This window comes from Cydia splendana, chromosome 23 (assembly GCF_910591565.1).
Source record: "Cydia splendana chromosome 23, ilCydSple1.2, whole genome shotgun sequence".
NCBI lineage: Eukaryota > Metazoa > Arthropoda > Insecta > Lepidoptera > Tortricidae > Cydia > Cydia splendana.
The window spans coordinates 7,088,563-8,241,995 of record NC_085982.1 but is presented as its reverse complement, the minus strand read 5'-3'; the positions used below and the strand labels follow the sequence as shown (position 1 = coordinate 8,241,995).

Here is a 1,153,433-nt window from a genome sequence, read left to right as displayed (position 1 = left end):
CAACAACTAAAATACAATACTACTTAAAACACAGGAGAGAAAACTAGTGTGTTATCGCGAACAGTACATTTTTCTCTCCTGTGGGCAATAGTTAACAGCTTGTGGGCATGTAAACAATGATTTTATCATAGTTCTCTAAATAAAAGGAGGACCTTTTCACGTGGATAAGGGTTAAATAAGAAAATTAACCTTTATAGCCCTTAACTCTTGTGTATGTCTACAGGAAAGACATAACACAGTGATCTGTTTGACCCCAAAATGCTGCTAGTCATAAAGATAGCATAATAGTCCATTTCAAATGCAGATTATGACGTCTTTGGACCCATGGAGGGTAAAGGGTCCTGATAAGAGGCCAGATAATATTTTACGTCGTGACAAACGGCCTGCAGGCCGATTGTGTTTAGCGATTTGATATGGTTTTCGTCTTAATGTTATACGACCTTGAGGCTGCCTTTCCACTGGTTGGATTCCCGCACGTTCTCATCTCAGCTGCACCAATCAGCGTAGGACGCTAAGGGTTCATCCATTAATTACGTCGCACGAATTTGACAATATTTTTGACCCCATCCTTCCTTATCACAACTGGTCACATTTGGTGTGACGTCACATGAAATCAGCAATGTACATAAACGATCATTATTTTAAATAAAAAATATCTTTAATAAAAAGAATATTAGTATTATGACATGAAATCGATTAGGAATAAAAAAAATCACGAATAAGAACGATTTATCATAGTTAAACCCTATTGTTTGTACTGTACAGCAAATACAAAAAAATCGAACAATGTTTGGAAACAAGTGAAGCTAAAGTGACGTCACAAAGTTTGTGAGTCCCCCCTACCCCTTGTCACAACATGTCACATATTCTTGACCCCCTCCCTACCCCTAAACGTGTGATGTACTGATGTAATTAATGGATGAACGCTGACGGCACGATTCGGAAAATGAATTAGAGATTCACTAGATATGAAATAGTAAAGATATATGTGACGTCCCACGGGTAAAGGTACCTTATGGCGGTTGGCGATTATTAACGCCGCTCCAATTTTATGCGCTATGCGAAGTAAGCGCCAGCCGCCATAAGGTACCTTTTGCCGTGGAACGTCATAATCTTTACTATTTCATGTTTAGTGAATCTCTAATTCATTTCCCGAATCGCGCCGTGAGTAGTCGTCGCGAATTGCAATCAGGAATCGTCTCAAGGCATCTCACGCGCACATATTGGTGCATGTTATTGGCAGGTTTCATAAAAGAAAATCATAACCCTAACACAGTAGTAGATCAGAATCAGTTTCTTTTGCTGCTACCCCGTTTTCAATTAAAATAAAGTGATCCAGAGTCTTTTGAGCCATTTGTTGGAATTTTAAAGAAAATTGGGAATGTTGTTTTTGCTTTATTTAGTTGTTTTGTTTTTGAATTAGACGTATTCAAATATTGTGTGGCAACTTCAAAAGTGAATTTTCAATGACGGCTGATCGCCTAATTGATGATCACGTGGGGTGCTTTTCATAGAAAACGAAGCGCCGGAAGCTCCGGCCCGGCCCCGGCCCGGTCTAGCGTGAGTCATCTTTTACGCATACGAAACCGCGGGCAGACGTTAGTACATTATGAATGCATGAATAATTTAAACAAAATCAAATATTATAATTTTGGACTCTGCTTGTCAATAGGTTTATTAGGTAATAAACTATAACCTAACTATAGTTTTCGTAAGTTGTGGGTGTAATTACAAACTTGCAGGGCTTTCAAATTGAGCTACAAGAAACTTGGATACTTAACACTGAAATACACCCACGTAATACAGAACTTAACTCGAGTACTTGAGAATCTACATACCTAATTTGTAACTATTGCGATGAGGCGAAAAAAACCTGACGAAGGTATTTCTAATATACTGTAGTAGACTTGCACTTGAAAATTACTGGGTTGGATCTTAAAATAAGTCGCCTTGTTTGAGGATTCCCCTCCCCTACCCCCCCCCCCCCCTTCCACCGTTCTATTAAAGCCACTTATTATAATATTTTTTACGGAATTACTTAATTACGGCCCAATTCGAACTTTGTAGTTTTTATTTTACCGTTCTGTCGCCGTGTATTATTTATGTATCCATGCCAAATTGCAGCTTTCTAGCACTTACAATCACGGAGCAAAGCCGCGGACGGACAGACGGACATGGCGAAACTTTAGGGTTTCGTTGTCACCTAGAAACCCTTAGAGATTTGTCTCTAAATAAAACAATTAAACTATGTCAGATAATATTCAGATAATTGACACGGACTGAACTACAATGCTCTTTATTTTCTCCAATATCGGTAAATCCTTGTTATTTCATCTACGGCCGACGGCCGTGTTATACATTATTTATTGAACCAACGCAATATTTCTTCTATAATAGGCTTATAATAATAATGGATTTGTCGGCCGGAGAGCTTTCTTTATTAACTGTTTCAATAGGGAATATTACGCGAAACTCTGCGTAGGGGGCGCCACTACCACTATCCGTCACAATCTGGGGGTCTACCGCGAAACAAGAAAATCGAAATTTCGTTATCTAACCTCTATCACTCTTGCTTATTCGAGCGATAAAGAGGCAGATAACTAAATTTCGATTTTCGCGTTTTCCGTTAGGCCCTTGGTAACAAACCGCCTTGATGCATCAATGTCATATTTATTGTCTGTAAAAACTTGCCAAAAAACAGTTTAAGGCACAGTGTGTATAATTTACTCTATGGTTTGGAGCTAGTACTGCACTCTGGCGGCAGAACATTGCAGTAATACCCCCTATTATAATAATAATAATGCTATTTTAGTTGTTAATACACAAACATGGAAGCGGTTGCGGCCGAGCGAATCTGACGTCCGACTTTCAATCTGATCTGACCAATGAGTTATTTCGAAACTTATTGTACGAATAATAATGCTATTTTATTTGTCCACAACAGTGGAAGTAGTTGTGGCCGAGTGGATCTGACGTCCGACTTTCAATCTTATCTGACCAATGAGTTATTTCGAAACTTATTGTACGAATAATACCTAATGCTATTTTATTTGTCCACAAACGTGGAAGTGGTTTTGGCCGAGTGGATCTGACGTCCGACTTTCAATCTGATCTGACCAATGAGTTATTTCGAAACTTATTGTACGAATAATAATGCTATTTTAAATAGAAAACGAAGTGTCGGAAGCCTCGGTCCGGATTCGGACCGTTCTAGCGTGAGTCATCCTTAACTTCGATTTTAAGGATGTCTCACGTTAGACCGGGCCGTGGCCGGGAGCTTCCGGCACATCGTTTTCTATGGAAAGCATAACGCGATCGCCTGTCATGTCATAGAAAAGTAAGCGCCGGATGCTCCGGCCCGGACACGGCCCGGTCTAACGTGAGTCATCCTTTATGGCGGTGACTAAGTTCGCCCGACTCTTAATTTTTTTCGTACCGATCGAAACGCACTCAGAGAATATATTTTTCACACCACCTATTCAGAAAAGAGCTTTTACTTCCCTGCTACGAGGGATCAAAGTGGCACTTTTCCTCCCTGCTAGGAGGGATCAAAGTAACACTTTTCTGTTCTAGCACACTATTTTTAAATATTTTTGCACATTATTTTTTAAGCTTAAATAATCTGTTTAAGCATCAGATTGTGTCAACACTAAGTTTTTTTTTATTTTCCTTATAGTTGATGTGAAAAGCAGTATGTGTCACACGGTATCAAAATTATTTCGTCTTGGGCGTTAACACTTGAATCCCTCATTACGCTCAGGATTCTACTTTAGAATCCCTCACTACGTTCGGGATTCTATTGTAGAATCCATCTCTTCATTCAGGATTCAATGTACGCCCTTGACGGAAATATATCATTTTGATCCCTTGTAACACAAACTACTATCTCATTCACACTTATACTGAATTCTAAAAAGCCCCCCGATGACAACAAAGAGCGAAAACAAATGCAGATAGTGTAAAACTTTATTTCCATATCACTACCATGTCAAAGTTTTCCAAAGTTTTGACAGAAACACCGCAGGCCTCCACACTAGCGGGATTAATATCAACATTTGACGGGCTATAATATGCCTTATTGTTAGTGTGGTAGAGTTTGAAATGAGTAGTGGGGTTATTATGCCGGTTCCCGTTTAGTTTTCTTTTGTTCTGGACATACTGTTGGAAGAAATGGCGAAACAGATGGAAAATTTTAATCTTCATATCAAGACATGTAATTACGCTCTAAAAGGGTACAGCTCAGTCACGTAAAATTACCTTCAAATAATTAAGTTCTAAAAGGGAACAGCTCAGTCACTCAAAATTATCTTCATGTAATTACGCTCGAAAAGGGTACTTACAGCTCAGTCACTCAAAATAATCTTCATGTAATTACGCTCTAAAAGGGTACAGCTCAGTCACTCAAAATTCATCATCTGAGGCATTACAGCCGCGGGTGGGCCTTAGCGTGGTCAAGCAAGTCTCTCCAGTCCGATCTGTTTGTGGCCTTCCTTCTGCAACTTTTCACTCCTAAGATCCTGAAGTCCTGGTATACGCCATCCAACCATCTGAGCTTGGGCCTGCCTTTACCTCTGCGGCCCTCCGGTCGGCCTTCTAGAAGACGCTTGGGTACTCTGGCCTCGTCCATTCGTATCACGTGCCCTGCCCCGCCCCGTCACGCAAAATTATCTTCATGTAATTACGCTCTAAAGGGGTACAGCTCGGTCACTTCAAAATTATCTTCATGTAATTACGCTCTAAAAGGGTACAGCTCAGTCACTCAAAAATATCTTCATGTAATTACGCTCTAAAGGGGTACAGCTCAGTCACTCAAAATTATCTTCATGTAATTACGCTCTAAAAAGGTACAACTCAGTCACTCAAAATTATCTTCATGTAATTACGCTCTAAAAGGGTATAGCTCAGTCACTCAAAATTATCTTCATGTAATTATGCTCGAAAAGGGTAGGTACAGCTCAGTTACTCAAAATTATCTTCATGTAATTACGCTCTAAAAGGGTACAGCTCAGTCACTCAAAATTATTTTCATGTAATTATGCTCGAAAAGGGTACAGCTCAGTCACTCAAAATTATCTTCATGTAATTATGCTCGAAAGGGTACAGCTCAGTCACTCAAAATTATTTTCATGTAATTATGCTCGAAAAGGGTACAGCTCAGTCACTCAAAATTATCTTCATGTAATTATGCTCGAAAAGGGTACAGCTCAGTCACTCAAAATTATTTTCATGTAATTATGCTCGAAAAGGGTACAGCTCAGTCACTCAAAATTATTTTCATGTAATTATGCTCGAAAAGGGTACAGCTCAGTCACTCAAAATTATTTTCATGTAATTACGCACTAAAATGATACAGCTCAAGTACATGAACGAATGGAGAAACGGACGTATCCATGCGTTGAGCGGGCAGATTAAAATTAGCAGCCACTAAACTTATTTATTTAAAACATATATATCGCGATCGTCAATTTTATCGTCGCAAGTTTCGCGCGGCGTGCTATATCTTTTGTTTCTTTCTAATTTTCTGGCTTTACTTCCCCTCTTATTTGTGTAATCTATCTAATACCTTTAAACGAGCAATTCTTGTTTATTTATATATATTGGGGATCTCGGAAACGGCTCTAACGATTTCGACAAAATTTGCTACATGGGGGTTTTCGGGGGCGATAAATCGATCCAGCTAGGTCTTATCTCTGGGAAAACGCGCATTTTTCGTTTTTATATGTTTTCCGAGACCGCTCCTAGATATTTATAGTGTTCACCAAACTACCAGGCAGTGTGTGCAACGAAAACTTCCCACACTTCCCACAAACTGGAAAAGAAGCCCCGATACAAGCCATGTAAACTTTCCCGTTCTTTTGTAAGCACACGCGGTTTCGTGAATGACAGTTTTAGGGTTCCGTGGAGGACTTTACTATTGGAATGGGTACTGCCAATTTTAAAGTTTATACTATGAAACTAAAGAAGCTTGGACCAGGAAAAGGTTTTTCTACTTTCATGTATTTGCTGATGTAGAGACTATGTGTAAATTTGGTAATATTACTTCAGAAAATTTATTAATCTACAAAAAAGAATATAAATTCCAATAAGTTACAACTAAAGCTTGCAAATAAAAAACAAAACTATGAATTTATAAAAACATTTGCTTCAAATGTTGTTTAATATTGTCTCTCACAAACAATATTTATGATGGTATTTTAACGCATCTTTTTCATGGATTTAAATTTAAAATTTTATGTATATTGTCCTATATTTATAGTTATTATTTACCACCCACAAACTAAATACGTGTCAATAAGTCTGTCTGTCTTTCTGTGTTTACATAAATGTGAATGTATAGCTGTGCACGTATGGTGGAGATAATTATAAGAAAAATTAACTAAGTATTAGTTAGAGGTGAAATAACACGCGCAATTAACTTTGTAGTTTTTCTAATATTAATAGAGTTTCCGCTCTGTTTTTTCTCAACTAGTTCACAAGCCAAATATGGAGCTTAAACAGCCGAAAAGACCTTAGGCTTTTTTAAGGCCATCCGAAGATGCGCTAACAAAAACTTACTGACCAAGACAAGTCTGCAACGATTTTGATAGCACACGCAGTGCAAGTGTTATAATAATGTCGAATATTGGTCACAATATTGTCTACTAATAAAGTTCTCACACAAGTCCTTTTATTTCAATGCAATGTAAACCCTATTATCCAGACATAGGATTCATTTGACAACAGTTGTATAAAACAGTTTTGAATAGCGTTGCGCATTCGTAATGATTGTGGTTTCAGGTAATCAGCGTGGTTGTAGCGTCGTCCATACTGTTAATTGTCAATTTTGAACCCTATTACGAAGTAATAGTATATTGTTTGTATGGCATAACTCTAGTTAAGTAATGTATTAGGTATAAGTATGTGAGTTAAGTGGGTAGAACACATAAGGATAGAGAGCGCTTTAAGGATGACTCACATTAGACCGGGCCGTGTCCGGACCGGAGCTTCCGACGCTTATTTTTCTATGACATGACAGGCGATCACGTGACACTTTCCATAGAAAACGATGCGCCGGAAGCTCCGGTCCGGACACGGCCCGGTCTAACGTGAGTCATCCTTTATCCGCCAACAAACTGTCCTCAGTTTGGCGGAATATAAATATGTAAATACCCTGTAAGTTTTTTTGCGATAAATAAATAAAAAATAAAAAAAGATAAGGTCGATTGATGGTCAATTAACTGTTTATGGTGCAACGTGAATTGTTTCAGTTGGTTGTACTTAGCAATGTTGTTATTAGTACGTACAATTGCAGTAAGGTTTTTTTACGGTTCTGTACCTCAAAAGGATAAAACGGGACCCTTATAGGATCACTCGTGCGTCTGTCTGTCTGTCTGTCGTTGCGTCCAAAGTTAAAACGGCCGTTTTTGTTTTAAGTTGTCGTCAACAACATAAAAACATGTCGTATCCAGCAACATAAAAACTAGTTTGATGAATTCAAAAGGTACTTAAATACAAAATACAGTACGTAGCGGCCCCCTTTTTTAAATATCTTTCGTTAAATTTAAATAATCACGATTATTTAGCAGTGGCGCTAGTGTGCACGTTGATGGGCTCTTCAATTGTTACAGTACCGTAAAACTATAAAACTTTGCCCTCTAACATAACTTTGTCCACCGCGTCACACGGCTCGATTCGGGAAATGAATTAGATTTCTACTAGACTTCAACAAGTTACGATACGGATAATTTAAAGATATTTGTAAGATAGATATGTCAAATTTGACGTTTCCGCGATTCTGGAGGTCCTCTTGAACGATTTCGACAAGTTATGACTTAGATATCCAAGTCACATCTAGTCGATATCTAATGTAGATCTAGTTGATCTCCAAATCGTCTCAGGATCTTGTGATTATCTCGAAACATATCTTCACTAGCCAAACATATCTTCACTTTCTTCAGTTTTAACTACTTTTAAGTTATTTCGCTTGTACTGAACTGTGACGCGGTGGGCAAAGTTATGTTAAATGGCAAAGTTTACGGTACCTTAGCTATTATTATTTATGTCGTTCCCCAACGAAATAAACATGGCATACCTTTATAAATAGCTGACACGTGAACATTATTTTGCGTCTAACGTAAAAATCTCTCAGTATCACGTGTTATTCTGTAAGTGTCTTTGACAATGATGGATTACCGTAAAGAAAACTTATTCATTCACACCACTATTGATAAAAATATCACATATTTATTTTATTTTATTTGTGCAAATTTATTCTCCTGATTTTTAAAATAAATATTCTCTTGTTTTAGGCGTCTGTAAGGGCGAATTTTACTTTCTTTACGAGTTATCGCTAATGAAAAAAGTATGGTTTTAGAAGGATTTAGACATGTAGGTAGGTTGTTGTATAGTTTGTTAAATGTTTAACTTAAATAATTTGAAAATTGTTTTGTGGCAACATAGTCATATACCTACTTGTCATCCATAGTATTCAATTATGTTTGAACTTCAAAAAAATATTCTTATTATGTTCCTAAGTTATTTAGATTTCTTATGGCCATGCTATTTTTTACACCAAATCAGTTCAATGGTTACTGTGGTTTCAGTCTTGTAAAACTTTCCTACATAATCATCAATAACATAAATTTTATCTTGACTTTAATACTTACAAACCCACATTGGCCAAATTCGATTCCCTTCTCGACAGTCATCCATAAAACGAATCGGATCCCAATTACATCAATTATTTCTTGATCGAAACAAGCGGACTTACGCACCGCGGGCAATTTCGATAAACACAACGAGACGCGTTATCATTTAATCCCGTAATAAATAAACCTTTAAAACCTTTACGCCTGCCGTATGATATTAAATCTGGTATAAATAACAAGAAAAATAAACAAAAACTGCACTGGCTGGACGCCTCTGTCAATTACGGTGCGGGTCTGTTCGAAATTTAAAAAGCAAAAAGAAAGATGGCGGCCGCCGCCGAAACAAAACCGCAGCGGTAGCCCCGAATGTCAAGCGATGAGGATGTGCAAAATGAATAAGAAAGTGTAAGTATCGATTTTTAGATGGCGGCAAAGCAAAACGTAGAATTTGGATGGATAACGTCTAAAATAAACTGTGTAAAGGCTGGCGTCCACTAGACTCGCCGAGGCGAATCGAATCGAATCGCAATAATTCGCCTCCTATATTTTCTATGCAACTGCGTCCATTGACGAAGAGCCGCGGCGCGCCGATTCGAATCTACCGCGCGCATTGCTCGTCAGGCGAATTTCTGCGGCTACGCGTTTCGACTCGACTCAGTGGACGCGGGGTAGCGGATGACTGATGACGGGTGGTTTCGTTTTTGATTTTAGGTACTTTCGGATCTAGGTTCAAAATGAACGAAGAATTATTAAAAAATATTAAATATTTAAAAATTTAGCAGGGTCGTTAATGAGATCCAAATATAAATGGTGAAATTCGCCGAAGATATTCCGCTTCTTGTTTATATCGTGTACCCAGTGTTTGTGCACTCGTCGCTTACTTGTTCTCTCGCACTCTTCTTCTTCAAAAAGAATTTGAAACAATAGCATTTCTTCGTCCGAACTATCCATCATCGACAAACTGTACAAACACGACCTCAGCACAGAGGGCCTACCGCGATCCACGTTCGACGTGTTGCCTCTCTGTCGCACTTGTAAATTCGTACGTAAGTGTGACAGGGAGGGAACACGTCGAACGTGGTTCGCGGTAAGCCCTCTGGCTCCTGTGACTTCGACTCGCTTCGATTCGTCTGTGATGAACGCACACGGAAAAAATACGACTCGATTCAACGTGGCTCGATTCGACGCGATTCGACTTTAATGGACGCCAGCCTTTAAGTGTGCGCTAAATTTTAGTAGCTCGTCACTTTTTAGGCCGTACCCAAAGAGTAAAAACGGGACCCTATTACTAAAACTCTACTGTCCGTCTGTCCGTCTGTCTGTCACCAGGCTGTATCTCATGAACCGTGATAGCTAGACAGTTGACATTTTCACCCTCGGTGGGCGAGCCCGACTCGCACTTTTCTCGTTTTTCATAGAACCATTATCAAACATTAAGCATTTTTTGATGACATCATTAATCTAGAAAAATGTATAATTATTATTTTACTGTGCCAAACACTACAGAAGTTGAAAGCGTCCTCCATAGTGTATGGTACGTTAGCATCAGATATTGACGGCTAAAGTGTCGAATAGAGCGATATACATGTCGTAGTCAGATCGTATAATCCGCCGTATTACATTACGGCTAGCCGTTTTCAAAAACAGGGGCGTTTTGAAATGCGGCGGTTCGACGATTAGCCGGATTGTCATTGCGATACGTTCTTCAATAAGGCGGCCTACGTTTAGCCGCATCGTACTACTATTTTAGATTGTAGAGTGACCAGTTCTTTCGGTCGCCTACGTAACCGGAGTTTGACAATGTTTGCAATTTAATTTATTTTTACCATGGTCCCACCGCACTACATGGGTTTCTTTTCCAAACCATTTCCTTCACAACTTAAATAGACGGAGCCCCGCAAGCGGGGCTCCTATTTCTGGGCGGTTTGCCCTTCGGGCATCTGAAGCTACCTAACGAACCTAACCTACTTACCTACCTACGCTTTTTTCCCCAAAATGTAATGTTTTCATGGACGTCTCACTAAATCAATAGGCAGGTAGGTTAGGTTCGTTAGGTAGCTTCAGATGCCCGAAGGGCAAACCGCTCAGAAATAGGGGCCCCGCGAAGCGGGGCTCCGTCTAGTTAAGTTGCGAAAGAAATGTTTTTTGAAAAGAAACAGTCCGACGAACTCCTGATTTGATGGACACCCCAGCGTTTGTCAGGCAGCGCCACGGGTGTTAAAAATGGGAACTAAAAACTGTCAAAGCGGCGGCTAATGACTCGCTGTATTACATTACGGCTAGCTGTGTTGAAGAACGTATGGCGCCGAATACATTCCGGCGGATTCTCATTCAGCCGCATTCAATCCGGCTAATCGTTAAACCGCCGCATTTCAAAACGGCCCTGTTTTTGAAAACGGCTAGCTGTAATGTAATACGGCGGATTATACGATCCGACTGCGACATACACACATCCTTATTGTTATGGCAACAAAGGTGTGTGTACATTATTAAAATTTTTAGAAATTCTTATTTGAGAATTTCAGGTAGTATAGATGGTTAAGCGGGCCAAGTGTCCAAATTAATCCACACATGCTCTTAAATAAAAAAATGTGATCATAATTATATCATTTTAAACACCGCTTCTACTAAATTAGTATTACTAAGAGGGGCTAGGATTAGTCACAGTATACTATGTAAAAAAAAAGCAGTATATTACCTTCTAACAAAGACGCTTGTAAAATGCAACCGAGAAATAAACAATGTTTACCTTTTAATAACAATCCACACCTATGCTAATTTCATTTCTACAAACAATTTTGCAGATCATTTGTCTCGAAAGTTCCCAAACTCACACACCCTTGCGAACTGGGTGCTTACTTTGGTTACTTGGGCTTAGTTCACGAATGTCAAGAGATGACCACTTAGGTGCCCGCTAGATGGTGCATGTAGACACTTAAAGACACCAGACACTTACTACTGCTGAATTTATATGACAATTAATATGAAATCCGCTAGGTACCTACTATTGTTACTGACAAAGTGCAAAATGGTACAGAAATCAATTTTTTTTACCGCACCTCTACTTAAGTACTACAAATTGCTTATTTTTTCCACCTTCTCCAGCAGCTCTATAAGTTGTATTATGAGTAATATTCCCCGCCCACCCAGTACATCGATTATACCTTGTAAAGCCTGACCAGGAATATATGATCACGCGCCATGTTGCGGAATTTCACTGGAACTAATTTTTTCATACTATACTGAACAATCACCCTATACATGAGAATAACAGCGCCCTTTTGACAATGATCATATATATTATTCAGGCTTTACATCTCTCGATGCCTAGTCAAAATGACTATCGTACATACATCAACAACAACAACTTTTCAATGCCATGTATGTTGTGGGTATGAATTAAAAAAAAACGCTAAACGAAACGGTATCGGGATGACAGCTCCTACAAAAAGTCACGTGACAATTTCCACAAATTCATCTTGGCTATACTTGCCGTTATACCAACTGGCGACTGAGATCATAATGCTATCTCCTTTACCCTTGTTAAGACTAACCAAGAGTGAAAGAGATGCCATTATGACCTGACTCGCCACTTAGTTTTGCGGCAAGTATAGCCTCCACAGACCCAGAAGCAACTGTTTTGTTTTTGAAATTGGAACCCTTAGTTACACATTAAAAGTTCAAAATAGATTTTGGAATATGTACAAAAAATTGTACGCAGGGACTTAGGAGGATAGGCCAGTGAGCTACCTTGCACCGTAAGGTCATCGATATATGTATTTATGTAGGTACCTACCTATATTGGTGAAGATCTCCTGCGGACGGCCACTCCTAGTTTGATCTCATAATATTAAATGTATGTCTCATAGTATAAAATGCACACCGTCCACTTTAGTTGTTTTTGCTTTTAGATACCTATTAAATTTTCCTACAAAAAAAGTTTAGTAGGCAAAGTTAGACCAAGAAAAGGCTGCAGAGATTTTGACAGCTCACGCAGTGAAAGTGTTATTTTAAACGTCAAACGTCTATGAAATTATGACGTATAAATAACACTTGCACTACATGTGCTGTCAAAATCTCTGCAGACTTCTTGGTCTAACTCTATTAGTATGAAGTGATATGCGGAGCAGCTAAATTACGCGACGCACAGCGTAGTATATTATGGCTCCTCTACACGATGGGCCAGCGCCGGCCACTCCAAGGGACGCAGCCATGCGGTAGAATGAGATAGCAATATCACTTGCTCCCTCTAACGCATAAATGCGTCCCTTGGAGTGGCCGGCGCCGGCCCATCGTGTAGAGGGGCCATTAAAAATACTAACGCCCACGATATGTGGGTATGTAGGTGTGTGGGGATATGGTCGATCAGTGCAAGTCCCCGTACGAGTATACATGCTTTATAACGCGGGATCTAAGTGGGGTTATCTGTACCACCCAAACTGAATTTCAATTAGTTGGCAAAAGTTGGAATTTCGAGTCCAAATTATACAGATCTTCCATTTTAAGAAAACTATACCACCAGATGGTTTATGGAAATTTTAAACTGAGTCTAAAAAGACGTTTCAAACATTATTAATTTTATGGATTGATCTATTGCCGAGGCGTAATAAAGTTACCATGCACTTGCTCAAGATTAGATTGGAAGCGCTGGTGGCCTAGTGATAAGATCGTGCGACTTTTAATCAGGAGGTCGCGGGTGCAAACCCCGTCTCGTACCAATGAGTTTTTTGGAATTTATGTACAATCATTTGATATTTACCTGTCGCTTTTCGGTGAAGGAAAACATCGTGGAAACCGGACTAATCTCACCAAGGCCTAGTGTAAGTAGTTGGGTTATAAGGTCAGATGACAGACGATTTCGTAAAAACTAGTGCCTACGCCAATTCTCGGAATGAGTTGCCAAGCGGACACCAGGCTCCCATGAGCCGCGGCAAAATGCAGGCATAACGCGAAGAAGATGATAAAACGTGCACAAAATTGTCTAATACTTTGCCAAACGTTGCCAGGCCTGAACAAAACAGTATTGAGTGAAGCTAGTACACGTACACGCAATACTCTTTAACGTAATTAGTTGCTAGTATTTCCTCGGGCTAGTCTGGATACAAGCACAGATTAATAATACACACTACAGATACGCCACTCTTAAAAATAATGTGCTCGTATAACATCGCTCGGCGGTGCCACCCGATTGCATCGTGACATCGCCATTATTCTTATTGCTGTATCGCTAATGCATCGCTGCAAAAAGTTGCAGTTTACGCAGCTTGCGCTTGAACGTCACAACTTACATACTCGGCTTTTCGTATGCTGAGAGGCAAATAAATAAATAAATATTATTAAGGGACATCTTACACAGATCAACCCAGCCCCAAACTAAGCAAAGCTTGTAGGTATTATGGGTGCTAGCCGACGATATACATACTTATATAGATAAATACATACCTACTTATTTACATAGAAAACATCCATGATAGGAACAAATATTTGTGTTCATCACACAAATAAATATGTCAGAGGCCAGGCATGGGTGTTGTACAGGATGGCGGGTGGGCGTAGTATCTCGATGTATTACTTCGCAGCTAACTCAGTATGCTACCAGTGCATGAAATAAACTTTCGGACTCGTTAACCATACTAGTGCCTACTAATCACTATTGGAATGTATTTGGATTAAACTCAAATAAAAGGATCACATAAAATCTTCAAGTCTTTATTCAAGTCAAACTAGGCCGGCTCCAACCCTACACCTCTGACCCGAGAAGATTTAATTCCTTCTCAATTGGAGAAAGGTATCCCAATATGGGACCGGCAACAAACTCGGCGGGACACATCTTTTCAAAACAACACTTCTTCTCTTTATTTTACAAAGGTAAGCTTCTAATCACACGTTAGAAATCAAAATAACACTTGGAATAAAACACTTAGCTAAATGGTTAAAGAAAGTTGGATTCTATAAGCTTTCAGAATAATCCTTCAGGTATAAGCCTTCAGGAACGTGGCGAATTAGGCACGAGGTTGGCTAACGTCCGATCTCTAGCGCGGCTCGATCAATTCTGCTGGCGGAGTCTCAACGCTCCCGCCTCGAAGTCAAGTTGGCAAACCTGTTCGACCGGTCTACCAACATAACGACAAAACTGCCAACTCGTGCCTATACGTTCACCCAGAAACCTCTTGACGTTCCAAAGCCTTCTACCTGTCATCTTAGTTGAACAACACGCCAATAGATGGCGTTACTCTCTACGCAATATTATGAATTTCGTTACAACCCAGTAATACGTAGCCATACATTGCTAATCGACTTTATACAGGCGTCTTTAACTATGAACTGTAACGCTGCAATACGTCCTCCTGGAGTCACGCTCTGACAAATATTTTACCGGGATTCGAACCCAGGATCATCGGAATCACAGGCTGGTCACTACCCATCACTAGGCCAGAGCGGTGGTCGTCAATCATTCCAGAGACGGATGACTTGCACGGTGAAAGAACTGGTCATAGTGCTGCAACGGTGATGGGGGACAGCTAAAGCAAGTTTACGAGCGGTGCGAAAATCGCAACCCCTAGTCGCTTTTTATCGCCTTTCACGAGGCCTGTCGCGTTCTAACAAATATGTAAGTGCGAAAGTGACGCATGACACGACAGGCGATAAAAACCCGACCATGCTTCCGCCGTTGTCATGCGTCCTGGGCGGTGTTGCATAATAAACTACAACTAATATTACAAGCGGAACTCCTTTTCCAATTTCACTTATTAGAAAAGGAGTTCCGCTTGTAATATTAGTTGTAGTTTATTATGCAACACGCCCCTGGTCGAGCAGTTACACATTTAAATTTTGATCGCAAGTACAAGTACTAATGTAGTGCATAATTGTTTTCCATCGTATTTTCTCGGAAACGTTCAGATTTGTCACGGTACTTCAGTCAACGTCGGTCCTTTTTGTACCGAGACTGACTGAAATAACAAGACACGGTTCGCATGTTTCCGTGAAAATACGATGGAAAATAATTAATTAATTTTTCATCACACTCGCTCAGTAAATGTGGAATTGCACGCAGGTTTAGCGGGAGTTATAGAAAAAGCGTTCTCCCTAGGGAGTTATGAAGTTTCTAGTGCCATAATTAAAAGCTTTTTGTCTTTATACTTAATTTTTGTATCGCAAGTGTGATGAAAAACATTGTGTGTAACTCGGGGCGTAATAATATTGCAAACTCGAGTCTATAAATCGCTCCGGCAAGCCGTCGCGATTTAACTTACTCTCAACAACAATGTACTATTTCACACCACCCAAGTAACATTTTAGTCCTATAATTTTAGTTTTTATCGCTAAAAGCTTGTATAGACGTCGTATTAAGGTTTCAGAGATGACCACCTGTCGTATAAAAGCGCTTGGCAACACCTTTTTGCTCTATAGGCTTATACAGCTAATATATTCTATAAGCAATTGATGTAAAGGTTTACTTCATCATTTTATAGAGCCGTTTCAGGCGTGTACTATAACAGGTTCAAATATAAGGGGCTATTCATAAATTACGTCATTTCAAATTAGGGGGGGGGGGGGGTCTGGACATCGGATGACGGTAGCATGAAGTAGGAGGAAATGGGGTCATTTGAAGCATGATTTTTGGATGATTATAGGGGGTGGGGGGGGGGGTCAAAAATCGCCAAAAATCGATGACGTAATTTATGGACAGCCCCTAATCACTATAGAGCAATATTACTGTATAATAGTATTTGGAATCACTTTTATGCAACTAATTTGCGCTATTAAGGTTCCTTGCCAAGCCGCTATAGTTTTGTGTTTTAACAGTGACAAAAACCCAACTATACAACGATTTTAGGATATAGTGGCTTTAGAGATGACTGCTATAGTACATAATACTTTAGTAGTTTGCGCTATTAAGGTTCCCTGCAAGCCGCTATAGTTTTGTGTTTAAACAGTGACAAAAAGCCAACTATACAACGATTATAGGATAAGGTGGCTTTAGAGATCACTGCTATAGTACATAACACTTTAGTAGTCATATGAACACTATTATAGAACTGTTTTGCTCTATAGTAGCGTTTTTGGGACATATTTATAGCGTTCAAAAGCGCTTTAGTAGTTTTTAAATCCCTATTATATCTCATCGCTGTAAACGTCACAATGACTCTTTTATATCACAAAACTGTTGTATAGTGGTTTTGTTTTTTCTTTTAAAAGACTACAGCGTTATAGCTGAGTTTTTATGTCTTTTATAAACCGAGTTAGATACATAAAGGTAGAAAACGACTACTTGTAAATGATCAATTTGATCTGTAATGGCTACTTATATCTTGCTTATATAAGTTCAGGCCTAAGCCACATAATGTGGTTCCGTACAAAATATTTTTATATTGTAATGAATTGATAAAAAAAGACCCCAGTGATATTAGTGATTGTAGGTGAGATTTATCATCAATGATTTAATACAAGCATAAAATCGTGACGGTTTAGATATTTATCGACATCCATTATTAGCACATTTTTTTACCAATCACATTGAAAAAGGAAACAACAAACACTCCTATATCTTTCTAAAGAGTTTGTAGGTGCAACTGGGTCACAGCAAAATTCTTTTGGAACCCTAATTTTAATCATGATGGCGGTGAATATTTCGTCGTAAGTTCTATAGTTAGCCTATAAAAGCGTCGGATTTACTTCTTGGCTGTATAGTAGTAACTATGGTGAATATCATAATATTCTATTAAATTATTTTATTAAAAACATAAATAAATCGAGGGGGCATTTAAAATTCCTCATTAACCTAATACTATTCTAACGGTAAAACTTCCGTCCCATATACTTTTTGCACTAAGGACCGAATTATTCGACATCTAAATGGCGCATATTAATATAACGTCTTTATTTATCACCATTTTACTTAGTACCGTTTTTGTGAAGTAAACACACAACAAAACCACTCACAACAGTTGATGGAAAACTTGATAGCAAATTTCGTAGTAAAGGAACTATGAATTCTACAATAGTATAAAAATGCACTATAATAGAATTTCAAATACTACTATAGTATAAAACAAGCACTATAATGGAATCTCAAATGCTACTATAGTATAAATTAACACTATAATGGCGTTACTGACAACAAATTAGCACAAAAGTGATCATCACATCACTTTTATAGACCTAAAACGTCACGACTGACACTGCTACAGGTCTACTATATCACTGAATGGCACATAAGATGCGCCATTTCGGCTTTATGCAATCTTCTTAGGTCTTTTACAGGACCTTAGGTGGTATTTGGGAAACGTTCTATCGACTACTATAGAACCACAAATTGTTACTTGGGCACCTATTCGGAAAAGAGCTTTTTCTTCCCTGCTAGGAGGAATCAAAGTGGCACTTTTCCTCCCTGCTAGGAGGGATCAAAGTAACACTTTTCTGTTCTAGCATACAACTTTTTATTTTTTTTGGACAATATTTTTTAGCTTAAATAATCTGTTTAAGCATCAGATTGTGTCAACACTAAGATTTTTTTTATTTTCCTCATAGTTGATGTGAAAAGCAGTATGTGTCACACGGTATCAAAATGATTTCGTCTTGGGCGTTAACACTTGAATCCCTCATTACGCTCAGGATTCAATGTACGCCCTTGACGGAAATATATCATTTTGATCCCTTGTAACACAAACTACTAATGCACTACCTATATCTGTAATCGGGCGCCACTGGGTCAAATAAAATGGAGAACATTACAGTGTGCATAAACTTTCATTGATACTTAATACATTATTGTCTGATACTAGCGTATCTTCTTAATACCTGATAAGTAATCTATGATTCTAGGTAAAAGCATCTAAATTCTGTAAACAGTAGCATCGTGTTTCAAGTAAAACCCACAGGTCACTGACCTCTTAAGTCTATTGGACAAGGGACATTTAGGGATATTTTAAATTAAAATAAATAAATGTTTGGAAAGCATCTTACACAGATCAACGTAGTCTTGAATTAAGTAAAGCTTGACATGACAACACACTTAGAGAATAATAAACACTTAAGGAATAAATATATATTCTCGCCACACAAATATTACTTGAGCGTTTCCTTAAAATGTATTTGCCGGTAATACAATACAGATTTGTTTAAAATAAATGTTTTAAGTAAGTAAGTAAATATTCTTTATTGTGCTGCACACTTTCTGCACCATTAAAGTTACAAGAAATACACAGAAGACGAAATATGATACAAGTTTAAGACGAGCTAACAACAGATAATAAAATAGTAGTTTGTGTTACAAGGGATCAAAATGATATATTTCAGTCAAGGGCGTACATTGAAGCGTAGCGTTGATCCTGAGCGTAATGAGGGATTCAAGTGTTAACGCCCAAGACGAAATCATTTTGATACCGTGTGACACATACTGCTTTTCACATCAACTATGAGGAAAATAAAAAAATAAATAAATGAGGAAATTATCATGTATCAAAACACTATTTGAGCTAAAAAAATTTTTATGTAAAAATGAAAAAAAAAGTGTCCTATAACAGAAAAGTACCACTTTGATTCCTCCTAGCAGGGAAGAAAAGTGCCACTTTGATCCCTCCTACCAGGGAAGAAAAAGCCCCTTTCCGAATAGGTGATGTGAAAACTAAATTTTCATTCACTTTGCACTTTTTAAGGCTGCCATACTATTTAGCGTGTTCTGTACGGATATTATGGTCGTTTTTATCTACGTGACATCGAGATAAAACGGTGTCCGTCACTTTCTATTCCGCGATGTTCAAAAGTGACAGTTATTTTATCACATGGATAAAGCCATCCATAATACGCCTGCAGATTGGCTAGCTGGCTGTTAACTGAACAAAATACATATAGGCAAATATAATTTGGAAATGAAGGCATGAAATTTATAAAAAACATGATAAAGTTATAAGAGTTCCTTTCATATGGCCTTTTGAGGAATCCTATAAACAACATTTCCGTTTTATCGTCACGATATAATATTTCTCTAAGCATATTTTGAAGAATCTTCAAATTGAAGGGCTGTTTCCAAAGATTAATTGATACTCAATGTCAACATAAAAATCCACATACGTTAAAACAGATCTAAGGGCTTCTCAAGAATCCTTCCAAATTTTGACCCCGGCTAAGGGCTACAGTAAGTACTTTTCTGCACATTGAAAAAGGGCTTATCTCGCATATATTTTGTAATTTTATATGACGTTTCATGTGGCTGGGTGTAGCTTGTAAGGGCCCTTATATCGATATCGTTTCCGGGTCCCTATGGATATCTTTTACAAATATAGGTAACCCTTCAAACGGCCGTTTGTATCAAATTACTTTGCACGAGATGGTAAAGTAAGATAAGATTATATGGGGCATTATCTATGAAAAGGGACCTACTTGTCGATGGCGCTTACGCCGCACAGCGTCGTATTTACATCGGAGCATCGTTAATAATGGTGTAAGCGCCATCGACAATAAGGTCCCTTTTCATAGATAACGTCACATATTAGCAACAAAAATAGATTAACAAATGAGATAGAAACGTTTCTTCTATACTTCCTAATCTATCTAATACCTTTAAACGAACTATTCTTGTTTATGTATTTATATGTAGGTATATATAATATTTCGGGGATCTCGGAAACGGCTCTAACGATTTTGATGAAATTTGCCATATATGGGGGTTTTCAGGGGCGGTAAATCGATCTAGCTAGGTCTTATCTCTGGGAAAACGCGCAGTTTTGAGTTTATATATGTTTTCCGCTCGCAAAAAGCAAAGCTCGGTCTCCCAGATATCTATCTATACATATAATAAAGCTGAAGACGGTCGAAAGTCTGTACATGGAAGATATTTGAAAAAAAGTTGGCTGGGGATACTTAGAATCGATAACAGAACACGTTCCAAAAGTTTTTAGAATTTTTGTCTGTTTGTCTGTTTATCTGTTTATCTGTTTGTCTGTTTATTTGAACGCGCATCACGTGAAAACGGCTGAACGGATTTTGATGAAAACTTTACTAATCTGTCGAGAAAATCCCCGGCCAGGTTATAGGCTATAAAAATTCAACCCCTAAAAGGGGGGGTAGCCACAACACTCGATTGACTTAAGTTTGCCCCTGAATCTTATGGCGCTACTTAGGAAGGAGGGGCAAACTTTTTTCAAATATGTGCTACCACTATTGAGTACCCAGGTAAACTAACAGATGGAGCTGAATTTAATACGTTGTGACATGAATAAGCCACCGAGCAAAAGATTTTGCCAAATTAACTCTAAGTTTAGAAGACGCGGATATCAACAAAAATAATTGAATAATTATGTTGATATAATAAATTAATAATATATCGAAAAATGTTCGCGCTCGCTTCGCTCGCGTTTTCAATAATTTTCTAAGATATCGCGACTGCAGCAGCATTACTCTGTTGCAACGTTGCTGCTGCAGCACTGTCAATTTTCGTGATAAAATGATGTGACTGACTTCCATGCTAAAAGTAAAAATGTACAACTGTCTGTCTATCAAATTGGGTTTTTATATCGAAAAATTTTCGCGCTCTCTTCGCTCGCGTTTTTAATCACTTTCTAATATATGGCGACTGCAGCAGCATTACTCTGTTGCAACGTTACTGCTGCAGCACTGTCAATTTCCGGATAAAATGATGTGACTGATTTCCATACTAAAAGTAAAAATGTACAACTGTCTATCAAATTGCGTTTTTATATCGAAAAATTGTTGCGCTCGCTTCGCTCGCTTTTTCAATAACTTTCTAAGATATGGCGACTGCAGCAGCATTACTCTGTTGCAACGTTATTGCTGTAGCACTGTCAATTTTCGTGATAAAATGATGTGACTGATTTCCATACTAAAAGTAAAAATGTACAACTGTCTATCAAATTGCGTTTTTATATCGAAGAATTTTCGTGCTCGCTTCGTTCGCGTTTTTAATCACTTTCTAATATATAGCGACTGCAGCAACATTACTCTGTTGCAACGTTACTGCTGCAGCACTGTCAATTTTCGTGATAAAATGATGTGACTGATTTCCATACTAAAAGTACAAATGTACAACTGTCTATCAAATTGCGTTTTTATATCGAAACATTTTCGCGCTCGCTTCGCTCGCGTTTCAATAACTTTCTAAGATATGGCGACTGCAGCAACATTACTCTGTTGCAACGTTGCTGCTGCAGCACTGTCAATTTTCGTGATAAAATGATGTGACTGATTTCCATACTAAAAGTAAAAATGTACAACTGTCTATCAAATTGCCTATTTATACTGAAAAAATTTCGCGCTCGCTTCGCTCGCATTTTCGATCACTTTCTAAGATATGGTGACTGCAGCAGCATTACTCTGTTGCAACGTTACTGCTGCAGCACTGTTAATTTTCGTGATAAAATGATGTGACTGATTTCCATACTAAAAGTAAAAATGTACAACTGTCTATCAAATTGCGTTTTTATATCGAAAAATTTTCGCGCTCGCTTCGTTCGCGCTCGCTTCGTTCGCGTTTTTAATCACTTTCTAATATATTGCGACTGCAGCAGCATTACTCTGTTGCAACGTTACTGCTGCAGCACTGTCAATTTTCGTGATAAAATGATGTGACTGATTTCCATACTAAAAGTAAAAATGTACAACTGTCTATCAAATTGCGTTTTTATATCGAAAAATTTTCGCGCTCGCTTCGCTCGCGTTTTTAATCACTTTCTAATATATAGCGACTGCAGCAGCATTACTCTGTTGCAACGTTACTGCTGCAGCACTGTCAATTTTCGTGATAAAATGATGTGACTGATTTCCATACTAAAAGAAAAAATGTACAACTGTCTATCAAATTGCGTTTTTATATCGAAAAATTTTCGCGCTCGCTTCGCGCGCGTTTTTAATCACTTTCTAATATATAGCGACTGCAGCAGCATTACTCTGTTGCAACGTTACTGCTGCAGCACTGTCAATTTTCATGATAAACTGATGTGACTGATTTCCATACTAAAAATTAAAATGTACAACAGTCTATCAAATTGCGTTTTTATATCGAAAAATTTTAGCGCTCGCTTCGTTCGCGTTTTTAATCACTTTCTTATATATAGCGACTGCAGCAGCATTACTCTGTTGCAACGTTACTGCTGCAGCACTGTCAATTTTCGTGATAAAATGATGTGACTGATTTCCATACTAAAAGTAAAAATGTACAACTGTCTATCAAATTGCGTTTTTATATCGAAAAATTGTTGCGCTCGCTTCGCTCGCTTTTTCAATAACTTTCTAAGATATGGCGACTGCAGCAGCATTACTCTGTTGCAACGTTATTGCTGTAGCACTGTCAATTTTCGTGATAAAATGATGTGACTGATTTCCATACTAAAAGTAAAAATGTACAACTGTCTATCAAATTGCGTTTTTATATCGAAGAATTTTCGTGCTCGCTTCGTTCGCGTTTTTAATCACTTTCTAATATATAGCGACTGCAGCAACATTACTCTGTTGCAACGTTACTGCTGCAGCACTGTCAATTTTCGTGATAAAATGATGTGACTGATTTCCATACTAAAAGTACAAATGTACAACTGTCTATCAAATTGCGTTTTTATATCGAAACATTTTCGCGCTCGCTTCGCTCGCGTTTCAATAACTTTCTAAGATATGGCGACTGCAGCAACATTACTCTGTTGCAACGTTGCTGCTGCAGCACTGTCAATTTTCGTGATAAAATGATGTGACTGATTTCCATACTAAAAGTAAAAATGTACAACTGTCTATCAAATTGCCTATTTATACTGAAAAAATTTCGCGCTCGCTTCGCTCGCATTTTCGATCACTTTCTAAGATATGGTGACTGCAGCAGCATTACTCTGTTGCAACGTTACTGCTGCAGCACTGTTAATTTTCGTGATAAAATGATGTGACTGATTTCCATACTAAAAGTAAAAATGTACAACTGTCTATCAAATTGCGTTTTTATATCGAAAAATTTTCGCGCTCGCTTCGTTCGCGCTCGCTTCGTTCGCGTTTTTAATCACTTTCTAATATATTGCGACTGCAGCAGCATTACTCTGTTGCAACGTTACTGCTGCAGCACTGTCAATTTTCGTGATAAAATGATGTGACTGATTTCCATACTAAAAGTAAAAATGTACAACTGTCTATCAAATTGCGTTTTTATATCGAAAAATTTTCGCGCTCGCTTCGCTCGCGTTTTTAATCACTTTCTAATATATAGCGACTGCAGCAGCATTACTCTGTTGCAACGTTACTGCTGCAGCACTGTCAATTTTCGTGATAAAATGATGTGACTGATTTCCATACTAAAAGAAAAAATGTACAACTGTCTATCAAATTGCGTTTTTATATCGAAAAATTTTCGCGCTCGCTTCGCTCGCGTTTTTAATCACTTTCTAATATATAGCGACTGCAGCAGCATTACTCTGTTGCAACGTTACTGCTGCAGCACTGTCAATTTTCATGATAAACTGATGTGACTGATTTCCATACTAAAAATTAAAATGTACAACAGTCTATCAAATTGCGTTTTTATATCGAAAAATTTTAGCGCTCGCTTCGTTCGCGTTTTTAATCACTTTCTTATATATAGCGACTGCAGCAGCATTACTCTGTTGCAACGTTACTGCTGCAGCACTGTCAATTTTCGTGATAAAATGATGTGACTGATTTCCATACTAAAAGTAAAAATGTACAACTGTCTATCAAATTGCGTTTTTATATCGAAAAATTTTCGCGCTCGCTTCGCTCGCGTTTTTAATCACTTTCTAATATATAGCGACTGCAGCAGGATTACTCTGTTGCAACTTTACTGCTGCAGCACTGTCAATTTTCGTGATAAAATGATGTGACTGATTTCCATACTAAAAATTAAAATGTACAACAGTCTATCAAATTGCGTTTTTATATCGAATAATTTTCGCGCTCGCTTCGCTCGCGTTTTTAATCACTTTCTAATATATGACGACTGCAGCAGCATTACTCTGTTGCAACGTTACTGCTGCAGCACTGTCAATTTTCGTAATAAAATGATGTGACTGATTTCCATACTAAAAGTAAAAATGTACAACTGTCTATCAAATTGCGTTTTTATTTCGAAAAACTTTTCGCGCTCGCTTCGCTCGCGTTTTCAATGACTTTCTAAGATGTGATAAAGGTGACATTCGGGTGGCGACTGCAGCAGCATTAGGTACTCTGTTGCAACGTTACTGCTGCGGCACTGTCAATTGTCGTGATAAAATGATGTGATTAATTTCCATTCTCAGCTGTAATGCGGCAATGAACGTCACTCAATTTACCAAAAAAATTCAATGTAATCTTAATGACCCTAGGGAGAGGGGGCACCATGGTCTAGAAATGCTTAGGGCATCAAAATATCTTAATCCGGCACTGGTCGTTTGCGGAGTCAAATGATTTGGGACTCGCATTTTATACGCATTACCATGCATTCCCGAAAACAATCGAATCATTCCCGAAAGTCTCGCAACGCATTGAGGTTACAAGGGGCACGTGTCTTCCTCAGGAGTCTGAAGAAGACCACGGTGAGTGGCGGTCTAGCCACAGGCAGGCCGCTTCGCTTTCGCTCGCGCGCGTATACCTTACGGCTTACTGTATCGTCCGATATACACCTCTACTACCTACTCTGTCGTTTAAATCACGTGTAAAATTTGAATAAGGGCGAAAAAACTATTGACTTTGGAGTGTAGTTTTATTTAGTGGTACCTAATTGTAAAATATTTTATCTGGACTACAGTCCTCTAGCATATCCATCTGTCAACTTTACCTACTTCAAGTTCCGCCTCCAGGCGTGAGGGAGAGAAATTAGGATTAGAAATTAGCCGCTTACTGACACAGACCGAATTCCACGCGGGCGGAGCCGCGGGCACAGCTAGTTATAAATAACGAAACAATTTTTTTCTACAGACAGTGACGCATTTTATGCACCTTCATAGTTAGGGTAGGTTCACACGGTGTTATTTTTTCCCGTATACCGTATACGGTGTAAACAGCAGTGGTAGCCGAGTGGATATGACGTCCGACTTTCAATCCGGAGGTCGCGGGTTCAAGTCCTGGCTAGTATCAATGAGCTTTTTGGAACTTATGTACGAAATATCATTTGATATTTACCACTAGCTCTTCGGTGAAGGAAAACATCGTGAGGAAACCTGCATACATCTGCGAAGAAATTCAAAGGTGGATGTGAAGTCCCCAATCCGCATTGGGCTAGCGTGGGGATTATAGCCCAAGCCCTCTCGCGCTTGAGAGGAGGCCTGTGCCCAGCAGTGGGACGTATATAGGCTGAATTATTATATATTTTTATTAATTACCGTATGTAATACGGGCTTTTATCGAATACCATAGTGACAGCAAAATTTGTATAGCGACTTCCAAAATCGTTCACATAGCTAGACGGCTTTCCCGTATAGACGCCGGGAAAAAATAACGGCGTGTAAACCTAGCCTTATTGAGAAATGTCTTATTTGGGCACTTTTTTTCGCTTGCTCGCCTCTATCATGCAAAATGCAACTTTGTTCAATGTTTTCAAAGAATAAAAAGTGTTTTTTTTTGGTGCGCAGGCGTTCCCTTAAGATATCAGCGTGCGAGGCATTATATACAACAGTTCAAGGAAACGGACAGGTACATTAAAATGACATGCTATAAAACCAAATTTTGTACCACAAGGGTGATAATGTCAATTTAAATAATGTAAAATGTTAAACTACCTCAATACATAATGGTCACCAAAGCCGTATGCAAACGAGGCGTAAAATTGAGTTATAAAAATTAAGGTCCACAAAAAATGAAACGAAAATTACACGTATTTTGGTAATAAGAGAGGATTTATTGGGGTTTTCGGTAGTTATGGTTTTCGTTTATTTTGCATAATATCTTCTCACGGCGGGGATGGGTTTATGCAATCAATTCAATTCAATTATTTATTAATAAAATCAATACAATTTTACATTTCATTATTAAAATTAAGTAAGTGCATACATTATTACAAATTCAGTCGTATTAAGTTAATGTTCATATTTATTATCAATCAATATAAGTATTAAAACTATATTATAAGGCAAGATCGTAGCGAGAAGAGGAAGAGGAAAACCACGAGCAAGCTACAAGTACCTACACAAAAACTAGAAGCAAAAGCAAATGTCGTGTCTTACAGGGACCTAAAGAACCTGGCCGAGGACCGCGAAAACTGGCACATACTCCACCGAAAGAGCCATTGCTCTTAAATTATGATGATGATGATAACATGCCTTTGGAAACTTTAATCAACTGTGTAAATTATTTAAAATTTTGAATGTTTTCTATACATTTACGAGTATATGTTCGTTTAAATACACATAAACAAAACATAAATAGATTAATTTAATTAAAACTGGTCCGTCCACGTTTTATTTGAAAATTAATTAATTTAATAAGGACCTATGGAAATAATGTTTTCATTTAAAATTTAATGCTCTTTACCAAAACACACAAAAGGATGATCACATAATAAAATAGACAATGGAAAGGTATTTTTATTAGTCCAAGGACGCTATTCATGACGTTTTAAGAGTCGCTCGTAATGTCGCTGACTTTATGAAATGACGGTGATGTCATGGGGGGAACGATAGGGTGACAGGTAAGTACTACTACCTACTTAATGTTACAGTATCAATAAATACAAGCGGCAAGCGGTCACGAGGTCGGTCACCTACGCGCTGGACAGACCTGATAAAATCTGCGACACAAACCACCATAGTCCAATGTTCCCGTAACGCTGAAGACCGTGGCAAGTGGAGGCGCATTGCGAGGGCTGCGTTATCCACGATAGATACGTCTCATCATACAACCACGACCACTCTGTCAAGAGTGAACGACTGAGGAGGAGGATCAATAAATACGCCTTAGGGCCACTTTCACCATTACCCGGGGTTAACCGCGGTTAAACTTGTAGTTACCATGGTTACCAGTATAATTTGACACTGGGTTAACGGTTTAACCGGTTAACCCCGGGTTAGAGGGATGGTGCAAGTGGAGCTTAAATTATTAAAGACTCTTGGGTGTTAAGCATAGGTTAGCCAAGTCAGCGAAACTAATCCACGTGATGGGGCCGACTGTGTACAACCGACTGCCGAGTCATGTCACGAATGCGCCGTCATTAACGAGCTTTAAAATGCAACTGAAACGATGGCTTATCGAGCACACTTTTTACAGATTTAATGAGTTTATGGAGTACAAAATAAGTACATAAACTTAGATTTTAATTTAATTTTAATTGCATATCATATTATTATGTAAAATGTTACAAATCTTATTTTGTAAATAATTTCTTGTATATAATATTTTGACATGTATGTAATACAAACTATTATGAATAAATATATTGTAACGGTTTGCTATAAAACCTCGTTTGCGCTAAGCGTTTTGTGCTGCCCGGTTGTAAAAATATAAAAACAAAATAAAATAGTTTTCGGAAATCTGACTCACATGAAGAAAATTGAGGAACATCTACGACAATTTTTGCAAATAATATATTAAATATCTCTTAAATAATATATTTGCCTACTTTGATACTATTTGGATCGTGCTTTATTGTTAATATGCTGTAAACATTTCCCCTGATCGGGTAAGTGTTGTGAATTTTTAATTTAAGTTACTACTAGGAGTAATTTTACATTATTCTCTTTTATACTGTTAACTAATATTTTCCTTTCTGACTGCTTCATCCGTCACTAAAATTATGCTAAAAGACTGATCACTTTCCTAATATTTCTTCCTTTGTGGGCCGGATGTCGCAGTCACTGTTGAGTGCCTGTTCTAATATTTCCAATATACTAGAGATCAAGTCTGGGGTTGAAATTGGAACCGGGTTGCGCTATACCAAGCTCTACATTCCGTAAGGTTTCCGTTCCGTTTGCTGAGGATCCTGAACCTCAGCTGGGAGCCATCCTAGACCAACTACGACGCCTGCGTTGTACAGCGGAGCCATCTACAACTATGACGCCTGCGATGTAGAGCCTCAGGAAAGTGCCTCCTAACAAGGACTTGTTTCGATCTTACGCTAATCTGTTTTCGGCTCAGTTTTATAGGACTCACGGCCTATTTAAATTTTAATTTAATTTTAATTATTATTAAATAACTCTTGTAAATTAATTCCTACATGCGACGCTAAACGTCACAATATGAATATGAATATAAAAATACTTGCTTAGCTAACTATAATGCCACATAACACCACTATTTTGTATTTTGCTATACCTACACCTAACTAGTAATCTTTGTAATCATTAATTCGAATAAGAAAATGTTACTATCGTGCGACCAGGACTAGTTATAGGAATATAGCAATTTTCTAGCATTGCATTTTAAAACAGCCGTTCGACTGTTATAATTATAAAACACGTTACAAGAATAATTTACTTAATTGGCAGTCGGTTATCTTTTGCATAAACCCGTCCTTATCTTAATAAGAAAATGATAACCTGTCGAATAAATGTTTTATCTCTAAGATGTACTGCCTATATTTTACGAGACCGTGTACGACGCGATTTGCATATGTCTTCCTTTTGTATGTTTTAGGAGTCCGTAGGAACAGAGAGTATTTATTTAATAATATTCAACTCACTCAATGAGTAGGGTAAAAGTGGGATAGATGCCCCGGGAGTATAGTTGCCTTGATTGCAATTACTCTAGTTTCGCGAATGAAATAAATGTTATTTTATTTATCTATCGACAGACTCTGCAACTACAACTAAGTTGACCGTGTTGCATATCTCTGTGCAATTGCATGGGACGGCTAGGTGCGATCAAAGTTTTTGCGGGATAAATATCCTCTTTCTCGCCGCGGCATCTATCCTAAATGTAATTTACATGGATTAGGCAACTATCCCATATAGGGGATAGTTGTCCCAAAATTTAGAGGTCCGCAATAATCGCCAATACTCTGGAAATATCAAAGATAATGTTTATTCCTTTCATAAAATTAAAGATAATAAACCTAAGTACCTACCCGTTTTACAAATAAGGCATCTTGCTTTTTGTACCAAGAGATAACAAGTAATTTAAAAAAGTGGGGCATCTATCCCACTTTTACCCTATTTACCTCTGGGGGGCAAATATTTATATTTGTAATAATTAACCGAACATGGTTATTTATTAATTTAATCTTGATTGCGCAGTAAAACAACGTAAAAGGCGAGGATTTAATGTCAGAAGACATTCTCTGCCAGGATATTATTGAAAAATATTCAAGCACTTAACAACAACTAATAGATTTACTTTAACAATCCGTTTTTCTCAATTTCCGGGGGCGAAATCCGCACTTTAGCCACATTTATTGGAATAATTCATCGCGTTTCTCCAAGCATTATACTTCCTGTCTAGTAGATACCGTAAAATGGGGTGAGTAGGTGCAAAACTGACATTCAAACCTCGATAACATTTTATTTTTACATATGCAAACTGAATGGTGTATACATATATATAAGTGTTCCGGAAGTTTGTATTTTAGTTTTTATTTTATTTTTGGTAGTTCCATTTCATAACTTTGACGATAAACAGGAAATCCCACCTCACCCCGTAGTCCCTCGTATTTGGGGTGAGTTGGGTTTTCATACAAAGGTGATTTTGGAAGATTGTTGGATCGATTTTTTTTTATTATGAGTATTACTATAGCTCCATTTTAAATTGGAATAATTTATTTTTGTAGCAGTAGCCTTAAAATACCATCTCACCCCCTTTCATTCCTTCTCTCCCCATTCATAATCCAACTCTCCCCGCGAACCCTACTCACCCCATTTTACGGTACGTAATTAAAGTGCCAGATAGATACCAGATAGTGTAACGAAACTAACGATACATTTTCAGGCATCCCGACTTTGCCAATTTCCCCTTTTCCACCCACATTGTGAATTTCAAAAAGTCGAGTACCTGTTCTAGCTATCATTTTTCACAAAAAAACACGATGCATCTCTCTCGAAAACGCCCAAATAGCAATATGTAAGTGGCAGATCATTTTCGAAAATACAGAAACATTCTCTAAAGTTTCTGGAAACTTACAAGACAATTTAAAGGAAGTTCTGAACGGATTAAGAAAGATTCTTGTGTGAACTTAGAAAAGTTATTTAATAGTATAAGTATATCACGTATTAATCAGACAGAGCAGAAGGAATATCTAATAAAACCTGTATCTAATAAGGTCTTAACATGTTCTCATTGTATGCCACACGTCGAGTTGTTCTCATTGTATGCCACACGTCGAGTATGCGGCCGGGGTAAAATTATCTCAGAACTTTTCCTATAGAAATTCGGCAACTTCTCAAAACTTCTCCTTGTACAATGCTACTTCAAAACATCCAAATATTCCATTTCACATTCAGGTAGCATCTACGGAACCCATAAACCCTACTATCACACAATAACCCTGTATTTGCATTTTAAATTGGCGTTAATACGGCCGGCCGCCTTAAACGCACAGAATTAGGCTCTGTTTGCGATCCTCTGAATAACTAAATACGGAATGTTCAATTAGCACGATTTCTACAGAAATTCCAACCGATACCTTGGCGATTAATTTGCTGGGGAAGCTTAAGATTCTCATTTATGAAATGTACACTAATCTGTGCAAATTTAGGTATTCATTTGTCTTTCCTATTGCTTGGAATAAATCAAAGTAAGCCAGGCGGGTTGAAATGTTATTCAAAATACGAAAATATCGTAATAAATATTGTTTAAAAATCTGCAGTGATACGAATAGATTTTGAGTTACGCAGGGGTTAAGTGGCTCCAAATGGTTCATGTCATATAACTTATATAACATACGGTGCGTCGCCAGTTCTCTTCTTTTGAATTTGGCTTGACACTCTGCCGCGTGTCTAAAATTAAATAGATAAACTAACTTTGCAAAAAATCTCTCGTACAGTTAACATCAAAAGTAGGGGATCAGAATACGCGTTAAAAGTATTTACCATTCTCTAATAGCTTAACAAATAGTGTATCACTTTATCTATACATATAATAAAGCTGAAGACGGTCGAAAGTCTGTACATGGAAGATATTTGAAAAAAAGTTGGCTGGGGATACTTAGAATCGATAACAGAACACGTTCCAAAAGTTTTTAGAATTTTTGTCTGTTTGTCTGTTTATCTGTTTATCTGTTTGTCTGTTTATTTGAACGCGCATCACGTGAAAACGGCTGAACGGATTTTGATGAAAACTTTACTAATCTGTCGAGAAAATCCCCGGCCAGGTTATAGGCTATAAAAATTCAACCCCTAAAAGGGGGGGTAGCCACAACACTCGATTGACTTAAGTTTGCCCCTGAATCTTATGGCGCTACTTAGGAAGGAGGGGCAAACTTTTTTCAAATATGTGCTACCACTATTGAGTACCCAGGTAAACTAACAGATGGAGCTGAATTTAATACGTTGTGACATGAATAAGCCACCGAGCAAAAGATTTTGCCAAATTAACTCTAAGTTTAGAAGACGCGGATATCAACAAAAATAATTGAATAATTATGTTGATATAATAAATTAATAATATATCGAAAAATGTTCGCGCTCGCTTCGCTCGCGTTTTCAATAATTTTCTAAGATATCGCGACTGCAGCAGCATTACTCTGTTGCAACGTTGCTGCTGCAGCACTGTCAATTTTCGTGATAAAATGATGTGACTGACTTCCATGCTAAAAGTAAAAATGTACAACTGTCTGTCTATCAAATTGGGTTTTTATATCGAAAAATTTTCGCGCTCTCTTCGCTCGCGTTTTTAATCACTTTCTAATATATGGCGACTGCAGCAGCATTACTCTGTTGCAACGTTACTGCTGCAGCACTGTCAATTTCCGGATAAAATGATGTGACTGATTTCCATACTAAAAGTAAAAATGTACAACTGTCTATCAAATTGCGTTTTTATATCGAAAAATTGTTGCGCTCGCTTCGCTCGCTTTTTCAATAACTTTCTAAGATATGGCGACTGCAGCAGCATTACTCTGTTGCAACGTTATTGCTGTAGCACTGTCAATTTTCGTGATAAAATGATGTGACTGATTTCCATACTAAAAGTAAAAATGTACAACTGTCTATCAAATTGCGTTTTTATATCGAAGAATTTTCGTGCTCGCTTCGTTCGCGTTTTTAATCACTTTCTAATATATAGCGACTGCAGCAACATTACTCTGTTGCAACGTTACTGCTGCAGCACTGTCAATTTTCGTGATAAAATGATGTGACTGATTTCCATACTAAAAGTACAAATGTACAACTGTCTATCAAATTGCGTTTTTATATCGAAACATTTTCGCGCTCGCTTCGCTCGCGTTTCAATAACTTTCTAAGATATGGCGACTGCAGCAACATTACTCTGTTGCAACGTTGCTGCTGCAGCACTGTCAATTTTCGTGATAAAATGATGTGACTGATTTCCATACTAAAAGTAAAAATGTACAACTGTCTATCAAATTGCCTATTTATACTGAAAAAATTTCGCGCTCGCTTCGCTCGCATTTTCGATCACTTTCTAAGATATGGTGACTGCAGCAGCATTACTCTGTTGCAACGTTACTGCTGCAGCACTGTTAATTTTCGTGATAAAATGATGTGACTGATTTCCATACTAAAAGTAAAAATGTACAACTGTCTATCAAATTGCGTTTTTATATCGAAAAATTTTCGCGCTCGCTTCGTTCGCGCTCGCTTCGTTCGCGTTTTTAATCACTTTCTAATATATTGCGACTGCAGCAGCATTACTCTGTTGCAACGTTACTGCTGCAGCACTGTCAATTTTCGTGATAAAATGATGTGACTGATTTCCATACTAAAAGTAAAAATGTACAACTGTCTATCAAATTGCGTTTTTATATCGAAAAATTTTCGCGCTCGCTTCGCTCGCGTTTTTAATCACTTTCTAATATATAGCGACTGCAGCAGCATTACTCTGTTGCAACGTTACTGCTGCAGCACTGTCAATTTTCGTGATAAAATGATGTGACTGATTTCCATACTAAAAGAAAAAATGTACAACTGTCTATCAAATTGCGTTTTTATATCGAAAAATTTTCGCGCTCGCTTCGCTCGCGTTTTTAATCACTTTCTAATATATAGCGACTGCAGCAGCATTACTCTGTTGCAACGTTACTGCTGCAGCACTGTCAATTTTCATGATAAACTGATGTGACTGATTTCCATACTAAAAATTAAAATGTACAACAGTCTATCAAATTGCGTTTTTATATCGAAAAATTTTAGCGCTCGCTTCGTTCGCGTTTTTAATCACTTTCTTATATATAGCGACTGCAGCAGCATTACTCTGTTGCAACGTTACTGCTGCAGCACTGTCAATTTTCGTGATAAAATGATGTGACTGATTTCCATACTAAAAGTAAAAATGTACAACTGTCTATCAAATTGCGTTTTTATATCGAAAAATTTTCGCGCTCGCTTCGCTCGCGTTTTTAATCACTTTCTAATATATAGCGACTGCAGCAGGATTACTCTGTTGCAACTTTACTGCTGCAGCACTGTCAATTTTCGTGATAAAATGATGTGACTGATTTCCATACTAAAAATTAAAATGTACAACAGTCTATCAAATTGCGTTTTTATATCGAATAATTTTCGCGCTCGCTTCGCTCGCGTTTTTAATCACTTTCTAATATATGACGACTGCAGCAGCATTACTCTGTTGCAACGTTACTGCTGCAGCACTGTCAATTTTCGTAATAAAATGATGTGACTGATTTCCATACTAAAAGTAAAAATGTACAACTGTCTATCAAATTGCGTTTTTATTTCGAAAAACTTTTCGCGCTCGCTTCGCTCGCGTTTTCAATGACTTTCTAAGATGTGATAAAGGTGACATTCGGGTGGCGACTGCAGCAGCATTAGGTACTCTGTTGCAACGTTACTGCTGCGGCACTGTCAATTGTCGTGATAAAATGATGTGATTAATTTCCATTCTCAGCTGTAATGCGGCAATGAACGTCACTCAATTTACCAAAAAAATTCAATGTAATCTTAATGACCCTAGGGAGAGGGGGCACCATGGTCTAGAAATGCTTAGGGCATCAAAATATCTTAATCCGGCACTGGTCGTTTGCGGAGTCAAATGATTTGGGACTCGCATTTTATACGCATTACCATGCATTCCCGAAAACAATCGAATCATTCCCGAAAGTCTCGCAACGCATTGAGGTTACAAGGGGCACGTGTCTTCCTCAGGAGTCTGAAGAAGACCACGGTGAGTGGCGGTCTAGCCACAGGCAGGCCGCTTCGCTTTCGCTCGCGCGCGTATACCTTACGGCTTACTGTATCGTCCGATATACACCTCTACTACCTACTCTGTCGTTTAAATCACGTGTAAAATTTGAATAAGGGCGAAAAAACTATTGACTTTGGAGTGTAGTTTTATTTAGTGGTACCTAATTGTAAAATATTTTATCTGGACTACAGTCCTCTAGCATATCCATCTGTCAACTTTACCTACTTCAAGTTCCGCCTCCAGGCGTGAGGGAGAGAAATTAGGATTAGAAATTAGCCGCTTACTGACACAGACCGAATTCCACGCGGGCGGAGCCGCGGGCACAGCTAGTATATAAATAGTTGTAGATACTTTTGAACGCGGTACTTTTGGAAGTGGCATACCTATTTATATATTTGGCATAATAATACAAGTAAACGTTTTTCCTTTTATATGGCTTATTTTCAAAAAGTACAAAACACAATATATAAATTTAGATCGCCTAACCTTGCTATTTTGCATATTAAATAGCTTTTATATAAGAAAAATAAGCCGATCTACAGCCCAACATTACAAAATAAACACTAAGTAATACGCTTTTGTAACAAATGCTTTCCATATGCTAATTCTAATGCAAGTTTGCAGTAAGAGGCAGCTCACGGGGTATTATAGAGTTTCAGAATGAATTTAGTTCATTGTAGAGCTCGTACGAATTAGAAATAATGTATTTTGGTGTAAGGTTTAATAGCCTGAGTTTCATATTGTTGTACGAGTTCAAATGTGTATGTTATTTGAAGTATATACTTGCGATTGAAGCTGTATAAGGGAAATGGTTGAATGAGAACTGAAATAATTGCAATTGGGATATGGGTTAATAGGTCACACAGGTTAGAAGTGCTGGTGGCCTAGCGGTAAGTGCGTGCGGCTTTCAGTCCGGAGGTGGCGGGTTCGAACCGGCTCGTACCAACGAGTTTTTCGGAACTTATGTACTTACGAAATATCATTTGATATTTACCAGTCGCTTTTCGGTGAAGGAAAACTTCGTGAGGAAACCGGACTAATCCCAATAAGGTTGAAGGTCAGATGGCAGTCGCTTTCGTAAAAACTTGTGCCTACGCCAATTCTTGCCGGGACAACGCGAGGAAGATGATGTATTTTGGTGTACCTAAGTAAAGTACTTGCGAACTAAGTATGTGTTAATTTTTTTGTTAATAGGTACTTATAGGGACTTACACAAGAAATGAAAGATAAGATAACACATAGTTCTATATGTTATCTGTCACAAAATCACAGAAGCGTATTCTGAATGCAAGAACAGATTATGCATTTGATCTTGATTTGTTACGATCTGTCAGTGTCATAATGAAGAAATGTCACTTAAAAGTGACATCTAAATTGTTTTGTATCAAAAGACATACCAAATCACAAAGAGATCTAATTTATAACCTGTTATTAACCTTTTCAACGCCGTGTAAAACACAAAAGCTGTCACGCGGACGCCACGTCACCGAGGTGTCAAAACTGAAATTGAACTTTATGCATATGCACGTAGGTCTATGTTGCTCTGTGGTCTGTGACCGATTAATCAGTATTTGGCATTGAACCTGCGGTGCGGATATATCGGTCATTAGCGTCCAAAAGGTTAATACAATCAGAATAAGCTTTAAGGTCAAATTATCGCAGTCATGAAAACCAATGTACTTTTACGATATTTTTAAGATTAAGATTTATTAAACTAGTGGCTCTGTGAGCTGTAGACCTCGCGAGCAGAGCTTAAAACTGAATAAATGTATGGTTCCGTTGTTTAGTAGAATTTAGAGAATCTAATTTGACCATAAAAACTTATCTATCAATTGCTTACAAAATTCGGGAATTGGTTTAGATATGCGACCTGTAGTGTAGAACATATGGACATACGAAACAATTTTTGGCTAACAGGCCAATTCAAACTTACACTGATATCAGAAAGACATCTAACTGATGTCATTTAGTTATCGTGCATTTCACTCGTTCTTGTCCGTACATGTATTGGCGCAAGCGAGACGCACGATGACTACTAAATAACATGATAAAAATATCATCCCGATTTCAGTGTACGGTCGATGCCCCTTAAGTATCCACGTCGCCATACCAATTGTATAGAAAAGTGGATAGAGTTAGACCAAGAAAAGTCTGCAGAGATTTTGACAGCACACGCAGTGCCAATGTTATTTGTGCCAGTGTCAAAATCTCTGCAGACTTTTCTTGATCTGACTCTACTTATGTTAGGAAACCAACATTACCTTTGAATTAGCCTGTAAACTGCAACTAAGAAGCTTCGTGCGCGAGTGTGGCCCATAATTTCCGAAATCATTTTTTCTTCAAGGCAATTACTCCGTTCTCATATTTTGCGTTGCCCATAATTTCCCGAAATCATTCATTCTGGGTAGCAATGACTCCGTTCCCATATTTTCCCAATGGTTTTTTCCGCAATCGCCTATTTTTAATATTTTTAAATTAATCTTTTCCTTATAATTTTCGTTCTTTTAAATATCTAGGATAATATTTTCTTGTTACTTTATGTTAATAGTGTAGTAATTATATTTGTTACTTGTAGGTATTTCACATACAACAAATATTAAAAACACTAAACATAAAACATAATCTAAAAAAATACAAGTAAAAAACCAAACGCTGTCAGCCAATAACTCTAACCTACCTATCTCTGGGAGCAGATTCGTTTTTAGGGTCATCAAAAAAAAAATAACCCTAACCTACCTATCTCTGGGAGCAGTTTCGTTTTTAGGGTCATCAAAAAAAATAACCCTAACCTACCTATCTCTGGGAGCAGTTTCGTTTTTAGGGTCATCAAAAAAAATAACCCTAACCTACCTATCTCTGGGAGCAGTTTCGTTTTTAGGGTCATCAAAAAAAACCCTAACCTACCTATTTGAAAAAAACCTGGTTATTTTTACCACTAGCATTAAAAAAAGAGAAAATATGGAGATAGAGAATATTTAGTTAGTGAAAAAAAAACCTACCGGTTATTTTAACTACTGGGATTAAAAATAAAAGGGAATAAATTGAGAAAGGGAAAATTTAGTTTATGAAAAAATGTCCACGAAATATAAAATAAAGCGAAGAAATTCCACTGGGAAAAAATGAGAACGGAGTAATTGCCTCGAAGAAAAAATGATTTGCGGAAATTATGGGCCATTTTAGCGAGGCGATCCAAATTAAAAGGCTCTAGGATAATGATAATGACTTTGAGCCCGGGAAAGCGCAACGTACGAGCAACCTACAGCTAGTTCCCTGAGCCCAAGGTCGACCACTACCCTAGGCAATGTTAACCCCTGCGATTTATGGATGGTGACCGCCCATGCTAGAACGTAAGTGGAAATTGACTCCTGGAACAGCCATGCCCTTGAACTTAAACCGCAAAAAAAATGTTCAAACAAAAACTCAAACTAATACGCTTACCTCGCGCTTCGCGCTCGCTTGATCAATCAGCAATACGATGTTTAAGTGCAAAAAATAAATAAAAAAAGTTGCATTTACTGGGGATCGAACCGGGTACCTATCCCATATCCTTGCTTGTAAGCGTCTTTTCAACTGCGCTATGATAGCATTTACATGAGCTGACGAAATTTGGCTACTTATTCTCGAGTAAGAATTTAAATATCTAATCTAAAGAGAATAGAGTGTATAGGGCACGTGCGTGAACTATAGGGGGCAGCATAGGAGCCGTCAGATTTTTGGTGTGAGGCGTAAATGTGACGTTTATGCTTCCGATGTAGCCCACAAGATGACAGAACCAGGCGTGTCTCACTCCGCGATTTCGTCGCTTTGCTACAGGTAGCTAAAAGTACATCCGTTCGGCCCCAATTTTGGGGTTTGCCATAAGCCGCGCGTGGCGCTGTCGCCACCTAGCGGCCATATCTGTGCTGATCGTAACAGACGCGTTTTGTTAGAGAGTGAGTCTTCTGTACTTAGTACTATTATTTATTCTGTGACAGAATATGCATAAGGAAACGTACCTACAAGAACGGTAGATGGTAGAACTTGTTTTGGCAATGTACATGTTTCCGATTCAGGCCACAAGATGGCAGACCCTCCAACGCGGACGGTCCCTTTATGTAGTAGAGGGTTATTTTAAGTGACATTGTATATTGTGAGATATATAAATCATATCATATCATATCATATTGTCATACTAAATTTTGTAGTCACAGTAAATTTACTGCCATCTTTCGATACAGGATTAAAATGAAAATGAAAAAAAAAAATCAATAAATGTATATATGTATGGCTAAAAGGTTTTTTTTATTTTTAGAACGCCATATGATTTTGTCCCATGTTCTTTTACTGATATGAGTAAAAATTGTTAAATATAAAATGGTCTCGCCATCTAAACGAGCATAGGCCAAAGGTATGGCGCCGTATATTCAAGAATCAAATTTTCTTTAAAGCGCAAAAAGCCATCATCTCTTGCAAAAAATAAACGAATACGCCCGCGCTTGATAAATAAAAAATACGATTTTTTTAGTTTTTTCAAAATAGAAAACAACAATTCATACGAAATTTATATATAAAAAAATATAAAAAGTTATGAAGCAGCATACAATTACTGGGGATGGAACCAGGGACCTCCCTATGCAAACAAAAAAGCGAACGTTTGCTAAATGCGCCATGATAGTTCTTACTAAAGCTGACGAAATTTAGCTACTCATTCTCAAGTAAAATCTAAATATCTAAATACCGCCGAAACCAGCGATACAAATTTCCTGAATTTTTGGCCATTTAATCTATAAACATATATCAAAAAGAAAAAACTCTTATGATATCGATACGACTATTTGTTTAGGCGACAGGTATCACGACCCCGCCACTTTTAAAAATTTCCAAAACCGGATTGACAAAAAAAATTTATTTAGTCATAAAATTCGGTCACAAAATTTCACGAGAATCGGTTAAGAATTGCGACCTGTAGAGGAGAACATCCGGACATACGAAAGCAAAATGCCCGAGTCAAAACGTAGACCTTCGCTTCGCTTCGGTCAATAACATGGTGCTAAGAGCTTTAAATATAGTAAATTAAAAAAAAAACAATACGAAATTTATGTGTAAAAAAATACAAAAAGATATAATATCCCATACAATTACTGGGGATCGAACCCAGACCCTCTGTGCAAACAGAAAAGCGGACGTTTACAAACTGAGCCAAATAGTTCTTAGATGGGTTGACGAAATTTAGCTACTCCTTCTCAAATTAAAATTAGTTAAAATTAAATATCTCAATACCTCCGAAACCAGCGAAATAAATTTTCTGAATTTTTGGCCATTTAATCTATAAACATATCTCAAAAAGAAAACACTCGTATGGTACCGATACCACTATTTGTTTAGGCGCGAGCTATCACGACTCCGCCATTTTGAAAAATTTCCAAAAACCGGATTGACAAAAAAATTTTATTTAGTCATAAAATTCGGTCACAAAATTTCACGAGAATCGGTTAAGAATTGCGACCTGTAGAGGAGAACATCCGGACATACGAAAGCAAAATGCCCGAGTCAAAACGTAGACCTTCGCTTCGCTTCGGTCAATTACTATTTTAAATACGACTATAAGTTCCCCGTATGTTTACATGTTTTTCCCTAAAAACAATAAATTTTGCCTTTATATATCACACTTCAAAAAACACTAATTTAGCCAGCTTAGTCCCGTCATCTTATTAAAGATCATGTTTTACTGTTTAGCATACTCTCCGTATTCATATAGCGTCTCCCAATTTTAATATAAAGATCGTTTTCAAGATACGCGGAGCATCTCATTTCCTAAGTTTATATCAGAGACTTGTAGATGTAAAAGACAGACAACTGCAGTACAATGGCGCGGGGACGCCATTGTTGTAGATGTCGCTGTTTGAACATGTTTTCATTTTAGACTTTCACGGCTCGATTCGAAAAATGAATTAGATTTCTACTAGACTTCAACAAGATACGATACGCATAATTTAAAGATATTTGTAAGATAGATATGTCAAATTTGACGTTTCCGCGATTCTGGAGGTCCTCTTGAACGATTTCGACAAGTTATGACTTAGATATCCAAGTCACATCTAGTCGATATCTAATGTAGATCTAGTTGATCTCTAAATCGTTTCAAGATCTTGTGATTATCTCGAAATCCGAATAGGCCTGTTAGACTAGGTACCGTGTGAAAACAAACAATTTACGCTATAAGTTTAACGTAAAATTGAACTTGCCTGACCGGAAAAGTAAGATGAGCTCATTATAAAAACGTTTTATAGAATATTATTATTAAATAGTGCAATGTATTATTAACGATTTTGAACTTTCCCAAGAACTCACTACATCCAGGAAGTATATAAAAATATGTCCTAAAATGCTTTTTATTGTGTTTTTTTTTCGTAATTTTTGCCTATGACACTGTTGTCATACTAAACAAAGATACAAATCAAAATTGAACGTACTAGTACGTTCAATTTTATCTTTTGAGGTCTAAATAACTATAAAGTGACAATTTTCATACGCACCATGCTAAAATACACACAGTAATATTTCTTTGATTTAAAATGTTTTGGTAACGGAAATTTTAATATCGATTAAGTATTTTGTTTAAAAAAATACCGGTATTTGACCTCTGCAGGCGAATTATGGATTGCTTTATCCACGTGATAAAATAAGTGTCACATTATCACCACTCGCTTCGAGACAAACAAAGAAAACATGATTACAACACGCGGTATGAAGGTTGTCAGTCTTGTATATTCACTAGCCTCTGGCTCTATATCGAGGGGTGACGATTTAATAAGGTTAGGCTCCGTAATTGGACTGGATCCGTTATTTTGTTAAGGATTTAGGGACAACATAATGTTGAATGAGAATGGTCTTTAAGGGAAAAGTTTATAAAGCTAAAGTAAGTTTTATCATCAATTTAGGAGTTTAGCTTGTGTTCATGTAGGTGAGGTTTTTGATAATTTTTGGGAGCTTCTGGTTGTGACCTACTTCGTACGGTAAATCGTCAATTACTGGCCACCGGTTCATAACTGGTCACCCTAAATTAAAAATGAATTCTATTCACCTATAAACAGAATTCATTTTAGTATAAGGTTTCAATAACTGGCCACCCTTCAATAACTAGCCACCTTATACTAATATCAATTCTGTTTATAGGTGAATAGAATTCATTTTTAGTTTATTGTGGCCAGTTAATCGTAAAAAAAATGGATTAAAAAAGGATCCAAAGGAGGAAAAGGACCAGTGTTAAATGGTTAAACTACAGGAAATCTTATTAAATGTGGCCTTAATTATTTTAACTACATTAACCTTAATTATATGGCGTATTCCAATTTTAATTATAGAATAGACACAGACTGACAGATCCGATCCACATCTAATCCAGATCGAATTCATATCCTATATTTAAAATTATAATACATAGAGAAAAAGCAAGTAGTATACCTACTTCAACTTCAACATTTATTCCGCAAAAAGGCCACGATGGCACTTTTACACGTCACATACAAGCAAAAAAAAATACATCAACAATTATACAATTACTAAGATGCCTGTTGAATACAAGCGTCAAATAAAAGTGTAATAAAGCAATAATACGGCTATTTTACATTCTCCACGCCGCCACCGGCCACGTTAATTTATTTTTAATTGACTACGCTATTCCGAAATTGAAAAGACGTATCTGAAGTGACTACAGATTACAGGGTAATTGTGATTTAGGGCTGTAAATGAAAAAAAAATCTAAAAAATACTTGTTGATCACAGTCTTCAATTATCTAATACCTTTAAACGAGCAATACTTGTTTATTTATACCTATATATATTTCGGGGATCTTGGAAATTCGATGAGATTTGCTTTATGGGGGTTTTCGGGGGCGAAAAATCAATCTAGCTGGTCTTATCCGTGGTAAACGCGCATCTTTGAGTTTTTATCTGTTTTCCGAGCAAAGCTCGGTCTCTCAGGTAGTGGAAAGATTATGTAAGACATATTAATTTCCCATTATGAAATAAGTATTGAAAAACCAACGCAATGAAACTGATGAACTGATTTTGATAAAACAAGTTGTAGACCCACCGCTACTAGAAAACCTCCTTTCAAATTAAAAACATCCGTTTGTCAACTGCAGCTTTTACTACTATAAAAATATTCTTAATAATGGAAACAATTCTTATATACGTATTGTATTGAACTTCTCTTTTAATTTATGTCAAAAATAATGGTAAATTTTCAAAAAAATTAAAAGATAAGTAGTTACCTACCTATATGTGTAGATATACAGGCAAGTTTACCGACCTTAGAATAACTAGCAAATATAGCCCCAAAAATCACAGTTAGGGCTCCGCGCTCCCACGCGCCGTACTCGTCACACCACACTATTCCATATTCCCTGTCATCGTACCAATTATGGCCAAAATTCTATCCTGAGTAGAATCGCACGTACCTATAATAAATCGTTCCAAAACATTGACCCTTTCTTCTCCTCCAGACGTGTTTTCAAATCACAAATTGCAAAGCAACTTTCCTGGTAGTCACGCACTATCACACCCACTTACACACATACACACACACACACACACACACACACACACACACACACACACACACACACACACACACACACACACACACACACACACACACACACACACACACACACACACACACACACACACGAACACATAAATTCCAATAAATGCATACAAACTGATAGATTCGCTCGTTTATGTAGGTACTGTATGTATTTTTATTTTACTATTTTTTATTTATTGTTTACGCAAAATTAGAGCTATACCTACTATTTTAGGTTTTTTTTTCCACTTTTCAGTTATTATTAAATTTTTCTCTTTTTCCTTGTACCTTAAAGACTTACAAATTAAGTTATATTTACAATTCTTGTACAGCACAAGTTACAAGTCTACCCACAGATGATTTTTTATTATGTATAAATTCCAGGAAGTTCTGTTATTGGCTATGCTATAAGTTCTCATGTTTTTTATATATTATTTAATGTAAACGCTGTTGAACTTCTCAATAAAAAAAAAAAAAAAAAAATATGTGAGTTTTTTGCACCCTGTATGGGCAATTTATGCCTGTTACGACGTTACGAAATCGGTATATGAAAACGATTCCAACTTTGTAAATAGGATTGTTTTTTATTGCGCCTCGGGAGAAGTCTCAAATTAATTTCTTTGTTTAGTTAAGTACCAAGCTTTCCTCATTTTGTGTAACTTTTTACGGGTTTCAGGAATGTTTTGTTATAGTTGCTGTTTATTATTTATTATTTTTATGAATGATCTTCCATTTAATATATCGTTTGGCAAAGCATACCTCTACGCAGACGACACCAGTATAATAATTCAAAATAATGACATTGTCTCACTCGAAGCTGATACAACTCTTACTTGGACACAATTGTTGACACTGGTTTCAAAGTAATGGTCTCAAAATTAATTTAGATAAAACCAACTACATAACTTTTTGCAGACATACAAACAGCATTTCTTATGAGCTTCCTAAGAGTGGAAAGCACAAAATTTCTCGGTATTGAATTAGATAATCAATTGCGCTGGTCAAACCAAATAGATGTCCTAAGAAAAAGACTAGCTAGTGCTGGTTATGCTTTAAGAAACATATCCAAGATTTTGAATCCAACAGATCTGAGGGTAGTTTATTTTGCACAAGCATTCTAAGATATGGTCTGGAGGTATGGGGTAACAGTGTTCTAATAAATACCATCTTAATATTACAAAAGAAAGCTGTAAGATGTATTGATAAAGCTAAGCCCCTGGAGCACTGTCGTCCACTTTTTGTTAAACATAAGATAATGACCGTCATTTCATTATACATCTTATTGGTTAGCATAAATTTATTTACAAAAACAAATCCAATAACAGATTGCATGCCTTAAGAAATAACAACGATATTATTTTACCAAAATCAAATAATTATATACATTTTAAAATAAGTATTGAGTACAATAGAATCAAAATTTATATGTTTTTAAGTAATGACATAAAACAGTGCAATAATTTAAATGAATTCACAAAAAGGCTAAAATGTTATTTACTGAACACACCTTATTACTCCTTGCAGGAATATTTCGAGAAATTGTATGACTAATATTAATATTTTATTTATATTTGTATAATAATAATTTTCTTACCTTCCGAATTGTCGAATGATTAGTTATAGAAATGTAATGTTATCGTAAACTTATGCTAAATGTATTACTTAGTGTAAGTTTTGCATGACAAGTGTGACAGAACATGCATTCATGTAACCCTCTACTGATATGACAAATTGTACCATCTGTGTAATGTTCTAGCAAAATAAATGATTCTGATTCAGAGTAAGTACAATTGAAACAGTTTTTGTCAAAAATTCAATTTTCGATACAGGCATTTATCGTTGACTGTACTTACTTTTCTTTCAACAGGTAACTAAGACTAATCGAGAAAATTATAACAAACCCAAACATAATTAGGTTGCGTTGTTTTATCACAGAGTTTCGATGGCCTTCTCCTGTGTCCATCATCAGATCAGCTCGATGGTATCATAATATTTCATTGTCACCCAACTTACTTATGTCACATGTAAAGTTTCAGCCCAATCGAACAATGAGAAGTGGATCTAATTTAGCTTGCAAGATTTGACCCAAACACACAAATTACTAACAAACATTGCAAATTAAATAAAAGCTTGTAAAAATAGCTGGTTTTGAGGACGATAACCTTAAATCTAAGAATTTTATAAAGGAAGTCTACCTTACATCCTAAACGTTTCCTGAACGACGTTCGATATGCTTTTAGCTTGTTTCTGAGCTTTATATGCTATATGTATATATCTAAGAAGAAATCGCGAAACTACCGTTGAACTCGATTGCCCTTGGATTGTCTAATTTTCAGACAGTTGAAAATGAAAATGAAAAATTATTTATTTAGGTATCAAAAATGCAGCTTATTACATAGTAGATATTACATTTTTAGGAGTACATTCAGTACTTTGTATACTGTCACCTATACTCTGTATCTTTAGGTTTTTAATTAAAAGTAAACTAAATCTACCCTCAAATGGCTCCTTAAGCCACTTGAAGGTAGACGAAATTTACATTACATGATCAAATAATGTAGGTTAAAGTCAGGTCGTTCAGTGATTAATCCTGGCGGTTTTGTTGCCATTAGCATACGGCGGCGGTAGGCGGTCACCGTAGCCTATAAACGCCACCAATATTAGGATGATTTATTTACTTCAGCACTATCAGAATATGTTACAATCACATTGGAATGATATTAAATATTTCTGAATAGCTACATCCTTACTTGATGTATTTTGTATCATTGTCCAGTGTGTCACCATTACAAATGTCTCCTTCCTTTAAATGGGCCACCTGTATGTGCAATAATATTTATTTATTCATATTCATTATCCATAACACGACGGGGTACCGATTTCAAAATGGCGGATAAATTTACGATAACGGCTGACGAAAGCCGTAAAACGACAATTGATATAGTTTTAACTGCGCTGGCATCAGCAAAGTCGTTAAATAGTTATTAAATAATTATTAATTGGTAATAATCTTGCTCGTAATTTATTAAGTACTTTGAATATTACTGAGCTTTTGAAGGAAAACGCAATAAGTGCCTATTATGGACTATATTAAGTGATCTTAAGTCTTTTTGATATTCGTTTAATTAGTTATAAAATGTATGCTATTTTCGACCTTATTTAAATGATATAAGGTGCTCAAATGTGTATATGTTTATGACAGCAAATATATAAAGATATGACATTTTAGTATTAAATATCTATAGTTGGATTAACTACTTTGGCATCGTCTGATTTTTAATTTCGATTGAGACATATTTTAATGACAGTAGGTCAATTGAATATGGGTAAAATTAGTAGGTTTGTGGACATTTGTCTTAAATAAATATTATAGGACATTTTCACACAAATTAACACATATCTTCTTTAACACCTATTGGTACAATACATATGGCATTGTTGTTTGTTATCCCTTAAATATTTTTTTTTAAGTATGTCCCAAAAATAGTAAAACAAATTTCATCACATAAACTGATGGTTAAAAAACAAGAACATAACCTTTAATATTTAAACCTTCAACGTTGTTTTACGCTGATTAAAAAAAGTGAAAATTTACGGTGCCCCGTAAAAGAGTTTAAAAATAATTAATCCGTACACGGCTCTTTGGCCGGCGGCCAGGCAAAGGCTTTTGTTTCTGCCAATAATAATACGGAGATTCGTGTAGAAAGGGACTCAATCAATTACCTATCAATATTTTATAGGTACAGTCAGGTGCAGAGATAACTGACACCCTGTATAGATACAAGTTTGTTTGCAGAAAGGTCAAATATCTCTGCGGCTGACTGTACAATACTTGTATGTAGTTAAAGCTACACGATTTACAAAAATGCAAATAATATTAAATATTAATGACAAATTTAAGTTGCTTTCATTACCTTTACTTATAATCCGACAAGAAATTGTAGAAAACTATTGGGGGCGCCACTTCCTACGTAAATTTCACATTTTTGACGTAAAATGCTTAAACATGGCAACAATTTAGTATGGAAATTTTACAGTTTCATTTTATTTAATTAGTTGGTCAAGCAGATCTTGTCAGTAAAAAAAGGCGGCAAATTTGAAAAATCTAGCCGCGAAGGGATAATGTCTCATAGAAAATTTGAATTTCGCGCCTTTTTCTACTGACAAGATTTGCTTGAGCATCTCATGGTATAATAATATACTCCGTCTGGTACTCTATTCCGAGATTCGCGTATGACCTAACTGACACGGGCCTACGTCATCATGCTGTTTACAGGTTCTCAAACTTTAAAATGTGGGAGAATTTTAACCAACGGTGAAAATTATTTTAACGGCATTAATTTTAAGTTATTCATGTAGAAACATAGTAAAATAAAACAAATCGAATGTATTAAATTAAACTTTATTTATCTATACAAGACAAACGTTTGAAAAACTAATTCACAGTTACACGTTAATTACCAAGCTTACGACGTGAAAAGTTTGGAAAACACTGCGACTGCTGACACTGAGCGAGAAGGAAATAACAATTAACACGCGTTCGTCAAGGATGACGGTCAGGGCATGAAGTTATCTAGATCCGAATTGTCAAATGTGACAGCGCTATCCTGTGTTGCCAGTATTGTAAACAGAATTACCCGAACGTCTGAAATTTCTTTCGTGAATCGGAAGATATTGCTAACGAATAATTAAAAATGACGTGTTATTGTAAAATTTAAGATAAAATACATATAAATGAAAATTATAAAATTATAAAGAAATATTTTAACTTATTAACCATAGGTATAATGTACCCATGTAACATGTTATGTTGAAATAAAGTGGCAATGTTATTGTGACGTAGGCCCGTGTCACTCTGGGAATAGAAGTGGACCATCTATATTTTATGTCATATTATAAAAGTGCGCGATTGCTTTATGCGATAGAGCGTAGAACGTATGCGATCAACGGAATGTAGAAAAAATTACAATACGCTTACCACTGTGTTTACCGTGTAAAACACTGTAGTGTTATTAGACTATTATCTGATTACTAAAGGGGCCCACTGATTAAGTGTCCGCCGGACGGTATCGGCCTGTCAGTTGTTTGGAACTGTCAAAATTTTGTTCTAACTGACAGGCGGATACCGTCCGGCGGACTGTTAATCAGTGGGTCCCTTAACGCATTGCGTTTGATGCTGCGTTTATCACATAAAACAACTGCTCGCTTTAAGGATGATTCACGTTAGACCGGGCTTTGTCCGGGGCATAGACTAGGAATCCTCTAGACGGAGTTTAGAGCAATTATTTCATGAAACCGATGCTGCCAAAAATACGGGGATGCGGGAGACGAGGTGAGCAAGTCCCGTGCCGTGATTGGTCCGTTCAAAGACACTTTCGACTCGAAAATGGAGTAAAACTACCGTATTTGTGGCAGAGGAGGTAGAGCTACTATGCTCAGTCTGGAGGATGTCTTGTCTGTGGTCCGGGGCCTTTCGACGCTTACTTTTCTATGACACGACAGGCGATCACGTGATGCTTTCCATAGAAAACGATGCGCCGGGAGCTCCGGCCCGGACACGGCCTGGTCATTTTTATTCAACACGTGAATTTTTTCCCAATTTCAATTACTATTATGTATTCTAGTAATGTCATCACAAAATAAAATATCAAGCACTATTGACAAAAAAATAGGAATCAAACGACAATCGAAATGAAAATCCATTTCCGACGAAATCATCCGCCACAAAGACGCGAAGGTAAAAAACGTGTAAACACCCGGTTTTATTTATTACTGAGATACTGTCGGGGGGATATATGGCGCGGGCTAGTAATATATTTTTTGTGCCAAAGGTTTACTATGCCACTGATTTATCTTTGAGGGTTCCGTGGTCAGATGAATGAATGAATTAATAACGTACATTCATGCGACGGGCAAGAGATGAATGAATGAATAAATTTAATATCGTACATTCAAGTGACATTCGAGGGCAAGCTTGGTGAACTTCTATAGTAGATTGTTAACCAAGGGTTGAAAGGCACCCATTTCTGTCGAGGTAGTTTGGCGCTCGAACGCAGTGAGAGCGCCAATAGTCCGAGACGGAAATGGTGCCTTTCACCCGAGTTAAACACTCTACTTTTCATATCGAATGCGAGGAAACCAAACAAGACAAGGCAATTTCGCAAAATCAGTAATTGAAGTACCCAATATACCTACGGCCATGATTTTTTTCCTTAGGACTTACTTGCAATCGGAGACTTTACATGTGTGAAGATTAATAAACCCTAGCGAAAATCATTCAGATTGCAATATTTACGAAAACACACATTTTTTAACAAACTGCAGTAATTTTAAAATGATTTGTTCATTATAGTGTGAAAATCAGCGGGATTGCCTCATACTTTTTAATTTTATACTTTTTCGTTCTAAAAGCCGCCACAGACTACCGGACCGCACCGCGACCTTGGTACGCCGCACCACGCAATAACATAATAAAAGTATTTTAAATATTAAATAACAATGTAATTAATAATATAACAAATTTTTATCTTGTATTTTATTTTATTTTTATGAATATAGTGCTAAATAACTTTAAAAACCAATTTAATATCGTACAAACGTTTAACTGTGGCTGTATAAGATTCTGCCTTTGCTCATTTACGCAAGTGTAAGGTTTAAAAAAATATTTTTGGTGTATTCCTTTTGGTTCGAGTCTTATGAAATCGAGTAAATAGAATTCAACGAAAGAAATTAAGAATAATTTGTTTTTAACAATTTACTTTCATCATTTTTTATAAAAAAAAGGATCAACGTGGGATTAGTAAAATTAAACAATTACCAATTGTTACAGGCGAGGAAATAAAGACACTATTTTTCCATTTTGTTTCCACCCAGTTGTTCGTGGGACGGGGACGCAGAGGAGTACACCACTTTTCTGCGCTAGAGCATAAACGTATCACTTTCTGCGCACCTTTTAGAACAACAACGACCCACTTTCAGAGCATGAGATATGAAAAAGATTTTACATTTCACTTAAATTGATCTTATTCTATACAACCTCACCACCGTAAGTGACATTTGAAAGCGTTTTATAGTTTACCGTATCATATCGCTTTATATTTTAAGTCCAAAATTATATTTCCAATTAATGATATAGGGGACAAACGAGCAGATGAATCGCCTGATGGTAAGCAGTTATCGTCGCCTAAGGACGCCTGCAACACCAAAGGGTTTGCAAGTGGGTTACAGACCTTTAAGATACGAGTAGGAGTATGCTCTTTTCGTGAAGGTTTGAAGCTTTTATCTGTCCCCAAATACCAAGGACGACAGTTCACTCCACAGTTTTGCTGTGCGACATAGAAAGATCCTGGAGAAACGCACAGTTAAAGGTAGACTTCCGAGCAAAGCGGCTCGGGCGACACAAACGCAGCGACACTGACGCGGCGACAGAGCGATAGTATTATGCAGTATGGACAGAGCTGGGCACCGTTAATCAAAAAGTTAACTTCGTTAATCGTTAATCCGTTAAATAAAAAGTTAACTTCGTTAAACGTTAAAACGTTACTTTTCAAAAGTTTTAACGGAAGTTAAAGTTAATCGTTAATCGTTAACTCGAAATCGTAAATATACGCAATAAGAAATAAAACTAGAAGAAATAATCATAAATTTTGATTTTTATTAAAGACTAATCTACTAATTAACATGGTAATAATTACTAATTAATAATAGCATAGCCAATAAAAATATCATTTGCTAGCATATGCCATAAGGTGCATGTTCCCCTTCATGAACATGAGTGATATTAAAATTGTCGTCTGATAGCGACGCCCGTTTTGGAGAAAAAATATCTATTCCCGCCGAAAACAGGCATTCCACAGCAGCACTTGAAGGTATACTAGTGTTATATTTGAGGCAGCGCGCGGCCTTGGTGTGAGTAGGTACTTAGGTATTAACGATTAACGGACTTAAGAAAAGTTAACGGAAGTTAACACGTCCGTTACAGGTTTTTAAAGTTAACTTAAAAGTTAATCCGTTACTCGAAAACTTAACTTCGTTAATTAACGATTAACGGATTAACGAGTTAATGCCCAGCTATGAGTATGGAAATGTATGAACTTACTTCCGAGCGCAGCGTCACTATCGCAGCGACAGTTGCGCCGCGTCAGTATCGCTCGGCGATAGCGGCCGTGCCACGTCTGCGCAAGCACTGTCGCGCAGTCGCTGCGATCGCACGTGGTTTTGAGGCTATGTCAATATTTAAAATATCTAAAAAATGAATATTAAACCGACAAAAGCTCCTGAGTTTGTCATCGTTCTCGTTTAAATGCTTTTTTTCAAGATGCTATACGTGCCTTCGTCTATTCTACTTTAGAAAATTGAGTTGGGTAGTCTTCGCTCCATACTGTAAAAGTAACGAAGCAAAAGATCGTGATCCTCCTCTTCTTCTAAAACTATTTTCATAATTGATGGGTTTATCATAAGTATATGACGTCTGCACCGTATGGAATAACAACTGCGACTGTCGCCGGAGTCGCGCCGCTCGGAAGCGAATCTGCGTCAGTTAACGCTGCGACACTGACGCTGCGGCCGTTGCGTCAGAGCCGCTTTGCTCGGAAGTCCAGCTTTAGCGTTTCCTTTTTTGTTTGGCATTTTTATATATTGCGACCTTTTATGTCACTTTTGTGTTATTTCTAGTCAGGATCGCGAGCCCTTTTCATCATTATAAGAGAAATAAAAACTTTTTACAAAAAAAAGCAAACCGACTTCAAAAAGGATGAAATAAAATATTATCCTTTTTGAAGTCTATGCGTTACCAACTGATATGTTTGAAGTCGGTGCCAAGCCAATTTTTAAGCATACCATGACTTTGGTGCAATTCGATAAGGATTTACCTACGTTGGATTGCCTTACACGACGACAATGAACGTACTTTCTGTAGGTTGTACAGTCGACGTTAAAAATATGTTTACACTTTTCGCCTTATTACAAAGGAGTAAGGTGCAAAAGTGTAAACATATCATTGACGTCGACTGGACCTAAGAACACACCTCAGAACACACGATCAAACCTTCTTGGCGCAGTCTGTACCATGTTTGTCGGCACATTAGTGTAAATATAAATGCATTTTTTTGCCGTCGTATTTTTTAAAGAGCATTTCTTACTAATGCTCGAACAGTCTATAGCACGCAAGTGTGGGATTGGGACTGAGTTATTTCCCGTCCCTTATCCAGAGGACTACATTTGAATAGTACATTGTGTATTAAGGGCGGGAAATAAGAAATTACGAACGAGTGTCAATTTTAAGCCCGACGCGAAGCGAGGGCTTAAAATGTTCACGAGTTCGGAATTTCTTTACCGCCCGTGGCACACACAATGTTTTTCATCACACTTGTAAGGAAAAAAAGGAGAATTAATAAAAACAAACTTCTGTATAAAACACTTTTCCGCCCTAGGGCGAAAATTTCAATTTCCCGCCCGCAAGCCCTACGTGTAAATAAGTGTTTTTCATCACACTTGCTCGGAAAAGATTTTTTCCGCCCTAGGGCGAAAAATTCAATTTCCCGCCCGCAAGCCCTACGTGTAAATACATCTTTTCCGAGCAAGTGTGATGAAAAATATAAAACAATTCAAGGAATTTACCTTCTTGCCAAATTTCACCTAAAGCGGTTCAGTTATTTAGCCATGAAAAGGCGACAAAGAGGCAGACAGAATTCTTTACACATTTATAATAGTTATTAGTACAGTTCTAATGGGATTTATAGCCATAAAGCTGATTATTTTTGTCTGGTATTGTTACTACTTGGCTTGGCACCGACTTCAAACATATCAGTTGGTAACGCATAGACTTCAAAAAGGATAATATTTTATTTCATCCTTTTTGAAGTCGGTTTGCTTTTTTTTGTAAAAAGTTTTTATTTTTCCATTTTTAGTTTTAACGCATTGTTAAGAGCGCGACGCATGAATGAAAAACAAGATCATGTTTAACACTAAATTCGTGTAAGTACCTATTACTTTAGTAAATAGAAATCAGGAATTTTCTCGAGTCCGTCTGGGAAATTATAATTCCTGTCAACTAAACACAATCCATCCGCCCGCCCCGCCACTGACCCAATCCCTCAGCCCCCCGATCACTCAACCTCACAGCACATCAACCCCTGATCCAGGAATCCCTCGATCCTGAACCAGCAACCCTTCAACCGCCATTCCCCGACCCCTTAATCCCTGACCTCTTAACTCCTAACCCCCGATCAGTAGCCTTACCAGCTTACCACGATTTGACATTGATATATTCGCTAGCATGTGTGTAACTTACTTCCTATGCATCTCGCTTGTACTAACCTTAATGTGAGCGAGATGCATAAAAAGTTTCATTTAGATGCATAAGACGTTAGCGAATATGTCAATGTCAAACTCGTGGTAAGGCTACAGTTGCAGTACATCAAATTGGTGGTTTTCGGAAGCAAATGCTCGAGTTACTTTAGAAAACCCCGAAATTACTTAACACGTGCCTTTAAAAATTGAGGAGTTCCCTCAATTCCTCATGGATTCCATCATCAGACCAGAACCAAAAATAATACGGAAACACCTTGGAGGTAACTTCTTCCAAACAAAAAAAGAATTACTCAAATCGGATCACAGGTGCCGGAGTAATCGCTGAACATACTTACATTTAAAGAAATCATCATCATTATCATCAAAATAATCATCATCATCAGGTCTACTTCATCAAATTGGTGGTTTTCGGGAGAAAATGCTCGAGTTGCTTAAGAAAACGCCCAAAACACCATGCATGTGCCTTTTAAAATTGAGGAGTTCCCTCAATTCCTCATGGATCCCATCATCAGAACAGAACCAAATTAAAATGGGACCAACTCGGAGGTAGCTCCTTTCAAACAAAAAAAGAATTACTCAAATCGGACTACGGATGTCGGAGTAATCAGTGAACGTACATAGAAAAAAAAAAAAAAAAAAAAGATAGCCACAACCGAATACAGAACCTCCTCCTTCTATGAAATTGAAGTCGGTTAAAAAAGTGTCCTTAAATTTCCATACATTTTTCAAACTTTCCTTTTTGTTACCGCCACTCAAAGTATATGGGTAAAATGGTAACACAATAGGAAGATAGAGAGATAGAGTTTTTACTCTGGGACATTTTTTTATCCCATTAGGATCAAAAGAGCTCGTGATTCTGAGTAGAAATAACACAAAAGTGGCAGAAAAGGTCACAATATATAAAAATAGAAAAAAAATAAAAGAAACAAGTGGCGAAGATCTAAAGATTGAAATGAAGTCGCGTAGAGTCTAAATGAACACCCAAAATCGAACGACACCCAATAGGGTATTAGACTACTAGTCAAATCAGTATCTTTTTTCGAACTGTCAAAACGATTTTTCTACTATGGAATTTATATGAAACACTAGCACGTGACGTCACAATAAAATTACCTTTTCTTTATAGTTTTAAACGGGTTTTAAAATATAAATTGTGTCTAAAAATAACTGCTGTCTAAGTTTATCTAACAATCTTCTGGTGTTTATTTTACGCATAGTGTAAAATAATTTATTTTAAATACAGTCAAATACCCTATTACCGAGAACACATAAAAGAAAATAAATCCCTACTAAATGTCCCTTAGGTATACGGAATCCAACAAAAGCCATGCAAATATACTGGAACACCTAATGCAGAAACCAATGCCACGGGGTTAATGTTAAGGAAAACGTATTCTGATAACAGCAACCGTGTGAATGAGATGTGTAGTGCCTGGAAAGAAGGAATGTCTACAGAATGTAGACTAGACGGGTTTAATGTTAAAGAAAACGCTTGCTGTATACAGATTTAAAAATCTGTTATTGATTTGGTATTTACATGATACGGTAAAATAAGTACTGCTACCTAAGTTAAAGTTAAAGGCTACTGCTACCTAAATAATGTATTCGTATTACAAATGGAGCTATATAGTGATATTCATAAGAAAAAAAAATCGATCTAACAATGTTCCAAAATCACCTTTGTATGAAATCCCATCTCACCCCAACTAACACCTAAACGCAAATGATTTTTGATGTATGGCGTGTCCGCCCTGTGCCTAGGTCCTCCAAAACTTATCGCACGTATTGAAAAAGCACGCGAAAAACGTGAAACTATAAAACGTTACCGAACTAAAAAGTATCGTATTTCAACCCAGATATTTTTACTTTTAACATAGGCACAAACCGAATCTACAAGGCAATTTATTACCCGATGTGCTTTGCGGTGAAATTTATTACGTGCTGCAGTACTTTGTGCATGTCTGTGACAGTTTTTGTGAAAACTAAAGGAACTGCGGATCGAATATGACTTACAAAATAGCTGGATAAGGGCTGGTACAGAAACAGAAAAGAACAGAAAGTGAATGCACTAGAGATGTGGTGCTGCAGACGAATGCTGGGTATATCATGGACTCAGTTCCGGACCAAGGCATCAATTTTTGAGGAGCTTGGCATTAAAGAGCTTTCTACGGTCAAAACTCGGAGCCTCAACTTCTTTGGATACGTGTCTCGGCGAGACGGAACATCCATAGAACGTCTAGTTGTGCAAGGAAGAGTGTGAGGTGACAGGGCTAGAGGAAGATCGCCAATGAGGTGCACCGACCAAACCAAAGCCAGTGTGTCGGCCACAGTAAGCGAATGCTCACGGAAAGCAGCTCTAAGGGAGGAATGGCGACGTGTTGTTAAACGAGTCGCTCAAAAATCTACATACCTAATGGCCACGACCAGTCTGTCACGAGTGTAACAAAGAAGAAGAAGAAGGGCTGGTACAGTATTGCAACGGTTTTGAAGGCTCGAAGTGATTATGACAGCAGATTTTCCAAATTTATGAATCAAGCCTCACTTTAGGGTTCCTTTACTTTATGTCGACGCGAAATCGGCAAAAGCCGATAAGAGAAAGCTTTATGTCCGCGCAATAAGAGCGAAAAAGCCGTCGACGTGTCAGCAGGCGCCGGCCGATGCGAGCCAAGCCGAACGACGACTTTTTCGCTCTTGTCGATATATCTGGGGAGACCCTGATAAATCCAAAAATTCTACATGAGAAAAAACAAAATGAAGATGTTTTACAGGCTAGTCTATTCCCCTCAAAAATCACAATATTAGATTGTGCCCTATGTATTTATACTGAAAATTTTAGATATATTCCATTTACCCAAGTTGAATTATGTAGGTTCATTTGACATGAGTTACATTCATTTGACATAAGAATGCTACACTTAATAGTAGATATTAAGTGTAGCATTTTTTTTTAAACGCAATAGACTTACTGCCCGATTCGATCTTTAAGATACGTCAATTAATAGATCTAGAAACGATATGGATTAGATGTGTCAGTGTCAAAAGTGACGTTTTTGTTTGAAGAAACGTCACATTGGACACTGACAAATCTAATATCCAATCCATATAGTCTCTAGATCTATTAATTGACGTACTTATCTTAAAGTTTGAATCGGGCCGTTAAATATTTTTTAACGTAAGTATATGTGTATTTTATTGAAACAAAATTTAAAAGTTTAACTAAATATGATTAATAATAAATATTCGTCTCATTATCAAAACCTAAATTTATTTCGGTAGCAAACGAACCTAATTAAAGAGCATTGCCAGACGATTTGATTGTGTGATATGACAATCAACCCTGAGAAGGGTATGACAACACTTTATCTACCAAGTTGTTGGTACATAAGAGATACGAAAAATCTAGAAATAAAATCAACGCCCGGTTAACAGGGTAGGTTAAGGTCAATACGGGTAAGGGCCACTTGCCCGGGGTTAACCGGTTAAACCTGGAGTTACCATGGTTACCAGTAAGTACAATTTGACACTGGGTTAACGGTTTAACTATTCCCCGCCATCATCCCACACCCCGGGTTAGTGGGATTGTGGAAGTGGCGCTAAGTGTGGTTACAGGGTAAGTGTAACTGAAAAAATCGTTATCGAAAAAGAAATGTACCTAAGTAAAAAAGTTGACTAACCCCCTCAGGCCCACTTGCACCATCCCACTAACCCGTGGTTAAGCGGTTAAACCTAATAACCTAATGTCAAATTGTACTGGTAACCATGGTAACTCCAGGTTTAACCGGTTATCCCCGGGTTAGTAGAATGGTGCAAGTGGGCCTTATTCATAAAACTTTACGGGACTGATTTAGTTAAATTATGTTATATCCCTTTCTTACAAATATATAAGTCAAAATGACAGATAAGGACAAACGATTATTAGGTAATTGAGGTCTGTAACGCGTTTATAAATAAGGGGGTAACAATTTAACATTCCCAAGAGGTTTATAGTCGTTATAGGGTGGAATCTTATAGCAAAAATTACCACTGTGTGACGGCTTTCTGTTTAACACTGATTTAAACTTTCACGATTATTAAACTTATTATCACAACGGGACAACGCCGTCCTCGAAACGTCGGAGGTAAATCTTAAAACTTAAATACGCGATTAAGTCCCGTTGTGTAGTTTTGATGAGGCTTTTTGTTTTTTTTTTCCTATACACCGTGTTTTTTTTGATTTCCGTTAATTACAAGGGTGCATTCCTGAGCTTAAATCAAGTAACTTTCTCAAAGACACCGATGTTCTAATTAAGTCCATTTCGGAGATAATCCATAATTTATTTTTTTCCTATAAGGCCTCTACAAGCGTGTACACTTGCCTTAGGGCCGGCTTACATATTGATTAGTGTTTAGAATGAGTTCATACATTTGCTACTAAACTTAAGTACAATCTCGGTCGATTGATGTACGAAATGACATTGATATGTCACAGATTTCAATTGTTTGGTTGAGTTAAATGTAATGCCCGTGTTACAACAACGCTATATGCTACATTTAATTACTTTTTAAACAAAAAAAAAAACAAAAAAGAAAACAAAAAAAATTTTTTTTTTTTTTTATTTGTATTTGTATTAATTTTATTGTATATGCCATTTATTTTAACTTAACTATGCCATTTAGTTCTTATAAACGTACTTAACTATACCCCGAAGTTAACGGAATTCAATAAAAACACGGTGTATAAACATTTTAGTACTACGAAGTCAATGATATTTAAATTGTGAAATTCTCTCTTATAAAGGGTTAAAAATTAAAGAATAACCTTCCACAAAAAAATATCAGCCATTCCCAAACACAAATTAATCCGCTATAAACTCCGAAATCCCCTACTGCATTCGCGCACCTACACCCATGTCACACTCGCAAAGAAAAACCGGCCCTGATAACGTCAATTAGGTAAGATGTATGACCACTCGCGCGGCTTATACTGGCGTTGTGTCCTGCTATGTTTTTAATGTTGTAAGTTTTCGTCTCGGATTTTTTCGTCCAGAGAGCGCACTGCCAGTATCCAAAAATAGAAAAACGTTATCACTCCTGGATATTCGAGCGATAGAGTGCACTCTATTTTGAGGAGTAGTAGTAATAGGTAGTAGTAGTAGGTAGTAGTAGTATATAGTGCAAAAATCAATTGTTTTACTGCAATTAAATAAATAAATAATAAATAAATAAATAAATATTATAGGACATTTTTTACACAAATCGACTAAGCCCCACGGTAAGCTCAAGAAGGCTTGTGTTGTGGGTACTCAGACAACGATATATATAATATATAAATACTTAAATACATAGAAAACAACCATGACTCAGGAACAAATATCTGTATCATCATACAAATAAATGCCCTTACCGGGATTAGAACCCGGGACCATCGGCTTCGTAGGCAGGGTCACTACCCACTAGGCCAGACCGGTCGTCAGAGGTAGTAATAGTAGTAGGTAGTAGTAGTAGGTAGTAGTAGTAGGTAGTAATAGGTAGTAGTAACCGGGCCTGTTAACGTCAATTAGGTAAGATTTATGACCACTAGTGCGGCTAATACTGGCGTTTTGTCCTGCGATGTTGTTCATGTTGTAAGTTTTCGTCTCGGATAAACAAGAGGTACTGCCAACATTGAAAAATCGAAAAACGTTATCGCTTTTGGATATTCGAGCGATAGAGAGCACTCTGTTTTGAGTCGTACTAGTAGTAGGTACTAGTAGTAGGTAGTAGTAGTAGTAGTAGTAGGTGGTAGTAGTAGTAGTAGGTATTAGGTACTAGTAGTAGGTAGTAGTAGTAGGTGGTAGTAGTAGTAGGTAGTAGTAGTAGTAGGTAGTAGTAGTAGTAGTAGTAGTAGGTAGTAGTAGTAGTAGTAGTAGGTAGTAGTAGTAGTAGGTAGTAGTAGTAGTAGTAGGTAGTAGTAGTAGTAGTAGTAGGTGGTAGTAGTAGTAGGTAGTAGTAGTAGTAGGTAGTAGTAACTGGCCCTGATAAAGTCAATTAGGTAAGATGTATGACCACTCGTGCGGCTTATACTGGCGTTTTGTCCTGCTATGTTGTTAATGTTGTAAGTTTTCGTCTCGGATAAACCAGAGGTACTGCCAGCATCGAAAAATCGAAAGCGTGACCGAGAAGGACAAAAGAGAAATAATAATAATTAAAAAAAACAGCATAGAAATAGGTACATAAGTGTTAACAGTGGGAGAAGTCTTGGCTCATTAGTTTGCGTATAGAACTAAAGCTATCACAGAACAGATCGATGAAATCATGATGTTTGCAAAGCTGATTGAAAGACCTAGAAGCTCTTATATTGTACTTACACTCTGTTTTGTCGATGAAAGTCGATGTTTTTTGGTTAAAAGTTCCTATAATATAACATAGTATTTGTTATTGAAAAATAGTTATCCCCATAAAATACGGAAGTACAGAAACGACTTGTTTGCGGAGATACGTGTGATTTAAAACTAATCTTAGTTGGTTGTTTGTCATCTATTCCAAAAGTTTGAGAGAAAATGTTCTTCTCGATGGCGGATAACATATTTTTCCATTGTACTTACGTGGCAAAAAGACACACACGCACGCACGAATCGAACGCACGCACGCACGCACACACGCACGCACGCACGCACGCACGCACGCATGCACGCACGCACGCACGCACACACACCTATAAAACCTTCATTATTTTTTTATGTTTCCCGTACCCACTTATTTTGGGGAGATATGAGTGCCACAATATGAAAACCTTAAAAAAGACGCGAGTTTGAAAGTAGTTGATCGCTACGATGATTAGAATATTAATTTGCTTTCCTTGTAAGAAAATATATGGTTACAAAGGCTTAAAAAGGAAATTAATATGTTTATGCGTTTGTTACTAAGAGCATTTGGTAACTGGAGACGCCTTGGCTGTCATTTTATGTACAAAACAGTCTGCCGATTTTTGCGAGGGAGGGGCACGTCAAATGTATGGCTATTGGTAGTTTGTGCGTAACGTATAAATAGCCATGTCAGATAAACGTCAGTCCATACAAAAGTTTGCTCAACTGTGCAAGGTTTTTGGCAGAGGGGTAAGCTCTTAAAGGCGACTCCGGTTATTACATGCTCTAAGGTTTGTTAGCCATTGGTATCTACTAGAGTTGCAAGCGCCCATAGGCTACGGTGGCTGCTTAACATCAGGCGGTCCGCAATCTTGTTTGCCACCGGGGAATAAAAAATAATGATTAATGATGATTACATTGCATAGATGCAGGGATTCAAGTAAATAAGACAACAAAAATAATGTCACTAATATTCATGTAATTTTGAACAGTTTGAGGAAGGGTTGTTACTTACAAACTCCCAAAACCTCTCTATTTGATACCCCAGTGAGTACCTAAGTGCAGTCACGAGCAGAAGTAAATACAAGTCGAATATGCCCCAGAAACAAGACAAATCCCCCTCGACCAACACATACGCTCATCACAGCGAACACGTATTGGTCGTATGCGCCCTTAAGGGGCCATGAGGGCCCTTAACACAAGTTTGGCCGGTCACTAGCGGCCCTACTAAGGGGTTTGGATGATATGAATAATAAAATATTTCAATGACAACGGTTACAATTACGTGAATAATAATATGAATAATATTTAGGTTAGTTTTGATGATGTTGGATACAGTTGAGGTAGCTTGTTTATGTTATTAAGATATTTAATAAAGTTATGTTGTTTTTGTAAGTGCCGATCGAGATATTTTGTATTAACGACGCCGTTTTTAAAGCCTCTTACATTTTTTCCTTGGTATCAGAATATCTTCAGATTTTTTTTTTCATCAGCATATTTGTGCTGAATCTTGTAAATACCTTATTTTAAACACAAAGAGATGAGAGCGAAAGTAATACTCATTTAAAATTAGAGAGAGTAAAATGACAGCCACTTGATAACATATTTAGTGGTTTACTGGTTTACCGATACTTTTGTAATTAAGTTTAGATATTGTGTTGTAATTACCTGAATAATAAAAATAAATAAATAAATGTATTTGTTCATAGAAAACATACATAATATGAGAATCTTTTTAAAAGTAAGTTTAACTCAAAAAAAGTTTTTTTTGTCTATACGTACGTATAACAACGTGATGATCACGCGTATATGTCAAAGTACAGTAAAGTGCAGATAAAACTGACCCCCTGCATGGAAACTTGTTTGCAAGGGGGTCAGCTATCTCTGCAGCTTACTTTACATGTGTTATGGTGTATTCGGGTAATCGTGAATGTCGAAAGCCGTCGGATAATTCTGCAAAAGGGATCCTATTATGATGGGATTTTTGGATGAATTTCATCAGATTTTCGGAATTTTCTCACACGAATATTTATTTAAGTAATATTTTTCGGCACCAATGGTAGTACCGTTATACCTGAAACTCCTTAGAAGACAACTCCACATGCTCAAAGATTGGGGTCTAACATGGTCTAATAAAACATGGTCTTCCATTCCCAGAGTGACACGCGATTACGTCACAATAACATTGCCACTTTATTTCAACATAACATGTTACATGGGTACATTATACCTATGGTTAATAAGTTAAAATATTTCTTTATAATTTTATAATTTTCATTTATATGTATTTTAGCTTAAATTTTACAATAACACGTCATTTTTAATTACTCGTTAGCAATATCTTCCGATTCACGAAAGAAATTTCAGACTTTCGGGTAATTCTGTTTATACTACTGGCAACACAGGATAGCGCTGGGGACATTTGACAATTCGGATCTAGATAACTTCATGCCCTGACCGTCATCCTTGTCGAACGCGTGTTAATTGTTATTTCCTTCTCGCTCAGTGTCAGCAGTCGCAGTGTTTTCCAAACTTTTCACGTCGTAAGCTTGGTAATTAATGTGTAACTGTGAATTAGTTTTTTAAACGTTTGTCTTGTATAGATAAATAAAGTTTAATTTAATACATTAGATTTGTTTTATTTTACTATGTTTCTACATAAATAACTTAAAATTAATGCCGTTAAAATAATTTTCACCGTTGGTTAAAATTCTCCCACATTTCAAAGTTTGAGAACCTGTAAACAGCATGATGACGTAGGCGCGTGTCAGTTAGGTCATACGCGAATCTCGGAATGGAGTACCAGGCGGAGTATATTATTATACCATGGGGGTCTAAGGGCCCTTCGCTACCCAATTTGGTCTCGAAAGCTCGAAGTTTCTTGATCTTCCTTATATTTTACAATATGTTTGTTAATATTTCGAGTATTTAGGGCATATTTTTCATATTTCCCGTGTTATTTAAAAATAAGTAGATTCACGGGAGCTTTTTAAGTAATCATTGTAATGTGGGGTAGCTGGAGACAGGAGAGGTAACATTAGACGAAGGGAGTATTCCTCAATTTTATGAATGTGACTGACAGCAGTGTACTTTTTACGATCTAGGTCATTCTAGGTACCAGTCTTAAGGTAAATTTTTCAACTAGCAAGATTTGGTTATGTCAAAAACTAAAAAATATTATGACATTAGGGAAAAGGGGCCACTTGCACCATACACTAACAAGGGGTTAACCGGTTAAACCTGGAGTTACCAAGGTTACCAGTACGCTTTGACACTGGGTTAACGGTTTAACCGGTTAACCCCGGGTTAGTGGGATGGTGCAAGTGACGCTAGGTGTATTAGTGCACAAAAATATATAAAACTTATCTTTATGGCATACCTATGGGTATCATAAAATTTAACATACATATACGTAACGGGTTAAGATGTTTTAGATTTTAGCAAAACGGATTCCTTTATTACAGAGACGTACCAGTGCTACGAAGGTACTCCTTTCTGCTTGTGTTATGAATGAATGAATGAAAATCTTTATTTCAGATAACTTATAACATACATAAATACCTTAAAAACCAGCATACATATTATAAAAATATATTTTAACCCTTAAACAGGTTGTGTATCTATAAGTACCACATAGCAAATTTTTTTTTTTTGGCTAGCTGAGTAAATACAACGACCGCAAAATGTCATTGCCGTAAAGTCTATTATGTGGGTGATATCGGAACGTAAAAAAATGACAGGTGTCAAAACAAATTTCTTTGAAAATTTAGTTGTCAAGTTCAAATCGACAAAAAATGGCAGTTTTTGTACGTTTCTCTCGCTGTATAAGTTCGCTACGCCCAAAATAAGTACTGTAAGTATTTTGTTTTGTATTTTTATGGTAGATTATTACATAATATATGTGTATTAAGTCATAACTTACCTTAGTTATTGTTTTCTGATAAAATATTTGATCTAAAAGTTTGTGGTTCGTATGAAACCTCTGCCCGTCTGGAGTTTATTTGACATTTAAGGGTAAGATTCATTACTATGAATGAACCCTCATAGTACAAAAGTAATATATTTTCCTTTGGTTTTTAAATTAAATATTTATTCAACGGTCAATCTTACGAGCCACGACATCCATGCGAGCCAAGAAAGTGTTGGCAGTTAGTGCATTTTGTGACGCAAGTGTAAATGTGATGTGCACATGACTTGTCCTTAAAACTACTCTGTATGGCTAACAAGGCAGTGGCCATATAAGGACCACGTAGCACCATTGCTCACGAGCAGTGGGCATATAAAAACCACCGGGTATTTTGTATTGAATTAGGGGTGATAAAAAAAAAACAAGAAATTACTTTTCTTTTTAAGCTATTACCTACCCGAATCAGTAATCAAAAGTAAAAAATGCGTCAGGCCTGTTTAAGGGTTAAAACAACTAAAACTTTAAGGGTTAAACACTAGAAAATCACATTATGTTTGTGATGCACTTCGCAACCCCGCAGTGTCAGGAAGCCGGCCGCGGAACCACGACACACACACATGGTAGTATTATTATGTACATACACTATACGCACTACCGAATAACTACTGAACCCTACACTGGGTATAGCCCGACATGCTCTTGGCCGGTTTTTAGGGCATTATTCACTTTGTTTAAAGGATGACTCACGTTAGACCGGGCCGTGGCCGGGCCGGAGCTTCGCAAGCTTCGTTTTCTATGGAAAGCACCGCGTGATCACCGATCAGCCGTCATAGAAAAGGACATGTCGGACGCCCCGGCCCGGGCACGGCCCGGTCTAGCGTGAGTCATCCTTAACTGGTTTATCATTCGCAATTAGTACAACTAAGTATCTATTTCACTACTACTATCACTATACTGATAGTTTTATTTGTCTGACACTTTAACGAGTACCTACTATAGAATAGACCGACCGCCTAATGAGTCGGGCGGCGTACGCCTGCCTCCCGCACCTTCCCCGCCGCCCTTAGTCGTCCTAAAGTCCATTTCAATAGAACTTGGGAACTATGTAAACAAACCGCCATATTGAAATTGTCTCTGAATGATGAATTTACTAGTGATGGGCAAGAGTCTCACTTAGTCCTTTACTTTATAAGGCCGTAACACACTATCGCACTGCATCACGACCTTGGTGCGTCGCACCCATAAGTCGTTTTTTTTGCATTAGAAAGAACTTGAAAGAAGGTAAGCCATCTTGACATGTCTTTTAATTACGCTTATTAAAAATCAGTAACTATTACTTATGAAAGCAGAAGAATATAAATGATCGCATTGGATTCATTATTGTTACATATTTGCCGTAACTTATTTTTAATATGTGTTTTTCAATCAAAAACAAAGACATAAAGATTGTTTACCTTATTTTTAATGCTAAAATAAAACGAACTATACAGGGTGGAAAGATAAGTCGGGCCCTGGAGGGAAACTATCTTAAATCCTTAAGCTGGCTCATTTTACTTAAAGGAGACCATCCTTTATTTTTTAAAAGAAACAAAACTGCATTCAAAGTATGACTATACTGTGAGTCGGGTAGTGTGTAGCGGCTTTACGAGTATATCACCAACTTTAGTCACAACACTACCCATCATAGACAATTGTAGAATGTAAAAGAAACAAAAACGTCATTACATCAGGGCCTAATAACCTAACTTATGAAACCATTTTAAACTTTTATTGAAATATCCAAGATACAGTTATATATTGTTGTATTTTACGGTAACGACCGCTTTAATAGTGTATAGTGTATGTGTTTCAATGGTGTTTGATGAGATGATGTGAAAATTCAAGGAGAAACAGTGACATAACAAAGTTACGTCCTTTGTTTACATAGTTTGCAAGTTCTATTGAAATGGACTTTACCTCGTCTCCCCCGTACCGCGCAGGCGAGGACTCATTTAAGCAGTCGGTCTATAAAAGTAGTATTGTGTTTATTTTCTCAGATTGGACCAAAAAATCCAAAAATAAGTGAGCACCGACGCTCAGTACAGGAAATTGAAACGGGAACGGACAATAGTGTGTAACCGTGCCGACTCCTAACCAATTAGTTTTGTGTGCACGTTTCCATTTCAAAATACGACACGACATTTGGAAGAAAAAATTGGTAATATAAAGGCTGGTTTTACGGCGAAGATCACACAGCCGCGGGTTTGAATCTCGGCTCATACCATCGCCTACACTATTATCTGTACATCGGTGGACCTTATGCCGTTTGTAATAAGGTCCACCAATGTACCTACAGTTAGAAGTTTTGCTGTTTGTACCAATGTTTCTTAGAACGTAGGAAATATCATTTTCACTATACCAGCTTGTAAAGGAGAGCCTTTATTCTTCAAAACATGACAAAGAAAGTCGCATACTCACAAGGGTGGCGAAGTATAATTTAAAGCAAAATTTAAGTTGTTTTTTGTGTTGGTATATTTACTGAAAAGTTTGTATTTCATTCGGTGGCAAAGTTTGTTTCTCGTGCCTTCAAGGCCTCGAAGACCTCGCAACGTTCAAAATTCCACTTTTCAAATCACTAAATCACTCGCTGCTACGCTCGTGGTTCAATTTTGATATCTTTCGGTTGCTCGGGTATCAATAATTAGCACGAGCGGTTAAACAACAACATTGTAAAACAGATAACAGAAGCGATGATTTCTTTCACAGCTTTTCGGTTGATAACTAAAATACATCAGGCTCATAAGGCTGCCTTTTCACTGAAGCGGAGACGAGAGGAATCAATCAATAGCATTGGTTGTAAACCAGCGGAGTGGAGAAGAGATATGGACTACTCAAGGGTTCCCCCACATATGTCGACGCGGAATCGGCAAAATCCGATAGGAAAAAGCTTTGTATTTGCGCAATAAGAGCGAAAAAGCCGTCGACGCGTCGGCACTCGGCAGCCGCTGGCCGATGCATGCCGAGCGATGACCGGCTTTTGCCGAATGCGCGTCGATATATGCAATATAACCTAAAGGGAGCCGTACAATCAATCAATCAAAGCATTTATTTTCAGGAAACTAAGGCCCATAGATACGTACCTTACAAACTAACATATATATATCATCATCATCATCATTGGCCTTTACATCCTTTTCAGATGTTTATTACAGCTGCTGTGTATTCCGAGTCGCATATTTTCTTGTGGCACCTCCAGCTAACGCCACATTTACTTGTGACCGTTGTGGGAACATATATATATACAATAATAAAAATCTTAAATACAAAAAAACAAATATTTTCGTGACGCAGTTTTCTGTCGCGGCGTCACCTGCTCTGGTGTAGGATTTGGCAGATTCCCACGGAACCGCCGAAATATCAGACCCTTCAATACCACAACAATACCAGTAGGTACAATGGAAACCAACCCGTAGCCGTCTGTATGTACAGCAATTAATGCAGCGCTGTTTCCACCTCTCCTTATTGGTCCAGCACTAGCCTTTTAGGTTCTTCTCAGTCCATTACTATTTATACCTACTTACTTGTAGTTTATACCTAGTTACTTGTAGTATAGATCGATTCTGTTAAACAAGTCTTGGGATTATGCAGAAGGATTTAAAATTTAAATATAAATATCGCATTTATAAACACTTTTATTTTTAACATTGAAAAAACTATTTCATCTCTCCTATTCGGAAAGTTGACCTTTCATAGGCTGATAGCCGGGTGGAGAATTGCATTTCCCACCCTAGGGTGGAAAGTATTTTACGCCAAAATATTTCGGATGATATGGTTCACTTTCCACCTTTGGTTAACAATGTACTATTATTTAGCTTCACTGCGTAGGCATATAGATAATAAAATTATCAATACAGCAGTAAAAAATCTTTGTTAACGTATTTTTGATCCATCCTCTACCTATTGTTTGTATAATTACCTGTCCAACTAAACTTGTCTAATTTTTAGGGTTCCGTACCCAAAGGGAAAAAACGGGACCCTATTACTAAGACTCCGCTGTCCGTCTGTCCGTCTGTCTATCAGTCACCAGGCTGTATCTCATGAACCATGATAGCTAGGCAGTTGAAATTTCCACAGACGTGATTTTTTTGCCGTTTTTTGCGTAATGGTACGGAACCCTACGTGCGCGAGTCCGACTCGCACTTGGCCGGTTGTTTTTAGTATTTACCTTTACAAAACAAGTTTGATTTACACATTACGCTTAACTATTTGTTCTACGCAGGCTTAGTCACAATAGAAATCTATTACAATCCTTATACGATTATTATAATTGTCTCCTTAACTTACAAACTATTTCTACAACCTCGTATCTAGCACGATTAAATCACCGAAAAGGAACTATATGCAACGGTATTAGAGTTCAATAGTTAGCTGGATAAATTGATGATTATGAATTTAGGTACTTTATTGTGAAATTTAGGCTACACCTGGGTAATTAAGGACCTTTAAGGTGAATTTAATAGGTCCTATTGTATATCCGTCTTGACCAAAAAAGACTTAAACTGCTTGTAATTGTTATGTACATACGCTCTTTTGTATTTGAGCGGTGGAATGATTAAGAAGACTAAATAAGGATAGTTGTTTTGAGATACTGAGGTGAAAATTGATTATTTGGCTCAAAGCCAGTTATTCATGTCTTGCGAAACTCCTCTTTGGAATAGAAAATACTTTGTTACGTACCTACAGATATTAGACCAATGTATATAGAAGTTAAATTTCCTTTTACTGGAAGCATGGAATATTGTCATTATCCGTTCGTTCATGAATCACTGAATGAATGAGTGAATGAGATTACGTATACAAGTAAATATTTACTTATTTTAGGTATGGATCTCATATTACTCTTAGCAACATATTTCAATATAAGTACGTCTAAGGCATTAATGATTTAATGTTACCTCACATAAGATAATTTTAAAATATATTTTTTTTAGGTAGGTATTCAATTAAGTAAGAGATTATACTATTACCACTAAAACTCAACAAGCAAAGAGTTGAATAAATAAAAGTTGTCATATCTTAGTTTAAAAACGAATAAATGAATTTAATTTGTATAAAATAGGTAAGGTTTACTCGGGTAATTCCGAATGTCGAAAACTGTCGGATTAATTCCGAAAGAGACTTTTATTATGATGGAATTAAGGGTGATTTTCATCTGAATTTCGGGATTATCCGACATTCGGTAATACCCGAATACACCTTACATACACACGAGCCCAAAAAATGTACATCAACTCAATAATCTACAAAAAACACAACCAAATTTTGTATGGGACTGGGACAAACCTTGGCGCCTATATTCCAGGCTATCTAAACGTTTCTAATTTTTAATTAAAATTACCTCATTTAAGTTCATCTAAGTCATAGTCTAATAAAACATGGTCTTCCATTCCCAGAGTGACACGGGGCTACGTCACAACAACATGGCCGCTATATATAGCGCTATCGCATATTATCATATAGCGCTGTCGCATGATGACGTAAGCCCGTGTCAGTTAGGTGACCTAGAAAAGACGGGAATGGAGTACCAGGCGGAGTATATTATTATACCATGATCTAAGTTAAAAAGTACCTATGAAACATTACCAATAGGTATCACTAGCACAATCATAATTTCAGCCAAAAATAATTTTCTCTACCGAATCTATTACCGAATACTTTCGATAGTACCGTCAGCATCAGATATATCGGAGCGGCCAAGGTGTTCACAATATCTGAACACGCGCTCTAACGCCTTGACAATAGAGGCGTGTTGAGATATTTGTGAGCAGCTTGGCCGCTCCGATATATCTGATGGCTATTGTACAGTCAGCAGGAGAAGTTACTAAGCGGGCGAGTTGTTCAAAATTACCTTGACGCGTTCTTATTCTTTTAGTAATAAAGTCGCGTCAAGATCATTTTGGACATCTCGCCCGCTTAGCAACTATTGCTGCTGACTGGACCATCGCCCACACTGTTAACTGTCCATCGGTAAACTTTCTTACAAAAGGCATAAAGTCCACCGATGGATAGTTAAGAGTATTGCTGTTTGTAGTTTGTACACGAATTGTCCATAATCCATTTATTGTATCTCCATTATAAATCTATAATCTATACTATAGGAAATAAGCATCGTAAAATACAGGGTGCTACATAAAACATGTAAAGCGCCCATAAAATTGGTAAAAGGCCGGTTTTTTTCCGTAAAGCAAAGTAATGCACCCTTTATTAACCTTTTACTCGGTTATGGATGATTTAAACTAAGGCACCTATAACAAAGTGTCGATAAAAGAGTCTAAAGTGCTCATTGGGTGGGTTATATGGCTTTTCGCTTATGAAATAGAAGGCAAATATACATAACTTAAGGGGTGTAAAGCCAGGAAATTTGAAATAAACAAAAGACTAGCCGCGCCGCGCGAAACTTGCGAGGGAAGATTACGCGATCGCGCGGGGTTTGACGTTTTTCCTCATCATCATCATTTTAACCTTTTGTCGTCCACTGCTGAGCATAGGCAAGGCCTTCTTAAACTTTGCTGGGGCCCTTGGGCACTTAAGAATTCGGGGCCGTTATGGAAAGTAAAGAAAGCGAATTAAACTAATATTTTTCTACTATGATCTTCTATTTATTATGGGTAATCAAATATACTGTTACTGTCTGTCCTTCGGGTCCCCCTGAGGATGGGGGCCCTGGGCACGGGCCCCGTGTGCCCTTATGGTAAAGACAGTACTGAGCATATTATGCCTCTCTTCGTGTACGCACTTATCCCGGTCCTGGGCTAGTCTCATCCAAAAGAGCCCTGCGATTTTTCGATCGTCAAAATCGTCATCCACCCAACGAGCCAACGGACGCCAGGCGCATCTATCATCCGAAAGCGGCCACCAATCTTTCTTTTTTGGCCACCTGCCATCATTCTACCCTGCAACATGTCCCGCCCGTGTAATTATTGATTAACCTGTACCTAAATAAAATTAAATAGGCAATATTTTGTTTAATAGCGTTCGTCATTTCTATAAAAAATAAGGCATATACCTATGAGTTAAATATGACACGCTAGACCGGGCCGGGGCCCGGCCGGAGCTTCCGATTCCGACACTTCGTTTTCTATGGAAAGCACCACGTGATCACCGATCAGCCGTCATAGAAAATCACATGTCGGACGCTTCGGCCGGGCCCGGCCAGGTTTAGCGTGAATCATCCTTTACACGTGTTTCACAAAGTCAGTAAGAAAATTCTACAAAACCCTCAGATTTGACGACATTTTTTACGAAAAAAACCGGACAAGTGCGAGTCGGACTCGCCCACCGAGGGTTCCGTACTTTTTAATATTTGTTGTTATAGCGGCAACAGAAATACATCATCTGTGAAAATTTCAACTGTCTAGCTGTCACGGTTCGTGAGATACAGCCTGGTGGCAGACGGACGGACGGAGGGACGGACAGCGGAGTCTTAGTAATAGGGTCCCGTTTTACCCTTTGGGTACGGAACCCTAAAAACGGCACCAAAATATCCACGACACCTAATGTGATTTCCCCTGTCTCAGGTGAGGATAACCCTTGGCACGAGTAATAATGAAATTTAGAAAATAACGTCACGAATCGCGGGAGACGAAATCATAAAATTAACTGTCAAAGATATCTTGGGTTTTTACTATTTTCGTTGGATACTGAATTATTCATATCTTGATTTTATTCACGAATATATTCAGGCAAAAGCGCTCATTCAGTTCAGTACATTGTTATTGGCTAAGAGCTAAGTCCCAACTCCCAACGTAGGGTCAAAATTAATCAAGGGTCGTAAAGTAGATGTTGTAGTATAGGGACGCCCGGCCGGAAGCAGGCGGGCTGTCGATCACGTGTCGCGTTCATTCAGCCCTGTTCCCTGGAGTTGGAGCTGGGTTACTGTCCCGGCGGCATGCCCACACTATTCTCCTCAAATCGTCTTGAGTTCCTGCAGAACAGAAGGGCATCTTTAAGTTCGACGTCCTTTAGTTCGTTTTCTTTCAGTGTGTCTCTACCGAATGTATTATATCGCGGTGCCGCATACATAATACATTTCTGCTAGTAATAAGTGAAAGCTCCTTACCACAGTGTGGGCAGGAGGCGTCTCTACTAATTTCCATTATCTTAAGATTGAGAGTGTTATGACCAGTGGTGATACCTGTCAGTAGTCTCAGTCTGCTCTTACCTAGTTTCAAAAGATACCTGGTTCTCCTGTGATCTAAGCCTTTAATCATCATCTTCGACTGTCTGCATCCAGTCTCTTCTTCCTATTCTCTCTCCTCCATTGAAACCCTCGCGATGCTCAAGCTTTTATTTGTAAGAATCTACTCTATCATCCTATAGAGGAGCATTTGTGAAAATATTTTCTGAACAATGATATTATGAAATCATACCATACATGGAATGACATTACACAGTGGTGGGTAAGGGTTGTCATAATTTGATTTACTAATTTGCGCAGCTAAATCCGGACACTGGCTCTTGGCCAAAACGGAGTAAAAGCTCTGAACGCCGTTTCATAATTCATTAGGTGTAGCCGAGGAGCCTTGTCGCATTAAAATGTGACACGACTCCTCTAATATAATAACTTGGCTAAATGATTCATAAGTAGGTGCGCGTAATTTGATAAGGTTGTTTAATAGTTATTTTACCATATTGCTATTTCGATGAATATAATCTCATGTTTTTACATTAAAATTGATACATTTGTTCATTATAGGTTTTAATAATATTATTGTGTATGTATTACTTTGCATGTATTTTGTGTTGCATTGCATTTCAATAATTCGATTAATGTTTTATAAGACAAAACCTATAATGAACTAATTAATGAATTTTAAGGTAAAAACATGAGTAAGTAGATTATTTACCTTTAATTAACTAAAGCCTAAAGTAAAAAAACCGGCCAAGTGCGAGTCGGATGCGCGCACGAAGGGTTCCATACCATTACGCAAAAAACGACAAAATCATGACGTTTATTGTATGGGAGCCCCACTTAAATATGTCGGAGAAGGATGGTCCTAATGGCGGTGGGCGCATGGGCGTAGTAACTCGATGTATTGACTTCACAGCTAAATTAGTATGCTACCAGTTCACTGCTACCAGTGCATGAAATAAACATTCGGACTCGTTAACCATACTAGTGCCTACCATATTTTAGGACTAAACGATAAAAATAACTAATTGCTATTTAGAATTAAAAGGATTGATTTGAAAATAAAAAGATCACATAAAACCGTTCAAATCTTTATTCAAGACAAACTGACCTGACCTGAGAAGATTTAGCCCTATATGGGTCCGGCAACAAACTCAGCGGGACACATCCTTTTAAAACAACACATCCTTTCTTTATTTCACAAAAGTAAGCTTCTAATGAAACATAAGATATTAAAATAACACTTGATTGTACTGATTAAAGTACGTTGGATTCTATAAGCTTTCAGAATAATCCTTCAGGTATAAGCCTTCAGGAACGTGGCGAGTTAGGCACGAGGTATGGATAACGATAACGTCCGATCTCTAGCGCGGTCCTAACAAGAAGAACTACCAACGGCGGAGCCTCCCTGCGGGAGCAGGGAGGCTAGATGTAGCACCGACCGGAAAGTCTTATGTTGTTGAGATTAGAGTTTCCGGTCGGTGCTATTCATCTATTGTCACTTGACAGTACTACTACTACTACGCGTACTGATAATTCCGCAACTCGATGCTTGATGTCGACTATGAAAATACTAATATTTTTGGTGCCAAAACTGATGTATGGAGTGAGCACTCTTGTATTACTTATATTTCTCTATGGCGTGGGATAGAAATAGGAACGGGCATTTTCACGAGAAGAGATCCAATCAACTTTTTTCTAAAATAGGTAAATTTAATATTTTTTTCTACTCATAATCACGAGCTCTTTCGATCCTACTAGAAGAAAAAAAAGCGTCCCAAATGTTGTTTTTCCAATCCGTAACCATTTTTCAAACACTTTGTACGGCGGTTACAAAATGGAGAGTAAGTAAAATTACTGAAAATTTTGGGACATTTTTTTTTCTCCTACCTTTTTTCTCCTGGATCTAAATAGCTCGTTATTCTGAGTAGGAAAAATATTAAATTTACCTACCTTAGAAAAAAAGTTGATTGGATCTCTTATACGAGGCACCAATATACGAAATTCTTCAAATTTAGAGTCCTCACTTTAGTAGGCAGGTGTAAATTTTTGTGAATTAATTCTAACCTAGTTACTATAAATTTGGTACGCGTATTTGGTGAGTAAAAATCCTAACATAAAGTGAAAAAAAAAATCATTTACACTTAATGAATGAATGAATGAATGAATGAATATTCTTTATTTCAGACCAGGTCCATATAAAATTAAAATTAAAATAAATAAAATTAAAATTAAAATCAAAATTAAAATTAAAATTAAATTTAAAATTAAATTAAATTATAACATTACATTACATTAATACATTACATGTGTTAGTAACAGTGTGAAATCATTAAATTAATGTTCCTACAACTAAGGTTAGTATATATACAGGACATCACAGACTTTCTACATACAGTATATTGGCTTGCCTGTCAGTACATGTATCATATTACAATGGTTTATGTACTGACAGTCAAACCTTGACGCAAATGCCCTCAGGATAATGTTAGAGCTGTCCCGCACCCTACGCGACAGGGATGTGCACCGCTTCCGCATTGTGGTGTAGAAACAGTCTACCCTAGCTTCAGCAAACATCCCCGATGCGCTGCAGTAGCGAGACAGCCCCATCATCATCCTGAAGGCATTGTTGTACTGTACACGGAGGGCGTTGTACTGTTTCTGTGTATAAGAGATCCACAGGCTGCTCGTGTAAAAAGTTGTACAAAAGGCTCTAAAGAGAGTTACCTTAACTTCAGCAGAGCAACGAGCGAACCTGCGGGCCACCATGTTTGCCCTAACAGACAACGCCCTCCGTTCTCGCTCAATATCGGCATCATCTTTCAAGTCAGAGGTTACCACATGGCCAAGATACTTAAAAGATTCTACCCTATTCAAAGGAGTACCATATAATCGAATAGGCGGCACAGGTGGCAGATCTTTACCTCTGACTTGAAAGACCATGCATTCGCTCTTTTTTATATTGTACATTAGACCGTGACTTTTAGCATATTGCTCACATATGCCAAGCAACTGCCCAAGGCCACACGGAGAGGCACTCAACAGCACCATGTCGTCAGCGTAGCTTAAGTTGTTGAGACATACGTCATCAATGTGGCAGCCGACATGAGTGCTGCTGAGCTCCTCTATTAATGCATTTACATACAGGTTGAAGAGCTTGGGTGAGGAGATACCCCCTTGCCTCACCCCGCACTCCAACCTGTACGGATCCGAATATGCGTTTGACCATCTCACCACGTTGACCTGGTTAATATACCAGAACTTAAAAAGGCGGTAAAGCTCAGTAGGCATATTGATGTTTTTTAGTTTCTGCCATAATACATCATAATTAACCAGGTCGAACGCTTTAGAGAGGTCAAGAAAACACGCATACACGGCCGTGCTTCGACCCGTATAGTACCTGACTGTCTGCTTTAAACTCAAGATAGCCGTTTCGGTTGACAGGCCCGGTCTGAAACCGAATTGGTTGTGATGTAGATTTAGGTACTTGTCAAGCTGAGTGCTGAGCAGACTGTCAAGTACCTTAGAGATCACGGTTGCCAATGAAATCGGCCTATAGTTGTTTTTATCACTTATATCAGCATTTTTGTTTTTAACTATTGGCACAACTACAGTTTTCATTAGAGCATCCGGCAAGTAAGAATGACTCATGCAAAGGTTAAATAATAAGGCCAGTACTCTAGGCAAGTGAGAGCCAGCATACTTAAGGTGTTCTATGCTTAGGCCGTCGTGTCCAGGAGATTTTCCCCGAGCCATTGATTGAATTACTGCATGTACGTCTTTCGCATCAAATCTAGCTATAATTTCCTGTCCTCGCGGCCATTCATCACCTTCTGACGGCGATGCCACCAAAGGTGACGATACAGTGAAATGAGATTTAAATATGCTGGCTATACTGTTATGATCGCTAATGCCATTAATACTTGCCGGAAGACTAGGTTTGCCATTCAGCCTCTTAGTTGATTTCCAAAAGCTACGAAAGTCTTGATTTCTATGATGACTTGCCAAGATGTCCATTTTTATTTGTTCGCTGTGATTTTGACACCACTTCAAGCGCTGTTTAAAAACATTACGACTACTTTGCATGTCATCATAAACACGTCCGGCTTTAGGTTTTCCATACAAAATCCATAACTTAAATTTATCCCTAGCCTCCAAATGCGCCGCACGGACATATTTGTTCCATCCAATGACTACTGGTTTCTTTTTAAAGGCACGTTTCAAAGAATAACAACTAGTGGCCGCATCGCTCAAAACCTCTATTATATTAACATATAATGCATCTATAAGTTTTTTGTGTGTGTCGTCATCACAACAACGGTCACCGCAAGATTTAAAGTCATTAGAATAATTAATTCGGCCAAGCCGCTCATTACAAATTTTGTTATACAGACCTACTTGTTCGGGTTTTCTTTCCCCCCAAATAATCTTGTTAGTCACAGGCTTTATTTCGTATAATAACTCGGACCCAATATTACCAAAGTTACATTTAATACAGAGAGGATAGTGGTCTGACCATATTACATCATAATTAAAGCTAACATTTACAATTGTTTTCGTGGCAGATTCCGTCGTCAAAATGTGGTCTAGCCACCGCCTAGACCCGTTAGCCTCGCTGATAAAACTGTAGGTATTTGATCTCAATCCTAACGTTTCAATGTCAGCACAAGTCCACTTTTGTTCGGAACAAAAATTTATCATTTCGTTATAAAATAATTCGTCCGGATGAGCGTTAAAGTCTCCTAATATGTATGCTAAACGGACATCCTCATTAATAATAGTAGCACTCACCAGGCTAAGGCAATCCGTAAATTCCACTAAGTTCATAATTTTATCCGTAGGCATGTAAACACTGAACACAAGTAACGGTTCTCGAGGGAGGTTAATTTTTATGGCACTTACGCGCGCGTTATCACACTGCACAATAGAAACGTTGGGAAACACACTCTTATTCCACATCAGCGCGACTCCGCCATACGGTCTTCCACGAATCATGCCAACCGTGGTGTCCATCGCTGAGGTTCCAGTATATCCAAACCTTGTGTCTATCTCAGCTAAGTAATGTATATCGTCAGGCCGCAACCAGGTTTCTTGCAAGGCAATGACATCCGAAGACTGACATAATTGCCGTATAGAATCCACTGACCGCTTTACGTTCTTACAATTAAAGCTTACTAACTGTACCAATCCATTGGCACTATTTATACATTTTTGGTTATTTGTTTTTTCCATTATGAATGCTATTATGTGTGCCGTCAACAGATGTCTTTCTGTTCGCCGTGCTTTGCCTAAAATGCACAAATCTCTTAAATACTATGCCCTTAGGCCATATTTTAGCATCCAGGAAAAGTGACTCTTTACTTTCCAATACGAAAAACTTGAATGCATTATGGGATTTTTTTTGGATATTTAGTTTTTCTAATATTATGTTTTCCTGTGTTTTGTCCTTGACATAGTTTATAATATCGGATTCAAGGCAATCTTTGTTTACATTTGAGATAAAAATCGGTATTTTCCTCTCGGCCGCCCTAAACTTAACATTGTTTTGCGCATCGCAGGCTAAGCCTCGTTTTCCCGCATAACGGTAATTCGGTTTATTACGCTTATAGGTCTTTGTAATCCATTCACCGTTTTCACTATTATTGTCGTCGCGCGGGTAGCTGTTGTTGTCTGTCACCGCGCAGTGGGTATCCGTATCACATTCCTTGGCCGCTTGCGCACACGGTTCAGCAATCTCCGGTAGGGGAGGATGACTCACCTCAACGGATAATAACGGATTCGATGTTGCGATTTCGTTGTTATTGTGACACTTTACTTGAATATTTTTGTGTGGCGATTGTTTCTTCGGAGATAACTGCCTATTGTTTATCTTATTATCATTATTTAGCGGTATAGTAGGAGATACTTGTGACGTGCAGGAAGAGTTCTCTTTTTCTGAGTTTGTGGAACAGTGGGATAGCCCAATTGGGCCACTGTCATACATCCACGCTCCCCGCCTCGCATTCACCTTGCTAAAGGGGGATTGCGGTATTGACGCATATTTCATATTATTTAAATCCAAACGTAGCTCCTCAAGTTGAGCATAAGAAGATTTTATTAGCGTAATGTCATTTTGCATCTTTGCGAGATCTTTTAACAGTTTTGTACAGTCTAAATGATCTACAGTTATTGGAGGTAAGTTCTCGAGTTTACGCGCAACGAACACGGGCACTTTATCTATTTCGACTGATCGTAGTAGTGCCACAATGTCCTCCAAGTCTCGAACCTCCTTGCCACTGTTTTTTCGCGATATTTTGCGATGATCGGTCGACACAGAATCAAACAATAAACATTTTGATTTTTTTATCTCTTCGCTGGAAAACGACGTTCTACAAAGGCGCACTAAAGTGTCGTCATCTATTACCGATAGTTTATTCTGTATGTAGCACAACAGTTCATTAATAACGATATTACACGTGTTACATTTAAGCACATTCGCCATTTTTACGAATTTCGTCTCATGCGAGTCGGCGAGATAGCCGTTAGCGCACACAACCGGTACCGATCGCTGCGCGCGCGTCACTGTTAATGAACATTGTTAATGCAGTTAATTTTTTTTTACTTCGGTTAAGGTTTTGTGTGTAAAATTGTAATTATATTGGTCAAACCAATTTGTCAGTCAGTAAGAACCAGGAAAACTATACTCATCCTTTTCTTTTGGGTGCTAGTACTAGTGCAAGACAAAGATAGTATGATTCTCTCTGTCTGTGATTGAAATCAGATAGTCCTTTGACAAACTATAATATAAAAACCTACATACTGATGGTGACTAGCTAGGTACGATTTGCGAACGAAAACCATAGGTACAAAATTACTTTTGACCTCAGCAGCTCGAACAAGGGTACTTTGCTTCTTAAAAACAGTGAGCAAAATGCGATTTTGCTCACTGAGTCATTTTGTCTCACTCAGTGAGCAAAATCGCATTTTGCTCACTGATTGTGCCTCACGCAGTGAGCAAAATGCGATTTTGCTCACCGAGTGAGACGAAATGACATTCAAGTGACCTTTATAGTCATTTCAACATGCGGGGTCTAATACAAGTTCGATATACTTGGGTTCTATTATCTCTGTCCCTCTAGGTATGTTCTCACTGCTTAGGGTGAAAAATTTTGTGTACTACACGAGATCAAAGTTATTTACATCTCGTGCGCTTTTGAATCCCTTACTACGCTCAAGATTCTAAATTAGATTCACTCGCTACGCTCGTGAATCTATTATAGAATCTTTCGCTTGCACGGGACTCAAAATAAGCACTCGAAGAAATATCAAACTTTGATCTCTTGTTGTACAAATAACTATTCTCATATTCCATACCCAAAAACTATTATTTACCTCCAATTTCCTTAAACCGTTAAGCCTCTTGACTATAAAAAGCTTTCGATTTCGTATGGAAATTTTCCGTCACCATCTTGCCCCGGTGGCTCCTTTTGGAGACAGTTTTCTATGGAAAGGGGCAGTTTGGGTAGGTTGGTGATATCGTGACATCGATCAATGAAATCCGATTACGAGCGTCGGTTATCTTGTATCGAAAGCAGTATACTGAAAATTGTTACAGTTGTAAGGCTGTGGTTTTTCATGAGCGATTAATTTTTGCCTGCAAAAATATCGGGCGCGTCGGAATACAGATCGACCAATATCGGCAATATCTTATATGAATATATAATTAAAAAAAAGTATACCGACGTTGATGTCATTGATCGATATTAATCTTTACGTATTCAGTTCGTATTTATTTTATTTTCTAAATTATTCTATTCTGTTTTTCTGCTTATGTAATTGTTTTATTTTTTTATTTTCTATTTTTGTTGTATTATTTTTGAAACTATTGACTTTTAACGATTGTTATGTTGAACGTATAATCTTGCTTTATTAAATTTAATACATACGAAAATCATTTAAACAATCCCCAAAAAAAGGTATTGATTAAAAATATGCGGTTATAAGAAACAAAACACTTACAGTGAACCAATTAAACAAACGAAATGCCACATTTAATAGACAATTAACTTAAAAACATTATCAATCATTATAAAAGTTTAAATTATTAACCCTTAAACACGAAACATATTCCTAGTTTTTCCTTTGTCATTTTACGATTTTCCATGTAAACTTAGGTACTTCGCTCGTTAGGGCCACTTGCGCCATCCAGGGTTAGCCACTAACTCGGGGTTAACCGGTTAAGCCCGGAGTTACCAGTACAATTTAACCCTGTGTTAACAGTTAACTCCGAGTTACTGGCTAACCCTGGATTGGTGCAAGTGGCCCTTAGAGTATTCATCATCATCATCATCATCTCAGCCATAAGACGTCCACTGCTGAACATAGGCCTCCCCCTTGGACCTCCATACGTGCCGGTTGGAAGCGACCCGCATCCAGCGTCTTCCGGCGACCTTAACAAGATCGTCTGTCCATCTTGTGGGTGGACATCCCACGCTGCGCTTGCTAGTCCGTGGTCTCCACTCGAGCACTTTTCGACCCCATCGGCCATCTTCTCTGCGTGCAATGTGGCCTGCCCATTGCCACTTCAGCTTGCTAATCCGGTGGGCTATGTCGGTGACTTTAGTTCGTCTACGGATCTCCTCATTTCTGATTCGATCACGTAGAGAAACTCCGAGCATAGCCCTCTCCATAGCTCGTTGAGCGACTTTGAGTTTTGAGATGAGGCCGATAGTGAAAGACCACGTTTCGGAGCCGTAAGTCATCACTGGTAACACACATTTTTAAAGACTTTCGTCTTGAGGCACTGAGGTATGTCGGACGAAAAGACATTACGTAGTTTCCCGAACGCTGCCCAACCGAGTTGGATTCGGCGGTTGACCTCTTTCTCGAAGTTGGACCTACCTAATTGGACTACTTGTCCTAGGTAGATGTACGAGTCAACAACTTCGAGTACCGAGTTCCCAACAGAGACTGGGATGGGCACAACATTGTCATTTGACATAAGTTTCGTCTTGTCCATGTTCATTTTCAAGCCCACCCGTTGTGAAACTCGGTTGAGGTCATCGAGCATCATGCTGAGTTCCTCCATCGACTTTGCCATGACTACGATATCGTCGGCAAACCGAAGGTGAGTGATGTATTCGCCGTTCCCATTCCAGGAGCTTGAAGGCGTCTTCCATTACGGCAGTAAACAGTTTCGGAGAGATAACGTCTCCCTGCCTTACGCCTCTTCGCAATGGAATCGCCCTCGTGCTCTGCTCCTGTACTCGGACCGACATGGTGGCGTTACTATACAAACACTTCAACACTTCGATGTACCGATAGTCAATATGGCATCGCTGAAGAGACTCAAGCACCGCCCATGTTTCCACCGAATCGAAGGCTTTCTCATAGTCCACAAACGCTAAGCATAATGGCAAGTTATACTCTTCGGTCTTCTGTATAACTTGCCGCAGCGTATGGATGTGGTCTATGGTACTATAGCCTTTTCGGAAACCGGCTTGTTCGGGAGGCTGGAAGTCATCAAGTCTGTGTTTGAGACGTAGAGTATTAATGTAATGTTATCTCTAATATTTCACCGCCCTCGCACTACCCACAGCCTTACAAAGTTATCACAATCTTATTGCCGAATTATTCTATCTTGAACTCCAAATTTATGCCAAACTAATACCTAAATCTTACAAAAGACCACAGAGTATCAACGTTTCTAGTCGAACCTCCCCTCTTTCTCCCGTCTCACAACCTTCACCAACAAATTTCCCTAGTCTGTGTGCCATCATAAAATCAAAACAACCGATATGCGTACACGAACTTGGGAAGTCAATATCCAAGTTTATTCACGTATTTTACAACGGACATAAACCAAACTGATAACCGTGTCAAGTGTAACTGGACCCTTAATATTCTATAAGACAGTAAAACATTCTTGATAATATTGGAGAAGTCTGAGGTCAAAAACCGTTGGTTGGTACCATTCATTGGATAGACAGATTTAGGTTTGATATAAGTAGGTTATTAGCTTGTTCTGTGGTTTAGTAGGTTAAGGGTGGATTGCAATATTTGAATATTTAGAAGGCCTTTACAACCGTTTTCATTATAATCTCAAATCTCTCAACCACTTGCAGAATTATCAAAGCATTTATTTTCAGGCTACTAAGGCCCATAGATACATACCTTACAAACTAACATATATATACAATAATAAAAACTTAAATACTAAAAAATCATTTTCGTGACGCAGTTTTCTGTTGCGGCGTCACTTGCTCTGGTGTAGGACTTGGTCTGGTCTGGAATTATGAAAAGACGATACTACACATGCATAACAGACCTGCGATTGAATTTAGAATTTGATGCGCGAGAATGCGGTAAACGAATGAGTTTGGAAATTATGTTTCATAGGCTGATAGGACAGAATCACGAAAATGTTAAAAAACATGTCATTTTCTACTTGACTAGTAGATAGATAAAAGCGACTGCCACCTGACCTTCCAAACAAGGGAGGAAAAGCTAGGCCAAATTGCACTCACACTCACTCCGTTGGCTCAGCGACCCAAAACGAGACTTGGCCTCCGACACAAGACAGCGCCACTTTTCTCGGTCCTGTGCGACCTCTCGCCAATTGTTGACTCGAAGTTCGTGCAGGTCCGCCTCCACCATGTCGCACCAGCGATATCGGGGCCAAATTGCGATTGGTTCGATTTCCTCGACGTTTTAATTCACCGAAAAGCGACAGGTAAATATCAAAATGATATTTCGTACATGAGTTCCGAAAAATTCATTGATACAAACTAGGGTTTGTACACGCGACCTCCGGATTGAAAATCGTACGAACCTACTGCTAGGATATATTACTTAACAAAAGCTAATTTGCCTTTTTCTGTGAACAAAATTTGTTTGTCAAACTATAGTTGTCCTGTCTATTTCATCTTTAGTTGAATCATGAGTAAGAACATCCCTCTATTTCAAACAAAGGATTATAATTTCATGTCAAGAACACACCTAACCTCCACACCATTTGAACAATATACGACCTTTCAGTTCAACTGACGTTCCCTTCAATATTATGAGTTATTTTAGTAAAATATATTATATGTTAATGAGTCTAGTGATAATCATTGGTTATAATATTTATAACGATATGAATATTAGGACGATTTATTAAATATATTAAAACGAGTCACTCGCATATTTTAAGACGAAGATAGCTTTATGTGTCTTGCTCCATTACGAGGAGCTTTAATGGGAGCCCGCGTTGTCAGACCGACGCAGAATTCCGCGAAACATGGACATATAATCACTATACCTTATAAAACAAAGTCCCCCGCCGCGTCTGTCTGTTTGTGTGTATGTATGTTCGCGATAAACTCGAAAAGTACTGAACGGATTTTCATGCGGTTTTCAATAGAGTGATTCTTGAGGAAGGTTTAGGTGTATAATTTGTTTAGGTTTTGTGTAACCCGTGCGAATTCGGGGCGCATCGCTAGTTTAACATGTATGTGTGGAAGTGAAAGTTTTGTTATTAAAATCTCATACATTCATTCATACTGTAAAATGTGCCTACATTGCTCCGAAATTCGAACGAATACATATTAACCCTTTAATTCGCAATGTTAAGTATGCTTAACATTAGAATCAAAAAAATATTGCAACGTAATTTTCACTTAAACTCAGTACTTTTTTTAATAAAATAATAGTTTAAAACCTAACGCATCTTCGGCGAGTGAGATTATTGCCCAGGCGCACGTATTTTGACAGTTAATGGCAAAATGGTGCCACGACAGCAATTGACCTCAGGACGCAAGTTAATTAAAAAATATTTATACCTATAATGTCGATTGAAATACTATTACAATGTGTTCTTGAGGGTGTGTGCTTTGTGTTTTTATGTTTTTACTAGCTTTTGCCCGCGGCTTCGCACGCGCAGGAGAGTTTTTTTAATAATCTATGTACTTTAATGGTTTTAGGTATTTTGAATGTAAACAAACCGTTTAAGATGATAATTATTTTAAAAACGATGTTTGTGTACTGTTCAATTATTAGAAGGTATTTGTAATCTTATAATTTTGTAGCTCAAAAAAATTTCTTTAAGGGATTGAATTCTCAAAAGTCTGGATCACGTGTGGCTGTAAATCAGCGTGTATGTTACAACCGTCTATGCTATCTTCGTAATTAGCATTCCCCACCAGGGGCCATAGTTCACGTCGGCTACGTTATATTTTAATTTTGATCCCATTTTTGTATTTTTTGTAATTAGCGTCCCACAAAACCATGGAAATGATACCCATATTTTGACGACCGGTCTGGCCTAGTGGGTAGTGACCCTGCCTGCGAAGCCGATGGTCCTGGGTTCGAATCCTGGTAAGGGCATTTATTTGTCTGATGAATACAGATATTTGTTCCTGAGTCATGGGTGTTTTCTATGTATATAAGTATGTATTTATCTATATAAGTATGTTTATATCGTCGCCTAGTACCCATAGTACAAGCTATGCTTAGTTTGGGGCTAGGTTGATCTGTATAAGATGTCCCCAATATATATATATATATATATTGATATTTTGAAATTTCAACCCCATTGCACCCCCACCAGGGGGATGATTGTTCACTTCGGCTACGTTAATTTTAATTTTGATGCCATTTTTGTTATTAGCGGCTCATAATAGTATGAAAACGATACCCATATTGATATTTTGAGATATCAACCCTATTGGGGACTTTTCCCCCTCTTAGGGGTTCAATTTTCAAAAAACCTGAAACACGTGTTTACTCATTTATCTTTAGGAATACTTCTGTGAAATTTGGAATAAAATAGTCTAACTTATCTTGTTTCCTCATACAAACTTTGGACCCCCATTTCACTCCTTTAGGGGATGAATATTGAAAAATCCTTTCTTAGTGGACACCTAGACCTTATAAGGAATCTAGTTGCCAAATTTGGACTTTCTAGTCCCAGCGGTTTGGGCTGTGCGTTGATTTAAGTCAGTCCGTCAGTCAGTCAGTCAGTCAGTCAGTCAGGTCTTTCACGTTTATATATTTAGATTATTATATATTTAAGAGAAGGTATTTGTAATCTTATAATTTTGTAGCTCAAAAAATTTGCTTTAAGGGATTGCATTCTCAAAAGTCTGGATCACGTGTGGCTGTAAATCAGCGTGTATGTTACAACCGTCTACGCTATCTTCGTAATTAGCATTCCCCACCAGGGGCCATAGTTCACGTCGGCTACGTTATATTTTAATTTTGATACCATTTTTGTAATTTTTGTAATTAGCGTCCCACAAAACCATGGAAATGATACCCATATTTATATTTTGAAATTTCAACCCCATTGCACCCCCACCAGGGGATGATTGATTGTTCACTTCGGCTACGTTAATTTTAATTTTGATGCCATTTTTGTTATTAGCGGCTCATAATAGTATGAAAACGATACCCATATTGATATTTTGAGATATCAACCCTATTGGGGACTTTTCCCCCTCTTAGGGGTTTAATTTTCAAAAAACCTGAAACACGTGTTTACTCATTTATCTTTAGGAATACTCCTGTGAAATTTGGAATAAAATAGTGTAACTAATCCCACAAAACCATGGAAATGATACCCATATTGATATTTTGAAATTTCAACCCCATTGCACCCCCACCAGGGGATGATTGTTCACTTCGGCTACGTTAATTTTAATTTTGATGCCATTTTTGTTATTAGCGTCTGAAAATACTATGAAAACGATACCCATATTGATATTTTGAGATATCAACCCTATTGGGGACTTTTCCCCCTCTTAGGGGTTCAATTTTCAAAAAACCTGAAACACGTGTTTACTTATTTATCTTTAGGAACACTCCTGTGAAATTTGGAATAAAATAGTCTACCTAATCTTGTTTCCCCATACAAACTTTGGACCCCCATTTCACTCCTTTAGGGGATGAATTTTGAAAAATCCTTTCTTAGTGCACCCCTAGACCTTATAAGGAATCTAGTTGCCAAATTTGGACTTTCTAGTCCCAGCGGTTTGGGCTGTGCGTTGATTTAAGTCAGTCAGTCAGTCAGGTCTTTCACGTTTATATATTTAGATAACACAATAGAAGCCTAACTAACACAGGACTGGGTTACCATTATGCGTGTTGAGAATGCTCAACATTGCGAGATTCTTAGAAATATACTTAGTGTAACGCATGTTGAGCATTCTTAACACTGCGACGCTATGAATAAAGTACATTCTTGTTAGGCTGTTAAGTAATTTAAACAGTGCGAAGATAAGGTTAATATAAGGGAAGATGCAACATCCACGACTTGATGAATTCAAAGGTGGTGGACCGCCAAGATGACCGTTTTGCAGCGAGCTCTTCCCATCCCAACGTGCAGGATCGATATCACACACGTTTAGGTGACGCTTGAGCATGTCCGCCGTGCTTCCACTTGCCCTCTGCTAATTCTGAGTAGAATATAGCTTTAGGCAGGCGGCGATCATCCATCCGAAGAACATGCCCACACCACCTAAGCTGACGCTGCATCAATAGTGCCTCCATGCCGTACATCCCGGAACGACGCAGAACCTCAGAGTTTGGAATACGGTCCTGCCATTTAATTCTGAGTACCTAAACATCTTAGGTGGTGCGTGTCTAGTCTATCTGGCTTGTACAGGTATCGTGTCTCTGCGCCATACAGGACTGGGATTATTACGGCCTTATAGATGCTTATCTTAGTCTCAAACTTGATATCATGGGAGCGGCTTTGGCGATGCGAGATGGTATTTCTGAAGCCAGGGTGTTGTCATGTCGTATAGGGATCCCAAGATATTTAAAATAAGACTTCATCTAGTAGTTTCCCATCTAGATTCAGTGGTTTTGAATCAAATTCAACTCCACAGGGTGGTTGTTGAGGATTTGTGTCTTGGAAAAACTTATTACCAGCCCGAATTGTTGGCAAGAGCGGTTTAATGCATCAACGTAGCTTTGGAGATGCGCCATACTGCCAGACATAAGGCATACGTCGTCAGCGTAGAGTATCTCTAATATGGAGACTCGTCGCACTTTAGACTTCGCCCTGAACCTTTAAGACACCTTTCTCAGGCCCCTCACATTTAGTTGTCTCCACTGAGACGCATGTATATGGCAAATAGTGTGGGTGCCATGACACATCCCTGCTTCACTCCGCTTGTAACCTGGATCTCCTCAAAGAGTTCGTTTTCCTGTTGAACCTGCGCTTTCATACCATCGTGGAATTGGCGAATGAGGTTTACGAACTTCTTTGGATATCCAGATTTTATAGATAAAAGTAAATAATGTCTGGTTGTTGTATCGGCGACAAGCAGGAGCTATTGAAAAGACTATGCTACTGAATAAATTAAGACTACAGCACAACTAGCAATGGAGCTGCTAAAAAGAAACCAGAAAAGTGCGAGGCGGACTCGCCCACCGAGGGTTCCGTACTTTTTAGTATTTGTTGTTACAGCGGCAACAGAAATACATCATCTGCGAAATTTTCAATTGTGTAGCTGTAGCTACCACGGTTCATGACTTTCATAAGATACAGCCTGGTGACAGACTGTGGTGGAGTGGAGTCTTAGTAATAGGGTTCCGTTTTTACCCTTTGGGTATGGAAACCTAAAAACAGGGCTGGGCCCTGTTTTTTTTAGAAGCTTCAAGTTCCAAGACCTCCACATCTTGTAGTTCAGTATATAAAATCAGTGTACACCTTGAACGTATTGCAAAATAGGATACACGAACATATTCAAAATTGATATTATGTCTCGCCTAGTAGCAAAAACAAATGGTTTCTACTCTTTTCATAACGCTCAATAGAAACTATAATTTTTTTATTTCTTCATTATCTCTAAATCATGCGCAATGTTGAGAGTACTCAACATTGGTTGCCAATGGTGATATTGTGAAAGTTGGGCAATGTTGAGTATTCTTAACATATGTTTTCTAGAAGATCATATACAAAATATTTTTTTATTATTTTTCTGTACTTTGTATTACCCCTAAGAACTCATTTATGTGCTTAAAAGCAGAAAAAAATAGATAAAATTTTTTGAGCATTAAAAGCAATTTAAAGTGGACCATCACTTAATGAGGTTTTTAATGTATATTAAGAACCTTTGGTTGAAAAGCGGTGGTGGCCGAGTGGATATGACGTCCGACTTTAAATCGGTCGCGGGTTCAAATCCAATCGTACCAATCTCGTACCAATATTTTTTTCGGAACTTATGTACGGAATGTCATTTTATATTCACCGCTAGCTTTTCGGTGAAGGAAAACATCGTGAGGAAACCTGCATACACCTGCGAAGAAATTCAAAAGGTGTATGTGAAGTCCCTAATCTGCATTGAGCCAGCGTGGGGACTATAGCCCAAGCCTCTCGTGCTTGAGAGGAGGCCTGTGCCCAGCAGTGGGACGTATAGTCATACTGTATTTTAAAAAATTACACCATGCATGAAATAAAGCACCAGATAATTATCAGAAAAACATAGATAGGAGTTATTTTTAAACACAAGCTCTATTTAATAAATCGGATAGAAATATAAGAAGTACTCGTAGGTGAGTTGACCGTGACGTCACGATGTAATGTTTCATATAAATTCCATATTAGCAAATCGTTTAGACAGTTCTAAAAAAGTAACTGATTTGACTAGTAGGAAAATACCCTATTATTATTATAAAAACTGTTGGAGCACAATTACCCAGTTTGGAGCAAAGTTAGCCACTTTTTTTTATCCGGACCATAAAATGCAGCTTGTGTACAAACCCTAACTAACAGTTTCACCGACTGACAGCAACTTTTTGCCCTGCATACCCTTGACAAAAACTGGACCAAATCCATCATAAGCCGTATAGGGACGCGATTCCGGCTTTTAGTTACGTGTGGACGCGTGTCCGGAAGTGGCAACCCTAGCGGCTTCCGGACAATCAGGGGTGTCACGAACAAAATATTTGTCTTAGTCGTTATTTTTAATAGTATAGGTGCGCCGGATTTCAAATAGGAGGTCGAGTTTTCGTGTGATGTGTCGTAATGTGTATATATTTTTGTTTTAATGTATGTCAATCAGGTATTTAGCTATTTTATGGTTGTATTTATTAGGCCATGAAAAAAATATTCATAAGTCAGTTTTAAAGTCCTGTGGGGTAATTTCTACTACCATTCATTGTCTACTTATTGAAAAAAACCGGCTGAGTGCGAGTCGGACTCCCATACAACAAAAATTACGTTTGTTGTATGGGAGCCCCACTTAAATATTTATTTTGTTTTGTTTTTAGTATTTGTTGTTATTGTGGCAAAAGAAATACATCATCTGTGAAAATTTCAACTAGCTATCACGGTTAATGAGTTACAGCCTGGTGACAGACATACCTACAGATAGATGGACAGACGGGCGGACAGCGGAGTCTTAGTAATAGTTTAGAACCCGCTTTTACCCTTTGGGTACGGATCCCTAAAAATTACGTGATAAGAAAACTTAAAGTGAGAATGTACTTATATAATTTAATTGCTCAACAATTTTCAACTAATATTATAACCGGAACTCTATTTCCACTTGTAAAATTATTTGTAAATTGCTCCTACACTTTTCGTTTGTCGCGACACTAGTAACATTTAGTGTCAAGTCGCTACTTGCACCTACAGCGGTAGGTACCTACTGATAAAGCCGCCTACGGAAATAAGCAGTATTTTGGTTACAAGCATGTCAAGGGGATTAGCCGTCTATGTATTATTAGTCTTTGGTGTTGTAGTGTTTCGTCTGGCATAACCTCCTAAGTCCCAATAATGTCCTTTTAAAATGACAAAACCAAATCTAAATTTTAACTTGGAATAATGGTTCCAAATTTTGAACTGCAAAAATAACTCTGGAACTTAAGAGGATAATGGTTTAACAATTTCTACGCGGAAGAAATCTCGGGCGAAGCTAATTTAAAATATAATGTATATTATTGGGGTGGGGTGGACCTTTGAATGCCACGTCGACCAAGCAGTGATCTATTGTGACGGCCCTTTAAAGATCACTACTAGGGAATGCTCCCGGTACTGAGTTTGTATGGCGAGAACCGTGAATTCCCGGTTCCGTTACTGTGTTTGTATAGAAAACCGGTACCGGGAGCACTCCCTAATCACTACTAATATGCCCGTTGAATCCAGGAAATAAAGTATGTATTTTGTTTCCTTTTGTTGTTGTTATTGTTATGTATAAATTTTTGTGTCACTCTTATTACGTCTGTTTTTTGTGTGTCGTTGGCGTATGTGTCGTCTCATAGTTTTAAGTCAGGTCCCCATTGAAAACCAGCGCCACGGATTGCCGCGGCATTATGCGGAGTAGGGGTCCTATTTTAGCGTCGAATGTTTTTTTATGTCTATATATCTTCTTTTCTATATGTAATACGTTGTGGCGTTAAATAAATGTATTTTCTTTTTTTCTTCTTTCTAAATTTCAGATTCTTTGAGCCGTAATGCTCAGTACATCGAATTTAATAGCATAGGGCAGTGCCAACCCTAAATCAAGCCCGACATGTCTTTGACGTTGTTAAGATTTCCTGCAAAGCTCCCTTTTAGTATATTCTCGGACCCGGTGAATTCTAAGGTTGTCACTTGTCACACGCGATGACAGTTAGCAAAATGACACTGGCCACGTTCCTCTTTTGAAATATGGCCTGTGTTTATTTTCAAACTAGCCTGTGCCTGATGACTTTGTCTGTGTCACGTATAAAGTCGAATTAATCTTTGCATGGCATTTGCCGCAGTAACGTAGGTAGGCGAAGTGGGTCGCCCACGGCCTCGCGCCCGAAGGGGCTTTGCGCGAGGCCCCTTCGGAAACATTGAAAGAAAAGGGCCTCGCCGTGCGACTACGCTCACGGCTAGATTAGTTCAAGCTACGCCATTAGCATTTGGAATGACAAAGTGTATCATATAATTTTTTTATGAAAATATGACATCTCACTATCTCACTTTAGTTTTTTTTTAATCAGTGCAAAGTTAGATTAGTCGGACTCGTTTAACATTCATTGCTATAATACGGCATAATACTCTGGAAAAAATACTTACAATAGTTTAAACGAACTATGTGTTCTAGTGTCCGTCTAGACTATGCACCGACTTGAATGGAAAAAGTAAAGTGTCATTATATACGTCATATTTTCATAGAAATTTGGCATTCATAATGATGACTAATTTTTATCAAGCGTCTGCGAGCGATATTTTTTTTCCTTTATTAAAAATATATGTGTGTCCCGCCGTGTTTGTGGCCGGTCCCATAATGGGATACTCTCCTCCAATTGAGGGGGGATTTGAATCTTCTCGAGGCAGAGGTGTAGGGTTAGAGCTGGTGTAGCTTTATTTGACGTTCATAAGCGCATTGTAATATGCCTACTAAAATTATAAACTATCTTTATCTTATCTTTATGAGGAATGATGACATTACTTGATTTATGACACTTTTCCATTGCAATTGCCTTGCAGAGTTACCTTGGTCCATTCTTCAAAAAAATGAAACTTTTTTTTAAATATAAACAATGTTTTCAGGTAATAAAATAGCAAACTGCATCACTACAGGTGCTAAAGCGCCTCAAAGCACAAGCAAGACAAATGTTCGGCATTGCCATAGAGAAATAAATACATAGAGTGCTTACTCCATATATCATTTTTAGTACCAAAACGACTATTATTTTAGTAGTCGACATCTAGCATCGAGTAGCGGAATTATCAGTACTGCTACTTGACAATAGATGTTCCGACGAAAAGTCTAATGCTCAACAATTTTTAGCTAATATTATAACCGGATTAACCGGAACTCTATTTTCAATTCCTTCAGCTTTTAATATTAGTTGTAAATTGTTGTTCAATACAATTTTCGTGAGTCGCGATACTAGAAAATTCTAGTATCAAGTAGCGGTACTGATAATACCCGATTCTAGATGTCGACTGCGAAAATAATAGTCGTTTTGGTACCAAAACTGATGTATGGAGTGAGCTCTCTATTCTTACTATATTTCTCTATAGCATTGCCATGTAAACCGCATGTCGACATCGTTTTACGTCGTATACGTGCAGATCGTGGCCGTATTCTACAATGTTTGCGACATTGCTCAATTTTATGTTCCACGAAAGGTGCAGATTTTATATGACACTTTTGACTTATGTCTGTTTGTGTCAATGTAGCTTCTGCCCGCGTCTTTGTCTGCGTGGTATGATAATGATAGATGAACCTATACTTTCTCGGGCCTCAAACAATCTCCATACCAAATTTCAGCTACACCTGTTCAGCAGTAAAAAAATTACTACATTCCCGTTGCCAGGGAGGTTTTGGGATTATACTGAGCAACTTTTACTATGGAACCAACCCTGATATCGTGAAAAAAAATTTTGCTGTTTCATACATGTTGGCTGGTCCATTTTCTATGGGAGGCAAAATTTTTTCTTCGCGATTTCGGGGTTGGTCCCATAGTAAAAGTTGCTCAGTATAATCCTAAAACCTCCCTGGTAACGGGAATGCAGTTATTCTTTAGCCACCGTGTATATTAAATAATTACTCGTAAATCATCAATTACTGGCCACCGGCTAATAACTGGCCATTCTAAACTAAAAATGAATTCTATTCACCTATAATCAAAATTAATTTTAGTATAAGATTTCAATAACTGGCCACCCTTCAATAACTAGCCACCTTATACTAAAATGAATTCTGTTTATAGGTGAATAGAATTCATTTTAGTTTAGGGTGTCCAGTTACTAACAGGTGGCCAGTTATTGACGAATTACCCTACTTTATTGCTTCTTTAGTCATCTTCAGGATATTTGAACAAAGAAAAAAGATAAATGAAAACAACCTCAAAATCAAAAAGTACATTGAAAATAAATAAAAAAGTTTATTTTTACTCATTCTGAATTAATGCACTCCGTATACCAAATAATGATATTCATACGGATAAATTAATATCCATTCATACATCATCCCCTCCGACATGGAATAAGTAAATATTATATTAAGACATCGAAATCACATTTCATTTTCCCATTCAATCAATACAGACATGTAAGTCATATTGAACATGTTTGGAGTCCCGTTAAGGGTTTTTGCTATGGAAAATATACTAGTGGCTCTGTGAGCTGTAGACCTCGCGAGCAGAGCTTAAAACTGAATAAATGTATGGTTCCGTTGTTTAGTAGAATTTAGAGAATCTAATTTGACCATAAAAACTTATCTATCAATTGCTTACAAAATTCGGGAATTGGTTTAGATATGCGACCTGTAGTGTAGAACATATGGACATACGAAACAATTTTTGGCTAACAGGCCAATTCAAACTTACACTGATATCAGAAAGACATCTAACTGATGTCATTTAGTTATCGTGCATTTCACTCGTTCTTGTCCGTACATGTATTGGCGCAAGCGAGACGCACGATGACTACTAAATAACATGATAAAAATATCATCCCGATTTCAGTGTACGGTCGATGCCCCTTAAGTATCCACGTCGCCATACCAATTGTATAGAAAAGTGGATAGAGTTAGACCAAGAAAAGTCTGCAGAGATTTTGACAGCACACGCAGTGCCAATGTTATTTGTGCCAGTGTCAAAATCTCTGCAGACTTTTCTTGATCTGACTCTACTTATGTTAGGAAACCAACATTACCTTTGAATTAGCCTGTAAACTGCAACTAAGAAGCTTCGTGCGCGAGTGTGGCCCATAATTTCCGAAATCATTTTTTCTTCAAGGCAATTACTCCGTTCTCATATTTTGCGTTGCCCATAATTTCCCGAAATCATTCATTCTGGGTAGCAATGACTCCGTTCCCATATTTTCCCAATGGTTTTTTCCGCAATCGCCTATTTTTAATATTTTTAAATTAATCTTTTCCTTATAATTTTCGTTCTTTTAAATATCTAGGATAATATTTTCTTGTTACTTTATGTTAATAGTGTAGTAATTATATTTGTTACTTGTAGGTATTTCACATACAACAAATATTAAAAACACTAAACATAAAACATAATCTAAAAAAATACAAGTAAAAAACCAAACGCTGTCAGCCAATAACTCTAACCTACCTATCTCTGGGAGCAGATTCGTTTTTAGGGTCATCAAAAAAAAAATAACCCTAACCTACCTATCTCTGGGAGCAGTTTCGTTTTTAGGGTCATCAAAAAAAATAACCCTAACCTACCTATCTCTGGGAGCAGTTTCGTTTTTAGGGTCATCAAAAAAAATAACCCTAACCTACCTATCTCTGGGAGCAGTTTCGTTTTTAGGGTCATCAAAAAAAACCCTAACCTACCTATTTGAAAAAAACCTGGTTATTTTTACCACTAGCATTAAAAAAAGAGAAAATATGGAGATAGAGAATATTTAGTTAGTGAAAAAAAAACCTACCGGTTATTTTAACTACTGGGATTAAAAATAAAAGGGAATAAATTGAGAAAGGGAAAATTTAGTTTATGAAAAAATGTCCACGAAATATAAAATAAAGCGAAGAAATTCCACTGGGAAAAAATGAGAACGGAGTAATTGCCTCGAAGAAAAAATGATTTGCGGAAATTATGGGCCATTTTAGCGAGGCGATCCAAATTAAAAGGCTCTAGGATAATGATAATGACTTTGAGCCCGGGAAAGCGCAACGTACGAGCAACCTACAGCTAGTTCCCTGAGCCCAAGGTCGACCACTACCCTAGGCAATGTTAACCCCTGCGATTTATGGATGGTGACCGCCCATGCTAGAACGTAAGTGGAAATTGACTCCTGGAACAGCCATGCCCTTGAACTTAAACCGCAAAAAAAATGTTCAAACAAAAACTCAAACTAATACGCTTACCTCGCGCTTCGCGCTCGCTTGATCAATCAGCAATACGATGTTTAAGTGCAAAAAATAAATAAAAAAAGTTGCATTTACTGGGGATCGAACCGGGTACCTATCCCATATCCTTGCTTGTAAGCGTCTTTTCAACTGCGCTATGATAGCATTTACATGAGCTGACGAAATTTGGCTACTTATTCTCGAGTAAGAATTTAAATATCTAATCTAAAGAGAATAGAGTGTATAGGGCACGTGCGTGAACTATAGGGGGCAGCATAGGAGCCGTCAGATTTTTGGTGTGAGGCGTAAATGTGACGTTTATGCTTCCGATGTAGCCCACAAGATGACAGAACCAGGCGTGTCTCACTCCGCGATTTCGTCGCTTTGCTACAGGTAGCTAAAAGTACATCCGTTCGGCCCCAATTTTGGGGTTTGCCATAAGCCGCGCGTGGCGCTGTCGCCACCTAGCGGCCATATCTGTGCTGATCGTAACAGACGCGTTTTGTTAGAGAGTGAGTCTTCTGTACTTAGTACTATTATTTATTCTGTGACAGAATATGCATAAGGAAACGTACCTACAAGAACGGTAGATGGTAGAACTTGTTTTGGCAATGTACATGTTTCCGATTCAGGCCACAAGATGGCAGACCCTCCAACGCGGACGGTCCCTTTATGTAGTAGAGGGTTATTTTAAGTGACATTGTATATTGTGAGATATATAAATCATATCATATCATATCATATTGTCATACTAAATTTTGTAGTCACAGTAAATTTACTGCCATCTTTCGATACAGGATTAAAATGAAAATGAAAAAAAAAAATCAATAAATGTATATATGTATGGCTAAAAGGTTTTTTTTATTTTTAGAACGCCATATGATTTTGTCCCATGTTCTTTTACTGATATGAGTAAAAATTGTTAAATATAAAATGGTCTCGCCATCTAAACGAGCATAGGCCAAAGGTATGGCGCCGTATATTCAAGAATCAAATTTTCTTTAAAGCGCAAAAAGCCATCATCTCTTGCAAAAAATAAACGAATACGCCCGCGCTTGATAAATAAAAAATACGATTTTTTTAGTTTTTTCAAAATAGAAAACAACAATTCATACGAAATTTATATATAAAAAAATATAAAAAGTTATGAAGCAGCATACAATTACTGGGGATGGAACCAGGGACCTCCCTATGCAAACAAAAAAGCGAACGTTTGCTAAATGCGCCATGATAGTTCTTACTAAAGCTGACGAAATTTAGCTACTCATTCTCAAGTAAAATCTAAATATCTAAATACCGCCGAAACCAGCGATACAAATTTCCTGAATTTTTGGCCATTTAATCTATAAACATATATCAAAAAGAAAAAACTCTTATGATATCGATACGACTATTTGTTTAGGCGACAGGTATCACGACCCCGCCACTTTTAAAAATTTCCAAAACCGGATTGACAAAAAAAATTTATTTAGTCATAAAATTCGGTCACAAAATTTCACGAGAATCGGTTAAGAATTGCGACCTGTAGAGGAGAACATCCGGACATACGAAAGCAAAATGCCCGAGTCAAAACGTAGACCTTCGCTTCGCTTCGGTCAATAACATGGTGCTAAGAGCTTTAAATATAGTAAATTAAAAAAAAAACAATACGAAATTTATGTGTAAAAAAATACAAAAAGATATAATATCCCATACAATTACTGGGGATCGAACCCAGACCCTCTGTGCAAACAGAAAAGCGGACGTTTACAAACTGAGCCAAATAGTTCTTAGATGGGTTGACGAAATTTAGCTACTCCTTCTCAAATTAAAATTAGTTAAAATTAAATATCTCAATACCTCCGAAACCAGCGAAATAAATTTTCTGAATTTTTGGCCATTTAATCTATAAACATATCTCAAAAAGAAAACACTCGTATGGTACCGATACCACTATTTGTTTAGGCGCGAGCTATCACGACTCCGCCATTTTGAAAAATTTCCAAAAACCGGATTGACAAAAAAATTTTATTTAGTCATAAAATTCGGTCACAAAATTTCACGAGAATCGGTTAAGAATTGCGACCTGTAGAGGAGAACATCCGGACATACGAAAGCAAAATGCCCGAGTCAAAACGTAGACCTTCGCTTCGCTTCGGTCAATGATAGTTAAACCTGTCGCTACCATGGTTACCAGTACAATTTGACACTGGGTTAACGGTTTAACCGGTTAACCCCGGGTACTAACTTCTGGTGCAAGGCGCATATTAGGTTTACTTAACAATTTCTATATGTATGTAGATGAACAGACCAATTCGAGTTTTAGATATTTGAACTGTTTCCAATACTGATCAGTATCATGATCTGTCAGTGTCAAAAGTGACGTTTCTTCAACGAAACCGGCCAAGTGCGACTCGGACTCGCGCACGAAAAACGACAAAAAAATTACGTTTGTTGTATGTGGGCAACACTTAAAATAAATATTGTATTCTGTTCTTAGTATTTGCTGTTACAGCGGCAACAGAATTACATTGTCTGTGAAATTTTCAACGGCCTAGCTATCACGGTTCATGAGATACAGCCTGGTGATTGACAGATGGACAGACGGACAGATGAACAGACGGACAGACGGGCAGACGGACAGAAGACGGACAGACGGACATCACCGGAAAAGTCCCGCTTTTACCGTTTGGGTACGGAACCCTAAAAAAAACCGGGCAAGTGCGAGTCGGACTCCGTTCCATAATGCAAAAAACGGCGAAAAAATACCGATCACCCATCCAAGTACTGACTCCGCCCGACGTTGCTTAATCACGTTTGTTGTATGGGAGCTCCACTTAAAAAAATATTTTATTCTGTTTTTAGTATTTTAGTTGAGTGTGCTGAAAGCATAAGAAGGTCAACCACGGCGTTGCATGAACAAGAGATTTCCTTTGGCAGGATTGGTCCTTAGGACCCAAGGATGGATTTAAGAAGTGGAGCCACCCAGATTTTTGATGCAGGTGAGGGGTGGAAGGGTTTTTAAGCGTCTGCGACTTCTGAGGTTAATAATTCTTTAAGTTTAGGTTTCTAAGTCAAGTTTAGTATCATTTTCAACTAAATCAAAGATGTAGACATAGTTTTTCTTAGACATAAATTTTCATAAATCGATTTTATGAAAAATAAAACCAGTCTACCCCCTAAAAATTTACATCACAAATCTGGGTGGCTCCACTTCTTAAATCCATCCTTGGGTCTTGGACCAATTCTGCCAAAGGAAATCTTTTGTTCATGCAACGCCGTCGTTTCGGGCTTCCACCCTCGACTATTTGTTGTTATAGCGGCAACAGAAATAAATCATCTGTGAAAATTTCAACGGCCTAGCTATCACGGTTCATGAGATACAGCCTGGTGACAGACAGACGGACAGACGGACAGCGGAGAAGTTAGTAATAGGGTCCCGTTTTTACCCTTTGGGTACGGAACCCTAAAATTAACTATAAATACGAAGAACCCTTCCCAAACGGATCCACGGCATAATATCCTTCGCTATCAATACATTTATCTAAGCTTTGACACGTATTAACGCCATACATCTTCAGTGAAATAATGAGATCTGCGTCTGTTGGGTTTGCACAAATGTTTGGGGATGTTGGCGTTATATACAGGGTGCTCTAAGAGGGTTTTTACATTGTCCGATCCGATACCGGATGTCAGATACGACCACGAAGAAGAAAAAGTTTAAAAAGCGCCTTTTTATTTTACAAGCTTTTTATTAAATTGCAATGTACATGAATGTACCTAACTATGTACCTATGTAAAATATATAAATAAAGACTCCGATACTGTCGGAGGTAGAAAAACTATGTATGACGATCAAATCTTGCAAGTTAAATTTGACCCACTTCCCGACTACCATTTGATGCTGAAAATTTGCATATGTAAGTCGGGTGACAATGCAATATTATGATACCATCGAGGTGATCTGACGATGGAGACAGGAGGGCCATAGAAATTTGTGATAAAACAACGGAATCTAATTGTGTTTGGGGTTTTTAGAATTGGCTCGATGAGTATTAGTTGCATGTGGAAAGAAAAGTACAGTCAGCGATAAAAGCCTGTACCAAAAATGATTTTTTTGCCAAAAACTTATTTATTTATTAATTGTTTAAATTTTTAATGTTCAAAAGATAATCTACAAGCAAAAAGAAGGACTTGATGGCATAGGGCACTCTCTAGCAGCTGATTTTTTCCGAGGATTATCCGATACCTGTTATCGGATCGGCAATGGGAAATTTTTTCTAAGATAAGACTTTTTGTGTAAGTACAGCGGCTTCAGATATCAACGTCACAGAATACATTTATTTTTATATGCACATTGGCCATATCGCGGCAAATATTTGTCAATCTATGTGCTTGATATTTTTGTTTTACTTATTTATTCGTGTCTAAGTAATTTTACTGCTGTCAAAGGAACCATAAAATTGAGCATTCGTTACGCTGCCAAATTGCCAATATAACGCGCTCGTACTTCATGTTTTTTTTCCATAATTTGTTGTATGTTTTGTCCTGTATCCATCAGAAGTCGACTTTTTTTTTACAGCCAAACTTTTATATTTTAAAGTATAAAATACATAAGTTGTTCGCAGAAATCGCGAAGCGTCTGGTTGACGTAACTGGTGACCGAAGAGCTGGCGGCTACCTCGCACAACGTATCAGCATTGCGATACAGCGAGGAAATGCCGCCAGCATCCTTGGTACAATGCCTCAAGGGCCTATTTTAGATTTAAGCTAGTTATTAATTTCGTTTAGTAATACCACTGTATACCTATATATTGTATGTAAATAAATGATTTAAAAAAATACATAATATTATGAAAATATGTTTTATGGTATCTAAACAACGAATATGTGACATTTTCCGGGTATAAATTGAGAAATTTGACACAATTTCGCCTTAAAGATGATCCGCAAACATTTGATCCAACATAAACGAATGACATGTCAATGACTCAACGTAATTATGACAAGCGCTGATCAATATTCAAGCCCCGGATCAGTGTTCAGTATTCGGCGAAAAATGGATCAAAATATCGACGCCCCTTCAAGGTCACGTCGCGCGGATTTATTAATTGGATTTTGTGATATAAAGTTTGTGAACGCTAAGTCACTCATTGGTAGTCAGGCTTTGATGCTTTTAAAGAGCTTAAACTACTATAGTCTGTATCTTTAGGTATTTAAAAAAAAAGTAAACAAAATCTACCCTCAAATGGGTATACAGTTGAGGGTATAAGCCAGTTGAGGGTAGATGAAAACATTACATGATCAAATAACGTAGGTTAATGTAGGTTGTAGGTCAGTACGGTTACCATCAGTTTGTCACTGACGTAAACGCCGTCGAGAACGTAATTTACTTTCTATCCATCCCGTTTGCACTAATATGCGAGTGCGAGCGAGATGTATAGAAAGTAAATTACGTTCTCGACGGCGTTTATGTCAGTGACAAACTGATGGTACCCGTACAGGTCGTTCAGTGACAGATCCAGGTGGTTTTGTATTTGGTTGGTTAACCAATAAATGTTATAACTACCCGAAAATTTACAAATTATTTGTTTACTTTTATTGAAGTAGCTGAATATACAGAGTATAGAGCTAAGAGTACCTAAATGAAAGCAGTAACTTTATTGTATTGTAGTAAGAAAGGAGAAAATAAAGTTAATGTTATTATTTTGTTATAGTATTAATTAAATCTAATCGAATTCAAACTATCTTCAGTCTAACTAACATTAGGCTGAATTAATTGTTAGTGCTTGAAAATTTAAACTTATTAAAGTGCCTGAAAATACGCGAGTTAAACCATGAAATTCGCTTAAATTAAATCTAGTTAACAGGCAGCCAGACCGAGCTGAAACTTTATCCCTCTTGTGTGTAAAAACTAACTTAAAAATAGAAATAAAAACTTTCCATTTCCAGGTGTTTGTTGGAGCAGGTGCGGCTGTGCTCCGTAAAACTATAAGTACCTACTGGTCTGAGCTAGTGGTTTAGATATAGAGTCTGTGCGGAAAGAGAAGAGTCGTGAAATGTATGGGATCCAATACATTCTACGACTCTTCTCTTTCCGCACAGATTCTAGCACTAGTTTTTTTTATGAATTAAAGTTACTTTTTTCTCATGATTCGACTCCATATAATAATATGTTGGACGTAATTTAGCGAAAAATATCCGTTTCCAAATTTGACATTCAAATGACAAATTTAGAAAATGGATCCTTTTCTTTAAATTTTAAAATTTTATTTATAGATTTCTGTGGATTGAATCATTTTCCCAAAATTATTGCAAAAGAAAAGAGTTGCAAACTCCTTTTCGAACAGCTGTCAGTTTCTTTAATTCTCAGACTTACGAACTAAAAGCCCGACGTATCACATAAGCTGGCTACACACTGAGTATCCAGTTGTTGACACCTGTCAGGTGATTCGTAATACACTTTGTTACGAATTGTAATAACCAATGGACAGAACCATGTCAAATGCAGTATCACTACACCTTATAAAACAAAGTCCCCCGCCGCGTCTGTCTGTTTGTGTGTTTGTTGGTATGGTCGCGATAAACTCAAAAACGACTGAACGGATGAAAATCCATGAACGCATGAAAATGCGGTTTTCACCTATCAATAAAGTGATTCTTGAGGAAGGTTTAAATGTATAATTTGTTAACCCGTGTGAAGCCGGGGCGGGTCGCTAGATGACCCAGAAATATTTTGTCAACTTTATACTGCGGTATATTGTTGATAATTTTATCAAACTTTTGCGTTCGTGTATCAAAGCTGAAGGAGAATACTTTGAAAATAATAAGTTTTCTTTTAGTTAAATGATTGTATTTTTAATTACATTTTGTAAAAACATATTAAGGAAAATATTTCTTAAAATTCGTAGTCAACGTATTTTAGGGCAACCTGTATAAATGGCTTCAGTTCCAGTTCAGTTCAGACTATGCACGAATTATATCAAAAAAAAAATGAAAAAACGTAGACTGCCGTTATTTTTTAAGTGCAGTAAAAAAACACAACGAACAGTAGCCATTCGACTGTGATTCGTATAAACTCCATATCACATCGCAAAATATTTAATTCTCAATATCACTTTATGCTCACGAGCTCAACGGACACATAAGCCTACACTATCCAGTTGTTGACACCTGACAGCTGACTCGTAACAGTCGTAACACCCTTTGTTCCGACTAGAATAATTTGACACTGTCAAATGCAGGCGGGCTTGTTCCGGTAGTGAAAAGCCGATTAGACAGGAATTAAAGGTTTTAGTTTCAAAATACTAACGTTTATAATTTAATTGATAACATTTATTCAATAACAAAACCTATAAACTATTATTAAAATTAAGTATAAATTAAAACTAATTAAATAAATAAAACTTAACCCAGATCTGTCTGCGGAAGGGTGCCCATAAGGCTAGCTACATTCCCACGCTGGTTTTAGTTAGGTTACCTATTGGTTTTGCCCAAATTCTGCGAAGCCGAATTAAATTCAATTAGACTATAGTGCTTTTTTGATCTGTATAATTTGCGAACCTGTCTTTGCATAGCTTAATCCGAATAAATGTATACCGGATAGAGGTGTGATTTCCAGTAACTGATTCGACAAAAAACACTAAATTTATCGAATATCACGAGAATCGGTTAAAAATGCGACCTGTATAGAGAAAAGAACCGGACAGACTCACAAAACCATTTTTGCCCTAGCTGAATCCCGCGCCCACTCGGTCAATATTATAATAAGATATTTATTTAGTAATTGCAATATCACACAATATGGAAACTTGGTAATAAATCTTTTTTTATTTATTGTTTTATTTTATTATGGCAACAAACATTCATTACTTAAACAAAAAATACAATGGGTGGACTACAGAGAAGACAGTGCCGAAATTTTTTAGAAGTTATATTGTAGAAACATTATAGATTATAGAAGTTAATAAATAAAATAAATTAATAAATAAAATCATTTTATTTCGGATATAAATCCATAGTTGTTAGTTACATTTAAAATTGATTTAATATTGAGTGGTAGAGAGATTCATCGCACAACCCAACTCTCTCTATCTAAAACTATCAACCAAAAACATATATTTCTAAGAACAAACTATATATATTTGTTTAATATTGAATTTCAATTTCTTTACCCGTCTACCGGAATTAAATTCTTCCATTGACTTCTAAGTACATCAATTTTACGCGGCGAAAAGGAAAGCCGAACGGAATGAGACTGAGAAAAATAGGCTAACACTGAAAACTACTGAAAACGCTGAAATGGAGAAACTATTTGTTTCTTGTTTCATTTTCTACTGAAATGCTGGATTCTTTTACTGAAAAATGTTATTTGCTTGACAGCGAAACTGATTTGAATCTGAATTGTTTTGAATAAATTATATCCCTACTTGATATTATACCTATGGGGCTATTCATAAATTACGTCATTTCAAATTAGGGGGGGGGGGGTCTGGACATCGGATGACGGTAGCATGAAGTAGGAGGAAATGGGGTCATTTGAAGCATGATTTTTGGATGATTATAGGGGGGGGGGGTCCAAAATCGTCAAAAATCGATGACGTAATTTATGGACAGCCCCTATGTAGTTTAGTTTTAATTTTAATGTTTTGTTTATTTATTTTGTTCGTTATTAATAAAGATATAATAGTAATGTGAAATTAATCCCTACTTAATGTTATAAATGCGAAAATGTCTGTCTGTCTGTCATTCACACTCGCGTGGTCGTAGGTTGAGTGAAAGAGATAGTCATATAACCCCGGTCGTCAGTGTATATCGTAAGGCCATGCAAATGAAAAATCCAAAATTTGCTAGAGAAATTTGAACCTGCAGTATAGGAAATAGAGTTGATTTTGTTTTCTTTCAAAATGGAACATAACAAAAATGCAACTCTGTTCCGAATGATAATGATTTACATAAATAATACACGAATAACTAAGGTAAACGTAGTAACACATGGATATGGTGGGAAAAGCTCTTGAGTAGTTGACGGATCTTCTCTAGGGGGTAATTGCACAAAAGATCCCTATAGGTCGAAGTGTATCCGCAAGGGCCCCCGAAAACAATAAGATAAGATAAGGTAAACGTAGTGCTCGACATGCTAATGCCCAATAGATGACACCTTGCTGTTACCTCTATTGACAATAGGGCTTCCAATACCGGGATCCCGGGATCCCGAAATACCGGGATCCCGTCTGTTTAAACGAATATCGGTATTTTTTAATGCAATACCGGGATCCCGGTATTTTCAAAAACAAGGAAAATGTCCCGATTACATATAACGTTTAAAATCCATTAAAATGATTCAATTCGGCTGTATCAAGAAGATTACTTGCCCATTTAATTAATTGCCCATTTAATCATTTAATTGAAACAAGATCTGTGCATATGCGTTAGATAAATATTGGTGGTGAATTCTGATGTTCAGGATATGATATTAATATAATTAGTTCTTAAAATTATATCAAAAAGTAGAAAGAAATGAGCAAGGAATTGTAGTATGGCAAACGAATCTTCGGTGGCAAATTTGAATATAAGTTGGCTGGTTTATTCGATTGAACTAAAAATGAGATTGGTGAAGTCAACAAGGCGGATAAAATGATTGCCAACCTGCGGGCTCAGCACGGTTCCATTTTTATCGACTATCACTATGCGCGTCCCTTTCGCACTTACATACTTGTTAGAACGTGACAGGCATGGTGACAAGGGATAAAAACGCGACCGTGCTAAGCCGCCTGGTGGGTGAAATGATAATTATTGCAGATGGCGATTATTGTTTAATATCCTAAGCTAAGGACATACATATCTGTATCTGGTGTTACAGTGAGCCTTTTTTAAATAAAACTCAAAAAATTTAAGCGATTCATAGTCAATACCGGGATCCCGGGATCCCGGTATTGATGAAGACAGTTTCGGTATTAATACCGGTATTGGAAGAAGTCCGGTATTTGGAAGCCCTAATTGACAATTACTTAAGTTACAATATGACATTTACTGGGACCACGTCGAGCACCAGTATGTTTACCTTATTAAATATAAAAGAACCATGAGCCATTACTATCCTTATAAAAACAAAGTCTCCTGCCCCGTCTGTCTGTTTGTGTGTTTGTTTGTATGTTCGCGATAAACTCAAAAACTACTGGACGGATTTTCATGCGGTTTTCACCTATCAATAGAGTGATTTTATAGGAAGGTTTAGGTGTATAATTTGTTAAATCATGCGAAGCCGGAGCGGGTCCCTAGTACAAGGATAACATAATAGGATACCTACAATACACAAACAACATGAAGGAAAGGATTTCATTAACATAGTTACATTAATCACATAACAACATTACAATCACACAATACAAAGAAAATAATACGACTCTTCCTCATTTCCACTCCACCGTACTTACACAGCCCTAATGACGTATAGGGTGCTCCAAAAACGCCAGTTCGGTTCATAGCGCACCAATATCCCGCTCCAATGTACAGGATGATGATAAACGACGGCGGTGCGAGTGACTGAACAGAGTGACGGGTGCTTTGGAGCACCCTGTAGTTGAATACGGGGTGATACATTTTTGTGTACTTGTGAATAGGAATTCTTAAGTAGTTTACGTAGTTACTATAGTCTGTCAAGCTATTCCCGTCAGTAGAAAAAGCGGCAAATTTAAAAAAGCGGCCAAGTGCGAGTCGGACTTGCCCATGAAGGGTTCCGTAGCAGCAAGTAGGTAGGTAACATAATAAAATTGCGGTTTACGATTTATGACGTATTAAAAAAAAACTACTTACTAGATCTCGTTCAAACCAATTTTCGGCGGACGTTTTCATGGTAATGTACATCATATATTTTTCACCTCAGCAGCTCGAACAAGGGTACTTTGCTTCTTAAAAACAGTGAGCAAAATGCGATTTTGCTCACTGAGTGAGACAAAATGACATTCAAGTGACCTTTATAGCCAAATGGCATTTCAACATGCGGGGTCTAATACAAGTTCGATATACTTGGGTTCTATTATGTCTGTCCCTCTAGGTATGTTCTCACTGCTTTGGGTGAAAATTTTTGTGTACTACACGAGATCAAAGTTATTTACATCTCGTGCGCTTTTGAATCCCTTACTACGCTCAAGATTCTAAATTGGATTCACTCGCTACGCTCGTGAATCTATTATAGAATCTTTCGCTTGCTCGGGACTCAAAATAAGCACTCGAAGAAATATCAAACTTTGATCTCTTGTTGTACAAATAACTATTTTTTAGTTTTATCATTCTCTTATTTTAGAAGTTACAGGGGGGGGGACACATTTTACCACTTTGGAAGTGTCTCTCGAGCAAACTATTAAGTTTAGAAAAAAATGATATTTGAAACCTCAATATAATTTTTGAAGACCTATCCATTGATACACCACACGTATGAAATTTTTTGAGTTTCAGTTCTAAGTATGGGGAACCCCCAAAATTTATTGTTTATTTTTCTATTTTTGTGTGAAAATCTTAATGCGGTTCACAGAATACATCTACTTACCAAGTTTCAACAGTATCGTTCTTATAATTTCGGAAAAAAGTGGCTGTGACATACGGACGGACAGACAGACAGACAGACATGACGAATCCATAAGGGTTCCGTTTTTTGCCATTTGGCTACGGAACCCTAAAAACGTACGCGCGAAGGTTTATCGTCCCATAGACAATTAGAATTACGCGCCTTTTTCTACTGACAGACTATAGACGGATTCGTTTCGTAGAAATTTCAGATTTAAAAAATTAATGTACCTATCGTAAAACGGGGTGAAAAGATGATTTTTAAGGTTCAGCATGATTCTTAGCAATAATCTAAATTCTAAAGGATAAAAGTGAAAATGTTTATTTATTATTTGAGTCTTCGTCTTAATAGTCCTTCATTTTGTATTTATAAAATAATAATTAACTTTTCCCACCGAATTCAGAGTAAATCAAAGAACCTGTTTCCTCCATATCCATAAAACAGGGTACCCATGCTTTTTGAAAAATACTATTAAGTAACTAGTTGTAAACTTAAGCAAAACCTAGACCCGAACATGCAAATAATCTTGGTACCTACCCATTATTATTATTACCTAATCCTAAATAGGCATAGAATAATTTTAAAAGTGGAAAAATTACTGTCTTGGGTGAGACTTGAACTCACGGCCTCGGATCGATACTCCAGCTCTGCCATCTGAGCCGCCCAGACCTCATCCATAGCCAGCAAATCTTTCCATTATATGGGTACCATAGGGTTCGCAGACGTTTCTGCTTGTTAAAAACCTAAATAGGCAATTTAGATGCTACACCAAAGTATCCCTCTATTTATCAACGATAACCTCAAAACCGGATATTGACCCTAAATTTATCCCCCCACATATCCGAATATTCAAAGAAAATACCCCACAAAAGTTGGCAATAGCCGACGATAATCCAATTCGCCTCTCAAACTTTTTGCTTGTTAAAATACTTGCGGTGAATGGACGTGACCGAATGAGTGAATGGACGGAACGAATGAAGTGAACGAAAGTACAGGACATCGGTGCAATTACGTTTTTGCTGAGTGAATGATGGACTGAGCTGATTGTGCTGTGTTAGGCTTAATTAATGTTTTTGTGTTAGTAATTACGTGTTTCTAGTTGTTTAGTGTGTTGTGAATTGAAAGGCTTTGAGTGGTATTTACAATTAAATACATACGTATTATATGCTTCTCTTTTTACTATTAAAACTACTATTATGTACTTAGATACTACCACAGAATAAGTACTACCGTACAGAAAGGGAACTTCCTACAAAACCGAAGTTTGACAGCGATTCAGGGACGAATCGTGCTGTTCTTTTCTTATGTATGGTACTATCTCTTTCGGCTATTTAGGGTTGTCAAAATTCAGGTTGTCTGATCTGTGTATGCAAAGGGACGCCAAAATGTGCCAACCAATTGCTCGGAGCAATGCTGACCCGAACGGAGCCGAAAATGCCCGAAAGGAGGAGTTTCGCATCGCACCCCTAGATTTACTATGGCGTACTTCATCTTAGAAAAGCGGACAGACTATTCTTCTCATGATTAGATAAGTGATAAAATAAATATTATAGGATAATTTCACACAGATCGACCTAGTCCCACAGTAAGGGCATAGAGAAATATACACGACACTCCATACATCAGTTTTAGTACCAAAAGTAACTATTATTTTCGCAGTCGGCATTACTGATAATTCCGCTACTCAATGCTATTAGTTGTCGACTACGGAAATAATAGTCTTTTTGGTACTAAAACTGATGTATGGAGTGAGCACTCTATGTATTTTTTTCTCTATGGTAAGGGCAATAAGGCTTGTTTTGGGTACCTATTTATCTTCCGTCGCAAGTTTCGCGAGTTTCTATAAAACTTACTAGCTTTTGCCCGCAACTTCTTCTGCGTGGAATTAGTACCAGCAGTTAGAGTAAGTACAGCGCCTGGATGAAATCTAATGGCAATACTTTCGAGCATAATGTGCTTAATTGCTTACACCAATTAACAGGCAATTTATTAATTTTCTCATTTCCACCCCCCTTTTCACAATCTTTAGACATAAAAACTATCCCATATCCTTCCTCGGGACTCATACTATCTTTATGCTAAATTTAAACTAAATCCGTTCAGCGGTTTAAGCGTGACGAGGTTACACACAGACAGAAAGACAGACAGACATACACATTTTCGCATTTATGATACAGTGGAACCTCGATAGCACGAATCTCAAGTGAAGCGCCAAAAACATGTATTGACAATATCGTAAGCAATATTGACAGGGTCATAGGGAAAACACACTGTTTTGGTCTGTCTGACCACGATACTGCACAAACTATTGAATTTCCTATCAAGTCTTGTAAAGAAAACCAATTGGAATTTATATATAAACGTGATTTCTGTGACCATAACATGCAAAAATTCCAACAATGTATAGGTAGCTTAACTTTTAACGACGTATTGGCGTCCAAAAATGTGGAAGAATCATTTGGGTTATTACACGAAACCATTTCACTATACTTCAACCTATGTTTCCCGGTCATAAAAATACGGATAGTAAAAGATAAACAACTGCAATGGATAAATAAAGGGTTGCGGAAAAGTTGCAAAACTAAGAGTAAGTTGAGATTTCTCTTTTACAAGAATAAAAATAAATGTGGAGCCGACCATTACAAGTTACTATTCAGAAAATACTCTAAACACCTAAAACATTGTTTTGAGACAGCAAAAAGGAATCATTTCACTAACATATTGAATAATGCGGAGAATAAAGGTATAGCTACACCTACCTACGGATCAAGGACCGGAAAACCCCTCTTTACGCTTAATCCTATCCATTCGGTAACCCAATCGATTCGGTTACCGTATCATTCGGTAACCCTATCATACTGTTACCTGATTGTAATGGTAAGCTTATTGAAACGGTAACCTTAACCTTTAACCGAGTTAATCTCAAAACCCCACCGCGATAGGGTTTTTGTTAGGGGTTTTTAACAGGTTTTTATTCGGTTATGGTAACCTTTATTATCGGTTGCTTATACGTTTGCCACATCCGTATTTAGTGATGTGCCGTCAGTAAAATACTAAAAAAATAGTTGTTTTATTAATTGTTAAGTTTCTTAATTTTGTTTTTTTTTACTTTTTTGTTTATTTATTTACTATAATTCATTTATTTCATTAATGTTATTTATTTTATTAATAAATTTATTTTATTAATGTTATTTATTTTATCAATGATATTCATTTTATTAATGTAATTTAATTTATTAATAATATTCATTTTATTAATGTTATTTATATGATTAATATTATTTATTTATTTTTATTATTTTGTTTATTGTATTTATTGTGTTTATTTCGTTCATTTCGTTCATTTCATTCATTTCATGTATTGTTTAGTATGTGGTTTCAGTGACAGAGTTATTCATACTGCGACCTGCGACTTTCTGCATTATATTCAATTAGAATGTTATTCTGAATTAAGTTAACTGTAGTTAAGTGAATTAAGTGTAGTACAATGTATATAATTTGTAAAATAAATTTCACTCCTCTTTTCAATGGTCGGATTGATTTGAATTTTTTTTAGCGTAAAAGTTGTGATTGTGATAGATAGGTAGGTACATTTTTTTAGGAGCTTTCGAAACGGTGATGATAATTTGATAATGAAGCTACATAAAAAGTAAACTGCGAAATTATAATTATGATGGTTCAATGTATATTCCTTTGCCAATTAAGTATGTATTTTGTTTATTATTCTTATCAGCCTTGAGGTCTTACGTATACTATCTCTTTCACACATACGGAAAGTGAATGAGATAGCAAATTACAGCAGGTAAGAAAAGAGTCCTACGCTTATCACTAGATTTGCAGAAAGTCGCAGATCGCAGCATGAATTATTGTATTGTATTATTTGGCGTATTTCCACTTGAGACCGTCATTTATTACTCATTGGCAATGACAATAAGATTTAGTCGTGGCGTGGTGAATTTTTTGACAGCATTTGTGATTTGAGACACGTGCGGTAGGCGGTGTGTGAAACGATATTAATACCTATTGATTTAGTGTAGTAAATAAAGGTAGTGGACCCCGCAGTAATTCCTCAGCCAGAAAAAACTTTACAGTATGATAAAGTATCAATAAATAAAAAGTATTGTATAAATTTCCAAAGAATAATAATAATAGAATTAAAGTAAATACCTAAAGTCTTAAATCGTTAATATCTTTTTACGGAAAAATGCTCCGTTCAAACTTTCTTCACCAGACATATTCATGTAACGTATTGCAACAATATATGAAATATCAAAAAATTATCCCAGCAGAAATACCAGTATTAATAAAATAAAAATTTTTGGCGTGTCTTGGACCGGAAAATTGCTCAGTCTAATTTTTTCACTGGAATGCCATTTTATTGCCGTTTTATACCTACAAAATGAAAATCTAAAAATTTTCCACTCTCAGTTTTTAATAGTTCTATAATACATACATTTCGATACGCATTTTTTTGGATTTTTTTTCCCACTGCGCCAAATTATATTCTAAGATCATATAAGAAGAAAAAAATGACAGAGCATTTTTCCGATGAAAATGAGCGTCAAAAAAAGGAAGTATCATAAAAAAATATTCTCATGTTTGACAAAACTTTTAGATTTTTTTCTAGTATCACATACTGATACAAATAAGTTATTTTGTAAAATAATTTTGGACTGAGGAATTACTCGGTTCAATATATAATCAGATTTGTGTTTTTACCTAACTTAGGAGTGTTTTTTTTTGATATTTATAATGTTAGTCTCGGCTCATACTATACAATAACCAAGCTAAATTTCATCGACTGAGAAATTAATGCATGGGTCTCCATACAACAACTTGCTTCATTTACTACACTAATTTCCGTCTAATAATGAATGCAAATCAGCTGAACTTTTAAAAACACAATGAGTCTCGGTAGTAACTCGGACACTGAAACTACATACTAATGCCTATTCCCATTTGTGCCCGGCGGAGAGAAATAGGAATACACCATATCGAGCTATTCCTTATCATACCTTTAAAAACACCTTTTTTAGGGTTCCGTACCCAAAGGGTAAAAACGGGATCCTATTACTAAGACTCGGCTGTCCGTCTGTCTGTCACTAGGCTGTATCTCATGAACCGTGATAGCTAGGCAGTTGACATTTTCACAGATTATGTATTGCTGTTGCCGCTATTACAACAAATACTAAAAACAGAATATTATAAATATATAAGTTGGGCTCCCATACAACAAACGTGATTTCTTTGCTGTTTTTTGCGCAATGGTACAGAACCCTTCCTGCGCGAGTCTGACTCGCACTTGGCCGGTATTTTATTTTTTACATTAAATTAGGCACAGTGAGCCATTGAAGTGTTTCGCTATCCACTATCCGGTCAGATCAGCTCAATTGTACCTGATGATTTAGTTATCACATTAAAAGCAATACGGGTATCGACCAATACAAAGACTATGCGGCAGTAAATTAAAGTAATAAAATTAGGTATAAATTAGACAAGAAACTATTATTATTTACTTCTATCTATACGGCACCCAGACTGCATTTTAATCCAGGAATATTATCAAGAATATAAAATCATGATTACATTTACTTGATTAAGAATGAGATTATTCTTATTAAATTTGTTCACATACGTTTATTATTTCCGATCAAAATTATTGGAATAATTTTGACGGAAAAAAAATCAACATGATTTTATTCTTAGGAATTCTTATTCAAATAATGATTTTATTCTTGAATGCCCAACACTGCTTACTAAGTATGTATCTATTTAATTTTATCAAAATTATTTCACCTAGGTACCAATGTTACAGATACTCAATAAATATAATGAATTCTGGTATTAATGAAAGATTTGAAGTATTAAAATAAGGTTATCACTGCTATAGATAATATATATATTTTCTGCTCGCTGCATTAAGCAAAACAAGGTAAATTACGACTTTTAGCTGACACAACTCACCGCATCTGAAAACGTTTAAAAGTAGTTGCTTATTATAAAATAAGCCCATAATAACTACCTATTATGTCATTTGTCAACAATGGTTAAATATCTACCACACTACCCCAATCCGCTAACGCATGTATCTTTATCACAAAGTGACTTTTTTAATCACTCTATCTGAAGATAAACTATACCTACCAGTAAAATTACTAGTTAGGTTAAAATATTTCCTTAAATCAGTCTTTACTCTGTAGGTACATACCAAGTTTGAACCCGAAAATAGAAAAATAATATCTAAGTAGCATTAAAAATATAACTAAATAATAGCGGATATTGCTAGGATAGGATGGTGTTTACTTGCAGCAAGCCCTTTTCTAAAAATTCCAAACTAGAATTGCTCCGAAATGAACAAAAACAATAAGAACACACAGGTATAAAGATAAACAAAGGAATGGCCGCGCTGCGGCTGTCGCTCCAAAGTAATACTGTAATCGCTCAATAATGTTTTCAATTTTAGCTTAAGGACTCAAAGTACAATATTGTTTGAATTGACAATAAGCGAAGTTACCGACAAAAAAACATGTTTGTGCTGGAGACTTAATAGACCGCCCATGCCAACCACGGTTATTCAATAATAAGTTCAATTTAAGTGTGCGTAAAGATTACAATCGTTTGAACTGGTTCAAAACCTTATTATGAGGTAACTGAATCGACTGGGTTTTTATTTCGGTTACCGGTAACCGAGGTTAACTCGATCTGATACGGTTACCGAATCAAAGTGTTACCTTATCAGACGGTTACCGTTATGGTAGGGGTTTTTATAACCACTTTTAAAATAACCCTATGAAAAACCCCGGTTAAGGTAACCGGTTCCGGTCCCTGCATGGGATATTATTAAATCTTACACAGGCCGGTCTACAAATTCAACAGAGATTAAGGCGATAGAACATGACAATAGCTTATTGACCGATCCTCAAAAAATTGCTGATGCTTTCAATAATTTTTTCATAGATATAACCCAAAATAGTAATCCAAATAAACATTATTTTTGTTCTTTGGATAGGGTTGAAAAATCAATTTTTATTGAGCCTACGGATCCTCATGAAATAGGCAAATTAATAAAAACCCTGAAGAATACGAGATCCGCTGGAATCGACAACATTAATGTTAAGGCGCTTAAAACTATAGCCAATGAAATAGCGGTGCCGTTAGCTCATGTTGTAAATCTGTCATTAGAACAAGGCCATTTTCCTAGCAAGCTCAAGTTAGCAATTATAAAGCCTTTATTCAAGAAAGGGAAAACGACAGATAAAAACAACTATAGACCGGTAGCGCTTTTGCCAGTTATATCAAAAGTTTTTGAAAAGGTCATGTACGGAAGGGTTTTAAAATACTTAAATAAAAATCGCATCCTCTGCTCAGAACAAAGTGGTTTCCGTAAAGGGAAATCAACTACACATGCTGCATTTAATTTAGTTTGCAATGTACTGGATTCATTAGAAGCAAACGACATGGTTGTAGGCTTATTCTTGGATTTAAGTAAAGCTTTCGATTTCGTAGATCATTCAATTATACTTAAAAAAATAGAAAAATATGGCATAAGAGGGCCCGCATTGAGATGGCTTCATAGCTATTTATCAGACCGTCACCAAATAACTAGGGTTCAATATACATCTTCGACCGATAATTCTAAGTTAACTGTCGACTCTGCTTCACGTATGAACCACAGTGGGGTACCGCAGGGCAGCATATTAGGGCCACTCCTATTCTTGCTCTATATAAACGATTTTCCTACCTGTATTAAACACCGGTGCCTTTTGTTTGCAGATGATACAACGATAGTTATTAGAGGTAAAAACGACAATGACCTGAAAGAGAACATAAATGCTACTCTGATTGATGTAGGTGATTGGTTAAATCGGAATGGTCTATGTATGAATGCTTCAAAAACTAAACTAGTTCGATTTGCTACAAGAAATAGTAAAATGATGCCATTAAATATAAAAATGGGCACTGAGCAAATCGAAGAAGTAGCACATACAATTTTCCTAGGCATTGATGTAGACCAGTATTTAAATTGGAAACAACAAATCGACGTAGTTTCCACTAAAATTAATAAATTTATTTATGCCATAAAAAAACTGAAGCGAATGACTTCAGACAAAACTGCGCTACTCGTTTATCATAGCTATGTTGCTTCTGCACTTCGTTATGGAATAGTATTATGGGGTAATGGCACAAATGTAAAACAAGCTTTCATAGCACAAAAAAAATGTGTTAGGGCTATAGCGGGGGTCAAGTGGTCAGAGTCATGTAGGCCGTTGTTTAAACAGTATGGAATCCTGACAGTTCCGAGCTTATACATCTTAGAGATATGTAAATTCGTTAAATGCAATTTAGAATTATTTGATCAGAAATGTAACATTGGAAAGCGCACAGTCACACATAAAGCTTTAGTAGTCCCAAAATGTAAATTAGAAGTGAGTAAGAAAAATTGCTACTACATGGCTGTTCGTATTTATAATGCACTTCCTATGTCATGGACAGAGTTGCCAAACAACAAATTTTTCTCCAAGTTAAGATCCTTTCTCCTAACTGAATGTTTTTACAATATCAATGATTTTTTTCTCAAGATAGAACAATTCTAACGCTTGACATGTGAATGATACCTATCTTATGAATATTGACCTTAATAACAATGTAAATGAGCCATCCTAGATGTCGCTTTTTGTGGGGGCCCATCTTGTGAGGGCGAGTCACCGTCTGCCGGAAATAAAATTGCATACCGTTTTATTAGGCAGGCGTCCGGTTTTTTACCCCATAGCTCAGTTCTTAGTCCATCGCTTTCACCCAATAACCTAGTTCATTTTAGATTCCATCAACTCTCAATAGTCCTTACACCCTGGCGGGTGCTGCCTCTGCGTGCGTCCCATGACACGGGCAAGGGCAGCCTCCGCTCGGTGTACCCCTTACATTTGATTAAAGTATCAAAAGGGCCTCTACGTGTTGGCTTCGGCTCCGCGCACGCCTCCCAAAGGTCCGGAACACCATTGTTCCGTGATGGGAAAGACATGTAAATTATAATAATATTTAATTGACATAGTAATTAATAATATAGCTAGTAGGTAATAAACAATAATGTTGCTTTATAATATTATGATTGTAGGGTTGAATAGTTTTTTTTTTATATTATATGTATTTTGTACCTTAGACATTTTTTAGTTTAATCTTAAGGTTATTTGAACTGTACTATATGTATTTTAGGAATAAGGACATTGTATACCGTAAACCGGTTGATTGTGACACTCTCTAATCAAATAATATTGTAACATCTGTATACTGATATTGCACAATCTGACAATAAATGATTACTTACTTACTTACTTACTTCGTGTTAACGAGGTTTCGTCATATAGGGCATCGACTTAGAGAGGTTCTTGTAGGTTTTTGTTCGTCTTAAAGAGGTTTCGAGTTACAGAGGTAAAACACATGCAAATTCATGTTAGAGAGGTAATTATAGAAATGCAGAAAGTACAGTCTTATTATCTTTTTCGAGTAACAGAGGTTCGTAAGTAAATAACTTAGTGGTAGAATAATACAACTATTGTTTCGAGTTGTAGAGGTCAAATTTCATTTTTCGAGTTATGGTAACATTCCATTTGTAGCCGCAGCTGCACTACCAGTACTGAACGCGTCGCTGTCATTGTCAATTTCTATAGTAAAATGAACAGTATTGCAGCTGCAGTTGGAAATGGAATGTCACCATTATAGAGGTAAAAAAGATACTGAATAGTAGTGAAAGGAATCGTTGATTACTTCGTCTTAGTGAGGTTAAATATTTCGAGTGATGGAGGTTTTGGGCTTTGAAGAAAGGCCCGAATGGAATTTTATTTCGTGTTAACGAGGATTTCGCCTTATCGAGGTTCCACTGTATTAGTGTGGATAGAAGTATCTTCATTAGGGCCCAAACTAACTACCCTTAGATAGCTCGGTCGTATCAAAAATACTCGTTGTATCAAGAGACGATAAGAAGGAGCACCTGCTCACCGAATCAGGTTCAATCAGGTTTATTTTGGGACCTTGATACCGGTTTGGTTACAAATGTAGCTATACAGGTCAATTCGTACGCACACTGACATCAGAGCGATATTTGAATCCACTAATCACTCACACTTGTTTTACTTAGTTGAAAAAAATGTGTAGTGCTTTCATGTTCTGTGCGGGCTTTGGTACCTATACACAGTGGCTAAATAAGTTTTTGGCAAAATTTTCATTTTTGGTACAAGCTTTTATCGCTGACTGTACTTTTATTACGACAGACAACCAATACTCATCGAGACAATTCTAAAAACCCCTAACACAATTAGGTTGCGCTGTTTCATCACAGAGTTCCTATGGCCACCTTCTGTCTCCATCATCAGATCAGCTCGATGGTACCATAATATTGCATTGTCATCCGATTTATACATGCATGCAAAATTTCAGCTCAATCGGAAATCGGGAAGTGGATCAAATTTAACTTGCAAGATTTGATTACAGACCGACAGACAACGGTCAGGTGAAACTAAATAAAAGCTTGTAAAAAATAACTGCACTCTCGTTGCTAGGGAGGTTTTGGGATTATACTTAGCAACTTTTACTATGGACCAACCCCGAAATCGCGGAATAGTAGTTTGTGTTACAAGGGATCATAATGATATACAGGGTGATCAATCCAAATGGGTCAGTATGGAGAAGTCAGAAACTATAAGAGATAGCGAAATCTGTTCTTAGGAACCATGGCTTCGATTTTAGATTTAATAATAATGGCATTCAATTTTTTTTTTTTATCTATCATACATAACCGGGATTCGAACCTGGTCAATATTCTTGTTGTTTGTTTGTATGGCAACTTTTAAACGATGCGTGATAGGTGGGGGGTGCTCAACCAAATATCATAGAGGGCCCGAGACAAAACAAACTACATTAAAAATAATTAAAAATGGCCGACTTTTTTTTAATTTTTTCAAGTTGGTCCGAGCACGCTGAGATTTGGCATGCGGCGAGCCTGGGGGCCCAAGATTACCATGTCAAAAAATTTTTTTGGAAAAATCCAAAATGGCGGCGGACACGGGCAAAGTCAAATTTCCAAGTAGGTTAAGCGAACCCGAAGGGCGAGTTTCAGGCCGGGAGGCCGAAGACCGACCCCGGCGGAGGGCCGAAGGCCCGGAGCCTCCACCCCGACTCCCAAAACGCGACTCCCAATAGGAAAAGTGTTGGGTCATGTTTAAACTCCAACTTCCCCCTTTCGTGTGATGCTTCGGGCCTTCGGCCCTACGCGGAGCTCGGCCTTCGTTTACTCGGCTTCGGCCTCGCGTTTTGGGAGTCGGGGTGGAGGCTCCGGGCCTTCGGCCCTCCGCCGGGGTCGGCCTGTTCGCCCTTCGGGCTCGCTTAACCTACTTGGAAATTTGACTTTGCCCGTGTCCGCCGCCATTTTGGATTTTTCCAAAAAATTTTTTTGACATGGTAATCTTGGGCCCCCAGGCTCGCCACATGCCAAATCTCAGCGCGCTCAGACCAACTTGAAAAAATTAAAAAAAAATCGGCCATTTTGAATTTTTTTAATGTAGTTTGTTTTATCTCGGGGCCCTCTATGATATTTGGTCGAGCATCCCCTACCTAGCACGCATCGTTTAAAAGTTGCCATACAAACAAACAACAAGAATATTGACCAGGTTCGAATCCCGGTTATGTATGATAGATTAAAAAAAAAATGAATGCCATTATTATTAAATCTAAAATCGAAGCCATGGTTCCTAAGAACAGATTTCGCTATCTCTCATAGTTTCCGACTTCTCCATACTGACCCATTTGGATTGATCACTCGTATATCCGTCAAGGGCGTACATTGAATCCTGAATGAAGTGATGGATTCTAAAGTAGAATCCTGAGCTGAGGGATTCAAGTGTTAACGCCCAAGACGAAATCATTTTGATACCGTGTGACACATACTGCTTTTCACATCAACTATGAGGAAAATAAAAAAAAATCTTAGTGTTGACACAATTATTATGTTTCAAAATATTATTCAAGGTAAAAAAATAATGCAAAAAATAACAAAAACAGTGTCCTAGAACAGAAAAGTGCCACTTTGATCCCTCCTAGCAGGGAGGAAAAGTGCCACTTTGATCCCTCCTAGCGGGTAAGAAAAAGCCCTTTTCCGAATATGGATGTGAAAAAAAATCCCTCCCATAGAAAATGGACCAGTCAAAATGGATAGAACAGCCAATTTTTTTTCGCGATTTCGGGGTTGGTCTTATATAGTAAACGTTGCTCAGTATAATCCCTAAACCTCCCTGGCAATATGAATGCACTTTTTTTTTTTCACACCACCTATTCGGAAAAGGGCTTTTTCTTCCCTGCTATAGGAGGGATCAAAGTGGCACTTTTCTTCCCTGCTAGGAGGGATCAAAGTAACACTTTTCTGTTCTAGCACACAATTTTTACATTTTTGTGCACATTTAACAACAAGATTTACTTTATTCATGTAGGCCTAGCAACAAGCTCTTATGAATCGTAATTAATCTTAATCTAATTATCAGAGCAATTTATTGATGTTAATATTATCCCATAATAAAATTGGATTATTATACATATCAAATTTAACACTAAAAATTTCACAAAAGGATCGTCAAACATTAAAAAGATTGTATAAAAAAATACTAGTCTAGAAATTCTAGAATAAAATCTAAATGTCAAAAAAAAAGCATAAGTAACAAAAGAAGTAGACAGTATTACATCGGAATATCCATTTCCTCTTCAATAATCAAATATACCTAATAAATAAATAATCATTTCGAATAACAATTAATCCCACGTTGTAATATCATTCATGTAGTCTTGTGTGGTATAATAAGCTTTAGAAATAAGTTTACGCTTTACATAATTCTTAAATTTATTAATAGATAATTCAGTAATATGGTTTGGAAGTTTATTATAAAATCTTACACAATTACCAATGAATGATTTTTTAATTTTATGGAGCCGAGTGAAGGGCACTGCGAGCTTATGTTTATTTCTAGTATTAATATTATGAATTTCACAATTTTTCCTAAAATTTACAATATTTTTATGTACATACAGAATATTCTCATAAATGTATTGACAGTGCACTGTCATTATGTCAATTTCCTTAAATTTATCTCTAAGTGAGTCTCTATGGTTCATTTTGTATATTGCTCGAATAGCCCTCTTCTGCAGAACAAAAATGGTATTTATCTCTGAAGCACCGCCCCACAGTAAAATACCATATGCCATAATGCTATGGAAGTAACTAAAATATACTAATCGAGCTGTTTTCACATCAGTTAACTGACGGATTTTGCTCACTGCAAAAGCTGCAGAGCTCAGTCTATTCGAAAGAGTAGCAATATGGGGACCCCACTGGAGTTTAGAATCTAAAGTTATACCAAGAAAAACTGTACTATCAACTAATTCCAATTCCTCATCCTTCACAATGACACTTGTTTGCACATGCCTTACGTTACTACTAGTGACAAACTTAATACATTTAGTCTTTTTCTCATTTAACAGTAAATTATTAACATTGAACCAATTTACTACTTTGGAAATAGCATTGTTTACATCATTGTAAGCTTGTTGCTGTCGTTTGACTTTGAAAATAAGTGAGGTGTCGTCTGCGAACAATACTATATCATGGTGGGTCTTAACAAGGAATGGCAAGTCATTTATGTAGATAAGGAACAGGAAAGGCCCCAATATTGACCCCTGTGGTACACCCATAGAGACCAATGACCCAGGTGATCGCTGTCCATTCACATCGACCCTTTGTATTCTACCATTTAAGTACGACTTAAGTAAATTCAGTGCCGATCCTCTAACTCCGTAATAATGAAGTTTCCTGATTAATGTTTCATGACAAACACAGTCGAAGGCCTTAGATAAATCACAGAAGACACCTAAAGCATCTCGTGACTCCTCCCAGGCATCGAAAATATGCTTAATTAGCTCAACACCAGCATCGGTTGTTGAGCGACCCCGTGTAAAACCAAACTGCTTATTATGCATCAAATTATTAACGTTAAAATGTCGTACTAATTGAGAAAGAACTAATTTTTCAAAAATCTTGCTAAATGTTGGTAGCACAGATATCGGTCTAAAGTTAGTGGGGTCAGAGCTGCTACCAGATTTAAATAAAGGAATTACTTTACTATGTTTCATTAGATCAGGAAACTCGCCGCAATCAACACTGTTGTTAAATATAACTACCAAGTCAGGCGCTACAATTTCTACTAAGGATTTGACAGCATGGACAGAGACTCCCCAGAGGTCATTAGTTTTTTTGACATTAATTGATTTAAACGCCTTTATTACATCTGAGGTACAAACATGTTCAAAATGAAGGTCTCCACAAAACTCTGGAGCGTTATGTTTTAATAATGTAACAGCAGATGAGGGTGATGAATTTAAATCCTTAGTTGTGGATACTGGTACCTCGGTGAAAAATTTTTCAAATTCTGTAGCTACTTCTAAATTGGAATCTATAATTTTGTTATCAATGTTTAGTTTAAGTTCTTTAATTGTATGTTTCGAGCGACCAGTCTCCACATTTATAACTTTCCAGGTTGCTTTAACAATGTCGGAACTACTTTTTATTTTCTGACTTAGATAATTTCGCTTAGCTATATGACAATCTACTTTAAACTTCTTCGAATACTCCTTCACATGTTCTTTAAATTCATCACTCTGATTAAACCGCCGTTCCTCATATAAGGCATACAGTTCACGTCTTCTTTGATGTAAGTCCGCAGTAGCCCACTCACTAAAAACTGATGCACCACTAACTACGACCGATTTTGAGGTGAATATCGCATTATAATGATCCATAAAAGTGTGAAAGAATGAATTATACATACTATTAGGACTCATATCGGAAGACAAAAAGGGTAGCGCCTGAACTAAACTTAGCTTCATTCTTTCCACGCGGTCCGAGGTTACTGGTACAAAAGTTATTTGTTTTCTCATGGTATTTTTCCTTAATGCCTCAAATACCATTAATTGACCTAAGTGGTCTGATTCTAAATTGCTGATAACTTTTTTAGCAATAGGAAAAATATCTGTGAAAATATTATCTATACAGGTTGCACTAGTAGCAGTCACTCTAGTGGGCTCCATAAACATGTGGTTGAGATTACAAGATTTAAAAAGATTCAATAATCTACAAGACATTGTTGAATTTTCCATAATATTTACATTAAAGTCGCCGCATATAAGCAATTTCTTAGTAGAAGATGATATTTTAAGTAGGGCAGATTCCATTATGTTTTCAAATAATTCAAAATTACTTAATGGCGGCCTATACACACAGACAACAATAAATTGCTCTAATTCTACTGCACTTAGTTCTATAGTCCGTTCAACAGACATGGATACAATGTCCTTACGTTCCTTAAATTTTATCTGACTATTTAATATAATTAATGACCCACCATGTATGGAACTAAGTCTGGTGAACGAACTTCCCGCCTGGTGATTATTAAATTGGGGCATTAATTCATTATTATTTAACCAATGTTCAGTAAGACATAAAATATCAATATTAAAATCATTCAAAAAAAGTTCTATCTGTAAATTTTTTCCTCTAATACATTGAATATTTTGATGCACCAGGTGGATATACTTTCCATGTTTGCAGTATTTTTCATTATATTTATTTAAAACTAAATTGCCAGAGACAGAATCTTTTGTCTTAACAGCTAGTTTAAATCTATTAAATCATTGGTTATGACTGGAACCAATTCCATGTTCATACTGGGCTGCTCAATAGGAGCAGAATTGTCTGCCAAATTCTTGGCAGAAATGTCAAGTAAATATGATAGCGATAAAGCTATTTGTCTTTTGTAATAATTTGAAAGGCAACACTTGCCTTTAGTCAAAAACACCATAGGCATATGGTATTTACTAACAAAATTGTTAGTGTCAATTATGCTAAACTTACTACTATATGTACAAAGATTATATAGAGATATATTTAACTTATGTCTAGTGGTATTTTCTGCCTCTGACATTTGCTCACAATAGGGGAATGTGAAAAAAATAATTTCATGCACTGCAAGCGAGTTTAACTGTTCAAAGTATTTAATTAAATTATTTTTGTTCACATTACCCCTATTCCCCATAAGAATAAGCAGTGTTGTCTTAGAATTAATATTGCTGTCATTTAAAATTTGTTTTAAGATATTTTCAAAGCTACTGTGAGGCAGACAATTGCTGATTGTACTAAGTCCCTTTAGGTAAAAGCTTAAAAATGAGCTCATATTGCTTCCAATTTCATCAGAATACATAATAACATTAGGTTTAGGTGTGCTTTGTTGTGTAGTGTGGAAGGAGCTATTATCATTTACATGCTGTTGTGGTAAACCGTCACACAGGCTTAGGTCGAGTAAACTGGTCGACGAATGTTCAGTCACTTGCTTACAAGCACATGACTGGGCATTGGTCAGTGACTCAAACCGTTCTGAATTAAGCTTAATCTGGGATATTAAATCATCCATGGCCAAAGAATATTCATTAATCACCTTTTTAGAGCTCATTATTTTGCACATTGTGTCAACACTCAGGTTTTTTTATTTTCCTCATAGTTGATGTGAAAAGCAGTATGTGTCACACGGTATCAAAATTATTTCGTGTTGGGCGTTAACACTTGAATCCCTCTTTACGCTCAGGATTCTACTTTAGAATCCCTCACTACGTTCGGGATTCTATTGTAGAATCCATCGCTTCATTCAAGATTAAATTTACGCCTTTGACGGAAATATATCATTTTGATCCCTTGTAACACAATCTACTATGGCCACCCTATATATCTTTGTGTGCTCATTGGCAATTTGTGGCACTTGTTTAGCCAGAGCGCCATTTAAACAAAATAGAAGAAGAATATTTGAATCATTTTATTTAGTTATCGTCTCGCCCGGACACGTCCGAGCAAAATGCACGATAACTTAATGATTCAAATATCATTCTTGACGTCAGTGCATGTTCGAATTGGCCTGATTGTTGGATATAAATGTAGACATATCTAATTTAAATTTGGAACGAGTTCAAATATTGCAACAGCTGTATGCATTTTTTATGTTCTTATCTCATCGCAGATTTATTGGTTTCATAAGGAGATAGTAAAAAATCAATATAAAAAAACTGCGAGTCGGACTCGCCCACCGATTTTTCCACGAAACTATCACGGTTCATGAGATACACGGCGCGATTCGGGAAATGAATTAGAGATTCACTAGATATAAAATAGTAAAGATTATCTTTATTTTCCTTTCCCGAATCGCGCCGACAGCCTGGTGACAGACAGACGGACGAACAGACAAACGGACGGAGTCTTAGTAATAGGGTTCCTTTTTTACCCTTTGGGTACGGAACCCTAACTAGATCAATTTTGTGTTAGATCCCTCTTAAGTTTGGCTTTTTAGGTTAAATCATATATGTTTCTCAACTCTGGATCAGCGCATATGCTAGCTTCCATCTTGTAAATAATAATTGTACCGGCTGGCAAAATTGTCATTTTAAAATATATAAAAAAAACTCATTGTATTCGAATAGCAAAAGTATTGTCGAAGCTCATTGGTCATTATATCGGTACTATACTTGTTAAAGGCGTGGCACGTTGTACTATCCTCTTAAATGACCTGTGGTAATCCTTATCTCTTTGGATTAAGGTTTACAAATGGATAATGCGATGGTAATGGAGTGGGTAGTGAAACCGAAAGCTATCTTATTCGCACTCCAATAACCTTGAATGAACATTTTGTAGTTGACAGGACTTTGACCTATGCATACTTCGATTTTGGAGATTCGTCAGTCTCAAAACTCTAAGTCTAAGAAACTGTCTAACTGTGAAAGTATTTCCGATGCTTTGATCGGAAATACTTAAAACAAGAAAAATAGATATACATAATACCTACTACCTATTATAATATTTGTCCTGTACAAAAAATCGATAACAATGCTTTAATTTCCTTAAATTACATATAATAGTAATAATAGTACATTACGAAATAAGTACGATACAAGTGCGAAATGTAGCCAAAGTAGAAAATTGTAATTATTGTTACCTTTTTGGCACGTGTAAGTACGTTTTACAGTACATACAGCCCTTTAAATTTTCGACATATGTACGTATTGTACCAATTACCGCACTAGGGTGGTAAAGTAGCACCATTATGTGCTCTAAAATAAATTAAAACGTACACATGACCCAAAACATAGTACAATGGCATAGAAACGTTAACAGCTAAAACCGATTAATTACACTCAGGGAAAATAACGACACACATTTATTTGGTCAAAATGTGTAATTCTTGACAACTAATGAAGCGGAATGATTTAAGTGCCGCCGTGTGGATAATTTATCATTTATCGGTATATCGGTAGATAAGTACGTGCCCGATAGCTTTGTTTACCGACATACATATTGGCTGTATAAATGTTTGTATTATATGCAAGGTGCAAGATAAATGTCTGGTGGGTCGATGGCTTAATATTATTCGCTAGCTCTACGCATGTCAATAATAGGAAAGTTTTAGTTTTCTAATGTACTCATGGCGTTAAACATTACAAGCTTCAATTAGCAATTAATCTTTTGTCTTAAGAGCCAACGGGAGTGGTCATTTCTCCATACAAACGTACTCCTCGTTTTCCTCCGTGGTTTTTGAAGCTAGAGCAATGATTTTTTCAACACAGATTAATATTGTCAATATCTGTGTCGGACCGTTTTGCTTTTTTTGAAATTTTTGTTTTTAAGGCGCTAGAGCCCTTCAAAAATGGCCAAAATGGCCTAATTGACTATGCCGCAATGAGAGGCGTGGCATTCAAAACTGATATCAATTAGCCAAAAAAGCAAAACGGTCCGACACAGATAATTTCATAATCATTTAGATTTCCAAATTTGGTTACGATTGGTTAAGTTTTGGAGGAGGAAACAGAGGAGTACAAAACCTCGATTTTTGAGATTTTTACGCAGGAATTTTCGCCTTGTCCTTATCGCACTACTTTTAGGTGCCGCTTCCGTTAGCGAGACGGGTATATTTACCTAAAATATTTAAAACTCAGCTCCTGTTTCGTCTTAATCCGTCATTTTCACTTATTGTTTTTGTAAGAAAGGGATAAAACATAAATTAGGTAATTATTGAGGTATGCAAAGTTTTCTGAATAAGGTTAGGTAGGTGTTTTTTCATTATAAGTTTAAGTTACAAAAAAATTGTCTTAATATTTTTGTCAGTTGTCACGTACGTTTTGTATGAATTATTTTATTTCATAACCTAATCATATATTTTGTGTTTTTTTTCGTTTTAACGTTACCCTAATTCATAATAGGCCTGATGACAAATTTTGAAAACTCTTTTAATATCGTCGGTACACTTGTATTAGTTCCGAAAAACAGTATATTCATATTCATATTCATATTCATATATTTATTGCGATCATGTTCATTACAGAGGATGGTATAAAACATTGTGAAGAGTAGGTACATGATACCCCGTTAGGGCATTGCAATTATCTTAATACTACTTAATAGTAACTATTTACAAATTATACATTACATTATTAAACTTAAGAATTGCAAAATAAATTATAATAATAAACAAAATATTAAATTTTAATTAAATATCATCCATATTGCATTACTACTTATTTTATATATTTTTATATATTTAGTTCATCATAAAAGCCCAACAATAATAAATAATAAAATTAAATTAAAATAATCAACGAATATTTACTCTAATTCATTATCTGATAAAAATTCCTCGATTGTGTAATATGCCTTTCGTATTAAAATTGATTTAAGTTTATTAATAAAAGATTGCGGTTTTTGCTCACTAGTAACGCTTTTTGGTAATTGGTTGTAAATTATCACAGATCTATAATGAGGGCTATTTTTAAACATTTGTAAATTTGGTTTTGCTGGCAACAATAGTTTATCCTGTCTTCGGGCACTTTTTACATGGTCGTACAATGTAATATGTTTCCTAACAAAAGCAGCAGTTTCAAGAATATAGAGACAGGGGAGGGTAAGCATATTTTCTTTAATAAAGAGTTCTTTACATGCAGCTCGTTTGCGAACGTTTACAATTATTCGAAGGCACTTCTTTTGGCTTACGAATAGACTGTGCGCTTCTGAGCTGCGTCCCCATAAAATAATGCCATATTTCAGCCACGAGTAGGCATAAGCATAATATGCAGATTTAGCGCATTCAGAGTGTGTATTAGATTTCAATAAATTCAAGGCAAAAATGAATTGGGATAGTTTTGATTTTATCATTGAAATATGTTCTTGCCAGTTAAACGAAGTATCGATAGTGATACCCAGAAGGTTGAAATGCTTTACTTCCTCTATATTTAAAGTGCTAGTTACTGTAGACAGGTCTAGGGGTTCCTTTTGGTATGGATGAAATTGTATAATTTTTGTTTTAAGGTTATTAATTTCCAAATTATGATTTGAGAGCCATGAAGTAGTATTTTGATAAGATTCTATAATTTTATTAGCGTCGCTTAAATGTTGACAATCAAAAAGGAAGGACACATCGTCAGCATACAATATATTGAAATTATTCGTCGATTTTGGAAGATTATTAATATAAATGATAAAATATTATAAAATAGTATATTTCAGTTATACTCATAAGATTTAACATAGATAATTGCATTTTATTATAGCTAGTTTAAACTTCGCGCGAAAACGCCTCGCATGCCATTTGTGACGTCGTCATTTAGTTGGTGGTAGGGTGGTAGATATTGTTTACATACTTACAGTTACGAATTTCCCTTGAATCCGAATGATATTGTTAATTCAGCACCATATATTACGATTAGGGATGATAAATACATTACAAAAATTTATCACAATAACTCAATTTACGCAAAAACTCTCACACGGTTGCAGTTTAAGATGAATTATTTAGATACATGTAAATTTTGAGTGAAAATCACCGAACGCCGGTTTTACTTTTTAATTTTTCATGGCAATGATAGTTCCATTCAGCCAAATAATTAAAAAAGTTTGTTGTTGAAATATCGTATTATTTAGCATTTTATTTAAATAATAACAAATAGATATCTACTTTATATCGTGTAATAATATTTTTTGGACGTAATAAATGTTTAGTGGCGAAATAACATTTTTTTTGCACCTTTCGAACTCTTTGGTGCCCACGTATAGATTTCGGTCAATGAGGTTGCTCTAAGAAATATGTCATGGATTGATGACGTCACTGTTTAGAACTCTTCTGATTGGCGTTTCAGTAAAAATGGCCGATTGGAGAATTTTGCACTTATATTTTATTGAATATATTAATAATCCTTCAGTTTATACTGAGATTGGACCATTTTTTAGAATCATATTAACATATATGTTTCGTTGAAACCATTATTTCCATGATTCTTTGTTACTTGCAACAGGCCTATTATTTGAAAGAAGAGGGAGGACCAGCAATATGATAAGTCTTATAAAAAAAACCGGCCAAGTGCGAGTTGGACTCGCGCACGAAGGGTTCCGTACCATTAGGCAAAAAAACTGCAAAAAATCACGCTTGTTGTATGGGAGTCCCACTCAAATATTTATTTTATTTTATTTTTAGTTTTTGTTGTTATAGCGGCAACAGATATACATCGTCTGTGAAAATGTCAACTGCCTAGCTATTGGTTCATGAGTTAGAGCCTGGTGACAGACGGACAGCGGAGTCTTAATAATAGGGTCCCGTTTTGACCCTTTGGGTACAGAAACCTAAAAACCCAAGCTTACTAATAAGCTATTAAGAATGATAGCTAAGTAATATGATTCCAATATCGGTTCGATATCGGTTGTGGACGTTCGAATTGGCCTGTTATTCTCTCAAAACGCTAAAGTGTGTTACTTTTTGACAAGAGTACGATAAATATCATATTTGTAGTGTAGAAGTGTGAAATGGACTCGCCTGGAGGCTTTAGTGCTAGAATATATGAGCCGCCTGCCGATGCCGTGTACTCGTAAATTCTAGCATTGACACAGATTACATAACACTGGTATAGAAGTACATAACTTACTATAACTATAATTAAAACATCTGTTTTGACGTGATAACGTCTTATAAATCGATGAACACCGGCAGCATGCACGATAAAGTGTCACGTTGTGGACAGATCTCCATGTCAACGTTACGTAATGTAATGGTAATGTTTTCTTATGATGTTATCTTTGTGTTTCTTATCACGCAAAATTATCGTCCGTAAACCGACTTTACAGACAACCATATTTTTCTATGGAAAAATCAATTTTAAATAAATCAATTGTACTAGAAGACATTACTATTTCCTAAAAAGCTATTCCAGACAATATTTGTGACCAAAAATAAAGTTATAAAAACACTAGCGACGGGTTCGCACGGGTTAACAAATTATACACCTAAACATTTCTCAAGAATCACCCTATTGGTAGGTGAAAACTGCATGAAAATCCGTTTAGTAGGTTTTGAGTTTATCGCGAACATACAAACACACAAACAGACAGACGCGGCGGGGGACTTTGTTTTATAAGGTGTAGTGATAGGAAATTCAAAGAAAGTAATACGAAGTACCAACCTTTATGTAGGTATACACATGATTATTTATTCAAACGTATAAAACACAATTATTAAAACAAAAATTAAAGCTATGTCGGATAATAAATAATAGAGATGCCCCGAATAGTGGTTTTGGCCGAATACCGAATACCTAATATTTGGCCCCACTCTCGGCCGAAGCGCCGAAAATTCGGCGACCGAATATTCGGCATGACATGCGAACATTTTGAGTCACAATTCTTATGAAAACTGTTCGCCAACAAAGCACAAAGTTTGCTAAGATATATTTTTTGTTGAACAGATTTAATTAATGTAGTTAGAGTCAATAAATCAGACCCATGATAAAAGTAAAATATTTTGTAATCAACAAATGCTCAAATAAGGGTCTGTGTATTTAACCTAGTTTTTGGTTATTTTTATTGTGTAATTTTTCTTTTTGCAACAGGTGCAACAGATATTCGGTATTCGACAAAGTGCCCGAATAGGCCGAATACCGAATAGTACCCGAATACTCGTGGCATCTCTAATAAATAATATCAGAATATATCAATTTTTGAAATTAAACTTTATTTAGGTACCACGCGAAGCGTGCTCAATTGCTCATGAGATCAATTATAATAATAATAATAAATAAAAAAAAAAAACCGCTGACACTGACGGACGTCCTTTAAAATTTCTTTTCATAAATAATATTTTAACATGTGGTTTTTGCCGTAAAATATTGATCATTTACTCGTGTTTATTAGTAAATCATGCGGATAACTGGCGGATAATATATTTGGTTATAAACACCGCGACCATGGGTCGCAGTCAAACATACTACCGTGTTGACAGTTGTCATGTACCATCGGCAATACTACGTAATGAATAGAAATGATTACAAGGAGTCGAACTAAAGCGGCAACAACAAGCGTACGCCCACCACCCCCGCCCGCCTCGTCCACTTCCTCGTCCACATCGTCGTCAGGCGACGAGTTCGCAACGGCGCCTGACACAGCGGGCCGCCGCCGCCGCCGCCACGACCACCTGCGCGACGAGGGCGGCCACCGCTGCCGGCACGCTTGGGGCCTGCGGGACATCCTGCCCCGCCCACGGCTCCCGCTACCGGTGGCATAGTGCGTCGCATGCGTTGGACTCGAGACATGAACGAGAATGTCATGCGCGCCTATTATGGGGCTACAGAGGGAGGAACACAGCTGTCCGCCTATCGTTCGAGAATACTGCCTCTGTTTCAGGCTCTTGAACCTACCATCACCGTGTCGGAGCAGCGATTATCGGACCAGGTGCGCGTCATTCAGCGGCTAAAGCGCTTGGATGACGCGACACTTGATCGGCTTCGCCAGGAGGCTCTCTCTGCTCGCGCGGACCCCACCTCGGTGCGAGATCTGCCCGCCACGTCGCCGGATCCGGTGCCCGCACCCGACCTGGCACCGGGGGCGCCACGGGTTGATTTCAGTACCGACGAGGGGAACTTCGCGAGTCAGAATGTGAGTACAACTGCTAATGAGCAACTGAGGAGGACTTTGGAAGAGGCGATTACGCAGTATCGCGCCACAACAACCTCTAGGCCCCGATTACCACGTTTGCCTATGAATAGACGCAATCTAGCGCTAATGGGAGCCCTAAACGCTTTACTAGAGCCATATTTACGGACTAGTAAAGATTTATATGATACGCACTCGATCATGTACTGCGGAGCCATCGCGGCGTGCCGTGTTGCTCGCATCAAGTTCCCGGACGCTGAACGTGCACCTAGGACCGCCGGAGGTGTCCCTGCATGGCAAGCTCGGATCGAGCGACGTATCAGCTCGTTTAGGACTCTCATCGCAAAGCTGATCTGCTTCAGGGGGGGCAACAATCGCCCCCGAGTAATGCGCTTTGTGAACCAGGCGTTCGCGGGGACGGATATCAGGCCCCGCGACTACATGGCCAATGTCACAGAGCGCATCGACTTTCTAAAGCAGAAAGTCTATGCATGGGCAAACCGTATTCGCCGCTACAGAGAGCGTGTGGATCGATTTCAGCAGAATCGCCTTTTTCAAAGTGACCAAAGGAAGGTGTACCGAAGGTGGGAGGAAACCAACCTTCGTACGCCCGACACGCAGCCACCGGATGCTACTGCCATGACCAACTTCTGGCGTAGCATCTGGTCGGTGCCTGTCGGACACACCGAGGGGGGTTGGATGAGTGTTGTCGAGCGTGAGTGCGAGTCCATCGAACCTATGGGGGCAGTCACCATCAGCCCCGATGACGTCAGTTGTGCCATCCGCACGGCTCAGAACTGGAAAAGTCCTGGGCCGGATGGATTGCACAACTTCTGGCTAAAGTGGTTCCGATGCTCGCACTCGCGCTTGGCAGCACAATTTCAACAAGCCCTCGAGCTTGGTTCTCTCCCACCTTCCTTAACAACTGGTGTCACCTTCCTGCTCTATAAGTCCGGTAGTACCACGGAAGCGAAGAACTACAGACCCATCACATGCTTGCCTACACTCTACAAGCTCCTTACATCCATTTTGAGAGCAAAAATCAACGCGCACATTGTCGCAAACAACATTCTGGCTTCCGCTCAAAATGGATGTAGGGTTGGGTCCCGTGGTACTAAAGAGCTCCTCCTCATAGACATGACCATCTGCCAACAAATCCGGCGGACCAAGGGGGCCCTCTCAGCCGCTTGGATTGACTACAAGAAGGCCTATGATTCGGTGCCTCATTCATGGCTGGGGAGGGTCTTAGAGCTATACAAAGTTGATGCAGCTTTGAGAGCCTTCCTAAGCGCGTGTATGGGGCAGTGGACCACAGTCCTTCGTCAACCAGGAGGCGGGGATGACCAACCTGGCCCACAGGATTTTATAAGGATTGAGCGAGGAATCTTTCAGGGCGACAGTCTGAGTCCGCTATGGTTCTGCCTAGCTCTGAATCCCCTCAGCACCCTGCTGAAGGATTTGGGACTAGGTTGCCGGCTTCGGAGAGAGGGTGAAGTTATTTCTCACCTTCTGTACATGGATGACCTCAAATTATTTGCACCAAATACCCAAGGCTTGTTGGAGCTACTGAAAACCACCGAAGTCTTCAGTAGTGCCATCAACATGGAGTTTGGTGTCGATAAATGTGCGGTTATGCATGTACAGCGGGGGAGGGTTGTAAATTCAACAAATTTACAACTTTCTGAGACAATGTCTTTCAGATCTATCTCTGAATCAGAAACCTATAAATACCTTGGTATGTCACAGTCGTTGGGTATTGAGGACGAGGGTATTAGACGGTCGGTGAAGGAGCGCTTTTTCAGTCGGCTCACAAAAGTCCTTAACAGTCTTTTGTCAGGAGGCAACAAAGTGCGCGCCTTCAACGCCTGGGTAATGCCCCTCCTCACATACTCCTTTGGCATACTAAGGTGGACTCAGACCGAGCTGGACGCCCTGGATCGGAGGGTCCGATCACTGCTCACCACACATCGCATGCTACACCCACGCTCGTCAGTTATGAGATTGTACATCCCACGGAAGTGTGGAGGCCGAGGCTTCCTAAACGCCAAGGATCTCCACAACCGCGAGGTGTACAATCTCAGGAATTATTTCCTTAACAACGAGTGTGGGATGCATCGTGATGTGGTGGCAGTAGACAGGAACCTCACGCCGCTCTCCTTGGCAAACGAGAACTGGCGCAAACCTGTGGTACTAAGTACTGCGGATCGCAAGGCGGCATGGGAGAATAAGGTGCTACACGGGCGGTTCTACAAGGCCCTCACGGGACCCGATGTGGACCTGCTCGCGTCGGTGAACTGGTTACGATTCGGGGACCTCTTCGGAGAAACCGAGGGTTTTGCCTGTGCAATTGCGGACGAAGTGATGATGACGAACAACTATCGGAAATATATCCTGAAGGACGGTACGGTCGACATTTGTCGGGCATGCCGCCGTCCCGGAGAGTCACTCAGGCATATCATTTCCGGTTGTTCTCATCTTGCTAACGGTGAGTACTTGCACAGACATAATCTCGTAGCCAGGATTATTCACCAGCAACTTGCTCTTCTATACGGCCTTGTGGACCGCGAAGTACCGTACTACAAGTACTTACCTGCACCTGTTCTCGAGAATGGTCGTGCCACGCTCTATTGGGATCGATCTATCATCACTGACAGGACTATTGTCGCCAATAAGCCTGACATCGTGCTGATAGACCGATCGCAGCGCCGGGCCGTGCTCGCCGACGTCACCATCCCCCATGATGAGAATCTCGTGAAGGCCGAGAAGGACAAGTCCAGCAAGTACCTAGACTTAGCTCATGAGATTACCGACATGTGGGATGTTGACTCGACGATCATTGTTCCGATAGTTGTGTCAGCGAACGGTCTCATAGCGAAGAGTCTCGACCAACACCTAGAGAGACTCTCGCTGGGTGGTTGGATCAAGGGTCAGATGCAGAAGGCGGTGATCTTGGACACGGCGCGGATAGTCCGCCGGTTCCTCTCTCTGCAGCCCTGACCACCGGTAGCTTGGGCCTTGCCCCGCTGCTGGCGGCACCCTAGGTTAGGTTTTTTATAATGTGTTTATATATTTTTGTTATGTTTTGTAAGTGTTTTTATATTTTACTTTTATACTCACATTGTAAAATCCTAACCTAAGACCCTAATTGAATAAAAAAACATAATAAATAATAAATTCTTTATTTCTGAAATAGAAAATAGCAGTGTTACAGTTATGCTGACTCCCACACTAGGCATAGCCTGTCCCGTGGGAGAAATAATGCGGCTTACAGTAAAAATAATAATATAGTATACAATCGGTTAGTTACAACAATGGGTTTTTGAAAACAGAGAGACAATTATTTAGTTTACAATAAATTATAGAAAATGATGGTGAGAAATGGAATTTAACTCTAAATAACTTGTAATTACAGTTTATATAAATGACAAAAAAAAAAAAATAAGAAAGAGATGAAAAATATTAAAACAAACATAAACATAAATTATCTTTATGCCTTTAGTAACAAAAATAATTCTTCATTAAATAAAATGTAAAATATAATATTAATAAGTAATAATACAAGACTTATGTGTGTGTGTGTGTGTGTGTGTGTGTGTGTGTGTGTGTGTGTGAGAGTATGTGTGTGAGCGTGTGAGCGTGGTGTGTTTGTGTATTGTTATTGTGGGTGAGTTTAGTTAATATGGTATCTTTATTAGATTTTCTGTGTCTAAATATGATAGATGCATCAAGTTCTTTGATAAGAGTTTTTTTGCCTCGAAAATGGAGTGTTTTTTAAATTCATATAACCTAACTAGTCGATTGTAAATACGGGGGTATAAAAAGACAGAAAAATGGTGTGCAAATGTAGTTTTGACTGCTGTTACGGGAATTTTAAAAATACGATTATTAAGTAGTGTGGTGTAACTTGATGAGCTAAGGACTATTTTATGTACGTACAGTGCCACCCTTATTATGTAGAGTTTCCGGACACTAAGGACTTGAGCGTCATTGTATAAATCGGTTGTAGGGTACCTAATTGGTTTCCTCAAAGCGACCTTCAGCACCGCTCTTTGCGCTCTTTCTATTTTTAGTATGATAGATGAGCTTGACCCTCCCCAGGCAAGAATGCAGTAATTGATTATTGATTGCCCAAGAGCTAAGTATATGGTTTTCAATAGTGTAAATTCGGCTGATTCTCTTAACAATTTTATTGTGTGTATTAGTTTTCGTACCCGACCTGAAACCGCAGAAACATGTTCTCTGAAATTTAGTTTTTCATCTATCATAATTCCAAGGTACTTCACTGTATTTGTTCTTGTAATGTGGTCACAAGTACAATTTTTATCAGGGGTATTACAGTTACGACTATGGACTTTAATCTCTCGCTGTAGTTTTGGTGCAGAAGCTGTAGTCTTATGGAAACATAGATATTTAGTTTTAGTTGTATTTAGGGTCAAAAGATTCTGCTCTAACCAAGTTGACACTAGTGACATACCATTCTCGACATGTACACAGACATTCTCCCAGGAGCTCCCTTGGAAAATTATTGCAGTGTCATCGGCGTAACACAAAATTTCAGCATTGTGTAAGGAGATAAGTGAAATGTCATTTATATACAAAAGAAATAGGGTAGGACCTAGAATACTGCCCTGTGGTACGCCGAAGAGAACTGGTCTAAGGTCACTAAGATGTTCACCGATTTTGACACATTGGCTTCTTTCTGTCAAGTAGCTTGTAAACCACCTCAGTGCAGTCCCTCGAAACCCGTATGCTTCTAATTTCCTCAGTAGGATGGGGATCGAGACCGTGTCGAAGGCTTTGGCTAAGTCCAGGAAGACTCCTACACAGGCCCGACCCTCATCTAACTGTGTCGAGACAATTTTAGTCAGAAGGGTTACGGCGTCTTCAGTCGATTTTCCCTTTCTGAAGCCGAACTGACGTTCCGTTAGGATGGAGTTGCATTCGAGGTAAGAGATTACTCTTTTATTTATAATTCGCTCCAAAAGCTTTGAGAATGATCCCAGAAGAGATATTGGGCGGTAATTGCTGGGTTCATTTTTTGCATTTCCTTTGTGTATCGGAACGATTGCCGCGACTTTCCAGGCTTTTGGGAAAATACCACTCTCAATGCTTTGATTAAAAATTGCTGCAAGTGGTTCAGCAATTTCGGGACCGATGGTTTTAAGAATCTTATTATTTATATTGTCAAAACCTGGTGAACTATCTGGATCCAGTTTCTGAATAAGACTCAGAACTTCATTGTTGTCTGTGGGGGATATGTATATAGAGTTCAATGTGGGTGGGTATACTTTAACTTTAGCTGCCAGAGACTCTTGTGTTTCATTTTCTTTACTTAGTATTATACTGGCAAGATTTTGTCCTACAGATGAAAAATAATCATTGCATACATTTAAGGATTCGTTCTCGCATTTTTTTATTTTTGTTAGATCATGCGCAGTAGGCGTTGATGATTTCCGATGTGCAATTTTATTGATAGTTTGCCACAGTTTTTTAGGCGTCTTGGTGTTTCCAGTGAGTTCTTTTTTTTCATATTCTGCTTTGAGATTTCTAAGGAGTTTAATAAAGAAATTACGATATCGTGTATAAATTAGTTTTTTAGTGGCATCGTTAGGAAACTGCCTAGAGATTCGATGGAGTTTATCTCTTTGTTTTGAGCATCTAATGAGCCCAGGAGTCATCCAGGGTTGGATACAGAATTTAGAGCGGCTTACTTGAATAATTTTGGAGTTTTTAGTGATCGCATTTGAGACAATAGTGGAGAATACAGACACTGCATCATCAACATTTCTTGCTTGTACAACATGAGTCCAGTCAACAGATTCGAGCTCTCTGTACAGTCCACAGTAGTCAACTTTTAATCGTGATCTCTTTTGAGTTGTGTTCATATGACGTTCTGATTTGATACCTACCATAATCAAGTCATGGTCAGTAAGGTCAGTAGAACAGACAACTGATTCCGCAATAAAAGTACTTGGGATAAATATATGGTCTATGCAGCTTTTACTATGTGTTGGTCTGTTTATAGATGAGAGTAATCCATGTGAAGCGAGTAAATCTAGATAACTAGATGCATGCTCGTCATCAGCTGCTGACCCTAAAATGTTAATATTCATGTCACCTGACACTATAAGACAAGAGTTTCGGCAGACGGACTTGAGGAGTTGATCCAGGGACAGAAAAAAATTGTCAGTATTAGTGAAGGACGGAGACCGATAAAGACCTAGAACTGTACAAACGCTGGGGATATCTATCACTAGGCAGTTTGCATCCACTATTGCCGGTTCTGAAAAGTTTGGTGACCATTTGTTATTTACATAAGCGACAACTCCACCTGATTTATTTATATACTTATTTGTACTGTGTGATATATAACCTTCAATTTGTCTAATCGTAGAGTTTTCGTTAATCCAACATTCACTGAAAATAATAATATCAAAACTAATATTCAATCGTGCAAAAATCAATAAGAAGTTATCAAAGTTCCGTTGCATACTTCTTATATTTACTTGAAGAAGTTTTAGTGTGTATTTTGTGATAATGGGACTACATTCTTCAGGAGTGGAGATATAATGGCATTCAAGGTTAAAAGAATTGTCGATTTCAGTCATTAGATCAAACGTTGCCATTGAAAATATAGAAATAGCAAATGTAATGATAGTCCAGTATATTAATGCCTCCATAAGTTATAATAGCGTCCCATGCGAGGAATGAATTGTGACACAGAGTGATATGATTTTTAAAGCAAAATGTAATATGTATTAAATGTTCTTTTTTAAGTTTATTTGTATGTGTGTAAATATGTGAATGTGTAACGTATGTGTAAGTGTAATATGTATACATATTTAAAATTAGGTGCAAGTAATGCATGATAGTTAGACACAGTTGGTAACATTTTAGTAAACATAGTGTATATGACCAGGTCAAAAAAAGTCCGACAAATATAAACGTCTTACATAAGTTATTCGTCGCGCTTTCCTGACAGCTTCTGAAGATCTTCATAAGATCGAATTTGAAGGGCCGGGCTTCCATCTTTACCTTCGTGCTTTCTGACGTAAATGCTTCCTCTGCGGGTCCAGCAGTATCTAAAGCCATGCTCCTTGACCCATGCTCGCGCGTCACGAAATAAACGCCTGCTGTCACTTGTCAGTCGCTCATTTACAAATATTTTCTTTTCAGGTTCTGTTGGAACAATGTCCTTGCTATTGAGCGTTGAGCGCCGTGTCCTTGCATTTTTCAGTAACTCTTCGCGTTTCACTCTTCGCACAAAGGAAACTACCAAGGGCCGTGGTTGAGCGCCGTCTTTGTCATCTTTGCGGCGCGGCGGGCCCGTGCGAGATGCGAAGTTCACATCAACGTCTTCGAGCTTCATTCCCAATTTTGAGGCTGTTGTTAGTACCATGTGATATGGGTTCTCATTCGGAGTTTCAGGGAGGCCTATGATTTCTAGTTCAGAATTCAGAGTTTGTTGGGTCTGCTGATTCAATTGTTTTTGGAGATCTGCAACTTGGGCCTTAAGTAAGGAGTTCTCCTTTTCATTTTCTTCTAGTTTTGTAATGCGTGTTTCATAGATATGGAGCTTTTCGGATAGCGTGTCAAAGCGACTGTTAAACTCTGTTCGCAGATTAGACATATCATCACGCAGCAGTCGTATTTCTGATATCAGTGAGTTCATGTCCTCCGGCTGGTTGCATTGCCTCTCCTCAGCTTTGTTCGTATCCTCCAGGTCCATATCATCAGGTGAGCTGGTTATAGCGGGTGGTGTCTGCCCGGCGGCGGCGGGGGTGCACTTTACGCACGTCCAGTTCGACTTTGGTGTCTTTTTAAAGTTCGATGCAGTTAGATTCACGCAAAGGAAGTGGTACAGTGAGCTGCAGTGGCAACACACAAGCTTTTCAGCAACCTTCACTGGTCTTCCACATTCGCCACAGGTACTCATGATGCCAAATTTATCGAAATAACGTAGCACTAGCGATAAAGTTAACCAAAGTTCGCAGCCGGCGCGACGATTCCCGGAAATCCTTCGCAGTCGCTATGCACTAGCTTCTGTGTATACTAAAGGGCGTAAGTGCGGCGGATTTTGAATACACTTACGCGTTTCACTGAGTCGGTCCGGGTTTTCTGTGTTTTGTACTTTATTGCAACTTATATTCTTAATCACACTTACTTTTACTTATCCACTAAGTTGTTAGGGATGTTTTAGTATAAGTTTCGAGTCATAAATCACATTTTAAACCAGTAAAATTAATTTATTTCTACGGAGCGTTTAAAAACGCAGTTGTTGCGCGGGAAGCGCGCGTTAGCGTGATCTATATCGATATCTACAGTTTGTGATTGATAAGACAATATCAAAACAATAGGCTATACTTTTCTACTAGTCAAATCAGCTACTTTTTTAGAACTGTCAAAACGATTTGCTAATATGGAATTAATATGAAAACGAGTATAGTGACGTCACAGTTAACTCACCTACTTTTAAATTTCAATCCGATTTTAAATAGAAATTGTGTTAAAAAATATCTGCTATCTACGTTTTTCTAATAATTGTCTGGTGTTTTATTTCGTGCACGGTGTTAAATAATTTATTTTAAGTAGAGGAAACACCCCTATTGAAAAATTGGCCCTGCGGAACTTGAACCCGGCACGTTACATTCGATCGAGTCCAAGTGGTGTATCTAAACGGTACTTTGTACTCGTAATCTGTAACTAAGCGTATTTTGAGAAGCATTTCAGGGTACGTAGCCAACGTGCAATCGTTAACGGTCCTTAGCGAACGAAACGCAGCTGACCCTGTCGCTCTAGTGTGGAAGAGTGATAGAGAGAGATAACTACGATACAATACGGAGCGTTAACGATTGGCACGTTGGCTAGGCATCCAGTTAGGTTTTAAGTCTTTAGGAATCCGACAGTTATGGCTTAGACCAGAGTGTGCTATTAGTCCGATAGCGCAAATGTTACTCTGAAATGCCTTATCATCTGTAATATTGTTTCTAAATACAACCTTAAGTTCTTATTGATACGGTTTATTTTCGGGTTTATTTTAGTTTAGGTATAATGCTTAACCCTTCGAATGTCGAAGCACTGATCAGTGCGAACGAATGAAAACCTATTGTATTAACAATGGATTTATAAATCATGGGCAGTATCAGTGCTAAGACATTATTAGGGTTAAGCATAACATTGTTGGTAATAAATAATTCAGTCGTTGAATGAAAAAAAAAGTAGGTATGAATAACGGGTCTCTTAGGACATTTTCATACAAATCGGCATCTTAGAAAGGATTCTTAGAGTTAGACCAAGAAAAGTCTGCAGAGATTTTGACAGCACACGCAGTGCCAGTGTTATTTATACGTCATAATTTCATAGAAATTTGATGTTTAAAATAACACCTCCTCTGCGTATGCTGTGAAAATCTCTGCAGACGTTTCTTGATCTAACCCTATCTAGCAATATATCTTGACTTTTATTGTAAAACCTGTATGTTCGACTAATTAGAAATAAGCAAAATAATCCACAATTAATACATCCTAAATTGAAGGCCCGGAAAACGCGCCTGTGTGACGGAACCTTAATACATTCGCTACCAAACTAGCAACGCACCTTTACATACCAATCATAACAGCCGCAAGTGACATTTGAAAAGTCATTCAATTACTAACCGTATTTCCAGTTAATAAATTCCAATTTTGCTAAACGTGGTGCGCCATCATTCACTAGCAATGTCTTTTAATACTTTTCAACCTATTTTATATGCATGCAAACTAATGGAAAATTATACCCAATCTTGTAAAGAATAAAGTCGTTTTTGCAACTGTGACCAACACATACTCAGTATTGAAGTAGTAGTCACTCAATAAATAATTGTGAGTGCTTGCAGTGGCAGAGCAATAATGTTTTGTCCTTAGGCGAGTTAATCTTAAAGAAAGTTTGTGGATGAAGTCATATAAAAAATGATACACATAAATTTTATATTTGCACAGGCAAAAAAACATTTGTTTGTGTTAAAAATAACGGTCAAGTGCGAGTCAAACTCGCGCCCTAAAGGTTTGTAGCTTCACAGATTTTTAACGTATTTTTTTCTGTAATCCTCTTGCAACTCAAGCTTGACCATTTTTATTGTTGATATGTACAGTATCATTTTCGCTATTATTATATCGAATTTGAGGTTATATATTAAACCATTATACACAAAAAAAAAAAACATAATTAACATGTTTTTTGTACGGGTGCCCCCAACAAGAATAGATATACAGTATGGTATACACATTACCTATGTATACTACATACATTTCAGCTGTCTATCTTTGAAGGTTATCATTTAAGATTGCAAGAGAACAATCTCACACCTGAGGATGCCGAAGACCGGGCAAAGTGGAGAAGACTAAGTAAGAAAGCGGACCCTGGCGCTAGGCTGGGAAAACGCTAGGTTGAAGAAGAAGATCTTTGAAGGTTATCGACATAGCCCTGTGTCAGACAGACAAAGGCTTTTAAAAATTAAAGAAGTAATAGTTAATTTGTAATAGGTATTAAAGTCATGAGCCATGTCATGTCACGAGTATACAAAAACCAGCGCAGAACAGCGCCACAAGCGAGAAATAAACATGACAGATACTAATTATTTCCATGTCAAGAAATGAATTCAATATGGCGATCTTGTAATTTAATTTCCGCTTTATAATTATTACTGAGTTGAGCAACGGCTTGAGGGGCGAAGAATGGATAATATTCTATATTTTTAAAGGTAAATATACTTTTGCAAAACCTACGTAATAATAACTATATAGTTTAAACTTTCTACCCAATAATCTTTTCCGGAACGTCTAAAATATCAACTTTGGCGCCATTCATTTATTACGTAAGACGAATTTTGCTAGTTTTAAGCCCCTTCCCTCCCCTATGTAAGAAAAAAATAAGAATAGGCTGATCCCCTCCCCCCTATATTACCATATATTACGTAAGAATCTAAAGAAAATAATGAATACCTAATACACATTTGGTTTATCTTAGTGTTTAAATTTAAAAAAAATAGAATAGAAATAGAATAGAATAGAATAGAATAGATTTATTCGTAAGCACAAACAAACAATCGGAACAGTACATAGTATAAAAGAAAACACAAAATAAGATTAAAGTGCCACGAAATGGCCCCATCTCAGCATGTCATCATCACATCAAAATCATCAAAAATCATTTATGGACCGTTTATTTGCACCTATGGACAAAGGTACTAGAGCCCTTTAAGCTAACTCTGCACCGTCTTTGATAGCATAGTGTGGAAGTATAATTTTAAGCGTCATAATTTCATAGATATTTAAAAAAAATCGTATCTTTGTGATCTTACCTACGTAAGAACTATCTTGTAAGAAAAAATAAGACATATTCGACCCGCCGTTCCCCCTCGTCATCGTCTTACGTAATAAATGAATGGCGCCTTTGGAGTTTTGAATTTTTTGTGATCCTTATGATTTTATTTTACTTATTGAAAAACTTCACATTTGTTCCTAGGCAAAATAACTTTTTTAACACTAACTTATAGGCTATCAGGCGTCGGTCTCTCCGCCATTTTGTCGTGTTACTACAAGTAACCCCACACCAATTTTGGTGTCTAGCAGTAGGTAGTACGCACCGCTATGGAAGGACGCCTACTCGCGCTTGCGCCACCTTGCGGTCATATCTGTCGCGCTATAACGCGTTTTGTTAGAGAGTGAACCTTCTGTACCTAGTACCTACTATTATTATGTGCTATTATTAAAATATATTTTGTATACGATAACTAAATCATTCGCTTTGGAAAAGCAACATTTAGAGTATGAGAAATCGGTTATTTTTCATAAATATTAGGTATTACTGAAAATAACGAAGGCTTCTTATATGTCACAAATAATATGGAATATAGAATACTTACCTATAAGCCCTTTTAAGGACTATATTATAACTCCCTATAATGAAACCTATTTGCAACAGGTATAATGATTTTCTAAGAAACTACATGTCATTAAAATTATTATCAGACACAAACTTGATTGATCTTCGGTAATATTTAAGCCGATTACATATTCTTCGTAGAAAGTATTTACCACAGTGTGTAGGTACAGCATCAAAAGTAATGGATCAGACTACACGTCAATCACTTCTACCATACTCTAATAACTTTGTTAAATAAAATAGATATCTTTCAATATGTTGAACAGTTAGACCATAAAAGATACTTTTAAACGCAAACCGTAGAGATATCGTATTTTCACGGAAACGTACGAACGTGTCTTGCTATTTCATTCAGTCTCCGTATAAAAAGTACTGACGTTGACTGAAGTAGCATGACAAATACGAACGTTTCCGAGGAAATACGATGCAATACATCTGTATCTCTATTTGAAAAAGCCCAGGGTAGGAGATACTTTCGATGCGTTATTTGATCTTCTACTATTGCTGCTACATACAAAAAAAAATGCCTTTACAACTCAATTTATAAATACCCCATCCGTGTTTACCTCAAGAAAACATTTTATATCTTACTACATCGACCACTTAACTTATTTTGCTTAAATTCACCTTAATTGCTAACAATGTTGTCACTTAATTCTAAAGAGTCTTATATTCATACGAAGTTTTTGTAAAGATACGCTCTTTCAAAAATCCGTGTCGGAATCCTCGCGATTCGACAGAGATCGACACGCCGAAATTTATATACAGAAGCCCAGTCGCATTTATCTTGCTGTGCTTGTTAAGACCACCACCCATAACTTAAGCAAAGAAACGTCATAATTAATCTGAAAAACTCACGCGATTTCAGACCTTACGTTGTAAAAAAGATGGCGAAAATTGAATGATTATGTTAAATGCGTTCGGAAATTCTTGACATGTTCCTTGCAGCTGCAAGTTAAACCTCTTTAACAAATAAGCGACTAAAACTTCAGAAAAGAATTTGAACTTAATATTGTTAATTTTAAGGTTGCTTTTAGATTGGAAGCGTCATGCTCATTGATTATTTTTTTATCAAAATACCACCCATTTTCTGAATGAAGGCGCCAGCAACCAGTTTTTAATACAGTGGCGTATCCCGTTTCGTTTTTTTTTTCTTTTGTTTTTGATTCAACTTTAGAGGCCGACCGCGTTAAGCTTACCATTAATGAGGACCTTATTTTTATTAGAATAATAGTTATAATTGTTTGGCTAAAATCTAAAGTATTTTTGTTAGTTTTAACGATAAAGGAGTAGTTAATCGTACGGGTACGTATATTAATTTTGTACTAACGAGAGCATTTAATTTAGAAGTCATGTGTGGGTTGATTTAACTGTTATATTGATACTTTGTTTTATGCTAATCAAGCGGTTTATTAAATACAGACATTATTCATGTCAATTAAATGTGCTTTTATTTGGTTTTACACATGTTTAATTTCGATAAGGCGACATTTTGATAAATTAAGTATATGTTAGTGGGTAGTCGACAGAATAAAAATCTGATTTCATTCATAAAATAGTAGAGCATTCTTACTTATATTATGTTGTTTATAATTGTGAATAGTACTACTAAATTATTTCATAGTCACTCCCTTATGTTTGAGCATATCCGAAATAAGGACCATTGTCCTTCAGGCAGAATGGTCCTTTAATCCTCTTGCCAATATCGCTCCAATACACAATCATTCCTTTTAAGAGAAAATGTAGTTTTGCTACAAAAACATCAAAATTATAACTGCATTCGAAATTATCTTGACGTAAAACTTTATTTTCAGAGTATAGTCAGTGTAAGACTTAAGGTTAAACATTTTCTTGTATATGTCACCGTAAAATTGTAAACACTCGCCAGTTTATAATCTCGCCAGTTAAATTATAAACTGACGGTAGGGAGATTACAATCTAACCTAACCTAACCTACGTTAGGTTATAAACCATGGTATAATAATATACTCCGCCTGGTACTCCATTCCGAGATTCGCGTATGACCTAACTGACACGCGCCTACGTCATCATGCTGTTTACAGGTTCTCAAACTTTGAAATGTGGGAGAATTTTAACCAACGGTGAAAATTATTTTAACGGCATTAATTTTAAGTTATTCATGTAGAAACATAGTCAAATAAAACAAATCTAATGTATTAAATTAAACTTTATTTATCTATACAAGACAAACGTTTGAAAAACTAATTCACAGTTACACATTAATTACCAAGCTTACGACGTGAAAAGTTTGGAAAACACTGCGACTGCTGACACTGAGCGAGAAGGAAATAACAATTAACACGCGTTCGACAAGGATGACGGTCAGGGCATGAAGTTATCTAGATCCGAATTGTCAAATGTCCACAGCGCTATCCTGTGTTGCCAGTAGTATAAACAGAATTACCCGAAAGTCTGAAATTTCTTTCGTGAATCGGAAGATATTGCTAACGAGTAATTAAAAATGACGTGTTATTGTAAAATTTAAGCTAAAATACATATAAATGAAAATTATAAAATTATAAAGAAATATTTTAACTTATTAACCATAGGTATAATGTACCCATGTAACATGTTATGTTGAAATAAAGTGGCAATGTTATTGTGACGTAGGCCCGTGTCACTCTGGGAATGGAAGACCATGTTTTATTAGACCATGGTTATAAACTAACGGGTTCACAATCTTACGGTGTCATATATAAAATAAGTAAAAAAAAAACTTTAATCGAGATTTTGATGCAATGGGTAGCAAAATGTAAGTTTATAATTACGTAGTTATTTAATTTTATTTATTCTAGTTATTATATTTGTATCAACAGGTAGTCTGTCTTTATTCTCAAAGGTATTATATTTTCGATGATATATTATTAAAAAAGTCCTAATTTACTTAAAACAAACATCCAAACAGATGTTCTTACACCGTTGCATCCTCTTTTTTCACTGGTCGCCAAAAAATCAACAGGTAGGCAGAAAAACGAAACAAAAACCAAACAAAGAACAACAGGGCCATTACCATTGTGTAAGGTTGGATAAGAATCAAAACTCCGTCGTTATTGGAAACAAGATGTCGAGATGTAGACATTGTTTTTGCCAAAGCGATGCGGAGAGAGTTGGTGAGCGAAATTTTGGCAATAGGGTTATTGTACTGTTTTTAAAATAAATTATTTTACATCATGCATGAAATAAAGCACCAGATAATTATTAGAAAAACACAGATAGGAGTTATTTTTAAACACAAGTTCTTTTTAATATATCGGATAGAAATATAAAAGTAGGTGAGTTGATCGTGACGTCACGATGTAATGTTTCATATAAATTCCATATTAGCAAATCGTTTTGACAGTTCTATAGGAAAGACAGACTATGAGTAGTAGGAAAATACCCTAACTGTTGATTTTTTTTAACGTTTTAAAAAATGAAGTAAATATCGTAAAACCACCCAAATTTAAACGGTCGTGCCGTATGGAACAGAAATAATCGCTCTCGAAAAAAAAATGCAATAAGATGACTAAAAAATTCGATCAGAAGCTATATCAAACACGGACGAAAAATTTAAGAGTATCAACAGTAGCTTTCCTGTTTTTAGAAGTAAAACTTTTCACCGAACATATCAACTTCATCATACCAACATTACATCTCTCCCGCTCTACCCCATCTGATCCTTTCACAAAGTCTACTATATCCCTTTTTCTGCACAAAACACATCAAAACACCCTTAATTCACTGACTGTCAGATCTGAAAGCCATTAATGCCTTTACCGCGAATGGATACATTTCCAGCGCGGAGCTAAAACGAACTTGCCAGAGCAGCATTTTCACGCCAGTAAAAATGATCAAGATAGAGTCGGGCTCGTGTGGAGAGGTTCGTATAAAAGTTATTTTTTTCTTTTCGTGAATTATTTATTTTGACTAGTCTTGTTAACTATCTATTTATTGTTATAGGTGTTTTGTTAGTTGACGCTTAATAAATTAGTTAAATTTTACTTTTTTTATTTCTTTTAAGTAATTAAGTACGAAGTTAATAAAATTAAAACAATCTACATGTGAAAAACTTCAAGGGTCAAACAGATCAGTGTGTTATGTCTCTCCTGTAGACATACACAAGAGTTAAGGGCTAAAAATGTACTGTTCGCGATAACACACTAGTTTTCTCTCCTGTGGGCAATAGTTAACAGCTTGTGGGCATGTAAGTAATGATTTTATCATAGTTCTTTAAATAAAAGGAGGACCTTTTCACGTGGATAAGGGTTAAATATGAAAATTAACCTTTATAGCCCTTAACTCTTGTGTATGTCTACAGGAAAGACATAACACAGTGATCTGTTGGACCCTCAAAGCTGTTCGTGCAGCTGCATTGGGCTAACTGGGAGAGAGAGGAGTCCTAAATATATGCCCTGCAGTGGAATAAATATATACAGTAATAATACCAAAAATGGCAATATATCTGTCGGTATATTGCCAATAGACTTGAGAATTCGGCGCCTCGCTTTGGAACGCGTACAGCGAGCCTCGTACGTCGGGCTACGTTCGACTCTTTTAGTATGAGGGCGCCAAAGGCGCCCGGCTTTGGAACGCGTAAAGGAGCCTCGTACGTCGGGCTACGTTCGACTCTTTTAGTATGAGGGCGCCGAAGGCGCCCGGCTTTGGAACGGTACATCAGGCCTCGTACGTCGGGTCTGATCTCCACTAAAAAAACGAGATCTAATGCTGTAAAATAATCGTAATACTAAGTATATTTTTAATACTATTTTATCTACGGATCTCTAAACAGCAGCCATTTAGGTGTGACGAAAATACTGACTTCTGTGTACGAATATATTTATCTCTTTTTGACCTGAGTGTTGACTGTTATAAAATGGCATGACGTTCCCTTTTTGTACCCAGCCGACTATATTGTGAAATAAAGTTATCAAATTTTTTTTTTTAACTACTTACCATTCGCCTACGGATCTCTAAAACCAGCCAGTCAGGTGTGACGAAAATACGGATTTCTGTGTACGGATACGGATACAGTGTTCAGGATGTGCAAGACGCGTTTAACAAGACGGCTGTCGTACAGTTTTGAAATTCGCCAGGTGATTTTATGTTTAATATATGTAATGCATACACGAGGGGCACTTTTTGAAGTTTTTTGATAACTTTTGAAGTGAATTCATACCAATCCGGACTTATGCTTGTAAGTAATAATTTTTTATGTACATAAGAGATTTTGGTGTGTTTAACAATTTAGAAGAGAAACTGTTAAAAATGTTTGGTGAAGAAATTTTAGTTCATTACCTATGTTAAGTTTTTGTAAACTCCCTAGCTTATCGCAAAATATTTTACTCACAAGTTATATCAGCACGTAGAGTAAGCTGCAGAGATAACTGAGCTTCCCCCCTCCCCCGTCCTGCAAACTAGGGTCTATACCTACAGAGGGCGAGTTATATCTGCAGCTGTACATGTAAGTGGATTTTAAATTGCATATTGACTGTAGAACAAAGTATTATGGATGATAAACAAATTTAGCTTTATGAAACTTGATCTGCTAACTTAATCAACATTTTAAACTGATCGTCTCGATATACCAATTACGATACGATCTAAAGAGAATTCAAAATAAAACTTCGTAGTAAAATTCCGTATCCACGTAAAGCAGCAAAAATACATTGTAAACGCAAGCCAATTTGGGCCATATTATGAAAGAAAGAGCGGTTATAATTGCGTATGTGGAACTATTGCCAGGGCTTACATTTCCATATACCTCGCACTAACTGCCTCTAATGTAACAAACTGGTGGGCATAAAATTTATGAGCGCGACACACGGTCGGAACGTTCAAAAATGTATCGATAACTTTTTTTACACCTAACGTAACGGTAATTTTAAGTGTTTTGTAAGACAGTAATTCAATGAGGATATAGGCCCCGTGCATGAACTATAGGGGACAGCAAAGGAGCCGTCAGAATTTTGGCGCGAGGCGTAAATGTGTCATTTATGCTTCCGATGTAACCCACAATATGGCAGAACATACTACTATGCACAAGGAAACGCACCGATGAGAACGGTAGATGCTTTGGCAATGTACTTACATGTGCACATGTTTCCGATTCAGGCCACAAGATAGCAGACCCTCCAACGCGCACGGTCCTATAGGATAGGAATAGAATAGAATAGAATATAATTTATTGTGTGTGTTGCCAGTGATGACATATGGAACTGAAACGTGGCCGCTTACTGTGTGCCTCATAAGAAGGCTCAAAGTCACCCAAAGGGCAATGGAGAGGGCTATGCTTGGAGTCTCTCTACGTGATCGCATCAGAAATGAGGCCATCCGCAGCAGAACCAAAGTAACCGATGTAGCCCTCCGAATCGCTAAACGTAAGCAGTGGGCGGGGCACATTGCCCGTAGAACCGATGGCCGTTGGGGCGGAAAGGTTCTCGAGTGGCGACCACGTACCGGAAGGCGCAGCGTGGGTAGACCCCCCACAAGGTGGACTGACGACCTGGTAAAGGTCGCGGGAGACCGCTGGATGCGGGTGGCGCAAGACCGGTCATTGTGGCACTTTTTGGGGGAAGCCTATGTCCAGCAGTGGACGTCCTCTGGCTGATATGATGATGATGATGATGATGATAATTTATTCGTAAGCACAAACAAACGAGACAATACATAATATAAAAGAAAACACAAAATAAGATTAAAGTGCCATGAAATGCCCCATCTCTGCATGTTGCTGGTGGCTTCCAGCGCTGATCTTCCGATAGGGTGTCAGTTTAAGTTCACATATTAACATTGTATCTCGTGTAAGTACGTAACCCCGTGGTGTCAGGTGTTTTCAAGGTGAACTGTGGGCCAAGCCAAGTTGACCATCGTTTGCAAACGAAACAAAACGCTATTGTTTCTCGATCACTCTTCCATTTAGTACGATAGAGACCCATAGCTTTTCGTTTTGTTTCTCTGCGAATTGTCCTCTTGGCTTCAAAATGCAAGTCTGGTGATCAGATCGGCCGTATAACACCTTAATATGCATTTTGTAGTTAAAGCGGCTACAACGTAAAATAAATGCACTTCAACAGTTAACGGCCTTTTTACGATGAAAAATGCATTATACGCTGCACAATAAGTGCAGTATTAGGAATTTAGTGCAGCACAATTCTAGTTTTCGTTTACTTTGCTGCAATGTATCAACACGAACACGGGTAACATTCTGAATACGTTTAGAAAACGGTTGGCACTTTCATATAAAACACAGCTACACTTAAGTAATTTTTTTTCATACATGTAATCTTGGGAATACAGGATCACTGAGAAAAAAAATCGTTTAAAACAATTGAAACTTGAAATTGCATTAACGTTGAATGCTTTAAACAGTTCCATGTTCCATATGACCCTATCGAACCAAGAGTAAAGTTTACTGTTCGTACGTTACGTACGCACGACCCGACCGCACGTAAGTACATTAGCGCACACATCCGAGCTGCATACATCGCCATTGTTGTTGCTCGGTAATACTTAGGGGTCATCCATTAATTACGTCACACGAATTTCTAAGTTTTTAGACCCCTCCCCCCCTCCTTGTCACGCTTGGTCACATTTGGCAAACCCCTCCCCCCTGGGGTGACGTCACATTTTCTCAACGAAATCGGCAAATCGAATTAAGTGTTACCATTAATATTTTATAAAAATATTTTTGACTAACTAAATATTAGTAATTTTATAACGGAAAACTGATAAGGTAAGAAAATTATATGAATAAAAACGATTATCGTTCCAAAAACTTGTTATTTCACTGTATAGCGGATAAAGTAATCTAAATAAATTTCGGTTACTGATGAAGTTAAAGTGACGTCACAAAGTTTGTGACTCCCCCCTCCCCCTTGTCACAACATGTCACATTATCTTGACCCCCTCCCTCCCCCTAAACGTGTGATGTAATTAATGGATGACCCCTTACATGACTAGCGTGTCAATAAGTCAAGTGTAAGCAGGCGTGGCTCACTCCGCGATTTCGTCGCTTTGCTACAGGTAGCTACAAGTACATCCGTTCCACACCAATTTTGGTGGCTAGCCATAAGCCGTGAGTGGCGCTGTCGCCACCTAGCGGCCATATCTGTCCTAATCGTAACAGAAGCGTTTTGTTAGAGAGTGAGTCTTCTGTACCTAGTACTATTATTTATTCTGTGGTCAGTTGTCAGTCCTGGGCAGTTGTGTAAAAGTCTGTGACAACCCTAGTAGTTGAAAACAGTAGTGTTCACGTGTAGTGGCATTTACGAAATATCAAAGGCGTCGGTCAACTGTTTCTTTTTACACTGTGGTTGAGGAGTACATGACGTTAAAAACTCATTTTGCATTCTAGAAAGCTTTAGAGATATAACTAAATACCGTAAAACGGGGTGAGTAGGTTTCGCGGGGAGAGGTGGGTTATGAATGGGGAGAGAAGGTTTGAGAGGGCGGTGAGAAGGGATTTTAAGGCTACTGCTACAAAAATAATGTATTCCAATTTAAAATGGAGCTATAGTAATATACATAATAAAAAAAACGATCCAACAATCTTCCAAAATAACCTTTGTATGAACACCCCTCTGACCCCAAATACGAGGCACTACGGGGTGAGGTGGGTTTTCCTCTTTATCGTCAAAGTTATGAAATCGAACTACCCAAAATAAAATTATAAAAAACTAAAATACAGACGTCCGGAATACTTATTATATACACCATTCAGTTTTCACATGTAAAAATAAAATGTTATCGAGGTTTGAATTTCAGTTTTGACCCTACTCACCCCATTTTACGGTACTAGGTAATTTAAACGTGCTTTCCCACAATTTCGCCATTGCCTAGAAATCCTAGAATTAGAAATCATTGTTAACAAGCCAGTTAGCGTCGATCACGTACAGCTTTAGCTAAGTCACAGCGCGGAACTGACCAGAGTAACAGCTTCTTAAGCTAAAGCAAAATTAAGTTTTTTTATTGTATTGATTGTTGCATGTTTTTGTTAAAAAAAATCTCATAGAAAATAGACTATATTTTCAATGGGAAACTCTTATCTAAATTTAAAAAGCTAAAGTTGGTTTGAAGCAAATAAAATCACGAAAACTAATTATCATTTATTTATGGAAATAAACTTATATGAATGTTATTGTCATAATTTCTGAAGCTAAAAGAAGCGGACTTGATAGAGCATCGGCTCTATCAAGTCCGCTTCTTTTAGCTTATATGCATGCTTACATTACATGCTTGCATATCGATGTACAATAGTATAAAAGATCCTTTTATAAAATAAACTTAAAAAAAAAAGATAATTAGACATGTTAGTTATTCATGTTATAGCAGAATAATTTTATTATAGAATAGTTACTGATCTTGGCGAGGGATCTGACGAGCAACATTTTAAGAAAAAGTATATTTAAAGAGTTATTAAGATAAAAGGTAAAAATCCTCGCGATGTCCATTTGTTCCGTCAAAAATTGCACGAGGCGCGTCATATCTTTTGTCAAATATGGGAGTAATGGTACGACTTGTTCAGTAACAGGTGCCGACATATCACTACACCTTATATCCTCCTAAGGCCCAGCAATACAAATAAAAAATACAATATTTGCCACTGAAATTTCAACCTTTAGTGCAGGGAATACAGTTGATTTTGGTTTTGTTTGAAAATGAACGAAACAAAACAAATGCGACTCTGTTCCAATTGAATATGATTTAAATTTCATCGAACTGAATAAGTACTATAGGTAGGACCTTGGGCTTTAGCAGGTTAAAAAATATACTGTCTGTTTGTATGTATGTTCGCGATAAACTCAAACACTACTGAACGGATTTTCATGCTGTTTTCACCTACGAGTATTAATAGAGTGATTCTTGAGGAAGGTTTAGGTGTATAATTTGTTAAGGTTTTGTGTAACCCGTGCGAAGCCGAGGCGGGTCGCTAGTGCACTATATGCAGATGATATATTAAGTTATATGACTTATTAAGTTATATGAAATTAAAATTGCATTTTCTTCCGTTCAATTTTCAAACAAAACAAAACCAACTCTGTTTGTTACACTGTAGATTCAAATTTCACTGACAAATTTTGGATTTTTTCTTGTATGGCTGAGTCTTAGGAGGTTAAAAGGTACGCTTGTTACTCTGACTACTTTACTTCTCTGTGACGAAAGTCCCCAAAAGCTCTGAACAATGGGGAATCTAGCTCGAATTGGAATAGTTCATAGATTGGCTGCTGACTGTACCTATTGCGTGCATTGTTATAGATTGGCTTGCATTGCACATTGTATTGCGTTGCACATTGTTTTCAGTTATATTCGATGTTTGTTGATAAATATTTTGTTTTTTTTCTAGTCTGTGTCTGTCTGTCTAAATGGTCAGCCGTTTGCGGCACTTGAAATAAATTCAAATATATATTTTAAAATATTTTGATTGGTTTAAAAAAGGAGTATTATTCAGAGAATTAAAATTAAACTATTTTATTTAGGGCCACTTGCACCAATCCACTAACACGGGGTTAGTTAAACCATTAGCCCAGTGTCAAATTGTACTGGTAACCATGGTAACTCCAGGTTTAATCGGTTAACCCGGGTTAGTGGGATGGTGCAAGTGGCCCTTAGCAGTTAAAGTAAATGTCCTACTTTGTCATAATCATATTTATCATAAATTTTGAGTTTTATCTATTTCTGTTTAGGCAATAAAATCAAACGTACTTAACAGTGTCTTACTGAATAATACAGTAGAAGAAAAACATTTTATTGTTTTTCTTATAATAATAATAACCTTTTCTTTATTCTAAGTTTCTCGTTGCAACTTGTAAAAACGAACCGAAACCAAACTAATTATACTTTCTAAAATAAACTTCGTTGAGAATCGGAAATGGCGTAAAAGGAAACGAGCTAATCGATGTAACAATATCTGTTACTATTGTGAAAACTAGGACAACTGGAAGAAACGCAGCAAGGAATAGGAGAATTACGGCGCGATTCGGGAAATGAGTTAGAGATTCACTAGATAGATTTAGATTTAGATATTTATTCTCATAATATTAAATTACATTATAAATTATACTAGACTAATCTACATGAATTTATATTACGTTCGTCATTCATATTTACATAATATTATTTAATAGATACAAATTACAATAATTAATATTATGCAACAATTTATCCATTCACGACAAAACAAAATACGGGCATAACTAAGTACGAGTATCTCTTAACGATCGTCATGTTTTAAATAAAAACTAGGTACACATTACATTATACATAATACATACATCAATAACTGAGAACATGTCAAATTTATACGATTCAATTTACAATTTAAAATGTCAAGGTCATATACTCATTTACAGAATAAAGTGGATTATCCAATAAAAGGACTCTCAGTTGACGTTCAAATGTCTCGTCAGATGTTTCCGTACGTAATTCAGCGGGTTGACGCTCGTAGTATGTCGGATATGAAATAGTAAAGATATGTGACGTTCCACGGCAAAAGGTACATTATGGCGGCTGGCGCTTACGCTATTATTAGCGCCGCTCCAATATTCACCCGGGGCAATGGTACCTTTTGCCGTGGAACGTCACATATCTTTACTATTTCATAACTAGTAAATCTCTAATTCATTTCCCGAATCACGCCGTTAGTTTTGAAATGTGTATTGTAATGTCACTTGAGCTGATATTTAACTTACCTACATAATTATATGGTAATTATTGGGTGACAATGCAATATTATGGTACCATCGAGCTAATCTGATGATGGACACAGGAGGTGGCCATAGGAACTATGTGATAAAACAACGCAACCTAATTGTTAATTATTTGTTTATTTTTTAAGATTACCGGTTGTTGTGAAAATCCTAAATTCTACCAGCATTGAATCTTTTCGAACACAAGCGGCCCGTGACAAAAATGCCCCAAATAAATGTAAATAGGTTATGAATCTGTCCATAAACATTTTAGTGCGTACTTAAGCGACCAGACGGTCGCAGCGGCAGATTATGAAAGTTTCAGCAAATAGCCTATTACTAGCTGTATGTAGCGGCAGAATATGGATGCTATTAGAATCGATTGGGAAGACATCAAAGAAGCTTTAATCATAAATAGAGAATGGAAAAATTGCTTTTGAAAGTTGCTTTTCGGTGAAGGAAAACATCGTGAGGAAACCGGACTCCCATTAAAGCCTAGTTTCCCCTCTGGGTTGTAATACTTGTAATAAGGTCAGATGGCAGTCGCTTTCTTTAAAACTAGTGCTTACGTCAAATCATGGGATTCGTTGTCAAGCGGCCCCAGAAGGAGAGAATGGAAAAATATTCAATTGAATTAAAATAAGCATCCTCACCTTACTTTATGCCCACATCTCTACGACGTCTATAACCTCTGTTTTGAGGTGGTCGTCAATCAAAGTAACAGAAGAATTATAATGCTTTAAAGATCAGGAAAATCATTATGTTGAAAACGATTTGAAACTTAGGCATAAGCTGCACATTTTCCAACGAAATATACATATTTTTTCACTAACATGGAAACTTAAATATATTATGTGCAATTACTAGCATAAATTTACTTGTGTTGCATTGCGCTCCCTACCTTCGCAGTCTAATGGCAATAGATACATTTTAGAAACTATTACAGGCCCAGACGTTAACATTACAGATTATGAAACTCGAGGCGAATGGGCCATTACGCGGCATCGCCGATAAAATCTAAATTCTATTCGGAAATAGGAACCCGCCGATATGGCTTTAGTTTGCGGATTACTCGAGTTTGGTGTCTACTTGACATTTGTTCAAGTCATGTCCATAGTAGTAAACATGAAGTTCTAAATAAGGCAGTCGATATATTTTTTTTAATAATAATATTATATTCTTTATTCAATTAGGGTCTTAGGTTAGGATTTTACAATGTGAGTATAAAAGTAAAATATAAAAACACTTACAAAACATAACAAAAATATATAAACACATTATAAAAAACCTAACCTAGGGTGCCGCCGGCAGCGGGGCTTGGCCCAAGCTGCCGGTGGTCAGGGCCGCAGAGTGAGGAACCGACGTACTATACGCGCCGTGTCCAAAATTACCGCCTTCTGCATCTGACCCTTGATCCAACCACCCAGCGAGAGTCTCTCTAGGTGTTGGTCGAGACTCTTCGCTATGAGACCGTTCGCTGACACAACTATCGGAACAATGATCGTCGAGTCAACATCCCACATGGCGGTAATCTCGTGAGCTAAGTCTAGGTACTTGCTGGACTTGTCCTTCTCGGCCTTCACGAGATTCTCATCATGGGGGATGGTGACGTCGGCGAGCACGGCCCGGCGCTGCGATCGGTCTATCAGCACGATGTCAGGCTTATTGGCGACAATAGTCCTGTCAGTGATGATAGATCGATCCCAATAGAGCGTGGCACGACCATTCTCGAGAACAGGCGCAGGTAAGTACTTGTAGTACGGTACTTCGCGGTCCACAAGGCCGTATAGAAGAGCAAGTTGTTGGTGAATAATCCTGGCTACGAGATTATGTCTGTGCAAGTACTCACCGTTAGCAAGATGAGAACAACCGGAAATTATATGCCTGAGTGACTCTCCGGGACGGCGGCATGCCCGACAGATGTCGACCGTACCGTCCTTCAGGATATATTTCCGATAGTTGTTCGTCATCATCACTTCGTCCGCAATTGCACAGGCAAAACCCTCGGTTTCTCCGAAGAGGTCCCCGAATCGTAACCAATTCACCGACGCGAGCAGGTCCACATCGGGTCCCGTGAGGGCCTTGTAGAACCGCCCGTGTAGCACCTTACTCTCCCATGCCGCCTTGCGATCCGCAGTACTTAGTACCACAGGTTTGCGCCAGTTCTCGTTTGCCAAGGAGAGCGGTGTGAGGTTCCTGTCTGCTGCCACCACATCACGATGCATCCCACACTCGTTGTTAAGGAAATAATTCCTGAGATTGTACACCTCGCGGTTGTGGAGATCCTTGGCGTTTAGGAAGCCTCGACCTCCACACTTCCGTGGGATGTACAATCTCATAACTGACGAGCGTGGGTGTAGCATGCGATGTGTGGTGAGCAGTGATCGGACCCTCCGATCCAGGGCGTCCAGCTCGGTCTGAGTCCACCTTAGTATGCCAAAGGAGTATGTGAGGAGGGGCATTACCCAGGCGTTGAAGGCGCGCACTTTGTTGCCTCCTGACAAAAGACTGTTAAGGACTTTTGTGAGCCGACTGAAAAAGCGCTCCTTCACTGACCGTCTAATACCCTCGTCCTCAATACCCAACGACTGTGACATACCAAGGTATTTATAGGTTTCTGATTCAGAGATAGATCTGAAAGACATTGTCTCAGAAAGTTGTAAATTTGTTGAATTTACAACCCTCCCCCGCTGTACATGCATAACCGCACATTTATCGACACCAAACTCCATGTTGATGGCACTACTGAAGTCTTCGGTGGTTTTCAGTAGCTCCAACAAGCCTTGGGTATTTGGTGCAAATAATTTGAGGTCATCCATGTACAGAAGGTGAGAAATAACTTCACCCTCTCTCCGAAGCCGGCAACCTAGTCCCAAATCCTTCAGCAGGGTGCTGAGGGGATTCAGAGCTAGGCAGAACCATAGCGGACTCAGACTGTCGCCCTGAAAGATTCCTCGCTCAATCCTTATAAAATCCTGTGGGCCAGGTCGGTCATCCCCGCCTCCTGGTTGACGAAGGACTGTGGTCCACTGCCCCATACACGCGCTTAGGAAGGCTCTCAAAGCTGCTTCAACTTTGTACAGCTCTAAGACCCTCCCCAGCCATGAATGAGGCACCGAATCATAGGCCGTCTTCATGTCTATGAGGAGGAGCTCTTTAGTACCACGGGACCCAACCCTACATCCATTTTGAGCAGAGGCCAAAATATTGTTTGCGACAATGTGCGCGTTGATTTTTGCTCTCAAAATGGATGTAAGGAGCTTGTAGAGTGTAGGCAAGCATGTGATGGGTCTGTAGTTCTTCGCTTCCGTGGTACTACCGGACTTATAGAGCAGGAAGGTGACACCAGTTGTTAAGGAAGGTGGGAGAGAACCAAGCTCGAGGGCTTGTTGAAATTGTGCTGCCAAGCAGGAGTGTGAGCATCGGAACCATTTTAGCCAGAAGTTGTGCAATCCATCCGGCCCAGGACTTTTCCAGTTCTGGGCCGTGCGGATGGCACAACTTACGTCATGGGGGCTGATGGTGACTGCTCCCATAGGTTCAATGGACTCGCACTCACGCTCCACAACACTCATCCAACTCCCCTCGGTGTGCCCGACAGGCACCGACCAGATGCTACGCCAGAAGTCATTCATGACAGTAGCATCCGGTGGCTGCGAGTCGGACGCACGAAGGTTGGTTTCCTCCCACTTTCGGTACATCTTCCTTTGGTCACTCTGGAAAAGACGATTCTGCTGGAATCGGTCCACACGCTCTCTGTAGCGGCGAATACGGTTTGCCCATGCATAGACTTTCTGCTTTAGAAAGTCGATGCGCTCCGTAACGTTGGCCATGTAGTCGCGGGGCCTGGTATCCGTCCCCGCGAATGCCTGGCTTACGAAGCGCATTACTCGGGGGCGATTGTTGCCCCCCCTGAAGCAGATCAGCTTAGCGATAAGAGTCCTAAAAGAGCTGATACGTCGCTCGATCCGTACTTGCCATGCGGGGGCACCTCCGGCGGTCCTAGGTGCACGTTCAGAGTCCGGAAACTTGACTCGTGCAACACGGCACGCCGCGGTGGCTCCGCAATACATGATCGCGTGCGTATCATCTAAATCTTTACTAGTCCGCAAATATGGCTCTAGTAAAGCGTTTAGGGCTCCCATTAGCGCTAGATTGTGTCTATTCATAGGCAAACGTGGTAATCGTGGCCTAGTATTGGGTGTGGAGCGGTACTGCGTAATCGCCTCGTCCAGAGTCCTCCTCAGTTGCTCATTGGCTGTACTACTCACACTCTGCGCGAACTCCTCCTCGTCGGCACTGAGATCTACCCGCGGTGCCCCCGGTGCCTGGTCGGGTGCCGGCACCGGATCCGGCGACGTGGCGGGCGGGTCCCGCGCCGAGGTAGAAGCTGCACGAGCAGAGAGAGCCTCCATGCGAAGCCGATCAAGTGTCGAGTCATCCAACCGCTTTTGCCGCTGGATGACTCGCACCTGATCCGATAGTCGTTGCGCAGTCACGTCGATGGTCGGTTCGAGGGCCTGAAACAGTGGAAGCATTCGGACACGGTACGCGCATAAGTTGGTTCCCCCCTCTGTAGCCCCATAGTAGGCGCGCATGACGTTCTCATTCATGGTTTGAGACCATCGCATGCGACGCACTACACCACCGGCAGCGGGAGCCGTGGGCGGGGCAGGATGTCCCGCAGGCCCCAAGCGTGCCGACAGCGGTGGCCGCCCGCGCCGCGCTGGTGGTCGTGGCGGCGGCGGCGGCGGGCCGCACTCGTCGCTCGACTCGCTGGTGTCGGGCGCGGTGGCGAATTCATCGCCCGACGACGATTGCGAGGAGACGGATGATGCGGAAGGGGGTGGTGGGCGTGCGTTTCGTGGAGACGCTAGTTGAGCTCGTGTTTTGCTTCTCGTTTGCATTTTCGTTCACTTAGGGAGTTTTGTCGTACATGTTGAACATTATTTTCCATGGTCGATTATGATAACCCGTACATATATACGTAATAGTATGTAGTAGTCTTGGGTTATATTTTTCGTAAAATTAATGTAGAAAGCAACATGTAAATGCAAAATCTAGAAAATAATTTAAGAGATTTTACAAAAACACGACTGACGTTGACAGCGTCATTTTACATTATTTATTTAATAATAATATAGGTGTACCGAAAGTGGGAGGAAACCAACCTTCGTACGCCCGACACGCGGCCGCCGGATGCTACTGCCATGACTGACTTCTGGCGTAGCATCTGGTCGGTGCCTGTCGGACACACCGAGGGGAGTTGGATGAGTGTTGTCGAGCGTGAGTGCGAGTCCATCGAACCTATGGGGGCAGTCACCATCAGCCCCGATGACGTGAGTTGTGCCATCCGCACGGCCCAGAACTGGAAAAGTCCTGGGCCGGATGGATTGCACAACTTCTGGCTAAAGTGGTTCCGATGCTCGCACTCGCGCTTGGCAGCACAATTTCAACAAGCCCTCGAGCTTGGTTCTCTCCCACCTTCCTTAACAACTGGTGTCACCTTCCTGCTCTATAAGTCCGGTAGTACCACGGAAGCGAAGAACTACAGACCCATCACATGCTTGCCTACACTATACAAGCTCCTTACATCCATCTTGAGAGCAAAAATCAACGCGCACATTGTTGCAAACAATATTCTGGCTTCCGCTCAAAATGGATGTAGGGTTGGGTCCCGTGGTACTAAAGAGCTCCTCCTCATAGACATGACCATCTGCCAACAAATCCGGCGGAACAAGGGGGCCCTCTCAGCCGCTTGGATTGACTACAAGAAGGCCTATGATTCGGTGCCTCATTCATGGTTGGGGAGGGTCTTAGAGTTGTATAAAGTTGATGCAGCTTTGAGAGCCTTCCTAAGCACGTGTATGGGGCAGTGGACTACAGTCCTTCGTCAACCAGGAGGCGGGGATGACCGCCTTGGCCCGCAGGATTTTATAAGGATTGAGCGAGGAATCTTTCAGGGCGACAGTCTGAGTCCCCTGTGGTTCTGCCTAGCTCTGAATCCCCTCAGCACCCTGCTGAAGGATTTGGGACTAGGTTGCCGGCTTCAGAGGGAGGGTGAAGTCATTTCTCACCTCCTGTACATGGATGACCTCAAATTATTTGCACCAAATAGCCAAGACTTGTTGGAGCTACTGAAAACCACCGAAGTCTTCAGTAGTGCCATCAACATGGAATTTGGTGTCGATAAAAGTGCGGTTATGCATGTACAGCGGGGGAGGGTTGTAAATTCAAGAAATTTACAACTCTCTGAGACAATGTCTTTCAGATCTATCTCTGAATCAGAAACCTATAAATACCTTGGTATGTCACAGTCGTTGGGTATTGAGGACGAGGGTATTAGACGGTCGGTGAAGGAGCGCTTTTTCAGTCGGCTCACAAAAGTCCTTAACAGTCTTTTGTCAGGAGGCAACAAAGTGCGCGCCTTCAACGCCTGGGTAATGCCCCTACTCACATACTCCTTTGGCATACTAAGGTGGACTCAGACCGAGCTGGACGCCCTGGATCGGAGGGTCCGATCACTGCTCACCACACATCGCATGCTACACCCACGCTCGTCAGTTATGAGATTGTACATCCCACGGAAGTGTGGAGGCCGAGGCTTCCTAAATGCCAAGGATCTCCACAACCGCGAGGTGTACAATCTCAGGAATTATTTCCTTAACAACGAGTGTGGGATGCATCGTGATGTTGTGGCAGTAGACAGGAACCTAACGCCGCTCTCCTTGGCAAACGAGAACTGGCGCAAACCTGTGGTACTAAGTACTGCGGATCGCAAGGCGGCATGGGAGAGTAAGGTGCTACACGGGCGGTTCTACAAGGCCCTCACGGGACCCGACGTGGACCTGCTCGCGTCGGTGAACTGGTTACGATTCGGGGACCTCTTCGGAGAAACCGAGGGTTTTGCCTGTGCAATTGCGGACGAAGTGATGATGACGAACAACTATCGGAAATATATCCTGAAGGACGGTACGGTCGACATTTGTCGGGCATGCCGCCGTCCCGGAGAGTCACTCAGGCATATCATTTCTGGTTGTTCTCATCTTGCTAACGGCGAGTACTTGCACAGACATAATCTCGTAGCCAGGATTATTCACCAGCAACTTGCTCTTCTATACGGCCTTGTGGACCGCGAAGTACCGTACTACAAGTACTTACCTGCGCCTGTTCTCGAGAATGGTCGTGCCACGCTCTATTGGGATCGATCTATCATCACTGACAGAACTATTGTAGCCAATAAGCCTGACATCGTGATAATAGATCGATCGCAACGTCGGGCCGTGCTCGTTGACATCACCATCCCCCATGATGAGAATCTCGTGAAAGCCGAGAAGGACAAGTCCAGTAAGTACCTAGAATACGTGAGTGACCCGTTTTTAATATATTTAATATACATGAGATTATTTTTTTTAATATATTTAATATACATGAGATTATTTCATTTTTAAGAAAAAATAACATACGAACGACTGTAAATTGAAGCCCGAAGCCAGAAGAAGCAGGGTTTCATTAACACGAGTTAATAATTCCTGTCTCGCCCTGGTTTTCTGCAGCCCACACGAGGTTTTCATCACACTTGTGAGGAAAAAAATGGAAAAAAACTTGTGCCTAATTTTGAACGTATATTATAGCATTAGGTCGAAATTAAGGATTTACGGACCGCATCGCCTAGCAAGTGTGATGAAAACATACATCAATTGTGATGAAGAAAAAAACCGTTTGAGCCGATAACTTACTACTTCTTACTTCTGAGAGTTCTTTCCAATACTTACTAAAAAATAACTAACATAATTAAAAAAAATACGAAAAGCTTCGCTCACAAAACTCGCATTCAAAGCTCACACGGACCGTGAAGGCACCGGAAATCCGACACCGGACGTAGTCTGCCATCATTTCCGGAGATTAAAGCCTAGCCTAGCTCATTTACAAGCCCTAAAACACTAAAGCTGGGGTTTACTATGTATAATAACGCGCGAGGGTGGAAATTGGGGGATTAAATGACATATATTGTAAACAGGGTAGGTTAATACGTAATAAAGCTTAGGGGAATTAAAGTAGATTTTGCTACAGTACGCAAACTTGTTTTAATTATTGACTACTTTTGATGCTGACTGGTACCTATTTCGCGTAATATTATTTTATTTAATGCCTTTAACAATATTTTAAAGAAAATTAACTGAATAGCTCCTGGAGAAACGTTTCTATAAAGTACATGAATTTTTAAATTGCAATGAAGTCTGACATTTATTAATTTTTTTTTTTTGTGTAATAATCTTCTTTTTTGTATTTTCTTGACATAATTATTTTTGCATTTTTATTGTTGACACGTCTTATTGAATGATGTATATTTTATTATTGCTTGTTAATGTTATGGTATACAAAGTATAGTTAATGTATTCCTTTACCTATTTATATATTTCTACGCCAGAGATGGCATACCTACCAAAAAACAACGACACCAAAATTGTATATATTCAAAATTGGACACATATATTCTATGAAATAAATTTATGATTATGCTTATTTAAGATAGCTATTGTAAGTAATTACGTTTTTTATTAAATAAACATCTACCTAGTCCACTTTTGGAATAAAAGCAAAGCAATACCTACTACTTATAAATTTTCGCAAATGAACATCTGATTCAATAACCTTCCAGTGTTACTAGTAGGCAACCCCCAGTCCCTCATGGGTGTGACCATGTCAAAATTGACTAGGGGTGGGTTAAATTAATTAAAAATGCCTCTGACAGGTGTCCAACTTGTTAGAAGTTAAACTGGGCGATGTGCTACTAACAGTGTTGGCCGAACGTTAATTACAAATGACCAATAACCATTACAAATTGAACCGTAAACGGTAACGGACGGTTCCAGTTGACGGTTCAATTTGTAAAAAAAAACACTCGGGCGGACGGATCTCGACGACTCAAATAAAAAGCTTCGATTTATAGTAAACTAATATATTTTTCTAATAGGTACTGATTTTCAAGGGTTCTTGACAAAACGTTTAAATGCCGAAAGTGGTTGTTGAGGAGGATGATGAAAGAGTGATTTGCATGATTTGAAACAGTACAAAATGGTTTAAACTTAGTTGCCTCTAAATGGCCGCGATACAAAATATGTAGAGCGCTGTGCTATTTGATGCTTTAGAAAAAGCTTCCTAATACTAGCCGAGCCCGACGGCTGCGTTTAGGTACTGCATTAAGAATATTTAAATATTATACCTACAAATAAAGGGTTGCGTTCGCAACAACAATGTTTTAAAAGCTTCTTCTTAAGTTTCTTATTACAATAAAGTAAAAATCGAAAAAAATAAAATGATCGGGCATAGCTATGACTAAATACCTGTACTTAGGGCATACTGAAAATTCCTGGACTGGCCACTTAGAAAAAATAAGTCGTCTCATATATCAGAATCCAGAAACTTTCAGTATGGCCCACGTATCAAATTGTGTGAAAATATTTTCCATAATGTCAATATCCAGGGAGGAACGTACGTTTGTATGGAGAATCGATCGAGCCCTATCCTCTTAACCGCATTCTTTAAGTACCGTAAAATGGGGTGAGTAGAGATTGCGAGGAGAATCGGCTTATGAATGGCGAGAGAAGAGATGACAGGGGGTGAGATGGTTTTTAAAGGCTACTGCTACCTAAATAATGTATTCCTATTACAAATGGAGCTATAGTAATATTCATAATAAAAAAAATCGATTCAACAACGTTTTAAAATCACCTTTTGTATGAAATCCCATCTCACCCCAACTACGAGGGACTACGGGGTGAGGAGGGATTTTGTGTTTATTGTTAAAGTTATGAAATGGAACTACCTAAAATCATAAAAAAAAAACTAAAATACAAAGGGCCGGAACATTTATTAATAAAATAAAATTTGCATAAAATGTAAAAATAAAATGTTATCGAGGTTAAATAAAATGTAAAAATAAAATGTTATCGAGGTTAAATAAAATGTAAAAATAAAATGTTACTCACCCCATTTTACGGTACATAGCGTACATTCTATTCCTACTGATAAACCTTAGTTAGGACAAATTTGAACCTAAAGAGGAATCATTTGTGACGCTATGCACTAGGTAATCCGGATTTATACAGGAACGCTTCCTTGATAAAGAGCTATGAGATGGTACAAGTCTTTGGATAGTAGCGATAATATAAGCTTTTTAGAAAATTTGAATTTTTAATTAATTACGAATACTTTGGCGTGTGGTTCGCCGCTCTCCCACCTTCGTCACCGGGCACATTCTCCTGCCAGCTATGGTCGCGGCTGCCGCTCTCGCATTGGACTTCCTAGCCATTTGCGGAAGGGCCGCACTCTTACGGACGCTGTATTTAAAACCATCAGCTTATTGATGTTACAGGCCAATGATGATGATGACTTTGGCGTGATAGTACTTTGTACCCATCCCTACCTAGACTTAGCTACCCTACCCTATCTTACCTTACTGTGGCTACCTACTCTAATTATACATTTTTGGTTCGCCGCATGGATTTTTTCCCTCGTCCTCAGCTAGAAAATGCATAGAGTTGGTGCTTGTGCTGTGACCTTTCAGAGTAGGTATTTAGGTATAGGTATATGTATAAATATATTCTAACTGCCTCCTAGCCTAGTCGGTAGTGACCCTGCCTACGAAGCAGGAGGTCCCAGGTTCGAAACTTGGGTAAGGGCATTTATTTGTGTGTTCATCACAAATATTAGTTCCTGAGTTATGGATGTTTTCTATGTATTTATATATATATATATATATATATATATATATATATATATATATATATATCGTCGTCTGGTACCCACAACACAAGCCTTATTGAGCTTACTGTGGGACTAGGTCGATCTGTGTAAAAGTTGTCCTATAATATATATTATAGAAGGTAACGGAGTGATACGTGCCGCCAAGTAGGCACTAATCTAAATTAACAGTCCTGTACCAGTGCTACTCTGTATCTTTAGGTATTTAAATAAAAGTAAACAAAATCTACCCTCAAATGGCTCCTTAAGCCAGTTGAGGGTAGATGAAAACATTACATGTTCAAATAATGTAGGTCGTAAAGTCAGGTCGTTCAGTGACTGATCCAGGCGGTTTTGTATTTGGTTGGTTAACCATCAATAAATGTTATAACTACCCGAAAATGTACAAATTGTTTGTTTACTTTTATTTAAATACCTAAAGATACAGACTATAGTCACTGAAAGTGTCAACACTGACATATACGCTAAGGTCTACGTAATTTACTTTCTATAAATCTCGCTCGCACTAACATGTCACTACTTCTTTATAATTTTATAATTTTCATTTATATGTATTTTAGCTTAAATTTTACAATAACACGTCATTTTTAATTACTCGTTAGCAATATCTTCCGATTCACGAAAGAAATTTCAGACTTTCGGGTAATTCTGTTTATACTACTGGCAACACAGGATAGCGCTGTGCACATTTGACAATTCGGATCTAGATAACTTCATGCCCTGACCGTCATCCTTGTCGAACGCGTGTTAATTGTTATTTCCTTCTCGCTCAGTGTCAGCAGTCGCAGTGTTTTCCAAACTTTTCACGCCGTAAGCTTGGTAATTAATGTGTAACTGTGAATTAGTTTTTCAAACGTTTGTCTTGTATAGATAAATAAAGTTTAATTTAATACATTAGATTTGTTTTATTTTACTATGTTTCTACATGAATAACTTAAAATTAATGCCGTTAAAATAATTTTCACCGTTGGTTAAAATTCTCCCACATTTCAAAGTTTGAGAACCTGTAAACAGCATGATGACGTAGGCGCGTGTCAGTTAGGTCATACGCGAATCTCGGAATGGAGTACCAGGCGGAGTATATTATTATACCATGGTATATGTCAGTGTTGACACTGTCAGTAACTCGTGGTACTGTTCGTTATAAAATATCGTAAGTTTCTCGCTTGTACCATACCGTGCTTAATATGACAGTATTATCATAACACGATTTTGGCAAAACACCAGCATATAAGCTTACCTACATATATACTGAGATATATAGCTTTTGTGAAAGTTTCAGACGTCTGACGGTATTTAGTTCCAATGTCCAAAGTTGCGCGAACTTCGCGCAATAAAACTGAGTTATTTGGCAAAGATGTACTAAATTGTGTAAAAAATATTAGGGCGCCTTTTTTTGAGTTATGAGAATGAGTTACAGATGTGGGTAATTTGTATGAGATCGAGATTGGGCGTAGCTGTTTTATTTCTTATATAATATATTTACTTCTTAGTTGGTTCTTATATCAAAACTAGCGAACCACCCCGGCTTCGCACGGGTTAACAAATTAATACACCTAAACCTTCCTCAAAAATCACTCTATTGATAGGTGAAAACCGCATGAAAATCCGTGTTTTTGAGAGAACAAACACAAACATACAGACGCGGCGGGCGACTTTATTTTATAAGGTGATGTAGTGAAAATACAAAATATATAATAGTATTAAAAAACTAAACTTAAATACAAATATAAACTAAATAAGTATAAAAAAGTGCCTACTGAAGCCCGTCCCGGGCTGCCCCCGACGCAAAGGTGCCCATCAGGCTCGCTGCGTTGCCGTGTTGGATTGCGATGGACAACCTTTGCATCAGGAAGAACCCGGAGCGGGGGTCAAGGCCCCTTTCAAGCAGGCGACGACCCAGCTCCCGGAGGAAGGACTTACCCTCAGCGCACCAGCAGCCTGAGGTCTCGACAGCGAGTGGGACGAATAAATACCCGCTTAGCGCCGAGTATTTGACTTTTTTAAGGGATGCCGCGTGCTCAGCAGCCGCTCCTGCCGACCGCATAATATATTATGAGTAAGCTATTATATGCTGTGCCCTTAGGGCCGATGTGAGACATTGTATATTATATTTGACGTCTATACTGTATCTTAGTTGTAATAAAGACAGACAGACGCCTGCGGCGGAGGACGAAGTATAAATGAATTTGCGACACTCCAAATTAAGGATTACTCACGCTAGAACGATTCAGGCCCCGTAGACAACATACCAATCCCTAACGCTCCGTAGCGAACGAAACGCAACTGTGACACAATATAGAAGAGTGATAGAGAGACACAAAGCGATTCGATGGCGAAGCGAAAGCGATTCGATGGCGAAGCGCAAGCGATGGTCACCTTGGCTAGGCCGCCAGGTCAGGGCCGAGGCGCCCAACATTTCAATTTCTATAGAAAGCTACTTCCGAGCCTCGGCGATCACTTGATACTTTAGGAAACGAAGTGACAGACGCCTCTGTCCTGACCCGGACCGTTGTAGTATGCGAGGCAGGGAAATCAGGAAGTTTCTGGAACGCACAGTTGAAGACTGCCAACCATCTAAAGCCCGTCACAGACGGAGCGATAATATATCGGCAGATACCATAAAGGGGCCCACTGATTAACAGTCCGCCGGACGGTATCGGCCTGTCAGTTAGAACAAAATTTTGACAGTTCCGGACAACTGACAGGCCGATACCGTCCGGCGGACTGTTAATCAGTGGGCCCCTTAAGATACGGCTCTTACAATATCTTTTACGTACTATTTGACAGAGCCCATCACACGAAGCTGTAATATATATTTTGTTATCTTACGATATCTTATCGTAAGGCATCTTAAGATACCTTAAGATATTATATCTCGGTATATTACGATATATTTTGGTATATTTTGTCTATCTTAGTATTCTATTATCACAATGTAGGTGCTAGACCGAGAGCGATATATATTTTGGTATCGTTGGCGTGTATGGTGCTTAGCGATACTCTATTATATCTGTCGGTATCTGTCGGTATCTGTCGGTATCTGTCGGTATCTGTCTATATCTTACGGTGTCTGCCGATATATTATCGCTCCGTCTGTGACGGGCTTAACTGGTGAAAGTGGAAATACTTGGGATTATATTATCAAAGCAAACTGCCCGTTTCGAACTTTAAGATACGTCAATTAATAGATCTAGAAACGATATGGATTAGATGTGTCAGTGTTAAAAGTGACGTTTTTGTTTGAAGAAATAAATCTAATCCATATCGTTTATAGATCTATTAAAATGACGTATCTTAAAGATCGAATCGGGCCGTCAGTCCCTGGCCTGCTTCAGTATACCGCTAAAACGCTTAGATAAGTTAGAATCCGGAAACAACGAGTCATTAGAGAACTCATTTAACCACTGACCCAAACGATAACCCTCCAAATAGCTAAACTGACCTTACTGACCTTCAACCCTCCGCTCAACAAAGCCTAATAAATGGCCGTCCGCGGCAGAATACCGGTTAATTACTATGTCAAACTTCTGATACTAGTTGCAGATAGGTTTCGGATCGGGGAAGTGTTAAGCTTAGTACATATTAATCAGGATTCTAGATTTATGGCTGAATTGGGGATTGTTCGATTGGTTACTTGCGTAACGATGGGAGTTGGCTAAGTTCTAAGTTACTTGGCTTATAATCGATGTTGGCAAGTTTTAAGTGTTTCTCAAATTCAAAGTATGAGAAGTCCCCAACCCGCATTAGGCCAGCTTGGGGAGTATAGCCCAAACCCTCTCGTGCTTGAGAGGAGGCCTGTGCCCAGCAGTGGGACTTATATGGGCTAAATTATTTCATTACTTATTTATTTTATAATTATTTTTAAGTATTTCTTCGGAGTGTTCATATTTCTACTGCGTGTCTGTAAAATAAAATACTTGACAAGTCTTTTGTCAAAATATTTTTTTGATTCAAGCTTTTTTCGTACCTACAACTGTACTTTTCTTTCAACAGGCAAATAATACTCATTGAGATAATTCTAACAAACTCACAATGAAATTGCGTTGTTTTATCACCTGAGTTCCTATGGCCACCTCTATGTCCATCAGATCAGCTCAATGATACCATAATATTGCATTGTCATCCAACTTACATATTAATGTATGTGAAGTTTCAGATCTTTCTAACTAGTGGCTCTGTGAGCTGTAGACCTCGCGAGCAGAGCTTTAAATAACATGGTGCTAAGAGCTTTAAATAAAGTAAATTAAAAAAAAACAATACGAAATTTATGTGTAAAAAAGTACAAAAAGTTATAATATCCCAGCATACAATTACTGGGGATCGAACCCAGACCCTCCGTGCAAACAGAAAAAGCGAACGTTTACAAACTGAGCCAAATAGTTCTTAGATGGGTTGACGAAATTTAGCTACTGCTTCTCAAATTAAAATTAGTTAAAATTAAATATCTCAATACCTCCGAAACCAGTGAAATAAAATTTCTGAATTTTTGGCCATTTAATCTATAAACATATCTCAAAAAGAAAACACTCGTATGGTACCGATACCACTATTTATTTAGGCGCGAGCTAACACGACTCCGCCATTTTAAAAAAATTCAAAAAACCGGACGGACAAAAAAAAATATTTAGGCATAGAATCCAGTCACAAAATTTCACGAGATTCGGTTAAGAATTGCGACCTGTAGAGGAGAACATCCGGACATACAAAAGCAAAATGCTCCAGTCGAAACGTAGACCTTCGCTACGCTCCGGTCAATTATGGACAAATGGGTGCAATTTAGCTTGCACGATTTGACCCGAACAAACAACATACATATAATAGTTTTTATTTAATAACATTTTTACAACATAATAAAAACACTAAAACTTATAAATAAAAAATTGCCCTAAGTCGTAGTCCGTAGTAGGGTGCCCGGAAGGCTGGCCGCATTGCCCCGCTAGATGGCAATGCTGATCCGTTGGGCAAAATATTGGCCAGCCCTCTGGTCACCGGAGGCCTCTATGAGGCGCTTTGACAGCTCCTCATAGAGACGACGCGCGCTAGGTCCCCACGGCCCCAATGTTTCCACTCCAAATGCCGCAAATATATAGCTACTACCTAGTGTGACATATTTGCGGAGTTTGAGGCTTTCGGCCGAGTATGCGGCCGCACCAGCGCCAACTTTGGTGCCTGGAATATGGGACGGCGCCAGGGTCCCTAGCGCACCTAGCGTCCCAGACAAGTGGCCGTCCCATACTCCAAGGCACCAGCGTCATTCCGTCAGGCCTCTTACGTGCCTATAATATATACATTATTATTACATATGTATGCACAGTCAGGTGTAAAAATATGGGTGCACACATCATACTGAAAAATATGTCTCATAGCTCTATACGGCTACCACCAGTTTTGACATTGACATAACGCTCACGCTTATGTAATTTACTTTCTGTACATCTCGCTTGCACTAATATGCCAGTACGAGCGAGATGCATAGAAAGTAATTTACGTAAACGTGAGCGTTATGTCAATGTCAAAACTGGTGGTAGCCGTACTTATGTCAGCGAATAAAGAACTATGGGACATATTTTTGAGTAAGTTATATGCACCCATATTTTTACACTTGACTACATATAAACATACATAGATACATACAAACATTGTAAGTTAAATAAAATCTGGTATAAACACAACAACCTATGTTTACATTCTTATCTCTCGCTACACAACCCTCTTATTATAACATATTTTCCTATTTTTCAATACATTAACCTTTTTGACCCTCTCAAGGCACAGCGTTGATAACAAATCGATTATATTACCAACACTCCTATCTTTCATCTCTCATCCATTGCAAATGTAACCTTAACATCTCGCGCTAAAGTTCATATTACAAAGTAGGAATATAAAATAGAAGAGGTTGTGAAGGTTTTTAATGGAAATATCAAGTATCTTTGGCTAAGTGAAGCTTCACAATAGAAAGAGCGGATCGGGTTGCGTTCCGAGGCAGTAATGGACACTTGAATACACTTTTATTCGCATTGGAATGCTGGATTAGATGTTTCTTTAACTTTTTACAATGTGGATTCTTTTAAATGCCATTATTTATTGCTACGTGCGTTTATTTAGGTATTTAATTTACAAATAGGGATTTAGTGTTAAGAATAGCACGAACACGCAAAAAACCGGACAAGTGCGAGTCGGACTCGCCCACCGAGGGTTCCGTACTTTTTAGTATTTGTTGTTATAGTGGCATCAGAAATACATCATCGATGGAGAGTGGACCCTATAGTAGGGTCCCGTTTTTACCCTTTGGGTACGGAACCCTAAAAACAAATAGGTACGTTGTATTTTTTCTATGATACCAGCCAAAACTCTAGTAGTCCAGTATTCTAAATTTGAAAGTCTCCAATTAACCTTACAATCCAAGGCTATTAGGGCCCCTTTACCTATATAAAGGCTATATTTAGGTAAATAGGGTGACATTGGGTCTAAGTGGCTAAGCTCTAGTCGTCTGGAAAGCTTTCTTGAAAGCTTAGGGCCCTAAGGAGATTATTGCATAATAATTTAAGCCACGGCTTGTCACTTTAAAACAGGTCACCTGAGGATTTTGAAGTTTTGTGCATTAACCCTCTTATTCATAAAACTTTACGGGCCTGATTTAGTTAAATTATGTTTTATCCCTTTCTTACAAATACATAAGTCAAAATGACAGATAAAGTCAAACGATTATTAGATGTAGCGCGTTTATGAATAAAGAGGCCCACTGATTAACAGTCCGCCGGACGGTATCGGCCTGTCAGTTGTTCGGAACTGTCAAAATGTTGTTCTAACTGACAGGCTGATATCGTCCGGCGGCCTGTTAGTCAGTGGTCAGCTTAAGGGGGTAAGTAAGTAAAGTTGACAGGAGAATTGGCTTCAATAAATACCTACTAATATTATAAATGCGAAGGAACTCTGTCTGTCTATGACCTCTTCACGCTTAAACTGCTGAACCAATTTGAAAGAAATTTTGATACGCAAAAGGTTTGATTCTCATGGGAAGGAAATATGATACTTTTTTAAAGTTCACCCCTTAAAGGGGCCAAAAGGGGGTGGAATTTACTACGTATCTGGTATACGAACATACTTATTCTATGCAGACGTAGTCGCGGGCAGAAGTTAGTGGAATATAAAAAGCGATATTGCTAATAAAAGATAATTATTAGATCTAGTTAGATCGACAAACTGACTCCAAAGATTGACCGACGGATAGAGTTCCATACGATATATACCTATTTGAACTCTTACATGCGAATTCTGATTAATAACAGGTTATGAATTAGATCCATAACTTATCCAGATCTAATTCATAACCTATTATTAAAATCAGAACACGCTTATTTAATTACACAAACGGGTCTACCGCGATATAATTTCATTGTTTTTACCTTTAATTTCGACGTTTCAGCTGAGTTGCACCAGCTGTGGGCACGGAAAGACTGATGTCCCAACAAATGTCAACGGAGATATGAATAAAACAATACACTCTTTTTGTTTTGGGCAGTCGTGTAAAAACACCACTAACTTAACTAACTTGCTAGCTGCAATTTCTTTGTCTACCCCGAACATTTTTATAAACTAATTTCGGGTAGTTTAGTGGTGTTTTAGTAATATCTCCGTTGACATTTGTTGGGACGTTAGTCTTTCCGTGACCACAGCTGGTGCAACTCAGCTGAAACGTCGGAATTAAAGGTAAAAACAATGAAATTACTTATATCGCGGTAGACCCGTTTGTGTAATTAAATATGTGTAAAAAACGCGAGAGTTTAAAGTGTTATATTACAGAACACGCTTGCTAGTAGCCAAGTTTTGCGAAATTACTATACCCTATAGGGTATGCTACGAAACTTTACTTATGATGGTCTATGGTTTGGGACCAACCCCGATATCACTAAAATAATTATCTGCCCGATTCAAACTTTAAGATACGTCAATTAATAGATCTAGAAGGGTCAAAAACAATACTGTGTTCGCGTCTTTCCTGTAGACATACACAAGAGTTAAGGACTATTAAGGTTAATTTTCTTATTTAACCCTTATCCACGTGAAAAGGTCCTCCTTTTATTTAGAGAACTATGATAAAATCATTATTTACATGCCCACAAGCTGTTAACTATTGCCCACAGGAGAGAAAACTAGCGTGTTCGCGCGAACTGTACATTTTTCTCTCCTGTGGGCAATAGTTAACAGCTTGTGGGCATGTAAGTAATGATTTTATCACAGTTCTCTGAATAAAAGGAGGACCTAAGGGTTAAATAACAAAATTAACCTTTATAGCCCTTAACTCTTGTGTATGTCTACAGGAAAGACGCGAACACAGTTTTGTTTTTGACCCAGAGACGTTATGGATTAGATGTGTCAGTATCAAAAGTGACGTTTTTGTCTGAAGAAACGTCACATTTGACAGTGATACATCTAATTCATATCGTTTCTAGGTCTATTAACTGACGTATCTTAAAGTTTGAATCGGGCCGTATGGCTCCTTAAAAAAACTTTAACAGTTATTCAAAATGTTGAAATGCTAGAATCTGAAATTAAGATATCACGTGACTTTTTTGGTCTCTAAAAAAAACGTTGCTTGTAAATAAATATATTGATTGTATTGAGTAGCTACTCGAGGGCGTACCTTCCCACATAATAATAAACAAAAACAGAAAAATGCGACTTTTAGAATTAAATGCGGAAAGTGCCCGTAACTCGTAAGCCATTTCATTTAGTAAAAACACGGGATGTTTAATTTTTAATAAGGTTCGCCCGCGTAGCCACTTTACAGGATGTTATTCCTCTTAATTTATTCGCACTTTATCAATTATCTAGAAAAGTAATAATGAAAACAGGGAAAATAGAAGCTACGAGTAACTATCTACATGTAGATATCGTTATACTAAAATTCTTTGTTGTTTTTAAGCAGTTTGGTTATCATTAACAAAATCATTAAATTCAAGAAAATAGCAAAAGTAGTCAGGAATAAAATTGCAAAAAATATTCTGTTTATTTATGGGAAACCTGTATAAAACCTTCACATTTCACCTGAAAGATTGTCCATATTGTATTGTTTTTAAAAAATATTTAAGGGTGAATAAACTTTTTTTCCATGCAAAATAGATAAGGTATTATTTATCTGTGCCGATTTTTATTTTGCTGTCATATTTAATTTTTAGGGTTCCGTACCTCAAAAGGAAATCGGAACCCTTATAGGATCACTCGTGCTTCTATCTGTCCGTCCGACCATTCCCTTCCTTTTATCTCCGAAACTACTGGGTCTAAAATTATAAAAAAATTACACAAAATAGTTCTCTACCTATTTAATTACACAAGCGGGTCTACCGCGATATAATTTAATTGTTTTTACCTTTAATTCCGACGTTTCAGTTGAGTCAGTCCGTGACCACAGGTGGTGCAACTCAGCTGAAACGTCGGAATTAAAGGTAAAAACAATGAAATTATATCGCGGTAGACCCGTATATATGTCTAATTAAATATGTGTACAAAACGCGAGAGTTTAAAGTGTTAAGGCTCCGTCACACAGGCGCGTATTGCGGGCGGTGCGTGAGCGGGGCGCGCCGCTTTTACATATAAAACTCTCACGCCCCGCCCGGAAAACGCGCCTGTGTGACAGAACCTTTATAGTTTTTTACCTGTAGATGAAAGGAAAACCAATTAGAAATTTGCAGTCAAGCGTGAGCCGGACTTAATTACTTAGTTTTTGATTTGACCCCTACGGGTTTTTAAAGACATTTCATTCAAGTTCCACATAAAAAAATACATTATTAAATTTGAGTAATGTACGGAACCCTTGGAACGCGAGTCCGATTCGCACTTGACCGGTTTTTCGTCAGATTCCGATAAACTTTCGCAGATAGATAGAATAGAGTGTTCCCTTCTGTATAATATAAGTGGAACTTCACCGTATGTCCTAAAAAGCTGTCAAAGCGCCTCATGGAGGCTTCCGGTGACCAGAGGGCTGGCCATTTTGCCCAACGGATCAACATTGCCATCCAGCGGGGAAATGCGGCCAGCCTTCTGGGCGCCCTACCGAGTGACTACGACTTAGATCAATTTTTTTTTTTATAAGTTTTTAGTGTTTTTATTATGTTACAAAAATGTTAATAAATTAATTAATTCCCTAATAATCTTCCTCTGAGTGACGAAAACATATGGTATTTACGTACGTAACTCGACGGAAAATTACATACATTTTTCGAGACAACTTTCGTAGTTATTCCGCCCAGAATGAAGAGCTCTTCAAATCAGCCAAATTTTATCCAAATTTAACTAGGTATCAAATAAATTCGAGAGGAAAATAAAATTCTGCCTATTATCAAATAAATTCGAGAGGAAAATAAAATTCTGCCTTTTTTTATGGCTTAAAAGAATCGTCAACGTTTTTAAAACGTCTTGTTCATACGAGTAAATACAAAACAATCTGAACAAGTGCGAGTCGGACTCGCGCACGAAGGGTTCCGTACCATTAGGCAAAAAACGGCAAAAAAATCAGGTTTGTTGTATAGGAGTCCCACTTATATATTTATTTTATTCTGTTTTTCGTATTTGTTGTTATAGCGGCAACAACAATACAACATCTGTGAAAATTTCAACTGTCTAGCTATTACGGTTCATGAGATACAGCCTGGTGACAGACAGACAGACGGACGGACAGTCGAGTCTTAGTAATATAGTCCCACTTTTACCCTTTGGTTACGGAACCCTAAAAATGAGAACAAAATAAAAATTAATCGTGAAAGTTTTTAAAACACCTTGTATCATACGAGTAAATAAACAGTCTGGAAAGCCGTAAATGATTTTAAAAAGAAACCTAAAATAATTACAAGAAAATCAAAGTTAAAAGCTAAACAAAGACTTAATTTAATTACCATGCGTGTTGAGTTAATTATAATTACCTTGCTAATATCCGTTATTAATTAATTATAATAATGTAACGGTTGTTATTGTTTAAATTAACGCGTTTGATGTCGGGTTTAGAAATAACTTTGATAGGGCCTTTAGGTGTAGGTACATTTAAGGTCGTTGAACTCAATAGAAGTTGCTGAAAATTGGACGGATGATTTAGGCAATATTTTATGTAATGTTACTGAGTTACTGAGAACCAGGGGAGAGGTATTTGCCCAGCAGTGGGAAGCTCAAATAGGCTAAGTAAAGGGGCCCACTGATTAACAGTCCGCCGGACGGTATCGGCCTGTCAGTTAGAACAAAATTTTGACAGTTCCGAACAACTGACAGGCCGATACCGTCCGGCGGACTGTTAATCAGTGGGCCCCTTAAGAAAGAAAGTTAATTTGCTCAACAATAAACACAAAAGGGATGCTCCACCAGTAGCAGCGCGATTTTTGTATATCACGCCGGTGGCAAATAAGCATACAGCCCGCCTGATGGTAAGCAGTTACTTTGATGGACGCCAGCAACTACACGAGTGTTACAGCTTGCCAGTACCCTTATTAAAAAAAACAACGGGTTGCCCTCCGGGAGTGCCGGCAGAAGTGAAAACTCAATGACATTGTAACAGTTTTTCGATCAGGTCACGTGTCCGTCTTACTGTATATAATAAGTTACCAGAAGAATTGCATAAACTGCAAGACACATTATTTATGACAAAATTAAAGAAATGGCTGATAAATAAATGTTTTTATACAATAAAAGAATTTTTGGACGAATGATGTAAGTAGGTATTATAATTTGATTAATGAATGTGGACATTTAAATATTTATAATGTGTAATTTATGTAAAATGGTGATAAAATGTATATTCAATTTAATTTATAGTTGTAATGGAAAATGGATGTAATGTAAATAATTGATTGTTAATGTACATAATGTAAATAGTTTAATTTTAAGATCAATATTTGCATGCTGCCCTTGGCTAAACATGTGATACTGCCTACTTATACCAATTATGTCAACTTATGTACCATGTTTAAGCAAATAAATCATTATCTTATCTTATCTTACGTCTTACGAATCTTACGGTCACGTGACCTGTCGCGAGTTTAGCATTTTTTCCCCATCACAAAAAGTGCACAGCGCCGCTAAAGAAGTTTTCACTTCAAAAATTGTAGGTACCCTTTTTGGAGAACCCCATTTGTTATGAATAATTAAAATTCAAATGCGCGTCCAGAATAAACTCAAACCAAACCGCTGGAACTACTGTAGCACTAAACTTAAATTCTCAACTCCTGGAAACTAACTCTGCCAGTAAACTAGTTCAGAATTAGCCCCACATGGCCTAGTCCTAAGCAAATAGTCGAGTAACTAGGAGGTACGAATTACTGTTATAAACCTTACCTTTTCATATTATTTTCATCACACTTGCTCGAACAATATCTCACTTCATGCACTGAAGGACAAAGGACTATATTGTTCCCGCGGGAGTTATGGATTGGTTAAAAAAAAAGCTATAACTCGCTAGGGGGGCTATTTTTTTTCTTAAATTATGTCACTAATTCGTACGAACCATGTAGGTTATAACTAAGAAAAATACTTCGTTTAAAGTCAAGGTAAATACAGGGTGGAAAGGCACGACGATCCTTCCCGGAAGTATTAGGTCGTTTAAGTGATACAGAGACTATTGGTAATGGTAAGAATCGTTAATTGAGTAAAAAATAAAAATTGCAAAAATACTACTTTTTAACTGTGGTGATAACCCTATAGCATGTGCACATGACGGCTAGATTAAGGATCTCCGTCGGGAAAGCTCGGGACTTTACACTTTTTTCCGATCGTTGACAGTATCGCAATGATGTATGAATGACGCATAAATGTCAAATAAATCAAATGCATGCAAAAATATTACAAACAATTTTATTACTTTCTTAGATAATTACTTTTTTCCAATATTTAATACTATCTTCTTTTCACATACGGTGTTCAAATGTACCTCCGTGTATTACAACGCCGCCGCAGCCCGTACCCGAGTATGTCGATGCACATGCGATATAGTGTATGCTCTTCGTCATTTATCCTCCGCAGAAAGCACCAATTAGCCTTTGTCTCATTTCGTCCGCAGTTTCACATTCCGTTTGGTTTGGTACACCATATCTTTTACACAGCCCCACAAATTTAAATAGCCACGAGCATCTAACATTTTTATTTGAAGAATATGACATTCAATAAGTATAGTTCAATGAAAATTTAATTTCAAACATCAGACGTCTTGTCTATTTCCTACCACGCAAGAAGGTTTGTTAGTTTGGTATTGAAGAAGTATTTATTCTTGATTTATTCTTAGTATTTAATTTTTGCAAATTCATTTGGTGCAACTAACACAACCTACTTGTTATTTTTAATTATTTTAGATAGTTTCCAATTATTCGAAAATAATTTTGTGAAACGTGTTAAGAAACTAAAACCTTTTTATCAGTCAAGGAAACCAGAGATATTTATAAGACGATTGCGTACTTTTGAGTGGTTGTCAATGTCACCATTTGAACTGTCGTTGTAAACAATGTTGTGGTTAGTATTATTAATATTAAGGAATAACATAACTATTTCATTCAAGTATTGAACAAGTGGAACCACTAAGAAAGCGAAAATCCTGCAATGATTCTTACCGTGCTGTAAGCAGACCTAAAAATGGTTAGATGGCAACAAATTAGCATAATTTCCTGTCGAATACTGATTGTTTACAAGTAAGTTCATTGACCCTGTCACCTGTTAGGGTTAGAACAAAGTAGTTTTTTGCGTGGATGTTTAAAAGGTCATAATTTAGAAACGGTTGCCCATATTAACATAGTTTCTATGGAGAAAATATAGAGCTTAGGCTAAACTATCTCCCATTTCCGGAAAGGATCGTCGTGCCTTTCCACCCTGTATATATGAGTTTAAACGCACTATGTACAATCCTCAATTAGCTAATTCCCTTATCTTTATCTGTCATTTTGACATTTTTGACTTATGTATATGTAAAAAAGGGATAAAATATAATTTAAGAGCCCATCAACGTGCACACTAGCGCCACTGCTAAATAACCGTGATTATTGAAATTTAACGAAATGTTTAAAAAAGGGGACCGCTACGTACTGTATTTTGTATTTTAGTACCATTTGAATACATCAAACTAGTTTTTATGTTGCTGGATTCGTCGATCTATGAACTCAAAACAAAAACGGCCGTTGTAACTTTGGACGCGTACCTACCTACCTCCTACCTACCTACCTACGCATAATAAATACCTGTCGTTAAATTTCAATAATCACGATTATTTAGCAGTGGCGCTAGTGTGCACGTTGATGGGCTCTTAAGTTTTATACTTTAGTTTTGTATTTAGTTAAGTACTAGCTCTGCTTTTGCCCGCGACTTCGTCTGCGTGGAATTAGTAATTTGAGTACCTTAATTTTTAAACAAATATGCTTTTTATTCCATCCTTCGTTTCGGTTTCACCCCCAAATTGGTCTACTCCATAAATTTCCACCCCGTTTTTAATGCTCCCCGGTCGCCTTCGTGAGGTATGACGCCTTAAGTCTATGGATTGCATTTTTAAAAGAACTAGGTCAAATATCCCAACTTCAAACAGAACATACAATAGTAGCAAAGTGGAGTGGCTCCGCAGTGGCTATTCAGATAATCCTACGATAAACCCCCCAAATTGATGTGTCTATTAGGATTAAGGGGGGAGACGATTAAAGATCGAGATAAGGATGGCGTTATCGGGCTGAGAAGGAAATAAGATGGAGGGCTTTTTATGTTTTGTTTAACGCCAGGTGTTACGTTAAGCGTTTTATTATACTCGTAATATATGTAGATATGTATGTATATCATTATGGTATATCAATACAAGGTAGAGATGCTCAAAACGCTTCAACACCGAGTTGAAAAATTGATTCATATCTTTCGCTCGCGGTGATATGTATCCCTCATTTCGCTCACTTCGCTCAGTCGATCTGTAGACTATATTGTTCAAGAGTGAGTAGAGGGAAATGTCAATCAATCAGATACACACAGCCATAAGTGCGACCAAAATGGCCAATCCGAAACCTATTTGCATCGTCTCACTCGCTCCTCGCGCGTCACGCTCGGCTGGTTCATTCGAATCATGAGTGGGAAAGAGCGCACAAGGAACTCTGAGATAGATGAGCGACTGAGCGAGTTAAATCATCAGTGAGTTGAAGAGTGAGCGAGTTCAATCAAAAGATATAGTTCATTTAAATCACTCACTTGTGTACCTACAACAAGGGATTTTGAAGTTACGTTCAATAAATATACAATTATAGTCTTTATTGCACACCTCAATATAAATAAATACAAAAAGAAAACAGCAACACAAGTAGAAGTAAATAACAGGCGGACGTATCGCTTAAAAACGGTCTCTTCCAGACAGAATTTAATTTACACATGTCAGTAGGTGCAAAAGTTGTCGAATTACCCGCTAGATGTTGTTGTACCGGGCGTGAAAAATCCTAGTTCGCGGTGTTAAGACGAAACGGGAGCTGAGCTAAAAGTCAATTTTGAGATTTCAAGCTGAATATACCCGTCGCTCTGACGGGGCGTGAGAGACTGTATTTGTGTGTGTAATGCACGCACACAGATGCGTACGCTTGCACCCGCGCGCGCCTCATTGCCGACAATTTGCAATGTTATTTTTCGTGCGTTACTGCCACGAGGCGTTCACTTATTACTTACTGTGTTGCGATTGAATTTTTTGACCCGGCTTACGTTTACGGAACTCGATAATCTTTCTACTACTGTGACTTGGCTTTGTTTACTTGACTTTGCTGATCAGCTTATTGTTTTGGACTCCGTGAGTTGTGGTTACCTATTGGACCGCACGCAATTCATCTACCTTTATTCAAGTAATTAAGCGTAATTAGCCGAAACCTTTATAAGAGTGTAATTCATAAGAAGTACATAAGATATAATTTATGTACTGGTTTGCTGTTAGCTTTTAATTGTATCACTTTACATATATGTTACTCAAATAACTAACACGGTTACACTGTTGTAAGAACATTATTTTTCAGGTAGGCCTTATTATACCTAATAGGCCTTATTACCTCCTAGTACCTTAGTAGTAGTAGTACTACTACGGAAATTGATTCAAAGACCCAAGACTGACTTAAGTGGCAGTAGGGTGTAGGGTTTTTTCTAGGCTTAATGAGTTCGCTGAAGCTTATTTTTTATACTTAGCGCACAGAACCACTAGTTTAACAGTATCAGCTCTAACCACATGTCACCATTTTGTCCTTTACGTAACAAACTCAGGGGCCCAGAATATCCGATGTACCTATCAAATCAAGGTTCTGTATCAAATAAGGCCCGGTTATTATAGTTCGTTATTTTTTAGCATTAGAAAGAAGGTAAACAATCATGACGTGTCTTTTTATTAATAATTATTGAAAAACGCTTTCAAAAATTAGTTTATATTACTTATGAAAGCAAAAGAATATAAAAAAGTATATGATTAATACATACATACATACATACATACAATCACGCCTATTTCCCGGAGGGGTAGGCAGAGACCACGGATTTCCACTTGCTACGATCCTGACATACCACTTTCGCTTCCTTCACATTCATAACATTCCTCATACACGCTCGCCGGTTTAGGGTGCTCTTGCTCATTAATATGATTAATATGATTTATAATTCTAACATATTTGCTATGACTTATTTTTCAATGGTAATTTTTAATAAGACATGTCAAAATCTGTTACCTTAATGCAAAAAAAACGAACTTTAAGCGTGCTAACTTTCAAAATTTCATTTTTTATAAGATAGTATAAGTAGATGGGCAAAAATTTTGCGTCCATGTCCACCAGTGAGTAAGTGATTGAGATACCTAAACATTTAACTTTATAATGTAAAATGATATAATTTACTAACCTACTCGTTTAATTTCAGGTAGGTTGAATAAGGAACCAAGTAACCATGGGGAGGAGCAGTATTTACTAACATTTTCTTTTTGGGTCTTCAGAGTGTATCGTTTCCTTTTTTTTGCACATATTACACTTAAATATATATTCTCTGTGTAAACCCTTACGTCTTTCAATGACAAAGGCAAGATCAGCAAATGTACAATTTGTATGATCGTGCCTGATATTTGAGATCACAGAAAATAAATATTTTAAATCCACTATTCTGCGACCTTCTAAAATTTTGTTTTATCATGATTCATGATCAAAAAGCTCGGATTCAATAGTCATATCAAACGTCGATTATGCAGTTGATGATGAGCTTGCATTTTCTACCATTGGTGCTGCAAATGCATCAACCGGTGGCGATAAACTTTGCCCTCTTGTAAAACAAATTACTATTGTGATTGTGTCCAGCAAAAGGCCAAAATTCGGTTTACTTTCCTGTTTAAAATATTACTAATTTATTCATATTTCAGATTAGGTACATAGGTAACTGTCTGAATGTTACAATGCCAGCTGGCAAATTCTATCACATTTGTTTGTTTGGTAGTCATGGTAACATTCACTTACATTGATATCCTTATTAAGATCTGTATCTTATTATCCAGACCTTAAAATATTGCCACCGTTGCCCTTTAAAAAAATACTGTTTAAATAATTGGCTACTCAAACAATGCTTCTATAGTATAAATAATGACTACACAAAAATGGGTAGTATTGTATATAATGCACGAAATAAGGCCCGATTCTTAAGCGGGTTTAAATTTTGAGGCCATGTCCGCTAATACTATAGACAAAATATCAAGTTTAATAAACACAAAAAAAAAACATTGATGGGCCTTATTTTATAATTTAGGCCTTACTTTGTAATTTAAAGTAGAGTTAGGCCAAGAAAAATCTATAGCGATTTTGATAGAACACGCAGTGCAAGTATTATTTCAAACGTCGCTTCTATGAAATTATGACATATAAATAACACTTGCACTGCGTGTGCTATCAAAATTGCTGTAGACTTTTCTTGGTCTGACTCTAAAATATTCTTTATTACACCACAAACATAAAAACAAATTAAAAAAAAACCGGCGAAGTGCAAGTCGGACTCGCACACGAAGGGTTCCGTACCATTATTTATAAAAACGGTCACCCATCCAAGTACTGACCCCGCCCGACGTTGCTTAACTTCGGTCAAAAATCACGTTTGTTGTATGGGAGGCCCCACTAAAATTTTTATTTTATCCTGTTTTTAGTATTTGTTGTTATAGCGGCAACAGAAATAAATCATCTGTGAAAATTTCAACTGTCTAGCTATCACGGTTCGTGAGATACAGAGATACAGACGGACGGACGGACAGCGGAATCTTAGTAATAGGGTCCCGTGTTTTACCCTTTGGGTACAGAACCCTAAAACCGATTTACAATGTAGATAAAGGTAGCAACAGGCGGTCTTATCGCTGTTAGTTCTTATTCTTCGTTTGTTTAGCATTAGAGTGAAGGTGACGTGTCTTTTTTAAGCATGCAATCGTATAATTATTTATTAGCTTTTTTTGTAATAGTTATGTACTTAGTGGTTAATATTAGTATTTACTATTTTTTTTTTCAATAATGCTTAAAAACGAAGTATAGACGTGACAACCAAATATTAACGCCATTGTAAGGCAGGATATACAGAACATGAATCATTTGTACTGTCACGCTCCGTGATTGTTGAGCCATTTAGGGTTCTAGCTAAATTGGACATTCCATAGAGCACGAGTAAGTATGGAACAACCAATTCAGCTAGGACCCTAAATTGCTCGACAATTACGAAGCGTGCCTGTAGGTACCTAAAAATTTTGTTAACCCATTTTAACCATGCAATAAAATATTTTTGATTTTGATTTCTAATTTGAAATATTAGAATCAAAAAGTTCATAATAGATTGTATATCATAACTACAAAAATGTGTTCCCTACTCTCAACCCAAAACCCCTTGTATCTTAGGATCTAGATATTTTCACACAAGACGGTTTATCGATAACTTCTTACATCACTAGATTATCGACATTAAATGTGGACTATTGCCCATCACTTTTCTGGCTGTGTACGTATTTAGAATCTTGACTCCGCCCCTAAAATTAGTGCGATAGGGACAACTGCAGCTGAGGCGAAAAATCCTGCGTAAAAATGACAAAAATCGAGGTTTTGTAGTCCTCTTTTTCCTCCCCCAAAACTTAACCAATCGTAACCAAATTTGGAAATCTAAATAATTATGAAATTATCTGTGTCGGACCGTTTTGCTTTTTTGGCTAATTGATATCAGTTTTGAATACCACGCCTCTCATTGCGGCATAGTCTATTAGGCCATTTTGGCCGTTTTTGAAGGGCTCTAGCGCCTTAAAAAACAAAAATATCAAAAAAAGCAAAACGGTCCGACACAGATATTGACAATATTAATCTGTGTTGAAAAAATCATTGCTCTAGCTTCAAAAACCACGGAGGAAAACGAGGACTACGTTTGTATGGAGGAATGACCGCTCCTGTTGGCTCTTAAGATTTTTCCAGGAAACATAAAAGTAAGTAAATTATGGAGTCAGTACATTTACTGCCATCATCATTAATTTACAATTTTACACATTATGTCAGTAGGTGCAAACGCCCAGTTTTTGTCCCATTTTGGGATTTCGTATATTTGTTCCATTCAAAATGAGGAGCTCTTCAAACATACCAAATTGTATCAAAATCTGACTAAAAAAAACCGGCCAAGTGCGAGTCGGACTCGCGCACGAAGGATTCCGTGCCATAATGCAAAAAACGGCAAAAAAAATCACGTTTGTTGTATTGGAGCCCCACTTAAATATTTATTTTATTCTGTGAAAATTTCAACTAACATGGTTCATGAGATACAGCCTGGTGACAGTCAGACAGACAGACGGACAGTGGGGTCTTAGTAATAGGGTCCGTTTTTACCCTTTGGGTACGGAACCCCAAAAATTACCAACAAATACCTAAAAACTTTTGCTTCAAATACGGTTGACTGTACGCTTGGCCCATTTTACGCGTCTACTATTTTACCTGCCTACAAAGCGGTCTTTAACCGACCTCCGCAAAATGTTGTATGTATTAACCCATTGATATTGTGCACGGTGCGTGAGCAAGTAGGTATCCGGTATAAGCAAGTCATGCGGTTTTTAGGGAGGGGCGTGTATCGATAAAATGTTGTCGATATTTTATATTTTAGGGTAACAAAATGTTGTATGTATTAACCCATTGATATTGTGCACGGTGCGTGACCTAGTATCCGGTATAAACAAGTCACGCGGTTTTTAGGGAGGGCCGTATATCGATAAAAAAATTGACGATATTTGAGGTAACAGAATGCTGTATTAAGCAAAAATTCACGGACTTTAGGGAGGGGAATGGGTGAATAACATTTAGTAGATATTTTATATTTTAGGGTTACAAAATGTAGCATGTATTTGTCCATTGATAGAGTGCACCATGCGTGAGCTAGTCAGCTAGTATCCGGTATAAGCAAGTCTAGCGTGTTTTAGGGAGGGGTTTGTATCTATAAAATGTTGTCGATATGTGAGGTAACTGAATGATATATGCATTGAGCCATAATTCTGTGCATTATGCGTGTAATATCTGGAATTTGCAAGTCATGTGGCTTTTAGGAGGGGTCCCGTGTCGATATTTAATATCGAAGGTTAGTTTAAGTAGAGGGACAAGCCTTTGTTCACATTCATTGTATTCTCTGTGTTATGTACATGTTTTGCGCAATAAAGTACTACTACTATTACAACGACTAATTGCACAGTGCACGGTGCGTGAGTTACCTAGTATCCATAGTACCGACAAAAGTCACTTGACTTGTGTTAACAATTTAACCTGGCTTGATTGAACAGATTTTTTTTATGTAATGTGTCTGGTTAAGAGATTTAAAGTTAGTGTAAATCTATCGATGGCTGTGCACTATAACATCCCAGCACTAACCGGCGATGAGTCAAAGTGACCACAGCTAGCCCGTTCATTATAAATTGTGGTCCTTAAAAACATTAAAGCGGGCAAAGTTGTAGCTTTCTCGCTTAAAATTAAAGGTAATCAAAACCAGCAGTTCGTATTATTTTACATTAGCTCGATTGAAAAGATTATCACTGGACTGATCATGGCGCTTTGCAATTACATATTCTATATGTTTAACTGTATAAAATTACAGTTATATTCCTTGAAATGTTTGAGTGAATGTATGATTAGCGGTTGCCATTTCTTTAAAATGTAGGGAGGTTTAGAGGTCAAATATCTTAGGCCCCTCTGTTAAGACGTTAAAAAATGACATTTCACCGTAATGTTTATCGATAATGTCCCAACTCTGACCGGCGGTGAGCCAAAGCCAAAGTGACCACAGCTAGCCCGTTGATTATAAATTGTGGTCCTTACGGGCATTGTGCCTAAGCGGGCAAAGTTGCAACTCCTTTAATTGATGTCGGTTAATGAGTTCCGTTCTACTGGAATGGATACTTACTTTAATTAAACAAATTGTTAACGATAAAGGAATTCCTTACAGTGATTGTACTCTGTAGATTGCGAACTAATTTTAAATATGGCCGTTTAAATTTCGAATACCTTTTGTATTTCGTAATAGTACATTATTGTCGAGGCTCGGAAGTAGCTACTTGCAGGCTGAGGATTCGTTTTAAACGGACGACCTTGGGAGTCCGTTTAATTGAATCCGAAGCCAGCAAGTAGCCTTCCAGCCGAGTCATATATAGTGCTTTTCTCAAAAATGGTGCAAGAAATATAAATAGATAGAAATATTTTACAAAAGCAACGTTCTTACGTATATATTTTCACAGAAAAAAGTAGAAACAATTGAAAAAATTAGCTTTGCCGCCTTTTTATTTTTTTAATAAAAAAATAGAAGTGTATTCTGCCGAAAATACGTCAACCTATTTGAGACAGCTAAATAGTCGCGGTACTAAGTAATCATCTATTTGGCTGTTTAATGGGCCTGTGCCTTCATTTGATATGGTCATTTCAACTTTTAAAAAGTTTGGAACTCGACAAATAATGGAATTTGTATGCAACATTGCAGTCCCAAAATCGAGACTGCAATTTTTTTAACTTTTTAATTTTTGACTGACCATAAACTACGCGCTTCGCGACCTATTTTTTAAACGGCAAAGTCGACTTTGCCGTCCATTTTTGAGAAAAATAATATTTTGACATTTGTTTGTGGCACGTGGTGGACAACCGTTGCTAACGATATAGAACGAGCTCAACTGGACAAGCAGACAACCCAAGACCGACTGTCTTGGCGCCGTAAAACGAGGAGGGCCGACCCCAAATAAAGGGATAAGGCATGGCAGAAGAAGAGACATTTGTTTGTGGCTGTTTTAATTATTTGCAGAAAAAGTAGCGATGTTAACATCATAAATTAAGTGGTTAGGTATAATTGTTAATACCATTGAAAACCTGGTCAAAGCAAACATTATTACTAAGTATACAAATTGGTAGGCATTAAAGATCATCTTTTCACCCTATGAACGGGCACTAATACCTATAGTTCGTTTTTTAGCATTAGAAACAACTTGAAAAAAGGTAAGCGATCTTGACATGTCTTTTAATTGAAAAACGCTTTTTAAAAATCAGTAACTATAAGTTATATACAGGGTGTTTGGTACATCGTTTGCCAAATTAAAACGGCAGATAGGTTGAGTCATTTGCTGTCTTCCCAGGCCTAGAAATTTTTAATTTTTCGCACGTTTTCTTTTTCAGCTCTATGCCAGTTTTTCGTAGATTTCAAATTTTTCCTTGCGCAGTAGTAAAAAAAACCATGGCCAATTTTTTTTTCTAGGCATGAGTAGATAACAATGACTCAACCTATCTGCCGTTTTAATTTGGCAAACGATGTACCAAACACCCTGTATATCTGCTATTACTTATGAAAGCAGAAGAATATAAATGATCGTATTAGATTCATAATTGTTACATATTTGCCGTAACTTATTTTTAAAATGTGTTTTTCAATTAAAAGACACATCAAGATTGTTTACCTTATTTCTAATGCTAAAAAAAACGAACTATATGTATATACCTACCAGTTATAGGTACAGTAATCTGCAATTAATACACACAATGAAGGCCGCAAAAATATCTGACACGATCTTATTTGTACAGCCATAAGAACGTGTCACATATTTTTGCGGCCTTCGGAGATTAACATAATGATTATTGCAGGTGACTGCGGTAGGTATACAGTAGAGTTCATCATCATTCATTCAATTTAAGAGCTGGGCTCTTGTCGGTGCAGTGTGATGAAGTTGTCTCCGCCTTGGTCGGTCCGAAGCCAGCCCTTTAGTGTCCTGGTACGACACGGCCCCTACATGCTCCTTTACTTGGCTCATATAACTTTTCCTTGGTCTTCCCCTTCCTCTCCTTTCATTTATTTTCCCTTCTATGAGGTTTCTGATGAAGTGGTCGTGTCGTACCAGGTCGCCTATCTTCCTCTTCTACTTTTAATAATACTCATTAAACAGTAGAGTTAAAGTTAGTAATTTGATTGCTAAAATTTAGCACACGTTTAATGTACCGTAAAATGGGGTGAGTAGGGTCAAAACTGAAATTCAAACCTCGATAACATTTTATTTTTACATATGAAAACTGAATGGTGTATATAAATAAGTGTTCCGGACGTTTGTATTTTATTTTTTATTTTATTTTGGGTAGTTCCATTTCATAACTTTGACGATAAAGAGGAAAACCCACCTCACCCCGTAGTGCCCCGTATTTGGGGTGAGAGGGGTTTTCATACAAAGGTGATTTTGGAAGATTGCTGGATCGATTTTTTTTTATTATGCGTATTACTATAGCTCCATTTTAAATTGGAATACATAATTTTTGTAGCAGTAGCCTTAAAATCCCTTCTCACCCCCCTCTCAAACCTTCTCTCCCCATTCATAACCCACCTCTCCCCGCGAAACCTACTCACCCCGTTTTACGGTAAAAGCAGGGCATATTTTAATTAATTAATTATTTTCGTCAGATTTTGATTAAATTTATTAAGTTAAGGAGCTTCGCATCCTGGGCGGAATAAATACGAAATTGCAATTTGGGGCAAAATAAATACTGTACCTTTGTAATTTTCCCTGTTTTCGTAATTCAGGGGAGAATTTTGTAGCATTTACGGTGAAATTACGCTTAATATTCTAATATACAGGGTGGCCCATGTAGATCGGTCAGTATGGGAAAATCTGAAACTGTAAGATATACGATATTTTTAAAGGTTGTTAATCAAAAGTTATATCGTTTGAGGAATACAACATAGTGTAATTCGCTAGTAACTGGCCACCTGCCAATAACTGGCCACTCTAAACTAAAACTGTAATTCATTTTTAGTTTAGGGTGGCCAGTTACTAAAAGGTGGCCAGTTACTGGCGAATTACCCTATGGTTTAATAGGGTATTTTCCTACTAGTCAAATCAGTTACTTTTTTAGAACTGTCAAAACGATTTGCTAATATGGAATTTATATGAAACATTACATCGTGACGTCACGGTCAACTCACCTACTTTTTATATTTCTATCCGATTTATTAAATTGAACTTGTGTTTAATAATAACTCCTATCTGTGTTTTTCTAATAATTATGTGGTGCTTTATTTCATGCATGGTGTAAAATGATTTATTTTAAATACAGTATAATAGCTACCCTATTATTTTCCTGTGTTACAGGAAACACCCGGTATAATGAAGTGTATAAATGTGTAATCATGGCTAACACATTTAGGCAGTCCACCAACATAAGTCAGAATATATGTTGACCAAACAAATGACCACATATTTCAATATATTTCGGCACTATGTTAAACCGGATCATCCTGCCTGACAAATTGACAACGGCGTCTGTTTGTCCGCCACAAAAATGTGGCATTCTCAACCAAAAGGGTACTTATTGTCGGTTTTCAATAAGGCGCTTTTTCCATGTAGCTTCAATTTGAAATCAACCTTATCGACAAGCGACAATGTGGTACCTTTTGGAAAACGTCACAAATGGTGATTCATCAATAGGATTCAATTTTTTCCTTTATCTACATGGTATCTATATAGTCGTAGTTGTAACTCGTGAAATACGGCGTTTCGTGAACCAAAGATTCCCTTTGGCAGGAGTAATCCTTATGTATTTAAGAACTGGAGCCACCAAGATTTTTGATGTTGATGAATTTTTAGAGGGACCAGGGGGCCCCGGGGCTATCCACTTTATCTTGATACCTATATCATTTAAGCTACTAGGCCAAGTTTGGAAGCATTTTTATATAAATCGGGGATGCCGAATTCATTAATGGTATCATATTGACACCATTCCGAAGTAAAAACAAATAAAATATGAAAAATGAACACTTACGAACTCGTGTTAATTAAGTCATCGTTTCCGGCTTCGGGTTCGTAAATTCTTGTTTACCTCCCTTATTACACAATGTACAATTTTTTTTAGAATTTCAAATATATTTCTTTATATACAATATATATACAGTTGTACTACTAAACGAAATTAATAACTAGCTTAAATCTAAAATAGGCCCTTGAGGCATTGTACCAAGGATGCTGGCGGCATTTCCTCGCTGTATCGCAATACTGATACGTTGTGCGAGGTAGCCGCCAGCTCTTCGGTCACCAGTTACGTCAACCAGACGCTTCGCGATTTCTGCGAACAACTTATGCGCGCTGGGAGCCCATGGACCTAGAGTTTCAACACCAAATGGTACAAAATGGTACTCTCTACCGAGGCTCTTATATTTGTTACGCTTTCCGCCGCTCCGCCCGCTTTTACAGTAGTCCGTTGGAGGTGGGACGGTGCCAGTGTGTCTACGCAGGTAGCATGTACTAATTTGATCTTCTTTGTAAGCACAAATTGGATGACTGGGATGGGCTAAATACAAATTACAGTGTTACAAAGGCAATTGATTATCAAATGACATGTCAGAAAAGAACGGCTTAATGGATTTGAGTCAATTTTGTTAACCAAAATTAACAGTAAATTATAGGTCATAGCAACTCTTGTGAATGGAGATGACAACAACACATACGGTACAGCTTAGATATTTTAACCAGTCTTTTCACTGAAACTAAATTATTTGACTAGTCTCAGGTAAGCTTAGGTACTTTCCATACTCCTTTCCTCACTTTAAGAAAACCTATGGACGAAACGAACCAGCGTCCTCTGCATTCGCGGCAGATGCCTAGCCTCTCGGCCACTCGGGCCACGGTCGAATTTTCGCAACTATTTATTTACCACACTACCTACCACAATTATTAAAAAAAAATTATAACTCCTACCTTTCGTACCGGTGGCAAGAAAGCGAATATTGAACGGATATTGAAGAACTCAATGTGTATGTAAATTATTAAATAAATGGGTTACTCACATTTTATTAAGTCGAATGTTTACTCGACGTGTTTTGATCCATTCTCGAGAATCTTATTCTTGGAGTACCGCCTTTACTGGTCAAGAGTGCGACGTGTACTGCGAGCCTTTTTTCGACTTAAGAAAACATGAGTAACCCGTTTAAAATAATTTTAATATGTTTGAGTCTGCGGGAGTTTTATAATTAAAAGTCAATGTGTAGTTGTAAATTCCGTACAAATAAAATTCACACTAATGGTATAACAAGACAATAAACTGCTTCTTATATTAGAACTGTGCACGTCCTGTGTCAACAATATGCAGCCTTGGTCGCTCGGACAATGTTTCACAGTCGGGTAGCTACGAATAGAAGCACGCTCCATTTGCAGCTGTGGGCAAACTTACGAGTGAATTAACTGGAATTATTAATTATATTAGGCACCGGCATATTGTAAAGCTGCTTATTATAAATACAGTGATTATTCTTTATTCAAACAAGTATATGTTTACATATATGCCAAGACACTTATGGGGGTTTTCAGAAAAAATTGTACCATTTAGTTTTTATCCGAAAAACCATTAACTTTTGGGTTATTTAGACTTAGAATCACGAGTGCTATTGAATGAGACAAAGAAAAAAAGTGTCCCCAGTTTTTCATACAAATTTTGGGTGTCAGTTTTACGACTGTCCATACAAAATGTATGTGAAAATGCGTCCCAAAACTGTATTTTTTTTGGGACACAATTTTTTTCTTTTTAAATCGATAGTGTTTGATTTTGAGTAGAGACCTGAAAGTTGATAGATTTTCGAAAAAAAAATAAATGGTAGGTACACTTTTAGGTGAAAATGCCCATCAGATCTATCAAACACCTTTAAACCCTCAAGAAAAGAGCGTACCTACCTACTCTCTTCTTAAAGGCCGGTAATGCTCTTGCGACCCCACTGGTGTTGCAGATGTCCATGGACAACGGTGATTGCGTACTATTAGGCGAACCATCTGGGCTCGTTTGCGTACTATATTATCATTAAAAAAAGTCAAAGATAAATCTCCATACTTTAAAAATATGCATCATGTGAAAACGCAAATCAAATTTTCAGGTTAATCAGATAACCAGAAAGGACATAGAAATGTACTAAAAGCGTCGAATAAGCCTGTTAAAAGTCCGACACGCTGAAAATGCTATGGCGTACGCTCGAAACTTCGGCAAAGGTTTACCGATTATACACGAGGATACGCCACTATCAAGCATACAATTAAATTAATGACACGAATTTCGCTAGTAGTTTGACTGGGTCTCTATTGTGTCCCAAATAGTTTTAAGTCATAATGTATTGTTTGTCCGAATTTTCGTTAGTCATAATTGGTTTTTCTCGGAAACGCGTAACTTATCAGGATTGCCATAAAGCAAACCTAACCTAACCTAACCTATCTATAGAATAACCTTACGAAAATCCTGACAAGTTAACGGTTTCAGTTTTATGACTAACGATAATATGACAAACAATACATTATGACTTAAAACTTTATGGGAAACAAAGGGACCCCAGTTTGACTACTGCACTGATGCTTTTACTATACGTAAGGTAAACGTACTAGTGCTCGACATGCTAATGCCCAATAGACGTGACACCTTGCTGTCACCTGTTCACCTTAAGTTTCAAGATGACATGTACTGGGACCGCGTCGAGCACCAGAACGTTTGCCTTAGGTTCTTGAGCAGTGGTGGGCAAACTTTTCTCATGGGGGGCCAGAAAGTTTAGGAAATTTAAGTGGAGGGCCAGAATTGTAGCCAATTTTTTTTATATTTGTGATAATCGTGAGCCAATGCCATATAGCCCATATAATAATTATTTCATAGGACCGGCGGCGGGCCGGATAAAATCCATGGCCCGCGGGCCGTACTTTGCCCACCACTGTTCTTGAGAGTTACACGAACCCGCAGCCAAATGAAGTTACGTTCTTATTTTAAGGGGCTATCTGCGGTTTTCATAAATTTTTGACAAGTTTTGAATCGTATCTCCTACTTTTGCACTACAGATAGATTTATAAGACAAACGGCTATCGATTCTTCAATCTTTTATCTCCATTCTTGTCTACCGGATTTTGAAAGAAATGGATACTTATTTTTTTATGATTTTTTAAACTTTGTCTAAAAATACACTTTTTTCAAAAATTGCTGTGAAGGATCTTACTTATACTAAATCTTCATATTTCGGTTCGTCTTTGACGTCTCGTAAAAGTGCCTAGGTTTTAATTTTAAACTAATTAACACACAAGTTATAGCCAGAAAACCAGTTTTTTGGCTTAAAATTGTTCAACTTTGATGCCAAATATCTAGAAGACAATGAACTTTGAAGTAAATATGGGATACTATATATAATTGCTTAAAGGGACTCCCTCTGGTCGCATAACAACTTTTGTCATATTGTAAATTGTCATTACACTTTATGCATAAAATTGTAAGTCATAAAAATCTTCAGTCAGAATTATTCCTGAGCATAACTGGGTTTTTGTCATAAATGAGTTGTCATAATTTGTATAGTCATTAATTTAATTCGCATAAAATTTTAAGTCATATGCTTGATATCCATAATTGTTTTTCGTTCGAAGTATTGCAGTGCATAGTATTAATATAGACATAAAAAGTTAAGTCATATATTTATAGTGGTCATATATGTTTTTTTCATAAAGTTTCAAAAGTTTCAAAATGTTTGTAACCAAAGCATGAATAATAAATATGTATGGTTGTGAGCAACCTATGAAGCAAATATTACTTTAGTCATAAATGTCATAATCGTAACCACACAAAGACCGTATAAAAGAGGAGATCGAAGAAGAGGAGCCCCCTCCAACGGAGAAACGGTTATATAAAAGAAACTAATCATAATAGGTAGGTTAGGTTCGTTAGGTTTCTTTAGATGCCCGAAGGGCAAACTACGCAGAAATAGGAGCCCCGCGTGAGCGGGGCTCCGTCGAATTAAGTGTTTGGACGGATATTAGGGAAAAGGTTTTTTTCGAGGAGTTGTTGAGAGGCTAAAATTATGTAAACCATTATGGTTGAAAATTATTATGCTACAAAACGTTATACGTAGAAACATTATAAGTATCGATAACTATGCTTTTAGCTGGTATGACATTTGATTAATTATAATCAAAACCTATATGCACAAAAAATATATGACAACTGCTGAGTATGTCATCAAATATTATGGCTAAAAATGTATGACACATGATAATATGACTTTTAATTTGTATGCGCAATGATGATTATGACACAAGTTGTTATGCGCATCAAAGATATGACCTAAACTTGTATGCAACCCAATATGGACCCTTGCTTAAATTCGTTGCTGTTAGTATGATAATAAGCTACAAAAAACATAAGAAAACTACTTAGGGATTCAGGTCGAAGATCATTGGCGTGGGGGAGCCCCTTAAAACGACAGTGACACGCTTATTACATGGAACTTTGGGGCTGTCCATAAATTACGTCATCGATTTTTGACGATTTTTGACCCCCCCCCCCCCACCCCCTTAAATCATCCAAAAATCATGCTTCGAATGACCCCTTTTCCTCCTACGTCATGCTACCATCATCCGATGTCCAGACCCCCCCCCCCCCTAATTTGAAATGACGTAATTTATGATTAGCCCCTTTACGTGCGCGAACACTTTCGTAACATGTATATAATATTTAATGTTTAGTTTTCATTGCTAAAAATTTGTATACAAAGAAAGTTAATAGAAAAATATTCTCCTAGTTAAATTCAAAACCTGACTCCGGTTTTTATTATTATTATTACCTACGTTTAAGCCGATATCTTTTAAATCCGATATCGATATCCCACGCGATGTATTTATGAGAAGGTCCCATCGCACCCATATACATTAAAACACCGATTAAAACAAGAAACTCGATAAAAAAACTTTCTTTTCGTAAAAAAAATATCATCAAGCGCATCCGCAACCTCCCTTTATGACTGTGTGGATGCTACTGACAAAATAGCGGCGCAAGCGAAGACAAGCGTTGTTGCCAGCTCGTTATATATATATCTGCTACTTCTATGTGTGCCTGATGTGTTGAACAAATCATATTTAGTGCAACTGCTATTTTTGAATGCTGGGCCTTGTTACTCGCCGGGCCTTATGTGCCTCACCTACCGTACACATTAATTAGCTATGTTTGCTAACAAGAACTTTGCCTCCTTATAAAACAAATAACTATTAATCGTTTCCACTCTATCTAAGAAAACCCATCAATTCAAAGGCTCAAACATAATTATATTTGCAAAACTAATTCTATACCGAAGGTCAGTAACCAAACGCAAATGGGGTTCAGTGATTTTCGATTATATATCTGACAGTCAACGAACTCTATTCCTATTTGATCTCAATTAGAGATCTTTTACTCAATTGATAGCCATCGTCTCCTGAAGATACTAAATATGTTTGTCCAATAACTAAATAAGGTACTGAAATCGAAATAATGTCGACCACCTTTCAATGGTTCCTTCAACATTATTTTATTTCAGCAGTGGTAACATTAAAGGCCAAGCCACACCGGATGCGTGTGCGTAGACGTGCACGTGCACGTACGCGTCCCGCTGCGTTGTAGAATACGAAAACTCATAAGAGAGGACACACCGCTTGCGTGACGTGTGCGTGACGTGCGCGTACGTGTGACTTGCACGCAAGGCAGCTCCGACGAGACAAACCGGCTGCGTGCTGCGTGCACGCGTCCACGCAGCGGAGCGGCAACGTCGCTTCCTTGCGTGCAGTGATGACGTTGTGTTTAACGGCGTTCCCTATGAGAGGGCGAACCGAGCAGGTTCGGACACGCACAGCTCGGTGCTGCATAGGTGCTGTGCGTGTACACGCGCAGCTCGCTTGTATTTATTTACAACTCGGCCGGTGCGCGTGCTAATATGGATTCAGTGATAAAAGAAAAACTAATTAATATATTCGTCAATACGAATGTATATTTACAACATATAGCACAAAGATTCCATAAAATACGTCTTATAAAAATTTGGCCTGTGGGAACAAATCGATGTTAGGTACTAATAATACTATTGGAAAACAAGGTTGTTGTATTGTGTACTTAATAATAATATTATGTACTCTGAATTATTTCGATTCTAATATGAGACATTTTTTTCCTCTAATTGCAATGTCGGCATTCGGTGAGCTGCTTCCATTTGCAACAGGAGTATAATAGAATAGAATACCATTTATTTCAGTATAAGTAACAGTATAATAACATGATGTACTGTCGCAGGAGTATTTTATTTTACTGCACGCATGGCATGACCGAGCTGCAGCGTGCGCCTGCGTGACGTGTACAGCACACTGCGTGGCGTGCGCTGCGTGACGTGCGCGTCACCCGGTGTGACAGGGACGCACACGTGCTGCACACGCAGCCGGTGTGGCTCGGCCTTTAAGCATGGTTTAGGTATGATTTCGATTGTATGGGAGCAGATTTTTGGCGGTCGGGTGTAGCAATGCACGCACGAGAACTTTCCAAAGTTGCGAAACTATCCACATGAGAATTTCTCGGTAACTTCTGAGAATGTTCTCGAGAACGAGAATTTATGTATTTATCGTAGTTTATACCATGAATATTCAAGATAGTTTAGGTGTAGTATCCTTACCCCGACTTTTGGTCTACCGCTTCCGGTCAGAAAAATGTATGACGGCCCGGCCAAACGGTCAGACCTAGGTGGGGGGTGCTCTACCAAATGTCATAGAGGGACCCTGGCAGTTTTTGACGCGGTCATGTTTTTTTCAATATGGCCGACTTTTTTATTTTATTTTTTCAAGCTTGTCCTAGCGCGCTGAAATTTTGGTCACGGAATCTCGGGGTCCCCTAGATACGTAAGAAAAAATTTTTTTTGGAAAAATGCTACAATTGCTGGAAAACTGGCCACTTCTATTTTGTATGGCAACTTTTAAACGGTGCGCGATAGGTGGGGGTGCTCGACCAAATGTCATAGAGGGCCCCGAGACAAAACAAACTGCATTTAAAAAAATCAAAATGGCCGACTTTTTTTATTTTATTTTTTCATGTTGGTCCGAGCGAGGCCTCTAGATTCCTAAGACAAAAAAATTTTTTTGGAAAAAATCCAAGATGGCGGAACAATAAATTTCCATGTTGCAGAATGTTCTGAGAACGTTTCCGCTTTTTGGGAATGTTCTGCAATTTGTACATTGCTTGTCGGATGTATTCATGTGACTCTAAAAGCCATAACAAAACATCCAGTTTATTAATATTACATTTTCAGATCGCTAAGAAACGTCTGTTTCAAAAACACCTGACTCAGAAACACGCTGCATTTCAAATTCGCTATAACAAAGGAAATAGGATGTCACTCAAATGCTCACACTGTATTTGCACACTTGCACAGGGCGGAACGTTTCCGCGAAGTTACTTGAAAACATTGTATTATCGTAATAATATGATACAGACTCGCTTCATTTTAAATCACATGTAGGTACAGTCGACGTCAAAGATATCGCCTTATTACAAAGGAGTAAGGTGCAAAAGTGTAAACATATCTTTGGCGTCGACTGTACAACCGGAATAGACCCGAATTTATATTGATTTATTGACCGATGTTTCGACACAGGTTTCACTGGTCATGGTCGCGGCTAACTGATGTCCCAGCAAAATGTCAGAACAGAGATTTGTGCAAGTACCCGACGAAAAGTGTATGAAAAAGTTTGCAAATTCGGGATAGTAAAAAAAAAGCCTTTTATTCCAACTCATTACTAACTAAAGTTTACAAACTAAGGTTACATATAACTTTTTTAATATTTATATAATATGTACAATTTACCTATACTTTTTATTTGAATGAGCGGACCTCCTCGTGAGTAAAGGCCTCTTCGTTTGCGCCAACTCTCTCTGTCTTGAGCCTTGGTGTGCCAGTTGCTAGAGACGTGCTTTGTTATGTCCTTTATCCATCTTGCCTGTGGTCGCCCTTGTCTGCGTTTGCCTGGTGGTCCTTTCCAGAGCGTGGTTCGCTTCGTCCACCTTGTATAAGGTAGCCTAGCTACATGTCCTGCCCATTTCCACTTCATGTTTATGCAGTGTTCCAGGGCATCTACGATCTTGGTTTTTTTACTTATTTCTGAGCTTTTTATTTTATCTAACCGTTTTATTCGGGATAGATCCGGTAAATGTGATTTAATATGTGTTCCAAACGTGAATGATTTAAATGTTAGGTTTATTGGAATCGCTACAATCTTCAAAACAAAATCAAAATAACAGCCTTCTATAAAGTTCGTTTCTATGAAGGCTAGCAGTCTTTATTCTTTAGTTGTCCCGTTTTTCTCACAGGTCGTCTTATATTACTGATAGAAATATTCGCTATACTTTTATGTTTATGAGGAACGCATACGGATTATGATATAGCACGAAGAGTGATGTAGTATGGCAAGGAATTAAAAGTAGACGGTTGCAAAAAGTGACATTGTTATTTAACAAAAATGTTCATCAAAACGTTGCCTATTCCGCTACGTTTTTTGTACTTATAGGTACCTACCATGCTTATTGCTTAGTGCTTACGGTAACGGAATGGACGGTAGAAAAATGCCGGGTGTAGTAGGTAGTGTAAAAACAAAAAAAAATGTGTAATGAAAATAAATGGAAGCAGACAATCATGAGTTTGTTTTATCCTCAGAGAATAAAACAGTGTCCCGAAATTTTCATAAATTTTACGGCTTTCCATTTTTTAAATTAATATTTGACGTTTAAGTTAGCAACTGCGTAAACGGATTTGCCCTAAGGCCAAGTAGGCCCGGGCCTAGGGCGGCAAGATATTAGGGGCGGTGTGGGCGGCGGATATAAATTGTGACAAAAAATTCGCTGATTATAACAAGAAATAACTCCAAATGTAGTCAATATAATGGGTGCTGAGAAAGGGGCGGATACAGGGCCTGGGGCCTTGGGCGGCAAAGACTGCAAATCCGGCACTGTCGATCGCACTGATATTGGTGCGATACAGAGGGAATGCGATCGAGTTCACGCAGTCACTAACGTAAATATGAAATGCCAACTCGTGGTAGCCGCATAGGTCACATTTCTCAACCATTTCTCGTGAATATGAGCAGATCTGACAATTATATGATTTTTGTGACGATTCAGTTTTAGAAATTTATCAATTAATGGCTACAAAACACAGATACACTATAGGATCCCAGTATTTTCTTTTCCAGTACGAATAACTCTTAGTTTTCCTCCCCTTTAGTTTCTCCCATTTGTCCCGAGGCCGTTCACCCCACGCACAGAGCGTATGTCAGACATGTTAGGATTGTTAGGACTTGTTACTTGATACGTCTTGCTCAACTTGCGTGTTAATTAATTAATTATAATTTATACTTGGTGGATTTGCGTAATTTGAATTGGACTATTCAATTGTAGAACCCTTCCCTTCGTTCAGGATTCAATGTTACGCCCTCGCCGTAAATATGCCATTTTGCTCCATTGTGACACAATCTACTATTTCTACCCTGATCACACCTGGCATGTCATAGAAAAGTAAGCCCCGGAAGCTCCGGCCCGGACACGGCCCGGTCTAACGTAAGTCATCCTTTAATCGTTGACATTGTCGTTGACGTATAAGGAAGTCTCTTTTGTACGGAATAGGGTTATTGTACACGACGCGCGTTTATATTAATAAAATGTAATTAGATAATAAAATAATTAAGATATAATTTAGATAAGCCAAGTCCCGCAGAGACCCGATGGCAGTTGGAGAATCCGGAAAAACGCCGAAGTTGAAGAACTAGCTGCTGAACCAAACATCATTGGTGTGACAAAGGCGCAAAGGCTTCGGTGGCTCGGCCATCTTGAGCGACTGGAAGGTGACCGGGCGGTGAAAAGAGCGTTTGAGGGAAAACCGATAGGACGCCGCCCGGTCGGCCGACCTAGGTATCGATGGGCGGATGTGGTGGACGCTGATCTGCGCGAGCTACGGATTGAGAACTGGCGAGAAACGGCACAGGACCGGGATCAGTGGCGAGCAGTCGTGTTGGAGGCCAAGACACACTTTGGTCCGCTGCGCCAGAGGAGTAAGTAAGTAAGTAAGCCAAAGTTTGTGAATAATAAAATATCCTCCTATTGTGTTTCATTACGTAACTCTGTATAACGGGAGGGGCAAAGTGTGGGTCGCCGGCGGCGACCTTTGCGCCTTTCAAACAAGAATGTGATAATAGGCTAATTAGGAAAAAGAGTCTAATTAGAAAAATAAGTTAGGTAGGATAGCATAAGAAATAACTTATACGACTTGTAAGTTCAATATTTTATTAAAAATAATAAATAAAAAAAGCATGAGGGCCGAGGAAAGGAGAGGTTTCATATTAGAAAGAGATAGATAGGAAGTCTGCGCGCATGCGCCGATCTCTCACGATCCACGCGGGTAGCGGGGGATAAAAGTAGGTACGTCGCCCGCTCAGAGTCAGTCCAGAACCAGCAGCCGACTAGGAAACAACTAAAAGGAAAAGAAGAAACCTCTCCCACCTCGACCCTCCTGCATCTGAGAAGCCAAGCTGAGTTTTATTGCTCCATCCTCTGCCGCCTACGAGAATTTCTACAGTCTCCGTCCCACTCACCCCCCCCCCCCCCCCCCATGCGCACTCCGCTGCGATGTATGAAGATAGGGCCTAAAGGGGCCCACTGATTAGCAGTCCGCCGGACGGTATCGGCCTGTCAGTTGTTCGGAAATGTCAAAAATTTGTTCTAACTGACCGGCCGATAACGTCCGGCTGACTGTTAATCAGTGGGCCCCTTAACACTCACAGTTATGTTTTCAAAATGACGGGCGTTTTTCCGTTCGTAGTACTACGAATTTCCAGCGCAGTTAGTTGAAAACTTGCTGGGAAAGTAAGAAATCCTAGTAGGTAAACTATAAATTTCTAGTTCCAGTAAACTAAATGAAAATTTTCTTTGGAAACCCAACTCGGTGCGACATAATTAAAAGCACAAAGCAAAGCATCTACAATTAATCTTATTTGTATAAAGTTCTTACAACTTTTATTAAGAAACATGTCTTTAGGCCTTTGTAATCAATACTTTGTTAAGATTTGCGAAGTGTTGCATGTCACCCATTAATATATTTACCGCAGATTTTCAGTGTTGGGTATTTATTATGTAGAATACTATTATATTTAGTTTTAATAGTTTAGACTACACTTCGGCAGTAACGTCCGTGTTAAAGGCGTTCACCTACAACCTTATTATTTGCCCTTCGGGACTGGATTTCAAAAATTGCTTCCTAAGTTAAGCTTCAGCTACAACATTGTTAGAATACTAAAATATCAGTGTCAGACCGAAGTTTCGGCAGGTTGTCATAAAAATCATGGTTCGGACGAACGTTCGCGGTTTCGGCCAAAAAACTGAAAAACACTCTCGTAGGCACTTTTCGGTCGCACCGATGGGTCTACCTATTTTCGGTTTCGGTTTCGTATTTCGATTAAACATCATAAAATCTAGGTAGACGTAGCCACAGTCTATGCAACCCGTAAGTTACATATTTGACCGCAAAACAACCTCAGGCTCAAACTACATGGAACAGACATCAAAGGTTTCTGATGATTATACATATAGGACTTGTGGTGAGGTAGGGACTGTGACTGTGTGTGGTTTGGTCTAGTGACTAGTCTCTAATCATTGCCCAAATAAATACGTCGTTTCTCGAACTGGGGTATGTGAATCCTTAGCAGTTGGCTAATGTTTGTACAGTCGACGTCAAAGATATGTTTACATTTTTCACCTTATTAGAAAGGAGTAAGGTGCAAAAGTGTAAACTTATCTTAGAAGTCGACCGTATTAAAAGGTTCGCATAAAACAGTATAAGAGCGTTTTCACATTGCCCGATCCGATGTCGGATGTCGGATGGAAGTAAGTAAAATGTAATGGCTCCTCTACACGAATGGCCAACGCCGGCCAATCCAAGGGACGCATTTATGCATTAGAGGGAGCAAGTGATATTGCTATCTCAGTCTACCGCATGGCTGCGTCTCTTGGATTGGCCGGCGTTGGCCATTCGTGTAGAGGAGCCATAAGGCGTATGTGTTGTTCTGTATCTATGTGTTCATTTATGAAATCATTTTACTAATATAAACTATATATAACGCCAAAATTTGCACGAAGAACCGATGGTTCTCGAGTGGCGACCACGTACCGGAAGGCGCAGCGTGGGTAGACCCCCACAAGGTGGACTGATGACCTGGTAAAGGTCGCGGGAGTCCGCTGGAAGCGGGTGGCGCAAGGCCGGTCGTTGTGGTACTCTTTGGGGGAGGCCTATGTCCAGCAGTGGACGTCCTCTGGCTTATAATGATGATGATGAACGCAAAAAAGGCGGACTTATTGCATATATAACAACCCCTTTTGAACGGACTCTAAGTCAAGCGCGCGGATCAAAAAAAGTAAAGTAAAGAATGCGTTTAGACCTATGGGGTCTTACCATGATGTCCTTATTGCGATTCTGTTTAAACTGAATTGCTAAGGGATGGAGTTATGCGACTTATATAGCTCCGTCCTTTAGCAATTCGGTTTATGTCCTAAACAGAATCGCAATAAGGACATCATGGTAAGGCCCCTGTACAACGGCAGGTGTTTGCGGTACCAATTTCTTATAGGCCAATCACTGTAGAACGCACAAAACCGAATAGGCGTAAGTGAAGTTAAGCTACGGCCAAACTTAGAATTTTAAGTATTAAACAGAGTAGAGATACGCGAGTTTCGATTGAAATGTATCGATTTTATTTGATTTGACAAGGAATCAAGGATATATATATATATATATATATATATATATATATATATATATACATATGCATAATATATGCATATAATAATATATGCGGAAGATAAAAAAGTGAGTAGAAAATGTATTACTATATAGCATCAAATGGAGCATTCCACGAGTTCTATCACCATCTACCATTGTCCCGTACGAACAGGAATTTTCTAAAGATTTAAAGGTAAGAGTTCCTTTTTCTGTGACAAAGGATCAAAAAATTGCTTGGAGAAATAATCAACGCCTTAAATACTGAAAAATAAATTCAGATACATAAAATAAAATGTGTTTGTACGGAACGAAAAGGTAGGGAAGTAAAAAAATGTAAACACAATAAGGTCAAGAATCAAATATTTCACGCCGACACGTTTTTATTCTTTTTCCGCGAAAATAAGACGTCGGCGTGACATATGTCATTCTTCAGGATTACACTACGGTGATTTGCTAAGGTTTAGCAATATAACGGGGCACTTGGTGTGGCAATTTTAATACAGAATGACTTGTTTTCATTGCTTTTAGGTGTATAACATGGGGCGAAACAAGAATATTATAATTATGAGAGCGATCTTTTATTTCAGTTGTACCAGGCGTGGCTCACTACATCCGTTCCACACCAATTTTGGTGGCTAGCCATAAGCCGCGTGTGGTGCTGTCGCCACATGGCGGCCATATCTGTCCTGATCGTTACAGACGCGTTTTGTTAGAGAGTGCGTTTTCTGTACCTAGTACTATTATTTATTCTGTGGTTGTACAAATAAAGCTTACGCCTACTTTAGAAAAGGCTTAGAAAAAGTCCCATCATATTACTTGATATTGACATTCGAGCATTATTATTCGGTATTTGACATTATTAGGCATCCTTTATATATCAGCTTTCAACAAAAATAACAAGTAAAGGATGACTCACGGTAGACCGGCCCGAGATTCCGGTGCTCACTTTTCTATGACATGACAGGCGATCACGTGATGCTTTCCATAGAAAACGATGCGCCGGAAGATCCGTCCCGGATACGGCCCGGTCTAACGTGGGTCATCCTTAATACAAATGTTAGCTAAACCTCTAATAAAACACTTAATCTTAATAACACAATAGGTACAATACTATTTATACCTAAGTAGATAGTCTAGATAATAATTACCGAGTGTAAGTAGGCACAATTACTCTTCTCTTTTCGCTTAGACTCTACATCCCTATTATTTGAGCAGCCATAAATAACAGAAAATACTGACTGAACTATAAAATATATATATTATACTTACTCTTTATACATTAATAGAGTGGTTAAAGCTCATAAATAGTACTACAGTCTTAATTATGACTTCATTTTGATGGTAAAAAACATAATTGAATTCATCAAAACCAAAACATCAAATAAAAAGTAAGAAAACAGGCGCAAACATCGGCGCACCAAACGTTTACATTTCCAAAATGGAGCACCATCAAACGAATACCGGGAATCCGGGCTCTAATTACTAAAACACAGACCGAGATTCATTAAATCGGTAAGGAAATTAAACCGGTAGTAATCCGAATAGTTGCCGACAGCCCGACACCTTAAAACGTTATCGGTAATTTTATTCAGGGGTTGATTCCAGAGTAATTAAGCCAGATAACACACGCAAAAGTTACAAATGATTATTTGCTAGCATAGAATAGGTACGATTAAATTTGGCGCAACTCTAGTAAAATTCAAATTTCGAATTTCGAATATCGGATCTGAAGATGGCGGGACGCGCGCAAAGCGAAGTCAGTCGGGCTTCGGCGCTCGTGTAGTAAGGACGTGTATCTGTGTCCATTTGCATCGCGCGCGGCGTTTACGATCGTAAAACCACCCTTGATGAGTAACAGACGTCGACTTTACAACGTAAAATGGATTTCAGTGTTTTGTGAAACGTGTTTAAATTTGTATTTATCGGGAATCAGTGTGTGATCGTTAGGATTTATTGTGACGGATTAGTGTTTTAGATTTTTATAGGTTGTGTTGTGTTCTGTGTTAAAATAAAATAGTGAACTGCGCTCAGTTTCTACTCCTATTGGAATTGTTGGAACATATAAACAGGTTGGTAGAAATTATAGTGATTGCTAATCGTAGTTAGTAGAACGTTTCGCATCCGACGATTCGTACGCAAATGTAAGTTTTATTTTACGTTTTGCGGCAAATGCCGACAAATATTTTATAGGTATCCTTAGGGCCGTTGCGCTATTTTCTAATTGCGATTATGCATAATTTAAAATAATTCCTCGAACTATTTGCTCTTTGGTTCGATTTGCAGTTAAATAAAATATTCATTAAGTAAGTACATATTTATTTTACTGCATAACATTATGCAGTATCTAGGTAAATATAAATATCGTAAAAGAGCAGGTTTTTCATTTGCTATCGAAATTCTGTTTTCGTTAAACTACCGAAAAAAAATTAAGCAGGTATTTTTGTTGAGTTACGATAATGCTTTTTCATAACACAGGATGTTTTTAGGACATACCTACTACCTACCTACTTGTGAAATTGCGCTTGTGGTGTACAGAATAGGGAACTTTATCTACGGTAAAGTTGGTCAAGCAAATCTTGTCAGCAGAAAAAGGCGGCAAATTTAAAATATGTAGGCGCGAAGGGTTATCGTCCCATAGAAAATTTGAATTTCGCGCCTTTTTCTACTGACAAGATTTGCTTGGCCAGCTATATCTACTTACCTATTTACCAAAAAAACGGCTACAAAATAAGTTCGTCCCAAAAGCCATAGAGATTATTTTTCTAAAATGATTTATCTACCTAATAGGTAGATACTTACTCTCCATTTAAAATCCTACATTCTCAAGGGAAGTTGCGATAATAATTGATCATTAGCGTTATACCTACCTACTTCCGTGATAAGATAATATTACTTAATTAATGGTTAATCGAAGTCCAGAAATAACCGCCTGGTGGGATTCGGAACCTACCTAAGTGTTGGGGCGGATTGTTTAATTATGTAAAACAAAGAGAATTTGAAATAGAGGAATATTGTCAAAGTAAATTATATAATCAGTACATTTTCTTCTTCCCCCCTTCCTTCCCCCTCTGCTTCTTCTTAAGCCTTCTTGAGCTTACCGTGGGGCTTAGTCAATTTGTGTAAAAATGTCCTATAATATTTATTTTATTTATTTATTTTGCCATCTTTCGACACAACTGATTAAAACTTTTAGAACGCCATTGATCCTTATTTTTTCACTGATAGGTGTGTTAAATTAGTTAAATGTCAAAAAGTATCGCCATCTACTGACTACATATGTAATTTACTTTAACAATATTCCTCTAGTCTAAATTCTCTTTGATTATAATTACTATTAAAAATCTTTGCGGACTGCAGAATATTGCGATTATAACAAAAATTCTAACTAAAGTAAAACCTTATACTTCGGTGGTTTAACCCCTTGTCTGTGTATAAGGATCCTGAACGAATTTTAGCCATCTCTTTGCATTTTTTCACAAAACGGCAAAAAAAATGACATTTGTTGTATGGGGGGCTCCCATAAATATTTATTTTATTTTGTTTTTAGTATTTGTTGTTATAGCGGCAACAGAAAATACATCATCTGTGAAAATTTAAACTGTCTAGCTTTCACGGTTCATGAGTTACAGCCTGGTGACAGACAGACGGACAGACGGACGGCGGAGTCTTAGTAATAGGGTCCCGTTTTTACCCTTTGGGTACGGAACCCTTAAATTTGACTAAGCTAAATCCGTTGCCGATAGCATAGAAGTTTATCTCAACTTTATCATCTCACCACCAATTAAAGTTAAAAATCTAAGATAAAAAGAACGTCGAAAACGGTTAAAATTCAAAAGTGTTCCTTTTTTAAAGCTATGACAGTTGAGAGCTCCGGCGAGCTGACATCTTCCTTTTTCAAATGACTAAGGAGATTATTTTCCTGCTTTGTGAGGAAAATTATTTTCTACCTTTTCGGTAAGGAACGAAACGGTAGGTATTATAGTTTTTGGAGAGAAATAGGGATACTTTTGAAAACAGAAGTTTAATAAAAATTATATAAATTAGTTTAGTTGTTTAGTTTATTGATCTCTCAATACAATTTTCATAGTTAATGTAAAAGAATACAGAAGCAATTACTTATCGTATAGCGATCGTCAGGATACAAAACAAAGCAAATCATTAAATTACAATTGATATTATAGTTGAAAAGTAGTTATATACAATGGTATATAAATATAACACAAAATATTAAAATGTATAAATATTAAAAGCCTTAAAGTTGTAAATTGTATAGATGTCAATCACAATGAAAAAATCTGATCAAAGTGGGACTCGATCGAACCCATATCTTTGGATTGCCGGTCCAATGTGTTACCAATTCCGCTAGTTAATAGTACATTATTGTCGAGGCTCGGAAGTAGCTACTTGCAGGCTGAGGATTCGTTTTAAACGGACGACCTTGGGAGTCCGTTTAACTGAATCCGAAGCCAGCAAGTAGCCTTCCAGCCGAGTCATATATAGTGCTTTTCTCAAAAATGGTGCAAGAAATATAAATATCATAAAAATATTTTACAAAAACAACTTTCTTAAGTATATATTTTCACAGAAAAAAGTAGAAACAATTGAAAAAATTAGCTTTGCCGCCTTTTTATTTTTTTAATAAAAAAATAGAAGTGTATTTTTCTGCCGAAAATACGCCAACCTATTTGAGACAGCTAAATAGTCGCGGTACTAATCATCTGTTTGGCTGTTTAATGGGCCTGTGCCTTCATTTGATATGGCCATTTCAACTTTTAAAAAGTTTGGAACTCGACAAATAATGGAATTTGTATGCAACATTGCAGGCCCAAAATCGAGACTGCAATGTTTTTAACTTTTTAATTTTTGACTGACCATAAACTACGCGCTTCGCAACCTATTTTTTAAACGGCAAAGTCGACGTTGCCGTCCATTTTTGAGAAAAGTTATTTTACCTATGCACTGTAAGATCATGGTTTTAAACCCTACACCTGCGTTATAATCATCTCAACATACATAAACAGGATGGAAAAAAATAATGGGCCCTGGAGAAAAAGTGCCGTAAAACCTTACTTAAATAAGGTATACTAAAGGATACATTTTTTTATTTAAAAAATAAACAAAACTGCATCCAATGATTTCTCTTTTTTTCTCAATTTTGCTTGTTTAAAAATATTCTTGAGTTGAGTACTAAATAATTGATTTTATGGATATTTTGTACGACAGACGAGTGTAAGGCCTAATGTTTCTTGGAGAAATGTTATCAATAACATTCACTGCATCGACTAGTAGAATATAATAGCAAATGTTTATTTTTTGGAATTCTTAGTCGGTTCGATTCCCGATGAGACAAGCGAATTCAAAAAAATTCAAATGTTGTTTTGTTACTTTTAAAAAAATATTTGGGAGAAAATAAATAAAAACTCATAAATGCGCGTTTTCCCAGAGATAAGACAGAGACAGAGAGCTAGATCGATTTTTCGACCGCGAAAACCCCTATATAGCAAAATTTCATCGAAATCGTTAGAGCCGTTTCCGAGATCCCCGAAATTTATACATAAATAAATATATTAGAATTACTCGTTTAAAGGTATATTATTTAGTAGTAGGTATATTATTAGTAGATAAAATAATGTTTCCTTTAAGTAAAACGAGCTAACTTAATTTAAGGCACCAGGCCTCCAGGGCCCATACTTTTATTCCACACTGTATGCCCTATATAAAAGTACGTGGTTCAGCCCTGTTTTAAGCAGGACAATCTCAAATCCCTTCCCGACCCCGAACCTTTTTACCCGCAAGACCCTTTTAAAAACAAAGGTGTCGACAGGACTTAACTTTGTAAAAACGTGAAAGAATGTTTCTGACAGGATAGCTAGGGTCTATAGTAGCCGCTGTACCAAGTGGCGACTTAAGATATTACCATCCCTTTCTATAGCACTGGGTATGAACAAGCATGAATGAGATAGCAACTGGGCTTCAGTAGGGTCAAATGGGTGAATGAAAGTCGGAGTCAAATAAATGGGTGAGACAAAGAGCTTATTTGTAAAACGGAGCTTTTTAGCTAGGGTCTAATCCGTCTAATAGTACCTAGCCGCTGTACCAAGTGGCGACTTAAGATGTTACCATCCCTTTCTATAGCACTGGGTATGAACAAGCATGAATGAGATAGCAATTTGACTTCAGTAAGGTCAAATGAGTGAATGAAAGTCGGAGTCAAATAAATGCATGAGCTTATTAGTGAAAAAATTGAGCTTTTTATGAATTAAACAGTTGTCTATAGAAACTGTTGAAAATGTTTCGTTTAGAAGGGGAAAAAAATTTTGTTTCACTTCTCGTGCTACTAATTGATACCCGAGCAAGCGAATGGTTCCAAAATTGAACCAACGGAAGGAAAATACTAACTGTAGAACATTAGAAATGAAATCCAAATGAACGCTATTAAATATTTATCATTCAAAATTATCAGTATCACTTAACCCTTACTGAATGTAATAAACAGTGATCGTTAATTTTCCAGCAATTTTGGAGCAGCATAGTAAAAATAAAGGATTTTCTTCAATTTTTTTCTAGGGGGAGGATTGGTTAAGGTTAATATTACTGTTATTAACCCTAATTATCTATTCCACCTAGAGTATGGCATACAGATGCTTTCAACCAACAATGCTGCACCAAAATTGCTGGAAAATTAACGATCACTGGTAATAAAACATATTCCGAACTTTAACAGCTGTCAATAGAGTTGAATATCATATCCGCAATAATATGGCTTCGTAAGCCAAAATGACGAAGGCACTCGATCGTGCATCAAATTACTTTTCCACTCTTGGGGTTAAAATGCTAGGTACTTTCTTAATAAAAAACGAGGGTTCCGTACTTTTTAGTATTTGTTGTTATATAGCGGCAACAGAAATACATCATCTGTGAAAATTTCAACTGTCTATCACGGTTCATGAGATACATCCTGGTGACAGACAGACGGATAGTGGAGTCTTAGTAACAGGGTCCCGTTTTTACCCTTTGGGTAGAGAAGTTCCGCCTAAAAATATATTTCTTTAGCGATCCTCCCCCACAAATACAATTTTCGTTCGTAATTTCTCACCGCGCGTGTTCGTTGAGATAAAGGCCGTCTATTCACGAACCTCTTTATATTTGTCTTGTTTGTTCTCATAGTACAGTCGTCATCAGATATATTGGAGCGCCCAAGGTGCTCAAAAATATCTGAACACGCACTCTAACGCTTTGACAATAGAGGCGTGTTCAGATATTTGTGAGCACATCGGCCGCTCCAATATATCTGATGGCGACTGCACATACCTACATCAACTTACGTAGGTCAGACAAACTGGTTATGACACTGGAGTTTGTAACTTTGTGAATTGTTATGGTTAAGGCAATGGCAATATATTAATATAAGACACTGCACCTACTTAATCTTTCTGGTTTGACCCATTGGTTGACTGGTAGAGAATGCCTTAAGGCATTAAGTCCGCCTTTTGTACCTTCATGTATTGTGCAATAAAGATTAAAATAAATAAATAAATAAAGGACCATGGGCAACTTTGTATGGAGCCTGGACCCAACGCCAACAGAAATGAGAGTAAGGTCATTAGATAGGTATGTCTATGCACTTCATTTTGTTCTATGGGCACCAAGCGGAATTCCATTGCAGAACTGAGATATTGGTATTTTAGCCAAAATGTCGTCACCCTTATTACCTAGGCAATAGAGTCCAAGTAAGTAAATTAATTGCTGCAGGGAAGATGTTCGCGCACCACCGGGCGAGCACACTGAATGATTTGCTGCGCTCGCCCGGCGGAGGTCTCTATTGCCTAGGTAATAGGGGTGACGACATTTTGACTAATATACCAATATCTCAGTTCTGCAATGGAATTCCGCTTGGTGCCCATAGAACGAAATGAAGTACTTACAGATAAATACCTATCTAATGACCTAACTCTGTTGGTTTTGGGCAATTTTGACGCATAGTCCTTTATATGTCTATGTATGTCTATATATAGCTACTCCATTTAGAAGTAATTTTATTTAATTTTTATTTGATTACTTTGCGTGTTGTATACAGTGATAATCAATATGAAAACCGCTTGGGATCTCATTAGTGTCCGGCCAAAACAAACAGGCGTAGTCGAATTTATGTATTCGATCTGCTTCCGAATCGCTAACATCGAATCGAATAACTAAAATTCCGATATGATACTCGGCCCGATTCGAACTTTTTTAAGATACGTCAAATATTACGTCTAGATACGTTAGGGGTTGTGCACAAATCACGCGGATGTTTTAGCCTACTTTTTGACCCCCCCTCCCCCTTGGTGATATTTGGTGAGGGTTTTGGCTATCCCGCCTCCCCCCACCCCAACCCCACACAACCTCACGTGTATTTTTAGATTTTTTTTCATTCGACCTAATTTTAAGATAAATAGTATTGTATATAGAAAATCTTGTTTAATTTTCTATTTTCGTTAAATAGACTCGCTATTTTGAAGTGCAGAGTGAAGATTTATGTTTAACGAAACCGAGAAAAAGTATCTACTCATGTGGTAGGTTTTTTCTTAGTTTCGTTCACTGTAGAAAAATACACGCGAGGTTTCCTTATACCCCCCTCCCCCAACGTGATCTATCGTGATGTTTTCGTGACCCCCCCTCCCCCTACCGAACCTCGCGTGATTTGTGCACAAGCCCTTATGGATTAGACATGTCAGTGTCAAATGTGACGTATCTTCAAACAAAAACGTCGCTTTTAACACTGACACATCTAATCCATATCGTATCTAGAGTAATATTTGACGTATCATAAAGTTCGAGTCGGGCAGACTGATCTGTCTGTGTCAAAAGTGACATTTCTTTAATCAAAAACGTTACTTTTGACACTGACGACCATATAACCGAAAATCAGCACCATTTTCAAGATAACAGTGATCCCATTGTCTTAGTACATATTACATATTATAAGGCTTAAAAACTATGGTAACGCATACGCTATGTGTATGTTATGTGTGGTTACGCCGATGACCTCACTTTTAGGGTCAAAATAGCCAGATTTGTTTTACTTATATTTGATCATCCTACCTGTACCTATTGCCATACGATAAATAAATAATAAATCGCCCACTGCTGAGCATAGGCCTCTCTTCTAGTACGCCACTTGTCCCGGTCCTGAGCCAATCTCATCCAGAAGTTACCCTTACAGTGTCACATTTATTTTGCGTAAGTAAATAACCAGTTAGTGACTCCGGAACTTAAACTATTTAGTGATTCATTGAAACATTTGAATTCCTACAGTAGGGTTTTTGGCATAGACCTATTTTTTAGGGTTCCGTACCCAAAGGGTAAAACCTGGAGCCTATTACTAAGACTCCGCTCTCCGTCCGTGTGTCTGTCACCAGGCTGTATGTATCTCATGAACCGTAATAGCTAAGCAGTTGAAATTTTCACATATGATGTATTGCTGTTGTCGCTTAAACAACAAATACTAAAAACAGAATATAATAAATATTTAAGTGCGGCTCCCATACAACAAACGTGATTTTTTTGCCGTTTTTTGCGTAATGGTACGGAGCCCTTCGTGCGCGAGTCCGACTCGCACTTGGCCGGTTTTTATTTACGTCGCTAGAGACCGTTATCGGTTACTCATTCAATTAAATTGTAATTTTGGTATTTCCTAGTGACCTAAATAAAACCAAACAAATAAAGGGTTATTTTTGAAATTTATTACACGAATTCCAAAGGTCACTGAGTTAACAAAATAAAGAACCGTTTAAAACCATTGTCACCTGACCGCAGATTTGTTAAAAGCATTTTTAATGGCCCGGCACGGGACAAAGGAAATGAATTATAGCCCGAAAACGCCTTTTAATTGTGGATTGGCCGAAAACCGACAATTCACAGAGAATTTTTCGCACAGGTATACAGTAGGTTCGATCGCAAGTGAAACTGAGTCACCTAACTTCTAAGCGCCACTTGCGCCACTAACTCGGGGTTAAGCGGTTAAACCGTTAAGCCAGTGTCAAATTGTATTGGTAACCATGGTAACTCCAGGTTTACCCGTTTAACCCCGGGTTTGTGGAATGGTGCAAGTGGCGCTAAGTCAGATAAATCCAACTGTCAGAATTTGCGATTTTGGTATTAAGAATAGGTAATAGTGTAAAAATTTCCTAATAAGGGGGTCGAATGGATTTATCCGAGTTTGAAATTAAGCTACATAATTAGTTTTTTTTTTTTTAATAGTACATTTTTACACAAATTGACTAAGCCCCACGGTAAGCTCAAGAAGGCTTGTGTTGTGGGTACTCAGACAACGATATATATAATATATAAATACATAGAAAACAACCATGACTCAGGAACAAATATCTGTATCATCATACAAACAAATGCCCTTACCAGGATTCGAACCCGGGACCATCGGCTTCATAGGCAGGGTCACTACCCACTGGGCCAGACCGGTCGTCGGTTGCTGTAGAAACTTAGTTGTGATTGTCAGTAATTTTGGTACAAAGAGAAATTATATAGGTAATGTAAAATGTATTTTTTATGCATTTAATAAATCATTTGAAAGGATTATATTCAAAACTATAATAAATAACCTTCCGTTTTTCTTAAATTCTAAAAACAAGACTTTAATTGTGAACTATGAAATATATGTCATTATACTAATAATTTATATAAGGGTCGCCCCGTAAAATGCTTCAAGTCAAAATATTATTTTATTTAATAGCTTTTAATTTAAAAAGCTTTTTTAAATCAGTTAACAATTGGCATTGGTAGAGTTAGACCAAGAAAATTCTGCAACGATTTTGATAGCCCCCGTAGTGCAAGTGTTATTTATTTTATACGGTTCATTTACCTAATAGAACGTTTATTTGACGTTTAAAATAACACTTGAACTGCGTGGACTATCAAAATCTCTGCAGACTTTTCTTGGTCTAAGTCTAAAAGCTTTAATCGAATAAAATACATTATTTTGGAGGTTAAGTAAAATACTATAACTTCGGTCTATTTCTGTTAAAACCACGATGCCAGACATATTACCTAACTATTAACACACGCGGGAGCCAAAACCTTTACACAACCTCAGGAAGGGTCGCTCCGATCATTATAGAGATAAGATAGATATATCCTGTAGATATATTATTATGGTAAACATGGAAACGCTATCAACACCATTCTACTTGTTTTACACGCTAATCCTTTCAACGGTAGGGCTTCAAAGTCGTTTGATTTGTGTTGTATTTACATTTATACAATCCTTAAATAACTCTGTTTAACAAGGGACGACCGCTTTAGTGATCGGGACTAGATTGCTTAAGTAGCAAAATATGTCACTGTAATATCTTATCAAGAATATTAAGGTAATTTAATAATTTTACGGTTTAACTCACGGTTTTTTAACTGTACGTCTCTATTTTCAAGCACTAACCGGGTTTAACTCGTGTATTAGGAATTAGGAGATTTAGGTCTCCATTTTCAAGTACCAACAGCGCATGGAGTACCTAGCGGTCACGATAGCCTGCCTAAATGGTCGCGTTAGTATTACTCACGACAGTTTAAATTCGATTATCAAGAATATCTTTCTAATACCTACCACCTTATTCTACGGTATTTTTGCAAATAAAGAGTTTTATTATTATTTATTTATTATTGGAATCTGTAATAAATTTTATATCCAACAATCTTAAAATTTTACGCACAAATATCATAGTAGTAGTAGTAGTAAAACACTTTATTGTACAAAAATCAAAACAAAACAGGAAAAATAACATTCGTCATTAGTACAAAGGCGAACTTATCCCTTCAAGGGATCTCTTCCAGTTAACCTTACCAATATAATATCATTTACCTTATTTATATTTTTTGTTCTTATTAAACAATATTTTTTGGATTGAAACTTCGGAGAAAATGTATTAAAACAAACCCTTATCAAATTGTTACGTATTTCAACTAAAGATTTTTTTTTTCATAGTAGGTAGGTACCTAAGTCTTCATACAGTATGTTACCGGCCTGCGGGCTTTTATTAAAACTGGTAATAATATGATCCATTAGCAGTTGTTTGCGTGTATTAGCAAATCATAATTATGTAAATTAACTGCTCAATTAAATTTCCAAAATTCGCACACGCAATGTAGTGGGTGTACTGCGTAATTGTCGTTACTCATATCGCTAACGCACGTGGTACGAGGGTAAAAAACTGAGACAACTATCGTAAAATTATTGGGGTCCTTATCATTGGGTTCATGTATGGAGGTTTTAATACATTAATTAAAGAGTTTTTTGTCAACTTTGACATGACAATTTCAAAAGTCGTCAACACGTCGGGTTGTCAAAACAAACCAAAAAATATTAGAAAAACTGGTATTAGCTTTTTTGTTAAAATGGGTTACAATGCTCGAGAGTTGTAGATACACGCGGAACTGCAGCTCAAGGCTTAAAGCTTTGTAGAAAACACTTCCAAAATTGACGACATCCACACAATGCTCGATTGATAACAGCGGCTTTTCAGCGAGTTTGTGAGAATAGGCCAATCGCCCCTGGTCAGCCTGAAAGGGCCATGCACGGGATCATGCCAGTGCAAGTTGAGGAAAGGATTCTCGAGCACTTCAGACAGGTACCAAACCAACGTCAAGTACTCGTATTGTGTGGGGTTAGTGTATTATTTTATTAAAATGTGGGGTTTGTTTTTAAGTATAATTTAGTTGGCAGTAAAGTTTATCAATGAGACCAGAGTGGCTTTAATTTGGTGTAGTTATCTTAATCTCTCAATACACAAAGTATGAAGAGCTGTCATTAGCACTTACTTGTCAATTTACTGTGTGTTTGTTAATTTGCTGTGCTGTGCGGGCAATTAAAATTTTGTTAGAAAGTTAACGAAGTCTGAAATTTAACCTCCCTTACGATATTTTAACCTCCCTTAAAAAAAGCCTGGGTCCTGGTAACACACTGTATACCTACGACATGTAAAAACCACAAGCCAGGGTCATCGGCATTATTTCTGCAATCAAATGAAATGAACACAAAATATTCGAAATAATTTTTTTCGCTACAAACACGTTTTAAATATAAAACAAACCTACTGTAAGTACTGTTTCTTTTATACCATTTTCATGGATTTGGTCTGAATCTAACCGTTTTATACCAAAACGACTTAAACGCCTACACCATTTCTAATAATACTTCCTTTTTCCTCTGGTTGGTTGGAAGATATTTTATTCGAAAAGGTCGAAGGTTGCCCTGCCTATGGGATTCCGGATTTAATAAGTATGCTTAAAAGGATTTTGTATGAAAATTAAATTTGCGAGTTTCGTTACTGGTTTTCGCTGGAATTTCACCCTTTTTTGTGTTACATGTAACATGATTTAATAATATTCGCTGATATCCTCCTAAGTCCTGAGATCCTTTTAAAAGGACGGTTCCGGAAATAACCCGTTTAAAAAACACACCACACCAGCTCGTAAAGGCTCATTTGCTTGTTCAAAAACTGACGAAAAAGTTGCATTTTGTACAAGAGTGGCGATATATAGTTATTTACGATACAAGTGCGGAAAAGAGGAAATTCGAAACGAGTGGCGATAAATTAAAACACGACCGAAGACTATTCGCACGTGTATCGTACAACGTTTTACAGTAGGCACATATGACCCTTTGAACTTTTGACATCGCACGAAAAGTGCTATTTTACGCACTAGTGCGGGAAAATAGGATCATATGTACTGTAAAGTTATTTTATTAAAATTTTGAATTGTTTCCTCTGAATTTTGAATTGTGTGGTCTCACTCACTCATTAAGCAAAATGTGAGACGCAAATACACATTGGGGGTCATCCATTAATTACGTCACACGCTTAGGGGGAGGGAGGGGGTCAAGAAAATGTGACATATTGTGACATGGGGGAGGGGGGGGAGACACAAATTTTGTGACGTCACTTTAACTTCATCAGTAACCGAATTTTTTTTTTTTATTATTTTATTCGCTCAATTCGCTGTACATTTAAATAACAAGTTTTTAAAACGATAATCGTTTTTATTCTTTTAATTTTCTTTCCTAAGCAGTTTTGGGTTATAAAATTACTAATATTTATATCGTCGAAAAATATTTTGATAAAATATTAATAATACTTAGGTACTTACTTAATTCGATTTGGCGATTTCGTAGAAAAAATGTGACGTCACACTAGGGGGGAGGGGTTTGCCAAAATGTGACCAAATGTGACAAGGGGGGGGGGGAGGGGTCAAAAAACCTAGAAATTCGTGTGACGTAATTAATGGATGACCCCTTGGACCGAGAAATTGGATAGGTGGAATACCAACCTAATTGACACAAATATACACAGATTTAGATTCTGATGAGATTGAGATTTCTGTAATCTAAAATGCATTTGCAAGGAGAAATGTTCGTATTAACTTGCATCTTACAAAAACTCACCCACACATTAAAAGCTCTTCAAAACACGCACGCTGATAAGAATTACATCGTCCCATCTCCCTCTTAATGACCACTAGTAACGCGCTAGAAAGGGACAGCATCATTAGATTAGGCTAGATTAAGTATAAATCACCCTTGGCTTATCTACAATCCCTCGTTCACGGGAATCTTTAATTCACTAGACTATCTTCGCTATAAAAGTGATACGAAATGTAGTCTTATTACAATGGTCATAAAGCTTTTAATGGCTTGCACTATTCTGTATCCAAAAAGTACTACGTAGTTTTCATAGAGAGATATGCCAGGGAAGAAGCGCTTTTTGGTTGAATGCAGTTAAATTTAGATTTAATGTGATGCTAATAAGGTATTGTTTTGCTTGTTTTGTTTATGTAAAATATCGATAGTATTGAGAAAGCACTTCGCTATTATTTCGTGGATAAATAAATAAATAATAATAAATATTAAGTATAGGGACATTCTTACACAAATTGACTAAGTCCCACGGTAAGCTCAAGAAAGCTTGTGTTGAAAACTGAAAACAACTCAGACAACGATACGATGTATATATATAATATACAAATACATAAATACATAGAAAACATCCATGACTCAGGAACAAATATCTGTGTTCATTACACAAATAAATGCCCTTACCGGGATTCGAACCCGGGACCATAGGCAGGGTCACTACCCACTAGGCCAGACCGGTCGGAACAAAAGTTCCCTGTGACTTGCTGTTCTTTTAAAAACCCTTTTTAAAAGTAAATAATTTTCGCTAATAATGTCATAATTTATCAAAGAGGACATTTATTACGAACATCCTTTTAACTTTCGCGAAATATTTAATTTTAACGGCGTACTAGGAATTTCCGCGTTTCAATATAGATATATTAAGGAATATCTAATTATTAAATAAGTAAGTAATCAAAAGGAAACATGTAACATTTATAAATGAATAAATGAATGAATGAACGAACGAACGAACAAACAAACAAACAAATAAATAAATAAATAATATTGTAGGACAATTTACACAGATCGACCTGCTTGATTGATGCTTTTAAATCTATTCTCGGTTGCCACAGAAGAAATAATAGTACTACCGTACAGAAAGGACACTTCCTACAAACCCGAAGTTTGACAGCGATTCAGGGTCGAATCATGCTATCCCTTTCTAATGTATAGCACTATCCCTTTCGGCTATTTAGGGTTATCAAAATTCAAGTGATTATCTTATCTGTGGTCGTCCATGCACAAGGAAGTCAAGTGGTGCCAACCCTAATAATTGCTCGGAGCAATGCCGAGCCGAACGGAGCCGAGTTCGACCAAGTCAGGAGTGTCTACTGCGGTTGCTTAAGAGTATCCATAAACTAAGATGGCCTTAAGAGGCCAATCAGTCATGGCTGCTGCTCGACGCAACGTCGGCGCAACTGCGCAGCGACGCCATTTTCCATAGCGCTGACTAAACACCGACGCTCAAAAGACGCTGGTGGCCCTAATAAGTACGTGGCTCAAAAAGAGGCTCTAGGCGCGTCGCACGGCGGTTAGCTTTAAGATTATCTCCATGTTTTAATCAAGGAGTATTAACATAGGTAATATATTTGTTACTGGTAATGTATTCTGTGATTAGACTGTACGCTTGTAAAGCACAGGTGTCAAGGGCACTGGGTTGGATGGTGTCATGCAATAGGTAACATTAAACATGACCACTAACTAGTATAATGGTTTGACCAAGGGGTATTAACATAGGGAATATATTTGTTACTGGTAATGTATTCTGTGATTAGACAGTACGCTTGTAAAGCATAGGCGACAAGGGCACTGTGTTGGATGGTGTCATGCAATAGGTAACATTAAACATGACCACTAACTAGTATAATGGTTTGACCAAGGGGTATTAACATAGGGAATATATTTGTTACTGGTAATGTATTCTGTGATTAGACTGTACGCTTGTAAAGCACAGGCGTCAAGGGCACTGGGTTGGATGGTGTCATGCAATAGGTAATATTAAACATGACCACTAACTAGTATAATGGTTTAACCAAGGGGTATTAACATAGGAAATATATTTGTTACTGGTAATGTATTCTGTGATTAGACAGTACGCTTGTAAAGCATAAGCGACAAGGTCACTGGGTTGGATGGTTTCATGCAATAACTTTAAACTTGACCAGTATATACCTATTTCAAATTTGAAAATCGTCTATCGTTTCGCACACAATGGCTATAAATATAACCTTTGTGTGTTGTTTTTAACCTCCGACGCAAAAATAGGGCTCTTTTAAGTTTTACAGCTATGTGTGTGTGTGTGTGCACTGCAAATGCAAGCAATGCATGAAAAACAATTAATGAATACATAAGTAACTTCCTCGTCCTTCAACTACAACCTCATCAACTAATAATAATAACCTCTTAGTCCTCTTACAAACCGTCTTAATTTAATGATAAAACTGATAAACCTATTAAATTATTTATGTTCACGAACTATCACCATCCACGGCGCTAGTGTCGGCCATCAAATGAGGCATTCACACGCAAATCTAACATTCTATAAGGCAAATGAGCCAACTATTCTAATTTGCCGACGAAGAGCAAAGCACAACGAATACAGTTAAACTATTAACCCCGTCGTCTTTAAACTTCTTATAAGATTCTTGTGATAAACTTCATATAAATCGTCTAAATTACACATTCATTGCCAACCAGGCAAACAAACCATCCGCGCCGGGCCACAACAATTTTGTCATATAAAGCTACAGTTCTACCACGATCCCGACTATCGGGTCGTCCGGCCTGGAAACGAAATCATAAAATATCCGATAGTCGGGTTTTCGGCACTGAATGTGTTAAATGGTAAAATAAATGTATTTTCTTTACGACCTATTGCATAAAGCCATCCACGGCGCGCGGCGCTAGTGTCGGCTATCAAATGAGTCTTTTACACGCAAATCGAACATTCTATAATTTCTAGCCGCCCAGAGACCTTTAAAAAGGTCTCCTGTTCCATTCTAATTTGAACTTTGTGGTGACAAAATAAAATTTTCTTTTTGCTTGGCAAGGTTTGACGTATCCCGGCTAGAGAAGCAAATGAGCCAACTATTCTAATTTGCCGACGGAACACTAATTTATTTCTTGTTGCCGGTTACCGGGTTTTCATTAAATTTCTTTTTTTAGCTCAAATTGAATAGAGAGATTTATTATGAATGATAGTAACCACGCTATGTTTGTAAGTTAATAAATATATTTGTAGTTGAACATGAATTACTAGATGTATTTATAGTAAGATAAAATGTTGCTGCCCAAAAATTTTGTTAATAATTTAAATTTCATTCATTTACCATAAGAAAATACGGTGGACGCAGGGCCGGATTAAGCATGTCGGGGCCCCTAGGCAGTGCGAGGCTCGGGGCCCCCTACAGTCAATTCTGCACACAGCATATTCAGTACAGGGAAATAATTAGTTTGCGTTTTTAATTTCAATCTTCAGACGTCAGCCCAGCCGTCCAGCCGATCCGAATCGAACGATGTCTTTTTCGCTCTTATTGCGTGGACGTATAAAGCTTTATTCTATTGGTTTTTGCCGATTCCGTCGCGTCAAGTGTGGGGAGAACCATTTAGGCTTAAGGCCAATTCCCAGTGGAATACCAAAGATGTGAGCTTCAGCGTCACTTTCCTATCTACCTCTAATGGCAAATTTTAAGCTCAACTAGTGCCGCAAAGTTGATTTTCTCAATAGTTCATATTTTGCGAGGCTGAACAGCGATTGTCCGACCATAAGACCAAACGCCGAGCCACATGATTAGAATTAACTTAATAAGTAATAGTAAAGAATTTCCATATGTTAAAATTATTAAAATTACTAGAATTAGGCCAAGATAAGCCTGCAAAAATTTTGATAGCACTCGCAGTGCAAGTGTTATTTTAAACGTCAAAACTTCTATGAAATTATGACGTATAAATAACACTTGCACTGCGAGTGCTATCAAAATTGTTATGCCATAATTATAATTTATATATAATTAATTAATATATTGCGTATGCTATAAATATCATTGCAGACTTTTCTTGGTCTAACTCTATTCATTCACCAGTCAAGCTAATATGTAGATGATACAGGGTCAACTAAAGAATCAAAAATAAACGCGAGCGCAGCGAGCGCGAAATTTTTTGCTAACAATATCGCAAATTGTGAAAGCGTGTTAAAAGGCCGGGTACCTATCGATCTTCATCTGGGCCTAAAAGTCCGAAGTGCGCCAGTGAGGCGAGCTTTCATGCGAAGTCAAAGCCGTGCTTCATCAGGCTTCAGAATAAATAGTTGAGCACAGACACGAACCAATGTCCATTGTATTAAAAAGCGAGACCACAGGCTGAGCTTGGCGCAGCGAGGCCAAAGGCTAAAGGTGGGATCAGACGGTTCACTCGACACTCGGATGAATGTTCACTCGAGTGAATGTATAATTTTCCTTTCATTTCACGATCACACGGCTGCTGGAAGGACTATTCATTTTTTTCTTTTCTTTCACTATGGCGTCGAATGAAGTTGTACGTCTTGGTATAAGAAAGTTTAATTTGTGATCATTTAATAAAGATTTTAACAAACAAGAAGCAAAGAAAACACTTTAATGAGAGACAGTCATGAGACAGACACCTAGCCGAATAAAACTCCAAATTGTACTGCGATATCTTACTACTGGCGATTGTTTTGGAACTCTGGAATATTTATACAGTACCTAGAAAAACTATATCCTATAGAAGTTTAAGTTTAAATCACTAATTAGAGATTTTATACAATTGATCTGTCTTTATACTATACTCATCAATTTTGTGGTTCCAGAGACATTTATTTTGTTCGTTCCACTTGAACGCCATTTTTTGCTGTTACGTTATCTTTGTCTAGATAACCACAGGATTCGAGAAAAATATGCAAAATCCGAATGAACGTTCATTTATGTGTTCACACTGTTAATTTTTTGTTCATTCGGAGTGCGAGTGAATGATGCCGAATGAAAATATCCAACATTGTTGGATTCTTTCACTAATGAATTCATTTTTCATTTTTGGTTCATTTTGTGTTCAGTCGTGTCACTTTGAGTGAAAGATGAATATTGAAACTAGAAAATGAACAAAACATGAACCGTCTGATCCCACCTTAAGCTGAAGTAGAGGAGATGTGGAACACAAACCAATGGTAAATTGAGGTCGAGCATTCCTATGAAAAACTAGGGACACTTTCGTCTTCTTCCCCCTTTCAATTTTGACCCTATGAAACAAGATTTTATTTGGTGCGCGCTGAGCCGCCGGGGCCCCCTAGCCGAGGCGGGGGCCCCTAGGCAGTTGCCTACTTTGACTTAGGGTTAATCCGGCCCTGGGTGGACGCAGTTATTGCAGACAAAATCACTAGGTACACATCAAACAAAACGTAAATAAAATGACACAAACGAAGAAAAAAAGCTTGAAAAAAACATGTCGCACACAAAATCATCATAATACCACACAGCCGGCTGACAATTTCCGTCAAAACGGAATAATCAAAGGAATCTCGTCTCGATACTGTAGGTTGTTTGATCAAAGCTCGACTGAGCACACGGAGTTATCACTCCTTATCAATGTTTTGACTTGGAGTGTTGCTAGAGGTTCAGCGGGAGACACGGCCGAGTCGAACTAATGTTACGTGACCTTTTAAAAAATATAGGACAATTTTACACTGATTGACCTACAGCCGTATTCGTCCAATGAGATACGTCAAATACTAGATATTAAAACGATATGGATTGGATATGTCAGTGTCAAACAAGTGTCAAAAGTGACGCTTTTGCTTGAAGAAAGGTCAATTTTGACAGTTGTTTGACACTGACATATCCAATCCATATCGTTTCAATATCTAGTATTTGACGTATCTCATTGTTCGAATACGGCCGCTAGTCCCACAGTAAGTTAAATAAGGCTTGTGTTGTGGGTGGTTAGACGACAATATTATTTGATCAAAGCTCGACTGAGCACACGGCGTTATCACTCCTTATCAATGTTTTGACTTGGAGTGTTGCTATTGGTTCAGCGGGAGACACGGCCGAGTCGAACTAATGTTACGTGACCTTTTATAAAATATAGGACATTTTACACAGATCGACCTAGTCCCACAGTACGCTTAATAAGGCTTGTGTTGTGGGTGTTAGACGACTATATTATTTGATCAAAGCTCGACTGAGCACACGGCGTTATCACTTATCACTCCTTATCAATGTTTTGACTTGAAGTGTTGCTGTTGTGTTGGGAGAGCCTATTTCTTATAAGCCGGCTCCTTGCCACCGGGCCAGTTATAGTTCGTTTTTGCGATCTGGACGTGTCTTTTAATTGAAAAACGCTTAAAAATCAGTAACTATTACCTATGAAAGCAAAAGAATGTAAATAATCGTATATGATTCTTAATTGTTACATATTTGCCGTGACTATAATAAATACATTTCAAAAGTGTTTTTCAATAAAAACACGCGTCAAGATTGTTTACCTTTTTTCTAATGCTAAAAAACGAACTATAGCGGACGGGACGCCCTTATACTAGTTCACTCGATCCTTCGACTCACTCTAAACGAGGTATCACTATACCTCGTTTTTACCGCGATAGATGCAACGGGAATATTTTCCTTGAATCTTTATAGCATACGACCGACTGAGCTTACTTCCTGTCTCATGATAGGACACGTTTGTCGCGCCGAATATATCACTCCTGTTGGAAGGTTTCAAGCGTCGAATAAGTTATCATTTGTCATGTGAGGGTTTCAAAGATATCTCGGTATACCGATTATACTCGTAGAATAAAAACACTTAGTATCTCAGGTTGGAAAAGAAGTTACGCGGGGATTTAGTGGAAGATAGCTGAGTTTTGAAAGTAAAACTATTAGGGTTCCAGGGTAAAAACGGGACCCTCTTACTAAGACTCCATTGTCCGTCTGTCAGTCTGTTTGTCACCATGCTGTATTTCATGAACCGTGACAGCTAGACAGTTGAAATTTTCACAGATAATGTATTTCTGTTGCCGTTATAACAACAAATACTAAAAACATAATATAATAAATATTTAACTGCGGCTCCCATACAACAAACGTGATTTTTTGCCGTTGTTTGCGTAGGTAATTGTACGGAACCCTTAGTGCGCGAGTCCGACTCGCACTTGGCCGGTTTTTTCTTGTACAAAAAAGAATATTGACTTACTTATCATAATTCCCCATTAACCTAAATACGTAAGTACGATCTTATTTAAAATAATCGATAAACCCAATAGTCTAGCTATGCCATCAATCACGAAACTTGGTTATTCCAAGTAAAACTGTAATCAAGGGTACGGAATACCAGTGTTACTAAATCAATTTTAATGAAAGTCGTATATCAAGTAAAGTGTTATGGCCGGCATTATCTATATTGGGTTATTATTAGACCATCTTGTTGGGTGTTTGTGTGGGATTTTAAAGCGTTTTTGGGGTTTTTGCAATAACATTTAAAAGCTCATAAGGGGAAAAACCCTTGATTACTGAGGCTTGGCTGCGGCAACAGAAATACATCATCTGTGAAAATTTCAACTGTCTAGCTATCACGGTTCATGAGATACAGCCTGGTGACAGATAGACGGACAGTGGAGTGTTAGTAATAGGGTCCCGTTTTTACCCTTAGGGTACAGAACCCTAAAAAACCGGCCAAGTGCGAGTCGCACATTACGCAAACAACGGCAAAAAAATCACGTTTATTGTGTGGGAGCCCCACTTAAATATTTCTTATATTCTGTTTTTAGTATTTGTTGTTATAGTGGCAACAGAAATACATCATCTGTGAAAATTTCAACTGCCTAGCTATCACGGTTCATGAGACAGACAGACGGACAGACAGACAGACAGACGGACAGCGGAGTCTTAGTAATCGGGTCCCGTTTTTACCCTTTGGGTACGGAACCCTAAAAGATTGTCAAATTGACTATAAATTGACCTATATTTTCCACCTTGTGGATTCTAAGTTCTAATTTAGCTATTTCTTAAAATTTCTAATTTTCCTAAATATTTTCGCGACTATAGACCAAGTATATAGACCAAGTATATCTTGATACCCTTCCGTGTTGGATGGTTAGGTATATGCTTAAGGATGACTCACGTTAGACCGGGCCGTGCCCGGGCCGAGACGTCCGACATGTAATCTTCTATGACGGCTGATCGGTGATCACGTGGTGCTTTCCATAGAAAACGAAGCGCCGGAAGCTTCGGCCCGGCCCCGGCCCGGTCTAGCGTGAGTCATCCTTTACATGGCTGCACCAGGCCTCCGTCACACGCTCAAGGGCACGCGCTATATGCCTTTTTTTTTTTTTTTTTTTTTTTTTTTTTTTTTTTTTTTTTTTTTTTTTTTTTTTTTTTTTTTTGACGGAGTGGGAATGCGTTTATGCACGGTGTGTGGGACTCGCCGTTCCTTTCCCCTCTCCTGGCAAGAGAGGGGGAGAATTTGGCCCTACCCACTAAACCCACTCCGGCGTTTCACCCTCTCTGCCGTTCGTGAGGGCGCACTGGGATCGACTAGGATGACATTCCACCACGGCGCCCTCCGGCAGCCCCGGCTTATCGCCAGGGCCCCCTCACAATGGGGGAGGATCAGAAACGCTTGATCCCCCCCTCCTCCGATGACGTGTATGGGGCCGTGCAATGCGGGTTCGGTACCCGCTGGCCCTACTGGGGCTCGAGGCGAGCATGTGCTCTTCGCCCTCGACCCTGCCGTCTACGTCGGAGAGGAAGCGCGTCAGCAGCCGCTTCTCGCACCCTCTCCGCCGCCTCCTTCTGTGACATGATTTCTTCGCAGAAGGAGGTCACCGCTTCCCATTTCCTCTCGCTACCCAGCATCGCCGCTATTATGCTGCGTAGCGAGAGGTCCGCTACCCCCGTGGTCGCCCTGAGGGCAGCTCTTTCCACGGCCCAGCGATTGCACTCTTCTAGAGTGTGCTGGGCCGTGTCGTCCGCCGCTCCACATTCGTGGCACTGGGGCCCCGGCTCCCTCTGTATCTTTTGTAGGTAGTGTCCGAAGCAGCCGTGTCCGGACACCACCTGCGTCACCCTATATGTCAGGGCCCCCTTGCTCCGATCCACCCACTCGTCCATTACCGGGAGAATAGCCCCTATGGTTCGGGTTCCATAGTGGCTATCCTCCAAGGCATCCCTCCATCGCTCTCGTAGGCGCTCCGCGGCTGCCCGCGACACCCTCTCGGCATCTTCCGCGTCTGGGGGCTCCCCACGCCCCCTTGCTTCCGCCCTCCACCAGTACCTCTCCGCTAGTACCCCCGCGTCCAGCTCCCAAGGCGGGGTGCCGGCAAGAAGGCATGTCGCTGCGTGAGAAGTCGTGCGGTAGGCCCTCACCATCCTCTGGGCCACCACCCTCTGTGGCCGACGGAGCAATGCCTTCGTGCATCTCGTCAGCCGTCCGGCCCAAATTGGCGCCCCGTAGAGCGCCATGCTCCGGACGACCCCCGCATACAGCCGCCTACACGGCGCATTCGGCCCCCCCAAATTTGGCAGTAGGCGGCCCAGAGCCGAGGCAGCACACACGAGCCGAGGAGCCAGTCGTGCAAAGTGCTCCTCGAATGTCCACTTTCTGTCCAGGACAAGGCCCAAGTACTTGATGTGGGCCTTGACCTGGACAGATTCACCCCCCACCCTCACTGCAGTGCCCGCCGGCAGCCGCCCCCAACCCCTCGTTCGCCCGAGGACCATGGCCTCGGTCTTTGGCAGGGCGACCCGTAGGCCCAGGAGTTCTATGCGCTGTATTGTGAGCTCTGTCGCCACTGCCGCCCTCCTGAGCACCTCTTCCAGCTCCTTTCCCCGCACAGCCACTAGTGTGTCGTCCGCATAACACACGGTGACCATGCGGGGAAACTGCACCCCCCGGATCGCCCAGTCGTAACCGATGTTCCACAGGAGTGGACCCAAGACTGACCCCTGTGGAACCCCGCACATCATGGCCCTCACGCTTCGGACACCCTTCTGCTCATAGAGCACTACCCGCGCCGTCAAGTAGTGCTCTATAACACGCCTCAGATAATGAGGCACTCCATGGTAACGGAGTGCCTCCCCAATGACCGTGTAGGGGAGGGACCCGAACGCGTTGGCGATGTCCAGTGACACCGCCACCACTCCCTCCTTCTGACCTGCCGCAAGTACTCCGAAATCCCTCAACGCGGCCACTGCGTCTATAGTAGACCGCCCCCTTCGGAACCCGAACTGGCTGTCATGTAAGTTCGGACCCGTCTCTACTAGATGCCGCTGGATACGGGAGACCAGGATTCGCTCGAAGAGCTTCCCGATCTCATCCAGCAGCACGATGGGGCGGTAGCCAGCGGGAGAGTCTGGTGGACGCCCCTCCTTACGCAGCAGGCACAGTCGCCCCTCCTTCCAGCATCTCGGGAAGCGCCCCTCCTCGAGGCAGTCGTCTAGGAGGGATTTGAGGCGGTTCCCGAGATGCTTAAGTGCCAGGAAGAGTACTTTTCCTGGCACTCCGTCCGGTCCCGCTGCTTTGCGCGTGGCCCTGACGCGGTCCATGGCCCACTCAATCTCGTCATCCGTGATGGGGACGACGACGAGCGGTTCCGCCGGGTCCGCTGCTGGGGGGGCCATCACCGGTGGGACGAAGTCTGGCGCCTCCGGAAACAGGCCCTCAACCACTCTTCGGAGGAGTTCTGGCTCCATGGAGTCCATGGGTGGGGCGCTCTGCAATTTGTTGCGCACCATTCTGTACGGGCGCCCCCATGGGTCCCTATTGAGGGTTGCCAAGAACTCCTCCCATCCCTCGTTCTTCGCCTTCCTAATGGCTTGCTGAAGGGCCCTTTTCTTTTCCGCCAACGCGGTGCGGAGGAGCTCCTCCTCTTCGGCGGTGTGCCTCCTTCTCCTGCATCGCGTATAGGCCCGCCGGGCGTACGCGCTATATGCCTACCGCTCGGCGTATCGTCGACGATACAACCGACAGAGGGCCGCCGAACGCCCGCCTCAGCGCTCGCACCGCATTGCACCGCGCGTTTCCCGCGCTTATGCTTCGAAATGCCGAAACCACGTAATTATTGTGCAGTAGATGGGTGAAAAAGTCAAAAAAACAAAGGGAAAAGCCTATAATAAAAATTCATCTTTTTATGGCGGGCTAAAGGTCCCACCTGAAAGTTTAATAATTATATTGAAGGGTTAGAAAAAATATTTTTAAATAACTTTGACGACGTAATAATTAATCGGCCTGGTAGCACCGTATTACAACTTTTAAAAACCGTTGATTGTCCGTTGCTTTGCTCCTGAATATTTATTAAAATTATTTACGCGATTTAGGATATTTTCAACTACTTATTAAATTTTAATAACAGAGAATTCCGAGAAGTGAAAAAATTATAAATCATTATATTAAAACTAAAACATATTTGATTCGCAACATTCGTTTTATTACAATAATCATCATAGGTAGGGTAGCTACAACCCTAGCGCATTCTTACGATGACGCGTTGACACGTGACTCGAACGGCGGGCAACACAGTCTCGACTCTTTGTGCGCGTAATTATGGTACATTTCTTCTTGTCCTGAGCAGCAGGTATTATTATTAAGGTTCTGTAGGCTATTATAGCGTAGGTATTTTTGCTTTTGTTTGGGAATGAAGTATCTGTTACGTAGTAACTATTTATTAATCTGTGGCTGCACTTCTGTCACAATAACTAGTCAATACACTAAATCTTGAGCAACGATAAGACGAGGAAGATCGCTAAATCAGTTTTAGTGCTGGTCGTATTTCACGCTCAGAGTGTTATCTTTATACTTTATTATGCAGTTATAATTAGATCAACTCATCGGCGTATGCGCACAGAATAAATAATAGTACGTGGGCCATACTGTAAGTTTCTGGATTCTAATACATATATGAGAAGACTTATTTTTTCTAAGTGGCCAGTCCAGGAATTTTCAGTATGCCCTAACTACTACCGTACAGAAAGGACACTTCCTACAAAACCGAAGTTTGACAGCGATTCACGGACGAATCCTGCTCTCCCTTTCTGTATGGCACTATCCCTTTCGGCTATTTAGGGTTGTTAAAATTCAAGTGATTATCTTATCTGTCGTGCACGCAAAAGGACGTCAAATAGTGCCAACCCTAATAATTGCTCGGAGCAATGCTGAGCCGAACGGAGCCGAGATTGCCCGAAAGGACGAGTGGTATGCGTTTGTCAATGAAATATGTATCGTAAGTCTAATTTAGAAAACTATTAATGATGCAGTGTGAACGGTTTAAGTGTAATTAATTATAAGTATTTTTATGGAGAGGGAAATCAATAAATATTTACCTATTTTATAAAAGCTAATGCTTGAACTATACTTTTTAAAAACCGTAAAACTCGATGTGCTTAATAAAGCGAGGCGATACTTTACTCCGGGGCAAAGACTGCTGCTTTATAAATCGCAAGTCAGACCCCATATGGAGTACTGCTGTCACCTTTGGGCAGGAGCACCTGGATGCCAGCTTCGACCCTTCGACTCAGTCCAAAGGCGCGCTGTACGAATCGTCGATGATCCCAAACTCACCTTTAAGTGTAAGGAGAAACTTTGCCTCATTGTGTGTGTTGTACCGCTTGTACAAAAAAAAACCGGACATCTAAACATGAATAATTGCTATGTAATATTATAAATACTAAATAATTTTATCAGGTACATCAGGAAAAAAACTCGTTACAAAAATAATTATAAAAAATGCTTCATCTCATTAACAATACGATGTTTTATAAAAACTGGAAAACAAGTATCTCAAATTGAAATCCCACGCGACCCTACATTAAATAATGTTCCAAGTCTCTTTAGAACTAGAAACCGATTCTGTCTTACAAATTTGATAAGGTTATCTTATTTTGATACGACTTCTAGTCGGGGCATATGGTACACGCAATACTAACGGCCCGATTCGAACTTTAAGATACGTCAAATAATACGACTAGATACCAGTGTTGGGCGTAATTAATTACTCGTGTAATTTAATTACATGCAATTAAATTGTTTGTAATTTAATTACTTAAAATTACATGTAATTAAATTTTCTGTGTAATTTGCAATTTTAATTACATTAATTAGTAATTAAATTACTCAATTACTTTTCATTTACCTTTTTAATAATATGCAAATATGAACAAATTTACTTGGAGTAATTATAAAGAAAAACTTTTATGAATTCCATTATACGCTGGATAACGTTATAACATATTTTTTATCCCGGGAATCATACCTTTACAGGGTACTATGTGACAAAGCACGTCTAATATGGCGGTCGGCGCTTACGTCGCGTAGCACCGCATTAGTATTGGGGCGCCGCTAATAATGACGTAAGCGCCGACCTAAGGTGCCTTTCGACGTGGACTATAACAAATGTGTGCAAATACTTAAAAATAGGGAGTAGGGGTGAAAAATTATCAACTCATTTGTATCAATGAAATAGATACTATGTATAATTATAATAATAATTCAGCCTATATACGTCTCACTGCTGGGCACAGGCTTCCTCTCGAGTGCGAGAGGGCTTGGGCTATAGTCCCCTCGCTAGCCCAATGCGGATTGGGGACTTCACATACACCTTTGAATTTCTTCGCAGATGTATGCAGGTTTCCTCACGATGTTTTCCTTCACCGAAAAGCGACTGGTAAATATTAAATGATATTTCGTACCTACATAAGTTCCGAAAAACTCATTGGTACGAGCCGGGGTTTGAACCCGCGATCTCCGGATTGCAACTCGCACGCTCTTACCGCTAGGCCACCAGCGCTCTACTACTATGGAATAACATTAATGCTTGGATTTCCCATTACATTATTTCCCCTTGTACAAAATCTTGCAACAATACTCCTTTGCATTTTTTGTAACATAAAAAGTTAAGGTCAGACTGTACCGAAGGGGGGCCGTTTCTAGGACTTAGATTTTTTTTTTGAGAAAATGAAAAAAACAGGGGTTTCAAATCAGTTAGAATAATTCACAAGGTTTTGATGAAATAATCACTTTTTTCGTAATTAACTTCTCTCTAAAATTAAAAATGGCCGAGATAAGCGCGACCAAAGATTGATTTTTTTAAAGGGAGCTGGGACTTGTAAAATTTTATTATTATAAAAAAGTCGGTTCTGGCGCTTCGCCGTCCGCTGCCGCGGCACGCTCGCTTCGCTCGCTCGGCTCGCACGCTGTAAGGTCGCAGTTCTACCTAACACTCCTCCTCGCTTCGCTCGTCGTCGTACCTACACCGACCTGCCTTAAAAGAGCGTTATGTATATAAAACTATCTCCGCCATTTTCAATTTTAGATAAAAGTTTTTCAAGTAAAAGTAGTTTATTTTGACGTGTTCTATCGCGATGAAAATTTTCTAAGTCCCAGCTCCCTTTAAAAACATCAATCTTTGGAGGCGTCTAACTCAGCCATTTTTTATTTTAGAGAAAAGTTTTTTCCATAAAAGATGCTTATTTTGACGTGATCTACACATTACAATCATTTAAAAATAGTGTCATAATGACACCACTTTGTCGAAAAAAAAGTCCCAGCCCCCCCTTTGCACAGTCCAACAGTTAACATGGACAATGTTGGTTAGTCAAATTTAAAACCATTCAAAATGTTCATCTGATTTTGGAAATAAAGATGATCAAAAACTTGCATTCTATAAAAGTAATTGTAATTGAAAAAGTAATTAATTTAAAATTTTAATTTCAAAATGTAATTAACTTACATTTTGCAATTGTAATTGGTAATTAAAATTTTAATTACTTTCCACATGTAATGGAAATTATTTGTTGGAATTACATTTTGTAATTGCTATTGTTAATTAGTAATTCAATTACTTTTTGCCCAACACTGCTAGATACGATATGGATTAGATATGTCAGTGTCAAAAATGACGTTTTTGTATGAACGTTCGCGTTTGCGTTATGTCCATTTTTGTATGGGATTTTGAACAGCGCGCCTAGTGGGACGTCTTGGAAACTCAAAATCCCATATAAAATGACACTTAATTAATGCAATCGCGTACTTCACGTCACGCTATCGAATAAAATGTACAGTTGAACTTATGTTTCATTGGATAAAATAACAATTCTAATTAAGAATAGGCCTCCAAAAATGGGGCCTAAAAAATCTACGGTGCTTTTTACAAATGGCCTATATCAGACAAAATGGTTGTCCGTTTAGCCCTGAGGGTATAGAGGTAATTGGGTCGTAATTAATTTTAATTAGGAACTTTTTTTGGCGCGTTTGTTTTTACGGCAAATTGGGTCTGTAATGGTACTTAATGAAGTATTGTGAGATATTTACTCTGCGAGTAATAGGACAGAAAAAGTTTTGTAAAAATATCTCGTAATTTTGATAAGTATAGGTTAGCTAATTAAATAAGAAAAGGTTTCACAGTGGGTCAGGAATTTGTTTATTTTTATTTACCTATTTATTTTATTTAGTCAGGAATCGAGTTGTCCCATAGTAGTTAGATTGTTGCTACCCAAAGGTTGGTAAAACCGCCTATTTGTTACCTGGTATTTAAACTTGTATATGTTTTATCTATTTTTGACTTTATGCACAATAAATAATATAAAAAGAAACAAGAAACCGTCAAAAATATTTTTTGATACACACTTTTATTGCCGACAGAACTTCCTCTCCTTTGCCTGTCTATCAAGTACTTCTCGAGACCTTTCAAATGAGCCTAAACTCAAATGTGTTTATGTTTTTCTATCAAAGAGTTCTACCTAGCTAGTTCTAGTAGGCACCTTCCGACTGCATCATCAGATCAGCTCCATGTTAGCATATTATTGCATTGTCATCGAAGTTCATGGAAGTAAGCGAAATTTCAGCTCAATCAGACATCCAGAAGTGGTTCCAATTTAAGTTACAAGATTTGAAGCACCATAGGTACAGTCAACAACATACTTATGAATACAGGCAATGTGCCAAAAATATGTATACACGACCTTAATGTACAGGCAATAAAGTACTGTATACATATTTTCGACACTTTGCCTGTATTCATAGCTCTGTTGTTGACTGTACCTACAAAGAGATGTAGGTATAAATATACGTAGTAAAGCTAAATAAAAGTGTGTAAAAAAAGAAAGAAGTGGAAAGGAGGAGTGAAAGAAGGCTAACAAAGAGAGTGTATAAGGGAGAAGTACGAGTAGAAGCGGGAGTTGGAAGGGGTAGAACTCGACGGACTTTCTCTGATCAGATCGGCGAAATCCTGAAGAAAGGCCAGCTCAAGAGCACCCTAAACCGGCGAGCGTGTATGAGGAATGTTATGAAAGTGAAGGAAGCGAAAGAGGTATGTCAGGATCGTAGCAAGTGGAAATCCGTGGTCTCTGCCTACCCCTTCGGGAAATAGGCGTGATTATATGTTTGTATGTATAGAATATTTACTTAATTACTTCTATTGAAAGAAAGCACAAGAGCTTAAAAACACTTGCAAAACCACAACACAAGCATTCAACCATTCATTACACCACTAATTGGTTTTTAACGCTCGCTAACAAATGTTGGTTGCAATTAGTGCAATCCTTCAGAAAGGGACAGCAAGCTGTCGGATAGAGACAGGTGTTTTTCTATGAAAAAGTAGGCCATCACTTAACAATGTCTGTGGGTTTGCGAAACTCTTATGGATGTTTTTTTACGCGCAAATTTAGCAGGCTAATTCGAGTTTTAGTAAATTCGATCAGTACAGTTACCATCAGTTTGTCACTGACATAAACGCCGTCGAGAACGTAATTTACTTTCTATACATCTCGCTCGCACGCGCATATTAGTGCAAACGGGATGTATAGAAAGTAAAATACGTTCTCGACGGCGTTTATGTCAGTGACAAACTGATGGTAACCGTACAGTTACCAAGTGACGTTTCTTCAACCAAAACCATTACTTTTGACAGGAACAGATCAGTATAAATAGTGAATAGAATCAGGCGTTACTTTGCGGAAATCCATTTTAATTAAAACCAAAATATTACTTTGCTAATCCGCGAAAAGATAACATGCTAGTCAATCAGTGCTAACCCGTTATACTTACTTGTGTATTTTTACATGCAATTAATATTCCCACCCTCCCACCGCAAAAATAAATACGCAAATAAATATAACAAACCACCACCAAAATAATAATCCTCGACACGTGTTTCGCCTCTCTACGAGGCATCCTCAGGAGTTGTTGACGGTCTGACGCCCGGCAACGGAATACCGTTACCGTTACGGAGTACCGTACCGAATTTCGGAAACCGATGGAATAACTAAAACTCGAATTGACCTATAGGGAAAAGCAAAATGTTAAAGAAGAAAACAGGTATATGCATCAAATTTACACATAACTATACAATATTTGAAGGTTGACTAGTAGAGAATGCCGTATGGCATTAAGTCCGCCTTTTGTAACTGTAAATATTTTTCTGTTTAGTAAGACTATTGGTCGACTGGTAGAGAATGCCCTAGGGCGATAAGTCTGCCGGTTCTACTTTTATAAATTATGATCATGTATATCTGTGATATATGTCTTTGTATTTAAAATCACAAATACATTACCTATTTAATCGGTGGTTTAATATATTTCAATAACCATAAGAAGACCGAAACATAGTCAAAAGTTTGTACAGTCAACTGTAAAAATGGGTGTAGCCAACTTATTCAAAAATATGTCCCATAGTTCTTAATTCGCTGACATAAGAGCTATGTGACATATTTTTGAGATGATTTGTGCACCTTTTACAGTTGAATGTAGTCCCTAACTTTTTAAGAATGTTATCCTCGAAGCGTTAAAATGTCACCCCGGTTCGACGAAAATAAATGACAGTGTGAAATTTCGGGAGTAAGTAATACGCATATTTAGTCCAAAAACTTTTTCCCGCTCGGCGGAAACGGTGGCGGATGTTATTGGTTTCCGAAGACTGTGCGTTTCCATACCTTATTTAATTTTTCTCATGCTATGGCAAATAGACAAAAAGTCAAGAACAACATTGAAAACATTTTTTATCAGAGGAGAATTCGTTAATTCGTATGACATTTTAATATTTAATAAAAACAGGATGGGACAGGACGAAAAATACCTACCGCTTACGTATACTCGTAAATATGACCTAAGCAACTTTGTTTTTATGTAGTAGTAATTAAGTAACACATTTTTTTCTACCGGCACATATGTAATATATGCAATATACATACTTTATTTACTTCCCAATTAAACAAATATCACGGGTAGATGAAAGAAGCGTTCAATTACTTAGCTCAAACTTTTTTCTTCTTAGGTATTTCCAACTTCTTGTTCTCAAAATGATTCTATAATGGGTACTTCTATTAGGCGCCCGGCTTTGGAACATGTACAGCGAGCATCGTACGTCGGGCTACGCCCGACTCTTTTGGTATGAGAGCGCCTTCGGCGCCCGGCTTTGGAACGCGTACAGCGTACCTCGTACGTCGGGCTACGCCCGACTCTTTTAGTATGAGGGCGCCTTCGGTACTTTATTGTAATGTTATGTTGCATTTTGAAATGTTACTAGAGTCTAAAGTGTCTACCTACACTAATACTCTAAAAACCGTAATAACTTGGGATAAGGATAACTTTACTTATTATCCTGAAACATACTTTAATGTTTCCTTTTCCCCCCTAACTTTTTAATAATGTTTTCGTCGACGCGTTAAAGACAGCGACGAATACAGATGACATGCAGGAGCGTTCAATTACTGGGAAATAAAATGCATATTTAGTCCAAACTTTTCCCGCTTTGAGAAAACGATGTTATTGGTTTCCGAAGACTGCGCGTTTCCATTGTCGCTCTTAAAACGATAACAGAACTGTTACCGAAGATTAAAAAGCGAAAAAAAATAGTTTAAATTTTTTTCTTACGCCGTTCTTATTGGCATGGAGACTAATATCGAACAGCTTTTAAAATACCGTTTTATGTGTGAATATGGTATTTATTGTAAGTGTTAATATTAAAAGATAAAAAAAAATCAATAAGGGCTATTTTAAACAGTTTTGGCGGGCATTTTTAATTTTTTCAGGTTGAATATTATTAATACCATATAATTATTACTGATTAGGCTAAACAAAACTTGGAAAGGCTTTTTCAAGCATAATTCTACTCAAAGTATACCCCAAAATTAGCTTATGTTTTAAGCAACTCTTCTCTCAATCTAATAGCATACCTAAAGTTGGTATAACAAAACAAGTTTAGTCATAAACTATGCACACATCCCAGTTAACACCTAAAGTATAAGTTTCCTTACTTAGCCTTCAACACAATTACCTACGTTCTATAACATAGATCACCTTCACATAGATAGTACTTATAAGACAAACCGGGCTTAACATAAATTACTTACCTAATGTCTAAGTGACTATAACTTGCTTGGCCTACGATACAGAAGGCGCCAGTTTTCTTGTGCGATCAACTCGCCGTTTTCGGCGTGTAGGCAGCGAAGGTCTGAAATCAATTTTAGCTTTCCAGTGATGGGACCTACATACTTAGGATGTCCGTTATACTAGGACGTTATCTGTTTCTTGTTTCAGGGCATAGATCCTATTCATTTAAATATTAAAGCGGGTTCAACCATCATGCAGCGGGCCTTCCATACTTATTAAGTACGAGAGCGCGAGCTAGAAGTCCGCTTTGGAAATCTAATTCCAAATACTGATGTAGATGCATTAATAGTTATAGGGATACCCAATACAAACAAGGTTTATAGATGAAATTAAATGCTGCAAATCGCGATGTACATTACGAGGATAAGAGCATACAACTTAAAATAAAAAGATCCATATATGCGTGGTGACCACGATATTTATCTGCTATGCTTCAAATTTGCGATGTCTATTGGATGTAGTCAAAGGCGTATACTAAATTACATTGTAGGAACAATCTTGTAGAATAAAGCGAAGTTTCCAGAAGATATTGCGATGAAGTTGGCAGGGTAAGTAAATTAAAGCGTGTAATGTAATAATGGTGTTAAATAACGTTCTTATACTATAATAAGGAACTACTTACATATTTTTGAAAGTAAAACTTTAAATATAAAGTTACATTACGGTTTTTCCACCTCAAGCACTAAAATTTTGCGTTATACCGGGTGTATTCTGTAACACGGGCAAAAAATTAAACCATATATTGTACTCCTCAAACGATATAAGTTTTGATTAACAACTTTTAAAAGTTATGAAAATTTAGATTTTCTATTTTCATACAAATTAAATATTATTTTCTATGTACGAGTACGCTGACATCAGTGTGTTTAACGTTGCTTGTCACGCTTTAAACGTAACAAAATTTGCAATACATTGCGTCTTAGAAGACTTAAGCAGGCCACTGACGAGCGTTCCAAATGGATGCCGTTACAATGGATTCATCCAAATGGACGGCATCCTGATATTAATCATTGTACGTTTTTGACATTCACGGACCGATTTTGGATTGCAGCCACGCTATTTGGACTGTTGGAAGGCTCGTCAGTGGCCACCTTTAGAATAAACTTTAAAGTGTAATAAAAATCAAACATAAGTTATTTTTAAACGGTGCTGAACTAATTTTGTTCAGTGTGAGGAGTACAGCCTACTGTTTAATTTATTGCTCCTGTTACAGGATACACCCGGTATAGCCTTTTCCATCTTAAGTTTCTTTAAGAAAGAAACCATATTTTTTATAATAATGGTTTCTTCAAAATATAATAAAAACGAACGGGCCAATTCGAAAGTATATTTTGACTCCTAAATGATGTCCTTTAGTTATCAATATCATTCTCGCGAACGTTGGACTTGTCTGTTTACGAGTATGTTTATAATATGTATATTAGCCCGAAACGCACGGGCGAATGATAACAAAATGACATCATTTTGAAGTCAAAATCTTAGTTTGAATTGGCCTCCTTGACGGTAGAGTCACGTACAGATATATATTTGATCATTTTATATATCTCATGATGATTACAAACTTAAAATAGTTATTTACGATACAAGTGCGGAAAAGAGGAAATTTTCACACGTGTATCGTACAACGTTTTACAGTACATATGGCCCTTTAAACTTTTGACATACGCACAAAAAGTTTTACGCACTAGTGCGGGAAAATAGGACCATATGTACTGTAAAAATGTTTTCTTTTTCGAGAGAGAGAGAGATTGAGCTGATATCATACAGGTTGCGTATTATACAATGACTCAAATGATTGTGTGAAAATTACTTTTTTTTTTATCGATCCATTTCTTTCGCATCTCGTATCGTATGGTCCTATGGAAACAAATAACACATGAATAAGCAACGGAGGCGAAGAGAAAGAACCCGCTCTTATTCAAATTGGGTGTGTACTTCCACATATTTTCCAAACGTCGTATCTCCATACGACTCCCTTAACTCATACGCCCTTCTATCATTAACTGATACGAGTAAAAGTAATTTACAGAAGGCCGTATGGTTAATACAAATGCAATGGTTGATACGGCGTTTTGGTATTTAGAGTAGGTAATTGATGTCGCTTGCCTTAATGTCCGCGTGCGATTTATGGGCGACTTAAGGATATACACATATTGTTGTATTTATGTATATGTATTGTATATATAATGTACTGTATGATGTATTTTATGTAGGCATTGAACTTATTAAACATAGTAATTTAATAGAAAATGATGCTCCCATTGAAATTGACCAGCCAAAATGTATGAAACAGCCAAATTTTTTTTTTGCGATTTCGGGATTGGTGCCATAGTAAAAATTGCTCAGTATAATCCCAAAACCTCCCTGGTAACGGGTATGCACTTATTTTTTGGCCACCCTGTATATAAATACACACTTTTATTAGGGTGGTTCACGTTTGTATGGGAAAAATTCAAACTCTAGCTAGAAGAAGCGGCACCCCCTCATTTTGTTACACTTGTTATGTTGACAAAATACGCCAAGTTTTGTAATCTTATTTCAACTACAACTTTGGATTTCATACAACTTTGAAAATTTTCAAAGTGGTTGAGCACCCCCTTGTAGTTGAGATAAAATTACGAAACTTGGTGTATTTTATCAGCATAATAAGTGTAACAATATAAGGGGGTGCCCCGTAGGAAAAAAAAAAAATGTTTTTTGAACCACCCTAACTTTTATGTTATTTATTTAAGGATTACCAACAGATACAGCACTACAGAAATTACAGATAAAAGCCAAAAGTACATGAATAAGTGTCTATCCAATTACAGGTAAACACGACATGTTAATACTTAATACATATCTAATTAATTAAGACCTATTACATAGATAACATCCATAACTCTGGAACAAATATTCGGGATGAACACACAAATAAATGTCCTTATCAGAATATCCTGCTCCGTAGAATAGACTTCTAAAGAATTGGTGTGACCTAAATACCGATATACGCGTGTTTATATAGATATTATATATAAAGCTCGTCCAACACCATACAATACGTTACTGAATTTCAGTCTCGGAACGGAATAAATGTCAAAGTGATATGCAGAATTCCTGGAATTCCAGACTTATTCGATTTTGATATGTGCCGACACCGACACCGACGCGCGACGTCCGTCGAATTTGTTTCCATATTTATTTTTTGTTCCGTTTTTGGATTCCAGGATAGGTGACCAGTATGTATGACAAAAAATCAGCCAAGAGCAGGTCGGGCCACGCTTAGTGTAGGGTTCCGTAGTTACCATTCTGTTAGAATAGGCTAAACGGGGGCTGTCGCATACATGATTTATGTATCCATATCAAATTGCAGCTTTCTAGCATAACGATCACGGAGCAATGCCGCGGACGGATGGACAGACGGACATAGCGAAACTGTAAGGGTTCCTTGTTGACTACGGAACCCAAAAAAAATGCATTGGGGCTAGTTCTAACACTAACACTTCCTTGATTAGCGGTGCCGTCATATAGCGGCCTTCATACATACAACTTTATTAATAATTAAATAAATATAATTTATTTATTCATAAAAAAATTTAGGGTAGAGAAGTGGTGTCAATCGATGTGTGGAAGGGCGGCACCCAAGCCACCAGCCTATAGCGGCCGTCTCTTTACAAAATACTACTCATCCATATTTAACTGTATTATTTTGTATGGAGACGGCCGCTATATGACGGCACCGCTATTCTAGTAAAACACTAGCAACACCTAGTCAAAGTTTGTGGTTATATCCAAAATACAGCGCTGCGCTGTATTTTTGTGTACAAAAAAAATAGTAGGTACTACTCATCCATATTTAACCGTATTATTTTGTATGGAGACGGCCGCTATATGACGGCACCGCTATTCTAGTAAAACACTAGCAACACCTAGTCAAAGTTTGTGGTTATATCCAAAATACAGCGCTGCGCTGTATTTTTGTGTACAAAAAAAATAGTAGGTACTACTCATCCATATTTAACCGTATTATTTTGTATGGAGACGGCCGTTATATGACGGCACCGCTATCCTAGGAAAACAGAGCTTAAAACACTAGCAACTAGCAACACCTATAAAACTACTAACTACTATTCAAAGTTAGTGGTTAATATCAAATATCATCATCATCATCATCATCATATCAGCCAGAGGACGTCCACTGCTGGACATAGGCCTCCCCCAAAGAGTGCCACAATGACCGGTCTTGCGCCACCCGCATCCAGCGGACTCCCGCGACCTTTACCAGGTCGTCAGTCCACCTTGTGGGGAGTCTACCCACGTTGCGCCTTCCGGTACGTGGTCGCCACTCGAGAACCTTTCCGCCCCAACGGCCATCGGTTCTACGGGCAATGTGCCCCGCCCACTGCCACTTACTTATAATAATCAAATATACACGCTGTATTTTTGTGAACAGAAAAGTGAGACAGGCAGGTAAGTTCAATAAATCAAAGTCATTTGACACCGGCGACAGCAAATTTCCAATTTAACGATGTGACAAAAAGTACGATAAAAAGATTTCGTCGCCATCATCAGTTTCTCGAAGCAATTAAAAGTTGCCGTCGAATAGATTGAAAAAGTTGCGAACGATGATGTTACGAAATTTGCTAGTTAGGTTTATTATTGGTGTTTTGAAACTGCTTCCTGCGTAATTTCGATAATTGGCTCAAAACACTTTCCGTTGTCTTGTTTTTTGTCCCCAAAAATAGTGACGGAGTGGATCTTTTTGTATTGGGTGCGAGTCGTACTCGCCCACCGAGGGCTCCGTACTTTTTAGTATTTGTCGTTATAGCGGCAACAGAAATACATCATCAAAATAAAAATGACTTATAATCATAATCATTTATTTGTTACATGTTGGATATCTTCTGAAATATCGACTCAATATCTATATTTTTGTGGTAGCTAAAATTGGAGGGGGTTGTTAGGTACTACGTAATGTATTATTGTGGCTATTATTGCCTAACTCTGACCAGTAACGTTTAATATGTCATCATCATCATTCTAGCCTTCAGTCGCCCACTGCTGAGCATAGGCCTCTCTTCGTGTACGCCACTTATCCCGGTCCTGGGCTAGTCTCATCCAAAAGTGCCCCGCGATTTCCCGAACGTCATACACCCAACGAGCCAACGGACGCCAGGCGCTTCTTTCATCCGAAAGCGGCCACCAAATTTTTAAACATTTTGGTCCACCTGCCATCACTATGCCTAGCAACATGTCCCGCCCAACTCCATTTAAGCTTGGTGATGACGTCACCCACGTCTCGCACCTTGGTGCGGCGTCGGATTTCGACATTCCTCACTCGGTCTTGCAGTTTTAATGTCAAAAACACATGTCAAAATATACAATATAAAATTAAATTAAAATTAAAAATACTTAACATCACTTACACTAAATTAAAAACAATATATACAAATGTCAGAGGAATATTTACAAATGTCAAAATAGTAATATATACAAATGTCAATAAAACCATCAGAAAACGAAAATTACAAATGTCTAGAATATTACGGAATCATTTCACATTAAATTTACTATAAAATTATTTTACTGTACCTATAAAATTTACTGTATATATAAAAAAGCTTGATCAATTAAAAACGCTTTTAACTTAGTAACTTACAAATAGTTAATAAACATAAGCGCAATTCCATTAAAATCCACCCACACAATCGTGAAAATTAATAACACAAACATAAACAACTAAGTTATTCCTTTCCATTTAGCAACGGGTGCTAATAACTTACGTTATAACGCGTTATCCGACCACACGGCAATAAATAACGGCAGTTTTGCTTTTATGAAGCATATGCGAATAACTGTCATTTAACGAATAGTCGTAAGTAACTTCGTACGAGTAACTTGCACCTTCAAAACTTCAATAAGTTTTGTTTCGGAATCGTGCTAACGCGTTTTAGTTAGTGCAAGTTTCTGATCGGCCTAACCGGGCGTGTAGCCAACGTGCCAATCGTCTCCGTAGCGTATCGTAGTCATCTTTCTCTATCACTCTTCCGCACTAGTGTGACAGTGACAGTTGCGTTTTGTTCGCTACGAAGCGTTAATTGCACGTTGGCTATGCACCCTGGGCTACTTGTCCCAAAGGTCTACAAACAAGGTCTAAAAACATTTTAATTTACCAAAGAACATGTATTAAACTAAATGTAGGTCATTCCAAACTAAATAGTCATGAAGCAATTTCGTTTTAATTTGAATGTTAAATGGCCATGCGTAATTTCAGTCGTATTAGGCGGCTATTAGAATTTAATTACGAAATATAAGTAGATTATAATTATGTCAAAATGCATTTTATTATATTCAAATGCTTAATGGAAGCGATATAAGAAATTAGTTAGTATATGAGTGCTAGCTCATACAATTAGGCATACAAATTTTATTTCGAAACCCCTGCCCTGCCAAATCCTGAATTTTCCCTTGATGAAAATGTATAATAATTTAATATAATAGTACAAGCTTTGCTTAGTTTGGGGCTAGGTTGATATGTTTAAGATGTCCCCTGATGTTTATATTTATTTATATACTTAGTACTGCTCTTTTTATGTCTGTTTTATGTGTATCATTGGCGTATGTGTCGTCTCATAGTTTTAAGTCAGGTCCCCACTGAAAACCAGCGCCACGGATCGCCGCGGAATTATGCTGAGTAGGAGTCCTATTTTAGCGTCCAATGTTTTTTTTATGTCTGTATATCTTCTATTCTATATGTGCAAGATTGCACAACCTTTTTATATAGATTTACCTTTTTTACGTATTTTTTGTCTATGTTTTTGATACCTTTTGTCTATTTATTATTTTGGCAGATTACATTTTGTTTTTCTCGAAACCAGTGCCGTTTTAATTACAGTCGTTTAGAAAATTGGTTCTTCTGCCGTAAAGCTCAATGATAACTCGCTCAAAAAGTGCAATGAGTGAGACGGCTCATAAGGGAGACGGTGAAGCCGTCGGGAGGGACACTGCTCCGCTCGCGCAGCAAGGCGCGGGCCCTGCCCCTCACGAACCAAGGCCGACACCTTCCCGCGTGGCGAGCGGCGCCTCGTCGCGCTCGTCTACCACCATCGTGGCGCGGCAGCTGCAGGCGAGGGCGCAACATGCGCGCCGTCTGGCTGAGATAGACAAAGAACGAGAGCGACAGGCTGCTGAGCGCGAACGCAAAGTTGCTGATCTCGAACTGGAAGCCAATCTCGCCGCCATAGAGGCCGCGGGCCCAAGCCGACGTGGAAGCCATGGCACGCGCAGCCGTGCAAGCGTACAGGAATGGTTGAATAATACGATTCCTAACACCACTGAGCAACATTTATTAAGTGCCAACCCACCTTTCAGGTCCGCCGATATTGCGGCCCAGCGCGAGCCGTTGGGACCGAGAGAGCCGCACGGCGCGAGTGCCGCGGCATATGAAAACTCTCCTGAGCAAAATCGCCCTGAAGACGGAGGAGTGACTCGCTTAGTAAATTCGCTCGATAAGTTAATAAATAAAGTGAACCAAACGAAGACGGAGCTGCCGACCTTCGACGGCAAGTCATATTTAGATTGGTTAGCTTTAAAAAGAGTTTACGAAAATAAAGCAGATAGTTTCTCGCCTACTGAAAATTTAGCTAGGTTATCACGCGCCCTACGAGGGACGGCGCGCGAGGCCGTGGCGGGCCTGCTGGCGGCGGCCCGCGACCCCGGCGCGGTGGTGGCCGCGCTCGACGCGCGCTTCGGCCGTCCCGAGCTCGTTGTCATGCATGAAGTGGCAGCGGTGCGTGCCCTACCTAAGGTAAGCTACGACGGTAAGGATCTAGTGATTTTCGCAAGTCGTATTCGTAACTGCGTAGAGGTTATCCGCATGCTAAATAAGCCCGACCATTTACGCTCGCCTGAGCTGTTTCAAGCACTATGGAGCAAGCTGCCTGCGCTGCTGCGTCCACGGTGGTTAGATTATGCTCATTCGTGCAATGATAGCGCTTCAAAAATTGAAATGTTTGCCGATTTCCTCTCGCGCGAAGTCGACCTGCAATGCCGATTTGGAGGCGCAGTTGACTATGCGCCGGCCCTAATTTCCCGGCCGATTGGTAGTAGGGACAGAGTAAACGTTATTGCTGAAAATAATCATTCGTCCGATAGCATTCCGAAATCATTAAATAGTAATGATTCTAGCAATAATTGTTCATTATGTAAACAAAACCATGACTTATTTGGTTGTGACAAGTTTGTCAAACTGTCAATAAATGATAGGTGGCAATTCATCAAAAAGAATAAAATATGTCATAGGTATTTGAAAAAAGGTTTCCATAAGAACAAAACTTCATGTATGAAAAAAGTATGTAGCGTAGAAGGTTGCGAAATGCGTCATCATAATTTGTTACACGGGTCTAAATTTGAACGCGTCGTTACTGCGCACATCGACGTGGAGGACAACGACGGCACCGCCGACGGCGACTCCGACGACGACGACGACGACGAGCAAGTGCCCTCGACGTCTGGCGTGACCGCGCCCGCGGCCGGCAACACATTCGCGTTATTGGACGATGGGTCCTCAGGCACGTATATTGACTCTGAAATTACTTCTCAAATTGGAGCGAAAACCTCCGATAGGCTAATTCACATAGATTGCGTGCTTGGTTTAAGCAAGGACGTTAAAGTGCAGTATGTCAATTTTAATATACAGGGTCGTCATTCAACCGAAGTTCACTCTATTAAAAAGGCTAGATCGACTAATAGCTTAGGTGCTGCGCGGCAGTGTGCGCATCAAGATAGTGTGCGCAAATACCCTTATTTAGCTGATATAGCCGGTGAATTTCGCTACGGGGACATAAAGCCCATGCTGATTATAGGACTTGACAATTGGCATTTGTCATTCGCTAAAGACGTGCGCAAAGGAACCAGGACACAACCTGCAGCTATTTTAACTGCTCTTGGCTGGGTTTTGTTTGGTTTCGGTTGCAGCAAGACTAAACGGGTTGACGTTGTCAACCATATCGCAGTAAGCGAACCTGACTCTGATAGCGATTATTTTACTGTAGAGCAACTTATTAGGGAGCAATTTAAGATCGACTCAATTGGTATATCGAAAAAAGAGGCCCGCAACGCTGATGATGAGCGTGCCATACAAGTACTAGAGAGCACAGCTCACCGTCTGCCGGGTGGTCGTTTTGAGGTAGGATTACTATGGAAGGCTGATAATCTGGACATTCCTGACAGTTACAAGTTAGCACTGTCCAGATTCCTCAGCTTAGAAAAGAAAATGATTAAAGATCCTTGCTATGCTGAACGTTATCGTCGCAATATTTATGACATGTTATCCAAAGAATACGCTGAACAATGTCCTTCTCGCCCTGCTTCTGGACGTCCCGTTTGGTATCTACCGCACTTTGGCGTGATTAATCCAAATAAACCTAATAAGTTGCGAACGGTACACGACGCGGCTGCAAAATCTCACGGCGTGTCATTAAACTCTTTGTTATTGACTGGCCCTGATCCTTTGCAACCTTTGCTGGGTGTTCTAATGCGTTTTCGTGAGGGTGCCGTCGCTTTAAATGCTGACATTCGTGAAATGTTTCCGCAGATCAAAATTATTGAAAGAGATAGAGACGCGCAAAGGTTTTTGTGGCGAGATACCCCGGGTGAACCTATTAGAACGTACCGCATGTCATCCATGATTTTTGGCGCCGCGTCGAGCCCATTTACTGCCATACACATAAAAAATAAAAATGCTTTAGAATGGCAGGAAACTTACCCTGACGCGGCTCGAGTAATCATCGACGACCATTACATGGACGATTGCATTACTAGCTTAGACGACGTCGGCAAAGCTGCCAAGCTGGCAGCCGATATTTACACCGTACACGCTCACGCCGGTTTTGAAATGCGCGGCTGGACGTCGAATAACCCTAGTGCGCTTTCGTTGTTACCTAAAGAATCATTGCTTGAGGTGCCTCACTCTAATAATATTGACGTTGAATTAGGTCGTCTGGCTACGCCGGTTCGCACACTAGGTCTTATCTGGCAACCCGGTAACGACCTGATTGGTTTTAATACTGGTATTAGGAAAGGTACCGCATTGCCGGAAAAGCTAACAAAGCGAGAGGTTCTAGTGCACGTAATGAGAATTTATGATCCGCTCGGAATCCTTGCACCAATCGTCGTTCGTGGTCGTATTATGTTCCAAGACGCTTGGCGCAAGGGTTTGAACTGGGACCAAGAGCTTTCTCAATGTGACAGCGCCGCGTGGAAGTTATGGTTTCAAGACCTGATCTCCACTTCCAGTTTACGGATACCACGCCGCTATAACTTGAGTGATCTCGAGGTAGTAGAGTGCCAATTGCATGTGTTTTCGGATGCAAGTGAATCCGCCTTCGCTGCTGTGGCCTATTGGCGCTTTCTTTATGTAAATGGTGAGGTAAGGCTCTCCCTCATCTGCAGTAAAGTCCGCGTGTCCCCAATTAGGCCTGTCTCCATTCCTCGTTTAGAACTTCAAGGTGCTCTAATGGCCGCGCGTCTTGCCACGTCGATATGCGAATCCCATCGACTGAAGCCAATGAGACGTGTTTTCTGGTGCGATTCAATGACTGCGCTGGGTTGGCTACGTAGTGATGCGCGCACCCTTAAACCCTTTGTATCTCATAGAGTTGGCGAGATACTGGAGCTTACCAACATCAGCGAGTGGCATTGGGTGCCGAGCGACCTAAACGTAGCTGATGATGCCACACGTGTCAAACGTTTTGTGCTCTCTCCAGAATCTCGCTGGATCTCAGGGCCTACCTTTCTCTTTTCCTTGGACTGGCCCGCTGAACCTCAAATTGATGTCAGCGGACTAGGCCGCGAAGAGTATAAAAATATCATTCATCTTATCACCGAGACTGATCTGCCCGCACCAGTCTCTGCGGATCCAAGTCGATTCAGCTCATGGCTGAGAATGGTGCGAGCAACGGCAAAAGCGCATCAATTCATATCACTATTGCGAATGCGTAGTATGAGAAGACGAGACGTTAACTTCAATCTTCCTCGTCTTGAAGGACTCTTGTGCTCCTTCCATCCAACTTGCACATCCTCTCCTGGTACCTCTAATCCCCCTAACTTCCCAACAAGAATAACCGCGACCGATTTACGCCTAGCCGAGCGCCATATTTTGCGGCAAAGCCAACTGGATTCCTTCAAAGAGGATATTTTGCGGATAAAGAATCGAGACCCGTTGCCACGAAGCAGCCGCCTTTTCAAACTGTCCCCCTTCATAGATGACAACGAACGACTTCGAATGTGCAGTCGTATAGTCGCAGCACCAGGCGTCACCGATGAAGTTAAACGACCGCTGATTTTAGACGGAAAACATCCAGCAGTACGCCTCCTAATAGCCAGATATCATCAAAAAGCTGGTCATGCGAACAAAGAAAAGGTCTTGAATGAGCTCCATCAAAGATTTTGGATTTTAGGCCTTAGAAATGCTGTCCGTGTAGTGGCCCATGACTGCCAGTTTTGCAAACTTCACCGTGCCAGAACTTTCCAACCACCGATGGGAGATCTACCGGAGGCTCGTTTGGCCCATCATCATAGACCGTTCTCTTTCGTCGGCTTGGACTACTTTGGACCCATACTTGTTTCGGTTGGTCGAAGAAGGGAGAAGCGCTACGTTGCCCTATTTACGTGCCTCGTCATCCGCGCCGTACATCTTGAAGTGGTACACAGTTTATCGACGGACGCGGCCATAATGTGTCTACGCCGTTTTATTTCTCGTCGAGGAACACCACAAGAGATCTGGTCAGACCACGGAACAGCCTTTGTTGGGGCAAACAGGGAGTTACGAGCTCTTTACGGCGACTCTGTTGAAGATTTTGCCGCCAACGAATCAATCAATTGGCGGTTCATTCCTCCCGCAGCACCTTTTATGGGTGGAGCGTGGGAGCAGTTAGTTCGCAGTATTAAAGAAGCCTTAAAAGTGACCCTCAGAGAACAGGCTCCGTCAGACGAAGTTTTAAGCACACTATTGGCGGAAACTGAAGCCCTGGTAAATACGCGTCCGCTTACGCATGTGTCGCTCGACCCCGAAGCTGATGAGGCTCTAACACCGGCCCACTTCGTACTCACATCTCCATCTGGCCGCCCCATACCCGCTACCCTGACCGAGGCGGATCTCCTTAGTACAAGCAAGTGGCGCAGGGCGGTGAGACTGGCTGACCATTTCTGGCAGCGCTGGGTAAAGGAATACCTGCCCTGCTTGGCACCACGTGCGGGGGGAGGGTCACCGCCCAATGTCGCAGTAGGCGATATCGTGATAGTTTGCGATTCTAACCTACCAAGAGGCTCGTGGCCCAAGGGTCGCGTTACCGCCCTTTACCCTGGTAGAGACGGGATAATAAGAGTGGCGGATGTTGCTACCGCCGCTGGAGTGTTGCGCAGACCCCTAAGAAAACTAGCGAAGGTCCTCGTCTCTCTCTAAAAAAGGGGAGAATGTGCAAGATTGCACAACCTTTTTATATAGATTTACCTTTTTTACGTATTTTTTGTCTATGTTTTTGATACCTTTTGTCTATTTATTATTTTGGCAGATTACATTTTGTTTTTCTCGAAACCAGTGCCGTTTTAATTACAGTCGTTTAGAAAACTATATGTAATATCGTCAGGTGCCAAGCTAAAGTCGCTAATTACTAAAAAATAAATTAAACAAAAATCGACCTTCTTGTAGTACTAATATGGTTCACTATGGCTATGAACTTGTGGTGGTACTTAGTGACTTTTGCTTGTCACCCGACGATATGTTGTGGCGTTAAATAAATGTATTTTCTTTCTTTCTAATAACTACAATTTTGCGTTAGCCCTATAGATGCAACGGATAGTTGTTTGGCCGGATACCGGATACCGGATATTCGGCCTCACCATCGGCCGAATATTCGGTATCCGGCCGCCGAATATTCGGCCGGCGGAACTATACCTTCATTTCGGTTTTTCAGGTGCGCATTGTGCAGGTTTTGATTTTGAGCTGTTTCCTAGTGAACGTTCGCGCGGACTCATATCTAGGTTCGAAATGAGTGCGCGTGCAAGTCAGTGGAATGTTTGAATTGTTTTAAAATAATAAACGAGTATGATTATGACCGTGACTGTTTCTTAGATCCAATTTGTTTACTCCGAAATCAAGCAATGTTACTATCCGGTATCCAGCCGGGTAGTAGGTCACTATCCGGTATCCGGCCGGATATTAAACTAATGGCCGGATAGGCCGGATACCAGATAGTAACCGAATATCCGGTGCATCTCTAGTTAGCCCCCTAGGCAAGGGGCCAGCAGGGGCTTAAAATTTCACAAAGCTCATGCTCACTATACTTTCCTATTTCATGTTATTATTAACAGAGTAAGAGCAAATAATTAATTTATTCCCATTTGGGGGTGATTAATTTTCAAGCGAAATATAGTTCATCAATATTTTAACCGAATTGGAAAATTCATTTTACGCAAACATGTTTAATATTCAATTATCTCTGATTTTGATGAATTTGTGATGATATTACGCTAAACTATCAATTTAATAATTGAAACGCATTAGGGAACATTAAAGAAAAATAATCTAAAATATTTTATTTCATCGAACGCTACTACATCTACTCTTTCATGTCGAACTGTACTTTAATTAAAGTATTAATACCATAGAGTATTCATTTTATTACTTTAATACGACAATTAGGTGTTGGTTACTCTATTATAACTCATTGTGTTTTAATAACAACGTAAAAATAATATTAAAGCACCATTTTCGCGATACGATGCTACAATAACATTATTTTACGGTAAATATGTTCATATAATCCGCTCTCCACAGCGTGGCCAAAGACAAATTAATAAGTAAGACTGTTAATCAACTTACGAAGTCACGTTCCTCATCACTGATGCCACTGATGGTTTAATTGGTAGTTAATGAAAAACGAAGTGGCTGGGCAAGTTAGCTGGAAGAGATCCCCATATTAATCATCCTTTTTATAACTTCTTGGAGTTGGACCAATTTAACTCTGTATGATGTTTGAAATGACGAAGTGTGAGAGTGTCTATTTTAATTTGACGTTACATTAGACGGGCTCTAAAGGGGCCCACTGATTAACAGTTCGCCGGACGGTATAGGCCTGTCAGTTAGAACAAAATTTTGACAGTTCCAAACAACTGACAGGCCGATACCCTGCGGCGGACTGTTAACCAGTGGGCTCCTTAAGTATCATATCGCAGTCGAAAGTATTTTTTAAAGGCAGTTTTAATTAATATTTTTTCTGCCGCATCATTATCAAATAATTATGAGCGTCCGCGTTACACCACTTACACCACGATACGCACATATGACATGTACTTACATGTTATATTTACCTTCGTAAGGGGCTATTCATAAATTACGTCATTTCAAATTAGGGGGGGGGGGGGTCTGGACATCGGATGACGGTAGCATGAAGTAGGAGGAAATGGGGTCATTTGAAGCATGATTTTTGGATGATTATAGGGGAGGGGGGGTCAAAAATCGTCAAAAATCGATGACGTAATTTATGGACAGCCCCTAAGTACAGTCAGCATCAACAGTAACGTATAAAACAAGAGATTATATGTACAGTTCGCGTTCATAAAGTTTAATGGTACATACTCTTAACGTATTGGTTACGGTAACTTAGATTCCGTTTACACGAAGTATTTTTAAAGGAATTGGCTACTTTCCTACTAGTCAAATCAGCTTCTTTTTTAGAACTGTCAAAACGATTTGCTAATATGGAATTTATATGAAAACGTGTGTAGTGACGTCACAGTCAACTCACCTACTTTTTATACTTCCATCCGATTTATTAAATAGAAATTGTGTTTAAAAATAACTGCTATCAATGTTTTTCTAATAATGATCTGGTGCTTTATTTCGTGCACGGTGTGTATAATTTATTTTAAGTAGAGGAAAGTACCCAATTGGCAGTTTCTGTTACTGGTGTCTGCCGCAACATTATCCTATATCAGCGTCCGCGTTACACCACGATATATGCACATATGACATGTAATATGTTTGTTACAATTGTATGATTGCGGTTTAGGTTGGATTACAAATAGATTCCTCGCAACCGATCGTTGAAGTGACAATGAAGATGGCTCTTGGTATACGGTGTAACATGAGGAAACCGAATAATTTTAACAGCGTATTCCTGATCATATTTAGAGACAAAAATGTTCTATAAACTTTTTTGAAATTCGCCTAGTTTCAGAGTTATTACCAATTTAAAAAAAAAACAAGTTCTTATTGTTGCATAGTGCAAAACGTCTTTTTAATGGCGATGATGCTACTATCGGACGTAGTCTAAAATCCTTATTGATAGATATCAAAAAGTCACTAGTCACACTTTGCAAAAACTAGGTTTTACGAAAAAAAAAGTAAAAATCCATTTTACGTGACAAGTTTACCAATAACATTTACTTTTTATGTCCAAATACATTAAAAAAATTGAAAAAAGTAAACAAAAAAATATTTTTTTTGGCGTAATTGACCTAAACTCTTACTTATATTTTTATTTTCCTTCTTTTGACCTCGGAAATGCGTGGTTAAAATATTTCGCATTCCTCGTGAGCATCTTGTATTTCGTTGAAAAGGCATTAAATATATAGATTGTAGAATTTTAGTACATATTATTTGTTGAAATCTAAATATTTTTGTGTTAAAAAATGTTTAGGTTATTTTGATACTAGGATATATTTTATTTGGTGTTTATCTTTATTTATAATATTAGAAACTTGGCATTAGACATTTTTTCTATAGGAGACAAGGGAAATTGCTGTGCTTATATTCAAGAATTTATCTAAATATATATACGTACCTATATCTAATATGTACCTATACCTTTTTAGTGTTCCGTACAAAACTTTGTTCACGGAACACTTATTTAAGACGGGAAATGCTTTACGCATACCACCCGGCGCGGGGACGGACCGGGATGGCTACGTGGGACTCCCTCTTGTGGGCTAATGAGACCCCAGGTTTACCCACTAAAACCCCTCTGTTGCCGCCTCGCTGCTATATAGTGAGGTCCCAGGAACGCCGAAGTACTCTTCCGCAACCTCGCCAGCTACGTTAACTGACATTATCTTGGATAAATAGCTATTTATCGATGTACACGGTATACATATAAGATATAGGTATATTTAGATAAATAGTGCTCCGTCTAGGTAACATAACAAAAAAAGAAAGTAGTAATTTGTACTCTAAATGATTGCTTTAACCAGTTTTGCAATCATAATACATTCACATACTTGCAACATCTTATTAATATAATGGCGTTCACAATTATACTAAATCACAACTTATTATTATTATAGTCCGCAAGTCTCGTGTTTAAATAGCTTTGAGATGTACGGATCAGGTTTTTTAAATTATAGGATCATATACAAACCGCCACACTTAACCCTTTAACCGCTTATGACGTCTGACTAGACATGTCATGTGTGAGTGATTTAAATGAACTATATCTGCTGATTGAACTCACTCACTCTTCAACTCGCTGATGATTTAACTTGCTCAGTCGCTCATCTATCTCAGTGCTCCTTGCGCGCTCTTTCCCACTCATGATTCGTTTTAGCCGGCCGAGCGTAACGAGCGAGTGAGACGATGCGAATAGGTTTCGGAGCGGTTTCGGAAGAATTCGGAAGGTTTCGGTAAACATGGCGGAACGTATCGCGGGATTCGCCATCTTGGTCGCACTTATGGATGTGTGTATCTGATTGATTGACATTTCTCTCTACACACTCTTGAATAATATAGTCTACAGAACCACTGAGCGAAGTGAGCGAGATGAGCGAAATGAGTGATATATATCACCGTGAGAGAAAGATATGAATCAATCTTTTCAACTAAGTGAAGCCTTTTGCGCATCTCTAGTCTGACGCGCGGCTACATCCCAATATCGACCTTCGTGTATTTCGACAAGGTTCACGATGACGCGCCACACGATAGGCCTGGCGTTGAAAGGGTTAAATGACGATTGATAGACTTTATTACGTGGTGATAAGGGTTAAGAATGGTAACTTGTTTAAAAGGTGGTACGTGCAAAGTTGTTACGGACACATGCAATCCAGCGTGGGACCGTAGTACGTCTACCACCAGTTTTTACATTGACATAACGCTCACGTCTACGTAATTTACTTTCTGTACATCTCGCTTGCACTAATATGCGAGTACAAGCGAGATGCATACAAAGTAAGTTACGTCGACGTGAGCGTATATGTTAGTGTCAAAACTGATGGTAGACGTACTGGTAGTGTTGGTTAAGTTAGTCATTTGAGTCATATGTTTGAGACTCGACTGAATTTTTCAGACTTTTGTTCAGACTTGAGTCCTTTTTAATCTTAAAAAAAAGCAAATGCGTTGTTTTTATGTAAGATACATAGGTTAAGTACACCATACAATAATACTTATTTTCTTTACTACTACTAGCGACCCGCCTCTGCTTTGCCGCATTTTTGTGGGCATGTACTTAGTTTTAAAATACTTTACTTTAAGTACGAGTATATGAAATATTATAACATATAACAAATGTTTTTAGTTCACAACACTTGGTGAACTAAAAATATTAGCGACCGAGTTTCTCTCGGCCGAGAATTTATCTAGTTTGGAAAAGTTTGATGGATGAACGAGTAATCGATGTGCTCACGTACTAGTTCCGGCAATAACTTTTATTACCTAATCTTCCGGTGCTGCGGTTTTCCCGGCCTAGCGCCAGGGTCCGCTTTCCTGCTCAATCTTCTCTACTTTGTCCGGTCTTCGTCATCCTCAGGTATGAGATTGTTCTCTTCCATGTCCGCTGTCACGACGTCCAGCCAGCGCTTCATATAGGCCTACCGCGGCCACGTGATCTAGGGCCTTGGACAGTGAGGTTGAGGCATCTATTTCCGACGTAGTCTCATCTTCCTCGCATTGTCCCGGCATTTTGCCACGGCTCATGGGCCTGGGGTCCGCTTTGAAACGAATCCCAAGAATTGGCGTAGGCACTAGTCTTTACGAAAGCGACTGCCATCTGACCTTCTCGACCAGAAAGTTAATAGTATATTATTAGTACTTATACAAGGAAAATAATTTCAGCGTTTTTAAAAGATTAAAAAGAAGTTGAAAGTTTGTATGGAAATAGATTTTTTTTTTTAAGTGCGTGTCTTGAGTCTTTGTATAAAGGCATATTATTAGAATACAAGAAAAGTTATTTCAGCGTGTTTAAAAATTCATCCCCATAAAAAGTTAAAAAGGGGTAGAAAGTTTAAATCCATTACAAACGCTTTGAAATTTCTTAGAAAGGCATAATATAAGATTACAAAAAAAGTTATTTCAACGTTCTTATATACCAACATACAAATCCACGCGTACGAAGTCGCGGGAAACTGCTAGTTGGTTCCATATAGTTCTAATTTCAATAAACTTATCATTCTTATTCTTATTAACAAAATAAAACAGCGACTATAAAACATTGTCTATTCACATCAGACATTAGCAAAAATGACCTTGCATCTGACGTAATATCGCGACCACAATAGTACGGGTATGCTGATGTAACATATAGCTGTGGTCTGTTTAACAGGCATTATGGAGGCTACCTACATAGCTTGCGGTAGACCGTGAAATCCTACCCTAACCCATAGTCTAATAAAACATGGTCTTCCATTCCCAGAGTGACGTAGCCCCCGTCACAACAACATGGCCGCTATATATAGCGCTATCGCATATTATCATATAGCGCTGTCGCATGATGACGTAAGCCCGTGTCAGTTAGGTGACCTAGAAAAGACGGGAATGGAGTACCAGGCGGAGTATATTATTATACCATGCCCTAACCCCTAAACATGAATTGTCTTAACTTGTTAAGTGTGTATGATCATAACGAGTCATTATAAGTGTTTTATAATGGTATCCATATTTAGAAACAATTAACTAAATGCGGTTTTAAAAACAGTCGTTTACTGAGTGATTTTTTAGGTTTCCGTACCCAAAGGGTAAAAACGGGACTATATTACTAAGACTCCACTGTCCTTCTGTCTGTCTGTTTGTGCGTCTGTCTGTATCTCATGAATCGTAGTACCTAGACAGTTGACATTTTCACAGATGTTGCTGTTGCCGCTATAACAACAAATACTAAAAACAGAATAAAATACAATATTTAGTGGGGCTCCCATACAACAAACGTGATTTTTTTGCCGTTTTTTGCGTAATGGTACGGAACCCTTCGTGCGCGAGTCCGACTCATCATCATCATCAAGTACACATCATTTTGAAACTTAAGTCATTGTGAATAGAGGTGACAGCAAGGTGTCATCTATTGGGCATTGGCATGTCGAGCACTAGTACGTTTACCTTAATTATGTAGTTTTAAAACCTAGGTCCCCATTTACTAACAGTGCTAGCAGACATGTTGCACAAGTGACTAAAAATTATCTTATATTACCTTTAAACGAGCAATTCTTGTTTATGTATATATTTCGGGGATCTCGGAAACGGCTGTAACGATTTCGATGAAATTGGCTATATAGAGGTTTTCGGGGTCGAAAAATCGATCTAGGCCTTATCTCTGGGAAAACGCGCATTTTTGAGTTCTTATATGTTTTCCGAGCTAAACTCGCGCGGTCCCCGCGATATTGTTACTTAAGGGGCCCACTGATTAACAGTCCGCCGGACGGTAACGGCCTGTCAGTTGTTCGGAACTGTCAAAATTTTGTTCTAACTGACAGGCCGATACCGTCCGGCGGACTGTTAATCAGTGGGCCCCTTTAAACCGTAAGTTTAAATTCAGCCATAATTAGGTACTATATATAGGTACATTTATCAGTTCCCAGTGTGAAAAAAAATTAAAAAACACGACTGCGAAAAAGCGAACTGAAAAGACAAAAATAATTTTTAGTTGTGTTAGTTACTCAACTTAATGAATGTAAAAAATTATTAGAATATGAGTGTTTAGTGAAGGTTATAAACAACAAACGCAAAAGTTTTATGCTCATTTAGGATCGTGACTGTACCTGTGTATTTTATTTCAATTGCAGTCGGGGACCTTTTAAATGGGAAAATGTCAATACATCAAGGTCCCCGACTGCAATTGAAATAAAATACACAGGTACAGTCACGATCCTAAATGAGCATAAAACTTTTGCGTTTGTTGTTTATAACCTTCACTAAACACTCATATTCTAATAATTTTTTACATTCATTAAGTTGAGTAACTAACACAACTAAAAATTATTTTTGTCTTTTCAGTTCGCTTTTTCGCAGTCGTGTTTTTTAATTTTTAATTAATTTATTTTATTTTATACTTTTTAGAATTTTTACATTCATTAAGTTGAGTAACTAACACAACTAAAAAATATTTTATCTTTTCAGTTAGCTTTTTCGCAGTCGTGTTTTTTAATTTTTTATTTATTTAATTAATTTTGGGGTCATGATTTCGTTAATGATCATTTGAAGTCACTTTATATTACTTTTGCGAGGGCGTCCTCAGTACAGAAAGGCACGCAGAGCGCCGCATATATCGGGCTACGCCCGACTACTTTGGAACGCGTACAGTGCTCCACGAACGTCGGGCTACGCCCGACGCTTTGAGCAAGAGGGCACTGAAGGCGTCTTGGTAAGGGTACAGCGTGTCACGTATGTGGGCCTACGCCCGACACTTAGTATGAGAGAGTCAAAGGCGCCTGGCTTTGGACCGAGTGCAGCGCGCCACGTACGTCGGGCTACATCCGACTCTTTTACCATTAGGGCGCCGAAGGCGCCCGGCTTTAGAATGCGTACAACGCGCCTCGTACACGCCCGACGCTTTGAGTATGAGGGCGCCGAAGGCGCCCGGCTTTGGTAAGCGTACAGCGTGTCACGTACGTCGGGCTACGCCCGACACTTTTAGTATGAGAATGTTGAGGGGACTGGCTTTGGACCGCGTGCAGCGCGCCACGTACGTCGGGCTACGCCCGACGCTTTGAGTATGAGGCCGGCTTTGGTAATCATACAGCGTGTCACGCTACGCCCGATACTTTTAATATGAGAGAGTCGAAGGCGCCTGGCTTTGGACCGCTTGCAGCGCGCTACGTACATCGGACTACGCCAGAACCTTTAAGTGTGAGGGCGCCGAAGGCGCCCGGCTTTGGTATGCGTACAGCGTGTCACGTACGTCGGACTACGCCCGACGCTTTGAGCAAGAGGGCACTGAAGGCGTCTTGGTAAGGGTACAGCGTGTCACGTATGTGGGCCTACGCCCGACACTTAGTATGAGAGAGTCGAAGGCGCCTGGCTTTGGACCGAGTGCAGCGCGCCACGTACGTCGGGCTACATCCGACTCTTTTACCATTAGGGCGCCGAAGGCGCCCGGCTTTAGAACGCGTATAACGCGCCTCGTACACGCCCGACGCTTTGAGTAAGAGGGCGCCTTCGGCGCCCGACACTTTTAGTATGAGAAAGTAGAAGTCGCCTGGCTTTGGACCGCGCGCAGCGCGCCACGTACGTCGGGCTACGCCCGACTCTTTTAGTATGAGGGCGCCGAAGGCGCCCGGCTTTGGAACGCGTACAGCGCGCCACGTACGTCGGGCTACGCCCGACGCTTTGAGTATGAGGCCGGCTTTGGTAATCATACAGCGTGTCACGCTACACCCAATACTTTTAATATGAGAGATTTGAAGGTGCCTGGCTTTGGACTGCGTGCAGCGCGCCACGTACATCGGGCTACGCCAAAACCTTTAAGTGTGAGGGCGCCGAAGGTGCCCGGCTTTGGTATGCGTACCGCGTTACACGTACGTCGGACTACGCCCGACACTTTTAGTATGAGAAAGTAGAAGTCGCCTGGCCTTGGACCGCGCGCAGTGCGCCACGTATGTACGTCGGGCTACGCCCGACTCTTTTAGTATGAGGGCGCCGAAGGCGCCCGGCTTTGGAACGCGTACAACGCGCCACGTATGTCGGGCTACGGCCGATGCTTTGAGTATGAGGGCGCCAAAGGCGCCCGGCTTTGGTAAGCGTATAGCGTGTCACGTACGTCGGGCTACGCCTGACCCTTTTAGTGTGGGGGCGTCTTTGGCGCCTGGCTTTGGACCGAGTGCATATACTTGGACAAGTTGCAGGAAGCGCACATCTATCTTACGCTCTGAGCCGTAGGCCCTAGGTGGAGCTCACCCTTCGGCCTTAAAAAAAATGTCATCATCATCATAAATGTTAAAATTAAATCAAACCATACGGTTATAATGATACTTTCACGATTTGTTCTGCCAAAGTCGGTGCAGAGTTAGCTTAGACGGACTCTGTATCGTATCGATTAATAAATAGAAGTTATATTTTAAACTTTTCGATTCCATAAGCGCAATTACGAACATGTTTTAAAAACTATGAGTAGTATGTACCTACCTAATATAATATAATTATATTTTCTTATATCAGCGATCAAACCCTTTCCTTTTATTTTAATAAGTATCCCATTCAATAATAATATTTGGTTTTATGAGATTAGCTTCTCTTAACATATTTTGTCAATTCTTACTTTCTCAAAATGAGACTTAAACCCACATGTTGCATATATATTATCAATCGGCTTTCAAAGCCCTTCATTTTGATACCCTACTCGATAGGTTTGCACGATATTTTTTTCTAAAGGTTGCGTAATATGGCGTATTAAGTCCGCCATATTGTTTTTATAATGACGTCACATAGCCTATGTTACCCGGGATGACGTAAGGATTCTAATGATGTATTATACGTCTAAATCGGTTAAGGCATTCAGAAGTTAAGGTGGAATAAAGAAACTCACATACATACAAACATGAACGCTGAAAACAATACACTCTTTTTGTTTGGGCAGTCGTGTAAAAATAGGGTCATCCTCTGTTCAGTTAGCAAATAAAACGGATGTCTATCGGCCTCACTCTTTAATTAAGGACCTTAATAATTAAGGACCTTAAAACAACTTGGCATTGTAATTGCTGATCCATTAATTTCTCGGAAACTTGAGAACCCACAATTTCAGTATCAGAGGTGACAAAAATACGAAAGACTGTAATTTATTTCGAGGTTTGTACAATCGGGCACAACATTGTTTCAATAATTGATTTAAAAAGTAACTCGAGCCAGAAAGCGGGAAATTAATTGTAACAATAATATGAGGTCCCCTAGCTACTTTCATATTGGCTGTCACTGTGACGAGATACGAAATGGTAGTAAAATTAAATTCTTTCCCCCTTGTTCATAAAACGTTACGGGCCTGATTTAGTTTAATTATGTTTTATCCCTTTCTTACAAATACATAAATCAAAATGACAGATAAAGACAAACGATTATTAGCTAGTTGAGGTTTGTAGCGCGTTTATTTCGCTAACAATCCAGTTAAAAAAATAAGCCCATAACCATAAATAACATTTCATAAATGGATTACCTATAGTAGGCGATACTTAACTTATGTGTACTTCTAGTGTTTAAATCGTACATTACTCCTCCTAGTGTCAATTTCATTCGATAGCGTGACGTACACTAGGGAACCTCGTAAACCTTTTTTTTAGCCTTAGAAAAAAGGTAAACAAGCTTGGTGTGTCTTTTTATTGAAAAACACTTTTGAAAAATAAGTCACGGCAAATATGTAACAATTATGAATCATATACGATTATTTACATTCTTTTGCTTTCATAAGTAATAGTTACTGATTTTTAAAAAGCGTTTTTCAATTAAAAGACACATCAAGATCGCGTAACCTTTTTCTAATGCTAATAAAAACGAACTATAATGATACGCTACGTCTTTTCGATTTCCACTTTATCTTCCCTACATTAAACGATCTCCAAACATCACTTTTGTACCCGTCTGTACATAAACAGCTGATAATGGTGGATCGAAACAGTGTCGAAAGTTGCCCCCAGCTAGCCGGCCACTAATGACTGTAATCACACAAACAAGCCTGCTATTCTCACCCCTCCAGCTTATGTGTGAACCTTCACTCCGGTACTCCAGTGTGTGAACGAAACAGCGACTGCCTGTCATTTATTTACCTCACTGACGCAGATAGTTTTACTACAAAAAAACAGTTTATGCGTGAGCCTAGATTACCGACAACAGGGGTGAATAGGGATGGCTGGGGTGAATAGGGACAAAACTTAGAATGTGATTTTACCTGACAATTTCTTAATAACTACCCATACAAATAGTATCATACACAGTCTATTATTATTTTCAATCGAATGATACATTTTGTGTAGGTATTTTCTAAAAAAAAGAAAGAAAAAAGAAAGTAAGAAGAAGAAAGAGAAGAGTAACAGGGCCGGGTCGTACCAGGACACTAAAGGGCTGGCTTCTGACCAACCAAGGTGGAGACAACTTCATCACGCTGCACCGACAAGACTCCAGGTCTTAAGTTGAATGATGATGATTTTCTAAGAAATTGTCTGGTAAATCACATTTTAAGTTTTGTCCCTATTCACCCCAGCCATCCATCCCTATTTCCCTATTCACCCCAGTTGAGGTCAAACGCGGTTATCACACGAATTCGGATCCAATGTGAAGACATCCTTGGTTTTTGCCTGGGGATAGTCGGGATAGATCACGTAATTATGAAGTGTGAACAGTTTTACTTTTATTTGACATTTAAATTCTACCTGTGACTTTAAAAACCGGACAAGTGCGAGTCGGACTCGCCCACCGAGGGTTCCGTACTTTTTAGTATTTGTTGTTATATCAGTGAAAATTTCAACTGTCTATTAATAAGCTAGTGGGGAGCCCCACGAGTCTAACCGGGGAGCCGGCAGGCCTCGTCGGCGATGGCGGGATAACTTGGACTCCTTCTTGAGAGGCACTAAACAGAGACGAGTGGAGGAAGAGGGGGGAGGCCTGTGCCCAGCAGTGGGACACAGTGGGCTCTGAATAATAATAATAATTAGCTATCACGGTTCATGAGATACAGCCTGGTGATAGACAGACAGACGGGCAGAGGAGTCTTAGTAATAGGGTCCCGTTTTTACCCTTTGGGTACGGAACCCTAAAAAGACAAAGGATAAAACAACAAAGTGTTAATTCCAACGTTTATTTCAAACGTCCACGAAATTAGATGTAAAAAAGAAGTAAGGTTAGATTAGGTTAGTATTTAATGAGGGCATTTAAAAATGACATCATAATAATTGAGTCGTCGAGGGCTCGGGGGCTCCACAAGGCGCTCAGCAAACGCCTAAGGGAGGCCACAGGTGACCCTCGCGCAGGCAGCTTTCTCGCGCAAAGATTGGCCATATGTAGCAATCCAGCGCGGGAACGCTGCCTGCGTGATGGGCACTCTATCAAGGGCGCAAAATATTGATAGGTATATTTAATTTTTTAGCTTTAGTTATTTTAAGTGTAGTTAATTTTAGTTTTATATTCATTTTTAACACTTATTATATAATAAATGAGTTTGTTTCGCATCATAATAATTTGATCTTGAAACATGTTGTTTGGCGTAGTAGCAAACTCAAAAATCCGTTTTTTTGGGATACTTACTTATTGCTTGGAGTGGTTTCATGTTTGGTCTATGTCAATTTATTAATTACACTGTTAATTTTAGTATTCTATTCTACCCTTAATTGTAATAAATCTTAACACATTCACTGCCATGCCTTACGACCGCAACCGATAACATGGGAATGTAGCGAAAAGCGCTCACGAACAAAGAACCCGCATAGTGGATCGCTGGCAGTGAATGTGTTAAGCCTTTATAAGGTAGAGGGAACATATTTCCCACCTGATTTAGAACTTTGTTTCAAAGTGATAGGGTTCAATTTTGCATATTTTCTGACACCCTTTATTCCTTATAAAGGGTTAAAGGACCTTTAAACATCACACGTAACGCAAAAGTCACTATAATGACCACGAAAAACAACAATGGATTGCAGTAATTACCGTTGATTTCGACTTGACGTATAAATAGCACAACGAAACCTAAAGGTGACATTCGGATAGTGACTACAACAAAGTTGCCGTTGCAACGTTATAAGCCTTTATAAGGCAGAGGGAATATATTTCCCACATGATTTTGAACTTTATTTCAAATTGATAGGGTTAAATTTTGCATAATTTCTGACATAAAGGGTTAAGATGTCATTCGGAAGTCAACTGCAGGTGTTGCGGCATTAGTGCTGTGGCGTTGAGCTGTCAAGTGTCAATTACCTTGATATAATGAGTGACAGATTGAACGTTCTAATCGCGAAAGCAATGCGACGGCGACTTAAGCGATTGACAGTGATGTGTCTAAGCAGGAGGTCGCGGGGGTTCGAATCCTGGTAAGGGCATTTATTTGTGTATTAATCATAAATATTTTGTTTTCTATGTTTATATTTAACTATATTGTTGCCTTATTGAGCTTACTGTGGGACTAGGTCGATCTGTGTTAAATTTACCTATAATATTGTCCGCGCCAACGCTACAGCAACGCTGCTGCAGTCGCTATTCGAATATAACCTTAAATAAGTCCGAACGTGGGCAATTTATGGCAATTTACAAAATAAACGGTTTCGAATTTGCAGCCAATTTTGGCAAAACAAACTTAACAAGTTATTATAATATGTTATTCTGAAATTGCACCCCGAAATCAACGTGTTACTAACGATGGGCAGTTTTGTTTACACAAGTATTTTGATTGGGTGTATTTTTCTCTTGTATATTTATTTTTTCAATGATATTTATACGCCTGCAGGGACGGTACAAATAATACTACTGTACTTTAATGTAAGTACACTGATAGAAATGTTTACATAATATTTTGTTACTTACATAAAACTTGCGAACTATGTGTTACCAACGAAACCAACGAAAACTAGTACTCGTACCGTAAAATGGGGTGAGTTGGGTGAAATTTGACTTTCAAACCTCGATAAATTTTTATTTTTACATGTGAAAACTGAATGGTGTATGTAATAAGTGGTTCGGACGTTTGTATTTTATTTTGGGTAGTTCCATTTCATAACTTTGACGATAAAGAGGAAAACCCACCTCACCCCGTAGTGCCTCGTATTTGGGGTGAGAGGGTTTTTCATACAAAGGTGATTTTGGAAGATTGGTGGATCGATTTTTTTTATTACGAATATTACTATAGCTCCATTTTAAATTGGAATACATTATTTTTGTAGCAGTAGCCTTAAAAACCCACCTCACCCCCCTCTCAATCCTTCTCTCCCCATTCATAACCCATAGCTCCCCGCGAAACCTACTCACCCCGTTTTACGGTACCTACCACACTGATAATATCCATGTCAAATTTCATGTTATTTCAAAATGTCGTTTTAAAATGACGGCCCAACGTCGATTGTATGGTGGCGGCTAGGTCCATGTGCCTCTAAAACTTTCAAATAACAACCATAGACTTTGACACATGTATGCAAATTTTAAATTACAATACTAGCTCGCTTACCCTCAACCCCCAAACATTGTCGTATATCAAACAAACACGTTTAACACGTGCGCCGTCGATTTATCACAATTCCCAACCATGTGGGCATTGCCAGTCACGCGAGCACGCGACGGGTTGAAATGAAAAGCGTAGGTTAAATGTTAAGTTAGTGCGATCAAACATTTTGTCAACAGATGTATGCATGACAGTACACATCTTAAAGGCCAGCAACGCACTTGTAACCCTTCTGATTTCCATGAGTGACGGTAATAGGGATGTTGAATATTTAAAATAAATTCTTTCACACTATGTACGAAATAAAGCACAGAGAATATGTAATAAAAACGTATACAGCAGTAATTTTTGGCACAATTTCTATTAAATAGAACTAAAAAAAGAAGGTTACTTGACCGTGACGTCACTTGTTTAGTTTTCATATAAATGCCATAGTGGCTAATTGTTTTGAGAGTTCGAAACTGATTTGACTAGTAAGAAGAGAGTAAGAAAGTACCTATACCTACCTAGTACCTAGAGTTAGACCAAGAAAAGTCTGCAGCTGATAGCACACGCACTGCCAATGTTATTTATGTCATATTTAAATAGAAGTTTGACGTTTAAAATAACACCTGCTTATATGCATGGTACTAATAACTCATAATTATGAACAGAACGACAAAGATAATTCTAAGGTCTTTGTAGCTACACTAAAAAAGAAAAACTGCAGCTTTTGCCCTGAGATGTTGATCCCTATTGATGAGGGTAAGGCGAGCCCATTAAATCTAATTTACCAATCATCCTAAATAGCCGGCTAGCTGCGGGCCTTCACACGACGAGTGCAAATAACATAGGTGGAAACAAAAAAATAATTACCATTCTAACCCCAAACTAACTTGGCCTTGGCACTCAAAGCAATATTGAACAATGAGAGGTCGAGCTTAAATTGGGTGATATTGTCAGTAAGGCAGTCTTCGACATACCGATCTGGTGTGTGAGCGGGACATCGATATATATGTGCATAGCACTGTCTCACTCACTGCAGCGTGCGGTGCCTAACCGCGTAACAAGCGTTTGTTACTATGTAATATCTAACCCTTTTCACAAAGCTTGTAGACTGCTTTAAAGGTAAGCCAGTATTACTTTGAGTTTTGAATATGTGTAGTTATTGATGTACGACCGAAATTTCAGTTTCGGCAGGTTTTGGCATAAGAATCATATTTCAGCCAAAACTAGAGCGAAACTAAATACCTTTATGTTTCGGCAAAAAAACCGGTTTCGGTCGGATACTTGTAGCTTGTTATAAATAATCTAAAAGGTCTGTATTTCATGTTACGTGTGATAAAAGTATTTGGTTTTGAGAATAGTTACAACTCTTGTACAGGTTTCTAACTCATTTGTAAAAAAAACTATACTTTCTGAGGATCGACGAGTAAACGTATTGCATGTTTTAAGCTTTACTTAGATGTTAGCACTGATAAAGACGATTCTAAGGATATCGTATGTTTTTAAATAAAATAAATATACATTATAGGACAATTTTACACAGATCGACCTAGTCCGTAGCTCAATAAGGCTTGTGTTGTGCTGGGTACTAGACGAGCTAAAACATTCATAATTCAGGAACAAATATTTGTGTTACACAAATAAATTTACCTTCCAGAATGCACCCCGATTTCACCCTCTTTAAATGCTTTAAAAGGACTTTCCAATAACGCCTTAAAAGGATGCCTTCACTATACAAAGTTTCACATTTATAATACGTATTAAGATACTGACTGATCCCTCCATCAATGTTACCAGCAACACCTTTAATGACCCTCAACTATTTATTACCCTCCGTACCGTCAGGTTTCGCTAAATGATTATTATGACGAATAAGCCATTAAAACATCCTAACTTATTGAAGGTTTAATATCCGTTATAGAATAATGTTACTTACGTCTTTTAAGCTAAGTGTAATATACAAGCCACTTAACGCCTCTAGCCCTGTTTAGTTGAAGTATTACAAAGTACGGCTCGTTAGCTGAAATATTGTTTTAGGGTGCTGAGAAATTTATCTAACATACTCACCAGAGGTCAATTTTCTATTCGTGTATAAATGTTGCCAGGCAGCAAGGCTCGGAAACCGGTTAAATTTCCAAATCATTATCATATACTTTTCATTTCGGTTTCGTTCGTAAAACCATTATTTTTAAGCCGGTTTATAGAAGAAAATTTTCATAAACTTCTTGTCAGATTAACCGGTTTAGAACTTTGTTTACGCGGCATACTACCACCGGGCGAGGCGCTTGTCTCGTCGCTCGTCGAATAAACCGGTTTATTTAGGTGACAATAAAATTCTTAAAACGTTAGCGTTCTTATGAAAGTTCGAAATAAACCGGTATTTACCGCTATTTTTAAAACCGGTTCCGAGCCTTGCGATTGGCCACCCGTTTTCAAACGCCACGTTTTCTTTCGGACGAAAGAAGGGCCTCGTAGCTCGTTGGGTGGATGACATTCGGAGGATCGCGGGCAGTTCTGGACTTATCTTCCCTACGCCTGATACTAAACGCCTTTCGTAACTTTCTGCTTTCCCAGCTCTTAGAATACACGGATATAGTGCACGGAACAAACTCTGGTTGTTCTTATCTTACTTACTTCAGATCGCCACAGCATATCATTTTCGTCCCGACTCTTTCCGTGGATGTTGCGGATTCACAAATTAGAGATAAAACACTACAGGCAATAGTGAACCTTCTCTTCCTTATATTTCAGTTTAAAATGCATCGCTAACCGACATCGATACTTTTGCATACTCCATTACGATTCAGTCCAATACTCTCTAACAACCCGTAGGTTTAAATACGAATTGTAAGCAGACACTGGCATACAGCCAGAAAATAAAGTGGATTGAGATTAAAATAATTGAACATGAGCTCTTAATCACGAACATTACTGGGAAATGTACTTGGAAATTAAACACGCCATGAATCAGTACCGTTTATATGGAAAATACTGGGAACTGCATATTGAAACTGTATTTTATTGATATAAATTGAAATACGGGATGGAAAATTGAAAGGGACTAATAAACAATAGCGGGGCGCTCATAGAAGTTGATTCCCAACATCTTGCATACTGCTAGGTAGTTTGAGCCTTTTTAAGGCAGTGGGAATATATTTCCCACAATGATTTTGAACTTTATTTCCAAATAATAGCGTTCATATTAGTGTATCAGACACCATTATGCCCGTGAAAGGATTAAAACTGGTACGTCACAAAAGATAAGTATGTGGGAAGAAAATTGACAAGCACTATACGAGTTATTGGGAGCATCATACGTACAATTGTCTCAGGACCCAATACGTTCAAAAGAAAATAATTAAATGTAGTATTTTTTATAAACTCACGGGTCATTTGATAGGCGTGCGTGGGGATACAGATCCAACACGTAGAGACCCTTTGGAGAAGTTTGCTGTTATGTAATACACCCGCTAGACTAGAACCCATTCACGAGTACAAATATATACCCGTAAATCGGTCCCAACAGGCGTAGGGGCTATTATTTTTATTATTAGAGACTAGCGTTGAAGTTAAAACACAATATTTAAATCTTAAAACATAAATAAACTATCCTTTTTACTTTCAGACTAATATTGACCCCAATACCTTCCCACCCTGTATGCTAAACTACTACAGTAGTGCAAACAACTATTTCATTGCGATTGAAACGAAAACCCATAAGGGTAAAAATATCCTAACAATTTGCCAGTCAATATTTATCCGGGAAATCACGATTTTCCATGAAAATTTGATTTGACTGTGAATGTATTTCGATTCGTATGTGTATTCAAATGAAATAGAATGACATTGTTGTCGGCTTTTATATGTAAATATTGTTCATTCGGCTAGATACAGGTGGCCTAAATAAATAAACTGTAATAATGACATCTACTTCACGTATTATTAGTGTCGCCCATGTGAAATACTTTCTTCACTTAAGCAATTGGCTACTTATCGCTACAACTTCACTACACCTTATAAAACAAAGTCCCCCCGCCGCATCTGTCTGTACTCTGTATGTATGTATCTTCTTTCTCCGTGCCTCTTCCCATTTCATTTGGGGTCGGCCCTCTTAATATGCTTCCGCCATTTGGCTCTGTTATAGTTGGTTGCTGCCGTTGCTGGTATTTTTGGCGACTGTTTCTCCAGGTTTCTCCACCAGGTGGCTTTTGGGCGTCTTGATGGTTGTTTGCCTATGTCAACTTTAAGAGCAATTTTTACAGGGTGATCACTGTATGTATGTTCGCGATAAACTCAAAAACTTCTGTATAATTTGTTAAGTTTTAATTGCTAGTTATTAAAAAATGTGGCTCAAATGGAATTGGGCAGGACACGTCTGCCGAATGCACCCAGGTCGGTGGGGTTTGCTTAGTTTGGGGCTAGGTTGATCTGTGTAAGATGTCCCGTAATATTTATTTATTTATTTTATTCTGTATTGGCTACCGAATGGACAACGCAGGTTAGGTTGGACGAACTCGACGCATTTTACAGCGAGTGGCAGGAGCATGCACCAAACCGTGATGAGTGGCGGAAGAAAGGGGAGGCTTTTGCCCAGCAGTGGGACACAAAATAGGATATAATAAATGTTAACTAATCGTTTTTTTGTGAGGATCAAATTATTAATATTGTGTATCTTAGTCTGTAAGGTATGAGTCTATGGGCCATAGTTGCCTGAAAATAAAACATAAAAGTTATTTTTATTACTTTATCTATGTAGACCTGATAACAAAATATCCATGACAAAAACAAATCTATTTTCATGCATCCAAGCTTAACAATATTTCGTACATTTAATTATACCATTTTATCTACAACAATTACAAATGTAATTATACGTCTGAAACACGCAACGTTAATAATAAACGTCCTTGCATGATCGTTAGTGTCTAGTCAGGACATTTAAATGACTTGGTAATGAAGCGGTTTAGAGCCGCTATACTTAGGTACTTGACTTGTACAGGTTTTATAAAGATAACCGAGCATCCGTTGATCAAATAAAATAAGATCAGAAGTACTAAATATACGTAAACACGAGAGTAAAAATTAAAAACGGAACATAGAAGAGCTCATGGTATAATAATATACTCCGCCTGGTACTCCATTCCGAGATTCGCGTATGACCTAACTGAAACGCGCCTACGTCATCATGCTGTTTACAGGTTCTCAAACTTTGAAATGTGGGAGAATTTTAACCAACGGTGAAAATTATTTTAACGGCATTAATTTTAAGTTATTCATGTAGAAACATAGTAAAATAAAACAAATCTAATGTATTAAATTAAACTTTATTTATCTATACAAGACAAACGTTTGAAAAACTAATTCACAGTTACACATTAATTACCAAGCTTACGGCGTGAAAAGTTTGGAAAACACTGCGACTGCTGACACTGAGCGAGAAGGAAATAACAATTAACACGCGTTCGACAAGGATGACGGTCAGGGCATGAAGTTATCTAGATCCGAATTGTCAAATGTGCACAGCGCTATCCTGTGTTGCCAGTAGTATAAACAGAATTACCCGAAAGTCTGAAATTTCTTTCGTGAATCGGAAGATATTGCTAACGAGTAATTAAAAATGACGTGTTATTGTAAAATTTAAGCTAAAATACATATAAATGAAAATTATAAAATTATAAAGAAATATTTTAACTTATTAACCATAGGTATAATGTACCCATGTAACATGTTATGTTGAAATAAAGTGGCAATGTTATTGTGACGTAGGCCCGTGTCACTCTGGGAATGGAAGACCATGTTTTATTAGACCATGGAAGAGCTGATATTTTCGGCCCAATTCGACCTGGAACGAAATGTGACGTTTCTTCAAATAAAACGTCGCTTTTGACACTGACGTATCTAATCCATATCGTTTCTAGATCTATTAAGTAATTGACGTATCTTAAAGTTAGAATAGGGCATTTGGTAATGAAGCGGCTTAGACTCGCTATAATTAGGTACCTATTTGACTTGTACAGGTTTTATGAAGATAACCGAGCATCCGTTTAGCAAATAAAACAAGATCAGAAGTACTAAATATTCGTAAACACGTGAATTACACACACGAAGCACACGTAAATTAAAAACAAACATATATGGCCTGCATGCATCCGCGAAGAAATTCAAAGGTGTATGTGAAGTCCCCAACCCGCTTTGGGCTAGCGTGGGGACTATAGCCTAAAACCGTCTCCTGCTTGAGAGGAGGCCTGTGGCCAGCAGTGGGACGTATATAGGCTAAATTATTTTATTATACATGACCCGATTTTTTTGTCGTTTGTCTTTGCCAGTTTTTCATAATATTTGGTAGATAGAGAGTACCCTATTCACAATATAAGCGAAATTACACCTTAATTCCTATAAATCTTACTCTGAGTTACGAAAACGTATGGAATTTTCTTAACTCTCGTAAAATTACATACATTTATTGGGCAAGTGATTTCGTATTATTTCGTTCTTCAATCGAACCAATTTTACGAAAAAGTTTGCAGAATACGAATATTCGGCCTAATGTTCAATTTAGGTCTTACCGAACCGAATATTCAGCCAAACAATTGCAGTTCATTTGTAGGTAATAGTTTGTCTTAATCTGTCATATTGACTTAAGTATTTATAGGAAAGGGACAAAATATAAAATAACAAAAAGTTGTATGAATAAAAAAGTTACAACAAGAAGCTAGTGACTAGTTCAGGGGTCACCAAATGGCGGACCGCGGTCCGGATCCGGACCGCCGACGTATATAATTTTAATACTTATTTAATAAACACAAGTAGAAACGGACCGCGATGGTCACATTATTTTAAAAAATCGGACCCCAGAATAAACTAATTGGTGACCCCTGGACTAGTTTATAATAAGGTCAAGGTGTCCATATAGGCTGTCACGCGAGAGGGTTGGGTATAGTCCCCAAATATGCTAGCCTAATGAGGGTTAGGTATATCCCACTTACAGTACAGTTGACGTCAAATATGTTTACATTTACCTTTGAACTTTAACGCATCAGGACTAACGCAAAATTATAGTTTTTATATTAAATTGTTACACGTTTGGGGTCATCCATTAATTACATCACACGTTTAGGGGGAGGGAGGGGTCAAGAAAATGTGACATGTTGTGACAAGTGGGAGGGGGGAGTCACAAACTTGTGACGTCACTTTAACTTCATCAGTAACAAAAAATATTTGAACTATTTTATTCGCTGTACGGTTAAAATACAAGTTATTGGAACGACGTTTTTATTCGTTTAATTTTCTGTCCCAATCAGTTTTGGTTTATAAAATTACTATAAATATTTCTTATGTGAAAAATATTTTGATAAAATATTAAATCAATATATATCCGATAACGTTGAAAAAATGTGACGTCACACCAGGGGGGAGGGGGTCTGCCAAATGTGACCAAGTGTGACAAGGAGGGGGGAGGGGTCAAAAAACCTAGAAATTCGTGTGATGTAATTAATGGATGACCCCTTTTTACTAAAGCAAATGCCATAGAACAATCACATGGAAACTACATTAGGTATATTTCAAAGGGCAGACTCCAAGCAATACCTTAAAACAATCAAAACGTTAAATTTGCTAATATAGAAAAAAACACGAAATGATGCAAATGGACTTATCTCTACAATTGATATAATTAGTAGTTGTAGCAAAGACATATGTAACTTCGTATAAGATGAATAAAGTCTAAGGAAAAAACGTGCCACGGAAATCAAGAAAAAGACATTCTCGGATAGATGGCGCACACACCTTTAGCCTATGCTCGGCTAGATGGCGTGACGACACCGTTTCATATTTAACAATATTAACACATAGATATCAGTGAATGAACATGGGTCAAAATGATATAAACATAATAAAATCATTTATCCATATATATATTTTTTGATATATACGTTTTCATTTTGAGTTTTAGTCGTGTGTCGATAGATGGCAGTAAATTTACTGTGACTACAAAATTTACTATGACAGGACCCCTCTATACTATCTATTCTCTTTGGTTGTAGTAATTGTGTAGGGTCGGCAACGCGCATGTAATGTAACGCCCCTAAGTTCAGGTGTCCCAAGGGCTACAATAATGTCGATAATTGTTCAAAGTCAGTTATTGTATTTTGTGGACACCTGGCGGGCTGTATGCTTGTTTGCCACCGAAATAGTTTAAACAAATGTCTCAAAGTTTATTAAGTAGGTTAATTCATGGTATTCTGTTAGTATCATATTAATTAAATAAATGTAGTAATATATTTTATATGTCTATTCAAGAAAGCACAGATGTTAATTAATTATGCATATACGAGTACACATACCTTCCTCACTTTCCTGGATTACGTATAATTACACTATGAAACTTTTGTTTCCCACAGTACTAGGGAATGCAAATCGGTTATTTTCGGTTATTTTTTGTATGGAAATTATCGGTTATTAACCGAAACCGCGGTTATTTCCATACAAAATTTAACCGATTTGCATTCCCTACACAGTACCTATTTCAAGAGCTGTTATTATATACTTCATTCATTTTTTACGAATTCGTTTAAGTTTCTAATTGTTTCTATAACTGTATATTACTTCCATGTTATAAAGTTTAGGTCATTCCATGCATAGCCGCTGTATCTGCCATTGGAACACATTCAATTGTATACCGTATTTTTGCGGAATAAAGTCCAAATTCGAAGAGAATTTGCAATGGCTATTAAGCCGTTTTGCATGGTGGGGTAGAAAATTCTGCCTTTTCCGGTAGTTTTATGTTTTAACATTTTTATGTGGTAAAGTTTCATTTAAATTTGTACTAATGTCAAGTACGGCCTTCTAGCCTATTGGATAGTAAGCCTGCCTACGAAATAGGAGACCCCGGGTTCGAATCCTGATTAAGGAAATATTAATAATAATTGTGTTTATCACAGATATTTGTTCCAAAGGTATTAAAAATTAATGTGGAGGGAGGTAGGAGGAAACGAAAACCGAGGAAAAGGTGGATGGACTGTGTGAGAGATGATATGAAAGCAAGTGAATGATGAAATGACGGGCAACCTCTAGGTATGGAAGCAGACATGCTACACCGACCCCAACCCAAGTGAATGGGACAAGACTTGACAAGAGCAAGCGAATGATGAAATGAGAAGTTTCATTTCAGATAAAAATTTTTATCGTTAAAAAACCAACGCAAACTCTTTTTTATTTCAAGTAAAATTCAAAACACACTTCACTTAAAATTCCAAAATTAATCCAGGCATGTTCAGGTTAAGCCTTAATTCCTTTACATGAAGCTCGGAAGTGCGCCCGCCAAGTCTCAAATTGCATTTCGCCTCGCTTAGTTACGGTAACGTTTGTTCCGTCATTTCCATTCCGGAATTAGTCCCCGGAATTCCGTTGCTGGATGCGATACTTTGTTAACGTTAGACACGTTCTGTAATGTTCTGTATTTGCAATAGAAAAATTAAATTTCCAACTCAAACTCTGACATACTTCTGTCTCAAAATACTTCCACTAAAGTATAACATTAGAACAAAAACTGTTCGGAAATGTCTTTACATTACGTTCCATGTTTGTTTCGCTTTAATCCTTTACGGTACCTATTCTATGCAATTAACACAAACACACATTTAGTGCAGTAGCGGAAATTTCACTTTATTTCTTGTTCCCACATTCCACAAGATAGGCACTTAAAAGGATGACTCACGCTAGACCGGGCCGGAGCTTCCGGCGCTTCGTTTTCTATGGAAAGATCCACGTGATCACCGATCAGCCGTCATAGAAAATAACATGTCGGATGCCTCGGTCCGAGCCCGGCCTGGTCTAGCGTCAGCCATCCTTTACTTTGAAACATGTTGATTAGGTGTGCCAATCAAAAGTATAATTTGTACCTATATTATTTCACAGTGACCATGTTAAAGAATTAACAGTTATACTCTAAAAAACTTTTTTTACGAATGAAGGCCCATAAAAACCGATTAAAAACCATCAAAAGATTTCACACGACTCCCCATTCCCCACACAGTTCAAATTCTATTAAGAAACAGTACCACCGCTTACCCGGGCCGAAAGCTTTAAATAAAAAATATTTTCTTTTCGCAGGTAATGCTGAAACGGCTTAATAAAGGCGTTTGAGTCGATTCCGACAAGCCGGTAAGCTCAGAGAATAAAAAGGCTCTCGAAAGGTTGGGCGCCACTGAACGCTGTTGCAGCGCCTTATTTTAAGAGGACAGGCTCTCGAAAGGTTGGGCGCCACTGAACGTTGTTGCAAAGCCTTATTTTAAGAGGAAAGGCTCTCGAAAGGTTGGGCGCCACTGAACGCTGTTGCAGCGCCTTAGGGTAACATTCCATTTCTGACCGCAGCTGCACTACTAGTCTACGAACGAGTCGGTGTTATTGTCAATTTCCATAGTAAAATGAATGGTAGTGCTGCTGTCGTTGAAAATGGACTGTCACCTTAGGAGAAAAGGGGACGGCCGTTTCTCCATACAAACGTAGTCGCCATTTTCCTCTCTGGATATTGACATTGTGGAAAATATTTTTACATAATTTGATGTATATTAACCATAGCAATGCCCCTACGTTCAATTTTTTTAGATTTTTTGATTATTTGAAAAATTAAGAGCGATTATCAGATTTCATGCCTACAAATTTTTAAAATGTCCTAGCTCTATTAATAATTAAAGATTCGAAAAAAGTCAAACGTAGGCTTAGCTGTGGTTGATATTCAACGAATTATGTCTAAATATTTTCAATAATGTTAATATCCAGAGATGAAAAAGGACTACGTTTGTATTAAAAGGCGATTACGCGCGGGTCTTCCACTTTCGTCTTAATAAAAAACTCACAAAAGATTGGGCGGAATTTAAAGGCCAGGCCACACTGGTTGCGTGTCCGTAGACGCGCACGTAGGCGAGCGCGTTCCGCTGCGTTGTAAACTACGAATTGTCATAAGAAATGACACACCGCTTACGACCCATGCGCCAGTTAACGTGAAAAAAAAACGGTTAAAGTGAAATACGACGCTATATTATGAAGTCTGGGAGTTCCTGTCAAAAATATAATTTATAACTTTAACTTCTACTTAGCAACCAAACAATTGCATAAGATGTAAGATTGGGTCATATAGTTTACATAAAATTTCATATTGATTGATAAGTATAAGAAATACCTATCTAAAATATTATAGGCTGTATTCAAACTCGCTGACAGTGCAACCACGCCTCGCGACCCTTTTTAGCACCACAAGTAACTGAACGGGCCCGATAGAGCGCATATATTATTACAGGTAAACAAGCTTTAGCTTTATAAACAAATATTTAACGCCGAGGAAAATGTGCAGTGAAAATAGCTGTGTAAAGACAGTAAAGAGTTTTAGGTAGGTAGGTTCTGTAACGGCAATTTCTATCACTTATATTAGATCGAAACCTAACCTAACCTATTTGATACCTACTTAATAATATGTGATTGTGAAGCCACATACAGTATACTTATGATGATGATGATGATGATGATGACGATGATGATGATGATGATGATGATGATGATGATGATGATGATGATGTCCTCCCAGACGTATCCGTCGACGGCGACATCCTGACAAGTTTTTATTTATTTATTATGAGTATTACTTATTATTAAAAGGGATTTACTTAACTATTGCGAGCATGGGCGCGAGCGTGACTTGCAAATCCAAATTTGGTTTTGAAAGTCCGGCAGCACAAAACACAGTAGAGCTGTCCAGATGAGTTGTATGTGTAGTTGTAGGAGGGCTTGGGCCGAGTTTTTAGGAGCTGGCGTTTGGCGCCAAGATCTTCAAGCCGAATGCGTTCAAAGTCATCAAGACCCGTATTGACAGCAGTTCCCGAATCTGTGTGGATTCCGAGCAAATAGAGGTACGGTTGATGCTATTTTCGTAGTATACTTATAGATAGATAGATAACGAAAGATTAGAACGGGACAGGTTCTGTAAATAGATATACTTCCGACTATGTTTTTTTAAGTTTATTTGTGAAGTTCTCAATCGAAAGGTACCACTTTGTCGCTTGCCATAAAGACTCTCTGATAGGTTATTTATATAAAGATACAAGCAAATTTCGTCTTTATGGTAAGCGACAAAGTGGTACCTTTTGTTCAGAATGTCACATTTACCTTATTATTATTTGGAGCCTGTCGTGTCCCACTGCTGGGCAAAGGCCTCCCCCCAATTTCTCCTCAAATCTCTGCCCAGTGCTATGTCTGGCCACTCCTTTAATAAGGAGTTCAGTTCATCCCGCCATTGCCGGCAGGCTGCCAGATCCCCAATTTGAGTTTTCGGACTCTGAAGTGGTTTTGCCCCACAAATCATTCGGCATTCGGCAGACGTGACCAGCCCAGTCCCATTTTAACTTGGCCGCCTTCCGAGCTACATCGACGATTATATTGGATTATTTAGTTATGGGTTGGAGTTACATATATAATCGCTTAAGAGCCCATCAACGTGCACACTAGCGCCTCTACTAAATAATCGTGATTATTTAAATTGAACGAGTGATATTTAAAAAAGGGGGCCGCTACGTACTCTATTTTGTATTTAAGTACCTTTTGAATACATCAAACTAGTTTTTATGTTGCCTGGATTCGTCGATCAATGAACTCACTACAAAAACGGCCGTTTTAACTTTGGACGCAATTACTTTTAGATCTAATAATCAAGTTTTTTTTAAACCATTGTCGTAAAATAAAATACTACATTTTTACTTCGCAATTATATCCAGTCTACTCAAGAAACCATGTAATTAAACATCAAACACACAAAGTTTAGGCCCACTGAACTTTTTGATTAATAGGAAATAAGTGCCTAATCGTCTACTTTTGTTATTTCTTATTCATTTGTTTTAATAAAGTTGATCGTCATGTGTTCATTTTCCGTATATGGTGTATTGATGTTATTTTATTAGGCATTTTTATATTTGTTCGCTTTGCTCACGACGTTTTCCTTTACTGAAAAGCAACTGGTAAATATCAAATGATATAATCGTACATATAAGTTCCGAAATAGTTATTTACGATACAAGTGCGGAAAAGAGGAAATTTGAAACGAGTGGCGATAAATTAAAACACGACCGAAGGGAGTGTTTTAAATCGACACGAGTTGCGAATTACCTATTCGCACGTGTATCGTAGAACGTTTTACAGTACATATGGCCCTTTAAACTTTTGACATACGCACGAAAAGTGCTATTTTACGCTCTAGTGCGGGAAAATAGGACCATATGTACTGTAAAATTCATTAGGTTACACGAGTCGGGGTACCGCGATTGAAAGACGCACTACTAAACCACTAGGCTAACAACACTTCATATATTTACCTATAAGTGTTAAGTAATTCTTAATAAATCACTAGCGTACCGCCCCGGCTTTGCACGGGTTAACAAATAAAGGTATACCTTCCTCAAGAATCGCTCAAAAGATAGGTTAAAACCGCATGAAAATCTGTTCAGTAGTTTTTGAGTTTATCGGGAACATACAAACACACAAACAGACAGACGCGGCGGGAGACTTTGTTTTATAAAGTGTAGAGATTAAGGATTAAAAGTACCGTCATTTTGTCAAAAGTTTCTCATATACAGGGTGGCCAAAAAATAAGTGCATTTCCGTTGCCAGGGAGGTTTTGGGATTATACTGAGCAACTTTTACTATGGGACCAACACCGAAACTGCGAAAAAAAAATTTGGCTGTTTCATACATTTTGGCTGGTCCATTTTCTATGGGAGGGAAAAAATATTTTTTCGCGATTTCGGGGTTGGTCCCATAGTAAAAGTTGCTCAGTATAATCCCAAATTCTCGGATGGCAACGGGAATGAACTTATTTTCTTACTACCGTGTATATCCCATAAAGTCAAAAACTGATAAGAGCGAAATTAATAAAGCCGGTGAAACAAGATTAAAGCCGTATATTTCGTGGAAGTCATTAATTTCAATAGCCGTCAAAACGTCAACAGATAAACAAACAAATCCTATTATGGGGAACGTAAAGTTTTCATAAAATAAATAATAAATAATATTTAGCATGTAATTATTATTGTAATGTAATGGGTTCATACCTAAATAAATAACATTTTTATTTATTTTATTTATTTTATTTAAAATTAGCAAAATGTGTGTCGAGCCTGGTCGTAGTGAAAAGATGAGAGTAAGTAATTCACATGGATATCAATGACTTATATCAGTAACTTAGCACGAGTTAACATTTGACGGTTATACCGTTTGAGTATTTAGTAACTGGAGATGGCTGTCATTTTTTGTACAAAACTGTCTGACGATTTTTGCGGGGCAGGGGCACGTCAAATGTAAGTATAGCTGTTTGAACGTGACGTACAAATAGCCATGTCAGATAAACGTCAGCCCATACAAAAGTTTGCACAGTTGTGCAAGGTTTTCGGCAGAGGGGTAAACTCTTAAAGGCGACTCCGCGGTTATTAAGTGCTCTAATGGCTCCTCTACACGATGGGCCAACGCCGGCCAATGCAAGGGAGGCATTTATGCGTTAGAGGGAGCAAGTGATATTGCTATCTCATTCTACCGCATGGCTGCGTCCCTTGGAGTGGCCGGCGTTGGCCCATCATGTAGAGGAGCCATAAGGTTATACCTCTCCATCGCACCTGCCAGCGAGAAATCATCTAGTTTCATAGCCAACGTACCAAACGCAACTGTCACTGTCGCACTAATATGGAAGAGTGATAGAGAGACATAAAGCGTTTCAGTGTCGTAGCGCAAGCGATTGTCACCTTGGCTACGCACCCAGTGCGAGCGAGATAAACTGCGATCGAGTGTACGCAGTCGCTAAAGTACATGTCGAATAACAACTCGCGGTAGCCGTGTAGTTCCTGGCAACAAGAAGTACGAGAGTAATCAATTATAATGTTAAAGTAACATTTCATTACAATCGAAAACCCAATAACATTTGTCGACGCTAACAAAAAGTTCCAGTCTGTGTTATAAAACAATCAAACTGAGAGTTATCTTGATTCGGTACGCGATCTGTACGTCTACCATCAGTTTTGACATTGACATATACGCTCACGTCTACGTAACTTACTTTCTATGCATCTCGCTCCTACTCGCATATGCGAGCAATAGTGCAAGCGAGATGTACAGAAAGTAAATTACGTAGACGTGAGCGTTATGTCAATGTTAAAACTGATGGTAGAGTCTCTGACGACAGTTCTAACGTACGTTGAAGTATGAAACGTCACCTCTCCAATCCGATTCGACATCAATAAGTAAATAGCTGTAACTTCGGATCGCATGGAACGAACGCCATACAAATCTATCTATTCCCGACAAACTACATCAAAACGAGGCTCTCCACTGTTCTCATGATCACTGCCCGCAAATCTATTAGAAAGAAAAGGACTTAAACAACTAACAAGAGGATCTTCTCGACACAAAAGGAAGCTAATCCTTTCACCGGACAGGCAGGCTTTAACTTTGTGTAAGTCGAAATCCCAGAAGCTGCCTTTCCAATGGGGGAGATAAGAATCAACCAATAGATGTGGATTACAATACAACCAAGATAATGGAATCAACCAATAGATGTGGATTACAACCAAGATATTGGTCGATTTCTCTAATCTCCACGAATCTCTACCTCAGTGGAAAGGCAGCCTAAGACCATTACCTGGAAGAAACGTCTCGATAAAAATACTTTCTTAACGTTTGAGGCACTAAGTATAATGACGCAAATGTAATTAATCCGGGTAACATCGATATTGACATTAGCGGCAGTCGGCAGTAATATTGCATCGCATTACTGCAGCAGTACCTAGGTAATGCTGGTGTGAGTAGTCTGAATTCGAACGATACCTTAAGGGTTCTCACATATGTCGACGCGGAATCGGCAAAATCCGATTGGAAAAAGCTTTATGTCTGCGCAATAAGCGCGAAAAACTCGTCGTTCGGCTCGGCTCGCATCGGCTTTTTCGCTGTTATTGAGCGGACATAAAGCTTCTTCAATCGGATTTTGCCGAATCCGCGTCGATATATCTGGGGAGACCCTAACACCGGCTGTTCTAACACAAGTCATCCTTAAATCGGTTTCTAAAGATTTTTTCATAAGAGACAAAGTATCTATGGCGGTCAGCAAAATATAATTAGCGCGTGTCGATAACTTAGTTTAGGTTGGAGCACGCGTTGAGTAAGTTAAGATAATGTCTGTATCGCCGCAGATTAGAGATGTGATGTCCAGATAACGCTTAGTTATGATGGAATAAATTTATTGAACTCTCAACGCCCAATATAGCCGACGATAGCAGTTGGAGAAGGTAACTGGTCTACTGGCGCCTCGCTCGAAACCGCAGTCGCCCCAGCCTACTAGATGCCCATGTGCGAAGCCCTCGACGAATATCTTCAACCGCCTCGCGATAAAGAATAAACTACACGATTTAAAAAACTGACTTTTATTACGCGGTACAAATATAAAAATACTCCTACAACGATTAGGCGGTACAGCTTCGGATCCCTCAGGTCTTCCTTGGTTTTCTTCCTTTGGTTTTCTTCCTTTTGGTTTTTCCTTTTCGGCTGCTCCTGGTGTACTGTACGATCCGAAGCGGTTCCGTCTTACTTTTATACGAAAAATCAAGAAAGAGAGTCACCTACGATAGGGAGATAAAATCATGTCTTAATTCGCGGAATTAATCGGCCTGTGATTGGTCGCTTACGTCATACGGTCATTTTCGGGTGAATTTTCATTATCCCGCTATCGTTCTGCGACTCATATTACATACATCCGATTAATTACTGACTTAAAACTATTACAAATAGTTAACTACGTTCATTAGTTATAAAAACAAACGATAACAAGTTCACTAGTCCTTACGACTTGGCTTACAATAGATAGGAAAGCGGCCGAAATGAATACAATGGATGGTTTATGGCCCTTTTGCCGACTCGCAGGCCTTTGTCTACCTGTGACTGCCTTATGATTCTTATCTAACTAGGTGACTAGGCTAACGACCTATAATATCTACAAATATTGTTATGATGTAACTTTAACAGGTTACGAATTAATTAATGAAACGTGTATGTTTCTAAGTGAAAATTACGCTGTATCGGAGCGCTGAGCTCGAATTTGGCCGACCAATGAGAAGCGGTCATTCTGTCCCTTTCATATTGAGACTTCCTTGTCTTGATCCGCCTTTCTTTGGTTAACCAATGACAGAGCCTACATTATTTTACTAAGTTTATAGTGATTACTTGGGAATTGGGAAATAGGTTTAACCATGTTTTTTCCTAACTTACTGGGTGACCTAAAACTTATTACGAACCTACGAGTTAAATAACGGATATTTTGAATACTTATGACTACTGACAATCTAATCGCGGTTTTCCCTACCTATCAAATAAATCTTTATTGAGAATACAGTCTTAATCGAATTTGATCTTAATCTAACTTATAATTATCCGCGTCTTGTCGTAGCGTCGCTAACATTTTGTCCCCGCAGTCGAAGACTCCTGGTGCATGGGTTGCGACGCGATGACCGCCAGCTTGCAGCTCGGCCTGCGTAGCGTCCCGTGCCTCGTTCTGACGTCTGCGGAGCGAACCCTCCCGTCGGGTCCATGATAGACGGTCTCGACGACTCCTTTAGGCCACACGCTGCGTGGTCCGTTGGGTTCAGAAATGATGACAACATCTCCCGGCTGGATCTGTCGCCCTCCGTCGTCGGATGATTTGCGTGGTGCCAGCAGTGGAAAGTACTCCTTGGTCCAGCGCCGCCAGAAGTGGTCTGCTAGCGCCTGGGCAGCCCTCCATTGTCGCTTGTCGTTTTCCTCGTAAGCGCCAATCATAGGTAAGTTAGCGTTATGAAGTAGAAGAAAGTGCGCAGGTGTGAGACTTTCTTCGCTCTCTGGGTCGACGTTCACGTGTGTTAACGGCCTTCTGTTAACGATATTCTCGATCTCTGCCAGTAGAGTCTCGAACACTTCGGTTTTCGGTGCTCTAGTGTTGAAGGTATAGAGCATCGCTGTCTTCACGGTGCGTACCATTCGCTCCCAAGCTCCGCCTGCAGATGGGTTGCCGGGGGGAATGAATTTCCAATCCATTCGTCGCTGCACGCCGTAGTGTTGCAATTGCGGAAGCCATTGCCTGTAGGCCTCGCGCAGCTCGTTCGATGCCGCCTTGAAGCAGGTTGCGTTATCGCTATACATAACGCTCGGCCATCCTCTTCGTGCGGCGAAGCGCCTTAGCGCCAGTAGAGCGCTATCCGTAGACAGGCTATGTACAGTTTCGAGGTGAATAGCCCGAGTTACTAGGCATGTGTACAGACACACCCAGCGTTTCTCTCGTCGTCGTCCTATGGTCACGTACATAGGCCCGAGGTAGTCTTGCGCGGTGTAGGTGAATGGCCTCTGGTAAGCCTGTAGCCGCTCGGGTGGTAGATCGCCAAGGGGCTGCGCTCGCGGTGAAGCTCGACGTAGCTTACACAGCGCGCAGTCTCGCGCTACAGCTTTCACAGTAGGTCGCAGTTGTAATATCCAGTAATGTTGTCGTAGCTGATTTACCACTGCCTCGTTATGAATGTGCGCCATTCGCCTGTGTGCGCGTTGGACCATTAGTCTGGTAAATGAGTCCTTGCCGTCTAATATTACGGGTCGTACCGATGTGTACAACACTGGAGCGTTTCCTAACCTCGTCTTCATTCGCAGCACGCCGTCGTCGCACAGCTCGGGTGCTAGATTGTATATTCGCGATTTCTTGTCCAAATCGCGTCCTGCGCTTAGAGTGCGCAGCTCGTCCGGGAAACTTCTTCGTTGGCTATTCTGTAGCCACATATGCTCGGCTCGCTTTATGTGGTTCACTTGCAGCTGCAGCGTCTTGTTCTTATTTTTCATCTTATCTATGAAAAGTAGAACGTAGGCCGTCGAATTCATTAGCCTATCGTAATTACTGAAGCGTCGTATGTCAGGTAGCACGCTCGACGGATCTGACTTTGACGTAGTAGTAGATAACGTAGTCTCTACTGTGACTCCGCTTTTCCTTTCAGGAAGGTCTTCAGTCGGTCTGCCTATTTCTTGACTCGGCCACTCCACTTCTGGTCGGTGAAGAAATGACGGTCCTTTGTACCATTCGTCGTGAGCGGTGATTTTCCTCGCCGGCTTCCCTCTCGTAGCGTGGTCTGCGGGGTTCACGTCGGTTGGCACGTACATCCACGCCCGCCGGTCCGATTTTTCAGCTATTTCAGCCAAACGGTGCGACACGAACGGCTTGTAGTTTCTTGCGTCGTCTTTGATCCATCCTAGCAATACTCGAGAGTCCGTCCAGTAGATAATTTTCTTGACGTTGTATCGTTGCTCCTTTTTAATCGTCTCGGCCAATCGAACTCCGATTACTGCGGCTGTAAGCTCTAGTCGTGGTACTGACAATACTTTCAGGGGGCAAACTCTGCTTTTGCCCGCTGCTAGGCTGACTCGTACATCTTCTTTGTTCTCGATACGCCAATACGCCACGGCGCAATAGGCTTCAGTTGACGCGTCGGTAAAAACGTGTAACGTGTATCTCGTAGCTCCGCCCGGTGACTCATACCTTCTAGGTATGCGTAGCGCCGCTACGTGTTTCAGTGCGTTCTGCCACTGAAAAAAGTCTTCAGCTTCTTTATCTGGTAGCGGTGCGTCCCACGTAGTGCCTTTTGTCCAAACTCGCTGAAATATCATTTTAGCGCTGATGACGTAGTGAGCGATAAGTCCCATGGGGTCGTATATGGACATTATCGCGCTGAGAAGTTCCCTTTTTGTCGGCGGCCGTTCTTGCGTCTTCACAGCCTCGGGAACTCGCAGCATTTTCGTGTTGTAGCCCAGAGTGTCCGTCCTAGGGTCCCACGTCATGCCTAGAACTGTGGGTTGACCTTCGCCCAGATGCGTCGGTCCTTGCGCTGCGTGTAGTTCGTGCTCGACGCTTGCCAGCATTCGCGTACTGCTGCTCGCGTAGCCTCGTAGATGAAAACTGCCCTCCGCGTGCGAGTCTCGCACTTGTTGTGATACTCGTAGCAGCTCATCCTCGGTCTCGTACGATGCCACGTAATCGTCCATATAATGATTATTGTGGATGTCGTAGACCGCGTCCGGATATTTGTCCTGGTTGTCGAGCGCGTTCCTATTACGCACCGAATGCGCGAGGAAAGGCGATGACACGTTGCCAAAACAAACTCTGTTTAGTTTGTACACCTGGGGCTCCATATCTCTTCTAGTGCCGCGCCACAGGAAGAGTTGGCTCTGTTGATCTTCTTCTCGCATTTGAATTTGCAGGAACATTTCTTGTATGTCCGCGACCACCGCGAAATTCCATTCGCGGAATCGTAGCAAAATTCCTAATAGGCTTCGTAGTAGGTCTGGCCCCGATAAAATATAGTCATTCAGACTATTTCCTTGACTTTTTGCCGCGCAGTCAAAAACGGCTCTTCCTTTGCCTTTATTTAAATTAAATACATTAAAGTGCGGCAAAAACCAGGTTCGGTCGATCTGCGGCGGCTCCATGATACGTTCCGCGTATCCTTTCTGTAGTAACTTCTGAATTTGGGCTTCGTAGTCTTCAGCGAAGTCCTTGTTGCGCCGCATTTTCATCTCCAAGTTGTGTAGCCTCGACCGCGCCATTACGTAGCTCGGTGGTAGCTTCACGTTGTCCGACGCCCACAGTTGACCGACCTCGTACCGGCCCCCTGCAGTCTTGCGTACCGTAGCGTTGAAAATGTCGATGGCTCGCTGATCGCTCGGACTGACGTTTTCTTTATTCGTTACTCCTAACGCTTCGATCGACCAATGCTTCTTAACTTGATCGATTAATTCGTCGTCCTCTGTGCGGCAATGAAGTACGGTTTGCTCGATCGTGCGAATGATGCGCGGCATTCGCCCAAAAAATACCCAACCCAAGGGTGTCTTCATTGCGCAAGGCTCGTCCTCTCCGCCCTGCCTGATCTCGATGGGAGTCTTCAGGTGGCAGAAATCGCCTCCAATCAGCATCTGCGGTACTCCTGTACCCACGTAGCATTCGTCGCCCAAATCTTCTAAGTGTTTGTGCTTCATCAATTCGGCCTTGTTGAGTGATTGCGATCGTATGCCAAGTCCTTCTACGGTCTTCATGACGATCTCGTGCACGGTGCCTCCTCGCAGCGGTCCCACTTGCGCCTTTACAGTTTGCGTGATAGATGTGTGCTTCAGGTTTCTTATCCCACGTAGACAGAGAGGTTCGTCTTCGCCTACTGCTCCGATTTCATCCGCGACGTCTTGATCTATCATGGAAAGCGTTGACCCGTCGTCGAGGAAAGCGAATATTTGAGCCGTACCCTTCGGCCCCGTGACTGTTACAGGCAGCACCTTCAGTAGCACGTTGAAGTTTGGGGTTGACGACACGTAGACGCGCGGATCGTTGTCCTCTCGTTCTGTAGGCCGCGACTCCGTTTCGGCCGCTGCCGCAAACGATGACGTCACTCTCGGTGAGGCGACCGCTCGATGCGTCGACTGAGCTACCGCTATTGTAGCCCCACTGCTGTTGTTCGCCTGTGTAGGCTCGGTGTGCAGCAAACGGTGATGCGTGTGCGGGCAGCCTGTCACGCCGCACCCTTTCGCGTTGCATTGCGACTTCAAATGTTTCGCGTCCATACATCTGAAGCATATACGATTGAGTCTTGCCCATTCCCATCTAGCGCCTATACTCTGTGCGGCCAGCTTGCGACAATCTGTAGTAATGTGATTGCCACCGCAGTACAAACACGTGCTCTTCGCTGTGATTTGTCGAGCCGCATACGTCGCCTTCTGCCCTCCGCTGCATCGATTTGCGGCCGGAGCTGGAGTGGGGATGGGATAGCGCGGCGCGGGCGCGTTCAGTCTAGCGCCAGGCGCGCGCGCGTACGGTGCTGTCATCGGTCCCTGCGCGCGCTTCGCTGGTGCGCGCGCGTGACAGAATGACATCTCTAGCTCGCTCTCTTCCATCAGAAAATCAGCCAACTGCAGGATCTCGGGGTCGTCAGTATCGCGATGTCTGTTGGCGTAGTCGCACCATCTGCTTCGTAGATGAGGCGATAATCGATCGGTTACTTCCCGTATCAGCATCGGGTTGTCGGCGTAGTGTCTTCTATCTATGTCCATGATAGTAGATACGACGTTCATAATCTTGATCGCAAACGTATTGAGGTCGTTCGCGCTCGGCCCCAACGGTGGCAGTCTTCGTAGGTCCTCGATTGCTTTATCCAAAAGCACCTCGCTTCGGCCAAACTGCTTCTTCAAAATACGTATAACCATGTCTGGACGAGTAGCTGTAGACAGGACATGTGACACGCACATCTTAGCGTCCCCGCGTAACGCCATACGCAGTCTTGCAACGTTCTCGTAGTCGGTGAACTTGTAGCGCTTCGATGTCTCGATGTAGGTATTGTAAAAGCTTCGCCATTCGCTCACATCTCCATAGAAGTGAGGTAGCTCGAAGATATCTTTAGGTGCCGGACGAGCCGCCATCTGCATCTTCTCGAACAAATGCAGCATAGACTCCGCAACTGTGCCTTCTTGCGTGTGTTGCGTACGCGCCGTGTGCGGCGTACGGGGCTCCTCCGGTGGCGATTCCGATCGCCGTTGACGTTCCACGCGGCTCGGTGAGCGGCGTCGCATATGTCGCTCGTCCCGCAGAGGCCGTCTAGGAGTCTCGTAGTCCGGTGGTGGCTCGTTGGCTAACCTCTTCTTAACTGGCTCGGTTATAGTCTTGTCATCCTGAGAGTCGTCCATCCACTTCAGGATTCGTTTCTGTTGTGGCTCGATGTCACCCGCATCTGAGACTGCGCCCGTGCTTCCTTCCGCTATAATCTGTGATTTCTGCGCCTCTAGCCTCTTCTTTATTAAGTCGGCTTCGATCCGCAACTCTTTTCGCTGAATTTCTGCTAGACGTTCGCTCGCCTCAAGCTCCACTTGAGATAGCCTTGCCTCGATGACCGTACTAGCGCATGAGTGCACGGACTGAGTAGGGGCAGGTGCATACGGAGTGCTCGACTCCATAGTGCCTCCCTGCTGCGTAGCTGCGACGTCCTTAAGTTTCGTTCTCGCCCGTCGCAGTGGTAACGGTGTGGGCCTCGCAAGTCGTCGTAACCGCTTGCGGAGCTCTCTGCTCCACAGCAGTGTATTTACTTGCGAGGGAGACCCCGGTGGCCTCGTGAAGTCGTCCGCCCTGAGGGAGTGCTGTGGTGCGGCCGCTACGCCAAACGGCTCGGCGCTAGCCGCGCGCGGACGCTCGCTGAGCGCGTCGGACGACGTTACAGGGGTGAGGAGGGGGCGCGCCGCCTCGGCGCCCTCTGACCTCTCGGCGTCCGCGCGGGCAGCCCTCTGAGCCGCTGCCGCGCCCTCCGCTAGGTAACGCCGCCTATCTTCGTCGCTCTGCATCGACGCAGCCTTTCGCGAACGCGTACCGACCATCTTCTCGGTCATTTGTGACGTTTCTTCGCAGCAAGTGTAGACTTGAGCACGACGTCCCGGTGCGCTGACAGTAGATCCGGCTCGAAGGACCAGAAAATATTGAACTCTCAACGCCCAATATAGCCGACGATAGCAGTTGGAGAAGGTAACTGGTCTACTGGCGCCTCGCTCGAAACCGCAGTCGCCCCAGCCTACTAGATGCCCATGTGCGAAGCCCTCGACGAATATCTTCAACCGCCTCGCGATAAAGAATAAACTACACGATTTAAAAAACTGACTTTTATTACGCGGTACAAATATAAAAATACTCCTACAACGATTAGGCGGTACAGCTTCGGATCCCTCAGGTCTTCCTTGGTTTTCTTCCTTTGGTTTTCTTCCTTTTGGTTTTTCCTTTTCGGCTGCTCCTGGTGTACTGTACGATCCGAAGCGGTTCCGTCTTACTTTTATACGAAAAATCAAGAAAGAGAGTCACCTACGATAGGGAGATAAAATCATGTCTTAATTCGCGGAATTAATCGGCCTGTGATTGGTCGCTTACGTCATACGGTCATTTTCGGGTGAATTTTCATTATCCCGCTATCGTTCTGCGACTCATATTACATACATCCGATTAATTACTGACTTAAAACTATTACAAATAGTTAACTACGTTCATTAGTTATAAAAACAAACGATAACAAGTTCACTAGTCCTTACGACTTGGCTTACAATAGATAGGAAAGCGGCCGAAATGAATACAATGGATGGTTTATGGCCCTTTTGCCGACTCGCAGGCCTTTGTCTACCTGTGACTGCCTTATGATTCTTATCTAACTAGGTGACTAGGCTAACGACCTATAATATCTACAAATATTGTTATGATGTAACTTTAACAGGTTACGAATTAATTAATGAAACGTGTATGTTTCTAAGTGAAAATTACGCTGTATCGGAGCGCTGAGCTCGAATTTGGCCGACCAATGAGAAGCGGTCATTCTGTCCCTTTCATATTGAGACTTCCTTGTCTTGATCCGCCTTTCTTTGGTTAACCAATGACAGAGCCTACATTATTTTACTAAGTTTATAGTGATTACTTGGGAATTGGGAAATAGGTTTAACCATGTTTTTTCCTAACTTACTGGGTGACCTAAAACTTATTACGAACCTACGAGTTAAATAACGGATATTTTGAATACTTATGACTACTGACAATCTAATCGCGGTTTTCCCTACCTATCAAATAAATCTTTATTGAGAATACAGTCTTAATCGAATTTGATCTTAATCTAACTTATAATTATCCGCGTCTTGTCGTAGCGTCGCTAACAAAATTAGTCTAAGATTACCAGTCACCGGTGTCTTTACTCACCCAACCCAGTTCCTCTAAAGTGGTGACCCCGACGTGATAACGTTAACTAAGTGTTTTATACACCATGTTATCTGGACATCACATCTCTAATCTGCGGCGATACAGACATTATCTTAACTTGCTTAGCGCGTGCTCCTTCGAGCAACACCGGCTTTCGACACATCGGAAGGGAGGGGCCCAAGCGATATCTCACCGTACAAATCTTTCTGCCATTTTTCGCGGGGGGAAAGGTGCACACAGTCGCACTTCTCACACACTTACATACAAAATCCAATCTGTAATGACGACAAAATACATAGAAAATGACACACGTCAAAGACAAATCTTGCAAACCTCGATCTCTTTTTGTGTACGGACGAGTGACAAGTGTCACAACACGCACACTAATACATTTTCGTTGAAGTATGTTATTGTATTCTGAGAGATGAGAAGTCGGATTTGTCGCTCGACCGATCCGCAATTTGTACTGAGCGAGCAAAATCGATAAATCCAACAATTACATGAGACTAAAATATAATAATTGTGTTTGAATGTAATTAAACGTATGATATGTAAATAAAAAATATTACATGTGAAATGTCACACTTTCTTTTTGTAAATTTGATGTCCCCAACCTCTTTATATAACAAAAAACCGAGCAAACAGGCATTTTTGTGCAGCAGTGTTCACGCGCGCGTCTGGACTCGGTCTAGTGAAAAATCCAAGTGTAACTAGTTTTATTACCCGCGCTAGATTAGATTGACGCGCTAATCTTATACCTCGGCAGAGGGGAAATAGTGCGAATGCCGCCTCCCTTCCGTGTTGCTCGAAGGCGTGCTCCAACCTAAACTAATATTATTGACACGCGCTGATTATATTTTGCTGACCGCCATAGATACTTTGTCTCTTATGAAAAAATCTTTAGAAACCGATTTAAGGATGACTTGTGGTAGAACAGCCGTTGTTAAGGTCCAGATATATCGTCGCGCATTCGGCAAAATCCGATACAAAAAGCTTTATGTCCGCGCAATAAGAGCGAAAAAGCCGATGCGAGCCGAGCCGAACGACGAGTTTTTCGCTCTGACCGCCATAGTATCCTACTCTTCTGTTTAAACTACGCAGTTCCCGAGATACGCAAACAAGCGAACAAACATACCCTTTTGTTGTAAATTTGCGTGGAGTACAGTCTAAATATTTGCGCGCCTGAGCGGGGTACAGTTGGAACAACAGTTGCCATGTTGCTTTCGAAAAGGCTTGTGAAAACATTCGTTTGACCTCTTTATTCCTTTTTTGCGGAATCGACTTAACTTTTATGAAAAGTAGGGCTATTTGATCCAGAGCAGGAAGTCATTGGGTAAAGGCGCCGCACGAGTGGTCGTTGTGGTTATTGAGAGAGATAGAGAGAGAGAGAGAGAGAGGGAAGGGTAGTCTTGTTTTAAAACAAGAAAAAACAAAACTGTTGCCTCAGTAGGTAGGTACTAGAAAATTAACAAAGGTATAGTTTGTGAGCATTTATTTGTATTTACAATGTTTTTCTATTTTTGTTTTTTTTGATAAGTACAGAAAAGACAAAGGAATAACACTGTACAACCGAGTTCACAAACATCTTTACAAGCCAACGTTCAAAAAATTTATTTATAGTTTGTCAAAGGACTGTCTCATTTCAATCATAGACAAAGAGAATCATACTATCTTTGTCTTACACTAGTACTAGCATACAAAAGAAAAGGATGAGTATAGTTTTCCTAGTTCTTACTGACTGACAAATTGGTTTGACCAACTATATACGATTCCCACTGACCGGCTGGACTCGGGCCGCGCCGGAGCTCATTTTCAATGTGCCTAAGATACATTATGTAGGTATGGCAGTAGCGATGGAATCCGACCGGAGCCGTCCGCATCCGTGAGGATCCGACCGGCTTGCGGCCGTACTAATGTGTAATGCGCGCCGACTATACCGGAACACATGTCAAGGGCCACTTGACACACAAATGTAGGTATTCTAAAGGCTGTGTTTGGAAACACATCGTAATTCAATGACCACGATAGCATGTCCTTATTTGCTTTGTAAGGTAAATAATATACCTGTCGACTGATGATCCTTATGACAGTTCCTTCAAGTTTCTTCCAAGGCTCGGAACCGGTTTTTTCTTCATACAAAAATACCGGTATTATAACGTTATTTTTAATCCACATTAAAAATAACGTAACACAACAACTACACTCGCGTGCAAAAGTATTGCATCACTTTGCATTTTTTCGTCCGCACCCAATATATTTGTAAACTGGTTAATTTCGCTAAATTGTTTTAATGTAATCATGTTCCTTGAAGTTTTAGGTTTACGAAAAGTAAATAAACGTGGAAACCGGCCCAGTATTTTTCAAATTATCGGCATTATCCCGATTTGTGAGCGGTTTCACGTTATCACGCGCACGAGTTGCGCTACCTTTGACCCCTATAAAACGGGGGGTAGAGAAGGGGTTGTTATTAGTCATTTATCAGAAGTCGATCGTTACATATTTTCGCGTATTTTCCCTTGAAAAAGACCTGGAAAAATGGAAACCACTGAAGCTGAAGTCCGCTAAATCGTCCAGCCCCTGCAAGCGGGGCGTAGCCAACTTTCAGTAGCTGCCGAGCTGAATTTAAGCCAATCTGCAGTTTGCAGAGTTTACCAAAGGTTCCAGGGGACTGGATCCTTTACTTCAATACCAAGAAGCGGCCGCAGAAAGTGTACATCAGAGAGGGACGACCGCTTCTTTGTCACAACATCTCTCCGAGATCGACACCAGACAAGCATTGCCATCCAGCAGCATCTGCGTGAGATACGAGGAATGACTGCCAGTGAGTGGACAATAAGAAGAAGACTTAAGAAAGCGAACTTGACACCCAGGAGGCCCGTAGCGGGGCCCAGATTGCTGGCGCGACACCGTACAGCCTAAAGAGAGTTAGCTGAAAATCACAAGGACTGGACCATTGAGCAATGAACCCCAGTTCTCTTCTAGAAAGAGTGCAGAATGTGCTTGAATGGATGTGACCGAAAAGGAGGACTCTACAGAAGGCCAGAAGAACAGTTCGCTCAATGTTACATCTCCGAAAGGATCGCCTATGGCGGTGGATCCGTAATGCTCTGGGGCGACATTTCCTACGACGGGCGGACAGAGCTGATTTTCGTGCCTGGCGGAGGACGTGACAGTGGATTGACCGCTGCCAAGTACATCACTGATATCCTGGAGGAACATGTTGTTCCTTATGCCGGTATTTTTGATGAGGGGTTCATCCTAATGCGGGATAATGTCCCGTGTCATACCGCTAGGGCCACCGCAGCCTACCTTCTCGAAGTGGGCATCGACACCATAGACTGGCCAGCGATGAGCCCGGACCTTAACTCCATTGAACACGTGTGGGACTACCTAAAAAGGAGTGTTCGGAAGCGGAATCCTGCCCTGGTCAATGTTGAGGAGCTGAAGGGAGCCTTGCTGGAGGAGTGGGACGCTATTCCTCATCATCACATTAAAACATTAATTAGGTCTATGAAAAACCACTTGGTTTGTGAAAGGAGGACTGTGGGTGGCAATACCAAGTTTAAATTTAATAATAATAATCGATATTGTATTAAAAAAATTACTTTTATTCATAAGTTTCCTGATTTATTTTTGGAGCATTATACGACTACTTTCAGTTTTCTGATTTTTTTTAGTCTTCGGATTCGAAATTTCATTGAATTTACCATTTTTCTAATGCGTTACATTATAAGCTTTCAGTTGATACCAAAATTTTCTGAATCGGGTATAGAATTACAAAGATATTAGGTGCGGACGAAAAAATGCAAAGTGATGCAATACTTTTGCACGCGAGTGTAAAATAGGACTTTAGGATGATTTTTACCGGATAACAACATATAAATCTATATTATTATTTTAATAAAGACTCGACTTCGTTGATAACTACTTCAATTTTGATATATCGACATAAATAACTTTACTTCATAAGCTTTTCCACTTACAACTGATAAGTGATAACTGATGTAGTTATAAGTTATAATCGTCAACTCCATAAAAACACAAGTATTACTACATTATTAACTATCATATAGCAAACAAACAACAATATTAAAGGTTAATAACGTGCTCAAAAACACATTTCATAAAACGGTTTAACAAAACCATTTTTACACACTCCTTATGGCGTTTCATAAAGAGGGTTTTGGTAAACGGATAGTGGAGGACCGCTTTCCCATACAAACGTAGTCCTTTTTTCCTCTGGATATAAACATTTTTTTTTGTGTAATTGAGCAATTGATTTGAGTCAAACGGTCCTCGCTAGAGATACGGGCGGCCGTTTGCTCTTTGTTTTAGTAAGAGCTGTATTGGCAGTGGATTGCGGTGTCTGTTTTGGACAGGGCCCCGCAATCATCATCATCATCATCATCATTTCAGCCTATATACGTCCCACTGCTGGGCACAGGCCTCCTCTCATGCGCGAGACGGCTTGGGCTATAGTCCCCATGCTAGCCCAATGCGGATTGGGGACTTCCCACATGGGGGGTTCCCACAATAGTACGGGTGAACCTGCCCCAACTTTTGGGTAGGGAGGTATTCGCCATGAAGGGCAGCACAACTGCTGCAAACCACTCAAACCAGGTAGGTAAGGGTAATAACCCTCAAGAACTTTAACAAAACACAATACAGGTAATAACCTATATTATATTTTGTTGAAATTCTTGAGAGTATGTATTATGTATTTTATGTATGTAATAAATGAGTCCAGTGTTTCTTCTTTTCCTGTGATATGTTTTATATTGTACGGGTCAATATCCTGATATTTCCCTATTATGCAAGATGTGTCCACGAGACTATTTAGCACCACACGCCCAGAGTAAACCGGTTAACCCAGTGTCAAATTGTACTGCTAACCGTAGTAACTCCAGGTTTAACCGGTTAACCCCGGGTTAGAGTGATGGTGCAAGTGGCCCTTAGTGTTTATTTAGCCCTTAGAGTTAAGAGCGAAAAAATCCATAAATATTTGTGAGCATCCAATTCTTAAAATAATTTAAACAATCATGACTGTGGTAAATATACATCAAATTGTGTGAAATTATGGATGGATATGGAAGTTGTGGCCAGATCTTAGAATTGATCATTTCATGATACTGTGGAAATCATTTCATGATATGAATGGTTGGCCACATCCATGAAAAAGTCAGACCTTTTTTTTTATATAGAGGGCATGCATTACGCATACCACCCAGGCGCGGGGACGGGTCTGGGTGGTTATGTGGGACTCTCACACAGGCTAATGGGACCCCTGATTTACCCACTAAAACCCCTCTGTTGCCGCCTCACTGCTAGACGGCGAGGTCCCAGGAACGTCGAAATACTCTTCCGCAACATGAAAAAAAAAGGTCTGACTTTTTCATGGATGTGGCCAACCGATCATAAAGTGATTAATACAAAAATGGCATTTTATGAAATGATCAAATTAAATGATGTGGGTGCGACGCGCGATGCTTACATTGATCTATGGAGGAAAATAGGGACAGCGTTTGTATGGGTTTTTGTAAGGGGTCGTTTACTCCTCTTAACCCTCACGCGTACAAAACGGTTTTTCAATGTAAATCACCTACATGATCGGAAATAAATGGAGCCTTAATGCAGTCATCAATCATTTGGCGGCCATTTTACTATAAAGGGCGTGTTTGTGTGGTTTAGGGGTCGCGTAACCTACTTTTGGTGACGTTAAAGGCTCAATACTGTCAGATTGTGTTGAAGTAGGTAACAGAAGAAATCAATGTAAAAAACCGGCGAAGTGCGAGTCGGACTCGCGCACGAAGGGTTCCGTACCATTACGCTTGTATAAAAATTTCGTTTGTTATATGGCAGCCCCACTTAAAATATTATTTTATTTTGTTTATAGTATTTGTTGTTAAATAGCGGCAACAGAAATACATCATCTGTGAAAGTTTCAACTGCCTAGCTATCACGGTTCATGAGATACAGCCTGGTGACAGACAGACGGACAAACAGACAGACAGACGGACAGCGGAGTCTTAGTAATAGGGTCCCGTTTTTACCCTTTGGGTACGGAACCCTAAAAATAAGCCAAGTACATAATTCTGATTGACGTTTTAGGGGCAGCGGAGAGATATAATGGCCGGTAGACTTCAGGAGGCCTACCGCGAACCACATTCGACGTGTTGCCTTCCTGTCACACTTACGTACGAATTTACAAGTGCGACAAAGAGGCAACACGTCGAACGTGTTTCGCGGTAGGCTCTCTAGCGCGGGTGCACGGCGCGGGTGCACGGCGCGGGTGCACGGAGCGGGCGCACGCACGCTGGTGCCATTGTAGGTAAAATCCGTCGCACGCGTCCGCGCTTCCTAGCCTAAATGATAAGTAAGTTGAATATTTCCTAAATGTAAAACTTTTCGAAAAATATTTTTTTATTCTTTTCGCTCTCCTGAAGACCAATGTACATAAATGTAACGTATTCTCACTTGACGATATGCTATTTAGAGTCCTATCTGGGCCCTTTTTTTAAAGCATTTTTTAAAGAAAATTTCAAAAACCACACCCTTAACTATCACTAAAACTCCTCAGTAATGCCTTTTCTATAAGTAGCTTTATAAATAACTATAAACCGAAGTGTATGTCTTGAATGTTTAATCGCATTAACCTCTAGCCGCCCATACGTCAAACCTTGCCAAGCAAAATTACTTTGAATTAGTCAACACAAAGTTCAAATTAGAATGGAACAGGAGACAGGAGAGAGGTTAAATATTTGAAGACTGCTTCTTATCGTCTTATGAATTTTCCTTTGGGGCTGTTATTACGTCATCTATGTTTGATGATTTTTGACCCCCCCCCCCCCCTAAAATCATCCAAAAATCATGCTTCGAATCACCCCGCTTCCTCCTACGTCATGCTACCATCATTTTATGCCCAGACCCCCCCCCACCCCCAATTTGAAATGACGTAATTTATGAATAGCCCCTTTCTCACATATCAATTTGTATTGTAATATACGGAAAGTTCCAGAACCACTATATGATCAGAGCCACAGCCGCACAGAAATATTCCAAATGTCTTCTATTTTATTTATTTATGCATTGAAGCATCGAGTCACAGACTACCTACCACCTAAAGACCTTACATTCGAACTAGACGTTTCTTTTTTTTTTATAGGTACCTATAGGAGGGAATCCCCTGATGGTAGGCAGTTACAGTCTGTCATCATCATCATCATCTCAGCCATAATACGTCCACTGCTGAACATAGGCCTCCCCCTTGGACCTCCATACGTACCGGTTGGAAGCGACCCGCATCCAGCGTCTTCCGGCGACCTTAACAAGGTCGTCTGTCCATCGTGTGGGTTACCGTCTGTAAATAAAATAAAATAAATATTCTGTTCATTTTAAAGAAACTCCTTGTACAGATGTGGTGTATAATTATTTTCCATCGTATTTTCACGGACACGTACCTACGAACGTGTCTTGCTATTTCAATCAGCCTCGGAACAAAAAGTACTGACTGAAGTAGCATGACAAATACGAACGTTTCCGAGAAAATACGACGGAAAACAATTATGCACTACATCTGTAAACCTGTGTTGCATACAATAATGTGATTGTTACTACTACTACATTAGGTTGGAACAGGGCGTGGCATACGAACCTGAAATGAGCCGTCGCCGTGACTATGTGGATTCTGTATGTATGTGGTCTGTGATATAAGCATACGTTGCCAAAATATTTTCCGAGCTACGTACTAGGTACGTCCAATAATTCTTAGGGCGATAATATATTGACGTCAACATGGTATCATATTATGTTAATACAGAGAATGTTGATAAAAGGTAGTATAAGAGAAGTTGATCAATAGAATATATCTTAAACATCAAATTCGAAGAATTCTGGGGATACCAGGTAAACCAATTTCTTAAAAATTAGAATCCAGACATTATGAGACAAAACGAGAAATTGGTTTTACCTAAGTATTACCATTTGATGAATATATTTACTGGACATAACTTTCCAAATGGGTATATTTTGATGCTTTCCAAGAAGTGTTTTCTGTAAACTATGCCTTTCCTAACAATAAGTTACTTATAATTATAACATAGTTTTGGCACGAATAGCAAATAACCGGCCACGTGTATCCCAAACCCTCAGGATATTCCAAGATTCCAACACCAATATTACCAAGAATTCCAGAAATCCACGAACTCCAACTTAAATATGGTAATGGCAAATTAATTTTCCAAATATTTCATGCCCAATTCTTAAACTGAAGACAGTTGTTGAAGTATTCGCTCGGAATCCGCGCTGGGGCCTCATTTTCGCGATTTGCCCCAATTTTCGGGGCAATCCGAGGTGCTCTGGGGTAATCCGACAGTGTTATGTGTGGGGCAAGATGAAAGAGTTAGGCGAGGGTTATATACTATTTATCAAGGCTCGGAACCGGTTTTTTTGAAAAATCTGAAATAGGCCAATATTTTTAATTATTTGATGCTTTTACGTAGGACTGAATCATGTATATAGGTAACAACTTGGTATTCTTAGATTGTCCCATTAAAAATGAAATAATAAACCAAAGAACGAAATAATACCGGTATATTTTGTAAGAAAAAACCGGTTCCGAGCCTTGCTATTTATTGTTTAAAAATGCTGATTGATTAAATTAAAGCCAGCAGATAATGATTAAATGTTAAATTAGTAGCCTTTGGTCGTTTAAATAGCGCATTTTGACATACTTGTTTAAATAGCGCATTTTTGACATCCACGCAAGGATCTAGTGAGCACTATGCGATTCGATTATTTAAGTAAGTGCTTCATTCGCCAACAAACTGGTTACAGTTTGGCGATATTATATATGTTGTTTGTGAGCATGTACCTTTTGTGTAAATAAATAAAAAAAAACAAGGTCATAGAGTCCGTCTAAGCTAACTTTGCACCGTCATGAACAGAAAAAGTGTAATTACTATCTTTGTTTTTTGTATGCATACAGGGTCATTTTTGGACTGTTAGCCATATTGTGCGAGGTGATAATAGGTAGGTCATACTGAACAACTTTTTCTTTAGGACCAACCCCGAAATCCCAAAAAAAAAATTTGGCCTTCCCATAGAAAACGTCGACATCTACTCGACCAAAATCTATGAAACGGCCAAAAAAAATTTCGTGATTTCGGAGTTGGTCCCATAGAAAAAGTTGTTTAGTATGGCCTACCTAATCACCTCGCACAATATGGCTAACGGTCCAAAAAAAACCAGGCAAGTGCGAGTCGGACTCGCGCACGAAGGGTTCCGTACCATAATGCAAAAAACGGCAAAAAAAAAACGGTCACCCATCCAAGTACTGACCCCGCCCGACGTCGCTTAACTTCGGTCAAAAATCACGTTTGTTGTATGGAAGCCCCACTTAAATCTTTATTTTATTCTGTTTTTAGTATTTATTGTTATAGCGGCAACAGAAATACATCATCTGTAAAAATTTCAACTGTCTAGTAGCTATCACGGTTCGTGAGATACAGCCTGGTGACAGACGGACGGACGGACGGACAGCGGAGTCTTAGTAATAGGGTCCCGTTTTACCCTCTGGGTACGGAACCCTAAAAATGACCCTGTATATTAATTTTGCTGCAATATTCATGTCACCTGTCGTGATTGTTTCACCGGATGGTCTCCGGAAGATCAGCGCTGGAAGTCGCCAGCAACATGCTGAGGTGAGACCATTTCATGGCAATTTCCCCTTTTTTTAGTTTCTCTGCTTGTATAATTTTCTTTCTTTTTTGTGTTTGTGCTCACGAATAAAAATATTTCTATTCTCTTCTATTATATTCTTTAAGTCTTATTTTCTTATATATAAGTCAATAACGATGACATTGCCGCACTTTGTCGTTGCAAACGCCTTGCAGAGTTAGCTTGGTCCTCAACTGCACCCATTTCGCTAAAGCTTGTCAACTCCTCCACCAAGACTAAGCACGTACCTTCATAAATCCGAGAATTCTGCGCGGACGCGTTCCGAATAATTTATATTAAAGAGTTATACTGCTATAACACTGTGTGCCTTTTTAAAGGTGTTTGCTTAACGCGCTTAATATACACTGTATATCAGTGAAATTTTGGAAAAGAAATTTAGGACAGAATCGAATCATTAATTTCTATTATTGTTGACAATAAACGTAATTATTACGTCGCATTCCCTCATTCATTCATTCATTCAATACTGTTTTTGCGATCAGCACTCAGTGTAGTGTGTAATCATTCACCTTAACTCTCCTGCCGAGTCTAATGCATTCCGAATGATATCCGAATCACTGTAATTTCAATAAACGCTTTAACAATTTGAGTCCTGAAGAAATCCAAATGTCATCTAAATTAGGGAAATTGTGATCGAGCGCATTTAGCGACAACAGTCAATTGAAATTCGAATTCGAATTAAATATAGGATAAGTAACTCGACGAACTAATAAAAATCGCTTTCAAAAATGCGCAATTTTATTTTTGACCTTAGTTTTGTTCAAACTAAGTAAAAAATACCAATTCGAAAACAATGATATCCGCAAGCGGGCAAGCACTCCCGTCTCACTCACTCTCACGCTCAGTGAGAGAGGAAAGGACCTGAACTCTCGGCCACGCCTCGGAATCGGTTTATACAATACCGGTATTTACCGCTTTATTTCGGTTTTCCTCCGAACTTTCAAATATAAATACGATAGCAAATGCAACTTTTTACATCAGTTCTTAGGTATAAGGTAAGGGTAAGGGTTTCTTAAGAACGCGAACATTTTCAGAACTGTATCCTAAATAAACCGGTTTATTTGTCGAGCGACGAGACGCCCGGCCGGCCTGGTAGTGCGCAACGGAAACACCGACATAGACAACGACATAGGAGCCGATTTTTTATTGCACTTAATCGGTTAATCTGACAAGAACTTTATGAGAATGTTCTTCTGGAAACCGGTTTTTCGAGGGAAACTGAAATTAAAAAGTTATACGCCAAGTACAAATATTAGATACCGGTTTGGAAATTTAACCGGTTTCTGAGCCTTGCTCTCGGCCGAATCTGAATAGCTCTTCATGAGTGGAGCTGCTTGTTTCCGCTTTTGTTATCGTTTCTGTTCGATAGAGCAGAAAAAGATTCGCTATAGTAGCCTTCTTTGTCCTATTTTCTTAGCATTGAGTAAAAAGTAAATTAAAGTGCTTTGACTTTTAAAAGCTACCAATTTGCTAAATAAATATTTGAGTTTTATGTCATTTTAAAGTTGGTTTATAAACCCTACTAAATAGTATATTAATGTGAACATAACTCTGTCTGTCTGTATGTTACATTCTGCAATCTGCGTGCTTTATTGTCCTTACTTTACGCAAATATATTCGCAAATAGGGTACACCTATTATTCTACTACTAGTCAAATCAGTTTCTTTTTTAAAACTTTCAAAACGATTTGCTAATATGGAATTTATATGAAACATTACATCCTGACGTCCCGGTCAACTCACCTACTTTTTATATTTAAATCCGATTTATTTAATAGAACTTGTGTTTAAAAATAACTGCTATGTTTTTCTAATAATTATCTGGTGTTTTATTTCATCCATGTGTGAAATAATTTATTTTTAATACAGTTAAATACCCTATTGTATCCATAATTAAATGATATGGACGTTAGTAATGGTAATGTATGGTAAAGTATATTCCAAAAATATACGATGCAGTTTTTAATTTTTCTCATTAAAACAACACTATTACGTAAATTGTGTCGCAATAAAGTACCAATTACCATATTCATGCATTATGTAAAACAACCCTTAACGTCCATCCTGTATAGATGTAGATCATTTGCAAATACACTGACAGATTATTTTCATAATATTCATATTATGTTCAATATCTGGCAGACCGAGCTTTACTCGGAAAACATATATAAAAACTCGAAAATGCGCGTTTTCCCAGAGATAAGACCTAGCTAGATCGATTTATCGCCTCCGAAAAACTCTCTATAGCAAATTTCATAGTAATCGTTAGAGCCGTTTCCGAGATCCCCGAAATATATATATAAATAAACAAGAATTGCACGTTTAACCTTTAGTAAACTATAATTTAGATATAACTCAGATTAATATGTATTTTTGTACTAGTCGACTTTAATAGTTGAATTAAGACTTCGTGAACCAAACTGCAATCGCGTACTTTTCACTATGGGCTCTCGACTCAAGTATAATGACTTCATTACGAAACACTTTAGTAAACTATAATTAATTTGATTAATCGCATCTCGCCACAGTCTAGAGGACAAATCGAGTTTACGCAGTTGCTAAGGCAGAAATCAAGTGTTAATTTTTATGGATTTCATGGTACGGATACTGGTTCGCTATGCCGCCTATGTAGGGTTGCCAGATGGTCGGGATTTGGCGGGCTTCTCCCGATTTTTAGCATGTGTTCCCGATTCCCGACAAAGTGAAAATTGTCCCGAAAAACAGCTTCACGTTAAATAGTGAAAAAGGCGAAAAAATTGTAAAATCTGTAAAAATTAACATAAAATACATGTGGCAAGGGTAAACTAAGAAATAAATTAGTTACTTATTTTTTTGATTATCGATACCTAATAAGTATAAGTATGATAAATTATAATATGTGACGTCCCACGGTCAAAGGTACCTTATGGCGGGTATGGAGTTATGTATACCCCAGTAATCTACAATAAATTAGCTATCGATAACACAAAAGATCAACCTTTTAGGTTGCGTAGTTACAGAGATATGATTTTTTGAAAATAATGTTGTGAAATGAGCAACTTTACGATAGAGAAGTTTTAAGTTTAGCCGCCTAAAAAACTATGTTCCTGAAGTAAGTTACATAGTTGACTACAAATAATAATACCTTATATATCTGAGATTAAAAAAATATTGCGACTTGTTCTGTAATGCAAATAGAAACTTTTGATATCGACTGATTTATGTGTATACTAACCAATCTCTTGAAAATAAAGTTTTATTTCATTTTCACCATTGATTGCAATGAGCTCTCAAGATTTAAATTTTATCTATTAGAAAACGACACTGACAGACAGTTTAAGCAAAAAACAATACCGATTTAGAGGTGAAAATGTATTTTCTGACTTTTTCATATAAAATCACAAAATTGAATATTTTTACTTTTAATGTGACACACAATCAATTTTTCTGAGCACATATGAAAGAAATTCTGTCATTCAAATGAAATAAATCCTAAAACCCCAACTAAATACTATATTTAACCCCTTATGCCACTTTAAACTTACATAACAATAACAGTATTTGCTCCATACATTTACGAAAAGGTACCTTATGGAAATAAATCTAATAATACATCACTACAAAATATCAATCATATTACAGTTTATCTTTTATGAATAGAAAATATTAATTTACATTAAACTGCCCCAAATTTAATTAGTTCTTCGTCATAATAATCTCAAAAAAGACCAATAATTTGTATGTAATGAAAAGGTACCTTGTGATTAAGTTACATGATGAGGCATGATGATGATGGAACAGTTAGGATAAACTAATAATATTTTGGGTAATGGTATAAATCGTCTATTTCTTATCAATAATATATTTCGGTTGCTATTGAAGATAAGCGGCATTGAGGTTCAATGACCTCAGATATTCCATAAGGTAATGCGTCGGGTATTGGCATTTTTCAGCAAACCAATGGCTGATTTACTGCATGCGACCAAACCAAATCAAGATTATTCTAGTTAAGAAAGACTTGACGAGAGTAACTTTGGTATAATAGCAGGCTACTTGGATTTGTAATGTCGGTCTATGTACGGTTATAATATTTGCTAGGCGCCCCGACCAGAACTGAAATTATCAAATTAGTTTTGCAGAATGCTAATACAGTTCTCTACCAAACTTCTTTTCCCGTATTGACTAGTTTTTTTGGGAATTTTCAATCTTTTTTCCATAAGGTACCTTTTCTACTAAACTCTGAGACGACATTACTAGGCTTATAACTAACTTATAACAAAAATAAAAACAGGTAAACAAACGTTACGCATTAAGGTTTCAGATCACACAATAAAAAAAAATTGAGCATTTTTTCACCTCTTTACAAAACATTTCATATCTCCGAAACTAGAAACCCTCATAAGGTACCTTTTCCCGTGGAACGTCACATATAGGGAGATAATGAGCAGACATTTTTTTTGTTTGTTCAAGATCACAAAACGTGTATGGGCAGAGCAGCTGACGTAGTGCCAAATAATGTAAAATATCGTTGTTTTTGACACAATTTCTTTAATTTGAATCTTTTTTTTCCCGACTAAGTCCCAAAATCCCGAAAAATTTATATGAATTCCCGATAATAGCGCCTTTCGATCTGGCAACCCTACGCCTATGTGAAGAGGGTGGTTGGCGGCAAAATGCAGTGCGTGACCCATATGGCCTATGATCGCACACTGTGGAGACGTAGCATACATGGTCACGATCCTCAGCAATGAGGGACCGAGGAACAAGAAGAGAATGCCGCCTATGCCAGTACCTACTCTGTATAGGTACAATCACTACACCTTATAAAACAAAGTCTCCCGCAGCGTCTGTTGTTTGTGTATTTGTAAGTTCGCGATAAACTCAAAAACTACTGAACGGATTTTCATGCCGTTTTCACCTATCAATAGAGTGATTCTTGAGGAAGGTTTGGTGTATTTGTTAACCCGTGCAAAGCCGGGGCGGGTCGGTACTTGGTGGGTCCATATTGGGTTGCATACAAGTTTAGGTCATATCTTTGATGCGCATAACAACTTGTGTCATAATCATCATTGCGCATACAAATGAAAAGTCATATTATATTGTGTCATACATTTTTAGCCATAATATTTGATGACATACTCAGCAGTTGTCATACATTTTTTGTGCATATAGGTTTTGATTATAATGAATCAAATGTCATACCAGCTAAAAACATATTTATCCATATTTATAAGGTTTTTACGTATAACGTTTTGTAGCATAATAATTTTCAAACATAATGGCTTACATAAATAATTTAAGAAACTAATTTTAGCCTCTCAACAACTCCTCGAAAAAAACCTTTTCCCTAATCTCCGTCCAAACACTTAATTCGACGGAGCCCCGCTCACGCGGGGCTCCTATTTCTGCGTAGTTTGCCCTTCGGGCATCTAAAGCAACCTAACGAACCTAACCTACCTATTATGATTAGTTTCTTTTATGACCACTAAATATATGACTTAATTTTTTATGACTATATTAATACTATGCACTGCAATACTTCGAACGAAAAACAATTATGGATATCAAGCAGATGACTTAAAATTTTATGCGAATTAAATTAATGACTACAAAAATTATGACAAAACCCAGTTATGCTCAGGATAATTCTGACTAAAGATTTTTATGACTTACAATTTTATACATAAAGTGTTATGACAATTAAAAATATGACAAAAGTTGTTATGCGACCAGAGGGAGTCCCGTACTTGGTACTTGTAATAAAAACTCGAAACGTTATTTGGTCCCACTTTGGTCCCAAAGTGCCTAATCATTTATTATTTAAAACACACTTACAATTTTTTGATTCGCTCTGAAAGGTAAAGAACAGGTATTATTGAGAAGTTTTTAAATCTGTGTGAAGTATTAAGGTAAGTACCTATTTGAAAGAATTAGGTAAGAGTACCCTTATATTATTTATAATAAACTAGACGGGCCCGCAGCTCCGCTCGCGTAAATGAAATAAAAAGTTTGTCTTATGTTTAGTTAAATACCGACATTATTATGTATTCAACCCTGCCAGGGTTTAAGTATAACTGTGATAGGGATTTCTTATTTGTAGCCGTTATTTAGATAACTTAATTCGCAAATTTCTCAAAAAATTATGTGATTTGATAAAAGGCAATATTGTATTTTTTCATCTACCTACGTAGGTATTTATTTAAAACTTGTTTCAACATAAAATTATTATTTATTTTTATAAGCCTAGTTGCAAAAACGTTCATTAGATTAATTTCCGCCTTAAGATGAATATGGACGACCACCGCCCATAAATCGCCTTTTCATACAAACGTAGGTAGTCCCCATTTCCCTTTCTGGATATTAACATTACTTAATATGGCTACGGTGACGCAACGACCCAAAGTGAGTCCTGGCCTCCGACACCAGATCACGCTATGTTTCTCGGTCTTGCGATAGCTCTCGCCAGTCACCAACGCCATGGTTGAGGTTGAGCAGGTCTTGAGCAACTACGTCGTTTACGGTACCTAGGACATCCACTCGGGCGTGTCCCATTTTGTTGTCCCAAGTACGCTCTCTTCACGGCACGATCCTCTCCCATTCTCTCTAAGTGTCCGAGCCACTAAAGCGGCTAGCTTTGGTCTCTCAATATTGCGCCACTATTTCGGAACACATCCTTATTTCTATGGCAACAAAGTTATATTAAGATATTTGGCTGACTGCTGACTGTACATTTGCTTATTTTCATCAGGTCGCTCAAAAATATCTGAACATGTACTTTATCTACCTACATTATAACTTACTATCAACTTTGTATTTTTGGCCCATCTCGGCAGCCCGTTCCGCGGACGAATAGCAATGTTTGCCGAAGCCGTGAAAGTCTGTGAGTACTGGCCACGGGACTCTCGCCGCCGAAAGAAGTATCAATCCTCGAATGACATCAATTCAAATATATCTTTCTGTTATTGCTGTCAATCATTCATTCATTGTATGCGAATAAATAACATTGTGCCTGTGCTCCGTGATTTCCCTATTTCTCCAGCTGCCCTCTCATATTCCCTCACAAATGGTAGCAGAGCGTGGTTCCTGAAACGCCGCGCCTGGAAATAATCGAGATGGCATCGACAAGTTATAGAAATATTGAAACATTGAACAAGTCAAATTATGACACATGGTGCTTACAAGCGCAAGCCGTCCTGATAAAAAACGATTATTGGGACATCGTCAGTGGCGAGAAAGTATTGTTACCAGAAGCGGATGAGACGACGAAGTCAACATTCACCAAGGAAGATTTGAAGGCAAGGGCTGAAATTTTTCTTTTGCTGTCACCTTCCGAACTAAAACAAGTGAAGACCTGCACGTCATCAAAAGCCGTATGGGACAAATTAAAGGCGATTTATCAAAGCACCGGCCCTGCGAGGAAAGCAACCTTGCTAAAACAATTAGTTCTAAAACGGATGACCACAGAAGAAGATATCCGTGATCACTTAAATAATTTCATGGACATCAAAGACAAGCTAGCCGACATGGACATAAAAATACCGTCGGAATTGCTAAGCATAATGTTACTCTACAGTTTGCCAACAACATATGAAAACTTTCGCATCGCAATTGAATCAAGAGACTCCCTGCCCGATCCTGACGACCTGAAGGTAAAAATTCTTGAAGAATATCAGGCCAGGAGTGCCAGTGAACAACCAGAGAGCTCCGAAGCGTACCATTTCAAGAAAAAGAACTCGAAACCGTACTGCAAGAGCTGCAAAAAGAAAGGTCACACTACTGAAGCATGTTGGAACAAGAAGAAGACTTCAAATGAGAAAAAGAACAGTAAACAGACTAGCAACTTCAACGTCTGTCTGAGTACCGTAAATTCAAGCGCCAGAGAAGACATTTGGTGTTTAGATAGCGGCTGTTCTTCCCACATTTGTGGCGACAAATCTAAATTCTCCAACGTAACTTCAGAAAACGGCACGCTCAAGTTAGCATCAAAGAAATGCACAAGTAACATTGAAGGAAAAGGAAGAGTAACAGTCAAGACAGAAAAGGGTGATGGTTACAACATAGATGACACCTTATTCGTTCCTGACGTATCAGTAAACCTAATGTCCGTTGGAAAGATTACCGACAAAGGATTTAAGGTAATCTTTGACAAAAACAAAGCTCTTATCACGCGGATGAATGGCAAAATATTACTGACAGCTCAGAGAAGAGATGAACTGTACTACCTAAAATTCATGAAAGAAGCAACTGCAAACTACACACCCAAAGGGCATTGTGACATCATGGAGTGGCATTTAAAACTTGGCCACATAAATGAAAAGGACCTTAACAAGATGGCCGCAGATAACCTTATGTACGGATTGAACCTACGTAAAGAAAAATTAGACACCTGCGAGACCTGCATCAAAGGCAAAATGTCAAGATTACCTTTCACAAGACATGATGATCTCTACACGACGCAACCGCTAGAAATCATACACAGCGACGTTTGTGGACCCTTCGAATGTGAGTCACTGACAGGCTCAAGATATTACGTCACATTCATTGATGATTTTACCCGCTACTGCTACGTATACTTCATCAAGAAGAAAAGCGACGTATTCAAATGTTTCCAAACTTACAAAAATGAAGTTGAGACGCTCCATAACAAGAAGATTCGACACCTGCAATCTGACAACGGGACAGAATATCGCAATAAGGAGTTCGACAACTTTCTCGCTTCGCATGGCATTCAAAGAAGATTGACCACTGCTTACACGCCCCAAATGAACGGGATAAGCGAAAGGAAGAATCGTTCTTTGTTAGATAAAGCCAGATGCCTGTTGATAGACGCCAATGCTCCCCAAAAGCTCTGGGCAGAAGCGGTCTCTACGGCAAATTACCTTATAAACCGTAGCCCTTCGAAAGCTTTAAATGGCATCATACCGTTCACGAAATGGATGAACAAGACACCGTCCGGAAACCATCTTCATGTTTTTGGCAGGAAGACCTTCGTATTGAAAAAGAACAGACGAGGTAAACTGACACAAAAAACCAAAGAGGGTGTATTTATAGGATACTCGTTGACCTCAAAAGGTTACAGAATCTATATGCCCGAAGATGACGACGTGGTGATAAGCAGGGATATAAAGGTCATAGAAAAAATGTATTATGAAGATGAAAATACAGGCTATGAAGGCCTTGTACGCGAAGAGGAGCGCAACATAAAGAAACCTGAAAAAGGAAACAGAAATAAACATCAGAATAGTCATGACAGACGACAAATAGAGGTAGAAATCACGGAGCACAGGCATGAAGACCCCCTCAAAATTCCAGTGATATCCGCTCAAGAAAACAGGCACAATGCAACAGATTCCATTCAAGAAGACGAGCCAGAAGAAGCAGATAACTTCGATGACGCTCCAGAGGTTGCTGAGATGCCCGAAAACGAAAGGCAGATACCTGAGAACGAGAAGCAAATACCTGAGAATGGGAGGCCCCAAAGAGAAAGGCACCAACCTTCATGGTGGAAGGACTTCATACTAGGTGACAGAGAAGAATGTCACATGCTCACGGAGATAAGCAACCTTTTTGACGAAAATGAAAATGACCAATACTGGCATGATGCAATAAAAGCTGAAATTCGAGCACATGTCAAAAACGGGACTTGGAAGATCGGAAAGAAAACCAAAGATATGAAAGTTGTTGATTACAAAATGGTACTTAGAAATAAAATTGGACCCGATGACAGCGTTACTAGAAAAGCAAGACTTGTTGCACGGGGCTTCACACAACGACCAGGTATCGACTACAACGAAACATACGCTCCCGTCGCAAAATTAAGTTCGATCAGATCTGTCATTAGCATCGCTATGGAAGAAGGGTTACAGTTGAACCAGATGGACGTAACAACGGCGTACCTAAATGGAGAACTGGAAGAACAAATCGTTATGAAATACCCAGACTACCTAGAAGATTATCTGACAGAAATTATGGTTGAAGAAAGTACAAAAGATGATTTAACTATCTTCAATAAGACGAAGGACATGCTGATAGACATAAAGAATACTCCAAAAGAGAAAGTATGCTGCCTTATTAAAGCACTTTATGGACTCAAGCAGGCAGGGAGGCAGTGGTACAAGAAGCTCGACACAGAATTAAAAGACATTGGATTTAAAGCATCAGAGGCTGACCCATGTGTATACGTACTAGAGAAAAGAGGAGCCAAAGTCATAATAGTCATTTATGTCGACGATCTACTAATTGCCTACTCAAGTCCAAAGATACTTAATGAAGTCAAAAATCTACTAAACTCCAAATTCGATATGAAAGATTTGGGAAGACCGAAGAGGCTTATCGGCATAGACGTGTCATATAAGAAGAACGAAATAAAAATAAACCAAGAAAAGTTTATTGAAGACACGCTTAAGAAATTTAGAATGGAAGACTGTAAACCAGTATCCACGCCATTGGAGCCCGGTCTTAAATTAGAAAAAAGCGAAATGGAGGAGACTCAGCATCTGCAGCTCCCTTACAAAAACCTGATAGGTACACTCATGTACATAGCAGTGGCGACACGACCCGATATTATGTTCGCCATAAGCTACTTATCACAATTTAATGATTGCTATAACGAAGAGCATTTTAAATGCGCTAAAAGAGTACTTCGTTATTTAAAAGGAACAAAGAGTGTGGGCCTGACATTTAAGAAAACCGGCAACGATTTGCATGGAATGGCCGACGCAGACTGGGGCTCATGTAAGCTCGACCGAAAGTCGTTTTCAGGCTATTGTTACAAGTATGCTGGTACATGCGTAAGCTGGATGTCAAAGAAACAAAAGAGCATTGCCTTGTCAACAGCAGAGAGCGAGTACATTGCATTGACTGAAGCCGCGAAGGAAGCCATCCACTTGAAGAACCTTTACAAGGACCTAGGGGCTAACTACGAGCGCATAGTCATCCTAAATGACAATCAAGCTGCCCTAAAGCTAAGCCAAAATTCAATGGTAACTTCAAAGTCGAAGCACATTGATTTGAAGATGCACTTCATCAGGGACTGCATCCAAGAAGGAGCAATAGAGGTGAAGTATCTGCAAACCGAGGATATGGAAGCAGACCTTCTCACTAAGGCTTTGCCTGGCCCAAGGCTGATGAAACTGAGGATCAGCCTGGGGCTCCACTAACAGCTACGACAGTGCCGTGAAGAGGAGTGTGAGTACTGGCCACGGGACTCTCGCCGCCGAAAGAAGTATCAATCCTCGAATGACATCAATTCAAATATATCTTTCTGTTATTGCTGTCAATCATTCATTCATTGTATGCGAATAAATAACATTGTGCCTGTGCTCCGTGATTTCCCTATTTCTCCAGCTGCCCTCTCATATTCCCTCACAAAGTCAATCTGAATAATATAACTTAAAAAGAAATTTAAAACAACTAAATACAAATTATTAATAATATGATAATATTATTTTGATTAATAATGTGGCATAAGTCACTCGTATATTAGGCTATAGACTAAGGTTGAGGTTGACAGCACTTTTTATTTTACTTCGTGTAAAAAAAAACGCCAAAATAACTGTATAGAGTCTGGCTAGCCAAATTTTGTTGACAGATATTTCCTTGTTGTATCACCAATTGTCTATGATTAAAAAAAAGTTAAAAAAGTCTGCTGTCAATTTATGTCATTAATTCAAATTGTTTACGGTTTATAAGGCGTTTATTTTAAATAATATTAATAATTACTATACCGAGTGAGATCCGCAAACTATTATTTTAAGCTCGTAAATAATTACGACAATGTGCGAAGTCGACGTGAAGCGTTGTATAACGAAAAACTGCAATGTTTACAAGTCGTACCCAATTTAGTAGGTTGGTGCTCTATTAATATTTTGATACTTTAAGTACTTGTTCTAACATTTGCCTATTGCTTGGATAAAGTACGTGAATTTATTAATTCCTGAATCTCATAAACAGGACAAGTGTATAAAGAAACGGATAAACTAGAAGTTCTGGAAAATATCAATAAAATCCAAACATTTGAACGTAAACATATGTGTTTGTCGTTGACTGTATTTTAAATAGTGGTAGAAATTATGTGAGCTGACTTTGAGTGCACGTAAACGTATATTTAACTTATTTGCATAGGTACGTTACGTGTGCACAGAAAATCAAAAATATTTTCTAGTATCAAAACTATCATTCCTACTACACAAAGTGTGACCAGCCTAAGATTTTTTAAATTTCCCGCCAAGAATTTGTGTAATATTTCAGTAGCCAGACTCTACCAACATGACAAACATAATTTAGGTTACTCTAACTTACGAATAATTTTATTGAATTTGCATGTTTCCTGTATTAAAGTAATATAGTGACATGTTCATTTCCATAAAATATACAACTAAACCTATTACAAATTGTGACGTCCAGGCTCCGTTGTGTACTGGGTGATCAAATGAAACAACTGTTATTGCTCGTGCACTCCGCCAGCCACCCGCCCGCCATGACACTTCTCCACGGAGTGAAGCTAGCGGGTAGTTGCGTCGTACTGTTTATTGTGTAATCGTCACATCTCTCCCTTTTTATAATGATTTATTTATTTTACTTTATATAGGTATTTATCATGCAACAATATTATAGTTCAGTTTATCGTATTATCTTATACTCGCTAGGTTAATTTATTTTTCCAATCTAGGTATACTACCACCGGTTCGGAAAGGTTAACCTCAGACCCGAGAAGAACCGGCGTAAGAAACTCGGCGAGGTGTGGATGTATTCATTTTACAACAGTTAAATAATAAATATTTTCCAACACTAGCAAGCCTTTAAATCTGTAAAACTATTATTTTACTTTTACAATTTCTTCTTAGGTGTCAGTCCCTCTCCTTCTCCTATTTGCAGTTTTGAGTTTTTTATTCAATTGCTTATAACTCAAAGATTTACTTTAAACGCCTTAATTACTACATTTTCCTTTTGATGCTTACACATTTCCAGGTATTTCCATTAGCATACAATATAATATTTTACTAATTAATACCTATTTCATGATTTAGGTACAATAACATTGTAAGGTTGCCAAGCGCCTTGGACATTAGTTACTTATTGGCAATAACTGATTGACTCTGTTTTACTTGTCTTGTATGATGTTAATATATATAATGCAATTTAAAATACTTGTAGATAATCCAAGGTCAAATAAAGTAGGAATGTTACATTCGTTGTAGAGGTACCACGTCAAGTACCTATGATTAGTTTTACTTGTGAATAGGTTAAGCAAACAATAATCAATATAAATAGATTTATATATTATTAATTTGTTAGGTACCTACTAAGATTTACCTGCCTATTTGACCATTATTATTATTAATTGCATTGCATACATATCTAATTATCGTTCTTTAATTATAATACTTGAATAATATAATCTTGACATCAATTAATCCAAATATTTATTTTATTCATTTTATTGCTCAAAAAGTAACACAGCAAATATAATATTGAATGTAATATTATTCTAGCAACTTACTTATGCGAAGAATCATAATTACAATTTAAGTTATGAAAATAACGTAACACTTTACTAATTGAAAGCTGATTTTTCAATTGAATTGTGACCAGTAAGTATTGTATTATTATTTCCACGATAATTACTGTCAGACTGTCACATAAATATTATTATTTGTACTTATACACTTTTTCATCGGTTTATTTCAATTACTTGCAACATATTTTATAAACCTGAAACATAGGTATACACCTTGTAAGTATGTCTGCTTCCTATATCCTGCCATTGGTAAGTATGTCATTTAATTTCAATAAACATCTCCCAACGAACCAATGGAATTCCATTATTCTAACCATGATCCCATGAAATACTGAGTACACCAGAGTACAGTTCGAATGTTTAGGTACTTTACCATTTTATCGTTACGTTTAACGTTTCTAAATGATAAGACCTAGGTTTTTGGTCTTTTAAGTCTTAGTGCTCAATTAGTACAATAAATGTGTACTCTTGGGTAGATCAATGAAGTGGTTCAAGCTACAACTTTAATCTACTAGTTTTACTTAATTTGTTAGCCTCAACAAATTAAACATCAGGCAAACTGTCATTGAGAGCGATCAAAATCACGGTTAATTCGAATACTTATTGTTTTTATTTTATAATGTGTAGGTACCTACACACAGTATTTAGTAATTTGTTTCTGTTTTGATTTAATGTATCGGTTCTGAGACTATGTATAATTTCTAATGTATGTATTGTCTCAACTAGAGATGGGTCGCGGGTATTTACCCAATTTACCCACCCAGGTAAATACCCATCTACCCGGTATTTACCCGTATCTACCCAAATGGACGGGTAGATTCATTTCTTGTTGCACATGTCGATTTGTGTTAAAGTGGAGATATAAACCGAGTTAATGGTTGTAATTATTGTGTGTCATTTAAAATGAAATGGTTTAGTGAAACTTGCAATTGTAACTAAGGAATTTTTAGTACAATTTTGATAAATATTAAAAAAAGAACGTCATAAGAGTATTTTTTTTAGATTCGAGTAAATTATCGTACTTATACGTTGATAATACACATTCCAACTTCGGTCGGCGGGGGTGTGATTGCGGGGAGGGGGGTAAAAGTGAACTTTTTCATATAACTTGGAATCTGTCATTAATATCGAAAAGTGTTGTATGTACAAACTAAAGTAGACATAATTTTCTACAAAAAAGGTTATAAACATTTTTGTCCTAAAACTAACTGTATTTGACTTATGATCTTCCCAAGTTGTGATACTGCACAATTTTTTTTTATTATCATTCATAAGTAGTCTTTATTTTTATCTTTCTAATGTATATTAAAAGCGTTTTAAAACATTTCCGGAACCCAGGGAATGATTTTACACGATTTTCATAATTGTACTGATATCTTAAAATCGAACTTCACCTCATAGCAACCTTTTCGTACTTAGTTTGAACATACATTTTATGTAACATTATAAAAAAATACTTAAATTAATCTTATTTATACTCACATACCATTAAACACATCAAATTTAGAAGAAAAACGAAAATACCCGCGGGTAGGTAAATATCGGGTATTTACCGGGTAAATACCCGCTCTCGGGTATTTACCCGGGTAGTTACCCATCTCTAGTCTCAACCGCATACCTAAGCGTTTTGGCATCCTTAATTATTGTAAGTTTATGCATGTGACTGAAATAAGGAAATATATTTTCCGGTAAAGTGCCTTTTTAATTACACTTAATTCATCATCATCATCATCATCATCTCAGCCATAAGACGTCCACTGCTGAACATAGGCCTCCCCCTTGGACCTCCATACGTGCCGGTTGGAAGCGACCCGCATCCAGCGTCTTCCGGCGACCTTAACAAGATCGTCTGTCCATCTTGTGGGTGGACGTCCTACGCTGCGCTTGCTAGTCCGTGGTCTCCACTCGAGCACTTTTCGACCCCATCGGCCATCTTCTCTGCGTGCAATGTGGCCTGCCCATTGCCACTTCAGCTTGCTAATCCGGTGGGCTATGTCGGTGACTTTAGTTCGTCTACGGATCTCCTCATTTCTGATTCGATCACGTAGAGAAACTCCGAGCATAGTCCTCTCCATAGCTCGTTGAGCGACTTTGAGTTTTGAGATGATGATGATACACTTAATTATAATTAGTCATCACATCACACACATCACTCATCTTCATCTGAGTAGGTGTACCTACTACCTAGGTAGTTAAAAAGGGACTTCGTCATCTACACTGTCAACCGACAAAAGTCGTATGTCTATTTACAAGACATTAGGTTAACTGCTGGTCACTAGAGTTTTTTCTGTTAGTACCTTAGTCATGGTTGCCTTGGGTATAGTTTCGTAGTTTAGTTAAGTAAGCAGTGCTTCCTCACCGTGTAAGGCTCCCCGCATCGCCACTTCAGTTTTTACAGCATTGACTTTAGGTACTACATGACATGATGTATTATAACAGACCCAGCGTCTATTTACGTACCTGTTGTACTTGGGTTTGTAATTGAGCTTTGCCCTGATTATTATTCTATAGAATCATGTATTCCGGCTCTAAAATAGATTGGAATTGGGATTTATTATATGAAATCTGGGTCATATACGATTTTGAAGAATTGTATATCCTCATCTATTTATAGGTTTTATTTGGGCAGTTTAGGCATGCCTCTGTGTTCCACAATTTCCACGGCTACTTACGCAGAATGCATTATTACTCTTATCCTGGTCACCTGCTTGTTTCTCTTAAACTATAATTTAACCTGTCTTCTAACTGTTCCAACAGGATTGCTACAATCTTTAACCGGAATACCGTCAAAGACGTCGTATAATATATTTTTATATATACTTTGTTCGTTTTTATTTAAGCTGATACATTAAGTTCTTACCCATACGAACATCTGCAAAATGCAGTAAATTTATGATACGGGTATACCCGTATCGGTTAGAAGAAGGTTAAATTGTAATACTTTACAGGAAATGTTTTCCAACTGGCGTATTTTTTTTTGTATAATTGAAATCTATCCTGAATCTACATTAGTAGATATGCCTATTCCCGAGGCCATCCATCTATACCTACGCCTTAAGTTAACTGGAACAGTAGGCAGAGGCACTTAACTGCTTATTATATAATTTCGAATTCAATAAATACATTACATAATAGGAGGTCACTCTATACTAACATAATGTCAGTTAATGACTATTTTGCCTCCCTATTAAGTTTTGGTCGGCTAAAGAATCCATCTAATGGTGGTATCTAGGACATTTTGGATGACCTAAAACAAGATACTATCGTTAGTACCAACCAACACTATATCGCGTCAGTTTACTTTTAAGTACTATGTTGTACTAATTTGGACGACCTATAACAAAAGGTCCTATCGTTAGTACCAACCACCACTATCGCGTCTACTAGACTAGTTACTAGGTACATTTGACTCTTTTGGTTTGTTAGTACCAGTTGAACATTCAACTTACTAATTATTCTCTGTTTGTATCGTAGGTAAGTGTTATGATTTCGCTTATCATTTCTTTTGTTTTGCTAGTACTAGTTGAACATTCAACCTACTACTTATTTATTTTGCTAGTACCAGTTAAAAGTTCCAACCTACTAATTATTTATTTTGCTAGTACCAGTTGAAAGTTCCAACCCACTAATTATTTGTTTTGCTAGTACCAGTTGAAAGTTCCAACCTACTAATTATTTGTTTTGCTAGTACCAATTGAAAGTTCCAACCTACTTATTATTTGTTTTGCTAGTACCAGTTGAAAGTTCCAACCTACTAATTATTTGTTTTGCTAGTACCAGTTGAACAATCAACCTACTAATTATTTGTTTTGCTAGTACCAGTTGAACGTTTCAACCTACTAATTATTTGTTTTGCTAGTACCGGTTGAAAGATTCAACCTACTACTTATTTGTTTTGCTAGTACCAGTTGAACGTTTCAACCTACTCATTATTTGTTTTTCTAGTACCAGTTGAACGTTTCAACCTACTAATTATTTGTTTTGCTAGTACCGGTTGAGAGATTCAACCTACTAATTATTTGTTTTGCTAGTACCAGTTGAACATTTCGACCTACTAATTATTTGTTTTGCTAGTACCGGTTGAAAGTTTCAACCTACTAATTATTTGTTTTGCTAGTACCGGTTGAAAGTTTCAACCTACTAACTATTTGTTTTGCTAGTACCAGTTGAACATTTCAACCTACTAATTATTCGTTTTGCTAGTACCAGTTGAACATTTCAACCTACTACTTATTTGTTTTGCTAGTACCAGTTGAAAGTTTCAACCTACTAATTATTTGTTTTGCTAGTACCAGTTGAACGTTTCAACCTACTAATTATTTGTTTTGCTAGTACCAGTTGAACGTTTCAACCTACTAATTATTTGTTTTGCTAGTACCGGTTCGGTTGAAAGTTTCAACCTACTAATTATTTGTTTTGCTAGTACCGGTTGAAAGTTTCAACCTACTAATTATTTGTTTTGCTAGTACCGGTTGAAAGTTTCAACCTACTAATTATTTGTTTTGCTAGTACCAGTTGAACGTTTCAACCTACTAATTATTACTTATACCAACTGCAGCATAGATGTGATGTACAGTTTACTTCTTGCAATTTATTTTTCTTGTTAGTCCGACTCCGACTTACTACTCAATTCATTTGATGCTGAGTTTACGTGTATACTCCTACAGTAAAACAATAACAAAGCCCTCGGCATTCATCAGTCTAAGTACGCTATCTATGTTCTTGACTCACTTGACATCGTAACGGTCCTTGATAATTTAACTGGTCCGTTACCTGCTAGCATTGTTAGCACATACCTATGTATATATAAATACATGTTAAGTCGACACTAAGTTAACATCGATTCATACCCATATCGTGCTATAAATAGCATTTCAATTGATTATAACTGGTTATTTTAACCGAACAATATTTCTTTTAGGACATAAGGTCCATAAAATGTATACAACTATACCGACTTAATATGCAGGTTTCTCTATACGTTCCCTCATGTAAAAATATCTTAGTATTTGATTACACGACTAAGTAGGTCGGTATATTTTAAGTATGAACGGTAAATACACAATTCATAATAATTATGATTTCCGCGAAGGTAGTTTGATTATTTACCCTTTATATCATATGAATTCTAATATACGATTTTGAGTCAGAAAATAAACCATGTACCATCTGTATTTGTAACACGCAAACCATCAGCATATTCGTTTCTGTCATTTCATGGAAATATTCATGGCTAATACGTCGGTGCCACATCATAGGAATAATGTAACATGAGTACATTATTTTTTGTAGTGACCCCAATTATTGATCTATCTTGCATTGATTACACTTTTGGATTTACATTTGGTAACTAGGCTCACGCACAGTAGCCATTGTCAAAGAGTTAGTGTAATAAGCACGCGTATATTTCTTCTTTGCTTAGTAAACATTCCTCCCGAGCTACGTACCATCAATTATTTACTCAATAATAGTTGTAAAGTTAACCACTGATCTTATGTAAACAGTCAACAAATTTTCGCATTATGTACAACCGTACGTCACTCGTTACACTGAATATCACCTCGCCCAAAATTTTGTATTACCTGAATACAATCGGCAGCTCGGGAGGAAATGGACAAATACGGTAGCTATTAGGTTAGGATTTCCATACCTTAGGTTTGTTTTTTTTCCGCCACCGTTAACTTTCCTTTCCGTATTTTTTTTGTAATATTTTACCCTCGTCGCCATCTGTGACGTCCAGGCTCCGTTGTGTACTGGGTGATCAAATGAAACAACTGTTATTGCTCGTGCACTCCGCCAGCCACCCGCCCGCCATGACACTTCTCCACGGAGTGAAGCTAGCGGGTAGTTGCGTCGTACTGTTTATTGTGTAATCGTCACACAAATTAAAACTTATACCTAAACACACTCGATCAATTAATAAATTAACTCTAAATTAAACTAAATTAAAACTAAGCTAAATAAAGCCACAACCGATAATTCAATCAAACAACCCGTCCCGCGCCCTTCCAGATGCAAAGGTGCCCATCACGCTCGCCGCGTTGCCACGCTGGACCGCGATAGACAGCCTCTGCATCAGGAATGACCCGGAACGAGGGTCATGACCTCCCTCCCTCAAACGTTGCCCCAATTCACTCAAAAAAATTTTGGCCTCGGCACACCAACACCCGGACGTCTCCACTGCCAAAGGGACAAAAAGATATTTTGTTAGCAGGGCCGAGTACTTATCGCGCTTCCGAAGCGCCGCTAACTCAGCCGCCGCTCCTGCCGCCCGGACCGTCCGGCCCATGTGCGAGGCGGCAAACGTGCTGACACATGTGGCATAACGACGAATAATTTGGTCTAGTCTGTGGCGCCACCGAAACGAAACTAACCGAGAGTTGCCGAGAAACGGCCGATCGTCCTAAAATAAAGATTGTTATGAAAATTTCTTTTGCTTATTGTAAATTAAATACGTATCGAAAGCGATAGTTTTTATGCTCTAGTCTATTCCCATATTTAGATAATAGATTGAGTTTTTTCTTATCATACGTGCGTCGTATTTGAGAAACGTGTAAAAAACTTTTTTAGAAATTTGTAAGGCGCCATCTCGCTTCTTCCCTCGTTTTTTATCCCGTTCTGGTTTTTCGATTTTATATATATGATTGGACGGACCTAATGGTAAAACATTTTTTTTTAGATTTACCGTTTAATTAAGTCGATTGCTAAGTTATTTTGGTCAGCTATGGACTGGTCAAAGGCTTGGCTGCGTGAAACTGATTTGTATTATGTAGATCAAGAACATACCACATTAAAAACATATTTTTGGGCCACCCTGTAAAAAACACAAAACGATTTCCAGTAGCCGTACAATGAGTTAATACTTGACGTTTACGTTAGCGATTGCGTAAACTCGATCGCAGTCCATCTCCCTTGCACTGATGCATTGGTGCAGTATGAGAATGCGATTGCGATCGAGACGCAGGACGCTAACGTAAATCTCAAATGCCAACTCGTGGTACAGCTACAGCATTCAACTCCCACAAACATACATTACCTCCCCATGTGAAATAGGCCAATTTATACCTCATTTTGTACCAAACGTGCGTTAAATGCATATTTTGTAACAGTTGCATAAAAGCGTTCCAAAAATACGCCGAAAAGCTTATGAATTCTTTATGTAAATACTATCGAGTGACATGGCAGACATATTTAAAATGAAATATGCACTTTATAACGGGGACGTTAAAATTCAAAATGCAGCAACGACGGTGGAGTGACACTTTAAATGTATTATTTTGGGCGGATTCAGCTTCAAAAATTTGATATGGTTTTGATCTCATTTTGATACGACCTTGAGTCGTGACATCAGTAAACTCCGTTATTAATATCAATACTGAAAATCATTGAAAATCAAGATCTTTGCCACTTGTCTGATTATGAAAATTATATTAAAACAGGGATCGGAGCCGGTTTTTCGCTGAAACTTAGCACTAACCATATATTTCGAATTATTTTGTATTCCAAATGTAGGACTCAGTTGTGTTTTTAGGTAACGACTTCGTATAGATTGCCCAATTAGAAATGAAATAATTAACAAAGAACGAAAAAATACCGGTATCCAATCCGTGTATTAAAACTTATTCCAAATGCAAATGCTAAATGAATACCAGGCGAATTTACTTATTTTTCTCAACCCTTATTTTCATATGAACAGCAATATTCATAACGGGGTTTGGCCAACACCAATCACCGTGAGCCGCTAAAGCTGTTTGGCACCCACCGTCACTCTCGTATCAAAATACGAAATAAAACCAATACATTTGTTATCAAATCAGAATCGGGTTCATTGTGTATTCATGGTTATGAAGTGACATGTATCTCGGGATGTTAGCGTCAATGTGAAATGGAGACATAAATGTATTTTCTATGGCAACATGGTCTAAATGACGTTTAAAGTAGTCATATGTGATATGTATGTATAAGGGCATTTTCACATACAAAAGTACCCATTTACTTTTTTTCGAAAATCCATCAACTTGTGGGTCAGAATCACGAGGACTATCGATTTAAAAAGAAAAAAAATGTGTCCCAAAAAAAATTGCAGTTTTGTAACGCATTTTCATATACATTTTGTATGGACCTGGACCGTTACAAAACGGACACCCAAAATTTGTATGAAAAACTGGGGACACTTTTTTCTTTGTCTCATTCAATAGTACTCGTGATTCTGAGTCTAGGTAAATAACCCAAAAGTTGATGGTTTTTTGAAAACAAGTAAATGGTACCATTTTTTCTGAAAACCCCCATAAATCCTGATATACCTACATATGCGAGTGAACATTTGTGTAAGTATATATCGTACAATTTTTATTTGTTTATTATGTGCGGGGTGATTTAAAAAATAGTGGAAATATTTTTTTTTGTTGCTGATAGCATTGATGATAATACAACGATAACACGAATATAGACAAATTACTGTCTATAGAAAATGCATACCTATTAAGTTGAATCCTTTCATCCTATTATGACTATGTAGTGTAGGCGATGGTGAGAAATGTCTTATTAAAGGCGCTTCTGCGTACTGATTTATATTATGTTATCAGTATAAACTAAATAATAAAAATATATTTAATTCCCAACCTTCTCCTTTAAAACTACTTCGTAAGCCTTACCAACTGTCCGAGTTGAATAACTTGAATAGCAGAGCTTTAAATTTAGGGGCTATAATTGTAGTATTTGTAGTAAATAAACCAATACTCATACCAAAACAACCAAGGTGACAACCAAAGTCACTTTAAATTAATCATTTATATCGTCACAACAAAGTCTCAATTTAAAGAGAACTTGGCACTTCTATCAATATCAATTGAAGTTAATTCGATACTTGATAACTTGTCGACGGCAGTAAAAAAAAAAGTAATTTTTTGTCGCAAACAAAACTTACAGCAACTAATCGAACAAAGAAAAAAAAAGTTACAGTAAAGTAAGGTTAAGTAAGTAGCACTCTGAGCTAGATTGTAATCAATTCCGAACGCAAATAACCTTTACTTTTTATGCCTATTAACGTACGCCTGTGTATACCCAGCTTTATATTTTATTAACACGTTTTGACCTTTGGCGTACGGTCGCGTTCACAAACAACTTTACAAGCCAGTGTTCCAAAAATATATACACGACCTTATTGCCAGTGTCTTTGAGGCGTGTCAATATATTATACATTTATATGTTAACATTATCGAGTCAAAGGTGAAACATGTCGTTTAGATATGTCGTCTATAGAAAACTAACGGGGTCTTAAGAATATGTTATTAATCTTACTCAGGGCTCGGAACCGGTTTCTTTAGAAAATCCGAAATAGCTCAATATTTTTAAATCTTTATGCTCTAGACTGAATCATATATTTAGGTAACAACTTCGCATTATTAAATTGTTCCATTAAAAATTAAATAATGAACCAAAGAACGAAAAAGGACGTAATAATAACGGTATTTTTTGTATGAAGAAAAACCGGTTCCGAGCCATGATCTTACTACCTTTTGAGCGCCACGCCTGTCGTGTGCGGCGAGTCATTGTGAATCTTGTCGTAATGCACGAAGGTTGATATTGGGTTGTAGCCGCGCGCGACAATTAATTACAATTTAAATGATTTCGCACATCTTTCGCAATCATTAAATGTAAATATTCTGCTTACTGTGTGTATTCTTGATGATAGGGTACGTGAGCGACCTAAGGGCGCACCAGAGAGTGGATCAGCTACACTCTAATAACACGAGTTAAAAATTGCCTACTCCAGAGCACACAGTCGCTGTGGCCGAAATCGGTTAGGAGAGCATCATCATCATCACCATGTTAATACCATTACAGTCTTGTGGTTCCTTACATGTTGACTCGTATTTATTTCGAGACGGCGCGTATAGCCTACAGTGATTTTGGAGAAAATACTTGCATTAATTTTGAATCTAGTAGGTAGTGGCTGCTCTTTTTCGTCTTACCTTCTTAACAGAGTGTTTGACATGCTTGTGCTCATTTCAAGGGGTGGCAATAAGCAAGGCTCGGAACCGGTTTTTTCTTCATACATAAAATACCGGTTTATTACGTTCTTTTTCGTTCTTTGGTTTATTATTTCGTTTTTAATGGGACAATCAAATAATACGAAGTTGTTACCTAAATACATGATTTAGTCCCACGTAAAGACCATAAAATAATTAAAAATATTGGGATTAAAAAAAACCGGTTCCGAGCCTTAGCAATAACTTTTACCCGGCAATTAAATTCGGCTATTTGTAAAATCCAGCTCTCACTTTACTAAAAGCAACTACCGAACAACGTCATGCTTTGCACACTTTTGACGACCGGTCTGGTCTAGTAGGTAGTGACCCTGCCTGTGAAGCCGATGGTCCTGGGTTCGAATCCCGGTAAGGGCATTTATTTGTGTGATCAACACATATATTTATTCCCGAGTCATGGGTGTTTTCTGTGTATATAAGTATGTATATCGTCGCCTAGCACCCATAGTAAGCTTTGCTTAGTTTGGGGCTAGGTTGATCTGTGTAAAATGTCAGCCATGACGCTACTATACAATAAATTGCACATTAAACAATAAAGAAACAAATACCGCTGCAGTTACCTTCCAATTTCGTAACAGGACATTTATAGTGCAGTATTTTGGTTGTATTCAGAATTTAAGCGATGGATATTGCTGCAACAATGCAATTTCGAAGTCAGACAATGCGCTATTGTGAATGTAAAGTGAATGAGAGAAAATAACCAACCAATTTATGTGAAGTAAGCCTGTTGCTATACATTTTAGTATCAATGTATTATTGTATTTATATAGACGAATTCTTCTCCATATATTTGTGATCTACTCACAAAGCCCTCTGGTACCCCACATGGTATGTTTAAAAGAAAATAAAAAAAAAGTTTGTACTGCCGACTTTATGACGTCACAGCGACTACCCCCACCACTTTCGAGCTTGTCATCTCATATATTTGTGTTCAGGGCATTACACTGAATGCATCGATACCATATTCACCCATATCCGAGACGACATGAACGAAAACTAACCTAAAGCCTGTGCGGTCGCTCTAAGTCTCTCTAAGTAGTATAAGGCGTTTTGAAAACTAAATAGTATAGTAGTAGAAAATCTTTGTAAAATTGTTCTTTTTGCTGATGACACATCATTACTTTTTAAGGTTGATCGGAAATCTACCGATTAAAGTGTAATTAACACCACACTCGTTAATATACTTAACTGGTTTACTATGAACAATTTGCTTCTTAATGCTAAGAAAACTAAATGCATTAGATTTTCTTTGCCGAATGTTAAACCAGTCGATACTAAGATACTTTTGAATAATGAATGCTTAGAGACGGTAGATAAAGCACTGTTTCTTGGTTTAACATTGGACAAAAATCTACAATGGAGTCCTCATATAAGAACACTAGCAAACAAATTAAGTTCGGCCGCTTACGCTGTGAGGAGAATTAGACAATTGACTAATGTTGAAACAGCTCGCCTTGTTTATTATAGTTATTTTCATAGTGTAATGTCATATGGTATTCTGGTTTGGGGCACAGCAGCTGACATACAGACTATATTTGTCTTACAAAAGAGAGCCATTCGTTCTATATATAATTTAAGGGTGCGTGAATCATTAAGAGAACTTTTTAAAGAAATTAATATTTTAACTGTAGCTTCCCAATACATATATGATAGTATTATTTATGTTGTTAAGAATCTAGACTCCTTCACTAAGAATTCTGATGTCCATAACTATAATACTAGAAATAAAAACAAGCTTGCTATCAGAAAGTTTCGTGTTCGTAAAATACAGAAGTCATTCGTTGGGCAATGCATTCATTTTTATAACAAGTTACCTGAGGATGCTTTAAGATTACCCTTTCCAGCTCTTAAGAATTACTTAAAAAGTCATTGATGATGAAGGCTTATTACAGAGTCGAGGACTACTTGACAGACAAACATGCATGGTCCAAACCAGAAACTGTAATAACGACAAGTAGCAATTAAGAGCATTGTATTATGTGTAGAGTTAAAGGTGACTCAGCTCAGGTAAGAAAGCACATCAAATTGTATGAAAGCATCTCATAACAATCAGTCAGATTCATATAATATGTATTCTCATTTCTTTTATTGATTTTATTTTCTTTTTCTTTTGTAAAATTTGATATGTTTTCTGAAAGAGCTACGTATTTGTATAAAGTTATGTACTCACTGAGTATAATTGCATGAATTCTATAGTAATTTAAATTGTATTTTTCTTAATTACTCGTAATGCATGTTAATTATAAGATGTAATAATGTTTTGAAAAGATGTGTCCCGCCGAGTTTGTTGCCGGTCCCATATTGGGATACCCTCCTCCAATTGAGGGAGGATTTAAATCTTCTCGGGGCAGAGGTGTATGGTTGGAGCCGGTAAAGGTTTATTTGACGTTCATAAGCGCATTGTAATATGCCTACTTGAATAAACTATTTTTTATCTTTTATCTTTATCTTTAAAAAAACCATACAAAATGAAACTTAACGCAAACGTACGTCACGTCACGCTAATATCGAATGAAATTTACACGGGGTACTGAACGTGTCTAAATATTGGTATATTATCGTTCACGTGCTTTTTACCTAAATTATAGGACGTCTGCTATAAACGGTTCACCCTCCGATATCCCTACAAATATTGGTTTAGGTTAAATATTAGTCTTGTCTGATAGATAAACTGTTCTATGAGTAGTCAAGTGATGTCGATATTTTATCTATTTAAAGGAAAAATGACCTTAATCCATCTTGTGCTTTATTGAAAAATGGATTTTATCGTTAGATGATTTAAAGTTCTTTTTCAAACAAAGATATATCTGATAAGACTGCAAGATCGTTGCGAGTCGACGAAGTGTGATATAGATATGGATGTTTAGGTCGTTAAGCTATCATGCACTTTGCGGTAAGCTGTTCAAAAATGGACCTTATCACTTTGATTTAAGGATTCAGATTTGACATTATTGTAAGGTCCTTTATAAATATTTACATAAAAGTTTAGGCGCCAGCTGACAGGATATCACATTGGCAGTCATCGCCGAATTACAATTTTATAACTAATATCTGGGAGACCGAGCTTTGCTCGGAAAACATATAAAAACTCAAAATTAGGCGTTTTCCCAGAGATAAGACCTAGCTAGATCGATTTAATATACTCGTATGTTAGATTTTCGAGCTTATTAGAGATTTGCACCTGTTGTAATAAATACTTATCGCAGCGCATTTTAAGTTTGGCTAATAAAGGTCCTTTTGACCGTCGTTTGTTTTATTCAAAATGTCACGCACCCGCCAACATATTTAGTGCACGCTCGCAAGTGTATAAATCTGATATGCAACTGAACTTATAAACGTTCCATACATCAAGGCTCGGAACCGGTTTTTTCTTCATACAAAAATACCGGTAGTATTACGTTCTTTTTCGTTCTTTGGTTTATTATTTCATTTCTATTGACTCAATCTAATAATACGAAGTTGTTACCTAAATATGTACATGATTCAATCCTACGTAAAGAGCATAAAATAAGTAAAAATAGTGGGCTATTTAGGGTTTTAAAAAATAACCGGTTCCGAGCCCTGCCATGCATTATGGACACAACAATTATTATAGTGACTTGTTTGGGTCAAATGTCAGTCTTTGTTAATATATAAAGTTTCTACGAAACTAAATGATATTTTCGTAACATAATTCTACTCAATATTTAAGTATTTCATTCAAAAATAATGATCTTCCACGAAATTTGAATTTTAAACGTAAATTAACGATTCTTGTAAAATATTTTATTCAAATTACATAAATGATAGACTTAACTAGAGCCTTTAAATGTGGTCTGAGGTGACTTTGACATTGGATTCATCAATTAGGTATCAAAATTTAATAAAATACCAAAGACAGGTAAATAATAATATTAGAAACAGTAAATTTTGATTCCGATTAAAATATGAAAGTTTCGGAATTTTTTCAATGGGGCTATTCATAAATTAGGTACGTCATTTCAAATTAGGGGGGAGGGGTCTGGACATCGGATGATGGTAGCATGACGTAGGAGGAAACGGGGTCATTCGAAGCATGATTTTTGGATGATTTTAGGGGGGGGGGGGTCAAAATTCGATGACGTAATTTATGGACAGCCCCAATGTCGAAATTTTGTAATTTTGGAAAGTTTTGGACGGCACTTCAGTAAACGTACTTAATTCAGCAGACGCAAGTATATACATTAGTGTAAAGGTTCTAGATGAATTCGCGAGTTATAGGTACACCTATTTGAATGCTGTGGTTTTTTTTTGTATATATACCTTCAGTGGTTCGTTAGACAGTTTAAATTAAAACCATAATAAAATGATGTCATAAGTTTTTTATTAGGCGTTTGTGCATTTCTTTGACTTGCACCAGACTATAATACCGCCTTACAAACTCTACTTATACTGCCTTACAAAAAGATCTTTGTAAGATATTATATATATATTAAATATATTTCAACGGATCACAGCACTCACGTATTTTCAATCAAAGATTGCTCGACATGGATTGCTCCATAATGAGGAATCTTCGACTTAAAATACCTGAGTGACCCGTTTTAACGCATTCACTGCCAGGGGGCGTGGCCTAGGAACAAACTTGTATTACCGGCTCGATTCGGAAAATGAATTAGATTTCTACTAGACTTCAACAAGTTACGATACGGATAATTTAAAGATATTTGTAAGATAGATATGTCAAATTTGACGTTTCCGCGATTCTGGAGGTCCTCTTGAACGATTTCGACAAGTTATGACTTACATATCCAAGTCACATCTAGTCGATATCTAATGTAGATCTAGTTGATCTCTAAATCGTCTCAAGATCTTGTGATTATCTCGAAATCCGAATAGGCCTGTACGGTGGACGCACATGTGCGTCGGGGGCAGTGAATGTGTTAATAAATATATTTAATATATAGTATCTAACAGACTTTAATTTAATATTTACCTGTCTCTCATAATATTAGTACTTACCGATTTAAGGTCGTGCCGTCTATTAAGTAGTTATTTAATTTGTGTTGTGTCAAATTAACAAGACTGATAGGTATTATTTGGTATTATGAATCAGCTGAAGAATATTCAGCTATAAGATATTGCGTCTCGTGAGAGATATTATTAGGTAATAGATTTTTATTAAATTTAAAAGCGTGACTAAAGTTATAAGTAAGTCGGCAGAGTTGTGATTTCGATGTAACATCTGTATTAACCATGATTCTAGCAAATAAATTACAAAAAAACAAATTATTAATCTATTTCTGAATTACTTAGTTAAATTTAATTTATACAATAGGTATAAGTCGAATTAATTATGAATTACGCATATTATGCTATGCGAAAAGCATATGTTTGATATTTATTTTGTAGGTAACCTCACAACTTTCTGTATTTCATTTCTCGTGCATGATACGAACAGATTTCGTATTTCACTACATATTATTTTACATGGTACATGTTATTTTATGAGTGAAATAATATACATAAATAGGTACTATAGCTACATTTTTAACAACTTCTAAAAAGATATTTATACTAGGTCAAGCAGATCTTGTCAGTAGAAGTAGGCGGCAAATTTGAAATATGTAGGCGTGAAGGGATATCGTCTCATAGAAAATTTTAATTTCGCGCCTTTTTCTACTGACAAGATTTGCTTGACCATATATAATAACACTTATAAAATCACTTTTCTATGTGTAGGTTCTTAAGTCTGTCACTGACGTTTCTTCGCTTCTGCTTTTCGTTAAAAGAAAAAAACAATTTATTTTGAATGCCAATAAAAATGATACCAATGATGTTAATTTAGTGCGAAAGTATTTTCTACAATAGATACCTACAACTTTCTAAAAAACATTGCAAACAATCGAACTTCAAATGGCTTTTTCACCCGCCCCTTTCACCCCCTCACACCTAATCAGCATTCAAGTAGTATCATCCCCCCTTATTTTATAATACAAAGAGAAATTTTATCTACAAAGTTATTTACTCTGAAGCCCTATTTCTTGTTAGGGTTGGCACATGTGACAACAACAGTCGATTTTTATTATAATCGAATATTTCATTTCATTAAAATCGATTAAGTGAAAATTGATTTTTGTAGTAGATTTATCCTCTTATTCATAAACGCGCTACAAGCCTCAATTAGCTAATAATCGTTTGTCTCTATTTGTCATTTTGACTTATGTATTTGTAAGAAAGGGATAAAACATAATTTAACTAAATCAGGCTCGTAAAGTTTTATGAATAAGGGTGTAATTCTATAAACATTGTCTGTAATAAATATAATCTATACTTTTTTTTATAAATCGTCGATCTTACTATTAAATTATAATTATGTCTTCTTTCCTTTTTTAATTGACAGATTCGGTGGTGTAGCATAGCATGCGTTCTCGCGCGCGTGGTCATACTTGAAGTCGCGCTAGATATATGGAGTCGAGCGCGAGAACGCAACTCATGCTAGCAGGTCTGTTGAATTATTTCAAGATATAAATAGATTACAATAGTTTTTATTTAAATATCGATGTTTTAATAATCCTGCTGCAATTACGTCCTTTTTTCTCAAAAAAGGCACATTGTAACTACATATATGTATAGGCAACTCGTAATATAGAACGGACCTATAGATATTTTTTTTTTTATATATCGATATTAAATGATCGACTATTTGTCCCCAGCCCTATTCCTCGTTGCTTAGCCTTTATTCCGCGAAGGATATTGGATATGCAGTCAAGTTGACAATGAGATCCGTGACAATTAAGTTTTGTACAATAAGTTTATAGAAAGGTATATTCTTCGACGATAACGGTGAAGTTGTTGTAAGTTTGAGCCTTTGTTTTGAACAAGTTGATTTAAGTGAACTAGAGTCAGGGGTGCGAAACTCCTCCCTTCGGGCAAACTCGGCTCCGTTCGGCTCAGCAATGCTCCGAGCAATTAATAGGGTTGACACATCTTGACGTCCCTTTGCGTGCACGACCACAGATAAGATAATGGCTTGAATTTTGACAACCCTAAATAGCCGAAAGGGATAGTGCCATATATTAGAAAGGAACAGCATGATTCGACCCTGAACCGCTGTAAAAACTTCGGTTTTGGAGGAAGTGTCCTTTCTGTACGGTAGTATAAATTATCTCAGATGATTTTTTCGGGTTCGGCTGCTAATCCGTTAAACAAAAGCATTTGTTTCTTTTAAGAGCGCTCTACAGCACGTGCCAAAACAACCATGTCGTTTAAAAAGCAACTATCGTGATAGTATTAAGGTTCAAATTCATGGGACAGCTCGTTCAGAGAACAATTAGGGTGGTCTTGTTTTTGGAGATAACAAAACGTATTATCTCCGTTATGGGCTGTTTCATGAATTTGAACCATATAAGACTATTATAAGTAGAATGGTAAGTTTGCTTTTTAAACGGGCTTGTTCCCGTTACTTATGTCGGGGCTATTAGCAGTAAGTAGTGTAACCACTGCATAAAGGAAACAATACCTTTTGTTTAACAGATAAGGGTCCGAGCCCGAAAAAATCACCTGAGATAATTCATACTATACTATTACTAATTCTGTGCTAGAGTAGGCTTGTGTCTGCTCGTTACTACAGAGAGCGCTCCGCTCTCGGTCAATCGGTCAAACGAACTAGTTCGGTCTTTTAGTTCCTTTAGTTCAGTTCGGTTGTTGAGAGCCGGGAATGAATATAGGAATCGGTTTGACACTCGATTTTTTTTCAATCTTTTGGTATCTGAATATAATTCGTGTACGATATGATATGTCGATATTAAACATTAAAACACCTCAACACAATAAAAAAATTAAAATACAGTCTGTGACCTGTAATACGAGCAAAAAATTAACTGTAGGCTGTACTCCTCATACTGACCGACATTAATATTTTGTGCAGCAACTTTTAAAAATAACTTGTGGTTTGATTTTTAATTCACTTTAAAGTTTAATCTTATACGCAATGTATTGCAAATTTTGTTATGTTTAAGGCGTTACAAGCAACGTCAATCACAATGATATGGCGTGGCGATGGCGTCCATTGAAGATAATATTTATTTTGTATGAAAAATAGGGACTCTAAACGATTCATAATTTTTAAAAGTTGTTGAACAATAGTGTCACCGTTTGAGGAGTACAATCTATGTTTTAATTATTTGCTCGTGTTACAGGCCACACCCGGTATACCGGGTACACTTTTGTTCAACAACTTTTAAAAATTATGAAGTATTTAGACTCTCTATTTTTCATACAAAATAAATATTATCTTCAATGGACGCCATCGCCACGCCATATCATTGTGATTGACGTTGCTTGTCACGCCTTAAACATAACAAAATTCGCAATACATTGCGTCTTAGAATAAACTTTACAGTGTATTAAAAATCAAACCACAAGTTATTTTTAAAAGTCGCTGAACAAATGTTGGTCAGTATGAGGAGTACAGATTACAGTTTAATTTTTTGCTCATGTTACAGGCCACACCCAATATAGAAAAATATTTGATTATCTTTCATACTTTCGGGCTTTGGGGTGTCACATCGTTCTTCCATCTCGTTCGCACTTGTGCCAGCGACATTGTGAACCGTTTCGTTCCATTCGTTTTCTGTTTCACTCAGTCAAGCACTCGCCAATTCCAGTGACCTAAAGGACCTAAAGACCGATAAAGAGCGTGCAAAGAGATTTAGTTCCTTTCTGTCCTTCAAGGGATTTCATTCCTAACAGTACTTAGTTCATGACCGACTCAGCCCCTAGCTCCGCTTGCGCGTCAACATACCTGGCCCCAATTTCACCACGGTGACAGGTGCGACAATTGTAAAATCACTGTTGCTGACGTCACAGGCATCCATGGGCTACGGTTACCACTTACCATCGGGCGGGCCGTATTCCTGTTTGCCACCATCATTGTTTTATAAAAAAAAAAACTTTATTATATCGGAAAAAAACAGATATTTCTTTTGCGAAGTTTCTGACAATTGTCAAGATTTAGAAGAATTGTAGGTAATTCTTGACAGGCAAGTTATATGTCGGAATTTCGTGACAATTTTAGTGTTTCTTGTGACAATTGCCATAAACTTAGCAAGAGAAATATCTGTTTTTTTTTCGATATAATAAAGTTTTTTTTCATAAAACAATGATGGTGGCAAACAGGAATACGGCCCGCCCGATGGTAAGCGGTAACCGTAGCCCATGGATGCCTGTGACGTCAGCAACAGTGATGTTTTACAATTGTCGCACCTGTCACCGTGGTGAAATTGGAGCCTGGTGCCTGTTTCATCAATTTGACAATTGACACTATACTCTGTATCTTTAGGTATTTAAATAAAAGTAAACAAAATTTACCCTCAAATGGTTCCTTAACCCAGTTGAAGGTAGATGAAAACTTTACACGATCAAATAATGTATCTAGGTTAAAGTCAGGTCGTTCAGTGACAGATCCAGGCGGTTTTGTAATTGGTCGGTTAACCAATAAATGTTATAATTATAACTACCCGAAAATTTACAAATTGTTTGTTTACTTTTATTTAAATACCTAAAGATACAGACTATAGACATTGACAGTAGCACAGTTTGTTGGAAGAAATATTATATCCCGTTCTATAGATCAGTATCTCTAGAAGAGTCTCGTATGCATAATTGTTAGACCGCAGTTTGACTTCTGATCCTTGCAGTAGGGCTCCTAGGCTACAAGAAACCTGATGTTGCCGGGCTGAAAAGTGGTGCCGTTCCCCCCACCACCCCCTTGAAAATCCCCTATAAAATGTTCATAGTCTTCGAGATTCTAATGGTTTTAATTTATGTTTAATAATGTATTCGTGTTAAATTAAGCTGCTATAACATATACCGTGATATATAGAATATCTTGACGGAGCTGTTTTTGACGGCCGAGGCTTAGCGAGCTTACTACTTACTTTTTATGGATGAAGCATAAAATTTCTGCATAAACGCCAGTTTGGTGAATTTAAATAAATGCCTTAACATCAGGTTTTAAAAAGTGACCCAGTACGGTTACCATCAGTTTGTCACTGACATAAACGCCGTCGAGAACGTAATTTACTTTCTATACATCCCGTTTGCACTAATATGCGAGTGCGAGCGAGATGTATAGAAAGTAAATTACGTTCTCGACGGCGTTTATGTCAGTGACAAACTGATGGTAACCGTACTGGAGTACGTAACCATGGTAACGAGTGACAAGGAAAAGTAAATCCACCCTGGAATCATTCCTTTTTAACTACATTTCGAGATTTTTGAGAACAATCAAACTGATGGAAAAGTAGCTTTAACAAACATATCCATCGAAAAAACTCTATTTAATCAACCTGTTTTTCAATTCACCTTTATACTGCCGCTCCAAAACCAAAAGGGCATATGTTATTACAAATTCGTATGGATTTAGGACTTTTCGTCGAACCTGGCAACATTTTCCTTTATTTCCTCTAAAGGGAAATGCGATACCTCTTATACGTTCTCGCCTGGGTAACTATGGGCTCTCGAATCTATTCGAGTTTGAAATGCCTATAGAAATGCCGACAAGAGCAAAGCTCTTTTTTTTTTTTTTTTTTTTAATTTATTTATCGCAAAAAAACTTACAGGGTATTTACATATTTATATTCCGCCAAACTGAGGACAGTTTGTTGGCGGATAAAGCGCTCTCAATCCTTTTGTGTTCTTAAGTTATGATGATGATGATGATGATAAAAGTTTGGAGAGAACTTGAAATGATGAGTCTTGTTTAAATAATTAGATGTCATAATTAGAATTAGAGAATTAGAATAATTAGACGGCGTCGTAGCGTATCGTAATACCCTCCTAAGGCCAGGGGTGCGAAACTCCTGACTTCGGCCAAACTCGGCTCCGCTCGGCTCAGCATTGCTCCGAGCAATTATTAGGGTTCGCACCGCTTGACTTCCTTTTGCGTGCATGACCACAGATAAGATAATCACTTGAATTTTGACGACCCTTAATAGCCGAAAGCGATAGTGCCATGTATTAGAAAGGGACAGCATGATTCGACCCTGAACCGCTGTCAAACTTCGGTTTTGTAGGAAGTTTCCTTTCTGTATTTGTTATTTATTCTGTGCTAAGGCCCAAGGGCCTACCTATAGTACCTCTTCAGTTTGATGAAATTTAAATCCTATTCAATTGGAACAGAGTCGTTTTTTGCTTTGTTTCGTTCCATTTTCCAACAACGCATAATGAATTTCCTACACTATAGGTTAAAATTTCAGTGGTAAATTTTGGATCTTACATTAATATGGCTGAAGTCAAGTAAGTCACTTGATAAAACTTGACACTTTCTTTAAAACTATATTAGAAGGCAAGATGGAAGCTAGGAGAGGAAGAGGAAAACCACGAGCAAGCTATACACAACAACTAAAAGCAAAAGCAAATGTCGTGTCTTACAGGGACCTAAAAAACCTGGCCGAGGACCGCGAAAACTGGCGCATACTCCATCGACAAGAGCCATGCTCTTAAATTTTGATGACGATGATGATTAATATGGCTGGGCCTTAAGGAGGCTATGCGCGTAGAACGAGAGCGCTACCACGTACAGTGAGCTGCGAAATTGTATGGAGAAATTATGAAATCAAATTTTATGACCGTGCAAAAAGATTAATCGTAGAAAACCGAGTCGGACTCGCACACCGAGGGTTTCGTACTTTTTAGTATTTGTTGTTATAGCGGCAACATAAATACATCATCTGTGAAAATTTCTACTGTCTAGCTATCACGATTCATGAGATACAGCCTGGTGACAGACAGACGGACGGACAGATGGACAGTAGAGTCTTAAGTAATACAGTCCCGTTTTTACCCTTTGGCTACGGAACCCTAAAAAACCAGATACTTAAGTAATAAGTATCGAAATCATCGCAAAATCACGTCACTAAAACTATTTTTAAAAGTGTCAGGCGTTTTTCTTTATTGGCGTCCGCGGTGTTAAAATTTTACGTCTCTTGACCAGCAAAGTAAGATTTCTGCCCGTTCTTGGTTACTGCTATTTTACGACCCACAAAGAGGTGTATATTCCTCAATTTTCTGGCTTGTTCGCGCTTAAACTTCCCTCAACTTTTTAAATATAATAAAATTAAATTCTTACGACCTTGTTATTACATTTTATCGGTAAACTTACCGATATCTATAGAAAACTGTTTCTTCCAAAGTTTCCGAAGACTAGAGCCAACTGCGACTGGCAAATTCAATCTAGAACTTCAGATACAATTGAAACTACGATAGATTTCGGATTTAAAAATAGTTACAAATTCAAAAGTTTTAATCATAAAATATGCTTTAAGTATAAACTTTTGTTGGCGACTGTGTTGTATTCTCCCAAAATTGTGTTCAGCATGGATATGATGGTCGTTCTTGTCTACGTGACAGCGTGATAAAACGGTGTCCGTCACTTTCTATCCCGCGGTGTTAAAAAGAGACAGTTATTTTATCACGTGGATAAAGCGATCCATAATACGCCTGCAGTTTATTTTTAACATTTCGCCCGCTCCTCAACGACTACTGCTGAATATTATGTACTATTTCTGTTTCAAATTATACTTACGTGTTATTATTATTTACAATTCATAATAAAACATTAACTTTCGTTGAAATTATAGGTGTATAACAATACAATTGTGAAATATATTGAGCGATTCCATCACTACACCTTATAAAACATAGTCCCCGGCCGTGTCTGTCTGTTTGTGTGTTTGGTTCGCGATAAACTCAAAAACTACTGAATGTATTTTCATGCGGTTCCCAAGTAACAAAATTTGGTACCATAAAGTTCCTGAGAACGTTTTGGAGCGTGCTAATTAGTGTTCATGATTAGCACTATAATGGTGTTGTAAACGTTTACGAAACCCCAATTAGGCCCTAGTTTTATCACTGATTTATTCTATAAACATTACATAAAGGCTCTCACGGTGATAAATCAGCTCTATGGTTGAAATGTAAAAGTGACGAGCAACGCTTTTTAGTACTAAAATAGTGCTATCTGCAACGTTTATGTCGCAATTTGCAATTATAAAAGTAACCAAAACATGCTTATAGTGCTATTTTGCACTGTAAACGTTTCCAGTGATCTTATTTATCACACTTGCGTCGTGGGTGTCTAAAATATTAAATATCGGTAAGTTCATTCTCGCCATTGTTTCTTAAAGTGACATTTGTATTTCAGGTAATAAAAAGGACGTACTAAAAACATTCGTGGACCGTTACTATGCCGGTATATTGTACATGCGAAAATAATTGTATCGATAAAATCATTATGATGATTTCAAATTTGACAATGCGCTCTCATAATTTTCATGTTTTAATTAAATTTAAATTAATAACATAAGGACTTGTCCCAACTGTGGCTACTATAGTACACATAGGCTTCAGCCGTGCTGCTAACGTGCTATCATGGCAGAAAACAGCAGCCATATTTTAACAGGTTAGGATTAAGTTATTTAGCAACGTAGCAGGTAACTTTTATGGTACTATATAGCACTATAGAAAAACCTTCATGACTTTTACAGAACTAGCCTTATAGCGATGTTGAGAGAGCTTTTAAAAAGCTAAAACGTTACATAATGGTCGTGTAAAGCCCTTTTATAGTGCTGGTTGATCCTCTAATAGTGTTTACGATACTGCTACAATACTAGTACTATAAAAGTTATTTTGACGCATTATTAGTGCAAAATAGGTACATAAAAGCGTCAGTAAAGTCGTCTATAGTATTAAATAGTACCATAATCGCGTATTGCATGTCTATTACAGTGCAGCACTTTAAATATTCTTTTGTACGGTGCTATAAGCGTTCTAAGAGCTAAATTATAGAACTAAAATGCTCTTTAATCTTATAGAACCAAAACGCTCTGTTAAAAACCTTTATAGTACAAGCAGTCACAATGGTTACCATTATAGGCCTACTATATCACTGTTTGGTGATAAAATGCCTTAGTTATAGAACCTTTTGTTACTTGGGTTTTCAACTATCAATAGAGTGATTCTTGAGGAAGGTTAGGTATAATTTGTTAACCCGTGCGAAGCCGAGGCAGGTCGCTAGTATTTGGTGTGATAATGTATTGTTTTTGAACAGAAACCTGTACATAGTAACTACATTAAGGGGCCCACTGATTAACAGTCCGCCGGACGGTATCGGCCTGTCAGTTAGAACAAAATTTTGACAGTTCGGAACAACTGACGGGCCGATACCGTCCGGCGGACTGTTAATCAGTGGGCCCCTTTACTAGGTATTTCGTGCTGGTTGCACACAGGCTATGTTGCGTTTGTGTAGTTTATGTAAGCTTGTAATTCCACGTATGTGTTGCCATCTCTTAAACTTAAGTGATATACATATTGTTTTGCATATTCCTTAATTCAATCGAGACAATAGTAGTTGTATTCAAACTCGTGAAACGCAATTGCATCGTTTAAGTAAAATATTTATAAAGGCACGGTAGTTGTCTACACCTGTGTCGCTATTTGGGACGCGTTAAAGTGCTATGGTGATTGTTTCGCTGAACAATTTGGGTCGACAAAAGGTAATAGTTGCCATTCACCAACATCAACATTAAGCGGCTAGGCGATATTTTTAATGTAAAAAAGGCTAGTTTTCAGCTGATTTCACCTAATGATTCTGACTATAGACACTAAGGGCCACTTGCACCATCCCACGAACCCGGGGTTAACCGGTTAAACCTGGAGTTACCACTTACCTACTACCATGGTTGCCAGTACAATTTGACACTGGGTTAACGGGTTGACCCCGGGTTAGTGGGATGGTGCAAGTGGCGCTAAAGAGTATAAAATTATATGGTTTCTGTTCTACACTGCCTAATAAGGGTTATTTTATATTACATATAATGGGTTATTAAATTTTAAACCTTTTCTTGAGTATGCTGATATTTGTTCTGGTGTAGTGTTATGTTTAGTGAAAATCGTAGAAATTTTTATCGTTTATAAAACCGCACAAAAATAACAAAATGCCCTAGATAGCGGTCTGAATTTAATATCATGAATACAATGTTAACCCGCATATTTGTATAATAAAATGATAAAAATGCTTTGCAAAAGTTAATATCGGGACATTTTAAACATATTTCCCGTGGATATTCTGCGTTCTTACGTCGAGTTATGTCTCGTACAGTGAGATATTTCCAGTAAGCTTTATATCGGAAAATATCTGGTAAATATTGACCCTATAAGCTGTTTTAGGCCAGTCAAATTAGATTTGTCCCATGAATTAATTCCCAGCAAGTTGGAAATCGTCTTAATACCTAAATTTGGTTCTAAATTTGTGAAATCCGAGATTTGTCCATTCCAGGAGTTGTGGAACAAATTTAGCTCTTTTTCAATTTTTTGCTTGTAGTTCAAACACGGTACGCCCGACGGAAAATTTGCTGTAATCATAATAGAAATTGACATCTGAGGATCCGAAAGGTACCTAAATATGAACGCGTAATCAAAGATTGTAAAGAATTCTGATTATTTCTGATCCACAACAACCTTGCTGGCAGTGACATTGTAATTGATGGTGGGTTCCTTCGACATCGAGTGGTTTTGTCAATCCAAGGTAAAATGTATCTCCCAAGGCTCCCAAAATTTATCCACACCACCTGGGATGGAACAAACTCGGATTATACGCATTTAGGACCAAATGACGGTACTTATTAAAATGATATCCAGCATGCTGGGAATTAATTCCTCAGAACGCTTTTCTTGGATCTAATTTGACTGGCCTATTTATAACGTTTCAGAACTTGAAATTATAATGGACACAATAGTAACACAGGGTTTTAAAATGTTGAAGAAGATAACTGGGGCATAGTTAACCTATCTGTAGGCTAAATTTATGTTTGAGAAACAGGTTCTAGTACCTACCTACCTAAAAAGGTGGTGGTACTGGTGCTCGACGCGGTCCCAGTAAATGTCATCTTGAAACATAAGTCATTGTCAATAGAGGCGACAGCAGGGTGTCATCTATTGGGCATTAGCATGTCAAACACTAGTACCACCACCTTACTAGTTTGTTACTTGCTTGTATCAAATCATTTAGTTATGTTTTAGTTTTAATCTAGTTGTAGCTTAGGTTTAAGTAGTAATACTTAGTTTTAAGTGCTTTAAATCGTGTAACAATATTTTTTGTACGTAAACATACCTGGGTTTTTCCAGATACGATACCGTTAAAAAAATAATAATAATTGGCCATGAAAAATATTAAACCTTGTATCTAATGATAAGAACTCAATAGTTCTAAGTTTATGAAGTGTAAAATGTACTGTTTTTATATTTACCAATAAAGCCTAAAAAAACAACAAATTCAACCACTTACTTACTCAAAATTCCCAGATGCCTGTAATCAGAGGTCTAGTCACGATGATTGCAACACAAGTTTCAGAAACATTATTACAATTTCTAGTCGAAACTTTCGTAGTACAGTCAGCACCAAAAGTTTCTGTCCTCCTGGAATTTCTCCAAATTAAGATATACCTGTAAAGTTCGCGTTCAAAAGTATTTTCTACAATCTCATTGTTTTACAAATACAGAGACGTATCTTTTTATTTTAGAGTCAAACTTCTATAAACCAAGCGTTCGAAATAACACTTGCACAGTCTGGGTTATCAAAATCGCTGCCAACTTAGCTTGGACTAACTCTAAGCTATTTGAGAACGGTGGATACTTTTGTCAGTGGCTTAGCGTGAACTAATCTAGTGGGCGAAGTCGCATCTGCGCATAGCTGGGCATTAACTCGTTAATCCGTTAATCGTTAATCAACGAAGTTAAGATTTCGAGTAACGGATTAACTTTTAAGTTAACTTTAAAAACCTGTAACGGACTTGTTAACTTCCGTTAACTTTTCTTAAGTCCGTTAATCGTTAATACCTAAGTACCTACTCACACCATGGCGGCGCGCTGCCTCAAATATAACACTAGTATACCTTCGAGTGCTGCTGTGGAACGCCTGTTTTCGGCGGGAAAATATATTTTTTCTCCAAAGCGGGCGTCGCTATCAGACGACAATCTGATCTGCGAGGCCCTTTTCTCTGTGCCCGAAGGGGCCTCGCGCGAGGACCCGCTAGGGCGCAAGACCGTGGGCGACGGCTCACTTCGCCCACGCCTATATTATTATATTTATAGCTACGCCACTGAACTTTTGACGCGTAGTCTGATCTGCTATTTTTGATGCTAACTGTACATAAGGTCACATTAATTTGAGAGGTTAGAAGTTACAGTAACGTACCCTAATCAAATTGTTTTCAATTTGAAGTTTGTTCTTAATTTATAATTCGCATGACTGATATAGGTTTGGAAAGTTAGTTTTGAGTGATCATTCTGAAAATTCCCATCTTTAAATTTATGTTGTTGCAAAATATGAAATGCGTAGGTGTAGGTATAAAAGTTAGCTAAGACCTATGCTGTAATTATATATAATATTGAATCTTTTTATAATAATATAAAGTAAACTGATTTTTTATACTCATTATTTACTTAGTTAAGGAGTTTGATTGATCCCGTCTGCTTATAATTTAATTTTCATGAAGATTTGACAAAAATAGTTGTCAATGTCAAGTAATTCATTTAATGCGTTTACTTGCTACGTACATATACTTTAGATAAATGAGATTGGTAATAATAGCTCTTAATGCGTAGTAACCAGTTAAAAGATTGTAGAAATTATTTCTCAAAATAAAACCTTTTATTTTAATTAAAACATATTTTCAACCTTTACCGTTAAAACCAGCATTAATGGATTAGACATTTTATTCCACTTTAAAAGTTTAGTATTTTACTAATGAATGCTTATTTTTTCAGGTAAATACGCTACTCTATATTAAAAAAGCCGCTTTAAAAGGTAAGAATTAATTGAATAATTATACCAATTAGTAGTTGGATACGATTTTATAATGAATATTTAACTTTTAAAAGCTTTATTATTTAAACCTTATTTAAATTTGTTAACATACCTAGGTCACAGAATAAGTATAGTCTGGCAAACCAAATTTGTCAGTAAATCATTCAGGCCTTTAACATCTTGACAGATGATTTATGCAGCGTCTAAGAACAAAGAAAACTATACTCCCCCTTTCTTTTGGCTGCTAGTACTAGCTTAAGACAGAAACAATATGATTCTCTCTGTCTATGTTTGAAATGAGACAGACAGGTCAAACTATACTTAATAATATTATAATACAGAACAGGCACGCCTCACCCCGCCCCGAATGAAATTACCTCACCCCGCGGCAGTAACGCGATGACTGAGAGATCACAGTGCCGGTGTATTGTACCACGTATGGGTGCTTTTCAGTTGAAGTTGTAATAAATACTAACTTCCCTAAGAACACACACACATACACACACACACACACAGACACACACACACACACACACACACACACACACATTGGTGCTACATTAGAGTGTTGCTTATTTCGTCGAAATTAAAATTTTCTATGTCTCACCCCCTTAAATTGTTATATTTGACTAAAAAACAAATGTGATTTTTTTTCAGAATTTTCAATTACGTTTTAGGGTCTGCTACCGAATTTTGAAAATTTGGACCCTCCATACAAGATTTTTTTTTCGTTTTTTTTCTCGTTTTTTTATGAGACAACGGGTCAGGGTGGCGAGAGGGATGTGCATTGTGCAGTTTAACATAAAATAATACCACTATTTTTTTAAAGCTTATTATGCGTGTTTTAGGCGTTCTATATATTGATTCTGCAGTGCGCACTCCTAAAACAGGAATAAAAATTATTTAAAAATATATATTAACTATACCTAGTATTGAATTACATATAAATAGCTTCCATATACTTTGACTCACTGTCTCACTAAAAAAATAAATCGTCATGTATGAAGGATCCAAATTTTCTAAATTCGGTAGCGACCCCTAAAACGAAATTAAAAATTTCATATTTGTTTTTTAGTGAAAGAGAACAATTTAAGGGGGTGAGACAGAAAATTTCAATTTCGACGAAATAAGCAACACCCTATGCCACATAATCATTTTCTTGATCTGTTTCACTAAAAAAAAATCGTCATGTATGAAGGATCCAAATTTTCTAAATTCGGTAGCGACCCCTAAAACGAAATAAAAAATTTCATATTTGTTTTTTAGTGAAAGAGAACAATTTAAGGGGGTGAGACAGAAAATTTCAATTTCGACGAAATAAGCAACACCCTATGCCACATAATCATTTTCTTGATCACATTGTTTGTCAGACGATTTCTGTCGTCTTCCCTACATTGACCGTACATCGGAAGTACATTATCTATAGCAGAGTTCGGAACCGGTTATTTTTTAAAACCCTAAATAGCTAAATATTTTTAATTATTTCATGCTCTTTACGTAGGACTGAATCATGTATTTAGGTAACAACTTCGTATTATTAGATTGAGTCATTAGAAATGAAATAATAAACCAAAGAACGAAAAAGAACGTAATAATACCGGTATTTTTTGTACGAAGAAAAAACCGGTTCCGGGCCTTGATCTATAAACGAACCCAAGTGAGCATCAAATGAGCGCTTCGACCACCCAAATGAGTATGTTATTTACTTTCCATCCCAAATAGGCTCTAAACCTCCTCACATACTTAACATACAATATGTACTATACTACAATATGTGCTATAGGCTATAACCCTACGTCTGGAGAGGCATTTAAACTGGATGGCGATATCGAGACCTCTCAAATTCGACAATGTTCTCAAGTACCCAGATCATAAAACCTTTTCTATAGGAGCAAGGTGTGAGCGGTAGCGGATTAGTTAAAAGCTGCTTCTAATGCTACTTGATAGGACACTCTGATATTGGAAATTAAATTTCACGCGCTTAAGAAGAGACATAAAGCGACGAAAATGAAGGGGACGGAGGATATGGCCGTCGCGCGGGTTTTTCCTTGTATCTTATTTACTTCTGCTTAAATTTTTTTATCCAACGAGTCAACTGTAACCTTAAAAAGTTTTGGTTGGAAGATTCCCTTGCAAATATACAGGCCAATTCGAACGTACACTGACATCAGAATGGTATTTAAACCATTTTGTTATCTAGTCATTCAGTTATATTGCGTCTCGGTCGCGCCAGTACATGTACGGACAAGTACGAGTGAAATGCACGATAACTAAATATCATGATTCAAATATCATTCTGATGTCAGAGTTCGTTCGAGTTGGCCTGATAGTTAAGTTTCTGTGTGCGTATTCGCAACCGTTCGAATGACAATCTCTGACGGCTCGGCGACGGTAGCGATAACCATAGGTTGGAGTGAGACCTGTGAGACACAGCGATCGAATTGTCGCTGCCGCCGTCGCCAGTCGCGTAATGTCGTAGCCGAGCTGTAATTTAGGTCACCCGCTTCCCTCTTATATCTTAATCCTCATCATATCTCCCTTCTTATCTGTACCATCGAAGGGTGTGCATAAAAAACGAATTTCCAGCAGCCTGTAATTGATGAACAGTCTATGACTGTCCGAATCTTCGGATCAATAACTCCTAAAAGGTCATATCTCCTATGAAAAATATATGGAGATAAGACTTTTTGGAAGCGAGTGAATGTATAAGAAAAGCCTGCAGGTTATCGGAGAAGTTACATTCGCGAATGGAAATTCTAGCCTCATTTATATGATGAATGGTATTGTAATTGACAGGGCCGCATAACTTTGTCGCGGTCGTGGGTAATATACGAACAAGGAAGAGTTTCAGTATGTATTTACATAATATATATAGCATGGTATAATAATATACTCCGCCTGGTACTCTCTTCCGACCACGTGACTGACACAAGCCTACGTCATCATGCGACAGCGCTATATAATAATATGCAATAGCGCTATATAAAGTGGCAATGTTATTGTGACGTAGGCTTGTGTCACTCTGGGAAGAGAAGACCATGTTTTATTAGACTATGATATATAGTCATAAGGGATAGAATAGAATAGAGTTGCATAATAGCGGGCCAACGACGACCGGTCTGGCCTAGTGGGTAGTGACCCTGCCTGTGAAGCCGATGGTCCTGGGTTCGAATCCCAGTAAGGGCATTTATTTGTGTGATGACACAGATATTTGTTCCTGAGTCATGGTTGTTTTCTATGTATTTAAGTATTTATATATTATATATATATCGTTGTCTGAGTACCCTCAACACAAGCCTTCTTGAGCTTACTGGGGGACTTGGTCAATCTGTGTAAGAATGTCCTATAAAAAAAAAAAAAAAATTCGAGTATTACTTGTGCGATCTGATTCCTATACGATACTGATCTATCAGTGTCAAAAGTGACTTTTCTTTAACCAAAAACGTCACTTTTGTTTTGACACTGATAGCATATCATTCTCATTTATTACATTTTGAAACAATCTAGAGTTTCAATCTGACATTGTGTAATTACTGGATTGTCAGCACCTAAAGTAATTTCAAAATTAGAAATTCAACTTTTTTTTTGCGTTCCTTTAAATTTGTCCATGAGTGTAGTTTTGGTTTTATCTCCTTGAGCTTATACATATTAACAGTTAAATTATTACATGAGATGTTTTTAATGGGTCAGTAACGACCCAATAGACATAGATTGGGTTTGAGGTACTAACCGTCAATGCGACGTTCAAAAACTTAGAGCGTCTTTTTAAAACTCAATATTATAAATATTTTCGAGGAAAATGCCCCATAATGCCCACAGAATGTCCTCTCTCGATATTTATGCACTATTGGAGATCATATTGCGACGGACAAAAGCTCGAAGGACGGATATGAAACTTCGGGGAAGATTGCAGGTTGGTGGCCATTTTGAAATTCAGTTTTAGGATCTATTATTCAAAATATAACTAACTTAATAACTTTATCCTGGTGAGTTATGTAAGATGTTATATGCATTAAAAGTTTATGTATGTCTACCAACTTAAATATCCTATCTGAAAGTCATTTAAATGTCAAAACGAAACTTCCAAAGCGAAATATACGTTTTCTGGACATTTTAAAATGCAATTCTGTTTTATTTATTATTCAAGATACGCAATACGCATGCGAACTATTTCATGTACAACAGGCTGATTCTATTTAAGGAATTGAAATGTTTTCACCTCGTTTTGATACGACCTTGTGTCTTGTCGTCACGCGCACCAAGAAGCCTAGCTTCTAAGTCTAGAAACTCTAGAATCCTGGTCACGGCACCACGTGTAATAGTATTTATGCAGGGAATGCGTTAACCGGTTAAATCTCATAACCGATTAAGATAAAAAAACCGATAATGTGTGTAACCGGTTTCGGTTACCTATTTTTGCCAAAAAATTATAAATTTACAATGAAGTCATCAGAAAATTACTAACATAAGGGTAAAGTGTTAGGAAATGGGAGTATAAGTCTTCGTTTTTCAAAAAACACTCAAAATATGTAAAAATATGACCATAAACATGACACAATATTCGACCAAAATATTTCATGAAATTTACTACATTATGGTTTCGTCAAGAACAGTTGAACCTTGACCTCAGAGTCTTTTATGTCTGCATGCGTTTAATTTTTTCATGTACTATGTTGTGGCGTTGAAATAAATGTATTTCTTCTTCTTCTTTCTTCTAAAGTTCGCGATGAAGGTCGTATCAAAACAAGATAATATCAAATTGAAAACCATAACAAATTATAATGTTCGAATCGACATCCAGGAGAGATATTTTCTACGAGTAGTTAAGAAATAGTGCCAATGCACTGAGTTTCGGCATTTCTTGGCAGCGTATTGGCTTGTGTTAATAATGGCCTGCGAATGCCTTTCGAAATGCATATATGTGAATAAGTTGCCATATAGATACGTAATAGGTACTTATACTTAAGGGGCTACCCGAGGTTTTCATCGATTGTAGATAAGTTTTGAATGGTATCTACTACTTTTGCACTAGAGATAGAATTATAAGGCAAACGGCTATCGGTTCTTCAATCTTTTCAAGAAGAAGAAGAAGAAAAAACACTTTTTCGTATCTCGATTGCTGTGAAAGACCTAACAATGAAATCTACATATTTGGGTTCGTCTTTGACGTCTCTAAAAACGTGTCTAGGTTTTAATTTTAAACTAATTAACACAAAAGTTATGGCCAGAAAACCAGTTTCTTGGCCTAAAATTGTTCAACTGGATGCCAAATAACTCGAAGACAATGAACTTTGAAGTAAATATGGGATACTATATTGCTTAAAGCCTTTGTTGTTAATATGATAAGCTACAAAAACATAAGAAAACTAAGGGATTTCAATAATTACCTCATTTTTTACAAAAAAATATAATCTTAGAAACAATCTTTTCTACTATAGGTACATAATTAAGCCTAGACTTACCTAATAATAGAGGTACCTATAGTTATTCTTTTTGTTATTGTTTAACTCTTATTAAGACTAAATAAACGTTCTACCTAATAACAGTTAAAAAAAAACAAAAAAAAAATTAAGACTAATAGAAAAATATTGTTTTATTGTCCATGGTTAGTATAACAATAATATACCTATTCGACAGCTCAGGTTCAAAGGCCCTTTCAGATGCCCATTAAGGGTTGTCGTACGAACCCACATGACAAGCGTGTGGTAACGAATGCAAACACAATTACTGTTCGCCAAAGGACTGTGTGCAGGGTGAAGTAGAACTACCATACACGCCTAAATAAAACACATTCACACATATATCATATAACTCATCATCAAACAACATCAAAATACTTTTTGCTGAAGAGATAAGCCACGTACGTTTAAAACATGTGTTAAAAAATATTTAGCAGATATTTGCCCACAGGAGCAGTAGAGAGGGGTCAACTTATTATGGAAAACTATAAAAGAGGACCTGTCTTTGATGGCCCTGAAGGCCTATTAGAATAATTAGAATTAAATTTGCATGCTTAGTTATTAAGTTAAAATAATACAGCATGTTTCTAAATATTTAATTGACACAAAAATTTATATCAAGAGCTAAACTAATTGCCATCAAACAGTTTCGCAGTTTGGCAGTCCTATTTGAATGTAACACATATGTACTGTGTCTTATGAAAATAAATAAATTAATTAAAAAAAACTTAGGGAACAAATAAAATTATGTTACATTTATTTTATTTGATTTTTATATAAACTTAAATTATAAACTGAAATACATGTCATATATTAAAGAAAAAGTAACGAAGAAAAAGTATCAATGGTAAAAAAATAAGAAAATACTATATGTATAGCCATCTAGATTACCCAAGCTACCAGCAAAACTAACTTGATTTACACTTGTCAAAGAAACTAGGTCTTAGCCGCATCGAGTGCCCAGTTAGACCGACCCACTTCTTTTCACTTTGACACTATAGAAGTGGATTTTACTTTTCAGATCTGAATCAGATCTTATGATTGGTAAATGCATTTCTTTTTAATGCAGTACTTTAATTTGAGTTTTATAAACGCCAAAGGCAAAGTTAGACTGAAAAATATGCTAAGCTACAAAAAAGATTAGAAAACTAAGGGATTCAGATCGAAGGTCATTGGGGCATGCGATCCCTTTAAGATTTACAGTAGTACTTTAATTTGAGTTTTAGAAACGCCAAAGGCAAAGTTAGACTGAAAAATGGCTGCTAATAAAAAACTTCTTTGTGGGATACGTTTTGAATTTTAGACCCTTCATAATTATCTCCGATTTTAAATAAGGCCGTGTTACGCTAAGTGTGGACGTATCTTAACTTAATTAACAACATGGGCTTATATATAATAAAGTATATAATTATACGTTTGCATGCTTGACGATCATATAGATTACCGTAAGAATAATTTATACTGTTATTTATCATTATAAAATGAATAAACTACATAGTAAAATTTTTAAGTAGTAATATTTCTAGTTTAGTTTTTATTTAGTTATATATGTTTCATATTATTGTATTTTATTATTTTTTCGTGCTCAATACAAGCAAAAAAAAACAAAAAAAACTTATAGCGAATATTGTTGCGATATAGCCACTGCAGTATGAAGCTAATTTTCATTTAAATGAAACTCTAATATGTTTATCCACTGCAGTACGAAAACAGCACTTCCTTAAACTTGCAAGGCTCATAATTAGCTGCTAAGAATGCACTAAAGTTAATTTTCTCCAACTTCGTTAAATAAGCGGAAACCATGCAGTTTTAAAGTATTAATTTTACTAATGTGTTTCCTTCGAGCTCAGCTGAGCTCGGTTTTCGGTAATATCCCAACCGGCTCACCCGTTGTGATATTACCGAAAACTTGTTCATTGCCGGTGCGGCGTAGGCCGGAACGCAATCTATGTAATCAATGTTTAACTAATCTACTAGAATCTTTTAAAAACTCTATCTAGAAAAACAAGTGCGAGTGAGACTCGCGCACGGAGGGTTCCGTACCATTACGCAAAAAACGGCAAAAAAAAATCGTGTTAATTTGTTGTATGGAAGGCCCACTTAAATATTTTTTTATTTCGTTTTAGTATTTGTTGCTATAGCGGCCACAGAAATACATCATCTGGGAAATTTCCAACTATCACGGTTCATGAGTTACAGTTACAGCCTGGTGACAGACAGACGGACGGACAGACGGACAGTCGAACAGACGGACAGCGGAGTCTTAGTAATATATATAATATATTTTTATCCTTTGGGTACGGAACCCTAAAAATAAGGGGAAAGGGGGAAAATAATACCCATCTACATAATTCTACATATATAAAGGGGAAGCGGGGCATAACCCGCAACGTATATTTATAGTACGCAAACCTCAATCAATACCTGCCAATTAGGGACCATAAATTCCGGTCCCCTTAAGCTAAGTTCGTAACAAGTTTGCCGAAGGTATTCGGTCCCTTTGCCTTGCAAGTGTCTGGAAGCCAATTGATTCTCACAATTAATTATTGTAATGGTAACGGAGATATCCTCCTGTAGATACTGCGTTATGAAGCAATGGTATAGCTCGAGAGCTCGTAGGAACACGCCGCCTAAAACCCGCTTCCATACAATCGATTCTATATATCGAAATATTTATCTATCGGTAGTAGTTTTTGTTGCTAAAAATTGTTATACAATAGCGAGTAAAAGTTTTGTATTACTATACTATTATACATTTCTACTCACTTGTAGCTAGACGAATACCGTATAGATAAATAAAAAAACCCTTTATTAATTGTAAAACACTTACATAAAAATTTGAAAATAAAACTAAAACTTACAATTCGTGTTTTAATAATGAATCCCTAGTGGGTATAGGCCTCCTCCAGTGCTGCCTATTTGTCCCTGTCCTGTGCTATTGTCATCCAGTCTGTGCCAGCTGTTCTTTTTATGTCTTCCTACCAACGCATTCGTGGTCTGCCTCGGCCTCTTTTGCCAAGTGGGCCTCTCCATTTCGTGACTTTCAATGTCCATCTCTTGTCTGTTAGCCTTGCTGTACGGCCGCCCACTTCCACTTTAGTCTCTTTGCATACCGTATAGAATTATAGATACGTGTTACGTAAATGTTCATGCCAAGTTTCATGTGATTTAAGCTTGTCGTTTTAAAATTAGAGCGTAATTTCGATTGTATGGAAGCGGCTCTCTGTCGGCGGGTTCTCGTGGCACACAAATAAACAGATTTTAGTTTTTTGCCGTTTTTTGGACCAGGAGCCTTAAGGATGACTCACGTTAGACCGGGCCGTCTCCGGGCCGGGGCTTCCGCCGTATCCGGCGCAACGTTGTCTTTGGAAAGTCACGTGATCGCCTGTCATGTCATAGAAAAGTAAGCGCCGGAAACTCCGGCTCGGACACGGCCCGGTCTAACGTGAGTCATCCTTTATTCTGATTGCACTCAATTTGATACGGATTTAATTACTCGCTGAAAATTGTTACATAAAGAAAATAGAGCATATACGTATGCTCCGTCTAGTTGGTGATCTATGAATGGTACCGACCCTCTTAAATATACTTAAGCTAGGTCTCCTCCTTGACCTGGTTGAATTTATGCCCCTGGTTCTCTGTAAATCTTACGGCTCTGGGAACGGCCGTATTCGAACAATGCTTGCAATGCAATGGTTTTTCGGAACTCATGTACGAAATATCAATGATAGGTATTTCCCAGTCGCTTTTCGGTGAAGGAAAACATCGTGAGGAAACCGGACTACCTAATAAGGTCTAGTTTAGGTACCCTCTTGGTTGGAAGATCAGATGGCAGTCCGGCCAAGTACGAGTCGGACTCGCGCACGAAGGGTTCCGTACCATTTCACAAAAAACGGCAAAAAAATCACGTTTATTGTATGGGAGCCCCACTTAAATATTTATTATATTTTGTTTTTAGTATTTGCTGTTATAGCGGCAGCAGAAATACATCATCTGTGAAAACTTCAACTGTCTAGCTATCACAGTCCATGAGTTACAGCCTGGTGGCAGACAGGCAGACGGACAGACGGTCAGCGGAGTATTAGTAATAGGGTCCCGTTTTTACCCTTTGGGTACGGAACCCTAAAAATGACGGAAAGGAACAAAATGATATACTTTTAACGCGTAATCTGATCCGCTACCTACTTATTTTTTATTGTGAAATAAAGATTAAATAATTTACATTATTACAAAACAAATCTTATTATTCGAATATCGTCCAAGAAATTAATAATCGCACAGAAAATGTGGAATTGCTCTCATCTGTAGGTACTTTAAAGCAGACTAGTACACTCAACTCAAGTATACTTATATTTTAAATAAGGTTAGGACTAATAGGTACCTATCCGAACACTGGAATGTCTCAAAAAATGTAATAATAACGTTATTGTAGCTGTAAGTGCGTCGTTGTATATTTAACGAGGTCTATTTAGATTTACATTATGTTTATTCTCAAAAGACTTAAAGTTAAATGAGGTACTTGACATTGAGATTTCGTAGATTAAGTTCGTTTCTAAGACTACTTTAAAATTTATCAAATATCTAAAACCATTATAAAGTACTAGACTCTGCCCAGAATTTCGCGTAGATCATCTTATCTTTTTTATTGGCATTAGTACTGTCACAGAATAAATAATAGTACGAAGGTACAGAAGGTTTACTCTCTAACAAAACGCATACTTATATTACCACAGATATGACCTTAAGGTCGCGCAAGCGCGAGCAGGCGTCCGTCCCGTTGCGGTGCGCGGCAACCACTATGACTAGACACCAAAATTGGTGTGGGCCGCATGTACTAGTAGCCACGCGACGAAATTGCGGAGTGAGCCACGCTTGGTATTTACTGTTTACTGATAAATTAAATAAAATTTGATTTAAGTCAGCCCTCATAAAATAATGCCTCAACACACATTTACATAAAGAAAACCATTTAAATGCTTTTGCGACATTAGTAGAGCCAATGAGCCTGAAAGCGTGTTCTTTTCTTTAAGCCAAGAAAGCGTGTAAAGCCAACGTCAAATATACGTAAGCAAATTCAACTTTATTACAATTGGATAAGGTGCTAAATCGAATAAACACAGACCGTGCAAGAGTAAATAAACCTTTTTACAAGCCAAGCCAAATAGAACGCTGTGACAATGCGATAAAGTCAAATTTTATTTGAATTACTCGTCTTTCCATTTGGATGGGGTCATTCAATATTTGCAAACGAAAAAGCTGTTTTAAGCGCATAATTTGACACTTTCTCGAACATTTTTTTTGTAGTTACGGAGCAAACATCACACTTAAGTACTACCTGAGTTAATTCAATCAAATTGCTATTTTTACGATGGCTATGTTTTTTGAGTGCAAGTATGTTTATTTTTTAGGGTTCCGTACCCAAAGGGTAAAACGGGACCCTATTACTAAGACTTCGCTGTCCGTCCGTCCGTCCGTCCGTCCGTCCGTCTGTCTGTCACCAGGCTGTATCTCACGAACCGTGATAGCTAGACAGTTGAAATTTTCACAGATGATGTATTTCTGTTGCCGCTATAACAACAAATACTAAAAACAGAATAAAATAAAGATTTAAATGGGGCTCCCATACAACAAACGTGATTTTTGACCAAAGTTAAGCAACGTCGGGAGTGGTCAGTACTTGGATGGGTGACCGTTTTTTTTTTGCTTTTTTTTTCATTTTTTTTTGCATTATGGTACGGAACCCTTCGTGCGCGAGTCCGTCTCGCACTTGCCCGTTTTTATGAACTAGGACAAAGCCTGTGACTCAGGATTCACTGCCCGATTCGAACTTTAAGAAACGTCAATGAATAGATCTAAAAACGATATGGATTAGATGTGTCAGTGTCAAAAGTGACGTTTTGGTTTGAAGAAACGTCATATTTGACACTGACATATCTAATCCATATCGTTTCTAGATCTATTAACTGACGTACCCTAAAGTTCGAATCGGGCCTTTAGTGATTCCAATCTAATTTTTTGTCATGCCCAACAGCCCGTTGGATGGATTTAAATGTATGAGATGACATTCGATTAACTTCAGTTGCGAGAGCGTCATAGAGTAGGTATAAGTATCAAAAAATATTTATATTTATACACTTTTGCCTCGCAATATCTGGTCGAGACTGAACAATGTGCATATATTTTCTATGCTATTACATAAGTGTTTACTACGACAAATAAATAGTGTTTAATACTAAACATATACCATAGATGTAAGTAAATTGAGGTAGATATGGTACCAGGCGCACGATCGTGAGCCATTAAATATAGGTTCCGGAACCTATTATATTAGTATATTAGTCGTATGGGTGACGCCAACCTGTCAAGTTGTCAAAATCGTTGGATCAAATTTTAGTTTTGTCAACTATGAACGTCACACGTCTACATAAATAAAAGGTCATTGACATGTACCCCCTAATTCATAAACGTCTACTAAAATTGACAAGCCGATAATAATCATTTGTCCCTATCCGACGTATTGGTGTGATGGAAAGGGACAAACGATTATTATCGGCTTGTCAACTTTAGTAGACGTTTATGAATAAGGGGGATATAGCATAATTTTTTTTTATAGCAACATATTTTGTAGTTGCCTTATAATTTGTATGTGGCAACTGTTTCTCGATCCGAACTGACTGACAATTCCCGCGATCACTTTGTAATTTTATTTAATTTACAACTCAATAACATTTCATACAAACTTAAAAAGCGCATTTTGTATCCAAATAGCATAGAACGATCTATAGTTTGTCAAAGGACTGTCTCATTTCAATCATAGACAGAGAGAATCTTACTATCTTTGTCTTACACTAGTACTAGCACTCAAAAAAAGGACGAGTATAGTTTTCCTGGTTCTTACTGACTGTCACTTGACCAACTATATTTCCGCTTATGTACTAAACAAAATCCAAGCACGAATACAGCACAGAATAGGCAATCTAAATCTAAACTCAAAACAACATTCAATTAATTAAATCCAAACAGAGCAGGTCACTTATTTCAAACAATTGCTCACAAATCCGCAATTCCAGTTCGCGTTAAACGGAACGGTTTTAGTGATGGGCATATTCGATGTATATTTTTTTATATTTCCCGTTGATTTGTGTGCAGTTGTAATAATCAGAGCTCGGCGGTGGTAAGCTGTTTTCAGAGTTTGCACAACATGGACATGCCTTGTCATTCGATGGTATATGTGGTGTAATTTAATAACTAAATAAATTATTTTATTTAGACTGCCTTTCCGCTACGATCTTTACGTCGCCATTAAAACAAATGAATTTTATAGCAAGCTTTTTTAGCAAACCTCTTCAAATAATATGTACATCCATATGCTACTATTAAAGTTTGCAAAACTTAGTACCTACTCGTTTTGTACATAAGGCATTGTCATTTTAGTTTAATTATAATAAATAAAGTTTTATTTTCTTTTATTTTAATATTTCTTTCTAAGGTGTATCTATATTTATATCTACACTTGACATAAGTGACGTTAAAATGGCTCACCCCTGCCGAGCTCTGGTATAGCCTTCTGATTATGTTTTAATATATAGGACATTTTTTTTATTAGCCCATGTGTGTGTCCCACTTCTGGGCGGAGGCCTCCCCTCTTCCTTTCCAATCCTTCTTGTGCTGAGCAAGATCCCGCCTGCATTCCAGGACAGCTATAAATAAAATAAAATAAATTTATTCCAGAAAATATGCAAAGAAATATGGATAAAGACAAATTTGTTTCTATCTTCTTCTTCTTCTTCTTCTGGCAGTATATGTCCCGTACCATTTGGGGTCAACCCTCCTAATACGTTTACGCCACAATGTACGATGTAGTGCATGTTTGTTTTCCATCGTATTTTCTCGGAATCGTTCGTATTTGCCATGCTACTTCATAGCAAGACACGTTCTTACGTTTCCGTGAAAATACGATTGAAAATAATTATGCACTTGGTATATCTGTACGGGTTTGGCTCTCCATCAATTTCTTGTCTAAGTAATTTCTTCTCGCTATATTTTTTAAATTAAGTAACAAATTTCAAAAACCTTCGGAGACGACGCCATGTCTAAAATTTTCGGTACAAAATAGTCTGCCGTTTTTTGCGGGGGAGGGGCACATCAAATGTATAGAGTACGTCATGTCAGATAAACGTCAGTCCATACATATGGTTGACATGTGGTTGACCATTGGCCGCCTATGTTCGACAGAGGGGAACGCCTGTTAATGGCGGCTCCATTGTTAATTACTCCGAGTCAAAAACCGAATCCATTTACATTTCAATATCGTCCCATCACTAGGCTTCTATTCGCGAATGAATACCGCGACCTGGAAATAGCCACTTCTTTTTTTAAAACATGAAAAACGTTCCGTTTTTGAATGACGGCCGCATGAATGCTAAACGAGCTTTAACGGCTATTTTCCCGTTTGTAATTAATATTTTTGTGTTTTTATTTATCAATTGGGACGGTTTTTATCCACATTATGTAACTAAACGAAAAGCAATCACTCAAACCCGTTAATGTTTAGGTCATACTGAGCAACTTTTACTATAGGACCAACCCCGAAAACGCGGAAAAATAATTGAATGTTTTATACATTTTGCTGGTCTGATGTTGAAATTTCCTATGGGATTGTCAATTTTTTCGCGATTTCGGGATTGGACCCATAGTAAAAGTTGCTTAGTATGACCCATTAACGGGTTGGAGTAGGTAAGTAATTGCTTTTCGTTCAATTACATACTGTAGGTATATAAAAACCTATGTAGGTACCTAATGCCCTTATTCAGAAACACTTATGAATTTACTAACAATTTATGTGAATTCGCTTATTTTCTTATTCAGACATTTTTGTTTATTAGAAAGAGACACTTTGTGTGCCGTGAACCCACTCGGCTCGTACTCTGTTCGTACTTCGTAGCCGCTTTCCTCTATAAAGCAGGAAAACGCTGCGATCTGCTACGAGCGCTACGAAAACATTCGTAGTGAATGTGTTAACTTTATACCTAAATGTCGGGCGCGAAATTTGTATCAAAATCGGAAATCAACCTTAAGTCACCTAAAGGTAAAATACCAGCAAGAAATCGAACTCAGGAATTTAATTGTTCCACGAAAAACAACGCAAAAGGAACTCGTGGAATTCCACTAGCGATGTGTGGAATTCCTAGTTCCGGAGGTTCATTTGAAACAGGAAATGCGTGCTTTGCTGAAATATTAAGTAACTCGAATTACATTTAGGAATTCGTTGGATTTCATGACAACTTTGTAAAGAATTTTGACCCGTAAAATGTCCAGTTATTTTAGGAACTTGGGCAAAATTCCTTAGTTTTAGATACAAATATACTTACTTACCTATTACTTGGCTGGCGCGATGACCCAAAATGAGTCTTGGCCTCCAACACGCCAAGAGCACGCCACTTTCGGCGCGATTTGGGAAATGATTTAGAGATTCACTAGATATGAAATAGTAAATATATATATATTTTTTTTATGATATAGGAGGCAAACGAGCAGACGGATCACCTGATGGTAAGCGATGACGTTATATGTGACGTTCCACGCGCTTACGCTATTAATATTAACGCCGCTCCAATATTCAGCCGGGGCAATGGCACCTTTTGCCGTGGAACGCCACATATCTTTACTATTTCATATATCTTTACTATTTCATAATTGATTTCCCGAATCGCGCCGTTTGCTCGGTGCAGAGCGGTATCACGCCATCTTTCGCCGACGCCGAGCTCACCGGAGAGCTACGGACACTATCCGCCCAACGGTATTTAGGATATAAATATAATCTAATAAAATATTATAATAACGATGGTTCTAGGAACTCTGTGATAAGATAAACAATGTTGCTAGGGCTGTCAAGTCAAAAGTTATGTTGAATTTAATATTTGTACTTATTTCAAAATTTACATTTCTGTCCTCTCACATTAAAATAACTAGTCATTGGCTAAGTGCGACCAAATCATAAGTCATTTTAGTGATTATCTGAAAAGCGCTGGTGGCTCAGCGGTAAGACCGTGCGACTTTCAGTCCGGAGGTCGCGGGTTCAAACCCCGGGAGATTTTCGGAACTTATACGTATACGAAATATCATTTGATATTTACCAGTTGCTTTTCGGTGAAGGAAAACATCGTGAGGAAACTGGGCTAATCCCACAAAGACCTAGTTTCCCCTCTGGGTTGGAAGGTCAGATGGCAGTTGCTTTCGTAAAAACTAGTGCCTACGTCAAATCTTTGGATTAGTTGTCAAGCGGACCCCTGGCTCCCATGAGCCGTGGCAAAATGCCGGGATGACGCAAGGAAGCAGAAGATTTTAGTGACTATCTGCCAATACTGGTGATAAAACGACGCAACAGCATTGAGTTAGGGCACAGAAGAACTAATAGTAGGTACTACCGTACAGAAAATTCACTCCTTCACAAAAGTCAGATTTAGGCATAAAATTATACCTATACTTGCCGCCTGCAACAAAATTGAAACATATAACCGCGCACGAACCGTGAATCTTTGCGCGAGCGCCACGTGACACGACTATCGTGCGGTCGAGCGGCAGCCCACTGCCATACGCCTGCCCTGCCCGGGAGGCACGCCGGCCAAATGTACCTAAACTGCGTAGTGACGACCCCCTGGTTAGGGCTTATTAGACTTGTATCTATGAGAAATATACGATCGTTAAAATAAGAGTACAGCCGTCGATAAAAGTACTTATCAAAATAGATTTTTAAAACAAAAAGCTTTATATTTACAATTTATCCCATTATAAAATATTACCTTAACTCGTTCTCATTTAAAAAGATCATCTATCTAAGTATATAAATCCCAGCGCGCTTTTATCACGCCATCTACTGGGACTAAAAGCAATCTGCGAATTGCTCCAGTGAATGATTGCCACCGATTCTGACGTATTTAAAAGGGCTTAAATCTCTTTTGAATTTGAAGGGACATACGACGTTATTGCTTAGGAAGTAAGGGTGTTAGTCCTATAGAGTACAGAGGTATAGTAAAACTAGTGTAGTGTGGTCTCCCATTAGACTATAAGTCACACGAACCTGCGGCCAAATAGCCGCTCCCATACATTCGAAGTACTTAACGCTCTCATTTTAAAATGACTAGCTGAAATTACATGAAACGTGGTATGAACATTTATACGTAACATATATATATCTATGTATGGTAATAATTTCCGTTGCTAAAAACTGCAAAGAAATTAGAGCGAGTAGATGTTTTACATGCATCACATGGAGCCAATTCATTATAAGTGTTAGGAACGTTTTACTAGATTGGACCATTGAACTGTAATGAATGAACAGCTCTTTGTGTTTTTGAAGGTTTGGTCGGTGCCCGATGGATGTGTACATAAACTACTATTACCCGACTGATCGGGTAATAGTAGTTTATGTGACTGCTATAATGAACGGGTGATGTGACTGCTACATAACGATAGGCATTAAGATACGAGCGTGGAATTATAAAACGAGCTGAAAGCGAGTTTCTGAAATACATCACATATTTAATGAAGGATAGTCCTTTGTGCCTTTGAAGGATTTGGACAGAAACGGTGCCCGATGGATGTGTAGTCGATTAAAGTTAGGGAAAGAGAGTAGACTGGTCGGGTAATAGTAGTTCATGTGACCGCTACATAATGATAGGTATTAAAACACATCTGTGAGTTTATAAAATGAGCTAACAGCGAGTTTTATTGTTACATCACAGGAATGTTTTAAATCCTTATTATGTGCAACTGCACAATAAAAATAAAGATTAAGGTAAAATCAAGTTTTTTTTAGGGTTCCGTACCCAAAGGGTAAAAACGGGACCCTATTACTAAGACTCCGCTGTCCGTCCGTCCGTCCGTCTGTCTGTCACCAGGCTGTATCTCATGAACCGTGATAGCTAGGCAGTTGAAATTTTCACAGATGATGTATTTCTGTTGCCGCTATAACAACAAATACTAAAAAGTACGGAACCCTCGGTGGGTGAGTCCGACTCGCACTTGTCCGGTGTTTTAATTATAATAAGCACTTAATACTTATCCCAGCATGCTTTCCAAAAACAATTTAACTTCCCTTGATAACTACTTATTCCTTATCTTTATCTCTTTTTGCCCTACTTCAGTATATTTAATCAAAACACGGGATATAGGTCACGGCCTTATCAACGGATAAGCTGCGGAAAAAAGGGACCATCACATCGCACCCTTATTTCGGAAGTCGACACATTTCAATCAAGGTCCAAAAATAACAGACGTTGGGATTCTATTTCATATTTTTGTAAGGTGGTACTAATAGTGCCCGACATGCTAATGCCTAATAGATGACACCCTGCTGTCACGTCTATTGACAATGACTTAAGTTGACAAGTACTGGGACCGCGTCGAGCACCAGTACCACAACCTTATTAACTACAAAAAAAAAAAAATGAGCAGTAGAATTCAAGGACGTTTTTAAACTTTTTATCAAAAATTTAAAGTTTGATACACATTTTTATTTCCAACTGAACTTAACACGCTAAAAGTATAGCGAGTGTAAAATTGCGAGGCTGTGTTTCATATTCTCAGGATATGATGGCGTTAGTACACTTTTCAAAAACATTTATGTACGTTATTTGAAGTCGGTTAAAAATGACTTGTAACGTTTATTTAGAGTTAGACCAAGAAAAGTCTGCAACGATTTTGATAGCATATGCAGTGCAAGTGTTATTTACACGTCATAATTTCATAGAAGTTTTACGTTTAAAATAACACTTGCACTTGCTATCAAAATCGTTGCAGACTTATCTTGGTCTAACTCTAGTCAATTATTCAGTTATACTGGGATAAATAAAAGTGTGTCAAAAAGCTCTATTTCACTCACAGTCCTGATTGGATAGAAGTAACAAGCTTTAAAGGGACTAGGTAAGCAGCGCCACTTTATTAAGGAACGAAGCGAGAAAGCTTTTATTGAAAGCTCTGATACTGGGCACAGATAACGCGTAATGCAGACGTTAGAAATTATAATAATAAACAATCCATTTATTTACGAAATATATATACAGTGGTATTACTAAACGAAATTATAAACCAGCTTAAATCTAAAATAGGCCCTTAAGGCATTGTACCAAGGATGCTGGCGGCATTTCCTCGCTTTATCGTAATTCAGATACGTTGTGCGAGATAGCTGCCAGCTCTTCGGTCCCCAGTTACGTCAACCAGACACTTCGCGATTTCTGCGAACAACTTGTGCGCGCTGGGACCCCATGGACCTTAAGTTTCGACTCCAAATGGAATATTATAATATTATGAATATTATTAGAAATAACAAACGTAACCATGATGAATAAGCGTCGACGCCGCTACTTTACGTGGACCGTGACTTTAGGCCTTAAAATCCAAAGTCGTGGTCCACGCGGTCACGGCCTGTAGCAATAAAATTATTCCTACGCTTCGACCGTGTACGGTCAAGAAATTGATTTGGGCGCCACTTGTATTTAATATATACGTATCGTAAAGAAATATGTATTCTTCGTATTGATTGTCACTATGAAAGATAGGTACGAAGTCACACATAAGAATACCTAAGTGAAATAGGCCGTAATATTTTTTTCCTAAGTCGGGTGCTAAAGAGGCTTAGGTAACCTTTGCAATGTATCCAAACACAACGTTCTTTTTCTTCTTCCTCAGCGAGTATGCGCCCACTGTTGGGCATACGCCTCTCCAAATCTCCTCCAAGCAGCCCGATTTGCTGCTTCTCTCCTGCAGAATGGGCCTGTAATCTTTTTAATGTCATCCTCCCATCTGGTTGGACGTTTGTGATCTGGTCATTTTGAACGAGGTCTCCACGCTAGGACACGCTTGCTCCATCTCCCATCATCTCTGCGACATATGTGCCCGGCCCAGGCTCATTTCAGAGTAGCAATCCATCAGCCGATGTCTACTTTGGTCCGTCGTACAAGGTTAGGACCATTTTACTGGCCCTCGAGATTAAAATCCATTTAAAATAAAGTTACACTACTGCATTATCAATTTCCCTGTGCCACGTCAAACTGCCTGCTTACGAGAACGAATGCAACCAGTATTTTCCGGATTCCAACTACATGCGGCAAAACACGGAAGGAGGAGGAATATGTGCAAAGAATCTCAGGTCCAATTGTTTCAAACAGAACCATTTGCAATAATGTCTTTGTATTCTGTTGGAGAAAGAAGGGAATTGGCCGCGTAAAATATTGAATTTAAAGTGAAACCGCTGCCATATGCCCAAACGAAAATCATTTATTTACAAACAAGATATATACAGTGGTACTAAACGAAATTAATAACTAGCTTAAATTTGAAATATTATTATTTATTTTTTTTTTGCCTTCGAGGCATTGTACCAAGGATGCTGGCGGCATTTCCTCGATGTATCGCAAACTACCTATACATCTCTAACTTTGACTTTGACGTTCCCATGAACGTGTCACTGTCCCTTGACAATTGAATTGACGGATTGTCACCAACATATGTTAACGACAAAATGTCAGCGTGGTTAAATAGACTACCTATTTCACCAACTTGTCTGGAGTCTTGAACTCTTGAGGTCATAAGGCCACTAGTTCATAAAACTACTATAATCCATTATGTTTCTGAAATATACCAAAACATTTGTAACATCATCCATATGTTTCTGGCCATACATCAGCCAGCTAAGTCGGCTTCTCTTTATCATATTGACTCACAATATGTTAATGAAGGGGACAAGGCCCGGAATACCATTATTCTTGTTAACAATGATATATTATGTCGGTCGGTAAATATTGGTTTTCCTGATACCCGACTGCGGAAGGGATGTTGTTTTTGGAGATGATGTTAGCCTGTGAGATGTATACAGTGTGGAAAGATGAGTCGGGCCCTGGAGGGAAACTACCTTAAATCCATAAGCTGGCTCATTTTATTTAAAGGAGACATTCCTTTATTTTTAAAAAGAAACAAAAAGATTGGTTTAGCATACTAAACCAATCTTTTAAGCGAAAAAAGTTATTATTAATACTACTTAAGAACACATTAAAACTAGTGTCCGACCGAAACATGTTTTTTTGCCGAAACCGAAACCGAAACCGAATGTTCGGCTTTGGCACTAGTTTCGGCCGAAACCGAAACCGAAACCGAACCTTTTGTAGACTTGTTAAAATCGTTGAAAAAATGTCATAAAACCACTTTTACACACATATCATGGGGCTGCCAACACCCAATGACCTTGAAATTGATGTTACTTAAGCAGTTTAAAAAAGAAATACTAGAGTTAGATCAAGATAATTCTGCAACGATTTTGATAAAACACGCAGTATTAAAAAGCGAGATATTTCCTTGAGCGCTGGTGCGACTTTCAATCCGAAGGTCGCAAGGTACAAACCCCGGCCACGTACTCTTGACGTACTCGTACCAATGAGTTTTTCGGAACTTATACGAAATATCATTTTGATATTTACTTACTATTTGCGTTTCGGTGTAGGAAAAACATCGTGAGGAAGCCGAACTAGTCCCGATAAGGCCTAGTTTACTCTCTGGGTTCGAAGATCAGTCTGATGGCAGTCGCTTTCGTAAAAACGAGTGCCTACGACAATTCTTGGGATTAGTTGTCAATTGGACCCCAGGCTCCCATGAGCCGTGGCAAAAATTCCGGGATTACGCGAGGAAGATGATGAGTTTTCTTATTATTCCTTTGCCCAGACCCAGTAACATGCGACAGTGCTAATCTCATTTACTCCGATACAATTAGACAGTGTGCGCGTTATAGGTATTAACAGCCTCTTAAGACTGCGTCAACCGTCTAGTGGCGCCCTCATTAGTGGAATTGTGTTTTATAATAAACCAATTAATTTCTGTACCTATACATGAATCAGTATATGTAGGTACATATTAATAAATATTGTTGACCTACTTATTCCCCAACTTTTGGTCTTTGTCACATAGTTTAGTTTCATAGTTCGAAGTACCATTTCGTAAGTTTCGGCCCGGCCGAAAGGTTCGGCCGTTTTTGGGCCGAAACCGAAACTACAGCCGAATCATGATTTTTTGGCCGAAACTGGCCGAAACCGAAACCGAAACCGAACCTTCGGTCGGACACTAATTAAAACTGAGAAGTGAAAGTTTCAAAACTTCGTCCAGAACGCGTTAAGACAGATGTAATAAACAAAGTTAATTAGTAACTTCTATGATAATATTTATTAAAATATTTGCTAAGTGAGATCACTGACTTTACAAATTTCCAACTGAGATATTATTGTCACAGCTTACGAAGCCCGGAAATATAATATCACCGCATTGAAAACCAGTTTTTCGTTAATAATCACATTTTTGATGCAAGCTTTTACCGCTGACTGTACTTTTCGTTGAACAGTCAACTAATACTCATTATTGGTACGAGCCGGGGTTTGAACCCGCGACCTCCGGATTGAAAGTCGCACACGCTCTTACCGCTAGGCCACCAGCGCTTCTAAACATTACAAACAAACATTGCAAGTTAAATAATAGTAGGTACATTACGATGCAAGTGCGAAAAACTAACTTGGAGTGACCTATTCGCACATGTATCGTACTACGTTTTACAGTAGATGGATGGCCCTTTAAATTTTCAACATAGGCACGTAATGTGCTAACTATCCCACTAGTACGGTAAAGTAACACCATTTACATTGGTTTTCAAGCATTGAGAATACATAGCATGGAAATTGGAGACCGCGAACGCAATTTGCAAACTTTAAATTGCAGTCTGGCCAGTTTTGAACTGAGATTTTTTGTCCTTTAGATTTCGATTGGATTTGTTTCAGAGACAAAGTAGAACATTCAAAGATAAAGTCAATCACACTAAAGTGTCATTCTATGGAACTAGCTAACTATGTAAACAAACCGCCATATTGAAATTTTCTCTGAATTTTGTATTTACTAGTGACTTTTGTTTACGTACATAGTTAGCAAGTTCCATATAGAATGACACTTTAGGATTAAGTTTAATTTAGAAGGATATCAATTATCTACCTTTAAACGTGCAATATATTTATATATTTCGGGGATCTCGGAAACGGCTCTAACGATTTCGAACTAATTTGCTATATGGGGGTTTCCGGGGGCGAAAAATCGATCTTGCTAGGTCTTATCTCTGGGAAAACGCGCTTTTTAGAATTTCTAATACCTATGTTTTTCGAGCAAAGCTCGATATCTCAAATATTTGTAATAATGAGTGTGCTACAAATAATAATTATGATACAGAAGCGATATACATCACATATATTTATATCACAACAAATAACTACAACAAACAAGCAAGATTATTCAAGCAAGATTATTTGTGCAAGATCTTTTGTGCAAGATTATTTGTTGTTTATTTGTGCATCATAGATATTCACAGATATCGAGATTATGTGATGTATATCTTTTATAAAGAATCAGCATAGCGCATGTAAATAAACTCAAGAGTTGAAAGCTACCATAGGCTGCAGTAACTGATTACCACCTGGCGAACTGTTTGCCAATGATGCAGCTTAAGAAAGAAATAGAAATTCATATTCAAAACGTATTCATACTATATTTGAATAGTCATAAAACTAGCTTAATCTCCGTGCACAATGACGAATGGCCGCACAATAAAAACGGGCCAAGTTAAAATTACGTTCCGTAATGGAATACTCGAGTAGCCCGAAGTCAGTCGCGAGTTGGAAGTGATGTACCCGGTACGGGGAAAATGGCTGGAAATATATCCAGGAACGACAATTTGCAAACAGAATAGGTGGCACCCGTGCCAGAACGAACTTGTAATTTTTTTCTAAAAATAAAGATGTATCAAGTGGACCTTAAAGTCCTATAACTACAAATAGTTTCACACTACATACACACTGTAGTACACATTAATTTATCAACACGCATGTGACATTCCATGGAATTAAAGGAGCCAAAAACAACGAACGATAGAGGGTAACTACCTACCATCAGCCTTATGCCCGTTAGCCATCGACGTGGTATTATAAAAAAAACATGCTGGCAAAATGGCAATTTTGCCGGCCATATTCCCAGCAACGCAACAACATTAGTTGGAAGTTATTCCACAGTTTGCATTTTCGAATTCATGAGGCCAGTGTCTTCTGTTGTTAAATATACGGCGGGAAGGAACTTGGCCCGTGTTTTTAAAAACGTTCTTTTTTTCACTTTTGATACAAAAGCATTTACTTTTGCACTGGTTTCTTTTAGAAACCGTAGAAAAGTTTCTAGTACCTCATTATTTGACTGTGTTGTTTCCCTTTTGTCGGTGACTTGATGTTTCTGAGATAGATTAATGTCATGAAAGCTGGCGCGGACTTTGTATGAAAATTTTGGCACTTCAGTATAGACCTCGCCCAATTTCTTATGAATCTTTTATTAAAACAGTAACTGGTCATAGGACGATGAAGCGTTGGTACTCGTATCCTAGCGGTGAGGGCGTGCGTCTTTCAATCCGAAGGTCACAGGTTTAAGTTCAAACCCCGTTTGTACGAGTACAAATGAGTTTATCGGGGCAAGTTTCCCCTCTGGGTTGGGAGGTCAGTGGGAGTAACTTTCGTAAAAACTGATGCCGGCGCAAATTCTTAGGCTTATTTGCCAAGCGGACCCCAACCTCCCATGAGTCGTGGCAAAAAGTCGTAACAACACCACAAAGGTGCTAAAAGCTTAGGATCTCCGAAATATTTTACATTGAGAGACCATATGCATACGAGATCTAGATCAAATTGCCTGCTATGGCAATCAGAATACGGTTCAGGGACATTTGTAATTTTATATGAGACGCTCTGCGACTATTCTCGTATGGCGAACTTAAATTCGCACTTAAACTTTGTAATATAACTTTGTAATGAAACTATTTCATTAAAAGCCTTATATTTTGCCTTGTCGTACTGCCGTATTCGAACTTCAAGATATTCACAAGAGACGACACGTACTAGATCCATTCTAGATACGTTATAGTTTAGATATCAACTAGTTCTCTTTTGCAGCGCAATTCGGGCAACCAATGTCACTTTTACGTTAGATATAGTAAGATATCTATTAGATGTGAATTGGATCTCTAAGTCATATCCTGTGGAAATCGTTCAACAGTATCTCCAGAATCGCGCAAATGTCAAATTTGACAGGTTAGATCTTAAACATATCGTTATCGTATCTTGGTGATGTCTAATAGATGTCTATTTCAAAATCCGAATCGGGCCCATAGTTATTAATAAAGTTTGTAAGCGTTGCCAAATATAGGTACCGTTGTATACCACCGTTAGTTAACTTGAAATACTGGTGCTCGACGTGGTCCCAGTACATGTCATCTTGAAACTTAAGTCATTGTCAATAGAGAGGTGACAGCACGGTGTCATCTATTGGGCATTAGCATGTCGAGCACTATAGTACGTTTATTTACCCAGTTGGCTCATTTAATTTTAAGTTGTGCACTACTTATACTTTTTTTCCGACATAAAATCACGTTTGTTGTATGGGAGCGCCACTTAAATATTTATTTTAATTAATTTGTTTTTGGCGAGCGTGATGGGCACCTTTGCGTCGGGGGCAGCCCGCGACGGGCTTCAGTAGGCAATTTTTTATACTTATTTAGTTTATATTTATATTTAAGTTTAGTTTTTAATTAGTTTTATGTTTAGTTTATGTATTATTTTAATTATTTGTTTTTAGTACCATTGACCGGGGTGACTTTCAAATGCAGGGGCGACTTTAAAATTCTTGTTATTAAGCCATAATATATATTTATGCGAGATTTTTTACAGTAGGTGAATATGAATATATAGTAATCTAACTAGTTACAGGAACATTTTCAGTAAATAATGAATAATGGTAATTCTATGGCCGTTTTAAATCTATCAAAGTAACCCCAAATTTTGCAAAGTCACCCCGGTCTACGGTACTTGTTGTTATAGCGGCAACAGAAATGGGTACATTATACGTGAAAAGTACAACTGCCTAGCTATCACGGTTCATGACGGATGAACAGCGGAGCGTTTTTACCCTTTGGGTACGAAACCCTAAAAACGACAGCAAAATAAATAAAAAACAATAATTAGGCCCTCATACAGCGAAAACAAACAATGTATTTGACACCAAGCCACTGCCAACTAAATTCACAGCATGACCAAATAAACTAAATGTGATTTCACAGCATGACCCCGACTATTGCCCAATTCGAGCTTTAGTTATTCGATCTGTACCCGATTTGATACTGAACTGTCTAGCCTCTATTTCACCACGGTGAGAGGTGCGACAATTGTTGACATCACTCACGCCTGTCCGATGGTAAGCGGTAACCGTAGCCCATGGATGCCTGTGACGTCAGCAATAGTGACAGTTGTCGAATTGTCGCACCTGTCACCGTGGTGAAATAAGGGCCTGGCCATTTTTCTCACTTACTTGGTATCAGATAACAGATCGAATAACTAAAACTCGAATTGGCCTGTAAGCGTTAAACACACATACATGTAGATTTGTCGTGTTTTCCTAGGAAATGTAAGGCCTACAGATACATATGTATGTTGGAAACAAATTATTCAGAAAAACGGGGAAAGCGAAGGCGTGATTCGGTATTTCTGGCTCAATAAAATACTAAGACGTGACTCTTATCTTTTCTGTGGACGTAAGGCACAGGAGGAAGCGAGATTTAGGCCCAGTTGCACCAACCACATTTAAGACGATAGGTAGGCCCAATGCCCTTGAGCGTCTGGGCGGAGCTAAGCGCTCTGTACCCGCACCACCCGCTTACCCCGTTCACTGCGATCGTACGTGAATTTTGTATCGCTGCACCGCCACGAGGTTCAAAGAATAAGATACAGCCCAGAGGCGCGCAGTTAGCTCTATACTCGTATATCTTTTAGACAGATTAACGTCAAACAGCAGTGAAGTATGAAATTTGCCATACAATTTTTTTTATCAAACGCTTTAACAGTGACAGACGGTTTAGTGCAACGGACCCTTAGTAAAGCCTCGGCTAAAATTGGTTATAAAAAAAGAATGTGCTACAAAATAGCTATAATAGGTTGTTTCTAATTTTATCTCAGAGTTTTGAGTTGCTTGTCTATAATAAGTCTCGTAATTAGAGTAAGTAGTTACTTAATTGAAAAGAATATTTGTATATTATTAGTATTTGAGTTACTTTTACACATAACGGCTTATGGTACGTTTACCTATGAACGCGCTACAAATTTCAATTAGCTAATAATCGTTTGTCTTTATCCGTCATTTTGACTTATGTATTTGTAAGAAAGGGATAAAACATAATTCAACTAAATCAGGCCCGTATTGTTTTATGAATAAGGGGGTTAGTATTTTAGTTACTTGTCGCGTGTCATGGACAATTCACCGTAAATTGCTGGTCCAGCAAGTATATATAGTCGCTATATACCGTTATTCTTACCGACCCAGAAATGTACAGGAAATTGTCTGCGTCTGATCACTGCTTGAGCTTTGTCAAGAGAGTTTTGTTCACATTACATTTTGTGTTCGAAAATAGATCCAGAATTTTTCATAAACAATTTTAATTGTTTAAAGCTTATTTAACTTTGAACTGATTTTCTGTCACATACGGTTATTCTGCATCGTAGATAATTTTTTAGGGTTACGTACCCTAAGGGCAAAACGTGACCCTATTACTAGGACTCCACAGTCTGTCACCAGGCTGTATTTCATGAACCGTGACAGCTAAGACAGTTGAAATTTTCACAGGTGTATTTCTGTTGCCGCTAAAACAACAATTACTAAATAGTACGATCCCGACTCGCGGTTGTCCGGTTTTTAATATTAAAATAGTAATCCGTCCTCTCCTTGCACTTGCGCCAAGCCAATTTCAGTTCACGTATCGGGCCCAAGGGGTCAGTTAGACAAATGACGTCATCAATAGTGAAGGATGGCCCGCACTGCCGTCTGTCTATCTGTCTGTCGGCGTTATTATATCGGGGACCTAATGCTGTAAGACGGGATCAGCCATTTGGGTGTTTTACTATTTTATATATGTTTTTTTATGGATTTTTTTATCAATTTCGCTCCTTGGGGGCGATTTTTTCTTTTTGCCGATTTGCGATTTTAATGCGGTTTTTTTAACGTGAAAGCGATAAACGGCAACGTCAAAGGCAGAAAAACGACACAAAATTGGCTATGTGACGGTTAAAAAAAAACTGATGAATAATTTGTGTGGTATGCAGCCTTTAACAATAAACAAAGCTTTTTATAAGGCCAATACAGTTAAGTGTGGCTGGCCTATTTACACACTGATTAGTGTTTAAGGCTGTGTTTCCACCAATGCTGCACTAGTATATCCGCACATTTTCAGAAGTATTGTATGAAATCCAATTTGCGGTTAATAAACAAATAGTCAAAGTTTCTAGTCAAAGTCACCCTTTTGACCCCATATTTTCTTAAGAATAAGTGTGACTTTTTTTTTTGATTTGTTATTCGTTTGACGTCTGTCTATTAGTCTGCCTGCGTTATTTATCTAATATCTTAGTTTTACTCCACTCGTGATTTGGATTTCCTCAGATACCTACTTAGTTGAAAAATATTCTGCCTAGCACCTACACTATATGTCGAACCATCAACCATCCATATATGTATAATATATAAATCTCCCCGAAGTAACCAAAAATTATTTTTACAAAAAGCGAAAGAGGAAATCAGGATCAGGCCATCCTGATTTCCTCTTTCGCTTTTTGTAAAAACTGGTATCTACTCCAATGATTTTGAAAGAGGGCCTAACGGACCCCCGGTTTGGAAGAGTAAGTACCTACATTCAAACAACAATAAACATTCGGGTACAAAAATTGTTTTGACATAGGTCATGTCAAAATATGACGGTTTGGAGAACCCTAGTCTTCGTTAACTTTAAACGCAATAGGCTGATTCTGAAAGTTAAGATTTTATTATGAAACAATTTTATACCCGTACCATTTACCTTTTCTCAGTGATATTCTAGAATAAAAATGTGTTTGTTAAATTCACTTTAGAAGTTACACGAACCCACCAAAATCCCGCTCCCATACAATTGAAGTTAGGCTCTCATCTCAAGTCAATCGAATTTCAGACTTTTACTAAATTTTAATTCAACACTTTAAACTCTCGCATTTTGTACACATATTTAATTACACAAACGGGTCTACCGCAATATAATTTCATTGTTTTTACCTTAAATTTAAATTCCGACAACAGTCTTTCCGTGACCCCAGCTGGTGCAACTCAGCTGGAAGGTCGTAATTTAAGGTAAAAACAATGAAATTATATCGCGGTAGACCCGTTTGTGTAATTAAATAAATTTTTATTCGTTGTACTTAATGAAAATTCTAGGTCACCTAGTTTATTATCATATTGATTCAAGCCTGTTGTGTCTAATGGACATAATAAATTATTCATAAATTTTATAGCCGTGTACGTCGTAAAACTTCGCTATTAATAAACTTAATTCGTTGTTCCGAATATTAATTGTATTCGGAACTGAATTTACGAGCAACTAACTTCTACAATGATAACCTGAGTACAAAGTCCTGTAAAACTTCCTTCCGGCCTGTTTCAAACTTGTCACTCGACTAAAGTGTCATTCTATGGAACTTGCTAACTATGTAAACAAACCGTCAGACTGAAATCATCATTCAGTGACAGTTTCAATATGGCGGTTTGTTTACATAGTTAGCAAGTTCTATCGAATGACACTGTAGATATGATATGGATATGGATATGGATATAGATTTCTTCAAACAATATCGTCACTTTTGACACTGACGTATCTAATCCATATCGTATCTTGTCGTAATATTTAACATATCTTAATGTTCGAATCGGGCCGTTTCTCTTTGATTGAAACACAATGGACATAGGAAACATGTCATTTTCCTCGCAGCATTGTGTCAGTATTTTGCCAAGGTTTAAGGATGACTCATGCTGGACCCGGCCGGGGCCGGGCCAGAACTTCCGGCGCTTCGGAAAAGTACCACGTGATCACCGATCAGCCGTCACAGAAAATGCCATGCCGGGCACGGCCCGGTCTAGCGTGAGTCCTCCTTTAACGCTTACAATTAGCCAACAGTGTTAACGATACAACTCTAAATAGTAATGCCCATCTAGAAATTCCTCTGTGCCCTTTTCATTAAGAGTCAGCCCTTACATTTCCCAAAGTAGATTCCAGCGTGGTTAACCAATGCCTACAGACTAGCTTTTTGAGCTGAAAGCACAGATTTACTCACTAGATGAAGCATTTAAAATTACTTAAGCTCATCACATATCGAAAGGTGACGTGCCGTTGTATGTTTACGTATAAATACCTAACTTAGGAGTGTTTTTAGGGTTCCGTACCTCAAAACGAAAAAAAAGAACCCTTATAGGATCACTCGTGGGTCTGTCTGTCTGTTTGTCACAGCCTATTTTCTCGGAAACTACTGGACCAATTAAGTTGAAATTTGGTACACATATGTAAATTAGTAACCCAAAGATGGACATATTGTATAATTTTTTGTATAATTTAAAAATACATAGGTTCGAAGTTATTTAAGAAAATACAAATAGCCAAAAAATGACCATTCCCCCTGTATCTCCGAAACTACTGGGTCTAAAATTTTCAAAAAAATACACAAAATAGTTCTTTACCTATAGATTAATAGATGACAGGAAAACCTATTAGAAATGTGCAGTCAAGCGTGAGTCGGAATTATGTACGGAACCCTAGAAACGCGAGTCAGACTCGCACTTGGCCGGTTTTTTTTTTGGATATTTATAATGTTAGTTTCGGCTCATACTATACAATAACCAAGCAAAATTTCATCGACTGAGGAATGAATGCATGGGTCTCCATACAACAACTTGCTTCGTTTACTACACTAATAAGCCTTCAGTAAGAAGTGCATATAAATATGCCGCTGCATGTGGCCCGGTGGCCGAATGGCACAGGCACCTGCATTGTATAATAATATGATTACGATAAATACGATTCGAACCCGGGACCTCCTGTTTCGTATTAGGCAGGCGACTATCCTAGCAGGTCTTTAAAGGTGACAGTCCATTTCCAACGACAGCTGCACTACTGTTGCGACGTTACTGTCATTAATTGTCTTGTAATTCATTTTACTATGGAAATAGTGCTTGCTTTGGGACGCTACATGCGTCAGCACTTTTGCTGCATCGCACATTGGCCGCACCGTGAGGGCAGCAGGGGCAGCTGCTGAGGTGGCGGCGCTGAGAAAACGGGAGAAGTACGCGGAATTGGAGGGCTATTTGTTTGTGTCTCTGGCGGTCGAAACGGCTGGTTGTTGGTGCTCAGAGGCTAGAGAGATTTTTAAGGAGGTTGGGAACCGTTTGCGAGATAGAGGCCTGGATCCCCGCTCCGGGTCATTCCTGGTGCAGAGACTGTCCATCGCGATTCAGCGCGGTAATGCGGCGAGCGTTTTGGGCACCTTTGCGCCAGGGATGACGCGGGGTGGGATATTTGACTGACTCAGTAGTCAGTCAGTCAGTACTGCTTTGTTTTTGACTTGTGTTTTTTTTTGTGTTATGTAACTTGTGTAAATGTAATGTAATTATGTGATGTATTTTATAATTAATGTAATTTTGGTGTAATGCTATGGAAATTGACAATAACATCGACGTGTCGGAGCAGTAGTGCAGCTGCGGTCAGAAATGGAATGTTACCTTAATGCGAATAATGCGAAGTCTACCGGAGACAGTCATTGTCTGAAAGCTAAGTGGTCGCCTAGTTGACTTCCAGAGTAATTAAGCTCGGAACACGCTTGTCGCCGCTTTTTGGTGCGTAAATGCTAGTTTGCTGACTGTACCCCAACACAGTCCGTAGCTATTATGTAATTTCAGTGTAATTAAAAAAGGATCTTGGTTCCAGGATATTGGTATTACTGTAGAAACTGGAGGTCAATTCGAACGCACATTTAGAAATCAAAATAATATCTTCTTCTTCTTCTTCGTCGTTCCCCCATGACTGAGGATCGTGACCAACAACTATGTCCCTCCATTTATCGTGAACAAGGGCTATGTGGGCTGCCATCTGCATGGAACCACATGCTTGTCTAATGGAATCCGACCATCTTGCAGCGGCTCTTCCTCTAGCGCGCTTGCAGTATAATGTCACGTTCGAGGCTGTGTTGTGGAATATAAATGATGTAATTAAGCTATCATTCGACAGCTAGCGGTATCCACATGAACTTCTTCCTTGGTCCCTCATTGTTGAGGATCGCGACCATGTATGCTCCGTCTCCACAGTGCGATCATAGGCCATATGGGTCACGCACTGCATGTTGCCGCCAACCACCCTCTTCACAACATCGGACCATCTGGGTGCTTTTCCTCGCGCTCGCTTGCCCTCTATTTGGCCCAAGATAATCTTGCCTTTCTAGGTCATGCTTTTTAGACCGCATGATATGACCAAAGAAGCTGAGTGCGCATCCACAAGAACAACACATCTTAAACGGCTCAATTCATGGAGTCATGGATGGGTGGTCGCTAGCGTCTTCCTAAGGCGCACATAGGGAATATTCGCTGAGTGAAGTCTTGGTAGCTCAGCGATCCAGAGTTGCGAGTTTGAGCCTCGCCAGGCACACTCCGCGATTTCGTCGCTTTGCTACAGGTAGCTAAAAGTACATCCGTTCCACACCAATTTTGGTGGCTAGCCATAAGCCGCGCGTGGCGCTGTCGCCACCTAGCGACCATATCTGTCCTGATCGTGACAGACGCGTTATGTTAGAGAGTGAGTCTTCTGTACCTAGTACTATTATTTATTCTGTGGCCTCGTCCAAGACAGTGAATGTTACCAGTTTTCATTCATTTCTAAGCAGAGTACCGAAGCTCGGAACAGCGCTTGTCGCCGCTTTTTGGTGCGTGCTAGTTTGCTGACTGTACCCTAATACTGAGTCGTAGCAATTATGCAATTAGGAAAGTCAGACTGAATTCTCAGGTCCTGGTTTATGGTGAAGTGGTCTGAGGAAAATGAGAGGTGCAATTATGGTCCAGACTAAATGCTGCGGGCTTTAGAATAGAATAGGTACATTTATATAAGTTTGATCATCACTAAATTATAAAAAAAAATTGAAATTCTCAAAATGAGCTATTTCATTTGACATATAACACGATATAGTTTGGAAAACTTTATGTTTAAATTTTCTAATTTACCCCCCGTAAGTGGCCCCCATGTTTGAAATTCATTTATTTACGTTACATGTCCGTCATTGGGTCAGTAATTTACATATGTGTGCCATAATTTCAACTTAATTGGTCCAGTACTTTCCGAGAAAATAGGCTGTGACAGACGGACAGACAGACAGAAGCACGAGTGATTTGAGGTGCGGAAACCTACCTAACTAACCTAAATAATTTTGCTTGTCTTAAGAATGTTGCTTTTTGTTACCTATGAACCTTAATCATTTTCACCCCTGTCCCAACGGAATACAGTTCATTTTCACTCCTGAATACAGATTACAAATTAATACATATTTCTGACATACTTGTACCTAATGGCCGTATGATAAATTACGTATCACACGCATATCGTTGAATTTTAATGAGTTAAATCCTAACGTTTCCCCTTGTTTGCTTTACTGGATTTGGTACCTACATTATACTCGTAATATTCGTGCGACAATAGGTAAAAGCTTTCTTTGACAAAAGACACAAAGGATTTTGGCCTGAATCATTAAAATGTATACTAAACATTTGAAATAAGACTTTACTAATGCATTGTTGAAAGATTTTTTTGCAATTAAGGAATGGTTTTTTAAGAATGGAATTGATGAAAGATCACACAAACTATGATGAAAGGAGATGAGGGGATTTAACCTTTTGTGTCAGAGTTTTTAGTCATCTTTTTCCATTTATTCGAGAGTGATTTTTGGCTTTATACAACACAACAGAGGTTTGACCATCAGTCCATCACGCACATATGAATGTTTTTTTTAAACAAGATAAACACATATCTAACATTAATTACCCAACAAAGAACAGATACCAGTGGGGAGACACTCCTCCTTTCGGCCAAACTCGGCTCCGTTCGGCTCAGCATTGCTCCGAGCAATTATTAGGGTTGGCACCACTTGACGTCCTTTTGCGTGCACGACCAAACACAAGATAATAACTTAAATATTTACAACCCTAAATAGCCGAAAAGGCTTGCCAAGGTGCCATACATTAGAAAGGGATTACCTTACCTTTATGTACGTCGTACAGTCAGCAGCAGAAGTTGCTAAGTGGGTGAAGTGATCAAAATAACCTTGACATGATCTTATTCTCTTAATAATAAAGTCGCGTCAAGATCATTTTGAACACCTCGCCCGCTTAGCAACTTCTGCTACTGACTGTACTATTACTTATTCTGTGCAGGTACTCATATATATAGTTAGATCAATTCGGGTCATTGTGGCATACGGGTAAATGTGGCGTAGCTGACCTTCGTATTGGAACCTGTTATGTGTGTGTGTGTGTGTGTGTGTGTGTGTATTGATAAGTGTTTACTGTGAGTTTATACTTTTTCTACTTTCTACATGCGTGCAAATATAGCATTTGACACTGATCTAATAAATGCTATTGTATTAACAAATGTTAGCTCCTTTAACAATCTACCGCAAAAATAAAACTACTGCATTAACTTTATGCACCTGAGTAACCACCTATTGCGAAGTTCGATTTCCAAAGTTCGTCTATCTTTGTCTAATTAAAGCAGGAGCGATAGAGACAGAGCTCTCCGAACTTCGAACTTGCTAATGGCTGCCGCAGCCAATTCTCCTAGCGAATGTGCGACCACGTACGGTGTGTTGGGGTGATTGCGATAAATTAAATTCTGGTTTTCTTTTATTAAAATTTGATAGAAAAAAGGGATTCCGATAATAATAAACCCAATTGTAACACACACTACATAAGATTATGAGAAAGTTGTGCAAATTTCCAAAAAAGTCGTGGGTAAGGGGCAAACTTCCACAGGAAACAAAGGAAATACTCGAATCCTTTGAACGCTCTGCTTTAAGACTCGACTCAGTTTAGCAGTCTCTTATAACTAAGACGAAAATCGAGTTCTTTTCAACTTGTTATAGACCCGAGTCTTTTGTAGAGTTAGACCAAGAAAAGTGCAGCGATTTTGATAGTCCATGCAATGCAAGTGTTATTTATACGTCATAATTTCGTAGAAGTTTGGTCTAACTCTAGAGACTTGGGTCCTTTTCAGAGAACTCTCACGCATTTTTTCAAAAAATTTCGAAATACATTTTCTTTATGTAAAATCATGCATTAGGTACCTATACAAATCATACAATAACGCCTATTTTTTTAGTGTTATTTAGGTAATAATATAATTCAGCCTATATACGTCCCACTGCTGGGCACAGGCCTCCTCTCATGTGCGAGAGGGCTTGCTTGGGCTATAGTCCCCACGCTAGCCGCATTGGTTATTTAGGTATAAAACCTATAAAATTGTTGACCGAGTCTTTGTTCGGAGACTCAAGTCCTTTTGAGTTGCGTTTAAAAAAGGCTCAAAAGGGCTCGACTAGGGACTGTTTTACTCAGAAGTTTTTTAAGCGCCGAGTCTCGTAAAAACGAGTGGTATTCTTCAAATTTAGATTCAAAAGACTCGAGTTCCTACCATAAGGGGTTAATCATAAATTATTTCGGAATTACCCCAAAGTACCTTCACCTAACCACACTTTACCGACGTGTCTACTGTGTAGTTGGACCACGACTTGCTGCAAATACAAATAGCTCTGTCGACATTGTCGGAATCAAAGCCTTTAATACCTACATACGTATACTGTAGTGACGACCGAAGTTTCAGTTTCGGTTTCGGCAGGTTCCGGCATAAGAAAATCATGTTTCGGCCAAAAAACTGCCGTACCTACCTTTCGGTCGCGCCGAAACTATTTGTGTCTAATACCTCATCATCATCATCATCATTATCATCATCATCATCATCGTCATCGTCATCATCATCATCATCATCATCATCATCATCATCATCATCATCATCATCATCATCATCATCATCATCATCATCATCATCATCCTCCTCATCATCATCATCATCATCATCATCATCATCATCATCATCATCATCATCATCATCATCATCATCATCATCATCAGGCTATAGTAGTCCACTGCTGGCATAGCCCTCCCCTAAAGAGCGCCATAGCGCCCTGTCCTCAGCTTGCCGCATCCAGCATCTGCCTGCAGTCTTTCGCAGATCGTCATCCCACCTGGTCGGAGGGCGTCCTACACTATACCTATATCTATATTGGATAAATTCTTCATTTTCTATCTACATATGTAACTAAATTTTGTCTTAAATTTTCAACTAATTGATTGTATCATCATCCCTAAAGACTAAGATACCAAAAACTAAAGATTCGTCAAACCAATTGAAATAAATAAAAATGATATGTATTAAGGTAAGTACCAACCATTTTGTTCCTACTTTATCGTTCCATTGTCTGTAATAAACTTACAATACTATGTAATACCTACATCATATTCGGTCACGCAACAACATTACCGTGTTTGTAAAAGAATTAAAAAAAACCGGACAAGTGCGAGTCGGACTCGCCCACCGAGGGTTCCGTACTTTTTAGTATTTGTTGTTATAGCGGCAACAGAAATACATCATCTGTGAAAATTTCAACTGTCTAGCTATCACGGTTCGTGAGATACAGCCTGGTGACAGACGGACGGACGGACGGACAGCGGAGTCTTAGTAATAGGGTCCCGTTTTACCCTTTGGGTACGGAACCCTAAAAAATTAAATTAATTTTGTTTCGTGTAGTTTCAATGTCGTGAGCAAAACATTAGCTTGTTTCATTAAAATGACGATTAATCAACAGTTAGATTAGATAATTAAAATTTATATCACATTTGTAAATGTCACTTTGTATAACTAATAGTACGTACACGCAACCTTACCTTTGAAAAACATGTCATCACAACTTTTCTTCTTCCTTGCGTTATCCCGGCATTTTGCCACGACTTGGGAGCCTGGAGTCCGCTTGACAACTAATCCCATGATTTGACTTAGGCACTAGTTTTTACTACAGTGACTGCCACCTGACCTTCTAACCCAGAGGAGAAACTAGGCATTATTGGGATTAGTCGTTTCCTCACGATGTTTTCCTTCACCGAAGCGACTGGTAAATTAAAATGATATTTCGTACAGTTCCGAAAAACTCATTGGTACGAGCCGGGGTCCGAACCTGCAACCTCCAGACAGTCAAGTCGCACGTAACCGCTATCTTACCTAGGCCACCAGCGCTCCGCAATTATTATAAGGATGAATCCGTCAATTTGTCAAGTTATATAAAATGCTTGATTCTTGATTCTTATAAATTCGTAAACGCGATTAGGGATAATTCATTTTGCTCCCTCGCGAGCAAAGTAAACAATTTTAAACCCAATATTGAGGTGCTCATAATTAGGTTTTTATGCGCTTTCCTTATCAGTTTAAAAACCTGAAAATAAAGCCTTAGAAAGTTAAACATAATTAAACAAAGGTCAGACGAAAATACCTTACATATTTTTCATGAAACTAAGAGCTAAAAAAAACAATTTTCCAACTTAAAATAAATCTAGCTCTTTCGTCGCTAAGTGATAACGTAAATTTTCGACTGTTCTCGAGCAAATTTCAGTCCTAAATATAAAGTTTTTTGCCCAGACCTCCATCAAGATAGTACCCAGGTACAATTTTATTTTTCACGAACTACAGATTCAGATACAACTACTGAGATTGTTTGGACACGTGAAAAGAAGACCTGATTACATCGGTAATGTTGCTATGGACACAAAATAAATAATAGTACTAGGTACAAAAGACACTCTCTAACAAAACGCGTCTGTTACGATCAGGACAGATATGGCCGCAAGGTGGCGACAGCGCGACGCGCGGCTTATGGCTAGCCACCAAAATTGGTGTGGAACGGATGTAACTTGGGTACACGCCTGCTATGGATCTGAACATAGTTGGGTCCAGAGGAAGATGAAGACCGAAGATGAGATGGGCAGATACCATAGCAAAAGAATTGAGAGCCTGTGACATGTCCGATCGTGCAAAGTGGAGAGAAACGACAAGAAAAGCAGACCCCACAATTAAATGGGAATAATAACGCTAAGGAGAGAGAGAGACCAACTACAGATTCACTGTATCTTTTCTTTTTACAAGCTTTTACTTAGCTTTAGGCATGTGTCGTTCACGAGTGAGTGAGTTAAATGAACTGTATCATTTGACTGAACTCACTTACTCTTCAACTCAGTGCAGATTCAACTCGCTCATTTCGCTCAGTAACTCATCTATCTCAGTGTTCCTTAATCGTTATTTCCCACTCATGATTCGGATGAGCCGGCCGAGCGTGACGAGCGAGTGAGACGTTGCGAATAGGTTTCGGAGCGGTTCGGAAGAATTCGGAGGGTGTCGGGAAAACATGGCGGAATTGTATCGCGTGTTTATATTTTAATAATATTTTTCACCACACCAGCTCGTAAAAACTAGTAAGAAAATTGCATTTTATGCACAAAAGTATTAATAACAATAAGTAGGTATACTTACTTAATATAAATATACATTTTGAGTTGGTCTCACGGGTCTCACCATCTTCCTATCCGTAGACCCGATTAAATGTTGACTCTTATGTCAGTAAGACAAGAGTTAATTTTCGACTGGCAAATTTTGATATCCAGTTATCAGGAGGGTTATCCAATTTCACAATATTCTCGGAATAACCAAAATAGATATTGCAACTGTCCTATTTAGCTATTATAAGAAATCCGAATTCGAATATTGAGATTAATTTATGAATATCGCATTTCAAAGGAAAATTTATATCCTGGGAACTCTAATCAGACTACGCTTCACAAGTATATCATTTTGTCCCTATTAGTCATTTTTAGGGTTCCGTACCTAAAGAGTAAAAATGGGACCCTATTACTAGGACTCCGCTGTCCATCTGTCTATCTGCCACCACGCTGTAACTCATGAACCGTGATAGCTAGACAGTTTGAAATTTTCACAGATGATGTATTTCTGAAAGTAAGAAATATTCTGTAGCCGCGATAACAAGAAATACTAAAAACAAAATAAAATAAATATTTAAGTGGGGCTCCCATACAACAAACGTGGTTTGTTTTTCGTTTTTTGCGTAAGTACGTACTACAACTGGCGGACATAATGCCTTAAGGCCTTCTCTACCAGTCAACCATATTTATAATGGGAATCCATTGAATTATTATTAGTATTATTACCAAAGTATAGAATCGGCACATAGAACCAGTATTTTGCGCCATTTGATGTTGTTTTGACTACAAATATGTCTACGTATTCCTTTAGTAACCGTACGTGCACGAACATATACAGGGTGGCCCATTTAGATCGGCCAGTATGGGAAAATCTGAAACTATAAGACATACGACGATCTCTTCTTAGGAACCATGTCATCGATTTTAGTAACAAGAAAAACTGCATTCATACATGAAAAAAAAATGTATGTAAAAAGTATTAAAAAAAATGGTGGTCATTTCGAAAACTTACTAAAATAAATTAGCTCCGTTCTCAGCTCCGTTGGCTTCCGATCCGTCGACGCAGGGACATACATATTCTGACGTTGCTTTTCAACGTCCTGTTTAATCCGACGTCTCCTCCATATCTTTCTGAAAGATTTACATACCTGGCGAACGGTAGTGGTCATCGTTTGAGATCGAGTGCGAACCTGACTCTAGCTGTACCGTGTAACAAGACCCGGTCGTACTCTAAGTCATTTACAGTGCGCGCTGTACAGTTGTGGAACAAGCTGCCGGTATCCCTTAGAGTCCTTAGACAGTCACCGTCGGTAGCTTCACTCAAGAAAAATTTGCATAAGTTATGGCTCTCCAATGACTTGTGTTCTGGTTGAGTACTAAGTATTTTTTATTAAATTGTCATATTGTATATATTTATATTTATGTATGTATCTTTATTAATATGTATTTTATATGTGTATAATATGTAGGTATATATTATTATATTATAGGCTATAGGTTTTAATTATTTACTTGCGTAATAATTGAACCATAGTTTACTTTTTTGTACATAGTGTTCGTTTGTCTATCATGTTTGTTTTAATTTACAGGTTGACTGGAAGAGATCCCTTATAGGGATAAGTTCGCCTTTGTACATTATATATATTTTTTGTTTCATTGTAATTTAACCTGTCTTATGTACAATAAAGTGTTTACATACATACATAAATTAAAGGATATGAAAACTGCAATTTATTCATTTCAGACATCATGTTTCATAGTAACATTTACTGCTTAAGACCTACAAAATCGCTATCTAAATAGAAATAGTGTTAGTTTTATTTTTCAAAACGTCCGGATTCGATTCCCGAGCTGAGTACACATTTTTTAAATGTATGAATGCAGTTTTTCTTGTTACTAAAATCGATGACATGGTGCCTAAGAAGAGATCGTCGTATGTCTTATAGTTTCAGATTTTCCCATACTGACCGATCCAAATGGGCCACCCTGTATACTTAGTAAGCATAAACATGTCACATCTAAACGCATTCGTTTGAGAACATGCTCTAATGATTGTCGAACCAGTGAACATAGCTTAAAATGTATTTTGCCGAACGAAAGCGGCGAAATCCACGACTGGAGTTCGAGTAATAACACATCAATATCGAGTGAGCATAGGGGATTAAATACAGTAGATCAGCAGCAATATTTTTAATACCTAATTGAGAGTGGAGTAATAGGTATTTTTTTGACAAGGGGGCAAAGTTTTTGTTTAAAACCTTGCGTGCAATTTGCGAGCAAGTGAAAGGTCCCAAAATTCTTTTTTGTCCTATAAGGATCGAAAGAGCTCGTGATTATGAGTAGAACGAATATAAAAATTCCCAAATTTGAAAAAAAAATTGAATGTAAAACTTAAAAAAAAGCGCTGGAGGCCTAGCGGTAAGAGCGTGCGACTTGAAATCCGGAGGTCGCGTGTTCAAACCCCAGCTCGTACCAATAAGTTTTTCGGAACTTACGTACGAAATATCATTTTGATATTTACCAGTCGCTTTTCGTTGAAGGAAAACATCGTGAGGGAACCGGACTAATTCCAATAAGGCCTAGTTTACCCTCTGGGTTGGAAGGTCAGGTGGCAGTCGCTTTTGTAAAAACAAGTGCCTACGCCAATTCTTGGGATTAGTTGCCAAGTAGACCCCAGGCAAGAAGAAGAAAGTAAAACTTTAAAGGCTCCGTCACACAGGCGCGTTTTGCGGGCGGCGCGTGAGCGGTGCGCGCCGCTTTTAGATATAACCCGCTCACGCCCCGCCCGGAAAACGCGCCTGTGTGACGGAACCTTAAATAAAATGAACCCATTATGGCTACCTACTGTAAACCTGTAACAACTGTATTTGAACGCCACGTACTCCATCCGCGCGAACACTTGTTCTGAAAACGACCGTCTGAATTTTTCACACTGAAAACAATTTCATATTTTCATGCACGACTTACATATTCGAATAATGGTCTTTAGAAACGCTGCTTTGAAAGTGTCGAGTCAGATCTTGTAAGCAGGCAGGAGATTCCTTAACACAAAGCAATTCTCAAAAAGTTAAAATGTTGTAGGTAACATGTGTCTTGAATGATTCACGGTTATTTTCACTAGACTTACCTTAAACAACAACACAAAACAAAACAACAAAAGGTAATCACGGTCCATATCCCGGTCGATATAAGTCTAGTTAAAATGTTGTGATAGTTGTGCCGTTCTCGCGAATATTCTCCGTTTACTATGGGAAATATTCTCGTACGAGAACATTCTCCATACGAAACGGATAACGTTATCGAGAACGGCACAACTATAGTTGTGTCTCAAACTTATACATTTTGTTTAACATATGTGTGTGTGTGTGTGTGTGTGTGTGTGTGTGTGTGTATGTGATGCGTTTTACTTAAGTATATGTTTTTACTACATATCTATTTGCGAGTTCCTGTAATTGGCTCTATATATCTATTTATGATTCCATTGTCATTTAGTTAGCTGTTGGATCTCCTTATGTAAATAAATAAATAAATAAATAAATAAATAAAATGTGTTTTGATAACAATATTTCCGTAAGACACAGACATATTAAATATATTAAAAACGGGTCACTCACGTATTTTAAGTCACGTTTTAAAATACATGAGTGACCCTTTCTTAATATATTTAATATAAAATGAGTTCTTAAATAATTGCTATTTTGTGATATCGCTACAAAGCGCTACGAAATAGTTCTTATAATACGGCGATTACCTGCTACGGGCTACGCCGTTTTGCTACGATAAGAGCAGTGAAGTGGAGGACTTACGGCCTGGCCACGACATTGCGCGACTGGCTTCGGCTAAGGCGAAAACCATAGGTGGGAACGAAAGGCCCGATCCCTGTATCTCGCTCCAACCTATGGTTCTGGCCTTAGCCGATGCCAGTCTCGTAACAGGCCAATTCAAACGTGCTCTGACATCAAACAGATATTAAAATGATATTGGTATTATATCTGTTAGCTGACAGTGGAGTAGGCATCTCGCTCGCACTAATACTGGTGCGGACAAGTCAGAGGGCAATTAACGCGCGTATGACAGCTAGCTGATATGATTCCAACATAATTCTGTTAATATATTTAGTACCTATGATTCCAACATAATTCTATTAATAAATTTACTAGATTGTATATTTAATAAGGGTACAGTAAACTTCCTCTTTCCTTTACATCAGTGGTCGGCAACCTTTTTTTGCGTAGTTTTAGTAGCGTAGTTAACGATGAGTAAGTTGACGCGGGCCGCACTTTGTTAATATTTATGACTTTATCAGACATTGTCGTTTCTCAATATTACATAGCCAGAGAGGCTCGCAGGCCGCAAGTGACAGTTTCACGAGCCGCATGCGGCCCGCGGGCCACAGGTTGCCGACCGCCGCTCTACATGATAGGCAGATACTAGATAGGCACCATGCCAAAATTATCTGGCATGGAATTCCACACTCTACGAAATGTCCAAATGTATAGTTAGGCGCCCATAAGATAACTACGAGTATAACTGCCCGATTCGAACTTTGAGATACGTCAATTAATAGATCAAGAAATGATATGGATTAGATGTGGCAGTGTCAAAAGTGACGTTATTGTTTGAAGAAACGTCACATTACTGACGTATCTTGAAGTTCGAATCGGGCCGTAAGTATTGAGAATTAGATTAAGATAGCAATAAAGTAGCTTGCAATTTCAAACCAGGAAATATTTTGATTGGTAGACAATGTTATGCATCCCTTAAAATCCCATTAAAATGAATCTAATATTTTTTACATAACTGTAATAGTATTATACAATCGTGATATAATAGAGAGTTTGATTATATCACTATTGTATACAATACTTTTTCTACGAGTCAACAAAAATAATACTTTAAACTAGTAGAATCAAGGTAAACAAACCAAAAGTATACCTTCAACTCGTACGCTCCCCGGCCGCGGCCCGGCGGCGGGTTGGTCAACGACACCTTCTCGTAACTCATGAGGCCCTGGTACTTACTCCTTGCTAAATTCAATTATTAAACAGTTTTTTTATCGATTTTAGCCACCGTAGCCTATGGAGACTAACAAGTAACGCTAAGCGGTTTTCGTAGTCTATGGATGTTCCTATCTTAAGGGTGTCACATGCGCGTTTCTGACTTATGAAGCAATTGTTCCTACAATATAACCTAAAATAAATAATTAATTTGAGCTATGGTTTTGTTTCGTCCTCTTGACCGCGGCGAGCTGTATGTTTGGTCAATTTCATTATAGTTGACTAAACTGTATCGAAATGAATATTATAGTTGAGTTGGGTGCCCATACATTAAAAGTAGGTACCCAAATGCAGTTTGGTATACGAAATCTTAATTCAAGAATTACAGTCGACGAGTAGAAAAACCAATATTTGATTTGATATCTGTTAAAGAACGCATTTATTTAATTAGTCCCTTATGCCAGCGGTCGGCAACCTTTTAGCAGCCAAGGGCAAATAGTAGTTAACGGAGGTGACGCGGGCCGTACTTTGTTAATATTGATGACTTTATGAGACATTGTCGTTTGTCACTATTACATACAAAAAACCCAGGGCGCCTCTCGGACCGCAAGTAACAGTTTCGCGAGCCGCATGCGGCCCGCGGGCCGCAGGTTGCCGACCGCTGCCTTATGCAATCAATCAATTTAACAAGAAAATAGGCCTCACTTTTTACAATGGTATGTACTTTCTAAAAAAATGTCCATTACGAGATTTGACATTTCCAATATCGATATCCTCACCCCAGGTTTTAGAGGACAACTATTTACTCAATTGCTTAAGAGATAAGTGTCCCTTGTGCAATCAGTTTAAAAAACATGTCCCTTACGACATTTTATATTTATGCGAAATTCTCACCCCAGGTTTTAGAGGGCAACTTGCGGATTCAGCTCAACGAGGCGATATAAAAACAAGTTGTATCTGAACTTGTGCGGGTCGATAAGGAGCAGGTGCAGCTAACTTGCGAACGTACAAGGATATCAGTGTCTAGAAGTGGTATGTATAATGTATTTCCAACAAAATGTCCCTTACGACATTTGACATTTTATGCGAAATACTCACGCCAGGTTTTAGAGGGCAACTTGTGGATCCAGCTCAACGAGGCGATATAAAAACAAGTTGTATCTGAACTTGTGCGGGTCGATCGAAGGAGCAGGTGCAGCTAACTTGCGAACGTACAAGGATATCAATGTCTAGAAGTGGTATGTATAGTGTATTTCCAACAAAATGTCCCTTACGACATTTGACATTTATTCGATATCCTCACCCCAGGTTTGAGGGCAACATTGCGGATACAGCTCAATGTATAAAAACAAGTTGTATCTGAACTTGTGACGATCGATTTGGAGCAAGTGCAGCTAACTTGTGAATGAAAAATTGTGAATGGAATAGCAGTGTCTAAAAGTGTTGAAGTTTGATGTTTATTTTCGAGAACAATGTTTTAAATCTGTTGACAATGCGAATAAATACGTGTACTTACGTTGTTTTCTCAACACGCAATAACTTATTTTTATGACAAACGTAAAAGACAGACGTACATTTCATTTAATTTATTTAATTTCTTTTATTTATTTCAATATAAACTTTCAGTGTAACACAAAAACGTTAACATGAGACTATTAATTACGACTATTAGGTACATATATGTTAGATACCTATATCTAAGGCATTAATATATTGAAACAAAAATAAATAGACAATGTCAGCAAAAGATAAATGAATAAAATTAAAATTAATTAATAAAATAAAAAAGACACCTACGGCTTTTTGTATTGTGAGTATAATTATATTTTATTTAAATTAATTAATTACATTACAGCCACATGTGATGAGAGTATTCATTATGTCAAAAAACCTACGACAGGAAAATACTTTAAAAAAATCCCTAAAAGCTTACGGCTGCATTGAAATTTTTAGTAAAAACGAAAACATGGTTGAATTATGCATGCAGTAAAATGAAATGTGTTGGTAGCTAGCTAGTAAGTTAAGTACATTTGTGACATTTTTATTTCCATGAGTAACTGCGCGTTGCTTCAAAATTACATTTGATAAGTTTTGTTTGTAATAACTTTAATTATTGATGTCGTTTGGATCATCGATTGCTTGTTGTTATTCTATTTCGTCAGCCAAAAAGCAACATTACCCACCTATTGTATTTAACACGTTCTATTAACGTGCTTAGTAAATGGTTGGTTAGTACATGACTTCTACAGGATTTATTTCTTTATTAAACTTTATTGCACAGCAAGGACCAAAAATCTTGACATATGGCAACGCTAGTCTCAGCCGAATTGGAAATCTGGAAACGAAATAAAGCAGCGGCTCAGTGGCGTCTCTTGGTAATTCACAAGCTTTATGGGCCGTCTGGTTTGAGCTGTAGTTTGCTCACCTACGTAACATTCTGGCGGCATGAGAGTTTTACGCTCTGGTTATCCAGTATTACATTTTAAATTTTCTGAGATGATTTTTTCGGTTTAAACCTAGTTTTCAACAAAAGGCATTGTTTATTTTATGCACCGTGGTAGCGACCGAATTTGACATGAGAGAAAAGAATCAGGCCCGTTTAAAAGGCAATTTTAGCGATCTATTTACAATCTTGCATGCATCTTACATGGTTCAAATTCATGTTAAACAGATTGGGATTTGTAGAACTAGAATGTGGTATCGCAAAGTGAAAGAGAATCCACATCACAGAAGGACTGTGCTAACACGATTCTCAGTTTTGGAAAGGACATTCGAAATTCGAATACTATGCGCTGTATTGGAATCAGATAGGGTATGCTACAAACGTGCAGTTGAGGTAGTTTGTAATAGGCTTAAATAGCTTCCGGGAGGGGAAGCTTTACAGAAAATAATGGAATTATCAATTTTGGAATGTAATAATTGTGGCGTTCCATGGTGATGATGATGGAAAGACGAAGGAAAATATCCTTGTCCAGTTTTAGTAGCCCATAGATAAAATACCAACTAGAATTAATATTGTAAAAAATATTTCAAAAACCCACAAAACACGTTAAGGTTGAGATATACCTATGTATTACGAAACCCAAGGGAGCTGGCCGCAAAACTGCCGGAACTTGACACCCTTCTGCCAAAACTTCTCATTAGTCGGTCAGTCGTTCAGCCGGAACGGTCACCGTAAATGAATGAAAATTCACATTGAGCTAACTTCGCTTAACTGCCGGAACTTAACATCCTTCTCCCAAAACTCCTCCTTAGTCGGTCAGTCGTTCAGCCGGAACGGTCACCGTAAATAAATAAAAATTCACATTGATCTAACTTCGCAAAACTGCCGGAACTTGACACCCTTCTGCCAAAACTCCTCCTTAGTCGGTCAGTCGTTCAGCCGGAACGGTAACCGTAAATGAATAAAAATTCACATTAATCTAACTTCGCAAAACTGCCGGAACTTGACACCCTTCTGCCAAAACTCCTCCTTAGTCGGTCAGTCGTTCAGCCGGAACGGTAACCGTAAATGAATGAAAATTCACATTGAGCTAACTTCGCGACCAGCAGGCGTATTATGGATGGCTTTATCCACGTGATAAAATAACTGACAGTTTTTAACACCGCGGGATAGAAAGTGACGGACACCGTTTCATCACGCAGTCACGTAGAACAACCATCATATCCGTATAGGACGAAGAGTCACTCGTAATGATCTCATTAGGTATATAGCATTCGCAGCAATTACTATAAACACTGCTCCTGCTACAAAACTAAAACTAGGAAACAAACTACCGATCCGTTTAGTTTGTAAATTTTGTAGTAGCTGCATGAGTTTCCAATGCTGCTAATGATCCTTTTGAATTGAATAATTTATGCATTCGTTGGGTTAGTGTATGGAAAGTAAGTTGGATTGGCTTAGAAACTGTTCGACGTAATGTTGAGAATTGATGGGCAAATTAAATAGCTGATTCTGCAGCAAGAGTGCAAAGATGATGTTACATGTGCAAAGTTTTACCCCCTTATTCATAAACGCGCTACAAAACTCAAATAGCTAATAATCGTTTGTCTTTATCTGTCATTTTGATTTTTGTATTTGTAAGATAGGGATAAAACATAATTTAATTAAATCAGGCCCGTAAAGTTTTATGAATAAGGTTCAAATTCACTACCACTTCCAGTCACAATATCTTCGTGATATTTGGAATTCGTTTTCCAAATATCACCATCCTAAACCTTTGTAAGCTGAGACCTTGCCAGTTTGACAAGGGAAAATGTGATTTATGCCCTTCAACATAGAACTCATAATGCGTCCGCGGGGAGCGTTAAATAACTTCGCAAAATGAGGAAACAAGAAGATTTATTAAGAAAATTGGATTGAGCGCGCCTTATTGAATTGTGAGGTGAGTAGCAATTCTATAAATTAGCTAACGAAATAAAAACGTGTATAGTCTGTCCGCTTTTCTAAGACCAATTGCGGCATAGTAAATCTATGGCGAACTTGATCTTAGAAATCGGACACGCTATAGGTACCTACTATAATAAACTGTAAAGAAAGGCCTATCTAAAATGCACAGACCCTGATATGACAAACTGTGGCAGTCTCACAATAAAAGTCAAATTCTGTGTAGGTACATATGACGTTTATTTGTGAAGCGCTGGTGGCCTAGCGGTAAGAGCGTGCGACTTGCAATCCGGAGGTCGCGGGTTCAAACCCCGGCTCATACCAATGAGTTTATCGGAACGTATGTACGAAATATCATTTGATATTTACCAGTCGCTTTTCGGTGAAGGAAAACATCCTGAGGAAACCGCGGCGGACTAATCCCAATAAGGTCTAGATTACCCTCTGGGTTAGAATGTCAGATGGCAGTCGCTTTCGTAAAAACTAGTGCCTACGCCAATTCTTGGGATTAGTTACCAAGCGGACCCCAAGCTCCCATGAGCCGTGGCAAAATGCCGGGACAACGCGAAGAAGATGATATGACATTTATTTCTAGTAATTTCATAATTTGTCGCATCAAAGTCGGTGCAGAGTTAGCTTAGATGGACTTCACATGAGGAACGGTCATTGATGAAATTATTAACGTATTCAAAAGTTCTAAACGCAACAGCAACGCAATTTATCAAGGTAATTGATTCATATCTTGTCTTTGCCTCTGCTGACACCAGACCTGCTAGCATGAATTGCGTTCTGTCGCGCGACTCCATACATCTAGCAAGACTTCAAGTATGGACTCGCAAAGCAACTAATGCTAGCAGGTCAGTAACGCTGCTACGGGTGCAATAACTTAAAGTATTCAACTTAGGCGTGAATATTTTAACATTCTCGTCTCAAAAGCACGCCCACCCGGCATTAAACCGCGCCGGGTATGAAGACAACTAAAGGGTGACTCACGTTAGTCTGGGACGTGTCTGACCCGGAGCTTCCGGCGCATCGTTTTCTATGGAAAGCATCACGTGATCGCCTGTCATGTCATAGAAAAGTAAGCGCCGGAAGCTCCGGCCCGGACACGGTGCGTCTAACGTGACAGGCCTATTCGGATTTCGAGATAATCACAAGATCTTGAGACGATTTAGAGATCAACTAGATCTACATTAGATATCGATTAGATGTGACTTGGATATCTAAGTCATAACTTGTCGAAATCGTTCAAGAGGACCTCCAGAATGTCGGAAACGTCAAATTTGACATATCTATCTTACAACGAGGGACTACGGGGTGAGGAGGGATTTTGTGTTTATCGTTAAAGTTATGAAACGGAACTACCTAAAATCACAAAAAAACTAAAATACAAACGGCCGAACATTCATAAAATTAAGTTTGCATAAAATGTAAATATTAAATGTTATCGAGGTTTGAATGTCAGTTTTGTCCCTACTCACCCCATTTTACGGTATATTGTGACCCAGAATAGACGGTCGAATACAATGTTCTGGAGTGCCCTTTCATCAAATTCAAGGGACTTTCCGCGAACCTCAGTGAAAGAGCCAATGAGTTATTTGATGAGAGCTAACCTCAATCTCTAGATTAATCTTGTACCTTTAAACGAGCAATTCAATTCATATATATGATAAATTACAAGAATATATTTATATATTTCGGCGATCTCGGAAACGGCTCTAACAATTTCGAGGAAATTTTTATATGGTGGTTTTCGGGGGCGAAAAATCGATCTAGCTAGGTCTTATCTCTGGGAAAACGCGCATTCTTGAGTTTTTTTTATTTTTTCCGAGCCAAGCTCCCAGTGGTCTCCCAGATATTAGATTTAAACCGACAGTGCGCCCAGAAGCGGTATCATGGTCGCATTTTTATCACCTGTCATGCCATGCGTCACTTTCGCACTTACATATTTGTTAGAATGTGACAGGCATGGTGACAAATGATAAAGAGCCAACCATCTTAGCCCTACAGATGGAGTTATAATAGCATTTTGTAAATAAACACAAAGTGTTTTCCTTGCATTATATGCAGCCCTAATATAAATAAATAATAAATTATCGCGTACCCAATTACGTTCAACACGTAAATTCAAACAGAAAGTAGGAATGACGGAAATATCGAGGAGAAAAACAGAGGCAGCGGAAAAAAATTAATTCGCTCACGGCCAGAGAGAACCACGTTATCAGTTGGCAAGAAAATTAGAGAGCGAACAATTTTGGCATCAAAACGTGCACCCTCGGGCTGGTTATTACTTCTTATTTAGTCCAGAATATATCTCTAGTCTTAACACTGATTTAAACTTTCACCATTTTTTCACATTATTAAATTGTACGACGGTACTTAATCGCGTCTTTAAGTTTTAAGATTTACTTCCGAGCGCAACTAGAAGATGTTGATGTCAACTTTAACCAGTCTTCTCCAAGACCACGGGGACAACGCCGCCCTCGAAACGTCGGAAGTAAATCTTAAAACATACGCGATTAAGTCCCGTTGTACAATTTAATAATCTCTAGTCTAGTCTGGAGTTTCTTTTAGAGCGAAATAAATTTTTGGCAAAAATTTAATTTTTGGTACAAACTTTTATAGCTGATTTTACTTTTCTTTCCACAGGCAACTAATACTCATCGATACAATTCTAACGATCCCAACAATAAAATTAGTTTGTGTTGTTTTCTCACAGAGTTCCCATGGGTCACCTAATGGGTTCCCCGCTGCATGTCATCATAATATTGTATTGTCATCCGATTTAAATAGTACATATAGTTAGTCAAAGGACTGTCTCATTTCAAACATAGAGAGAATCTATCTACTATCTTTGCCTTACACTAGTACTTGCACCCAAAACAAAAGGATGAGTATAGTTTTTTGTTCTTATTTACTAACAAATTTTGCTTGACAGACTATATGTACATTAGGTACCTATGCAAAATTTTAGCTCAATCGGAAATTGGGCAGTGGGTCAAATTTAGCTTCCAACATTTGACCCACACCAACAAAATAACTAACAGGGCAAGAAAAAGCTTGTAAAAAGAAAACTGTTTTTTCGGTTCTGTATATTCAGGTGCGTTCGTAACTGGTGTTCTCACTTCGCTAGCTCAGGGTGTCGTAATGGACCCTAGGGTCAAGATCGGGGACTAGAACAAGCAGGTATCTTCATATACAAGGGAGTCGCAATCGCAATGCAAAAGGTTTGGGAACCCCTGCTCTGCTTATTTAGTGGCAATGTAGCCGGAATATTTGGGATTCCTGCCCCGGGATCAATTTGGGGAGGGTCGAGGGATCAGTTCGTGGTATAAGTGGATTGGTAGATTTTGACGTGATAATGTCTTATAAATCGATGAACACCGGTAGCATGCACGAAAAAGTGTCACGTTGTGGACAGATCTCCATGGTAACGTTGTGGACGGATCTCCATGGTAACGTTACGGTTACATTTTCTTAAGACGTTATCACGAAAAATTATCGTCCGTAAACCGACTTTACAGACAACCATTTTTTTATGATATAAGAGGCAAACGAACAGACGAATCACCTGATGGAAAGCAATTATCATAGCCTATGGACACCTGCAGCACTAGAGGGTTTGCATGTCCATCAGATTTTTGTTTTGTGTGTTTGTTTCAAGACAAGTGATCCATCTTGTGACGACTATTGAGTACAAAATTTCTACACCGTGTGTGTTTCTCTTGAGTATAATAGGCCCCGTGCATGAACTATAGGGGGCAGCATAGGAGCCGTCAGATTTTTGGCGCGAGGCGTAAATGTGTCGATGTAGCCCACAAGATGGCAGAACCTACTATGCACATGGAAACGTACCGACGAGAACGGTAGATGGTAGCACTTGCTTTGGCAATGTACATGTGCACATATGTTTCCGGTTCAGGCCATAAGATGGTAGACCCTCCAACGCGCACGGTCCCTATAGTGTATTTTTGTGTTTTTCTCTTTTATATAAGTACTTAACAACTTTTGTTTACCTTCCTTGTTGACAAAACTTCGTCCGTTTCAAGAGATCTTGTTACGTCTGTCATCGCATTATATGTAAAAACGTTAACAGCAAAATGCCATTATAACTTTCAGATCCGTAAACTGCTAAACTTCCAAAAATATCAACTTTCAGAGTGAACAGACTGTCTTTTCCGAGCCATTTGATACAACCGTGACCAAAGCTTGCGAAAGTCGGTATCCTCCTAATCGATATAGCTCTGTCCCCCTCATTTCAATGGGGATAGAGCTAGATGCCGAACGAGATATGCTATCGCATATTCAATAAAACGGAGCCGGGTACTGGACGGCTAAAATGGAGCGTTGACCAACATAAGTTTGTGGTCCAAGCTGCGGGCGACTGAAGGTGCAAATTCAGAATTCAATCTATCAATCAATCTTTTGTTGATAAAATATAAGTCAATATTTTACAGAATTGTGGAGCTCTACAACATTTGAAGAACATAAGGTCAGGTGGGGTAACAGAAACATTGTTTAATTTGCTCGGGGCAAGAGAAACCGTATGAGGAAAGTCCTTTTTAGTCCTATTAGTATGACATTCCCATCACGGAACAATGGTGTTCTGGACCTTTGGAAGGCGTGCGCCGAGCCGAAGCCAACACGTAGAGGCCCTTTTGACAGTTTAATGAAATGTAAGTGGTACACCAAGCGGATGCTGCCCATGCCCGTGTCATGGGACGCACGCAGAGGCAGCACCCGCCAAGTTAGGACTATTGGGAGTTGATGGAATCTAAAATGAAATAACCTAAGTACCTACTGAGCTATGGGATAAAAAACCGGACACCTGCCTAATAAAACGGTATGCAATTTTATTTCTGGCAGACGGTGACTGGCCCTCACTAGATCAAGATGGGCCCCCACAAAAGCGACATCTAGGATGGCTCAAGGGCATTAAATTATGGGTGAAAATCGTATTCGTTAGAATCGTGGAGACACCTGCAGAAGGCTTTATCCCAAGCCCCGTTGTCATTTTTATCTAGAGCTAGTGTGTAAAAACGAAAACATTCAAAACACTTAATAATCCATATGTATGTTTAATTTAAGATTCTAGAGATTAGCTCGAAAAGTGTATACAGGTTTATGATATGACTATGTATTAACAGTATAAGTGTCTTGGCATCCTGCAGCTGTAAACTTATACCTAGTGTTTGTCTGAATAAAGAATAAATGGTATAAACTCGCACAGAGTTTTTAACTTGCACCACAACATTTCTATTAACTAGAGTATCGTTGCGCATTTCTGTCTCTTAAAGTGGCCAGTAAATCAAGGAAGCATAAACTTTGCTCTGCCAGCTATCCGTCTTCTCATTTAGTAATGCTCATGAAAGGTTGCAAGGGGTTAGGGTTGCTGGGAATAAAGCTCTTTGATGTAAGCTGTTGGTTGTAAGGACTTTCATTGTTGAGTCACTTATCACGGTTTAGCTGATTTGAATGTAAGCAGTTAACTTAGCCTATAGACGTCTTCAGCTCAAGAGGTATCGCATTCGCGTTGTAAACCCTTTGTAAACCTGTAAAAATCAATATAATCAACCTGTAGAGAAGAAAAGCCGGACATTCGAAAGGTCTACATTTTTGCCCAATCCGAAATTGTTATTTTTTAATACTACGTTAGTGGCAAGCAAGCTTACAGCCTGCCTCATAGTAAGCGGTTACCGAAGGCTACGGACCTTGCAACTCTGGTGGTTTAATATGCGCGTTGTCGACCCATTACACCTGTACACTCCTTTTGTAAAGAATGACCAAAACATATGTGACGTCCCACGGGTAAAGGTACCTTATGGGGGTTGGCGCTTACGCTATTATTAACGCCGCTCCAATATTATTGCGGCGCCATGCGACGTAAGCGCCGGCCGCCATAAGGTACCTTTTTCCATGGAACGTCACATATATCTTGTAAGATACTTTTCCATTAATAGGGTCGAATTGGCAACTGCAACTAGCTTCCGTTGCAGGTGTGCCTCGACAATGCATCCGGAACATCCCAGATGCATGCAGGCGAGCAATTACAGCGGCTGAAGACGCAGTCAGATGCGCCGTGTCCCGCAGTAGCCCATTAAAAACAGTATCGCTAAAAATTATAAAGAACTTCATCATCTTCCTCGCGGATTTTTGCCACGGCTCATAGGGGCCTGGGGTCCGTTTGGCAACCCAAGAATTGACGTAGGCAGTAGTTTTTACGAAAGCGACTGCCATCTGACCTTCCAACCCAGAGGGTAAACTAGGCCTTATTGGGATTAGTCCGGTTACCTCACGATGTTTTCCTTCATCGAAAAGTGACTGGTGAAGTGGTAAATATCAAGTGATATTTCGTACTTACATAAAAGTTCCGAATAGCTCATTGGTACGAGCAGGGGTTTGAACCCGCGAACTCCGGACTGGACGCTCTTGCCGCTAGGCCTCCAGCGCTTCAACCTATTAAAAACAGTAGCGCTAAAAATTATACAGAACTTCATGCAGAAGGTATTTTCTCGACCTCTGCAAGACCAATGTATGCTGGTAAAACTTTCACTATATGGAAGAAATGGCGGCTTCATATATTTCAGCTTGACAGGATGTCGAAGTTTTGTAACTGACTCTTCTTCTTCTTCTTCTCTGTCGTATCGCTCTTGACAGAGCGGTCGTGGTCACGTTGAGGCGTCCGCATCGATAGTAGAGGCGGTCACAGCTCTTCACACGATCTCCTGCCATCTCGGCCTGTTGGCAGACTGTCTGGCACAGTCAGATACGCGGTTGCCCACTGCGGATTTTATTTGGTCAGTCCAGCGCATAGGTGATCTTCCGCGCGATCTGATTCCCTCCACTCTTCCTTGTACGACCAGTCGCTCTATGGAGTCGTTATCTCGCCTAGACTTATTTAGACGAAATTAAAAAAATACAGTTAAGATCTATGAAATACCTAGTTAATAAAAAAATTAAAAATAGGCTTAAAGGGAATTACGACAAATTGTACAAGATATGTAAAATACTTCCTATACATCAAAAGGTGCAATACTTGATAGCAGTAGAAAATTGTTTTGATGATAAATTTAAGGTGTTGAAACAAAGTAGATATAGAACAAAGAGCATAAGGCTTAAAAAAATTGTACAAAATACTGCTAAAAACTATTATGGCAAAAGAACTGATTTGTTTTTGATACCAAAATTGTATAACGAAATTAACTACCTAAGGGAAGAAAATAAATGTAGTAGGGCTAAATTTAAAACTGAGTTAAAAAATACGTTATTGGATAATATACCCTAACATTTAAACTGTACTAAAATATACCTGAATTTAGTTGTTAAGTTAAGTTTAGTATTTAGTGCATAGCATAATATGTATGTCTGTGAAGATGAGCGCGATCTCGCCAACAAACTGCAATTGCAGTTTGGCGAGGAATATAATGTTTATAAAAGTGTTGTGTACTTTATGATAAATAAATTTAAAAAAAAAAAGACATGGCCAAAGTACTGCAGTATGCGCGTCTGTACTACGGTCGATAAATTGTTGTAACTGACACCCCAACACTTTTTGTGAAATAATTTAGAGTTCTCTGAAAAATACTCGTCTCTACAATATACCCGCGTGTTTACCAACACCACAGAATAAATAATAGTTCTAGGTACAGAATGTTCACTCTCTAACAAAACACGTCTATTACGAGCAGGCGTCCGTTCCATAGCGGTGCGCGGCAACTACTACTGCTAGATACCAAAACTGGTGTGGCCACATGTAGTTGTAGCGAGGCGACGAAATCGTGGAGTAAGCCACGCCTGTCAACACTACTACCATCCCGCTACCCGTTTGTGTCCAATCCGATACCTAAAACCTTCAAATACGTACTGCAATAAATCTGAGTATTGCGGTGCTATTCCAGCTGCAATAATGCTTCAACCATCGTTCCAACAGTGCGAGTGTTCGCTAACTTACACTTACGTTCTGTATCCCTAGTGTAGGGGTTCTCAAACTTTTTTGGCGACGGAACCCTTTTAGAAAGCGAAATTTTTGACGGAGCCCCAAATAAATAAATTCGTCCGTCACTATTTTACTGTAGACCAGAAATATAGAAGAGCTGGTTATTGATTTGTTTTCGCTTTATCTCGCGGACCCTTAGGGCTCCGCAAAGTCCCCCATAGGCTTTGCGCAGCCCTAGGGGTCCGCGGAGCACACATTGAGAATGGCTGCCCTAGTGTACATTTCATTCGATATCGTGTCGTGACGTATGCGTTTGCGTTGTCTCATTTTCAGGGATCGTACATGAAAATGTACGATCACTGCTCATTTTATATGGGATTTTGAGTTTCCAAAACGTCCCGCTTGTCGCGCTCGCTGTTCAAAATCCCATACAAAATAAGACTTAACGCAAACGTGTACCTCCGTCACGCTACCGTAAAATGGGGTAAGCAGGGGAGTTCGCGGGGAGAGTCGGGTTATGAATGGGGAGAGAAGGTTTGAAATGGGGGTGAGATGGGTTTTTAAGGCTGCTGCTACAAAAATAATGTATTCCAATTTAAAATGGAGCTATAGTAATACTCATAATAAAAAAAAATCGATCCAACAATCTTCCAAAAGCACCTTTGTATGATAACCCAACTCACCCCAAATACGAGGGACTACGGGGTGAGGTGGGTTTTCCTGTTTATCGTCAAAGTTATGAAATGGAACTACCCAAAATAAAATAAAAACTAAAATACAATCGTCCGGAACACTTATTATTATATAACATTCAGTTTGCATATGTAAAAATAAAATGTTATCGAGGTTTGAATATCAGTTTTGCGCCAACTCACCCCGTTTTACGGTATCGAATTAAATTTACACAAGGGGTTCGGATCAAAGTAAAACCCAATTTAATGGAACATTTAATAAATTCACTTAAATTAATTCAGGAAATATCTTCATAAAAGCAGTTTAATATTTCTCGATAAAATTCAGTTTAAATCAAAGAGATTAATTGCGTATGAAATTTAGCTCAACGTCGCTCAAAGACGTGGTCGAAATTTAAATTTGCCATGCAGACGAAAATTTGCACCAACTCTCTAACAAGTGGTTTGCAGATAAGCTACGCAGACCATGCACGTGAAAATATACACGGATACCGCGTGACGTCAGCTGTGACTGCGCATTCGAGAGATACACCACAGGTCAAGAATGATGCTTAATGCTTTAGGATAATATTTTGAAGTGTGCAAAATTAATTTTGTATCAAGCAATACGTGAATAGCATCGCTAGCGTATTGCATGCTTATAGCTTAAAAATAAATTAAAAGTGGAAAAAAATACTGCCTTGGGTGAGACTTGAACTTACGTATGATCACTAGCCCAGAGTGCTCTGCCATTTAACCTTTTGGACGCCAATTAACGATATATCCGCACCGCAGATCCAACGCCAAAGACGGATTAATCGGTCACAGACCACAGAGCAACATAGACCTACTTCGGTGACGTGGCGTCCGAGTGACAGCTTGTGTGTTTGACACGGCGTCGAAAAGGTTAAGCTAGCAAGACGTTACCCAACACAGCAAATATTTCCATTATACTAGACCTTCCAGGGGCGTCCCTCTTCGTCCCCTTACGTCTTAACCTCCTAAGGCCCACGGCCCTACCTATAGTACCGCTTCAGTTCGATGAAATTTATATCCTATTCAATTGGAACAGAGTCGCTTTTGCCTTGTTTCGTTCAGTCAGGAAATTCTCTTTGTCTCAATTTTTCATTACAGGTAAAAGTTAAAATAATAGTCCGGCAAAATTATAGAGCCTGGTTTCCTGGACACGGTAAATTGGGCCCGGCAATTGGAATCGGGAAAGGCTTTCGTTTAATTAATATTTTGCCTCGGACGTTGACGTCTAGCTTATGGACTGGGTATTTTAAATTTACATATATGAAAGCAGTTCAATAAAGTAAAAAAAAAATTTTTAGATTTTGTAAATAAGTGACGTGTAAAACCATCTTGGCAAATATGAAATAAAACCCTGGATGCTTCATTATTAGATTTATTAGGTATGATAGTTCAGCTGCCCCATTTTTGGCAATCTTTCCCTCTTCTAAGGTGGTGGTACTGGTGCTCGACGCGGTCCCAGTACATGTTATCTTGAAACTTAAGTCATTGTCAATAGAGGTGACAGCGGGGTGTCATGTATTGGGCATTAGCATGTCGAGCACTAGTACCACCACCTTATAGGGGGCTATTCATAAATTACGTCATTTCAAATTAGGGGGGGGGGGTCTGGACATCGGATGACGGTAGCATGAAGTACGAGGAAATGGGGTCATTTGAAGCTTGATTTTTGGATGATTATAGGGGGGGGGGGGCAAAATCGTCAAAAATCGATGACGTAATTTATGGACAGCCCCTAGGTACTTTTGTTTAAATCTTTTCGCCGTTCATACTAGATCTTTTTTCTAGTAGCTAGCCAAAACGGGAACCCACTTGTTTAGGCACTTAACTCTTGATTTGACAAATTAAGGATGACTCACGTTAGACCGGGCCGTATCCGGGCCGGAGGTTCCGGCGCTTACTTTTCTGACACGACAGGCGATCACGTGATGCTTTCCGGAAGCTCCGGGTCGGACACGGCCCGGTCTAACGTGAGTCATCCTTTACTTACTTATGCTACTTCAGTCATCCTCAGACTCAGCATGACAAATACGAACTTTACCGAGAAAATATTATGGCAACATTATATACGATTGTGCACTTCATCTGTACTAATATTTTCACTTTGTGTCCATATCTGCATGTCAATGTCCGAGACGCCATATTCTGGCCCGAGCTCAATTTGCTTGCTTTCCGGTCAAACGTGACCCAATTCTGAAAAGCATAGGACCAACATAGCTGCAATGAAAGGATTTTGAATCTCAGATCACTTACGACATAAACCGTACATAAGAACGGCCACCGCCTATTTTAATCCATGATGATGATGATGCCTGGTATCCCTCATTAGGGACATAGGGCTCGCAGAAGAATCCTCCATTTGTCGCGATCTTGAGCGGCTACTTCCAGCACTTTCCAGCCGAGTCCAGTTGAACCAGCCTCCTTCTCAACTGATCGCCTCCATGTAGTACAAGGCCTCCCCGACCGTCTACTGCTAGCCGACTGCCAGCGGAAAACCTGCTTTCCTGCTTTTAATCCATATCTATACTAATATTAGAAATGCGAAAGTGTGTCTGTCTGTTACCTCTTTGCGCTAAACCGCTGAACTGATTTGGACAACATTTGGTATGAAGATAGTTTGGGTCCCAAGAAAGGACATCATAGGGTAGTTTTTATCAATCAAAATTATCATCATTCCTCGCAGATGAAGTCGCGGGCAGAACCTATAAAGTGTCTCACTGCTACATGCTGGGTAAAGCCCCCCCCTTATATAATAATAATACTATATTAATACTATAACCTAGTTCATTTTAGATACCATCAACTCTCAATAGCCCTTACACCCTGGCGGGTGCTGCCTCTGCGTGCGTCCCATGACACGGGTAAGGGCAGCATCCGCTCGGTGTACCCCTTACATTTCATTAAAGTGTCAAAAGGGCCTCTACGTGTTGGCTTCGGCTCCGCGCACGCCTCCCAAAGGTCCGGAACACCATTGTTCCGTGATGGGAAAGACATACTATATTATATTATAATACTTCCATCTTCCCGATTGAATGTAGTATCCGTCCAGTTGCTGAGAAATGCATCCAGATCGTCCCGCCATCTCCCCCTAGGCCCAACACGTCGGCGGTTACGTTGTGACATCGTGGCTAGTTTAGCCAACCTCTGTGTGTGTACGTCATACGTGGTCTGCCCATGCAGTCCCATTTTAGCCTTTGGTAGTAAAGTAGAATCCGCTTATAATGACATCGAAGGGAAGTGACAAACACGTCATACTAAGGGGACGTCATATAAAGCATAGCTGATTAAGTTCTTATTTTTGTTAATTTTTCCAAATTAATTTAAAATACTTTGTGAGAGATGAGTTTTATTTAACATTGTACCAATTTAACAACTTTCACCGAGAAACCAAACTAAAACAACTTTTAACGCCACGCACGCACCAAACGTCCTCGCAGGGAAAGACGTGGGGACGGCCACGAAAACCAGCGAATGTGTCAGTATAACCGGACATAATTTCATAAAAATAGGATGTATAGGCATAAGCGATTTGTCACTATAAGCGAAGTCATCTTATCTGACTTTGTCACAAAGAATTTTATAAGGAAACCAAACTTCGCACAGTATTTACGTCATAGTATAAAGCGGTTGGTCAGTATAAGCGGAGTCATAATAAACGGATTTTACTGTATACCAAAATAGCTAGTCAATGGGCCGCATTACTACGTAATCAATTTGGTTTTGTATTAAAATGACGAGGTCAAATTAGAGAGAAAGGTAAATTGATCAATCGAACTGTCATATTAGTAGTTCATCAGTCGCTTATACCCTTGTCCCATTCACTTAGGGTCGGCGCAGCATGTCTTTTTTTTCCATACCTCTCTGTCGCCCGTCATCTCATCATTAACTTGCGTTAGCCTATTTTAGGCTACTACAAAACGCGTCACAATGCGGTGTCTGCGATGGAAAGTCTACAGAACCGATGACCGAACAAAGCCAGCCTTTAATAAAGTTTTTCATATGAAACGTGTAATGCCTTCAGTAAGTTGGGCTTCCTAGTTTGTACCGCTTTTGTGGATCGGAGTTTTCCGGCTAGCAGTTCTGTAGTTTTACTGATTAGTTTTCTGATTATACCGACATCAGAGTGCCTAATTAGGTTAGTTTGAAGTAGACGACGTTTGACGTTTGACCCACCCTTTAATCGACACGAAAAATCGGACAAGTGCGAGTCGGACTCGCCCATCGAGGGTTCCGTACTTTTTAGTATTTGTTGTTATACGGCAACAGAAATACATCATCTGTGAAAATTTCAACTGTCTAGCTATCACGGTTTATGAGGTACAACCTGGTGACAGATAGAGAGACAGACGGACAGTGGAGTCTTAGTAGTAGGGTCCCATTTTTATCCTTTGAGTACGGAACCCTAAAAAGGAAGGTCGTGAGTATTAAACCTCTTTCAGCTCAATACGACTACGTAATGTCATCTGGTCGCGTAGCCAACATGCCAATCGCTTACGCTCCGTAGCGATCGAAACGCAGCTGTCACTGTCGCACTAATATGGAAGAGTGATAGAGAGACATATAGCGTTTCGTTGTCGGAGCGATAGCGATTGTCACCTTAATTGGCTTGGCCAGCAGGTTAAAAAAAAAATTCACAGATTTCGTGCCTCACACGACTATCGAGCACATTGGAAATGAATCTTCGGAATTCGAAAAAATATTGTCGCTGAGCGACGAGAAAGTCTGGATAAGGAAAAAGTTACAAAATAAAACTACAACGTTGAATGATAATTATTTTATTCTTAGATTAACATAAGTATCCTGGACATAACGCATGTGAACAAATAAATTGCAAAATTTCCACACGCGTATCGAAGTTTGAATAATTGTCGCCGTGGCGCATAAGTATACGTATAGGTACATATTTCATTTTTCGATTAATAAGCAGGATATATGAATGTTCAAAGTACAAGAAAATTATTACACGGCAAATCCGTAGTCAACTCGAGAAGTGGTAGCCACATCGCCGTTATCGTCACTCGAGTCTTGATCGGCAGCGGCCCATTTGCTGCAAGATATGAAATTTTCTTGACAGCAGTTTGACGCGACGAGAGATGACCATAATTAACAGCGTTTGTCTATGTTGCACCAAACCTGAGTTCCAATAGGTACTACCAGGGTTCAGCATCAGCTATCTTGGGTAATGTTCTACCATGTGATCATCATGACGAATCGGATGTCCAAAACAGCGCGTGCCTATGTTGCACCAAACCTGAGTTCCGCTAGGTACAACCAGGGTTCAGCAACGCTCTATCTTGGGTACTACTCTCCTAAGTGCTCATCAAGACGAGTCGGATGACCAAAACAGCGTGTGCCTATGTTGCAACAAACCCGAGTTCCTTTAGGTACAGCCAGGGTTCAGCATCAGCTCTATCTTGGGTACTACTCTCCTAAGTGCTTATCGAGACGAGTCCGATGACCAAAACAGCGTGTGCTTATGTTGTATTAAACCCGAGCTCCACTAGGTACTGCCAGGGTTCAGCATCAGCTATCTGCTAGCAGCCGCCAGCAACATGCTGAGGTGAGACCATTTCGTGGCACTTTCTCTTTTTTATGTTTCTCTGTATAAGTTTTTATTTTGTGTTTGTGCTCACGAATAAAATTATTTCTATCTCTACCTCTACCTCTACCTCTACCTCTACCCTTGACCTCTACCTCTACCTCTACCTCTACCCGTACCCGTACCTGTACCTGTACCTCTACCTGTACCACTACCTCTACCTCTACCTCTATTTCTATTTCCACCACCACAAGAATGCATAGATTGTCGAATAGTGAACACGTTATCTACGCCCGTCTCAAACAGGATAGATAGAGTTAGACCAAGAAAAATCTGCAGCGATTTTGATGCCCACGCAGTGCAAGTAATCCCGATAATTCACAACAAACACCGATAACGAACTCTGCGAAACATGAAGTCATAAATGTCATGTGAAAAATGTCGTTCTGACTTTTTGACTATTTTAAGGTTAGGCTACAGGGCAAACCCTTAACCCGATCGTCTTTGTTTTAGGCTCAAATTCTAGCTGACTACATTGTCCAGAGCCGTTTTTCTCAAATTTTTGATATCATTCTTCGTTTCCAAATTATCGAGCACCAAAATCAAAAATTCGGAAAAACTTGAATTTTATTTTCACTATTTCGACCATAACTTTTTTCGTTTTTGACTTTCTCGAATAATTATTTTTGCACCTTACAGCTCTCGTGATTATGCGTCTTTTGAGCCTTTTTTAAATATCATATCTTCACAACTTTCCGAGATATAAGGGGATCGCACTTTTTCGTGAAATCGGACCCTATACTGGAGCGAACGAAAAGACATTTCCAATGTCAAAAAATGGAAATATAGGGTCAAACATTATGTCCAGTATTTATCACGGTGTCGAAATACGAGTTAAAAATGGGAATAATACGAGTATTACTGCTGACTTGTATTTGTATTCGTGCCCAAGGGGTCATCCATTAATTACATCACAAGAATTTCTAGGTTTTTTGACCCCTCCCCCCTCCTTGTCACACTTGGTCACATTTGGCAGACCCCCTCCCCCCTGGTGTGACGTCACATTTTTTTCAACGATATCGGCAAATATTGATTTAATATTTTATCAAAATAAAAGAAATACCTATAGTAATTTTATAAACCAAAACTGATTGGGACAGAAAATTAAACGAATAAAAACGTCGTTCCAATAACTTGTTTTTTAACCGTACAGCGAATAAAATAGTTCAAATATTTTTTGTTACTGATGAAGTTAAAGTGACGTCACAAGTTTGTGACTCCCCCCTCCCCCTTGTCACAACATGTCACATTTTCGTGACCCCCTCCCTCCCCCTAAACGTATGATGTAATTAATGGATGACCCCTCAATGTTTAACAAAACGATTTATAAATAAAAATCAAATATTTTTTTTTTCAAATAAGATTTGTAACAGAAAAAAATATACTTCATGAAGCCAAGCCAGTTCAGCCAGTCCATAGCTGACCAAAATAACTTCTTAGAGCCACTTGCACCATCCCACTAACTCGGGGTTAACCGGTTAAACCTGGAGTTACCATGGTTATCACTACAATTTGACACTGGGTTAGCGGTTTATACAGTTAACCTAGGGTTAGTGGGATGGTATATATACCTATAAAACCACGGTATGCCACGAAAACTCCAAAACCTAAATATCACATGACTATCTCGGTTTCAAACTATCTTCTATATTTCAGTATCTTACCTGAAAATGAACGTAATATTGTAGACTCAGCATCTTGCGAGGTAGTAAGCCAAATTGAATACAGGGGTCTCTAATATGAGGAAACTGGGGCACGGAGATTACATGGTGGAGGTTTGTCATACTGATGGTAGTTTTTTGTTTGCTCATATTTTATACTTTAACAAGAAAAAATCCTGATGTCAGTTCTAGAAAATAATGGCTAATAATGGCAAAAACAACCGGACAACTGCGAGTCAGACTCACCCACCGAGGGTTCCGTATTTTTTAGTATTTGTTGTTATAGCGGCAACTGTGAAATCATCTGTGAAAATTTCAACTGTTTAGTTATATCACGGTTCATGTGATACAGCCTGGTGACAGACAGACAGACGGACAGTGGAGCTTAGTAATAGGGTCCCGTTTTTACCCTTTGGGTACGGAACCCTAAAAATGTATTAAGCTAGCGCATATTTCTGAAATTAAACCGTTCATTTGCATTTTCGAGAAAAATAAATCATCGATGTCATTAACATACAGGTAATTTTGAACACCTCGCCCGCTTAGCAACTTCTGCTGCTGAGTGCTGACTGTATACATATAACACCGTGGGTTCGTGTGTCGAGGGTGATGGCACTGAGAAATTAGTCTCATACTAATCCTAAATTTCGGAAACTAATACAATAATTTTTTAGACGTATATCGACCGGGATATGGACCGTGATTTCCTTTTGTATTCTTTTCGAGCTCCCGATATTCCCACCCGCTATCTTCAGTTACCCGTGAACAAGATGCATGTAACTGCGTCGAATTATCCGGAGCTCGAAAACAATACTAATCTTCTAAATGTGAACTTTTCTTTTCCGATACATGTCTAGACAAAGATTTCGTACTTTCTGAATTCCGTCGTCTTGCTCCTAGTATTCAAATTACGGAGAAAAGCTCACTTCACCTCCTAGGGGCACCTGTGTTGGACGAATCATTTTCAGATTTTTTAGAGAACAAAATTAAAAACCTCAACGAAGTTTCGGATCGCATGTCCAGAATTAATGCTCATGTAGCGTACACCGTTATCCGATACTGCCTTTTCGTACCAAAATTCACTTACGTTCTAAGGTGCAGTCATTTTTGGAAATTTCCCACTCTTTTAGAAAAAATCGATAAAATTATTCAAAATCTATTAATTTCAGTTATTAACATAAACTTGGAAGACCGCTCATGGACCCAAGCTTCCCTGCCAATACGGCATGGTGGCCTGGGTATCAGAAAAGTGTCCAGCGTATCGCTCCCTGCATTTCTGTCCTCAACAAATAGTTCACAGGTACTAGTTTCTAAAATTCTAAAGGCCCCAATCGACCAATTAAACATACCTTTTAATTTAGAGGCCAGAAATGCATGGAGTGATTCTTGCCCAAACACTGACTTGCCCGATAATCCCAATTCACAGCGTCTTTGGGACGAGCCGCTTTGTAGGCTGGTACGGCATAATCTGTATCAAACGGCAACCAGCCTTCATGAGCGCGCTCGCCTGCTCGCCGCTTCCGAGTGGGAATCCGGGCAGTGGCTCCAAGCCCTGCCTTCCATATCAACTGGAACACTTTTGGACTACTCCACCTTCCGCCTCTCCGTCGCTCTCCGCCTGGGAGTGAACTGTGTTTCCCCACATCGCTGTCGCTGCGGTGACCCAGTTGACCGGTTGGGCCACCATGGTCTATCCTGCGGTAGAAGCGCTGGGCGTGCCCCCCGCCATGCCAGCCTTAATGATATCATCCGTCGGGCCTTAGCCAGTGCGGGGGCACCGGCAGTTTTAGAACCTACCGGCCTCGCCCGCGATGACGGTAAAAGACCCGACGGTATGACCCTAGTGCCGTGGAAGATGGGACGGCCGCTGGTTTGGGACGCAACCTGTGCCGACACCCTAGCGCTGTCCCATCTCCACGGCACTGCAGTGAAGGCTGGCTCGGCTGCCAACTCGGCCGAGCTTCTCAAGCGGCGCAAGTATGCAGCCATAAATAGTGGCTGCATATTTGAGCCGTTTGGGGTTGAGACTATGGGGCCTTGGGGGGAAAGCGCCCACAGGGTTTTCAACGAATGTAGCCGCAGGTTAGTCGAGTTGACGCGTGACCAGAGGGCTGGGTCATATCTAGCGCAGCGGATCAGCATTGCCATACAACGTGGCAATGCTGCCAGCCTTCTGGGCACGCTGCCAATAGACGGCGATTTGGGGCAAATTTTCTATGTATAGTTTTATTTTTAGGCTTAGTTTTAATTTTAGTTTTCAACTTTAGTTTTTATACTAAAGGTATCACGGTCCATATCTTCTTCCTCGAGTTATCCCGGCATTCTGCCACGGCTCATGGGAGCCTGGGGTCCGCTTGACAACTAATCCCATGATTTGACGTCGAAAGCGACTGCCATCTGACCTTCCAACCCAGAGGATAAACTAGGTCTTATTGGGATTAGCCCGGATTCCTCACGAAGTTTTCCTTCACCGAAAAGCGACTGGTAAATATCAAATGATATTTCGTACACAAGTTCCGAAAAACTCATTGGTACGAGCCGGGGTTTGAACCCGCGACCTCTAGATTGAAAGTCGCACGCTCTCACCGCTAGGCCACCAGCGTTTCCATATCCCGCACGGTCCATATCACGGTCGATATGTCTAGTGAAACTAATCGTGAATCATTCAAAACTGTTACACGGCGCGATTCGGGATATGATTTAGATTCACTAGATATGAAATAGTAAAGATATGTGACGTTCCACGGCAAAAGGTACCTTATGGCGACTGGCGCTTACGCTATTATTAACGCCGCTCCAATATTCAGCCGGGGCAATGGTACCTTTTGCCGTGGAACGTCACATATCTTTACTATTTCATATCTAGTGAATCTCTAATTCATTTCCCGAATCGCTTTTGTTTTTCAGTGTTTACTATTCTGGTGGAACCCTGTAGGCAATTGACCCAAATAAGACCTACGAGTATTTGAGCAGAAATCTGAAATTATTTGGATCTTGTAAATATGCTGCAGCGAACAGCAAACTCCTTAAATCCATCGAAAGTGGAACGCCCCAGTTACTCGAGTTGCTTGTAGCTTGTTACTGTTCCAGGAGATCACTGCACTGCAGTTTGTACAACTCAACTTTATTCGCCGAGTGCGCCAAATACTTTGGTAGCCAGAAAAAGAAAAAGCAGATACGTCTGCGAGCGATATTCCAAATTTTATATTAAAGGAAAAAACCGGCTAAGTGCGAGTCAGACTCGCGCACGAAGGGTTACGTACCATTACGCAAAAAAGGGCAAAAAATTACGTTTGTTGTATGGGAGCCCCACTTAAATATTTATTTTATTTAGTTTTTAGTATTTGTTGTTATAGCGGCTACAGAAATACATCATCTGTGAAAATTTCAACTGTCTATTACGGTTCATGAGTTACAGCCTGATGACAGACAGACGGACAGCGGAGTCTTGGTAATAGGGACCCGTTTTTACCCTTTGGGTGTGGAACCCTATAAAGGTAAACTGACTTATTGGAACGGTGTTAAAGTTATACCCGGATCACGACTGCAGCAGAATGATTAAGGATGACTCACACTAGACCGGGCCGGGGCCGGGCCGGAGCTTCCGGCGCTTCGGTTTCTATGGTGCTGTGTCATCCTTTATTTGCAAGCGCAATGACAAATCATTTACGGATGTCTACCATCTCCAATTCTCCCTCAATTAGGTACTTTTGTAATAACGATGTGTTTTTTTTACTGTTCAGTTTTTTTTTTGTGTAGTCAAGTGGTTTACACTACTACTATTTTTTTTAGCTTTGTACTATGTCATTATACAACAAATTAAGACTATGTCGTACATATCAGGTACATAAAATGATACTCTGTCAGCTATTGTAGTGAATGAAAGGCTATCTTTTCATTCACTCAATAGGTACTCCTACTCTTGTTATAATTATATAGAAACATCTCTAAATCTCAATAGCTTTTCAACTTAGCTTTCATCGTTTTATACGTTCGGGTTCAAGTCCTTTTCTGCTTTCATCTCAATTATTTTTCTCAGAAAATATTTCCGACCCTCGAACGTTATTAGGAAACTACTAAAACTAGTAAATGCGATCGTTTTACTAATCACGACGACCCCTAACCCACTTCGGATTCTCCTAAATAAGTTATTTCATAAGGGTCTCTACGGGTATGTTTGCTCATAGGCCGTGAGACTGAATGAAGATTTGTTTATGTTATCGAGTATAATTTGAGATGTTTATAAAATACAAGCTATACTTTCGCATACCTAATTTGGCAGTAGAATAATGCGGTTTAAAAAAAATGTAAGCGCGAAGGGTTGTACTTTCATAGAAAATTTAAATTTGGCGCCTTTTTCTCCTAACAGACTGGGTGTGCTAGAGTATAATATGTACCTTTGACAGGACCTTTTACTAATAACTTTTTTTTTCTTTTTCAGGTAAGCATAATCAACAGCAACGAAATGTTAAGGTATCACTTTTTAGAACAGTTTATTTTCCTATTTGCCTAAAAACCAGCCGTCATGGGCAAATTGTTTTTTCTAAAATATGTAACTCTAGCCTATATTTAATTTTAAACTTACCTACTACTTTATTAGGTATTACGACTCTCAAAAACCTTTGTTAAAATTATGGTTACAAAAATAATGTTACGGCATACTTCACATCTATACAGTATTCTTCAATTTAACTGTCTTTTTTTTCTAATAATGTTGCGTAAAGGCTTGGCCACACACAGAGCGCGACGCAGCGCCGCGTCCGCGCCGCGTGATGCCGACGCGAAGCCTGGTCAAACAGGGCGCGCGCCGATCACGCCGGCCTCACGCTCTCAACACGCCCTCAAGGCGCGCGTGAACGCGGCGCGGCCGCGCGGGAACGCGGCGCACCGCTCGCTGCCTACGTCCGATCCTACTGACGTGACCTTGCGCGACGCGGCGGGCCGCCGCGTTCGCTCGGCGCAGCGCTGCGCACGCGCCGCGCGGACGCAATGGGCCGCGCGGCGCGGGGCGCGACAGAAGCGGGGCGTGATACCGGCGGGACGCAGTCTGTTTGACGTCGGTAACCTGTTAGCATGTGCCGCGGTCGCGCGGCGTGGACGCGGCGCTGCGTCGCGCTCTGTATGTGGCCAAGCCTTTAATGATAAAATAATGGAATACACCATTACTCTCTAGCGTTCGTTGAGTCTAAACAACGAAAAAATTAATGTTCTATATCTTTATTTTGCATAAAATTGATATATAATAGTCGACGACCGGTCTGGCCTAGTGGCCCTGCCTGTGAAGCCGTTGGTCCCGGGTTTGAATCATTTATTTGTGTGATGAATACAGATATTTGTTCCTGAGTCATGGGTGTTTTCTATGTACATAAGTATGTATTTATCTATATAAGTATATTTATATCGTCGCCTAGTACCCATAGTACAAGCTATGCTTAGTTTGGGGCTAGGTCGATCTGTGTAAGATGTCCCCAATATTTATTTATTTATTATTTTTATTAATTACATGATATTTTACAGCTTCACACAATTTACCTATTATTATTTCGATCTGGCTATTAATATTTTCTCCCATGTATTTATGTTTTCTACGAAACACGAATACTGAGGTCGTCTCCCATACTACAAAATGGAAATCTTCGCTAAGCGACGCGCGGGTATTGGGAAGAGTTTCCTCCAGTTTTTGTTGACAAGTTGGAACATGTCCAAATGGACGTTATGGACTGGCCAGTTTTCTGGGCTGCCGAACTGATATCGCCATTTTTGAAATTGGTAGTGTGTGAAGAGTTGTTGTGATAGGTATTTTTATGACAGCCTTAGTGTTCAATTGTTGCTTTAAGTATCTCTTTGGCGATTTACTGTTACAAAAAACGATGAACAAAGACGTTAAGGCTTAAAGAGAAAGAGAAGGAGGAGGTTAAGATGTTAAGGGATACGTTCGCCTTTGTACCTACTTCTTACTAATTTTATGTTATTTTTAATGTCTTTTTGTACAATAGTTTACTACTATTAAACATGGGGAATCCGAAAACTGAAGTCTTAGCATACTAGTTTATAACTGAAATGGGGCGTTCCACGATAATGTCGCTTACGTAACCATTCTTCTCATATGTATTTTATTCTATAAATGTTATTTATGTATTTTATGAGTCGACAATATGTCAGTTTACTTTTTTAAATATTACTGTACATCCCGTAAGTTTTGTCTATCTGGCCTGACTGGAGTTTTCCTCTTATCTCGAAGGTTAGCTGGAAGAGATCCCTTATAGGGATAAGTTCGCCTTTGTACTTCCATTACTGTAATTTATTTTTGTAAACCTGTGTTGTGTACAATAAAGTGATTACTAATACTACTACTTCTGAAATTGGTGAAAAAGCGGTATTGGGTCAGGTAATATTTCAACTTGGCTAGCTTGGCTTGGCCGTAGGGCTGGCGCGTACCTCTCTCAGCGTATCGCCCTAGCGGTACAGAGAGGTAACGCCGCCAGTGTAATGGGGTCCATGCCGCAGGCTGACCTGTTGTATGGTGTGTTATTTTTATGAGCGGGGTGGGGGGGGGGGCTTATAGTTAAGTTAATTATTAAGTATTTTTGTATTTAATTTTAGTTGTAATAATATATAGTTTAGATTGTTATTTGTTAGTTTTATGTTATTAATTTTAATTTTTAATTTAATTTTTTATCGATTTTAATTTTAATGTATTGTCATCTAAATTTAAATTCTTGATCATGTATATAAAATATTGAAAAGAATAAAATCAATCACTTGGCTAGCAAATTGGCAGTATATTCTCGAGCTTTACGAATTTGATTGAGATAGCTGCCATATAAGGTAAAAGCGTTACGTAAGCGACATGCCCTATTTCAGTTATAAACTAGTAATGCTTACTCGAGTTTTCGGAGTCTTATTTTATTTGTCTTTAGTCTATAAAGGATAACTCACGCTAGGCCGGGCCGGGCCGGAGCTTCCGGCGCTTCGTTTTCTGTGGAAAGCACCACGTGATCACCGATCAGCCGTCATAGAAAATGACATGTCGGAATGCCTTGGCCCGGGCACGGCCCGATCTATCGTGAGTCATCCTTAAAGGGACCTTTCTCTTCAAATCGGCTAAATGATTCAGGTACCTACCTTTGAAGTGAGATTTCAATTACTTTGTAAACTCAGCCTAATAATTTAGACGTCTAGTCTAATTAATGCTGTGCCCTGGGATTTGCTGGATGCCTGTGTCTGGCCTATTAAATACCTCGTATAGACTCCGCATTATGTAGCTTAATTTCTCAGTACGACTACCACCAGTTTTGACATTGACAGATACGCTCGCGTCTACGTAAATTACTTTCTATACATCTCGCTTGCACTAATATGCGAGTACGAGCGAGATGCATAGAAAGTAAGTTACCTAGACGCGAGCGTATCTGTCAATGTCAAAACTGGTGGTAGCCGTATAGAACCCCAAGTGTAAATTTAATTGTATAGCGTGACGAGCGTTCGCGTTTGCGATATGTCTATTTTTATATAGGATTTTGAACAGCGCGCCAAGCGGGACGTTTTGGAAACTCAAAATCCCATACAAAATGACACTTAATTACTAATTGAGGTTTGTAAAGTTTTATGAAGGTTATACTTACAGTAAAAAAAAAGCGCTGGTGGCCTAGCGGTAAGAGCGTGCGACTTGCAATCCGGAGGTCGCGGATTCAAATCCTGGCTCGTACCAATGAGTTTTTCGGAACTTATGTACGAAATATCATTTGATATTTATCAGTCGCTTTTCGGTGAAAACATCGTGAGGAAACCGGACTAATTACAATAAGGCCTAGCTATATTCCAATAATTCCGATACCCTCTGGGTTGGAAGGTCAGATGGCAGTCGCAAAAACTAGTGCCTATGCCAATTCTTGGGATTAGTTGCCAAGCGGACCCCAGGCTCCCATGAGCCATGGCAAAATGCCGGGATAACGCCAGGAAGATGATGATACAGTCTCGTGTCAACTGTAGGATATGTTCCGTCTATTTGACGTGATCTGTGGAACAGCTGTTCACCTGCTTTGAAGATTGATGGCACAATGGTTGTTAAGGAATTTGTTTTAATTAAAATGTCGCGTTAAAGTGAAGAAGTTGGGTCGAAAAAGAGTTGTGATGAAAAATAAACTAACTAAAGTAGCTAATCCATTTAATGTTATTTTTGTCATTTAGATTTTATTCTAGAAATTATTAGTGTCCGACCGAAACATGTTTTTTTGCCGAAACCGAAACCGAATGTTCGGCTTTGGCTCTAGTTTCGGCCGAAACCGAAACCGAAACCGAAACTTTTGTAGACTTGTTAAAATCGTTGAAAAAATGTCATAAAACCGCTTTTACACGCATATTATGGGGCTGTCAACACACAATGTCCTTGAAATTGATGTTACTTAAGCAGTTTTTTAAGAAAATTACTAGAGTTATACCAAGATAATTCTGCAACGATTTTGATAACACACGCAGAGCAAGTGTTATTTTAAACGTCAAAACTTCTATGAAATGGTGACGTATAAATAACATTTGCACTAGTTGCACTGCGTATGCTATCAAAATCATTGCAGAATTTTCTCAGTCTAACTCTATTTATTCATCAGTCAAGCTAACATGTAGATACAGGGTCAACCAAAAACGCGAGCGCAGCGAGCGCGAAATTTTTTGTTAACAATATCGCAAGGCCGGGTACCAATCTTCACCTGGGCCTAAAAGTCCGAAGTGCCCCAGTGAGGCGAACTTTCATGCGAAGTCAAAGCCGTGCTTCAGGTTCAGGATAAGTAGTTGAGCACAGACTCCAACCAATGTCCATTGTATTAAAAAGCGAGCATGGCGCAGCGAGGCCAAAGCTAAGCTGAAGTAGAGGACATGTGGAACACAAACCAAAGGTAAATTGGTGTAAAAAGTGAGGCTAAGGTCGAGCATTCGCATGAAAAACTGTACTGGGGACACTTTTAAGGGATTTTTCTTCGTTTTAATCAATAGTCAGCTGTTCAGCCTCGCAAAATATTAACTATTGAGAAAATCAACTTTGCGGCACTAGTTGAGCGTAGCCTTTAGCTTTAGAGGTAGATAGGAAAATGACTGAATAAGTGAGTGAATGAGCGAAAAAGACCTCGTTCTACTCGGGCCTAACTGATACTCGGCCAACGGCTACGTGTGACAGTGCTATCTCATTCACTCCGATACGATTAGACAGTGTGCGCGTTATAGGTATTGACAGCCTCTTAAGACTGGCCTGGCTCTGGCTCTGGCCGGTCGACGAGTAGCGCCCTCATTAGTGGAATTGTGTTTTATAATAAACCAATTAATTTCTGTACCTATACATGAATCAGTATATGTAGGTATTAATATTGTTGTCCTACTTATTCCCCAACTTTTGGTCTATGTCCGAATTACCATTACGTAAGTTTCGGCCCGGCCGAAAGGTTCGGCCGTTTTTTGGCCGAAACCGAAACTACAGCCGAAACATGATTTTTTGGCCGAAACTGGCCGAAACCGAAACCGAACCTTCGGTCGGACACTAGAAATTATAGACTAGTATTTTTTATAATTTTTTTTATGTTTGACGCTACTTTTGTGAAATTCTTAGTGTTAAATTTGATCTGTATAATAAATCCAATGTTATTATGGAATAATATTAACATCAATAAATTGCTCTGATAATTAGATTAAGATTAATTACGATTCATAAAACCTTGTTGCTAGGCCTACATGAATAAAGTATATTTTGAGTAATGTTTACCGTAAAATGTATTTACTTTGCTCCAAAATACAAAATTTAATTTAGTTACATTTTAAAATTATTATGTTGTGGTAGGTATGCCGATTTTAAGTCGCTAACGCTCGGTTAACCAGACATAAATGTAAATATATTATGTTACTTAAATAGAATAGAATAGAAGGGGACGGCTAGATTCGTGTAACTTTTTAGATCGTAGTATTAGAGTGTGTGACTGTGTGTGTAAGTGTGAAAATGTAAATGTTGCCTACATTCGCATACTTGGAAATTTTCCGTCACCTCATAAGTTCTCATAACTGAAACTAACAATCAGATACAAACTCCATTTTCCAATAATTACGTACCGTCAGCATACTCAGTCGAACACAAACGCCGTAAAATAGCGTTAGCAAAACAGCCGCGCCTAATTAGGGAATTAGTGGCATTTCGTAATTAGCGAATCGTGTTGCTCTCTAATCATAATTGGTCTGGTTGGAAATGATTTGTGATATATTGTAGTTGTAGTAAAATAAAGCAATAGTAGATGAGTCAAACTCAAAACCATGTACAGGTCTTTTCTGTGGATAATACCCAAAGTTTAAGGGCTATAAAGGCTCATTTTCTTATTTAACCCTTATCCACATGTAATGGTACTCCTTTTATTTAGATAAGTATGATAAAATCATATTGATCTAAATAAAACCTTCCAACCATATTGCCCATACGTTAATGTAGTGCGGTACTATCAGTGTTGGCCGAAAGTTAATGCGAATTGAAAATGTTGGCCATTAACCATTATAAATTGAACCTTAAAACGTAACGGACGATTACAGTTTACGATTCAATTTAATAATGGTTAATGGCCAGCATTTTCAATTTGCATTAACTTTCTGCCAACACTTGTACCTATACATTTTCGCGGCACGCGCAGCTGCAGCGGCGGCTGAGTCTCAGGCGGCGGTGAAGCGCCAAAAATATGTTCCTTTGGGCTCGGGGTATATTTTCGTCCCTTTTGCGGTGGAAACGGCGGGCTGCTGGGGTGCTGACGCGAAACAATTTGCGCGTGACATAGGCCGTCGACTCAGGCAAAAGGGAGAGGATCCCCGCTCCGAATCGTGTCTGGTGCAGAGGCTGTCCTTAGCCATCCAGCGGGGTAATGCCGTGAGCATTATAGGCACTTTTGCACCGGAACCGATAAAGAACGGGTTTGACTAATAGTTACTTTCTTTGTAATTATTTGTAAAAACCTATGTTAAGAGCCAACGGGAGTGGTCATTTCTCCATACAAACGTACTCCTCGTTTTCCTCCGTGGTTTTTGAAGCTAGAGCAATGATTTTTTCAACACAGATTAATATTGTCAATATCTGTGTCGGACCGTTTTGCTTTTTTTGATATTTTTGTTTTTTAAGGCGCTAGAGCCCTTCAAAAATGGCCAAAATGGCCTAATTGACTATGCCGCAACGAGAGGCGTGGCATTCAAAACTGATATCAATTAGCCAAAAAAGCAAAACGGTCCGACACAGATAATTTCATAATCATTTAGATTTCCAAATTTGGTTACGATTGGTTAAGTTTTGGAGGAGGAAACAGAGGAGTACGAAACCTCGATTTTTGAGATTTTTACGCAGGATTTTTCGCCTTGTCCTTATCGCACTACTTTTAGGTGCCGCTTCCGTTAGCGAGACGGGTATATTTACCTAAAATATTTAAAACTCAGCTCCTGTTTCGTCTTAATGTATTTTTAATGCAATAAAAAACTTAAAATAAGGTCATAGGTATTAGGTATTATTATTATTCTCTTTATTTATTTTTCGTCTTAAGTTAGGTTTGTTATAATATGAATATAAAAGTAAAATATAAAAACACTTACAAAACAATAAAAAATACATATAAACACATTATAAAAAACCTAACCTAGGGTGCCGCCGGCAGCGGGGCTTGGCCCAAGCTGCCGGTGGTCAGGGCCGCAGAGTGAGGAACCGACGTACTATACGCGCCGTGTCCAATATTACCGCCTTCTGCATCTGACCCTTGATCCAACCACCCAGCGAGAGTCTCTCTAGGTGGTGGTCGAGACTCTTCGCTATGAGACCGTTCGCTGTTATTATTATTATTATTAGGTAGGTATCAATAGTTGTGAGAACTCTACTCGCCCGCTCTAGCGAAACAGTGTACTACGCGACCTAAAGTTCCGAGTTCCGACCAACTTTGATAGTAATTAGAACATAGTCATTGCAATATAGTGCAAACTTGCAAAGTGACTAGCGGCAAAATTGCCATCGGGCAATGTAAGTTCTGTGAGATGAACTTTGCGGATGCTTGATTGTTCAAATTCCAGATTTTGGACTTTATTGCTAAGTCAATAAGGGTCGCGATGGTTTTACTTTATGCTCTGGAACATTATAAACAACTTTATGTCATGTGTGTTGTGTTGTGTTATTGAGGTTTGAACTTCGGATTTGTCCCAACTCACCCCATTTTACGGTACATACCTACATTGCAAGTTAAATAAAAACTTCTAAAAATATGCGGTGGTTAGAAACTTTCGGTGCTCGTTTCCACACACACACTTGGCCTAATTATTCAACTTAAGAAATTCAAAGAATAAAGAACTGGGCCAATATTCAACTTAAAAAAAAAACTCAAAGAATAAAGAATTGTGCCAAACTTTAGCAAAGTTTTCTGGGTCAAGTGAGTGAACCTTTTTTCGTCTTGGGATAAACATTAAACGAGACCCTATATCCCATTTGTCTTAATCTAGTACTAATGCAATTAAGTGTAATCATTTAAATTTATTTTTTAGGGTTCCGTATAAAAAAAGGCGTGAATGGAACACTACTAGGCCTGTCTCTGTCATTTAGGATACTGGACCTTATAATATTATTCATAAAAAGCTCATTATTGTGTTGTGGGTATTAGACGACTGTATACATACATATACAGGGTAGCCAAAAAATAAGTCCTTCGCGTTACCAGGGAGGTTTTGGGATTATACTGAGCAACTTTTACTATGGGACCAACCCCGAAATCGCGAAAAAAATATTTGGCTGTTTCATACATTTTGGCTGGTCTATTTTCTATGGGAGGGTATTTTTCGGGGTTGGTCCCATAATAAAAGTTGCTCAGTATAATCCCAAAACCTCCCTGGCAACGGGAATGCACTTATTTTTTGGCCACCCTGTATAATAGATTGATAATTACTTATTTAAATACATAGAAAATATCCATAACTCACGAACGATCTGTGATAAACACACAAATAAATGCCCCTACCAGGATTCGAACCTGGTACCTCCTGTTTCGTAGGCAAACTATTTGTAAACCAATTTTAAGGACTAAAGTAGGTACTTTCTTGATTTTACTATACCAGTTACTATAATATACTGGCTTATGTGTCAGGTCCGATATCGGCGCCGTTACACTAGTTCGTATTTTCCACAATGTCGTAACCGCCATATATCCTAGACCAACATATGCCTTTTCGTAATAGTTAGTCTTTATACGTTTACAGAAAGTCTTAACCGCCATGGCTGCTAAGGCTGGCGTCCACTAGACTCGCCGAGGCGAATCGCAATAATTCGCCTCCTATATTTTCTATGCAACTGCGTCCATTGACGAAGAGCCGCGGCGCGCCGATTCTTGTGTAATAAAAATATAGGAGGCGAATTATTGCGATTCGCTTCGGCGAGTCTAGTGGACGCCAGCCTTTAAAGCAACATACGCCTTTTTGATTTTTACAGATAAAAGGAAATAAAGTGCCTTTTAAAAGACAGTATCTCGGTAATAGATGACAGGATAGTGCGTTCGTGTAGACCTTTAGTACTATCACCCACAGTGTTAATTGTACATCGGTGGACCTTATGCTTTTTGTAATAAGGTCCACCAATGTACAGATAGGAGTGTTGCTGTTTGTACCTATCTAGAAATAAATTATAGTTTCAGGTGTCTGCTGTTGTTTCTTACTTGACTTCAACTTCAACATTTATTCAGCAAATAGGCCACATTGAATTTACATACAAGCAAAAATAATAACAATAACTAATACAAATACAACTAACTGCAACTACCTTGAGGTGGGTAAATTTTAGTTTTCAATAGTTTTTTTTTTTTATTAGATAGGGTAATTCGTCAGTCAGTGGCCACTGTTTAATAACTGGCCACCTTATACTAAAATGAATTCTGTTTATAGATGAAATATAATTAATTCTTAGTGTATATAATATAAAGTGGCTAGTTATTAACGGTGGCCAGTAATTGACGATTTACCCTATTAGATATATAAAGCCAATGAACCACTGAATAACAGGCCGCCGGACGGTATCGGCCTGTCAGTAAGAACAAAAATTTCACAGTTCAGTACAGTTCCGAACAACTGACCGGCTGATATCGTCCGGCGGACTGTCAGTCAGTGGTCGGCTTTAGACAAGAAGCAGTACTGTAGTCTTCTTCTAATGTACTCGTAGTCTTATCCTATCGGATGTCGGCATTTCATTCGAAAGTTATTTTTTGCCGATTTTTTGGTAACTCTAGAGTCATTATTGGTAACGCCATAGACGTGAAAAGCGTCGGTCTAAAAGTTATCGCCCAAATAATAAAAATATTCATGTTATCTATGAAACAATCATTTTAGAAAGGGCTTGGGAAACACCTTGTATATAATTAAACTCCGATTGTCCCTATTCAAGACATCGTAGTTTACAGCCTTATTACGTTAGTTCTATTTGCATATTATGATAACAACCTTAAAATTCAACTCGTCATACAGTACCTGTGCCTGAAGATTAGGGTTACCATAGATTTTCTATTTAACAGGACAGGCACACACAAAATCAGAGACAATAGGGTTGTTTAAATGTAACATAGGTTCCAATACATGAATAGACTTTTATTAATCAAATGCACTTTCCAAAAATACATACTGCTTGGTCACATGGTAAATCGGGAAAGCGGCCCGAGCAGGGTGGGCACCCACGGGGTTGCCATTAGGGTTGCCAACCGTACTATATTATATAGTATTGTACTATATTTTGGCTCTCTGTACTATATACTTTTGGAACAATACTATATAATATATAGTACGCTAAAATACTATATTTCCAATTAAACGTATATTACACTCATGTTTAGTATTTTATCTAAAAGTACTATATTTTTTTGAAATGTACTATATTTTTGATGCCTTATTCTGGAAAATATTATATTCCACCAAAAAAAAGTTGGCAACTCTAGTTGCCATATTAAAGTAAAACGTTCCGTTACATCTATTTATGTGCCTTCTATGGTACAAGGGTTAGATCAAATCAAATGTCATTTATTTTCAGGCATCTAAAGTCCATAGATACATACTGACCTTAAAACTTTTTAATACTTTAAGTTTAAAATTAATTTAGCGCACAACATTTTTTTGTTGCATCACCTGTTTTTGTGTAGGAACCGGCAGATTCCCACTGAACCACCGAAATACCGAACCAGGCCAGACGTCCGCGCTCACGATAGAGCGGCCATTTCTGGTCACGTAAGCATTGTACAAATATTGCTAGAAATCTACACACCTATCCAGGAGGTGTGCCAATAAATAGTATTTTATGTAAGTTCTCTAAAATTCTCTACATTTTTAAGAAATTTAAAGTACCTAATACTACTAAAAATCGCTTACAAATTCAGTAAGTTTTGGTGTAATTAATCAAAAATTTGGGCCAATGTTCTATCCTGAATCAAATTCCTTAAATATCGAGACATGACAAATTTAGTAGCTGAAAATAGGAGTCCCGTAAAATTCATGACATCTGGTCACTCTACTGAAGATTATATCTTAACCAGTATGAATACGTCATTATTGTCATTAATCTAAGAGACGACGTCACGTGCGAGACACAATCTAATCTCCTCGGGAGCCCTTCAAAATCGGTTTACATGAGGATCTGTTAATGAGTATTTGGTACGAGTATTTGCTTCGTACCGAGTATTTTTACGTATTTTGCATGTCAGTTGTGATACCAGTTAATTTTTTAGTAAAATGCTCATATAAAATAAAATATCTGGGAGACCGAGCTTAGCTCGGAAAACATATAAAAACTCAAAAATGCGCGTTTTCCCAGAGATATGAGTTATGACGTAGCTAGAACGATTTTTCGCCCCAAAAAACCCACCATATAGCAAATTTCATCGAAATCGTTAGAGCCGTTTCAGAGATCCCCAAAATATATAAATTATATAGAAATTAATATATATACAAGAATTGCTCGTTTATCGGTATAAGATACCTTATTACTATTAGGTAATACCCAAATATGCATTTTAATTATAATTATACTTGGAAATGTTGTAGTATATCTTCATGAAAGATAAAAAATACTATTTAAAATTAAAATGATCAATTGAATCTTCAACGCGAAGTTAAAGATAAAGATAAAAAATAGTTTATTCAAGTAGGCATATTACAATGCGCTTATGAACGTCAAATAAACCTTTACCGGCTCCAACCCTACACCTCTGCCCCGAGAAGATTTAAATCCCCCCTCAATTGGAGGAGGGTATCCCAATATGGGACCGGCAACAAACTCGGCGGGACACATCTTTTCAAAACATTATTACATCTTATAATTAACATGCATTACGAGTAATTAAGAAAAATACAATTTAGATTACTATAGAATTCATGCAATTATACTCAGTAAGTACATAACTTTATACAAATACGTAGCTCTTTCAGAAAACATATCAAATTCTTACAAAAGGAAAATAAAATAAAATCAATAAAAGAATTGATGTTAGATGAAGAGTTAATGATTCTAAATCTTTTATTGTGACAAAAACGATTTGACTAGATATGAGTCTGTAGATTATTAGACAGATATATGTTTTTAATCCCATAACTACCAAATAAACCAATATTATCGTCTACCGTCTGTCAAAATCAAATACTCCGCAATCTCCGCATACTGAGTATAAAATACCTTGTCCGAACATATTTACCCCGCTCCCCAAAATTTGGGGTCCAAATACCTGCACCAAACATCGCTTGAGGCGTGTACCGTGAAACAAATGACAGCATCAATCGAGACCCACAGTTTGGGGGCAATAGATAACGGGAAAAATCGACAGCGAACACAAAATCAAAAGGACGTATCTCACAAAGAAACCCGTATAAAGTTACGTCCTTTTGAAACGATAGAAAAAACCCGACAGCCTATTCTAACCTACTTTCAAAAAGACGTATATTACAAAGAATGTTTTATATAGTTACGTCTTTTCGACATGAACGAGCGAAATCGAAGGCCTGTGTTGCCTTCCAAAATTAAAAAGACTTACGTAACAGATACTTAAATACTTATATGTCTTTTTCTTTGTAAGATAGTACTAGATGACTATTCAAATCCAAAACGTCTTAAGTCATAAACCAACAAGTATTTGGATAAGTCCTTTATAACGCGGAAATGCTGAAAGGATATTATAATCCCTTTCTATGGATGAATGCCTTAACGTGTCAAGGCTCTATTGTCATTGGCATAAGGTTCCATATCGTCTGGCCTATTGTATCAATCAATCAATCAATCATTGAGAAAAATGGATTGGTTTAGTATACTTGTGTATGTAGATCACTTCAGCCAAACGCCAGTTATAATAAAGACAATGTTTTTTTCTGAAGGTATTATCATTTAGAACCTTTTTTTTAACATTAGAAAATACTCTACAGGAAGTAAGCGTGCAATTTTTATCTGGTTTCTTAATTTTGAATAATAATGGAAATATGGTTTCAGTCCAGTGGGACTATTTCGCCAGTATCAAGGTGTTAGGAGCTAAATACGACTAAAATGGTACGGTTAGTACAAGACAGTGTACGATTTTATTAGCTCTTGTAAAGCGATAGCTGGACTTTACAAGTAGCACGTGGACTACCGGCCGTTGACTCCAAAATGGTGGTTAAACGCATTTCAAGATTAATTCTCCATTAACTGCACACTACCATATTAGTTTACTGTATAATAAGATTAAAATAAGCTATCGATATTACACTTTAAACAATATGAGCAAAAAACAAAGGAATTAATCGCGACGCGTGACTATCAAGATGGCGTTTTTAGTTGGAAAAATGACACTTTTGACACTGACAGATCAGTATCATATCGGTGAGACATCTTATAAGCATTGTTCGAATTGGGCCGCCATCCGCAAAGCACGGAACAAGCCGCTTTCATCTTTTGATGTACGACTCGAAGCGTCTACGCCAGTTGCTACGATAGGGTCTACGATTTGTAGCTACGAGCTACGCAACTGCGGTGCTACGGTTCGCTTTGGTATCGAATAGTTTTCACTTGCACTTGTCAGATGTCAGATACAACTCATTTTCCCCTGCACACAAATAAACTTGTACGAAACGCTTTCAAGTTTGATATTATATTTGTTTGGTAGGTACCTATTTTCGTGCGGCCCGATTCGAACTTTAAGATACGTCAAATATTACGTCTAGATACGATATGGATTAGATATGTCAGTATCAAAAGTGACGTTTCTTCAAACAGAAACTGACATATCGTATATAGACGAAAAAAATTGACGTAGGTATTGGTTTCCCTCTTGCACGTAAGTACCTATATCTAAAACGTAAAATATAACTACCGATACCGTCAACCGGGGTGAATAGGGATGACTGGGGTGAATAGGGACAAAACTTGAAATGTGATTTACCTATCAATTTCTTAAAAAAATACACAAGTTGCATCATACAAAATCGACTATTATTTTCAATCGTATGATATAATTTGTGTGGGTATTTTATAAGAAGTTGTCAGGTAAATCAAATTTTTCGGTTTGTCCCTATTCACCCCAGCCATCCCTATTCACCCCGATTGACGGTATCACTTTTAAATCTAAATACGCGTTTCAATAAGTATGCATGCGTTCTTAAATAATCATACCGCATTTTATTTAAATATTTTACTAAGAATCTTAAGTAAGAAAAAAATTACAAGTCCAAATCATCTCAACCATGGTATAATAATATACTCCGCCTGGTACTCCATTCCCGTCTTTTCTAGGTCACCTAACTGACATGGGCCTACGTCATCATGCGACAGCGGTATATGATAATATGCGATAGCGCTATATATAGCGGCCATGTTGTTGTGACGTAGGCGCGTGTCACTCTGGGAATGGAAGACCATGTTTTATTAGACTATGATCTCAACTACATACTATGTAATCTTAACACCTATAGAAAGTTTAGTATTTTAAGTAATCGTAAAACATTTTATCGTACTATAACAAATAAACACAACAAGATACAAAATAATGCATAATTATTTTCCATCGTATTTTCTCGGAAACGTTCGTATTTGTCATGCTACTTCAGTCAACCTCAGTACTTTTTGTACCGAGACTGACTGAAATAGCAAGACACGTTCGTACGTTTCCGTGAAAATACGATGGAAAATAATTATGCACTAAATCTGTATATGGTATTATAAGTAATCGTAATGGTACATTACGATACAAGTGCGAAAAGAGTGTTTTAAATCGACACGAGTTGCGAATTACCTTTTCGCACGTGTATTGTACAACATTTTACAGTACATTTTGGCCCTTTAAATTTTTGACATAGGCACGTATTGTCCTTAAACCCGCCCTAGGGCGGTAAAGTAACACCATATGTACTGTAAAGCATTTTACTGTAAACAAAAATAAATAAACCCAACAAGACATAAAATATATGACATTCTTGTTTATAGATTAACAGTCAAAACTATTGTTTAAACTAACCTAATCCTAATAACATTGTAAACAGGAACGGGTAAGTTTTGATTACTTCCCGGTCGTAAAGTGGAGGTTTACGCCCGTTGTTTAGTATTTAGTCGAGTAGCGAGTCAGTTAGCTGTCAGTCGAGTAGGATACTATTCAAAGTGCTAAATAGGCCCTTTTTTATTTTTTGACGAATTTTCTTTAGATTTTTTTTACAATTTGGCACATTTGATAAGCTCCTCATTCTGGACGGAATACGGAAAATCAAATCATCCTAACACAAATGTAGTTTCAGATGTAGTCTTAGAACATTTAATAACTGGAGTCGCCTTTAAGAGCTTACCCAACTTGCACAACTGTGAAAACTTTTGTATGGACTGACATGGCTATTTGCACGTTACGTACAAATCATGTAGAAATAGCAATACATTAGACGTCCCTCCCCCGCAAAAATCGGCAGACTGCTTCGTACAGCAAAATGACAGCGATGACCTCACCAGTTACTAAATGCTCTAAGGATGTAGTGCATAATTGTTTTCCATCGTATTTTCTCGGAAACGTTCGTTTGTCATGCTACTTCAGTCAACCACAGTACTTTTTGTACCGACACTGACTGAAACAGCAAGACACGTTCGTAAGTTTCCGTGAAAATACGTTTGAAAACAGTTTTGCACGACATCTGTGGGTATGTAATGTTTGTTAATTGAGTACAAAAGAGTATATCAGAGCTTTGATAAAACCCAGGTTTTGCACCCTTTCAGACACATCCATTTAGACTAATGAAATATGTATTACCTTCGAATTTCGTTTGTACTCTTGTTACGAGGGATTAAAATATACTTTATCTCTTAATGGATACTTTTACTTAAAAATACGTGAAATAAACAGAGCTTTTAAATGATAATGGAGAAAATGTTTGGCCATCATCAGATTAATTAAAGTAAAATACAGTGTAAAAGCCTTTTTATATTTATTTTGTACAGAAAATCCAGAAACTCATCTGTACACGTGTAGCACACAAAGTTGAAAATTAATTAAATTATTTTATATCAAGAAAGTCGCAAAGGAACTGTGTATAAAGGAAGTAACAATACAAATAAATTGGGAACGCAACAAATAAAGGAACCTACATATATAATTTATATAATAATGTTAACAAAGATGTATTAAAGTAATTGCAGAGAAAACACAATAACTAAAAATCTGTCTGCCGGTCGACCTCGCGGACCACAATAGCTCCGCCATTTTGAAAAGTTTCCATTTCACATCGATCGCTCAGTAATGGTTGCGATTTTAGTCAAAAACACTGAGCCAATTTGTGATTCTTTAGAATAAGGACAGCATCATCGTCAAATTTATAAGTATTTCTAGTATTATGAGTAGGGTCAAGGAACAGTGGCTCGGTAAAAAAGGCCGGGTACACTGTCAGTACAATAATATTCATAATATGTGTACAACCGAGGGTAGAAAGCGGCGCACACCTCTCGACACCCCTGATCCGCTCACACCGATGTTGCCCTTGAGCCATCCTACTTAGATGTCGCTTTTTGTGGGGACCCATCTTGTGAGGGCGAGTCACCTTCTGCCGAAAGTAAAATTGCGTTTTATTAGGCAGGCGTCCGGTTTTTTATACCCTCAGCACTTAGTCCATCGCTTTCACCCTATCTTCTTCTTCTTAGTCGGATACTCTTGTCAGAGCAGTCGTGGTCATTGAGGTCGTTGTACGGCCTTTTTTGTTGTTTCCCGCCATGCTTCTCTATTTATTGCATTCCGCACGCACAGATTTAAAGGCCTTCACCCTATAGCCTAGTTCATTTTAGATTCCATCAACTCTCAATAGTCCTTACACCCTGGCGGGTGCTGCCTCTGCGTGCATCCCATGACACTGGCAAGGGCAGCATCCGCTCGGTGTACCCCTTACATTTCATTAAAATGTCAAAAGCAGCAGCCGTAAAGACACGTGTTGGCTTCGGTTTTCCTCCGCGCACGCCTCCCAAAGGTACGGCACACCATTATTCCGTGATGGGAAAGATATATAATATAATATAATATTGAAAGTAACTGCCAATAGGAAATTCAATTTGAATCAGGAAAACATCCCCTAAGCATACATAACACCGCTAAGCGGCTTGCCTGCGGAGTAAGATAATAGTCGGAAGAAATTGCCCGTTGCAAAGTCTACGGACACATTCGCACTTAAAACATCTGATTTTGATTGGATGTTTTAGTTTTTAAGCTGAGCTAGTTGGAGAGTATATAATTTGCCTATTGTATTAGAAACCGCAAACTGGAGTCGCCATAAAAAAAATTCAGGGCGCAATTTAATGTAGGTACTTATAATAAAGATAGTTTTATGGGAAAAATCATTTATTTACATACAATATATATACAGTGGTACTACTAAACGAAATTAATAACTAGCTTGAATCTAAAATAGGTCCCTGAGGCATTGTACCAAGGATGCCGGCGGCATTTCCTCGCTGTATCGCAAATATAGTTTATTTTTCGAGTAGGCATATTACAAATATGTCAATCATCATTTACCCTGCAGGTATAATGTATTGTACTACCTAGCGTACCCAGGTAGTCGCATGCGCCTTAGCCGGCGCCGACCACACGCTACATCTGATTGTTCATCCATAGTTATGAACCATAGCTATAACCAAAACTCGAATTAGGCTGATAGATAGACTCATTGTATTGAGAGTTAATGGAAAATGAATATCAAATCGAGAATAATGTTTTTAAACTTGGAATGCCGCTTGATAGTTGCAGGCAATTATGGGTAGAACTAAATCCTTACTCTTATTACAATGTCGGTGGAATATTGCAAAGCCTGCCACTATGTATATTATTTTCAATTTTTCCCGGGGTATGATTTGTTTTCAAACATTTTGTTGGGGTGTTTTGAAGTAATTATGTCCATTTTGGGGGCTTTTAAAGTAAGTAATAATAATATAATAATTCAGCCTATATACTTCCCACTGCTGGGCACAGGCCTCCTCACGAGAGGGTTTTAGGCTTTAGTCCCCACGCTAGCCCAATGCGGATTGGGAACTTCACAACAGCGGAGTCTTAGTAATGGGGTCCCGTTTTTACCCTTTGGGTACGGAACCCTAAAAAGCGCCATGAAACTAATAACAAAGACACTTTAATAGGTATTTTTAATTTCCATACCTTTATCCACCTACGAAAATGTATTAATATAACATTAATAGTTTTTTTTTGGTTATATTTAGAATACTCAAAAGTTCGATGTACCATCCCCCACACTGTTAACTGATAGTTCGTAAACCTTATTACAAAAGGCATAAGGTTCAACAATGGACGGTTAAGTGTTGCTCTTTGTACGGTTGAACACTGACGTCAAAATCCTCAAAAAAAGCCAAAGAAGGTCAAACGAGTACAAGTCTTAGAGTATTTAGTAACTGGAGACGCCTTGGCTGTAATTCTCTGTACAAAACAGTCTGCCGATTTTTGCGGGGGAGGGGCACGTCAAAAGTATGGCTATTTCTACATGCTTTGTACGTAACGTACATATAGCCATGTCAGATAAACGTCAGTCCTTACAAAACTGCAAGGTTTTCGGCAGAGGTGTAACCTCTTAAAGGTAACTCGAGTTATTAAATGCTCTAAGGTATAAGTAGACAAAAGAGGTCCAATTACATGTGCACTCCTCCAATAAACTTCATGTCACACACACATTCTTGACGTACTTAATTAACTAATAAAGAAAGTTCTCTGAGCACAATATACTCCAGCAAACTTTATTTCTATGAAGTTTATTCACACTTCTTCTTAAGAAAATATGAGGTCAAAAGGGTGACTTTGACTAGAAACTTTGACTATTTGTTTATTAGAGTCGGACCAAAAAAGTCTGCAGCGGATTTGATAGCCCCCGCAGTGCAAGTGACATTTATACGTCATAATTTTATAGAAGTTTGACGTTTAAAATAACTCTTCCACAGCGTGGGCTATCAAAGCTGCTGCAGACTATTCTTGGTCTGACTCTAGCCGACATTAGATTTCATAAATTAAAAAAATTTGATGGCGATGCTGTATATACATATGTACCTCGTTTTTTAGCATTAGAAAAGATCTATCGACGTGTCTTTTTATTGAAAAACGCTTTAAAAAAAAATAGTAACTATTACTTTTTGAAACCTAAATAATTGTTTTTTATTTCCTGTGACTTATTTTTCAAAAGTGTTTTTCAATAGAGAGACACGTCAAGATTCTGTAGCCTTTTTATAATGCTAAATAAAAAAACGATGTATTTAGCGCAGCTTTGGTGGAAACATAGCCTAAATACTAATTAATGTGTAAACAGGCCAACCACACATAACTGAATTGGCCGTACTGAAAAAAAGCTTTGTTTATTGTTAAAGGCTGCATACCACAAATAATTCACCAGCTTTTTCAACCGCCACATAGCCAATTTTGTGTCGTTTTTCTGCCTTTGTGCACAGTTTTTTGCCTTTTTCATTTGCCAATTAATAAAGAACAGTGTGAGGTCGATATTTTTTGCAGGATTTTTTTGCCGCAGTGGATACCGACAATGGATATTGAAAGTAATGAAAAATTGTATGTTTTATTTCTACCATGCAGTTAGAAAATGTTAAAAGAATAACAAACAGTATCAGATAGAGTTCGATCAAGATAAGTCTGCAACGATTTTACCGATACGCAGTACAAGTGTTATTTATACGTCATAATTTCATAGAAGTTTGACGTTTAAAATAACACTGCGTGGGCTATCAAAATCATTGAAGACTTTTCTTGGTCTCTCTATTAGTCTTCTTCCTATTGTTATCCCAGCATTTTGCCACAGCTCATGGGAGCTTGGGATACTTCTTCTTCTTCTTCTTGTTCTAAGTCGGTTCCTCACTGCTGAGGATCGTGACTCCGCTTACTAATTTTTTTTATGGCAGCCCTCCACTTCTCCCTGTCGGTTGCTTTGTGGAAAGCGTTGCTTAGTGTGATGTCCATCTGGGTGTATATTTGGTCACACCATCTCGTTGGACTTGGTCCGCGTGGGGTACGCTTGACAACTAATCCCATGATTTGACGTAGGCATAGTTTTTACGGAAGCGACTGCCATCTGACCTTCCAACCCAGAGGGGAAACTAGGCCTTAGTCCGATACTACTTACGACTTTACTTTTATTTAGTTCATAAGTGATTGGTCCCATAGTAAAAGTTGCTCAGTAAAATCCCAAAACCTCCCTGGCAACGGGAAAGCACTAATTTTTTAGCCACCGTGTATAAATAAATGATTTATTTTAATTACTACTTACCGATTCTGATTCATACATACCTACATACAATATAAGCACGCCTGTTTGCCGGGGGGGTAGGCAGAGATCACGGATTCTCACTTTCTACGATCCTGGCATATCTCTTTCGCTTCCTATACTTTCATAACATTCCTCATACACGCTCACCGGTTTAGGGTGCTCTTGACCTGGCCTATATTCAGGATTTCCCCGATCTGATCAGAGAAAGTCCGCCGAGGTCTATACCTACTTCCGATTTAGATTAAGATTCATTTACTTAATTGCAGATAAATGCTATATACATCACCTGTCATGGTACATACGCTCTTTATTTTACAGTAGGTGGGCCATTTTATTTAAAGTTGTCCCATACACTTTTATTTCAAAATTGGGATTTTTTATGTTATTTCTACTCAGAATCATGATCTATCTTTTGATCCTAATAGGAGAAAAAAAAAAGAGTCCCAAGATTTCCATACATCTTTCGATCTTTCCATTCCGAAACCGCCATACAAAGTCTATGAAAAAATGGTAACGGAATGGTAAAAAAACCTTGGGACACTTTTTTTCTCCTATTAGGATTTAGCTAAGGAGATACTTCTGCGGAAATGGCGCTGGATAGGACATGTTTTACGAAGGTCAAACAATCACCTATCCAAGCAAGGGCTGACCTGGAAAATTCCCGGAAAAAGAGGGCAAGGTCGCCCACGTACCACCTGGAGGCGCACAGTGGAAAAAGAGGCGGCATCAGTTGGCCTCGTCTGGGCGGAGCTGGAAGAGGCCGCGCTGGACCGCGAAGAATGGAAATCCCTTCTGAGAGCCCTATGTCCCTGATGAGGGATAACAGGATATCATCATCATCATCATTAGGATAGAAAGAGCTCGTGATTCTGAGTAGAAATAACATAAAAAATCCCAATTTTGAAAAAAAAGTGTAGAGGACAACTTTATATAAAATGGCCCAGGTACAGATTGTCCCAAGACAAATGGTAATACTGAATACCTAACAATTTGCCCTAATCAAGTCTTCTAAAGTGAAATATGATGACTATTTACACTCTCACAAAACCTAGACTTAAGACTCCAGCGCACGTCCATAACATTTTCAATACAATAAACAATGTTGACATTATTTAAACGCTCGAAAAAGCACTTTAAAAAATAAATTCCATTTCAAGTGCCAGAGATCGGGAAATTCAAAAGTAAATCCAATAATACAAAACTCGAGAACAACAGGATTCATATTCCGTGACGGCCCCTGCTGGATTGTGAACTTTCCAAGTCCTTTCTGAATGTAAAATTAATTATGCATTTAAGCAATTAGTGTCGAGAGAGTTCAGTTGACAAGTCAGCGTAGTAGAGATTGGTGGAACAGTAAGAAAGTGTTCTTCTTTAGCCGCGTATCCACTAGAAGCAGCCTCGGATCGACCGGCTGCCTTGCTCCGAGGCCGCACAAGTGGAGAACGCTGCCTCAACCTTAAGGCTGATTTAGACGATGCGAGAACTCGCATACGAGTTTCATACCATTGCAGGTTCAGATCGGTCGGTTGAATTGGACGTAACCAACAGTCCGCAATGTAACTAAAATCGCATGCGAGTTCGCGCGCCGTCTAAATCAGCCCTTAGGCTCGCGGTTGAGACAGGGTCTCCACTTGTGCGGTGTCCGAGCGAGCCAGCCGCTCGACCTGAGGCTGCCTCTAGTGGATATGCGGCTCATAGTCAGTTCGTCGTTTCTGGGGCCTTACACAACCTATAAACCTTTGGTAATTTTTGTCTATCTCTAACAAATCATCATCATCATCATCATCATCATCAGGCTATAGTAGTCCATTGCTGGACATAGCCCTCCCCTAAAGAGCGCCATAGCGCCCAAATCGCCAGGTAACAATCAAAACTTGCTTTGTTACTGATACAGTTTACTTTGCCTATGAACTTGCGGTAGTAGGCTTTAGTAGTAGTAGTCGTAGTAATAAGTGAGCTTTGGTCGTCCCCTGACGAAATACGATGTGTCAAGTGACGTGTATCTTTATGACTCAACTTTAATCAATAAATAAAATCAAGCGTTTATCAGGTCGAATGATTTGTCTTTGTGTCAATTCATACTAACTAACCCACACTATGTAACTTTACGTAACCTACACTATTTAATGGAATTACGAGTACCGTAAAATGGGGTGAGTAGGCGCAAAACTGACATTAAAACCTCGATAACATTTTATTTTTACACATGCAAACTGAATGGAGTATATAATAAGTGTTGCGGACGTTTGTATTTTAGTTTTTATTTTATTTTGGGTAGTTCCATTTCATAACTTTGACGTTAAACAGGAAATCCCACGTCACCCCGTAGTCCCTCGTAATTGGGGTGAGATGGGTTTTCATACAAAGGTGATTTTGGAAGATTGTTGGACAGATTTTTTTTTATTATGAGTATTACTATAGCTACATTTTAAATTGGAATACATAATTTTTGTAGCAGTATAGCCTTAAAATCCCATCTCACCCCCCTTTTATTCCTTCTCTCCCCATTCATAAACCACCTCTCCCCGCGAACCCTACTCACCCCATTTTACGGTACTCTAAGGACAAAGAGGCCTTGGTAATTTTTTCCTTTGTATATGACATTAATTTCGTTAATAGTGTATGGAATTTCAGTATTTAAGCATTCTTTTTGGCATATTTCTATCTCGCATCTTTAGTGGTTTCTCATCCTAAGATTTCATCAGACTGTCTTTGATTTTGCTGCCATCGCTTTGTTAGACCTTGACCTGATAATGCAGTTGTAACGCTGATCTCAAACTGTGTGCTAAGAATTTATTTTCTTCTGACATTTAATTTTGTACGTTTCGTCCTATTAACAGTTTATCTTAAGTTTTGTTTATCTTGTTATAACAAATTTGGGTTACTTGTAAATCTAACTTATAAAGTATTCAAAGACATGATTGAATTTATTCACAGGCTGTTCCTAAAATGGAATTGTTGAATTTATTTTATTTTATTTTTATTTATTTTAGTTTAGCTTTGTACAGTTACTGTAATACCTCTGTATACCGGGTGTGGCCTGTAACACGAGCAAATAATTAAAACATAGATTTTACTCCTCAAACGGTGACACTTTTGTTCAACAACTTTTAAAAATTATGAAGTATTTAGACTCCCTATTTTTCATACAAAATAAATATTATCTTCAATGGACGCCATCTCCACGCCATATCATTGAGATTGACGTTGCTTGTCACGCCTTAAACATAACAAAATTCGCAATACATTGCGTCTTAGAATAAACTTTAAAGTGTATTAAAAATCAACCCACAAGTTATTTTTAAAAGTCGCTGATCAAATGTTGGTCAGTATGAGGAGTACAGCCTACAGTTAAATTTTTTGTTCATATTACAGGCCACACCCGCGGTATATCTAGTAAATAGATGAAGTCATTTTTATTTATTTACATATACCTGAATTTTGTTTTTTTTTCCCCGCATTTGTGTTGAAAAACCTCGCTTTCAGTCGCGCGCATATCGCCACGAGTGTATAGTGACCAACGTAGCACACTTGTATTGTATCATAATGTCCTAAATATAAGTCGGTTAACCGTCGTTACGCCACTTATTCCTTTAAAATCGATATCAATCGTATAATAATAATAATTCTCATAGCGAAGAGTCTCGACCAACACCTAGAGAGACTCTCGCTGGGTGGTTGGATCAAGGGTCAGATGCAGAAGGCGGTAATATTGGACACGGCGCGTATAGTACGTCGGTTCCTCACTCTGCGGCCCTGACCACCGGCAGCTTGGGCCAAGCTCCGCTGCCGGCGGCACCCTAGGTTAGGTTTTTTATAATGTGTTTATATGTATTTTTTATTGTTTTGTGAGTGTTTTTATATTTTACTTTTATATTCATATTATAACAAACCTAACTTAAGACGAAAAATAAATAAAGAGAATAATAATTATAATAATTTCAGCCCACCTACGCCAGCCTATATACGTCCCACTGCTGGGCACAGGCCTCCTCTCAAGCGCGAGGGGCTTGGGCTATAGTCCCCACGCTAGCCCAATGCGGATTGGGGACTTCACATACTTCTTTGAATTTCTTCGCAGTTGTATGCAGGTTTCCTCACGATGTTTTCCTTCACCGAAAAGCTAGTGGCAAATATCAAATGATTATTTCGTACATAAGTTTAGAAAAACTCATTGGTACGAGCCAGGATTTGAACCCGCGACCTCCAGATCGAAAGTCGGACGTCATATCCACTCGGCCACCACCGCTTTTTATATATCAATCGTAACAATTGTAATTGGAAAAGGGTCATTAATATTACGGTGATATCCAATTTGTGTCCCGGTTTAAAATTGCGTAGGTAAATAATATAATCCAGATTTCATTTATTCGGTGCCACTCGATTAATTTAACTGCCTATATTGCCTGGATTTTAATGTAAACGGTTATAATAATAACCTTGATAAGTAATTAATATCTACGTATATTTAAAATTACGGTTCATTTATATTTTTATTGAGTTTGTTAGAATTGTCTTGATTGGTATCAGCGGCCTGTTGAAAAAAAAGTACAGTCAGCGACAAAAGCTTGTATAAAAAAATATTGACAAAAAACTTATTTCCGTATTAGTAACTCCACTATAGTTCATTACCATCTTAAAATTTTCTTTAAGACTGTAATACGTAGTTCAATAAATATTCAACAAACTTGATTCTAACACGCACACGTCCGTACCAATTATTGGCTCCATTACACACACAACTAACTTTAAAACCTTATTACACACGGTTAAAGTTCATAATCGCTTAACAATTGTTTTGATAAGAATCTAAAGCGGTGCTCACACGTGATTTTCTTGTTATAAAACATGCCTTTATGTGGTATAAATAAAAGTAAATTATTAGTAGGGATTTGTGTATCTTTTACAGTTTTTGTTTAATGCTGTGTGATTTGTTTGTTTGCTTTAATATGCTTAATGTACAGTTATGCAATTTTGCAGGAAATTTATAGCACTTTAATTAAGCTTACAATTTAATTTTAAGAAAAATACAGTTATGTTACAAGTAAAGTAACGAGAAAGCGGCCTGGACAGTATGATGATGATGATGATGATGAAAGCAATGAGATAAGAAGAACATTTATCAAAAAATGAATTTATTTCAAAATATGAAAGCACTAAAATTACATTTAAATTCTGTAAGAAATATCAATTAGTTTCATTTTCTAGTTTTTACCAGTGTTAGTTATTTGAACATGAACATTTTTTGTTTAGGAGCCCTTAATCTAATCAGAAATCATTACTTTTTAAAGGTACGTTTAAAAAAGTTAGTAGTAGTTTGGTAGTAGTAAACACTTCATTGCACAAAACAAGTACATAACACAGCGAGAATACAGTAAATGTGTACAAAGGCGCACTTATCCCGTTAAGGGATCTCTTCCAGCTAACATTTAAGGAACTGAGAGTTACATATGAAATGGTCAACGGCGAAACTTAAACTTTAAACTTAAAGACTTAAAAGAAGTAGCTAACCCTAGAAACATTACAAAAGTAATGTCGATAAAAGAGTTTAAAAAAATCTAACTTCTCTTCATCAAACCTAACATTCGGCAAAGTATTCATAAATAATTTGCCAATTTTCCTCAACAATGGCACAGATTACGTATACGCGTATTACTAAGGAGACATAGCACTCAAGTAGACGTCGATTTTTTGAGATAATTCGAAACGTGTTTTCTTTGCCTAAGTAGCTTACACGTTTAATTTATCAAAGTTAAGCAATGAGAAAGCGGCCAGGACAGTATGATGATAATAATTGGTTAGTAACTGAGAGCCTGCGACCTGACATTTCTACTCGAATATGCAATGATGACGATGAGACTTAAGTAAATAACGAAAATTCTGTTATCGAACTGGCAACTTTGAATGAAATTTACAATACTCAGTAGGTATATTTTAATTATTTTATATCTACAAAAAATCTATGTGATCGTTTTAAATAGTTTTAATGTATTTTAAAACTTTAATTAATTTGGCGGATGGCGGAAACAGTTTTTTAGACTATTTTTACAAAAATGCTAATTGTTGATAATTTTAACAGACGTTTGCGTTTCTGTATCAAAGCCAACAGGAGAATATTTCGAAGATTCGTTTGGATTCAGTTAAATAATTGTAGTTTTCATTTTTAATGATATTTTGTGATAGACACAAGAGCAATATTCCTAAAAAAAATTGTTTAAGTACGTATTTTTGGGCCAACCTGAATTTGGTCTTTCTCTATAGTGGCGTATCGGTTAACATGCTTGTTTAATCTGTGATAATGTTTCGTAACTTGTTCTGCTCAATATCTGAAACTTCGTCTTGGAAGTCATTTGACAAAGTTGTGAAATTCCTAATGATACCGATATAACTTCAATGATAGGAAACGCGTTAATACTTTAATTTCGGTTTTACTTTGGCCCTTTGTGGGGATTTTGTGACTACGATTACTTTATAATAATGATTTTCTAGGTAATTGGAGTCAGTTTTTTCATTTTTGTTTGTGATAATTGGATCATTTTTTAATTGGATAGAAACTTATTTGTGCCTTGACTTTGTTCAAGACATTTTTAAATATAAGGTCTATGAAAATAATTAATTAATTAATGTTAGTTATTTAATTCGTTATTCTTAGGATTTTTACCTATTAACACGTTTGGTTCTGAAATTAGCATTAAGTCAACAAATGTTACTTACATCGAATGGACTTAATATCGAATTACTTAAAAGTGTAATTGTATAGAACCAATTTTTTTTAGGTATTTTTTTGTGATACTTGTATCTATTTTTTTAAATCCGTTTTGTATCAGTTATACAGATTTACACGGCTATGTTCATGTATTATATAATTTTGTTCGTAAATATACATCGTCGCCCAAATCTATTTTTTTTTGGTTTTTACATTGATTTTTTTTTGCTTCTTTGTACCTATTCTTATTTTGTAGTTTCACAGTGCCTTGGTTTTTAATAGGCTTGGTTGAGTAATAAATAATACATTTCCGAAAAACACTTCCTAGACATAACTGAATAACGTATAATCCTGCAAACCTACTGCCGTATTCGAACTTCAAGGTATTCACAAGAGACGACACGTACTAGATCCATTCTAGATACGTTATAGTTTAAATATCAACTAGTTCTCTTTTGCAGCGCAATTCGGGCAACCAATGTCACGTTTACGTTAGATAGAGTAAGATATCTATTAGATGTGAATTGGATCTCTAAGTCATATCCTGTGGAAATCGTTCAACAGTATCTCCAGAATCGCGCAAATGTCAAATTTGACAAGTTAGATCTTAAACATATCGTTATCGTATCTTGGTGATGTCTAAAAGATGTCTAATAGATGTATATTTCAAAATCCGAATCGGGCCCCTAATATTCCAAATTATGCCACCAAATGTCGTTCACATAAACCGTTCAGTGTAATAGACGGATTAGTTTAATCTACTGAACATACATACTACCAAAACGACGTAAGTTTATACAGAACTAATAGTGATATACGCCCTCTTGGCTTTAGATGGTATCTTGGTCATATTCCGGTCCTTTATGGCGGATATTAAGTATAATCGACGAATGGAAAGACTGTTATTGATTTTAATATTAGTTGAATTAAATCTGTTCGCACAGTCAGCAAGACTATTATGCCTGGCTCAGGGATCGGTAAACCGCGGCTCGCGAGCCGCATGCGACTCTTTGGAGGAACTATTGCGGCTCTTCAAGTCTTTAAAAATGTTGTATTTTTCTTAACACTGGAAACATCACTCCTAAAATTGGTCATTTGCTACTCCAGCTCGCTCTTCTTCTCCGAGAATAGTTTGCCGACCCCTGCTAGCTTGATGATGATGATGATGATCCTTCCGGCCGATTTCGACCATGGCGACCACTTCGACTCCTAGTTAGCTGGCTGGATATGGCTGACGTAGCCGATTTTTAAGGTGAACCTCCGCGCTCATTGAGGGCACGTGAGAACACCAGCCACACAGTGGTAGTGAATGGAAGCAGGCTGGCGTGCTACCGGCTCGATTCGGAAAATGAATTAAATTTCTACTAGACTTCAACAAGTTACGATACGGATAATTTAAAGATATTTGTAAGATAGATATGTCAAATTTGACGTTTCCGCGATTCTGGAGGTCCTCTTGAACGATTTCGACAAGTAATGACTTAGATATCCAAGTCACATCTAGTCGATATCTAATGTAGATCTAGTTGATCTCTAAATCGCCTCAAGATCTTGTGATTATCTCGAAATCCGAATAGGCCTGTACCTTAGCATGCCTACAAATACGTTTGACGACCCGTCTACCTAGTGCGTAGTGATACGTTTAGGTAGGTTGCGTATTTTTTCAAATTAGGCTTTGCATAGTAAAATGTACTTAATGGCAACTGCATAAGGTACCTTTTGACTTGGAAAGTCCTAGTCATATTTATCTCTTTTATGAATTGTCAGAACCGTTCAAAATAAAACATTGAACAGCCCTAAAATACAGGGATAGCTGTCCATTATCCAATGATTAACTTTTAATTGTATCTGTTTGGGATGCACAGCAATGACATTAATATCAAAGTATTTGACATTTAATTTCATTTTGCCTCACGACAAAGCTTATATTCGACTGACACGCATGCAGCTAACATGACATTTATATTAATATATACCTACTTGGCGAATCATTGCGAACTTTAGTGTTCAAATTGCGATTTAGGGCCCTTTTCTCAAAAGCTTGTGGCTTGTAATACAAGTGGAAGTCCCTTTCTAACAAAAATTGACAAAAAGGGACTTCCACTTGTATTACAAGTTACAAGCATTTGATAAACAGGGCACTGGTCTTGTAACAAGATTTTTTGACACGTTTGGTAAACAGTAAATAGTTTTCCTTACATTTTGTTTAGTTCAAAAATTGCTAATATCTAATACCTTTAAACGAGCAATTCTTGTTTATTTATAATAATAAAATATATATTTCGGGGATATCGGAAACGGCTCTAACGATTTCGATGAAATTTGCTATATGGGGGTTTCCGGGGGCGAAAAATGATCTAGCTAGGTCTTATCTCTGGGAATCGCGCATTTTTGAGTTTTTATAATGTTTTCCGAGCAAAGCTCGGTCTCCCAGATATTCTACTAATAAACTAGACGTATTTATGCTAAACTAGATTTTGGCAACACTCACGGTACTGCAACGCTTGAAAGTTTTTGAGGCCAAGACCCTCTTTGGGTCGCTGAACCATATTAGTGAGTTATGACTAGTGTATGAATATTGAAAGTGGTCGAATCGGTTTCTGTGACTAAATTTCGCCATTTCCTATTCAATATGTCCCAACTTAAATCCGTATAGTTTTGATATGTGTAGACACGTCCGTCCCTAATAATCCCACATTTGATTACTGTGTGGGTCTGTTTGAGCATTGAGGCTGCTTAAGGGATTATACCCACAAATTATATTAGTTCCGACTGTCTTTTGTTTTGGAACTACTAGAGTGAAACAGAGAGAGTATTGGAGTGTGAGTTAATAAGCGTAAGTGACAACCGTCATAAGGTACCTTTACCTTGGAACGTCACATTTACATTCCATCTTATTTCATTACGGAAAGGCATTTAAGATACGAGTGTTGGTTTATGAAACGAGCTGAAAGCGAGTAAATAATAGTTATTTACGATACAAGTGCGAAAAATAGGAATTCGCACTTGTATCCTACAAAAGTGATTTAAACTTTCACGATTTTTACACATTATTAAATTGTACAACGTCCTCGAAACGTCAGAGGTAAATCTTAAAATTTAAATTATACGCGATTAAGTCGCCAGCCTGTCGGTATTCTACAGGTTGCACTTCGGGGAGTGTGCCCAAGAGCTACACGAGCTTATTCCACCGTCCCCATTCTACCATCGGACTTTTAGACGCACGGCCGGTTTCCATCCTTACTTGGTAGATATTCCACCAATTCGCACGAAGCGCTTTGCTTCTACTTTCCTTATGCGCACTGCCAAAGAATTGAATTCCTTGCCGGCGTCTATATTTCCGTGTTCTTATAACCCGGCAACCTTCAAATCAAGAGTGAACAGGCACCTTCTGGGCGAGCTCGCTCCATCGAAGGCCGCGTCTACGCCTCGGCTAGTCTGTGGCCATGAGTAAGCCCATTCATAATAAAAAAAGTCCCGTTGTACATTGTACAATTTAATAATGTATTGTACAACGTGTTATACAGTACATTATGGCCCTTTAAATTTTCGACGTAGTTACGTAATGTGCTTACTATAGCACAGTGTCGTAAGATGTACTGTAAAGTAAATAAGACAATGACCCCATTGTCTAGGTACCTATAGTAACTAGAGTTAGACCAAAAAAAGTCTGCAGCGATTTTGATGGCCCTTTAAATTTTCGACGTAGTTACGTAATGTGCTTACTATAGCACAGTGTCGTAATTAGGGTTTGCAATCCGGATCCGAAATGTATGAAATTATCCGGATCTGGATCCGGATCCGCGGATATTCCCATACATTTCAGATCCGTCGTGCAAACCCTAGTCGTAATGGAACACCAGATGTACTGTAAAGTAAATAAGACAATGACCCCATTGTCTAGGTACCTAGTAGTAACTAGACATGTGCGCCGCGCCGCCGCGCCGCCGCCGCCGACGATTTTTCCACGCCGCCGCCGCCGATAAATTTGACCGGCGTATAATCGGCGTGGGAAATTTTGATACCTATCGTGTCTCATTCCATGTTGCGTAGTGAGTAGATAGTGTCAGAGATATAATTTAATGATCCTTATGCTTTTTCGCTTATTATTTGCCAGTGAACCAAATTAGCATCATTTTTGTCGATGCGGTGTTAGCTGTGATAACGATTTAGCGTTAATTTAAACAAGATCTAGTTTCTGGATCTCAGGTATCAGGGTCATTTGATATTTTATCGCACAGCTTTTTTGTAGAACGCATTTTGTTTTACATCAATAGTATCTTGATTGTCAATTTAATCAGTGAACTAAAGTCAAGAAAATAGCAGGTTCATATCCTAGGACATATACATGCTATTTTCTTCTTTTTATTTTTATTTTATTTATTTGGGTCATCAACAGCAATACAAAAAGTACATAATACATAGCACAGTGAGCAAAAAACAAAGCCAATAACAGATGTCCACAATAATACAGTTAATATGCAATAACTAAGTGGAAACTATACAAAAATATTAAGAAAAAAGAAGGGAGGAAAAATACATTTCACAAAGTAGGTGCACGGGCTTGCGTAACGTGTGTAGAATCTCCAGCAAGTAGAGATGGGTCGCGGGTATTTACCCAATTTACCCACCCAGGTAAATACCCATCTACCCGGTATTTACCCGTATCTACCCAAATGGACGGGTAGATTCATTTCTTGTTGCACATGTCGATTTGTGTTAAAGTGGAGATATAAACCGAGTTAATGGCTGTAATTATTGTGTGTCATTTAAAATGAAATGGTTTAGTTGCAGTTGCAGTTGTAACTAAGGAATTTTTAGTACAATTTTAATAAATATTAAAAAAGGCCGTCATAAGAGTATTTTTATTAGACTTGAGTAAATTATCGTACTTATACGTTGATAATACACATTCCAACTTCGGTCGGCGGGGGGTGTGGTTGGGGGGAGGGGGGAAAAAGTGAACTTTTTCATTTTTCTTGGAATCTGTCATTAATATCGAAAAGTGTTGTATGTACAAACTAAAGTAGACATAATTTTCTACAAAAAAGGTTATATACATTTTTGTCCTAAAACTAACTGTGTTTGACTTATAAGCTTCACAAGTTGGGATACTGCACAATTTTTTTTTATTATCATTCATAAGTATTCTTTATTTTCATTTTTCTAATGTATATTAAAAGCATTTTAAAACATTTCCGGAAGCCAGGGAATGATTATACACGATTTTCATAATTGGACTGATATGTTAAAATCGAACTTCACCTCATAGCAACCTTTTCGTAATTAGTTTGAACATACATTTTATGTAACATTGTAAAAAAATACTTAAATTAATCTTATTTATACTCACATACCATTGAACACATCAAATTTAGAAGAAAAACGAAAATACCCGCGTATTTACCCGCGGGTAGGTAAATATCGGGTATTTACCGGGTAAATACCCGCTCTCGGGTATTTACCCGGGTAGTTACCCATCTCTACCAGCAAGCTATCACCACGATTATAATTGCGTATTTTATGATTTCTCGTATGATGCTGGTGACACGCATAATGGTCATCATTTATGATAAATATGATTTGATTTATCGGGTGTCATTCTGAATCCCTAAGAACGTTTGTCCTAAAGTCACTTGCCCTAACTGGTTTGTCCTAATGGGCACATGCCCTAACGATCAATTGTCATAACGATTATTTTCCATAATGTAAGGTTCTGAAAAATGGTTAGGTTTTAGAACTTGCTGCCACAAAAGTGGGTTAGGTTAGGCTGAACTGCGACCCTCGCAAAAAAGAAAATATGCTTAATAACATTAGGATAGGTTAAGTAAGGTTAGGGAAAACATCATTAGGGTTTTTAGTGTTAGAACAACTGATCATTATGACAAACAATATTAGGGAATGCAAAGATAGGAGAAAAGACTTTAGGGATTCAGATATAGATCCGATTTATCTTAATACTTTATTTGATTTATTTTTATCACATAATATACAATTTCATTTAAAATTACACACGATCAATTCTTAGTAATTTTATGGTGATTATCAGCTTCTTTTACTTAACAATATATTATATTTCAATCAAAATTATAAAAGTCAGGATAAAGCTTCATAATAAGGAACTCAAATTACCAAGTATCATCACTAAGCTAGCAGTAAAGAAAACAAAGTAGACCTTAATATTCCATAAAACGAGACACTTCAAAGACATTCTGTTGAGGGAATCAACCTGCCAGAGACGTTTACTTTCGAAAACGATGACATCTTTATTCTAACATACATTTCTGTTAAACTTCAGTTCAGACATGTAGTAGATGTAGTTCATCATTATTTCGTAACAAATCCTAGGTGAGGCGACAGCGGCTAGGAAAAGTCAATGAAAAATAATAATAAAGTAAAACCTAAATCCCGTAATAGATTTAAGACTTAACTTATAAAGATTTTTTTTGTGTTTTATTTGTATTCCGCTTACAAAGTAAGTAAAAATACTGCCTAAAATGTAGCGTTTTAATGTATGCTTTTTCTTTTCATATTTAAAGATACCGTTGGTAACCGTTAGGTTGGTATTGATAATAAATGGTTGCCAAGTGACATTATGGGATATAATTTTCGGCAATAATTTAGAAAACACACATAATATGTTCTGGATAGCCTAGTAAATACTCAGAAAACTTTAATGTAGAGTTTCTACAGCCACGTTCTCATGCAGTATCAAAAATTATGCCACGCCGATTTCACGCCGATCACGCCGCCGCCGCCGATCAAAAAATCATCGGACGCCGCCGCCGATGATTTTGACATCGGCGCACATCTCTAGTAGTAACTAGAGTTAGACCAAAAAAAGTCTGCAGCGATTTTGATAACCCACGCAGTGCGATTGTTATTTATACGTCATAATTTCATAGAAGTTTGACGTTTAAAATAACAGTTGGACTGCGTGGGATATCAAAATCGCTGCAAGCTGTAGACCGCGTGAGCATAACTTATTAAAACTGAAAAATGTATGGCTCTGCCATTAAAAAAAAACAAAAACTGAATTGACGAAAAAAAAAAAATTCACGCACCATGCTTACAAAATTTCACGAGAATCGGTTGAGAATTGCATTTTTGCCCAACCTGAAACAGGGACCTTCGCTAACGCTCGGACCAATATATTGAATATCGATAAACTTCCATTAGGACACTGCGTTATCTTTTCCTCAATTTCGCATTTTCATTTGTTTCATTTTAAAATCTATGACTATGACATTAAAGTTCAAATTCGTTAGATCCCGAGATGCAACTATAACTGCCTCGAGCAATGGATTCCTTGGCCATAACTCAAAGGTGGACAAAGGAGAGCCGCTGACAGCTAGGGTTGTCAAACCACGCGTCATACGTGAAATATGACGCGATAGGAACACAGGGATGTCACTTGGGGGGAACCTACTTTAGATTGTAAACTACAGTCCGACAAGAAATTGTAGAAAATTATTGAGGGCGCCACTTCCTACGTAGCTGTCATATTTTAGAGGTAAAATGCTTAAACATGGCTACAATTTAGTATGGAGTTTTTTTAGTTCCATTTCCATTTAATTTCTACTATTTTATGTCGCACTATTAATCCAGTAACTTTTAAACTTTGAAAGGCTTTATCTCGGAAACTATTAGATGTACAAAGACAATTCTAGTCTCGTGTTGTAGCAAATTTAGTCCACTTTAAAAACGTCCTGAGGAGGTACTATCAAAAACTAGTCCTATAGGGTTATAATCGCCCAAATCTTAAAAAATCTCCGAAAATTTCGCGGTTTTTTCGATTTCTGACAAAGTTGCGTTCGGAGCTCGAGGTCTCAAACTTGGATTATTCATTGGGCCAACATCATAAACAAGTCTGCAAAAAATCAGAACTACCGGATTTAACGCAAACGCTAAATGTATAAAATTACTGTATTATATAACGGGTGCACAAACTTTAGGTGTCATATACATAAATTACAGTACCAATGATACGCGTGGGGATTGAACTCAGGACGTTCAGTAAGAAAGTAGAACGTCTAACGGCCCGAGTCGAAAAATGCTTATAAGAAGTCACAGCGCTAAGATACCGATCTTAATCTTTATCTTTAAAATTAAGTTTAAGATTTACGTAGGATGCTAATTTAAAACTGAAAAATCGTGAAAGTTTAAATCAGCTTACGGCCCGATTATAACAATGCTTATTAAGAAGTCCGATACCGATCTGTCAGTGTCAAAAGTGACGTTTCTCAGTTGAAGAAATGTTAATTTTAAAGATAAAGATTTCTTATTTGCAAGAATACTTCATTCAAAAATACATAGGTGTTGTTTTGTTAAGCGGTGTACAGTATTCAGTCGCACACAACGACGTGCAAATTTTACAAAATAAAATTGCTTCTAAGTAATTACAGTAGGTAAGTAATTGATTAGAACTCAAATAATAAATGTTTACGCGGGTGAGTCCCGTTTTAGCCAATAATAATGCTCTAAGTCTTAGAATCTAAGATACCAAACCTTAACTTGACCACTCATAACTCATGTCCACAAACTGAGATTCGCTGACGGCAAGGGTTGTCACTGCGCGTCACATGTGAAATATGACACGCGCTAGTCACTTGATTGAACATTTTGACGTTTTCATTTCCTCTGCCTCATTTCTAGCGTTTTCCTGGAAGAACATTTGGTCCATATTTAGATTCAAAGATTAAAACAAGATTTAAATCTATCTTGCCTTTTTTTTTTGTTAGCCTGGTTTAGTGTCCCACTGCTGGGCAAAGGCCTCCCCTCCTTGCCTTATTATAAGGTTTAAAAGCCTCAGCTTTATGACATAAATTGTATAGAAAACTATTTTTCACCTCAGCAGCTCGAACAATGGTACTTTGCTTCTTAAAGACAGTGAGCAAAATGCGATTTTGCTCACTGAGTGAGACAAAATGACATTCAAGTGACCTTTATAGTCAAATGTCATTTCAACATGCGGGGTCTAATACAAGTTCGATATACTTGGGTTCTATTATCTCTGTCCCTCTAGGTATGTTCTCACTGCTTAGGGTGAAAAATTTTGTGTACTACACGAGATCAAAGTTATTTACATCTCGTGCGCTTTTGAATCCCTTACTACGCTCAAGATTCTAAATTAGATTATAGAATCTTTCGCTTGCACGAGACTCAAAATAAGCACTCGAAGAAATATCAAACTTTGATCTCTTGTTGTACAAATAACTATTGTTAATCATATTTCCTGTATCTTTAACGAGTTTATTAATTTATAATGAATCACTCCTAAAGTCCTTCCAAAACATTGCTAAAACCGTAACTTAATTACATCCTACATACGGGACACGATCACTAATTAAGACTATTTTCCTGTATCGGTCATACAAGCTTTCCTCATACTGGAGGCTGATTCTGTTTCAACAATGTGGTATGATTTTGATCTCGTTTTGATACCACCTTGACTCGTGTCATAAGGTACTAGAAAATCGGCGAGCGATATTTGATATGAAATAACATCAAATTGCATTTCGTCAGAACCAACCAGCGTGAGGCCAGGTGCGAAACTCCTCCCTTCGGGCAAACTCGGCTCCGCTCGGCTCAGCATTGCTCCGAGCAATATGGTTGGCACAACTTGACGTCCCTTTGCGTGCACGACCACAGATAAGATAATCACTTGAATTTTGTCAACCCTAAATAGCCGAAAGGGATAGTGCCATATAATAGGAAGGGACAGCATGATTCGACCCTGAACCTCTGTCAAACTTCGGTTTTATAGGAAGTTTCCTTTCTGTATGGTAGTACTATTATTTATTCTGTGGTGAGGCGCTAATGCTGATTGGTGCTCGCAGTCAAGGTCATAACAAAATAAGATCAAAACCATAAGGGTGTTTATTTAGTCACCAGTACGGCTACCACCAGTTTTGACATTGACATAACGCTCACGTTTACGTAACTTACTTTCTATGCATCTCGCTCGTACTGGCATATTAGTGCAAACGAGATGTACAGAAAGTAAATTACGTAAACGTGAGCGTTATGTCAATGTCAAAACTGGTGGTAGCCGTACTGCAATAATTTACGGGGTGAATATATAGGTCACACTGAGCAACTTTTACTATGGGACCAACCCCGTAATCGCGAAAATAAAATTGACTGTTTCTTACATTTTGGCTGTCTGACCTTGACATTTTCTATCATCATCATCAATTTAAGAGGTACCCTCTTGTCGGGGGAGTATTTTCCATTTCTCCCTCTCATAACCCATATCCTTGACCTCTTGATACGACACAACACCAGCTTTTTCTTTTATTTGGTCTACGTAGCTACGTCTTGGTCTGCCCCTACCTCTCTTTACTTTTATCTTGCCTTCTATGATGGTTTTAAACAAGTTGTCGTGCCGTAATAAATGTCCAATAATTTTTCTCCGTTTGACATCTTTTAAGGGAGGGTATTTTTTTCTTCGCGATTTCGGGGTTCGCCCCATAGTAAAAGATGCTCAATATGACCTATATATTCCGTCCGTAAATTATTGCAGGTGACTAAATATTAATAAACACCCTGTATAAATTTGTTAAAACGCAATCGGCCTCTGACCTAAATAAGAAAACTACGCATTTCTTAATACGTAAAAGCAATATCGGGCTAATACTAGCAATATCCCCATTGACAGAAACAGCAAATAAAACAGTCGACATGGGTCCTATAAAATATCCACTTTCATTTAACTGGGTGTCAACCCTAGACGTGGGTGGCGCTTATTGGGGATTCTGGTGGCGTAAGAAGGTTCAGCAAAAAGCTAGGGCTGCCACAGTAAAAGGTTTTACATGTATATTTCTAATATGTACCTGATGTGATTTATCTTTAATATACTTTTAGTAGAACTAATTTTGTGAAATAAAAAGGAACATTTAAAGATAGACTGGATTTTTCACTCATGTGTTACATAATAAAAACCGGACATGAGGCGTATTCTGATTGTAACTCATCACATTTCTCCTTACCTATGTGCTTATTGTGCTTTTAATTAATTATTAAATATTGTGACCAATAAACGGCTTTCTGTTCTTCGCCCATCTGCTGAGCCAGCCACTAGATCCTCCGCTGAACTTAAAAAATACAACTCAAAATCTTGAATAAAATAATTTGATTCGTTCCCTAAGTTAAAGTAATGCAGTTTGTTTCAGGGATCGGATACCGGTATTTTTTGCATGGGAACGAAAACGGTATTTTTTAATAATCTAATATATTTTAATCTAATAATACGGAGTTGTTACCTAATAACACAACTGAGTCCTACATTTCGAGAACAAAATAATTCGAAATATATGGTTATTTCGGCGTTTTTGAAAAAAACCGGTTCCGATCCCTGGTTTGTTTATAGTAGAACCTGTGAATTAATTTTACATCATTTTTGTTTCAGGTCAGTGTCCAACATTTTTAGGGTTCCGTACCCAAAGGGTAAAAACGGGACCTTATTACTAAATCTCCACTGTCCGTCTGTCACCAGGCTGTATCTCATGAACCGTGGAGGTGAGAGCTAAACAGTTAACATTTTCGAAAATGATATATTTCTGTTGCCGCTATAACAACAAATACTAAAAACAGAATAAAATGAATAATGGCGCTCCCATACAACAAACGTGATTTTTGACCGAAGTTAAGCAACGTCGGGCGGGGTCAGTACTTGGATGGGTGACCGTTTTTTTTTTGCCGTTTTTTGCATTATGGTATACCTTCGTGCGCGAGTCCGACTCGCACTTGCCCGGTTTTTTGCGTAGGTAATGGTACGGAACCCATCGTGCGCGAGTCCGACCCGCACTTGTCCGGTTTTTTACTTTTAACTAAATTTCACTCACGCCGCGAAAGTTGCAAAACGGTTTAGAATAATCCTTTTTAGATCAAAAAGTTGACTAACGGGCGGAAAATTACTGTTTTACGCTTAAAAAGTTTCTCGTTTGAAATAGAGTAAAAAAGTGACTGTTTTTTTTTACAACATAGGTACACGAAACTCTAACGGCTCGGCCACAACTGCAACATTGCGCGACTAGCGACGATGGCGGCGGCAACCATAGGTTGGAGCGAGATACAGCGATCGGACCTTTCGTTCCCACCTATCGTTGCCGCTCCAGCCGTCACCATTCGCGCAATGTCGTGGCCGAGCCGTTAACTTGCTTAATTTGAAGTCGCGAGTCCCTTGAATTCCTAAGTACCTATTATGTGTAAGGCGGTTTGTCAATGGTTAAAATCACGTTGCATTTACTTATCTGTAAGAAAAATGAAATATTCTAGTACTCTAGCACAATACTAAATTAACATTATTTAAAATTATGTCATCCATTATTGACATCTCGTCGCTGGCAATTAGTTTAAAACAAACAATTATAAAGTTAAGATTATTCCAAGCTTCACAATGAAAATCCGAGTTAGCTAGGTTAAAGCAATTTCCACTTTGAACTAACTTTGCTTTTATGGACAAAGGACTTACGCAAGAAAAACCCCGGAAATTTCCACCAAAAACACGGTAGGATTAACAAAATCCGGTTAAAAATAAAAAAGAGGTCTTCAATAAAGAATAACTGAAAAAGATCCGTTCATTTTAACGGCAGCCATTTTGTTTCACATGCTATAAAAACCGCGCATTCAAAATTAAAAACAAAACTTTCAATATTAGAACAAAACGAAACGTTTGAAAAACGCCACCGCAACACCACATTAACAATGCTGTTTGTATAACCTTTAGCACGTTTCATTTAGGTTTAGTTTTGTTTGATTTTCGACACAGACAAAGTTGCAAAGCCGGGCAAACAATTCGTTGCTGACACGGCATCCCGGATTGGCACGATTGTTCGCGCCATTTCGAGGCGGTTCGCTGACGTGGTGCCATTCGAACGACATTAGAACTCGCATTACGGGTGTTCCGAATTTAAAAATCGCTCTAAAACGCGTAACGCGCGCCATTATTTTGAATGTTGCGTCGTGTTTAAGTTTCCTATTCCATTTATTCTCCTATTAAATTAATTCCATAACCTTTAATAATTAAGTAACCATCGATATCAGTTTAACCCTTAAATGCATAGTGTTGCCAAATGTCTACAAAGCATTAGACAGCTCACAGATTAAAAAAAGGGCTTACGTTCTTGAACGCACCTTTATACCAAACGGCAAGTAGTAGGGTGATGATTTAAGGGTTAAATTGGATTCGTCGACCGCCATATTGGTCGGGTCGCCTCGTGATTCATTTCTTTGTTTTTGCTCATTAATGTTGTTTAAAGTGTAATATTGATAGCGTATTATGCAGTAAATCAATGTGGAAGTGTGCAGATAACGAAAAATTTATCATGAAACGCGTTTAACCACCATTCTGGCGTCAACGCCGGGTAGCTCACGCGGGTCCTTGTAACGTCCAGCTATCGCCTTACAAGATCCTCAAAACTCAACTACCGAACAAGATTTGAATGAAACAGAATGAGAATGGATATGACCAAATAACTGGAAGAGACGCTTTTACTTAAAGTATTTTGAAAATGAAGACTACTGAAGACTAGTGTCCGACCGAAACATGTTTTTTTGCCGAAACCGAAACCGAAACCGAATGTTCGGCTTTGGCTCTAGTTTCGGCCGAAACTGAACCTTTTGTAGACTTGTTAAAATCGTTGAAAAAATGTCATAAAACCGCTTTTACACACATATTATGGGACTGTCAACACCCAATGTCCTTGAAATTGATGTTACTTAAGCAGTTTTTTAAGAAAATTAATAGAGTTAGACCAAGATAATTCTGCAACGATTTTGATAACACACGCAGTGCAAGTGTTATTTTAAACGTCAAAACTTCTGTGAAATTATGACGTAAGTATAAATAACATTTGCACTAGTTGCACTGCGTATGCGTATGCTATCACAATAATTGTAGAACTTTCTTGGTCTAACTCTATTCATTCACCAGTCAAGCCAACATGTAGATACAGGGTCAACCAAAAACGAGCGCGAATTTTTTGTTGACAATATCGCAAGGCCGGGTACCGATCTTCACCTCGGCCTAAACGTCCGAAGTGCCCCAGTGAGGCGAACTTTCATGCGAAGTCAAAGCCGTGCTTCAGGCTTCAGGATAAGTAGGTAGTTGAGCACAGGCTCCATTCAATGTCCATTGTATTAAAAAGCGAGATATTTCCTTGAGCGCTGGTGGCCTAGCGGTAAGAGCGTGCGACTTTCAAACCGAAGCTCGCAAGTACAAACCCCGGCTCGTACCAATGAGTTTTTCGGAACTTATATACGAAATATTATTTGATATTTACTATTTGCTTTTCGGTGAAGGAAAAACATCGTGAGGAAGCCGGACTAGTCCCGATAAGGCCTAGTTTACTCTCTGGGTTCGAAGGTCAGTCTGATGGCAGTCGCTTTCGTAAAAACTAGTGCCTACGCCAATTCTTGGGATTAGTTGTCAATTGGACCCCAGGTTCCCATGAGCCGTGGCAAAAATTCCGGGATTACGCGAGGAAGATGATGAGTTTTCTTATTATTCCTTTGCCCAGGCCCAGTAACATACGACAGTGCTATCTCATTTACTCCGATACAATTAGACAGTGTGCGCGTTATAGGTATCAACAGCCTCTTAAGACTGCATCGACCGTCTATATAGTGGCGCCCTCATTAGTGGAATTGTGTTTTATAATAAACCAATTAATTTCTGTACCTATACATGAATCAGTATATGTAGGTTTGTAGGTACATATTAATATTGTTGTCTTACTTATTCCCCAACTTTTGGTCTTTGTCACATAGTTTAGTTTCATAGTACGAAGTACCATTTCGTAAGTTTCGGCCCGGCTGAATGGGTCGGCTGTTTTTTGGCCGAAACCGAAACTACAGCCGAAACATGATTTTTTGGCCGAAACTAGCCGAAACCGAAACCTAAACCGAACCTTCGGTCGGACACTACTGAAGACATTACTATCGGAATTGACCTAATATGAATAGTATTTACTGAAGACGTTTACCGAATTGAACTTACTGAAAAGACAAAAAATCTACTTATGACAAGGCAGTATGGCTTAGAGCTTTAGCTTGTCCTGATGGACGAAAAAAAAAAAGGGTTAAATTTACGCAATTTTTTTAATTTATAAAAATTACATTAGTTTTAAGACGAAAAGTCGGAAAGCTTGGAAAAATCCAGAAGTTGATAATTTTTAGTATGTGATTTTGAACGGTGTTTTCGGGGTTTGTAATTATTTTATATTTAAAAACTTTATCATAGGCATATCACAAATAGTGTACCTTTCTAATAGTATAGTAAAACATTTCATATATCTATTACTGAAAATTACATATTTACATAAATATGATTTAGCCAATTCAACTTCTAACACTGATTTCGCAGTGAAAATCAAAGTTATATTTTTGTACTATTTTTCCTAGAATCGGCAAACAATTATGTGATACATATATTAATTTCGGGAAAAAATAAAAAATCATGCATTTAAGGGTTAAATATGTACTGTCAGCATTAAAAGTAGGCCATTCCTTGATATCTTAACATAAAGAGATGTGTCTGCAGTTATATATCAGTTTAGATCAATTAAACTGATGTATATATTAGGTACTTTTGAACGCGAACTGACGAGATATTATAATATGCGTGCATCCATACTTCTAATAGTAATATCACACTAATATTACTTCTTCCTTGGACCTTAACGCGCTAATGAATCTGTGATTCACCAATTCAATGTAGCTCAATGCGCCGAACCAACTGTGTCTAACTCTCCCTAATCTAGTACAGTTAGGCTTCAGCTTCAATGCGTGGCTAATTGTTCATCTGACTGTACTTTGAGCTAAATTAAGCTATCTGAGACGTTAGGTACAGTAATCTAGTTGGGTGAACTAGGATGACTGAGAACGTATGACTTCTAATAAATTTCCACTAACCCGTATAAATGATAATGTGGTTCAGTGAAGGGCACGGACTGAAAATCAGCGCTGCGCAGGCAATTTCTAATGAAATGACTGACGCGGCGTATGCTGAGCCCGTTCCTTTTGCCGCACAAATTCTTTGGTAAATCTTTTATATTATGTAACCAGTGTGCTTTTTGTGTTGCAATAAATGGTTTCTTATTCTTATTCTTATTCTAATGATCTTGCTAATGCTTAAAGAGATTTGAAGTTAAGGAATAATATCTTGTACCTTTAAACGAGCAATTCTTGTATGTATATTTATTTATTTATATATATTTCGGGGATCTCGGAGACGGCTCTAATCTTCGAGCAACACGGAAGGGAGGCGTTATTCGCACTATTTCCCCTCTGCCGAGGTACAAGATTAGCGCGTCAATCTAATCTAGAGCGGGTAATAAAACTAGTTGCACTTGGATTTTTCACTAGACCGAGTCCAGACGCGCGCGTGAACACTGCTGCACAAAAATGCCTGTTTGCTCGGTTTTTTGTTATAAAGAGGTCGGGGACATCAAATTTACAAAAAGAAAGTGTTACATTTCACATGTAATTTTTTTTTTTTTACATTTCATACGTTTAATTACATTCAAACACAATTATTATATTTTAGTCTCATGTAATTGTTGGATTTATCGATTTTGCTTGCTCAGTACAAATTGCGGATCGGTCGAGCGACAAATCCGACTTCTCATCTCTCAGAATACAATAACATACTTCAACGAAAATGTGTTAGTGTGCGTGTTGTGACACTTGTCACTCGTCCGTACACAAAAAGAGATCGAGGTTTGCAAGATTTGTCTTTGACGTGTGTCATTTTCTATGTATTTGTGTCGTCATTACAGATTGGATTTTGTATGTAAGTGTGTGAGAAGTGCGACTGTGTGCACCTTCCCCCCCGCGAAAAATGGCAGAAAGATTTGTACGGTGAGATATCGCTTGGGCCCCTCCCTTCCGATGTGTCGGAAGCCGGTGTTGCTCGAAGGCTGTAATGATTTCCATTAAATTTGTTATGTGGGGGTTTTCGGGGGCGAAAAATCGATCTAGCTAGGTCTTATCTCTGGCAAAACGCGCATTTTTGAGTTGTTATATATTTTCCGAGCAAAGCTCGGTCTCCCAGATATTTTAAATACCTAATGAGGCACGAACTTTAGAATCTACATTTGTAGATCTCCAATACAAAGTGCTACTTTTCGCATAAATGCCTAATGTTCATCTCGAAAACCTCAAAGCAACAACAGCCTAGCCCTTTTCACAACTAAACAGCAATTTATATAATTCAAGTCCTTTCTTACGAAGTCTTTGAGCTTTTGACAACCCGAGGGCCCTTAAAAAGCACTTTCTCAATGAGCAAAGTGCCTAATTCAGATAAAAAATTAATTAAATTAAAATAGAATTGCGGGTATCGGGATAAAGGTATTTAGAATTTCCCGGTGACTTTTTTTACAAAAAAGTATTTCAAAAGGCCTTAGAAACAAGTTGTATAGAAATACTTGTTTTGTGTTAGTTGACGAGATTTTGCAGGAAATCAACTAAGCGTGTTTGATGTTCTTTTGAGTGTTTGTTAGGTTAACGAAGCTTCAATAGTATTTTATACAATCGTGATTTGATGGAGAGCCGCGACCCGGCGGGTTGGTCAACGACACCTTCTCGTAACTCATGAGGCCCTTTTTTTTTTTTTTTTTTTTAGGGGGGAAAATGCATTTCGCATACCACCCGGGTGCGGGGGGTGACCCGAGTGGTTATGTGGGACTCCCGTCTAGGCTAATGAGGCCCACGGTATACCCACTAAAAACCCCCCATATACCGCCTCGCCGCCCTATTGGTGGGGTTACAGGAACGCTTGCGTACTCATCCGCGACCCCACCGGCGGCAGCCGCCCACGAGCGGCTCCTTCGCAAATGCCCGAAGGCCCTTCACGCTAGGCGCGCCAGATGGTTCGACGCGCCTTCCTCCTCCGCCTCCGTTCTGCACTGTAGCGGACCCCCCCGAGCCCGCCACAAGGAAGCCACGGGCGCCAGAAAGTTCTCCGGCGCCCGGCGACAGATCAGGTCTATGGTTCTGTCGCAAAACCACAATTCGGCTGCAGAGGACAGGGAGAACGGCACATCGTAACACCGACACTCCTCTTCCTCTGCAGCCCCACCAACGCCGCTACAGCGGAACGGCACCGCCAAGTTCGCAGGGGATAGGGCGAGTGGCGATCGTAATACCATCACGCGTCTTCCCCTGCGATCCCACCTCGGCCGCCGAGGATAGGGAGAACCGCTTACCGCAATACCGACACTCCTCTTCCTCGACGGTCCACCTCCAACGCGTCACAAGCGGGCTTAACAAGCCCACTTGGAGCGTCCTCCTCGGGCCAGCCCGACCCTCAAACAGGCCGGCCCTGGTTGCCTCTTCGCTTCACCGTGGGTGACCAAGCCACGGTTACTAAGCCCCTCCACCACGACAAGGTGAGCAACCCGCGGGGGGAACTCATGAGGCCCTGGTACTTGCTCCTTGCTAAATTCAATTTTTAGACAGTTTTTTCTCGATTTCGGACACCGTAGCCTATGGAGACTATATAACAAGCAACGCTAAGCAGTTTTCGTAGTCTATGGATGTTGCTATATTTAGGCCGAGGGTGTCACATGCCCGTTTCTGACTTATGAAGCAATTGTTTCTACTATACAACCTAAAATAAATAATTAATTTGAGCTACGGTTTTGTTTCGTCCTGTTGACCGCGGCGAGCTGTGATTGGTCAATTTCATTATAGTTGACTAAACCGTTTCGAAATGAATATTATAGTTGAGTTGGGAGCTCATACATTAAAAGTACCCATTTACAGTTCGGTATAAGAAATCTTAATTCAACAATTACAGTCGACGAGTAGAAAAAGAGTTTTCACATCACCTAATCAGAAAATGGATTTTTCTTCCCTGCTAGGAGGGATCAAAGTGGCACTTTTCTGTTCAAGGACATTTCATTGCCAGTATAAAATATTAATATAATTGACTATGAACATCGTATGATGTACAGCCTGGCAAAAAAGAGTAGAAATTAAAAAGTGGCAACACTGTAGTGTCAACACTATGATTTTTTTATTTTCCTCATAGTTGATGTGAAAAGCAGTATGTGTCACACGGTATCAAAATTATTTCGTCTTAGGCGTTAACTCTTGAATCCCTCATTACGCTCAGGATTCAATGTACGCCCTTGACGGAAATATATCATTTTGATCCCTTGTAACACAATAGTAGTTTGTGTTACAAGGGATCAAAATATTATATTTCCGTCAAGGGCGTACATTGAATCCTGAATGAAGCGATGGATTCTACAATAGAATCCCGAACGTAGTGAGGGATTCTAAAGTAGAATCCTGGGCGTAATGAGGGATTCAAGAGTTAACGCCCAAGACGAAATAATTTTGATACCGTGTGACACATACTGCTTTTCACATCAACTATGAGGAAAATAAAAAAATCATAGTGTTGTCACTAGTGACAAAAAACCGGGCAAGTGCGAGTCGGACTCGCGCCCGAAGGGTTCCGTACCATAATGCAAAAAAAAAAACAAAAAAAAAGTAAAAAAAAAACGGTCACCCATCCAAATACTGACCACTCCCGACGTTGCTTAACTTTGGTCAAAAATCACGTTTGTTGTATGGGAGCCCCATTTAAATCTTTATTTTATTCTGTTTTTAGTATTTGTTGTTATAGCGGCAACAGAAATACATCATCTGTGAAAATTTCAACTGTCTATCACGGTTCGTGAGATACAGCCTGGTGACAGACGGACGGACGGACGGACGGACGGACGGACGGACGGACAGCGAAGTCTTAGTAATAGGGTCCTGTTTTACCCTTTGGGTACGGAACCCTAAAAAGAGTAGAAATTAAAAAGTGGCAACACTGTAACAGTGTTGCCACTTTTTAATTTCTACTCTTTTTTGCCAGGCAGACATACGATGTTCATAGTTAATTATATTAATATTTTATACTGGCAATGAAATGTCCTTCAACAGAAAAGTGCCACTTTGATCCCTCCTAGCAGGGAAGAAAAATCCATTTTCTGATTAGGTGACGTGAAAACTACTATTTTCTTGAATGTAAAAACAACAACTGAATATTTAAGGCGCCGTTCGGCTCCTGCAATGGGTTGGCAATGGCAGCAACACAGTAATGAATATGAAATAATGCATTTAGGTGCTTTTAAAGAAAACAAGACATCGTTGCCTAAAGGATGACTCACGCTAGACCGGGCCGGGGCTGGGCCGGAGCTTCCGGTGCTTCGCTTTCTATGGAAAGCACCACAAGATCACAAGGTCAGCCGTCATAGAAAATAACATTTCAAAATTCTCGGCCCGGAAACGGCCCAGTCTAGCGTGAGTCTTAACCCAGACAGTTGTCAGTAACGCTCTTATGAGAAAAGACATCTATTATTACTACAGTTCCTGAAATGGGCTGGCAGTTGGCAAGAAAACTAATGAATATGAAATAACGCATTTCTGACTAGGTGCTTTTAAGAACGACCCAATAACGGTTTTCTTGGAACGTACTCAGTTAAAAGTATATCCGTAGAATTTATTTCCGTGAATTCTATCGTATCAGTAGGCTAGGTAGGTACGTAAATAAGAACAACTCATTATTTGTGATATTTATGTACTCTGGAGTACCAATTGGCCGAAGTCCGTCAGGACGCCCTAGGTGCCGCTGGAGAGACGAAGTGCAAAAAGACCTTAGCGAACTCGGCGCCGTCGACTGGACAGAAACGGTTGTGTACTCTGGAGTACCAATTGGCCGAAGTCCGTCAGGACGCCCTAGGTACCGCTGGAGAGACGAAGTGCAAAAAGACCTTAGCGAACTCGGCGCCGTCGACTGGACAGAAACGGTTGTGTACTCTGGAGTACCAATTGGCCGAAGTCCGTCAGGATGCCCTAGGTACCGCTGGAGAGACGAAGTGCAAAAAGACTGGACAGAAACGGCTTTGGACAGAGTAGCATGGCGGTCTTTGGTGTCGGAGGCCAAGATCCACTTCGGGTCGTTGCGTCACAACAGTAAGTAAGTATTCTTATATTTTATAACAGATTTAAATTTGATAACAGTTTTGGCTTTATCTTTTGACGACCTGTCTGTAGCCATCAGATATGTCAGAGCGGCCAAGGTGCCCACAAATATCTGAACACGCCTTTATTGTCAACGGGTTAGAGTGCGTGTACCTACAGATATTCTTAAGCATCTCGGCCGCTCAGATATATTTTATGGCGACTGTCCTTTCGGCATACAAGAAACATCTTAATGTTCTCAGGAAAACTGTAACTATTTACGCGGACATTTTGATAAATGGTTCGTAGTTTCCGTTACAAATCAATCTGCGGAACGAGCAGAGCGGTGAGAGAAAAGTGATTATTTTCTCGGTGTTAATTCTTTTCTTGTACTGTAACTCAGATCGCTAACGCTTCGGCTCTCCAACCTTTCCCTAGAGATAATAGTCAACCTAAAGATAATATTTATTTATTCATTCAATCTTGTACATTGTATTAGATCTATGATTTTAATTGATGTTTGTTGATAAATGATTGACAACTTGGCTACAGCCTCTAACAATCTTGGGAAGGTCACAGAAAACCGCTGAGAGTGTAGCACACAACCAATCGTTGTTGAGTAGGATCTCAACAACGATAAAGGCCTGGCCAAACAGCCGGCGCGACGCAGCGCCGCGTCCGCGCCGCGTGATGGCGACGCGATGCCTGTTCAAACAGGGCGCGCGCGGATCGCGCCGGCCTCACGCTCTCAACACGCCCTCATCGCGCGCGCGAACGCGGCGCGGCCGCGCGGGAACGCGGCGCACCGCTCGCTGCCTAACGTCCGATCCGACTGATGTGACCTTGCGCGACGCGGCGGGGCGTGATACCGGCGGGACGCAGTCTGTTTGATGTCGGTAACCTGTTAGCATGTGCCGCGGTCGCGCGGCGCGACCGCGGCGCTGCGTAGCGCCGGCTGTTTGGCCAGGCCTTAACAGTAGGCATGGGCCTACCTTAATGATTTTCTCCATAGAAATCATTGTTCATAAACGCTAGGAACCGTCTATCAGCTAAGACCGCCTACAAGCTCTTTCGTCGCTTCTAAACGCGCTTACTCTTGTAAACATAATCTACTTACAGAAGATCGGTAGAGCAGAAGGATATAATATAAGCTTCCTTTCTATATGTCGGTACCGACATATTATACAAATATGAGAGTTCTTGCCATATAAGTCTATTTCCACATTGATCTTACCTTATTTGATCCCAATTTCTGTTATACAACGTAATAAACATAGCAGAGACTGCAAAAGTTTGTTTTTATCGTGTTTTTATACACACATTCTACTAAAAACATTTGTAACCGCTCGCGCATGAAACGCATATTTGTTTATCCCATTCTGCCTCATTTAACGCCTTTGCTGTGCGGTTTTTAGAGTTCCGTGCGAATTAATGAATAAAAAATCTCATTATTGTTATTTTGAAAGCTTGGCCTCCTGTGTCCTGAATAGAAAGCTTTGAAGGTCCTTATTTCGAATCTCAGTAAGGGCATTTTTAGGCAGTTAAGTCAAATATCCTACCACGGATGATAAGCAGAAGCCGAGAAGCGATAGGTGCGAGCAATTTACTTTCCTTTAAAGTGTTCGTTATAATAATAGTCATAATAGTACGAGTTTCTAATTTATTCACATACAATCTACTCGTACGAAAAAATAAATCCAATGCTATTTGTTTTTCGCAGTTACACGTTCAATTTCTTTTTCTAACAACTTGCCAGCAAAGATAATTTCGCTTTTTAATAATTGCCGCCAAAAGTGGAAGGCGAAAGACACCAGGCAATGCGTCATCTTCATCAAGCGGCGAGGGATACGGATGATCGAGACCGATGGAGACAGAAACTGCAAAACCAAGTGGTCATGATCCTCAGTAATCAGGGACCTACAAAGAAGAGAAGAAAGAAGAACCGCTGAACTTGCCTAAAATTCTATAAAAAAATTCTCAGAAATACTTGCACACAAATGGTGCTCTCTATAGTAGTTAAGCGTACCTACAGCCAAATATATTTTAAACTTGGTACAAACGATTTAATTTTAGCTAAGTGATCTTTGACAGAAACTAAATCGTCTATATTTTATCCACGAGCGCGATTCACTCCCACCACAATATCAGTGCACCAGCAGACTAAAATAAATGTAAAAGTACGGAACCCTGGGGAAATACGGTTTTAGCACCACACGTGCCCGGCTTACTGCTGATTTATCTGACGCTTCGCTGCTCTGCTGTTAACGTTGCTGGGTAGATATTCGCCTCGGAGCTATACTCTGTATCTTTAGGTATTTAAATAAAAGTAAACAATATCTACCCTCAAATGGCTCCTTAGGCTAAGGGTAGATGAAAACATTACATGATCAAATAATGTAGGTTAAAGTCAGTTCGTTCAATGACAGATACAGGCGGTTTCGTATTTTTGTCGGTTAACCAATAAATGTTATAACTACCCGAAAATGTACTAATTATTTGTTTACTTTTATTTAAATACCTAAAGATACAGATTATATTGAAAACTCTGCTGGCCACAATGCTTAGAAATAAAAGGAAAAATGGAAAACTTAGTCTCCGGCGAGATTTGAACTCGCGACTCCGGGATACCAGCCCACCACTATACCAAATGAGCTACCGATACTTAGCCTTTGACAGCGATTATTTCCACTTTGTATTTTTCAATTTGCTGCTCTTTCTTTCTGCTCACCTGGATCATTTATGAGTTCAATATATTTTCTTAGGGCAGCCGGCGATTTATATAAATAGTTTTTGGTTCGTTGTTCTTTTCTTCCTTATACCTACTTTTCTGCCTATCGAAATATTCGTTTAAATGATAAATTTTTTTTGTTAGCCTATGTGTTTCCCACTGCGGGGCAAAGGCCTCCCCTCTCCCTTTCCAATCCTCCCTGTGCTGAGCAAGATCCCGCCGTCGTCCCGTCATCTCTTTCTCGGTCTGCCTCTGCCACGACTATCCTGGGGATGCCAACTAGTGGCTGTTTGGGCCAATATTTTCGATCGCGATTCGAGATCGCGCTCATTTTTACGTTTTAAACCTTTTTAAACATAATAATATACAATATGCGGTGCGTCCCATGACACGGGCAAGGGCAGCCTCCGCTCGGTGTACCCCTTACATTTCATTAAAGTGTCAAAAGGGCCTCTACGTGTTGGCTTCGGCTCCGCGCACGCCTCCCAAAGGTCCGGAACACCATTGTTCCGTGATGGGAAAGATATACAATATTACCTATGCTATGCACTATGCACTAAATACTAAACTTAAATACATACTAACTATCCGAAAAGCGAACATGCATGGCGATCATCATGCATCATGAATCTGTCATCATGCATGCATGCATGCAGGCAGTCATGTCCAGCCCAGTACCACTTTAAAAAAAATAAAAGAATCAAAGTATTAATTTATTATTTTCATAAAGTAAACGTGTAATGACAATGAGGCCAAAGCTTTCGACGCGACTGTAACAACAGCATCGCTATTTAAATTAAAGAATGTCCCTCGCTCCTTAACACCCAATTTTCGCGTTTGCGTAACCTGTTTATTTCGTTTGCTGAATGGGGTGTTTGGGGTAAAAAGGGGTAATTGAGGCAGCTTTATGGGGTGACATTCGTCATGTCATGAAGCGTGTGCGTTTTTGGGTATTGCGGGCTTACAATAGACTTACGGGTGTTGGTATATTAAATATAATCATGTGAGCAAAAATGTGCTGGTAATTCAGAAAGGCGGCTTTTAACATGGAAGTCGTGGGTTCGAACTTACCTTAGGTACTAGTTTCTGCCCGTGCCTTCATATGCGTAGAATTAGTACTTACCTACTTTCATATCAAAGTCCCTTTTTTTGGACAAAAACTATCGTATGTGCTTCCCTGGGCATCAAACTATCGCCATACCAAATTTCATGTAAATCGGTTAAGTGGTTTAAGCGTGACAAGGTTACAAACAGAGTTACTATTGCATCTATATTTCAAAATCATGTTACTATTGCATCTTATTTCAAAATCAATATCAAAGCAATAACAGTACCTAGATTTAATTAAGTAAAAGGATAATCCTATTGTTATGAACCCCTGCCTGCGCAGATCCAGATCTCGTTAGCCTGCCTAAGTCGTGGCCTAGGTCAGTCCGTGGGGATTATTTAGCTCTCAAAGATCATTGGCTGAGCGAATGGAATGACAGATTAGTTAAGAGTAGTGTCTAATGGTTCTGGAGACGTTTGATTCTCGGCAAGGTACAACCATACGGGCATAATAATACCATTTAGGGTTCTTGCTAAATTGGAAATTCTATAGCGTAAGTATTGAACAACCAATTTAGCTAGGACCTAAACGGCGCAACAATCGCGGAGCATGATGGTACCTACCCTTAGTTTCAGATGTTTTTTTTAAATAGCAAATCTGCTGTGTCTAGACACCTAGAACCTGAATTGTATCTCCATTTATACGTAAGTAACTTATACGAGTATGTACCTGATATTAATTAGCAAAATTGACCTAAAGGTGGCCACTGACGAGCCTTCCAACAGTCCAAATAGCGTGGCTGCAATCCAAAATCGGTCCGTGAATGTCAAAAACGTACAATGTTTAATATTAGGATGCCGTCCATTTGGATGAATCCATTGTAACGGCATCCATTTGGAAGGCTCGTCAGTGGCCTGCTTAAATGCTGTCGAATTTCAGTGCACTTAACTATGAAATGCATCGAACATGGTACCAATTAGTCAGACACTCTCACACTCGATGTACGAGTATGAACTCAAAACAAAAACGGCCGTTTTAACTTTAGACGCGAATCCAGCAGCATAAAAACTAGTTTGATGTATTTAAAAGGTACTTAAATACAAAATACAATACGTAGCGGCCCCCTTTCTTAAATATCTTTCGTTAAATTTAAATAATCACGATTATTTAGCAGTGGCGCTAGTGTGCACGTTGTTGGGCTCTTAAACACTCGATTCATGGACCTAAATGCTATACTCGTAGAATCATATCAGTACAGCACTTAACTATCAAATGCAAGTCCCAATTAGTGAGATAGTGAGCACTATCAATTTACAGTAATTGAACCGAGGAATACGTTACGGCATCAATCAGGAATGTTGCGAACATCCGCATCCGCATCCGCAACCGCGGAACTTCCGCATTATTTTCAACATCTGCATCTGCATCCGCATCCGCATAAAATCGATGCGGAGCTTATGCGGATGCGGATGTCGAACAAGTCGGTACAGGCACGTCTTAGCGGCGGCGTAAGTACTAGGTAATTTCGTCATTACCTATAACGAAATCGTCTAGATCCAGAAAAGTCGGCCAAGTTACTGTTTATTAAATATGTATAACGCACCTATATTCTTGCTCAAATACTAAACGTTTGGTTTTTTTTTAATAAAAAAATACTAAAAATGTAATATTTGACGTTTTCTAAGTACCTAATCTTGACATCCGCATCCGCAGCCGCGGATGTCAAAAAATCTGCATACGATTCGAATCAACGCTCAACTCGACTCATGAATGAATTAACTTTGTATTGGAAATTAATATCGTCAATGAAACGCATGTGAATTCGATTTATAGACAGTCAAGCAAATCTTGTCAGTAGAAAAAGGCGCAAAATTCAAAAATCTATGAGACGAAGTCCCTTCGCGCCTACATTTTTCAAATTTGCCGGCTTTTGTCTACTGACAAGATCTGCTTGACCAACTTTATTATAAAAATTTAGTTTCTCTACATAGTATACATCCATCGCTCGAAAGATGCCACCATACCTTTGGCCTAATCTCGACTAAATGGCGATACTTTTTGACATTTTACAAATTTAACACATATCAGTGAAAAAATAAGGATCAAAGTCAAATGGTGTTAATAGTGTTAATCATTTGAATCGAAAGATGGCAGTAAGTAAATGTACTGACTACATAATTTACTTTGACCATATTCCTCTATTTCTAATTCTCTTTGGTTTCATACAAATCGTCTTTTTGGTTCACACGCGGCTAAAGGGGCCCACTGATTAACAGTCCGCCGGACGGTATCGGCCTGTCAGTTAGAACAAAATTTTGACAGTTCCGAACAACTGACAGGCCGATACCGTCCGGCGGACTGTTAATCAGTGGGCCCCTTAAGGCTTGGCTCTGGTGATAGTCATGATGCCTACGACAAATCACTGTCCTATTTCTGTCTGACCCATTTCACCTATTTCTAAAAATGATTTACTCAAGTTACTCCTGTATAAATAAACTGCTGTTACATTAGATACAGTAGTCTTCAATGTATCTAGTTAATCCGGGTTCCCTACTTTCTACTGACAAAACAAAGGAACACTTTGTACTGTATTGACGGAGGGTTCGGTCCCAAAATATCTATTATTCAATACAAGGTAGATTGACTCAATTGTACGATTGGCGAAAACGGAGCCCACAGACTACATAGACACCGCATTAGCGTTTACAAAGAGCACGAGGTCACCACACATTGATGTATCTACACATACATAATAGAAATCTTACTGATTTAAATTATTACTGGTATAAATGAAATTTTACAGTATCCATTGGCCCCAAACTAGACGCTGCCTGTATCTTGGAATATGATGGCCGTTTTTTGTATGATTTAAATACAATACGTTACATTTTACTTATAAATTGATACGATTCCATTAGCACTATAGAGTTATATTAATACTATTTAATACTCTCATAGCCCAAGAATACCCTTACAGCTTAATATTTGTACCTAAATATTTTTAATTTACTCGAGTATCGTAATTGTGGGCGCTACTGAAATAGGCGGTCGCGCTCCCATACCAAATGTGTAGGTAAAGTTGAGGCAATACATTCTTTAGCAATTTACGGTTCACTGTACAATGAACAGCTCTTAGCATAAGTATGTACAACCAAATTTACTTGAACCGCAAATTGCTTAAAGGTAACATTCCATTTCTGACCGCAGCTGCACTACTGCTCCAATACGTCGATGTTATTGTCAATTTCCATAGTAAAATGAATGACAAGACAATGAATGACAGTAACGTCGCAGCTGTCGTTGGAAATGGACTGTCACCTTAAGAATCAATTTCCTCGACCGTATAAGAGCGCTTTTGTGCAATGACTTCGATTGTCTTATGTGCTGTCTAGTTGAAGTGGTCTATGACGAAAACAAAGCATTACGAGAAAGTACACTTTAATGTTTTCCTTTAAAAGTATACGTACTTTTGTGAAAAGGAACGAACTGTAGGTAAATAATATTTTATGCATGGGAAAAAATATTGTTTATTTATTTGTACGCTTGTATAAATTATCAAAAGGTTAAACGAGGTTTTGGCTACACATTTGTATGACGGTTTTTTTCTAGAGTAACATGTGACTTCGAACGGACGTCGCTTTCCTTATGTTTTTTTTTGTATGAAGCGTCTAATACACCAATCATCATTCAAATAAGTTTTTGGTGTTATTGCACGTTAATTAAGTATTATTTGCGTTCAAAGTTTTTGTTTCTATTCTATTTTGTTTTTAAAATTGCCCAAATGTACCTATAGTGGTTTTTTTTAAGGTGGCCGAGTTTGTTGCCCGTCCCATATTGGGATACCCTCCTCCAATTGAGGGGGGATTTAAATCTTCTCGAGGCAGAGGTGTAGGGTTGGAGCCGGTGTAGCTTTATTTGACGTTCATAAGCGCATTGTAATATGCCTACTTGAATAACCTATTTTTTATCTTTATCTTTTATTAGGGCTATGAGCTCTCAAAGTCACGGTCAGCTTAAAAAAAATCAACTATACTTACAATTAAAAATGAATCCCCCGGCAATCAACTACTAAAATTAAAGTTATATAATGAATAGTACTTTTTCCTTTGAAACTTTATTAATTGGCTGACCAGTTGTATCTTTCTGTATAATTTGAAATTAGACTCATTTAAAATTCAAATCATTTGTACCTAAGGTTTTTATGAACTTTTGGTTCATTTGCGTTGGGTAAGTGATTGAAATTATAATAAATTAAAATAAAAAGTAAAGGTTATACGAGTTCTTAAACTAAAACCTAATGAGAACAATTTAATTAATTTTCTTTTGCAGAAAACCTTTGAAATAAAACTTATGAATTCGCGCCTTAAAAATTACCTACATATTGATTCAAGAAAGCTGGCGTGAATTTGATACCTACTATGAGAGTTTTGACGTAAAATACAAATCTCGGGCCCCTTACATGAATCAACCTTCAACCAAAAAAGGAATAATTAACAAACAAAATAATGAAAGCTCATTAAAACGGCCAAATAGATAAAATCGTAATTACATTCGAGGACAATTTTAAGGTCCAGCGAAAACATAGGGCCAGATAATCTTAATTAGATTGTACTTGATCGCGCTAAGCAGGGGTCCTTGTGGGGTCCTAATTAATCTTGTATTGTACTAAACTCGGTTAACAAAAGGTTCGGGACCCAATTACATTTTATAAGATAAAATATGTAAAATACGATTGAATTTGAAAAAGTGACAGTCATTTTTTTTATTCAAGTTACGGCCAAGGAATTTTATTTCAGTACCATTTAGTACCTTTTCACAGTGAAATAGTATGACGTCCCTAGCGACTTTCATATTAATTGTTACTGTGACAATGTACAGAATTGTATTGAAATTAAATTCCCTGTCTGTACCTACCTACTGACAGTGGCGGATTTGCCCTAAGGCCCAGTAGGCCCGGGCCTAAGGTGGCAAAAAATTAGGGGCGGCAAATTGTGACAAAAAAATCGCTGATGATAACAAGAAGTAACTTAAAACCTTAATTAATCAACTAATCTGACCTACTTTTCTAGATGTAAAGACATAACTGTATTTTAAGCGAATAAACTATTATAAATGTAATTAAATTAAGATATTAGAGAATTAAGTAAAAATGTCGTATTGCTATATAAATAAATTAGTGATTAAGTAAATTGTAAGACAGCTACAATGATATTGTAACACCCTCACAGGGTAACATGTACCGCATGTACGCTTCCTAACATTAAGTATAACATCATGTATTTCTAAGCATCAATGTACATGTATGCAATAAATGACAATTAACAATAAAATATAGTCAATATGATGGGTGCTGCCAAAAAGGGCGGCTATAGGGCCTGGGGCCTGGGGCCTAGGGCGGCAAAGACTGCAAATCCGCCACTGCCTACTGAAAACGTTGGTATTATTTTACCGACCGTGCGAAGTGAGCAAAGTGAAAGCATAGGTCATAAGAGTCATACTAACGCGCCGCCACAAAGTCGCTTCCATACATTTGAACATACAGCTCTCAGCTCTCATTAAAAACGACATGCTTAAATTACGTGAAACTTGGCATAAACATTAACGTAACATATATCTTTGTAACAAATAAAAAAAACTAGTAGCAGTTTTGTATAACTTCACCTTAATCTTTCCTCATTGTTTGTTTAGGCTCCTGTGACATTTTTGCACATTTTTAAGAAAAACAAAATGTTTTTACGGCACGACTGGGACCCTGGATTTTAGTAGCCCACGCACATGCGAAAGGTCAAATTATTTTTACGCAAGATGTAGAATCTTTTGGTAGATAGGTATATTTACACGCCTCCACTGACAATAAGCTCGTGTAAATATATTTTTCATCACACTCACTCAGTAAATGTGGAATTGCACGCAGCTTTAGCGGGAGTTATAGAAACAGCGTTTTCCCTAGGGAGTTATGACGTTTCTAGTGCCATAATTAACAGTTTTTTATCTTTAAACTTAATTTTTGTATCGCAAGTGTGATGAAAAACATTGTGTGTAACTCGGGGCATAATAATATTGCAAACGAGAGTATAGTTAAATCGCGACGGCTTGCCGGAGCGATTTATAGACTCGAGTTTGCAATATTCAACTTACGCCCCATGTTGCACAATGTACTATTGGAATAGTGGGTAGGTATATCAATACACCTTATAAAACAACAAAGTCCCCCGCCGCCGCCGCGTCTGTCTATTTGTGTGTTTGTATGTTCGCGATAAACTCAAAAACTACTGAACAGATTTTCATGCAGTTTTCACCTATCAATAGAGTGATACTCGAGGAAGGTGTAGGTTTATAAATTGTTAAACGTCCGAAGAAAGATATAGATATGTACACCCATAACTCATGTACAAATATCTATGATGAACACACAAATAAATGTTCTTACCAGGATTTGAACCCGGGACCTCCTGCTTAAAATGACAGTTGGATTGGGTATCTGCCGCTAATGCAGAGGACGCTAGTTTGATTCCAGCCCTGGGCATATCTATTTCAATTTATAATTTATAGAGTAGTGTTTGTACTTGAAATAGAGTTAGACCAAAAAAAGTCTGCAGCAATTTTGACAGCACACGCAGTGCAAGTGTTATTTATACATCATAATGTCACAGAAGTTTGACGTTTAAAATAACACTTGCACTGCGTGGGCTGTCAAAATCTCTGCAGACTTTTCTTGGTCTAACTCTAACACAAATTAAAATATTTTAATCTGTCTGTTATTTGTCACGGATATAAAAACTATAAACTCCATTCACACAAAACGTTTGTTCTAAATCCGATGCGTCCACTTAATTTTAATGTCATTAAATATAAATCACTCAGTGTTTACAGCAACATTATCACCAGAGCTAAACATTCCGACCCATATAGTGGTCAAACGCATTTTGTAATCTGTTTTTATCACAGATATAACATCCAAATAGACCACGCATGACATCTACTTTTATTGCCAATACTGAGTTGAATAAATCACGAACACACGACCCGATTCGAATTTTAAGATACGTCTAGATACGATATGGATTAGATAATATTTTGTTTGAAGAAACGTCACTTTTGACACTGACATATCTAATCCATATCGTCTAGATACGATACCCAATATTTATAGTGACTCGATTTTCAAAAAAAGTCTTAAATTACCTAGGTATTGCTTATTGAACACGCATGCTACTCAATTGATGAGTTTATGTGTATAACCTTTACCAAGATCATTAATATGATTGTTTTGACATTGGAAATGTCTTTTCGTTCGCTCCAGTATAGGGTCCGATTTCACGAAAAAGTGCGAACCCCCTTATATCTCGGAAAGTTGTGAAGATATGATATTAAAAAATAGGCTCAAAAGACGCATAATCACGAGAGCTGTAAGGTGCAAAAATAATTATTTGAGAAAGTCAAAAACGAAAAAAGTTATGGTCGAAATAGTGAAAATAAAATTCAGTTTTTTCCGAATTTTTGATTTTGGTGCTCGATAATTTGGACACGAAGAATGATACCAAAAATTTGAGAAAAACGGCTCTGGACAATTTAGTCAGCTACAATTTGAGCCTAAAACAAAGACGATCGGGTTAAGGGTTTGCCCTGTAGCCTAATCTTAAAATAGTCAAAAAGTCAGAACGCACTATTCGACAATCTATGCATTCTTGTGGTGGTGGAAATAGAAATAGAGATAGAGGTCTGTAGAGGTAGAGGTAGAGGTAGAGGCAGAGGTAGAGGTAGAGGTAGAAATAGAGGTAGAGGTAGAGGTAGCGGTAGAGGTAGAGGTAGAGGTAGAGGTAGAGGTAGAGGTAGAGGAAGAGGTAGAGGTAGAGGTAGAGGTAGAGATAGTAATAGAAATAATTTTATTCGTGAGCACAAACACAAAAAAAAACTTATACAGAGAAACAAAAAAGAAAAAGTCTCACCTCAGGATGTTGCTGGCGGCTGCTAGCAAATAGCTGATGCTGAACCCTGGCAGTACCTAGTGGAGCTCGGGTTTAATACAACATAAGCACACGCTGTGTTGGTCATCGGACTCGTCTCGATGAGCACTTAGGAGAGTAGTACCCAAGATAGAGCTGATGCTGAACCCTGGCTGTACCTAAAGGAACTCAGGTTTGTTGCAATATAGGCACACGCTGTTTTGGTCATCCGACTCGTCTTGATGAGCTCTTAGGAGAGTAGTACCCAAGATAGAGCTGATAAACCCTAAACCCTAAAACCCTGGTTGTACCTTTGGTGCAACATAGGCACGCGCTGTTTTGGACATCCGATTCGTCATGATGATCACACGGTAGAGCATTACCCAAGATTGCTGATGCTGAACCCTGGTAGTACCTATTGGAACTCAGGTTTGGTGCAACATAGACAAACGCTGTTATGGTCATCTCTCGTCGCGTCAAACTGCTGTCAAGAAAATTTCATATCTTGCAGCAAATGGGCCGCTGCCGATCAAGACTCGAGTGACGATAACGGCGATGTGGCTACCACTTCTCGAGTTGACTACGGATTTGCCGTGTAATAATTTTCTTGTACTTTGAACATTAATATATCCTGCTTATTAATCGAAAAATGAAATATGTACCTATACTTATGCGCCACGGCGACAGTTATTCAAGCTTCGATACGCGTGTGGAAATTTTGCAATTTGTTTGTTCACATGCGTTATGTCCAGGATACTTGTGTTAATCTAAGAATAAAATAATTATCATTCAACGTTGTAGTTTTATTTTGTAACTTTTTCCTTATCCAGACTTTCTCGTCGCTCAGCGACAATATTTTTTCGAATACCGTAGATTCATTTCCAATGTGCTCGATAGTCGTGGGAGGCACGAAATCTGTGAATTTTTTATTTATTGTTATTTTATATTGAACTATAATTATTACTTGTATAATTTGTATTTTATTTTGACTTGTAAAATATACTTTCATTTTACCAATAAAACTCTGTGTTCTGTATTCTGTATCTCAAAGTTCGAATGGGGCCGACATTTTCGCATACCCCAGAGATAAACATTCCGACCCGTATCGGTGGTCTAACGCATTTTGTAATCTGTTTATACCACTGATATAATCTATATACAACGCAACGACATAAACTACCTATCGCTACCAATATTTGAATAAATCACTCATTGTATACGCACTCTGTTATATATTTATAAGAAATATAACACACATCTGTTGGTCATAATTCTGGCGCAAATTTTACAATTAGATAAAACTAATTATATACCTACCTATGTCTAAAATGTACACAATGCCATGGTCTAATAAAACATGGTCTTCCATTCCCAGAGTGACACGCGATTACGTCACAATAACATTGCCACTTTATTTCAACATAACATGTTACATGGGTACATTATACCTATGGTTAATAAGTTAAAATATTTCTTTATAATTTTATAATTTTCATTTATATGTATTTTAGCTTAAATTTTACAATAACACGTCATTTTTAATTACTCGTTAGCAATATCTTCCGATTCACAAAAGAAATTTCAGACTTTCGGGTAATTTATACTACTGGCAACACAGGATAGCGCTGTGGACATTTGACAATTCGGATCTAGATAACTTCATGCCCTGACCGTCATCCTTGTCGAACGCGTGTTAATTGTTATTTCCTTCTCGCTCAGTGTCAGCAGTCGCAGTGTTTTCCAAACTTTTCACGTCGTAAGCTTGGTAATTAATGTGTAACTGTGAATTAGTTTTTTAAACGTTTGTCTTGTATAGATAAATAAAGTTTAATTTAATACATTAGATTTGTTTTATTTTACTATGTTTCTACATGAATAACTTAAAATTAATGCCGTTAAAATAATTTTCACCGTTGGTTAAAATTCTCCCACATTTCAAAGTTTGAGAACCTGTAAACAGCATGATGACGTAGGCGCGTGTCAGTTAGGTCATACGCGAATCTCGGAATGGAGTACCAGGCGGAGTATATTATTATACCATGCACAATGCTAGTTTTAGGGTTCCGTAACTCAAAAGGAAAAAACGGAACCCTTATAGGATCACTCGTGCGTCTGTCTGTCCGTCTGTCCGTCTGTCACAGCCTATTTGCTCAAAAACTACTGGACCAATGAAGTTGAAATTTGGTACACATATGGAAGTCTGTGACCCAAAGACGGACATGTAATAAAAACAAATGAATTTTAAGCATAGGGGACACTTTTAGAGGGAGTATGACAAAATTAAAAAACAAAGTTTTGCAAACCATATCGTGTTACATATTAAATGAAAGGGCTTATTTTGAGGATCTTAAATATATTTTTTCTATAATTTTATATGAAATAGTTTAGAAGTTATTTAAGAAAATAGGCAATCAATGACCATACCCCCCCCCCCCCCCCTTAACTCCGATACTACGGGGTCTAAAATTTTGAAAAAAATACACATAATAGTTCTTTAACTCTAGATGACAGGAAAACCTATTAGAAATCAACAGTCAGGCGTGAGTCGGACTTAAGAAAAAAAAACGCGGTTGGGCTGTTTTAGGGATACAGACGTAATGGTTTACGTGAAACGTGGTGTGGATAGTTTTTGCGAAGGCCGAGCTAGGCGTAGGGCCGAAGGCCCGAAGCGTCCCCCAGAGACTTTTTGAAACGCACGGCCGAAGGCCGAGTTGCGGGAGGTTAGTGCTCAAACACAGAACAATTATGTACAAGTGTCTGAATGCGAAGGTCGAAGGCCCTGAAGGCCCGGAGCCATGTGCATGCTTCCTGCAAAGGAGATCGTCGATTTTGTTCTATCTTTTGTTAAGCGATTGGGCCTGATACCTATAGATTACTGGAAAAACGTATAAGAAGTCTGCAATTAAGCGTGAGCCGTAAGAATAAGAACTACGGATAAGCTCTATCAGGGCCACAACCGCAATTGTTTACGTGAAACGTGGTGTGGACAGCTAGTGCGAAGGTCGAAGGCCAAGCTCTGCGTTGGGCCGAAGGTCTGAAGCATCCGAGAGAGTTGCGCCTCCACGTAAGGTCGAAGGATGAGCTGTAGGAGGTTAGTGCTCAAACAGAATAATAATAACAAATAATTGGTTAAAGTACGATTAGCTAAATGAGAAGGCCAAACTGCCGTATATCAGAGGGTATACCGAGAACACCGAAGTTCGCAAATTGCGGAGATTTCTCTTTTACTCCAATGAAACCGTAATTAAAGTGACAGAGAGAAAAAATGCCAGCAATTTGCGAACTTCGATTTTCGCGGTTATAGCCCTGTTATCTTGAAATAACAGAGATACGCCTAACCAATGCAAAAAAAATGTAGGCGCTATGATTAACACAATACTTGAACAAAATTAATAAAATATATTGCGTAAAAAACACGGAAAAGCCGGGGCGTGCCCTTAGCCAGCTAGCCAGCCGTATGTGGAACAATTGAATGAACAGTTGAATGTACTTAAGAACTTCGCTTTGCTCGCTCGTTCGAAAATGTGTGCAGTACGGAACCCTTGGGACGCGAGTTCGACTCGCAGTTGACCGGTTTTTTTTAGCTAATTTACACTTTCAGCACTATTATTGGCACAGTTTACGTGTCTATTCAAACATATATCCATGGTTATTACCGCTTGACGTTTCCTCTGCAATTTCCTCCATTCAGTCAAACAGGTCTTAATGACTTTGGAATAAGGGCGACAATCCAATAAATAGAAAGGACGCATCAGTATACCTTCGTCAGTTTATCACGCCTGTTTTGTCGCGGTGACCCAGTTCGGTGGAAGTATACGGGTTGAAATTTTGTAGCAAAACAACTTTAAGATCGGAAAGTGAGTTTTTGCACTGAAAACTTAATTCAGTGCTGACAGAATAGGGATGCTTCCTCTACTTAATTTTTTTTAAGCAAGGCTAATTATCTTAAATTAAAAATTAAATCACACTTAAAACTAATTATTACTACCTAACCAAGCTACAACTAGAATTACTTAAATTAAATTCTTTCACACCATGCACGAAATAAAGCACCAGATAATTATTATAAAAACATAGGTAGCTGTTATTTTTAAATACAATTTCTATTTAATCAATTGGATATTATAAAATAAAGAGTAGGTGAGTTGACCGTGACGTCACTACACTCGTTTTCATATAAATTTCATATAAGTTTTGACAGTTCTAAAAAAGAAGCTCATTTGACTAGTAGGAAAGTAGCCTATTGTACGATTTCAACATTAGTTGTTACTTGGTTTATAGATAAGTCGTCCTCTTGGACGGAAAACTTAACCGAACCAGTTGGAAGACACTCCTGACTTCGGGCAAACTCGGCTCCGTTCGGCTCAGCATTGCTACGAGCAATTATTAGGGTTGACACTACTTGACGTCCCTTTGCGTGCACGACCACAGATAAGATAATGAGTTGAATTTTGACAACCCTAAATATCCGAAAGGGATGGTGCCATAAGTTAGAAAGGTACAGCATGATTCGACTCTGAATCGCTGTCAAACTTCGGTTTTGCAGGAAGTGTCCTTTCTGTGCGGTAGTACTATTGCTTATTCTGTGACCGATCATAATACAGAGTTTGAGGAACTGCACAGAGGAAAACAATACCGGCTTTGCGCTTTCAATTATTTATAACTCAACAACAATACATTGTTATTCAGACGGCTTTTAATTTACTCGTCAAAAACTAATGAGAAAAATGCATTTCATCCTCAAGTGTGGCCAAGTAAATACTCCACAAGCTATGTCAAACTAAATTATACCGATTTGTCATGACCAATATTCAAATCGAAGCATTACATGAATTCAATAGTTCTTGAATAAATGTATGAATTTCCCGCTCAGTTATTTGCAGAGAAGTTCAGCGCTTGAATTTCTGATGCTAGCAAATAAGGGCCTTAGAGTAATAAAGGTGATTTTCCGGTCCAGTGCCTGCGGCTCTTATTTTTGTCTCGTCATGTGACAATTTTGATGTGTCAGCGGTAAAATCTAATCTTGCCTGTCTGATCCTATTCTGTCTGGTATTTTCAGATATTTTCGTTATGAACGTAACGAAAACGAAGGACGTTAACGTTAAGTTAATAATATACGGCGCGATTCGGGAAATAAATTAGAGATTCACTAGATATGAAATAGTAAAGATATGTGACGTTCCACGGCAAAAGGTACCTTACGGCGACTGGCGATTATTAACGCCGCTCTAATATTCAGCCGGGGCAATGGTACCTTTTTGCCGTGGAACGTCACATATCTTTACTATTTCATATCTAGTGAATCTCTAAATCATTTCCCGAATGGCGCCGACAGTAACTTTGTCGCTTGAAACTACGGGGTTCGTTTGGGTAAAATCCGGTAGTTCTGATTTTTTGCAGACTTGTTTATGATGTTTGCCCAATGAATAATCCAAGTTTGTGACCTCGAGCGCCGAACGCAACTTTGTCAAAAATCGAAAAAACAGCGAATATTTCCGATTTATTTTAGATTCGGGCCATTATAACCCTAACGGAATAGTTTTCGATAGTACATTCTCCAGACGTTTTTAAAGTATAGACTTTTGCAATACGAGACTAGAATTGTCGCTGTAGATCTAATATTAGATTCCGAGTTTATTGTTGATTTGAAAAATATTGCGATAAAAATGTTGTATAATGTTATAAACATTGTAATTAACCTTTTGAACGTCGAGACCATCTAATGTCGTCGTGACTAGTCATGCCCACAGCGCCAGGAACAACAACATGTGTTATATATAGCGAACGCTGTCAAAGAAAGGGAACTGCACGCCGCCTGCACGCCAACTGCAAATTCAGCGTGCAGTTCCCATACAAGTTGCAGTCGGTTTGCAGTCCGTCTGTATCGGCCCTAATCGGTTTACAGCTCGCTTGCGTTCGCTAGGCGTGTCGCTGACATTTTTTTGTTTATGACATAAAACGTTCAAAAGGTTAAACTGAAAACGTCAGCGATTGTAAACATCGCTTCCGCTCGTGTGTTTCCAAAGTGATTCAAGCATGAACCACTATATCAACGAGCAAATTCACCCTTTAATCGGAATCGGAATTCATGCACCCCCTTAACTATAAACTGGTGTCGTTTTCCTCGTTTAGTTATCAAAACAAGTTTAATTCTTCTAATTTTAGTAGTAAGTTAATGCTTACGCACAAACATGTCCTTATATTTTTGGCCATAATGGCCGCCAAAAATACTGCTTGATTCGTGTTACTAAAGCCCTCGCTTACGTTCGGCCGTCTAAATAACACCTTTTTTGTCAATGCATAGATCACGAGTATGGATCTAAATTCAACCTTAAGTGGGATTCGGAATTAATGTTCTGGCGTAAACTGCTTTCATTTTCCTCCTTCAATTGTTTTCAAAACACGTCTGATCTGACACAGCAACTTCCGTGAAAATTATTTTCCTCAAAATGTGTGCGGTAATATAATAAACCGTTTCTGGGGCACGACATTCAGCCTTAATTTTTAATTTTTGTGTCGTGTGATTAAAAAAAAAAACGTATTTTGACATAAAATGTATTCGTTTTGGTACTAAACGACTTCGCTTACACTCGGTCTAATGTAAGGTAGGGTGAGACGAATATACATGTAGTTTATTTTGCTCGGGGTAAGACAAACAGTATGAGGATTCCATACAAGGGTTCGTCTTGCCCCGGTGATTGTTACCCCACCTTCTTCTTCTTCCAGTGCCATCTCCTACCGGAGGTCGGCTATCATGAGGGCTATACGACTTTTAGACACAGCTGCGCGGAATAATGAGCGTGTGCTCTGTTTGAACCATGTTCGGAGATTTTTGAGCCTGAGTTATGTCTTCGTCCGGATAATCTTTTCCCTTGGATCTTTCCTTGTATAATGAGTTGAAGGAGTTCATACTTCTCGTTTCGATTCGATGATATGACCAAGGTACTGTAGCTTGCGTTTTTCGACGGTCTTTAAAACCTCGACTTCTTTATTTACTAACTGCAGCACTCTTTCATTGGTTATTCTATCCGTCCATGATATTTTCAGGATTCTTCTACCCCACCTTACCTTATATTAATTCCCTCATTTCGCAGAGTAAATCATTTTTATTTGAATCGCGAATGTTCCATAAACTGATGTCGTTTGTGTCGTACATCTGTTTTTACAAAATAACAATGAGTAAGCGAAAACATGCATTATACTAATGTGTTTTTACAAACTGAAATCTCTATGTCATATGCTCATGTGTTTACTTTACTACGATGAGATGCATGTTTTTCACATATGTTTTCTATTTCACTGAGAGAAAAATCACCACCAGGAATTAATAAACAGTTCTGTACTGGGGGAAAAAATGAAGTTTTAGTAGTAATCATGGAAGTTTCACTATTTCTGTAAAATTTATTTATTTCTACAAACAGCTCAGTAATACTAAATCTAATTTCAGCAAACAGACTTTAGTAAATGGAGCATTAAACAAAGTTCAGTATTTGTTACAATCCATTTTTATTACTACTAAAATTCTCCGATTTTTACTAGTAAAGTTTGTGATTTTTGGAAAAAAGCATCTGTGATTTCAAGTTATGATTTTAGTAAATGTCTCACTTACATAGTTTTGTAATATCTCAAAAACGAGTTCGCGGGAATAACATTACCCCATTTAAAATAACAATTCAGTTGTTACTATAGCGACATTACAAAGTTTACTGGTATTTAGTAGATAGACTTGTTGTGTTTATGTTCATTGTTGTACCAATCACTAAACGAGTTTTGTAATACCAACACAGCGAAACGAATGTTAGTGATTTTAGTAAAATTTACTACTTGCTACGTTCATTTGGTTAGAGTTAGTATTGTGTCGGATGTCGGGCGGGCGTGTCTCGTGTCTTCTTTGTTTAAAACATACTTAAGTTAAATAATAAATTTAGGATATATTGTGGGCCATGGACATATTAACCCGCGACCTACTGTGTAGTTGGGGTCTACAGGAATATATTGTTCTGCAACTTCGAGCTAGCTGTTGTTATTCTAGTGATAATTACATCAAAGGTAAATCTAAACTGTTTGCAATTCCAACCTCCCTAGCACAGGTGCGCCGCGAGAGCATGTTGCGCGCGTAATAACTACTAGTCTCTTTCTGACTGTATGAATAAGAAAGGAATGGGTAGAATATCTCGACAGGCTTTTATAGTGCCTCTTTAGTACAGAGATATACTACCAAATGCTTTTTTATTCATACAGACAGAAATAGAGACGGGTAGCTACCACGCGCGCGACATGCTCTCGCGGCGCCCGTTTGCTAGGGGCGGAGGAATTGCAAACAGTTTAGTTTTTGCCTGTGACGTCATTATCTCTAGAATAACAACAGCTAGCTTGGAATCGCAGTACAGTTTAGTAAAACCTATGACGTCATCGTCTCCGATATTGCTAAAGCACGCTTAGAATTACAAAACGGTTAGTTTTCACCCATGACGTCATCACCTCCGATATTGCTAAAGCACCTCTCGGAATAACAAAACCAAATTTCTGAAATTACTCTAGCATACTTCAAATTACAAATATAGAAGTTGTATTTCCTACTAAATGGAAATTGCAAAAGTCAATTTGTTCCTATTAGTTGACTCTCCTTGTCCCCGGATTAAGTTTTATTTTTGTAATTCTAAGTGTGTTTTTGTTAGTTTTTTCTCTCAGTGTTGTTTTCACTTACATACAAACTGTTGCAGAAATTCTTTATAAAATGTTCAAACTTGTTTGAAATTCTAATTTATCTGATTCGACTTTTCTGCTTCGCTTCTTCTAGTTTTGATTGTGACATGTCTCTAAACATTTTGGGTAAAAAAAGATGAAAGCCCTGCTTAGGTAACTTTTTCGATGACAAATGACAAGACAAATGTTGGGATGTTTGGAGTAAATATATATGTAAATGATCGGCAGGTGTTTTATGGATAACTTTATCCACGTGATAAAATAACCGTAACTTTATAACACGAAGGGATTGAAAGTGACGGACAACGTTTTATCACGCTGTCACGTACACAAAAACGACCGCCATCCGTACAGCTGTATTTAAAAACGGCTGCCATTTTCATATAACCAAAACTTTTCACGTCCCGCAAAAGTCATTCTTGAAGACGAGCTCGTTTCTCGTGTCTTCCTCAAATATTTTTCAACAAATTTGAAGTTAGCTGAGCACGAAAATGCTCGGGTATCATCTTAACACGAGAGAGTTTCTCAAACTACAGTGTGTGTACTGTGGTAGTATTATCTAGACATCCTAGCATCCTCAGTTTAAATCCAGCTTTGTGAAGGATTACGTCGATTTGTGTCAAACAAGATTTGAGGTTAGTAGGATCTCTGTTTCGAAACTTCATGAACAGGGGTCCCTTTGTTTCACATAAAGTTTTAAGTCATAATGTATTGTGTATCTTAATACTATCATTAGTCATAAAACTGAAACCGTTAACTTTTCAGGATTTTCGTAAGGTTCGATAGGTTAGGTTAGGTTTGTTTTATGGCAATTCTGAAAAATTACGCGTTTCTGAACCAAATAAATTATGACTAACGAAAATGCGGACAAACAATACATTATGACATAAAACTTTTTGGAAAACAATCATGAATAACATACAGAACCACTAGTGTAAATATCATTCGATAGCGTGACGAATTTTTGTATTGGATTTTGAGCAGTGCGCCAAGCGGGATGTTTTGGAAACTCAAAATCCCATACAAAATGACACAACGTAAACGCGTTCACGTCACGCCATCGAAATGTACACTAGGGGTACAATAAAAGGTAAAGGTAAAATTCTGTATGAAATTTTATCAAGTGCATAAAGTAAGATAAGAACCAGCAGTTAATCCATCACGGACGTACAATATAATTATGACTAACCTATAACTAAATAACAAAATTAATACATGCAGACACTATTAAACGTACTCCTCGTTTTCCTCCGTGGTTTTTGAAGCTAGAGCAATGGTTTTTTCAACACAGATTAATATTGTCAATATCTGTGTCGGACCGTTTTGCTTTTTTGGATATTTTTGTTTTTTAAGGCGCTAGAGCCCTTCAAAATTGGCCAAAATGGCCTAATTGACTATGCCGCAACGAGAGGCGTGGCATTCAAAACTGATATCAATTAGCCAAAAAAGCAAAACGGTCCGACACAAATAATTTCATAATCATTTAGATTTCCAAATTTGGTTACGATTGGTTAAGTTTTGGAGGAGGAAACAGAGGAGTACGAAACCTCGATTTTTGAGATTTTTACGCAGGATTTTTCGCCTTGTCCTTATCGCACTACTTTTAGGTGCCGCTTCCGTTAGCGAGACGGGTATATTTACCTAAAATATTTAAAACTCAGCTCCTGTTTCGTCTAAAAGTTCGATGTATAAATACTCGTACTTGTATAGGGTTATAAGTTATAACAATACATTACAAACAACGTGTTTCCAAGGAAAGGAAAACAGTAGTAGTTCTGTGAGGATAAACTAGCGCTACACATCCTGGGAATTACACGGCTCGCATAGTTTTATGGCGTTGCGTTCGGTGCACTGGCGAGCAGATAAAGTGTACGTACCATCGCTCACACTGTTAACTGTGCATTAATGTTTTTGTTCCTGAGTCATGGTTGTTTTCTATGTATTTCAGTATTTATATATATCGTTGTCTGAGTACCCACAACACAAGCCTTCTTGAGCTTACCGTGGGGCTTAGTCAATTTGTGTAAAAAATGTCGTATAAAAAAAAAAACAAAAAAAAAACATTGATGTACCTTACGCCTTTTGTAAGTAAGGTTCACCGATGTACAGTTAAGAGTGTATACTTTAGTTTCGTTTCCGATAGACTTCAGTACTTATACTTGAATTATCGAGGTTGCGGTCTTTGACTTTTCTCCTTAGACTTTTTTTTTTTTTGCGTGACTTATTTTTGTATAATACCTAGGTACTTACACAAAAATAATTTCTCTACGAAATGGACATTTTAGTCTCAGGAGGTTAAAGTAATACCATTTTAAAAAGTCACTCGAAATTATAGTGTTATTTATATAGGGGAGCCGGGGGCTTAATGTAACAGGGGTAATAGTAAGGCTCAACTTTGACAGAGAATTAAAAACATTTTAATTTTATTTTATTGCTGAATGACTTTCTTATAACTCGAGGAATAACGTAAACACCGCCATTGCCCCGCCAGACATCGAAGCGAGTGGATGTGCATACGAGCGCTGTTTCGACCAGGTATTGAAAAACCTTACGGGGTAAGTTGTAACAACTCCCAGTTTTTCTAAAAGTGTCTAGTGTAAAAGGCGCGTAAACATTTAAAATTATTTTGTAATCGGAATTAGTGCTTAGATTACAAACCCTCATACTCAGAATCATAAAATTATACATATTTTAGACAATATAGGCCTTTTTCCTAAAACTGTTACAACAAGCCCCCAGCTCCCCTACTTAATGGAAAGCAATAACGACTACATAACATCTTAAAACTTTAAACCGTTTGTGAAGCCACTGGCAATTCAGAACTCTAAGTAGAATCAGTATAAACAGATGCAATTATTTGCATACAAAACTGCATTTTGTGAACTTTTAATAGCTCGTTTACAAGCCAAGTTTAGTTAAAATGTTTCAGGATTTTGTACCTTAAGTTTGAAGTCGTAAGGTGGGTTTTACTATAAATACTATAATTCTGTGACAAAAATATACAGACGACTGTTTTTTCTTTGTATAATGATGATTTGCTGTTACGGAAGGTACATCCAAAAATTACCTGACTTACATTTATATTCTGTGTTTCGGTTGAAACTTTCGTGAATTTAAATTAACTAGAATTGAGAATGTTCTATGTCATGGTAAAATTACCGGTCGTCCATAAAATTTTAAATTCCCGAAACTTTTATCTAGTAAGCCATTTTCGTGTTAAAGGCCAGGCCACACCGGATCTGACTGCGTAAACGTGCACGTCGACGTGTTCCGCTGCGTTGTAAAATATGAATTCTCATAAGACCTGTCACACCGTTCGCGTGACTTTCCCGTGCACGTAACGCGAGTCGCACGCGTTGATGCGCATCAATTATATATACAATATTTACATTACAATCATAATTATCTATGGAGGTAGCTAGTAGGCGAGTAAATTGGTTTACAGACCTGAATATTGTGATACTAAGAACAAAACGAAATATAATATTAACTACAACATCTGAAGCAGAAAATTCATCGTAAAAGACTTCTTCAAGCAATTTAATGTACACTTATTTTCAAATAAAATAGTGTCCCGAAAACTTAAATAAAATATTTTGAACAAAACCCTATTAGCATCCAATCTATATTCATGAAGACTCAAACAGAACCCGAATTTAACTTGGTCGCTAAACTTTACGATGCGAATTTAAATTTGATTATATTGTAAAGAAAATTTTAGTGCGATCGATTAATTTTGAGAATTTTGTTGATAATAGTTTTGTCTGTTGACAAAATAAGTTTTATTTAGAGCCATTAATATCGTTGCTAAATAAGCAAGATTTATAAATCATAATTTTCTAAGGACAAACAGAAAAGCGGACGTCTTGATCATAAGTGTAATAGGGTATTTTCCTACTAGTCAAATCAGTTACTTTTTTAGAACTGTCAAAACGATTTGCTAATATGGAATTTATATGAAACATTACATCGTGACATCACGGTCAACTCACCTACTTTTTATATTTCTGTCCGATTTATTAAATAGAACTTGTGTTTAAAAATAACTCGTATCTGTGTTTTTCTAATAATTATCTGGTGCTTTATTTTATGCATGATGTAAAATAATTTATTTTAAATACAGTATAATACCCTATTATAAAGTAACAGGAGTGTACCTACACTAGATATAAATAACAAGCGGAAAACAATATTTTTATAAAATTAAAATTTATATTTATTAGGTTAGTTGTACCTTAGATAAGTAATATTTTTTTTGTAATTAGGGTTCCGTACCCAAAGGGTAAAACGGGACCCTATTACTAAGACTTCGCTGTCCGTCCGTCCGTCCGTCCGTCTGTCACCAGGCTGTATCTCACGAACCGTGATAGCTAGACAGTTGAAATTTTCACAGATGATGTATTTCTGTTGCCGCTATAACAACAAATACTAAAAACAGAATAAAATAAAGATTTAAATGGGGCTCCCATACAACAACCGTTATTTTTGACCAAAGTTAAGCAACGTCGGGAGTGGTCAGTATTTGGATGGGTGACCGTTTTTTTTTTTGCTTTTTTTTTGTTTTTTTTTTTTTTGCATTATGGTACGGAACCCTTCGTGCGCGAGTCCGACTCGCACTTGCCCGGTTTTTTTTCATGTATTTTCAAACACAGTTGCTGCATTTAACTTAACCACGTATACTAGGTACCTTAGTAATGTAAGTATGCATATTATCTACTAGAAAACAGAAATAAAAGTCCCTGCAGTGATGTTACAGAACTTTGTGAACACTGGAATAACAGCTTTCAAGTAAATCTACATAATTATACGCTTGTGCAAGTTCGCTTTGAATTGTAGGTGTTATTGATGCTATTTCGGTCTTATTGCAATTAAGATTTAGCACCAAAATAATAGGAATTTAATGGTTGCTTCTCGTAGGGCCACTTGCACCATTCACTAACCCGGGGTTAACCGGTTAAACCTGGAGTTACCATGGTTACCAGTACAATTTGACACTGGGTTAACGGTTTAACCGGGTTAGGCCCGCTTGCACCATCCCACTATCCCGGGGTTAACCGGTTAAACCGCTAACCCAGTGTCAAATTGTACTAGTAACCATGGTAATTCTAGGTTTAACCGGTTAACCCCGGGTTAGTGGAATGGTGCAAGTGGGTCTTAGTGGGATTAACTAATTTAAATGTTTATAGTCATATCGACAATATTTTTACACGACTGCCCAAACAAAAAGAGTGTATTGTTTTCAGCGTTCATGTTTGTATGTATGTGAGTTTCTTTATTCCACCTTAACTTCTGAATGCCTTAACCGATTTAGACGTATGATACATCATTAGAATCCTTACGTCATCCCGGGTAACATAGGCTATGTGACGTCATTATAAAAACAATATGGCGGACTTAATACGCCATATTACGCAACCTTTAGAAAAAAATATCGTGCAAACCTATCGAGTAGGGTATCAAAATGAAGGGCTTTGAAAGCCGATTGATAATATATATGCAACATGTGGGTTTAAGTCTCATTTTGAGAAAGTAAGAATTGACAAAATATGTTAAGAGAAGCTAATCTCATAAAACCAAATATTATTATTGAATGGGATACTTATTAAAATAAAAGGAAAGGGTTTGATCGCTGATATAAGAAAATATAATTATATTATATTAGGTAGGTACATACTACTCATAGTTTTTAAAACATGTTCGTAATTGCGCTTATGGAATCGAAAAGTTTAAAATATAACTTCTATTTATTAATCGATACGATACAGAGTCCGTCTAAGCTAACTCTGCACCGACTTTGGCAGAACAAATCGTGAAAGTATCATTATAACCGTATGGTTTGATTTAATTTTAACATTTATGATGATGATGACATTTTTTTTAAGATAGATGTGCGCTTCCTGCAACTTGTCCAAGTATATGCACTCGGTCCAAAGCCAGGCGCCAAAGACGCCCCACACTAAAAGGGTCAGGCGTAGCCCGACGTACGTGACACGCTATACGCTTACCAAAGCCGGGCGCCTTTGGCGCCCTCATACTCAAAGCATCGGCCGTAGCCCGACATACGTGGCGCGTTGTACGCGTTCCAAAGCCGGGCGCCTTCGGCGCCCTCATACTAAAAGAGTCGGGCGTAGCCCGACGTACATACGTGGCGCACTGCGCGCGGTCCAAGGCCAGGCGACTTCTACTTTCTCATACTAAAAGTGTCGGGCGTAGTCCGACGTACGTGTAACGCTGTACGCATACCAAAGCCGGGCACCTTCGGCGCCCTCACACTTAAAGGTTTTGGCGTAGCCCGATGTACGTGGCGCGCTGCACGCAGTCCAAAGCCAGGCACCTTCAAATCTCTCATATTAAAAGTATTGGGTGTAGCGTGACACGTTGTATGATTACCAAAGCCGGCCTCATACTCAAAGCGTCGGGCGTAGCCCGACGTACGTGGCGCGCTGTACGCGTTCCAAAGCCGGGCGCCTTCGGCGCCCTCACACTAAAAGAGTCGGGCGTAGCCCGACGTACGTGGCGCGCTGCGCGCGGTCCAAAGCCAGGCGACTTCTACTTTCTCATACTAAAAGTGTCGGGCGCCGAAGGCGCCCTCTTACTCAAAGCGTCGGGCGTGTACGAGGCGCGTTATACGCGTTCTAAAGCCGGGCGCCTTCGGCGCCCTAATGGTAAAAGAGTCGGATGTAGCCCGACGTACGTGGCGCGCTGCACTCGGTCCAAAGCCAGGCGCCTTCGACTCTCTCATACTGTGTCGGGCGTAGGCCCACATACGTGACACGCTGTACCCTTACCAAGACGCCTTCAGTGCCCTCTTGTTCAAAGCGTCGGGCGTAGTCCGACGTACGTGACACGCTGTACGCATACCAAAGCCGGGCGCCTTCGGCGCCCTCACACTTAAAGGTTCTGGCGTAGTCCGATGTACGTAGCGCGCTGCAAGCGGTCCAAAGCCAGGCGCCTTCGACTCTCTCATATTAAAAGTATCGGGCGTAGCGTGACACGCTGTATGATTACCAAAGCCGGCCTCATACTCAAAGCGTCGGGCGTAGCCCGACGTACGTGGCGCGCTGCACGCGGTCCAAAGCCAGTCCCCTCAACATTCTCATACTAAAAGTGTCGGGCGTAGCCCGACGTACGTGACACGCTGTACGCTTACCAAAGCCGGGCGCCTTCGGCGCCCTCATACTCAAAGCGTCGGGCGTGTACGAGGCGCGTTGTACGCATTCTAAAGCCGGGCGCCTTCGGCGCCCTAATGGTAAAAGAGTCGGATGTAGCCCGACGTACGTGGCGCGCTGCACTCGGTCCAAAGCCAGGCGCCTTTAACTCTCTCATACTAAGTGTCGGGCGTAGGCCCACATACGTGACACGCTGTACCCTTACCAAGACGCCTTCAGTGCCCTCTTGCTCAAAGCGTCGGGAGTAGCCCGACGTTCGTGGAGCACTGTACGCGTTCCAAAGTAGTCGGGCGTAGCCCGATATATGCGGCGCTCTGCGTGCCTTTCTGTACTGAGGACGCCCTCGCAAAAGTAATATAAAGTGACTTCAAATGATTATTAACGAAATCATGACCCCAAAATTAATTAAATAAATAAAAAATTAAAAAACACGACTGCGAAAAAGCTAACTGAAAAGATAAAAATATTTTTTAGTTGTGTTAGTTACTCAACTTAATGAATGTAAAAATTCTAAAAAGTATAAAATAAAATAAATTAATTAAAAATAAAAAAACACGACTGCGAAAAAGCGAACTGAAAAGACAAAAATAATTTTTAGTTGTGTTAGTTACTCAACTTAATGAATGTAAAAAATTATTAGAATATGAGTGTTTAGTGAAGGTTATAAACAACAAACGCAAAAGTTTTATGCTCATTTAGGATCGTGACTATACCTGTGTATTTTATTTCAATTGCAGTCGGGGACCTTTTAAATGGGAAAATGTCAATACATCATTTTGGTCATTATAACTGAACGAGCTGTGTGCACACATTAATTTGTCCTCTAGTGTACAATAAACATTTGGACATAGGGCGTCGTCGCAGTTTTCCCGTTTTTGCCTCTATGTGTAAAACTTTCGCAGTTATGCCCTAAAGGACACGCCTCACTGCCTCCGGCCTAGTTTGCGCCCCTACTTGACGACTCTTCTACAAAAGGTCGTATATAAACAGTTTTTGGTAACCACATACGCCCTTTTTAAAGATACTTAGCAATATTTTAAAAAAGGTCGTATGTACGCAAGTATTTGGAACTAGATACTCCCTTTTTGGGTAAATGTGCGTAGTTGTGTAAGTGTGTAGATATCTTCTTATTAGATCTGTTTATTGTTTACTTTTAGCGAGTTTAGCGAGGAAACTTTATTTTGGTAGTAAAACACGTTAGGCAATGAAGACACCACTTTTAGCGCTGAAAAAGGATTCCTTTTTACCTTTTTTCTAAAGTTCTTTGTTAATTATTTGCTATTTTGTTTTTTTTTTAATTCAAAGTAAACTACTTATAACAAAGAGCAGAGAAGAGAGAGGATCAAGAGCACCCTAAACCGGCGAACGTGTATGAGGAATGTTATGAAAGTGAAGGAAGCGAAAGAGGTATGTCAGGATCGTAGCAAGTGGAAATCCGTGGTCTCTGCCTACCACCCCGGGAAATAGGCGTGATTATATGTATGTACTTATAAAAAAAAATCAGACAGAATAATTCACTAAATCAATTTAAAAAGTGCAAGCTAACCGGATTTGACTTTAACTTGCTGGAAGTAAAAGTGCTGAAGTAAAAGCGATTATTTTAAGACCATTTTCCATTTGCGTAAAATAAATAGACAAACGTACCCAATCTCACACTCAGTATACAAAAATAAGGGACCGAAATTTAATAAAACTATCCCTCGCCAAAAATGGCTTATCGCCGACTTTCTTCAAAAAATCCTCACGAAATGTTATAAGTCGTCAATAATGTGTATGCATTTTCGGCTTTATGACAATGGGATAAGGTGCAAAGTGTAAACATATCTTTGACGTAGTCTACATATCCGCCATTTTATAAAAGGACTGTAGGTAGGTCTTCAATTTCATTTTGTCCCCATGTAATTTGATATTTTTTTGTGTGATGTTTTTGTAACACTAGTTTGTAAAAGGTTGTTTACGTGGTAGGTACGTGGGTTTGTAAGGTGATATTTTATTTTTCTTACAATAATAAATGTAGTAAATATAATGATTATCAGCCATATTCGAACTTTAAGATACGTCAAATAATAGATATGGAAACGATATGTATCGGATATGTCAGTATCAAACAAGTGTCAAAAGTGAGGTTTCTTCAAACAAAAACGTCACTTTGGACACTTTTTTGACACTGACATATCTAATCTATATCGTTTCCATATCTATTATTTGACGTATCTTAAAGTTCGAATATGGCTGACCGATTATTATGGTTACATTAATGATTACTGCAAGAAAATAACAATTATGTACATTCATATCCAATAAGTCCAAAAAATATTACCTATATTAACTCACATTTATAGACGGGAGTAACGCGAAATTTATTCAATTACCTTTATTTACCGACATTATTTTAATATGTGTTCAAAACGCGAAAGTTTTAAATATCACCTATCTGCATTTACGTATGTGTAATCTTACCTTGCTCAGGGGTATAATTCTTCTTTTTTTTTTCTGACTATTCATGACATCACCTATATGATAATTTAATTTAGCTGATTATTTCAGTATGCTATTAGCAATGTCTATAAGAAGTAATAAAATACCCTACCCTATACATATCCTATACCCTAAAATTTGTAAATACATAGTACTATAACTCGTATTACGACGACTCCATAGAGCGACTGGTCGTACAAGCAAGAGTGGAGGGAACCAGATCGCGCGGCAGATCACCTATGCGCTGGACTGACCAAATAAAATCCGCAGTGGGAAACCGCGTATCTGACTCTGCCAGACAGTCTGCCAACAGGGAGAGATGGCGGGAGATCGTGCGAAGAGCTGTGTCCGCCTATACAAGATGCGGACGCCTCAACGTGACCACGACCGCTCAAGAGCGATACGACATACGACAGAGAAGAAGTACTATAACTTTATTTTACCTATATTTGTTTTAAACTTAAGTCAACTTATCTTCCGTCTTCCAACGATATATTATAAGACTGAACCACTGTTACGTACATTGAGTAATGTACTATTACTTTATCCTAAATCACCCATTCAACATATTAAACTCTCGAAACTTCGAGTATTTATCAAAGTTTTCATCAAAGTCATTTCCTTCAAAAACAGAGATGTGTGGCCAATTCTCTTGTAACGATTTGATGTTTTGATTTTTATTTTGATACAACCTTAAAGCGTATCACCATCTCACGCGCAACAATAAATGCGTATAAATGGGTTATGAGACGACTCCTGCTTGCCTTTTGTTAAGAGGAGGCAATTAGGAATAAACAAAATTTACAACGGAAGATATGGCCAACGCGCTGATTTTTACCTTCTATCTCAATTTCGTTTGTCAGATGACGCGGCTAGATTACTAGCTATTTTATACTCAAATTATAATGCTATAATATGCAGGTTAACGAAATAAAACCGATAAATAAATGAAGAATTAGACATTTTTTCGTGATTTTTTTCTATGGAGTCGGCTTTGCCCTCATAAAGTTTTTATTGAATAAAGTTTTTTTTTCATACCATTAGCTTTTGATTAAAACGTGAAAAAAATCAGTATAAATCTTACGATATTGTGTTAGTCCCCTCGTGACACTGACTGGTACTTAATGGCCAAATTCGTATCAAAATAAGTTGAAAACCATATCAAATTGTCACTACAGAATAGGCCTGCATAACGACAGCATTACTCACAGAAAGAATGCTGTTATGAAATATTGTTATCAATTTGCATTGGGGCATTCCGTTTTTTTACTGACATTTAATTTTCTCTTCTAAAAGCGCCGTTAATCTTGGTACAGATAACTTACAAGGAAAAGGAAATGTTAACAAATCAAAGGTTTGTTTGATCTTTGAATTTGTATTTCCTTGAGAAGCTATTCAACCTAAATGTATTTTTTGCTTACTTTTGACTGAATTGAAAATAATCGCCTAATCGTCGAAAAAACTTTTTCATAGAAATTTGAATCAGATTTTTCTTCAATCATAAATACCTAGTGACTTCTATGCTTATTGGTCACTACATAGTAATTGGCCACTCTTAACAATAAGGCTTCAATTGGCTTGTTTCTTTCTGATTTATTAGGAGTGGCTAATTACTACGTAGTGGCCAATAAATATAGAAGGTCACCCTAAGACTTAATTTATACGTTTTTTTTTTTGTCAATCACTTTAGTTTAATGACTAAAGATTATTTTTCGTATTTTACAGGTAAAACTCATCATGGTTGGACACTCTCTACCTATGTGTTTATTTGAACCTTAAGAATATGGGTAAGTAACAATTTTAGCATGAAATATATATTCTTTAGGGCATTAATTATTATAACTAGCTTTACTTATCAAGTAATTGGATTAAATGCCATTGTATGTGTTGTTGCCATTATACGCAGATTTAACTTGATAATAATTTAATCAAATAACTAAACCATCCCGGAGCCTTAACATATGAGTTAGACAACGAAGAATTACAAATAATTTCGTATATTTAGTCCGGCTAATTTCAGCGGCAATTTGTTTTGAAAAGGCCTATCTTTGGACTTATTCGTTTAATTTTATTTCATCTTGTTTCGTAAATTATAGTTTTTTTTTTCAATTTTCAGTCATCCAATTACGAGTATTGAAGTGAAACCGCTGTTTTTTTTCGCTGCGGCGCACTTATATTTTAGCTTGATTGCTAACAATTTGCCAGCATGTTGAAACCAGAATAGTCTCTTAGAAAAACCACTATAAGTGAGCTTTCTCTTTGCATATAGTTTTTTAGGATCTTGAGACCTAGTTACATTGGTTTAAGCGATATATTTGCATGCTCGGTAAGCAATTGCAATACTAAAGCTTAGAGGTATTAACGCTTTTTGCTTTTTCGACTATTCTCGCTTTGCTGTAATAAAAAGTTTTTTTATGACATCTGTATCATAATTCATTTTTATGTTTTATTTGGCGGTTGATAAATGTGTACATTACACTTACAGTGCAATACATTGTTTACTGGGTGAAATCTTAGACACAAAAACACATGAGTTAGGAATAAGATAAATAGTTGGTTGATTACTTATCCGATTTCTTGAACTTAAATACGGAATTTTATAACTTTCGCATTTTAAACACATATCTAGACATATTTTTATTGGGTCTTCACAAATAACACTAAAAAACTTAACGTACCTACTTAAAATTTTCGTATATTTTTGGTGTGAAGATATTTTCGAATTATTTTTCAACTGATTTATAAATTTTGTTGTTATATAGCGACACAATTTATAAATTAGTTGAAAAATAACTCGAAAATATCTTCACACCAAAAATGTACGAAACATTTTAGGTACGTTAAGCTAGGGGTAACCAATTAGTTTCTTCAGGGGTCCGGTTTTTAAAATAAAATGACAATCGCGGTCCGTTTCTAGGTCGGCGGCAAAACAATAAAATAGGTCCGCGGTCCGGATCCGGACCGCAGGCCGCCATCTGGTGACTCGCTGTTATATAGGTTTAAGACGAAACAGGAGCTGAGTTTTAAATATTTTAGGTAAATATACCCGTCTCGCTAACGGAAGCGGCACCTAAAAGTAGTGCGATAAGGACAAGGCGAAAAATCCTTCGTAAAAATCTCAAAAATCGAGGTTTCGTACTCCTCTGTTTCCTCCTCCAAAACTTAACCAATCGTAACCAAATTTGGAAATCTAAATGATTATGAAATTATCTGTGTCGGACCGTTTTGCTTTTTTGGCTAATTGATATCAGTTTTGAATGCCACGCCTCTCATTGCGGCATAGTCAATTAGGCCATTTTGGCCATTTTTGAAGGGCTCTAGCGCCTTAAAAAACAAAAATATCAAAAAAAGCAAAACGGTCCGACACATATATTGACAATATTAATCTGTGTTGAAAAAATCATTGCTCTAGCTTCAAAAACCACGGAGGAAAACGAGGAGTACGTTTGTATGGAGAAATGACCACTCCCGTTGGCTCTTAAGGCACAAAACGTTGCTTTTGAAAGTTTTGAATCAATGTACAATAATAAATGGATGCTGTTGCGCAATAATGAGTCATCCATTTTGCAATAAAATATCAACTTTAAACGTCAATTTTTTGAGTTGACATCTTATTGCAAAATTAATGTGAGTTGACACATTATTGCTTAACAGTAAGTATCCAAATTACAATCGTAAAAAAACTTTGAGAAAAGGTAGTATTCTAAAACATGCTGCAGACAAAGCCTTTTCCAGCCCTGGACACCTGACATTAGATCAAAAAGACACAAACCCAGGACTCGCAATAACAATTTCATCCCCTGAACTAGGCACGTGCTTTTTCAATAAATGCGTCACACACCGCAAAGAACTTATCTCGAGGGGTGACAACATACGGGGGGATGTTGTGGCACATTTTTCAAATGTCATTAACATTTTTACATAAAAAAGTGCTGGTAGCGGTAAGAACGTGATGCAATCCAGAGGTCGCGGGTTGAAACCCCGGCTCGTACCAATGCGTCTCGGATATTTACGATATATCATTTTGATATTTACCGGTAGCTTTTCGATGAAGCAAAACATCGTGAGGAAACCGGACTAATCCCAATAAGGCCTAGTTTACCTTCTGGGTTGGAAGGTCAGATGGCAGTCGCTTTCGTAAAAACTAATACCTACGTCAATTCTTGGGATTAGTTGCCAAGCGGACCCCAGGCCCCCGGCGGACGCGAGGAAGATCAACTGATGAATGATCAACATTTTTACATAAGTGACAAGTTTTAATAGGAACTCTAGTGCTTCGAGTCCAAGTTTGAAGAACTTCACTAGTTTTTACGAGACTCGGCTCTAAAAGAACTTCCTAATCTTTCAAGTTCCTAGTCTAGTAAATTCTGTAAATGTTAAAGTAACTCTGTTTACTTCTGTCTCTTTGTTACATCTTCACGCTTAAATCGCTGAACCGATTTAGATGCAATTTAGTATCGACGGTTGGTAGACCGTAGGGGATGACTTGTACTACATGGAGGCGATCAGTTGAGAAGGAGGCTGGCTCAACTGGACTCGGTTCGAAAGAGCTGGAAGTAGCTGCTCAAGCTCGCGACAAATGGAGAATTCTTCTGCGAGCCCTATGTCTGTAATGAGGGATAGATAACAGGAATGCATCATCATCATCATCGTCCCAGGTGGACGAGTTTGCGAGCAGAAGCACAATTGAAAGAAGAAATCCATCAGATAATCCAGAATTAAAATTTCCATTTGTCCGTCCGTATATTCCGTCCCACAAATCAAGCGCTGACTCGTCAACATTTGGAATAGGTGGCTTCACCTGGTCATCTCGACACGGAATATCGGACTCGTGACAACTACTTATGACGCGGACACGAGTTTTCTCGTTGGAACTTAGCTCGCACTAATACGGTTACGAGTATAACTTTGGATGTTTTCCGCAGTTATCAAGTGTAATATAAGCATTATGGAGTGACATAATTGTTATTTTGAGTGTGAGTAGTAAAATACTGCTTCGGAAATGGTGTTTTTATTGTGATTTATTAAAATTGAGCTTCTATTTCGGAAAGTAAAGAAAGAAAGTATTGGAATATTATTTCCCCGTTAAATATTTAAAAGAGGCTCCGATTACAACAAACGTGATTTTTTGCTGTTTTTGCGTAATGGTACGGAACCCTTCGTGCGCGAGTCCGACTCGCACTTGGCCGGTTTTATTCTAGACATATTAAAGAGATTGGCGTAAAATTTATCATAAAAATCAAAAGAAAAGCATTCGTAAGCAACTCTGCATTTAAAATTTGCATTTTGCATTTAAAATATTCAGCGACAAATTCTAAAAACAGCTTCAGTTCTAATATGAAAACAAAGCAGTTAGGTCAACAAATTCGGAGCACAAAATCAACAATCCTTGTTAGTAATTCTGTAAAAAACCGGCTAAGTGCGAGTCGGACTCGCGCACGAAGGGTTCCGTACCATTACGTAAAAAACGCCAGAAAATCACGTTTGTTGTATGGGAGCCCCACTTAATTATTTATTATATTTTGTTTTTAGTATTTGTTGTTAAAGCGGCAACAGAAATACCTACCTACATCATCTGTGAAAATTTCAACTAGCTATCACGGTTCACGAGATACAGCCTGGTGACAGACAGACAGACGGACAGACGGACAGCGGAGTCTTAGTAATAGGGTCCCGTTTTTACCCTTTGAGTACGGAACGGAATAGTATTCGTAAGCAACTCTGCATTTAAAATTTGCATTTTGCATTTAAAATATTCAGTGCCAGTCCTAAAATACCACCGTCATAGGCTCACCGTCTTCGCTGGCTCGGCCACGTTTTGAGAATGGAGGAGGATCGCGGCGCTAAATGGGCATACCTGGGACGACCGGTAGGGCGGAGGCCGATCGGACGTCCCAGGTATCGCTGGGGCGATGCGGTTGAAGCGGACTTGCGCGATCTCCATGCCGATAACTGGCGGGAGATGGCACAGGATCGAGACAATTGGCGTGTACTCGTGTCGGAGGCCAAGACTCTTTTTGGGTCGCTGCGCCATTAAGTAGTAGTAGTAGTCCTAAAATAGCTTCAGCTACCTTATATTAAAAACAAACGCAGTAGGTATTATGGTCAATAAATTCGTAGCACAAAATCAACAATCCTTGTTAGTAATTTGTAAAATGTAGGCAGGTACTCACAATAGCGAGGAAACTTAATTAAAGGGAACAAAGCGCAATTTCGTTAAAACATTCATTATTTTATAATTAACACCGGACGGCGTAGTGGACGGCGAAACTTCAGTAATGCAAAATGCAATTGAATAGACTTCTTAAACCTTCTTGTATAAATAAACCTACTAACTGAAACAGTATATTAATACCAGCTAGGTAAATTACCTAATACCATGTTTGATAATGTTGCTCCACAAAAGTTAACTGCGATGCATTTATGCACTTAATGATTTTCTCTCTTCCCACTGTCTGATCCCTTTATCGTCCTATTGATATAAGTCAGGATCAAAACCACGCTTTGATCGGGACTCGGGAGTAGCGCGTTAGCCGTCGTCGCGAACGCATGTGCGCATACGCTCCTATTTTTACGCCCCGCCGCAAGCGGGGCTACGTAACGCCGCGATCTTACGAGTATTTTGTTACCCTGCCTTGAACTATATTGCTTAGGTAATAAGGGTTACGGCTGGTAACTAACGAGTTGTTCATCACCACAAGTTAAGCCTATTTTTTTATTTATTTAAAAATGTACAATGAATGTTGATAAAAAGTGCAAAGTGCAAACAGACAAGATTTAGTGCAGTATTTAATGATATTGTGATAATTCGTCTGAAAACGATTTTTTTACGGTGCATTTATGTCTAACTAACAAAATTGTGTTTAAGTAAGTAATGAATAGAATCAGGCATTAGGAAAGTAATATTTTGATTTTAATTTAATTGTGTACAAGTGTGGGTGTGGGTGTAAAAAGTGGATAAGATATTGGTGTGAAAAAAATACTGAATGCATTGGATCGAACCTGACGAACGAACTAGGTATGTTATGTGCCTCTATATTCTTAGGGTAATTTTAGTCACCGTCGTTTTTGACACTAGATTTAAATTAAAACCGGGCTAAATGGTATTCTTAAGTGTCAGCCAAATAGAATCGGACCAAGCTAAATTTGCATTCAATTAGTTTTTCGCTCCTAACTCTTATTATTACCTCATCTAAAAATCGAAAAAGTCAAACCAAGGGACACAGCTATGTTTTAATAAACAATACATTGTGTAATTTTTTTCCACGTATTCAATATCCATAGAAAATGTTGATTACGTTTTTATTTAGAAGCATCAGACCAATTCGAGTTTAGCTATGCGATGTGTTTCCGATATGATACTGATCTGTCAGTGTTAAATGCGATGTTTTGGTTGAATAAATGTCAATTTTGACACTGACAGCATCATATCGGCAGCAGACCGAATACGAAAACTCGAATTGTCCTTGACATGATGACAATCTTAAACTAATTATTTATAAATGTCGTCGGGTGAGAATACGTTTGTGCCATACGCCACTTACATGGTTTGCAGGAGAGCGAAAAGAAGCAAAAAAAAAATATTTTGTGGAAAGTTTTACATTTAGGAAATATTGAACGTATATATCATTTAGGCATATATGTTTACTATTTATAGTACCAAACAAATATTGTGAATACAGTGGTAATCATGAAATAAAAGCATTTGATGAGTAAATGTTAAACGTATAATATATGACATGACACAAAAATTATGGATATGTCACACTTTTGTGATAATTTTCTGTTGACAGAGTGTAATTATCCTATAGTAAATTGCGGATATGGCACAACATTATTCAAAAATTGTTTTTTAAAACCGATTAGTGTCAATTATAGCATATTTTTTGTTATTTTAGGAAGCATTAAAAAACAATTTTCTCAGAAATGGATATGGCACAAACGTATTCTCAGCCGACGATGTATAACACACACACACAAGCAACAAGGGCCTTTGTAAAGTTTTTTTACATATATCGACGAAACAGTAAACATTTGCATTCGCAGGTTTTGTCTCTTAGCCTTAGTCTACACGGCAGTTTACTATTGCAGAGACGCTTTCCATATAGATTTTCATACATTGAGCTGCTCTTCTTTTCCGACCTCATAATATTATCACTGTGACAAGGTATAAAATTAAGGCGCGGTGTGTAGTAAAATGCGCTTTTTTGTCACCATATTTAGAGACTTTTACAAGGATTTCATGCATTATTTTCTAGTATGCATAACTTCAGTCCTTGAACTACGTTATTGCTTGTCAGAAACACGACGGCTCATTATTTTCTCGATAGAATCTTAAGTTGAAAACATGCCTAACACTGTCTTTATTTCCTTATGTTAGAAGTACTACGACGAAAATGTATATGAAACTTACTTTAGTCGATAGCTTTTAAGTAAATCTTCATTATTGCTTGTCCTTTTATCGATACGTTAATTTTTTCATTCATCATTTTATGAATTCAACATTTTGCCTACTAAATTACACCCTACGCGGCAATACCTTGCGCCCATTCCTCACGCCAGTACGCCCGTGACCACTGTCAGCGTCGGACCTATGCTAGTTTAGCGGACGTTTCATAAAATGCGTAATCACAGTATAAATATGCAAATATGTTATACACACAATGTTTTTCAACATACTTACGAAGTAAAGCAAAATAATTCTTAAATACGGTGACATTTCAGACATTCGTCCGTCATATTGTCATTTTATAACAAGTTGGGCAGCAAAGGCACACACCCATCTAACCAATCCGGAATTCAGTCACGATTGATAAATTGTGTAAACATATTTTAAAAGGCTATTAAATTAATCAAATTGAATATATTTAAACATAGATATACAGGATTCAAATATGTGGGAGTGTTTAGTGTATGGTGGTAACCATTTCAACACTTTTAGTTTCCGAGATACCTACATGCGTTTTTGTGGAAGTGGTCGAAAAATGGCTATAATGGTTTTGTGTTTAATTGGATTAGGTATTTACATCCTAAGGAAAATAAGTGTAAGTACAATTGATCACTCTAAACTTTTATCGTAATAAAAAAAATGCGAGAGTGTCATGGGACAATCGGTTGAAACGAAGTTAAGAAAGAGTCGTGACGGAAACTCGGTCAAGAGTATGTCGGGCCATGGTCAGTATGGGTTCCGCAGTTACCCCTACGTCAAAATGGTCTGATTGAGTGATTGCAAAAACTCAAAAACGGCTGGAGCGTTCAGGTTTGCTATATTTTTCCTTGAAAGTATACTAAGCACTTTCACGATTTTTTCATATTTTTTGGACACATGGTTCAAAAGTTAGGGGAACTAGAGGGGAAAAGACCACTTTTTTCTTTCAGAGCGATTATTTCCGAAAATATTATGCTGATCAAAAACTTGTCCTTAAAGACCTATCCAACGACACCCTACCCTATAGGATTGAAGCGAAAAAAAATTACATGCCCACTTTTCATACAAGGGCCCTATTAAATATTTTTTCTAGTTTTTATTTTACGACTTTGTCAGCGTAACTGATTTATATATTCTTGCTTATTCTAAACTAAAAATTTGATTTATGATGAATAATTATGAAAAAACGACGTTTTCTGAAATCGACTTTTTTATCTCATTGTTAACTTTAACAACCCTAAAGTATTGATCGTAACCTAAAAATAAAAATAACCAAATTTGTAGGAAATTATATGTTAAAACTTTTGTTATTGTTTTGTGTGCTATTCGTACAGATATTCGAGATATGAGCAAAAATATGAAAAAGGTACCTTCACCCCCTCCCCCCTCCCCCCTACACCCTCAGCACACCCGCTAAGCTCGAGGACTTTAAGTGTGTTTATCTGGACACTATAAGGTACAACTGTGCCAATTTTCAAAATTATACGAATTGCTTCCGCAGATTTTTTTATTTTCTTGAGCTATTAACTAACTAGAATGTCGAAGTAGAAGTGTTTTTTGCCATTACAATCTTTATGCTTGACTTTTACTCGTTAATTTTTGTTAAGATAGCTAATTTTATCTACTTATTGGAGCTATGCATAACTCAATAGTCCCACAAATTATCTTAGCTTTGCTAGTATTCTTCCTCATTTTCACTACCTACCTACTTGCCCTAAATTGACTGCTAGAGTTGGACCAAGTCTGCGACGCTTTTGATAGCATAGGCAGTGCAAGTGTTATTCATAAATTCATAGAAGTTTGACGTTTAAAATAACACTTATACTGCGTGTGCAATCAAAATCGTTGCAGACTTTACTTGGTCTAACTATATTACATTTTTAAGGTCTATTAGTAAGTACAATTTTTTGTCTCATAATAATTTTAGTATCATTTGATTAGATTCTCAGTTTATCGCGATATACACTCATATTGTTTATTATTAATAATTATTTACACTCACCGTCTTACCTACCATTTTTAATTTCATTAAGTATTCATCAAAATACGAATTTGCTAATAAATCTTATTCAATATTAATTGCCGGAAAAAATCCCGGAACTGACAATTCAGAATACCGATGTCGTCAGAATAAGGACGTAGACGTGCTGCGCGGGCATGGTGCGGTGCGCCGCGCGGGGCGCCCGCCTGCCCGCTCTACCACTCGTCTGCTTCACCCCCTTGAAAACGTAAAACTCGAGTATAAGAGCGCCTTAAATTCTTTGACTTTACCTACCGTTTATGTGCGCGTTACTGCGGCCTTCGGTACACAACTGCCGTAAAAACGGACACGTGTTACATACTCCGTGAAACGAGGGCCTAGTAAAATGAAATAAAATGCCTTTATTTCGAGGGTAGTCTTGTAATTTGCATGTAGTTTTTATAATTTTATTCCGCCCAAAATATCCCGTGTTATTCGTGTTCCGTGTTCCCAGAAATGTAAAGTTTTTTTTTTAATATCATGACGATAAATAGTATCAAGCCGCTTATTGTGCAAGTCACACATATTATGAGCATTCCATGAAATAGTCTACCGTTGTCCCGTACAAACGCGAATTTACTGATGATTTGCACGTGTAAGAGCCGCCATACACGGACTGCTCGAGCAGTAACCCAGTGATCAACATACACGGACTGCTTTAGCAGCTTGACCGCATGATGATATTTCACTGCGCAGCCAACCGCCCGAAGCAGTTCAACTGCTTGAGCGGTTCGTGTATTGCGAATGACGATTTTGTATTGAAACTGCAGATCACCCAACGGCGACCGCTTGAAGCTGTTGGCACTGACTGCTCAAAACAGTCCGTGTGTGGCGGCCCTAAGAGTTTCCTTTTCTCTGAATGGCCAAAAATATATTCACAGAAAAATAATAGCCTGCTTTATGTCATGGTTGTTTTCTATGTATTTAAGTATTTATATATTATATATATCGTTGTTGGAGTGCCCGCAACACAAGCTTTCTTGAGCTTACCGTGGGGCTTAGTCAATTTGCGTAAAAATGTCCTATAATATGTATTTATTATTTATTAAGGAGGCGAGCCACAAAGGGAGACTTGTCACAAAGGGAGACTTCCAATGATGACCACGACCGCTCTGTCAAGAGTGTCCCGATCAAGAAGAAGAATTTATTAAGTAAATGCCATAATAAATATATCGAATTCAATACAACTACTTACTCTATAAATATCTAGACTCTTAAATGTCGGCTTATTACTAAATAAGTCTAGGTATTTATAGTCACCAGAAATAGCGCACCTTTTCCACAGCGGTTCTAGATCAAGGGTCACTTGACATGTTTCGTTCACGGCATGTGCAGTAAAGGAGGGTCGAGCGGGTTAAGGGAGCGTGATTACACGTCCGGAATATGGGGAAAGTGGGGTTTAAGAATCATCATCATCGTCCTCGCGTTTACCCGGCTTTTGCCCGGTAAACTAGACCTTATTGGGATTAGTCTGGTTTCCTCACGATGTTTTCCTTCACCGAAAAGCGACTGGTAAATATCAAATAATATCCTCCAGATTGAAAGTCGCACGCTCTTACCGCTAGGCTACCAGCGCTTGGTAATTGAGTTTATCGATGTATAAAACGATGCCCCCTAAATTCCAATATCTGCTGATAACGAAGACACGTTACGTCACTTTTAAGACAGAGATCAGAACAATAACAAATTCAGACCAAATTCATAACCTGTTTTTACGAAAGCGACTGCCATCTGACCTTCCAACCCTGACGGTAAACTAGACCTTATCGGGATTAGTCCGGTTTCCTCACGATGTTTCCTTCACCGAAAAGCAACAATCAAATGATATTTCGTACATAAGTTCCGAAAAACTCATTGGTACGAGCCGGTGTTTGAACCTGCGACCTCCAGATTGAAAGTCGCACGCTCTTACCGCTAGGCCACCAGCGCTCTTAACAAATTCATAACCTATTATTATAATCAAAATACGCCTGATATCCAAAAATTCCTGAGCCGTAAAAGGGCTCTTATCGGTCGTGTCATAAACTATTTATAACCAATCAAGTCCAAGTTTAACCAGGTATACACGTAACACGGTATACGCCTACGCAAGCAGGATGCATTTATACGTTAGAATGAGCACGATATATACCTGCAAGCCTACTGGAGCTTGGAATGTTTTGAATATTAGGGTCAATCTACGGCTCTACGCGTGCTATTGGCATGTTGTGGACATATTGGTTGAATGTCCCCTTGGCTGCATATGTAGGCTATGCGAGCAAATATGCGTGAAGCACTAAGCAATCCCTACTAATATGTTTGTCTGTTTGTCTGTCTGTATGTTTATGTTTAAACCGCTGAACTGATTAAGATGAATTTTGGTATGGCGATAGTTTGAGGCCCGGCAAAGGACATTATGACAGTTTTTTTTTATTAAGTTTAGTTTTTGTGGAAGAACGACCTAAAAAACTTGCTTATTTCACATTAAAACACACTCGCTGACCGAAAATTTGTCAGTTCCCCACACAGATTATTTCGAATTAATTAGCTTTTGGTCGATGTTCATTTAGACACTCCAGACACTCCAGTGTTTCATCATGTCGAATTCACGGGACAAAATTAACGCTAGTGAGGTAATTACGCATTGGTTTTATTTTAAATTAGCTTAGTTTAGAACTAAATCGACTTTTTACTGAGATATATACAAAACAAAACAAGCCCTATGAATAAATATAATTAATTTCTTTAAATATAAAATTAAAAACAATAACATAATGGGAAATGTGGAAGTTAATAATAAGATTTGATATTCTTCATACAGTTTCTATTGTCTGGGAGAGGACACTGACTTCTGTAACACAGGTCTTTACCTAGCTCGGAAGTCGGGGACTTCAACACCTACCTGTAACTTGTTTTTGTCAATAAAATATTTTTTTTTTAAACAGCAGGTAACTAAAAACATGCAACCACCCTAATGTTAACTACAATCATTTGACTATTAGTCAAATGGGTTTCTTTTTTTGAACTGTCAAAACGATTTGCCAATATGGAATTTATATGAACGTCGTCAATGACGTCACAGTAAAGCTACCTACTCTTTATACTTATACAGTGTGTTACCAGGACCCGGGCTTTTTTTAAGGGGGGTTAAAATATCGTATATCTATAATGTAACCATGACATTCATTTAATTAATAAACTAAATATCAGACTTTGTTAACTTTCTAACAAAATTTTAATTGCCCGCAATGTACAGCACAGTAAATTGACAAGTACCTAAGTGCTAATGACAGCTCTTCATACTTTGTTTATTACGAAGTTTATTTCAAGATGCACTTAAGATAACTACACCAAATTAAAGCCACTCTGGTCTCATTGATAAAGACTTTTACTACCAACTAAATTAAACTTAAATACAAACCCCACATTTTAATAAAATAATACATTAACCCAACATAATACGAGTACTTGACGTTGGTTTGGTACCTGTCTGAAGTGCTCGAGAATCCTTTCCTCAACTTGCACTGGCATGATCTCGTGGATGGCCCTTTCAGGCTGACCAGGGGCGATTGGCTTATTCTCACGAACTCGCTGAAAAGCCGCTGTTATCAATCTAGCATTGTGTGGATGTCGTCAATTTGGGAAGTGTTTCCTATAAAGCCTTAAGCCTTGAGCTGCAGTTCCACGTGTATCAACAACTCTCGAGCATTGTAACCTATTTTAAAGAAAAGCTAATACCAGTTTTTCTAATATTTTTGTTGACGACGTGTTGACGACTTTTGAAATTGTCATGTCAAAGTTGACAAAAAACTCTTTAATTGTATTAAAACCTCCATACATGAACCCAATGACACGACAATAATTTTACGATAGTTGTCTCAGTTTTTTACCCTCGTACCACGACATGCCATGTACCACGTGCGTTAGCGATATGAGTAACGACAATTACGCAGTACACCCACTACATTGCGTGTGCCAATTTTGGAAATTTAATTGAGCAGTTAATTTACATAATTATGATTTGCTAATACACGCAAACAACTGCTAATGGATCGTATTATTACCAGTTTTAATAAAAGCCCGATGGCCGGTAACACACTGTGTATGATTTATAAAATAGAAATGTTGTCTTAAAATAACTGCTGGTGAAATGATCCTATGAAGGTAGAATATAAGATGTTAATATATAAATATCTCTTGTTTACGTTTACGTTACTTTATTAATGTTTTGGCGCTTTATTTCAAGCATTGTGTGGCGTTTATATACAGTCGTGAGTATTACAGTCAAATACCCTACTCTTAATCCAATTAAGAAAGATTTCTCAGACACAAGTAGCCCTTTTTCTGTAATACTTCAGTTTTTTTTACTTCGGGCCTACTAAAATTGTCTTTATATCGGCGGAGACTGTTTTACTCGTGTTTTTACGAGCTCCGTTTGGCGCGCCTCCACGCCCGCCTTTTGCCGCGTAATTCGACACTAGTGTTGTAACGCTTCGATAATTACACTTAATTAATTTCGATGTTGTTGTTTACTTAACTTACTATAGCTTTATGTATGAGAGAGTTACTTACATGTATTTCACAGGCAATTTTTCAGACACTAATAAAAATAATGAAGGAAAAGTATTAAAGAAAGAAAATACATTTATTTAACAATAAATGTTTAGTACATAAAGAAAAACAAGACACGCAGACATAAAAACATAGACTGAAATAGGATCCACTCAGTATTATCAGAAAAGGATGTAATCTGTTTAGACGACAACGGTTTCACTCACTTGAATTTTTAGTCGCTATTGGCGACATGTTTCGGGCCCGTCGGGGGTCCTTCCTCAGGCTCGAGTGCTCGCGGCGGCTGCACTTCGACTAAAAATTCAAGTGAGTGAAACAATTGTCGTCTAAACAGTTTAGAATATGTCTCACGAAAGTTTAATTTCGATTATTGCAAAAGATGTAATCTTACGAAGTATAAGATAAATAGGATCCACTCAGTATTATCAGAAAAGGATGTAATCTGTTTAGACGACAACGGTTTCACTCACTTGAATTTTTAGTCGCTATTGGCGACATGTTTCGGGCCCGTCGGGGGTCCTTCCTCAGGCTCGAGTGCTCGCGGCGGCTGCACTTCGACTAAAAATTCAAGTGAGTGAAACAATTGTCGTCTAAACAGTTTAGAATATGTCTCACGAAAGTTTAATTTCGATTATTGCAAAAGATGTAATCTTACGAAGTATAAGATAACGAACTTATTAAACTAGTAATAAGGATGTATCATGTATCCATATATCCTGTCTATGTCACCCACGAGTTGCGAGCTACGTAAATAATATTTAAATGCATCTGTCACATCGTGCATTTTTCATGCCATGTTTCATAACGCAGATTTGCAGGAAGGCTATTAAAGAATTCATGCTCAAAGGAATGATTCAGACGGTACTCAGATTCTCACCACGAAAGGATTTATTTTTCGTAGTCATCATGTACGTCACATCTCGAACTAAAATACAATAGACATGGAAATAAATATAAATTAGGTTTTTCTCTCTTACATGTTTTCTACAAAATATTATTAAAAATGAAAACTACTATCATTTCACTAAAACCAAAAAAAAACCGTACAACATGTTCTCCTTAACATTGATACACTAACGCAAAAGTTTATTAAAATTGTCAACAAATTTCAAACACACTGTTTCTTACACTGAGGACTCAAATTTCACTAAAAATTTTGGGATTTTTTGAATTTTTCCCTTGTATAGCTGGGCCTGATATCACTAATAATTTCATAAGACCTTAACCATATATAATAGAATACCAAAACAACACTGCACCACGAAATCACCGATTTAAAAGCACACCCTTACCGACCCAACGTCTTCTAAGCGCCTCGAACCAAACATTAATCAAGCTACATATTCCCTCGATGACACACCCTTCCACAACCACGCAAAAACCCACTTCATAATTCCTATCGACCCATAAAATTATATAGCCCCATCGATATCGATAGTTTACGAGGTACAACACTAAGGCCCTACGTGGTATACGACACATTTCTATGCTAATGTGGGTAGCATGCGAATGACGACTAAAGGAAAACGAGTGGAAAAACAGACTATTAAGTTTATGGGTGACTTATTGTGATATTGATATAAGGGTGATTTTGGTGAGGAATTAACTTGGGTCTGTTTTCATGGGGATTCTTATTATTCTTAGTAAATAATTGCTATAAATTTTAAGTCGTTTGAAGGCAGAGGGGACAAATTTACCATCGGATTTTGAACTTTATCTTAAAGTAATAGGGTTAAATTTTGCGTAATTCCTGATACCCTTATGCCAGCTATGCCTTATAAAGGGTTAATATGTGTTATGTATAAATATATTAGAATACATCTTGGCTGGTCTATTTTCTATGGGAGGGAATTTTTTTTGGCAATTTGGGGGTTGGTCCCATAGTAAACGAATATTAATATGTCAGTACGAGCGAGATGCATTGAAAGTAAGTACGTTCTCGATACCAAACTGGTGGTAGCCACACAGTAGTCAAGAAGTAATTTAATAAACTGCAAACGCAGCATTTTCATGCATAATATAATATATTTCCCCATATTTTCTCATGGTACGTTGCCAATGAATATAAAGTCAGATGTGAGTCAGCTAGTGCAATGAATTATTCATATTGGGTTATATTCATTTACTGCGAAGTGTTAATTTGTTAGTAGTAAATTATATTGGAATTAAGTTGTAGAATGAATGAGGCAAGAGGTGGTTTTGACATGTATGTACCTATCTAAAATAAAGTTTATTTTATGATTTTTATGTCTACAAGATAATAGCGTAGGTAATAAAACACCGCAGTCACCAAAAAGGAAATAATATATTCTTCAGACTGTATTAACGGCCTCCTAGCCTAGTCGGTAGTGACCCTGCCTACGAAGCAGGAGGTCCCGGGTTCGAATCCTGGTAGGGGCATTTATTTGTGTGTTCATCACAAATATACGTATTTTTTCCTGAGTTATGGATGTTTTCTATGTATATAAGTATTTATATTGATGTGTAGGTATATTATATGTATCGTCGTCTAAGTACCCATAACACAAGCCTTAAGGCTGATTTAGACGGCGAGTGAACTCGCATGCGATTTTAGTTACATTGCGGACTGTTGGTTACCTCCAATTCAACCGACCGATCAAAACCCGCAATGAAATGAAACTCGCATGCGAGTTCTCGCATCGTCTAAATGAGCCCTTATTGAGCTTGGGACTAGGTCGATCTGTGCGAAATTGTCCTATAATTTTAAAAAAAAATTGTCCTAAATATTTTTATTTTATTAATTTGAGCCATAATTATATACGTTTCGCTCCATATCGAGGATCTTTTTCAATCGGGCGTTGGCGGCAGGCGTTGGCGGACCGACGCAGACTCAGCTAATATTTCTTGTCTAGCTTGTTGGTAAAGTACTTTCTTACATTTCGGTACGTAACCACCACTGCAGAACCTTTTTGCCTTTGCCCTAAAGGGGCCCACTGATTAACAGTCCGCCGGACGGTATCGGCCTGTCAGTTAGAACAAAATTTTGACAGTCCCGAACAACTGACAGGCCGATACCGTGCGGCGGACTGTTAATCAGTGGGCCCCTTAACAGCCATCGGTAATAAAAAAAACGGCCAAGTGCTAAGTCGGACTGGCGCACGAAGGGTTCCGTACTATTACGCAAAAAACGGCAAAAGAATCACGTTTGTTGTATGGGAGCCCCACTTAAATATTTATTTTATTCTGTTTTTAGTATTTGTTGTTATAGCGGCAATAGAAATATATCTGTGAAAATTTCAACTGCCTAGCTATCACGGTTCATGAGATACAGCCTGGTGACAGACAGACAGACGGACAGCGGAGTCTTAGTAATAGGGTCCCGTTTTTACCCTTTGGGTACGGAACCCTAAAAACACCCGGAAACATTTAGGCCCCGCTTCTGAAAATGCTCATATAAAGTAATTCGAACCTTACTGGTATCCCCATATTGTGTTACCTGGCCACCCAGTCCGGTTAAGCTGATATTTATGGTGTCACTATTAAACGTCAGATGTCACTTTAGTAGGTTCTCCTTCTAAATAAAATATCTATTGAGATTAGAGTTATCGTCTGTATTGAGATGTTAGCACGGGGTAGGGAATGGAGCGGAGATTACTTGCCTGTTTCTTTCTTCTTCTTCTTTATATTTAAGAGCTGTGCTCTTGTCGGTGGAGCAATCTCCAACTCGTCCGGTCCTCTGCCAACTCCTTAACCTTCTGGTATGACACGACCTGAACCTTTTCTTTTATTTGGTTGAAATAATTTATTCTCGGTCTTCCTCTTCCTCTCTTTCCCTCTATTTTTCCTTCTATGATGTTCTTTAGGAGCATGTCGTGTCGTAGCAGATGTCCAATTGTCTTACTTGCCTGTTTAAGTGTAGAATATCTAAGGATTTAGGGAATCATTTAAAAGTTTTAACTGTCGGTTAAGATCAACATGACTCCCAATATTTAGGTACAAATTTATTAAACTTTAAATAACTTAAACTTATTAAACTTCAAATAACTTTGTAAATATTTGTCTAAAGACTGCATTGTGATAAGTAGAGTAACCAAAAATCCTGCACAAATATTTTTCGTAAATAAGGAAAAAGATCATGAAAAAATTAATATTTCACAAGGATTATTTACAAAGCACATACGCACGTGAATCGTTTGCACTTCGCGAAAATATTTACATTAAAAACCGCCCGCGAATTCGATGCATGGGTTTTTTAATAAATAAGAATTAGGATCGCAATGTACGTACACGTATACAAACATGGGATTTGGTTCCGGTTTTTTAATCCTCTTATGCTTAATTTTTTAAGCGTTATTTTTTTAGTGAACGAATTCTTGTGTCCGGTGACAGTTTGGTTAAATTAGATACCTATATTTTGTTATTAAAGTTAGACCAAGATAAGTCTGCAGCGATTTTGATAGCATACACAGTGCAAGTGTTTTTTAATACGTCATAATTTCATAGAATTTTGACGTAGAAAATAACATTTGCACTGCGTGTGCTATCAAAATCGTTGCAGACTTTTCTTGGTTTAACTCTAAACAATCTTGCTAATTATATAGGGGTTATTCGTAAGTAAAATGCTACCGTAGTTTAAGTACCTATATGTAGATGCCTGCAAATTTAGCAGGATCTAAGTTATTTATCCACCAAAGAAAATTACCACTTATTTAGTAATATAGTAATTTATATTTATGATAAACCTATGCGTGTGCTCATATTTATATAGTTATACTTTGGAAGTGTTAAATATCGTTATTGTTTAGTTTTAGTTTAAGTATAGTGTAAGTCTTTTTATTTAGTTCCGATCACAATGCTATCCTAAAACTATTGTCATACCTCCTAGTGGGATTTGTCTTAGGATGTAGGCTTTATCTACCATTTAGTATTTTTCCTGTAAATATTATTGGCCTGTATCTGTTTTTACCCCAATAAAGAAAAATGAAATAAAAATTATTAAATAACAAAAGAAGCTACGCCAGAGATGAGGGAATATAAATTAATTAATATATTATACTATTTCTATTTATAACGAAGAACTTCATCATAAGTACATGTCAGTCATCATGTCATCTCCACACCCTTCCATACTCCAAGGCCGATACATAAATTACGTAAGCGTAGGCAGCTCCGCCCACGGCACCGGGCTCGTTGTAAACCGGGCTTATCTCATAATATAAACAAACAGAATGACACGCTTTTATTAGTACTTCTTATTTATTGGGGCTAAAACGTCGCCTATGACACGCCATGATGTATTGAGAAATGTGGAGCGGAAAGGTCATAAAGATGTGTCAAACATAGGGCAGGCTCTTTGCCTAGCTAAACGGCGCGATTCGGGAAATGAATTAGAGATTCACTAGATATGAAATAGTAAAGATATGTGACCTTCCACGGCAAAAGGTGCCTTTGGCGGCCGCAATAATATTGGAGCGGCGTTAATAATAGTGTAAGCGCCAGTAAGGTATCTTTTGCTGTGGAAAGTCACATATCTTTACTATTTCATATCTAGTGAATCTCTAATTCATTTCCCGAATCGCGCCGATACTTGGAGAATATACGTAATCAAATGGAGACGCCTTGCCTGTAATTTTCTGTACAAAACCGCCTGCCGATTTTTGGGGAAGGGGCACGTCAAATGTATACGTAACGTAATAGCCATGTCAGATAAACGTCAGTCCATACACTGTGTATGACCATTGGTCATAGAGTTTCAACAGAACGCCTGTTAACGTCTACTCCGTTTGGTTATATCCTCCAAGTAGCTAGAGGTAAAGATACTGTGTGCATTAAAGGAAAAGTAAAAATTCGTTTTTATTAAAGACATATTAAATTTGGCATTTCTTGAACTAAGGGGCTGTCCAATTACGTCATCGTTTTTTGACGATTTTTGACCCCCTCCCCCCTAAAATCATCCAAAAACTGCGGCACTGCGGACTGCATTAAGGATGACTCACGTTAGACCGGGCCGTGTCCGGACCGGAGGTTCCGGCGCTTACTTTTCTATGACATGACAGGCGATCACGTGATGTTTTCCATAGAAAACGATGCGCCGGAAGCTCCGGCCCGGACGGCCGAGTTGAACGCGAGTCATCCTTTACTGCGGTTTTTTGACATTTGCGGCAGCAGCCGATAGCAATGTCACAACGCTTTATACTTTTTGGGTTTTTAATATTAGATTAGATGCGGATTACATTAAAATATAGGTACTTAATTGTTTTTACATATGTAAAAGATTTATCATAATATTCTTAATCAATGAACCAATATAACAAATAATTAATGCATGTGTGAATTTGATTATTACGCTGAACATTAAATACGGATTTATTTAGTAAAAAGTATTTACATACTTACATTGCTCATCATCAAAATGCATTATTTCATCTGCATTCAAACATAACGAACTAGTTTACTTTACTATTTCAACAATCCTTAAATAGATGCACAAAGTCATATTAAAAAATATGAGAATGTATTACAAGACCAATTGCGATTAAGCCATTAAAGACATTGCATTGACGAGGTAAGGTCGAAATTAGGAGAAAGTAAAACACCTTCATAAGACTCTTTGGTTTTTAAACGTTCATTCTGTTCGAAATTCGAATGATTCTGTGAACTCCCGTTCTTTATTTCGTTCCTTGCATGAAAGAAATAGTAAATTCTTTGAATCTGAACTTTAAGGTCTTGTGAATAAGGTTATTTTTAGATCTGTACTATGTGTTGAGATACGAGCTTGCAAACGCTATTGTTTAAAATTGCTAACAGATCTTAAAAAGATCGTATTAGCGTAGTAGTAAGGTACATTTTCGTATAGTTATGGGTCATTTTAACTACAAAGTTCCTTACTAGCAGAAATTCAAACTTTATATGCAATTCTTTGAATAATTGTGTAAGTTTAGTTTAATTATAAGTTGTTAAATATTTAACTTTGCTAAAATGACGTGAAGTTTTTGCACTTTGTCAAAAGCGTAGAATTTATCTTTGCTGCGTATTTTAAAATGTGACTTCACTTGTTTATGTTATGTTTGTTTTAGTTCAAACTCTCCGTGTTTTTTAAGTTTTGTTTGGCAAGTATATTTTATATGTAAAGTTAAAATTATGTACTAAGAGGTTATCTTTACCTTTAAACGAGCAATTATTGTATATTTATTTATATACATATACAGTGTGGAAAAATAAGTCTGGCCCTGGAGGGAAACTACCTTAAATCCTTAAGTTGGCTCATTTTACTTAAAGGAGACATAACAATTTAAATTAAAGGATTTTTAAAAAGAAACAAATCTGCATTCAAAGGTTTTTTTAAATTTGCTTGTCTCGACCGGGAATCGAACCGAGTAAAACTTCCAAAAAATAAACACTCGCAATTTTTTTCTACTAGTCGATACAGTTAATGTTAATGATAACATTTCTCCAAGAAACATTAGGTCTTACACTCGTCTGTCGTACAAAATATCCATAAAATCGAATATTTAGTACTCAAGAATATTTTTAGACAAGCAAAATTGAAGAAAAGAAAGAAAAATCTTTGAATGCAATTTTTTTTTTTAATCTAAGTGTCTTAGATGCCTGATATTAAATCACATTCCCAAATTTCAATAGCTATTACAAAACATACCGAACACAATTATTTTTAATTTGCGGCGTTTCAAAAGCCACATTAAACTCCATTTTACGGTACCGCGTTCAATAGCTGAACGCGGCGTGCTAAACGTGCCAAAGGCAGCGAAGCCTGGCTTTGCATGGCGGTTTTACGAGTTGCAAACAGTTTTAAGTCGCGGTAATTTGACGGAGGCACGGTGGCCATTTTGATTTTTTAAACACCCACAGTACCCGGCCATAAATATTGCATACCTCTTTGGATAAAAACAATTGACTGTTGATGACGATTTTTGAACACTGGCGACTGTCCATCAGTCTGTCTGTGTACTTATCCATTATAATAATAAAAATCATTTATTTACATACAAGATATATACAATGGTACTACATACAATAACGAAATTATTAACTAGCTTAAATCTAAAATAGGCCCTTGAGGCATTCTACCAAGGATGCTGGCGGCATTTCCTCGCTGTATCGCAATGCTGATGCGTTGCGCGAGGTAGCCGCCAGCTCTTCGGCCTCATCCTCACGATCCTCTGAACGTAAACCTTTTATCCTGGCATATAAATCTAATATTTTGTACCTTTAAACGAGCAATTCTTGTTTATTAATATTAATATATTTCGGTGATCTCGAAAACGGCTCTAATAATTTCGATGAAATTTGCTATATGGGAGTTTTCGGGGGCGATAAATCGATCCAGCTAGGCCTTATCTCTGAAATCGCGCATTTTTGAGTTTTTATATGTTTTCCGCGCAAAGCTCTGTCTCCCAGATATTATTTTCAATACACACAGCTCTCAATTTTTCATTCCACTCTTAACAATTTTTGATCCTCACGATCCTCCGAACGTAAACGTTTTATTCTGGCATATAAATCTGATATTAAAAGCAGATGTGGAAATAAGGTCACGTCAAACGGAGCTTAATTACGTATGCGGAGCGGGTCTGATTCAAAAATTACCGGGAAAATGTATTTTTATTACGGACCCATGCATACTGGTCCAAGTATAGTGGAGATGGTATACAGTAGGTCAACTTTACTGATAACGTTTCAATTTCTTTTTTTTTTTTGGGGACAGTCTCAAACAGAGCGTCTTGGCCACTAATTATTTGACAGTTTGAAGACATACGAAGTACATAAGAATGTCCATAGCCATAGCTTGTATTGAAATAAAATTCTTCCTCTGTTTAGTTGTTATTACAATTCATAATACTTAAATGAACAATACCACAATAAACCCTGACAGACAGAGACTCCTGATGTTATTAAACACAATGTTTATACGGCACGATTCTTTTTGACCAAAAAAAATTGACAGGCATGTATGTGATAAAAAAAAATCATGCTCTCCATATTGCATTTCTCGTCATTCAAAACTGTTTTATATTAGTTCCATAATTATGTTAAATAATACATAAAGCAGATTTACGTTGTAACTTATTATTAATTAACCAACTATCGAATCTAAATATGTATGTCGTATTATACTGCGAAATTACCGGACAGGCATTATTCCTAGCTTGAAATTAAACTCGTAATTTCGAATAGTTACGATAGTCACCTGTAGAATATCTATCAATTTATTTAAGTAGAAGTAGAAGTGTCACTAGATTTTTATAAAAAATATTGACAGACTAACAGAAATTTTGTGCCAGCTTTAAACAGACTTTTCCTGCGTTTCATATTTCACACTCATTTAAACCATGACTAATATCCTTTTCAATAGAGTGAAACTTCTACAAATCGCAGTCAATCATTTAGCCGACTCAACAATGACCGGTCCACTGAACGATCCATTGTATCCTGACAATAGCACATCGGTTTTGCGTCGTCAGATCGCTTGTGTCACAAGATTGCTTTCGGACAGGCTTCTAATTCAGAGTTCGACCAGTTTTAATCTGACCCCTGATGACATTTGGTCCTGATGAATGGAGGGATCAAATAATGCTGGGTAACACTTAGATGAATGTTGGGTAAGGATTAGAACGGACAGATTACACTGTTACGTCTGATGGTTGAACCATTTTGTGTCGTGTGTGGAGTGTTGACCGAAGATAGGATTTTAATTGGGCCTTTATGTTTAATGTGGGATGAATAGAGTTTGAATATGTTTTAATTACATTAAATTGAGTAAACTTATTACCTACATAAAAAAATAATTACTGTGGTCGTCCACATATTGGACTTTAAAAAGTGTAAGTAGAATATGGTTGTTAGGGGTTCCGTACCTACCGTAAAAGTAAAAAAAAACCGGGCAAGTGCGAGTCGGACTCGCGCACGAAGGGTTCCGTACCATAATGCAAAAAACGGCAAAAAAAAAACGGTCACCCATCCAAGTACTGACCCCGCCCGACGTTGCTTAACTTCGGTCAAAAATCACGTTTGTTGTATGGGAGCCCCACTTAAATCTTTATTTTATTCTGTTTTTAGTATTTGTTGTTATATCGGCAAGAGAAATACATCATCTGTGAAAATTTCAACTGTCTAGCTATCACGGTTCGTGAGATACAGCCTGGTGACAGACGGACGGACGGACGGACGGACGGACAGCGGAGTCTTAGTAATAGGGTCCCGTTTTACCCTTTGGGTACGGAACCCTAAAAACGGAACCCTTGTAATATCACTCGTTTGTCTTTCTGTCTGCCTGTCTGTTCATCTGTCATAGCCAGTTGCATATACATATCAACTGAAAGGACTTTTTGTAAGGATTTCATATATTTTTATTTACGGTAGATAATTTTGAAATGATTTAAGAAATATAGGCGAAGATTGACCAACTCCCTCTTTTTCTTCTAGTAAACTAATGGACTTAAAATCTTGAAAAAACACATATAATTGTTCATTTCCATAGGCTACTAGAAAACCTATAAGAAAGGTCAAGCGTGAGTCAACATAAATTAAAAAAAAAAGTGATTACGGAACTCTTGAAGTGCGAATCCAACTGGCACTTCGCCGTTTTTTTTAAAGATCACAGCAATAGTGTATTACTACTAAGATACAACAAATAAATAAATAGCTGACCTACTGTATAAAGTTACTTGTGGCCACACCGCCATTTCATGTTTAATTGTTTTATTTGAACACGTGGCGCAATAAAACGTGATTTAGTTGTAAATATTTTTGCTCCCTTTGTGACAGATGCGGGCTGGAAAACATGGTTTATGTACCGTTGGTCTACTACTTTACTACTAAATATAATAGGGAATATTACGCAAAACTCGGCGTAGAGGGCGTCACTAACATGAGGGCGAAACATGAAAATTCGGTTTCCGCCTCTCTATCACTCTTGTTTATTCGATCGATATAGAGGCAGATAACGAAATTTCGATTTTCGCGTTTCGCGGTAGGCCACCTGTAAACAAACCGCCTTGGTGCATCAATGTCATAGTGAAAACTTGTCAAAAATCTGTTTAAGGCTTAGTATGTATAAGTTAGGTACTTTTTGTACAAAGACTGAAATAGCAAGACACGTTCGTACGTTTCCGTGAAAATACGATGGAAAATAATTATGCACTACGTCTGTACGGGTTGCGTTAAGTGTCATTTGTATGGGATTTTGAGTTTCCAAAATGTTCCGCTTCAAAATCTCATACAAAAATAGATATAATACAAACGCGCGAACGATCGAATGAAATTTATATGCACTACTCTGTACTGTATACATATGTCAATTTCCGAGATAAAATGAGTGACAAATTGAACGTCATAATGGCAGCAGTAATGCGGCAGCGAAGATCATTCGTTTTATCAAGGAAATTTGAAATTTACGGATGCAGCGGCTACATCAACTCCGTCATCTGAATGTCACCTATAGCTCTGTCTAGTAGATCTGTTATCTACGAGTAGGTCTAGAATGTACGAAATTGTTGACGGAGTATTTATTAGGAGGCTAGAGTTCTATTGAGATGTGCTTAAAAAAAACTCCATAATGGACTCGACTCGGCCCTCAAAAGTCTCGGTAGTTTTTTGTAGTGCAGTCTCGTGAGAACGTTTCGTGTTCTTCAAATTTAGACTCAAAATACTCGAGTTCCTACCCACACTTAATAACTCGGCCATAGAAGAGCCCGTATGATAAGAGGATATCTATCAACGTTCAGCACACAATGGCCTGACATATTCCATTCTGCCGAATGCGGAATGAATTGATATGAATTCACGATGTGCCCTTACTGGGTTCGCACGAATGCGGTTACAATTTGTATGTTATTAGATTTTTTATGGTATGGTATTTCACTCTACTGTTTGGGCTCTGCTCCGAGTAGAGTAGGGGGTCTAGCCAAGATAACAGTCGTCGATAAAAAACACTAACCGAAACTTATATTATATTAATGCATGGAAAGTCGCATAACTCACATAAGTAACTGTCATCTCGGTACTTAACGGTATTACGTTTCAGTCAAATGAGCGCTCTATACTTAGAGGATATAACCAACGGAGACGCCATGTCTAAAATTTTCGGTACAAAATACTCTGCCGTTTTTTGCGGGGGAGGGGCACATCAAATGTATATGTACGTCATGTCAGATAAACGTCAGTCCATACATATGCCGCCTATTTTCGACAGAGGGGAACGCCTGTTAATGGCGGCTCCATTGTTAATTACTCCGAGGCTCTATAGCAAAAACAATATTATTATAGGTCTACTTTTGCAGAAATTAAAATATTAAATTGTATCTTTTACTTTTTTTTTAGGCTATGTGCTTCAGTCAACCTCAGTACTTTTTGTACCGAGACTGACTGAAATAGCAAGACATGTTCGTACGTTTCCGTGAAAATACGAAGGAAAATAATTATGTAGGTACTTCATTACAATCTTATATAGGTAGGTAACTTAAGTAATAAAAAATAACATGAATAAATTACATAGTTACCTTCAAGAATCGGTACAAATTGCATACACTTTCAAAGAATCCGAACCAATTCCAATTCCTCTTCCTCAATTACGTATCGAAATACCGTCGCTGTAACTAAAACCGTTCACTCATTAGTATCATTCAGTCGCTTTAACGTTCAACCGTTCGTTCTGTTGTCATTCCACGCTATCCTTAACCGACCGGTATAAGTTGCACTCTGATTACATATTGTTACTACTGATCTGAAGCTCTAGTTATATTGGTTGGTCTTTAGTCCGTGCTAGTTCAGACAGTACTGAGCAATACTCACCATAGATAGACCTTATGTAGTGGTAATAAGGATTACGAAAAGGCAGTTAAAAGTGTCGACGTAGAGAGATTCATACATGTACCAAGCGCTTAAGTAACCAGTTTAACCCCCTGACCCCTGGCTACGTACAGTTATAACAGGAGTAGGGATCAGATTATAATGGTATATGATAGTATTTGTAAATAGGCTGTCTATAGGTGATAATGGCCCAATTTGAGTCCAATCGCGCTTCGCAGGTGATCTGTTGTGGTTTAAATTTAAACCGTGTTGTTCAGAACGTTGTATGTGCTTGTTCTAAAAGGGGACTAGAGTTAGATCAAGAAAAGTCTGCAGCGATTTTGAAAGCCCACGCAATGCAAGTGTTATTTATAAGTCATAATTTCATAGAAGTTTGACGTTTTAAAATAACACTTGCACTGCGTACCTAGCTGCTACCTGCTATCAAAATCTCTGCAGACTTTTCTTGGTCTACTCTATATTGAACCAAAGAAAACATGGTAGCTTAATATCGTGTTTACTTAATTATGAGTCCTGGAGCTGCGTCATATTTAAATTTAGTAACAGTTACGCTGAAGCGGTGGTGGCCGAGTGGATATGACGTCCGACTTTCAATCCGGAGGTTGCGGGTTCAAATCCTGGCTCGTACCAATGAGTTTTTCCGAACTTATGTACGAAATATCATTTGATATTTGGGGCATTTCATATGAAGCGGACAGGAAAAAAAAAGAGAGGTTCCCGAATTTGTTTATATTTGGTTTAGTTCTTCTTCTAGTAGGTATAAAACCGGACGCCAAATATTTTTTATATATGACGTTTATTTTAAAAATTATGAGGTTTTCAAAAATTACCGTAATTGAAATTCCGATTTTTTGAAACTCTAATATCGAATAATTAAAATATATAACTTATTATTAAACCAAGCGTTTTATATAGAAGTTTTAATGATCTTTTCAGCGAAGAAATCAATTTTGAAAAATAAAAAATAAATAATGGTTAAAACCGGAAGTAAACTTTTCGAAACCATTTTTCGAAAACTTTAACCTGTTTTTTTTTATTTTTTTTCATCTCAAAATATAGCCCTAAGTATGTACAAAATACACTAGAAGTTGTAGAATGGGATCTCCATTGGTTAAGACAATAGGTCAATAAATGTACATACGTGTCGCCCTGAGTGCGACGTACCGTACTGGTATATAGCAGCTGTTAGGCGATATATGAAGTTAAGATGTCTGCCATCTTTTAGCAGTGAGAAGAACTAGTTACGTATGCAAGAAAGAGATGGCAGTATGACGCCACGCCATTTTGATTTTCCGTTATTGTGTTAGTTGTTACTGTGACCTTGCTGTGAATTGTGCACATTTTACGACACTTAACAATTTAATTATGGCTCCGTACGGATATCGATGTAATAATCCGTTTCGTTTAGTAAATCATCGAAAGACTAAAAATTTAAGAAAAGTTTCTATGTGCTTAGTGCAAAAGTGGGGCTGTCCACCAAATGTGTATGTGTGTGCATCTTGTAGGAAACGACTTTTAAATGAATCACCTCCAGTGCCTCCAGTAGCTAATGAAAACGTTGTGCAATGCAGTCAAACATCGAGTGAATTTTCGCAGAACAACCAAGATGAACCTTTTATTCCTGAAGACAAATTCAAACATAATTCCACTTAAACTGATACAAACATAGAAAGTGAAGTAATTTTACAGCAATTAAAGGAGAAATTTAATGATCCGTCGACGTCTATTTCCATGAAAACTATGATTTTGACAGTAGCACCAAAATCGTGGACAGAGAATAAACTAGCGGAAGAGTTTGGAACATCTAGGCGACAGGCAAGAAACGCAAAACTACTTGTAGACAAGTTCGGTATATTTTCGTCTCCCAACCCGCGTGGTAGCAGCCGTAAACTGTCAGCTGAGGTCGAAAATATGGTAAAATGTTTTTATCTCCGAGAAGACATTTTGGTGCTACTGTCAAAATCATAGTTTTCATGGAAATAGACGTCGACGGATCATTAAATTTCTCCTTTAATTGCTGTAAAATTTCTTCACTTTCTATGTTTGTATCAGTTTGAGTGGAATTATGTTTGAATTTGTCTTCAGGAATAAAAGGTTCATCTTGGTTGTTCTGCGAAAATTCACTCGATGTTTGACTGCATTGCACAACGTTTTCATTAGCTACTGGAGGCACTGGAGGTGATTCATTTAAAAGTCGTTTCCTACAAGATGCACACACATACACATTTGGTGGACAGCCGCACTTTTGCACTAAGCACATAGAAACTTTTCTTAAATTTTTAGTCTTTCGATGATTTACTAAACGAAACGGATTATTACATCGATATCCGTACGGAGCCATAATTAAATTGTTAAGTGTCGTAAAATGTGCACAATTCACAGCAAGGTCACAGTAACAACTAAAACAATAACGGAAAATCAAAATGGCGTGGCGTCATACTGCCATCTCTTTCTTGCATACGTAACTAGTTCTTCTCACTGCTAAAAGATGGCAGACGTCTTAACTTCATATATCGCCTAACAGCTGCTATATACCAGTACGGTACGTCGCACTCAGGGCGACACGTATGTACATTTATTGACCTATTGTCTTAACCAATGGAGATCCCATTCTACAACTTCTAGTGTATTTTGTACATACTTAGGGCTATATTTTGAGATGAAAAAAAATTAAAAAAAACTGGTCAAAGTTTTCGAGAAATGGTTTCGAAAAGTTTACTTCCGGTTTTAACCATTATTTATTTTTTATTTTTCAAAATTGATTTCTTCGCTGAAAAGATCATTAAACATTCTATACAAAACGCTTGGTTTAATAATAAGTTATATATTTTAATTATTCGATATTCGAGTTTCAAAAAATCGGAATTTCAATTACGGTAATTTTTGAAAAGCTCATAATTTTTAAAATAAACGTCATACATAAAAAATATTTGGCGTCCGGTTTTATACCTACTAGAAGAAGAACTAAACCAAATATAAACAAATTCGGGAACCTCACTTTTTTTTTCCTGTCCGCTTCATATGAAATGCCCCATTTACCACTAGCTTTTTCGGTGAAGGAAAACATCGTGAGGAACCTGCATATATCTGCGAAGAAATTCAAAGGTGTATGTGAACTCCTCAATCCGAATGGGCTAGCGTGGGGAATATAGCCCAAGCACTCACGCGCATGAGAGGAGGTCTGTGCCCAGCAGTGAGACGTATATAGGCTGAATTATTGACCGAAGCGTAGCGAAGGTCTACGTTTTGACTCGGGCATTTTGCTTTCGTATGTCCATCCGGATGTTCTCCTCTACAGGTCACAATTCTCAACCGATTCTCGTGAAATTTTGTGACCAGATACTATGATTAAATAAAATTTTTATGTCAGTCAAGTTTTTGAAATTTTTTAAAAATGGCGGAGTCGTGATACCTCGCGCCTAAACAAATAGTCGTATCGATATCATAAGATTTTTTTCTTTTTGAGATATGTTTATAGATTAAATGGCCAAAAATTCAGAAAATTTATTTCGCTGGTTTCGGAGGTATTGAGATATTTAATTTTAACTAATTTTACGTTGAGAATGAGTAGCTAAATTTCGTCAGCTTAGCCAAGAACTATTTGGCTCAGTTTGTAAACGTTCGCTTTTTTTGTTTGTTTGCACAGAGAGTCTGGGTTCGATCCCCAGTATCTGTATGTCTGTATTAATACCAATAAAAATCTATCTATCTATCTATAACTTTTTTTATTTTTTTACACTTAAATTTCGTATATATTTTTTTTAATTTACTATATTTAAAGCTCTTAGCACCATGTAATTTAAAGCTCTGCTCGCGAGGTCTACAGCTCACAGAGCCACTAGTTTATTTTAACAGTTACGCTGCAATACTCGTAATTTGTAATCAAAGTAATCAAAGGTCTAAAATATCTCTTACACACTTAGAGGATATAACTAAACGGAGTAGCCATTAACAGGCGTTCTCTGTCGAAAATAGGCGGCCAATGGTCATACACAATGTATGGACTGACGTTTATCTGACATGGCTATTTTTACAAGCTTTTATTTAGTTTCACCTGACCGTTGTCTGTCTGTCTGTAATCAAATCTTGCAAGTTAAATTTGATTCACTTCCCGGTTTCCGATTGAACTGAAATTTTGCATGCATGTATAAATCGGATGACAATGCAAAATTATGGTACCATCGAGCTGATCTGATGATGGAGACAGGAGGTGCCCATAGGAACTCTGTGGTGAAACAACGCAACCTAATTGTGTTAGGGGTTTTTAGAATTGTCTCGATGAGTATTAGTTGTCTGTCGTAAGAAAAGTACAGACAGCGATAAAAGCTTGTACCAAAAATGAAATTTTTGCCAATAACTTATTACGTTTCGTATAGATTTGACATGCCTCTCCCCAGCAAAAATTGGCAGACTGTTTTGTACAGAAAATTACAGACAAGGCGTCTCCGTTTGGTTATATCCTCCAAGCTTACACAAGTACAGGATTCAAATTCTCAAGGAATTCAGTAGGGCTAATATGGTCGACTCTTTATTATTTGTCACCATGTCGGTCACGTTCTAACAAATATGTAAGTGCGAGAGTGACGCATGGCATGACAGGTGATAAAAATGGGCGTTTTCAAAAATAAATATTGAAAACCCGATTCTCACAGATCCTGGTGTTTTTGGGTTCTTTCAACTCAGAATCACTAGCATATTCAATCCTGATGATAAAAAAAGTTGTCCCAAAAATTTGTATGAAAATTGTACATTCCACTACGTCACGTCCATACAAATGAAAAATTTTCTCATAATAAAACGTGACGTAATGGAATGGACATTTTGGGACATCTTTTTATGGTGGGATGGAGAATGCTGTCGATTCTGAGTATAATGAGCCCAAGAATGTCAGGATTTGAAAGAATCAGGTTTTCGATATTTATTTTAGAAAACGCCCAAATGCGACCATGATACCGCTACTGAAGTATTTTTGACAAAAACAAGAAAAAACTCAGGCATACCTATTGTGTGGGCAATATGTAAGATGTATACATATTCTTGACACTTTATCCGAGTTGATACCTATTTACTACCTTGACTGTACGAGCGAGATGCATTAGTGAGAGATGTCAAAATGTGTTCAATTTGTAAGTTCAAAGTGTATGTCATTTCAACGAAGCTTCGTACTTAAATATAATGTATTTAACGTTCAATTCAATTAACCACCGTTTTCCTTTGTTGCAGATTCCATCAAAGAAGTGTGAGTGGGTAAAATGAGAGTGAGCTAGTGATGTACCAGTGTCGATAATAGTGCTGTGCAACATGTCGATGCTTTTGGCTATCGGCGTTTTGTTGATGCAGTGCGCTTGGAGCCGGCAGGAGAATCTTATTGAGGAATCAAGTGAGTAAAGAATTTAATTTAAAAAAAGTTTACACTATTTTATAGAATTTGGATGAATTTTTGATCTGACACCGTTACACAGGTTGACATTTTAATCACCAGCCATACTCTGCGTAGTGACTTTATAGGTCATACTGAACAACTTTTACTATGGGACCAATGCAGAAATCGCGAAAAAAGATTTGGCTGTTTCATACATTCCGTCTGATGTGACGCCTCTGATTTCTATGGGACAGGCAATTTTTTTGTCGAATATACAAGGATTTTACAACGCAAACCTGACCTCATGATCTAACTAAAAAATCATGATAGTTCACGATGTAGGAAAAAAACCGGGCAAGTGCGAGTCGGACTCGCGCACGAAGGGTTCCGTACCGTAATTAAAAAAAAAAAAAACAAAAAAAAAGCAAAAAAAAAAAACGGTCACCCATCCAAATACTGACCACTCCCGACGTTGCTTAACTTTGGTCAAAAATCACGTTTGTTGTATGGGAGCCCCATTTAAATCTTTATTTTATTCTGTTTTTAGTATTTGTTGTTATAGACGCAACAGAAATACATCATCTGTGAAAATTTCAACTGTCTAGCTATCACGGTTCGTGAGATACAGCCTGGTGACAGACGGACGGACGGACGGACGGACGGGCGGACAGCGAAGTCTTAGTAATAGGGTCCCGTTTTACCCTTTGGGTACGGAACCCTAAAAAAGGAAATCAAATAAATAGATACCTACAAATTCTGAAAACGTTGAAAGCGATTTCTATATTAAAGCTCATTTGCTTAAATAAGTATACTTGTCCAAAAAGGTACGTATAAACCCAAAAAAAGCATTATTTCATCTAATTTTTTTGCACCCAGTAAAACTGAAAGTATGTCACATGCAAAATATATTTTACAACAGGGCAAAATAAGGGTAAGTAATATGTATAAACAACCACTAAGGGACGAATAAGGGTGGATTTACACCGTAAATTAGGGACGGGGACAGCTTTTAGAAGTTTTTGCCCCTTAAGGGTTAAAAGATGTATTGGTGTTTCTTGAGCTTAGTGCAAACAAAGCTAACAGTGGGTAAAGTAAGGAAAACAGAATAAAAAAGTTTTTATGGTCATTTAGCGAATAATGGTAATTTATTTAACAGAAGAACTACAAATTAAACTGTTTTTTATCAAGCAGACACGTCTGCAAACGATGTACATTTTTTTATTAAAGAAAAATGGGAAATTGCTCCGCTTCTGGCAAGATTCGAACTGGCGACCTTTTGAAACAGCAGTCCAATCGCTCATCACCAACTGAGCTATTACAGCTCAAACCGATTACCAAAGTCGAACCGTTGTAGCATAACTTTTTTGTAGCAAAGCTTTGTAGTAGAAATCGTTTGCTATCTGCTAAAAAGTGTTGCCTTTACGCGAGTTTTTTGCAAGTTGAATCTAGAATTTAGGAGGATGCCTCGTTGTTTATAAATGTTTAAAAAAAAAATTATCATCTTAGCGAGGAGGAGTTTTAGGCGAAGAGTGTCAAGTTCCGGCGGTTCCGCGGCCGGCTCCCTGACACTGAGGGGTTGCGAACTGCATCGCAGCCATAATTGTGTGTTTTTAGTTTTAAGATATATTTTATAATAATATGTATGTCGGAGAATGGCTGAAATGTGCCATCTATCGCCTTCAAGAGGCGTTTTGTCATGCAAACCTTGACAAATAGAGCAAACTAGGGTGTTACGTACACTTGAGTGGCGTTCGACGCAGTTCCGCCAAGACGTCATAGAGTGCGCTCTTAAAACAATTGAAGTCCAGAACAATTGAAGTTATGCTGTCAATCAATCTTCAGAAAGAGCACGATGAGAACGAACGGGAGAAGATGACGTCTGTGGCGGCTCCTGGGTCTAATCCACTGGTTTGCTTAAGATAAGAAACGTAACGCGTGCTGTGATTTGTAATGACTGTAATGAGTCTTGTGCAGTAAAGATTGTGAGTTGAACATCGTATTTCATTGAAGGCCCTCGTCATCCACGATTGAAGGTTCTGATGTGCTGCCGATAGTATGATACGCCCACAATTCCCGACATCAGAAGTGTGGCCGAACACAGGGAATTCGCTACGGAATTCCTCTTGAAAGCTCAAATTTGCCAAATGAAGGTGGACTGAAGGTCCCAAAAATCTACCCTGATTTTGAAAATCCCTGGCATTCCTTAATTCATGCTATCGCTGGTGGAAAATAAAGAAGTATCGTGATGGAAAATATTTGAAGTGAAATGACAGCTGACATATTTGATATTTTATAAATTGTGATCCAGTTTTTGCATTGCTTTTTATGTTGTTGTGTGAAATTTTCGTGAATGTTGTTAATGTTGTAACTCTGAGTAATACGTTTACAGTCCTTTGCACCATGAAGAATGATGATAGTTGCTGCGAGATCTCCCGTCTCGCACGGGTTGGAGCTGCGGTTGCAGAAACGTGGGTGCCTTAGTTTGTTTACAGAAGCTGAGAGGAGCTGTATATTTACTGGTTGCCAGACTGTCGCTGGAAGTTGGAAATCGCGTGAGTTGCGTCCATTGTTTTATGATCTGTAACTGTGTTGAGTGTACCTCACAAAGCCGGCGTGATGGGATCTAGTTAGGAAAATATGAGAACAGATACCTACCTACGAGATATCTACTCTAGCCTTTAATGGTCAGAATCAGAATGTATGTAAAAAAACTTTTGGTACGTGGACTTGTAATCTGCTGTTAAGACGATGTAAGGCTGTTTAACGATTTTCTGAGCACTATGGCATGTAATACCGTCACAACTTGAATAGCTTCTAGCAAAATGCACCTTAATTTTTTTGTGTGGAGACGTACTATTTCAAATTGTGTCGTGGACCAAATAATATTATCGTGAGAAGCGTCACGAGTGGTTGATGCCATTATTCGATCACACTGTGAATATAAAATTCTCACCTTTAAGTATGATTTCTATTTTGCTAGCTTGTGCCTATGATGGTGGTAAGTATGTGCGTGATATGTTTTTTTTGATATGAAAAGTAAACCGAGAACTTAGTGGTAAAGTTCATGACCGTTGACGGATAGTTCTGACTTAGTTTTAATCATGTGCAATTGTGCATTCCTTTGATTACTTAAAATGACTTCACATCCAAAATTAACTAGTCAAAACGAAACGTAAACGTAATGAGTGAAAATTGTGTGTTCCTATTTGAAGAACCTAAATGGTGATTATTTTAACCGCATCGAAGCCGAAGGAATCCTTTTGTGGTCATTTTTGCAGTCAGATTTTAGAGTTTACAGTACCTACAGAACAATTTTAAATTTGGACCCGACATTTAATTTTTCAATAATTCTGTGATTCAGTGATATGTTGTTTGCGATGTGTATCTGTCAAAGGGCCATTATGATTATCAAATTGAATTTGATGAACAATGATAAAATAATTTAAAATTAATTGATTAACTTTGGATTCGATTTGACACTTGATTTGACTTACTTATCAGTTATCACTCAATGGGTTAAGATAATTTTGCATATTGCATGAATAATAATAGCTGAGTAAGCAGTTTGAGAAGGATATTATTCATTGATTTATTAAAACACTACCTATTTAAAGGGACACATTTTGGGATTAGATTTCTCTACGTAGGTATACCACTTTCCGCGTTGGTTTTATGACATTGTCGTAAGAAACGAAACGTGAAGTTCATGCCTCTTTGAGGATAGTTTATTTGAGAGGTTCATCACTTGAGTTGGCGGTCGCAACCGGAACCTGAGTTGTCCAGAGGGCGTTTGAGGGCTGGGTGCTGGAGGGCACAGTCCTATTCGTAACTGCAATTCATGGGGGTTTCGGACCGGGCGATGAGGCTAGCTGTGTGTTGGAACCAAGCTGTTGTAAAGCCAAGGTGTTGGCACTGTTATTTGGAAGTTGATGTTGACTTGTAGGCATTGGTTGATGTATGTGAAAAGAAAGTATTAATGATTAATTATTCCCCTTAAATGTGAAGGCAAATGACAGAACGGTTTTGGCATGCTATTTTAGTATTTTTCGGTAGAAGGCAGCAAAAATGAGACTTGAAAAAAAAGGGAAAATAACGCTTTGTCTATTACACTTATTATCCAAAATTATTAAAGTATGTTACTACGTACGCTATTACGCACGTTATGGAACTAGTACAAAAAGTTGTTCGTACTCCTTACAGTAATTATAATGTTCCTTATGATCTTTTACGAAACTAGTTGTCGATGTTTAGCGAATAGAGTCGAACGCATTTATTTTCTGTTTGATCGATAAAGAAGTTAGCAAAATTTGAGTACCTACAGCGGTTTGATTTAGAATAGAAATTCTGCCACTAATACCTGTTACGCTAGATCGTTCGTTGTAAAACGAGTTGTGAACTTCTTTATTAATTTCATGCATGTTCAACCTTTTTGAACCTCTTTGAGAGCTATTTGGTTTTTGAAGTATTGTGTCAGTCAGCTAAAGACAAGTCGTGTCAGTGTGTAAATATCACATAATGATCAAGTTTTCTTGCCTTTTTCTTAATAAAAATTATGAAAGTGATAAAAAAAATACAATTTGGTTTTCGTAGAAAGTATAATACTGGACTTACCTGATAATATATAAAGTTTTGAAAATTTCTCAAGCTGTCTTGTAAATGTGTTGTCCGTACAGAAGGAATAAAATAGAGAAGTCGGTTTAAACTGAACTGAACGCAATTTTGGTACGTGTTTAAACTATTTAATATGAGAATCGAATAAGTAAACTGTCGTAGTCCTATTCCGAAACTTAAAATTACGTGTCGATTAATTACAATATGCTTCTTTTTGTTTATGGAATTAATGATTGTGTTTAGGAATACACAAATAATTAATGGTGCCAAAATTTAATCAAAATATTTAGGGTATGGTAGAAAGCTGGTTTGAAATCAATTGACCTGGCTCAATCTTTTTATACTTAGGCGGGTGATCGAACGAGCGAGCGAAGCGAAGTGAAGTTCTTACATTCAACTTGGAACACACGGCTGGCTAGGGGCACGTCCCGGCATTTCGATGTTTTTAAGCTGAGCTATCAGAGGATAGTTTGATACACAATAACTTAAGTAAATTTGTTCTAATTTAAATGAAATTGGGTAAACGTGTAGTTGAGGGCATTGCATTTTAGTCATTAAATTATGAGCAGGCTCGATCAAGGTGTTATTGAGTCAGAAGAGCTTAAAAGGCTAGAAAGCTATTTGTGAGGGGTCTTGCTTTTCTGGTCATCTTATTTGCAAGAAAGTATGGTCGAGTTTGGTAGCCAATGAAAGTGCTCGGCTTTTATAATATTGTTTTTAAGTTTACCATTTTTAAATAATTAACAAGATAAAAATAAACATAATATAGGTATTTGACATTTGACAAGAAAGATAACGGCTTACCACAGATACAGTTTATTTTAATCTCTATGGTGTTCTGATGGGCTCCGCAGACCTTGCAATAAATCACATGCGGTTTTCGATCCTTTGCCGACTAAGTAGTAGGTTCATTAAATTGATCTACCTTTTTGGCGAACCGCGAGTTCTCAGTTCGGGGCGAACTACTAGTTTAAATCAAACTTACTAAACATTTTAACCATGAGATAACGGAGATGATACACGCGTCTTGGGTCAGAGGCCATTGTGTGCGTGCGGCCAAGTATCTTTCAAACGGATAAACTAATTTCATCGCTGTTTTCTGTGATCCTAGCTAACATTTTGAGGTAATGATTAAAATGGCAAATAGATCTGGATCAAGGTATCAATGAAATCAAATAAGAAAATCTATTAGTGGGAACACTAAACTTTTAGGGAATACTAAACGTTTAAGTAAAGAATAGGTGCGCAGATAATGTTCATAAAATCAGTTAAATATGGAAAACCATTTATTTTCGAGAACTCAATACAAGATGTGTTTCAACTGAGGGGAATCTCTGTGCTGAGGTTCATTTAAAAGCTAGTTTGTATTGTATCTTTATGGTGATATTATTTTCACGCTGTTTGGATTATGGTGATATTATTTTCACGCTGTTGCATTTTAAGTCTCTTAATGAATTGTTCGAAATGTATCTCTACCCCATTTCCGTTGAAATATGGCCTGATTGAATATCGTGATGCTACTGATGCTGAACTTGTTCATTCACAACAATGATCTATGTGCGTGTTATTGAAAGAGTTGAGTTGAGTTGCCTGTCAGTATCCAAAAGTTATGGAGGAACTTACTTTGGTCAGGTAGGCCGAGCAATGAGCTTAGATACCTCAGATTGTTGTATTCTGTCCGCAGATGTATGCAGTGATGCATACAATGTCAGGATGCCGTGGTGATGCAGATGATCTGCGCTCTACAGTCTCTTTTGGGAGAAGAAGATCTCATCTTCGCTCTAGTCTACCAGTGAAAATCATAAAGGGGGATGGATAACGTACGGAGGGACCCGTACAATGTCAGGTTGGCCGTGTCGGAGAATGGCTGAAATGTGCCATCTATCGCCTTCAAGAGGCGTTTTGTCATGCAAACCTTGACAAATAGAGCAAACTAGGGTGTTACGTACACTTGAGTGGCGTTCGACGCAGTTCCGCCAAGACGTCATAGAGTGCGCTCTTAAAACAATTGAAGTCCAGAACAATTGAAGTTATGCTGTCAATCAATCTTCAGAAAGAGCACGATGAGAACGAACGGGAGAAGATGACGTCTGTGGCGGCTCCTGGGTCTAATCCACTGGTTTGCTTAAGATAAGAAACGTAACGCGTGCTGTGATTTGTAATGACTGTAATGAGTCTTGTGCAGTAAAGATTGTGAGTTGAACATCGTATTTCATTGAAGGCCCTCGTCATCCACGATTGAAGGTTCTGATGTGCTGCCGATAGTATGATACGCCCACAATTCCCGACATGTATGCTAGTTTTAAGGTATTTATCTATGGGCCAATAGTTGCCTGAAAATAAATATTTTCATTTCATTTAGACCTTAGAGGATATAATCAAACGGAGTAGCCATTAACAGGCGTTCCCTTCTGTCAAAAATTTGGCCGCCAATGCTCATACACATTGTTTGGACTGACGTTTATCTGACATGGCTATTTTTTACATTTGACGTGCCCCTCCCCCGCAAAAATCGGCAGACTGTTTTGTACAGAAGATTTCAGACAAGGCGTCTCCGTTTGGTTATAACCTCTAAGTCATAGACATCAATTTGATAATCCGCTTCTACGTGAACTTATTAATTAAAGTATAAATCTCGAAACACAAACTAAACAGAAGCAATTTAATATCGCACCTTTACCTCAACTGTACACTTTGAATGGGATCTTGAGTGACACGTAAAGGTTGATTTACCCTACAGCGACAAAGACATTCAGAAACATGTCATTTACATGTTTCTTCACAAAGATGGCGGTATTTCCGTCTTTCATTGTTGGATACAGGTTGGATAAGGCACAATTTAAGGGGCTACTTTCAAGCTCTTTCTATTGAGGTACGGAATCCTACGTATTTCTGTAACAATCCAATTTTACGTCATTTTTTGCGGATTACCCTGTTGTTTTCTAGTATTGAACAGAAAAGTAGTATATTTCAACCAAAATGATATAATGGTCATACCTAAGAAAATAATATAAAGGTAATCTTAGAATAGATAAGTAATTCTAGGTACAAAAAAGCGGTATTTTGAAATGTACACAGTCGGCAAAAAGATTAGCTAACGATTCTATGTAAGGAGGGGTGCTAAGACAATTTGTTTTGCTAAGTGAACATTGCTTGATAACCAAATTAATTAACCTACCTTAAATTTAGACCTGATTATAAACTGTAACACATCACATTCACAACCCTCGATATCGATAAACGCACTGGCCATCCCTATCTGCAATCGCCACACCATTTGTAATAATCGTTAGATAGGGCTCGATACCTTCAAACCTATTCGATCGTTCATCCCTATATCGTTCTATCTTATCTTCCATGTCACTTATGTTAATAGTGCATTTCTGCCCAAAGAGCCAATACGTCTCCGTAAGATATCGACAATCGATAAACGCTGCACATCTCTACGTAATTACATCCCATAACACTCCCAAGACTAGGGTTACCAGATTATTATCCTCATTTCGAGACAACTGTATTAGAAAAGTAAAAAAAAAACTTCATAAATTTTCATGAGTGAAAAATCAGGGACATAATATATATTTTTTTATTTAGGTATTTATAACAACGGTACAGCTATCATAACAGTTTTCCAATAGTGTAGCAAATATTAACTTGTTGCACTGTTCAAAATTAGATTTCTCAATTGCGACATGGCTATTGGCTAGTCCATAGCAAAACGAAAAATCCGTCCCGAAAAATTGGTGACATCTGGCCACCCTACCCGTAACCGTCGCGTGCAGTAATCAGCGAAAATGTCCCTTATGCGTATGACAATAAAAGTAACATAACAGTAAAAGGGATGCGGGTATTTCCTAATTGTGTGGTGCTTGAGACAAAGTAGTGTTTGTTGGTTTTAGTGGCAAAGTAATGCTTTGCGCACTGCAATAGTTTTTGTAAATGACTTTTTGTACTTGTTCGAGTAGATTATGAGATAAGAAAATTTAATTTGTAAGTTAGTTTACACTCAATTCTCATGGGAGAAATTGCAATAATGTGTATTTATAGTACATTATTGCCGAGGGATCGATAGAAATAAATTTTCTGACGAGGTACCTAGATCAATAGGTCCGAGTCTGAAAATGCCTGTTTACACTAAGTTATACATAAGTAGTGCTTTAATGTTTTTCTCAAACATGTCAGGAAATACTGAAATATATTTAGCGAATGTGGTATACCTACGTTATATAAGTAGGTACACGTTCGTTCCGCGTAGTTGCGCGCACCGCAAAATATTTTTCACTTATCAATCCGCAAATACGAAACTAAAATATATTTGTATAAATTTTAAACTTTAAGAAACAAAATAGTGCGCGAAACCTCGTGAACGCGCACCTGTCATGACTCGTTAAAATCTTTGTAAGTATATTAAAACAATTTGCTTCAAAACTTTCAACCCAGCCGGCCTCAAAACTGCCAGAAACAATGAAGTTGGTAATTCAGACCGGGCCCTTTTCATATTTTACAGGATGAAGGTTTTGAGCTGGTTTTGTAGGGTTCCGTACCCAAAGGGTAAAAACGGGGCCCTATTACTAAGACTCCACTGTTCATCTGTCCATCTCTAGGATACATTTCATGAACCGTGACTAGCTAACATTCAGTTGAAATTTTCACAGATGATGTATTTCTGTTGCCGCTATAACAACAAATACTAAAAAGTACGGGACCCTCGGTGGGCGAGTCCGACTCGCACTTCTCCGGTTTTTTTTTATCTGGCCTTGAAGAACGTTAACGTTTGACTGTTTTTTAAATTCCAAAGAAAAAACCGGCCAATAGCGAGTCGGACTCGCGCACGAAGGGTTCCGTACCATAACGCATAAAAATCACGTTTGTTGTATAGGTGCCCCACTTAAATATTTATTTTATCCTGTTTTTAGTATCTGTTGTTATAGCGGCAATAGAAACACTTCATCTGTGAAAATTTCAACTGTCTAGCTATCACGGTTCATGAGATACAGCCTGGTGTCAGACAGACAGGCGGACAGGGAAGTCTTAGTAAAAGAGTCCCGTATTTACCCTTTGTGTACAGAACCCTAAAAATTAGGAAGAATGTCAAATATGTGTAAGCTGCTGCACTCTCGTTTCGCTCTCGCTTTTAAAATGATAGCGTAATTTCGGTGGGTATGGAAGCGGATTTTTCGCAGAGGGTTGACTCACGCTAGACCGGGCCAGGGCTGGGCCGGAGCTTCGGACGCTTCGTTTTCTATGGAAAGCACCACGTGATCACCGATCAGCAGTCATAGAAAATGACAAGTCGGACGCCTCGGCCCTGGCACGGCCCGATCTAGCGTGAGTCATCCTTTAAGCGTCGAAAGTCTACTCGAAAGTCTCAAAACAATTTTAATGTAAAGATTTTTCGATTACATCTAATAGACGCCCAAAAAGGTCAGCGTAAAGAAAGTTCGAGCAAAAAAAACTAATTAACTTACGAGGAAGGAAAATTCGCTTAACACAAAGTCCTATCGGGCAAGCTAGAATACTTATAGAACTTTGTTTTGCCAGAGAAAATTACATAATAAGGACTGTTGTTTTATTCACCAGAACTGCATAAATCATCAATGTTTCAGATGATGTCACATTATTTTTAACCGACTTCCAAATCTCAAAGAAGGAGGTTATCAATTCGGTTGTATGTTTTTTTATTTTTTTACAAGCTTTTATTTAGTTTCACCTGACCGTTGTCTGTCTGTCTGTCTGTGTGTAATCAAATCTTGCAAATTAAATTTGATCCACTTCCCGGTTTCCGATTGAGCTGAAATTTTGCATACATACGTAAGTCGGGTGACAATGCAATATTATGGTGTCATCGAGCTGATCTGATGATGGAGACCGGAGGTGGCCATAGGAACTCTGTGATAAAACAACGAAACCTAATTGTGTTTGGGGTTTTTAGAATTGTCTCGATGAGTATTAGTTGCCTGTGGAAAAAAAAATACGGTCGGCGATAAAAGCTCGTACCAAAAATGAAATTTTTGCCAAAAACTTATTTATTTTTTATGTTTGTTACTCCATATCTCCGTCATTACTGGACCGATTTTGAAAATTCTTTTTTTGATTAAATGTATATGCATACAGATTGGTCCCGTTTTTGTCAAAACCCAGTTCTGATGATGGGATCCAAGAGGAATCGAGGGAACTCCTCAAATCTTAAAGGCATACATATAGTGATTTTTGGGTTTTTATTTAGTTACTTACATTTATTTATTTTGTAAGATTAAGATATCTATTTAAATACATTAGCTGCTCAGTATGTGTCATTTATATAAGCTAGTATAATAGATGTATTACCTATACTAGCTTATATAAATAACACATACTTGGCAGTGCCTGCAATATGGCCTGCTGGCTATATGATTAAGAATAAGAATAATTTAATTTATTCATGGCAAACTAAAACTACATTTCATACAAACGTACTTATTACAAAAATAATATTTAAATATTAAATAAAAGATTCTAATACAATCTGTTTAGGTTCTAATAGTTCCTGTTCTACTCGCTTCCCACTTATCGTAGGCTTTAGAACATCTAAAAAAATAAGTCGTCTTACTGTTGGGCAAAGGCGTTTTATCACGCGCGACAGGGACTTGTGCTTGCGTAATGGGGTTTGGGGACTATATACACCTTTGAATTTTTTAGCGGATGATTGCAGGTTTCCGTCGTGTTTCCTTCAGCGAAAAGCTAGTGATAAATCAAATGATATTCTATACATAAGTGAGTATGTTCCAACCTGAAATAAGCGGCAGATTCCTGCAGCCGACCTGCCTTCACACGTGTTGGCTTGCCTTTCCTGTGGGATAAGACAGTGAAGCTGAGAGAGTAATGCAGTTGCTGGGCATCCCTGCGTTTCCTTAATTCCGGCCCAGGCGGTGTAATGTCTTACATTACACCATAAATCGTCTGCAATAGACGCAAGTGTCAATGATGATTGATTGATTCTATACATGAACTTCCGAAGAACTCATCGTTACGAAGCCATTGGGACATCTACCAGTCTTTATTCTTTTCGTATCTTTGACTGTTCAAGCCTTGTTCAAGTTTCCTAAATGATGGGAGACCATCTATCTCGAAACAATCTCCGTTGCCCCGCTTCCTGTTATTAATGATTACTCCTTGTATAGATAAAATTCTTTCAACTGAGCTTGTTCACTTACCTGTACTAACAATGGCATTGTTCTATTACAATCCTATTATCTGCTTTTGTTCTCGTAGGCGCCAACCAATTTACTTACAAAATAAGTTAGAAGTACATTGCATGTATATTGAATTCTAAACCTTATTTCTTGTTGAATTGGGTTAAAATGGTCTAAAAAGATAATATCATATTCAATCTTTTGGAAAGTCACATGCACCTTAGCCACGACAGGTGTCAATGGTTGTTAAATGCAAAAAAAGTTGGGTTAGCCATTATTTACTTAGTGTATTTTGTAGTCTATTGTTTAAAGAAATAGAGTCGTTAATCTATACTAACATTTCAAGGCGGTTATAATCTGCTTTTACTACGAGGGGATTATCCTAATTTGTGGTTTACCACTCAATGGTATTGTATTCTTGAGACTCTTTGAGTAAACTAGCTCAGATCGCTTGATTCACACTATATTATGACGTAAGACGTAACTTAAGATTGTATGGGCCAAGAAAATTTGCTTAAAGTGATTTTAATTTTTCATTGTGAGAGTTCAGTGAATTAGGGACTTGTCTTGTGAAAATAGAATATAAGTATAATATAGTGGTCACAGATTACCATTCATGTTGCCCCGCTCTGTTTCGGTATGCCTAAAAGGGGCAGATTACCAGTTCGCCGGACGATATCAGCAAAGAGAATGTATAGAGGCGGATTGTCAAAGTAAATTATGTAGCCACTGTTTTACTGCCATCTTTCGACAGAAGATTAAAACTGTTAGAACGCCATATTGATTGATTGGATGAAATTGCAGAGGGACAAATAGGAAAGGGGGGTTTCGGGAGGGTGAGGGATGGGTGGAAACTATAGTGTGTAGTACAATCCAATACAATCGGTAACATTATAGAATTGTCCAGAGTATTATGATACTCAGGTGTCGGTCATTTTATTTGAAGTTGACCGCAACATTTTTTTAATTTGTAAATTTTTACTTGATTTCCGAGAACCGGCCACAAGGACGTTAGCGTGCTTCAAGCTAGTTTAAATCTTATTTTCCTAACAATAAAGTCTAAATTGACTCCACATACTCCAAATGGCAGACATATGAGCTTCCAAAGTATTTGCTCAGTGCAAGTTCCCTATCGAATTGGTTTCGGATATCTCCGGAGGTCTTCGGAAATTGCTTCCCATTTCGCCCGAGGAAGTAATAACGAGGACCTATTGGAAGTTTAAAATCTTAACTTTATTTGTTATTGATATGATATGACGTAGGTATTGTCTAGACCAGCGGTCGGCAACAGGCGGCCCGCGAACCTCTCGCTTGCGGCCCGCAAGCCTCCCTGGCTATTTTGTGTGTAATTGACAAACGACAATGTCTGCTAAAGTCACAAATATTACCAAAGTGCGGCCCGCGTCAACTTCGTTAACTACTATGTGGCCCTTGGCTGCTAAAAGGTTGCCGACCGCTTGTCTAGACACACTGTGAGACATGTCTAATGACTTTTCTTATCATATCAATAATAGAAAGGTGCGAGCAAGTTGCAATGTAAGTCGTGTTAAATAACAAATCAAATAAGACCTGGGGCCACTTGCACCATTCACTAACCCGGGTTAACTGGTTAAACCTGGGGTTACCATGGTTAGCAGTACTATTTGACACTGGGTTAACGGTTTAACCGCTTAACCCCGGGTTAGTGCAGGTGCAAGTAGCCCTTACTCAGCAGAGAACTAAGAAATTTTCCATAAATCTACTATTTTCCTTAAACCGTTAAGCTTTCGCAAAAACCACTACTATTTTATCGAAATTTCCTATCAAAATACTAATAAATCGAAACCCTCAATCTTCAGCTTGGCTTCAGCCAATACCTATGTAAATGCAACGTCGAAATCTGAACCTGCAACCTTTGGATCCAAATTTACGGCTGCACTCAAAATAGATTCATTACCATAAGGATTTATATTCTAGATGTAGATAGACAGAAACATGAATTTATGATTTTGTACTTGTAGCTTTTACCGTGACTTGGCGTGAAATTACCATATTCTAACCCTAAAATCTGAAACATGAGACCTGTGCCCTGTTTCTCAAAAGCTTGTAAGTTGTATTACAAGTTACAAGCTTTTGAGAAACGGGTCTTGCCAAGGAAAATTAATTTTTGATAAGTTTTCATTTATGATATAGGAGGCAAACTAGTAGACGAATAGCCCCAAGGTAAGCAATTACTGTCGCCCGTGAACTCCTGCAACACCAGAGGGGTTGCAATTGCATTGCCGGCATTTAAGATGAGAGTACGATCATTATTACAGAATACAGAATACAGATCTTTATTGGTAAAAGCAGATTTTACAGGTCACATTTTATACATATTTACAAAAAATATATGTTAGTAGGTACACACATATAATATGTTCTTTAATTAAATTAATTATTACATAACATTTTTTTAAACAAAAACATTAATTTACTTATTACGTTTAACATTAATACAATTTTAATTATGGTACAGTAGTCAACGACCTCATCGAATATTTATAAATTTGTCAATGCTGTAGAATGCTTTTTCTATAAGCAGCAGTTTAAGTTTAGTTTTAAATACTTGGTCACTATTGAAGGTTTGTAGGTCGGGTATTAAATTTTGAACTTCCTTTTTGCTATCACGATGTTTTCCTTCACCTAATATCAACCGGCCGGCGTATTATGGATGGCTTTATCCATCTTTATCCACGTGATAAAATAACTGTCACTTATTAACACCGTGGGATAGAAAGAGTCGGACGCCGTTTTATCACGCTGTCACGTAGACAAGAACGACCATCTTATCCGTACTGTAGGGCTCAGATAAGTAAAGTAAAAGTGAAGTAAAGTAAATGGATGGTTGGCTCTTTATCATTTGTCACCATGCCTGTCACGTTCTAACAAATATGTGTGCGAAAGTGACGCATAACATGACAGGTGATAAAAATGCGACCATGATACCGCTGCAGTGTAAGTACCTATACATCAAAACAAATAAATATTTGGGGGACATTCGACCTATATCGTTCGAAATTAAGCAAAGCTTGTACTATAGGTACCTACTAAGTAATGAGCAATGACATAAATACATACGTAACGTACTTATAATCTATATAATTATATATATATATTTCATACATAAGTTCTCAAACTCATTTATACGAGCCGGGCTTGAACCCACGACCGATTTGGAGACCGCAAGCCTGGATTAGTGAAGACGAGTAGTTTCGGCCGAGATTTGTATGTTGAACGTGATGTTTATGAGAATTCCACTACCAGATATAGGTTACTGTCATTGTACGTTTATGTACCTACCTATGTGCCTATATTCCGTAAGAATCAAAGATTCATTTATTAGAAGATATGTACCTAGTTTAAGAATTTTTTTTATATAAAGGAAAAGTTCACCGCTTCGGGCATGCAATTCACATGCGACTCTTAACCAACTCATGGTATAATAATATACTACGCCTGGTACTCCATTCCCGTCTTTTCTAGGTCACCTAACTGACACAAGCCTACGTCATCATGCGACAGCGCTATATGATAATATGCGATAGCGCTATATATAGCGGCCATGTTATTGTGACGTAGGCCTGTGTCACTCTGGGAATAGAAGACCATGTTTTATTAGACTATGAACCAACTGAGCTAACGAGGCTTACCAGAAGCGTGCAAAGAGTGTGCGAGTTCGACTATTGTCCGTAGTTAGAGGTGTTTTTTCTATTTATCTTTAAGACGAAAGAGGACTCGCGCGAAATCGTCTTTTCATACAAACGTAGTCCTCATTTTCATCTCTGGATTATTGAAAATATTTTGACACATTTCGTTTTATATCAACCACTAGGTATACAGTGGTACTACTAAACGAAATTAATAACTAGCTTAAATCTAAAATAGGCCCTTGAGGCATTGTACCAAGGATGCTGGCGGCATTTCCTCGCTGTATCGCAATGCTGATGCGTTGTGCGAGGTAGCCGCCAGTGTTGCCAGATGGTCACAAAAGTCACATTTTTCGTGACTTTTCGCCTTCTCGTGTGACATGTGCGTGACTTACGATCTTGAGGCAATTTTTGTGACTTTTTAAGCTAGTCGAATTTTGGACAAGTTTAGTTCTGCAATTTGTATTATTTAGGAACGCGGTGAACGCACCCAAGTTGACACTTGCACTGACACCTTGACGTTACATCCACCATCATGTTTATTATAATAGTCGTGGCAAGATGAGACTTGTTACCTTGACATGACGGTGTCATTTAGTTTGATAGTAGTAGTTTTTTTTAGTGTATGATTCATTTATTTTAGCCTCATATCTCGAATATCTGTACGAATAGCATTATAATTACTTCGGACAAAAGTTTTATCACAAGATTTTCTACAAATTTGGTTATGTTCATTTTTACTCTGCGATCAATACTTAAGGAGCTACAGGCTGTTAAAGTTAAATAAGAGATAAAAAATAGACGGTTTAAGAAAACGTCGTTTTTTCGTAATTGTTCATCAGAAAAGAAAAAAGTTTAGGATAAGCAAGCTAAGCGACCTGCTGATATAATATAAAAAAAAACCGGCCAAGAGCATGTCGGGCAATGCTCAGTGTAGGGTTCCGTAGTTACCCGTCCGTCAAAATAGACTATTTGCAAAAACTCAAAAACTGCTAAACAGATTAGGTTCGCTATATTTTTCCTTGAAAGTCTTTACTAAGTTTTACTATCACGATTTTTTAAATATTTTTTGGACCCATGGTTAAAATGCTAGGGGAACTAAAGTGGAAAACACAACTTTTTTCTTTCAGATCGATTATTTCCGAAAATATTAAATTGGTCAAAAATGGTCCTTAGAGACCCTTATTCATTTTAAAAGACCTATCCAAGACACCCCACACTATAGGGTTAAAGCGAAAAAAAAAATACATCCCCACTTAATGTAGGGGGCTGTCCATAAATTACGTCATCGATTTTTGACGATTTGTGACCCCCCCCCCCCTAAATTCATCCAAAAAACATGCTTCGAATGACCCCGTTTCCTCCTACGTGGTAGCATGATGTATGTATCATCCGATGTCCAGACCCCCCCCCCCTAATTTGTAATGACGTAATTTATGAATAGCCCCAGGGAGTCACCCTAAAAAAATATTTTTTCTAGTTTATATTTTACGACTTTGTCAGTGTAACAAATTTATATATTCATGCCAAATTTAATAATAGAAACTAGAAAAAAATATTTTTTTATGGTGGCTGCCCTACATTAAAGTGGGGATGAATTTTTTTTCGCTTCCACCCTATAGTGTGGGATGTCGTTAGATAGGTCTTTTAAAACGAATACTGGTCTTCAAGAACCATTTTTTGATCAACTTAATATTTTCGGAAATAATCGATTTGAAAGAAAATAAGTTGTGTTTTCCCCTTCAGTTCCCCTATCTTTTGAACCATGGGTCCAAAAAATATGAAAAAAAATCATAAAAACAATACTTAGTAAAGACTTTCAAGGAAAAATATAGCGAACCTAATCGGTATAGCTGTTTTTGAGTTTTTGCGAATAGTCCATTTTGACAGACGGGTAACTACGGAACCCTACACTGAGCATGGCCCGACATGCTCTTGGCCGGTTTTTCTTATATTTTATCAGCAGGTCACTTAGCTTGCTTACACCAAACTAAATTTTTTATTTATGATGAACAATTACGAAAAAAACGACGTTTTCTTAAATCGTTTATTTTTTATCTCTAATTTAACTTTAACAGCCTGAAGCTCCTAAAGTATTGATCGTAGAGTAAAAATAAACATAACCAAATTTGTAGGAAATTGTATGATAAAACTTTTATCCGAAGTAATTATAATGCTATTTGTACATATATTCGAGATATGAGCAAAAATATGAAATAGGTACCTTTAACCCTCCCTGCACCCTCAGCACACCCCCTACCCTCGAGGACTTTTAGTATGTTTATCTGGACACCACAAGGTATACCTGTACCAATTTTCAAAACTACACGAATTATTTCCGCAGATTTTTCTAATTTGCTTGGGTTATTGACAATCTTAATTTTTTAACTTTCTCATTGATCCCCAAAAGTAGCCCCCATGCTTAAAATTAATTTGTTTACGTTACATGACTTACATGTCCGTCTTTGGGTCACTAATTTACATATGTGTACCAAATTTCAGCTTAATTAGTCCAGTAGTTTCCGTGAAAATAGGCTGTGACAGACGGACTGACAGACAGACAAACAGACGCACGAGTGATCCTATAAGGGTTCCGTTTTTTCCTTTTGAGGAAAAATCATATAAGGTTAGTAGATTTTTTGTGAAATATATTATTTTCTGAATTTCTTCTAACAAAATCGATTTACCTACCCATACAATACAATAATATAAAAATGTGACTTGAGCAGCAAAAACGTGACTTTTAGGGAAACGAAACGTAACTTATGACTCCAGAGCCCTGGCAACACTGGCTAGCCGCCAGCTCTTCGGTCACCAGTTACGTCAACAGACGCTTCGCGATTTCTGCGAACAACTTGTGCGCGCTGGGACCCCATGGACCTAGAGTTTGACTCCAAAATGTACTTAATTATTATAAGAATTAGGAGCATTTAAATAATTTTACGAAATTGTTTACATTGTCGACCTGTATTTAGGTACAACGAATGCACCTAGGGGTTCGGCATCGTCTAAATGAGCTTTTAAATATTAATTTTCAAAGCGGAATTAAAAGTCTTGCATTTAATTATTTTACCAATTCAGTCTAAAATGTAGCAAAATTTTAATAAACTAAGCCCATATTCATTAACCTTAATCACCCTTAAGACCGAAGTTATTAAAAAAGGAGGCTGCAAAAAATCTCTTCAAGGCTACTAAGCTATTCCTATTACTTGACTAGCTTTAGAAAAACCAGTAGTATTTAGTGCATTGGGACACAAAAAAGGCTCAAAACGTCTAGGGACAGACTTATTGCTTGATTATGTGTTCACTAAAAAGGCTCAAAACGTCTAGGGACAGACTTATTGCTTGATTATGTGTTCACTAATGGGATTTGCTCAAAAACTGCTTGATATAGCGCCCACAGCTGCTTTCTCCCACCGCACCTAGTTGTTGGTCTAAATCAGGGGTCTCCAAACCCCGGCCCGCGGGCCAAATCCGGCTCGCGACGCGTTCCAATCCGGCCCGCCGACACCTAAAGCGAGTGCCCACTGTCCAGCCCGCGGGAGCCAGGCTCCAGGGGTTCAGCATTTATTGAGAGTGGAACTGTTCCTAACAGCAGTAACCAGACACCCTCCCCCGGCGCAAAAACTGACGGTCGCCCGCGCGAAAGTTTCTGAGGGGCAATATGGGCCATATTGCCCTCAGGTAAAAAAGTTTGGAGACCCCTGGTCTAAATGGTCATATAAGTACCTACACGTACAGGAGGAATTTTCTCCCGCCATCGCTCCGGCAGTGGAATGAACTCTCTACAAAGATTTTCTCAAAGGTTGTATTATAAGGTACCTTCATAAAAGGAAATAATTGAGGTCTGGCAACCGTTTCCCTTCAGACGAGCCGTATGTTAGTTTGCCACCTGGTCTGGTCCAGTTTGGTATGAACATTTTCGGTGATAGTCTCGCAGTCCAACTAAAAATGGTTTGTAGAATAACCCGGGAATCGAAAAATTCGCGGTTCAGAAGGATAATTGTTTCCAAAACTGGGCCAATCCGTAGGCAATTTTGATAATCCTAACTCTCTACTGGTAAGATACTTTTGTAATGTCGTATGTCCTTTTAGCGTTTTGGAATATGAACTTTAAGAACACATACATAAGGTTGTTTTTGTAAATTGATTTTTTTGAAAAATCTGCCTGGGATTTTTAACTACGTGGTTACTTACTGATCTTTTTGCGTTTTGAAAAGTGAATTTTATGATGAAAGGATTAAAGCTGTTTTTTTTTTAATTAACCTCCTGAGTCCTTTTATAAAGTATTTAATGCAAATCGAATTTTCAATTAAAAATTGCAATAATGACATGGAGGACTCAGGAGGTTAAACGAGAAGGTTAGAAATAGATTGGGGATTTCGTAAAATTATTTACTGGAAATCGCAAAGAGTTAAGAAATCTTACAAGTGTATAATTGTTTTCCATCGTATTTTCTCGGAAACGTTTGTGTTTGTAATGCTACTTCAGTCAACCTCAGAACTTTTTGTACCGAGACTGAATGAAATAGCAAGACATGTTCGTACGTTTCCGTGAAAATACGATGGAAAATAATTATGCACTATGTCTGTATCTATTTGTATTTGTGTGTATGTTAAAAGTTACTTATTTTATCATATGGACAGCGCTTTTTTGCTGAAGTTATTTCAGAATAGGTACAATATTTTGCCTTTATACATCGCCAGTAAAACAATTATTCCAGTATTGTGATCAAAGCGCGCCGACAATACTCCTAAATTGCCATACCTAGGGTAGATATTAGGCTCCATCCATTCTGCATACGCGCCAAAATTCCACATTTGTCGTAGCACTAGGCTTATGCACTCGACGCATTGCTAAAAACCTCCAACACAACCAAAATTCAACTCTATCTGCAGGAACATAAGAGTTATTTCAACCGCAAATAATAAATTAGACTGCTTTAATTTTACTCTATCGCTGGTACGATCTAAATTCAACTATAACCTCTTATATTTAAAGGTCCTAGCGAATGCATAATGAATTTAAGCTGGATTTCAGCCAAAATGGGAAACGGCGGTTATTCATATGAATGCTTTTTGGTATTAAACGTAGTTTGAACTTATGTAGTTATGGTTAAGTATGAATAGTTTTAGGACTTAAATGAGGACTCGGTTGAATAGGTCTGGACCTAGGATTACTTGTGCAAGAGTACCAGAATTATAGTGTTTCTCTACAAAGTGAGAACACTAGGCTTTAAAAACCCGTATTTTTTTATAAACTGAAATAGATGTAGAAAGAAAATAGTTTAGGTACCATGACAATGTTGATTCTACACAATAAGTCATTCAAGAGTTATTATATTGTGTTGTGTTATTCTATGTTTAAGTCATATGACTTAAATCTATGACATAAGTATATGAATATCCATATCACTACACCTTATAAAACAAAGTCCCCTGCTGCGTCTGCCAGTTTGTGTGTTTATTCGCGATAAACTCAAAAACTACTAAACGGATTTTCATGCGGTTTTCACCTATCAATAGAGTGATTCTTGAGGAAGGTTTAGGTGTATAATTTAATTTATTAACCCGTGCGAAGCCGGGGCGGGTCGCTAGTACTTATTAAATTAACACATTAAAAGGAATCAAGCTAAAAACAACAAAATTCAATAAGCATAACCACTGACTTCAGTACAGTCAGCAGCAGAAGTTGCTAAGCGGGCGAAGTGTTCAAATTTACCTTGTCACGCTCTTATTCTCTTGTCAATAAAGTCGCGTCAAGATCATTTTGAACACCTGGCCCGCTCAGCAACTTCTGCTGCTGACTGTACTTTAATAAATTGCAAGATTTCTCTAAAGTACGCACATATTTTCACAAAGTCTCACTTTGAAAAATTTGCATCTCTCCCTCAAAATTTTATCTACGCATTTGAAACGTCTTGAAAGTGAATAACAAATGACGTCACAATATTAAAATATGCGGGCAGGGTCGCCCGGGATAAATTGAATTTAAAGACTCGAGTCATCCTTACCTAAGTGACACGGGGGAGGAAAAAATGTAATTGGTGACTTGAGAAGTGCGGTCGGTAAGACGAAAAAAGATTGCAAAGTGGGATTGCATTTACTGTTATAAACTCAGTGTAAATTCTTTCGATAGCGCGAGGAGCGTCCGCGTTTGTGTTACCTATTTTTGTATCGAATTTGGAACAGCGCGCCAAGCGGGACGTTTTAGAAACTCAAAATCCCTTACAAAATGATACTTAACGCAAACGCGTACGTCACGTCACGCTTTCGAATGAAATTTACACAAGGGATCCGAGAAGAGATAATGCGGATTGCATCTGTGAAGAAAACAGTTTTGCATACGAAAAGAGGATGCAAGAATGGCACAGAAAGCTAAAAAAACATCTAATACCGACCCATTTGAGCCGTCCTCATTGTGGCTTGTATAACATCGCGTGGAGATACGAGTACTTAAACCGAGTGCAATATTCCCAGATTATCGGGAAACTCGCATGGTTTGTGAGCTTGAACAGAGCGTTTGCTTCCACAACAACGGTTTGGGGAACTGTTTCTTCCGAAATAACGAGGGAAAAGTAGGTACTTACCGCATTAACTAACAAAGAAATGCGTGCAAAATTATTATAAATACATTTTTTTTAATGCAACAATAGCTACGTAATTCGCATTACAAAAGAACTACCTACAGAAGCTAATATCCCATCCCATCGCGTTCATTTTAATACAACTAGAAAATACTGAACAATGAACATATGTAACGTTTTGTGCGAAAGTTAAAAGCTGTGAAAAAGTATTTGTGGGCAAGTTATTGACTTATGAAAGGGTTTTTAAAACAAGTCATATGGTCATGGCGAATGGTGTCGTTGATTGAATTTAATAAAATAATTTATTGATATTTATTGTTCAAACCAGTCAAATGACTCTTATCAAGAAACAGGTTTCTAAAACCGTTGAAAAATAACTATAACTTCTAAAACGTTTACGTTTCTTCACGGAGCTTGGAATGGAACAGCCCAGCCGCATAAGCGGCGTATTAAGCTCAGTTCAAGCTACGACTCCGCATTCATCATTATTTTTATTCTGGCACCGAGTTTGAATGAATAAGGATAAATCATCTGTAGGAAAATAGAATACTAACCTAAAATTCCTTTATAAAGCATCTGCGAGCCTTCGAGATTCAGATTTATGAAATGTTGATGATGAATGCGAGAACGTTAAACGCCACTATTGTGAAATTTCATCGGAATTCTATAAACCATATTGCGTCAAGGCATAAGGTCCACCGATGTACTTACAATTTTAACAGTGTTGCTGTTTGTATGTTTGGATGTCTTGAATTTAGTCATTGCCTCCCGTTTGATACTTTGTCATATAATCGTTTAGATGCTATTGTGAATTAAAAGAATCGTCAGCCGGTTGTATCGTGGTGGGAAGACCGTCAGCTGGTCGCATATATGCTCCTGGCCCGCGGTCTACAAGGTAAAACTTTATAACAACACAAATTTGCTCAAGTAACTTTTATCCACAAAATAATCCATTAAAAAAACTCCCATTTAAATCTCAAGCCATACATTATTGAAATGGATATTACAGAGGCCGTTACAAAATAATGTTCCAACCATAATTGCCGAATACCCAACTTTGTTAACGAAATTTCAACTCTAACCCGTCTTCTTAAGGTTAAAATTCCATTGTTTTTCTTCATGATGACTTAATTTGAATTTAGAATTGAATGAAATGACGCTTCTACAGGACGGATTAACGGGTGGTTCCAGTTAGGGGGTTTTTGATTATTTACGTGGAATTTGATACGAATTGGGGGAATTTAGACGATCAGTTTAAGTGGGGATGTTTAACGTTATTATGACGATGGTGCTTTCGAGTTCTATTAAGTAAAAGGAATTAAATCTGATTGTAAGATTGAAACGAAATATTTTTGGAATTGCTATAAATTGTAAATTAAACATATTACAGTACATATGGAGCTACTTTACCGCACTAGTGCGATAATTAGCACATTACGCAACTTTGTCGAAAACTTAAAGGGCCATAGGTACCTACTGTAAAACGTTGTACGATACATGTGTGAATAGGTAATTCGCAACTCGTATCGATTTAAATCACTCCCTTCGGTCGTGTTTTAATTTATCGTCACTCGTTTCGAATTTCCTATTTTTCGGACTTGTATCGTAATGTACTATTACAAACTTCTACTCGCTCTGTTTTCTTTGTATACCAATTTTTAGCAACGAAAACTACCAGTTATGCAAACAAGATTATAAGGTCATTGCGTCAGTTTCCCGTCCAGTGCCTGTTTCCGTCCACTTGGCGTAGTTGCTGCAAAGAATTATGAAAGGTCAGATATCTCTGCAACTTATTGTATTTTAAGCATATCATTTTAAAATGAGAGCGTTTCATTGTATGGGAGCGGCTTTTTGGCGGTGGGTTCGTGTCACTCTTAACGACATTAAAACGCAATATTTTGTACATTATAAAATACATAAGGTGGCTAAAAAATAATAGCATTCCCGTTGCCAGGGAGGTTTTAGGATTATACTGAGCAACTTTTACTATGGGACCAATCCAAAAATTACCCCCCCATAGAAAATGGTCCAGCCAGAATGTATGAAACAGCCAAATTTCGGTTTCGCGATTTCAGGTTTGGTCCCATAGTAAAAGTTGCTCAGTATATTCCCAAAATCTCCCTGGCAACGGGACGGAATTTTTTAGCCACCTACATTCAACGACAATAACACTTCACATAACAATGCAGTGCTTAGTTCCATGGAATATGCCAGTTCTCCAGCAGTGTACCTGTTATGGGCAATGGCAAATAGTTTTCAATTTACTCCATAACAGCCGCGTCTGTACCGACCTAGTTACCGGCATGCAAGTTTATTCACAACTATTTATATTGTGAGCTAGTATAATTTGAGCTCTACAGTGTTTGTAATTGGTCAAGACCCCCCCACGGGCGTGCGTTGCGTTGCGTACGTGACACAATCAAACAAATGACAGTCTCACAAATTAATAAAAAGTAATATACAGTCGCCTTTAAGAGCTTAGCCCTCTGCCGAAAAACTTGCACAATTGTGCAAACTTTTGCATGGTCTGAGATGGCTATTTGTACGTTACGTACAAATCATGTAGAAATAGCAATACATTTGACGTCCCCTCCCCCGCAAAAATCGGCAGACTGATTCTTAAAGAAAATGACAGCGATGACATCTCCAGTTACTAAATGCTCTAAGACTACCAGAAAGTTCCTTTTTAATGTCCTATGTGTTTTTTTTATGTCCTATAATATTTATTTATTTATTTATTTATTTATTTAAACCCTAAAATTGTTTTTTCTTTTAATTTTCGTTTTCTAAGCGGCCAGTTCCAGGAATTATCAGTATGCCCTAAGTATGACAAATATGTTTCTAAGCATACTTTCAGGGTCCAGATTTCATAATTGATTGCATACATTGCGTATGTGAGGTACGTGATCTCAGTTTGTCCCTGCCTTAAATGTACGGTGTAATTGGGCCCCCAATTATTACGACCGAAGAACAAGGCAGTACCTAATACCTGGTAATCGGTGGGAAACTGACGACTCGTCTGTAGTCGCAGAGGTGGCAGCAGACCATTGCCGGCCAGCAATAATCGCTTATGTTTGTGAACGTTATTGGTCTAGGACGGCAGGCCGCCTGATAAGGCCAGAGACTGCAGGCGGCCTGGAAATCAGTGGGCCCCTTTACGTCATACCCCCCGAGCAAAATCTCAACAAAAACAATATTTAAGAAAAAAAATAGAAATTTGTTATTAAATAGTTACGCTAATGCGAGTTAGTCATATTTAGTTAAATAATTAGCATAGTATTAAGCATGAAGGTATAAATATTTAGCTATAAATGGGTGTATTTCATACGCCAACAAACTGTTTCGCAGTTTGGCGAAGTTTTGTAATAGTTATAAGTGTTTTTTGTTTAAAAGCAATAAATTAAATAAAAAAGAAATCTTATTCTTAAAATGGGTACTACGTTTTTTTTATGGAGAAGCTGCGTAGGTGAGGGTTTTCAGAAAAATGGTACATACCATTTACTTTTTTTTTCGAAAAACTATCAACTTGTGGGTATTTAGACTCAGAATCACGAGTACTATTGAACGAGACAAAGAAAAAAAGTGTCCCCAGTTTTTCATAAAAATTTTTGGTGTCAGTTTTGTAACAGCCCATACAAAATGTATGTAAAAATGCGTTACAAAACTGTCATTTTTTGGGACACATTTTTTTTCTTTTTATATCGATAGTCCTCGTGATTCTGAGTAGAAATAACCTAAAAGATGATGGATTTTCGTAAAAAAAAGTAAATGTTACACTTTTAAGTGAAAAGGCCTGGTAAGCGAAGTCGCTGCTGAATAACGTTAGGATGAACTTTGCATACAACTGGGTAAAATAAAAACAAGTTTAAATTCTTTCTTTACTAGTCTTGCGGTCGCTTGACACAGATCTAGTTTTAAGTTTTTTCGTGCACTCACTGTAAGTCCTATTACAATGAATGAATGAATGAAAACATTTATTTTCAGGCAACTATTGGCCCATAGATAAATACCTTAAAACTAGCATACAATATATTATTACAAAATATATCTTAAAACTAAAAACACAATTATGGCTGCGATGCAGTTCGCAACCCCGCAGTGTCAGGGAGCCGGCCGCGGAACCGCCGGAACTTGACACCCTTCGGCCAAAACTCCTCCTTGGTGAAGGTCGCTAGATGTTCAGTCGGAACGCTCAGCACAAAAGAATTAAAATTCACACTGTGTCGAGATTCCAACTTCACGACCCTCAGGATGAATCCGGACTTGGCTCGTACATACTTCACGACTTTAAAGTCTACTTTCGACAATGACTTTAAAGTCTACTTTCGGGGAATTTACTAACAAATGTGAAACTGTACGGCCATGGAAGTTTGGGGATTGCAATATTTTGTAGTAACTTAATTATATTGTTTGAAAGTTGGTTTGAGTTTGTCATAACAGCTGTGGTTTGTTATAAATTTAAATTGTCATAATTTTAACCGGCTTAAGACTTGAGAATTATTCTAAATCGAGGGGATTCTTATAAACAATACTTTTTGACACATTATGGTCGTATTTTGTTACAGGATTTAAAATTATCGTCTAATATCTGGGAGACCGAGCTTTTGGTGGAGTTTTGCCTCGCTCTGCTCCATTGGACAATCAGCCTTATTAGCACATTGATAAAAGAAGCAATAAAAACTGGAGAAGCGCGAGTCGGACTCGCCCGTCAAGGGTTCCGTGCTATTTAGTATTTGTTTTTATAGCGGCAACAGAAATACAATCATCTATCACGGTTCATGCGATACAGCCTGATGGTGACAGACAGACAGACGGATAGTGGAGTCTTAGTAATAGGGTAAAAATAAGCAAGTAAGTATAACGGGTTAGCACTGATTGACTAGCACGTTATCTTTTCGCGGATCAGCAAAGTAATATTTTGGTTTTAATTAATAGGGTCCCGTTTTTACCCTTTGGGTACGGAACCCTAAAAAACCTGCACTTCATTTCTTTCCCATACATTTGCTTAGTAACAGGAAGTGCCATTTGTAAAATCAGTAAACTTTAAATTTATTATGCTGAACTACGGTATAAACATTCGAATGAGTTTAAATGTCACCTTTGTTAAATATACGCAACTTCGCAACTTTGTCACGAAAAACGGTCGCAACTCGCAACTCGCGACCGGAAAGCCGTATATCTAATTTACAGGCACTAAATGTGCGTAACGCTCTCAGCGCGTGCTGTAAATCTTACGAGGAATTATTTGCGCTGTGCGTGTGGGGTGACCAAGCTTTCTGTCGTATTTGGTTTAGTTTAGTTTATTTATCTCAATATACAATTTCAAACAGGTAAAATATATACATTTCAGCTTGTACTACTTGTCGTATGATGATCGTTATTTAGAATAATAATAAGAATTAGTACCGACCATCAAAATATAAAATAAAATAAAATTAGTACATAACAAATCAAAACAATGCAAATAGAAATAAATTAAATACGTCAAAATGTCACAATAGTAAAAAAATTAAAAATAAAACAATGTCAATAGAAAAATTAAATCAGTTTCAGTACTACAAAGTACAAATCATAGAAAATGATGTCAATAAAAAAAATTCAAATAAATACTCAGTCTAAAAAAATAACATATTAAAAACAATTAATAAATAGATCTATTGCGGGGATTGTCCCTTTTTTCTTAATATAAAAAAATTGTCTTCGGTTACCGCGATAGTTACTCATGAAATAAAACTATTGAAACGGATTATATCGCGTATATTGGATTCATCGCGACGTTTTCATATTGTTTCGTTTCAATAGTTTTATTTCATAAAAAGAGATTTTTTTTAGATAGAAATAAATAAAAGAACCAACTTCGATGGCTTTAGACGAAGTAGGTACTAGTGAGTATGCTCCAGTGACACATATCTGCCTGCATTCTTCCCAAACTATAGTGTTTCTACTGAAAACAACATAAATCAAAATATTTAAGTAATAAAATAATTTGATTTGTTCCATAACCTCTCCAGTCTCTCTAGTCTACCTACAAACAATACAATAAACTTAGTTATTTATACCTTAAGCCGAATAAATCAAAGATACTTAAAATTGTTAAAACTAAATATGTATCTACCTAAATAAAATTATAATGATATTGTATAATGCTATGATAAGTTAAGAAGTAAATTTAAATGTAATCTGAATGTTAGCATGTAAAAATGAAATGAAATAATTTAACGGTACAAATGAGGATTATCCTGCTTTCATTTTGATCACGGCATCCCTACTCGTACGTGGTCCGTCGAATTTAATTCCCGGCCCACTTTTTCACTCGCGAGCCGGAAAAATCATAACGTGCCGTGTTTCGGAGCCAATTAGCAAATGTCAGACGAACCGTGACGGATGGTAATGTCAGGGGTGCGAAACTCCATGCTCCTCACTTCGGCCAAACTCGGCTCCGCTCGGCTTCAGCATTGCTCCGAGCAATTATTAGGGTTGACACAACTTGACGTCCCTTTGCGTGCACGACCACAGATAAGATAATGGCTTGAATTTTGACAACCCTAAATAGCCGAAAGGGATAGTGTCATATATTAGAAAGGGACAGCATGATTCGACCCTGAACCGCTGTCAAACTTCGTTTTTGTAGGAAGTTTACTTTCTGTACGGCAGTAGGTGCTATTAATTATTTTGTGGTAATGTGAAGGATTGGTGTAATTTGGCCGTTTTCAAGGTAATGGCAATATTGTTGGCGTGCCGGTTTGTAGACTGTGGTAACATGGATTATAGGTTAATTAACTACATTGCGGTAAAGTGCCAGAACTGTTTGTGATTAGGTATAGAGGGCGTTTTTTGAACAACTAGCCATATTGTTCTAGGTGATTAGGTAGGTCATACTGAACAACTTTTTCTATGAGACCAAGTACGAAATCCCAAAAAAAATTTGGCCTTCCCATAGAAAACGTCGTCATCCACTCGACCAAAATCTATGAAACGGGCAAAAAACTTTTTGTGATTTCGGAGTTGGTCCCATAGAAAAAGTTGTTCAGTATGGCCTACCTAATCATCTCGCACAATATGGCTAGATGTTCAATTCAAACAACGCCCTGTTGTATATGTGAAACACATTACTTCTACTATACTGCACTTTCATGTCCCTAATACTAAATTTCTGTTCGAAAATTCAATGGGTTAATCTACTACGCACAAACAAACGAATCTATTAGTAACACAAAACAATTGAGGTAATTTTTTGCACCACAAGTACTTTTTTTGCAGTCGTCATTATTATAGGTATTTTTTTTATTTTTTTTATTTATTTTACAGAAAAGTATGGTACATTTGAAACTTATATTAGGTTCGCCAAACTTACGTTTAACGGCGACATGATGCACTCATTTTCAACGTTGGTACCTTAATCTAACTAAGGTTAATACATAATGATAACATATGACCACAGTATAAGCTGTCTTTATATAATATTTACCTATCCTATTTATTTAATCATGCATTGTACCTATAAGCAACTTCTTAATTTTTGATTTAAATATGTTTTTACTACCACATTCGTCTTCAATAATTGATAAACTGACAGACGCGTTATAGACGCGTTTTATAAATCTAATCATTGTAAAACAGATAATCGTAAAAAATCTGAGTTCGTCATGCAAAATTCATGCTTTAAAACGTATCGCATGTATGTAAATCAAAAATAACACACCATTAGCTCACGACGCTCTTTTGAGCCAACGCAATACATAAATAAATAGCACTTCAAGTCACGTCACAACATTTTTTATTTATGTTTACTAATAAATTCTTAACGGCTCGATTCGGAAAATGAATTAGATTTCTACTAGACTTCAACAAGTTACGATACGGATAATTTAAAGATATTTGTAAGATAGATATGTCAAATTTGACGTGTCCGCGATTCTGGAGGTCCTCTTGAACGATTTCGACAAGTTATGACTTAGATATCCAACTCACATCTAGTCGATATCTAATGTAGATCTAGTTGATTTCTAAATCGTCTCAAGATCTTGTGATTATCTCGAAATCCGAATAGGCCTGTAAGTGCATTATCTTTATTCAATTAAATTAGATACAAAGATAAGTAAGTGCAAGATAATCTTTATTCATCTGATTAACATTTTGTTACCATTCTTATTAATAAAAAAAATAAAACCCTCCTTCAACTGTGAACAAATCAAATCAATTTTCTCAGCAATGGTATTTCATATTTTCCCAGCAATGGTAACTTTTTTAGGGTTCCGTAAAGCCGGGACAAACGGGACCCTATTACTTGCCGTCTGTCTGTCTTTCACCAGGCTATATCTCATGAACCGTGATAGCTAAGCAGTTGAAATTTGACACAGATGATGTATTTCTGTTGCCGCTATTACAAGAAATACTAAAAACGGAATACAATAAATATTTAAGTGGGGCTCCCATACAACAAACGTGATTTTTTCGCCGTTTTTTGCGTAATGGTACTTCGTGCGCGTGTCCGACTCGCACTTGGCCGGTTTTCTTTTGTACTTGACATCGATTTCACTTGCAAAATACCCTTCTCTATTTTAATAATACCGGTACAATCTTGAAACAAACACTAAGGGATGACTCACGCTAGACCAGGCCGGCGCCGGGCCGGAGCGTCGTTTTCTTTGGAAAGTACCACGTGATCACCGATCAGCTGTCATAGAAAATGACATGTCGGACGCCTCGGCCCGGTCTGCCGTGAGTCACCCTTTATTACGAAATTTGCGAATAATTAGCAAACGTCAAAGTCGTCAAAGCGACCTGCGTCATACCGATGTCAATATCAATTTGTGACGTCACTTTCTTGTCCCTTTTCCTTGTCAAAGGTCTAGTACCTGTTTGCCTTACCTTTTCTTGAACAAAGGAAGGCGAAATATTTTCCTTAAATTTAGAACTCGCTTAATTATTGTCAAACAAACAGAATTTTGTGGTAATGTTCGATGAATTTATATTCTGGGTTGTTACGACCACTGTATAACCAAGTAAGGTCAATGTGGCTAATTCCGTCATAGGGGCTATTCCGTCAACAACCGTATATTTCTTTGATTTTCAATCGTAGGAAAAAAAACCATTTTCTTTTGATAGCGGAAACTAAAGCCTGCTTTGTCTATGAGATTATCAATTTTGTTCGTTGTTCGAGAAAAACGCTAGTGGACGGAATAGTCCCTCTGACGGAATTAGCCACATTGACCTTATGTAGGTATATTTTCAATAAATAGGATATTTATATGTGAAAAGTTAGCCATAACCGCCATAAGATCGTCTTATTTCAAATCATTCCTATGTAATTTTACTGTTATTTGATTGGGCGGTTAATAAGTAACAACAGACCCCCAGGACCCTTGTAAACGTGAGTAAGAAAGTTGTAGTGTATTAGATACGAAAATCTAAAATCCAAACAGAGTTTACTACATCGTGAATTTAAACAAGAAACTAAGATTGAAAAATTAAAAAAAAATGCACGTGATTTCATTAAGAGAAAATATTAGGTATTTGGCGCAGTCGCTTGGATGGGTGTTATTGTTTTTAACAAAGAGACTCAGTCACACTATAATAATACACCTACCTATATAAGAAGAAAGTTGTAGTGTATTAAATAGGAAAATCTAAAATCCAAACCAAGTTTACTACATCGTGAAATCAAACAAGAAACCATGATTGCAAAACTGAAAACAAAATGCACGTGATTTCATTAAGAGAAAATATTAGGTATTTGGCGCAGTCGCTTGGATGGGTGTTATTGTTTTTAACAAAGAGACTCAGTCACACTGTAATTATACACCTACCTATAGAAGAAGAAAGTTGTAGTGTATTAAATAGGAAAATCTAAAATCCAAACCAAGTTTACTACATCGTGAAATCAAACAAGAAACCATGATTGCAAAACTGAAAACAAAATGCACGTGATTTCATTAAGAGAAAATATTAGGTATTTGGCGCAGTCGCTTGGATGGGTGTTATTGTTTTTAACAAAGAGACTCAGTCACACTATAATAATACACCTACCTATATAAGAAGAAAGTTGTAGTGTATTAAATAGGAAAATCTAAAATCCAAACCAAGTTTACTACATCGTGAAATCAAACAAGAAACCATGATTGCAAAACTGAAAACAAAATGCACGTGATTTCATTCAGAGAAAATATTAGGTATTTGGCGCAGTCGCTTGGATGGGTGTTATTGTTTTTAACAAAGATACTAAGTCACACTATAATTATACACCTACCTATAGAAGAAGAAAGTTATAGTGTATTAAATAGGAAAATCTAAAATCTAAACCAAGTTTACTACATCGTGAAATCAAACAAGAAACCATGATTGCAAAACTGAAAACAAAATGCACGTGATTTCATTCAGTGAAAATATTAGGTATTTGGCGCAATCGCTTGGATGGGTGTTATTGTTTTTAACAAAGAGACTCAGTCACACTATAATTATACACCTACCTATAGAAGAAGAAAGTTGTAGTGTATTAAATAGGAAAATCTAAAATCCAAACCAAGTTTACTACATCGTGAAATCAAACAAGAAACCATGATTGCAAAACTGAAAACAAAATGCACGTGATTTCATTCAGTGAAAATATTAGGTATTTGGCGCAGTCGCTTGGATGGGTGTTATTGTTTTTAACAAAGAGACTCAGTCACACTATAATTATATACCTACCTATAGAAGAAGAAAGCTGTAGTGTATTAAATAGGACAATTTAAAATCTAAATCTAGTTAATTACATCGTGAAATTAAACTAGAAATCAAGGTTCAAACACCTTTCGCTATCTACTTGACACTTGACAGTCGTGTCTACAAATTAGCTTTATCTAGACTAATCGGGATTCCTAGAATAAGTTCCAACAATTAGCTGTTTTAAAACGAAATTGCTTAAAACAAAGAACCATGTAGCGAATTATCTGCAGTCTGGTCTCGTCTAGACTTCATAGATCACGTCTGCCTGAAATTGGATGGTTTTGTGATTCGAAGTCTGAAACACATGGGTGCTTGGGTAGCAGAAAAATCTTTTGTTTAGAGAGTTGTAATGTTTTAAGATTGTAGCGCCACTTGCACCATTGCACTAACCCGGGGTTAACCGGTTAAACCTGGAGTTACCATGGTTACCAATACAATTTGATACTGGGTTAACGGTTTAACCGGTTATCCCCGGGTTGGTGGGGTGGTGATGGCGCTTAAGGTTTTGGTTGAAGGTCTGCCCTTGCAAATATAGTTAATATCCGTGTGATTTTTTTCATGTCATTAATTTGCCCTTGATTACCTATTAAAATTTAGTATAAAACCTACTATTTTGCGTTAGCTAGCCTCGCCTTGAACGAATGTTACTTGGCCCGAAAACTATTTTGTCCTATAAACTATAAAGGTTTATAGTATAAACCTATTTGAAGACCATGATTTCTTAATTAAAAAAATAATATTGACAAAATAATGCCCGCTAAAATGTCTGGGGGAAGGTAGACCAAGCGGATTTAAGTCTCCTAAGCGCAACTTGCACCATTCCTATAACCAGGGGTTAAGCGGTTAAACCGTTAACCCTGTGTCAAATAATTGTACAAATAACCATGGTAACTCCAGGTTTAACCGGTTAACCCCGGGTTAGTGGAATGGTGCAAGTGCCGCTTAAGGATTTAACTGGAACATTGCTGTACACTGGCCGAAAGCTTTTCAACACATAAAGCCAACATATTAGAGTTATTAATTCAAGATTTTAATCCTAACTTAACTTATTATCCTAAACAAGTGGGTGTATACATCATCTCTCAAACCTTATGTTATAAGGCGCTTTCCGCTTCTCTATTTTGGCTTTTAATGGACGGCAAATCGTTACCTGATCCTTTGGGGGTAAATTTGGAGGAATTTGATTTAGTTTGCCAACCGGGCAAGTTTGGTAAATTACGAGTACCTAATACATTATATTTAAAAGGGTCAAGGGATGTTATGTTGCAAGTATCGAATATATTAAATTTATGTTTGAAATAATTAGCAAAAGTTTATTAAGAGGTATGGGGACTTCTCCATACAAACGTATTCCCCTATTTTCCTTTCTGGATATAGACATTATATACAATATTTTTACATAATTTGATGTATATTAACCATAGCTATGCCCCTACGTTTGATTTTTTTAGATTTATTGTTAATAGCAAAAATTAGGACCGAAAAACTGATTTCTTACAAATTTTTAAATGCTTCTAACTTTTATGATAGGTACAGTCAACGGTAAAAATATGGGTGTAGACAACTTACTCCCATGTCCCATAGTTCTTAATTCACTGACATAAGAGTTATGGGACATATTTTTGAAATGATTTGTACACCCATATTTTTACCGTTGACTGTACTTAAAAATTCGAAAAAATCAAACATAGGGGCATAACTGTAGTTGTTGATATACAACAAATTGAGTCAAAATATTTTCGGTAATATAAATATCCAGAGAGGAATATGAGGACTACGTTTGTATGAAAAGGGGATTCCGCGCGGGTCCTCCACTTTCGTCTTAAAACATCACAACAATTTTATGATTTGAACTTTCCCTGAACATTTTTTTTATACTACGTCGTTGGCAAACAAGCATACGGCCCTGATGGTAAGCAGTCACCGTAGCCAATGAACGCCTGGAACTCCAGAGTTACATGCGCGTCCCCAACACTCCGCAGCCTCGTTGAGCTCTGGCAACCTTACTCACCGGCAGGAACACAACACTATGAGTAGAACAACACAATCTAGTGTTATATGGTTGCGGTTTTCTGTAAGGTAGGTACTTCCCCAGTCATCCGCAACACGCGTCGTCAAATTTAAAAGGAAATTGGTCATTACAAAACACATAATAATAAGCCAGAAACCTATATCCTAATGCGGTAAGTACCCGGCACAAACGTCCCCAAAATACAAGCGGCGTTCCCGCGCTGAATAGCCAACTATATACCTACGCTGGACCAGGTACGAACCAGACCTAGGGTCGCAACCCCTATCCCGCAACCGTTTTCCCAGGTCCCTCACAAAAACCTTGCCTCGGAACACCAAGGTCCAGCCGACTTAACAGCGAGAGGGACAAAATCGTAAACCGGCTTCAAGTTTGAGTATTTGGCATGTTTTTGTCTCGCCGCGTTCTCCACGTCCCAGATGTGATGCAGCAAAGGTGTCCCCAGTTGGGCTCTACTCTACCACACAAAGCGAAGTGACATTGACGGTGCCCGTGCGTATCTGTTGGGCGTAGTTTAAGGACATACCCGGGTGCATTTGGGTCCAAACATTTCATTAGAAACTTCCTCACTAATATAACCTAACAAGTATAACATAATAACCTTCATATTACATCGACCCATGGTTAACAAGGTAACCGCACGCCTTTGTACCTAGCTTTTCGCCCGCTTTAATATATTTAGGCACCCTGTTTTCAAACGAAGGTTTTTGTAAGTAATAAGGAAGGGGATAATTTGATGTAGGGCCTAAAGGTGCGGTCTCTGTGTTGTGCTAATATGTCGTTATCGTTATCGTGTCTACTTGTAATTATGGAACGGTGTGTATAACAGACAGATATTATTCTGAGTAAATATTTTAAATATTGTATATTTATATAGAATATTTAAAATATTTACTCAGAATAGTGTCAATATTGTATATTTATTTAGTAGTTTTTGATACAATAACTATTATTTTCGTAAGTGACTTATTTTGTAACGAGTTACGGACAATTAAAGTTAGTATACGTATAATTAAGTGTAATTATACTTATATTAAAGTTAGTATACATATAATTAAGTGTAATTATACGTATACTAACTTTAATTGCAGGAATGGGTAGCAATTAAATAGTCTATTTCCAGTCCCAGGTCTAACGTATTTCAGATGTTAAATTTAATTACAATTCAGTTGTTCAGCCTTTTAAAATTAATAGGCAGATAAAAGACGGATCCATAAAATTACTATAGGTTTTCAGCAATTTCTACAATTATAATGATTGTGGTATGATTTATTCAGGGGCCGTTATTTATTTATTTATTTAGAAATTTTAATCAGCCAGCAAGGCCCATATTACAAATACCTTACAGACTATAACATACACTAAAACTAAACACTATTTATGCGACAAAACGGCGTGGCTCCGTTGAAACGGCTGCTCTTGTCGGATTCGGCAGTTTGCCCCGGAACCTCCGAAACACGACACTCTTCAGCCAGAAGTCTTATGATAACCCGCAGGAAAACTGTCCATTAGTTTATTTGAATCATGGTTTTTAATAATAAAAAAACGAGTTTGCCTCAACGAGCAAAACGTGCCGCCCGCCGCACAGCAGTCAACAACTCACCGTTTACGCATAAGCTCTTAAAAACAAGCCGCATTGACTAAAATATTCAGTATAACCGTAAAAATAAAATATGTAAAGCCTACGATTGTATTATATCACGACAACAGGAAAATACCATATTTCCCGGAAACTAACCCTACTTCAGTCTAAATAAACGTCAAGCCAATCCCAATTTATCTTCATGCAGCTAACGCGACGTCGCACTTGTTTAGCATACAAATTTAGACCCCCGACTTGTATTGACGTCATACTGAATACAAAGTACATATTATAACAGCGAATGCGCTGCTGCAAAAACGCTTCAAATTTTAGAAGTCTCATAAATCAAATCACTATACCCAATTTGAACGTTCACTGACATCAGAATGGCATCTGAATGATATCATTCAGTTATCGTGTATTTCACTCGTACACAGGTACAAGTACATGTGCGTACACATGTACTTGTACCTATTGGCGCGAGCTAGACGCACAATGACTAAATGACATTATTTAGAATAATTTTGATGTCGAATTGGCCTGTTTGGAGGCACACATTTAACAAATACAACAAATACCCTGAGTTTGATTATATTACCTACCGTACCCAAAGGGTAAAAACGGGACCCTATTACTAAGACTCCACTGTCCGTCTGTCTGTCAGCAGGCTGTATCTCAAGAACCGTGATAGCTAGGCAGTTGAAATTTTCACAGATGATGTATTTCTGTTGCCGATATAACAACAAATACTAAAAACAGAATATAATAAGTATTTAAGTGGGGCTCCCATACAACAAACGTGATTTTTTTCGTTTTTTTCGTAATGGTACGGAACCCTTCGTGCGCGAGTCCGACTCGCACTTAGCCGGTTTTTATAATTTTTTGACCGCCGAAGACGTCAACTGACGCTCGCGGCTACAGCCCAATATCACCCTTCGTACATTCCGACAAGGTTCACGATGACGCGCCGCTCATGATAGGCGTTCAAAACGTCAAAGTGGATGATCTTTGTCTGTAATATCAGGCGTGGCTCACTCCGCGTTTTCGTCGCTTTGCAACAGGTACTGCCGTATTCGAACGATATTCACAAGAGACGACACGTACTAGATCCATTCTAGATACGTTATAGTTTAGATATCAACTAGTTCTCAGTAGTAGCAACGCAATTCGGGCAACCAATGTCACTTTTACGTTAGATATAGTAAGATATCTATTAGATGTGAATTGGATCTCTAGTCATATCCTGTGGAAATCGTTCAACAGTATCTCCAGAATCGCGCAAATGTCAAATTTGACAGGTTAGATCTTAAACATATTGTTATCGTATGTTGGTGATGTCTAATAGATGTCTATTTCAAAATCCGAATCGGGCCCGTAGCTAAAAGTACATCCGTTCCACACCAATGTTGGTGGCTAGCCATAAGCCGCGCGTGTCGCTGTCGCCACCTAGCGGCCATATCTGTCCTGATCGTAACAGACGCGTTTTATTAGAGAGTGAGTCTTCTGTACCTAGTAGGTACTATTATTTATTCTGTGGTAATACCTAGTAATAATACCGACGATAATAGATAGCCTAATAAAGATAGATAATAGAAGGAAGAAAACATGCTGCTAGTGGCCGAGAGGAAGATCCTCCGTAAGATTCTGGGCCCAAAAAAAGACCGGACGGAAGCTGGTCAGTCCTTACGAACCGTGAAATCGAAAACCTAGTGGCTGAACCTAACATCATGGGAGAGACTAAAGCTCACAGACTCCGTTGGTTGGGCCACCTTGAAAGAATGGATGAAGATCGGAACGTGAAAAGAGCATACCTGGGCCGTCCAGCAGGAAGACGTCCTATCGGACGCCCCAGATATCGCTGGTGCGACATGGTGGAGGCGGACCTGCGCGAACTTCGAGTCAGCAATTGGCGAGAGGTCGCACAGGACCGAGAAAAGTGGCGCTGTCTTGTGTCGGAGGCCGGGTCGCTGAGCCAACGGAGTAAGTAAGTATAATAGATAGCCTATTTCCAAAGTAGGCGTTAAGTTTAAGGCCTTGCCTGAAATAAGATCCGCTGTCTGGTAAGAAAGTTTATTGAAGAAGTTCTCTGAATTATTGGAAATAAAGGAGGAAAATAATATTTATGTACCTACAATTATTATTCCTTTATTCATTTAATGTCTTAGATTAGGTTATTTATAATATGAATATAAAAGTAAAATATAAAAACACTTACAAAACAATAAAAAATACATATAAACACATTATAATTATAAAAAACCTAACCTAGGGTGCCGCCGGTAGCGGGACAGGGTCCAAACTGCCGGTGGTCAGGGCCGCAGAGTGAGGAACCGACGTACTATACGCGCCGTGTCCAAAATTACCGCCTTCTGCATCTGACCCTTGATCCAACCACCCAGCGAGAGTCTCTCTAGGTGTTGGTCGAGACTATTATTATTATTATGAATAAAAAACGTAGGGGCATAGCTGCGGTTGATATACAACAAATTGTGTCTAAATATTTTCAATAATGTTAATATCCAGAGAGGAAAATGAGAACTACGTTTGTATGAACAGGTGATTTTGCGCGGGTCTTAAGCTGATCGGTGATTTCAATCCATGAATGAATGAATGAATGAATGAATGAAGAAATGAATGAATTAATTAATTAATTAATGTTTATTTGCAACAAACAAGCGTATATATATAGGTGTTACATTTTTGTTTTTGTACGATCCTTGTTTTGCCATGACATGACTGTATCCATAGTAGTATTGAGTAGAGAAATTAGACCATTTAGTAATTGGATATGCCTTGGCGGTCATTTTCTGTACAAAAAGTCTGCCGATTTTTGCGGGGGAGGGACGTTAAATGTATTGCTATTTCTACATGATTTGTACGTTACGTACAAGCCATGTCAGTCCATACAAAAGTTTGCACAATTGTGCAAAGTTTTCGGCAGAGGGGTAAGCTCTTAAAGGCGACTCCGGTTATTAAACGCTCTAATATAGAGAACTAGAGTTTCGAACGTATTTACTACTCAATAGTATAGTATTGAGTAGTAAATACTGCAAAGTATCGCAATATAAGTTCACGTAATAGCCCGTCCTGAGTCAATATTAGCAATGCTAATACGGACCCTTGTAATGTCTGCTCTTTGATGTGCCACAAATTGCGGATTTGCCACAGTACATGTTGACACAGTAACCCGATACACAGTCAACATGGTTCGTCCTGTATGGCAAACTAAGCATTAAGGGGCCCACTGATTAACAGCCCGCCGGACGGTATCGGCCTGTCAGTTGTTCGGAACTGTCAAAATTTTGTTCTAACTGACAGGCCGATACTGTCCGGCGGACTGTTAATCAGTGGGGCCCTTTAGACGTGCGCATGTGGGCATTCCTTACATATACAATACAATTCAATACAAATACTCTTTACTGAACATCTCATTACAGAAAACAATACAAATAATACAGGAAGCGGTTAAATAGTAGGCGGTCTTATCGCTAAAAAGCGATCCCATCCAGACAACCTTTAGGTAGCGGAAATTAATAAATGTATGTAAAAAACCGGGCAAGTGCGAGTCGGACTCGCGCACGAAGGGTTCCGTGCCATAATGCAAAAAACGGCAAAAAAAAACGGTCACCCATCCAAGTACTGACCCCGCCCGACGTTGCTTAACTTCGGTCAAAAATCACGTTTGTTGTATGGGAGCCCCACTTAAATCTTTATTTAATTCTGTTTTTAGTATTTGTTGTTATAGCGGCAACAGAAATACATCATCTGTGAAAATTTCAACTGTCTAGCTATCACGGTTCGTGAGATACAGCCTGGTGACAGACGGACGGACGGACGGACGGACGAACAGCGGAGTCTTAGTAATAGGGTCCCGTTTTACCCTTTGTGTACGGAACCCTAAAAAGAGAATAATATCATATAAAAAAAGGAACATAACAGTAAAAACCGTGGTTAACTTGGCTATGACGTGAATTAAAATTGAATATCACAATTATGAAAAAAAAAGAAAAGTTAAATCAGGTCGCGCTTGCCCTACTGTTATATCCCTACTGTGTAAAGGACCCGTGATGAAATGGGTTCGTTTCGGCCCGAGTCCATGATTCTTATGAATTCAATTTGCCTTGACCTCTGTCTACTGCGGATAAGCGGTTTAGGGTAATTATTACAAATGTAATCCTTTTCAAGCCTGGATTGTTAATTAATTAATTGTTAATTTCACGTTATTGGCTATAATTGAGCGATTACAAGCCCAATTGTTACCGAGATTGGTTGAAATTATAATAGATACTCGTATACCTAATAATTGATAGGCGTAATAATATTACGGTTCAAATGAGGAGTATCTGTAACGGTGCGTGTAACGAAACGTTACACTATCAACCTTCATACTATTTGTGGCACCATACAAATTCTAAATTCCCTTTTCAAATTCAAATCCTACTCCAAATTCCATTCAATGATTTTATTTTCAGTTCGATCCAATACGTCGATCAATAAATATCACATTCTATTCTAACCGACTGTACTTCATAAGTTCGTAAAATACGGCCTAAAGCCTATCTAATATTATTTTATTAAGTGAAACGTTTATATAAGTGCTGTGCAGAACTATTGTGCTCTTTTAGTGGCCCTGCGCAGTTTCCAGATATCTACATCATCATCAAGGCACATATTGTAAGTTATAGTAACTTTTAACCTTCTAAGTAAATTACGAAAGTGTTTTATACATAGTTAACGGGTGCATTACATTTATTATAATTACTTTTCATATATTATAGTTTGATATATCGTTATTTTGAATAACGTAATAAATGGCATAGTGCCGTAATACCTAATTAGTATACATAATATTATTATTAGTATAATGGTCATAAGGTATATTTACACTTCGTATAATATACATTGCCGTAATTATTACATACTCTAAAGAATATTATTTGTTATAACAAGTTACATCACATAATTATTTATGTAGCATAATAGTTGCATGACATAAATGGGTTAGGTTAGGTTGGAACTGCGACTCCGCACAAACGAATAACTACCTAACAAAAGGAGGTTTAGGTTAGGTTAGAACTTTGACCCTCCGTACAATAAAATATTCTATCAAAAAAGTGGTTTAGGTTAGGTTTGAACTGCGGGCCCCGCAGAACGAAAACCGTGAAAAAATAGGTTAGGTTAGGTTAGAACTGCGACCTCCCTAGAATAAAATAGCTAGCAAAAGCAGTAGGCCTGCGTACTAGTTATAAAAAGTATGTTAAACTTTACGTTATCAGTAAATGAAATATGACAAAAAATATTATACGATAAATGTATTTATACTTGATAAAATTGTATGAAGTATTACGTTATAAAAAAATATAATATAACAGATGTCATTATAAAATATGTCTATATACTATTTGAAAATTATATTTCATTATGCTTTATATCAATGACAGTTTAGATGAAATCACTATATAATAAAGGAAACGTATAATAAAAATTACATTATTACATACAATAATATATCAAATGGCGTTATAACAAATGTATGATAGTTTTTTTATAATTATATTAAACATTACACACCCATAGTTAACACGTAAGGGGTCATCCATTAATTACGTCACACGAATTTCTAGGTTTTTTTACCCCTCCTTGTCACACTTGGTCACATTTGGCAAACCCCTCCCCCCTGGTGTGACGTCACATTTCTTCAACGAAATCGGAAAATATTTATTTAATATTTTATCAAAATAGTTTTGACAAAAGAAATATTAGTAATTTTATAACCCAAAACTGATTAAGAAATAAAATTAAACGAATAAAAACGATTATCGTTTCAAAAACTTGTTATTTAAATGTATATTGGCGTATTATTTACATAAATAAATTTTCGGTTACTGATGAAGTTAAAGTGACGTCACAAAGTTTGTGACTCCTCCTCCCCCTTGTCACAACATGTCACATTTTCTTGACCCCCTCCCTCCCCCTAAACGTGTGATGTAATTAATGGATGACCCCTAACCTGTATTGTTACAGGTGCCTTTATATTTAAATTAATAAATACCCACTCGTCCTGGATCCTGCCTTTTAATTCCTACCATCCCGGTGAGGCTCCATCAGCTGCCCCCTCACAGTATTTATTTCCAATAGGCCTTATTTCTCTATGAATACCATACAAAAGTAACCCCTTTTGAAAAACACTCGTCAAATAATACAGAATATGGAAGCAATTTCAATTTGGTTGGAAATAGATTTGTTGTACATGTACCATTCTGATATTTAATTCCCCATTCCATTAATAATGATATTAATGATACTTTTACCTAAATTGTTAATAGGGGGTATTACTGCAACGTTCTGCCGCCAGAGTGCAGCACTAAGCTAGCTAGTAAACCATAGAGCAATTTATACTCGTACATACTGTGCCTTAAAATGTTTATGACAAGTTCTTACAGACATTGATGCACAAGGCGTTTTGTTAACAAGGGCCTACCGGGAAACGCGAAAATCGAAATTTAGTTATCTGCCTCTTTATCGCTCCAAAATGCAAGAGTGATAGAGAGGTTAGATAACGAAATTTCGATTTTCTTGTTTCGCGGTAGACCCCCAGATTGTGATGATGGATTGTGGTAGTAACGCTACTAACACAATTCCACGATAAAGTCTGCGTAGGGGGCGTCCCCTACGCAGACTTTCGCGTAATATTCCCTATTGAAAGTACCCTCAAGAAATAATAGAAAAGTTATAAACCGAAATAAAAATAGTAATAGTGTGTCTACTTGAAATAACACAAACTAAAATATTTACTTGGCCCACAAGTAGGGCTTGCAATCCGGATATGCGGATATCCGTACAATTTAGTATCCGGATTTATATTAAGTTGATATCCGGATAAAACGGATAATTCGATTAATACAATTTTTAAGAAACCTATTTTAAAAACGTTGAGAGTTATAATGTAAACCACGTTGTCGGTTGTTTTTATTTATTTGGATACATTTTTACGTTATAAAACTGTTTATTCATTATAACACTTTAAACTCTCGCGTTTTGTACACATATTTCATTGTTACATCAGCTGTGTGTTTGCACTTGCACATCAACTTAAAAGCATCGGCGAAAAGGTAGAACGCCAAAATAGCTTAAATACTTACTTGCTGTTACATAGCCTTGTGTACGTAAAATTGTATTATATTACACTTTTTATTGAGTTCATGAGAGATGTCTTAAATAAAAAGTAAGTATTCGCATTATCCGTTTTATCCGGATATCCGGATAGTAAAATAATTAATATCCGAAAATTGGGCGGATATTGCAAACCCTACCCACAAGTCGTCCGGCATTCGGCAGACATTTCGGCAGACCAGCCCAGTCCCATTTCAGTTGAAATGAAATGGCCTTACTATAGTCAAATAAAATGTCAGACAACGACTAATTTGGAATTATTTATTTATGTACCTTAATGTTTTATTCTTTTCAAAATATTTGACAATCTTTTTTGGCATGGTTGTGGTAAAACTTTTAGGAATTGAATAATCACAAAATCTTTTCTCCTTGTTTCAAATGCTGTGTTTGTATAAAGTTGTCCTATATTTATTTATTTATAATAATAACCTAAGCTTTGGTAAGCGGTGGTGGCCGAGTGGATCTGACGTCTGACTTTCAATCCGAAGGTCATGGGTTCAAATCCTGGCTCGTACCAATGAGTTTTTTCGGAACTTGTGTACGGAATATCATATGATATTTACCACTAGCTTTTCGGTGAAGGAAAACATCGTGAGGAAACCTGCATACATCCGCGAAGAAATTCAAAGGTATATGTGAAGTCCCCAACCCGCATTGGGCCAGCGTGGGGACTATAGCCTAAACCCTCTCGTGGTTGAGAGGAGGCCTGTGCCCAGCAGTGGGACGTATACATAAAGGCTAAATTATATATATATTTTTTTTAATAACAACCTTATATAATCTTATAATATGGTTCAAGTTATCTGTTAAAATTGTGGACGATGTTACCGGATTTCACGGATTTCAAAGTCCCGACTCTGCCCTCAGAGCAATGTAAATGTAAAGCAAGTTTGTTATTGGTATACACTACCATCCGGCTTTTATCCCGATTAACAAGCTTTGTATTGCTACTACATTCACCTCTACCTCTATAAACATAGGGTTTAAAGTAGCGAAGAGGACAGGTAAGTTTATGTTTGTAGATTGTAAGGACTGTTGTACACAGTTGTTTTTTTGTGATGGTAAAGATATGCGCAATCTTTGTTTTTTCACGCGAGCGTGGGAAAATAACGTTATTTTAAATTTTTGCGTACTTCTCTTCATTGTAAATAAATGAATAATTAATATTATAGGATATTCTGACACAGATTGACTAAGCTCAAAAAGGCTTGTGTTGTGGGTACTCAGACAACGTTTTACTCGTATATAATAATTATATACCTAAATACTTAAATACATAGAAATCATCCATGACTCAGGAACAAATATTTGTGCTCATCACACAAATAAATGCCCTTACTAGGATTCGAACCCAGGAGCATCGGCTTCACAGCCAGGGTCACTACCCACTACGCCAGAGCGGTCATCAAATTATTTTTTGACTTCTTCCTGTACCTACCGGAATTGATAAGTCTGGCCGCTATATGATACCCCATCATATATCTTGGATTTATCAGACATTCTAGCAAACGCTAATGATCATTTAATCAATGTTGTAATTTATTGATTATTGATTTAACGGCCTCCTAGACTAGTCGGTAGCGACCCTGCCTACGAAGCAGGAGGTCCCGGGTTCGAATCCTGGCATGGGCATTTATTTGTGTGTTTATCACAAATATTTGTTCCTGAGTTGTGTTTGTTTTTTTTTTTTTTATGTATATTTTCTATGTAGGTATATAATGTAAGTATTTATATATACCTATGTATTATATATATCGTCGTTTAGTGCCAACAACACAAGCCTTGTTGAGCTTAATGTGGGACTAAGTCGATCTTGTGTAAAATTGTCCTATAATTATTTATTTATTTATTTATTGATTATCAGTGTTGGCAAAAATACGTGCACTAAATTATCCTTTAGTATAGATTAAAATAATTTAATTTCGTACCATTTCGGACCTTGTCACAGTGACAATCAATATGAAAGTCACTAGGGACCTCATACTATTGTCACTGTGAAAAAAGGTACGAAATAGTACATTGTGTAACATGGGGCGTAAGTTAAATATTGCACACGAGAGTAAGTTAAGTCGCGCCGGCTTGCCGGAGCGATTTATAGACTCGAGTTTGCAATATTATTACGCCCCGAGTTACACACAATGTTTATCATCACACTTGCGATACAAAAATTAAGTATAAAGACAAAAAACTGTTAATTATGGCACTAGAAACTTCATAACTCCCTAGGGAAAACGCTTTTTCTATAACTCCCGCTAAAACTGCGTGCAATTTCACATTTACTGAGCGAGTGTGATGAAAAGGAAATTAAATTCCTTGACCGTACAGGCAGCAGCAGAAGTTGCTAAGCGGGCCAGGTGTTTAAAATTATCTTGACGCGACTTTATTGTTAAGAGAATAAGAGCGTGTCAAGGTAATTTTGAACACCTCGCCCGCTTAGCAACTTCTGCTGCTGACTGTACATAACTTCGTCTTAACTAGTTACCTAACCTAAGTGATATAATGAAATTTGAAAGATTTGATTGTTAATTATTATTCACAACAGATGTTAATAGTTAATTGTATTCTTAATCTATATCATATGGTGTAGTTTCCCAACAAAGACTAAGTCTTATGTTATAGGGACCGTGCGCGTTGGAGAGTCTGCCATCTTGTGGCCTGAATCGGAAACATACGTGCACATGTACATTGCCAAAACAAGTGCTACCATCTACCGTTCTCGTAGGTACGGTTCCTTGTGCAGAATAGTACGTTCTGCCATCTTGTGGGCTACATCGGAAGCATTTTTTTTTTCTTTTAGCCTACTTTGGTGTCCCACTGTTGGGCAAAGGCCTCCCCTCGTTTTCTCCACTCGACCCTGTCATCGGCATTTTCGCACCCTTTGGGGTAGAATGCGTCCAAGTCGTACCGCCATCTCCTTTTCGGTCTGCCTAAACCCCGACCTGCACCGTCTATTGTGTTCCGTGGGTGCACTCAGTAACCATTTTGGCCCACCTTTCTGGGTGCATGCGGCAGACATGTTCAGCCCAGTCCCACTTAAGCTTAGCGGGCTTGACGCCTACATCTACAACTCTAGTTTTGGAGCGTAGTTCCGTGTTTCTGATTCGATCAGTTTTGCGAACACCTAGTATACTACGCTCCATCGCACGCTGGCAAACCTTGAGTTTAGATTTTAGAGCCTCAGTTAATGACCAAGTTTGTGCACCGTAAGTTAGGATGGGCAGGATGCACATGTCAAGGAGTTTGCGCTTAAGACACAAGGGAAGGTCGCCCTTCATTAGCGCTTTCATGGACCAGAAGCTCTTCCAGGCGTTCTCGATACGTCTATCGATTTCGACAGACCGCCTGTTCTCGAAGGATGCTATCTGGCCCAAGTAAACGTACTCGTCGACATATTGTATATCCTGCCCATCTACTACAATGCTATGTTTAGCTTGATTGGTCATCAACTGAGTTTTCGCTCTATTCGGAAGCATAAACGTCACATTTACGCCTCGGGCCTAAAATCTGACGACTCCTAGCCTGCCCCCTATAGTTCATGCACGCTCCCTATAACCAAAGGCAAAAAACGTGCCTCGGAAATGAAGAAAAAGTCATTCTCGGATAGATGGCGCACACACCTTTAGCCTATGCTGGGCTAGATGGCGCGACGACATCGTTTCATATTTAACAATTTTAACACATAGATACCAGTGAATGAACATGGGTCAAAATGATATAAAAATAATAAAATCATTTATCAATGTAAGTATATACATTTTATTGATAATTTTATACGTTTTCATTTTGAGTTTTAGTCGTGTGTCGATAGATGGCAGTAAATTTACTGTGACTACAAAATTTACTATGACAGGACCCCTCTATACTATCTATTCTCTTTGCTATAACTAAAATAAATACCTACCTTTCCAGAGAAATTCCAGCTTATAATTATAATATAACATTAAGCAAAATATTATGATTATGATTAGTTACAAATTAATTATAACCTTTATAAGGGCCAAATCAACTTTCAAATTCATCAACAATGCCATATTATATAAATTCTCACGTTACTAAGTAAGAAACATCAAAAGATCTCATTTCTGCCGCCGAAATAACCAAGGCTCTGAATTTAGTACAAAAAGTACCGAATATTGACCCTTGGGCCTTGAGTGGTTGTATACGTACACATGTCAAATAGTGTTGTACTTGTTTGTGTCAATTGAGATGTCGTAAAGAGTGGATCGAATTAACGGGATCGACGGGGCTTGGCCGATAGAGATGGGGTAAAAGATTTATCGATATCGATATTCGGGTGATAAGTGTGTCAGTTAAGTTTATAGTTTGTAATAAACTTCAGGAATAAGATGTAACAAATGTAAAATACCTTTTAGATTTACATTTGCCAGGTGTTTTTAAATAAATCCTCATTCATCATTTTATTTATTAGGAAGTGAAAAAAAAAATGGTGTTTTCAATTTACATTGAAGGAGTAGTGGCGTAAAACTACAATGAGGCGAAGATTTTATAAATACAGTTTTTTTTATTCTATAAACATAATATTATTATGTAATATATTCTACATATTCTATATATCATCATCATCATCATCATAAAAGTTGTACGAGAAACTCGTAACTTTATAATAAACAAGTAACTAGTAATAGTGAGTTTATTTCTTATATTTACCTATTTTCCTATACTGATTTCGAACCTAAAATAACTGACACATTTAACTTAAAAATAAACCGGTTATCGGTATAAATAAATAAAATAAATAATTTAGCCTTATACACGTCCCACTGCTAGGCACGGGCCTCCTCTCAAGCATGAGAGGGTTTGGACTATAGTCCCCACGCTGGCCCAATGCGGGTTGGGGACTTCACATACACCTTTAAATTTCTTCGCGGATGTATGTTGGCTATCGGTATATTAAAATTATTTTAAACGGGACTCTCACGTATTATTAAGTGGAATAGCTCGACATCTCGTCTCGACCCAATTTTCGACATTTTTTCCCATCCCTACCATCACCCGTCGCCGCTCACGAATATCAAGTTACAAAGCAAACCCCATCCCACGAATCTTCAAATGTTTGTCGACTCTTACCCATTCTCTCTAATACGGCTTCGCGTGTGACCGACAGAGACACAAACAGGACATGTAGAAAACTTTCAAGTGTGTCCTCAGGGGTCCGTTTGAATCTTTGTTCTTCACCGGGCTTGTGGGTATTTTGGGTTTTGTTTACAAGTAAACAAGTTTATATGCTGAAGTATCTGAACGTCTTTTACATGATAAGGGTGCTCAGAATTTTCTGCAAAGATATATTGTATTATATGTAGTGCAGCCTTCGCAGTACATGAACATTGCGAAAGATATTTTTTTCTATCAAGACTTTTAACGTATCTCATTCCTCAGTTTTCGAATTATAACTATATTTGTTTTTTGATTAATATTTTCGATAAGTATACAGGGTGGAAAGGCACGACGATCCTTCCCGGAAGTATTAGGTCGTTTAAGTGATACAGAGACTATTGGTAATGGTAAGAATCGTTAATTGAGTAAAAAATAAAAATTGCAAAAATACTACTTTTTAACTGTGGTGATAACCCTATAGCATGTGCACATGACGGCTAGATTAAGGATCTCCGTCGGGAAAGCTCGGGACTTTACACTTTTTTCCGATCGTTGACAGTATCGCAATGATGTATGAATGACGCATAAATGTCAAATAAATCAAATGCATGCAAAAATATTACAAACAATTTTATTACTTTCTTAGATAATTACCTTTTTCCAATATTTAATACTATCTTCTTTTCACATACGGTGTTCAAATGTACCTCCGTGTATTACAACGCCGCCGCAGCCCGTACCCGAGTATGTCGATGCACATGCGATATAGTGTATGCTCTTCGTCATTTATCCTCCGCAGAAAGCACCAATTAGCCTTTGTCTCATTTCGTCCGCAGTTTCACATTCCGTTTGGTTTGGTACACCATATCTTTTACACAGCCCCACAAATTTAAATAGCCACGAGCATCTAACATTTTTATTTGAAGAATATGACATTCAATAAGTATAGTTCAATGAAAATTTAATTTCAAACATCAGACGTCTTGTCTATTTCCTACCACGCAAGAAGGTTTGTTAGTTTGGTATTGAAGAAGTATTTATTCTTGATTTATTCTTAGTATTTAATTTTTGCAAGTTCATTTGGTGCAACTAACACAACCTACTTGTTATTTTTAATTATTTTAGATAGTTTCCAATTATTCGAAAATAATTTTGTGAAACGTGTTAAGAAACTAAAACCTTTTTATCAGTCAAGGAAACCAGAGATATTTATAAGACGATTGCGTACTTTTGAGTGGTTGTCAATGTCACCATTTGAACTGTCGTTGTAAACAATGTTGTGGTTAGTATTATTAATATTAAGGAATAACATAACTATTTCATTCAAGTATTGAACAAGTGGAACCACTAAGAAAGCGAAAATCCTGCAATGATTCTTACCGTGCTGTAAGCAGACCTAAAAATGGTTAGATGGCAACAAATTAGCATAATTTCCTGTCGAATACTGATTGTTTACAAGTAAGTTCATTGACCCTGTCACCTGTTAGGGTTAGAACAAAGTAGTTTTTTGCGTGGATGTTTAAAAGGTCATAATTTAGAAACGGTTGCCCATATTAACATAGTTTCTATGGAGAAAATATAGAGCTTAGGCTAAACTATCTCCCATTTCCGGAAAGGATCGTCGTGCCTTTCCACCCTGTATAACATTTATTAAAAATCAGTTTAAATATTTTTCTGCTATAATCATATCTTCGAAACGGTGTTTTTTAGGGTTCCGTACCCAAAGGGTAAAACGGGACCCTATTACTAAGACTTCGCTGTCCGTCCGTCCGTCCGTCCGTCCGTCCGTCCGTCTGTCACCAGGCTGTATCTCACGAACCGTGATAGCTAGACAGTTGAAATTTTCACAGATGATGTATTTCTGTTGCTGCTATAACAACAAATACTAAAAACAGAATAAAATAAAGATTTAAATGGGGCTCCCATACAACAAACGTGATTTTTGACCAAAGTTAAGCAACGTCGGGAGTGGTCAGTACTTGGATGGGTGACCGTTTTTTTTTTTGCTTTTTTTTTCGTTTTTTTTTTTTTGCATTATGGTACGGAACCCTTCGTACGCGAGTCCGACTCGCACTTGCCCGGTTTTTTCTATTCTACCAAAAACTTGAATTGGAAAAAAATGTTTCATGAAATTTGACCAAAAACGCTCTAAGATACGATGAATTGAATATAGAACGAGCCTTGTTAAGCTTATCAGTCTGTATCTTTAGGTATTTAAATTAAAGTAAACAAAATCTACACTCAAATCATGTAAAGATATGGAGTTATAGTGTGGGACTAAGTTTATTTCTGTAACATTGTCCCATAATATTGCGCAACAAATCATAGAAGCCGCAACAACCGTTGGAAAACCTACGACTATTGCGGTTGTTACACTTGATGGGCCAAAATATTTATTATTTATTCATGACTGAAATTGTCGTATAACACTTTAAACTCTCGCGTTTTGTACACATATTTCATTACACAAACGGGTCTACCGCGATATGATTTCATTGTTTTTACCGTAAATTCCGACGTTTCAGCTGAGTTGCACCGCCTGTCAGTCTTTCCGTGACCACAGCTGGTGCAACTCAGCTGAAACGTCGGAATTTAAGGTAAAAACAATGAAATTATATCGCGGTAGACCCGTTTGTGTAATTAAATATGAAATGTGTCTTCTCTTTAACCTAATTTTCAATTCTAAAAGCCTACTCATTGTCTCAAACAAAACTAAAAAGTCTCCAGACAATTTATTTCCAAATGAAGTAATATTGTTAAAGAAATGTCACTTTGTGACTGTAATTAATGACCTTTGGTTCAGATGGACGGACTTAGTGACAAATCTCGTTTGGGTACGACCCTAGTTTCTTATTTTGTTTGTTTGGACCCTTTGGTGAAACGAATGCTTCGATTGTCAATGATTTAAGTAAAACTATAAGGGTAACATTCCAATTCTGACCTCAACTGCACTACTAGTACTTGCTAGTACGAACGCGTCGGTGTTATTGTCAATTTCCATAGTAAAATGAATGGTAATAATGTTGCTGTCGTTGGAAATGGAGTGCCACCTTAATACATATCATTTATTTGTGTTTTTTATTAATAAAATGTTGGTATTTGTTCAAATATATTGAGTAAAGTTCTTAGACTTTGACAACGCTAAGTTTTCCTTTGATATGCTACCTCTAGTATAGATGGTATCCTTTGGGATATGTATGTGTTACCGTAGTACAAACCCGTTTTTAGTCGGGTTTTCCATATCGCCTTGTTTTCCGTAAAGTCTCGGTGAAAACTACTTTTAACTGGGATATTTTAGTAATTTTAATATGCATTTTCAATGCCAAGTTGGTACAAATTTTGCGTGGTAGAAGTTTATTGTAGTTATCACGATAAGCAGGTATTTAAGTAAAGTATTTAATAATGAAAACAATTTGCGAATTTGTTACGAATAGAGTGCACAATGAATATCGTTTCGTTCTTCAGCCTTTCCAATATTTGTGGTTACGCGTTCACCATGGATTTAATCGCATTAAATAATATTGAGATAATGCGTTTATGCGATAAATTCCGTTTGGATTGTTTTATTGAATTCAAAAATACATAATACTGTATTAGGTATTATATTGCTGTTTGCGTATAGCAAAATTGGTTTTGTGTATTTTTGTACATTATTGTCAAAAATATGGTATTGTTGTAATAAGTGGAAGCCACGCTTGCGAACAAATGTACAGTCGAAATCCGAATATAACCTTTATGTTCCAAGACATATATTGACAGTACATTCGTGCTAAGCGTTAAACTTTTCTAAGAAACTCCAGAAAAGACATTTGAAACACTGGAATGTCCTTTTATTCCACACTTAGCTCAAGAACTTAGTAAAATAAAGAGAAAAATATCACCACATTACGCTTTTTGCCGCACAAACTTGTATTCTTCATTTGGATTGCGCGATTTTCAACCGTAAGTCTAAGTGGCTATAGTTGTTGAAGTTTAATTTACGGATTATAGGTCACATTAGCCGAAATCTTACAACATATGGCATGGGTATTTACTTTCAGGATTGTGATTTGTAGAATACACTTTCTTGATGTTTTTCCAATACTATGCAAACTTTTTTTGACATAGTATCAAAGTTTCCAGCTTTTCCCACGTACAAACAGTAACACTCTTAACTGTCCATCCTTGGACCTTTATGCCTTTTGCATTAAGGTTTACGAACTGTCAGTCAACAGTGTGAGCGATGGTACAGTCGACGTCAAAGATATGTTTACACTTTTGCACCTGACTCCTTTGTAATAAGGCGAAAAATGTAAACATATCTTTGACGTCGACTGTACATCGCCCCTGTGTATTTTCTCGAAAGAATTTTCAGAAAATCATAATGTACAATACCTCGTATACGTATAATCCTATTTAAATCACCGAAACTCGAGTTACGGGTATTACGACGTAGTTGACATGTTGAAAACAGTACGACATGTAGATATTGGCATTCAGGTTTTTTTTAATGTACGAGTAAGTACGTGTACAGTCAGTATCAAAAGTAGGGGATATAAAAAACTACGCGTCCTTTATTCTGTAATAACTTTGATTAACCCTAATTGAGGCGTATTATACATTTTATGAATAAGGTTAGGCTATAAGATAATATAGAGTGATTTTGTTAGTCTGAACGTACGCTGAGGGATAAATATGTAGGTCATACTGAACAACTTTTACTATGAAGCTAAAAAATCTGCTGTTCCATAAAAAATATATGTCAATATTATTTTCGCCGAAATGTATGAGCCAGGAGGTTTTTATTTTGCGTTTTTGCGGTTTATTATCATCATCATATCAGCCTTTTATTGCCCACTGTTGAGCATAGGCCTCTCTTCGAGTACACCACTTACCTGTCCCGGTCCTAAGCCAATCTTATCCAGAAGTGACCCACAATCTTCCGAATGTCGTCCACCCAACGAGCCAACGGATGCCAGGCACTCATTTCGTCTGAAAGCGGCCACCATTCCGTTAACATTTTGGCCCACCTGCCATCACTCTACTTGGCAACATGTCCCACCCAGCTCCGTTTAAGTTTGGTAATGGCGTATACTTAAACTAAAACTACTGCGTCAGATTTTCCGCTGTGGCCGGGCGTGAACAGGGGTTCCCCCCATTAACGACGTTTCGTACAAAGAAAAAGTACCTAACGTGTAATTTGGCACGCTTCTTTTGTTTTCGGGGAAAATCGTGTTTTGGGAGTGAATTGAAATGAGGTTTCGTAACTCGAAAATACGCACGTTTTAAATGGTGCGACCTACTTCTCTTTAATTTATTACATGCTTCTATGAGATATATTTTTGTTGGCGTTTAGATTTGTTGTAAATTAAAATATTTTAAACCGAGCTTTGCTCGAAAAACATAAAAACACAAAAATGCGCGTTTTCCCAGAGATAAGACTTAGCTAGATCGATTTTTCGACCCCAAAAACCTCCATATAGCAAATGTCATCGAAGTCGTTAGAGCCGTTTCCGAGATCCCCATAATATATCAAAAGTTATTGCTCGTTTAAAGATACCTATAAAATTTTGATTTGAATCTCTAAGCCGATCTGTGCGCGAAGTAATTTAAATTGAATTATGTTAATTCGCATTAATCTATGTTGTATGTGGTTATGTTATCCTAATTTATGTGCTAATTATCCTTTGTAACATTTGCATACTGTTTACAACAGTTGGAAAAGATGAAACAATATTTTAATCAATATCAATATTTTGGGTCGGCAACGCGCTTGTAATATCTCTGGTGTTGCAGGCGTCCATAGGCAACGGTAACTGCTTACGATCAGGCGGGCCGTATGCTTGTTTGCCACCGACGTGGTATTAAAAAAGTCCGTGTTCTATCGTAACAGTAAGTATGTTCGATTACCGTTCGAGGCACCATCTGGAGCCTATTTCACCACTGACAATTTTCTGTACATAGGTCAATAAGTAAGGACGTTGGTATTAATTTTTTGGGTCAGCAATGTACCTACGGCAAATTGAAAATAGCCGGGGGGGGGGCTCGCGGGCCACAAGCGAGAGGTTCGCGGGCCGCTTGTTGCCGGCCGCTGAAGGGTGTAAATTTCATTCGATAGCGTGACGAGCGCTCGCGTTTGCGTTGTCTATTTTTGCATGGGATTTTGAACAGCGCGCCAAGCGGGACGTTTTGGAAACTCAAAATCCCATACAAAATGACACTTAGCGCAAAAGCGTACGTCACGCTACTGAATGAAATTTACACAAGGGGCACTCACTGCTCGCCACCGATTTGGCATAAAAATACACAGAATTCCTACCGATTTCCGCACAGTCATTTCATTTCATTTCATTTATTCCTTCATTTCATTCATTTATTATCATTTCATTTATTTAGTCTTCGACTTAGACAAATGCTACACCGTTAACTCGTTCAGCTTGTGAACACACCGAACGTTATAAAGAACCTACTTTATCCTTGATCATTCTGATAGCTTACATAGCCCCTAAGTTGAACAGTACCCAACAACCGATTTGTAATACCTGACCAAGGCCAAGAAATTATAGGTACTGAACACAAAACTATCGATTATAAATTCAGTTTAAATTTAGTTTAAACCTAGTATTGCTTTAAATCATTTATTTTACTATTCACAATTTACAATTACACTATAATTAGTGTAATTGTAAATTTTATTTAGTTATTAAGTAACATTGTCCTGTATTGTATGCCCTAGCAGGGTGTCATGCACCTACGAAGACTAAAATGTAAGAGCTATTGTACTGATGAGCATGAGAATAATGGATTAAATGAATATGAATATGAATATCCATAACGGCCATAACATTCAGGTCAAGTCCCATTTATGTATTTATACTTTAAAATATGACTTAGCATCATTTTTTCACCGCCTCCCCGTATTTCAATCTGCCGCGTTAAAACGCGAGTTTCCTATAATTCTCCCTATAAAAGACATTAATTTGCACAAAACCATTATTTTTCCTTATCGAAGAGTCACGTTGACCGAAGGCGAAGTATCATAACTTAAAAATCCATTTTCTCAGGAAGCCGACGGTAGGTATAAATCAAAAATTGCCGAAAATTTCCCCGTTTCGTAAAAGTCGTAAGCTGAGTGAAATGAAACGCCGGAGGCGTTTGACTCGGTAATACAACGATATTGGAGAAACATCCGTAATAATAAACGAAATGGGAATGTATGTTTGTAGTCGGTAGTATTGGCTTATCCAATTATTTGAAAGCTTTTCAAATCAAACCAATTCATTTAGTTGTATTACATTTTCAAAACGCAAGGCTAATTAAAGGGGGACTAATTTGATGGCGGACGACAGAGAGGTATATACTCGTATGTACGATCAAAATAAACTAGATTAAATATTACTATTATGGTTATTCCCATTACTGGATCATTTTATGTTCATGTGTAAAATTTATTAGAATGAACAAAATTGTTGTGTGAAACTAGACGAACTAATTTGCATCGGGGCTTGTACGGTCCGTATGGTCTAGTGATACAGAGGTATGACAAAAAAAACTTGAAACTCTTTATTCCTACCAGAGACGAAGTCTAAGGAAAAAACGTGCCTCGGAAATCAAGAAAAAGTCATTCTCGGATCGGATCGGCGCACACACCTTTGGCCTAATATAATAACTCCGTATAAGATAAATAAAGTCTAAGAAAAAAACGTGCCTCGGAAATCAAGAAAAAGTCATTCTCGAATAGATGGCGCCATACCTCCGCCATACCTTTGGCCTATGCTCGGCTAGATGGCGTTGACGACACCGTTTCATATTTAACAATTTTAACACATAGGTATCAGTGAAAGAACATGGGTCGAAATGATATAAAAATAATAAAATCATTTATCCATATATATATATTTTTTATAGTTGTATACATTTTCATTTTGAGTTTTAATCGTGTGTCGATAGATGGCAGTAAATTTACTGTGACTACAAAATTTACTATAACAGGATCTCTCTATCCTACTTATATTACAAAATGCACTTGCACAAGTCAAATTAAAATGCAATTGTCACCTCGCTCTTAAACCGCTGAACCAGTTTAGAGGAAATTTTGTATGGAGATGAGTAGTTTTTGCAAAAATACGCAATATAAAGGCAAGAATTATACGAAGTGTTATCGCATTATAATTAAGAAAGTGTTCCAACGATCTTTTATTTTTCCCTTTATTAAATCTTATTGTGCTGTATAAAGGGAAAGAATAAATAATACAGAAAGAGTTTATAAATCAGAATAGGTACAGCACAAATATACACGTCAGATTAAAAAAAATGAAATGCAATTAACAGTGAATATGCCTGAGTATTTTTCCCATTTTGTGATATTGGCTTATGTCAGAAGATGCTTTAAAATGTGAACAGTTTAATTTAATATCGAGACAGGTAACAGATCATATCACTAAAGAGAGATCTCTGTCAGACAACCATTACCTACTTAAAAAAAAACATGTTAAAAAAATATAGGGCACCAAATTTTGATAGGAATTTTTGATTTTTAGTTTTAGTTATTTTAAGTGTAGTTAGTTTTAGTTTTATATGCCTGTTTATGTCTTTTAGCGCCACTTGCACCATCCCACTAACCCGGGATTAACCCGTTAAGCCGTTAACCTAGTGTCAAATTGTGCTGGTAACCATGGTAACTCAAGTTTTATCCGGTTAACCCCGGGTTAGTGGGATGGTGCAAGTGGCCCTTAGTAATTTATATATGCTCCCATTGTTAAAAAAATATTGTTAAAATATTGTATTGTTGTTGTTGTATGGCTTGTGAGGAAAGATGTCACCAATCGTCTGCAGGTGTTCGTAAACAAATGCCTGCGACGCATTCTAGGGATATACTGGCCACGAGCCATCTCAAACGTCAGACTATGGCAGATGACGGAACAGAAGCCCATAGGAAGGGAAATCCTCGAAAGGAAATGGCGCTGGAAAGGAAATTTCTATTTCTATTATTTCTATTTATGGATCTGACACGTACTCCGTAGGCCGGACAGCCATCTGGCCAAGCAGGGTCTCCGCTGGCATGCGGCCGGCAGTAGGCGGTCGGGGAGGCCTTGTACTACATGGAGGCGATCAGTTGAGAAGGAGGCTGGCTCAACTCTCGGCTGGAAAGAGCTGGAAGAAGCCGCTCAAGATCGTGACAAATGGGGGATTCTTCTGCGAGCCCTATGTCCCTAATGAGGGATAACAGGAATGCAACATCATCATCATCATCATTGTAAAAAATATTACAAATAAAAGCGAGCAAACCACCACCAAAAAGCCTAACTTCTTTTTACACAAGATGGAGGAAGAAACATGAATTATTCCAATTATTTCCTTCATAAGTTTCGGACGCCCAGTCAATGGCTTCGCTTTATACCACAGATCACTACTCATAGACACATCATTATACAACTTACGCTATTTACTACTTTATCTATCCACAATACACATTTATAACTTTAATATTTTTCAAACACGAAGGGTACGGTGAGAGGTGTCATCTCCATGTATGTAATTTATAACCGTAAAACGTCAAATCTCGCAAAATTTTACTAATATGATATCTATCAGCGTACCCTTCCTGTTTGAAAAATATTTGTATAAACAGTAGCTTTGTGAATTGTAGATCTCGTGAACTCCTATGGCTACGCCATCGTCGTGTCAAATAATTTTCAAAAATAGGATCGACAGAAGTGTCCACATTTTTTATTTAACCTGCTCACAAAATGCTTACGCTGCTTCGCCTTCTCGTCGGTCAATAAGTGTGTAATGTAAAAATATCTAAAATTAGGGTATGGCGTAGAATGCAGAAAATTATACATAATTATACATTAATTATAGCAGCTCGTCGCGTAGTACCTATTTTACAAGTAGAGTAAATATTTACTTATAAAGTGCCCGTTTTGATTGCTGACCGCTTTGATTAGTGATCACGAAATTCAGTAATAATACGAGGTCTATATGAGGTAGTCTGTTTTATACCCTCCCTTCTTTACTGTTCAAAAGTCGTATCTTTGTGCGAATCCAATAATCACTTACGCCTTTTTGACTATATTTGAACTACACAATGGAATATTTTCGGTTTTCCTCAAGGAAGTAGCAGTTTACAAAGTGGAAATTGTGAAGACTTGATTTTTGGTGTAATCATGTTGGCGAAGGGCGAATTTTTGAAGTTTCTGACCGAAGTTTGAAGTTGTTGAAACGAATATTATGTTCATTACACTTTTATTATAAGAGGTCAACAGCCAACGGCCTTAGGCGTGAATACGGTGTAAGGTGAAGGCGCGGCGCTTCATAACGTTTTCATACAAAATGTAGGAAAGCGACGCGTCGTGAATTATATTCAAACGGCGCGGTGCAGGCGCTTGCCGCCTGCGTACTTTTTGTATGAAAATGTTTTGAAGCGGCATCATGCCTTCGCCACGCCTGCGCCACGCCTTCACCTTACGCCGTACGTGTATAATTCACGCCTTAGGGATTTTGTCTTTTTGAACAGATGTAAAAGAGTGGCACTGTTGAGCTTAACTACTTTTTTCTGCTGAGGATCTTTTAGTTTTAGCCATAGATTGTTTGTATTTAATGTTTTTTGTGTGTACGTATTTTTTTTCACTGTACCGGTTTGATTTTTAGATCTATTAAGGGCGTTCGCTAGCTGGCGTAGGTGCACGGAGCGGGTGCGCGTACGCGGGTGTCATTGTAGGTAAAATCCGTCGCAGTTATATAGAATTAGACCAAGACAAGTCTGCAGCGATTTTTCTCGGTCTAACTTTACAATTTTTCGTTAACCCGCTCACCCGCTCCGTGCAACGGCGCCAGCTAGCGGTCGCCCTTATTACCAAAAGTATATTATATAATCATCCTTATTATAACTTTAAGTACTTAAGGCCAACATGAAGGTACTTGGCTATTGACAGCTCATTAATCATTTATGTTTGTTCGTACATTGTACTTTTCAATATTAATAGTGTGTTTCTTTTTTGCAGGTAAGTTTATACTAGTATCAAAGAGAATAGAGTGTATAGAGGCGGATTGTCAAAGTAAGTAAATTATGTAGCCACTGTATGTAAATTTACTGCCATCTTTCGACAGAAGATTAAAATTGTTAGAACGCCATTTGACTTTGATCCTTATTCTTACACTGATATGTGTTAACTTGTTAAATATTAATATTAACGCCATCTAGACAGGAACTCTCTATTTCAATTTCTCTTTGCTTGTATCAATCATCAGTGAAGTTATTTTACGTAAGTAGTAACTCGGTAGTCAATTAATATGAAACATAACTCGCGAGTCGTATTAAGTTCGTATTATATCAATAACAAATCGAGATGAAAATAGGGAATAATATAATAAATATTCAAATATTGACGAGCGGCACTTGGTGCGCTGAGGAAAAAAAAAATATAAGAAAATTAGGTAACGCCTACGAGAAAAAGCGGCGACCCCAGGTCCGGCGCATATTTAGTCCAGCATATTTCGCTGGCTGTTCAAAGAGGCAACGCCAGCAGCATGCTAGGCACATTTACCCGGGTACCTATCGACCCTAGTCTGTAAATTTCTGTAACTTTTTATTTTTATATTTGTTATATAAATAAATAATTAAGATGAAAATTTTAATAGTCCTCTACTTTTCGTTACACATTCGATAAATGTTACATGAACCAATTCCACAATACGAAATCGTCCAATTAGTGGAGTACCTCAAGTTTTTAATTGCCTGAGTTTCATATTGTTGTATCAGTTCAAATTTGCATGTTATCTGAAGTACTTGCGGTTGAAGTTGTAGAAGGGAAGTTGATGAATGTGAACTGAAATTTGGGTAATTGGGGTATGGTTAATAGGTCACACAGGTTAGAAGCGCTGGTGGCCTAGCGGTAAGAGCGTGTGAATTTCAATCCGGTGGTCGTTAAAACCCCGGATCGTACTAATGAGTTTTTCCGAACTTATGTACGAAATATCATTTGATAATTACCAGTCGCTTTTCAGTGAAGGAAAACATCGTGAGGAAACCGGACTTATCCCATTAAGGCCTAGTTCCCCTCTGGGTTGGAAGGTCAGATGGCAGTCGCTTTCATAAAAACTAGTGCCTACGTCAATTCAAGTTGTCAAGCTGACCCCAGGCTCCCATTAGCCGTGGCAAAATGCCGGGATGGCGCGAGGAAGAAGAAGACAAAGAGACAAAATTTTGCTAAGTTTCATGAATAAGGAGCTAAGTAAAGTAGATTGAATACGAATGTGGGATATCTCCACATACAGCCATAATAAATTAGTCTCTCCATAACACTTTTTAATTAAATTTGAAATATGACTCGCAGGTGCCCCAGCGAAATGGCGACAGAAATATTACCATATTTTTAATGAATTTCCACTTCTGCGAATACGTTATTTAAAACACAATCTCTTAAAATATAGGGCAACATTCATTTATTTATTATTTCAGTAGCTCGTCAGTTGGGTTATGTAAAAATAAAATAGGATATTATAAATAATATAGGATATAATTGATATAAATAATATAATAACAATACGGATAAGTTTGGATATTCTATTACGTAGACTAAGTACCATTTATATTATTACAATATTTATAATTGTAAATAAATTATATAGGTTTAAAATTGTAGCCATACATTAGTTGTTTCAAAATACAACAGTTAAATGATTGTAGTTTTCATCCAAAATATATTTATTTCAAAAAATTGCATTCCAAGAGAGACAGTACAGTGATCCCCACACTATGCTCAGCCTGTAACGTGGGATTCTTAGAGAAATAGAGAATACCGATATTTTGCGGCTATTATTTTAACAGAATATATTATAATTAATTAAAGCTACTACATTAAAAATAACGATTTTTAATTAAATTTTGTACAATTTGTGTAAGTAAGAAAAATCTACTCTCGACTAAATAGTAGTTGAAATAACGACTAAATAGCGGGCAAGGCGGCCTTGCACTACTTGGAGGCTTTCAGTTGAGAAGAAGGCTGGCTCAACTGGTCTCGGCTGGAAAGAGCTGGAAGTAGCCGCTCAGGATCGCGACAAATGGAAGATTTTTCCGTGATCCCTCTAAGTCCCTAATGAGGGATAACAGGAACACATCACCATGAAGTACGAAAAATATTTCTAAAAATTCTTTGACAACGTATAGGGACCACCCGCCTTGGAGGGTCTACCATCTTGTGGCCTGAATCGGAAACATATGTGCACATGTACATTGCCAATGCAAGTGCTATTACCATCGACCGTTCTCGTCGGTACTTTTCCTTGTGCATAGTAGGTTCTGCCATGTAGTGGAATCTGCCATCGGAAGCATAAACGACACATTTACGCCTCGCGCCAAAAATCTGACGGCTCCTATGCTGCCCCCTATAGTTCATGGACGGGGCCTATTTTTGAGCCACCCAGGATGTCTTTGCCTTACGTCCGTATAACGGGTCAATTATTTAAATTTGCCTCCAATTGGCCTCCAAATAACCCACTTTATTATAACGTATTCGGATTACCCAGTACAAAAACCACTACATAATTTTCCTTTGTGTAACCTTTAAAAGCCTATTGTGGCGTTTTCTTTTGTCACATTATAACGTCAGATTTGGGTTGGTGTTTTTTTTGATAAAGTTTTTCCTTAGTCATGCTTGGATTACGAATGGTTACTTGTCAGCTTTTTGTATTTTAAATGCGGCGAAACATTTTTACGGGATTAAATAGTGTTAGGATAATCGTTTTGCATTTTTATGAAAATAACATTTAATTATAGGCTTAGAACTTTAATTCTAGGCAAAAGAATGTTAGGGATGAATGTTGATGGACGGAGAGCGGATGGTAGACCCAAAAAACGATGGATGGATTGTGTGAAAGAGGATATGAGAAAAAAAGGAGTGAGTGCTGAGGTGACGAAAGACAGGAGAATTGAAGAGAAAAACATGTTGTGCCGACCCCTAGGTTAGTAGCTACATATTTGCGGCGTTTGGAGTAGAAACCTTGGGGCCGTGGGGACCTAGCGCGCGTCGCCTCTATGAGGAGCTGTCAAAGCGCCTCATAGAGGCCTCCGGTGACCAGAGGGCTGGCCAATATGTTGCATCGGCATTGCCATCCAGCGGGGCAATGCGGCCAACCTTCTGGGCACCCTACCTACGGACCATGACTTAGGGCAAATTTTTTATTTATAAGTTTTAGTGTTTTGTTGTAAATTTGTAAAAATGTTATTAAATAAATTTCAATTTCAATTTTATTTTGCCATGTAGGTATACAGGATACACTTATGTCCGCCAATTATTGCATTTTGTTTCCTTAAAACTATTACATAGCTACTTAATTACTTAACTAATACAATTAGCAAATACAATTATCCCATACATCTTTTTCATCCAAATAACCTGACTTTATGGTACGATTTTTCTATTAATTTATGTTTGACAATTTTCTTAAATTTATAATCTGGCAAATTTATTATATGATTAGGAATTTTGTTGTAGAAATGTACTGCCTGACCAGTAAATGATTTTCGAGCCTTAGCAAGGGGTGCCCCTTAATACGCCTAACATGAATTGGCATAATATGAATTCGCATAACAGATTTGGCATAAAATAATTGTTCATAACATTGAACAGGCATAATAATAAAAAAGCATAACACTTATTGCGCATAATAATGACTCCGCATAATTTAAATAGGTATAACATTATTAACTATAACTTTAACTGTCATAAAATGAATTAGCATAATTTTATAAAGCGAGCGTATAAACCAACTTAACCAACTCAGTTAGGTTAGGTTCAGAAGGCCTTAGCCTTCGATGTTAGTTTTTTTTTATCACAGCTCGATAATAGATATATTCACATCCTGATCAACTCCTCAGATCTATTAAATAAATAAAATAATATATACAATCAAAATTACATTTCTCAGTACCTCTAACTGGTAAATATAACCTATAAATCGGTAGGATGGAAAAAACCATCCAAACTAAATTTAAATCGAAATTGGCTGTAATTGCTTCCAAATACCGCTTTTTGGTGACGTACCTAACAATCTGTTTTCTTCCTTTTATATTTATACCATTTCATAATTATGCAAAGTAACGTTATGTTTATTACATTTATCCCAAGTCATCGTTATGATAATATACGTTATGCGCATGAATATTATGCGTACTCAGTTATGCGAAATAATGTTATGCGATTTAAAAGTTATGCGTAATCTATGTTATGCCAATTTGAATTAGGAGTATTACGTTATGCGAATTAATATAGACCCCTTAGCAAGTCGTAAGCGGCGCACAGAAAGTTTATCTTTGTTTCTTGTGTTGAAGGTATGGTTGTGACTATTTTTCGGAAGATGTTCGTAGTTTCTTCTACGAGTTATTTGTTGTTATAGCGGTAACAGAAATACATCTGTGAAAATTTCAACTGCCTAGCTATCACGGTTCATGAGATACAGCCTAGTGATAGACAGACGGACAGACAGACAGACGAACAGTGGAGTCTTAGTAATAGGGTCCCGTTTTTACCCTTTGGGTACGGAACCCTAACAAAAATACCTCGAAATATTGTACAACCATTCTATTTCAAAAACCATCTTATAAACTAGGAACCTTGCAAAGTATGCCCATATCGCTACGTTTAATAAAATTTTCTCCTTCCCGTCTCGGAGTTTCCCTTTATTCAAATAAATGGGTGGCCGTTTCTTGTGATTTCCCGGGACAGGGTACAAGGGAAGTCGCTCTGGAAGTGTGGACACTCTACGCAGATTTACTGCGTAGGATTGTCTCAAGTATTTGGAAATCTTGGGACTCCGCCTGAGGTATTTTTGACGTGCGGCAATATTGTTAGGTCGGTCACTGCGTGCAAAACCGGATAACTAAACCCCGTAAAGGGCCCACAGATTGCCAGTTCGCCGGACGATATCAGCCTGTCAGTTACACGCAAAAGGTGACAGTTCCGAACAACTGACAGGCCGATATCGTCCGGCGAACTGGTAATCTGTGAGCCCCTTTATGCATATGAATGTTGCATTCATTAAAAATCAGTGTCGTCAAAAGTATCTACCGTGAACTAAGAGAACTCTAACTTCGCCGTTGGTGTCCAACTTCGCCCAAGTAAAATAAAGTAATAATTTTACCAAAAAAAAATGTCCATTGATTTTACAATGAAATATAAATAAATATTGGTATTATAGAAGTAAAAAAAACCGGGCAAGTGCGAGTCGGACTCGCGCACGAAGGGTTACGTACCATAATGCAAAAAAAAAACGAAAAAAAAAGCAAAAAAAAAAACGGTCACCCATCCAAGTACTGACCACTCCCGACGTTGCTTAACTTTGGTCAAAAATCACGTTTGTTGTATGGGAGCCCCATTTAAATCTTTATTTTATTCTGTTTTTAGTATTTGTTGTTATAGCGGCAACAGAAATACATCATCTGTGAAAATTTCAACTGTCTAGGCTGCTGTATCTCACGGTTCGTGAGATACAGCCTGGTGACAGACAGACGGACGGACGGACGGACGGACGGACGGACGGACGGTCGGACGGACGGACGGACGGACGGATAGCGAAGTCTTAGTAATAGGGTCCCGTTTTACCCTTTGGGTACGGAACCCTAAAAACTTAAATATCCTAATTTCGTCCCAATTTTTTATTATAAAAATTATACTAAAACTTATTCCAAATCCACAATGTTTAATACGGCCATGAATTACAATTTATGGCGGAATTATGATTATTTGCTGTTAAGGCGAAGTTATGTACACAAGGCGAATTCAGGATACCTACCTATTTTTGCCAACACTTATATTCAATTAACAGCAACATCGATTAAGCAACGGGGTTCGATTAAAACACACCCCTAGTGTAAATATTATCCGATAGCGTGACGTTATGTACGCGTTAAGTGTCATTATGTATGGGGTTTTTAGACTTTTGAGTATCTAAAACGAGTATGACGCGCTGCGCTGTTCAAAATCCCGTACAAAAATAGACATAACGCGAACGCCCGTCACCCCATCGAATGAAGACACTAGGGCTTCAGATGGTATTTGTATTCCGAATTCTGAGACTCAAGAACACTGATGGTATTTGTATTCCGAATTCTGAGACCCAAGAACACATGTCATTTCAAGACACAAAATCACCACGGCGTCTCTATTTGCAATTCTGCTCCGATACCTAAATCCTGCCAAGCGTGATCTACGATATTTGTGCAAACGCACCGTCCTAACCAATCCGTTCCCCAAGTGTCCATGGCCCAATCAAAATACCAATCTGTACCACCAATATTTGGCAAAACATCGCAACTGACATTCCCCAACACATCCAGATACGACTTTATTCTGTTAAGAAAATATTGCGATGTTAAAAGAACGTATGTGTCGTGACGGTTGTATGCAGATACGACGTTTTTGAGCAAGATAGCCGAATCTTATCCAAAATTCCCATGCGGATGATACGGAACTCGAGAAACCGAGGCTATTTGAGTTATTAACGCACGGATAAACCGGGTACCTACAGTCAGCAGCAAATAGTGACAGTCGAAGTTGCCAAAAATATTGTAACATACCTTTGTTACCATAGAAATAAATGGCGTCCGATATATTTGGGCACTGTTGCTATCGCAATTTGGCGGATAGAACGCGCCAAAAGAATGGGATGGTCAACCGGATTAAATGGAACTAAGGGGTTATTCCGTCTATTTGAGTTATTTTTAGGGTTCCGTACCCAAAGGGTACAAACGCGACGCTACTTATTACTAAGACTCCTCTGTCCGTCTCTCTGTCTGTCACCAGGCTGTATCCCATGAACTGTGATCGGAACAGCTGAAATTTTCACAGATGATGTATTTCTATTGCCGCTATAACAACAAAGGCTCCCATACAACAAACGTGATTTTTTTTTTGCCGTTTTTTTCGTAATGGACCCTTCGAGCGCGAGTTCGACTTGCACTTGGTTGGTTTTTTAAACAACGTGAATTACAAGAACATTACATATAAATAAAACATAATTATAGAGGGCGTTTTGATAATAGCATTTATCCCGGTTAGATTTTTTTGACGTGTATCCTGCTTGTCCGCTACTTGATGCTGATCTGACTGTACTCAAGATAACGAACCATGGTATAATAATATACTCCGCCTGGTACTCTATTCCCGTCTTTTCTAGGTCACCTAACTGACACAAGCCTACGTCATCATGCGACAGCGCTATATGATAATATGCGATAGCGCTATATATAGCGGCCATGTTATTGTGACGTAGGCCTGTGTCACTCTGGGAATAGAAGACCATGTTTTATTAGACCATGATAACGAACGATGCCTATCTCTATGCAATGTAGATGTGTAGACTGTAGATAGGTACGGAATTTTACTGAAACAGTCTTGACGTTGCTTATTTTTCTAGCCACATAAGTTAAAAATAGAACAGTCCGCCTTGTAACCTAGACGTGTGTTAAAAAATTATGAGAAAGTACATTATAATTATACTTATTGTGTAGGTAGTTATAACCACATAGTCTCTATAATAATATTATTTTGCTAAAACTCTACGGTTTTTGAGAGAAATAATATTAAAATAAACTCATTTACGTTGCCCAAAACGTTAGAGGAAAATTTGTATATGAAACCATTGTATATTCAGACAGTGAAATGAAAATATAACATTGCTTGTTTTTCTGGCAATGTTTAACTTGCGGTTTTCATTAAAGCCCAATTATTTCAAACCATTTCATCTCCATAATTACTAATTATATTCATTTTCTCGCTTGTAATAATTTCGTTAATAATAACAGTTTTTACTACAGCCAGGCGTGGCTCACTCCGCGATTTCGTCGCGTCGCTACAAGTATATGCAACCCACACCAGTTTTGGTGTCCAGCAGTAGTGGTTGCCGCGCACCGCTACGGAACGGCGCCTGCTCGCGCTTGCGCCACCTTGCGGTCATATCTGTCGTAAAAGACGCGTTTTATTAGAGAGTGAACCTTCTGTTTCTGTACCTAGTTATATTATTTAATCTGTGCTGCAGCGAACTGGGATTAAGGATTTATGATTAAAGTTAACGGAGTTGTTTGATTAACTATTATAATTACCCAGCTTAGTTAATTTAATAATTAATAGTTAACATGGATTATCAATAAAGCAGATTACTTTACATAATCATTTATAATAATCTAGCGACCTGCCCCGGCTTCGCAAGTTCGCACGCATTACACAAAACCTTAACAAACGAATATAATTACACCTTCCTCAAGAATCACTCTATTGGTAGGTGAAAACCGCATGAAAATCTGTTCCGTAGTTTTTGAGTTGTATTTTCTATATGTTGTATTTTCGGCTAAATTATTGTCTAAGGGCCTTTCTCTCTCGATCTTAAGGCTGATTTAGACGGCGCGCGAACTCGCATGCGATTTTAGCTACATTGCGGACTGTTGGTTACGTCCAATTCAACCGACCGATCAAAACCCGCAATGTAATGAAACTCGCATGCGAGTTCTCGCATCGTCTAAATGAGTCCTTAAAATTTTGCTTTAAATTATGCAATGAATTTTTCCGTTATGTAACAACATCGACCTTCAATACCTGTAACCTTTAATATTTCTTCTAGAAACCAATTTTAAGAACCTCTACCGCAAAGTCAATGGGTTAATAAGTAAAAAACCGGACAAGTGCGAGTCGAACTCGCACTGAGCGCTCCGTACTATTTAGTATTAAATTTGTTCTTATAGCAACAGAAATGGTTCATGAGATACAGCCTGGTGACAGACAGATGGACAATGGAGTCTTAAAGTGGCCCACAGATTACGAGTTCGCCGGACGATATCAGCCTGTCAGTTGTTCGGAACTGTCAAATTTTGCTTATAACTGACAGGCCGATATCGTCCGGCGGACTGGTAATCAGTGGGACCCTGTCCCCTTTTTACCTTTTGGGTACGGAACCCTAAAAACTAGCCCTTGTTTTTGTTACACTGATATTTACCTAGACAGAGTTAAACTTATAAGCTGTTTTCGTATTATATTTTGGGCCAATATCAAATGTTGGTCCTTCAGAACATTCCAGACATTTATAATAAAATAATCGTGTCCAATATCAAAAGGCCTAACAAGAGCACCTTTTTGACAAACACGTGCAATAAAGTTAAAACTATTTTGTGAGATCAAAGGAAAATGTTAACGGGTTTGACATTCTCAGCGAAATAACGGGTTAAGGTAAATGGAGAAGCATGAAATAAAATAACTGAATAAAGAAGAAAAACGCAACGTATTTTTAACCTTTTGAACACAACTTAGTAAAAACTAGTATTAGTCCTAATGGTGAGCGGCTACCGTAGTTTATGGATGTCTACAAAGTCTGTCTTACGGAGTTCATTCCACAGTTGGAGGGTTCGCCTTTTTCAATTTTCACTTTTGAAATTTTAGGCATTCAAATTCCCATATCTTATTTTATACCTTTAAACCAGCAATTCTTGTATATTTATTTATTTATATTTATATATTTCGGGGATCTCGGAAACGGCTTCGATTTCGATGAAATTTGGTATATGGGGGTTTTCGGGGCCGAAAAATCGATCTAGCCTAGGTCTTATCTCTGGAAAAACGCGCAATTTTGAGTTTTTTTATGTTTTCCGAGCAAAGCTCGGTCTCCCAGATAGTATCATAACTATTTAGGACTGAAAAGCATGGGATGTGTGACAATTAGGTACCATTCTTATTTTAAACTAATTTTACGGTTTTACTCACGTAATTTTTAGTCATTCGCGCGACATGTTTCGGACAGCCTAGGTCTCTATTTTCAAACACTAACACTTCATGAGTAGCGTTCATAATAGCCGCGCGCCGTGTACTCTTCTATTATGTGTACGCGGTGTATGACTCACGACAGTTTAAATCTTGAATACTTTTACTGGCTAAAGATACTTTTTACAAGCTTTTATTTAGTTTCACCTGACCGTTGTCTGTCTGTGTGTAATCAAATCTTGCAAGTTAAAGGCCATAATAGTCGGTTTTCCATAGTAAGTTGGCCCTTAAGTCAATTTGATTCGGGTTTTTTTTGTGAGTACCTCTTATCGTGAAGGATATTTTTGCTGAGTATCAACATCCTACTAGTGACAGTTTTTGAGTTATGATTTTAGTAACTTTTTTCTTTAATGTATTGGTTTTCGGGATGTATTCAAGCGATTTGCTTAAATTTTTTAAATAGTGTTCTTTATTTAGGTATACATCGGTACTCAAAAAACGAATACCAGTTGTCATATAAAAAATTGAAAAAAAATAAAACAAAAATAAAACATTTTTTTTATGTCGTGCTGAAGTAGTGACACCTCTAATTTTTTTTTTCTAGTTATAGGCCAAACATTAGCCTACTATTTGCCTAAATATCAAAATTTTCCAAACGGTACTTCCTGTCAAAAATTAGCAATGTGTGTGGTCAAGTTCTGTTCTCGATCGGTGTTTTTCAATGTAGTATACATACTCTTCGATTATGTTTGCGATTTCTTATCAGGTTGTCGTATTTAAGAGTAAAATGCCAATAACAACTTAATGTTTGTATACTACATTGAAAAACATCGATTGAGTACAGAACTTAACCACACACATTGCTAATTTTTGACAGGAAGTACCGTTCGGAAAATTTTGATATTTAGGCAAGTAGTAGGCCAATGTTTGGCCTATAAATAGAAAAAAAAATTAGAAGTGTCACTACTTCACCACGACATAAAAAAAAATGTTTTATTTTTGTTTTACTTATTTTTTCTATTTTTTTATATGACAACTGGTATTCGTTTTTTGAGTATCGATGCATACCTAAATAAAGAACACTATTTAAAAAAAATATACAAATACATTAAAGAAAAAAAATAATAAAATCATAACTCAAAAACTGTCACTACTAGGATGTTGATACTCAGCAAAAATATCCTTCACCATAAGAGGTACTCACAAAAAAAATGCCCGAATCAAATTGACTTAAGGGCCAACTTACTATGGAAAACCGACTATAGCCTTTGATCCACTTCCCGGTTTCCGATTGAGCTGGTTTGAAATTTTGCATAGGGGCTGTCCATAAATTACGTCATCGATTTTTGACGATTTTGGACCCCCCCCCCCCCCTATAATCATCCAAAAATCATGCTTCAAATGACCCCATTTCCTCCTACTTCATGCTACCGTCATCCGATGTCCAGACCCCCCCCCCCTAATTTGAAATGACGTAATTTATGAATAGCCCCATACATACGTAAGTCGGGTGACAATGCAATATTATGGTGTCATCGAGTTGATCTGATGATGGAGACCGGAGGTGGCCATAGGAACTCTGTGATAAAACAACGAAACCTAATTGTGTTTGGGGTTTTTAGAATTGTCTCGATGAGTATTAGTTGCCTCTGGAAAAAAAAAGTAAAGTCGGCGATAAAAGCTTGTACCAAAAATTAAATATTTGCCAAAAACTTATTTTACTTTGTCACTTACAAACGAACGTACTCACCTGGTGGTAAGCTAACATTGTAACCTACGAACACTTGGACTCAAAAGCTGTAACGTCCGTCTATTAAGCGTCATTAAACTATAGGTAGTCTAGAGGGTGTGAGCTCGTAATTCTGATTGCTCAAAGTCGTAAGTAACAGCTAAGCTTTGTCGTATAATCGGAAGATAGGGGCTGCAGATAAACAGAGCTTATGTGGACAGTACTGCCCACAGATCTTCGTGGCACAAGGTCGTATCTGACGATCTGTACTAAGATAATATTAGAGGTATGTAGCTCTTTGCACTTTAAAGTATTTATTTGAGTAGTAACTTGAATAAGGAAAACCATGAAAAAATATTTTTGGAAAAAGGAAGTAATTGCTCTAAAACTCTAAAATAAGTTAAGTTTAGTTTCAGTGAGTAGAGCGGCAAGCTGGTAGGTCGGTATCCATGCTAGTCGGGAGTTTCAAGGCCACCCCACACTAGCGTCTTTTGAGCGTCGGCGGCTAGTCAGCGCTGTGGAAAATGGCGTCGCTGCGTTGTAGCGCCAACGTTGCGTCGAGCAGCAGCAATACAGTTGACTCGCCGACGCTCGCTCGAGTGCGGGGTGGCTCTCAGACTCAAAGAGACAGTGTTTTTTTTTTATTTCTAAGCATTGTGGTATCGCTTGCAGACGTTTCTGATTAATACTAACTAACTATTTTGGGTCAGCGATCCAAAGAGAATCTTGGCCTCCGAAACGAGAGCGTGCCACCTGTCCTGATCCTGCGCAACTTCCTGCCAGTTACTGACGCGAAGGTGAAGCAGATCCGCCGTCACACTGTCTTCCCAGCGATACCTGGGCCGACCCACCGGACGGCTACCCGTCGGTCGTCCCAAGAACGGCCTCTTGACGGCCCGATCCTCTCCTATTCTGAGTAGGTGACCGAACCAGCGAAGTCTGTGGGCTTGGGCCGACGATATACGACGACGACGATATCTTTATACTAAATAAAAAGGAATTAAAAATGATAACGTCAGGAACACGATCTGTATAATAAGATTAATAAGTGTGAAAGGATCTTTGGCCTTTCAAGTGTCTACTTAAGTATTAACTGTAATGGGAAGACGGGCCGTAAAAAACTCATTACACGGGGAAAGTAATTAATGAAAATTGCTTAGGTAGTTACTGGTGTACCTACATATTTACCTTGCTTTTTGAATAATTGCTAGAAACGATTCCTCTACCTACTTGATTGAGAGACAATTAAATCGTTTTAAAGACGACGTTTAATCAATTATATATAACCTTTAAGTATTTTCGTATTGACACGTGTATGAAAAATAATTAATGAAATAAATAAACAATTAGAACCATGTTCAACCGTGTGATCTTTTAATTGAATTAACACATACGATCTTAAAATTTTCACATTGTAATGATAAATGTTTCTAGTAAATATTTTGTGAAAGTATTACTTATGAAATTCATAAAATAGAATAAAATTAAAGCTCTATTTTCAAAAGTCTGATCTTATTATTGAATAACACATATGAGCTTATGCTTTTAAAATATGAAAAGATTATGTTTGTAGTAAATATTTTGTAAAATTAATAGCCGTGTGTTAAGGTAAAGAAGGTATGAAGGGTCTTTGAAACACGAACTGTAATTAATCTTGTGGTTTTAACGTAGTACTTTATGTAATAGCAGGTGTATGTGTAGTAGGATTAATTTTAAGAATTTTCAACGAATTTGTTGAAGGTGACATTTTGTCATTAATAATTCGGGCGGATTTGAATATTTTATATATGTGGTTCTGATGATATTTAATTGAAAGCTAATGTATTCTCAACAAATAATAAGTTTCGTCATTGTCATAATCATAACTGTAGTGATCGTTATCAACGTGTTGTAAAGTATGGTTGACAAAAAAACAAATACGCAAGTATTTTAAACATTATATATTTCACAAATTATGAGATTTATATACATATTTATAATCACTTATCCAAATTATACTGAATAAACGACTAAAATTTGTTCAACAGATTTGGCTGTCAGTCGTTCACGTCGATTGGAAAAAATCCATTTTAAATAGCTAAATGACCTTTCTATGTTAACAGAAGTGTCAGGAAGGTTAATTTAAGTCTTTAAAATATTGCACGCAACTATAGTTGTATTTTTATAACATTTATATCATTTGACGTACATTGTTTAAAAAAAATATCAGATGGCAGTCGCTTTCGTAAAAACTGCCAACGCCAATTCTTGGGATTAGTTGCTAAGGGGGTCCCAGGCTCCCATGAGCCGTGGCTAAATGCCTGAACAGCGCGAGGAAAATGATGATTAGACAGCAGTTATTTTTCCTACATGTCTTCTGTATTAATTAATTTTTAAGTAGCTTTTATTGGGAAATTTAAAATGGTGGAAAAAAAAGACAAAATTTCCTGTTTTTTCGGACGGAAAGTAGATTATTCGGAAAACAAGTGCCGATATCAAAAAAATAAAAAAGCTTCCGAGGCAGATAGATTGTCTATTATTTGGAAAAATAAATTTTGGGATCAGTTGAAAACCGTGGGCTGGGTAGGTAATTGAAAAATTATCAGATTAGTTACCCCGAAGAGAAAAGAAGCAGGGGCTCACGGGTACCGGGTAGGTATTTGGATGACGGTAATTCTAAAATGGGTAGGTAAGTATTCTCTTTAATCCTTACATGATTTGATAGGTATATCGACTATTACTTACTTTCCTAGGTCGTGATAAAACGGTAGCTAAACTCTTGAGAGTTCTTTTGGACCTCTATTTTCTTGCTCATTTGATTTAATAAGGAAGCGTAGGTAAACACCTTTACTCCATTCAATTATGCAGATTCTAAAATAGCATTTAACGAACCCCTCATGTTTTAAATACACTGTTTTCTGCCGGCTCTGAATTTTCATCTTAAAACATAGAGTCTAATTCGAATGTACACTTATATCAGAATGATATCTAAATGATGTCACTCAGTTTCGCTCGTACTTTTCGCTTTTCGTAAGACGCTGCATATATAAATAAAATAATAATAATATGAGATATGGATCAAGGGCTAGAATCTAGCATCTGATGCAGAAGGCGGGGCGCGGATAGTCCGTCGGTTCCTCAGTCTGCAGCCCTGACCACCGGCAGGCGTGGCTCACTCCACGATTTCGTCGCTTTGCTACAGGTAGTTAAAAGTACATCCGTTCCACACCAATTTTGGGGAAAGCCATAAGCCGCGCGTGGCGCTGTCGCCACCTAGCGGCCATATCTATGCTGATCGTAACAGCCGCGTTTTGTTAGAGAGTGAGTCTTCTGTACCTAGTACTTTTATTTATTCTGTGCCACCGGCAGCTTATTGGGCCTTGCCCCGCTGCTGGCGGCACCCTTAGGTTAGGTTTTTCATAATGTGTTTAGATGTTTTTTTATTGTTATGCAAGTGATTTTATATTTTACTTTTATATTCATTATAAATGACCTAGCCTATATATATTGTATGTAAATAAATGATGTACGGTCTAAGAAGAAAAATAAATAAATTAATATGAAATAATATTGTATATTGTCTGTCACTAACCTTAATTAATTTTAAGATTGGTGTACTACTAACACTGATCTCTATGATTGAATTCAAATAAATAATTGAATGGAATATCCTTCTGATGTCATGTACTTTCGAATAGGCCTTGTTATCCAAGGAGGCGTTCAGTGAATCCTGGATCTCGAGCTAGCGTTGCTCAAATTGTGCAAATAAAGTCTTGTACCTATGCAAATGAGTGCTGTAATTGGTTCGAATCTCTAGGGCATGCCGAGATGGTACAAGCCACAAGACTATACGACTTGTTTTTTACTGTAACGGGACTTAATCTCGTATATTTAAGCTTTAAAATTCCGTTGTTTCGAAGACGGCATTGTCCCCGTGGTCTCGGAGAATGGAACATCTTCTAGCTGCGCGAGTTTTTCGAACTACTTGCACTTGGTTTTGTTTATCAACTTGGACGTTTTGCATACTATGGTATTCAGTCGATTCGGTTTTTTAAACCAGTGCCGACCGAGTAACATGTCTTTGTCTAGCGTTCAAAAATTTCAAGCTAGACTAGAAAGTAGTGCATTGACTACCCATTCGACAACATAACAATGTGAAATGATTTCACATCCACAGTGTCACTGTTGTATGTGCAAAAGCAATAATTAGTACTTACTATAAGTATTATAATACATAGGCATATATACATTAAAAAATTAAGGGTAGAAGAGGGGTTTCAAAGCGATATTTATAACGTCCTGTAGCTGTAAAACTGCATCACGACTTTATCAATGAATTCATTAAATATTTCTCCATACAATTTCGCAGCTCACTATAACCACCATAAATCGCTCCCCGCTCCTCCCTTAAACCCCCACCGCTCAGGGAAAATGTAATCCATTATTAATTACACAAACCACCCCCGGCTAAAGCAACTGAAAACAGAAAAACTCTTCTAATTATTCATAGATTCCCCAAATACTTAGTTAAAGGTTGAGCTAAAATAGATGTCGAAATAGTATACGCCTACAAGGGTTTATTTAATGATCCCTTAAGGGTAAGTATCAAATACAGTTCTGTTAGCTCGGAGTAATAACGTATAATGTTAAACCTATTTTTGGTGACATAAAGGCGTATCTGACTTTAGTTTAAAAGTCAGTTACGACTTTTTTCCACAACTGATTGGAGTAAATTGGTAATGTCGGATTTGTTTCCGATATTATTTAAGAAAAACAAGATTATTTATCGATATGTCTTGGACAGGGGTTTTCTGGTGTACAAATAGAATTAGGGTTATTTAGACAGTCTTTTTGTTAAAACAACATTTTAATAATGCGACTTTTCACAGTTTTTTATCGCTTAGATTATTAGAATAGAAAAATATTTATTCAGGCAACACATCATTCCATTACAAAAAAAAAAAACATAAAATGTGAAACAAGAAGTATACAGAACACAAAGAGACATATTACAGATAAAGATGTGAGGCTGAAATGGTCTCCACTCAGTAATGCAGTTGGCACGACTAAGCATTGCCAACGGCGCTGATTTTCTGCGGAGCCAGCGAGGTGTGCGGTGCGGGACAGCATACTGCGCGACTTGTGTGTCAGTAGTAGGAGTAGTTTGTTGTCAGATTAAATAATGTGTTTAAAATATTAAATACCAATACTTATATAAGTATTACAAAAATATTATACATATGATTTTATTATACGGCGGTTAACTAGGAATCGACTTTGAGGTTAAGGAACTAGAGCTGATACCAATATGTTAGAAAATGATGCCCTTAGGCAGCAATACCTTGTTGAGCCAATAGATGTTTTTTCAGTTTAGACTTGAACCCACTAACAGTAATGCTCTTCCAAATAGGTGGCGGAAGGTTATTCCAGCACTTCGTGGCAGCATAACGAAAACTGCCACGAAATGCTGCGGTACCGTGCCTTGGGCTAATCAGTCGGGGATTACGCCTGATACGACGCTGATAGAAGACCAGCTTATCATGCAAATATGTGGGTTTTTTACTATTGCAGATACCAAATAAAAGCGTGGCAAAATGTAGGGTACGTCGACCATTCATATTTAAGAGTTTGTTCATGTTTAAATACGGAGTAATATGTGATCGTGGGGGTATTGGGAAACAAAAGCGTGTGCAGGCGTTTTGTAACCGTTGTACGACTTTCTTGGTACGAGAGAGTAGGCAATCACCATATACCGTATCCGCGTAATTAAGTTTGGACAGGATGAGTGTGTCGCACAATTTTACACGCATATCTACACTAAGATAATTACGAACTCTGTAAAGGACTGTTAGCCTATAGAAACAGTTCCTTACAGTTTCTAAGATGTGGTTTTCAAAGTGTAGAGAGCTGTCCATAAGCAGGCCTAGGTTGCGGGCTTCCGATACCATCTCCACATATTTGCCTGAAATATTAACTTGCGGATTTGCAGCTGTAATTCGGTTAACTTGTTTTTTTGAGCCTAAAACTAGGAACTTGGATTTTGTCGGATTGAGAACTAGACTATTCATTTCTGACCAGCGGTCAATGCGGTGCAGATCTTCATTTAGTCTATCGACAGCTCGCTGCGTATCTTCTGGTTTGAATGATATGAAAAGCTGTATGTCATCAGCATAGATATGGAATTTACAATGTTTTATATTATGTACGATATCCGCACTGTAGAGACTATACAACACTGGGCCAAGAATAGAGCCCTGCGGCACCCCTCTGGATAATGGAAGTAATCCTGATGCTACAGTTAAGCCGTCTGCGCCTTGCACTTGAACAAATTGTGACCTGTTACCCATATAGCTTGCGAACCACTTTATCGAGTTATTGCTGAAACCATAGTATGCTAGTTTAGATAGTAAAGTAGATGTGTTAATGCAGTCAAAGGCACGAGAGAAATCCAGAAGTGCTAATATTGTTCCTTCGCCTACATCTTGTGAGGACAAAATTTCATCTACCACATCAAGAAGGGCAGTGGAGGTGCTATGCCCTTTTCTAAAGCCAGATTGTCTTAATGGGAGTATGTTATTACTTTCAAGGAAATCAGTAAGCTGCATGCATACCACCTTCTCCAGTATTTTAGATAGGAGAGGTAGTATACTGATTGGTCTCAGGTCTTTGTAATCGGTGGGGTGCGGCGTTTTAGGAATAGGTTTAACTATTGCTACTTTCCACGGTTCGGGAAAAACATTTGTTTCAATTGATTTATTAACTATGTTCGTGATTATGGTTAATGTTCTTGGGAGTGACATTATCAACATGTCCAAGGATAGACCGTCGGCCCCAGTAGCATTAGTTGATATCGATTTAATAATCTTAGCCACCAGAGTTTCATTGACAGTTTTTAGGTTAAACACCGCAGGGCCATATCGATTGGACTCGAGAAAAGTTATATAAGATACGTCCACTGTATCTTTACCGGGTATATTTAGAAAGTGAGTATTAATAGAGTTAGGATCTGAGAGATGTGAGGGTAGTTCTAATTCCTTTGACTTGAAGTCTACTAGGTTGTTTTTAATATTTTTCCAAAGTTTCTTGGGGTCATTGATATTTCTGTTTATGTGATACTGGAAGTATGCAGATTGCTCGTGATAAAGTGATATGTTTACTAAGTTTTTGAGATCTTTATAATACTGTTTGTGGCTATCAGTGGCGGCGCGTGGAATTTTTCTCTAGACAACTCGGAGCAAAAAAAAAACACCTACATGAAACACCTACATTATGTACTTATTTTTTCATGATAAGCGAAGGTAAAGTAAAGCGCTAGGTGTGTCCTTGAGTTCGTTCTTTTGCAGTTAGTGTATAACCACCTTTGCCATACTTGTCATCACTGACGTCACATAAACAGTGTATGTCGTGTATGACAAAAGCGGATTCCTACTCCTAAATTCCTAACAATCCTAACTAATAAGTTTAATGCAAAAATTTCATTTTTGGTACAAGCTTTTATCGCTGACTATACTTTTCTTAGGACAGACAACTAATACTCATCGAGACAATTCTAAAAACCCCTAACACAATTAGGTTGCGTTGTTCCATCACAGAGTTCTTATGGCGACCTCCTGTCTCCATCATCAGATCAGTTCGACAGTATGATATTATTGTATTGTCAGCAGAACTACATACAGCTGCCAATTTTCATGACGCTACGATCCTTGGAAGGTGTTTAAATTAGTTACCTTAGATTCCATTACATTAGTTACATACAGATCGACCTAATAAAAACAAGGACTGACCTTGAAACACCTGCACGAACAATACGCAACACTAATAACACTCAAAAATTCACTGATTTAGTCTTTATATATAAATATATGCACACAACTAAGTAAAATCTCATTAAAACCTATAAAACTCTAATAAAAACAACAATAACAACAAATCTTGGCAATAACCGGAACGGAAGTGTTGTCATAATATTATTCCATTTTCACCCACGACCTACGGACTTCCAAAACCTATTACTACAAATTTATAAACAGTACTTTCTTTGAAGAAACCCTCGTTATCAAATTACCTTAACTAAACTTGCGACTCCATAATATTCTTAGATTTTGTAATAAAATTTCTTTTTCAACCGACGAAAAAAAAACGGAGGAGGTTCTCAAGTCGACGCGTATATTTTTTTTTTTTTTTTTTTTTTTTTTTATGTATGACCACGCATAACTTTTTACAGAGGTGTTCGATTTTGATAATTATTTTTTTATTGGAAAGGGTATACCCCGAAGTTGGTCCCATATAAATTTGGAAAAAAAAATCCAACGTTAAGGGTAGGAAAATAGGGGATGATTGATTTTTTCACTCACCGATTGTAACGTATGACCACGCATAACCTTTTACAGAGTAGTCGTAATAATAATAAAAATTTGGAAAAAAATCCTACCCTAAGGGTGGGAAAATAGGGGTAATTTATTTATATTACAGAACATAATAGTTAAAGTAGGATTATTAATATAACAGTTAATAGCTAAAGCAAGGTAGGTTGCTATTTTAAAAGTAATCAAAAATTAAGCATGTAATAATTTGTATAAATTATAGCCACAGAAAATTATAAAATAAAAACTTTTTAACAAAAAAAATAACCGCCGAAAAAAAACTAAAAGGAAATAAAAAAACCGGCACTAACACGAAACGAGTCGACCAACAAAAAACAATAGCACACTGAAAAGAAAAAAATAATTATTTTGTCTTCAATAACGCAAGTGAATACCTATGAACTATGTATATACATACTTCTGAAATCAATCACACAAATCTGCGTATTTATATATTTACAATCTGTTATTTTTGGAGAAAAAAAAACGGAGGAGGTTCTCAAGTCGACGCGTATATTTTTTTTTTTTTTTTTTTTTTTTTTATGTATGACCACGCATAACTTTTTACAGAGGTGTTCGATTTTGATAATTATTTTTTTATTGGAAAGGGTATACCCCGAAGTTGGTCCCATATAAATTTGGAAAAAAAAATCCAACGTTAAGGGTAGGAAAATAGGGGATGATTGATTTTTTCACTCACCGATTGTAACGTATGGCCACGCATAACCTTTTACAGAGTAGTCGTAATAATAATAAAAATTTGGAAAAAAATCCTACCCTAAGGGTGGGAAAATAAGGGTAATTTATTTATATTACAGAACATAATAGTTAAAGTAGGATTATTAATATAACAGTTAATAGCTAAAGCAAGGTAGGTAGCTATTTTAAAAGTAATCAAAAATTAAGCATGTAATAATTTGTATAAATTATAGCCACAGAAAATTATAAAATAAAAACTTTTTAACAAAAAAAATAACCGCCGAAAAAAAACTAAAAGGAAATAAAAAAACCGGCACTAACACGAAACGAGTCGACCAACAAAAAACAATAGCACACTGAAAAGAAAAAAATAATTATTTTGTCTTCAATAACGCAAGTGAATACCTATGAACTATGTATATACATACTTCTGAAATCAATCACACAAATCTGCGTATTTATATATTTACAATCTGTTATTTTTGGAGTCGGTGCCAGCCTCAAACAAACTTGAGCACCTTAGTGAAGCACCTGCACCGACTCCAAAAATAACAGATTGTAAATATATAAATACGCAGATTTGTGTGATTGATTTCAGAAGTATGTATATACATAGTTCATAGGTATTCACTTGCGTTATTGAAGACAAAATAATTATTTTTTTCTTTTCAGTGTGCTATTGTTTTTTTTAAAGGTTTTTTGAAAATTTGGTATTAATGATAGCAAAATACAAAAAAAAATTACCCATTAATTCAATTCAATGTTTTGGTACGGCAACATTAACCACACGAGCGGCAAACGCGACTCGATTCAAAATTGTGAAACATTACACTCCAATATAAATCTTACCTATTTGTATTTAAGGTTTAAATTCAAATGAAGCAGCACGCCGTTGTGGTACTTGTGGTGCTGCACTTACGCCACTCGCGGACTTTGACTGTGTGCGTGCATTTTTCCAATATAAACCTTATCATGTTACGTTTAAGGTTTTTATTTAAATGAATAACTCGATACAAAACCGTGTTATTTTGATGCGTAAATACGCGGACTTTCTTTAGCGAACTTTATGAGCGTGTGCGTGAGTTTTCGTATGTGTGTGGTGGCTCATGAATGAATACTCAAGCTTAAACTTAGTCGCCCGCGCGCCCGCTATGATTAGTTGAAATTTAATCAATAGTGAAGCTTTAGTAAATCGTGTTATCGATTACAAGGTAATACGTAGTGTTTTCGTTATGGATATATATGTAGCAATAAATTTTAGGCAAGCCGGTGGGAATCGGGTTGTATGAAGCCGCCGCTACTGGTGGCTATCTAGTTTAGTGTCACGATATTTGGAATGTGCTAGGTCTCTTAAACGCATCATCTCTCTGATATTAGAAGTAATCCAAGGGTAAGTGCTCGATTTAATGTGAACTTTTTTTAAGGGTGCATATATATCAAAGACATTCATTAAGCAGGAGTTAAACTGTGTCACCATATCGTCAACGCTGCCATTGACCAGTTCTTCCCACCGAATAATATTAATAGTGTTATTAAAATTGTCAATATCAATATTTTTAATTGGCCTATATACAAACAATTTCGGGGGTGGTTTTACTTTTTTGATATCTACTTGGCAGGTGATGAATGCGTGACTGCTTAGGTCAGGGATGTGGGTAACGGACACATTAGAGACAGCCCTATTACAACATATAACATCTATAAGACTCTCACTATGTTCAGTGAAGTGTGTTGGTTGAGTTACGTACTGTGTCATGTGCATGCAATTCAAAAAGTTGATAAGCTTCTTTGAGTTTGATTCTTGCCCATTTAGAATATTGATATTGAAATCGCCTAGTAGGATAATATAGTCAAACATCGCAAATGAGGACAGGGAGTCACTAAGAGCATCCAGAAATGTGTCAACGTCTAACCATGGGGGGCGATATGCAGTACCTACAGCTAGTTTAAGACCATTATAATTGAGGCTGAGCCACATCTGCTTAACCCGTGGTGCAACAGGGTGCTGGAGCCGCCGCGCGGTAATGCCGCGCCGGAGGTACATACCTACGCCGCCGCCCCGCGCGCGACCGCTCGCAGCGTCGCGCGGCACGTGCCGTAACCGGTAGCCAGGTGGCGCCGGGGCGCGTAGTTCCTGTCCTTCTCTCAGCCAGGTTTCACATATGGCCATAATATCCACATCAGCGCTTGCCATAGCCGCAAGAAACTCGTGATGACGTGTACCGAGCGAACCAGGATTTAGAAGCCCAAAAGTCAGTTTTTTATATTTAAGAAACTGCACAACGAAAGAGTATAAGATTTCACAAATTTTACAGTGAAGTTGGTATAATCTTAGGAATGAGGCATGTCTCCAGTCATACATGGTAGAAGTAAAGATTATTGTAGGCTTATACGTGTATATGTAGACCCCCTTACTGCTTATAGGGTTTAATAATATAATTGAGTTGCGCACGTTAAGTAAATGACAAATAACATTTATTATAACACGGAGTCCAAATTTCATAATTATTAATTTTATATGGTTTATGAATGAATAAATAAAACAAAGACGTAAATCCCATACCAGAGTTATAATTATATAAATACATGTTTCAATAAGCATGCTATCATTTTTTAAATAAATAAAGTTACATATATAGCTGGTCGCGCAATATACCATCCACAACAACAATACATAATATACCGCCTCAGACATAAACTTAGATTTACAAGGTAGATGCAAGCGTTTCTTACAATTTAATCTAGAATAGTAGTAGTGTACATGTGTAGTGTGTTCAAAAATGTACATGTGTATTGTATTTACATTTAAATCGTGTTTATACATGGAAAAAGCATTGTATAGTGTTATTTTACCTATATAAAGAAAAACAATTGTCTGAAAATATTTTGCCAGATACAAAAAACCACCAAAACACATAATATAGTTATTTTTCAGTAGACATAAAAGGGTCCACACCGAAAACCTGCCGAATGTCATTTTCACTGCGTATACGGGCCGTTTTGCTGTCCTTACCGTCCGTTTTTTTTGCGTATATACAGCCCTCCTTGGTCCATACAAACTTCCATCCGGCGGCACCGCCGGCCTGCCGAGCCTGCCAGAAGAGTTTACGGTTGGTTTTTGTCAGCCTTTCGTTGACGTAGACACGGCATGGGCTGTGTTCTGGTAATCCTATGCTACTCGTGTCCAGGCCTCGACGAATCCGCGCATTCCGCAGTAGGTCGTCCCTTGACGACCTTCTCGCGAGACGCAGGACCAGGGGGCGGGGGTGTAGTCTAACGTTATTCCCAGCTGTACCAGCATTGGTTGACCTCAGCGGTCCTACACGCTCCACACTGACTACTTCTCGGTCTTCCAATGACATACCTATCTTTGACGACAAGGCTTGCACAATGTGCAGGGTTGATTCCCCAACGTATTCTGGTATCCCTGTGATTTCCACGTCGTTTAATAGGAAGGCTTGGTCTCTGTCGTTCAATTCTTGGCGTATTTCGTCGATTACGGTGGTGAGCTCTGTAGTATTAGGCTGCTGTTTGTGGTTATTTTTTGCGGCTAATAATTCTGCGTTAAGACGCGAATTCTCCGATTCTAATACTTTTATTTTATCGTTCATAGATACGACATCTGTTTGAATAGCATTTATCCGATTGTTTAGTAAGTCCGTGGAATCCTTGAATTCTTTTTTTATGCGGTTTATAGCAACAGTCATTTCTTGGTTAATTTGCATAAAAATTTGATCTTTTGTTGTACTTAATTTGGAGTCTAGCCCCCTGATTTCACTTTTTACGTCAGCTAATTTTACATCGAGCAGTCTTGATAGCACCTCCAGGCTCAGCTCGTTCGAGTAGGTAGGTTGTACAGAGAGGTTAGCGTCCAAGTAACTTTGATTGATTCTGCTGTAATCGAGCTCGGCCTGCCGCGGCTCGTCACATATTGACATATCGGCTTCTGTTGTTGTGGGTGGTGAATGCTCAAAATGTTTTCGTACAGGTGTGTTATCGCCTCTACGTCGTTTCGAGACATTATGACAAGACTGACATCGCCACCCGCTGATCTCGATATCTTGTACTATTTGCTTGTAGTAATAGCCTGTCTCTGTTATTACTTACTATAAAACGACAATAAAATTTCCATAGTACCCGATTATAATAGTATTTTGCCTGTCTCTGCTATTACTACTCATTTACAAATTGTGGTAGTTTTTAGTAGCATCAAATATACATTATTCGCAGGAAAACTGAAAATTTACATTTATTACTGAGTAGTAGTAAATTTATTCGGGTCAGTTTATTACCGGGATACTTTATGAGTTCTATCGCAATTATTACTAGTCGTAAAATAATTTGTTAACTTAGGGTAAAACAACTAGTAATGTATATCATTGAAAATGGATAGGATTGAATAGTCCATACTCAAGGTTTGTCAGAGAGTAATGGAACGCAGCATATTGTTGTGTGTTGTTTTTAGACCCGACTTCGTTAGAAACACGAAAAGTACAGTCGACTATAGGCTAGATACCAGAATATTGTTACATATCAGGATATTGTTTCAACAGTTTACCTTTTCATATTTTTAATCGAATTGAATCCGCACTCATGAACTGTTAGCACTTGAAAATGTATATTTAGTAGTGTCCGACCGAAACATGTTTTTTTGCCGAAACCCGAAAGTTCGGCTTTGGCTCTAGTTTCGGCCGAAACCGAAACCGAAACCGAACCTTTTGTAGACTTCTTAAAATCGTTGAAAAATGTCGTAAAACCGCTTTTACACACATATTATGGGGCTATCAACACCCAATGTCCTTGAAATTGATGTTACTTAAGCAGTCTTTTAAGAAAATTACTAGAGTTAGACCAAGATAATTCTGCAACGATTTTGATAACACACGCAGTGCAAGTGTTATTTTAAACGTCAAAACTTCTATGAAATTATGACGTATAAATAACATTTGCACTAGTTGCATTCATTCACCAGTCAAGCCAACATGTAGATACAGGGTCAACCAAAAACGCTAGCGCAGCGAGCGCGAATTTTTTGTTGACAATATCGCAAGGCCGGGTACCGATCTACTTATCCTGAAGGATAAGTAGTTGAGCACAGACTCCAACCAATGTCCATTGTATTAAAAAGCGAGATATTTCCTTGAGCGCTGGTGGCCTAGCGGTAAGAGCGTGCGACTTTCAATCCGAAGGTCGCAGGTACAAACCCCGGCTCGTACCAATGAGTTTTTCGGAACTTATAGGTATACGAAATATCATTTGATATTTACTATTTGCTTTTCGGTGAAGGAAAAACATCGTGAGGAAGCCGGTCTAGTCCCGATAAGGCCTAGTTTACTCTCTGGGTTCGAAGGTCAGTCTGATGGCAGTCGCATTCGTAAAAACTAGTGCCTACGCAAATTCTTGGGATTAGTTGTCAATTGGACTCAAGGCTCCCATGAGCCGTGGCAAAAATTCCGGGATTACGCGAGGAAGATGATGAGTTTTCTTATTATTCCTTTGCCCAGGCCCAGTAACATGCGACAGTGCTATCTCATTTACTCCGATACAATTAGATAGTGCGCGCGTTATAGGTATTAACAGCCTCTTAAGACTGCGTCGACCGTCTAGTGGCGCCCTCATTAGTGGAATTGTGCTTTATAATAAACCAATTAATTTCTGTACCTATACATGAATCAGTATATGTAGGTGCTAGGTACATATTAATATTGTTGTCCTACTTATTCCCCAACTTTTGGTCTATGTCACATAGTTTAGTTTCATAGTACGAAGTAACATTTCGTAAGTTTCGGCCCGGCCGAAAGGTTCGGCCGTTTTTTGGCCGAAACCGAAACTACAGCCGAAACATGATTTTTTGGCCGAAACTGGCCGAAACCGAAACCGAAACCGAACCTTCGGTCGGACACTAATATTTAGGCTCTCCGAAACATGTCGCACAAGTGACGAAAAATCATCATCATCATTCTAACCTTCAGTCGTCCACTGCTGAGCATAGGCCTCTCTTCGTGTAGGTACGCCACTTATACACGCCTGGATGAGGGTAACATTCCATTTCAATCAATCAAAAATATACTTTATTCATGTAGGCCTAGCAACAAGCTCTTATGAATCGTAATTAATCTTAATCTAATTATCAGAGCAATTTATTGATGTTAATATTATTCCATAATAAAATTGGATTATTATACATATCAAATTTAACACTAAGAATTTCACAAAAGGATCGTCAAACATTAAAAATATTGTATAAAAAAATACTAGTCTAGAATTTCTAGAATAAAATCTAAATGTCAAAAAAAAAAAAGCATAAGTAACAAAAGAAGTAGATAGTATTACATCGGAATATCCATTTCCTCATCAATAATCAAATGTACCTAATAAATAAATAATCATTTCGAATAACAATTAATCCCACGTTGTAATATCATTCATGTAGTCTTGTGTGGTATAATAAGCTTTAGAAATAAGTTTACGCTTTACATAATTCTTAAATTTATTAATAGATAATTCAGTAATATGGTTTGGAAGTTTATTATAAAATCTTACACAATTACCCATGAATGATTTTTTAATTTTATGGAGCCGAGTGAAGGGCACTGCGAGCTTATGTTTATTTCTAGTATTAATATTATGAATTTCACAATTTTTCCTAAAATTTACAATATTTTTATGTACATACAGAATATTCTCATAAATGTATTGACAGTGCACTGTCATTATGTCAATTTCCTTAAATTTATCTCTAAGTGAGTCTCTATGGTTCATTTTGTATATTGCTCGAATAGCCCTCTTCTGCAGAACAAAAATGGTATTTATCTCTGAAGCACCGCCCCACAGTAAAATACCATATGCCATAATGCTATGGAAGTAACTAAAATATACTAATCGAGCTGTTTTCACGTCAGTTAACTGACGGATTTTGCTCACTGCAAAAGCTGCAGAGCTCAGTCTATTCGAAAGAGTAGCAATATGGGGACCCCACTGGAGTTTAGAATCTAAAGTTATACCAAGAAAAACTGTACTATCAACTAATTCCAATTCATCATCCTTCACAATGACACTTGTTTGCACATGCCTTACGTTACTACTAGTGACAAACTTAATACATTTAGTCTTTTTCTCATTTAACAATAAATTATTAACATTGAACCAATTTACTACTTTTGAAATGGCATTGTTTACATCATTGTAAGCTTGTTGCTGTCGTTTGACTTTGAAAATAAGTGAGGTGTCGTCTGCAAACAATACTATATCATGGTGGGTCTTAACAAGGAATGGCAAGTCATTTATGTAGATAAGGAACAGGAAAGGCCCCAATATTGACCCCTGTGGTACACCCATAGAGACCAATGACCCAGGTGATCGCTGTCCATTCACATCGACCCTTTGTATTCTACCATTTAAGTAGGACTTAAGTAAATTCAGTGCCGATCCTCTAACTCCGTAATAATGAAGTTTCCTGATTAATGTTTCATGACAAACACAGTCGAAGGCCTTAGATAAATCACAGAAGACACCTAAAGCATCTCGTGACTCCTCCCAGGCATCGAAAATATGCTTAATTAGCTCAACACCGGCATCGGTTGTTGAGCGACCCCGTGTAAAACCAAACTGCTTATTATGCATCAAATTATTAACGTTAAAATGTCGTACTAATTGAGAAAGAACTAATTTTTCAAAAATCTTGCTAAATGTTGGTAGCACAGATATCGGTCTAAAGTTAGTGGGGTCAGAGCTGCTACCAGATTTAAATAAAGGAATTACTTTACTATGTTTCATTAGATCAGGAAACTCGCCGCAATCAACACTGTTGTTAAATATAACTACCAAGTCAGGCGCTACAATTTCAACTAAGGATTTGACAGCATGGACAGAGACTCCCCAGAGGTCATTAGTTTTTTTGACATTAATTGATTTAAACGCCTTTATTACATCTGAGGTACAAACATGTTCAAAATGAAGGTCTCCACAACACTCTGGAGCGTTATGTTTTAATAATTTAACAGCAGATGAGGGTGATGAATTTAAATCCTTAGTTGTGGATACTGGTACCTCGGTGAAAAATTTTTCAAATTCTGTAGCTACTTCTAAATTGGAATCTATAATTTTGTTATCAATGTTTAGTTTAAGCTCTTTAATTGTGTGTTTAGAGCGACCAGTCTCCACATTTATAACTTTCCAGGTTGCTTTAACAATGTCGGAACTACTTTTTATTTTCTGACTTAGATAATTTCGCTTAGCTATATGACAATCTACTTTAAACTTCTTCGAATACTCCTTCACATGTTCTTTAAATTCATCACTCTGATTAAACCGCCGTTCCTCATATAAGGCATACAGTTCACGTCTTCTTTGATGTAAGTCCGCAGTAGCCCACTCACTAAAAACTGATGCACCACTAACTACGACCGATTTTGAGGTGAATATCGCATTATAATGATCCATAAAAGTGTGAAAGAATGAATTATACATACTATTAGGACTCATATCGGAAGACAAAAAGGGTAGCGCCTGAACTAAACTTAGCTTCATTCTTTCCACGCGGTCAGAGGTTACTGGTACAAAAGTTATTTGTTTTCTCATGGTATTTTTCCTTAATGCCTCAAATACCATTAATTGACCTAAGTGGTCTGATTCTAAATTGCTGATAACTTTTTTAGCAATAGGAAAAATATCTGTGAAAATATTATCTATACAGGTTGCACTAGTAGCAGTCACTCTAGTGGGCTCCATAAACATGTGGTTGAGATTACAAGATTTAAAAAGATTCAATAATCTACAAGACATTGTTGAATTTTCCATAATATTTACATTAAAGTCGCCGCATATAAGCAATTTCTTACTAGAAGATGATATTTTAAGTAGGGCAGATTCCATTATGTTTTCAAATAATTCAAAATTACTTAATGGCGGCCTATACACACAGACAACAATAAATTGCTCTAATTCTACTGCACTTAGTTCTATAGTCCGTTCAACAGACATGGATACAATGTCCTTACGTTCCTTAAATTTTAACTGACTATTTAATATAATTAATGACCCACCATGTATGGAACTAAGTCTGGTGAACGAACTTCCCGCCTGGTGATTATTAAATTGGGGCATTAATTCATTATTATTTAACCAATGTTCAGTAAGACATAAAATATCAATATTAAAATCATTCAAAAAAAGTTCTATCTGTAAATTTTTTCCTCTAATACATTGAATATTTTGATGCACCAGGTGGATATACTTTCCATGTTTGCAGTATTTTTCATTATATTTATTTAAAACTAAATTGCCAGAGACAGAATCTTTTGTCTTAACACCTAGTTTAAATCTATTAAATCATTGGTTATGACTGGAACCAATTCCATGTTCATACTGGGCTGCTCAATAGGAGCAGAATTGTCTGCCAAATTCTTGGCAGAAATGTCAAGTAAATATGATAGCGATAAAGCTATTTGTCTTTTGTAATAATTTGAAAGGCAACACTTGCCTTTAGTCAAAAACACCATAGGCATATGGTATTTACTAACAAAATTGTTAGTGTCAATTATGCTAAACTTACTACTATATGTACAAAGATTATATAGAGATATATTTAACTTATGTCTAGTGGTATTTTCTGCCTCTGACATTTGCTCACAATAGGGGAATGTGAAAAAAATAATTTCATGCACTGCAAGCGAGTTTAACTGTTCAAAGTATTTAATTAAATTATTTTTGTTCACATTACCCCTATTCCCCATAAGAATAAGCAGTGTTGTCTTAGAATTAATATTACTGTCATTTAAAATTTGTTTTAAGATATTTTCAAAGCTACTGTGAGGCAGACAATTGCTGATTGATTTCTGACCACAGCTGCTCTACTGGTACCGACCGCGTCGGTGTTATTGTCAATTTCCATAGTAAAATTAATGGCGATGCAGCTGCAATTGGAAATGGACTGTCACCTTCAAGTGCCCCGCGATTTTCCGAATATCATCCACCCAACGAGCCAACGGACGCCAGGCCCTTCTTTCATCCGAAAGCAGCCACCAATCCGTCAACATTTTGGTCCACCTGCCATCACTCTGCCTAGCAACATGTCCCGTCCAGCTCCATTTAAGCTTGGTGACGAAAAATACGTTAGATAAACCGTAAAATTACCTTAACAAATCGAGTCCACTTCCCGGTGTATTTACCCTATGACCAAAAACGCACAAATTAAACCATCTCACAATTTCATAGTCTATTCACCGTTTTTACGACTTTGCGGTACGTTTAATTACTCGAAACCGTGTCAAATTAACAGGCCACCGTGAAAACCGACTCTAATAAATTGCGCCTCAAACATGAAGCCTCATTTTCGGTCGAAGACTTCCTTCCCTAGATCGTGCATACCGTAAAATGTGCCGTTTTTATTCAAAATTCGACATTTAATTTAAATTTGAAAATTAATACATTATTTTAGGTTGGTTGATATAGGTATGCCGATTTATTGTAGACCATGACTTTTATCGTATTGTTACAATTAAATAAGGTTGCGATATAGTAATATATAAAAACTGTTGAAGCACAATTACCCAGTGAAGAGCAAAGTAGGTACATTTTACGGCACTGTATTGACAAAAACTTAAACTAAACTAAACTTATACTTGTATTAAACTTGTCTTAAAAGCCACAGTATATCTCGTATCCGCGGTACAATACAAACTTTTTTTGCTGATATGGGAATTTTTATGTTATTTCTACTCAGAATCACAAGCTCTTTCGGTCCTGATGGCAGAAAACAAGTGCTCAAGATTTTTATTTCCATTCCGTTCCGTTCCGTTCCAAACCCAAAATGACTAGAAATAAAATGGCCCTATAATAACGAGCGCAAACGCGTAACAGATATAAATTTAGGTGAGCGCAAATTATTTTAAGATGCAGTATCTAGTGATAAGTGCTCTATATTTTCGTTCTGCGTTGAAACAGTAGGTTAGTATGAAGTACTTAGTGGGTAGACGAGCTAATTGAGTAGTTAGCGTTAAAATTAATGCTTTATTTTTGGTTAAGCTTTAGTACAGACTTCCCCTGGCCTTCTACCCCGCCTGGAAATGAATCTTTTGAGGCATGCCAAAAATGCCTCTGTGGTGAGGTCGCTGACCAACTCCAAATGTAGGGCCTTGGTCGCAAAACAAACAAAGACAGCAATGTATCCTTTGGTAATTATTGGGTTCCTAATCCGTGCTACTTTAACATTAAATGGGCCACAGAAGTCTACGCCAACTATATGAAAAAGCCTAACTGCATCTAACCTCTCCTTTGGCAACGAACCCATCAATTGTTGAGCAGCCTTGAATTTCATTTTAGCACAAGTAATGCATTTGGTCACAATATTTTTAACTTGACATATGCCACTAATTATCCAGAACCTCTCTGAAAGTGAGCCTAGCACTGCCCTTGCCCCTGCATGCTTAAGTCGCAAATGCTCATTCTGAATGACTATAGTGGTCAAGTGACAGTGTTTGGGTAATATAACAGGATGAATTTGACTATATGGAATGTCCTCTGCATTTTGTAACCTGCCTCCCACTCTCATAACATCATTTTTATCTAGAAAGGGATGCAAACCGGCTATGCCAGATTTTATGGGTAGACCATTTTTAAGTGCATTGACCTCTGAAGCAAAATATTTATTTTGAATGCATGATATGATGGCCGTTAGACCATCATTGAGCTCTTTGGGCATAATAGAGCTTAATATTTTTTCATTATTATTCTGTATTCTACAGTTATGGCAGAATCTCAAAATATATGCAACAACTCTTTGGAGTTTGTTAAAGTCAGAGTACTTATTTATAATATCTAATATGCTGTAATGAGGGTCATCAGCAGGTTGAGTGATAATTATGTTCACACTTACATCACCACTGTGTATGTCAGAAATAGGAAGTTTAATTTCTGAAGGCACATGCTCATAATCAGCCCTGGACAAATCACTAGGTCCATGCCACCAAAGCTTGTTGACCATAAGCTTCTGTGGATCACACCCCCTAGAAAGAAGGTCTGCAGGGTTGTTAGATGTGGTGACATAGAGCCACTGAAAGTCCTTGGTTAGGGCTTGAATTTGTGAAATTCTATTTGCAACATATGTATTTGATTTGGCAGGGCCACTACTACCCTTGATCCATGCTAAGGTTATCTGGGAGTCACTGTGCAATAATACTTTCAAGTCAAACCTAGATTTTAAGATGTTATATACCCTATGTGCTAGTTTTGCTAGCAACAGCGCGCTATTTAATTCTAGTTTAGGTATAGTAACACTTTTATTTAACGGTGATATTTTTGATTTCGAACAGAGTAGATTTGTGTCTACTGTTTCATCCGAATTTATAATTCTTAAATATATACAGCAGCCAAATGCCTTCATAGATGCATCTGCATATCCAATTAATTGGGCATAAAGTTTATTGGAAGTGTTTACACATCTAGGTATAGCAAGAGTTCCCATGCCCTTCAGATTGTCTATAAAGGCATTCCACTTTCTAAGCTCTTCTTGGGGTAATATAGTGTCCCAATTTAAATTTTTAATTGACCATAGTCTTTGCATCAATAATTTAGCAACTACTATTATGGGACCTATCAAGCCCAAAGGGTCAAACATCTGGCCAATATAACTCAACACCTTTCTTTTAGTGTTAATCTCAGTCTCATCCGATGCAGGACATTTGAATGTAAGCTCATCATTCAGAACGTCGCATTTCAAACCTAAGGTTTTGACAATATTATTTTGATTTATGTCTAGCTTTTCTAAACATTTATGCTCACTGGGAATTCCATCAAGAACTTGTGGGAGGTTAGAACACCATTTGTGGAGTATAAATCCCCCTTTTTTTAACATATCTATGAGCTGATCCTTCAGCTCAATCAATTGACCTTGTTCATCAGAACCTGTAATAACATCATCAACATAGGTGCTTTTGAACATTGCTTCAGCAGCCAATGGATATTTTTCCTTATACCTTTGACCTAACTCAATAAGGCACCTAGTCGCTAAATAATTTGAGGGCTTCAAACCATAGGTAACTGTCTGAAGCTGCAAACATTTAATGGGTTCGCGAGGAGTATCACGCCACAATATGTTTTGAAGAGAAGCTTGCTCAGGATTCATACGAATGGCCCTAAACATTTTTGTAACGTCACAGCTAAGTGTGTATATATAGGTTCTCCATAGAAGCAGAATGTCAAATAGTTCACTCTGGACCATAGGTCCATTTAAAAGGACATCATTTAAAGACACTCCAGACTTAGATTTCATACTTCCATTAAATACAACCCGGAGCTTAGTTGTCAAACTTTCCAAATTTATAACGGCATGGTGACTTAAAAAGTACACAGGGCCATTTTGAATATCATATTCACCAATATCGACAATTTTGGCATGCCCCAGAGAAAGATACTCTTCTATAAATTCTTTATATTTATCATAATAGGCTGGACACCTTTTAAATTTTCTCTCTAGTGTTAGAAATCTTTGCAAAGCCACTGAGAAAGAATCCCCAATTTGTAACTTATCCAAGTCCTCAGCAATGGGCAAGTTCACTTGAAACTGACTATCAACCAAAGTGGTTGTCTCTTGAAAATATTTTTCAGCCTTTTGAGACTCATTCTTTAAATTGTGTTTATGCTCAGGAATACTTTCTGAAAGCCAGAATTGTTGCATTACATCCTCTAATTTATGGTCACTACATATAGCAAAATTATTGATTAAGTGCTGACCTTGATTTCCTTGACTACATTGATCGGGCATACCACCACCTACAATATATCCAAATAATGTATTTATCAATACTGGCCCACATGGAATTTCAATTTTGCCATCTAATATGGTTTTGAATAAAACCTCAGCTCCCAAAAGCAATAATATTTCACCTGGGATATGGAACTCATCATCAGCCAAAACAATATTGTCCGGTATTTTCATTTTTGTTAAATCAATTGGTTCAAGAGGTAAATCAGGTGTGACAGTATTGACAACATGGCATTTGACTTGCACTTCAACATTGTTCACTAGAGAGTATACGCTAACATTGACATATTTATTCAACTTTTTGTTATTTTTACAAACTCCTATCAAGTTTGAATCTTCAGATATTGGTTTCAAATTTAACCTTTCTGCCAGAGATGTAGATATGAGGGAGCCCATTGCCCCACAATCCAGTAGCGCTCTGATAACTATTTCTTGGCCCCTTTTATTATATAGTTTAACCTTTACAGTGGGGAGCAAAACATCATCAGCGGATGTTTGCAGATGATTGTTAACTACAACATCACTTGCATCTTTGTGTAACAAAGTATTGTGCTTCTGTTTACATGTCAGGCATGAAAAGTTAAACTTGCACTTACCTTCATGCTTTCTCAAACAATTGGTACATAGTTTTTTGCTGCTTACAAAGCTGAGACGGTCTTCTATAGGAGCCATCTTAAATTTAGGGCAAGCATATATAGCATGACTTGATTGATCACAGTATAAACAACTATTGGTTGTGATTGTGGCAACATTGGTCACCTTTGGTGAGTTTGATGTAAACTTTTTATATTCTTTAAATTCAGGGGCATTGCCAGTGCTACTGTCTTCCAATGCAATTGCACGCTTTTCAAGAAATTCAATTAATTCAGCAACAGTTGGCAAGGCATCTGAATTCCTATCGAGCATATAGGCTCTATTGGTATATGCATCTAATTTTTTGGTTAATATAGATAACAAGAGCATATCCCATTGATCAACTGGTTGCTGTAAATTCTTTAAGGCATACAATTGCTGTTGCACACCTGATATAAATGTCCTTATAGAGGCTGCTGTGCCCTTTTGCATAGCGGGCATATCTAGTATTACATTTATATGGCTTGATATTAGCCTAGCCTTGTTATCAAAACGCTTTTGTAACAAATCAAGTGCCTCTTTGTATGAGTCATTGACCAGAGGCAGATTAACAATAACTGACAATGCTTCATCTGCTAAAAATTTTCTTAAATAAAACAATTTTTGAACATCTGAGAGTGAGGCATTCTTGTCAACAACGGCTTTGAACAAATCCATAAATGGAGTATATTTTGTGAAGTCTTTGCCATTGAAAATTGGAATGTCAATACACGGCAACTTTGAATTATTTTTAGGACCGTTAGTGCTTGAAACACCGTTGCTGCTTGAAGCCTGACCCTCAGATGGTTTTAAGCTATTGATTTGAGCCGTTAACTTTGACAATACCGAATAGTAGCGAGACTCTACAATTCAACGATTTCATTGTCATTCTCGTCAATCGCTAAAATATCCACTTGAAGTGTTTCATACTCTCTAAACGTATTTATCAACTTTTCTTTCCGAGTCTCTAGCATTTCCCAAGACGCGGATGTTAACCTTTCACTATCATTGGTAAATAACTCCATTCTCGTTACAGTACCTTTCAGCAGGCCGCGGGCAAGCCGCAACCTTTTTAACTCGTCCTCAGGTGGCATGATGAAACGCAGCTCACCACAACGAAGCGTAATCAATTAACAAAGCGAACGAATGGACAAATAGATTCACTTTTCACAATTGCACCACAATATTGTTTATCTGATGGCACTTTTAGATACACTTTTAAACCACAAAAGCTTTTAAATAGAATTTGGATTACACCGGCCTCCATATAAACAAATGCCAATCTGCACTATAGGGCAAATTGCATCTTGCATTTGTACGGTCTCCAGACCGGCCGCACTCCTTCACATTTTAATCACGAAGGACCACAAAAGCTGTATGTATATTAAAACAGCTTTTAAAAGATAAGAAACTTATATTGTTCGTTTCAACTAAAATTAAAATTACATGATGGTCAAATTGCTATGGGATGACAGACGTTTTCCAAGTGTTGTCACATTCAAATTAAATTAATAATGTGGCCAGCTTAAGACCTACTTTTCTATACAAACTGTGTGTTAAAAATGAACTTATGTTTAATATTATTGAACATGTTTTATTAAAATAATATAATTTAATAGTTTAGTACTGGTACCTGATTATCCTTGTCAATTTACATAAAATAACCATTATATTTGCTCCGAATTTCGATTTCATAATTATAAAGAAAAAATTTATTTAGAAAGTATCGGTGCAAAATGTTTTCATATTTATCAGTATAGTCAATTTCCTGATGTCCACCTGAAGTGCATATTCAAGTAATTTTAGCACCTTGGCCGTTCCGATATATGTCATGGCGACGGTATAGGTACGTGTAGGGTAACTTGTTGATCAATGAAACACTAAAAGTTCAAGCCTTTCTATCTCTGGTGTTTTTAAAGTTATGAGTGTGACATTTCGTATGAAGATAAACAATTTCGTTGGCTATCATATGGCATTCTTGGTTTCTACTTATCTGTAACAGTTCCTGTGTTATAAGCCTTTTTTTGAAAAATGAGTTTTGTTTCATTGTGTACTTGTGCATGTTTTCAATGAAACACTCTGATTTTTACAGTGAAACAAATGTAATAATTATATCTACCATGAAACATCGTTAATAAACATTGAAACGGTGTAATAAATAAGTGACATTAATACATAATATGCTTTCACTCAATTAATGAGAAAGGAAAGGAGAAAATAGTGGTAGGATGAAATTAGTTATTTAAAAGGTTTCTGACATATGGAATCATTATAAGATTGCTGAAATATCTAAAAGCGAAAGACTTGTTTCATTGTACACACACCTGAGTTTCATTGTGAATCGAAAATCTGGTCGGCAGGTACGGCATGCTGCAAAAAAGGCGCCTTTTATGTCCACGGAGCATGATTGCCAACTAGGTAGACGCGGGAGGGTTTTGAACATCTCCATGCTTGATTTCATACACTTTCTTGCAACATAGTGTTTATACACGACTGTTTCAATGTAAGACATGTGTCCTTAACCTTGCCATCAATGAAACATTCAACATATAAGCCATCCTATCTCAGCCATTCCTAAAGTTAAGTATCTTATATTTTGTCATATGATAGACAAATTATTACCAATTTTCATGGTATTTTAGTTTCACAAATTTAGCACATAGGTTTTAATTATTTAAAAAAATAATGAGTTTGTTTCATTGTGTGCTGGTACTGGTGTTCAGTGAACATCATGTTTCATTGTATACTACATAAAAATGTTTCATTGTGAGACTAGGGGGTGTTTTTTTAATCAATTAATAAAAACTGCACTAAAGAGTGAAAGAAAAATTTAAAAATATTTAGCTCCAAATAAACTTTAATACACATAGAACATAACAAAAACTTAAAAAATGCCAAACTTGTAACGGATCACACGGGCTCCCGTACAAATATTAACTATATTACATGTATATAACAAGTATAATTAAGTGTATGTATATAATCAACATTTATTTTGGTAAATATGACAGTAGGTCAACAGACAATTTTATTCTAATGTCTAGGAAAAACATCATCAAACCGTAAAGAATCGCAACCCCATAAATAAGCTTATATAAATATAGTTTCACAAGTAAATAAGTCGGCAAAACTCTAAAACATAAAAACATGCTATAAAAATTAACATAATCTGTAAACTTCAATGGAATGTGACCTTGGTATCTAGGCGCGCTCTGGAGAATGTAGGTCAAGGCCGTTGCTATGGTTACCATATGCGGGATTGGGATGCCATATATTTAAAATTACCCTAGAATGTCGGGAGAATTGTTCAACTTTGGGGAAAATTAGAGTTAAAAATATTAAATTATCATAAGGAGTTTACACTAATTAGCTTTTTATTTACTTGTATTGTACTCAGTCAAATAAAAATATATATATATTGTGAAAAGGAAAATGGCAAATACCACTGTGAGAGTTTGTTTGTAGATAAATGATTAATATTTGAAAAATTAATCATTTATTAAATCAGTCTTACGTGGAGGTTCTGGGTTCGAGTCCCGATGGGGAATATTTGTATAACATGGGATGGTCATGTGTGTTTGTTACTGGATCGTGGGAGTTTTCTATGTATACGAAAGGATATTTGAATGAAAATATATGGGAATGGGTCGTTAACAAATATCTGTGGTGCAGACTTGGTTTGGTTAAGGTCAAGACTATGATAATGATAATGTGTAGAATCTTTTAATGCGAAAGTAAAATAGGCGAAATTACCATGATAAAACAGAAGGATCAATCTCTATATGGAATAATGGAAGTAGTTTCAATCAGAATTGTTTTCATATGTCTTAATAAAGTTATTAAAGTCAACTTCCGCCAATTAATACAAATATAGCGTGCAACTACAACTTCCCCACTGTTTTCATTAATTAAATAATAAATTTTATTGGGAAATTTAAATTTGGGAGGATAGAAACACTGGTAACTGCGAACACTGTGAATAGTATGTAGAGAGGGGATTCTCGGAAAAGCGTGGCTTTTAAAACAAAAAAATGTAGGAGAACCGTAACAGTATTGAAATAAGGGAGGATTTTGATTAACATGAAAAAATAGAAATGGAATGAGAAAATTGGCTATAAATAGAAGAGCATTTTATTTGGCGAGATGATTCAATTTGGAAAATTAAAACGTGTAAGGCGAAGCTCTGTCCGATTGAGCCTAGATATTCAGAAGTGTAAAGCGGAAGCTCTGTTAGTGCGTATAACATTGAGCCTAGATCTAGATCTCTTACGGAAAGTCTTATTTGTGCGGGTATTCATTAATTATCTATAAACGTTCTATTAATTAAGCATAGCTCAGTCTTCGTGTCGGTAGACATTGAGCTTCGGTTCGGTGTGTTAGTGCGGGCTTCGAGGAGCCCTAGTGGAAAAGTTCAACGGGTGCTCTGCCGTCGCGCCGTGAGGCATTGAGCTTCGGTCAGGAGTTGGAGCCAACTACGAGGAGCTGGCAGGAGAGAAGGAGAGAGAGGAGAAGGTGGCAGAGTAGCTGAGCTACAGAAATAGAGGTGCAGTAGGGTCCAGGTTGGTGCTTCAGCGGAGAGCAGTAGGAAGTAAGATTCAGTGAATAATTCGGCGGGGTGGTGAGTTAATTTATTTAATTAAAATTAATAGGTAAGTACTTAATTAATTTTACAGATTTTATTCAAATTCAGTAAATAATTAGAAAGACTTTTGACCTTTAATTATATCTTTTTATAGTTCATTTAAAATATCAGATAAATATTCATAAATTAGTTTTTTTTTAATAAAATAAATAGATTTAAACATAATAAAATAAAGTTCCATTAATTCCTTAACCCTTTACCGCTTACAAAGCCATATATGGCAGTAATTATATTTAGCTCTTTAGACAGTTAATTAGATTCAAATTTCAACTAATATTTTTATTACTACCTGCTGTAAGGGGTTAACAAAAATATAACTGTGTACTAACCCTAATAACGCTGTTTAACTGGGGACGGATATGTATAACGATGCCAACGAAGTCTTTTGGTTAAACAGTGGTTTCAGAAGTGATTTATGTTTGATTCGAAGTGATTGTCAGGCAGATGCCATTTTTAAAGTAGGGAAGTATTAGCATACTAACGTAAGTCAGATTGACATAGAATTTGGAGTGGTACGAGAAATGAAACGATCCTGATTCGGTAAGAGATTAGTTAGAAAAACTGTGATTTAGTTTAGGGCCAGTTGTACGAATCACGTTTAACAGACTGATCAACGTCAGCCGGTTCTCCTCGGCACTTTACTATGGAACCTTTCGTACATAAAAAAAATGTAGAGAACTCTTCAACGATACGGACAGTTTCGTGCAACCGACCCTTATTGTGTTAATTTTCAGGAAGTGAATGTTAACGATTTAATTATGTAATAAGTGTTTGTGTGTAATTATTTTCAGGATTATGTAAATCTTTATTCCGTTTTAGGGCGTTATAGATAAATTCAATATTTGAGAGCGTTTAAAATAGATATTGAAAACGATTACGTTTCAAGATGATTTTAATTTTGTGTAAATTTCAGAGCGTTTATTTTTCAGAATTAAGCTTTTACTTAACATCTGCATTATTCTTAACCAATTCTTATTTCATTAACCTATTGAGCTATTTGCTCAATTTCCATCTACATTCTAAAAACAATTAAACGTCAATTTCAAAGTATGTTTATTAAAAATGTAATAATTTATTTTCTATAAATTTTATATACTTAAATTATGTATACTTATTTCCTCTCGTAGCTAGCTTTCGAAAAGGGAAATTAGAGTTGGCTAATTTCTGGCATTCCATTACATAACAGGATTAGCGAAACTGACAATAAGACCATTTTGATTTAACATATACAATTTATTCAAATTATAGAACTATTTTAAGAGTTTTGAAGAGATTCCTTTAATTTTTGAGAATGTTTGTAAAATTCCATATCAACAAGTAAGAAGGGGTGGATATATAAGTTAATTTTGTTATTTTTAGAAGAATTAGATTGGTATGTATCTATTGAAATACTAATTTTATATAGTAAAGTTTTAGTGATTTAATAAAGTTCACATATTTCAATATTAGGCCATTTAGTTATGGTAGGATTTCGTCTCTATCACTGAAAGGTTGCGAGTAAAATCAAGTATTCAATCTACATAAAGCAGATTGTATACAGTATAATTACTGATAATGGCATGTAATAGGATCAATAGTTCCTCCTAACAATTTATATCTAAGGATAATGATTTATTCAGAATGATAGACAAATTCTGGCACTGACTATGTGTAACACAATGTCAGGTAGTGATCCGCTAAACTTGGAATGTGGTTTCATTACATGCCTGTGGAATTTTATAGTCTGGAAGTTTGAATATCTACATAAAGGCTAAGGCTGGACTAGCATTATTTTTATTTGAGGGTATTTGAGTCTAAGGACGTGCCATTTGATGAGATTATGCTCAAGAGAATGATTTTGGTTAGTATTAAAAGATGACTGTATGATAAAGGTCCATCTAGGATTATCCTGAAGGAGGTCCGCTTTCCTTGCTAGAACGAAAATAGGAATTGAAGCTGTCCTCATCTCGACGATAGATAATGGAGTTGAATTATGAAATTATCCCACGATACAAACTTATATAAGGGAGTAAGAGTTCCTTACTTTATTTATTGATTTGTAGTACTTATAATTAGTGCTTACAAAAGTGTTATGTCACTATGATAGAATCACTCTTCTTAAATGTTCTAAGGAACCTAATTACTCAATTTATGAATATAAATAGAGTCCGTCAACTCCATTTGTTCAAACGCTTCAGCTGAGGAGATATTATAGATGATAAATACCTATTAATATCCTTTCGGTGAGTAGGGGATTTTAACCCAATTTTATAAAAAACTAATATTATATATTATTCTTTACTGCGTACTCTGTTTATGATGAAGTCTATAATGTTGTTCCAATTATCATCGATAAATTTACCATAATATACTTAACTCTACAAAAACATAGCAATCTATTTAAGTACATAAATTCTTTCATTTACTTTCCTCTATAAAATAGTTCTAGGTATTTTTAACAGGCTAACTAATCCTTCTAATGTAAAAAGATCCTGGATTATTACACATAACTTAGGAATCCTACCATTAACTAGACGATCACAATTTTCTTATGGCCAAGTTAGTTTTATTGTAGACACAGGTAATTTTCTAATTAAGGAGTGTATTAAGTGGGGTTTAATTAAGTAAGTATATAGGGGGGGCCCGTTACAAACTCGAGTCTATATCTTGGTAAAAAATTGCGAAACTTAAATGAAAAAAATTACTTTTGTTGCACGAATTCACAATAATGCTCGTAGCAGCGTGCTCCTTCTCCGAGGCGCGCTCGTGTTTTGGGGAGGTGCTGGGGGTCCCTGAGCCTGCCCTTGCTTGACAGACGGCACTAGCTGGTAACACCTAGTTTCCGAGATATTGCAAAGTTACACTGTGTCCGATTGTTTCAATGTAGAACAACTGACCCTATATAGTATATATCCGCCATCACATACTGTATGTAACTGAACGAAAAGCAATTACTCAAACCCGTTAATGTTTAGGTCATACTGAGCAACTTTTACTATGGGACCAACCCCGAAAAAGCGGAAAAAAAATTGGATGTTTCATACATTTTGCTGGTCTGATGTTGAAATTTCCTATGGGAGAGTCAATACACACACACACACACACACAGGTTCAGGTATTTAGTATATACTAAAGTGTCATTCTATAGAACTTGCTAACTATGTAAACAAACCGCCATGTTGAAATTGTCAAAGAATGATGAATTTACTAGTGACTTTTGTTTACATAGTTATAGCAAGTTCCATAGAATGACACTTTAAAGGAGGATGGATATCCACCTCCTTGCAACTATTGAGAACGGTAGATAAATGAACCCAAACTGTATGTGGTTAAAGATTTATTACTTTGATCTAACTTTGTCCCGGACGGGTAACGATAAAACCGTAGTTGGCCCGTGACAAATTGCAGGCAACATACTGCATTGGTAAAATGCGTTGATTCTTTACAAACGTCTTAGGAAACGAAGATTCTCTCGAATCGATTTTCGATTCGACTCTTCCTATTTAGTATATATTTGTATACTAGCGCCCCGCCCCGGCATCCAAATTAATAAATTATACAATAACTAGAATCACGGTATTGATAGGTGAAAACCGCATGAAAATCCGTTCAATAATTGAGTTTATCGCGAACAAACACAAACGGACAGATTTTGATAGTCCATGCAGTGCAAGTGATATTATAGGTACGTCATAATTTCATAGAATTTTGATTTTCAAAATAACAGTTGCATTGCGTGGGCTATCAAAATCGTTGCAGACTTTTCTTGGTCTAATTCTAGTTAGTTCGCAATATAAGAACGTAAAATGAGGTTTGAAAAGAAAACTAATTTAAACAAGTTAGAATGTATGCAAGTTAGATTCCTAAAACTGTTAGTTAATAATAAAACTAGAGATAAAAATAAAAAAGACTATAGAAATTTGTTTAAAGTATGTAATATTCTTCCGGTGAGCCTTAAGCATAAATATTTAATTTTGTACAACAATCATGGCAGTCGAGAGCATACCCAGTTATACCGTAACGATGTTTGTGGAACCAGGTCGGTGTCTGCGGGCAAGTTTGTTGTGCCGAGGGTTACTAATTACTACGGCGATAGATGTCTTCATAAAAGCCTTCCCTACATACTCAACAGCCTGCCCGCTGACATCAGACAGGAAGCCAATAAAGTAAAATTTGGTAAAAAGCTGCGTAGTTACCTCGTAAATCGCGTTTAGTAATTGTTGAGCATTATTAGTAATGACAGATGTAAACTTTAATGTAATATAAGAGAGTAGAGACTGCAAGATCCCACAGTCAAACCGTGTAAACTGTTTTGTGGGACATTGTATTTGTATAAGCTGTATACTTTTATGTTAATAAATAAATAAATAAATAAATAAAAGTACCTACTAAAATCGTATAAAATTACATCACTTCGTATCCCTTGAATATTGAATAGAATATTCATCGAACTGTGTAACTATTTCCTTCTAATTAATTCGGATCTAAAAACTAAAGGGATGGATTAATTCCTGTATAATTCTAAGTTTGGTTGAAGCAAAATAAGATCGGTATATAAAATCAACCAATACTCCTGTGAAGACCGTCATATAACCCTGGGAAGATAGGTCAATAAACGTCATTCTGACACAGTCAGTATGGTAAAAAGTCACTCCTTCTGCTCTGTAAGTGGATTGTGTATCGTCGCAAGAGTTAATAAAAACAAACCGGACAAGTGCGAGTCGGACTCGCCCACCGAGGGTTCCGTACTTTTTAGTATTTGTTGTTATAGTGGCAACAGAACATCATCTGTGAAAGTTTTCAACTGTCTAGCTATCACCTGGTGACAGACACGACAGACAGACGGACAGACGGACAGACAGACAGACAGACAGACAGACAGACAGACACAGACAGACAGACAGACAGACAGACAGACAGACAGACACAGACAGACAGACAGACAGACAGACAGACGGACAGCGGAGTCTTAGTAATAGGGTCCCGTTTTTACCCTTTGGGTACGGAACCCTAAAAACGACCAAAGTTGAAGACTTGTATTTAGACGGTCTTCCCTTATATACGGTCTTATCCACACCTGCGGGCTCAGCACGGTTCCATTTTTATCGACTATCACTATGCGCGTCCCTTTCGCACTTATATACTTGTTAGAACGTGACAGGCATGGTGACAAGGGATAAAAACGCGACCGTGCTAAGCCGCCTGCTTAATAGACTCAGCAGTAGACATAGGTAAGTAACTTTTTCCCACCGAAATATACCATTTACCACATTTACATTCAAAGGTATACCTACAATATCGGAAATAACCTTTAACACCCAATAAATCATCAAAATACACACCCAAATACGTCTCTACACAAAACTATACGTATGTTAGTCATAATAAATGGCCGTAGCTAGTAAACATATTGCCCGGCGGTCGACATTTATCACGGGGCCATATTTGGAAGGTATTGTGGTCAATTATTAATTTAACCACGGTGGCTGGTACAAATCTGGCTTTATTTAGTGTCTTAGTGTGAGGTATGGTAGCGGATTGTTCGGAATTTCTTTATATTAGATGAAGCTTTTAGATTAGACTTTTTATTGCATAGTAGTATCGTCATAACTTTATTCCATACTATCACTACACTTTATAAAACAAAGTCCCCCGCCGCGTCTGTCTGTTTGTGTGTACGTATGTTCGCGATAAACTCAAAAACTACTGAACGGTTTTTCATGCGTTTTGCACCTATCAATAGAGTGATTCTTGGGGAAGGTTTAGGTGTATACATATTTTTTTAAGGTTTTGTGTAACTCGTGTGAAGCCTTATAACTTAGTTACATTCCTTTCACTGCACTGTCAATCAAGGAAACTATTATTTTAATTTAATATCATTATTACTGACAGTCTAGTCAACATAACAAAATTGTCATTATTTAGACTTCCAATTTAAATGAGTCATGGGTGTTTTTTATGATATGTCGAATACCGATGGTCCTAAAAGCGGTGGGCGCGTGGGGTAGTATCTCGATGTATTACTTCACAGCTAAACCAGTATGCTACCAGTGCATGAAATAAACATTAGGACTCGTTAACCATACTAGTGCCTACTATACTTCAGTACTAAATGTTTAAAAGAACTAATTGCTATTTTTAACTCAAGGGAGCAATATGAAATTAAAAAGAAACCGTTTAAATCTTTATTCGAGTCAAACTAGGCCGGCTTCAACCCTACATATCTAACCTGAGAAGATTTAGCCCTATATGGGACCGGCAACAAACTTCAGAGGGACAAATCCTTTCAAAACAAGTTAAAACAACACATAACACCTCATTTCTTTATTTCACAAAAGTAAGCTTCTAATGAAACATAAGAAATCAAAATAACACTTGAAATAAAACACTTAGCTAAATGGTTAAAGAACGCGGGATTCTATAAGCTATCAGAATAATCCTTCAGGTATAAACCTTCAGGAACGTAGCGAGTTAGGCACGAGGTTGGCTAACGAGTACGTCCGATCTCTAGCGCGGTCCGATCAAGAAGAACTACCAGCGGCGGAGCCTCTCCGCTCCCGCCTCAGTCAAGTTGGCAAACCTGCTCGACCAGTCTACCAACATACCGACAAAAACGCCAACTCGTGCCTACGCTCACTCGAGAGAAACCTCTCGACGTTCCAAAGCCTTCTACCTGTCATTTTAGTTCAACAACACGCCAATAGGTGGCGTTACTCTCTACGCAACTTTATTACAACAATGCGCCAATAGACGGCGTTACTCTCTACGCAACTTTATTTATTTCGTTACAACCAAATAATACGTAGCTCAACATTGCTAATCGATTTTATACAGGCGTCTAAAATAATGAACTATAACGCTGCAATACGTCTTTCTGGTGTCAGGGTCCGACACGGCCGTCCTGCGCTACACACGTCCTCGTGTGTGGGTGTATGCATTTGATTCTGTAACAAAATACTCGGCACAGTATCTCATCGCTCGGTCATTCCTGACCCACAATTTGGGTCTCTCTCAAATTACTATTAAAATCAAACTTTGTTATCAATCCAACCAGAACAAATGATTGTTCAAAATTACTTTAACAATCCTCAATTCTCTAGTCAAAAATAGTCCATCGAGCAACGACTTAATAAAAATAATCAGTAATCATCGCCGCTATCTAGCGGATAGACTCCATTAATCATCGCCTCCATCTGGCGGATACTCTCAAATTTATGTGAAAACAGAACAATCTCAAACATCAAAAACACAAATCACAACAGCTCTAATTCATTGCTCGACAGTATCACTACTATTGTCATCAATATCAATTTACGGGGAAATTATCTGGCATCCAAAAAAATATTTTGGTCAAATGTGATAATAATCATTGTAGGACATCTTAAAATAAATAGCACTCTGACTTAATAATGCCAATTTTACTCATATGAACACAGTACATCAACGGGAATTCATTTTTAACAAAACAACACCAGTCCTTCGGTGCATTGCCAGTCCTTCGGCAGATACCAGACCCTCGTCAGAAGTAACCATCTCAGCCGCGTAAGTGCTACTCCTTACAAAGAGCATTCTGCACATAAAAAGTAGACCACGTGCACCTCTTACATGCTCCGGCACTTCTGATGCGGTCACTAAACAATACCCAGTCCATCTACAGCAAAACATTAGTGCCCAGTCCATCGGGCGTGCCTTCAGTCCATCGAAAGCAAAACAGTAGTGCCCAGTCCATCGGGCGTGCCTTCAGTCCATCGAAAGCAAAACAGTAGTGCCCAGTCCATCGGGCTTGCCTTCAGTCCATCGAAAGCAAAACAGTAGTGCCCAGTCCATCGGGCGTACCTTCAGTCCTTCGAAAGTACAAGCTTTCAGTCCGTCGAAAGCAAAAACAATGTTAAGAGTGAATTCCAAAAAGAAAATAAAAAAAAGCGTTACAATCATGTAACTTAGAATCACTGACACTATCAGCGTCAACTGATCGACTGAAACTGAACATTACTGATCAAATCACGATTAATAAAGCATGATGCACGCGACCAAGTCAAAGGTGGTGGTGGTGAAGTCCGACCCAAGCACGAAGGCTGATGCTTTCCAACTTGCAGTTGCCGTTGCTGCGGCAGATGGCGAGATGCACGATGTGGTTCATCATAGCTGGCTATTACTGAAATCATCATTAGCACGGCATCAGGTTTATCATGTAAGCAGGATAAACTCAAAGGTTTATTAAATGTAATGTAGCAGACACAAAAAAACATGTTTCCAATGTATACGGGACTTCAAAAATCTCAGAATAAAATTTTAACTTCAATGAGTGCGTTTTATTTCATTCTATGAACAAACAAACATGTGTTCCAAAAATAAGTAACACGGTAAAATGGGCCAATACGAAAAGTGACAGCTAATTAGTTGCGTTAGACTGTTATGCTTCGCCATTATACTGAAAATAAAATTCACTAATAAACAATTAGAACGAAACCTGTCCTTTTATTTCCAAATATCCAGCCCAGATGATACTGCACAGCTGCTTCTGTGTCACGGGCGTAATGGTGTCTGCAAGTTCTCTCGGCTCTGGCTGCAGGACACTGTAACATTAATTTTCATATGCGTAGCTCATGTTTCCATAGTATGCACGATTTGTGATCTATCACGGCATTACGGGCAATAATTTGTAGCAATTTTACTAATTACTAAACAGGATTACAGGAGGAATTACAGGATCAATTTCTAACGGTGCATTGTATTTAAAAAAAAAATATTTTTGAGGGTAGAAGCACAAGTGAGCGATGAAATAATATCACGTCGTGATAGCCGATATTTGGTTGTAATTAGCAACATGGATTTCACTTCAAAATAATTCAAGATCACTTCGATTTAAATGGATTATAAAAAATCATTGTATCTTCATAAAAAAATCAATTATTGAGGGTAGATTCACAAGTGAGCGATAAAATAATATCACGTCGTGATAGCCGATATTTGATTGTAATTAACAAGATGGATTTCACATCAAAATAATTCAAGATCACTTAGATTTAAATGGATTATAAAAATTAATTGTATTTTCATGAAAAATCAATTATTGAGGGTAAATTCACAAGTAAGCGATGAAATAATATCACGTTGTAATAGCTAATACTCGGTTTTAATTAACAGTATGGATTTCAAATCAAAATAACTCAAGATCGCTTCGATTTAAATGGATTACAAAAATGAATTACAAAGAAACGTAACGATCCCAGAGATGAAGTCACGTAACGACCGCTATGCTCGACTGCCTCAATCACAATTTTATTCACAATTTCACAATAATTCTCACCAAATAACAATGAATTACACTCACCTTTCAATCAAGGTTAGACACGTGAGCTTACCATTACCACGTGTCCAGATTATGGAATGTAGGTCACTAGAAATACACCACGCTCCCAGGTGGCTGTGTAAGCAATACATGATACCTTGGCAATCCCACTTGCTGATGTCGAATACCGATGGTCCTAAAAGCGGTGGGCGCGTGGGGTAGTATCTCGATGTATTACTTCACAGCTAAACCAGTATGCTACCATGCTACCAGTGCATGAAATAAACATTAGGACTAACCATACTAGTGCCTACTATACTTCAGTACTAAATGTTTAAAAGAACTAATTGCTATTTTTAACTCAAGGGAGCAATATGAAATTAAAAAGAAACCGTTTAAATCTTTATTCGAGTCAAACTAGGCCGGCTTCAACCCTACATATCTAACCTGAGAAGATTTAGCCCTATATGGGACCGGCAACAAACTTCAGAGGGACAAATCCTTTCAAAACAAGTTAAAACAACACATAACACCTCATTTCTTTATTTCACACAAGTAAGCTTCTAATGAAACATAAGAAATCAAAATAACACTTGAAATAAAACACTTAGCTAAATGGTTAAAGAACGCGGGATTCTATAAGCTATCAGAATAATCCTTCTGGTATAAACCTTCAGGAACGTAGCGAGTTAGGCACGAGGTTGGCTAACGAGTACGTCCGATCTCTAGCGCGGTCCGATCAAGAAGAACTACCAGCGGCGGAGCCTCTCCGCTCCCGCCTCAGTCAAGTTGGCAAACCTGCTCGACCAGTCTACCAACATACCGACAAAAACGCCAACTCGTGCCTACGCTCACTCGAGAGAAACCTCTCGACGTTCCAAAGCCTTCTACCTGTCATTTTAGTTCAACAACACGCCAATAGGTGGCGTTACTCTCTACGCAACTTTATTACAATAATGCGCCAATAGACGGCGTTACTCTCTACGCAACTTTATTTATTTCGTTACAACCAAATAATACGTAGCTCAACATTGCTAATCGATTTTATACAGGCGTCTAAAATAATGAACTATAACGCTGCAATACGTCTTTCTGGTGTCAGGGTCCGACATATATAAGTATGTAAGTATGTATAAGTATGTAAGTATTTATTTTTATAAGTATGTATATCGTCGCCTAGCACCCAGAGTACCTACAAGCTTTGCTTAGTTTGGGACTAGGTGGATCTATGTAAGATGTCCCGTGATATTTATTTATTTATTTAAATCGCTAATAATACCTACCTACTCAAATGTCCAAAGGTACCGTTTGTTACTTAAAATTCTTAAAACATATCAATAAAAGTACGGAGAGACCCTTCCAAGGAAGAGCATGGTTAATACATGACTGGCATAGTAAATATTGCTAATTCGGTAACCGAATTACACATACTTACCTACAGATAATTTTTGCGAGGATACCAACAAGTACACATTTTTTAACAAGTGTGAAATCAAATACCATCCAATATTGAATAACTCTATTTAAAAAAATTACCAAATTTATATAAATACCATTTGGTGCATTAAAAGATAGATTAAACCATCTAATACAGTAATTTTATATATTTCGCGTTTGCGTTAAATCCGGTCTTAGGTCTGATTTTTTGCAGACGTGTTTATGATGTTGGCCCAATGAATAATACAAGTTTGTGACTTAGATTATAGATTTGGGCGATTATAACCCTAAAGGACTAGTTTTTGATAGTGCCTTCTCAGGACGTTTTTAAAGTGGACTAAATTTGCTACAATACGAGACTAGAATTGTCTCTGTACATTTAATAGTTTCCGACATAAAGCCTTTCAAAGTTTATAATTTTTTTCGAACTTGTATTCGTAGGCTAAGTAAGTGCAGTGAGTATGCACTTTTGTCTCAGGCGATGCCGCTTGGCACAATTATTTCTAAGGTCAAACAAAGCTGATTTGAGCTGGTAGACCTACCTCCCAAAAAGGGGGGGGAAATGGTCGGCTCCCCAGGTGCAATCTATGTTATATTTCTTCCTGCTCTTAGCAACTACGAATACAAGTTCGAAAAAAAATATAAACTTTGAAAGACTTTATTTCGGAAACTATTAAATGTACAGAGACAATTCTAGTCTCGTACTGTAGCCAATCTAGTCCACTTTAAAAACGCCCTGAGAGGGCACTATCAAAAACTAGTCCTTTAGGGTTATAATCGCCCAAATCTAAAAGAAAACCGAAATTTTCGCGGGTTTTTCGATATTTGACTAAGTTGCGTTCGGCGCTCGAAGTCACAAACTTGTATTATTCATTGGGCGAACATCATAAATAAGTCTGCAAAAAATCAGAACTACCGGATTTGACGCAAAAGAGCGAGGTTACTAAATTCGACAAAGTTACTGGATTAATGGCTGTATCACAAATCTTGTACTAGTTTATAAAAATCGCATATAATTTGGAAGTACAATTAAACAAAATACAGCCTCGCGCTGTAAACTATACTGTATCTGTTCCGCCGGGGTAGAGAGAGTAGAGATAGGTACCCAATTGTTATTAAATACTACTAAAATCTGTCACTTCTGTTAGAATATAGGAAATTTAAAGCAAGCAGGGACTCAGGCATTGCCAGGCATACCTAGTGCAAATGCGAGTACCTATTTTCACTTTGATTTATCCAATTCTAAGGCAAAATACGCAAAGGAATGTTCTTTGACGTACTGATTTTATTATTTTTTCTGTGACCGCTTCGTCACAAAAGGGAAGGCGGTAAACGAATTTGCGCGACCTTTCATTTGCTAAGTGTAGAGGCTTTTAGTACGTAAAGTATTTCCTACAGGCACTTTTTCTTCAATACCTAAGTGTAAGGCCTGAGTGGACGCTCGGAGCGGAGCGTTCGGCGGGGCGTGCAGCGTGGCGTCGGGCTCACAAGTGATTTGAGCAGCGTGCACTAAGGCCGCTCCTATACGTTGCCCCGCCCCGCTGCACGCTCAACTCGAGCGCCCACTCAGGCCACTTGGGGCCAGTTGCACCAACCACATTTGACAGACTGATCAACGTCAGCCGGCGCGCCCCGGCGCTTTACTATGAAACTTTCCATACATATGTAAAAATTTAGCGAACTCTTTAACGATTTGGTGCAAAGGATTTGGCGAAAAGGAACAGTTTGGTGCAACCGACCCTTAGTGTTTAGTGACTGTGCCCAGCAGTGGGTCGTATACAAGCCGAATTATTCAATTCAGTTATTTATTTATTTCAAGATAACAGTGATCCCATTGTGTTAGTATTACATATTATAAGGCTTAAAAACTTTATATGTTTTTTTGTTATGAGACTATAGGTCTATTCTTATTGTCTCTAAAATATGTTCATGTAAAAAATATATATTAATACCTACTTAAAAGTTATATTAGACTTAATTAATTTAATTAAACTTATCATTAAGGACAACAAACGTGATCAGCAATGATCCTTAGAATGCTGTTTGTGCTATCCCGGGTTCTACGCAGTAATGAGGCCGCTTTCTTGCGTATAATTGCTGCAAAGGAATTATAATTATTATATTAAGTGTTTATGAGCGCTGGTGGCCTAGCGGTAAGAGCGTGCGACTTTCAATCCAGAGGTCGCGGGTTCGAACCCCGACTCGTACCAATGAGTTTTTCGAAACGTATGTACGAAATATCATTTGATATTTACTAGCCGCTTTTCAGTGAAGGAAAACATCGTAAGGAAACCGGACTAATCCCAATAAGGTCTAGTTTTCCCTCTGGGTTGGAAGGTCAGATGGCAGTCGCATAAAAACTAGTACCTACGCCAATTCTCGGGATTAGTTGCCAAGCGGACCCCAGGCCATGAGCCGTGGCAAAAAGCCGGGACAACGCGAGGAAGATGATGATATTAAGTTTTTTTGAACGATACTAGCTAAGGTCGTCCTTTCAGCTTGCTTTCGTGTATCCGGCTGTTCTCTACAGTCTCTACAAGTCCCATTTCTCAACCTATTCTCATTAAAATTTAATGAGCAGGATTTTTTGGCGTTGAGATTATCGCGAACATACATACACACAAACAGACAGACGCGGCGAGGGATGAAGTATGTAGTAGTATATCAATTGTATATAAGTATTTCAATATTTTTCTTTGTGGACAAGTGTCAAAAGTGACGTTTTTGTTTGAAGAAACGTCTATTTTGACACTTGTTTGACACTGACATATCCAATCCATATCGTTTCAATATCTAGTATTTGACGTATCTCATTGATCGAATACGGCTGTATGTAGGTTATTACGTTTTTCAGTCCTTTGCTATAGTTCCAAATTAAATTCTCTTTCGTGTTTTCTTGCACCATTTATATTACATCTCTGTTTAGCCGGTTGACTGGTAAAGAATGCCTTAGCAATTAAGTCCGCCATTTGTTTTTTTGTATTTTGTGCAATAAAGTTTAAATAAATAAATAAGAAGTATTATTAATAATAAAATAAGCCAAAGCGAATGAAGTCTTTGTCTAGCGTCCATTGTTCATTCGTCCTTTGTATTTTATTTAATTAGATTTGTAATCATAATTACTGATGCAGAGTTCTCGCCAAATTTAAATTAATCAGAAAATTAATTGACTTTGCTCTGTGTTTTGGTTTCCTTTGATTTTATAATGCAAGGTAAGTATTTGTTTTGGGTACCGAATTACAATTATTTAAATATTTTTGAATATCTCCTTAAACTTGCAATTTTAATACGTTAATATGTATACGCAATATATAAAAACTGTTGCTTTAATGGTGTCTCAGTTTTTAGTTCTCATAATTTTATTATGAGTAACTGTAGTTTACAAAAATATATATGCACAGTACGTTAGTTAAAAAAGTACGCCCGGTAGAAACACACTGAGGATGCATCCGCGCGCAGAAGTATTTATATGATGAGTGCACCTTTTCACCTTGCAACTAAATTTCATGTTTTACATTATTAACTAGAGTCACATACAACACACACAACACATCTTTTTCGCTATCTGGACAAATATAGCACTCTAGTTAATAATGTAAAATATGGAAGATATTTCGATTAGTTGAAATTTCCCGCAGTCGAAATGGCCACCTGCACCTTACGTCAATAGAATTGTGTTACACTATTGTACACTTATTTGCTTAAAGCCGGTTTTGTTTAAATAGCTTCTAATGTTTCTTACGTTTTCTAATAACCAATGTACGATATTTTTTACAACAATGCGCACTATTTTTCATTATACCTACTCAAAACCATACGATTCTCACCACAGCTAATCTAGTTAATCTACGAACTCGTATCTACAGCTACACACGGAACAATGAAGCATCATAAACAACATATAAAACTGTTACTCGCTGACGCCTTACTTGTAAAACGTCGTATGTCTCAGTCATGTAACAACGCTTTTACCTGATTTGGTGCGTCTTATGCCTTTACAGGATTACGGTTTACGAATTGTCAGAGAACAGTAGTGTGGATGGTTGTGGCAGTTATCCTGAGTGTTTTGGTTGCTTATCAACATTCCCCGGGGTTTTTAGTACAGGATTGAATTAATGTATTTGTAATTTTGTTTATTGTAGTTACCAAACTATGAATAAAAATTAGGGACTAAGAGCTCCATCTGGCGTAGAAATTTTAAAATAGGTACTTTCTTTTTTTACAGTTTTTACCATTTTTTGGGTTAGTGTAATTAACACTAAAATACCTTTAATTTCAATGTTACTGTCGTTTCTATTCATTTCAAACGGCAGTTTTAGGATGTCCAATGTTAAATGTAAACCTCTAGCAAGAATTAAAACGTGCCTTATTTAGATCTAAAGATTGATATGTTATAGTTTTTATATCATATTTTTTTTTTTTTTTTTAAATATTAGGGGACATCTTACACGGATCAACCCAGCCCCAAACTAAGCAAAGCTTGTACTATGGGTGCTAGGCGACGATATACATACTTATATAGATAAATACATACATATACATAGAAAACACCCATGACTCAGGAACAAATATTAGTGTTCATCACACAAATAAATGCCCTTACTGGGATTCGAACCCAGGACCATCGGCTTCGCAGGCAGGGTCACTATCCACTAGGCCAGACCGGTCGTCAAAATTCATAAATAATAGTTTTGAGTGATTCACAGTTAGTTTCACTAGACTAAGATCGACCGGGATATGAACCGTGATTTCCTTTTGTATTGTTTTCCAGCTCCCGATATTTCGATGCAGTTACATGCATCTTGTTCACGGGTAATTGATCATACATTTAATGTTCTTTCTCTTCTGACAACATGTCCTAAACACTACTAATTCATCAATTCGCTTTGCGTGTGAATATAAAAATACGGAGTAATATCCCGCAGCTATCTGAACCCAACAAAAACACGTTGTATACTTGTGACTTTTTTAAAACGAGTGTAAAATAGTGACGTGGCCCCATATCGCGCACAATGCGCCGCGGGGGGTCCGCATACAACCCTAATGCGAGGTTTATCTTTAAAAAATGAATAGCAAAGAACAATGATCCATAAACAACAAAAAAAACAATGCCCTGGACTCGCGTTTTTGATGTGTAGGTGTTGATTTATATGGTTAACGCTTTATTCCTTAATTTGAGGAATTTCACGCGTTTCGTTTTCTTTGAAGTTTGAGGTCTGTATTAGGTTATTATAATTGTTGGATTGGAATGTTGAACTTTACATGTTTTTTTTTGTGTATGTGTCATGATTTTGAAGCGCTGGTGGCCTAGCGGTAAGAGCGTGCGACTTTCCGGAGGTTGCGGGTTCAAACCCCGGCTCGTACCAATGAGTTTTTCGGAACTCATGTACGAAATATCACTTGATATTTACCAGTCGATTTTCGGTGACGGAAAACGGACTAATCCCAATAAAGTCTAGTTTATGCTCTGGGTTAGAAGGCCAGATGGCAGTAGCTTTCGTAAAAACTAGTGCCTACGCCAATTCTCGATTAGTTGCCAAGCGGACCCCAGGCTCCCATGAGCCTTGGCAAAATGGGACAACGCGAGGAAATTGGTGTAGTTGTGTGTGTTGTGTTGTGTGTTCCTGTAATCTTCACGTTTGTAGGTTAGTAAAAAAAAAGAATGTTAGGATAAAGTTGTATATGTATATATTAGAAATTAACAAACGATTATAAATTACTTATATCAAAACTATTTGGAGAATAAATCATATTCACTACTAAAATGTAATTAATAATAATATATAAAATATAGCCCGCTGGGCAGCTTGTGGCGAGCTGTTGGGACGTAACGACCCCACGGACCCGAGTACTCCCGAGAGTCGGTCAGGGTCTCCGTCTCCGGCGTGGCTTCGTCGGTCGGAGTGGACCCCAAGGGGACCCGCAGGACTCTCAGCTATGGCTTGCCTTAATTGGCCGTCCAGAGAGGAGTCGTTAGAGCTATATGCTCCAGGGGTGGAAGTGAAAGATGCATAAGACGCGAGTTGGCACAGTGGCTGTTAACAGCCACTGGGTAGAAAGCGGCGCACACCTCTCGACACCCCTGAGCCGCTCACACCGATGTTGCTCCTGTACGGTTACCATCAGTTTGTCACTGACATAAACGCCGTCGAGAACGTAATTTACTTTCTATACGTCCCGTTTGCACTAATATGCGAGTGCGAGCGAGATGTATAGAAAGTAAATTACGTTCTTGACGGCGTTTACGTCAGTGACAAACTGATGGTAACCGTACTGGTCGTCATCGCGACGGCAGTTTCAGGGGCCCATCTAGTGCGCGGCAAGTCATCACCTGCCTCGATAACTTGTGTAAACATTGTTATGGCAGGTGTCCGTACGTCTTTGTAATAACCCAGTCTCATAGTCCACCCAAACTTCAATCCATAGACCGCGGTATACTGTTCTCTTTTTCTACAATAGTCCCAATGCCTGCTGAGACCGGTTCATGGGTGTCTATTGTTGCACCTGTGAACGGGTTCCAGCAGGCGTTCTACATGACATAAAAGCTCTCCAAGGGGCCTCTACGTGTTGGATCTGTGTCCCCACGCAAGCCTATCAAAAAACCGGGATTATAGGCCCGTGATATCCAAGGATATATAAAATATTATGCATGAAAATGTCAAGTAAAATGTGAGTTGGTATAAATCATAAAGTTTAATTTATGTACATCCACACGTTTTTACCTCTAATTACATATAATAAGCACCTTTACGGCTACCACCAGTTTTGACATTGACATAACGCTCACGTTTACGTAACTTACTTTCTATGCATCTCGCTCGTACTCGCATATGCGAGCAATAGTGGAAGCGAGATGTACAGAAAGTAAATTACGTAGACGTGAGCGTTATGTCAATGTTAAAACTGATGGTAGAGGCTCTTATTAATTACTACCTGCTCGTTTTCGTTCAAAATGGGTCATTAACAGAAAATATTATCAAATAATAGGTTGTCAAATATTGGGAAGTAAATTTATTTATGTTTTTTGTATTTATAAATCGTTTCCACACATTATTTATTCATTAAAATAGGTATTTACAGTATAATTGAAATGAGATTTGTACATACGAATTGGTATCATAAACCCCATATGATGCCTTAAAAATCCGTAAATAATGGCCAACATTACTTAAGATTTATAAACTGTCTTGTTACAGCAAATTTCTTATCTGTGAAAATGTTGTAATAACTTCATTACCATATCAAAATCGATTTGGTAATGCATTTTAATTTCGAACATCTGTGAAAAAAAGGCAATTTCATTTGACCCCTATTCTTATATCAGTCAAGATGACGCTTTATTCAAAATGAAATGTGAATTGCATACAATTTTGACAAATCTCGTACGTTAGTTGGTATCGAACGATATAGCAATCGACTCCGACTCTAGTTTGTCTCTGAATTAAAAAAAAAACTAAGGATGCGTGACGTGCGTGAAAAAAGTTTTCATTTGCCGCTATTTGACGTACAGTTTATCTTTTATTTAGTTTGTAAGTAATAATATAATTTGTTTTGTTATTTTTAAAATAACTTTAGCAAACGTTTCGTGCAAAATGTGTCATAAAGATATTTCGAAGACACAACTTCATATCCGCGACAGAGCAAAGTGCCTCAATGGGTTTAGGTTTGTTTCGTCTGGTTATAGGACGAACTGAGCAATTGACGAAATGGGAATCAGACGAACGGAGAAACTGATGAACCATGATATTGACGAACTGAGAAATGGACGAACGGAGACCGACTAGACGAACGGAGAATCGGACGAATGGTGCAGAATTGCCTCAATGTCGGCTGTATTATGAGGTTAGTGAATACATCATATGATATGATATGATATGATTTATTTCTCTCACAATATACAATTTCACTTAAAATTTCACATGGTAAATTTAGGAATTTATATTGTGATTGTCAGTTTTTTACATTATGAATAATATGTTTAGAAAGTTTATAATATATAGATGGTCAAGCAAATCTTGTCAGTAGAAAAAGGCGCGAAATTCAAATTTTCTAATTAGGCGTTAAAACACTCTTCTGATCCTGTTATGAAACTCACTTCGTTCACTATTTAGTAGTTTATGTGGCTGCTACATAATAAAAGGCATTTAAAGTCGTGTGTGGGTTTATGAAACGATTACATTTCTTTCTTAGAAAAATACGTTTTACGTTTTACCTATATAGATTTCTCAGTCACCCAGATATATATAAAATCGTGCCTACTTGAATATTTCTTCATTCGTTGTTTTTTTTTTCTTCATTTATATAGGCCTCGATGCCGATGTAATAATAAATCTTGAGTTAGAAGCGTTCTGTCTAAACAAATTATTTTATGATAAATGAATGTAGTTCGATGTATTGTGTTTTTGTGTATTGTTCGTTTTGTGGAATATTGATGATACTAGTCTGTTCAAGTTGTGTTGTTGTAAGTTGTGGCAGTGGAGGGGTTAGTTCAAGTGTACTATTACTTTTATAAATGAACTACCTTATACAAATAGTTACAAAGTCAATATTTTATTATACTACAAAGAAATATAATTCATCAATAAGTAAAACCAAAATAGGTACATAATGTCCTTTATTTAAAATTATGTACTAAAATCAAGTAGCCTATGGCTCTGAATAACGAAATACGATTGAAAATAAATGATTATTTTATTAGACATGTTTTTTGAGGCGAGACAACGTTTCCATAGAGCGGCAGCAATAAACGGCCCGATTCTAACTTTAAGATACGTCAATTAATAGATCTAGAAACGATATGTGGCCGCCTCTACGTGACCACGACCGCTCTGTCAAGAGCGATACAGAGAAGAAGAAATGTTTTCGTGATTTATTTCAATCGAGCCAACTTAATCTTTTAAAGTTTTGTTTCGAGTCTGGCCTTGCAAATATAGTCTACATTCAGTTTAATGGCATTTGCTTTTTAAAATGTGTAAAAATTAAATACAAAACCTACAAGTGTGCGTTAGCCTACTCTAAAAACCATAATACTATTATAACACTTTAAACTCTCGCGTTTTGTACACATATTTAATTACACAAACGGGTCTACCGCGATATAATGTAATTGTTTCATTTTTGTGTTGTGGTTGTTTTGTCTTTCCGTGACCACGCACTGAAAAAAATATGATCTATTGAGCACACATTATAGTGATGTCATTAAGATTAACTGCTATTACAATATCAACTAATGTACGTTCGTTCGTACGTAACGTACAAACAGTAAACTTTACTGCTTGGTTCGATAGGCTCATCTCATTACATATGGAACTGTTTAAAGCATTAAACGTTAATGCAATTTCAATTGTTTTAAACGATTTTTTTTCTGAGCTGGGGCAACTCAGCTGAAACGTCAGAATTTAATGTAAAAACAATGAAATTATATCGCGGTAGACCCGTTTGTGTAATTAACTACCTATTAAGTAATTACAAAGCTAACCGAATTATCAACAGCGACCGAAACTGACCAATCCGCATCGTGTCATATTTTAAGCCCCAGGGACTGAGTAAAATGTCACAGTAAGCCCAATGATCACCCTGTATAAGGGAATGGCTAAAAGGGACCAGATAAATTGACATCAATTTATTAGTCTGCTAGTTTTAGCTTTAGTTCGTTTAGTTGTGAAATTAATTTAGTTTTAGGTTAAGGGCTGAAGTGGGTAGTTTATTGGTGTTAAAAATGTCAGAGTTAGAGGTGTTTCCACATTGTTTTAGGATTCCGTACCCAAAGGGTAAAAACGGGACCCCTATTACTATTAGGGTTCCGTACCCAAGGAGTAAAACAGGAACCTATTACTAAGACTCCGCTGTCCGTCTATCCGTCTGTCCGTCGGTCTGTCACCAGGCTGTAACTCAAGAACCGTGATAGCTAGACAGTTGAAATGTTCACAGATGATGTATTTCTGTTGCCGCTATAACAACAAATACTATAAAGTACGGAACCCTCGGTGGGCGAGTCCGACTAGCACTTGTTTGATGGTGAGGCCGATTATGTCTAAACAATTTGATCTGGTTTTCGTCTTGACCTTTAAAGGATGACTCGCGCTAGACCGGGCCGGGCCGTGCACGGGCCGAGGCGTCCGACATGTCATTTTCTATAACGGCTGAGTGGTCAGTGATCGCGTGGTGCTTTTCATAGAAAACAAAGCGCCGGAAGCTCCGGCCCGGCCCCGGCCCGGTCTAGCGTGAGTCATACTCTGTGTGAGCACTAGCGGCTCGCGTTGATTGGTGTTAATGAACAAATAAATATCTGTGATAAACACACAAATAAATATTTGGGGACAATTTTAGGCAGATCGACCCAGTCCCAAACGAAGCGAAGCATGTACTATGGGTATAGTGTGAATCAAACGATCTGATCTAGTTTACTCAAAGAGTCTCAAGAATACAATACCATTGAGTGGTAAACCACAAATTAGGATAATCACCTCGTAGTAAAAGCAGATTATAACCGCCTTAAAATGTTAGTATAGATTAACGACTCTATTTCTTTAAACAATAGATTACAAAATACGCTAACTAAATAATGGCTAACCTAACTTTTTTTGCATTTAACAACCATCGACACTCAAAAAGAATGCACTCAGTAGAAAAACAGCTATGAGATTCCATAAAATTTCATTATACGAGACGACGATATACATACTTAATAATCTCGCCATAATTGGCGAGATTAACTAGTACCAAAGACATAATATAACTCCGTATAAGATGAATAAAGTCTAAGAAAAAAACGTGCCTCGCAAATCAAGAAAAAGTCATTCTCGGATAGATGGCGCACACACATTTGGCCTTTGGTCGGCTAGATGGCGTTGACGACACCGTTTTATATTTAACAATTTTAACACATAGGTATCAGTGAATGAACATGGGTCAAAATGATATAAAAATAATAAAATCATTTATCCATATATATTTTTTTTTCGATATTCTTATACGTTTTCATTTTGAGTTTTAGTCGTGTGTCGATAGATGGCAGTAAATTTACTGTGACTACAAAATTTACTATGACAGGACCCCTCTATACTATCTATTCTCTTTGCTAGTACCTAGAAATCTACATAATAATAAACCTTATAAGTACTTATATTTATCGCTACTTCCGACCGACTTCGCGACCCGCCCCGGCTTTGCACGGGTTACACAAAACCATAATTAATTATATGCCTAAACCTTCCTCAAGAATCTCTATTGATAGGTCAAAACCACATGAAAATCCGTTCAGTAGTTTTTGAGTTTATCGCGAACATACACACAAACAGACAGACGCGGGGTACTTACGGCCCGATTCGAACTTCAAGATTCGTCAGTTAATCAATCAATTTTGTGTATTATGGCTCCATCAGGGCTTGATGATTCCGCCAGTGTCGAGGTTGGATAACACACGGCCAGTATGATAAAGATCGTCGGTGATGTATAGACGGTGTTCGGTTGAGTATCCATCCAACCTACGTCCTCGTCAGTTAATAAATCTAGAAAAGATATGGATTAGATGTCAGTGTCAAATGTGACATTTCTTCAAACACATACGTCACTTTTGACACTGACATATATCTAATCCATATCGTTTATAGATCTATTAATTGACGTATCTTAAAGTTCGAATAGGGCAGTTTCTTTTATAAGATGTAGGTGTATAATGAATATAATGATTTATATTTCTACACGTGTTGACTCACTACACGTGTACAGCGTGTAAATTACAGTTAACAATACTTTCCTACACATTAAAGCATCGTTTATGTAGCTTTATTAACAAAAGTTTAAACTACAGACATTTTTCTGAGTAGATCACTGAATGCACCGGCACCTGCGAATTTAATCAATACGTTTCCAAAAACAGACAAGAGACATACGAGCAATCAAAATGCATTTAAATAACAAACACCATTTGTGTCGCTTAACTTCTAACTCTGGTAACTCGACCTTTATTACCTTTTCTTAATACCAAAATCGCATAATCTGACAGATGGGATTTACCCGAGTTTGAAGTTAAGCGACTCATTATTTGGTCTTATACCTAGCAACGAGCGACCACTGCCAAACTTAGGGAACCGTAGAGGAAAAGGGTTTGCTGCAGCAGGTGCATCCACTATGCGAAATTTTTACATCAAACTAAAAAAGGGTATTATGCTCCTCTTAACTCCTTGAGCCTGACATTACATCACTCAGAACTTCACTCGTTCTATTTTTACCGATTGATTCGTTTCCGACGCACTGAAAGAAATTCACTTCTCATTTATATTAGTAGGAGTGCTTGCAATCTCAAGGAATTTAGATCAAAACTATTTACCCTACACATAAGTTGCCTGGAAGAAATGTTACGTCTATCTAATTGTCTATGACATAGACATAGATCCTATGTCTATGTTTCTATACATGTATCGTAATTTGTGTGAGGCGTCAATAACGAGTGTATTGTAGTTCTGAGGTTAAATAATAGTTGCACATGCGTCGTCTATTCAAATAAATGTCTACGCCTAAAACTCATGAATAACGTATGATTAAAACTCGGCTATCAGAACTGAAACAGATTATTTGTGGAGTCCCCTCGGAATATCATTAGGGGCTTAGTTAGTGTCAACTTTCGAACTAAATTAGTTCGCGGCTCATATATGTCTGTGTGTGTGGAGCAAACAGGCCTTATGCATAGTTTATGCCTGGGTACTAAATTAAGTTTTGTATATTGGATGCTTTAGTACCTATTTATTTATTTAAACTTTATTGCACAACATACACAATTATGTACAAATGGCGGACTTAATGCCAAAAGACATTTTTTACCAGTCAACCATAGGGCCCAATTGAAACATTAGCTACCTACGTATTATAGTAGTTCACCAGTTAATGGATATTAACCTAAAACAAACCTGTTTAGAGATATGTCAGTGTCAAAAGTGACATTTTTTCAAACAAAAACGTCTTTTTTGACACTGACATATCTAATCCATATCGTATCTATAGTACGTTTTTTTTAGCATTAGAAATAAGGTAAACAATCTTGAGGTGTCTTTTAATTAAAAAACACATTTTAAAAATAAGTTACGGCAAATATGTAACAATGATGAATCTAATACGATCATTTTTGTTCTTCTGCTTTCATAAGTAATAGTTATTGATTTTTAAAAAGCGTTTTTTAATTAAAAGACATGTCAAGATCGCTTACCTTCTTTCAAGTTCTTTCTAATGCTAAAAAAAACGAACTATAAGTAGTCGTAATATTTGACGTAAGTATCTTAACGTTCGAATCGGCCCGTAAGCAGGCGTGGCTCACTCCGCGATTTCGTCGCTTTGCTACAGGTAGCTAAAAGTACATCCGTTCCACACCAATTTTGGTGGCTAGCCATAAGCCGCGCGTTGCGCTGTTGCCACCTAGCGGCCATATCTGTCCTGATCGTAACAGACGCGTTTTGTTAGAGAGTGAGTCCTCTGTACGTAGTACTATTATTTATTCTGTCCCGTAAGTTCTTAATTGTGGCTTAATTTAGTTTAGTTTATGGTTAATTTTAGTGTAATGAATATAATTATTGAATATATTTAGATATAAGTTTTAATATGTAAAATGTTTTCTATTTGAATGAAATTGATTCTGAAAACTACTATTGTAGTAGGTAAAACAGGGCACAAACCACTATCTTCGCATTTCAAAGCAAAAATTCATTAAGCGGTAGTGAATATTTAATAAGAGCGGAATTAGGACGTGCGGGTATGTATTGTAGGTTGGTACGCAGTATGAGCGTTCCGAGTATACTTATATATGTGCGGTTAGGCTGTGTTCATATTATTAGGAGTACAGTTTGCGGGAACTTGTATTATTTTGTACCAGGAATTGATATGTAAAGGCTGAGATAAAGTCGTAATACTTAGACTAAACCGGCCAAGTGCGAGTTGGACTCGCGTTCCAAGGGTTCCGTACATTAAGTCCGACTCACGCTTGACTGCACATTTCCAATAGGTTTTCCTGTCATCTATAGGTAAAGAACTATTTTGTGTATTTTTTTCAAATTTTTTGGCCCAGTACTTTCGGAGATAAAGGGGAGGGAATGGTAATTTTTTGGCTATTTTCGTAAATAACTTCTAACCTTTATATTTTAAATTTATAATATATATATGTCGGAACCTGACACCAGAAAGACGTATTGCAGCGTTATAGTTCATTATTTTAGACGCCTGTATAAAATCGATTAGCAATGTTGAGCTACGTATTATTTGGTTGTAACGAAGTAAATAAAGTTGCGTAGAGAGTAACGCCGCCTATTGGCGCATTGTTGAAATAAAGTTGCGTAGAGAGTAACGCCACCTATTGGCGTGTTGTTGAACTGAGATGACAGGTAGAAGGCTTTGGAACGTCGAGAGGTTTCTCTCGAGTGAGCGTAGGCACGAGTTGGCGTTTTTGTCGGTATGTTGGTAGACTGGTCGAGCAGGTTTGCCAACTTGACTGAGGCGGGAGCGGAGAGGCTCCGCCGCTGGTAGTTCTTCTTGATCGGACCGCGCTAGAGATCGGACGTACTCGTTAGCCAACCTCGTGCCTAACTCGCTACGTTCCTGAAGGCTTATACCTAAAGGATTATTCTGATAGCTTATAAAATCCCGCGTTCTTTAACCATTTAGCTAAGTGTTTTATTTCAAGTGTTATTTTGATTTCTTATGTTTCATTAGAAGCTTACTTTTGTGAAATAAAGAAATGATGTGTTATGTGTTGTTTTAACTTGTTTTGAAAAGATTTGTCCCTCTGAGTTTGTTGCCGGTCCCATATAGGGCTAAATCTTCTCATGTTAGAGGCGTAGGGTTGGAGCCGGCCTAGTTTGACTTGAATAAAGATTTAAACTGTTTCTTTTTACTTTCATATCGCTCCCTTGAGTTAAATGTTAAACATAGCAATTAGTTCTTTTAAACATTTAGTACTGAAGTATAGTAGGCACTAGTATGGTTAACGAGTCCTAAGGTTTATTTCATGCACTGGTAGCATGGTAGCATACTGGTTTAGCTGTGAAGTAATACATTATCGTACTACCCCACGCGCCCACCGCCTTTAAGACCATCCGTATTCGACATCAGAAGTGGGATTGTCAAGGTATCATGTATTGCTTACACAGCCACCTGGGAGCGTGGTGTATTTCTGGTGACCTACATTCCATAATCTGGACACGTGGTAATGGTAAGCTCACGTGTCTAACCTTGATTGAAAGGTGAGTGTAATTCATTGTTATTTGGTGAGAATTATTGTGAAATTGTGAATAAAATTGTCATTGAGGCAGTCGAGCATAGCGGTCGTTACGTGACGTCATCTCTGGGATCGTTACGTTTCTTTGTAATTCATTTTTGTAATCCATTTAAATCGCAGCGATCTTGAGTTATTTTGATTTGAAATCCATACTGTTAATTAAAACCGAGTATTAGCTATTACAACGTGATATTATTTCATCGCTTACTTGTGAATTTACCCTCAATAATTGATTTTTCATGAAAATACAATTAATTTTTATAATCCATTTAAATCTAAGTGATCTTGAATTATTATGATGTGAAATCCATCTTGTTAATTACAATCAAATATCGGCTGTCACGACGTGATATTATTTTATCGCTCACTTGTGAATCTACCCTCAATAATTGATTTTTTATGAAGATACAATTAATTTTTATAATCCATTTAAATCTAAGTGATCTTGAATTATTTTGAAGTGAAATCCATGTTGCTAATTACAACCAAATATCGGCTATCACGACGTGATATTATTTCATCGCTCACTTGTGCTTCTACCCTCAAAAAATATTTTTTTTCATGAAAATACAATGCACCGTTAGAAATTGATCCTGCTGATTTGCCAATGCTATGCGTTTAGTAATTAGTAAAATTGGTACAAATTATTGCCCGTAATGCCGTGATAGATCACAAATCGTGCATACTATGAAAGCATGAGCTACGCATATGAAAATTAATGTTACAGTGTGCTGCAACCTGAGCAGGGACAACTTACAGACGCCATCACACCTGTAACACAGAAGCAGCTGTGCAGTATCTTCTATGGTGGAGATTTGGAAATAAAAGGACAGGTTTCGTTCTAATTGTTTATTAGTGAAATTTATTTTCAGTGTAATGGCGAAGCATAACTTGAGCATAACAGTGTAACGTAACTAATTAGCTGTCACTTTTCGTATTGGCCCATTTTACCGTGTTACTTATTTTTGGAACACATGTTTGTTTGTTCATATAATGAAACAAAACGCACTCATTGAAGTTTAAATCTTATTCTGAGATTTTTAAAGTCCCGTATACATTGGAAACACGTTTTTTTTTGTCTGCTACATTGCATTTAATAAACCTTTGAGTTTAGCCTGCATACATGATAAATGATAAATCTGATACCGTGCAAATGATGATTTCAGTAACAGCCAGCTATGATGAACCACCGCTCTGTCAAGAGTGTCCCGATCAAGATGATGAACCACATCGTGCATCTCGCAATCTGCCGCAGCAACGGCAACTGCAAGTCGGAAAGCATCAGCCTTCGTGCTTGGGTCGGACTTCACCACCACCACCTTTGACTTGGTCGCGTGCATCATGCTTTATTAATCTGGTGAGCAGTTCCCATTCTGTTGGGATTATTTTGAGAGGATTTACTTCTGCATAGAAGTTTTGAGCGAGTTTCTGTTGTTAAAGCTAAAGTAGAAAGCTGAGTTTCTGTTGTTAAAGCTAAAGTAGAAAGCTGAGTTTCTGTTGTAAAAGCTAAAGTAGAAAGCTATCTTTAGTGATTTTGATCAGTGATGTTCAGTTTCAGTTGATCAGTTGACGCTGATAGTACCAATGGTTCTGAGTAACATGATTTAAAGAACCGTTTTTATTTTCTTTTTGGAATTCACTCTTAACATTGTTTTTGCTTTCGATGGACTGAAAGCTTGTACTTTCGAAGGACTGAAAGTACGCCCGATGGACTGGGCACTACTGTTTTGCTTTCGATGGACGGAAGTCAAGCCCGATGGACTGGGCACTACTGTTTTGCTTTCGATGGACTGAAGGCAAGCCCGATGGACTGGGCACTACTGTTTTGCTTTCGATGGACTGAAGGCAAGCCCGATGGACTGGGCACTACTGTTTTGCTTTCGATGGACTGAAGGCACGCCCGATGGACTGGGCACTACTGTTTTGCTTTCGATGGACTGAAGGCACGCCCGATGGACTGGGCACTAATGTTTTGCTTTAGATGGACTGGGTATTGTTTAGTGACCGCATCAGAAGTGCCGGAGCATGTAAGAGGTGCACGTGGTCTGCTTTTTATGTGCAGAATGCTCTTTGCGAGGAGTAGCACTTACGCGGCTGAGATGGTTACTTCTGACGAGGGTCTGGTATCTACTGAAGGACTGGCAATGCACCGAAGGACTGGTGTTGTTTTGTTTATGTACTGTGTTCATATGAGTAAAATTGGCATTATCAAATCAGAATATTATTTGTTTTAAGATGTCTTACAAAAATTTAGATCACATATGACCAAAGATTTTTTTTTAATGCCAGATAATTTCCCCGTAAATTGATATTGATGACAATGGTAGTGATACTGCCGAGCAATGAATTAGAGCTGTTGTGATTTGTGTTTTTGATGTTTGAGATTGTTCTGTTTTCACATAAATTTGAGAGTATCCGCCAGATGGAGGCGATGATTATTGGAGTATATCCGCTAGATAGCGGCGATGATTACTGATTATTTTTATTAAGTCGTTGCTCGATGGACTATTTTTGACTAGAGAAATGAGGATTGATTAATGACTTTGAACTATTTTTTGGTTTGATTGATAATAAAGTTTGATTTTAATAGTAATTTGAGAGAGAGACCCAAATTGTGGGTCAGGAATGACCGAGCGATGAGATACTGTGCTGAGTATTTTGTTACAGAATCAAATGCATACACCCACACACGAGGACGTGTGTAGCGCAGGACGGCCGTGTCGGAACCTGACACCAGAAAGACGTATTGCAGCGTTATAGTTCATTATTTTAGACGCCTGTATAAAATCGATTAGCAATGTTGAGCTACGTATTATTTGGTTGTAACGAAGTAAATAAAGTTGCGTAGAGAGTAACGCCGCCTATTGGCGCATTGTTGAAATAAAGTTGCGTAGAGAGTAACGCCACCTATTGGCGTGTTGTTGAACTGAGATGACAGGTAGAAGGCTTTGGAACGTCGAGAGGTTTCTCTCGAGTGAGCGTAGGCACGAGTTGGCGTTTTTGTCGGTATGTTGGTAGACTGGTCGAGCAGGTTTGCCAACTTGACTGAGGCGGGAGCGGAGAGGCTCCGCCGCTGGTAGTTCTTCTTGATCGGACCGCGCTAGAGATCGGACGTACTCGTTAGCCAACCTCGTGCCTAACTCGCTACGTTCCTGAAGGCTTATACCTAAAGGATTATTCTGATAGCTTATAAAATCCCGCGTTCTTTAACCATTTAGCTAAGTGTTTTATTTCAAGTGTTATTTTGATTTCTTATGTTTCATTAGAAGCTTACTTTTGTGAAATAAAGAAATGATGTGTTATGTGTTGTTTTAACTTGTTTTGAAAAGATTTGTCCCTCTGAGTTTGTTGCCGGTCCCATATAGGGCTAAATCTTCTCATGTTAGAGGCGTAGGGTTGGAGCCGGCCTAGTTTGACTTGAATAAAGATTTAAACTGTTTCTTTTTACTTTCATATCGCTCCCTTGAGTTAAATGTTAAACATAGCAATTAGTTCTTTTAAACATTTAGTACTGAAGTATAGTAGGCACTAGTATGGTTAACGAGTCCTAAGGTTTATTTCATGCACTGGTAGCATGGTAGCATACTGGTTTAGCTGTGAAGTAATACATTATCGTACTACCCCACGCGCCCACCGCCTTTAAGACCATCCGTATTCGACATATATATATATGAAATTCTTAATATGAGCTATTTCATTTGACATATAACACGATATAGTTTGAAAAATGTGGCCCCCATGTTTAACATTCATTTATTTACGTTACATGCCCGTCTTTGGGTCACTAATTTATATGCGTGGAACAAATTTCAACTTAATTGGTCCAGTAGTTTCCGAGAAAATAGGCTGTGACAGACGAACACACAGACAGACAGAAGCACGAAAAATCCTATAAGGGTTCCGTTTTTTCCTTTTGAGGTACGGAACCCTAAAAATTTAAGTGTCAGCGTATAGTTTGACAAGTACTAACACATAATTGACAATTGTATGTGAACAATTGTACATGTCCCCATGAGTAAACACGACTGTGTCATTATGCACAATGAATATTAAATTTCATTCGTAATATGCTTTAATCTTACACATTTCCCTTCATTTTGAGCCATTAGAGGACATTTTGTAAACCGTTGCGCTTAGCGATAACATTTTAACGGAATTACTCATATTACGTACATTATTAAAGTGAAAGGGTGTTAGTAATGAAATGGTGGGAGATTTTCTTAAGGGCCCTTATATTTTGTGAAATTAATTTATTATTGACTCATGCATGACTTATTTATAAACGCGCTACTAGATAAACTAAACTTACTAACTAAACTAAATTTACTTGTTGGTTTCATCTTCCACCGGTGCCCTGAAGACACGGGATGATCATTGATATAATTTATATTATTTTAGATTAAGTATCTTATTAACTTTGTAGTCACATTTATAACCTTGAAGTCAACTTCCGACTCCATTTCCTTAACCTTTCCGAAAACAAAATGGCCGCCGGCTAAAGAAATTAAATCGGGCAGCCTAATGCGCGCGCCGGCCATTAAAGAGTAATTCCATTAAAATATCATGGCAATGAACATTTGGCTGTATACAAATGGTATCTAATGAGGCAAATACCAGACTTACGTAACCTTAGGTCTAATCTAATGCCTATGTAACTTACTTTCCCTCTTAGAGATAAGTTCGCCCTTGTACAACATATTTATGATCCATCTGATGTACCTTTATTCCTCTCATTCGTACAATAAAGTGTTTACTTACTTTTTTTTCTAAAGGGGCCCACTGATTAACAGCCCGCCGGACGGTATCGGCCTGCCAGTTGTTCGGAACTGTCAAAATTTTGTTCTAACTGACAGGCCGATACCGTCCGGCGGACTTTTAATCAGTGGACCCCTTAAAACAAGAAAATATTTAAGGTGCGATTCTTCAGCCGGTCATTTCAGCTTCACTCGTATACGAAGTACAGAAAGCGGGTTTCCTGGACGCGGTGTAGAATAGTCAAGAGATTTCACACTAAATTAAGTCTGCGGCCCTTAAAATTAGTATAACTTTATTTATTTACCTTTAACACCTTTATGAAACCTGTATTATACAGAATAATTAATAAAATCAGGCCTTACTTTGCGGAAATCCATATTAATTATAACGAAAATGTTGCTTTGCTAATCCGCGAAATATGACATGCTAGTCATTCTTGTCTGTTACCTCCCGTGATTCTTCTCACTTGATGCGCTGGAAGCCACCAGCAACATGCTGAGATGGGACCATTTCGTGGCACTTTCATCTTATTTTGTGTTTTCTTTTATATAATGTAATGTATTGTACCGATTGTTTGTGCTTACGAATAAATTAATTCTATTCTATTCTATTATATTCTATTCAATCAGTGCTAACACTATACTTAGATACTTGCGTATTTTTGGCATATAATTTATGTTCCAACACCCTCCCGCTGCAAAAATAAATACCTACGCAAATAATAACGAAACACCATAAAAAGTACAAAACTCGACACGTGTTTCGCCTACATGGCATGATTAAATGCTTAGAAATAAAGGCATCGTGAAGCGTTATCATGGTCGCATTTTTATCACCTGTCATGCCATGCGTCACTTTCGCACTTACATTCTTGTTAGAACGTGACAGGCATGGTGACAAATGATAAAGAGCCGACCATCAGCCTTGTATTGTTTGCGGACGTTTCTGCTTACCTCATATAAAATGAATTTGGATGTAACAAGCCTATTCAAATGTCTCCATCCACAATATTCGGTTTATTAGGATAATATCAGCCATATCGCACTAAACTCACCCCGGCAAACCAGGAGATAAAAGTCAGAACACTATCTAAATGAGATACGAACGTTCACTGTCACAGCGCCACAATAAGATAATGTCGAATCCATGTTATTTCAAATAAATAGCTTAGAAAAGAGCGGGGACACTTTAGAAAAAAACGCCAAGATGTGTAGATGTAGTGTTGGGACGCCCGGCCGGAAGGAGGCGGGCTGTCGATCACGTGTCGCGTTAACGCCGCTACGTCAAGTCAAACAAGTCTAACGACGTTTACAACAGCATTGAAATAGATAACGTTGGATCATTTAGTATCAAACAAATAGCTAAGAAACCAGCGGGAATGCTTCAAAAAGATCGCGGCTATAAAACATACAAAAGTGCAACTATCCCAGTGCCACAATAATTTAAGTAATTCACTTAATTTCAAATAAATACCTAGCTTAGAAAACAGTGAAGATACTTCGATAAAAAACCGCTGCTGCGTCTTAATTAAACCTGGATTTATACAAGATGTCAATGTTATCTGTCCCAACGCCATAAATAACAATATCAAGGTCCCTTTGTCAGTCCGAGTAACAGCCATAATTTGTAAACTAACACCTAGACCTAGTTTTCTTTGTGGGTTAGCAAGTCTAACCGTAAGTAGCAAGTAGCAATTTGGATCGATGCCAGTTAAAATATAAGAATAAGAATAATATTTAATTAAACAAAGCTTTCGATCAGAAATCGTCAGCTTTTGAAGATTTAAAATAATTTATCTATTGTATCTAAATTATTCTTGGTCGCACCGAATTAATTAAATTATGCATGGAACTCTACGTATTCACTTGATTAATGCAGCGTTTCTCTATTCAAAGTGCCTCTATTACAAAACTAAGCTGTGTCAATGCTTTCAATATTAAATTCAGTACACGATTTTAAGATTACAATGTTGCTTTTATGCCAAGATATGGCCTTTATAGCTGCTTAAATAATGGTTTTATTTACAAACGTACCGTTTTATATTTATTTTATCCGACGACAACGCCGTAAAGTTAGGTTAGGACGGCCCCCTATGGCTTTAGGCTGGCTATACACTGTCGACCAGTCTAAATTAAATTCAGCTTTTGGTATCTGATTTTGAACTCTATTCCTTAATCTATAGAGTTGTGTTTTGCATGAGAAGTGTAATAGGCTTTTAGAAATTGCAAATGCATACAATTTAATAATGTATTCGTAGTAATATGGCTTTATATCTTGAATTAAATTGTGTGTATGCTTTGTATCAGTTTGAAAATGATGTGTTTATGATATTAGTTCTTATATTCGCCTGCTGTTTCTTACGTTTGCACAAATTGTACTGTTTTGTTTACTAATGTTAACAAAATAAAAAATACATTCCCTCTCTCTAGCGTCGTGACGTACGCGTTTGCATTGTCATTTTGTATAGATTTTGAGTTTCCAAAACGTCCCGCTTGGCGCGCTGTTCTAATCCCATATGTCGTAGGCCGATCGTAAGATCAGGCAGATCATAGTGTTCCTGTGTAATGTTTTGACGATAGTCACATTAAACCAATACATAGGTAGGATAGATTCGTTAGGTTGCTTCAGATGCCCGAAGGGCAAACTGCCCAGAAATAGGAGCCCCGCGTAGCGGGGCTCCGTCGACTCAGGGAACGAGTCAAAGATTTTCACGTTTCACGATATGCCTAGGAATTTCACGATATGCCTGATCTTACGATCGGCCGCCGACACATATAAAAATAGACATAACGCAAACGCGAACGCTCGTGACGCTACTACTTCTTCCTTGCATTGTTCCGGCATTTTTGCCATGGCTCATGGAAGCCTGGGGTCCGCTTGACAACTGATCCCAAGAATTGGCGTAGGCACTAGTTTTTACGAAAGCTACTGCCATCTGACCTTCCAATCCAGAGGGTAAACTATAGTTAATTTTTTTAAATTATTTTTGAAGAGGTAAACAATCTTGATGTGTCTTTTAATAGAAATAAATCACATCACATTTAAAAAAATAAATCACGGCAAATTTGTAACAATTATGAATCTAATACGATCATTTATATTCTTCTGCTTACATAAGTAATATTTACTGATTTTTAAAAAGCGTTTTTCAATTAAAAGACATGTCAAGATCGCTTACCTTCTTTCTTATGCTAAAAAAACGAACTATAAGCCTTATCAGGATTAGTCCGGTTTCCACACTTTTCTTTTTTTATGTGCAATAAAGAAACTTTTATCTTTTTTCTCTCTTTTTATCTTAAGTCGCAAGTATCTAAGTTGCTAGTGTGCGCCCGACCTTAATCTAACTTATGCAAATTGGGCATTTTTATAGTAAATGAAGGCGAGTAAAGAAGCTGTATTGTCTCATTCCGAGTGAATTGAATTTTTATCGATCACGGCGCGGCGCGGGACGTCAATGCTTTCCGCTTTCTTGTTTGGGGTTCCTTTGCTAATTAGTATATTTAACTGATTTTGTATCTAAGTGCTGGATGCCAAGCGCGACGAAGTAAAAGCCAGACCACCTGCGGCAATACATTATAATTACACAAATGGTGTGCTGACTTGCCCGCAATGTTCGCGAACTTTAGTAACAAGATCGGCTACATCAGCAACTTGCGAGCACACCAGAGATAGCAACGGAGTTGATAGCAGTCGCCGTGGCCGAATGGCCGTGGAGTTATTATTAGTTATTATTTAATTAAAATATATACGTGTCTGTGCCCACTGGACATATAGATGAATAGGACGTGTCGGTTAGGGTATTTCTAACCTATGTACAAAGTCTCATTCCAAACGCCGCAGTATTAAAGGGGCCCACTGATTAACAGTCCGCCGGACGGTATCGGCCTGTCAGTTAGAACAAAATTTTGACAGTTCCGAACAACTGACAGGCCGATACCGTCCGGCGGACTGTTAATCAGTGGGCCCCTTAAAGGAGAAATTACTGATTTACGATTTAAAACTTCGGAACAGCCTTTATGTAGATCAATTAATTTATTTCAAGTAGTGGAAACTTAAAGAAACTTTTTTTTATTTAGGGGTAACTTCCCTACATGTGCAATAGAGATAGCAATATGCGGGTCAATGGACGAACATCTATGTAGAAAGCGTCTCTTCTTAATGTGCCGATGTGCCTACAAAATAAAGACTTTCGTTTCTCATTCAAATTGCAAAAGGACAAATCTTTTTTTTGTATTCGAAGCGTTTATTACACACAAAAAATTAAAAAGTAATAGACAAAAGACGAAAAAAAAAGATATTTATTTTTCGCCAATATCTCAAAAAGTATGAATGTTTAAGAAATATAAATAAAATATTACTGTATTGTATGATGATGATATATACTTCTATTGACATATATGTGTCTATATTTTCGATGTTCATTCCTTAAAAACCTTAGAGGATATAACCAAACGGAGTAGCCATTAACAGGCGTTCCCCTCTGTCGAAAATAGGCGGCCAATGGTCGTACACATTGTATGGACTGACGTTTATCTGACATGGCTATTTTTACGTAACGTATGTATACATTTGACGTGCCCCTCCTCCGCAAAAATCGGCAGACTATTTTGTACCGAAATATACAGACATGGCGTCTCTGTTTGGTTATATCCTATAAGTTAAATATATATAATTTTGGTAGCACGTATTTTCAATGATACCCCGTTCTTCCTGTAAGTAGCATTCACAATTACCTATTCAAGAAGAGGAAATTTACAGTAAAAAAACCGGACTTGCAGAACTATATATATATCTTCATTATTTACACTTTTCATTCAACGTTGAACTTCATCAGTCACAATGAACCCACCGCCAAAAGCAAACTCGCGCCTGACCGCCTATTTTGTTTACGCCAAACGACGCGGAATGAAGGTGTCCCGTCCCATCTAATGAATCCTTTTATTCCCCTTTTTAAATTTGAAGGTTTTTCGCAGTTGTTCCAGATGACGAGATAATTAGTGAAAACGCGCAAAATGTTGTGCTTTGTTTACGAAATCGTGATTTCATTTTAGAGGCTGAGATGGAAAAAAACGGGGCAAGTGCCAGTCGGACTCGGGCTCGAAGGGTTCCGTACCATTATCTATTGTTTTTAGGGTTCCGTACCCAAAGGGTAAAAACGGGAACCTATTACTAAGACTCCGCTGTCAGTCTGTCAGTCACCAGGCTGTATTTCATGAACCGTGATAGCTAGACAGTGGAAATTTTCACAGATGATGTATTTCTGTTGCCGCTATAACCACAAATACTAAACGGGACCCTATTACTAAATAGGGTCCCGTTTTTACCCTTTGTGTACGGATCCCTAAACAGGAGTTTGTTTTGAAGCTGTCATTGTAATTTTCTTGTTTTAATTTATTTTCCATTTTCCTTGAACCTTAATCTAAAACGGACTAAAAGATTATAATCCATTTGGCTCAGCATTACGACTTAAAAAGAAATAGTAATAAAAAATATTAGAACCGTTATTCTTCGTCAAAATTGGTAATAAGAATTGGATAGAGACTGATGTTTGCGGGCAATAATAAATTAGATTACTTTTTCTGCGAAATACTTTGAATCATATTTTTTGTATTAAGGTTAGTATTCTTAATTTTCATAGACCTATTATACAGGGTGGCCAAAAAATAAGTGCATTCCCGTTGCCAGGAAGGTTTTGGGATTATACTGAACAACTTTTACTACGGGACCAACCCCGAAATCGCGAAAAAAAATTTGGCTGTTTCATACTTTTTGGCTGGTCCATTTTCTATGGGAGGGTAAATTTTCTTTTCGCGATTTCGGGGTTGGTCCCATAGTAAAAATTGCTCAGTATAATCCTATAACCGAGTGCGTATCGATGGTTATAAACATTTTTATTATAATATCAGTTGCAATAACGCTTATTTAGTATAATTATTAAATGGTATAACAACACTTAATATATTTTCATATGATATATATTATCATTTTATATAATGATTAATTGATCTAATAACATTTAGCATAACATTCTTGAAGTATAATGCATATTTCCTATACCGAATTTATGATATAAAGTTATTTCATCTAAAGTAGAATTGTTATAACCTTTGTTGATATAATGTAATAGATATTTAATTCCACATTTACTATTACACACTACAAAAAACGATACTCTTTCTACGTATAACGAACTGCTATTTACAACTAGGTAGGTAAGGTTAAGAACTGCGACCCCTACACAAAACCAACCGCTACCAGAAAAGTAGGTTAGGTTAGGTTAGAATTGCGTCCATTACACAAACAAACCACTACCAGAATACTAGGTTAGGTTAGGTTGGAATTGTGACCCCTATATAAAATGAAAGGAAAAAAAGTTTAGATCAGGTAAAGAAAACACAATTTACAAAGAAAAATTGATATATATTATATATATATTTTTAAATTAAACATTGAATGTTTTTTTAGATTCAAATTGGAAGCTTCACGATACTTGTTAGTATGTACGTGTTTGCTGTAAAAAAAAAAGTATCAGGCGTTAAACATTTACATATGTCATCATAAAAATACCTATATTATACCGAATAATGCTTATATAATAATACTTGTATAATAAATGAACATTATATCACATGCTCGTTATAATAAATGAGTGTTATATCAAAAGATAATTATATAAAATGATATTAAATATTTTAATAATATACCAAATGTATATTATACAAAATGAGTTATTATATTTTCTGAAATTATACTAAATGTTGTTATATCTACAGAAAATATATTAATTATTTTTATATCGATCATTACACACCCCCTATAACCTCCCAGGCAACTGGAATGCACTTATTTTTTGGCGACCGTGTAAATCTTCTCATTTATACTTTTAAGCAAAAATAATTGCCACTGAATCGAATTGAAACCTTTGTCAGTTTCGCCTTATTTTGGATGTTACTCTAAAATTAATCAAAGCGAAGCGCTGGTGGCCTGGCGGCAAGAGCGTGCGACTTTTAATCCGGAGGTCGCGTGTTTGAACCCCGGCTCGTACCAATGAGTTTTTCGGAATTTCTGTACTACATATCATTTGAAATTTACTAGTCGCTTTTCGATGAAGGAAAACATCGTGAGGCAACAGGAATAATCCCAATAAGGTCTAGTTTACCCTCTGGGTCGGAAGGTCAGATGGCAGTCGCTTACGTACAATCTAGTGCCTACGCTAATTCTTGGGATTAGTTGCCCCGGTACAACGCGTAGAACAAGAAGACTCTGGAATTAATCAAATCAGTGATATAACGCACACAACGGATCCACTGATGTCCACTGTAGAGATGCACCGGATATTCGGTTACTATCCGGTATCCGGCCTATCCGGCCATGATTTTAATATCCGGTCGGATCGGGATAGTGACCTACTAGCCGGCCGGATACCGGATAGTAACATTGCTTGATTTCAGAGTAAACTAATATGGATTTAAGAAACAGTCATGGTTATAATCGTACTTGTTTATTATTTTAAAACAATTTAAACATTCCACCGACTTGCACGCGCACTCATTTCGAACCTAGAAATGTGTCCGCGCGAACGTTCACTAAGGAAACAGGTCAGACCTGCAGAATGCGCACCTGAAAAACCGAAATGTAGGTATAGTTCCGCTGGCCGGATTTACGGCCGATGGTCAGGCCGAATATCCGGTATCCGGTATCCGGCCAATCAACTATCCGTTGCATCTCTAGTCCACTGTATAAGTTATATGAAATTTTCACCAGGGGGAATTGATATTGAAACTTAGTGAACTCTGCAGTGGCATGTTCGTGTTAGAAATAAATATTTCTGTTAAGTAGAAGTACAGATGCTTCTAGATAAAACGTCTTTGGCACGCAGCCAGGCCTTAAGTAGAGCTTCAAGAAAGGAAGACATTAACCATATAATATATAAAATTCGTATAATGTTATCACCTTTTCTTTCCAGACTGGGTTGACCAGTGAACCGATTTTAAGGGGTAATTTTTAAAGGAATTTATTGAAGTAGTCAGATATATCGGAGCTGCCAAGGTATTAACAAATATTTGATTAAATCAAGACATTAAAGTGCATGTTCAGTATTTTTTTAGCACAATGGCCGCTCTGATATATCTGATGGGAACTGTATATATGTGTGCCATGGGAACGCCATACCTGACGTATTTATGTAGCACTTGCCATGAAACCTTAGTGTGGTCGGACTCTAGATATAGTTGAACACTATCGCTGCCCCAATATTACAGGGTTCTATGTTTCACTTTTATCGAACTGAAATTTGAACATTGGCATAGTGACATTAAGTCGAAATTCAACTATCTTGAAAATGTAACATAGAACCCTGTAATATTGGGGCAGCGACTTGACAAACTCATCTGCACTTCGTGGATTGAATTTCAAAAGTCCTTTCTCGGAGCTCTACAACATTTGAAGGAACTTTGTTTCAAATTTCAAGGTGATACTTTCAAGTGTTTAACCACTTTCTTAGCCTAAATTACGTGCTCACAAATGAGTATGCTGCATTACTTACTCTGTGGTAGGGATGTCAGTTAAAGAGGTCTAGAAGAAACGGCTTAAAGTGATAAGTTTGCCTTTATGCTTATCTCCCGTATCCCTATTTATTGCTTGTGTTAAGCAATAAAGTGTTTATTACTCACTTTAACGAACATTGTCACATCAAAAGAACCTACATGTATTGTATTCTTTATTTTATTATAGACTGACCAAGTTTTAGATAAAGTATAATCCTAACTAATATATTAAAATATCTAAAGCCCATACACTTTGGTTATAACGTGCAGGTATAACCATAAAGATAACAAACTAAAAGGATAAGGTTTTAACCCTTTTGAACGCCTCGCCTATCGGAATACACAAAAGTTTTAAACACGGTGTAAAATGAGGAAACCGAATAATTTTAACAGCGTATTCCTGATCATATTTAGAGACAAAAAAGTTCTTTAAACTTTTTTGCAATTCGCCTAGTTTCAGAGTTAATACCAATTAAAAAAAAACACGTTTTTATTGTTAGACAGTGCAAAACGCCTTTTTGATGGCGATGTTGCTGCTATGGGACGCAGTCTAAATATCCTTATTAATAGATGTCAAAAAGTGACAAGTAACACTTTGCAAAAGCTAAGTTTTACGAAAAAAAAAAGTAAAAATCCATTTTAAGTGACAAGTTTACTAATAACATTTACTTTTTATGGACAAATACATTCAAAAACTTGAAAAAACTAAACAAAAACAAAGTTTTTTTTGGCGCAATTTACCTAAAATCATATTACTTAAAAAATTTCCTTCTTTTGACCTCAGAAATGCGTGGTTAAAATTTCTCGCATTCCTCGTGAGCACCTTGTATTGGGCTGCAGCGCCTGCAGCCGCGCGTGTCAGCTGACGGGTTCGGCGGTCAAGGGGTTAATTTAAAATCAATCCAAGACTCTCAGCTGGAGGGTTAGCTTTAAATATATTGTTTCCGGCCTTTTTATGTCTTATTTAAGATGTAACGATAAGAGAGTTATAATAAAACTATTAATAACAATGTTCCTATTTTATTGGTTATTTTATTATATATTCGTGAATATATAATAAAATAACTTCGCCGCTCCAGCCGCCGTTGTGTGTTTTATTAATAAGAAATAAAGATTCGTTGTTTTTAAGCATTGTGTGGGCCATTTTATTTCAAATTATACACTATACTTTTTTTCAGATTAGGGAATTTTTATGTTATTTCTACTCATAATCACGAGCTCTTTCGATCCTGATTAGGTAAAAAAATTGTCCCCTAATTTCCATAAGTGCATCGTTCCTTCCATTCTGTTACACCATAATCTATACATATAATAAAGCTGAAGACGGTCGAAAGTCTGTACATGGAAGATATTTAAAAAAAAGTTGGCTGGGGATACTTAGAATCGATAACAGAACACGTTCCAAAAGTTTTTAGAATTTTTGTCTGTTTGTCTGTTTATCTGTTTATCTGTTTGTCTGTTTATTTGAACGCGCATCACGTGAAAACGGCTGAACGGATTTTGATGAAAACTTTACTAATCTGTCGAGAAAATTCCCGGCCAGGTTATAGGCTATAAAAATTCAACCCCTATAAGGGGGGGTAGCCACAACACTCGATTGACTTAAGTTTGCCCCTGAATCTTATGGCGCTACTTAGGAAGGAGGGGCAAACTTTTTTCAAATATGTGCTACCACTATTGAGTAAATGAGTACCCTGGTAAACTAACAGATGGCGCTGAATTTAATACTTTGTGACATGAATAAGCCACCGAGGAAAGATTTTGCCAAATTAAGTTTCAGAGGGGGTACGGATATCAACAAATATAATTGAATAATTATGTAGATTTAATAAACTAATAATACAACAAAATTAAACGACAGTAAATTAATTGCCCCTCATTGCACAGTGCCATCTTTTGGGGAACTGAGTAAACATGAAGTAATCAAGAAAATTAAAAATGAGTTTACATAGTTACGTAGTGGTAAAATAAACACACATATCAACACGCGTATAATTGCATAATTATTTAAAATTATAAATTTTCTCTATTATGAATTATACCTAATCGTAATTATATCGCACCCATATCAAATCCATATTCATACGTAGGTATCGCCTCATTTAAGCACTTAATAATGGCCACGAAGGTGGGTACTTTGAGAAAAAAACATTGACCTCTGTCACTCGCAGTGCCGGATTAACCCTTTTAAGCAAAGTACCGGGGCACCAAAACCGTAGGCAAAAAAAAACGCGCAGGCTGCATCAGCATTGCAGTCGTCGTGGAGTAGGTACAGTCAACGGTATAAATATGGGTGTACAAATCATCTCAAAAATATGTCCCATAACTCTTATGTCAGTGAATTAAGAACTATGGGACATATTTTTGAGTAGGTAGTCTACACCCATATTTTTACCGTTGACTGTACCTACATGAAACTTTTATACGTGTACATGTACCCATCTAATAACGAAGGGTCGTAGGGATCAAGTAAGAGAGTGAGGGTACGTAAGAACATCTACAACGTAGGCTTTCGATTTGACCTTACGCGGAGGCCCTTAAAGTCATGGAAAAAAATCTTGCTTTCGGGCTTGCGGCCAGCCAATTTTTTCGACATAGGTTACCGATTTTATAGCGAATTTTGCTTTCTTGCACGCCAGATTTGTCGGCCAAGCCGAGTTGCTCCTTAGCCGCGACCCTGAGACCTAACTGTCAAAGTGTTATAAAGGGCCCCGTGAAAGCCGAAAACTAAAAGCATCCTATCAAGTAGCGCTTTCGAGTGAAGCCAAAGAGCGAGCAGTAGAAGAGTCGTGATTACATGCATAGATTCTATTTCAAGCCACTCTTTTCCAATTCGGCGTAAGGTCTTATGCGAGGTCTTCTGCCTTATGGAAAAGTTGATCTTCTGCCTTAATTACACTTGGGCTTGGATCCAAATCCAAGCTTTCCTCTTTCGCAGCTGGGCCTTCTGCCTTGCTCACACTTCACATTCACTTGGTCAATTCCAAGCTCTGCTTTCTTGCATCTTTTCTGTATGAAAACAACCTCGCTGAGACCCTTAAATATCGAGCCCTATGCGAAGCTAGGCTGATAGAAAACTGTCCCATACCTTCTCTGTATGAAATCCTGGATTCGCGCCTGGTTGGGACTAAAAGCAAAATGTACAACTGTCTATCAAATTGCGTTTTTTATATCGAAAAATTTTCGCGCTGGCTTCGCTCGCGTTTACAATTACATTATAAGATATGATAAAGGTGACATTCGGGTGGCGACTGCAGCAGCATTACTCTGTTGCAACGTTACTACTGCAGCACTATCAATTTTCGTGATACAATTATGTGACTGATTTCCATACTAAAAGACAAAATGTACAACTGTCTATCAAATTGCGTTTTTATATCGAAAAATTTTCGCGCTCGCTTCGCTCGCGTTTTTTTTTAACTTTCTAAGATATGGCGACTGCAGCAGCATTACTCTGTTGCAACATTACTGCTGCAGCACTGCTAATTTTCGTTATTAAATGATGTGACTGATTTCCATACTAAAAGTAGAAATGTACAACTGTCTATCAAATTGCGTTTTTATATCGAAACATTTTCGCGTTTGCTTCGCTCGCGTTTTCAATAACTTTCTAAGATAAGGCGACTGCAGCAGCATTACTCTGTTGCAACGTTACTGCTGCAGCACTGTCAATTTTCGTGATAAAATTCTTCTTCTTCCTCGCGTTATCCCGGCATTTTGCCACGGCTCATGGGAGCCTGGGGTCCGCCTGACAACTAATCCCATGATTTGACATAGGCACAAGTTTTTACGAAAGCGACTGCCATCTGACCTTCCAACCCAGAGGGAAAACTAGGCCTTATTGGGATTAGTCCGGTTTCCTCACGATGTTTTTCTTCACCGAAAAGCAACTGGTAAATATCAAATGATAATTCGTACATAAATTCCGAAAAACTCATTGGTACGAGCCGGGGTTTGAACCCGCGACCTCCAGATTGAAAGTCGCACGCTCTTACCGCTAGGCCATCAGTGCAGTGCAGTCTCTGATGGGCTCGGTACACGTACCGAGTAGAGTGGTGAGACAGTAAAACGAAGTATGGAATTTGTACTCGGCCGAGTAACAATTTCATACTTCGTTTTACTGTCTCGCCACTCAACTCGGTACGTGCGATCCTGGCAATAATTTTCGTGATAAAATTATGAGACTGATTTCCATACTAAACGTAAAAATGTACAACTGTCTATCAAATTGCGTTTTTATATCGAAAAATTTTCGCGCTCGCTTCGCTCGCGTTTTCAAAAACTTTCTAAGATATGGCGACTACAACAGCATTACTCTGTTGCAACAGTACTGCTGCAGCACTGTTAATTTTCGTGATAAAATTATGTGACTGATTTCCATACTAAAAGTAAAAATGTACAACTGTCTATCACATTGCGTTTTTATATCGAAAAAATTTCGCGCTCGCTTCGCTCGCGTTTTCAATTACTTTCTAAGATATGGCGACTGCAGCAGCATTACTCTGTTGCAACGTTACTGCTGCAGCACTGTCAATTTTCGTGATAAAATTATGTGACTGATTTCCATACTAAAAGACAAAATTTACAACTCTCTATCAAATTGCGTTTTTATATCCAAAAATTTTCGCGCTCGCTTCCCTCGCGTTTTCAAAAACTTTCTAAGATATGGCGACTACAGCAGCATTACTCTGTTGCAACAGTACTGCTGCAGCACTGTTAATTTTCGTGATAAAATTATGTGACTGATTTCCATACTAAAAGTAAAAATGTACAACTGTCTATCACATTGCGTTTTTATATCGAAAAAATTTCGCGCTCGCTTCGCTCGCGTTTTCGATTACTTTCTACGATATGGCGACTGCAGCAGCATTACTCTGTTGCAACGTTACTACTGCAGCACTGTCAATTTTCGTAATAAAATTATGTGACTGATTTCCATACTAAAAGACAAAATTTAGAACTCTCTATCAAATTGCGTTTTTATATCCAAAAATTTTCGCGCTCGCTTCGCTGGCGTTTTCAATTACTTTCTAAGATATGGCGACTGCAACAGCATTACTCTGTTGCAACATTACTGCTGCAGCACTGCCAATCTTCGTGATAAAATTATGTGACTGATTTAGATACTAAAAGTAAAAATGTACAACTGTCTATTAAATTGCGTTTTTATCTCGAAAAATTTTCGCGCTCACTTCGCTCGCGTTTTCATTCACTTTCTAAGATATGGCGACTACAGCAGCATTACTCTGTTGCAATGTTACTGCTACAGCACTGTCAATTTTCGTGATAAAATGATGTGACTGATTTCCATTCTCAGCTGTAATGCGGCAATGAACGTCACTCAACTTACCAAAAAAAATCAATGTAATCTCGATGACCCCAGGGAGAGGGGGCACCATGGTCTAGAAATGCTTAGGGCATCAAAATATCTTAATCCGGCACTGGTCGTTTGCGGAGTCAAACGATTTGGGACTCGCATTTTATACGCGTTACCATGCCTTCCCGAAAAAAATCGAATCATTCGCGAAAGTCTCGCAACGCATTGGCTTACAAGGGGCACGTGGTCTTCCTCAGGAGTCTGAAGAAGACCACGGTGAGTGGGTGGCGCTCTAGCCAGGCAGGCCGCTTCGCTTTCGCTCGCGCGCGTATGCCTTACTGTATCGTCCGATATACAACTACTTACTATTCTGTCGTTTAAATCACGTGTAAAATTTGAATAAGGGCGAAAAAAAATATTGATTTTGGAGTGTAGTTTTATTTAGTGGTACCTAATTGTAAAATGATCCTATTTTTATTTTTTTTTATTAATTGTAAAATATTTTACCTGGACTACAGTCCTCTAGCATATCCATCTGTCAACTTTACTTCAAGTTCCGCCTCCAGGGGAGAGGGAGAGAAATTAGGATTAGAAATTAGCCGCTTACTGACACAGACCGAATTCCACGCGGGCGGAGCCGCGGGCACAGCTAGTCTAAAATATATGAAAAAAAAATTATGAAATAACGATAACGGAATGGAAATAAAGATCTGGAAAAATGATAACGAAATGGAACTAAAGAAGGGATAAGGAGCTGGATAAGTATTAATACTTCATTGACATAAAACTATATTATCTTTATGAAAAAAAACATCAGTCTACAAGATGTAACAAGCGTTTAGAATGCTTATTAGTAGAGATGCCACGAATATTCGGCAACTATTCGGTATTCTGCCTATTCGGCCACTTTGCCGAATATTCGGTATACGGCCGAACGTAGCCGGCGTATTCGGCTGAATACCGAATATCTGCACCTACCAGAAAAAGAAAAAATAAAAATTTCACAGTAAAAATAATCATAAACTAGGTATATTTAATATTTAAAATGTATTATTAGAAAGTTGTAAAATACGAAGACCCTTTTTTGAGCATTTGTTGATTACAAAATATTTTATTTTTATAATGAATCTGTTTTTTTTTTTGACTTTTACTACATTCATTAATTTTATAAATATATCTTAGCAAACGTTGTGGTTTGTTGGCGAACAGTTTTCATAATAATTGTGACTCAAAATGTTCGCATGTCATGCCGAATATTCGGCGCTTCGGCCGAGAGAGGGACCGCAAATTTGGTATTCGATATTCGGCCAAAAGCACTATTCGGGGCATCTCTACTTATTAGGTTTCAGCTTACATTAAATAATTCTTTACTAAGTAATGTTCCTTGAGACCCGGTATCGGTTTTCAAGGAAGCTTCCTACTTTATTAAAAAATTCCTACACAGCAGAAAAAACGAGTACCTACCTATTCTCAGTGAGATCGCTCCACCTTTTCCTTTTCGCTAAAAATGCTTCCCGATTGTAAAAAGGCGAGTTTTTGCTCGAGGACTAGGTCGGAAATAGTGACTGCATTCAGCGATACCTAGTCAATTTAATTTAATTTTTTTTTGTGTAGCTAGTTCTGTTATCTATGAAGGCTGGAGATACTATAAATACTTCTATTCTTCATAAACTAACTTAACTATAAAATAAAACTTAACCTTATTCATAAACGCGCTACAAACTTCAGTTAGCTACTAATCGTTTGTCTTTATCTGTTATTTTGATTTATATATTTTTAAGAAAGGGATAAAACATAATTTAACTAAATCAAGCCCGTAAAGTTTTATGAATAAGGGCGTTAATCTAGAAACTTGCATATTTCCTTGCATAATTGTTACACAACGCAGTTACTGCATATGTAAGGTGGTGGTACTGGTGCTCGACGCGGTCCCATTACATGTCATCTTTAAACTTAAGTCATTGTCAATAGAGGTGACAGCAGTGTCATCTATTGGGCATTAGCATGTCAAGCACTATTACCTACCTAAACTAGTTTCTAGCAACCTGAATAGCAATTCAGTTAGACATTTAATGCCTAAGTTATGATGCGTTGAAACTCAGTCTCACGGCCCACAGTTCAAGCACTAAATAGTCCTTTATAGCACTGGTTCTGTTCAGAAATCTGATACTGGGCCAATAGATTAGTATTTACATGCTAATTCCTTGAAAGGAATCTTTACTGTGTCATCCATGCTTCGATAACCGTTTGCAAGTCCTAACTAAATATTTTTTTAGCCTACTTTGGTGTCCCACTGCTGGGCAAAGGCCTCCCCTCGTTTTCTCCAAACTAAATAATATCATTGAAAAAGAAAAGGAGAAGAATTTTATACTACTTCTTTTAAAATAGCGAATGAAACATCGCGTCAAAAGTATCTGAGATCCGGGAGTTCTTTCCCACATAGAGATTTCTCTCTACAGTTTGCGTTTAAAAGTATTGACCACAAGCTAATTGTTCTACATACCTACATATATATATTTATGTTAAGCTAGCTATTAAGCTGCCTGTAACCCATCCTGCGCCTAACGCCTGTAACGCCTGTAATCCAATGTAACAATTCGTGTAATGTAATGTAACACGAATTCAGCGTGTGGACGGCACTACGAGCATTACATGTAACGCTCGTGCCGGATCCATCGCCTGTCGGTTCTTAGCGCGCGTCCAGACGTTGACACTATATTTATTACACGTAATCTAACATTACACGTTACACCCGTCTGGACCCGGCTTTAAATAATGAATCATAGTCTGATTATCTACACTTGATATTGACTAAACACGGTTGACAGAAAATTTGTGCATTCCCATTGCCAGGGAGGTTTTGGGTTTATAATAATTACCCTCCTATAGAAAATGAACCAGGCAAAATGTATGAAACAGCCAGATCTTTTTTCGCGATTTCGGTGTTGGTCTCATAGTCAAAGTTGCTCAGTATAATCCCAAAACCTCCCTGGCAACGGGAATGCACTTATTTTTTGGCCACCCTGTATACTAAGTAGTTCATGCGAACTCGTCCTATGATTCACGTTAGATTTTCACAGGCCCTTTCAACTATTACGAAACGGAATGCCGCCGTGTTAATTACATTGGCTTGATGTAATTGAAGTTTTATTGAACCACGGACTGGTCTATAAACTTAATATCATATTGCGGTTAGTCGTAAAAGCGGTTAATTAAAACGTTCTAGGGCCTTCTGCAATCTGCATTTCTCGGATTATAATTGTTTACAAGGGTCATATTACGATTGTATACAATGTTTTGCTTGATTCTACTCAAATTGTGGATCACTGAAAAAAACCTCGCCAAGTAATAACCAAACTCAAATGTTTAGAGATATATACTTTAGAAGTTTAGACTAGCGACCCGCCCCGGCTTTGCACGGGTTAACAAATTATACACCTAAACCTTCCTCAAGAATCACTCTATTGATAGTTGAAAACCGCATGAGAATCCGTTTAGTAGTTTTTGAGTTTATCGCGAACAAACATACAAACAGACAGACACGGCGGCGGGGGACTTTGTTTTATAAGGTGTTATGTAGTGATATAATGCCTTAGGTGGAAACCTATTCTTTTTAGGGTTCCGTACCCAAAGGGTAAAACGGGACCCTATTACTAAGACTTCGCTGTCCGTCCGTCCGTCCGTCCGTCCGTCCGTCCGTCCGTCCGTCCGTCCGTCCGTCCGTCCGTCTGTCACCAGGCTGTATCTCACGAACCGTGATAGCTAGACAGTTGAAATTTTCACAGATGATGTATTTCTGTTGCCGCTATAACAACAAATACTAAAAACAGAATAAAATAAAGATTTAAATGGGGCTCCCATACAACAAACGTGATTTTTGACCAAAGTTAAGCAACGTCGGGAGTGGTCAGTACTTGGATGGGTGACCGTTTTTTTTTGCTTTTTTTTGTTTCTTTTTTTTTGCATTATGGTACGGAACCCTTCGTGCGCGAGTCCGACTCGCACTTGCCCGGTTTTTATTTATATAGCCATTGACTTCAAAAGTAAAAAAAAAGATACGTATATACGTCTAGTACATTAATTGTAATTCATATAACTCGCCGATACTCTGAAATCTATGCGTCATTAGATCTTAAAATATTTCATGCATTAAAAAACCTTTAACAACCATTTACAGCAACAACCCAATATATTTTCTCGACAAATATATGTTTTTTTAATTACAGTACCACATTGTACTAACGGACACCCTTAACCCTTATTTACGCTGCTCCCAAACTTTACCTCATTACGAAGTAATCCTGGAAAGTAACAAATTATGGAGTTCTGTTTAAAGTTATCGAGTAACCCTAGCCATTGGACATTTGGCCGTAACGCTTTCACTGGCTAAACATGTTAAAATGACTTCTTGGTAGCTAAAACAAGGTAGCTTTGCATTTTGCATTAGATTATATCGATCGAGCTTAGCTTTTCAAAGACGCGGCATTGGACGTCCCTTGCTGCGTTTTAAGGACTGCGTGCAACGCGTCATGGTTGCTTTTAATCGATGTTAAAACACTTAGGAGGAGCTCGAGTCAGATCGCGATGGATGGAGGGGTCGCGAAATTCACGACAACGCATGGTTCCCGAAAACGCGCAAAGAGGCACAACCCACCTGATGATGCCGACATGGCTCCCAACTTCAGCTGCCATAAATGCGCCGCATTGGCTTAATACAACCACGACGTTGTTCCTCGCTTACAGACGCTGCATAAATCATCTGTCAAGAAGTTAAAGGCCTGATAATGATGATATCGAGCGACCAAACACCGCAATGTAAATCGTATGCAAGTTCTTAATCCGTCTAAATGGGGCATTACGCTAGTTTCTTACTGTTTAATATCAAGCACTGGCTTTAACTAACTGTAGTTATACCCTCATTCTGTTCATCATCATCTTCCTCGCGTTATCCCGCCATTGGCGTAATTGGCAACTAATCCCAAGAATTGGCAACTAATCCCAAGAATTGGCGTAAAGTGTAATTCTATGGAACTTGCTAACTATGTAAACAAAAGTCCCTAGTAAATTCATCATTTTTGACAGTTTCAACATGGCGGTTTGTTTACATAGTTAGCAAGTTCCATAGAATGACACTTTAGGCACTAATAGTTTTTACGAAAGCGATTGCCATCTGACCTTCCAACCCAGAGGCTAAACTAAACCTAATTGGGATTAGTCGGGTTTCCTCACGACGTTTTCTTTCACCGATAAGCGACTGGTAAATATCAAATGATATTTCGTAAATAGTTAAGTTCTGAAAAACTCATTGATACGAGCCGGGGTTTGAACTCGCGACCTCATTCTGTTGTTATAAGCATTAATGTTTTATGTACTTACAAAAACAATCTCAACAATACCTTTTTTTTTCAGGTAAGTATCTTCAATCTGCGCCATTACCGATGATGAATGCCCCACTCCATCACACGAGTACACAGTATGTCAATTGTACGTTCTTTAATGGTATTGACTTGGCTGGCTTTTTTGTCTGTGTATGATCGCTTTCGATGAAACAATGTGTACACAGTATGACAAAACAAACTATATTTTAGGCAATAAATTAAGTACTTGTTTGTCATCACAAATCGAGCTGTTTTTGTCTATCTATTTGTGTTTTCTTGTCTGTGTACTTGTACCACTTTATGCTTTAACCGCTGAACTGAATTAGATGACATGTGGTATGGAAATAGCATAAGTCCCGAGGAAGGACATAGGATAGTTTTTGTCCCAAAATTCCTGATTAAGAGGAGAAAGGGGGAAGAATTTACTACGGAAGTCGTAGCCTCGGAATATATCCTCAAGAGCCCATCAACGTGCACACTAGCGCCACTGCTAAAGCATCGTGATTATTTTAATTTAACGACAGGTATTTAAAAAGGGAGCCCGCTACGTACTGTATTGTCTGTTTAAATACCTTTTGAATACATCAAACTAGTTTTTATGTTGCTGGATTCGTCAATCTATGCGTCCGAAGTTAAAACGCCCGTTTTTGTTTTGAGTTCCTAGATCGACAAATCCAGCGACATAAAAACTAGTTTGATGTATTCAAAGGTACTTAAATACACAATACAGTACGTAGCGGCCCCCTTTTTTTCAAATACCTGTCGTTAAATTTAAATAATCACAATTATTTAGCAGTGGCGCTAGTGTGCACGTTGATGGGCTCTTAAATTATTGGTTAGTAAATTCCACTGTAAATTGCATCCATAATTCACAGTACTTTTCTTGTAAACACCTACTACCGCAATTCTACCAATACCATAACATTGGTAATAGGATGGACAGGATAACGAATGGCAGGTGGTTTAAATAAGTGCCGCGGACCGCCTAGTGGTAAATCCTGGCCACGGATAATGGGGGTCGTTACTACTGTTGGGGTTACTATCCGTTCTCGATTCGAAAATAAGGTGCTCCAACATTTCACAGAATAATTATCTTAATAAATAATAAATAAATAAATAAATATTATAGGACATTCTTACACAGATTGACCAAGTCCCACAGTAAGCTCAAGAAGGCTTGTGTTGTGGGTACTCAGACAACGATATATATAATATATAAATACTTAAATACATAGAAAACAACCATGACTCAGGAACAAATATCTATGTCATCACACAAATAAATGCCCTTACTGGGATTCGAACCCAGGACCATCGGCTTCACAGGCAGGGTCAGTACCCACTAGGCCAGACCCGTCGTCGATCTTATACCTTTAAACGAGCAATTCTTGTATTTCGGCTCTAACGATTTCATTCAAATTTGCTATATGGGGGTTTTCGGGGGCAAAAAATCGATCTAACTAGGTCTTATCTCTGGGAAAACACGCATTTCTGAGATTTTATATGTTATCCGAGCATAGCTCGGTCTCCCAGATATTCATATTAAAAAGAACGTAAAATTTTAGTATGTTGTCTTATTCAAAAGTATTTAAGCAAAAAAACCTTTGATGGACACTCATCTTTAGATATCACTCAAATATTGAAGTCAGATTTCAGTTCAAACAAAATCAAAGAATATTTGGAGGTGCATATTTGTTTTACTCGCTTATTTGCCTTATTTATGTACCTACTCTGCTAGCGACCCATTAGTTTTTTTGCTATAAAGTTAACAAATAGTACGTTATTTCAAATTTTGTATCAAAAATTTCATTATCCAAGTATGCTATCTATGGAACATAAAACAACTTTAAATTATGATCACGTTATACAAAAAGGTATTTTTCATCGGTAAAGTATTCACTCTTTCGTTTTTAGTAAGCTCTTTACATTTACACATGCTTTCGTATCAATATTAACGCACAAACACGAGACACTATAAAAACAAGCAAAATTGCCGTCAACATTTGCCGTCCGACAACATAATAATTAAATAACCAAATAAAGAACGAACATTAAATAAAGCTGCCAAATCAACAAGTTTCCCATCGAGTTGCGATCGAGTTTCCATAGTAGTTCCCGTTTTATGATATAATTTGCCTATAAACTAGCGCGGACAGTACAATCATGGTGGAAGAGCAACCATGGGGTAGTCGTTAAAGGGTTAAGGAATTTTTATGGGGTTCAATTTAGTAGATCTTCTGATAAAAAGATTTAATATGAGAAAGAGCTTATACGTTTTGAGTTAACACTGCGCCTATTACTTTTGATATAGCGTCGGTATGAATAAAGTCAGATATTTATTCTAAAGCCAGTCTATTGTTTGAAGTTTTTTATTTGAGTAAATCTAATTTATTATGATTTTTAAGTAAATTGTGTTTTTGTGTGGTTAGTGTTTTTTGTTGACGGGAGGTCAAGCGATTGACCTTTTTAAAAGAAATAATCCTGAGATAAATATGAAGATTATGGTAAGTAGGCATTTTGTAAATATCAGGTCGCATGATAAATAGAATACTTATGGCATAGCAAAGTATTAGCAAAATTAGAGAATATGAAATCACAGTAGTTTTGGAGAAAATGTGCTGTGACAGACAGATAGACAGACAGACAGACAGACGCACGAGTGATCCTATAAGGGCTCCGTTTCTTCCTTTTGAGGTACGGAACCCTAAAAACAAATTAATCGGTAGCTACCCTCACACCAAATGATATATCCGATTATATCTCTGACCTTTTCATTGTATAACTACAAGACAAGTATGATCTCCCATTTAATCGAATATGGCGGCTTTGATCTGTACTGTTTACGTCAAATAGAGATATCGAATGTTTACAGAGATGAAAGAAATAAGAGCTTTTAATTGAATTCTGTTTATGAAATGAGGATATGTTAGGTAATCACGGGCTACTTTTGAACATAATTGTTGTAAATGTAAACAAAGTTTTAAGTGATATAGATAGCTAATGTAATGAAGATAATGAATGCCGCCTTATATGGGAAATTAGGTATTTTAGTCTAATGATATGACGTATTAAACGTACCCTTATAATAGGATTAATAGGGGGTATTACTGCAATGTTCTGCCGCCAGAGTGCAGCACTAAGTTAAGCTAGCTAGTAACCCATAGAGTAACTTATACAAATACTGTGCCTTTAACTGTTTTTTGACAAGTTTTCACAGACAATAAAATATGACAATGATGTATCAAGGCGGTTTTTTAACAAGGCTGTAACAACATCAAAAAACAAACGCGTTGCAAACAACCAATTGCGTAATTTTGTACATTTTTATTATCAGAAACTTGGGAACTGGACCGAATAATATATCAACGGCATTTTATTGCCCCATCATTCATTTTACAACCGCACCGAAATTGGTACAGCCGCCGACAAAAGTGTATTCTATGACAGTTTTTTTATTTATATTGAGCACGGATAAAGAGGAATAAAAGAAAAGGGAGTTTTTATGAGACGGTAAAATAGAATAGGATATAAATAATATGAATGTGGGTAAATGCATGTGGTGAAACAAATGACTGTGTTCTTGAAATATTGTAACATTTTACCGGAATAACTACACAATTGTGCGTTTTTATAACAAACACTTAACTTATTTATTCAATGACTATTTTTTAATTAATTTTGGGATGTTTATTTTAGATACATCTACATTAAATTTAAGTAAATACTGGACGTTGATATTTGATATGTTCTTAGCATTTTTCAATTTATGACATTTATAATTGTAAATTATAACTTATACATTATAACTTGCACAGAATGTGTATTGTATTATCATTTATCGTTCATTATTTATCAAAATATTTAATTTATTATATTTCCATCTTAGACACATTCTGAATGATTCCTAAAACGTATTATGTAATCTCTCTTCATATGTGAAAGGGGATAAATTAATTTTACCTAACCTCTTAAAAGTAAATGAACACATACATACTTATAAACCTACCCACTACACCTACATAGGTGATTTAACTTATTCCCTTATTCATAAAACTTATCTCTTTTGTGACCGTGTTATTGTGTTACTTGTTGTTTTATTTATTTCTTATTGTCACGAATAAACATTCTCTATTCTCTTTTTAACAAACACAAATTACAAAATGACAGAAAGAGACGATTAACAACGACTTATTAGATTTGATAGAAGTTTATGAATAACGCTATAAGGCAATAAGTAGCCGTCCGAGTAAAATTTATTGTTCAAAATGTTATCTTTCTTTTATTATATTACCGCACAAAATCTAATAATCCTCCGAAACTTAATTGACAAGCTCTGTATTACATTTTTTCTCTAACACTTTTGCCCTTGTCTGTCCAGTAAACAGGGTGTAATAAAATAAATACGATTTTTATTGTGAGCCGTGGAATTCGAACAAAATCGTTCCAAATTAACCACAGGGTGGATCGGAGGCCGATTCGGTTTTTTCAAATTTGTCGTTTAAGACACATCTAATTGATAAAAAACAGTTTAGTGTTTAGCAGCCTAGTTCTATTTTCTAGAGATGCCACGAATATTCGGCAACTATTCGGTATTCGGCCTATTCGACCACATTGCTGAATATTCGGTATTCGGCCGAAAGTAGCCTACCATTCGGCCGAATACCGAATATCTGTTGCACCTACCTAAAAAGAAAAATTACACAGTAAAAATAACCATAAACTAGGTATATTTAATATTTAAAATGTATTCTTCGAAAGTTGTAAAATACGAAGACCCTTTTTTGAGCATTTGTTGATACAAAATATTTTATTTTAATTATGAATCTGTTTTGATTAGACTCTAACTACTTACATTCATTAATTTTTGTTCAACAAAAATATATCTTAGCAATCTTTGTGCTTTGTTGGCGAACAGTTTTCATAATAATTGTGACTCAAAATGTTCGCATTCGCGTTCGAATATTCGGCGATTCGGCCGAGAGAGGGGCCGAATATTCGGTATTCGGCCAAAACCACTATTCATCTCTACTATTTTCCTTTAATTTTTTTTGTAGTTTGGAGAGGACTCCTGATTGCATTTTGTCAGCACCAGAGTGAGCAGCTAACTCTGATTGGTGCTCACGTTCTAGGTCTTATCAAAACAAGACGAAACGATTTCAAATTGATAAGACAGAATAGGCTTCCACGGTGGTTAGGGCCCGATTTATTTTGTGTTCCAATGTCACGGGTAAACGATTTATTTGAAAGCGTATGTTAATTTAATCAAAGTTTAATATGAAATTTATATTCGTTGACAACTTATTCAGTTTTGATTTACGGCTCGATTCGGAAAATGAATTAGATTTCTACTAGACTTCAACAAGTTACGATACGGATAATTTAAAGATAGATATGTCAAATTTGACGTTTCCGCAATTCTGGAGGTCCTCTTAAACGATTTCGACAAGTTATGACTTAGATATCCAAGTCACATCTAGTCGATATCTAATGTAGATCTAGTTGAGCTCTAAATCGTCTCAAGATCTTGTGATTATCTCGAAATCCGAATAGGCCTGTTAGATTTTATTTGTGTTTTGAACGGATTTGATTGGATTCTTTTTTTGGTTAGTTTAAGTTGAAAAATAGTCAGCTAACGACCAGATGAGCCCCAACAATTTTGAAGATAATACGTTTTGTTTTAGTATTTTCAATAATTAATTTGTATTTAATTTTTAATGACGTTTTTTCAAATACGAGTAGGTATCTTACATGTATATATATATATATATATATTTGTACGTATAAGAATAATATTCCAAAAAAAATTGTCAACGTATTATTGAACCACCCTGTTCTGGCTCTTATAAAAATTTTAATTTAGGTATAGGTTAAGTAAGTACAGTCAGAAAAGCTGTCAGCTTGGCACCTCTGCTTAGACATTTGGGGTCATCCATTAATTCACACACGTTTAGGGGGCGGGAGGGGGTCAAGAAAATGTGAGATGTTGTGACAATGGGGAGGGGGGAGTGACAAACTTTGTGACGGCACTTTAACTTATTTAAATTATTTTATTCGCTGTACAGTTAAATAACAAGTTTTTGGAACGATAATCATTTTTATTCGTTTTTCTTTCCTAATCAGTTTTGGGTTATAATTATAAAATTACTAATATTTATTTTGTCAATAATATTTGATAAAATATTAGTTCCACCTATTTAATTCGATTTGCCGATTTCGTTGGAAAATGTCATACGGGGGGGAGGGGTTTGCTAAGTGTGACAAGGAAGGGGGGAGGGGTCAAAAACCTAGAAATTCGTGTGACGTAATTAATAGATGACCCCTTTGTATGCAGAGGTGCTAAGCTAATTGTTGTGCCGACTGTACATATCGCTCTAGTTAACCCGCCACGGCACCGATTACGAGTAAATTGATCAGTATAATTGATAATAATTGGTCTTGGCTGATACGTCTTGTACAGTCGGGCCCAATAAACCTTCCTAATTGCACGTCAGCCGTAACGTCGGCACGCGATTAAGGGCGACACACACGCGCATTAAATATTGAGGATACGTTGATTTGTTGATCTGTTTTACCTATTGGAGCAAAGTAGGGCAATGTGTTTCTAATATTAGGTACAACCAAAGAAAATTTGAAATAGAGATTTACTGTCATGGTAAATTATGTAGCTACAGTACATTTACTGGCATCTTTTGGCAGAAGATTAAAGAAAGATTAAAGATCAAAGTTAACACATATCAGTGAAAGAATAATGATCAAAGTCAAATGGCGTTCGAACAGTCTTAATCTTCTGTCGAAAGATGGCAGTAAATTTACAGTAGCTACATAATTTACTTTGACAATCGGCCTCTTTACACTCTATTCTCTTTGGTATAATTGATAATAATTAGTCTTGGCTGATACGTCTTGTACAGTCAGGCCCAATAAACTTTCCTAATTGCACGTCAGCCGTAACGTCGGCACGCCATTAAGGGTGATACACACGCGCATTTAATATTGAGGATACGTTGATTTGTTGGTCTGTTTTAACCGATTGGAGCAAAATAGGGCAATGTGTTTCTAATATTAGGTACAACCAAAGAAAATTTGAAATAGAGATTTACTGTCATGGTAAATTATGTAGCTACAGTACATTTACTGGCATCTTTCGGCAGAAGATTAAAGAAAGATTAAAGATTAAAGTTAACACATATCAGTGAAAGAATAATGATCAAAGTCAAATGGCGTTCGAACAGTCTTAATCTTCTGTCGAAAGATGGCAGTAAATTTACAGTAGCTACATAATTTACTTTGACAATCGACCTCTTTACACTCTATTCTCTTTGGTATAATTGATAATAATTGGTCTTGGCTGATACGTCTTGTACAATCGGGCCCAATAAACCTTCCTAATTGCACGTCAGCCGTAACGTCGGCACGCGATTAAGGGCGACACACACGCGCATTAAATATTGAGGATACGTTGATTTGTTGATCTGTTTTACCTATTGGAGCAAAGTAGGGCAATGTGTTTCTAATATTAGGTACAACCAAAGAAAATTTGAAATAGAGATTTACTGTCATGGTAAATTATGTAGCTACAGTACATTTACTGGCATCTTTTGGCAGAAGATTAAAGAAAGATTAAAGATCAAAGTTAACACATATCAGTGAAAGAATAATGATCAAAGTCAAATGGCGTTCGAACAGTCTTAATCTTCTGTCGAAAGATGGCAGTAAATTTACAGTAGCTACATAATTTACTTTGACAATCGGCCTCTTTACACTCTATTCTCTTTGGTATAATTGATAATAATTAGTCTTGGCTGATACGTCTTGTACAGTCAGGCCCAATAAACTTTCCTAATTGCACGTCAGCCGTAACGTCGGCACGCCATTAAGGGTGATACACACGCGCATTTAATATTGAGGATACGTTGATTTGTTGGTCTGTTTTAACCGATTGGAGCAAAATAGGGCAATGTGTTTCTAATATTAGGTACAACCAAAGAAAATTTGAAATAGAGATTTACTGTCATGGTAAATTATGTAGCTACAGTACATTTACTGGCATCTTTCGGCAGAAGATTAAAGAAAGATTAAAGATTAAAGTTAACACATATCAGTGAAAGAATAATGATCAAAGTCAAATGGCGTTCTAACAGTCTTAATCTTCTGTCGAAAGATGGCAGTAAATTTACAGTGGCTACATAATTTACTTTGACAATCCGCCTCTTTACACTCTATTCTCTTTGGTATAATTGATAATAATTAGTCTTGGCTCATACGTCTTGTACAGTCGGGCCCAATAAGCCTTCCTAATTGCACGTCAGCCGTAACGTCGGCACGCGATTAAGGGCGACACACACGCGCATTTAATATTGATGGATACGTTGTTTTGTTGGTATATTTTAACCGATTGGAGCAAAGTAGGGCAATGTGTTTCTTAATATTACAACTAATAGTTTTTCATAGTAGGTTGACTAGTTTATTATAGGTTTTCCGGACAATTGAGACCTTCAAGAAATGAGCGTAATCAGAAAAATGGTACCATTTACTTTTTTTCGAAAAACCATCAGGTTTTGGGTTATTTAGACTCAGAATCACGAGTACTATTGAATGAGACAAAGAAAAAAAGTGTCCCAAGTTTTTGATACAAATTTTAGGTGTCAGTGTCAGTTTTGTAACGGTCCATATATAAAATGTATGTGAAAATGCGTTACAAAACTATTTTTTTGGGACACATTTTTTTGGGAAACTCAAAATCCCATACAAAATGACACTTAACGTCACGCTATGAAATTTACACTACTACCAGAGAGAATAAAGTCTATAGAGACGGATTGTCAAAGTAAATTATGTAGCCACTGTAAATTTACTGCCATCTTTCGACAGAACATAAAACTGTTAGAACGCCATTTGACTTTGATCCTTATTCTTTCAGTGATATGTGTTAACTTATTAAATATTAATATTCACGCCATCTACTCGACTATAGGCCAAAGGTATAGTTCCATGTTTTCGAGCGATGGCGCCACAACCTTCAGCCTATGCTCGAGTAGATGGCGTGAATATTAATATTTAAAAAGTTAACACATATCAGTTAAAGAATAAGGATCAAAATCAAATGGCGTTCAAACAGGTTTAATCTTCTGTCGAAAGATGGCAGTAAATGAACTGTAGCTACATAATTTACCATGACAGTAACTCTCTTCTTCAAATCCTCTTTGCTACTACTGAAAATGTACCCCACGAAGGCGGAGGTGCGGTCGCGGCTTGTAATAACATAACAACTTAACGATACGCCTAGTTATTGTCACTTAATTCTTATAATAGGATGCCGACATGACATGACTATTTGTGACGTTTTGTATGAAAAGGGACCTTATTGTCGATGGCACTTACGCCATTATTAACGATGCTCCGATATAAATACAATGCTGCGCACCGCTGTGCGGCGTAAGCGCCATCGACAATAATGTCCCTTTTCATAGATAATGCCCCATTTGAGCTACGTGTGCTTGTTAAGTAACTAATAGGTTGTAAGATAACGTGACATGTCATGGTGTGATGTGTGTATTCATTATTATTACAGTAAAGATCCGTAGACACTAGGTTTTGCGAAAGCAGCTAGGCAACTACCGTCTGACCTTCCAACCCAGAGGAAAAACTAGGCTTTATTGAGATTAGTCCGGTTTCCTCACGATGTTTCACGAAAAGCCACCAAACTCAGCCAAGACCTGGCCAGGCCAAGAGTACCCTAAACCGGCGAGCGTGTATGAGGAATGTAGTGAAAGTGGAGCGAAAGAGGTATGTCAGGGTCGTAGCAAGTGGAAATCCGTGGTCTCTACCCCTCCGGGAAATAGGCATGATTATATGTATTGTACGTTTCACGAAAAGCGGCTGGTAAAAATCAAATGATACAAATATAGTACATAGGTTCCAAAAAACTCATTGGTTCACGAGCCGGGGTTTGAACTCGCAACCTTCGGATTGAAAGTCGGATCTTGCCACTAGACTACCAGCGCTTTGACATTTGCAAATTTTGCTATGGACATAAAGAAATAATAATATTACTAGCTTTTGCCCACGACTTCGTCTGCGTGGAATTAGTGACAGCAGCTAAAGTAGGTATAGCGCCTGGATAATGCTAATAGCAATCATTTAATTCGCGCATTGCTTACTTCAATTATTAGGCAATTCATTAACTCTTTCAATTCCACCCACCTTTGCACTCTCGTCAGGGATGATTTCTGACATAAAAACTATCCTATGTCCTTCCCCGGGGCTCAAAGTATCTCTATACCAAATTTCAACTAAATCGGTTTAGCGGCTTAAGCGTGAAGAGGTAACAGACAGACAGACAGACACACTTCCGCCATATATTAGTATGGATTTATAACTTTCATAAGATAAACCGCTTCTTCAGCGTCTTTCCCTCGACGATAAACAACTTATAATAAAATTTAGAATACCCGACAAAATCCAGTCTCATGCTGAAAACTGCAAATTTATTCTAGATTATTCACTAAAGTCTAACTTTAAAGCAAATCCACGGTTCTCCTTAATAATTCAGAAGTTGGCAACCTTTGCCAAAACGGCCGATTCGAATGTACACTGATATCAGAATTATATTTGAATCATGTTAGTTAGTTATCGTGCGTCTCGCCCGCACCAATACCTACTATACAAGTACGAGCGAAATGCAGGATATATGAATGACATTAGTTGACGTACTGGAAGGCTGCGGGTAGACCCCCCACAAGGTGGACTGACGTCCTGGTAAAGGTCGCGGGAGTCCGCTGGATGCGGGTGGCGCAAGACCGGTCATTGTGGCACTCTGGAGGAGGCCTATGTCCAGCAGTGGACGTCCTCTGTCTGATATGATGATTATGATGATTAGTTAGATATCACTGATTTAAACTTTCACGATTATTAAACATTATCAAACTACACAACGGGACTTAATCGCGTATTTAAGTTTTAAAATTTACCTCCGACGTTTCGAGGACGGCGTTGTCCCCGTGGACCAGTCTTCTCCGAGACCACGGGGACAACGCCGTCAGATAGTTAGATATCGTTCTGATATCAGTACGTTCGAATTGGCCTGAAACTTGAGCTTGCTATTTGCTAAGGCTAGGTTGTTGATAATAGAGTTTGTTTGTAAACTATTATAATAAACTGCTAATTTACATAGTGTTTGAAGTTACTACGGTTTCGCTATGTTAAGCATTAGATATATCGCTGATCGTAATATCCGCCAGATCATGAAATTCCTAGGCATATCGTGGAACGTGGAAATCATTGTCTCGTTCCCTGAGTCGATGGATTTTATTTTTATTTGATTTGTAATTTAAATATAAAATAGTAATATACCTATTTGGGGTAGAATGCGTCCAAGTCGTGGGAAAAGGAATGGTGGGAAAATGCCGATGACAGGGTCGAGTGGAGAAAACGAGGGAAGGCCTTTGCCCAGCAGTGGGACACCAGAGTAGGCTAAAAAAATGTACCTACCTATTGTAATATTATTATGACGTGTAAAATTGTATTGATTTTATTCATAAATTATTGAATTTGAATTGAATTGATTATCTTTGTTTCTTTGGGCGTTATTATTCTATGATTTATTTAATGTGTATTTGTACATATTGTAGCAAGCGAATACACGATTAAATTTATCTCTGTATTAAGATTATTCTATCTTTACTATTTTCGTAGACATTTTTGTAATGGAACATGGTCGATAATTAACTTGTCTTGTATCCAATATACGTTAATCCAATATCTTGCCAAACTATAATGACGTGAACCTGTTGTTGAACAATATTATCTTTAGTCCTGTATCTAAGTTTCGAGGAAGATAGTTTGGAAATTTGAGATTATACTGAATTTAGCTGAGAGCGAACATCGATTTTATCGTGAATATTACGTGGATTTTGCAGTGAACTATTATTACTAACGTATAGAACCGGCACAGAGAACCAGTATTTTGCGCCATGAGTTGTTGTTATTTTGGACTGACTGAGATGGTTTGGACACGTAAAAAGATGACCTGATTACATCGGGAATGTTGCTCTGGATCTGAACGTTGTTGGGTCCAGAGGAAGAGGAAGACCGAATATGAGATGGGCAGACACCATAGCAAAAGACATGAGGGCCTGCGACGTTTCAGTAGACGACACGTCCGATCGCGCGAAGTGGAGAGATAAGACCAGAAAAGCAGACCCCACAATCAGATGGGAATAATAATGCTGAGGAGAGAGAGAGTTGTTGTGATTTTGACAACCAAACCATAGAAGCGTGAATCTCGCGACCTAAACGCGTAAGCGCCATGAATTTTACGGCGCTTACGACGTTTTGGTCGCGTGGTACAGGTTGTGATTGTGACAATTTTATTGGTTGGTTATGGCTTCTATATAGTAATAATAATTCAATGGGTTTTTAGATCATTGGCGCTTTAAATACAGAACAGAATGTTGTCCTGCAATTCCTGTCACAAATATCGAAAATTGAGCAAAAAAAACGATTTTGTCGTTTGCGGCAACAATATCGTCGGCAGTAATGTCGCTCTGCAATATTGCTGCAGGAAACGTCAAAATGACAATAAAAAATAGTTATCGACTATATCAACTGTATAATTTCAAGAAACTAAAACAAATCATACAAGATAGGTTTAGAACATTGACGACCGGTCTGTCCTAGTGGGTAGTGACCGTGCCTATGAAGCCGATGGTCCCGGGTTCGAATCCTGGTAAGGTCATTTATTTGTATGATGATACAGATATTTGTTCCTGAGTCATGGTTGTTTTCTATGTATTTAAGTATTTATATATTATATACTAGCTGTGCCCGCGGCTCCGCCCGCGTGGAATTCGGTCTGTGTCAGTAAGCGGCTAATTTCTAATCCTAATTTCTCTCCCTCACGCCTGGAGGCGGAACTTGAAGTAGGTAAAGTTGACAGATGGATATGCTAGAGGACTGAAGTCCAGATAAAATATTTTACAATTAGGTACCACTAAATAAAACTACACTCCAAAGTCAATAGTTTTTTCGCCCTTATTCAAATTTTACACGTGATTTAAACGACAGAGTAGGTAGTAGGTGTATATCGGACGATACAGTAAGCCGTAAGGTATACGCGCGCGAGCGAAAGCGAAGCGGCCTGCCTATGGCTAGACCGCCACTAACCGTGGTCTTCTTCAGACTCCTGAGGAAGACACGTGCCCCTTGTAACCTCAATGCGTTGCGAGACTTTCGGGAATGATTCGATTGTTTTCGGGAATGCATGGTAATGCGTATAAAATGCGAGTCCCAAATCATTAGACTCCGCAAACGACCAGTGCCGGATTAAGATATTTTGATGCCCTAAGCATTTCTAGACCATGGTGCCCCCTCTCCCTAGAGTCATTAAGATTACATTGAATTTTTTTGGTAAATTGAGTGACGTTCATTGCCGCATTACAGCTGAGAATGGAAATTAATCACATCATTTTATCACGACAATTGACAGTGCCGCAGCAGTAACGTTGCAACAGAGTACCCAATGCTGCTGCAGTCGCCACCCGAATGTCACCTTTATCACATCTTAGAAAGTCATTGAAAACGCGAGCGAAGCGAGCGCGAAAAGTTTTTCGAAATAAAAACGCAATTTGATAGACTGTTGTACATTTTTACTTTTAGTATGGAAATCAGTCACATCATTTTATTACGAAAATTGACAGTGCTGCAGCAGCAACGTTGCAACAGAGTAATGCTGCTGCAGTCGCCATATATTAGAAAGTGATTAAAAACGCGAGCGAAGCGAGCGCGAAAATTATTCGATATAAAAACGCAATTTGATAGACTGTTGTACATTTTAATTTTTAGTATGGAAATCAGTCACATCATTTTATCACGAAAATTGACAGTGCTGCAGCAGTAACGTTGCAACAGAGTAATCCTGCTGCAGTCGGTATATATTAGAAAGTGATTAAAAACGCGAGCGAAGCGAGCGCGAAAATTTTTCGATATAAAAACGCAATTTGATAGACAGTTGTACATTTTTACTTTTAGTATGGAAATCAGTCACATCATTTTATCACGAAAATTGACAGTGCTGCAGCAGTAACGTTGCAACAGAGTAATGCTGCTGCAGTCGCTATATATTAGAAAGTGATTAAAAACGCGAACGAAGCGAGCGCGAAAATTTTTCGATATAAAAACGCAATTTGATAGACAGTTGTACATTTTTACTTTTAGTATGGAAATCAGTCACATCATTTTATCACGAAAATTGACAGTGCTGCAGCAATAACGTTGCAACAGAGTAATGCTGCTGCAGTCGCCATATCTTAGAAAGTGATTAAAAACGCGAGCCAAGCGAGCGCGAAAATTTTTCGATATAAAAACGCAATTTGATAGACAGTTGTACATTTATACTTTTAGTATGGAAATCAGTCACATCATTTTATCCGGAAATTGACAGTGCTGCAGCAGTAACGTTGCAACAGAGTAATGCTGCTGCAGTCACCATATCTTAGAAAGTGATCGAAAATGCGAGCGAAGCCAGCGCGAAATTTTTTCAGTATAAATAGGCAATTTGATAGACAGTTGTACATTTTTACTTTTAGTATGGAAATCAGTCACATCATTTTATCACGAAAATTGACAGTGCTGCAGCAGCAACGTTGCAACAGAATAATGTTGCTGCAGTCGCCATATCTTAGAAAGTTATTGAAACGCGAGCGAAGCGAGCGCGAAAATTTTTCGATATAAAAACGCAATTTGATAGACAGTTGTACATTTTTACTTTTAGTATGGAAATCAGTCACATCATTTTATCACGAAAATTGACAGTGCTGCAGCAGTAACGTTGCAACAGAGTAATGTTGCTGCAGTCGCTATATATCAGAAAGTGATTAAAAACGCGAGCGAAGCGAGCGCGAAAATTTTTCGATATAAAAACGCAATTTGATAGACAGTTGTACATTTTTACTTTTAGTATGGAAATCAGTCACATCATTTTATCACGAAAATTGACAGTGCTACAGCAATAACGTTGCAACAGAGTAATGCTGCTGCAGTCGCCATATCTTAGAAAGTTATTGAAAAAGCGAGCGAAGCGAGCGCAACAATTTTTCGATATAAAAACGCAATTTGATAGACAGTTGTACATTTTTACTTTTAGTATGGAAATCAGTCACATCATTTTATCCGGAAATTGACAGTGCTGCAGCAGTAACGTTGCAACAGAGTAATGCTGCTGCAGTCGCTATATATTAGAAAGTGATTAAAAACGCGAACGAAGCGAGCGCGAAAATTCTTCGATATAAAAACGCAATTTGATAGACAGTTGTACATTTTTACTTTTAGTATGGAAATCAGTCACATCATTTATCACGAAAATTGACAGTGCTACAGCAATATCGTTGCAACAGAGTAATGCTGCTGCAGTCGCCATATCTTAGAAAGTTATTGAAAAAGCGAGCGAAGCGAGCGCAACAATTTTTCGATATAAAAACGCAATTTGATAGACAGTTGTACATTTTTACTTTTAGTATGGAAATCAGTCACATCATTTTATCCGGAAATTGACAGTGCTGCAGCAGTAACGTTGCAACAGAGTAATGCTGCTGCAGTCGCCATATATTAGAAAGTGATTAAAAACGCGAGCGAAGAGAGCGCGAAAATTTTTCGATATAAAAACCCAATTTGATAGACAGACAGTTGTACATTTTTACTTTTAGCATGGAAGTCAGTCACATCATTTTATCACGAAAATTGACAGTGCTGCAGCAGCAACGTTGCAACAGAGTAATGTTGCTGCAGTCGCGATATCTTAGAAAATTATTGAAAACGCGAGCGAAGCGAGCGCGAACATTTTTCGATATATTATTAATTTATTAAATCAACATAATTATTCAATTATTTTTGTTGATATCCGTGTCTTCTAAACTTAGAGTTAATTTGGCAAAATCTTTTGCTCGGTGGCTTATTCATGTCACAACGTATTAAATTCAGCTCCATCTGTTAGTTTACCTGGGTACTCAATAGTGGTAGCACATATTTGAAAAAAGTTTGCCCCTCCTTCCTAAGTAGCGCCATAAGATTCAGGGGCAAACTTAAGTCAATCGAGTGTTGTGGCTACCCCCCCTTTTAGGGGTTGAATTTTTATAGCCTATAACCTGGCCGGGGATTTTCTCGACAGATTAGTAAAGTTTTCATCAAAATCCGTTCAGCCGTTTTCACGTGATGCGCGTTCAAATAAACAGACAAACAGATAAACAGATAAACAGACAAACAGACAAAAATTCTAAAAACTTTTGGAACGTGTTCTGTTATCGATTCTAAGTATCCCCAGCCAACTTTTTTTCAAATATCTTCCATGTACAGACTTTCGACCGTCTTCAGCTTTATTATATGTATAGATTTATTAAATCAACATAATTATTCAATTATTTTTGTTGATATCCGTACCCCCTGTTCTAAACTTAGAGTTAATTTGGCAAAATCTTTCCTCGGTAGCTTATTCATGTCACAACGTACTAAATTCAGCGCCATCTGTTAGTTTACCAGGGTACTCAATAGTGGTAGCAGATATTTGAAAAAAGTTTGCCCCTCCTTCCTAAGTAGCGCCATAAGATTCAGGGGCAAACTTAAGTCAATCGAGTGTTGTGGCTACCCCCCCTTTTAGATGTTGAATTTTTATAGCCTAGAACCTGGCCGGGGATTTTCTCGACAGATTAGTAAAGTTTTCATCAAAATCCGTTCAGCCGTTTTCACGTGATGCGCGTTCAAATAAACAGACAAACAGATAAACAGATAAACAGACAAACAGACAAAAATTCTAAAAACTTTTGGAACGTGTTCTGTTATCGATTCTAAGTATCCCCAGCCAACTTTTTTTCAAATATCTTCCATGTACAGACTTTCGACCCTCTTCAGCTATATTATATGTATAGATATCGTTGTCTGAGTACCCACAACACAAGCCTTCTTGAGCTTAACGTGGGGCTTAGTCAATTTGTGTAAAAATGTCCTATAATATTACAAAAAAAAAAAAAAAGAACACACAATCCCAGCTACGCCTCAGCGATGACGGCTAAAATCTCTGCTACTTCTACTTAACCAACATTATTTCAGCGATACAAAATCTCACATAGAAATAATACAACATGAAATGCCTTAATCAATAGCAATAAAAACGAACTCGTTATAGTAACAAACAGTTTTATTGGTACGCTCCGTGTCTTTATAGGTAACAGGGCCATACAGCGGCTCCACAAGCAATTATTGCACTATTACTCTCTAGAGGAATGCGATTTCCCAACATATTCCCCTAGCTGCATAAGTTCGCACGGGCACGCGTTTACTTCAAGTGTATTATTATTTAGTCGAGTCGAAAGTAACGAAAGCTCAATTTATTTAAGTGAATTTGAATTAAGTAGTGAATGTGGATTTGTTCGTTTGTTGTGACGTTTATAAATGTTAACAATTGATGAAGTTGTTCCTTGTGACGGTATGAGATGCGTCTACGTATGACTCAACGAAGGCAAGGTAAAATTGTTAAACTTTGTAGAACAACGGGATATCATGTCCGCGCCAAAACCAACACCCGACTTGTGTATTCTCAGATAAGTCAGTCGCATTAAGAGAAAATTTTGTACGGCCGTTTACAAAACACAAGGATTGTTGGTTTACTTCAATAAAGGCGTAATTAGAGTGACAGAGAAAGAAGCATGTAATTTGCAAACTTCAGTGTTCGCGGTAGGCCCTCTGATATGTTTGTAAAATTCTATCTAGTAGTACCTACTGTACCTAGTATGCCCTGTGCGCTATGATAACTCGCCGCGATACGCTAGCAAATTCATTTGAGTCCAAAGAGTGAGATTGGACATTTATTACGAAAACATATCTTTCGGCTTGCCTAACTCCGAAACCACGCAACGCAGGCACGCCACTGTATGTAACTAATAGTCAAGCCGTTCGAAATATTGCTACGTTAATCCTAAAAGATTAAAAATACACGATTGAAGCCTCTTCGCCTCCATAAAGTACTGAAAATTATACAAAAGAAAAAAACACAAAAAAATGATGTCATAGGTTTTTTAAACAGAAGTAGGTATATTTTCAGAGTACATAATTGAGATGAAAGGTAAAAACCAACGCGACGGCCACATCTTCTGTGGCAAGTTTCGCGCGCGCGCCATATCTTTTGTTTACCTACTTCTAATTTCCTGGCTAAGGCGTAGTCCCCTCTTAAACTATTTCATTTATATTCTTACTTTACTGTACAAAATCTTATATACAAACATAATTACTACAACAGCAAATACGGTAGAAATACAAACAACTCGTTATAGTAACAAACAGTTAACAAGGCCATACAGCAGGCCCACAAGCAATTATTGTAATGGCTTTCCGATGCACGATATAGTGCAAGTTGCACGTTCAATCGATTGCATTTGCCGTTAAGAAGCAAATGTGTGTTAGTATATAGTATGTATAAAATGGTTAGAATAATTTGTTGTATTAGTGTAACGAGTATCGTTGTTATTTTTGTCTTATAATATAGTTTTCGTTGCTATTGTAATACAAAGATCTTAGAGTAAAAAAGCGACTATTTTATATTTGTCGAATGCGGATGGTCTCAAAGGGCGGTGGGCGCGTGGGGTAGTACGATAATGTATTACTTCACAGCTAAACCAGTATGCTACCATGCTACCAGTGCATGAAATAAACCTTAGGACTCGTTAACCATACTAGTGCCTACTATATTTCAGAACTAAATGATGAAAAGAACTAATTGCTATTAGAATGTTGACTGGTTAAATTGAGAATGAAAAGATCACATGAAACCGTTCAAATCTTTATTCAAGTCAAGCTAGGCCGGCACCAATCCTACGCCTCTAACATGAGAAGATTTAGCCCTATATGGGACCGGCAACAAACTCAGAGGGACAAATCTTTTCAAAACAAGTTAAAACAACACATAACACATCATTTCTTTATTTCACAAAAGTAAGCTTCTAATGAAACATAAGAAATCAAAATAACACTTGAAATAAAACACTTAGCTAAATGGTTAAAGAACGCGGGATTTTATAAGCTATCAGAATAATCATTTAGGTATAAGCCTTCAGGAACGTAGCGAGTTAGGCACGAGGTTGGCTAACGAGTACGTCCGATCTCTAGCGCGGTCCGATCAAGAAGAACTACCAGCGGCGGAGCCTCTCCGCTCCCGCCTCAGTCAAGTTGGCAAACCTGCTCGACCAGTCTACCAACATACCGACAAAAACGCCAACTCGTGCCTACGCTCACTCGAGAGAAACCTCTCGACGTTCCAAAGCCTTCTACCTGTCATCTCAGTTCAACAACACGCCAATAGGTGGCGTTACTCTCTACGCAACTTTATTTCAACAATGCGCCAATAGACGGCGTTACTCTCTACGCAACTTTATTTCAACAATGCGCCAATAGACGGCGTTACTCTTTACGCAACTTTATTTATTTCGTTACAACCAAATAATACGTAGCTCAACATTGCTAATCGATTTTATACAGGCGTCTAAAATAATGAACTATAACGCTGCAATACGTCTTTCTGGTGTCAGGTTCCGACATATTTAAACCTGATTTTATTTCAAGACGAAAGTCTTTAATCAATGTGTGTTACCAGTGATGACTTACGGCTCCGAAACGTGGTCTTTCACTATCGGCCTCATCTCAAAACTCAAAGTCGCTCAACGAGCTATGGAGAGGGCTATGCTCGGAGTTACTCTACGTGATCTACGAATCAGAAATGAGGAGATCCGTAGACGAATTAAAGTCACAGACATAGCCCACCGGATTAGCAAGCTGGAGTGGCAATGGGCAGGCCACATTGCACGCAGAAGATGGCCGATGGGGTCGAAAAGTGCTCGAGTGGAGACCACGGACTAGCAAGCGCAGCGTAGGGCGTCCACCCACAAGATGGACAGACGACCTTGTTAAGGTCGCCGGAAGACGCTGGATGCGGGTCCCTTCCAACCGGTACGTATGGAGGTCCAAGGGGGAGGCCCATGTTCAGCGGTAGACGTCTTATGGCTGAGATGATGATGACTTTATTTATTTGAACACAAATATATAACTAAGACTAAAAACTAAACCTAAAACTACCCACCCAACTACATATTTATAGTCCAAAAACTCCGTACGGGACTATAGCTGTGCTGTGTCGGCATAGCTTTTTATACGAGAGCACGCGTACGCGCGTGTAAGCTCGTATATACCAAATGTAGAAAATAAGTAACGCGCGTGTAAGCTCGTATAGACCAAATGTAGAAAAAAAGTAACGCGCGTGTAAGCTCGTATAGACCAAATGTAGAAAAAAACCGGACAAGTGCGAGTCGGACTCACCCACCGAGGGTTCCGTACTTTTTAGTATTTGTTGTTATAGCGGCAACAGAAATACATCACCTGTGAAAATTTCAACTGCCTAGCTATCACGGTTCATGAGAGACAGCCTGGTGACAGACGGACGGACGGACGGACAACGGAGTCTTGGTAATAGGGTCCCGTTTTTACCGTTTGGGTACGGAACCCTAAAAGTAACGCGCGTGTAAACACGTACAAACCAAATGTAGGGTAATGTAACGCGCGACGCTCGTATAGAGCAAATGTAGAAAAAAAGTAACGCGCGTGTAAACACGTACAAACTAGGGCTTGCATTCCGGAATTCCGGAATTTCGAAATTCCGGAATCTCGGAAAATTTTTCCGATTTTACAATTCCGGAATTGGGACCATTGAATATCGAAAATTCCGGAATTGGATTTAAGTACTTTTATTAGATTTTACTATTGAAAATTGCCAATAAACTAGACTATGCTGGTGTTATTAGCCGTCGCTGACAAAAGTCTGAAGTCTAGCAGCATGCTGCATTAACATGACCGTAAAAAGTCTGCAGCGATTTTGATAGCCCACGCAGTGAAAGTGTCATTTTAAACGTCAAACTTCTATGAAATTATGACGTATACATAACACTTACACTGCGTGGGCTATCAAATCCGCTGCAGACTTTGTTTGGTGCGACTATATCATTATTCTCATTAACTTAACCATCGAATTATGTACTTTTGATACATGCTAAAGCAAAGCCATACATTTACTTGCCCAGAATACTACCTAGTACCTACACGAAACCTTTGAATTAAAATTTATAAACATTTGGATATTTTATTCTCAATTCAGAAATAAGTTTCCTCAATGTAAGATTTCGGCTTTTGTAGTGTAGCAGGACATTAAATTCTGGAACTATAGTAAGGAAAAACCTAACATGGAAAGCGTAACGTTTGTGTATGTAAAGGTTAAGTATGTAATAGGTATAGCTGAATACACTCTCATATATAAAACTATAAAATGTACTCTCATATATAAAAAAACAACCTTAACTCAGGAACAAATAATCGTTATAGGTACCTTAACACAATAAATGCCCTTACCGAGATCGGAACCCCATCGGGACCTTGATCTTCGTAAACAGAGAGTCTCTAGGTAGACTACGAAGCCGTTATATTTAGGCATTATAATATAAAATTAGGCATCAAATGGTTTGCCAGCTTTCGTAGTTTCCCCAAATAAATACGCCGTATCATTGAAGTGAATAAAAGTGACCATAGTAATATAATAAGTTGCTAAAAAAGAGGTGCAGGACGGCATTACTCAATTGATTAATATTACTTCAAATTAAATTCCACTTTTTTTTTAATTTATTTAATCCAAACAAAAAATACAGTGTAATTATTGCACTTATCTAAAACAATACTGTTTTTAATAAACGTAAGGTATTAGAATTTCACATTTTTTGTTGTATTTATTTAAAAAATCTAATAAAAATATGATTAACCCTAATTCCGGAACCAGTTCCGGAATTCCGGAATTAGGACCGAATATCGAAAATCAGTTCCGGAATTGGAAACCGTCCGATATTGCAAGCCCTAGTACAAACCAAATGTAGGGTAAAGTAACGCGCTCGTACCACTGAAACCACCCTAACGGAAACTAGATACATTGAATATAGCTACAGTTATACTGAGCTATATCTTAAATTGGCCCCCGTGGCATTGTATTTAGATAGGACTAGTGTGATTGCGGCTCCATCTTGTTTGGGATTCGGTTTGTATTATTTCCGCTTCCTTTACCAGTGCGCAGTTCTAAAAATAAAACAAACTTGCGTCCATTTTCTGGACTTATAGTAGATTGTACAACAAGGGCATAAAGTGACCCATTTTCACCCGAGACATTTTTTTGGTCTGAGCGAAGCGAAGACCAAAATAGTAGACGAGGGTAAAAATGGACATTTATGCCCTTGCTGTACACTCTGCTTTTCACTTCGATTGCGAGGAAAATAAAATTATATTTTTCACGGCAATTTACACCACGAAATTGTCGTAAAGCGAAAGAACATAATACATAACCAATTCCCGCCAACTAACTTATTTTTTTTTTTTTAAATTTTCAACATGTGATCAGCGTTTCAGACGCTTGGTTTTCTGCCAAGTCAAACATTTCGGAGCATTTTTGAACGATAATCGACTCCTATTTTATGTGATTTACTAAATTTAATGACAGAAAATACGGACTTCTAATAAATTGTAGCAAAAATAAAATAAGATAACAAGTTTTGTCATCTACACAATTTTATTGCTCAGTAAAATTGTGCAATATGTTTTAACTGTTTGGCTGTTGAGACCGATTACCTTAGTCTTAGAAGAAAATTTTACTTTTATGCTCTAGAGCATAAAATGCGATTTTATGTCGTCTACGCACGACATAAAGGTGCACTTTTTGAGCATGAGAAGTGAAAATATATTTTCCATATTACTCTTACTCTGTATCTTTAGGTAGGTACTTAAATACAAGTAAACAAATAATTTGTATATTTTCGGGTATTTATAACATTTGTCGATTAACCAACCAAATACAAAACCATCTGGATCTGTCACTGAATGACCTGACTTTAACCTACGTTATTTGATCATGTAATGTTTTCATCTACCCTCAACTGGCTAAAGAAGCCATTTGAGGGTAGATTTTGTTTACTCTTTTTTAAATACCTAAAGATACAGACTATAGGTATTAATTAGGATTCTAACTTAGCATAGTTTGGTCTTTGGTCGCCATTCATACTGATATATCTAGGTATATGTATACAGGCTTCCAAAATTGAGTGTCAAATAAATGACTTCTTCTTCCTCGCGTTGTCCCGGCATTTTGCCACGGCTCATGGGAGCCTGGGGTCCGCTTGGCAACTACTCCCAAGAATTGGCGTAGGCACTAGTTTTTACGAAACTGACTGCCATCTGACCTTTAACCCAGAGGGTAAACTAGGCCTTATTGGGATAGTCCGGTTTCCTCACGATGTTTTCCTTCACCGAAAAGCGACTGGTAAATATCAAATGATATTTCGTACATAAGTTCCGAAAAACTCATTGGTACGAGCCGGGGTTTGAACCCGCGACCTACGGATTGAAAGTCGCACGCTCTTACCGCTCTTAGGGTAATATTCCATTTCTGACCGCAGCTGCACTACTAGTACGAACGCGTCGGTGTTATTGTCAATTTCCATAGTAAAATGAATGGTAGTGCTGCTGTCGTTGGAAATGGACTGTCACCTTTAGGGTAACATAACATTCCATTTCTGACCGCAGCTGCACTACTAGTACGAACGCGTCGGTGTTATTCGCAATTTCCATAATAAAATGAATGGTAGTGCTGCTATCGTTGGAAATGGACTGTCACCTTTAGGGTAACATAACATTCCATTTCTGACCGCAGCTGCACTACTAGTACGAACGCGTCGGTGTTATTGTCAATTTCCATAGTAAAATGAATGGTAGTGCTGCTGTCGTTGGAAATGGACTGTCACCTTTAGGGTAACATAACATTCCATTTCTGACCGCAGCTGCACTACTAGTACGAACGCGTCGGTGTTATTCGCAATTTCCATAGTAAAATGAATGCTAGTGCTGCTGTCGTTGGAAACGGACTGTCACCTTTACGCTACCAGCGCTTTGCAGTGTCAAATAATTGACTGCTCTAACTATCCTATTGAATGCCTTTGAGAGCGTATCAGCTTGATTAGTCCCGAAACGCGCAGACTTTGATTGGGGCCTAACTCGGATTATTTCCATTCATTCGCTCCTAGACTTTACGCCTTTATGGACAGCGTTAGTTTGTGTATTGACTATTGAATTAATAGTCTCTGTTTCGCCTATAGGTACGTTAGTAGTCACGACGACAGTATTATGTTATTAATATATTTCGTGACTAATTGCTTAGAAATATTTGCACAAAAGCGATTTTTATTCGTATTAAATAGAATCCTTATATAAATGTACTTTTTTTTTTATTTAAGGAATAATGCTGTTCTGTCGATTTCCGTCCCCGTACTATACCTATACCTACCTAGATGTATAGCCTCTCGTTAGTTACAATAAATAATGTTTAGAAACCAGACGCGTTTGCTTTGAGATTCACCTGCAATGGAAATTGAACCTTATTCCGTAAAGAACATGGTCCTTCGAACCGGATGCTTGAACAGTGACACGTAAAAATAATTGGTTCAATAGAAAATTGGTGTAATTTCGGTGAAATAACGTTAAATACATATCAAAATGTGGTTAATTAGTTGGACAAATATGTAACAAAAGTGAATTAAGCCAAAAGAACTTTAAGGATTCAGACAATTCAGTGTTTTTACAAAAATAGTTTTGCAAATTAATTACGCGTGATAATTGGACAAAAGGACAAGGTGTATCGTGGATATAACGTTTTGTGTTGTTAACTACAAATAAGACAGTACTTTGCCGTGTATTACAATAGTGAGTCGCCGTGATTTCGGTAATTTGTTGGACAATTTCGTGTGGCGCTCGCTTACCCTACACATAAAAAGTTAACAAAGGAGTGGAACTTTCCTACAGTGGTTACGTACTTTTATTGCTGTGTTTTTGACTATATGTGATAGACTATTGATTTATTAGTTGTGATAGACTTATTCTACAATGGATAAGATTGAAAAACATATAGTTATTCAAGCAGATACGCTAGAAAAGGTGAAAAAGGCATACGTTAACTACAAGAAATCTCCTAAGGAGAGATTAACGGCTGGTTATGTGAAGGGAAGAATAGATACACTGGAATTGTACTGGAAAGAGTTTCAAGTCGTACATGAAAAGTTAATTTTGTCGGTTCCTATGGAACAGCGTCAAGCTACAAATTATTTCGCCGACAACACGTTTGAGGCATTTGAAGAAGAGTATTACACATACAAAGGCGAAATGATGTCTAAGTTAGAAAGTATGGTTCCGACAAAAAGTGAGTCTAAACAAACACTTACACTTACACCTAGTACATCGAATAGTAGTGAAGTAAAATTGCCACGAATTTCGCTTCCTACGTTTAATGGCAATTACACTGAATGGCAGTCTTTCCATGACTTATTTATGGCATTAGTGCACAACAATGAATCCTTGCAACATGTTCAAAAGCTACATTATCTAAAGAGCAGTTTAGCTGGAGAAGCGGAGGCATTATTACGACAATTTTCAATAACCGCTGAAAATTATAAAGAAGCTTGGTCAGTACTGAAGAAACGTTATGCCAATAAGAGATACATAGCTAACTGTGTTTTTAAGAAATTCTTTTCACAAAAAACGATAACGCACGAATCGGCTACAGCTTTAAGACAATTGTTGGACACTTCGGTGGAATGTATGAGTGCACTGAAACATCTGGGCTTACCTACGAATAATTGGGACGCAATTATTAACTATTCCATAGTGTCAAAATTAGACTCGAGCACTCACAAGGAATGGGAAGAGTTAATAAGCAGAGATGAGACGGACGACTTACCTAGTTTTGATAAATTAAAATCGTTCCTGGAAAATAGGTTCCGTACTCTGGAGATGGTTGAGCCTGCAAGTAAAGTATATAAACCTGTAAAAACAAAGATGTTCCATGTAACTGCAACGAGCGAAGTGAAGTGCACATTCTGTAACGAAGATCATTACATTTATCAATGTAAACAGTTTTCTAAGCAAACGATAGAAGACAGATACAGTTTCGTGCAGAAAAATAATCTCTGTTTTAATTGCCTAATACCGAACCACAGTGTATTTAAGTGTAAACAAAAGACAACTTGCCAGATTTGCAAAAGAAAGCATCATTCGTTACTGCACCGAGATAAACAAGCAAGTGAAGAATCGCATACGTCTGGAGAAACAAATAACAACAATGAAGAAAAGATACAAACCGTCGTCGTGGCGCACACGTCGACCACATCACAAGTTCTACAACCTGGTCAAGGCACCTTGTTGACGACAGCAATGGTGCATGTCACAGCGGAGTCGGGGCAGTCACACGTGCTTCGGGCTCTCGTAGACCAGGGATCAGAGGAGTCCTTCGTGACTGCAAGGGCGGTCGAGTTGCTGGGTTTGAAGAAAACCAAAATCAGCGGAGTGATCTCTGGTATTGAGGAGTGTGAGACGTCTTTCAAACATAGGGTAACGTTACGCATTCAATCAAGGTACGATATTTCCTATTGTATAAATGTAGATGCTTATGTATTGAAATCCGTAACCAGTCAGCTACCATCTAGGGAAATAAGAAGCCTTAATTGGCCACAAGTTAACGAATTAGATTTAGCTGATCCCACCTATGGCTCACCAAGGAGGATTGACATTCTTCTTGGTACGAGAGTTTACAGCGAAATCCTAGAAGCAGGTTTAATGAAAGGACCAAGAAATTTTATTGCTCAAAAAACACACCTGGGCTGGATTTTGTCAGGGGGTAAGAAAACTAATAAAGATACTAATGCATCATTTACTGTTTCACAGCACATTACAAGTCTACATGTTACAAGACAAATTGAAGAAGATAATAATTTCCTGAAAAGGTTTTGGGAGGTAGAGTCTGAACTATACAAGAAGCACAGCATGTGGACAAAAGAGGAAGAAAAGTGCGAGGAAATATATCAACAAACAACCACAAGGGACGAGACAGGAAGGTACGTAGTACAGCTTCCTTTAAAAACAAATTTTGAAGAGACTGTAAGGTCGTGTGGAGATACAAAGCATCAGGCAGTATGCAGATTAGAGCAGCTGGAAAGGGAAGCAGACACCAAGGTTACACACGAGTACTTACAGTTAGGCCATATGAAGAAGGTCGACACAGAAGATAAAGGTAATGCAGTATATCTTTCGCATTGTGCTGTAATAAGAGAAGATAAGGAAACATCAAAGCTGCGCATAGTTTTTCACGCGTCAGCAAAGGGCCCTAACGGATGTTCCTTAAACAGCAGCATGATGCTAGGACCTACAATTCAGCCAGATCTACGTATTCTGGTGTTTAGATGGAGAACTCACAAAATCTGTGTTGTTGGCGATATTATAAAGATGTATCGTCAGGTAAGAATGAATGACAAACACACAGATTTACAACGCATAGTATGGCGGGATAATACATCTGAGAAGATAGATAGTCACAAGCTACTTACGGTTACATTTGGGACAGCAGCTGCACCTCATCTGGCTGTCCGTACGCTTCAACGTTTAGCTGATGATGAAGAAGACAACTACCCTCGAGGAGCGGCGGTAGTAAGAAACTCCTTTTACATGGATGACCTTATTACAGGTCACGAAGATCTCGACGAAATGAAAGCAACCTGTAAAGAAATCAATGCATTATTAAAGGCAGGTGGCTTCGAGATGCAGAAGTGGTCTAGTAACTCTGAAGAACTCCTGAAGGACTTGATTGATGGCACGAAGACTCCGGAACCTGTAAAAGACAAGAAAGAGATTAAATTAGATAAAATAATAAAAATACTGGGACTTACCTGGGATAGAAAGGATGATACTTTTCACGTTTCAGTAAACTTACCAGCAAGCAGGATACCTGTAACAAAGAGAGTGATTTTATCTGATGTTGCTAACCTATTTGATCCTTTTGGATGGCTCTCACCTGTTGTAATAACAGCCAAAATCATGATCCAAAAATTATGGCTTTGTCATTGTGGTTGGGATGATGAGCTATCTTCAGAGTTGGTTGACGAATGGATGAGATTCAGAGACGAATTACATGAGCTGCAAACTATAGAGATTCCAAGATGGATCAAGATGTCATCTCGCTGCAAAGAAGTGGATCTGCACGGGTTCTCTGATGCCTCAACACTTGCATATGCAGCTGTTGTGTATGTAAGAGTTGTTGACGAGCACGACGTTGTTCATGTCACGATGTTAGCTTCAAAAACAAAAGTAGCTCCCCTGAAACAATTGAAGGTCCCGAAGCTTAAACTTTGTGCTGCGGTGTCATTGACAAAGCTGCTGCATGAAATTTCAGGATTATTTAACATACCTATGCACAGAATCTACGCATGGGCAGACTCAATGGTGGTTCTTGCATGGTTGCAGTCCCCACCCAGCCGCTGGCAGGTATTCGTAGGCAACAGAGTATCGGAGATCATCCAGCATATAGATAACGATAGGTGGAGACACGTTTTGTCGGGAGACAACCCAGCTGATCTTGCCTCAAGAGGTATTAAGGCAAGTGAACTTACAAACAATGAACTTTGGTGGAGTGGACCCGTATGGTTAAAGGAGACAAACACTGGGGTGTTAAGGGCCACTACAATTCCAACAACAGATCTAGAATGCAAGAAATCATTCCACGCTTCACTACAAGACACACCTATTTGGGAGAGATTTTCGTCGATAGTCAGGATGAAAAGAATGATAGCTCAATGTAAGAGATTTCTAGATTACAAAAACAAAAAAGATGATATCTTGAGGACTGACGAGTTGGATGAAGTTGAAAACTGCTGTGTAAGGTATTATCAGAAACTAGTATATAGCCAAGAATTTGAAGACCTGAAAAATAAAGGAAAGGTTAGAAACAAAAGTTCATTAATTAAACTTACCTCGTATGTAGATGAAGACGATTTACTGCGAGTTGGAGGACGGTTGAGTAATGCGGATGCTCACGCCAAAACTTTACATGGCACAATCATGCAAACCATGACCTACGTCAGAAGAATGTTTACGTCTGTAGTGAAAAATAATGAGCTATGGTGGGCGGTTAAATTTATTTCGAGTGTTAATAAATTTTAGGTACTAATAATTCTGGCCGACTGTAGTTGTAATTTGTAATACCTACTCAATACATAAGCACAAAGATTTTCGATACAAGCTATTTTGCTAACAACATCATTGTTGTATTAGGTATTTTATCCCAAGCGCTAAATACTTTGTCCTATGTAATTTATGTTAAGTACAAAAAAAAAACTGCTAAGTTATGTTATTTTCGCATTTATAGCTGGATGCATTAATTACATTTTGTAGATGTTAAGTGTATAACACGGATCCATTCTGGGTCAAATCTTGATATTGGGTTACCGAGCGGATCCCTGAATTTCTTATAATCAGCACTTATGCATACCATTGTAATATTATTATGTACATACAAACGTAATTAAATGCTCACGTAAAATAGGTTTGTAAACCTTTCATTTGTTTAGATATTAATTTTTCCTTGTTTACTTACCTATTCAACTTGTTTTTAATAGAACGATATGTTTGTTAAAAGAATACCTAGATATTAAGATATTACGCTTCACGTCATCCATGAAAACGAACAAAATACATACATACAATACAAACATAGAACCTCCTTTTATAAAGTCGGTTAAACAAAATAATTTTATTTATACAGTCCACTAAAGTGTATGCTATGTAACAAGTTTTTTGTTATTATGGTTGACCTATTTAACTAATATTGATCTTGTATTTAGAAGTAAGCTTAGGTACTAAATGTTTATAAAGATACCCTACGCGGGCACGCAATTATTACCTACGCGACGCAGGCAGTTAGTTGTTTACTTGTAATAATCGAATATTATTTATCAGTTATCATCTTGCTTTGGCTCCCGCCAGCGTCGCTCGAATTGTAGTTAGTTATTTGTTGCTATGCAAGTGAAATGCATCGAATTCTGTAGTTGTGTTTATTAGTGTTAACTTAAAACATACGGTTATGATGTTAGTGCTTGTGGTACTTATGTGTTTTAGATGCATCAGTTCGAGCAATTATGTACGTAAGTTTTAGGTTATGTATTTTGCTTATTTAAGTTAAAAACTGTTGTTTTTGGCGGGCGGTATGTTCTGTCGATTTCCGTCCCCGTACTATACCTATACCTACCTAGATGTATAGCCTCTCGTTAGTTACAATAAATAATGTTTAGAAACCAGACGCGTTTGCTTTGAGATTCACCTGCAATGGAAATTGAACCTTATTCCGTAAAGAACAGGGATGCTATAATCCAATTCTTAGGCAAGATTCGAACTCGCGATGTTGCAGTCAAAAGTGTGAACTGGTCAAAAGAACTTTTAACCGACAAAAACAGGCAATACTGCTTTTGACTGAGCATGTTGGTCAAAAGTAGTTTTACTTGAAAATCATACCTATTTCTGGCAGCAGTTTATTTTTTAGGGCGTAGCAAAAAAAAAAATACCCTAACCTACCTATCTCTGGGAACAGTTTCGTTTTTTGGGCGTAGCAAAAAAAAAATAACCCTAACCTACCTATCTCTGGGACCTACTTTTGACTGATAGTAACAGTCACAATTACTAACAGCAAGATTAAAATAAAAGGTGATACGCTGGAATTTGAGGATCGAACTGTTTTCCTGGGAGTCACTCTAGACTCCAAACTGCAATGGCATGCACATATAGGCACTCTAGCCGGAAAACTTAGTTCAGCAGCCTATGCAGTGAGGAGAATCAAACAGCTAACAAACGTAGAGACGGCCAGGCTGGTATACTTTAGTTACTTCCATAGTGTTATGTCTTATGGAATTCTGTTGTGGGGAAAAGCGGCAGATATTCAGACAATATTTGTGCTGCAAAAACGAGCTGTACGTTCCATCTATGGACTGGGCGCTCGAGTATCCCTAAGAGAAAAATTCAAAGAAGTTAACATTCTTACTGTTGCATCTCAATACATACTAGAGAATATTATGTATGTTCGGAAAAACATCCACGAATTCAAGGTTAACAGTGATATCCATAACTATATGTAGGGTTTTTGGTATTTAGCATACCTAGTTAATTCGTTTTTAAAGTTAAGGGTAGTTTGAAATTGAAGACTGTTATTGGTTGGGTATAAAAAGAAACTACACTCGGCCGACGGCTCTCAGTTGGTTGTTGAGTTGTGCTAGCAAACGGTTGTCATAAGATGAGATTATTGTGAATTGGAATAAGACAAGAAAATAAATGGATAAATATATTCAAGGGTGTTGTTATTTTACACTTCAGAAGTGTGCAGAACGTAAGTACACGCCTACTGTTATTACTTATTGATTTAGTGAGATAACTGATAATAACATGACCCTTATTCTGAGCTTTGAGATAATTAAATGTACAAAATTATAATGGATTACGTAAGAAATATGGTACTTACTGGTAACTTTTTATTTAATTTAAATAAGTACCTACATAATTTATTAATATTATTATGATGATTATGATTATAGGCTATCTATCTAATTGCATGTCAGTTAAACTTAGGTTAGTTTGACCCATAAATGACCCTTAAATGGACATAATCATAAGAATATATGCGTCAGTTGGTCGAGAATTCAAAGTAACAAAATCAAGTACACCTTCTTCCTAATAAATACGTGACGGTAATTACTTCTTTTGCTACTTACCTACCCACACACATGTGGAAATTAGGCAGAATATGTCAACACGTGGGTCTTGATATGTGTTGGTTATGGAGTGTTAAAGGGTGCCTTAATTATCATTATTTTTTCACAACGGCGCACAGTTTCCGAGATAAATTGATATTTATGATTTACAACCAGGTCTCGCAAATTAATTGGTGATTTTGAGTTTTGATTTTGACCCTTAATGTTAAAATTTGTGGTCCTTTAAAGTTTATAAGGTATTATGATATAGTATATAGGTACCTATATGTAACACCGGATACTTTTACGTTTCATGCCGAGTTGTTGGAGAATATGGCTGACGATGACTCATGATGATCAACGGCGCTTGCAAACGTATGTAGCTGGAATTACAGCGGCAGTGAAGAAGGAATCCAGAGCGAAGCAGAGTCCTGTTGTGAAAGTCGGGAGTAACCCCGCTTCGACAGCCTTAGTGAGGGGCACGCGCCACTGGACATCAGGTCATGTACACCTACTTTTACTATATTATGAATGATTTGATATTGTAATATTTTATGTGTTGGATACTGTCAATTGATTTAAAAGCTGAGACTTCATCTTCATCATTCATCGAATCTAGCACATATAACATAAGTATAAGAATATTTTGCCAAAAGATAAGTTGAGAGAAAAATAAATTTGATGAACCGATAGAAAACTATTACATGTGTTATGAGAAAATTTTGCCTAAATATATCAATTTAATATGTATATATCTTACGAAATAATAGATACGATCGATGAGTGGTTCTCCGTCCGTCATTTGACCGACTTTTGTGATTTCTATTTAAACTGCAAGGAAGCTCCACATTTATAATGCCATCTAATTATAAACTGAATTATTTATTGATCAAATATCGAGTATCGAGTATCGTGTATCGTGTATCGCGTATCGCGTATCGTGTATCGAAGTTATCAATCAAAGAGATGGAATTATTGAATTATCGAGCTATTGAATTTTAGAACTGTGGAATTATTCGACCCTTAGAATTATCGAGTTGTTGGATTATTTAATTGAGTAATTGAATTATCGAATTATAAAATTGCTGGATTACTTTAATTATTGAGTCATTGAATTATTGAGTCATTGAATTATTGAGTTATTGCATTATCGAGTTACCGAATTATTGGGTTACTGAATTTTGAGTTATTGAGTTACTGAATTATTGAGTTATTGAATTATTGAGTTATTGAATTATTGAGTTATTGAATTATTGAGTTATTGAATAATTGAGTTATTGAATTATTGAGTTATTGAATTATTGAGTTATTGAATTATTGAGTTATTGAATTATTGAGTTATTGAGTTATTGAATTATTGAGTTATTGAATTATTGAGTTATTGAATTATTGAGTTATTGAATTATTGAGTTATTGAATTATTGAGTTATTGAATTATTGAGTTATTGAATTATTGAATTATTGAGTTATTGAATTATTGAGTTATTGAATTATTGAGTTATTGAATTATTGAGTTATTGAATTATTGAGTTATTGAATTATTGAGTTATTGAATTATTAAGTTATTGAATTATTGAGTTATTGAATTATTGAGTTATTGAATTATTGAGTTATTGAATTATTGAGTTATTGAATTATTGAGTTATTGAATTATTGAGTTATTGAATTATTGAGTTATTGAATTATTGAGTTAATGAATTATTGAGTTATTGAATTATTGAGTTATTGAATTATTGAGTTATTGAATTATTGAGTTATTGAATTATTGAGTTATTGAATTATTGAGTTATTGAATTATTAAGTTATTGAATTATTGAGTTATTGAATTATTGAATTATTGAGTTATTGAATTATTGAGTTATTGAATTATTGAGTTATTGAATTATTGAGTTATTGAATTATTGAGTTATTGAATTATTGAGTTATTGAATTATTGAGTTATCGAATTATTGAGTTATCGAATTATTGAGTTATTGAATTATTGAGTTATTGAATTATTGAGTTATTGAATTATGAGTTATTGAATTATTGAGTTATTGAATTATTGAGTTATTGAATTATTGAGTTATTGAATTATTGAGTTATTGAATTATTGAGTTATTGAATTATTGAGTTATTGAATTATTGAGTTATTGAATTATTGAGTTATTGAATTATTGAATCACTGAATTATTGAATCACTGAATTATTGAATTAATAGGTTACTGCAGTTAATGTTACGACATTACATTGAAATGAAAGCGATAATGAAGACTGCATGGTTGAACCTGTTTGTACTTACGAGAACTTGATTTGGTTCGTAAGGTACTAGAACAGAACACCACAATTAAACCGAGATCAAGGAGGATTGACATCCTCTTATTGATTATAGTATTTATAGTAATATGTTTTCACTCAAACTTGAATAAAATAAATAATAGTAGATTACCAATGAGGGCATTTTTAGAACAAGTCAGATGGTACGGATAGGTAAAGCATAACAGGTTTTTGCAGTTCTATCGTTTATGTCTGCCAATGTAATATTTAAAACGTATAATTTATTTTAATTCCTGAAAAGAAACATTACCGACGTGTAAAAAAAAATATTACTGATCCTTTTTCTACGGAAACAGACCTAGGTGCTATGTTTATTCCCGAACTGTGCGATTTGGTATTCTGTAATGTTTAAATTTAGGTTTATAGACTTCAGCTATTTAACAACAACGTTTAGTGTATTATTAATATAGTGTTCAAGTCTTTCATAAAACAATATGCATATTATAAAAATAAAATTAATGGTCTTGAAATCCCAACGCGTCTTGCAATTGATGAACTAAGTACTTGGTCAGCTTGGATAAATCCTAACAATCTAGAATATACGACCTTCTCTGAAAACATTGGGATTACAGGTTTTTAGTTACCAATTTGATGATTGAATTGATGCATTGATAATGGAAACATAATAGGTCAAAATGTACACAATAAGGTCCCAGTTTTACACATGTTTTGCATATGAATATGTGAAGTTAATTATCGCTGTTATTCATCATAGTAATATTTTATAAATTATAGTCAGGGTTAAAGTTATTGAAAGGTTCTCAGGAAAAATGAATCCTGTCTCAAGAGTGAGGTTTATAATTGTTGATTTCTTGTCATGATATTTGAAGAGATGTTTCAGTCACGAGAATTGAATTGGTTCGTGTACTGTTTAGAGATGTTTCAGTCATGAGAATTGAATTGGTTCGTGTACTGTCTACCTGCAGATAGAGATGATCAATACTTATGAAAGTCGAATAATAAATGGCAATTATTGATCTGTTACCCTGAATTACTTAGTCAATGTTGGATATGTTTAGCAAGTTGAGCGCCGCACCTCTACCGGCGTCCCCCGCTTCGTATGACAATGACACCAGGAGCCAGAAGCAAGTACAGTCAACAGGCGATGGCTGAGCTGCCTCCAGCAGGAGCCCGCCTCGCGCCGCCAGAGTCCGGTGCGAGCCGTCTCCAGCAGGAGCCCGCCTCGCGCCGCCAGAGTCCAGTGCGAGCCGTCTCCACCAGGAGCCCGCCTCGCGCCGCCAGAGCCCGCCTCGCGCCGCCAGAGTCCGGTGCGAGCCGCCTCGCGCCGCCAGAGTCCGGTGCGAGCCGCCTCCAGCAGGAGCCCGCCTCGCGCCGCCAGAGTCCGGTGCGAGCCGTCTCCAGCAGGAGCCCGCCTCGCGCCGCCAGAGTCTGGTGCGCGTCTAGAGCACGGCGACCGCCGCTCCGCGCTCCCATGCCCCGGCCGCGCCGCAGCCCGCGCGCGCTGACCTCCAGAGCCAGGGCCCTTCTCACCGCTCGACGGTCGTCCATTCTGATGACATCGGTGTCGGCCTCTGGTCGATGTCGAGTGGATGTCTCCGGCAGAAGAGTAACAATTTTAACCCTTCGTATGCCTTAGTCAAAATTTACTACTGAATTAATAACCTTGAAACTGTAAATTATAGTCCAAATTGTGTGGTACGTATACGGGACCAGGCATACGAAAGGTTATTTACACGATGTTTTTGAGATTTTGACGTGCTGATGACTGATTGAAACTGTTTTAAGTCACGAGAAATGATCGGTTCGTGTGCTGACACAATTAAGTAGTAGGTGCGAGAATAGAACTGGTTCGTATCCTACACATTAACTCTGATCGCAAGAAATTGATCGGTTTGCGATTAGTGTATCCACTGTTAAGTATACGTAGTCTGTCGGCCAAGTGTAGGGTTTCCACCTGGCACGTGTATGAGGACATACACGGAGTCAGGATGGACGAGTGTAGGGTTTTTGGTATTTAGCATACCTAGTTAATTCGTTTTTAAAGTTAAGGGTAGTTTGAAATTGAAGACTGTTATTGGTTGGGTATAAAAAGAAACTACACTCGGCCGACGGCTCTCAGTTGGTTGTTGAGTTGTGCTAGCAAACGGTTGTCATAAGATGAGATTATTGTGAATTGGAATAAGACAAGAAAATAAATGGATAAATATATTCAAGGGTGTTGTTATTTTACATATAACACTAGAAACAAACATAAGCTTGCTGTGCCCGCCCACCGCCTCCGTAAGGTTAGTACGTCTTTCGTCGGGAACTGTACACGTTTTTATAACAAAGTCCCCACTGATGTAGTGAATTTACCACTTCACAAATTTAAGTCGCACATTAAGCGCTCCTTGTTAAGTAAGGCGTACTACACTGTAAATAATTTTATCTACACACATATCATAAACTCTCTATGACGCCTTCAAAATCCGTAAATAATGGCCCACATTACGATAAACTGTTTTGTTCCAGCAAATTTCTTATCTGTGAAAATGTGGTAATAGCTTCATTACTATATCAAAATCGATTTGGTAATGCATTCAAATTTCGAACATCTCTAAAAAAAAAAGGAATTCGATTTGACCCCTATTCTAATATCAGTCGAGATGACGTTTTATCCGAAATCAAATGACAATTGCATACAATATTGACAAATCCCGCATTGGTAATCGACCCCGACTCTAGTTTGTCTCTGAATTAAAAAAAACTACGGATGCGTGACATGCGTAAAAAAAGTTTTCTTTTGCCGCCATTTGACGTACAGTTTATATTTTAATTAGTTTGTAAGTAAAAAATAATTTGTTTTGTTGTTTTTAAAGTAACTATAACAAAAGTTTCGTGTAAAATGTGCGATAAAGATATTTCGGAGACGCCAGCTCATATCCGCGAGTTCCGCCAGAGTGCCCCAATGTCGGCTGTAATATGAGGTTAGTGAATATATCATAGAAAGTTTATAATATGTGTGTAGATAAAGCAGTGTATGTAACTGTACATAATTAGGCATTAAAACACTCATGTGATACTATTATGAAACTCATTTCATTCGTTTCATAAACCCACACTCGTATTTTAATGCCTTTCATTATGTAGCAGTCACATAAACTACTATTATAAACGATAGAGATGCCTTTAAGCAGGTAGCTTGATTTCATTAGTATAATAAGAGCTAAATAAATATTGTTTTTTTTTTACATTGTGAATTAAATATGCTAGTGTCCAGTAGAATTGACACATGAGACAATAATGTTCTCGCTTGATTAAATTGTTTCATTTAATTTTAGTTTTGGACACTTGGAGACCTTATACATCTCTAAGTATTTATTTATATATTTTATTTTTATTTTTGATTGTACATACCTATATTTTTAATGTTTCTGACACTTAGAGACCTTTACATCTCTAAGTCAACTTAGGCTAGTAATTATGTGAAGCTATACTGTCTTTTTATGTAACATACGAGCACAAAATGCCGTGTCTTACAGCTACATGTTATTACTATTTTAATATTATTATAGGCCGGTAGCTTGAACATGTCATGCTCGCTTAAAAGTCTTTGCTTACGGTGGCGTCGTTGATCGGGTCGCCACTTTCCCGAATGAAGGTTGAGGAAGGCGATGGCTGAGATACGCGTCATACTCGTGAACGGGTGCTGTTTGTGGAGACTGGTCTGTTTAAGCTAACACAAGCTATTATACTTAGTAACTTTATTTTTATTAATTAATTACAGTGAGACGCCTCATTCTGCTCTCGTATGTTTCTTTTCTCTTAATGAATGTATTAATTATATAGGATATTGACTCTTGGAGACCCTATACATCTCTAAGGATAACTTGATAAACTATATAATCTTATAGTTCTGACACCTAGAGACATTTACACCTCTAAATATTATAGATTTTTTTTTTGTGTTTAGTATCTGTATTTTTTATGTAATTCGACATATTAGACCATATACATCTCTTAGTAATTGTAATACGTTAGATTGAATTGTTAGTTTTATTTTATAAAATTGTTGATGTTATTATTTTTCCTTGTATGTAAATTCAGTGATGACGTGTAAAAGTGCCCTTGTGGCCTATTTGCTGAATAAATGTTGATGTTGATGTTTGATGTTTATTAACCAATGATTTTCAGGTAAAACTACTTTTGACCAACATGCTCAGTCAAAAGCAGTTTTGCCTGTTTTTGTCGGTTAAAAGTTCTTTTGACCAGTTCACACTTTTGACTGCGACATATATAAGTATATACGTTGATATAGGAGAATTTTGGTAGTGACATTAGTATTTATTTATTAAATTATTGTCTATTTTAAACAACATTTAAAATAATAATACCGAAATACAAAAGAATAAACATATTTCTCTTATTTACACAAACATAAGTAGCATTGTTTTTATATAAAGGTATACGGTTTTTAATAAATAAAACCGGTATTATGAAATACTGCGTTCTAGAAACCCAGCTTTGCGGTATTTTGTTTACATTGTAAAAATAAAAACCGGCCAAGTGCGAGTCGGACTCGCGCACGAAGGGTTCCGTACCATTACGCAAAAAACGGCGAAAATATCACGTTTGTTGTATGGTGGCCCCATTAAATATTTTATTTAAGTATTTTGTTTTTAGTATCTGTTGTTATAGCTGCAAAAGAAATACATCATCTGTTCATCTGTAAATATTTCAACTATCTAGCTATCACGGTTTATGACATATAGCCTAGTGATAGACAGACGGACAGACAGACAGACGGACAGTGGAGTATTAGTAATTCGGTTACCCTTTGGGTACGGAACCCTAAAAACGGTTAAAATAAGAATATCATGTTATTCGTTTTATTTTAAAGCAGGAATGCTACAATTTTGTTTACAGAATAAAATGTAAAACAACATCGGTTTTGTAACGGCTATTTTTATAAAAATATGCTGTTGGTTGTTAGTTTTTATTTCAATGTTTTTGACAACTTGCAGCTTGTACGTAAGTACATGTTTGATGAGTTAAGTCATTTTATTTCAAGTTTTTCGATTTACTCTTTTCAACTAGGTAACCTACACTTTTTTTTCGATTTCGGAATTTTTATGTAAAATTCTACTCAGACCTCTTTCGATCCTATTAATAGGGGAAAAAAGTGTCCCCTATAAAAATAACAAAATTCATAATAATTCACATTTATAGACGAGGGGGAGGGTCTAACGCGAATTATATTCAATATAAAACGCGAATTTTTTAATTTTTATTTTTTTCGCGAACGCGAAGTTAAAGCCAAAGGATCTATCTTCGAACGTGTGCGTGGATATTGTCAGTGTTGCGTGTCGGACTATTGACAATAATTAACATTATGTGTGTATGTGCATTATGTGTATGTGTGTGTGTGAGGAAGGGGAAGAAGGAGGGTCACCTGGCTTGACAACATAAAAAAATGGACGAACATGGATAACGCAGCCACGCTGGCAAGGATGGCTAAGAGCAGGAGAGAGATGGCAAAGGTGGTCGCCGACGTCCGTTAGGGCATGGCAAATGAAGAAGAAGAAGAACATTATGTGTAGTGGGTGGTTTGAAAATGTGATGTCAACCCCAAACTTTTCCATACACTTTTCGTCGGGTAGTTGCACAAATCTCTGTTTTGACATTTTGCTGGGACCATGGTATAATAATAGACCATGGCTGGGACATCAGTCAGCCGCGACCACGACCAGTGAAACCTGTGTCGAAACGTCGGTAAATCAAGGTAATTGAATAAAATTCGCGTTAGACCCGTCTATAAATGTGAGTTAATATGTGTTCAAAACGCGAAAGTTTAAAATATTATCTAACAAAATACGCAATAGAAGCGACCGAGGTGCTCAAAAATATCTGAACACGCACCATAGCGGCTTGACAGTAGAGGCGTGTTCAGATATTTGTGAGCGCCTTGGCCGCTCCGATATATCTGATGGCGAATGTACATTGAAATTATTGAGACGAAACATTCCGTTCTTAATTTTACGTTAACGTCAATTACTTCGATAGATTGAGAGTCTTCCATAGCAACGGGGAATGATAGTAAAAACATTTATACCTACGCAGTATATTAACTAATTCACTGCCAGCACTACGCTACGGCTCCGAAAAATTCGGCACAAGACCTCCTACAATTACACATACATCGCATCTGGGCACCTCTACAGTGTTTTGTGTTGTCGCACTTTCAAAACCAAATTCGGATTTGCGTCAGGATGTCGCCGTCGACGGTTACGTCTTGGAGGACATCATCATCATCACGGCTACACTAGCCGATCCCAGCGTTATCCCGCTTTGTAGTGGAAAGCGACTACTAACAGAGACCCCGCCGATCGGGTTCCAGGCACTCGTGTTAACTATTGAAAGAAATTAATAGTAACTTATTTGAAGCTAGGGAATTGTACATATTGAATAGCTGTAATTCTGAATTAATGTTTTTTTTTATGCCCAGAAAGATAATTAGCAAACGCAAGCCAATCCAGGGATTCGTACAGATAGATATACGGTGAAACTAGACAACAATATTGCTTGATCCCTCCAACGCACGATCCCTAATTGTAATACCTGTTTTTCACAGCCATGATAACAGACGATTAATGCCCGCGTACCTTCTTAATACCTACATATTTTTTATAGACAAATGTACAATCAATGAAATCAATGTACTGATCCTATATTGATTGTGTTTTAGATATAAATAAAGCACTCGAGTGAATAGCCTATTGGCATCCGTAATCGATGGACGGACTTCTGAAGACCTACGAAGTGAATGAGTTAAGGGGCGATGAAACATTCGGCAAATTAATGAACAAAAGTTAGTTCAATGACATCAATGTACTGATACTCTATTTATTGTGTGCAGGATTAATAAACCACTCAGTTAAATAGCCTATTGGAATTTGTAATCGATGGACGAAGGACTTCTGAAGACCTACGAAGTGAAAGAGTTAGAAGGGCGATGAAATCATTCGGCATCGACAAATTAAAAAAAAGTTAGTTCAATCAATGAAAATTCATATTAAGGACGACTCACGCTAGACCGGGCCGGAGCTTTCGGCGCTTCGTTTTCTATGGAAAGCACCGCGTGATAACCGATGAGAAATCCGGGCACGGCCCGGTCTAGCGTGAGTCATCCTTAAAATGTAGTCGATTTTAAAGTTTATAAGTGGCTTTCTTCATCGCATTTGAAAGTCATATTACCGTTTCTATCAGAATGAATTGGCTAGAGCTAACTTTATTAGCGATATTGCTAACCAGTCGAACAATCAACTTAGTTCAAATGTTCTAGTTTGCGTTTAGAACACAAATATCCAACAACCAACATCTATTTACATTCATCTACTAGCGAACTATGCTACGGTATAAGTAGTAATAAAACTAGTGGCTCTGTGAGCTGTAGACCTCGCGAGCAGAGCTTTAAATTACATGGTGCTTTAAATATAGTAAATTAAAAAAAAACAATACGAAATTTAAGTGTAAAAAAAAAGTTATATCCCAGCATACAAATACTGGGGATCGAACCCAGACTCTCTGTGCAAACAAAAAAAAGCGAACGTTTACAAACTGAGCCAAATAGTTCTTAGATAAGCTGACGAAATTTAGCTACTCATTCTCAAGTTAAAATTAAATATCTCAATACCTCCGAAACCAGCGAAATAAATTTTCTGAATTCTTGGCCATTTAATCTATAAACATATCTCAAAAAGAAAAAACTCTTATGATATCGATACGACTATTTGTTTAGGCGCGAGGTATTACGACTCCGCCATTTTTAAAAATTTCCAAAAACTGGATTGACATAAAAAAAATATTTAATCATAGAATCTGGTCACAAAATTTCACGAGAATCGGTTGAGAATTGTGACCTGTAGAGGAGAACATCCGGACGGACATACGAAAGCAAAATGCCCGAGTCAAAACGTAGACCTTCGCTACGCTTCGGTCAATAATATTGACCACTACATACATAGTAATTGGCCACTCTTAACAATAAGACAAAAAAGAAAAAAGAAAAAGAAGGCAAAGAAAAACAACAACGGGTTGCACTCCGGGAGTGCCGACAGAAGTGAAAACTCAATGACTAGTCCAAAATGTCTGCAGCACTATGTACAATTGACCCATCCTCCTTTCTATTGAAAAACTTTAGTTCCGAAATTGCTGGTCAGTGATCTTGTTTAAAATTCGAAATTCAAATTTGTAGCGTTAATTGTTTAAAACTCGAATAGAAATTGTAAAGTTACTTGCAGACCTCGCATCTAAATATATTTGGTCATGATATTTTGAGTTTTATTCACCAGTACTAGAGTTCACTTTTATTAGCGATTTCATCAATATGTAGCTTTATCGAATTATATTTGAGTGATATAAAGTTAGAATGTAACTGTGAGATCCTCGTATTTCAGCCCGTACAAGATTAGAACATTGAGCTATATTGCTTAATATAAAAGTCCAGTTTTAAATAATTGACCTGATTATGATACGTTATGACTAAAGTTCTTTGGTGAATAACATTGTCCGTGACACATGACGTCAGCGTTACGTTACGCGTTACGCGTTACGCTGAATCGAGTTTATCATTGTTTCCCCACCTCAAAAAGTGCTCAGCGCCGCTAAAGAAGTTTTCACTTCAAAAAAACAAAAGAAGAAAGAAAAAAAATAAAGAAAAAGAAGCTTGTTTTTTTCTGCCTTACTGTGTGGTGGTCAATTACTAATAGAAGTCACCCTATTATCATACTTTATAGACTATACACAAAAGCGGTAAGGCTTAAATCAAGAAGTGCGACATAGTTCACTTTTGAACTAAAGAAGAATAAATCAATGAAATAACTATCCTATCTTAAAGGAGCAAGGTCTAAATTGAAATTTCAACATGCACTTTAGTTTTAAATAAACGATATTATGACGCATATTCGTTGATTAAACAGTAGCACTCCCCCTATTTCCCTAGGGGGTATATTTCCACATTGCATGCAGTTTGTGTGGCCAAATGTTCAATGGAAGCTTTGTTACGAAATGAACTAACGTTTAATTGAATCGGCCTATTTTGCAATTAATATAATGAATTGTACGGGTACGGTATTGTACGGGTGGGAATTTAGTAATTATTTAAGTTAATTTGTAGGACTGTAAGGTTAATTTACTTTTATAGTGGTATAGCAGTTAAATATAATTATTATAATGTGAATGTTTGGGTTAGACATGTGTCGTTCACGAGTGAGTGATTTAAATGAACTATATATTTTAATTGAACTCACTCTCACTTCAACTCACTGTTGATTTAACTCGAGCGAAAGATATGAATCAATCTTTTCTTCAACTTAGTGAAGCGTTTTGCGCATCTCTAGTTTGGGTTCAACGTATCTGGATGTAATTGGCACATTTTATATTATTTATTTATTTTAACTTTATTGCACAAAACATAAAAATAATGTACAAATGGCGGACTTAATGCCTAATGGCATTCGCTACCAGTCAATCATATTATATTAGCTTATTTTATGGTCGTCTTACAATTTCGAGACGTATAGTCACCTGAAATAGTATGTTGCAAAAAAAGACACAATTTTGATTGTAAATCTATGAAAGGATACGTAAATCTAACTAAACTGATATGACATGACTATGATAATACTAATACTTATACTGTAGCATAAGTTCGCTAGAGTAGATCAACCATTGGCTGCAAGCATTGTTAAATATATGTTGGATATTTGAATTTTGATCCTAGCGAAAAAGTTTGAATAACCTTTTTTGTAGGAAATTTTATGTAAATTATTCACTTAATAAAACATTTTTTGCTATTGGCCATCGTTAACGAGTTATTTACGAATGACTAAAAAAGGGGACCTTAGAATTTATTTTCTCCCTTCAATATTTTTTTTAATATTGATCCTAGCGAAAAAAAGTATCACTTATTTTATAAAATATTTAATTAGTAAATTAAATATTTTCGCAAAAATCTTGGAAAAAATAGTTTATAACAAAATTGCAGCTGCTTTATGCCAACATATCGCGCCCAGTCAACATGGTTTTTGCCAAGGTAGAAGTGTTGAAACGAATTTACTTACCTTTTCTGATTTTATTATTAACAAGTTAGCCTCTGGCAGCCAGGTGGATGCCGTGTATACCGATTTTTCGAAGTGTTTTGATAAAATTAATCATAATAATTTGATCATGAAACTACTCGACCTCGGTATACACGGTGACCTCCTGAGGTGGATTAAATCTTATCTGTCTAATCGTAGCCAAGCTGTGGCCTTAAAAGGTTATACATCTCGTTTTCTCCCCATCCCCTCTGGAGTACCTCAGGGGTCGCACCTTGGTCCTTTATTCTTTATCTTATATATCAATGATATGGCGGCCTGTTTCCGTAGCTCTGAACACCTTATATACGCCGATGACACAAAGATTTATAAAGCTGTGTCTTCGGAAGCGGACTGCCTATTGTTGCAAAAAGATCTAGATAATTTTGTCCAATATTGCTCTAATAATCATTTGTTTTTAAACACAGAAAAATGTTTTGTTAATAAGTTTTAATCGAAAACACAATCCGATAGTATATAATTATAATTTATCTGGTAATAACATAGCACGAGTCTCTTCCACTAAAGACTTAGGTGTCACTATGGACTCGCAACTAAACTTTAACGAGCATATTGATAACTTATGTAAACGTGCATATAAAAGGTTAGGAATGATTCTTCGTGTCGGACAACCGTTCAAGCGGCCAAATACTTATAAATTATTATTTTATTCTTTTGTTAGGAGTATCCTCGAATTCGGGAGTGTAATTTGGACACCTCAGTATCAAGTCCATATTGACCGTTTGGAGAGAATTCAAAACATTTTCTTAAAATCGTTAAGTTATAGAACAGGCACTTATTTTGTAAATTCTACCTTGGCCGCAAAACATTTTCGTGTACCTTCCCTTTTTAACCGTAGGATATACTTGGACGTTATGTTTTTGTTTAAAATTCTTAAAAATATTATTAATTGTCCTAATCTCCTAAGATTAGTTACTTTCAGTTGTCCGCATCACCCCTTACGCCCTCGATCGCTGTTTCATATTAGTTTTTCTGTCAAGAACTATTCCAGGCATACCTTTTTCAGACGGGTTCCTAGTTACTATAATAAACATCTCTCCGAAATAGATTGCTTTCAAAATTCGATATCTAGTCTAAAAACCATAGTTAAACGTAAGTTGTTTTAGTACCTAAGTACTGATAGCAGTTTTTTCTATCTGGTATTAATATGCAGTAGTTATAATTGTACTTACACAGTTAACATAATTTATAATTTATGAACCTCCAGGTCTTTTTTATTGTATCTTTTGTTGCAGTACATCTTGTATTGTATTTTTGATATGTTTATATGACTGTTTGGTTTTCTCAATAAATTAAAAAAAAAAAAAAAAAAAAAAAAAGAAATTTAAAACAGATTATTTACGTAAAAGATAATTTTTTGCTGTGCGCTTCCGTTTGCGAGTTATTTACGAAAAACTAAAAAAAAAACGATTGTAGAACAAATTGTAAGTAACTTTCCCACCTTAATAATATTTTGCATTGAGATCACTCTGACCCACGCTTAATATTATTTTTTATCTCCCATTTATCAACAGATTTGTATAATAAGCTATATATTTTCTTAATTGTAATAAGTGTAGCTTTACGACTGTATTTTTTGTTTTCAGATTCCTCCTATACTTAAAAAAAATTGGTTATTATAAAAAAAAAACAAAAATATGTTTTGTAGTCTTTTCTCCTTTATTCTTTTTTTTGTTAGAAAGTGCATTGTTTTTGTTCTAAAAATAGATTCCTCATCCTCAATTTATCCGAAAATGATATATGCCCTAATAGCTCTGCACAGTTTTAGAGAAATGTTGCTGCAAGTGAAGCGCGGCAACGTCGAACTTCCCCCTCCCCCCACTAAATGAGAGGTGGCTCTCGATGGCTCCCGGTCTGTATCTGCTCAAGACCAGCTAACATTCTACTGTGCCAAGTTACAGCGCATAGTCTCAAAGTCCAAGGTGTCGTGCAGTAACAAACCAGCTATAATTAATTCTGATAGGAACGGTATTGTAACTTTTACTTAAAAACTTTAAAATCGACTACGGTTTAAGGATGACTCACGCTAGACCGGGCCATGCCCAGACCGAGGCGTCCGACATGTCAATGTCTATGACAGCTGATGATCACGTGGTTTTTCCCATAGAAAACGAAGCGTCGGAAGCTCCGGCCCAGTGTCCGCCCAGTCCAGCGTAAGAGTAACATTCCTTTTCTGACCGCAGCTGCACTACTAGTACGAACGCGTCCGTGTTATTGTCAATTTCCATAGTAAAATGAATGGCAGTGCTGCTGTCGTTGGAAATGGACTGTCACCTTAAGTCATCCTTTAGTCGTATTGCATGCCAAACACTATCAGTAATAAAGCATAGTAGATAATAAAATATATTTTTGTTTCGCGTCCGTTTCTAAGTTTAATCTTCACTGCTGTACATCCAGCAATTTATCTAGGATGCTAACCTATTTCACAATACTAACGTCACCATTCAGTTTTAGAACACCCGATTTCAGCTCTAGTGCTATAACCATGCTCATATGATATGCATATGCATTTGCACATGCAGTTTACGGCATGCACCAACGCTTTTAGCACATATGGGAGTCGTTCCACGTATTTGGATACTGATATACTAGAAGTACAACTGTTTCTACACGTTTTGTGCTAGATAAGCTTTTACGAATTAGGGAAACATGGTTTGTATTCATGGATGTAAGTAAAAAGAGGTAGATATGGTACCAGGCGCACGATCGTGAGCCATCAAATATAGGTTCCGGAACCTATATTTAGTTAGTCGTATGGGTGACGCCAACCTGTCAAGTTGTCAAAATCGTTGGATCAAATTTTAGTTTTGTCAACTATGAACGTCACACGTCTACATAAATAAAAGGTCATTGTTTGTATTGTATTTTGTATTTAGTAGGTAAGATTTAGTGAAGTTGAGCAGGGTTTAGCAATTAGGTAAAATCAATAACCAAAAGATTTTTTTTTGTTTAATAAGAACATATAGAAATCTTGCCAACAAAACTATATACTTAACTATATAACTGTATATTCAGTATTCGAATCCAAAGGTTTTAATATAGACTAAGCAAACCAGTAAAGGACGACTCTCGCTAAACCAGGCCGGGGCCGGGCCGAAACTTCCACCACTCTTAAGGATGACTCACGTTAGACCGGAGCGGGCCCGGGCCGAGGCGTCTGACATGTAATTTTCTATGACTGCTGGAAACTGCGGCCCGGCCCCGGCCCTGTCTAGTGTGAGTTATCCTTAAGAGTACCTAACAATTTCTGTAAAGTTATGAATAAACTGTTTTGCTTTTAACTCTCATGAGTATATATCTAAAAAATAATTATGATACAGCGATTAATAATCTACAATAATAACTAAATTAGGAGAAATAATATTTTACATCTAAAGAAGCATATTCCTTCTAAATCAACTAAGAGATTAAAAGGAATGTCATTTACTATAATAATTTTAGTTGTTTATGCAATTTCATTTAACTTATTTGAAGCTCACGTAAACAAAAGCGTGTTAAACCCTGACACCATTTTGAAAACAATAATAGCTTAATTCAAACCTTATTCTTATTCTTATTATTCTTAATTTCATAAAGTCACCTTTAACTTATCATTTGCATTTTGCAATTTCCATAATCAATTACAAAACTTGTTGCCATTATAACTTTAACGGCATAAATAACAAAACTTTTGCAAAATAGAGAGGTGATTCTGATTTTCCAATTTGTTATTGTTTTGATCTTGTTATGGCCTTGACACGACTGACGGTGCATCTTAAGCGTGAGCGATGAGAATGTTAAGATGGATGTGTGGCTGACGAGAATGTATAGGATAAGGAATGAGTACAAATAGGAATGGAATGAGTACATATAGGATAGGAATGAGTATTTAAAAGGAAGCCTGAATGTTGCACCCATAACAGAAAAAGTAAGGGCAAATCGCCTAGCGTGGTGCGGGCATGTGATGCGGAGGGATGAAGATCATGTGACGAGAAAGGTATTACGGAATATGGAGGGAGGTGTGAGGAAAGGAAAACCGAGGAAAAAGAGTGTGTGAGTTGATATGAAACGAACGCAAGTGAATGATAGGGCGAGAGAAATGTATGGAAAAGAAAGACATGCTGCGCCGACCCCAAGTGAATGTGACAAAGGCAAGCGAATGATGATGAAGCGCGAGCGATATGTCTATCATGATAATTATTATGTCTATCAGCCTGATTCGAACGTTAACACGTTCACTGTACCCATCTGAATTGTTAACCTTACGGTTTTGTAATACAGGCTTGCCGTGACCCATATACGGGGCACGGACAGTGAACGTGTTAATATACGTCAATAATTATATCGTAGAGCTAATTTTTCACGTATATTTAAGTTCGAATGAGGCCGTGAGTCATTAGTGACACGACTTCAAGTACATTTCACTCGCACCGATGTGTGAGTCAGTGTGAGTGTGTGAGGTATCATCAAGGTCGTGTCAAAACAAGACCAAAATCGTAACAAATGGTTGAAACAGAATCGGCCTTAGCGCAATTATCCATTATTAATTTAGTATTGTACAACTTTAATTTACGCTTAGCCGTGTTCTGTTATTCTATCGTGAAATATGCTTGAACTTTTGAAATAAATGCTGGTAAAGCCTGAATTTGCAACTTTGTTTGGAACAATGCTTTTGTGGGATAAATACAATTTCACGCTTAAACATACTAAACATTTTACACTTATTTAGTTTAGTTTTATATTAAACATTTTATACTTATTCAGTTTATATTTATATTTAAGTTTAAGTTTTAATTGGTTTTATGTTTAGTTTATGTCTTATTTTAATTATAAATAATAAAATAAAAATAAAATAAAATAAAATAAAATAAAATAAAAATCATCAATTTCGGACCACAAAAATCCATAACAAACAAGTTAGTCGAACATGTACATGCAGGAACTTGTTTAAGACTATGTTAGTACTTACTCAACTTATTAGATATCTAACTACTACATTTCATAAGGAGCTAAGGAACGGTGCAGATTCGACCAGTGCTGCATATAGCGACTATCGAGCCTACCCGCTATCACACTCAGGATACTGTTGCTACTGTCAAGCACTCTGCGACGCGTCGCGGCGGCACGCTTTCTTATTGTAGCAGAGAAACTGTCTACCTGTGCGTCCGCGAACATGCCTGACGCGCTGCAGAAGCGTGGCAGACGCAACAGCACCCTGAAGGCGTTGTTGAACTGAACCCGTAGGGCGCTGATCGATCTTTGCGAATAATTAGCCCATAAGCTGCAGCTATAAAGAGAGGTACAGTAGGCTCTAAAGAGTGTAATTTTGACCTGAGCTGTACAGCCTCTGAACCTATGTGCTATCATATTCGCTCTTATCGCCAGCGCCCTACGTTCCCTATCTATATCTGCGTCGTCACGCAAATTTTCATTGACTAAGTGGCCTAAATACTTGACACATGTCAAACACTGATTTAAACTTTCACGATTATTAAACATTATCAAACTGCACAACGGGACTTAATCGCGTATTTAAGTTTTAAGATTTACCTCCGACGTTTCGAGGACGGCGTTGTCCCCGTGGTCTCGGAGAAGACTGGCTCAAGTTGACATCAACATCTTCTAGCCGCGCGAGTTTTTCGAACTACCCGCACTTGGTCTTGTTTATCAGTTTGAACGTTTTGCGCACTAGGGATGTCACTCTGTCGACACACAACACTAACGATATTCGATTTATCGACTGTCGATATTCGTTTCCGCTTACATTTACTAATGACTGGATTCCATGTGGAAGAGATCTTAAAACCCTCGTCCCGATTAAAATTGCAATGTTTTTTGATTTCAATGGCTTCCCGCACTTTTCTACTGTAGAAATGGCGATCCGTGGAGAGGATTTTAGGGTTATGCAGCTCAATCCAGTGGTTTGGTCCTGACTCCAGCAAATGCTCAGCCACCGCAGACTTGTTGACCTGACGATTTTTGACAGCTGCGATATGTTCCTTAACTCTTTCTGCTATGGTGCGCTTAGTTTCTCCGATATAGGAACTACCACAACTGCAATCTATTTTATAAACGCCAGGTGACTGGAACGGAATAACGTCCTTCGGTGACCTTAGGCTCCCTGCTACTTTGGATAAAGGTGTGTACACCGTCTTTATAGAGTACTTTCCAAGTACTGTGCCAACTTTATCCGTTACCCCCTTTTACATACGGCAAAAATGCCGGCTGTCTGGAGACATCAGGACGTTTCCGCGTTGCCTTCGCGCGGAACGCGGAAACGTCCTGATGTCTCCAGACAGCCGGCATTTTTGCCGTATGTAAAAGGGGTAACGGATAAAGTTGGCACAGTACTTGGAAAGTACTCTATAAAGACGGTGTACACACCTTTATCCAAAGTAGCAGGGAGCCTAAGGTCACCGAAGGACGTTATTCCGTTCCAGTCACCTGGCGTTTATAAAATAGATTGCAGTTGTGGTAGTTCCTATATCGGAGAAACTAAGCGCACCATAGCAGAAAGAGTTAAGGAACATATCGCAGCTGTCAAAAATCGTCAGGTCAACAAGTCTGCGGTGGCTGAGCATTTGCTGGAGTCAGGACCAAACCACTGGATTGAGCTGCATAACCCTAAAATCCTCTCCACGGATCGCCATTTCTACAGTAGAAAAGTGCGGGAAGCCATTGAAATCAAAAAACATTGCAATTTTAATCGGGACGAGGGTTTTAAGATCTCATCCACATGGAATCCAGTCATTAGTAAATGTAAGCGGAAACGAATATCGACAGTCGATAAATCGAATATCGTTAGTGTTGTGTGTCGACAGAGTGACATCCCTAGTGCGCAAAACGTTCAAACTGATAAACAAGACCAAGTGCGGGTAGTTCGAAAAACTCGCGCGGCTAGAAGATGTTGATGTCAACTTGAGCCAGTCTTCTCCGAGACCACGGGGACAACGCCGTCCTCGAAACGTCGGAGGTAAATCTTAAAACTTAAATACGCGATTAAGTCCCGTTGTGCAGTTTGACACATGTCACTCGTTTAAGGGGTGTGCCATTTAGATATAGCGGTGGTACAGTCACCTGCAATAATATATTACTCTCCGAAGGCCGCAAAGATATGTGACACTCTCTTATGGCTCTACAAATAAGATCGTGTCAGATATTTTTGCGGCCTTTATTGTGTAACATATTATTGCAGGTGACTGTACAACAGATGGACTTTTCGTCCCAGACTTAAAAACCATAAGTTCACTTTTAATAGCATTATATCTCAGGCCATGTTTACATGCATATTTCTCACATAGTTTTAACAATATTTCAAGCCCTCCTGGTGAGGGACTCAGCAGCACCATGTCGTCTGCACAGCTAATATTATTCATACATACACCGCTAATATGACAGCCGACATGAATGCTGCTGAGTTTCTCGATGAGAGCATTTATGTACAGGTTGAAGAGCTTAGGAGACATTCTCCCACCCTGTCTCACTCCGCACTCCAACCTGTATTCCTCTGACATGTCTTTTCCCCATCTGACAACATTAACTTGACACAAGTACCAACTCCTAAGTATATGCACAATATCCATAGGGACCCCCGCCTCTTCTAACTTGGCCCACAAGAGCTCATAGTTAACCAGATGGAACGCCTTGGAGAGATCCAGGAAACATGCATATATAGGAGTCTTCCTGTGTGTATAGTATTCGACGGTGTGCTTGAGGCTCAGTATCGCGCTCTCGGTAGATAGTTTGGGTCGAAACCCAAACTGCGCATCACTGATTTGTATGTATCTATCAAGCTGAGCATCAAGCACCGCGTCAAACACTTTAGCCACCACAGTCGCTAGAGAAATTGGTCTATAATTGGCCAGCTTCGCTATGTCACCTGTCTTATTTTTTACAATAGGAACAACCACAGTGCGAATCATATCAGGTGGTAGGTAAGCATGGCTGATACAAAGTGAGAAGAACATGGCAAGAACCCTGGGCAGATGTGGCCCGGCATGTTGCAGATGCTCAATGCTTAGCCCATCATGCCCAGGGGACTTGCCCCTCTTCATATTTTTGATTACTTTGTGTACTTGATTTGCTGTAATTTTAGTAGTACACACAGACCCAGCTGACCCTACCACCTCCCTTCTGGGTTCTGCACTAAGGGGAGACTTGACAGAAAAATGATTCATAACAAGTTGGCTATTTTTACAGGATTGGTCTCATTTTCAATACTCACAGAGAGCCCCGGCCTGTAATTTAATCTGTTAGTAGTCTTCCAAAAATTGCGAAGAGCCTCTACCATCAGTTTTAACATTGACATAACGCTCACGTCTACGTAATTTACTTTCTGTACATCTCGCTTGCACTATTGCTCGCATATGCGAGTACGAGCGAGATGCATAGAAAGTAAGTTACGTAAACGTGAGCGTTATGTCAATGTCAAAACTGGTGGTAGCCGTAAAGATCATTTTTACCATGATAAGAAGCCAACCGGTCCAATTTAATTTGGTCCTGATGTTGCTGGCACCATTTTAATCTGGCTTTAAAAACTTTGCGACTTACACACATGGAATCATATAATTGACCAGAACGGGGCTTACCGCTAGCCACCCAGATCTGAAATCTAAACCTGGCCTCTCTGTGAGCCTCACCCACATGTTTATTTCAACCCATTATATGTTTATTTTTCCTATTCTGCAAGTCATTTTTACATAATACTGAGGCCGAACTAAGGGCACAAATTATATCACTATACAACTTATTAATAACTTCCCTATGCAAGTTGTCACTACCGACATTACAACAGCTATCTGCACATTCACTGAGCTGTGTAGGAAAGTCAATAACTTTTAGCAAATCATTGCATTTACATTCATATTTGATAATATCACTAGGTTGTTTGCATTCATATTTGATAATATCACTAGGTTGTTTGTCACCCCAGAAAACTTTTGACCTATCAACATTATAATTATATATTTTTGAATGAGTTACATCCAAGTTACATTCAATGACTAGTGGGAAATGGTCAGACCAGTAAACATTATACATTACATATATTTTAGAAATAGTAGACCAGGCGGCCTGAGTCACCACACAGTGGTCCAGCCAGCGCTCACATCCATGACTGTCACTCACATATGTATAGGTACCAGAATCGAGCCCAAGCATTTCTTGGTCTGCACAGATCCACTGACTGTCCTCACAAAAATTCATAAGTTCATTGTGAAAGGGTTCATTAGGGTGGGCATTGAAATCCCCTAATAGATAAGCAGCGTCTACCTCACTGTCCTCGATAATAGCATGTAAAGTACTCACACACTCCACAAAGATTGGCAAGTTTTCAGCAGAATCGGTTGGCATATACACACTGAATATCACAACACGTTTAGAGCCTACATTAATTTGAATACCACAAATCCTATTATTGTTACACTCCACTACACTCGCCGAGGGAAACAGTCTCTTTCTCCATAGCAACGCGACGCCTCCGTGAGGTCTTCCTCTGAGTATCCCAGCTGAAGTGTCAACGGCAGACGTAGCTGTATAGGCGAAGTCCTCATGTATGGTGGAAAGAAACGGTATGTCATTTGGGAGCAGCCACGTCTCCTGGATTCCGATGATATCCGCAAATGCACATAATCCACGTATGTTATCTACCGACCTTTTTGCGCTCTTGCAATTAAAACTTATGAAATAAAAATATTAACTATTGTCATTTCACGTTTTAAATTATTTGTTTATAATGTGTCTCATATTATGTCTAAAGTATAATATGACTTAACTTAACTAAATTAAATCTAACAAAATAAAGAAACGTAAATAAGAAAATTAAAAAAAAAGCCACCTACGTAAAGTCCCCCAGGTCCGTCCCCTGCGGAAGGGTGCCCATACTGCCCATGAGGCTGGCTACGTTCCCTTGTTGAATGGCGATGCCTGTTCCTTGGCCTAAACATGAGCTAGCCCTAGAGTCACCCGTAGTCTCATGCAGTTTTTTTTAAATTCTTATAAAGTATATGGGCGTCGTTGCTGCTCGGAGCAGGGGTGCGAAACTCCTCCCTTCGGGCAAACTCGGCTCCGTTCGTATCAGCATTGCTCCGAGCGATTATTAGGGTTGACACAACTTGACGTCCATTTGCGTGTACGACCACAGATAAGATAATGGCTTGAATTTTGACAACCCTAAATAGCCGAAACGGATAGTGCCATATCCGCTGTCTAACTTCGGTTTTGTAGGAAGTTTCCTTTGTGTACGTTAGTACTATTATTTATTCTGTGCTCGGACTGCTCGGAGCAATGCTGAGCCGAACGAAGCCGAAAGGAGGAGTGCCGTCCCACTGATATAAGTTAGCTCATGGTATAATAATATACTCCGCCTGGTACTCCATTCCCGTCTTTTCTAGGTCACCTAACTGACACAAGCCTACGTCATCATGCGACAGCCCTATATGATAATATGCGATAGCGCTATATATAGCGGCCATGTTATTGTGACGTAGGCCTGTGTCACTCTGGGAATAGAAGACCATGTTTTATTAGACTATGAGTTAGCTATCGTTCTCCGAGTACCTACACAATTGCGTCACAAATCTCAAGTTCAGATACTAGCCTCAAGGACAAAATCGGACGAAGCGTTACGTGAATCGGGTAACAACCGATTATCATTCGATACACGTCCTCTCCATCGATTTATCGCTCGCTTTAATGGGTAATTGGATGCATCGATACTATCGATACTATTGATGACAAAGTCGCGGTAATCGTGCTGTGAATTGTAGACACATGTATTGAATAGGTATGTTCAAAACCCGATTTCTTAATAAATAAAGTGAACAATATTTTCCATTGAGAAAATGGCCTCCTAGTTAGGACATATCAATAACAATAAACAAAAATAATGTAAAATAAAATATATAACATTTTCTTGCATCAAAATTTAATCCTTACCTACGTCTTTAAATAAAATATTTTTGGTATCCGTTTGTAATTTTTCGTTTACGAACGTAATTTTATTGTGAACAAATTTTGTATTGGCATGAATGCATTCGTATGTTATGGAGATACTGAATACCTACAATTGTTAAAACGATTTCTGTAAAATAGTTTTTAGCAGATATCTTTCGACCCGAACTGAATGAAAATGAGCAATGTTTATACGTGATGCAGCATTGATACAAAGGATAACCCGTGGAAAATATTACGAGTGTATGTTGCATTCAATTTAAAGATGTACCAACACTACATTTTACTTCAAGTGTTGGAGTTTATACTTATGTTATTTCTATTCAGAATCAAGGGCTCCGTCCTAAAATGTCCATACATTTTTGATCCTTCCAAGGACCATCCATTCTATTACCGTCATTCATGTAATACCCATCATCATCATCATCATATCAGCCAGAGGACGTCCACTGCTGGACATAGGTCTCCGCCAAAGAGTGTCACAATGACCGGCTCACGCCACCCGCATCCAGCGGACTCCCGCGACCTTTACCAGGTCATCAGTCCACCTTGTGGGGGTCTACCCACGCTGCGCCTTCCGGTACGTGGTCGCCACTCGAGAACCTTTCCGCCCTAATGGCGATCGGTTCTACGTGCAATACCCATACCCGTAATACCCATACCCGTAATACCCATACCCGTAATACCCATATCGCTACGGAATGGTAGTAGGTAAATATCTTGGACACCTTTTTTATCCTATTAGGATCGAAAGAACCCCGAACTCCTGATATAAATAACATAAAAACTCAAAAATTTCGTCGGGATTTTTTTGTGCGTCATGCTGTATACTAGTAGTACAGTCAAATAATTTTATATCTGTACTATTTTGTATCTTGCCATAGTGATAATCAATATCAAAGTCACTAGGAGTGATTGTCACTGTGACAAAGTAAAAAAACCCGGCCAAGTGCTAGCCGGACTCGCGCACGAAGGGTTCCGTACCATTACGCAAAAACGGCAAAAAAATTACGTTTGTTGTATGGGAGCCCCACTTAAATATTTATTATATTCTGTTTTTAGTATTTCTTTTTATAGCGGCAACAGCAATGCATAATCTGTGAAAATTTCAACTGTCTAGCTATCACGCTTCATGAGATACAGCCTGATGGCAGACAGACGGACAGCGGAGTCTTAGTAATAGGGTCCCGTTTTTACCCTTTGGGTACGGAACTCTAAAAATGGTACAAAAAATTAATTCTTTGACCGCACGTGTATGTATGTATTAAAAATGAAAAATAAAAGCCATACATGACAGCAAATTTCGCACAAACTTTATCAGTACGATATTAAATTCCTCATAGCAAATTGCAATAAAACTATCAATAGAAATATATTGAACGCACCGAACTAATTAATACAACGATTTGTCACCGAAAGCCCCAACTTTGTCACCCTATCATGTGGGAGCTTCGAAACTAATAACAAATCAACGACATGCAGCATTATGGACTAGTATAGTGATATCAAAAAATTGTCAGTCATGGACTAGACAGAGTTAACGTTTAAATTTCAGTTTTCTCTCATTTTAGATAGCTAATAACTTTTTTACAGGTTGGCCATAAATAGGTACGTTGATCAATAATTCTGAGGAATATTTTTCTTTCTGCTTGTCTTCTTAAAACATAATCATATTATTATACCGAAATTCAAAACGCCAATAAAAAATTGTATGTCTCTGGGTGACTAGATGATAAAATATATTTGCAAATTCCGTCACAAGTTTCATTTTCAATTACGTGTCCATCTATTATTTCATTGCAGTCACCCTAGCGGTCAGGAATGTCCATTTATCCCGTCAACCAAATGAAGTATGGTCACTACAATGCGGGTTTATTATTGAATGTACGTAATTTATCACCGTTTGGTTATTGGTGATATTGATGTGATACTTGAAATTGGTTTACGTGAATTGTTATTGAAAATTGACAAATGATTGAATGCATTGGGTGTCATTTAAATGAAACAATTCTTTAAGAAATACCTCAAGAAATACCTATCTGTTGAATTCACAATAATAAATAAAGATGCGCAAGGGAGAGTATATTCGCCACCAGATCAGATATATTAGGGCGCTAGAGGTGCTCATAAATATCTGAACATGCACTTTAACGTCTTGATAATAGGTAGGTAGATGGTTTGTTCAGATATTTGTGAACACCTTCGCCGCTCCAATATATTTGTGTACATACAGTATATGGGCGAATCAACTTTATGACCGACACAAATCTGTCCACAACTTTAAAACTGCGTTGTAATGTAAAATATCACCCTCAAATTATGGCTTTTCTATGTTTCACTTTATGGTGTCTGATAAAACATGCAAGGCCCCAACAGTTAACTTAATAAATAGAAACTATGTAGGTATAATAGAGGTAACTCCAGAGACATTTTGAGTAACGCAAGAGACACTCGAAACTCTCAATAAAAAAGAAGATTCGCCCATATCAACTCCACTTTCAAACTTGCCTCGTATGTCTCATACACTTAACGTATGGGAAAGTTTATTAATCCACGAACTTTATTTAATCCCTAGTGTGCGAAACTCGGTTCAGCTGTGACAGAAACTTTCAGCACTCCCCACTTAGTTTTATCTGTGGAATGATAATATAGAGTGGCTGTTTGAAGTTAGAGGGAAATAACTGGCAAAATGTTAAACAATGATTGACTTGAATACGATTTTTTTTAGTTATATACCTACGTATAAACTCTTTATTTTATTAGGGTTCGTTTAAAAAAACCGGGCAAGTGCGAGTCGGACTCGCGCACGAAGGGTTCCGTACCATAATGAAAAAAAAAACGGAAAAAAAAGCAAAAAAAAAACGGTCACCCATCCAAGTACTGACCACGCCCGACGTTGCTTAACTTTGGTCAAAAATCACGTTTGTTGTATGGGAGCCCCATTTAAATCTTTATTTTATTCTGTTTTTAGTATTTGTTGTTATAGCGGCAACAGAAATACATCATCTGTGAAAATTTCAACTGTCTAGCTATCACGGTTCGTGAGATACAGCGTGGTGACAGACAGACGGACGGACGGACGGACGGACAGCGAAGTCTTAGTAATAGGGTCCCGTTTTACCTTTTGGGTACGGAACCCTAAAAAGATTTATGTACTCGTAATTAATTATGTTTTTTAAGCATAATGAGATTATTATTGGTTCAGCTGTGCCAGAAACTTTCAGCACATACCACTTATAATATGTATTAAAAACATTCGCGTTTTGAACACATATTAAGTCACATTTATTGACGGGTCTATAGCGAATTTATCGAATTTATTTAGTTAGCCGCGACCACGATTAGTGAAACCTGTGTTGAAACGTCGGTAAATAAAGGTAATAAAACAAATTCGCGACATACCATTTAGTTAAGCACTTAGACTTATGAAAATACGAATATACTTGGTATCTTATGCTAACCTATACTGCAAAACGTAATTCAAGACCAAAACAAGTAAAGGATGACTCACGCTAGACCGGGCCGTGTCCGAGCCGGAGCTTCAGTGGCTTACTTTTCTATGACATGAAAGGTGATCACGTGACGGTTTCCATAGAAAACGATACGCCGGAGGCACCGGCCCGGACACGGCCCGGTCTAACGTGAGTCATCCTTAAGACAATGTTGCCACTATTTACTAGCGCGTCTTGTATTTATGTAAAAATAAGTACATATATAAAATACTTTTTTAAATCGTAGGAGTAAAATTACTAATAAATAAATTATCTTAGCGTGATTATTTATCAAAAAGAATTTACTATTTTACAAACAAATTATTGCAGTGGCAACATTGAGTTACTTTTTTTGCTCTTGAATTACGTTATGCAGTATAGCCATAAGTGTAACATTAAATCCTGCTTTACATCTTGCTGGCTTGGTTCTCTTAGGCCCACTTGCACCATTCCACTAACCCGGGGTTAACCGGTTAAACCTGGAGGTGCCATTGTTACCAGTACAATTTGACACAAGGTTAACGGTTTAACTGCTTAACCCCGGGTTAGTGGGATGGTGCAAGTGGGCCTTAGTGTAAACAGTTTAGGATCCTTATACCTCTATAATTTCCTTTAAGATTCAAGATTCCATATTTGTCGAACTTTACTTACCTAACATAATTAGGCTGCCTTTCCACTGAGGAAAAATGAGAGAAAAATTGGTTCTCTTCTCCGCTCCACTGGGTTACCTAGAACCAATGCTATTGGTTAATTCCTCCGCTCATCTTCGCTTCAATGGAAAGGAAGCCCAAGAAACAACAAAAACATGCTTGTGTTTCAATCTACATGCATCGACATAAATATTAGTGTCCGACCGAAGATTCGGTTTCGGTTTCGGCCAGTTTCGGCCAAATAATCATGTTTCGGCCGTAGTTTCGGTTTCGGCCAAATAACGGCCAAACCTTTCGGCCGGTTCGAAACTTACGAAATGGTCATTCGTACTATGAGACTATGAAACTAAACTATGTGACAAAGACCAAAAGTTAGGAAACAAATGAAAATAAAATTCCCCTAATGAGGGCGCCATTGGACGTTCGACGCAGTCTTAATATGTGTATAAAAGCGGTTTTATGTTATTTTTTCAACGATCTTAACAAGTTTACAAGTTTCGGTTTCGGTCGAAACTAGAGTCAAAGCCGAACCTTCGGTTTCGGTTTCGGCAAAAAAACATGTTTCGGTCGGACACTAATAAATATAATATGTACTTGTTATGTCACCAGTTGTGTACGTGCGACCGCAGAACAAATTGCAAACTTATTGACACCGCGCCTGGCTCACTGAACTGAATTATGGTTTATTTTTAACCGACTTCAATTTCATAGAAGGAGGAGGTTCTGTATTCGGTTGTGGCTATTTTTTTTTTTAACCGACTTCAATTTCATAGAAGGAGGAGGTTCTGTATTCGGTTGTGGCTATTTTTTTTTTTTTTTTTTTTCTATGTACGTTCACCGATTACTCCGACATCCGTAGTCCGAATTGAGTAATTCTTTTTTTGTTTGAAAGGAGCTACCTCCGAGTTGGTCCCATTTTAATTTGGTTCTGTTCTGATGATGGGATCCATGAGGAATTGAGGGAACTCCTCAATTTTTAAAGGCACATGCATGGTGTTTTGGGCGTTTTCTTAAGCAACTCGAGCATTTTCTCCCGAAAACCACTAATTTGATGAAGTAGACCTGATGATGATGATTATTTTGATGATAATGATGATGATTTCTTTAAATGTAAGTATGTTCACCGATTACTCCGGCACCTGTGATCCGATTTGAGTAATTCTTTTTTTGTTTGGAAGAAGTTACCTCCAAGGTGTTTCCGTATTATTGTTGGTTCTGGTCTGATGATGGAATCCATGAGGAATTGAGGGAACTCCTCAATTTTTAAAGGCACGTGTTAAGTGATTTCGGGGTTTTCTAAAGTAACTCGAGCATTTGCTTCCGAAAACCACCAATTTGATGTACTGCAACTGTAGCCTTACCACGAGTTTGACATTGACATATTCGCTAACGTCTTATGCATCTAAATGTAACTTTTTATGCATCTCGCTCACACTAAGGTTAGTACGAGCGAGATGCATAGGAAGTAAGTTACACACATGCTAGCGAATATATCAATGTCAAACTCGTGGTAAGCTGGTAAGGCTACTGATCGGGGGTTAGGGTTAGGAGTTAAGGGGTCAGAGATTAACGGGTCGGGGAATGGCGGTTGAAGGGTTGCTGGTTCAGGATCGAGGGGTTCCTGGATCAGGGGTTGATGTGCTGTGAGGTTGAGTGATCGGGGCGTTGAGGGATTGGGCCAGTGGCGGGGCGGAGGATGGATTTAGTGTAGTAGTGACAGGAATTATAATTTCCCAGACGGACTCGAGAAAATTCCTGATTACATACATATTTATTAAAGTAATAGGTACACGAATTTAGTGTTAAACATGATCTTGTTTTTCATTCATGCGTCGCGCTCTTAACAATGCGTTAAAACTAAAAATGGAAAAATAAAAACTTTTTACAAAAAAAAGCAAACCGACTTCAAAAAGGATGAAATAAAATATTATCCGTTTTGAAGTCTATGCGTTACCAACTGATATGTTTGAAGTCGGTGCCAAGCCAAGTAGTAACAATACCAGTCAAAATAATCAGCTTTATGGCTATAAATCCCATTAGAACTGCACTAATAACTATTACAAATGTGTAAGTAATTTTGTCTGCCTTTTTGTCGCCTTTTCAAGGCTAAACAACTGAACCGCTTTAGGTGAAATTTGGCAAGAAGGTAAATTTCTTAAATTGTTTTATATTTTGAAATGTAGTCCTCTGGATAAGGGACGGGAAATTACTCAGTCCCAATCTCACACTTGCGTGCTATAGACTGTTCGAGCATTAGTAAGAAATGCTCTTTAAAAAATACGACGAAAAAAAATGCATTGGATTTCCACTAATGTGCCGACAAACATGGTACAGACTGCGCCAAGAAGGTTTGATCGTGTGGTCTGAGGTGTGTTCTTAAGCCTGCTCCACACTCGTGCGCGAATCGCGGCGCAAAGCCGCGAATGCGAGTGTGGAGTCCTGAACGCAGACCTGCGAAATCGACTCCACACTCGCGTTCGCGGCTTCGCCCGCGATTCACGCGCATAGTCTGGAGGGGGCTTTAGATACAATCGACGTCAAAGATATATTTACACTTTTGCATCTTACTCCTTTGTAATAAGGCGAAAAGTGTAAACATATTTTTAACGTCGACTGTACCTACAGAAAGTACGTTCATTGTCGTCGTGTAAGGCAATCCAACGTAGGTACATCCTTATCGAATCGCACCAAAATCATGGTATGCTTCAAAATTTGGCTTGGCACCGACTTCAAACATATCAGTTGGTAACGCATAGACTTCAAAACGGATAATATTTTATTTCATCCTTTTTGAAGTCGGTTTGCTTTTTTTTGTAAAAAGTTTTTATATACGATGTTATTAAAAACATATATGGAGTTGATAAATAAAATAGTTCTATGTGACGAAAATATATTTGTATATTATGTATGTAGCCGCAATATTACCTCTATATTTATTTTTATTATTTTACTTAAAACTGATGGTGTAAATATTCTTCTGAAAACTTTTTGACATACTAGCGTGAATGTAAAGGGGCCCACTGATTACCAGTTCGCCGGACGATATCAGCCTGTCAGATAAACGCAAAATTTGACAGCTCCGAACAACTAACAGGCTGATATCGTCCGGTGAACTGGTAATCTGTGGGCCCCTTAAAAAACGTATATTGAAAACATTGTACATCGACATAAATATATGTACTTACGTGTTATGTCGCCATTCATGTACGCGCGACCGCAGAACAAATTGCAAACCTATTGGCACCGCGTTGGCTCACTGAACAGAACTCGTGTTTATTTTATATGTACGTTGTTTATAAAATACTGACATGGAATGGAATATCATTGATAAAGAATATCAGTTAAATAAAATATTTCTATGCGATGAAAATCAATTTGTTTTAAATAATAATGAAAAATTGGACCCGATATCGCTTTAAAGGGACATGAATGGTCAAAAATCTGTTAAAATTGTATTTTATCGAAAATATAGTTATTTTTATATACAGTCGCCATTTTACCTATATCTAAATGTAAAGAATCTCTTTGACATAATAGCGTGAATGTACGACGTATATTGAAAACACTGTACATCGACATAAATATATATGTACGTGTTATGTCGCCAGTCCTGTACGCGCGACCGCAGAACAAATTGCAAACTTATTGGCACCGCGCTGGCTCACTGAACCGAACTCGTGTTTATTTTATATGTTGTTTATTAAATACTGACGTGGAATGGGATATAGGTAATTCAAATACATGTTAAATAAATCTTCATCTACCTAATAAAAAACTTTTCGCTAAAACGAAATTTGGTTTATCTAACCGTAGTTTACAACACAACCAAGGAAAGTAAACTAAAACTATTAAAAACTTGGACACCTGGATATGATGTCAAAAAGTGTAATTGTAAAGAAACAATGATATAATGATATTCTGCCCGATTCGAACTTTAAGATACGTCTGATGAATAGACCTGGAAACGATATGGATTAGATGTGTCAGTATCAAAAGTGACGTTTATGTTTGAAGTAACGTCACATTTGACACTGGCATATCTAATCCATATCGTATCTAGATCTATTAACTGACGTATCTTAAAGTTCGAATCGGGCCGCTAATCTATATGGAAATCTGTCAAAAACGAGATTTGCATTATTTACTGTCGCAAAAATATGCTCAGCTCCTGAACTATGATTGAAGATTATAAATAAGTCTGAGGCAACCTTTAGCTGATAGCAATCAGATATTCTCAAGTATATTGTAAACCGCAAATATATGGTTACTCGTGCACGTACAGTCGCCATCAGATATATCGGAGCGGCCAAGGTGTTCATAATATCTAAACACGCGCCCTAACGCCCTGACAATAGAGGCGTGTTCAGATATTTGTGAGCGCCTTGGCCGTTCTGATATATCTGATGGCGACTGTAAATGGATACCTTTACAAATGAGGATTTACTATCTCAAACTTGCTGTAAATAGATCTTTGTGTCTAAAGTATCCGGTTTTACCCGACTTATTAAAAACTTGCTTAACCCATATAAGCCCTTTGGGTCGTTTTTGACCCACACCCCTTAAGGTTACAGGCTCACTCCCCTACTAATTTTAATGTGTAGGAGCTAGTTTTATTCAGTGGGTCGAAAACGACCCAATGGGCATATATGGGTTAAATGAGTATGTGTTATTTAATATTCGCTGCAGCCAAAAGAAAATGAAATATATTATTATACGATAAGAACATTTTAGATTCGTTTCGTTATTATTCTCCAAAATTGTATTACTTAGGCCCACTTGCACCATCCCCCTAACCCGGGGTTAAGCGGTTAAACCGTTAACCTAGTGTCAAATTGTATGGGTAACCATGGTAATTCCAGGTTTAACCGGTTAACCCCAGGTTAATGGAATGGTGCAAGTGGCCCTTAAACTATTATTTTTAAACATCAAGTAATGTGGTTTTTTCTTTACAGGTAAGTATCCAGATATATCTGGGATGTAGGTGTATTCGTAAGTAATTAAAAATTATTCGTAAATTAATTGGAACTATCGTCAACAGTTGGTACTGCATATGCATAGGTATTACATGAGAAATTGCACTTGGGCTTTTCTATTTAGGCCCACTGGCTTCACTCCACTAACCCGGGTTTAACCGATTAAACCTGGAGTTATCATGGTTAACGGTACAATCTGACACTAGGTTACGTTTTAATCGCTTAACCCCGGGTTAGAGTGGGATTGTGCAAGTGGGCCTTAAAAAAAAAAAATATATTTATTTAGGTATGAACCCATTACATTACAATAATAATTACATGCTAAATATTATTTATAAATTAAAGCTATAACTTAAAAAGTAGGTACTAATTAAATTAAATAGGTGCAGCGGAAATCTCGCTCACACAGTACGTAGCAAGTTGTGTATACTACATTTACAATGCTGTTCGTCGATTCGCTCACTCTCCCGACAAACGACCAGTGCCTTTTACGCATTATAGCGTAAAAGTCATCTACTCTGTTCTCAGCGAACATACCAGACGCACTACACCGCCACGGTAGGTGTAACATTGCACGAAACGCGTTGTTGTACTGTACTCGGAGTCTGTTGAACGATCGTTTCGTGAAATGGTACCACAGCTGACTAGTGTAGAACGCCTGACAGTATGCCTTGAACAGAGTAATTTTGGCTTGGTCAGAACAGTGAGCAAACCGACGCGCCAACATGTTGCTTAAAGTTATTAATACCTAAATTACACATTTTTATTTAATTTGGAATTTTTTATGTTAGTTTTTCTCAGATTCACGAGCTCTTTCGATCCTAATAGGAGAAGAAAAGGTTCCCTAGGTTCCCATTCCATTCCGTTACCATTCATAGACTTTGTATGATGGTAACTAAATAGAGGAAACAAAAAATATGGGAATTTTGTGAAACTTTTTTTCCTGTTACGGAATGTATTCTCGTTAAAACAAAAAAATAAGCATACATAATGAAATTTACTATTTAAGGACAAGAAAAAACCTAAGTACTTACAGATAAAAATTTGGCCCAGATCGCCGTCGACGGGCAAGGTGCCCAGAAAGCTGGCCGTATTTCCTCGCTGTATGGCGATACGTACGAAACAGTTTTCCTATTATAATCGAGAGTAGAAATAACAAAAAAAATAACATGAAGTGTAGTGTACCACTTTAATAAAAAGGCCCACCTAGGCCACCTATATATGATGACCTCGCGCTTTTAGTCTGTGTTGTCTATTTAGTCTCTTATTTACCTTACTACTTAGTTTGAATTGACGTGACGACATTCTAAATACATTTGCCTCACTTAGCGCGATATTAATAAGATCTGTCAACACCGGTTGCGTAATTAATGCTATTATGATACGGCTCACGTCGTGATCAGTTTGCGCGAGGAATTAATTGTACATGTATTAGAACAGGCACAATGTAATAGGCACTTATGGAGGCCTCCACCCAAGTGTCAATGGTTTATTGTATATTAGTACATTTTGAATGAAGGGTGGCAAAATAGTACAATACAAGTGCAAGACAATTCGCAACGAGTGGCGATAAATTGAAACACGTCCGAAGAGTGTAAATATTTAAATTTGGAAACAAGTAATGTCATCCACCAATGAATGCGGTACAAAAAAAATTTCAACCCTAGGGGTAGGCGAAATTTGGCAACAAGATGGACGCAAAGTACCCTCACTAATGTTTTATCCAATTGTGACTTCTAAACGTAGGCTAGCCATTAAATAATAGTTTCACGTGAAAAAGAAATAGTTATAGGATATAATCATGTAAAAAGTCTATCATTACCGGGTCCGTATCACCGTTTAAAACTGAAGTTAAAACACTGGTTCAAAAAAACATGTGGTCGGTGTCACGAAAAAACCTCACTAAAGGTCAACTGTGTGAAGTTAGCCGCAGATTGTTCGAAGAATGTTGACACCCGTAAAAAATACTTTGTATTTAGCAGTTTTATGTAAGGCTTACATTAGAAACATTTTGTTATTGGCAACTTATGTCAAACTAGGCGAAAATAGGTAGCGCAGGCAAATATACGAAACTCTACGGTATAAAATTAATTAATTAATATGCATCGGGGCGCGTAGTCGTAATATGTGACGTTACAAATTAAAAGGGACCTTATTGTCGAATGCACTTACGCTATTATTAAAGATACACCTATATAAATACAATGCTGTGCGGCGTAAGCGCCATCGACAATAAGGTCCCTTTTCATGGATAATGCCCCATATGTCTATTTATTTACGAAACAGATAAAACCCAACTTTAATGAACAGGGGTGCTAAAAATACTCGTATCGCTTAAAATTTTACTACCCTCATCCGCTTACACCCTAGTTATCCCTTACCGCTAAATCGAGAAATGATCAATTTTATCGTTATTCCGTTAATGTTTTATTGGCCAAGTAAAAAGGGAATAATATTCAAAAAGGATATACGTTTTTTATTGGGAAAAGGGACAATATCCATATCAATATCGAGGGAAAAGAAATCAAATCAACAGGGAAGACCTAAGGTTGTGGTGTAAGATTAAAAGATATAACAAACCCTCTATTTTATTTCAAGAAGATAGATTCAAGAAGATAGTATTTGATTTTAAAATAATTCGAGTAACTGTTTACAGTTTTACATGGATTTATGTACAATCATGGATTTACTTACGACTAGGACCACTAAGGAAATAAGGTCAAAACTAAAAGAGTATGTAATGGCATTTTTAAACCCTGCTCTTTTAAGGACTCACGCTAGACCGGGCCAGAGCTTCCGGCGCTTCGCTTTCTATGGAAAGCACCACGTGATCACGTGGACGTCATATAAAATGACATGTCGGACGCCTCAGCCCGGGCACAGACCGGTCTAGCGTGAGTCATCCTTTATCCTGCTGCGTATTTAAGCGCAAATTGAGAAACCTTTTGTTGGATAACCCTCTGCACTCTGTAAATGAGTACATGGAATTGAATTTGTAACGACATATGTAATTTTATATATTATTAAATTGTTGATTTGTATTTTAAATATGACATTTTGTTCTTTTGTGATATTTTTATCTTTATTTGACATTTTAATGACACTTACAAATTATTTACGTTGACATCGACTTTAATGTTAACTTGGTTTATATTCAATTGTACATGTTTTTCTTTGTACATGACGATCCTTATTGGGAGACACAATTAATCTTCTTATTTTTAATTTATAATGTAATTTATTGACCATCATGATGAGAAGATAAACATAATTTTGACGAAAGTAGCAAAATAGTGTAATTTTCATCTTGAAATAAAGAAATCTAAATCTAAATCTAATCTATAAAATTCAAGCCCTGGGAACGGAGTAGATTTTAGCGGCGCTACCTTAGCTTTTGCACTTAAACTGTCAATGAAAAACGCGACGGTCAACTTGATTTGCAGCATTGTGGATGTCCTACAAAAAATAGCGGCATTTATCAATAAGCTTTCCCTGGTCCTTCTTAGGCCTCATAACAAACTCATGTGACCATTTATTTATTTATTTACCCCCTTATTCATTAAACTTTACGGGCCTAATTTAGTTAAATTATGTTTTATCCCTTTCTTACAAATACATAAGTCAAAATGACAGATAAAGACAAACGATTATTAGCTAATTGAGGTTTGTAGCGCGTTTATGAATAAGGCGGTTAAACTTTATTGCAGAAACAAAGAGAAATGTACAAGTGGCTGTACTTTATGCCAATAGACATCCATTCCATTCAGACCATTCTAGATCTTACGACATATCCTTACAATAAGGTTTAAATCATGCTCTAACTATCATTATAATATTTAAAAATTTCGCGGTTTGAACACATATTAACTCACATTTATAGACGGGTCTATCGCGAATTTACTTTATCCCTTTATTTGCCGACGTTTCGACACAGGTTTCATTGGTCGTGGTCGCAATAGCGTCTATAAATGTGAGTTAATATATGCTCTATCATTGTCTCGAATTTACAAAAATGCTTATAAAAATCGCTATAAGCTCATATCTTAGGTCGCCTTGTCAAAAAAGCCGACGTACCTACTCGTAATAAACCTAAAGTCCTATGATGGAATCTTTATAAAACAAAAAGGCTATGTAATGTTGAGGCTAGGTTTTATTCTGTATGTATGGATGATTCTGCAGAAATAACATCGTTTTTGGTTCTCGTAATAGAACTCGATTTCTCGGCTTGCAAAACGTTATTATTTAGATATAGATAAATATATCTATCTAATCTAATCTAATCTAACACCTTAAACGAGCAATTCTTGTTTATTTATATTATATATATTTTTCGGGGATCTCGGAAACGGCTCTAACGATTTCGATGAAATTTGCTATATGGGGGTGTACGGGGGCGATAGATCGATCTAGCTAGGTCTTATCTCTGGGAAAACGCGCATTTTTGAGTTTTTAAATATGTTATAGACACAGATATTGATACAGATATTACTTAACCCGTGGAGCGCCCTACACAGACACGTGTGCTTGTAACTAGTAATAGGAGTTCCATACTACGGTAATTCTGGGGCGCTCCAGGGGTTAAGTAAAAACAGAAAACAATCATAACGCAGGAAATCTAGAAACTCTAAACTAAACATCTAAAATATCAAATGCCCGTACCTAGATCGAACCCGTAATCTCCTGGTTGTAATGCTTCATTCTTGCCTGGTAGCAAGCGATGGAAATTCCAACTAGCACCATATTTAAGTAAATTACCATTATATCGTTAAACGATTTCAAAAATATTGTAAAGCGTGCTCAAATTAGGAATAATAAAAGTCAGGTAGTACCGAAGAATTATGTTACAAAGCTAATATACTAGAATGTTTATTGGCGGAGGGAAATTACTTTTTTCCAGCTGAGAACCGGAACGACGTAAGTCCATCTCAGTTTACACGCGATTATGCTAGCTATTGGTAAGAGCTTATGATCTAAAATAGCATACACTTGAAAGTGGAATTTAGTACGTAAAGTCTTTACAATGCGTTACATTGTTAGTAAATATAAAACGAAGTTTTAGATATTTTATGACACAACTTTGTGTACAATTGAGAAATTATCGACCGGTTATACTATACATAACTACCTATATGCACATACGTATTTGGATCTATACCTATACATACAACTCGTGGTTCTGTGAGCTGTAGACCTCGCGTTAAGCTAAGAAAAATATTTACTTCGTTAAGAGGAAAGGGGGAAGGGGAGGATAGGGGACGGCCGTTTCTCCATACAAACGTAGTCCCCATTTTCCTCTCTGGATATTGACATTATGGACTTTTTTTACATAATTTGATGTAGGTATGTATATTAACCATAGCTATGCCACTACGTTTGACTTTGTCCAATTTATTGATTGTTGTAAAATCTAGGAGCGAAAAACAGATTTCATAATTTTTTTTAAATGCTCCTAAGTCTTATAATAATTGAAAATTCGAAAAAATCAATCGTAGGAGCATAGCTGTGGTTGATATACAACAAATTGTGTCAAAAACAAAACGACAGAACAATTCTATCTAACTAACTATCGAACTTGCACACAAAATTTCTCTCGCACGAGATTTCATCCAATCAGACTTCATAGATCAGTACCCTAAACCAGGCGATTTCGTCGCTTTGCTACAGGTAGCTAAAAGTACATCCGTTCCACACCAATTTTGGTGGCTAGCCATAAGCCGCGCGTGGCGCTGTCGCCACCTAGCGGCCATATCTGTCCTGATCGTAACAGACGCGTTTTGTTAGAGAGTGAGTCTTCTGTACCTAGTACTATTATTTATTCTGTGCCTAAACCGATGATCAGGCGAGCGATGCGAAGAAATGGAGCGAGTAATGTATGTCAGGATCGAAGGATACCCCTTGGGAAAGCTTGAGTGTATACATTGTATAGTTGTATACTCTATAGTCAGTATACTCGTAAGTGGTTCACAGACAAAATAAAACAAAACATTTTTTCTTATCAAATGCCTAGAAAATTCAGTTAAATGACCGTCATTGTCATTGACCCCTTCACCACCAATTCGAACGTACACTGATATCAGTAAGACATCTAACTAATGTGTCTCACTGTAGTGCATTTCGGCGATTGTCCGTACATGTATTAGCGCGGGCGAGACGTACGATATCATTCTTCGATATCGCCATCAGATATAATAGAAGCGACCAAGGTGTCTACAATATCTGAACAAGCACTCTAACGCGTTGACAAAAGAGGCGTGCTCAGATATTTTGAGCACTTTGGCCGCTCCGATATATCAGATGGCGACTGTACATTCGAATTGACCTGAATGTTTCGCCTGTGAAAACGATCGTTCTACGAAGAGTAGGTATTACATATCAGCAGGTTCGATAATTATAATTATGGATATTTTGTCGATTCATTTTCTTCTTCTTCAACCTAGCGTTTTCCCGGCCTAGCGCCAGGGTCCGCTTTCCTGCTCAGTCTTCTCCACTTTGCCCGGTCTTCGGCATCCTCAGGTGTGAGATTGTTCTCTCCCATGTCCGCTGTCACGACGTCCAGCCAGCGCTTCTTAGGCCTACCGCGGCCTCATTAATTTTAACTATTTGTCGATTCATTTTATTTGTGAATTTTTTGTAATAGCGAAACCATGGGGATCTGCACAGCTGCACTGCACACTAGTCATTAACAAACAGTTTTTCCACACTTTTATATTGAGCTATAATTCTTTATTTAAAAAAAAAAACTTAAAATGTAAGTAAATATTTATTTGTTCACAATACAAACATATTGATACGTTAACATAAAACTTATTTTTAGGGTTCCGGTCCCAAAGGGTAAAAACGGGACCCTATTACTAAGACTCCACTGTCCGTCCGTCTGTCTGTCACCAGGCTATATCGCATGAACCGTGATAGGTAGACAGTTGAAATTTTCACAGATGATGTATTTCTGTTGCCGCTATAACAACAAATACTTAAAACAGAATAGAATAAACATTTAAGTGGGGCTCCCATACAACAAACGTGATTTTTTGATAATGGTACGGAAACTTTCGTGCGTGAGTCCGACTCGCACTTGGCCGGTTTTTTTTATGTACTTTATTTCTCACATACATATTAAAGAACATAATATTATTATAAATTTCTTGAAATTCCTCCCCATTGGATATGATCCAATAAAGAGCCTTATATTCGCGTCGTTAAGGAGTTTTAATCAAATTTTCAGTCATAGCTTTTATCGTTCCTTATAAAAAGGTACCTTAACGTGTTTGGCACTTAGGACATTATTAACGGTACCCCAATACGGATGTATAGCTATGCGACGTAAGCGCCAATACGCTTAAAGTACCTTTTATGCAAGGCGCATTTAATGGTACAATATGGGAGCATTATAAAGTTAATATGTCATAAATTTGAATAGCTATGAATTGCTTAACAGGCATACATACTCGTATATTTATATATATATACAGGGTGACCTTAGCCATTGGGCAAACCCCACGTAGGGTTACTTCTAAGAAATGCTCTAACGGTAATATTTATTTAATTAAAACAAAAGATAAAAAACCAATTATCAAACAAAAGTTATTTCCAATAATCGACAACAAAAAGAAACATACTGTATTAATCATTGGCAGTGCTTTTGACAATTTGTTTGAAAATGTGCGGCAATGATGACATTTGTCAAAAGTCAGAATCTTAATAATGTCATAAATAAAAAAGATAATCAAAACGGTCGAAGAAGGTTTCATATTATTCATTAAGTACCTCAGGAGTTACTAACACATACAGGTTACTCCAAAGTAAAAAAAATCGTAATTTGTTAATTTCTTATTAAGCGCTACACCGATTGTTATGATACTTTTTTGTATACTAGTTCTAAATACCCTAAAGCATTTCGGCTTTGTCCAATGGCTAGGGACACCCTGTATACGCTTAAAAGGTATATTTAAGAGCCGCCGGTTGCACCATATCTACTTTTAGTTCTATCTAGTATGTAGTTCTTAACCTATCGGCCCGATTCGAACTTTAAGATACGTCAAATATTACGTCTAGATACGATATGGATTAGATATGTCAATGTCAAAAGTGACGTTTCTTCAAACGAAAACGTCATGACGTCACACTGACATGACATATCCATATCGTATCTAGACGTAATATTTGACGTAAGTATCTTAAAGTTCGAATCGGGCCGTATGTCATTATATATTGTAGGTAAGATTAACGCGTTTACCAATGCGCTATTTCAGGCTTTCTAAATGCAGTTTTTTTTGATGAAAATAAAGTTTTCTTTCAGCATATTAATAGCTCCATAACGCACACTCTTAACAATTTTATGATGCCCCTCAATCTGTATAAATTTTCACCCTGTATATAATCAGAATAAGCCCTCATATATCTTAACAAAACACCAACACTTGCTCCCGTTTAAACTCCTCGTCATAGAGCGAAACAAGTCAAGCAATATTCGACTTACAACACATCAGTAACCCGTTTTAATATATTTAATGCCTATTATATTATATCAAATTGTGTATAGTAAAGTTATATACAAACTAATACCAAATACTTTAACTTTGTAGATTCTTAGAACTCAACCAAGACTACGTTTTCTTCAAAGGATTATGAAACCAATTCCTAAACGCTTATGACCTAAAACAGCTTTAACATTTATTTCAACTTAGGTCGTTTTTGCTCACGGACCTAGGTCAAGATATAGTACTGTCAATATTGAAGAGCAGTTTAAACACTAGGACATTTGAGATATTACTCTATTGATTTCTGCTGTTGTACTGTTACTAAGAGACGGAATTCTGTTAAGTTATTGACTATTTAAACCTGGGTGGTTTCTGAGAATTTTGTATCAAAATAGTTATTTATATTTTAAGTTCTTGGTCGGAGTAATTGTTTAGCATAAAGTCAACTTAATGAAAGAAAAATGTCTCGATTTGACAATTCTTGATTTGCTAGCATGAGTTGCGTTCTTGCGCGTGACACCATATATACATCTAGCGCGACTTCAAGTATAGACTCGCGCGCGAAAACGCAACTATGCTAGCAGGTCAAGTTTCGTCTATTTTTTTTTTATTTAGTAAGTAACGTACAACTTCAAAATATAGTCACCCAGGACATATTTTTGGACAAAAAATTAAAAAGAGAACTAATAAACTACCCTGAAAACGCAACCAACAGTAGTGTATTTATAGGGGTTCTGGCTCAGAATAGGTAAATATCTTTTGGGGCCATTTCTGGGCTTGTTTTGTATCGGTACATGTTCTGTATCACATGTGATGTACCTCTACTCATGGGCAATTGAAACAGCTCACTTTGAGTATACGTTTCCATACAAGATTGTTCGTTTATTAAGGTAAATGTAAGACGACTACCCTAATTATAGGTATTTACTCATACGTTATCAGTACACGTTCCGTGTTATGATATCTTTGTGGTTTTCCTGTACTCGCGGACAATTATAAAATAATTAACTTTGAATACTTATTTCCATACCAGATGGTCCGTTTTTGTTGCGTTCAAGTGTACCTTTGTTTTAATCAAATATAGCGTGGGAGTGATTTGACCTATTCTGTTATCAGTTACTACAGCATATTTTATTCGCTATTATCTAATTGCGTAATTGGGTCACTTGTTCCTCTATTTGAATCGGATGTGTTTTAACAATTTATTGTCTTCATTATTTTATAGACCAACAAACACTGCGAACGTTTAAATTAAAACATATAAAATAAAATGGATTACGCTATTGCATTGTGCGTTAGATTATGGTTCAATAACGAAGGCATTACTTATAACTACAAACGTGCTGGGGATGGAACAGAAAATAACATCCTCTTCATTTCGAGCGTCGAGGCGCTCGCCCCCCGGCATGGACATTAACAAATGGAGTGCGGCGCGGAAGGAGCTGAAAAAGGTTCTGAAGGAGCAGCTAGCTGAGCATCCGGCAGTGACGTTGCACTCGGATTACCATGCGGAGGGGATCCTGCAGGAGATATTAGTGAAATATCAAATTAGGACATTCCTTGCAGTCCCGTGCAAGCAAACAACAACCATATGGAAAGATGGGGTCATATGGTTTATGGAAGTGAAAAATCCCCTGATAACCAAGAAACTCTATGTGTTTGTAGACTGTTAGTGGGTGTGTGTGTGTGTATCTGTATAATTAAAATAAAAGCGTAAGAGTTTTTTAGCATTTATTTATTTTATAATGCCCCCATGCTAGGGTTTTGATGCCATCATCTAAGATGAATCTCTTTTCATCTCTGCCACAGAGAATTTTTTTTCTTTTAATTTGAGTAAACACGTTATGCTTATCACTAATCAAGTTATACAAGTCATCATACAGCGGTTTTTGACTTAAATCTAAACATTTGAAGTATTTATTAAAATTTAATCGCCTGACAGCAGCGGCGCTGACACCTTTATTCTTTTTTATACACTTTCTTTTATTGTCCTTGGTGTATTCGTCTAATATATAAGCATACATTTTCGATCTTAATGCTACAAATTCTCTCACAATTATGCCTTTGTTTTCATCTTTCATTACGCCTACGACTTTTTTATTCACCTGGGGTAAGCCATATACATTATTTTTCGGAAGGTCTGAAGTGTCAAATCTACTTTGTAAGTCTGGCTTAATGTCTTCATAAAAGTTCTTTGTTTTTATATCATAAACAAAAGAATCGGTGTCTGTGTATAACAGCCTCACATTTTCACCATACTTAGGTAGGATATAATCATAATGAAAATTGTACATTAAAGTTTTACTTAATTCTAGCACGGTAAAACCAACATAAATGGGTTTGTTATAGACAATTCTAGATTTCTTTAACTGCACTGCCACTAGCTCTTCGGAGAAAATAGAAGCGCTGTGGAAGTTTGGTTTTGAAATATAACGTTCAAGGCCATATTTACATTTTCTTCCTGTTTTTACACTGTTCCAACGGGTACACAACTTAACATCGACCCTTTTTTCAACATTTTCAATTGTCTTTCCAAATATAGAGTTATTCATCAGTTTGAAAAAATCCTTTTCAAAAGTGTTTTTCGCCTCTGTTCTCATTTGGGAATTCAAATCAATGTATGATCTTAACCAGGGTGATTGATTGAAAGTGAGTACTCTGTGAATTTTCTTACATATCAAACCTTTTTCAATACACTGTTTGAGGTTAGCGCAGTGTATGACGTAGTTGAATTTGTTATCTAAAGTAAGTAATAACTTTTTAATTTTGCCCTCAAATGGTATTTTTGTTTCGGCACAAAAAGGATAATCATTGTGGTAATCATGTAATATGGATGGATACTCTAAGTCAACTTCTAATATATATCCAATATCAGAATCTATCTGATGTGACAATATATCAAACTGCTTAATCTCTTCTTCACTCATCCACCTGAAGTTACTGATTGGGAGTGGGCGTCGCATAGCATCGCCGTAAAGATTGTTTATATCTAAATATATGATAAAACTGCTATCCTGGTTGACGTCATAGTCTTCCATAAATTTATTATTAGCTTTACCGTAACGATTAGACGCCTGGCTAAGACCACCTCTAATACCTTTCTTTATAAATTGAATAATTTCGTAGTCGGTAAGCAATTCAAGACATACATTAGTATGCTTTAACATTGCATCCCAACTCAAACCTGGAGCTGTGACATATTGGCAAGGATCTAGTTGGTAAGTATCTATACACACCTGACGAAAGTTTTCAAAGACTTCTGCTAACAGCAAAACATCTGTTTTGAGGTATAGATCAGCGTACTCTCCGAGAGACTTTATGTTGAATTCGCGCCATACATTCTGCGCGTGTTGATAATCTTCAATGGAGACGTGTGAGTCGGTGAGTTTATTATAGAATGCAGAAGGCTCGGGTAATGACGTTTCTTCCAACTTGCCCCAGTCGCTCACATACTCATAAGGGAAAACCCCTTTGCGGGTTAACAGTTTCATATGTTTGTCTTGTTCGCTTTGATCGTGAGACGGCAAGAAATTCGGTAGTATCTTGAACTGTTCACGTGAAAGGTTTTTGACTAATTTATCCAAGCTACTCGACATAAATTTATACGAGTCTATAAATCTTAGCGCGTAATCACCAATTCGCTTATCGATTGAAATGTATTTTCCCTTGTTGATGGGGATGCAATCTAAGTTTCCATCGGCCTTGGCTAATTCTTTAATGAACAAATGGCAATCGTAGCCACTCAGATTGTGGAAGATGACCGGTATAAACTTTGCTATTTTAAAATTTAGATTACACGCGTTATGTGCTTTTCCCCTAACTTCACCTGTCAAGTGACAATGATCAGTCACGTGAACCTCATCTTTTTCTATTGTTTTACTGCAGATGTGGCAAATGTTGGGGGCAACACCCCCATCACCCGAGCTATTATTCTTTATAGGTATGACTTTTTGCAAAACTTCTATAATCCTCCTCGTGTCTTCATAAATGCATTGTATGAATCTCTCTACACAGTCTTCACCGCGGTAAATAACAAATTTTGATTGGTTCTTATCAAAATCGCAATGAAGATAATAAGAAAAACTACACGGCACGTGTTTGTGGGTGTTATAAGTAGTAGCGGTAGTATCACTGTTTCTATCTAAGGGAACTAAAATTGACTCAAAGTCAGCATAAATTACGAATGGTACTTTCATCATATTTTTAAAGTTTTGAAAGCGCAAGATTTTGTCTCCTTCCTTAGGTAGCTCTATTAGCGAATGTCCACAACCAATCGTCTTGTGAAGTTCAAGTTTGTTTTCACTCGGGAAGTGTTGTAGACATCCGCGGCATAGCCAAATTTTATTTTTAGATTGAGTTATTTGCGAGCGCACTAAGCGAGATAAGCTCTTGATCCAACAATAATGCGACAATGTCCCCTTCTCATAATACAATAAATCCACATAACGTTCATAAGATACTTCCGAAATTCTTAAAGGTACAATTATCAAATCTCCGCTGTCCTTTTTAGAATTCTTTTTCTTATAGTCAATACCGTACACATTCACACTGATCTTGTTCAATTTTTCAAACTTTTTAATACCTAAATGGCAAACCGGGAGTTCTATACCGTTAGTTTGTAAAACGTCCTCATGGCGCGGGTACGAGGAGGGTCGATCACAATTTTTGTCCAAGGGATATAGGGCGCTAACTACAGCCCAAAAAAAGCACTTATTGTCACTATTTTTCACATTAACACACGCTTTTTTCACTTGCACTGCTTTCGGGAGGGGTATGTATGATGATCCTTTGAGCGGTTGGTATTTGTTGATGTTGACTTCGATAAACTCAATTTTTTCAAGCGCCCACCCGCTGTCACGCTCTTGAAAATCTTCGCACTTTTTTAAAATGCATAAAGTGATATGTTCATAGAACGATGGAAAATCTACAGCATCCATATGTAGAGACACATTTTGAGTATTAAATGACTTCAAATCACGTATTATTTCCCCTTCGGGGTTGGTCTTCATAAAAGTACAAAATAGTTCCACGTTCACTTTTACATGTTTGTGGATTTTTAATTCGATATCAATCACTTTCTTAATCATATCTTTAATATGTAACAAGTACATTTTAGGATCCAATATTTTTGAGCTCCCATTAATTCGGTAACTCACAATTCTACATCTGAAGGCACTATTCACAATGTATACGGCGCAATCCTTAGATTTTTCTTGAGTACACAGTAACTTGTGACGTTTAGTTCTCGAATGAGCTATGAGACGGTTTGATAAAACATCTTCATTACAAAAGTCACAATGATATGAGGATGACATGGTGCGCGATGTGTGCGTATGGTTCAAACAAAGGTTTGTTTGTATATAAGTATGTGCGTGCACATCACCTCACTTTTATAACCCATTTTTTTTTTTAAAAGGGTATATAACCATTTTGTGGTCAGAGCTGATAAGGGTTTCTATGCTAAAATAAATAGGTCATATTTTTTTCTTAATCAATAATTTATTTTAACAAACCGCAAACATTTACCATTGGAAAAAGTAGGTATTACATAGGTCAGCAGCGTAACACATCTTTTTCCACTTTAATTTTGTCACGAGTTGCGTTGCCGCTGCTGCTGCCCAAGTGTTGTCCAAACTTGTTAAGAGGCATTGTGAAAGTGAATAATGGAGGATACCCTCAGCCATATTTATATAGATCAGATAGAGTACCTAGCCAACAGATAACTGATCTACTTAAAACAGATAACCGATCAGATGAACAGGTTTCCTAACGGGAGAAGAGGGTCTGTTTCCTCGGATCCTGTTTCTTACTTTAAAATTATACCACCCTCAGTCAGTTCCTCAACTATCGCGTTTATCTCGTTAGCATGGGAGGTGTTACCGGCGCTCTGCGATGCAACCAAAAGCTGTAAACGGCTAACCAGTTCGTTTGGATCATCCCAATAGATATAATCAGTTTTTGGATAAAACGTTTTAGTAGTCAATATATCGCTTCTACGAGGGTTCAAACATCCACCTTCTTTATGTCGCTTAGATTCTTGCGAGTGCTTAATGAAAAGTTTATACTTTAAACTTTTGTCACCGCTCAGTTGACCGTTTGGTGTGAATCCTCTACGGTGAGCGTTTGTAATGTCTAAAATCTTATTATAATCCTTTACATCATCTTTCGAAATTATATCCTTGTTAGGTATTTTTTGAAAGATAAGTTCACCTAGCCCAGGTGTAATTTTGAAGGTTGAATCTTTGATATGTATCAAATTATCGGTTATTTTAATTTGACTATCTCCAATATACATTTTATTTTCTTTGAGATAAACACCGAATGGTATTTTCAGTGTTTTAGAAAAGTGTTTGAGATATTTTTGATAATCGCTTTGATCTAATACACTGCTATGATTATTCTCATCATCATTATCATCACTCTCGAGAGCTGACTTCATAGTTTCCTCATCATCATCATCATCATCATCATCATCATCATCATCATTATCTTCATCATCATAATCCAACTGTTGTGCTTTTGTTTGAAGATTATCGTTCCACTTAATCAGTTTAGTATGGGGTTCTTCTTCTTCGGTTTTTATCAGATATTTCCTTTTACGTGATTGTGACGTTGGTAATGGTGTGGAGGTTTTTTTTATTAACATGGGACGATAACGACGAGGGGTGTTATTCATTAATAATGCTGCTTCTGGTTTAGCATTTTCATTGTCATTATTACCTTTAGATTCTAACGCTTTAGTCATTAAAACGTTGAGCGGTTTTGTAATTGGTTCAAAGGTTTGAGCCAGTGATGTGTCAAGAGATGACTTATCTGCCCGCAATGCCTTTACTTTTTTCTTTACACTCTCAATGGAATCTACGAGTTTCCGTTTCAACTTTTTATTACCAAACATATTTTCTTTTTAGTGCAAGTGCTACTGCTGTTGTTATTGTTGTTGTTGATAGGTATATAAATTAAAAAAAAAGAGGTTGTTCCTCAGTAGCTGACAACATAAAACTGATAATAAACCGGAGATGACACTCAACTTTATACAATAATAAAAACATCAAATCCTTTACGATATCGACCCTTATTAATGTCTCTCTCCTTGTCGATTGTTAAAAAAGTGTACTTTTTCTCCCAACACTCACGACAAACTTCCTTAAACTTTTCCCAACTCATATCGGTGTTCACGTGATCATCATAGGCATGTTTTAAATTCAACTCGTCCTGTTTAAATAGCAATATAAGATTGGCATTATCATCATCATCAACATCAACATCATTACTAGAATCAAATGAGAAACAGCAACAGCAGCAGCGGCCGGAGACGGAGTCGAAGCGGGAGACGGAGCTAGAGATTGAGCTAGATCTAGATACGGAGACGATGCCGGAGCTAGATACGGAGACGGAGACGGAGCTGCAGACGGAGTCGAAGCGGGAGACGGAGCTAGAGATTGAGCTAGATCTAGCTCCAGCTCCGTCTCCGTCTGCAGCTCCGTCTCCGTCTCCGTATCTAGCTCCGGCATCGTCTCCGTATCTAGATCTAGCTCAATCTCTAGCTCCGTCTCCCGCTTCGACTCCGTCTCCGGCCGCTGCTGCTGTTGCTGTTTCTCATTTGATTCTAGTAATGATGTTGATGTTGATGATGATGATAATGCCAATCTTATATTGCTATTTAAACAGGACGAGTTGAATTTAAAACATGCCTATGATGATCACGTGAACACCGATATGAGTTGGGAAAAGTTTAAGGAAGTTTGTCGTGAGTGTTGGGAGAAAAAGTACACTTTTTTAACAATCGACAAGGAGAGAGACATTAATAAGGGTCGATATCGTAAAGGATTTGATGTTTTTATTATTGTATAAAGTTGAGTGTCATCTCCGGTTTATTATCAGTTTTGTGTTGTCAGCTACTGAGGAACAACCTCTTTTTTTTAAATTTATATACCTATCAACAACAACAATAACAACAGCAGCAGCACTTGCACTAAAAAGAAAATATGTTTGGTAATAAAAAGTTGAAACGGAAACTCGTAGATTCCATTGAGAGTGTAAAGAAAAAAGTAAAGGCATTGCGGGCAGATAAGTCATCTCTTGACACATCACTGGCTCAAACCTTTGAACCAATTACAAAACCGCTCAACGTTTTAATGACTAAAGCGTTAGAATCTAAAGGTAATAATGACAATGAAAATGCTAAACCAGAAGCAGCATTATTAATGAATAACACCCCTCGTCGTTATCGTCCCATGTTAATAAAAAAAACCTCCACACCATTACCAACGTCACAATCACGTAAAAGGAAATATCTGATAAAAACCGAAGAAGAAGAACCCCATACTAAACTGATTAAGTGGAACGATAATCTTCAAACAAAAGCACAACAGTTGGATTATGATGATGAAGATAATGATGATGATGATGATGATGATGATGATGATGATGATGAGGAAACTATGAAGTCAGCTCTCGAGAGTGATGATAATGATGATGAGAATAATCATAGCAGTGTATTAGATCAAAGCGATTATCAAAAATATCTCAAACACTTTTCTAAAACACTGAAAATACCATTCGGTGTTTATCTCAAAGAAAATAAAATGTATATTGGAGATAGTCTAATTAAAATAACCGATAATTTGATACATATCAAAGATTCAACCTTCAAAATTACACCTGGGCTAGGTGAACTTATCTTTCAAAAAATACCTAACAAGGATATAATTTCGAAAGATGATGTAAAGGATTATAATAAGATTTTAGACATTACAAACGCTCACCGTAGAGGATTCACACCAAACGGTCAACTGAGCGGTGACAAAAGTTTAAAGTATAAACTTTTCATTAAGCACTCGCAAGAATCTAAGCGACATAAAGAAGGTGGATGTTTGAACCCTCGTAGAAGCGATATATTGACTACTAAAACGTTTTATCCAAAAACTGATTATATCTATTGGGATGATCCAAACGAACTGGTTAGCCGTTTACAGCTTTTGGTTGCATCGCAGAGCGCCGGTAACACCTCCCATGCTAACGAGATAAACGCGATAGTTGAGGAACTGACTGAGGGTGGTATAATTTTAAAGTAAGAAACAGGATCCGAGGAAACAGACCCTCTTCTCCCGTTAGGAAACCTGTTCATCTGATCGGTTATCTGTTTTAAGTAGATCAGTTATCTGTTGGCTAGGTACTCTATCTGATCTATATAAATATGGCTGAGGGTATCCTCCATTATTCACTTTCACAATGCCTCTTAACAAGTTTGGACAACACTTGGGCAGCAGCAGCGGCAACGCAACTCGTGACAAAATTAAAGTGGAAAAAGATGTGTTACGCTGCTGACCTATGTAATACCTACTTTTTCCAATGGTAAATGTTTGCGGTTTGTTAAAATAAATTATTGATTAAGAAAAAAATATGACCTATTTATTTTAGCATAGAAACCCTTATCAGCTCTGACCACAAAATGGTTATATACCTTTTTAAAAAAAAAAATGGGTTATAAAAGTGAGGTGATGTGCACGCACATACTTATATACAAACAAACCTTTGTTTGAACCATACGCACACATCGCGCACCATGTCATCCTCATATCATTGTGACTTTTGTAATGAAGATGTTTTATCAAACCGTCTCATAGCTCATTCGAGAACTAAACGTCACAAGTTACTGTGTACTCAAGAAAAATCTAAGGATTGCGCCGTATACATTGTGAATAGTGCCTTCAGATGTAGAATTGTGAGTTACCGAATTAATGGGAGCTCAAAAATATTGGATCCTAAAATGTACTTGTTACATATTAAAGATATGATTAAGAAAGTGATTGAAATCGAATTAAAAATCCACAAACATGTAAAAGTGAACGTGGAACTATTTTGTACTTTTATGAAGACCAACCCCGAAGGGGAAATAATACGTGATTTGAAGTCATTTAATACTCAAAATGTGTCTCTACATATGGATGCTGTAGATTTTCCATCGTTCTATGAACATATCACTTTATGCATTTTAAAAAAGTGCGAAGATTTTCAAGAGCGTGACAGCGGGTGGGCGCTTGAAAAAATTGAGTTTATCGAAGTCAACATCAACAAATACCAACCGCTCAAAGGATCATCATACATACCCCTCCCGAAAGCAGTGCAAGTGAAAAAAGCGTGTGTTAATGTGAAAAATAGTGACAATAAGTGCTTTTTTTGGGCTGTAGTTAGCGCCCTATATCCTTTGGACAAAAATTGTGATCGACCCTCCTCGTACCCGCGCCATGAGGACGTTTTACAAACTAACGGTATAGAACTCCCGGTTTGCCATTTAGGTATTAAAAAGTTTGAAAAATTGAACAAGATCAGTGTGAATGTGTACGGTATTGACTATAAGAAAAAGAATTCTAAAAAGGACAGCGGAGATTTGATAATTGTACCTTTAAGAATTTCGGAAGTATCTTATGAACGTTATGTGGATTTATTGTATTATGAGAAGGGGACATTGTCGCATTATTGTTGGATCAAGAGCTTATCTCGCTTAGTGCGCTCGCAAATAACTCAATCTAAAAATAAAATTTGGCTATGCCGCGGATGTCTACAACACTTCCCGAGTGAAAACAAACTTGAACTTCACAAGACGATTGGTTGTGGACATTCGCTAATAGAGCTACCTAAGGAAGGAGACAAAATCTTGCGCTTTCAAAACTTTAAAAATATGATGAAAGTACCATTCGTAATTTATGCTGACTTTGAGTCAATTTTAGTTCCCTTAGATAGAAACAGTGATACTACCGCTACTACTTATAACACCCACAAACACGTGCCGTGTAGTTTTTCTTATTATCTTCATTGCGATTTTGATAAGAACCAATCAAAATTTGTTATTTACCGCGGTGAAGACTGTGTAGAGAGATTCATACAATGCATTTATGAAGACACGAGGAGGATTATAGAAGTTTTGCAAAAAGTCATACCTATAAAGAATAATAGCTCGGGTGATGGGGGTGTTGCCCCCAACATTTGCCACATCTGCAGTAAAACAATAGAAAAAGATGAGGTTCACGTGACTGATCATTGTCACTTGACAGGTGAAGTTAGGGGAAAAGCACATAACGCGTGTAATCTAAATTTTAAAATAGCAAAGTTTATACCGGTCATCTTCCACAATCTGAGTGGCTACGATTGCCATTTGTTCATTAAAGAATTAGCCAAGGCCGATGGAAACTTAGATTGCATCCCCATCAACAAGGGAAAATACATTTCAATCGATAAGCGAATTGGTGATTACGCGCTAAGATTTATAGACTCGTATAAATTTATGTCGAGTAGCTTGGATAAATTAGTCAAAAACCTTTCACGTGAACAGTTCAAGATACTACCGAATTTCTTGCCGTCTCACGATCAAAGCGAACAAGACAAACATATGAAACTGTTAACACGCAAAGGGGTTTTCCCTTATGAGTATGTGAGCGACTGGGGCAAGTTGGAAGAAACGTCATTACCCGAGCCTTCTGCATTCTATAATAAACTCACCGACTCACACGTCTCCATTGAAGATTATCAACACGCGCAGAATGTATGGCGCGAATTCAACATAAAGTCTCTCGGAGAGTACGCTGATCTATACCTCAAAACAGATGTTTTGCTGTTAGCAGAAGTCTTTGAAAACTTTCGTCAGGTGTGTATAGATACTTACCAACTAGATCCTTGCCAATATGTCACAGCTCCAGGTTTGAGTTGGGATGCAATGTTAAAGCATACTAATGTATGTCTTGAATTGCTTACCGACTACGAAATTATTCAATTTATAAAGAAAGGTATTAGAGGTGGTCTTAGCCAGGCGTCTAATCGTTACGGTAAAGCTAATAATAAATTTATGGAAGACTATGACGTCAACCAGGATAGCAGTTTTATCATATATTTAGATATAAACAATCTTTACGGCGATGCTATGCGACGCCCACTCCCAATCAGTAACTTCAGGTGGATGAGTGAAGAAGAGATTAAGCAGTTTGATATATTGTCACATCAGATAGATTCTGATATTGGATATATATTAGAAGTTGACTTAGAGTATCCATCCATATTACATGATTACCACAATGATTATCCTTTTTGTGCCGAAACAAAAATACCATTTGAGGGCAAAATTAAAAAGTTATTACTTACTTTAGATAACAAATTCAACTACGTCATACACTGCGCTAACCTCAAACAGTGTATTGAAAAAGGTTTGATATGTAAGAAAATTCACAGAGTACTCACTTTCAATCAATCACCCTGGTTAAGATCATACATTGATTTGAATTCCCAAATGAGAACAGAGGCGAAAAACACTTTTGAAAAGGATTTTTTCAAACTGATGAATAACTCTATATTTGGAAAGACAATTGAAAATGTTGAAAAAAGGGTCGATGTTAAGTTGTGTACCCGTTGGAACAGTGTAAAAACAGGAAGAAAATGTAAATATGGCCTTGAACGTTATATTTCAAAACCAAACTTCCACAGCGCTTCTATTTTCTCCGAAGAGCTAGTGGCAGTGCAGTTAAAGAAATCTAGAATTGTCTATAACAAACCCATTTATGTTGGTTTTACCGTGCTAGAATTAAGTAAAACTTTAATGTACAATTTTCATTATGATTATATCCTACCTAAGTATGGTGAAAATGTGAGGCTGTTATACACAGACACCGATTCTTTTGTTTATGATATAAAAACAAAGAACTTTTATGAAGACATTAAGCCAGACTTACAAAGTAGATTTGACACTTCAGACCTTCCGAAAAATAATGTATATGGCTTACCCCAGGTGAATAAAAAAGTCGTAGGCGTAATGAAAGATGAAAACAAAGGCATAATTGTGAGAGAATTTGTAGCATTAAGATCGAAAATGTATGCTTATATATTAGACGAATACACCAAGGACAATAAAAGAAAGTGTATAAAAAAGAATAAAGGTGTCAGCGCCGCTGCTGTCAGGCGATTAAATTTTAATAAATACTTCAAATGTTTAGATTTAAGTCAAAAACCGCTGTATGATGACTTGTATAACTTGATTAGTGATAAGCATAACGTGTTTACTCAAATTAAAAGAAAAAAAATTCTCTGTGGCAGAGATGAAAAGAGATTCATCTTAGATGATGGCATCAAAACCCTAGCATGGGGGCATTATAAAATAAATAAATGCTAAAAAACTCTTACGCTTTTATTTTAATTATACAGATACACACACACACACCCACTAACAGTCTACAAACACATAGAGTTTCTTGGTTATCAGGGGATTTTTCACTTCCATAAACCATATGACCCCATCTTTCCATATGGTTGTTGTTTGCTTGCACGGGACTGCAAGGAATGTCCTAATTTGATATTTCACTAATATCTCCTGCAGGATCCCCTCCGCATGGTAATCCGAGTGCAACGTCACTGCCGGATGCTCAGCTAGCTGCTCCTTCAGAACCTTTTTCAGCTCCTTCCGCGCCGCACTCCATTTGTTAATGTCCATGCCGGGGGGCGAGCGCCTCGACGCTCGAAATGAAGAGGATGTTATTTTCTGTTCCATCCCCAGCACGTTTGTAGTTATAAGTAATGCCTTCGTTATTGAACCATAATCTAACGCACAATGCAATAGCGTAATCCATTTTATTTTATATGTTTTAATTTAAACGTTCGCAGTGTTTGTTGGTCTATAAAATAATGAAGACAATAAATTGTTAAAACACATCCGATTCAAATAGAGGAACAAGTGACCCAATTACGCAATTAGATAATAGCGAATAAAATATGCTGTAGTAACTGATAACAGAATAGGTCAAATCACTCCCACGCTATATTTGATTAAAACAAAGGTACACTTGAACGCAACAAAAACGGACCATCTGGTATGGAAATAAGTATTCAAAGTTAATTATTTTATAATTGTCCGCGAGTACAGGAAAACCACAAAGATATCATAACACGGAACGTGTACTGATAACGTATGAGTAAATACCTATAATTAGGGTAGTCGTCTTACATTTACCTTAATAAACGAACAATCTTGTATGGAAACGTATACTCAAAGTGAGCTGTTTCAATTGCCCATGAGTAGAGGTACATCACATGTGATACAGAACATGTACCGATACAAAACAAGCCCAGAAATGGCCCCAAAAGATATTTACCTATTCTGAGCCAGAACCCCTATAAATACACTACTACCAACTTTATCATTCTTAGTTAAATTCAGCATAAATGACTCCATCTCGCGCCATAACTCACAAAAAAACACTTTACCCACAAGGGCATACAAACATAATTATCCCCCGACCAGAAAATCACACTTTTCTCCCGATTATAATACCGCTACCGTTTTACAGCCCATATTTAAACGTAAATTACCTTACTTTTTTGATATTTACGACCTATCCCAAAAGGGCACTAAAGCTATTCCTTAATACGCTTCAAAGCGTCGTAAGTGCCATTAGAACCCATATGCATATACGCTCTTTTTAATTAGCGGAAAGTCACCAAGCCGCAAAACGGTTTTTGGCTCCGAGCGTTTGAGTTCATTAAATAGGTATATTTCTGGACGTTATTTTTAGACTACTTTTTATTGTAAAGAATGCAAAGCGTAGCTTTAATTATGGAATGATATTACTTCCTGGATCGTATGAGGAAAGTCTTTTGTGAAGTTAAATTACTTTTTCATGCAAATTTGGTCGCTTCTTTGAACTTTTGTTGGTCTTTATTACGAAATTTAATTTAATTTAATCGCAAATAGGAAAATATCTCTTCATGCTTAGATGTGTAACCGGGTTCGAATCCTGGCAAGGGCATTTGTCCGTGAGTTATGGAAGTTTTCTGTGTATATAAGTATTTATATATAACTAAATACATAATTATATATGTCGTCGTCTAGTACCCACAATACAAGCCTTACTGAGCTTACAGTGGGACTAGGTCCAACTATGTTAAATTATCCTATAATATTTAGTTATTTATTTAAATACATTCTAAAACTAACAATATAAATCAGCTCACATCTATCCCTGATAGCGTCAAAAATAATGTATCATTATAATTAGTTCCCAATTCCAAAGGAATATAGTGAGAGATATTCCCAAGAACTAGATCGTTAATATTTCGACGGAAAGCAATAAATTCTACAGAAACTCTTAATCCTTGATAAACCCATTCAAATACACGAATACTTTAACAAAAACGGTAAAAAAAACTAAATATTTCTTACTTTTGTCGGCCCGCCAAACTTTTTTTAGGCGTGAACGCCACAGAGTGATTAAGATCAGTTAAGTCACAGCTTTTGTGGTAGAACGGGTATGGTGTTAAAAGTTGGTGATTTATGGTTGTTATAATAGTGTATAGTTTGCAAAAAATAGCTTAAAAGCCACCTCCGCCTTATACGTGGTTGTGTAGAAAACAATAGGCTGCGAAAACTGTTTGATATGACCCAAGAGTGGATATACTAGACATAGCTTATATTGTAGTGGCTATTATTATTATACCTACACTATAATTTATATTAATAAACGAACTTATGAAAGCAAAATAATGTTTAAAAAAAGTACATGTCATCTTAAAGCTTAAGTTATTATCTAGCTTAGGCCTTCAACCCTTCAAATCGTATCAATCTTAAAGGCTGGCGACGCAATTCCCATGGTCCATGGGCCACCGTAATTGCTTACCATCATGCGGTTCGTCTGCTTGTTTGCCTCCTATATTATGTATGTAAAAGCGTGAGGAAGGTGTCATTTATTGGGCGAAAGCATTTACTGTCTTTTGCATTTTAACCTTTTAAGGCGGGTTGTGTGATAAACTGTTGGTGCCTTAAGTAGGTCTTTTGCACTTAGGTACTCAAGTAATAAGGTAAATTAAAGTAACATCATATCACTACATCAAACGACATCAACTTTCTTTGGAGGAAATCAGATTTTACCATAAAAGGTCCAGCGATATTAACAGTAGCGTGTTTTTGCTTAATAACGAAATCTTTGATCGTAAAGAAACAATTCTGTGATGAAGATTCAAGTTAAAAAACGTATCTCATTAAAAATACTGATTCATCTGCTCACGTCTGTGGTTAACTCATTATTATCACCGATTATCTTTATGGGAACAAACTTATCCTTGTAAGGCCCAGTGTGTATTACAATGTACACTCCGTTTTAATTCAAGTAAATTAGAACCTTCCGTAAACCAAATAAAGTATAATTTCGTGTGTTTCATTGCGTTCTCGAACAAACGAAATTAATCATTATTTAATATTTAACAAGGTTCATATAAAACTGGAAAATTTGTATGTTGTCTTACGAGTTCTTCAATTACATACCTCACATACCTAATAAATACTTAATAATAAACTAGATCTTGATTGAATTCATTCACTGGGATTTTTTATGTTATTTCTACTCAGAATCATGAGCTTTTTGATCCTAATAGGAGAAAAAAAAGTGTCCCAAAATTTCCATACAATTTTCGATCTTTCCATTCCGTGACCGCCATACAAAGTCTATGAAAAATGGCAACGGAATGGAAATAAAAACCTTGGGACACTTTATTTCTCCTATTAGGATAGAAAGAGCTCGTGATTCTGAGTAGAAATAACATAAAATTGCCCAGATGCAGGTGCAGCATGCACTTACTTGAATGTAATGAAAAATTTGTATCATACTTATTAATTCAAAATATCTTCTTGGAATGGAATATTAACAACTAATACTTGCCAATAAAATATTAAAAATTATGAAACACTGGCGAAGTATGACAATAAAATAATAAATTCTTAATTGTTAAGAAACAGTCGGGCTCATTTTTTTATTATTTATTTTGAGCCCATATTGTCCCACTGTTGGGCAAAGGCCTCCCTCTTATTCTTCCACGTATCCCTATCCTCAGAAGTCAGGCTCATAACTTCTTAAAATCCAAAATAGACAAACATTCTACAGACCCTGCTCGCCTTTAAACCCAAATACGAACTGATTCATCTGCCCACCTCTGGCACCTCATTATTATTCCACCAAATAATGATTGGACCGATTTCGGCCGATTATCTTTCCGGGAACGATCGGAGATTACGCGGCGCTTTGTTAAACGGCGGGTTGGCCACACCTGGCCCGAAGGGATGGGGTCGATAATTGAGTGTCGATATTTATCGGTAAAGGATTTTGCGGTAAGTGAGGATATTTTGTTCGATTATATATTTGTAATAGAAAACAAAACTTACCGACTGAATAATAAAAATAAATCTACTGCCTAAGCTAAAATGGCCTTTGCCCAGCAGTGGGGCACAATATAGGCTACAAAAAAAAAGGTAAAATGATTATAAATTTGAATTAATGCTGTGAATGAATTTCTTTTATATATTTTTTTATATTTGATTTGTTTATTTTTGTATAGACTGCGTGTAATTTTATTTGTATGAGATATAAATTTGAATAAATTTGATGAGTATAACCAACCACAATGGTCTGGTACCTAATGCTACTATATTTTCGCGAACGCATGCCCCGTAATCGCATAGCTACTAAGCTTCTAAAATTATGAATACAAGAAAAACTTGTGTCTGTAGAGAAAAAGAAGAAAAAAAGTACCTAGTTTTTTATGTTATATATTAAACATTTTTGGTTTAATATTGAAACAATAGCTCCTACTTTTAAGTTTATCTTGATTTTGAATAATTTTACGGTTTAAACTCACTTGTTTTAATTTAATGTTAGTATGTCTCACAACAGTTTAAATTCGGTTTATCTTGATTTGTTTCAACGTCAAATGACTATAAAAATCACGAACGTGAAAAAACCTTGTTTTCAAGCTGGCAATATTAATGAGCTGTCTAATCGTTTGGGTAAATTGCTCAATTTTCCTGTTCAATCCAGGGACAGAAAATAAGGCGTCATATACTTATTTTTGTCGGAAACAGTCATTTCCTCATAAATTTGTTTGCAAATTAATTTGCTTTGAGTGCCTTTATTTTAGCATCATTTAAGTCAAGTGGCTAGAATACGTTAATATTATTTGAAATGACAAGGCGTTTAATTTATATTGTTGTTTAAATTTGTTATAGATTTTTTTTATCCATTTTGTTTCATTTCACGTCTTATATGATTTTATAAGATATTATCAAATAAATGAAAATTTAAAAATTGAACAAAATAGCATATAAGAAAAAAAATACCAAGGCCTCCACTGCATCCATCTTTAGTTTTTGCGAAAAGTACTAGCAATTATATTAGGTAAATACCTGCATTGAGTCTGATTTATTTTAATCGAAATACCTACATATAATGAATTATTACCAAGGTGCATAGGTATATTGGGTACAAATTTGGAGCTCCTTAAAAAATTGCAAAAAAATTATAAATTGAAGTCAAGTTATTAGTTTGCCAATATGCTTAAACAAGCTCCTTTGTAACACTCATATAAAATGTTCTCCTGTGTGTAGCTATAACTTGATTTTTTACATTTTCAAGGTTTGCTTTTCCTTTGTAACTGTTTGTACTGCCATTTCGTGCGATCTTGAATAAAACTTCTTTGTCTATGTCTATCTCCAACCTAAATAAAAATTAAAACATCGATATCGATGTTTTGAATCTTAACCTTTCTCGAAATCTATCGTCCCCAATGCCCTATTCTCGACCCAACTATCGAGGCTTTGTTGGCTCCACAAAAGCATTCCAAGTGTGAATGCTCACATGGGCAACGAAAACAATTAAACCATGCTTAATTAATATAAAGGTTTCGTACCTCTGCCCGCGCTTAAGCAAGCTGTAGTGAACCTTTTATTGTTAGCATAATAAACAAACTCAAGTAGTTCACAACCTTTTTTTATGACGATATATTTTGCAGCTTTTACAAAATGTTCTATTTAGTTCATAACTTAAAATTTATGTCGTTAAATGACTTTAAAGATATAATATTGAGACTTCCGAATTTAAGGGCTGTTTTATCTAGATTGAATATTATGATAGTACATACTTCATACTTATCCCGAAAATCATAATGAGTTAAAATTAGGCAGGTAAGAGTTTTGAATGGGTACGAGAACAAAGTTGGCGTTTAATGTAAGTATGTAGGTAAAGGGGCCCCACGGTATCGGTACACTGAGAGAAAAAACTAACAAAAACACACTTAGAATTACAAAAATAAAACTTAATCCGGGGACAAGGAGAGTCAACTAATAGGAACAAATTGACTTTTGCAATTTCCATTTAGTAGGAAATACAACTTCTATATTTGTAATTTGAAGTATGCTAGAGTAATTTCAGAAATTTGGTTTTGTTATTCCGAGAGGTGCTTTAGCAATATGGGAGGTGATGACGTCATGGGTGAAAACTAACCGTTTTGTAATTCTAAGCGTGCTTTAGCAATATCGGAGACGATGACGTCATAGGTTTTACTAAACTGTACTGCGATTCCAAGCTAGCTGTTGTTATTCTAGAGATAATGACGTCACAGGCAAAAACTAAACTGTTTGCAATTCCTCCGCCCCTAGCAAACGGGCGCCGCGAGAGTATGTCGCGCGCGTGGTAGCTACCCGTCTCTATTTCTGTCTGTATGAATAAAAAAGCATTTGGTAGTATATCTCTGTACTAAAGAGGCACTATAAAAGCCTGTCGAGATATTCTACCCATTCCTTTCTTATTCATACAGTCAGAAAGAGACTAGTAGTTATTACGCGCGCAACATCCTCTCGCGGCGCACCTGTGCTAGGGAGGTTGGAATTGCAAACAGTTTAGATTTACCTTTGATGTCATTATCACTAGAATAACAACAGCTAGCTCGAAGTTGCAGAACAATATATTCCTGTAGACCCCAACTACACAGTAGGTCGCGGGTTAATATGTCCATGGCCCACAATATATCCTAAATTTATTATTTAACTTAAGTATGTTTTAAACAAAGAAGACACGAGACACGCCCGCCCGACATCCGACACAATACTAACTCTAACCAAATGAACGTAGCAAGTAGCTGTGTTGGTATTACAAAACTCGTTTAGTGATTGGTACAACAATGAACATAAACACAACAAGTCTACTAAATACCAGTAAACTTTGTAATGTCGCTATAGTAACAACTGAATTGTTATTTTAAATGGGGTAATGTTATTCCCACGAACTCGTTTTTTAGATATTACAAAACTATGTAAGTGAGACATTTACTAAAATCATAACTTGAAATCACAGATGCTTTTTTCCAAAAATCACAAACTTTACTAGTAAAAATCGGAGAATTTTAGTAGTAATAAACAACAATTGACACAAATTGTAACAAATACTGAACTTTGTTTAATGCTCCATTTACTAAAGTCTGTTTGCTGAAATTAGATTTCGTATTACTGAGCTGTTTGTAGAAATAAATAAATTTTACAGAAATAGTGAAACTTCCATGATTACTACTAAAACTTCATTTTTTCCCCCAGTACAGAACTGTTTATTAATTCCTGGTGGTGATTTTTCTCTCAGTGTATGTCAGTAAGAACAAACTTTTGACAGTTCCGAACAACTGACAGGCCGATACCGTCCGGCGGACTGTTAATCAGTGGGCCCCTTAAAACTAAATAAATAGTGAATAGAATCAGGCGTTACTTTGCGGAAATCCATACTAATTAAAACCAAAATATTACTTTGCTAATCCGCGAAAAGATAACGTGCTAGTCAATCAGTGCTAACCCGTTATACTTACTTGCGTATTTTTACATGCAATTAATATTCCCACCCTCCCACCGCAAAAATAAATACGCAAATAAATATAACAAACCACCACCAAAAGAATAAACCTCGACACGTGTTTCGCCTCTCTACGAGGCACCCTCAGGAAACGGGCCGTAGTTTCACTACTAGGTATAAAGAGCATGTTGCGTCATATAGACATAACCATCCAGAGAAGTCCAATTTTGCAAAGCATTTATTAGATACAGGTCACACTTTATCTGAGAATCATTCTTTTGATATTTTACATGTTTGCGAAAAGGGATTGCGTTTGGGTGTTCTGGAACAACTGGAAATAATTAGGTACAACAATAGGGGCATGATTCTTAACGAACAATTGAATGTTGCGTCATCGCCGTTATTACGAATTTTTCCATCTCACTCACACTTGCACGGTAGGGGGAGTGGTCAAGGTATAAATATGGCCGACCATTCTAGACAGGTCATTCCGTTGCCGGGCGTCAGACCGTCAACAACTCCTGAGGATGCCTCGTAGAGAGGCGAAACACGTGTCGAGGTTTATTCTTTTGGTGGTGGTTTGTTATATTTATTTGCGTATTTATTTTTGCGGTGGGAGGGTGGGAATATTAATTGCATGTAAAAATACGCAAGTAAGTATAACGGGTTAGCACTGATTGACTAGCACGTTATCTTTTCGCGGATTAGCAAAGTAATATTTTGGTTTTAATAACTAAATAAATGTCAAAGTCCTTTACGTATCAAAATTCCAATTAACAATACTGTTGAATAGGTACACGAATCCATTAATTACATTTCAATCACTTCTGTACTGTAAGGCATTCCATTTAAATAATATCACCAAATAGCGGCCATTCTGGACGCGATGTTCATTCATTACTTCTTTTGATGACAAAAACAACAATAAACAATATTTGTCAATTATCAGACTTTCAACTTTATTGCAAGGTTATTAGAGTTGCATTGCATTTCGCTTGTTTGCAGTAAATCTCTTTTAACAAGTTGCAGAAATTCGCAATATCAATTTTGCTACCTCTAAAGCGCATTGTGTTTAGTGCACTCGGTCAAATTTGACTGCTGTTTCGGGGCGAACAATAGTATGTGCAAATACAGGGTGGAATATAGGTACTCCACTCAGGATTTTACTTTCGAAGAATTATTATGCATGCGGACCACAAAATATAAACTTAACTACTAAACGGAGCACATACGAGTAAGACCATCGAGATCACCACACAATAAGCGCAAATTTAGTATGGGAGTGTACAGTTCTGACCAGTGCCCGTTTAATTTAAAATATTTCCATAACTTAAGCTTTAGGGGTAAAGTTATGTATAAGTATCCCCTCTGCGTAGTTATAGGTAAATTAAAGATAAAAAGCTAGTTTTCATGATTGGAAAAATTTATAAGATTCTGCAGATTTACAGAAAACAGGCACCTATATTTATATTATAGGTATTTTGACAGCTGTTGGCGACGTTGGTCATCGAGATATTCCAAATTTTCTTTTTAAGTAAACTATATGAAAAAACATCCTAAATAAAATTGTATTCGTTACAAGTTTAATGACAACTTCTGTTATTTATCCACGTGATAAAATAATTGTCACTTTTTAACACCGTGGGATAGAAAGTGACGGACACCGTTTTATCGCGCTGTCACGTAGACAAGAACGACCATCATATCCGTACAGGTAGACCTAGTTTATCCATCCTGTATAAGCGCAGGTATACATATATTATAAAAAAAAATCGTACATGCCATATCTTCTATGGCAAAGAAATAAAGGTATGCAATTCATAAAGTCGCTCTGATAATCACGAAGCCAGAACGTCATAAGAACGTATACACATTCTTTCTAAATTCTACCTTAAGGATATTGCTTTGGGGTATATATTGAAATGGCAGGTTTTTGAATTTGTGTTTTGAATGCAAAATGTAACAATACAAGTGCAATGACGAATGTTGTGGGTGTCAATACGAAATAAGCGTAAAATTTTATTTTTGGGGTGGAGTATTTTTTGTATGGGATTGGGTTTTGCTTCTTCAAGTTATTTTGAGGTGTTTTTATTTAATAACCACATTATATTTGTGTTGAAATTTATTCTTCTAAATTTATGTGCGTTTTTGTATGAGAAACAAGCCAAACTGGCCGGTGTGTAATTGTGTATTGGTCTTAACTTAATTGGCATATAATGCTCTTGTTATCCTATTAATCTCCTTTCTGTCTGTCCGTCCGTCTGTCTGTCCATATGTTACGTGTATGTCATCCAGTTAAAAAAAAAAACATTAATGTCGCTATAGGTACTTAAGCGTTTTTTGCGGTGCGGCACGTAACGCAAGTAAGTCACTTTGTCGGCTCAAGCCTGGAAAGTTGTACGGAAATCCATTATTGCCGGTTAATCAATAACTTAAAATATACCAAGTCGGTATTCAAATGGTTACAGTACCCCATGACTTGCCAAAACTAAATCTTTACTCACAAAAGAACCTTTTTCACAAAACTCCACCGGCCGACATTATCACCGTAAAAAATTTACCTTTAGCCCATTTTCTGACTCACTATACGTAACAGCCTTAAAAAAACAGTTTGAATTTGGACTTTATTACACAGGAATACGACAGAAAATTGAATGAGTATTCCAGTGGTGGTTATAACTATTATAAGAGCAATATTTTTAAATGTTTTTTAAATGTTTAAAGCGCCGTGTGAGGTTCTGCTGTTTGCATATTTCTCTGTTCGTTTTTTTTAATGACGCGAGTTTTGCATAACTTTTACATAAGAATTGTCTAAATAAATAATAAGAATCTACTTACTATGAAAAAATAGTCCAACATAAGCTTTTTTTTGTAGAGTGCGGTGTCCCAGAGTCCCGAGTAATATACCTACTTATTTGTAATTTTATGTCATAGATTGTGATACTGTGCTACCTTTAACTCTCACACTTTTAAATTTCTAATAGTAGAATTAAGATTCTATTCCGGTGGTAAAAGCATTGCTGGACTACTGCAGGGTGATGTAAGCTTTGAAAAAACGGGCAATGCCACAGTTAAGGGGCCCACTGATTAACAACCCAAGTAACACACAAGCAGGATAATAGAGTAAAATTATCATCTTATTCAAATTAAGATTGCATACATTTTGTGTATAAGCGGTGGAAATTACTAAATTCGTAAAAAAAAACATTAATGTCGCTATAGGTACTTAAGCGTTTTTTGCGGTGCGGCACGTAACGCAAGTAAGTCACTTTGTCGGCTCAAGCCTGGAAAGTTGTACGGAAATCCATTATTGCCGGTTAATCAATAACTTAAAATATACCAAGTCGGTATTCAAATGGTTACAGTACCCCATGACTTGCCAAAACTAAATCTTTACTCACAAAAGAACCTTTTTCACAAAACTCCACCGGCCGACATTATCACCGTAAAAAATTTACCTTTAGCCCATTTTCTGACTCACTATACGTAACAGCCTTAAAAAAACAGTTTGAATTTGGACTTTATTACACAGGAATACGACAGAAAATTGAATGAGTATTCCAGTGGTGGTTATAACTATTATAAGAGCAATATTTTTAAATGTTTTTTAAATGTTTAAAGCGCCGTGTGAGGTTCTGCTGTTTGCATATTTCTCTGTTCGTTTTTTTTAATGACGCGAGTTTTGCATAACTTTTACATAAGAATTGTCTAAATAAATAATAAGAATCTACTTACTATGAAAAAATAGTCCAACATAAGCTTTTTTTTGTAGAGTGCGGTGTCCCAGAGTCCCGAGTAATATACCTACTTATTTGTAATTTTATGTCATAGATTGTGATACTGTGCTACCTTTAACTCTCACACTTTTAAATTTCTAATAGTAGAATTAAGATTCTATTCCGGTGGTAAAAGCATTGCTGGACTACTGCAGGGTGATGTAAGCTTTGAAAAAACGGGCAATGCCACAGTTAAGGGGCCCACTGATTAACAACCCAAGTAACACACAAGCAGGATAATAGAGTAAAATTATCATCTTATTCAAATTAAGATTGCATACATTTTGTGTATAAGCGGTGGAAATTACTAAATTCGGAATAAGAAAATATGTGGGCCGGGCCTAGTGGGGCCTAAATGCTGAATAAATTTTGCATAGTATCGGTTTTGCATATTAAAGCTGAATAATACTTATTTCTTACACAGTTAGTCAGACATTATTCAGCTTAAAGCATTTGTGGTTACTAAAAGCTGCATAATAGCAGCATTAGCAGCAATTAGCTGTATATATTTTGTGTCGTGAGATATTAAGCAGACAATATTAAGAAAAATGTGATAGTGGCTACTAAATGCTGAAAAGAAGCGTCGGTGAAGACTTTCAATTGTATAAAAGCGGTTGCAGTTTCTGTTTTAATGCTAGTTTTTGAATAAAGGTGGACGCTATTACTGGAAGCTGTAATGAAATCCACATATTATTTGTTATTCAGTAGCTGCATATATGGGTTAGTTATGGCTTTTATAGACATAACGTCTGAATAATAAATACTAAAACAGCACTTATACTTAAGTTATAGCGATTTTAGTACACATATACTATATTTTCTTGCTAAAAGCTGCAAAATGAACGCAATGAGCAGCGCTATTCAAACTACTGCTTAGTATCAACAAATGCGCGGTGGAGAGGGTTCCGTAGCTTTATAAGTTTATACACGGTCAACAGTGCTACTTGAGCCTGTTTGCTTTGAGCTTGAGCGTGTTTTTATTTTATTTTGAACGCATCTTGCGTATTTATTCTTTAATCCAACCATTATTCAAAAAATCGAGGTTTAGTTTTCTTAACAATTCTCTTCGATTGGTTATTTTACACAAGATGCATTGTCGTTTTAATGACGTAAAACAATTGCTAGCTACCATTGTAAACACTGTTAACTGACCATTTGCATACCTTACTGCAACGAGATAAAGTTTACCAATGGCCATTTAAGGTTGTTGCTAGTTTGCAAACAAGGTGGCAAATGCTAGTTATTGATATTGTTGCATTAAAAACTTGTAGACTGAACTGGGTATGTGAAAAATAAAATAATCACCCCCATTAAAATATAGCGAAATCGGTTCTCCTGTCGATTTTGAACGGACTGTTTTTAGGTTTCAAGTGGGTCTACTCATACCCATCCCACACTATACTCGTACTCATACCTAAACAATACTGCCCATACCAAACTATACTTGTACTCATACCCGTGATACCCGCTACTAATATACCCGCACCTTCGCACCTATACCATATTCATATTCATACCATACTCGTAACCGCACCATACTCATACTATACACATCTTCGTACTCACTTCGTACATCTTTGCGTATACCTTTACCTACTACATATTTGTCGGAACTGATAACGGAAAAAATAACTGTGTAGTCTGCCGTGCCCCCAGATTTATCATATAACTTAAATATTATATCGCGTTTATAATATTAGTAGGAAGTAGGATTGAATATTGCCCGTGTTACATACCTTTAATGTTTCTCATCAAACTAGTGAGGATCTATGTGGTTTTTACCATTTGTGTATAGAACCCTAATATGCTTTAAGATTGCGAAAACAATTACTATTATACTGATGTTATTCAAAACTTGTTGTTCTAAAACCATTATTATCTAACATGTAGCTTAGTAACGCGAATAATGTGAATGCCTATTCAGAAATTTAGCACATAATAGCTGTGGCAGCAGCTTATATTCAGCACAGTCGGACGCCATTACGGTTGCTCATATTCTAACCTCTAAAATTAAATAGGAATTTAAAATGAACTGAAAAACCCATTTATATTCATTTATAAAACTATTTTTACCGTAGCATAACTTGTTAAAGTACATTTTCTATCACTAAAACATCTAAACACCGCAAAAAAATTACAAATTTAAAAGTGGAGTACTACATTTTCTATATTTACTTTCTAAACAGTGCATTATTTACGCGGCGCTTTAAAATTTTAAATAAAATGTATATATATATTAACAGTCAAGTCGCATGCGCAATGAAATTGATGTTATGTAAACATCAAATCAATATATGGGTAATGTCCTCCTTATTTTGTATTCACTTCAGACACTACACTTTGACACGAGTTTACAAATTAAAATGGAAGACAAATCATACACAAATAGCTGAATATATTTTCTGTAACAATGCACTTTTGAACCAAAAGCTGCATAACGTGTGACTAACTGAGTCATTCTATACAAAGCTGGATAACTTTGGTTTAAAAGCGGTATAGAAGCTTTTGACAGCCTCTATACAAGTGTTATTCAGCGATTCAATGTGTGGGCACACACTTATACAGCTATTACATTACTGTTATTCAGTAATAAGCGGCGTGGGCTAGCCCACTTTGCGCCCAAACCTTCTGTATAACGTCTGTATAAGCGCTTATACAGACGTTATACAGCTATCTTATTCAGCATACAGTACGGAATGCTCTATTATTCAAACAGTATTCAGCTACTTTTGTGTTACTTGGGAACTGTCCGCCGGACAGTATCGGCCTGTCAGTTGTTCGGAACTGTCAAAATTTTGTTCTAACTGACAGGCCGATACCGTCCAGCTGACTGTTAATCAGTGGGGCCCTTTAGTCTTGCTAAATTTAGTAAAATGAGTTACAGTTGTCGCAGCAATGCTCTCGTGATTGAAAAGTTCAAATCCATGTTGCATAGCAATGCTTTTGCACGCAGAAAGTAACATTTATTATTATTATTTAAAGCCTATGTGGTATCCCATTGCTACCCAAAGGCCCCCCTTCGATCTCCATCTCGGTTTAGAGACATCTTCGGCCAGTAGTTGAGATATGCGTCTAGGTCGTCCCGCCATCTCCGTCTGGGCATGTCAGCTGCTCGCCCATCTTGCGGCACCCACACCCTGGCTATTTTGGCCCACCTCTGCGGGTGCATGCGGCAGACATGGTCGGCCCAGTCCCATTTCAGCTTCTAACATCAGTAATGCGTGTTTTTGAGCGCAGTGTCGAATTACGGAGTCGGTCAGTCCGTTTTACTCATAGTATGCTGCGCTCCATAATAATTCAGCCTATATACGTCCCACTGCTGGGCACAGGCCTCCTCTCAAGCCCGAGAGGGCTTGGGCTATAGTCCCCACGCTAGCCCAATGCGGATTAGGGACTTCACATACACCTTTGAATTTCTGCGCAGATGTATGCAGGTTTCCTCACGATGTATTCCTTCACCGAAAAGCTAGTGGTTAATATCAAATGATATTTCTTACATAAGCTCCGAAAAACTCATTGGTACGAGCCATGCTGCGCTCCATAGCTCTATATAAATATTTATATTCACCTCGCGAGTAATTACAGCAATTAGTAGAGGGACTAGTTTACACGCTACTCGTGTATTGGCAGTGTAAATTCCAACACGGAATGCATAATTAGCTCATAAGTTTACAGCAACTTAATAGTCACTAGGATATCCTTAGGTACAGAAACACAATTAAGACACATTTATGAGGTTGTCACACTACTTCCGGAAGCGAGCTAATTCGATTTTTAGCTTAGAGCATTTAACTGGAGTCGCCTTTAAGAGCTTTACCCCTCTGCCGAAAAAGGTATCGTCTTGGGTCGTCCCATTCGTTTTTTGTCAAGTTCTTAAATTAGTCCTATTCTGCTTTCGTCACTCATTCCACATTCGTCACAATCGTCGGTGGCTTTCAATGTAGAATGAGTGACGAAAGCAGAATAGGACTAATTTTAAGAACTTGACGAAAAACGAATGGGACGACCCAAGACAATACCCCGAAAAACTTGCACAATTGTGCAAACTTTTGTATGGACTGACATGGCTGTTTGTATGTTACGTACAAATCATGAAGAAATAACACGTCCCGCCCTCCCCCCGCCCCCCCAAATTCGGCTGACTGTTTCGTACAGAAAATGACAGCCATGACGTCTCCAGTTACTAAATTTTCTAAGATTTTTAGTAATTCGATCTGTTTCCGACTTCGAGCAACACCGGCTTCCGACACATCGGAAGGGAGGGGCCCAAGCGATATCTCACCGTACAAATCTTTCTGCCATTTTTCGCGGGGGGAAAGGTGCACACAGTCGCACTTCTCACACACTTACATACAAAATCCAATCTGTAATGACGACACAAATACATGGAAAATGACACACGTCAAAGACAAATCTTGCAAACCTCGATCTCTTTTTGTGTACGGACGAGTGACAAGTGTCACAACACGCACACTAACACATTTTCGTTGAAGTATGTTATTGTATTCTGAGAGATGAGAAGTCGGATTTGTCGCTCGACCGATCCGCAATTTGTACTGAGCGAGCAAAATCGATAAATCCAACAATTACATGAGACTAAAATATAATATTTGTGTTTGAATGTAATTAAACGTATGATAAGTAAAAAAAAATATTACATGTGAAATGTAACACTTTCTTTTTGTAAATTTGATGTCCCCGACCTCTTTTTACAACAAAAAACCGAGCAAACAGGCATTTTTGTGCAGCAGTGTTCACGCGCGCGTCTAGACTCGGTCTAGTGAAAAATCCAAGTGCAACTAGTTTTATTACCCGCGCTAGATTAGATTGACGCGCTAATCTTGTACCTCGGCAGAGGGGAAATAGTGCGAATGCCGCCTCCCTTCCGTGTTGCTCGAAGGTTTCCGATATGATACTGATCTGTCACTCAAAAGTGACGTTTTTGGTAAAAGAAAAATTTGAGTTATTGAGGAAAACCTTAAAAACCCGCAAGATAGCCAAATCTTCCGTCGCAAGTTTCGCGCGGAGCGCTTTATCCTTTGTTACTTTCTAATTACCTCGCATTCCGTCTCCTCCTAGCAGGGTTTACTGTATTAATGTCAAACAGCTCGTAAACCTACGTAATTCAACCCGCAACCATTTGTTCCACCCATAGACTAGGAATCCTCTAGACGGAGTTTAGAGCAATTATTTCATGAAACCGATGCTGCCAAAAATACTGGGGTGCGGGGGACGAGGTGAGCGAGTCCCGTGCCGTGATTGGTCCGTTCAAAGACACGGACGTCACACAAAGACACTTTGACTCGAAAATAGGAGTAAAACTACCGTATATTTGTGGCAGAGGGTGTAGAGCTACTATGCTCAGTCTGGAGGATGTCGTGTCTGTGGTTCCACCCATTCCACAGTCTCATTACAAATCAAAACGATGGAAGATAATCTTTATCGACCTTTCATGTTTGATTAATATCAAATACAGTGATTTATTCGTCGCGTGCGAACCAAGCCTTATTCGAAACTCGTTAAAGCATTTACATATGAAATTATACTCTATTACAATGGTATTATGGTTGTTAATGCTTTTATGATTTTGATTTATGCTGAAATATTTATTTCAGTTGCTAATTGATGTGGTATAGGCCTTTGGGTGCAATAAAAGTATAAAGTTATGTATTGCGATCCTGGTTTGAATAAATTGGTTTTCGAATGGAGCACAGTAGTATTGTACCTAATGGTTGCGTGTATTTTGATTTAACAGTCAATTAAATGTCAAAATTTGACGTTTTTGACACAAAATGCACCTCTATTAAAGGATGACTCTTCCGACATATCATTTTCTATGACGGCTGATCGGTGATCACGTGGTGCTTTCCATAGAAAACGTAGCGCCAGAAGCTCTGGCCCGGCCCCGGCCTGGTCTAGCGTGAGACATCTTCAAATTGGCAAACTTTAGTTTAGGTACTCTAGAAGGCGCAAGCAATGCTAAATCAGCCGTAGTAAATACGCGAAACGTTTTAGGGCGTCCGCTAGCTGGCACGGTTACACGGAGCGGGTGAGAGGGTTAAACGAAAAATAGTATGAGCAGCGCTAACTGAGACGTGTTACCTCTCTGTCGCACTTGTAAATTCGTTCTTTAATGTGACAGGGAGGCAACACGTCGAACGTGGTTCGCGGTATGTCCTCTGGCGCGGACGCGTGCGACGGATTTTACCTACTATCACAGAACACCGCCTCTAGAAACCTAATATTGGCCATTTTGTTCCCGACGCAAATCACCAAACTGTGAGGTGCGGGAGGGGTGCTCACGGCGTTGCGATTGGTCGTTTCAAACATGGCGCGCTGACACGTGCAAGCGTAGGGATGGGACATGTTCATTACAGGTAGTGGGTACTGCTACCAGTGATACCGAAATTTATTGTGGTAAAATTGTTACCAATTTAGTATACTTAGAGTAAACTTACTTAATAATTATATTGATTAATTTAATATTTCATTAAGTAATTTAACAATGTACCTGAAATTTTTACTTAACATATTAGGGCATTTCTGCTTAAAGTACCCAGAACATGAATTTTAAAGTTTAGAATTTTTATATTATTTCCACTCAGAATCGCAATCTCTTTTGATACGAGAAAAAAGTGTCGCCGAAATCTCATACAATTATTTTCTTTTGTCCGTTTTATTAAGGTCATAGAAGGTTGTATTGAAAACATATTCAAATGGACCAATAACATATGCCTATTACAAATCAACTCCGAGTTCTCTCGCACTTATTTGAAGTTCATCATCAGGTCCATCTCGAGACATGAGACCTAACTGCTCACCTACAGGATTCTAAAAAACCCATACAACATATGTCTATCACAAACCAACACCGGGTTCCCTCGCACTTCTTTGAATTTCATCATCAGGTCCATCTCGTGACATGAGACCTAACTGCTCACCTAGAGGATTCTAAAAAACTCATACAACATATGTCTATCACAAACCAACACCGATTTCCCTCGCACTTCTTTGGAGTTCATCATCAGGTCCATCTCGTGACATGAGAGCTAAGTGCTCACCTAGAGGATTCTAAAAAACCCATACAACATATGTCTATCACAAACCAACACCGAGTGCCCTCGCACTTCTTTGAAGTTCATCATCAGGTCCATCTCGTGACATGCGGCCTAACTGCTCCGCTGGCCTAGAGGATTCTAAAAAACTTACACAACGTATTACCTATATATTATGTCTAAAATGGTACAATACGGTATGACGAAGCACGAAGTTTCCGCAACTGAAAAACCATCATCGTCACATCACTAGTCGAAAGGGAAAGGGATAGCGCATTGCATTTTCAAGTTGACGAAAAGGGACGGACATACTTCGCCTCTGCTTACTGACCAGTATAAAATGAACCCCGCGGACAAGAAACATTATTCAATAAAATAATGAATTTGACTTTCCTGTGGGATGTTATTCCATCTGTTTCGTAAGTAGATGTCTTAGATGACTTGCCACACCATTTTACGCTGCAATATCCCATGATTTCCCAATGAATTCAATAGTTTACGATTTATTTTCTTAGACTCGTGCACACTGCTAACAGGTCGTTACGTTGGGCGCAACTGATCGGAGCGGCGCGCGAACAATCTTATATTTGACCTATACACCATACGGGCGGTGACCGCGAGTCGTCCTATAAGCTCGGTCTATAGGGGTTGGTCTGTGCCTACTATACAATGCGCCCGCTCCGTTCGCCCGCCCACGCTAGCGGACGCCCTTACATGTCGCGTCTAATAAGCAAATGATCTGCGAATAACCCTTCAGAAACCAATAAACCGGATATATCTTCGTATAAAACTCAAACGTATAGTATTATTTAACTATTTTCTATTTAAATAACATTAAAACGCTGTATTTCAATACGGAGTTACTCCCTTTTTGTCTAAAGCTTTGGCACTTACGTCATTTTGTTTTAAGTTAGTTACATCGATGACGGATTTAGACGCTTTGATAGGCGCCCCGTCCATTTTGTGGATTATTGAGCCAATTGTAATACGGATTTATTGTTTTTTGTGGCTGCCGGTTTTCATTTTGACTGGCTTATTATTGAATTTGATTGAAAGGAATTTGGCGTACCTAACTTAATACATCTACTTTAGATAGATTACAGCTATTCTGAATTTATAGAAATAGGCTTAGGATATTTTTAAGAAGTACCTAGGCTTTATCAGGATAAAGAGTAGTAGCAGCAGCCTATGGACGCTTACAAATTCTATCTCTGCAAATCAAAAATAACAAAATTTATCTAAATTTTATCTCTGCAAGCAAATCTTATACATTTAAACAAGCAATTCTTGTATATTTATTTTTGAAGTGAAAACTTCTTTAGCGGCGCTGAGCACTTTTTGAGGTGGGAAAAAAATGATAAACTCGAGACAGCGTAACGCGTAACGCGCTGACGTCATGTGTCACGGACAATGTTATTTACCAAAGAATTTTAGTCATAAGAATAGAATAGAATAGAATAGAATAGATTTATTCGTAAGCACAAACAATCGGAACAGTACATAGTATAAAAGAAAACACAAAATAAGATTAAAGTGCCACGAAATGGCCCCATCTCAGCATGTTGCTGGTGGCTTCCAGCGCTGATCTTCCGATGAGACCACCAAGTGAGAAGAATCACGGAAGGTAACAGACAAGAAGAAAAAAGACAGAAATAACATACAGTAAACAGTTAGTTAAATAAGAAAAAAGTTACACAGCAAGAAGATACAACATAACGACTATTTACAATTAAGATTAATTAATAAAAAAACAAGCATCGTGCTCTAAATCGCTGTATCTTGGCTTGACCATATCTTGGCTGAGCATTACAGCTGTATATACTACTAGCGCCAACGGTGGCTACACTAACTAAAAAGCAATGTCAGACCAAACCAATATCGAGCGTTCATGCATCATCATAACGTATCATAATCAGGTCAATTATTTAAAACTGGACTTTTATATTATGCAATAAAGCTCAATGTTCTAATCTTGTACAGTCACCTGCAATAATATGTTACTCTTCGAAGGCCGCATAAATATCTGACACGATCTTATGTGTAGAGCCATAAGAACGTGTCACATATTTTACCGTCAGCTTGCCTCATCCATTCTTGTTTCCAGAGCTGCTGTACGTCGAAGGAATTTTGTGTGAGTGTTTCAGCTGCTGCGTATGCCGGGCGACGGGACTTAAGTCTCGCCATAGGCGGGTTGGTAAACTCCTGATGCATTGGGAGAGACGGACATGCTCTGATTTTGTTACTCTCTTAGCAGCGCCTGTTTCCTTCTCAAATGTGGAGGTGGGATTCGACTGAGCGCAGGAAGCCAGTGGCAAGGTGTAGATTTCACTGTCCCAGTAATGCATCTCATGGTGACATTGAGCATGGAATTGTGCACTTTGTAGCCAAATTGGAGCACAGTACTCTGCAGTGGGATATACGAGCCCCAGAGCCGTTGAACGGAGAGGGAGGGAGGGATGAGGTGCCAGATAACTTGTGCAGTATGTTGTTCCGGGTCGATATTTTAAGCGAGAGCTTGGAAAGGTGTTCTTTATAGCTTAGAGTCCTATCTAAAGTAATACCAAGGTATGATGGGAAAGGATTGTATGGTAACCTTTCACCACCTTTTTTTTTTTTTTTGACGGAGTGGGGAATGCTTTTACGCATCCCTCCCCGGCCTTGGGGAAGGCCATAATGGGGAGGGTATGTGGGACTCCCTCCTTCGGCTCCCTCTCCTAGCGAGAGGGAGGGAAAGAGAATACCCACTAAACCCCACTCCGGCGTCTCACCCTCTCAGACGTTGTATGGGGGCATCATGGGCTCGCGCATTCATTCTTCCACAATGCCCCCCGAACCTTTCACCACCTAGAGTGACAGTTGGCTCGTGTTTAGCGAGGTGGTTGCTTAGGTGAAAGCAGGACACTTCTGTTTTTCTGGCACTCGGTATGAATCTCCACTCTCGAAAATACGCTTCCAAGATCTTCAAATCCGTAGTAAGCTGGGGTAATTCAATAAAGCTACATCTTAATGAAATCGCTGATAAAAGTGAACTCTAGTACTGGTGAATAAAACTCAAAATATCCTGACCAAATATATTTAAATGCGAGGTCTGCAAGGTAACTTTACAATTTCTATTCGAATTTTAAACAATTAACGCTACAAATAAATTTAAGCTCACTGGCCAGCAATTTCGGAACTAATTTTTTTCAATAGAAAGGAGGATGGGTCAATTATTCATAGTGCTGCAGACATTTTGGACTAGTCATTGAGTTTTCACTTCTGTCGGCACTCCCGGAGTGCAACCCGTTGTTTTTTTTTATTTGAGTATATTTGTGTATACCTATTTCAGGGATCTCGGAAACGGCTCTAACGACTTCGATGAATGCTATATTAGTATATATTAGGGGTATTCGGGGGTGAAAAATGTATCTAGCTAGGTGTTATCTCTGGGAAAACGCGCAGTTTTGAGTTTTTATATGTTTCCCGAGCAAAGCTCGGTCACCCAGATATTTATATCTTAAGGCAACACGTTAGAAACAAAGCAGTTAAATTAACGTTAAAACTTGAATTAACGACAACATTAAACTAACTCCGCCTCCGTTATCGTACCGCAGTTATCGATAGTCGATATAATCCTGAGCCGAATGGTTATTGTTACGCATATCGATATCTTGGATAGGGTTGGTAATGGCGGCTCGTAATAATATATCCCATCAAAAACATAAATGTGAAATGAGAGCCAAGTTCAATATTAAGAATAATATCTGGAAGACCGAGCGTTGCTCGGAAAATATATAAAAACTCAAAAATGCGCGTTTTACCAGAGATAAGACCTAACTAGATCGATTTATCGCCCCCGAAAACCCCCATATAGCAAATTTCATCGAAATCGTTAGAGCAGTTTCCGAGATCCCCGAAATATATGTATAAATAAATAACTAAATATACATGAATTGCTACGTTTAAAGGTATAAGATTCGTCGTTGTTGACTTCTCCGGAAAAAGAATTAAGATCTATATGGGTGCCAAGTGCTAGTTTGCTTGGGGTGTAATTCAAGTTCAGGATTTGTCCGGTTTTTACAAACACGCTATATTATTTCCTATGTTACATTTTAAAATTTAGTGATTTGGTATAAAAACAACCGCAACTAAGAATGCAGCTGTACATATTATCAAAGACATATGTAACTTCGTATAAGACGTATAAAGTATAAGGAAAAAACGTGCCTCGGAATTCAAGAAAAAGTCATTCTCGAATAGATGCCGCACACACCTTTAGCCTATCCTCGGCTAGATGGCGTGACGACACCGTTTCATATTTAACAATTTTAACACATAGATTTCAGTGAATGAACATGGATCAAAATGAAATAAAAATAATAAAATCATTTATCCATATATATACATTTTTTTGATAATTTTATACGTTTTCATTTTGAGTTTTAGTCGTGTGTCGATAGATGGCAGTAAATTTACAGTGACTACAAAATTTACAATGACAGGACCCCTCTATACTATCTATTCTTTTTGATATTACTTTGACGACCGGTCTGGCCTTGTCGGTAGTGACCCTGCCTATGAAGCCGATGATCCTGGGTTCGAATCCCGGTAAGGGCATTTACTTGTGTGATTAGGTAGCACAGATATTTATTCCTGAGTCATGGTTGTTTTCTATGTATTTAAGTATGTATACATTATATTTATCGTTGTCTGAGTACCCATAACACAAGCCTTCTTGAGCTTACCGTGGGGCTTAGTCAATTTGTGTAAAAATATCCTATCCATAATATTTATTTAAATATTATATTACTGTTACGGCGTCGTTGTTAGAGTCAGACCAAGAAAAGTCTGCAGCAGATTTGATAGCCCACGCAGTGTAACTGTTATTTATACGTAATAATTTCATAGAAGTTTGACGTTTAAAATAACACGTGCACTGCGTGGACTATTAAATCCGTTGCAGACTTTTCTTGATCTGACTCTACCGCCGCTGTATCTGTCAAATTCCTAATACGGAAGTTTGACATTTAAAATAACACTTACACAATCTGTGCTATCAAAATCGCTGCTAACTTAGCTTGGTATAAATCTGTCTCATTTATCTAGATAAAATGGCTCGCCATTTTCTGATCATCTCCATAATCATACTTTTTTATAACGCCTAAAAAATAATTTGCAAAGCGTGAATTATCGTAATACAGGCAGTACCGCGAAACACATAATCTGCCTTAAGGGATAATAATAAAAAGTTAATAAATCGCCCTTAAACGCGGCCTGGGACTCAAATTACATGGCGAAAGGTCCGATATATTTTTAAATGACGGCGTATAGGTACTGAAATATATAAAATAACAGCGGCAGACGTATTATGGATGATTTTATCCATGTGATAAAGTAACCGTCACTTTTAAACAACGCGTTTTATCACACTGTCACGTAGACAAGAACGACCATCATATCCGTACAGGGATAGGTCAATGAAATTACCTGATAAAATGCTTCGTAGTCGACGATATACGCAACGAAGTCCCGGATAACTAAAAATCTTATAATATGAAAAGTCATCCCGGCGCCGGACGCGGCCCGGTCTAAGTCATACTTAATGCTTGGAAAAGCAAAGTTGTCGATACAACAGTTTAATGTTTATGATGCTTTATTTTCGTATCAACCACCGATTTAGACTTGAAATATGGGTTATTATAATATTGGATTATTTTCATTTCAATACACCATTTAGAGTTAAAATATCGTTGCAAATTCTAGGGTTCTTTTATGAATAATTTAGGCAATTTGGTGAAATAAATTTGCGTTCTCAGACAGTATCAGTTAATCTAACTTAAACGAGTTTATTGAGGTTATTTGAATGTTTCTTGAGCATCGGGTATCCAAATTGATAATAATTTTGCCTTTGAAATTAGTTCTTTAGGTTAAACTATAATGTATACTCTTACCTAAAAATAAAGAGATATTTTGGGAACATTTTTACACAGATCGACCTAGTCCCAAACTAGGAGTAAGTAAAACTTGTACCATCACGCTCCGCGATTGTGGCGCCATTTAGGGTCCTAGCTAAATTGGTTGTTCAATACTTACGCTATAGAATTTCCCACTTAGCAAGAATCCTAAATGACATAACAATAATCCCGTGTGGTGACTGTACTTTTCCGTACATATTGGCATGGGTGAATAACAACAAAATGACATAATTTAAGATATCATTTTGAAACATGTAAGTTTAAATTAAATAGCTTCCTGCTATTGAAAACTGACTGACTTCTTGCCCTTTTAGACATACTACAGAAACATTGCAGTAGGCCCCTTCGGTCTACTCCTTCCTTACAAATATTTCTCTAAACTTATATTTTTCCTTGTTACAGCGGCCATTGAATCTCTACACGCACCGACCGGTGGCGGCGTCGAGCTGCCTTGTGACGTCACACCAGCTCTTCCCGATGACCGAATGGGGCTGGTCATCTGGTACAAGCAGGGCCACGACGCGCCTATATACTCGTGAGTACAGTTTACTCAATTGTGTGAAAGATGGCGCTGATAGGTGCGGAGTGAATCCTACATCGCGCAAGTGTTTTTTTCCCGTGAATTGTATATATTCAATTTCCCTACATAAAACTGAAATAATCACGTAAGGGCCTTTATTTGGCCAAAATACATGTAATATACTAATATTTATTTGATTAATCTCGCTATAGCTCCCACTCATACACAACCAAATGCATTAAAGCGAGAAGGCAGTTAAATTAATCCAGTTAAAGTTTCGGGATCTAAGAATGTAGGTTTAAAAGAATTCGTGTTAAGGCTGCCTTTTATGGGGCAAACTTTTTACGACTCCGGTTTAGTTTTCAATTCGCTTTCACGCGACATATAAAGAGTTTATTCGAATATAAATTTATTCAGTCTATTCTGTGTGACGTTTTTATTTCACTTCAGAATAAAGTTTAACAAGGTTCTAATTTGATTTGATAAACTTTTTTTTAACATTTAAATTGAATACGTTTAAGGACCTCAGCACACGGAGCGTAAGCGTAAGAGACGCGAAACCGTATCGTAAAAACGAAGGGCCTAATTTACAACAAGAACATAGGATTCAGTGAGAATGACAAAGATGTAACTATGTAATATACGATTGTCTATAAGTATTCTTCGTTGCCGTTAATTTTAGTCCGGATCCAAAGCAAAGGAGTCGTTTAACACACTACTTTTAGTTACCGTAAAATGGGGTGAGTAGGGACGAAATCGAAGTTCAAACCTCGATAAAAGTTTATTTTTATATGTGGCACATTGATTTATATACAAAAAAAGTGTTCCGGATGTATGAATTTTATTTTGTCAATGATAATTTGTTGTTTCATTTCATAACTTTAGAGATAAACACGAAATAGTAGGAAATCCCAGCTCACCCCGTAGTTGGGGTGAGGAGGGATTTCCTACTAAGGTGAGTTTTGAAAATTGTTGGGTCGACACTTTGGGATTATGAACATTATAATAGCTTGATGTGTAATAATATACTATAATTTACGTAGCAGTAGCCTGGAAAAACCAACTCACCCTTCTGTCATCCCTCCTCACCCCATTCATAACCCAACTGCCCTCGTTATCCCTACTCACCCCATTTTACGGTACCATTTATGTACTTTTATCACCTTTATGATTGTTTCTAGTTTCACTGTTTGTGACACTATTAGTTGCATAGTTTTATTTTGTACTAGAATTTTAAGTATATCATGATAGTATATCAAATTGAGAATCAAGTGGGTAGGTACCTACGTGACGTAGGATCATAAAATTACAGTTATACTAGAAATTAGCAAGCTGAAGTGGCAGTGGGCTGGCCATATCGCACGAAGAACCGACAACCGCTGGGGTAAACGTGTTCTTGAGTGGAGACCGCGACTCGGCAAACGTAGTGTAGGACGCCCCCCGACCAGGTGGGATGACGATCTGCGAAAGACTGCAGGCAGATGCTGGATGCGGCAAGCTGAGGACAGGGCGCTATGGCGCTCTTTAGGGGAGGGCTATGTCCAGCAGTGAACTACTTATAGCCTGATGATGATGATGATGATGATAATGATGACTAGAAATAAACATTGCTCAACCATCAATATCGCCAACAAGCCAATGACAGTTCTAATGGCACTCAACCCTGACTGACTGATCTTCTCCATACAAGGCATCCTTAACACCAAAATATTAAAAAAACTCCTCATCCAACTTTCAACCTTATACTTTGTATATTAAGATTCAAAATAAATTGCACTTGCAGCTTTAACTATCCAAGCCCTTGGCAAAGAAATTTGGACTTAATGCAGATGTGTTAGGGTTGAAATTAGTTTGAAGGGTATACACTATGTGTGACAGAATGTATTTAGTTCACTTTAACTTTATACGAAAGAGGCGAATCAGGTCAAAAGGATTATAACGTGGTAATTTATATGTTAATAGTTATAGTCTGAGAGCCAGCCGTCTAGATTTAGATGATGCTACAATCGGTACCCTTATATGGTTGTTTTTTACAAGCTTTTATTTAGTTTCACCTGACCGTTGTCTGTCGGTCTGTAATCAAATCTTGCAAGTTAAATTTGATCCACTTCCCGGTTTCCGATTGAGCTGAAATTTTGCATGCATGTATAAATCGGATGACAATGCAATATTATGGTACCATCGAGCTGATCTGATGATGGAGACAGGATGTGGCCATAGGAACTCTGTGATGAAACAACGCAACCTAATTGTGTTAGGGGTTTTTAGAATTGTCTCGATGAGTATTAGTTGTCTATTTAATTACACAAACGGGTCTACCGCGATATAATTTCATTGTTTTTACCTTTAATTCCGACGTTTCAGCTGAGTTGCACCAGCTGTGGTCACGGAAAGACTTCAGAACTACCGGTTAGTAATTTTGGATATTGCGGTGTGGATTTTTCCGGCTGTGCGGATACCACATTTTTTTTGTATTTAGGTTGTGTGGGTTCGAGATAGAAAATTCAAAATTTATTGGTTTATTGGTTTATTTAAAACGACCCATTGATAACTGGCTCTCTAGCATGAACTAAAAAGAAAGGAGACTCATTTGTGGTTTCATTTACTGCACTGTTTATTGCAAACTGAATTTGGTGCAATTTTTCGTCCCAAGTCCTATGGTTCTCCTTTACGTACGAAGCTACAGCTGTCATGACCGTTTTATTGTATCGCTCAACCAGGTTTACCTGTGGAGTATATCGAGGTCCGTAAAAAACTTTAGGTACGTTATAACGCTTCATTAACTGTCTAAATTCCGATCCCGTAAACTGAACTCCGTTATCAGTAATTACGGTTTCAGGTACACCGTGCTTCAAAATGACATGGTGCTCAAAAGTCTTCGCCACCAACGCGCTGGTTGCGCGGCGAAGCGGAAAAAGAAGCGTATACTTTGAAAAGCAACACGTAACCACAAACAAAAACGTAAATCCTGCACGAGAGCGCGGAAGGGGACCTACCAAATCAATACTTAACGCTAACATCGGCCGATCACATACTTTTGGCTGTCCCATCAAACCTGGAGTCGCTTTCTGTGAATGCTTATAGGCTGCACAGGTATCGCAAGCCTTCACGAAATCGACAACGTCTTTGTACATCAGTCACCTCAGACCGGTAGTTCAGTCTTTCCGTGACCACAGCTGGTGCAACTCAGCTGAAACGTCGGAATTAAAGGTAAAAACAATGAAATTATATCGCGGTAGACCCGTTTGTGTAATTAAATATGTGTACAAAACGCGAGAGTTTAAAGTGTTATATTAGTTGTCTGTCGTAAGAAAAGTACAGTCAGCGATAAAAGCTTGAACCAAAAATGTATTTTTTGCCAAAAACTTATTTAGTACTTATCTGTTTTAGGCAGGCTTAATGATATACATTTTCAAAGATCATAATAAAATGAATGAACACCGATGATACTACTACTTCAGATAAATAACTTTATCAAAAACCTATAAATAATATCATAAGTAGCATATAGAACAACTCGCCAATGTCCTCTTATAGTTAAAACATCCATATTATGAACTCTCTTATAATAAAATCATGGTAAAGGCATTTATTTGTGTGTGTTTTTTTAGAGATTTTTTCCTATATCTGCGATAAACACAAAAATAAATGCCCTTATCATGTTTCGATCCAGCTGAACCTCCTTCTTCATAAGCAGATACAACACACTAGGCTAAGACTGCTGGGAGGCCGTTAATTGCTTGACACTTACAGTACCCAAATAAATAAAGAAGTTGACAACTCGAGACACAATATTGAAGAAATTTGAACCTTATGCAATTCCATTTTAAGTTCAAATTTCTTCAATTTTATATCTCGAGTTATCAACTTCGTCCCGCCATGTACCGCCATATTCCCATTAAAATTGGCATGCGAACATGTAATTTTATGTGCATCTTGGAAATAGCTACTTACTTGAATCATGACGTCTTCCTGTAGGTACAATGTACGCACATGATACAAGCTGAATACTTAAATAGGTCACCACATATTAACTAGAGCACAATCTTCACATTTCCACTGTCAGTCTTTGATAAATTCGTAATGCGACGAGGTAAGCGCTTTGTCAGCGGGATCCCGGCCTATAATCCGTTATTCGGCGTATCAAAGGCATATCAAAGGGCTATTTAAGCTTAATGCCGTCAACTTACACGATTTAACGTCTTATCTCTGAGTTTCCGGTTTAAAAGCTTACGTTTTAATTAAGGTAGATAGTGTTTGGGTACAGACAGACGGACATATAGTTTGGAGATAACGAGGTTGGTTTTTAAGTGACTTTTGACGTGTTGTATTAATGTTTTTGATTTGGAAGTATGTAGGTACCTGTGAGATTCATTATTAACCTCCTAGGGGCTCACTCGTTACCAGTCCGCCGGACGATATCAGCCTATCAGTTAATCGCAAGAGACCACACGCTAACAGTCTCGTTCAGGTTTTGGCCTGACGACTAACACGAACATAGTGTGTGGCCGCTTGACAATTCCGGTCAGCGCCGACGAATATCGGCCGGACAGTCCGTGTCCTTGGGATAAAAACTGACGACTCTCAACTGCTAGTCTGTAGTCGCAGAGGTGGGAGCAGGCCATTGCCAGCAGGCAATAGTCGCTTATGTATGTGGACGTTATTGGTCTAGGACGGCAGGCCGCCCGATAGGACCAGAGACTGCAGGCGGATTGGCAATCATTGGGCCCCCTAAGCCCCAGAATCGTTTGTTTAATTTTTTAATTTGGAACCTTGACTTATAAGTTAAAATTACGTTTTGGAATAAAGTCTTTATAAAGGCCTCTGGGACTCAGGAGATAGTCAAAGTTAAATTACGAATAACGTAATCCACTAAAACATTTTGACTTCAAAAAATAAATTATTTGTAAGTAATTAAAACACCTGTGGTGGGTCTAATATATCTGTGTAATTAAACTAAAAGTGTTTATTTATCAAATTTAATTCCGGTAACTGCCTAATTATTTAAATCTTGACAATGACAGTGGGCCCGATTTGACAACTAGTTACCGGTTTTGAACTAGTTTTGATACAAACCTCTTGGTAATTGCCGCACCGGAATTTCGATATTGATTCTCTTCAATTCCGGTATTGAAATATCGTAAGTCTTCTTCTTCCTCGGTAAATCATTGCTGAGGATCGCGACCATGTGTGCATCTCCATAGTGTGCGGTCATAAGTCGATCTCTCAATGCCTTACGCATTCAGTATAATAACGGTTTCAGAGTGTTGTTGGGGTTGCCTCGATTTTGCAGCGCGTCGGGGATGTTTGCCGAAGCTCGCGTGGATCGCTTCCAAGCCATAATGCGCAAGAGGGTGGCCTCCCTGATGCGCCGTATTAGGGACAGCCCCAGCAGCCTTCTGAACACTGTTATTGACAATTTACAGTGTCCAATAGTGCTCAAATGGAACGCTATGCACATGGACCATAATAGAGATGCTGTTAGGCAAATTTAGTTATTTAAGAAATAGTTTTAGTTTAATTTGATTTATTGTAATGTATGGATCTTATTATCTGAATTAAATATATATAAAAAAATAAGCCATATGGGTCACGCGCTGCATGTTGCCGCCAACCACCCTCTTGACAGCATCCTTTAAGGATGCTAGAGCATTTAGTTACTGGGGACGCCTTGGCTGTCACTTTCTTTATGGCTATTTGTACATGATTTGTACGTAACGTACAAATAGCCATGTCAGATAAACGTCGGTCCATACAAAAGTTTGCACAACTGTGCAAGGTTTTCGGCAGAGGGGTAAGCTCTTAAAGGCGATTCCAGTTTATTAAATGCTTTAAGACAACATCAGACCATCTCATGGTTTCCTTGCGCACGCTTGCCATCCATTTGACCATTTTGACCTAAGATAATCTGCCTTTCTAGGGTCATAGGTAAGTATCGGTACGATATTCCGGTATTTCGGAATTACGGTATCCATGCCCTAGTTGCAAAAGTTATGCTGTTGTGGTATCCGTATGTCTTTATAAGCACATCACTCATAAACGAGTATCTTATAAGCACATCACTCATAAACGAGTATCTTATAAGCATTAGTCATGACGTGAAACTGATGCGCTTAAAAACAAAACAACTCATAAAAGCGACCAATCTCCTAATCACGACGTTACTCTTTAAAGCATTAAACATTCGATTTTGAGTCTTAACTTTATTGACATAGATACGTGTTTTGAGAGTAATCTTCGAAACACTAAGTTTAACACATTGACATTAGATTTCGAGCCTTAATTCTGTCGACATAAAGTGCTTTTATTCAAAATGGCGTCGAATACGTTGTCGACTAAAGGGTGAAACGTCAAATGTAAGAAAGATGACAGCAGCCGGCTCTTTTGATGGATTATACAGATTAGGATCAGTTAGGATATATTATAATATCGAATGTTAAGGCTCGTGCTGTAATCGATATTTAATTGTTTAGTCAGCTATAACAAAGCTATACGTTACTTACTGGTCTAGAATGTAAAAGAATGCCTGTCAAATGTCAAAAGTACGACAAAAACAGCTGGGCCGTATGCTTGTTCGCTACAGACGTAGTATAAAAAACCGGTCAAATGCGAGTCGGACTCGCGTTCCAAGGGTTCCGTACATTACTCAATTTTTAACAATGTAGTTTTTACTTGGAACGCGCGTGAATGAAATGTTTTTAAAAAACCCTTAGGGGTCGATCATAAAATAAGTAAGAAATTAAGTCCAACTCACGCTTAACTGCACATTTTTAATAGGTTTTCCTGTCATCTAAAGTAAAGTAAAGTCTAGCTAGAGTGTCATCTTTTAGGTAAAGAACTATTTTGTGTATTTTTTACAAAATTTTAGACAACAGTCGGACAGACAGACAGACGCACGAGTGATCCTATAAGGGTTCCGTTTTTTCCTTTTGAGGTACGGGACCCTAAAAATATTTAGCGCCACAGTTTAATTAACACACGAAATGAGCATGCGAACTATACGGTATAGTCTATACCTATATCAAGGTTTCTGACGCCCTATGGAGCCTTTGGCACGAATAATAATAGGCAGAAATTGTTCTCCCAGAGTGCCCCAGGCTTCAGTCATAACAAGACTGAGTTAGCGCGACATTATAGTACACATTAATAAAACAGTAAGAATACTGGCATTCATATTGGGGGTGTTTACACGGTGATTACTGATTAGTGTTTATTGTGAGTTCATATAATTTGCTAAATATCTGGGAGACCGAGCTTTGCTCGGAAAACATATAAAATTTCATAAATTCGCGTTTTCCCAGAGGTAATACATAAATCTAAATCGATTTATCGCCCCTGAAAACTCCCATATAGCAAATTTCATCGAAATCGTTAGAGCCGTTTCCGAGATCAAGGAGCAAAGGTAAGAACTCGCAATAAACACTAATCAATGTGTAAACTGGCCCCAATGTGTAACACAACAACACTTATCCCGCAGCCACACTTATCCGTATTGACTTTAAGCTTTGTTAAGCCCATACCGGTTTTACTCTTTTTCTAAGCCGATAATCTCTTCTGCCGAAAGAAATATAATAACTATATGTACGAATAGTTGTCATTGCAGGATCTATAATAGGTATTCGTATAGGTAGTTACTTATTATATTAGCACTCATCGTAACAGGAATTTTGATGAATCAAAACAAGGTCGAGCAATTATTTTCTTTTGAGCCCATATTATTTTGCTTTTTTAATAACAGGGATTTGTTCTTGGTTACAGATACATCTTTTAAACATCCAGTTTAAGCATCTTCCATTCCCATGTTTCAGAAGGTCCTTTCGAATAATTACTTAAAAATCAGGAATAAGAAAATATTTTTTTTTTGATAATGAATTAGTTTGTTCCCGTTATTCTAATCAACTTAGTTTTGTTATTATTTGTATAGCTTTTCGGCGAAAGGAAACATTCTATCATAAACAAAATATTAAAATTCATTACTTTTACTTTTTAGGTAGTTTTAGTTTAGTCTGTTTAGTTCTTAGTTTAATTATTTTTGTTAGTCATTTGTTTTTAGGTGTAATTTTTAGAATAAATATTATAATTGTCATACTGTTTCCTCAGTAGGTACTATGAAGTGTAGACACGACCTTACATGTTATGCCTAGTCTACTAGATCTTCGTTACAACGTCATTAGGCTGTGTCATAGAGAATAAAATACATAGTGCTCACTCCATACATCAGTTTTGGTACCAACACTACTATTATTTTCGGGTGCGTATCGATGGCTATAAACATTTTTATTATAATATCAGTTGCAATAACGCTTATTTAGTATAATTATTAAATGATATAACAACACTGAATATACATATGATGATGATGATGATGATGAACATATGATATTATTATCGTTTTATATAATGATTAATTGATCTAATAACATTTAGCATAACATTCTTGAAATAATGCATATTTACTATACCAAATTTATGATATAAAGTTATTTCATCTAAAGTAGAATTGTTATAACCTTTGTTGATATAATGTATTTAGATATATAATCCCACATTTACTATTACACACTACAAAAAACGATACTCCTTGTACGTATGATGAACTGCTATTTATAAGCATTATATCACATGATCGTTATAAGAAATAAGTGTTATACCGAAAGATAATTATATATGTAAAATAATATTAAATATTTGAATAATATACCAAATGTATAATAAAATGAGTGATTATATTTTCGGAAATTTTATTAAATGTTGATATATCGCCAGAAAATATTAATTATTTTTATATCGATCATTACACACCCATTATTTTCGTAGTCGACATCTAGCATCGAGTAGCGGAATTATCATGCAGTACCGCTACTTGACAATAGATGTTCCGGCGACCGAAAAGTCTAATGCTCAACAATTTTCAGCTAATATTATAACCGGGTTAACCGGAACTCTATTTTCAACTCCTTCTGCTTGAATATTAGTTGTAAATTGTTATTCAATACAATTTTCGTGAGTCGCGACTCTCGAGACATCTATTATCAAGTAGCGGTACTGATAATTCCGCTACTAGATACTAGATGTCGACTACGAATAATAGTAGTTTTGGTACCAAAACTTGGAGTGAGCACTCTATTCTTGCTATATTTCTCTATGGCCGTGTACACTGAATCATGTTATCGTCGTCATATCACATTAATAGCGAAGTACCTACCTGTCGATACCAGCAGAGTCTGAGATGAACATTATACGGCCGCCATCAGATATATCGGAGCGGGCGAGTCGGTCAATAATATCTGAACACGCACTCTATGGTCACGGCTGGCTGGAATTTAACCAGATGGCTGCGAAAGACACATGAAAGAATTCATTCATTAAGTGGTAATGCAATTTTGCGACTGCAATAATTATATCCCGCAGTAAACTTGTGTTTTAATTGTGAGATTTGCATAAGTTAATGAGATCCACGAGATGGAGTAATTAAAACTTGTTACGATTATGAGTTTTTAAATAATAATTATGCTGGTCTGATAGTCTCTTGGAATTTACAGTAAAGGATTAAAAGGCATTAAAAGGAGTATTAAGACGCCCAGTAGCAGTCGGTAACCAAAAAAAGAAAACGAATTAATGCATATTTTTCACAGCACAGTCGGGTCATGTTGAGTTTTTATTCCTACATACAGGATGGCTAAAAAATAACTACATTCCGGTTACCAGGGAGGTTTTGGGATTATACTGAGCAACTTTTACTATGGGACCAACCCCGAAATCGCGAAAAAAATTTGGCTGTTTCATACATTTTGGCTGTTCCGTTTTCTATGGGAGGGTAAATTGTTTTTGATGATTTCGGGGTTGGTCCCACAGTAAAAGTTGGTCAGTATAATGCCAAAACCTCCCTGGCAACATGAATGCAGTTATTTTTTAGCCACCGTGTATACTTCGTATATACCTACTGCATATACTTCGTATATACCTACTGCATATTCTCAACACTGGTCTCGACTTCGAAAGTGCACGCCTCGAAGATCTTGACGCTAAACGCCAGCTTCGAAAATCTCGGCCCAAGCCCTCCTACACGGGTAAGTAATAGAACGTATACAAACCTATAATATATTGCTCAGAATATATAAATTCAATTAGTATAATTTTGAATGGCATAACATGCAATAAGTATAACGTGCGATACGTATAACAATGAATTCTATAATGTTATAATGTATAATGAACTTTACATATAATATCGTTTATGATAAGTATAAAAAGGTATAACGTTGAAATAATATAATATACAAAACAAATACCACGCAATAAACCTAACCTTTTATTTTTCTGGGGGGTAACATTTCTAACCTAACCTAATACTTTTCTGGTAGCAGTTTCTTTCTCTGAGGGGTCACTGTTCTAACCTAACCTAACCTACTTTTCTGGTAGCAGTTTTTTCTGTGGGGGGTCACAGTTCTAACCTAACCTAACCTATTTTTATGTTAGTAGTTTCTTTTTCTGTAGGGTAACAGTTCTAACCTAACCTAACCTACTTTTCTGGTAGCAGTTTCTTTCTCTGAGGAGTCACAGTTCTAACCTAACCTACTTTTCTGGTAGCAGTTTCTTTCTCTGAGGGGTCACTGTTCTAACCTAACCTAACCTACCTTTCTGGTAGCAGTTTCTTTCTCTGAGGGGCACAGCTCTAACCTAACCTACTTTTCTGGTAGCAGTTTCTTTCTCCGAGGGGTCACAGTTCTAACCTAACCTAACCTACTTTTCTGGTAGCAGTTTCTTTTTCTGGGGAGTCACAGTTCTAACCTAACCTACTTTTCTGGTAGCAGTTTCTTTCTCGGAGGGGTCACAGTTCTAACCTAAGCTAACCTACTTTTCTGGTAGCAGTTTCTTTTTCTGGGGAGTCACAGTTCTAACCTAACCTAGTTTTCTGGTAGCAGTTTCTTTTTCTAGGAGTCACAGTTCTAACCTAACGAAACCTACTTTTCTGGTAGCATTTTTTTTCTCTGAGGGGTCACAGTTCTAACCTAATCTAACCTACTTTTCGGGTAGCAGTTTTTTTTTCTGGGGAGTCACAGTTCTAACCTAACCTACTTTTCTGACAGTAAGTAGTTTCGATGACCTTTGAAATACTGAGCTATCCAAATAATTTTATTGATGTTTTGTTCACATACTTATATGAGATGTTATTCATTATTTTAATTTATATGCATAATGAATGTTATATTAAATGTAATTAGTTTATTTGTATGTTATACCAAACGGCGGTATGTATATTGTATGTTATATTATTTTAATGTTATACTTATTGAAAATATAGATTTAGAGCATTATACATAAGATTAGTATATGTTTTGAACGTTTGTAAATTGAAATTATACCAAAAGTTCGTATTCATTATGATACGCACCCCTCCTACACATACACTTACGACTCAAATGGCGAGCTTTACTGCATGTCTTGCGGACGGAAGTTTAAAACAAAACTCGGTTTCGCAAGTCACGTTCGAGCCAATGCACGTCAGAATTTACAGAATACCTGATTTGTCCGGGTGTCGCCGTCCACGGATACGTCTGGGAGGACATCATCATCATCATCATAGGCAGTAATAGCAGCAGGAGGAGACGAAACGTTGGATAGATTTAAACAAAACTAAAGTTTTGTTTAAATCTGATAACCCTACATTGAACCAGCATTTTAACTTTATTTATGTATTTATATGAGCCTAGAGTGTCCCACTGCTGGGCAAAGGCCTCCCTCCTCCCTTTCCACGTATCCCGGTCTTGACCCGTCTCCCACCATTTCCTGTCAAAGGCGTCGAGCTCATCTCGCCAACGCCGTCGATTTGAACTTACACAAATAAATACCACTGATTATTCGATTTATATTTGACACTCAAGTACCATAAAACTACCCAATACCCTCCAATCAACTTGAATAACATAAAATCAACACCTCAGTAAATCAATGCCCAATTATAGGTAAAATCCCATCCAAACAAAATGTAAAATAAAAGTGTGAAGGGTATAACTCGTTCTTTTACTAGCTATTCACTTGTCAGCACCCTGTATAATGTTACAAACGAACCGACATACAGTGGATATAGCTACAGTAGGTTAGTAGCTGGATATTTAAAAAGTTAAGCGTTAAGAGAATCTAGTTTTGAAGTGAACTGGAGGAACGCCAAGAGGGCGCCCTGATTTTTTCGTAAGTGTGTAGATTTATCCCCTTATTCATAAACGTTTACTAAAGTTGACAAGCCGATAATAATCGTTTGTCCCTTTCCATTATACCAATACGTCGGAAAGGGACAAGCGATTATTATCGGCTTGTCAACTTTAGTAAACGTTTATGAATAAGGGGGTTACTATTGTCGCTAGTCCGGACCATCAAGTAGCGATTAGATACTTAATAAAATTAATGGTTTTACACGATTACATAAACTTCACTCCATAAAACAAATACAATTACGAGGGGCTGGTCTTAGCATACCGCGCGCTTAAATTTTGTCTTTTATTGCGTATAAATAATTCGTAAAATTGACATGGAATGATAAAATGATATCATCTTCTTAAAAAAATCGGAACCTGAAATTTTATAACCTAATGTTTAATGATGGCGTGTGTTACCTACTATTATAAATCAGGTTTAGAAAAGCAATATTAGATAAATATGTTGGAATAAATAAGCTTTTTTTTTATCTACGGTGGTAATGGTAATATTACATATTTATAGATCTGAGTTCTGATCATGCATTACAAGACCAGCAGGCGTATTACGGATGCCTTTATCCATGAGATAAAATAACTGTAGTTTTATTACGCTGTCACGTAGATAAGAACGACCATCATATTATTATTCGTACTGGATAGAAGGAATAGAGGCGTCGTTTAAAATGAGAAATATAACCTACTGTATTTTCTCTACTATAGCCACATACATTATAGATTGAACCACAGCGAGGAGTTCTAGTGAAATCAGTAACAGTATGCTAATGGATTGCTGAGAGAATAGTTATTTGTACAACAAGAGATCAAAGTTAGATATTTCTTTGAGTGCTTATTTTGAGTCCCGTGCAAGCGAAAGATTCTATAATAGATTCACGAGCGTAGCGAGTGAATCTAATTTAGAATCTTGAGCGTAGTAAGGGACTCAAAAGCGCACGAGATGTAAATAACTTTGATCTCGTGTAGTACACAAAATTTTTCACGGGAGTAGTGAGAACATACCTATTAGAAAACTTAAAAAATGTAATCCTTCTTCATCACTTAATACCTATACACTCATGTTTTCTTAAGATATACAAACAATTAAGTTTAATTACCGCAATCGAACACAAAAACAAAACGTAATAATAAATTTCAGTAAAATAATATGGAAATAACGAACAACTGACATTTCAATCGACAACGTTTTTTTGTAAAAAAAAAACTTTGTAAGATACGGTCCGAATTGCGGATACGTACTATTTGTCAACTATAGTAGAAATTCATAAAAGTAAAATAATTAATTTTGCGTGATAATCTGTGTATTTTTTGAGTTCATTATTTTAATTGTACAATAAAATACCTAAAATATTGTATTTTTATCAAATCTTAAACATTATTGTTATTAATTAATTATTAATAATTTATACTCGTACGTGGTTTGGAACGATGCGTTCTGAAGTTTTTCGGGGGTCTATTATAAACCGTCAATATACCGTTGAATGTCGTTTGAACTTTTTTTTGTCTGTTTCTTTTTGCTAACAGCGTGAAAGGGACAGATATAATAGAACCCAAGTGTTTCGAACTTGTATTAGACCCCGCATGTTGAAATGACATTTGACTGTAAAGGTCACTTGAATGTCATTTTGTCTCACTCAGTGAGCAAAATCGTATTTTGCTCACTGTTTTCAAGAAGCAAAGTACCCTTGTTCGAGCTGCTGACGTGAAAAATCTATTGTACATATATTCTGTTTTATCATACACTTTATAGACTACTAATGATTAGATTAGATTAGATTCATTTATTTCTTGTTGTAAATATACATTAAATTTCACACGTCAAAATAGAATGCATTTCACAAAAAGATCGTCACAACAAAAAATATCAATAATAATAATCTAAAAACAATAAAATAACAATAATACAATATAAAACGACTTTCTATAAAATAGAAAAGAGTAGGTAAAATGTAAAAATCAGTCAAATTATAAAGAATATAAAAAATATCAATGTCCAAAAATAATAATAAAAATATTTAAAATATAAAATATTAATGCAGCCTGTTGCAGGTAGAAATACCTTGGTACAGAAATAGTTTAATGCAAAAGGTAACCTACTGTATTTTTTCCACTATAGCCGCACCCAGCGAGTTCTAGTAAAATCAATAACAGTATGGTAATGGATTGCCGAGAGAAAATCTAATTGCTCAACGAAATCAAACGAGAAATAACATTAAGCTCTGGGATATAACATTTGGAGCATTTAATAATTCTCTCTGGTTTTCATATTTACGGTGAAACCTGGGTAAATTGAATTTCAAGGGATGGCTAATTTGTTTAATTTGGAGAGATATTTCCATTTAGCAAACAAATATAGCTGAACGAAAATAAATGTTTAGTATTTAAAAAGCTTGTATTAACTGAACTAATTTCATTTGTGATAATGTAATTCCTAAAAACTATAAAGACTATGCGTATTTTTATAAATAAATTAGAGTAGCAACCCTACTCCAACCTGATCGAAACGGATACAAATATGAAGATAATTGGTTCAGTGTTTCATTTAGCGGCCTCCGAGCCTAGTCGGTAGTGACCCTGCCTACGAAGCAGGAGGTCCCGGGTTCAAATCCTTTTAAGGGTATTTATATGTGTGTTCATCAGTCACAGATATTTGTTTCTGAGTCACAGCTCTTTTGTATGGATTTAAGTTTTTATCTATATCTATCTATTATGTCGTCCTGTCTAGAACAGCAGCCTTATTGGGCTTACTGTGGGACTAGATCGATTTGGGTAATTTTATTGTTTAGTAAGCCTATATATGTAGATATATAGGATGCCATTTCGAATCAAATCAATAAAACCCATCACGTAAATTAAATAACATTTATTTCTAAAATATTCGGATCGGGTACCGAGTTGTAGGTATTTATTAAATGTTTTCTGCTCATCCAGGTACTAATTAACAAGGTTTCACTATATTACTCATCGAATTAACGATTCAAATGGATTAAATTCAAACTCGGTAACTTTGAAAAGCACAATCTTGCATTCACACCGATTTATTTGTACTAATTATCATCTTTGATCATTTTATGTATAAATAGAAGTGTTTATTAAACATTTATTTTTGATAATATAATTTATGTGTTAATTTGGTTTGAGGGGTTTATATAGGTATGTTGTGTAGACTTATTTATTCGTATGTCTAACGACCTTTGGCAATTTAGAAACTGTCATTTATCATTTATTAAAGAAAAATGTACTAAAATATATTTTTTTTTGTTCACAGGCTTGACACCAGAGAAGGCGTGACGTCACACTGGTCAGATCCCGGCACTTTAGGCACCCGGGCGACATTTCGCAGCGACACGAGGCCCGCTGTGCTAGTGCTCACTAAACTTAGGTAAGTTGTTCGGTTGTTTATAGGCTTGACACCAGACGCGTGACGTCACACTGATCAGATCCCGGCACTTTAGGCACCAGGGCGACATTTCGCAGTGACACGAGGCCCGCTGTGCTAGTGATCACTAAACTTAGGTAAGTTGTTCGGTGGTTTATGATGGGCTCGACACCAGACGAGTGACGTCACACTGGTTGGATCCCGGCACTTTAGGCACCTGGGCGACATTTCGCAGTGACACGAGGCCCGCTGTGCTAGTGCTTACTAAACTTAGGTAGGTTCAATCAATACTATAGTACAAAGTTTTAGGCACGGAACCCTTAAAAAGTACAGCGATTGAAGTCTCCTCTTACGTTCAGGGACAGGAACCGGTTACCTTAACCGGGGTTTTTCATAGGGTTATTTTAGAGGTGTTTATAAAAACCCCTACCATAACGGTAACCGCTTAATAAGGTAACACTTTGATTCGGTAACCGTATCAGATCGAGTTAACCTCTGTTACCGGTAACCGAAATAAAAACCCAGTCTATTCAGTTACCTCATTATGAGGTTTTTGACCAGTTCAAACGATTGTAATCTTTACGCACACTTAAATTCAACTTATTATTGAATAACCGAGGTTGGCATGGGCGGTCTATGAAGCCTCCAGCACAAACAAGTTTTTTTGCCTTTCCTTTGTTTATCTTTATACCTACCTGTGTGGTGTGTTCTTATTATAAATATTATTATATTATAACTAAAATAATTAAAATAAATAAATTAAATAAGTCAAATAAATTAAATAAATTAAATAAATTAAATAAATTAAATAAATTGAATAAATTAAATAAATTAAATAAATTAAATAAATTAAATAAATTAAATAAATTAAATAAATTAAATAAATTAAATAAATTAAATAAATTAAATAAATTAAATAAATTAAATAAATTAAATAAATTAAATAAATTAAATAAATTAAATAAATTAAATAAATTAAATAAATTAAATAAATTAAATAAATTAAATAAATTAAATAAATTAAATAAATTAAATAAATTAAATAAATTAAATAAATTAAATAAATTAAATAAATTAAATAAATTAAATAAATTAAATAAATTAAATAAATTAAATAAATTAAATAAATTAAATAAATTAAATAAATTAAATAAATTAAATAAATTAAATAAATTAAATAAATTAAATAAATTAAATAAATAAATTAAATTAAATAAATAAATTAAATAAAGTCAATAAAATCAAAAAAATATTAATAAAGTAAATAAAATAAACAATTTTTTTAGTATTTTTTTTAGTTCTGACGGCACATCACTAAAACTACTTTAATGTAGCAAACCAGTAAGCAACCGATAATAAAGGTTACCATAACTGAATGAAAACCTGTTAAAAACCCTTAACAAAAACCCTATCGCGATGGGGTTTTGAGATTAACTCGGTTAAAGGTTAGGGTTACCGTTTCAATAAGGTTACCATTACAATCAGGTAACAGTATGATAGGGTTACCGAATGATAAGGTAACCGAATCGATTGGGTTACCGAATGGATAGGATTAAGCGTAAAGAGGGGTTTTCCGGTCCTTGCTTACGTTACGACGCCGTGTGCTGAGGGCCTTACACAGCTTTTTTTTCCAAATGTTACAACAGTGACCACAATAACCCAGTTTATACTAGAAACCTGACTTCCACACCAACTTTTAATGGTGTCTAAAGATAGAAGTCGATAAAACTTCAGTCCGGTCCTGATGTTAACTACGGATAGACAAGGGAACTTGGCTTTTTAACTAGTTTTCAAGTTAATTGAAGTTTCCTTTTGCGACTTGGCTTAGGGAATACTTGGTCAAACTACCGGTATTATAGGTGACAGCTTTGATCACAGGGCGATTTCTGAAAGATAACGTTATTCTGATAGTCTATTAGGATTGTGAGGGACAGGTTTGGGCGAAAACTGGTCCACTCACAGGTCACACACTCATACACATGGGTCTAACACAAAAGTGTGTCCGCGTCTTTCCTGTAGAAGTATAGACACACAAAAGTTAAGGGCTATAAAGGTTAACTTTCTTATTTAACCCTTATCCACATGAAAAGGTACTCCTTTTATTTGGAGAAGTATGATAAAATCAGTACCTACATGCCCACAAGCTGTTAACTGTTGCCCAGAGGAGAGAAAACTTGTGTGTTCACGCGAACTGTACAGTTTTCTATCCTGTGGGCAATAGTTAACAGCTTGTGGGCATGTAGGTAATGATTTTATCATACTTATCCAAAGGGAGTAGGTACCTTTTCATGTGGATAGCCCTTAACTTTTGTGTGTGTCTACTGGAAATACGCGAGCGAACACAGTTTTGTGTTTGACCCACATATAACTATACAAAAAAATGCACACATAGGTTGATGTTGATAGGTTGATGGATTTAAAGATTCAAATAATTTATTTGCATAGAACACAGGTCTTATGAGACTTGTGAGGTGTTAGAAAACAAAATAAATCCGTTGCATTCAGTCTGCATGCAGACGTGCAAATATTGTAAAAACAGGCAATATTTACAAAAGCATAAAATAATATAAATATAGGTAAAAATGTAATTGTGATTGTAACATAATGTGATTGATTTGTTCCAGGCCTGAAGACAGCGGGCAGTACCGGTGTCGAGTGGACTTCATCAAGTCGCCTACAAAGAACACGAGGCTCAACCTCACAGTACTCAGTAAGTATTCATTTATTGCAATAAAATAAATAAACAACGAATTAGAATAATTAGAATATACTTTCTTTAGACGAGCCTGTCAAAATTATAATGTTAACTTCATAAATCTAGATATCTTCTATCGGTAGTGGTCTGCGGAGCCAAATATTTCCATAGCAGTGTAATGTTATTACAGACTTAGTTAAAAAAAAAATTCACAGATTTCGTGCCTCACACGACTATCGAGCACATTGGAAATGAATCTACGGAATTCGAAAAAATATTGTCGCTGAGCGACGAGAAAGTCTGGATAAGGAAAAAGTTACAAAATAAAACTACAACGTTGAATGATAATTATTTTATTCTTAGACTAACACAAGTATCCTGGGCATAACGCATGTGAACAAACAAATTGCAAAATTTCCACACGCGGATCGAAGTTTGAATAATTGTCGCCGTGGCGCATAAGTATAGGTACATATTTCATTTTTCGATTAATAAGCAGGATATATTAATGTTCAAAGTACAAGAAAACTATTACACGGCAAATCCGTAGTCAACTCGAGAAGTGGTAGCCACATCGCCGTTATCGTCACTCGAGTCTTGATCGGGCAGCGGCCCATTTGCTGCAAGATATGTATTTTTCTTGACAGCAGTTTGACGCGACGAGAGATGACCATAACAGCGGTTTGTCTATGTTGCACCAAACCTGAGTTCCAATAGGTACTACCAGGGTTCAGGCATCAGCTATCTTGGGTACTACTCTCCTAAGTGCTCATCAAGACGAGTCGGATGACCAAAACAAGCGTGTGCCTATGTTGCAACAAACCTGAGTTCCTTTAGGTACAGCCAGGGTTCAGCATCAGCTCTATCTTGGGTACTACTCTCCTAAGTGCTCATCGAGACGAGTCCGATGACCAATACAGCGTGTACTTATGTTATTAAACCCGAGCTCCCACTAGGTACTGCCAGGGTTCACATCAGCTATCTCCCTCTCCCTCTCCCTCTCCCTCGCCCAACTCCCTCACCCTCTCCCCTTCCCTCTCCCTATCCCTCTCCCTCTCCCTCTCCCTCTCCCTCTCCCTCTCCCTCTCCCTCTCCCTCTCCCTCCTCCCCCTCTCCCTCTCCCCTCTCCCTCTCCCTCTCCCTCTCCCTCTCCCTCTCCCTCTCCCTCTCCCTCTCCCTCTCCTCTCCCTCATCCCTCTCCTCTCCCTCTCCCTCTCCCTCCTCTCCTCTCCCTCTCCTCTCTCTCCCTCTCCCTCTCCCTCTGCCCTCTCCCTCTCCCTCTCCTCCCTCTCCTCTCCCTCTCCTCTCCCTCTTCCCTCGTCCCTCTCCCTCTCCCTCTCCCTCTCCCTCTCTCCCTCTCCCTCTCCGCTTCCTCTCCCTCTCCCTCTCCCTCTCCCTCTCCCTCTCCCTCTCCCTCTCCCTCTCCCTCTCCCTCTCCCTCTCCCTCCTCCCTCTCTCCTCTCCCTCTCCCTCTCCCTCTCCTCTCCTCTCCCTCTCCCTCTCCCTCTCCTCTCTCCCTCTCCCTCTCCCTCTCCCTCTCCCTCTCCCTCTCCTCTCCCTCTCCCTCTCCCTCTCCCTCTCCCTCTCCCTCTCCCTCTCCCCTCCTCTCCCTCTCCCCTCTCCCTCTCCCTCTCCCTCTCCCCTCTCCCTCCTCCCTCTCCCTCTCCCTCTCCCCTCTCCCTCTCCCTCTCCCTCTCCCTCTCCCTCTCCTCTCCTCTCCCTCTCCCTCTCCCTCTCCCTCTCCTCTCCCTCTCCCTCTCCTCTCCTCTCTCCCTCTCCTCTCTCCCTCTCCCTCTCCTCTCTCCCTCTCCCTCTCCCTCTCCTCTCCCTCTCCTCTCCTCTTCTCCTCTCCCTCCCTCTCCTCTCCCTCTCCCTCTCCCTCTCCTCTCCCTCTCCCTCTCCCTCTCCCTCTCTCTCCTCTCCCTCTCCCTCTCCCTCTCCCTCTCTCCTCTCCCCTCTCCCTCTCCCCTCTCCCTCTCTCCCTCTCCCTCTCCTCTCCTCTCCCTCTCCCTCTCCCTCTCCCTCTCCCTCTCCCTCTCCTCTCCCTCTCCCTCTCCCTCTCCCTCTCCCTCTCCTCTCCCTCTCCCTCTCCCTCTCCCTCTCCCTCTCCCTCTCCCTCTCCTCTCTCCTCTCCCTCTCCCTCTCCCTCCTCTCCCTCTCCTCTCCCTCTCCCTCTCCTCTCCCTCTCCCTCTCCCTCTCCCTCTCCCTCTCCCTCTCCCTCTCCCTCTCCCTCTCCCTCTCCCTCTCCCTCTCTCCCTCTCCCTCTCCCTCTCCCTCTCCCTCTCCCTCTCCCTCTCCCTCTCTCCCTCTCCCTCTCCCTCTCCCTCTCCCTCTCCCTCTCCCTCTCCCTCTCCCTCTCCCTCTCCCGCTCGCCCTCTCCCTCTCTCCCTCTCCCTCTCCCTACTCCCTCTCCCTCTCCCTCTCCCTCTCCCTCTCCCCTCTCCCTCTCCCTCTCCCTCTCCCTCTCCCTCTCCCTCTCCCTCTCCCTCTCCCTCTCCCTCTCCCTCTCCCTCTCCCTCTCCCTCTCCCTCTCCCTCTCCCTCTCCCTCTCCCTCTCCCTATCGATAATAAACAACAAACACCGATAACGAACTCTGCGAAACATGAAGTCATAAATGTCATGTGAAAAATGTAGTTCTGACTTTTTGACTATTTAAAGGTTAGGCTACAGGGCAAACCCTTAACCCGATCGTCTTTGTTTTAGGCTCAAATTGTAGCTGACTAAATTGTCCAGAGCCGTTTTTCTCAAATTTTTGATATCATTCTTCGTTTCCAAATTATCGAGCACCAAAATCAAAAATTCGGAAAAAAATTAATTTTATTTTCACTATTTCGACCATAACTTTTTTCGTTTTTGACTTTCTCGAATAATTATTTTTGCACCTTACAGCTCTCGTGATTATGCGTCTTTTGAGCCTATTTTTTAATATCATATCTTCACAACTTTCCGAGATATAAGGGGATCGCACTTTTTCGTGAAATCGGAGCCTATACTGGAGCGAACGAAAAGACATTTCCAATGTCAAAACATTGTTTTACAGTCTTATGCAATGTATGTACTTCCGTCTGTAAGCATGATCGATACTTGGTAGGTACCAATATCATTATTTTATATTTAATGGAACTATATGTCTTATTGTATATCTACAAGCTTAAACATATTTGTACGTGACTGCTTGTTTCCTAAATAAATAAAAAAAATCACTAGGTAAAGTGTAGGTATTCATCCTTAGGTACCTACTTGTCCTATCATGTCCTAAACAAACACTTCTCGAAGACATTATCACACTTTTCTCTGGAATTACACAATAGTCATCACTTAAAATGTTGTTGTAGGTATACTTAAAGAAACTCAAAAAGTATTGAAATCAACCAAGTAACCACTGAAACACTGGGCCCATTAGTGGAGTAAACGAAGCAAGATGTTGTATGGAGACCCATGCATTAATTCCTCAGTCGATGAAATTTTGCTTGGTTATTGTATAGTATGAGCCGAAACTAACATATGAAATATCCAAAAAAAAAACCACTCCTAAGTTAGGTTTTTATACGTAAAAATACAAATCTGTTTATATATTGAACCGAGTAATTCCTCCGTCCAAAATTATTTTACCAAATAAGTTATTTGTATCAGCATGTGATACTAGAAAAAAATCAAAAACTTTTGTCAAACATGAGAATATTTTTTTATGATAATTCCTTTTTTTGGTGCTCATTTTCATCGGAAAATTGCTCTGTCAATTTTTTCTTCTTATATGATCTTAGAATATAATTTAGCGTAGAGGGTAAGAAAATCCAAAAAAAATGCATACCCAAATTTATGTATTTTAGAACTATTAAAAACTGAGAGTGGAAAATTTCTCAGCCTGATTTCTTTTTAAATATATACTGAGTAGTCACGTATACACTTAAATCCAAAATATCCAAAAGAAATATCATCCAGGACACCGAAATTTTGGAAGCGAAGATAAATCCATCCCGCGGTTACGCAATAATGTACCGTCTTCCTTTAGCAGTTTAGTGTAGATTAGCGTCCTTGTGCTTCTAGTACGACCCGACCGCGTGACCCGCAGCCTGCACTTAATGGCTCCTCTACACGATGGGCCAGCGCCGGCCACTCCAAGGGACGCAGCCATGCGGTAGAATGAGATAGCAATATCACTTGCTCCCTCTAACGCTTAAATGCGTCCCTTGGAGTGGCCGGCGCTGGCCCATCGTGTAGAGCTGTAGAGGAGCCATAAGAAGGGAGTTGTCGTTGTCACTAGTGTGTGATTCTTTACACTACATTTGCTTGACCAAGTATATTTTACAAAAAAAATATTGCAGCAGTGGCAACATTGTAGTAAGTTTTTTTGGTCTTGAATTACGTTTTTTAGTATAGAAAAGCAGCAAGCCGCCACCGCCGGGTAGTATAGGGCGAGGCGCGGGCGGCGGCCGGTACCGCTCACGCACCCCGCTTGTACTCCGCTCCCTACACACTGTTCCCGTTATGTTTCGTTTTTAATGCGCTCGTTATTTTTTTGGATGTTTTTATAGATGAATGGAAAGAAAACTGTGAACTTAATTCAATAAATAAAATGGATAGAGAAATTTTCCACAGCGAGTAAAAAGGCAATTTCTGAAAATAGTATAGTTACATGGTAATTTTTTTGGATTTTCATTTTGTAGGTATAAAACGGCAATAAGCTGGCATTCCAGTGAAAAAATTAGACTGAGCAATTTTCCGGTCCAAGAAACACCAAAAAATTATATTTTATTAATATTGGTATTTCTTCTGGGATATTTTTTTGGATATTTCATATATTGTTGCAATACGTTACATGAATATGTCCGGTGAAGAAAGTTTGAACGGAGCATTTTTCTGTAAAAAGATATTAACGATTTGAGACTTTAGATATTTACTTTAATTCTATTATTATTATTCTTTGGATATTTATACAATACTTATTATTTATTGATACTTTATAATACTGTAAAGTTTTTTCTGGCTGAGGAATTACTGCGGGGTCCACTACCTTTATTTACTACATTACATGGTCGACCGACACCAAACAGTTAATAAAGGAAGTGTCGGTCAGGCTAATAGGCGTCTCGGCCGACCACAGGGCGGGCTGAGCGGGCTCCTTCTTGGCGCAAAGATTAAGTCTGGCGGTTCAAAGGGGCAACACTGCCAGCATTCTAGGATCCATTCCAGAAGCGGGTAGCTTGGGAGAGATATTTTATATTTAGTTTTAGTTGTTAGTTTAAGGTTTTGTGTAAGTATTATTTTAACATTGTTGACTGCACTTCTCATTTATTCAATAAGGACCCATGTATATAAGTAACCACTGAAAAATATAATTTCTAATAATGTCTATCTTTAGCAGACTTTAATACGATGAAAATTCATGGCGCGTAATTTCAGCTCATGCAACCGCATACCCCAGGAAACCTGCACCTTACCGAGCTTTGTTGGTTTCCTAGTCCCAGAAAGGAAATAGGAACCCTGGTTACCTTGAAGCACTAGATTCTCAACTCAAGTGCAGCCAAATTAAAGTTCAATTTGCCTTGGTAATTCTTAGCGCAATTTACCTTCAATGTATGTACGCTTGTACGTTGTGGTACATTCAAATGTGCTTGTTTTCAAAACGTCATATGAACCGTTGACGTTAAAAATCAGATCAATTTCAACCTTAGTGCAGGGAGATAAGATGCAAGTGTGCTTAACATCGACTATAAGGTTGTTTTTTTAGTTTTGAAACTTAATTGCATTGGAATATGGTCGAATTTTGAGAAGTTTAAGTATGCTTGAGTAGAATTTGACTGGCGAATAGTATCTTTTTAATAATGAGGTCTGTTTTTTACGGTGACAGTCCTGTTTTATGCGTGGGGTCATTCAATTTGATTGAATGACTGTAGTTTATAGGGTTGAAATGGTGAAGAACGGCCTTGCTGTTAACTACGAAAAATTTACATATTACCTAATACATTTAAATGAGCAATTCTTGTTTATTTATTTATATGTATATATATTTATATACATATTTGGGGGATCTCGGAAACGGCTCTAACGATCTCGATGGCTATATGGGGGTTTTCGGGGGCGATAAATCGATCGAGCTAGGTCTTAGCTCTGGGAAAACGCACATTTTTGTGTTTTTATTTGTTTTCCGAGCAAAGCTCGGTCTCCCAGATATTAAGACATTATCACACAAATTGACTTAGTCCCATAGTAAGCTCAATAAGGCTTGTGTTGTGTGTACTTAGACAACGATATAAATATAACATATACATATTTATAAATATGTAGGTACTGAAATACATAGAAAACACCAATGACTCAGGAACAAATATATGTGTTCATCACACAAATAAATGTCCTTACCGGGATTTGAACCTATAGGACCATCGGCTTCACTGGCAGGGTCACCCACTAGGCTAGACCGGTCGTCTAACGAATATATTTGTACATACTTACCTTTTTCACAGGTTTAACGAATAGCCAACGAATAGTTTATCGCTCCTACATATATTTATACATATGTATATAAATCTCCTTAAGTTTGTAAGTTTCATTTGCCTTTTCTTGTACCTATATTTCTACAAAATTGGTTAAGAAAGTTTCAATGTAAGACGGCCAAGTTTAGTTTCTTTAACGTAACCCATACATTGCCAAGTTATTAACCCTATCTACAAAGTAAATTCCCTCTAACAACCCCTACTTCCCACCCTTGCCCGATAGCATCTAATGGGTTGAATAAATCACCATGCTCAAGGTCAAATGAAAGGAAATGGAAGAAAGGAAGGCAAAAAATGATAAGATCCTGATTTTCTTGAATGGGGATTCGTTTGTTTTTTTTATTTAAAAAATTATTAGCAGTGATCGTTAATTTTCCAGCAATTTTGGTGCAGCATTATTGGTTAAAAGCATCTGTATGCCCTACTCTAGGTGGAATAGATAATTAGGGTTAATAACAGTAATATGAACCTTAACCAATCCTCTCCCTAGAAATAATTGAAGAAAATCCTTTATTTTTACTATGCTGCACCAAAATTGCTGGAAAATTAACGATCCCTGATTATTAGGTAAATTACGTCGTCTGAGTGCAAATGTCAATCTACTAATCCAGTAACTATTTACATTTAGCGTGTGCATCAAATCCGGTACCTAGTTCAGGTTTTTTGCAGGCTTGTTTATGATGTTGGCTCAATGAATAATCCAAGTTTGTGACCTCGAGCGCAGAACGCAACTTTGTTAAAATACGAAAAAACCGCGTACTTACGGTTTTGTTTTACATTTGGGTAATTATACTCTAAAGGACTAGTTTTTGATAGTACCTTCTCAAGACTCTTTTAATGAAGACTAATTTTGCTACAATACGAGACTAGAATTGTCTCTGATTAATAGTTTCGAGATAAAGCCTTTCAAATTTTATATTTTTTTCGGTAATTTTCGTACTTTCAGTATCAGTAATTCTTATATTTTTATCCATATACTCAACCAGTAATATCATAATTCAAAAAAATATCAGAGTGATGACAGGAAACTATGATGGTATTGGAGTCGGAACCTACCAACCTGAATTCGCATGCTCCGCTTCGTTCCGGAAGGTTCCCGTGCTGGATCCGGAACCCTTTTTTTTGAAGACGGCCACCTCCAAGTTCGACGTTCTGCGACGTAGTGCAGGGAAGTGACCCCTATCAAGGACTCGTTTCACCACTGTTAATTGCCAGCTCAGAAAAGATCCACGACCTTGTCTTTCCTTTAGTTTTTTTTATTTTTTTAAAATTATATTTCGTAAAATTTACTCTGGTTAGTTTTCTTTCGTCTCATTTTGCAATCTACCTACTTCATGCGACGCTAAACGTCACATTGGCTAGTTATCGTCCTACGAATCGTGATAAATCGACATTTATACAGGGTTATTCCTGAGACGTGAGCAGAACTAATCCTGCACACTCTGTAACTGATAATGTGATAATTGATCGATCACCGTCGTATCTAGGTGAAACAACCACACTTTTTCCTATTTTGTAACTTTTTGGTGAGGGCAAATTTAATTCTCTACAATCATGGTCACCCTACAAGACCTAATTAATAAAGGCTACAAATATAATGACCACCAAAAAATACTTTGGTACCCTAAATAAAAAAATCATGCTTACCAAAAAAAATTACTGAACACCAAATAAATAAGGCCTAAAAATACAAAAGTACCACCACTTTAATCACGACTGCACTTCAAATTGTATTCAAATACCAAATATATTGAATGATCACCAAAAATCATTAATGATCACCAAATCTTGAAGACCAAATTAATGCGATATTTTCACCTAAATAAACGACTATGATTACCAAAAAATGTATACATATTACCAAATAAAGTAAACTGATGCCAAAATTACTAGCCCCTCCCGCTCAACCCCCCGTAGCCCGCACCGCATACCTACCTAACCTAATCTACTTTTCTAGTAGCATTTCGTTATGCTACTAGAAAAGTAAGTTAAACTGCTATCAGTTAAGTGGGTTAGGTTAGGTTAGCACTGCGACCCTTACAGAAACGAAATGGTACTAGAAATGTAGGTTAGGTTAAGTTTCAACTGCTACCCATACAGATACGAAACGCTACTAGAAAAGTGGGTTAGGTTAGGTTTGAACTGCGACCCTTACAGAAAAGAAATGCTACTAGAAAAGTGGGTTAGGTTAGGTTTGAACTGCGACCCATACAGAAACGAAATGCTACTAGAAAAGTGGGTTAGGTTAGGTTTGAACTGCGACCCTTGCAGAAAAGAAATGCTACTAGAAAAGTGGGTTAGGTTAGGTTTGAACTGCGACCCTTACAGAAACAAAATGCTACTAGAAAAGTGGGTTAGGTTAGGTTAGAACTGCGACTGTTACAGAAATAAAATGCTATTAGAAAAAGGTGACGAAGTGGATTAATTAATTTAATAGGATAACGATATATTAAATGTTTGCACATTTTTAATTAAAATGTGGTTACAATTTTTGTGATCATTTACTATTTTTGCGTTTACAATGATTATTTTGGAGCCATTTGCTTTAATAGGATAGCAAGATTTAAAAATTTGGTTATCATTTTACATTAAAATGGAGTTCTAATGTTGGTGGTCATTTACTATTTTTGGGTTTACAATGATTATTTTGGTGTCATTTTCTTTAATAGGATAGCAAGATGTAAAAATTTGGTTATCATTTCACATTAAAATGGGGTTTGAAATTTGGTAATCATTGACTGTTTTTGGGTTAATAATGATTAGTTTGGTGTCATTTCCTTTAAAAGGATAGTAAAATGTAATAAAATTGGTAATCATTTCACATTAAAATGGTGTTATAATTTTGGTGATCATTCATGATTTTAGGGTGGTAAAATAGATTTTTTTGGTATTAAATTTTACTAAATCTGGTGATCAGTTAAATAGCAGCCATTAATAAACATAAAAGCTCTTTAACCGTAATGGATGAAAGTGATGACGTTCAATTTGACACATAATATCGGTACTTTAGTATTCTAATTTTAGGGTGACCATGCATGTCGTAAATAAATTAATTACTTTTTTTTCAACACGATTAGATAATTAACGTTAACCTCACTAATACTGATGCGAAACTTGCTTATAACTTACGAAATGCGCAGTTAGTCCTGCTCACGTCTCTTGAATTACACTGTATACGTACGATGGGCCACTTTTACGGACAAGTCCAGCATCTTTTTACTTCATTTCTACTTCAATCTTCGATTGCAGCTCAAACTGGCTTTTGCCAATACGGCGCTGCAATACAGCCATTGTTGACATTTCGAGCTAGGAACGTGCGACAGAAACGCTGCCGAGCGAGAGATTGAAAATGCTACTGTTAGATATTACTTCTGTTGTACACTTTGGACAATATAATATTTTACAAGTATAGTTATACTAAAGATGAATAGATTGTGTCGACATACACAATCAATGATTCTTTGCTTCTACAAACGGTACTTTTCTCTTGATTTTTAGACGTAGGTATGTATTGTATTGTAGTTTATTGTGGGTAGGTACTAGACGACGATATATATATTATACACGGTGGCCAAAAAATATGAGCATTCCCGTTACCAGGGAGGTTTCGGGATTATACTGAGCAACTTTTACTATGGGACCAACCCAATATAGTCTAGGTCCATGGGGTTTCAGCGCGCACAAGTTGTTCGCAGAAATCGCTAAGCGTCTGGCTGACATAACTGGTGACCCAAGAGCTGGCGGCTTCCTCGCACAACGTACAGCATTGCTATACAGCGAGGAAATGCCGCCAGCATCCTTGGTACAATGCCTGAAGGGCATATATAAGAAGATATTTTAGATTTAAGCTAGTTATTTTATTAATTTCGTTTAGTAGTAGTACCACTGTATATGTATATCTGGTACCTATGTAAATAATTTATTTAATACCCTTATATAGTTATATATATATATATATAAGGGTATTAAATAATATTATTTAGATCTTGGGTTATGAATGTTTTCTTTGATATAAATATCTATATATATATATGTCGAATACCGATGGTCCTAAAAGCGGTGGGCGCGTGGGGTAGTACGATAATGTATTACTTCACAGCTAAACCAGTATGCTACCATGCTACCAGTGCATGAAATAAACATTCGAACTCGTTAACCATACTAGCGCCTACCATATATTTCAGTACTAAACGATAAAAATAACTAAGTGCTAATTTTATTTCAAAGGATTGATTTGAAAATGAAAAGATGCTATAAACCGTTCAAATCTTTATTCAAGTCAAACTAGGCCGGCTCCAACCCTACGCCTCTGACATGAGAAGATTTAGCCCTATATGGGACCGGCAACAAACTCAGAGGGACAAATCTTTTCAAAACAAGTTAAAACAACACATAACACATCATTTCTTTATTTCACAAAAGTAAGCTCCTAATGAAACATAAGAAATCAAAATAACACTCTACGGGTTACGCTCGTAGCGCGTAGCCACGGTTTCGTCGTATGTAGCGCGTAGTCGCTACGAACAGTGTACCCGACAGTCGGGTTCTTGGTGTTGAATGTGTTAAGTAACGCGTTCACATTGCAAACAACATGCGAGTATTGCATTGTCTGCGGTCTTGCGTCAGAGCTGCATTATGGCGCCCCAGTTGTCACTGGCATGGCGCCAGCACCTGAGGAGACTGCCGCCATTGCTGGCAACGACATGTAGACATTTTTAAGGGGTCGACGGTTATCAGGCTTAGCGCCAGTTGTACCAGCCCACTAACCCGGGGTTAAGCGGTTAAACCGTTAACCCAGTGTCAAATTGTACTGGTAACCATGGTAACTCCAGGTTTAACCGGTAAACCCCGGGTTAGTGAATGGTGCAAGTTGCACTTACCGCCACTTTAACCACTAACCCGGGGTTAACCGGTTAAACTGTACTGGTAACGATTTATAGAGTATTGCAGCCATTGCAGGGCGGAAATGAATGCAGTCGCGCAAAACTTATTGGACCGGATGGCTGTACTATAATCAAATGGTCCCCCGGGACCAGGCTAAGTTTGCACCGACATGGTAATCTCGGCCGTGACAATATATGGCTTTCCGTCAGAGAAGGGTCCCTATGCTTCATCTGCAATAAGGGCCTTTTTTGTCTGAATTTTATTGTAAAATATAATTCGCGTTCGAACTCGAATAGTAAAAGTTTTGTAAATTCGCAACCGGCCGTCCAACTGAGCTTTAGACAATTTAATCTAAATTATACTGGTAACTATGGTAACTCCAGGTTTAACCGGTTAACCACTGGTTAGTGGGATGGTGCAAGTGGCCCTTAGTGGTTTAATGACTCTCGGTTTTGTGACTCTCAACACATTCAGCGATCTTCGTGTTAGAAAATAATCTTACAGGATTTGTGCCTGAGATTGTGCCCATGAACGTCACCGTTTTTACTAACCAGCCCATAACAAGATTGACCACGACTGCCATCTACAACGAGAACAATAGTATTAACCGATAAACCCGTTGGAAGAGCTTCATCAGTGGAAGCACCGATAGTGACAGGGATTACTCACAATCCAATTATTGACTCACTGTCCTGGCTCCTGCTAGTTGGCAGAGATCGCGAATTACGATACGAATTACGATATATGTCATTCTATATAACACTTTAAACTCTCGCGTTTTGTACACATATTTAATTACACAAACGGGTCTACTATTATCCGCGGATCGTGAGAGAGGCGATTGAAATTAAAAAACACCCTAAAAATTTCAATCGTGAGGACGGGTACAAATTATCGTCTACTTGGGGACCAGTGATTCAAATGTTGAAACCAGCGGATATATCTTCGGACCAGTGTACGGATACTGTGAGTGTTGCGTGTCGTGCCGTGGACAATAAACATTAAACTTTAACGGGTAGCTGCAATTTCTTTGTCTACCCCGAACATTTTTATAAACTAATTTCGGGTAGTTTAGTGGTGTTTTATTAATATCTCCGTTGACATTTGTTGGGACGTCAGTCTTTCCGTGACCACAGCTGGTGCAACTCAGCTGAAACGTCGGAATTAAAGGTAAAAACAATGAAATTATATCGCGGTAGACCCGTTTGTGTAATTAAATATGTCATTCTATATCTTTAAACTAACTTTTTTCACTCATAATTTCATGTGGGACCATGTAGGAAATCCAATATACAATCAGGCTGCCTTTCCTCTAAGATGGAGATGAGCAGAGATGAGAGGTGACGTGCGGGAATGAACCAATTTTGAACCAAGCATTAATTGCAATCCAGCGGAGCGGAGAAGAAAGATCAATGCTATTGGCTGATTCTCCAATCGTCTCCGCTCAGAAGAAAAACCGATAATCTTATACCTTTAAACGAGCAATTCTTGTTTATTTATATATTTCGGGGATCTCGGAAACAGCTCTGACGATTTCGATGAAATTTGCTATATGGGGATTTTCTGGGGCGATAAATCGAGGTCTTATCTCTGGGAAAACGTGCGTTTTTGAGTTTTTTTATGTTTTCCGAGCAAAGCTCTGAAATAAAACACTTAGCTAAATGGTTAAAGAACGCGGGATTCTATAAGCTATCAGAATAATCCTTCAGGTATAAGCCTTCAGGAACGTAGCGAGTTAGGCACGAGGTTGGCTAACGAGTACGTCCGATCTCTAGCGCGGTCCGATCAAGAAGAAATACCAGCGGCGGAGCCTCTCCGCTCCCGCCTCAGTCAAGTTGGTAAACCTGCTCGACCAGTCTACCAACATACCGACAAAAATACCAACTCGTGCCTACGCTCACTCGAGAGAAACCTCTCGACGTTCCAAAGCCTTCTACCTGTCATTTTAGTTCAACAACACGCCAATAGATGGCGTTACTCTCTACGCGACTTTATTTCAACAATGCGCCAATAGATGGCGTTACTCTCTACGCAACTTTATTTATTTCGTTACAATCAAATAACATGTAGCTCAACATTGCTAATCGATTTTATACAGGCGTCTAAAATAATGAACTATAACGCTGCAATACGTCTTTCTGATGTCAGGGTCCGACACGGCCGTCCTGCGCTACACACGTCCTCGTGTGTGGGTGTATGCATTTGATTCTGTAACAAAATACTCAGCACAGTATCTCATCGCTCGGTCATTCCTGACCCACAATTTGGGTTTCTCTCAAATTACTATTAAAATCAAACTTTGTCATCAATCCAACCAGAAAAAATGATTGTTCAAAATTACTTTAACAATACTCAATTCTCTAGTCAAAAATAGTCCATCGAGCAACGACTTAATAAAAATAATCAGTAATCATCGCCGCTATCTAGCGGATACACTCCATTAATCATCGCCTCCATCTGGCGGATACTCTCAAATTTATGTGAAAACAGAACAATCTCAAACATCAAAAACACAAATCACAACAGCTCTAATTCATTGCTCGACAGTATCACTACTATTGTCATCAATATCAATTTACGGGGAAATTATCTGGCATTAAAAAAAATATTTTGGTCAAATGTGATAATAATCATTGTAGGACATCTTAAAATAAATAGCACTCTGACTTAATAATGCCAATTTTACTCATATGAACACAGTACATCAACGGGAATTCATTTTTAACAAAACAACACCAGTCCTTCGGTGCATTGCCAGTCCTTCGGCAGATACCAGACCCTCGTCAGTAGTAACCATCTAAGCCGCGTAAGTGCTACTCCTTGCAAAGAGCATTCTGCACATAAAAAGCAGACCACGTGCACCTCTTACATGCTCCGGCACTTCTGATGCGGTCACTAAACAATACCCAGTCCATCTAAAGCAAAACATTAGTGCCCAGTCCATCGGGCGTGCCTTCAGTCCATCGAAAGCAAAACAGTAGTGCCCAGTCCATCGGGCGTGCCTTCAGTCCATCGAAAGCAAAACAGTAGTGCCCAGTCCATCGGGCGTACTTTCAGTCCTTCGAAAGTACAAGCTTTCAGTCCATCGAAAGCAAAAACAATGTTAAGAGTGAATTCCAAAAATAAAATAAAATAAAAAGCGTTACAATCATGTAACTTAGAATCACTGACACTATCAGCGTCAACTGATCAATTGAAACTGAACATCACTGATCAAAATCACTAAAGATAGCTTTCTACTTTAGCTTTAACAACAGAAACTCAGCTTTCTACTTTAGCTTTAACAACAGAAACTCGCTCAAAACTTCTATGCAGAAGTAAATCCTCTCAAAATAATCCCAACAAAATGGGAACTGCTCACCAGATTAATAAAGCATGATGCACGCGACCAAGTCAAAGGTGGTGGTGGTGAAGTCCGACCCAAGCACGAAGGCTGATGCTTTCCGACTTGCAGTTGCCGTTGCTGCGGCAGATGGCGAGATGCACGATGTGGTTCATCATAGCTGGCTATTACTGAAATCATCATTTGCACGGTATCAGGTTTATCATGTATGCAGGTTAAACTTCAGGGTTTGTGAATGTGCCCTAGTAGCGGACACAAAAGACATGTTGCCATAGGATACGGGACTTTAAAAATCTCAGATTAAAATTTAAACTTCAATGAGTGTGTTTTATTTCATTCTATGAACAAACAAACACGTGTTCCAAAAATAAGTAACACGGTAAAATGGGCCAATACGAAAAGTGACAGCTTATTAGTTACGTTCGACTGTTATGCTTCGCCATTACACTCAAAATAAAATTCACTAATAAACAATTAGAACGAAACCTGTCCTTTTATTTCCAAATCTCCAGAACAGACGATACTGCACAGCTGCTTCTGTGTTACAGGTGTGATGGCGTCTGTAAGTTGTCCCTGCTCAGGTTGCAGCACACTAACATTAATTTTCATATGCGTAGCTCACGCTTTCATAGTATGCACGATTTGTGATCTATCACGGCATTACGGGCAATAATTTGTCGCAACTTGTTAATTACAAAACGATACAAAGGATGTCATAATCTTAATGGAACATTTCTACCGGTGCATATGTATCTTCATTACAAATCCATTTTTGAGGGTAGATTCACAAGTGAGCGATGAAATAATATCACGTGGTGATAGCCGATAGTTGGTTTTAATTAACAATATGGATTTCACAACAAAAATAATTCAAGATCACTTAGATTTAAATGGATTATAAAAATTAATTGTATCTTCATAAAAAAATCAATTATTGAGGGTAGATTCACAAGTGAGCGATAAAATAATATCACGTCGTGATAGCCGATATTTGATTGTAATTAACAAGATGGATTTCATTGTATCTTCATGAAAAATCAATTATTGAGGGCAAATTCACAAGTAAGCGCTGAAATAATATCACGTTGTAACAGCTAATACTCTGTTTTAATCAACAGTATGGATTTCAAATCAAAATAACTCAAGATCGCTTCGATTTAAATGGATTACAAAAATTAATTACAAAGAAACGTAACGATCCCAGAGATGACGTCACGTTACAACCGTTATGCTAGATTGCCTCAATCATAATTCACAATTTCACAATAATTCTCACCAAATAACAATGAATTACACTCACCTTTCAATCAAGGTTAGACACGTGAGCTTACCATTACCACGTGTCCAGATTATGGAATGTAGGTCACCAGAAATACACCACGCTCCCAGGTGGCTGTGTAAGCAATACATGAAACTCTGCATCGATCCCACTTGCTGATGTCGAATACCGATGGTCCTAAAAGCGGTGGGCGCGTGGGGTAGTACGATAATGTATTACTTCACAGCTAAACCAGTATGCTACCATGCTACCAGTGCATGAAATAAACATTCGAACTCGTTAACCATACTAGCGCCTACCATATATTTCAGTACTAAACGATAAAAATAACTAAGTGCTAATTTTATTTCAAAGGATTGATTTGAAAATGAAAAGATGCTATAAACCGTTCAAATCTTTATTCAAGTCAAACTAGGCCGGCTCCAACCCTACGCCTCTGACATGAGAAGATTTAGCCCTATATGGGACCGGCAACAAACTCAGAGGGACAAATCTTTTCAAAACAAGTTAAAACAACACATAACACATCATTTCTTTATTTCACAAAAGTAAGCTCCTAATGAAACATAAGAAATCAAAATAACACTTGAAATAAAACACTTAGCTAAATGGTTAAAGAACGCGGGATTCTATAAGCTATCAGAATAATCCTTCAGGTATAAGCCTTCAGGAACGTAGCGAGTTAGGCACGAGGTTGGCTAACGAGTACGTCCGATCTCTAGCGCGGTCCGATCAAGAAGAAATACCAGCGGCGGAGCCTCTCCGCTCCCGCCTCAGTCAAGTTGGTAAACCTGCTCGACCAGTCTACCAACATACCGACAAAAATACCAACTCGTGCCTACGCTCACTCGAGAGAAACCTCTCGACGTTCCAAAGCCTTCTACCTGTCATTTTAGTTCAACAACACGCCAATAGATGGCGTTACTCTCTACGCGACTTTATTTCAACAATGCGCCAATAGATGGCGTTACTCTCTACGCAACTTTATTTATTTCGTTACAATCAAATAACATGTAGCTCAACATTGCTAATCGATTTTATACAGGCGTCTAAAATAATGAACTATAACGCTGCAATACGTCTTTCTGATGTCAGGGTCCGACATATATATATATATATATATATATATATATATATATATATATAGATATTTATATCAAAGAAAACATTCATAACCCAAGATCTAAATAATATTTGTGATAATCTCAAAAATAAATGCCCTTATCAGGATTCGAACCTGCGATATCCTGCTTCGTAGGCAGGGTCACTATCGACCAAGCCAAAAGTCGAAACTCTTTGAAGTGACATCGGCTCTTGACAAAAAATATACCTTTACCTTTTGAATAATTCATAAATTTCAAGTCTGTAATTCTATCTTTGCTTACTTAACTTCAGAGCAAACTAATTGATGTTGCCACTTTGCAGTGTGAAATGGAACCGGGTAAGAAAACAGTTGATAATTGTTTTCTGATAACAGGAATGGTTCGCATTTCAGTTCAGACGCCATTTTGCGGAAGTTTCTTTTACAAACTTATTTTGCGGCTTTCGTTAATGAGGACTGAAAATGACAATCCCGCGGAATACCGGGATTGTTCCTCATGCGGGATTGTATTCCCTATTCTCCGTGTTACACCATATTGCCAATGGCTATTGTTATTCATATTCGGTGCAAGAATCAACAGTATCACGGTTCTACTCAAATAAGCGCCCATTACCAACTTGCCCCGAAGACTTACAACTAAGCAAGCAAGTCTAGTCGCTCCATCTACCGTGGAAACTCTATTGTTCCCGTTGAGATTTGCGAGAAGTTCGTCTTATTGTTTGGCGTAGACTACAATTTCTAGATGCGTTTACTGAGGCTTAGATGCTCTTATTTAGCCTGTTTCTTTATTTAGGTCAGCGGTCGGCAACAAGCGGCCCGCGAGCCCCCCTGGCTATTTTTTATGTAATATTGACAAACGACAATGTCTAATAAAGTCATAAATATTAACAAAGTGCGGCCCGCGTCAATTTCGGTAACTACTATTTGGCCCTTGGCTGCTAAAAGGTTGCCGACCGCTGATTTAGGTAATATGTAAGTAGGGTGACAATGCAAAATTATGGTGGGCATAGGAACTCTGTAAGAAAACAATAACGCAACCTAATTGTGTTTGGGTTTTATAGAATTAATTCGATGAGTATTCTAAGAATAGAATAGAATAGTTTTTATTCGTAAACACACAGACAATAGACATACAGTCATAGAAAGAACATTGTGAAAATTAAGTGTCACGAAATGGCCCTATTGCAGCATGTTGCTGGCGACTTCCAGTGCTGATCTTCCGATGAGACCATCAAGTAAGAAATAGTCACGGAAGGTAACAGACAAAAAAAAAGAAACATAAAGGAAAGAAACATAAAATAAGCCGATAAATAAATTACACACAGTTTACACAATTAATAACTATAGGGGGCAGCATAGGAGCCGTCAGATTTTTGGCGCGAGACGTAAAAGTGTCGTTTATGCTTCCGATGTAGCCCACAAGATGGCAGAACCTACTATGCACAAGGAAACGTACCGACGAGAACGGTAGATGGTAGCACTTGCTTTGGCAATGTACATGTGCGCATATATAATGTTTCCGATTCAGGCCACAAGACAAGATGGCAGAGCCTCCAACGCGCACGGTCCCTATAAGCCTGTTGAAAGAAAAGTCTTCTAATTGGCCTCTATGTCTAGTAATCATTTTCTATGCACCATCTATACGTATTTAGTGATCCGTGGTAGCTATTGCGGTATCTAAGGCGTTGTATTGTGCATGCTTGTGGTAATAAATACTTGCTTGAGGCTACTCAAGCGAAAGCTCTAGGATAAGGTGCTGTGTTATTTAACTCAACTTCGACTTCAAAAACTAAAGGAACCCATTTCTGGAACGGTATTAGTCTAATATTATTAGTGTATTGCCATGGTAACCCATACTATTGACAGCTCGTGGACTAATAATTTTAGTCTAATAGGGTATTTGACTGTATTTAAAATAAATTATTTTACACCATGCAAGAAATAAAGCACTAGAAGATTAATAAAGAAACGTAGACAGCAGTTATTTTTGGACCGGTACAAAACTATAAAGAGTAGGTTATGTGATCGTGACGTTACAAGCTAGTGTTTCATATAAATTCCGTAAATCGTTTTGACCATTCGAAAAAAGAAACTGATTTGCCTAGTAGTCAAATACCCTATGCCGTTCGAGAAATAAGCCCCAGATTATTTTCGTAACAAAAGCATTGTGTTCAGTTAATTGTAAACACCTCACATTTTTTTTATATTGTTCTTGTTTATTTTAGAAAGGCTGTCAATTACTCTAACCTAATGGCTCTTTTTCGTGTTCCATCCTCCTAAAGGATAACAGAAGCCGTTGGGCCAAATTACTATTCCTGTAAGGGTCTCTGTCACTTAACGAAGGCATTTTTCTCCCTAGAATGCCTGGAGTGCTATTAAAGTAGATTACCGAGTTGAACGCTCAACCTAACCAGTATTAAGAGTTTTTCTGTGGTTATATTCACACTAAATTTAAAAGTTGGACAATCAAATACTAATTCAAGATTCAGCGACAGAATATATATAGACGGAGCCGTCAACATGCATATGAGTATGAATGTAACTAAAATTGCATACGAGTTCGCGCGCCGTCTTAATCAGCCCTTATTGACTTCGAAAACGGTCAATATGACTGATACTTATCTGACACATATCCCTACACTATTTCCCGCTATTAAGGAAAAAGTTGTCATTGATCAATAAGATTGGATTGGATAAAATATAATTAAATATGTCAAACCTCTTGCGCAGCATTACAATATTTGACGTTGTCAACATGCGCGCACCTACGCTACTGTTGTATCGCTCGCGACACAATAGAGTAGGTATCTGACTACTAGTCAAATCAGTTTCTTATTTCGAACTGTCAAAACGATATTACTACTATGAAATTCATGTGAAACATTAGTATTTGACGTCACAATCAAATTACCTACTCTTTATAGTTTTATACGGGTTTTGAAATAGAAATTGTGTCTAAAAATAACTGCTGTCTATGTTTATCTATTGATCTTCTGGTGCTTTATTTCACGCATGGTGTAAAATAATTTATTTTAAATACAGTCAAATACCCTATTCCCGTGGGGTCGATTCTGACCTCTAGTCAGATTTCAATAGATTTTCTAGTTCGTTGGTTAGATTGGTCTGAGCGCTAGCTAATAGCTTTCGTATTACAATAGCAATATGTCCCGGAAAGCTGTTTTGAGGTTATTAGGATACGGTTACGCGCTTCCAATTTGGGATATTTCAGGCCAAATTGTGGCTTGAAGAGCTTTAGCGGAATAGACTGGACTATAAATTAAGGTGTCGGTGGCTGGGTCCGGTAAAGTAATCTAATTTACTGAACGTTTTGTCGTGTCTGAGCCAGCGATATAAAATGGTCAAGAACGAAAATGTTTAGTATTTACTTCAATACATTATAAGGATTTATTGCGCTGGCTGGTGGCCTAGCGGTTAAAGCGTGCGACTTTCAATCTGGAGGTCGCGGGTTCAAACCCCGGTTCGTACCAATGAGTTATTCGGAACTTAATATGTACGAAATATAATTTGATGTTTAGGTACCAGTTGCTTTTCGGTGAAGGAAAACATCGTGAGGAAACCGACTAATCCCATTAAGGCCTAGTTTCCCCTCTGGGTTGGAAGGTCAGATGGCAGAGGCTTTCGTAAAAAATAGTGCCTACGTCAAGTCATGAGATTAGTTATCAAGCGGACCCCGGCCACCATGAGCCGTGGTAAAATGCCGGGATAACACGAGGTATAAGGAGAAGACATTATAAGGATTTATTTAACTTCGTGATTAGGATTCTGACCAAATTTTTTTTTTTAGGAATGATATTTTCTGTTTTATACTACGCAACCGAGATTCGAACCCACGAATTTTCGTCATTACACACGAATAAATTACCTATGTAAGGGGCTATTCATAAATTACGTCATTTCAAATTAGGGGGGTGGGGGGTCTGGACATCGGATGACGGTAGCATGAAGTAGGAGGAAATGTCATTTGAAGCATGATTTTTGGATGATTATAGGGGGGGGGGTCAAAAATCGTCAAAAATCGATGACGTAATTTATGGACAGCCCCTAAGACGACTGAACCTTTAGATTATTTTTTAAAGACTTCCGAGTGGATCAGAATAATACGAAGAAGAGATCCTGCAGAAATCGAGAAATAGTCACTTAGGTATATTATTTGTAAGCATAAGGCATTAGCCTCTGGGCTAGAATTATGTCGTAAGTGGGTTAAATTTCATTTTATGGTAGATTTTATTTCGTTACATTTGGATAAAATTTGGCTTGAAGAGCTCCTCCTGGTACCTAACAACTCTACATCTATACAGGTTGGCCAATAAATAAGTGCATTTCCGTTGCCAGGGAGGTTTTGGGATTATACTGAGCAACTTTTACTAATTGACCAACCCCGAAATCGTAAAAAAACATTTGGCTCTCATACATTTTGGCTGGTCTATTTTCTATGCGAAGGTAAGTTTTTTTTCGCGATTTCAGGGTTTGTCCCATAGTAAAAGTTGCTCAGTATAATCCTAAAACCTCCCTGGCAACGGAAATGCACTTATTGATTTGACGTCCATGATATGACCGATATAATAATTGTTTTAATTGAATGCAGTATTTTATTGTGTCAAACTAACCACTAATTCGTTTTAATAGGTTTCACGCTGCAGTGTGCCAACCACAAATTGATACAACACTATCAATTTTGGCACTTTATTAATTTTGGCACGTATCATTTTGTCGAACATTGCTTTAGTAAACAAAACTATAATTATATTGAGCGTAAACGCAAACCCCCAGTTCGAGCATTCCACGGGCTCTCTCGTAGGTACAGACGCATTTTATTTCCTGTGTTGCGAGTTTTTTTTTCGGAATTTAAAACAGGCTATTATTTTTCTGTACATATTTTTTTTTCCATTTTTCATAGAAAAGGAAACTCGTATAACTACAAATCTTCAGGAAATTCCTGTTTAGCAAAGAGTTTTATTGTTTAATAGAGTGCATAGAGGCCGATTGTCAAAGTAAATTACGTAGCCACTATAAATTTACTGACATCTTTCGACAGAAGATTAAAATTGTTAGAACGCCATTTGACTTGATCCATATTCTTTCACTGAGATGTGTTAACTTGTTTAAAAATAATATTAACGCCATCTACTCGACTATAGACCAAAGGTATGGTGCAATCTTTTCCAGCGATGGCGCCATAACCTTCAGCCTACTCGAGTAGATGGCGTTAATATTAATATTTAACAAGATAACACATATCAGTGAACGAATAATGATCAAAGTCAAATCACAATCTAACAGTTTTAATCTTCTGTCGAAAGATAGCAGTAAATGTACTGTAGCTACATAATTTACTATGACAGTAACTCTCTATTTCTCTTTGGTGTTTAGGGACAACGACAATTTCATGGAACGCTCCAGTTCTATTTGTCTAAAATTTGTTTATTTGTCCGTACATAAAGTATTAGCGCGAGCGAAACGCACGTACATGAAATCGTTTAGATATCGTTTCGATGTCCTTTTAAGTTTGAATTAGACCTTGATGACGCCAGGGCTCGGAACCGTTTTTTTTTTGAAAAACCCGATATAGCGCAATATTTTTAATTATTTTATGCTCTTTACTTAGGACTGAATCGTGTATTTAGGTAACAACTTCATATTATTAGAAAAATTAAATAATAAACCAAAGAACGAAAAAGAACGTAATTATACCGGTATTTTTTGTATGAAGATAAAACCGGTTCCGAGCCTTGGATGACGTCATCTTCATTTGTTTCAGTACCTCCAGAGAGGCTGATCATCCTGAACCAAGAGGGCAACGAGGTCCAGGGCGGCATACTCGGGCCCTATGATGAAGGGGCCGAGGTCAATTTGACATGTGTCGCCGTTGGAGGTGAGTCATTAGCAGAGCCCGGAATTCTCGTAGCATTTTTGAGCTGTCATAGGGACTTCTCGTTTATCGACTTCCGATTATACATATGTATATCGATAAATACAGAATACAATATGCAAAATATGATTACGCGTAGAAGTAAACAACATGCAGTCTTATCGCGAATGAACGATCTCTTCGAGATAACCTTTGGATAGTAACTTTTAGGAAATTATAAATAGAAATTAAGACTTGTATTCTGTATTTATCGATATACATATGTATAATCGGAAGTTGATAAACGAGAAATCCCTATGACAGCTCAAAAATGCCCAGTGGTACGGTCGAAAGTATTAATTTATGGCCCATTGCGTACCTTGTCACAGTGACAATCAATATGGATGTCGCTAGAGACCTCATACTATTATCACTGTGACAAAGTACAAAATTGAAGAAAACATGAAATTTATAATGACACTATCTCACTTTGTTCTACTTATTCAAGTCGGTGAAAGCTACAACAAATTTGCTGAAATTTTTGAATTACAAAGTATGGTCCTTGTTCCTGGTCTTTTGTAAAGTTACACAGCTCATTGTTTAACACTCGGCACCAATTTCCATTGCTTTTGAGTTCTTTCAACAATTGCTTTCTAAAAATACGGTATGTATTTAACGTACCGTTTTAATAACGGCACAAAATTTCAACTTTTCCGAACACACCCGTGAGCGGTATTCAGATATTACAATTTGATATTGTTACGATACGACCTTGACTATCGCTCGCGCTGATTTGTGCTCGTGAATACTTACTAGTGCACGCGTACTGATGATGTGCCATCGAAAAAAATCCATTATTGAGAAATTTCCATATGGTTAAATTCTGAAACTTTTCATTTGATTGTATGGAAATCAAAATTTCCCATTTCAAAAAGGCAAGATCGTATCATAACAAAATCAAATTAAAAAATCTGAATGCGGCCCCATTTTATTTGATGCGGGTAGCAACCCCTTTTGTTCACTTCTTCCGCTTGTTGTTTTAGCATTTCCGGTAACATTTTACCGGTTTTTATTTTAACCGGTTTTTTGTGTAATTTTACCGCTTTGTCACAGCGACCTTTTGCGCTTTAGGGAGAGAAATCGCGCTGTTTGCCCGGTGTTGAATGAATTTTGTGTGTAGCTTTATGTGTTGTGAAATTTTCTTTATTAGACTATTCTGCTTTGTAGTACATTAAATAATAATGCTGGGTGCATAAAGAACAGTGCATAGCCTTTGTTTATAATATCTTCTCATTTTTGTGTGAATAATTGTGAGCACATTAAATATCCCAATTCGAACAATGTTTAAATAAGATATTACAGCGATACTGGTCTGTCAGTGTCAAAAGTCACATTTCTTCAACCAAAAACGTCACTTTTGACCAGGGATGTTGCGAATATTCGCATCCGCATCCGCATTATTTTCAACATCCGCATCTGCACCCGCACCCTCATAAAATCGACGCGGAGCATCCGCATGATGCGGATGGCGACCAAGTCGGTAACAGGAACGTATTAGCGGCGGCGTAAGTGCTAGATAATTTCGTCATTATATATAACGAAATCGTCTAGATCCCGAAAAGTCGGCCAAGTTACTGTTTATTAAATAAAACGCACCTATATTCTTGCTCAGATACTAAACGTTTCGTTTTTTTTTCCAACGAAATCTTGACATCCGCATCCGCGGATGTGAGGCTTTAAATATCCGCATCCGCATCCGCGGATGTCAAAAAATCTGCATCCGCAACATCCCTGCTTTTGACACTGACATATCGGTATCGCTGTGACATCTTATAAGCATTGTTCTAATTGGGATTTGGGTTTTATAGGTTAGGGCTTGTGCACAAATCACGCGAGGTTTGATAGGGGGAGGGGGGCACGAAAAAATCACGATAGATCACGTTGGGGGAGGGGGGTATAAGGAAACCTCACGTGTATTTTTCTACAGTGAACGAAACTAAGAAAAAAAAACTTACCACATGAGTAGATATTTTTTCTCGTTTTCGTTAAACATAAATCTTCACTCTGCAGTTCAAAATAGCGAGTCTATTTAACGAAAATAGAAAAAAAAACATGATTTTCTATCTTAAGATTAGGTCGAAAGAAAAAATTCATAAAATACACGTGAGGTTGTGTGGGGGGAGGGGGGTCGCCAAAAACCTCACCAAATATCACCAAGGGGGAGGGTTCAAGTAGGGGAAGTCAAGGGGGGGGGGAAGTAGCCGAAAACACCTCGCGTGATTTGTGCGCAACCCCTTACCAAACCAATGCAAACCAGTATTTCCAGGGGATAACGTTAGATTTTCTAGTTCGGTAAATAAGCAAAATTGCCTTTTTTCTTATTTCTGTATCGGTTTTTAGAAATCGAACTCAATTTTGGCATCGGTTATTGGAAAAGTTTTATTTAGCTGGAAAATGGAAAACCATGCAGAATTGTTAACATTTATGTACCTATAGGAGTTGGTTGATAAGCGAACGAGGCATTTAACATTTTTGTTAGAATAAATACATACGTGAGCTGGTGGCTTAGTCAAGATGATGAACGTACTGTACATCGACAAACGCCAAACAAAAAGAGAAAATACCTACGCGCCACCAGCATGTACATCCGAGGCACACGCCACCGCTTTAAGCCCACTGCCAGGTGGCTTGGGTTCGACGACGGTGCCGCCCTTCCACACATCGATTGAATCTCCTTTTCTACCCTAAATTTTTCAATGTATATTTGCCTATGTATTATTTTACCACTATAAGTCTAAAAAAACGAAAAGAGAAAATGTATCGGGATATTCGGGATAAGCCCCAGGTCATTTAAAATACCTATATCGCTTAGCTACTTAGAAAGGATTGTAGAAGTAAAGAGGACACTAGTCATCTCTGTCCAGGCGGGCGTTGTGCTGGGGACCGAAATTCGATAAGAGTTTGTTAGGAGGTGGCCTATAGTAACGCCATCTATTAGTATCTTGTGGACTATGTTGATAGGGACAGAGGAAATGCTACAGAACTTTTTCTAAGTTCTTGCCCTGCTTCATCTTTCTCCACCTTCCAGCCGAGGATGACATTGTTCTGTTTGGCCTTATGGTTCACTGGTAGAGAATACCATTAGGCATTAAGTCTGCCTTTTGTAGCTTTTTAATGAACAATAAAGTAAAAATAAAAGAAATAATTATGTGTACATATTTATTTTGTTTTAATCATAGTTTTTTTGCAGGTCGCCCAACAGCACGGGTGTCATGGTGGAAGTCACACGCCCTGCTCGCGAATTCCGAAGCCAGAGCTGCAGTCAATTTTAGGCTGCAGCGGTCAGATTTGGGCACGGAGGTCACATGCCAGGTAAGTTGGCTAATGGTATAATGGCTTTTATGAAATAAATGATTGATCTATTAATAAACTGCGCTTTCTGTGACGTAAGGCATGATCATCATCATCTCCTAGCCGTTTTTGGAACAGCGACTGCTTTTCTACCGCTGAGAGCGTCACTGGTGCGCTCTCAGGTGATTGACGTAGCCAATCTTTGCAGCCACTTTCGCTGCAGGTCAGCATCCCTCCGACGTAATTATACGTGATGGCCACAGGTGGTCTGGCCTTTAGCTCGTCACGTGCACGTCACGCACACGCAAGCCGGTGTGCACAGGCCTTTATTGAGGTTTGAACTTCGGATTTGTCCCAACTCACCCCATTTTACGGAACCTGAAATGATGTTTTACTTCTTAACCTAGACGACAACCAATTTGACACATTTTGGCTAAAATTAATAATGAATAGTAATTGTTATCTGTTTTAACAGGCCGTGACAGACCCGTCGCTGGCGCCGGTCTCCGAGAGTCTCTCCATCGACGTAAACCGTGAGTAACAGTCATTTTGTAAACATATTCATATACTGCAGGAATAGGCTGGTGGGTTTGTGATGCCTGTAGCCTGAAGCCTGTAGCAGGCTAAGATCCACTTGGAATCGCGCCACAGCACAGCACTGGCACAGGAGTGGCGTGACAGTATCCCGTGAAATAGACTACCCGCACCTCTCTAATTAATACCTACAGTTAGAAAAAGACGAGTACCTAGTCTATCTCGCGGGCGTGATACTGTCGCGCCACTTCTGTGCTAGGCGTACTGACCAGGGATGTTGCGGATGCAGATTTTTTGACATCCGCGGATGCGGATACATATTTAAATTGAAAATAATGCGCCGCGGTTGCGGATGCGGATGCGAATATTCGCAACATCTCCCGTACCCGTACCATGAGTCACTGACAGTGTCAAAACTGACATAAATATACGCTAACGTCTACGTAATTTACTTTCTATACATCTCGGTCGCACTAATATGCGAGTACGAGTGAGATGCATAGAAATTAAGTTACGTTCTCGATAGCGTTTATGTCAGTGCTGCATACCTATGTACCTAATTATAACACTGACAATCAGGCCTATTCGGATTTCGAGATAATCACAAGATCTTGAGACGATTTAGAGATCAACTAGATCTACATTAGATATCGACTAGATGTGACTTGGATATCTAAGTCATAACTTGTCGAAATCGTTCAAGAGGACCTCCAGAATCGCGGAAACGTCAAATTTGACATATCTATCTTATAAATGTCTTAAAATTATCCGTATCGTAACTTGTTGAAGTTTAGTACAAATCTAATTCATTTTCCGAATCGAGCCGAATGTATGATCAATACAAATAAAATGAATGAATGAATGAACAATATAATTACTTACTGTCTCAATAAACCCTTTTGAAGGCACTGAATTAAAAGTTATTTCTAAAGTTATCTAACTTGAACTGACAAAGAAGCAATAGAAACTCTTTTATCTAATTCAAGAGCGACACACCAAGCTTTCAAAAGCTTACACAAACGTACTAGTGCTTTTACGGAACTTACGGAAGCTTAACAGAGCTTCAAACACTCGACTGGAGACAATTATGAGAGTTCAAGTCACTCAGCCACAGTTCATTTATATTGGTAGTATCCTGACTTCCTATATTTCAATGGAATATAATATAAAATTATAAAAAAAAACCAACGCAACATCCCGTTCTAGCTGATTTCGACCTCGGCGACTTAGTATGTACTGGCTGCGAGCTGACGACGAGGTGGCTGACGTAGCCTATTTTTGCAGTGAATGTGCGTCCACACTCACCGCAGGTCAGCACCATCCGACAAAATTGTAGTTTATGACTACAGGTGGATGGGTCTTTAACTCGTCACGCTTCGCGTCGAGTTCCACTCGCCTCTGCTCTTCAAAGGCTTGCACTTTTGTACTTACTGTATGCCTCCACTTCGGCCGATCTTGTGCCGAAGTCTACCAGCGCGATGGCTCAATGTCACATCTCCGCATGTGACGCTTCAGCACATCTTTGTAGCGCAAAAGTTGGCCGCCCTATTTCCGCTTGCAACTCAGAATAGAAGATGCGCTTAGCAACTCTGTCATTAGACATACAGGAAAAAACCGAACGCAATAAAACGAATGAACGACTTTTGATAAAAGATGTAACCATTTTTGAATCTACAAGAATTTAGATTTTATTATAGATGAGTTTTAAATAAATATCATATTATACTAAAAAAAACCATAAGGAAGGGGACGCCACAAGTCCTCAGGAAAAATTGCATATACTTGGAAAAATTCAACCTATGCCGCCGTGACCTGGGTGGCCGTGGGGCTCAGGCACTTGCAGCCATAGTAGAGAGCGCTTCGATTCCAGCCCTGGGCCCTGCAGCGGTATTATGATCGCGTTTTTATCACCTGTCATGTCATGCGTCCCTTTGCACTTATATAATTGTTAGAACGTGACAGGCATGGTGACAGATGATAAAGAGCCGTCCATCGTAGCCCTTCTGGAGGCTTTGGCCACGTTTTCTTAGTTTGACATTTATTTCGGAGTATAAAACTGCTTGTAATACATACACTGCGCTCAAGTCACCCAGTGCAAGTTAATTGCAAGAACTGGAAACAAAGCGTGCATTTACAATTGAAACTCGCGCAATTATGAACACTTGAAAGAAATATCATTAGTCCTGTAAATTTATTCGAAGTTTAATTAAACTAGTCGTGTAGTGCCTCTTTCTGCTTTACTTTGGGTAGACTTTCTTTTAGGGTTCCGTTCGTAAAAGTAATAAACAATTAGCCTCAGGCGTGACTTTTTTTTTTTTATCATTGTTTATATCGTTTGAACACCAGGAATAATAAAAATACTTTTATAAACCTTCCCATAATATTATTAAAAAATATTTAAAAATGTTGAGAAATTTTGAGCAGTTGAAACGCTCATAATTTTTGGCCGCGAATTGGACAGAACTGATGACGTCATTCGGTGTGAACGCAACTGACGTTTGCTACTTAGTGGCGACTCAGGTCATAATGCCATCTCTTTCACTCTTGGTTGGTCTTAACAATTTGTTAAAATGAATGACTAATGGCGTTGTGTTTCTCTCACTAGCTTTTCGCAGGCAAATTTTTGTACTTTTTATTTATTATTTGAAGCAATTAAATGATATTTTAATAACGGAAATGCATTTGTAATATGATATAATGGTAACCAACATCCGAATAAAAAATATTTTGTTCATAATATACAGTTAGTTGCATAACTGAGTCAATGTGCATCACTTTGACATGCTTCTTTCATTATTTCACAAAAGGCCTGTTATTCAGTTACTATTTTATTATTAATGGTTTACAACACTGATAAACTGACTGAACCATTATGTTATTGCAGATAAAAATAATAATTTTATCCATTAGATTACTGAATCAGTTTTGCACCGATGTCGTTAAATGTAGATTAGTCTGATAAATCTACAGAAAAATATAAAACTTTTAGGTGATATGTGTTTGTCTCAGTGTCAGCAATCTATCCATATGTGAAACTGATTCTTATTAATTGCATTCACAATCTTGATTTTTTCGTTCATACTATATTTTGAAGGAAAAACTGTTAAACTTCCTTTTTTTAAATCAGCCTAAAATTTATATTTTTCTTTGATACGTCCATGTAAGGTAATTAGTTAAAATAGTACATTATATGCTCTTTATAATGTGGTATATAATTAATATTATATCTAACATATTTTTATAGTTATCCCAGAATGAAGTTCACTCCGAAATTTAACCAACAACAAATTGTTTAGGCTATTTGCCTTGACTCAGTTTTGCACCGGACTATACATCGCCAGCAACTAAGTACAAAAATAAGCCTGACTGAAATGATTGACATTTAGATTTTATTCTAGAAATTCTAGACTAGTATTTTTTTATACAATCTTTTTAATGTTTGACGATCCTTTTGTGAAATTCTTAGTGTTAAATGTGATATGTATAATAATCCAATTTTATTATGGAATAATATTAACATCAATAAATTGCTCTGATAATTAGATTAAGATTAATTACGATTCATAAGAGCTTGTTGCTAGGCCTACATGAATAAACTATATTTTTGATTTTGATTTGATTTGATTGATTAATAAGTATTACAATGGGCATAGAATTCCTTACTTTAAATGAGATACCGAATTGGGAATGCCTAAGAAAAATTAAGTAATGCGAAAAATAAGTTAGGTCAAATTTTACAGTTTTCAGTATGAAATTAAGAAAAATGTATAAGACGGAAGAATATCATTTGTAATAAAGTTTTGTAGCAGCACTTAAGAAGTAGATATTCTGCGTATAGATTTTTCAGGCAAATTTGTTTGTCATCAAATTATTTACATTTTACTGAGGTACTGATATTGACTCAGTTATGCAACTAACTGTATAAACTTCATGCGTGAAGCTTAATTGTGCCTACTTTAAAATTATCCTCCTTGCGTCGTATTCCTCAATATTGAGGATCGTGACCTCCCTGCCGTATCACTTTCTCTCCTACGATCTTTCTCCATCCGTTTCTGTCTTTGTATTTTAAAAATATAGCTTACTATAAAGATAGAGTAGCGCTTATAAGTGGTTTATTTTAAACTTTTTGAAGTTGGTTAAATTGTTAACATTTATATTTCTAAATGTCGGTAAAGAACCTTAATCAATAAAAAATATACCTGATCACGTGATCACATAGGTACCTAATAAAAATTTAACCAGATATTTTAGGCATAAAGAAATATCACAAAATAATCCGTTGAGTTTAGAATTTCATTATCAGGGCCGACTTTTATTTTTGTCGTTTTTGTGTCACCTTTCGATAAAATTTTCGTATCGACAGAATTCCTTATTTTGAACAGTATAGGCACAATTTCACCGTATCTCCTGAAAAATGTACTCTGAATTATGAAAACGGAATTTTCGGAACTCAACGGAAAATTTTAAACAATTTTTATCCCAAAATCGGGTCGTTTATTCCGCCCAGAATGAAGAGCTTTAAACTTACCGAATTTTATCAAAATGTGACGAAAAAATTTGCAACAAACCCAAAAGCATGCTAGGTACACTTCTTCCTCGCTTTGTCCCGGCATTTTGGCTCATGGGAGCCTGGGGTCCGCTTGACAACTAATCCCAAGAATTGACGTAGGCACTAGTTTTTGCCATCTGACCTTCCAACCCAGAGGGTAAACTAGGCCGGGATTAGTCCGGTTTCCTCACGATGTTTTCCTTCACCGAAAAGCAACTGGTAAATATCAAATGATATTTCGTGCATAAGTTCCGAAAAACTCTACGAGCCGGGTTTGTACCCGCGACCTCCGGATTGAAAGTCGCACGCTCTTAACCACTAGGCCACCAGCGCTTATGAATAAAATAAGTTTTTGGCAAAAATTTCATTATTGGTACAAGCTTTTATCGCTGACTGTACCTTTCTTACGACAGACAACTAATACTCATCGAGACAATTCTAAAAAACCCCTAACACAATTAGGTTGCGTTGTTTCATCCCAGAGTTCCTATGGCCACCTCCTGTCTCCATCATCAGATCAGTTCGACAGTACCATATTATTGTATTGTCATCAGAACTACATACAGCTGCCAATTTTCATGACGCTACGATCCTTGGAAGATGGTTAAATTAGTTACCTTAGATTCCATTACAAATTAGTTACATACAGGTCGACCTAATAAAAGCTTGTTAATAATGCTACACATTTATTGAATAGGAAAAATTTCGCATGAATTTGAATTTAATTGATGACTTCCTTAACTGTATCATAGGCTATTCAAATTCCTTGAACTACACGCATAAATCGTTTGCAAACCTGCGATATGATCGGTCCATACATAACGATGCTAATCTGTTGGTTAATTGACAGCTTGATATACTTGTGAGCCAATCGGGAAATATGGGCAAAATACCATAAATGGGATTTGTGTTATAGTTAAGGCGCAGTTAGATGCTACTGGCGGTCCAGCATAAGTTGCGTTCTCGCGCGCGAGTCGATACTTGAAGTCGCGCTAGATATAGCCCCCTCCACACTCGTGCGCGAAGCCGCGAACGCGAGTGTGGAGCGGGCTTATGGAGTCGCGCGCGAGAACGCAACTCATGCTAGCAGGTCAGACCTAACCAACATTGTTATACGAAATGAGAAGAGTCTAGAAACACTGACGCATACTTATTAAATATTAGGATTGTAGGCATTCAATGTAGTTAAAGATTATTACAGACTACCTAAGGACTGGCCTTACGGCTAATAATAATGAGGCATGACAGGGGCCAGTACAGCGGTGTGACACCGCTACAACGCGATTGGTTGATGTCTTCGCATCACGCGCGCGATTGGTCGCAACTAGTTGCGTTAAACTGCACGATTGGCTCGAATTCGTGAGTGACACCGCTGAAATAGTACCATTTTTAGTGCCCGTAAGGCCAGTCCTTAGATATATACGTCAATGGCCAAAAAGCTAAAAAAAACGCAAGGTAAAAATTTGGTACTCAAAATTAAGCTTTTAAAGTAACAAAACAAAACTTTAAAAGTTTAAGCTAATTTTACGGTTTCATGTAGAGTTCGACTTAAAAAGTTACTTAATTTTTATTACCTCACTTGCAAATGTAGCTTGCCAATGACACACAGTGTAAACACAGCCTTAAACAACCTACATGGAAACAGTATTAAGGGGGATAGTGACAAATTTATTTAAGTTAAAGTAAATCGTATCGTGGATATAAATGGCCGCCGTTCCCGTTAACGAGGATTGACTGCTCGCGGCGTAGTTTATGTTGTCGAATAAATATGGCCACGATAAAATGTAAACATTGCTTTTTAGGGTTCCGTCAGGTTGCGAAACTCCTCCCTTCGGGCAAACTCGGCTCCGTTCGGCTCAGCATTGCTCCGAGCAATTATTAGGATTAACACAACTTGACGTCCCTTTGCGTGCACGACCACAGATAAGATAATGGCTTCAATTTTGACAACCCTAAATAGCCGAAAGGGATAGTGCCATATCTTAGAAAGGGACAGCATGATTCGACCTTAAACCGCTGTCAAACTTCGGTTTTGTAGGAAGTTTCCTTTCTGTACGGTAGTACTATTATTTATTCTGTGCTTCCGTACCCAAAGGGTACGAAACCCTAAAAACAAGACCCTATTAATAAGACTCCGCTGTCCGGCTGTCTGTCTGCCACCAGGCTGTATCTCATGAACCGTGATAGCTAGGCAGTTGAATTTTTTACAGATGATGTATTTCTGTTGCCGAACAATAAATACGAAAAACAAAATATGATAAATATTTAAGTGGGGCTCAATACCTACTACAAACGTGATTTTTTTGCCGTTTTTTGCATAATATTGCGGAACACTTGGTGCGCGAGTCCGACTCGCACTTGGCCGGTTTTTTATTTGTGTTGATAAAACCTGCTTTAATATGGCTTTATTTCTTTTGTCGGGAACAAAAATGGAGTGTAATTGAATGTAATAATATTTTAATTTCGCGAAAATTTTACGTAATGGCCTATATGTATGTAAGTATGTACCTAAGTATGTGATTTAACACATTTTAAACACATTATTCTATAGTACCCCCATCATTTTTAATACATAAGTAATATACATTTTTAGTGACATTTATATGTTGATGTCCATATGTTGTGTCTTCATTTATGTGTTTATACCTATACTAAATAAAAGTAAACAAATAATTTGTACATTTTCGGGTAGTTATAACATTTATTGATTAACCAACCAAATACAAAACTACCTGGATCTGTCACTGAACGACCTGACTTTAACCTACATTATTTGATCATGTAATGTTTTCATCTACCCTCAACTGGCTTAAGAAGCCATTTGAGGGTAGATTTTGTTTACTCTTTTTTAGGGTTCCGTACCCAAAGGGTAAAACGGGACCCTATTACTAAGACTTCGCTGTCGGTCCGTCCGTCCGTCCGTCTGTCACCAGGCTGTATCTCACGAACCGTGATAGCTAGACAGTTGAAATTTTCACAGATGATGTATTTCTGTTGCCGCTATAACAACAAATACTAAAAACAGAATAAAATAAAGATTTAAATGGGGCTCCCATACAACAAACGTGATTTTTGACCAAAGTTAAGCAACGTCGGGAGTGGTCAGTATTTGGATGGGTGACCGTTTTTTTTTTTTGCTTTTTTTTGTTTTTTTTTTTGCATTATGGTACGGAACCCTTCGTGCGCGAGTCCGACTCGCACTTGCCCGGTTTTTTAAATACCTAAAGACTCTAATAAAATGATCGATCAGTCTCTAATAAAATGTTTAAAAATGTATAAAACCCATGCACTTTGTCTTAAAAACATCTTAGTTATGACTCGCTAAGTGATTACAGGGGTGAAGTTTTTAAGATCCAGTTTTGAGAGATAATTTAGTTATCCCGTATTTTATGGTTAATAATAATGAGAGCTCGTTATTGCGGTGCCCGGTAGGTTAATTATCATTATCAAGTTTCTTGTTAGGTGGTTTTATATGTATAATATCGGGTGGAACATAACGAAGGACTTTTACGCAAACGTTTTTTTAGGCTACGTACTTTATTTTTCACTTATTAATCACGTTAATATTTCTAACCGAAGATACAGTTTGTTAAACATTAGTGCAAAAATCTGTATGATTCAACTCTAGCAAGTAGATCCTATTGAATTTCATTTCATTTCATTTATTTATTTGACCAACTTACATTTACAACAGATTGCTAAACATGAAAGTTATAGGTCACAGTACAAAAATATAAAATTATTAATCACATAAATAGCATTTTGTTAAAATATAAGATAAACACGTAAACATTTCTATTTATAGGAAGGTCAATTTAAATTTTAATATAAATTAATTTTGATACACATATTAGACGTAACATGACATAACATGAATGACATGACATGTGTCAATTTAAAAGGTAAATAACTTTGTAGGTTTGTCACTGGTATAAAAATATTGCATTTTAATGACTTTGTTTTACTTTTTAATCCAGCTTTACGATTATAGTAACTCGATTGTAAATCTCTTTTATCTAGAAAATAAATATTTAAGTGGGGCTCCAAGCAAACGTGATTTTTAGCAGTTTTTTGCTCAATGGTACGGAACCCTTCGCGCGCGAGTCCGTCTCGCACTTGGCCGGTTTTATAAACCCACATACATGGAATTTCAATGTATTTCAATATGTATCAGTCATAAAAACTACTACTTGTTTCGAAATTTTCGAAACATAAGGAACAGGCAATAAAAACTTCTATTTGATTGAATGCCATAAAATAGAAATTAACTTAACATACTGATTTTATTTTAAAATAAAAACAGAACAGGGTAAACACATCTTATTTGTAAAATGCTGTTTAAAATTACTTTATGTGCCATTGTCGTAAGTGCGAATGTCGCGGCACGTGAACATAGCCCCCTCCGGGTGTACAAAGGGGAGACGGACTCGGGGAATGAATTCCCCTTCGTCGTGCTACTCCAAAAGAAGAAGAAGTCCACAGTTGGAATGGATTCAAAGAGTGATGCGTTTATACGGTTACAAAAATTAACTTTTATTGCAATTTTTAATTACAACATACAGACGGAAACGGTTGTAGTGAGGATTATTTGTTGAAAATACGTTCGGCGAGACTCATCGGTATATTATTTTATATAATATACAAAATATGTACTTTTGTCAATAAGCTTTATAAAAATATTTGTATTTTTTATACTTTAAAACCTTACAAGATGTAGTTAAGTGTTACAAACTTCATCTTCTTCAACATTCAGTGTACTATTAGTGTTATTTTCTTGAAATATATTATTAAAAATGTTTGTCCATCATTGTATCCTTTACTGTAATTTAATACTTCCTCCTTTTTCTAATTTAATTTATTTATTCACGAATAAGCTTACAGTCTAATGAACCAAGGCGCTTATAAGTAATGTTTAATATTATACATGCTATGTTACACTTACACTATAAAATTACATGTCAACGGTACAAAAAATAATATGTCAATAAAGCTAATAAATATTAATTAATCAATTAAATTCAAAAATTCATACATGCCTTTAATAACGTGGTAAGATGCATGATAAAAAATGTCAACGTCAGATAACCGCACTGACATATCATTTAATAGAGCGATAGCTCTTGCAGAGGGAGCGTTTGCCGCCCAGCGCGTGCGCCTCACCGGGCATGCGAACAGGCGCCGGCGCCGTCGCGAAACCGCCGTATATAGAAATCGAGCAAATTTCCTCTGGATTCTTTCGATCATGAGGGTATATTTGCTTTCGTGCGGATCCCAGATACAAGCACCAAATTCAAGTTTACTGCGAACATAGGCGTTGTATAGCAACAGCAAAACACGAGTGTCACAAAACTGGCTCGATACCCTCATGCTAAACCCCAGGACCTTATTCGCCTGCTTACATATCTTGGTAACGTGCGTCCTAAAGTCAAGTCTCGAGTCCAAGGTCAGTCCCAGGTCAGTTACCTCATCAACGCGATCCATGAATGCGTCTTTAATGTGGTATTGTTTGATGTGAGGTGACCGAATTCTAGAGAACGTGCTAACTTTACATTTAGATGTGTTAAAATGCAGTTCATTGTCCTCACTCCACTCGGTCACCGCGTCTATGTCCCTCTGGAGGTCCTCCAGATCAGACTTGTCTCCTGCTCCCAGAAACAACTTCAAGTCATCAGCGAACAACAAACAGCCAGTAGTGTGTACCACGCTCGGCAAGTCATTTATCATTATCGTAAATAATGTTGGGCCGAGAGTGCTGCCCTGACTCACGCCGGACCGAGTGAAAAAAGGTCTAGAACTATATCCACCCCACTCAACGTACTGGTTTCTGTCACGAAGGTAATTAGATAGAAAGTTCAGTAGGTGCGGCGTAAAACCCAGGGCACTACATTTTTGAAGCAGGATGTCATTATCTACCAGGTCAAATGCCTTTTTGAAGTCAAAATAAGCCGCATCCACCTGCCGACCTGCATCTAGCTCGTCTCTGACGGGGTCTACAAAGTTTACATGGTTAGTGACAGTAGACCGAGCACGACGAAATCCGTGCTGACTGTCACTTAACCAACATTGTATCTGCTGGCTGATGCGGCAGTTATGTATATGTGTGTCCTTTCGACGGTTCAGATATTTTGAACTGCAACTGCTCTATCCATTTGTACCTACCTCATAAAATATCACTTACCTACTCATAAAACCGGACAAGTGCGAGTCAGACTCGCCCACCGAGGGTTCCGTACTTTTTAGTATTTGTTGTTATAGCGGCAACAGAAATACATCATCTGTGAAAATTTCAACTGTCTAGCTATCACGGTTCGTGAGATACAGCCTGGTGACAGACGGACGGACGGACGGACGGACGGACAGCGGAGTCTTAGTAATAGGGTCCCGTTTTACCCTTTGGGTACGGAACCTAAAAAAGCAAGAATAGGCGTGCATGAAATATAGGGGGCAGCATAGGAGCCGTCAGATTTTTGGCGCGAGGCGTAAATGTGTCGTTTATGCTTCCGATGTAGCCCACAAGATGGCAGAACCTACTATGCACAAGGAAACGTACCGACGAGAACGGTAGATGGTAGCACTTGCTTTGGCAATGTACATGTGCACGTATGTTTCCGATTCAGGTCACAAGATGGCAGACCCTCCAACGCGCACGGTCCCTATAGCAAGATACACGTCATCCACATTATAACTAGAAAACTCACAATATCGTCCACTCATGCTCGAAGCATGATATATTTCAGACCAATAAGGACCTAAATGGGAACGTCGCTTGTGACATGAATCAATGTTTTTTTTACACAACCATGGGTAATAATAGCGTAAGCGCCAACGGCGGTGAGGTCTTTTCATACGACATGACACTTGTTAGGTGCTTTATTGTGGATATTATGATAGCCAGCTTGATTGACATATCGATTAAATCGTCAAAACGTGAGTGCCACTACAGTTGACCGGGCGGCCGATTGTGAGTTGAAAATTCGTTAAGATTATGAGCAAACCTCGGATTTTTTTCCCATGGTAAGATGAAAGAAAACTATGGAGTCGATATTAAAACTAAATTTTAACTCATACTCGTTCATTTAATTAATATCGAAAGTAATGAAATCAATAATTTGAATGTAATTAAATTATATTTTGATTAAAAAACTGCCACACAATAAAAAAAATTACATTAAAAATCTCTCCTGTTCCATATTTTCTGGCGTAAAACAGGTGTCTTGAAAAAGATCGTTAAGGGCATAGCTAAGGGCATATCACTTCTCACATCGTACTACAAAAAAAAACATTTTAATTAGGTACATTAAGTAAGATTAACTTTCGATTGACATTTTTGATCTGTCAGCCTGATAAAGGGATAAAAGTATTACGGAACTAAGAAAACGAGTGAGTATGAGTATGAATATGAGTTAAATTTTAGTTTTAAAATAGACTCCATAGTTTTCTTTCATCTTACTTATTCTTGATTATGAGCTTGTTTTGATACGACACTGATCGCAATCGGTTCATGGGAAATGCAAAGAAAATGATGATGATGACTCACGTTAGACCGGGCCGTGTCCAGGCCGGAGCTTCCGGCGCATCGTTTTCTATGGAAAGCATCACGTGATCGCGAAAGTAAGCGCCGGAACCTCCGACCCGGACACGGCCCGGTCTAAGAGCTGTTTCCCACTGATCCAGTTTTTTGCGGGTACGATTTTCTGCAGGATCCCGTTTTAGTAGTATACGTGCTAGTAGTTCACTCGTGTGATACTGCATGCATACTACAGAAAACTGGATCCTGCAGAAAACCGTACCCACAAAAAACTGTACGTCAGTGGGAAAGAGCTCTAACGTGAGTCATCCTTAAGATGTCTAATATCAATCGTTAAAGTCGTATCAAAATAAATCAAAACCGTGACAAACTGTGAAGTCAGAATCGGACTCTAGTTAAATTGATATCGTTCAGCGGTTAGTGGTTATTCGTTAAAAAATTGAGTATAAAAATTCTTTAACCTCATAAGTCCCTGATTTCAAAAATAAAACAATTGCTTCTAACTCGGAGTAATTAACAATGGAGCCGCCATTAACAGGCGTTCCCCTCTGTCGAAAATAGGCGGCCAATGGTCAACCACATGTCAACCATATGTCAACCATATGTATGGACTGACTTTTATCTGACATGACGTACCTATACATTTGATGTGCCCCTCCCCCGCAAAAAACGGCAGACTATTTTGTACCGAAAATTTTAGACATGGCGTCTCCGTTGGTTATATCCTCTAAGGCTTCTAAGTCTCAGGAGGTTAACATATAGGTATCATTTAATTTTAGGCAATCGGATTGTCATTGACCAATCACAACTTTTTCGGGTTCCGTACCCGATGGGTGAAAACGGGACCCTATTACTAAGACTCCTCTGTCCATCGGTCTGTCTGTCTGTCACCAGGCTGTATCTCATGAACCGTGGCAGCTAGACAGTTGAAATTTTCACAGATGATGATAATTACTGTTGGTGCTATAACAACAAATACTCTTCTTCCTCGCGTTGTCCCGGCATTTTGCCACGGCTCATGGGAGCCTGGGGTCCGCTTGACAACTAATCCCATGATTTGACGTAGGCACTAGTTTTTACGAAAGCGACTGCCACCTGACCTTCCAACCCAGAGGGGAAACTAGGCCTTATTGGGATTTGTCCGGCTTCCTCGCGATGTTTTCCTTCACCGAAAAGCGACTGGGGTAAATATCAAATGATATTTCGTACATAAGTTCCGAAGAACTCATTGGTACGAGCCGGGGTTTGAACCCGCGACCTCCGGATTGCAAGTCATAACAACAAATACTAAAAACGTAAAAACAGAATTAAATAAATATTGAAGTGGGGCTCCCATATAACAAACGTTTTTTTGCCGTTTATTGCGTAATGGTACGGAACCCTTCGTGCGCGAGTCCGACTCGCACTTGGTCGGTTTTTTTGATAGCAGGAAATTATGTATTGGGTAATATTCGAACTACTCAACACTACAGGGGTATTGTCACTACTGTCAGTAATGTGTCAGATATGTGTATGGACCATTTTCCGAAGTCTAAATGTATTGAGAGCGTCATCTAGCGTCATATGGCGCTTCCATACATTTTTATTGTCATTCGATGCAAACTTAGCTTAGACGAAAGACAAACTCAACTTTGCACTAGCCTTTTATAAGTCATCATCTTCCATGCGTTGTCCCGGCATTTTGCCACGGCTCATGGGAACCTGGGGTCCACTTGGCAACTAATACCAAGAATTGGCGTAGGCACTAGCCTTTATAAGTACCGATGTGATAAATAAATAGCAGATCATTTCAAAGCACCAGTTTAGCACAAATATGAGGCTCATTGCAGCAAACATTGATACCGCAATAGCGTTTATTTCTCCCCTATGGATCTAAATAATCACGTCCAATAATTGAAATATATCTGTATTAACCTCAAAGCTGCCCATACGTCAAACCTTGCCAAGCAAAATGAAATTTTATTTTGTCAACACAAAGTTCAAATTAGAATGGAACAGGAGACCTTTTTATAGGTCTCCTGACACCTGGTGAATGATAGTAGGTATGGTAGTGTGCGTGAAGGTAAGAAATTGCAATATTTTGCAGTTTTTACAGATTTTTGATGAAATGAGACACTGTTGAGTGTAAATATATTTCGATTAAGACGTCATATTTTTTGTTGTTGTCGGCAAATATCAATACGTCTTAGAAAATGTTTGAGTTTTGGAAACTATAGTGATAATTCGAAAATTGTGCACAATCACGCCATCTTTTGGTGGTTAGTCGGCAGGACAGCCCTACACATCCACCTTAAGTTCATATATTTGGTACTAAACGCAAGTAGCATAGCATGCGCTCGCACTCAATTCTCGATACTCAATCATTTATTGCACATAATGGTTACACAGGCCAGGTGGAATATAACTAATCGATATGTAAATCGGACCTAGACAACCTGACAAATTCACAAATATTTGAACTATGTCTGTATCTTTAGGAACTTAAATAAAAGTAAACAAATAATTTGTACATTTTCGGGTAGGTATAACATTTATTGATACCAATAACAATAACAATAACAATATTTTTATTGACAGTAAAAGTTTAACAAGCACGTTACAGTGAACCCCGCACTAGGCATGGCCTGTATCGCGGGGGTCATGATCATCACGAGTTACCAGTGATAAAAAATTATAAATATATTAAACATAAGAATAGGAATTAGGAAAGAAAGAGGAGTGTGAAGTAGTGTGTTTGTAAGCTTGTTGTGAGAAGGGAGTGGAAAGTGTGTGAATTAAAATCTAAGAATTTAATGAATGTAAAAGTTTGTTAGATTTAAGTGTGTTCGAGCGTTATGAAAAACTGAAACTGAACTCGAAGAGGAATGAAGAGGTAATCCTATGAGTACGAGGAGTAAGGAGTCACTTGGGAAGGATTCAGAATTTCTTCTGATTCTTCGTAGTTCCAAGACTTTAGCAGGTTTAGTATACGATTCTTTGCCTCATATACGTTACAGTGCCTAATGTCACAAATTTTAACTACTTTATTGTAAATGTGCGGGAAGAGAAATGCCGAGAAGCGCTGCGCAAAGGAAGTGAGAACACGAGGTTTAGGGATACTGTAAATTCTACTTGAAGTGAGCGAGTGATGATCCGGCAGACGACTGGCCATAATATGAGTATATAAGATAGCACGTAGCAAAAACAATTTGCGAACACTCAGGACTTGGGCTTCTTTGAAGAGTTCAGCTGTTGGATAACGACGGGGACGCCCCAAACAGACCTTTAGAACCGCTCTTTGTGCGCGCTCCAAAATTATCATGAACGATTTACCAGAGCCTCCCCAGGCAAGTATACAATAGTTTAAAATTGATTGACAGAGGGCTAAGTAAACAGCTTACAAAACCAACCAAATACAAAACCGCCTGGATCTGTCACTGACTTTAACCAACATTATTTGATCATGTAATGTTTTCATCTACCCTCAACTGGCTTAAGAAACCATTTTACGGTAGATTTTGTTTACTCTTTTTAAATACCTGAAGATACAGACTATAAGTCTATTACCAAGACGTTAAAGTGCATGTTTAGATTAGATATTATTGAGCACATTGGCCACTCCAATATATCTGATGGCGACTGCACGTATTTTTGCCAAACCTTATTTTCAATGAATAGCAGAATTGATAACGGGGTTTGGACTGATACCATACGGAGAGGGAGGGGGGGCTGGACCTTGTCCGTTCCATTCCATACAGTGGAACCTCGATAGCACGAATCTGAAGGGAAACGCCAAAAAGTTCGTGTTGAGTTTTCGTCTTACAGAGAGAGTATGGACTTAAATTAATAAATACTTAAATATTATAGGACATCTTACACAGATTGACCAAGTCCCACGGCACAGTATAATAAAGAGTACTAACGTACAGTATGGACACTCCCTGCCTCCCGTTGAAAGTGCCGCCCACCCGCTCTCGGTTACCTCACAGTTACCGGCTGGCAAGGACGCGACGACGCGGTGCGCAGAGCGGAGGCCACGTAAAATATTCAAATATTAAACAAATATTTACAAAACCTATCAGATCAAACTGAAAACAACACAATATCTATATGAACAAAAAATCATGTTTTCAACTTACGTAATATTTTGGTGGCCTGAATTTCCTTACAAAAATTTTGTTACTTCGTTTATACTGATTCAAAATAGGAAACTATTGTATAAATCGAGCTTAGATCCACCTTACAGCATAATACGATTTTTATTTATTCCGAATTCGCGCAATGAGTTTTGAGTCATTGAGATCATCGAACTTGACAACAAAATGGCGGGAACCCTAGCACGTCTTATCTCACTCACACAAGCAAGGTACGCGTTCACCTACACGAGCTTAAACTGTGTGCGTAGGAACGCGTTTGTTTCATACATTTGATCGCCTGTGTCCGAGGTGTGCCCACGGTAAGCTCAAGAACGCTTGTGTTGTAGGTACTCAGACAACGATATACTAGTGGCTCTGTGAGCTGTAGACCTCGCGAGCAGAGCTTGAAATAACATGGTGCTAAGAGCTTTAAATACACCGTGTTTTTTTTGATTTCCGTTAATTTCAAGGGTGCATTCCTGAGCTTAAATCAAGTAACTTTCTCAAAGACACCGATGTTCTAATTAAGTCCATTTCGGAGATAATCCATAATTTATTTTTTTACTATAAGGCCTCTACAAGCGTGTACACTTACCTTAGGGCCGGCTTACATATTGATTAGTGTTTAGAATGAGTTCATACATTTGCTACTAAACTTAAGTACAATCTCGGTCGATTGATGTACGAAATGACATTGATATGTCACAGATTTCAATTGTTTGGTTGAGTTAAATGTAATGCCCGTGTTACAACAACGCTATATGCTACATTTAATTACTTTTTAAACAAAAAAAAAAAACAAAAAAGAAAACAAAAAAAAATTTTTTTTTGAAAATTAAGTATGCCATTTAGTTCTTATAAACGTACTTAACTATACCCCGAAGTTAACGGAATTCAATAAAAACACGGTGTATAGTAAATTAAAGAAAAACAATACGAAATTTATGTGTAAAAAAATACAAAAAGTTATAATATCCCAGCATACAATTACTGGGGATCGAACCCAGACCCTCTGTGCCAGTGTTGGCCGAAAGTTAATCCAAATTGAAAATGCTGGCCATTAACCATTATAAATTGAACCGTAATCTGTAATCGTCCGTCACGGTTTAAGGTTCAATTTATAATGGTTAATGGCCAACATTTTCAATTCGCATTAACTTTCGGCCAACACTGCTCTGTGCAAACAGAAAAAGCGAACGTTTACAAACTGAGCCAAATAGTTCTTAGATGGGTTGACGAAATTTAGCTACTCCTTCTCAAATTAAAATTAGTTAAAATTAAATATCTAAATACCGCCTAAACCAGCGATAATTTTTTTCTGCATTTTTTGCTATTAACTCTGTAAACATGTTTCAAAAAGAAAAAAGTCTTATGATATCGATACGACTATTTGTTTAGGCGCCAGGTATCACGACTCCGTCATTTTTAAAAATTTCCAAAAACCGGATTGACAAAAAAATTTTATTTAGTCATAAAATTCGGTCACAAAATTTCACGAGAATCGGTTAAGAATTGCGACCTGTAGAGGAGAACATCCGGACATACGAAAGCAAAATGCCCGAGTCAAAACGTAGACCTTCGCTTCGCTTCGGTCAATAATACATAAAAATACTTAAATACATAGATAACAACTATGACTCAGAGAGGTTCTTATAGGTTATTATTCGTCTTAAAGAGGTTTCAAGTTACAGAGGTAAAATTAATGAAAAAATCGTATTAGAGAGGTAAATATACATCATCATCATCAGAATTTAAGAGCTATGCTCTTGTCGGTGGAGTAATCGCCACTCTTCTTTTTTCTGGGCCAGCCTTTTAACTCCCTCGTACGACACGACAGAAACTCTATCTTTTATTTGGCTGAGATATATACATACCTACGCATAAATTGCGGTCTTATTATTTTCTTCGAGTTACAGAGGGTTTTTGATAAATAATTTCGAGATATAGAGGTGATATAAGAATACGGCAATTTTTTCGAGTTATAGAGTTCAAATATCAGTTTTCGAGTATTGGATTGGTTAAATTTGTACTAGATAGCCGTGAAGGGAAACGTTATTACTTCGTCTTAATTAGGTTAAATATTTCTAGTTATCGAGGTTTTGGGCTTTGAAGGGAAGGAAATGGCATTTTATTTCGTGTTAACGAGGATTTCGTCTTATCGGGGTTCGAGTTGTACTTATTCTGGCTGTATTTAAAGCAGAAAACGGTACATTTATGGGTGACTGTGCATGACAATGCTTAAATTCAATCTTGCATCCCTCTCACGCTTATGGGATGGGATGGTAATGATTTCCCTTTGAAGATGATCGACGTTGGTAATGGTGTGGAGTAAAGTAGATGTAATTATGCGTTTTTTGATAAGGCGCGCTGTTAGGGCCGAAAAGTATAAGGTTAGAGTCGATACTCTTTTGTTTTTTTTTGTAGCTAGGTTCACAATTTTTTTTTGTTTAGCTGATTTTTTTTGGTGGCCTAGCGGTAAGAGTGTGCGCCTTTCAATACGGAGGTCGCGGGTTAAACACCGGCTCGTACCAATGAGTTATTCGGAACTTATGTACAAAATATCATTCGATATTTATCAGTCGCTTTTGGGTGAAGGAAAATATCGTGAGGAAACCGGACTAATCCTAATAAGGGCTAGTTTCCCCTCTAGGTTGGAAAGGCAGATTCACGCTCTCTCGCTTTCACAAAATCGTCAATTCCTGGGATTAGTTGTCAAGCGGACCCCAGGCTATGAGCCGTGGCAAAAATGCCGGGATAACACGAGGAAGATGATGAGATGGTTTAGCTATTATTTCGGTTTAATTCAAAGATTTTAGGTCACTATCGTGACCTATGCTCATGCACTGTTAGTATTTGAAAATGGAGACCTATGCTCTCCGAAACATGTCGCGCGACATGTTCGCAATTTCGCAATGCGCGCAATTTCGAATATAAAGTATCATGAGTCATACTAATGTGTCACGACACTATAAATTCGAAATTATTGGTTTTTGTAACATTTAATAAGTGTATATAAAGCAGTGTTTTTCAAAGTTTTTTATGACGTGACCCCATTGCCATGATTACTTGTTCATGATGTGACATAACGGCCGTATGCTTGTTTGCTATCGACTATCATATAAAAATCCTCGCTCAAACGGTACTGTAAAGAGGGCGACCTATCTGGAGGGCGACGTGGGCATAGAAAACACACAGTAGACTTTCTTTCAATATATTTGAGACGTATTTATAACAAGATCAACATCTATATTAGGTAGCTGCCTCTGATCGAATGCCGAATGCGCACCGCGTTCTATTTGACAGCGGGCTGATATTCCAAATTTAAATATCATAACTAACCAGTCACAGATTAAAAAGGCTGTAAAGGTTGCAAACCTTTACAGTACTTTTCTTGGTATCGTCTTGGGTCGTCCCATTCGTTTTTCGTCAAGTTCTTAAATTAGTCCTATTCTGCTTTCGTCACTCATTCTACATTGAAAGCCACCGACGATTGTGACGAATGTAGAATGGGTGACGAAAGCAGAATAGGACTAATTTAAGAACTTGACGAAAAACGAATGGGACGACCCAAGACGATACCCTTTTCTTCTAAGTACATACATACAAGAGTTAGTACGAATTAATAAACTCCACGTACAATAAATAAAGTGTGATTATTCATTATTTATCGCACGTGGCGGCCATGTTGGATTTATGACGCGAATCGGGCTTACGGCTCGTTTGCCCATGTTGTGTACTCCAGTCGATGAAGGATACTGCACAAATGTGTAACTGACATTGACATAGATATCTAGGGACTGGTCTTACGGGCAATAATAATGAGGCATGACAGGGGCCAGTACAGCGGTGTGACACCGCTACAACGCGGTTGGTTGATGAGTTCGCATCACGCGCGCGATTAGTTGATGAGTTGGCATCACGCGCGCTATTGATCGCAACTAGTTGCGTTAGACTGCACGATTGGCTGGAATTCGTGAGTGACACCGCTGAAGTAGTACCATTTTTAGTGCCCCTAAGGCCAGTCCTTAGATGATATACGTCAATGGGAACGAGAGTTTCTTTTATTTTTTGCCATTATTATTATATTTCGACCTTTTTTGCCACTTTTGTGTTATTTCTAGTCAGGACCGCTAGCCCTTTTCAACCTTGTAGGAGAAAAAAAGTGTCCTAAAATTTCCATACAAAGGTCACAATATTACCTTTTTTGCTACTTTTGTGTTATTTTTACTCAGAATCACGAGCTCTTTCGATCCCAATGGGATAAAAAAAATGTCCGAGTTTTTTCCTATTGTATTACCATTTCTCCATATACTTTGTATGTTGTATACACCATTGTGTATTAAACAACATACTAAACGTACCGGAGGGTGGGGGTGAAGCTAACGGGTAGGGGGAATTTAAAGGTCCACCACCAAACCACCACGTTATCACCGATCAGCCGTCATAGAAAATGACATTGTCGGACGCCTCGGCCCGGGCTCGGCCCGGTCTAGCGTGAGTCATCCTTTATAGCGGCAGCCGTGTGGCTCGTAGGTAATGGGTGACGGAAAATATCCTTCTTTGATTGGAGTATTGCACGTCAAGCTAGCCCGGAAGCAACGGAGTAATCATACGCGGAAATTAATATGAACGTGGAAACGTGGAATTTTGTTTACAGCGACGACATCGGGTGTATGGACATCGATTTTACATAATATTAAAATGGGTCACTCACGTTATTTAAGTCGAAAATTGCTCGCAGCATGTGGTTCCATTATTATCGCCTGTCACTATGTCCGTCACTTTCACACTTACATACTTGTTAGAACGTGACAGGCATGGTGACAAGCGATAACAATGCGACCGCCGCATGCCTCGCTTCATAAAACGATAGGTTTATCGAGAACTTTTTGCATTGGATAAAACGTGAAGAACATGAAAACTCGCAAATGTCCCGTTTTAACCCTTTATCAGTCTGAGGGAAATATATCTCCCACATCCCACATATGGCACTTCAAACATGTGTTCTATTTTCAAGGAGGAAGACTGACATTCGATTTTCATTTTTGACCTGTCAATCTGATGAAGGGTTAAATATACTTGTTTAATATGTATGAGTATCAGAAGGCGCTAAACCCAGGTAGCGAATTGCCGTTACAGTTACTTGCAATTCCACGGGACATTTTCTAGGGATTTTTTTTATTCACAGGGACCTATTTATCATTGCTCTTCAGCAACTATAATATATCTTAGTCCCAATAAGTTTCTGCTAGCTATAGTGTGTATTTTTAGGTATTTAAAAAAGAGTAAACAAAATCTACCCTCAAATGGCTTCTTGAACCAGTTGGGGGTATATGAAAACATTACATGATCAAATAATGTAGGTTAAAGTCAGGACGTTCAGTGACAGAGCCAGGTGGTTTTGTATTAGGTTGGTTAATCAATAAATGTTATAACTATTCGAAAATGTACTAATTATTTGTTGACTTTTATTTAAGTACCTAAATATACAGAAAAATGGCGAGAAATCGTACGGCAAGCAACATCTGTGCCTGATGTCAGCAGTTGACCACGACACTCTGCAAAGAGTATAACGACTAAGAAGAAGAAGAAAGATACAGAGGATAGCTCCTTATTTGTTATTCGTTTAATTAAACTACTTAGAGCATATGCTAGCAGTCGTTGGTATGTACGTGAAATTCACGTGAAATGTGTTTGCAGTCATAATTGGATATCCCTTGCACTTGCATGATTGGACTCAATTCCGTACTGTTCTACTTTGAGGCCGAAAATAGTTTCAAAAACATAGAAGATAACCATCAGTTCACCGTTTTTCTGTAGTGCCATATATTAGAAAGGGACAGCATGATTCGACCCTGAACCGCTGTCAAACTTCGGTTTTGTAGGAAGTTTCCTTTCTGTACGGTAGTTGTTACGAATCGTTCAAAAATCTCATTTTTGATCCTGACTTCGTTAGGTTAAGTTATTAATATTCGCAATTAAAAACGCCTTTCATAAATATTCTAAATAATTTAATATTATGTAATAGAATAATTCATAATTAATATAATTCGAAATTGTCTATTTTATTTTTAAAATATGCAATTAACTGTATAAATTAAATCATGTCAATGTCTCTATGTGTCAAATTTAACTATGGCAATTTTTTATTCAAAGCTTTGACAGTTATAGAGCTTTCAAAAACTTACTTTGTCATCTTGAATCCCAACGACAATCCACTTTGCCACTTTTTGTATTTCTCGTATTTTTGGAAGTAAACCAGCGTTAAACTACAGTCCACTTATTATTTCACCACCTTAACAACACCTGAGACCAGCGAAGATTTTACATGGTCCTTACGAAGCCTCTGAATTACGTGAAGGCAAGATTGTGGCATCGAGTCGAGCTCCACCTATTCAACGGACCTTCTCCAGTGAAGCCGTGGGTCATCCAGGTTGGCGCAGGGCACATCCAGCTACGTGCAAGTCCAGAGCTGGTATTCATCGCGTCCCATCAGTCAGGACAAAGCAGCGACGGACACACGGAGCATCCCATTTCAGAGGGAATCCAGCCGTAACCAGGAGTCAGTTACGGGATCCAGCCCATCCAGCACCAACTAGACCAGTCCAGGAGCAAACACGGGGATCAGAATCAAGCAACATTCCGATTGATTGAGACAGCAGTTCTCTTTTAAGTCAAGAAGCAGTCAGCACAGAAGGAGGAAGCACGAAAAAGTGAGATTGTTCCAATTCCATTCCATTCACTTTTCCTTTGTTCTTTTGTAGCTGCACCACCCATACTTTTCTTATCCATATTCACTACTTTTCCATTTAGTGCAGAAAGTACATTCATTGTTTTCATTGCCATCGAATTGATTCAGTAGAAGTAGATATTCAATAGTATTCATTAACAGTATTCATAATTGTAGGCAGATATAACCTCATAACACAGTTTATAGCAATACATAAGACTTAATTTCACAATTTCACTTCAAACTTGATACCTAACTGTACATTAATCAAAATAGTAATTAATTAAACATTTCACTAGCTTAATTTCAATTTAAAACTAAAATAACCGCACGTGAACACGTTAGTCAATCGATTTTTATAGCCAACTGCATTGTGCCGGGAGGAAGTAAACAAGGTAATTAAGTGATTACATAATTTTATTGCACCTCCGATCCATATTGCATTAAGATTAAACGCCTGGCAATTTCGCAGAGCAAATTTTTTTTAAATACATATTATTGCTATTTTATTTGAGTAGGGTTGTTACTTTATACCTTTATTCACAATGTCTACGGAACAGGATTTAAAGAAACTCAATTACAAGCGTGGGGCTATCAAAGGCAAACTTACTACATTCCAAAAGTTCGTTTCGAATTTGGCAGCCGAGCCCCAATTAAGTGAATTGCAGCTTGCCGAATTACAGTTACGGTTTGACAAAATAGTGCCCTTATACGATGAATTCGATGCATTACAGACGGATATCGAGATGTTGTCTGCGTCTACAAGCGGAGAGGATCTCGGAGAAGAGCGGTCTTTCTTCGAAGATGCCTACTACACGAGCATGTCGTCGGCGCAGGTGCTAATTCACAAACATTCAAGGCGTAATTCTGCCGGCCATGACTCGGAGGTAAGCTCTGCAAATACCGTTGTCAAGGCGCACAATGCTAACTTCATCAACTTACCAAAAATCAATTTACCTCGTTTTGAAGGTGGATATCAAGACTGGTTAGCTTTTCGGGACACGTATCTTTCATTAATTCACAATAATGATTCAATCAACACGATAAATAAATTTCATTACTTACGTGCGTCTCTGAAAGGCAGTGCGGCACTTATTATTCAGAGTTTAGATCTAACATGTGACAATTATTCAATTGCATGGCAATTGCTTTCAGAAAGGTACGACAATCAAAAGTTATTAGTAGCTAATCATGTTAATGCGTTATTCAATGTTGAGCCAATACATAAAGAGTCGAGCCAGGCTCTGAGGAATATTTTAGATGTCACAACAAAAAATCTGCGAGCTTTGCATTCATTAGGTCAGCCGACAGATAACTGGGACACATTAATTGTTCACATGATGTCTTGTAAGCTAGACTCCGTAACCACAAGGGAGTGGGAAGAGCGTCGCAATGCGGAGTCTACAGTTCCAACTCTGGAATTTTTCAAGACATTTTTATTGCAGAGGGCTGACTTTTTAGAAAGTCTTGAGGAAATTAAATCCAATAAACAGAAAAATGATTCATCATCATCATTATCACATACGCAGTCAAAATCTAAAAGTTTTGTTGCCAGTAATTCATTTGATGCCGACCGTAGGCCGTCCTACTCGAACTTATGCCCAATGTGTAAAAATAAGCATCATTTATACAGTTGCCATTCATTTAGGAGGCTACCGGTTGAGGCACGGCTCAGCAAGGCGAAGCTGTTTAAAGTTTGTCTGAACTGCCTTTGCCACGGACATTCAGAATATCAGTGTCGGTTATCACATTGCAAGTATTGTAATAGGAAGCATCACACACTCATTCATACAGAGCCAATGCAGGGAACAAACCCGAAGTCTGATGTTCCTAGCAATATTACAGTGGTTGCTGATCAGTCAGTGTCAGTGTGTAGCCCTCAATCCAAGCAAAAGTTTTTGTCCACAGCTATGGTGAAGGTAGTTGACAGCAAGGGGGAGCTACACACAGCACGTATTTTCTTAGATAATGGAAGTACTATGAATTTCATCACAACCGATTTGTGTAACAAACTCAAACTGCGCACCTTTCCTGTCCATTCTAATGTGACTGGTATCATGAATCACACATCTAGTACGTCGCAGGAATGTGTTATTCAAATTCATTCATTCGATGGAGAATATAAGGTGGACGTTAGTTGTTCCGTCACTCCAGTTATCACATCACACATTCCGTATAAGTACATACCCATCCAAGATATTCCATTGCCGTCAGGGATTAAATTAGCAGATCCAACATTTAATGAGCCGTCATCTATTGACATCTTAGTAGGTGTCGAGATATTTTGGGATGTTCTAGGTTTGAGAAAAATCGAGTTAGGTATAAATCAGCCCACTCTTCGAGAAACAAAGTTAGGATGGTTAGTGTGTGGAGCAATCCTTCAGCCTAAGGTAAACGTACCACAGACATGCATGTTCACACATGAGCTATCCTCAAATCCAGATGTTGACATCTCAAGGTTTTGGGAGTTAGACTCGATTGCACCTAGGCACAAGCTCACGTCAGAAGAAAACGCCTGTGAGGAACATTTTCAAAAAACAACAATACGTGATGCTGACGGTAGATTCATAGTGTCCATGCCGTTGAAGGAGTCGCCTGAGGTTCTGGGGGACTCATATCAGCGTGCCCTGGCTACATTTCTGTCAGTGGAGCGTCGCTTGGAACGCAATCCAACTTTGAAAAATCTATATGTAGACTTTTTAGAGGAATACGAAAGTTTGGGTCACATGAGTAAGAGCATAGGTAATGAGCGCGAAGTGTCGTGTTTCTTGCCTCACCACGGAGTACTTAGGGACTCTACCACGACAAAATTAAGGGTCGTATTCAATGGTTCTTCCCCCACAACCTCAGGCAAGTCGTTCAACGACATTCAAAGGATAGGGCCCACTATTCAAGACGATTTGCAGTCTATACTCATGCGCTTTCGTCAACATAACTATGTAGTGACCGCTGATGTCGAAAAAATGTACCGGCAGATACTAATCGAGGATTCACAGCGGTCTCTTCAGAAGATATTGTGGCGGTCGCATCCTTCACAGCCGATTGCGATATACACACTAAATACGGTGACATATGGCACAGCTAGTGCACCTTATCTTGCAACAAGGTGTCTTACTCAGTTAGGGTACAATTCAAGTGACGTAAATGTCAAACATGCAATTTGTCACGACTTTTATGTTGATGATTTTCTTTCAGGCCGAGACACGGTTGAAGAAACCATTTCATTATGTCACAATGTTACACATGAATTAGAGTCAGCAAAGTTTCATTTGCGCAAGTGGCATTCAAATAACAAAGACATCTTACTTGCAGTTAATCAAGATGTCAGTAGTTCAGATACTGTAGATCTTAGCATTGAAGAGTCTTCCAAGACTCTTGGTTTGAATTGGTCATGTTTCCAAGATACATTGACGTTCTCCATTAACGTTAATTCACAAAATAAAATTAATAAAAGGTCAATTTTATCGACGATTTCGCAGGTGTTCGATCCACTCGGTCTGGTCGCTCCATGTATAGTAGAAGCGAAAATCATTATGCAGCAGCTGTGGATTAGTAAATGTTCATGGGATGGGGAAATTCCTGACTCAATTAAAGATGCTTGGGTCCATTTTGCTCACACACTGCCATACTTGAACAGTTTGTCAATCCCGAGATGTATTAAATTACCAGATCCTGCAGAAGTCTCACTTCATATTTTCACAGACGCCAGTGAAAAGGCATATGGTGCGTGCATTTATGTACGTAGTGTAGGTTATGACGGGATGGTTAGTGTCCGTCTCTTAGCATCCAAAAGTAAAATAGCTCCAATTAAGCCACAGGCTACAATACCGCGCTTAGAATTAAGTGGAGCTTTGCTTGGCGCAAAGCTTTATACAAAAGTGTCTTCATCACTCACCTTAGACATAAATCACTGCGTGTTTTGGTCGGATTCAACAATTACATTAGGGTGGATTGCTGCAAACCCTCTCAATCTAAAGACGTTCGTGCGCCACAGGGTAAGCGAAATTCAGGAGCGTACAGCCGGTTGTCAGTGGCGTTATGTACCGTCAAAAAAAAATCCTGCAGATCTAGTTTCCCGTGGTCTCAGCGCTGATCAGTTAGGTCAAACTTCCTTGTGGTGGTCAGGTCCACAATTCATTCAGTCAGATCAGACGCAGTGGCCAATCAATCCAAACAGGAGATCCGACGTTGATCTGCCCGAAATGGTAGAGCGATCTCTTGTAGTCAATGAACAACCTGAAAACATATTCAGTCAATTAATAAAAAACTCATCAAGTTACACAAAGCTCAAGCGCATCATGGCATATGTTTTTAGGTTTGTTAACAATAGTCGCAACAAAGCAGTCAAACAGACTGGCTTTATTACACAGAAAGAGCTTGAGTACTCTTCTAATTTTCTTTTGCGTAGGGCTCAAGAAGATTCTTTTCCTACCGAGATTGAGTTGTTAACTTCAAAGAAGCCGTTACCTCGGAAATGTAGTCTTCGGTCTCTTTCTCCGTTTCTCGGCGATGGCAAGCTCATTCGTGTGGGGGGAAGACTGAGCAACTCCAGTTATGATTATGATCTAAAGCATCCAGTGTTGCTCAGTTCCAAGCATCACCTATGCAAACTAATATTCAGGTTCTATCACCTCACGTTCTTACATGCAGGGCCTCAACTTCTTCTTGCTACCGTTAGGCATAAGTATTGGGCTATCCGTGGCAGGGATCTGGCAAAAAGTACAGTATACAAATGCGTCAAATGTACGCGATTTAATGGCAAAACAATACAGCCCCTAATGGGTAATTTACCTAGAGAACGTGTTGAGTTAGAATATCCTTTCCTTGAGACTGGTGTTGATTATGCTGGTCCAGTCATGATATCCAACCGAAAAGGCAGAGGTAGTGTACTTGTAAAGGCATATATTTGCGCGTTTGTGTGCCTTGCAACGAAAGCAGTGCACCTCGAACTTGTTTCGGATTTAACAAAAGAAGCTTACATTGCAGCCTTGCGCCGATTCATTGCTCGCCGGGGTAAACCGCAGACAATTTTCTCTGATAATGGCACGACTTTTCAAGGTACTTGTAATGAATTCGCAAAAATTCTGAATGCATCGTCGTCATCAGAGGTCGCAGAAGGTATCAAGTTTTCTTTTATACCGGCTTATGCACCACACTTTGGCGGTTTATGGGAATCTGCCATAAAATCAATTAAACATCACCTCCGCCGTGTACTTGATCAAACACACATGACATACGAAGAAATGTCTACTCTGTTGATTCAAATTGAGGCAATTTTAAACTCAAGGCCGCTGACTCCAATGTCAGACGACCCTAATGACCTTTGTCCTTTAACTCCTTCCCACTTCCTTATAGGACGATCCACAAATTTCGTGCCACACCCACAGATTACTGCCTCAAGGATCTCATCACTTCAACGTTGGAACCGCATTGAGCTGCTCAAACAGCAATTCTGGCATCGTTTTTCCAACGAGTACATCCTCTGGCTTCAACAGAAGACAAAATGGCACTCATCCGCAGGAGAACTCCAGGAAGGCGTTCTGGTTGTCGTCAAAGACAGAACTCTGCCTCCCCTTCTATGGCAACTCGGTCGAATCGTCCGAGTTATTCATGGCAGTGACGGTGTCGTGCGCGTCGCCGACATTAAGACGAAGAGGGGCGTCATCCGACGAGCCTACAACAACATCTGCCCTCTCCCTGTCGACAAATGATTGAAGCTCTCATACTTCAACGCCGGGAGCATGTTACGAATCGTTCAAAAATCTCATTTTTGATCCTGACTTCGTTAGGTTAAGTTATTAATATTCGCAATTAAAAACGCCTTTCATAAATATTCTAAATAATTTAATATTATGTAATAGAATAATTCATAATTAATATAATTCGAAATTGTCTATTTTATTTTTAAAATATGCAATTAACTGTATAAATTAAATCATGTCAATGTCTCTATGTGTCAAATTTAACTATGGCAATTTTTTATTCAAAGCTTTGACAGTTATAGAGCTTTCAAAAACTTACTTTGTCATCTTGAATCCCAACGACAATCCACTTTGCCACTTTTTGTATTTCTCGTATTTTTGGAAGTAAACCAGCGTTAAACTACAGTCCACTTATTATTTCACCACCTTAACAACACCTGAGACCAGCGAAGATTTTACAGTAGTACTATTACTTATTCTGCTAGGCAGCCCAGGGGGGCTAGCCAAGATGACAATCGTTTGCGCCGTATAAACTTAATGCTATCTGTCTCTCTAACGCACTAATAAAGAGTGACAAAGAGACAGCGTTTCGTTTGCATCGATATAACTGTAGTCAATTGTTTATTTTATATTTTATTGAAATGTGCAATTATGCGTCGGTAAATAAAGGTAATAAAATAAATTCGCGATAGACCCGTCTATAAATTAGAGCTGCCACGAATATTCGGCAACTATTCGGTATTCGGCCTAAACGGCCACTTTGCCGAATTTTGGGTATTCGGCCGAATGAAATGTTGCCTACTATTCGGCCTCTTCTCGGGTGCGCCAGATATTTCTGTTCTGGGTTGTCGTTTCTTGAAGTGCTACGGTGTCCAAATCCTTCATGACATTTGACCACTACGTTGCTTTTGGTACACTTCACTGCACAATGTAATTAATATCAAGTCAATCTAATATTTTTAAAGTCTGAATGCGCCTGTGGCATCCGGCAGTCGGCGATCGATGAAATATGGAAGAAGTTCAGAAGTTGCCAAGACACAGAACAGGGCGGGTTGTTACCGTTCGGGGCTGTTTCGATTCGTTGGGTACGATCGAAAGTATTAATTTATGACTCATTTCGTACCTTATAACAGTGACAATCAATATGAAAGTCGCTAGAGACCTATTGTCACTATGATAAGGTACAAAATGGGTCATAAAATAAAACTTATACCTGTAGGTACTATCGAAACACTTGATTCCTGATCCGGTATGAAACTCACACATACTACTTCGTTGAGATTATATTGATTAAAAAAGTAAAATTATTATGACACTTATTGTGAAAACGTTCTAAGTATAGTGAAATCAAGTTCAATTGTAACTACATAAAAAATAAAGATATATAGATTATGTAGCATTCGTATATTGATGGTTGTAGGCAGTTAATATTTTGATATTCGTACCACAGACCACAACTTTTCACAAATCATACGAAAACACCCCAATCTGGGACACACAATTTAATTTAATTTGTTTCATAAATCTTAATCGAAACTCCTTAAGTTACGAAGGTATTAAGTACCTAATAAGTTTTTGACGTGATAACGTCTTATAAATCGATGAACACCGGTAGCATGCACGAAAAAGTGTCACGTTGTGGACAGATCTCCATGGTAACGTTGTGGATAGATTTCCATGGTAACGTTACGGCCAAATTTTCTTATGACGTTATCAGGTTATCACGCAAAATTATCGTCCGTAAACCGACATTACAGACAACCATATTTTTGTTACAAAATTATTAAACCGATCGTTACCTATTTATTTTTATAGACGACTCATGCATGTATTTGCAGATGAACAACTACTTTATATAAATATACTGTGGCGAATCGCTTTTGTACCTCAACAGTATGAAACCTGGCAGCTACAAGCAGATCATAGATCATATTTCAACCCTAACGGGATAGAGAAACTTTCCTGGTTCTTTGGTATAAAGCGGTTATATTATCCTAAAGTTTGGGCGGATTGCTAGTAGAGATGCACCTGATATTCGGTTACTATCCGGTATCCGGAATATCCGGCCATTATCTTAATATCCGGCCGGATACCGGATAGAGCGTTATTATCCGGCCGGATACCGGATAGTGCTTTATTATCCGGCTGGATACCGGATAGTAAGGTTGCTTGATTTCGGAATAAACAAATTGGATTTAAGAAACCGTCACGGTCATAATCGTACTCATTTATTATTTTAAAACAATTTAAAAATTCCACCCACTTGCAGTCTTGCACGCGCATTCATTTCGAATCTAGAAATGAGTCCGCGCGAAAGATCACTTCGAAACAGGTAAAACCTGCACAATGCGCATCTGAAAAACCGAATTGTGGGTATAGTTCCGCCGGCCGAATATTCGGCGGCTGGATACCGAATATTCGGCCGATAGTCAGGCCGAATATCCGGTATCTGGTATCCGGCCAAACAACTATCCGTTGCATCTCTAATTGCTAGTTTCTTCAAGTTTTGGAGTTCATTTCTCACTATTCACGATGACTTTTTACAAGGCTCTATTTTAACTTGCAAGCTAAATTAGACCCAGTCACAGAATAAATAATAGTACTAGGTACAGAAGACTCACTCTCTAACAAAACGCGTCTGTTACGATCAGCACAGATATGGCCGCTAGGTGGCGACAGCGCCACGCGCGGCTTATGGCTTTCCCCAAATTTGGGGCGGAACGGATGTACTTTTAACTACCTGTAGCAAAGCGACGAAATCGCGGAGTGAGCCACGCCTGACACAGTGCCCGTTATTTGATTAAGCTGAAACTTCACATATGTAAGTTAGGTGACAATGCAATATTATGGTACCATCGAGCTGATCTGATGATGGAGACAGGACATGACCATAGGAACTCTGTGATTAAACAACGAAACCTGATTGTGTTTGCATTAGTTCAGGATGACTCACGCTAGACCGGGCCGGGGCCGAGCTGGAGCTTCCGGAGCTTCGTTTTCTATGGGAAACACCACGTGGTCACCGATTAGCCGCCATAGAAAATGACGTGCCGGATGCCTCGACCCGGGCACGGCCCGGTCTAGCGTGAGTCATCCTTTAAGCTACACTTAGTTACGTCCCGATTAAAATTGGAATATTTTAGTACTTACAAGATATTTCACATCCGAATTGCCTATATCGAGTCTGAGTGTACCGACACTCCAAATAAAAGCTGAAAATTCACTCAAGTGCAAAAAACTCTCACACTATTCCTCTCTCAACTGTACAAGCTAATTAAAACCTTAAAACTAGGGCATTAGGTCGTGTTTTGATTAAGTCTTAATTCTGAACAGGGGTCAAAAACATGCTTAATTGTCTTAAGTGAGCTTTAAAAACCCTTTGTATTGCCGTTAGCTCACACCTTTTGTTTAAAACCAAAGGGGCACACAATGCACAACCCTATTATTAAACAAATTTATTCATGCAGCCAATTTTCCGAGTTTAAATCTTATTGTGAGCGCCATAAGGTCTATTATTTCTCAAGCGCCCGCAAATATGTTTGTATTTATTTGATTGTGATTGTAGTGGTTTAGTATGAAAAAAAGAGGGCTTAATGGTTAGGGGTGTGCTTTTTTGTTTACAATGAAAGCATAAAGGTGTCGAATTGATTTTGTAGATTAGATTGTGCATGGTATGGTTGTCGGTGTTTTAAAAAAAAGTTGTTAGCCACTTAAGCCTTAGCACTTAGCCTTTGGGCAGTTTTTTTTGTGTTTTACAGAAGCTTGTATGTACTTTAAATGTGGTTTAGGTTTCCGGACCTTAACGAATGATATGCTTATTTCTGAAGCATTTTTAAGTCAACAAATCTACTTATAATTTGAATTTATTTATTGTTTGATTACATATAGGTAAATTGTATTGGCAGATAATTAGTAGGTAGCTAAGACTGAATATTAGATTAATTAGAAAATACTATAAGTTTGTTATAATAACAATATTTTATACAAAATTTAATTTTATTAAGACAAAATTAGTCAGTTAATATATCAAATCCACTCATAAAAATATTCATTAACTAGTTAGTATATTTTTTATTTACACCCCGGTATAATTATTTATTATTTTATCTGAGGCAGCACAACCTACTTCAACTTAACTCAGACATACAAATAAACTCTACACTCAAGAGTAATGTCACCATGTTGTGTCGAAAAAGTCTTTACCCGCGCCATAAACCCGTTTTATACTGGCCATAAACAAAATGCTCGTTTGTCGCGCGTGACCTTACCGTAACGAATTACCTTTTTCGAGACGGTTCCGTACAGAGAAAGTAACAAGTTTTTATAAATATCATTTTTGATACAGTTGAACCAAGAAAAGTCTGCAACGATTTTGATAGCACACCCAGTGCAAGTGTTATTTTAAACGTCAAACTTCTATACTGGCTGCGATATGTTTGCCGACAAACATCATAAGCTTTATAAAGATTGTTTACGTTTTTGTGAATCAACATAGTCATCATCACTATAACTTAATTATTGTCATATTCATCGAAACAATTGTAAAAAAAACAAACACAATTAATTTGCGCTGTTTTATCACAGAGTTTCTATGGCCGCTTCCCGTGATCATCAACAGAGTGCGTAGCCAACGTGCAATCCTTAACGCTCCGTAGCGAACGAAACGCTGTCGCACTAGTGCGGAAGAGTGATATAGAGAGAAATGACTACGATACGCTACGGAGCGTTAACGATTGGCACGTTGGCTACGCGCCCAGATCAGCTTGGTGCAATATACGGATATTGCATAATTACATTGTCACTTCACTTACATATTTATGTGAAGTTTCAGCTCAATCAAATAATGGAAAGTGGGTCTAATTCAGCTTGCGAGATTGGACTGTACAGTCGCCACCAGATATATCTGAGCGGCCGAGGTGTTCACAATATCTGAACACGCACCCTAACGCCCTGACAATAGAGACGTGTTCAGATATTTGTGAGCGCCTTGGCCGCTCCGATATATCTGATGGCGACTGTACTGTACCTACTCTTTTGTAATCTTATTGTTACAATAATTAGAAAATTTAACTCTGGTAACATTATACCTTAGTTTAATTAAGGTTTGTCCTAATAAAAATAAAGTTAGATGACCCGGCAAACTTCGTTTCACTTATATCTATCTTAATATTGTCTTCGGTTACCGCGATAGTTACTCATGAAATAAAACTATTGAAACGGATTATATCGCGTATATTGAATACATACTACATCCCGACGTTTCGAACCCTTTACAGCGTGGTGACATTATACACGATATAATCTGTTTCAATAGTTTTATATCATTATATCTAGCTTTTTTGCAGTCTTAATTTTTTTTATCATAAGAACTTTCTCCAGACAATAACAAACACAATAAAAAAAGAATTGGCTAAATTGGTCCACCCGTTCGCGTGTGATGCCATGACCAAGGAAAATAGGGATACATTTTTATATATGTATATAGCGGAAGGTGCTGGGCCTAAAATACGGCGTTGCTTGAACAAGAGATTTACTTTGGCAGGATTGGTCCTTAGGACCCAAGGATGGATTTAAGAAGTGGAGCTACCGAGATTTTTGATTTAAATTTTTAGGGGGGGGGGGGGCTCTCAACTTTATCTTGATATCTATATCATTTAAACTACTAGGCCAAGTTTGGTATCGTTTTGGTATAAATAGGGGATGCCGAATTCATTTATGATATCATAATGACACCATTCTGAAGTAAAAACACATAAAATATGACAAAAATACTTTTTTTTTAATTCCTCTTCACGCTTAAACCGCTAAACAAATTTAGTTAAAATTTGGTACAGAGATAGTTTGAGTCCCAGGGAATAACAAAGCATACTTTTAATCTTAAAAATCATCCCTTAAGGGTGTGAAAAGGGAGGTGGAATTTTGTATGGGGATTCAATAACGGCTGAACCGATTTAGATGAAATCTATGTCTACATCTTTGATTTAGTTGAAAATGATACTCAACTTGACATAGAACCTAAACTTAAAAAAATTATTAACCTCAGACGTCGCCGACGCTTAAAACCCCCCCACCCCCCACCTGCATCAAAAATCTGGGTGGCGCCACTTCTTAAATACATTTTAGAAACAAAGATTAATTCTGCCAAAGTGTGATATATGTACATGTATAGCACCGAAGGTATATACATAGACATGTATCACAGCTGATCGCTCGGTCAGTGAACTCGCGGGTAGGTTAAGATTTTTATAAAATATTTAATGTCATAATTGGTGGTAGTTTTAACTTGTCTCTCGAAATACATCTTCTAATACGAACGGACGCGCATTTGCCTTTTTATTAGTTATCCCAGTGTTCCCGGCTCCTATATATCTCATTTGGCGACGAATACGGACAATTAAGCGTGCGGCAGTGAAAGGACAGTATTATAATGTCGATTGGAAAGTTGCAACCGTTTGATCCTAGCGCGGACGATTGGGCGTTGTATGTGGATAGGTTAGAGCAATATTTCATTGTGAATAGCGTAACGGATGCATTGAAAGTGCCTACGTTAATAACAGTGATGGGCAGTGCAAGTTACGAGTTATTAGTGACATTGTGTACGCCGGACAAACCTTCAACAAAAAAATTTGAAGTGTTAAAAGAACTGATGACTAATCATTTACAGCCTAAAAGGAGCATAATGGCGGAACGTTACAAATTTCGTCAACGAATACAAAAAAAAGGCGAGTCGTTGGCGGTCTATGTCGCGGATTTAAAGAAGATGACTCAATATTGTGATTTTAAGACGGAACTGGAAAATAATCTACGGGATCAATTAGTGTGTGGCATAGCGGACGATACTATTAGGCAGAGGTTGTTCGTAGAAGATGCTTTGACATTCGCCAAGGCTTGGAAGCTGGCGGTTGCCATGGAGGCAGCAGAGAAAGACGCAGCGGCAGTCGATAGTAGGACGCGCGGCACTAGTAAAGAGGTTGTGGAAGTGCTATATGCATCGGCCAGCGGCAGCGGGGCCCGAAGGCAGGGCTCGTCGGGGACCTGGAGGTCTAACGGGGCAACCCAGGTAGCGGGGCGCAGCAAGGCGGCACCGCAGGCATGGGGCGGACGCGCACAGGCGAAGCAGGCGCCCGTGGCGGGAGCGGCATCGGCAGGAGCGCCGCGCGCTCGCGAGCAGGGCCAGTGTCGTGTTTGTGGCGGCAATCATGACGCGGCGACTTGCAAATTCCGCGTGTATTCTTGTCGCGTATGCATGCAACAAGGTCATTTAAAGAAGATGTGTCCCCGACTACAAACTGGAGCTAGAGTGCATGCGTTGGACGCAAACGAGGAGGATGAGGAGGAGTTGTTGAACGAGGTACAATTTAACGCTTTATCTGTAGGCAGTTTAAGTCGTTATAAGCCGTTTATGATGACATTGGACGTTAACGGAATAGGTTTAGAAATGGAAGTTGACTCCGGTAGTGCCATTTCATGTATATATAAGTCTTGAATGCTATCAAAAATTATTTAATAATCTACCTATTTTAACACCTAATCTATTAGTCAACTTTTACGCAGGAGGAAGTTTACGCCCGGTCGGTAGAATTACTCCAATAGTTAAATATAAAAACAAAGAGATGTCTTTAGATTTATTTGTTATAGATGGGGGCAAAAACCCATTGTTAGGAAGACAATGGCTGTACGAGTTGAAAATGGGCGTGGAGCCGTTTAGTTGTAACAAAATTGATACCAAATTGGAACTATGGATTCATTGATTTCTAGGTATAAGGATGTATTCGCGGACGGGCTCGGGCGGTACACAGGCGGCACGGTGGCGCTGCGCGTGCGCTCGGGCGCCGCGCCGGTGTACATGCGAGCGAGGCCGCTGGCGTACGCACTGCGCGCGCCGGTGGAGCGCGCGCTGGACCAGCTGCAGCGGGACGGCATTATCACGCCGGTCGAGACGTCAGACTGGGCCACGCCGATAGTACCGGTAATTAAGCGTGATGGAGGTATTCGCATTTGTGGCGATTATAAATTAACACTAAACAGATGCTTAGAGGTTGACCGTTTTCCCTTGCCTAGAGTTGAGGACCTGCTTGTCAAATTACACGGGGGGGAAACGTTTTCAAAAATTGATTTGTCTCAAGCCTATGCACAATTCGAGTTGGACGAGGCATCTAAACCTTATACCGTAATCAACACGCATAAAGGCCTGTATATGTATAATAGGCTGATCTATGGGCTATCGTCGAGCCCGGGGATATTTCAAAGGAAACTAGAACAACTTTTCGCAGACTTACCGCGAGTAGGTGTTTTCCTTGATGACGTAATTATAACGGGAGTAGACAGGGAGGATCATTTGCGTACATTACATCAAGTGCTAGGACGCCTCGAGAAATTTGGGTTGAAAGTTAAGAAAGAAAAATGCTCTTTCTTCGCGGAATCGGTGACGTATTTAGGGTTTCGCATTAGTAAACAAGGGGTTCACACGTGTCCGGAAAAGATTAAAGTTATAAAGGACATGGCGATACCGGCCAATGTAACCGAGCTTCGCTCATTCATAGGAATGATTATGTACTATGGGAAATTTGTTAAAAATATAAGTATGACGTTAACACCATTATACAAATTATTAAGGAAGGGGGCTTCGTTTAGTTGGACCAAGGAATGTTCGGAAGCGTTTAATGCCGTCAAGCGTTGATTGGTTTCCAGTTCGGTGTTAGCGCACTATGACCCTGAACTTCCGCTATGTCTAACTACAGATGCGAGTTCGAGCGGCGTGGGGGCGGTGATTTCGCACCAGATGCCAGATGGTACGGAAAGGCCTGTTGCATACGCGTCCAGAGTGCTCAATGCGGCGGAGGTAAATTATTCTCAGATTCAAAGAGAAGCCTTGGGAATTGTGTTTGGAATAAAAAAATTCCATCAGTACCTGTACGGTCGAAGGTTTTTGCTAAGAACCGATCATAAGCCGTTGGTTTCCATATTTGGAGATAAGGGAGGTATTCCGTCGATGGCCGCGAGCAGACTACAAAGATGGGCGGTAATTTTGTCTGGTTACCAGTATGACATAGAATACGTGCCTACAGACAAAAATGGAGCTGACGCATTGTCCAGGCTACCAGTGGGGAAGCAGGCAGCAGACAGGACTGAGGTGACATATGTACAATTCGTACAGGATTTCTTACCAATTACTAGTGATCAAGTCAGAGCCAATTTAAAAACAGATGATCTACTGAGAAAAGTGGTTATGTATTTACAGTCAGGGTGGCCAGCGAAGTGTGACGATCCAGAGCTGCAGTCGTATTGGGTAAGACGTCACGAACTGTACTCAGAAGCCGGGTGTGTCATGTGGGGCTACAGAATGGTGGTACCCACGACATTAAGAAATGACGTTCTACGTGAGCTGCATATAGGCCACTTTGGAGTCGTCAAAATGAAAAGTCTTGCCCGGAGCTATGTTTGGTGGCCCGGCATTGATGCTGAAATCGAGAAAACGTGTATGGAATGCACCACATGCGCTCTGGAAGCACCGGCCCCAGCCAAATCTACACCACAAGCTTGGCCATATCTCGAAGAAGTTTGGAGTAGGTTGCATATGGATTTCCTAGGACCCCTAAACGGCATGACCTATTTAGTAGTCGCGGATTCATCGTCCAAATGGATTGAAGTAAAACAAATGACGAGAACAACGGCAGATGACGTCATCAGAGTTTTAAGGGAGATGTTTGCTCGTTTCGGGCTACCCAAGATGATGGTATCGGACAATGGCCCGCCGTTCACGAGTGGAGAACTGACTCAGTTCATGCAATTTAATGGCATAAAACAAACCTACTCTCCGGTGTATCATCCATCTTCAAACGGAGCAGCAGAAGGTGCAGTAAAGCTAGTTAAAAAAACCATTTTGAAGGCTTTACGGGATAGGCAAGACGTGGACGCCGCGCTCCAGTCATATTTACTAGCGTATAGGAATTCTATTCACAGCAGTACGGGCGAGTCGCCGGCGAGGTTGCTGCAGCGAAGAGGTCTGCGCACACGACTGGACCTGCTGCGCGCTGACGCCGGCGCCGCGGCGCACGAGTGTGCGCGCGCCGCGCAGCTCCGACAGCGCGAAAACGCGGGGGGCGTCTCGAGATCGTATAGTGTAGGTGATAATGTTTGGGCTAGGAATTTTAGCAAGGGGGAGAAATGGGTTAGCGGTACGATCACGGAACAATTAGGTTCACGTAATTATTTGGTGCAAAGGGAAGACGGTCAAATTATTAAAAGGCATATAGATCAGTTACGCAATAACTCACGCTTAGCTATAACAGCGTGCCCAGCGGCGGACTATGACGATAACCATGATAACTCGGAGCCGTGTGCGCCACCGGGGCCCGCTTCTGTGCCACCTGCCCCGATACCTAAACGTGTGCCCGTGCCCGTAGAAAGATATGGTAATCCCATATTATATTAAGTACTACTTGTTTGTAATTTTAGAATTAGTATAAAAAAATGTAAAGATTAATACTGTATTGTACTTTAGAAATAACTATATTTAAGGAAGTTCTGTTATTAATTTACTATGATATTGTGTAATAATTGTCGGATCTATAGTGGAGACGGCTTTTCCATGTCAGTCTTATTAGCATTTACATAAGGGTTCTTTTCACCTGGCCTGGAGGAGAAGTTTTCACGGGATCGTTACTTGCCATATTAGTACATGGCCGACGACCGTATACTATGTAGTCTTAGTTAAGTGGTAGGGTGTGATATATGTACATGTATAGCACCGAAGGTATATACATAGACATGTATCACAGCTGATCGCTCGGTCAGTGAACTCGCGGGTAGGTTAAGATTTTTATAAAATATTTAATGTCATAATTGGTGGTAGTTTTAACTTGTCTCTCGAAATACATCTTCTAATACGAACGGACGCGCATTTGCCTTTTTATTAGTTATCCCAGTGTTCCCGGCTCCTATATATCTCATTTCAATCAAATCTCTTATTCAGTGAACGCCGCGCCGTAGTTGACCTTTTTATGGCCTGAGCACACTCGACTAATACGTATATATAATAACTTCTTGTCTAGACCAGGGCTCTCCAAACCCCGGCCCGCGGGCCAAATCCGGCCCGCGAAGCGTTCCAATCCGGCCCGCCGACGGCGGTCCAATCCGGCCCGCGGGAGCCAGGCTCCAGGTGTTCAGTCCTAATAGCAGCAGCCAGATACACCCCGCCGCGCCGAAATGCTGTGTACCGTGGCCCGCGCGAAATATCTGAGGCGCAATATGGCCCTCAGGTAAAAAAGTTTGGAGACCCCTGGTCTAGACTCATAACCCATAATCTAATTACCTATTTTTAGGTTATTTTATTACGTTATAGACGGTCCAACCTTATCTATTAGCCAATATTTTCATTTAATTGAAAAATATAATATGTAGATACATATTTAGATTTGCGCCTACATTGCTGTGTTTTTGCCTAAAGGGGCCCACTGATTAACAGTCCGCCGGACGGTATCGGCCTGTCAGTTGTTCGGACCTGTCAAAATTTTGTTCTAACTGACAGGCCGATACCGTCCGGCGGACTGTTAAACAGTGGGCCCCTTAACATTTATTTTAGCTAAATGAGCTTGTGGGCTAATATACATAATATTTATTTTCTATTTGTACGTGCGTGCGGTTCTTAATTGCATTTACATTTAAAATAAACATTGGTATTTTGCAATTATAATACTTATAATGAATATCTGAGGCTATTAATTATTGTAATTATATAGCAAATATTTAAATTGGTTTAGATGGTAATTATCTATAGTTACGAGGTTTTGTGGGGTTTGATGGTACGTACTGTAAACCGGAATTGCTTAAATATAATTGTTTTCATCATCATCATCATATCAGCCAGAGGACGTCCACTGCTGGACATAGGCCTCCCCCAAAGAATGCCACAACAAAATGACCGGTCCGATTGTTTTCATATTAGAAATAAACTTTGAACAACCCTTTGCACAGCCGCTTAAGCCCATTAATTAAAGCATTTTTATACATCCCGTTTTTTGTATACGCCGACAGGCCAAAAACAGGATTTCCTGCCTCGTCATTTGATAAAGTTTCCGAACGGACTCTGGAATTGAACCGTGTGGTCTCATTAAGGATAATTTGCATTTTAGATTAAAAATTAAATTGCCGGCGGCAGATAATTGATAAAATTAATTTAATTTGATTAAAGTGCCAAAGTGAATTTGGGAACTACAGAAAAAGCGGGCCTAAAAAGTTTAAACTTTTCAATAATCTCTCAAGCCAATGAATACTTTATTCACATAGGACTAAGGTGTATTAGGTTGTAGCAGATTTCACATGAAATATTTTTTCTGATACAGCCAAATGATGCCCGCTGATGGATTTTTGATATGCGTATGGAAATGACTTTTCATTACAATAATGGATGCGGGGCTTAAAGGATGACTCACGTTAGACCGGGCCGTGTCCGGGCCGGAGCTTCCGACGCATCGTTTTCTATGAAAAGCATCACGTGATCGCCTGTCATGTCATAGAAAAGTAAGCTCCGGAAGCTCCGGCCCGGACACGGCCCGGTCTAACGTGGGTCATCCTTAAGTTGGTATTTTTGGTAAGCAAAATACTTGATACAAGAATATATTCAATGAAGACTGAGCCTCACGGCTCCATTCGGAAAATGAATTAGATTTCTACTAGACTTCAACAAGTTACGATACGGATAATTTAAAGATATTTGTAAGATAGATATATCAAATTTGACATTTTCGCGATTCTGGAGGTCCTCTTGAACGATTTCGACAAGTTATGACTTACATATCCAAGTCACATCTAGTCGATATCTAATGTAGATCTAGTTGATCTCTAAATCGTCTCAAGATCTTGTGATTATCTCGAAATCCGAATAGGCCTGTCAGTCACTGAGGCTAGCAGACGAAAGGTGATATGGAAGGGCCCGGGGGGGGGGGGGGGGATGGGGGGGGGTCAACTGCAGCTGAATTTCCTTGATAAAATTAGTGACAGAATAAACGTGATATTAAGGTGGGGCACCTGCAGCTGCATTATATTTCCTAGATAAAATTAGTAACGGAATACACGTGATTAAACGTTTTAATCACGGCAGTGGCTAATGCAGTTACAAACTTATACTTATATGTAATATTTTATATGATTAGTATTTAATATCTGGGAGACCGGGCTTTGCTCGGAAAACATAATACAAAACCTCAAAAATGCGCGTTTTCCCAGAGATCCTATCCTATCCTAGCTAGATCGATTCATCACCCCCGAAAACCTCGAAATCGTTAGAGCCATTTCCGAGATCCCTAAATATATATACATATAAATAAATAAACAAGAATAGGGTATTTTCCTATTAGTCAAATCAGTTACTTTTTTAGAGCTGTCAAAACGATTTGCTAATATGGAAATTATATGAAACATTACATCGTGACGTCACGGTCAACACACATACTTTTTATACTTCTATTCGATTTATTAAATAGAACTTGTATTTAAAAATAACTCCTATTTGTGTTTTTCTAATAATTATCTGGCCCCAATTTCACCACGGTGACAGGTGCGACAATTGTAAAATCACTGTTGCTGACGTCACAGGCATCCATGGGCTACGGTTACCACTTACAATCGGGCGGGACGTATTCCTGTTTGCCACCATCATTGTATTATTTAAAAAAACTTTATTATATCGAAAAAAAAACAGATATTTCGTTTGCGAAGTTTCTGACAATTGTCAAGATTTAGAAGAATTGTAGGTAATTCTTGACAGGTAATGAGTTATATGTCGGAATGTTGTGACAATTGTCAGAAACTTAGCAAGAGAAATATCTGTTTTTTTCCGTTATAATAAAGTTTTTTTTAATAAAACAATGATGGTGGCAAACAGGAATACGGCCCGCCCGATGATAAGCGGTAACCGTAGCCCATGGATGCCTGTGACGTCAGCAACAGTGATGTTTTACAATTGTCGCACCTGTCACCGTGGTGAAATTGGAGCCTGGTGCTTTATTTCATGCATGGTGTAAAATAATTTATTTTAAATACAGTATAATACCCTATTGCTCGTTTAAAGGTATTATTATTAATATATAAATAGATGTATGTACGATAGCATGTATTTTATTTTATAATATGATTTATGTATTTTATTTACTTTTGAACATTTTGGTTAGTTTACTTTACTGTGCATTCCGTAAGTTTGCCTATCTAATTTGAATTCTCCCCTCATCTACTCGAAGGTTAGCTGGAAGAGATCCCTTACAGGGATAAGTTCGCGTTTGTACCTCTATTTCTGTAAATATTATGTAAACCTGTGTTGTGTGCACTAAAGTGATTAGTACTACTAAATCAAGAATGAACAATCACATTCCGTTCAGATTTTTTAAATACTTCGCCCACCTACCTATTTTGCTGCTGACATAAACAAGCTCCAATTATTCTGTGACCTATATACCACCTTTTGTACTGTCAACATATTTTATTATCTTCTTTTATGACATAGTTTTATTGCCTTATTATATTTGGCACAATCTAACGGTCCTTTCCATTCTATTTCGCATTTCTTTTGGCTAAAACAGTGTCGCATAAAACAAAATGTAAAATATATTCTACTTCAATGCCATTTCGACATTACCAAAACAAAAACAACTTAATAACAGCTGTCTATTATTTTATAAAATTAATAAGAATGTGTTAACGGCTTAAAAATAATACAAATGACAAGTAACATCACGATTCTCGTACTTAAAAAAAAAAACTATATAGGTATATTATGAGTATCACAATATACAACAAATTACCTGATCGCTTTAAAGACACGGATCTAAAGCTATTCAAAGCAAATATAAAAATGTGGCTAATAGAAAAATGTTTTACTGCATAAATTATTATTTAAGTTTATTATGAGTGTGCATAATATGTAACTAAATATGTATCCTGCAAATGTATGTACACCTGAAAAGGTAAAGTTTCGGTGTAACTAAATATGTAATTGTATATTCCACCTGCAATATAACCTGATTCTTACATACAATAAAAACTTTGACTTTGACTTTAATCTAGTACTTGAAGTTATTTTTAGTTATAAATACAATATATATACAGTGGTACTACTAAACGAAATTAATAACTAGCTTAAATCTAAAATAGGCCCTTGAGGCATTGTATCAAGGATGCTGGCGGCATTTCCTCGCTGTATCGCAATGCTGATACGTTGTGCGAGGTAGCCGCCAGCTCTTCGGTCACCAGTTACGTCAACCAGACGCTTCGCGATTTCTGCGAACAACTTATGCGCGCTGGGACCCCATGGACCTAGAGTTTCAACACCAAATGGTACAAAATGGTACTCTCTACCGAGGCTCTTATATTTGTTACGTTTTAGAATTTCGGCGCTTTCCGCCGCTCCGCTATAAATTAAACCATGTAAAAAAGTACCGGAAGATCCAGATACTCTAGTGTAAATTTAATTGAGCGTTCGCGTTTGCGTTATGTCTATTTTTGTATGGGATTTTGAACAGCGCGCCAAGCGGGACGTTATAAAAACTCAAAGTCCCATACAAAATTATACTTAACGCAAACGCGTACGCCACGTCACGCTATCGAATGAAATGTACACCAGTACGGCTACCACCAGTTTTGACATTGACAGATTAACTCGCGTCTACGTAAATTACTTTCTATACATCTCGCTTGCACTAATATGCGAGTACGAGCGAGATGCATAGAAAGTAAGTTACTTAAACGTGAGTGAATATGTCAATGTTAAAACTGGTGGTAGTGCTTCAGGGATACAAAATTTGTAATACTCGAAGTATATTTAAATGTAAGTACAACAAAAGTATTTCTCACATCACCTATTCGGAAATGGGCTTTTTCTTCCCTGCTGGGAGGGATCAAAGTGGCACTTTTCTTCCCTGCTAGTAGGGATCAAAGTAACACTTTTCTGTTCTAGCACACTATTTTTAAATTTTTTTGGACATTATTTTTTTAGCTTAAATAATCTGTTTAAGCATCAGATTGTGTCAACACTAAGATTTTTTTATTTTCCTCATAGTTGATGTGAAAAGCAGTATGTGTCACATGGTATCAACATTATTTCGACTTGGGCGTTAACACTTGAATCCCTCATTACGCTCAGGATTCAATGTACGCCCTTGACGGAAATATATCATTTTGATCCCTTGTAACACAAACTACTATATAGGTACTGGTAAAATAACCCCACTGCTTACAAAACATCGCTTCATTGAAAAATTACTTTTTTAAAAGGAGATACGAAATCATCAATCACAAAACTTTAAGTCAAAAAAGTCACGTTTTTCACTATTTTGTTGACTTACGTCTTTTGCAAGGAAGCGGCGAAGTCCCATAAGGCGTATTTTTTGTTTTTTATAACCCGGTTTTTGCGGATGTGCGTGTTTGCCTTAAGGCGGTTTGCATTTTGCAACTTGACATTATTGAGGGCCTAGGGCTATTTCTGTATGTAATGTACATGTGTGAGAAATGGGTCCTATTAGATGTTCCAGCGACGTCATTTAATACTTTGTCACAATAAGACAAAAAGTAAATTTGCACCATGACAGATTGATTGAAATAAAGTATCTAGGTAGATAACCATGATAAAACAAATAATCTGCTATTTTATCTTTATATTCATATGAACCAGCCGCCACAAGGCCGCTGTCATACAATTGTACCACCCTGTTACTCCTCCTATCCCCCCCTATTACCCCTCTTGTTCTCAGTTATCCCAGTTAACGGTAAACACCCTAGTGTTCCTTCGGTGAATTCCAAATTCCGAATTAAGATTAGGAGTTAAGGCATTTGTCAGGATAGCGTTTGCAAGTTTAGCCGACGATACGCCATTTGCAAACATGCTAGGTAACTCCATTTGAAAAAACTTAGCGAACGACTGAGACGTTTACGTTAATAAAAAAAAACTAATATTTATGGATATCTGTTTTCAAAAAAATATTCTTCTCATTTTTTCCAGTGCGTCCCCTCTGGGTCCGACTGCAAGGCGGCAAGCGCCCCCTAGTGGCCGGGCAGAAGACCGAACTAATCTGCCAAGCTGTAGGCGCGAGGCCCAAACCCTCAATCACATGGTGGCGAGGCGGTACCAAGCTTAAGAATGTTAGAGAAACTGTAAGTACATTATTTTATTATATTTTGATTTAGAATCATTTCACCAAGATGACACTGCAAGCTGGACAGCGTCCTCTAGTGGCAGAAGACTGAACTAATCTGCCAAGCTGTAGGCGCGAGGCCCAAACCCTCAATCACATGGTGGTGAGGCGGTACCAAGCTTAAGAATGTTAGAGAGACTGTAAGACTGTAAGTACATAAATGTATATAATCTTGCTTTTTAAGTAGAAGAATTTCAATATGATGACACTGCAAGGTGGAAAGCACCCTCTAGTGGCAGAAGACCGAACTAATCTGCCAAGCTGTAGGCGGCTCCCATACCAGGCGTAGCTCACTCCGCGATTTCGTCGCTTTGCTACAGGTAGCTAAAAGTACATCCGTTCGGCCCCAATTTTGGGGTTTGCCATAAGCCGCGCGCGGCGCTGTCGCCACCTAGCGGCCATATCTGTGCTGATCGTAACAGACGCGTTTTGTTAGAGAGTGAGTCTTCTGTACCTAGTACTATTATTTATTCTGTGCCCATACTAAATTAGTGCGGGAGTGCATGTGGCATGTGTGAGGATCACGATTTGTCCTATACACGCCAGTAGCCTTAATTACCACGACTGCCTTAGCAGTGTCAAATTGACATATTCGCTAACGTCTGCGTAACTTACTTTCTATACATTTCACTCGCACTACGATGCATAGAAAGTTACGCACAGGCTAGCGAATATGTCAGTGTGTACGTACTAAGGTACTAGGGTTCTGTACCCAAAGGGTAAAAACGGAACCCTATTACTAAGATTCCACTGTCCGTCTGTCTGTTCACCTGTCTGTCACCAGGCTGTATCTCATGAACCGTGATAGTTAGACAGTTGAAATTTTCACAGATGATGTATTTCTAGACGGGTCTAACGCGAATTTTATTCAATTACCTTGATTTACCGACGTTTCGACACAGGTTTCACTGGTGGTGGTGGTGGTGGTGGTGGTGATTGTTTGAAAATGTGATGTCTACCCCAAACTTCTCCATACACTTTTCGTCGGGTAGTTGCACAAATCTCTGTTTTGACATTTTGCTGGGACATCAGTCAACCGCGACCACGACCAGTGAAACCTGAGTCGAAACGTCGGTAAATCAAGGTAATTGAATAAAATTCGCGTTAGACCCGTCTATCAATGTGAGTTAATATGTGTTCAAAACGCGAAAGTTTAAAATATTATGATGTATTTCTGTTGCCGCTATAACAACTAAAACTAATAAGTACGGAACCCTCGGTGGGCGAGTTAGACTCGCACTTGTCTGGTGTTTATCTATTTTGTAAGCCATATTCTAATCTACGCCATAATATTACACAAATTGATTACACAATAGTATTAAACTTACATAAGTAACTAAGTATACTGAGTAAAGTGGGAGTGGGGAGGGGTGGGGTTGTAATTGTATCAGCCTGATGTATTGATGACGAATTTATGGATTTATTCATATAAAGTGTCATTCTATGGAACTTGCTAACTATGTAAATAAACCGCCATATTGAAAATGACTCTGAATGATGAATTTACTAGTGACTTTTGTTTACATAGTTAGCAAGTTCCATAGAATGACACTTTATATGAATAAATCCATAAATTCGTCATCAATACATCAGGCTGATACAATTACAACCCCACCCAATCCTTTACAATATCCTTTCATACAATTAAAATTGCCTCTAATTGAAATAATGATCCTCCATATAAGCGCACTTATTTTTCGAGCGGAAAACTAATAAACGAAATTGGACTTTATTGCAATAAGTTTAAGCGCTATAAAGTTGAATAATTTTCAGATTTTGGTTCATTAAAGGCAATTATGAGAGTGCAGTTTTGTACGGTTTAATGCGTGATCGTATTTTATTGGTGTTTTTAAATATAATGCAGTTAAAGCGATCTTTATACAGTTTGGAAACTTAATTAACCAGAATATTTAAATCAGGAAACGTATTCTGTTTTGTAATAACAGGTTATAAATTTGATCTGGATTTGTTATGGTGATCTGTCAGTGTCAAAAGTGACGTATCTGGCTGATGAAGACGCCTTCATAGCGAACGCTACAGTTAGAGCTGTGAATGACTTGATTATTCCTCTTTTAAATTAATTGCAATTGTCGATTGTTTGAACCTGGGAGCCTAGCCTAACAACCGTATATCGACAAACTCTAACATGATTAGATCGGATGCAGAACAACCATTTTGTTTGCACAATTGGTCGGCGCGTGTAATTGCCCTTAATAGTCGGACGCACAATGTGGACAGCACAATAGTTAACCATTATATTGATGCGCTGATAGCCACAGTGGCTTCTTCAACAGTAAGTACGGTTTTTAAGGTAGAGGGAATATATTTGCCACCTGATTTTGAAATTTATTTTAAAGCGATAGGGTTCAATTTTGCATAATTTCTGTACCCTTATGCTGTAAAGGTTGGGTTAAAAATATGGATTTTTGAAATATAGTCATTATGAAGTTTACATTGAGGAGATATCTTAAAAAGCACTAATATTAAAAATTTACAATCGCTTCAAGCAATTTATAAACCGTATCTCTTTTTTTTTAACAAAACAGATTATTTTAGACAAGATAAAATCAAGGTTTCTTTACCACTAAAATCGCCTTGTTATCGCTTCTACTCTAATAAATTACAAAAAATACCCCAATCAATTAATTATCTCATACCATTCAAACAAAACGTGTATTCCATTATCTATGCTCGTTGAGGTTATTACTAACCCCTATACCACCCGTTTTATCTAAAAAAGTTATATCTCCTCACTACACCTCAAGTAATTACGACCTTTTTTAATCAAGCTTAATTCTATAATAGCTTTTTATAATAGACTTTCTTGACACGTGTTTTGTTCAATAAAAAAATAGGGGTCACGTTTTAAGTCTATTTATCTGTTTCCTTGTCTCTATACCACTATAATTAACGTACCTGCATTAAACTATTATGTGTGTGGTATGTCCCAGGGACATTGTCCCTTATATTCAATGATTGATAGACAAAAACAACGTACCTATGCGAGACACATAAGTACTAAAATTAACCGTCATCACACCAATTACTTTATCTACAGTAAAGGGGCCCACTGATTAACAGTCCGCCGGACGGTATCTGCCTGTCAGTTGTTCGGAACTGTCAACTTTTTGTTCTAACTGACAGACCGATTCCGTCCGGCGGACTGTTAATCAGTGGGCCCCTTAAATAACTATAAAGTTTCCCATTGTTGGGCAATAACTGTAGAAGTCGGACTAGAGCTCAAAAAAACTGGACAAGTGCGAGTCGGACTCGCCCACCGAGGGTCCCGTACTTTTTAGTATTTGTTGTTATAGCGACAACAGAAATATACCATCTGTGAAAATTTGAACTATCACGGTTCATGAGATACAGCCTGGTGACAGACAGTGAGACAGACGGGCAGTGGATTCTTAATTAATAGGGTTCCGTTTTTACCCTTTGGGTACGGAACCCTAAAAATGACCCCACGTGTAGTGTGCCGTGAGCGGCTCAAATGTGCGTGCAGATTGACAATTTCAAATATTGTAATGTCGCGCAAGATGTTTTACGTAGGTATCCAATTTTATTTTAGCCTATCAAATACGTTTAGTGACCAATCACAATTTTTTTAACTGTGGGACATTGTGTATTGAGTAATTTAAAGCTTAGGGCGAGGTATATTTATGGAGGAGGGATAACAGAACTTTACTGTCAGTGATATGTGTCGGATTTAAGGTGTGTAAGAGTGTTTAAACGACAACGGTTTCACTCACTTGAATTTTTAGTCGCTATTGGCGACATGTTTCGGGCCCGTCGGGGGTCCTTCCTCAGGCTCGAGTGCTCGTGGCGGCTGCACTTCCTGCTAAAAAGCACCGTTGTCGTCTAAACAGTTTAAAATATGTCTCACGAAAGTTTAATTTCGATTGTGTGTAAGAGTTTTTGGTACACAGTTTTTGCATGAACCAGAGCTTCATAAGAACACACACTCACAAATAAACTAACCTCACATTTAATAATTTGAGTGTGCATTTGTTTAAAGTTTCTATATACCTTTTTTTTTTTTCATTTTTTGTCTAAATGACAAAAATTTTATGCTGTCCGTCTCAAATGTTTATGAAGTTTTATTGAGACCTTATTGTCCAGACTTTACTGTGCCACTGAGAGAAAGACGGTGTTCGCCTGACCACTGATTAGGTCTTGTCAGTCTAGTTTAGGTTCTAGGGCATGTTCCATTCAATCGCTATAATGATATAAAATGATCTAGATTGTAACGCTAGAAGTTGAGAGAAGATGAGATTGATAATAGATTATTTTACTGTAATCATTTGGGGTACTGTCAACCGGATTGAATAGTGATAGCTGGGGTGAAAAGGGACAAAATATAAAATGTGCTTTACCTGACGATTTCTTATGTCATCATTCGATTGAAAATAATAATATATTTTGTATGATATTATTTGTGTGAGTATTTTTTAAGAAATTGTCAGGCAAATCACATTTTAAGTTTTGTCCCTATTCACCCCAGCCATCCCTATTCACTACGGTTGACGGTACCTTTTTAACAATTTAATAGCTAGGACACGCTACAGTCAGCAGCAATAGAAGCGGAACAACGCGCCAAAAGTATCTGCCACACCTGAATACTTTCCCAAATAAAATAAACATATCTCAACGGTTTGCGTTAAAAAATATCGACCACAATTTAAAACAAATGAATTTCAACCGAATTTAAAATACAACTGGATTCGGAAAGAGAAGAGTCGTGGATATTGGGCCCCATACATTCCACGACTCTTCTCTTTCGGCACAGACTCTATGGTAGGTAGCACGAGGCTATGCTATATAAAGTGTCATTCTATATAACTTGCTAACTATGTAAACAAACCGACATATTGAAACTGTCACTGAATGATGATTTCAGTCTGGCGGTTTGTTTACATAGTTAGCAAGTTCCATAGCATGACACTTTATAGAGACATGTATTTTTTGGTTAAGCTATTAGAGAATGGTTAATACTTTTGACGGATATTCTGATAGCTACTTTTATGCTGTCTGTACTAATTGCTTTGGTTAGTAATTAACGTCCTCTAATGATATTATTTGTTTTTCCTATTTATAATAGCAAGTTTCCACTTTCAGACCTCCACCGATGGTAACATCACCAACAGCATCCTGACCTTCGAGCCAGCCATCGACGACGCAGGCAGAGTCCTGTCTTGCCGAGCGACCCAACCTTCCCTACCCCACTCCACACATGAGGATGGATGGAAGATGGAGATCCAACGTAAGTCCAGCATCAACAACCTTATTTAAATGTCACACGGACCCTCCGCCAAAACGCCGCTCCCATGCAATTAGGTCCAATGAATGCTAAATGTGTACTTACTCGAGCGTCGTAGAGACCTATTGGAATCAAAAGATTTCCTTTCATCTAGGAAGAAAAAAGGTTATATAAAGTTTATTTTTAGCGAACAGGAATGCGTCTACAGATTTTTTTTTTATTATGGGGGGTTGGTGGAGGGTAAAAAAAAGCGGTAAGTAGATTGTGGCTTTGGTCGTTTTGGTCTAAGTTACCTATAATGCTCTAATTTTTGTATCTCTCTAATCTGACAATTTTTTGGTTGGCATTTCCTTAATCTGACGATCGCAAGTTCGTCGCCCGATTTTCACATTGTAACTGTCAGATTAAGGAAATGCGTACAAATAATTATCAGATTTGTAATAGCACAATTATAGCATTAATTTGGACTAAAATTACCAAATCCACAATCTGCTTAACGATTTGTTGAACCCCCCAAGTCCACCAACCCCCCACCAACCCCCCACCAACCAACTACTCAACATACGGCCCGATTAGAACTTTAAGATACGTCAATTAATAGATCTAGAAACGATATGGATTAGATATGTTCGTGTCAAGTGTGACGTTTCTTCAAACGAAAACTTCACTTTTGACACTGACACATCTAATCCATATCGTTTCTAAAGTGTCATTCTATGGAACTTGCTAACTATGTAAACAAACCGCCATATTGAAATTGTCTCTGTATGATGAATTTACTAGGGGGCTATTCATAAATTACGTCATTTCAAATTAGGGGGGGGGGGGTCTGGACATCGGATGACGGTAGCATGAAGTAGGAGGAAATGGGGTCATTTGAAGCATGATTTTTGGATGATTATAGGGGGGGGGGGGGTCAAAAATCGTCAAAAATCGATGACGTAATTTATGGACAGCCCCTAGTGACTTTTGTTTACAAAGTTAGCAAGTTCCATAGAATGACACTTTAGATCTATTAATTGACGTATCTTAAAGTTCGGATCGGGCAGATATATACACTCATAAGTATATTAAATCTGGCACGCTCGAGTAACTACAAAAATCCCCTCTTGGGCTCCCTGACCAGAAGCTAGCTAATACGCTCTCATTTTAAAACGACATGTTTAAATACTTTAAATTACATAAAACTTGGCACGATACGTAACATATATCTATGGCTGGTACTAGTTTTCGTTGCTAAAAATTGTTTTACAAAGAAAATAGAGCGTGTAGTATTTTTTCATATACCTAAAACCCCAAAATACCCCATCCATCATCGCTATACCTACATCAAATATCGATTATAGCCGTCAAATGTTTAATGCTAAAACCGCAAGCTTTTATAACATACCCAAGGCAAAGCTTATTGACTTGTGACATTCAAAGTTATCTTATCAAGTTCTATATCTGGCAAAGGATTAACATCACAGATATAATATGACTAGGTAGAATACACGAAACAGCAAATCATTTGTAGTGTTCTACTCGTAGAAAAAAGCTGCCGGTCAAGCTGATTTTAACTCAATTCTGTTGTCCTTGATTTTATACATACTTCAAATTCGCCCGTTTGCGCACATATATTAACACTTTTACCATTCACAAAAATCACAGTACACGCGGCATCCATTCAGATAAATGTATGTGGTTGACACGTGCCATATTACCTGTCACTTCCACAGAATGAATGACGGCGCCAATTGGAACTCATCTGAAGTCAATTAATGAGTTACCATTACGCACAGACCGCACAGTAATTGGAGGCAGCCTCCAGATATTAGTCTAATCTATTAGTCATTCGAAAATGGCGTAAGAGACAGCTTTTGGTTGCATTCTTTGTACAGGCGGCAGCGGTAGCGGTGCGAAAAATATGAACGATTTTTTATTGGAAAATTTGAAACGGCCCATAAATAAAAAGCACTTGATGATTGAGCTTCTAAAAGTTAGTATGGAACTAGGTTTTCGATCTTAACTTTTTATGGCTATGGCTTTTTATACATAAAATTGTATAAAGAAATTCCATAATGTCCAGAGAGGAAAATTGGGACTACGCGGCTGCTCTATATCAAAACCTAGTAAGGGCTTCAAATACAATTTTACACCAGGCGGCTTAGCACGGTCGCGTTTTTATCCCTTGTCACCATGCCTGTCACGTTCCAACAAGTATGTAAGTGCGAAAGGGACGCGCATAGTGATAGTCGATAAAAATGGAACCGTGCTGAGCCCGCAGAGTGTAAATACATAAAACAAGCGCTGGTGGCCTAGCGGTAAGAGCGTGCGACTTTCAATCCGGAGGTCGCGGGTTCAAACCCCGGCTCGTACCAATGAGTTTTTCGGAACTTATGTACGAAATATCATTTGATATTTACCAGTGGCTTTTCGGTGCAGGAGAACATCGTGAGGAAACCGGACTAATCCCAATAAGGCCCAGTTTCCCCTCTGGGTTGAAATGTCAGATGGCAGTCGCTTTCGTAAAAACTAGTGCCTACGTCAAATCATGGAATTAGTTGTCAAGCGGACCCCAGGTTCTCATGAGCCGTGGCAATATGGGATAACGCGAGGAAGAAGAGGAGAAAAAAAGTGTCCTAAAATTTTCATACATTTTTCAAACTTTCCTTTTTGTTACCGCCATACAAAGTATATGAGGAAATGGTAACACAAGAGGAAAAAAACTCTGGGACATTTTTTTATCCCATTAGGATCGAAAGAGCTCGTGATTCTGAGTAGAAATAACACAAAAGTGGCCAAATAAGGTCACAATATATGGCAAAAAATAAAAGAAACGCTCTTTTACGCTCTCGTGTAAACTTTGATTTTAAGCCCTTACTAGGTTTTGATATAGGGCCGTATATTTGTGTGGAATAGCGGTCGTCCACTATAGCTTTAAGCCAAAATCAGCCTGTATATGTCACTCTTTGATCTCCATAGTGGCAGAGTATAAAGCCAATTAGCAAGCCAGATTTGGCCAAGAATAGACAACTGAAAGCACCCTTGTAGGCACTATTGCCGCCTAGATTACCTTCTGCGCTTTGACGTAACGTTCAAATTCTAAAACGACTCAAGCCTGAAAATTTCACTCTAAATTCATCCTTATTACATTATTAGTAAGCTCCATAATTGCTTATTGGAAATTTTAGGTAGTTTTTAACATTGGTTGATGCAAGGAAGTCGATATCAAACTCCAAAATAATGTGACCCCCAGATTCATAAAAAATACCAGTCATCGGAGAGCGCTCTTATACTGGCTTTAACTATGAGATCGCGTTCTGTATGCGATGAGAATACTATGGCGGATACGTCATTTTGACACAAGTATGTCATAAGCATAAAGCGGGCAAGCTGAGTGGCCAGTAATCGTCAAAGGGACCAATATCATTGACAATGGGGCATTTATGGGGCTAATATGGATTTCAGGTATTCCGTGATATTCGTGAATTGATCGTGAGATAAGTGTAATTATATTGGGCACATTGTCATTGTCACCCTATTATTGTTGTGGAGCAAGAATAGAAAAGCCTATTTATGCAATTCACTTCACTCATTGATACATAATTGACCGGAGCGTAGCGAAGGTCTACGTTGACCGGAGCGTAGCGAAGGTCTACGTTTCGACTGGAGCATTTTGCTTTTGTATGTCCGGATGTTCTCCTCTACAGGTCGTAATTCTTAACCGAATCTCGTGAAATATTGTGACTGGATTCTATGTCTAAATAAATTTTGACATTGGAAATGTCTTTTCGTTCGCTCCAGTATACGGTCCGATTTCACGAAAAAGTGCGATCCCCTTATATCTCGGAAAGTTGTGAAGATATGATATTAAAAAATAGGCTCAAAAGACGCATAATCACGAGAGCTGTAAGGTGCAAAAATAATTATTCGAGAAAGTCAAAAACAAAAAAAGTTATGGTCGAAATAGTGAAAATAAAATTATTTTTTTTCCGAATTTTTGATTTTGGTGCTCGATTATTTGGAAACGAAGAATGATATCAAAAATTTGAGAAAAACGGCTCTGGACAATTTAGTCAGCTACAATTTGAGCCTAAAACAAAGACGATCGGGTTAAGGGTTTGCCCTGTAGCCTAACCTTAAAATAGTCAAAAAGTCAGAACGACATTTTTCACAGGACATTTATGACTTCATGTTTCGTTATCGGTGTTTGTTATGAATTATCGGGATTATGACGGCAGAATAACACTTGCACTGCGTGGGCTTTCAAAATCGCTGCAGATTTTTCTTGGTCTAACTCTATCTATCCTGTTTGAGACGGGCGTAGATAACGCACTATTCGACAATCTATGCATTCTTGTGGTGGTGGAAATAGAAATAGAGATAGAGGCAGAGGCAGAGGCAGAGGCAGAGGCAGAGGCAGAGGCAGAGGCAGAGGCAGAGGCAGAGGCAGAGGCAGAGGCAGAGGCAGAGGCAGAGGCAGAGGCAGAGGCAGAGGCAGAGGCAGAGGCAGAGGCAGAGGCAGAGGCAGAGGCAGAGGCAGAGGCAGAGGCAGAGGCAGAGGCAGAGGCAGAGGCAGAGGCAGAGGCAGAGGCAGAGGCAGAGGCAGAGGCAGAGGCAGAGGCAGAGGCAGAGGCAGAGGCAGAGGCAGAGGCAGAGGCAGAGGCAGAGGCAGAGGGAGAGGGAGAGGGAGAGGGAGAGGGAGAGGGAGAGGGAGAGGGAGAGGGAGAGGGAGAGGGAGAGGGAGAGGGAGAGGGAGAGGGAGAGGGAGAGGGAGAGGGAGAGGGAGAGGGAGAGGGAGAGGGAGAGGGAGAGGGAGAGGGAGAGGGAGAGGGAGAGGGAGAGGGAGAGGGAGAGGGAGAGGGAGAGGGAGAGGGAGAGGGAGAGGGAGAGGGAGAGGGAGAGGGAGAGGGAGAGGGAGAGGGAGAGGGAGAGGGAGAGGGAGAGGGAGAGGGAGAGGGAGAGGGAGAGGGAGAGGGAGAGGGAGAGGGAGAGGGAGAGGGAGAGGGAGAGGGAGAGGGAGAGGGAGAGGGAGAGGGAGAGGGAGAGGGAGAGGGAGAGGGAGAGGGAGAGGGAGAGGGAGAGGGAGAGGGAGAGGGAGAGGGAGAGGGAGAGGGAGAGGGAGAGGGAGAGGGAGAGGGAGAGGGAGAGGGAGAGGGAGAGGGAGAGGGAGAGGGAGAGGGAGAGGGAGAGGGAGAGGGAGAGGGAGAGGGAGAGGGAGAGGGAGAGGGAGAGGGAGAGGGAGAGGGAGAGGGAGAGGGAGAGGGAGAGGGAGAGGGAGAGGGAGAGGGAGAGGGAGAGGGAGAGGGAGAGGGAGAGGGAGAGGGAGAGGGAGAGGGAGAGGGAGAGGGAGAGGGAGAGGGAGAGGGAGAGGGAGAGGGAGAGGGAGAGGGAGAGGGAGAGGGAGAGGGAGAGGGAGAGGGAGAGGGAGAGGGAGAGGGAGAGGGAGAGGGAGAGGGAGAGGGAGAGGGAGAGGGAGAGGGAGAGGGAGAGGGAGAGGGAGAGGGAGAGGGAGAGGGAGAGGGAGAGGGAGAGGGAGAGGGAGAGGGAGAGGGAGAGGGAGAGGGAGAGGGAGAGGGAGAGGGAGAGGGAGAGGGAGAGGGAGAGGGAGAGGGAGAGGAATAAAAACTTATACAGAGAAACATAAAAAAGAAAAAGTGCCACGAAATGGTCTCACCTCAGCATGTTGCTGGCGGCTGCTAGCAGATAGCTGATGCTGAACCCTGGCAGTACCTAGTGGAGCTCGGGTTTAATACAACATAAACACACGCTGTTTTGGTCATCGGTCTCGATGAGCACTTAGGACAGTAGTACCCAAGATAGAGCTGATGCTGAACCCTGGCTGTACCTAAAGGAACTCAGGTTTGTTGCAACATAGGCACACGCTGTTTTGGTCATCCGACTCGTCTTGATGAGCACTTAGGAGAGTAGTACCCAAGATAGAGCTGATGCTGAACCCTGGTTGTACCTAGCGGAACTCAGGTTTGGTGCAACATAGGCACACGCTGTTTTGGACACCCGATTCGTCATGATGAGCATTACCCAAGATAGCTGATGCTGAACCCTGGTAGTACCTATTGGAACTCAGGTTTGGTGCAACATAGACAAACGCTGTTATGGTCATCTCTCGTCGCGTCAAACTGCTGTCAAGAAAATTTCATATCTTGCAAATGGGCCGCTGCCGATCACCACTTCTCGTGTTGACTACGGATTTGCCGTGTAATAATTTTCTTGTACTTTGAACATTAATATATCCTGCTTATTAATCGAAAAATGAAATATGTACCTATACTTATGCGCCACGGCGACAATTATTCAAACTTGGATACGCGTGTGGAAATTTTGCAATTTGTTTGTTCACATGCGTTATGTCCAGGATACTTGTGTTAGTCTAAGAATAAAATAATTATCATTCAACGTTGTAGTTTTATTTTGTAACTTTTTCCTTATCCAGACTTTCTCGTCGCTCAGCGACAATATTTTTTCGAATTCCGTAGATTCATTTCCAATGTGCTCGATAGTCGTGTGAGGCACGAAATCTGTGAATTTTTTTTTTTTTGTCCGTCCGGTTTTTTGATTTTTTTTTAAATGGCGGAGTTGTGATAGCTCGCGCCTAAACAAATAGTGGTATCGGTACCATACGAGTGTTTTCTTTTTGAGATATGTTTATAGATTAAATGGCCAAAAATTCAGAAAATTTATTTCGCTGGTTTCGAAGGTATGGAGATATTTAATTTTAACTAATTTTAATTTGAGAAGGAGTAGCTAAATTTCGTCAACCCATCTAAGAACTATTTGGCTCAGTTTGTAAACGTTCGCTTTTTCTGTTTGCACAGAGGGTCTGGGTTCGATCCTCAGTAATTGTATGCTGGGATATTATTATAACTTTTTGTATTTTTTTACACATACATTTCGTATTGTTTTTTTTTTTTTTAATTTACTATATTTAAAGCTCTTATAGTACCATGTTATTTAAAGCTCTGCTCGCGAGGTCTACAGCTCACAGAGCCACTAGTAATATGAACTTTACGAGCATAAAATAAACACATAAGTTACTGTGAATCTTTATCTGTCATTTCAAAAAAAAACAAATCACCTGCGATTTGATTTCAAGGACATTTCTTCGAGATCTTTTTACAATGCGACGTGAAGTCATTTTACTTTTGAAAATAAACAGAATTTCAATACCAATAGATTATTGACGGATGTAGCTCGAAATTCCTATAAGATCTCAGTAATGCCAGTCATGTCAATTATTTTCTTGCGTTAACCATAAATTACAATTGAAGGTGCAAGACGAGGCATATAGTGCGACATAAAAATATAAAATAGAAGAAATTAAATAAAATGGAACTAAAAAAAGTCCATACTAAATTGTTGCCATGTTTAAGCATTTTACGCCAAAAATGTGACAGTTACGTAGAAAGTGGCGCCCTCATTAATTTTTTACAATTTCTTGTCGGACTATACGTCAGTACTGAACTGAAATAGTGTTGGGCGGGACATAGTTTAAGGACATACCCCAGATGTATGTATCGACGCGGAATCGGCAAAAACCGATAGGAAAAAGCTTTATGTCTGTTAAAAAGTCGTCGTTCAACTCGGCTCGCATCGGCCGGCGCCTGCCGACGCGTCGACGGCTTTTTCGCTCTTATTGCGCAGACATCAAGCTTTTTCCTATCAGCGTTTGCCGATTCCGCGTCGATATATCGGTGGAGACCCTTAGGTGACCTTCGAAAGTTTGCGGGTCACTTCTGGGTGAGATTCGCTCAGGAAGGGAGAAGTAGCGTACTCAAATAGGCCTATGCTTAACAGTGGGCGATAAATATGATGATAAAATTTAACTTTGTTCACAGATCTACCGCTGGTGAAGCTTGAGTTGGGAGCGAACCTGGACGCCAGCAAAGTCGTTGAAGGTTCTGATGTGTACATAGACTGCAGAGTGCGAGCAAATCCTTGGCATACGCACGTACATTTCACTCACAATGTAAGTTGAATAAAATATATATTTGTTTGATTATTGTATCAAATCAAATGTAATTTTCTCTTCTGTATCGTTCCGTCATGATTGAGGGGCATGACGACTGTGGCCACTCTTCACCAATGCTCTCCAAGCCGCTCTATCTTTGGTCCAGTTAATTTATTACCCAAGTTATATAATAATATTTACCTAACTAAATATATTTTCAGAAGTATAAGAAGAATTAAATTTCTTAAGCTATATCCTCGTGGAATGCCTCCTCTTTCCCCCAATTTGCATCTACAGTGATTTTTCCCAGGACATGGTAGTAAAACCCGGACCCGGAGTACTCGTAGCCAACCAGAGTCTGGTGCTTCAGAAGGTGTCCAGGAAAGCGGCCGGGGCTTACGTCTGTGCCGCCAGAAATGCCCTGGGAGAGGGCTTTAGTGAAAAGCTCATGTTGGATGTTAAATGTAAGTATTCTTTAAGTAACTGAGAATTTTCTGACTTTTTTGTCTTTGGTGTAAATCCTTTGTGTCTATTTCACCAGGTTTCTTTTAGTTTTTGTATGACCCACAAAATTTTGAAGTTAATATTAACACAGCATTGTTTGTGGTTTCGAGGCAGTTGTATTCACAGCGTGATTAATTTCTTTCTGTAATTCGGCACTTCCACAAATACCTGGTCTTGAGTGATCTGGCTCTCTGCTGATAAGCTCCTAATCTAAACTGATAAGTACCACATCGCTAAACTCTTTTCTATCTTTCGTCTCTTTTACACAGATACCCCTACGTGCAAGTCTTCGCAGCCTGCCGTACTGAGAGCTGCCAGAGGAGAGCTCATCGAAATTGAGTGCGATCTAGACGCCAATCCAAAGGTATGTTGTAAATAGGTGCATTGGGGTGCACTTCGAGTGAGAGGTAATTTTGTAAATCGTTAATCTTATACATTTAAACGAGCAATTCTTGTATATATTTATTCCACCAAAAACATAAATGTAAAAAAGGAGAGCCAAGTTCAATACAAAAATTACGCTTGGCTGTGGGGTTCGCCGCAAAAAGAATGGAGATCTAAATGAGTGCCAAGTTCTATGCAAAATCCAAATATGTATTTATAGGAACAAAATAACATTATAAACAAGTATTAAACTCTATTTCTTTGCTTTATTGGATACCTATAACAATTTCTGATATTTAAAAAAAATGTGAGATCTTAAAGTAGGTTAGATTTGACTTGGCCAGTTTTCATTACATCAGTCATTTTATAAAGTTATTCAACATATATATATATTGTAATACTGATAAAAACTGGCCAAGCCAAATCTAACCTACTTTAAGATCTCACATTTTTTTAAATAACAGCAATTGTTATAGGTATCCAATAAAGCAAAGAAATAGAGTTTAATACTTGTTTATAATGTTATTTTGTTCCTATAAATACATATTTGGATTTTGCATAGAACTTGGCACTCATTTAGATCTCCATTCTTTTTGCGGCGAACTCCACAGCCAAGCGTAATTTTTGTATTGAACTTGGCTCTCCTTTTTTACATTTATGTTTTTGGTGGGATATCAATACTTTTTGTAAAGAAAACTAGGCAGGTATTGAGATTTAATGTTTTTTCTTGTGTTTCCGCTGCATGGTTTTTACTTCTGTTCTTTGTATAATTATGTGGTGCCGCGCGCCGCCGCCGACGACACACCGTTGGCCGGTTGTTTAGCGCGTATTACAAGTTTTTTGTATGGGGACACCACTTATTTTTTGACTTAACTTTATTTTTATATTTCTTTTATATAGTAAATATAATAATACATATATTGGGATAGTTTCAAATATCTGCTTGTAACGGTTCCAACGCTACAATTTAAAAAAAATTTTTTGAATGGGGACCCCCCCTATTTTTTATCTTTTTTAATTTTTAGGTTTTTTCCTACGCTTACACACAATAACCGAGCTGGATTCCAAATTTTATCCTTCTAGGCCATCTGGAAGTAGGTTAGGTTTAGGTACTTATATGTCAGTCACAATAAAAAAAAATTGTATGGGGACCCCCCCTATTTTTTAACTTTTTTTTATTTTTAGATTTTTTCCTACGCTTACACACAATAACCGAGCTGGATTCCAAATTTCATCCTTCTAGGTTTAGGTATAAGTCAGTCAGTCCGTCCCAAAATTTACGACTTTTTGACCTTCATATCTTTATAACCGTTTGAGCTAGCTTCATGAGATTTGGGCTTCTAGATGTCCTTATGGATATAATTAAACACACGTAGTTTTATGTGTTTACGTTAAAGATGTTTTGAGTTATAGAAGGGTCAAAAGTGTCACCAAGTGGTTCGTGTAATATTACACTCGGCGCTGGCTAGCCAGTTCCTTTGCTTGAACTTGGCTTGACACGCTGCCGCATGTCTAGATATATTTCGGGGATCTCGGAAACGGCTAACGATTTCGATGAAATTTGCTATATGAGTTTTCGGGGGCGATAAATTGATCTAGCTAGGTCTTATCTCTGGGTAAACGCGCATTTTTGTGTTTTTTATATGTTTTTCGAGCAAAGCTCGGTCTCCCAGATATTTATACCTATACTTACTCTGTATCTTTAGGTATTTAAATAAAAGTAAACAAATAATTTGTACATTTTCGGGTAGTTATAACATTTATTAGTTAACCAACCAATTACAAAACCGCCTGGATTAGTCACTGAACGACCTGACTTTAACCTACATTATTTGGTCGTGTAATGTTTTCATCTACCCTCAACTGGCTTAAGGATCCATTTGAGGGTAGATTTTATTTAAATACCTAAAGATACAGACTATAATATTACTCAAAAGTTATATCATAGAAACTTAGGTACCTGCATATAGGGTCATGTGCGTTAAGAGAAACATAGTTTATTTTGCTCGGATCAAGAGGAACAGTATGAGAATTCCCTAGGAATATTACTTTTGCCCCAATATTTCTCTTATCCCATCAAGAGTTAGACCAAGAGAAGTCTGCAACGAATTTGATATCACATGCAGTGCAAGTGTTATTTATACGTCATGATTTCATAGAAGTTTGACGTTTAAAATAACACTCGCGCTGTGCTATAAAAATCGATGCAGACTTTTCTTGGTCTAACTCTAACCATGTTTATGTTTTCCTGCATATTAACAAAGATAATAGATAGTATAGAGGGGTCCTGTCATAGTAAATTTTGTAGTCACAGTAAATTTACTGCCATCTATCGACTAAAACTCAAAAAAAAACGTATAAAACGCACGACTAAAACTCAAAAAAAAACGTATAAAATTATCAAAAAAATGTATATATGGATAAATGATTTTATTCTTTTTATATAATTTTGACACAATACATGTTCATTCACTGATATCTATGTGTTAAAATTGTTAAATATGAATCGGTGTCCTCACGCCATCTAGCCGAGCATAGGCTACAGGTATGTGCGCCATCTATCCGAGAATGATTTTTTCTTGATTTCCGAGGCACGTTTTTTCCTTAGACTTTATTCATCTTATACGAAGTTACATATGTCTTTGATATTAATTTATAAGGAAATAAATTAATTGCATAGCGCAAAATACAGACAATTGATTACGAACCCAATTGTGATCACATTGTTTATCATCCCCCAACAGAGGCTCGAACTTTTCTACCAAACAATATTATCATTACATCACAGGTGTCATTCAGAATTGTTTTTCCTCAAGCGAACTTTTGAATGCCGATTCTGTCTTTACAATTATATTTTCAATCTCGTTTTAATACGACCTTGATGAGAGTTGGGTTATCACCAGACGGTCTAGCATGAGTTGCGTTCCCGCGCGCGACTCCATACATCAAGCGCGACTTCAAGTATGGACTCGCTCGCGAGAACGCAACTTATGCTAGACCGCCAGGCATCCGAGAGAGAGAGAGAGAGAGAGATTTTTTTTTTATTTAACACCACCATTTAACAGTTTACAAATAATTTATAAGTTGACATTGACATTAAAAAACAACGTTTTGCTAAAAAGGACATTTAGTCTGTTTGAGAAACGGAAAACGGTAAAAAATAGAGATAATACTCCTAAAAATACCTGTGATACCTCATTAGACTCGTAATGATGTCTAGAAAAATGTATTCGAAGCGTGTATTAGCACACAAAAAATATCAAAAGTTATATAAAACAAAAAAAGGGGGAAAAACGTAGATTTTTTTTATTTCCCTAATATCTCAGAAAGTAATAATATTTAAGAAACCAAAATTAACATTATAAAAGAGGAGGATATTTCCAATCAAACATTCCATACTTGCAGAACTGTATCTCCATTATTTATACTTTTTATTCAACGCTGAACTCAGCCCTCCGCGCCTCATTTTTGAGAAACGCGCGCGGCGTGAAAAAACGGTTACGTAACATTAAATATAATTTTAAAGGTATTAAATATTCATTGAAAAATTAAAAAAAAAAGATCTTATTAAGCATGTATATGAGAAAGGCTCTAGAAAGTGACGAAATTTTACAATAGTTATTAATACATTTTTTTCGTTTTCAATAAAGAAGGAATTTCGAGAAAATTTTGTTCATTGACAATTACCTAACTTGTTGAAAAAATAACTTTAAGATAAATTTCTACAACTATTACATTTGTTGACAGATTCTAAATACACCATATTTTTTTTTATTTTTCAATGAATATTTAATACCTTTAAAATTATATTTAATGTTACGTAATCGCTTTTTCACGCCACGCGCGTTTCCCGAAAATGAGGCGCGGAGGGCTGTGTTCAGTGTTGAATAAAAAATATAAATAATGGAGATACAGTTCTGCAAGTATGGAGTGTTTTATTCGAAATATCCTCTTATTTTATAATGTTAATTTTGGTTTCTTAAACATTAATACTTTTTGAGATATTGGGGAAATAAAACATAACTACTTTTTCCCCCCCTTTTTTGTTTATAACTTTTGATATTTTTTGTGTGCTAATACATGGTTCGAATACATTTTTCTAGGCATCATGACGAATCTAATGAGGTATCACACGTATTTTTAGGAGTTTTATCTTTATTTTTCACCGTTTTCAGGATCTCGAACAGACTAATCGACCCAGCATAGTGTTGCAGTAAACTAACTGCATCTCATAATATGGACTCAATATTATTATATACCTATAGTTATAACTCCAGATATAGGCGTTCCAAATTTGAAGCACTTAAATTATACAGTTGCTCTTTAGTCGCGCCTATAGTTCGTATTTTTAGCATTAGAAGAAGACTACGCGATCTTGACGTGTCTTTTAATTGAAAAACGCTTTTTAAAATCAGTAACTATTACTTCCGTACCTGAGAGGCATAACACTGTACCTAAGTGCCATTTTAGTAATTTTACAGGAGGAGCGATTTTGTGTCAAAATTTGTGTTACAAGGTTTTTCGAACAACATAAAATGACACACAAGAGGTTTATGTCACAGTTTTTTAAATTAATCAACAGTAAATATATTTGACATTATTGTGTTACTTTCAAGTTATCATTTTTTACTTATAAGATATATTTTTCAATAAAATTAAAAAAACTACCCCACATACAGTATTCTGCTTCTAAGCTCATTTCAAATTCGAGGAGTTACAGTCATATAAAAGGTACATTAAAATGCTTTACAATATGCCTAGCATTATAGTGTATGTGCACTCAGAACAGTAAACTCTCTGGACATACCTTAAAATGAACCTAGTAGCATTTTACTGTATTTCACTTACATCAAAATGTTTCCCAGAGGGTTATCCACTTACAGTAAAATGCATTTGAAAAACTTGGAATTGGTAGTATTATCGATAAATATAGTTTTATGGATCGATGGAGCATCAGAAATTATGTACGATACTGTAAAAAACCGAAAATCACAAAAAATGGACTTACAGTGTTATGCCTCTCAGATACGGACTTATGAAAGCAAAATAATGTAAATAATCGTATAATTATGATTCATAATTGTTACATATTTGCCGTGACTTATTTTTCAAAAATGTTGTTCGATAAAACGACACGTCAAGATTGTTCACCTTTTTTCTAATGCTAAAAAAACGAGCTCCCGCACACAAAAGAAACAAGCTCATGTTCTTAACAACGAGTGTAACAAAGATGAACGGTTAGCAAAAACTAATCAACAAAACAGATTAATTCGTATGTAATAAAATAAACTTGGAAGTATTTTTGTGCTCATTACGTATATCTTATCTATAGTTGAGGAGTGTCTTTTCAAAAGGGCTTATTTTTGTTTGATACCCATAGAGAAATAAGCCCTTTTGAAAATACTCTCCTTACTTATAATTATAACTAGACGGGCCTGCAGCTCCGCTCGCGTAAATGAAATAAAGAGTTTGCCTTATGTTTAGTTAAATACCGATTGTATTATGTATTGAACCCTGCCAGGGTTTATAACTGTGATAGGGACTTCTTATTTGTAACCGATATTTGGATAACTTAATTCGCAAATTTCTCAAAAAATGATGTGATTTGATAAAAGGCAAGATTGTATTTTTTCATCTACGTGGGTATTTATTTAAAACTTGTTTCAAAATAAAATTATTATTTATTTTTATAAGCCCAATTGTAAAAACGTTCATTAGATTAATTTCCGCCTTAAGACGAATATGTACGACCACCGCCCATAAATCGCATTTTCATACAAACGTAAATAGTCCCCATTTCCCTGTCTGGATATTGACATTACTTACGACGGCTACGGTGACGCAACGACCCAAAATGAGTCCTGGCCTCCGACACCAGGTCACGCCATGATTCCCGGTCTTGCGATAGCTCTCGCCAGTCGCCATGGCCGAGGTTGAGCAGATCTTGAGCAACCCTTGAGCTCCAAAATATCTGAGCATGCACTTTAACTACATTATAATTTACTTACATTGTTGAGATATTTGTGAATACCTCGGCCGTTCCGATATATCTGACGGTGACTGTTCAGCAAGAAGAAAAAATCCTACCTGGTCGAGTCGTATCGTATTACGCGAGAAAACAGTTCCCGAATTGGTTATATTTGTAAAAAGTATAATTATCACACACACATTATTACGGGCACCATCCCTTGAACTGATGATGGGCTTCATATTAACTTGCTATCAACTTTGTATTTTTGACCCATCTCGGCAGCCTGTTCCCCGGACGAATGACAATGTTTGCCGAAGCCGTGAAAGTCAATCTGAATAATATAACTCAAAAAGAAATTTAAAACAATAAAATACGAATTATTAACACGATAATCATAGGATAATACTAATAATATAATACTAACTGATTAATAAGTTTAGTCATATATGGCATAAGTCACTCGTATGGGCATAGACTAAGGTTGAGGTTGACAGCACTTTTTATTTTACTTCGTGTAATAAAACATGACAAACATAAACATTTGGTATGTCTGTAGCACCACAACAAATAATTTTGTCACCACCGAAACGAAACTAACCGACAGTTGCCGAAAATGGCCGATCATCGTAAAATGAAGATTGTTATGAAAATTTCTTTTGCTTATTGTAAATTAAATACGCATCGAAAGCGATAGTTTTTATGCTCTAGTTCTATTCTCATATGTAGATAATAGATTTAAACGTTTTTTCTTATCATACGTGCGTCGTATTCGAGATACTTGTCAAAAACTTTTTTAGAAATTTGTAAGGCGCCATCTCGCTTCTTCCCTCGTTTTTTATCCCGTTCTGGTTTTTCAATTTTATATATATGATGATGATGATACCATTGTGCGGCACCACCAATAGTCAGCACCAATCAGCGTAAACCGCCTACGTTAATTGGTATTGGCACTCACAGTCAAGATCGTATCAAAAACAGATGAAAACCATATCAAACTGATCAAACAGAACTGGCCTCCAGGTATAATTCCCAATTGTTATTCCTCAACCGAACTTTTGAAATAGGAGAAAATTTAATTGGCTCCAAAGGCTTTGTAAAGAGGTTCATTCAATTTCCGTCAATCAATATTTATTTAGATGCTGCCGAATTGACGAAAAGTTTATTTCTTACCTACTTACGGATGTCTTTTTGTGAAAATTGCTTTTGGTATCGGTTTATGGGAAGACATTAAACTTTTGAACGGTTACCTACATTTAATCCCGTTCCAATGTTTGCTTATAACTTGAGATAATATATATTTTAATTTGGGTTAAACTAATAGTTGGCTATTAAAGCAAAAACATGGTTTATTTGTATCAATGACAATTTTCGCTGTCAGATATATGTAACTGGTCTGCTAGACTTTGACCTCGCTAACTTTGCAAAACTTTAGCGTCAAGAAAGAATGCATATATCACTATACACCTTATAAAACAAAGTCTCTGTTTATGTGTATGTATGTTCGCGATAAACTCAAAAACTACTAAACGGATTTTCACGCGGTTGACATCTATCAATAGAGTGATTCTTGAGGAAGGCCTAGGTGTATATTTTGTTAAGGTTTTATGTAACCCGTGCGAAGCCGGGGCGGGTCGCTAGTATCCTTATATTAAGCTCCATACTTGACGTATCATTTGGAATGAAAACTTAGCGTGGTCTGACTCTACCGTGACAATGCCCTAAAACTTGTCAGTGAAAGTTGATCTTTAGGCAGTTTGGAGTTAAAAGAAGTGTTTGTCCCAAAAGTAGGTAGATTTCCCTATTAGGTGGTTTTAGAAATACGTGGCTTCAAACGAAATACGGAAGCCTAGCGCCTTTCCCGCCCTTTTCACGCAGAGAAAACGCTGTCGATGGACAACTTAAAGATCAATTGTGCCACTTGCATCATTCCATAATCGTTTTAATTTGACAGGAATCCATGACGTACCATTGGTGGTTCAACAGTTCTGCTCACAGCAAGCATGAGCTCACGGCGGCTTCCACGCTAAACGCAGCACAGAGTGGTAAGTATCACGTCCGTTCCGCACACAGCAAGCATGAGTTCACGGCGGCTTCCACGCTAAACGCAGCGCAGAGTGGTAAGTATCCCGCCAGTTCTGCCCACAGCAAGCATGAGCTCACGGCTGCTTCCACGCTAAACGCAGCACAGAGTGGTAAGTGTCCCGTTGTGGCATAAGCAAAGATTTGGGTTAATACAGAAAAAAGTAATGTGAGATTTAATTGCGTGTCTTTTTTAAACAATGATGCAAATTCAAGAGTCAATATGTTTAGGGATAAAAGTAACATCATGGACGAAAAAGTCAGAAAATGTTGACTGGAGCTATACTTACAATGCAATGAAGAAGAAGAGTTTAAAAAAAAATATAGTCGAAGTTTCTAAGTTAACGAGGTGTTGAAGATTAACTGAGCATGCTGCTGAATAAGAACGTGTGTAGGTTATTTTGCACACCTCACCCGCTTAGCTAATCTGCATTGTAATAGTATTAGATAGTAGCAGAAATTACTTTATTGTACATAACACAGGTTATATACAATTAAAAAAAATTATCCCTCTACGAGTTCTCTTCCAGCTAACCTTTAAGTGGAAAACTCTAACTAGGTAGACAAACTTACCGACTGTACTGTATGTGTGATCATAAATAAAGTTTTCCCCTATCAATATCTAGTCCATAAATTGGCACTCTTCCAATGCGATAACTTATTTCTTTGACACTTTTGCCAAAAAACATCTGTTCCCACAAAACTTAGGTACTTTATCTTCGAAAAGTGTATAGGTGCGTCCAAATCGGATTTGTATACTGCGTATGCTACAGGGGTTATTACATTCGGTCGCCGAACACTGTCAGCTGAGAGAGGCAGACGGCGCGATTCGGAAAATGAATTAGAGATTAACTAGATACGATATAGTAAAGATATGTGACGTCCCACGAGTAAAGGCGGTTGGCGCTTACGCTATTATTAACGCCGCTCCAATATTATTGTGGCGCTGTGCGACGTAAGCGCCGGCCGCCATAAGGTACCTTTTGCCGTGGAACGTCACATATCTTTACTATTTCATATCTAGTGAATATCTAATTCATTTCCCGAATCGCGGCGCCAGCCGCCATAAGGTACCTATTGCCGTGGAACGTCACATATCTTTACTATTTCATATCTAGTGAATTTCTAATTCATTTCCCGAATCGAGCCGAGAGAAGGTTTATGTTATTTCCCATTCCCTGTCGTTTTTAAGAGCAAGGTAACAGAAAATGTACGGTGATCGGATAGACCTAATAAACCCCTAATATACCTAGGTAGTATACCATCTTTAACTCGTTCGCGCGCGGTGTTTTGTTTTTAAATACGACATCGGTGGCAAACAAGCATACGACCTGCCTGGTGGTATACAGTCACCGTTGCCTATAGACGCTTGCCACTCCAGAGGCGCCTAAAATCCCGCACCCTCTTTTAGCTCGGCAACCTTACACAACACTGTGAGTAGGGTCTAGGGTTTTTTGGCTGCGGTTTATATAATTCCAGGCCTGGCTCACTCCTACTTACATATACTTAACTCTTTAGGTCTAAGCTGAGCGAACCTTCTACACTTTAACCGTAGGTACGAGTACTATTACTTGCTCAGGTATAAGGAAAAGTTCTTACAGATTATTAACTAAATATATCTATGAATAAAACTAAATTAAAACTAAGAACCCTAAAAATATCTAAAATTAAACAAGGAATATAAAAACTACTGAAAGAGGCTTCCCTGCGCTACCCCCGGCGCAAAGGTGCCCATCACACTCGCTGCGTTTCCGCGTTGAATTGCGATGAACAGCCTTTGCACCAGGAAACCCGGAGCGCGGGTCAAGGCCCTTTTCTTACAGACGACTTACTGGACCTTGACGCTGACTGTTTTTTTTTCAGGTACATATTTATACATGGTCAACACATCATCTGACTACGGATGGGTCCAATGTTCCGGTACCAACAGCGTCGGACGGCAGACAAAGCCGTGTCTCTTCCATATTTTACCTGCAGGTTAGTTTCTTTATATATTCTAAAAAAAAGATACTTACTTCCCATAAGGTGAGACTAGTGATTTATGCCGATGGAAAGTTTCGAAAATTGAGAAATTTTATACATTGAAAATATTAAAAATTTTCATTCACAATTTTGAATGGGGAACGAAATTATTGCTTCTTGCGAAATTTTCAAAACTGTAATCATTCCGCGTCTTGCTAGATAAGTCGGTGAGCTTGTCAATATTAAAACACTCGTATTTGAGGTCTCACAATACCATCCCTCACCTAATGGTAGTAAGGCAAACTCAGTACAACCGAGGAGCGATCCATTCTACATTTCTGTTTAAAATACAAAGTTTCAATAAAATCAGTGAAAAATAACCTGCCTGCGACCACGAACGTAGGTAATAATATATCATGTTCGACACGTCAGGCCGAATAATAAAAGTGCTCGCGATTAAGGCCCATTTTCAGCTTAAATACTTTAAATGGTGAAAAATAGACTGTCGAAATTATCCAAGTGAATCGGAAAGTATTAAATTGAATCCATATTCAATTAATTTATCTCACTTTCTGTTTCGGAAATTGATTTATTAAGTCAATTGTTGTTTGTGTTGTGGATTCATTATAGATAAAGTTGAATAGATTTTGTTTGTAGCTTTCATCGGTTATTTAAATTTAGGAAATGTTTACAAAATGATGGTTGGTTAAGTACTTTTATTTTTGTTATTACGTTCCGTAATAAAATAACCTTAATTTGTATGTTTATTTAAAGAATATTTCAATGTCAAAAAGTTAAAGAATGCCTTCTTTCCTATTACCAATTACAAGAAAAGTAAGACGTACATAAATTCGTACAATATCGTGGTAATATCTTCAATCTTCAACGAGGTGGACCAATGATCTCGTTGCATCAAGCAGAGGTCATGATGATTAAAGAGCCTACCTAGGTAGCTAGTAGGTACCAATTTCATCATAAATCCTAAAAACTGCTAAATTTGGTGTTTCTAACAAACACAAATGTGAAAATAACGGACAGGGGCACACGACTATCAACGGTTAATGTGCCGAAGGGGCGCGCGCAATACTGCCCCGTTCGTCGGGTTACTCTTTTAGTATGAGGGCACCAAAGGCGCCCGGCATTGGAGCGCGCGCGGCGCGCCTCTTACCTTGGACTACGCCCGACTATTGACATTAATTGACGGGGTTTTATGTATAACGCCACAATTTCCTTTTTTGCAGATAAACCTTCAGCAGTCAAAGCGTGTGAGATTACGAACGTGACGTACGACTCTTTGACTCTGAATTGCACGCCGGGGCACGACGGCGGTATTCGGCAGTCTTTCTTATTACAAGTAAGTACATATATCTTACGTTACAACTGGTGTTTCAAACTTTACCCGAATTTTGCAAGGTAGGAATATATAGGACCGTACCCTAATCAACAAACCCGGAAAAGAAATATTTGGGTCTACCTTAGAAAACATCGACAGGTGCTGATAAATCCGCTACTGGACGCTAGATGTCGACTACAGAAATAAGTAGCGTTTTGGTTACAAGCATGCCAAGGGGATTGGCTGTCTTGTGTTATTAGTCTATGGCTCAGTCCACTCCACCTCAGAAAGACGTTCAACATACCTTTTTTTCCAGGTATTCGACATGGGCACAGGCCTGCTGCTAGCCAATCTGAGCAGCGACGAGCCAGAGCTCCATGTGTCTGGTCTCTCGGCCAGTAACTCTCTGTCAGTGGCCGTGAGAGCGTACAATAGGAAAGGGGCCAGTGAACCTTTGACATTGACGTCAAGTCTGCTTAAATATCCTCAAAGACATACAGGTTAGTATAATATGATTTTTTTTATAGTTTTTTAAGTAGGTATTAACAACAACCTTACCCGTGGTACTAAAAGCGCCAAAACGGTAAGAAACCAGCGATGATATACCAGTGAAAAAGTTGACAGGTAGCATTTTTAAATGGATTCTGTAAATGTACGTATTAAGGTGGTAGTACTAGTGCTCGACATGCTAATGCCCAATAGATGACACCCCGCTGTCACCTCTATTGACAATCACTTAAGTTTCAAGATGACATGTACTGGGACCGCATCGAGCACCAGTACCACCACCTTATACTTGAAACGAAACGAACTTTGAACTATTAGATTACAGGTATAAACTTTGGATCAATTTCTGTTGAATAAACCGAGCCATTATTCGTATACATCCTTATAATATTTCCCCATTAATTTATAAATTTACTTATTATTCATACCTACCTACCAAAACAAGGATTAATTAGGTAAATATCCGCCCACGAACGAGTGTTTTACCGAATTTCCGTATTCCTTGATGGATCCAGTAATGTAAACCAATATTCCAGGTAATACTACTATTGAGTAGTATTATTCTCATCATTGAATCGTGCTCATTGGAGCACGGTTCAATTACGAAACAAAGGATCGCCTTTGGCCAGTGCCTTCAATTTTCAGAAATAAATAAATGGACTTCCATTACCCTTAATTGGAGTGGGTTGAATTTCACTCTTACTGGCACTATTGAAGTTTCATTTCTGGCTCGGACTGTTAAGCTTTAAGGATGACTCACGCTAGACCGGGCCGGGGCTGTACCGGAGCTTCAAGCGCTTCGTATTCTATGGAAAGCACCACGTGATCACTGATCAGCCGTCATAGAAAATGACATGTCGGACGTCGGACGCCTCGGGCGGACCGGTCTAGCGTGAGTGATCCTTTAAACAAGATGTTCTCTACAGTAGATTGTTAGAATAGTGATCGATCTATGCAATTAGTGATCTAGTAGATGTGCGTGTAATTAATAATCTCAAATCTTTTACCGACACTACGCCGTGTGCCTGCTAGACGGCCACAATTCAAAATTTTTAATTTTCTGGATTATTGCAGATTCGTATTCAAAATGGTTCAATTTACGACCTTATTTCGAGAGCCATAGCATAAAAGGTCTTTAAGAGCCTTTTTCTCACAAGTGGCCTTATGGATTTGACCATAAATTGTCAGATGATTCCCTGCAATACAGCCACTTGCCAGTCTGCCGCCTGCTCACTGCACGTGAACCTGACGGCCCTTTTGAGTTGTGGCTATATAGCACACGTTTTAAATGAAGCTTTTGAGTTGCGTCCTAGAAAATAATAATTAGATAATGTTGCTGATTATAAGCTAGTTACACATATTATCGCGTACAGTGATCTTGTTCCTATCAAAGTTGATAAAATAAAGGGATTTTAACTATTTTGGTGTTTTTATTTATATTTGCATGGTAACCTTTATCCAATAATTTTGTGTTTAAATTTGGCCGCATCCCAAAATCTTTAAAAAACGTGTCTGCAATACGGCCACAACTCTAAATACCTGCCTTTCGGGCGTTGTGTCTTAAAAAATATACATTTCTTTTAAAAAGTGGCGTGGTCATAAGGAGGGTTATATCATTCCGAGTAAAAAAAGCTAAATTTTAAATTCATAGACCTAAAACTAAAGGAGTAAGATCCTATTAAACACCCTAAACTATGCTCTCACAACTTTGAGACGCGATTTCTCGAAAAAACGGTTTTTTGAGATGTGGCAGTGTAGCAGGCACACGGCGACTAATCCAGTTGAAGCCTGACCAGGAATATATGATCACACGCCATGTTGCGGGATTTCACTGGAACTAATGTTTTCATACTATACTGAACTGTCACCCTATACATGAGAATAACAGCGCCCTCTTGACAATGATCATATATTACTGGTCAAGGCTTTAGTTATGGCTGCGTTTAACGAACAATTTTAAAAATCATCATTCGGCAAATATCTGACCAAGACAGAAACCTCCCTTCCTTTTAATCCCACCGATCCAATCTAATCTAATTACAGGCTGGAATAAAGGTACATAATAATGTTCTATACAGGGTGGCTAAAAAGTAACTGCATTCCCTTTGCCAAGGAGGTTTTGGGATTATGCTGAGCAACTTTTACTATGGGACCAACCCCGAAATCACGAAAAAAAATTTGGCTGTTTCATACATTTTGGCTGGTCCATTTTCTAAGGGAGGGTAAATATTTTTCGCGATTTCGGTATTGGTCCTATAGTAAAAGTTGTTCATTACTATCCCAAAATCTCCCTGGCAACGGGAATACAGTTATTTTTTAGCCAACCTGTATCCCCAATGGCAGTAGAACTGATTTCTCCGTTTTTCCACAGCGCAAGTCCCCGTGAAAGTGGAGCTGACGACCGTTCTGATCATCGTGCTGGTGTCCGTTGGAGTCATCGCCGCCATGACGGCGGTGTCCGCCACAGTCTTTTGTTGCAAGCACTGCAATAAGAAAAACAGTAAGTTTGTATCCCACCAAGGAGACATTTACATCTTCACCACTTAGATCAAGGGTCTCCAAATCCCGGCCCGCGGGCAAAATCCGACCCGTGACGCATTCCAGTCCGGCCCGCCGACACCCAAAGTGAATACCCACTGTCCGGCCCGCGGGAGCCAGGCTCCAGGGGTTCAGCATGCATTGAGAGTGGAATTATTCCTAACAGCAGAAACCAGACACCCTCCCCCGGCGCAAAAACCGACGGTGACCCGCGCGAAAATTTCTGAGGGGCAATATGGCCCTCTGGTAAAAAAGTTTGGAGACCCCTGACTTAGATGGTTGGCAGTCCTCGACTGTGCTTCGCACAGCTTCCTTCCTGCTTCTTCGCACAGCTAAACCACAGTATAAGGAAGGGGTATTTTAGACTCAGTAGTCCAACTTCGAACAATAGGGAGTATTACTGCAATGTTCTGCCGCCAGAGTGCAGCACTAATTTGTTTAGTAAACCGTAGAGTAACTTATACATGCTAGGCCTTAAACAGTTTTGACAGGTTTTCACTGTGACATTGATGCACCAAGGCGGTTTGTTTACAGGTGGTACCGCGAAACGTGAAAATAGAAATTTCTTTATCTGCTTCTCTATCGATCGAATAAGCAAGAGTGATAGAGAGGCAGAAACCGAACTTTCGACTGTCGTGTTTCACGGTAGGCCATGTGATTGACCTAGTGACGCATGATGTGTCATTGATGATGTCAATGAGGTTTGTTTACTGTATGTGCTACTGGTGTCACCTACGCAGAGCTTTGCCTAATATTCCCTATTAATTGCTTAAATATGTCGCGTCGTCACTTGTTGTTTACCCGAGATTCGCTCATTTTTTTGTTCGAAGTTGGATTAAAATACGGCATACCTATGTAGAAATGTGGGTTCGATAGTATAAACTTTACCACAAATAGTCCAGATACTCGAGCAAGCCACTACTCATATAATATAGCTGTCATCAAAGTCCGTGTACGCTCAACGTTTAAATAAAGTTTAAGCCCTAGTTTAGAACTTGTTCCATGCGAAGTACGAGCTCGGAAACTAAGCGTAAAATTTTATTTTTATGTACCCGTGTCACACCCGTGTCACTTTTAGTCTAATTGCGCAGCATTTCGATCGTCACATCAGTTTGATCTTTTTATTGGCTAATAAATTACCGCAAGACAACTGGCCTTTGAAGTCTTTTACCTATGTATGTTTTTCAGAAAAAAATGTACCATTTAGGTACTTTTTTTTTTTTCAAAAACCATTAACTTTTGGGTCATTTAGACTCAGAATCACAAGTACTATTGAAAGAGACAAAGAAAAAAAGTGTCCCCAAATAAATTGTAATATCATGTACCATCACGCTCCGCGATTGTTATGTCATTTAGGGTCCTAGCTTATTTGGTTGTTCCATACTTACGCTATGGAATGTCCAATTTAGCTGGAACACTAAATGGCTTAACATTCCCGTGTGGTGACTGTACATGCGGCCCACACCAGTTTTGGTGTCTAGCAGTAGTAGTTGCGGCGCACCGCTACGGAACGGACGCCTGGGGCCCGTTTCTTAAAAGCTTGTCTCTTGTAATACTAGCGGATGTCACTGTTTGACAGCTTTTGTTAGAAAGGGACTTCCATTACAAGTTACAAGCTTTTGAGAAACGGGCCCCTGCACGCGCTTGCGCTTGTCTCTCGTAATAGACGATTGTTAGAGAGTGAACCTTCTGTACCTAGTGCTATTATTTATTCTGTGACTATACTAAGAATTGATTGATACCTTTAATTTCAGATAAAAATGAAAAAGATAAAAGACAACAGGACGAAACTTCTAACGTGCCTTTGACAGGCACGAAAGAGTCGGACAGCGTCGACAGCTTGGGTATTGTTTTTTATTTATTTTAATATCATCATCTTCCTCGCGTTGTCCCGGCATTTTTGTCATGGCTCATGGGAGCCTCGGGTCCGCTTGGCAACTAATCCCAAGAATTGGCGTAGGCACTAGTTTCTTGAAAGCTACTGCCATCTGACCTTCCAACCCAGAGGGTAAACTATGCCTTATTGGGATTAGTCCGGTTCCCTCACGTTTTTATTTATTTTATTATATCTATGTATTTAATACAAACATTCGTTTCTTTTCCTTAATAATGTAAGATTGGGACGAAAGCTTTATTTTAGTTAAAGTTGGTAAATGTTATGAATATTTTACTAGTAAGGTAGGTGGGAAAGACAACACAAAAGGTCATAGGGCAAAATATCTCGTATTTGTATGTATAGGTAGGTATGTCTGCTCTAACTACCTATTGTAAATGAAGCATGTGTACAAACTCTCACCCATACCTTTTTTTCATGTTTCTTTCATTACTACATGTAAAAAAAATTATAGTGTTCTGTTAACATAAAATGTCTAAAATAAAAATACCTGCATTGTAAATGAAAAATTTAGAAATAACTTTCGTTTCCAGATAAAAACCCAGACATCATACCGCTAGATGGTAAAATCAGCGACAGCTGCTCAAACAAGTCCTCCACAACCGATTACAGTTCAATACGACCATTAATATCGAAGAATCCGGCAGAAAAATACGATTCAGTCCCACCCAACTGCGACAGATTCTATGATCATAACATAGACCCATGCAATCACTACATACAAATCCGTCCAATGGAGTACAGGGTACGGCCGACATACCAGCCGAACCCCATGGCGAATCTTGGGCCTAGTATACAGAGTCTTGGGCCTATGAGCAGCTTGGGTGTGCCGAACGTTGGGCCGAATGATTGCCATAGGCCGCCGTATGATAAGGTGTACGAGGATTGGTTGAAGTATAAGAATGCATTGCCCTTGAATACTAGTGGTTTGGTAAGTTTCGAAGTTTAATTTATATTTCAGAACGTATCTATTATAGGCCAATCAGATTAGATTTTTTCCAGGAATTAATTCCCAGCAAGCTAGAAATCGTCTTAATACCTTCATTTGGTTCTAAATTAGCGTTATTCGAGTTTGCTCCATTCCAGGAGTTGTGGAAAATTTTTTGCTCTTTTTCAGTTTTTTGCTTGTAGTTCAATAACGGTACGTCCGACGGAAAATTTGCTCTAATCATGATAAAAATTAACATCTGAGGATCCGAAAAATACCTTAATATGAGTTCGTAGTCAAAGATTGTAAAAAATGGCCGCCACTTTGTTTTTTTTTTTGTAAAATCGTGTCAAAATCCGATTTTTTTACCATTGTCTGATCCACAACAACCTTGCTGGTAGTAACATTGATTTTGACGGTGGGCTCCTTCTACATCGAGTGGTTTTGTAAATCCAAGGTAAAATGTATCTTCCAAGGCCCCCAAAATTTATCCACACCTCCTGGGATGAAGCAAACTTAGATTATACGAATTTAGGACCTAATGAAGGTATTATAATTATTTATAGCTTGCTGGGAATTAATTCCTCAAAACGCCTTTTTTGGATCTAATTCGATTGGCCTAATAACATTACTTACGAACGTATCTACTAACATTAAGAAAGTAACTTCGATTGTATGGAGGCGGCTAGGTTCGTGCGACTCTTAAAGAATACAAGAGATACTTGATAAACAAATTACTACTACTAAAACAAGGTACAGTCAGCGGACGAGATGTTCAAAATTACCTTGACGAGGTCTTATTCTCTTAACAATAAAGTCGCGTCAAGATCATTTTGAACACCTGGCCCGCTTAGCAACTTCTGCTGCTGGCTGTACTAGGTACCTACCAAAATAAATAACACCCTCTGAAATGTTTCTACTTTTCCGTTTGTATTTTCTGCTATATTTTGACAAAAACCCAACGACGCATTCGCGTTTGCAAATTTTGCATTTCTATTTCGTTCTTTGAAGAACAGTGGTGGTTTTGTTAAAAAAGCAAATAAACTATGCCAGAATGAAAACAGTTTTAATAAAAATTTTAAAATTTAAGTCGAGTCTGTTTATTCGAGGGTAGTTTTTTAAAGTCAGCAAAGTCAGTCGCCTTTAAAATTATAACTAAAATAATATTTATCAGTAGGTAACTGTAATAAAAGTTACCTCAGTCTATGTATACGGTCTACCGCTGGGCATAAACCTTAAGTACGAGAGACTGCCCGATTCGAACTTTAAGATAAGTCAATTAATAGATCTAGAAACGATATGGATTAGATGTGTGACGTTTTTGTTTGAATAAACGTCACATTTGACACTGACATTATCTAATCCATATCGTTTTTAGATCTATTAACTGACTTATCTTAAAGTTCGAATCGGGCCGTCAGATTTATAAGCTCCCACTAAATACATTTTTTTTTTTAATTTCGTAAATTTACTGTGTTCTCTCATTCGCTATATTTCTCTGAAAATTGGTAAGCATGGCACTGAAGGTGCCATATTTTACTACAATTTTAAACAATCAAGTTAACGTCAGTTTCTTTCAGTGCCATGTGTTGAAACTGTTGAAAGTGCTCCAATTTTCTCTAAACATTTTTCAAGTGAGCACAACATGTCTCTTAATAAAATAAAGGGCGTTTTTCAACGCTTCAACGTTAAAGTTTTCGCTGGTATATTTGTAGCTGCAAAATGTGCAAACACGAGAGAGCTTAGATTTTAACGCCTTCGCTGATGTGCACTTTTGAGTGGTAAATAAACTACATCGTGCAGCTATCATGTACAGACAAGCTGGTAAAACTACAACCTTTGATACCATCAAAGGTTGCTATTTTACTAGCTTTTAAGTATAGGTATTTTTATTTATTTGTTTATATTTGATCTTGCATATCCTACTTATCCTACCTTAATTTGAGCCGCTTTCCGGTGTCTGATTAAACAGATTAAAAATTATGTATTTAGGTACCTACTTCCGTAATATCGATGACGATGCAATAATTGGCACGCAAATGATTAACGGCCCGATTGGAACTGTAACCTCGTAAGACCCACCATATAAAGTTTTCGAATTTTTAATTTGAACCTTATTCTATAAGTAAATTAGAACGAATTTAGTTTGTTTTAAAAAGCAATGAAACAAAAGAAATGCTACTTTATTTGGTTCATGAAAGGTTCAAATTAGATTGCACGAATATGTACATTGTAATGTACATTTAGTCTCAGGAGGCTAAGATACACGTCAATTAATAGATCTAGAAACGATATGGATTAGATACGTTTCTTCCATCAAAAACGCCACATTTGACACTGACATATCTAATCCATATCATTTCTAGATCTATTAATTGACGTATCTGAAAGTTCGAATCGGGCCGTAAGAATCAAGTGATGGAAAAGATTCTGAGTTAATCCGGGGTATGAGAAACATTTGTAGGGAATCCTCATACTCTTTTTCTTGCCCGTGCAACATAAACTATGTTCTTCTCACCCCACATGACTATACATTTTGCTTCTTAAACGTCTTTTAAGCAGCTACACGCACGTCCCGTTTAGTGGTCGAGACATTACGCCCTGGCCACGACATTGCGCGACTGGCTTCGGCTAAGGCCAAAACCATAGGTGGGAACGAAAGGTCCAATCGCTGTGTCTCGCTCTAATCTACGGTTGTCGCCTCTAGCCGAAGCCAGTCACACCGTTAGAGTTTTTATATATCTCTATAACTAATTCCTCACTTTTATTCCAGCTTCCAGCCGAGCAGCTAATGCCGCCCGAACTGTACGCCACCCCTCCCCCCTCGCTCTACAGCAACCCCCGCACCCCCCTCCCGCTCCCCCTCCCAGAGCTCGACCACCGGTACCTGGAGAGGGACGGCAGGTGTTCTAACTCGCCCCCGGTCCGGTTCAACACGGACAACAGTGTGTATTATAATAAGATGATGGAGAGGAGTACGAATACTTTGCCGCATTTGAAGAGGATAAATGGTGAGTTGATTTCTGTGGTATCACTAACTTTAGGCATATATGTGACGTTCCACGGGCAAAGGTACCTTAAGGCGGTTGGCAATGGCACTTACGCTATTATTAACGACGCTCCAATATTAATGTGGTGCTACGTGACGTAAGCGCCGACTGCCATAGGGTACCTTTTCCTGTGGAACGTCACATATGACATGATATAATTAATAATATGTATAAAAACATAAGAGATGATTTGTTGACCCCGGATTACAATTACAGAAACCTCGATTTTTTTATTAATTGGCATTGCATATTATTTTTTTCTCTATACAACATACTTACTAATAGTGAGTAATATATAGGTAAACAACTTTTAAAATATACCGTGACAAGTAAAAGTTCAACGTTCACAGTAACCCCGATTTTATAGCACGAAGTTTCCTACTAAGAGCGCTACTTTTATAAATATACATATGTTTGTTGTTATTGTTACAGGTAACACAATTAATCAAAAGCCGACTGAACTCAAACAAAGTGCCGGTAAATCTACGGACACAAGTTTAGAACATGTCAAAATGGGCAGTCAAGAGTGCTAAACAAGTGTCAAGTGTTGCCATTGTGACTATTACGGCCAGATGACAGTGTCAGTGTTGCCAGAGTGACTCGTGGCCATATGTAAACTTGTATAGGTTAAGTAAGAAATCAAGAATTTTAAAAGTGTTTTAAGTGTAGCTGTACAATATTTTATGACAGTATTAAATTACAGCAAAATGGTGTTTTAACGTGTTCATTATATAACACAACTTAACGAAGTGTAATCTGGTTTTGATACGGTGAAAATAGCTTGTAGTAAAACATCGGTCTAAAGATTTTGGCTAGTGACAAATGGGTTTATTTTGCTCCCTGGGGTTTAGTCAGATGTTTAAAGAGGTATTAATGTTTATTCTTATCAGAATATAGGTAGGCATGTTGAACTTGCATATTTTATTGCATGAGATGGTTAATGTAACCCCGGTGCACAAAGTAAAACCCATTCATGGTAATGACACTATCACACGAAATATTTATAACAATTAGGAGAATAATTTCTTTCATTTATTTGTTTAAACCATTGAACCAATACATATACGGAGTTTGTTAATATTGTTTAAGAATACTGATGTTTTAATTTCACATGGTACAGTCGAGTTCATAAATATCTATACAAGCCATCGTTCCAACAACATATTGACGCTGCGTCTTACGTAAGCGAACAACTCGCGAACGCTACGCGGCGCGGCGCGGCGCGGCGGGCCCAAGGCGTTCGCGTTCGCAACGAGATCGCCCACGTAGGACACTTCTATAGGTATCATGATTCACCCCGCGCCGCATCGCTTCGCTTCGCGTTCGCGTGTAGTTCGCCTACGTACATAGTACGATGCGTACACGCCTCTAAAACACTGACTAAAATATTTTTAAAACGGCTTGTAAAGATGTTTGCGAACTCCACTTATGAACCAAAACTGTTAATTTGAGTGTAAAAGAAAAAATAGCACTTTAACTAAATTCTTTACTTTTTTTGTCTTAAACAATAATCGAACAAAAAAATATATCATTATTCGATTCGTATATTACATAAAGGTATATTTCTCATTTGGAATTAAATATTGATCACCTAAAAATCACTGCCTTAAAATAAGTACTTGAATCACGCTCATTTTAAACCTACCAGGGCTACAAGGTGAAATATAAAGATAATAAAAATAATAGTAAGTAGGCACTGCCACCGTATTAGAAAATATCCAGGGAATCTAAAACACCCTAAGTTTTGGCACCAATAATTGCATGTAAAAAATCTTAAACTCCCATCTTAAAGGCCGACAGCGCACTTCCCCCCCTCCCCCCCTCCCCCCTCCCTTCCCCCCTAACCCCTCTAACCCCTCTGGTATTGCAGGTGTCCTTGTGCGACGGTAATTGCTTACCATCAGGCGAACAAGAATTAACTGTGAATGGCAATTAATTTAGTTGGTACAGTCAGCTGCTGAGAAAAATACCTGCATAGAAGTTTGTATGCAAAGGTGCTAAGCGAATAGTATTGGCAAAGAGTTGAACACCAATACAAAAAAGAGAATAGTGTATAGAGGCGGATTGTCAAAAGTAAATTATGTAGCCATTGTTAATTTACTGCCATTTTTCGACAGAAGATTAACAATGTTAGAACGCCATTTGACTTTGATCCTTATTCTTTCACTTATATGTGTTAACTTGTTAAATATTAATATTAACGCCATTTATTCGAGAGTAGGCTGAAGGTTATGGCGCCATCGCTCGAAAAGATTGCACCATACCTTTGGCCTATACCCGTCTACTCGACACTAGGCCAAAGGTAGATGTGTAGGAAGGTAGATGTGGTGTAATGTTGTCGAGCGATGGCGCCGTAACCTTCAGCCTACGCTCGAGTAGATGGTGTTAATATTAATATTTGACAAGTTTACACAGTATATCAGTGAAAGAATAATGATCAAAGTCAAATGGCGTTCTAACAGTTTTAATCTTCTGTCGAAAGATGGCAGTAAATGTACTGTTATGTAGCTACATAAGTAAATTATGTCAGTAACTCTCTATTTCAAATTCTCTTTGGTATTGGTGAGTGTACAAGATAAGTACTACTTGTATGTAATGCTTACTTATTGGTCAAAATTCACTTCCAGGGGGTGTATAAGACTGAGAAATGTAATTTAATCTCAATACATAGTATTAGTTGTGTGATTTACTGATTTACCGCATTTTTAAATCAATCATAAAATTAGGTTTAGAAGAACTGTTTAATTTTAACATTAAATGAATCAGTTGTTAAATAAAGAACCCGGAAAGGAAATTACTTATCGTATCTTATGAGATTTTAAACTCAATTTACTCAAATGCGTTCAGTTTTTTGATGCCCGGAGGCCGATTTTTTAACTGAATTTAACGATTGTTATAGTTTTGATATGACCTTGACATGGCTGCATGGCATGGAAATCAAAAACAGCTAATTCCATTTCCAATCAAAAAACTCCTAAACTTAAACCAAATAATTAATTTCCTAATAAAATTGTTTCAAATCTTTAATTTATCTATGTAAAAGCCGTATCAACGATATTAAGATAACAATTGTAAATAAAAACCTGTAAATAGGTACATATACATACATATGTATAGATATACACAAGTATGTTATACGAAAAGTTGCCATATAGTTAAAGTTTTAGAACGTATAAGACATTTAAAATAAAGTAGTTTAAGTAATATATGAGACGAGCTTTCTGTTATAAAATGATGTCGTGACTTTATTTAATTTAGGTTAATAATATGAGTAAGTTGAAATTCAATTTTATTTTTAAAAAGTAATTTTGAACTGGTTTCTAACGCTGTTTAATTAAAATATTTCAAACTAAGTAACAGGATGAGAAATATGAGCAAAAAGCGCTCGCCTTTATACATTTCATATACATATTTGTATTTAATTCCGGTTATTAAGTTTTATAATGTAAATTTGTATTTTGTAACATGTATACTACTTTCAAGTTTAAAGCTAAAAATTTATTGAATCTACTATTGAATAAAGTACTGGAAATACTTATGTTTTTTTTACTTTTGATCTAAGCAATTTTAGCGAAATAACATTCATTCTTGAATGCATTGTTAGAAAACTGTTCAAAATTAAACCTATCTTGATCAAATCACTTCTGAAGTGTAAGTATTGGCAAAATATTTCAGAAATCTAAATTGAAATTATGCGAGCGTTAAAATATTTTTAAATTATTGCGGCTTTTTCAAAGCGGTGTTGTTACGTAACTTTGATAGTCATTTACGATACAAGTGCGAAAAATAGGAGATTAACCAATTACCTATTCGCACGTGTATAGTACAACGGTGCACATTACATTATGTCTCTTTAAATTTTCGACGTAGTTACGTTACGTTCGTAATGTACTTGTGTCGTAAATAACTAATAAATATTTTATGTGATAATAAGATATTTAATTAGTATTAGGCTCATTGACATGAAACATTATGATTGTGGCAGTATTTTTATTTTGTATTTATTTTGGTGGTAAGAAAATAAAGTTTTAGAATTATGTCATTAAATAAAATTTGTCGTTTAAAATTATTCTCACTAATACTATTGTATTTTTTTATATTGTCTCATGTATAGAAGCCCTGATATAACATTTGAATTTAATGATTATTTAGTACTTTTAAATATTTTAATTTTATTTTAATCTGACCAAATTATAAAACAGGCGCAAATCATAGAAATAAGATTATTTCTCTTCAATTTGTACAATAATACCTAACTATGACGATTTTACAAATTCCTTTAATACGAGGATAAGTCTTTGATCAATGTGAAATTTTATTAGGTACACAAATCAATGTGAAAAAATAAGCATTTATAACTAAGGTTAGATGGGGTTATAAAAACATTGGGGGAAGAAAACACTTGTAAATAATCCTCATACTGTTTCTTTTACTCCACGTGACCTTAAATGTATTTCCTCGTATTGATAGAGGTTTAACATTTCAAAGCGTTAATTGTATTTTTGATCTTTAATCATAAATAACATAATGCCAAAGCGCCTTGAGGTCCGTTTTTGAAACAACACAAAAGTTGGAGTTGGCCAAAGGTTCATTAAGTCACTTACTTTGAAATCGAAATTTTCAAAATTTAAAAATGTTCAATATTCAAGAATTTTCAAATTTCTAAAAATTTCAATAGTCTAAAATGTATTCTCCAATAAGCCTCAAGGGCTTCTCACAAGTCAATACAACATTTACAGTGACATCACATATATCACGTTACACGTAACATTTTCCATGCCTAATTTTTCTTTGACTGCAAATTGATTCCAGTAACATCCGCACTAGTATTGCAACTGTAAAAGAATCTTTCTTTTAATTCTTATAGCCCCGTTTACATAATACGAGTTCCCGTCCGATATGGAGTGGAAAATCGCGAGACTATCATTGAAAGGCGGATCGTACAAGACACTTTAAATTCATGCGAAAAATAAAACTTACTTAGAATGGTGCTAGTTCAGCGGTGTCACTCACGAATTTGAGCCAATCGTCCAGTCTAATGGCTCCTCTACACGAATGACCAACGCCGGCCAATCCAAGGGACGCAGCCATGCGGTAGACTGAGATAGCAATATCACTTGCTCCCTCTAATGCATAAATGCGTCCCTTGGATTGGCCGGCGTTGGCCATTCGTGTAGAGGAGCCATTAGGCAGCTAGTTGCGACCAATCTTGCGCGTGATGCGAACTCATCAACCAATCGCGTTGTGACGTTAGACTGCACGATTGGCTCGAAGTCGTGTGCTGGCCCCATTCTTATTGCCCGTAAGGCCCATCCTTAGATATATGTCAATGTCATAAGATCATAGTCCGGTTTTTCGGGGGCGAAAACGTACCGGTGCTAGTGATTAATTAAATATCGACTCAAGTGGTATCGATAGAAAGCAATTTCTAAATCACAGTATACATTAACTAGATCCGTCAGCACCCCACAGTTAAGAGTCACACGGACTCGCCGCCATTATGCCGCTCCCATACAATTTTAAAATGAGAGCGTAACATCTATTGTATGCCAGCAGCTAGGTTCCTGAGACTCTGGACTATTAGCAATCACATCTACAATGGTTCGCTTTTGGCACTACCTTTAGCAAAGAGAATAGATAGTATAGAGGGGTCCTGTTATAGTAAATTTTGTAGTCACAGTAAATTTACTGCCATCTATCGACACACGATTAAAACTCAAAATGGAAATGTTTACAACTATCATAAAAATGTATATGGATAAATGATTTTATTATTTTTATACATTTCGGCCCATGTTCTTTCACTGATACCTATGTGTTAAAATTGTTAAATATGAAACGGTGTCGTCAACGCCATCTAGCCGAGCATAGGCCAAAGGTGTGTGCGCCATCTATCCTAGAATGACTTTTTCTTGATTTCCGAGACACGTTTTTACGTTAGACTTTATTCATCTTATACGGAGTTACATATAAAGGGATGTTTACAAAAACAACATAGTTAACTGCTTAGAGCGGTTGACACTTTTTTAAGAACATTGTTAATCGTTTCAGGTGTCAACCAGTGTAGTCACAGTTATGTTATTTTTGTAAACATGCGTTCATATTTGCCTTTAGTAAGTTCTGAAAATAACTCCCGGTCCCAGTACTATAACGCAAATTGTTACTTCCCGTTTGGAGAATACATTTCCGCGTATTGGTTCTCCAGTCACATTTTCAATTGCTATTTTCCGTTTGAACACTTTGCTGCTTGGCTTTTAACATTTTTCTCTAACGTCTTACTTGTCGCAATATATTTTTGTAGAGAGTTTCTTTTCATGTTGCATTTTTAAATTTTAACTACATTTACATAAGCAGCTTCATGTTATGTTACTGTATTTTTCCCATAAGTACCTATGGTGTTTTTGTACCATAATACTATATTTACTATACTTACTACTAGATACCTTCTACTAGTAAATCTAACGGTACCTATCTACTCTTTTTTTGGCTTTTGTAAATTACTAAAACCTTCCGTACACTGGCACAAATAATGTATCATGCACTCAAATATTTACTAATATATATCGTAATGTACACCCAGTAGCAGAATTGCATGGCCACTTTATAATTGAATTCATTAATAATTTTGCAGCTCGCTTTAGGTACCTACCTACTCGATGTAGCATCCTGAATAATATTTTGTACTGTTTAGTAAATCATACTACATACTTACTATCAGATGATATATCATGAATTTACTGAGTTTTAATATTTCATTTTTAAGCAATGGATATTAAAATCAAAAAGTACTTTTAAAATACTCCAGTCCTTGCTCCATAAAATGAACTAGAAAATTCATTCTACAGAGCTACTATAGAGCTCGTAAAACGTCTTTTACTTTAATAGACGGTGCATTCGAGGATCTATTTGTAGTAAAGTAAATGTAAACAAGCTACGTTAAAACGCAGTTTAATTTCTGTTTTGTTCCGCTATGCGAGTAAATTATAATTGTAAACTATATGTTGTTTAAATAGTGCTTTTAATTGAAACCGCTGCGACCGCATTGGATCCTGTCACCGAAATTGACGGTGTATTATTTGCATAATTTAAACTTTAACGTTGCATTTTCCAATTTAATGCAGTAACATTTTGTTATTGTTGTATGATACCGTAGTGTGCATAAAATATAATGTGGGGTAAGATAATCAATAGTTTATTTTGCTCGCGGCAAGAGAAACAGTACTTATATGAGGATTCCCTTCAAGTGTTTTTCCCCAGTGTTTCTCTTACCCCATCTAAACTTACTGTATTTAAGTAGTCGGCCTCAGTAGTGAGAGTCTAGCGGCGCGTTCGGCGGAGCGTGCAGCGTAGCGTCAAGCTTCCAAAGGATTTGAGGGCGTGCCCATACGTTTTCGTTTGTTTAACTTCGACGCCGCGTCGGACGCTCCGCTGGTCGCCCCGCTTATCGCCCCGCTCGACCGTTCACTCCATATAAAATGTATCAAACAGCTATAAAGCTGGATTATCATAACCGTCCCGCGTCACATGGCAAACTTGCTGAGAATCGTAAATTTGAAACACTAGAAAATACATCGGCTTCATAAAGGCCCCATAGAAAACTAAACTTGCTTTGGTAACTTTTTTATTTAAAAGTTGTCTCAGAAAAAAAATCAATAGATACTTTCAACAGTTTCAACGTTCATTGTAATTTTTACTAATTGTGTAAATGGTGAACGGCTGATAATTGGTATACCTAAGTATTTTTCTTAGATGATATTGTGTTAATATTGGGATGTTTGTAAAATCGTCATAACTCTAGATTTTATATCGTAATTATGGTTTGTAAAGTACTTATGGTTGATTCGCCTAACTCGCTTTAATTTGTGTACTTTAAAAAAGCGTATATCGTTTCACGATGTTCTTTTGGGAATAATAAATGTCAGTTTTTAACGTGTTTGTGTTTCTGTTTACATTATAATTACAACCCTTCACTTCGGCGCCTACACGCCGTATTTTCCCAAATACAAGTGAATTGCAAAAAAAAATTGTACGTAATTAAGCGCAGTTAAGAAGCTGTGATTAGTCTTAACTTAATTGATTCATTTGTGTTACGAAAAATAACTATGTAAATTGTATTGTGTTGTATTTATTGTACTTAATTCGTACACATTATAAGTCTATAGCATACGCTAACACACTTTCATCCATCGAACTTAAATAGAAATGGCTTAACTGTGGTAGCACAATGGAATCAATTAACTTTAGACTAATTACACGTGCTTAATTATGTAAAAAAATTTTGCAAATCACTCATACAACTATGTATTTTCATTTTTTTTCGGTCCAGAGATGTCAAATTTATCTTCACTAAGATAATCAAGCCATTTACAAAGGGCATTGTCCCCTTTCCACTAAAACGACACAATTGCGTTTTTTAACCGAAAAACAGGAAAATCTCCGAAACGACCACTTTATTAGCGCGCCCTTCGCTTCAGCGGTAATTCTAAAGATAAGATAAGATAAGATAAGATAAGCTTGCTAATAAAGCTACTAGGTTAATTGACTGATCGTCAGCTAAGTCTTCGTTCCGGCTTGGGCAAAAATGCTTTCGTATGTCCAGATATCCTTCTCTACAGGTCACAAATGTATATACATAGACTGCTACAACTATTATGTTTTACAAAATACACAAAATTAATAGTTATTTGTTTTACAAGGGGGCAAAGTTGTTGTTTAACCGCTCATGCTAATATTGATACCCGAGCAAGCGAAAGATTCTAAAATTGAACCACGAGCGTAGCGAGTGGTTCTAAAAATGGAATCTTTACCGTTGCGAGGGTTTCAAAGCACGAGGGTTAAACTAAATTTGCCCCCGAGTGAAACACAAAATTTTTCACCACACCAACCCGAAGCAAATATTAAATGTAAAATATCAAACAAAATCATACCAAATCAAATCCAAATGAATGTTATTAAATATTTATCATCCAAATCATCATTTAAAAGTCAGTTCTACCAGCAAACATAAGAAAACAACCCAAAATTTGCATTTGATTACTTTGCCTCACATGTGAATACAATGTGACTTTGCTATCAGTTTTTGAAGTGCAAAGTAAGCCTTTCCGAGCTGGTGTGGTGAAAATAAACTTAACTTTTCCCGTTCCAGGGGTCGGCAAACTTTTGAGAAGAGCCAACTGCAGTAGAAATTACCAGTTTAAGGAAGCTTAAAGAGCCGCAAATGTCGTTTTCAGTGGTCTAAGAACTCTCAAGGGTTAATTTTATGGGTGACGTAAAAGGCGCGGTTTGCTGACCCCTGCCGTAGTCGGACATAAATAGAAAAAAAAAATATAATTCGACTAGCTCCTGCCTGCATTCTTCATCTGCATGGAAAGATGATGATAATGATTGATAAAAACTATTATATGTCCTTCCCCGGTCCTCAAAATATCTCCATACTAAATTGCATTTAAATCAGTTCAGTGGTTTAAGCGTGAAGTGGTAACAGACTGACAGAGTTAGTTTTGCATTTATAATATTACTAGCTTTTGCCCGCGACTCCGTATGACTGGAATTAGTAACAGCAACTAAAGTATATAGCGCCTGGATGAAGTCTTACGATAATCATTCAATTTGAATGAAAATATTTATTTTCAGGCAACTATTGTCATTGGCCCGTAGATACCTTAAAACTAACATACATATTATTATAAAGGGTATCTTAAAACTAAAAACACACAACTGTGACTGCGATGCAGTTCGCAACCCCGCCGTGTCAGGGAGCCGCCGGCCGCGGAACCGCCGCAACTTGACACTCTTCGGCCAAAACTCCTCCTTGGTGAAGGTTGGTTTGAACATATGCTTAACTGCTTTCATCAATTAACAGGCAATTCGTTAATTATCTCAATTCTATCCCCCGTTTCACCCTCTTTAGAGATGATTTCCGACATTAAAACTATGCTATGTCCTTCCCCGGGACTCAAACTATCTCTATGCCAAATTTTAACTAAATCCGTTCAGCGGTTTAAGCGTGAAGAGGTAACAGACAGATAGCTAGACACACTTTCGCATTTAGTTATAATATTATAGTATAGTATGGAGTATGGATATGGATGGATATGGATGGATATGGATGGATATGGATGGATATGGATAGTAGGGATGTAGTGTAGGCACATACATGTTCCTACTTTTTAACTTCATACTCCAGAGCTGGGGCCCGTTTCTCAAAAGCTTGTAACTTGTAATACAAGCGTGGGTCGCTTTTCCACAGCTTTTGTTAGAAAGGGACTTGTATTACAAGTTACAAGCTTTTGAGAAACGGGCCCCTCGTATCAACGCAGTATAAACTTTGACCGTGCCATGCCCTTACATTGTAATTCACGGTTATATCGCTGACTCTGTTGTCTGTATTTTATGGTGACGTTTGCAAAGTAACAAAAAAAGGTCTTAAGGTGACATTACTGTTGCAACGTTACTCTTAGAGGATAATATAACCAAAGACATATATAACTTCGTATAAGACGTATAAAGTCTAAGGAAAAAACGTGCCTCGGAATTCAAGTAAAAGTCATTCTCGAATAGATGTCGCACACACCTTTAGCCTATCCTCAGCTAGATGGCGTGGCGACACCGTTTCATATTTAACAATTTTAACACATAGATATCAGTGAATGAACATGGATCAAAATGATATAAAAATAATAAAATCATTTATCCATATATATACATATTTTGATAACTTTATACGTTTTCATTTTGAGTTTTAGTCGTGTGTCGATAGATGGCAGTAAATTTACAGTGACTACAAAATTTACAATGACAGGACCCCTCTATACTATCTATTCTTTTTGATATAACCAAACGGAGTAGTCGTTAACAGCTCCACATAAATTGTTGTTATAGCGGCAACAGAAATACATCATCTGTGAAAATTTCAACTGCCTAGCTATCACGGTTTATGAGATACAGCCTGGTGACAGACAGACGGACAGACAGACAGACAGACGGACAGCGGAGTCTTAGTAATAGGGTCCCGTTTTTACCCTTTGGGTACGGAACCCTAAAAAACAACCTACATATCCCACTGCTGAGCGAGAGGGCTCGGACTATGCGGGCTTATGGACTAATTCACTGTTTCCCGATACGGGTTGGGGACTTCACATACGCCTTTGAATTTCTTCGCGGATGTATGTAGGAACGATGTTTTCCTTCACCGAAAGCTCTAAGGTACTGTTGATATTCCGTACAGTTCTGAATAACTTATTGGTACGCCAGTATTTGAACCCGGGTTGTCTCCGTTAGACCGGGCCGTGTCTGGGCCGGAGCTTCCGGCGCATCGTTGTCTATGGAAAGCATCACGTGGTCATCTGTCATGTCATAGAAAAGTAAGCCCCGGAAGCTCCGGCCCGGACACGGCCCGGTCTAAAGTGAGTCATCCCTTATCTGTCAAAGATTTTTAACTCTAAAAATCTCAAAAAAAGATTCAATTTAAAATAAAGCTGTATTTTATAATTGTAAAAATCCTTCTTCCGGTGAAATCTCGGCTATAAACGGTGCAGTGATAACTTTGGTTTATTTATACTTAAATCCTTGCAAGATTTCAAGTGGAGATAAGCTAGGAACAGATAAAAGTAACAGGTATTTATGCAGATAAAAATACTAGCAAATATTCTTACGTAAAAAGTAAATACTTTTACCCTAAGCTCTCATTGATATGTAATAGAATTCCTTAATTGTAATATGTTTACGATTGAAAGTTTTTTTTTATTAATTCGATTTCAAACCAAGCTTATTCATTAAAATAAATCCGTACTAATCCATACTATATAATATTATAAAGGCGAAAGTGTGGTTGTCTGTCTGTCTGTCTGTTACTTCTTCAACCTTAAGCCGCTGAACCGATTTAGTTAGAGAGATAGTTTGAGTCCCGGGGAAGGACATAGGATAGTTTTTATGTCTGAAATCATCCCGGAAGAGAGTGCAAAGGGGGGTGGAATTGAATGAGTTAATAAATTTCCTAATAATTGAAGTAAGCAATGTGCGAATAGAATGATTGCTATTAGCATTATCCAGGCGCTATACCTACTTTAGCTCTTGTCACTAATTCCACGCAGACGAAGTCGCGGGCAAAAGCTAGTATATATTATAAAGGCGAAAGTATGTCTGTCTGTCTGTCTGTTACCTCTTCATGCTTAAGCCGCTGAAACGATTTAGTTGAAATTTGGTATAGAGATAGTTTGAGTCCCGGGGAAGGACATAGGATAGTTTTTATGTGGGAAATCATCCCTGAAGAGCTCAAAGGGGGTGGAATTGAAAGAGTTAATGAATTGCCTAATAATTGAAGTATGCAATGCGCAAATTGAATGATTGCTATTAGCATTATCCAGGCGCTATACCTACTGCTGCTGCCACTAATTCCAAGCAGACGAAGTCGCGGGCAAAAGCTAGTGTGTCATAAAAAGAAATATGTTGTGTTGCAGAAATGTATTGAGAGCTTCGTCTAACTATAGGGTGACTGCTATTAGTTATTGAGCACTACGTATACTATGGCCAGTTTGGCCACTCCTAACAAATCAGAAGAAACAAGCCAATTGAAGCCTTATTGCTAAGAGTGGCCTAGTAAGTCCCTACATGAATGCACGAGGAAGGCGGCCATCAGAGAAGAGTGGCGACGTGTTGTGAAGCTTGCCACCAACACCTGAAGTGATGACCACGACCACTCTGTCAAGAGTGATACCGACGAAGAAGAAGTGGCCAATTACTATAGTCGCCCTACTCGTATTCCGTCGCTGGTTTCGGCAGAGATAGAAAACCGTTTTCAATCATATTACCTTATTTAATACTATACTCTGTATCTTTAGGTATTTAAATAAAAATAAACAAAATCTACCCTCAAAAGGCTCCTTAAGCCAGTTGAGAGTAGGTAGATGAAAACATTACATGATCAAATAATGTAGTTAAAGTCAGGTCGTTGAGTGACAGATTCAGGCGGTTTTGTATTTGGTTGGTTAACCAGTAAATGTTATAACTACCCGAAAATGTACAAATTGTTTGTTTAGTTTTATTTAAATAGGTACCAATATAGACTATAAGTACAAATACTCGAATACTAGTCTAACCAACCTTTTTCTAGAAAAATATGAAACTCGACCTCGGGATTAACGCGTCGCTTCCTTCCTCATTTACTGAGAAATATTTTCTTCATATTTTTATTTTTAAAGCCTTGGTTTCAGACAAGACTATTTAATTTCGTTTTTCGTTAAATATAAGCTTCCTAGCAATGAAAGGTTACCGTAAAACACTATAAATTGCCCTTTCAACATAGTTACAAGTTAGTTCTCTCACTGACCGGCATATATTTGCGGCATTTGCAGTCGAAACTCTGGGACCGTGGTGCCCAGGGGCCCATAAACTAGTTCGGCAAATTTCAAAAAAAATATTCAAGGTCACCGGGGACCGTAGGGCTGGCTCGTTGGCATCCAAAGAGGGAACGCAGCCATGCAGCCTTATGGGAACCCTTCCACAGGGTTCGGACCTGGGTGATCTAGCCTAATATATACATATTGGGCTAGGTCACCCACATAATGTTTTATTTATTTTTTTAGGTATTAGTTTTAGTTTTGTAGGTAGTTTTAATTTTAGGTTAATTTTTATTGTAAGTTTGTTATTAATTATGTTTATGGTTTTAATAAATTACCGTTACAAGTAGTTACAGATAGTGTACCTGTAACTTTTTTTTTAATAGCCTGTTATAGTGTCCCACTGCTGGGCAAAGGCCTCTCCCCTTGATTTCCACGACTCCCGTTGTTGAGCTTTTTCCGGCCAGTTATTAATGAAAGTGTCTAAGTCGTCCCGCCGTCTCCGTCTGGGCCTGCCACGTCCGCGCTTCTTTTGCGGCATCCACTTGGTGGCTATACTAGCCCACCTATCCGGATGCATGCGGCAGACGTGACCTGCCCGGTCCCACTTCAGCCTGGCGGTCTTCTCCCCTACGTCAGCTATGCGTGTTCTGGAGCGCAATGTTGTGTTTCGGATGCAATCCGTCCTTGTGACTACTTTAGTTATTTCACTTTTACTCAACTGTGACGTGGTAGGCAAAGTTATGTTGAAAGGGCAATGTTATAGTGTATTATGGTATATTCGAAGTAATTATTAAAATGATAAGTTGTTGTTGTATGTGTTAGAAATTCGCATTTTACAGAAAAACTAGAATTCAGATGCCAAATCTTTTTTCCTGAGCCCCGGACCATGAGTCAATGACAGTTGCAAATCTGACATAATATATACGCTAACGTCTACGTAATTTACTTTCTATACATCTCGATCGTAATATGCGAGTACGAGCGAGATGCATAGAAAGTAAGTTACATTCTCGATAGCGTTTATTAATATGTGAGTGCCAAACTGGTGGTAGCTAGTGGTAGAGAGTAGGTCAAAGGTATGGCGCCATCGCTCGAGAAGATGGCACCATACCTAAGCCTATCGTCGACTAGATGGCGATACTTTTTAACATTTAACAAACACAAATATTAGTGAAAAATAAGGATCAAAGTCAAATGGCGTTCTAAAAGTGTTAATCATTTGTGTCGAAAGACGGCAGTTAATGTGTACCTACTGACTACATAATTTTCTTTGAATATATTCCTCTAGTCGAAATTCTCTGTCTTAAGATCCATTTTGACAAATCAACAAAGTAGGTACTATTTATTTATACTTAATATGAATTGGTGTACTTACCACAGTTGTGGTACAGTCGCCATCATATATACCGGAGCGGACGAGGTGCAAAAATATCTGGACACACACTTTAACGCCTTGACAATAGAAGCGTGTTCAGACTGCACAGGACTGTCGGGGTTTTTACGATAACGGGCTTAAATGTGCATGTGAATGTGCAACCTTTACCGCCCTAGTGCAAGATTGTAAGCTTTCAACGGTGTCAGATTACGGTGCTTTAGGGCTTTGGTAACGCTCCCGACGCCGGCCAATTCTGTTTCGACAATGTGATATGGTTTTCATATTATTTCGAGGGATGGGCGGTCAAACCCGATAAGTCTAGATATTTTGTCACTTAAATAAGAACTACGCACGTCACATATAGTTCTAATTTGAATAACCCGTTTGCACGACTTATCGGGTGTTAAGATAAGGCGGTGCAGTAATACTATCACCGGGGTAAGACTTTCTAATATACTTATTTTACTCTTTGCGTAAGACTATTTCTTGTATCGAATCCTCATACTGTTTGTTTAGCCCCGAGCAAAATAAACTATGTTAGTCTTACCTTACGTATTAAAACATAATTTTGTCGGGTCTATCACGATTTTTTTCCATTATTTTTTGACGTTTCGACGCAGGTTAAAGAGGTATCTTGCTTTTGGTGACAATAATTAATACATGTGTGTACTCGGGTAAATCCATTCGACCATCTCAGCAAATATTTATCCTTTTCTTTTAGCCTACTTTGGTGTCCCACTGCTGGGAAAAGGCCTCCCTATCTATCCTTTACCTTTTCTTAATACCAAGATCGCATTATCTGACAGATGGATTTACCTGAGTTTGAAGTTAAGTAACTCATGTATATGGTTTAAATTAGTTATGTCTACCCTCAATTTTCTCATAGATTTCTCGTCGGGTAATCACACAAATCTCTGATTTAACATTTAGCTGGAACAATCCGCGACGACGATCAGTGTAACCTGCATCGATGTCGCGGTCTTCGATACAGGTTACACTGATCGTGGTTTGAAACGTCCCATGTCTTCAAACATCTCGCTTGCACATAATGTCACGCGTGAGATGCTTGACGACATGACTCGAGGTCGTATCAAAATAAGATGAAAACTATATTATTTGGTGATACAGAATCGGCCATGCTTTGTTTTCGAAAGGTCAGTCCAAGCGCGTGTTCAGGCTACATTGACACGATGTTACCGTAAGTCAGGGTGAACATTGGTGTACCATTGAAGTAAATCTTTATACTCTGTATCTTTAGGTATTTATAACACTTTAAACTCTCGCGTTTTGTACACATATTTAATTACACAAACGGGTCTACCGCGATATAATTTCATTGTTTTTACCTTTAATTCCGACATTTCAGCTGAGTTCATAGACTGAGTTGCACCATCTGAAATTATATCGCGGTAGACCCGTTTGTGAAATTAAATATTTAGGTATTAAAATAAAAGTAAACATAATATACCCTCAAATGGCTCCTTAAGCCAGTTGAGGGTAGATGAAAACATTACATGATCAAATAATGTAGGTTAAAGTCAGGCCGTTCAGTGACAGATCCAGGCTGTTTTGTATTTGGTTGGTTAGCCAATAAATGTTGGAACTACCAGAAAATGTACAAATTGTTTGTTTACTTTTATTTAAATACCTAATGATACAGACTACAGGCACAGACGTTTGGCACTGACATAAATTGATAACGTAACTTTCTTTCTATACATCTCGCTCGTACTCGCATGATGTATAGAAAGTAAATAAATTACGTAGACGTTAGTTTTGACACTGTCAGTGATTCATGGTACGGGTACATAAAGCTCGGACTCTTAAGGAGCCCACTGATTAACAGTCCGCCGGACGGTATCGGCCTGTCAGTTAGAACAAAATTTTGACAGTTCTGAACAACTGACAGGCCGATACCGTCCGGCAGATTGTTAATCAGTGGGCCCCTTTAAAGTGAACATAGTTTCACATAAGTACCTAAGAGAGAGATTATTCAAAACAGGATACTCACATGTTAATCCATAACTAAGCGTAATGTGAACATTAAAAGCGTCCATATATTTTCTTAATCGTAGGTAATAATAAAATAGGAGCGGAGCGTAAAGGTTGGCAAAGAACTGATGAATTTAGCTTTTAAAGTTGTTAAAATACTAATAGACCGACCGAAATCGGATTTTTTTCTAAAACCGAAACCGAAACTGAAGGTTTGGAGGAGGATAAATGGTGTTAAAATGAAATATATGACTTTAACACATTTAGGATTATCTATATAGGATCCATTTGACCGGATTAAACATGTACCATGTTAGGTTATTTGAATGTAGTGTCCGACCAAAACCCAGGTTTTGCCGAAACTGAAACTGAAAGTTCGCTTTTTCGTTTCGTTTCGACTGAAACAGAATCTTCGGCCAAAATATGATTTTTATTCTGAAACATGCCGACACCGAAATCAAAACTAAGATCGGACACTACCAAAAATACAGTTTCGGTGCGTCCGAAAGTTTCGCGAGTTTCTTGGTCGCAACCAATTCTTCGGCTTTTAAAATGCATTTTCTTATGGTAAAAGTTCATCAGTTTAGCTCCAAAGTTTACCGGTCTCACAATTGAAGCGAGTCTGCGGGTAAGTGCCGGCTAAGCTATTGTAAAAATTTAGGGGCGGCTAAAACTACATGCTATGTTAGCTCAGGCCTGGACCTAGGCTCTGGCGAGGTTGCGGAAGAGTACTTCGGCGTTCCTGGGACCTCGCCATATAGCAGCGAGGCGGCAACAGAGGGGTTTTAGTGGGTAAACCTGGGGTCTCATTAGCCCACAACGGGGAATCCCACATAACCAACCTCTTAAGAAAAAAGAAAAAAAAGGCCAGGACCTAGGCTTCCGTCCGTGAGTTATACCTAAGTCTAGTAATGCTGTGGGTTATTTATCGTAACCTATAGATGGTACAGTCAGCGTCAAACGTAGCGTACCAGACTACGCGTGAAAAGTATGTATAGTTATTTGTAATGTCCGACCAAAACCGGATTTTTTGCCAAAACCGAAACCGAAGGCTTGGTTTAGCTCTAGTTTCGGCTGAAATCGAACCTTCCGTCTTTCTTGTGGCAATAAGTTCATCAGTGTAACTCCAACGTGTACCGGTCTCATTGTGAAGCGAGTCTGCGGGTAAGTGCCGGCTAAGCTATTGTAGAAATTTAGGGGCGGCTAAAGCTACATCCTATGTTAGCTCAGGCTAGGACCTAGGCTTCCGTTCATGAGTTATAAGTCTAGAATTGCTATTGGCGTAACGTTGAGACGTTAGAATGTGTTCCGGGTGCATGGAAATTCAACTTAGAGTAAGTAGGTATCTTTCTCTGAGATATGTAGGTAAATATTATCGTACCCTTAAACTAATAACGCATAGACAGATAGTCCCCATACGGCTAACCTGCCAAAAGTGAAGCCGAAACACGATCGATGTGTGCGTGGAACGCTCGTGTTTTACGCTCAGCAAACACACACATATATACAAAATATGTTGCCAGTATTCATTTACTTCTCTCAAAGTAGAGGAATTTTAACAACATCCACACTTGGTTATTAATAATTTGGAAGTGTGTAGATTCGATTTTGTAGCAAAAGCTTTTTGTTTATTTTGGGATTTGTTGCATTTCTGTACTTTGTGAAATAAGGATTAAATAAATAGCTGATAAGTTTTTACTATTTTTATTTATTTAAGAAATGTGCATAAAATAATAAGAATAAATTTAAATAGGACAGAGCATATTCGACTGTGTTTAGTCAGTTTCCAATGTTTCCATATTGCGTCATTCCGATCAGTCAGAAAACTGAAACGAACATGACACAAAATAAAAATAAGAAAAAAGTAAATACTTACCTAAATAATTAACTTAATTATAATTTTCTATAATTATACAATGAAATTTAATTGAGCGTATTTATTTTAGAATGTAGACGTCATGTCCCATTCGGAGGAAAAAATATTCACTACACTGGCAACATTTAGAAGAAATGGCGGCTGACGAAAATTAGGATTTTTGTATTTACGATTATGTAAAAATATCACATTAATCTCGATGCTTACGCGTGTAATGTAATATCAGGCGGTTTGTTATTATTATATGATGTGTTGTGACACCCATTCACTGTACAAACAACCATCTTTCCTGTAGTTTTTGATTTTTAAACGGGAGGTGTACACAAACCGATTTGACTTTGAGTACTGCGAGGGCCGTTCGAATACGATGATACGAGTGTGACGTGACGTCGCACTTGAAATGGCTTCACTGGGGGTGTACGAACTAGGAATCTATGCCTTATAAATCTATGATCGTACCAATATCATTCGTGATGTAGCTTTTAAATAATGTATAAGTACCTACCTAAAATAATAATAATTATAATAATTACAATAGTCCCAATGCCTGCTGAGACCGGTTCATGGGTGTCTATTGTTGCACCTGTGAACGGGTTCCAGCAGGCGTTCTACATGACATAAAAGTTCTCCAAGGGGCCTCTACGTGTTGGATCTGTGTCCCCACGCAAGCCTATCAAAAATCGGGATTATAGGCCCGTGATATCCAAGGAGATACAAATAATTATAATAAAAATCCTACCTTTGTGAATTTAATGATAGAGGATGACTCAAGCTAGACCGGGCCGAGGCCTCCAACACGTCATTTTCTTGGACTGAACGGTGATCACGTGGTACTTTCCATAGAAAACGGAGCGTCGCAAGCTCTGGCCCGGCCCCGGCCCGGGCTAACGTGAATCGTCCTTTATCCGGCCTTCTTATATTAATCAAATAGACATAGCGATATCAAAGTTCTTTAATTACCTATACTTCAATTGCTTCCGAGAATTATAATAGAAATCTCAGTCTGACTTATTAAATATTGCCCACAAATCAAAAAGTTGGCAAATAACAAATCTGTGAAGGCAAATAAATCAGGGTCTCAAACAGTCTGATTTCGGATACAAAAAAAGATATTTTCGGCTGAAACTCATTTTCTCGACATAAGTACTTAGGTTAGAGGTCAGTTTTGTTTACTTTTTAGGGTTCCGTACCCAAAGGGTAAAAACTGGACCTTATAAGACCACTGTCTGTCTGCCATAAGGCTGTATCTCATGAACCGTGATAGCTAGAAATTGAAATTTTGTAATTAAATAAAAATGTAAATAAAAAAATAGTTGAAATTTTCACAGATGATTTGTATTCTGTTGCCGCTAGTTACCAACCGGTGGTGAAGCGGTTAAACCTGGAGTTACCATGGTTACCAGTACAATTGACACTGGGTTAACGGTTTAACCGGTTAACCCCAGGTTAGTGGGATGGTGCAAGTGGCGCTTAGCGAGTATAACACCATGGGAGAGATTGATAGGTAAGTAGAGCAATTCTCAAAAAGATGGTACATTTCGATCACATCTTAGATTTCTATAAAAATTGGTATGCTGGTAAAGCACATGAAGATGAACAACTTCCACCATGTTTCCTGAAATGTCCCAGAAAGTTATTATAAAACTTTCCTGTTTTGTTACCAGATTTCCTTACACATTTGGTAACAAAAAAGGAATGTTTATTAGAAACTTTCTGGGACATTTTGGGAAATGTGGTGGAATATACAGTGTGTTTTTTTTAAGTGGGACAGTATGGGGAAATCCTAAAGTATAAGAGATACAGGGAAACTGTCTTAGGAAACATTAGGTACTTTTTTGTGAAAAAAAAATTGGTATAGTCAAAATTTTGGTCAAGTGTGAGTTGTCCCTAAAAATGATTAATTTTAAAAATATTTAGTTTATAATTTATATAGTAGTGTTTCTACTTGATAAAAACAAATTAAAATATTTTCTGAAAAATAATTTAATTTGTTCAAATACTTCATAGTATGATTAATTTTGATGAAATTTTTTTTTGACGCACATCTACTCAGTTTCATGAGGGGATCATTTTATTGTATGGGAAGAAAAAAATCGGGACAGCAGAAGTTAGGTAAATTTAATAAAATAATTTTACATTAAAGTAAATGTTCAAAGTGGCCTCCGTCTTGTCGAATGCAGGCACGAGCGCGTTTCAGAACACCTCTGGTAGCTTTAGACAAGGCGTTGTGATGTATGTTGTTCAAATGATAATGCACTGCGTCTTTTAACTCTTGTACCGAGTTGTAAGTATCTGCATAAATTCGACCTTTAAGGTACCCCCAAATGAAAAAATCCAACGGTGTTAAATCGGGTGAACGTGGTGGCCATTTAATAGGGCCATTTGTGCCCATCTAGCGATCAAGAAAATGTTCATTTAAAAACTGTTTCGTAGCGATACTATTGTGGGCAGGGGCGCCGTCTTGTTGGTAGATGATATTATTCAAATTATTTAATGGAATTGCCATATCTACTAAATCCACAGCCATGTTTAATATTTCCTGATATTTTTGACTGTTCAATGTTCCATGGTAAATTTTAATGGCAAAGATTTTATTATCTAATATTGCACACCAACAATTAAAGGAAAAGCGGACCTGGTTATGGGTTGCCGTAGTTCGGAAGGGGTTTGTACGTGCCCAAAAATGATTATTTTTTCTATTGTACATGCCATTGTTTGAAAAATTGCATTCATCTGTCCAAATAATCCGGCTTGGAAAAGACGGGTTTCTAATCGAGCATGCTACAAACCACTGGCAAAATGCTAATCTCCGGTCAGTGTCTCCTGGAAGCAATGCTTGTACAAGATGACCTTCTATGTAACACTTGTACTTGTAAGCCTTCAATACCTTTCGTACTGTAGATTTATGCACACCGATAGTGTTAGCAGCTTCCCTCAATGAGGCTTTTGGGTAGGCTTCAAAATATCCTAAGATTGCGATAGTTGTAAATTCATTTATTACTGTGGCTCGTCTCTTCCGTTTTAATTTAAAACAGCCTCCCTTTCTTAAATTTTTCACCAGTTTGTCAAAAATTTTGCGGTCCGGTTGATCGCGGTCCGGATAACGTTCCCGATACCACTGTAACGCATTCACAGAGCTACGATAATTTACAAAATACGCTTCAATTAAATCTACTTTATGCGAGTTTGGTAATTCCATGACGAAAACTTAACATAATGTTAACTTTAAACAATGAAATATCAAGTAAAATACTGTTTGTTTCAAGAAGTTCCAAATTTAAAATTTGTTTTTTTTTTTAAATTAGATTTGTAAGGTAAGGCTCGCGTAAGAATATCTTAAAGTATTTTAATCCTTTTTAAACCAAATAAAGTGTTCCAAATTCAAATGTAAAACTGGAATAGGCAATATTTTTTAAATAAAAACCTTGCAGTGGGCAGTGGTTTTCAATTTACACGGGTTGTAAAAATGAAAACGATTTTCTTAAATTTGACTAACTTCTGCTGTCCCGGTTTTTTTCTTCCCATACAATAAAATGATCCCCTCATGAAACTGAGTAGATGTGCGTCAAAAAAAAATTTCATCAAAATTAATCATTTTTAGGGACAACTCACACTTGACCAAAATTTTGACTATACCATTTTTTTTTCACAAAAAAGTACCTAATGTTTCCTAAGACAGTTTCCCTGTATCTCTTATACTTTGGGATTTCCCCATACTGTCCCACTTAAAAAAAACACACTGTATATCATATACTCTACCAGCATACCAGTTTTTATAAAAATCTAAAGATATGATCGAAATGTATACAATTATTTGAGAGTTGCTCGGTAATGAAGGTACTAAATTGCATAGTATATAAAATTGCACGGAACCAGACACTACATTGTTCTCCCACTTGGCCGTTCTTTTTATTGGAATCTAATTTGGTCCCAACAAGTGCTACAGCTATCGACACCCGGCTGCCAGACCAGCCTGTTTACTGTGAAATAATTAACAAATATAAACTCACTCTAAAAACACGCCTTCTGTAAAATATGTCTACTTTAATGTTAATATTTTTTCCTTTTTTATTATGGGACGTACCACATTGCGGCGGTATCGTTGATTTTTTCATTGTGATTGACATCTGTATTTACAATTTATAGATTATGTTTACTTTGCTCTATAATATGCTTCAAAATTTAAGGTTATTATTTATAATACTGTGGTATGTTGATGTATATTTTTTTTTACTAGCCTATTTGAGTGTCCCACTGCTGGGCAAAGGCCTCTCCCCTTAATTTCCACGACTCCCGATTTGGTGCTTCCTCCGGCCAGTTGTTCAGGAAGCTGTCCAGGTCATCTCGCCATGTGATGTATATTATTCCTATTTAAAGTAGACTATCACTACTATCATGTTGTAAGTGTTGTTGTGATATAGGTAGTAATAATGTATAAATACGGTTAAAGCAGAATTACCCAGTGAGGACCAAAGTAGGCACATTCAATCACATGCACACTCTAACCTTTACTTTCGGGGGCAGAAAAGTATGAAAACACTAAACAAGACTTAAATTCCAGCCATCGGTCAGCGGCATCGAAGTCCGTTAAAATGTATGTATGAAAGGTTTGACAGTTCTAAATGAGTTGAATCCTGCTGCCGCCGCAATATCTGGCGTTGATCAGTTTAAAAATTGTGCGCGGTATCCACACCCGCACCCGCTGATCCGCTCTTAGGTATAAAATATCTGGGAGATGTAGCTTTGCTCGGAAAACATATAAAAACACAAAAATGCGCGTTTTCCCAGAGATAAGACCAAGCTAGATCCATTTATCGCCCCCGAAACCTCATATAGCAAATTTCATCGAAATCGTTAGATCCCCGAAATATACCTACAAATATACAAGAATTGCTCGTTTAAAGGTATTAGATGCAATAGAAGTTACCTACAGGCCTATTCGGATTTCGAGATAATCACAAGATCTTGAGACGATTTAGAGATCAACTATATCTACATTAGATATCGACTAGATGTGACTTGGATATCTACCTAAGTCATAACTTGTCGAAATCGTTCAAGAGGACCTCCAGAATCGCGGAAACGTCAAATTTGACATATCTATCGTACAAATATCTTTAAATTATCCGTATCGTAACTTGTTGAAGTCTAGTAGAGATCTAATTCATTTTCCGAATCGAGCCGCTACGCTCTCATTTTGAAACAACATGCATAAATGACATAAAGTTTTGTAAAACTTCTACTCGTTCTAATTTCAATGTACATATGTACTTATTACAATTTCTAACATCGAAAACTGTTATCAGTTCGTACGTTTAAAACGAGCATTTCGTGAACAAATGAATGGTTTGTTTCCTACGGAGTATCAAAGTACGGACCTCCGGCCGATCCATCACAGTGCCCGTCGGAACCAAGTCATTTAAACTTTTTGCGCTTTTTCAACGAACCCACGCACTTTTCTTGACAAAAGTTCAAGTATTTCTAATTATATTTCTATAGAGTAGGGTCTCAGGATGTACAATTATACAATAACGGTTGATATACAATTACTTTTCTTGACAAAAGTTCAAGTATTTCTAATTATATTTCTATGGAGTCGGGTCGGAGGATGAACAATTACACAATAACGGTTGATACATAATTACTTTTCTTGACATTGAAAAGTTCAAGTAGTTCTAATTATATTTATATGGAGTAGGGTCTCAGGATGTACAATTATACAATAACGGTTGATATACAATTATTTTTCAAAGTTGTAAGTCGAGTTTTGGAAGCGTTTTCAGATGTATACAATAGTTATCAGTGATTTCTTGAAGAAGTGCTGTAGAAAGTCGTATCCATATGACAAAATGGCAAAAAAAATATTACGAGAATCAGTAACAGAAAACAGAGGCTTAGAGCATTCGAAATTCCAAATGCACACGATATTTTTCTCTAAATAATAAATTTGCGTTAGGATCATTTTGAACACAATGAACGCCTAGACTTCGCCTAGACTTGAAAATACGTTCGACGAGACTCACCAGTATATTATTAGGTACTTACCCTAATAATATACTGGTCAGTCTCGTCAAACGTATTTCCAACAAATAATCCTCACTACATACAACTGTTTCCGTCTGTATGTTGTAATTCAACATTGCAATAAAAGTTAATTTTTGTAACCGTTCAAACGCATCACTCCTTGAATCCATTCCAAATGTGGACTGACTACAGAGAATGTGTAAGACGGAGAATGTGTTGAACAATCGTCAGTTCCCTTTCGACCCCGACGATACGGCCATTGTAGACGAGCAGACCCCCGGAGTCCCCATGACGTGGGGCCTGCCATTTATTGGAGCATTTTGGCGCAACACACACAAGATAGGGCTCATAGCGTTGAACTACGACATGCTTCGGACAAGGTACTATTAGCCCCTCATCCACTTGAAGGGGTACTGAAGAAAGATTGTAAAGTTCGTTGCTATCTGCTGCAACAAGAAAGTCATTTACTATTCTGCCAAAACCGGCAAATTTAGCAGGCAGGCCGTACAGAGTATTATAGTCTAGTGCTGACAACTTCGCACGTGGATTAGGTATCTTTTTGACCTGAGCTATTCCGATGTCATATGTTTTAGTTATTGTGAGGGGGCAGGTTGAGGAGCCTCACGGGGATGATGGGAATGAAAAGGCAGGATCCAGAGCGATGAGGGGTATTTATTATTTAAATAAAAAGGCACCTGTAACAATACAGGTTACGTGTTAACAGATAGGTATGTATAAAAACACTTTCGTAATTCAGAAGGTTAGAAATCAAATAACTTACAATATGTGCCTTGGTGATGATGTAGATATATATCTGGAAGGTGTGCAGGGCCACAAAACGAGCACTATACTGAACTGCACGCACTTATGAATTATTACGTTTACTAATAAAAATCACACTTAAACGGTCGTGTTTAGAAACTTGGGAAGTACAGTCTGTTAGATTAAATGATGTTTATCGATCAGAGTATGTGATCGAACTGAAAATAAAAATCATTGAATGGAATTTGGAATAGGATTTGAATTTCAAAAGGGAATTTAGAATTTGTATGGTGCCAGAAATAGTATGAAGGTCGATAGTGTAACGCTTCGTTACACGCACCGTTACAGTTATCTCGCTATATAGTTTTGTTTCATTGCCTGGCACGGTGAAGTCCCCGTATCTTACAATCCACTCACGAACACTGCGGCGCGTCAAGCAATGCGCCGCAGTGAGGGCCAATGTTTCGGCGATGACGCTGCCAGTGCACCCTCTAAAGTAAGGTGGTTTCTTCTTTTGGAATAGCACGATAAAGGGGAATTCATTCCCCGAGTCCGTCTCTCCTTTGTACACCCGGAGGGGGCTATGTTCACGTGCCGCGATATTCGCACTTACGACAATGGCACATAAAATAATTTTAAACAGCATTTTACAAACAAGATGTATTTACACTGTTCTGTTTTAAGCAAAATAAAAAGTAGTACCTATGCTTAGTGAATTCTATTTTATTGCATTCAATCAAATATAAGTTTTTATTGCCAGTTATGTTTCGAAATAGTATAGGCTTCGCAACATCTGAAAGTGAATGTAAAACTAAAATCATTCAAATCATCATTATAATCATTAAAAGGAAACTTATAGGTACTTTTACATCCCTACTAGTATTAAATTCATCATCATCACCATCATATCAGCCATTTATCGCCCACTGCTGAGCATAGGCCTCTCTTCTAGTATGCCACTTGTCCCGGTCCTGAGCTAATCTCATTCAGACGTGACTCGCAGTCTTTCGGGTGTCTTCCAGCCAACGAGCCAACGGACGCCAGCCGGCGTATTATGGATGGTGAGAACCTTAAGCGGATGATGGTGGCCAGTGATGATATGGCTTTATCCATCTTTATCCACGTGAGAAGAAAACTGTCACTTTTTAACACCGTGGGATAGAAAGTGACGGACACCGTTTTATCACGCTGTCATGTAGACAAGAACGACCATCATATCCGTACAGGCGCTTCTAAATTAAATTATAAATGCGAAAGTAACTCTTGTCTATCTATCTGTCTCGTTCCTCATTCCTCTTCATCCTAACCGCTGAACCGATTTAGAGATTGTTTGAGGCCCGAGGAAGAACATTGTTTTTATCATAAACCCACGCAAACCAAGTCGCGAACAAAGCTAGTACAGTGAAACCTGGTTAATTGGATCCTGGATAAATGGAAAACCTCAATAATTGCAACCAAAAGTCCTGTCCCGGTCCCTTGAGACCAAAAGGCCTCTATAATTGAAATTTAGATTTTAGTGCTTTTCGTAATTTTGCCTCTGTAATTGGCCACATCGCAACTAAGACCTCTATAATTGACACTGTGCTAAAAAAATCCGTTATTTTTGCTCTTCTTTTTACCTCTATTATTGAAACGAGTCTTACTTATTACCTCTGTAATTGAAATAATGTAGTTGTAGACAGCAGAAACAATATTTTAATAGCAATGATCATTTTATTTATATCTTCACCCAGAATTCAATTTATTTATTGGGTATCTATCACAGCCTGTAGTAGGTGAAATAGTTTTGATTAAATCAAAAACAAAGTATGCTTTTAACATTCTAATAAAACTTTCGTCTACAATTCAAGGGTATTTTTTAAACCCAAATGATAAGAAAATAAAGTAGTACTTAATTAATGTAGTGTAAAAGTGCAAGTATAGACAGAAGCAATACATGTATATATACCAGAAACCCAGAACGTAAGCGTGTAAATCTACTTTCAATGGTTATTTGCACCTCCATAAAAGAAATTTGTCAGAACGCAACCTCTATTAATGAAAACCTCTATAATTGACACAACGATTTTTTTGAACCTCGTTAATTGACACGACCTGCTTAAATGAAAAACCTGGTTAATTGACAAAAAATGGCCGGTCCCTTGAGATTGCAATTATCCAGGTTCCACTGTATTAATATAACGCCTTTTCTTACTGCTTATATAGTCCACATTCAATGTTTTTGTTAAATATACGAACGGCCTGAGTCGGCGCGCATTTAACATTCACTGAGAAAAACAATCGTTTAAAACAATTGAAATTGCATTAACGTTTATGCTTTAAACAGTTCCATATGTAATGAGATGAGCCTATCGAACCAAGCAGTAAAGTTTACTGTTCGTACGTTACGTACGTACATTAGTTGATATTGTATATATCAGTTAATCTTAATGAAATCACTTTAATGTGTGCTCGATAGATCATATTTTTTTCAGTGTTTGTACGGTCGTCTCCTCGCGGACGCGGACGGCTCCGGTCGGACTCCATCGCTTCTGCCATATATAATGTGCAACATTAAAAATGCGCTCCGGCACGGCCCGACTCCAGCCGGTCGATAGGAATCGTATATTAGGCGTCGGAATCTACGATAAAAGTTGGTTGGGATACTCAAGCCCACGGTTGTTTCTCTCTCATATTTATGTAATTTCACGCATCACATATTCCATGGAAAGTAATTTGTGAAGTCAAACATAAATCATGGTTTACCCATGTTCGGCCAACCAACTTTTATTAATATATTGTTATATCGAAGCTTGTATTTGACCTACATTAAGTATAAACTTTTTAGGAAAACAAACCAAACCCAACTCATTAAAAGTCCGAATGAAAAGTATACTGGGCCTACATTTGACCCATAGATTTATAAGTACAATAAAGGATGACTCACGCTAGACCCGGCCAAGCCCAGGCCGAGGCGTCCGACGTGTCATTTTCTATGACGGTTGATCGGTGATCACCTGGTGCTTACTCATACCAAAAAGAATAGATAGTATAGAGGGGTCCTGTCATTGTAAATTTTGTAGTCACTGTAAATTTACTGCCATCTATCGACACACGACTAAAACTCAAAATGAAAACGTATAAAGTTATCAAAAAATGTATATATATGGATAAATAATTTTATTATTTTTATATCATTTTGATCCATGTTCATTCACTGATATCTATGTGTTAAAATTGTTAAATATGAAACGGTGTCGTCACGCCATCTAGCCGACCATAGGCTAAAGGTGTGTGCGGCATCTATTCGAGAATGACTTTTACTTGAATTCCGAGGCACGTTTTTTCCTTAGACTTTATTCGTCTTATACGAAGTTACATATGTCTTTGCTCATACTCATATACTCATACTCATATATTTTATTGCATTTCATATGTACAGAAGATCTTAGGGCTAAGTACAGTTTCTACATTGAACCCTACGAGGCCCGAGGGTAAAGCAACATAAGACTAAATTAAAAAAAACGAAACTAAAACATTTAGGTCTCACTTAAAAACTCTTGGATACAGTAATATGTTTTTCATCGATTTACTCAAACTTCACTTTGTTATTTTATTGGTTTTTTTTTTTATCAAACCAGTATTTAACTAGCAATTTGCTTGAACAAAACTCTCTACACTAGCAATTTGCTTGAACAAAACTCTCTAGACTTTGGTGGGCAATTTCTCCCAATAGGTTGAGTTTGGGCAGCTAAAAAAATACGTGTCTGTTATTTTAGACTACTCTATAACGTATATCAAATCGGAGCCGGACAGTTGGGTACCTTTCCTTGTCAGGATATCACGTTTATTGAACATTTCATGAGTGCGACAGAGGCAGACTACAAATGAAAAAAAAACGGCCAAAAGCATGTCGGTTGCTTACAAAAAACTAATTCGCCTACGGATAAGTTTTTGTAACTTGCACCACAACCCCAAGTTCTTTAATTTGCTAAAATGACGGAGAAAAAAGTTAACAGTAATGCTTTTTTTAAACTCATTAAACTCTTTTAGCAAAATGAGATGAATCAACTTACAAACGACTTTCAGTGTTCATCCTGTTTTGTTTTTCTGGCTGCTAAGTTTTTAATAGCTTTCTTGAATTAAAGTTGAGGAACAACATTTTTATTAATGATATAAATCAAGTCATACTACTACTCTCTGTTGCATTCATTTAATAAAACGATATATTTAACTATATTTACATTTAGCATAAAATGAAGGTAGTATATAAATAACTTTGAGAGGAATATTTTCAACAATTTCACCTCACAGATTCAGAACGCTTATACGAATATAGTCTTTCGATTTGTGGGCTAGCGGTAAGAGCGTGCGACCTTCAATCCGGAGGTTGCGGGTTCGAACCCCGGCTCGTACCAATGAGTTTTTCGGAACGTATGTACCTACGAAATATCATTTGCACTGAAAAAAAAAACCTGGTACTGGTAACCAGAATCTGGTTAGCTGTACTATATTGTCTTGTTGTATATGTGACGACAGGACACTTTGTAAACATAACCAGACCATTCTTGTTAAATTAAATTTGTTAATTCTATGGAGTGTATAGTAGTAGGTATAAGACTTTTAGTAAACCCAACTAGCCGGTCTGTTAATGGTTACTAAATAATACAGTAACATATACGTTCCTGTCCTGTTGTTATAACAGGTATTCAGTATATGTAACTGAACGATTTGTGCGGTGTACAGTACGGTTACCATCAGTTTGTCACTGACATAAACGCCGTCGAGAACGTAATTTACTTTCTATACGTCCCGTTTGCACTAATATGCGAGTGCGAGCGAGATGTATAGAAAGTAAATTACGTTCTCGACGGCGTTTATGTCAGTGACAAACTGATGGTAACCGTACTGGTTTTATATTGTTCACGTTACCAGAACGCACTGTGCTAATGGGGCTTCTAAACGAGCCATATGTTCACTGCAATATGTGGCCGGCAACTATTGGTGTCCTCTTACTCACATGTTAGAGAGGGACACTAATAGTTGCCGGCCACATATTGCAGTGAACATATGGCCCGTTTAGAAGTCCCTTCAGCACAGTGGGTTCTGGTTACGTGAACAATATATAACCAGTACACTGCTCTTCTAGTAAATACAGACAAGTTTTAAAGCACACTTATTTTTTTTTATTTTATTGATCAAATAAGTAACACAGCATTACAGTAAAACCAAGGCACTGTGACACTACAAAAGAAAAAAAACATTTTGTCTCCACAAAGAAAACAATAGACACAAATATGACATACAAATTAAACATTGGATTTGGGCGACGACGTAACAGCGTGGCTCCGTAGCGTCGTCTGACTCGGCGTAGGATTCGGCAGGTTGCCCCGGAACCGCCGAAACACCACACCCTTCGGCCAGAAGTCCGCGCTTGCGATGGTGTCCTGCAGAGGCCGCGGCACGCGCACTACAAATGAACTGAAGTGCACATAGTGACGCGACTGTAGCTGGTGCACCCTCAGCGTGTAGCCAGTCTTCCGGCGGACGTACTCCACCACCTCGTCGGCCCCGGCGGAGTAATGCAGGCGAGACACGTAGAGCGCCTTACTCGGTGTCGCAACTCGTAGGCCAGAATTAACCGGCTCCGCACCCGCAGTGCCACACAGAGTTTTACGAGGCGCCCTGCGCGCCTTGCGTTTCCTTTCCACCAGTGTGAATCCCTCCTTATCCACATCGGTGCGGGAGGACTTTTCCTTAATCGGAGCCCGCACATTTCACTGTGTCAGCAACACGCAAACAACACGCACTTATACTATACACTTGTACTAGTTTACAATAAAATTATGGACAGGATCTACGTAAATAAAACATCGACCGGCCGGAACGTAAGACGCTGGCGTAATGGCTGCTGTTCTGTGACTTGCGCAATTCCTTTCTCCGCCCCCCGCCACCCGCGCATACACCGTGGTGTTGGCACAACTGTTTGATTCGTTCAGACTACAATGCATTATAGTAACCACAACATAATAACTTGTAACGTGTACACTCGTATCTTTATTTTTACATATCAATAGTTAGTGTTACGATGCATATATTAAACGAGACAAACGTTTAATATTTACAACACTTGCATCTTTACATATACAACGAAATTGTAAGCAGTACTAAATTGCATTTAACTAAAATTAAACAGTGATGTTTAAATAACAAGTTTTACACGATACAACATTTTTTGTTATTACTACCGGATTTTAGTAGGTACTTATAACTATATTTTTAACTAGCTGTGCCCGCGGCTCCGCCCGCGTGGAATTCGGTCTGTGTCAGTAAGCGGCTAATTTCTAATCCTAATTTCTCTCCCTCTCCCCTGGAGGCGGAACTTGAAGTAAAGTTGACAGATGGATATGCTAGAGGACTGTAGTCCAGGTAAAATATTTTACAATTAATAAAAAAAAAAAAATAGGATCATTTTACAATTAGGTACCACTAAATAAAACTACACTCCAAAATCAATATTTTTTTTCGCCCTTATTCAAATTTTACACGTGATTTAAACGACAGAATAGTAAGTAGTTGTATATCGGACGATACAGTAAGGCATACGCGCGCGAGCGAAAGCGAAGCGGCCTGCCTGGCTAGAGCGCCACCCACTCACCGTGGTCTTCTTTAGACTCCTGAGGAAGACCACGTGCCCCTTGTAAGCCAATGCGTTGCGAGACTTTCGCGAATGATTCGATTTTTTTCGGGAAGGCATGGTAACGCGTATAAAATGCGAGTCCCAAATCGTTTGACTCCGCAAACGACCAGTGCCGGATTAAGATATTTTGATGCCCTAAGCATTTCTAGACCATGGTGCCCCCTCTCCCTGGGGTCATCGAGATTACATTGATTTTTTTTGGTAAGTTGAGTGACGTTCATTGCCGCATTACAGCTGAGAATGGAAATCAGTCACATCATTTTATCACGAAAATTGACAGTGCTGTAGCAGTAACATTGCAACAGAGTAATGCTGCTGTAGTCGCCATATCTTAGAAAGTGAATGAAAACGCAATTTGATAGAGAGTTCTAAATTTTGTCTTTTAGTATGGAAATCAGTCACATAATTTTATTACGAAAATTGACAGTGCTGCAGTAGTAACGTTGCAACAGAGTAATGCTGCTGCAGTCGCCATATCGTAGAAAGTAATCGAAAACGCGAGCGAAGCGAGCGCGAAATTTTTTCGATATAAAAACGCAATGTGATAGACAGTTGTACATTTTTACTTTTAGTATGGAAATCAGTCACATAATTTTATCACGAAAATTAACAGTGCTGCAGCAGTACTGTTGCAACAGAGTAATGCTGCTGTAGTCGCCATATCTTAGAAAGTTTTAGAAAACGCGAGCGAAGCGAGCGCGAAAATTTTTGGATATAAAAACGCAATTTGATAGAGAGTTGTAAATTTTGTCTTTTAGTATGGAAATCAGTCACATAATTTTATCACGAAAATTGACAGTGCTGCAGCAGTAACGTTGCAACAGAGTAATGCTGCTGCAGTCGCCATATCTTAGAAAGTAATTGAAAACGCGAGCGAAGCGAGCGCGAAATTTTTTCGATATAAAAACGCAATGTGATAGACAGTTGTACATTTTTACTTTTAGTATAGAAATCAGTCACATAATTTTATCACGAAAATTAACAGTGCTGCAGCAGTACTGTTGCAACAGAGTAATGCTGTTGTAGTCGCCATATCTTAGAAAGTTTTTGAAAACGCGAGCGAAGCGAGCGCGAAAATTTTTCGATATAAAAACGCAATTTGATAGACAGTTGTACATTTTTACGTTTAGTATGGAAATCAGTCTCATAATTTTATCACGAAAATTATTGCCAGGATCGCACGTACCGAGTTGAATGGCGAGACAGTAAAACGAAGTATGAAATTGTTACTCGGCCGAGTACAAATTCCATACTTCGTTTTACTGTCTCACCACTCTACTCGGTACGTGTACCGAGCCCATCAGAGACTGCACTGCACTGATGGCCTAGCGGTAAGAGCGTGCGACTTTCAATCTGGAGGTCGCGGGTTCAAACCCCGGCTCGTACCAATGAGTTTTTCGGAATTTATGTACGAATTATCATTTGATATTTACCAGTTGCTTTTCGGTGAAGAAAAACATCGTGAGGAAACCGGACTAATCCCAATAAGGCCTAGTTTTCCCTCTGGGTTGGAAGGTCAGATGGCAGTCGCTTTCGTAAAAACTTGTGCCTATGTCAAATCATGGGATTAGTTGTCAAGCGGACCCCAGGCTCCCATGAGCCGTGGCAAAATGCCGGGATAACGCGAGGAAGAAGAAGAATTTTATCACGAAAATTGACAGTGCTGCAGCAGTAATGTTGCAACAGAGTAATGCTGCTGCAGTCGCCATATCTTAGAAAGTTATTTAAAAACACGAGCGAGGCGATCGCGAAAAATTTTCGATATAAAAACGCAATTTGATAGACAATTCTACATTTTTTCTTTTAGTATGGAAATCAACCACATAATTTTATCACGAAAATTGAGTGCTGCAGCAGTAACGTTGCAACAGAGTAATGCTGCTGCAGTCGCCTTATCTTAGAAAGTTATTGAAAACGCGAGCGAAGCAAACGCGAAAATGTTTCGATATAAAAACGCAATTTGATAGACAGTTGTACATTTCTACTTTTAGTATGGAAATCAGTCACATCATTTAATAACGAAAATTAGCAGTGCTGCAGCAGTAATGTTGCAACAGAGTAATGCTGCTGCAGTCGCCATATCTTAGAAAGTTCTAAAAAAACGCGAGCGAAGCGAGCGCGAAAATTTTTCGATATAAAAACGCAATTTGATAGACAGTTGTACATTTTGTCTTTTAGTATGGAAATCAGTCACATAATTGTATCACGAAAATTGATAGTGCTGCAGTAGTAACGTTGCAACAGAGTAATGCTGCTGCAGTCGCCACCCGAATGTCACCTTTATCATATCTTATAATGTAATTGTAAACGCGAGCGAAGCCAGCGCGAAAATTTTTCGATATAAAAAACGCAATTTGATAGACAGTTGTACATTTTGCTTTTAGTCCCAACCAGGCGCGAATCCAGGATTTCATACAGAGAAGGGATGGGACAGTTTTCTATCAGCCTAGCTTCGCATAGGGCTCGATATTTAAGGGTCTCAGCGAGGTTGTTTTCATACAGAAAAGATGCAAGAAAGCAGAGCTTGGAATTGACCAAGTGAATGTGAAGTGTGAGCAAGGCAGAAGGCCCAGCTGCGAAAGAGGAAAGCTTGGATTTGGATCCAAGCCCAAGTGTAATTAAGGCAGAAGATCAACTTTTCCATAAGGCAGAAGACCTCGCATAAGACCTTACGCCGAACTGCAAAAGAGTGGCTTGAAATAGAATCTATGCATGTAATCACGACTCTTCTACTGCTCGCTCTTTGGCTTCACTCGAAAGCGCTACTTGATAGGATGCTTTTAGTTTTCGGCTTTCACGGGGCCCTTTATAACACTTTGACAGTTAGGTCTCAGGATCGCGGCTAAGGAGCAACTCGGCTTGGCCGACAAATCTGGCGTGCAAGAAAGCAAAATTCGCTATAAAATCGGTAACCTATGTCGAAAAAATTGGCTGGCCGCAAGCCCGAAAGCAAGATTTTTTTCCATGACTTTAAGGGCCTCCGCGTAAGGTCAAATCGAAAGCCTACGTTGTAGATGTTCTTACGTACCCTCACTCTCTTACTTGATCCCTACGACCCTTCGTTATTAGATGGGTACATGTACACGTATAAAAGTTTCATGTAGGTACAGTCAACGGTAAAAATATGGGTGTAGACTACCTACTCAAAAATATGTCCCATAGTTCTTAATTCACTGACATAAGAGTTATGGGACATATTTTTGAGATGATTTGTACACCCATATTTATACCGTTGACTGTACCTACTCCACGACGACTGCAATGCTGATGCAGCCTGCGCGTTTTTTTTTGCCTACGGTTTTGGTGCCCCGGTACTTTGCTTAAAAGGGTTAATCCGGCACTGCGAGTGACAGAGGTCAATGTTTTTTTCTCAAAGTACCCACCTTCGTGGCCATTATTAAGTGCTTAAATGAGGCGATACCTACGTATGAATATGGATTTGATATGGGTGCGATATAATTACGATTAGGTATAATTCATAATAGAGAAAATTTATAATTTTAAATAATTATGCAATTATACGCGTGTTGATATGTGTGTTTATTTTACCACTACGTAACTATGTAAACTCATTTTTAATTTTCTTGATTACTTCATGTTTACTCAGTTCCCCAAAAGATGGCACTGTGCAATGTGAGGGGCAATTAATTTACTGTCGTTTAATTTTGTTGTATTATTAGTTTATTAAATCTACATAATTATTCAATTATATTTGTTGATATCCGTACCCCCTCTGAAACTTAATTTGGCAAAATCTTTCCTCGGTGGCTTATTCATGTCACAAAGTATTAAATTCAGCGCCATCTGTTAGTTTACCAGGGTACTCATTTACTCAATAGTGGTAGCACATATTTGAAAAAAGTTTGCCCCTCCTTCCTAAGTAGCGCCATAAGATTCAGGGGCAAACTTAAGTCAATCGAGTGTTGTGGCTACCCCCCCTTATAGGGGTTGAATTTTTATAGCCTATAACCTGGCCGGGAATTTTCTCGACAGATTAGTAAAGTTTTCATCAAAATCCGTTCAGCCGTTTTCACGTGATGCGCGTTCAAATAAACAGACAAACAGATAAACAGATAAACAGACAAACAGACAAAAATTCTAAAAACTTTTGGAACGTGTTCTGTTATCGATTCTAAGTATCCCCAGCCAACTTTTTTTCAAATATCTTCCATGTACAGACTTTCGACCGTCTTCAGCTTTATTATATGTATAGACTAGCTGTGCCCGCGGCTCCGCCCGCGTGGAATTCGGTCTGTGTCAGTAAGCGGCTAATTTCTAATCCTAATTTCTCTCCCTCTCCCCTGGAGGCGGAACTTGAAGTAAAGTTGACAGATGGATATGCTAGAGGACTGTAGTCCAGGTAAAATATTTTACAATTAATAAAAAAAAAAAAATAGGATCATTTTACAATTAGGTACCACTAAATAAAACTACACTCCAAAATCAATATTTTTTTTCGCCCTTATTCAAATTTTACACGTGATTTAAACGACAGAATAGTAAGTAGTTGTATATCGGACGATACAGTAAGGCATACGCGCGCGAGCGAAAGCGAAGCGGCCTGCCTGGCTAGAGCGCCACCCACTCACCGTGGTCTTCTTTAGACTCCTGAGGAAGACCACGTGCCCCTTGTAAGCCAATGCGTTGCGAGACTTTCGCGAATGATTCGATTTTTTTCGGGAAGGCATGGTAACGCGTATAAAATGCGAGTCCCAAATCGTTTGACTCCGCAAACGACCAGTGCCGGATTAAGATATTTTGATGCCCTAAGCATTTCTAGACCATGGTGCCCCCTCTCCCTGGGGTCATCGAGATTACATTGATTTTTTTTGGTAAGTTGAGTGACGTTCATTGCCGCATTACAGCTGAGAATGGAAATCAGTCACATCATTTTATCACGAAAATTGACAGTGCTGTAGCAGTAACATTGCAACAGAGTAATGCTGCTGTAGTCGCCATATCTTAGAAAGTGAATGAAAACGCAATTTGATAGAGAGTTCTAAATTTTGTCTTTTAGTATGGAAATCAGTCACATAATTTTATTACGAAAATTGACAGTGCTGCAGTAGTAACGTTGCAACAGAGTAATGCTGCTGCAGTCGCCATATCGTAGAAAGTAATCGAAAACGCGAGCGAAGCGAGCGCGAAATTTTTTCGATATAAAAACGCAATGTGATAGACAGTTGTACATTTTTACTTTTAGTATGGAAATCAGTCACATAATTTTATCACGAAAATTAACAGTGCTGCAGCAGTACTGTTGCAACAGAGTAATGCTGCTGTAGTCGCCATATCTTAGAAAGTTTTAGAAAACGCGAGCGAAGCGAGCGCGAAAATTTTTGGATATAAAAACGCAATTTGATAGAGAGTTGTAAATTTTGTCTTTTAGTATGGAAATCAGTCACATAATTTTATCACGAAAATTGACAGTGCTGCAGCAGTAACGTTGCAACAGAGTAATGCTGCTGCAGTCGCCATATCTTAGAAAGTAATTGAAAACGCGAGCGAAGCGAGCGCGAAATTTTTTCGATATAAAAACGCAATGTGATAGACAGTTGTACATTTTTACTTTTAGTATAGAAATCAGTCACATAATTTTATCACGAAAATTAACAGTGCTGCAGCAGTACTGTTGCAACAGAGTAATGCTGTTGTAGTCGCCATATCTTAGAAAGTTTTTGAAAACGCGAGCGAAGCGAGCGCGAAAATTTTTCGATATAAAAACGCAATTTGATAGACAGTTGTACATTTTTACGTTTAGTATGGAAATCAGTCTCATAATTTTATCACGAAAATTATTGCCAGGATCGCACGTACCGAGTTGAATGGCGAGACAGTAAAACGAAGTATGAAATTGTTACTCGGCCGAGTACAAATTCCATACTTCGTTTTACTGTCTCACCACTCTACTCGGTACGTGTACCGAGCCCATCAGAGACTGCACTGCACTGATGGCCTAGCGGTAAGAGCGTGCGACTTTCAATCTGGAGGTCGCGGGTTCAAACCCCGGCTCGTACCAATGAGTTTTTCGGAATTTATGTACGAATTATCATTTGATATTTACCAGTTGCTTTTCGGTGAAGAAAAACATCGTGAGGAAACCGGACTAATCCCAATAAGGCCTAGTTTTCCCTCTGGGTTGGAAGGTCAGATGGCAGTCGCTTTCGTAAAAACTTGTGCCTATGTCAAATCATGGGATTAGTTGTCAAGCGGACCCCAGGCTCCCATGAGCCGTGGCAAAATGCCGGGATAACGCGAGGAAGAAGAAGAATTTTATCACGAAAATTGACAGTGCTGCAGCAGTAATGTTGCAACAGAGTAATGCTGCTGCAGTCGCCATATCTTAGAAAGTTATTTAAAAACACGAGCGAGGCGATCGCGAAAAATTTTCGATATAAAAACGCAATTTGATAGACAATTCTACATTTTTTCTTTTAGTATGGAAATCAACCACATAATTTTATCACGAAAATTGAGTGCTGCAGCAGTAACGTTGCAACAGAGTAATGCTGCTGCAGTCGCCTTATCTTAGAAAGTTATTGAAAACGCGAGCGAAGCAAACGCGAAAATGTTTCGATATAAAAACGCAATTTGATAGACAGTTGTACATTTCTACTTTTAGTATGGAAATCAGTCACATCATTTAATAACGAAAATTAGCAGTGCTGCAGCAGTAATGTTGCAACAGAGTAATGCTGCTGCAGTCGCCATATCTTAGAAAGTTCTAAAAAAACGCGAGCGAAGCGAGCGCGAAAATTTTTCGATATAAAAACGCAATTTGATAGACAGTTGTACATTTTGTCTTTTAGTATGGAAATCAGTCACATAATTGTATCACGAAAATTGATAGTGCTGCAGTAGTAACGTTGCAACAGAGTAATGCTGCTGCAGTCGCCACCCGAATGTCACCTTTATCATATCTTATAATGTAATTGTAAACGCGAGCGAAGCCAGCGCGAAAATTTTTCGATATAAAAAACGCAATTTGATAGACAGTTGTACATTTTGCTTTTAGTCCCAACCAGGCGCGAATCCAGGATTTCATACAGAGAAGGGATGGGACAGTTTTCTATCAGCCTAGCTTCGCATAGGGCTCGATATTTAAGGGTCTCAGCGAGGTTGTTTTCATACAGAAAAGATGCAAGAAAGCAGAGCTTGGAATTGACCAAGTGAATGTGAAGTGTGAGCAAGGCAGAAGGCCCAGCTGCGAAAGAGGAAAGCTTGGATTTGGATCCAAGCCCAAGTGTAATTAAGGCAGAAGATCAACTTTTCCATAAGGCAGAAGACCTCGCATAAGACCTTACGCCGAACTGCAAAAGAGTGGCTTGAAATAGAATCTATGCATGTAATCACGACTCTTCTACTGCTCGCTCTTTGGCTTCACTCGAAAGCGCTACTTGATAGGATGCTTTTAGTTTTCGGCTTTCACGGGGCCCTTTATAACACTTTGACAGTTAGGTCTCAGGATCGCGGCTAAGGAGCAACTCGGCTTGGCCGACAAATCTGGCGTGCAAGAAAGCAAAATTCGCTATAAAATCGGTAACCTATGTCGAAAAAATTGGCTGGCCGCAAGCCCGAAAGCAAGATTTTTTTCCATGACTTTAAGGGCCTCCGCGTAAGGTCAAATCGAAAGCCTACGTTGTAGATGTTCTTACGTACCCTCACTCTCTTACTTGATCCCTACGACCCTTCGTTATTAGATGGGTACATGTACACGTATAAAAGTTTCATGTAGGTACAGTCAACGGTAAAAATATGGGTGTAGACTACCTACTCAAAAATATGTCCCATAGTTCTTAATTCACTGACATAAGAGTTATGGGACATATTTTTGAGATGATTTGTACACCCATATTTATACCGTTGACTGTACCTACTCCACGACGACTGCAATGCTGATGCAGCCTGCGCGTTTTTTTTTGCCTACGGTTTTGGTGCCCCGGTACTTTGCTTAAAAGGGTTAATCCGGCACTGCGAGTGACAGAGGTCAATGTTTTTTTCTCAAAGTACCCACCTTCGTGGCCATTATTAAGTGCTTAAATGAGGCGATACCTACGTATGAATATGGATTTGATATGGGTGCGATATAATTACGATTAGGTATAATTCATAATAGAGAAAATTTATAATTTTAAATAATTATGCAATTATACGCGTGTTGATATGTGTGTTTATTTTACCACTACGTAACTATGTAAACTCATTTTTAATTTTCTTGATTACTTCATGTTTACTCAGTTCCCCAAAAGATGGCACTGTGCAATGTGAGGGGCAATTAATTTACTGTCGTTTAATTTTGTTGTATTATTAGTTTATTAAATCTACATAATTATTCAATTATATTTGTTGATATCCGTACCCCCTCTGAAACTTAATTTGGCAAAATCTTTCCTCGGTGGCTTATTCATGTCACAAAGTATTAAATTCAGCGCCATCTGTTAGTTTACCAGGGTACTCATTTACTCAATAGTGGTAGCACATATTTGAAAAAAGTTTGCCCCTCCTTCCTAAGTAGCGCCATAAGATTCAGGGGCAAACTTAAGTCAATCGAGTGTTGTGGCTACCCCCCCTTATAGGGGTTGAATTTTTATAGCCTATAACCTGGCCGGGAATTTTCTCGACAGATTAGTAAAGTTTTCATCAAAATCCGTTCAGCCGTTTTCACGTGATGCGCGTTCAAATAAACAGACAAACAGATAAACAGATAAACAGACAAACAGACAAAAATTCTAAAAACTTTTGGAACGTGTTCTGTTATCGATTCTAAGTATCCCCAGCCAACTTTTTTTCAAATATCTTCCATGTACAGACTTTCGACCGTCTTCAGCTTTATTATATGTATAGAAGATAGATAGATTATATTACAACATTACAGATTACTATACGTTCTGGTAGTATTGTAGAAAATTATTTTTTTCGGTGTGATATTTACTAGTCGCTTTTCCGTGAAGGAAAACATCGTGAGGAAACCGGACTAATCCCAATAAGGCCTAGTTTACCCTCTGGGTTGGAAGGTCAGATGGCAGTCGCTTTCGTAAAAACTAGTGCCTACGCCTATTCTCGGGATTAGTTGGCAAGCGGACCCCAGGCTCCCATGAGCCGTGGCAAAATGCCGGGATAACGCGAGGAAGATAATGAAACTATTATGAAGAATGAATTTATTTCCTCCTAATCACAATTAGGCATTAAATTTTTTCCTAACCAGAAGGGCTAAGATGGCCGGCTCTTTATCATTTGTCACCGTGTCTGTCACGTTCTAACAAGTATGTAAGTGCGAAAGTGACACAAGACATGACAGGTGATAAAAACCATGATACCGCTGCAGGATTATTAGGGACTGGTTTGCGTCAAGGCTTGAATTTAATACTCTGGTATTTATGTCACAGAATAAATAATAGTACTAGGTACAGAAGACTCACTCTCTAACAAAACGCGTCTGTTACGATCGGCACAGATATGGCTGCTAGGTGGCGACAGCGCCACGCGCGTCTTATGGCAAACCCCAAAATTGGGGCCGAACGGTTTTATTTAACCCTTAACTACCTACGTCCTATTTTTATCACACAACTACCTACCCACGGTCTCAGAGACCACTACATGTTATGGGACCTGAAATATTTATTTTGACGTAATTAAAAGGTATTTTAAAATAATAAGTACCTTGTATACAGTTTGAGGGATATAATAGCGAATAATAATACAAAAATGTTCAACAGTATAATTTTTAAACTTAAGATATTAAGAAACTTCCAATAATTTAAAGTAAAAAATGAGATATCCTTTAGGTTAGGACATGAGATCTCATCATTTCTAGAGATGTTATATAAAGCTTTTCATTCTAAAATATGAAAATCGACTAATCAACACAGCTATCACACTATCTTTTTTGTATAGAAATGTGTTATTATTATAAAATTGCAGGCCTTCAATATAACCATTTTTCTCAATACAATTAACCATACATTGCAGAGCAAGGTCTGAATCTACGTCACTGCGCTCATCATTTAACTGATAATTTTTATCAGACGACATTTTTTCTAACTACGTTACAATTGTTTACTGAAATTTGGCAACATTATTTACTAGAAAAAACAAGAAACATGTCAAACTAATAAGGACTATATGACATTAAAAATAATACAACCACCTACCTGCGGTCTCTGAGACCATTGAAGAATATACTGTAACCACCTATGCGCGGTCTCACAGACCTCTGACGACCATTGTTTAGTTACAAAATCTAAATGAACACGTTGGTGTGGGATGCTACCTGCGTAGACACACTGGCACCGTCCCACCTCCAACGGACTACTGTAAAAGCGGGCGGAGCGGCGGAAAGCGCCGAAATTCTAAAACGTAACAAATATAAGAGCCTCGGTAGAGAGTACCATTTTGTACCATTTGGAGTTGAAACTCTAGGTCCATGGGGTCCCAGCGCGCATAAGTTGTTCGCAGAAATCGCGAAGCGTCTGGTTGACGTAACTGGTGACCGAAGAGCTGGCGGCTACCTCGCACAACATATCAGCATTGCGATACAGCGAGGAAATGCCGCCAGCATCCTTGGTACAATGCCTCAAGGGCCTATTTTAGATTTAAGCTAGTTATTAATTTCGTTTAGTAGTACCACTGTATATATATTGTATGTAAATAAATGATTTTTAACAATGAACACATATCTGAACACGACGATGGCATGGTCTGCACTGAGGGGGCCCCGGGGAAAGGTACAAGGTCACAGAAGCTTGTGCTAAGTACCTACTCGCATTGAGTTATTACAAATTTTATAAAGTCAATGGTCTGAGAGACCGCACGTAGGTGGTTAAGGGTTAACAACCACTGTTAGGGCTTGTGCACAAATCACGCAAGTTTCGATACACAAAAAAATCACGACAGATCACGTTGGGGGAGGGGGGTATAAGGAGACCACAGGTGTATTTTTCTACAGTGAATGAAACTAAGAAAAAAATACACGTGAGGTTATGTGGGAGAGAGGGGATAGCCAAAAACCTCATGAAATATCACCGAGGGGGAGGGGGGGTCAAAAAGTAGCCTAAACACCTCGCGTGATTTGTGCACAACCCCTTATCACACTCACTTTAATGTTCCAACAAAAAACCACCATCAACCACATATTCTGAGCCAGTAATGCTCGTAGCACCCTCACTAGCCAAGAACGTTATCAATTCAGCCACATCTTCTGTCTTAGTCTCTCTTTTCAACGGCTCTTTTCCTGCCAAACTTGGTTTCGAACCAAGACCATGCATTTTCGCAATTGTCGGTAAGTGAAAGTATCTCTAATTGTCTGTCTGTTACCTACCTTTTCACGCTTAAACCGCTGAACCGATTTGGATTAAGTTTGGAATGGTGTCTCCATTTTGTTTGAGAATTGAGACCCGGGGACGAAAATAGGATAGTTTTTATTAATCGTCATTAATTAATCATGATATAAACCAATAGAATCTATAAGTCGTAGCTGAATAAAATCCTGAAACAAAGCAAGGGCTGAATAATACAAAATGTTATGTAAGACAGATTTTTTTGTACGCAGATAAAGTGAGAGAGTATTGTAATACTAACTAGCGACCCACCCCTGCTTCGCACGGGTTAACAAACTATACACTTTAACCTTCCTAAAGAATCACTCTATTGATAGATGAAAACCGCATGAAAATCCGTTCAGTAGTTTTTGAGTTTATCGCGAACAAACATACAATCACACAAACAGACAGACGCGGCGGGGACTTTGTTTTATAAGGTGTAGTGATATTAATATTACGCGTCTCGAGTACTAATAACAAAGCTATGTTAATTACCTTTTAAAGATAAGCAATAAACATATTGTAATCAATGAGTAAAACAATATCTTATCATTAACATTGATAGTGACAATTAAGATAAAAATCTGATAAAAAGTTATACCGATATATCATATCATTTATAAGATAGACCTCGAGTAAGAAACATGCCTTTTTTAAATAAAGTAGTATTAATTACTGGCGCTGGTTCAGGCATCGGTGAAGCTGCAGTGATCAAATTTGCTAAAGGACATGCCAGATTAGCCTTAGTCGACCTCCGAGCAGACATTTTAAAAAAATCTGCAGAGAATTGTGAAAAAATCAGTAAGACTAAAGTTCTAAAGATCGTTGCTGATGTTTCCAAAGAAGATGACGTGAAAAGGATTGTTGAAGTAACTCTTAAAGAGTATGGAAGATTAGATGTACTAGTTAATTGTGCTGGTATACATGGAGAAGTAACTATATTTGATAATAACATTATGGAGAAGTTTGACAATATTATTAAAGTTAATTTAAGGAGTATGGTAGCTTTAACTCATGCTGCTAGCGTCGCTTTAATCGAAAGCAAAGGTAATATTGTGAATGTTTCGAGTGTAAGAGCGAAAGCTGGTGCTGCAAGTTTTGCTTATTCCGTATCAAAGGCTGGAGTGTCACAGTTCACAAAAGCTGCTGCATTAGATTTATCACCGCATGTAAGAGTCAATGCAGTTTTACCAGGGCCTGTGAAGACAAACCTGATGATACATGCTGGTCTTGGTTCGAAGCCAAGTTTGGCAGGAAAAGAGCCGTTGAAAAGAGAGACTAAGACAGAAGATGTGGCTGAATTGATAACGTTCTTGGCTAGTGAGGCCGCTACGAGCATTACTGGCTCAGAATATGTGGTTGATGGTGGTTTTTTGTTGGAACATTAAAGTGAGTGTGATAAGGGGTTGTGCACAAATCACGCGAGGTGTTTAGGCTACTTTGTGAGCCCCGCTCCCCCTCGGTGATATTTCTTGAGGTTTTTGGCTATCCTCTCTCTCCCACATAACCTCACGTGTATTTTTTTCTTAGTTTCATTCACTGTAGAAAAATACACCTGTGGTCTCCTTATACCCCCCTCCCCCAACGTGATCTGTCGTGATTTTTTTGTGTATCGAACCTTGCGTGATTTGTGCATAAGCCCTAACAGTGGTTGTTAAATAAAACATAATAAAATGTATATGCCTTTTATTTTGCACATAAACAGGCGTGGCTCACTCCGCGATTTCGTCGCTTTGCTACAGGTAGCTAAAAGTACATCCGTTCAGCCCCAATTTTGGGGTTTGCCATAAGACTCGCGTGGCGCTGTCGCCACCTAGCGGCCATATCTGTGCTGATCGTAACAGACGCGTTTTGTTAGAGAGTGAGTCTTCTGTACCTAGTACTATTATTTATTCTGTGACATAAATACCAGAGTATTAAATTCAAGCCTTGACGCAAACCAGTCCCTAATAATCCTGCAGCGGTATCATGGTTTTTATCACCTGTCATGTCTTGCGTCACTTTCGCACTTACATACCTGTTATAACGTGACAGACATGGTGACAAATGATAAAGAGCCGGCCATCTTAGCCCTTCTGTTTAGGTAAAAATTTAATGTCTAATTCTGGTTAGGAGGAAATAAATTCCAAATTTCTTCAGAATAGTTTCATCATCTTCCTCGCATTATCCCGGCATTTTGCCACGGCTCATGGGAGCCTGGGGTCCGCTTGGCAACTAATCCCGAGAATAGGCGTAGGCACTAGTTTTTACGAAAGCGACTGCCATCTGACCTTCCAACCCAGATGGTAAACTAGGCCTTATTGGGATTAGTCCGGTTTCCTCACGATGTTTTCCTTCACGGAAAAGCGACTAGTAAATATCAAATGATATTTCGTAGGTACATACGTTCCGAAAAACTCATTGGTACGAGCCGGGGTTCGATCCCGCAACCTTCGGATTGAAAGTCGCACGCTCTTACCGCTAGCCCACAAATCGAAAGACTATACAGGATGTGGTTGTTTCACCTAAATACGACGGTGATCGATCAATTATTAGTTACTGAGTGTGCAGGCTTAGACCTGCTCACGTCTCATGAATCACCCGGCATACATTCGTACAACTATAAGTGTTTTGAATCTGTGAGGAGAAATTGGTGAAAATATTCCTCTGCGCTTAGGTATATCTAATACCTAGTAGACAGGCGAGAACGTTTAAGCGTAAACAGAACAAAGGCAGTAACATTAATAAGCTGGATATATAAGCGGGTGTAAGGCAAGTTTACTGCCAACTGCGCCCCGTGGTGCACTTAATTGCATAGCACATACACTGCAATTGAAGTTTAGGAAGTAAGCTAACTAGTGGCTCTGTGAGCTGTAGACCTCGCGAGCAGAGCTTTAAATAACATGGTGCTAAGAGCTTTAAATATAGTAAATAAAAAAAAAACAATACGAAGTTTATGTGTAAAAAAATAAGAAAAGTTATAATATCCCAGCATACAATTACTGGGGATCGAACCCAGACCCTCTGTGCAAACAGAAAAAGCGAACGTTTACAAACTGAGCCAAATAGTTCTTAGATGGGTTGACGAAATTTAGCTACTCCTTCTCAAATTAAAATTAGTTAAAATTAAATATCTCAATACCTCCGAAACCAGCGAAATAAGTTTTCTGAATTATTGGCCATTTAATCTATAAACATATCTCAAAAAGAAAACACTCGTATGGTACCGATACCACTATTTGTTTAGGCGCGAGCTATCACGACTCCGCCATTTTAAAAAAAATCAAAAAACCGGACGGACAAAAAAAAATATTTAGACATAGAATCCAGTCACAAAATTTCACGAGATTCGGTTAACAATTGCGACCTGTAGAGGAGAACATCCGGACATACAAAAGCAAAATGCTCCAGTCGAAACGTAGACCTTCGCTACGCTAGGCGTCCGACATGTCATTTTCTATGACGGCGGATCGGTGATCACGTGGTGCTTTCCATAGAAAACGAAGCGCCGGAAGCTCCGGCCCGGCCCCGACCCGGTCTAGCGTGAGTCATCCTGTCCACTAAAGCCGTCTAAGCTAACTTAGCACCGATTTGAACAGAACAAAGCGAGGGAGTGTCATTATGATTGTCATATTTTCATATTTTGACATTCCCACACTTTGTTATTTCAAAATTAAATGCCCGGCAAGTTTGGCCTGACTCTAACACACATTTTCGTGGTAATGTATTTTTTCGATAGCCAAGAACAAAACCTATAAACCTAACCTACCTCCTATATACCAAATGTCACATTAACACAACTTCGCACATAACGAACTTCACCGCCATCTGCTATCAAAACAAATCGATACAACACACGGTGCACATCCGTATCCGGCCGCCATTTTTCCCAGATTTGGGCGGGAAGTATCGCGGCGGATGTAGTGATCTGGTGTTTCCGGTATGTTTTAACTGGGTGGCAACATTCCCGGTAGTCTGCCCGGGAATATTGATATGGGAGGAATATAATATTTGAATCACCTGTAAATATGACGAAACCGGGATTTGGACCGTGATTACCTTTTGTATTGTTTTAGAGCTCCCGATATTTCGACGCAGTATCCGGATATCATCATTGGTTTATTTTGGACGAAGCATGTTGCTGATTTGCATGTGGCCACCTAACGAAGCCTGCATTTTTTATATTTTATATACAAACTGGATAATTTTTGAGGTTTTATTTATATTTAATTACACAAACGGGTCTACCGCGATATAATTTCATTGTCAGTCTTTCCGTGACCACAGCTGGTGCAACTCAGCTGAAACATAAAAACAATGAAACTATATCGCAGTAGACCCGTTTGTGTTTAAGGTTTTATTTAATCATTTAATTTGCCTGTAAATTGCAAATTAATAATGGGTATTGTTTAATCGATCACCAACCAAATGTACAGTCGCTATGAGATATAACGGAGCGGTGGGTCCTTGTCGCCTCCGATAAATCTGTTGGCGACTATACTTTCAGGGCCCTAATTAATATGCTTTGTCAATAAAATAAATAGACCTGACCCAAAATTGAATGATATGAATTATTCACCGTCATCAATTATGAAAACAAATCGATACGCCGACTTACGGGAACACATCCGTAACGGACGCCATTTTTCCAGTATTCGGGAAGGAAATCAGGAACAGGAAAATATTCCGGAAACTATTCCCAGTAATGGGAACATCGCAGCACATCCCTACGCGACTGTGGCCACAGTTCCCGCGAGCACTTCCGCACGTTCTGAGTATTACAACGGGGTCGGTAAAAAAACTAATCCTAATTCGCCTCGTTATAAAAATAAATGCATCGTATATTGTGCCGCAAGCGATTCACGACGACTGTACACACACACATACATTCCTACACACACACATACATTGACACTGACACACACACACACACACACACACACACACACACACACACACACACACACACACACACACACACACACACACACACACAGCGCAGAGCTTGACAACGTCAAATACTATTATATAATACCGCGCAAGAAATTTTATTTCAGTTATTCTAAACATTTCAGGACCAATCACAACTTTTTTGTTTTAATAACAGGAAATTGCGTATTGAGTCATTTTCAAAGCTGTGGGCGGGGTATAGTTAATGGAGAAGGGATAACTGTGTACAAGTGTCAGTTACGTGTGGACCGTTTTTTGAATAACAATAATGTACGCTTAAGAACTTCGTATATAAAATATATATTTCATCGTAACTATAGTCTGTATCTTTTGGTAAAAAAATACATATTAAAAACATTACATGATCAAATAATATAGGCTAAAGTCAAGTCAGGTCGTTCAGTGACAGATCCAGGCGGTTTTGTATTTGGTTGGCCAATAATTTTTATAACTACCCGAAAATGTACAAATTAATTTGTTTACCTTTACTTAAATACCTAAACATACAGACTATAGCACCAGAAAATGTATTACTTTAATCTTCATGCCAAGTTTAGTTGCGTTCATGTCTACTGAATTGGAAGTAATTTATTCAATAACAAAACTTATACAAACTATTATTAAAATTATGTATAAACTAAATAAATTAAAACTAAAACTAATAAAAGTTAGTTTAATGTTATTACAACATGGCGTTTTAAAAAGAGTTCGCAACTTCGATTATATGAGAGCGGCTTTTTAGCGGCGGATTGGTGTGACTCTTCAAAAACCTTAAAATACCAACATGTTTTTCTGTTGTTTTCCTCCAATATCTAGGACACTCGACAAAACCTAACACACATCATACCTATGAGATGTTAGGTAATATGTTTAGTACCCAATAAAATAATATCCCTAACGCTATTTGCCAATAAGTTTCAACTGTTCTTCCATATTGTAGGGAAAGACCATATCTAAAAAACTTCAAGTTTTAGAAAAACCAAATTAGAAAAATTACATGGGTAGGTACCTAAAGTTTTACGCTGTAAAAAGTATTAGGCAAGGCTCAATGTTAGATTAATACTCTTTCTTTCAAATATTCGATTAAAATTCACTGTTCTAAAATTATCGGTTGGTTTTTTTCCCTGTAGGCGTATTATGGATCGCTTTATCCACGTGATAAAATAACTGTCACTTTTTAACTCCGCGGGATAGAAAGTGACGGACACTGTTTTATCACGCTGTCACGTAGACAAATACGACCATCATATCCTTAGTGTTCTCAAAAGTAATGCATGATTGTAATAATACTTAAGTCGAGAGACTTCACTGCTACAAAACTAAAAACTAAATTTCACCCCATACAAAAAGCTCCACTCCGTCATATTTTTTGGGGGCAAAAAACAAGACAACAAAAATAATTTTGAGTCCCCTGATGGCCCTGATCGTCGAACTGATTTGGTCTTTTAGTTCATAGGTTCATTGTCCCAGCTTTTTTCTCCGAACGGCTATTAATTATATAGTCCGTAACTTATATTTGGCATCTATCTATATTGCTAAACAAGGTTTTCCTAGAACAATATAAGTATATATTTATAAAAACCTTAATAAACCAATTATTGTAAACGCGAGTTACAGCGTTTTGCCTCGGCGTCTCGTATCGGCATCCAACAAGACACTGGAATTCTAATAAAATCCCGTATCTTGTGACTATCAATTACAGACACCCTTTTGCTGCCAAGACACTATGTGGAGCATTTATTGAACTAGTTTTTTTTATTGTAAGTAGGTAGGTACTTACAAATTTTTTTTATCGCGGGCTGTACTTTTGTTACTGTCAACCAATGTAGTAGAACGCGATTTGTGCGACGCGACGCGTGCGACACACCTGTACTGTGCGCAGTTTGACAACGACGACGCAGCGTCTTACGTAGGCGAATAACTCACGATAGCGACGCGGAGCGGTGCGGTGCGGCGCGGCGCCGCGGCCGAGTGATTGTAGGCGAACAACTCGCGAGCGCGAAGCGAAGCGGTGCGGCGCGGTGAGGAAGAAACAAACCGTTGATACGTTTGACAAGAATTTTGTTTTAGAAAATCAAACGGTTTTAGTGACCAATCACTTTTTTAAATAGATAGCGGTAAATTGTATATTGGGTAATATTTATACCCATAACTTATATTGGCTTGGCTTTCTATAACTCTGAAAATATGTACCGTCAAACGGGGTGAAGGGAGGGCGGGGTGAAGAGGGAAAAAACTTAAAATGTGAATTACCTGTCAATTTCATAATAACTACCCACATAAATCGTATCATACAAATCATACAATATCTACTATTATTTTCAATGTAATGATACAATTTTGATGCGGGTATTTTTTAAGAAATCGCCAGGTAAATCACATTTTAAGTTTTGTCTCTATTCACCCCAGCCATTCCTATTCATCCCGGTTGATGGTACTTCTGTTTAAAAATAGCCCCCTCTTAATAAACCTTCCAATAAGCAAAGTTACAATTCCATACAAAAGCAATTGTTAAACAAAAAAAAAAGGAGATTGAACCAAACGAGTTCCACTTTCTTTCTAATACAGGCGGTGAGCGAAATGTTAATGTACCAACTTTTTATTAACTTTCGCACGCTCGGAAGTTTGGAGGAAAATTTAACTCGCAACAAGATGGTGGAAATGTAATCTAAGGCGTAAAGAGGCGCTTTTTGACGTCCGTTTTATTTAATGAGGCCAATACGGTTACCATCAGTTTGTCACTGACATAAACGCCGTCGAGAACGTAATTTACTTTCTATACATCTCGCTCGTACTCGCATATTAGTGCAAACGGGATGTATAGAAAGTAAATTACGTTCTCGACGGCGTTTATGTCAGTGAGAAACTGATGGTAACCGTACTGGTGTACGTAGTTTTAGAATAGCAGATGTTATAATCAACCTACTTATAAGGTTGTATGTAGGTGAGTAACACCCAACTCCAGGGCTCCAATCCAACTTCATATGTACCGTAAACTCGGGTTACTTTGACCCAATGGAGGGTAACTTTGACCCACATGAAAACGTCATTTAAAAGGGTCTAATAAAAAACATAAAAACATAAAACCAAACTCATGTCAAAGTTCCATATTTAGTCGTATTGCCACATAGTGCAATAATATATCCTGGACCGAGTAAATCTCAATGGCCAAAGTTACCCTCCAGGGCTAAAGTAACCCGACTTTAAGGTAGCATATATGTTTTGAACAATAAAGATTTAACTAGATTAAACCGTGAATCATTCAAAACACATAAGTCTCAACAGTATACAATACATCCATGGGACACTCCCCATACAAAAGTGCCCATTGTCCTTCTGAGAACTTACCTATAGGTAGTGGAAACTTTTGAAACTTCTTCTTGGTACAATGATATCTACGTTCCATTACATTAATGCGACTAATTTTACAATCATCATTTCAATACCGCCACAATTTCGCGTAAACCCACCTTGAGGGAATTATTCCGGTGAAATTATAATTTTGTCGCAATTTGTCTTAAGGTCTTACAATTTCCGGTAATATTGTTGTTTGCAAGGGATTTGGCGGGAGGGGGAGAAAGTAGGTAGGTACTTTTATTTGCAAACAAGGGCTTTAGATATTTACATTCAAATAACAGAGGAGTCTTGTTATGTATAGTTTCGAGCGGGTGATGGGAGTAGAAGTTAAACACCTTATGTGTGATAGTATAAGAACGTATATTCTCTAAATGCCTGCCTATATACACTCGCGTGCAAAAGTATTGCATCACTTTGCATTTTTTCAACCGCACCCAATATATTTGTAAACTGGTTAATTTCGCTAAATTATTTTAATGTGATCATATTTCTTGAAGTTTTAGCTTTATGAAAAGTAAAAAAACATGGAAAACGGCCCCGTATTTTTCAAATTATCGGCTTTTTCCTGATTAATGAGCGGTTTCACGTTATCACGCGCACGAGTTGCGCTACCCTTGACCCCTATAAAACGGGGGGTAGAGAAGGGGTTGTCATCAGTCACTTATCAGAAGTTGATCGTTACATATCTCCGCATATTTTTCTGTGAAGAAGACCTGGAAAAATGAAAACCACTGAAGCTGAAGTCCGCCAAATCGTCCAGCCCCTGCAAACAGGGTGTAGGCAACGTTCAGTAGCTGCCGAGCTGAATTTAAGCCAATCTACAGTTTGCAGAGTTTACCAGATGTTCCAGGGGATTGGATCCTTTACTTCAAGACCAAGAAGCGGCCGCAGAAAGTGTACATCAGAAAGGGACGACCGCTTCTTTGTCACAATATCTCTCCGAGATCGACACCAGACAAGCATTGCCATCCAGCAGCGTCGGCGTGAGGTACGAGGAGTGGCTGCCAGTGAGTGGACAATAAGAAGAAGACTTAAGAAAGCGAACTTGACACCCAGGAGGCGTGCAGCGGGGCCCAGATTGCTGGCGCGACACCGTACAGCCTAAACAGAGTTTGCTGAAAATCGTAACGACTGGACCATTGAGCAATGAACCCCAGTTCTCTTCTTGAACGAGTGCAGAATGTGCTTGAATGGATGTGACCGAAGAGGAAGAGTCTACAGAAGGCCAGAAGAACGGTTTGCTCCATGTTTCTTCTCCGAAAGGGTCGCCTATGGCGGTGGATCCGTAATGTTCTGGGGCGGCATTTTCTACGACGGGCGGACAGCGAGCACAGGGCTGGTTTTTGTGCCTGGCGGGGGCCGTGACAGTGGATTGACCGCTGCCAAGTACATCACTGATATCCTGGAGGAACATGTTGTACCTTATGCCGGTATTTTTGATGAGGGGTTCATCCTAATGCAGGATAATGCCCCGTGTCACACCGCTAGGGCCACCGCAGCCTACGTTCTCGAAGTGGGCATCGACACCATGGACTGGCCAGCGATGAGCCCGGACCTTAACCCCATTGAATACATGTGGTACTACCTGAAAAGGAGGGTTTGGAAGCGGAATCTTGCCCTGGTCAATGATGAGGAGCTGAAGGCCGCCTTGCTGGAGGAGTGGGACGCTATTCCTCATCATCACATTAAAAAAATAATTAGGTCTATGAAAAACCGCTTGATTTGTGTAAGGAGGGCTATGGGTGGCAAAACCAAGTATTAATTTAATAATAATAATTTATATTGTATTAAAAAAAGACTTTTATTCTCAACTTTCCTGATTTATTTTTGGAGCATTATGCGACTACTTTCAGTTTTCTGATTTTTTTTAAGTCTTTAGATTCGAAATTTCAATGAATTTACCATTTTTCTAATGCGTTAGATTATAAGCTTTCAGTTGATACCAAAATTTTCAGAATCGGGTATAGAAAAACAAAGATATTGGGTGCGGACGAAAAAATGCAAAGTGATGCAATACTTTTGCACGCGAGTGTATACACGTTAGGTTGCGCTGACACAAGCAATACGCGTTTATGTCGCAGTAAACCAAAACGTTACTTCTAAACACTAAAAGTGGCTAATTGCCATATTACACCTCCCCCGAAAGTTCCTCTCACCGTCGGGGTGGCAGAGGAAAAAATTTAAACGCATGTTACTTGTTTACAATTTTTTCTGAAATCAATTAAAAAAATGTTAATAATTTATATAGGTATAATGCAAACAATCTTTATTTGGCTTGATTTTATGTGTCGTATTAATGTCGTAGTCCTTGTAAAAATATCGTTATCTTTTAATAAGAAAATATTATCTTCACTTAAAATGTTATCATATGTGTTTTAACGTTTGAACGTTAAAATATTAATTTACTTCCTTTTCTCATAAAATATAAATCTCATTCATTAATAAAAACTTTTACAAAAAAAAAGAAAACCGACTTCAAAAAGGATGAAATAAAATATTATCCGTTTTTAAGTATATGCGTTACCAACTGATATGTTTGAAGTCGGTGCTAAGCCAAATTTGAAGCATACCATGATTTTAGGGTGACTCGATAAGAATGTATGTGTGTATGTACGTTGGATTACCTACCTTACACCACACGACAGCAATGATCATACTTTCTGTAGATACCTAAGAACACACCGTCAAGCCACCTTGGCGCAGTCCGTACCATGTTTGTCGGTACTAGTATAAAACCAATGCGATTGCCGATATGTTTTTTAAAGAGCATTTTTTACAAATTTTCGAACTGTCCATAGTACTCTGGTGTGGGATTGGGACCGAGTTATTTCCCGCCTCTTATCCAGAAAACTTGATTTCAAAATATAAAACAATCCAAGGACCATCTACAGGGCTTTAACTTTTTACCTGCATGGCAAATTTCACCAGTTTACATGGCAGTTGTTTAGCCGAAAAGGTGACAAAGAGACAGACAGAATTACTTTCACCATTATAATATTAGTAAAGTTGTAATGTGAATTATAGACATAAACCTGATTATTTTTGACCGGTATTGTTACTATTTGTCGTGGCACCGACTTCAAACATATCAGTTGGTAACGCATATACTTAAAAACGGATAATATTTTATTTCATCCTTTTTGAAGTCGGTTTTTTTTTTTTTAAGTTTTTATTTTTCATATTTTAGTTTTAAGGCATTGTTAAAAGCTTATGAGTGACGTGTGACGCATGAATGAAAAGCATAATAATGCGTATCACTAAATTCGAAATTATTCCTGTCACTACACAAACACAAAATCCATCCTCCGCCCCGCCACTGACCCAATCCCTCAACCCCCCAATCCCTCAACCCCCCGATCACTCAACCCCTGATCACGGAACCCCTCGACCCTGAACCACCAATCTTTCAACCGCCATTTCCCGACTCCTCAGTAGCCTTACCATAAGTCTTACACTGACATATTCGCTAGCGTGTGCGTAACTTACTTTCTATGCGTCGTGCTGGCATCCTATTAGTGCGAACGAGATAGTTACGAAGACGTTAGCGAATATGTAGTAGTGTCAACCTCTTGGTAGGGCTACAGTTGTACTTCATCAAATTGGTGATTTTCGGGGGGAAATGCTTAAGTTACTATAGAAAACAACGATGTCGCCATACTCGTGCCTTTAAAAATTGAGGAGTTCCCTCATTTCCTTATGAATTCCGTCATCAGATTAGAACCAACAATGTTATGGGAACACCTTAGAGGTAACTTCGTTCAAACGAAAAAAGAATTACTCAAATCGGACCACGGGTTTCGGAGTAATCTACATTTATAAAATCATCATTATTATCATCAACAATCATCATCATCAGGTCCACTCTATCAAATTAGTGATTTTCAAGAGGGAATGCTTGATTTGCTTAAGACAATACCCAAATTACCATACATGTGCCTTTAACAATTGAGGAGTTCCCTCAATTCTTCATGGATCCCATCATCAGAATAGCACCAGATTAATGTGGGACCACCTTGGAAGTACCTTCTTTCGAACAAAAAAAGAATTGCTCAAATCGGACCACGGGTCTCGGAGTAATCGCTGAACGTCCTACATTTTAAGAAATCGTCATGATTATCATCAAAACAATCATCATCATCAGGTCCACTTCATCAAATTGGTGCTTTTCGAGAGAAAATGCTCGAGTTACTTAAGAAAACACCCAAATCACCATACATGTGCTTTGAAAAATTGAGGAGTTCCCTCAATTCCTCATGGATCCCATCATCAGAACAGCACCAGATTAATGTGGGACCACCTTGGAAGTACCTTCTTTCGAACAAAAAATTATTACTCAAATCGACTCACGGGTCTCGGAGTAATCGGTGAACATACATAAAAAAAAAAAACAGCCACAACCGAATACAGAACCTCCTCCTTCTATGAAATTGAAGTCTGTTAAAAACATTTACCTACTCTTCATCTTTAAAACATTTACTATTCAACTTTAAAACATTTAAAAACATTGGGTATTCAACTTTAAAATATTCACTCTCGCTGTTTATAGTTACGGTACCCTATAAATCGCGTAATAAAAATAACTAATGCCGTATTAAGACGGAGTCCTAAGCTCCTAACATAATTAATGGGAATGGTTACCCAGGGCATGGTCACCCTTTAATCAATACTTCATGGGCTACGCTCCCGTGCGTACCCGAACTTCATAACTATACGTGGGATTGGTTACCCAACGGCATGGTCACCCTAAAACACAATAAAAGCGGCATATCAGGCCAGGCTGTGCGGCTCTGCCTGTACCTAGAGACACAAATACATTAAGACTTAAAAGTCTCCTACGACTCTCACGGAGGATACTGTATATCACACTATGATCAAGTATGAAGGACTAGTGCTCTAGCTATAAGGTCACATTGTACGAATGTGCCTAAACTCCTTAAAACTTTGCAAACTTGTACCGTAGCTTTCTATAAAATAAACATTATTATTTAACTTCAAAATTCCAAAAAAAAATTATGTAATAAATCAAACTTTCGCTATATATCAGGTGATCAGTCCGACACGTAGCTAAAGTATCAATCATTACTAAGAAACAATTAAATAATTTTATTGAATTGAGTTGATAATTATTTAATCGTTATGCGATGTATCAAATTTCATTCATCGCTTATTAAAATATTCTAACTCGCGGCGAAGTCTCGCGGCCTAGTTAAGTTTTCTGTCGACGTGCGCACAACGTGTGGCACGCGCTGCAAATTGCAACATACATGATTGAGGACACTATTCGACACTTTTAATTTCTATATTATATTATGACTTCTTTTGAAAATTATTTATGCTCGAACGAAATTGAGTTTAGCGACAACCTTTAATAATTATGAATGATTTAAATATAACTGCTACTGTATTGAAAAAAAAATGGTTGCTTTTAGAGATCAAATAACAGGATAATACTTGTTGTATATAGTTTCGAGCGGGTGATGGGAGTAGAAGTTAAACACCTTATGTGTGATAGTATAAGAACGTATATTCTCTAAATGCCTGCCTATATACACGTTAGGTTGCGCTGACACAAGCAATACGCGTTTATGTCGCAGTAAACCAAAGCGTTACTGCTAAACACTAAAAGTGGCTAATTGCCATATTACGACATCATAACGTCTGTAGGCCTTTTGAGAGGTTCGCGTCGGTAGTGACATTGACATTATTACACATTATCGAATTTTTCGACTTACACATGCCCGAGGTCCTTTAAAAGTACCTACATAACATACATACCTAATACTCATACATTTCAACTTAAACCTGTCATATTTTTTTATCAATAATATAGTGTTGCTTAAATAAAAAAAAATCAGACAATTAAAGCCCATAGTTGTTAGAATTAACTAACAGGCTATGTTAGGTTACGTTAAATGTATAGTTTTTTGTTAGGTGGGTAGTTTTTTTTTCCAAAATTCCACATGTTATTTTCGTTACTTAATCATTACCTACTATTAATACCTTTAACCTACCAATTTACAGGCGAGACAAGAATGTTACATTTGTATGTGTAATTATATTGTGGGTAACAAGGTACGTATAATAAGAGAGAACGAGGAAAAATGATGCAACAAGATAAAATAAGATGGATCATTGTTAATAAGTAACATGTTACCTATATGACATGACGGATGTATCAGATCAGCATCACACGCTACTTGATGAATTACCTGTTGCGAGATCATTTGGTACATGCGTTTAGTGTCAAATTTATGAACTTGCACTGATCAATTGACCAAAAAAATAATTTATTTACATACAAGATATATACAGTGGTACTAAACGAAATTAATAACTAGCTTAAATCTAAAACAGGCCCTTGAGGCATTGTACCTGCTGTGCAATGATGCTGGCGGCATTTCCTCGCTGTATCGCAATGCTGATGCGTTGTGCGAGGTAGCCGCAAGCTCTTCGGTCACCAGTTACGTTAGGGTTTGCTCCCGGGAAATACCAGAACCGAAAGTCCCGGGAATTCCCGGGATTTAGAGCCAAGCAAAGAACCGGGATTTCAAAATTAAAATCCCGGTTCTTTCGGGATTTTCGGGACTAAAATTTCCGGTATCATATTTGACTGTTTTCTGTTACTAAGCATAAAATATCATGTTTTATTAAAATAGTACATTATTGTCGAGGCTCGGAAGTAGCTACTTGCAGGCTGAGGATTCGTTTTAAACGGACGACCTTGGGAGTCCGTTTAATTGAATCCGAAGCCAGCAAGTAGCCTTCCAGCCGAGTCATATATAGTGCTTTTCTCAAAAATGGTGCAAGAAATATAAATATCATAAAAATATTTTACAAAAGCAACTTTCTTACGTATATATTTTCACAGAAAAAAGTAGAAACAATTGAAAAAATTAGCTTTGACGCCTTTTTATTTTTTTAATAAAAAAATAGAAGTGTATTTTTCTGCCGAAAATACGCCAACCTATTTGAGACAGCTAAATAGTCGCGGTACTAATCATCTGTTTGGCTGTTTAATGGGCCTGTGCCTTCATTTGATATGGCCATTTCAACTTTTAAAAAGTTTGGAACTCGACAAATAATGGAATTTGTATGCAACATTGCAGTCCCAAAATCGAGACTGCAATGTTTTTAACTTTTTAATTTTTGACTGACCATAAACTACGCGCTTCGCAACCTATTTTTTAAACGGCAAAGTCGACTTTGCCGTCCATTTTTGAGAAAAATATATATATTTTATCAATCTAAGGCTGATGATAATACTTTTACAGCTGACGGCACTACATTAAAATCAAATAAAAAAATAGACAATGCCGACAATATAAAATTGCGTAATTTGATACTTTAAGGGCATAAATAAATGTTTCGCTCTAAATAATTTTATACGGACAATTAGTTATTTGTATTCTAAATAGAAGCAAAAATAGAGAGAATTTTGTAATTAATAAGATACTCCTTAATGCAAATTTAAACACGGTATAAGAAACTCTCATATGATAATTATATTTTAAATGAATTAAAATATTACAGTGAGATGCCCGGGGTCCTTGATAAATTCTTAATTCTGGCTGAATAATTTCTTGATTTGTCGTATTGATAGTTCAGTTATTATATGTTCAAAGCCCATTTTGAACGCATGCGAAAATTATTAAATTTTTATCCTTTTTCACGAAACGTCTTACATATTTAAAATGAATGATGATATTACTGAGCCACAATTCAGTTTATGCCGATCAACAAAGATAGTAAAAATATCACATGTAGTTTAGGATTATTCCAAATTATATTATTTAGTAGTATAGTACTCAGAAGCAATCCATATCACAGTTGATGTAGGCAATGATTGTGTGGATTATACATATTATGGTACAAAGGAAGTGTGTACCTTCACTATGCTACTTATTTTATTGTTTTAAGAAAGATTCATGGTCGTTTTACGCTTTTTTTACTGAAAATTGATGTAAAAACTGATTTTTGTGGGCAGTCCCAAAAGTACCTAAAATACCGGGAAATCCCGGTTCCATTTTTGCCTGGTACCGAAAATCCCGGTTCTTTTAAACAGTACCGGTTCTGCAATCCCTAAGTTACGTCAACCAGACACTTCGCGATTTCTGCGAACTACTTGTGCGCGCTGGGACCCCATGGACCTAGAGTTTTAACTCCTGGTAAATGGTACTCTCTACCGAGGCTCTTATATTTATTACGTTTTAAAATTTACCTCTAAACAGATCCCAATTGGAAAGTCAGCCACCACTTATCCCGCAGCCAATTGTACACTTTATTCTTAACTACATAAACATCAATTTCCCAACTAAACTTGAAACACTTCCAAAACCCAACATTTTTATTATCACTACCTAATAATTTCGTTTGTCCGACTTTAACAAAACACTCATTACAATTTCGACTTTAACTACTAGATATTACGGTTAAAAATTCAAATTATATACTTCTTCAGAATTTCCTGAGAAAATTCTAAGACTCAAAACCGAAAGGTCGTATATTTGAACAAGAGCGTATACTCTAGTCTAGTTCATAAATATGTTTACATTTCTTGATCTTCATCATCATCATATCAGCCAGAGGACGTCCACTGCTGGACATAGGCCTCCCCCAAAGAGTACCACAATGACCGGTCCTGCGCCACCCGCATCCAGCGGACTCCCGCGACCTTTACCAGGTCGTCAGTCCACCTTGTGGGGGGTCTACCCACGCTGCGCCTTCCGGTACGTGGTCGCCACTCGAAAATCTTTCCGCCCCAACGGCCATCGGTTCTACGGGCAATGTGCCCGTATGTGTGTGTTCTTGATCTTAATCCCTTGGAATAAGGTGAAAACATGTATACATACATATTTATGAACGACTGTACGGTTATATGACTAAAAGGTTTTGCGGTAAAAATTATCGAGAGCTAATTTAAACTTTCCTGCGGTTCGAGAATCCTTGTTCGTTTCGTGTAATTTATTTATTAACAGTGAAGTCCGGATAAGTATTAAAAGAAGATTGGCTCTTCACAATCTCGGACACTTCAGTAATGAGGTTGCTTTAAACTAGGATTGTTTTATTTATTCATAACATTTTTAAAACATAATAGAAACACTTATAAATAAATAAAATTACCTAAGTCGTAGTCGCTCGGTAGGGTGCCCAGAAGGCAGGCCGCATTGCCCCGCTGGATGGCAATGCTGATGCGTTGGACAAAATATTGGCCAGCCCTCTGGTCACCAGAAGCCTCTATGAGGCGCTTCGACAGCTCACAGACGCGACGCGCGCTAGGTCCCCACGGCCCCAAGGTTTCCACACCAAACGCCGCAAATATGTAGCTACTTACTACCTAGTGTTACATATTGTTGGATTGTTATGAAAGTTTTAAACAAAGGTTGAAGTATTAACAAATCTGGCAGACTGTAGGATAAATATTTCTGAGGAGCTATCAAAGTATAGATAATGAAAACTACTAAAAGCAAGTACTTACCTACAGATGTAGTGCATAATTTTACATCGTATTTTCTCGGGAACGTTCGTATTTGTCATGCTACTTCAGTCAACCTCAGTACTTTTTGTACCGAGACTGACTGAAATAGCAAGACACGTTCGTACGTTTCCGTGAAAATACGTTGGAAAATAATTAAGCACTACATCTGTATCTTTGGTTCTCAGCAGAATTCGAGAACAGAAAAGTTTTTGCCATTTCAGCGAAGGAACCCTAGTAAGGAACCATTCCACCTGTCGAATTTCTTTGTCCAATGTGTATCTTGTCTCACATTTTGCTTAATGAGAGAGTGAGACGCAATGACATTGGATACACATATTGGACAGATGGAATACCACCCTAACACATACGCGTATAATTTCTTCCGATTATAGGGCTGGCAACTGGTGTTAATGCTTCAACGTTAAATACGTAATCAAACGCTTTTATCGCTTCGAGTACTGGGGTTATCCCAGGGTTGCCAACACTTACTGGAAGAAATCCCTCTTAGGGATAAGTAAGTTCGCCTTTATACTACGCATTTATGTTTTATCTGTCGTAATCAATATTCCTTTCTTTTCGTACAATAGGTGTTTACTTACCTGCTTTTTTGCTGAATTATAATTTAAATAAAGAGATATAGTGCGACATAAAAGAGTAGAAAATAAATAAAATGGAACTAAATTGTTGTCATATTTAAACATTTTACGTCAAAAATGTGACAGTTACTTAGGAAGTAGCGCCCTCAATAATTTTCTACAATTTCTTGTCGGACTATAATGTTTAAAATGTTTTGCCTTTAATACGAGTACCTATGTCATCAAATTGAAGGACTGTTGTTACATTATGGTTGTCAGAATTGAGTTTTAAAAGTAGGTAAGTATTTCGGTTGAATAAAATTATCTACCGAAGTGAGAAACCTATGGGAGTTTGGCCGAAGCCGAGGCAGACCAAAAATCTGATGACAAGACGATCTTCGACGACTTCTTACGAACCGCCTCAGTTAAACGGTACAGTTACCAACGACGTACTTAATGATATAATATACCGGGTGTGGCCTGTAACACGAGCATATAATTAAAACATAGATTGTACTCCTCAATCGGTGACACTTTTGTACAACAACTTTTAAAAATGATGAAGTATTTAGACTCCCTATTTTTCATACAAAATAAATATTATCTTCAATGGACGCCATCGCCACGCCATGACATTGTGATTGACGTTGCTTGTCACGCCTTAAACATAACAAAATTCTAAGGCGCAATACATTGCGCCTTAGAATAAACTTTAAAGTGTATTAAAAATCAAACCACAAGTTATTTTTAAAAGTCGCTGAACAAATGTTGGGCAGTATGAGGAGTACAGCCTACAGTTTAATTTTTTGCTCATATTACAGGCCACACCCGGTATACAATATATAAGGTAGACAATCTTGATGTGTCTTTTTATTAAAAAACACGTTTTAAAAATAAGTAAATATGTAACAATTATGAATCTAATACAATCATTTATATTCTCCTGCTTTCATAATAATAGTTACTGATTTTTAGGGTTCCGTACCTCAAAAGGAAAAAACGGAACCCTTATAGGATCACTCGTGCGTCTGTCTGTCTGTCCGTCTGTCACAGCCTATTTTCTCGGAAACTACTGGACCAATTAAGTTGAAATTTGGTACACATATGTAAATTAGTGATCCAAATATGGACATGTTTTTTTATAATTTTAAAATACATAGGTTCGAAGTTATTTAAGAAAATAGCCAAAAAATGACCATTCCCCCCCTTTATCTCCGAAACTACTGGGTTTAAAATTTTGAAAAAAATACACATAATAGTTCTTTACGTATAGATGACAGGAAAACCTGTGCAGTCAAGCGTGAGTCAGACTTATGTACGGAACCCTAGAAACGCGAGTCCGACTCGCACTTGGCTAAGACATGGATCGCTTACCTTCTTTCTAATGCTAAAAAAACGAACTATAGATGCAATAATTGTGAACAGATTATGCTCAAAATATATTTATGGCAACCCTATCGCTTCTACCATTAAATTACCATTTGCATTTCATCCCGGTCTCATCAATTTATTGATTTAAATTACATCTCAGGAACCGCCAATCTTAGGTATAAGTATTGCTCGTAATTTTACGTCTTGAGTTGAGGCACTTTTAGCACGTTTATTTTTAATAACCTGCGGGCGCAGCATGGTTCCATTTTTATCGCCTGTCACTTTAGCACTTACATACTTGTTAGAAGGTGACAGGCATGGTGATAGGCGATAAAAATGCGATCGTGCTGACGCCGCTGCTTTTAAATTTTTAAATCGGTTAAAAAATAGCGCGATAAAAAGTGCGAGATGAACATGAGCTAAAGTTGAGTTGGTTGGTTGCTTAAAGGTCTTTTGCAATGACATAGTGTGGAAACGTCATCACTAATGTCAAATTTCTATGAAAATAGTACGTTTGTAACGACACTCCTTCCCTTTGTTCTGTTCAGTCAGTGCAAACTTAGCTTATACGGACTCTAGAACTATAAAATCCAGATGAAAAAGTGAATTCTTCTTACGCAGCTTAGGTACTACGTAGGCGAACAACACGCGAACGCGAAGCGATGCGGCGCGGCCCGGGGTGAATCAATCCTTTGATACCTATAGAAGTGTCCTACGTGGGCGATCTCGTTGCGAACGCGAACGCCTTGGGCCCGCCGCGCCGCGCCGCGTCGGGTCGCGTTCGCGAGTTTTTCGCTTACGTAGGATGCAGCGTTCCTTACTTCGATAATATGGCATGGCAGCGTTAGGTTGACTCATAAAATCAACGGTTTGCCAACATTTGTCTATGGTTTGCACCACACCATGTACCGCACCCTATGGCATGGACCAATAAATCATAATAATATTAGCTCATTTGTACAACAATGCGGTTAAGTGTTACCGTTTCTCATAATTGGAGGGAAAATACGCACATAATTAACTGCCTCATTGTTTATCGAATTAGGTGCCTACACAATACTTTTGCTATAAGGACAATTTAACTTTTTTTTAAGAGGGGAAATGTCTTTCTGACTCAACAAAGAGACAAATTAGGACATTAGGATATCTCCATATCAGGGGCCAAATTCGGCATGTACAGCTGTCAGATTTCGCATCCACGTCAAATCAACAGTTGATTTTATTGCATGTTGATTATATCAAGTGTTGATTCGATCCACCGTAGATAATATATTTTGGTACAACCAAAACTCAACTCTAAACTCGGGGAGGTTCGGTTTGGTTTGGTTGTCACCTAACTGTTGGATTGCTAATAGAGATGCACCGGATATTCGGTTACTAGGTATCCGGTATCCGGCCTATCCGGCCATTATTTTAATATCCGGCCGGATACCAGATAGTGACCTATTACTATCCGGCCGGATACAGGATAGTAACATTGCTTGATTTCGGAGTAAACAATTTGGATTTAAGAAACAGTCACGGTCATAATCGTACTCGTTAATTATTTAAAAAGAATTTAAACTTTCAACTGACTTGCACACGCACTCATTTCGAACCTAGAAACCCTAGAAATGAGTCCGCGCGAACGTTCACTAGGAAACAGATCAAACCTGCACAATGTGCACCTGAAAAACCGAAATGAAGGTATAGTTCCGCCGGCCGAACATTCGGCGGCCGGATACCGGATATTCGGCCGATGGTTAGGCCGAATATCCGGTATCCGGTATCCGGCCAAACAACTATCCGTTGCATCTCTAATTGCTAATGTCAAATTATGACATTGTACGTATTCGAGAACTTATCATTTTTCCCACATCAACGGGAGATCAACACGATACCTACTTACGTCAAACGTCGCTTGTCGAATAGGGGCCCAGTTCAGGAGGCCAATTCAAACTTATATTGTGACATCAAAATGATATCTAAATGTCGCACATGCGGCCACTAGCTGTTTTAGTTAATTTGGGGAACACAAAAATATACCACACAAGACTACATGAATGATAATACAACGTGGGATTAATTGTTATTCGAAATTATTATTTATTTATTAGGTATATTTTACACATTGCCTTAATACTAAACAGAAAGTGGCGGCAAGAAATAATATCATTCGTCGGATCACTGGAACCACATGGGGTGCAACCCCACACACACTCCGCACTACCGCACTTGCGCTTAGTTTTTCGGCTGCAGAGTACGCATGCCCGGTGTGGAGGAACTCTGCACACACAGGTCAGGTAGATACTGCTCTCAACGAAACTTGTCGACTGATCACCGGGTGTCTTAAACCTACCAAACGCGATCATCTCTATCAAATGAGCGGAATCGCTCCTCCTCACATACGTAGAGACGTGGCAACCGCTGTAGAACGCGCAAAACAACTGCGTGATTCCCGACACCCACTACATTCGCATACTCCTATAACCGGCAGGCTGAAGTCACGCAGGAGTTTTGTCACCAATCCAGCCCTCGAGTACCAAACGCCACAAGAGGCCCGTCTCGTAGCATGGAAATCGCAGCTCAATGAAGACTCGCTAAACATAACACCTAACGAGCGCTTACCACCTGGCGCAAAAGAAAAATGGGTGACCTGGAAGTCTCTAAATAGACTAAGATCGGGAGTTGGCCGATCCAAAGACAACCTCCTGAAATGGGGAATCAACCCAGGGCAAAGTGATGCACTATGCGAATGTGGCGACCTACAAACAACGCAACATATGATGCAGTGTTCCCTGTGTCCAACTATGTGCACTACAGAAGACCTCATAAGAGCTACCCCCCGGGGGTTAGAGGTGGCAAAATATTGGCAAAATACAATTTAGTTATGATCCCTTCACACGATAAGAAGAAGAAGAAGGTATATTTGATTATTTATGAGAAAATGGATATTCCAATGTTATTTTTTTGACATTTATATTTTATCCTGGAAATTCTAGTCTAGTATTTTATATAAGTACATTTTTTTTTGGTTGACGATCTTTGTGAAATTCTTAGTGTTAAATTTGATCTGTATAAAAATCCAATGTTATTATGGAATAATATTAACATCAATAAATTGCTCTGATAATTAGAATAAGATTAATTACGATTCATAAGAGCTTGTTGCTAGGCCTACATGATTAAAGTATATTTTGAATTTGATGTTGAAAAAAAAATGTTTTTCTAAATGTTGAAGTCAATTAACACAGTAATGTCACTCCGAGTCTTATCGTCAATAGTAACCCGTTTGTCACTCCGATTTACCTAGAAATAATTTAGTGTAGTAAATATAGGTAGTGGACCCCGCAGTAATTCCTCAGCCAGAAAAAACTTTACAGTATGATAAAGTATCAATAAATAAAGGGTATTGTATACATTTCCAAAGAATAATTATAATAGGATTTAAGTAAATACCTAGTCTTAAATCGTTATAATCTTTTTACGGAAAGGTGCTCCGTTAAAACTTTCATATTCATGTAACGTATTGCAACAATATATGAAATATCAAAAAACAATATCCCCGGAGCAATACCAATATTAACAAAATATAATATTTGGCGTGTCTTGGACCGGAAAATTGCTCAGTCTAATTTTTTCACTGGAATGCCATTTTATTGCCGATTTATACCTACAAATTGAAAATCTAAAAAAGTTACCATGTAACTATACTATACGCTGTGGAAAATGTCTCTATCCATTTTATTTATTGAATTAAGTTCACAGTTTTCGTTCCATTCAACTATAAAAACATCCAATAAAATAACGAGCTTATTAAAAACTAAACATATCGGGAGCAGTGTATAGGAAAGCGGGGTGTACAAGGGATGATATTTCTTTTGGATATTTTGGATTTAAGTAAATACGTGACTACTTAGTATATATTTCAAAAGAAATCAGGCTGAGAAATTTTCCACTCTCAGTTTTTAATAGTTCTAAAATACATAAACTTGGGTAGGTATGCATTTTTTTTTGGATTTTCTTACCCAGTTCACCAAATTATATTCTAAGATCATATAAGAAGGAAAAAATGGCACAGCAATTTTCCGATGAAAATGAGCGTCAAAAACGGAATTATCATAAAAAAATATTCTCATGTTTGACAAAAGTTTTAGATTTTTTTCTAGTATCACATACTGATACAAATAACTTATTTGGTAAAATAATTTTGGACGGAGGAATTACTCGGTTCAATATATAAACAGATTTGTATTTTTACGTATAAATAGTAAATACTAACTTAGGAGTTTTTTTTTTTTTTGGATATTTATATGTTAGTTACGGCTCATACTATACAATAACCAAGCAAAATTTCATCGACTGAGAAATTAATGCATGGGTCTCCATACAACAACTTGTTTCATTTACTACCCTAATTAACGGAAGCCGATTATTGGAGCGAATATCGACGACAACACTATTTCCGGGTGGCTGAGCCCTGATTGGAGCTCGAAATGGATACCATTTCTGCTCCCGATAAAAGGCGCGATTCGGGAAATGAATTAGAGATTAACTAGATACGATATAGTAAAGATATTATCTTTACTATTTCATATCTAGTTAATATCTCATTCATTTCCCGTTCATTACACAACAAAGTATTCTTTCGGCTCGATTCGGTAAAGATAATATCTTTACTATATCGTATCTAGTTAATCTCTAATTCATTTCCCGAATCGAGCCGAAAGAATACTTTGTTGTGTAATGAAAGTCACACCGTTGTTATTACTAATTGTTATTCTTTTGTTTATTCTACTAGTAATATTATCCTAGTGTCCTGTTAAGGTTGTGTTTAGTCATGTAATAATTGATTAATGATTATCATACGTGTGCTAACTTCAGGCACGAATAAATGATATTAATTAGGTATTATAGATTAATTTATTTTTATTTTATTATATATTTATTCGTACCGGTTGGAAGCGACCCGCATCCAGCGTCTTCCGGCGGCCTATTATTTCATCATTATTTTAGAAAGTCCAAGATTTCATTTTTTTGAAGTTCAAATTTCTTTAACTTCTTGGAGACCTCCTGGATAGAGGAATTTAAGCACACCATCTGCCTCTGCCACGTCGTCTTGGTACCACGTGCGCGGCCCTGAGCTCTACACCTCTGCTCAGCGTCTAGCCTTCCCGGGGGAAACCAGCCTGTCACCCCGCAGCGTCAGAGGAAGGTTTCCATCCTGAGGTCGGTCCATTCCATGTTATAATTTTATAGGGCATCAGCGCCAGCTGCAAAAATTAGAGTCAATTTAGAATTATGAGCATCCGTTAAAGTAGCATAAAAGACATTTGAAAACCCTGGTACATAATATTTAGTGTTAAATAAATTAGTTTTTAAATAAGCGGAATTCTGTGTGAAGCTTTATTAATCGGTAAGAATGGAGGTCCAAGGGGGAGGCCTACGTTGAGCAGTGGACGTCTTATGGCTGAGATGATGATGATGATTTATTTATTAATACACAGTAGGTACAGAGCTTAAATCTAGACAGATCCCTGCAAAACTGTATTTACAGTTTGCCTGCAGGTAAGAGTCTCTATATACACATACTTAATTATATTTTTAAGTATTATACGTATATTATAATTATTATTTAATCTAAGCACTAGTGACACTTGCAGGTACAGTTTTAATGCGACACAAAAAGAGTGTTTTTTAGGGTTCCGTACCCAAAGGGTAAAACGGGACCCTATTACTAAGACTTCGCTGTCCGTCCGTCCGTCCGTCCGTCCGTCTGTCACCAGGCTGTATCTCACGAACTGTGATAGCTAGACAGTTGAAATTTTCACAGATGATGTATTTCTGTTGCCGCTATAACAACAAATACTAAAAACAGAATAAAATAAAGATTTAAATGGGGCTCCCATACAACAAACGTGATTTTTGACCAAAGTTAAGCAACGTCGGGAGTGGTCAGTACTTGGATGGGTGACCGTTTTTTTTTTTGCTTTTTTTTCGTTTATTTTTTTTTGCATTATGGTACGGAACCCTTCGTGCGCGAGTCCGACTCGCACTTGCCCGGTTTTTTTATCACAACTACCGACCCGCCCCGGCTTCGCACGGGTTACACAAAACCTTAACAAATTATACACGTAAACCTTCCTCAAGAATCATGCACTCTATTGATAAGTGAAAACCGCATGAAAATCCGTTCAACAGTGTTCGAGTTTATCGCGAACATACATACACACAAACAGACAGACGCGGTGGGGGACTGTTTTATAAGGTGTAGTGATTTTCAAAATGGCGGGGCGAGGTCTACAGCTGACAGAGCCTCAGTATATGGATATAGGCAGATAGAGGCTCGTGTATTTGCATTAATACGACGACGGCCGAGTATGTTACAAATGACGTCAATTCGTATCATTCCTGGGCAAATGGATTCATGTCTACTGGCGTTAGGGCGGTCACAAACTATGCGACGTTTAAGGTAAACGTACTAGTGCTCGACATGCTAATGCCCAATAGATGAACCTTGCTGTCATCTCTATTGACAATGACTTAAATTTCAAGATGACATGTACTGGGACTGCGTCGAGCACCAGTACGTATGTAGTACGTTTACCTTATGCGAACGAGGTGTTTCACGATAGGACATATAGGTCCTCAATTTGCGATAAAGGATTTTCCGGTAAAGGATTTAAATAGTAATTGCATTTACTTACATATTTAGGATTAACTAAGGATCAACTTGGTAGGGTGTTAAGAAAGTAATACAGTTTAAAAGCTGTAAAGTGTCTCGCAATGTTGACCAACATTGACCAAAATAACCACCGAAAAGTGATCGTAGTCCTAGTGTGAAGTTGAAAGAGATGGTTTTCTTAACTTTATTCGCGTCCAATTAGGAAGAAATCCCATAGACATAGTCAATTTTGGTCCAAGTTCCAACACACTGAAAATAATGTGCTAAACGATGTCCCAATAGTTGTCATCTTAAGTCCAAGCAACAGTATTAGACAGTCAATCACTAGGAAGTTTACTGACAAGATATTTTAAACCATTGAAATATAGTATTAATCATTATTTTCTCCCGTTAAGGGACCCACAGATTACCAGTTCGCCGGACTATTATCAGCCTGTCAGTTGTTCGGAACTGTCCCCTTTGGCGTTTAACTGACAGGTTGATATCGTCCTGCGAACTGGTGATCAGTGGGCCCCTTTGCGTGCGTGACCATCCTTATGCTTATGCCTGTTATTCATTTTAGTGGGCCGAGTAAAAAATGAGAACCAGGCGGCTTAGCACGGTCGCGTTTTTATCCCTTGTCACCATGCCTGTCACGTTCTAACAAGTATGTAAGTGCGAAAGGGACGCGCATAGTGATAGTCGATAAAAATGGAACCGTGCTGAGCCCGCAGGCTGCCGCGGCTTTGCGAATTATATAATATAATATTTGCGACCTATGTATTGAAGATTTCGTTCTCAGCTTTTTGGCAACCATCTTAAGTGCCGTAGGTTCAGAGAGCGAAGTTTTTGAGAAATCGTACAGCTTTTTGAGATCACCATACGGTTGGTAAAAATTTAATTAGCAATCTTGACGTTTCTTCGGTACTACACTGCTATTATGACGTCACAATAACGGCTACTGCCTTTATCTCGCGAACATTTTTCAGTTATTAATTTTTAAACAATTTTCTTTGCAATAGCAAAATACCTAATAATTTTCAGGAAATGAAATTCCAGTTGGCTATCGAAGCTTAACGAACATTTATAAATTCAATTAAAAATAAAAGTTTGAACAGCCTATTACTACTAGAAAATACCCTACTTCTTTTTCAACCGCCTGAGATAAGTTTTATCATCATTATCATCATCATCATCTCAGCCATAAGACGTCCACTGCTGAACATAGGCTTCCCCCTTGGACCTCCGTTCGTACCGGTTGGAAGCGACCCGCATCCAGCGTCCTCCGGCGGCCTTAACAAGGTCGTCTGTCCGGTTTACTAACGAATGGGCCAAAAACGTTTCCCAAAGTATCACATCCCAAACTATGTTTCCCAAATTATCATTTCCCAAAAAAATGTTTGGCAAAACAACTTATCGCAATTTTTCAGTTAGCAATAGTCTTTTTTGGCAAGTTATTGTTTAGCAAATAATTACTTGGACAAGTTTCATTTTACCAAGTATTATTTAGTCAAATGTATCATTATATCATTAAGCATAACTTACTTGCATAAAGGGAGCTGGGACTTTATTATAAAGAAGTCGGTACCGGCGCTTCGCCGGCCGCTGCCGCGGCACGCTCGCTTCGCTCGCTCGGCTCGCGCACTGTAAGGTCGCAGTTCTACCTAACACTCCTCCTCGCTTCGCTCGTCGTCGTACCTACACCGACTTGCCTTTAAAGAGTGTTATGTTAAACGCTCTATCTCCGCCATTTTCAATTTTAGAAAAAAAGTTTCCCAAGTAAAAGTATCCTATTTTGACGAGTTCTATACGTTACAATCATTTAAAATATATGTCATAATGACACCACTCTCGATGAAAAATGTCCAAGTCCCAGCTCCCTTTAAAACATCAATCTTTGGAGGCGTGTAACTCTGCCATTTTTTATTTTTGAGAAAATATTTTTGACACCACTTTGTCAAAAAAAATCTAAGTCCCAGCCACCCCTTTGCTCCAGTCCAACCAAAACGTTTGCTAAATAAGTTTTTGTCCTAATAACATTTGACAAAGTAAAAGCTTGCCAAATGATAATTTAACCAAATAAATTATATGCGAAGTGTAACTTTGCTAAAGGTTCCTTTGGGAAATGAAACTATTGCGATAAGTTTCTTGGGAAGTGAAATTTGGCGAAAGGTATTTGGCCCAAACGAAAGTACACCCGTCTGTCCATCTTGTGGGTGGACGTGGGTGGTTGTGGGCTATGCTCGGAGTTTCTCTGCGTGATCGAATCATAAATGAGGAGATCCGTAGACGAACTGAAGTGGCAATGGGCAGGCCACATTGCACGCAGAGAAGATAAGTTTTATACCTATATATTATTATTGCCAATTTGCTATTCTATTCTGACAGGCGCTTGTTCGAAATCTGTTCAACCGTGTATTCGTGGAATCACATCTCTCAGTATTCTCGTATTCATCAAATATTACCTATATTTTTGCAGCACACATATTCCTATGCTGAACAAAAAACCTCTGTTTGTTTCCCCGCATAGTAAATTCCGATACTGGCTGAATATCGTCGTTACACGTCGTAAAAAAATAATATCGTTCGCGTCCGCACTCGGAATCGGGCACACGTCGCGCTCGGAATTCTAATCGTAATGGGTTTGATCCCGAATGGTGATGTTTCGATTGGGCATGGGTTAAATATTATTTAAAAACCGGACAAGTGCGCGTCGGACTAGCCCACTGAGGGTTCCGCACTTTTTAGTATTTGTTGTTATAGAGACATCAGAAATACATCATCTGTGAGAATTTCAACTGTCTAGCTATCACGGTTCATGAGATACAACCACATACATACAACCTGGTGAAAGACGGACAGAGGAGTCTTAGTAATAGGGTCCCCTTTGGTTACGGAACCTTAAAAACAGTTTCTTTTTCATTTGCACTCGGAATCTGGCCATAAATCTTGGAATCCTGAATTGTAATGGTTCTAGTTCGGTCCCGAACGGAAAAATGGTGACTGGGCATCTTTTATAAGGCACAATTGCGTGTAAGGGGCAACACGGATTACCTATGGCACATCTGCGTATAACCTGCTTCTATTATTATTCTTGCAATTATTATTTCCCCTTTCCCCGAATAATTATATTTCCTATTCCAGGCTATAAGCTAATTTTTAGCCTAATCTGTTCATCCGTAACCGCAACTGCAGCCACAAACAAACATCCGAGCATCTGACATCATCATCGGCTACAGGCCTATTATGGATGGCTTTATCCACGTGGTAAAATATCCGTCACTTTTTAACAGAGCGCGATTGAAAGTGAAGGATACCGCTTTATGACGCTGTCACGTAGACAAGAACGACCATCATATCCGTACTAGTCACAGATTTATTCTCGTATACAGTGCATATAAGTTTAACGATGCACTGATATACTGAAAAAACAATTAAATGAAAGAGGTCCACTCATCCAAATTGGCATGCCTTGTTGACGAAACGGATCATAACGTACGGGACGAACCCGCAATAAACTCTTCCCTACCGCCCTTATTTATTTGTAGATGGTACGTGCGTATCGATTTATAATATTTCACTGAGCCCGTTTTATTGGGGATGACGGCTGGAGTGTCGATACTGCGTCACAGAAATATTGATAAACAAGAATTGGGGTCGTAGCGAAAGAGCGAGCGGTTTCGTTTATCCATAACAGTCTCCAAGAGCCACGGAACGCACGCTCCGAGCTTGCACGCTCGACGCTGATGCCGACCGACATACTCGTAGATAGATACATTTGTTTCGACCAATGCGATGGCGTTCGGCGTCAGCGTATAGCGTACACGTTTCTAGCGTCTGAGGGCCTACCGCGAAAGTGAACTCTACTAATTTTATAGCTTAATCCAATTGGCATTGGCAACAGTCAAGAGGTTTTTTGAGCTGAGAGGTTGGGTTGAGCTTATTCTAGTAGTATTATTGCAGATTTACGATTTACATAGCTGGAATCATTGCCAGGTGTCTTAGAGGAAAATTTGAATCAAGTCACGAAAAGGAGGGCGCCTGTGGTTTTTTGTCGAAATGTTGCACATCGCAAGCAAATTTGTCATTAAAGCACAGGGTTTTACATTACGCACATTATAACGGTAATTCGGTATGGACCTGAGGGGCTACCGCGAAAACCGAAATTCGCAAATTGCGAGGATCTTTCTCTTTTACTCCAATGAAGGCTTAATTAGAGTGACAGAGAAAGATGCTCGCAATTTCCGAACTTCGATTTTTGCGGTTATAGTCCAGTTATGTATTACATCACTACCATTAGGACGAAGCCAGTGATTTATCCTGTTAAGTTTTAATACTGTTATATATGCCAATTTCGCAATACAAAGTTAATAAAAACTTATTTGGCCCCTTGGGGCGAAAGAATTTTTCGAGTAGGTAAGTAGTATATTAACTGGCACGTCTAAGAGTGATGCAATATACGTTATTTTAGCGTTTTTATATTTCATTACCCTAAGACATTGTTGTGTTATGGTCAAATGTTTACCTTTTTCCAATAAAAAAAAAAAAACATTGGCCATTAATGCTGTAAACACTGTCAGCAAAGTCAGGACAAACTGCTGAAACCGTAACCCTTAATTGTATTTTTCAACCAAAAATACTACATTAATTTAAATACCGTGGACAATTACCACATCCAGGACATCCAGGTGTACACAAATTTTACTGTAATGTTGTAAGTAAAAGATACAGGCTCAGCCTAGTTTGGGGCTCACCTGACACCTTTTGTGCATGCTACTGTACTCTTAGTTATTCTCTATAAATTCATTCAAATTCTTATTCTTAAAAAGATCAATTCTCTATTCTATCTCTAACCTATTCAATCAGATGTAATCGCGACCGCACAATAACGCTTCTTATGGAAATTTTAACCTTGTCTCCTATCATTATGATTCATTTTAGAAGGAGGCGGAGCCACGCAGCAAGATAACAATGTATTGCTTAATTTCTTCAATATAGTTCCCGCTACCACCTGCGCCTTGCACCTCATGGTTCGGTCACGAACGCTGCAGAAAACGCATCGGCCAGTGGAATACAAATCGACCAGTTGTTAAACTTTTGGCGCGTTGTCGCTGTTAACTTATCGGCGACACGTGTCGCGCTTAACGACAAACGCGACAATATAACGCTCCGTCGTTATGCTAGCGACGTGTTTGTGGCTTTTCACCGAGTTGCAAAAATGGGAGGCTCTTATTGACATTTCAATCAAAGTTACTATTTATAGTCCGACAAGAAATTGTTAGAAAGTTATTGAGGGAGCCACTTCCTTCGTAACTGTCACATTTTTGACGTAAAATGCTTAAACATGGCAGCGGTTTAATTACACAAACGGGTCTACCGCGATATAATTTCATTGTTTTTACCTTTAATTCCGACGTTTCCGCTGAGTTGCACCAGCTGTGGTCACGGAAAGACAATAAAATTATTAAAGGTAAAAACAATGAAATTATATCGCGGTAGACCCGTTTGTGTAATTAAATATGTGTACAAAACGCGAGGGTTTAAAGTGTTATATGGCAGCGGTTTATTACGAAAACTTTTTACACTTGACATTATTGACGACCATTTAAAATTTTAACGCCTGAACATTTTTAATAGCAATTTCTCGATAATTATGATTGCTATTAAAAATGACTAGGCGCTTTTTTATATTAGCCTTGCCCTAGTTGCCCTTTTAAACCGTCTTCTGAATTTGGTTAGGGTTGCGTACCCAAAGGGTAAAAATGGGACCCTATTGCTAAGACCCCACTGCCCGTCTGTTCGTCCGTCTATCTGTCACCAAGCTGTATCTCATGAACCTTAATAACTAGACAGTTGAAATATTCAGAGATAATGTTTTCTGGTACCGCTATAACAACAAATACTAAAAACAGAATAAAATAAATATTTAAGTGGGGTTCCCAAATAACAAACGTGATTTTTTGCCGTTTTTGCGTATCGGTACGGAAACCTTCGTGCGCGAGTCCGACTCGCACTTGGCCGGTTTTTGATCTCATTGCAACCATTATAAATTTTAACGCCTGATCATTTTATTAGCAATTTCTCAATAGTTACGATTGCTATTAAAAATTACTAGGCGCTTTTTTCGATTTTTAGGTACCCTTTAACAGTCTTCTGAATCTGGTTGTGTTTTATTGCTTAGATAGTTTTTGTGTGTTGAGTGCTTTTACACTTAAATAGATTAATAAGCTGGAACTTGGTGGCTCACATATCTACTGTGCAGGAATTAATTTTGAAGTTCAAAATCTTCAGATATAATATAGGTAGCGTAATAACCCCCATAATCGACATAGACCCAATATTCGACAACTTGCTGTCAACTTTATTGCTATAACATTTCACATTATGATTGAAAATGTTGATTATTGGAGCTGTGTCGGGCACTGGAGCCTCTACGTTAGGTATAGGTATCTTTTCCGTACCGATACAAAACACAAGCTTAAAACTGTCCTAACATCAAATGCCTCAGGCATGTCGACCTTTGTCTAATTATGAAAGTAATTAGGAATTTAGGAACCATTTTCTAAAAGGTCCTAATTAATTAAAACAGTAACAAGCTAACTTTGAAATAACGAGATCTAATTATAAACTTCTGATCTGAAAGATATTTATTTCTGTGTTAATTTTTCATGAAAAAAATATTTTAGTCACACCAACTCGTAAAGCCTCTCCTTATTATTTATTTGTTAGCCTGTTGTGCCCCACTGCTGGGCAAAGGCCTCCCTCTCTTTCTTCCACGCGTCTCGTTCTATGGCAATATTAGGCCAATCTTTCTGAAAGACGTCAAGATCGTGCCGCCACCTCCTTCTATAGTTCGTTTTTTTTAGCATTAGAAATAAGGTAAACAATCTGGATGTGTCTTTTAATTGAAAAACACATTTTAATAATAAGTTACGGCAAATATGTAACAATTATGAATCTAATACGATCATTTATATTCTTCTGCTTTCATAAGTAATAATTACTGATTTTTAAAAAGCGTTTTTCAATTAAAAGACATGTCAAGATCGCTTACCTTCTTACAAGTTCTTTCTAATGCTAAAAAAAAACGTACTATAGGTCTGCCGTGACGCCGCACTATGTTTGGTGTCCACTCGGTAGTTTTCTTGGGCCACAAGTCGTTTGGCATACGGCAGATGTGTCCGGCCCAGTCCCATTTAAGCTTAGCGGCTGTCAGGGCTACGTCGGCTGCTTTGGTTTTGGAGCGCAAAATGGGATTTCAGATTCTGTCAGTCAATTTGACACCAAGAATACTGCGCTCCATCGCTCTCTGGCAAACCTTGAGGGAAGCTTGAAGCGCCGGAAGCTCCGGCCCTGAACCGGCCCGGTCTAACGTGAGTTATCCTTTAATTAAATTAAGCTATCCTTGATAGTACTTACGTACGAATTTACAAGTGCGATAGAGAGGCAACACGTCGAACGTCGTTCGCGGTAGGCCGCCAGGCACGAATTGCGTGTTGACTAACATCCATCTTAGATTTAACGCCCTAGTTGATGCCCGCAAGTCAGATAACTCAGGATTTGCGGATTGCGGGAATGGTTTGTGGTAATTCATCTCGAGGCTTAAGATGGCCGTAATTGGATGCATAGCTGTCTCGCTCACACAGTGGAAACCCCAATGTACAGTCACCTGCAATAATATGTTACTCTTCGAAGGCCTCAAAAATATATGACACGCTCTTATGGCTCTACAAATAAGATCGTGTCGGATATTTTTGCGGCCTTCGTTGTGTAACATATTATTGCAGGTGACTGTACATGTTGGCCGGGTAGCCTAGAGGTCCAGAGAGCCTACCGCGAATCACGTTCGACGTGTTGCCTCTCTGTCGCACTTGTAAATCCGTACGTAAGTGTGACAGGGAGGCAACACGTCGAACATGGTTAGCTGTAGGCCCTCAGGGCATTAACTGCGCAAGCTAAAGACGCCGGTTCGAATCCGGCCTGCACCACTGGAGGGATTTGCCACTTCCTTAGTAAATACTAGTAACCCGCCCAGGTTTCGCACGGGTTAACAAATTATACACCTAAACCTTCCTCAAGAATCACTCTATTGATACGTGAAAACCGCATGAAAATCCGTCCAGTGGTTTTTGAGTTTATCGCGAACATACAAACAGACAGATGCGGCGGGGAACTTTGTTTTATAAGGTGTAGAGATGACATCTATTTCAATTTATAATTTACTAGTTAAGAACAATAATTAGCATATTACATAAAATAATTTAACTTCCTGAAGGATGACTCACGTTAGACCGGGCCATGACCGGGCCGAAGCTTCCGGCGCATCGTTTTCTTTGGAAAGTATCACGTGTCATGTCATAGAAAAGAAAGCGCCGGAAGCTCCGGCCCGGACACGGCCAGTGCCCTGCTTATCAAAAGCTTATATAACTTCTAATACAAGTGGAAGTCCCTTTTTGACAACTTTTGTTAGAAAGGGACTTCCACTTGTATTACAAGTTACAAGCTTTTGATAAACAGGGCACTGGGGCCTGTTTCTCAAAAGCTTGTAACTTGTAATACAAGCGGATGTCACTTTTTGACAGCTTTTGTTAGAAAGGGTCTTCCACTTGTATTACAAGTTACAAGCTTTTGAGAAACAGGGCACTGGCCGTGTCCGGGCCGGAGCTTCCGGCGCTTACTTTTCTATGACATGATACGTGATACTTTCCAAAGAAAACGATGCGCCGGAAGCTTCGGCCCGGTCACGGCCCGGTCTAACGTGAGTCATCCTTAACTTGTAACTTAAAAACCTACTAATATAAACATATTTATGAAATTATAAAATAACAGCTTTCACAGATTAGCAGCATAGCAACAGTGTTACAGTGTACTTAAGAGTTTCAGCCAAACCGTTGTTGGCATTAATGCAAAATAGTTAAATTTCCTTTTACTCATAGCTTAGGTGCACGGTGTTATGAGAAAACTTTTATGCTGATGGTTTCAGGGTTTAGGCAAGGAACAGGGAAAGGTACGGAGATGCTCCACCATCTGTGAATCTATCTATGTGCTATGTGTGTGTGTGTGTGTCTTCATGAGCTTACCGTGAGACTAAGTCAATTTGTGTAAAAATATCCTATAATATTTAATATCTGGGAGAAGTTACAAACATCATCTTAATAGTTACGAAAAGCTTTCAACAAGTTGAAGAAGTTCTTGGAAATTTTAGGGAAATTTCACGGGATATAAAGAAAACTTTTATTCATAAATTGAAAGCTTCTAGTCTCATTCGTAAATATGACAAATTTCCAAAATTTTTCGATGCGGAAGTTTCGCAATTATGGAAAATTTCCAATAGCACATCGCACCTAAAACCAAATTTTGGAAAATGATTTGAGTGACATCAGTGGCGGATTATGTTGCCAATTTGATGAGTGCTGGAAAAGGGGGCGACTGCAGGGCCTGGGGCCTAGGGCGGCAAAGACTTCAAATCCGCCATGAGTGACATAATTCTATTTTATATTTCAATTCAAAATTCTTTATTAATGTAGGCCTAGTTAGTAACAAGCACTTTCGAATATTTATGTGGTCAGCGGTGTCATCTGCTTAGTGCATCTTGAAACCGTGGAGTCCAAATTGTATTAGGTATTTTGTAGATAAGATCATCTCCGCAACCTTCTCTAGTCCATGCCCACTCCCAAAGCGCAGTTGCAGCAAAATATCAAATGCATTTCACCGGTTAGCCTTTCTGTTTGAAGTGCTAATGCTTATCCTCGGTTGGTTCAAACATTTTTATAATTGACTCGCCACTTTGTGCATCGCAGTTGGTTAAACAAAATGCATTTATACAGGTGAAGTTAAAGAAATGTTGCATGGGTCAAGTAAAAAAATATTTTGCTAGTTTTTATTTTTGTAGTTTGTTCGTCTCTATGTGGCCAATAGAGATACTAATAAAAAAACTTGCTGATTTTTTTGCTATACAGAGTCGTCTTCCAAATAAGTACCTACTTAATTTTTAAACTAGGGGAAAAGTGGAAAGTTATCACCATTTTGCTTTGCCATAAGGTTTACTGGTAGAGAATGCCTAATAAGTTTGCCTTTAAATAATATAATAATAAACATCAAAGCTCTCCAAACGGCCTCTACGTGTTGGATCTATATCCCCATGCACGCCTTATAAAAACCCGAGAGTTTGTAACGGAGATACAAATAATAATAATTCTGCCTATATACCGTCCCACTGCTGGGCACAGGCCTCCTCTCATAAGCGAGAGGGCTTGCGCTATAGTCCCCACGCTAGCCCAATACGGATTGGGGACTTCACATAAACCTTTGAATTTCTTCGCAGATGTATGCAGGTTTCCTCACGATGTCTTCCTTCACCGAAAAGCTTGTGGTAAAAATTAAATGATATTTCGTACATAAGTTCCTAAAAACTCATTGGTACGAGCCAGGATTTAAACCCAAAAAAAAAGAAAAAGCGGTGGTGCCCGAGTGAGTGGATATGACGTCCGACTTTCAATCCGGAGTTTGTTTTAGTACTTAAAACAATCTTTTGCACATAAAATGTAAATATGAAAGCTATTCTTTCTTTATTTATACACCTTGAATGCGGAAATTTGTACAGTATCCCGTTTTTCATTGCACTTTAGTGTACATATTTAGGGACTTTAGGGTATTGTAGAGAGTATTATCGTTTACTTCCGCGGTAATCTCTAACAAATTCCTAAGAACTTTCCGCATAATGCAAAAGAACTTAAGGAACCCAATCCATCGATAGTATCTGTCAGATAAGGGCCCCATCCATCACCGCGGATCCCTAAAACAGACAGATCGAGCCTCTGATGAAGCATATTTACTGAAGGAACAGGATTCGACGTGTTTGGATTACAGCTCGTGACATTACTAATATGATCTGAGTAATATATCACGTCGCTGGCAAACAAGCATACTGCCTGATGGTAAGCGGTCACCGGTCACCGGACGCCTGCAACTCCAGGAGTTTACGTGCGCGTTTTCGATCCTTTAAAGCGGCGGTCGGCAACCTGCGGCCCGCGGGCCGCATGCGGCTCGTGAAACTGTCACTTGCGGCCTGAGAGCCTCTCTGGCTATGTAATATTAAGAAACGACAATGTCTGATAAAGTCATAAATATTAACAAAGTGCGGCCCGCGTCAACATACTCATCGTTAACTACGCTACTAAAACTACGCCAAAAAAAGGTTGCCGACCGCTGCAGTTTAAAGAGTTTAAAGCACCACGCATAACAACAATAAGTGACATTTGCAAATCAGTTTCAATTTGGACTTTATTGCCAGAGCTTAAGGTACAAAACTGAGTGTGGTTTCGAATGTCACTTAAGCGATGTAATATGTGACATTTACACAGTGGCGGATTTGCCCTAAGGCCCGGGCCTAGGGTTAGGGGTTAGGGGCGGCAAATTGTGTCAAAATGCGCTCATGATAACAAGGAATAACTCAAAATGTAGTCAATACGATGGGTGCATTGCATAAGAAAGGGGCGGCTACAGGGCCTGGGGCCTAGGGCGGCAAAGACTGCAAATCCACCACTGCATTTACATAAAGCTTACTTACACCGGCCACTCCATTGGACGCATTTATGCGTTAGAGGGAGCAAGTGATATTGCTATCTCATTCTACCGCATGGCTGCGTCCCTTGGAGTGGCCGGCGCTGGCCCATCGTGTAGAGGAGCCATAAGATATACGTCAATGGTACAAAAATACAAGGTCATAAACTTGTGGCGTTCGTAAACCATACGACTAACACAACGTTCTAACTGGATAACATTTGCTGTGGAAATGGGACCTTGTGATATACAGCGTGTGCTACAGGGCTGTAATATATGGCGCGTCAGCTGTCGATCGACGGCCGTAAATATAGATGGCGGGGTAAAAGTAGGTAAGGTTTTTTTTAGAATTTTTCGCGATGATTAAATTAAAAAAAATATTTAAAAACAGATAATAACTAAAGTAAATGTTTTAGCGAATCAGAACACATACTTGATATGTGAGTGAGCTTCATTAATTTTTTAAAAGGATTATTAAATCTTGAATTCAAAAGAAAATGTTAAACTGATAACATTTGTTCTGAAAACGGGACCTTGTGATATACAGCGTCCGTTACAAGCCTATAATATATGACGCATCACATGAGCTGTCGATCGACGCGACGGCGGCCATAAATAAATATAGGAAACGGGGTAAAAGTGAGTAAGGCTTTTTATCACACACGATTCATTTGAAAAAAAAAAAAACAAATCAGAAGAACAACCTAATAATGTAAAAAACCTAATATTTAAATAAAACATTGATTCTTGATGATTCAGTCGATTAATTATATTCGATTCCGTTACATTTTTATTATGTTTGTTTCAACGAGACAACATTTAACAAAGGCATTATAAGTTATATGAATAAGGAGGTTAGTATATTAATATATACACTACATATTTACGTTAAATTACTCATTTCCATACCCAAATGTTAAGAATATTTAACTAAATAATTAAATCACGGCCCATATCCCGATCGAGATACCTAAGTCTAGTAAATAAATATTAGTTATTGGTTCGACGACGACATTTTTACGACGTGTTTTTATCAAAAAACCGAATTTTATAAAAAAAAAGTAAAACAAACTTACTTATACCGCTTTTCTTCTCGCCAAACATATTATAAAAGCCTGCCGCAGCGAACACGCTGCGACATAATGTTGCTATTACCCATTACTTACAGGCTGTTCAACATTGAACCCTACACTTTAGGCAATAAGGTCCAAATGTGAAACCAATAAAGTAGTGTAATGATGACATTTACGCCGACTATCGGTCACAAATTCGAACGCTTTTATCCGACTGTCGTAGGGAAGGTAATGTTCTTCTATTTGACGTTTACGTTACCTAGAGTTGTAGAACATAATTATTTTCCATCGTATTTTCACAGAAGTACCTGCAATAATATGTTACTCTTCGAAGGCCGCAAAAATACATAATGTGTGACACGCTCTTATGGCTCTGCAAATAAGATCGTGTCAGATATTTTTGCGGCCTTCGTGTAACATATATTATTGCAGGTGTCTGTACGAACGTGTCTTACTATTTCAGTCAGTCTCGGTTCAAAAAGTACTGAGGTTGACTGAAGTAGCATGACAAATACGAACGTTTCCGAGAAAATACGATGGAAAACAATTATGAACTACATCTGTACAAGTTTAACTGAGAAATTATTGATTCTGTTCTTGTTTAGTAGTTCCTGTTATTTATTTAGTGAGTTATGTTCTGAACTCAACAAATTCAAAATTTTGAACAATTTCCCACTTTGAGAAGGATTTAAAATATTTAAAAAAAGGCCAGCGCAAACCGGCGGAGCGCAGCGCAGATCACTTTAATATTATCAATGTATTTTCTTCCCTATTTCAATTACCACCAGGAATAAATTTAAATGCTTTGAGACCGACCTCGGAGCATCACGGAAGATTGTTACTCCGCGGCATCGAGGAGCACGTTAGAGGATACCGCGGCGGTAGGCGCCGGCATGCCGCGGCATCCCCCGGCATGCGACGAGGCCTCCCGAGTGCGCCGGAGTAGCGCCGGGACGACGGGGGAGAACTCGTGCACACTAGTCACTAATCCCTTGTGATAGAGTACACGCGGCGGCATGCCGCGGCATCCCCCGGCCTGCGCCGAAGTGCTCCCTTGTGCGCCAGCCGCCAGCACTCGGGCTGGCGGGCGCTCGAGGTATCGCGGGGGATTTTACCTCGCTGGTGTGCGCTGCGCGGCGTAAATCCTCCTCTGTGATCTGCGCTGCGCTCCGCCGGTTTGCGCTGGCCATTATGTTACGTTTCATGTTTACCTTAAAAAAATTGCAATTTTGTTTTACTCCAACAGTGTTCAAATCATGTTTTACCCATTTTGTCTGAATGTTCTAAAATTATAATCATAATATAAATTCATCTGTAACAATATTTATAATTCATTTACTTACTACTCGTATTCGTTTTGAATACATTACCACTTAAATAATACGGTAACGTATAAAATACTCTTATCTAACTACTCCAATTTATAACTAAAAGTATTATGCGTGCTACTGCAAAATATGTAAGTAGTATTATATCGTTTATTTAATTATGTACCTGATAAATTATTTTCCGAAAACTGTCGAATAAATACCGAGTCAGGCATATCTTTAACCAACAAACAGAATATTATTTTGAAGTTTTCTAAATCTAACGGAAACACCCTGTATCCCACTTCGATGACAAAGCTGCCATCATATTTCTATGTTTCTGAAATATATCGGCCGCGCACAAAAGCACCTATCTCATATTTTATGTATCTTCTCCAATACCATTCAAAACTCCTATTGAGTGTTTGGAACATATTTTCTATTGCTGAAGCAGGGCACGGTGTATATGACTTTTTTGAGAATTTTTTTACAAACTTTTATGAAGTTTAAATTCAAAGTAATCTATATAAAAACTCTCGGACATATAACCTAATGATTTATTTTTATTTATTTATTATTCAGGTAATTACAACACAATATCTAAACTTAATTACAAAAGTATCGGTAAACCAGTAAGGTTTGTCTCGATACTCCATCCGCGGTAGATTTTATACAACAATAGAATATCTTAACAACAACTTAAGAAACTACTTACTTATTCATAACATGCTCAATTTAATCTATCATTTAAATTACAACAACCGACACCACTGCACTGAGCGCTAAATAAATAACATTTTTCCTTATCCTATTGTTCTGCCGACCGGCCGCTCTGGCCGGACCGGACTGCACTCGCCTGAGCACAGGATGCTCCAATTTTGTTTGACTGAGTTTTTAAATATCTTATTATTTATACATAGTTATGATATTAAGGATAAGAAAATTATGGAGAGTTTTTTGTAAGTTTCAAAAACTCGTTACGATAATCCCTTCCCCAATTTAACTCGAAAACAAAATTAAGAATAACCTACTAAAGTCCCCTCAAAATTCTCAAAAGAATACTTTCATTAACTTTCAACATCTCTTTGGTTTAGTTAATTAGAATGAACGGGTTGAAGACTTTGAAATAAGAAACTAGGGAACAAGCAAAAACTTGGTTTAGCCATAGACGAATGAAATAAGATGACTGGCAATATCTATACAAAATTGTGTAAAGCATTGACATTTATCTAAGGACGGGCCTTACGAGCACTAAGAATGGTGCTAGTTCAGCGGTATGACCCACGAATTCGAGCCAATCGTGCAGTCTAACACAACCATTTGCGACAAAACAATCGCGTTGTGGCATTAGGGTGCACGATTGGCTCGAATTCGTCTGGGACACCGCTGTACTGGCCCCATTCTTATTGCCCGTAAGGCTCGTCCGTAGATATATGTCAATGGCGTAAAGGCTGTCTTTATTCAGCCAAAAAGTTACATTTCATCCACAAGAGCGTCAAAGTAGGTACCTAATTAGACGCAAATTTTAAGTTGTTCCCTCATGTTGACTGGCAGAATTGACCTTGACCCCTATTCGACAACCGACCTTTGACGTATCGTGTTGATCTCCCGTTGATGTGGGAAAAATCATAAGTTCTCGAAGTACAATATCGAATTTTGACATTAGCAATCCACAGTTAGGTGACAACCAAACCGAACCACCCCGAGTTCAGAGTTGACTTTTGGTTGTACCAAATGATATTATCCACAGTTGATCGAATCAACACTTGATACAATCAACATGCAATAAAATCAGCTGTTGATTTGACGTGGATGCGAAATCTGACAGTTGTACATGTCGAGTTTGGCCTCTTGTAAGTATTTTAGAATGATAAATATTTAAGAGCATGCATGGATTTGATGTGTAATGTTTTAATTAGTATTTTGTACGCGGCCTGTATAATAGACATTAGCAGTCTACTTGCTTTGCTTTGGAATAAAATCTTAACAAACTGGAAGTTCTCGAAGACTGAAGAATTAGCGAGCTTGAAGCGGTAACTCTTAAGTATTTTGTCTTTAAAGGAAGTTTCTTTAGTTTTAGAATCTGTTAATTGTTGTTAAGTTAAGTTAATTAGGGATCAAGAAACTCAGAAGTCAGGAAGTTAGACTTTACTTACTTTACTTGGTTGGCGCGATGACCCAAAATGAGTCTTGGCCTCCAACACAAGAGCACGCCACTTTGTTCGGTCCAGAGACTTAGAAGTAGTACCTATCCAAGTTTTACTTTATCGCCCTTAAATTTGGGTATGTCCACAGGAGAGGCTATTATTTTGCTGTGTATGACCTATTTTAACTGTCCTGTCTGCGTAGCAACCACTATTTTACAATGTCAGATACTCCGTCCTGCACCACCTAGACGCTGCCTTACAATAAATCTAACCGATATACGATTGCCCCACTTCAGTTATACCCTACAGTGGCTAGGGGAGAGCGGGGATGGAAGTTCCAATTTTCGTATAGGTAACACGAAATTGTGATATAATAAATGAAAATAAAAACAGAAATAGTTATTCGTAAACACACAAAATGTCAACATACAGAAAACATAGCAAGAATAAAATGTCACTAAATGGCCTCATCTCAGCATATTGCTGGCGACTTCCAGCGTTGATCTTCCGATGAGACCATCAAGTGAGAAGAAATCACGGAAGGCAACAGACAAAATGAAAGATTTAATTATAAATATTTCATAAATAAATAAATATAAATGCTAATGCTTCCTCTCATTTCTACTAATAGGTATAACATTCGTTTTTTATAGAAGCAAATATTTCAAAACGCAAATTAGCTTCACTTTGAAGCTAGTTGTTCCACCTTTGTGACAAGAATTATATTCTGAACTATTTATTTTATAGGTAGTTATGTAACTATTTATTTTATTTTTTTACCTAGTAAAAAAATATATTGATTATTTAAATGTATTGTTTTCCTACCAAACATATACTTTGCGATGATCACTGCAAGTCGAAAACGAACACTAGTTAGTACTACGCACAAAATATTCCTCTCTGCTCCTCCACTCGTCTAACTCTATTCCTTAAAAAGTCTGTCGGAACAACCTACCTACACCGAGAACGTCCAGGCCCGGTCTCCCCTACACTAGCTTTGAACGGGTTCCGGAAACTTGAGAAATGGCTTCGATGTTCTATATACTTTGACTGTAATTTAAGTAGGTGCTATTATACCACGTTTTTATTGTGGGTAGAGAGATCCCATGTGGTTAACTTTTATTGCTGAGAAGAAAGAACCTTAGTATATGATTAACTCAGTATAAGTTTTTATTTAACTTATCCTGGACCTATTATAAGAATTATTTTAATGTTTAATGTTTTGTTTTTTGTATTTAAGCACCACCGCTTTCAATCCAAAGGTCACAGGTTCAAAATATCAAATCCTATAGTCTGTATCTTTAGGTATTTAAATAAAAATAGTGTAGATGAAAACATTACATTTTTTTTTTTTTTTTTTTTTTATTCTATAGTAAAATCTTACATTGAATCAAACAGAAAAGTGCCGTGAAACCCTATCGGGTTTGTACCGACACAACATTCGTGGATAGGTACATTTTACATTAAACATTGTTGTGATACATAGGATAATCAAAAGTTATATAAAATTACTTAAGTTCTACAATAAATAAATTAGCGGGTAAAACTAAATAGCCCACTCGAGTACGCAACCGGCCGTTCATTCCTTATCGCTGTGCGGTTTACGTGTCAAGAAAGTCTTAAGCGGCTCCGGTTTTCCTTAAGGCGTATGCCATTAATTGAGTAAGGCGTTAATTACAATAGATCGAACGAGTTTGAGTATGCACCGAGTGGGGCGTACAGCGGTTACAGGATGATCTAATTTATTCAATAAAAAACATGATACATGATCAAATAATGTAGGTTAAAATCAGGTCGTTCAGTGACAGATCCAAACGGTTTTGTATTTGGTTAGTTAACCAATAAATGTTATAACTAGGTACCCGAAAATTTACCAATTATTGGCTTACTTTTATTTAAATACCTAAAGATACAGAGTATAGCTCGTACCAATGAGTTTTATGGAACTTATGTACGAAATATCATTGGATATTTAACCACTAGCTTTTCGGCGAAGGAAAAAATCGTGAGGAAGCCTGCATACACCGTGAAGAAACAGCTAGGCTTCAAGCGGTAACAAAATTATCTAGGTATCTAATACCTTTATACGAGCAATTCTTGATTATTTATATACTAGCTGTGCCCGCGGCTCCGCCCGCGTGGAATTCGGTCTGTGTCAGTAAGCGGCTAATTTCTAATCCTAATTTCTCTCCCTCTCCCCTGGAGGCGGAACTTGAAGTAAAGTTGACAGATGGATATGCTAGAGGACTGTAGTCCAGGTAAAATATTTTACAATTAATAAAAAAAAATAAAAATAGGATCATTTTACAATTAGGTACCACTAAATAAAACTACACTCCAAAATCAATATTTTTTTTCGCCCTTATTCAAATTTTACACGTGATTTAAACGACAGAATAGTAAGTAGTTGTATATCGGACGATACAGTAAGGCATACGCGCGCGAGCGAAAGCGAAGCGGCCTGCCTGGCTAGAGCGCCACCCACTCACCGTGGTCTTCTTCAGACTCCTGAGGAAGACCACGTGCCCCTTGTAAGCCAATGCGTTGCGAGACTTTCGCGAATGATTCGATTTTTTTCGGGAAGGCATGGTAACGCGTATAAAATGCGAGTGCCAAATCGTTTGACTCCGCAAACGACCAGTGCCGGATTAAGATATTTTGATGCCCTAAGCATTTCTAGACCATGGTGCCCCCTCTCCCTGGGGTCATCGAGATTACATTGATTTTTTTTGGTAAGTTGAGTGACGTTCATTGCCGCATTACAGCTGAGAATGGAAATCAGTCACATCATTTTATCACGAAAATTGACAGTGCTGTAGCAGTAACATTGCAACAGAGTAATGCTGCTGTAGTCGCCATATCTTAGAAAGTGAATGAAAACGCGAGCGAAGTGAGCGCGAAAATTTTTCGAGATAAAAACGCAATTTAATAGACAGTTGTACATTTTTACTTTTAGTATCTAAATCAGTCACATAATTTTATCACGAAGATTGGCAGTGCTGCAGCAGTAATGTTGCAACAGAGTAATGCTGTTGCAGTCGCCATATCTTAGAAAGTAATTGAAAACGCCAGCGAAGCGAGCGCGAAAATTTTTGGATATAAAAACGCAATTTGATAGAGAGTTCTAAATTTTGTCTTTTAGAATGGAAATCAGTCACATAATTTTATTACGAAAATTGACAGTGCTGCAGTAGTAACGTTGCAACAGAGTAATGCTGCTGCAGTCGCCATATCGTAGAAAGTAATCGAAAACGCGAGCGAAGCGAGCGCGAAATTTTTTCGATATAAAAACGCAATGTGATAGACAGTTGTACATTTTTACTTTTAGTATGGAAATCAGTCACATAATTTTATCACGAAAATTAACAGTGCTGCAGCAGTACTATTGCAACAGAGTAATGCTGCTGTAGTCGCCATATCTTAGAAAGTTTTTGAAAACGCGAGGGAAGCGAGCGCGAAAATTTTTGGATATAAAAACGCAATTTGATAGAGAGTTGTAAAATTTGTCTTTTAGTATGGAAAGCAGTCACATAATTTTATCACGAAAATTGACAGTGCTGCAGCAGTAACGTTGCAACAGAGTAATGCTGCTGCAGTCGCCATATCTTAGAAAGTAATTGAAAACGCGAGCGAAGCGAGCGCGAAATTTTTTCGATATAAAAACGCAATGTGATAGACAGTTGTACATTTTTACTTTTAGTATGGAAATCAGTCACATAATTTTATCACGAAAATTAACAGTGCTGCAGCAGTACTGTTGCAACAGAGTAATGCTGTTGTAGTCGCCATATCTTAGAGAGTTTTTGAAAACGCGAGCGAAGCGAGCGCGAAAATTTTTCGATATAAAAACGCAATTTGATAGACAGTTGTACATTTTTACGTTTAGTATGGAAATCAGTCTCATAATTTTATCACGAAAATTATTGCCAGGATCGCACGTACCGAGTTGAGTGGCGAGACAGTAAAACGAAGTATGAAATTGTTACTCGGCCGAGTACAAATTCCATACTTCGTTTTACTGTCTCACCACTCTACTCGGTACGTGTACCGAGCCCATCAGAGACTGCACTGCACTGATGGCTTAGCGGTAAGAGCGTGCGACTTTCAATCTGGAGGTCGCGGGTTCAAACCCCGGCTCGTACCAATGAGTTTTTCGGAATTTATGTACGAATTATCATTTGATATTTACCAGTTGCTTTTCGGTGAAGAAAAACATCGTGAGGAAACCGGACTAATCCCAATAAGGCCTAGTTTTCCCTCTGGGTTGGAAGGTCAGATGGCAGTCGCTTTCGTAAAAACTTGTGCCTATGTCAAATCATGGGATTAGTTGTCAAGCGGACCCCAGGCTCCCATGAGCCGTGGCAAAATGCCGGGATAACGCGAGGAAGAAGAAGAATTTTATCACGAAAATTGACAGTGCTGCAGCAGTAATGTTGCAACAGAGTAATGCTGTTGCAGTCGCCATATCTTAGAAAGTAATTGAAAACGCCAGCGAAGCGAGCGCGAAAATTTTTCGATATAAAAACGCAATTTGATAGACAGTTGTACATTTTTACGTTTAGTATGGAAATCAGTCTCATAATTTTATCACGAAAATTATTGCCAGGATCGCACGTACCGAGTTGAGTGGCGAGACAGTAAAACGAAGTATGAAATTGTTACTCGGCCGAGTAACAATTTCATACTTCGTTTTACTGTCTCACCACTCTACTCGGTACGTGTACCGAGCCCATCAGAGACTGCACTGCACTGATGGCCTAGCGGTAAGAGCGTGCGACTTTCAATCTGGAGGTCGCGGGTTCAAACCCCGGCTCGTACCAATGAGTTTTTCGGAATTTATGTACGAATTATCATTTGATATTTACCAGTTGCTTTTCGGTGAAGAAAAACATCGTGAGGAAACCGGACTAATCCCAATAAGGCCTAGTTTTCCCTCTGGGTTGGAAGGTCAGATGGCAGTCGCTTTCGTAAAAACTTGTGCCTATGTCAAATCATGGGATTAGTTGTCAAGCGGACCCCAGGCTCCCATGAGCCGTGGCAAAATGCCGGGATAACGCGAGGAAGAAGAAGAATTTTATCACGAAAATTGACAGTGCTGCAGCAGTAATGTTGCAACAGAGTAATGCTGTTGCAGTCGCCATATCTTAGAAAGTAATTGAAAACGCCAGCGAAGCGAGCGCGAAAATTTTTGGATATAAAAACGCAATTTGATAGACAATTCTACATTTTTTCTTTTAGTATGGAAATCAGCCACATAATTTTATCACGATAATTGAGTGCTGCAGCAGTAACGTTGCAACAGAGTAATGCTGCTGCAGTCGCCTTATCTTAGAAAGTTATTGAAAACGCGAGCGAAGCAAACGCGAAAATGTTTCGATATAAAAACGCAATTTGATAGACAGTTGTACATTTCTACTTTTAGTATGGAAATCAGTCACATCATTTAATAACGAAAATTAGCAGTGCTGCAGCAGTAATGTTGCAACAGAGTAATGCTGCTGCAGTCGCCATATCTTAGAAAGTTCTAAAAAAACGCGAGCGAAGCGAGCGCGAAAATTTTTCGATATAAAAACGCAATTTGATAGACAGTTGTACATTTTGTCTTTTAGTATGGAAATCAGTCACATAATTGTATCACGAAAATTGATAGTGCTGCAGTAGTAACGTTGCAACAGAGTAATGCTGCTGCAGTCGCCACCCGAATGTCACCTTTATCATATCTTATAATGTAATTGTAAACGCGAGCGAAGCCAGCGCGAAAATTTTTCGATATAAAAAACGCAATTTGATAGACAGTTGTACATTTTGCTTTTAGTCCCAACCAGGCGCGAATCCAGGATTTCATACAGAGAAGGGATGGGACAGTTTTCTATCAGCCTAGCTTCGCACAGGGCTCGATATTTAAGGGTCTCAGCGAGGTTGTTTTCATACAGAAAAGATGCAAGAAAGCAGAGCTTGGAATTGACCAAGTGAATGTGAAGTGTGAGCAAGGCAGAAGGCCCAGCTGCGAAAGAGGAAAGCTTGGATTTGGATCCAAGCCCAAGTGTAATTAAGGCAGAAGATCAACTTTTCCATAAGGCAGAAGACCTCGCATAAGACCTTACGCCGAATTGGAAAAGAGTGGCTTGAAATAGAATCTATGCATGTAATCACGACTCTTCTACTGCTCGCTCTTTGGCTTCACTCGAAAGCGCTACTTGATAGGATGCTTTTAGTTTTCGGCTTTCACGGGGCCCTTTATAACACTTTGACAGTTAGGTCTCAGGATCGCGGCTAAGGAGCAACTCGGCTTGGCCGACAAATCTGGCGTGCAAGAAAGCAAAATTCGCTATAAAATCGGTAACCTATGTCGAAAAAATTGGCTGGCCGCAAGCCCGAAAGCAAGATTTTTTTCCATGACTTTAAGGGCCTCCGCGTAAGGTCAAATCGAAAGCCTACGTTGTAGATGTTCTTACGTACCCTCACTCTCTTACTTGATCCCTACGACCCTTCGTTATTAGATGGGTACATGTACACGTATAAAAGTTTCATGTAGGTACAGTCAACGGTAAAAATATGGGTGTAGACTACCTACTCAAAAATATGTCCCATAGTTCTTAATTCACTGACATAAGAGTTATGGGACATATTTTTGAGATGATTTGTACACCCATATTTATACCGTTGACTGTACCTACTCCACGACGACTGCAATGCTGATGCAGCCTGCGCGTTTTTTTTTGCCTACGGTTTTGGTGCCCCGGTACTTTGCTTAAAAGGGTTAATCCGGCACTGCGAGTGACAGAGGTCAATGTTTTTTTCTCAAAGTACCCACCTTCGTGGCCATTATTAAGTGCTTAAATGAGGCGATACCTACGTATGAATATGGATTTGATATGGGTGCGATATAATTACGATTAGGTATAATTCATAATAGAGAAAATTTATAATTTTAAATAATTATGCAATTATACGCGTGTTGATATGTGTGTTTATTTTACCACTACGTAACTATGTAAACTCATTTTTAATTTTCTTGATTACTTCATGTTTACTCAGTTCCCCAAAAGATGGCACTGTGCAATGAGGGGCAATTAATTTACTGTCGTTTAATTTTGTTGTATTATTAGTTTATTAAATCTACATAATTATTCAATTATATTTGTTGATATCCGTACCCCCTCTGAAACTTAATTTGGCAAAATCTTTCCTCGGTGGCTTATTCATGTCACAAAGTATTAAATTCAGCGCCATCTGTTAGTTTACCAGGGTACTCATTTACTCAATAGTGGTAGCACATATTTGAAAAAAGTTTGCCCCTCCTTCCTAAGTAGCGCCATAAGATTCAGGGGCAAACTTAAGTCAATCGAGTGTTGTGGCTACCCCCCCTTATAGGGGTTGAATTTTTATAGCCTATAACCTGGCCGGGAATTTTCTCGACAGATTAGTAAAGTTTTCATCAAAATCCGTTCAGCCGTTTTCACGTGATGCGCGTTCAAATAAACAGACAAACAGATAAACAGATAAACAGACAAACAGACAAAAATTCTAAAAACTTTTGGAACGTGTTCTGTTATCGATTCTAAGTATCCCCAGCCAACTTTTTTTTAAATATCTTCCATGTACAGACTTTCGACCGTCTTCAGCTTTATTATATGTATAGATTTCGGGGATCTCGGAAATGGCTCTAACAATTTCGATGAAATTTGCTATATGGGGGTTTTCGGGGGCGATAAATCGAGCTAGCTAGGTCTTATCTCTGAAAAAACGCGCATTTATGAGTTTTTATGTTTTCCGAGCAAAGCTCGGTCTCCCAGATATTATGAGATCAATCGAGATCGGGTTGACCTATGGTTGACCTTAAAACTGTCATTTAATTTTTCCCTCAAAAATCCTATCTGGTGATAGTCAAAGTCTTCAGGATGACTCACGCTAGACCGGGCCGTGTCCGGGCAGGAGCGGGTCTAACGTGAGTCATCCTTTATTCACATCTGATTCACATTAAAGTACCTCATTCACAAACGGCATGAAACACAAGTTTATTGAAGTGGCACAATCAGCGAAACTAACTACCATGCTCCAAACACAACACAATCTGCACTTTATTCTCTTGCTAATAGAGTTGTAATTAACATTGTAAGGTACTTATGCCAGCTACATACCTGTTGTTTTATTTTAAACTTTATTCCCTCGATTATAGAGTCGTATTTAAGATTGTGAACTGACAGGGACATGGTGATGCCTTAGCAGGTTCGTATCTACGTTGTATTTATTTTAAACTCTATTACCTAGACAATAGAGACGTAATCATGTTACGTATTGAGCTACTTGCGTTGTTCGTCGTACTGTATTTATTCTATTGTGGCGTGAGTCCGCAAGAACTCATTTCAGTTGTATGCTGGGAAGAAACTTTCCGTGCACAAAATAAGGATGCCCAGTACAGATAGTTAACACATTCACTGCCAGCGACCCTGGCAGCCTAGCCAAGGTGACGATCGCTTGCGCTTCGCCGTCGAATCGCTTTGTGTCTCTCTATCACTCTTCCATATTAGTATGACGGTGACAGTTGCGTTCGCTACGTAGCGTTAGCGATTGGCATGTTTGCTACGGGGCCATTTCGTAGGCGCTTTTCACTGCTTTTGTTGGCTACGCTACGCTCGTACCGCGTAGCTCGCGCTGGCAGGGAAATTGTAATGACTCTTTAACTTTTTTTTAATAATAAGTTCCATAAAATAAAATAAGGTACTTAGATAGTTCCCAAATATTTCTGAATTTGCGGATTGGTGGGGTGGATCATTGATAAAAAATAAGCTTCCCCCCACTTTTTCCTTCAAAGTACTAGGTACAATAAAGATTTTTTCCGTGCCATTTCGTAGGGGCTATTCATAAATTACGAAGTAGGGGGGGGTGGTTTCTGGACATTGGATGATGGTAGCATGACGTAAGAGGAAACGGGATCATTCGAAGCATGTATTTTGGATGATTTTAGGGGGGGGGGGGGGTCAAAATCGTCAAAAATAGATGACGTAATTTATGGACAGCCCCGTATTCGTACCTAGCCTAGTGCCTTATTAAATTTTAATTCAATCAATATAAAAGATATCAGCGCAAGCGAATTTCGTACTATTATCACTGTAACAAGGTTGCAACTCAAATCGAATTCCTTGAATATTCTGAGGGCCTACTGCGAACATCGATTTTCGCAAATTGCGGACATCTTTCTCTTTTACTCCAATTAAGGCGTAATTAGAGTGACAGTGAAAGATGCCCGCAATTTGCGAACTTCGGTATTCGCGGTAGGCCTTCTGAACGTACCCTCCCTACAGTCCCTACTGTTCCTTGCCAATATTGCGAGGGCACAGGGTATGAACAAGCAAAGTTTGCGGCTCACAACTATATGATCTTTCGCGGCCCGCGGGTTCGTTCTTGGTGAACCGATATTTGGACTCAAACGCGGTTACTCTATTAAATAAGGGAAGGGGGGTGATTAAAAGTTTGTTAAATTTTGGTGCGTGTATGTCAAAAGCAATAATGCTTAAAAATGATTTATGTCAGTCTATATATGTCTGTTACCTCTTCACGCTTAAACCGTTGAATCGATTTATATGAAATTTGGTATTAGACCGACCGCTTAACTGAGTCCTCGCCTGCGCGATACAGGGGCGACGGGGCCGCCCGCACCTTCCCGCCACCCTTAGTCGTCCCGCCCCGTCACCCCCGTACCGCTCAGGCGAGGACTGAGTTAAGCGATCGGTCTATACCTGTGTAGATACTTTGAGGCCCGAGAAGGACATAGGATAGTTTTTCGGTCATTTGGCAATTAGACGCATTTCGCAGACATATTCTTCTTAGAGAACGGCCCTAATAGTAACTGACCATACCTACTTAAAAACTTGGCTCCATAAAACTAATTTGTGTTACCTATATTAAGTCAACTGGTGCCTTGGAGCATGGGTCGGCCTCTAGTTTGGGACGCTACTTGCGTTGATACCCTGGCACCGACCCATGTTCCGAGCACCAAAGATTCTGCTGGCGCTGCGGCTTCCTCAACCGAAAGCCTCAAGCGCCGCAAATATGCCGCTCTGGGAAGCAGCTACATATTTGTGGCGTTTGGTGTCGAAACTTTGGGGCCATGGGGGCCAAGTGCGCGTCGACTATACAAAGACTTGTCGGCGCGCCTAATAGAGGCTTCTGGTGACCAGAGGGCTGGCCACTATTTCGCCCAGCACATTAGTATAGCCATACAGCGGGGAAATACGGCCAGCCTTCTGGGCACCTTTGCCGGTGGTCTAGGCCAAATTTTTTATCTGTAGATTTTTAAGTTTTATTATGTTTGTTTATTTCTTTCTTTGTTTTTATGAATAAATCATTTATAGATTCAGTAAATAGTCAAGTTAAACTAGTATTAGTCACAAAACTCCTACTTCCTAACCCCCTACTTTAAATCACCATACAACTTGTTTACCCAACCGATTGAGATAAGTGATAGACCTATAGCAAACATTTGCTAAATTAAAAACCAAGGTGTCTAGAGTAGAGTACCTGTATTACGTCCGATGTTTTCTTTATTATATAAGATGAGATAGCCACTAAACCTGGGTTCATTCCATTCATAAACAACGTGAACACTTGAACAGTTTTTATACGTTCAATTGACATTATCAATCATCACTTGACCTCTGTGCCCGTTCTGTCTCGCAAAAACATTTGCGTTATCCTCATTGTACTGGCTTCTTTCGAATTGTTCGCTCGTGTTCCAATTACTCGTACAAGTCGTAACACAAAGCAGAGTTCGGTAACTAAAATAGTGCCTGGACTAATAGAGTCTTCTACCTAAGACTTAACTTAAGCCGTTATTATAACGGCTGACGGCATTTTCAAAAGGTATTGAACTTGTACACACCCAAAAGAAGTTCACTGGTGAACAAAAGCGTCAAATTACGACCCACAATAAGCAAGCGCTGCTGCTCTCTGCCAAGGATTCTGATCGTCGGTCCATGGTTTTCCAGTAGGTACGTGATCGCATCTCAGGAAAGTTCGATTGGACACAAACAAAAAACAAAATTCACAAAGCACATCTCAAAAAATTCCGGCCTCCATCGGCTTCACTTCTGTCTACGCGTCTCCCAAAATTAAGAAGAATCGAATATACCTACTAACACCATGAAGTGGTTGTTAATATGTATGGCGCTCAGCACGGCGGCCGCATCAGAATGTGGTGTTTGCTTGCACGGACGCTGTCTTGCACCAAATCCTTTACGAATAAACTCAGAAGACATCACAGCATCTGCATCTGCCATCGACTTCGAGAATAACATCTTATACGTCGTTAAAAATGGCTTACAAGCCATACATTTGCATGATAATAGGATAAGTATTGTACAGACTAGTAGACCAAGTGATAACCCGGCTTATTTGACTGTTGATCAAGTTTCTAGTGACGTATACTACTCATATGGTCCGGCATCGCTGTATAAGTACCAACCTAACTCTAATGAGAATATAAAAATCAATCAGAGTACTAGTAAATATATATGGGCGTATAACGGAACTCTCTACACAGCTGGATTGGCAAAAGGATTATCATCTATTAGTGGATCATCAAAGAAAAATATCGATACTTTTAAAAACATTAAAGTAAAGGATGTTACTTTTGATAAATCAGGAAATATGTATGCACGTACTGCAAGTAAAGTGTACAAAGTGAAACCTAATGAAGATAAACATGTTATAAAAGAGGTAACTTATGGTCTTAAAAATGATAGAAATGGGAATGTGTATTTGATAGATTTTAAAAAGCATTTAATACATCAAGTGGATATAAATGAACAGGTTAATTTAGTCGGAGCTTTCGGTGCTAAATATTACGACTACATTCATAACTTTAAGTTCGATAAGTATGATAATATTATAGCTAAGTTTCCTAACACGCGTACTCTCACTTACTTTAAAGATACTTCGGAAAGGTGCAAGATTAGTAATCCAGAGAACCCTCCTTACACTGATTTATTGCGTATAATTAATTTAAATGATTCAGCGATAATACAAGAAATACCTAAACCTGCTACTGATAGCCCACACGTTGGAGATTAAGCAGAATCGTCCATAGTTTAAATTAAACATGTTATAACCACCTCAGAATCAGAATCAGAATCAGAATCAGAATATCATTTATTTGCCTACTTTGTGTTTTACATTAATGTCCCTATGACCGGTGGAGTCGTGTAGGGGTGAGTCAGCTAACTTATGTCCTAATGGATCTGTGTTTGCTGTGTTCCATTTATTCGCAATAAGTTTAATACAAACAGATTACGTGTTTTGTTTATGTGTGCTTACAGACTATCTTATTCTAAGGGGACGCGGGGCTTTCGTTTGATCGACAGGCCACCGCCTATGTACTTTTTTATAAGGATCATACATTACTTCACCAATTCTATAATTAACTCTGAGGGGGTTGAATTCGCCGTGCGCCATGTAGGCGTCCCCGGGGGTTTCAAGATCCTTTATTTGCAATCTTGCGATGTTTTCTAGCATCTTGGTGTTGAGGTCCTCGGCACGTAGGTGCCAAGCTTCGATGTCAGCCATCTCCCAGATCACTTCTGTGGGTGTTCGTCTTGGTAATTGTGCGGCACTTTTCAGTGCCATTCTGTATTGGCGTTCGATTTTGGACAGGTTCGTTGCGCTATACCTCGAAAGTAGTTGCACAACTCCGTAGTCCAGCAGCGGTAGGATGCAAGTTTGTATGATGGTCAGTTTTGTTTCCAGTTCCGTCTTCGCGTGGTATCCTATTATAGGGCCGAGGGCTCCTCTGACTTGTTTTAGTTTTTTGACGACCTTTGCGGTGTGTTCGTTCATCTTCATGTGTTTGTCGAAAATGACGCCGAGATATCTGATATGTTTTTGGTAATGCAGCGTTTGTTGTTTCAGTTTCACAGTTGGGCGGTAGTTTTTCTTTTTTGAAAACATGATGCACTCGGTTTTATCTATATTGCATTTGAGTCCCCATCTCGTATAGTAGTCAACGATGGCTTCACCTGCCCATTCAGCGCGCATGGTCGCATGGTCTGGGTTCGTGGCTCTGTTAAGTATGCAGAGGTCATCCGCGTATTGTGAGAGTTTGAGTCCTCTGATATGGTCATGTATGTCCCATATGTCATGGACGTACAGATTGAAGATTACCGGCCCCAGGATAGAGCCTTGTGGCACGCCGTGAGGTATCGGTTTGACGTCGGTTTCGGTAGTTCTGAATCTACCTTTCAGGTTTCTGCCTTCGAGGTAGTTTTCAATTATTTTTATGACGTTGTTGGGGACATCTTTGTTCTGAAGTTTGTTGATCAGGCCTTTGTGGTTGATGGAGTCAAAGGCCTTCGAGAGGTCCGTAGATATCATAGAGACGCTATCTCCCACGGCTAGCGCGTCGGTAATTATTTTGCCGGTACGTAGGATCTGGGTCGCTGTTCCCCTTGCCCTCGTGAAGCCATGTTGGAATGGTGGTTGCAGCCGGTTGACCGTAGCAGTGAGTCTTGTCAGGATTAGGCGCTCACATAGCTTGCCCATGATGTTAAGCAGTGTGATCGGGCGGTACGATGATGCCTGGCGGTGGTCTTTGCCCGCCTTATGCAGGAATATGCATACGCCGGTTTTCCAGCGGTTAGGGAAGTACCCTGTGGACAATACAAAGTTAGCGAGAGGCACGAATGCCTCAGTGAAGACTTCTCCCCCAAGTTTAAGGGCGTCTGCCTTGATTCCGTCTGGACCTGGTGCCTTCTTGTTTTTGAATTTGCTCAGTGCGCGTTGGACTTCGCTTTTACACGTTGGGTCGAGCGGTTGAAATGGAGTCGTCTTTTCGGTACCCTCATCTTCTTTTGCTATCTTGGCCTCTTTTACTATGGCTGTGTCGGTGAGTGAGTCGATCGTTTCTGACTCCGTACTGCACCCCGTGATGTTTGGAAGTTTGGCGATTGGTTTTTTCATGTTCCGTTGAATACGCCACATTTGTGATCTGCTGTCTCGCGGGTCTTGAAGTTTGTCAAGCCAGCCCTTTTCGGTGTAGTCCTTCAGAGCTTTTTCGACTTCTTTCTTGGCATGGTTATAAAGAGTGCGTGTTTCGAGTTGGAGTTCGAGGCTGCAGTGTCTTGCTTGCCATTTTATTTGTTTCAGTTTATTTCGAAGATCTATTTTATCATTGATTTCTTTCGGTAGCAGTTCCTGTCTCGTTGCTCTTTTGAGGGGTGCATGAGTGTCGAGGGCTGCGACAATTGCTTTTTCCACTGTCTCGACATACATCTCGCAGTCCGCTTCAGTGGTGATGTTTTCGTTAAGGTCGCGAAGTCCTTCCCGCATTGTCTTTTGGTATTCATCTTTCAGTTCTTCGTCCTCATAGATTTTCTTTGTGTTACGAGATAGGTGCTCTTCTATGTTGTGTTCAATCCTCACAGTTAGCAGCCAAGGGAGGTGGTCCGAGCCCACACTCTCTACCTGCTTGGCCTGCGCTTCGAGCTGTTGATGTGTTATGATAGCCAGGTCCAGGATGGTGTTGCCTTGGCTGGTAGGTCTGGATGGTGCGTTTGCGTGTTTCAGGGTGCATATTCCGTCATTTATAGCTTTCTTAATAATGTTACCGAGGCCGACGTTTCGCCTGTGGCCTAGGGTGTGCATGCGTAGGTTCATGTCGCCGATGATGATTGATGGTTCGTCGGCTAGGGTCTCTTCTAGTTCTTCTTTGGCATGGTGTTGGTTTGGAATCTGAATATAGATTCCTTTTATATTGATGTATTGTCCGGTGGTGTGGTTGGTGAACAGTTTGATGCCGACACCTTCGATCTTCTTGTTTTCGTCGGTCCATCCTGGGGTGACTTCCGTTTCGGCCCATCTTAGTCCCCTCTGTATGTACATGGCCGTGGCTAAATGTCGTTTTAGTGTGTGGGTGAGTTTATCGTACCCTTTTATGTCATATTTTTGTTTGTCGAAATCGATCTTGCACTCGTTTAGTATGATTATAGCCGGTCTGTATTTCTCGACTAGTGCTTTTATTTCTGAGAATTTGTTCCTTATTCCTTGGGAGTTCAGGTGTAATATTTTTAAATTCTGTATTTTCTTTTTGTCGTTATTGAACATTAAGATGTGGATGTGTCTTATTTATTGTGTCGATCAGCCTCATTAGTGTCTGTTGCATCTGTATCTGCATCTGATAGAGCCCCTCGAGTGTGAGACCGCCTATTGTCAGCGGGACTTGTTCTGTGGATGGTTGTTGTTGTGGTATGTCGTTTTGTGGCAGAGTGGGGAATAGCCTCATGTTTGTGATGTCCGCGTATCTGACACCCTGTCTTACCACTGAGCGTTTGATTCTCTCCTCCCTCTTTGTTTGCTTAATTTGTGCTTGTTCCATTTGCCTTTCAATCATGTTTTTGAACACTGGGCATTTGACGTTGTTCGCGCCATGATCTTCTGCTTTGCAATTTTTACAGACTTTCGTCGTTGTGCCCTCGGGCGTAGTGATGATTATCTGCGGTTCTTCTTGTTTGCCGTAACACGATTGCTTGGAGTGGTCGAATGCATAACATTTTTTGCACTGAACAATGTGCCTCGGGTTTTCTTTGAATGGCTCGACCTTGATGGAAGGAGCACAGAAGAATTTCCTATCGGACGTTTTGAAGCTCTCCAGGATGTCCCTTGATTTGTATTTGCCATCGAAGATGAGTAGGTGTGATTTCCCTGTTCTCCCTAGTGGTTTGATTGCTGTTGGTTTGATGCCGATGCAGTCTACTATTTCGTTAGCGATGGTGTCGACGTCTTCTCCATAGGTTTCATTTTTAAGCACGATCCTGGTCGCCGGCTGTCTGTCGGCCTTCGGTTTCGGTGCTATTACCCTGGCTATCCCGCAAGCATTGAGCGTAATGAGTATATTCTCACGGGCCGTTGCGCTCTCTGGATAGATTTTTATTTGACGACCCATAACGTTGAGCGTTGAGCTGTTTTTTGCTATTGTGTCTCGGATTTTCTTCAGTGTATCTTGATTTTTACTTGCGTTTTCATCTCTTATTATTATATTAGGGATGTGGGTATTCCTCTGTGTCGGCGCCGTACAATTGTTTACGCCCGTACGTTTTCTTTTGGCTCGTCTATTTTCTGTTGGTAGTACCTCGTATTGATTCGTGACCGGTATTCTAAATTGTGACATACTGTTCTGATTGACTTGCGAGTTGAGATTTTTGTCGCTTGCCGGTTTTTGTACTTTGGACCCGTCTGCATTAGGCGCAGGTCGAGTGGGTCTTGGGGTTATCCACGCATCTGGAATACTCTGTACTGTGCCTGCGTACCTGGTACTTATTTGTGCGGGTTGGCTTTGGGCGTTTTCGCTATTCTTGCTTAACGCGGGTGCGTACACGTTCCCGCTATCCCACTCTCGTACTACACCGGTGAGCGGAGCTTGCTGGACGGTTGGGGGCGCACGCGCGCCACCGTATATCTGCGGCCTTGCTTGTTGTGTCTGTACCGGCGCTTGCTGGCTTATAGTCGCATAAGCGCTTGGTGTTTGGAGCGTTCTAGAGGCTTCGATGTTCTTCGTCGCTCTGCTTCCGCGATCCTTCTTTCTGCTTACTTTCTTGATAGCCGAAGATGATTTCGCACCTTCTGGAACGAATTCAATATAACCACCTAATAGGAGATTGCGCAAAAATATATTGTACAGTCATAGATCGATTATGTTCGTAATAAAAGAAATTTAAGCACTTGATGAAATTACTGTGTTTTATTTTAAAACAGCATCCTATAATTACAGCACATAGTCATAATAAATTACGTAAACATAATTTCATTTCAAATGTCATCTATTTATTTGATTTTGATTTGTATTTGTTTGATTTGATTTTCCCAAGTAGGTGAGTGCGGGTATGGTTGTCTCAGAGGCTGATTGTCGCAGCGCCCATAATAAACCACTATACGATCGAAAAAAATCCATCGACTCATTACGTAGAAGGAGGAGGCCTCTAGCGATCTTTCGACACCGGTAGGGCGCCATTCGTTTATTACGCTAAATCTTATAGCGGAGGAGGGGGCTCTAATGTCTTATTCTTTCTTACAAGGGGGTTGGGTTATGGGTATGGGGTTTCATAGTTCTTACGTAAGATCACTGATGGCACGTGGGCGGAGGTCGGAGGATCTTGAGGGGAGTTGGAGACCAAACCAGCGTGTGCTTCTTATGGTGTATATTCGGAAAGTTCATGACACTTTACAAATTCGCTAACCTAAAATAATAATAACTAATTACAGCGCCACCTATGCACTGTATAGGGAACTAAGTAGGTACCTTTATGTACATCGATAAGCCATCTAGGGATTTTAGGCTCGATAAAGTATGTAAGAGGTCACATAGATGGCGCTGTTAACTACACAAGTTAACAATCACGAAATGAGAAAAATTTCCAATTTCTATGAAATTTAGACGTTTATAATATGTAATAATATTTTGTCTTACACCACATACGTAACACGCTCAACCATTTTTAATTGCACATGTTCAACAACTATATCGCGAGCATCAAAATACGCAATAATGTAACGTAATATAATTTAACCTCGCGGTTATTATCGTTTGATTAAAACATAATTAAACTTGTCGTCTTATCTCGTCGCGATATAATTTTACCTTCAAATTTTCAAACTTTTGCGACTGTGCTGAGTCCTGCAGCCAAGATTACATAATAGGAGATACGGCAGTTTTCATTAAGAAGATGGAAATGTAGCGAAAATAATAAATTATACCCTTATATTTAGAAAGTTGTTTTTGCATATATTTATTACCTTTTAGTTACTCATATTATCTATTAGTGTAGTCTAATATTATTTATTAAAACCTTATTTATGTATATGTACTACACATAGCACTTTATACTTGTTTTCTAAAAAAAACGTCTAACTTGATTAAACAACACTATGTAAAAAAAATAACATACACGTTAAACTAAGTTTCAGGCCAATTTCAGACGCATGGGCCTAGGCTATGCCTAAACAACAACAAAGCACAAACAAGTATAAAGTGATAGGTATGTGTAGCTATGTACCTATATTATGGAAGGCTTATTCGCTGTTACTTAAATGCCCTAGGAAGTTTTAAAAATTTAGAACTTTTATAAACGCGAAACCTCTCACAATTTCCTATAGCTATATTTAGGTATTTTATTGAATAATTTTACGGTTTAGTCTCACTTGTTTTTAGTCACTCGCATGACATGTTTCGGAGAGCCTAGGTCTCCTTTCTCAAGCACTAACAGTGCGAGAAAACCGGTTGGGGGAGGTCTTGCGCTGTCATTGTAGGCGGGCATAGTGGTGTGTTTGGGCTTGGGTCACCTAACACTTGTAGCGATACACAGCACGAACTCACTATGTCCACTACACTGTCACAGCACACGGCACGTGTCACGGCTCACGGCACAGCCCAGCCGCTATCCCGATTGAAATTAGCGCATGTCGCGCGAGTGACTAAAAACAAGTGAGTCTAAACCGTAAAATTATTCAATGTTAGTATACAACAGTTTAAATTCGATTAGGTATTTTATGTTTTTTATCAACAACTTGCACATCTACTATTGTGTTGTGTTATCCATAGTAAAGTCCTCAAGGCCTAACCCCATCATGATTCGATTAAACTTACTCTGAGAGCCCTTTGACCGACCTTTTGGCAATATAAGATTGACGGGTTACTGAAAAGTAAAACGGGGTACAATGCAAAATTGTAAAAACACCTGTTTTTTAAAGGGTCCCTTACCCAAAGGGACCCTTAAAAAAACTATTGTAAACTATTGTAGACCTTAATACACATCCTTAAAATACAATTTATAGTAACTGATATATTTTGTGGTAACAATTTGTAGCTTCTTCTCTACCCACTGTTTACTGGTTTGTCGTCTTTGTTTAGAACTGAGTTTAATTAAACATAGGTAGTTAACTTATTCATAGATCAATAAGTAGTAAAATTTTATCACACAAAGTTTCTTTCGCATTGTGCGCATCAAAAAGAGTAGAATGTAGATTTGGGCGATTCTCAGAGATGACCTTCGGTGCCTGACTTCGGTGCCAAATTTTTTTTTTTACTTATTTGATATGCGACTTTATTTCCTAAAATCTAGCCTTAATATAAAAAATGTTGGTACTGGAGGCCTCCATTAGAACCTTATAGTTTTTAAGATATTTGAGATTTAAAAAACACCGAAATCATGTGCAGCACTGAAATCAATTGGCGTCACCGAATTCAATAATGCATACACAAAAATCACATTTCAATTTTATATCTCAATTATATTATATTTTAATCATATTTTTCATTCTTATTTGATTATAAGCGATGTAACAAGGCTACTGATCTCGAAAGCTTACATAAATTTAATAGATATAGACCCAAGATTTTAAAATAACCTAATTACGGCTTGTAAAACAACATGTCTAGAAGATATCCCATACTATTTGACTGTCCTCATATAATAGGGCGATGCATGGTCCTGAAACGAGTTTCAGACATGTCGACCACAAATTCGCACATTAGTGCCATGAAGGAGAAGATGTTTGTTTCACACAATCCGACCGCACACGCATCAAAAAGAAACTTAATTATGTTAGCTAAACCCGATACACAAGAAATTTTTGAGTGGTGTTCAATGCTTGTAAAATATTTAATGCACTTATAAAGCAATGTGATGCAATATGGAAAACAAGTATTTTTGAATAACAGAGTTTTAAAGCGTGAACTCCATCAATTTAAAACTATTTGAAGTGGTCGACTAATGCTTGAAGATTTACCTATTAATTATGATATCCAGCACCCTCAAACACATGAGCTAAATTGTAACTCCTATATTTAGACATAAAGACATTGAGGATTGTTAAAACATTTGCTATGTTCAATTTGTGTCTATGGCTATCCTTTAGAAATATTGATCAGTAAGGTACGCTCAGTGCCTTTGAAGCGATCTCGACATTAGACGGCCACTTTATTTTTAATCCCTTGTTCTGAACATCCTGTCCCTTGGGTGCACCTTGCATAGTACTTACAAACACAAGTTATTTTAAAATAAGTGGGATCTAATTGACTGCATTCATTTAACATGGCTGACACGTGTAAAGCTATCGAGGTGTAGGGCCTCATGTGATACAGAGGACAATTAACATAATATTACTTCATTGGTTTGAAGAGAATATCAAGACAGAGAAAGAAACATTGGGTCTACAAGTTTCAACACACGTCTGGTTTAAAAAACTACTCATAGTAAACAATTGATTTTTTGTACCTATTATGACTTCATTTACTTACAAACATAATTTTACGTTTATACAACGTATCTTGCACTTTTTAGGTGTGATAAATTAGTACAACAAACTAGTTTGCAAAGCAGGATTTGAATTCAGTGATCACTTTTTTGATATCGGTGGTCAAAAAATCCACCGAAACCAAGGAAATCAACACCAGCGATGTCAAAATTAATCGCTTTTCAGCAATTAGTATGAGTGATACAGAGGAGATGTAATAATGATGGATTTACGTACTTTTGAGGATTTCTTAAGAGCGCTATTACATTTCGGCGTTGAGCGAGTTTAGGTATTTTACGCGCTGCGGCAGGCCGTGCGAGCTCAGTACGCCGATCCCTTCTACCACGCTCGCACTACAATGATGGATTAAACATTCTTGATCCTTCGCGAAGCATATTGAAATCAACCATAACAACACTAACTGTACTTAACTTTTAAAGTTCTAAAACTGTTATTTGGTAAGTACGAAAATACTAAATGCAGTGCAAATGTACATAGGGGCTGTTCATAAATTACGTCATCTATTTTTGACGATTTTTGACCCCCCCCCCCCCCCCCCCACCCCTCAAATCATCCAAAAATCAAGCTTCGGATGAATCTGTTTCCTCCTACGTCATGTTACCATCATCCGATGTCCAGACCCCCCCCCCCCCACTCCTCCCATTTGAAACGACGTAATTTATGAATAGCCCCATACTTGTACTTATGAAGGTATATTACTCGAAAGAAATTATAGGTACCTACTCGCTTATTTACATGTTTCGTCATTGCATTTGGTACCTATAGGTTGTAAAGTTTGTATCAACGAGGGTTTAAAAACGAACTGGTACTGAGGATCTGATGATGATTAAGGTGGTCACGGATACCAATCAACCATGTAGTAACATGATTAGGCTCGTTTGATTCGTCTCAACAAGATCTTTGACACTGAAGATACACAGGGTCTGATGATGGAGCTGGAAGGTGGCCACGGGTACCAGTCTATCATGTAACTAAACAACTTCGTGTTTGGGCTCGTTTGATTCGTCTCAACAAGATCTTTGACACAAGACAGTACTCAGGCTCTGATGATGGAGCTGGAAGGTACCATTACCAATCAACCATGCAACTAAACCACATCGTGTTTAGGATCGTTTGATTCGTCTCAACAAGATCTTTGACACTAAGTGATACTCAGAGTCTGATGATGGAGCTGGAAGGTGGTCACCGGTACCAATCAACCATGCAACTAAACCACTTCGTGTTTAGGCTCGTTTTATTCGTTTCAACAAGATCTTTGACACAAGATAGTACTCAGGGTCTGATGTTGGAGCGCGAAGGTGGCGACGGGTACCTGTCTATCATCATCAGCTCCATCATCAGACCCTGAGTAGTATCTTGTGTCAAACATCTTATTGCGACGAATCAAATGAGCCCAAACACGAAGTGGTTCAGTTACATGGTAGACTGGTACCCGTGGCCACAGTCCAGCTCCATCATCAGACCCTGAGTACTAACTTGTGTCAAAGATCTTGTTGCGACGAATCGAACGAAGCCAAACACGAAGTGGTTTAGTTGCATGGTTGATTGGTACCGGTGACCACCTTCCGGATCCATCATCAGACCCTCAGTACTACCTTGTGTCAAAGATCTTGTTGCGACAAATCAAACGAGCCCAAACACGAAGTGGTTCAGTTACATGGTAGACTGGTACCCGTGGCCACAGTCCAGCTCCATCATCAGACCCTGAGTACTAACTTGTGTCAAAGATCTTGTTGCAACGAATCAAACGAGCCCAAACACGAAGTGGTTTAGTTGCATGGTTGATTGGTACCGGTGACCACCTTCCGGCTCCATCATCAGACCCTGAGTACTATCTTAAGTCAAAGATCTTGTTGAGACGAATAAAACGAGCCTAAACACGAAGTGGTTTAGTTGCATTGTTGATTGGTACTGGTGACCACCTTCCGGCTCCATCATCAGACCCTGAGTACTATCTTAAGTCAAAGATCTTGTTGAGCCGAATCAAACGAGCCCAAACACGAAGTGGTTTAGTTGCATGGTTGATTGGTACCGGTCACCACCTTCCGGATCCATCATCAGACCCTCAGTACTACCTTGTGTCAAAGATCTTGTTGCGACAAATCAAACGAGCCCAAACACGAAGTGGTTCAGTTACATGGTAGACTGGTACCCGTGGCCACCTTCCAGCTCCATCATCAGATCCTGAGTACTATCTTGTGTCCAAGGTCTTGTTCAGACGAATCAAACGAGCCTAAACACGAAGTGGTTTAGTTGCATGGTTGATTGGTACCGGTGACCACCTTCCGGCTCCAACATCAGACCCTGAGTACTATCTTGTGTCAAAGATCTTATAGAAACGAATAAAACGAGCCTAAACACGAAGTGGTTTAGTGGCATGGTTGATTGGTACCGGTGACCACCTGCCGGCTCCATCATCAGACCCTGAGTACTATCTTGTGTCAAAGATCTTGTTGAGACGAATCAAACGAGCCTAAACACGAAGTGGTTTAGTTGCATGGTTGATTGGTACCGGTGACCACCTTCCGGCTCCATCATCAGACCCTGAGTATTATCTTGTGCCAAAGATCTTGTTGAGACGAATCATACGAGCCCAAACACGAAGTGGTTTAGTTGCATGGTTGATTGGTACTGGTGACCACCTTCCGGCTCCATCATCAGACCCTGAGTATTATCTTGTGCCAAAGATCTTGTTGAGACGAATCATACGAGCCCAAACACGAAGTGGTTTAGTTGCATGGTTGATTGGTACTGGTGACCACCTTCCGGCTCCATCATCAGACCCTGAGTACTATCTTAAGTCAAAGATCTTGTTGAGTCGAATCAAACGAGCCCAAACACGAAGTGGTTTAGTTGCATGGTTGATTGGTACCGGTGACCACCTTCCGGCTCCATCATCAGACCCTGAGTACTATCTTGTGTCAAAGATCTTGTTGAGATGAATAAAACGAGCCTAAACACAAAGTGGTTTAGTTGCATGGTTGATTGGTACCGGTGCCCACCTTCCGGCTCCATCATCAGACCCTGAGTACTATCTTGAGTCAAATAAATACATATAGAATGTCAGGTCGTTTCAAATATTTTTAATCCTGTCCGGTAGTTTATTAAACTGTACCATTATAAATTATAATACTATAAAAACGGTGCTAGGATCAAAGTCTCTCGTTGCGGTTTACACGCACACAGTATAGCGTTTTACACGGCGCCCGCCGCACACAATGATAAAAAACCTCGTCGTCGCCGTTGAAAATGTGCGGAGCCGACCGACACACGTCCTGCCTCTACAAGCTCTGCCGCGGCACTGAGCTGGCGCAGCGCGCGTCATCGGTAATATAGAGTAGTTTTCAAAAAATTGCCAAAAAATTATAGTAGAATTTCATAAACACTAATGTATACCAACAGTATAAGCAAACGTTGCAGATTGCTTGAGTATGAAAATGACTTCGATATTAAGTAGATTTTCGTAGGAATTGACACTTGTTTCGGAGAGAAAATCGAGTTCGTTTTACTTTGATTTTCTCTTTCTCAAAGGTATGTAGGAAAAATATAATTTGATATGCCTAAAGTACAGGGTATTAGTAATACAAAATAGCCAGGTTTAGCAGAGTAAAATTCTCAACATTTCCAAATAAGAGCTCGCCATTCAGTGCTTCACGGGGTTTTTCGGAAACGACCATCAGAAAAAAAATCATTACTAATTTAATAAGTCCTTTTTCTAATATTTACAACGACATTTATAAAGATAAGAAGACGCTTTTACTGGAACAAGTACTCATTGTTTCTAATAATGAGCGCAAAGTCCTGAATTTCGTCGACTAGTATCATCAATTTTGCATTATTTCGACTTTTCTTGTAAGAGCGCTCTTAATCACTTGCATAACGATAAATGCACTAAAACCTTCGGAGTAAATTGCACCACCGATCTCAAAAAAACATAAAACCAAACCCACCGAAGGACTGGGAAACCTTAAAAAAATCACCTTATTGGGTCAAACAGATCACTGTGTTATGTCTTTCCTGTAGACATACACAAGAGTTAAGGGCTATAAAGGTTAATTTTCTTATTTAACCCTTATCCACGTGAAAATGTCCTCCTTTTATTTAGAGAACTATGATAAAATCATTGCTTACATGCCCACAAGCTGTTAACTATTGCACACAGGAGAGAAAAATGTGCTGTTCGCGATAACACGCTAGTTTTCTCTCCTGTGGGCAATAGTTAACAGCTTGTGGGCATGTAAGTAATGATTTTATCATAGTTCTTTAAATAAAAGGAGGACCTTTTCACGTGGATAAGGGTTAAATAAGAAAATTAACCTTTATAGCCCTTAACTCTTGTGTATGTCTACAGGAAAGACATAACACAGTGATCTGTTTGACCCTATTATACTGTGACTGTACCTCTACTTTATTCAATGGTTAAGGCACAACTAAAGCATACTATGTTTGAGACACTGAGTTCCTGGTTTACAACTTTGAAGGAGTACCGTCATGTTTTGCAAATTACACCGAAATCAGGCACTAGCCCGGGACACATCGTAAATTTGGTTTTATGCAATGAGTTGAGCAAACACATTATTGTGATATAAAGAATATGATAAGTTAACTAATACCTTATGCGTGAATAACCATAATAACTCCGATCTAATGCCCCATCTTGAGTAATATTTTTTTGTTTCATAAAATCTGGGTGCGGGACACTCCCACCGAACATAATTTTTGGCGTTTGAATGTTTTTTTTGGTATTACATATAAATAATAAATAAATAATTTGATAGTGTCCCGGACAGAATATAGGCTGAAGATCATGCCTAAATTAATTCAGATTTATTGAACAGTAAATTCAATCATTTATTGCCCCGGACACGTTAAAATGGCCCTCCTGAGAAATGCCCATTTAATAACATTTTGTTTTTAATTGTTATTTATTTTTAAGTTTAGTTAAGAGCTTTGTAAGTGAGTATATACGCATGCACTCGCTATACTTACTGATTATTTATATTTAGTTCTGTTGTAGTTAAGTTTCTCTTAAGTGAAATGTATAATTTCTTTGAGAAAAAAAATAAAGTTCTATAAACCTAAGGGTAAAAACGGGACCCTATTACTAAGACTCCGCTGTCCGTCCGTCTGTCTGTCACCAGGCTGTATCTCATGAACCGTGATAGCTCAAAACTAACAAAGTCTATCTATTACGCGCTTAACGTGATAAAGTTAAATGCAGATTTTGAGTCTGCACTATCCGTCTACTACGCGTACATATATTCTAGTCTCCGATATGGTGTGGTCTTATGGGGAGCCAGCACTGACGCTCACGAACTCCTGCAGAAAAAATGTGTACGAATCCTGGCAAATATACGGATCCCAAACAGTTGCCGTCCTTTTTTTAAACAATATGAGCTACTTACACTTCCGGGAATATACATAATGGAGGCCGCTATCTTTGGTAGGAAAAACCCCGATCTATTTGAAGCTAAATTGGATACGTACAAAACTAGAAGCCAGTATAGAAACAAATTAAAAACACCAAGCTCTAAATTAGCCATCTATAGAAACGGGCCCCATTTCGTATGTATCCAAGTAGTAAACAAAATACCCAATGAGATCAAATTGGAGCCAAATGACAAACTGTTTCACAAAAAACTAAAAACCTTCCTAATACAAAAATGCTATTACTCAGTGGATAACTTTTTAAATGATGAAAGCTAGCCGCACTACTTATACCAAAAATTGTAATCAAACTAACATTGACATTCAATTTAATACGAAATTCGCTCTGACTAATTATTAATTATACATTAATTCAAAATATTAGACATAATCATAGCATGCATGGCCTGTAATGTACGTTAGTATTAAGCTAGATATAAGAAAATTTGTGTGCCCTGACAGGGTGTCATGGAAGCTTCCTGTATAACTGTAATAACATCCCATGTACATGACTATACAAATAAACATCTTATCTTATCTTAGCTAGACAGTTGACATTTTCACTTGCCGCTATAACAACAAATACTAAAAAGTATGGAACCCTCGGTGGGTGAGTCCGACTCGCACTTAACCGGTTTTTTAATGCATTACGGCATCATTAGGTAACTTAAGTAGGTACTTAGCTACTTATTGTTGCACTGTGTTGCTCCAGAGTCGCTCCACAAAAGTTAACTGTGGCTGTGCTCGGGGCAAGACAAACAGTACCAGGATTCCATGCAAGTGATAGTCTTATCCCGGTGACAGTCTTATCCCACCTTACCTTACACCCGTTATGATTACATTCAACCAACTAACCAAAGGATTAAGGGATTTGTAATTCTCAAAATAGACCAATGGCTGATCAGCACTTCGCCAACTTTGGAGCTTCGCATCAGTTTCAATTTGCGTCAAACTTTAACAGGTTTATGTGAGCTTAACACTTATCTTAAGCCGAAATATGCCTTGGCCTAAACCATGACTCATGTTAGGACGGCCCGGGTCCGGGCCGGGTCGTTCTCAAATTATATGACTGCGGTCAGCCTCAGCTCCGTCCAACTTTTCCTACATTTTGGTATGATTTCACGGAGCTTAATCGCAGGCACAAATCTGTAGTCTATAGTTATAATCATGTGACCACCCATCATAGAAAACGAAGTGTCGGACGCCTCGGACCGGACCCGGACCGTTGTAACGTGAGCCAATCATAAAAGCCCTTGAGTATACCTTAACCTTAAGACCAAACACCAGGAAGAATGGGATAGTCTGACGGGTCTAAAGCATGCAAAGCTCTTTATGCAAGGAATAGACTCCGGCTGGAGCAAAAAGCTTTGGAAACTTAGCAAAAGACAACTCCAAATCATAACGGGGATGTTTACTGGCCATTACGGGGTCAAAGGATTTCTGGCCAAGATGGGACACTCTGACAACACCGATTGTCGTATGTGTGGCGAAGAGGAAGAGACAGTAAGACACTTAATGTGTGAATGTCACGCCCTCGCCAGACAAAGAATGAAGGACTTTGGAGCAGGATACCTGGAACCAAAGGACTTTAAAACGCTACCCATGAGCTCCATCATCCGACACATGGATATGGTGGGAAAAGCTCTTGAGTAGTTGACGGATCTCTTCTAGGGGGTAACTGCACAAAAGATCCCTATGGGTCGAAGTGTATCCGCAAGGGCCCCCGAAAACAATAAGATAAGATACTACACACACTGAGTGACTAGCTAGGCGCCAAGCGTGCAGTGCGACCGGTCGCGAAAATTTTAGAATGTTAGTTTTACGAGACGAAATATCATTTGATATTTACCACTAGCTTTTCGGTGAAGGAAAACATCGTGAGGAAACCTGCATACATCTGCGAAGAAATTCAAAGGTGTATGTGAAGTCCCCAATCCGCATTGGGCTAGCGTGGGGACTATAGCCCAAGCCCTCTCGCGCATGAGAGGCCTGTGCCCAGCAGTGGGACGTATATATAGGCTGAAATTATTATTATAATTATTATTTAGTCTTATAAGAGGCTACTCGCTAGCTGTGACTCTAGACAAACTCCATATGCAAGAGCCTTAAACCTTGACTTTTTAATATCTAATGATCAAAACTATTTCGCTCTGGCAGCGTACCTAATACAGAAGACAATATCGCTGTCAAATTAACTCTGTCAATTTGAAAAATTATGTTGACAAACTTATATCTACAACAAAATTGAACGAAATTGCCGTCAGACAAGAACTTTTGGAAATTCCATTACACAGTTGAGAATGTAATGAAATCTGTGTTGTTGGTAAGTGTTTTTACATTTTTTGTGATAGGTACAAGGAAAACTCTAGTAGACTAGTTTTAGTTTCTCCTGAAATGGAGTCAGCCTTGAGTATACATACATCTTAACACCTTCACTGCAGCAAACAGCAAATAGTGTAACTCGTACCATACTTTGCACCCAACGCAGTGAACATGTTAAGGCTTATAGAAAGTGCGAACATTGCATGCGAGTTTCGTTACATCGCCAACTATTGAGGTATGACCTATTCAATAGACCTATCAAATTTTGCGATCACAGAAAAGACATCCTCCAGACTGAGCGTAGTAGCGCTACCTCCTCTGCCACAAATATACGGTAGTGTCTTTGTGTGACGCCCGTTTCTTTGAACGGACCAATCACGGCACGGGATTCGCTCACCTCGTCCCCAGCACCCCAGTATTTTTGCCAGCATCGGTTTCATGAAATAATTGCTCTAAGCTCCGTCTAGAAGATTCCTAGTCTAAGCCTGCGTTGAACAATCTCGCATGCGAGTTCTCGCACTATCAACATTAGCCTTTAGTGTACAAACTGAGCGATTCTCTGCGAGTCGCATAGAATAGGTAGGTATACCGCTCATCTCTCACAATGCGAGCAATTAGAATTTACCCTGCACAAAACATTGAACTATTATATTACTATTATACTACGTACAGAACTGGCACAGAGAACCAGTATTTTGCACCACGAGAGCTCTATCCCACTGACGTACAGTTTTTTGCGGGTACGGTTTTCTACAGGATCCCGTTTTCTGTAGTATGCGTGCAGGGCCCGTAGCCAAATTACATTCGCTCCTTATCGATTCGATCTCTACGTTCGCGAGCGACTGGTCGATAATGTTTATAATAACCTAGCCAAGAGGCAATCTTTTTAGTTTTCGCTCATTCTATGCGCCAAGTCGGTAAAAATTAATTTTTGTCTGTGGTTCTCGTTCAAAACCGTCAAGAAACATCATCTGTCAGCTGTCAAGAGTGTCAAGTGAACAGCGAATCTAATTTTGGAGAAAATAATTGTTTTATCGGTAAGCAAATTAAATATGTTGGTATTTGTTTAACTTAGTTTATCACAATTTCGTGATAAAATAACTCTATATAGTGTAATATTTGAAGAGTGCGTTGTTAATTGCATATAATTTTGACCTAAAGTTTAACAATTTCAGACAGCCGTCGTCCCCGCAGCCCCAACCAAGGCGGCGACGCAGCCAGAGCGGGCAAGAGCGGCTCCGCGGGCTCTTCTTCCACGCTGAGAAGTCCTCGCCAAGTTGGCACGTACAGTCAGAGCTGCCGCTGCAATGACGCCTTCATGGCAGTTACCAGTGCTAAGGACGTGCACTGCTGGCTTACTTGACCAGAAGAGACAATACTTTAAGCGTTAGTATTGATTCAAACCGTGAAGTGAAATTGTGGACAGGTTTGCCCGAATCAGTGTAACCTCAGTGAATTCATTTACTTCATAGACTTCAAACATTTTCGAAATTAACAAAAGTCAAGCGGACATTGAATACATAGATGTTATGCATTAGATTTATCTATTAAGATCGCCGAGGACAGGAACACTTGGAAAAGCATGGTACATCGCGCAGGAAACTCTTCAAACTAGACACGACCTTCAGCAATGAAGACGCCGACTAAGAAGATGCATTAGATAAGATAAAAGCTGCATGTGAAACCAAAACTAATAAATCATATTGTTACTTAATATTATTTTTTTATTACCTACCTGTCTTTGATTTTTGTTTACTCAGTAATAGAAATACCTAAGTGAGTGAGGCGTTAAAAATGAATTAAACACATCTTTATTATTTATAGTCAATGGAAATTTGGGAAGGTAATCTCACCCGCTAAGCTACTGGCTGTTCATATTTAACCTTTTGTATGCTCCTGTCAAAAATTTGTAATTTATATATCAATCATAATTGAATAAAATAAAATAAATAAATAAATAAATATTGGGGACATCTTACACAGATCAACCTAGCCCCAAACTAACCAAAGCTTGTACTATGGGTGCTAGGCGACGATACACATACTTATATAGACAAATACAAACTTATATACATAGAAAACACCCATAACTCAGGAACAAATATTAGTGTTCATCACACAAATAAATGCCCTTACTGGGATTCGAACCCAGGACCATCGGCTTAGCAGGCAGGGTCACTACTCACTAGGCCAGACCGGTCGTTTTACAAAGACAACTTTTAAAAATTAATGCATTTTTTAAAGTTGAATATAGGTAAGTACTTGGGAGCAGATCTGCTCCTAAGCATACCAAAAGTTAAGGTGGTAACCACCATAAATAAATGACACAATGATTGGGTTAAAAAGTTAATTTATTTTATTGAAAATCTATTAATGAAAGATGCAGCAGGTATTTTTTGCCAGCAGCATGAAATCAGTAGCCAAGCATTATTTTCTTGTTTGTCCATATATTATGTACAGTGTATTAAAATAGTAAAACAACACTCAATATATTTTTGTGGTTGTACATGTGACATAGTTTCTTCCCTTGACCCTGACTTTGGAGCACCATAAAGTATTGGTTCATATGCCAAGGCTGCAATGAATATCCAAGTCACCTGAAACAAAATGAATGCTTAGTTTTTCAACAAACTCTGTAACATTTGGTTATAATACTTATTCTCTACCAGTCATATGACAAAAAAAAACTAAATGTTTTGTGTAAGTACATGTTATGATTATTTTTATATAGTGTGTAGGTACAGTCAGCTGCAGAGAAAAGGTACCACCACTACATAGAAGTTTGTATGCAGGGGTGGGACCTTTTCTCTGCAGCTGACTGTATCTGCGCCTGCCAAAAGAAGTCATATACAATGTTTCATAATATGAAAAAGTTTCATTAATATGGTTGATAATGTATATGTATGACAACAGCCCGTCTGGCCTAGTTGGTAGTGACTAGTGACCCTGCCGGTTAAGCTGATAATCCTGAGTTTGAATCCCCGGTAAGGAAATTTGTTTGTGTAATGAGCACAGATATTTTGTACCTGAGTCATGGGTGTTGTCTATGTATTTAAGTATAGTTTGTCAAAGGACTGTCTCATTTCAAACAAAGACAGAGAGAATCATACTAGCTTTGTCATATACCAGTACTAGCACCCAAAAGATAAGTATGAGTATAGTTTTCCTGGTTCTTACTGACTGACAAATTGGTTTGACCATCTATATATAGTTATCTAAGTACCCTAAGTACCCACAACACAAGTCTTCTTGAGCTTACTGTAGAGTCCGACTAGAAATTGTAGAAATTAAAAAGTAGCAACACTGTAGTCTCATCCCTTTCAAATCAATTTAAGAAAATGGGATGACACTACAATATTGCTAGTTGTTAGTGACCTTGCCTATGAAGGTGATGGTTTTGCTTCCCGGGAAGGGCATTTATTTGTGTGAAGAACTTTTGTTCCCGAGTCTTTATCTATATTTGTATAGCCTTTACCTATATACCTTTGCCTTTACACATTCAATTCACTTTCCTATTGAAAAACAAGTGCTTGCCATTGCGCATATGGGTACCAAATTTAATCTACACCGTTCATCGGTTTATATTTGATGACGTAACAGGAACACATTAGTTATTTTAGCATTAATAACATATTTTATATACTTATTAGTAGGTATAGTAGGGATAAGTTATTGACTCACTCTTACCTTTGTAGGGACATTGTTTCGTGTTGCATTTGTGGGTGCATAATCCATTTTTCCATGACACTGTCACTATAGATAGGTAGATATTCAGCGCCTCGGTCACATTGGATCCTTTGGGTGAAATGCTGCGTACGGCCCACAATCCTTTGATCGTAGCATACATGATAAGATCACCAGCTAAGGGCAGTCCTTTCCTAAGCAGTTTCAAGTTTCAATAGAGGCGACTTTTCAGACGGCGCCTGCGTCTAAGCGACACTTCCGCGTTGTTCGCCGCCCACAATAATGTTGAAGTATGCTTTTTATTACAAATTCTAATTTACAAACACTATTATTCGGTATTTTCTTGTGCTTCGGTAAGTTATCTGCAAGGGGATAGCTCGCGCTAGATATCGACACCTAGGAGGCGATAACGATTCGATTTCGCTTGTCAAAAGTGTCACTTGGCTAGACAATGTATGGCAGATATCGAATTTTGGTAACGAATGTTTTGCGTTTCGTTACAACATTGCAACTTGGCTAACATTTTTGTATTCGTTAATATTTTTCGACAGACTCATCTACGGTACCTGTCATTCCCATACATTTTTTATCGATTCGTTAGCGATATCTTTTTTCGAAATGCGTTTTGGCTAGGCCCCCAGTATCCCGCTAATAGAATGTTCGTGTGAACGTTACTATATTAGCTCGTATACTACTAAAACGGGATCCTGCAGAAAACCGTACCCGCAAAAAACTGGACGTCAGTGGGAAAAAGCTCTGAGTTGTTGACGACCGACAACTAACTATGGAAGCGGAGCGTGAATCGCGCGACCTAAACTGCTTAGGTACGATTTTTGGTGGCTTCTTTATCGCTTGATCAGACCCATTGAGGTATTACAAACGCTGAAACCTTTATCCACTTAGCCCCTTCTGATTACTGAGGTGCTGAAGGAAACTTTCCAAAATTGCGTGATAATCAACGTGGGAAACTTTCAGAAACTTCGCACATTTTTGTATGGGGATTGAAATTTTCCGAAAAGTAAAGGGGCTCCCCCACGCCAATGACCTTCGATCTGAATCCCTTAGTTTTCTAATGTTTTTTTTTGTAGCTTATCATTTTTTATTCATTAGCCTATAGCAGTGTCCCACTGCTGGGCAAAGGCCTCCCCTCTTTCCCGCCATTTGGTCCTATCCGATGCACACTCCCGTCACTCTTTACAAAATGTGTCAAGTTCGTCCCGCCATCTCCGTTTTGGTCTTCCTCTGCCCCGAGATCCATCCTGTGGGACCCAGTCTGTACCTAGTTTGGTCCAGCGCTACAGGTGCATTCGGCAGATGAGCCCTGCCCAGTCCCACTTTAACTTGGCGGCCTCCCTGCCCACATCCACAAAGTCGGTTTTGGAACACAGTTCGGTGTTTCTAACACGGTTCTAGCTTATCAATCTTATCATAACAGCAACGGCTTTAAACAATAATAATATAGTATCCCAAATTTACTTCAAAGTTCTTCAGAGATATTAGGCATTAAAGTTGAACAATTTTAGGCCAAAAAACTGGTTTTCTGGCCATAAATTTTGTGTTATTTAGTTTAAAATTAAGTTAGTACCTAGTTACGAAAAATGAGTTTTTTTTCAGGTTTTTTTAGACAATGTTTAAAAAAATCATAAAAAAATAAGTATTCTTTCAAAATCCGGTAGACAAAAATAGACCATAAAAGATTGAAGAACCGATAGCCGTTTGTCTTATAATTCTATCTGTAGTGCAAAAGTAGGAGATACGGTTCAATAATCGATGAAAACCTCGGCCTAGCTCCTAAAGTATTCATCCAACTTTGTGTAAACTTTTCGTAATTTGCACATGTGTACTTCTGATTAGGACTTATTGTTTGTTACTATTATGTTAGCGGCATTAATTATAATCATGAATACGATACGGGATACGTCAGCTAATTTTGAAAACGGTTTGTGTACTTGAAGCTCTAGACTAAAATATTTTTTGGGAAGTAAGCACTGCAATTAGATAAATATTTCGCCAGACATCAAAAATATCCACGATTTACGAGACGTACATTCTATAAACAGAAGCATTTGATAAAGATGAATAGAATACAAATATTTTTGATTCCAGAAAGCAACGGCTGAAAATGGAAAGAGGAACCAAAGATGAGAACAAAAGCACAACGGTGTTGTATAAGAAAACCTTAAGTGCACTCGGCGAGAGGAACTCTCGACCATGCTCCATAAGAAGCCACAATTGTTCCATAAGTGGAACACGTCAACTGGAAAAGCGGATTTCAGGAGATCACCTATATTATCGTGACGGTGCCAAAACCAAAAGAGACCGCAGCATCGAAACAGATATATGTAAAAGGAGACGTAACATCAGAAAAAGAGCAAGTAAATATTTGGATTCAATCAAATCTACTTTTGGTGATGGAGACTCTAGTAGTGGTGAGCCTGAGGCGAGAGCCGTTAAGTATCAAAGTGTAGACGTTGTGTCACTAATTGTTGACAATTTTAAAGGTTTACTCAATAAATGGATTCGTGAGTACCTTTTAGACAGTTCCGATAATTTGCAGAAATTTGAAGCTATACGTGAATCTCTTCTGCGAAAATTTGATAAAAAACTAAATCGAGCTCCAAAATCTACATATAATATTAGTTTGGACAGGAAGAGAAAAAGAGCGTGGCGTCAATATTTGACAAAATATAGCATAACTAACTGTGGAACATGCTCAAATTACACTATGCCACTACAAAATAAAAAATGTACTCTGATCTCTACTCTAAGCCTTCCAAGAAATATAGATAAGCAAGGCAATACTTTAAGTAGCATGAATATCTGGGTTCCTTTAAATAAACAATTAGGTTTAGCAGATTCTACTTTAATTCTACTTACGATATCGTCTCAGTCGTTTACTAAACGCTGCGTCACTTACAATGAACCTAAACCAGGCATAGAAAAAAAGCCATCATTTGTAAACCTTCAAGATAAAAAAACAATTAACAGATCGGTGACTAGTGAAGGACCAATGATTTTGCTACCTTCAAGGGCAAGAGTGGAAACTATTAGTCTTGTTAGAAATCTTTATGAAGATAGTGATATTCAAATGCAAACCGAGACAAAATATGATAAAGATACAATGACTGAAGAGCATGGTTATGAATGTAGGTCATGCTATAGATGCAATAACAGCAGGAAAAATTTGAAAAAGTTAAAATCGTCTGGCTTAGGTTTAAAGTACTTCAAATCCAGACATTTCACGTATCTATATAGGAGAGTAAGCAATAGGAATTCACGAAGTAATGAATTCATAAAGCACTTCCAAACATTATTAAATTACTTTGAACAATACGAAGGGCCAAATAATTTAATACTCGATGTACATGTTAAAGTATCACCAATTGAAAATCTGGCATCATATCAAGAACATTTAAATAAAACTTGCGATCATAAATTTAGCATTTCAACAATTGGCAAAGCAAACTGCGGATCCTGTTCGAAAGATAGTAAACCTTCTGAAAATGTAAACCGTCCGGAGATAATATCACTCTTGGATGGTTCTGAAAGCAAAGCCAAGTATATTGAGGAGACTGCAAATGACTTCGATGTAGAAATTGTGGAGCCTCAGCAAAGCAATAATAATACAGAATCAATTGCTTCTAATACTAACGCAGAATCGTTTATTTCTGATAATAAAATAAATATATGTTACCAAATCGATTCACTAAAAAATGTGATAAAAGGTTTAACACTGACAGCGGAAAAAATGATGAAAAATAATATGCGAGAAAAAAATGATACTTCATGTAGGTCAACACAAGTCGGTGTTTATCAATGTCATGCGGCGGTCGAAACAATAATACAGAGTTTCCCAAATACATCAATTCCTAAGAATTCAGACAATCAATCCGGTGAATCATATACTATGTGGTATTCACAGAATCCCGTAATATTTGATACCATTCCGGAGATGACGAAACAATTGTTGAACGTGGAAATGGCGAATTATAAAACGCCGATAGAATGTCTGGATTCAAAAGCTATACCACATCCATCATCTGTACGTGATAAAAACAATTATTCGTTTAAGGACTCAAAGCAAGATAACCAGTCTAAATCAAGCACTAATCAATCCAAAGGAATTCAGTTTTCATCTAACATGGCAGGCACTAACCCTGGCTTAAAGTTACATACACAATCAAAAACCACAGATTATTCCCCTATACTTGTAAAGAAACCTTCATTCTGTTACATAGAAAGTGAATCTCTTCTTAAAGTAACAGATATGACTTCTAAACCTGAAATTCCAATCCCGAGAACGGTTAAAGAAGTAGGAATCACGTGTTCCTACCATAATCCTTCTTTAAATTTTGAAATAATGGAGGAAAAAGTAGCTCGTAACACAACAGTGTTTACTCGTAGTAGTAGTCATAAATTATGTAATTGTGGAGATGGTTTCAGTAAACCTGAAATTTATGTATATCCCGTGACAGAACCCCGCTACTCCCAACGTATACAGAAGACATCTACAGTTCAATGTCAATCTGAAGAGCTTATGCATCAATGTCATGTAAACCAAGAGAGGTCTGAAATGTTGGATCAATATGATCAAAGTGACCTAAAATCTTCTAAGAAAGCGAGATGGTTAAAAATTTACAAGATATGTCTCTTTTGTCTTATTATTTGTATCCTGAGTGTGGCTGCAACTTTGGTCTTTGTCTACACTGATATCAAACAGGTTTGGCAAAAAACGATAAACAGCATTTGGGCAGCGGAGGCTAATTCGGCAAAAAATACGTCAGACTTACATTTATTACTGTCTGAATTCGGTTTTTGATATTGTTTTGTTTTTGTAATAAGTAAATTTTCTTACCATGGATATGTGGGATTTTCTTTCATCCCAACAGAAATCAGTACAGACATATAAACTTTTTTCTGAATATCGACCACAAATTAGCTACCGTAAAATCAGGTAACTATAGTCCTTCTATGATCCAGTTTTTAACGTTGATTCTTAACGAGCCTTTATGATTTCTACTCGTTACATTTATTTTGGAGCTTAGACACACTAACGCTCTTTCTATATTATATACTCAAAATAATTTGAAGATGGCCGATGGGGTCGAAAAGTGCTCGAGTGGAGACCACGGACTAGCAAGCGCAGCGTAGGACGTCCACCCACAAGATGGACAGACGACCTTGTTAAGGCCGCCGGAAGACGCTGGATGCGGGTCGCTTCCAACCGGTACGTATGGAGGTCCAAGGGGGAGGCCTATGTTCAGCAGTGGACGTCTTATGGCTGAGATGATGATGATGATGATGAATTTGAAAAATGCTTATACATATTTTACTGGAACTTGAATTTTGACCATAGTTGTAAGTTGTGAACTAAAGTTACCTGATTTTACAGTACCCTAGTAGGAGATACTCAGGAACAGGGACTAGTTTTCCTTGAACGGGAGAAAACCGGACATAAGTGGTTCGGGAAAAAAGTAGCAGAAAATTATGTGGACTTTTCATTTTATTTTGTAGTAATATTTAAGAAGTGCATTGTTATAGTATCTGTAGATACTATTCTATAAAATTAATTATCAATTGTATTAAAAATAAAGAGCGATTTTAAGTATTCACCTATATTACATCTCACCTAAAACTTTTTGAACAGTGACTTCTGTCTTCTGAGGGAATTGATGAAGTGTTCCTCATAAACATAGTTTCTTTGAGTTTGATGAACTAATAATAGCTTATTAAATTGTCTTTTGTCCAATATTAGTAAACTTTTTTTACTTGAGTTTACTTTAAGGAATTTTCACTTTTGCGTATTTGCCAATTTTACAGAAATTAAATGTCTCCCATACTAAAACCTCTGGCAGAGGTCAGATTGGAGAGACTTCTTAAGGTAAAATCCAGTTTATTAGTAAAAAATACTCGTAAGAGGATATTCTTAAAAGCATAAAACTAGTTGTGTACATGGAAATCAATTGTGGCATTGTAGAAAACGTCAAGTGAAGATTGTCATACAAAACGTTACAAAGTAAATTGCAGTAAAAAAACAAATAAAAAACAAAAACAAAACCAGAATAACTTAATTTTATTTCTTTTTTTAAAAAAGGGAACCGCCTTCAAAAACTAACCCACTGAAAAGCATTAAATAATTTTTATATAGGTTCCAATTACTTTTTGGCAGAATTTTGCTTTAGGTCGGGATAAGGAATGGATAAGGATAGGGGTGGGGTACCTATATAAAAATTATTTAATGCTTTTCAGTGGGTTGGTTTTTGAAGGCGGTTCCCTTTTTTTAAAAAAGAAATAAAATTAAGTTATTTTGTTTTTTATTTGTTTCTTTATTTTATTTTTTACTTTTTAGTGACAGGTACTTTATTTATTTTAGGTTTTGAGCTAAAATATTAGTTTGTTTATACATAGATGGGCTCTCCATTTTGAGCTAGTACTAGTGTTGGCGATGGTTATCCTATCGGATAATCGCGACCAAACTTTGACGTTTCGGTGTTAAACGATATGTAAATAGGCAGTGGCGTGCACTTCATAAAGGCAAAAAGGCACTGCCTACCCTACTATAATTCCGATGTCTATCCTCTTAAACTACTTAATTTAATTTATACTTGATCGTACTATCAGTAATCGATATAACTTAAAACATTCTAAAAATTAATAAGCGCTCCATCTACCGGTTAAGCTTTGTCATCAAGTCATCATCTAAATATATAATCTAAATATATAAACGTGAAAGACCTGACTGACTGACTGACTTAAATCAACGCACAGCCCAAACCGCTGGGACTAGAAAGTCCAAATTTGGCAACTAGATTCCTTATAAGGTCTAGGGGTGCACTAAGAAAGGATTTTTCAAAATTCATCCCCTAAAGGAGTGAAATGGGGGTCCAAAGTTTGTATGGGGAAACAAGATTAGGTAGACTATTTTATTCCAAATTTCACAGGAGTGTTCCTAAAGATAAATAAGTAAACACGTGTTTCAGGTTTTTTGAAAATTGAACCCCTAAGAGGGGGAAAAGTCCCCAATAGGGTTGATATCTCAAAATATCAATATGGGTATCGTTTTCATAGTATTTTCAGACGCTAATAACAAAAATGGCATCAAAATTAAAATTAACGTAGCCGAAGTGAACAATCATCCCCTGGTGGGGGTGCAATGGGGTTGAAATTTCAAAATATCAATATGGGTATCATTTCCATGGTTTTGTGGGATTAGTTACACTATTTTATTCCAAATTTCACAGGAGTATTCCTAAAGATAAATGAGTAAACACGTGTTTCAGGTTTTTTGAAAATTAAACCCCTAAGAGGGGGAAAAGTCCCCAATAGGGTTGATATCTCAAAATATCAATATGGGTATCGTTTTCATTGTATTTTGAGACGCTAATAACAAAAATGGCATCAAAATTAAAATTAACGTAGCCGAAGTGGACAATCAATCATCCCCTGGTGGGGGTGCAATGGGGTTGAAATTTCAAAATATAAATATGGGTATCATTTCCATGGTTTTGTGGGACGCTAATTACAAAAATTACAAAAATGGTATCAAAATTAAAATATAACGTAGCCGACGTGAACTATGGCCCCTGGTGGGGAATGCTAATTACGAAGATAGCGTAGACGGTTGTAACATACACGCTGATTTACAGCCACACGTGATCCAGACTTTTGAGAATGCAATCCCTTAAAGCAAATTTTTTGAGCTACAAAATTATAAGATTACAAATACCTTCTCTTAAATATATAATAATCTAAATATATAAACGTGAAAGACCTGACTGACTGACTGACTGACTGACTGACTGACTGACTTAAATCAACGCACAGCCCAAACCGCTGGGACTAGAAAGTCCAAATTTGGCAACTAGATTCCTTATAAGGTCTAGGTGTCCACTAAGAAAGGATTTTTCAATATTCATCCCCTAAAGGAGTGAAATGGGGGTCCAAAGTTTGTATGAGGAAACAAGATAAGTTAGACTATTTTATTCCAAATTTCACAGGAGTATTCCTAAAGATAAATGAGTAAACACGTGTTTCAGGTTTTTTGAAAATTGAACCCCTAAGAGGGGGAAAAGTCCCCAATAGGGTTGATATCTCAAAATATCAATATGGGTATCGTTTTCATACTATTATGAGCCGCTAATAACAAAAATGGCATCAAAATTAAAATTAACGTAGCCGAAGTGAACAATCATCCCCCTGGTGGGGGTGCAATGGGGTTGAAATTTCAAAATATCAATATATATATATATATATATTGGGGACATCTTATACAGATCAACCTAGCCCCAAACTAAGCATAGCTTGTACTATGGGTACTAGGCGACGATATAAACATACTTATATAGATAAATACATACTTATATACATAGAAAACACCCATGACTCAGGAACAAATATCTGTATTCACCAGACAAATAAATGCCCTTACCAGGATTCGAACCCAGGACCATCGGCTTCGCAGGCAGGGTCACTACCCACTAGGCCAGACCGGTCGTCAAAATATGGGTATCATTTCCATGGTTTTGTGGGACGCTAATTACAAAAATTACAAAAATGGGATCAAAATTAAAATATAACGTAGCCGACGTGAACTATGGCCCCTGGTGGGGAATGCTAATTACGAAGATAGCATAGACGGTTGTAACATACACGCTGATTTACAGCCACACGTGATCCAGACTTTTGAGAATTCAATCCCTTAAAGAAATTTTTTTGAGCTACAAAATTATAAGATTACAAATACCTTCTAATAATTGAACAGTACACAAACATCGTTTTTAAAATAATTATCATCTAAAACGGTTTGTTTACATTCAAAATACCTAAAACCATTAAAGTACATAGATTATTAAAAAAACTCTCCTGCGCGTGCGAAGCCGCGGGCAAAAGCTAGTCTATAATAATTCTACGCGACGAAGTTTACACCACGCGGCACTAGCGCCGCTACGTGCCTTGCACGGCAAAGACAGAAAACATTTCCGTCTAAATCTTTCTATGTGTGCCTTCGTCGTTACGCGGTTACAGTGTAGTGGGCCTTCCTATAAGTACGAGCACACAATTATACAAGTAACGCACACATTTAGACGCAATAGGCAGTGTCTTTCGTACCAAGCCTAAACGAATGACGCCCGAAAGTTTCCGAATAGTTCCGATGTTTATGTGACTATTTTAAAAAGTAGCATTTGCTATGGTAATTTAGTGCAAATACGAGACTATTTTTTTATTCGTTTACAGTATTTGGTTAAGTTTATTTTCATTTTTTATTCGGTCGCCATTGTTTGTTTGTTTTGGTGAGTTTATGAGATAACAGTTAACAGTTGCCGGAAATTATAAAGTGCGATTAGTGAAAAAATGGATAATTTAACTGTGAAAGTTGTGGTGGGTGTGTGTGTGTGCAAACTATTAAAAATTATGCGTTTTCGAAGCTTTCGTTTAGCCAAAAAAAGAAGTAATTGAAAAGACTTGACAACAAAATGAAAACCATCACGCAATTTTTTTGGTGAGTTAGTAGCTCTCATTTTTTTAAGGATCCGTATCCAAAGGGTAAACGGGACTCTATTACTAAGACTCTGCTGTCCTTCCGTCCGTCCGTCTGTCATCAGGCTGTATCTCACGAACCGTGATAGCTAGACAGTTGAAATTTTCACAGATGTATTTCTGTTGCCGCTATAACAACAAACACTAAAAACAGAATAAAATAAAGATTTAAGTGGGGCTCCCATACAACAAACGTGATTTTTGACCGAAGTTAAGCAACGTAGGGCGGGGTCAGTACTTGGATGGGTGACCGTTTTTTTTTTGCCTTTTTTTGCATTATGGTACGGAACCCTTCGTGCGCGAGTCCGACTCGCACTTGCCCGGTTTTCTGATATAATTTTGCCTACCCAGTCCCAAATCTCTGTGCACGCGACTGTAAATAGGTATAGGTAATATGTTTGCCTGTAACTTAGTTTGCCTAGGGTTTAAATCAATACATCTCAATACATATTATAAAATAAAACAAAGTCCCCCACCTCGTCTGTCTGTATGTTCGCAATAAACTCAAAAACGACAGAAAGGATTTTTACGCGGCTTTCACTTTTCAATAGAGTGCCACCTATCGGGTCCAAGTGGTACCATCCATGTATACTAAAACCTTCTACAGAATTTAACAAATACTTTTCTGAAACCGCTTCAAAATCAGTTTAGCCAAACGCGAGATAATCGCGAACAAAGATACAGACATACATGAAAACATACGGGTCAAACTGAGAACCTCCTTTGTTTTTGAAGGCGATTAGAAAAAAGTGAATTGATCCACCTAGAGGAACCCTGCAACATAGGCACACGACAACGAGTCGGTTAACCAAAACAGTAGGTGCCTATCTTGCACCAAACCTGAGTTCCACTACGTACAGCCAGGGTTCAGCATCAGCTCTATCTTGGGTACTGCTCTCCCAAGCGCTCTTCAAGATGTGACGGATGACCAAAATAGCGTGGGCCTATGTTACACCAAACCCGAGTTCCACTAGGTACAGCCAGGGTACAGCATCAGCTCTATCATGGGTACTGCTTTCCCAAGCGCTCTTCAAGATGTGACGGATGACCAAAATTGCGTGGGCCTATGTTGCACCAAACCTGAGTTCCACTAAGTACAGCCAGGGTTCAGCATCAGGGTTATTTTTTTCGTACTGCTCTCCCAAGTGCTCATCAAGGCGTGTCGGATGACCAAAACAGCGAGCGCCTATGTTGCACCAAACTTGAGTTCCACTAGGTACAGCCAGGGTTCAGCATCAGTTCTATCTTGGGTACTGCTCTCCCAAGTGCTCATCAAGACGTGACGGTTGACCAAAATAGCGTGTGCCTATCTTGCACCAAACCTGAGTTCCACTAGGTGCTGCCAGGGTTCAGCATCAGCTCTACCTTGGGTACTGCTCTCCCAAGTGCTCATCAAGACGTGTTAGATGACCAAATCAGCGTGTGCCAATGTTGCATCAAACCAGAGTTCCACTAGGTACAGCCAGGGTTCAGCATCAGCTCTGTCTTGGGTACTGCTCTCCCAAGTACTCATCAAGACGTGACGGATGACCAAAATAGCATGTGCCTATGTTGCACCAAACCTGAGTTCCACTAGGTACTGGCAGGGTTCAGCATCAACTCTATCTTAGGTACTGCTCTCCCAAGTGCTCATCGAGACGTCTTGGATGACCAAAACAGCGTGTGCCTATGTTGCACCAAACCTGAGTTCCACTAGGTACAGCCAGGGTTCAGCATCAGTTCTATCTTGGGTACAGCTCTCCCAAGTGCTCATCAAGACGTGACGGTTGACCAAAATAGCGTATGCCTATGTTGCACCAAACCTGAGTTCCACTAGGTACTGCCAGGGTTCAGCATCAGCTCTACCTTGGGTAATGCTCTCCCGAGTGCTCATTAAGACTATCTATCTATCTATCTAAGACGTGTTGGATGACCAAAGCAGCGTGTGCCAATGTTGCATCAAACCTGAGTTCCACTAGGTACAGCCAGGGTTCAGCATCAGCTCTGTCTTGGGTACTGCTCTCCCAAGTGCTCATCAAGACGTGACGGGTGACCAAAACAGCGTGTGTCTATGTTGCACCAAACCTGAGTTCCACTAGGTACAGCCAGGGTTCAGCATCAGCTCTTTCTTCGGTACTGCTCTCCCAAGTGCTCATCAAGACGTGTTGGATGACCAAAACAGCGTTTGTCTATGTTGCACCAAACTTGAGTTCCACTAGGTACAGCCAGGGTTCAACATCAGCTCTATCTTCGGTGCTGCTCTCCCAAGTGCTCATCAAGACGTCTTGGATGACCAAAACAGCGTGTGTCTATGTTGCACCAAACCTGAGTTCCACTAGGTACAGCCAGTCTTCAACATCAGCTCTATCTTCGGTACTGCTCTCCCAAGTGCTCAGCAAGACGTCTTGGATGACCAAAACAGCGTGTGTCTATGTTGCACGAAACCTGAGTTCCACTAGGTACAGCCAGGGTCAAGCATCAGCTCTATCTTGGGTACTGCTCTCCCAAGTGCTCATCAAGACGTCTTGTATGAGCAAAACAGCGTGTGTCTATGTTGCACCAAACCTGAGTTCCACTAGGTACAGCCAGGGTTCAGCATCAGCTCTATCTTAGGCACTGCCCTCCCAAGTGCTCATCAAGACGTGTTGGAGGACCAAAACAGCGTGTGCCTATGTTGCATCAAACCTGAGTTCCACTAGGTACAGCCAGGGTTAAGCATCAGCTCTATCTTGGGTATTGCTCTCCCAAGTGCTCATCAAGACGTCTTGTATGACCAAAACAGCGTGTGTCTATGTTGCACCAAACCTGAGTTCCACTAGGTACAGCCAGGGTTCAGCATCAGCGCTATCTTAGGTACTGCTCTCCCAAGTGCTCATCAAGACATCTTGGATGACCAAAACAGCGTGTTCCTATGTTGCACCAAGCCAGAGTTCCACTATGTACAGCCAGGGTTCAGCGTCAGGTCAGCTCTATGTATACTAAAACCTTCTCCAGAATATAATAAACACTTTGCTAAAAACCGCATCAAAATCGGTTCAGCCAAACGCGAGATAATCGCGGACAAACATACATACATGCATACATACATACATACATACAAACATACGGGTCAAACTGAGAACCTCCTTTTTTTTAAGGCTGTTAAAAATGAAGAAACTCAAGCAATCACATACATTTCATTTTAATTTTATAGTATTTTACACAGATTACTAAAAAAAAATAACTGTTTCATAATTGGGCGTTTTCAGAAATAAATATCGAAAATCCCGATTCTCACAGATCCCGGTGTTTTTGGGTTCTTTCAACTCAGAATCACTAGCATATTCAATTCTGATGATAAAATAAAATGTCCCAAAAATGTGTATGAAAATTGTACATTCCACTATGTCACACACATACAAGTGAAATTTTTTTTCTTACTAAAACGTGACGTAATGGAATGGACATTTTGGGACATCTTTTTTTAATGGTAGGATGGAGAATGCTGTCGATTCTGAGTAGAGTGAGCCCAAGAACGTCCAGATGTGAAAGAATCAGGTTTTCAATATTTATTTCTGAAAACGACCCAATTATCAAAAAATAAAAAATATACTAGATAATTTACGGCTACTTTTTTCCGAACCACATTTTAAGTTTATAATATCCTTCCGTTTATAACTTCCAAGGCGACTATCTTGGGGGGGAAAGTTCATAAAATGGTTATTTTATGTGATGTAGCTGATTATTATGTTTTATTTTAATTTTTGTTACAGTTGACAAGATTATTATAAAATCGTTTTATTAGAAACCTATGACCACTTAATGTTTAACTTGGAAACAAAATATTCGCATGAAAATTCTGAAGAAATAAAGAGTCCAAATATGTTTAACTGTAAAAAAAAAAGTAATCCAAGTGTTGAAATAGGACCAACTGGTACTGCTGAGTCGGAGAATTTTTCAGTTAATATTGACGTTGAGAGATTAAAGGATAATGAAAAGAGAGAAACGATACTAAAAGCGAATAGTCTCAGTGATGTGGCCAACAATTCAACTGATGAACCGCCTAAAATTATTTATAAATCTATTAAACTAAAACGTAGAACGTCGAAGAAAACAGTTTATTACAAACATTCGAATAAATTCAAAAAAAGTTATAAACATAACGGTGTAAAAAACATGAACAAGAAGATAAAGAGATGCGTTGCAAGAAAAGATGCAAACGTGTGCGAAATTTTGAACCAAATAAACCCTGAGTCGTTATCCGAGTTAACATTTTCTTATAAAATATTAAAACCAGTACCTGGAAAGGAAAGTTTACTTGAAGATTTTAATGCAGAAGAAAATATCGATGAAAATAATGAAAATTTCACGCCATCATTATATTTGGTGGATTCGACGATAAGCGATTACAGCCAAAATACAATAACACATGCAATTAAAAGAGAATCATCTGAACCTGATGGTTTTGATACATGTTCTGAAAGGTTTGTAATAAATGAACCAATGAAAGCAAATATTATCAACGTATCCAGAGCCCAGGTATACAACATATTCTTTGGAAATACGAAAAGTGTAGATACATTAACTGGAGAACTTGATTTAACTGACAATATAGACGTGGAAGGTCGCCCTAATGAGCAAATAGCACCGCCGACTTCCAAATCTATTAAAAGAGATCTCGTTTCAGACCAAACGGAACTGTTCACTTCCAGAGAAGCTAGCGTAGAAACTTTGGTTAACGACGGTAAAAAACTAAAGACGTATACCGAAGAAAATGAATGTTTATATCAATCAAGTTCGAACACTTATTCGCAATCTAGCGTCACACTCCACGTGGATAATTTTGATGTCGCAACAAATAAAAAATATGCAAAAATATCTTTATCTCACACTAAAGCTCTTATGGATACTGTGAATGATATGGGTATGTTTCCTGAAATGACTGGACCTAGATCTTCAACTACGTTCAATGATATTATCGTTGCAGAAAGGTTAATAACCAGTTTTAAGTTATATAAAGAAAATAAGGATAAGTTAAACGGTAACTATAATCAATCCAACGATTCTAAAACTAAGCCAATAAAGAGTGTTGCACAAAATGTAAGCCATGTACCTAAATCAAATTTTAAACCAAGAAACATCCAAAAGCTTCCTTTTGACGTCACTGTGGATGACATTCGTAAAATAAATGAAAAGTACGATTCAAACACTTGCACAAATGAATGCCAAATTGACGAATCGTCTAGTTTATCTGAACTTTGGGACAAATTGAACACTGCTCTGGACGCTCAAGTTCTAAAACTAGAAAAATCACTTACTGATACAATTATAGCACAAACGAAAATGTCGATGAATATTTTAAGCAGATTTATGCAATTTGGTTTTGAAAAACACACACAGGTAGACATTGAAAGTAATGTCGATGAAGTACTAAATAAACTGGACGAAGATTTGCAATGTGATATATTAGATGGGCCTGTTAAACCTAATAATGTTACAAGCGCAGATGTTTCTATATCCGGTTTGTTATTTAATGTCACGACAGGAGTACAATCCTATTTGAAGCCATCTTTTGAAATTCTGAAACCTGCAGTAAAATCAGCAGAGGAGAGTCTAGATGTTTTAGGTATAGAAGTAGATAAACCAGGCCCATCTGCTTCTTCAAGCCATCGTTTGAGACCTTCGCTTTCAGCTATTCGGTTCTTTTTTAAAGAAAATACAGTAGTTTTGGTTGGTGCGCCGGTTTTTCTAGTATCTCTGGTTTGCATTTATTTTATTTTTGTTTTAATAGTGAATGGGGCTTAACCTGTGTGTATGATGTTTTTTGTAGAGCATGTTTCAACTTTTTATTATATTTGTAGTTTTCGTCTGTCAATAAATTGTTTGGTAAATTAGAGCCTCCAACTATTTTAAACGTTATCTACAGATTTTGAAGTAATTTTTTGCCAGCAATCCATTTTTTTTACTAAATAGCCGAAGAACTTTTCTCAAACTATTTATGTATTGTCTTCACGTTACCATCATTAGGTTACAGGGTATCTTCATCCCCTCGTATGCTGATTTTGACAAGCAGCTGTCAATATTTGATGATAAAAAGTAACCTTAAGATGTGAACAAATAGTTTTAAACTAAGGGAACTATACCCTGGCACAGCCACTTTGTCAGTAGAAAAAGGCGGCAAATTTTAAAAATGTATAGGTACGCGAAGAGTTCATCTCCCATAGAAAATTTGAATTTCACGCCTTATTTTCCTGAAAAGTTGGGTGTGTTTCAGTATAATATAGGGAGCGTGCATGAACTGTAGGCAGCACACGAGACCCCTGTTTATTGCCGCGGTGTCAAGTTTAAGCTTTCAATGTAACTCACGAGATGGCAGAACCTACAATCCACAAGAAAACGTACGTGAACTGTAGAGGGCAGCACTTGCTTTGGCGTGAAGTGTCAATGTACAGTTTATGTTTCCGATTCAGGCCACAAGATGACAGACCATCCCCCCTTGAACTGCAGCTGGGTCTGAGAGAGGGGATGGGAACGGAACAAGGAATGGGGAATGTTCAAGTAAAATATCATCCAAATAAATTACATACATTTTTATTTGTTCACAACACCCTCGCTAAATAAATAAAATAAGTTAAATTATAAGACCAATAGAAATAATACATAGCGTAATAAAATTAAGATATTTGAGATTTGATACCGTATCAATATGGAATAATTAAATTACCCACTTATACTATTTTTTGAACTTGTGAAATCTAATACACATATATGAGGTATTTATATGGAAAACGGTTCACTATTAGTAAAGAAATAAAAAAAACTTATTTGTGCCCACTACTGAGATGATGACCATCACTGAGACACTTAAATAATCTTAAGTACCGTAAAACCACCCAACTAATAGAGCAAAAGTTCCCAAGTATGGTCCAAAACTAACTAGAATTATCTTCATTTAGGTGGACCATTCAATGTAGTGATATGGCTAAATCACTACACCTTATAAACCCCCCCCCCCCCCCCCGCGTTTGTCTATTTGTGTGTATGTATGTTCTCGATAAACTCAAAAACTACTGAACGGATTTCATGCGGTTTTCACCTGTCAATACAGTGATTCTTGAGAAAGGTTTATGTGCTAAGGTTTTGTGTAAACCGTGCGAATCCGGGGTGGGTCGCCAGTATTTTTATAAATCGAAGAAAAAACACAAATGTAGGTATGTACATCGGTAAATTTCATTACATCTTGAAGTTGTGTTTAACCAGTTAAAGGGTTGTAGTTAGGGCTTGCAATTCGAATATTCGAATTTGTCGAATATTCGGCCGCTCAGGTTTCGAATATTCGAATATTTTTTATTACTATAAAAAATCTATTTAATCCGCTGCAGTTACAGTTTCTGTGTGTTTTCCGGGTATTTACAGTGAATGAGTAATGGTAGGTACCCAAATACGAAGGAAATAATATTTTTACTGTATTCCTCTCGATAGACTTCGTGAATACAGTGAAACCTAACTCAATTTGAAAGAAAACGAAATCAAAAAGTATGTTATTTTTACGGTGCATAAGTTTTAAGTTAAAGGGTCATTCTGTTTATTAAGACTAAACCTTGCCCGCACTTATCGCAATTCTCAAATTTGATCATACCAAACCTGCCCAAGTGCCCAACTAGGTAATCTAACTATGCACCTTTAGCTGACAAATAATCCAGTAGTCAACTAACTTTTTCCCTTAAATATTCCAATATTATATAATTAAGCCGACCATTAATTAAGGCCTCTGAGTGACTACAAGTTAATTTAAATCAGAAAATAATTACCTACTAAAAAAAAATTCTTACATAAGTACCTAGGTTTGGTTTGGCTACAAATATAATGACCACCAAAAAATACTTTGGTACCCTAAATAAAAAAATCATGCTTACCAAAAAAAATTACTGAACACCAAAAAAATAAGGCCTAAAAATACAAAAGTACCACCGTTTTAATTACGACTGCACTTCAAATTGTATTCAAATACCAAATATATTGACTGATCACCAAAAATCATTAATGATCACCAAATCTTGAAGACCAAATTAATGCGATATTTTCACCTAAATAAACCACTATGATTACCAAAAAATGTATACATACTACCAAATAAAGTAAACTGATGCCAAAATTACTAACCCCTCCCGCTCAACCCCCCGTACCCCGCACCGAATACCCACCTAACCTAACCTACTTTTCTAGTGGCATTTCGTTATGCTACTAGAAAAGTAAGTTAAACTGCTATCAGTTAAGTGGGTTAGGTTAGGTTAGCACTGCGACCGTTACAGAAACGAAATGGTACTAAAAAGTAGGTTAGGTTAGGTTTGAACTGCGACCTTTACAGAAATGAAATGCTACTATAAAAGTGGATTAGGTTAGGTTAGAACTGCAATCCTCACAGAACCGAAATGCTACTAGAAAAGTGGGTTAAGTTTGCTATCCTATTAAAGCTAATGACTCCAAAATAATCATTCTTCCAGAAACAAAATGCTACTAGAAAAGTGGGTTAGGTTAGGTTTGAACTGCGACCCTTACAGAACCAAACTGCTATCAGAAAAGTGGGTTAGGTTAGGTTTGTACTGCGACCCTTGCAGAAAAGAAATGCTAATAGAAAAGTGGGTTAGGTTAGGTTTGAACTGCGACCCTTACAGAAATAAAATGCTACTAAAAAAAGGTGACGAAGTGGATTAATTAATTTAATAGGATAACGATATATTAAATATTTGCACATTTTTAATTAAAATGTGGTTACAATTTTGGTGGTCATTTACTATTTTTGGGTTTACAATGATTATTTTGGTGTCATTTGCTTTAATAGGTAGCAAGATTAAAGAATTTGGTTATAAATTTACATTAAAATGGAGTTCTAATTTTGGTGGTCATTTACTATTTTTGGGTTTACAATGATTATTTTGGTGTCATTTTCTTTAATAGGATAGCAAGATGTAAAAATTTGGTTATCATTTCACATTAAAATGGGGTTTGAAATTTGGTAACCATTTACTATTTTCGGGTTAATATTGATTAGTTTGGTATCATTTCCTTTAAAAGTATAGTAAAATGTAATAAAATTGGTAATCATTTCACATTAAAATGATGTTATAATGTTGGTGATCATTCAGTATTTTAGGGTGGTAAAATATATTTTTTTGGTATTAAATTTTATTAAATCTGGTGATCAGTTAAATAGCAGCCGTTTGGTTTAGATGATTAAAGTTATATTATTTCACTCAACGGCGCATTTATAATAAAAGTTTTATCTAGAAATATTGAATACGTCTTATTTTGGCGTTTTACTTGTTTTATAAATGTGGGCATCTCATAGTAGGATGATAAAATCTAGTCAATTAAGTGGATTTCTGCAAAATATCATTAGTTTTAGCAATATGTGAAATAAGCTTTTGAATAAAACGATAATAAACCGATTTCTCGTTCTTTTTCTTATTTTTTATAATATTCGAATAATTATTCGAATATTCGAATATGTCGTCAGAAAAAGTCGAATATTCGAATACCTGAAAGTTTCGAATATTTGCAAGCCGTAGTTGTAGTTGAGTGGTTAATAACATTTAATAATGTACTGTAAAAGAAACGATATATATTGAAAGAATTGGTTCTTTATCACATTTGCTTGTTACTAGTTAAATATTACAAACGCTCCTGTTCGGATACTAGGACCAGACGGCCGGACTTGTCCAGCGTGAAGATCGGACTGTCGGGTCTGATGCGGCGGCTCCTGAAAAACATGAAATTAAATAAAGGTAAAATGTGGCTAAAGCCCCTCTTGTGTGTGTGTGTGTGGGGCTTGTCGCATACCTAATAATTGATTGTCCTAACCTAATGTAATGTTACGCATAATAGTTATTTGTACAACAAGAGATCAAAGTTTGATATTTCTTCGAGTGCTTATTTTGAGTCCCGCGCAAGCGAAAGATTCTATAATAGATTCACGAGCGTAGCGAGTGAATCTAATTTAGAATCTTGAGCGTAGTAAGGGATTCAAAAGCGCACGAGATGTAAATTACTTTGATCTCGTGTAGTACACAAAATTTTTCACCCTAAGCAGTGAGAACATACCTAGAGGGACAGAGATAATAGAACCCAAGTATATCGAACTTGTATTAGACCCCGCATGTTGAAATGACATTTGACTATAAAGGTCACTTGAATGTCATTTTGTCTCACTCAGTGAGCAAAATCGCATTTTGCTCACTGAGCGAGACACACCCAGTGAGCAAAATGCGATTTTGCTCACTGAGTGAGACAAAATGACTCAGTGAGCAAAATCGCATTTTGCTCACTGTTTTTAAGAAGCAAAGTACCCTTGTTCTCGAACAAGGTTATTGCTGAGGTGAAAAAATCTTTTCGCATAATTTTTCTCCAACTGAAACAAAGAGTAAGTATTTTCGAAAATATTTTGCATAGGTTGTGTAAAATAGGGTAGGTTAGGTTAGGTTTGTTTTATAATTTTTCAGAAATTTTATTAGTTTCAGCACAATAATAATTATGCGTCCCAATATAGACCCGTGTGTGTGTGTGTGTGTGTGTGTGCGTGTGTGTGCGTGTGTGTGTGTGTGCAACCATAAGTATAATTAAATTTAATATTCTCATTTACCTCAACTTAGCACTCTTCCTTCTACCTCCCCTTGCAACTGCGGTGGCTTCTGCGATTGCTGGCCCCTCCTCCGTAGTGACCTGGTAAATAAAGATTTACCCCCTTAGCAACCTCTTACAAAACTCTGTTAAATATGGCTTTTGTAAACAATGACTATCAACAGTTTGTAAGATTTGACAGACGTTTATGAATTATCGGTGTAGTTATACTATTTCATAAAGAAATCTTTTGAGGTCAAAAATTTTAACCTTTTGGACGCCAATGACCGATATATCCGCACCGTAGGTCCAACGCCAAAGACCGATTAATCCGTCACATACCAGAGTGCAACACAGACCTACGTGCATAAGTTCAATTTCAGTTTTAACACTTCGGTGACATGGCGTCCGAGTGACAGCTTTGTCATTGCCACGGAATCGAAAAGGTTAAAGGTTTATTCACTGGCACATCTACCCTAGATCATTTTCAATAATTTTGACTATGAGATTTAATTTTCTGTCCAAAAATCCCTACATACCTCCTCCGCGGGTGCCTCAGTAGTAGCGGCATTTTGGGCTCTAGGAATAGGGGCTCCATACGTCGAGAACGCACGAGGTTGGGTCCTGAAAATTACATAATTTAATCATAGTCATAATATAACCTCACAATATGAGCTCTGATGAGTAACGTGACCAATATTGGGCATTTTAAACTGACAGGCACCAATAACCCTTTTCCAGGCCGCACCAATCTACAAGGTTTTCCCAAAAAAATCCACATACAGGGTCATTTTTGGACCGTTAGCCATATTGTGCGAGGTGATTTTAGGTAGGCTACAACTTTTACTATGGGACCAACTCCGAAATCACAAAAATATTTTTGGCCGTTTCATAGATTTTGGTCTAGTGGATGTCGACATTTTCTATGGGAAGGCCAAATTTTTTTTTGGGATTTCGGTGTTGGTCCCATAGAAAAAGTTGTTCAGTATGACCTACCTAATCACCTCGCACAATATGGCTAACGGTCCAAAAATGACCCTGTATATTCCAATTAATCCAGCTTTGTTGATTCATTTGAAGACAAGTCACATTTCCCGAAAGTGTAATCTAATTTGAAATTTGAACCTGAAATCGGAATGGTAAAGTTGACATTCTTTTAGAGCGTATATGTGGTCGATATATCATACTATGCCTGGAAAAGGGTTAATAGACTTTGTACTTAAAAATCATAAGGTTTTGATTTGACTGTCGCAAAATACGTCCAATACCCTTAGTTTATTAATAGGTAAAAGAATTAATGTTCATCAAGGTACCTATATCATTCAATATGTTATAGTTATTTGTTTTACAAGGGGGCAAAGTTGTTGTTTAACCGCTCGTGCTAATATTGATACCCGAGCAAGCGAAAGATTCCAAAATTGAACCACGAGCGTAGCGAGTGGTTCGAAAAATGGAATCTTGAGCGTTGCGAGGGTTTCAAAGCACATGGGTTAAACAAAATTTGCCCCCGAGTGTTACACAAAATTTTTCACCACACCAACCCGAAGCAAATATTAAATGTAAATATATCAAACAAAATCAAACCAAATCAAATTGTTATATTAAATATTTATAATCCAAAATCATCATTTAAAAGTCAATTCTGCCAGCAAACATAAGAAAACAACTCAAAAATTGCCGTTGATTAGTTTTCCTCACATGTGAATTACTGATAGCAAAGTGCAACTTTGCTATCCGTTTTTGAAGTGCAAAGTAAGCCTTTCCGAGCTGGTGTGGTGAAAATACTATTACTTATTATGGGTCATTATGTTACGAGTATGTTATGATACTAAGATATTTAGCAATAACTATTCAGTGAAACAAAAGAAAATTTCCCGTGTAAGTTTAAAGGTCAGATGACAATCTCTTTCGTGAAAAGTTGTGACTGCATCACTTCTAGGGATTAGGTTTCCAAGCGAACTCCTTTAGCATGGAACCGGGAAAGCGCTAAAATGTTACCATATAGCTATAAGGTACGGTCAGCCAAGAAAGTGGTCTACCACTTTCTTGGCTGACTGTACCTACAGTACAAAAAAACATCAATGATATACTCATTACTAGTGATGTACCGAGTAGCCGACTAATCGGCGCTTGGATGGCCGATTAGTCGGCCGACTAGTCGGCTAGTCGGCCAGATCATTAGTTTTCCCTAAGTTCGGTTCAGATGCACTTAAAAAACAAATCGTTTTACCCCTTTCAACGCGCTATTCATAAATATAGTTGGTCCAGCAGATCTTGTCAGTAGAAAAAGGCGGCAAATTTGAAAAATGTAGGTGCGTAGGGATATCGTCTCATAGAAAATTTGAATTTCACGCCTTTTTCTACTGACAAGATTTGCTTGACCATCTATAGTAACGCTGAAAACAAAAATCCTAAGGCTATATTTCATACGACAACCGGACAAGAAAAGTGAAAAGCTTATGGAAAATATTTACTGTTTATTTCTTTTTGCCCTGTTTTCTGTCTGTCACTATATAAAGTGCCGACTAATCGGCCATTTTTGCCGACTAGTCGCCGACTAATCGCCGACTACAAATGAGGCCGGATAGTCGGCTTTCCCGACTAGTCGGCGACTAGTCGGTACAGCCCTACTCATTACCATTCCAAACATATCAGAATTTCATTATATCATCCGACCTCAAAACCCCATACATTTCGACCTTATACTAATGTATTCCCTATTTTGTATTCACCGATACTTCTCCGCCTCGGACATCAAAGGACGTGATTATCTTTCGCAATTTCGCATCTCATTTGAATATGACATTTGAAAGTGAATTTTATCACGTGCGCGTAAGGTGTGTATTTCAGTAAGTCGTTTTCTTGGAATGTTAATTATTGTAGTAAATTTGACCTTCACTTTTAGGCACGTCGAAAAGATTTGACTAGAATTAGACCTAGATAAGTCTACAACGATTTTGATAGCACACGCTGTGCAAGTATTAGGTATTTTAAACTTCAAACTTCTATGAAATTATGACGTATAATTTTAACACTTGCACTGCGTGTGCTATCATAATCGTTGCAGACTTATCTTGATCTAACTCTATTGTGTTATTCAAAAGAGTCGGTCTAAGCTGACGTGAATAAGTGTGGAATGTCCCAATAAACGTTTTATAGAAATTTGCATTGACACATTATATCAAAGGACTGGCCTTACGGGCTCTAAAAATGGTACTAGTTCAGCGGTGTCACTCACAAATTCGAGCCAATCGTGCAGCCTAACGCAACTAGTTGCGACCAATCGCGCGCGTGATGCGAACTCATCAACCAATCGCGCTGTAGCGATGTCACACCGCTGTACTGGCCCGTAAGGCCAGTCCTGAGATACGTCAATGGAAATTTGACGTTATGGTATCATTTCCACATTTTGTCCTTGTAAAATCTGTGCAGTTTACCCCTACAGGGTTGAATGGGTTCAACCCTAGGTTGAATGATTTAGGCGGGCGACATTTTAACTACATGCACCGTGAGTCAAAAGTCTCCAACTCCTCAGTTTGTTTTCTTAAGCCTTTGGATGCCAAGATCGCTTGTTATCGCTAGTAAATGTGCTAAAGTGTCATTCTATGGAGCTTGCTAACCATGTAAACAAACCGCCATATTGAAATTGTCTCTGAATGATGAATTTACTAGTGACTTTTGTTTACATAGCTAGCAAGTTCCATAGAATGACACTTTACAGCGCCAATAACGCTTATAAGTGAAGTTAACTTTGCACCCATGATGTTCGTATTGAGAATTAATCATCCTAGGTAACTTGATGTAAGGCGTTGATAGAGTTGACAAACTGACGTGTATATAAAGCTAGTGAGCTGTGTCAGTGTAAAGGAAGACCCACGTTAGGACGGCCCGGGACCGGGCCGAAGCTTCCAACACTTCGTTTTCTATAGAAAGCATCACGCGGTTCTAGAAAATGAAATGTCGGTTGCCTCGGTCCGGACTCGGACCGTTCAAGTGTGAATCATCCACTTTGAACAGATAAATTTGAGTATGCATGAGACTTACCTCGTCCCAAAAGCAGTTGCCACAGCGGTGGCCGTCGCACCACCATCCGTATTCTCATCAGACTCCTTATCATTCTGGCCCAAGCTGTTCCCTTGCTGGTTCACGTCGAAACCACTCTGCAAAGCATCCTGCCCTTGGCTTTGAGAAAGCTGCTGCTGTTGGAACTGTTGTTGATAAAATTGGTCAAGATTTTGAGCTGGGATCGACACTAGTTGTCCTTGAATCTGTTGGTCTGGAGCGTAGAACTGAGGCTGGTAAGTTTGAGGTTGATATGAGGTCTGAGGCTGGTAAATTTGAGGTTGGTCGGCTTGAGGTTGCTGGAAAGCTGGCTGGAGGGCGGGTTGAGGATAAGCCTGTTGGAAAGCTACTTGTTGAGGTTGGTAAACTTGTTGAGGGAAACCTTGCTGAGAAACGGTTTCTGTCTGTGGTTGAAACGCCTCAGGTTGTTGGTAAATTAGTTGAGGTTGTTGGAATCCTTGAGGTTGTAATCCTTGGGGTTGGAATCCTTGGGGTTGTAATCCTTGGGGTTGTAATCCTTGGGGTTGTAATCCCTGTGGTTGTAATCCTTGAGGTTGTTGCTGGTAAATCACTTGAGGTTGTGGTTGGAAACCAAATTGTGTCTGTACTTGTGGTTGTTGAGATTGATCATCATCACGCTGCTCATCATCATCATCATCATTTTCCTTTCTTGGTTGCTCAAAGTTCGGCTGAATTTGATTAGCACCCTGTGGCTGTAAAACTACATTTTGTCCTTGAATGGGAGCTAAAGGCTGAACAAGAGGCTGTAACTGCGCAACTGGTTGCAAAGGCTGCGGACTTTGAATGAGGAAACCACGGTTTGAAGTCTGTCCTGATACAACAAATGCTTGGTTTCCTGGATATTGTTGGAGAAGAGCACGTTGTTGATCTAGCTGTTGCTGAGCTAACTGTTGTTGAGCTATTATTGAAGGCAAGGCCGCAAAGTGCGTCTGAGCGTCAAAACCAGCAACCTGCTTCTGAGACTGTTCTCCTGATATTACGATAGGGGATTGACTAAACTGTACAGGCTGCAGCCTTAACTGCGCTAAGGGATTTAGGAACAATTCTGGGGGGTATTCTTGAATATTCAGCTTAGAAACTTCTACTGAAACCCTTTGTTTCTCAGACACTGCTGGAGATCCAACTTCATCAGTTTCTCCTTCGTTTAAGTCAAGATCGGCAGGGGTAGTAGAAGTGGTTCTGAAATCTGGACGTGGTGTGATTGTGGATTGAGTTGGGTTGATAGGGGTTCTTGAGTTGACAGTCGTTCTTGGGTTGAACTGATTTGGTGAGATGGTGCTTGGTAATCTAGCTTCGTTTTCCTGTTTCTGACGAGCGAATTCTCGAGCTTTTTGCTGTTGTACCTGGAACTAACAAAGGAAACTTGAATAAATTATAAAAAAAACATGCCATATAAATTAGAAAAATACATTTTTATCTACATTTAGCTAGGTACTAAATGGGTCAAACAGATCACTGTGTTATGTCTTTCCTGTAGACATACACAAGAGTTAAGGGCTATAAAGGTTAATTTTCTTATTTAACCCTTATCCACGTGAAAAGGTCCTCCTTTTATTTAAAGAACTATGATAAAATCATTACTTACATGCCCACAAGCTGTTAACTATTGCCCACAGGAGAGAAAACTATTGTGTTATCGCGAACAGTACATTTTTCTCTCCTGTGGGCAATAGTTAACAGCTTGTGGGCATGTAAGCAATGATTTTATCATAGTTCTCTAAATAAAAGGAGGACCTTTTCACGTGGATAAGGGTTAAATAAGAAAATTAACCTTTATAGCCCTTAACTATTGTGTATGTCTACAGAAAAGACATAACACAGTGATCTGTTTGACCCAAATGTAGATAAAAATGTACTTCAGCTTAACTACATGTAACTAATAAAGTAAGTCTAGATGAGGAAAACCTGTAAGTAAGTATTTAGGTAAACTAACCAACTTCCTAATCATATCATTAATCAAACAAAAAAGACTATGTGATTTTGGCGAAATAAAACGTTTCTACCTTCTTGGCTTACCTGTGCCTGATTCAACCCCTGATCCAAACTCCTGATATCGGCATTGAAGTTTGGCCCAGCATACTGCTGGCCAGCAATAGGAGAGGGCTGGAAGATTGGCTGCTGCTCCTGGCGTGGAGGCAGACCCTGGACGGTCACGTCGACGTCAGCGTCAGGGATGTTAGCTGGTGTGCGAGGGTCCACTGGTGGTAGGTAGTTGGGGTTCTGGGGAAATAGAGTTCATGAAATTCTACGTCCTCTTTACTCGTAACATGTTAGTAAGTATTTCAAAGATTAAATTTCATTTTAAAGAAAATGGTACCACGTCGTTGATAGTCAATAAAGGCGAATACCGAATATGTACCTACCTTTATATTTTTCGTTTAGAGTATTCTAAGAGATATTACGTTCGCCCCTAACTGTAACTCCGTATATCGTCGGGTGACAAGCAAAACTCACTAAGTACTATCAAAAAATTAAAGTTACAATGCACTTTATTACACGTGTAACACGGTTTATTGTCCAATAATTTCAATGATGTTAGTTAGTGACTTTTGCTTGTCACCCGACGATTAAAAGAACAGTCGTCGGTAAAAGGTAAAAAGAAGTCTATCCGACAAAAAAAAATATTTTCAACGTATCACATATTTTTGTTTTACACTCATTTAAATGTGTTATAAATTATAAATACATAACCAGCGCTAGTTCTAAAGGGGCCCACAGATTACCAGTTCACCGGACGATATCAGCCTGTCAGTTCTTCGGAACTGTCACCTTTTGCGATTAGCGGATTAAGGTGGTTCGACTAGGTTACTCAAAGCTTAACTCTCGCTAGATGGCGCCACTTTCGCAAAATTACAGGTCTGATTTTTTTGTGGAATGGTCTTGGTATTTGTATACTTAAAAGTATGTTTAGCGCACTCTTTAAGTAAATATTGAACTATTAAAATAAACATTGAATACTTCATTGTGCAAAAACCACCCTTTTACGTCGACGGAGTGTTGCTGTCACGCTTTTTCCTACTATTACTCACACATGCGAACAGTGTTTCCGTGATCCTTGTAGTAGACAATTTCACACAACGTAAGTATGCTGCAATGGCGTTGCGGTATGCTCGTGGAAATACGTGCGAGAGGATTGGGGTTCAAGACTGGTGCGAGTAGGTAATTTCTTTTTGTTTATTTTTGTCTTTTTGTGTTATCTTACCTTTAAACGAGCAATTATTTGTATATATATTTTTATTTATATATTTGGATTATATCAGAAACGGCTCTAACGATTTCAATGAAATTTGCTATAAGGGGTTGGATCTCTTAGCTAGGTCTGATCTGTGAGAAAACGCGCATTTTTGAGTTTTTATATGTTTTTTAAGCTTTGGTCGCCCCTTTGCCTATACGCAGTAAGATGAAATAGTCATGTGACTTTACGTAATCTTGTAAACTAAATAAAACCCAATTCCCTGAAATGGTAAACTAAGGTTAATATTAACGTAATTAACGCTAATTAATCATTAGGGTTGAAATTATTTATACCAATTCCGTTAACGCCACTCCGCTGCACCAAAAATGCTGGAAAATGTACGATCACTGGTCATAAAACAACGCATCCTAATTGAGTTTGGGTTAAAATGTTTGACAAAAAACTTATTTAATATTTGATTGTCGATGTACGATTGTCATCTTGATTAGATACCTTTCTATTTTACGGGATTCGAGTAATTTGCGGATGATTGAGTGAGTACGCGTGTGTGTGGCTTCTTCTAAGTCTAACTAAACACACAAGTCTCTGCATTTAAGACAAAGTGTAGTAATATAAAAGTGTTGTAAATAAATATTTTAATGAAAATGTTTTTTTTTTCTTTGATTGTTGCATAAGTATTAATAAATAGAAAATGATGTAATTATTTTGATTAAAAAAATATTAATATTGGCAGTTCGTTTAGTACGACGTCCGGTTAGTACGACCTAATATCACCGGTCCCTTGGACGTCGTTATAACCGGACTCTACTGTATTTACAAAACACACCATGATAGTTCTTAGCTAAGCTGACGAACTTCGGGTACTTATTCTCGCTTCGGTCAATTAAGTACCTGTCAACAAAATTGCACTAAACATGACGGCACTCCAAATTCGCGCCGTGGTCAGCCCGGCAACGTCGCAAATGTATCTGTACACGACATTTGTGACACACACATACGTAAAATTGATGAAAAGTTAACTATGATTTTTGCATGATTTCTGTATGAAACATTGTTTTCCTATTAATTTCGCGCAAACGAATATTCGAAAGTAGATAAATGCGGAAATATTTATGTACTAATAGTGTGTAGTTACTTAATGAACACTGATTGAATTTTGTATGAAAATCGAACCACCTTAACTGACAGCCTGGTATCGTCCGGCGAACTGGTAATCTGTGGGTCCCTTAAGTGTTCTGACGCCTGCCTGTCCTGTGAAGTGAATTTTCAGAGCAAAGTTCATATTTAAGTTTTCTAAGCTATCATTTCCCAGATACTACAATGACAGTTCGATTGGCCAATTTACTCCCCAGCTTGTATGCTAATTTTGCACCAAAATGACCGCTCGATTGGACAAATTGGGGTAAATTTTTTTGTAGGTATCCGGCATATCAAGATGGAATAGGGTTAGATGGAATATTACCTGTAAGTGGGAATATCAGGACAGTTTAGACGGAATATTACCTGTCCTCTCTGTGGCAGTTCGAAGGCGGGTCCATCAGGCCTCCAGCCGCTGGGGGCGTAGGGCGCCGGCGCCTCCGCCACTGCGGCCCCTATCACACTTAACACCGCCAATAAATACTGCCAGAAAAAAAAAACAGAAAATGTTAACGACCCGATATAATATTAAGTTTTTCTTATTTGAGTTTCAAGTACAATAATTTAAAAAGGGTGGAAAAAATGCAGCCGGGATACATTTTTTCCACCCTTTTTAAATTATTGTTTTTACTGCATTTTGAGTGGTAAATACCAATTTGTAAATTAATAAAACAATCAAGCTTCAATCAAGCATACTGTGTTGAATAAAAATATCCATTAGTTGTACGAAAAATCAGATTTTATGAAATTTCATTCGAGCTAAAAATCTATATAAAAAATATAAATTCAATAGAATATTAATTAATATAGTCACGTAAAAAATGCATGCAACATGGTTCAGTAAAAGCTTTATTGTTAAAAATTCCAATTTTAGTCCGCAGCCAAACTAAAATGAAATTTTTGCACATAAATTCATTATTAAAGAGTAACGATTCCAATTTCAGATTTCAATCAGCACAAAACATCAAAGAAATGATATCAAGCAAATAAATTAAACAATCAGTATACATACAATAAATAAATAAATAAATAAATAAATAAATATTATAGGACAGTTTTACACAGATCGACCTAGTTCCACAGTAAGCTCAATAAGGCTTGTGTTGTGGGTACTAGACGACGATATATATAATATACACATATATATAAATACTTATATACATAGAAAACATCCATAACTCAGGAACAAATATTTGTGATGAACACACAAATAAATGCCCTTACCAGGATTCGAACCCGGGACCTCCTGCTTCGTAGGCAGGGTCACTACCGACTAGGCTAGGAGGCAGTTACAATACACATGCATTAATTGGTTTTATATTACCATTACACAACACCGACGCTAAAACACATGCATTGTTTATATGTAGTTATATGTAAGTTTCTAGATAAGTACACAGAGTTAAATGCATTGTGCTAAAAAATAGTTATCGACCAAACCCCATCATTATCAGTGGTGGATTTGCAATCTTGGCCGCCTTAGGCCCCAGGCCTAGTAATAGGCCCCTTTCTCAGCACCCATCATATATAGACTGCCGCCCCTAATATCTGGCCGCCCTAGGCCTGGGCCTGGCCTACTGGGCCTTAGGGCCACCACTGATATGGTAAATACCAAAAACTTGCAATAATTATGACATGCCATCACTGGTTAACACAACACAGACATGCAATTTTTTTTAAGCACTTCGATGCACCCATGCATTTTTTATTCCCACACAAACACACACGAAAGACGTGTAATCACCTTCATTCTCGTTCACTTTCGATTGCATTATCCTCCCAAACCACTCTTTTATAGACAATAGTACTCACACTTATCATTCCTGTCTCGGACAATATCGACCTTACGAACATAACCTCAAAAAACACCTTCGACATGACAAAGCAAACCCAACCTTAGCCCAAGTACACAAAGTTGAATTTACACTTAAGCAAATTAAGTTAGGAATAAGGTTTTTTATGATGACGCGATTGGTCGGTATGACACCTTTAAGGATTGATTTGTATTCTGTGGGCGCTCGCAATTGGTCGGTTTACATGTTTGACACGTTTGTTATGTCTGATTTGTGAGTTATGTCATAATTATGACAAATGCAGTGTTATTTGCATTCCTATGGCATCATAAAATTATTTCGTAGTTCGCCCATACAAATACATCTTACACCCAACTATAGAACCTGCTTCCTTATTAGAAGTCGGTTAAAAATAACAATGCATACTATACTCTGTATCTTTAGGTAATTAAATAAAAGTAAACAAAATCTGCCCTCAAATGGCTCCTTATGCCAGTTGAGGGTAAATGAAAACATTACACGATCAAATAATGTAAGTTAAAGTCAGGTCGTTCAGTGACTGATCTGACGGGTTTTATTATTGGTCGGTTAACCAATAAATGTTATAGCTAGCCGAAAATGTACAAATTGTTTGTTTACTTTTATTTAAATACCTAAAGATATAGACTATAGGTTCTGCAGTCGAACCAAGTTAACTCTACTACACAGACTTCGCGGTGATAGCGTTCCTAATTAAATTAAAATCCTATGATAATTAAAACCGAAATATTACTTTGCTAATCCTCGAAAAGATAACGTGCTAGTCAATCAGTGCTAACTCGATACTTACTTGCGTATTTTTTGCGTATTTTTTGGTAGTGGTTTGTTATATTTATTTGCGTATTTATTTTTGGGAGGGTGGGAAAATTAATTGCAAGTAAAAAATACGCAAGTAACGGGTTAGCACTGATTGACTAGCACGTTATCTTTTCGCGGATTAGCAAAGTAATATTTTGGTTTTAATTAATATGGATTTCAGCAAAGCAACGCCTGATTCTATTCATTATCGTATGATATGAAATATGACGTTTTATTGTTTTTTTCGAAAGTTTGGCAATAATACCGGAAATAGTGGGTACAGTATACCAACCTTAGGGGTCGTTCATTAATTACATCACACAAAATTTTGATTTTTTAGACCCCCCCTCCCTTATATCACTATTCATAGGAAAAATATAGGTCTTTAATACGTACTGTCACACTTGGCGTTCCCCCTGTTGCTTTGACGTAATAATGTGAATGTACCCTTACCATTCTTATCAAGGAAAACCGAAAACTAACTCTCAGGCAGTTTTTTTATCGTATTTTGGTCCAATCAGCTCCAAATTGAAACTGCAGGTGACTGATTCTGATTTATCAATTTATCACGGCTTTTTATCTTGTTTTGATACGACCTTGACGATAGTTCACGCTGTTTGGTGCAAGCGAAATGCACTGGAAGTACCTAGTGATATTAAACATCTCGTTGCACTGTGAGTCGTATCAAAACCAACTCATCAACAAGATCAAACCACCAAGACAACAAAATGAGGCGACCAGTCTGGCCTAGTGGGTAGTGGCCCTGCCTGTGAAACCGATGGTCCTGGGTTCGAATCCCGGTAAGGGCATTTATTTGTGTGATGAAACTGATGAACACAGATATTTGTTCCTGCATGGGCGTTTTCTATGTATTTAAGTATTTATAGATATGTATATATTATATCATATATCGTTGCGTAACTACCCACAACACAAGCCTTATTAAGCTTACTGTGGGACTTAGTCAATTTGTGTAATAATGTTCTATAATATTTAAATATTCATTTATTTTAAACCATGACACATTGGAAAATCAGAATTAGCCTCAATGATTTTCCTCTGATTTCAGTCGTATAATTGATTGTTGAACTGAGGAGTTAGTTACTGTATTAAGGAGTTATATTACCCGAACTCTCTACATTGCTTAATTTATTTTCTAAAGCTCGGAGAACCATATTATCGTATTCAACCCAGTGATTTTCGCGTACGTGTTTATAAGCTCCGATAATTTAATTAATTTGCTCTTTGCAAATATTTCATGGAAATTTTCAAGCAACACATCAGTAATCGTTGAAAAAGTAAGTATTAGGTACAAAAAATAATAATACAGTATTGGCTCTGTACCCCTAGAGTAAATTTCATTTTATAGTGAGTATAGCGTGACGTGACGTACGCGTCAGTGTCCTTTTGTATGGGATTTTGAGTTTCCAAAACGACCCGCTTGCCGCGCTGCTCAAAACCCCATACAAAAAAAGACAACGCAAACGCGAGTTCGCTCGTCACGCGATCGAATGAAATGTACACTAGGGCTTCTGTAAGCTAATTACCACTAATTTTGAGGTTAAAAAATTTTAATCTGTAAAAAAAAACGAAGCATAAGTAGTCAGACTCCTTCAGTTATTTTAGTTCGTTGGTTGCACACGGCAAATCAAATTTTCATAATATACAAAACTATAACTGCATTACAAATATTGTTCGCACAAAAACAGCGCATCGCTCCAGGACATGTTTTATGAGCCCCCAGGGCCCGATTCGAACCAAGTTCAGGCTCGAACTGGGGTGATATATTTAACACAAACTTTTGAAAAACTTCGTTTGAAGTTGTGAGTTGGAAATTTTTAATGTACGCTGAGAGATGGAAATTAACAAAGAGTTTAAGACAGATGTAGGTAGATAGCGAAACCGAAACAATGTATGGAAACGATCACCTGATTTTCATTCCGATGTGTATTTCTTATACATTTTTACTTTTGGCGTTTGGATATCATACGTGATATTTCGGTAGATATAGTACCCTTTTTTAGATTTAGTTTAGTTTAGTTTCATTTTTATTTTAGAATAGTTTGTATTTAGTTTAATTGTAATTTTAAGTTGTTTTTATTTATTGTTTTTTGGCATGTTTTTGTACCATATAACATATAAGTATGAATAAAAGTCTATTTCGGTTGTCATACGTGGATTACGTGGTAATGGAGGTAAAAGTTCTTTAAATACGAGTATAAGGTGAAATTAAGTCAGACCAAGACAAGTCTGTAACGATTTTGATAGCATACGCACTACGATTTGTTATTTCAAGCGTTTATGAAATTATAACGTAATAAATAACACTTGCACTGCGTATGCTATCAAAATCGTTGTAGACTTTTCTTGGTCTAACTCTAGATACTTACGCAAGTTTTTACTAAGATATGGTGGTGGTACTAGTGTTCGACATGCTAATGCCCAATAGATGACACCCTGCTGTCACCTCTATTGACCATGACTTAAGTTTCAAGATGACATGTAGGTACACTAGGTACTGGGACCGCGTCGAGCACCAGTACCACCACCTTACATGAATTTAATCCCTAAAAGTTACCAAATCGGCAGGAAAATATTTATATTGTATAATTTGTTTCCTTATTTCCAAAATCGGCCTCGTGGTTCAAAAAAACAATTGTAGCTCATATTACTCGGTTTCCTTTACTGCCCGCACTTTACGAGTTAACTTTGCGCAATGCGTCATCTATTCTATTCACTATGTAACTTAGGTTTAACTTAGATTTAAAATCTATTTCTAGCTCGACGGAACATCACGTATTCTATGAACTAAACTATTCAAATAGTTATTAGGTCGCACCTCCATACTTAAATCCAAAGCAGCTAACTTCCTTCACAAATCTTAAGGTATACGCCTTTTTGGTTTGAACAAACGAAGGTAGACATGAGTCAAACGATTGGCGGCATTCCAAGCGCAGTTCCATATTATTTTTTGACAGCTGGTAACATCACAAACACATCTGTTGGCTATAAAGCCCCTGCTACACGGCAGCCGTTAAGCTCCCAAACCGCGTGGCCTTGGTCTGTCCCGGACCGTGTAGACAGTTGTTACCAACAAAATTTCGTTTGACCTCCGGACGCCCTTGGCATGCGAGCGCGCGCCAGCGACCGCGGTCTGAGTGGTCGGTCCGGAACCGTGTAGCCGCCCGACGCCGACCGCACTAGGCCATTTCGCTTGAAGGACGCGCCATGTGCGCTCGTGTGGTTAATAGCCATGCCATGGGTACTCAGTAGCATTTCTAATAATTCATCAAATACTTTCCTCTTCATTCTCAGAAAGTTATGTATGTCCCCGTAGCGTAGTCCAGCGAATTCATTAAGTTGAAATGACTCAACAAATGCCGTTTTTTGGGCCAGCGTTTCATTCATATACCCTTTTCTTTTTTTACAAACTTTTTATTAACTTGCAATATACCTAATGTAAGTATGTAAATATGTTTTGACGGGTCAAATCTTGCAAGTTAAATTAGACCCACTTTCTAGTTTCCGATGGAGCTGAAAATTTGCATACATATATAAGTCGGGTGACAATGCATTATTATGGTACCATAGAGCTGATCTGATGATGGAGACAGGAGGTGGCCATAGGAACCCTGTGATAGAACAACGCGACCTAATTGTGTTTGGGGTTTTTAAAATTGTCTCGACGAGTATTAAGCCCCTGCTACACGGCAGCCGACAAGCCTACTAACCGTCTGACCTAGGTCTGTCCTTGGTGTGTGGGTCCGTCTGAGTTGTCTGGCTAGACGGTGGCAAACCACAGTGTGTTCAGAACTCGCGGACAGACAACACGTATTGCAAGCGCACAAAATGGCCCCTAACCTTTCAGAAAGTTGGTGTGGCATTAGTACCTACTCAGTGGCGTATGGCCCTAAGGGCGGCGTATGCCACCCCTGGCGGATTGCATTTTGTTTTTCTTCCTTCACTTCTGGGGCGGCAAAACTTATTGCCCGGGGCGCCAAATTTCATAACCTACCTACTCATATTAGTGCAATGACAAAAAAATAAGTTTTTGGCAAAAAAATAATATTTGGTACAAGCTTTTATCGCTGACTGTACTTTTCTTTCCAGAGGCATCTAAAGGGTGGTGTTCCACCTGTCCAATGTCAGTGCGACTCATTCCCTCATTAAAGCAAAATGTGAGACGCAATACACATTGGACAAAGAAATTGGATAGGAATACCACCTTAACTCATTGCCTAGGTACATATATCACTTGTGGGCTACGTAGTTATTGTATTTATTTTATTATTTTATTTTATTTGTTAGGAAAACTTACAGCTAGAGTAACAAGTTAGGTAATAACATAGAAACAGTAAGCCAATTACAAGTTTCCACAGGTAGAGACACAGGTTAAGGAGATATCTCGTTCTCATTACCTACATATATCACTATATCTCATCTGCCATACGAAATAGTCGAAATTAGTACCTAATTATCATCAACCATTAGGCCTAACGAATCCAACGCGGTCTCTGAAAATAAGAGAGCGTCTAGTCAGCGCTATCATAGTCTAATAAAACATGGTCTTCCATTCCCAGAGTGACACGGGGCTACGTCACAACAACATGGCCGCTATATATAGCGCTATCGCATATTATCATATAGCGCTGTCGCATGATGACGTAAGCCCGTGTCAGTTAGGTGACCTAGAAAAGACGGGAATGGAGTACCAGGCGGAGTATATTATTATACCATGAGCGCTATGGAAAATGGTGTCGCTCGGCAGTTGCACCAACGTGGCGTCGAGCAGCAGCCTTAGATTAGATTATATATAAACGTAGTCCCAATTTTTCTGTAATAGTTGATGTACTTACACATAGTAAATCGAAACAAATGAAGGGGCATAGTTATATTTTCCATATATTTCCATGTCAATATCCGGGGACGAAAATGGGGACTATGTCTGTATGGAGCTGAAGTCATCCACTATATCCCTTCAAGTGGCGGTCAACCCGTGAGTGGTCGGATCTAAAAGCAGTAAACTGGCGGCCCACCACTCACGGGTCAATGCGAAAACCAGTAAATACAATTATAGACTTAACTTTGTATGTTTTCATGTTCCTATCAAAAATTGAAATAATATTTAGAAGTTTGCCATTAACATCGCTACTTTTTATAAAAATAACACTTTAAACTCTCGATTAATGTCATTAACGGTCTAACCTAACGCGATTAAATTTAATTATTTAAATATTTATTGATAAGTACGTCGGAAAAAGGGAAAAATGGTTAAATAGATAAGTAATGAAATTTAATCGCGTTAGACCCGTTAATGACATTAATCTGTATTCCTAATGTAGTTATATGAAGCGTTGTTATAAAAACAAGTCGAATTTTCTTCCAAGCTATTCGTTGTAGCAGTTGGCAGCTTTGACTCGTAAATAAAATAGAAGGTTGTTTGGGACAAGGTTTAGCTTTAGTTAGAATAAGAAATTATGAAGTAATTTTAAAGTTATTGAAATTGATATAATAATATATAATATACTTATTATATGTAAGTGCAGCATCACAATAACCACTCGTAGGTAGTCACAAAACTCGCAATCCTGTAAAATATATACTTTGGCAAACCTACTTTGTCAGTAGAAAAAGGCGCGAAATCTTTTTTTTTATTTGGCGCATCGTTCTACAGATAGACCAATAGTGGGACCGGATTTTTGCACTAAAAGTTTTGATAATTCTAAAGATGAAAAAGTGATACTTATCTGACATGGGACATATTTTTAAGCATATTTGTAAAATATGAGGAAAAGTTAGAACGAGCGTTAGATATAAATTAGGTATTTATATATTTTTAGTAATGATTTTGTAATATTGAATTAAAGTGCAATGTTTAAGTTCCATCGTTTATAATATGTATGACGCTTTATAATGTAAAATTATTAGAAATTTTTTTAACGTGCTTCTTAGTCAAACTACAAATTAGCGTATTATTTTGTCGATATTGAATTAAAGTTTAATAAATCCACAACAACATATCTAAATTCTTAAGTTAATAGGCAAGCTAAAAATTTAGAAGAATAAGATATATGCTTTAGAATTAATATGCGTTTTTTGTCCTATAATATCTAATATTGAATTAGAGTCTGTAAAAATTAGTCTATTACTATAAAATAATATACGCAGCCATATTATGGAAAATAAGAAATTTCGGTGTGTAGCTTGCATTGTAATAGTAAAATATATTTAAAAAGGCGCGAAATTCATACATACGCCGCGCTGGTCCGTCAGTGTCGCCGGCGCGGCGCCCGAGACCCTATCATAGCCTACCTATACCTCGCCCCTCGCCTCGCCCCACCTGCCGCTCACAGCACTGTCTGTCTTTTCTTATCATTCATTTGTTTGTTTACTGTGGACATATATAAATTAGATGCGGACATTACGTGAAATTAAAGGGGTCCCTTTGTTTCCCATAAAGTTTTAAGTCATAATGTATTGTTTGTCATATAAGAACCTTCGGGCTCTCGAATTAAGGTTTATTTTTGAATGGCCTTAGTAGCAGTTTGATAGCGTTGACTCGGCTCGGAGAGTTGGCGAATTGGCGATTCATTCGCCGAGTTAGCGGATCGGATACCAAGTTATCAGTTAGTTTAGTGGCCGAGTTGATTAGGAAGAACATTTGAATTTCGAAATTGTAATAAAAATGTACATGATATTCACAACTATTTTTTACTATAGTTTGTCAAAGGACTGTCTCATTTCAAACATAGAGAGAATCATCATACTATCTTTGACATACACTAGTACTAGCACCCAAAAGAAAAGGATGAATATAGTTTTTTGTTTTTATTTACTGACAAATTGGTTTGACCGACTATACCTATTTCTGGTTCCTATTGTCATGTCCTGTCCTATTCAACGTCAATATCATATTATGTATATTATAAACCAACTGCTCAATATTACACGTATACATATTGAATATACAATAAGGTAAGTGACCTCACTTTATTGTATATTCCGTGTCGGCCGTATATGCCTATATACGGCCCACCTTAAATTAAAATGTTATTTTTTTTAATAAACAGGATATTAAGTACCTATGAAAAACTCACTCAAATAGGTATCTTATTTATTGAAGTTTCTTCATTATACCAAAATAGTTATAAAAATATTACGATACTCTTGGAAAATATACCTTTTATAAAAGTCCTATTGTGGGCCTTATTGAACACTAGCAGGGTATTACTTAATCCCGCAAAAAATAATAATTTTGACAGTAGACAATAACAGATTTTATTGTTTTTAACTTAAGAGTTATATATATACAAATAACAATATTTGGTACTTCACAACAAGAGGATATTTATAATAAGTTAAAAATAATTCTTTTGGGCCTTATTAACTAAAGATATAAAAATTGTCTAGTTTACGCGAAAATAGTAGGTAACTAAAGTCACTAAACATAAAGCTTTATTATTATTATGTTTTAACATCTGGGGGCACGGCAGTGCCCCCGCCAAGACGAGCAAAGCGCAAGGGCACTATCTACCTTTTCTCGAAGCGCTTCGTCGTTTTTTGGAACCCTCATAACTTGGGGTTGGATTATACTAGATAAACAAAGTTCTCGGACTTATTAAGCATATCAATTGCATAGCTCTTATACTTTAGATTTTATTCATATCTAAAAACTTCGATTTCGTCACTGACTCACTCACTTGATGATTATCAATACCTTTAGGGTACTTCCTGAAGTCCTCTAAGAAGCTGAAATTTGATATGTAAGATAGTTTTAGTACACAAACAACAAATAAATTCAAAAACTTGAATTTTTTAATCCTTAAGGGGATAATCTTGTATGGGGAATCAATAATCGCTGAACCGATTTAGTTGAAATTTGGTATGTAGATAGGTATTGTTATGGGGAAGGATATAGAATAGATTTCAATCTCAAAGTTTACCCTTACGGGCTGAAGGCAGATTTCAACCCCAAAGTTTACCCTTACGGGGTGAAGGGTTTATATGGGGAATCAGTAAGAAGTACATTGTGTAACAGATGCCCCCAGATACTTATTTCAGGATTTTTAATAGTAAATCACCCCCAACCCTTTAAATTAGGGGATGGAAGATTGTCATAAGCAACTTACAAAAAGAAGTGAAATCCCACCAAAAACATTTTGATGTAAAATGTTGCCCAGACGAAACCATAAGGCTCGCACTGTCAAAAAGTTATCAGATCTCTTGCCAAGCTTCTAACTCTACAAGCCCTAACTTCACTAGCTCTACACCTCGGCCGTTTCGTTTCTACAAGAACTATTGTATGTATAATAAAAAAACCGCCCAAGTGCAAGTCGGACTCGCGTTCCAAGGGTTCCGTACATTACACAATTTTAACAATATGTTTTTTTAGTGAAAAGTGAGTAAAATGTCTTTTAAAAACCCGTAGGGATCGGATCAAAAACTAAGTACTTAAGTCCGACTCACGCCACAGATTATACAATAGTTCTTACGAACTGATACTTATCTCTCAAACAAAACGCAAGTACCTACCGTTTTGATACCTACACAAAAATACAATGGAGTGACCTTCAACGCGCCGCTCCCCGCACCGCGCGCACCGGCACAACGCTAGGGTTGCTGACGCTTAGAAATGATAAATAAATACCCACTTAAACAGAGGAGTGAAATAAAAGGAAAGCTTAATCTTAAATTATACCTAATATTCCGATTATGCTTTAGTGTTTGCGAAATAGTCATTTTAAAAGGTCATATGTCCCTGCAGTAACCGCAGTGTTTACGCCGTTTTATAAACCGCGCAATAATCCCAGCAAGAATTAGTTTTAAAACTTCGTGTAATTTAAAACCAGATAGAGATTAATGTTACATAGTAAAGAAAAATAATAGAAACCCCATGAATAAAGGTAATTAATTATAAGTTAACCAGAGCAAAAATTAGTAGGCACTTTCCGGTGTAAACTTACTGTCGTTAAAATAAACATTTACCAAAATAAATTAAAAATTTACTACCTATTTCAAAGATATCTAAATCTATACATTTGTCACACATATTAAACATTACATGTTTAATTAAAGAAATTCAATAGTAGGTAGGTACCTACTACCCGCGCGATTCGAACTTTAAGATATCGCGCCGTTAGACTTCACTAGATATGAAATAGTAAAGATATGTGACGTTCCACGGCAAAAGGTACCTTATGGCGGCTGGCGCTTACGCTTATTATTATCGCCACTCCAATATTCAGTCGGGGCAATGGTACCTTTTGCCGTGGAACGTCACATATCTTTACTATTTCTTATCTAGTGCATTTCTAATTCATTTCCCGAATCCCGCCGTCCGTGTAACTATCGTAAAAATTGACAGTGCGGCGCGCGGTGACGTGCGTACGTGAGCGCGTGTGGCAACCAACTGGCTTGCTTTTCTACCGTGAACGGGAGCAGATTCGTAGGTATTAATCCGAGCTCGCGCAGAGAGTTCCATAGGCCTGCTCACGCTTAGCTCCACATTTCTAATAGGTTTTCCTGTCATCTATAGGTAAAGAGCTAATATGTGTATTTTTTTCATAATAAAAAGACCCAGTAGTTTCGGAGATAAGGGTAATGTAAATTTTTTGCCTGTTTTCTTAAATAACTTCTAAACTATTTATTTTCAAATTATGAAAAAAATATATTTGAGATTCTAATTCTAAAATGAGCCCCTTCATTTGATATATAACAGAGATATAGTTTTTTTTCTTCTATTTATCATTCATCTCAAAAGTGACCCCTTTATTTAAATTTATATTACATATTTACTTTACATGTATGTCTTTGGGTTATAGACAAGTTTCAACTTATTAGTCCAGTAGTTTCGGAGCAAATAGGCTGTGACAGACGGACAGCCAGACACACGAGTGATCCTATAAGGGTTCAGTTTTATTCCTTTTGAGGTACGGAACCCTAAAAATAATGATTATAATAAGTTTTTCACCTTATGCCCATGTGGCGGTAGCAAAACAGCCAAGCCACATATTTTGACTAAGGTGTAGAGTTAGTGAAGGGGCTTGTAGAGTTTGAAGCTTGGCTCGACAAGAGATCTGATAACTTTTTAACAGTGCGAGTCTTAGGCTTATGATTTCGTCTTAGCAACATTTTACATGAAAATGTTTTTGGTGGGATAATTTTTTACAGTATAAATATTTCTTCGTAACAGTTAGTATTATCTTTTAACATGATTTTTACTGTACATCTGGGCCCTATTTCACCAACGTGACAGGTGCGACATTTGTCGACATCACTGTTACTGACGTCACAGGCCTTTATAGGCTACGGTAACCGCTTACCATCAGACGAGCGGTGTGGTTGTTTGCCACCAACCAGTGTTGGGCGTAATTAATTACTCGTGTAATTTAATTACATGTAATTAATTACTCGTGTAATTTAATTACATGTAATTAAAATGTTTGTAATTTAATTACATAAAATTTAATTACATGTAATTAATTTTTCTGTGTAATTTGCAATTGTGATTACATTAATGAGTAATTAAATTACTCAATTACTTTTCATTTACCTTTTTAATAATATGCAAATATGAACAAATTTACTTGTAGTAATTATAAAGAAAAACTTTTATGAATTCCATTATACGCTGGATAACGTTATAACATATTTTTTATCCCTGGAATCATACCTTTACAGGGTACTATGTGACAAACCACGTTGAATGTGGCGGTCGGCGCTTACGTCGCGTAGCACCGCATTAGTTTGCACGATGCACATCCCTGGTGCGCCGGGTGCGGGCCAGCCCCAACCCTATCCTGTGTGTGATAGCGGACAGACTTGACTGCCCGTATATGAGACACTGCTGCGAAATGCATGTTTCCAGCAGTGTATATATATTGTAATAGTTAATTAGGTACTAACATTAGGAACGTAAGTCTACTAACAAATCTGTATGAGTCCATAGTTGCTCGAAATAAATATTTTTCATTTCATTTTCATTTCATTAGTTAATAGGGCGCCGGTAATAATGACGTAAGCGCCGACCTAAGGTGCCTTTCGTGTTGGACTGTAGCAAAGGGGGGGCTGGGACTTGGACAATTGTCACAAGAAATACGACAGTTGTCACGAAATTCCGACACAGAACTCATTTACTGTCATGAATTACCGAAAGTTCTTTGAAATCTTGTGTCAATTGTCATCATTATCATCATAAACAAGAAAGATACCTGTTTTTTGCCGATATAATAAAGTTTTTTTTTAATAATACAATGATAGTGACAAACAGGAATAAGGCCCGTCCGATGGTAAGCTATAACCGTAGCCCATGGATGCCTGTGACGTCAGCAACAATGTCACGTTGGTGAAATAGGGCCCTGGTGCTACATTACGACACCGGTGCTATAATAAGCACATTAAAACACTCCCTTTGGCCGTGTTTTAAAATTCGTCATTAGTTGCAAAATTTCAATCTTTCGCACTTCTATCGTAAATAACTACCTATGTATTAATAAAAAAAGTTACCTATAAGTAAGTAGTTACTGCCTTTAAAAAGTATAAGTGTCTGAATGTTATTAGACTTTTTGATTCTTTAAAACGTCTTTAGGTCAATAAAGCAAGTGAAAAATTATTAGAGTTAGACCAAGAAAAGTCTGCAGCGATTTGGACAGCCCACGCAGTGAAGGTGTTATTTATAAGTCATAATTTCATAGAAGTTTCTTCAAATCGGCCTTATTAATGAGAGATTAAAAATATTCAAAATTATCTAAAAATATTTTAATCTATTATTTCATCTCATACGTTCAATAAGGCCCGGGACTGGACCTTTTTACCTGCACTGACAGTGGATCTTCTTAGCAACAAGTACAAATTCAGAATAATAGGGAGCAACTGCTATTTTTGAATGCTGGGCCTTGTTACCCGCCGGGCCTCATATGCCTGCACCTCACCTACCTTATTTATTTGTTTTACAAGGGGAAAATTTGTTGATTAATCATGCTAATATTGATACCCAAACAAGCGAAACATTCTAAAATTGAACCACAAGCGTAGCGAGTGGTTCGTAAAGTTGAACCTCGAGCGTAGTGAAGGTTTCAAGGGACGAGGGTTAAATAAAATTTTCACTACATCAGCTCGTAAAGGCCCTCTTGATTGTTCGAAACGGATAAGAAGAGTGGCATTTAATTTGATGCAAATTTTGAGTTATTTCCGTAGGTATACTCGTAAAGCTCAGTTGGTTGGTAAAATTGACTTTAAAATGATAAATATTGAATAACGTTAGTTTGAAATTGATTTAAATGATAAAGTAAATATTATCGGAGATATATATATCGGATATCGCTCTTAAACAAAAAATATATGTCGCTAGTCATTTATAACCTAAAAGCGCCGAATTACGCAAAATTATATTGAAATGACACCTGTCTATTGAATTTGAAGAATACTTTAACAAGGGTGGTTATCTGTATGACAATGCACCTAAAATAATTTTCAAATGTATCTATTATTTCTATACTTAACACGATAACGAATTCTACGTAAACCAAACCGCGGGCAATCCCTAGTACATATAGAAATAAATAAGTGTAGGTAAGTTTCCATTAGTGTACCTACTATGAACAATATAACTATTTACCATTGATAATAATAATTTTTTTAACGTTTTGCGTATTTTTTACGGGCACCGCGCTAATCGCTAGCCCGCCACCGTCGATCGCTGCCTCCTGCCACGGCGCACAGCGCGGCGCGCGAAAACGCCGCGCGTTTGAAATGTAACTCAATATAAGCGCGGAATGCATACTTACGTATCAGTATTTAGTGTCGCCGTGATTTTATATTTCTAATATTTTGTGTGGGAACTAAGATCTTTATTATGACCGTGTAATATTAACTCTACAAACTTTAATTCAATATTGGCTATACTGCTTAACCAGAAATCAATATCTAGACAAGCACATTGTCTACATTTCTAATTTTTTACAAGTATACTAAGTTGATAGATAATATCGTAATTTTACAATATCAGCTACTTTAATTCTTTATTGACAAAGTAATTCGTGTTTTTACGTTCACCAGAAAGCAGCTGTTCCAGATTTCTAAAAACCGAATATTGTGAATAAATTAAAGTGTTATTGAACATGTTACAGTTTTTTGTAACTTTAATTTTATATTTACATAGTTATTTAGTAAAATTGAAATATTTAAATATGGCCGAACGCTCCACCTATAATTTTCTAATATTTTACATAAATGTTATTTAACATGCATGCAATAACATATCAAAAAAGAAAAAACTTTAATGTTATCAAAACCCATTTTTGTTCCACCGCTGGTCTAAGACGGAAATGGCTTGAAACAAGAGATGGGTCGCGGGTATTTACCCAATTTACCCACCAAGGTCGGCGGGGGGTGTGGTTGGGGGGAGCGGGTAAAATAGAACTTTTTCATATTTCTTGGAATCTGTCATTAATATCGAAAAGTGTTGTATGTTTGTACATACAACACTTTTCGATATAGAAAATTATGTCTACTTTAGTTTGTACTAAAGTAGACATAATTTCCTACAAAAAAGGTTATATACATTTTTGTCCTAAAACTAACTGTATTTGACTTATGAGCTTCCCAAGTTGTGATACTGCACAATTTTTTTTTTATTATCATTCATAAGTAGTCTTTATCTTCATCTTTCTAATGTATATTAAAAGCGTTTTAAAACAGTTCCGGAAGCCAGAGAATGATTTTACACGATTTTCATAATTGTACTTATATATAAAAATTGAACTTCACCTCATAGCAACCTTTTCGTAATTAGTTTGAACATACATTTTATGTAACATTATAAAAAAATAATTAAAATAATCTTATTTATACTCACATACCATTAAACTCATTAAATTTAGAAGAAAAATGAAAATACCCGCGTATTTACCCACGGGCAGGTAAATATCGGGTATTTACCGGGTAAATACCCGCTTTCGGGTATTTACCTGGGTAGTTACCATCTCTACTTGAAACCTATATTAAAACAAAAATGGCGGACAGGCCACGAACATCAAACGATCAACAAAGTTTTTTCCCGTACAAAAGAAACACAGGAAACTATATCAAGGAGGGGCAAAGTTTAGGTAGATAGATACGACATAAGTTATAAAAGTACGACACATTGGTTTTATAACTACGTTAATTGAAAATGAGTACAATAATAAATTTATAAAATAGGATATATACCTACATTAATAGGGGATCTTACGAACGAAAGCCTAGCTTTTAGGCAAACGTAAAAACATTCAGACTAAAAATATCTGAATAGGTATTAGGTATATGGAATTTCAACAATTTCAACAAATAGCTTATGTTATAATATAAACTTATTCATCCTTGGCATTATGTACAAGTGCCTGTATTATCAATATTATCATTATGGTTGGATTAAGGGAAGGCCTATATACAGTATCCGTATGCGTTTCCAACACCGTTGAGTTTAGCGCCGCGCATGGGACAGATACATCAGCTGGGGCCTGAGAGTGAGCGAGCGCGCAATCCTCGCTAGCGCTACAGCGCTTACCGCTCGCCTCTAACGAGTTTTCAGAGACGTCAAGCACGGATAATGCAGGTGGTCCGCTATCTAGCATAGGGTACATGTGTACACCTCGTTTTATATTAACGTTGCGTATACAGTAAGCAGCAGAAGTTGCTAAGCGGGCCAGGTGTTCAAAATGATCGTGACGCGACTTTATTGTTACGAGAATAAGAGCGTGTCAAAGTAATTTTGAACACCTCGCCCGCTTAGCAACTTCTGCTGTTCACTGTACCTACTTACAAAAATTACCTAATATCAAAAGTTGATTACGTACAAACAGCAACACTCCTAACTGTACATCGGTGGACTTTATTACAAAACGTAAAAGGTCCAGCGATGTACAGTTAACAGTGTGGGCGATAGTATAGCTAGACAAAAAAACCGGCCAAGTGCGAGTCGGACTCGCGTTTCTTGGGTTCCGTACATAAGTCCGACTCACGCTTGACTGCACACTTGTAATAGGTTTTCCTGTCATCTATAGGTAAAGAATTTTTTTGTGTATTTTTTTCAAAATTTTAGACGCAGTAGTTTCGGAGATAAAGGGGGGAATGGTCACATTTTGGCTATTTTCTTAATTACGAAGCATTTCAAGTTGCACGACGCACAATTTGGCTTCAAAACTGGCTTGTCCACGGAGTCCGCGGTGTTGTGTCTCAAGCAAACTGTACAGTACTACACTGATAGGAAGACACCAGTGTATGCGTGCTTCCTAGACTTATCAAAAGCTTTCGATTTGGTTGCCTACGACGTTCTGTGGAGCAAGTTAGAGTGCGAGACTGACCTGCCTGGTGATGTTATTGACATGTTTAAGTACTGGTACAATAACCAAACGAACTTCGTCAGGTGGGCGGACTCGCGCTCGGACTTGTATCGGTTGGAATGCGGTGTAAGGCAGGGGGGGCTGACGTCACCAAAATTATTTAATTTATATATGAACACGTTAATCGTTGAGCTCAGCAGAACCAAAATCGGATGTTCTATTGATGGAACATGTGTCAATAATATCAGTTACGCGGACGATATGGTGCTGCTGAGTCCATCGATTGGCGCTCTCAGGAAGCTAATCAGTGTGTGCGAGGACTACGCGGGGGCCCATGGACTCAGGTACAACTCGAAAAAGAGCGAGTTGCTAGTGTTTAATCCGCGCGGTAGCAAAGTTGACACAGTGCCGCCCGCTACACTAGGCGGAACGCAACTAACGCGAGTGTCAAAATTCAAATACCTGGGTCACTGGGTCACTGACGATCTTTCGGACAACATTGACGTGGAAAGGGAGCGTCGGGCATTGGCGGTCCGGAGCAACATGTTGGCGCGCAGGTTTGCGAGGTGTACTACAGAAGTAAAAACGACGCTCTTTAGAGCTTTCTGTCAGTCATTCTATACCTGTAGCCTGTGGGTCAACTATACGCAGCGGACCATCAATGCCCTCCGAGTTCAATATAATAATGCGTTCAGGATGCTGTTGGGATTGCCGCGCTACTGTAGTGCGTCAGCCATGTTCGCAGAGGCGCGCACGGATGGTTTTCACGCCATTATGCGTAAACGGGTCGCCTCGATGGCACGCAGGGCGCGGTCCAGCTCCAATAGCATCCTCAACGCATTAGCAAACCGTTTAGACTGTCCACTCACTAAAGTGCTTATCGCCCTACATGTCAGGCCCCGGATTGTATAGCATAGTTTAGTTTAATTTAATAATTTATACTATTTAATTTTCAAAATTTCAAAATTATCTATCTGGACATGCTTATATTATATTAACGTTGACATACCGACTTTAAATTTATATTTGTTTTTATTTTAATTTTTATTTAATTTGTAATGTCTAAATGTGAATTTTGAATTTTTGAATTTTAATAATTTAATTTTATTATGACTTAAGTGTTAAGTTAATTTAATTTAATGAATTTGTGATTTATTATTTATTTTTAATTCTTTTTGTAATTTTTATGTATATGGACTGTTTGTCTGAAATAAACGTTACATTACATTACATTACATTACATTAAATAAGTTCAAACCTATGTATTTTAAAATTATAAAAAAACATGTCCATCTTTGGGTCACGAATTTACATATGTGTACCAAATTTCAACTTAATTGGTCCAGTAGTTTTCGAGAAAATAACCTGTGACAGACGGACAGACAGACAGACGCACGAGTGATCCTATAAGGGTTCCGTTTTTTTCCTTTTGAGGTACGGAACCCTAAAAATGGAATAAAATATTCTATTCATTAGGTAGCAAATATATTTGAGTCTATTTAAGAAAATATAATTATTTCTTTGAATTGAGATCATTAGCGAAATTACGTAGCCTCAAATTCTGACTTAGCTATAAATGTACTAAGAGTCTTAATTTGAAAAGGGTACCTAATAGTATGTACTTATATCAAAAGGGATCTTAAGAGTTGTATTTTGTGTAGTTGTATTTGTATTTTCAATTATTTTACACGTATTTAGTAGTACCGAATCCAAAAAAACCGGTCAAGTGCGAGTCGGACTCGCTCACGGAGGCTTCTGTACCATTACGTAAAAAACGGCCAAAAAAAATCACGTTTGTTGTATGGGAGCCCCACTTAAATATTTATTATATTTTGTTTTCAGTATGTGTTGTTGTAGCAGCAACAAAAATACATCATCTGTGAAAATTTCAACTGCCTAGCTATCACGGTTCGTGAGATACAGCCTGGTGACAGACAGACGGACAGCGGAGTCTTAGTAAAAGGGTCCCGTTTGGGTAAAAACGGAATTAAGATTAAACACGTGATCTAAAATATTAACAGAATAGAGTCGGCCCAACCTAACTTTGCAATGACAGAATCTGGACCCACCCGCGTAAACGTCAGCTTCTGTAAGAATTTGCCATTTATTATGGCACTTCACACAGTGAGTTAGCTTGGCCCTACTATAATTGCATGTTATTTAGCATCACCCAGACGTATGCAAATGTCGCACGCGCCGCAGCGGCCCCGACGGCCGGCGCATCGTAATAGACGACCTTCATTTGGCCCTTGCAGAATTTCACGTGTATGTGCCTGCAAGCTACGAAACACAACAACAGGAAAAATATAGGACAATTGACTATAGTCTGTATGTATAGGTATTTAAATAAAAGTAAACAATTTGTATATTTTCGGGTAGTTCTAACATTTATTGGTTAACCAACCAAATACAAAACCACCTGGAGCTGTCACTGAACGGCCTGACTCTAACCTACATTATTTGATCATGTACCTAATGTTTTCATCCACCCTCAACTGGCTTAAGGAGCCATTTGAGGGTAGATTTGTTTACTTTTATTTAAATACCTAAAGATACAGAGTATAATTTCCTATGGAAAAACTAAATTGGTACAGTCGACGTCAAAGATGTTTACATTTTTCGCCTTATTACCAAGGCGTAAGGTCTAAAAGTGTAAACATATCTTTGACGTCGACACACAGCTAAATGTTTTTACGCTTTGAGTGATTCTTAAGTCTCCAAAAACTAACTACAGGTTGATTTTGTTAAGTATGGTCAGCATATCTCAACCTTTCTTTATGAGGGCGACAGAAAAGATAAATATCGCGCTATCATGGTGTCTTGCATGTTGGCGACTACTGGGGATGCCTGGAGATACTTATTATAAGATGGATTAATTTACTCAAAAGTCCTCACCACCTCACCTTCCCACTAACTCACTAGTGAAGATATAATAGTGAAGTATACACTGAGAAAAAAAACTAACAAAAACACACTTAGAATTACAAAAATAAAACTTAATCCGGGGACAAGGAGAGTCAACTAATAGGAACAAATTGACTTTTGCAATTTCCATTTAGTAGGAAATACAACTTCTATATTTGTAATTTGAAGTATGCTAGAGTAATTTCAGAAATTTGGTTTTGTTATTCCGAGAGGTGCTTTAGCAATATCGGAGGTGATGACGTCATGGGTGAAAACTAACCGTTTTGTAATTCTAAGCGTGCTTTAGCAATATCGGAGACGATGACGTCATAGGTTTTACTAAACTGTACTGCGATTCCAAGCTAGCTGTTGTTATTCTAGAGATAATGACGTCACAGGCAAAAACTAAACTGTTTGCAATTCCTCCGCCCCTAGCAAACGGGCGCCGCGAGAGCATGTCGCGCGCGTGGTAGCTACCCGTCTCTATTTCTGTCTGTATGAATAAAAAAGCGTTTGGTAGTATATCTCTGTACTAAAGAGGCACTATAAAAGCCTGTCGAGATATTCTACCCATTCCTTTCTTATTCATACAGTCAGAAAGAGACTAGTATTTATTACGCGCGCAACATGCTCTCGCGGCGCACCTGTGCTAGGGAGGTTGGAATTGCAAACAGTTTAGATTTACCTATGATGTCATTATCACTAGAATAACAACAGCTAGCTCGAAGTTGCAGAACAATATATTCCTGTAGACACCAACTACACAGTAGGTCGCGGGTTAATATGTCCATGGCCCACAATATATCCTAATTTATTATTTAACTTAAGTATGTTTTAAACAAAGAAGACACGAGACACGCCCGCCCGACATCCGACACAATACTAACTCTAACCAAATGAACGTAGCAAGTAGTAAATTTTACTAAAATCACTAACATTCGTTTCGCTGTGTTGGTATTACAAAACTCGTTTAGTGATTGGTACAACAATGAACATAAACACAACAAGTCTATCTACTAAATACCAGTAAACTTTGTAATGTCGCTATAGTAACAACTGAATTGTTATTTTAAATGGGGTAATGTTATTCCCGCGAACTCGTTTTTTAGATATTACAAAACTATGTAAGTGAGACATTTACTAAAATCATAACTTGAAATCACAGATGCTTTTTTCCAAAAATCACAAACTTTACTAGTAAAAATCGGAGAATTTTAGTAGTAATAAAAATGGATTGTAACAAATACTGAACTTTGTTTAATGCTCCATTTACTAAAGTCTGTTTGCTGAAATTAGATTTAGTATTACTGAGCTGTTTGTAGAAATAAATAAATTTTACAGAAATAGTGAAACTTCCATGATTACTACTAAAACTTCATTTTTTCCCCCAGTACAGAACTGTTTATTAATTCCTGGTGATGATTTTTCTCTCAGTGTAGTATATCGTTAATTTTATAAACGGATAGATAAAAATAAGTAGGTACTTACTCATCATATAAACATACTAACGCTCATCTCATATTTTGTTTGATATCACTGACCCGCGCCGCGGTCAGGAGATAACTATTAAACATAATAAACAAAACAGTCAGTCGGCCGTCGAAACTTGCACACCACGGACTTGGTGAGTACTTAATTATTGTTTGATTTTAAAGTGTCGTGTCGTAAAGTTAAAAATTCATAGTTTTAATATAAACTTACACCTTTAAAGGCCAGTACAGACGGGACAATTTTCGCCCAATCTGATTGATTGTCTTATCAAATCAGGTAGTGTGACACTTTTTAATGTCGAGCGCTCGAATGACACTATCAATCTAAAATTGGTGATTACATTGTGTAAAACGTTACGATGGACGCTAGACGCTAGATGAAACTGATGCCAATCTTTTTTCCAATTAATTTTGTCGAATAAATAATCCCGTCTGGAAAACTGATGTCAAAATGTATCTATTATCATTTGGATTATTGCGAAAATTGTCCTTGAAATTGAAAATCGTGTTTTTCACCTCAGCTTATTACGATCTTATTTGTGTTTTCGATGTTATTGAAATTAGTATTTTGATTAATTATTTCCTCAAACACTTATCAATGTTTGTTTACAAGACTGTTGCATCAAGGATACTTCGACAATGTCACAATAATCAAGTGAATTGAGTTCAAATGTCAGTGTTTCAGCTGTAGCTGTAATTATACATACCTACATATTTACATACTTATCTACATTGCTTCATAGAGATTGTCCTAGGTCGTAGCATACAGAAATATAAGTAAAGAAAGATTGCTAACTCCATACATCAGTTTTCTTACTAAAACGCTAGTTATTTCGTAGTCGACATCTAGCGTCAAGTAGCGGAATTTATCAGTACTGCTAGTTGACAATAGATGTCGCGTCGAACGAAAACTCTAATGCTCAACAACTTTCAGCTAATATTTTTTTAACCGGATTAACCGGAACTCTATTTTCAACTCATTCTGTTTAGATGTCGACTACGAAATAGGTAACTCGCGTTTTGGTAAGAAAACTGATGTATGGAGTTACCACTCTTTCTATACTTGTATTTCTCTATGGTCGTAGTTGGCGTCACTAATAAAACGAAAATCTAAGAACTTGTGCCATAGAATTTTACAGCTGACAAAGATGGTGCTATACGGCACGGGATGGTTAAACGTTAACTTTTAAGAACAATGTTACCGCATTGTTTCGGAATTGTACAGCGCCATCTACATTAGCTATCAAATACGATTTCGGCACATTTCAGTTTGCTTTAACGAAGGTGTAATCCAATAAATTATATGACAATTATTTTAACTTCTAACATTTCTAATCCTAATTAACTCTCAGTAAAACTATACGCACAAATATTCGTAGGTTCTATTTATAAATCGGCCAACGCACCAGTAAAGGGGCCCACAGATTAGCAGTTCGCCGGACGATATCAGCCTGTCAGTTGTTCGGAACTGTCACCTATTGCGTTTAACTGACAGGCTGATATCGTCCGGCGAACTGGTAATCTGTGGGCCGGCTATCATTTTCATTGTACAGTCAACTGTAAAAATATGGGTGCACAAATCATCTCAAAAATATGTCCCATAGCTCTTATGTCAGCGAATTAAGAACTATGAGACATATTTTTGAATAAGTTGGCTACACCCATATTTTTACAGTTGACTGTATGTTTTTTGATTTATAATTGTATCAAGCCATAACGCATAGACAATCAGATTGAAAGTTGAAATCCCCATTTAATATGAAGTAAATCATTTACTTATCTCAGGTTTGTCTTATTCAATTCTAACGCAAATATTTGTTTTTATCTTTCACAGGTTCAAAACATGAAGATCATCTTCCTGCTTTCAATACTTACATCTTCCATCATCGCGAAAACCTCAAAATGTCACAGCTGTTTCATGGGAGTGTGTTACCAACGGACGAAAATCTTCGGCGGCACAGAAGCGACATCTACAGGCGATACTTACCAAATAACTGGACAACTTGCTGTTGATAGAAATAAGGAAAAAAACATACTATATTTCCACTATGTTAAGAATAATATAGACTACACAGGAGCATATGATTTAAACAATGATATGGCATATACGATTGCTAATATTTCTTTTTCGTTTGCCCGCGCCGTGGCTCCTAACGGAGATGTGTATATGTCTGGACCTAAAGGTATTTACAAATATAATGCAGCTGCAAATACTACAGTTTTACACGGACTTAAAGATTCTACGATTTGGCATATGCAGTATAAAGATAAGTTATACTACAACATTCATTCTGAACCGGGCTTGAATGTTTTAGAGAAAAAAGCATCACCTATTTTAAGTTTAAAGACTTTTATGATAGAAGATTTTGTGATAGATAAATATGGTGATATATATTTTTTGGCGAACATGACTATACATCGTTTGAAACATGATTCTAAAGAAGTTGAAGATTTAGTTGATCAAATATATATTTTAACTACAGATAGGAATGGTAACGTATATTTCGCGCACACTGCGACTTCGGGCATTTATAAGATAGATTATTCTATAGATAGAATAGTAAGTGTTGGAGCATTTGGGGGTAACGGTGGAACACCTTTGAAATTCGTGTTCGACAATTTAAATAATGTTGTATATCTTGATGAAGATCAGGCGTTGTATTTTCTACGGCCGACGTATAGAGGGTGTAAAGTATCGTCGAATGTGACTGGTAAAAGAAGAATGCTGAGTGTTTATGCTACTGATGTGTGGGTAGCCTCTTAGGACCTTAAAGTCACAATATCTGATAAAAGTGATAAAGCAGTTGTACATATTTTTTTAATAAATTATTCCATTATTTACTAAGTGTTTTAAATCGCCTACTGTCTTCACTCCATTCTTCTGACTTAGGTAAAAACCAATAATAACCAATATAACCATTACCAATTACACTATACTATATTCAATTTAACACCTTAATACGTAATTAAATAAATAAATAAATAAATGTTATTTAGACTCGTTTTATTTTTAAAACAAAATATACATTTTTTTTATGATATATTTCAACAATTATTGAATTCTTAATACATCAAGCTTAAAAATTTTAACATATTTTTAACAGTGATACGGATTTGTTAAACTAAATTTTTTATCTAAGAACTTAATTGTTCTGGGTTTTCCCAGGTCGTAAAATTATTATGCACTTTTATAATAATTTTCTTTTCTTTATATTTATAGCCCACAACAATAGAGGCAACAGTTCTGATTAAATATACAGTCGTAACTTTAATTCCGTGACAAAAACCTTTTTATAACCTTATATGTTTTTCTTATAACCTTAATTTAATATTTATCCCATAGTTTTTAAAAAAATTTAAACCTTTAAGTATTTAGACAATTTATAAATCTAAGCCTCTTCAATCATTTTAGTAAACCAATATTTTTGACACAATGTCCCAATCACCTCTGAGGTTAGCCTTAAGAAAATCTATTTCACATAGCCTTAATTCTTTAATTATACATTTTTATTCCAGCCTACGAAATATAAAAATATAATAATTCAAAACTTTGTTAATACCTATATATGTCGTAGCCTAAGTACTGTTTCAACATTTCTATGTATCGCTATACGACATTGCAATTAAAATTTCATTCTTTGGCAATTCTGTCTCATTTATTTACCATCAAAAATATTTATTCTGTTTGTCAAAAAATAAAACTACTGCGAATGCATAACTTTAAGCGTAATCGACTACTAATTTGAGTGTTATGTTTTTTAATAGAATGTGTTAGGTGAAAGTTCAGAACTATGTGATAGATTGCATATTTTTAGTACTAACCAATATGTGTAACTATAGTGTTATATTCCTTTTCTTACAACGGCGCTCCGCCCATATGGAGTGTAGCTTCTGCCAGAAGTTAGGATTTCGCCTCTGTCTGAAAAACGGAAAGTTTGTATATGGTGATTAAGTCTAGCTACTGTATTGGCATTTATTTAACTTAAAACAACATTGCTTAATAATGTTACTACACTATATAAAATACTTTTTAGGTTCCGTACCAGAAGGGTATAAACGGGACCGTATTACTAAGACTCCTGTGTCCGTCTGTCTGTCTGTCCGTCTGTCTGTCACCAGGCTGTATCTCATGAACCGTGATAGCTAGACAGTTGAAATTTTCACAGATGATGTATTTCTGTTGCCGCTATAACAACAAATAGGTACTAAAAACAAAATAAAAAAAATATTAAAGCGGGGCTCCCATACAACAAACGTGATTTTTTGCCGTTTTTTGTAATGGTACGGAACCCTTCGTGCGCGAATCCGACTCGCACTTGTTTATCAACGATTGTCATCTTGGCTAGGACCCCCAGGGTGCCAAGATGACAATCGCTTGCGCTACGACAGCGAAAAGCTTTGTGTCTCTCTATCACTCTTCCATATTAGTGCGACAGTGACAGTTGCGTTTCGTTCGCTACGGAGCGTAAACGATTAGCATGTTGGCTACGCACCATGGTATCAATTTAGTTAACACGTTCACCGCTGAGCTACGGCCATAGCGCTACGTCTTAGCCGATATGGGTTTCCCGGTATGTATCGAAAATGCTTCGAACAGGCATAATAACGACAAGGTGTCGTGATTAGCGCTGAATGGGTTAAATATTACGTACCGGGCAAGCATTCTCATCTGGTTTCTTGTTCGCCATGGTCTCTGGATTGTACTCATGCTCCAAACCAAACGCCTGAAATAATAATTTAAATTTAACTATAACATGCTGCATCTAGTTCAGGGCTGTAACCGCGAAAATCGAAGTTCGCAAATTGCGGGCATTTATCTCTGTCACTCTTATTACACCTTCATTGGAGTAAAAGAGAAAGATCCCCGCAATTTGCGAATTTCCGTTTTCGCGGTAGGCCCCAGGGGGACAGCAGGCTGTCTAGTGGCTTAGTAAGCATATCCATTGGACAAGCCGGTAGTAAGTATAAGTATAGTATGCTTTTTTTCGACAACTGAATGATTAGGTATCCATGTTTCAAAATAGGCAAGCCGGTGTCACAGAATAAATAATAGTACTAGGTACAGAAGACTCACTCTCTAGCAAAACGCGTCTGTTACGATCAGGACAGATATGGCCGCTAGGTGGCGACAGCGCCACGCGCGGCTTATGGCTAGCCACCAATTGGTGTGGAACGGATGTACTTGTAGCTACCTGTAGCAAAGCGACGAAATCGCGGAGTGAGCCACGCCTGCCGGTGTTGTATAGAAGTTGCAGCTTTGCTAATTTTCGGCAACAATAACTATACTAGGAGTTGCCATGATATATCGGAGCGGCCATGGTGCTGAATAATGTCTGAGCATGCACTTTTAATGTCTTGATAATAGAAGCTTCGTTCGTTGCCGACCGGTTTGGCCTAGTGGGTAGTGAACCTGCCTATGAAGCCTATGGTCCCGGGTTCGAATCCTGGTAAGGGCATTTACTTGTCTGATGATACAGATATTTGTTCCTGAGTCATAGTTGTTTTCTATGTATTTATATATTATATATATCGTTGTCTGAGTACCCACAACACAGGCTTTCTTGAACTTACCGTGGGGCTTAGTCAAATTGTGTAAAAATGTCCTATAATATATCTTTTTTTTTTTTTAGATATTTGGAACAACTTGGCCGCTCCCATCCCATATATGTATCTGAAAGCAACTGTACAGTTCCCGGACAATGTGCTCAAAAATATCTAATCTTCCCCTCTAACACGCTGAAAACAGAGGCGTGACTTTATGTCAATCTATGGGTCGAGAACATACCGTAATGGTGTTCTTGATAGACAATAAAATATTGTGGCTATGACGTGATTCGATCTGAAGCTCATTTATTTATATTCGTGGACGTCATAGGTAAGTTTTGCGTAATATGGAATGAAATATTACGCAAAACTCTGCGAAGGGGGTGCCACTAGTACATACTGAGAGCCTACCGCGAAATACAAAAACCGAAATTTCATTGACTCTCGCGCGTTTCACGGTAGGCCTATCATAATAATGACCAACAAAATGCAATCTTGTATTAGATAGTATTAGAATTCAACTAGAAAAGCTCCGAAATAAGGAACAGAAAGGTACATTACGACATACCTGCAAAATATCCTTATTAGGATAATGCTCCGCCGGCCCCGTCTGCACGAAATGCTTCACCACCTCTCCCCCCTTTTTGACTAACAGTGCCCCTCCAGTTTGCACCCAATCCCCCTTCAGATCCCCGCCAAGATCTAAACAACAAATCTACTTTAAAGAGGAAAGTGGACGACCTCCTCCGAATAGTAGTCCCCATTTTCCTCTCAGGGAATTGACATTATGTAAATTGTTTTTACAAAATTTGAAGTAAATTAACCATAGCTAAATAGATATGCCCTTTTCTCAGATTTTTTAAAGATTTGAGTTAGAAGCGAAAAACAAACTGTGTTAAATAACGAAAAAAATCGAAAAATTTAAAAAAAAGCATGTGACATGATCACTACACCTCATAAAACAAAGTCCCCCGCCGCGTCTCGCGTCTGTCTGTTTGTGTGTTTGTATGTTCGCGATAAACTCAAAAAGTACTGAACGGATTTTCATGCGGTTTTCATCAATAGAGTGATTCTTGAGGAAGGTTTAGGTGTATAATTTTTTAACCCGTGCGAAGGCGGGGCGGGTCGCTAGTTAATATATGAAATTGTAGCCATGCTTAATGTGTATGTGTTTTTCTTCAATGACAATATCCAGAGAGGATAATGGGGACTACATTAGGAGGAAGAAGCGTTCTTCCACTTTCCTCTTACAAATAACAATATAACCTTAAAAACGTCCAAGTTCGGTAAATGGTCTGCCGGGCCGCTTTGCACGAAGTAGAGGGATAGTCGGCCATTTTGTAAAATTATAGCGCCGCCATTTTGGAGTCCGTCGCCGACCGTGTCGGTTCGGATACCTGGTTGGTTATTTATTTTAACTTTTAGCACAGAATAAATAATAGTACTAGGTACAGAAGGTTCACTCTCTAACAAAACGCGTCTAACAGATATGACCGCTAGGTAGCGCAAGCGCGAGCAGGCATCCGTTCCGTATCCGTAGCGGTGCGCGGCAACTAAGTACTACTGCTGGACACCAAATAATAATAAGTAAATAAAATATCATTATTTCGAAGAACAGACTTCATAGTTTATTTTATAGTAACAGTAAAATCAAAACAAATAAATTAAACTTAAACCTAAAGGTTAGTGTTACGTATAAGTACTTATACTAGGTTTACAGTTACACATTTAATATTCAATAAGGGCTAGTTGGCTAGTTGGTTGTCCCTTTAATTTGCCCAATCCAATGACCCAATGCAGTGCCCAGATCTTTTTGTACACACAAAGCAATGAATGAATTCCTTGCTTGATGAATTCCCAATTCTCGCTCATTCATTCAATGAGCGAGAATTGGGCTATCATATTTGTCAGCAATAACATTCAGAATACTGGTGTAGGCCGCATGTACAGTCAGCAGCAGAAGTCGCTATACACTCCAGGTGCTCAAAGAGAGGTAAACGTTTAAACTGTCAAAAAGTTGTTGACTGTCATGGTAGCATTTACTTGTGAGCGCTCAACATGTCACAAATATCTTAACAGTCGCTATTCATTAATTTCTACACTTACAACAAATCATTGATACCTTAGCTGTCGAAAAACCACTGGTATCTAAGCGGTCAACGTGTCAAATATATCTGAACAATATGGAAAAGTAGACGTTTAAAGCATACATGTATGGTCGTATATTGAATGAATGATAGCTATGCTAATTTTAGGTAAAGCGTTTTGACAATCATCGAAAGCAGTACAGTCTTGTCATCACATACATCTATCTCACGTTTTACCCTTCAACCATTGACAGGGGCCTGTCAGTCAACTTACTGCAAACTATTTATTTTATTTAATAGAATCATCAAAACGAATGAGTGACACATAGCGAAAGCTAACTGAAGCCGAATTTAGAGCCAATTGTCAAGGCACGTTGTGGTCTTATTACTAAGGCGTTTGCTTTTCAAAGCAGAGACCGCGGGTTCAAATCTCAGTCGGGACGCTCCTAGAGATTACAGCTTTTTTTTTGGGTTTCATTTTTATTATTAATTTGTAGTTTTATATTAATTTCGCATAAATTTATATGTTTTTTGAAGATATGTCACATGTAGCGTATGTACGACTTTCTAACAGGACGTTGTAGGTTTGAAACCGCAGTGGGCGTTCCTTAGATTACTCCTGTGCGGAATGCCATTTGATGTTTACTGCTAGGTTATGCTAACAATAAGTTCAAAGATATCTATACATATAATAAAGCTGAAGACGGTCGAAAGTCTGTACATGGAAGATATTTGAAAAAATGTTGGCTGGGGATACTTAGAATCGATAACAGAACACGTTCCAAAAGTTTTTAGAATTTTTGTCTGTTTGTCTGTTTATCTGTTTATCTGTTTGTCTGTTTATTTGAACGCGCATCGCGTGAAAACGGCTGAACGGATTTTGATGAAAACTTTACTAATCTGTCGAGAAAATCCCCGGCCAGGTTATAGGCTATAAAAATTCAACCCCTAAAAGGGGAGGTAGCCACAACACTCGATTGACTTAAGTTTGCCCCTGAATCTTATGGCGCTACTTAGGAAGGAGGGGCAAACTTTTTTCAAATATGTGCTACCACTATTGAGTACCCTGGTAAACTAACAGATGGCGCTAAATTTAATACGTTGTGACATGAATAAGCCACCGAGGAAAGATTTTGCCAAATTAACTCTAAGTTTAGAAGACACGGATATCAACAAAAATAATTGAATAATTATGTTGATTTAATAAATTAATAATATATCGAAAAATGTTCGCGCTCGCTTCGCTCGCGTTTTCAATAACTTTCTAAGATATGGCGACTGCAGCAGCATTACTCTGTTGCAACGTTACTGCTGCAGCACTGTCAATTTTCGTGATAAAATGATGTGACTAATTTCCATACTAAAAGTAAAAATGTACAACTGTCTATCAAATTGCCTATTTATATCGAAAAAATTTCGCGCTCGCTTCGCTCGCGTTTTTAATCACTTTCTATGCCATGGCGACTGCAGCAGTATTACTCTTTTGCAACGTTACTGCTGCAGCACTGTCAATTTTTGTGATAAAATTATGTGACTGATTTCCATACTAAAAGTAAAAATGTACAACTGTCTAACTGTCTATCAAATTGCGTTTTTATATCGAGAAATTTTCGCGCTCGCTTCGCTCGCGTTTTCTATTACTTTCTAAGATATTGCGACTGCAGCAGCATTATTCTGTTGCAACGTTACTGCTGTAGCACTGTCAATTTTCGTGATAAAATGATGTGTCTGATTTCCATACTAAAAGTAAAAATGTACAACTCTGTCTATCAAATTGCGTTTTTATATCGAAAAATTTTCGCGCTCGCTTCGCTCGCCTTTTTAATCACTTTCTAAGATATTGCGACTGCAGCAGCATTACTCTGTTGCAACGTTACTGCTGTAGCACTGTCAATTTTTGTGATAAAATGATGTGAATGATTTCCATATTAAAAGTAAAAATGTACAACTGTCTATCAAATTGCGTTTTTATATCGAAAATTTTTCGCGCTCGCCTCGCTCGCGTTTTCAATAACTTTCTAAGATATGGCGACTGCAGCAGCATTACTCTGTTGCAACGTTGCTGCTGCAGCACTGTCAATTTTCGTGATAAAATGATGTGACTGATTTCCATACTAAAAGTAAAAATGTACAACTGTCTATCAAATTGCCTATTTATATCGAAAAAATTTCGCGCTCGTTTAGCTCGCGTTTTCAATCTATTTCTAAGCTATGGCGACTGCAGCAGTATTACTCTGTTGCAACGTTACTGCTGCAGCACTGTCAATTTTCGTGATAAAATTATGTGACTGATTTCCATACTAAAAGTAAAAATGTACAACTGTCTATCAAATTGCGTTTTTATATTGAAAAATTTTCGCGCTCGCTTCGCTCGCGTTTTCAATAACATTCTGAGATATGATAAAGGTGACATTCGGGTGGCGACTGCAGCAGCATTAGGTATTCTGTTGCAACGTTACTGCTGCGGCACTGTCAATTGTCGTGATAAAATGATGTGATTAATTTCCATTCTCAGCTGTAATGCGGCAATGAACGTCACTCAATTAACCAAAAAAAATCAATGTAATCTTGATGACCCTAGGGAGAGGGGGCACCATGGTCTAGAAATGCTTAAGCATCAAAATATCTTAATCCGGCACTGGTCGTTGCGGAGGCAAACGATTGGGGACTCGCATTTTATACGCATTACCATGCATTCCCGAAAAAAATCGAATCATTCCCGAAAGTCTCGCAACGCATTGAGGTTACAAGGGGCACGTGGTCTTCCTCAGGAGTCTGAAGAAGACCACGGTGAGTGGCGGTCTAGCCAGGCAGGCCGCTTCGCTTTCGCTCGCGCGCGTATACCTTAAGGGGCCCACTGATTAACAGTCCGCCGGACGGTATCGGGCTGTCAGTTAGAACAAAATTTTGACAGTTCCGAACAACTGACAGGCCGATACCGTCCGGCGGACTGTTAATCAGTGGGCCCCTTTACGGCTTAGGTACTGTATCGTCCGATATACACCTACTACTCTGTCGTTTAAGTCACGTGTAAAATTTGAATAAGGGCGAAAAAACTATTGACTTTGGGGGTAGTTTTATTTAGTGGTACCTAATTGTAAAATATTTTATCTGGACTACAGTCCTCTAGCATATCCATCTTTCAACTTTACTTCAAGTTCCGCCTCCAGGGGAGAGGGAGAGAAATTAGGATTAGAAATTAGCCGCTTACTGACACAGACCGAATTCCACGCGGGCGGAGCCGCGGGCACAGCTAGTACAGTATATATCAGAATGAAAGGCCAAGAAAGAGACCCATTAATGTTTAGGTCATACTTCTTTTACTATGGGACCAACCCCGAAAACGCGGAAAAATAATTGGAAGTTTCATACATTTTGCTGGTCTGATGTTGATATTTTCTATGGGAGAGGATTTTTTTTCCGGGGTTTCAGGGTTGGTCTCATAGTAAAGGGGCCCACTGATGGTATCAGCCTGTCAGTTGTTCGGAACTGGCAAAATTTGGTTCTAACTGACAGGCCGATACCGTCCGGCGGACTGTTAATCAGTGGGCCCCTTAAAAGTTGCTCAGTATGACTTAAACATTAATGGGTCTCTTTCTTGGCCTTTCGTTCTGATACATACTGTATATACCTCCGTATATTCTATCCTCTCTGCTAAATTGTAAAAACAAAATTCGTCATTCCTATGGTCAACAGTTAGCATATTACGTAGGTATATGCATGGCAGTGATGGTTTTATCGCATAGGTACATCTATAGAAGAGGAGGCACCTTTCTTGCGGATCATGAATCCAACCAACAAAATAAAGAGAGGAGTCATAGCATAGTCATAGTTGGATACGCTTAACACCTTTACTGCCCGTGCTCCTCACGTGGGGCCACGGCTAGCCTCTATTACAAAGCCATAAGGTTTACATGTCAGATTGGGACAGTGAACGTGTTAAGTTTAAATTCTATTATTTTCTCCTTTGTTCTTTGATCGATTCGGAGCATCGTATTTTAGTACTATATAGTATATTTTAGTACAATAAGCGGGCTTAATAAATATATTAACATATAATATGCTCTACGGTTTGGAAGAACGGCCGCCTATGATAGTTAAAATAAAAAACCTATCATTCTCGTAGAACCTAAGTGCTTATTTATTGTCTAAGTTTGACACTTGACGATAAAATACTTCTTTAAGAAAGGAGGTGTCAATTCGTAGTTGCTACAGTATTCTTTTTAAAGTTTAACAGATAAAATGTTGATGCTTAGTTACCATTGAAATAACAACTGCTTAGCAACTGGTGGCACCCTGGCTGGTGACGTACGTGATTGGCAGTGCGTGTAGGTATTAATGACAGCAGCTTGAATTTGAGTGCTTAGTTACCACTGAATTTCTAACCGTTATTGTCATTGTGATTAAATAAGGGTGTATGTGTTAAAGAAAAACTCAGAAGTTAAGATATATGTGACGAACTGAAAGCCTACGCTAAAATGACAACTTAGATGTCCTTATTTTTGTGACGATTGAAGTGTATATGTTTTCTTGGACACCTTGCCCGCTCAGGTATATCTGCTGCTGACTGTACTTATAGCGACGCGGCGAAATGCGGAGTGAGCCACGCCTGCTTTTATTTAGTTACAAATTTACAATATAAATACTAAACACTACGTGTGTTCGTTCGCCTATATTCGTTAATCATAACTGTTGCATCTAATTGGCACGTTCTTAATTGGACCATTATGTTAACTAACCTAACTGCTGTTATTACCGCTGTTCTATTTAATTACGAATGACATTTTGACTCACACAATGACAAATTGTAGTCAGGCCATCTAGCATGAGTGCGATATCGCGCGCGAGTCCTTACTTGAAGTCGCGCAAGTTATATGGAGTCGCGCGCGAGAACGCAACTCGTGCTAGCAGGTCAGAAGAAGCGTTGGTAGCCTAACGGTAAAGCGTGCAACTTTCAATCCGGAGGTCATATCTTCGAACCTAGGCTCGTACTCGTACCAATGAGTTTTCATAAAATCTTGGCATTACCGGGATTCGCCGATTCTTGGGATTAGTTACCAAAATTTTTCATTTCATTTCAATTTCTTCTTAAATTTTGCCATACCCTGACCTACCTTTACAATAAACTCACCCATGCTCTTCCTTGCCTTCCTTGAAGATGGCATCTCTCGACTGCTTCCACAACAGCGAGGTTAAGATGCTCACGGTGTTGAACCGCTTGAAGCCCAACCGCTAGGTCGACAGGTCTACGTAGGTGTGGCATTTACAAAACTCACCCATGCTCTTCCCCTTGAAGATGGCATCTCTCGACTGCTTCCAGAACAGCGAGGTTAAGATGCTCACGGTGTTGAACCGCTTGAAGCCCAACCGCTCGGTCGACAGGTCTACGTAGGTGTGGCATTTACAAAACTCACCCATGCTCTTCCCCTTGAAGATGGCATCTCTCGACTGCTTCCAGAACAGCGAGGTTAAGATGCTCACGGTGTTGAACCGCTTGAAGCCCAACCGCTCGGTCGACAGGTCTACGTAGGTGTGGCATTTACAAAACTCACCCATGCTCTTCCCCTTAGAGATGGCATCTCTCGACTGCTTCCATAACAGCGAGGTTAAAATGCTGACGGTGTTGAAACGCTTGAAGCCCAGGTTACGATAGGTCGAAAGATCTTCCACGTAGTACAGGTCTGGAATTTACAGGAATTCACATTACATAGTGTAGCAGATTTACAGTCAGTTGGAGAGATAACTGACCCCCCTGCATAGAAATTTATTAGCAGGGGGGTCAACTATTTCTACACCTGAATGTACAAGTCGCGAAAAGTTTCCAGAAAGTTGGAAAGGTTCACGGAAATTTCACAGGATATAATAGGAAACTTTCATTTAGGATATGGAGACGGCACATCAGTCAATAAAGTACAGTCACCTGCAATAATATGTTACACAACGAAGGCGGCAAAATTATTTGACACGATCTTATTCGTAGAGCCACAAGAGCGTGTCACATATTTTTGCGGCCTTCGAAGGGTAACATATTATTGCAGGTGACTAAATATTTGCGACTATTTCCGAACATTGGCGACTGTCCATCAATCATCAATACAATACAAATACTCTTTATTGCACACCTCAATAAAAGAAGACAATACAAAAGAAAACAGAAATACAAGCAGAGGTAAACAACAGGCGGTCTTATCGCTAAAAAGCGATCGATGTCTTCCAGACAACCTCATCATCATTGTATGTGTAGTTTCATATCTAATAAATATTGCAATTTAAGGACTTTACTAGCTTCTGCCCGCGACTTCGTCTGCGTGAGAAGATAATGATGTTGATTGATAAAATCTATCCTATGTCCAGTCGACGTCAAAGATATGTTTACATTTTTCGCCTTAGGGCTTGTGCACAAATCACGCGAGGTTCGGTAGGGGGAGGGGGGGTCACGAAAACATCACGATAGATAACGTTGGGGGAGGGGGGGTATAAGGAAACCTCGCGTGTATTTTTCTACAGTGAACGAAACTAAGAAAAAAAACCTACCACATGAGTAGATACTTTTTCTCGGTTTCGTTAAACATAAATCTTCACTCTGCACTTCAAAATAGCGAGTCTATTTAACGAAAATAGAAAAATAAACAAGATTTTCTATATACAATACTATTTATCTTAAAATTAGGTCAAATGAAAAAAATTCAAATAAATACACGTGAGGTTGTGTGGGGGGAGGGGGGTAGCCAAAAACCTCACCAAATATCACCAAGGGGGAGGGGGGGTCAAAAAGTAGCCCAAAACACCTCGCGTGATTTGTGCACAACCCCTTATTACAAAGGAGTAAGGTGCAAAAGTGTAAACATATCTTTGACGTTGACAGCCCTTTCCCGGGCCTTAAACTATCTCCATACCACATCTAAATCGGTTCAGCGGTTTAAGGGTGACAGACATAGTTACTTGATATGGTGGCCGCACAACGCCATTTACTTGTCAGCTGTGACTACAATACTTTACACTACATTATTCGTCTTATTAGTTGTCATCCCAACTATACTCCAAAACGTAATTCAAGACCAAAAAAAGTAAGAAAATCTTGCCACTTTTTACTAGCGCGTCTTGTATTTAAGTAAAATTAAGTAAATAAAAGTACTTTTTTAAATAGTAGGAGTAAAATTACTAATAAATAAATTATCTTAGCGTGATTATTTATCAAAAGGAATTTACTATTTTACAAACAAATTATTGCAGTGGCAACATTTTCTTACTTTTTTTGGTCTTGAATTACGTTTTGGAGTATAATTGTATACAGGTTAGCCAAAAAATAAGTACATTCCCGTTGCCAGGGAGGTTTTGGATTATACTGAGCTACTTTTACTATGGGACCAACCCCGATATGGCGAAAAAAAAATTTGGCTGTTTCATACATTTTGGCTGGTCCATTTTCTATGGGAGAGTAATTTTTTTTCTCGCGATTTCGGGGTTAGTCCTATAGTAAAAGTTGCTCAGTATAATCCCGAAACCTCCCTGGCAACGGAAATGCACTTATTTTTTGGCCACCCTGTATACATATTATAAATGCGAAAGCAAGTAAAGTAACTCGCTGTCTGTCTGTCTGTTACCTCTTCACGCTTAAATCTCTGAACCAATTTAGATGAAAAATGGTATGGAGATGTTTCGAGGCCCGAGGAAGGATATAGGATAGTTTTTATCAATCATCATCATCCCACACAGACGAAGTCGCGGGCAGTTAGTAACTCATATTTATTTAATGATAAGTTTATTGACCAAGTTATCAATGCAATAATACAATAATAAAAAATATTTTCCACTGAACTAAAGATAAACCTATAGATAAATTCCTATGTATACATATAAGTATGTATTTATCTAAAGTATGTACAGTAAAGTACAAGCATGTACAAGTATGTACATATATCGTCGCCTAGCTAGCACCCATAGTACAAGCTTTGCTTGAAGTTCGTTTTGTTAGCATTACAAAAAGACTACGCGATCTTGACGTGTCTTTTAATTGAAAAACGTTTTTAGGGTTCCGTACCCAAAAGGTAAAACGGGACCCTATTACTAAGACTTCGCTGTCCGTCCGTCCGTCCGTCCGTCCGTCCGTCTGTCTGTCACCAGGCTGTATCTCACGAACCGTGATAGCTAGACAGTTGAAATTTTCACAGATGATGTATTTCTGTTGCCGCTATAACAACAAATACTAAAAACAGAATAAAATAAAGATTTAAATGGGGCTCCCATACAACAAACGTGATTTTTGACCAAAGTTAAGCAACGTCGGGCGTGGTCAGTACTTGGATGGGTGACCGTATTTTTTTTGCATTTTTTTTCCGTTTTATTTTTCATTATGGTACGGAACCCTTCGTGCGTGAGTCCGACTCGCACTTGCCCGGTTTTTTAAAATCAGTAACTATTACTTATGAAAGCAAAAGACTGTAAATAATCGTACTTATATGATTCATTATTATTTGTATCTCCTTGGATATCACGGGCCTATAATCCCGGTTTTTTGATAGGCTTGCGTGGGGACACAGATCCAACACGTAGAGGCCCCTTGGAGAGCTTTTATGTCTTGTAGAACGCCTGCTGGAACCCGTTCACAGGTGCAACAATAGACACCCATGAACCGGTCTCAGCAGGCATTGGGACTATTGTAGAAAAAAAGAACAGTATACCGCGGTCTATGGATTGAAGTTTGAGTGGACTATGAGACTGGGTTATTACAAAGACGTACGGACACCTGCCATAACAATGTTTACACAAGTTATCGAGGCAGGTGATGACTTGCCGCGCACTAGATGGGCCCCTGAAACTGCCGTCGCGAAGACGACCAGGAGCAACATCAGTGTGAGCGGCTCAGGGGTGTCGAGAGGTGTGCGCCGCTTTCTACCCAGTGGCTGTTAACAGCCACTGTGCCAACTCGCGTCTTATGCATCTTTCACTTCCACCCCTGGAGCATATAGCTCTAACGACTCCTCTCTGGACGGCCAATTAAGGCAAGCCAGAGCTGAGAGTCCTGCGGGTCCCCTTGGGGTCCACTCCGACCGACGAAGACACGCCGGAGACGGAGACCCTGACCGACTCTCGGGAGTACTCGGGTCCGTGGGGTTGTTACTTCCCAACAGCTCGCCACAAGCTGCCCTGATTCATAATTGTTACATCTTTGCCGAGACTTATTTTTCAAAAGTGTTTTTTTCAATAAAAAGACACGTCAGGATTGTTCACCTTTTTTCTAATGCTAAAAAAACGAACTATAGTTTGGGGTTAGGTTGATCTGTGTAAGATATCCCCTAATATTTATTGAAACCTGAGCTAACCGTTATATGCCCTTGAAAAATAAAAAATAATATCAATAAAGGTGACCTAGAAGTGTTTTAATATTTAAAAGCGACTAACCACATGATTAGTCTTCAGACTTGATTGGTTATTTTCATTCTAGAATAGGGCACTTCAAAGGTGGTTACGTGAAAATTGTGTAATAGGCCAATCATTGTGTAGTTTACCCTAATTTCATATGTCTATAGGTTTCGTTCTGTGAAATCTTTTTCCATACATACTACGAGTTACGTGAATTAAACTCTATGTCAATGGCAGAAAGTCGATCATGCTTTACTTAGTATCCACTTTTAACCGATCGAAACTTCTTTAAAGAAACATAGCTAATAGTCTTTAAGAGTAAAAGTAAGTTATAGTGATCATAGCTCTTGTTAACAAATATTTAGTAGTTGTATAATACAAGTTAATCATAAATTGTAGGGTTATAAATTAGTATTAGTGTTTCTACTTATGTATGTACCTATTACGTAATTGAGTGTTTACTAAAGATTAGAGATGCAACGGATAGTTGTTTGGCCGGATACCGGATACCGGATATTCGGCCTGATCATCGGCCGGATATCCGGTATACGGACGCCGAATATTCGGCCGGCGAAATTATACCTACATTTCGGTTTTTCAGGTGCTTATTGTGCAGGCTTTGAACTGTTTCATAGTGAAAGTTCGCGTGGACTCATTTCTAGGGTCGAAAATGAGTGCGCGTGCAATAGCGGAATGTTTAAAATGTTTTAAAATAATAAACGAGTACGATTATGACCGTCACTGTTTCTTAAATCCAATTTGTTGACTCCAAAATCAAGCAAAATTACTATCCGGTATCCGGCCGTAAAAAGTAAAAAGAGGGCCGGATAGGCCGGATACCGGATAGTAACCGGATATCCAGTGCATCTCTACTAAAGATGGTAAAAAAAAATTGAAGTTGCGATATATGATAGATGGGCATTTTCATTTAACTGTGTACAATTAACGGCCGATTAGAAATCGTGACAAAACTGACGGTCAATGTCAAATCCCATACATTTTGTCAGGAATGTGACGGTTAGACGTTGCTGAAACACGACTTAAATCGCGCTTTAAACTACAAGTTAGAGCGTTTTCACATTGTCCGATCCGACATCGGATGTAGGAGCGGTGGCGCGCCCGGGTGCCGTCTTTAGCGGTCACGCACATTACAACAAAGATTATTACAAACATTATCGGTCCGACAGCTGACGGGGGGCTCCGACATGGCTGAATATATCGGATGCGCCTTTCCGATATCGGATGTCGGTAGACGCCTAATGACAAAAACAGCTGCAGGAGAGTGCCATTGGCATTAAGTCCGCCTTTTCGCGTTATTTATAGTTTTTTAGTAATAATTATTTATTAAATGCATATATAAATACAGAGAAACACGTATATCTTACATTTTACTTCCTTCCGACATCCGATATCGGATCGAACAATGTGAAAACTATCTGAAAAGGAAAATGCCCAGATACCAGGGTGTCTACGGGTGGCGGTCTGACGGTAATCGCTTACCATCAGGCGATTGCCTGCTCGTTTGCCTCCCATATAAAAAAAAACCGGTCAAGTGCGAGTCGGTCTCGCGTCCCAAGGGTTCCGTTGTGCACACATTTTCGAACGAGCGAGCAAAGCGTAGTTCATAAGTACATTCAACTGTTCATTCAATTTTTCCACACACGGCTGGCTATCTTTAATTTTGTTCGATGTTCGCAAATTGCTGGCATCTCACTCTGTCACTCTAATTACGGTTTCATTGGAGTAAAAGAGAAATCCCCGCAATTTGCGAACTTCGGTGTTCGCGGTAGACCCTCTGATATACGGCAGTTCAGCCTTCTCATTTAGCTACTCGTACTTAAACCAATTATTTGTTCTGTTTGAGCACTAACCTCCTAAAGCTAATCCTTCGACCTTGCGTGGAGGCACACCTCTCTTGGATGCTTCAGGCCTTCGACCTTCGCACTAGCTGTCCACACCACGTTTCACGTAAATCAATTGCGGTAGTGGCCCTGATAGAGCTTATCCACAATTCTTATTCTAAAGTCCGGCTCACGCTTAATTGCAGACTTCTTATACGTTTTTCCAGTAATCTATAGGTATCAATCGCTTAACAAAAGATAGGACAAAATCGACAATCTCCTTTGCAGGAAGCATGCACATGTCGGAGGCTCCGGGGCTTCGACCTTCGCATTCAGACACTTGTACTATAATTGTTCTGTGTTTGAACACTAACCTCCCGCAACTCGGCCTTCGGCCGTGCGTTTCAAAAAGCTACTGGGGGATGCTTGGGGCCTTCGCCCTACGCGTAGCTCGGCCTTCGGCCTTCGCAAAAGCTGTCCACTTGTCATATTCCACCTAAAAGAGCCCCCTCTTCTTAAAATTCATTTGTTTTTATTACATGTCCGTCTTTGGGTCACAGACTTCCATATGTGTACCAAATTTCAACTTAATTGGTCCAGTAGTTTTGGAGCAAACAGGCTGTGACAGACGGACAGACAGACGCACGAGTGATCCTATAAGGACTCCGTTTTTTCCTTTTGAGTTACGGAACCCTAAAAACAACAGATTCGTTCGTTACCTTAAACCAGCGGTCGGCAACAGGCGGCCCGCGAGCCGCCCTGGCTATTTTGTATGTAATATTGACAAATGACAATGTCTCATAAAGTCACAAATGTTAACCAAGTGCGGCCCGCTTCAATTTCGTTAACTACTATGTGGCCCTTGGGTTCTAAAAGGTTGCCGACCGCTGTCTTAAAACTATCATCTGTTCTGTTTAAGCTGTATTTTTTTTTCTGATTAAGCTGAAACAAGAAAAAAGATACCTCCATCAAAGAAGTTTCCATCAACGAACTCCTTGGATCCCACCTCCTCCACCCCCACTCCAACCAGCTTGATGTCATGCTTCTTCAGAACTGGGACTATTGGAGCCAGCTTCATAACAAAAATACATAAATAAGTAAATAGCCGGGTCCACACGGAGCGAGCATACGCGCGAGGCAATTTCCTCGTTTGTTGTATGGGAGCCCCACTTAAATATTTAATATAATTTAATTATATTATTAATTATAATTTCATATAAATTCCATAGTAGCAAAATCGTTATGACAGTTCGAAAAAAGAAACTGATTTGACTAGTAGTCCAATACCATATTTGAGGGTTCTACTGTAAACTCAAAGAGGAATTGAATTACACTTACTTCTTTAGCCCAGAGCCGGCAGAACACGCAGCCCCAGCGTCTGAAGAAGATGATCACCGTGTTCTGGTCCTGCCAGAAAGTCTTCAACTCCACCGACTGAAAAAATAATACACTATAGTTCGTTTTTTTTTAGCATTAGTACGAACTTGAAAGAAGGTAAGCGATCTTGACATGTCTTTTAATTGAAAAACACTTTTTAAAAATCAATAACTATTACTTATGAAAGCAGAAGAATATAAATGATCGTATTAGATTCATAATTGTTACATATTTGCCAAAACTTATTTTTAAAATGTGTTTTTCAATTAAAAGACACATCAAGATTGTTTACCTTATTTCTAATGCCAAAAAAACGAACTATAGCTAACATATCAAATTATTTTAATAATCAATGATGCATATGCTGCCTCATCCAGGGTTTTCTATACCATGTTGGTGGCAAACAAGCATACAGCCCGCCTGTTGAGAAGCAATCATTGTAGATTATAGACACCTGCAAATCCTATTGACATTGAAATCCATATATTTTGAAAATATATCCAACTTGTGGAAGGTATTATCTTGTTAGGTATATAATGATACTCTAATTACCTACTCTATCAAATACCGAATTATGTTCCGTACAAAGTTTTTCAATGTGCAGTACGAACAATTACCTCCCAGTTTTTTAATTATTTTGTTATTATACTTTAGCACATTGTTATCAGTTTAATTCCTCCGCCGCTGCTGGAAGCCATCGCGAGCACGGACTTCTGGCCGAAGGGTGTGATATTTCGGCAGTTCCGTGGGAATCTACCGAATCCTACACCAGAGCAAGTGACGCCGCAACAGAAAACTGCGTCACGAAAATGATTTTTTAGTATTTAAGATTTTTATTATTGTATATATATGTTAGTTTGTAAGGTATGTGTCTATGAGCCTTAGTAGCCTGAAAATAAATTACTTGATTTGATTTGATTTGATTTAATTTAGAAAAATCTGAAACTTATCAATATCATAAATAAAAAAGCCATTTATTTCTGGGAAACCATACACTATAATGTATGTATTTGTACTTAATCTAAGATAAATTTTATCATACTTTGTAACATGCCTGTCCAATTGATTTTATCAAATAAATTTTAGCCATACTATTGTTTGTATTTTTAGCATTAGAAAAAAGGTAAACAATCTTAACATGTATTTTTATTGAAAAACACTTTGAAAAATAAGTCACGGCAAATATGTAACAATTATGAATTATATACAATTATTTACATTCTTTTGGTTTTTTAATGCAAAAAAATGTAACAATTATGAACCATATACAATTATTTACATTCCTTTGGTTTTCTAATGCTAAAAAAAAACTATACTACAAGTTAATCTAATAGTAAGATAAAAACATAATTAAGAGATAAAGATAATTAGGCTTTTTCACTGATTTAGTGACTATGGAATTTTTTTATCGGTTAATACATATACTTAGGGCATACTGAAAATTCCTGGACTGGCCACTTAGAAAAAATAAGTTGTCTCATATATCAGAATCCAGAAACTTTCAGTATGGCCCACGTACAAGGAAGTTTAGGTACTTCTAACACAATTACTAGACCATTACTACTTGCAATCTAATCAACAGACTTGGCATGAATTACACAACTTAATTGGCTAACATCATGAATCATGTAAGGTATTTGTGGATGAACCAACAATAGGTACCTTTGCCTAACCGGTTTGTCGGTCCTTGGCGTAAAAGAAAAAATAAATAAATGGACTTTGATACGTTACTCCTCTAAAACATAACAAAAACTTTTCTAACCATAACGCTCACAAGCTTTAATCTCTAGCTAATTACGTACAGTTGAAAAACTTAAAATGAAAATAGTTGAAAACTTACTTCCCCGCTTGGAATTCCTTTAACTTTCTGAGCACCGATTGCTGCGATGTCTAGAGACATTTTGTTAATGTGAGGATAAACGTGTACAGTATTATTAGTAAAAAATAATGTGCAACGCCGAAAAAACGAGCGCATTAACAATTCAAACCGGGCCGAACTGTGTTTAGGTCTAGCCGACTCGCTTGCTGAAAGTAAATAAAAAGAATAGGAAGAAAATGCGAACTATTCCAAGAAACTTCATAGATTTGTCAATGTCAAAGCATTGTCAAAGCAAAGCTTTCAAATTGACTTTGACAGACTAGTGAGTAGAGTCCGAGATGTACTTGATGCAAACCCCTTAAAAGCCTTTGTTATATTGCAATAAGGACTGAAATTGAGGAGTTTTTCAAGTATTTTGTTAAGGTCTCCACAGACTACCATGATTTATCAATAGAACGGAGTGAGATAGTTAGAATGAGACAAAAGTCAACAGGCGTCAAATGAGTTGCCCCTGATTAATCGAAACGAAATCATAATGAAATCACTTGAGACTTTATTTGGACGTTTCTATAATCGCTTAATTTCTACAATAAAATTATCTAATAAAAATATTATATAATTTCTAAACTACTAACAAAAACATTGAAATCGAAAGGTCCTAGTCAAGTAGGTCACGATTGATCACGATTTCATTATTTTCACCTCGAATATATCAGCGGCAATGGTCTGAAAGTTGATGACTTTTGTCTCATTTTAAAAATATACTTTCACTTTTCCACCTCATTCTATTATAATATATATACTATGGCACAGCCACTTGGTCAGTGGATAAAAACGGCAATTTTAAAAAATGTAGGGATGAAGGGTTGATCTCCCATTGTAAAATTTGAATTTCGCGCTGTTTTTTACTACTGGTCTAAGATCCCACATATATGGTCGACCTTCATCAATCTGTCTGACGGCTGAAACTATGAAAATATGAAAGAAAATATGTTCCAGGACATAAATAAATAGGGTTGCCTAAAGAAATATGGTCAAGGCTATTTTTAATAAATTTTCGAAAAAAAAATTTTTTCGGCAAATTTCACTGATTTGTCTGACGATCGAAATAAGTTTCAATGGAAAGTATACAACTTGTACAACATAAATCATCTAGGTTGCCTATCTTTTTCCGGTCACTATTATGTGGTTGCCGTGTTTAAAGAGGTGATTTTATAACGATAATTGTACTCATCTGTCTGACGCTTGAATTATACATCAAAATGATGGTTATTTTATTGCAAATACAATGGCATAGGGTTGTCTGCGAAAATCCGGTCACAAATGAGGGTTGCCAGGCTTTTAATTAAAATAAGAAGGGAAGACTTTTAGCGATAACTCATAAACAGCTGAACTGATCAAGTTTGTTTTAATTTTATTTGATTGAGTTTTTTAAGCACTATTTTCATGATTTTTTTCATATTTTTTGGACAAATGTTTCAAAAGTTGGAAGGAAAAACCTTTTTTTTTCTAAACGATTATTTCCGAAATGATTCACTTTATCAAGAAATGTTGTTTCAAGACCCCTATTCATTTTGAAAGGCCTATCCAACGGCACCCCACACTATGAGGTTGAAAGATAAAAAAATTGTCACACACATTTTGTTTCTTTCAAAGCGATTATTTCCGAAAATATTCACTTTATCAAAAAATGTTCTTCTAAAACCCCTATTCATTTTGAAAGACCTTTCTAACAACATCCCACACCATAGGGTTGACACGAAAAAAGAAATTCTCACATACATTTTGTTTCTTTCGAGGCGACTATTTCCTAAAATATTCACTTTAACAAAAAATGTTTTTGAAGAACCCTATTTATTTTAAAATTCATATCAAATGACATCTTACAACATAGGTATCAGACGAAAAAAAAAAGAAAAAAATGTATGTGACCATTTTTTTCGCTTCAACCCTATAATGTGATATGTCGTTGGATAGATCTTTTGAAATAAATACGGTTTTTTACAAAACATTTTTTGATGAAGTGAATATTTTAGAAAATAATCGCCTCGAAATAAACAAAATGTACGTGAGGATTTTTTTTTCTTGGCAACCCTATAGTGTGGGATATAGTTGGAAAGGTCTATTAAAATGAATAGGGGCTTTAGTAGAATATTTTTTGATCAAGTGAATATTTTCGGAAATAATCGCCTCGAAAAAAACAAAATGTGTGTGACAATTTTTTTATCATTCCAACCTTATAGTGTGGGGTGTTGTTGGATAGGTCTTTCAAAATAAATAGGGGTCTTAAAACAATTTTTTTTGATAAAGTGATTATTTTAGGAAATAATCGCCCCGAAAGAAACAAAATGTACGTGAGGATTTTTTTTTGTGTCAACCCTATGGTGTGGGATGTTGTTGGAAAGGTCTTTCAAAATGAATAGGGGTTTTAGAAGAACATTTTTTGATAAAGTGAATAATTTCGGAAATAATCGCTTTGAAAGAAACAAAATGTGTGTGACAATTTTTTTATCTTTTCAACTTGTGTGGGGTGTCGCTGGATAGGGCTTTCAAAATGAATAGGGGTCTTTAAACAATATTTCTTGATAAAGTGAATCATTTCGGAAATAATCTGTCCTTAACTTTTGAAAAATCTGTCCAAAAATATGAAAAAAATCATGAAAATAGTGCTTAAAAAACTCAATCAAATAAAATTAAACAAACTTGATCAGTTCAGCCGTTTATGAGTTATTGCTAAAAGTCTTCCATTCTTATTTTAATTAAAAGCCTGGCAACCCTCATTTGTGACCGTATTTTCGCAGGCAACCCTTTACCATTGTGTTTGCAATAAAATTACCATCATTTTGATGTATAATTCAAGCGTCAGACAGATGAGTGCAATTATCGATATAAAATCACCTCTTTAAACACGGCAACCACATAATAGTGACCGGAAAAAGATAGGCAACCTAGATGATTTATGTTGTACAAATTGTATACTTTCCATTGAAACTCATTTCGATCGTCAGACAAATCGGTGAATTTGGCGAAAAAAAATTTTTTTCAAAAATTTATTAAAAATAGCCTTGACCATATTTCCTTAGGCAACCCTATTTATTTATGTTCTGGAACATATTTTCTTTCATATTTTCATAGTTTAATCCGTCAGACAGATTGGTGAAGGTCGGCTATATGGGGGATCTCCTACTATACCAAGTTGGGGGTGTTTCAGTATAGTTCAATCTCAGTAGTCCGTAGAGCCCTTAACGTTCTAAGGTAAAACGTCTCAATGCGAATTCTTATTGGTGGTTCCTGGCTTCAAGTAGATATCGACTTGATTGATTGGATGAATATTGCTCCATAAACGTAAATCAACCAAATCAACCAATGACAAACAAAGAACTGTCAAAATATTTAATGACGCAGCTCTTCCGCTTGTAATTTTTTTTTACCGTTTGACTGACACTTCCTCAGCGACCTGCGATTGTGTCACCGCGTGGTTTGGTGTGATTATTCCAGTTTCATTCTCACAAGTTTCCTGTAAGTACTCTTTTATTGATCAATTTCCTTATGCCAGAGTAATACACATATATTAATAGCGTTAACACGTTTAATTGATGAAAATGTCTACCCAACCTCTTGAGTAATTTACCGACTTTGACGTCGTTATTTTTTTATTGTTTTCCGCGCCTGAGAGTTGTTTAAGCGTTTAATAGCCTACTCAATTAGTCGCTCATTTGCATTTGGTCTTCTTTTCGTTTTGGTTACTTATCCACGTAGAACTCTGAGGGTAGTTGTAATTATCTTTATTGAAATATAGCGATGTTGGTATCGATAGATAATAGGCAACATTAATCATCTATTCGTTACTACGCTCGTTGCACGGCGTCACTTCACTTATTAATACTGTAACCTTGTGTTGTGCTATACTACACACTAACATTGTGAGGATTAAATTGTAATTGCTAATATAAAAAATCGTTAGGTACCTACCTACACACAGTTTTTATAACACTTAACTGAGAATTTAATTTTAGTATTAAAGTACTAAATAATCTTTATCATGGCTGTCAAAATAGCCTATTGTTAGAAGTTAGAAGTTCCCACATGTTAATAACTAACTACATGTGTGGAGCTAAGTAGGTTGCAATTAAGTCATACTTCTTGTGTGAAAGAGGTTTGTTCTCTTTGAAATTTTATCCAAAAAAATAACCACCTGTCAAATTATCTTTCATGTTCTATATTTCTGCAAATTTAATGTGTAAATTTGTGAATTCTTAAAATAAATTAATGGCTCCATTTCACATAAAAAAGTGGCTTGTAAAAGCAGCATCGATTCGCAGTGAATACCTAAAGCAATGGTAATATTTCTTAATATTGAGTATATTTTTCTTGTATACCTCCATGACCATGGTCTGACTACTACACACAGTAACATCTATTTGCTGTCAGCCTATATCACTACACAACGGTGACTGCTTACCATCAGGCAGCCCGTATGCTTGTTTGCCACCAAAGTGATATAAAAAAACTCTACTTGCAGCAAGTATGCGCCACTGTTTAGCATTATGCTTCTAGTTTTCTTCCAAACAGCCCAAATAACTGTATCACTCCTTTAGTCCGCTGGCAATAATTTTAATATCTTCCTCCCATCCAGTTCCTGATATTTGTACTAAATCTGTTCTGTTCTAATCAGAATCACTATACCTTATAAACATAATCCCCCGCCGCATCTGTCTGATTGTGCGTTTGGTTGTTTGCAATAAACTCTAAATCAACTCAAGGAAAATCCGTCAAATAGTGGATTTTCAAGCAGTTATCACCCATCAATAGAGTGATTCTTGAGGAAGGTTTAGGTGTATTTGTTAACCCGTGCGAAGCTGGGACGGGTTGCTAGTGGATTTACTATCTTGGAATACGCTATGATGCAGTGACGTGAATATTAACTACAATTAATCAGATAATTGAATTATTCACTGCATTCCTGTACCACAGACCCTGACCATTCCTAATTCTTATTACCACAACATAAGGTATATTATAGGTCAGTTAAGTTTGTATTACACATATGACACATTGTTAATGACTCAGTTATTTCCAGCAGCTATCATTGGCTGGTTTAATATACTGGTCCAATTTATCGCATTACTTACAGTGAACCAGAATAAATGTAAACTCTGATAACATATTGAATATTCCCTTGTAAGGCCCACCTTTTCCTATTTTTAATTTGAACCTTGTTGTATAGTATATTGGGATTAATTTCGTTTGAGAAATTAATGAATCAAAAAGTTCTAATTAGAACATCTTTGGGAATTAAGTAGGCATTAAAAGCATCACTTAATTTACCATCGATAGACCTTCAGGCTTTGTAATAAGGTTGGATTTTCAGTTATCAATATGGGCGTTAGCAGCTTATCTGTAAACGCCCCTTTTCTGTGAGGGAATGTGAATTAGGCGTGTAGGGTTCTTGGAAGGGCTTTAATGCGGGTTATTAAGATATAAACAAGGTATCAAGGTATAGGTATCAAGGCCTATGTTCAGCAGTGGACGTCTTATGGCTGAGATGATGATGATTAAGTTTTTAAGTTGACTCCTAGAATCTAGGACCTAGATTCCAGGTAAAATGAGTCAAGGAACCATGATTAACTATTTTAACATCGTCAGTTTGCCACAGCGCCAAGAATGTTTTTTTTTTACTTTAAAAGCAGCAAATACCTATCCTATAACACTTAAACATAACCATTCCTGCTTTTAAAGAAAGTTAATAAAACATCACAACACATTACTATCAATAAATAATGTTAATAAAAATATCTTTTTTTTTACAGGTAAACAAACATTATTCTAGATAGCATTTTTTTTAAGGTTTATACATTTAACATTAAAATCTTATCTCCTAAATGCTTTCAAAAATCAATTTGATAGTAAAATTAATAGGTTTGAAATATATATTTTTGTACGTTACCTTACTCACAATCTTCATGGAACCAGACTTAAAATATCACCGTACCAAATTAAATTCTAAAGCTATATATGAAGAAGGTTGAAAATGAAAAAAATGCCTATGTAGGTATCACTGTGCAATATTGAGTCATTTGCCTGGGCTGCGATCTTGACATTGGCATTGATATTTTTTGCTAATGTAACTTATTTTCGTTTGCTGATATATCAGTGTTATGTATTCTTACGTGTCTTTTTTTCGATTCAGCAAATGTGGTTTTCGTTACTTTCGCATAATTTATAACATACAGTCAGCAGCAGAAGTTGCTAAGCGGGTGAGGTGTTCAAAATATATTGACACGCTCTTATTCTCTTAACAATAAAGTCGCGTCAAGATCATTTTGAACACCTCGCCCGCTTAGCAACTTATGCTGCTGACTGTACCTACCTACAGTCAACAATGTTGTTATCCCGTCCCGTTGTCCAAGGGACAATACTGACACAGTTTGTTCGAAGAGATGTTGTATGACTATTTACTAACATGCTCAGTGGATGGCCTGTTATGGAAATGGCATAAAACTACCGCAAAAATGCATGTTTGATACATTTAAACCATAAAATATATAGATACCATAAAATCAGGATTTCAAGAGAGAGCCGTGACATAAAACCGGGATAGGGAACGTGCATGAACTGTAGGCGGCAGTACAGGAGCCCTCTGTTTATTGGCGCGAAGTGCAAATCAAGTTTAAGCTTCCAAAGTAGCCCACAAGATGGCAGAACTTTGAATGCACAAGAAAACGTACGTTAACCGTAGAGGGCAGTACTTGCTTTGGCGTGGAATGTCAATGTCAAAAAGAATAGATAGTATAGAGGGGTCCTGTCATTGTAAATTTTGTAGTCACAGTAAATTTACTGCCATCTATCGACACACGACTAAAACTCAAAATGAAAACGTATAAAGTTATCAAAAAATGTATATATATGGATAAATGATTTTATTATTTTTATATCATTTTGATCCATGTTCATTCAACTAATATCTATGTGTTAAAATTGTTAAATATGAAACGGTGTCGTCACGCCATCTAGCCGAGGATAGGCTAAAGGTGTGTGCTGTGCGCCATCTATTCGAGAATGACTTTTGCTTCAATTCCGAGGCACGTTTTTTCCTTAGACTTTATTCGTCTTATACGAAGTTAGATATGTCTTTGGTCAATGTACAGTTTATGTTTCCGATTCAGGCCACAAGATGGCAGATCCAACGCGCACGGCCCCTATATAGGGTTGCCATACGTCCGGATTTGATCGGACATGTCCGGATTTTTGACCCTTTGTCCGGATTGCGGCCGGCCTTGGCATGTGTCCGGATTTTTAGGAATGACCTTATAAAAATAAAATGCGCGCCCGGGGAGGGCGAGGGATCGGGCGAAGGGAAAGGGAAAAGTAGATCCACGATACAGTACACCGCAGAGAGCAGCGCGCCGCCGGGGCGTCGTTCAAGTTACGCCAAATCTCTGCTATAAGAAATGTCCGGATTTTTAGGGTGATGTCCGGATTTTTATCAGGACATTTAATCCTTCCATATGGCAACCCTACCCCTATAACGCTAGGAAGATGTTGAGGAATGGCAAGATATTTCATTAAATAATGTAATACGGAAAATCAATAAATCAAAGTTACATGATTCGTATGGCGCCAGGAAAACATTTAGATACCTACCTGTTTTAGTAGAGATTTATCGGCTCTGAGTCTTTTGTTTTGTATTGTATTGCACGGGCAGGTTTCCCGGTTGCATTCTAAAACCGGGGGTCCATTAGGTAACCTAATGCGAAGATTTTTTCCTTAAGATAAGATACAATTTATTTAAAATTGGCGCAGGCTCTGCTTTATACGAAAATGGCCTCATTTTCGTGGATGGTGGTGGATGGGTCTCCATCTGACCTTCTAGCCCAGAGGGGAAACTAGAATTTATTAGGTGTTAGGTACTTGACTAAAGTATTTATACAAGCTCCCACAAACAAAAAATAGGTGAATCTAGTTTTTAGTGTGACTCGTTGCCATGGTTACGTTCCCTTATATTTTTACATAGCTTGGGAACGACGACAGCGGTCACCGCCATACAATTTAAAACCTAAAACGCAAAATATGTACCCAAGCATAAATGTATGCAAGTTAGTAACAGATATAATGGGTTATGTTATGCCTGAAATAAATTATTATATTATGAATGATATTTAATTAATTTGATTTAATAAGCATGTTAATAGAACGTCATACAACATTTCTTCTAACAAACTGTGCCACTTGTCCCCTGGACAACCGGACAGAATAACAACAGAAAACTTGATCCACCCAAATAGCGTAGAAGTTAAAAAAATTAGCACCATTGGAGTAATTTTGGCAAATCATCGTGTTTAAGTACGTGGGCTTAAATAGGTGATCTCATCTTACCTACTCTAAGTGCGAGTATGTTGGGTCAGGTTTTGAATGAATAACACACTCCCATGTCATGGGTCATTTTATTGGTGTCATTGGTCATTATTTTTAATTTATTTGGTCATTTGGCTTAATCATACGAATACACAATTACACATTACACATATAAAGCTGAATTAAACACGATGATTCATCGGGAAACCCAATCACCAGATTCCTTCACCGTTTAAACACAGATCAAAACAGAGGGGCTACCGCGAACCACGTTCGACGTGTTGCCTGTTTTTGTCTTTTACTCCAAAGACGTAATTAGAGTGACAGAGAAAGATACACACAATTTGCGAACTTCGGTGTTCGCGGTAGGCCCTTAAAATTGCCCATTCAATAATATGACGACATTTTTTACAAGAATACACGTCATACCGAAAAATGCCATAAGAAAATGACTCTTAACACATTACAATACCATTTGTCGGAAGTCGTCATCCACTCAGTCCAATTCGAGTTTTAGTCATTCGATCTGTTTCCGATATGAAACTGATCTGTCATTGTCAAAAGTGACGTTATTTGAAGAAATGACACTTGACACTGGCAGATCAGTAGCATATCGGAAACATATCGAATAACTAAGACTCGAATTGGCCTATTAATATATAAACCACAGTCGCCATTATTTGCGATTCAGTCTTCTCGCATAGCTCGATAGTGACGCGTCATTTAGTTTTAATTCTATCTGTGATATTTTTCTAGTTTATTAGGTGAGTTTATCGATTTACCCTTGGCATGGTTTAATATTGATTTGTGACAGTGTTTTTTTTATGTTTTATTGTAGTGGAGTGCTGGATAAGTGCTAGTTTTTCCGGCGTCTTAGGGCCACATGCACCATTCACTAACCCGGGGTTAACCGGTTAAAGCTGGAGTTACCATGGTTACCAGTACAATTTGACACTGGGATAACGGTTTAACCGGTTAACCCGGGGTTAGTGATATGGTGCAAGTGACGCTTAGTGTTTATGTGGTTGTAGTTATTTTTATCTATGATTCGTTTTTTCCTGGTATGTTGGCGTAATATATTTTATTTCTTATGTAGGATGACAAGCCACATTTTAATAAGTCTTTGCTAGTTTACAAATTCGTTTGTTCTGTTTATTCTCATTTTATTTTCATTTCATAATTCACGAAGACAAAAATCCTTCTACCCTATTTTTTGGTTAAACTATAGTTCGCTATTTTAGGACTGAAAATACTTCTAAGAAAGTAAGCATGAGGTTCAAAATAAAGCACAATTAGGCGGTTTTTTTAAAGTGATATATTGTGCTAGTAATGCTAGTTGAAATGATTTCATTAATGTAAGTGCCGACAAAAAACCTCATGCTTAAACTTCGGGTAGTTATTCTATCAAGGGTGGTATGGTATTGCACCTATCCAATTTCTTTGTTCAACAGCTCACATTTTGCTTAATGAGAGAGTGAGACGCAATGACATTGGAAAAAGAAATTGGACAGATGGAATACCACCCTTAGCCCTTAGGGCTGATGTAGACGGCGCGTGAACTCGCATGCGATTTTAGTTACATTGCGGACTGTTGGTTACATTCAATTCAACCGACCAATCGAAACCCGCAATGGTATGAAACTCGCATGCGAGTTCTCGCATCGTCTAAATCAGCCCTTAGTAAAATAACAAAGTGTTAAAATGTTACTTCAACGAATTATACATTTCTATTAAGGTTAAAACTGTTAAAAGTACAGCGTTTCAATCGTGACAAGAGTGTTTTTGTCATGTTATCTGCTATTTACTTTCAATAGATAAAACATACTGTTTGGTTAAGTATTTAAAAGTTTATCGGTTTAGGTCGGCATTCTGTTCCTTTTTACGGGTTGTCTTTCGTTCCACCATCACTTTGGCTGATTGCGAATACTATATTATCCTTAATTGTTTTATAAGGTGTAGTGATAAATAGTTATCAAATACTAATTTTGTATTTTATTTATTTTATCGTCGTATTAAAATCATCGCCAAGTGAACTAAGTATTTACTAGTTAATCCAAGCCTCCAGCAAAAAAGGCTGCCTCAGTAAACTAGTATTGCGATACGTTTTTTCTTTTCTTGGCACCATATTTGAGACGGCTGAGTCATAGCTAAAGCTACTTGCGCCGAAAACGTCGGGTTAGGTCATGTCTGAAGGTCGCGACGCGGCCGATACCAATATTTACTAATATTGGTAGTACTTTGGCATTTATATTTAAAGTTGTACAGTCGACGTCATATACATATATGTTTAGTAGTTCATATATAAGTTGGGGAACTTGCATTTTATATTTTAGAATTTTCATATTGTTTCTACTCAGAATCACGAGTTCTTTCGATCCTAATGCGAGTGTCCTCAAAATTTCATACATTTTTTGTTTGTTAATTGTGTTACGGCCCGGCCATAGAAGATTGTATTGAAATCGTAACCAAACGTGCCAAAAATATTGGGGGTATTTTTATCTCTTTAGGGATGAAAGGAGCTGAAGTTTCTTCTTGCTTAGAAATTTGTTAATATGAAATCCAAATTCTAAAACAAAAGATAAAGTCCTATTTTTGGATGAGTTAATGAGAATGAAACGTCTTAAACCTATAATGCTGTCAACTGTATAAATAAACTCAATAAGGTTGAAGTATTTTACAGATGGCGCCAGCATAGGGTTTACCTGTTAATCTTACGAATAGTGTCAAATTCCTGTTTTTTTTTTGTTGCCTGGTTGATAGCTTTTTAAGCCAAATCTCATAGAACAAAACTAGAGACAGGTAAAAAAACCTATGCTGGTGCCAACTATAAAAACCTTTGACAGTTGCCGACCCCATTGACTCAAACAAATGTCTAATCGCCTCAACTACATTGTTCCAGTAAAATGGCCATCCACATCAAAGACGCCGACGACCTGAAGACCAGGCTGTCCGAGGCCGGCGACAAGCTGGTGGTCATCGATTTCATGGCCACCTGGTGCGGGCCCTGCAAGATGATCGGGCCTAAACTAGAGGAGCTGGCCAACGAGATGGCCGATTCGCTGGTCGTGCTTAAGGTAAATATTAGAATGTAACAAAACAACATTTTTACACAAATACTAAACAATTGTCAGTCAGTAGCTTCGCATATGTGCAGAAGTTTACCCCACATTATGGTCCCATATCTTAATCTTGAATGAACATGGGAGTAGTAGGCACCAAACCGCCAAAGGCCCAAGCTAGAGGAGCTGGTCAACGTGATGGCTGACTCGTTGGTCGTGCTTAAGGTAAATATTAGAATTTAACAAAACAACATTTTTACACAAAGCATACTAGTTCTGTAGAGTTCTAAACAGTTGTCAGTAGCTTCGAATATGAGAGGAAGTTTACCCCACATTATGGTTCCATATATAATCTTGAGTGAACATGAGCGTAGTAGGTACTGTTACAGAATATTAGCTTAAGTCTCAAACAGTTTTAAATAGACATGAGCAAAATGTATCACTGAAAAGAAAAGATTGATATGCATCTTTCGTACGCCGTGAAGTACTTCACTCTTTTAGTTCACTAGTTCAGTTTGGTTCAGTAGCTCAACAGATCCATCTATATCAAAAGTATTGGTTTGATTTCTCTCATTCGCGGATATATTGAGTTGAATGAATAATTTGATGGATAATTTCATTCAATATGAATCACTCGAGTAAATTAATTTATGAATCGAAGGTTTAACATGGCGTCCTTGTCACTCTCGAAGCGAATGAGCAAGTAAATGAACAGGTTTTTAAACTGAACTGCTGAAGTAAAGAACTAAATGAATCCGCGCTGAACTAGTGAATGAAAGAGTGACATCAAGTGAAGTACTTCATTTGAATCTTTCATTCGCGAACTACTCATGTCTAGTTTTAAAACAGAACGATAATAAATATAGTACAATATGATACGTTTATTTTATAGTACATATAATGTATTCCTTACCATATAAAACGATTAATTCCATATTTTTAATGACTTGCAACATATGGCTTTTAAATGAAGTTATTTGTTTTGTTATCGCGTGATAGCGTGCAATTTACACCGCTGATAAGCGTCTGCTCTGCCAATGTACTCTGATAATTATTATATTTACTAGCGACCCGCCCCGGCTTCGCACGGCTTAACAAATTATACACCTAAACCTTCCTCAAGAATCACTCTATTGATAGATGAAAACCGCATGAAAATCCGTTCAGTAGTTTCTGAGTTTATCGCGATCATACAAACACACAGACAGACGCAATATTCTTATTACGCAGGTGAATATATCTTAATCATGTAGGTAAAGTACAACGTAACAGTAGATTAAATAAACTTATATATAATTATTAATAAACGCCAGTCTCAATGCCATCGCATGATGTCATCGAGACATCAGATATCACTCACAGATATAAGTTATTTTAGCATAGTGATAAATGTGTATGTTGTTAACGATATTATATTCACAAGTTGTATGGTACATACAACATTAGATCGGTCACCGGGTCGTGCGCCGAATGCAATATATGAAGTTACTAGGCAACCGACATTGAATGCGGCTAACGGCGCACACTGGGTAGTGTGATTGCATTGCATCAACATATATACAGATGTAGTGCATAATTGTTTACCATCGTATTTTCTCGGAAACGTTCGTATTTCTCATGCCACTTCAGTCAACCTCAGTACTTTTTGAACCGAGACTGACTGAAATAGCAAGACACGTTCGTACGTTTCCGTAAAAATAAATAAATAAATAATAATAAATAAATATTAAGATTAAAGAAATATATTAAGATTAATTACGATTCATAAGAGCTTGTTGCTAGGCCTACATGAATAAAGTATATTTTTGATTTTGATATTATAGGACATTTTTTACACAAATTGACTAAGCCCCACGGTAAGCTCAAGAAGGCTTGTGTTGTGGGTACTCAGACAACGATATATATAATATATAAATACTTAAATACATAGAAATACTTAAACAACCATGACTCAGGAACAAATATCTGTATCATCATACAAATAACTGCCCTTACCAGGATTCGAACCCGGGACCATCGGCTTCATAGGCAGGGTCACTACTCGGAGTAAATATCTATGGAGCGGCCATTAACAGGCGTTCCCCTCTGCAAAAAGATCGCGGCCGCCGGTCAAGGAGGTTATATAAAACTAGTTGCCACACGTCATACGCCATTCAGCAAACGTCAGTCTAAGCGGAATGATAGGAGCCGAAAATGCCGAATTGCAGCGTTTTCTCGTGCAAAATGAGATCGGAAACGTCTAGTCTACAAAAAGAACACGTTTCTTATCATATGGAAGTACTATTACATCTAAATATTATCAAATAGTGCATTAACTTTGCAAATAACTAAAAAACATTGTCAATCTGACAGTGATACCAGTGATATGATATTAGATCTATTTTAGGGTAATTCTAAAGAAGACTTTCTAAATATTAATTAGGTACGAGTAGAATTTCTAATAGGAAATATTATGCGAAACTCTGCGTAGGGGGCGCGACTACCACAATCCATCACAATCTGGGGGTCCGCCGCGGAACAAGAAAATTTAAATTTCGTTATCTAACCTCTCTATCACTATTGCATATTTGAGCGATAAAGAGAAAAGAGAAAATTTACTAGCTAGCTTAGTGCTACACTCTGGCGGCAGAACATTGCAGTAATATGCCCTATTTGCGTTGCTTTTTGTTATAATATAACTAATTATAAAAAATTCTATTATAATTTATGTAACACATTATTTTTATATAACACCTTAGTTTCATATCAACCTAATCTATTTAATCAAATAAATAGATCTATAAGAATAAAGAAAGGGGGGACGGGGGATCAAAAAGTAGTCGAATACATCTCGCGTGATTTGTGCACAACCCCTAAATAACGTAAAATTACCGATAGACTCTTTTTTTTTAATTAATTTTTCCTTTAGTTTCTACATATAGCTGGTCAAGCAGATCTTGTCAGTAGAAAAAGGCGGCAAATTTGAAAAATGTAGGCGGGAAGGGATATCGTCCCATAGAAAATTTGAATTTCGCGCCTTTTTTACTGACAAGATTTGCTTGACCAATTATATATTTTTATTTAACATGTCAAATATTTTATTAATTTAAGGTATTTACGGCTGTCACTTTCCATAAATAGGCACTTTTAATTTATTACTCTGGTATCACCGTACCAATATTAGTGATGGGACACCATAAAAACCAATATCGGTAAAATCGATATAAACATAATGAATAATATACAGATGGTCATGATGCCTAGCGAACACCAGCCATATCGTACAAACCTCAAGGAGTGATATTCCTAGGCAGATGATGATCTGCCTAGTGACCACCAGCCATATCGTGCTAACTTCAAGGTGTGATATTCCTAAGCAGATCGTGAAACGCCGGCATGTCATGATCTGACTAGTGACCACCAGCCATACCGTTCAAACCTCAACATTTAGGCATATCGAATAAGTAGGATGTCCTAATTTTAGCAAATGATAACCATTGAAATGGCTTGACAGCCTACTTATAGTACGTGTTTGGGTAGCGTATGATTTTAGTACCTACCTAGTACCTACGCATTCTGCTCCAAATGCCACATAGAATGCAGCACTAGCCGTGGCAAAAAATGCAAAAGGCAGATTATTAAATGGCGGCGTTTCATGATATGCCTAGGAATATCTCGATATGCCCGATTTTACGATCTACCGCCGATATATATACTAATTATCCCCTACTCAATATTCCTTAAATGACATCCTATGGCCGCGTTCCATCTCTGTCATCAGATCTGCATGCTCGATAGTATATTGCATTGCTTTCAGAAGTAAACCAACATGTAAAATATTAACTAATGAACTGATAATAAAAAATCATTCTATATCAGCTTGCAAGATTCGCCCTAAACAAATTGACAAACTATTAGAAATAACATCTAAATCATCATAAGTTAGTAAAATGCTGGTACAAAGACTTGATATTGTATTATTATTATAATTGATAAAATCAGAAATTAAAATTCATTGTCAATTTTATCGACAATATTATCGGCGCGTCCCTCGCACTATCTAGGTTTACTTAGAACTGACGTCATCTCGTTCACGGACAGGGTTGTCTGTGTTTGTTCTTGTACTTGTGTGAATATAGTTTTTGCTAGTGTTTGATAATTTTGTCGTGTGCGTGTGTAGCGACGCATGCTAAAAATGCATTAGTGTTAACATTATTTGTGTGCGTTACCTCGTCCCCCGCGCCAAAAACGACAGAATTTTTCAGATAGAAATTAGTGCGCGTCTCTACTCCATAGATATTTACTCCGAGGGGTCACTACCCACTAGGCCAGACCGGTCGTCAAAATACGAAGGAAAATAATTATGCACTACATATGTACCAAATATTACCGTGTAAAAAACTTGATCATTTACTTTTTGATGCAACCGCGGACATACAGACAGCTGCAGAGTTAATTACAACAGTAGGTTATGTCCTAATTGGTCCTATTGGTCCTAATCCAGAGTCCACTTTAGGTATACGTTCGTACTAGCCTTTACTTCGTGCCAACTTAAGCCCTACTGTGCTCTAGCTAGACTATAGAATTTTATTTTATTAAAATTACTCGCTCAGACTCAAGAGCCTCAGTTCTGCCACAGTCTTTAAAACAATACAGTCATTCAACGAAGCCGTCTAGACAGGGCAATCGTGTAGGGAGCGAAGGGCGAGGGGTGGGTCGCGCGCACCCGAGCTGCATACATCGCCATTGTTAGTAGCTTGGTACTACTGTAAACAGTTGGTGTGTAAAATTCTGTGACAACCCTACTGTGTTCTTGTGCGGTGTTTACGCATTTACGCAAACATCAAAAGCGTCGCTCCCCTGTTACTTTTTACACTGTGGTTCTGCTATTAACATGCTTTATTACGCAGTTATATACTTATCAACCTTAATTTCCCTTCTTCCAGGTGGACGTAGACGAGAATGAGGAGATCGCCGCCGAATACAACGTCAACTCCATGCCCACCTTCGTCTTCTTGAAGAACTCCAAGAAACTGGAAGAGTTCTCCGGCGCCAACGTCGACAAACTCAAGAACACCATCCTCAAGCTGAAGTAGAGCGGCGGCAACGGACTGTGTACTCGGGGGTAGGGTTAGACCAAAAACTACAGCAAATACAAAGCTTTTATAAAGATTATATAGCGCAAATCGTAATAAAAACGCGAGGTCTTGAACTTTTGAACGCCAAAAACATCTAAAGGCGCCGTAACTAGTCGTGCCCACATCGCCATGAACACGTCATGTAAGAAACTACAAGTTTAAAGACAAATAACACGTTCTTATAAAGATATATCCGGAGCAAATCGTAATAATAGCGAGGTCTTAACCTTTTGAACGCTAAGAACACCTAAAGGCGCCGTAACTAGTCGTGCCCACATCGCCATGAACACGTCATGTAAGAAACTACAGGTTTAAAGACAAATAACACGTTCTTATAAAGATATATCCGGAGCAAATCGTAATAATAGAGCGAGATCTTAATCTTTTGAACGCCAAGAACACCTAAAGACGCCGTAACTAGTCGTGGCCACAGCGCCATGAACACATAAGTGTCATACACATATTGCTGTCAAAGTAACCTTCACACTTTCAAGTATGGTTTACAGTTTACACTTGCTCGCTTGCGCCCGTGACCTTGGCGTGTGAGTGACGTTTTTGTTTATGGCATTAAGCGTTCAAAAGGTTAAGGGATTGCTTAAACTTCAGAAAAGATGACCCATGCTGCCGTGATTCGGGTGGATGAGCGGGTTTAGGCATATGCCGCGAATGTACGCAGTATCGATTCCACTTTTTGTCGTATATGACATATTTCAGTTAAAAAAAGTTTTTCGAGGATACCTAATACGTTCAGAGCTTCGTGCCTACTAATGTCTGGTTGCATTTAATACTGTTTAGTACGTACATATTGTGAAAAATGTTTGAACGAGCTATGTAGTTCAAAATTAATTAACGTGCATTTTTTGTCAGGATCGCATCATTCTGAATCTTCTAAAAGGCATAACATTCCATTTAATGCCACTCAAATAAGCTCTAAACCAATGGGCTAAAGGTCTAACCCTACGAACGAGGATGTAACCATCCTATATGCACTAGAGGCCCCAAAAGATTTTATTTATTTAAAAAGGTCACAATCTCTGGTAGATTCAGCTTTTTGGTGTGATTTTTTGCGCATAATATTTTTTTTTAGTTTTCACTGATATAATTATATATGCCGAAAGTGTCTTAAGCTAGCACAAGATGGGGTACGATGGTCCGTTATGTCGCATTTTGCGTACTTATGTTACATTACAAAGTATTGTTATTATCAATAAATAATCGTGAAGACAGTCGGGTTTTTTAATTGATCATTCTCCTTATATATGTGGTAGAGACAGACCAAGAAAAGTTTGCAACGATTTTGATAGCACATGCAGTGCAAGTGTTTATAATGTTTTTATTAGTGATGTACCGACTATTGATTTGGCCGACTAATCGGCGTTCGAATGGCCGATTAGTCGGCCAGATCATTAGTTTCGTATAAGTTCAGGTGAAATACTATAATTAGTTTTGCTCCTTTGGTTGCGCTATTCATCATAATTTAGCTAGGCTAAAAGGTGTTATCTACAGGTTCAAAGACCTATCACAAGAATCCTCGTTCAATTACTGTCTTTAGTTCTTTTATTTTGCAATCCTGAGCAGACCGTCAGTACAGCTTGTAGGAGGTATTTCCAAGGCTCTATTTCCCGTACGTAGTCGCCAGTTATGAACCTATCCCGTGGTCAGCGTCTTTACGAGCATCGTACCCTGACTAAGGGCTCATTTAGACGACGCGAGAACTCGCATGCGAGTTTCATTACATTACGGGTTTTGATTGGTCGGTTGAATTCGACGTAACCAACAGTCCGCAATGTAACTAAAATCGCATGCGCATTATGTCTCTAAATTTTGCAATAACATTTAATAGTTCCTCGTTCCTCATGGTTCCATTAAAAAAAACTGAATAATAATAAAAGAACTTGCACATGAAATTACACGAGAATCAGTTGAGCTCGACCTGTAGAGGAAAACACCAGCCCAGCCAACATACGATAACGATCAAACGGTCAATTATATGAACAAAAGTTTTAGTATGCACCCTGAATAGGTATTTTAGTAAAATAAACATAAAACATATGGTAAATATTGACTGTAGAATTCTTTTTTTTCTGTTTTTCTTTCACTAATAAAGTGCCGACTAATCGGCCATTTTTGCCGACTAGTCGCCGACTAATCGCCGACTACAAATGTGGCCGGATAGTCGGCTTTCCCGACTAGTCGGTACATCCCTACTAAAAACGGTTTGTATGGTGGCCCGGCGTATTGTGTACGCGCGCGGTTCGTGGCCATGAATGGGTTAATGAAACTCAGTGACGACTGGCAATACTGACTCGGGGGCCTCGGGGCATTACCAATATGACTACCAAGTACCACTATTTCGTTGTACACGTAGCGTATTCTGGCAACATTAGAGCATTGGATTGGCATTGTAGGTGTGACGTAATGACGTGAAAGGCTGAAAGCATCATTTTACATACATTCATTCTAGGCAGTGAGAGTGATAGTCTCGCCTTAACGTTTTTTTTTACTTTAACCCCAGTACATCGAGCTGTTGATAATTACGTAATAATTTTCGCACTATTTCACCACAAATACGTCACATTTACCGCGATGGGTAATTGTTGTGCAGCCTGCATAGTGCAATGCGTGGCCGGTTTCGTTGTGTACACCGGCAAAGGCCTATGGCTGTTGGCGAAGCTGGGTTTCATAGCCACGGGCGTGGTGGCCGGAAGCCTGGCGGCACTCGCGATGTCCTTCTTCGGGGATGTTGATGCGGGGAGTGTGATAGCGGCCGCTACGTCCATCGGTATGAAGATGTAGCAGGCTAGCAGGTAAAGTCAAATCAAGTAAACTTTTCTGTTTGTTATAGGTAAGACCCCTAACGCACTAGCGGTTAACAGCGGGAACGGCTGACCGCGCGGCTAGCCGCTTTTCCAATTTAATATGCAACCGCTTGTGATGGTTCGCACTTGACCGCCACAAAATTTCAACCGCGACGGTTAAATGAAGAGCTGCCCTAAATATATATAGTCTTGTAAAAGTAGAAAGCCGTCTAAATTAACTCTGCACCGACTTTGACAGAACAAATCATAGAAGGCTTGGCTCGACTCTATGCATCTCTATCCAAATCTATCCACGTGTCAATTCGCAGTGTTGTTTTTTAAATGCAAAATTATTAAATTACATTAAAACCTATACTTACAGTAGTTTATTTGTAAAAAGGCAACCGACGAACGATACCAATAAAAGAGGATATTATTTTTCTTTTACCGTTTACGTTAAACATTTTGTCCTTTGTTACAGAGTCTGTACGCAGATCCTAATGTTGTTGTGAACTAATCTGCGCTATTTTCCCGAAAAATGAAGACTAATTTAGGCCTATTTTAGCTAACTTAAATGTTAGCTATATGTTTAAGCTAGTTTTAATATTGTACCTACTTAATAATAAACTTGTATTTAAATGTGAAATATATTTTATTCATTCTCTGTTCTTTTTTGGTCAATTTGGCCTATGTGTATACATAGGGCCCTTACGCACTAGCGGTTAACCGCGGTGGCGGCTAACTGCGCGGCTAGCCGCTTTTCCAATTTAATCTGCAACCGCTTATGATCGTACTCACTTAACCGCCACAAAATTTTAACCGCGCCAACCGCGGCGGTTGAATGACGAAGAGCTGCGGCCCGCTTAGCGGCTGGCCGCCAACTTGTCTATACGCTTTGGCGATTCAGCGTGCGGCGAGCCGCCGATGAGTTTGTAGCCGACGTGTCCTTTTAATAATGTCATATAGAACTTTGAGTAATTCTTCAAACGACGAGATACTCATTCTAACATAGCGGAAAAAAATATTATCGTCTTCATTTCTTGAAAACAACTTGCGAACTGGTCAAATTTGTTGCGTGTTTCTAGTAAAGGCTGAATCCAGTATCTTTTTTTATTTTTCTTTCGTTGTTTTAGGTAGTACAAATACATAAAACAAGCTGCCTCGACGGCGTCCATTTTGTTAATGGACCAAAAACGCCGAGCGATCCAGCCGCTTAACCCGGTTTCATCGCGGCCGCTATGACAACCGCGTCAGGCGGCTGGCCGCTCAAACGAACCTTTGTAAGTGGCGAACCGCTAGTGCGTATGGGGCATAGAAGATCGTATAGAAGTGGTATACGCGTGCCTCCGTGAGAAAACATACGCAAATGCTACATTGTGATTGGTCGAATTCATTTGTTGCCCACCATTATCCATACTAAAAAAAAATGGGGAACAAATTAAATGTGAGTCTGTGACAAGGACAAACAATAATAGCTCTTTCGCTGCTACTCCTACTGAAAGATACATAAGACTATCCCATTCTGTCAGTTACCCCCACCACTCATGCCAGATCCAGTTATATCCTAGATTCATGGTATGGGGCCATAAGCAAAGAGTAGATAGATACATAGTATAATAGATAGATTAATTTATTTCTTATTGAAAATTACATGATATTTAACAATGTCACAATGTTTCCAAATAACATGAATTCACAAAAAGATCGTCAGATTGTAAACAATAATAATAATACACCATTGTTCCGTGATGGGAAAGACATACATTAAAATAATTAAGAATTAAGTAAAAAATATAGAACAATGAAATAATCATAATAAAAAGTAAAAGTCAAATACAGTAAAATAAATTGCATACGGGAAAGTGTGGCTGGCCTTTTTGGGGCCTGTTTACACATTGATCAGTGTTTATTGCGAGTTTACACATTTACCACTAAACGCAAGTGGCAAGAAGTAAAATTATGAACTCGCAATGATTTCATTAATGTGTAAACAGGCCCCAATGTGAACGCCAGCCACTCTTTCCCGTGGTGGCTTTACCTAGATACAACCTTCTCCCTGACACTGGCGGCCAGCAACGAACTAATGGTATTCTGGGACTCCTGTTTTCAGTGAAATCGTAATTCCGGGATTTCGGAATTCATGAATTTCTTTGGATGCAAAGTTGTAAGTATGAACAACACGAGGTCAAAGTTGCTTTACGTCTCGTGCTCGAGTCTCTCACTATGTTCAAGATTCTAAATAAGCGTAGCTCGTGATTCTATTATAGAATAGATTCGATTCTTTCGCATACTCGGGACTCAAAATCACTCGAATCAAAAACAAACTTTGCTCTCTTGTTGCACAAATCACTTTCAATGCGTGTGAGATTAAACTTTAAGACTAAAAGGATCCCACGGCTCCGTGTCATGTTTCTGATGTTGACATAAACTATACGACAAGAATCGAAATGAATCTCATACCAGTCGAGATCTGGGTTTCCATAACATCAGTGGTGTGATTTGATAACTATAATTCATTTCGGACGCTTGTGCAATATAGGTGGTCAAGCAAATCTTGTCAGTAGAAAAAGGCGCGAAATTCAAATTTTCTATGAGACGATATCCCTTCGCGCCTACTTTTTTCAAATTAGCCGCGCCTTTTTCTACTGGCAAGATCTGCTTGACCAACTACCTATAGTTACCTTTACCCATCTATATGGCTATAAAAATGTTATCAGTGGTAGGTTAAAGTAAATTTAAGTAAATGAAATAAATCCCTTCATTATATGTAGACATTATTGTGTTCATCGGTTCATCAATATAAACTTGAAAACATATTGTTATAAAAATGAAGCGAGAAGTTTTACTAATGGTCCTAATTTCGTACGCCGTGGCGCAGCTTATGCTCAGACCGTAAGTTTTTATTGCATTCTATTATACACATGTATATGTACAATAACGATAGTAGTTTGTGTTACAAGGGATCAAAATGACACATTGAATCCTGAGCGTAATGAGGGATTCAAGTGTTAACGCCCAAGACGAAATAATTTTGATACCGTGTGACACATACTGCTTTTCACGTCACCTATAGGTGAGAAAATTAATATGTTCCAAAATATCATTTAGGCTAAAAAAATTGTATGCCAGAAAGACTAAAAATCTTATCCTAGAACAGAAGTGTCACTTTGATCCCTCCTAGCAGGGAAGAAAAATCCATTTTCTGAAAGGTGATGTGAAAAAGTATTTCTGGGCATCGAAGCCTTTGTTGACCTTATTCGTCACAGGTTGTGGTCCTTAGGAAAAATAATGTTTTCACCTCAGCAGCTCGAACAAGGGTACTTTGCTTCTTAAAAACAGTGAGCAAAATGCGATTTTGCTCACTGAGTCATTTTGTCTCACTCAGTGAGCAAAATCGCATTTTGCTCACTGAGTTGTCTCGTTCAGTGAGCAAAATGCGATTTTGCTCACTGAGTGAGACAAAATGACATTCAAGTGACCTTTATAGTCAAATGTCATTTCAACATGCGGGGTCTAATACAAGTTCGATACTTGGGTTCTATTACCTCTGTCCCTCTAGGTATGTTCTCACTGCTTAGGGTGAAAAATTTTGTGTACTACACGAGATCAAAGTTATTTACATCTCGTGCGCTTTTGAATCCCTTACTACGCTCAAGATTCTAAATTAGATTCACTCGCTACGCTCGTGAATCTATTATAGAATCTTTCGCTTGCACGGGACTCAAAATAAGCACTCGAAGAAATATCAAACTTTGATCTCTTGTTGTACAAATAACTATTGTCGAGTGGTCCCTTAAAATTTACCCACTGGTTTGAACTATTAGCTGTACATGTTCAGAAACTGATGGTTAACTTTTTATTTTTCAAACGGTAAAAATCTCATGAAAAAGCCGGATTCATTCAAAACTTTTTGGTTAGAAAATACATTGACTGTGCCCATTCCTGCAGTCCAAGCACAGGACCGGCGCAACAGTATCTCGCCAACGAGAAATAACCCACGTCCCTCATATCAATAAACTTATATCAATACGGTTAGGAAAAGTCGGGTAGTCTATCCGGACGAGATACTGCGTCGCGCCGCTCCTGTGCTAGGCCTACTGCGATTAAATTCCAATTAGACCTAGACTTTAGTGAGCGTGACAAAAAATCGGGACATTCTAATCCTTATCGCGTCTGTCTGTTTGTGTGTATGTATGTTCTCGATAAACTCAAAAACTACTGAGCGAATCTTCATGCAGTTTTCACCTATCAATAGAGTGATTCTTGAGGAAGGTTTAGTTGTATAATTTGTTAAGGTTTTGTGTAACCCGTACGAAGCCGGGGCGGGGGTCTAATGTCGCTAGTAAGTAGGTAATAAATAATAAATAGCGCTTTAAATTTTGCTATACCCTTTCAGAATCAAAGTAATTACCGTGGAAAGTCTGGCAGACCTGCGCGCTAGACTAAAAGATGCTGGCGACAAGCTGGTGGTGATCGGGTTCCTGCCAAGAGCTTGTCCCCACAGCGTGAGGATCACTCCACAGTACGAGAAACTGGCGCTGAAGTATGCTCACTTTATCGTGTTTTTGAGGGTAAGTTATTACTAATAACAATAATTATGCTGTCGATAATTTCAGACAGTGGCGTAGCTAGGCGTGGGGCCTTCACCTTCGGTCTCGCAGTTAGGGGGGCCTCGCAAAGCCAACCTTTTTATTACCTTGGGAAAACACATTGAAAAGGGCCTCGCAGATGTGGTTTTCGTTCACGGCTAGATTGATTCACGCTACGCCAGTGATTTCAGCAACAAAATACAAATATAACATAACAGTAAACCTTAAGTAAATCTTGTCTGTCTGTCTGTGGCATAGCTCATATAAAGTATCTTTATTTTATGTAAAAGCGATTTTCTTTGAGGTGGTTATTAGCCATGTTTGATAAAAATCGATTCAGCAGTTTGAAGAGTATCACCTCTTTTCCAAGGCATTTTTGGCATGAAATTATTTTTTTTGGCGGCGAGCGTCTGTGAGGAATGTTATGAAAGTGGAGGATGAGAAAGAGGTATGTCAGGATTGTAGCAAGTGGAAACCCGTGGTTTCTGTCTACCCCTCCGGGAAATAGGCGTGATTATATGTATGTTTGTATGTAATTGTACAGCGTAGAGAGTTTTAAATTTTTTTAGTAGTTATGGTACACCTTGTAAGTACAATTATTTTCCGCAGGTGTATGAAGACCACGATGACATCTACATGGAGTATAACGTAAAGTCTGTGCCAACGTTCGTCTTCGTTAGGAAGTCGGAGCAACTGACCAAGCGCACACTAAGCAACATCGATGATATTGTGGTAGCTAACTTGAACTTCCCATACTTATTTAAAATTTAAATCAGGCCACAAGGCCCATATTACAAATACCTTACAGACTACAGTCTGACAAAAAAGAGTAGAAATTAAAAAACCGGACAAGTGCGAGTCGGACTCGCCCACCGAGGGTTCCGTACTTTTTAGTATTTGTTGTTATAGCGGCAACAGAAATATACCGCTGTGAAAATTTCAACTGTCTAGCTATCACGGTTCGTGAGATACAGCCTGGTGACAGACGGACGGACGGACAGCGGAGTCTTAGTAATAGGGTCCCGTTTACCCTTTGGGTACGGAACCCTAAAAAGTGGCAATTCTGTAGTGTCGTCCCGTTTTCTTATAGGTATAAATTGATTTGAAAGCGACACTACAGTATTGCTACTTTTTAATTTCTACTCTTTTTTGTCAAACTATTACATAGGTAGGTACATATGTATTTTATAAACTTAAATTAACTGCGACATAACAGCGTGGCTCCGTTGAATCGGCTGCTCTTGTGTCGGATTCGGCAGTTTGCCCCAGAACCTCCGAAACACGACACGACACCCTTCGCCCAGAAGTCGGCGCACTCGATCTCTCATCGGTCATCCTCATACATTTTTATTAACTTGCAATGTATGATGTATCTATTAAAATATTTAATGAAAATAATTTAATTTGTACTAATACTTCTAATAGGTACTTAGTACCTTATAATCTCAATAATCTGTCAATTTGCTCGTTTTGCAGACAGTAATAGAGTCGGTGAAGGTAGAAGATCAACTACTTAACACTCTTAATACGACACAGACTTTGGACCCAGGGTAAGGTCTTTTCCATGTTTTAATTAACCAAGGTACGGTCGAAAGTATTAATTTATGACCCATTTCGTACTTGGTCACAGTGACAATCAATATGAAAGTCGCTAGAGACCTCATACTATTGTCACTGTGACAAAGTACAATATGGGTCATAGATTAAAACTTTCGTCTTGTATTTCAGACAGACGAACGTAATACGTCCGATTTAATTAGGCCCAACAGCTAGCTTTAAGCTAAGGGTAGCTTTAAAAACCGGACAAGCGCGAGTCGCACTCGCCCACCGAGGGTTCCGAGTAGGCTTAGGTAGGACTTTTCGTAGCATACCGCGGTTCTAAAATCCTTGGAGCCGCCATATGTGAAATTTTCGAAATCAAAGTTAAAGTCAAAAAGTATGATGTCATATTAAATATAATGATTTATACATACTGTCACATCGTTACTGAGTTCATTTTAATCGAATGTAATTAATTTTATCATAAACCTATATAATAATACTAATTACTAATCACATGTGATGGTACAATATTATTTATCTAGTTATACATCCTCTTTAATGCCCGTGTTTAGTGAGTACTTAGTGAATATTCATTCGCAATTTAAAATAAAAAAATATTGACATAATTAGTTGACACTTTTGATAAGAGACCTTCAAATTGGTTTTTGATTTTATTTAAAATGAAGAATATTACAACTTCCGAGTTTAAATACTGGATAGAGCCATATAAGGAATTAAAATATAATGAAGAAAAATATAGTGTTCATTGTTCCTTATGTGATGTATATTTTACAGCGACAAAAAAAATATTGTTGTGAACCATATCAATAGCATATCTCATCAAAATAACAGTGATGAGAATAGTATAATCCTAAGTTGGATACAACCTTACGAAGAACTAACGGTAAGCGAAGATAAGTCACACATATATTGTTCGGCGTGTGATACTGAAATATACGTTAAAGACGTTATATTTTCTAGGTTTTTTTATATCACCGTTATAAAATGCATTATAAATTAATATATTATATTATACTATTTATATTAAATATCCTTTTTTTACTTTATTATATATTATTTTACAACTAAAAATTCCATTGAATCTAGATCCACGGTATGCTTCAAAAAGTCCTAAGCCTTTAAAATAACTTCATACTTTTAAACTTTGACTTTGACTTCGAAAATTTAACATATGGCGGCTCCAAAGATTTTAGAACCACGGTATGCTACGAAAAGTCCTAAGCAAACATCGGATTCTAGGGGGCAAATTGTATGACGGGATCCCTATCCGTCATACAATTTGCCCCCTAGAATCCGATGTTTGGTCCTAAGCCTAGTACCGAGGCAGGTGTTGTGCCTGCGGACCGAAGTCCAATGAGATGAGAATTCGTTAGAATTTTTCTAACATTGCAAGTGACATTCGGAACTCCGTAAGTGCGATGTAGGGAATGTATGGCACTTCATATACTTGCATTAACGCCATCTGTCAAAATATTGTGGCACGACGTTGACTGACAGAGGATAAGGATCGTGCGCGTTGGAGGTCCTGCCATCTTGCGGCCTGAATCGGAAACAATCATGTACAGTCAGTCACAACACGGGATTGTTATGTCATTTAGGGTTCTTGCTAAATTGGAAATTGTATAGAGTTAAGTATTGACCAACCAATTTAGCTACGACCCTAAAAGGCGCAACAATCGCGGAGCGTGATGGTGCGTTGCCAAATCAAGTGCTGCCGTCTACCGTTCTCGTACGCTGGTGCATAGTAGGTTCTGCCATCTTGTAGGCTCGCGCCAAGATTTTGACGGCTCCTGTGCTGCCCCCTATAGTTCATGCACGCTCCCTGTACGATACGCCACAATGTCGAAGGTAATTTACAAGTAAATCTGCGTTGCAGGGGCGTATTATACGACATCGAATGCCACGACGACATGAAAGGGCGGCTCATAGAAGCGAAGGACAAGGTCGTGGTGCTAGCCTTCCTACCAAGCTACTGCGCTCACAGCTACATGATGATTCCAGATGTTCAGCAGCTTGCCAAGATGTATGCTAATACGACTTCGTTCCTTAGGGTCGGTAACTTACCCCATTTAGGGCCACTTGCACCATTCACTCACCTGGGGTCACCCTGGGGTTAACCCAGTGGTGGGCAAATTTTCTTCATGAGGAGCCAAAACTTGGACGAATTTCAGAGTAAGGCCATTTACAGCAAAAATGCATTTTTATTATATCGCTGGCCATATACAATTTTTTTCAAAGGACCGGCGGCGGGCCGGATAAAATCCTTTCGCGGGCTGGATCTGGCCCGCGAGCCGTACTTTACCAACCACTGGGTTAACCGGTTAAACCTGGAGTGACCGGGTTAGTGCGATGGTGCAAGTGGCGCTTAGATTCTCCGTATAACTTGTGTGATCTCTACAACTTTTTACGATAGTCTAAGTCCCACAGACCGTCGACGTCACATGACCTTTAAACCTTAAAAAAAAGCGACGTCTACTCAGCGCTATGGGAAATGGCGTCGCTGCGCAGTTGCCCCAACGTGGCGTCGAGCAGCAGCCATAGGGTTGACTAGACGCCGACGCTCGGGAGACGCTAGTGTGGGGTGGCCCTTATTATTTTCTTACTTTCACTCTTTTCTAGATCAAGGAAGAGCATGATGACATATACGAAATATTTGGTATACACACAGTACCGACATTTATCTTCATGCAGAATAAGAAGAAACTCCTGGTGCGCACCGGTGCCAGCGTCAAACAACTCGCGGTGGGTTCTCGATAAAGGATGACTCACGTTAAACCGGGCCGTGTCCGGGCCGGAGCTTCCGGCGCATCGTTTTCTATGCAAAGCATCACGTGATCGCCTGTCATGTCATAAAAAGTAAGCGCCGGAAGCTCCGGCCCGGACACGGCCCGGTCTAACGTGAGTCATCCTTAATGCTTACATATGGGAACATTCAGCATCAAAAGTAAAGGATCAAACTACGTTTCAAAAGTAAGGAAAGGACGCTTAGCACGAGGAATTTCGTACAGTCACCACACGGATTATTATGCCATTCAGGGTTCTACTTAAGAGCGCTATTACATTTCGGCGTTGAGCGAGTTTAGGTATTTTACGCGCTGCGGCAGGCCGTGCGAGCTCAGTACGCCGATCCCTTCTACCACACTCGCACTACAATGATGGATTAAACATTCTTGATCCTTCGCGAAGCATATTGAAATCAACCATAACAACACTAACTGTACTTAACTTTTAAAGTTCTAAAACTGTTATTTGGTAAGTACGAAAATACTAAATGCAGTGCAAATGTACATAGGGGCTGTTCATAAATTACGTCATCTATTTTTGACGATTTTTGACCCCCCCCCCCCTCAAATCATCCAAAAATCAAGCTTCGGATGAATCTGTTTCCTCCTACGTCATGTTACCATCATCCGATGTCCAGACCCCCCCACTCCTCCCATTTGAAACGACGTAATTTATGAATAGCCCCATACTTGTACTTATGAAGGTATATTACTCGAAAGAAATTATAGGTACCTACTCGCTTATTTACATGTTTCGTCATTGCATTTGGAACCTATAGGTTGTAAAGTTTGTATCAACGAGGGTTTAAAAACGAACTGGTACTGAGGATCTGATGATGATTAAGGTGGTCACGGATACCAATCAACCATGTAGTAACATGATTAGGCTCGTTTGATTCGTCTCAACAAGATCTTTGACACTGAAGATACACAGGGTCTGATGATGGAGCTTGAAGGTGGCCACGGGTACCAGTCTATCATGTAACTAAACAACTTCGTGTTTGGGCTCGTTTGATTCGTCTCAACAAGATCTTTGACACAAGACAGTACTCAGGGTCTGATGATGGAGCTGGAAGGTACCATTACCAATCAACCCTGCAACTAAACCACATCGTGTTTAGGATCGTTTGATTCGTCTCAACAAGATCTTTGACACTAGGTGATACTCAGAGTCTGATGATGGAGCTGGAAGGTGGTCACCGGTACCAATCAACCATGCAACTAAACCATTTCGTGTTTAGGCTCGTTTTATTCGTTTCAACAAGATCTTTGACACAAGATAGTACTCAGGGTCTAATGTTGGAGCCGGAAGGTGGTCACCGGTACCAATCAACCATGCAACTAAACCATTTCGTGTTTAGGCACGTTTTATTCATCTCAACAAGATCTTTGACACAAGGTAGTACTCAGGGTCTGATGATGGAGCGCGAAGGTGGCGACGGGTACCTGTCTGTCATCATCAGCTCCATCATCAGACCCTGAGTAGTATCTTGTGTCAAACATCTTATTGCGACGAATCAAACGAGCCCAAACACGAAGTGGTTCAGTTACATGGTACACTGGTACCCGTGGCCACAGTCCAGCTCCATCATCAGACCCTGAGTACTAACTTGTGTCAAAGATCTTGTTGCGACGAATCGAACGAAGCCAAACACGAAGTGGTTTAGTTGCATGGTTGATTGGTACCGGTGACCACCTTCCGGATCCATCATCAGACCCTCAGTACTACCTTGTGTCAAAGATCTTGTTGCGACAAATCAAACGAGCCCAAACACGAAGTGGTTCAGTTACATGGTAGACTGGTACCCGTGGCCACAGTCCAGCTCCATCATCAGACCCTGAGTACTAACTTGTGTCAAAGATCTTGTTGCGACGAATCGAACGAAGCCAAACACGAAGTAGTTTAGTTGCATGGTTGATTGGTACCGGTCACCACCTTCCGGATCCATCATCAGACCCTCAGTACTACCTTGTGTCAAAGATCTTGTTGCGACAAATCAAACGAGCCCAAACACGAAGTGGTTCAGTTACACGGTAGACTGGTACCCGTGGCCACCTTCCAGCTCCATCATCAGATCCTGAGTACTATCTTGTGTCCAAGGTCTTGTTGAGATGAATCAAACGAGCCTAAACACGAAGTAGTTTAGTTGCATGGTTGATTGGTACCGGTGACCACCTTCCGGCTCCAACATCAGACCCTGAGTACTATCTTGTGTCAAAGATCTTATAGAAACGAATAAAACGAGCCTAAACACGAAGTGGTTTAGTGGCATGGTTGATTGGTACCGGTGACCAGGGTTGGGCAAAATACTGGCTTCCACGTATTTCAAATACAAATTACAAAATACATTTTTAAAAGTATTTGAAATACCAAATACAAATTACTTTGGTGACGGGTATTTGAAATACAAAATACAAATTACAGTGTTTAAAATAATGTATTTCAAATACAAAATACCTTTCAATTTTTTTGTTTAATCATTTAGTTTTTTTTAACGAATATCCTTTCCTAAAAACTTATAGGGTCATTTCGCTAGTTTTCGTCCACTTGACGAAATTTGAATATAAACCTACATTGCTGCACAGATTTGGACTGATTTCAATCCTTAATGTCGAAACAATATATATATCTGTCTACATATCAAAATTATGGATAGACCAGGACTGGTCCATAAATTCAAAGTCGCTCAGCGAGCTATGGAAAGGGCTATGCTCGGAGTCTCTCTGAGGGATCGTATTCGAAATGAAGTTATCCGTCAGAGAACTAAAGTCGTCGACATAGCCCACCGGATTAGCAAGCTGAAGTGGCAGTGGGCCGGTCATATTAGCCGTAGAACCGATAACCGTTGGGGTAGACGAGTTCTCGAGTGGAGACCGCGCATCGGCAAACGTAGCGTAGGACGCCCTAAGACTAGATGGAGCGATGACCTTCGCAAGGCGGCTGGCAAGAGCTGGTTCAGAGTTGCCGCAAATCGTGCTCAATGGCGTGCAATAGGAGAGGCCTATGTCCAGCAGTGGACGAGAGCAGGCTGATGATGATGATGATCATCATCATCATCATCATCATCAGCCATAAGACGTCCACTGCTGAACATAGGCCTTTCCCCTTGGACCTCCATACGTGCCGGTTGGAAGCGACCCGCATCCAGCGACTTCCGGCGACCTTAACAAGATCGTCTGTCCATCTTGTGGGTGGACGTCCTACGCTGCGCTTGCTAGTCCGTGGTCTCCACTCGAGCACTTTTCGACCCCATCGGCCATCTTCTCTGCGTGCAATGTGGCCTGCCCATTGCCACTTCAGCTTGCTAATCCGGTGGGCTATGTCGGTTACTTTAGTTCGTCTACGGATCTCCTCATTTCTGATTCGATCACGTAGAGAAACTCCGAGCATAGCCCTCTCCATAGCTCGTTGAGCGACTTTGAGTTTTGAGATGAGGCCGATAGTGAAAGACCACGTTTCGGAGCCGTAAGTCATCACTGGTAACACACATTGATTAAAGACTTTCGTCTTGAGGCACTGAGGTATGTCGGACGAAAAGACATTACGTAGTTTCCCGAACGCTGCCCAACCGAGTTGGATTCGGCGGTTGACCTCTTTCTCGAAGTTGGACCTACCTAATTGGACTACTTGTCCTAGGTAGATGTACGAGTCAACAACTTCGAGTACAGAGACTGGGATGGGCACAACATTGGCATTTGACATAAGTTTCGTCTTGTCCATGTTCATTTTCAAGCCCACCCGTTGTGAAACTCGGTTGAGGTCATCGAGCATCATGCTGAGTTCCTCCATCGACTTTGCCATGACTACGATGATGATGATATCAAAATTATATTTCGCAAGTAGTAAATTAAAAATGAAATATATTATTTGCTAATCCGTCAAGTAGTCTAAAACTAGAGCATGGACGGAAACTACTGCAATGACCCTATACCCTGGCTGTTGACGAAAAGTTTCGCGCAGAATAGCTCGCGCATTGTATTTGCCCTCGTACAAGTCGTACATTATATTTAAATAAACGTTCCATTTTAGGATTATAGAATTTAATTAAATGTATTTTGTAGAAATGTATTTTGATGCTTGAAGTATTTGAAATACAAAATACATGTGAGTTCAGTATTTGAAATACCAAATACAAAATACTTTTCCAGGTAGTATTTGAAATACAAATACAAAATACAAAAATGTATTTCAAATACGTATTTTAAATACATGTAATTGAAATACTGCCCAACCCTGCCGGTGACCACCTGCCGGCTCCATCATCAGACCCTGAGTACTATCTTGTGTCAAAGATCTTGTTGAGACGAATCAAACGAGCCTAAACACGAAGTGGTTTAGTTGCATGGTTGATTGGTACCGGTGACCACCTTCCGGCTCCATCATCAGACCCTGAGTACTATCTTAAGTCAAAGATCTTGTTGAGACGAATAAAACGAGCCTAAACACGAAGTGGTTTAGTTGCATTGTTGATTGGTACTGGTGACCACCTTCCGGCTCCATCATCAGACCCTGAGTACTATCTTAAGTCAAAGATCTTGTTGAGCCGAATCAAACGAGCCCAAACACGAAGTGGTTTAGTTGCATGGTTGATTGGTACCGGTGACCACCTTCCGGCTCCATCATCAGACCCTGAGTACTATCTTGTTGAGATGAATAAAACGAGCCTAAACACGAAGTGGTTTAGTTGCATGGTTGATTGGTACCGGTGACCACCTTCCGGCTCCATCATCAGACCCTGAGTACTATCTTGAGTCAAATAAATACATATAGAATGTCAGGTCGTTTCAAATATTTTTAATCCTGTCCGGTAGTTTATTAAACTGTACCATTATAAATTATAATACTATAAAAACGGTGCTAGGATCAAAGTCTCTCGTTGCGGTTTACACGCACACAGTATAGCGTTTTACACGGCGCCCGCCGCACACAATGATAAAAAACCTCGTCGTCGCCGTTGAAAATGTGCGGAGCCGACCGACACACGTCCTGCCTCTACAAGCTCTGCCGCGGCACTGAGCTGGCGCAGCGCGCGTCATCGGTAATATAGAGTAGTTTTCAAAAAATTGCCAAAAAATTATAGTAGAATTTCATAAACACTAATGTATACCAACAGTATAAGCAAACGTTGCAGATTGCTTGTGTATGAAAATGACTTCGATATTAAGTAGATTTTCGTAGGAATTGACACTTGTTTCGGAGAGAAAATCGAGTTCGTTTTACTTTGATTTTCTCTTTCTCAAAGGTATGTAGGAAAAATATAGTTTGATATGCCTAAAGTACAGGGTATTAGTAATACAAAATAGCCAGGTTTAGCAGAGTAAAATTCTCAACATTTCCAAATAAGAGCTCGCCATTCAGTGCTTCACGGGGTTTTTCGGAAACGACCATCAGAAAAAAAATCATTACTAATTTAATAAGTCCTTTTTCTAATATTTACAACGATATTTATAAAGATAAGAAGACGCTTTTACTGGAACAAGTACTCATTGTTTCTAATAATGAGCGCAAAGTCCTGAATTTCGTCGACTAGTATCATCAATTTTGCATTATTTCGACTTTTCTTGTAAGAGCGCTCTTAATAGCTAAATCGGAAATTCTATAGCGTAGGCAAAGACATATGTAACTTCGTATAAGACGAATAAAGTCTAAGGAAAAAACGTGCCTCGGAATTCAAGTAAAAGTCATTCTCGAATAGATGCCGCACACCCCTTTAGCCTATCCTCGGCTAGATGGCGTGCCGACACCGTTTCATATTTAACAATTTTAACACCTAGATATCAGTGAATGAACATGGATCAAAATGATATAAAAATAATAAAATCATTTATCAATATATATACATTTTTTGATAACTTTATACGTTTTCATTTTGAGTTTTAGTCGTGTGTCGATAGATGGCAGTAAATTTACAGTGACTACAAAATTTACAATGACAGGACCCCTCTATACTATCTATTCTTTTTGGCGTAGGTAAGTATGGAACTACCAATTTAAGTAGGACCCTAAATGGCGCAACAATCACGGAGCGTGATGGTACATCGACCCGCCTGTTCTTATCTCTATCGCTCTATTGACAGTTCTCTTTAAAATTTAATTTTAATTATTATATATTAATTTAATTCTGTAATTTTATTTTAATTATTTTAGCTGTAATTGTATTAGATAATTTTGAATTGGTTTATTTATTTTAATTTGCATGCCACTAAAATGGTGAATTGTGCTGAGCCATATTATTTTAAGTCCATCACATTGTACCTGACCATGATTCTAGCAAATAAAAACTTTGAACTTTAAAATTCATAAAATATTTTCCATCTCCGCTGTAGGACACGTTGGAAGCTGTGCTAAATGGCGACTACACTTCGACGACAACCACCACACAGGCGCCATCGTAAGAACATCATATCATATAACATCATGTCATATTCCATCATATCACATCTTCGAGCAACACGGAAGGGAGGCGGCATTCGCACTATTTCCCCTCTGCCGAGGTACAAGATTAGCGCGTCAATCTAATCTAGCGCGGGTAATAAAACTAGTTGCACTTGGATTTTTCACTTGACCGAGTCCAGACGCGCGCGTGAACACTGCTGCACAAAAATGCCTGTTTGCCAATGCTGTTTGCTCGGTTATTTGTTATAAAAAGAGGTGGGGACATCAAATTTACAAAAAGAAAGTGTTACATTTCACATGTAATATTTTTTTTTACATATCATACGTTTAATTACATTCAAACACAATTGTTATATTTTAGTCTCATGTAATTGTTGGATTTATCGATTTTGCTCGCTCAGTACAAATTGTGGATCGGTCGAGCGACAAATCCGACTTCTCATCTCTCAGAATACAATAACATACTTCAACGAAAATGTGTTAGTGTGCGTGTTGTGACACTTGTCACTCGTCCGTACACAAAAAGAGATCGAGGTTTGCAAGATTTGTCTTTGACGTGTGTCATTTTCTATGTATTTGTGTCGTCATTACAGATTGGATTTTGTATGTAAGTGTGTGAGAAGTGCGACTGTGTGCACCTTTCCCCCCGCGAAAAATGGCAGAAAGATTTGTACGGTGAGATATCGCTTGGGCCCCTCCCTTCCGATGTGTCGGAAGCCGGTGTTGCTCGAAGTATCACATTGACAACTCACCGTACATTGCTGATCCTACAACATTGACGCTATGTACCCTTGTTACTTACCGACCCAGACATATACAGGAAATTTTTAATTTGCAAGTTGGCGAAATAAAGGCCGGTAACATGCGACAGCAATATAATAAATAGCAGGCGGACAGACTTAAATCGAAGAACGTTCCGAAAAATTCAATGTTATATTCCTACGACCTGGGGTACAACCTATGGTTAGAACCGGTTAGATATCGGATCGGACAATGTGTAAACGCTCTAACATGGCAGCCGACTGCATATTTTTTCTTGTTCTATTTCAGGAGCTACATAATCAGCATAACCAGCCCACAACACCTGAATGAGACGATGTCCAGCGCCGGTAACAAGTTGGTGATCCTCGCGTTCATGACTAAGTGGTGCTCTAAATGTAAGAAAATCGCTCCCAAGATTGAGGCCATGGCGGATGAGTATTACGGCTCTGTCATGTTTTTGATGGTTGGTACTGGTTCTATATTCTTCATCTTTTAAGAAGAAAGACATGCGTCTTTCCGACCTGATAAAACCTAGCTTAAGTGCATCTAAGCTAGTTTGCTGAACTCTTTACCAGGCTAATATACGAGTGTTTCCCACATAGGTACGGCACTTCAAACATGTGTTATATTTTCGATGAGTAAGACTGACATTAAAATAAGCACTGGTGGCCTAGTGGTAAGAGCGTGCGACTTGCAATCCGGATGTCGCGGGTTACAACCCCGGCTCGTACCAATAAGTTTTTCAGAACTTTACGGTTACCATCAGTTTGTCACTGACATAAACGCCGTCGAGAACGTAATTTACTTTCTATACATCCCATTTGCACTAATATGGGAGTGCGAGCGAGATGTATAGAAAGTAAATTACGTTCTCGACGGCGTTTATGTCAGTGACAAACTGATGGTAACCGTACTTATGTACGAGATATCATTTGACATTTACCAGTCGCTTTTCGGTGAAGGAAAACATCGTGAGGAAACCAGACTAATCCCAATAAGGCCTAGTTTACCCTCTGGGTTGGAAATGTCTGACATTTAACGAGACGACGAGAAAGCCATCTGGAGAGACCGTACTAAAATAACAGAAAAAATATTTTAGGACATAATTTAATAATTAATTTATATTATTAATAAATATTTTTTCTGTTATTTTAGTTCGGTCTCTCCATTATTAATATCCCCTAGTAAATTTGCTTCGAAAGCGTGACGAGCGTCCGCGTTTGCGTTATGTCTATTTTCGTATGGGATTTTGAACAGCGCGCCAAGCGGGACGTTTTTGAAACTCAAAATGACACTGCAAACGCGTACGACACGAATGAAATTTTCAGACAGGGGTACCAACCGTATTATTATTGCATAGTGTTTTAATTAAAAATACCTTATTCCCCAGATTGATGACGATGTCAAAACCAAAGAGCTGTACACGAAGTACAACATTCAACGAGTGCCGACGTTTGTCTTCATACGGAACTCGAAGAAGCTCAACCAATACGAGGGAACATGGTACGAGAAAATCAGGACGCGTATAGAATTGCAAGATTTTCTAAATATCTGATCAAGAAGAACCGAGCGAAAGTGGACTTAATAGGGAATATTACGCGAAAGTCTGCGTAGGTGGCGCCACTACCACTATCCGTCACAATCTGGGGGTCTACCGCGAAACAAGAAAATCCAAATTTCGATATCTAACCTCTCGATCACTCTTCCATATTCCGGCGATAAAGAGGTAGATAACTAAATGTCGTTTTTCGCGTTTCCCGGTAGGCCCTTGTTAACAAACCGCCTTGATGCATCAATGTCATATTTTATTTTCTGTGAAAAACATGTCAAAAAAAAGTTTAAGGCACAGTATGTAGGTATAATATTACTCTATGGTTTACTAGAGGAGCTAGTGCTGCACTCTGGCGCAAAAACATTACAGTAATACCCCCTATTGTAATGTATTTACCTACTTGTTGAATAAAGTTTTTATAAATAAAAGTTTTTGTCGTTTATTTCTGGTGCGACATAGTGCCTCCCCTTATTTACCGGCCCATCATTACTGAGGTTCGTGACCATTTGGTTTTGCACTGTGGGCACCATTATAACAAATGGACTGTATAATTGAACTCACTAGCGACCCGCCCCGACTTCGCACGGGAAAACCTTAACAAATTATACAATAAGTACCTAAACCCTTTCTTTAGAATCACTCTATTGATAGGTGAAAACCGCATGATAATCCGTCGCGAACATAGAAACAGACGCGGCGGGCGGGGGACTTTGTTTTATAAGATATAATAGATGGACATACATGTGATGAATCAAAGTCCTTCGTACAATCAATTACTTTTATTTTACTCCAACTTCTTACTTCAACACTCTTTAACAATATTTAGTTAACAAGCCGTAACCTTCGTGCTACATGTTACTGGTTCAAGCGCCAAGCGAGAATGATCCCTCCATCCCATCGTAAGTTACATTTTATACTTTTCCCTCATTAGAATTGGCGGGTAGGAGAGAAGGGTCATTTTCGCGACTACCCACAGATTAATTAACAAATATTCGGGTAAACACAAATCACATTTTTAATCACTACCCACTGAATGCCATAAGTTTAACATAACTCACGCAAAATAATTATAATTTATTCTTGAAATCTTATGAAATATCACACTCGGCCATCCGACTGCGTGCTACCTCCGGTGCACGATCAACAATAATATCACACTCGGCCGTGTTGCCTATTGCCTTTTCAATTCTATTAGTTAAAAGTAGTCTGTTTATACAATACCAATACTCTTCATTGTACACCAGAATACAATAAAATAATACAAAGAATTACAGCAACTCAAGTAGAGGTAAACTTCAAATTATTTAATTTACTCATGGTAGCAGGTATTGCAGATGTAAACGGTATTTATTCTTCAGACTAGTATTATTGTTGCATAAAAAGGGATATTTAAATACCTACTTTTACTACTAATCATGTAAAGGTTCACGAAATACATCGTCCACACTGTCAACCCCTTTACTTTTACTAAAATTTACATCCCCATACGATAAGTTATTTTACCTAATTACACGCAGGGTTATAGACATTATTATCGGCACGTGCTTATAGAATATAAGCCCAAATTTCATTGCATTGATTTTAGTACTGTAACATACTTATTTTCAATTAAGTTCTACTTAAGTATAACAAACATGACGCGAGCAATAAAATTTTGCCTGATATATTAGAATAAGAAGGAAGAAACAACTACCACAGCATGAGCGATATTAATTGACATCAATAATCGAATTATTAGACCTTCCATAGTAAATGTAGGAACTTTTTTTTTCAAATTACAATACTTTAGTTACAAACTTGATGACGTCCTCCACTGTAAGTCCCTCTTGAGCGTCGCCTTCTTCGTACTGGTCATCTGAGAGAGGCCCCGTCGTCAGCGCCTGCTGTGGTGACGGCATCTGTCTTCAGGCACCTCCCGCTCGGCTGTCGCAGTCCACAGCGTCCTCTGTCGTAGATTCACCGTCGCTGATTTTCAGCGTCTACTGCTCGCGACTCTGCATCCGTCGTGCTCGTGACGACAGTCTAGGTGATCTCGGGGTGTCAATATCGGAATCCATTTTACCCTGTAATTAAATTTCAGTGCGCTGCATGATTGGTTGTTAAACTTTGTTATCACCCTACGCCAGCGAGTTGTTAAACTCTTTAAACTCAAAATAAACTGTTTAACTCAAAATAAAACTCTTTAAACTGTTTAACTCAAAATAAAACTCTTTAAACTGTTTAACTCAAAATAAAACTCTTTAAACTGTTTAACTCAAAATAAAACTCTTTAAACTGTTTAACTCAAAATAAAACTCTTTAAACTTTTTAACTCAAAATAAAACTCTTTAAACTGTTTAACTCAAACCAAACAGTTTAACTCAAAACAAACAGTTTAACTCAAAACAAATAGTTTAACTCAAAACAAACAGTTTAACTCAAAACAAACAGTTTAACTCAAAACAAACAGTTTAACTCAAAACAAACAGTTTAACTCAAAACAAACAGTTTAACTCAAAACAAACAAAAACAAACAGTTTAACTCAAAACAAACAGTTTAACTCAAAACAAACAGTTTAACTCAAAACAAACAGTTTAACTCAAAACAAACAGTTTAACTCAAAACAAACAGTTTAACTCAAAACAAACAGTTTAACTCAAAACAAACAGTTTAACTCAAAACAAACAGTTTAACTCAAAACAAACAGTTTAACTCAAAACAAACAGTTTAACTCAAAACAAACAGTTTAACTCAAAACAAACAGTTTAACTCAAAACAAACAGTTTAACTCAAAACAAACAGTTTAACTCAAAACAAACAGTTTAACTCAAAACAAACAGTTTAACTCAAAACAAACAGTTTAACTCAAAACAAACAGTTTAACTCAAAACAGTTTAACTCAAAACAGTTTAACTCGAAACGAACAGTTTAACTCGAAACGAACTCTCTAACTCGAAACGAACTCTCTAACTCGAAACAACTCTCTAACTCGAAACAACTCTCTAACTCGAAACAACTCTCTAACTCGAATCAACTCTCTAACTCGAATCAACTCTCTAACTCGAATCAACTCTCTAACTCGAATCAACTCTCTAACTCGAATCAACTCTCTAACTCGAATCAACTCTCTAACTCGAATCAACTCTCTAACTCGAATCAACTCTCTAACTCGAATCAACTCTCTAACTCGAATCAACTCTAACTCGAATCAACTCTCTAACTCGAATCAACTCTCTAACTCGAATCAACTCTCTAACTCGAATCAACTCTCTAACTCGAATCAACTCTCTAACTCAGTTCAACTCTCTAACTCAGTTCAACTCTCTAACTCAGTTCAACTCTCTAACTCAGTTCAACTCTCTAACTCAGTTCAACTCTCTAACTCAGTTCAACTCTCTAACTCAGTTCAACTCTCTAACTCAGTTCAACTCTCTAACTCAGTTCAACTCTCTAACTCAGTTCAACTCTCTAACTCAGTTCAACTCTCTAACTGAGTTCAACTCTCTAACTGAGTTCAACTCTCTAACTGAGTTCATCTCTCTAACTGAGTTCAACTCTCTAACTGAGTTCAACTCTCTAACTGAGTTCAACTCTCTAACTGAGTTCAACTCTCTAACTGAGTTCAACTCTCTAACTGAGTTCAACTCTCTAACTGAGTTCAACTCTCTAACTGAGTTCAACTCTCTGACTCAGTTCAACTCTCTGACTCAGTTCAACTCTCTGACTCAGTTCAACTCTCCGACTCAGTTCAACTCTCTGACTCAGTTCAACTCTCTGACTCAGTTCAACTCTCTGAATTCAACTCTCTTACTCAATTCAACTCTTTAACTCAATGAAACTCTTTAACTCAATGAAACTCTTTAACTCAATGAAACTCTTTAACTCAATTCAACTTTAACTCTTTATTTAACTCAATTGAACTTTAACGCTTTAACTATTTAATTCAATTCAACTTTAACTGTTTAACTCTTTACACTTTAACTCTTCAGATCCTAACTCTGACTTTCGACTGTAACGGCAAACCCGTACTAAATACCACATCTATAGACTCTCTGGCAGCACACTACATGGCCACACTCATAAACAGCACAGCTACATGGCTGTAGACTCTAGCAGCACACTACATGGCCGCACTCATAAACAACACATCTACATGGCCGTAGACTCTAGCAGCACACTACATGGCCGCACTCATAAACAACACATCTACTTGGCTGAAGACTCCAGCAGCACACTACATGGCCGCACTCCTAAACAGCACATCTACTTGGCTGTAGACTCCAGCAGCACACTACATGGCCGCACTCATAAATAACACATCTACATGGCTGTAGACTCTAGCAGCACACCTACATGGCCTCGCCCATGAACAGCACATCTACATGACTATCGACTTTCTAGCTGAGCACTACATAACCGCACTCATAAACAGCATATCTACATGGCTGTAGACTTTCTGGTAGCACACCTAATAGATGGCTGCACTCATAAACAGCTGCACTCCTAAACAGCTCGCCTACATGGTTCAAAATAATTCAACTAAATAATCAAAGCGATCACACATAACTGGCTCATTAGACGTTGGGTCTAGCTATAACATACCACCTCCAAACCTAAATGGTATTCAGTATTCAGTATTCAGTATTCATTTATTTCTTGCTTCCATGGTACATTTTAGGTGGTATTTACATTTCTTATGGTATCACATGGACCCTGAAAAGGGTGTAGCAAACATAAGTACATACATAATTCACTTAAGTTACAGGTACTTAATATATCTCTAACATAACACATAACTCTAGTGGCTTTTACAAACGTATAACTAACTTATCATTATATAGATATTTAGAATATTTTATATTAATCAATAGGTTTATTGTAGGACGTACTATGTCTAAAATTTCTTTTCTTCCATAAATTCGGTTATTGTATAATATGCTTTTTTTAATAAAAGTTGTTTTAATTTTCTTTCAAATGTATTGTTGTTTTCTTCTGATTTGATATAACTGGGGATATGATTGTAAATTAGTATCGACGTGTAGTATGGGCCTTTTTTGTAGATATCAATTTTTGGTTCCGGCAGAATTAAATCTAAATTACGGCGGGGGTTTGTATTAAAATTGAATAGATGGATATTTTTACGAACAAATGTGGCTGACTCTAAAATGCAAATTGAAGGTAAGGTTAAAACTCCTAGTCTAATAAAATGTGGTTTGCAACTAGTTAATGGTTTGATATTTACGATTATGCGTATACATTTTTTCTGCATGACAAAGGCATCATGCGCGTCAGTACTGTGTCCCCACAATAAAACTCCGTATCGTAACACGGAATGCGCATATCCATAATATGCTGTAAGTGCACATGATTCGTTTGTGTTAGATTTAAGTACACTTAAGGCATAAACAAATGATGCTAGTTTATTTTTAAGTCTTGCTATATGTCTTTTCCAGTCGAGATGTGTGTCTATAGTGATGCCCAACAGTGTACAATCCGATACCTCTTCAATGTTTAATTGTTTTGCTAAGTAGCTTATGTCTATGGCGCGTTTTTGGTGTGGTCTGAACTGGATAATTTTGGACTTTTTGTTATTGATTACAAGGTTGTGTTCTTTTAGCCAGTTTACTATTGTAACATATGTTTCGGTTATATTTGTATAGGCGTCTATACTCGTGGGGCTTTTGAAGAGTAGTGATACATCATCGGCAAACATTATGCACTTGTGTTCTGTAACTTTTGGCAGGTCATTAATATATATTACAAAAAGTACACAACCGAGCGCGGTACCCGTAATATAGTAGTCTTAATATCCATTTGCAGTGAACTCAATAACAGATCTCATGTGGTTTGTTTGTCCTGTACCCAATGATACTATCAAAACATATATATTCAAACCACTAATCATAGGATCAAGCTCTTGTGTACGTAGTATAATATTAAATATATGTAGGTAATAACGTGGCAACTAGATCGTTCTTTGCGTACTCAAGTAATGGAACATCGGGTCCACGAGCAACATAGCATTTACAAGCTAACTAACTACACCATAAAAACCTACATAGGTAATTAACCATTAAATCTGGTTATAGGGTACCGCCTATATGATATGTTACGATATGTAGCTTCCCCATAGTTCAACAATTTATCAATCAGCGCCAGAACATGTAGTTCTCATATTTAATAAAGCAGGAGCGATAACGGACCGCGCGCGCCGTGCCGTGTGCATACCCCGCCATCAACTCAATATTCATTCAGCCGGGACCGAAACAATAAAAATTGTAAAACAACTCAAAAAATAAAAATAAAAATAGTCTTGGAGTCGACGAAATGCCGCCCGTTCTTGTAAAGTTAGCACAGCCACTGACAAAACTGATTAACCAATCATTTAATCAAGGAATATTCCAGGACTTACTTAATATCCATTAAATATCCATTATTAAACCCATATTTACAAACGGTGACGTAATCCATCCAAACCAATATCGACCCATCGCACTCTTATCCGACTTTTTCGTAAAGTACAGTATTTTATCATTTACATTTTATTTATACATACAGAACATCTTAGGTCATAAAGACAACAGAACACATAGTTTAGGATTTTTGGTGGACATGACAAAAGCGTATAAAAAAGTATCACACGAAATCTTACTCTGTAAATTGTACGGGATGGGAATACGCGGCACTCTGTATATTTGGTTCAAATCAAATCGTACCTCGGAGACCGTAGACAATGCGTACAAGTAGAACACTTTGATAAGGACCGCGAGGAACTAAAGACCGTGACATCAAAATCGCGTCATATTGTTTATTCAATTATGTCAATATTTCAGGGAAGCGTTTGTGGATGCCTACTATTTCTTGACCTGCCAAAAATACTTAACACAGACACAACCTGCGTTATGTTTGCTGACGAAGCCTTTCTTCAAGATCATGGACCAACACTTTGTAATTCAGTGCAGACTGACATAAAGGAATCAAAAAGTGACACAACATTCAACAAAAACTGAAATCATTACTTCTAGAACACGCTTATTACTCAATTGAGGAATCTATATTATCTATGCAAAACGATCATTGATTCCAACACATCGTATTGAATAGGGTTCTAAGTCCTAACGGTTACCTCCCATTATTAATTACTTATTTACCTACTATAACATTTTCACTTATTATAGTTAATAATAATTTTATTTGTAAAAATTGAATGACATGAAAAAAATTACCAATAAAAATCTGTATAACAAAGACATTAGGGTCTGACCCGTCTGACAATGATGGTACACCACCTACATGGTGACTACACTGTTAATGACAACGTGTCAATAACCTAATAGAGCCCTTTATTCATTTCAGAAACCAATCAAAGGCGTTATCATGTACGACTTTACTTATTAGATCATTTAGCTCATACTATTTATTAGAATAGATTAAGATCAGTATTCGAAACTCACGTATATATTTAATATGCATGATGTAAATACTTTCAATTTAACGACAGCAAGTATTTAAACTAAATCTGCATGACAACAAAGCACTTCTGTACGAGTATGTTTCTTGAGTTTCTTCACAATATGGGCTATTTAAATTTTAAACCACTGCGTTAAATGAAATTGTTCCTTTAATGACAATAAACTTACCTACTTGCCTATAACCGTACACGTACAATTATACATGTTTGTATCTTAATTGCTAATGGATTCATTAAATATTTATCCAAATCGTATCCAATTTCACTATAATCGCGATCACGTATCGTATGTGCCTATGCTCGGCTAAACATCTACACTGTACACACTAATCGTAAGTAGGTATTCAAATTCTAAGAAAACTTGTAACCACGGTCTTATCTTAAACATGGCTCTTGTAAAAAAAAATAAGGTTAACTCGCCCAATACCTGTACCGATTTTGATTACCAGCAGAATTCTAAATTATGTAATAAAAGTCTGCATTCGTTACTTCAACTTGACCATGATCGCGAATCTACATGTATTCTTAATCAGGTTTTGAGATTACAAGCATTGCAACTTAAAACTTACTACCATAACGTCTGAGTATATAAAATATGTATATGTATACTAGGTACTCACACGTTCTAGTCCTTTTATGGGCGCCGTTGATCACCGCTTCTGACTTGTGATGAATCAAAGTCCTTCGTACAATCAATTACTTTTATTTTACTCCAACTTCTTACTTCAACACTCTTTAACAATATTTAGTTAACAAGCCGTAACCTTCGTGCTACATGTTACTGGTTCAAGCGCCAAGCGAGAATGATCCCTCCATCCCATCGTAAGTTACATTTTATACTTTTCCCTCATTAGAATTGGCGGGTAGGAGAGAAGGGTCATTTTCGCGACTACCCACAGATTAATTAACAAATATTCGGGTAAACACAAATCACATTTTTAATCACTACCCACTGAATGCCATAAGTTTAACATAACTCACGCAAAATAATTATAATTTATTCTTGAAATCTTATGAAATATCACATACATATATAATAAATGGACTTATAATAGAAACAGAAATAGAAATCATTTATTCGTAGTAAAGCGTTGTAAGGCAGATGGAATATATTTCCCACTATACCTACTTTTGAGCTTCATTGCAAGGTGATAGGGTTCATGGCATAATTTCTGACACCCGTGCTCGTTAAAGGGGTAAAGAGTAAAGACCAATTTTCTTGCCGGAATTTTATAGGTACCCACGTTCCAATCTTCTAACTTGGTACTTCTAAAGGTGGGATCAGACGGTGCACTCGAATGTATGTTCACTCAAGTGAATGATTCATTTTTCTTTCATTGCATGTTCACACGATGCTGGTGCTAAGATTATTCACTTTTTATTTTCTTTCACTATGGTGTCGAATGAAGTTGTGCATCTTGGATTAATTTTTATTTGTGATCATTTATTAAAGATGTTACAATGTTAACATGCAAAAAGCAAAGAAAACGTCGACGGTGGTAGGTGCGAGCTTCGAATACATTGGGGAAACTAGTCATTGAAGATCCTGAATTGTATCGCAATAATTTGAGGATAAATTTAAATAATTTTGAAGAACTTCTACAATTAGTTGCATCGTATATGTGCCTAACCGAAGAAATCTTTAAATTTTATTGCGATACGTTGCAACTGGCGATTGTTTTGGAACTTTGGAATATCTTTACAGAGACTACAGAGTACCTACAAATACCATATCCTGCTTTTTCCATGAAGTCTAGGTACTAGGTACTACCCACAGGGTTCGAGAAAAATATGCAAAATTGGAATGAACATTCACTCTGTGTTCACACTGTCCATTTGCTGTTCATTCGGAGTGCGAGTGAAAGATGCCGAATGAAAATATCGAACACTGTTGGATCATTTCACTAATGAATTCATTTTTCACTTTTGGTTCATTTTGTGTTCAACGTGAACTTTGAGTGAAAGATGAATAATGAAACATGAAAATGAACACAAAATGAACCGTCTGATCCCACCTTAACTATACTTTGTCAAAGGACTGTCTCATTGAAATCATAGACAGAGAGAATTGTTGGTTTTTGTAATGTTAATTCTATACATTGTTATGCTTTTTGTATAAAATACGAGCATTTATTGTAATAAGACTTTAGTATAAGATTAAAAGTAATTGCTATACCCTGTCCGGGTTCATGTTCACTTATGTGTGTACCTTGTATACTTATAATGTTGTACATGATTGCAATGATTAAATGATTAAATGATAAATGAATCATACTATCTTTGTCTTACACTAGTACTAGCACTAGTACTAGCAAAAGAAAAGGATGAGTATAGTTTTCCTGGTTCTTACTGACTGACAAATTGGTTTGACCAACTATACTTAAAAACTGTTTTGATTAAAGCCTCAGTAAAAGGAACTCCAGACTCCTCGATACAGAAAAACACATTGAATTTAGGTTCATTAGAAAGCTCTTGGGCGGGAAGTACTTGATAGTCACGGGAAAGAAAGAATGGGCAATCAAAAATTGTAGTGATTTATTAAGTGACCATAGAGTAGGGTTGCCATACGTCCCGGTACGCCGGGACATGTCCCGGTTTGAAGCACGGTGTCCCGGCGTCCCGGCCGATAAGAAAATTGTCCCGGTTTAAAAATCATAGTTATTTAGTAGGGGGCTGGACTTGGTAAATAATAATATAGCTACATTTCTACGTTTCATATGGCCAAACTAAAAAAAATGTTTTATGGTACCTACTTTTACCTAATGTCCAATATCAGTTTCTCAGACACACAATAATTAGATGATTATGTAAATTATGTTATTTTATAGCTTTTAAAGTCTGTAATGTAGAGCTCGAATTTCAGGCTCCCGAGGGCCTAAAACCTCATCAATGGAACTTCGGCCCTCCAAGTAACTCTTGTACATATGACACATATTATTGTTGAGTAACACTAGCGCTGCTTTCTTACAGCTCGACTATCGGCGTCGCTTAATTTTTAACAAATATAAAAATTTGTTTCAGAAGCTTGGCCTTTTGCCTCGCATGAAAGCTCACCGCGCTGGTTATAAGTACCCTTCGGGCTTTTTAAGTAATGTGGAGATTTCTGACCTTCAGCCTCACTTTTTACCAAAATTTTTGGTTTGGCTTCCAAATCTCCTCTTCTCCAGCTTAGCCTTTGACCTCGCTGCGCCAAGCTCGGCCTGCGGTTTCGCTTTTTAATACAATGGACATTGGTTGGCGTCTATGCTCTAGCTGAGCTTATCCTGAAGCACGGCTTCGACCTCGCATGAAAGCTCGCCTCACTGGAGAACTTCGGATTTTTAGGCCCGGCCCGGCCTTTTTAACACGCTTTCACAATTTTGTCACAAAAAATTTCGCGCTCGCTGCGCTCGCGTTTTTTGCTGGTTGACCCTGAATCCCCTGAATCTACATGGTAGCTTGACTGGTCAATGAATAATCATTTAAACATATGGTAAATTTATCTCCGAAACTACTGTGCTAAAATTTTGAAAAAAAAAAAAAAAAATAGTTCTTTACCTATCTATGACAGGAAAACCTATTAGAAATGTGCAGTCAAGCGTGAGTCGGACTTAATTATAGACATTTCACTCACGTTTCACATGAAAAAATACATTGTTACAAATTGTGTAATGTACGGAACCCTTGAAACACGACGCGAGTCCGACTCGCACTTGGCCGGTTTTCTTTAAATGTCCCGGTCTGAGTCCCCACACTTATGGCAACCCTACCATAGAGTCAGGCTCTGAATTTATGAATTTATCAGCTCATTTGTGATGTGTTTATTTCTATTCCTGTTTTGTCCCAAATAATAAAAGACAATATTTTATCATATAAACTTTAATACAATATCTACAACTAATTGCATTGCAACTTATAATTATACAATAGATGTCAATCAATTCCTCCATTGACGGCATTGACTGAGGCCGGAATCGAACTGGCGTCTTTAGCTACACTCTACACTCTACAGCAACTTCTAGTATTTTTTTCATTAAACTTTTTTTATTGGTACTACGAAATACAAGTAAACAAGACAATAAAAACACTTAGCAGGAGATCTAAGGTCCACCACCTTGCATTTTGGAGACAAAGCAAACCGCTTGGAACAGGTGTTCCTGGGGGTGATCTGAGCTGATTAAGCCCGGTTGCCAAGAGGTTCCCCCCAGCAGGTGGGCAGGGGAGGGGGGGTAAAAGTGCCTCCGGCGCGCCTCACTCTAAGCTTTATATCTGCATACATCTCGCAACTATATCAAGTTTGGTGTCTTTTTCGTGTAATTCGAGGATGAAGAATTCATTTCTGTGACTAAATTTTCACTCACCCATACAAAAAATTCGAGAAATTCAAAATTCAAAAAAAATCTATTGATTTTTTTTTTCGAAAATCCTCAACAACATGTATACTATGAGGATTTGCTCTAGAAAAAAAATACCTGTGAATAGCCCAGTTCTCCTACTATACAGAATAGTAAACTTGTCAAACATTTTTTTCATAACTCTGTTAAAAAAAATGTTTTGTGTCGCGCGGCGTACCTGCATTGTAAGAGCGGTATGCAGCATTTAGGATTTTTAAGTATGTTTAGATGATTTCTGATAAGTTGTTATTCTTCTGGTTGTAGATTACATTAATAAATTACTTCTGGACGTGATATATATACAAATATAAATTAAATATATAAATAAAGATGTTGGGAAAACTTTCGCCATCAGAGTTAAGTATTATAAATGTGATAAAATGAACATTATTATTTGTATGTCTTTTCCACATCTCGGGACCATGGGGTCCCGGACCTTTGGGAGGCGTACGTGGGGACGAAGCCAACAGCGCAGAGGCCCTTTAAGGCACGTTAATCTAAAAGCAAGGGATACATGTGGTGGATACTATCCCCGAACGCACAGTGTGATACATCCGGAGATGGTCCCAGCCAGGTGCAAAGACTATTGCAGTGCAGCACTTTTGTGCTGCGATGGGAACTACGGTCATGGGGTATAGATTTGAAAGTTGGATGGACTGGATAATGGGCTATGGGAGAGACTAGCGGACACCTGCCGTGACAATCAGTCTCAAAATTGTAAATGACAGGTGGTGACTCGCCAACGCCACAGTGCGACAACAGGCCAACACTTTGGGGTGGCTGTGAGGTTGTCGAGAGGTGAGTCTGCGGTAGCCAGATCCCGGTAATCCGTTCAGCAGGCCGCCGGCGTTATGACATTTTACACTTCGAACCTGGAGCATAGGTCCCGCTCTTGCGACTCCATTCTGGCCGGCCAATCAAGGCAAGCACAGAGGCGAGGGCCAGATGACAGGGCCCTCTGGAATAGGGGTCCGCGGTGTCGTCACTCACCGTCAGCTCGCCACAAGCTGCCCCCGCGGGACATTATTATTGTGGTGTTGTGGGCCTTTGAGTGTCGCATTGACCAGCATTGATCTATTGTGACAGCCCTTTAAGTTCATTACTAATGCCCGTTGCATCCAGAAAGTTCCAGATTCTTTGGGCCGTAATGTTTTGTACCTCATAGGGTTGCACTACGTGTCGCCCTAGGTAGGTACTTCTTTTTGACATTAGTAGTCCACAAGAACAGAGAATGTGCATTGCAGTCTCCTCTGACTCCTGACAGAACCTGCATGTCGCATCTTGTTTCTTGCCAATTTGAAACATATGTTTGTTCAACTTGCAGTGTCCAGTCAGTATTCTGGTCACCGCGCAGGTTTTGTGCCTTTTGAGTCTTAAAAGCTCCTTAGCAGTTTTGCTGTTGAACCCTTTGATCAGAGCTTTCGAGTGTTCTTGTCCTTTAACGAACTTCCACCAATCGATTGCTCTCGTTTTTTCTAAGTTGCTGAGCAGAGAATATGCATCTCGTTTTGTGCTTCCACAGAAGGGTTCTGGGCCGACCAGGGGTGTGTCTGCGCCCTTTCTAGCAAGTTCGTCCGCTTCTTCGTTTCCGTTAATGTCGGAGTGCCCTGGTACCCATCTAAGTGTAACTTTGTTGGAGTAAGCCAGTGCATTTAGGTTTGTTTTACAGTTCTGGACTAGTTTTGAGTTTGACTCAAGGGATTCTAGTGCCAGCGGAGCAGCCTGGCTGTCTGAGTTGATGTAGATAAGCTGGTGTCTTAGGTTTCTATCTAGGTTGATCTCCGCACATTTGTTGATGGCGAAGACTTCTGCCTGGAAGATTGAGGCCAGTGTGCCCATGCTGACGCTAGCTCTGAGCTTAGATCTCTCACCATAGATCCCACATCATACATCATTGCCTTTCTTGGAACCATCTGTATACCAGATGTGGCTTCCCTCTTCGACGTACATTTGGTTGTTGATCCATTTGTCTCTAGGAGGTATTTCTACTGTTTACAGTTTGGTGAGATGACATTCGGTGTGCGTGTCATCAGTGGGCATGCTAAGGGTTCTATTCGCAAAAACCCAGGCCTTTAGATTGGTTAATGCCTGAGAGCGCCATTTTGGCCTGTTTAGTGTGCATATTCTGTAGACGCACTGCTTGGCCTCCTTTTGCACCTGCAAGTGGAGTGGTATGATGTCCAGCAGTGCATCTAGGGCCACTCCCGGTGTCGAGGAGTAGGCGCCTGTTACTGTTAAACAAGCCGTGCGTTGCAGGCTGTTTAGAGTGTCTATTGCTGTCTTTTGGCTGGTTTTGTTACACCAGACTGCGGAGGCGTAGGTGACAATTGGCCTCACTACCGCTGTGTTTACCACATAGCAATTTGGGTCTTAAGCCCTATCTTGCTTCTGCCATTCGACAGCGTGACCACGTGGCCATTTTCGCTTTTTGTATAATGTTTCTCAGGTGAGGGTTCCGAGTTAACTTTTGGTCGAAGGTGACCCCTAGATACTTGACCTCTGCCGAGAACGGTATTATTTGTCCATTAAGTCTTGGTTTTGTGAGTTTATCGAGCTCCCGTTTCCTCGTGAATGGTTAAATGACTATTACAGTCTTGCTCGGATTAATGGACAAGTCATTTTCTCTACTCCATTTGAATATTGTGTTTAGAGCTCCATGCATTAGGTTGGATATTGTGTTGAGGCAAGGGCCTTTGACGATGACTACAAGGTCGTCGGCATATCCTTGTGTATCAAAGTCTTGGCCTGACATGATTGCAAAAAGTTGGTCCACTGCTAGGGTCCATAATAGTGGGGATAAAACGCCTCCTTGTAGGCACACTTTAGTGGTATAAAATTCATGTTCTATATATAGTATTGATGGTCAGAGTGGCTACTCTGTTCGAGAGCATGCTATGTACCCATCTGGTGGTTTCGTCTACTCCCTTTGATTTCATACCATTGAGTATGGTCTCTGCGGGCGTATTGTCGAAAGCACCTTCAACATCAAGGAACGCACATAGAGCGGTTTGCTTTTCCTCTAGGGTTTTCTGCACCTTGTCAACCTGGTTGAGAATTATTTCGGCGACACGGCGGTTTTCAGTTGTGTCGCATGTTCCGGTGTAGGATTTGGTCTATGTTTGGGGACAGATTATAGCCCCTCAGCAACAGCCACCATGCCCTGCTGACTGGGGCTGGTCCAAACAACATGGAGCCCATATGGACAAGCCTACCTGCGGCGGCTGCTGCTTGTTTAGAGCTTATTCGTTGCCGCTGCAAAACAAAATGCGCAGGGAGGTGCAACTGCATTAAAAAAAAAACCTAAAATGCACAGTCTCATGGGCATGTAATGGCAATTACGAACAATATATATCTTATTTTAACCCGCATTTTTTGTCAAACATCTCCTATGTTAATTTTATCACATTTATAATACTTAACTCTATTAGCGAAAGTTTTCCCAACATCTTTATTTATATATGTATATATATCACGTCCAGAAGTAATTTATTAATGTAATCTACCACCAGAAGAATAACAACTTATCAGAAATCATCTAAACATACTTAAAAATCCTAAACGTTGCATACCACTCTTACAATGCAGGTACGCCGCGCGACACAAAACATTTTTTTTAACAGAGTTATGAAAAAAAATGTTTGACAAGTTTACTATTCTGTATAGTAGGAGAACTGGGCTATTCACAGGTATTTTTTTTCTAGAGCAAATCCTCATAGTATACATTTTGTTGAAGATTTTCGAAAAAAAAAATCAAAAGATTTTTTTTGAATTTTGAATTTTTCGAATTTTTTGTATGGGTGAGTGAAAATTTAGTCACAGAAATGAATTCTTCATCCTCGAATTATACGAAAATGACACCAAACTTGATATAGTTGCGAGATGTATGCAGATATAAAGCTTAGAGTGAGGCGCGCCGGAGGCACTTTTACCCCCACTCCCCTGCCCACCTACTGGGGGGAACCTCTTGGCAACCGGGCTTAATCAGCTCAGGTCACCCCCAGGAACACCTGTTCCAAGCGGTTTGCTTTGTCTCCAAAATGCAAGGTCCCCTTAGAAAACGGGACCTTAGATCCCCTGCATTAAACTTTTTTTATTGGTACTACGAAATACAAGTAAACAAGACAATAAAAACACTTAAAATTAAAAACTTTAATTTAAAAATTTGCTCTAAATCCTGGTCGCTCGGTAGGTGCCCCAAACCCAAAAGACTGGCCGCTGCACCGCTAGATAGCAAAATGCTGATCCGCTAATATTGGCCAGCCCTCTCGCTTTGACACGCGATAGGTTTCAAGTGTTTCAACCCCAAACGCCGCAAATATTTACAGTACCGGTCAAAAGTTTAAGTTCACCCTTTGTTTTCGGTACAAATGAGTAATTTTGTGAGATATTTTTTTAGGGTTCCGTACCCAAAGGGTACGGGACCCTATCACTAAGACTCCGCTGTCCGTCCGTCCGTCTGTCCGTTCGTCCGTCCGTCTGTCACGAACCGTGATAGCTAGACAGTTGAAATTTTCACAGATGATGTATTGCTGTTGCCGCTATAACAACAAATACTAAAAACATAATAAAATAAAGATTTAAGTGGGGCTCCCATACAACAAACGTGATTTTTGACCGAAGTTAAGCAACGTCGGGCGGGGTCAGTACTTGGATCACTTGGATGGGTGACCGTTGTTTTTTTTGCCGTTTTTTGCATTATGGTACGGAACCCTTCGTGCGCGAGTCCGACTCGCACTTGCCCGGTTTTTTTGGAGTTCAGATGTCGAAATTTGTTTCCAACTGACCCGTTATTGTTTCCAAAGACGTTTTTGATTAGTCAGACACAATTTACGTACTTACATTTCTTAACAGCATTCCCTAAAATATTAATATTAGGCTTGACGGCAAATGCTGAGCCATATGGCCTTACCAACTTGCTCTTCTTAGGATTGTAGGTACGTTTCATACAATCCTAAGAGCTATGTCGGTTACCTTAGACTGAGAAACTGCAACACAACTTTAGCCTCGTGCCGCCCAATGTGCAATACATTGTACAAAGTGACACTCAGCATAACTGCCCAGACTTTAGAAATTAAATTCAGAGCTAAACGCCCAGTGTACAATACATTGTACATAAAAGTTTATCAGATGTCAGTTTTAAAACCCAATTTGCATTTAAATTAACAAAAGATACGAAGGTGAAATTCAGTTTAATGTATTAATTTTTATTCACATATAGCCAGAAAAAAAAATCCTGCGTGATCTTTTTATTTAAAAAAAATATTTGAAGTGCGCGGGCAGTTACGACTTCGAAATATTATGGCTATTATATTGCACACTGGGCGTTTAGCTGATCTTGCGTTTTTTCTTGGGCGGCACGAGGTTAGGCAGATAATATTGAGCACACACTTCGGACACGTCGGGTGTCCCCACCGACGCACTGCGTTGTTGTTTTAATTGTAGCCCGTCATGCTTATATAATTTAAGGGAATCAGCTGTTTAGAAATGTACGTAAATTGTGACTGACTAATCAATAACATCCCCGGAAACAATAACGGATCAGACGGAAACAAATTTCGACATCCGAACTGGACAAAATTATAGCATAAAAGTTTGTACCCAAAACAAGGGGTGACCTTAAACTTTTGCGGTCAAAAGTTTAAGTTCACCCCTTGTTGTTCACCCCCTACCGGTGTAGGGGCGGTAGGTACTGTAATTCTACCGAGGATAACATACTTGAGACGTTTGAGGTCTTCGGTCAAGGATGCAGCCACAGCTAAAGCCACGGCGGCACAGCTTGCAGCAGAAGTTGCTAAGCGGGCCAGGTGTTCAAAATTATCTTGACGCGACTTTATTGTTAAGAGAATAATAAGAGCATGTCAAGGTCATTTTAAACACCTCGCCCGCTTAGCACCTTCTGCTGCTGACTGTACAGTAGGTGAGCGTGTGTTTGTAATGTGACTACTTAAAAATACACAAACCAAAATATTCCTTAGTAAGTGTACATAACCTTAGAAAAATCTTAAAATCCTGCAATTCTACATGCGTCCTGACTTTTTTGTCGGTAGGGCCGATGAATGGGTCTATCTGTTTAGAGTTCCTTATGAAGACAAACGTCGGCACCCGTTTAATTTTATACTTCGTGTAGAGCTCGTTGGTTACACTGTCGTCGTCAATCTGGAAAAATTGTCATTTTTTAACCCTTTACCAGGCTAAGGGATCGGGGGGCACGGCAGTGCCCCCGCCAAGTCGAGCGCGAAGCAAACACTGCCGTACCATCCTTTACTGGAACCATTTCGCCGCATTTTCAGGTCCCTATTTGAGAACCTCTGGATAAGACCAGAACGCAGAAATTTTCGTCATCCAGTAAGCTATAATCACATACTTAAAATCCAAAATTTCAAGTCTGTAGGTCATTTAGTTCCGAAGTTAAGCGAAAGCAAAGTTTGGCATTTATGACACACACTCACTCACTTATGATCATCAGAATAGAACTAGTACTTCCCATAAACTCAGAGAGCTGAAATTTGGTACAGAGTTAGGGTTTAATGGCCACATAAAGGGAAAACTATAAAAACTAGGATAATCGAAGATCTGGAGTACCTGGTGACCCTGATTAGAAAACACAAGAGCCCAACCAAACTATTGGAGATCGACATACCGCCTTTACAAAAAATAATCAAATTGGTGGGCCGCTTCATTTGATGTCAACAATCGAAGGTCTGAAGTATCTGATGAAGAACCCTCAGCTGGTCTCAGCTGTATTAAGGCTTCGTCAGACATAGGCGTTTTGCTTGGTGCAACATATGTACACACTGTTTTGGCCATCCGACACGCCTTGATGAGCCTTTGGGAAAGTAGTACCCAAGATGGAGCTGATGCTGAACCCTGGCTGTACCTAGTGGAACTCAGGCTTGGTGCAACATATGCACACACTGTTTTGGTCATCCGACAAACCTTGATGAGCCTTTGGGAGAAAAGTACCCAAGATGGAGCTGATGCTGAACCCTGGCTGTACCTAGTGGAACTCAGGTTTGGTGCAACATACGCCCACGCTATTGTGGTCATCCGTCACATCTTGATGAGCACTTGGGAGAGCAGTGCCCAAGATAGAGCTGATGCTGAACCCTGGCTGTACCTAGTGGAACTCAGGTTTGGTGCAACATAGGCCCACGCTATTTTGGTCATCCGTTACATCTTGATGAGCACTTGGGAACGCAGTACCCAAGATAGAACTGATGCTGAACCCTGACTGTACCTACTGGAACTCAGGTTTGGTGCAACATAGGCCCACGCTATTTTGGTCATCCGTCACATCTTGATGAGCACTTGGGAGAGCAGTACCTGAAATAGAGCTGATGCTGAACGCTAGCTGTACCTAGTGGAACTCAGGTTTGGTGCAACATAGGCCAACGCTAGATTGGTGCTATGGTGTCATGGAGCACCTGGTTTTGTACCCTTGTGTACCCTTCAACGGCCAAGTCACACAACATTAACTATAATAATAAAGAAATCGCAGTAAGGAACCTTAGACTTGGCACGACTTTGTCTAGATTTCATTACTTTTTAGAGATAAACAAGCAGCTCCATCGAGACTTGGCTAGTTTTTTACAGAATGTTTTTGGTGGGATATATATTTCCCACACAAGGCACTTCAAACATGACATGTGTTCTATTTTCGATCAGACTGACATTCAATTGTCATTTTTGAACTATCAGCCTGGTAAAGGGTTAAGTCCAGAGAATAAAATAATTGAGGGGTATAGAAGCAAAAACGTCTATGTCCGCCTATTTCGCGCATGTCGAAATTGTGTCACAAATTGAGGGGCATAGAAGCGAAATACCTCTCCGTAATATTTTTTTAAACAATTATGGCCTGGATGCGAGTATTTTAAGCCGTTTCCATAAAGGCCCCAGTACACAATGGGCCATCGCCGGCCACTCCAAAGGGACGCAGCCTTGCGGTAGAATGAGATAGCAATATCACTTGCTCCCTCTAACGCATAAATGCGTCCCTTGGAGTGGCCGGCGATGGCCCATTGTGTACTGGGGCCTTTATATGGACAGAGGCGTTTTTGCTCCTTTACCCCTCAATTATTATAAACTTAACAGATACATAATCTGTCATAGCCAGCGGGTATCTCACATGAGAGGACTCTTTATTTTTCTTAAGACTGTTAATTGATGGTAACATCTAGTAGGCAGTTAAATTACCAAGGAACCGCATCCATGGAAATCAATTGTACCTATATCGTGTAGCATTCACCATTGATGAGGATTCTACGAAGTGAGGGAATTAAGAAGAAGAATTACTCGACCTTTTCGTAGGGCTCTCATGCCTCTGCTATGGCTAGTAATAGGTCAGTCCGCGTAGCCAACATGCCAATCGCTTACGCTCCGTAGCGATCGAAACGCAACTGTCACTGTCGCACTAATATGGAGATGGATAGAGAGACAAAGCGTTTCGTTGTGGAAGGGATAGCGATTGTCACCTTGGCTAGGCCGGCAGTGCCGCCAAATCCGTCTGCAGGAAATTGCGTGACTGCGCAACATCATCGACAATGACAATTTCCCGCAGACGGATTTAGCTTGCGCTGGATTTTATTTGAAGTTTTAAGTTAGCCTTCTCGTGAATCAAGGCCAGTCCAGAGTACAGACGGGACGTTCAAATCGACCGATTTAATCAGAAAAGAAATTGGCGTCAATTTACAAATTCATCGCCAATTTTAGATTAATGGTGATATTTGAGCACTCTAAATAAAAAAATGCTTCCAAACGTGAATACTGGCTTAGTAGGCATCACAAATTGGTATTCTTGCGTCCGCACCTCCATTTTATCGGTAATAACGGTCAAAATCGGCGAACCAAATTAGCGTTTGCATCCACACCATCTAAATTCATCAGACAATTTAATCATATTGGCCAAAAATTGTTCCCGTCTGTACTGGCCTTCACTTTGCGCTAGCATTACCAACCTTGAGAAACACGACAGAGCCGTGATATTCATCCGCCATGGTCTCCACCATGGAAGTAACTTTCTTACATTTAGAGCACCACTTGGTCATGAACTCGACGATCACCAACTTGTTGCCGGCGCTGGACAACCTCTCCTCCAGCTCTTGAGGGCTGTTTATGTGAATTATGCGCCTTCTGGAATGACATATTTACAACAATTTTCAAGACATAAAAAGTCTAGTACCTACGTGAATTACACAATACACATAGGTAAATAAATAAATAAATGGGTATTCAAATCAAATCAAATCAAAGCATTTATTTTTAGGCTACTAAGGCCCATAGATACATACCTTACAAACTAACATATAATAATATATACAATAAGTGTCTATTGTTGCACCTGTGAACGGGTTCCAGCAGGCGTTCTACATGACATTAAAGCTCTCCAAGGGGCGTCTACGTGTTGGATCTATATCCCCACGCAAGCCTATCAAAAGACTGGGATTTATAGGCCCGTGAAATCGAAGGATATACAATAATAACAATCTTAAATACTAAAAAATCATTTTCGTGACGCAGTTTTCTGTTACGGCGTCACCTGCTCTGGTGTATGATTCGGCAGATTCCCACCGAACCCCCGAAATATCACACCCTTCGGCCATCAGAAGTCCGTGCTCGCGATGGCTTCCAGCAGCGGCCGCGACACGCGCACCACAAACGAGCTGAAGTGAACGTAATGACGAGATCGCAGCTATACATATTATAGTTGTTTTATTATTATAGGGACATTCTTACACAAATTGACTAAGTCCCACGGTAAGCTCAAGAAGGCTTGTGTTGGGTACCCGGACAACGATGTAATATACAAATACATATAACAAATATCTGTGGTCATCACACAGATAAATACCCTTACCGGGATTTGAACCCAGGACCATACAGATTTAGGAGCCCAAACACAAGGGGTTATTATTAGATGTCCAGTCAGCATCAAAAGTAACGAATGAAATTACAGACAAGGCCCCACAAAAGTAATTAGTAACTCAAAAACAAAAGTAGTAAGTCAAAAATAACTAGGTTAAAATTTGAACTTCCCCCCTGCTCCTACTTACCTTCGTGCTGTGGGGTTTAGTCAATTTGTGTAATATAATTAAAAATAATGATTATAAAGTAAAGTCTACCAGCCAACATGAGGATTACAACTCATGCATCAAATAACTTTTCTTGTAGAAATGTTGATTTTAACGACTACTTTTTGAAGAATTTTTACGTGCTCGTGTGGTGAATAATTTTTAAACACTTACAACGGCGCCTGTGTGTTAGCATTCAGCACGGCCTCCAACGTTGCCTGCAAAC

At 38.1% G+C, this 1,153,433-nt stretch overlaps 9 protein-coding genes and 3 long non-coding RNA genes across 14 annotated transcripts; 8 read left to right on the top strand and 4 right to left on the bottom strand.

Annotated features, from left to right (window-relative positions):
- Positions 1-204,190: 204,190 nt before the first annotated feature.
- LOC134801803 (B-cell receptor CD22-like) lies at positions 204,191-904,857 on the top strand. The gene is made up of 22 exons (XM_063774411.1): positions 204,191-204,993; positions 518,781-518,937; positions 778,467-778,599; positions 794,065-794,178; positions 796,800-796,885; positions 819,757-819,870; positions 823,097-823,218; positions 823,673-823,730; positions 869,346-869,497; positions 874,657-874,801; positions 882,637-882,767; positions 883,060-883,213; positions 883,523-883,617; positions 891,560-891,650; positions 893,551-893,664; positions 894,891-895,003; positions 895,299-895,482; positions 897,861-897,989; positions 899,782-899,871; positions 900,455-900,852; positions 903,623-903,860; positions 904,332-904,857. Exons 2-22 carry the CDS (start codon positions 518,859-518,861, stop codon positions 904,430-904,432), a joined length of 2,841 nt encoding a protein of 946 aa, XP_063630481.1. The 5' UTR covers positions 204,191-204,993; positions 518,781-518,858; the 3' UTR covers positions 904,433-904,857.
- Positions 233,632-411,055, bottom strand: LOC134801915 (uncharacterized). The gene is made up of 2 exons (XR_010145744.1): positions 410,888-411,055; positions 233,632-233,770 (listed from the first exon to the last, which is right to left on the bottom strand). It is a non-coding gene; the product is annotated as an uncharacterized LOC134801915 (long non-coding RNA).
- Positions 774,353-775,084, bottom strand: LOC134801760 (uncharacterized). The gene is made up of 2 exons (XR_010145715.1): positions 774,955-775,084; positions 774,353-774,713 (listed from the first exon to the last, which is right to left on the bottom strand). It is a non-coding gene; the product is annotated as an uncharacterized LOC134801760 (long non-coding RNA).
- On the top strand, positions 858,550-859,841 carry LOC134801717 (uncharacterized). Its single transcript, XM_063774315.1, has one exon. It carries the CDS (start codon positions 858,783-858,785, stop codon positions 859,839-859,841), a length of 1,059 nt encoding a protein of 352 aa, XP_063630385.1. The 5' UTR covers positions 858,550-858,782.
- A 118,645-nt stretch (positions 904,858-1,023,502) lies between the features above and the next one.
- On the top strand, positions 1,023,503-1,025,994 carry LOC134801749 (uncharacterized). The gene is made up of 3 exons (XM_063774346.1): positions 1,023,503-1,025,027; positions 1,025,361-1,025,480; positions 1,025,914-1,025,994. Exons 1-3 carry the CDS (start codon positions 1,023,561-1,023,563, stop codon positions 1,025,992-1,025,994), a joined length of 1,668 nt encoding a protein of 555 aa, XP_063630416.1. The 5' UTR covers positions 1,023,503-1,023,560.
- A 14,564-nt stretch (positions 1,025,995-1,040,558) lies between these two features.
- LOC134801817 (uncharacterized) lies at positions 1,040,559-1,051,871 on the bottom strand. 2 transcript variants are annotated; one of them, XM_063774443.1, is made up of 7 exons: positions 1,051,711-1,051,871; positions 1,050,333-1,050,449; positions 1,047,650-1,047,853; positions 1,045,595-1,046,982; positions 1,042,090-1,042,174; positions 1,041,573-1,041,652; positions 1,040,559-1,040,693 (listed from the first exon to the last, which is right to left on the bottom strand). In XM_063774443.1, the coding sequence occupies exons 1-7, from the start codon at positions 1,051,714-1,051,716 to the stop codon at positions 1,040,606-1,040,608; spliced, it is 1,968 nt and encodes a 655-aa protein (XP_063630513.1). In that variant the 5' UTR covers positions 1,051,717-1,051,871; the 3' UTR covers positions 1,040,559-1,040,605. The 2 variants fall into 2 exon arrangements, with proteins under 2 accessions (XP_063630513.1, XP_063630514.1); XM_063774444.1 differs by having other exon boundaries at positions 1,045,595-1,046,976.
- Positions 1,051,872-1,067,816: 15,945 nt separating this feature from the next.
- Positions 1,067,817-1,068,828, top strand: LOC134801748 (uncharacterized). Its single transcript, XM_063774345.1, has one exon. It carries the CDS (start codon positions 1,067,959-1,067,961, stop codon positions 1,068,826-1,068,828), a length of 870 nt encoding a protein of 289 aa, XP_063630415.1. The 5' UTR covers positions 1,067,817-1,067,958.
- A 3,594-nt stretch (positions 1,068,829-1,072,422) lies between these two features.
- Positions 1,072,423-1,075,151, top strand: LOC134802013 (ommochrome-binding protein-like). Its single transcript, XM_063774626.1, has 2 exons — positions 1,072,423-1,072,444; positions 1,074,145-1,075,151. The coding sequence occupies exon 2, from the start codon at positions 1,074,154-1,074,156 to the stop codon at positions 1,075,072-1,075,074; it is 921 nt and encodes a 306-aa protein (XP_063630696.1). The 5' UTR covers positions 1,072,423-1,072,444; positions 1,074,145-1,074,153; the 3' UTR covers positions 1,075,075-1,075,151.
- Positions 1,075,152-1,075,799: 648 nt separating this feature from the next.
- Positions 1,075,800-1,094,573, bottom strand: LOC134801863 (prostamide/prostaglandin F synthase-like). The gene is made up of 7 exons (XM_063774506.1): positions 1,094,363-1,094,573; positions 1,092,484-1,092,579; positions 1,092,109-1,092,217; positions 1,085,494-1,085,622; positions 1,078,423-1,078,556; positions 1,076,963-1,077,034; positions 1,075,800-1,076,229 (listed from the first exon to the last, which is right to left on the bottom strand). Exons 1-7 carry the CDS (start codon positions 1,094,495-1,094,497, stop codon positions 1,076,212-1,076,214), a joined length of 693 nt encoding a protein of 230 aa, XP_063630576.1. The 5' UTR covers positions 1,094,498-1,094,573; the 3' UTR covers positions 1,075,800-1,076,211.
- On the top strand, positions 1,083,230-1,084,513 carry LOC134801918 (uncharacterized). The gene is made up of 3 exons (XR_010145748.1): positions 1,083,230-1,083,378; positions 1,083,488-1,083,687; positions 1,083,829-1,084,513. It is a non-coding gene; the product is annotated as an uncharacterized LOC134801918 (long non-coding RNA).
- Positions 1,094,574-1,097,723: 3,150 nt separating the features above from the next.
- On the top strand, positions 1,097,724-1,112,098 carry LOC134801876 (thioredoxin-2-like). Of its 2 annotated transcripts, none has more exons than XM_063774527.1 (3): positions 1,097,724-1,097,860; positions 1,105,596-1,105,770; positions 1,110,681-1,112,098. In XM_063774527.1, the coding sequence occupies exons 2-3, from the start codon at positions 1,105,600-1,105,602 to the stop codon at positions 1,110,828-1,110,830; spliced, it is 321 nt and encodes a 106-aa protein (XP_063630597.1). In that variant the 5' UTR covers positions 1,097,724-1,097,860; positions 1,105,596-1,105,599; the 3' UTR covers positions 1,110,831-1,112,098. The 2 variants fall into 2 exon arrangements, with proteins under 2 accessions (XP_063630597.1, XP_063630598.1); XM_063774528.1 differs by lacking the exon at positions 1,097,724-1,097,860 and adding an exon at positions 1,103,402-1,103,460.
- Positions 1,112,099-1,119,724: 7,626 nt separating this feature from the next.
- Positions 1,119,725-1,131,688, top strand: LOC134801981 (uncharacterized). The gene is made up of 6 exons (XM_063774604.1): positions 1,119,725-1,119,809; positions 1,121,699-1,121,873; positions 1,122,442-1,122,564; positions 1,128,933-1,128,997; positions 1,130,053-1,130,227; positions 1,131,155-1,131,688. The coding sequence occupies exons 2-6, from the start codon at positions 1,121,733-1,121,735 to the stop codon at positions 1,131,317-1,131,319; spliced, it is 669 nt and encodes a 222-aa protein (XP_063630674.1). The 5' UTR covers positions 1,119,725-1,119,809; positions 1,121,699-1,121,732; the 3' UTR covers positions 1,131,320-1,131,688.
- The last annotated feature ends 21,745 nt before the right edge of the window (positions 1,131,689-1,153,433 follow it).

What these genes read in the sequence shown, in the direction of transcription:
- LOC134802013 (XM_063774626.1), top strand. Translation starts at nt 1,074,154, where the DNA reads ATGAAGATCATCTTCCTGCTTTCAATACTTACATCTTCCATCATCGCG.
- LOC134801876 (XM_063774527.1), top strand. Translation starts at nt 1,105,600, where the DNA reads ATGGCCATCCACATCAAAGACGCCGACGACCTGAAGACCAGGCTGTCC. An exon ending in ATTCGCTGGTCGTGCTTAAG is followed by an intron (nt 1,105,771 to 1,110,680) that starts GTAAATATTAGA and finishes CCCTTCTTCCAG; the next exon opens with GTGGACGTAGACGAGAATGA.
- LOC134801717 (XM_063774315.1), top strand. Translation starts at nt 858,783, where the DNA reads ATGTCGATTGGAAAGTTGCAACCGTTTGATCCTAGCGCGGACGATTGG.
- LOC134801749 (XM_063774346.1), top strand. Translation starts at nt 1,023,561, where the DNA reads ATGGAAAGAGGAACCAAAGATGAGAACAAAAGCACAACGGTGTTGTAT. An exon ending in AGACTGCAAATGACTTCGAT is followed by an intron (nt 1,025,028 to 1,025,360) that starts GTAGAAATTGTG and finishes TGGTATTCACAG; the next exon opens with AATCCCGTAATATTTGATAC. An exon ending in CTATACCACATCCATCATCT is followed by an intron (nt 1,025,481 to 1,025,913) that starts GTACGTGATAAA and finishes ATCCCGTGACAG; the next exon opens with AACCCCGCTACTCCCAACGT.
- LOC134801817 (XM_063774443.1), bottom strand. An exon ending in AGGGGTTGAATCAGGCACAG is followed by an intron (nt 1,046,983 to 1,047,649) that starts GTAAGCCAAGAA and finishes TTCCTTTGTTAG; the next exon opens with TTCCAGGTACAACAGCAAAA. An exon ending in GCAACTGCTTTTGGGACGAG is followed by an intron (nt 1,042,175 to 1,045,594) that starts GTAAGTCTCATG and finishes TGTAATTTTCAG; the next exon opens with GACCCAACCTCGTGCGTTCT.
- LOC134801863 (XM_063774506.1), bottom strand. Translation starts at nt 1,094,497, where the DNA reads ATGCGCTCGTTTTTTCGGCGTTGCACATTATTTTTTACTAATAATACT. An exon ending in GCCGGCTCTGGGCTAAAGAA is followed by an intron (nt 1,092,218 to 1,092,483) that starts GTAAGTGTAATT and finishes TTTGTTATGAAG; the next exon opens with CTGGCTCCAATAGTCCCAGT. An exon ending in TGGAAACTTCTTTGATGGAG is followed by an intron (nt 1,085,623 to 1,092,108) that starts GTATCTTTTTTC and finishes TGTAAATTCCAG; the next exon opens with ACCTGTACTACGTGGAAGAT.
- LOC134801748 (XM_063774345.1), top strand. Translation starts at nt 1,067,959, where the DNA reads ATGTTTAAGTACTGGTACAATAACCAAACGAACTTCGTCAGGTGGGCG.
- LOC134801803 (XM_063774411.1), top strand. Translation starts at nt 518,859, where the DNA reads ATGTCGATGCTTTTGGCTATCGGCGTTTTGTTGATGCAGTGCGCTTGG. An exon ending in ATGGAAGATGGAGATCCAAC is followed by an intron (nt 874,802 to 882,636) that starts GTAAGTCCAGCA and finishes CTTTGTTCACAG; the next exon opens with ATCTACCGCTGGTGAAGCTT. An exon ending in CCTTGAATACTAGTGGTTTG is followed by an intron (nt 900,853 to 903,622) that starts GTAAGTTTCGAA and finishes CTTTTATTCCAG; the next exon opens with CTTCCAGCCGAGCAGCTAAT.
- LOC134801981 (XM_063774604.1), top strand. Translation starts at nt 1,121,733, where the DNA reads ATGAAAGGGCGGCTCATAGAAGCGAAGGACAAGGTCGTGGTGCTAGCC. An exon ending in ATACGACTTCGTTCCTTAGG is followed by an intron (nt 1,121,874 to 1,122,441) that starts GTCGGTAACTTA and finishes ACTCTTTTCTAG; the next exon opens with ATCAAGGAAGAGCATGATGA. An exon ending in GCTCTGTCATGTTTTTGATG is followed by an intron (nt 1,130,228 to 1,131,154) that starts GTTGGTACTGGT and finishes CTTATTCCCCAG; the next exon opens with ATTGATGACGATGTCAAAAC.